Source organism: Cyrtonyx montezumae, unplaced genomic scaffold, assembly GCF_038088225.1.
Source record: "Cyrtonyx montezumae isolate F1298 unplaced genomic scaffold, pur_monq_1.0 scaffold_13, whole genome shotgun sequence".
Taxonomy (NCBI): domain Eukaryota; kingdom Metazoa; phylum Chordata; class Aves; order Galliformes; family Odontophoridae; genus Cyrtonyx; species Cyrtonyx montezumae.
The window spans coordinates 20,163,382-21,316,814 of NW_027071859.1; the positions used below are offsets into that span (position 1 = coordinate 20,163,382).

Here is a 1,153,433-nt window from a genome sequence, read left to right on the forward strand (position 1 = left end):
TTTCTTCTGAGTGAAGGTATTTCTTCTAGTCCTTAAATCACATATTTGTATTTTGTAGTACACCCTCTCAAATTTTTCTGACATCCTATTTCTAAAATGGACTGGTGAAATATATGCAGAATCTAATACAGTTTTATGTACAGTGAGACTTTCCCGTTCAGTACTCTGGTTTTATATCCACTAGCTCAATAGATTATATTTTACCACAGCATCACATTTAACATGCTTGTAAATTCTTTTCAGGAGTATTATGTTTAAGGATCTAATATCTCATATTATAAAGATGGTCTGAATGTCCTACTTTTAATTATTCTTGAAGTTGTGTTAAAAGTACTATGTGCTAAATAAGTCTAAGTTATCATAGAATCATAGAATGGTTTGGGTTGGAAGGGACATTTAAAATTATCTAGTTCTAACTCCCTGCTACAGGCAGGGACACTTCCCTCTAGACCAGGCTGCTCAAAGCCCCATCCAGACTGGCCTTGAATGCTTCCAGAGAGGGGGCATCCACAGCTTCACAGGGCAACCTGTTCCAGTGTCTCAATAAACTCACAGTGAGGAATTTCATCCTAGTATCTAGTCTAAATCTACCCTATCCCAGTTTAAAACCATTTCCCCTTGTCCAATCACTAAATCTGTCTGTTATCAAAAAGATCAAATTGATCCTCATTCTCCTGCAGTCACTTGGATTATCTGTATTTTATGTCTTTTCAGGAAGAATGTAATTCTTATTTCTGAATCAGTGTTGAGCAACATCAAGCCAACTAGCAGTAAGACCACAGATATTTTCCACTATCACTCTTTCAAAGATATTTCTTCATTCTTCTGTTGTATTTCTTCTGTTTGAGAACCAGCTCTTAAACAACTCATGTAATTACTGAGGTTATCTATTTGTTAATTATTGTGTGCAACTAAATCAGCTGCTTTTTTTTTATAGAATCACAGAATCGTGGAAGGAACCTTGAGACCATCTAGTCCAACCTCCCTGACAAATGAGGTTTCCTACATTGGATTACATAGGAAAGAGTCAAGGCAGATTTTGAATATCTTCAGAGAACTAAAATCCATAGCCTGTTCCAGTGCTCTGTCACCTTCACAGTAAACAAGTTATTTTTCAGGTTCATATAAAACTTCCTCTGTTCCAGTTTGTTCCCTATATCACTTGCCCTGTTTTTGGGCACCATCAAGAAAAGTCTGGCCACATCTAACCTAGTTCTACCAATTAGATATTTACAAGCACTTTATTACCTCTTTTTAATCACAAAATTAAAGGTAAAATTTAATGAGGATGAAAAATGTTATACTTGTCCAGTAACTGCATCTCTAATCAATGCACTTTGCAAGTATTTCTTTACAGAAGTGCCTTTCATTCCTTACCTTATTTACAAAATTTCATCATCATCCTAAGAAAGGCAACTATATTACTGTTCTGGAATGTTTAGCTTCCTTAATAAAAACTATGCATATAATCTTATTTTTATTGCTACCTATGTCATTTTTTCAGCTGATACTTAAATTTTCTGTCTAATTATTTGAATTTACTTCTAACATTTACTATCTAAAGCAGATTGTTGCTTGAAGTTCTGATTCAATAGGTTCATCATCTTAAAGTTTTTATGTCTTCTAGAAGATATTAAATTCTTCTCAAAGATACTTAATTCAGGTATTTTTTGATTTGAATTACTATTTAATCTTTCTCTCTGAACAAATTTTAGTTGTGATTTTCCACAGCATAAGTAAACTCATATATTTTGTACATTAAAGTTAGTTTCACGTGGTCAAAAATTATATCCTCGAAACCCTCCTCCAGCTGCTGTATGATCTTCAAGTCAATTAACTATCAGTGTTTCTTCCTGTCACATTTACTAGCCACATAAATATCTTTTGTGTGGCATGTTAGCTATTGCTTGGTTAGTAGAAGGATTCTCTGGCTAGGAAAGGTCTCCGTATATTTTGTCTGCAAGGCATAACCCAGAAGGAATTCTTATAAATTTTTACTCGGTCAAAAACTGCACTGCAAAGAGGAAGAGGTAGAAGTAAGGATAATGACTCAACATCTGCTTTCAAAAGCTGAGTGCTTGTTGCAGTCTTCTTGACAATTAACATTGTAGTGTTTCTCCTCAGGCTAAGGAAGCTACCTGAACTTGAATCTTACAAATCTGATCTGAGCATTCCAGTACTCTATCAGATGTATGTTTTGGGGAATTCCTAGTGAAGATTAATAAAATTAAAAAGGAGCTGATACAAATAAGCTTCCCAGCTTCGTGTTATTTCTCTTATGAAACCTAATGGAAGGATTTATGTTCTTCAGGATAAAAGTAAGATTCTTAATCATTTATCTTGCCCTCATATTTCTTAGGGATTATAGATGGCTCTAATTAGTTTCCTGCTCTCCATGGATCTTACAAGCAAATTCATACCTTTCCTACCTTTTCTTCAAGGTCTGTGAGCACACAATGGTGATGATGAAGCTTCTACCAGCCAGCAGAGCACATCTGAAAGTTAAGCATTGTGAAACTGAATCCAAGTCAGTATAATCATAGAATCACCAAGAGGGGAATAGACCTACAAGATCATGCAGTCCAACCGTCCACCTATCACCAATACTTCTCTATAAACCATGTCCATCAACACAACGTCTAAACATTCCTTGAATACCTCCAGAATCAGTGACTCCACCATCTCCCTGTGCAGTCCATTCCAGAGACTGATCACTCTTTCAGAAAAGTGGTAGTTCCTAATGTCCAGTCTGAATCTCCCCTGGTACAACTTGAGGCCATTCCCTCTAGTCCTGTTGCTAGTTACACAAGAGAAGAGGCCGACCCCCAGCTCACTACAACCTCCCTACAGGTAGCTATAGAGAGCAATAAGGTCTCTCCTCAGCCTCCTTTTCTCCAGACTGAACAATCTCAGCTCTCTCAGACATTCTTCATAAGACGTGCTCCTCAACAGCTTCATTGCCCTTCTCTGGACACGCTCCAGGTTCTCAGTGTAATTTTTGCAGTGAGGGACCCAAAACTGAACACAGTACTCAAGGTGCAGCCTCACCAGTGCTGTATACAGGAGGACAATTACTTCCCTGTTTCTGCTAGCAGCGCTATTTCTAATACAAGTCAGGACCCCGTTGGCCTTCTTGGCCATCTGGGTACACTGCTGGCCATTGTTTTGCCAGGCATCAGCTGATACCCCAAGTCTGTTTCCTTTACACATTCTTCCAGTCACTGTGTCCCAGACGTGTAGCATTGCCTGGGGTTCTTGTGGCCAAAGAGCAGGACCTGGCACTTAGTCTTGTTGAACCTCATCCCATTGGCTTCAGCCCAGTGATCCAACCTGTCCAGATCCCAGTAGGGCAGTTGACCTGTGGATGAGGCTCCAAATAAATTCACATTTCTGCATTATTTTTACATTGTCTGTATTTAAAAATATTTAAATATTTTTACAAACATATATGTTTAGGAGTATTCTGCTTCATTATTTCATATATATATATATATATATATATTCACTTAGTCAAAACAAACCGCAAGATACATGTTAGCCAGTGGTTTGCTTTTTTGTCTGTGACAATGAGGTCCAAACTGCAATCTTCTGCGCTTTGTTGGATCACATGTTGTGTTTGCCATCTACAAGTTTTTGAAACTCTAATACTCGTTTACTGTTGACTATATGACACAGAAAGTCTTCTGAAATGGATCCCTAAAACAATGATTTTTAAAACTCTGTTTAGTTGTGCATTATAGACACATGCTTAAAACTAATTTATTTTACCTGTTAAAAGGCAGCGTTCTGCAGAAAACTTTCTCTTCTACCTTCTGACCCCTATTCTCTCAAGCTTTAAACCGTATACATTCAGGCTCCTGTGGTTTCAAGTAGGTAATAATGCTGAGGCATGTAGCAATATATTTGATGTAGTTTATTGGAGTCTGACATTAAAATCAGCTTTAAAAAATGCATTTTCCATTTTTAGTAAACAAAATGGATAGGAAACTCTCACTTGTGATACTGTTTATGACCTCACTGCTCATATAGAGCTAGCAGGTGCCAGCTGGAAAACAAATATTTTTGTTGTTTATGGGAGCAGCTGAGTGTAACTCTTAAATGACTGAGTCCTCAATGAGCAGAAAAGAGTATTTTCTATCAATGGTATGTTTAGAATACAAAATTAAATACATTGTGTTACTTTTCTCCGTAGTTCATAGGGGAAAAAACAATTTGCAAAAGCTGACACTGCAGCTCAGCAATACTGAAAAAGTGAACAATAGTTCACTTGTGCAGTACATAGACATGGCGGTTTGGAATAAGAGGTAAAAATCATTATTCCCTGTCAAATAATGCCTCAGTATCTCCTTTGATAATGTCAGTGATTGTAGCTTATGTTAGTGTCAGAAAGAAAGTCAAATCATTCTGAGAAATCATTCACTCACATGTAGGATGTAAACTTTCAGGCAAATAAGTTACTTTTCATAAAATAACCAAATGATCTGGGATCCAGAGTCCTATTTTAAAATCTGAATGACAAGTAACAGGAGGCACATACTATACCACTGGACAATATCTGAAAATTTTTGCCAGGTTGCATAATGCTTGGAAACTCAAAGTGACCCAATTAAGATTCCACTGAACAATTTAACATGACGAAAAACCACGACCTGAGATTCATAAGTATAAAATCAAGTAGAAGAAAAAAGTTTATAAGAATAGGTCACACAAAACTGAAAATCTAAAATTAAATATTTAATTAGAACTCTGAGTTTGCTTTCAAGGTAGGTGGAATTGCACAGGCTATATTACAATCTTTTATAGTTTTTTTTTTTTGTTGTTCTTTTTTTTTTTCCCAAAGAGAATACTGTTTATTTTTAACAGGCCACTTTAATATTAATACATGTGTAATAGGATCAGAACTGAAAATCTGCTAAAGATGGTAAATTTTACATTATTGGGAAAATTACAATTTGTTTTGTATTGTAAAAACATTTATTTTTAACAATTTACCTACATTAATCAAAAAAGTACAGCATATTTAATAATTTTACAAATTCTTCATAAAAAATATATCTCTGTACAAAAAGTTCTTTTGCACCTACTTCATGTCACAGCAGCATGTAGTGAAATGGCAGAATGAAATACTGGGAATGAAAATTAGATTGACTTGATCATAATGCCAGCATTCTTTCCCAATTCCCCCACCCTCACCCTCCCTCCCATTTGTTGTGTTTTTTTGTTTGTATTTTTTTTGTGTTTTTTGTTTTGTTTTTTTTTGTTTTGTTTTGTTTTTTTTTCTTGTTTTTTTTTAATAACAGCCTTTATTTGTTTACAAAATATTTTACACAAGAAAAAAAATTATTGCAGCTACCCTGGAGAAAGGCAAGATGTGTGATACAAGCAGCAGTTTTTAACAGCTTTGAAGCACATAACCTGTTTTTAAAAAAAAAATAGCATGTCTTATTAGCCCATCGTAATGATCTGGTCAACACTGGGGGAAAAGTCTTCTGCATATATCTCAGAAGGCAGATTTCCTGGCTGACATTATCTGGCCACCATACAACATATTAAAAGTTTTATTCTGATGAAGCACCATACACAGCCCCCTGTAAAACAACTTCAGGAGAAAGAGATCCAACCTGAACAGAAGACTGAAACATATGGAGAAGGAGAGGTATTTGAGGGTTGTGGACAGAACTGACAGAACCATGAGGTCTTTCCTTTTACTTGGTTTAAACCTGAAGCTTCCGTTTAGGCAGTACTCCAAACAAACTTCTTAGGATAATTTGGCAGTGTGCTCCAATTCTAAGCATCTTTTATCAGAGAACACTCAGTTACAAAAAACAATCTTTGAATAACATCCTAAAAACGTAAAACGTAAATAAAGAATGCAGTTCTTTCTGCTCTCAATCTCAATCTCTCCATCAAAAAAAAAAAAAAAAAAAAAAAAGACCAAATAATGTAACAACTCTGTTTCTGGGAATTTAGTATATTCCTCAGTGGTCATAATGACACAGATTACTTAAGAATACACTCTACAGAAAATATCAGTAGTAACTACTTAGGTAGAATTTTGTACTTCTTTCTAATATCCTTCTTCTTCTTTTTTTTTTTTTTCTACCGTCACCACTGCAGAAAGAGAGACTTCCAAAGCAGTAGCAATGATTTTGAACACCTGCCAAAAACTTTAATCACAAAGCAGCTTCCCACTTTGGCCCACTGTTTCTAAGGAAGATAGTCGTTTGCAGAGCAGCTTCCTGCACATAGGGTGAGATCACAACAACTTTGATATGATGACTTTGTTTTTTCTCAAGAGAGGTGAAGGGCTCTGAGATATGACAGATGAATGAAACTTACTTCAGAAACAAACAAAAAAGAAAACAAAAAACTTAAAAAATGAACAAGGAACTGACTGAAAATGATTACTTCTTAAATTCAGAGTTTCTTGCTCATATAAAGAATATAATAGTTGGAGGCCCTACAACAATGTGTTATACTGCTGGTATTTTTCATCTAACAGATGTAGAGTCGTTAAACTGACCAAGGATTGTTTGTCTCTGAATTTTAATTTCTGTTCTGCACATTAGCTGAAAAAAAAAAATTCTTTTTCTCTGATCTCAATGTGTAGGAATAAAATAAAATTTTAGTTCACTGTTTTCTGTAATTTCCTAATTTTAAAACTTAATTTGTTCATTGGCATCTTTTTATTTGTTTGTTTTCATTCAGTAAAACTTCTAAGAAAATGTTAATGATTTACTCAATTATTTGTATTTACAGATGTCAAACTTCCTCTGTCAAACTGACAACCAAACCAACAAGCAGTGTGTTTAAAAAATTAGGAAAAAAAAAAGACAAAGAAAAAAAAGAAAAACAACCCATAAGCGAAAACAACCCAGAAAGCAAAGAGATGGTTGAATATTTCTCTTTGCTCACAGTAGAAACTGAATGACAGCTTGATTTACACAGTTTGTACTGGGTATACATATGCTACTATAACATGTTTTAGTTCCATTAACATCAGAAAATGATGTCATATTACAGGAAAAGAATGAAAAAAAAATGCAAAAGGGAAGACTGTATTATGAGCACTGGCTCACAGGCTTTATGAGCTATCTAAAATAAATTACTATTCACATTTTTACATGGCAAGCAGCAATAGCTGCTAACCCCCCTGCTGTTAAATAGTATAATACTGACAATTGGTTATTGATGACGGATTTCAGAAGAAAACAATCATACTGCCAATGAAAATTTCTTAGAAATGGGCTCTTGTTCTGGCTGAAAGTCTCCATTGACTTGTAATCATGGTTAGAAATAAATTTAGTCAAACTTTGACAAAATATACATTGTCCTCTTTTGCACGAGATTTTAACTGGTGCTAAGCATGGGGCTAATAATTTAATATTCCAAGAAAATTTCTCGTGGAACACTTTGCTTGGCAAAAAGTGAGTGAATGTCTATATACAATGAACAGTAGAAACCCTGTATATTTTTACCAGTATCTTAATCAGTCATCCATAACACTCTAGTGCAAAAAAATTGTGCATTAACATTTTGCAATATAACGTCTGATTGGGAAATGGGCAAACTGCCCTATGTATGAGATACACTGTAAGTTTCTTTGTTTTTAGCAAGATTTCAATGGTAAAGCATTTGCAGGTGTATGCAACCTCAAGGAAGGTTGTCTTCTCCTTCAAGAGAGCTTTATTTCTTCAGAATATTCCTGTTCTTGGGGAAAATCTGTGGTGCTATCACTTGTCACAGTACTCAAAGGATTTATCCAGGTGCCCAGAAGAATGCATTGAAAGGCATCCAGCCACATACAAATACGAAAGTCTGAGGCATTAAATATGACTAATTGGTGTGACTTGGCAGTCTTCCTTAAAGTGTGCCTTGAGTTGAAGCAGACGCAGCCAGGCATTTTGATCCAACTTGAGATGAAAAAATATTCCTCGTCTGATCCCCAGAAGACTGACACATTTTTACCAGATAATTTAGCTGCATGTAGGCTCACAGAAGATGTTAAAGATTACAGCAGCAAAGCCAAGAGAAGAAGGGAAACTGGTATATGGCACCAAAGGAATTACTGCTTGTCCATCAGAGGTATGGCTATGAATCAGTCATATTGGGCACTGAAGGCTATACCACTGTACAAACTGTGTTCAGAGTCGTATCAAACCTCACAGCCTTTGCCTCTGTGGGTTTTAAGTTTGTGTCATACATAGGATTTTCAAATGAAGCCTGTCCATTGCTGTTTTCATGTCCAGCATACCCATTGTACTGTACTTTTGGTCTTGTTCTGGAATAGAAGGCAAGAAATGGCTATTAGTAAACAATAAAAATAAAAATCCTACTATTACTGCAGGTTTTATGTATAAAGTTATCTATACAAGCTGCACAGCTCTGTCTAGCATAGGTACAGAGAGATCTATAAAGGACGTTACCAAGACTTAAAAAGTAAGATAAATCTGTCAGGAAATTGTTCTTAGAACATGAAGGATATAAATCCTTAATGGGCAAACCAATACTACAAAAACACAGAGACAACATAGGGATAATACAGGTATGTGTTTTCCCTGTATAAAATCTGTCAAAAGAATGACAACTTCATAGCCTGTTAGTGCCAAAACTGGCAGGCAGAAATAAAGCAATGTGCAGCAAAAGAACAAAGTACTTCAGCAACTGATAACATTTATATATATGCATTTTGTCAGTAACAACAATTATGATGGTTTTTGATGACATTTTCATTTTTAGATTGTTGTACTCTGACAATAAAAGAATCCTTCCATGCAGTGGAAACACTTATTCCAATTTTACTAAATTAAAACATTACCAATTTCCAAAGACACATAACAGTCTTTCTAAAGTATTGATTTTACTGGCAAAACTGTAATAGCATATTTACTTGATAAATTTAATTATCGCACAATCAGCACATTATAATTGTCTTTCATAGACATTTGGGATTTTACCCATACTGATCTTTACCGTATATCTAGAAAGACAATTGGACTATCTATATAAATGCACTGATATAAATCAATATAAATTGTCAGTGTAAGACTTGAATAGAGTAGATGGCAAGATGTGTGGAGAAAAATGAAAGCAAGCAGCTTCTAATTCATTCTTTCAACTGTATCTTGGGTTTTAGATTAGATAAGCACACACAGCCTGTACTGACTTAGGTGTTTTTCAGCAGTGGAAACGGCTTAGTAATTTGCTGTTATCAGCAGTTTATTACCATTCCAGAACAGGAAGTTACTGTTGGACCACTAAAATGCTATAGCAGGTCTCCTGGATACTACTAAATGTAAGTCAGTGCAAAGTCATCCAAAATAGCTTTCAGTGAGGCAGTAATAGACAGTAAATGTCCAGAAAATTGTATGCTGTTAGTGGTAGTAACCTTCAGATAAGGGTCACTAATTTTGGTTTCTCCAGTTATTTGCCACAGTATGCTTACCTCCACATGCACTTCCAGCCATAAACAGTACTAGACACCTTGGTAAAGTTTATACATGTCTGAACATCTGCGAACTGATTGGCCAAATCCTAGCTAATACTTACAGTAATTTTGACACTAGCAGACTCAAACAATTATCTTTCAGGAACCGCTCTATTTTGGATATTATTTTATCACCATGTAGAACATATCAGAACTTTAGAGATGTTCATATTTTTATGCAAAGTTCTGTTTGAACATATTAAGCCAATAATTAAATGAAAAACAAAGTCAAATTATTCAGATTTCCCAGTAAATAGAGTATAATGACACAGTAAAAGCAATAAAATACTGTATTTTGTTACTTCAAGTCTAAATTTCTCAGTGCATAAAAGTAGATGAAGAAAAATATAAAGGAGGTTCAGTATATAATTTTATATTTTCAAAAACTGAAATAGGGCAAGAAAGTCAGGGAAGGACAAAAAACAGATGCTTAGTGCTTAATTAATGTTAAACAATTTAGAAAAGAATCTCACAAGAGGGTTCTGAAAATCGAATTCTTCTACAGAATGATTCTGTTTTGGGTAGAAGATAGGGAAAATTATCACTGGAAGTATGTTGGTAATGGAAATTGACAACTTACAAATAATTTGTGTAATTTAACTTTCTTTTTTTTCCCAATATATTAATTTTAGAAGTAAGAAAACATGTTTAGAAATCTTAACATAGGAGCTTTCCTAAATGTAAATAATTCTTAATATTTTCATTTTGTTTAGAAGGACTGAGATGCTGTCTTATGTTCTGATGTACTCCCTGGTTGATAGATAAAAGGTACTGAAACTATGTAAAAACCCTCTAAGACCTCTGGTTCTAACTAGGTGTTATTAATCTGACATAAACACAGCAGAAATATATGTAAATTTTTTCCATAAGAACACTTTGAAATTCATTGATAGATTCTAAAAGAATAATTGCTACTGCATCATTATGGAAATTTCATTAAAAAAAGTCACAGACTCATACCCTTTCTTTCAGAGAGGATAAAAGAGTCCTCAATTTGCTTTATATGAGTATTGAGCTTTTTGACTTCTTGAAGATGTCTTACAATTACCTCTCCAAAAATTGTGCTTTAATGGAATCTACTTTTCTGAAGACAAAATTTAATCTCTCTTAAATATATATGCCTAATTTTAGGAAATAGAAGAGGAAACCTCTACTATTCCCACCTGACATAAAACACTTCATAGAATGACTGCAAAATATACCTATAGGTCACAGTACGGTCTTATTAAGTTTCACTTAGAGTTTTCTGCCACTTTCTAAGAGCAAAGTATCAGTAATCTTCCCTTTACATTCCATTTCTTCGCCCTATCTGAATGAATGCCTGTTATTTTGTGTTTCTGTACAAGCTTCCCTTGTTTCAGAGAAGGAGCTAGTTGAGAATGCAGGAATCAAGAAGATACCTTTAAATAACTTTGTTCTGAGGCATAATTTTTTGGAATTTTTTTTTCATCAAATACTATTTCATTTCTGGACATGTATCATTTTAACTGGAATTAACAAGTTCATGTCTTCTTGCAGAATTTTTCATCACAGATCATCTAATCATCTGAGGTATGTAGACTGTCAAGTTCATCACACGCCAAGAGTGAACTTCACTTTGTCTGTATGATTCCTTAAAATCACAAAATACTCCTGTTATCATAATAAACTGAGGTTTATGAATGTGTTGTTTAAATCAGTATTTCTGTTAAACGGCATTTTGCAGACTACAAACAATGTCCAGAAGTCAGAGAATAACTCAATACAGAAAAAAAAACCAACCAAAAAAAAAAAACCAACCAGAAATTGTCCCAGAAATCTCTAACCAACATATATATCAGCTATACATTCACTTTAAACCTAATTTGAGACAAAAGTACTAGACTATTCTATTATTTACTGATATAGAAAAGTTTCCTACAAGCTACAGACATGCCAATATTAGTACTATCTACTATTTAGCATGTACTGTTAGTCGTCTCATTATTTTTTGAAAAATAATAGCATATATTTAATTTAATAGAGCATTAAAATGAAAGAAGAAAAAGTGATCTGTGATTTCAAGCTGACATTCCAACAAAACAAGATTTGTAGGTTTTTGCCTCTTGATACAGTGACTCATTTGTCTAATTCACCATTAAGAACTTCTCTGCATTGAATCCCTTTGGTGGAATGCTTAGAAATGTTTGCCTTTCTAGAACACAGATGTTCTTTAAAGCTTTAGTGTTTCATTCTCTAGTTACTTATGCTTATCAAAATTAAGACAAACAGTACATTAAGATTCCAAATAAATAACATTTACAATACCTGTGTTTGTAGAGGTAAAATGCAAACCCTGATAATATTAGAGCAAAGAAAGGTACCAGGATGGCAGCTGCAACAGAACTACTGTTTGTACCATAATAGTGATTTGAAAGGTCTGTGTCTGCACTCAAGGGACCTGAAAAGAAGCAAAAAGGGCAGAATAAAATTCATAGTTTTTCAATCCCAATTTTTTTTTAATTCAAAATGAGTGAAAACGAAGACTTCATAAAATCATTCTATTTAAAAACATTCAGTGTATAACATGCAGTATCATGCATTTATCTTGTTAATACCACTGAGTTATGTATCATTAAAAATTATGAAAATGATTTGCAAAGAGTATTCAGCAGATAGTACTTGATTCAATTTCATATCATACTCGTAAACTACACCTATCAGAAACTAAATAAAACTAAGCCCTACACCTTCTACAACAAATGATTTATATTCTATAGCTGCATCCTTAATATTATCTTACAAGTAACTAGCTATTAGTGACTACACAAATATGGAAAAGGATGGGAGAACTGAATTAACTGCACTAAATCACATCAGTTCTAGTTTCATCAGTGCTCAAGCACCTGTGTACATGTCCTGGCTGTATCACAGTTTCCTTCAAGAGGTGAGACATGAGGTTTAGAGCAGCCAGCAGCAGCTTTTGCACTGGTATAAAATTCATGTGCAGAGAATGCAAAGGCAGTTACCTGTACATGACCTCTCTTATTGTGGACAAGAACTCCTGCAGTCGGAGCATAACAACTCTAGGCAGATGTATAGACTTGGAGAAGAGTGTCTGGAAAGCTATATAGCAGAAAAGTACCTGGGGGGGCTGGTTGCTAGCCAGCTGAACATAAGCTTTCACCGTGCCCAGTTGACCAAGAAAGATGATGGCATCAGAAAAAGCATGGCCAGTCAGACCAAGCAAGGGACTGTCCCTCTGTACTCAGCACTGGTGAGACTATGCCTCAAGTACTGTGCTCAGTTTTAGGTCCCTCACTACAAGAAGGATAATGAGGTGCTCAAGCATGTACAGAGAAGAGCAACAAAGCTGGTAAAAGGACAAAAAACATAACATATGAAGGAGCAGCTGAGGAAACTGAAGCTGTTTTGTCTGGAGAAGAGGACGAGTGGAGACCTCATTGCTCTCTGCAACTACCTAAAGGGGTTAGTTTTCAGTTTTCAGGATATTCCAGGAATGAGCATGTCTACTGAGCCTGGTCTTTCTCTAGAATCATGTGATATGGAATTCTTCAGTGTTTGCTCTTTCACACTTAATCAAGTACTTCTCAGCAAATGCTGCTCTTTGAAGTATGCATGTAGGTGACAAATCTTATGTTACATTTTATAGGCATCAGTGCCTGCAGAGTTTGTTGTCACCATTCTGAAAGGTCGGACTGCCAGGGGCTAGCAATCTCCCCAAGCTAGGGCCACAGCCACAGACACCAATGGTAATGTAGAAAATGGCAAAATGGCATTTAATAAGGCACAACAGTTCTTTATATACATATATCTATCATTGTCTACACCCCCTAAGCACGTGTCATTCATCAATCGCAGAGCAGGGGAGGGCCTATCGCATCACATCCCAATATCCCAGCCACGCCTACTACAACAAGAGTTTATGCATAGCTCTGGTTTAGTGTAAAGGCAGAAAGTAATTTGAAATATGTTAAGTCTTCAGCTTGAGGACATATGAGATCATTACCTGAGGAGAATATTCATGAACATAACAAAAAAAAAAAGTTATTAATGAATTTGATAGTATATGAACAGATGTTCTTACCAATGTTGGTCTGAAATCTACTGTGTCCTAAAAAAACCCTATGAAACTAAGTTTTTCAGTGGAGAATATGCAACCTATAGATATTCAGGGTCTAGTAAATCATCGGATAAAGAAATCTAAGTATATAAATATTTAAAAGATAGTTCCTGCATTTTTAAAAACCTCACTTCTGAGATGTCAAAGCTGGAATAAAGAAGTTCTCAGCCTAAAGAGTGCAAGTATAAAAATAACACTTCAGCTCCTTACTAGCCTTTGGAATACACAAACTGAGCTTTCATACTACAACTCTCAAGGCTGATATTTTTCTTTTATCATAGAACACAGCTATCAGAAAATACTGTAACTGCCGAATTGTCATTCTGCTTCTTCCTTTCTCCCCATGTGTTACTGATTTCACTGCTAAAGTAAATGGATCTAAACTTTTCTTTGGTAACTACATCATAGAAGAAGAAGAGATGGGTATTAGTTGTAGGTGATTCCTCCCTACAGGGAACTGAACATCCAGTTTGCTGAGCAGACCCTCTTAGAGAAGTCTGCTGTCACCCTGGGACTCAGGTGAGGGATTTCACCAGGAAACTACCTAGCCTGGTGTGGCCTACAGACCATGGTTTACTTTGGTAAACCTCTTACTGTTTTTCTATGTAGGGAGAGATGAAGCAACTATCAAGGGAGAGATGAAGCAACTATCAAGGGAGAGATGAAGCAACTATCAAGGGCCAAGGGCTATCAAAAGGAACATCAGGTCCTTGGGATGATGGCTGAAGGATTTGCATACAAAAATCATCTTTTCTTCTCTGTCTCTTGTATTGGGTTAACAATGTGGAAAAAAAATCAGAGCTTCTTATTTTTAAATAATTGGATTTGTGGCTGATGCTGTCACCAAAAGTTTGGTACTTCTGAACACCAAATGGCCTATAAGGCACCAAGTTTGTGGGCATGAGATGGGGTTCGCCTTTTTCAAAGGGAGAGAAGAGTCCTTGGGAAAAGCTAATGGGGCCCATTGGGAGGGCTTTAAACAAGGTCTAAAGGAGCACGAGGGAAATAGTGAGCCTTCCCATGATAAGGTGTGTGATGGCATAGCTAGATCAGAAGAACAGGGTGCTAGCAGTGGCCTTGAAGAAACTGTTGCCTTAAGAGGTGCTGGTAACACTACAGCACATATGAAATCCTACGATAATGAGACAGTGAATTCTGAGGCAATAGTAGAAGGCAATGGGAAAAATCAAGGGAACTACTTAAAAGGAATTACGGAGATATTCTTTAAAGAAGTGACAAGTCCAGCTGCTCAGATGAAATGCCTCTACACGAATGCATGAAGCTTGGGAAACAAACATGGAAGCTACTGTACTACTAGGAAACCACAATACAGTTTTCACTGAAACCTGGTGGTGTGATAACCACAAATGGAGTGTGGCTATTGACAGCTTCAAGCTGTTCAGAAGGGACAGGCAAGGAAGGAAGGGAGGGGCTGTTGCTATCTACATCAGGAAAGGAACAGAATGTGGAGAGACTAAAAATAGTCTTGAGCATGGCTGACAGAGATCCAGGCAGTAAACAGAGACTTATGACTGGTGTCTACTACAAAGAGGCCTTCTACTTCCAGCTACAGGAGGCATCACAATTGCAAGTACTTGTCCTGCTGGGGGATTTCAACCACTTCAACAACTGCTGGAAAAGTAGCATGGTGAGCTGTAGGCAATTCAGGAGGCTCCTGGAATGCATTGAGGACAACTTCCTGAGTCAAGTAATAAACAGCTCCACCTGGAGGAATGCAATACTGGATCTGTTGCTCACCAATGCAAATGAACCTCACTACAAGAAGGACATTGAGGCCCTGGAGCGTGTTCAGAGAAGGGCAACAAAACTGGTGAGGGGCCTGGAGCACAAGTCTTATGAGGAGCGGCTGAGGGAGCTGGGATTGTTTAGTCTGGAGAAGAGGAGGCTAAGAGGAGACCTTATTGCACTCTACCACTTCCTGAAGGGGGGTTGTGGTGAGGAGGGGGTAGGCCTCTTCTCCCTGATAAGTAATGACAGGACGAGAGGGAATGGCCACAAGTTGCGCCAGGGAAGATTTAGATTAGACCTCAGGAAGCATTTCTTTTCTGAAAGAGTGGTCAGGCACTGGAATGGCCTGCCTAGGGAGGTGGTTGAGGCACCATCCCTAGCGCTGTTCAAGAAGCGTTTAGATGAGGTGCTAAAGGACTTAATTTAGTAGTTGGGTAGAGATAGTGATAGGAGGATGGTTGGACTAGATGATCTTATAGGTCCTTTCCAACCTTATGAACTTATGAACTTATGAACTTATGAACTGATTGGGGACATCAGGACTGGAGGCTGCCTGTGCTGTACTCACCATGTTATGGTTGAGTTAATGCTCCAAAAGGATACGGGGCAGGCAAAAAGTAAAATTAGGACACTAAATTTTAAGGAAAGCTAGTTTCTTGATCTTTGGGGAGTTAGTCAACAAAATACAATGAGAAACTGTCCTCATGCGTAAGGGGACAGAGCACAAGTGGAGATCTTTAAGGAGGCTATCCTCAGAGCACAAGAGCTCTCCATCTCCAGGTGTAGAAAGCCAGGAAAGAAATGCAAGAGACTGGCATAGCTGAACCAGGACCTGCTTGTCAAACTGAAGAGCAAGAATAAAATGTACAGGCAGTAGAATCAGGGACAGGTACCATGGGTAGACTATAAGGAAGCTACTAGACCGTTTATGGATGGGGTCAGGAAAGCTAAGGTCCAGATTGAACTAAACTTGGCAATGGATGTCCAGTTTCCTCAACCAGAAAAGAATGGTCCAGGAGGGCATAATCTGCTAGTGAGTGACACAGGCATGTTGGTAACAACAAATAAGGAGAAGGCTGTTACTTAAAAAAATTTCACATCAGTCTTTCCTGATAACTGCTCATCACACAGCCCTCAAACATTTGGTTTGGTAGGAGGGCTTTGGGAAAGCAATGTCCCTCCCTCTGTAAATGAAGATCAGGTACGTGACCGCTTGAGAATCCTGAACATCCACAAGTCTATGGGTACCACTGAAATGCATCTCAGAGTCCTCAGGGAATTATCTGATGAAGGAAACTAATGTCCTGGCAGACTTACTTCTGTGCTAGGAAAGATCATGGAGAAGATCATCCTGGAAGATATGTCCAGGAACATGGAAGACAGGGAAGTGATATGGGAGAACAAATATGGCTTCACCAAAGGAAAATCCTGCTTGACCAACCCAGTGGCCTTTTATGATAGTGTCATTGCATCAATGGACATAGGAAGAGCAACTGATATCATCCATCTTGTCTTCAGTAAGGCCTTTGACACAGTACTTCACCACATCCACCTCTCCAAACTGGAAATATATGAACAGTCCACTTTTACAATCCAATGGATGAAGAACAGGCTCCAGGATCAAGTCCAGAGACCAGAGTTCAGTGGCTCAATGGAGATCAGTGTCCTCGGTACAGGAGAGACATGGACTTGTTGGAGTGCATCTAGAGGAGGTCCACAAAAATAATCCAAGGGATGGAACACCTTTCCTACAAGTACAGGCTGAGAGAGCTGGTGCTCTTAAGCCTGGAGAAGAGAAGGCTCCTGATAGCAGCCTTTCAGTATTTAAAGGAAGCCACAGGAAAGAAGGTGAGAGAGTCTTTAGCAGGGTCTGTGATGATAGAACTAGAGGAAATGGTTTCAGACTTAAAGATGGTAGATTTAGGTTAGATATAAGGAAAAAGTATTTTACAGCAAGGATTGTGAGACACTGGAACAGGATCCCTAATGATGTGATGGATGCCTTGTCCCTGGGGACTTTCAAGTTTAGGCCGCATCAGGCCTTGGGCTACCTGATCTAACTGTAGTATCCTTGCTCATTGCAGGGGAGTTGGACTAGGTGACCTTTAAATGTCCCTTCCTCCTCTAAGGGTTCTATGATTCTAACTGGAGAAGCAGGGATCTTGTTTCTGGCCTGGCTCAAGAAAAAGTAAAAGCAAAAGAAAGTGAACAAACCATAGCCCCAATGTTTAGAGATATCAAAGGCTTTTCAACAGGATATATGCTTGAATAAATCTTTATGCTCTACTTTAATAGTATGATTGCTAAAATCAGAAAGAAAAAACAGTTTAGATATAATGACATCGACTACACAAAAGCACAGGCAGACAGTCTGTGCCACATAAGAGTTTACTCTGAAGCCTGATATAGTATTCACCTTCAACAACTGGCAGTTCTTAGGCTAAGAATATGAAGAATAAGATCTTCTCTCCTTGTGATTACAACACACTGCATGGTCAAGATGAGCATATCCTTAGGGTAACTGATTTTGCAACAGTAAAATAGAGTGAAGAAATAGCAGGGAGTTTTGGTAGAATGAAGAACAACGGGCACTGCACCATTAGTAGAACTGAGATAATCTGTAAAATGTTGATTCGTGCTGGACTAGATATGTTAGCTAGACTGCCTATTCCTGCTAGCCAGATACTTTGCTGTATTGTGAATTGTGTATATCCTGTTCAAGGATGAAGAAATGCAGATGTCCAGGGCTAGTGTTTCCCCAAAATATTTCATGAATAAATATTTATTAGTAAATGCTATATTAGTTTTCATGAAAAAAAACAAACAAAAAAACAGTAACTAGTTTTTCATCAGCTCTCGGAGCACATGAATCCACATGTGCAATATTTAGCTCAGTCATTAATTTCATATTTTTTATAGTGAAGTGGAATTATACCTAAATAAATACATATTATGAAATAAGCATTCTGCTGATGAAAATGTTAAAATCACTATTAATTCTGTCTTTTCAATTTCCTTTATGATTCTGATTGCATTTTATATATTGGAGAAGAAAAAAAGCTCTGCATTGTGTAAAACTTATGCTACTTTCAAAAAAACCTTCCCAGAAAAGGGAACAGTTGTAACTGATTCTCTTCAGGAATATCGTGTAATCATCGTATTTCTTAGCTGTGCTATAAAAGATTAACTTAGAGAGTTAACTTAGTATTTGAACTGTAAATTTCAAATACGTATATTTCATTATAATTATAATACAATAGCAATGACATGAAATAAACATGCTTACTATAGCTAGAAAGTTGACAGTCATTTGTTGAATTCACTCTTGCAAGACTTCCAAATATTATAAACAATAGGACTACAAATGCATTTACCTTGTCTTTGGAGCATAAATTTTCCAAAGTCTTTTCCATGTATGTCACCTTGATAAGTAAAAACACCTCTTTCAAGCCCTGATGACACCTACCATACACAGAAAAAAAAAAAGGAAAAGAAAAAAATTGGAAAGAAATAAGGATATATAGCCATTTTTTTCTGATTTAGATATTCAGAGTTGTTACATATTTTTTCCCCTTAAAATGTTAATGAATTTGTTTATAGAACATTTATCATTTTAATTATGCATTGGTATTAACATTTATAAAAAAACATGGAATGACTTTAAAGTATTTGATATAAACTTTGGGTTTTAAATTTGTTTAATTTTTATTTATATAATTGATTAAGTATACAGATAAGTTCACTGAATTTTCTGTCCATTTAAAAATATTTTATATAGATGCATCAGAAAGCACAAAGAAGTGCAGAGGAAAATAACTCTTTTTCTTCGAGATTAAATGCCAACTCTTAGAATCAACATTTGATAAATGGTTAGCCAACAAAAAATCCTGTAGGTGCACATTCGAAGCTGAACTGGAGTCTGTTAAGATACTACATCTGCACCCTTCCCTTTATACTGAAACAGTATTGTATAAATAGCTTACCAGAGACTGATTGAACATGTGTCAGAACTACACTGCATCTCAATGTGGGAAAACATTTGCAATATCAAATGCAATATGGCTCATCCTCACTTTCTGTGAAGCACTTGCTGTTGTGCGTCCAGTCTTAAATCAAGAATTCTTTTGAATTTACATTTTTATGACAGTGAACTGTTTCACAAAGTATAATTTTTCTACAGGTAAAATTCTCGCTCATATGTAACTAAACAAGGCAAAATCATAGCAAAATGTACTGAATCACTCCACTCTCAATTTAATAAACTAAAAATTCTAATGGAAGTGTGGAAGTTAAAAGTTCATACACATACTTTGGAAAGTAAACATATTATGATCTCTACATTGATATCTAGAGTGCTATGTTCAGTATTTATCATATAAAAAGATAAAGTTACATTAATTACTTAATATTAAGCTCAGCAAGGTTTATCCATGGTAGTCTGGTTACTTACATAACCATCTAGAGCCCAGTTGTCATTTTCAAATTTGTTTATGAAAATATCATTAGCTCCTTTAATCTGAAAAATTTTCAATAGCAAGTGGGCTTCCTCCTTCTTGTAGACACCTGTGAATATAAAGGAGGTATTATATGCCTTTGAAACAATTTTTGAACCAGGTTGTTCAAATTTGTTTTCAATGCCAACTACACTGCTTTGGAAGTGCAATATTTTGTGGAAATCATTCTGTATTAACACAATTTTATAATTTGTAAAACAGGAAGAGTATACAGTGCTCTAATAAGAGGATCTTATTTTAATGATCTTTACCTACATCATATTTGATAACAGGATGCAAAGATGTTTGTGCACTCTTTGATATTATAGATAAATGGTCAAGAGTATCTTTCTTTTCATGCAGTTCAATAATTATTAAAATATTATGGTTTTGCTTCACTCGTGTATAGGAGAAAATAAAACAAAACTGGATGGGGAAAAAAAAAAGTACTGCTTTTTTGTTTGACTGTTTGTAATATTGCATTCTGAACCTACCTGATAGTTTGAGTTGTAGGCTGGATCCATCAGTGAATGTGGCATTCACTTTGCTGCTTGTAGTATTGAACCAATCAACAGTAAGAGTAGCAGGCTGTCTTTTTCCTAGATATTCATAAAATCCTTTCCACAGTGAATTAACAAAAAACACATCTGAAGGAACTGAGACAGACAAAAACAAAACAAAGCAAAAAACCAAAACAAAGAACAAAACAAAACAAAATAAACAACAGAGAGAAAGCAAACAAACAGAACAGTAAATTACAACAAAGCAACAGTTTTTCTATCCATAACTATGCTCTTCAATTTTCTCTGTTACAGAATCAATCTGCTATTCTAAGGAGGTATTACAGTAACAAGTTTACAACCTTAAAGACAATGAATTTAATGACCTTTCCACATGATTTCCTGCACTATATTATACTCATTCACTACAATATATGTTCTTCAATAACATCACACTTAATAGCTTGCCTGCTTCTGTGCATGTCCCCAAGACTATGAAAAATAATGGACTCTTCCCCTACAAACCCTGCTTTTAGTATATCACGAAAAAAGAGGAATCATCCTCAAGGAAGGGGATACTCTTAGGCCATCCTGCTTGTTTCATGAACAATGCAACACTGTGGTTACTACTCAGCTGTTTTCACTGAATTCCAGATACGGTTTACCACAAGTGTCTATTCTTTTTTAAACTTCACATATTTTCTCCACACATTTTTTTTTTCTTCATGGATCTCAGTCCTTAAAAAACATGTGTTTCCTGCAAATGGTCTTTCAGACTTATTTTCCTAAATATTTGTCATTGCATAGCCACAAGAGTGGCTCACAGTGATTTTGAATCCCAACATTTTAAAAATGTATGTCTTTTATTCGTTATCAATTAAAAATGTGTCAGAATTTATTCCTGTGGACGTGAATGTTGAGTATTGCTGACATGAAAATGTTAGCAGCTTTGATAGTTAATACATAAGACTTTGTTACAAAGGAGCTGACACCATGCTTCTATTGTCACATTCAAAATCTTCAATTTTTGGCATCTCTGAACACTGTAACTGCCAATAACAGCTGTTTATGTGCACCCCGTGGAGACTGTTGGTGAATCAGAGTAGCTTTGACCCCATTCTGTCCAGCTCCTGCAATGTCTGTGCCTTACACACACACTACAGAAATGCAGATTAGAAAAATGAAATGGGTTTTATTATACAAACACTGAATCAACTATGGATTCTTCTCTGAATGTGATAAATGGGAAAATCCATGCCTACTACTTAAAACAGCTTCCTAACAAGTTTAGCAAACACTGCTCAAAACACTTAGAACCATGGGAACAACATACAGTATTTTAGATCTTAAACTTCACATGTGTATTGAGAGAATTAGATATTTAGAACTTGTATTTCGTTACATTTTTCTGTTAAAATATTACTATTTCATAAAAAGAATGAACTCTGTTAAAATAGCAATTTAATAAGCAATAAAAACATAATTTTTATTCAAATATTGAAAAATGGAAATAAGAAAATTAATCTATTGTGTTACGAAAATTTTAGTAGAGAAATATTAGCTTAAAACCATTATGAATACAAATAGCTGCAGAATTCTACCAAAACACAGAAAAAAAAACCCTAAAGAAAGTGTTCCAAGTATATGTTTTATACTGAATAAAATTCATAATTTTAAAATAGTGCCGACTTGTTTTAAAAAAAATAGCATAAAACTTTTACTTAATAATTATCACTATTTCTTAGTCAATTTCAATTCTTTGCTTACCATTGTTGGAATGTTCAATAGTAATAGTCAATATTTTTTACAAAAATATTTAAAAAATATCACTTATTTACTAAAACAGGTCACAAATAATAGGATGTGGTGCAACACTGATGCTCTGTATTGTGAATGCATTTGATTTGGTATATTCAAAACTTGTGTGGTAGCTGACTGATGGATAACTTAGCTGCTCAGTGAGGTGAATTATCCAATAAATGAAAATTGTTTATTAATTATAATGAATCCAGACTATGGCTTGAATTACTTCAAATCTATAGAAGTGATGTACTTGGAAAGAACTCATTTCAGGTTTCACCTGACACTCTTAATATTAATATCACTGTGAAGGTTAATTATTAGCAGAAGTACCTTTTTATCTCTTCAGATTTACAGAGTCCTTCTGTGAATTGCTGTGACTGTTAAGTGTTCATCTTGTTTTCCCTACAGTTTACTAAAATTCAGAATTTAGAGTTGCAAGCTCATTTATTTGGTGAGAAAAAATCAGCTCATAGTTAAATCAGTGAAAAGGTCACTCATTTTCTGAAAATGATCGAAAGATCTACATAAAGGTTCTACCAGATGTATTTCTATTTTGTCACTGGCAGGAGAACAGAATTTACTGTGCAAATGTTCCTATAGTTCACACAGCTCAGGAAACCCTGGCATAGAGTACGTATTGAATTAGAATTTCAATGAAAACAAGGCCAAGAAAATCTCTAAAACTGATTTATTTATTTTTTGCCAGTTTCTTACAGTGTAAAAGACTGAACTTTTTACTCAGCCCCTAAAATTATAGTCTGTGCTCTTTATAAGGCTCTCAATTATAGCAATCTCTCTGATATAAAACTCATTCAAATGTCCATCTTGTTTATATACAGTTTATCTTTCTGATTTGACATTTTATTTGTGTATGTGGTAAACAAAATTGGTATTCTTGAAATTATAAAAATGTTGTTTGGGAAAGAACTTGATAGAGTAGGTTTAACATGGTACTTTGGTTATTATGAATGACCTCAACATTTATATGCCTTTTGAAATGGGATATAAAATACCTAATTTAAATATTGGAAGTAGTTTTTATAACCATAACAATCTAGGGTATGAATCAATTTATTTTAGATCTAAAACTCTTCTTGCATACAAACCTGGAGTTTTAGTTATTGTTTCATTAACTTCTCTCACTCCTTTACCTACAAGTAAAAAGACAAATTATCATTTTCATGAACATATTTTTTTTTAATAGAATGTTAAAACAATGCCTGACTGATGTAATTATCCCCTATCCAATAAAGTTATATTTAAAACAGAAGTAACTGAAGTCTTGAATACTTAACATGTTCAAACCTATCCACTTAAACAAAAGTCATCAGAAAATAATTTAGGAAAGCAACATTTTTACTGTGGAAAGTTGTCTTTTATATAATTATTTTATACACTTAAGCCTATAATTTTATATCAGCCTCTGCTATAAAAGAGAGCCTTATATAGGGGACAAATGTTATATGTAATTATGCATAATATTATGCTAAATGTAACAAAAACTGTGTTAATAAGGTTTGCTACAGATCAGCAAAAAACAGCTGCATTAAGATGACAGGATCAGATAACATGGGAAAGAATCACAAGAGGTATCATTTTCTAAACTTCTGGTGTTCTCAGCAGTTATCTCCATTGATTTCAGCTAAAGCTGTGGCTTCATATAGTTAGACACCTAAAAATCACTGTCTGATAGTAGTTTCTGTCTTACATAATATTTGATTTTTTTCTTTTCTTTAGGAGCAGAAATAATCTGATTAGACTGCTTAAGTGATAAAATGACAAAAATTGTGGAGTGCACAAAGCGAATTTTATCCATAAATTGCGTGCCAGTAAAAATCAACTAAAAGCATACAATAACTTTTATCTCAATTATTTATTAATTAATGTATTAATTACGCATTGCCCATGAAAAATCATCCTTTACACATACGGAGTAAGAATATTTTTATCTTCAGATTACACTTCTCGAGTTTCAACAAAGATCTTTAAAAAGAGATAGAATTATAACTTCAAATCTGTTTTGAGTTCTTTGACACATAACTAAACAGTGTTGCAAATGTCTTTCCCATGGCACCTGATTACCTTTTTTTGGCTTGTGATACAAAAATTAACTTTTTAGGTTTGCTGGATTAGGTATTTAGCCATGTTTATTCACATGTAGAGGCCAAATTTAGCCCTCACAATTACATACTCAGAGTTATTCTAAGAAAACAGTGGCAAATTTACATGGATATAAATAAAAGTGGAATCAGGTTCAAACATTTTATTTAGTTATTAGTTTCCTGTTCGTTTTTATTATGGATGTTTTTCTTAGACAAAAAGCATTCCTGAACGAATCTAAAATACAACTGCTGTGTAACATCTTTTTTCTTACTTCCAGAAAACCATATATTAAACACTGAAGACATTGAAATACTCTTTAAAACTGTGCCACAGACATCAGGAGAAATACAGTTATGAGTAATACTACATATTGTGTTGGTTTTTGTTGTAGTTCTTGTTTGCTGTTACAAAGTAAAACCATGTATGTGTCCATACATATATACACATATACACATACCCCTATGGTTTTTTTGTTTTTTTTTTTTGATGAGTTGTAGATGCTGTGTTTACTGTGACTTTTAAAATGGTTTCTTTCATGAAATAAAAAGCTAATATGTCATATGCATTTTTAAATAGTAATTGGGAAAATTCAGGCCTAGTATATAGATGGCAAATGTTGGGGAAAATGAAATCCAACCATGTAGGGCACAACATATCACTCAATAATGACTTACTTTTACAAATAGGTGACTTTCCTGTCCATTTCATATCTGGCTTACATGTCCGATGCTCTGATCCACCAGCAAGAAAAAATCCTGGCTGACAGGTATACACCAAAGTATACCCTAAAGTAGGAAGATCTATTGCTTTCACATCTACATGTGCCGGTGTCTCTGGTTGCCTGCATGCATGAGCTGGAAAGGGTTTGTAAGAGTTAGAAAATGATGGCAAACAGCATCCACAGGATTAGCCTACTTGATTTAAAACAAATGCATGCCAACGTATTCCCTGTCATTAGGTAAAGTCTGTACACCTTTTAGAAACATCAACAGCTTTTATTTGTAACAGTAATACTCTGAAGTGTATGGCTTGTGGGAAGATGAAAATGATATTTTTGAGCAGTATGCCAAATCATGATAGCAAGACTGGAAATAATTAAAGTGAGGTGAAACACAAGCAACTTCAATTCCTTTGAACACTGCTATACTGACACAGACTCAGGTATTACTTCCATTTTTATGAACTTCAATTCAGAGTTGTTACTGTGATTAATTTATTATAAATATCAAATGAAATATAGTTTCCCTTTGTCTGTTGTACATGGTATTGATTTATAAACATCAAAAGTTAATTTGAAATGGGAAAAGAATATAAGGTCATTCTAATGAATATCTTTTAATCTTGATCAGTTTATTTTAATACAATATTTATTAGATATCCACATAATTATAATTACAATACCTATTAGATGTAGTGCTATAATTACACTAACTGTTTACATGCATAGCCCAGAAAAACTGAATTTTAGTAAGCTTCTAGCTTATGACTCAGGAAATCTAGCAAAAAAAAGTAAGTTTCCATTCTCTATTAATCCAGTACACATATACACACAAAGATTAAAGATTAACTTAACTAACGCAGCAGGTTAATCAGAACAAGCATTTTTTTAATAACAATTAAATAATTGTATATTCTGTATTCAAAAATAAAACAATATCTGAAAAATCTTACTTAAAAGTAATATCCTAAATACATATTTGTTCTAAGAACAAGAAGCAAAAACAAAAACAAAACAAAACAAACTGTTAAATAAAAATGACTTTTTTTTGTACCATACCATTTACTACAAATTAATCTGTAACTCTTTCTAAAATTGCACAGAGTACTAACTCGTTAGATAAAAAACTGCACTTACGAATACATTCTGACTGTATGCCACTCCAAGTTAAGTTAGCAAGACAAGAGCGAGTTGTAGATCCCTGAATATGATAACCTTTTCTGCATCTGAAAAAGACTGTACTTCCAACCTAAGGATCAAAATAAAATGTCAGATGAAAGAAGTAGCCATTAAGTAGCCATTAGATATCAAGACAGTGATAGCTAGTAAATGGATATTTATTTTTCAAAAGTGTCCTCTATTTACCATTTTTAAGGTTTAAAAAAATAATGTGAAAAGTTTGAACAAGAACTTTATTTGAAAGCATTAAGTAGAAGAATAATGAAAAGGCTCTTCTCATGGAGAAGAATGACATACGTTTCCAAATATGTATCTGGTTGTTGTACATCATTGTGTATATTTGAACAGAACAGTCTACTTTAAAGGTTTCTCACTGTGTTACTTCATCAAAAATATTTGAAGGGTAATAAGAAAAAACTGTAAGCCGTTTCATCCCTAACTAAATTTCAGAAAATTCCAGGCCACAATTCCTTACACTGGATTTATTACTATAAAATACCTGTTTTACCTGAGATGTTCAACCAGCAGAGTAATGTTATGGAAAGATTTTTTATAGTAAACTGTGACATTTTCTTCCCAGAAGAAAGTGTAAAACAACTGAGAAAGCTCTCTGTAGACTAGAGCTGACATAAGTGTGAAATCTGGATAAAAATAAATGATGAAGGAAGACCGATTGTAACATAAGAAAGAGATTGTGTGGAAAGTTCTAGTAAATCTTATTTGATGGTATTGATGGTATTGACGAAAGTAACCAGAATATAACTCTAGGATATTTGAGGAAGTGGGTCTTACTAGTTGGCCATTGTTTTGGTTTTACATAAACTACCTTAGCAGTACAGATCAGATGAAATAAAGTTACTACTATCTGCAATTATATAATTCATTAATAAAGTAACATCACATGGAAAAATGAAAGTAAGTTGCAAATGAGCAATAACCAGTGCATACTGATAAACCAGTTTGTAGGTATAAAAATGCTGATAGCTCTACAACGTGAAATTCTTTGAAGGACTTTTTTAATATATATGTGCAATGGATGTTAAAAATAGGCAGGATCTTCAAAAGAAGTGGCTATCTAAGTTAAATATACAATCAGTTACCTAAAACAGATTATTATGATAGATGTTCAGCAAATACAGCTCCAGATCTTCCTGAAGTGGCCTGGGAAATCAACTGGTATTTTTAAAGGTCAAACTGATATGGTTTTGCAGGCCATTTGTAACTATTTTTAAACAGATTTATCTTTGTGTCTTGACAAGGACACACAGCATGTCAAGCAGAAACCAGAAGAGAGTGCAGCTAGTCTTGACTGCCATTCTGGCTATTGTGAAATTGCCAATTATGATACAATAAGTAATGATGAATTGCAAATATTTTCTCGCTGATCCAAAAGATGAAGGAAAAGCTTAAGGTGTAGGTGCAAGGTACTTATGGAATTCTTTTTTATTTTTACTGAGAAAAAAAAGTAAGAACAAAAGCACTCTACTATTTTTATAACATTTGATGAAAAAAAAACCCAAATCCACACATTGCAACAGTCACAGGGCAGTGAAGCAAATATGGTAAAAAATGAAATGGCACAAAATGAACAGGGCAGTACAAGTGATAGTAGATTGGGGAAAAACAACAAAAACAATAAAAGTCAGCTGTCTGTCATCAAATCCTTAAGTAATCATGAAAGGCTGTTAGAAGTTAATTTATGAAAGCTTAGCTAAGCCATACAAATTGTCATACTTACATATGCAAAAAAAAAAAAAAATCTACTTCAATAGTTTTAGAGAATTCTCCATCTTTTTGTACCAGACAGTGATCTCACCAAAGTACTGTCTTTATTTACAACTTTAACATAGAATTATTATTTGAGTTTGAGTGAAAGAAAATACTTGAGAATGACTAAGTCCAGTACAAATATAAATCTCAGTGCCTCCAGAAATGAACAAAAGTAGTCAACTGAAATTAGGACGTAAACTATCTCGTGTATCAAATGTCAGAAAACCTGTAAGGCAGGTAAAGGTGGGAGAGAAAAATAAAAATGAAAAAAAAAGATCATATTAGGTACAATGATTACAGTTGTTTTTGAAAAAATGTTTGGACAGGCACAAGGGCAAGATGAGACAACTGCACCTATTACTTGAAGAATCAACCTGGAGGTGAGAGCAAAACATGGCTAGGGAAGAAGTGTCTGGGCTCTTCCTTCAGTTGAGAGCACAAATTCAGATTCAAGTCACAAATATTTATACCTCAAGAACCTACTGACATAAAGTTAATTGATGTATGTAGTTTGTTCTGGAAGTAATGCTTTCCACTATTTGATGGAGCAAATTCTCAGCTACAAAATGATCTTTTTCAACAGCTATCACCATTAGTTATGCATTTTCGTCAGCAACAAACAAGAGTTTGCATGCCATGCTCGTAAAAATCTGCACCTGTGGAGGTGATCCACTCTTTCAGAGCTGTTGTGACAGTGTAATTGCTAAAAAACTAGTGTAAGACATGACAAAGTCATGTTGTGAGAGTAAGGTTGCCTTCTTTTGGCTGACTCTTTTAGTTTGAGCCTTCAGATTAGTCAGCATCATTATACTGTGGTCGGAGTTGATGGTTTGTACAGGTTCCAGGAAATCCATGAGGGTCACCCTTTCCAATCCCAAAAAACAGTATGCATCACTTTACTAACTGTGGCCTGCAACTTAAACTTTTTATTCGATGGTGAATTCACAATGGATGGCAAGGTAGACATAAGCCATCAATGTGTCATCGCAGCCCAGGAAGCCACCCGTATCCTGGGCAGCATCAAAAGAAGCGTGGCCAGCAGGTCACAGGAAGTTACCTTAACCCTTTTCTCTGCACTGGTGAGGCCTTACTCTGGAGTACTGTGCCCAGATATGGAGTCATCAGCACAGAAGAGACACAGATCTGTTGAAGTGTCCATAGAATGGCCACAAAAATGACCCACAGAATGGAACAATTCCGTGAGGACAGCTGAGATATCTGGGATATAAAGATAGCCTGGAGAAGGGAAGGCTGAGAGGTGACCTGATAGTTGCCTTTCAATATCTAAAGGTGAGCTACAGGAAAGAAGGCAACAAAATGTAATGGAATACTAGTGGAAAGGTTCAATCTCTACTGCCATACCATACCATCAACATCTGCTTCTGATTTTGTGAGCCAACACAATAAAATAGGAGACATTACTTTTGGAGCAGCCCTTGTAGATAATGATTTTGCATTTGTTATGTTTTAACCATTTTTAATTCCTCTGTCATTTTTATGATGTCACTGGGAGAACTAATATTTTTTGAGGAGTTTAGAAATCATAGAAAGGGGTAGAGGACCTGCATCTACCACGCAGAATCATATTATATTTTATGACTTTTAATAGCATGTAATGTGAATTGATAATTTAGTACAGACACTTTTTCGTCAAGGATTTCATGGATCAGACAGATCTTCAACTGTTAGGGATTACTGAATATTTATCATTGTAAGACAGAATTATAATTGTAAAATGAAGTAATTATGTCATGTCATATCAAATTAGGTAATCAATTTATAAATACTCCTCCTTGCTGAAGTCTCCCAGAGAACTGAATACATGATACACTGCAAGGTTAGAAGTTCCTTTTCCAAACTATATGTTAAAGAAACAAACAAGCAAGTGTTGAAATTTATGAAAGTTTACATTAGACAATTAATTCAACAGATCAGTCAAAGTATCTGTGGTTATTAAATGCACCTTCATTTCAGGAAGCTAATAAATAAAAGAAAGAATTACCTCATAGCCTCTGGAACTGTTTTGTATGCCAAAATGTGGAGTGCCAGGGTCTGTACATGTATTGTGAGCTGGATCTATTGTAAAATATGAAACATTTACAGATATTACTATTGCACAGAAAGAATAGGCTAAAATTGTTTGCAAAGATTAAGTCATCAATTTACAGTAATAATAATCACATTTTTAATACATGTGTATTTCAATTGCAATGAAATCCAGTGATGAATCCAATGAAGAGTTCAATGGTTAAGTCAGATTTGTAATAACAAAAACAATCTGCTTTCTTATAGCAAGTAAAATATTTACATTTTACAGAGTTTGTTCTATGTCTTCAAAAAAATAAATGTTACAAATGGAAAATTATCTCAGCTGTTGCTGGAGAATAAATGTAAAGCCTTTTTACCACTCAAAAAAAGATACACCAACAGAGTTTGGCTAATTAAACAATCATAAAAATAAATGATCATTTTCAGAAGTACAAATTAACACAGTCTAAAATTAATTTTGATTCACTCATGTCCACTTCATATTCTGATGGTGTATTTTCTCTGGGAGTGTGAAAGCACAGGACCAAATCTGATGGATGTCTCTGTACTATGTGATTCCTTCTTGGCAATCAAATCTGCTCTTGTGCAGCCTCCAATTTGAAGAACAGAATTTGAGCCTATATTTCATCTGTAACAATTTGTAATTTTCTGTAGAAGAAAAACTGACACAGATAACATATGTCATTTTACTCTTAGTCACATTTCCATTTTAGTGTTGACTAGCACAAGAGCATTACAGTTTAACAGGACTGATATCACTTAAACCTGCAAAAGTTAGGTAGATATTGACCTAATACGTGAAAATAAAAGTCAGACATATTGAGAAGTTCAAGGACTGTTTACAAATGAGTTGGAATACCACTGCTACCAAAAGAAATATGAAACTGAATTTTCACATACATCTATATTATGCTATATAAACAGAATTGACATGATACCATTTTGAAATTTGATTCACCTTACATTTTGTTTTTGTAAACCTTTTTATCTGTTAAAAAACACAGATATAACATGGATTGCAGTTTATAAAATCCATGGACAGAAGAAGTTTAGAATTCATTTCAAAGAATTGTAATGAATGTTTCTTTCCTAATTTACAAATACAGGCTGTTTTTAATAATCATGTGTTTCACTTTCCCCTAAGTGTGCAGTCCAGCTCTTCAATATCTGAGACACAGGAAAACACATAATTGGGCTACAGGCTATGCCAGAATTAATTTATTTAGAAATAGAATAGTCTTTTTTTATTATCATACCAAAATCATTATCAAGTCACTCAACACTGGGTCAAATGCTGATGTCAGTGGGAGTTACAGGTGTCCAGCATTTCTCACAGTTAATCTGATTATGTATCATGCTAAAAGCCTATCACGTGTATATCAGTCAATGAGAAATTTATAGTGCTTGGCAGTTTACCAGAATTTCAAATGATCAAACCCCACACATTTCATTCTTTTGAACTGTACCAGATATATTCATAAAGTCCAAAAGCCTTCTAGATTTATGATTGATTCTGATAAATCACTTTAACTCTCCAGTGACAGAATTCAGTCCTTATTCTGACAAAATCTTCTGTATATCTAAAAGACTCTATAAACAGATGGAATAAATTTACTGATACCCTAAATTTCCAGTATACAAGAAATCATGAGAATTTATAAATGACTTCATATATGATTGTGTTTATTCTATCTTTTTAAACTCAAAATATAACCTTATTTATGTAGTTCTTTTTATATAACAGAGATATTTTCTGTATTTGGAAAACTAATTGCTAGACTCATTACAGTGTAGTAGTTTATCAAGTATATTCTCAGCAGAAACAGCACAAGTAATGGTAATTAATACCAATGCACGTTGGTTGTATTCCACTCCAAGTACCATCTGCTTGGCAAAATCTTCTCGAAGAGCCTATCAGAATATAAGGAGGTCTGCACTGAAAGGTAACTTCAGATCTGTAGGTGAAGCTTTTTCCATTCAAGCGACCTTCTGCTGGAGTACCAGGGTCACCACAAAACACCGCTAATATATGAAAAAAAGAAACGTTCATGTAAGGAATACTGAATATGAGAAATGCTATCTGTGGTCATTTATCTGTGTAGTATTATAGCTCAAATAAATTACTGACAGCAATTTAAAAATAATGGTCATTACTGTGGTTAGTATTAGCATCAAAATTAACCTGTAAAAACAGACCTTTTTAATTGAGACACTTAAATGTTTATTAGACTTGGTTCACAAAGTAGTCTCCAAGTAGACAGTGCTAAAAGTATGCAGTTTTCACATCATTCACCCTCAGGTGAATTGGCTCAAAATTTTTAACCTAACTAAGCAAAAAGAAAAATGCTTGTTAGTCTTGACAAAATTCCAAGCACTGAGGTACAGAATACGACAGATTAAGAAACTGGAAAACAAATAGCAAACAGAGTATGTGATCTAGCCAAGTGCATTTTAAACTGTGAGGAAAAAAACTGTCAGTCTGAGACACTTTGGTGAAGCCCAACACAACAGACCCCAAAAACTTACGCAAACACTGTGGGATGTCTCCCCGCCATATTCCTCGTCCCTCGCAGGAAAGAATAGCTGTGTTAGATAGCTGATAGCCTTCTGCACAGCTGTAACTCACACTAGCACCCCAGCGATAATCAGATCCTTCTACTTTTCCATAGAGTACTGGTGGAGGGGGGCCACAGGTGATAGCTAGATCATAAAAAGAAAAATTGGAATTTCAAGATTTTAAAGGGTTAAGGGAATGTAACATAATATCCTGTTATATTTCTGTAATAAATAAATAAATAAATATATGCCATTGAGCTCTATAAAGAAGAAAAAAAAAGTGTTGACACAGTAAACTGTAATAAATAGAAAAGCAATTTAAGTACAGAAATAACCATCTCTAGGCCTAGGAAGTCCCAGAGCTCTAGGCTGCTGAAAGCTAGAAGGTTATATACCTTACCTAGTTCTGAGTCTCTTTCCTACAAATTCATTGGTGATCACTGTTAGTAACAGGCTACTGAGCTAGGTATAATTATTGTTCATACACATTTATCAAAAACATTTACATTTTATTTTGAAGACCTTTATATGGCCCTTTCTTGCTTTCTTTTCAGCAGACAATGGATATTGCCTTCATTCATAATTACATGCCTAAGAATCTTCAGAGCTACTCTGATGTTTTCCAGCTTCTGAAAAAGTATACAAATTATGAAATCTGGAGTGATCAAGTTTGTACTTATGCAAATTCAACAAAGAGCACATCTTTAAATTCACTTACCCAGTCATTTCTACAACAGATAATATGGCCTGTCAACTGCATATGCGAAAATTTAATAAGACTAGACTTAGACAACACTTTAAAGTTGTACTAGATGTGGTGGCATTCTGAGGGCCACAAATGCCCTGAGTTGTTGAATTTACTCTCTGATCTTTGGCAATAGTGATTTGAATTTTCACCACACTGCCTTATTTGCCTTTCAGCCCCATATCCACTATGACCATTACGTTAGCATAATGTAAACAGCTATTTAATCTAATGATTATTTATGATGAATACACTGGAACTTGAGATTCTTGAATGAGAAGCTTAGTTTGGATGATCCCTTTGCTGAATTCTGGCCATTTAATTCAAGACAAAAGAGCTCAAAAAGTAAACGGATACTTTATTCCTGAGAATTTTCAGCCATGCACTCTGGTATTCTTCACTGCAGACTGATTCGGTCCTACTGTAGTAATTAATATCAGTATTATAACTATTTTTATTTCATTATATATATATTACTTAAATAATATTTATCTACATGTTTTAGTTGCATTTGCATCTTTATCATCCCAGATAAAATATTGACAATTTTGTATAAATATACAAATATATATTCATATACAAATATAAATTTATACTCATATACAAATATAAATTTATACTCATATACAAATATAAATTTATATTTATTTCAGATAGTCATATACATTACAAAAATTAATCTCCTTTTCAAATGCACACCTTTGCAAACCGGTTTACTCTGGTTCCAAGTGCTGTCTTTTATACAACGCATGGTAGACGAACTGGCAGGCTCCATCACATATCCTGGATTGCACTGATACCGGACTGTCTTATTAAAGGTGAAATCATTACCAAACTGAATGCCATTTGCTACTGCACCTGGATCTCCACAGCTGATCACTAGTGAGGAAAAGAAAAAGGAATTTTTTTTAGTAAACATAATGAAACTAAGCTATTATAGCTAATGTTCTTTTTTGTTAGTGTGGAAAGTAAAAACATTTTGAACATATTTTAAGCAAAATCAAAAACTTTTTTTTTTCTCCTAGCTAAAAAATCAAATTTGGATGAATTGCAATAATGTGAGCCAAATTTTGATTTCAAATACTATTAGTTCTATAATGCCATGCTGATTCTATGAATCAATGCTTTCGGAATCTGTAGAATCATACAAAAGTTTGGCTTGGAAGAGACCTTAATCATAATGGAGTAAACTAGCTTAAACTGGCATGTTCTACTGACACAGAAGACTTGTGTTAGGGTAGTATTGATAGGGACTTCTGTTACAATGTATTATGTTGATCACTTAATGTAATTCCAGCAGTTTTGAAATTCCAGAGATTTTTTTTTTAATCAGTACCACTGAGCTCAGAATTTAATTTACATTTCTAACATTTGTCTTGCTTAGTCCTGGAAGGAAGACTTTGTACAACATGATAAAACTAGGTATCATTTATCTGACATGACATCTATCAAGGAAGGAGATAAAGGTAGGTTTTCTAACAGATTCCTTGATTTTGAGTATTTGAGTATCTTCTCAGGATCATGCACGCACCAGCTGCCTTTGCCATCTTTTCTCCACTTCCTACCAAGCCTGTGCTCAAGGCCAGCTCAGACTCAGAGTAAACATAATCTTGGATCAGCCTAAAGTGGAAACAACAGCTTTGTTTAGGGCCTCTCCCTTTGTTTCAGAGCTGTATTTAAGCACAAAGCCTCACCTTTGGTCTTCCACTGAGTTACACTGCAGGTATGTCTTTGCATCGTCATGTACCTTGCTGACTAGACTTAACAGCTAGTGCTGGAACTTGCCTTGCTGCTGCAGACTTCCCTAGGGATCACTGGACCATGGTGGTCCTACATTACTGTTGCTGAACCTGTTGTGTTCTCTTTGCTCAGTACTGTAGGCGTGGCCTCATCAGTAAGATCACTGGACCTGCTGGCCTGGCTGTTCCTCTCCACTCTGGTGGAGCAGCCCAGACTCACTGCTCCCTTTTGGCCCTAAACAGAATGACTGTAAGTCAGATCTGACACTCCTGTGTCACAATGCATCCAACTAGATAAAATCTGATTTAGACCTACCTGTGTACATAAGTTACAAATAATCTAAAGAAAATTTTAGATGAAAGCTTGTTCTAAGAAATAATGTCATATTTTTTAATTCATAAGGAATTCAAAAGATAAACACCTACAGAAAAGTCACTTGTATATCCATCTTAAAAAGATATTTCTGTCAACTTCTAGCATGCATTAAAACACATATTTTGAAGCACATAGCATATTTACGTATCACAAGTCTGAGAAAAAGGAAAAAATATGCTTTTTTTTCCTGACAATCATTTCAGAAGGAAAGATAGCTGTCTTACTCTTTTAAAACTTTAGAGGGAAAAAATATACATTTCTGACCTGTACAGTCTGGAGCAGTGCCAGTCCATGTCCCATTAGCCGTACAATGACGAGTAGTTAGCCCTGATGTTTTGTAACCTTCCCAGCAGGCATAAATAACTGAGCTGGAGAATAATATCCCATCACTGTATATTATCATACCATTGGCTGGTGTGCCAGGGTTTCCACAAGAGACAGCTGTGAAGAAAAGGTAAAATAATTAAAAATTTCCATGATAGGTGACTAGCTGGAAAAAAAAGAAAAAGAAGAGGAGGGGAAAGGAGAAGAGAGGGGAAGAGAGGGAATAATTATAAATTATTATTAATCAGCTTACCTTTTAAAAATACTACAGCAAATATTATTAAGAAAGTGCTTAAGGAATGTAATTTTGAGTAGGAGGCTACAATCATTACACAGAAGTATAGTGTAGAGACCATAGCTCCTCCTTCTTAAGACAACTGGATGAATTTCAGTCATATGCTAATAAAATAAATTAAAGACAATTTGCAGATATTGGTCAAGGTGCAACACTGAAATGCACTAGGAGGACTTGGATGCTGTCTTTAACACTTAATGTATTTATGGAATTTATGCAAGGATCTTCTGATGCTTCATATTTGTCAAGAAACATTTTAATAGTAATTGCCTTCAAAATAATCATACACTACACATATAGTATTTATTTTACTTACTGCTTTTACACATATTTGCTTGATTCAATTTGTTGCATTTTGAGGGAAATAATCAAGACTTACTTTTTGCATTAATAACAGAACAACAGAGTTGCAGAATGGGTTATGCTGAAAGGGATCCCTGGTCCAATCTCACTGCTCAATAAAGGTCAATTAAAGCCAACTGCCCAGGACGATAATCATATAGTGTTTTGAATGCCTCCGAAGAGATATATTCTATGACCTCTCTGTGCAACATGTGGCAGCGCTCAGGTAAGAGCTCCTATGCTTCAGTTTTGCCCATTTCCTCTTGTCCTGTCCCTGGGCAACAATGAAAAAAGCCTGGCTCCAACCTCTTTGCACTTTACTTTCAGGTATTTCTAGGCATTTATAAGATCTTCCCCAAAACTTCTTTCCAGGCTTACTCTGAGTATTACTGTTGTTTAGTATCATAAATGCCATTTTTTTAGTTATGGGCTTCAGACAGGAGAAAAAAGGAAGAGGTGTATTTCTCATTATTACTTCCAGCACACCATTTTGTGGGTTAGATAGAAATACAATACCATAGTCCTCGATTTCCTCTGCTCTAGGACTGTCACAGGTGTCACTGTATATTCCAGGTTCCTGTCTGCTCCTAAATCTGCATTTTTAGTATAGACAAAACTATAAAGGATTTCTCGTCATATTGCTTTGGATTACGAAGTTTACTTAGAGATTTACTGAGATTTTTGGATTACTGTGTTTTAGGCTGCAATGCCAGCTGCTATTTTATTTTTGCAGATGTTCTTGGTTCCATGCACGATATTCAGTGCAGGTGTTGATGTAAATCTCATGCACATTCTTCCTAGTAGGGAACCTTAATATCTTCAAGAAGGAACAGCAGTTCTGAGATTTATGCATGAAGGAATGTTTATAGTGCTTCTGAGAATACCTGGGCTTCTCTCTGTTGCCTTTAGATCTCAAATCTTCTCAAGTATTTCTGTTTGAAAACATTTAACATCAAGACCTAAATTGAAAAAGACTGTACCGTTCCTATCCTTCCAAAGATAGGAATGTTAGAACTGATGTGGAGCCAGGGTTATCAATTCTGAAGTATCTTCTAGCAATTCTGCCTATGAGGAAATCTGTGTTGGCAGGAAGCTTTTTAAATATTCTTGGGTTTTATAAGCATTTTGGTGTCTTTGATGTTCTACATTAATTACTTTAGCAAATGCTAAATCACTCGATCACAGGTTCAAACAAAGGGATTAACATTCTAAATTTTATACATTGTGTGACTTCTAGATAGGTAGAATAAATACCAGATGTGTTAAATGGCAAGCTGAGATAAAACCAGTTTGAAGCTCAGAGGGTTTGTCACTGTGATGGTTCTTCAAACAGTGCAAGCAGGGCTGAAAAATGGTTTCCTCATAATCTCTTTGTTGCTTACACTAAACAAAAAGCAATTCAAGCAGAAGAGAAAAATTGAAATAAAGGCTTCTTTTTTGTTGTTTTTCAGGAAACATAAGGCTTAAATAAAGATGTGAAGATCAGCAGCATTTCCACTGATTGACACTGGCTGCTGCCATATTTAACATCTTCAAGACAAAAAACAAAAAAAGACACTGAAGAACTTCAATTTTATCCTGTAAATATTGATTCTGTGCCCACTGTCATTTTAATACAGTTATGGTGATGTCTACACTGACAATCAGTCTGTACTGAGGAATACTGCAAAATAATAGTTACATGCTAATAAAATATCATGAATAAAATATCATATTTAGTACTATCTTCCAGTTTATAATTTACTACAGTAGACATGAGATACTAGAGTCCATAAACTATGCTTTCATTTCACTTACATCTGTTTTCCAGAAATACTCTTTGCTGTTTTTTCTCCTGAAAGACCTAACATAAATTCTTTCATAAAATAAAATCTCTAATAAAAATTAACTTATGTGGAAAAATATTCATAACTTTTTTCTTAGTTAAGAAAGCAACATTCTTTTGTCATTTGTTCAGTCCTTGATATCTAGACACTACACAGAAAGCAATGAAGATGGATAACGGATTTATTTATCACTGTTACCATTTTTTAAATCAGTAGCATTTTTTTAATTTTACATTTTACTTAGTTATCTCTTCTCTATTTCCAGTCTCATTAGTTGTTGAACTAGAATTATTTTCTCCCAGTCTTTTTTATAAATCTATACTATAAAACCTTAAAAGTTTAGTCTTCTGTTTTTAATCAAAATACAAATTGCATTGTAAACTGCATCAAATTTCTGCAGGAATATTTGAAAGAATATTTTTGTCATATATTTCTTTTTAATTAAGTAACACAATTCAATTTGTAAGGTATTCAATCGTGTCATAAATACTGATAGAATCATCAACACCTACCTTCACACACAGGCTGTACACCTGACCAAGATCCATTAAAAAGGCATGTTCGTTCCGAAGACCCTCTCAGCTGATAACCCATTTCACAGGAGAAACGAAGTAAACTTTTTGTTTTGAACTCATCTCCTAGTCTAGACCCATGGGCTGGTATTCCTGGATCATCACAATATCCAGGACTATTTCCTATAAAAATACAACAAAGCAGAATTATTGGTACAGATATTATAGGTAACTATAGTGGCAGTATGGATTCTGTCTTGTGAATACTACTTCTAGCTGGATTATTTCTATCTTGTAGGTCTGATTAACAAGTCAATTGCCTTACCTTATGAAGTGGCTGATACAGTAAGTGATACACAAGGTTGTCAAGGAAGTATGATCTCAATAGCAACAATTTATGATAAATTCTGCTATAATTTTTTTATCTCTTAAATTCCTCTGTGTCCATATTATCATTCATAACAATCCACAGAGAAAGATTCTGCTCTATCATCCTTCTTTATTTTCCTTGAGAGTTATAATTCTAGACTGAATTTCTATACAAAACTAGTATTTTCCAAAATATTCCAACATAATTCCATAGGTTGAACTCTTTATCTTCTTACATATACATTTTTCACCACATGCACACTTCTCAGACACATGATAAAGCCTTGAACAAATCCTGAGATCATATTTATACAGTCTTGCTTTCAGACACATATTAAAACTAAAATAAATAAATAAAAAGAAAGAAAAAGGAAACGGAAATGGAAAAGGGAAAGGAAAAAAGAAAAAAAAAAGAGAAAGAAAGAGAAAGAGAAAGAGAAAGAGAAAGAGAAAGAGAAAGAGAAAGAGAAAGAGAAAGAGAAAGAGAAAGAGAAAGAGAAAGAGAAAGAGAAAGAGAAAGAGAAAGAGAAAGAGAAAGAGAAAGAGAAAGAGAAAAAAAAGAGAAAGGAAAAGGAAAAGGAAAAGGAAAGGAAAAAGAAAAAGAAAAAGAAAAAGAAAAAGAAAAAGAAAAAGAAAAAGAAAAAGAAAAAGAAAAAGAAAAAGAAAAAGAAAAAGAAAAAGAAAAAGAAAAAGAAAAAGAAAAAGAAAAAGAAAAAGAAAAAGAAAAAGAAAAAGAAAAAGAAAAAGAAAAGGAAAAAGAAAAGGAAAAAGAAAAGGAAAAAGAAAAGAAAGAAAAAGAAAAGGAAAAAGAAAAAGAAAAAGAAAAAGAAAAAGAAAAAGAAAAAGAAAAAGAAAAAGAAAAAGAAAAAGAAAAAGAAAAAGAAAAAGAAAAAGAGAAAGAGAAAGAAAAAGAAAAAGAAAAAGAAAAAGAAAAAGAGAAAGAAAAAGAAAAAGAAAAAGAGAAAGAAAAAGAAAAAGAAAGAAGAAAAGAAGAAAAAGAAAAAGAAGAAGAAAAGGAAAAACTCCAAGGAAATAATAGTTTCAAGCATTAAATTAGGGCTACTTTTCATACTCCCTTAATATAAGCTCAATTAGCTGTCTCATTTGTCCAGGGCTCAATCATTTTTCTCTGATGTTATGAATAGAAATTATTCTTTTTTTTTTTTTTTTTTTTTTAATGGAGTCAGTTCCTGAATACCCAACAAGAAAGGTGTAGCTACTAACAAAATTCTAAATGCTTCAGAGGAGTGAGACACTTTTTTGAAATTATCATTATTTTTTAATTAACAGAGATTGTTCTCTCCTTTCCCTACAGGCTTCCCTTGCTTACTAAATGTTTTCAGACCAAATTCAAAATTAGATAATTAACTTCTACATCAGTAGCAATTTTTTAGTCACACTGAATACATTTTCCCTTCTGAGGAAGATTTTTTATGGTTTGAATAACTATATTTTTATAATAGAGATAGAAGTCTTTAAAAATATTGTCACACTGAGGACTATTATCTGAAGAGTCTCAATTTCTTTCCACCAAAATCAGAATTTCCCTTGTGGTGGGAAACATTAGATAATAGCACTTGAGGGCTTTGACATTTAAAATGTTAAAGTCTTGATGCAATCACAGATCTGGCAACCTTTACTGAACAAAAAGGTGATGGACATAAACCTGAGCTTAAGATAAGCAAGAAAAGGCCAATTCTGTGTGGAAATTACCCACATGATTGTCCTGCAGAGAATGTTTTCAGGTCTACACCATGACAGCAGTGAATCCCACAGCTGTGAGAAGACTCCAATCAAACTTTCCTCTTAAAGCAGCAGAGAACAGAAAGGAAACACAATTGATTTAAATTTATTTCCTTCCCACAGCACTTCAAATTCTGTTCAGCATCCTTAGAGAATCAGTTTATAAATAGACAACTGCCCATTAACTCTTTTTTAGAGTACACAATTTAAATATCTTACACCTATTTGAATTAATAATTAATCAAATCTGAACTGAATCACACTGAATCATACCAGTTCAACAGTGAGCATGTCCAAAGGCTTAGGGGAAAATGTAAGATTCTATAATGCTCAATAATGGAACAATTTTCTCATTATAAAATTTTCTTCCTCAACTTTACAGGTAATCTTTTTTTAGCGTTTATGTATTTATGTATTTATTTTATTCTGAAGGGTTGATTCTTTGATAAAACACTAATATACTAGGAATGTCATTAATAGTACTCCTCATCTGAAATCTTCACTTCAACAAAACTAAGTAATGCTCTATGACTCCTTCTTGGCACCATCCCTAGCGCTGTTCAAGAAGCGTTTAGATGAGGTGCTAAGGGATTTGATTTAGTAGTTGGGTAGAGATAGTGATAGGAGGATGGCTGGACTAGATGATCTTGTAGGTCCTTTCCAACCTTATGAACCTATGAACCTAAATTTGGAAGAGGGGAAGGAGAATAAACTGTTCTTACACCTCTTTACAGCACATAAGCATTGCACAGGTATTGATATTTGCATATTGCATTATTGCTACTAATAAAGAACATTTCTGCTTGTGAAAAGTTTTTCAGCTAGTATCTTTGCTGTTGTGTTTTATAAAATCATTTTTTACATGTGACAATCTTAGTTTATGTGTGTAGTCTTAGACAATCTCAATGAATAAATGCATACACATACTTAACACTTTACAGTATTTAACACTTTTAAACACATCTTAACACTTTTAAACAGTATTTTCTGGCATCTATTCACTGCAATACCCAGCAGTATCATCTAACTAAAGAAAAACATATCAAATTAATGATAGAGAGAATGAGAGCAAATGTTTTCAAATATTTCAATAAAGTAGTATAATTGAGCTGAGTCGCTTCTTGTGAAACTAAAACATACCCAGAAAAGAATCAAAATAAGTGACTGCAGTTAGAAATTGCTTGAGGATACTCTTATTCACGTAATTCCAATTTGACATTCAGGTGACAGTGGTTACACCTACCTGAACAGTGAGGGAGAGTCCCACTCCAGTGGCTATCTTCTTGGCACTCCCTCGTAGAATTTCCTATGAGTCTTCGACCCGCTGTGCAAGAATACTGAATTATGGAGCCATATGTAAATTTATCTCCAGAAAGAACTGCATTGGCAGGTACCCCAGGATGTCCACAATAAATGGCTAGTGAAGGAAAGAGTACAATATTTAAGATGTCTTTATGACACAGAAAAAGCCTATTATAACATGTACATACAAAACCGGTACACAAAATAAACTTCTTTCTGGATCTCTGTTCCTTCTTAAGTTACACTGTAAGTAAAGATAAAATACTGGTCATCTGTAATACTATACAGAAAAAACTACATGTAAAACTAAGTTATCCATCATCCCTTGTTGTTATACAGAACATTCTTTCCTCATTTGTTTTCATTCCTAGTCTAGAAACTCCTAGTCCAGAAACTATATGTGGTCTATTTGTTAAGAATGGGAAAGAAGAAAGAGAATAAAGTTGTTGCCATGTGTTTCTTCATTACAGATATATTAATAGTAACTAGCTTTATCATGCCTATAAAATAACTAGAGGCAATTTGCACAGTATAGAGAAATAAAAACATAAATACAACTGCAGAATTATTTTAAAAATGTATTACACCAAGTAAGTATTTTTATTTGAGGAAAAAAAAAAAACCCTGTACACTTTGGGTATAGAATAATAACTTGAAACTAGAAGTACAACTCTGTTAGATGAGGAAATATTCATAAAATAAAGATGAGGCAGAAATCAAACTCAGAATGTATTTTGTGTAAAATTTAGGTCACTCCATAGAGAAAGGAAAGCAAAGAAACTAAATTTTTCATAACTCAAACTTAACTGGAAACACTTAAGCAAAAGCAACAAAACTTGAGCGGCTGTTCCAGTTATTGGATCTATGGGTCAGAAAACAGTTTTAGAAGATAAGAAAGATTGTAAATTATGATCAATCTCTGCTGACTATGGTTCCTGATATCCATCAACATTTTTTGCATATTATTTGTGTTATATTGGCTCCAATAGTAATGTCAAACTCACTGCACAATGGATTTCTACCAAAAGGCATGGTCCCAACCACCTTCCACAGCTCCATGTTTCTGCTGCTTTCCTTGGGCTGGAATAAGCATTCATGTGGCACATGGTAAACCAAATCATGACACTGATCTGGCTAACCAGTAATCTCACAGAAATTATAATAAAAAAGCATTTAGTTTTAGTTTTCATAGTTTTTAGTGTTTATATAGCAATATCCAACTAGTAGCATGAAATTTCACAACCTTAAGAGGAGCCCATTTTTAAGCAAGAGTACTTGCATATGAAAACGCCTTGCATATGAAAGAGGAGCACATTTCTACTTTTTTACTCTTGAACAAGAACTGTTCCCAGTAAACACATCTACCCTGTGTCTGAAGTTTTTCTCACTTGCCTCTCCAAGCACATTGCCCTATCACAAAAAGCAATCTTAAACTTAAAAGAAATCACTGTCAATCTTTGAAAATTAAACTTGATCTTTGATATGGTAAACAGAAATTTCTAATAAAAAAATGGTCAACTCATTTCACTGAGATTTTATCTCAGTGAAGGAATGTTAAATTTGTCCTGGATATATCTAAGATTCAGATGGTGTTTCAGTTAATCAGCAACAAATGAGCAGCAGGTCATCCAGTGGCTGACTGAATGAAGTCTCTTTTCTCTCAGTTCTATTTGGAAGTTCCAAGGGCCTAAATCAGTAGTTCCCACAGCAAGGTCAGGAGTTCCTGTCCTGAGGAGGCAAACGTCTAGGACTTTCCTTGAGTTCTCTCTAAAACTATAAAGCCAAGTAATTTCTAACAAACTCTCAAAATGATTGAAGTGGAAAGATGGGTAATTTAATTTCCCATCTTCTTCAGTTCCTCTCATAAGGTTTGTCCTTTCACACTAGAATCCCAGAGTTGGAAGGAATCACTGACAGAAATGGGCCAGGAAATTTCAAGAGTTTTTCTAGGATTCAGTGAGGCATATGCTAGCATCAGTAAAATGTTACTACATAAGAATAATTTTATACAGCTATTTTGTACTTTAGAAGTCAAGTTTTGCTGATTTATTTCACCTCTGAAGTGTAAATAAACTCAATTTTCAGATTATATTTATTACAGACAGATACTGAAAGTACAGAATGTTCTAAAAATTCAAACAATATTGTCTGGGTCTTGTGGATACTGGACACGCTATAGTAGGAAGAAAATGAGCAAAATACAAATAAATTTAGAGTAAATTTATAGGTCTGAGATTGATAAAATGAATTGCTAAAGTATCAATTATATAAAGGAAAATTAGAATATAATCATCTGATTTATTTGCAAATTAAAGCATATTGAAATTTTATTTATTATTTCCTGTAACTGCACTGTAATTCAGAATCCTAATGTCAGAAAATCAATAGTGACCAGAGAATAAAAGTATCTCAGTGGAAAATGAAAGCCAGTCAAGTTGTTGTTCACTAGAGATGAAGCTTACTGAAATGACAATAGGAAACAATTGAAATTTTCCACCCTGAGAAAGAAGTGATAGAAAACAAGTAATATTATGAAAATCCTCTTAAGGAAAATTTTCCTACTCAACTTTCCATGCATTCATTCTCACATGCATAATAAAATACATCTGGAAAGATTAATTTTGATAACATTAATTGTCTTAAACTAGCAATCACAATTATAACGTATATATAATAATTTTGGATTCTCCTAATTGCTTTCATGTATGCAGCAAAAGGGAAAAACAAATTTTATTATTTGACACTTGAAACAAATATTTCACTGTTCCCCCTAAAATCATTTTCACATGAATAATAAAATTTACATAGCAACTTGCCTTAATGATTTTTTTTACTGAACTGTAGAATTTGCAGAATGTTCCTCAGTACAACTAAACATTTTTTTTCCCCATCATGACTAAAATTCACAAACCATTCTCAGATGTTAAATCTGAATGAATACTGTTAGACTGAACAAATACTTACACAAACATTTTGGTAGTGATCTATCCCATAAGCCATTAGATTTACAGGTCAAAGCAGATGAGCCCAACAGATAAAAGCCCTTCTTGCAATGGTATGCCACACTTGTTCCATATTTGAAACTTTCAGGATAATTCTGCTGGCCATGACGAATAGCATTTTCAACAAAACCAGGATCGGAACAGTTAACCACTGAAAGACAAACAGTGTTCATCATAAATGCATATTGGCAATGTCATAAAATATGAGTGACTTTATTGTTACTTCATTAGCAGCTGATTAGTGGTCCATTTGATATCATCAATGGTTTTTATTTGAGTTAAACATCAGATACGATCCCGCCAAAAGAAGTTTTGATTTTTACTGCTTCAAAAGAAATACCATGATTTTACTCCAGTTCTTGTAACACTCATGGATGTGCAAGTGAACATAAAATGGAAAACAGAGGATTTTTTTTCTTTTTTTACTGAGACCATCTTTTATCTTCAGTGGAAAAAAACCCCATAAAACCAGTACATAGTTTAAAAGTAAAAAAAAAAAAAAAAAAAAGGTATCATGATGATGTACATAAAGCACTTAGTATGGCATTATCTAGAAAGATTTTGAGACATGGTTCATGTGGAAGACATCTTTTCCAGAGGTGTAGTGTAGCTATGTAAAGCCACAGGATTTCTGAATTTAAATCATTTGAATTTAAATTTATGCCAAATCCAATGTAAGCTTTCACCAAATGAGTTGAATTTAGCTTACATTACATCCTTAATTTCACTTATATTTTCTACTACTCAAATTTATTTAAATTTAGTATTACAACCTTATAAATGTTAATATATATATATAATTTTAACCATTCTACGATTCTATGAATAGATACAAGTAGCAGAGGAAATTTAACTTCTATTCCCAAGCATTATTTAGTCTACAAAGCATAGATATATTCAATTTCATAGGCAAAAAAGATTGTTTCACATTGTATTCAGCTGAAATCGCTTGTTACACAGTAACACAATTTTGATCTTCATCTTCAGGGTAACACAGTACCAGTATTACAAGCCATCATACCACAAGTCCATATCCAAGATTGCATTTGTACTGGTGTAGAACTCAGATCATCTGAGACTTATATTCATGGTCTAATGGTACACTACTTTGAAATTAAATTATAGCCTAAAAAATAACTAAAAGAAAAGAAAACCTTCCCTACTTAACTCTAGCGGTTACTAGTAGCAGGAGCACTTTCTTTCAAGTAGTCTCCTTAAAGATAACATGTAGAAGCCATTTGTCTTTTAATACCATAAAAATCCTCTGGAATTATATAACACAGAAGTGTCACTCAAAAATGAACTAATATCAATTTAACAATCAATTGTCTGTATTAGAAATCACGTACCTGATGCAGCTAAGACTCTTTACAGCACTCACACATCATCAGAAGTCCACTACAGTATAAGATCCATATAGTTGACCTAGCCTAATTGTTTATGATTTCAAAGTTCTTTTTTCAAGAATCAATGTCTCTCTCTACACTTTACATTTCAGCTTCTTTTGTGGTTTTCTGGTGTTTTTTTTTTTTTGTTTGTTTTGTTTTGGGTTTTTTTTTTTGTTTGTTTGTTTTTTTTTTTTTTTGTTTAGTTTTATATGAGCAAGATAGTTTTCATTCTTTCAAATCTTTTTGAGGGCTCTAGACATTAAATACAAAAACACTTCCGGTACCATGGCTAAAGTAACTCAGTTGTTGAGAAACGGTGAAAGTAAAAGTTACTACAGAACTTGAAAGGTCATTAAAGTTTTAAAAGGTTCACGTTCTCATTCATTTTTAAATCAATTTCCATTTAATTCAGTTTGTTCCTACCAGAAAACTAGCATAGAAACAAAAAGGTAAAGTTGAGTAAATTGTGAGAATGAAAATGGAATATTAATGTAAAAGCTATATCACAGAATCATAGGGGTTTGAAGGGACCTCTAGAGATCACCTAGTTCAACCCCCATATCATTTCCTGAGTTACATGCAATATTTTTAAAAGCTTCCTTAAGTATTGAAAAGCCTCAGGAAAGCATGGTAGCTCTGAAATGCTTGTCCTTCATCTAAAATACTTTGTCATGAGCTTGAAAATAGAAATGTTGGCACCCTTTTCCCCAAAATGATTTTCTTTTTATGTTTTGATTTTGTTCAGGTAAAAAAAATACATCATTAAAAGACTTCTTTCTTTTTTCCATCTTTACATGTTAAATAATTCACAATTCCACTTACTGGGACTTGCTGCCTTAAAAACGTTTGATTCTTATTTTTAACATTACAGTAAAATATTGACAATGGCTGAAAAAAACAGCTTTAAAACAGAGACTGTATTCATACTGCTTATGATTTCATTGCAACTGCTTTACCATGAAGAACAGTGCATTTGTTGACATATTTGCTATATGCACAGTGCTTCCCAGATAAGGTGCTTTGGGAAGAAAAGCAAAGTAACGTTTTGAATTAAGTTTTAAATGAAGGCCAGAAATGCAGTAGATGCATTGGCACTCATTTTTTGCTGGAACCAGGAGGATATTAGGCCTCTACAGGCACAAACCATTATGAAAAAAAGACCTTGCAGAGAGAAGAATAAATGCAGACAAGCTGCTAGGACTTAATGAGTCATACACAAATCACATCTGGGAACTGAGAACTCCAGGTTATAGTAAAGTACTATTTCTTCAACTAGAATACTGTTATGAAATATTTCACAAATAAAATACTGTAAAAGTAAAAGAAGTAAAATAAGCAAAAAAATACAATTTTTGAATTTCTACGTAGGTTACTTCAAAAATCTAGGTATCTTCCTATTACTTTCTGTGGAAACTACAATGATAACTCTATTAGAAAGAGTAAAATCTTAACTACAAAGTACTGTTTTTCAATATAGTCACCACCACAATTTTACACATTTTTGCCAGCAGTGAACATTCCATATTTGTAAGAACCTGCGTTGCTGTCAGGAGCATGACTTGTCTTTCATGTTAATGTTGCCTCTTCTGAAATGCACCACCTCACTGTGCTCACATCCACTGCTTGGACCCTATAAGCATTCAGAAAGTGTTGATGAATGTCAATGGGGGCCATTTTTTCTGCATGGAGATATTCAGTTCCACACCTTTGCTTCATATGCACTTCCATGTCAGATACCATTTTGTCAGGCTTCCCCTCTGCTGCCATCTGTCACATGGCAGCAAAATGTAATGGAATACTGTTGGGAAAGTTCAGCCTGTAATGTCATAGCGGCAATATTTGCCTCTGATGTCATGAGATGACACTATAAAATAGGAGGCATTACTTTCAGAGTATCCTTTGTATTAAAGCACAGAATTATTTTTCCCAGTGCAATTTAGTGAAAATCATTTTTATTACACTTAAATATACACTGGTTCAGTTGAACCAGAACACTGAAACTATTTGATAAAATTCTTTGAATAGTAAAATACGAAAGTTATTCTCAAATTGAACAAACAAAACGCACTGAAAATTTCTCACTTTTATTGAAGGCTTTTCATATTCATAGAGGAATATAAATTTGTTCCAATTTTTTTTTCCAAACTATGGATCACTCAAGTCTTTCCCTAGATATAGTTTTTAACATATACTCATTATAGCTGTCCCTTACACAGCTTCTTTAAAGTGAAGCATTTGTTTAATGAGTAAGCCTGCTAAGTTCAACTCTGTGAAGCCAGTAACAGAAATTAAGAGACCGTTGTCTCATGAACATATGTTGGACTAAATCTACCCACAAGCATTTCAAACAGAATTACATTTGAAACACAAGAGGGGAAAAAAGAAAATAAAATAAAAAAATCATGCAGATCTGAAATATACAAAGTTTAGGGATTATATTAGTCTCAAAGAATCAATTTGTCTGTGCATTGCTGGTACCAGTAGTGGCTGTTTAGCTAATTTAGTAATAAAATACAAAGTAATCATTGTATGCATAATTTAAATATGTGCTCTGTGCAACAAAACAACTGGATCGTACATTAAGTCTTTTATCAAATAAATATGAAAAGAACATTATATCATGAGCTAAGAAGGAACATAAATTTATTAAAAAATACCCATTGCTGTCATTTTATATCATCTATAGATTTAAACCCATGTATACATTAGCATGATGTAGCTAACAAGGGCTCTAGTATGAAGTACTTTAGAAAAGAATTTGAGTTGGCTGCTATACAGAACTAAGGCAGTAGTTTCCCTGATTGCCTTTCACCCTGGGGACCCAGTTCTAAATCATAGTGAGAGTAGAAGGAGATTGCTTTCTCTCAATGACAGCTGTCAAGGGTTACATGGGAAATGAATTCTGGCACTCTCAATTTAGTCTGTTGAGAAAAGTAGGAGAATGCTTTAAGTCTGCCCTGACGATTTCAAAACCTTGCATTGAAAAGGTTCAAACCCTTGAGGACAAAGAAGTGAAAAGACCATGTCAGAGTCCCTCAGGCAGTTTTCTGTTAGAAAGTTGAATGATAGTAAAAAAGTACATCATTCATAGGATTTCATTTCTTATTCTGTTCTATTCTTTCTTTTTCATTGACAGAAACAATGTTAAGCTGCTTTTTAAAACTTTTCTCTATTTGAAAGGAACTGCATTATTGTTGGTATCTAAAACATGTATAGGGTATGTCAATCAGAATGAATAAAAGCAGAGAATTCACTTTGAATTTATGGCAAATTCTAAGAAACACCCTCTTTGGTAAAGGAAGCACGATTGCAGTATTTCCAGTCTACGGAATTTTAGTAAAGTTCCGAGCAAAGTCAACAACACACAAAAATGGTAACTGCTCAACAAGGTAAGATTTTTTTTTTTTTAAAGCAGCTGTCTCAACTTCACTTTGAAGTCTTAGAAACATAGGAGTCATTTTTTATTGCTACATTTTTCAGCAGGAGCCAGTTGGAGAGTAAAGTTTTCATATTGAATGTGGTCAAATAAACCATAAATCTAAATTATTTATTTAGGAAGCAGAGTGCTTTGTGAGTAACACTTTTGTATACATTATTAAGATCTGTAAGAAATCATGTGTTCTAGTATCATGTCTCTGATGGTCCTAGAAAACAGAAATGTAGTACTGTAGTATAAATTAGGTTGGTAATAGTGCAAATTAACATTAATCTGCAGATGAAGACAGGAAGAAGAAAGTAGTTCATATTGCCTTGTGATAGAAAAGTAAAGACATAGTTCATTTTAATGGCATTCCAAAATATTTTGCCACTGATACGAATTTTCCATTGTGAATGCCCCCTCCCTGGAAGCACTCAAAGACAGACTGGATGGGGCTTCGAGCAATCTGATCTAGATGGAGGTGTCCCTGCCTGAATCAGGGGATTTGGAACTAGATGATCTTGAAGGTCCCTCCCAACTCAAGCCATTCTGTTTCCATGAAATGTTCTCTTGTTATTACAAAAAAAAAACAAACAAGCCAAAAAAAAACCCTTATATTTTCTAAGGGAAAATTTCTGCCTGATTGCTACAATATGTCATCATGAGTACAATATGTACTCACTCGATACTTAGATAAAACTAGTGTAAGAAGCACATTAAAAAAAAAATCAATGAATTTACAATAACTATTTGTACAGAGTTGGTTTAATGTTACAAAATAATACTTTTTTTTTGATCACTAGTTTAATTCAAAAAGCATCTGCTTTTCTCCTGGATACACAGTAAAGCTGTTCTTTTTAGATGTGCAGTTTGTATGTCCATTTATTTGTGGGCATATATATGTAAGTAGTACCAACTCAGTAATTTTATCCTGGTAGTACCAACTTGGGAAGAACGTCTTAAAATCTTTCTCTTTAGATCTTCAATCAGAGCATTGTTTTCCACATGTGGGAGGAACTCTTTGGTTGTACTAAAAGATATTTCTGCTACTACTTTTTAAGGTGTCTTTGCCAGATCTCCAGGCTGGTAACACTCCAGAGTTGTTTTAAGTCCTCTGCAATCTCTGCTACCTTCACGTAAATATTCATTTTCCCTTGCACCTTAACACTGTATTTAGAAATTTAAACAAGATCTAATTGGTAATAATATTCCTCTGAAGATTATCAATATAGTATCATCACGAACAAACTAGGCATACCTAATATCCAAAGTCTCAACAACTGCCTCTGCTTTTAGAAAAATATTACAGAAAAAGAGAGAACATTTTCTGAGTTAATATGAATCCTTGATATCATCATAGATGAAAAACTTATCAAATTCAGAGTTGCTTTATCTTTACATAACGAGAATCAGTCAACAGTTTCAACCTCTCTCACCCTTCTATCAGTTGATCCAAAAGATTTTACCTACTATCAAGAACGTGATGAAATTGACAGTTCTTGCTAAGATAAACTCTTCATAAACCTACTGTTAATGGGATTTCTTATTTAAAGAAAAAAAGGAAAAATTATCAAATTAGAAATTCAGTACAAAAGTAGCATATATGAATAAAGAGAGATTTAAATCCTTTATTATTAACGAATAGCCTGGAGTTGCTGATACAGTCATTAATATTAAAAACTGTGAGCTAGCTCGAACCTCTATAACATTGTCAAATCTGTTAAAAGTTTTCTGTTTTTAAGAAATACATTTTTAATGGTAGAAAAGTTCTTGAATCACATTTCTAAGAAATTAAAACAGATTCTGAAAATAATAATAGCAAAAGATATCTGTATAAATGTTTTCTGAAATGTCAAAGCAAAGATCCCAGAGCAAGATAAGCTCCTTCTTGCAAGTCCTTGCATTCCAGATGTGACGAAGTGTGGCATTTAATAGAACAGTTCTTACTTCAAGCATAATATATGGAAAAATCACCTACAGTGCAATCAGTAGTGCAGAGCCCTGACAAGGCCATCTGATTCTGTTCTCATTTCAGTGGTTAAGAGTTATTATGAAATATATAAATGCAGAGACTAGCTTTCTGTTCAAAGACAAAATGGAAAGCAGTTCCAAACTGCTCATGGAAAAATTCCATGCTGAACATATTTGTTTTAGGATTTGATATCTTTACAGCTAGTTCTGGGGTAGTGTATTCAAGCAGGTTTGCCAAACAGAATATAAGACTGGCAACCAGAATTTTTCCAATGCCATTTGATTCCAATTCAAAAGTAAGTAGAGTGGCTACTTGAGTTGTTCTTTATCAAATAAATAAAGGCAAAGATAAAGCCCACAAAAACTGACTATTTCTTACCTCAGAAATTATGATTTTGATACAATACTGCAGGTGAATTCAACATTCCGTAAAAATCTTTAACAAACATTAAATCAGTTAAGGATATAAGGATACGATATGAACATGAAACCAACTACTATTATTTCAATAATTAAAAGAAAATAAAAATAAAAGCAAACAAACAAACAAAAACAACCAAGGACCATCACGCACCTGTGAAACAAAGCATAAGGATATGAGCTTTGTCAAGGCAGAAGTGTATTTATGATCACGTTATCTCAGAACATATCCAAAATAGCTTTAAAATATATTTTAAGGGGATTTCATATTAAGGGATTAAAGGTTTTAACTGCTGTACAAAGACAGTTTGAGAGAACAGTGGCAAACTCAATTGAATTAAATGATACAGGTTCACCAAGAACATCAATCCCTTCCCAATAGTATATTCAAGCAGAGAGAAGATTTACTTCCTTTGTATACAGATTCACAGAACATCCTTAATACTAAACAAAAATAAACAATATTTTTACTTGTTAGTTAAAAGCAATTTTAGAAGGAAAAGTAGTAGCCATAAGAAGAGATATTACTTCATTTAGATAAGTTGAAATCAATTAATTATAATGAAATTTTATATAAGTCCTTCAGTAGGCAAAATTTTGATTTTTTTTAATTACTCAATAAAATTACTATTTCAATATGCTTTATTTCAGAAAGCCTTATGATTTCATAAATGGACAGCAAATTTTGGTCTCAGTGAGATTATATGATTATGTTGCTAGGTCTGAAACAGAAACTTTGCCAAGATATACAGATAGAATTAAACAAAGGAGATGCATGCGAAGAAGTGTTCTGTGGGAATATGTCTGGCTTATACAGATGTTTAAACCAGTATGCTCTGTACTCCTTCCATTTATTTAGAAGAGCCCTAATGAATACAGGTATCTGAATATAAATATTGATGATTTCATCAATATTTTTGATGATTACTGATGATTTCATTTACATTTAAATCTTATTTATTAGAGGTCCTAAGCAACAGTATGCTTTCTAATACAGACCAACAGAGATGCTAAAGGCAAGCTGTAGATGATAGCATCAGGTGAGCCTTCATATTTACCAATGGAAGGGATACAAATAAGTCACTGAAAAATTCCTTCTGCTATAGTGGAATAAGTACTAAATGGAATTCTCTTAATTAAGTAAATGAGGTTAAAAAGCACCTACTGAAAAGTCTAGCTTCATAACCTGCATGAAAAATAATGGATGTCGGCAGAGCTGTATCTATAATACTATTTTTGGAAAGCCAATTGTCCTAAATAAGAATTTAGCCTGTAAATTGGCCTGAAAAGTCAAAATCCTGTGATATAAGTTAAAAAATAAGGAAAATGAAAGTGTGAGAGATGATACAGGCAGGAGATAAAATTGTAATAGGAGCAACAGTAAGGCTCAAATTTCTTCATTCTTATATCCTTATTTTTAAAATCTTAGACTTTACATCTTTTTTCATAAAAGTCTCTTTTTCTCTTTTATGTTTTTATTTGTTTGTTTCATAAATGTAGGCAGTTCAGTTCAATGTAAATATATGTTGTAGTTTCATCTGGAAAGAGTTAAAATCTCACAGCTTTTGCAAAATCCCCCCATTTCCAGTGGAGTGGGAAGAGAAAAGAAAAAAAAGAAGGTAGAAAACAAAGGCTGAGATAAAACTATTTATTACAGCAGAAAAAGAAGAAAGAAATAATAGCAATGATAATTACTATATATATAATTATAGTAAAGACACATATATCTTTACAAAACAAATGATGCAACACGTCAGTCAGTGATGCCCACTGACTGATTCCCAGCCAGTCCCTGAGCAGCAGCAGCCCCTTAGGCAAACTCCTTTCTATTTCACAGAATCACAGAATTGTAGGGTTTGGAAGGGACCACTAGAGATCATCTAGTCCAAATCCCCTGCCAAAGCAGCTCCCTAGCCCAGGTTGCACAGGTAGGTGTCCAGGCGGGTCTTGAACATCTCCAGAGAAGGAGACTTCACAACTTCTCTGGGCAACCTGCTCCAATGCTCCATCACCCTTACGGTGAAAAAGTTCTTACATTTGTGTGTAACTTCCTATGCTTCAGTTTGTGGCCATTTCCCCTCATCCTATCACCACAAACTGCTAAGAAGAGTCCAGCCTCATCCCTTTGCCTTCAGCTCCTTAGATATTTAGAGACACGTATCAGATCCCCTCTGAGTCTTCCTTTCTCAAGGCTGAACAGACCCAGGTCTCTCAGCCTCTCCTCATAAGAGAGGTGCTCCATGCCTTCTATCATTTATGTGCCTTTTGCTGGACTCTTTCAATGAAAGCAGAGGGAGAGGATCACCTCCCTTGTCCTGCTGGCCACACTGCTTTTGATGAACCCCACGATACCACTGGCCTTCTTGGCCACAAGAGCACACTGCTGGCTCATGACCAGCCTGTCATCCACCGGGACACCCAGATCCCTCTCCTCAGAGCTCTTCTCCAGCAGGTCATCCCCCAGTCTGTACCGGCGCATGTGGTTATTCTTTACAAGGTGCTAGACTCTACACTCACTCTTGTTAAATGTTATCTGGTTCCTCTCCACCCAACTCTCCAGCCTGTCCAGTTCTTGCTGAATGGTAGAACAGCCTACCAGACTGTCAGCCATTCCTCTCAGCCTCGTACCATCAGCAAACTTTCTGAGGGTGAACTCTATCAAGGTCATTGGTGAAGATGTTGATCAGGACTGGACCCAGAACTGACCCCTGAGGAACACTGCTAAATATATACCTCCATCGGGACTCTGTGCTTCCGATCACAACCCTCTGAGCTCTGTCAGTCAGCCAGTTCTCAACCCACCTTACCATCCACTTACTCAGACTTGTTATAAGGATGTTGTGGGAGACAGTGTCACATGTTTTGCTGAAATCAAGGTAGACTAACTATATCCACTGCTCTTCACCCAGCCAGTAATGACTTCTCATAGCTTTTTAACACAATGTCATATGGTACTGAATATGCCTTTGGCCGGTATAGATCAGTTCTCCTGGTTCTGTCCCCTCCCAGCTCCATGTACCCTTCCAATACTCATCACTAGCAGAACAGTATGAAAAACTGAAATGTCATAGGCTCTGTACAGCACTGCTCAGCAACAGCTAAAACATTAGAGCGTTATCGATATTTTTTTCTCCTAAAGCCAAAACATAGTCTCATACCACACATTATAAAGAATATCAACTTTGTCTCAGCTGAAACTAGGTCAATATCTGAGTAACTTTATTTGTAAATGGGGTTTATCTTAAGAAAAGCCATGTAGTTTCAGCCTCTGACTGTCAAACACAGCAGAACTGAACTGAATCTGCAGGGTATGTGAAAAAGTATATATTTTTAACAGAAATTGAAATGCCAAATGGGTAAGACAAAGGACTGTTTTCACAAAGGTCTAGTGACACAAAATAGTACAGAAGGAAAAAAGAAGCACACAAGTCTAAATAAGAGCAGCATACTGATTACTGTTTTCCATAATTTAATTGCTCTGCTAGTTAAGTCACTTGAAAAAATTCTTCAGGTAGTGACTAAGGGAATTGTCATTTCTACATTGTTGTAATGAGAATGAAAGTTCTAATTCCATCCAGACCGAGCTTGAAATTTCAGTAGCTATCTCTCAAATAATACAATGTGCTAATTGACAAAGCTAATTATTATTCTTAGGAACAACCACTGTAAAAAAATATGAGTTTTAATAAGCCAACAGGTGGAGATAATAAAGCTACCAGTAAGTGAACTGAACTTATATCTTTTTGAGTCCCAGTGTTACTTCAGAAGAACTTTAGTGACCGCAATTTCCATTTGCACATTAAAGCCAAGTTACAAAGGACAGGTGTGACAGAGAAACAGACAGTGTCTTCCTCCAGTATTAACATAAGTGCAAACTCTAGGGAAGGTGGTAGTTTCTGGCACTGTGAGGAAGTAATAGCCATAAGCAATTTAGGAGTTTCCTAGAATGCATTAATGACAGCTTCCCCTTCAAACTGACAGAGGTGCCAATGAGAAGTGCTCTGCTGGACAATTCCACTTTTATAAAGGGAATATGACTAGGCATGACATTTTAAAATTAAGCTTATTAAAATTTATTTCCTTCTGGGGAAATCACGAAAAGACCACTAAAATATAGCTAATATCCTTTTTCTCCAGGATTTGAGATCTTTCAGGATATATTACATGTTTCACTGTATTTTCTGCCTTTCACCTCATTGCATATTTTGCAGTGAGAATGTATTTTTATGCCTTAATGATTCAAAAGACAACATTTCAAAGTATTATTAAATAATACTTTATATTTAAAGTATTATTACTGTATATTTAAAGTATTAGTATAATACACCAGCAATAAACAGAAAGAATAAGAAATGATAATTCCATAGCAGAGATTTTCTTTTAATTCTAATCATGCTACTGACATCTGAATAGATATTAAAGACACGATGAGAACTTTTGATTTTTGCAGTTAGTGTTTCTAAAATGGTTTACTTTCTTTTTCTCCAGTATGCATATTTTAATACAGATTTACTTTTTTTTTTTTTTTTTACCACATAAACTCTTGCTTCATTCTCATCTCTAAAAATCTATTTTACACAGAGCACACTAAGGATCAAAACAATAAGTATGAAATCTTCATTAGTATATTCTGGGGAAATAATATTCAGGTATCGTGCAAAAGTTACAAACCTATTTTCAGACATTTCTAGGAAATTACAGAAGTAACAGTGTTTTGATGCATGAATATCCATTTGCTTTAATGTTTTAATAGGAGCAATTGATGATTTATGGAAACTTCCAAAACACCTAAGCCTGGATAGGTAGCTGACTGTGATTTAGTGACGAAATATTACTCCGTGATGTTAAGTACACTTTATATGTCTCTATACTAAATGCTAGGGATTGCAGTCTGAAAACTTCGAGCTCAAATACTGAAAAATCAGGGCTAGCTCTTTTTTTCCAATATAGAAATGCAAAAATTTCAAAAAAAGAGGGGAATAAAGTTTTAAATTTTAACCCAGTATTCTGAAGGCACAGAAAAGGATCACACACCAAATAAGTCAGAACTTATAGAGAACAGAAGTACAGGAAAGTTTCTTACCTCGGCAATTTGGTAAAGGGCTACTCCACTGCCCATTGCTTCGGCACTGTGCTCGTGAAGCACCCTGAAGTAAGTATCCAGTGTTGCAAGTAAAATTTACAACATCATTCAAATTAAACTCACTGCCATTAGTCATTCCATGAGCAGGATTCCCAGGATGTCCACATGTGATTGCTGTTAAAAGAAAAATAGACATGCTAGCAACTAACTGAATGGCACTGTTTCATGGAATCCCTTGCACTTGTAGCTGTTTTTATTTTGGAATGTGTTTTATATTTATTCAAAAAGTTTAGAAAATGGTAGGATACATTTATTCATAGTTCTTAACAGCTAGGGGGAAAAATTTAGAATCTACTTTTTTACCTTATGTGAAACTTTTAATATAAATAATTATGAGCATATGTATTTTGACACTGTACTGATATAGATTATACCTTTAAAAAGATTGGAACATCACTATGTTTCCTACTACTATAGATTTTTTTTCCATTTAAATTCAAAATATAGTAGAGAACAACAAATTGAACTTAATGTATTGCTTCAGAGCATTGCTAAGTTCTGCACATTCCTGTTTCAAAGTTCTTGAGTTGCTCTACTGAAATACTGATCCTTTTAATCAGATTTTCTTAAGTCAATACAGAAATCACTGTTGACCTTAAATCTTTTATATTATGTGTGCGCTAATGTGTTTACATAAATACTGTCAATATAAAATAATGAAGTCAAATATATATACATATGAAGCTTTCCAATATTGCTCTGGTGATAACGATCATACTAAATTAACTATCCTAATCACAAATATACTTTTGATAAATTATAGAGGGTTGTGTTTTTTTTCCATGCACATTCACAATCCTTAATCAGAAGTCTTGTTCAGTATTACATTTGTGAGACAAGAACATTTCTAAGCACCAGTACGCAGCATATTTTGACTCCCCTTCTCAGAAAGAGCTGAGCCATTTTTACTAGAATTTCTAATGAATAAATAAAAGTGGGAAAATCATCTGAAGTTTCATTGCTGTTATTACAGAAACTATAGTCAGTACTCAGAACAGCGATAACAGTATCAGTTTAGGAACTAACAGTGTTCTCAGCATTCCCCTTTCTTTGGAAGGAATTTTATTTACAGCACAGTAAAATTAATCCACTAAAAGTAGTAACACAAGATGGTGGTATTTCTCCTTTGAGGAATATAATTTGAAAATATAAGAGGATTTTAAAAGGACAATAACATTTGGCAGATATTTCTTACAACTGTATACAGGTAGAAATTTTATTTTAACCACTAAAAAAAGTAAATATCGAACAATTTGAAATCTAATTACTTATCAGTAGTATATTTTCTTAAAAAACAAAACAAAGATACTAACAAAGATTAAACACAAAAGATGATCATCTTAGTGATTATATCTCATTGTGGATAAAAATATTTCTGTCTGATTTACAGAATCTTAAAATTGAAATAATTGATGTAAAAGTCCCATGAAAAATAAGAAAATTCTATACGAATTATAGGTTCATTAAAAACAAAAAGAGAAAAATTAATATTAGAGTTTGATAAAGTAGAAGAATGTAGAATGTTCAGAGAAATGAAATCTTATTAAATGCCTGATGGTTCAGAGAATGTCAGGAAACTTGCCACACAATTGAGAAACGAACTAGTTTAGGAACACCTCAAAAATTAAAAAAAAAACAACTAATTTTTTAAAAGCAGATGAATTCAGAAAATAGAGTTAAAGAGACTAAAAATGAAAATATTTTTCTAACAGATGTGATATAATCCAGTACCATGACTGGGACTGTATTGATAAATATAAGGAGGTGAAGTTGGACAAAACATCAGAACTACACATACAAACAGTATTCCAGCTTTATCTATCAAAGAATAACATCAGACCATGAGCATCTTAGTAAAAAAAAAACAACCAACCAAAGAAAAAAATCAGTGAGAAGCTCAGTAAGACCACACTTAACAAAGAAAATATGCCTGGAGAAACAGAGAGAAAGAGATAGATGAAGTTATTAAGTTTCAGTCTGCTGTCCAACCCACTTCAGTGCCTACATCATCCTGTTTCTGAAACAAGAGAAATCAGGAAATACTGGATATAGCTAATTAAATTAGAAATTTGAATTTATATTAATCATTGATAATATGTTCAAAAGATACATTTTGAACGCCTCATTCAGACACCTTTAAACATCCCATCTACCATTAATGTTCAATTACATCAAAAATAATATTTCACTGAATAGTAAATGATACTTACAGACACAGACAGGAGTTTGTCCAGACCACCTGTGATCCTGTAGGCAAATTCTGACAGATGTACCAACAAGTCGAAAGCCAGGATTACACTGATAGACAACAGTATCACGATAACTGAAGCCATCTCCACTAATATGACCATTTACAATTGGATCTGGAGAACCACAGTGACCAGCTACAATTGAAGAGCAACATAGCAAATATATAAATTCTTACAAATGTAAACATTTAGAAGAATGTTGATATGAAAAATAAAATAAAAATTACTGTGTTCAATAAACAAATACCAGAGTCAAATACTGTTTTGTATAGAACAATATCTGGAGTGTAAAAACTACAGACTATATTCCTTCCGCTCTTCCAGAAAAAAGGAAGTAGTGATTTGAATATTTACAATTTTCATATATATACCATTTCCACAGATTATGTAGTAGAAATGATGAATTTGTCAGAAGAATGTCTGGTGTATATAAATTCCAAATGTCTGAAATTACAAACCATTCAGTTTGCTTGCTACAAAATTTGTAATTAATTTTGTAATTTCAGATAATATATAAATTTCAACTTTTCTTGAAAAAAGCCACATTGTTCCTCAGAGAAGTCTGAACTACAAATAAAGTATTGAAACTTCCAAATTCATAGGTTATTTTACCATAGTAGTCTGATTCTTCATTTTCACTATTTGCCTTGGATTTTGTGAGTAGATCTCTACTAATAAACGAAGTGTGTTTGGAACCACTTTATGGCAGACGCTAGCAAACACAGAGCACTCTATATTCATAAAATGAAAACATCTTGCCCTCTAGACCAGCAGAGTTGCTAGCAAAAACAGCCTACCAAGTTAGTACCGATGTAAGCTACCTTGGAGCTTGGGACAATCACAGATTGTCAAAAGCTTCCAATTCAACCAATGTCCTATAATGAAATATGCACAGTCACATACAAAAAACATACATGTAAACTCCTGTTGTGACTTAGAGAAGCAATACTTTTTAGAAGGAAAAATTGGGAATAAATACAAATGATCAGTAGTTGGATTTATTTAGTGCATATGATAAATGCATAGCCTAATGATTCATAATTACACAACTAAAATAGAAACAACAACCATATACTACTACTTGCAAACCTACATTTTATATTTAGCTTTGGGCTCATTAACTACAGTCACTGGTTTTAGCATTCTTTTGAGACAAATAATAAGGATTTGACAAATCTTTTCCTGGCATATAGAAATTAGTGTACTCAACTGGACTGAAATATTAAATTAATTATTCACAGAGCAGTGGGTAAGATAAAGCAATATCTGTTTTCATCTATAGCTGTCCTGAGTTATATTATCAGAAGTATGATGTAAGTAAAAAGCACTTCTCATTATAATTCCTTTAATGCGGACATGCTCATTCAGAGCTGCCTGGTTGCATGCCTCCTGATTTTCACAGTCTTTAAGTCCTAAAGGCACTTCTGAAATAAATTTGGTGCATGCTGTCCTTAAAATTTAGGAATACATAACTGGTGGCATACACATCATCTACCTTTAAGAATAAAATTTATCTTTCCTGAAATGCTCTCTGGAACAGCCTGCATAGTTCCATTGACCTTGTTGGGAATTTAGGATCTTAGATTGCACACTAAACTGAACTTAAATTAGGTGCCCAGAGCACATGGTGTGAATATCCTTTATGTGAGAGGACGTAGAGAGGTAGGAAGTAGTTTAGTACCAGAAATACCGTTTTCTGCAGCATGCATTTGGTAATGGTCTTTAGACTTTCACATTCAGACCTGTGCAGCATTTTTGGTATTACAGAGCTTGTCTGATTTCGAAATGGCAAAGAATAAGTAATGATTAATAATTTTGAGCTATAAACATGATTCTTACTGTCCAGTAAAGCAAATGCACATACTTAACATTTCTAAGCATAAGGCTGCAGTCAGCAGTACAATCAGACACATCAAACAGAAAACAAAGTTCATCAAATTTTAAAGAAAAATAATTAGGAAGTATCATAAGACAAGCTTTACTTGTAGAGCAGTAATGTTTTCTGCAAGAGAAAAAATCTGTTTGATTTCTTTACAGATGGAAATACCTCTGTAGAAATCATTTAAAATGCAGATATGTTGATAAAAATTAGAAGCTGGTAGTTATGACTGATTGGATAAGAAAGCATTAATTTGACAATTTCAGTGCAGATTTTTAGAAACCTGAAACAGATAAAAGCCAACAACAGAAGGAAGGTGTGAGCATCATACAGAAACAGTTTTCATATGATCTGGTAGATCTATTAGCTTTTTTTTTTTTTTTCCCCAGAGTAAAAAATTTCTCTGTATAAAAAGTTTTTAAACTGAGTTGCAGAATAAACAAGTACTGTTCACTAGATAAGTCCTGTACTGATCAGTTATCCATCTCTACACTATTAGAATGTTAATGTTTGACTACTGTAGGCAGGTAATCTCAGGTGTTCTGTGATAAAATGTTTTCCAGAAGTCAGAATAGAAGAAATAAAGCTTTTCCAGCCTTCCACATACAGATGTTATTTATAAAAGAAACATAATCCATTGAGATTAGTATATTACTTAGTTTGTATACATTGATGCCTAAATAATCCTTCATGCATAGCCCTTCAAAAAAGAAAAATAGTATGCAAGTACTACATAATACTATTATTGATCAGATGATGAAGTGAGACCTCATGTTAGTGCTAACACATATCAGTTTGCTAGAAATTAGAATAGGCAAGTGCTGGACATTACACTGTTACTGTATGATATAATGCACTGCAAAACACTGAGAGATAATTGCCTTTTTAAAATAATAATATCACTTTGAATGCTTGCAATAAAAGGAAGGGAGGGGGAAAATACTCTAGCATTCTTTAAATGTTTGTCAGCATCAATATAGGGATAGCCAAATATCAGCAGAAAAATGATGTGTCTTCACACACACACTCCTTAGGTAGATCTACTGCAGAATTGTTGAACTTAATGTATACAAAAATTGTAATCCTGAAGTATAACATTACCCTAGGTGGCACTTCAGTGGAATTTTTCCTTGGTAAAACAGATTTATTTTACTTCTTTTTTTGCTCAATATATCAAAAGAAGTAGGGAAGTAGTGCTGAAAATATTCTCATTACTGTCTACATAAAGATGACATAATTCTCAATGCAACATATTTTTAATTGAAAAATGAAGCATAAAGGTACTAGGCTCACAAAACTCACCAGAAACAACTACATCTTGCTTAGTAATAACTAGCTGCCATTTTAGATGCTAGTTTAGCACTATGAGGCAATGGTCACTATTTTTAAACACTCTGTACAAAGGTGGCATATTGTAAAATTATCTTCACAAAAAATTGGACAACAGACATTACTGTTGCAAAATGAAGCAGCTAGGTTTTAAAATTCTTAATTCAGATCTGCTGATCTGAATTTGAATTAAATAATCTCATGCTACGTTTTTCTTCTTTTCCAAAGAGAGCCTCTCCTTGCTGCTACAGTCTGGTATCTGAACTGAAAGAAGTAACGGCAAACAACAGAACAAACAAGACACAAAGATTTAAGGCAAAAGTTCACGTCTCTGACAGAAGATTCCCAGATTTATGCATTTCACCTACAACCCATAAAACTTTCTGTGAAATTGCTGATGAAAAATAGCAGTAACATGCAGCCGACAACTCTACGTTCTTTTTTCCATCAAGGTTAAATTATTATGTTTCTGATTTTAGCACAATACTGCCTCACAGCTTACAATACATTTCAGAATAATTTCTCTAAAAGCATTTGCAGGCATTAATGATCTCCAGAAACTCAGGATGTCATCACATGTACTCTGGTAGGAATAATGTTAAGTCTGATTATAGTTGTTATTCTATTTTCTTAATTACAGCTAAGATTAAATGGATGACACTAGAAAATTATTTTTGGAAGATTAGATTGAGCTGCTATGTGGTCCCATCACACCCAGTTATGGTGATGAAGAAAGTAATTTTTTGTTTAATATTATATTTAAAGAATTGGGAATGTTGTGCTTTAAAACACAGCTCTGATTTTCTATGCTTTGCTCACAGGAACTCTGGCTGCTTTGAAATTTAATGAAAAACAGTATAGACTACCTATTTATCACTTATTTGTATAAGATAATGAGCTTCAATAACCTGCTGTGCCAAAGACTATTGGTTCATCTATCTGAACACAGAAACACAGTGATCATATTAACACTGAGGAAGTTCAGTTCCAGTTCCAGTTCCAGTTATCTAAGAATGCTCAGCAGCTTTTCATGACCAGTTCTTTAGGTATGCTGCAATTACAGCTTAGTTCCCATAGATCCATACTGACATTGACTGGTTGGAAATGTAGGTCAAAGTGCCCATTTCATAAAAAAGTTAACATGTAGAACTCTTCAGCCAACAAGGACAGTTGAAGAAATAAGGATTAGTAAATTGTTTTTCACTTTTGAATTCATTTATTCAGACAGCAGAAAAAGACTGTTGTTCTTGACATGCCATGAAACAGACACATTCCTATTTTTTTATGGATTTTTTTGAATCTCATTATAATTCAATATAACCTAATCTGAAGAATGGAATAGTTGACATAAGAACCTAAGGTCCACACTACATACATTTCAGGATTATATGGAGTCAGGACAGGGTGTTGATTTTGCTTTACTTTGTCTTTTGTCTAATTCCCTTGCCTAAATTCTCAGTATGCTGAAAATTTATTGGTAGTAGGAATGAACTAGGCATGCTCCTGAACTGAAGCTCATTTTCCAGCTTACTTTCTTCATGCCCTCAGGGACTGCTACACAAAGCAAATCAAAGCACTGTAAATGTGGATAACCAAGCAAGTCACCAAAAATATCTTTCTGGTCCAAAAAGCCTTCCAACAACACCAAATATAATTTAATTTAGGAAAAACAAACAAACAAAGAGACTAACTAAATGTCAATAGAGAATCTTAAAATCAAATACAGCACACAATACTTTCTGTAATTAGGAAACATTTATTTTTCATTGGTACAAGTGTGATGCAAGGTGTAAAAGCTTGATGGATGTGTGGTGAATTTCAATCATTAATACTGCTTTTGTTTAAAAAATAAAACAAAAATAAGTTTTTACCTAGACACTGGGTTTCAGTACCACTCCAGAGACCATTTGCCAAGCATTCCCTCACATGAGAGCCAACTAATGTGTATCCTGTGTTACAGGTGAATATTGCAGTGGCTCCATACACTGTTAAGGTTCCAATCTTATTTCCATTTGGTGGAGATGGAAGACCACCACAGGAGATAACTGAGAAAAAAGAACAACAAACAATGTAAGAAACCAAAATATGAAAATGCTTTTCATAATTTCTTAGACTGGAAAACAATAGATCATATTTTCTTAAAAAATAAGTGTAATATGAATAAATATAAACGCAGTACTCAATTGTAATATGATGCATAAGCCTTAAAATTATACTTGATTTAGTAATGCATGTCCTAAATCAGAAAACTCAGATGACTTCACAACTTGAAAGCAGTTTGAATGCAAATTAAATGGTATGTTCTAAAGCAAGACATGAATGTTTGGGAAGGTTGAAACTGTTTCATGCACACATCTTCCTGGCTATTAGGGTATGTAGAAAGAAGGTGTCTACTTCTTTCAGGTTATCTGGCCAAGGACTGTTTCCAGTATAACAAGGGATAATAAAAAAGGGAACCAGTGATGGTAAACAAATCTGGTCAGTCATACTATGAGAGCCTGTGAGAATTCCAGTAGGGTTATCTGACTGAGGATTCCTAATCTGGGAGACAATCACAAGAAACAAACCATTCAGTCACACTAATTGGTGAGCTAAGAAGCTACAGATGCTATTTTCAGAAAGGATGAACCTCGCTGCTGAGATACACAGAAGAGTGTAAGGGGACTGTTGTTTGCAAACAAGGCTAGTCACTAACACTTGTCTGGCCAAGTCCTGCAGATGATCACCACAGTCAGTCCTGTCTTCTTATATTTTCTCATCAAATATTTTCTTAACTATCTTTCTGAGTATTCACACTCTTTCTCACACGTGTTCAAGGACTCCATGCCAGTTCTGGCATGTATATATATATATATACATACATATATATATAAAATAAAATATATGAATTAAAAACCATAGTATATTCAGTAAACAAGTCTACTCCTTACCCTTACAGATTGGCCTTTCATTGCCTACGCTCCAGGTTCCATTAGTCCTGCACTGTATGAGTCTTTGACCCAATAAATAATACCCAGGACTGCAGCTGAGCATGACTTGAGCTCCATACTCATTCAGTGATCCAGAAATCAGTCTCCAGACAACATGTTCTGAAACCAGAGTCTCTATGCTAGGACAATTTACAGCTGTGAAAAGAGGACACATAAGCATTAGAATTCTGCCACTGAATTTTTTTACAAAAAATATGCCTTTCCATACTGGCAGAAGTCTTTGAACAAAAAACTGAGAGTATCGTGCATTTCGAAATACAAGTTATAGGAAAAATAATGAATATTATACTGTGAACATTGCAAATGAGCAGAAAATACATAGTACAGTATCATTTCGAGAGACACATTGAAACAGTGAAGGTAATGCTCTAACTTGTTTTATTTAAACATTTCAGAGACAAAAAAAACTCCAAGAATATATAAAAAAGGAAATATTACTATGTAATTTTTGCAAAGTCCCGAATGATTTTTTGTTGTCATGGTTTTATGATTTTTGTTATTAGTATTCCATATCATAACACCATGTAGTGCAGTAGGAGTTAAAGAGTTAATGCTCCAGCTCTGTGTATTATCAATAGCTCCGAGTATGCCTGTCTCAGAAGAGAACTAAGTACCCCAGTGGACTTTGTGTTGCTTTGCATTTTTTCATTTTCCTCTCAGGGAGAAAGATAAAAGGTGTTTGTGTATCACGGAGCACAGGCTCCTCCCTTTTGGATCCTCCCAGCAGCAGGTGCTCGCTGCCCTCTCACCTTCAGCGTTTAGCATAAAGCTTTTGGTTTTATTGGACACACTCTCTTACTCATTTTATTTGATTTATTAGCTTCAGTTCCAATTATATTGTATTATGTTGTGTTATTTTGTATTCTAATATCTTATTTAGTAGATTAGCTTTCCTCCTCAGATCATTGCTGCTGCTGTTCTTTTGTTGTTGTTGTTTTATTTTTTTTTAGGCTCACCTCCATTTTCCTTTTTCCCTCTTCCCTTTCCCCTTTCCTGGGGTGTGGGTCCTCCTGCCCCAGTTGTCATGGAACTGGGCTGAACCAGCCCATAAACCATTGACAGTTCTTTTTTCTATCTATTCTATTCACTTTAGAAAAGCTCTACTACTGTCATAAAAGCTGTCAAAAAAGTCAAAAGCTATCAACTGTAAAATCACATTCACTGGGTATTCAGGAAAACTATTACATTCCAGTTAGAACATTTTAAGAATAAAATTGAAACATTTATAAGTTTTTTAAGTTATTTAAGTTCTGTGCCTTCTAGTATTCCGAACTAGGTAGGATAATACAGTTAGTGTATGTAGGTAAGAAGTATAGTTAGTGTTTTTTATTAAGCTAATCATAGCTACCAACCATTTTCAAGATGATGCTCTACAATTCAAGACAAAACAGAATATTCAACATCAATGATATTAACTTAAACTATAAAATGAGTATGAATATGTGGCGAAAGAGACTAGTTCAGGCAATTACTGAAATATAAAGTGATCTAAAAAATCCAGTAGTAATCTAAAAACATAAATTTCCACTGCTTTTGAGAAAGTTCTTATAATAATATAACTATACTTTTTCTAATAGTTACTTTGTCCATGGTAAATTCTATCATATAGGGTTGGTGGCTTAGCATGTATATGAAGATATGCAAGAACTAAAGAAGGGGAAATAATCTAAAGGACATTCAAATGACTGATTAGAAGGTTATACTGACTTGAAATTTTACAATATATACTTACTTTAGCATATATTAAAAAGGATTGCTAGTATACAATCAAATTGACATTTAATAATTCTTACTTTGACTTTACAAAAATATTCTGAATAGATACAAAGTTACTCAGGTTGAAGGATGACTTCCTACTTCCTAATTTAAAGTAAATTTATGGTGGTAATAAACTATTTCATAGCTACTCAAAGATTATTATTCTTTATTAACTAAGAAGCAGTTCTTTCTTATTTATTGTTTCATATTAGAAGTCCATTAAAGTACTTAACACCTCATAGTGAAAATCATACAGATCTGCCAGAAGACAAAAGTTAGCTAAAATATTTATTTAATACTCAGAAGAGTTTAACATTTCTATTACTTCTTTCAGCTAACAGTTTTTCTAAGAAACATGGTTCCTTCAAAGATGAAAGGAATCTTCTGATTTAGCCTAAAATTTTAGTCTTAACCATAGGGAATGTCTCAAGATACTTCAGAGATAAGAGGCTCAGCTATTTCAGCATTTGTAAATGAGTGATGTAGACTCTTCCTCTTGATCTTTTACCAAAGTAAGTATGTAAATTATTCTGCTCTTTAGTTTTAAATACACTTAGAATCTTGCTGCAAGCACACTTCATGAACTATCAGATTTTGATACACAATTGTACAATTTCTACTTGACAATTTTGCTGAGTATAGAATAGATTTCTGGCTCCAGATTGAGTTGATGTAATCAGCTAAAACTGTTGCTTGGAAATTTTATTTATTATTTTCGCTGTCCTTCAGTAAACAAACAAAAAGATGCTTGATTTAGTGTTCACAGTTTATGAGTAAATATGAGAAAAACTTCACTCTCAGTCTCTCTCTTGCAAATTAGAGGCTGGGCTCTATTTTTCAAAGAATGGTTTGTGTTGGAAAAGACCTTGAAGATCATCTAGTTACAACCCCCCTCCTAGAAGCAGGTACACCTTCCAACAGGCCAGGTTGCTTAGAGGCCCATCCAGCCTGGCCATGAACATCAGGCAGGTGTTAAATACATAAAATTGTATAAGGCATGATGTAAAATTCTTACAGATGTGAAGATGTGTTCTCTGTTTTCTAAGATTTTTTTAATACAGAAATGTATGGATGATGGTGTTTTAAATATAGATCAGAAAAAAAAATTAGCAACTGAAATTATAATGAAGACTACTCATTTTAATAATAATGATAATCTCCAGATGCAGATAATTTTGAATCAAATGAAAAGCAGGGAAGTTATTCTATAATTCCAGGTATATTTTCTACTCAATACATGAGCAAAATATCCACTAAGAATACCAGAACAGCACAATTGACTAAAAATAGGATAACGTGGTCTTTGCAACTACAACTGAAATATAGAAAAATTTGTTTAGTGATATGCTCAGCTTTTAATCTGAACTCTTTGTAATTGATTATAATTTTCTTATTCTGGTCAACAAACACATTGAGCTATTGATATTTTCCTAGAATCTAAATACCACAACACTGACTCCACTCTTCTACTGAGTTGGTCTCAAAAATAATTATTTGCTTATTTATGGTTTAAATTCATAAATAAGAAGACTAGGCAAACCCTGTGCAAAAGAATCAACACATCTGAATTTTGTGTTTCTATCTAAGTACTTCTCTGTTTCCAGCTTACAATCTTCCTTATTTGGAAGACCTCATTTCTCTGATATATTCTGTAGAAAATAAGACATTAAAGAACTATATAAGAATTACTTTCACTAATTACTCACAGATGAAATCTAAGAATCATGCTGTTATGGACAATTTCTTCTTCATAATAATATGATATTATCTCACTCAAAGTTGTGAAAGGAAATATTGTTTGTGTTTTTTTTTTTTTCTTTTTAACTTGTCACTGCAAGAATCAGAATCTGTATTTCCAGAGTTGCAGATGAAACAGGAGAGACAAATAAAAAAATCCCAAATTATTGTTCTTTTTTCATTGTAGAAAGACAGAAACTAATGATTTTCAAAGTAATTTATATAAGAGTTACAAGTATATAAAAATGTTTATACGTAAGACAGCATTTGTCCGCTGAATATATCTACAGTTTAAAATGTTTGTAATTATACCCACTTATTATTTCCTTTGTATTTGAGTACAAAGCAAATTATACTAGTTGCACTAAAATATATTAAAAGTATTTCATGTGGCAGAGAGTAAGGAAAGAAATGCAAGTACCAGTACTCATCTGTAGTTTGAGACTCAAGTTACCTAATTTATTCAAAGGGCTTAGCTATTTCTCCACTTTTTAGACAGAATGTTTTTTTGGAACTGCATGTCACTCTTCCTTCCCTTACCAACATTAACACATTAATGTAAAGGCTTTAGAAGAAAGTCTTAGCAGACTTTCCAGAGGGTCCTGAACTCATATCTTAAATTAGTATTTATAAAGTCAGTCTCTAATGAAGGTATTGGCCAGATTTAAAGTACTGCTTGAGAAGGGTTTTGAACTGGTTGTACAGAGGCTCAGGCTTTATATTATCAGTGAAACTTATCAAAACAAGCTGTACTGATTTCAGCCTTCATTTTAATAGACCTGGGGATAAAATGAACTCATTTTTACCATCTACCTTTTTGTGCTGTTTGCTGCTCATCAGTCTCAGATGTTTCTATCTCTGGAGATATGTATTTTATTTTATATATATAAATTATAATATATATATTTATCCTTATAATACCACTACTTTAAAGGAAGGTTGTTATGAAGGTTATCAAAGTTTTTTAGATCTTGCAATTAAGTAATCTCGAGTAACACACACATGCCCTTGAAGAGCAATAAATGTTGAAAATACTGACCTTACAAATATCATGATCACTAGTCTTTTCACTTCAGCATTTGTCACTTTACTAAGTAGTGGAAATATTTTTTGAACTGAATAAACTTTTAGAAAAGGAAAAAAAGATATTTTACAAAGTGTTGAACTTGGGAATTATAAATTTTAAATTAAACTTCCGAGTGTAGAAAGCTATTTAAAAAATTAGTAATTAAGCTCAGTTTCTACAGTAGTCACTATCTGGTAAGGTTCAATAGTTGCAAAAGCTCTAGCTGTTGCTTTTGCACTGTCAATATACTGTTATTAATTCAGTCAATTGTTGGTTTTTTTGTTTTTTTTTTAATCCAAGTTATTTTAACCTGCTTCTTCCCTCCAGAAAAAAAGATCTGTTGATACTTAAGCTGATTAATTACTCAACTTACATATTTTGTACCCTTGTCAATTTTTTTTTTTTGAGAGAATAAAGTGTAGCTCAATATGCAAGACCACTGCTTTTCCTCTGTACATGGTTCTGAATACAGAGCATCAGGTGACTTCAAATAATCTTTCTTACATGCTCAGTGGAACTGCTAATTTAGACACTGTCCTTCAAAAAAGATTTAGATCAACTGGAGGTTGCCCAGAGAATAGTAATGAGAATCACTATTCCGTAAACTATGAAGAAACAATGAGAATGAATCACAGCAAGACTGTTAAAATAATAGCAGATGTGTCTGAGTGTATTTGGTATAGATATCACAGTGTTGGAATAAGTGGAGATACAGGTATGGTTTCGGTGGAAAGAGGCCATGGGCTGCCCTTGCCAGACACATGGACTTCCAGCTGGTTCTGCAAAGGATCCACCACAGGATACATCCCATACATGAACCCATCAGCAAATCTGGTGACACCTCTGGGAAATGATTTTTAACAGAAGGAAAATAAATAAATAAACAAATAAAATGAGAAGAGTGAGAAACAGCAGTGTGAAAAGAAATGTGAGAAAAGAAAGAAGACCATGACAGAACAAAGGTGGCATTCACTGTTTTGATCCAATACAAAGACAGATTGAGGCAACTTGATGCACATGAAATGCCATGTTACATAGCAAAGGAACCTGCATTACACTTTCTAGTTCTGACAGAAAACAAAAATAAAGAGAAAAAAGAAATAATCCTGGTTAATTGTCTGCGCTATCAGTGTTTCAAAAGCAGTTTCTAAAACAGATGGTTGTAACTTTACATAGTGAAGACAGAGATCAGAACATTAGCCATAATAAGATTTTAAGAAAGATTTTTTTGAAGATCATTTTTAATTATTTATTATTGTAGTTGCTATTATTATTATTATTATTAAACACATTTAATAGGTCATTTCTATTCTACTACATGCTAAATGACTGATTATATGTTACTGAATGAGCAGTTCAGCAGATAGGTACACATAAAATCTAAACTTAATCACAGAAGATACTCCTTGAATCTACTTAAGGGAAATATGCTTGAGAAATACATGCCTACTTACATTTGCAGACAGGTGGCCTCCCTTTGTTGCTCCATAATCCATCTTCCTGACATACTGCTGTTGCTTGTTGACTAGATTCTAGCTTGAAGCCCTCATTACATTCATATATCAATCTACTGCCCAAAGTGAACTCATTACCTATAACTGAACCATTCCCAGGAGAATCAGGAATACCACAAGATACAGCTAGAAAGAAAGGAAATAAAAGAAAAGGAAATTATAAAGGCATTTTCTCATACTGTATTTAATATTACCAGAATACTGAAATAAGAAATATATATTACTAATTTTCACATAACCCATTCACATCAACTACTATGACTTTCCCATGTTTAAATCATTCCAAAAATGTAAGAGTATTTGAAACTTTGATAAGTATTTTGGAGTGTATCTCACATACACAAACATTTTATAATTCATTATTTTGGTTAATCCAATTATGCTATTGGCTGTTTAAACACTGGCAGCAATTTCAATAAGGACTAAAGACAGTAGTTGTTATGATATTCTAAATTATTTTAACTTTTGTTGCTCCTTCAGAATTTTTTTCCAGACAACTAGTTATACTTCTAAACTTACAATTAATTTGTTTTCCACTCAGTGAAGCTTGAGTAGCATCTAGGTAGGATTTTTTTTTGCTTATTCAGCAAAAAAAAAATTAGATATATTTTTACCACAGTGTAATATGCTTCATTTGACAGTATCTCAACAATATACAATTCTAGTGTGGAATACAGTTACAAAAAAATTCAATTTCAGTCACTTTCAGGAAAGGTCCCCAAGGCAGGATTATCTTTTGTAAAACATCTCTGCTCCCTTGATTCTGATAATGAAAAGAAGAAAGTCAACCCTTTGTTATTCCCTATTTTTTTTTTTAACAAAATGTGCCTTGTGGCACTTCTGAGAGGAAATTCACAGTATTATTTGCACTGAAAGGATATTTTCTGCAAAATGGCAACTTCTAGCTAAGAACATATCATACAATTGGAATTATCTATTGAAAGTTATACAAAAATGTGTGTACAGAATCATTATCTTCTTTGACTGTGGCACATAGTGTACTGCTCTTCTGTAAATACACTGAATAAAGCACAGCTTTGAAGGGGTTTTTTTTATAAATATTTATGAATAAAGGGAGTAGTTTTGCAAATTAAAATGTCTCTTCCATATACAGTTCTAAGAAGAAATTCAGCATTTTAGCAATTAAAATGCCTTAAGTGTAATTTGCTTCCTTTGTCCTGTTACTGTCTTTTTGTTTGTTTTTAATAAAATCATTATTTTGTAAGAAGAAATGACAGACTTTGTCTGAAATCTGTTAGAGGTGAAAATAAACATTAAAAAAGTAATTCAATTTTTCTTAGCATCTACCCAGTTCAATGTAAATGATTAATTTCACTAAACATTGTCATGGTACCATAAACAAAGTCTAAAATTTGTTTTCAATATTCCAAAGCTGTCACATTTGATGCATTTAAATTAAATACAACACAGCGCTTTGCATATAATTATAATGAGGAGAGGTAAGCATTATAAAATGATGAATGGTTAGTTCATTTCTCTTGTTTGCCACCATCTGGAACCTGTCAAATTGCTAATAGAAATAGTACTGAAGGAACAAAACAAAATAAGCTGTTTCCTTTGTAACACAGTTATCTTGGCACTTTTTTGCATTCTAACCATCAATTCTAACCAGTATAGCAATTCTCAAAATTGAGTATTTCTCCCTCAAGTGGTAAGACCAGACCCCCCTGCCACTAGAAACAATAGTAATCGGACAGAGAATAGAGGGAAATGAGATAAGTAAGTTGTTCTAGAATCCCCCACTTTCCACTTTTAATGAGTTAGAGAAAGTGGAAAAGCAGAAGGATAAAGGCAAGTCCTGCTGCTTCTAGGTGCAAGTTTTTCTATTAGCAGTTGTTCCCCAAAATCTGATCACAACAGTAGTGACCATGGTTTCTCATGGTGCTGATACATATAAAATGTGTGTTTTAATTCTCTATCCACTCCCTACTAATTTGATCACTCACCTACAACTAGAACAGACTCTGAGCCTTAGTCAGGTAAGCAGAATTATGTACACACAAAATGTTTGTTTGCATGACAAACTAGCAGAAAGCTGAACTATCACTCCTTCTTACTACCTTATAACCTAACCATAAGCATCTTAACCTAATTTCGCTGTAAATCAAGCAGAATAGCTCCCAAAATTGCCTAGATTAAATACAACAGTGCTTAGATAGATAGGACTTGACTTTTTTTCTTTTTTCCCATTTTTTAGAGTTACTGGAGATATTCTTAGGTCTCCAAGACAAGACAAGGCTAGTGAATAACACAGGAACTGGTGCCTTTTTTTACTGGTAGTTGGAGAACAGGCAAAATACCTCTGGACACATTAAATGACACAAGATTTCAGTGTTTAAGCAAATTGATCAAAATTTTGGCTTGCAAAGAGTTGCTTACATTTAGTCTTAATTTTGAATGGAATTGCATTCTCTACTTTCTACAGCTTCTGGCCAAGCTGTAAGTCTAGTCAGCATTTCATGGTCTTTACAGCAGCACCCCTGAACTTCCAGCTTTTATACTCAGTGTCAGCTATTTAATCTAAATTGTGTTTTCAGTAAACCTAAAAGCAGCACATATCCTTGAACAAACCTCACACATCCGACACATAGATTATTCCACAATTTGGTGAGCTTCAGAAAGGTCAAATAGCATAACATGCTAATACCAGACTTCCTGGAGTCTAGAAACACAGACACACAAATACTGCTGGTAGCACTCTGGAAATCTGAGCAGTTTTCCAGTTTTCTGGCCTGGTATTAGTGAAGCCCCATGGCCTACCCAGGCATAAAAATGTTTATCCTGAAGAAATACTTAGCTGACAAATCATTCTTTATAAAAAATGTCATCTGTACGCCTTCAAGTTCTCCAGTTTTAGCCACTCTAAACAGAAAAACAAGTATATCAAATGTCAAGTGAAAAATAAAGCTGATGTTGCCTTCAGAAATAGCAGAATTCTTAAAGAAGTTCTGACAAGCCTTAAGTATGGATGTTAAAGCCATCTGCTTCTATTAAAAAAAAATATATAATATAATAAAATAAATAATAATATAATAAAAAAATATGATATGGATAGTATTTTCATCCTTTCTCCTCTCCCCCACATTCTTGATCTTATTTGACCTGCAAACTCCTTAACCCCCTATAGCTGTTCACTGAATAATGTGAAACAGTATTTGTAACAAAACAAAACAAAAACAAAAAGATCAACCAACCAACCAAAGAAACAAGATACAAAAAACAGAAGTTACAAATTAAACACACTGCTGATAAAGTAATTTTATGAAATAAAATCAATGCCTGAAAACTGAATCATCGATCAAAATGTTCTGTTACAACAATTAGATGAGTATTAAAAATGAATTTTTCATTGGGTCTGGATCTGATTCCACTGATCCTATTGTTACTATTTCAATTCTTCAAAAAATGAAAGTTGATATGTACTTGGATAAATTGATGTCAGTGCGTCTTTTGACATACAGTAGTATTTATAATGCTGATCATTGTTTCGTAAAATATTACTTGCAATTAGATTATGCAAGCATGCTCAACAAGGAAACATATCTTACCTCGGCAGATCGGCACAGGAGAATCCCACTGATACATGCCATTTTGCTGACGCCTACATGTCGCATTATTCTGACCAATCATTCTGTACCCAGGTTTGCAATAATAATGAACTTTACTTCCAGCAGGACCACCTGTTTTATTTACAATTCCACCATTCCTCAAAGTAGGGTTTAGGCTGCAATAGGGAGCTAAATGCCAAAACGTAATTAATTAAAATTAACAACAGTGAAAAACACATAGAATGCATATAACTTACAAATTTCACATTACTTAAGACAAATGTAAGCCATTAAAACTAGTACAAAGTACTTTAAATAACTTTTGGAATCCTGACTGCAGATTGTGACTACTGAAATATTTTGAAGTTTAGACCAACAGTTTATACCTGCAGAACACTTCATTCTATTTGGCATAAGGAAGCTGCATCCAGGAAACACATAGTTTGTTCAGCAAGTCATTCAAACTCAGTAAACAATCTACTTTGAATACGATACATTTATAGATATAAAATTATTATTTGAGAACAGAATATAAAAAATACTTTTGAACTACTAAAAAAAAGACATCTAAGTTTATATGTTATAATTTTTAATGTCAAAGTACAATAGAAAAAACCATCAGGTACATTTTTTCAGGATTAAAATTCATGTAAATTATGTGCACAGGTTCTCCCAAAGTTACTACACAACAACTTTTTTTTTAGGTTTTGCTGTTGCTGTTACTACTTAGTTATTTTTTCCCAAGATAACATAACTTAGGTAAGTGTAGCTTCTGAAATATTGAATTTACAGTACATATGAATAAAGATACAATGCATTTATTTAAAGTTTTGAAATGACAGTAAACCTTGCTAAACCTTAATCACTACTACTACCAATACTGTTCACAGACAGATCTTCCTGTCTATTAAGTTACACAGTAACTTAATATAATGCATATAAATGTTTAAATGTACTGAGGAAATAAAAATACATAATATATTATTATATTAGAAAAATACTAATAAAAAAATTTCTTTTTCTGTTTAAATAAGGTTGCAATACCTGTGTTTAAGGTTGACTATGACAGAATGTATATTACAGACCAGGATCCAGGTAATGAAAAAATTCAGTAGTTTGACATAAATAGGGAGTCGAACACAAATCTTGATGTATATGCTCATCATAACATTGGATAAAAGAAGTGTGAAAAAAACCTTACTTCATATTGACATACAAGTCCCTGGATATTTGCTGCAGTGCATCATGTCAAGCATAGAGAGATTAATATATTTTCAGAGTAATCATGGTAGGACCACAACTTAAAAAAAAAAATAAACTTGGCAGAACTCTGAAATAAACCTATGAATATTCTTCGCAACAAAAACTGCTTTGAATTCCACTGATAATTAAACATCAATACTAAGATCTCCAAATCTGAAATTGCCATTACAATGCTAACTCTGTATCATGCTCAAATGTGCCTTAGGCAGATGGTGATGTTCATGTAACTTTTTACAGAAAACTGTCTAGTACAGTAAGTGGTTATATTTTACAAATGACCAGTTAAAGAATTTGGTTTACATCTACAAGCATTTCATATTATTCAGTTCTTGCATGCATCTCATTCCTTCTTTCAGCTTTCAAAATCTATCAAATGCTTTGCTTTTTTTTTGGCTTTTTTTTTGGTATATCCTGTCACCCTGAGATCCACCTATTGTATCAATTGCCAATTAAGGGTGGATGTTTCTGTACATTAACTGGGAGAGATTAAAAAAGTTGATTATACTGTGAACTGAGACACATCCTTTACATGGCTACATCTAGATGCAGTGTATCAAAGCCAAGATTTCTATGAAATGACACCCAGAAATGCAGTAAAACAAGGATTTACATTAAATATGTCCAAAATTGTTGGCCTTTGTTGATATTCTATTAAAGAGATACAGTTCTCAATTAAGCAACAGTATTTCTACCTAAATATCATCTTTATACATTTTTCACTTTGGAGTTACTTGTAAACAATAAATCAAAAAGAGAATAATAAAAACAGGATTGAAAATCAATAAGCAAAACAGCCCAATAAACATTTGTTTGTGGTCATGTTCTATATCAATATCACTATGCTTATCCTTATAAGTATATTATATAAAGAATAATATATATGATATTAAGTTGCATGCTCACAAAAATGAATAAAATTACTAAAACAAATTACTTTAAATTCAAGAAGAGATTTGATATTTAAGGAAACATAATAAATATAGCTTTAATTTATTTTTCAATCTGTTAAAAATATATATATTGCTATTGTAACAGAAGTTGATTAAAACTGGAAGTCCAGAGGTCAAGACCATCAAAGTCATCTTGAGGGACCTCTCAAGGACTAATTAATTTTAAATATACCAGAAGAGCATAAAAATAGCAGGTCAGGTATAATCATAATTTTTCATTTGGACAATAGGAAACCTATGTCAACAACAATCTCTCAGTACTGCAATTCTAAACAGAAAATATTTTCCGGATGTATTGAACCTTAGTGCTACATGTTGAAATGCAGTGTACAATAATTTCATGTGCAGTAATAATTAATAGTGAGAATTAAGTAATACTTAACATTTTGATAATTTACAAATGTGATATCAGGCACAAACTCAATTCCAATTTCTGATCATACTGAGATATAAATCATACATATTTGGGTATTTTATATTTAAAGAAGTTACTTAATATAGCTCAGATCCACCTCCCACTTTAATAAAAATTTTTGCTAGTTATTGTCAGTAGATAGTACATCAGAAACAAATGATAATGCTTAAAGAAGTGCCCGCAGACTCCATCCATACAGAAGTCCTACCAAAACTCATAGTATTTTGTGCTTTAAAGGCAATGAATTTGAAACAGAAAAAACAGCTTGATAGTCAAACAGTATGCCTTATTATGTCTTAGTATGTCTAAACTACATATACTTTGAAAAAAAGTAAAGCATTTGAAAATTTCATATCAATTTCCTTCTTAATATAAGTAATTACTTATTTGCATCTCAAAGTGAACTCGATTCTAAGTCCAGCATGAAGCATACAGAACATCTTCTAAGATTCAAAACTGACAGACTAACAAAAGAACCACAGACAAGGTAATAAATAAAAAGTACCCAAAGATCTGGAGGCCAAACAAATGCTTGAAAAATGTCAGATTGAAAACTACAACCACTGGCAGTAGTGTAAAAATTCTGAACTTTAAGCAGGATTCTCTACAGTGTGCTCATAAAATACTGTAGCCTTGTGTCAAGGACCACTAGGGTAAAATGTTTTTCCTTCCAGACACTTTCTGAGAGAGTCTCTCTTTTGGAACTTCAGGCTTAGGTGATATTAGATGTAGTGACATACAATTGTCCTCATTTAGGAAATACAGTATATTTTAACTGAAAAATAAAAAAGCCCCAAATAAACAAATAAGGAAAAAAAATACACCAACAAAAAACTACTTGAGAGTGGCCATCCCATTGATTTGAAGTAGCTTTACATTTACAAATTTGATTTACTTTTCTAAATGACATAGCATCCACATTTTTTGAAGCTTCTGAGAACACCAGTGGTTTCTGCAAGGAAAATTATCATCTCACTTAAAATCACAAGTCAATTTGTCAATTTCAGCTGAAGACCACCAGGGAAATAATTACATGACTAAAAAACTTCACTGATTTTGAATTTGCAGAACCACAGTCTTCCTTTCACAAAATATACTTTGTTACGATTTGAAACATTTAAGCACTGAGACTTTTTCAAAGCTCTTTGCACTGCTTTGCCTAAGGGATGCTCAATTTAAAAAATTCCAATTCAAAATTAAAATTTGTTGAAATTGGATGCCCACCTGTTCTAGATAATTTCATAAATCAGTTTTATAGTTAATAATAGAATCACAGAATCACTGGCTGACCTGGATTGAAAGGGACTATCCAGTTCCAACATCCCTCTCTTGGATAGGGTTGTCACGCACAAAGACTTCAAGTATTTATTTTAACTCAACAATTTATTAACTCAATAACTTATTTTAGAAAACGATGTTATTTCCCAGCAGTATCTTTGATCATTAATCTAATAACTTATGCTAAGAACAGACTTATTAGTCAAATACTGACTAAAATATTGACTTAGCAGTTAAATACAGTCTGATGACTGAAATTATAAATCAACAAAAAGTCTTCCCTGAAATTCCAAGTTACCTTTCTTTAGCTTGAATCCTGCATATTTGTTGACAAATTAGGGTTCTAACTTTCTGTTTTTGTCTTCATCACAATATTACCTGAGAATTTTGTGTGCTTTAGTGCTGTTATTGTTTAAATATCCAACGATGCAGAAGTTTACCATCATTCTCACTTTAAATATTCTCACTTTTTAGATAAGAAAATAGACACGGGGACTTAAGTGATTAGGGTCACTTAAAGTGTGACTAAGGTCACACAAACTGAACAAACCTCTTCTAATTACTAAAATAGTTTTTTAATTGATAGACCATCCATGCCATACATTACTTTTCTGCTTTCAAATATACAGAATCAGAAAGGAGAACAATACTCAACTAAGCAACAAGAAGAATTGGGATGTCATTCAAATTCTTCTGCAGTTTGTCTTTAAATCTGACATGTAAGCGATGTGAAAACAGCAGTGTAAATTTGCAAAGCCCATCTCCCTCTTTTGTGTTGAAGTTGTGAATGATTGGATCTTCAAAAAACAAATATCTATCTAAATAGCCTTCTATTTATGGTACAGATTTTCTTATCACTGCTTCAGCAATTATAGATGATTCTGTATACACTATCCTAGATTCAAAGTCACTTCCAATTTGTGACCTTTCTGATTACAGCAAGTTACCAACAACAATTTTAGAAACAATTACAAAAAATCAGACGAACTTCTTCATACAACTCCTGTCACCTCTAACAAGCTACTGGAAAATATAAAAAGCAAACCAAATCAATCAATAGCCTTTGCTTTTCAAGTGAAATGGAAAGGGAATAGCAACAGGTGTTTCATCAGTACAAATATTAAAAAGCAAATATAAACCAATGGTGAAGATTTTTTTTTTTCAATCGATGAAGTTACAATAACAGAATAAAGATAAAATAAATATGTATGGCGGAGTTTTAATACATATACTGGTAGCTAATCACAATTTAACTAAGTAATTGCTTGCCTTATTTATTCTGTAACAAAAAACAGAAGTGAAACAAAAGCCTGTATACATTATATAGGCAATGTAAATTTTCAAGGTAGCAAGTGAAGTGTTCTTCTCAATCATCATCTCTCTCGCAAGTGTGTCAAGTACTGTGCAGAAATATAGGAATTACAGCTGCAGTGTCCTTTCATTCACTCTTTTCCCAACAACTTAAAATAAATTATTGATCTCTTCATTTTTTTTCACACTGTTTATCGTAGCTTGCTTGCAAAGTGTATCTGCATGTGGGCTTATAAATTAGTGTGGCAAAAAAAAGTCCAAAGGTAATGCAAGTAATCTTTCAAAGCAATTTTGCAGGTTCATCTCCTGTAGAGTTTCCTAGAAAGCGTTTAGCAAGTTCCAATATATACAATCACAAATCTTCCCCATTTACAGCTAAATACCCTATTTTGGAAGAACCCAACTTTATCAGGAAGTCAACTTCCAGCACTACCAGAAAAAAAAAAAACTTTTTTTTGTATTTGCCTTCAGTGATTTTATTATCATATCTCCATTTCAAAAAAGAAAAAAATAATAATTTCTTCTCTACTATTGCACAAAATTTTAACAGATGCTTCCTCTCACAGTTAGTTCAATGTATTAAATCTGTATTATAAAATATAGATTAAGGTTATGTTAATACCTCAGTAAGATGTCAAAGCCCTAAAAATAATACTCATGTGCTGCTCTGCTGTAAAAGTATAGGTCTTCTTTACTATTATTTAGCAAAATTCTGGAACTACAAGACAGAATACATATAAGTAACTTTAGACAAATAGCTTATGCATTCAAGGTTGTATGATAGAGTAAATATTTAATATTCTTCTGAAAATTCCTTCACTTCAAAGAAGAACATTTCTGATACAACTACAATTTGCAAAATTTGTGCACACGCACAGCTGGAGAAAAAGGAAAGGATTTGGGGAGAGCAGTAATTCATTTCAATAGGTTCTTCATTATAAGAAAGCCTTCTGGCTCAGTCACAGCTGCCATGGTATCAATAGCCTTTTTGGGATCTTGTATTTTTCCTTCCCTCATTAAGATTCAAATCAAATTGTTTATGCTGCCACTCACTGTTACTCTTCTTTCATGCTGATTATTTTCATTGAATCTCATTTGAAATATACAGAAGTTTAGAGAAAAATGCAGGCATTGGCTGCTATTGAGGCAGAAAAAGGAAAACAGTTGTTTGTTCCTAAAACATAGCCATAAGGATTACATACTTCTCTCCATTTCCCAAATGTTATTATTAGTTGTGGCTAGTGCCATAATAATTGATGATCTGAGTGTAGAAAAACAAGTTTTTGTTACACACAAAGGGGTGAAATAATTTCTCATTCCTTAAAAATCAATCACCTACAGAATTTAATGTTTACAAAATAATATCATTATGTAATTTCTATTCTTGTAACACTAATATTACTTTCTCACTGTAAGTTTTTAATAGAAGGTCCATTCCCTTTAAATGGCACATATGTGATAGTTATTGCGTGACAAATTCTCTTTGTTCCTTCTTATTCTGATTTCATCTATTAGGTTCCATATTCTGATTTAATCTATTAGGTCCTGCAATTACCCTCCCCATATGAAAAGCTAACAGAATCAAGATGGAATTGTGATAATAAGAATAGACCTCCATGATCATCCAGTCCAACAGCCCACCTACCACTAGACCATGTTCCTTAAAAAAACATTTCTTGAACACTTTCACCACTACCCTGAGCAGCCTGTTCTACCACCTAATCAGAAGAAATTTATCCTAACATCCAACCTGAATCTCCCCTGGTGCAAACAGAGGCCATTCCCTCTAGTCCTATCACTAGTTACACAGGAGAAGACGACGACTCCCACTTTGCCACAACCTCCTTTTGAGAGTGATAAAGTCTCCCCTGCACCTCCTCGTCACCAGAATAAATAATCCCAGCTCCCTCAGGCACTCTCCAGAAGACTTGTGCTCCAGTCCCCTTGCCAGTTTCATTGCCCTTTTCTGAACATGCTCCAGAGCCTCAATGTATTTCTTCAAGTGATGGACCAAAAATGAACACAGTACTCAAGGTGCAGCCTCACCAGGGCTGAAGACAGAGAACTGATCATTTCCTTGCTCCTGCTGGGAATGTTATTTCTGACACAAGCCAAGATGCCATTGGTCTTCTTGGCCACCTGTGCACACTGTCTGCTCATGTTCAGATGAGCATCATCCAGTGTACTTGAAAACAGCTTCCTTTCCCCAAATACCTCAGTTTTAGCTTGTCTTTCATAATACTCCAAATGTATCTTGCAAGAGGAAGATAAAGCTTTCCATAACTGGTCCTTTTTTCCTGACCATTTACTAACTGTTCATAGTCCTCAAGTTCATAGATTCACATAAGCAGGGGTTGAAAGGGACCTCAAGATATCATCAACTCCCATGCTAAAGCAGGTTCCCTACAGTAGGCTACACAAGTTCCCTGAATAATGAACATGATTATAGTCTTAAGTCAGCTCTCTTCTTTCAGCAACAGGAGTAACTTTCCAGAAATGAGGTGGAAAGTGCATGTATGAAAGAGGACAGGAGAAAATTATGTGCAAATCATCTCCCTGTATAGTGTGTCATTCAGCATTTCTTTAGCATGCCTAAATGGGATACATTTGGTGCTTTGAAAAATATTCTTATAAAATATTCTGAACAGTCTTCTCCCTTCTTAATTTATACTGACAATTTTTTAGCCACCAAATTAACACTTACCCACTCACACATTGTTAATCAAGTCTAATCCACAGAAAAAAAAATAAAATAAAAAAAAATAGAAAACAAATGTTAACAACAGAGAGAGAGAGTAATTATCACCTCTCTCTTACTGTTTACATCATGTAAGTGATAACTAAACCAAGCCTCCCAGGACGAGTGTCTTGAATGGATATGTGTGACAACATGTTATAAAAAGACACAAGCAGAGTAAATACCAGTATCTCTACATCTAGATTATAACCACAGAATCACAGAGGTTGGGAGACCTGGAGACCATCTAATCCAACTGCTGCTAAAGAAGGTTCCCTGAAATAGATTGCACAGGAAAGTATACAGATGGCTTTTGACAATCTCCAGAGAAAGAGACTCCAAAACCTCACTGAGCAGCCTGTTCCAATGCCCTGACACCTCACAGTAAATAAGTTCTTCCTCATGTTCAGCTGGAATTCACTGTGTTCCAATTTGAGCAGATTGCCTCATCCTTTCACTGGACACCACTGAAAAGAGTCTGGCATCAATCTCTTGACACCTGTCCTTTAGTTATTTATGAACACCAATAGGATCCCCTCTGCCTTCCTCCCTCCAGGTCAAACAGTCCCAGGTCTCTCAGCCTTTTCTTAAAAGGGAGATGCTTCAGGCCTCTCACATCTTTCTCACCCTTCACTGGACTCTTTCTAGGAGATCCCTGTCTTTCTTGAATCAATTAGCCCAGAACTGGACACCATATTACAGAAGTAGGCTCACCAGGGTAGAGTAGAAAGGGGGAAAAAAATTTCTTAGACCTTAGCCTGCTGGCCCTGCTCTTCTTAATGCACCAAAGAATCACACTGGCTTTCTTAACTCTGAATTTGCCTTTGTTAAACCTCATAATAATCTTTTCTGCCCAGCTCGGTAGGCTAGGGGCTGCCTTTGTACATCTGGGGCTCTTATGCTCCTGGTACCACACACATCTCATCAGCCACTCTCTCATGAGGTCTGGAGACTCCATGCATCTCTCTCCTCACTCTGGAGTCTCCTCAATTTCAGGACCATATTGCAGACCATGATCCTGCTACAGAACAAGTTTGCACTGGAGCTGACCACAAAATATAAAGGAAATCACTAACAGTTACCTGAATAACGGATTTTGAATCCTTTCTTGCTGGTTGCATGATCAGTCGACCAGCGAAGGTACAGCTGATTCATTTTGCTTGTAAAGTTCAGTTGTCCAGTATGATTTCCACTTAAAGCAACCAGTAAAGGGCTTTGTCCAGAAGAACCTTCCAATGTCAAAGATATGAAAGTTTTAAAATAGTAGCAGTGTGATAAATCTTTTCCATACTTTAGTTGAACTGTGAGTGTGAATATACAAGGAAAAAAATAGGAAATCTCATGGCACGTTTTTGTCAGTAAAATAATTAACAGATCTGTATTTAAACTATCTATCCATTTTTAGGTTTCCACTATAAGAAACCCTGTTTCAAACAAACTGACATACAAAGCAATGAGTGTTTTTGCCATAAACAGTGAAAAATCAATGGAAACGTTTTTGCAATTCATTTTCATTTGCAGAAATTACTTTGTATGACATTACAGTTCTGCTTATTTTCTTTAAGCTCACTTTTAACTAGTGAATAGTGCTAAATTTGTGCATTTCTTGACACTAAGCAGCTAACAGAATTTAGAACACCACCATAATACACAGTGAAAATGTTACTGAAAAAATGTTCTGTCATGTTTAAAATCACATCACCACGGAATCACACATGTAAAAGCATTAGTATTTTACTGTACATATATACTAGAGCTCAATACTATTAAAAATAATTTGTTACTATAGAATCCTTTTAATGTAAAAAATATTACTTCATTTTACCATAAGGAAACATACAGGATGCTAAAAAAACGTGTCCTGGCACTAAACTACTACCTTCACTACAGTAAATCCCTAGATCCAGTAATAATAATTTGCAGGTTGGTTACATAACACAGCAATACAACAGTGGAAAGAAAATATCAATGTGCCACACCAATCCCCTTTTGAATGCTTTCTAAAACATGAAATGACATCTTCCTCCATACAAAGGTTATCTTTCCTCCAGCTGAACTTCTCCTTATAGTATGCTCACTATGCTGTTTACTCTGTATTATATTACGTTTTGGAAAGCTAAGCTAAACCAACACTATCTCAGACACAGCAGACCTTTCAAATAGGGTGCTTCTTTTCATTTTAACTGAGTTTTATTAGCTGCAGCCTGATCAGTTCTTCACAGAATCACAGAATTGCAGTGGTTGGAAGGGACCTCTGGAGATGAACACTATGAACCTATGAACCTATCACCTAGCCCAACCTCATGCTAAAGCTGGTTCCCTGAAGTAGGTTAGACAGGAAAGCATCCAAGTGATGTTTGAGACTCCCCAACATCCCTGGGCACCTAGTTCCAATAGTTTGTTGTTCTTATGTTGTACGAATGTACAAAAATAAAGCTGATTCGTAGGAGACCTAGAAATTGAACTCAATTGTAGTCAACCTTCTTCCAATATAAGGAAAATTTATGGATTAGGACATTTCAGATATGGAAGGGAGGATATAGAAGCCACAGAAAATGATAAAAATTTATACGGCCTCCCCAGTTCTCTACAACTGCATTTCAGTTACCATTATGGCAATGATACAATTAAGTAAATATTAATAAATAAACTCTAAGTAATAAAAAAAAAAAAAAGAATAAATCAGCACAGATTTAGGTGCAGATTGCCTAGCATATCCTCATTTAAATGTTTTGATATTTGTGTTTATTATTAGCGTCAGTGTCTGATGACTACATTGTAGGATAGACAATGAGGACTGCTGAGGTTAATACTTATTTTTGCTTGAAATGATTTAGAACATGACAATTCATTTATTTTCTCTGTGCTTCACCCTGGACTTTGTAAAATCTGTTTAATGCAATTTAATCAGTTCATGAGGTATTGTTTCAGCTCAGAAATTCTCAAATAAAAAGTCTGAGTATTATTGGAAATAAAAATCTACCACATATGAAGAAGGGAGACTCTTTCCTCACTAATGATGGTGAAATTTGATTGCAGCATGACATACCGAGCAGTCATATCACATTTTTCAGACACTGGAAGATCAGAAGAATGTTGCTTAATTTTTACTGAAGTTGGTTTTCATTGCCAGAAGGCAAATTTTCAGCTGGCATTCAGGCAATTTTGCATCAGATCCTAGACATTCCTGAATTTGATTTGTTATCATTTATTAACACTCAACTCCCAGAGTGCTGACATGACATATGATGCTTTCCTGAATGTTAGGTAAAAACTGACAATACTGTTTAATTGCAGTGATAGAATCATGTTGGTTTATTTGGGGAAAAAAAAAATCAAAGAATATTTGCTGTATTAAATAGATAATATTCAGTATAAGTAGCCTTAATATATTGTTTTCTAGTTCAAAAGTCTTTAATAATTTTATTCATTGTACATTTACGGCTTCTCTTGCTTAGAATTTAGATGGAGTTTCCAAGAGTTCTGACTGATAATGGGGAGAGGATATGGCTAATGGTCTTATTGCTCCAAGCTGACCAGAGTGGCCTCATTAATGGGATGTCTACTCTCCTAAAGCACCATAATTCAAATACAAATACAGTGAGTTAGACATATTCAGTATTTTCTTTTACATTCCAAAGTTTCCTCATCAAGTCATCAGAAGCCTATACCTTAGTGAATTTTATTTATCTAACATTTTCTGTGTAAATCTTTAAGTCATTTCTATGTAAAGTTATATGATACATCTTTATCTGGATTAGAAAATATAGCTCAGTTAGACTAATTTAAACAAAACTAATGCTGTTTTGGACCACACGCAGTTCTAGGATATAATCTATATTTACTGCAAAATTTAGCAATACATAGAAATAGATAAGCCAACTCTTAATACCAAATGAGTTAGTCTGATTTATATCCATAACTGGAAATGGTATAGCCACATCAGCATCGCCTTCTGCCCCAAGTAACTCATCATGCTGTGATGTAGAACTAATTAGCCGAGCAAAGCACATTGTTAATGTGGCCACAGGGACACAAACAAGTATCTCTGCAAGGCACTGCAATGAGCCATATTTAAATATCAACTTGTTGAGAGCTAGCTTAGGAATCTCTACATGGCACTGCATTAAGAGGTTATAAATATGCCATTATCACTCTCATTTAAGTTTGCTGGTAGGTGGTAGAAAAAATGGTTGCAGCAGAGCTTCACTAGAGATAAATATGTAACAATATGATTCTACGACACGAAATGACAATGCTTAAAAATGTAGCAACTATGTTAATTCTTCTCTCGAATCTATTATTGATAATCTGATTTCATTAAATTTAAATGCATAAGAAAGAAAAAGAAAATATTCATCAGGATCATTAAGCAGACTAAGCAGACTTTTGCAAAAGAAAACAAAGTGATTAAATCACTTGAAAATTCTCAAGCATGCTATATATTGTTTCAACATTAAATACAAAATAGAGTGGAGGAAAATATACATTTAAGAGATTTTTCAGACAATTTTCTCTGAAAACCTGACACAGACCAAAACACATCTTATGGGGAAAAAAAATAAATGAATCAATATATTTGAAAGAATGAAAAATATTGTTGCTATATTTTTTTCTGAATATTGCTGTACAAAGTGAAAATATTTTAATAAGACTTTTTTAGATATTAAAAGCCTGTTACCTAATAAAAACAGATACCTCAAAGCATATGACCATTTAACATTTTTCACTGTATGGAAATCACATATTGAATATTAATAGGTTCTATCAGAGTTATCATATATTCTTGATTAATTGGAAGGATATGTTAATGATCTCCAAAAGAATAAAAATATATTAAAGAACAATCAGGGACGAGATTTTTTCATCAATCAATGAGAGCAGAACAAGTGGTAATAAACTCAGAAATCAATAGAAATGTAAGAAGAGGCTGTTAATTAAACACCACCATCTGAGAGATTACTGCCATGAGTAACGTTCTAGAAAATGAGTTTTTCTTATTTGCCCTAAAACAGATGAGCAAATTCTTTAATATGAGCATCTTCAAACAAGATTTAGCAGCATTTCTGCTATAGCAGGAGAAAGGAGACTGGGTGTTTGGACTCAAATTTCAGTATATGGATCCAAATTATTTTATGAAATTGGTCTAATGAAATTATACCCCACAATTATTTCTGTAGTAGAAATGATCCATGAGAAAACAGCATGTTAAATTCTCCTTTCAGACAGACACCTTCATGCATTTTGCAGAAACAGAAAAACAGCATAACATTGACTTTAACAGGACTGCTGCAGTTGCAGCTTCTCCTCTTCTAAAAATACCAAACAAAATAAAAAACTTTATTGACTGCATCTCTAATAATTGTCATTAACTAACAGATTTAGATTGAAGGCACTACTCTGTAGATTTTGTTATGTATCACAATATTACAAAACCAACTGTTGAAATCAAGACACTCTGAGCCACTGTTCTTTCACAGCAAGATAGAATTTCAGTCTTTCTTACCATCAAATACCTCCAGTTCATCAAACTGCTTTTCACTTTGAAACATTTCTACAAATATGGAGATGTTATATCCTGGATCAACCTTTATAGTCCAAGAACAGGTCTGAGAGTTGGGATATGTGCCTGGGTAACCTGGACTGAGGATTACCCCTGATGACTCTGTACGGATTTCATTTGCTGGACATTGTGCTAGAAAGGATACAACAAGAAGAGCAATAAGAATAGCAATGAAATAAAGTGTTTCTTTTCCATATATATATGGAATATGTACACATAAATATATATAAGGTTGTATTATTCTTCAGATATATATATGCTTCAGATTCAGTTTCCAAATGAAAACATGTTAAAACGTATTATAGACCGAATGAACAATAAAATTCCCTTCAGCACAAAAAGAAACAAGGAGCAGGTCCATAAACCTTGTTTTTATAAAAGAGAATACCAATTAGAGTGAATCATCCAAAGTCCTGTCAGAAACCAAGGTGTTTACAGTCAAGAGATCCATATACACCGGTGTGATTATTCACATACAAAACATGACAATATATTAGAATTTTTAGGCATATTAAATCATTTGAAAACACACGTGCTTTATGCAGGTGAAGAGTTTATACTGCAAGCAGTCCAAGTCAACAAAGTAAGACCTTTTCAGTTACTGTTTTGCCTGTTGGCGGTATTTATGATCAGCATATGACAGTACTAAGTAAGTGCATATTACACTAAAACGTTGTAAATTTTGTATTCTAAATACTGATTTTGATTAAAATACTCTTTTTTGGCCATTTTTTTCTGTAATATTTTGCCCCTCATGCAGAACAGCCTTCTTAATGTCTATCTGCATGAAAAATATGCAGCTGCAAAAATGAAGAACATTTGGGAGAAAGATGTAGGACATCTATGGAAAAACATTTACTGGTCATTCAAATCTGGGGCCTACAAATAAAAAATGGATGTTACACAGATATGGTCCAAATAAAATAACAGTCAAGAAATCTCGAAAGATGAAATGTGTGACAGTAAGTACTTCTAGAACTCATAGCTCGTTTTATCTAAAAGTTTATTATCACTGCCATTTATATGGGTTCTCTTTCACTTTCCAAAGATGAGCGCTGTACGTATTTTCTCAATAACTGACTGCATTAATTTGTGTTTAATGATGGAACATTATAGTTAGAAAAATCTGAGATTTGAAAGTGAGATTTGAGGAAAGGGAAAGGGAAGATTAGGAAATTCCAGACAAAAAGTAATTAAAAAAGCCCCACAAAGTATATTTTCTGCCTTTGTCTTACACTTGCTTTGTTCTTAGGTCACATCAATAGCACAATGTTCATAAAATTTCCTTCAACGTGTCATTGCATATAAACAAGACACAGATCAGTGCAGGGTTACTGTATGGCTTCTTTTCTCCACATATTCTTTTAAACCCACTCTACTAGTTAAATCCAAAACCTTACTAACAGAACAATTTTCAAAAAGAAAAAATACTATTTACATAAAAAAATACGCCCCTCTAATTCCAACCAGGGCAGAGTAATGCAAAGGACAAAAGGGAATTTGGAACATTCTTCTGTGATACTAAATATTATCTTGGAAGGCCTCCCTAAGTGTATTTCTAAGGCATATAAATTTGTAGCAATGGAGGAAAATTAAAGTAAAAAAATGAAACTCTTAAGTCCTTTAAAGTTGTAAACAACTTAGTGCTTCTCCTGTGTCAGTACAGAGGCCAATTCTAACACAGCAAGCTATGGAGTCAAGATTAACTTTCCTGTGGCTAAGTTTGCCTAGACAAGTGGTCCCTTCCAACTTCAACCATTCTCAAGAAATATATGACAGGATGTTAGAAAAGGAATATTCTGGCAGTTATTCAAGGAGATGAGAAGAGTGTGTATTGCTCCTCCGCAGCTTTGTGGGTTGAATGGTCAGCTGGGAGATGTGACAAATTGGCAAAGCTCACTGTGGCAGTATTTGGCTCACCTTCTTCACCAGCATAGTCTACTCACCAAGTCCCCCTACTTATAGCTTAGTAGCTGATTATATCATTTGACCACACAAATGAAGCTAGGTTTGAACATTCACAAGGTTCACATGATTAAAAATATAAAATGGAGGCAGTGAGATACCAGGACAGTGAGCACGTTTCACTGTGCTCTGTAAAAACAAAAGTAGCATCCAGTTTCCAATTGCATCAATAATCAATATTAATTGAATAAAATAACTCCACAATGCTCAGTTCTACACATTATACACAGGTGAAAACAAAACTCTGCAATTCAAATCTTTTTGTTCTCTATTAGCTGTCACCTTTAGCAAGGCATTTCAAAACAGAATACTCCTAAACACAAAATCACACTAATTACTTCAACGAAGGTGTAAATATTTCACTGTTAATATTGTTTCTTTATTTATCAGTCAACTAAAAAATTAATATAGTCATCAGCATTATATCTGATATCTTTCAGCCTCTCTGTCACCTAAGTTACAGAGTGATTCAACTTTACACATTTAGAAACCTAGTAATTGAGGTGAAGTTTATCAGTCAGGAAATTAACAGACACAGAATTAAACATTGAAGACTCAGAAAAACTCATATTTAATTGTTATATACGTTCATCTCATGTATTTCTTAAGTAGCTATTGCTAAATTTTGGCATGATAATAGGAAAAAATATATAAAAAAAAAAAAAAAAAACTTTTCCAGGCATGCTGGAGTACATAAGCAAACTATTTAACATTCATTTTTAATCACATAATTGCAAATGTAAATACAGAACACTGTTATTAGATAGTTTTCACGAATTTATACCTATGGTCAATGCTTGTAGGAAAGCAAAAACAAAGAACAGAGCTTTTTATATTATACAGTAGCACATATTTGAGTGTGACTGAGCAGTGAGAAAATTCTTTTGGATAGCATTATAATATGAATTACCTAACCTTATTTTTAAGGAAATGTCATTAGGTTGTTTAAAAAAGATCTGACTAAGCTTCTTGACTTACCTGTAACACAACAAATTTATCCACCTTTGGTTTCTCTTCTTCATAAATATCCTTACCATACTGGAACAATAGTATAATACCTCATGAATTTAAGTATTTTGAGCAGTCAATTTAAAGATATCTACCTTACACTGAATGGCAAGTAGCTGTTCTACAAATAGTGAATATTTGTGTCCAGCAGAGGAGTATTTCTTGCTGCACAGTGTTCAACATGCGTTAATACACATCTTTACCTTTTCCTAACAGCAATTAGAAAAGTAAAGAATGTTATAGAAAGATGAGACAAGAGAATAGACTCCACCAATATAAATACAAATCACAAATGGCCAACTAATCTCTACAGGAATGCAAACTTGAGAGTTAGCCAGTACTGGTAGATAAATAAAAATATGTATATCCAGTGTATTTTAAACAGTTCACATTTTGTGAAAATTTGAAATATATAAAAGATACAATTGACAGCCACAGTGCCTGCAAAAATTGAAACAAAAGCAGGGATGGGAAGTGGGCAACAGGAGGACAGATAAACCGGGAGAGAGTGAAGGAGAATTTCTACAATAGCGTTTCTTGTTAAGGAATCTGATTTATTTAGCACCAACATTTATCTACTGGGGGTTGCCTTGCTTTTTCAGTAGGGAAGGAAGTCTGCTTTCTGATTTTCCATTTTACCACATTTTGCAAGTCCTACTCAAAAATGGTATGTGAACTGTCATGTTTCACTGCCTCTTTCAGCTAAGTTACTAAAAATTTCAGAAGAGCAAAATGTGTGTTTCCTGCTACAACCCTCTACAAAATATAAAGATTGTGGAAGAAAAACGTATAACACAGATAAGGCTAAAGATATTTGTGTCACCTGAGAGAGGGGCAGAAAACATGATTCTTATGATTTTTAGCCCAATTTTAAAATGCAGATTTATTTAATGTGGTCACTGGACTGGGATTTCTGTCCTAGTTCTGCTGGAATTGTAACAAAATGAAACCTTCCAGAAAAGAAGCCAAGGAAAATTAACTATCCAGGGAAAGACTGACTTGGAAATCTCTGAATATGAGAACTCTAATTACAAGACAGGCTGAAGGAGCCTGGCTTATTCTGCCTACAGAACTTCAGGGTGTGAAGAGGCTCTGCCATGAGTAAGGTTGCTACACACTAGACTGGGTTACCTGGAGCTTCATTCAAGCTGGTCTTGCATACCTCCAGGGATGGCTGGAATTCCACAGTCTTCTATGGGCAACCTGTTCCAGTGCCTCATCACTCTCATGAAGAATTTCTTCCTTATCTCTAATTTAAATCTACCTGCATTATGCTTAAAGTCATTACTCATTGTTCCAACACTATACTACTTGACATTGTCTCTCCCCATCTTTCCTGAAGGCTCTCTTTAAATACTGGAATGTCTCTATAAGATTTAGAACTTTCTCTTCTCTATGCTAAAGAAACCTAAATTTCTTAGCCTGTCTTTGTAGGTGAGATGCTCTGGCCCTCTTATTGTCCTCGTGGACTCCTCTGGATCCTGCAATTATGATGTTGATGTTCTTCTTATGCTAAAGCCACAGCTGAGTGCAGTACTCCATGTGGGATCTCATGAGAGCAGAATAGAGAAGTGAAGAATCACCTCCCTCTCCCCAATTGTCACCTCTTTTTTTTGACACAGCCCAGAATGCAGTTGGCTTTCTGGGCTGCAAGTGCACACCACTGGCTCATATTTAGTTTCACATCCACCAACACTTCCAATATTCTCATCAGGGGTGCTCTTGATCAATTCTCCACCTCCCCTGTATTTTTGCTTCTTGCCGTAACCCAGATTGAGGACTGTGCACTTAGTCTTGCTGAATTTCGTGAATTTTGCAGAGGCCTTTCAAGACTCCTCTGGATGGCATCCCTTCCCTCCAATGTGTTAACCATAAACTTGCTGAGGGTGCAGTCAGACCCAATGCCCATTGACCAGCAAAGATAATGCCAGTCCCTATATTCAACCTCTGAAGAACACCACTATCACTAGTGGACACTGAGCTGCTGACCACAGATCTTTGAGTGAAACCATCCAGCTAATTAATTATTCACTAAGTAGTCCATCCATTTAATCCCCTGAATGTGAAAGGGTTGTAACCAAGCTCCTAATAGATATCATCCAATGGAATCTGCTCATTTATTATTTCTGTCCACACTGTACTTTTTCAATTTTAGAAGGTAAAATATGAAACTTACTGTCTTCTCTCAAGTATGTATGGGAAAAATTTGAGGATGCCTTAAAAGCAGAGGTCATGTCAAAGGCTCAGCATCTTGCTGGCAGACTAGTTCATGCACAATGAGAATATTTTCTGTAGGGTGCTTAGGGCCCTGTACAATAGACTGTACTTGGGACATTATCATGGTACCAAGCATGATGAGAAAGCCTGTTGTCAGACAGCCCAGTGCTCTGGCTTCACTATAAACAGGAGAGGAAAGGGAGCTGTAAGAAAAATATGGTACAATTACAGCTGCTCTGAAGGTCATTAATTCAGATTGATGTAGAAGTAGTCACCGAGATTGATTTTTCTTGCCTTTTAGGTGTGTCAGCAGTCTTGTTGGTACATAATTTCCTAGAATCTGGTTTTCTATCATATAAACATATTTGTCTACTACAACACAGAGAGACAGTTCAGGAAAACGAAATATTTTCTGACATCTTACAAAAACGTGAAGCTAACCTAAATAAAAATAATATAAACAATCACAAACTACAATGGATAAAATGCAGAAATACAAGAAGGCATTCCGAAAATTATCTTAAAAACAATATAAATTGAATAGCAAGTAGCAATTTTTTCCAAGTCTATTAGGATCAGACAGTACCACAGTTCCATAATCCATTACCTCAAAAGAAATTGAGTAAAATTGAAGAAGTTTTAAGAAGGATGACAAAAATTATTAAAGGTGTGAAATATATTCCTGACTGTGGAATCATGCCATAAATATGGTGAATTGAGAATAACTCAGTACTCTGTCTTTCCCTGAAAAACTAGAAGACATGAAGTGAAAACAGAAAGTGTCAGTTTCAAATCAAACAGAAGGGCAAAATTCTTCATGCATTACATAATTTAAAGCCATTAAACTTTGTGAATCGAAAACACTTTTATGGGTTCAAAGTGGAACTGAATAAATCCATAAAAGAAATCTCTACAGGATTCAAATTACCCTGAGCATCTTAGCTTCAGTTTGTTGGAAGTATTAATTCATTTCATGCTTGCAATGATCATAACTAAATTGTTACTAGCCAGTGACACATGCAGATCATGACATATATGGATTTCTGGTCTCATCCAGTGTATCTGTTCTTATCTTTTTTTAACTTCTCTGCACAAATGTATAGTGGTGATATAAATAATTAAAATCTTAAAAAGTACTGTTCATTACATTAACAGGTTATTTTTTAAAAGTCTATAATTGCCTTAATAGTTTTAAAGTAGGAGTTAGGAGTAGGATTGCTTATTTACAATCTTCAAGTTGGAGATTTCTCTCTCCATTAGCATATATTGATGAGTCCTTGAAAAAGAATGCTTATGTATGCCAATGTACTGCATATGGATGTCTTAACTGTTTAAATGTAGAACTCCAAAAGAGTGTGCCTGCTTGTCGAGTCACCCAGAATATATTGTGAGGAATAAAGGAATATCACTTTCTAACACCACCAGAGTTAGAGAATTTGCTTCCTGGATTTTGGAGTTTCTTCAACATCCATTTACCAGTACTTTTCAAGTTCTACATTAAAAAGTTGCATTATATTTTTGATCTCTCAAACATTCATATGCGCAAGAAGTTTTATCACAAAATGAGATGTTACATCCAGGGGTTAAATACTTAGGAGTTTAGAAAAAGTTCCAACTACGAATGCATATCATATTTAGGTTATTTATTAGGTTATCCCACTGAGATCAGAGAAATGAAATGATTTGGAAACAACAACGGCAACAACCAATAAGAAATGAATCATTTTTACCAATAAGTACACAGAAATAAATATTTTTCTTGTTATTTTTGCATATTTTATGTTGGCGGTTGTGAAAAACAAAAACCAATGTAGAACCGCAGATTCATTGTTTCCCAGTGCGTGACAAATCCTAGACTGCAGTATGCACAAGTTAAGAAAGGGGAAGTTTTCTCAGGCATAAGTGGTCACTAGTACTCATTACCTATAGATGCATCAAATATATTGTAACAGCAAAAAACGAATACAGCTTATACTAAGAGTCATTAAATCATTTTTAAAATATCATTACAGTGTTATCTGTTGCACAGATGGATTTCATAATAGGGAAAATGTTCCATTGATACTAACACAGTATACTTTAAAAGTAATCACAATTAGTGTATTATGAATATGAGAGTTTTTTTTATCACATTTTGACATGCTCAGAATAAAACTGCCTTAAAGTTTTAATAATGGCATTTCATCAATAGTGTTTTCCCCCCAAACATTTTGAGGTGCTTCACTTTTTAAGGCTGTTCAGGGACTGAGAAAAATATCTTTGTTTTGTTGTGAAATAGTGTTAAGGCATTTAAATTAATTCTGAAACACAGAGTTTCAGTGGTAATGTAGTTAAATGAAACTATTTTTCAGTATATACGTGGTAGCATCTTTGAAAGGCAATTTTCATTTGATTCTAAAGCAGATGTCTATCCAAAAATTTTAGAGATCTGCTTGTAATTGGTATGTGCTTCTAAGATACTGAAGAAATAAATGGAAACTTTTTTTTTTTTTCTAAAATAATAATGGATACACAGTAACCTTGAATTTCATATTTAATATTTAGGATGATAAAATAGAATGCATTCTAATCATACAAAGTCCACACAAGCAATTATTTACCTTCACAAATTGGAGAAGATCCTTCAAACTGCAACTGTGTATTCAGTTTGCAGGTTAGTATATCTTGTCCAACAAGGGTAAAACCAGGATGGCATTTGTACTTCACAAAATCTCCTGAAAGAATTATTAACAACAAAAAAATCTTGAAGTTTACAGTGAAAAAGAAAACCTCAGAAGTATACAAACGTATCAGGTGAAAGGTGAAATATATTAAAAGTTTTGTTGAAATTCAGGTAAAAACGTAAGAAAGAAAAGAGACAACACTATTGCCATTGTTTTATCACCTATTCCAAAGTCATCATCTTCTGTAAACAAATCTGCATGAGGAACTATTGGTGGAGGCTGGCACTTCTTCAGCTGATATGCTGCAAATTTAAGTGAAAATAAGATTAAGTAATGGTGTGATAAGAGTTATTTTACGGAAAAATCATTTCATATTTACACCTGCAAAATTACCAAAACTATACCAGAAATTACAGTCTTTCAGTTAAAACATTTTCTTATTTAAATGTCATGACATTACAGAGTGAGTGAGAACGAACTAAGGAACTCTTGCTCCATAGTTATAGACTGATCCATTGTAGGTCTGAGTGAAGTTGAAACGCTTATGAAGATGTATTTCCAGCTACAAGGCTGCTGTTTTATGTGGCTGTCTTTACAGCCTATCGTAAGGCTAATCACAGATTACTTCCATTCCCTGGAAAAATCAGTAAATAAAAGTTACATTTCTGGCTTGTCATATTAATTCTTCATTTAAGCATATTGGGAGAAACTAAGGTTTCTCAGATAAACATATCTTTATTTTAAAAAGAATCAGTAATTGTAATGATCATAATGCTTACAAGTTAAACAAAAGAAAACAATAGCAATGTCTTTAAAACAAATTGTTTTCTCCACTCTTCAAAAGTTGTGAAAAGTTGTGAGCAGTCTCTTAAGGAATATGACCAGTTCAATAATTGACATTGACCATTCCCTGTAGTTTGCTGTGCAGACACAATTCTGAAATGCTTAAGTTCCCTGCAGGATGTCTAGAGCCTGGTACTTAGTATCTGCTCCTCAGAAAAATGCTCTAAAGTCTAGACATTAGGCTACATAACATCCTTCTTTTGTGAGAAAAACAGACAAGAAAGATTGCAGTCTCTGAGTACGAATTCTGTGCAGACTACTCCATGCAAATAGGCATCTTCAGGTATACTCTTTCTGTGTCACTGCCTCCAGTTCTTGTGAATTAATTCAATCTTTATGAATTTCAATCCAAAACACCAAAAAATTAATATTAAAGATCTGAATGAATTCAGAATCAGAATTAGAACTGAAAATCTAAATTTGTGTCTGAGTTAACAGACTTGATTTGCTTAATTCACAGGTCAGAGGCCTAGTGTGTAGGTCCACAGCTACAGCCACGACTTTAACTTTGAATGCAGTACTTTACTAGGTATCAAAGCTGCTGTTCAGTGCTCCAACATCATCCCACCAAGCTATCTATAAATGATCTCTAAATTAGTAAGCTGGTGACGATTTTTGTTACAGCAATATAAATTAATTGATCAATAAATGAACTAAATAAATTAAACAATTGAGAGAATAACATTAGATAGCAATGATTAATAGAACAGTGTTTATTCAAAAGTAAAAAAGAATTTTAAGACATTTTGAATGTGTTTTAAAAACAAATCTATACTATCATTTTTAAAAAAGTAGCAAACTTATGAAGCCCTGGTAAGCCCTGTAATCAGCTCCTCCCATATTTAAGAATTATTTTTAAAATTCATTTATTGATTTTGGTAATTAGATACTGATCATATAAAGCAAACTTACCATGAAAATTGAGAACAAAGAATCCTCCTGTTGAAAAATCACTGTGAAATTTGAGGAGGACTTGGTTGGTGGAACTGTAAGCTGTTTCCAGAGCCGTGTTCCCACTGAACACTCCCAACTGAGGTGAATTAAGGTCAGGACCATCCCTAGAAAGACAATCATGAAAAAACAGCTGAAGAAACACAACAGTTCACATTTAAATTAACAGTCTCTTTTCTCTGTAATGTAAGTTTAACTTTTTTTTTTTTTTTTAGAATGTCTTTTCTAGTGAAATGATTTAGAATACATTTGTTTTTCCTTCTGCCATTATCCTTTCTATATTTCAAACTTAGTATTTCTTTGGGAGACCAAGAGTAATTTATAACTTTTTATATCAAGGGCTAAGAAAATTAGAGATGGACTTTTTAAAGTTTGAATTTTTCTGTATTTTTTCCTGCCAATATTTTCACATATATATGAACACAAGGAAAAAAAAAAGTCTTTTTATGTTTCTAAGATTTTTCACCTACATCCATCAAGTCTGTACCTATGACTAGTACATACAAAAATGTGCATATTGCAAGTTCATTTTACTGTTTCAATTCATTCTTAAGAGTCTTTTGACTATGACAGCTGTGGGGAGTAGAGGAAAAGGGGAGAAAAAAAGCTGAAAGAAAGGTTATGTATTTCTGAACAACAGGATAGATAACCAAAGAGAAATGGTATGATGAAAGCACGCTGCTTTCATTTTTTTTACCATCATGTGCAACATTTAGCTCTGAACAGATAGAGTAACTAAATTAAACCATTGCTTAAAATTGCTGAAGAATTTTTGGTGCTCTGTGACACTTGTCTGTGGTCTCATAAATTACACATACTGAATCTAAACAGAATCAAAAACCTTTTGTGATATGTGTTTTACATAGCTGTATATTATCTAGAAGCTCTCAGGAAGAATTTAGTATTTGACCTTCCACTGTCTTTAAACTAGAGGGATATTAGTTCACCAATAGCTGCATAGTTAAAAAGCCAAACATTAACTCATTTTTGTTTGTTTCAATTCTCTCTAGATAATCTAGTTATAAAAAGAAATGTCCATTGTATGGAGAAACTGGTTCAAGTGTTTTAAAAAGGATATGTCGTGTATACAGCTTGCAAAAAAACTTGTACTTAAAAATATATATAATTTAAATGAACTATTTTCTTATTCAGTGTATTGAGATTTTCCAGGCTTTGAATTTCAGCTTCAGTGGCAGTAAGAAAAAAATGAACGACAGCTGACTTGGCATAAAAATGTATTTTCAACTTCTTCTTGCCTTGTAAATAATTGTCAAAGTAATTAATATTGAACAGGAACCTGATAATTTGCTTGAAGAAAATACATTTCTGCGCCAAGACAGCTATTGCTCTTTTCTTGTTCTAAAAAAAAATTAAAAATTGACCTTTTGTACAGAAATAAATGTCATATGTATGAATGGCATAAACACAAACAGTTTACTCCCATCACCAATACATCAGAAAATAAAGTTGTAAAGAAAGCATGCTTGTGACTTATGGGAAAAGGAACTGTAATAAATAAGTCCTAAATTATTTTAAATTGTTGTGTGAAAGAATCTAACAACTGAGAGATTCAGCATATTGTTTAGCTAAATATGTTCAAAAAGTTGGCATATTATAAATTTATTATTTAATAGCTTATGATTAAAAAAGAGCATAATGAATCCAGCATTCTCTTTGTTTACCACATCAGAGAGGACACGACAACCTAAGATGAATTTTAGACATTCATTCCATGTTAATGCAAACATAAATGTTAGCTATTGTGCAGTTCATAAACAGTCACGCATGTCTTTTATAACCTAATTAGATTTTCCCTGCATTGTATTTAGTATTACTGACTGGAAAAAAAACAAACAAACAACTCATCCTGCTCAGGAATATGTAAAGAAATAATGGACCAGCTGGCAGATTGAAGCAGCTGACTCAAAAAAAAGAGTAACTTACATTCCACATTCTGTGCAAACTATCTGCAGCACATAGAAGTGAAAGGTCGCTTTGCACATAACATGGAGTAAGATTCAGGCATGAGTATAGCTGAATATGTCACAACTTTTTATCAGAAACATCATCATATATGTCTGCTTTACAATTCAGTAAATTCTTATGAAATAACATTGGCAGCCCTGAGATCTAATTTTCCATCTGGAAACACAAAATTGAGTTGGGTTTAGGGGATAAGAAATACAAACTCAGTGAATGGGAACATATAGTATGAAGCTGACAGATGTAGAGGTACAAGTGCTGAAACCCTGGATTGAGAAATACAGATAGTATGGCTATCAGCCTTACTAAAGTGATTAGAGAAACTTAATTAATGCCTAAACTAGTTAACACCTAAGAAAAGTAAAACCTTTTGTTATAACCAACAGTCTCCTATATTAATGGAACACTTAATTTAACAAGATGGAGCTTTTTTACATCACTTTGACCACACATGGTCTCATTCGGAAAACAGGTTACACGTAGCTACCATAAAATATAACTTGTATCTTCCTGAGAGCATTGCTAAGCTCAAAGAAGAACTGAATGATAACTGAGCATGTTTGAGTACTTTTAGAACCATAATGTTATGCATTTATACCATGATACATCATATTTATATGTAGAGCTTCCTGTATATGTGGTTCTTGAGCATCCACGGCAATCTAAGGGGCAATACTAAACAAACACCAAAGTTAGGGACAGTGAGCTTTAAATGTGACTCTGAAAGAGGTCACATTAAAAAAGAAATGCATACCAAACAGCAATGTAGTCATTCACAGGTTCAGTTTGTAGTAAAGTAAAATTAATATAAATCCCATGGCCTGGAGAAACAACAATCAACCAAGTACAGTCCTTGGAATTTGGGTATTCATCTGGAAATCCTGGGGAATAAACTGTACCATTCTGAGCCGACACATTATAACCACAAGGAGCTGAAATGAAAACAAATGAAAAATTACTAAACACTTTTTTGCGTTAAAAGTGATGCTTTTAAATGCATTAAAATGCTATTTAAATTCTAACAGTACAACCCAGGTCTTAAAGACATCATTTTTTCTTTGGTTGCTTGCTTCTCTGAAATAAAAAGTAATTTTTCTGATGTGTTTCAAATTGTACTGCTTAGAATCAGTCAAAATCTACTGGAGATGCTGCTTCTATAGAAACAGTTATAATATATTTACATAGTGGCATTTATTTGCATTCAAAACAAATAACAAATAAGCAAGAAAAAAATCTTCCATGTTTTCGTAACACTTAACCTTAACTGAACTGCAAATGAGTTCTGAATAAATGGCTGATTGTGCTTCCATTAGCACAAACGTCATCTAAACTTTATTTTTGACAGTTTTAGCCACATTTATAGATACTTCAATTGAGGTTTGCATGCTGATAATTATTTTTGTCAAGTCCAGTGAATACAGAGGCACAAATTAGAATATTCTTGCTGAATGAGATCTGTAGGCAAGTCCAAAGTATGAAAAGATGGCTGACTTAATTCAATGGCAGAAAATATATAACTGTATCTTTGAATCACAGAGTTATTAAAGAATGCAAAAGACCTCCAAGATCAACCCTCAAGACCAACTCTCCACATGCCACCATTATTGACCATGAAATCATGTCTCCAAGTACTATGTCTCCACATTTCTTTATGACCTCCAGGGTCAGTGAGTACACAACTTCCCTGGGCAGCCTATACCAATGCCTGACCTTGTTCTGAGTAGAAATTTCTCCTAATATCCAACCTGAACCTCCTCTGGCATTACTTAAGATCATTCCCTTATCCAGGGAAGTTGTGTCTCTATGTTTTGGAACCCGGGTAACCACATCAGCTTTCTAGATACATGAAGTCTATCTGAGAGTGAGAACTCAAGAAGGCTAGCTTGCTCTGCACCTCAGATCTGCATTGCAATGGGCAAAACCTCCCTGGGACCGTGTTTCTGTCCTTCATGTAGGAATGTTCCTGGCATCTGTGTGATGTTTTCTTGGTACACAGAGCAAGTGATTTTCTCAAGTTCTCTAGGGAACCTCCTAGAAATGTTATATGCTCACAGGAATAGAGCTAAGAAAAAAAAAAAATTGAGAAATTATGTTTTGGCACAGATTCATGGATTTATATCTCCTGTGCTAATCACAGCATGCTATCTCACGTTCCCACTAAGCTTTCCACTCCCTAATCACAAAAACCAGCATGAAAGATAAGTTCACTAACAATACAGTCATTCAGACAGGTTTTAGCTCTTTAAATACAGAAATATATGCTCTCTTTTCCATCTGTTTTGATAAAATGGCTGAATGAAGATGCAGGCATGGTAGACATATGGCCATTACACTCTACAGCAGAAGACTGAGACCTTAATTGCACTTGTGGAAATTCAGTCTAGCTCTGGAACTTTTCTCAATAGCTCTTACCATGAAGTTTACGTAATTACTATCAGGGTTCCTATGACTCTCCTTCATACTTGCTTTGTTTCCTTTTCTCTTCTCAACATGTGATGAAAAACAAAATACAAAAAGAAAAAAAGGGGGAAAAAAAAAGGAAAGAAAGGAATAATAGTAATAAAAAACAAAAATGTAGAAATAAAAGGACAATGGAAAGTGAAAAGAAGAAGAAAAAAAAAGGACTAAGAAATGCAGACGTGTCACATTTTCTATATCATTTAAATTAGTCATGATCTGTTATGAGGTTGGGATAGTTTCACAGTTTTATGACTTTTTGTTATTGATATTCCACATCATAACATCATGTAGTGCATCGGGAGTAAAAATGTTAATGCTCCAGCTCCATGGATCATCGATAGTTCTGGGTATACCTGTCTCAGAAGAGAAGAAGAACTACATACCCCTGAGAACATTGTGTTGCTTTGAATTTTCATGTTTTTCTGCTCAGAGGGAAAGATAAAAACTGTTTGTGTGTCACAAGACACACTATTTCCTTTTGGTTTCTTGTCATGATGGAAATAAATCATTTCAGTCTGCTTTAATTCTTCCTAGATGGTTGTTTAGCCCCAATCACACTTCAATTCTACACAATGATACTGTTTCTTCATAACATCCTTTGTGAGACTTTTGTTAAAGTCTCTAAATGAAAGGCTACTTGTATCTTTGAGATTTTTATCTAAAACATAAAGTCTAGGTAAAAGCTTTACACTGGAAAATTTTATGTGCTACACTGCACATTACCCCACTCAAAACAAACAAACTCACACACAAAAGAAATCCTTAGGAAAAAAAAACACAGTTGTCATAATCAATACAATTTGGAAGATACTATTAAAAACTATAAATCATTGCTAAGGAACATGACTGACAATTAATATCTGAGCTTTAGCCTCCTACAGATTATCAAAAAGGTACAGTTCTTCAGCAAAAGCTACCTTACAAATATGTAAACAGAAGTCTTTAAGTACTACCAGCTCTGAATCAAGCAAACTCTTAGATTACCTTCACATCTGGGGAAATGATAGTTCCAATTCCTGTTGATCCCATGTTGGCACGTGAGAACAGGTTGCCCCCTCAAAACATATCCAGGATAGCATTCAAATGACACTGATTGACCTACACTGTAGTCGGAGTTGACTATATATCCATTCAAAAAAGGAGGAGGATCTGGGCAGTTCTGTAACTCATAAGCTGGAAGAGAAAAGGTACTTTTTAATGCTTAGTGAGCTTCCAACACAAGAAGTACCCATTAATATAAATTCCATACTGCATTTCATAACTGGTCAACAGTGTAACACTGCCAAAATTCAGTGTAAGAATGAATAACACACATAATCAATAAGTAATTAATCATCCATTCGAACCATTCAAATCTTGATGAAAAATTTAATGAAGATAATAATTTAATGATGAAGAAATTAAATAACAAGCTCGAGACAAAGCAAAGGAAAAATCAAAATCTGGAATAGAATGAATTACTGTTTTAGAACAGAACAGAATAATTAAGTTGAAAGATATCTTCAGAGATCATAAAATACAAATGTGTAACCACAAAGCGACATTTGTTTTGGATTTCCTCGATTGTCAATAGAGAGAAACTGCACCTAAAAGGCAGTGGTAGTTTTCATGGGTAATAGCAGAATAAAATGGAATAGAACAGCATAGCATAAAATAGCATAGCATAGAATCAAACACTTCTCTAGAAAGCGTGTATCAGCATTCAGCCACTCACAGTGTAATTTTTATTTTTATTTTTTTAATATCCAGTCTGACACTCCTCTGGTGCAGCTTTGTGCCGTCCCTTCATGTTCTGACATTGTTTCATAGGAGTAGAGCCTGGCAGCTCTCCCCTGTGCTTCCCTCTTCAAGCAACTGCAGAGTAGTGAAGTCACATCATCTCAGCATCCTCTTCTCCAGAGTGGACAACCCAAGTGTCCTCAGCATCTCCCTATATGATGTCTTCCAGTTCTGTTACCAGCTTTGGTGTCCTCTTTTGCATGGTTTTAGGGACCTTAACACCATTTTTATATTGTAAAGCCCAATCTGCACACAACAGCCAAAGTGAGACTTCATCAATTCTAAATATAGTGGGAGATTTACCTCTTTTGACCAACTAACTGGCTATGCAAAATGCACTCCAAAATGCAGTTTGTCCTCTTGGCTGCCAGGGCACACTCCTGGCTCTTGCTGAGGCTGCTGTCACCAGCACCCCAGGTCCGTTTCTGCTGGGCTGCTCTCCAACTAATTGTCTCCCATCTGTGCTTCTGTTCCATCCCAGATGCAGAACTTGGCGTTTTCCTTTGTTAAAATTCATGGTGTTGCTAATCACCCAGTTTCCAATCTAACATCTCTAGCACAATTTAAAGAGAAACTCTAAGAAACATTTGGTGTAGGGCACGAAGATGAAATATTCTGCGGTAGCATTTTGTATTGACTTTTATTGTCAGCTAAGATTTTTCCAAGATGATACACCATTTCCATTCTTTGACTCCAGTGTGTCAAAATATATTCATCTGAATATTTCTTTTAAGAATTATCATATATTAAAACTATTTCATTCTGATTACTATTGCTGTTATTATTGCTGTTGCTGTTATTTAACCAGTGTTTAAGTATAGAATGTAGGCTTTCATCAAATGCAATCTAACAACAGTGAGGTTTCTTGTGTCTGATTAGACAACCATCTGTGGCTGAAAATGATAGATTAGAATATAAATTATTAATTTTTTTAATAAATTTCTAGGCTCAGATCTGGTGCTCAAGTTCTGGGAAGTAATAGTTTTATAACAGGATATCCAAGACACATGGAACTCATTCATTTAATAATCAAGATGGTTATAGCTATAGAGTACATCAGTGTGACACAATTTTATGAGTAGATCAAATGTTTTCTTAAACTAGATTCAGCCTCCATTTAAATTTGTCAAGACTAAAATCAAAACAATCTTTTCCTAGATGCAGCAACATTGAATTCAAAAGCTTTACACAGTGAAACTAATAATAAATCTGACCACGAGTAGCAACATCGCAGTTTGTACATCAATTAGACTGTAAATTAATTCAACAATAAATCAGTACACAATCATAGCTATTGTTGAAATATTTTCACTCATAAACAGTATAGTAACTATTCTAATAACGTATAACTTTATCATTCATTAATTAAAATTTTATGAACTGTAATATTTTCACAAGTTACTGTATTTTTTCATATACATTATGCTATACAAAAATAGTCACCTGACCGAAGAAAGGTAGACAGAGAACTAATGGAAGAATATCAAGCCAGTGAAAATCAGCAAGATGTCAAAAATCAACAAAAATTTACCAAGGAAAATGTTCCTTCTAGAGATTCCTATATATTTATGTTTTCAAAGGCCTCAAATAATAAAATTAATATTTAATTAATACAAAATAGCATAATGAACATTTAGAGAGATCCTTTATTAATAAAATTCACTGAGATACAAAGATAATGTGACAGTATAATTTTGCACATTGGAGATATATTCTTTAAAATATTTAAATAATAAGTCGTTCAACAGGAACCAAAAAACATGAGTTTTATAAAATTGTTATGCAGAATCATTCATAGAGGAGCAACTTCACATAGACAGGATAGCAAGTAACTGTCTATTAAGTAACTATTACTGAGAAAATAAATGTCTTAAATTCTGAGCATTTAATTTACATTTATGAAGTACTGCAGTCAGAAGACAGGAAAGTTCAAATGCAGAATAATTGCAGTGTGCTTATATGAACATAACTTTAAGTCCATGCTCTAAATGGAGAGTAAGAGAGATGAAGAACATATTTTTGAAGTATTTTGTTATTTTTTCAAAGCTAATCATGACAATATAACAATCTAAATCTTCAGTTTGAGAATATACACTTACTACTATCAATTAGATTATTTAAACAAACCATTTCAGGGTAATGAAGCAAAATGTTAAGTACGCTGTGGTTAACTCCCTACTTAAAGTAAAGCTTGTACTTAATTGCTTCGCTGAGTATAGGTACTGTCATGTTGCAAGTTTCAGAACTATTCTGAGATCACCAAAGAAACCAGACACTCCTTCCTTCAAATAACATTTTTTTTTAATAATTAAAGTTTAACAATCAGAATTAATTGCTACTGGAAAGAAGATACAAAAATCTTTATTCTACCCTAATTAAGGTTCCTTAAAATATTGTGTTAAATCTCATTAATTTTTAATAGTATTCTTACTCTTGGTATCATTATCCAGGTAGTGCTATTAAAGTTAATATCATGAACACAATTATGAATTTATTAACAGCATCATTAACAGCAGAGGACTAGAAAGGTTATTTAAAATTAAAGAACCTAGTAAGACTAATTTATAAAATTATGTAGAAATCTACTTTGAAATTAAATTAAAAAAAAAAGAATTACTCCAGTTCTTAAGAAAGGTAGAAAGGAAGATGTGGGCAACTACACACCGGTGAGCCTCACCTCTGTGTCTGGGAAGATCATGAAACATATCCTCCTGGAAGCTATGGTGAGGTTCACGCAAGATAAGGACATGCTCTGAGACAGCCTGCACAGTTTCACCAAGGGCAGATTGTGCTTGAGCAATCTATTGGCCTTCTATGATGGAGTGGTGGCTTCAGTTGACAAAATAACAGTAATTTATGTCATCTACCTGGACTTCTGCAAGGCCTTACATATGGTTCCACATCACATTCTTAGCTCTAAATTGGAAGGATATGGATTTGAAAGGTAGACTTATTCAGAGGGTAAGGAATTGGTTGGATGATCACAGACAGAGCATTGTGATCTATGTCCAGGTGGAGGCCAGTCATGGGAGGTGTATCCTAGGGATCTGTCTTGGGACTGTATTTTTTTTAACATGTTTATCAATGATATGAATAGTACAATCAAGTTCACACTCAGTAAGTTGCTGATAACATTAAACTGAATGCAGCTGACACAACAGAAGGCAGGCCATCCAAAGGGAATTGAAGCTTGAAAGGTGGGTGCATGTGAACCTAATGCGGTCCAAGAAGGCCAAGTATAAGAGACAGCGGTTGGGACAGGACAATTCCAAATATACCTGTATATGTATATACACAGACTCAATAGGCTTGAGGCCCTCAGGTCAAGAAAAATGTGAATCTTTTGGCATAGGTGCAGAGGAGGGCCACTAAAGATGGTCAGAGGGCTGGAGTACCTCTCCTACAAAGAAGGCTGATGCAGTTGGGCTTGATAGCTTAAAGAATAGAATGCTCTAAGGAAATGTTATCTCCCAGTACTTAAAGGAAACTTATAAACAGGAGATGAGCTCACTTTTTTACATGAGGAGAAAGTGATGGGACAAGGAGGAATGGTTTTAAACTAAAAGTGGGGAGATTTAGATTAGATGTTAGTTAATAGTTAGAAAGACAGTAAGCACTGAGATTTTAACGCTCTGATTGTACAATATTTTTAGGAGATGAACACGCTTGAAAAGTAATACCTTTACCTATTGGTTAATTTGTTGCAATACTGGTAACTTTTTAGACTTAGTATGGTCTCAGGCTTTTCTAAGTCTCACAAATTAATTTAAGAAAAACACATTCCATTGAACTACATAAATAGGAAACACAGGAACAACTCAGGCAAAAGAAGAAATGCTAGAAGAACATCACATTCATCCTTATAATAGGAGAAAAAAATATATAAAAAATAGACACAACAATTAAAAAATAAAGCCTATCTTTTAAAATTCTGGTTAGAGATACATAACGCTTTCCCCCTATTGTAAAGTAAATAAATATGTAGAGAAAATTTTGGGGGTTTTTCTAGGGTTTCTTTTAGTAAACACAGAACCTCTGCTTAAAGCAGATTATAGTGAATTTGGCAGTCAGACAGACAGAGGTGAAAGCACTGCACAGGAGAAGAATGCAGTTAAAAAAAAAAAAGAAAAAGGTTTAAATGTGAAGATAATGTGACCTCTGGTAAAAATCTTGTAGATACTTTATAAATTATTAGAGTAACAGTAAGTGAGGTGATCCATCTATCGTATTTATAGGTCACTCAATTAATTTGCTTTATAGTTTTAACACAAATATAAACTATATTTTTCTCTAGACTTCTGATATAAATAACAATATAATAACATACACATCAATACAATAACAATATAATCACAGTGCAATTTGTTACTCAGATATCATATATTATCCACAAATTCTGATATAAAATCTCAAAAAGAAAGACTTTTTTTATTAGTGTCATGACCAAAGACGTATTTTTCTTATGCAGTTATATATATATATATATATATATATTTTAACAGCAGGAAAAAAACAAAAACAAAACCAAACCAAAGCAAACAAAACAAAACCAACCTCTAGAGCCTGAAAGACTAATACAGAGGAAATCTGCAAGAATGATTTAATTCTGGCCCTCATGGTTGTCAAATATTTGAATTTTAAAATGATCTCTTGTATTGAAATTTGGCATTTCCTTTTGCAATTTATTTTCCAGTGGTGAGAAAAGAATGTAAATCACACAAGGAATATTACTGATTCTCTGCTACCTTGTTTTTATGATTTAAATATATTGATTTTATGATTTAGAAGTATTTCTATGTTACACAAGCATCAGGCTGACTTATTTTGCTAATGCTACAAAAATCTAGTACACTTCAATGTGGAAATAGCTACTTTTTAGAAAAGTAGCAGACTACTGAGAGCATAAACACTCGAATAGGTCTACTTAACATCATTTTTGCAGACGCAATGTACCAGCAATAAAATTGCAAGACATGCATTAATTTTGTCCTGAGTTATAAAATCATTTTCTATGAGCCCCCTCACTTCCATTTGTATTTCCCTCTTAGGACAACTTCTGAAATCGTATTTAGAAAAAAAAGCTGGTTTTCAAATGGATCCCTTTTTCCTTCCAAGATTCTGCTATCTCCAAAATTCCATCATAATTACCATTTTGCTAGACAGAATTTGTAAGATTTAATAGGTATAAATTATATTATGTACATGAATGTGCTTGAGAAGAAAGAGTTTATTAGAACTTTTTCTGGTATTTCTTGGAACACATTGCTCTCCTAGTGTAACAGGGTGAGGGATTCTCACCTCATACTCAGCTTTACAGTATACTGAAAATCAGAACAGAATAAATTCCCGTCATAGGAATTGCAATTCACTCAGTAAAGATTATGTAAATAAAATATTTACCTGTTTCCATTAAAGAAGACAGTCCAAAAGAGAATGTAGAAAAAAATATGTCCCAGAAATATTTAAATGCTGGAATAACAAACTATAGCCAGGTATTAAAAGCCACAAAGATTTCTTTCAGCTGTTAGACTAATTGTATTATTCTGTCTCCTAAATTCTGTAGTTACTTTTTCAGAGGCCAGAACATTAATTTCTCCTGACCTAGGACGACTGACTGACTTACTAAAAGAAAAATTAACAGTAAAACTAATAAGAGATGAAGAACAAGGAAAGAGAGATGTTTTGGAGCAGTAAAGACCTAATTTTTCAAGTCCAACTGCAGCAACCACAGATTGACTAAAAGGAAGAGGGAGAAATCCAGCAGTCTAATTTCAAAATAACTGGGAAAATTCAGAGACAAACGGTAAGATAACTAAATAAAAACATCAATAGGTGCAAGATTGAAAAGGAAAAATCAAATACCAAAAGCAACCTGCACTTTGCGTGAAGAAAATTAAGCAGCTGTTATACATTTGGCATGAAAAAAAAACCAAAAACAACACACATTAAAATTGCCCAGATGTAAATCACTGGGATTTGCTGTCAGAGCACATCAGGAGAATCACAATCAAGAAATCACAGTACTTCAAGATCTTATTCTTAGATCATAAATAGCTTGAATCAGCATTACACATTCTACATAGTACCAGGCAAGTTATTTGTGCTTTATATGAACTATACAGTATGACAATCTTTTGACGAATTACAAAAGGAGAAATGGTAGTGAGACAGCTAGTGCAATCTCAAAATGCAGAGGCAGCAGAGTGAGTTAGTGTTATCTAAAGAAAAACAAAAACATTGAAGTATTTTCATTTTGAAAAAGCAGAAGATCGAAACCTTGTAGAATGCAGAAAAGGAGGCAGATGGAAGAGGGAGGATATGTTGAGTGAGTATATTTGATATATACTAATCACTTAAAAATAGAATTGACAGTGTTAGCTATAATCCTCATTAGAAAAAAAATCAATGAGAACCTTGTAAAATAAGTCAATATTCTCTCCAGAATAATGTATAGGTGTGTATTCTGTTGAGTATAATTTTTTTCAAGTTTAAAACTAATTATGTTTTGTTGGTTTTTTTTTGTAATTCATAGACTAAAACACTGTTTTCTCCAAAAAGCATTTAGGAATGAGTCACCACAGTCTTTTAGAAGTGAAGAGTATTACATAAACTGAACTGAGTGATTGTCTTTACTGCAGAAATTGTTTTGTTTATCATTCATGGGGATGCATTCAGTAACACAAATACATCTAGAAATTAGCATTTTAAGAAACAAAGTATTGAATACTGATAGTATTTTGTATTTCAAATTCAAATAATTCAAATGTCAGTCGTGAGTTAAGTATCTTCTTCCTGGCTCTGAATTTTCTGTCTTCTATTGACTATTGAGATAATCACTTAAGTCAGTATATTCTTATCAAATTATTATTACTTTTGAGAGCTTCATGGCTTTTTTTTCTAGATTTTTCATATAACTGTGACATTGCCAAATGCATGTTTCCAAATTTCTATGAAATATTTTTTGATTGTTTTCCTTTATGCCAGAAATAATATAACAGAATCTTATCCTTCACTTAAAAAGTATTTCCTGTCATGGCTATCTAATTAAAATTTTTAATATTTCATAAAACATTGTTCAGGTTTTATAGGCATCTGTTTCTCTATTTAAATGAGGACAAGTTTCCAATGAATTGACAGTGAATGAATTATGATAACATTTATGTCATTAGCTGACAAGTTGAAACAGGGAGAAACAGCAAGAAAGCAATCAAAAGGAGGTTATATTAACATGATAGGATTAAAGTAAAATAAAACCAAAAACCAGTTTATGTCTTTCCCATATTGTCATTTACCTCTGATCAGATAAAGTAATATTTTTTGGACAAAGGAGAGAATGGAAGAAGAAATGAGTAATTCTGACCTCAATTCATCAACCTTTTAAAAATATGCAATAAAGTTAATGTAATGGATTTCTAAAATATTAGGGGTACCTTATACAAAACTGTTTTTTTCTCTGTGAGAACATATTTAAGAAAAACTAAAACAAACAAGCAGACAATCAAAAAACACTGAGAAGCAGCTGTGAGAAAATGGGAGGAAAAGCCCTGAAGAGATCAAGTAGGGGGAGAATTTGCCCCAGGCACTGGAGCAGAGATTCCCCTGCATTCAGCTGCGAAAACAGCAATGAAGAAGGTGAAGGTATCCTAAAGGAAAATGCTGCCTGCAGAGAGCCTCAATTGAGAAGGTTCCTGGTCAGAATTGCAGTCCATGGTTGACCTGTGCTGGAGCAGAACATTCTTGAGAGATGTACTCCATTGCACAGACTTATGTTGCAGCACTTCATAAGGAACTGCAGCATGTTGAAATCCCACACTATGAAGAACTTCATGAGGGAATTTGTGGTGGAGTGAGTGAAAAAGCAGGAGGAGGAAGTAGAAACAGATGATGAAGTGCTACAAACTGACCATAGACCCCATTCCCCTGCACCACATGGGGAGCAGAGGCAGAATAAGGAGAATGGGAATCTGCTGTTTTTCATTTACCTTCAATTCTCACTGCTCTATCCTGTTATTAACTGGCAATAAATTAATTAAATCTTCCCCAAGCTTGGTCTGGCTTGCCCTTGATGGTAACCAATGAGTGTCCTTATCTCTACCCATGAGCTGCTTCAGTGTCATTTCTCCTCCTGTTCTGCGTAGGAACAGAAATAAGAGAACTGCTTGGTGGTCACCTGACATCTAGACAAGGTTAACCCATCACAGTGCTATCTTGTACTTCGATCTGGACTATCATTTCCAAAATTATTCACAAACATCGATGTCTTTACTAAAACACTGAACGCCATGTACAATAAATCCATTTTCTTCAAGATAAAGAAGAAGACATAAAAATAGAAAAGATATTTTGACTAAAAAGCACACAAATTATTTTCATGGCCCCTTGCTCAAAGTGTCATAAAATAATGATCACATGAATATGAACGTATGCTTTCAATACAAAACTTAGCTGAGCAAGATGGAATATTCCCTCCAAATCTGTAAGTATTCCACAAACAATTTAAGATTTAACTCTTAATTTCATGATATGAATTTCTGTCAGTTAGGACTTATTCAAATCTATTTGAGCTTTAAAATATCTATTGATTCTGTAGATCTGATCTCTTACTATATATCTGTATGTAAATGCAAATATCTACATTTTATATAAATATAGGCTTACTTGGATATATATTAAAATCTTAGTTATCAAGTTGGTAGCCTAAAACAAGGTGACATCACGCTAGTCATAATAGTTTGTTAATCTATTCAGATCCTACAATAAAATTTAATCACTTTCATTAAGATTGTTTCAAAATTTTTGAAATATGCACAGTCATGAAATTTTAATGTTCTTAATGAAAAAAAAAAAGAGGCAATGCAGATGATTAAAAAATCCAACCAAAGACCATAAAAATGTCACATGTTCAAATACTGAATATACCACTTGACAAATTAGATACAGAATAGTTTTCAGTTTGTGTTATTTTTCTACACCTTTACTGCTCATATTTTACTTCAAAATACTCATTCATTATGTCAAGTATAATAAAGATATATAAACTGGAAAACAAGACAGCAAATCAACTGGTACTATGAAAGAATAGGCAGCATTGTACAGTAACACTACTCTAAAATAGGATGGAAGAAGTTACTAGCTACATGACTTTTCAGCAAATGACATGCCCTTGGCTTCAGGTTTTTACATCAGTAAAACCAAGATTTCAGTTCAATTGTGAAAGACCTTAACCTACGGATGAGACAAAACAGAAATTCAATTTCCTTAATCAAGCATTTTAAAATGTTACAAAATATGAGTAAATCATGAGTAAGTTAAAAATATCTTGTACAGCTTTGGTTTTCATTTTTTACCATAAGTTTCACTGTGATATTTCTAGCTTACCTTGGTATGTCAACTTAAATCCTTGCCTGTTTTCCGAGTGATCACTGTAAAAATGGACAAGTGTTTCATGAGTAGTACTTAGCAAAGGTGATGGGAGTTCCATTCCACTGAATTGGCCAATCATAGAACTAGTGTGGTAAGGTCCATTCTGAATTTCAAGAAAATCATGATTTGCTTCAGTAGAGAAATTTAGAAATTGAATATGTGCACCTGCAGCAATAAGAAAAGAAATAAAGGAAGAAAAAAGGAAAGAGGAAAAGTGAGAGAGTGAGAGAGGAGGAGAGGAAAAAGAGAGAGAGAGAGAGAGAGAGAGAGAGAGAGAGAGAGAGAGAGAGAGAGAGAGAGAGAGAGAGAAAGAAAGAAAGAAAGAAAGAAAGAAAGAAAGAAAGAAAGAAAGAAAGAAAGAAAGAAAGAAAGAAAGAAAGAAAGAAAGAAAGAAAGAAAGAAAGAAAGAAAGAAAGAAAGAAAGAAAGAAAGAAAGAAAGAAAGAAAGAAAGAAAGAAAGAAAGAAAGAAAGAAAGAAAGGAAGAAAGAAAGAAAGAAAGAAAGAAAGAAAGAAAGAAAGAAAGAAAGAGAGAGACAAGGAAGGAAGGAAGGAAAAAGAAAGATTAAAAACATCACTTATTTCTACAGCATTTAAATACACACAAAAAAGTCATAATAACTATTATTAGCAGTATGTATATATTTCAGTCAGTACTCAATTAGGATACTTAAATTTACGAAAAAGCAGCTGTTTTGCATGAGTCAAAGCTTCTATTTTTTTGTTTGTTTGTTTCTATCATATCATAAACTTCTATATCATAATCACATATTAAAGGACCAATGGAAGAAAGCCATGAAATCAGCAACTTAGTATTTGAATCAAAGTATGGCCTGGGTTGAAAAAGACCTCAAAGATTATCTAGTTTCAACCCTCCTGCTGTGGGCAGAGCTGCCAACCAGGCTGCCCAGAGCCACATCCAGCCTTGCCTTGAATGCCTCCAGGGATGCGGCATCCACAATCTATCTGGGCAACCTGTTCCAGTGCATCACCATTTGTCGAAGTTTCTAAACCAGTCTACAGAAGCACTCAAGAAAGGAACATATCACAAATCCTGCTGTGCCATATAACTTTCAGATACTCCTGAAATAGCATTTTTCTACAGCAGAACAGGCCTTTGAAGAGCCTGTGGTGAAATAAAACAAAATGATTGAGTTTAAGTGATGTGAAATACTAAATGTTTCTCCCCCACTCTCTTATTTAGCAGTAGAGATACATTCTTCATTCCATAAGAATATCACATATATTAATCATAAGTGTAAGTACCACATTAACTTTTGTTCTATAATTTCTTTCCTTTCCCTAGTAAATTCATATCTAATCATTTACACAAAAAGAATATATATATAAATTCACAGGAGGAGAAATTAAATAAATCATTAAATAAACTGTTAGGCCACTGATAAGAATATAGAATTTTTAGCCTTAGTATCTTTTCTGCAATGCAAGAGATATAAGAATATTTCAGTTCCTGAATAGGAAAATTTATTCCAAGGCTATCAATAGAGAGACACATACAGAACACATCAAAGTCTCAATATCAGACATCTCCTATATGGTGTCTGATATGGTTAGTTTAACTGGAATGAAGTCACCTATTTTACAATGCTTTTGAGATTTAAGATGAGGTAGAACACCAAGCAGCCTAAAGACATCTTGTTGTCAGGATCAGGTTTTAATGATTCATACTAGACATTTGATGGTAACCCCATGGGACGTCTAAAGAGATTTGATAGGTCCTTAACATTATACTTACATTGCTTGAAGTGAGAAGCAGCTGATTCTACTTCCTACATACACAGAAAATAGGTACAAGTTTTCCAGTACCTTAAGGGGGCCCACAGGAAAGCTGGGGAGAGACTTTTTATAATGGCATGAAGCAACAGGATGAGGGGAAATGGCTATAAATGGAAGAGGGTAGATTTAGACTACATATCAGGAAGAAATTATTTACAGTAAGGGTAATGTGACACTGAAATAGGTTGCCCAGAGAGGTTCTGGATGCCCCATCCCTGGAGGTGTTCAAGGCCAGGCTAGATGCAGTTTTGAGCAACCTGGTCTAGAGGGAGGTGTTCTTGCCTACATCAGGGGGTTGAAACTAGATGATCTTAAATCCCTTCCAACCGTAACCATTCTATGTTTCTATGAAAAAATTTAGCCTAATGTTATGTAATAGTCTCTAGTGAGCCACTGAATGCCTTTAAAAATGGAATCAATCTTCTTCAGTAACTTACAGAGTTCTGAGAAAGAATTTATACTGCTAGCTGTACCTATATTCTAGCTGGTAACCTTTCACAAGTGGCGTTCCCCAAAGGTCAGTACTGGGGTCTGTTCTGTTCAATATCTTTACTGATGACCTGGACAAGGGAATTGAGTGTGCCCTAAGTAAGTTTGCAGATGACACCAAGATGGGAGGAAGTTAGGAAGGCTCTAGAGAGGGATATGGATAGGTTGGATCAATGGGCTGAGGCCAGTGAAATGAAGTTCAAATAGACCAACTGCTGGGTCCTGCACTTTGTCTACAATAACCTCAGAAAACACTACAAGCTTGTAGAGTGTCTGGAAAACTGTATGGAAGAAATGGACTTGGGGGTATTGGTCAACACTTGGCTGACCATGAGCCAGCAGTGTGCCCTGGTGGCCAAGGTCAATGGCATCCTGACTTGTATCAGAAGTTGTGTTGCCAGCAGGAGCAAGAAATGATCTCTGTACTCAGCACTGGTGAGGCTGCACCTTGCATACTGTGTTCAGTCTGGGGCCCCTCACTACAAGAAAGGCATTGAGACCATGGAGTGTGTCCAGAGATGCACAACAAAGCTGGTGAGGGTTCTGGAGAACAAAACTTACGAGGAGTGGCTGAGGGAACTGGGATGGTTTAGTCTGGAGAAAAGGAGGCTCAGGAAAGATTTTATTGCTCTCTCCAACTACCTGAAAGGAATTTGTGGTGAGGTGAGGGACTAGAAGGAATGGCCTCAGTTTGTACCAGGGGTGATCAAGTTGGAAGTTAGGATTAATTTCTTCTCCAAGAGTCAGAAACTGGAATGGGCTGCAAAGAGATGTGGTTGAGTCACTGTCCCAGGTGTTCAAAAACGTTTTCATATTGTACTAAAGGACATGATTTAGTGAGGAAATATTAGTGTTAGCTGGATGGTTGAACTGGATGATCTTGTAGGTCTTTTCCAACCTTGGTGATTTTCTGATTTCATGATATTCTTCACAGGAAAAAAAAGGGTACTATAAAAGTAAGAAGTAGATTTATCAGTGACTTTTTAAAATTCAAGCTAAAACAGACACATTGCACACACACACACACAAAAAAAAAAACCCTTTGATTTTTTAAAGTTTTTTTTAAATACGTTAATTCAAGTTAGAGGACATAATATCACTCAAACCTTAATTCTACTATTGTAATTAGCAATTTTATAAGTCAAATTAAGTGGTTTCTACACAAAATCATTACTTACATAACATTACACAAAATAGAACTAAGAGCTAAAGAAAATCAATTATTATCCAGTCTGACTGTAATTGTACTATTTCCTGCTCTAATCTCTGTGAGACTTCCTCCCCTGCTTAAATAGTCTCTAAATAACGAGAATTTGAAGCTGAGCTAATTTTTTAATAAGTGTTAATCAATAAGAAGATACCTGTAATCACTGAAAAATCACAACTCACTTGAAAAGAGTACTTTCAATGTATTAGAAATGTATAGATTTTCACAGTGCTTTCTTTTTGACTATCAGTACATTTTCACATAATGAAGAGTACAGTATCCTCTGGAGATTTTTAGCTCCTGCAATTTTATTGTTAGACTTCATTTAAGCACACCAGTGTGCTTGCACTAAGTCAATAAATCATGGATTTCATCCAGTTACAAAGTTTGAATAAATATCAGAAAAATGGATGGAAGTAAAGGAGTATTTACTATGAGATGAAGTCACTATAAGGTTAATTATTTCAGCAGAATTTGAACAAGTCAGTACATATTCATGCATGTCCTCTTGCTCACTTTTTCTGCACAATGCTACTCATTCAGTATCTCATTAAAATAATTGAAAACAGATCTTGGACCATAATTAAATTTTGAAAGTATTTTCTTTATGTCTGTTATTTCTTTGATATGAAGGACGAATGTAGACAAACATTTGTTAGTAGACAAGCTTATACTCAATATGTTGTCCAAGATTTTGCAGTGAAAGCTATCTACCTGTGAAACATCATATCAATCACATTGACTAACCCTAGTGTAAAGACATTATCTGTGAATTATTCGAGGCACTATCAATGGTTTACAGGCTGGTTCTGCCTGAATCTGTAATGAATGGGGCGGGGGAACTCACAGACCCATTCCCCAGGAAAAGGATAAGGGGGAAAGGGAAGGGAAATGGACCTAAAAACAAAATAGTGGAAACAATCTGAGGAGAAAAGCTAATTTACTACATAAGGTATCAGAAAGCAAAATAACACAATATAATACAATATAATTGGAATTGAAGCTAATAAATGAAATAAAACAAGAGAGAGTGTCCAAAAACTGAAGGCCTTACTCTAATGCTAAAGGTGAGATGGCTAGGAGCACATATGCTGCTGGGACAAGTAGAAAGGGAAAAGAGAGTGAGAGATCTCATGACTTGCCAACTTGCTATCTTTCCCTCTGAACAGAAAACGGAAAAATGCAAAGTAATGCAAAGTCCTACGTAGTAGTTCTCATCTGAGACAAGTGTACCCAGAACTATTGATGATCCACAGAACTGGGGCATTAACTCTTTAACTCCCAGTGCTTTTCCAGTATTCTCGAATGCAATGATATATTAATTGTAAATTATCTTTTACCCATTAAAGCCAAGCAAAATCATAATCTTTTACAGTTTTAAGTTTACTGCTACTTGCAAATTTCTGAGAAGTGAGAGGGATAATAATAGGATGCAAGAAATTATTGTGCAAGTATTCCATTAAATTTTGTCCATATTTTCTGCAAATGTTGTAAAATCAGCCCAAGGCTACCTGTAATTATGATAAGTAAGTTTTACCAAGTACATACTAATAAATGAGAGGCATCTGCTTAAAAATGTCTGTTGAACTATTTTTAATCATCAGTTTTTCCTCCATCTTACTGTACCTCCTGATCAATACCTATTGATCAAATCAATAATAGCACATGTTCAAATTCAGTAACTTTGTACATATATTCAGGTATCTTGAATAGGATTGCAATCCACTGAACACATTCTTTCACACTCTTGTTTTAGGTCCTGATTTGTCTCCTTCATATTTACCCTGACCCCTTTCAAACATTTCTTGTAAGTAAGCACAAAGTATAGAAATATGATTTCTGTAAAGTTTCTGACAGAAAGAGTTGATGGGTTTCATTTTCATGCCGTATTTATCTAAACTTAACTATTATGAAACTAGTTTTAGCAGCTATACTATCCTATTAGGGGATCAGACCTAAAACAATTTACCTCATGCAATGATCTGTCCCTAATTTTGTTTTCAAACATGTCCACCACTTTTCAAAATTCTCAGCAGTGCTAGAGTATGTCTACAAGTTAACCTAGCATAACGTACTCAATGTGTAGTAGATCTTACTGCATAAATACTTACCATAGAACAAATAGGAAGCAGACAAAAATAAACTCATTTGCAGAGACAGGTGTAGCAATTTTAATATAAGTTTTTAAAATTAGCATTGAATGCACATTATGGGAGACAACATTTCACAGCAAGAAAACTTATTCAGCTTTTATTTCTGAAAATGATAGAAGAATGCTTTATACTTGAAGTTATAGATCACTTATTATCCATGACTACATTCTTTACATAAATATTATTTATTTTTGAAGATATTTTTGACAATGGTTGTAAGGTAAACCTTTTTTAGGTTTTGTTACTGTTAACTGGGAGTTGGACTATAGTTTTAGAATGCTTTTAATCAAATTCACAGTGCCAGAATTGAAGTTTTGTCAGTTTTCTTATAATAAGTAGTGTTAAAAGAACACTTGAAGAACGATGAATGGATATTAAACAGAATGCCTCATTTTAAATTAGAAGTTATATTATCTCGTTCATCTGAGACATAACCATGTAGCAGATTTCATTTGCTTTGAAATCAGACTCTGATACACACCGAGTTTTGCAAATAGCAAGTTGCTTTGCTAAATACACAATTCCAAACTGCCAAAAATTTCCAATTCAAAATGGGTTGACAATACATTCAACTGGATGTTATCTATGTCATACTGGAAATTCCTACTTATAATAATAATCAGATTTATATATATATATATAATTGCTTTCCAAATATGTTTGCTTACCATATCCAATAGGCAATAAAATTTTCCATGTACAATCCAAATTACTAGGGTAATTTCCAGGAAAACCCGGACTTAGGATCACACCACCCATGTTTGTCAGAGTTCCACCACATTTAGCTATTGAAATAAAAAGAGAGTCAGCATTCACTTCAGAAATAACTGGTTCTTAATATCTGGAATATGATTATTTCAAAAACCAATTTTATATTTTATTCCTGTGATCCTTAGGTAATAAAATTTATCAAATCTCGTGAAAGAGGAAAAAAAAAAAGAATTCACGTTAGAGAAAAACGATTAATTCATGCAAGATATTAACTGTAATTTTACTGTAACTGTGTAGTTTCATCTATAGAATGGAAAACCCATTTTCTCAGCCTGACTTAAAAACGTCTGATGCTATTGTTGAGATAGACTTCATGTTTGGAGAAACCTACCTATCTACAGCTAAACTGAATTATGATCAAGATCCATGGTGCAGATCTACTCCTTGAGTGAAAAAAATAAAAATAAAAAAATAAAAAACAATAAAGCAACCAGTCAAGTTCTTCAATTCAGAAAGGATGATCTAACTACCTAAAAAGTTCGTTTTGCTTACTGTCTGTGTATGTTTTCTTTAACAAGTACTAAAGAACAACTTACTAAAGAAAACGTCTTTTCCTTCAACTGATTTGAAGGAACAGACCTGTTTTCATGTTAACTGAAAGTGACTGCTTCTGCAGAAGTTGAAAACACAATTACTATGAAGGTAAGTTCAACTATGATAAGGAATCTTTAAAACCATTTCACACTGATATTGCTGCATATCATACCCATCTTCTAAATGATGCTAAGAAGAGCAGCCTTTGCTGACTGAATGTTAAAAGCATTCACTGATGAATGCAGTTCAAGGCTGAAGTGACAAAACATGATGATGGAACTGTGCTTCCCTTTCCTGAACTTCTGCTTTTTTTTTTAAACAACCATGCCAACAGACATCAGAACGTTGACTCTCTTAAACTTTGCTGAGTCAAGAACCTGTCAACAGAACATTGTTTCTTTCAAAGGGAAAACACAGATTTGCTGAATAAGGTTTTTGTGTGCTTAAAGGGGAAATTACGTTTTTTTCCTCATTAAATTCAGCATCTTTTAACATCATTTTAACATTTCTCAGATTAAAAGAGCCAGACTCTCTTTCAACCCTAAAACTCTGTCATTTCACTGTCCCTGAGGCTTGGCTTCCCAGCAGCTCTCTGCTGCATGCAAACTGCCTGCTTCTTTCAGAATTCTCCTACGCTTCTCCTGAACAGCTTTATGATTGAGAAGGATCTCCAGTATGACCATGCTATGAAGAGAAGATGCTGACTTCTCCTTTCTGAAGATTCAGCCAAATTCAAACTAGAATACTCATGAGAAATTGTTGATATCTGGGTTTTCTCTATCCATTCAAATTATTTTTTAAACAATACATACCTTAAATATAAAATCTATTTTTATTGATATTTTTCCATGTTTCGCAGATATTAATAGAAACTTAGCATGTGAAACAGAATGATGTGAAGGAACAATAACATGAAAAATCTGAAGTATTTTCACATGTTCAGAGCATATAGAAAACAAGTAAATATCCATACCAATGCAGAGAGGAGATGGATAGTTCCAGCGTCGAACTGTTCCTGGCATACAAGAGATATGAGAACGGCCCTGTTTGGAAAAGAAAAAATACTCATAATGAGACCTTTCAGAACGCAGATATATGGAGGACTTCCTTGTCTTAAATACTTCTTTTCATCTATCAGCAACTGTATTATAATCAATTTCATGTAAATGATTTTCAAATACATCAGATTTCATATATATTTTTTTCACTTCTGAAAAAAACTTTGTAAAACACTCATCATTTCAACAACCTGAAAATCTCTTCAAATTTTACAGCTAAATATAAGGCTTAAAACAAGAGAGAAGCAGCTAACTATATGCATTTGTATGGACAAATCAGTTTGCTCCCCACTTTATTCCAGGGTCCTGGTTAACAGTGGAAGCATAATAGTTCACTTTCAGCCCAAAAACTGAAGTACAGAGAGAAATTTGTTCCACATCTGCTGCTACAGATGGTATGAATGTGGATCATGCCAAAACAGTCATCCACAATTACCAGCAGGGCTTGAACTCTCACATGCCCTCACAATATGACACACTGCATACATGCAATATCTTGGCAGAGAACTATAGAAGTACAAATGCCTTTTTATTTATCTGTCATTTTTAATTTATCCTGCCTATCTTTAAGAAATATCACATGTACCAAGCAGAATCACATGGTAGCTAGTAGTGAAAAACTGACACAGCTGTAATCTGTAAATTTTATTCCCATATATGTCAGGGTGGCTGCCCTGAAGGACTACAAAATGCTCTCAGTTTTACTTGCACCAGCAACAGTTCAAGCTGAAAACTTAAGAGTATCACAAGCAGAAGTCTTCTTCTTTATTTATTTATTTGTTCAGTTTTATGAACAGTCCTCTATAGAACTCAGTTTTGTGCTATCTGCTGTTGGAATACATAAACTGAATATACTGGTAGGAGTGAAAGTCTAATACAATAACTAAGACATGGGACTGAGAGCAAGGTATAATTCTGGTATTATTCATTTTGATATGCAAATCTGGGGAAGTTGCATCTTTCTCTCTTTTTTTTTTTTCCTACATTATTTATTTATTTATTTATTTGGAAGGGTATTGAGAGCCTCCAATTTAGTAAGGTAGCATAATTTGGCAATATAATACTAAATTTTGTTTAAATATTTAAATATTATTTGTCCAAAGCAATAAAAATCTCAAAAAAAGAAGATTAAGGTAGAATGAATAAACTAGTAAACAAAAATTTGTTTGTTGAATTTGTTTTCATTTGGTATGCTTATTAAATTGTAGGTATTAATAAGTTGAATGCATAATTATATTTAATAATATGGAAAAATATCTTAAACAGAGTTTAGTTAACTATATTTAGTTAATCTGTAAAGTATAAGCTGAGGTTGTTTGGAAAAAACATGTCTGGATGAAAAATTCAACTTTCATTAAAATTGACAACAAATGTTTTCTTATAAACATTTTTAATTTAAAGGAAAAGTAGCCATGTACTTATTGTATCCTTTTACTTACTTTCAAAATGGAAAACTTCTTGAAAAATTTACTTAATTCAATATTTTCTTTTTATTTTGTTTTATTTTATCCTCTCTTCTAATTCTTCTATGTTTGGATGTCAAAGCCATAATTTAACTACCACAGTCAGGAAAACATAAATTGGACTATAAAAGATCTTCTGAAAAATAAACTGAAATGATTCCTTTGGTTTCAAGTCTCTTTCCAACAAGAGAACACTCTGATTTCAGTCCCTTAAAGTTCCCTCCTAGGGGAGACACTTCATCCTACAGCTGGCAATTACCTTTCTTATTCATCTCCAGGTAGTAGTTTAAGCTCTACAACTTTTCTGGTAAGTCTCAATTATAAACTAATCCACACCTGACTGTTATTGCTAGCAGTGAATAAGTTCTCTAAAGACTCCATACCTGGAGTGGAGAAAAAAAACCAACTTCCACACAAAAGCATCTACAAGTTTATGCTGGTTTATACTTTTGTATAGCAAACGTGCTGTTATTTCATGGAACTTAACTTCCATTATTTATATATTGGGAGATATCTATATATATGGAGATACTTGGAGATATTTTTACTCATCTTGGTTGAGCAACATGCTCTACATAGGTACCTATGAACTTTATTAAAGACAAGTCCACATAGCATACAAGTACTTATTATTTTGAAAATGTGCAAAGTCTTTCCTATTCAGTTATTTATGAATTTAGTCCTTGAAGGCTCTTTGTTTTATGCTTAAGATAACTAAACTACTTTTTGTAATTCTGTCAGATTCCACACTTTGGATTAAATTTGTATGCCTGAGGAAATACAGTTAAGTTATGTCTAAGTTAGTGAACAATACACAATGAAATTTTAAGGACGAATTTCATTATAGAATCCCTGTAGATATAAAAACATGAGCGCAGTTAGCTACATTCAAGGGCTACAGAAAAGATCTTGTGCATCTTGTGGGTTTGTGGCACAGACACTAAAACTTAGCAATACCACACAGATCAGTTTCTTATGTACAGATCTCTTCAGTACAAACCCATTATTGTTTTTAATCAATAATAAATTAACAAACTCACATTTTGGTACTTGAAGTAAAAATTGATCAAAAAAATCAAGACATGGCTAACGTGCATCTTCAAAAGGTTACCTATACACATTCCAACTATTTCTGAAGTAGTTAGGGAACTGTTTATTTCTAATGTTTAAAGTGGTGATTAAATAGACGTTTCAGGTTAGACAGCCGATTTTCAGATGGAATAAACTAGATTAAATGTAATTTCATCTCAAGAGGAATCAGTATAAGGTAAGTTTCTCGCTTTGCTGTCTCAGATCACTGATATAGGCTACATTCAGTATTGAGATATTTGCCTGTATAAATTTCAGACTTAATGGCTTGGAAGCAGTGGAGTTGATCACAGCAATGAGGTGCTAAGCACTTATCCTTAACTACAAAAACAGCAAATACCTGTCAGATCTACCAGTATCACCATCAGACCCTGATGCTTTCACAATAGTGTGCAACTGAATAAAAATATCTACACACATTCTGTAGAAATATTCCAAACAGGATTTTTTCTAAAAATAGGCAGAAAGTGTTTACATTTGTCGTGGTCTAATAAATTTTATAACATTATACTAATTGCTGTTTAATCGGATTTATTACAGGCTGATTTCAAGGTAGATTCAATACTGGAATTGAATGTCCTGTGTCTAGGGATTAAAAATCTTAAATTGTGCTTAACGCATACAAAAAAGGACTATGAGAACAACCGTACTGATAGAAGTGCCTTGAGCTGTTCTGTAGCCTTGAGACAAAATAACATTCTTCTCTGCATCTACATCTTTTTTTCCTTCAAAATCACTTCCAAACCATACTGTCATGATTCAAATTGCTAATCAGGAATAGGTACTGGTTTGTGATAGTTACTGAACTGTGATATACAACCTATGACAAAACCATGACAGGAAAGAAATAGGATCACAATCTAATAACACTGATTATCGAATTTCAACACCTACATCTTTCTCCTGGCTATACTAATACAGATGTATCTGTAGAGTAATGCATTTCATCATATATTTAGTTCACTGATACTTCAAAATGGAAAGAGACTAATGGTCTTTAAATGGAAGCCATAATATAATTTGAAATCAACATTTAGTGACAGCCAGAGTTTTTGAAATAACCATAAAATAAAAACACAGTTTCAAAGTTTGTAGAAGAAAGAAAGAGAGAAAGAGAGAAAGAGAGAAAGAAAGAGAGAAAGAGAGAAAGAGAGAGAAAACGGAAAGACAGAAAGAAAAAATACCTGTAATGTATATCCTGGTTCACACTGAAATGACAAAACATCATTCACCATATATCTGTCTCCTGATTTGATCCCATTGCTAGGAATTACTGGTTCTGGACAGGCAGCAAGGCCTACAGCTGAGAAAAGTGAAAACAGATTGAGAAAGCATAAATAACTTAAAAGTAGCTCTTTGTTGATATTTTTTAACAAACTCTTTCCATACTATTGCTTTTTTTAATTTTTATCTTTTTTTTTAACAGAACATTAATTAAAACTGTATTTCAACATTAAATTGAAACACTGTTTAAAACAGAAATTTTCAGAACTGTCCTGCAAAATACAACTGGCACAACTGAAACACAAATATATACAGTATAACTGTACCAATTCCTATATCATGTTGTTGTGAGATATTGCCTCTTTGTATTGTCTTTAACCAGTATGGTAATTCCAGTACATTAAACAACATACTATTTTCTTGTGAGGGAAACAGAGAAAGAAAAGTGAATACACTTGATGTACATTCTACTTTTTCAGCAACAAAAGAGCAGAACTACTGAAATTATCTAATAGAGCATTTTGGAGCAATAGCTAGAGACAGAAGTCAAGTTTAGACAACTAGATCTCATCTATTAACTGCAAAGGATTTCAGACATCTGAAAAATAGAAAAAGAAAACCAACAAAGAAAACCAACCTGACAGAATGCTATGACTGTCTTTCTTATGGAAACCAATATGGAATCCAGCGTCTTTGGAGACACAAAGTACACCTTGACAGTGTTAAGTACAAAAGTTACATGATATTTGGCTATACACAGACATCAAAGGTTTCTGAATTTATTTGAGATCATGAAACATTAATGAAAAGCCAGTTTCATTTCAGATAATGCAATTTACAGATTTCAATAGAGAAAACATTTTAACTTTATGCAAATTCATGCATCGACGTTTCATTACTGCCTTACAAATTTTAAATATGAACATAAGATCTATTTTCTCATTTCATCCACTTCTAGTGGTTTTTTTTTCAGTTCAAGGATTAGTTGCAGTAAAAACATTTTTCATAATGAAGAACACAGAACTTTGAAATAGCTTTTATACATTCTCCTGAAAGCATTGCCCCTGAGATATTTTTGCTTCTTCCCTGGAATAGGTTTCATGTAAGGCTCATGCACATTCTTTCTGTGTCTTGTGCCTTTGAGTCTTATCATATTTTACTTTTTTTTTTTTTTTTTTCCAGGACAGAGCAATAATAATAGCAAGCCATTCGCACGCTGAGTGACATCTATCAAGCTATGAATTTCAGTCTTTATATCAACTGCTGCAAGAATTACCCAACAAAACATTTTCTAATTAGCACATGAAGAATTATTTAAGAACTAGAAATTACAAGATCTCCCTAATGAACTTTTGTAATGCAAGGTTTAATTTAGGAAAATATCTCAACTCACTTTGAAGACATTCAATAATTTTTATCACAGAATTTACTAATTAGAGCATTTTGACAATATCAGAATCTGTCAGCTGATGTTAGAGCGACTCCATGTGGCCACTGGGGACTTAATAGTCATTATGAACTGAACAACGTAGACACGAGAATAACATCACTAACTCAATGGTATTCTTTTAGTTGCAGTTTTCTAATACTATTCCTTTTGTCAATCACTCTATGTTTCATAATACCATAAATATATGCACAACTGGAAATTTTCTTTGGGTATGGGAACTAAATAGCTATGATCTGCACCCACACAAACTGCTTCTTTGCTCCAGTATTAAGCGAAAGGTAGTATCCAGTTTCAAAAACTACTTCAGCATATAGGCTATCAGTTATTAACTTGAGAATCAGTATACAGACACAAATGAATCAAGCTGCATTTTTAAGTTTCATTACATTTCTAACTCTTTAATAGGAAATAAATTTTTAAAAGATGTGCTTAAAAGTCATCATTGCTAAGGAAATAAGACCATAACAAATACTATGTCATCAAATTGCTTTAGATAGTGATAAGATTTAACAAGAGCAAGTGTAGAGTCTTGCACCTAGGGAGGAATAACTGCATGCAACAGTACGAGTAGGGGGATGACCTGCTGGAAAGGAGCTCTGAGAAGAGGGACCTGGGTGTCCTGGTGGATGACAGGCTGGCCATGAGCCAGCAGTGTGCCCTGGTGGCCAAGAAGGCCAAAGGTATCCTGGGGTGCATTAAAAAGAGGATGGCCAGCAGGTCAAGGGTGGTGATTCTCCCCTTCTACTCTGCGCTGTTGAGGCCTCACGTGGAGTACTGTGTCCAGTTCTGGGCTCCCCAGTATAGAAAAGACAGGGATCTCCTTGAAAGAGTCCAGAAGAGGGCTACAAAGATGCAGCCTGGTTCTAGGGAGTTTGCTTCGGCAGGGGAGTTGGACTAGATGATCTCTAGAGGTCCACTCCAACCCCTAAAATTCTGGGATTCTGTGATAACTTGACTTCTATGAATATAAATTTGAGGTTTACTTCATGTCTTCAAAAAAATCATGTGATTGAACTCAGCATTCTTTTGTATTTTAAGTTACAGGCCTGCAGTGTAAAACTTTGTCAATAAAGTTACTATTGAAGATTGTACTGAGTCACATAAACAGTTTTATAACAGTGACTGCATGGCGATGCTAATAATAATGTGCTCGTTATCTAGCTCTTTCTATCATTAGTTAAATAGCATACAGAATTTAAATAGACTATGATCAAAAGAAAATCTTCAAAGTCATTTTCTATGCAACTGTTAGATAAGGTAGGACTCAACATATTTCATCTTAAACAGATTTTCATAAATTGTAAAAACTTTCTGCTGTTTGCTCATACTTTCTATTATTGTCATTATTCCTTTGATGATATAATTTATAATATAGATTATTCTAATAGTATATCAAAACCAGTATGCAAAATTCGCTCATAATATACTTCATTTAACATAGATAACATTAAGAACCAATGTTACTTCTTCAAAATCAAAGAGAGATTTTGAAGCAGAGTAAAATACTCCTAAACCTTCTAATCATTACATGTTGTAAGAGACTATTATTTTATATCATTACCTCAAAGTTTGCTGATGAACATGTCCGAACATGTCCAAGCTAGTCCTGGGCAAGGGTTGTGAAATCCTTTGTCTAAGGGACAAGCAAATGGGCATGTCCTGGGGCAACGAAAGAGAGGTAAGCTGCAGCTCAGTGGCCGCTTAACTCTTTGGTGTGGTACTCATCTCCATGGGGAGATAGCCATCTCAGGAGAAGCTTGCCCGGCACGCTAGCACGGGATTTGCCAGATAGGCAAGAGAAATGGAGGATAAAAGAGGGATCGACCACCATGAGATTTGGGGTGTTCTTCCATCAGAAACCTCATGAGCTGACCCCTGCTGCTAAACTCCCTCCTGGGCCTGCTGCCTGAGACATGCTGCTTTCTCCTGGACCTCGCCGCTCCTTTGAGGTGTTCTATATCTGAACCCTCACGAGCTGATCACTGTTCACTGTTTCTCCTGTGCTGACTGACGCTGTTCCTGGACTGATCCCACACTGTTTCTCCTGTGCTGACCCGGTGCCGCTTCTCCAGGACAGCTGCTTGCTGCTCAGGGCTGCCCGTCGCTGCTGCTGCTCTCCCCGCTTCTGCCGCCCCTGCTCTTCTGCCTCGGACCATCGGAGCCGCTTGCAACTGGACCGCCCCTAGGATCCTGGCTGGTGACTTTCCCCGCGTTGTACAAATCCTTGCTTCTTTCCTATCTTTCCTATCGCTCGCCTTCCCTTCCCCATCACCCTAACAGTGTCCGCCTTCCCCATCTCCCTGGTCAATATTGGTAATAAACTGGTCGGACCAACATTTGAACCGTCGCTTCTTAATCTCATGCCGGGTATACACATAACCTAAGAACCTCGTCTCCCTCCTTTATATTGGAGCGTGACACATGTACTAGCCTAAAATATTTATTCTTGAGTACGTGAACAAAAATAATATGCTCTATCTTGTTCCTTTCTGCAAAACAGTATTTACTTGGAATACTTGAATTCTAATTTATTATAGATTTCTGGAAAAATCCATGGTATAAGATGCATCAGATTTTCACTTAGATGAATTTGAAACATTTGGATTATAACTCATCCAAAAATTAACTGAATGTTTGAGAGAAATCAAACAAATACTAGTATTTGGAAACAAATGAAGGAACTATACATCCACTGACTCTGAAACACACTAAACTAGATCATATGTGAGCAGTCAGTAATAAAGGGAAAACATGTAAAATGTCAAATTCGAGCAATCAAAAAAGGACAAGGACTGCCCTGTGCATTCTTTTCAGAGCTCTGCTTCAGCTGTGCAGTGCAAGAGAGAGCAACACATCAAAGTCAAGAATTATAACCTTCTTGCTGACCTTCTTCCATTTACTGACTGATAAATACTTTCTTGGCCTCTGCAGTGGCATAAGACAAACATGCCTTACTTCCACAATTATATACATGCCTACAATTACCTCAAATTCTATTGAAACATCACGGCAATTGCTGGCAGGAAGAAAAAACCTTGCTGGCATATCTGACAATGTGAATGCCCATTAGTGTCCATTTCAGAAAGCTGCAAACTGAGCGATACAAGAACTTCTTGACAGCATAACTCAAAGTCATTGGGGGTTTCTTTTTTTGACTTCCTTCTTCCCACCTTACATAGCTAACTGAAACACACTGGTTTTCACTCCATTATGAATATTAAGGTGGAGTGAATCTTTCCAATTTTCATGCTTCTGTGTAGCAAAACCCAAGTTGTTCCTCCCAGAACTGCATTCCTCAGAGCAGTCTCAAGAATGCATTTATCTCGATGGATTGCAGCATCCGCTCTTACTGCAAAACTAACTTTTAACTGAGAGGTTCAAACAGCATGCTGCATGAGCAAACATACATTATTTTCTGATACTTATTATATTGTATTTGTTCATGTACTAAAGGTAATATTGAAACTAATACTGAATCAATAAATGAGATTTTAGGACTAAGCTTAAACATCAGTGCCCACAAACACAACTGAATGTTTGGATAGTAAATTCCTTTGTTCATTAAGATTAAAATTGATTTTATCAAATAGCAGAAATATTTAGTTTGGATGATAATTTCCTGTCTTACAGTTTCCTGTTGCACACCACTTTATTTCTCATCACAGGTTGCTGTAACCAGGATTTCAGGATGAAGAAATAGATGAGATGTTCTATAAACAACTCGTAGATGTTGCACGATGGCCAGCACTCGTTCTCATGGGGGACTTCAACTTCCCTGATATATGCTGGAAATACAATACTGCGCAGAGGAAGCAGTCCTTGAGATTTCTAGAATGTGTGGATGATTGCTTCCTGACACAGCTGGTGCAAGAGCCTACCAGGGGAGATGCCTTGCTTGACCTACTTTTCACTAACAGGGAAGGACTAGTAGGGGATGTGAAGGTTGGAGATTGTCTTGGCCAGAGTGACCATGAAATGGTGGAGTTTGCTATTCTGGGTGCCGTCAAGAGGGTGACTAGCAAAACTATTACCTTGGACTTCCAGAGGGCAGACTTTGACCTGTTCAGGACACTTGTTGCAAGGGTCCCTTGGGACTTGCTCCTGAAGGGTAAAGGGGTCCAGGAAGCCTGGATGCTCTTCAAGATGGAAATCTTAAAGGCACAGGAGCAGGCAGTCCCGGAGTCCTGTAAGTCAAGCCGGAGGAGCAAAAGACCAGTGTGGATGAACCGGGATCTTTTGTTGAGACTCCGAGAGAAAAGGAGAGTCTATGTCCTCTGGAAGATGGGTCAGGCTACTTGGGGTGACTACAGAGAACTGGCCAAGATCTGCAGGCAGAAAATTAGAAATGCTAAAGCCCAGCTTGAAATTAGGCTGGCTACTGCTGTAAAGGAGAACAGGAAACCCTTTTACAAATATATTAACAGCAGGAGAAAAACTAAGGAAAATTTCCCTCCTTTACTCAACGAGGCAGGCAATATAACCACAGATGATAAGGAAAAGGCTGAGGTTCTCAATGCCTTCTTCACATCTGTCTTTAATAGACAGGACAGTTATCCAAATGGTACTTGCCCTGACCTGGAAGTCTGGGACGGGGTGCATAATGCACCCCCTGTGATTCAAGCAGAGACGGTCAGAGATCTTCTCCTCCATCTGAACTCCCACAAGTCCATGGGGCCAGATGGGATCCACCCAAGGGTGCTGAGGGAGCTAGCAGAGGTGATTGCCGAGCCACTTTCTGCCATCTATCAGAATTCCTGGTTATCTGGAGAGGTCCCACAAGATTGGAGGCTTGCCGATGTGACTCCCATCTTCAAGAAAGGCCGTAAGGAAGACCCGGGGAACTACAGGCCTGTCAGCCTGACCTCGGTATCAGGGAAAGTTATGGAACAGATGTTATTGAGGGAGATCACACGACACGTGCATGGCAATAAAGGGATCAGACCCAGCCAGCACGGGTTCACCAGGGGCAGGTCGTGCTTGTCCAACCTCATCTCCTTCTATGACTGGGTGACCAGACAGGTAGATGAGGGAAAGGCTGTTGATGTAGTCTACCTGGACTTCAGCAAGGCCTTTGACACGGTCTCCCACAGTATTCTCCTAAGGAAACTGGCAGCCCGTGGTGTGGACAGGTTCACTCTTCTCTGGGTGGAGAACTGGCTGGAGGGCCGTGCCCAGAGGGTAGTGGTTAATGGAGTTAAGTCCAGCTGGCGTCCTGTAACGAGTGGTGTCCCCCAAGGGTCAGTTTTGGGGCCCATCTTGTTTAATATCTTTATTGATGACCTAGACGAGGGAATTGAGTGTACCCTCAGTAAGTTTGCAGATGACACAAAGCTGGGAGGATGTGTCAAACTGCCTGAGGGTAGGGAGGCCCTTCAGAGGGATTTGGATAGGCTGAACAGCTGGGCTGAGCAAAATGGGATGAGGTTCAATAAGACCAAGTGCCGGGTCCTGCACTTTGGCCACAATAACCCCATGCAATGCTATAGGCTTGGGGCAGAATGGCTTGAAGAATGTAGAGAGGAAAAGGACCTGGGGGTGTTGGTTGATGCTCGGCTCAACATGAGCCGGCAGTGTGCCCAGGTGGCTAAGAAGGCCAACAGCATCCTGGCCTGTATTAGAAATAGTGTAGCCAGCAGGAGCAGGGAGGTGATCATCCCCCTGTACTCAGCTCTGGTACGGCCGCACCTCGAGTACTGTGTTCAGTTTTGGGCCCCTCACTACAAGAAGGACATTGAGGCCCTGGAGCGTGTTCAGAGAAGGGCAACAAAACTGGTGAGGGGCCTGGAGCACAAGTCTTATGAGGAGCGGCTGAGGGAGCTGGGATTGTTTAGTCTGGAGAAGAGGAGGCTCAGAGGAGACCTTATTGCACTCTACCACTTCCTGAAGGGGGGTTGTGGTGAGGAGGGGGTAGGCCTCTTCTCCCTGATAAGTAATGACAGGACGAGAGGGAATGGCCACAAGTTGCGCCAGGGAAGATTTAGATTAGACCTCAGGAAGCATTTCTTTTCTGAAAGAGTGGTCAGGCACTGGAATGGCCTGCCTAGGGAGGTGGTTGAGGCACCATCCCTAGCGCTGTTCAAGAAGCGTTTAGATGAGGTGCTAAAGGACTTAATTTAGTAGTTGGGTAGAGATAGTGATAGGAGGATGGTTGGACTAGATGATCTTATAGGTCCTTTCCAACCTTATGAACTTATGAACTTATGAACCAGCTTAACACCTACAACCCTTCTGAAATAACAAGAAACAATGTCACACTTACAATTATGTCATACTTACAATTATGTTCTAACTAGGATGATTTTTTTCTAAGGCACTGACCAATTCCTTCCCTTAATTTGAATGAGTTCACTTATATGACCTTCTTAAAGAAGAAACAACATTGGACACCTTAGCATACAATTTGGCTAACACCTCTCAACTTGGACAACAAACTTGCATTCTTATGCCTGACCTAAAAACATCCTAAGTATGAAAGGAACAGGGGGAACATGCTTTCTGCATGGGTTAGACATAAGCCTGGGTTTATAGAATCAGATTGATCAATTCATTCCCAAAGAAAAAAATAAATATATAGAAATAATCTGCAAATGAGAGGGCAAAACTAAGACACTGAAGAAAAGAATACGAAGTTCCAAGTAATAAAACAAGTCTTATTAAATTAATTAACTTGAAATATTTAACATTATTAAAATAAGCATTGATCAGAGGCTGAAGCTTTTATAAATTATTTATGATTATTTTTAAGTTACTATAAAACAACAATATGCTTTGTGGAATATATGCAATGAAACAACGGCAAATTAAGTATATTTTACTAAGATACGGCTATTTTCCTTAACACACAAACTTAAAACCAGGCATGTTTATAGCATCTATACTGATGAAAACACATTTTTAAGTAGACATTTCCCTTCCAATTATTCTAAGTTATAAATGTGATATTTAATTTATATTTTAGATACATACTTTCAGTCCTGAAAAAATAATTCAACAGCTGCTTAAGGACACATTCCTCCATTTCTCTTTCTCCTTGAAGTTTCTACTAGGATGAAGGGAATGTTCCTAAACAATCCTTCCTCTTACTGTCTTAATGAAAACTTTTCTTTTACAAATTTCTGGAAATATGTCCTTCAGCTTTCAAATTTTATTTTTTTTTCCATATTCCATTTAATTTCTTTTTATTGTGACCACATTTATTTAACTACAAGCATTATAGTAAACTGCAGAACTAATGAATGGGGACTGCAGTGTCCAAATTTCATTGGTTTTCCTCTGTTCTCTACAAAGACAAATTGAAAGAAGACAACCTAGTGCAGTCCTGTGTAACAGGTACTGATAACTTACAAAAAGAGAAGGCCTTTTGTTACCTGCAATAGTTTGAAACCACATTGCTACTCTTCAAGGAATTATTCTTGTATTCAAGGCATACAGAGAGTTTCAGCAAAGAAGACAAATACTCAAGCTCACTTTTATAATTGCATTCTGTAAAATTTTGAAACAAGTACTGAAACAAAAACCGAAAACCATCTACTCCATCACCCACTTAAATATTCTGACCAATAGCTTACACCCTAGAAATCACAATCCACCTCTGTCCTCTAAATAAACAAATCTCTGGCTTCACAATGGAGCATCCTAAATATCACACATATGTATGTTTTATACCTCTGATAAGTGTTTCAGTATATCTGAGCAAATGCTTAAATATAAGCCGAACATAAATGACTGACCATTTTGCATAATATTGCTCACGCTATTCAAAATTCTGCTACTGCTGCTCAGTTAGTCTTACTAAGAAAAACAGTCTTCGAAGTAGATATTGAGGCCTCATACTATGACTACTCAAACATTCAAATTTCGGCAAGGAAAGAATGGAACTAATAGCTGAATTTTATAGCTGTGGAGCACTTTATATAAAAACACTGAATCTAGTCCTCCTTTTCCCTTGGTTTTATAAAAAGATATCTGATGTTCTGACACTGCATTTCATGATGAATAATTTTCCCATGCATCAGACATTTTTGTGCCTTCTTTAGTAAGACAATCTACCAAGAAGCAATTCAATCAACAGGACATTCTTATTCTAAATTTTAAATTGAATTGTCTCGCTCCAGTTTATAGAAGGGAGAGGAGGTTCTTTTGGTATATGTGTACCTGACAGTGAGATTAAGACACAATGGGTCAAATTTTTGCCCAACCAGTTTATTACAAATCCTAATCATTTAGGGAGATGAGGAAGGAAAGATAAACGATAGAAAACAGAGAAAAGAGATAGGAAACAAAAGCAAGGGGTCTTTGTAGAAGACAAGAGAGAAATAGTCACCACCATGATTCCAATGTAGCTCATAGTGCAGACGCTGACATTCAGTAATGATGGATCATCAGAATTTGTGTTGTTCGGTTCACAAGGACTTCTCCCAGCAACAGTACAAATTTATACATAAGTCCAAACTGGTCGAGTCAGCTTTCTTTGTAGTTTCAGCTCCTGGTTGGTGGACCTCAGCAGCAATTCCATTGTTATCATCTTCTGGATATTGCCAGCAGATAAGAAGGAGCAGGGAGATGACAAATTGTACTGTGCCTTTACAGGATACAGTGCCTTTATGGGATACAGTGGCATCATCCCCCAATCTGCATTCCAAGCTAGAGTTATCTGATCACAAGCCAGATCTTCCACCAATAAACACTCCTGAGCACTCACTTTTGAAGACAGACAGCTCCAAAGAAATGCTTTCAAATGTAAAACTATACACAAAGTGATGCCAACCACCACACAGCAACACTCACTTCCTAGATAAGTCACAGTCTTATTGCAAAAAATGCCTCAGAAAGTGAGCTTTGAGCCAAGAAAGAAAAGAAGGGTTCAGACAACTTCTGAACTAAAGCTATTTATTTTCCTAGAGTTGCTTCAAACAGTACATGACTGAATGAACACAAGCCGCAGAATTCATAACCAAACAATAGCAACACTTGCACTTTGTTGCACTAAAAAACTATTTGCTTGTTCTGCTTCTTGGTCTAAAAAGGAGACTGTTCAGTACAAAGCAGTAACTTCTTGCTGTGGCGATTTGCTCATTTTCTGTTTTCACAGACACACAGGGGTGTACGGTACTCCTTGTTAGCCCTGCAGGGACCATATTACCACATGCAAAAACAAATTATTCTTTCCCGCCACACTGTTAACAGAATAGTTAACTAAGCTCTGCATGTTGAATTCTGTTATCTTGACCTGCACTGAGCTGCATTTTTAAAACCTCAGCATTTAAATATTAGCACTGTTGAAGTCAATAAAGCTTTAGCAGTGCAAAGTTGTGAGACTGACAATTAAAAAAAGGATATACCCATGTGATATTGTGTGCTCCTGCATACTTTTCACTGTTTAAAAAATTCCTGTGTTGTTTTTTTTTTGTTTTGTTTGTTTTATGCTTTGTTTTGTTTTTGTAAGGATTCACAGGTATAATAAAACAGATACAATAAAAGATTAAAAAAAAATACTTCTAAGTGTTAATCGTACAGTTACTCTCTAAAATAAATCACAGAAACACAGAACTGTAGGGGTTGGAAGGGACCTCTAGCAATCATGTAGTCCAACCCGCCTGCCAAAGCAACTCCCTAGCCCAGGTTGCACAGGTAGGCGTCCAGGTGGGTCTTGGACACCTCCAGAGAAGGAGACTCCACCACCTCTCTGTGCAGCTGTGCCAGTGCTCCGTCACTGCACTGTGAAGGAGTTCCCACGCACATTTGTGCGGAACTTCCTATGCTTCAGTTTGTGGCCATTTCCCCTTGTCCTATCTCCACACACTGCTGAGAAGAGTTCAGCCTCAACCCTTTGCCTCCCACTCCTTAGATATTTATAGATGTGGATCAGATCCCCTCTGAGTCTTTTTTCTTCAAGGCTGAACAGACCCAGGTCTCTCAGCCTCCCCTCATAAGGGAGGTGTTCCACACCCTTTATCATCTTTGTCGCCCTCTGCTGAACTCTCTTGAGGAGATACCAGACTTTTTTTGTACTGAGGAGTCCAGAACTTGACACAATAGTCCAGGTGAACTCTGAGCTCTTTACAGTGCAAACAGAATTGTATTTATTGCAGGATAAATTAAAGGCTTAAGTAAGAAAATTTTGCAAAATTCTGATCAGCTGAGAAGGTGGGCTTTATCATGGGAATGATGGGAAGAAGATTATAACCAACATGTCTTTAGGGACACACAGAATACAAAACTAATGTGAACAGGGAGACCTCAGAAAACATGACAACAGGATGGAAGGACACTTACCTCAAGTACATACATAAATATACCCAGAGTGGGGATTAAGCAGGATGAACTAGAGCTCTGTATGCTGTCACAAAACTGCAACATCATGTAAGAGACTAATATCTTATACCATTGCCTCAAAGTTTGCTGATGAACATGTCCGAACATGTCCAAGTTAGTCCTGGGAAAGGGTTGTGAAATCCTTTGTCTCAGGGACAAGCTGATGGGCATGTCCTGGGGCGGCCTAAGCTGCAGCTCAGTGGCCATTGAACACTCTTTTGTGGAACTCACCTCCAGGGGAAGATAACCATCTCAGGTGATACTCCCCTGACACTGCAGCTCAATGACCGGAGAACACTCGTTTATGGAACTCATCTCCAGGGGGAGATAACCATCTCAGGCGATACCCGCCTGATGCCCAAGCAGGAGAGGTTCAAGGGGTTCGTCAAGTAGACTGGAGAAATCTGGGAGATAAATAGAGGGGTCCTGCAGCCACGAAGTTGGAGGGTTTTCTCTGGAGTGGCTTCCTCTTGGAGAAGCTTTCTCTTAGGAGAGACCTCCCGAGCTGATCACTGCCTGCTGCTTCCTGGAGAGGCCTTCTCTTTGGAGAGACCTCACGAGCTGATCACTGTTCGCTGCTGCCCCTCCAGGGGTTGACCCCTCGCCGCTTCTCCCGTGCTGACCCCACACCCCTCCTCCTGTGCTGACCCGGTGCTGCTTCTACGGACAGCTGCTTGCTGCTCAGGGCTGCCCGTCGCTGCTGCTGTTCTCCCCGCTTCTGCCGCCCCTGCTCTTCTGCTTCGGACCGTCAGAGCCGCTTGCAACCGGACCGCCCCTGGGATCCTGGCTGGTGACTTTCTCTGCTTTGTACAAGCCCTTGCTTCCTTCCTATCTTTCCTATCGCTCGCCTTCCCTTCCCCATCACCCTAACAGTGTCCGCCTTCCCCATCTCCCTGGTTTATAGTGGTAATAAACTGGTCGGACAAACATCTGAACCGTTGTTTCTTAATCTCACGCTGGGTATATACATAATCTAAAGAACCTCGTCTCCCTCCTTTATATTGGAGCGTGACACATCACAAACATAAATTTGATGCGATAGGACAACCTGCATGTCAGGTGTCCTGGACAGATATAAACTTTTCAGGAAAACAGACAGGGATAGTTTGCTGTGTGAAGAAACTGAAATGTATGGTGCTCCATATGGAACGGGCAACACACTGGGTAAGAGTTTGTTGGTCAGGATCAGAAGAAATAAGTGTGATACTGTGGTGGGAATGTATAACAGCTACCGAATTGGGTTAGCAAAGTGGACAAAGCCATTTTAAGTTAAGAAGGTAAAGAAAATATCTGTATCAAAGGTTCTAGCTCTTGTCTGGGATTTTAACCTGATATAATCTGGAAAAGCAACACAATGGAAAGCAACAGTGGAAAAAAGCAACTCAAAAGATTTCAAGGGATGGAGGGTGATTTCTGTATGAGACAGTCAAATAATGCACAACTGGATATGATACTCATAGACAAGAAATAAATGGTTGGGAATGTATTAGTCAATGGAAACCTTATCTGCCTGACAATGCACAGTGCACTTTAAAATCCTAAAGGGTCTGAAGAAGGCAAATAGCTGATTGCAGACCTAAGATTTTACATGTAGACTTTGCCTTAGTCTGGAAGCTGGTAGGGAGATGACATGGCATCCCAGCCTCAGAAGGTCCTAAAAGGAGCTCAGAGACAGGAAACCATAAAGGACTTTAAGTACTGTGTCCTTCAAGCACAGCAGTGGTCCTCATATTCAGGAAAGCAATCAGGGAGCTTATTGAAGAGCTCCTGAGCATAAATGCAATAGAGAGGCAGGGATAGACTGACAGAAATAAAGTTTAGAGGCATTCACTAGTCACACATCTCAACTGGAGCTGGGATTTACAAGGGACATAGCTGCCTTAGACTCAAATCACAAATATTTCCTTTAAAATTTTAACCATTACCACAAAACAACCAACATAAACAGTCTCTCTGTCCACATAAATGCTATTTCCTGAGAAAGTTTAAAAGAGCAAGTAGTCTTACTTTTGTATTCCAGGTGGAAACCAGCTGCCGCCACACTAATATCGGAGTGAAAATGTAGATAAAGCTGATTGGAAGTGCTATTCAACAATGCTGGCACAGTTGTACCTGGAAAAAATAAAAGTTATAAAATTAACTGTAACATGCTGTTCTATCATAGGCTTTTATTGAAAAGATATAAATAAGCTAATTTTTTTCTCATTATGTGCAGGGAAATCTGAAGTCATGATACTAAGTGGTTATGTAAATAAAATCAAACTAGATGCTATCATGTCTAGATTAAACCTTACCAACTTGGGTGGAAATAAAAAAGAGACAGAAGCAAACAAAAAAATAACCTCAAAATATCAGTGTAGGTTTTGTTTATGAGACCAGGCTCAACAGCCTTTTTTTTTTTTTGCATGTATAAAAATAGCACTACAGAATAGAGCAGATAATACTTCCTTTGTCTTCTCAAGATTTTATTCTCCCTATAATATTTGACCGCTTATCATAACTCTGTAGGTATAAAAGGAAATGAAGATACATGAAGATACAGGAGCAGTACAATAATTAAAAAAAAAAGGCATACCAACTTTATTTAGCTCATTCAAGTAACAGTAATTGTGTAAAAATTGTTTATTGTTGACTTCAGCGTGTGCTTACCATTAACCTTGGAAACACCATAATTAGTATTGTTAAGTGTGACACTACATTTTCTTTGTTTCCATATGTATGACTACTATATTACTCAAATCATATAGTTTAATACTGGCAAATCTGTTCAGAATAAAAATGACATCCTATTCCCTGCATACCCTCAAATACATAAATAACCAATGAACAGTGGTCACAAGAAAAATATTTTCATTTCTTGGGGGGCATTTTCTGTTTCCACAGCAACTATGAGCAGCCTAGGTATGATCTTGAAATCTGCTCATGTAAAGACACTAGAAAGAATTATCCTCAAATTTCTACAAAATAAACTAAGAAAAGTAAAAACTTAAAAATCTGAAACCGTATTAAGCAAAATCTTGATATAAATGGTGAATAGTTAAACAGATGGTTGGTCTTTATACACTATAGCCCTTAAAATGAGGCTTTATTGTCTGACATGGGAGCTCCAAGAGTAGAAATTTAGAAGCAGTTTAGATCATTCATGTCACATAATATTTACAGTAGAATACAAAAAATATGGAAGCATTTCCTCAAAGAGAGGAATTTTCATGATATACAAAATATGAAAGATTTAGCTAAGGTGTCTGCTCAGTAAAGCTGAGGACATTGACTAAAAATTGTCTTTTCATTTAACAAAATTGCTCTTCTGGCAGTTATGAACGCTATGTTCTTCTTTTCCCTTGTGACACCTGCTAAGAAAAGGCTTCATTACACCAGTCTTTTATTTCCTGTAGTATTCAGTAAGATAATAAATTGCATTCTATTATGCTGTGAGAACAAAAGGAAAAAAAAGAAAAAATGAATAAATGAAGCTAAACATTTTAATTCTCACAATTGTGTTCAGCGGCATATCAAACTGAGATTTTATTGCTCACTTGCTACCTTAGGATCTTAGAGGATTTGAAACTTAGCTAGATGATCAGATATAGTGTCCAAAGTGTGTCAATAGAAAGAAACAGTATTTAAAAGACAGAATTAATTTTGATGAGTAATAGCTGAATAGAATAGCATAGAAAACAATAGTTCAGTTGGAAAGAACATTCAAAGTTCATTCAAAGAACATTCAAACATCCAGTCCAACTGCCTGACCTTTTCAGGGCTAACCAAATGTTAAAGCACATTAATAATTAATCTATTATCCATATGCCTCTTGAACACTGACAGACATGGGGTATCAAAAAACCCTGTAGGAAGCCTGCCTCAGCATTTAACCACCCTCGGTGCAAGTAGTTTCTTCCTAATGTCCAGCCTGAGCAGAGTTTGCCACCTCCCCCCTGTGCTTCCCCACGTCAGGGAGCTGCAGAGAGCAATAAGTTGGCCTCTTGGCATCCTCTTCTCCAAAGTGGACAACCGAAGTGTCCTCAGCCTCTCCCCATAAGGCATGTCTTCCAGCCCTGTTACCAGCTTTGGTGCCCTCCTCCAGGTGCTTTCAAGGACTTTAACATCCTTTTTCACATTGTAGAGTCTAAAACTGCACATAATAGCTAAGGTGAGACTTCACCAATGCTAAATGTAGTGAGAGAATAAATTATTTAACCAGTTCTCTATGCTGTGTTTAATGTACCCCAAAATGCAGTTTGCTCACTTGGCTGCCAGTGCTGACTTCTGTTGAGCCTGGCTGTTACTGACAGGTATCCCTAGGCCCTTTTCTCTTTTTGTCCAATCACTTGTCTCCCATCTGCACATGTCTCTGGCAACACTTTATCCCAGGTGTAGTACCTGTCATTTTCCTTTGTTGAAATTCATGCAGTTGCTAATTGCCCAGTTCCCTAATCTATCTAGATCATTTTCAGAATCACAGAATCATAAGGGTAGCTCCCTGTCTTCCTTAAACCAGGGAGTCCAAGAACTGGTCACACTGTTCTTGTTCCTCGTCTCTTCTGGGATCAATAGCATCTCTCAGCTTAGCTTTATCAGGAAACATGCTAAGGATGCATTCAGCTTCTGCATCTAGATTGTTGAAAAGAATATGGAACAGCACTGGCCCTAGTCTTGTTGTACAAGATTTATTGAGATAGATATGGCACCTGCTGAGTTTTACTACTTAAGAAATTGTGTTACATTACTGGCACAGTTTTGAGAAAAGTAGGTTTTATGCTGTTAATATATTCCTTATTATTTTATTACTACCTATTTCTATCATTTCTATTAAGTCTTATGTTTACAACAAGAAAAACATAAATCTACAGTAAAGCTGTGCTACTTCATCTCCAGTGAAATATTTTCTGTTTTCCTGGAAATCAGGAAAGCCTTTAAGGTAAAACCAGATGATGTGCTTTTAAATTCAAATATTATTTAATATACAACATAATTATTATTAGCCTTTGTTATGAGGGTTGCTTCAAAAGTAATGTCTCCTGTTTTTTTTACATTGGCCTACAACATCAGAGGCAGACAGTTTGATGACATTGGAGGTTAAAACTTCCCACCAATATTCCATTACATTTTGTTGCCATGTGGCAGCTGAGTGGCTGTCTGACAAAATGGTGTCTGACATAGAAGTGCACAAAAAAGTGAAGATGTGTAACCAAATTCCTCCATGTGGAAAAAATGGCACCCTTTGATATTCATTGATGCTTGCTAAATGTTTATGGAGACCAAACAGCGGAGGCGAGCACAGTGAGGCAGTGTGTGAAGCATTTCAGTAGTGATGACAGCAACTTGAAAGACAAGCCACATTCCAGATGGCCATGCAGATTTCTACAAGCTCAACATGCAGGCTCTTGTTCATTGGTGCTGCAAACACATAGCTAATGGTAGTGACTATGCTGAAAAATAGCTTTTTGTAGCTGCGAGTTTTCTCTATGAAATACTGCTATTATGCTGTTTGCATCTGTTGTGGGTTCCATAGAAATAAATAGGAGACATTACTTTCAGAGCAACCTATGTAAAAAGACATTTAAACATGTACATTTTAATGTGATATTTTATTATGCAAATTTTGAAATCCAACATCAAAAATTTTCAATTAAACACCCAAAACAATATATTGTTTCTGTTATTTGATCATTAATCTCCATACATAATCCAATATACACATATTCTTTAAAGTCACAAGAAAAGGAATGTTCCAGAAGATTATTTGGCTACACCAGAATTAGATCAGGCTTGTGTGTGCAGGATATAATTCATGACAAAAAATAAAAATAAAATAAAATAATAATAAAAAAATATATATGTATATATTTGTTTGGCTTGGTTTATAAAACATATTCTTTCTATAAAAACTGTTTATAAAAAATGAAGTAAAACAATATATGTCTAATGTACTTGAGAAACAAGAAATGACATGGTTTACTATTCCCAATCACACTGATTTGGTTTGGGTTGTTTTTCTTATTTTTTTTTCTAGTCCAGTGAGTTTGGATGAATGCTGAATGCTTCATCTTTTTCCTAAGAAACAAAAGCTAAAATGAATAAGCTAAGTCAAAGTTGCATTTAATGTCAATACCATTTTGTATCACTATATCTTCCCTATAGGAGATATGGATAAAATAAAATAAAATAAATATTTTTAAAGTTACTGACAACTAAATCCCACTAATGAAGGCTAAACAATTGAGTACATTTGTTTCTGAAAACCTCTCTTTCAATACTGATATATGTTTACAATACCTGAACAGTGCTCCTCCATATAGTGAGTTTCATAATACGATAAAAGATACCACACAAATACACTCCTTGTGCACGTGTGAATGCTCTGTGGGTTTACAGGAGAACCAATTATGGCTTCTCATGCACATATAGTCTGTATATTCAGATCAAAGCACATCCTTACCTGAAAAACTCCCAAGACGTGGTGCTGTCATATCCCCACCATCATATATTTCAAGAGAGTCCCAGTTATGTTCAGTGGCAAAGCTGATGACTTGAATCTGTAAAATGTCACCAAAAAACTTTTAAAACAAACAAGTCTTCTGTATTTTCAATGTTCTCGAAACAGCAAAATGAAAGATGAATATGAACTAAAGAGGATATAGCTAAAGAGTTCCCAACAATAGTAATAATAATAAAAAGTAAACAAACATTCACTTTTAGAAAACATGAATATGACACTGGATGACTAAGAAGCATTTTGCACAGATGTTGTATGATTTTAAATAAGTACTCAAAGTGCAAATGAAAAGATAATGAAGATGTCTCAAGTGCTTCAGTAATATTCTAGCAGATAGAAAGGGTTGGTATCCGCATATCACATCGAAGAGCTTGCATTCAGTATTTTATGTAGTTGAAAGAGAAAACTGCTTAGCTATTTCTCATGCTGTCTGTAAATAAATAAAATGAAGCTGAGCAAAGAACGAGAAAAACAAAGCACAAATATTTGAAGCAACTCCAAAATGAAGCAACTTGTAACTATTCTCTGACACTTACAGAAAAATAAACATTTGTTTTTTAAACTGAAATACAAATAACTTAATATTCCATGCTTGACAGAATATAGACTTGCCTGAATACCTGATCCCTCAGTCACTATGATTTTCCACACACAGTTCAAGCTGTTACCATAAGGTTCAGGGTAACCTGGTGATAGAATAGTACCTCTCCGCTCTGTAAAATTCCCACTACATGGCACTGAAATAAAGCATTATTGTCAATTATAACAAAACCTTAACTATTTCACAGAAAAGTAATAATAATTTTACTAATAAGTAAATAATAATTTTACTAATAATTTATCATATTTCTCTTATTATATATTCATACACATTAAACAATAAGTTGAAGTCAGAAAGTAATGTTATCTAAAACATATTAACAATACCCAGTATTCAGATACAACTGGCATTAACAAACCACTCCAAAGTGAACTGCGTTTTGAAAAAAGCCTAGAACTACCTAGAAATTCAACCTAGTAATGTCTTACCAGCAGATAACAACACACAACTGTTAAATCATAACATTAAACCCTATCTTGACTGACAGAAATCCTATGAACCTACCTACAGCTTAGGAAGGTATAAACATTGTACCTAGATGGTAAAACAATGTGGTACTTTACATATATTTTTAGTGTATATGGAATTGTTTCTTTATAGTTCAAGAAAACAAAACTAAACTAAGCAAAAACAGAATACACAGAAAACAGGACACCTACATTTATTTTTAGAACACTCCAATTAATTGTATGGTAGATTCCTATGAATATCAGTGAGCTTTGGATACAAGTCCAATGAAGGGTGAAGAAAATCTTTCAACATTTACAAGGACAACAAAGTGTCAAATATTATCCCACTGGAGGCCTGTTGATAAACTAGAAAATTAGCTAAACTTAACAGAGCTGTCATTTTTCATTGTGTATTATGCTTCAACTTGGAAAAAAAAAAAGAAATAACTATTCTGTGGGTGATAGAAACATACAACAAATACTGAATAATAAAACAGGTTAAGACACTTTGGGAGAATTAAAATCTGTCCTGTATTGCAAGCTGTGGATGAGTCTTGAAAGTAATGAATGTTCAAGAAAATGTGCATTGCGCTTGTTCATATAATCTAAGTCATTATATGAAACACTATACTGTCTACCAGCCAGCTGGTTCTCAATTACTTTTTGATATGGAACACTGCTCTTTTAAATTGGGCATGACTGATATTAATCAAAGGAGAGAGAATGTCTGTTAAATACTATTTTCTGCTGTCATTCCTGAATTCTAATTCAAAGACATACATGACAAAACAGATGAGTTTAACTGTAATTACTTACCTACACAGCTTGGTACTGTGTCATTCCACTGAGCTAAAGCATTAGGTACAGAATGACATCGGATAGCTTTCGAGCCTTGCAGCAGATATCCAGGACTACATTCAAATCGAACAACAGACCCTGCTGAAAACTCAGAGCCGATTCTCCTTCCATACCTAGGCTCTGGAACTGAGCTACACTGTGTATCACTTGTGCGGGGAACAGCTGCATCAAAAGAAAAATGCCATGAGTCCAAATGACAGTCTTCATCTAAAACATAAACATTGCTAAATATGCATGTTTATTCTTGTTGGAAATAGTTTAGTTCTGTTTGTTCTTTTTATTTGCTTTGTTGCATCATCTCAAAGACCGGTCTAATGTTTCCATGTCTGTCAGCTGAACATTTTTTTTTTTTTTTTAGGTTGGAAAAGAGAAGTCTGGGGAGACCTCTGCAGCCTTCAGTACTTGAAGGTAGCTTATAAACAGGAGGGGGATTAACTTTTTACATGGTCTGATAGTAATAGGATAAGAGAAGATATTTAAGTTAAATTTTTTACACAGAAGCTAGTGAGACACAGGAACACATTACCCAGAGAGGTTGAGGATGCCCTGCAGGCATTCAAGCTTAGGTTGGATGGGCCCCTGGGCATCCTGATCTGGTGACTGGCAACCCCACTTACAGCAGTGGAGTTAGAACTAGACCAACCTAAACCACTCTATGATTCCATAAATTTGGGCTGTGACAGCCACATGTTGAGAGTACTCCATCAGAGTATATGAGTGTCGTGTCAGTTCAGAGGGCAAGAGATGTGGAAATTAAAAACTTGAGATTAACTATCAATGGATATTTCAGTTGCCTTCTTCACTTACTTTGGCTTCTTATTAGAAGCCAAGAGAAATATACTATATCAGAAATGAAAACTATGCAATATTATATCAGTATTTGATTGATCATATTGGACAACACTGATAACACACCTTACAATAATTATTTTTACAAATAATTTCTGAGTATTCACAAACCTGTTGTGATGCTTGAACATTTAAAACCCGTAAACAACATTTAAAGTGCAAAATAATAAAATCAATTAAAAACTCATGCTGATTTATTTTTTTTTATTAGTAATAATTATTATTACTTCTTTCCCTTTAGCTTTCTTATTTATAACTATTTACTTATAGAAAGCATTTCTCATACTTCTTGACTCTTGCCACTGTGCATGTGTTTCTGTACTGAACTTGTTCTTTTGATTTTGTAGTTAGCTTACAGGTGCTACAATTAAAAAAAAAAAAAAAAGAAAAACCAATAAATATATTTGCAGAGAAAAGTATAATTGTGTGCAATATCATATTTAGTCTTTGATGAAGCTAACATACAAACAAAATGATCTCATTAATAAGAATACAAATATGCACTCTGACTGAGTGACATGTTCAGAAGCTTTGCTTGATCAGTTTAGTATTGCCAAGAATTAATTTCAGGGAATTGTACTATCACCAAGGTTGGAAAAGATCGTCAAGATCATCTAGCCCAACAATTCACCCACCACCAGTATTTCCCCACTAAACCATGTCCTTTAGTACATCTAAACGTTTCTGAACACCTCCAGGGATGGTGACTCCACCACCTCCTTGTATAGCCCATTTCAGCACCTAAACACTCTCCTGGAGAATAATTTTTTCCTAACATCCAACCTGAATCTTCCCTAGAAAAATTTGAGGCCATTCCCTCCAGTACAATCACTAGTAACATGGGAGAAGAGGCCAACCCCCACTTTACCGCAACCTCCTTCTACGTAGTCTTAGAGAACAATAAGGTCTCCCCTAAGCCTCCTTTCTTCAGAGTAAACCATCCCAGTTCCCTCAGCCACTCTTTATGAGGCTTGTCTTCCAGATTCCTCACAAGCTCAATTGCTCTTATCACTGCATGTAGATACAAGCTACGGAAGACTTTAGTCTTGAAAGCCTAAGTTGTGAGGTTCATCCAAGACTGAAAAAAATGAGCAGAAGTGGAATCTTCTGGAATGACAATTACACAATAGGTTACTGCAGAACAAAAGCAAATACACTTTTCAAGTCTTGAAAATGGCTAAATACTTTAACTAGTGTAAACAAATCTCCATTCAGTTAATTTTAATATATCTGATTTTGTTTAAATCAATGAGACTTCGTCATTAATGTTTCAATAGGACCCAAGTATCTTGAAACTTGGGAAACAAGGAACTTGGTTGTGCATACAATTCTATACAGTTCTAAGCATTCTAAGCATGGCAAGGAGCTGTTCTGCGCTTGTGAAAGGATATGGAAGAAAATGTACTTCAAGGATTTTTTACATCACTGTTCTTTTTCTTGATCATGACCTGGAGACCAAATGCAGCCTGCCTGATCAATTCAACTGACCCAGCCTGCTCTTTTTAGTTCTTTTATTTTCTCTATCAGATTATCTACTGGGCAAACAGTGTTTTATTAAAAACATTTTTTTTTGTAACTGTATAATCACTGTATAGCTGACTAGGTGATGAAAGCCACACAATTGCTACATTTACAACATGATTAGGAATGAATAGACTCCTTGGCTGAAACTGCTCTTAAAAGAATTTTGCTCAAGACATATCATCCTACTCATGCCATGAATAAACAAGTTTCTTTACTTTTCTTTTTTTTTTTTTTCAAGAAAACTTTACTTAATTAAATTTATTACCAGATGACATAAACCTTTAACCACGGATTCACATGCTCAGGAAAAGGAGAACACAAAAAGACAACTAGTCACCTAAGTGGACAGTTTTCCCTCCTCCCCAGGTTTATCTTCAGTCAAATGCCTACCATTCTACTTCCTTACAGTCATCCTAATTTCTCCACTGAGGTGAAAAGCAGCAGAGGGTGTTGGAGTCACATGCTCTTTTCTCTTGTTTTTCCTTTGCTGCACTTTGCTTATTACTCATTTTTTCACTCGTGCTTTGTGTCTTCAGGTGTTCCTGTCATTCTTACTATAGGTCATCCATAGGCCACATATCACTCCAATGCAGTCTTCCACTGGATGACAAAACCTCAGAAATATTCTCAGCCCACTGTGAGACAGGTTATAATATATTTAGAGTGACTCCTATGGCACGGAGTGCCTCCCTCCTAGCAACCTCTCCAATAGCACCTCCAGTCTTAAGGAGCTGTTACTGTCCTAAATATCTTTGAGCTTAGGCATGACATGCTACTCTGACTGGTGGAAGTCTGGCATAGTTGTTTACGCTAGTTTCAGAGGAAGTTGCATCTGAATGTCACATGATAGTTCATGAACTTCTTTCACAAAGGTCTGCTAGTTAAAATTTCAGCATGACATTTGTTCCCCCCTTGACTTTCATCTTTAAAGGGCTATAATGGTCTGTCCTGACTGTATCTCAGCATCATTCCTAGTGTACTTTCCACTGAGTACAGGGAAGAAACTCTAGCTCAGACTTTTATAGAAATGTGCTTACTACTTTTCTCTACTTATTTTTTTTTCAGTCATTTCCTCAAAAGTAAGTTTCACAAGGAAAATATTATTTAGTCTTTATTTCTCACCCCAAGTCCACATGTGGACAATTTCTATAACAGATGTATAAAAGTGAAGAACCAGACTGGAAAATATGCTAAAATTGTTAGTAATCATAGTTGGCATCTTGCATACATACATTTTTAATCGAAACAGATTTTTTTATCTCTTATTTTCATAATCTCTCAAAGAATGGAAAATCATCTATTTTCATTATAGTACTACCTTCAGGAAGTTCTCTTCCTGTGAGGAAGCCACCTCTGCTATTATTACATATGTAGGGACAGTTTACTAGAGCTCTTAAACTATTTCATGCATCATAAGTACTGCTGCATGTTTCCTTCCTTTTCAAACTGCAAGTCACCATTTCACTGAGAGTAGCCAGTACGCCAAACAACCACAAGAGCCAAAAACAACTGTGGCTTGCATTTTGTATGATTATACTATTTCCAGCAGGTACTGAGTATTACTAACACTCAACAGACACTCTGCTCAAAGTGTTTCACAACTCTATTAATAAATAAGAAACGCTGAAGATAGATGAATAATGCCTCATTACAAGGCACCATTTTTATAATTTCTTATTTTTTCTTACTGTAAGAACTGACTTAAGAATAAATATGATACAAGCCAAACATAACATCAAAGTGAGATATTCCTTAAAACTGAGTTTTGATTTAATTAAGCAGATATAAGTAATCTATGGCAAAATGCAATACAGCTCGTGGCAATTCCTTTGGGAGCTCTAACAGTCATTATTCTGTTCTCTAATTACATGCAGCAGTATGTATGCGGGTAGATACTTTATTCTTGTCACAGAATATGATATAATATAATATATATCATATAATATAATATGATATAATATAAATTAAACTAATCAGGTTAATTTAATTGTTAAAGTTATATTCCTATTTTATTCTTGTTCCCCTTCATCTTTCTTCTGTAGTTCTTCCTTATTCTAGTATGTACTTTTCTTACTAGCTTTCTTTAAAATCTCTATTGACCTCATAAACTAGTTCACACATCTATACGGCGGAGCAAGTAAAAGAGATAAGGATTAAAAAAAAAATCATAAGTGGTGGCATGGTAGCTTTTTAGGGAAATAACTCTTATTATTCATTAGGGAAATAACTCTCACTATTCATGCAGCATAAGCTATATAAAAATATGTACTATTGTTTCTCAGATTATGTTGTAACAGAAAAACAAGCATAATACAGGACACCCACTTCCTTGTTCCTCTTCCAAAATAATCCATTCTTTTTAAATGGATTGTACTTAATATCACATTTCCACATACATGACCCTAATATTTTGAAAGAATGGATATTCAGTCTGATATTACAACAGTCTTTATCTGTTTAATGAAATACCAGGAAATGTGGTCATCTGAGAAAAAGAACTGCATGAGCAGATGAAATATACAACTTAAAAGAAGATTTTGAGAAAGTAGCATTGCAAAAGCTATTACATCTGAACCAAATTTCATCTACTGAAAGCTTAAACAAGAATGTGAAATAATTCAATATATAATCTTTCCCCCTCAGTACCGGCTTCCATATTTTGCCTATAGCACTGGCAACATAGACTTTTCAAACTCCATCACAGACATTCATTTTTCTACAGTAATTATCCTCCATCTTTTAGTAAATGTTTCATGCTACTGTGAAACAAAATTGAAACCAGCCCAGCGGAAATGTGAGAAGGGAAGAATGTCAACCTGGAACAGAGGGTGATAAGTAAAGTGACTGACTTTGCAGACCAGATTACTCCACTGACTGTGAGAGTAAATACCCTCTGGAGTATTTAAAATGCTAGAAATCAGGCAGTAGTAGAAATGTGATCATAAACTTCAAAAGAAGAGGAAAAAACCCAACACCTTGGGATGAAATTTTATTAAATATCACTAAATGATTATCTTATTAAATATCATTAACTCTTTGAGCAATACATATGTGTGTGCATTAAGTAAAGCTCCTAAGACATCTTTTGAAATGTATACAAAACATAGATATTCAAATAACTCCTTATTCTCTTGAGATAAAGAGTAGCTTTGCATAATTTATTTTCTGATGCTGAAGAGAATATTTCTTTTGTGAAAATCTACTTCTTAGAGTTATTAGAAGTAAGTGTAGTCCAAATAAGTTACTGAAATGAGGCATATAATTGCACTCAACAGGAAACTTATTGTTCTACAGCAATATACATGTAATTTCTAACAGATTAACTCAAACTGGAAGTGCTAGAAAAATGAACCATTTTTTAGCATTGTAACTAAAACTGGATGGGACAACTGTTTGCTGGGACAAAAATCAAGCACAAAGGCATGCAACTTACATTCTGTTTTTAGTCAACTTTTTGTTTTGTTTGGTCTTTGGTAACAGAATATGTCTTCATCCTAACTGGAGGACCTATTTTCTATGTCTATTATAATAATGTCTGAAAATAAACCAGAAATTGGTGGAATGTTGAAAATGTGTAGCAAATTCACTGGTTTTATTTTTACTTATTTATTAAGCTCTAAAGTGCAATTAACATTTCTAGGTCAAATTTTCAGTGCTCATTTCAAATGCTATCCAGTGGTATGTTTTCACTTTCATCTCTTGCTTTTAACATAAATCAAATATGTGCCCCATCTGTTGCACAGCAATCTAGTTACTTACATCCAACACAATACCACTGGAAGATATACATATACATACACACACACGTATACATATATATATATATATATATATATACATATACACACACACATATATAATGCCATATATTTTGTTGAAAAAAAAATTCTAAGGTCTTGTCCCTACTAATTTTAGTCAAGTAAAATACTGACTCGATTTAATAGCTACTTTTAGTAGATAAATAAGTAACTAAATCTTGCTAGTCTTTCACAAATGAAGGCAAGCTGTTCATGTACAAGACCACACAAGATGAAGGGGAAGAATTAGTAGAAGGTATAATTTAAGTGAGAAGACTTTTGCATATTCAATAATTGAGCATGCAAACTTTGCTCAAAATATTGGTAATAGTTTTATTGGGATGTGAGAGGCTAGGAGCAAATGATCCCACTGAGAGGGAAGAACGGGAATTAATTAAAAATATAAATAAATGGTGCTTTCCAAACTATTTAAACACAAAATAGCAGCACACCAAGAATGGAAGCAAGGACTGTCAATAAACGAGGAATATTCAGCATTTCTCAGATACTATGGGGAAATAAACAAAACAAAAACCAACCAAACAACAACAACAAAAGGGAAAATCTAAGCCCGGGGGAAGAAAAGGTAGTGAGAGACATTAGAGGAAACATCTACAGGTCAGGTATGATAATTACAAGGTATTCATGGGTAAACTGATACTTAAGGAGAGTTGAACAGCTTAGTGATAAAAGATACCTAGTGATAAAAGATACAGAAAAGATTTAGTATTAAATGCCTTTTTTGCCTTGTTGTCAGAGTTCATAGCATGTACTATGTAGTCTGAGGACGACATGACAGTCAGAAGTTAAGGGAACAACACATCATGTATTCCTGAGAAAGTCTGGACATACTCAAATCCATGAGATCAGAGAGGATTTACCATAGGTGACTGCCATTATAAAGCCAGTCTATTCTCACTGATTCACAAGAGGTTCCTGATGTCTGGAAAAAGGTTAAGAATACACTTCTATTCAAATAAATAATTAAGATCTAAGAAGTTTTCAGAATGATACACTTTGAAAGACTTGTACCAGTATCTCTCACAAAAAGAAGATATGATTTACCTTGGTAAACAAAATGGAATCCCCTTGCTGATGCCCCACTCTTAGCACTGAATCGCAGAAAAATTTGATTAGATGTTGCCAAAGGCAGTGTCTCTCCTATAAAGGGAAACAAAAGAAATTAAACAGGCAAAATAGAGTAAACAAATATACTGTTAAAATCCAGTTCATGTTTTCCTTTACCTCTGAAGAAAATCTAAGTCACAATGTATAAAATGAAATCTAATACTGAAGGTTTAAAAATGGATCAAATTAAAAAGACTTCATGATTCATTAACAAACTTTCTGACATTCAGTGCAACTCTTCGAAACAGATCTCCAAACTATTTTTCAGGAGTCTGTCACTACCATTAGGAGCTAAAATCATTAAGAAAAGTTTTGGTCAACTTTTTCTGTCACTGACAGCTTACTCAATTTTGCAAAACACATTAAATAATGAAAAGGATTTTTGAGATGTAACAAAGCATTCTTATGTGATGTTCATCATTTAAAAACTAATGAGAGAAAATGGATTTATGACTCTTTTTGTATAGTTGCTTCAATAAAATATATGACCACATATTATATTACATTACTATTTTTTTAAAAGCATTTCCAATTTCATACATTGAGTTGACAATTAATAAAGATGTTTAATATTCATTTTCTCCTTCACTATTTGCCTATAGTCATGCTAAATGCTCAGTAATGAAACAAAAATAATTGAATAGATGCTATTACAAGTGACAAATGTTTTTATTTGTGTTGGGTTATATCAACACAGATTTTAAAAAGTTCTACTGAAATAAATGATAATTTAGTAATTATATCTCAGACAGCTGTATAAACAAGATTGATAATTCCTTCACTTAGATTAATTTTATATTATCACAGCTCTACTACTTTCCGTTAACAGAATCTAATCTTAAACCAGTGTAAATCACATCATGATGAATAAGTAAAAATCAAAAGTTTAAACTCCCTTCATTGTTCTCAAATGTCCACTGTAGATATATACATTAATTTTTACTTTTAAAGAATATGTATAATGCAGTAAAATTGTGTGCCCAGATGAGTGCTCTCAAATTTTAAACTTCAAAAGTGAATGCATTTTGCTGTTGAAATTTTGCCAGTGGTCATAAAAAATTAGAAAATAAATACATTAACTCCTCTTAAGAGGCAAATAGCAAGAATTCACTATCTGAAAAGGATCAGCTGAATTTTTCAAATAATAAAATGTTTTTTATAAATTGAATAGATATGTTCCTTTAACTATATATTCCTTTAAAAGGGAGATTATCCCCAATTACTCATAAAGAAGCAATGAAAATCTTAAAGTTACTTAGAAACTCTCCTAAATACCAGGACTGTATAACAAACAAACAAACAAACATACAGCTCTGCAGGAATATTTTTATATTATCCCCTTGAAATGAACATAGTAGTTAAATACAGAGACAGAAATTTTGGCCATGCTGAAATATATAAGTTTAATTATCATTTCATAAGGTCAAAATTTTGCTATAGTTACCTGGAAACAGCAGCTGGTTTTTTTTATTCTAAGTGCATATTTCAGTTCAGATAATTTCATTTAGTGAATACAAGTAATTTGTGTTTAAATGAGACATTTGGAAAATGTAGATGTTTGGGTGCAGAGAAGATAACCTCACCACATAGTCTACCCTCTTATATTCCCTCAGTCTTATATTAAGACTGGAGAATTTCATTCAATTATTTCTCCAGTAATCCAAGTGATGAGTTTTTGCCTAAAACGTGTTTCAGAAGACTGTTGTGTCTCAAAGTTTTAGACATCTCATCCATTTCCCTTGGTATCTATATTTCCAAACAAAATTCAAAATGTTCTCATGAATTCTTTCTTCCAGACAAAACTGTGTAAGAAACATATTATTTTCCTTATTTCTTACCAGAGTGGGATCCAGACAGTGAACTAAGAAGTCTAGCTTGCGAGTTATCTCCATCAAATAATTCTGCCACATCATTCAGAGCTGTTTGGAAATAGGCAAATTGTCCAAACACAACTATATTTAAAAATAAAGAAGTAAGAGAGTGAGAAAGAGAGAGAACAAAAGAGAAGATAATCTATTTTTAAAACCCAAATGTAGTTGGATATTATTGGATATTATTGTCTCAGTTATCAGCAGATTCCTCCAGAGTTGTTTCCAAGTTTCAGGCAAGGACAGAAGCTTAATTTATTATCTATCATTATAGACGGTTGCTTTAAACTTCAGTGGTGAGAATGTGATATGCTCTTCAGTTTTTCCTTATTTTTAAATAAAAACAAAACTAAAATACCCTTTCCCAAAAGCCCACTCTCCAGGCAGAAGAAATTCTTATTCCTTACTGATTAAGTACCTATAAAAATAAGAAAATTAAATATCGAAAAAAGATTTTATTTTTAACTAAAATTTCATTAACAACCTCAGCAACTAGTGATGAGCATCTACTGCAACACATGATTAGTTGATTAACCAGCTTTAGAATGAGGAAGATGTTTTAACACTGAATTGGCTATTTTGCACCTGTGCATTTTATTACAAAATGAAAACTGACCAAGTAATAAAAACATCAATGCATTACTGTTTTTGGCATATTCCTCCACTTAATTTTTACCCTCAACTGTAACCAATTTAAAGTGTATTAAAAAATAAATCAAGTAATTTATACATTTCTTATTAGTAGATATCAAATAGTTGTAAATATTAGTTAAATGAATTCAAGTATCAGTCAGCAATAAAGATGTAGAGTAATAAACCAGTAAAATGAAACCAATAATAATACTATTTTATCACAATAGCTATCCATATTTTCTTGATAAAGGAGGAATCTGTTTTAAAGTTAAATCTATTCCAGATTCTTTTTAAAAAAAAACAACATAAAAACAACAACAAAAAACTAAAAAAAAAAAAGCAAAACAAAAAAGAACACAGTTCTAAGGTGCAGCACTTATCTACCATTTGATGTACAGCTCACATCAGACAGTACTTTTTGTAAAGTTTAAAAATCTTTTTATTTTTTCCCTTAAATTGCGTATTCCAACCTCCTAATTTTTAAAAGCAGGACTAACTTTGAAGTTAGATCAGAAGTGTTGAAGCCTTTTTCTGATAAAGTGTTGAAAACTGACAAAACTTGAGAATCCTAATCTTACCGAAGCTACCTCTACTTTAATCACTACCATGGTGAAGAATGTTTTCTTTATGTCCTCTTGGAATTTGCTGTGCTCAGCTTGTGACTACTACCACTTGTTCTTTTACTACACAATTCTGGAAGGAAATATCCTCCTTCACTTAGAACACGCGATCAAGATTTTTAGTGAAGAACACTGCACAATCACATCCGTGATCAGATAAATTTGTCACTCAGTATAGTTCTAATAACATTTCCTTGTAATCATTGCCCCAATATTCTAATAATTCCAAATGCCTTGATTGATCTTTTTTACATGTTCCAGCATCTTCCACTTCTACTGGTTATTTTCTAGCATCTTATACAATGAATAAGAATTAGACTCCTATAGAGGATCAACAAAAAAATTTTCGGACTTCCTGTGATATGAGTAGTAAATCTTCAGCACTTCAAGGCATGACAATAAATAAAGACTAGTCTTGGTCCAAAATCAGGAGAAACTTTTTGTAGAAAGCTTATTTTTGATAAACTTATTATTGTGAACTCAGTAGTTTACAACATTGCATCAGTGCACCTGCAAACTCAGCTGGCATAAAAGAATGCCTGAGAGAATCTTTGGATGATTTTTTTCGCTGTCTGCTTTTTGCTGGTGTGAGACCACGACCTTTGGACAAGCACTCACACCACCTCCATCCCTCCTCTGACAGCAGCAAATGCTGCAACTCCTCAAAACAGATCACTTTGTCTCTCATTCTTTCTTTTCATTCTTCCTCTTTTTCCTCTAAACCTCTTTTACTCTTTTCAATTAGTAGTCATCTCTCTGGAGACCACTGCTGAGCAGGGAATGCCCAATTCAGGGGATTCCAAAGATTAACTTTCCTCACAACTCACTGATGAGACAACTCTAAGAAATTAGTAAGCAACTTTTATATGATATATTAATTATTATTACTTTTATTTTTAATATAAATATAAAATACAAGTTTTTATATTTTATTTTTTAACAATAGTTATTGCAAGGATCTCTTGGGCAAATGTATTTGTGGAAAACACTTGCTTAGTTGAAGTCTATTGATCACCCAAGGGAAAAGTAAATTTGAAAATTGTAGAATCAATTTCTTTTTCAAGAACCCTTTCTTTTTGATAGCCAATTTGCAATATGTTTCAAATCTAAAGTAACTATTTCACATAAATAACAACAGAACTGTAGAACAATGATTGATGAATAGAATAGTAGAATATATTCTTACCAAATTCTTTAGGTACCATTATTGAATAATGGCAAGTCTGTCCAGCAGTATAATTATGAGGATAACTTGGTGATAGAACCACCCCCTCCGTTCCTGTATACTGTCCTCCACATGGTGCTGGAAAGAAAATAGAAATAAATGTTATATGAATTACACCCACCCCTATCTATATTAGCTAAGTTTGAAAATGAAAGAAAATATATAATACAAAACAGCAGCTCAGTGCTTTTTGCCTGCGTTTCTTCTATGAAGACAGATTTAATAGCTCTTTCCAACATATATATTTTTATTAAAATTCCTTTAAAATTGGAATAAAGAAATTTTAATTGACTGCAATTATTTGTATAGGACTGGAATTATAAATTAGTTGACAGAAACTGTAAACACAAAAGTATTGAGTTTCTATGTGTATATTTATAAAAAAAGTTCATTTAAAAAGACATTTAGTTGTTATTGCTGTGTGAGTAAATGTCATAATGCAGTTATCTTGGGTCCCAGAGAAATACATAGATATGTTAACAGCACTCTGCACAGAATGCTACACTTTGGGAACATATGCTTAAATCACCCTGCTTTTTCAACACACAGATATACATATTGAAATTCTTCAGTTATTTCTTATGTAAAGTTAAACAGAAGATAAACACTTCACAGACTTTTGTATGTGTTTCATTCTTCACATTAGTCTCTCTTTCAAAAAAAATAAATAAATAAAATAAAATAAACAGAGTAAATAATAAGACATGGAGCTGATCTTTCTCAGTACTTATAATAAAGTCATCTTGCTTAATTTTTTCCCCATCACATAGAATTAGAATCAGGATCCCACGGTTCATTATCTCACATTACTGGTGACTATCCTTTTGAAATCTTTATTTAAGTATCATTAATATAGTTGCTACTATATTAATATCTATTGGTCAGGATTAGACAGTACACAGCACTTTATAATTATTTCAGTAGTTCTGATTACAATCTAAAGCAGACATGTCCAACCTACGGTCCACAGGCCACATGCAGCCCAGAACAGATGGCAACAAGGCCTGCCCCCTACCCCATGCCATCTGCCCCTCACTGCTGCTCTGTCCCACCAAACAGCCTGGTCTGGCCCCAGGAGCTCACCAACAGCCATACATCAGTGTGCTACTAACAGTCTGAGATGCAGCCAGAGCATGGGAAGGACACATTGCAGCACTGACTCAAGTTCTAGAAGTAACTGTATGCATTTTGATTCATTGGCTAAACACAGCAAAAACAGTAAAAAACATTCAGCCTTGCTTTTGTTTCGATAAAGGAATTTGAGAACATGGTTCAAGACTGCAAAAAGAAAAAATCATGGGTTTTTTTTTGGTGTATTTCCAGCTCCATTTTCAGTCAACATAAACGTTACCTGGAATTTTCAAATTGAGTGTATAGAGTTGCAATCAAATATTCAATTCAGAAATCTGACTGTGCCTTCTACTTTGATAAGCCCTATTTTACAAGAGAAAAACATTCCACACTTCACAATCACACCTTATTCATATCATCATTTTCTGGCAGTGAGTGCATTTGTGACCAATTATTTTCAAGGCCAAAGCACAGAAGAACAATTCATCAAAAATCTCTGATGAACACTTTTAGAACTCATTGAGAACTGCAGCCACTGACATCAAACCAGATGATGCATTCATTTCATAAAAACTCTTACCCAAGAGTAAGAGCTCTTTTTGTTTAAATAAAAAATATTACAGATTAAAATAAGTCTTCTTATTTACATACATGAACTGTATTATATATTTTATGAGGGCTGTTCTGAAAGTAATGCCTCCTAATTTATTACGTTGGCCGACAACATCAGAGGTGGTATGGCTAATAGAGGTTAAACCTTCCAGCAATATTCCATTACATTTTATTGCTGCATTACAGGTGGCAGCAGAGGGGCAGACTGACAAAATGCATCTGACCTGGAAGTGAGTATAAAGCAAAGGTGCAGAAATGGATTCATCCATGCAAAAAGAAAATCGTCTGATGAGGGCACATTTTCAGTGCTATATCCAGTTCTGGGCCACTCAATACCATAAGTACATGGACCTAATGAAGAAATTCAATTGAAAAGATACAAAATGATTCATCTAAAACATCTGGAGATGCAGGAAACACTAACAGAACTAGGGCTGTTTACTCTATCAAATAGGAAGGTTGGAGAGATTCTATCAAACTGTATAAATATTTGAATTGAGAGAATGATGAAGAAGAACCAGACTCTGTTAGTAGTGAATACCAACAGTAGTGCTGAGGACAAGAAGCAGCTTTAACCATATACAAAGCTCTATCTGAAATTAAGCAAATGCTTTTTTATATATTTATTTATATTTATATATAGTCAAACACTTGCACAGATTATCCAGAAAGGCTGTGGAGTCTCCATCCATGTAGATATTCAAAATCTAACTGGGCAACCTGCTCCAGGTAAACCTGCTTGTGCAATGGGGTTGGAGTAGGTGACCAGAGGCCCCTTCCAGCTTCAGTCCTGCTATATACAGTGTTTCATCCAAGAGACAACCACAGTACTAGTTTGAAGACCATCCAGAAGACAGAGTAGAATATAAGTCTAGTACATATTACATAGGTCAGTCAGAGTGTGAATTCCTAGGACTGAGTTTAAGTAGATCTCCTGGGCCTTCAGGCAAAGGTTGTGAGTACAGATCCCAGCTCAAGTTGCTAAAGGCAATTAAGACCTATTTGTGCTCTCAGAGCCATACTTGCAGGCCTTAAAATCTACATAAACTGATACTATATAATTTGAATGCATCCTAATAATACTAACTAGTAATAGGTACAATAGTAATAATAGATAAATATAATTATGTTAGCCATATATAGTAATGATAGGTATATGATCATAATATAAATAGTAAAAGTAATTTCATTTCTTGTAAGAAATTCTGTTTACCTTCCAGCTGTTAACCTATTTCTCTCACCTAAACTCCTTGAAAACAAAGGTGCATACTTGTTCATTACTCTGGGTTCTCCATTACATTGATGTTTTTCTGTTTTGCTTACAAAATGATTCCACAATCTCCATGCCTTTCCCTTTTTGTGGTTTAACCCAGAAAGCAGCAAAGCAGAACACAACCATTTGCTCACTCCAAACCCTCCCTGATGGGATAGGGGAGAAAACTGAATAACGCAACGTGAAAGACAAAACTTTTTCTTCTTTTATCTCGAAGCTTGCTTCTTGAGGCCTTTCTGGTGATAAGGCTCTAACTGACAACTGCAAATTATCTAGGGGGGTGTCACCCTGCTACAGTACCTCTACTTATGAAAGATAAGCAGAAGCAGGACAAGCAGTCTTTTTCAGGCTTGAAGGAGCTGACCACTGCAAAAGGCGATAATACTTGTGCATGGCAATGAAGGCACCACTCCCTGCTGGCTTATCTGTTGGGCCAGGTATGTCACACTAACAGAGAGAAAAGAAGAAAAAAATACAAGACAGTGAAATGGGGCATAAAAGGCCCTCACTAACCTAAGGACTTTGAAGAAATCCCAAGGAAACCTTTGATAGAGAATTCCCTAAGAGGAAAACCTTTTTGGTAGAACCCACCCAGGACCTGCTTGCTGGGAATCTTCCTGGCTTTCTCCCATCCCCTGAGGTAATCAGACAAGTTCTTGAGATGAACAGACCTACTACAAACCTCACTGGACCCACAGTGGTGACTCTCTCTCTCTTGCTTTCTACAAAGCTACTTGATTTTTATTTCCTATCTCTTTCCTATTGCCCATCTTCTCTTCCCCATTTCCCTAAGCAACTAGGATTTGTAATAAACTGGTCAGGCTAACATCTGACCCGTAAGTGTCTTAATCTTGCCACCAGGTATACATATATTAAAAAGAACCTTTTCTCCCTCTTATAAATTGGATTGGGACATGCAGGCAGTCGTGTGTTGAGGTAAGAATAGTTTAATAAGAATGAAAAATAGCAAAAGAAAGAAGAAAAAATAATCTAAGAAAGAAGAAAAAAAGAATTTACAAAATGAGTGAAGCACAATGAATTGCTTTCCACCAGCCTCAGCCAGCTTTCCCAAGTTTCATAGTTGAGTGTGGTCAACTCCATATTGTACAGAAAATCACTTTGCTATGGTTGGGCCAACTTCTCTTGCTGTGTCCCTTCCCAGCTTTTTCTGCATGCCCAGACTCCTTGCTAGCAGGCAGTATAAGAAGTAGAAAAGTTACTGATTTAGTGTAAATTCTGACCAGAAATAATCAAACATCAGAATGTTATCGATGTTATTTTCATAAGAAATCCAAAACAGCAACACACCATCTACCATTAAGAAGATTAATTCTATTCCAGCCAAAACCATCACATCTTTAAAATGACATAATCCGTAATTCCTTAAATATTCCGCTTGCATCTTAAAAGACAAGTTTAGATTAAATATGCATAAATATATCTATGTATATATATATATATATATATCTATGTATGTAATGACTTCTGTATCTTCACACTCATGCTGGAAAGGTATCAAATAAAAACCCGTGTTAGGTTTATCCTACCTCTGCTATACACAACCACCAATGTCTCTAGAATTCTATCCCTCAAATAACTGCAAATGCCACTGTACCATGTTCAAAAATACATGTAATACACACTCGGTAACACTGGCGAGATAAGTCAAATGGTAAGATAACAGTAGATACCATTACAAGAAGGCAGTGCTCTGTTCCATGATGGCTTTCCATCTGCACCAATTACACATGTAATAGTTGAAGGATCAATAATTTTATATCCAGAGTCACACTGGTAAGTAATAGTTGAACCAAGCTTAAAGTCTGTTCCAATTCTTGTTCCATTCATGATGTTCCCAGGATCAAAACAAGCTTCCCGTGGCTTTTCTGTTAAAGCGAATGAAAAAAAATCTTTGTACACTTTCAGGTTAAAAAAAAAAAAAATCAGTGTTTTTTTTCAGTCAGTAATTTTCTCATTTCTGTATATTTACAAGATCAAGGATATTTGCATAAGATTGGCTAGGTGGACAAGGAAATCATACAGAAAATAACTAATCTGTATCATTTTCTTTCCACTTATTGTTAGCAGAACTGCCCAAAGGTTCAGTGACTTCCATGAAGTATAGCTCTACAGAAGAAAAATTAATTTCAAGAATCCACAGTGTAACTCTATTATATTTTTTAACCAAACAGCATACTCAGTACTCAATAAAATCTCATTAAAAAGCTGTCATACTATGGAATAACTAAATTTTAAAATTGCTTGTAACTTTATTTCTCATACTTAAGAACATCTAATAACTGAAGCTTGGAGGCTAACAAAGTAAACAAAGCAGTTATTGTTTAGAATGAGAAAACATTTATGAAATCTTTAAATCAAAATGAGTGTTGACACTGATGTTAACAGTGTTAGTTCATTTACAATCAGTATTAAAACTCAAATAAAGGAAAGGAAAAAATACATATATTGTATTAGAAATGTCTTTGTTTAAAGAGAATGATGGAGATGATCTTCAGACAGGTAGGATTAAGGTGTAGAATGCTATAAGTAAATAAATGAAAAGAAAAAATTAGTATCATTATACTGCTGATGTCATAAATTTTGCTAACATTGACTAAAATACAACTCAGTTCCCTTAAAACATATGAAAAAATGACAGAACTTCAGAAAAATATTTTGCTAAATAATTGAACTCTAGGAGGGAATGATGTACCTAATAGAAGTGGGATACAAAAACTTTCTTTGAAAAGTTCAAAGATCAAATTCATAAGCAAAATTTACACCATGCCTCCTTCCTTTATTAAATGCGAACATAGTACATATTTTAAATAAAATACTCAGGGGAAATTTTCAGGAAGCCAATCTGGATATCAACAAGCAGAAATGAAAATAAAAATATTTTTTAATAAAATATTGATTTAACGTAATTATATTGCAGAATTATCAGGTAAAAAATGCTTATTTATTATAATAACTCTTCAAAATATGTTGTTTTGATCATATATTTTCCTTTTCTTCCATTTTGATTGAATAAAGGCACATAAATCAGACTATATTACAGAAAGTACACCAAGTTAAAATACAGAAGTACTTAGTATACTTTATGTTTGTAGAGAATATCTGTTATCTCTCTATCTCCTGCTCAATTTCCCACTTTCTATCTTTGCAGGCCAGAACTTCCAGAACAAGCCATTCCGTTTTAAAAATATATATATATTCTTCAAGCTTAGATAGATAGACAAGAATTCCATCATCTATGTCAGTGTGATAATGGTTTTGGGAAGAAAAGGGTTGGCAATATGTAGAATTATGGGTAGTGATAGATAACAGATGCAGAATAAATATAAAAATAATGTAACATTTATTTTTAACTTCCGTTAGTTTTGTTGTTATTTCTATTCTCTTCAGTGGTTTTTTTTTGTTCTTATATTTTTGACATGTACATCATATATTGCATGTCCATTGACAAGAATAAGAAGCTGAGGCAGCACCTTTGCACATGAGAAACAGCTTGACTGAATCAGTGCAGATAACAATTAAGTTAGAGACAGCATCTGGACCAGAAGCAGAACAGCTACTAACTTGTGTGTTTATGTGTGTTTCTCTTTAATTAAAAGAAAATATAACCTATTATTTGGCTAGAAGCAGTTACCACTCTCCCAATTCCTTCCTGAAAACAAAAATGCAAAGGGTCTCCTGCAATAATTACTCAAAAGACTTGTATATAGATTCAAAAACAGTTGGAAAGGAAAATGTATTGGTACATGTCAGCAAAGAAACACCATGTAATGTATTGCAATTGGGACAGACAATTCCAAGGCAAACGCTACTTTTTATGTGCATCTCTCCTATTTTTTTTTCTAGAAGCTGAAAATGCACATAGTAATGTGAAAGACTGCATGAAAGAGGGTTTCTCTGTTCCTCTGTTTTACAGAAAACTGTTTTTAAAACTATGTTAATATAAAGGGGTATCTGGCAGTTCAATATGTGTATGCCTAGAATGAAAAAGATTTGAGTCTCAGTAAATCCTAATTAACATTTCTTTCTTTTCACATGTTTCTAAAGATTAGAATGAGAACAATACCTTTATAGTCAATAGCAAATCCTGACATTCCAACAGAAGCATCACTGCGAAAAGCCAGAAACAGACTGTTACCACTGCTCTCTATTCTTTCAGGAGCCTGTGAGCCTTGAAAACTGCCAATTAGAGGACTGTTAGAATCTTCTCCTTCATAAATATGTAGAAAATCGTAACTGGGCTCCATATTGAAACTGAAAAGAAAAAGAGAATTAAGTCTTAGATTATTTTTCTTGAATTAAACATAACTGTAACTGTGGCTGCCAGTCTTCTACCTAAGAGATTCTCTGTTCCAGAAATAAGTCTTTTAAGCATGATTCATAGTGAAAATTTATTTTCTTTAGATGGAGTTCTCCCTACCATTGATATGAACAAACTGAGCTTTCCAAAAGATCTACTACAAGGCTAAAGATCTACTATTCAGGCTCTATCCACATTCAATAAAAAAGAAACATATACTCGCACCTCCATAAATACTTTTCTCAAGATGGAATGAAACACCTGCTGCAGAAGGCTGCATCTTACCACTCATCACGGACAACTTGCTCATTAATTAAGGCACTGCCTCCAGTGCCTTCTCTTCTCCAGGCTGAAGAGCCCCTAGACATCTTAGAGGTGCTCAAGCCCTCCGATCATCGTCATGGCCCTCCTCTGGACCTGCTCCAACAACTCCATGTACTTCTTGCATTGGGAACTCCAGAACTGGAAGCAGTACTCCAGATGGGGTCTCATGAGAGCAGAGTAGAGGGACAGAATCACTTCATTTGACCTGCTGGTCATGCTTCTCTTGATGCAGCCTAGGATATGGGTGGCCTTTTGGGCTGCAAGCACAAATTGCCAGCTCATGTTGAGTCTTTCATCAACTGACATTGCTAAATCCTTCTCCTCAGGACTGCTCTCAAGCTATTGTCTGCCCACTCTGTATCTGTGCTTGGGATTGCTGTGATCCAGATGCAGGACCTTGCACTTGGCCATGTTGAACATCATGATGTTGCCTTGGTTCCACCTCTCAAGCCTGCCCACGTCCTTCTGGATGAGATCCCTTCCCTCTAGAGTGTCGACTGCACCACTCAGCTTCATTTCATCTGCAAACTTGCTGAGGGTGCACTCCATCCTACTGTCCACATCACTTAAAAAGATGTTAAATAACAGAAATCCCAATACCAATCCGTGAGGAATGCCACTTGTCACTTGGTCTCCACTTGGACTTTGACCCATTGACTGCAACTCCCTAAGTGCAACCATCCAGCCAATTCCTTATCCAGATAGTGGTCCATCCATCAGATCTCTAGTTTTGCAACCAGGATGTCAAGCAGGACAATGTCTAATGCTTTGCACAAGTCCGGGTAAACAATGTCAGTTCTATTCCTTTATTTACTTATGCCATCATAAAAAGTGATCAAGTTTGTTGATTACCTCATCTTCATTCTCCATGTGCCTTAGTAGGTCCTTCAGGACGATCTGCTGCCAATCACAGAGGTGAGACTGACTAGCCTGTAGTTCCCCAGATTTTTTTCCCTTCTTGAAAATGTAGGTTACATGTTTCCCCTTTTCCAACAAGTGAGAACTTCACCAGGCTACCATGACCTTCTAAATGGGAGGGATAGCAGCTTGGCAACTTCACCCACCAGTTCCCTATGAGCTATGGATTCTATGGGAACCCATATACCAGGTCTCTAGTTTCTTTCTGGAGAGGGCCACATCTTCCCTGGCCTTTTATCGGTGATATGCTCATAGAATTTTCTTGTTTCCCTTTATGTTCTTGGCTCTGTTTAATTCTATCTGGGTTTCAGCTTTGCTAACATGAGTTCTGGCTGTTCAGACACCTTATTCCTCCCAGGTAAACTGTTCCTGCTTCTGCTATCTATAGACATTCTTTTCGCACTGACTTACATCCAGTCCTTGTTGATTTATGGAGAGCTCTTGGCATTCTTGCCAAACTTCCTTTTTCTTGGGATGCACTTGGAGAAGATGATCCTTGAATACTGACCATCTTTCTTGAGCCCCTCTTCCCTTCAGGCCCTTATCCCATGTCACACTTTTCCTAAATAATGTCATATGCAAATGGCTTCAATAAAAAGAATATTTTATGCTCTATTTTCAACAGGTAGGAGAAGACACAAAAAATGTTTTGAAATTTCACATAAGAGAAATTTTAGCTGGAAGTCAGAAGAATGAAAATAAAGAGCAGTTGAGAGATCAGGAACAAGAAAAGCACTTTTACTATTCTTTTCTACAGGGCAATGCTTTTCAATCTTTCTGTAGCCAAAACATACATGATAAAATACATTCTGTATTCTTAGTTCACATTCTCATCCTATGTATACACTGCTGTCTTCTAAAGCCATTTCCTCGAGAATAACTCAGGACTCAGGTGTGACATAGTGTGAGAATAAAAAAATAGTTTGACCAAATGAAGAGAAAGTAGTATGTTAAGAAAGTGAATTTTGCAAATGTCAAAGAAAAACAAGTTACTGAAAGAATTGCAGAGTTATTTCTTCATTGACATTTTCTATAAAACTAAGGCTATGTTGCAAAGTATACTGAGATCCATCACAAAATATATTTCTTTCTGAATTTAGTTATCCAGCATAAAGTTACCAACATGTACTCAAACACTTTTTTCATTAGATAGGAATCTGCATCACACTTACATTTACACTGTAAATATCATATTTGTTAAAAAAGTAAAACTTTCAGATAACAGATATAATAAGTAGTATTCCAATTTTCCCTTTTCTTTTTCTTCCTTTTTTTTTTTTTTGTTTTTGGTCCAGCTTTCTGAAAATGTTTATAAATGAGACAATCCAAAGCTTAAAATGCCCTATATAACAACCAGCCATCATAAGATAGGCTAGTATCCAAGATATTCTGCAACATTAGATAGTTTTGTAAAATACGGCACCAAAAAACAGGGAAGCTATAGCATAACTTTTTCTTTCAGATTTCTAAGGAGGATTTCTTCAGTACTGAGAATTTAAGAACTTCTTGTGCAGAATATCAAAATTAGGAAAAACTTGGGCAGTCGATTTTGACTACTGAAATCCAGTTATTTATAACGTACTGGAAATCTAGCGTAAAGTGCAAATTATGCTTCCATTATGCTTATCATAACTGTATTCCCTAAACTATAATTTACAAACAAATCTGAATAATGAATAATTCTAAGTTCCTTTCACCTTACTTCAAATGGGACATTTTAACTAATTATTTAGGTATTCCACAGACATGCTACTTATCATACCTATCATGAGATATTTTCAAGAGCATAATTTGTGGCTAACTTATCTCATCTTTATTTTCCTTCCTCAATGCTACTTGATCAAATACTCAGAGGACATATCTTTTTCATTATTATTATTATTGATTAAATAACTTCCAGATTCCTCGTGCTTTGATTCTTTCATTTTAGACATATCAATATTTTATTAGAAAGCATTCTGCAGTCAACAAATAAAACTTACTTTTGTTTCTTTTTCTAAAAGAAGGTGAAAATTTTACACCTTAAAACCCTCCATTCTTTTTCTAAAATAATCATAATTGAACTACACCTATTGAAGCAGAAAGCAATATTATTCTCAGCTTAAAAAGTCAAATTTAGGATTCGAAATGAAAGGAAGAAAATAATTTTCACTTGCATCCACAGATGTAGAATCCAAGATGACCTGATTCAAATAGAAATGATAAACTGGGAACACGAATATGATTATATTCCTTAATTTCATTTTGTGTTAAAATGTATGAACCAAATATAGGTTGATTATGATAGTGTGAGTAAATGAAACTTCTTTTTTTATAGCAATGACACAGTATTATCCAAATATCTCTTATCTCTTAACAAAGAAGACAAGATATTACTACATTTTTAGTTTGTTTTTTTTTTCCTGATTTCTGCATTCTAACAAGTGTATTCAATTTACATTTGTAAAAAGCTTTAAGAATTGAACTTTAGGCAGTTTCCAGTACAGTGTGAATCACTTCTATAAGATACAAAAATGTAAATCAAGCGTTTCTATAAGTGGACAGTTTTCCAAAGCTTTTTTTTTTTTCAGAGGTTACCGCAATTTTTGTTGTTCAGGTATGTATTTGATATCAAAAGTGACATATAACTATGTTATCTTCTTTTATGTTATTTTGAAGCAATGATACAGCATACATTAGGTGTACGCTCTGAGACATAGCTATAACATATGATTAAAAGCTTTAAGAACTGATAAATGATGCTGTTTTAAGATGTGAGATTTGAAATTCTATTAAACAGAGACATTAATCTATAAATAGTACCTTTTGAATATCAAGGCAATGACAAAGTCAGGGTTTACTTTTATTCTCCAGTCACATTCTTTCCCAGGAGGATACGGCTGTGGATAGTTAGGTGATAAAATAACTCCTGCTGGGCCTGTCAGGTTTCCTCCACATGCAGCTGTCACAATGTAAAAAGAAGTAGGAATATGGTCACATCTTAAATTCACAAGTGTATGTTAGCTGTTAAGTAGGAGTGAACTGACTTCTAGATTTAATAACAAATAAAAATTGAAGATAGCTTTCCCGCTTCCACCTAGAAAACTTTTTTTTTTGTATTTTCCAGAAATAAAATGAGCTCTTTTCATTCTAAGTAAGCACAAGAAAAGCTCTTCCTAAAGGAATGAAATATTAAGTTTAATAGGAAGCGTTGTATATCCTTTCCAGTACTTAAGTTCATCTCTGTCAAACTGAAGTTCTTATGTACAAGAAGTCCTTTAATCCTTTAACCATGGAAATCACAATATAGCCCCTTTTGGCCAAAGATATAACACAAAGCAGTACTGAGTCAGTCTGTGCAATTATTTCCAAAATAAAAAATCAAATATATTAATTTACTTACAATAAATTGAGCTTTACTTTTAAGAAGTCCAGCTTTCAAAGGTAATGACTACACAGAAGCCTACCTCAAAAGCACAATAGTCAACGTGGTTGCACATTATTACCAAGTCATGCAGACTGAACGCATCTGTAGAATCAAGCTGTTGGTATTAAGGATTGGGCATCTGTACTAATCTGATATACTCAATGATTCTATGACTGAATGCCCATTTGTGGTTGGAATACACTCATAGAATAACTGTTTCACTTTAGACTCACTCAAAAACTCCAAGACAACTCTAAATCATAAGCAAAAACATTTACTTTGAAGGAACACTACTAACTCAAATAAAAATGTTAATAAAAATACTCCTACTATTTTAGGAAAATAGAATAAACTTTTATTTTGATTTCTGATCTATTTTTATTAATCTTTCTATGGTTTTGATATTTTAATCATTATTTTTGGTCTAGTTCTTATTTTTTAGATTTATTTCTTTTTTGCTTTATTCTTAAACAGACATTACAGGAAATTGTAATTTCAGTTTCTAACATGTTGTAATGATTCAGCCTGAGAAAACCACGATCAAAATAATAAGATATGAGTGCAACAGAAAACACTAAATTGGGAACAGAAGTCTCACAATGGTCAGAGATAAATAGACTTATTAACTGGAAATAATTAGCAGCATACTGAAATAAAGACTTTATGGTAATTTTTATACTGATATATAATGCCTTTAGGAGAACTGCTAAGGCTTCTAATATTTTCATCTCTGCAGTAAAGACTATTTTTATCTACTTCCCCCTTCAAGGTCACCTGAAGTATACGGAAAAGTAAAGATATGTCCAAATGTTTTAATTTTGATTTCTATTTAAAGATTTTTATTTTATACATAATCCCAGCAAACAGTTTAGTAAAGACTTTCATGTCATTATTTACACATCACCCTAGCTGAATAAGAAATATAATCTGTATTATTTTAAATGGAGAGTAATATCATGTCATTACCTATGCATGTAGGAGGATCGGGTTGCCAGAAGAATCGGTTATTCAGTTGCACACATGTAATTTTAGCTTGTCCTTGAAGCTGATAACCAGGGTCACATTGAAAGGTAGTAGTATCTCCAGGCTCTCTGCTGTCTCCATATCTGGTACCATTTTGTGGTGTTCCAGGATCATTACAGGTTGATGCGATTGAAGCTTTAAGGGAATCATGAAATAAAAGCTTTCAGATGTAGATACTAAACAGCTCTAAATAAAAACAGCACATTTTTACAAGAGCATTCCAAACAAGGCTGTAGTATTTACTCATTATCTAACATGGGAATGCTTTTTGTTTCTTTTTTTTTACTATGAGAATTTGTCCATTGAGATACATCACAATTATGCTGGCTTCTTGCCAGCTACCTTAGAATAAAATACAAGCCAAGCAAACACAAGCTTTTCTTTCTTCTTCTTTTTTTTTTTTTTTCATCCACTTCAAAAAACAGATCTAGTAACTCCTTTTTTTCATCTTAATGTTCCAGTTATCAAGGCAAATTTATTCATGCACTTTGATACCTTTGTGGGTAAGTAACATCGTGTAAATAATGTTTTATAGACTTAATATCCTCCAGAATGTAAATGCCCAATTGGTTGAACAAATATGAGTTTTAAGTAGTCCAGAATTTTCCTTTACAGGGATATGCAATAACTTTCTTCAGAGTATACTTAAACAAATCAATTTGTGATCTAGTCAAGTTAGCCAAACGTCTGTTCTAGCGAACAGTTTTCAGAGGGTGCAGGGGAAAAAAAAATTAATACTCATCTCTCTTATCTTTTCTCAGTCTATGCAAAACATCTCTCATATTTTCAGTCTCTTGAGTTTGGATATAGATCTTTCTTTGTAAAAATAAATAAATAAATTTGAAAAGTACAATATTAAACTGAGCAGAACCATTGCTATGGTATTAAAACAACTAGCTGTCTGGAAAAGTGCACACACAAATCTATATTCACTATTGATTTGTGGAAGAGGCCAGGTCTCTTCTACTAGCCTCAGGTATTCAATATCCTTAACTGCAGTAAACACAGTAGTCTCTCCAAGGAAGGAAGGTCCAATCTCTGCAGACTCCTGTCACTGCATCACTGAACTGCACTATGTCTTCCCTCTAGGCTGTTTCACCTAGTCATGTCCTTTTCAAAAAGCTTACCACAGTTGTGAGCAAAAGCCAAATAAAGAAGTCAAAAACTTACTGTCACAATCACCAATTTGTAAGCATCTACAAATAAGCTCCTCTTTTCACTGACTTTATTCAGTCTAGTTTAAAATTCTTGCACCCAAGACCAAAGGAGTTTTAAAAATCTGCTCCACTCACCTTTCTGCTCATATACAGCACAAAGGGTAATCCTTGAAAAATATGAAATATCAACAATAATTTATGGTCTTTTTTTTTTTGGAAAGCATGACTTATTTATACTTCCTTGCATGCACACGCATAAGATGATCAATTCATTCCTAAACTAATTCACAAAAAGCTCAAATCCAAATCAGATGTCCTTTCAAAGAGTAATTTTGTTCTCCTGTCTGTAAAAGACGATCAGACAGATAACAGGATTCAGAGATAAACTGATTTAATTTATTAAAAAAATATATTACATTATTGAAACTTTTTTTTTACCACTTCCTTGGTTGATAAGCTAATATTATCATTATGTTTGGTTGCACATTTTCCTACACCCTGAGAAAAAAGTCGCTATGCCTTTGGAGCAGTATGTAACGTATCAAGCAGGTTATAGGAGAATACTAAAACCTACAGGTCCAAAAAAAGAATAGGAACATAAAGATAATTATATTATGTGTCATGATCAGTTTCTATCGCTACAAATAGAGAGGGCAAAGTCTCTTCCAAATTCCTTTATATAGTAGCAAATGTCACTGAGAAAAATTCTGTACTTCATTTTTCACTGGTGTTTTTCCCACCTCTGGCACTGCAGAGACAAAGTATTAAATGAAATGGTATGATCATTACACAACAGTAATATATATAGGGCATTCACATAACTGGAATTAAGACTTAAAAATTAAAAAAAAAAAAAAAAATGAGAAAAATGGCTTCTGGGCAGTTTGCAGCCACTGAGACTTGGTAGTCATTTTTGTGAGGCTTGTTCTCCTATAACAATAAATGCCAACTATTTATGCTGGAATATGAACAAATTGAGAATCTTTATTATTAGAAATAACCTGAAAACTAGAGTCAAAAAACAGCTTTTAAAACAGTTACAATAAAAGGAATGGAATATGTCTTCATGTAAGATATTCAAGCTCTGCATTTCCACTGATCACTATGTGTTACACGTGTGGAAATCTGCACACTGGCATGCAAATTAAGGTGTCTTCACCGGAAACTGCATTACATCTCAAAATTAAATAAATTGCTTTTTAGGATAGAATCAGATTTCATTATGTTGGTTATGGTTTTAAATTAATTAATTATATTTTCAATCACTTCATTTTTTTTGAAAGATCTGAAGAAGTTTCAAAATCAAGGGACCCTATAAATGATGTATGTTTGTGATCCTCCTGCTCTATTTATATATATATATATCGTGTATAAAAAAAAAAAAAAGCTCAATTACTACCACCATAATGCAACTTTTGTGACCAGAATATGCAGGAAGTTCATTTCTGCTATTATTGGCTGTATCTATTCCTTCTCCTCACACCAAAAGTCTACACAAGACACAGCAACTAAACATTTGCAAAACTGAAAAAGACAGATACTAAGTTGAACAAATGTAAAATTCTTATTTTTTCAAACCTGAGACAATTAATGCAGGTTTGGTGTTTTTAGCCTTTCAAAATCAAAACTGTGAGTTGATAATGTCCCAGTAAGAAAATAAAAATCTCACAGGAAATTACTTGCAATAAAACATTAACTTGTATTAATCTGATTTGATAAAATTATTCATCTGGTTGTTTTCAATGTGCTGAAGTATAACTGTATTCTATATTTGCAGTAAAGAGAAAGGTTGAAAAAACACAAAAAAAAAAAAAACCAAAAAACAGAACCAAATGAGAAACAAAACAGTAGTAAATATGTGACCATTTGGAAAAAAATAACTGAAATTACAAAACATCTCTACATCAGAATTTGTGGGTTATGATAAATAAAATACTATAAAGACAGAAAAATTAATTATTTATTATTTTATTATTAATCATTTTTGCCTTTTTTTCCCCACTCCTAAATAATACAGTTTACATACCTCGAGACGGTTCCTTTTCTAAATTAAGTATAAAACAGTGGCAGTTTTGGATTTTTTTTTTATTTTTTATTTTTGACACTGGGAGTCTTTTTCACCAGAACTTATAAATATCAGTCCAAGAACTAAAGTAGTGGTTATTACTACTAATGAATATTGTGCAAACACTCCCCAGGGAACAACCCTGACAGTTTAAGTGATATACCATATTAGTTCAGTTTACTAAATAAATACTTGACCACAGAGGAAGGAAAGTACTGTCATGACTTCAGAGAAGTTATTTCTTATTTGACAGATAACAATAGCTCAAAAGGTGTATAACTAGTGAACATCTGTTAAAAAACAAAATTTTTTGAAGTGCATTACCACCAATGAGATTGAAGTCAATCTCATTAGCAAGTATCTCTTTTCAACAAATCTTTTAATACTTTTTTTTTTTTTTCATAAAAATCTTCAGCAATCAACAATTATTGCCAATCTGTCTGAGTCAGGTATGCAACAACTTCTAAGGGCTGATTCCTTTAAAAATTTATTTCACTGTTCATCTTCAATTCTCATACAAAAGAGAAGCACTGAAATATTTCTAACAACTTTGTACTTGCAGCCTCCAAAGTTATTTTCCATATTTGAAAATAGTAGCTTTTTATCATGCCAGGTAAACTTGATCCTAATTAAATAAAACATCAGACATTTAAGTACTGACGTGTTGTCTAGAAAAGTGAACATTTAGACAGGCTGTCAGTTTTTCAACACGTCTCATTTTCAAATTATTTTACACCACAAGATTTCCAAGAGGAATATAACACTGCCATAAAAAAATTGTTAAAAAACTGAGGAATTCAGAGACTTGAAGCTGAATGCAGTAAGAATCATATGAGTATATATTTTGGAAAATAGCATTAAGATCATTAAGAAGATTAAGTCCAACCATAAATCTGACCTACCGTGTCCTACCATTAAAAAAAGCCCCTTAGTGTCACATCCATGTATCCCCTAAATACGATGGGGACTTCATCACTGCCATAAGAAGCCCAGCTTGACCACTGTCTCCATGAAGAAGTTCTTAATATCCAATCTAAACCTCCTCTGGGGCAACCTGAAACCTCACATCATCACTTCTCATCTGAGAAATGAGATCAATACCCACCTCCCTGTAACATTCCTTCAAGTACTTGCAGAGAAATGAGACCTCCTCTTTTCCAAACTAAAACTCACTTCCCTCCAACACTCCTCATATGTCTTTCAATTCTAGTCCCTTCGTCAGCACTGTTGTTCTCTGCACATCCCCAAATAACTCAATATTCATCTAGTAGTAAGCAGCCCCAAACTGAAAACTTATTTAAACTACTGCCTACAAAGAGCCAATCCCTTTCTTGGCTCTGCTTGCCCACATTATTTTTGATATAACCAGGATGTCTAGGCTACTTGGGCACACCTGCTCATCTTCAGATGGCTGTCATCCAACCAGCATCCCCAGATCCTTCTCTGTGAGGTAACCTTTCAGTCACCCTCCCCAAGCCTTCCTATTGTTATGACCCAAATGCAGGCCCTGGCAATTAACCCTTTTGAGTCCATGTGAGTGGGTACAGCCCATCTACATAGTCTATCCAGATCCCCCTGCAAGGCCTTCCTGCATTCAAGCAGATCAACACTCCTGCCTAACTTGGTATCATGTGAGAACATACGGAAGGTGCACTTGAATTCCCCAATTTCCCCAGATCACCAATAAAAATGTTGAACAAAATGAGCCCCAAGGCAGAGCCCTGGGGTGTACCACTTGTGACCAGACTCCAAGTGGATTGAATGCTATCCACTCTTTAGCCTGTGTATTCACCCAGTTCCTCATCCAACAAATCATACACCTCTCCAAGCCATGAGCAGCCAGTCTGTCCAGTAGAACTCTGTAGGAAATTGTCAAATTTAAACAGCCTCGAATTAAAATACATCTGGAAAAGAAGTAACTACATTTTTTGACTGAAGAATACTAAATCAAATCAAAATCCCATTGTAAGTCTTTCATTGTAGAAATGATAGAGAAGATTTAAGGTTTATTTCCAACCTCAGTGATACAATGATTCTAAAATGACACAACCAGGAGAAGATATTTTAATTCTGTTAACAGACAAATAACTGGCTGCTTTCCAGTCCTTGACCATGTATTCTATGCAGTAACCTACAAAATAGTGTTAATAGAGACTTGCTCTGAACAGATTTCCCTTCTCCTTCTCTCTGTCTCACCTGCTCAGAGTAAGACATGCATGTGTATACAGATGATGGAATTAGTGTAGGAAGAATGAGCAGCTGGAAAAAACAAAGGCATCTAGGGAGTGTTCAGACCTTCATGTATTGACAGGCACTATGTTAAACCTCTCTATTTTGAATTTAATAATCTTACAGAATCTCATTTTGGATTTTATTTTAGATTTAGCCCCCAAACTGCCTTTTCAAAGTTGATTTAAAACATCACCGAAAATCAATAGCATGCTGTTTTTGAGAACATGATTCACTGTATATCTTCTTTTCTGTAGCCTTGTGATCGATATGTTAGAGTTGTGTCTAATTTATTTTTCACCTGAAGGACACTTCATCTTCTATCAGTTTGTTTAGCATGTAATCTATCATACAAATAAATAAATAAATCATCTTCTTCAATATTGTTTGCATTCTCTCTGTGGTAAACAATCATGTAAGCATTTGTTGTTGCAGTGTTTTGTTACAGACACTCTAATTTTTTACTTCACATGGTTACAGTAATTATGAAGACCTTTCAAGAGTTGCAGGCAAGGCAGTGTCTTCACATATTTTGACAGAAGAGCTTGTGCAACAGATTTTGCATATCAAAAGCAAGACATCGTACATATATGCAATGGAGCAGCTCTTGCATAACATGGCATCATTCCTTTGTTATCTGTATGTCTGGTCTATGATTTCAGCAAGAACCATTATAACATAATTTGTCTTTTATCTACAGAGCACACTGGAGCATAACAATGTATAATTCCTCTGTTATCTATACATATTAACATGGGACAACAGGTCTCCCTTAGCCATAGCTGGAGCTCATGTAATATGGCTAACTGCCAAAGGTATGATTACATGAAAGAGGAAGTAAGACAAACTGAATCATAGAAATAAATAAATAAATAAATAAATAAATAAATAAACAAACCCACCCCCCCCCAAAAAAAAAACAACAGAAAATTAGCTGAATCATGGAAAATTACTAACAAAAGTGAGTAATCTCATGATCCTATAAAAAGCAACCCTAAACAAGAACCATCTGAGCTTTCCAGAACACCAGCAGTCTGTGATCCTTGATCTCTGTGGGCTGAGATGCCTCCCAGGGTAGATTTCTCAAGATTCACCACTGACAGACATTAACAAAGAAAAACTGTTTTTAGGTCAGACACAGATGAAAGGGAAGGGTGAGCGGTAGCTCAGTAGTGGAGGAAAAGGTCATCAAACATGCAGCTGAGTTTAGAAACCTCCCCTATTCCTGAATCTAAGCCACTGTATTTGATTATAGTACATTCTGTTAAACAATTGTGTTAAATTCTCTGATGTGCTGATTGAGTTCTACAAAGAATCATACAGTCTATTTTCACGACTTACCAATAAAAGTATTAATAAAAACTAAATTGCTGCTAAATCACACTTGTGTAATAATCTATTCCTGATAATAGGATTTGTAGTAATTTCAGACTAACCACCACTTCCAAAGGTGAAAGAATAGCATTTGGTCTCAAACAAGAATATTACATACACACATAAATGTACAAATTGACAACTAAACCATTGCTATGAAAGCATAACTATCCTGCATTTCCCAGAAGCATAATGAAAAAGAAACCCAAGTACTAATTACATCTCTTTTAATAAGTCTGAAATACGAAAGTCCACAAGTTTGAAGTAAAGCTTCACTGACTAAGTTCTGCAGGAATCAAATGAAGAACTGCTACCTTTCATGAAATTCAGGACACCTCAACCAGACAACAGATTAGATTATGGATAAAAATTATTTTCCATAATAATTAAACTGAGTTATTTTAAGCGTGCAATGCAACATTTAAAGCATCAGAGAAAGCAAAAGAGGAAACTAAACTATAAAGAATGATTACGCTACAGACTTAGAAAAAGAGAATCTTATCTATTGTAACTAAAGATGTGTTAATGCATTTTTTTTCTTTGACCTCAAAATTCCGTAAGCACATAGTATGTGATTCTGAACGTATATGTAAACTTCTTTTACAATTGATTTTTCTGCTAACTCCCTTTTCTCAGGAATTCAGTCACAAATTAAACTGGAACAATCAAGTGGTGGAACCCAGAAATGAAAATTCTGCCACTGAACTATTTACACTTAAATATAATAACTCAAACCACTAGGCAATTAATTAAGCTCTGTCTCAGCAATCAACGAACAATTTACAGGACAAAAGTACTCTAATTGTTCGAAATGTGTGGCACTGTTACCATAAGAATTTCTGTAAGCAGACATATGGAATTACAAAACTGGACAGAAGCAGATATTACTGCTTAAAGAAATTTGTCAGATTAAGCACAGTGTGTTTAGGAACTATAAAAAACAGTACTATTCATGCTTAAGGTCTCTTCTGAGAAAGAAAAAAAAAAATCAACAGATATGTCAACATCAGCAACAACAATTTCCAAATAATAATTCTAATTAACTAGGTGGTATAAGCTGGTTATTTAATTGCCATAGTTGATTATTTGTGTTGTTAACTTAATGATAAAGTCATAAATGATCTCTCTTCATTTCTTATCTCTACTTTTACTTTAAAGCAAATTTTATAGATGTTGAGAAAGCAAAGGAAGAGTAGAAAAAAGAAATTTGGGCTAAACCAACCATACACATGGCAGCACGTAATATTTATCATTTAACAAAATGAATGGTTGAAGCTGTTTCAACAACTCAAAAAAAAATTACAAAGAAACTGAGAAAAAAGTCTGATATTTTATCAACTTTTTGCCTTCTTTTCTGTATTAGCAGAAAGAGGTAACGTTTCTGATCACATAGTGATATTGGTCTTTAAGTGTATGCTTACAGAAGACCCTATGAAAAAAAAACAAACAAACAATGCCATAGAATCAGAAGTAGGCACAGGAAACAGCTGGGCCTGAATTTACTTCAAGACAGATCCACAAACAGTTTTTCCATCTTAAGAAGTGTGAGAATAACCCTTCGCTGTATTTCAGTTTTGAGGAGCAATATCTACAAGATCTGCCAAAGAACTATAAATGCATCAATTTGTTAGTGCCATGAGGATGATCAGAGGGCTAGAGCATCTCTCTTTCAAAGATAGGCTGAGAGAATTGAGCTTGTTCACATTGGAGAAGAGAAGGCTCCAGCAGGACATCACTTCTGTACTTAGAGAGCTTACAAACAGAAGGGAAATCAACAGTTCACATAGGCAAATAGTGATGTCTATCACTGTTTCCTGATGGATGACAGGTTGGCCATGAACCAGCAATGTGCCCTGGTGGCCAAGAAGGCCAATGGTAAGCTGGGGTGCATTAAAAAGAGCATGGCCAGCAGGTCAAGGGAGGTGATCGTCCCCCTCTGCCCTGGTGAGGCTTCACTTGGAGTATCTTGTCCAGTTCTAGGCTCCCCAATACAAAAAAAGAGGGATCTCCTGGAAAGAGTCCAGCAGAGGGCCACAAAGATGATAAAGGGTGTGGAACACCTCTCTTATGAAGAAAGGCTGAGAGACCTGGGTCTGTTCAGCCAGCCTTGAAAAAAGAAGACTCAGAGGGGATCTGACTCATGTCTATAAATATCTAAAAAGTGGGAAGCAAAAGAGATGAGGCTGGACTCTTCTCTGCAGTGTGTGGTGATAGGACAAGGGATAATGGCCACAAACTAAGCATAAGAAGTTGTGCACAAATGTGTGTGGGAACTTCAAGACCAGCCTGGACACCCACCTGTGCAACCTGGTCTAGGGAGCCTGGTTTGGCAGAGGGATTGGACTAGATGATCTCTAGAGGTCCCTTCCCACCCCTACAATTCTGTGATAGGAAAGGCAAAATGGCTTTAAATTAAAAGGGGGGTATTTAAATTATATGTCAGGGCGAAATTTTTTTACTGAAAGTACAGTGAGGTGCTGGAACCGGTTGCCCAGAGAAGTTGTGGATGTCCCAATCCTGAAGGTGTTGAAGGCCAACTAGTTTAGGGCCTGGGGCAACCTGATCTAGTGCCTGATTTAGTAGCTGGTTACCCTGTTTGTGGAAGCAGTTTGGAACAAGGTGATCTATGAGTACTCTTCCAATCAAAACCATTCCACAATTCTATGATAAGTAAGCTGTGCTAGTGTATTATATAAGCTACAAGAGAACGTTTGCTTCTAATACAGCAGATTTCTAGTGAACTGACAGAAAGAACAAGGCAATTTCAGACCAACATTTATTCTCTCTACTTTGGACACTTTGGATAGAATTAATCCAGGTTAGAAAACTTCATTTTAATGATTAACTTAGGTGGGAAGTTTTTGCTACTAAAACCTACGTGTCTTCAGAAAAAGGAAGCCAATTACCAAATATACCTATACCCTTCTCGTGTTCACTTTCTGTATCATGACAAGAAAGCTGGTTGACATCCCTGGCTTGTAATACGTAGTTTTAATGTATTTAACCCCTAGAGTAAAGGTCAATTTTGTACAGTGAACTCCATTTTTTTGTTCTTTTATGCATGATTAAATGGTAATTAAGTTTTAATGAAAAGCATTAGACTGATTACAATTAACATAATCACTCTTGTCAGTTCGTGTCCTCATGCTCTGCATGCTGAGCTGAGTAGGCAAGACAAAACATTTGAATTCTATTAAAAGTGCCTTTGTGAGATTAATCTATATGTATTTTTCCTTTAAAAAATATATATAACTACATATAGAATCAAAAGTAATTCATAGATAATTTTCTTATCTATAATTAGCAATTCAATGCTTTGTTTTTAAGCTGCTCATTTGACCTGATACTCACATGTGTATATCCTTCATATGACACTGTAAGTGGATGTTTATCGACATAGACACTCATCCCAATTGCATAATCCAATACAGAATTTGCATGCAGAAAAATTCCAGATACTTGAAGCTTTTCCAAAGCTGTGGAGTTATTCATTTGAAGATAACTTATGTTTAAATATAATATGCTCATTAATAAAAACATTACCTGAAAATCCATCACACACTAACAGACTTGAAACTCAAGCAGCTACCATCATAGAACTTGTAATTAAACATTTACATCATTTGAAATTACCAGAAAAAAGTTTAAATAACTGAAGATTCTTCTATTTGTTCTGTTAGAAACTACTAATGCAGTGAATTTTCAACATTCTTCGCAGCTTTGTGATAAGCAGACATACAGTTGAATATACTATGAATACAAAATAGAATTGCCTGAAAAAAGTTAAATTTCACAAAATGTAGCAGCATATTGTATCATGCACAAATCAGAAACTGAATATTTCTCTTTTAACTCACCTTGCATACTTTTAACTCAGTCTGTTAGGACTGTTTAAACTGCCTATAGTTTAGGACACAGGTAAACAGTTATCATTTAAAATCATTTAAAATCCAGTAAACTCCTGAAGTACATTTTTGTCATAGTTTTATGATATTTGTTATCAGTATTCCACATTATAACATCATGTGAGGCACTGGGAGTTAAAGAGTTAATGCTCTAGGTCCGTGGACTGTTGAATTTCTGGGTACCTGGTTTTCAGAAGAGAACTACATGCCCCAGTGGACTTTGCATTCCTATTTTCCGCCCAGAGGGAAAGATAAAACTGCATGCTAGTCCCAGAATCCTCTTTTGCCATTGATCCCAGCAGTGGAGGTTCCCTAGCTGTCTCACCTTCAGCTTTAGCATAAGGCCCTTTGTTTTGGACACTCCTTCACTCATTTTATTTGATTTATTAGCTTCAAGTCCAATTATATTGTCCTATTTTGCATTCTGATCACTTATTTAGTAAATTAGTTTTCCTCCTCAGATCGTTGCCACTGTTCTGTTTTCCCCCTTCCCCTTTCCTGGGGCGTGGGTCCATGAGTTCCCCACCCTGTTAGTCACAGAACTGGGCCAAACCAGCCAGTAAACCATTATTCAAAATGAATGACTTAAAGCTTGTAAGTGTCCTTTACATCTAAAAGACAGCACTTAGAGGGATTTTAAATAATAGTCCTACTCTCAAACCTCTAATTAGACAATACTGTGTATGGTATTTATATACATACCAGCAAATAAGAAAAGGCTTACAGATACAAAACAAATACAAACAATTAACCCTAGTTGTACGTATTTGCAAAAGGATGTAGAATAAAAATAATATAATCGTTACGTTTGTAAAGACTGAGAAAGCTGTAAAATTAGAAAAAAAATCAAGTATATAATAATAATAAAGCATACAAATATTGCATATAATTATTGCAGTTGATATGCAAAAGTATTTACATACTTGAAAACTGGATGGAGAAGCCTGATTTGCTGATGAAGAAGTCACTGTCAAACTGTAATGTCAATGAGTTGAAAGTGCTGTGAATATCCTCTGGAAGGGCTGAGCCGCTCCATTCTTTAAGCAATATGTTGCTCTCAATGGGTCCATCCCATACCTTCAAGATGTCATGAGCGACTTCAGTGTCAAAAACAATAAAATGAAGACTGCAAAGAAAAAGCCCTGTACATTACTCATTAAATGCAATTACACAAAACTCAAAGCAATCATTCCCAAACTGTTCTTGGTTTAGAGATGCTGTCTATATTTCAAGACTGAAGAAGGCCTGGTTATGCTAGAATATTTTGTCCATTTTTTTTCTGTTCAGTGAGCTGATTGAGAAGGATTTTTAAGAATGCTATGGTTTTAGTCAGAATCTTTGTATTGACTTCAAGTTCTGTCTGCATATTTTTTACCCTGATGAAATTAAGCAGCTAAACATCAAAAACACTTTTTGTTTATTTCAAACAGTTTGTATGTTGATATTTCTTCATTCCAATTGTCATTTAAATGTAATTGGTACAGGAAAATTGCCTGTGATAGGCTGAATTAATTAGACAGCTTAGTGAAATAGGATTATTAAAAATCAAAAAGGAAACGCAAAAAAATACTTTCTAGTAGATAACTTCTAATTTACTTCTAATGTTTTACTGGCTTAATTTTAAAAACAAATTATTTTCATTTAAATGATTAGTTCAAGCTATTGTTCATATAAAATGAATAATGAAACACCTTACTGTTTGTGGACTTTTTGCACAAAATAAAACATAAATAAGATTGTGAAGAATGTATATCATTAATTTTGTTAATCTCAAAAAATGTTTTTAAATTAAATCAATAAATATTATATCAATTAGATGTTAAATATTTTGTTACATTCTTGCATTCACAGCATATTCCTGTTAGTCATGAAAAAACTAACCAATTAAACAGAATTTGACATTTCATAGTTTTTAGTTTGTTACTACAGCAAAACTGAGCTGAAAGAATCTTTAAATATTCACCTTTTTTTTTTTCTTATATCCAGTCTAAATCTCCTCTTTGTTAGCTTGAAATCATTTTCCCTTGTCCTGCTACAATAGACCTCACTAAAGAGTCTGTTCTTTCTTATAGCACCCTTTAAACACTGAAAAGCCACTAGCAGTCCTCCTTGGAGCCTTCTCTTCTCCAAACTGAACAGCCCCAGCTCTCTCAGTGTGTCCTCATAAGAGAGAAATTCCATTCCTTGGATCATTTCTGTGGACCTCCTCTAGACATGCTCCAATAGGTCCATGCCTCTCCTGTACTGAGGACTCCACAACTGAATGCACTACACAAGCTGAGGTCACATCAGCAGAGTAGAGGCATAGGATCACTACCCTTGATCTGCTGGCCACACTTCTTCTAACGTAGCCCAGGATACAGTCAGCTTTCTGGGCTGTGACGGCACATTGCTGGCTCATGTCCAGTTTCCCATCCACCAGTACCCCCAGATTGGTAGAGCTGTGCTCCATCTTTTCATCTCCTAGCTTGTATAGATAGTGGGCATTGCTGTGATCCAAGTGGAAGACCTTATATTACCTCTATTCTAATTCTTATTCTGCCCAAGTTCTTGAATCTTTCCATTATCTATCCAATGGACCAAGATACCTGATGTCCTAGCATTTCTGGACTCAACAAATTATTGCACTGAATATGACAGCAAGATTAAAAAAAAAAGAAAAAGAAAAAAAAAGTGACATTACAATTACTTAATAAATTTTGAAACCACAGTTGACACCTGACTTTGTTGACTGTAAAAAAAAAAAAAAAAAGGCATAAGAGCTCTGCTATAACAATGATTTATACTCCATACTATCAAAACGAATTAACAGTTAAGTAATGCCCAGGAATCTCAATAAAATTTAGGTATCAAAATACCCTGGAGGAGTAGTACTCTTAAATGCCAGAATAACAAGCACTAGTTTGATTAACATTACGAGGAGTTAATAAACAAAAATAACTGTTAAGGAGCATGAAAATGAAAGGCATAGACTATGATAATTTACAAAATAATTAAATAAATAATAAATATTGACAACATGCATATACCTTATTGTCTTTCCTGGATCTGCTTCGATAATCCAAGTGCAATGAAGATTATTGTCATATGGCGCTGGGTAACCTGGGGACAAAATGCGCCCCGACGTAGCAGCATGAATTCGACCACCACATTCAGCTACAAAATAAATAAGGATTGCATTATTAATATTATTATACCATCATATTTTAATTTTCATTTATTTTTGTGTTCCACATTTGTATGTCTTCTAAAAAGTAACAGATAATAAAATATTTGAAGTTGCATTACACTGTGTATAGTAAACTAGGACACATGAGTGAGTTAAAAATACATATATAATGATTTTATTCTTCCTTTGTTGAAAAGCAATAAATCATAAGTCTGCAATTAAGATGCTTTACAAGGAAGAGTACTTCAAAATAAAGATTACAAAATCACAATTTCAGTATCAGTAAAATAGAAAAAAGCATCATGTTCGAAGGTCTCAGAAATGTCTCACTGAATATGTTTTTCTTTCCTAAGTAACACTGAATGCTGAAATACAGACTTTACACCGTTTCACTTTGTAATTAAAATCATTTTCTCCTTGTTCCAACAGCAAATTGCTTTCAGCTTAATGGTTTCAAATTACTTCTCCATATCTTTAGGTTTAATTACATCATAAAGCAGTTAGGTATTGCCTCATAATTTACTTAGATATTTGCAAATTTAAATGCAATATACCCATCAAGAGAGATAAAAAGATCAGAAAGCTGTGTTTTGAGAGTATGAGGAGCCTGGTTTTAAACATTTTTGTTATCACAACTATCTTAAGTTTGAGAAAGACTCATTGCAGTGCAAAATATCCAGAATTAAACAATGCTTACTTTGCTTGTTCAGAACATTGTGCCATTGTGTGGCCAGTATAAAGCTGCACCCTGATGAAACTGGAACACCATGCAACACTAAGGTACTTTTGAAAGAAAAAGGACTAATGCCTCCCCAGACAAGTAATTTCTCCAAAGTTCTATCTTATTTACCCTAAATAGTGTTGCCTTACAAGTAGTGGCACTAAAAAAACCTACTAGGGAGAATGATAAAAGCATAGCTGTCTATCACAGTGAAAGACACAGACAATGACATTATAGTAGGACCAAATAATTTATTAGCAACAACTCCTAACAAATAGTAAGCCTGATACATGCCATTGAGTCTCGGCTGACATTCACATCATTAGTTGGAAGGAGAATAAACTTAGAGGAAGAAAGGTGAGCAATTTACTTACCTATCCTGCTGTTTTGGTCATTTTGAAGAGAACTACAGCAGAAAACTACTATAAAATATATTTTTTCAAATGTATCTATTCTGTAAGATTTCAAGTTATTTTAATTATAGAACCTCAGAATGTAATTATTTGCCATGACAGCAAACTGAGAGTAAAGATATAATTGATACACTTCTTTACCAAAGAAATTATTTGGAAGATAAATAAGTGAAATCAGAATTATTTAGACTCTTTATAAAAATCCCACAACCTACACTTAGAAGGAAATGAAAGGCAAATTTTCTACCATGACTTGGAACAAAAATATGGAAAGGTAATGAGCATACTGTAAAATAACCACATCAAAGAATATGCTGTATTACATGAAGAACTTTAACAGAACTAACTGGCACACACACATAAAAAAGTTTTAGAGTAGGAATTATATGAATTCTTTATTTTTCCTTCTGGCTTAGATAAAGAAGGCTAAATCAATAAAGCAGTGTATTATCAAAGATGAAAAAGTGTAGAATATGTTGACAATGTATATGGGCTGGAATGAAGAAAGGTAACAATTCAATGAATTTCATAGAGTGGTGTGAAAGGCATTCTAGAAAGATTCACTTCTAGAAGCCTTTGAGAGAGAACGGTCAGTATTTAACGATCATCCATGAAAATATAAAGCTAGATCCTCAAGAAATAAAAGATTTTTGCACAAATTATTCCACAGGCTTAGCAACAAAATGCCAACAAGAGATCTAGGAATGCAAGGTACAAAGTCAAGGTATAATGAAATAAAATAATAAAATAAAATACACAATAGCAATGATAATTTGAATATAAAATTATACTGCTATAAAGAAAAGTGGAAATAAAGGTAAAGATATGGGAGTGTAGAGAACACTTAGCATAAAAAGAACACACACATAAGTCAAAAATATTTTGGAAAAGAATTGTGAAAGATATTCTATGATGAAGGAATCTTCTAGACTCATTTGATCCTGTATTCCTTATCTCCTTTTTTCTAAGTCAGCTTGGAATATACACAATTTGTTGTTGTTTTGTTGAAATCTCTATCATACTGTATTTCCAAACATCCCAAATATAGAAGACAAATTATCACTACAAAAAAAGTAGTTGGGTAGACTTATGGATTTAATTACTAAATAAATTTGAAACTGATTCAAGTTCTTAGTTTTTGGTGAAAATAAATACAAGAAAAGACTCCAGAAAATTAACTTAGAGTAATGATTTCATTTAAATTAAGCAGGGAGATTGACAAAGGGAGGACAAATTAAGAATCCTCTCTCAAAAAGGGCAAACACTGATGAAAAGGATGCCATCCAATTAAACTGAAAACCTTGAGTACTTGAATGCATAAGAACCCTGAAATGTCTTTTGATTCAAACTTGACAATTATTTTGAAGTGTCTCACACACACACACACACACATATATATATATAAGCATGTATATATCAACAGTTCCAGAACCATGTATTAATAATAGCATCTCTACTAATTGCTGAAATGCTATTCAGAAGGAAGCAGCTATATAGCGATCTATTAAAAAATCAGAGAAGTTATATTTTGTTATCCATGACAAATTGTTCCTTGAAATTTAAAGTGTGTATACTATATAACATTATATATATATATATTTCTGTACTTTGCATGATATATATTCCTGAAACACCAGGGTAGTATTTCACTATCACAAACCATATTACCTATGCAAGTCGGGAGAGGTTTGTCCCAGACTCTTCGATCTCCACTTAAACAAGTCATAACACCACTGCCATGCATTGTATAGCCTGGATTACAGCTGTATAAAATGACAGTGTCTACAAAATGTCCTTCATCTCGAATCTTGTAGCCATAATTAGGTATGCCAGGATCTTCACACTTGACAAGGTCAAAACCTGCAAACACAAGTGGGAAAGGAAAAGAAGAAAAACGGATACGCAGATATAACAAATATACCATTGAATTGCTTTCTAGTCCTGATTCAAATTATTCTCACATGATTCAGTTAGATTAGATATATCCAGAGCAACCAAAGACAAATTACATGCAATTTGGAGAAATCAGAAACTGAAACACCAAGAATGATTCACATGTTATTGATTATGACACTTTTCGATTGAAGAAATTTTATTATTTGCACAGTCTGAAAAGAGATTAGTAAAAAATTATTTTATATCACTTCTATTATTGCAACTTTTTTTATGTATTATTTTCATTCAGAGGAAAGGAAGCAGTATCAATTCTTTATTTGATACAGTAAGAACTTCACTTCCTTATCTAACTTCTACAGGTTATCAGCAGACCATAGTGGAAATTTAGGAAGCAAATGCAAGGACTAATTTAATCATCCCACTTTCAACATAGCTTTAGCTTCTCCTCTGCTGCAAACAAATAAATTAATACTCATTTTTGATTAGTAGTCCCCTTTTTGGGTATTAACATGTGAAAGGGATAAACAGTTTCCTATGTCCTTCTTAGCATGAATAGTTTTACTTTGGGCATCTACAATTATTTACATGTTGATCCTATTATGTTTTCTCCAAATAGCAGTGCTAAGATGTAAAGCCAGCTGAAGTCCAGCTCTTGGAGTTTTATAAAGAGTAGTTCCAAACACATCTTTCTCAAAAGATTTGTGGATTCTTCTTTTATTACTGTCATATGCCCAGCCTGACTCAACAAATGGTTTCTACAAATGGTTTCTCTTTTGTGAACTGTATTTTACTGAACAGTTGCTATTACAACTCAGTATGGAGATCTGAATCAGGCAACTTCTATTTCCTTCAGTCCAATGTTTGCAATTCATTCCCTACATGAGGTCCTTTACTAATAAGGTGAGTATCAGACATTTTTATGATAAATAGCATGTCAATACATAATCCTTTCAACTTCACTTCTTAATCTGAAAAGATTGTCCCGGGTTGAGTGAAAAAAAAAAAACAACAGTAAAATGAAAAATATACGATGTATGTATACACAAAGTATGCGAAGTATGATAAATGCAAATAAATCACTGAAGAATTGCTACAAAAAATAAAAATAAAAGCAATCTATACACAATCCTAAATCTGCTTTCCTTTATGGAAACTAGATAGAATGCAAATCCTATGGAGATGAACACAGTTCATGGGCCTGAAACTTCCACAGTCTTTTGGCAGAAATGACATTCTCCCTGAGTTCTGCTTTTGGTGAGAGAAATGGTCATGAATGTAAAAACTGACAGATAGTAACATTTAGTTAAGAACTGAGTTAAACTCAGAATACTATTTTGTGAAAAGAAATCCATACTTTTTTTTTTCCCTGTCATTTCTATTTTAGAACAGAATTGCAGGAAAAAATCTAATTTCACATAATAAGAAAGGAGGATGCGAATAGAAGACAAGCATTCAGGAACTAACACAATGCTTCATTTTTATTCTATAACACATTTTCTCAAACAGACAAGTGAAAGGCCCTTAGAAAGTTAAAAAAAGCTACAGATTATATGACAAATCTCAGAATGGTTTTCAGACTTACAGAACTAGTTCCAGACTTTATTATATATGATTCTTAAACATATAGGAGTTTGTTGTGCCGTAAAACATATTGCTAAGTGATCCAGTGCAGCTAGGCACATTCTCAAAGTTAATATCAGTATGTATTCCAGGATCCTTTCACTGACTCAGTACAGTGAACTCCAAGGCTTATTTTGCAGATATACTGCTTCTATTATGTTCTGCAGAGGACTGAGGAAACATGAAATTGCCGTAGAGAGATAGATAAGTTGCTCCTTAGAAAGTAGACATTTGGATAAGAACAGAGAGCAAATTCGTGTAATCTCAGAAAGGCTACCACCAACACACAGAACTTGGTAAAACAATTCAGGACTGCAAAAAGTCAAAAGAGCAGTTCTACATAGGGTAAGGTTTCTTACACAGCACAATTCTGAGGTACGTTCTGAGTAAACTGGATGAATGGTATCATGGAAATAAATAAATGGCATAGTGAAAAGAAATGATTTTTTTAGAGCTCTAGCCAATTCTATGAAGGGAAAGAGCCTTTTTCTCCTCAACTCTGTGGAAAACACAGGAAAAAATGCTTTTTACTGAAAAAAGAATACAGTGTTGAGTATGGACTTGAACAAGAGACAGACACCAAGTTTGCTGCAGCCTTCCTTTTGAGATGCAAAGATTGTCTTGGTGTTTTAATTATTTGTTAGGAATGTCGGACATGTAAATATGACAGAAGTATCTCTAAATGATAACCAACAACACAGCAACTGCTAAATTGTGAAATTAATTTTGGTATTTACATGGAAGTGCATTGTATGTGTATTGTAAGTGAAATTACTGTAAAAGTTATCTTCACAGGAGCTAAGAGTGATCACTGTTGAATTACAGCATAGTCCCGAGTATTCTGTGAACTGTAAAACTCCATACAGAGAACAGTTTAGTATTATACAGAACTCAGAATGTTGGAGTACACTTGTACAACACGTACGATCAAGTGTGGAAAGCTGTATTTGTTTTCCCCAGTAACTAAGAAAAGGCAAGACTATGTTCAATGAATGAGGATTGAAAAGCAGAAGGAAGAAAGCATGTCTGACAAAAGCCTCCTTATGTTAACCTCTCCACATGATGCGTGATAACAGTGTTAAAATTCATCAAATGAGAGCTGGGACAGCAGAGTGGTTAAATGCTGCAGGGAGACTGTCCTGCTTGTCAGACAGAGACTGCACTGCATTGCTCCTTATTTAAAGTTGCATACTGGTATTTCCACTAGACAGTTGTTTTGCTTTTGCTGTGCAACCCTGTGAGACATCAGTAAGATGTCATTTTAACTTAAATGTCAGTTTATTGTTAAATATTGCTACCTAACAACACAAAGCACTGACACTTTTATACCATAAAGCATAAAAAAAACCTCCCAATTTATTAACCTGGAGTTATGAAAGAAGAACTGCTATTTGTTTTTTCATTCAAACCACTCGTAGTCAGAACAGAACGCTAGAGTAGAAACATGTATAAACTTCAACTTTTTTTTTCTTCCCTGTCAGAATTCACTTTAATAGATCTAAAACCATCTTAAAAGTCCTTTTTTGTCTTTTGGATCTTTCACACAAAGAGCGAGGCAAAGAACTCTGCAAATGCTGCTGAAAAGGACTAAGAAATAAGAAAAAATTAGTACATTGGCTTCCTTCCTGAGTCTAAAACAACTGCTCATACTCAAAGAATCACAATTTCCTTAAATACACTTACTATAACTTCTGTCTTCACAGCAACATAGTATTTCATGGCTTCTTAAAACACTTGAGAAAGATTACAAATTGTTACATCAACCACTACAGCAAAAATTTCTTTCTGTCCACTATAAATTGATGCCCTTGAAACTATCTTGTAGTTACAGATTAAAATAAATAAATTAATTAATTAAATAAAGATAAACTACTATATTTTCTTGTTTCTATTTGCTATTGTTCTTAACCTGAAGCAATCTCCGGTATTGCACACTCCATTAGAACTTGAATCCTTCATAATATTCCTTTTAATATCTTATACTCTAATTTATATAGTTCATACAAGCTACTCTGATTCTGAGTTTATAGAATGGTTTTATTATTTCAGTACCATTATTCTGGAACCAGAAATGAAAGTTTCTTTAAAATGGCTTTAGTTCTTATGGATCATTAGCTTTTTCTACTTCCAATTCATAAATTTAGTATAAATCACAGAATTCACAACGTAAAAAAAAAAAAATAGTTGTGCAGAACGACTATAGTAATTTTTAAATAAGTCTTTTTAATAACATGTTGCAGTTGTTTTAAAATTCAGACTTCATAGCTATACCAATCTGACTTATGGTAGCACTAACAGGAGGAAAAGTAATACAATGAAAAAATTTATGGGCAACTGATATACCCTTGCAAGCTGTCAGAACTGTGAAACCAGGCTATAATCACAATCAATTTGCCACCAGATTTATTATTTTCTCTAGCACTCTCCTTATCTCTTCATAAACAATATTAATTATTCATTTTCATTCACTCCAGAATATATTTCTTATATCCTCAGTGAGACCATATTTGAATAGCCCTTTATCTTTTATCTTTCTTTTAGTAGTTTTAAACTGTCTGGCACATTTCAATCTAATAAGCGACTGACTAAGCTCCAGAATAATCTTTCAGGGAAACTGTACTTCCAGCTGTGAACTACAACTTGATTAATCCAAACAGATAATTATCATTTTGCATTTGATGTATTTATCAAACATTAATGCATTTGTTTAATAACTGTGTTGGAGCTGCACCAGAAGATTAAAAAAAAAGAATCCCATCTAATAATGAATATGAATTTCTTGTATAGTAATCTTCAAAATAACGTATGGACTACATTCCCTAAAGAATGGAAGTCAGCACTGCAGCCAATTCTCAAAGCAACTCAAAATATTAAATTTTATGCTTGTATTAATATATAAATGGTGAAAAATCCACACTATAGTGGTAGGAAATAAATTAAATTGTCTTCACAATCAGTATAACACTTAGATGTTCATTATCTCACAAATATATCATCCTGAATTAGACTTCTGAAAATACATGCAAAAATTAAGAAACTACATTGTATTTACAAATGTGTCACTCTCATATTAGAACAGGTAAGAATAGATCTCATTATAGGTAAGCATTGCAATATGAACTTCTGCAGAATAAACACATACGATGTAAATGAGGTATTTGGTTAAAAAAAAAATAGGCAAAAAAGAAAAAAAAAAGAAAAATCTGAAGTAGCTGAAGTAACCTCTTCCTTGCTGGTTCTGACAAACACAAACAAATAAAAAGAGAAGCGTAAGTTTTACCACGCAGAGCAGAAAAACAGAAGGGAAACTCAGATTTCTGCTTATTGTATAACTAAGTGTAATCCAAAGGGAAGCCACCAGATTTTCTATTAAGAGCTATGATTCCATTTATTTGCCATAGCTACTATTAAAATTACAAGACAATTTGAAGCAAGATACTTCAGCTTGCAGAATTCACAAACAGCTTATAAAAGCTGATGTAAAAGACAATAAATTAAAGGTAAAGGGTATGAGAGATTCAGTGGAGACTCAGCACAGTTTATGTTTATATATGTTAGAAATCAGCTAGTTAATTATGCTCAAACTGAGGGGCAAGTGCACTATGCAAACTTGTTAAAAAAGGTCTCATTCCAGCATACTCCAGTCCACACTGATACTGTTAAGCAGTGAGGACACAATAAGGCTGTACATCCTGTGCACTCAAGCACATATTTCCTTTCAGATTTCTTTTTTGCTTGTCTTAATTTGACTTCAGGTATCGTATGTTCATTTCTAAAGACCAGGCTCAATATAAGCAAAGGAGATATAGATTCCTCAGTCATCACTGGCAGCCAGACTTATGCCTCTCAAATCCCTGAACATCACATCCCTGAATCTCTAAATGAGCACTGGGCGAGCAGACACCCCAAAACTGAAAGAGAAGAGCAAGTCCAATACTACCTCATGAGACTAGATGTGTACAAGTCTATGAGGCCAAATGACATGGGTTCTGAAGCTTGGCTGATGTGGTTGCTGTATGGGAACTGCTGAATCACGGCCTGAACCACTGATTGGTCACCTGAGGTGAGCACCAAGTCAGCCATGGGGGCACAGGTGAAGGTGATATACCTGTGTGGGTGGAAGGGGTGGAGCCTGGTTCCTCCTCTCTCAAACCCCATTTAAGGGCTGACCACCACCAGGGAAGGATCTCTTCTTGGAGATCCCTCCCATGTGGAGTCCCCTGCGAGCCTTGTCATCATAGAGGTGAGCCATCTTCTCTTTTGTATTATCTGTATAACTGTTTATATAGAACTACTTAAAATATACCATCCTCTATACTATTCCCTGGTGGAGTATCATCATTAGGAGTTATTTACCTTACAGTTGCCAAGTTGATCTCCATTATATTTGAAGTATCTTGGCTATCAGGCAAAGTCTACAGTGACTGGAGAAAGGAAAATATCAAGCTTATTTTAAGTAAAGGAGAAAGGAAGAGCTGGGGAAATATAGACCTGTGAGCCTCACCCACCTGTGACTGAAAAGATCATATGACAAGTCATCCTGGAAGACAAGCTGAGGCATATAAGAGAGAAGCAGGTAATGTGAGACAGCCAGCATGGTATCACCAAAGGCAAATCATGGCTCACCAGTTTGTTGTACTTCTATGACACAGTGATTGCACCAGTGGAAAAAGGGCAACTGATGTCATCTCTTTGGACTTCTGCAAGACCTTTGACATGATTCTACACCACACCCTTATCTCTAAGTTGAAGAAATATGGGTTTTATGAGTAGACTATCTGTCAGAGAAGGAACTGGTTGGAAGATTGCATCCAGAGTGTTGTAGCTCAATGTCAAGATGGAGGTCTGCGACAAATGGTGTCCCCCAGAGGTCTGTCTTGGTAACAGCATTATTTTACATCTTTATCAATGACAAATAACTGGATTGAGTGCACACTCTCACCATATTTGCAGACGACATCAAGCTGAGTGGTGCAGTTGAAATGACAAAAAGAAGGGATGCCATTAAAAGGGACCTGGAGGAGATTCCAAAGATTGGATAGGGACCTGGGCAACATGATCTAGGGCCTGATTTAGTGGTTGGCAGCTGTTCATGGAAGGGGTTTGGAACTAGATGACCTTTGAGCATCTTTCCAAACCAAGCTGTTCTGATTCTGTAAGTTTTCTGCTACAAATTAACAACAATATATTCCACCCACAATATGTGACGATTTAATCTCTCAAAATCCACTGGTGAGTCAAAGTAATAATACTCTCTAAATTAAAAGTTTAGAGCTTTGCTAATATTATAAAGCACTAATGCCAATCAAGTAGTGTAAACAACTGAAATTCAATCTCATCAACAAAGATATTTTATGAAATGATCTTGTATCTCAAAAAATCACTTCAGTAAGCATATATTTAAATTATATATATATAAATACATACATATACACACATAGATTTCAATATACAAATATATGTGTCAATCAGACCACCATTGTAAGCTACTTACTTGTATAAGTGAGCTGAAATCCTTGGTCAGTATCAGATCCATTGGTATTAAACTCTATCCACAGGTGGTTAGAGGTGCTGTTAAGGATAACTCCCATCATGTCATTCTTGGTGAAGGCTCCCAGAGAACGAGAAGAACTGTCTTTTCCATCATATACCTTGTAGAAACAAAATAGTAGTATGAAACTGGACATCAGAACATGTAAAGCCAAATATCTGAATAACTTAATGCAACACTTCCAAAGTTAGCTATGAATTGCAAGTTTGTTGTGGAAGTACATACCACTCTAAAAATTAGATTTCCTGGTTATGACATTCAGTGAAATAAAAAATATTTTCATCTATTAAGGAGTTTTAAAACTTTTTTCTTTTGCAGTTTTGAGAGTACATCTTGAAGATTTCTTTTTCATGATCACTTACAAGTCTAATAGAAATATAATTTCTGAAATCACTACTGAACCAATGGTGAAAGAGGCAAACTCATTCTACTCTGTTCTATTCCCTCTGATATCAAAAAGCAGAAATGAGATATTGTAGTCAGTATATATCAGCTCTTACTTCAGATACTGAGCTACAATACTTTTTGATTTATTCTAGATTTGAACAAAAAAAAGTCATCTTAAATATTCTTAAAAGAAATATGTGAGCCTGTTTCCAAAGAAAATGTAAAGATGTTCTTATTTACTGTTATTTTGCCTAAAAGTTTCAATGAAAACCAAAATTAATATTACTTTGTCATCTTTCTAATTCTAGAATGAATGTAACTTTCATTGTTCACAAATACAGGACAAATATGAAGAGAAAGAATTGGGCAGTGGATGAAAAATTACTGTTCATTGGGAAATCTTGAAAGATATGAAGTCCCAAGTAGTCTTTTGTATTTTTTTTTTCTAAAAAAAAAACAAAACAAAACCAAAACACTACATTTATAGACAACTAATATTCAAAGGCAGAGCTATTTTCCCAGGAAAATACTATCATATCAGCAATAATAAAAGTTCTTAAAGTAGCACATTCATAACATATGCAGCTATTAACAATTAAAAACAAACAAACATGAGTTAAAATAAAATCAAAAATTTTGTTAAATAAATATACATAAGAACTTTACCTTAAAGAAGATTTCATACAATAATACATTGTACTATTCATTCATAGAACAACATGCTGTCTTTATAACTAAAGCAAAAATTGTTCTATACTAGGGCATGTAGACGAGCCATTGTCACTCATAGCTGTGCTACAAACATCAAGAATAATGCTTCCAAACTTCCACTGTCTTCCAGGGTCAGAATTACAGAACTCTTTCATTGACTGATTATGCTTCATCAGAGCTAGAAATCTACTTTTTTTTTTTTTTAATTATCACACTCATTCGCTGTAGGATTTTTAAATGTCTTTCTCATGATACTATGCAAAAGACACAGATGTTTTTTCCTTGGTTTCAGAGATTCACTAGTTTGAATGAAAAGATGTACTTTTAATTGCCATTAATAGTAAATAATCTCTAAAATAAATATAAAAGTTACATTTATTTTAGCACTTTTCTTATCTTTAAAAGAAAAATTGCTTTATAACTATGATTGTCCTTCAATGTCCTGTTCTAATGATTTTCTGTGTTACTGACTTCACAGATACACTTGCTATCTGAGGATCTGTACATTGAATCTTAATCCCTGTCAAGAATTATCCAGATACAAATGAAAATGCCATTTTATGAAATAAAAATGAGATACGAGGAATCGCATGAAAGAAGCTGCTGTTAACATTACAGATGTAACATGGTACATCTCTAGTCTACTGAGTGAGACTGGTAGTCAAAAAAAATCTCAACCATCCACACAAGTAATTTATTTGATAATAAATTATTTGAATTGCTTCTAGAAAAGGCTTACTCCAAGCCAGCCAGCATTCTCCCAGATAGTTCTTGATCATGGTCTGGCAACTAGTGTGGGCCAAAGTCTACTTCCAGCAGGCAGCTTTCATGCAACCTCAGGTGTTTGAAGGAGATCTCTGTCATGCGTGATTGTCACTGGAGCCAGAAACACATTAATACACTTGTATTACCATTGTTACTACAGTACATATGCCTTACTCATGTAGGGTAACCTATTTCAAATTTAACTCACATACTGCAATTACCAAGTATTCTTTTTTCTCTGTTGTGAAGCAAAAAGGAAGATATTTGGCCAAAGAACTGAAGGACATGAAACTACGCTCTGGTGTTACTGTTGCCTCTAAAAAATTCACAGTGAGAAAGAGATCCTACCATAAGTAATCAGTTGAAAGAATTAAAAATTTCAAGATGTTGTTAAAAAAGAGAGACTATAGAAAGCTGAAGTGTTAGCAAGTACAAAAGAGTAAGATTTAAAATAATCAGCTGATTAAATATTTTTTAATTACAAACTTCAAAATTGTGAATCTGTTTCTATTTCTTTATTTGAGCTCTGCTTTTTATCCCCCAAATCAAATTCAAACTTTGCTACAGCTATAGAAAGCTTTGCCCGTGACTTGCAGTCATTAACTTTGCAGTACATTCTCCTTGAAATCACTCATCTTTACCCCTTCTCATGCATGCAATCTTACTGATGTCAGAAATACTTTGCAAATTACTTTTTACTCCCTATGTACTAGTTAACCTCAATATTCAGATAACTTCTACAATCTGTGTTTGTGCCAACAGTAAACCTAATTAAACACAAGCAGACCAACCTGAGTTTATATTTTAGAAGCAAGTAAACAGTGCCAGAGTAGGAGTACAGGCACAACTTGATTGTCTACATAATATTTATGGTTAGGGCATCCTTGGCAAACAGTTAACGCAGACCTACTAACACCATCACAAATCTTTTCTGAGGGTACACAGGAGAGGCAGAGGCCAGGGACTGTTTCCAAGAGGAGGTTTAAGTGAGCCACCTTGTTTTGTAAGAATTTAATTTTATGGATGTATTCAGACTTGGAACTTGTCCTTGGGCACAGTAGAGAATGATCACAGCATTGTTCAGTGCACTAAGATAAATGTATCCAGGACATTTAGAGACGCTTTATTTCTCCCAAGCATTTGTGAACATTTGAGACAGAAGTGCTTGCAGTAGCTAGGGTGAAAACACACAGAGAAGATGACAGTGCTACTGTTATTTGTGAGGAAAAATCTCCCAGCAATGGTACTAATGCATGTGTATCTGCTACTGGAATGTAAGAACAGTCACCTGAAGGAGAACTAAATGCTGACTGGATTTTCTTAAACTGTATTCTCACATTCTGATAGTAAAAATATTTACAATCAAACATAGATATTTTCTCAAACTTTATGGCATCCCTAACCAAAATGCTTTTAAAATTTTGCTTTGACCACATGACCACTTCAACAACTCTTACTGCTAAAAAACTACTTCATATGTTCATTCTTCCCTGTTAGTTTGAAATCCTTTCCCCTTGTCCTATCAAAACAGACTCTGCCATCTTCTTTCTTATAGATACTGAAAGGCCACTATCAGGTCTCCACAGAGCCTTCCCTTCTCCTGGCTGAACAGCCACAGCTCCACACAGAAATTTAAGTACATTATCCAAGCTACTCAGGAATCAAATAAGTTCTTCTTCTGCATTTGCCAAATCTATTCAGAGCTTTATAGGATCTACACTGCCAAATCAAGGAATATGGGAGAAAAGAACAACATAAACTACATACTTTGCTTACTTACTTAGTACTCTGATCTGAAAGAAAGCCCTAAGTAAAGATCTTGCAATACTTCATTCAGCACGGTGACACAATCCTGGAGGCATTTATTAACACTGACTTACGAGTAAAGATGGAGAAATACTGTTCTTTTAACTGGAATGTTTGAATACTGTTTGAGATTTTTAATCATTTGCATATTTCATGGCTTAATCCAGTCTGTACTTGCTAAAAAGAAGAAATGTAGTAACAAAGAGAAGCATGTCTGTAGTAGTAAAGACAGTACGTAAAGGGAAAATGCAGGAAATGTATTAAAATTGTCATCCATTTACAAAAGGAGATGGAATAATAGAAGTATGGCAAGAAAAAAAAACAATACAGTTATCTTTAAAGTACATGTACAAAGTACAAATAAAAATAGTAAGATCGGGTTAGAAATAACATGATAACGAGTTGCTGTGATATCTTGATATCCCCAGTCATCAAATTGCTAACTGGATTATCAGCATTCAGTGATTTGAGTATCAATTTAATCTGAAAAATTAGAGATGTAAACTTGAAAAAGTAATTTTAGTATATGCTCAACATTCCCAATGAGTGTCATTTTCAGTGCATAAAAGAATATGTAGCCATTATTTAAATAAAAAAGATTATGGTCAAACTGCAGATAAGTACATTTTCAAAATTTGCAGTTATTTAGGATGTGTTTCAAAAGGTTACATACAAAGTAAGAGTGAAAGAAAGCCACCTTCTGTATTTAAAGTTTTAGTCAGCATTACAGTATTGTAGAATCAGACCATCTAGTCCAACTACTGCTCATGCAAGTATATCTAGAGAAATAAAATGTCCCTAGAGCAATTACAATAATATATATTGGCTGCCTTCTTTATACAAATAAGCAAACTAATTTATTTTTTTAAAACTAGCTGTTATGTACAAGACAAGAAATAAGTGCTCTATCTACTATTAAAAACTGACCTCCTTCAAAGCAATCCCAGTTACATTTAAAAACATTACCATGCATACAAAATAACACACATATTTTAGCTTTCAAAATCCAAGTTCACATTTTAGGTTATATTCTCATATTTATATCCAGTGTAAATACTCTAATATTTCCATAAATACAGTTGGACATTTAATATCCCCTATATACGCATAGAATTTAGATATAATGTGAGAAACCAGATGAAGAATAAAGTAGGTAATACTGAAAGTTGAGTCAATCATGTAACATGAACATTGAGCATGGCAGAAAATGAAATAGTTTTCTTTTTACCTTAACAATGTCTCCCTCATGAAGTTGAAAGCTCCTTGCTCTAAGATGGATCCCTTTTCCAGCCTCTGTTTCAATTTTATAGATACATTCATGGTTATTGTCATAATTAGATGGAAAATTTGGAGACAACAATGTTCCTTCATTTCCAGAGACAGTGGCTCCACATTCAGCTAAAGAGAATAGACACATTTGGTGGGGAAAAAAAAAAAAAAAAAAAAAAAGTGAATTATCCATTTCAAGAAAGTACAGGTAATTTTCAGAAATATTCAGCCTCTACAGTAACTCTAACTAACTTACTAAACCTATCTAAGAAAAACACATTTCTGTTGGATGTCATCTATTGGACAAACACCTAAAAGTCCTACCAAAGTTGCTATCTCCAGCACTTCACTGAAATAAAGTGCACTTAAGAGCTTTTATCTAGCCCCAAGTTATCACTTGCTCCTCACATCAGGGTGATCTGTAATTCAGCTCAGCTGGATTCCATAGAAATTCCCTAAAATTGTTCTGTTGAAATGAGTACTAGAAAAAGCAGAGAATAATCTGCTGAGATAGTGTGGCAATAAATCAAAAGAATTGAAATATTTAAATATATCAAACAAACAAACAAAAACAAAAAAACAAATCAACGATTACTGATGTTAGCACCGAGCAGACAGCTCCCTTCTTTTTTTGGTAAATAGTGGGACAGTCCTTTTTACAGCCAACTGTAGCATGAACTTAAAGGCTCTTTTAAGAGTAGAGTTTTAGTTATTACTTCACAGTAAAGAAAAGATTAAAGTATAGGAAGAATGATGTGTTTAGGCCTGTTGGCTCAGGTTGAGTTCTAAATAAAGACTAATAAAGCTATTCCAAATCTTCAGTGTAAATTTCATCACAGAAACAAAAACATCCAAAGAAATAAAAAAGAATATTGATACACTGTTCAAACAAATATTCAAAGAGACTAAAAAAGGGCCTAAAAAAACCTTACAAAACTCTCAGTTAAGGGAAAATACAGATACTAATGTACCATTTTTAAGGAAATTTATTTATTTATGCCTCATTTTTCAGTCTAAGGATAAAATATATATTATTGAATCCATGTTTTCACTTAATCATCATACAGAATTTATTGAGAGTTTGGCATAAATAAAATAAGACATTCATGTATAATCATAAACCAACAGATATTTTTTAGAGAAAAAAAGGTTACTGTTTAAAATTATCTCTTTATTTTTCCTGGAAATGTTAAAAATATACTTAGAGCTTATAGGACATTATGATATTCATTCTTGGAAGCATGGGTTTACAGTTTTAGGTAAAGAGGAGTATAGTTTATCCACTGTATGTGTAAAGAATCACTGTGAAAACACAGTATGAAGATACACAAGAAAGATCTGAAAGCATGATCTGAAAACGAATTATTTTAAACATATTCAGGGAATGATTCATGTTTCATATTTACATATAAAATATCTAAAAATCTTGGATTTGAATTTCAGAGGCCTTGACACACACGATCAAAGTTAAGAGCTTTTCACATCTGAAGAGGCCGAAGCCAGTGAATTATTCTGTACTTCCTCTCTTCAATTAAACTGAAGAAAGAAAGGAAGGAAAAAGTAGAAGGAAGAGTGAGGGTGACAGAGTACGGGAACAGGCTGCCCAGACAGGTTGTGGAGTCTCCTTCTGAGGAGACATTCAAGACTTGCCTGGACGCCTACCTGTGCAACTTGGGCTAGGGAGCTGCTTTGGCAGGGGGTTGGACTAAATGATCTCTGGAGGTCCTTTCCAACCCTTACAATTCTGTGACTCCGTAAGACTGAGAAGAATACATGAAAATGGGAAGGAAAGAGGAGTAAAAAAAGGAAGTCAAAAAAATAAATAGTCACAGTCAAAGTATTTCTTTGCTATGTTTGGGCTCCCCTCAGGCAAGGCGAAGAAGGAAATCTACCATAAACTCGCTCAGGATCCTTGATTTAACAAACAAGTTAGAAATCTCTTTCTGTATTAAAGCAGATATTTATCTCCTACTCTTAGATTATTTAGACCTGTATCTCCTCCTCCTAGGTTAATTAGACCTGAGCACTGCATTTAACAGAAGGCAGAGTGCTTAAAGTTAGCCCATCAGCAAACCTCAGATAGCTGAACTGTTCCTCCATAAGGGAAGGCGGCATGCAAGTCTAAAGTGGCTTTACATTGTTTAAAAATTAAAAAGAATATTGGAAGACTGAAAAATGAATTAAATATTTCATTTATATTATATATATGCTTGTATATAATATACACTTCTTTGGTAAAATATCTGTCAAATATGAGATCCACATTACATATAAACACATTTTGTGTGTGTAAATGTGCATATATAGCTATTTTTGCATTTGATTTTGAGTAAGTAGGTGGAAATAATTAAGTTCATAAAATGTAGTTCAAAGCAGTGCCAAGAAGAATGTCAGACAAATTTAGACTATTCTTGGGTTTACAGTATCACTACTCTATGTAATCCTCATGGAAAAAGATGCTGGCATAAGAGAATCATAGAATGACTTGAATTGGAAGGCATGTCAAGGATGATCACAATCCAAATCCTCTGCAGCAAGCAGGGTTGCCAACCACCAGATTAAATACTAGATCAGGTTGCCTCTAGTACCATCCAACCAAGCCTTAAACACTTAGCCTGAAACACAGCAATCTTTCATGCAGTGCAGGATAGCACTGGTCTTCTGAGCTGCAGGGCACACTGCTAAAGATACTTGATAAAGTATTTATTTTCCATCGGGGCTGAATTGGTATCCCATTACTTTCATCCCACAAAGAAATTAAATTTAGAAATAAAATGTTGAAGCAGAAAATTAAAATACTGTGTTTTTCTTGCATGATGCTCACATAGCATTCTATGTTTTGTTTCAGTGATTGGATGTTAACCATGGTTAACCACAAGGCACATGCAGTAACAGAAAAATTGCACAATGAAGCTTCCTCAATAGCCAAATTTCCTATTCTGATAAATGTATGCTTCTAATTTCAACACTACGACTACTTTTATTTGTGAATAATGATACTAATATATAAATCAAGGGTAACAAAGATTAGAATATAAAGTTAATGTAATATTACTACCCTTCTAAAGTACATTACATTCTGAAATAAGCAGTTATGCCACTTTCTGTTGCAATCAAGGAGTTATTTACCGAAATTCAGTTACAATGCTAAATTCTTCTAAATCAAGTCAGCACTCATGTACCTACAACCTGTCCTATCCAAGTACATTCTCTTATAAGTGCATATTACCTTTTCTCAGATAACTTGCAAATATCAAAACCTGACATTTCCTTCTTAATCACACCAAAAGGTTGTTCCAGTCAAGCCTTTCAACACACCTCATATCTGCTGAAAATCACCAACTCAGCCCCCATAAGAATTTCTAAAGAAAAGCAAGCTTTTTTTTTTTTTTCTTTTTTTGTCAGTTTCCCTCTCTGATTTGGAAAATTATCCAAAAGATAAGACAGTTCTGTTTAAGGTTTTCTTGTCACTTTTCACTAATGTCAGGATATCAAAGATGGTCATTTTAACTGGATCTCTCAAATGCTTTGCCTCGAGGAGATTAAATAATTTATGTATTTGTTTGCTTGTTTATTTTCAGATAAACGCTAGCTCAATCTATAGGTGATTCCTTTCTTTCCAGAGCTTTGGAGCTTTTGGTCTTCGTCTGGAACTTCACAGATCTAGTGCCCAATACCTAAAATAATTCTCTTTCATGATCAATGCCCAGATACGTGAAGTATCTTAGAACTTTAGCTGAGTATTTGTAGGACCTTTCCTTCACATTGCAATCTAGAAATGCATGAGAGTTTAGAAACTTAGAGCAGCAGCCATGAACAAAAATATGTAGCACTTGGGTTCATCAACAGGAAAACCTTTTCCATATCTCCCCTTATTTATGCACTAGAATTTTACTCAGCAGTACAGGAAATGCCATGTTTTCTACACTAAAATATCTAGAATAAATAGTAGAGTTAAAACTTAGACAAATCTAATAGGGAATTTTATGTCAACAACACAAAAGCCTGCTAATTCTTTAGATGTCAAAAGAAAAGAAAAGAAGCTTCCATTCAGAAGAGAAACTTCTCTTTGCTGTGTGAGGGACATAGGACAATTGCCATAACTCATAGACAATGTTTTTTGAGTCTGAGAGAGAAAGAAAGAAGTGTACATTCTGGTAGAAGAAACATATAATGGGACCTAATATTGTTCTAACAATATACATAAAATTAAGAGGTTGTTTTGGTATTAAATGAACCTGATTAATTGGAAATGGTCTATGAATAAAAAGGATGATTTAAATATAAAACATTATTTAAACTGTAAAATATTTACATTCTAAATACCGCAACAGCACTGAACAATCATGTTATCTCATGTGACATATCTGATGTGTTAACTCACATTAAGTACTCCAGCTAATATAGTTCTCAAATTTGAATTAGAATGATAAGGCAACAAGTCAGACATTTTAAAAGAAGAAATATGTATCATTATTCCCATTATTAAACTTTAGATTTTAAGCATCTGTATTTTAAGAATAACATTTTTTAATAATACACTCTTATTTATTTATTAGAATATATTGTGATTGAATTGTAATGAATACTTATACCATTTAACTAATTTATTAAAAATAATGTGCTCATATCGTGACAGAGCTTTGTGCATTTTGTTTCTAAAGGACAAATAGATTATCTAACATCTAAAGTTCCAAACTCTCTATGTAGGTTTGTTACCAGTAGTTTTACAAATTAATGTGGTTTGTTAAAAAGCTTAAGATAGCATATACTAACATTAAATTTTCTCTACACTTGCTAGTTAGTCATATGGCACTAATACAGGCTCTTAAATTCTGCCAAATCATGGAAGTTTACCAAACTCCAGCATCTAAAAGGAAAGGCTGTTTAAATTCATTTTTCTAAGGAAAAATGATATTGAGCCTATGTTTCAAAATGTGATAAACAGGTAAATGCAGATTAACAAAATTCCTTATTACAACGTTTTAACTTCAAGTCTTTTTCAAAGCTAATTTTTATTATTTATTATGAAATCAAAAATATCTACCTCAGAATTCCATGGATAATACTACCAGTGTATAAGACCTATATCCAAAGGTAAGAAGTTTTAGAGGAGGAATTACATATGCTTTACTTTCACTAGTTTCTGATTAGTCTATTATAACCTTGTTGAGGACTGCAGCAGACTGGAATAATGCTACCTTATTAAGCTGTTCTTTCATTGTCTTGCAGGGAAAGAAGTCAGTCTGGAACAGACACTTGACTCCATTCTTTGTTCTTTTCTTAATAAAGTCACTTAAATTCTATTTACATAAATAACTTTTTTTCTTCTTCTTTCATTGTCTCACTTATAGCAAGATAAAAGGAAACTCTGGAAGGTGGATCTTTTGAAGATCATCAAACAATTCCTCAATATGAACACAGAGGCTACAAAGCAAAATAAATCCACATATTCCAGAAAGGCTTTGAAATACAGTTCATGTAAAAATGTAACAATAACTTTGTTTAATGCAGAAGTTTACTTTACTACTTTTCCATACATCCTGCTAAAAGGTTTGACAGGCTTTTAAACAGATCTTCAATGCAGAGATCAAATAAAAGTAGTACATTGTCAGTTTAAAGGCTTCCCTGCTGCAAAGCTCTTCTACTGAGTAGAGAATGCCTTTGTTGTTTTTACAAAATGATGCAGCAGGTCATAAAATATGAGAACAAGTTGAGCTCAGACAGTTAGTAATTGAACTAACTGACTGATTGAGGAGGCTCTAAAGCCCATGGCTTTAGTAATGCAGATACAATATGACCGCTCTCAAGTACACCTTCAGATACAAACTCAGGAGCAATGCAAGAAGCAGCAGCTTCCTATTCACATTAATGTTACCTAAAACCAATGTGTGCATGAAATTTGCAAAGAACCTCTGTTGCACTATGCCTTGACCTTTGTAATGTGTCATTACCAATTCCTCAGCCAGTCTTTAATTTCTGAGCCACATACCTTTCATCTGCACACTGCCAGGCTGATGTGTCCATGTCTTCGCCCTTTTATCACAAGTGCTCTTGTTTTCAACATGCACTGGTGAACTCTAAATCACTGTTGTAGTGGTTCCTCCCAGAAAGTGTGTGCCATGGATGATTAAACTGTACTGTTTTTGCCCCACTTCTCACTTTTTGCCTGACTAGTTTTAGCCTACAAATAAACACCAAGTTTACCTAACTGTAAACCTGGTGGATCTAGATTTTAAATTCATATCAGAATAGTCAACAGCAGTTTTTTTTAATATACAGTAAATATTTCACAATAATAGACATACACAAACTTAACTAATCAGCTGGTGCTCAGAAGTAACTTTTCCTTTTCTTCCTCTCATCTCTCAAAACAATTCTTGCTCCTTCTGACTACAGGTAATTAAAATGTAATGTTCAGGACTCATACTAAGGTAATTATGTCTCATATCCAAACTACTCCTTCTTTTCATTATGAAAATAGATTCAGAATGGACACCATGCACCAGCTCATGTCAAATTCTCAATTTTTTTTTTACAGATATCAAAAAATCTGTAATTTGTACCTTATTTTGAAGAATAATTGACAGTAACACTCAAAAGGCTAACTTGAACAGGTCTAATTTTCTAGCAGTGACAGAAAACTCAATTGCATTTATAAAAGCACAACATTATAAAATGAATAAGCAGAAATTTTTAATGTTATTAAATAACATAAATAAAATGTTTTAAATAATTTCACTAAATACATTATATGCTACAAGAAATTTAACAAATTAAATGTGACAGCAGTTAAACCAAAGTTCCTAAATACGGTGGATTCTGAATACCTGCACATCCTTAATGCAGTCTGAAGATTTATAGAATCAAATACTAACACTATAAAATTTCTCACTTATAAGTGGCCCCTCATAACTTAAATGAGTTTATTCTCTGCATAAACACCAGCTAAAAATGAACAGCAATTCTCAGACTTAGTTTGACATCTCGAAAGTGAACTTTAGATTTAAATTTTACGCTACAATGAATTTAAAGAAAACAATGAATGCCAAATCTCAAGGGTCTCAAAGAAACCTCTCAAACTATTTAGGCTAACAAGGTTCCCACTTATGTTTCAGTCTCCATGGAAATTAACTCAAGCTACAGTATGACATAGTATGTTAATTGCAATTGGTGATTTTGCAATGAATACTAACAAAATTGTTAAAAAGAAACAACTTCTTAACTGTCAGCAATTTATTTTAGCACTCTGTCATTAATTATTCATATATTATTTACTATAACAACCAAACATGATAAATTAATGTGATATTAATTTAAATGCCAGTGAACAATACCACAGTAAGGATTTTACTCACTGAAGTATTAATGAACCATTAAAAGGCAAGCACTATTTAAAATGTAATAAAAGAGCAATGCCACTTTAGTATGAAATGAAGTCATTTAGTAGCTGTTGTTTTGAGCTTTATCCTTGAAGTTTTTCACAGCTTCTTTTTTGAACATTCTATACAAAAATTTAAAAAAAAAATCAAAACTCTCTCAAACCAAGTTTATTTTATTAGTAATTTATGCTTAAACTCTATGATACGTATACCATAAAAGGCTACTTTGAAATTAACAAATCACTGTAAGAATAATATTATTGAGACTTATCCCAGATAAAACTTGTCACAGTTTCTTAGGGAGACAGTGAACAGAGAAAACCCAGGCAAAGAGACTGAAGCAGCATGCAAATTAGGCAACAGAATGGAAATCCAAGTTAAGGAAGAGGGAGATGAAGAACTAATGAGGTGTAGGCAATCTGTCCTAATAACAGATTTTCCAGATAAAAAGTGTAGTTACTGTTCAAAAATTTTGTGAAGACAAGAGGAGTCAGAAATGCGATAGCAACAGTGTCCTTTAGGTAGACTTTAACTTTGTTATCGACAGTTGATCCACCTCATTTCTGGACTTCAATATTCATGAAGTCCCTGAGGTTGGCATAGCACTGAAGATATGCAGAACCGTGTAAGTGCCTAGGGGCACTGGTTTTGAATCTGTAATCTGTGGGAACCAAATCACTAAAAGCTGGGTTTTGTCCTCAAGAAAAAGTAGTCGACCGTGAAATATAAGTGGAACTGTAATAGAATTGCACAATTACAGGGAGAGAAAAAAGTAGCAATTACTGGAAGAGTAATTTGGGCAGTCTGTTCACATAAAATTAGCATAAATGTATACATACATTTGCAACTACATCAGAACAGATGATAAAATAGGAATAAGATATATACGTGGATGCAGCATCAATAACAATACTTAACCACAATTACTAATCAAATGAATGTTTCTGAAGAATACACATGTATTTCTTAAAAACACTGGAATAATAATTGAATGGCATCTGGTGAGCTTCTACAATGGAGTGACAGCATCAGTGGACACAGGAAGGGTGAGAGATGTCATCTATCTGGACTTCTACAAAGTCTTTGACATGGTCCCTCACCACATCCTTCTTTCTAAATTGGAGAGGTATGAATTTGAGAGAACTGTTTGATGGATTAAGAACAGGTTGGCTGGTCACAGCCAAAGGGTTGTGATCAACAGTTCTTTGTCTGGATGGAGGCTGGTCACAAGTTGTGTTGCACAAGTGTTGGTCATGGGACCAGTGCTCTTCAACATATTTATTAATGATATAGACAATGGAACTGCTGCACTCTCAGCAAGTTTGCAGTTGATACCAAGCTGAGTAATGCAGTTGATACACTGGAGGGAAGGGAAGCCATCCAGAGGGACCTGGACAGGCTGGAAAAGGGGGCTCATGTGAACCTAATGAGGTTCAACAAGGCCAGGTGAAAGGTGTTGCACTCGGGCTGGGGTAACCCCTGGTACTTCTACTGACTCGGGGAAGAACTTCTTGAGAGCAGCCCTGAGGAGAAGGACTTGGGGATCCTGGTGGATGAGAAGTTGGACACGAGTAAGCAGTGCACTCTTGCAGCCTGGAAGGCCTACTATATCCTGGGCTGCATTAAACAGGGGTGGCCAGCAGGGAGAGGGAGGGGATTCTCTCCCTCTACTCAGCTCTTGTAAGTTCCCATCTGGAGTACTGCATTCAGGCCTCAGGACCCTAGCACAAGAAAGATGCAGAGCTCTTGGAACAGGTCCAAAGGAGGGCCACTAAAATGATGAGAGGGCTGGAGCACCTCTTCAATGAAGAAAGGTTGAGGGAACTGGGCTTGTTTGGCTTGGAGAAGAGAAGACTCTGAGGAGACCTCATTGAGACCTTCCAGTACTTGAAGGGAGAGTATAAACAGGAGGGGGAACAAGTGTTTACATGAGTTGATAGTATTAGGACAAGGGGAATGGTTTTAAACTAAGACTCGGGGTGGTGACACACTGGAACAGGTTGTTCAGAGAGGTTGTGGATGCCCCATCCCTGGAGGCATTCAAGGCAAGGCTGGATGTGGCTCTGGGCAACCTGGTCTTGTGCTAAACGACCCTATCCATGGCTGCGGGGTGAACCTAGATGAACTTTGAGGTCCTTTTCAACCCAGGCCATTCTGTGATTCTATGATTCTACTGATGAATAGTGCTTACATAGAGTCAGGACCTTCTCTGCTTCTCCAGCTGCCCTGTCAGGATGTAGGGGCTTCTAGCACAATTCCCAGTGTATATGGAACTCCATTATATAGCTAGTCAATTTTTCAAAACTAAGCCATATTAATTTAATTATACTTACTAAATATTATCTTATTCTAACATATCTCTAATAATAAGTAATGAATAATAAGTAATGTAGTATCTCTAGTAATAAGTAATGAATTTGGGAATCAACAGATAATTTTTAAAAAAATAGCATTGTTACTAATAATTAGTAAAAAGTGTATCTTTAAAAAAGAAAGCTTACATAAAACAAAAACATATTGCCAGAGCTGAGAAATTTTAAATTCTAATAGAAGTAACTCATTTATTTAGGCATCTAAAAGGTGTCTGGAGACTGATTTATCTGACTGGAAAGCAGACCCTGAAATCTAGGCTTTCTGTGCTGAATTTACTTACACTTATCAGGAATTCAATCTTGCACACATGTATGCAACTGATCAAAAAACAGTCGCATTCAGAATCTGAATCCCGTCCACTAAAAAATACAGGCAGACTAAGTACTCAATTCATAGTAATGGAACTTTTTGGTAATTGATAGCTGGTTACAGATGTACTTTCATAGTATCTACCTGTCCTTTCAGGAGTTAGATAATAACTTTGCATCATTTTGTATTCACATATTTTCATGTCTCATATATATTTTTTCATAATATCTAGAGATTTTTTAATCTACCAGAACTGTGGTTATATTTTAAGAATTTTATTTTCTTTGTTTGAATTGGATTAAGATTTTTTGAGACAGAGACTATAATTATTTACATAAACAAATACTTCTGACATCCTGTATTTTTGTTTAATATATGAAGAGTCACACTTCTTAACAAACTCACTGTATTCTTATATGGATCTCTAGAAAGGAATTGCAGATATTAAGTAAAAACATTTTTCTTTCTTAAAACCCACCTTTCTTCTGTCAGTCCTGAAAACATAGCAGTGATTTGCTTAGAAAAAAACTACTTGTACTAATATTAAGATCTTGACTTAATGCATCATAATCAGGTACTTTAAAGAACTTCATTCATAAGTAGTCACAACAGTAAACATGCTCTAACAATAGTTTTATTTTCAGTTTTAGATACACATGGATATATCCTGATGATATCTTGATCAAGCTTACTTATTAATAATCACTTTATTATACAATTAGCAGTAATATTTTCTTAAAGAAAAGAAAAATAAGTAACTGATTTTCTATTCACACACATGGAAAGCTATAGAAAAGTTGAGCAGTCTTACAGATCGGGAAAAATTGAATGCCAGGTTCAAACTGAAAAAGTGAATATTCTAATGAAATATGAACACTTCAAATTGATCTATGATGATGTGTACCTGGTTATTCAGCATTCATACTCAAACAGTGTTAAAAAGCCAGTGATTTTTCTAAGAATAATCTAGGCCTGGGATGTAAATCTTCAGTTTAACAAAAAATAACAAATTCCATATGATACTGGCTTCTCTTTCATTAATTGTATAAGCCCATGTCATTAAATCATAATTACAAATATTTTTCTTTTTACCATAAAAAATGTATGTGTGCATTTTATAATATACAGTGTACAACATTCAAGATTTTCCAGATAAAGAGATATGTACTTTCATAATAAATATAAGAAACAATCCAAAGGTGAGTGTCTTAAAGAAATAAAATTGTACTTAGAACAATCATCTCAAGATAATTCCACACACCTGCCTCTAAATTATTTGGCATTTCAGAAGCATTATGTCAATAGAAGCTGATCAGATTCACTTCAAATTGTGAAGATTAAATAATCTCATCAAATCATATACCAATACTGTACAAATTAAAATAATAATAATAATAATCCAATCCCGGAGCTTCTCACAAAAAAAAAAAAAAGACCTGTTTACTCAACTTCAGTATATATTTACTGATTTTTAACAACCACTCATTTAAAAATTACAGTTTAAAATACTGTATTGCAGTTTTCAGCTTATAAATAATAAAAAAGTACATATTAGAGTTACAATAATATAAAAAAAAAAAAACCTTAAAACCACTTGGAGAACTCCTACGAAGGTTGCTTTCACTCAAGAGCCCTAAACATTGTTTCTTTACCCTGGCACACTAAGCATGAAATTTGTATCTTAATGAGGGCACGTGTAAAATTCAATTATTATAGCTACATTTTTTCTCAAAGATACTCAGATCCTATTATTACCACAGTTCTAACTATTCTTCTTTCTTATCTTGTTCTCTAAGAAACACGCTTATATTAAAGAAACATTACTTATGTCTTGTCTTGCACTGACTTTAAAATTGGTACAAATTGTGTTGAATCCTTTCAACCTAAGTGCTTTCTTCTCCTCCCAATATTCTGAAACATGCCATGTGCTAATAACGACTTGATGAATGAAATGAAAGCATGTGACCACCTACCCACACACCTTGGCAGAGGTGCACTCCACACACGCCGGCCACCACCCAGGCAGGTAAGTTTATTAGCACCTTCCAAGCGATATCCAGGGAAACAAGAAAACATCAAGGAGTCTCCTACACCAAACTGAAAGCCAATTCGCCTGCTGAAGGCAGGAACACCAGGATCATCACATGGCTCTAGATCATATTCTGTAGATAATAAAACACACTATATAAATAAATGGGATAATTTTTCCACACTGGAGAAAGTGATGGGGGAAGCTTGCCAAATTAGTTGCAGTGTGTCACAACAAACTGCTTCAAAAACATGTATTTCAGACTCATTTTCTCTACTAAAACCAGCACTATATTTCTGTTATGGCAATACATACAGTAATTATGTATATATTACATCCCACCCACACTAGATTTATTTTTCTAATTACAAAGAGTTGTAATCAGCTTATACTGTAAGTGTTTTAGTATAATTTTGTTTAATTACATATTCGGTATATTATTCTTGGTTCATTTATTCTAAAATCCCAAACAGCTTTAGAAATGAGTGAGACAGTTTAAAAATTCACTGTTAAATGAAGAAAATCTAAAAAAAAAAAAATGTTACAAGAAAAGAAAGATATATGGCCACATTTTCAAAAAACATGCTTCATTTTCCTAAGTAAAACTGTCTTCTTAACCTAGCAAACTTTTTTCATGCTTTTTTAAAATCAAACAGGTGTCACCTAACTTAAAACAAATATTTATGCATATTTTTTAAAATAAGTCTGTAAGTGTGTGAATTTGTGCCTCTTTTGTAACTATGAACCAGGAATAATTGGCAAACCTATAGGAATTTAAAATCATCAGAAGTGGTAAAACTGAAGCCCTCAAATGCCCCCTAAGTTGGGCAATTGTTTCTTTAGCATTACTTGAATGTACATAGTACATGTACACACAACAATATGCATACTAGAATTCTTATAATTCTCAGAAGGAATGAAATTCCTGGACTAACAGTACAGACATGGTAGGTCATACTTTTCCAGAACTTAAAATTTTACTCGCAGGACCTGGTGGGGTTCATAGTTGTTTATTTGTACTATTCAGGATCTTCCCAAATGAAAGCTATTATATGGAAAGATTCTTTCTTTATTTTGCTCAATAAAGTCAGCTTATTAGTATAAATATATACTTTTTTCTATTCTATTATCAGTCTATGATTAAACTCGTCTGTGACTTTGAGTTAGGTCACTACTGCTTATTTACAGTTTCTTTCAGTGAAACAGTTCCAGTTAGTTTTCTTCTTCTGAAGAATTACTGCTCATCTTTTTTTCCTCCATTTTTCTTCTGGACCTCTTTTTCCTCAAAGCTAATAGTTCTCTGGGAAAGGGAAAATTCCTTAAAAGAATTCACCAAGATCTTCTAAAAGTTGATCTTCTAAGATACAGACTACATATTTCAATTATTATTTTACTGGTGTTTCATAACTTTTTTGCCATATACAATTACAAATATCTGGAAACAATTTCTGGATATTTAGCATGACAGAATATCTTACCTGAAAATGTTATGTTGAAGCCTTCATAAGAAATTGAAAAATCAGATATAAATCGAAGTTGTGCAGTAAAGTTTCCAAAGAGACCAGCTTTAATAGTAGGGGGTAAGACTGAGCCAGTTAACCTGGCTACTGGTTCTGTGAAGCTGCCATCTTCAGTGATGAGCAAATAGTCATGAGAGCTCTCAAGATGAAAAGTATGAAATAACAGCTGTACACCTATAAAATTATCAAAAAGAGAGAAACAGATTTCAGAGGAAGCTTCTGTTTCACTATTCACAGGTAGGACAGAAAATAAAACATAAATGATATGGAGAGATCTTTAGAAAAAGTCATTCATGAAACCAAAATACAAAATTCAGAAAAGTAAACTTGAAGAAAGAACACAGATTCAACCAATCAGTATGTGCAACATGGATGTTTGTTTAGTTCACCATAAATCATTAACTCCCTTAAGAGAATTCATAGGATTTATTGTTATTTGTAAGCAACAATCTGAAATTTTAAATCTGTATTGTCCAGTTTATTCAAGCTTCTGTTATTCTACTGTGTATACAACATAAAGAAATATATGATTTTTGAGCATAACAAGATGAATCCTACTCTGAAATCTGAGGTTTTAAGACACAGATCAAATTTACTGTTTCACACTTAATAATGAATTACAGTTATCAAGAAGGCCTTGGCAGTTTTCACTGAGAATTTTAGTTCCATTTAATGAGTAACAATACTAATGTATTTATGTCTCTTATGTACTAATGTCTCTTCTGCTTTCTGCCCATTTATTTAATAGGGCAGACTTTAATAGGTTCACTGTTAAAAGAGTATTGCTTTTTCAGAATAAAGACAAACTAGAAACATTACAACATTTGGAGGCATTTATTTTGGGACGTTAAACTTCAAAATAATGTCCAATTACATGATTTACATGGAATCATAAACAACTTGTTGTATGCATTTATTAAACATAGATATTACCAATACGTATGTAGTTCATATTCTTACCCTTGCCATGTGACACTTCAATAGTCCAAGTGCAGTTTAAAGAGTTTGGATAAAAATCTGGAAAACCTGGAGAAAGAATGGTTCCACTTCTTCCGTGAATATATCCACCGCATAATGCTTAATAGAAGAAACAAAACAAAACAAAACAAAACAAAACAAAGGAAAAGAAAGGAAAGGAAAGAAAAAGTCACATAGGAAGTCCTGTTCTTTATTAAAAAAAAAGAAAAATAAATCCTGTTCAGCTTTTTAACAACACTTAAAGCTGAAAAATAGGGTAAAGTATGAAACTCTGAAGTTAATCTGTCTGATTTCAATAAAAAATAATAGATGTCAATTAAAATTTGACAACTACTTATTTATTCTTAAACTAGTCTTTTATAGGGAGTTTATTTTTCAGCTACGATATTTTCTGTTAAATGGCAAGATATCAAAACAAACAAACGAAAAACAAATACTAAGCATTTTTAGTATTTTAAGTATTAATTCCCACTGTAACTTATTTACGAAATAGGATTAATCTTCTTTTGTTTGTGTTAAAATTAACTCACAAATCAATGTCTTATAGTAAATGCTCTTGGACTACATACTTATAAAGGTATTTCATGCTACCTGTATACTAAAAAAAAAAAAAAAAAAGAGCCAGGAAATAAAAAACATATTTTCCAAAGAACAGAAAAGCTGTTTTGCTATTTGACTTTGCCTATGATATTCAGAGGGAAAAAAAAAAAGAGAACTTTTCTCTTTAAGAAGATCTAACTGCATCTTCGTGGGCATTTTTAAAGACATAAAAACTACACTAGAAAACATGCTATGCATCCTGGCATTCTGCTAAGCAAAGCTGCTCAAATTTGCATGGGAAATTAATTAAAGTTTAAAATTTGCTTCGCCAAATTGCTCACTGATCTTTTAAATACAGCATGATTATGCTTTTCCCTCATCTGTTCCTGTCTAGCTTTTTATGTTTTTTCAAATTTTAATAAAATAAATATTTTAAAATGCAACAGCAAAGCATTAAGTTCCTTTTAGTTTTCCTCCTTATACAGAGCAATAAACTTTGCCATGAAGTATATGTAAATATACATAATAAACATTGCAACAAATTATATTTACACATAAAGGCATAAGGCTCTCATTATAGCTGAAGTTCAGCTTTCATTTCTCATTAGAATAAGGTAATTGTTAAAGCTTTTTATATTTTTTTTGAATTTACGTATTTTATACATATAGTCAGGCTGCTCTAAAAGTAATGCCTCCCTATGCTATTATGTTGGTCTACAACATCAAAGGCAGATGGTGGTGGCATGGTTGAATCTTTCCACCAATATTCACAGAATCACTGAATCGTAGAGGTCGGAAGGGATCTCTACAGATTATCAAGTCCAACTCCCTGCTAAAACAGGCTCCTTACTGTAGAGCGCAGATGTAGGTGTCCAAGTGGGTCTGGAATACCTCCAGGGGAGACTCCGCAACCTCTCAGGGAGTTTGTTCCAGTACTCCATCAATCTGACAGTGAAGTTCTTCCCCATGTTAATAGGGAACTTCACATGATCCAGTATCTTCGCATCACTCTTTGTTCTGTTATTGCATCCCACCAAAAAGAGTCTGTCCCCATCAACGTGATTTCCATGGTTTAGATGTTTATAAACAAATCCCCTTTCACCCATTTCTTCTTCAGACCAATGAGCCCCAGGTGTCACAGCCTTTCCTCATAAGGGAGGTGCTCCAGGCCTTTAATAATCTTTATTGCTCTCTACTGGATTGTTTCTAGGAAAACATTCTCTTTTTTTGAACGGGGAGCCCAGAACTGGACACAGTATTCCGGATGTGGCCTCAGCAGGGCAGAGTAGAGGGGAAGGATCATCTTCAACCTGCTAGACGTGTTTTTAACACACCCCAGGACAACACTGGCCTTCCTGGCCACAGGGACGGACTTCTGGCTCATGGCCAAACTGGTGTCCACCGGGACACCCAGGTTCTTCTCTTCAGAGCTCCTTTCCTGCAGGTCAGCCCCTACCTGGAACTGATGCATACAACTATTCTTTCCCAGCTTCAAGATTCTATGCTTAATCTGATAAAACCTCATCAGATTCCTCTCTGCCCTTTGTATCAGCTTCAGCTTTGTATCATCCTTAACTTGCTTGGGTGGACTCTATCCCCTTCACCCACATCACTGAGAAAGATGAACCCTGAAAAACACTGCTAGTTCGAGGCCTCCAACTAGACAGCACCACTGATCACAACACTGAGCTCTGCCAGCCAGCTAGTTTTCAAACCACCTTATCACCCCCTCATCTAACTCATTCTTTCTTAACTTCTTTACAAGGACGTTGTGGAAGACAGTATCAAATGCCTTGCTGAAGTCAAGGTCCGCAACATTCACTGCTCTTCCCAGCTGGTCATGGTATCATAGAAGGCAATCATGTTGGTGTGGCCTGATTATCCCTTGGTGAATCCATGTGGACTACTTCTGAGAACCTTCTTCTCTTCCAAATGCTTGGGGGCGGCATTCAGAACATGTTATTTCATTAACCTTCCAGAGACAGAGATGAGGCTGACTGTCCTGCGGTTGCTTGGATTGTTCATTTTGACCTTTTTGCAGCCTAGTGTGATGTTGATTATCTCAAACACCCCTCCTGTTCTCTATGACCTTTCAAAAATGATAGTGGTTCAGCAATTATAGGATCACAGAATCACCAGGGCTAGAAAAGACCTACAAGATCATCCAGTCCAACCATCCACCTATCACTAATAGTCTTCACTAAACCATGTCTGTCAACACAATGTCTAAATGTTCCTTGAACACCTCCAAGGTCAGTGACTCCACCATCTAACCACTCTTTTGGAGAAGTAATATTTCCTAATGTCAAGCCCGAATCTCCCTGGAGTTTCAGCTAAGTCACCACTCGTGGATGCATCCCAACAGGGTTCATGGACTTGTGTGTGTTGATTTTTGGCTAAATGCTCTCTGATCATTCACCTTGGCCAAGGGAAAGTCTTCCATTCCCAAAACTCTCTCTTACCTACAAAGTCTAGAATTCCTGAGTGGCAGTTTTAGTAAAAAAAATTCAAAAAATAAGGCACTCAGCATCTCTGTGTTCCCAATGTTCACTGTTATCAGGGCACCCAACGTCATTCAGTAGCAGATCCAGAGCATCCCTATTCCTCCATTTACAACTGACATACTTTAAAAAGTATTTCTTGTTACTATTGACTTCCTTTGCCAGATTTAATTCTTCGTTACATCCCTGCAGACCCTGACAACATTCCTATATTCTTCTCAACTGGACAGACTTTTTTTTTCACATTTCATAGACCTTCCTTCATTTAAGTTTATCCATGAGGTCCTTGTTCATCCATGCAGGTCTTCTGCCACCTTTCTCTGATTTCTTACTCTCAGGGATGCACTGATCTTGAGCTCTGAAGAAGTGATGTTTAGCTGCTGACCAAGTCTCTTGGGTTCCCTTATCAAATTATGTGCTAGCCCAAGGTATACTTCCAAGTAGGCCCTTGAAGTGGTCAAAATTAGCTGTCCTGAAGACCATGGTTTCAATCCTACTTGTTGCTTTACTTCTTCTACACAAGATACTGAGTTTCATCATCTCATGACTGCTGCACCCCAAGCTGCCCCCAACCGTTGCATACCCAACTAGCCCACCCGTTAGTAAGAAAAACGTCCAGCAGCACACATATCCTTGTTGGCTGCTCCTCCATTTGTGTCAGAAAGTTATCTTCAGTGCACTGCAGGAACCCCCTGCCTGGCTATGCTGCTTATCCAGAAATATGATGATTTAAATCCCCCATATGGACCAGTGCCTGGGATCACAAAGCTACTTCCAGCTGTTTGTAGAAGGCCTCATCGATTTTCTCTTCACTGTCTGGTGGCCTGAAGGACATTCCCATCAATGTTGTCATCCATATTAGCTTGCCTCTTAATTTTCACCCACAAGTTCTCCACTCATTCATCATTCACTCCAAGGTGGAGCTCAATACATTTTTATTGCTCTCTCACATAAAGAACAACTCCATCACTTCATCTTGTAGGTTTGTCTTTCCTAAAAAGGAGACAGCCATTCATGACAGCATTCTAGTCATGCGAGCTGGCCTACCATGATCACAGTGAGATCACAGTGTTTTGACCACAAACAGATCTCTAGTTCCCTCTGCTTATTACCCATGCTGCATGCATTGGTACACAGGCACTTTAGGGAAGCAGATGGTACAGATACCCCTCGAGGGATGCAAGATTTCCTTCCAAGTCTATCCCATTCCATTCCTTTCCATTCTACTTTGTTGCCATGTGACAGATAGCAGCAGAAGGACAATTTGACAAAATGGTATCTGACATGGAAGCGCATATGAAGAAAAGGTGTGTAATTACAATTCTTCCAGGAAGAAAAAAGTGCACTCGCTGACATTCACTGTCACTGGCCAAACACTTCTGGACACCAGTAGATATGAGCACAGTGAGGTGGCAGGTGGTATGTTGAAAATGACATAATTACATAGTTCATTAAAAAAAACCTTAAAAATAATGTCAGTGATAAAAATAGCACAGAAACATTTGCTAATACAGTTCAGCATTGACCATTTTATTTATTCATTCATTTACTTATTTATTTAAGATGCACAGAGCCTCATAATGCATATCCTTGCAAGCAACCTCTATGACTTCCCACAGAACATATTTCATCTGGTAATTACATTAAACCTATATATACACCTTTCTATAAAAAGAAACATGCCTTCATACAGTGAGAACAAGGACATACATACACATTTTCAGTTTTACCACTTACAGACTTCTTGGCTAGTCTACTAACATTAGAGATTTAGAAGAACATAAGCTCTAAACAGTTGTATTGTTCCCCAACTTCAGTGTGTATTGCTTTTCCTACAGTTACAGAACTACATATTTCTAATGTCTGTATAGATGAAAATATACTTTTAAATTTCATTATACCTTAGAGTTATTATTGATTGAAAGTTAACACAGAGATGTGAAATAAAACCTTTATTAACAGTAAAATAAATTTTTAAAAGTATGAATTTTGAAGGTGGGTAGCAGAAATGATATGTTTAATCAGATCTTGTAAAGAAGAGATGAACTTGACACTTACCATCACAGCTGGGTAATGCATGATTCCACTGATGGTTTCTTTCACATACGAGTGGTTCTTCATCACTCAGTGTATATCCTGGATCACAGCTGAAAGTTACTGTAGAGCGAATATTAAAGTTGTTTCCATGGCGATGGCCATTCACAGGAATCCCCGGGTCAAGACAGGAATCTGATTCCAGAGTAACACCTAAAAAAACAGAATTTTATGTGTTGCTCCATTTTTGAGACAGTAAACAGAATAATCACAAACAAAACACAAAATAAACAAGTAAGATGAGTAAATAAATCCTAAAAGATGCTTGTTAGTATTGCCTGACAACTGGTGTAAGATACAAAGGACTTTATTTAGCTGCTGTCAGGACAGTTTTTCAATTGTTAGTTTCACTGAATAGAGAATACAAAACTAAGTAGTAAAAAATGGAGCTGTATATTTCACCAAACAATGGAAAAAAAAGACAACATAAGCACTGAGCATCTGCATCAACTGGAAGACATTAAGTATTCAAAGTATTTATATGAAATTCAGAATCACATAATACCTCAATTTGAAGGGGACTGAAAAGGTTTATCGAGTGCAACTCCTAGATCCAAGCAAGACTACCTAAAAATCAAGTCCTACTGTCTGAGAATGTTGTGGAAATGCTTCTGGAACTCCAGCAGCTTCTGGGGAGCCTGTTCAAGTGACTGACCACCCTTTTGGTGGTCATATCAAATCTTGTAAAGAACTTGTAAACTTGTAAAATTCTACAGATACAATCTAATGCATCAAAAATAGAAAGGTAAAATAGATAGCTTATATATTTGTAATAAGTATACACAGAAAGATCTGAAAGAAGGAGTACTCAGTAGTTAGTTTGTATTGAAGAGAGTTTATACAGTATATGACAAATAAACCCAGAACTACACATTGCAGAAGGGGGGATGGGAACTCATTATTTAGTGTAAAGCCAATATTTATTCAGAGCTACTATAAAACATTAGGTATTAAGTAAAGTAGCTTCAAACAAAGAAAAATATTGTCTTGCTAGGGCACAAAGTAAAGGTTTTAGAATTTGTGGATATGAGGATTAGAATCAGGACTACACCAAAAACATTAAAAAAAAAAAGAACAAACAAAAAAAAGATTCTGTCTTACTCCGAGAAGTATTCCCTGTCCCATTCACCTGTTCTTCTGTTAAGAATTCAGATTTGAAGGCTTATGATCTAGCTTCCATGAGGTCTTACTGACATGAGATACCTACTTAAATTCTAGATGAGTTCAAGTTTCTTCTAGACATGACTACATATTCTTAGTGCAGAAAGCGCATTACAGAAGGGAAACCTGAATAAAAAAGTGTAAGGAAGCACTGTTTATGCTTCCTAAAACTGGCTTGAAACTGACTATGAGCTGTTTGAATCATCTCAGAACAGTCAGGGAAAACTAGGGAAGAACTTATTCAGCAAAGTTACAAGGCGATACATTTTGTTGTCCAAATATATATTTCTTGTACCATTATCTTGTGCTATCCTTTCATAACAAGGAGGCCTGCATGGAACTAGTGGATATGAATACAGCAAAGGACTTTGCAAGACCCACACATCTCTTGTGCAGCACTTGGAAACTAAGTGGCGCCATATCTAAAATTAAAGTACTGTGCTTAGGCAACTGAATACAGCCCCTGGACTTTATTTCAGGGTGAAATGAATTGCTTCCTGGACTTTATTGATTGCATTAACTGGATCTCCACGGATCAAAATGGAAATTTACTTGCCTTGACATGACTTAGCATTTTTGCATTTGCATTTTGTCAATGGCTCAGCCATCACCACCTTGTCTGTGTCAAATCTAAAGTATTCAGAATCTCCAAGTTTTGATGCAGCCTTAAAATATGAGTTTGGGCAATCACTACACATGCAATGTATCAGCAAATTTACTGCAGTCAGACTGGTTTCCAAATAAGATCGGAACTAACAAAAGCAATATTAGTTGTGCAGCCTAACCACACTAAACACATGCATTCTATTCAGTATGTACATGAATATCTACACTCTTATAAAGCTCAGTAACTTCTGAGAGTTTGACATATGTACATTTATATTTTAAATAGTGTTACAGTGATTCTAGAGTTCACAAGAAGATGTTATTTGTGCACTGAACTGCATTATGGCTAAGGCCCAATTCTGCTCTGTACTGCAAAATGCATTAAAAATGGAGAGAGAGAGAGGCAGTAAAGGTGGGAAAAGAGTCCAAAGAAAACCAACATATCTTTACCCAGAAGGATGAGTTTCTAAAATGACTTTTTATTTGTCTAAACACCTAGGCCAGAAAGCAGTCTGAATAACATGCAAGAACTCAGGAAGTAAAATCTTCATAAATGAACTACTGGTTTCATAGTTATCTGTCAATTCAGTACAGAGTTAACATGATTTTTCCTTATACAAATATAACTACTGCCAATTTATTTGTTCGTATTTCTTCTCTCATTTTCAAATCGAATGTTATCTTCAAAATTAAATTAAAAGATATCATAGAAATATCAGACTTACTCTCATAGTGAATTAAGAAGCCAACACTGGAACGACTATTGTCTGTAGTGAACAGCAGATACATGTAATTGCCAGTACTGATAAGGAACTGGGGTGCCTGTGTTCCATGGTATTCTCCAATTAATGGTGATGAGTTAGCTGGTCCATCTCTGACTTCCAAAGTATCATAATTAACCTCAGTCTGAAATCTGAAAAGAAAAATGTAAGTCTGGTAGGCAGAAGAATGCTGTTAGAAATTCAATTCATGTAATTGGGTAAGGAAGTCATATATATGTATATATATGTCAGCATATCTACAGATGATTAGCTACAATGCATTATTGTGAATAGCAACCAAGGAAGGTCTTACACATCTTTTTTCTTATTTTGTCTATCATGTAAATATTGCATCAAATTTACAATATAGTCATAGTACATACTTCAGATCAACCATATAACTGAGTTTCAAAATCACATCTGGTGAGGAATCTGGGTAGAAAACTGCAAATTGTCTCTTAGAAAACTTTATTAAGAAATTTCTTGCTATCAAATTAAAAAGAAACAATTTGACATTTGAGGAACATTTTCGCTAATATTTTTTATTATTTCATTTCAACAATTTCATTATTTTATATTTGTTGTTTGGCAAAAGCTGGTTTAAATATTTAAGTGCTTAATATTTTATCCAAATAATTTTTTAACAGATTTCATTATCTATAAATAATTTATTTCCCCTATGAAGTTAAAAAAAAAAAAAGTACTACACTGAAATTAAGCCTTCGTTTTTAAATCTGTTACAAAATTCCTTAGCCTATCTATATGTAGAAAAGAATGAGAAAAGAGGGCACTAAGAGGAAAGCTGATTACAGGAACAAATATCTTTAAAATCAACAGCTCGATCAATATCTTTGTCAATCTAAAGCACATCACATTTCCCCTGTTGAGAAAGTACATCTGAATGTGCAGTCACCCACTACTAGCCGTTTTTAAATCAATAGCTCAGAACTGCTCTTTCTGTAGATGAAACTTGACTGACATGTTTTTACATCAAATTCATTTCAAGAAAGTTTGTGATTATATTAATATTCTTGTGAACTGTAGCATCTAAAAATTTGCACGTGAATTTTCCTATCAGAAATGCATACAAAATCACATGGATATCCATGCAGGTTTGCGTACACCTACAGACACAATGTGCTCATTGTTATAAAATGTTTACGTTTCAGATCACATATAAAAAATGTGTATGTTCTGAGACAGTTTTGTCTTCTCCCACAGGTCTTATTAGTTCAAGTGTTCAGAGCAAAAAACTGTCCCTACACACTTGTTTCAAACTAAATGTTCTTAAGTCATCTATCAAATATGAGACAGAAGTTTAGCGGCTCTGAAGGTAAGAAACAATGCCCTTGTAATTAAAGACAATTGCAAATTATTAAACATTTGAAAAAGGAGAGATACATGGAATATTAATTCAAAGTTCGAATAAATTCTATACTGAGTAGGCAATGATGACAAATAAATGTCATTTCCCAGTCAGTTCATTATATTTTAGTCAAATTTGCATCTTAAAATCATCTTTATATACACATTAATATGACTAATAGGAAGTAGTCAGCAATTTCTGTAGTTCCTATTCTATCTTGAGTCCCTAAAAACAAGAACACATTCAGAAATCTGGAAGTATTTGCTTAACTAATGTCTGTTTGGAAACTTATATTTATGCCTTACATATATATTTTTTTTTCCTCTCTACCCAGAAAACTCTGATGCTTTCAATATTCTATTTGAGAATGTTGGCTAAAATCAAGATGGCTGCTTTCACTGCTATCTACCCACTCTTACAGTGGAACACAAAGGTTGTGTGCATGCTAATGCATTAAGCATGCTTGCTTGAGAGTTGTCTTGCTGCTGAAGACAGCAAATACGGAATGAAAAACATCCATACTTTTACATACTTCAGCCTTCTAAACACAAAGATATTATTCAAATTTCTTTTTATGAATGGATGCCTGTCCACAGTGTCTTCTGGACCACGCTTGATCTAGCTGGCAATAGCTGGCCGAGTGCAGGAAGTATGTAAAACTCTACTTCAAAAACTGTGTAAACATTGTTTTTGAATCTGAAAGGTTTTCTGCTACTGTTTAGATTATCAAAATAAACAGAGAGCAGCACTCAATCCTTCACAATTATTCAGTACCTTTCCATAATTTTAAAGATAATATATGTTATTATAAAGGTTATATATATATTCTGGAGCAGAACAAGGAAAACAGACACATACTAGTAGTCTGGTTTTAATACTCTATTTGTACTTATTATGAATGGACTCAAAATCAATAGTACAATATTTCAATCACTTTAACAGTTGTATTCATGAGGGGAACTAATTAGAAATAGTGCTTTTAGCCAGCAACTGCAGTTTTCTTAGCAGGGCAGTGTGACAATGACAGGTTGCAGACTTGCTGTAAAGACAAATCTTACAGTAATGCCTACAGGAATTGCTGCCCATTACATTGATCTTTATTTTCAGTAGATTCTAGTTCATCTCAGCCTTTGAAACTTATTTCTAGTTCACTTCTCTGTTTGTGAGGGTTGGGGCACTCCAAGCACTCTACTAAGGGATACTTGTCTATCAACACTGAAGTCTCATTAGCTCAAGAGGGAGCTCATTTACATTATGAAATGAAACATGCATGGTACAAAATCTCATTCCAGCAACTGCATCTGTGATGGCAGGACACACAAGGAAATACAAGAGGATTTTATTTTCCCCAGCCTAGACAAAATACATGAAAAATATTGTACTTGTTCATTAACTGATTATTGGTACTGATTTTGCTTAATGGTTTGTAATTTAATAAAACCACATCAATCAGCGTTAGCTTCTTTTAAATTAGGAACAGGTTTTCTAATAAAGTTTTAAACTGGGTAGCAAAGTTGTTATATTAAGGGAGAAAACAACCTTTTTGCAAAGTTATATATATATATATATATATATAATATATAATATATAATAATATATATTATATAATATATAATATATATTATTATATAATATAATATAATATAATATTATATAATATATAATATATAATATATAATAATATATATTATATATCATCAACTTCCCAAAGCATAACACTTTTAAAAATATTTATTATGTGATGCAATAAAGCCATACGATTTTCTAAACCTACCAGGAACACTGACATAAATTTCCAATGGGAGATATCCGTCTACCAAAACCATTGTACTTAATAGTATTACTGATGTGTAACTGGAATATTCAAAGCCAAACCAAAACCTTGCTTAAAAAATGCTGATATAAAGCTGGATATGATTAAATGACTGCCTGCTGTACTTTGAGAATTGTACCAAACAAGATTATTCAAACCTTATTTCAGGGAAACTCTAAACTGTTTGATTTCATCACAGTTTGATCTGTACACAAAGCTGTAGTGTTCTGTTAATGAAATGTATGTGCATCTGCTGAAAACTCAGCAAATGCAGTACTTCAACTGGACCATATGGCACAGCAAATTGTGCTTTCCATTAATTTCTTGAGAAGTATAGTGAATACTGGTAAAGTCTGCAACTACATGCAACCTCTTTCCTCTTATAAAATTAAAATGCTCCATTTTACAACTAAGATGTCTCTTTGCTTTCCCTACATTTGAAAATATTGAAACATTTGAAATACTGAAACTTCAACCTTCAGATAATTAACTTTAAACTGCAAGGACCAAGCTGACAAATATATATAAGCTTACAATAGAAATATTTTAATAAGGATTAAAATAATCAATGTCTTAAATTCTGGAACTACTGAATGCAATGAACATGAGCCCACAGTGTTCTCAGGTGGCCAGGAAGGAGCATAGGTCTTATACGGAGCAGCTGAGGGAGTTGGGAACGATTAGTCTGGAGAATAAGAGGTTCAGGGGAGACCTTATCATCCTCTACAACTGAATCAGAGAGTCAGAGAGAATTGTAGGGGTTGGAAGGGACCTCTAGAGGTCATCGAGTTCAACCCCCCAGCCACAAAAAGGGAGGTTGTTGTGAGGTGGGGAGTCAGCCTCTTCTCCCATGTAGGACTAGAGAGAATGGCCTCAAGTAGTGACAGGGGAGATTCAGGTTGGATGTCAGGAAACACCAAGAGAGTGGTCAGCTGCTGAAACGGGCTGCCCCTGGAGGTGGTGGAGTCACCAACCCAGAAACTGTACAAGAAATGTTTAGATGTTGTACTGAGGGACATGGTTTAGTAGGAAATACTGGTCATAGGTAGATGATTGGACTATATGATTTTGAAGGTCTTTTCCAACCTTGGTGATTTTAAGATTGTATAATTCTGTGAAAACAAACATCCTTTACAAAGGGGACATGACAATTTAATGAAATAACTTTTTAAACAGTTTCCATCCTTCCCTGTTTGTTATTCTCTCTCTTGCTGTTGACTGTAAGGAATTTATAAAAAGAAAGTAAAACAGGACAGGAAAAGAGTTTCATTAAACTAAATATACAGTTTATGTTAACCTTTTATCCTACAGTAGTTTCATCATCACAGACATTCCCAAAACTCCTATAAATGATTAGAAGTTCTCATTTATATCTTTTTATAAAGATTGATCAGAAAATTAACAGTTCAGTGGCTAGTACAGGCTCTCAAAATCCATCATTATATATTAAGATGGAATTCTTTTTCTTAAATGATTCATTTTCCATTTACTTAATCTAACTGCAATTTTGTTACCTAGATATCCAGCCCTGTCAGATTCTTCAGCACTTCTTCAGTCATCTCAGTTTTTTAATACCCTGAATGATTTGGTACTATTGGTCCAATTTTTTCCTTTTTAAGATATTTTCTGAACAAAACAAACAGTTCAATACAGATCTCTATACAAACATTATATTGCAATACTGTTACTCTCTTAACTATCTTTTTTGTTTGTTTGTTTTTTAATCATGCATTTCCTCCTTGTATTAAAATGGTGCTTTTTAATAGCCAATTGCAGAGTGAGATGGAAAATAAAAAACTTTCTGAAAATGCAGGTAAACTACATCTGGTGTATTTCTACACTTTCTGTCATCAACAAACAATTTTTTTACTTCAATTGCTTTGGTATTTCATATACACTACATTTAATTATTCAGCTATTTCAATCTTTGGAATCATTCACGACTCCTGAGAGAAGGCTTTACAGTTCCATCCACTTGCTGTTCACATTTTTCCTGGAAGCTCTGCTAATTTTAGCAGGTTTCTAGTGGCCTTGCTAACTAACTAGCACTTCACTCTGCAATAAATGCTGTTTCCCAAACTGAACAATGCTATGAATGTCATGTTTACATGAGTACTTTAGGGCACCAAACTAATCAACAGAAGCAAGACATGTAGAAAGTCACTAAACACATTAAGAAACAAAAGAAAACAACAACAACAACAAAACAATTTTCAGATCAGAAATATCTTCAACTGTAGACCAGAGAAATATTTTTGTCCCCAAAAGAAACACAATACCAAGTCAGACCTTTTTTTTTTTTAATCTCTAACAGATACTTTTAGATTCTTCTTCCCTTCATTCATTTTCATTTGTTTTGTCTCTGCTCTTAAACATAGAAGATGTATAAATACAAATTACTGAATAATTTTGCTCATCATTGTGGATTCCATAAAGGTAAAAATAGACACAGACTACTGCCTCCCTTTGGGCAGCAGTAATACAGGAAGGCCATTGCAGTATAGCTCCAAGCACCATCTTTCATGCTATCCTTTACATCTTTATGTCAAATGAGTAACTAGTGTGATATTAGTATCTAGATGAAGCAACTAAGCAAAATGGCAATTTCTCACTTATTCTACAAAGATGCTCAAGGGTGAAGGTCATTGTTTTCTTTTTTTACTAGGAAAAAGAATCGTAAATTTAATAGATCTATGATTAGAAAACAGATCTGAGGTCACAATTATCTCAGAAAGATGAAACATGCTGCAGTTCACATTGCTGGTGCCAAAATGCAGTCTCACTACTTCCTGACTCCATGTAAGACAAGGCTGAAAATAATTCACCTTCAAAAACAGTAGTTATTCCAAAAGAATCTGCACATTACACAGGGAGATAATCACTGTGTGTTCCAGTAGAGCTAATTTCAGTCCACACTGAGATGACATTTTTATAAATTAATTGAGTTGATAATTTTAGTTAGAGAATTCTTTAGAATGAACTTTCAGTCTCTACCTTCAAAACTACTCTGATGTCTAGATATCTTATTTGTTTAATTCCTATGCCAGTACACATGGTGAAATCTGAAGTATATAAATAAACAAAATGCTGAAATCCAATGTAAATTAAAGTGATGCATATTGTAATACCAAATATATCTATATCTATCTATATATATAAGAAGCTTAATTAAGCTTAATACAGAACTTTTTGCACTTTTTTTTTTCCCCTAGGAAAAATATACTCTCCAATAGCAAGGCTTGATCATCATCAGGGACAATATATAGATGTTCACAAATATAAAATAGAGCAGAGTGGAAAAGACATCCCTACGATGTACTAGCAGATGGACATTTAATGCATATTGTTTAAATCATAAATTCAGACAACATAAATGAAGCTTTAACATTTAATTTTCTGGAAGGACAAGAATAACTAAGTACATTGTCTGATGGCAGACATTTCTTATTCTAGTTTGGGTTCTTAAATATTTTTCTTCTTCATTGCTATAAATAAATTGTGTTTGTACATTACTTGATGCTTGCCTTTATGATTCTCACCTGTCAAAAGTAATCTTAATGGAATGTCCTGGTCTTGCTTCAATCACCCATTCACAGTTAAGTGAATCCTTATAGTATCCTGGCCACCCTGGTGGCAAGATCACACCACTTGATGCTGTCAAATGTCCACCACATGGTGCTGAAAGAAAACATGTACACTATTTCTAATGCAATATTTTATATTCAAATAATGCTACAAATAATAAACAAATAAAAACTATAGAAAAACAAGTTTAACACACAATGTTATTTTTTTAATCTGTTGTGTTACACACTTTCTCTCAGTCTCTTAAGTCTTGCAATGTATCTCATTGTAGCTTAATCAACCTACCCATACCTTAATCCACAGAGTGGCATGTGAAACTGCCAGCATTCCTTAAAATGAAAGATAACATACCGTCACATTTTATTTCTAGTGGGACTCCACACTTGTGTGCAAATACAAGACAAACTGCTCTAAGTAATTTATACCTATTTTTTTTTTCATTACACTCTGTCACCCAGTACCCTATTGAGTAATGACTCAGCTCAGTGGAAATCATTGTTTAAATATCCCATTGAACTAAAGCTGGAAGTCACCGCTGGAGATCATCTACTCCTGCTCAAAGCAGGGTCACTTACAAGAGATTACACAGAACCATGTCCAGTCAGGATCATGCCCTCTCTCCAAAGGCAAAGACTCTATAACCTCTCTGCGCATTGTGTTCCGGTGTTTGGTCACTCTCACAACAAAAACATTTTATTGTGTTTAAAAATAATATCTTGTATTTCAGTTTGTGCTTATTGCCACTTGCCCTCTCAACAGGCAATTTTCTTTCTGCCATGGAATCAGGTACTTGTATACTTTGAAGAAATCTCTCTTGAGCCCTGAGTATTCTTTTTTTCAGTCTAGATGACTGCAGTTGTCTCAGCTTCTTGTATGATGAATTCTCCATGATTTTAATCATCTTTGGGACACCACATGCCTCATTGCTGTATGGCCCATATCTTTTTTTTTTTTTTTCTGTTGGGAATCCCAGGTCTCTGTACACAGCTCTGCTGACACACACTGAGTAAATGGAAGTAAACATACCTTCTCTTCTCAAACTTCACTCAGTCCAATTCTCCAGCCTGTCATGGCCTATTTGAACAGCAGGACAACCATATGATTTATGAGCCACTACTCCCAGGTTTCTGTCATCTGCTGGCTTGCTCAAGGTGTATTTTCTCCCAGCATTTAGGTTATTACTGAAGATTTTCAACATTACTGGACTCGATATTGATTCCTGTGGTATACAGGGGCTGGTTTCCATCCACTCACTTTATGCCATTCAATGATCACAACCCTCTCAGCCCAATAGCTCAGCTAGATTCAGTTCACGCTGAAGTTCACTATCTAACCAATATTTTATCAATTTTCTCACAAGAATCTAATATGATATGTTGTCAAACACCTTGCTAAAACAGAGGTTAAAAAATATCTATAACACTCCACTCATCCATCAGGCCAGACATCTCACTGTACAGGGCTGTCAGATATAATTTCCTCTTCATAAATCCATGCTGACTGCTTCCAAACACCTTCTTATCCTCCAGTGTTTGGAAACTGCTTCTGGGAACAGTGGTGCATCACCTCATCCAGCCGTTAAGGTAAGATATGGAATTCCTCAGGTCTTTCTTCTTTCCTTTCTTAAAGATAAGATTGAAATATGCCTTCCTCCAGACCTCTGGAACCTTCCTCAGTTACATAACCTTTCCAGGGCAACTGAGAATGGCCTTGATAAGTCACTGGCTGGCTTCCTCAGCACTCTTAACTTTATTTCATCAGGTCCTTTCCCACACACCAAGTCTGATTAATCTGTTCTTCTTCCATAAAAGGACAAAAAAATATTGCAAAAGTGCTATGAAACTAACATGGATCAGAGGACTTTGGTGAAGGATTAAATGACATCAGAAGAGATTGAACACAATTTTAGAAACACAAGTCCATCTAAAAACTAAGCCATTGTAGAACAGGGCTGTAGGATGACATTCTACCAAAGGCTACTTAGCAGTCTAAGACAGGAAAGCTTTCAAGGTCAGATAAATTTATCTTAGTATCATTTGCATTACACTCAAGCTTTCAATGCTATCATTATCAGCAAATTCCATATTGCAGTGCAAAGAATCTTGTTATTTCTCTTCTGTTTCTTGAAGTAGTGACAAGCAAACCTATTATGCCATATGGAAATTAATGTTAACATGAATTTGTGAGTAGTGAATTAATACTCCTAGTTTTGATTCAATACTTTTAACAGAAATTGAACTGAGAGATGTTATTTTGATTTCATTCACCACTCGTACTTATCTCTAGTAAGTTTTTCCAGATTTAAGAAAGTCAGGGAGGCAGAGAGGGCGGAAGAAGCAACTCACAGAAATGAAATATGGACAATTTCTTGTCTCTAGGATAAAGCAATCAGTCAAGAAAATGGATAATGAAGTGTATTCCATGGCTTTTATTTTTAGTTACATTTTTTCACATTAAAACAAGAACCAGAAGACTGCTGACCCTTACCTGATTGTAACACACCACATACTTCACATATTTCAGGTATTGCTTATTACAGAGACTGTTAAGTATAGAGAGACACAAAGCAACAACAAAAAACAGTTGCTCAGCAATGTCTGACAACCAGAAGAACACTAAATAATCTCTAGATGAACTAGCAAGGATGCTTGTTCCATATTGTAATTTAAAACCAGAAACTCCTTTTAATATCAATTAAAAAGTGAATCTACAGCAAAACAGAATACATCTTGCATGTAACTTTAATGATTTACACTTCTTCTATGACAAAACATACAATAAACAAAATCTAATATGAAGTTGAATCCTTTCTCCATTAATAGTCAATGTCCAAAAAGGTTCAGAGAACGGATAATTGAGGGATATCTATGTATTTTTTAAATAATTATTTCATTTATTTACTCTTTTTTATTTTTTTTCTCAAAGTGGCTCTTTTATCTACACATTTGTGGAGAAAAATTACACAAAGATTACTCTGAATATTTTATCAGTTATGTGTATAAAGTTTCAAAATGAGGAAACATCTTTTGATGAAGAAACTCCCTTATGTTTTATGCTTTGGTGTGAGTTGTTTTTTCTCTAAGCAAAAAAGAAAAATCTTGCTCCAGTGCGTAACTCATTATATGGTTTAGTTAGGATAAGAAATCTTGCAAGCATATATAAGTTTTCATACACAAGTATCAGAGTACTAGCATTCTTTCTAGTATCACTAAACTTTCTTAGAAATGCAAAGTCTTATCAGAATTGAGTTGCCATATCATCCAATCAATTAAAATGTTTAAGAAAGGTAAAAAACAAAACAAAACACTGCACATCAGCTCTCAGAGAGAATAGTGAGAAAACTGTGTGAGAAACAACCCTACACACATCAAGGTCAGCAAGAAAAAAAATAAGGAGAGAAGAGGTGCTCAGGCACTGATGCACACATTCCCTAGCTGTCCTCATCTCATTAAGTGTCTGAGTACGTAACTATTGTTTACAAGAAGATATACATCTTTCTGAATATTACTCAACACAAGCACACTAGGTGTATATTAGATGTATTCATATGTCTTGCCGTAGGACCTATGGAGCACCACCATTGTTAAGCACCAAGGAATCAGCCTATTTTCACTTTTTTTCCTCTTACTATGCTTCATCTCACAAGAATGATATAATTTTATTTTGTGTCTTCATTTAGGCAAGAAAAAGCAAGTAAACTTTGAAATCTTGGATTACATATTTTAGAGTATATAAAGAATATTAAATATTGCTCTGGTTTTGACTATATTTCTAAGAAAAAAATACTGTGGATTAATATATAAACAGAATTTCAGGTATACCTTTGCTCTGAGAAAAATAAAGGTACTAATTTTTAAAAAGGAATTTTATATAGAAACTTACTTCACTTTTCTATGTTCTAGATAATTATACCCTTCAATATGCTACAGCCAAAACTGTTATAACAGCTATAACTTACAAGCAGGTAATTATGGTGATAGGTAGAGCCTGAAAAGAATAGCAACCAGATTTTTTAAATGCTAATTTATTCCAAGAATATAAAAGCAGGCTCGTTTCTGTTATTGCACTCTCATCTGACTGGAAAAGTGTTAAAATAAGACAAATGAATAACTTCAGCTAAAACAGTCTTATTAGTGTATGAAAGGTGAAAAGTAAGCTAAATTAAACATTATCTACGCTGTGGGAGCAAAGTAAAGACTGAGTTCTTACCTTCACAGCGTGGGACAGCTGAGCTCCATACTACATTTCCATCTTGCATAATGCATGTTATGGATTCAGAGCCCTGTGTCTTCACAAAGCCATCATCACAATGGAAAGAAACAGAACTTCCAAGAAGGAACCTGTCTCCAAAACGTCTCCCATTTATAGGAATACCTGGATCATGGCATTCATTCTGACCAAATGCTTTTAAAATACATAATAATATTAATTAATAATAATAACCATCATCGTTCAAATCTTCTAAACTTTGTCTCTTTTTTTGGGCAGGCATTGGGGATACCCTTGATAAGCAATAGCATTACAATGTAAGTGAAACTATAGAAACTATCCCACTATAAAACCTGCATTCGATTTTATGACATTTGGTGACAAATGCAACATACTTCAAATTCTGAAGCTTTTTAGCTGAGCGTGACTTCAATACACAAAAACAATTTGTTTCGATTTGCCATCTACTTGCCTCTATACTACAAGAAGTGCAGTTTCACATTAATGGTAATCCAGCATAAACAGAGGCTACTGCTGAAAAAACTATAGCTTCTGCATCATCTGGACAGAAGCATATGGACAGTAGCCAGCTTCCAGTTAGTGAAGTGGCAACAACAGGTTTAATTCATGCGAATGCTCACCTTCACCCGGAACCCGTTCTCACCATTATGATCATAGTGACTTGCAGAGAGCAGCACAGGTGTATAGAAACTGGAAAAACTACATCCATTTCAGGAAGTGCATACAAGGGGGCAAAAACTTCAGGGGAAACAGGTGAGTGCTAGTAACTCATACATCCTGTATAAGTAAATCTTTACAGGGTAGGGTGATGATAGATTGGTACAGAAATGTGCTTATGAATTTATAAATGGTGCAATTTCTAAGTGTCTAAGTGTTTATCTGATGTATTGCTGATATTGATAATGTCTAAACATGAGCCAGTGATGTGACTTTGCTGCTAAGAAAAGTCACATCACTGTGATGTGATGTGGCATAGTATCACCAGCAGGTCAAGAGGGCTGCTTTCCTTCTATTCAGCACTGGTGAGGCCTCACCTGGAGTACTGTGTCCAGTTCTGGGCACCCCAGTTCATGTGAGACCTAGATGCATTGAGAAAGAGTACAACTTAGGGATATCAAGATGATCAAGAGACTGGAGCACCTCTCCTATGAAGAGAAGCTGAGAAGGTGGGGACTATTAGGTTGGGACTGGTGCCTGGAGAAGAGGCTCATGAGGATCTCACCAATGTCTAATAGATAACTGAAGGGAGGGTGTAAAGAAGAATGGGCCAGGCTCTTTTCAGTGGTGTCCAATGACAGGACAAAAGGAAATGGGCATAAACTAGAACACAGGATGTTACTTCTGAACACCAGGACCCACTTCTGTTCTGTGTGGGTGATAAAGCACTAGTAGATGCCGCCCAGAGAGGTTGTGAAGATCTTCAGAAGTGACATAGATGTGGTCCATGGCACGCTGCTGTGACTATTCCTGCTTGAGAAGGGAATGGGGCAGATGGACCATGAGGTTTCCGTCAACCTCAATTATTTTGTGATTCTGTGATTCTGAACCTACAGCTCACAGATTGTCAGTTATGTTTCATTAATAAATAGAACACTTGGGTCCTAACTTGACTTAAGCCATGGAAGTGGAGCATTTTTTCCCTGCAATACAAAGGAGGTCCAGAAATACAAGCAATCCACATGAAACTAGGATTTACACTTTCTTATGAACATGAATGATTCATAAATAAGGAACATTCTCGTTATTTATTTCAGTTTCTCACTGTGGCAGATAAATGTGCTCTTAATTCTAGCACATAGTATGTACACTAAGCACTAAGTAAAGTGTGGTAGAAAGAGCATATGATGAGAACTCTTGCAGTTTGATACATGAGTATTATATTCCTAACTGTATAGTTCTCCAGCTTCAAACAGAAATAAGTAAAGTTTTTCCTTATTACTGTCTGCCTTAACTTCAGTAGAATGGCATATGGAAAAAGGGATCTGAATAATCTCAGACAGAAACAGAACTAAACTTCAGGCCTCACACTTTCTGGTGAATTTGTTAATCTCTACACTTAGCCAAGGTGAGGATCTCCTTTTCCTCCTCCAGCAACTTTACAAAGGACAATAATTATCTCCCTTTCTCTGAAAACAAAGGAATGATTTCAGCATCTAAGACTTAAAAAGGTGCATTTTTTCTAAGAAATGCAAAGAAACATCTTGTCCCTGCAAAAGCACTGCTAATAGATTCTTGACACAAGATAGGAACACTGTAAGCTGTGAAAGAAAAATTTTTGCTAGTTAATTTCTTCTGTAACCGTAGAAAATGATTTCTTCACGTAAAAAGATTATTTCCACATATGTTGCCACTGAATGACTAATAGAGCTAGGAGAGTATGCATTCTATGGCAAGTGTCATAGTTTTTTCTACATGAAGGTGATATTTACTGGATTTTTCAATCAAGAGCACTGCTGAATAACAGGCTTTAATATAAACAAAACAAAGTACTATACAGCAAAAAACAGCCTAATTTTTTTTAGTCCAGTTAGCCAAATTAGAAAGATTTATGCTTTTAATCTCTGTCAGGAATTCATTAAAGAACTTTTTAATTTATTTGCATTCTCAATTTATTCTTAGATACTAAATCATCTAACCAGAAGGTAGGCTGTAAAAACAAAAAATGTTCCCGCAGACATTTGTTTACAGTTTATATAGTAGTCCATCTTGGGACTGGTACCATTTTAACATCTTTATCAATTACATAAATCAGGGGAATCAAGTACATCCTCAGTAAGTTTGCTGATGACACCAAACTGAGCAGTGAGGTTGATAAACCAGAAGGAAGGGATGACATCCAGAGGTATCTTGATAAACTCAAAGATGGGCTTTTGTGAATCTAATGAGGTTCAACAAGCAAAGTGCAAAGTTTTGCACTTGGGTCAGGGTAATCCCAGATATGTACACAAACTGGGAGAAGAACTCTTTGAGAGTAGCCCTGCTGAGGACTCAGCGAGGTCTTGGTTGATGAAAAACTTAACATAAACCATCAGTGTGCACTTACAGTCTGAAAGGGCAATAGTATCCTGGGTTCCATCGAAACAGGGGTGGCCAGCAGGGCAATGGAGGTAATTGTACCCCTCTACTCCATCCCTGTGAGGCCTATGGAGCACCATGGAGTATTCTCAGTTATTCTCAGGAGTACTGTGTTCAGGTCTGAGGCTCACAACACAGGAGAGTTGTGAAACCTTTGGACAAGGTCCAAAGGAGGGCTGCAACGAAGATCAGAGGGCTGGATCTCTCCTATAAAGACAGGCTGAAGCTTATTCATCCCGAAGAAGAGAAAGCTGTGAGAAGATCTCATTGAAGCCTTCGAGTATTTAGAAGGTTATTACAGAAAGGAGAGGAATCAAACTTTTTACTCAGGTAGATAATAATAGAACAATGGGGAATGGTTTTAAACTAAAAAAAAAGATTTAGATTAGATGTCAAGGAAACGTTTCTTTACTGAGGAAGTGGTGAGGTGCTGGAAAAGGTTGCCCAAAGTGGTCGTGGATGTCCTGTCCCTGGAGGTGTTTAAGACTGGGATGGATGGGAGCCCTGAGCAATCTGATCTAGTGTTTGACCTAGAAGTTGGAAAACCTGTCTGTGCCAGGGGGAGTTGGAGCTTTCTTCTTACCCAAGCCATTCTATATTCTACATTCTAACTGCTTTTTGTATCTCTGTGCTTTTCAAATGAACTGTGAGAAAAAAAAAAACAAAAAACCTCTGTATTTGGGATCTAAGCTTAACACTTTTGTGAATGTATTCCTGCTGGTTCCACTGAGAAAGTATATTAAATCACTTGCACTGGATGAAAAAATGTCACAAATAATGAAGTGAATTCCTCAGCACTATTATAATTATATAAATTAATGATAAAGCTCCAGGTAAACTAGTGAAAGGAGTACCAGGAAAACAGCTGAGAGTAGTGCTTTTATACAAGTATTACAATTGTGCATTGTCCCTTTTCCTGGGGCAATTTATCTCTTCATTATAAATAAAAACACGTCCCTTTTTCATTGTTTTGATTAAAGATAGTTTGGCTAGACAAAATAAAAATAGAGATTCTTACTTGTGTAAGTGATATTAAATCCTCTTCCAGTTGTAGAGTGATCTGACTGAAATTCAAGTCTTACTATGTGTCCACTGCTAGCCAATTGAGAAGGGACCTCATTGCCAGAAAATGTGCCAAGAGGTGGTAAATCTGAAATCCCATCATCTTTCACAGTAAGGTAGTCAAACTGAGGTTCAACATCAAAGTCATTGAAAATCAGATGGATCCTGCTTCCTGGCTCTGAGATAATCAGCCAAACACAGTTCATGTTGTTACCATACTCCTCAGGATAATTTGGTGAAAGAATAATTCCAGATGGTGTGGTAAAGTTGAAGAAACATGAGACTAAAGAAAACAAAAAAGATTCTCAAAATAGTCTCCATAAACATGAAAAATGCTTGTCTTTCTATAATTGTGGAATATGATATTTTTAGATGTGAAAACTACTATACATGCAGCCTGAAGATATATGATTGATATAACATGTCTACAACTTAGTTCTGTGGGTTTTTGATTCCTTCAATGAGGCTAAGTGACTGCAGCTGGGCTTGAAAGATATTATAAAGACAACATAGAGAATGCCACAGAAAGCCAAAGTACTGCCTGATTTGTCAGAATTTGGAAAGAATCGATAGATTGGTTTGTTCTGAAATGAAAATGCAAGCTCCAAATTTGAATTATTATATATATGTTTTTCAAAACTGAAAATATGTCTTTGACAATGTATTTAGAAATCCAAAACAATCACACAGAAGGGTCGGTCTCAGTACACATAGTTCAAGATGATGCTTAGATCAGTACAAATATGGCTATGCTTCAGTCAACTACCTACTTTCCCTCTCATAGAACAGGATGATTAAACATAGCTGTTAATTCACTAAAAAAACAACCAAACAAAAGACAACTAAACAGTATATTTGGAAAGAGGAAGGCTTACTACATGGTAATTAACACAAAGAATAAACATTACTCAGCTCTTTGAGTTCATCAAACAGAACTCAGTGTTTGTAAATGTTCTGAGTTCTACTATATTTTATAGGATATATGGCATGTGCACATCAAAGAGTGGAGCCCAGTAAAATACTCCACAATGTTGCCAACATAAACATATCAAGCCAATGAAGCATAGTGCTGTTGCAAAACAGAACTAGTCTTCAAGGATACTGCAGCCTCATCATCTTATGTACTTAGACCCATTTTCATATTACATGGGCATACTGAGGTTGCTTCCAGTCCCAGAGAAAGCTCACTCAGCTTGGTCAATGATGTATCAGCACAGCTACAAAACATATACATCGCACAAGTAAAGTTGGACTCCTCACTCTGTTTTGAAAATCTAATACTGAATTATATGACTCTTTATGTAGGAAAATGTAATATTATCTGGAGAACTGAAGTGTTTGGTACTGCAATTTGGTCACAACAACCCCAAGGCAACCCTATGGGCTAGGGGAGGAGTGGCTGGAAAGCTCCCTGACAGAAAGGGATCTTCGTTTGCAGATGGACAGTTGGCTGAACATGAGCCAGCAGTGAGTCCAGGTGGCCAAGAAGGCCAATGGTATCCTGGCCTGTATCAGGAATGGTGTGGTGAGCAGGACTAGGGAAGTAATCCTGCCCCCATATTCAGCATTGGTGAGGCCTCACCTAGAGTACTGTGTTCAGTTTTGGGCACCTCAATACAGAAAGGACATTGAGGTGCTGGAGCAGATCCAAAGAAGGGCAACAAGGCTTGTGAAGGGCTTGGAGAACATGTCCTGTGAGGAATATCTGAAAGAACTGGGGCTGTTTAGGCTGGGGACAAGGAGGCTGAGGGAAGACCTTATTGCTCTCATCAAATACCTGAAAGATGATTGCAGCGAGAGTGGTGTTGGTCTCTTCTCACTGGTGATAAGGGACAGGCCAAGGGAAAATGGCTTCAAGATGTGACAGGGGAGGTTTAGTTTGGATATCAGGAAAAACTTATTTATAGAAAGGGTTGTTAAGTACTGGAATAGAGACCCCAGTGATGGCTGAATGTTTCAAAACTCTGGATGTGGTGCTCAGGGACATGATTTAGCAGTGGGTTGTTGGAGTTAGGGTATTATGGTTGGGTTGCGGTTGGACTTGGTCTTGAAGGCCTTTTCCAACCTGAGCAATTCTACAATCCTATGACTAGTATACTGTACACTAGAAAGAGTTACTCTATTTTACCTTAGGAGGAAAAAATAAACAAACAGAATTTATCTATTTAAATCAATTACAAGTCTACCTACAGGAAGTCTAACTTTTTAAACAAAATTCACATCAAATGTTCTCAATTATCCTTCTTCCATGTTCCTTAAATACATTCATACATTTTTAGAATAATGGGGGGGGGGGGGGGAAGAAAAAAACACCAACCAGTACCTTACATTTGCAGACTCCTTTGTACTACCAGAATCAATGTGCACATGCTGCTGAGTTCTTTAAAACACTTACATGCTATTATGAAGAGTTCAATTAGAATCTTAGCATTCTAAAACAGTTCTATGTGATACCCACAAGTGACTTACTATGAAGTCAACTAAGAAAGAAAATATGATTCTCGCACAATTGTTCAAGGTACTTTGAAATATTATCCTGCTGGCTATTCAAAAGTGTTAAGAACAGTGAGAGGTGAAGGCCAAGAAATAACTCTTACAAACACAGCTGGGTTTGTTGCCAGACCACTGGTTGTTTTGTTGACATGTAATTGTTCTCTCTCCCACCAGTTCAAAAGCTGCTTGACATTCAAAGGTAAGTGTATCTCCGTGAAGAAAACTACTGCCAGTCCTTTTCCCATATGATGGAATCCCAGGATCTCCACAGCCTCCTTTCTCAATTTCTGAATGTATAAAAAAATTTAAAAAATAAATAAAAGAAACACAGACAGTAAGAAAAGTATATTTGTCATAAGAAATGACAAAATATTTGGCATAATGCTTTAAACAAATTTTTACATCTAACAGTATGTGCTTTAAAAACCACCTATAAGATGACTTAGGATTCTGTCATTTCATAGGCTATTTTCTTACCTGCATTGCTGGTAAGAAATTTATGACTCCACTCAAATATGTGTTATTGCAAGGTAAAATTATGAAGCCATATATTGTCTCCATTATAAATGTGGAAACATATTAACACATACATCTTACTTCTGTAATAAGATACTGGTAGTAAAGAATCTGCTTTAACTCTCAAATCTCTCAAATACATTAGGCAAAGCTATTACCAACAGCATTATAGCAATCAAAAGTTATTGGTAAAGTCAGTGGATTTTATTTTAAGCACCAAAACACAATAAACATGAAACTCTGGAAATATTTTTAAATCCTATATGTCTAAGTAGAGGCATATTTTTTGATAGTTGCATTCAGTTACACTGAAAAGAGAACAACATTTATGATTATGCTACCAAGATATTCCCTAGGGAATCTGCTATTTAAGAAATATTTATTTTCTCGATATTGAATATACATATACAAGATAAGAGTAAAGAAACCTGATCTCATTAAACCTATAAAAAATAAAAACTATTAAAGATAAGAAATACAATTATTAACTGTTTACGATAGAAACACTATTATTGCAAATTACCATACAGGTAACTGCCCATTGAAACTGAAGAATACAGTTCTTTGTCATGAAATTTTAAACATATTTGGTATTAATTTCCTTTGCGCAACAGCACTAAGAAAGCACTCCTGGTTCTATAAATGGTGTTTCTAAATCTGTAGTAATATGATGTGTACCTCATTTAAATGAACTCAACGGTAAATTTTCTGAAGTTATTTAAATGTTTCACATTTCACACCAAGCTATGAAGTCTGAAACATTCAGAAAACAAAATTTAATTTTTTTTTTGTATTGCTTTCAAATATTGTCAAAGCTAATTCTTCTAGGATTTAACATAGGTATGTACCTTGACAAGCAAACACCAAAAAGAAAATTTAATATGCAGGATACAATTATCATAGTACATGCAGTTATCTACTATGCTTGTGACCTTAAAAAATGTGAATAGAACGTTCACAGGAACATATGCCATGTTTCACAACAGAACAGGCTATTCATAGGGATAAAGAGAGGTATACATTTTTTCTTGACGATCTTAAACTTTAAAAAGAAAATCATTTTTTTTTTAATCCAAATATGACTTTGGAGCAGTTCAGCTGTTTTAACTGATTCTGTCTTATCAGAAAGCCAGAACGTATCAAACAAATGAAAACATCCTCCAGAAGTCCATTACACCACAAGTATATTAAAACAGTAAGTAGTAGATTAATATCATAAATAGTACTTATAAGAAAGGGTTACCAATATCACATCTTCAGAAGTACTTTAAAGCAGTTTTAGCTTACTGATCCTATTGACACACTGACTCCTAGTGCGACAACATAGCACTGGAAATTTGACTATGTTTTGTAATTATCATATTAGCTAACAGGTTAGGGGAAGGTAGAAACTGACAGGTGTACATTTCCAATAAAAACTGAGATTGGAAGTTTATTTCTGCATCAAATAGGACCCTTTCAGTTTAACATTTGAACATGTATAACAGACCACAGCTTTTTTGTGTTTAAATAAAAGTAAAATAACTTATTCTTTAATCTCAGTCTTCTTGAAAATGCGCATGTAATACTGATTTCCCAGTGTATATTATAAACATTAAATTACATATATAATATTAAAAATTAAAGGAATTTGAAAACACTAATAAATCAAGAAACCTTTATGCAGAGAGACAGAGAGAGAAAGTAAGAAAGAAAAAGAAAGAAGGTCAGCAGGATAACCAAAGAGGAGATAAGGGAATGAAATTTTGACGTATTTGTGCAAAGAAATGTTGGAAAAACTACTGAAAGTGAAAATGGTGAATCAAAAGTAATAGAAAAAAATATTTTAGTGCATAATTGGACTGTAAACCTGGCTACTGAAGCTAAAAAGTTGTTGGCCTATAGCTGAAAACAGAGTGGTCTTGAATGATATTTTCACAGATGATCACATTTTTACCATTATTCCAGTAAAATTTATTAGAGAAACGTTATAGTACAATTTACTATCTGTTTCCAGCTATAAATAGAAGTATCTTTGACAGGTCATATATTTGCCAGCAACAGTCCACGTGATATCCACAATTTCTGATTTTTTTTTTGTCCTTGCAATCAAAAAGGCCACAGATCATATCTAGTAGATTAATTACGGTTGTTTCTATCTTGTTGCATTCTGCATCCACATTAAAACTCCAATCAAGACTTTAGGATCAGTTAGATGGAAAGTGAACATGGTAGGTTTATATATATATATATAGAGAGAGAGAGTCTATTTAACAAAGCTCAGAAATGTCTAGTTGGTAGCAAAAGAATATAATATTGTATATTAAAAAAAATCTTTTCAAATAGAACATTCTATGTTCCAGTTTGTGCTCATTTCTCCTTGTTCTAGCACTGGGAACCACAAAAAGAGCATACCCTGTCCACTTGACTCCTACCCTTTAAATATTTTTAAGTGTTGATGAAAAGTTATATCTATTTGATACCTTCATTCTTTAATATTTGCTGTGTACTTAAATATTTCCAGGAAAGCAGGGGTCATCACGTCTATTAGTTTCTTGGGAAGACAAATGCCGTCAATCTGAATGTCCCAGTCTTCCTCACTACCCCAGCATTTAATGCCGAGCACAGCACTATATGGTATGGGACATCCTTTGGGCAAGTCTGGGTCAGCTGTCCTGATCTGATCTCCATCCAGCAACTTGTGCATTCCCAGATCCTCAGTGGAATGGCAGCACAAGAACCTGAAATGTCTTTGGCTCTGGGTAAGCGCTGATCAACAGCAACAAATACACTGGGGTGTTTTTGATGTAAACAGTGGTGAAAACCCCAAATATAGCATGATGTGGGCTACTATGAAGAAAATTAATTCAGCTGTAGCCAAAGCCAAAAACAAAACCAGGACTTCACCTTTTTTTTTTTTTTTTTAGGTAACAACGTAGATTTTTATTGCAACAAGCTGTTCTAAGAAACACCATTGTTTGAACTGCAGTTCTCATACTTTTTTACTAAGAGAAGGAATACACCTTGACTAATAAAAAAAATAAAACCAAAAACACTAAGCAGTGTCCAGGCCAAAATTTAGCTAAAAATATCCTGTAGAATGCAAATTAGCAATTCGGAGTAGAAAACAGGATGAAATGTAAAACATGAATGCTACTGCCTCAAAAATTATCAGAAATAACGTCTTGTGAAAAAGTAAGCCAGGGAGAGAGGCAAAAGACTATAAAAATGGTTGTAAATAAAAATGAAATACAAGAGAAAGAAAAAAACAATCTATCAAAAAAGCAGAGCAGAGAACAATTTCTTTGTTTTTTTTCCATAAAAATATCATAGCTAAATAACAGAAGCTAGAATAAAACGAATTAAGGAGCACAATAGGAAGAGAATGTGTTAATAATTATTTAGAAAATGTAGACATATTCAAGAGAATAGGTTCTAATTAAATTCACATTGAAGTACAGAAATTGAAGTAGTCTATAAGCTATTAGCTATTATCTTCAAAACCTCATGAAGATCACAGCTTACTGGAGAAGGACACGTGAAATAACTTCCTCAAAAGTGGAAGAGAAGAGGCTGCAAGGAATGAAATGTTGATTTCCCTTAATCCAGAATTATATTTGAAGAAGTTACTGAAGAATTTATTAGCAAGCATATAATGTTATAAAACAAAACACGAACAAAAAACCATGCAACAAGAACTTATCAAACTGTAATCTACTTTGACAATATAGCTGGCATCCTGAGTAAAATGAAGGTCCACTTTATTTTGAAATTGATGTCATTTCTGACAGTTTCACCTAATGTTTCATAAGCAAATAAAAAAGGTATCACTTCTAGGTAAGATCACTCAAAGTGAACAGCAGTTTGAAAGGAACGTACGTAAGGAAAAATGATTGGAGTAACACAAGAAATGCAGAGAGAACAAACTACATAGTATATTTTTAGATGATACAGGAGGAAGTTGAATGCAGTATAGAATACTGGATCAAACATCAAAACACCAACTTAAACTGGACCACTAACAAAACTACAAACTGGTCTGAAAACAAAAATAAGAAATTGGATAAACTTGTAATCTACTAGTATTCTAAGCAAGCTCAGCATCATTTATTTAGTCCTCAGATCAGCTGTTGTGGTTTGAACCTGTTCCACATCTTTGAAACATGACACTACCATCTATACTCCTCAGTAGATACTTCTGGCAGTGTCTAAAAAAGTAGGCATCCTTTTTTCAGTCTCCCCACATAACTTTTGGAAAGGGAAGTAGTAGCTGAGATGTAATAACAGCAGGTTTCCTACTCAGTAACAATGAAAATGCTTCTCCCAGATCAGGAAACTGCAGACATAGAAGTTTTGCTTTAGAGTGGTTCTTGAACCCTAAAACCAGGATTACCAAAACCAGTAGTTTAATAAAAAAAGAGACCAATAAGCTGGTGTGATTGTAACTGGTACACTTGCTCTGCGAGGAGAGGCTGAAGCAGCTGGGCTTTCTCAGAGATAGCTTCAAGGGGACCTGACAGCAGCCTGCTGGCACCCAGAAGGCACTGTGAAAACAGAGGCAGGCCTTTCATAGCACTACATAGTAAAAAGTCAAGAGGAATGGAAATAACAATTTGAGGAAAATGTTATATGGTGTCATGGTTTTATGATTTTTGTTATTGGTATTCCACATCATAACATCATGTAGTGCATTGTGAGTTTAAGAGTTAATGCTCCAGCTCCTTGGATCATCAATAGCTCTGGGTAGATCTGTCTCAAAAGAGAAGTACTACATAACCCAGAGGACTTTGTGTTGCTTTGGCATTTTTCTATTTTCCACTCGGAGGAAAAGATAAAAACTGTTTTGTGTCAAGAGACAGAGGCTCTTCCCTTTTGAATTAACCCAGCAGCGGGTACTCTCTACCTCTCACCTTCAGCATTTAGCATAAGGCCTTTGGTTCTCAGACACACTCTCTCATTTTATTTGATTTATAGCTTCAATTCCGATTATGTTTTATTATTTTGCAATCCAATATAATATTTAGTAAATTAGCTTTCTTCTTCAGACTGTTGACAATGTTTTGTTTTTAGGTCCATCTTCTCCCTTTTCCTTTTGCCCTTTCCCCAGTCATCACAGAACCAGTCCAAACCAGCCCGTAAGCTGCTTAAATATGGGAATACTTGTTCTCCATGAGAGCAGTGAAGCAGTGGAGTAGGTTGCCCAGTATGGATATTTGGTCACTGTCCTTGTAGATATTCACTTATTAAACTTGGTGGTGGTCTGAAAAAACTCATATCTGACTTTGCTTTGAGGAGGAAGTTGGTCTAGACTCTATTCCTTCAGCCTATAAACCTTTGACAGCATGCTATCATTCCAAAAGCAATGTAAGTGATGTCAAACAAACAAGCAACAAAAAATGACAACAACAAAAAAATCCCAGAGCCTTCTCTAAGCTAATTAATCAAGTCACACAATATTTAGGAAAGAGAATTTGATAGAATGTGGTCTTTTAAGGACAATCCCTGAACATCTTATGTTCAGAATACAGTTGGAGCATTAAATAGTATTTCCATACATAAACTAGTTTTGAAATAGGCATGATTTTATCTTCCTCAGTGAACTGCAGATTGTAAATAAGTTTGGTTATAAAGGACCCAAGAGGAGATCTTATTTCTGTATCTAAAATAAACCAAAATTCACCTCAAATGTCAATGTATATTCATACTTGATCATAATCTGAATTTAAGGGGATATTTCATGAATCAGATTAGCAATACTGCAGATTTAAAATAGGTTAAGACAAGTCTAAGGGATCAACTGAATAATTACAATTCATAAACTGTGACAGGGAAAGTTGTCAAATAACTGAAATATCACTCTTCATTGCCACCTTACAAAACCGTCAGAAAATCTTGGGTTGTTCATAAGTTATTCATTATCTCTTGCTGCCATCATACTGACAGATTTTGAAGATCTGATCTTTTGATCTGATTGGGAAAACCATACCCGACAAACTATACCTCCCCACAACTAGAAATAAATAATTTTACTTTAAAAATTCTGGAAGTTGCTAATACGTCCCATTTTCTCTGTATCTAAATGTTTTTTGTTTGTTTTTTAATTGTAACTTCTGGTATAACAATATATTAAATAATTGACATAAAAACAAAAGTTACAAGTTGAACTAAAAATAAATGTGTCATGACTTGTAAAGAATTCTAGACAAGACCCTTTGACAAATACTGCCACCATTAACAAGCACACTTCTCCAAGCTTCTCGAGGACACACAAGGCTGAGAGCGCTCTAAAAATGTTAGTTTTCTAGTTTTCTATTCTATATTTTAAGCGAGTATAAATAAGCTCATGCTTAGAATTTTCTTAGTTATAATTCCAAAAAAAATAGACATACTAATTTTCATGTAGATCTGATGTTCTTCAATGACTCATCCATATTTTATTTGGTTTCTTCAAAATCTTAAAGAACAGCAGAGATTTTTTTTTTCCCTGATGATCAAAACTGCTGCTCTGTGGGATCAAGGTCAACCATACAAAATTGAAGAACCCAATTTTTGCTACAAGAATGTCCTGTGCCTGTTATAAAGCTATATAAACAAAATTTACTACAGCTTTCAGACAGACAGTAGGTCACAAATAAAATGCTTATCCTGTTCATCACAAAATTAATAGCCTAAAACAAAAAATGAGTGACTCGAACCTGCTTAGCAGGCCAACTTTTACTAACAGTTTACCTTTTATTTCCTTGCACAGTAGAAAATATCAAGATTTTACATGGCATGAAACCACAACAGTAAAACTTACTATCTTATAATTTCGATAGCTTAGAACATCAGTTTTGAAGATATACTTCAGTAATTCCTAAATTATTATAAGTTTCAATAATGCTTACGAATTTCATTTTAAATGCTACCACAAACACTAAGAATATAAAGATAAGATCTTAAAGAACTATTTCAGACAGCTACCCACAGACTACAAAATCTCCCACACAACTCCAGTCTTGAGTTTTTGAGAAAATTTTCTGATTTCTACATACTTTTACAAGTAGTTACAGATGATAAACACAGAAATGGTAGACTGATATTAGTATTCAGATTGGAAAGTTCTGGATGTGTGCTGAGGGGATGTCCACCATACCTTTCTATGTTACACTTTATTGTACGCAAAGACATGTGCTTCTTCGTGTAATGTTCCCTATAGTACCTTTATGTGACTTCAGTTAAGAAACAGACTACTACAAAGAAATTATATAAATATATATATTTCTGTAGCTTCAAATATGAAGCAGGGGAGAATGATGTGATACAATGGCAAAATATCATACAATAAAGGGGAGAAACTGAAAAATATAATAGGTTTTTGGCACCCTAATACCCAGAATCATAGGGAATGGAAAGGATCTCCAGAGATCATCTAGTCCAACACCCTGCTAAAGCAGGCTCTCTAACGCAGGCAGCCCAGGAAGCCATATTTTGACTATTTCCAGAAAAGATTCTGCAACCTGTCTGAACAGCTTTTTCAGTGCTCTGTAACCTTCAGAGTAAATATCTTTTTCCTCACATTCATATGGAAGTTCTTACATTCCAGTTTGTTCCTATCATCCCTTGTTCAGTTACTGGACACAACTGAAAAGAGCCTGGCTTCATCCCCTCCACTCTTGTCCTTTTATAAGCATTGATAAGATCTCCACTCAATCTTCTCTTCTCGAGGCTGATAAGCCTCAGGTCTCTCAGTGTTTCCTCTTAAGGCAGGTGCTCCAGACCCCTAATAATCACTTTAACCCTCTGCTGGTTTCTCTCTAGAAGTTCCCTATTTTTTTAACTGAGGAGCCCAGAACTGGAAACAGTACTCCAGATATAGCCTCACCAGGGCAGAGTAGAGGGGAACTACCATCTCTCTTGACCTCCTGGACACACTCTTTTTAATGTATCCCAGGATACCACTGGCCACAGCAGAACATTGCAGGCTTGCAGCCAACCTACTGTCAGCCAAGACACCGTGTTCTGCAAAGATAATTTGGGAACACTGCTAGTTACCTAGGCCTCCAACTGGACTCAGCACAAGTGAACACAATACTCTGAGCTCCGTCAGTAAGCCAGTTCCAAATCCACCTTAGTGTTCGCTTGTCTATCCCACACTTCCTAAACTTCCCTGTCTCAAGGATATTTTGGGAGACAGTGACAAATGCCATCCTGAAGTCAAGGTACACAAAATCCACTGCTCTCCTCTCATTTACCAAACCGATCACAACATTTAAAAAAGGCTATAATGTTGGTGAAGCATAATTTCTCCTTCATGAATCTTTGTTGGCCACTTTTGAGAAACTTCCTTTCTTCCTATTGCTTGGAGATATCATCCATAATAATCTGCTCCATCACCTTCCCAGGGTAGGAGCTGCAAAAGATTGCCTTGAAGTTTTCCAGCTCCTTTTTTTTTTTTTTTTTTTTTTTTAAAGACTGGAGTGATCAGACACCTCTCCTGTTCTCTATGACTTTTCAAAGATGATAAAGAATGGTTTTGCAATCACTTCTGCCAACTCTGTCAGCACACATGGGTCCCATGAATTAAGTGTGTGTCAAGTTTGCCTGGATGATCCCCAGCCAGATCCTCCTCATCCAACAGGAAGTCTTCCATTCCCCATCAGGGCCTGGGATTTATGAGGGCCAGTCTTATCAGTAAAGTTCAAAGCAAAGAAGACATTCAGTAACTCTGCCTGCTCAGTGTCCTGTTACAAGGGCACCCACCTCATTCAGCAGCAAGCCTGCATTTTCCCTAGTCTCCCTTTTTCTGTTGGTGTATTTGAAGAAGCTCTTCTTGTTGTCCTTGACCACCCTTGAAAAATTAAATTCCAAGTGGGCTTTAGTCTTTCCTGGATACCTGAACAGCTTTACTATGCCTTCAAGAAGCAAACATTAGATAAACTCAGCTTATTCAAATGTATTTGAAATGTTAACCAACAAGAAGACAATAAAAAAAAAGTCCACTTTGCTTGATTGGTTTGGGAAAAGTAATAGAAATTCTTAAAACATTTGAACATTTTCTTTGATTTCTTGCTAAAATTCTTCTTACAATAAGAACCTATCAAAGCAGTGGATTAGATTTTCAATTACACTTGACTGTGTATCAAAATTGGAATCATGAATCCAAAAAAAGTACAGTACATTCCAAGCACATTTGAGAAATGTTTATCACTGAAATTCAGTACTATTTCTATGTCATCATAATGGAAAAAAATATAAACATTAACAGATTCAAATGTTTTATCATATAATATTAAAAAGTGACTGTATGAAATATTTTTATTATTTTTTGCAAACTCTCACGTGGAGAGTTTTAAAAATGTTTAAAATTGTTAATTTTAATGTAACATTAGGGAATACAATTCAATAAATTTAATACTTTGGAAATGGCATGGAGAGAGCTGCAGATGATAGGAAAACTAAAACTAAAGCTTTATGTCCTCTTTGTTCTGTGAGGATGGTGATGTAAGTGCACACATGCTGATACCATCCCTATGGTATCTCATCAAATCCAAATATACTCACTTGCTGTGGGAAATCTTCCTTTTTTTGTTTGTTTTTTCTTTCAAAAGAGAAGACAACAGATCAACAGGCATACCTAGAGATACTGGCTAAAAAAAAAAATCTAAATCTGTACCTGCAAGGAGTTTTATACTCCATTTATTTTATATATTATAAATGATACTGCTAGTATAGTTGGTAAAACATTCACCTCTTTATTATGTGCTTTAACTGTAACGATTTTGTTTCATAGAAAATGGTACTCTTCTTTCTAAAAGTTCTTTAACCACAAAGGAATTTCTTAGGGGAATGTAAGCTAAAATAAAAGAGTCCTTAAAAAACTTACACCAAATATGCAAGTGAATTGTAAAGAAAGTGCTGCTTTAAAATCTTGCTGTGAAGAGCACATCATTTCCTACTTAGGAAAGGACTGTCCATGGATATGCCTCCCTGGAAGAATCATCATAAAAGTGGAGGTACAAAGAAGCAGAGGACTGGTTTGTAATTAAATCCACTGTTACTACAACTGCCATGATTTCTTTTTTTCTATGATTATATAACAGACTGAAACTGTAGGCAATGCAGGTCATTTGTACTGCTCTCCAAATTTAATGTTTTATAAAAACTATACTATGTTAATGTATTAATATCATTTTCACTCACTATCAGCACATACTATATGGTCTTATCTGTACAAACACCATGTTCATTAAGCTGTTAAAAATCTCTATGCGATGTTCTATGAGATACATTCAGAATTCACCAACAAATACATACCTCAGGAAAACCATTTTCTACTAAATGTCATTAATTCTTCACGATTAAAATAAAATTGAATAATAGTATACACTCCAAGTGTTTTGATGCAAAATGAGTATGCAAGCACATGCAATACCTAATTAGGAGTCACTATATCTTTTTGTTAACCTAATTCAGAAATCCACATACTTAAAGAAGTCTAAATGGGTCTTATTTCTACGTATCATATATATAACAAATACTTTCTGTGAAAAATAAAACAACAAAAAATAGAAATTTTTCTTGACAATGATTTGGATTATGAGATTTATTTGTTTACAAATTACACAGAAATGTAAAGATAAATGATGATTTTGTATTGAATAATAGTCACCTGCTTTCATCTGAATTGCTAATAAAACAAGAGAGCACTGTAAAAAGACTGCTCTGGAGGATATGCCGACTTTTTAACAGGTGGAGATGTTTGCATGTCAAATCAATTTCAGTCAAAGTGTGAAATTAATGTCTGTTTATGAACTGAATGGATAAATCACACAGCTGGTGAAAGGACTTTCAAAGAATAAAGTATTGAAGAACTTTGAAGTGAAGCAACTTTATAGTGAAATAAATCAGTTGTTTATTGAGGATTTTGCTCAATGTCTAAATGATTAAAAAATAAGCCTTTACTTAATACTTCCCAAAGATTTAACTCAAGCAACAAATCCAATATGAATTCCACTTTTAAAAGTATTTGTGATTCACTATTAATCGCTCACATGAAATCAAATAATCTTAGGCATTACCTAAGCAAGTAGAAGCAGAGATTTTCAAAGAGTCAGTATGGAGCTATTTGAAATGTGTTTGAAACAAAACAACAACAAAAAAAGGGTTAGTACACCATTCTTTCCCTTCCCAGTGCTACCTACCAATATGAGTTTTTTCACTCTAGGTTGTTTACAGACCAACCACTGCTAAACAAAGCAAGAATGAGGGTTAGCCTGAGTACTGAATGCCCAAGCACCCATAACACACAAGCTCTAGTACACTTTCTGATGATGCCTACCAACATCCATTATCCAGGGGACAATAAGGACCATGGACCAATCCCTGTATAATTGGACAACAGAACGGAGAATACTTCACCAGGTTTTCCTTCCTCTATTCTGATACAGTCATTTAGTACCACTCCACTGGCTTTATATCTTCAGACATGCCTCATCACATCCCGAAGTGTTCAATATATATTCTCAATTTCACACTATAAAAACATGAATCATGGCCTGCAATGTAGCATGCATTAACACATTGAAATAACCAACTCTCCCCACCCTAAGACACACAGATTCACTCAGACACACAGTTTGTCTGTGTATAAACAAGAATCCTCCATAGGATAATGTTATGTGATGTATCCTCAGGGCAAGAACACAGCCCCTGGCCACCTTCTATTTAAAAAAAATACAGTTTCAGTCTCAGGGCAGTTTCGAGGTTTCAGTAAGCTCCATATCATCTCCTCTGGCTCTGTATGGAAGCAAATAAACAAACAAACAAAGCCTTTCTATACCCTCTTCCATAAGGGCTCCTCTGCCCAGTGTGCTCTAAGGCCCCCTTCCAGCTTTCTCTGAGCCAATCCTAGCCAGAAGTTTTTCATAGAAAGGAAAGTGAAGCTGTTATCTGCCCTTTCTTACAGATAAGATTTAAAACTATTAGCAAAAAAGCGTATCAGTAGTTACCTAGATCATTTCTCACAAAATTAACATGAAAGTCAGGAACAATTCTTCTGATATTGCCATGTATTATTTATTGTATCATAATATAGATCTACAGCATTAGAAGTTTTATTGCTCTGTTTGTGAGCTGTGGAATTAGATATATCATTACGTCCAGGAACAGAACAAGGGGCAACGGGCACAAATGGTAACACAAGTTCTGTACAAACATGAGGAAAAGCTTCTTTAATTTCAGTGTGACAAAGCACTGGAGCAGGGTGCCCGGAAAGGTTGTCTCCTTCTCTGGAGATACTGAAAACTCGTCTTTGTGACTTACTGTAATGAACCTGCTTAAGCAGGGGGTTGGATTAAATGCTCTCTAGAAGTCCTTTCCAACCCCATGATTTTGTAATACATGAGGTATTTTGTTTTCAACCATATAGAAAGTGGAAAAATTAAAACAAAACATTATATTTTTCAGTTAATAGGTGAAGAAGCTACATTAAATTATTAATATAAGACAAAAACAGGAACTCATGACATACTTATTTGTGTTCCAAATCCAAATATGAACATTAATGATAGCAATTATGAGATTAATTGCTCAGATGATATGATAAAATGAGAATGATTTTTAAAAGCTTCCCAAAGTTACTTCCCAAAGCACTGCTATTTTTAATATTCATTTCTGAATGAAATTTCTACAATATATTACATGGAAAACTTTTTTAAACTGACGCCTCCCAAGAAAAATATTTTATATATAGTTTTCAAATTTCTTAATCTCTTGAAAGTAGGTAATTTTTTTTTTAAGTTGGAGACATTTTTCATAGGAACTTGACATATTTTCATGAAATAAATGCAGAGAAAATCTCTTTTCTGTGAATACTGATGGTGTTTTCTTCTTTTACTGACTTCTTCTGTATATAAGCACATACACAAACATACACCTGTATAGGGATGAATGTATTTAGATAGATTCACTTTCAGTAAATAATGAAACCACAATGTCAAATTGGAAGTTTAACGATATTATCTCTGATAATTAACTGAATTGTATTTATTTATTTAATATAGGAGAATTGTTTCATCAGGTGCAATAACAATCACTAACCACCACTTTGTCATGGCATTTAGGAACCGTTACCAACTGAAGTCACAAGGGTCTAGACTTGTAAATTAAATCACATCAGAGCACGTTTCCTCATGAATTACTCATTCAAGTGTACCATTGTCACTAGATTACTGAACTTTAATTCTCCCCAGAGGATTCTTTCAAAGAAGATTAACCTATAGGTACAGAGGGTCATAATGTTACTGAAGAAGAGCCTCTTTACAGGGATTTTAGGTAGCTTACTGACATAAATCTGTAGTTTTTATTTACTATACGTCATTAATTTTAACTGTCCTGGGTATCTCCTTGCAGGCATAACCTAATATATATTTTATTTTAAAAAGTAACTCCCATAGTAATAACAGGGACTGTTATTACTGTTTTATAGGTAGATGTATATTCAGAATTTGTCTTCCACAGATAATAAAAATTAATGCACTTTAAACTAATTTATAAGACAAAAAGTTCAGTATGCATTTTGCAGTGTGTGAAGATTTCCAATACACACGTAAGAAAAATGCAGGGTAAACACTGAGATGAGACAAGAACCAAAGACTTTGCAATTACGAATATATATATATATTTATTTAGAAATAATATGTTAATAATGCTTTTATATATGCAGAATATTAAAAAACATGCAGGTAATGGTGGCATAAAAAAGCAACAAAGGGATGCATAATAAACATTTTGGATAAGAAAATGTCTTGTTTCATCTCAGCAAATCTAATAAATGAAAAACTGTTTAAATATTTATAAATGCATAAATATACATATTTAGTCTTTTAAAACTTGACATCACCAAGACTTAACTGTAAATAACGCTGTATTTGTCATCTTTTTTAGGAAAATTTGTCAAATCACATTTCACCAGCATGTCATGAGAATTAAGGTTTGATGATTTTTGATTTATTAGATTATGCTGTATTGTTTTGTTAAAAAAAGTGTATGTTGAAATCATGCATAAATATACAGAAAGTCTCGTACCAGTTAAGTGTTGATTTAGAATGTGATTATCATTTGAATTGTAAATGCAGTGCTTTATTCTTTATTGAATTTCTTAGAATTTTGTTTTAATGTATTTTTGTCCCTACACTACTCTAAAAGTATATGCTTATGCTATATGCTTTTTTTCTTAATTTTCTTTTTTAGCGAACAATTCTAATGCTGTACTTCCCCCTACAGAAACAAATATTAGGCAAGATTTTTAAAACAACCTTGACTGACTTCAATAACCTATCAACTTTATCAGCTATTTCACATATTCCTCCAGGAGCAAATGTAAATGTTAGAATATAGTCCACAGTTTGTCAGCTGTAACATTTAAGCAAAATCAATTGTTACTATGGATTATTACTTAAAGTAATGGGAAAATAAAAACAACATAAGTGGCACCACTAGGGAAACAATAGGAAGGCTTGACTTATAGTTGATTCAAAATCTATCGTTGATTTCCACAACCAGAACATAGTAGTATAGCAACAAAAGGCTTTCATACTAAAGGGCAATATAACACACGGCTTGCCCATTGTGGGGTGAGGGGAGAGAGAGTAACAGGAAAAAAAAAGTCACAAGAATCAGATACTATTATAGGAATTTATCATTGTTTGGCTCAAACAAAAATACCTCATAATATCTGATGCTGTCTAGCTGTGATGTATCATCCAAAAGCAGAAACTTTAGAAATAATGAAGAATGAGTAAGAATGAAAAATAAAGCAATCTCAGTAGATTTTAAAGTGACACTGCTTATTTCACCCCTTTCTGAAATACGTAAACATACTAGTCAACTGTTAAAATTATTTCAATAAAAGTGAAAGTACTATTTTCATAGGTAATGTAGTTGAACAGCTACAGTTGTGGAACTCACAGCAGCATTTTCTGTTATTTAAAACAAACAATAAAAAAATAGTAAAGAGGAAAAGTTTGAAGTGTTAAAAAGCTACCGCAAATTTTCATTCACTTAAAATGATTGAGTTGTTCTATGAAACTTCTATCTGAACTGTACTGACTAAGACTGGGACTTATCTTTCAAAAAAAAAAAATGGCCCACATAGCCATTAAAGAGAGGAAAAAAAAACACAAACATCTAGTGTTTAGTTTAACCACAAAGTTGAGATTTAAAACACAGACTTTACATGTTCAGAGTTTACATGTCCAGCTTACCAAATGAACAAAACACAGGAGTCTTGTAGAAAGCTGAAAGTGCAGAAACCCTTAGTGTATTTGACTACATATATTAAATAAAATGTAATGGTTACTTATATTTTCATCAACAAATCTCTGAACTGTATGAGAACAGAAGGAAATCTGTCTAGTTCCATTGTTTATTGGATTTTTTTTCCAGTGTCAGGAACCGAGTACCAACAAATGTATGAATGCATCTGAAAATCTATATGAATATATAAATGCTTATATATAAATAAATCAAGCAATGCTTATATTCTCATTTCAATCTTACCCTTCCTTTTTAGGAAAACATCACTTTGTTTTTAGAATTTGCCCCTTTCCAGTCTTTAAAAGAATTATATAATGTTAATGTTTTTAAAAAATATGGTAAACATGTTATTAAATGTTACTTAGAATTTGGATGTAACATCCATCTTAACATCAAATACTAAACAATTACATACTCATAATTAATCTGAATGAAAAGCTATATAACATTTTGTTTTTCTACAATACAGTAAAAACGTCTAAGCTATTCTTTACATGGAGTATGTTTAATTATGATGTAAAAATACTTTACAGAGAAGCTTGACTAAAAAAAAATAGTCTTCACTGGCTGAGCTAAAAAAACAATAATTCTCTCTTATTCACATACAATATGCTACTGTTGCAACGCATCACATTTTTAAACATGGAGGCAAACAGACTTTCAACTCCTAAGTTTTAACTTGTTGAGCTTATCACTGAAAAGATAGGAATGCGGATAGACTAAACCGGCCAAACACAGCTGCTGCATGGAGAGAAAGGGAAAGGGAAGTTTTCCAGTAATAGTCACATCAGCGATTTAAGGAAGAATATATGACGCTGGTTGTACCTAACTTAATTTAAATATTGTGAGTAGTTTAAATAATTCTGAAGCTTAAATATTAAAGTATATTAATAAAGGTGATTCTCAATTAAATGAGAAAGTTAAAATATAAAATACATATGTTAATAAGCTAACCAACATAAACATTTCTTCCCCAACATAACATTTTTTTCCAGCAGAGAATCTCCATTATTATAATTCATTACTTTGTGCTAGTAAAGTTTATATTAAAATAAACTAAAATATTGTTTTAATATTATAACTGAACTCTTACACATTTATTGATAAACTGATTCAGAGAAGTAACAGATATAATATTATAAATATTGTAGATATTTTATAAGTATGTACTTAACAATTTTGTACTCACAGAAACTGGATTTTTTTTTATTCCCCCCGCCCCCCAGTATTTTGCTGTTTTTATTTCATTAATTTAGAAGAGAGAAGGATAACAATAGTACAATGCTATATCCTTATCCCTTCACTAACCATTTGTTGTTGGGAAGGATAGTGGTATGGATGAAACTTCGATCTTAACTGCTACAACCTACTAATATATATTTATGCTCAACACACTCAACCTATTAAATCACTATGATGTTATGTCCTTCTAGTTTCTTTTTATTTGCTACATTGGAAAGCAGATTCTGTCTGCTGCTCCAACAGCTATAAAAGCTGAAGATTTCTCCACTGCCAAAAATTATTTTTAAACTGTCGTAATAATTACCTTATTATCACTCTTAATCTATTAGCATGCTACTGATAATACTACTTGTCCTTGAACTTTTGTTTTGTTAAAGTCTTTCATAATTTCTACAATCACGTCAATCATATATCTATTCTGTCGATTTTATTCCATATTAATTTGGACTTAGATCGGTGAAGATTCTCAGTGATGCATGAAAATTCAGCTTTTTAATTACATCAGTAAAGTTAGAGAAAACTACACTTTTCAAATAGTATCTACACTAAAGAATTACAAAGGTAAGCAGCATATAACAGAAAACATTTTCCAATACTAAAATTTATTTAAAGATATACTTGAATGACTTGATTCTTCAATGTATGAAGAAAGTTACAGTTTAAAGTGGTAAATTTAGGCAGTACCTTGATAAACTGCTTTGAATCCTGGTGAGCCAATGCTGTCATCAGATTGTAAATGAAGCCACATCTGGTTGCTCATGCTTACAATAAGGTCAGGAACACTAGATCCAGTGAGTCTGTATACAGGATAAATTAAAAAGTCACTTGCTGAAGCAAAATAATAAAAACAAATAAACAAATAAAGAAGCCTTTTAAATCATTAATATAACACAACTGTTCACAATATAGTAACCTTGTGTTTTGATTGTTTTTTTTTAATAAAATTAGATATTTTATATGGATGAGATTAATTTGAAGTCATAGGAAGAAAAATCATTAAATGAATGCATTCAAATTAAAAATTAAATGGTTATAATAAACCTAAGACATCTAAACATTTCATTAATAATTACCTATTAAAAAAGCGAAGGACTGTATCAGATATGCTGTTCTCACATTCTGACTTTTTTCTTATTCTTTTCAAAGGTGAAGGAAGTTAGCTGGCCTGCCTTACAGCACATGCGTCCACAAAATCTTACTAGAACTTCATCTACTCTCATTTCTCATATAGCAATTAATGACAATAGATATCTATTTCTATGCAACAACAGGCAAGATGATAAATCATACAAAAAGACTTAAGAGTTTTACAATGATAATCTTTATACAGCTGTAATTCTAACATAAAATCATAGAATGGTTTGAATTGGATAGGACTTTAAAGACCGTCTAGCTTAAAGACTGTCTAACCCTTCTATCTACCCACTCACTATTTGGAAGGAATTGAAGTCCTTTAGTTCTGAACGTTGACAGTCTTACTCATTTTTGAGAGGTATATTAAGAAATTCACTTTTTGTTACAAAATTTTGATGCAAGGAAGGCTCTCATACAAAATGAGGGACTACAAGAATGTTAAACGGAAAACTTTCTTCAATCCTCACTTTCTCATAATCTGTGAATCCAGGACTTCAATAAAGCAGCTTTGGTTCTGTTGTAGTTTTATTTTTTATTTAATCTGGGGGCTCCTGAGAATAGGATTTCTCTATATAGAGAACAACTTTCCTCAACTAGAAAGCTGGCAAAATAGATCAGCATTCTCATATCAGATCTACCCTGTCTGACAACACATGCTGTTACTAATTCAGTTTATCCCAGGCCATAAGCATCTGAAGATGAGATTGTTTACCAATAGAAATCTGGAGAGCAGCCATTCATACAAATTGGTTGGTGCTAAACACACCTAATTCTGCAGATTGTACAATCATACCTTATCTCTCCTACATGAGAGAAGTTTAAAATGTAGTGATAACTGATGGAATAAATCCAGTCATGGAAGTTAAATTTGATCCAACTTTCTCAGTAATTAAACAGATTCAGGAGATATAAAAAGACAGCTTTCAGAAAAGACAGTAAAGGGTGAAAGCAATTTTTGCACTAAGGGTTCTCTGATTTTAAGTATCCAAAAAAACCTAAAAATAAGCTTATAGGTGTGGTGTCCAAGATCAGAAAGACTGCATGTTTCTCTCTGATTTAGAATAAGTAGCCAGCACAAGTTGTGTTTAGAACTAACTGAATTTGAAAAGTTGACGGTACACACATAGCACCACATTAACAGCACATATAAACAGCATGTATACTAAAATAAATAAATAATAGAAAAGACTATTAAAAAACCCTAGTGGTTACAGAAACATGTTAAATACTTAAATTTTTATTAATCTTTTAAACAAAAAACCTACGACAACTTATGATAATTGTGACAGTTCAAAAATGAAAAGCCAGATTTTTATATAAAAGATGCAAAGATTTGGATCTGAGGGTTGAGATTCAATTGTCAGAGGCCAGAAATCAATTTTTAAAATAGTTTTCATAACAACTATGTTCTCATTGCGCTTTTATCTTTGAAGATAATGTAGATTAATACAGTAAACTCCAGTTTTCATCTGAAAGTATGCATTCATCCTCCTTTGCAATTAAGTACAAAATAATCTGTAATTTAAAACAAGTCATTCAATAAATAAATGATAATCTAAAAATAAATATGCAAAACAGTTTTGAGTCCTTTCTGCATTTTTTTTCCTCCTTTTTTGTTTTTCCTGCATGTAATTTAATACCTAAAGAAATAAATTTATTTAATATAAGTTAAACAGAATGAAGCAGAGCTTTCAGAATTCAATAAATCAGTGTTTGTGGCATTAAATTAGTTTATAAACTAAGACATTCTTTTAAAATTCAATCATAAACATCTTTTGAGTTTCCAAGATGAGAATGAATTTTTTTTGCTAGATGGTCTTTACCTCAGAGACGACTACCACTACTGAATTACCTTGTCAGGGTAACAATTAGTTCCTAGTCAGATTCCATTAAATATTAGAAATAACTGTAGTCAGAACTTTACAGCCTAAATATATTTAGATGAATTTTCAGTAAGTTGTATTGCTCTATTTACAAAGCTAACCATTTCAACAAGCAGATATTATAATATCGGTAATTTTTCAAGGAATTATCGTTATGTATGAAATAATTGTTAAAAATAATAAAATTCACTGGCATATCTCCTTTAATTAATTAAGCATCTGATGCTGAGATTTTCAGAAGTTTATTAATCATAAAAAGTATATTAATCATATATAAAAAGTATATTAATCATAGTTTTAATAAAACAAAATGAGGCACAAAAAATGCATATTTTTACCTTCCCCATTCAAAATGCCAGAAATTTATTTGATTTTAAATAATTTGCTCTTTATCAAAGTATATAGTTAAATATACCACCTTGATGTATTTATATACCATGCTCTTAAAATAATTTTTAAAATTCTTGATTCTTTTCCCCCCCACAGAAATTACACTTGGACTATAATATGAATAATAATAATATATAATAGCCTATAGCATTTGACTTCCATCTTTTCTCTTGTTTAAAATGGAAATCTCTCCCTATTCCCATCCAGCTGTACTGGTACATCTATGAGATAATACAGATAACTGCTAATGGTTGATAATTCAGACACTTTAGAAAGCTCATGGAGGGACTGAGAATTTATATACAGTTGTCCTTGTCCATTCTTAATTCTTCTTCCTATCAAAATCTTTAATTTTCCATTTATTAACCTCCCATTACCCAGTTTTCAATGTTAATTCTTCAGATATCTGACTAAAAAAAGTCCTGGAAAATCTGAGCTTATTTCTTAATAAAGTTTTAATACTAGGCTTGTGATAAAGGACCCACAAAATTAGGATCTCGAGGTCTGTAGCTGCTAAGGTCTGGAAGCAAAGACTTATGTGCACCCAGACAAGATGGCGTTATACGGAGGGGAAATAACTTACAGAAGTTTTTGTTTGTTTTTATATTTAGCTTAAGCTAATTTGGTTGCCCAGAGAAGCCATGGATACCTCATTCCTGTAGTGTACAAGGACAGGATGGATGGGGCCATAATCGATCTGATATGGTGCCTGGTTCAGTGGTTGGCAGCTCTGACTACACCAAGGGAACTGGAATTAGATATCTCCACAGTCCTATCCAACCTAACCCATTCTATGATTATACACTTCATATATGCTTACATTATAATGTATATATCATAAATGATAATTAAAATGTTAGATATATCATGATGTAGAACCAACAACATACAACAGCAAATTTGCAATGAAAACTGTTGAAGTTCTGTACTTACACATACAACACTGTCCTGGTATCACCAACTTTCCCAGCATCTCCAACAGTGAGGGTATCATATCCTCTTTCCAGTTCAAACTCTTCAAAAGCAAGCTTTATGACCTGTTTCAATGAAATATCATATATTTCAAAACATACCACAAGTTAACTGAATTGTTCTAATCTTAAAACAAATAATTTGACTACCATCAGTAAAGCTAGAAGCACTCACTTCTACTGTTTTCAGTTTGTATTATCTGATTTGAGAATGACAAATAGAAAAGAAGTAATGTTAATTTTTTTCCTCATATCAAGTTGGAAGCCCTTCCCATAAACTTTTAAAGTCAAAGAATGAAGATGCTAGGCACTTAAAAATAAAAAAGTAAAAACTTTATTTTACTTTAATACTTCAACAAATAATCCATAATTCAAGAAGTATATGAAGTTAAAACCTCTTAATTTTTTATTCAGATGAATTATATAACAACAAGATTGCACAATCAATCCATGACAAGGTGAAAGAGACTGCTGCACAAAGCTCTATTATCAAAAATTTCTTTATATAAGATTCTAAAACTAAATTTTTATTTCACTGAGCGGAACACAGTGGAAACATTCAAGTGGCCAACAGTTAAAAGATTTGTATTATATTCCCACAACCTAATCCATAAGATTGAAATTTCAGCATAGAAATAGTAACCTGAGCTAATATCTCCTCCTACAGTTTGCAGAGAGAAAATGGTAACAAAATTTCAGGTGATGGTCTTAAGATGAATCAAAATGCCATTTAGAGTTGCCCTTTCCACAAATTACATGGGGAGTTTGGATGACCACGGCAAACTGCTGCTTACGCAGATACATACAGATGAAATCTAGATGAAACTCTGGAGGGATTGAATGAAATCTCAGATGGATATTTAATATTTTTTAGATGGCAGATGGGTTGTATAATCTTAAATATAAAATAATATTGATATATATTGAAAAAGAGCAGCTTTAAAATACTTTTCCAAGTTCATTGCTGTTTTCTAGATTTGAAATATATATATACTAATCTGATCATCATTAAATATTATTACTTTGAAATAATTCAAATATAGAAAAATATGTATTAGAAAAACTGGAAACAAAAAATTATTTCCAAGCCTATTATGTTTGTTTCAGGATGAACAATTCTAACTACTTCAGAAGAATTATCCTGTTTGTTTTCTGAAATGTACAAGATATAATTCCCTTATAAGCAATTCAGACTGATTTTTTATGATTAGATAAATAGACTGTGAAACAAATAATGTGTAAAACATGAGATACCTTAAGAGATGTCTCATAGAAGCTCTGCAAGAGAATTTCCCGTCATAATTACTTTTTCTTATAAGTATTAGCGGCCCTAAGAAATTTCAATGAGGACATTCTTCCTAGAAGAATCAGTAGGGAACACCACAAGGTGACATTTCTAAAATCCCTAGATCTATGTATTATTCTCACTGTTGATAACACTGTTGATAAGACATTTCATTGTCTTTCCAGTACATTAGAAATTAATATAAGCAATATAGTAAAGATAAAGTCAAAACTGAAAGCAGTAAGTTTCACCTTAAGATGCAGGTAATAGACCCAGATGTTATGGTGTCTTACTAAAACAAACAAAAAAACAAAACTGTCATGTTTTTATGATTTTTGGTATTGGTATTCCACATCATAATATCATGTAGTGCATTGAGAGGTAAAGAGTTAATGCACTAGCCCCATGGATCACCAATAGTTACAGGCATACCTGACTCAGAAGAGAACTACATATCCCAGGGGACATTGCGTTGCTTTGTATTTTTACGTATTTCTGCTCAGAAGAAAAAATAAAAAACTGTTTGTGTGTCACGAGACATTCTCTCTTTCCTCTGGGGATCAACCCAGCAGCGGGGGCTCACTGTTGTCTCGCCTTCAGCATTTAGAGTAAGGCCTTCAGTTTATTGGACACTCGCTCATTTTACTTGATTACTTAGCTTCATTTCCAATTATATTGTATTATTTTGCACTCCAATATCTTATTTAGTAAATTAGCTTTCCTCCTCAGATGTTGATGTTTTTTTTCTAGGCCCATCTCCCCTTTCCTTTTTCCCTTTCCCTCTTCTCCCTCCCTGGGATGTGGGTCTGTGGGTCCCCAACCCAATCATCATAGAACTGGGCTGAACCAGCCTGTAAACCATTAACAAAAACAAATAAAAAGCAGGGCCTTCCCTATAGAGCTCCTTTAAAGACCAAAAATGAAGTGACAATTAATTGCCTGAGTAAAGATACAGTAAAACATAAGGATACCCAATTCTCTTGTACATATTCTAAACTTCTAAAATTGTAAGTAGAAGTCATAAAGCTCTTTACAAATTTTACAAGTTACTCCATTTTCTTGACATATTAATTTCAAATATAATAGTACGTAACAGAAAGTTCGGATGTTCTACCTACTACTATGTAAAACTTGAAAGTAACATGATCATGTGAAAGTACTCCATGTCCTTTGCAGGCCCAACGTTCAAAGGGATTTGGAAACAAAGGAAGTCAAAAATGGAAATACAAATGTATTTCAAAATACTCTAAAACTGATAAGAACCAGATGCTTCAAATGCAGTTAACTGATTTTGGAATATCTATTTTACTTAAAGAGCAACATAATACAGAAGCAATGTAAATGTGAATGTAATGTGAAGGAGACTCCACAACCTCTCTGGGCAACCTGTTCCAGTGCTCCATCACCCTTATGATGAAGAAGTTCCCACACACATTTGTGCAGAACTTCGTATGCCTCAGTTTGTTGCCACTTCTTGTCCCATCACCACACACTGCAGAGAAGGAGACTCGTCCCTTTGCCTCCCACTCCTTAGATATTTACAGACATGGCTCAGATCCCCTATGAGTCTTCTCAAGGCTAAACAGACCCAGGTCTCTCAGCCTCTCAGCACAAGGGAGATGTCCCACGTCCTCTATCATCTTTGTAGACCTTTGCTGAACTCTTTTGAGGAGATCCCTGTTTTTTTGTGGTTTTTTTTTGTACTGAGGAGCCCAAAACTGGACGCAATACTCCAGGTATGTGTAAGACTATTAATATAACAGTCTTGAAATTTATCTTGTTGAACATAAACACCTGAAAAACATGGCCAAGAGGAGAAGCCCACCCACCCTGTTTCCAGTAGTTCAAAGTTTGATGGGGCACTGTGGCCAGCGCTGTTCTCTTATTCATCATGTGTTCCAACAAGAAGAAAAAAATAAAAAAAAGTCTTTCATACTCTTTTGATGAAATGAACTTAACGCATTTTCCACCAGGATAGAGCACATGTGTTAGCAAAAAAGAAAACAGACCAACCATGCAAATGACTTAATTGTTCAGTAAAAAAAAGTCCAAAAAATATGAAACTTCTCGGAGATAATGAGAGCTCTGTTTTTTCCTCCTCGCTACCCAAGTGTGAGAACTTCTACTCCAGTATGAGGACCTGTTTCTTCGTAGTTAGTTCAGGAAAGAGAATACATGGGTCCACATTACAGCATATCATTGTATTCATCTATTTCCAGTGGCCATAACATTATTATTTCACTTTGATATAGAATCATAAAGAAGGGGTCACGTTATACAAACTCAGTATGTCATTACAAACAAAAATCAAAATAAGTACTTCCAATTAATAAATTATTAATATTTTGTTGAAACATAATAACTGATTTCTTAGCTTCCTACATTTGGGAAGTAAACATTTAGCTAAAGTGCTCTTCAGAATGGTAATCCAGTCAAGTTACTCTTTTAATAGTACCTCTTCACTTGGATGAGTTGGACAGATACATCATTTTGAACGTTACACAAAACACTACAATACAATCTGTTTAGTGATTACCATTGATGTGTTTCTAAGCACTAATTTCAGTCATTAATTAAATCAATAATAAGTATCACTTACTAAACCATCACTTCCACATCATATCCACTCAGAATAAGGTCCTGACATTGCTTTCATTTTCAGTTTTGCTAACTTAAGATACTAATATTTTTTCAATAAACACAATTCTGCTTTTAGTTGTGCTCTAAAAATGGCAACAAGCTTTTTTCTACCTATAAAATTTTACTTCTTAACTATAGTGTTAAAAACAAACAACAAAAAAAATGTGCTATATAAGGTATTTTTCCTCTTAACACTTCAGAACATTAAAATTACTTCTAATAAAAATAACTACTATTTTATTTGCATTAAACTATATTCAATGTTATTTCTGTGTGGGTGATCACAGGAAAAAAAATAGGTTCTGCCAAGAGTTGTAAAAGTGACAGTGATGACAGCATATGCATTTTGAGTCACGTTCAGCAATGCTTCATATGCATATCTTCGGTTCCAAAAAAAATGCACTGCACAAAAACTAATTATGTATTTAACGATTTTGGTAATAGATGTCTATCTACCACAGCTTTAAAATCTATTATCTCACACATGAATATATATTCTTAAGTACTATGCCTACGATAAAATTGTCCACTGTCATCCAGTGATAGTTAATATATTTTCATGCTGTGCCATTCTCTGAAATTCATGTTAAGAGAAAGTGGTAAATATGATTGACTTTAAGGATTAAAGGCTTTATTCCTATTTTATCTATATTGACTTTACATCTGCATCTAGAAGCACAGATTAGAGCTATTCTTGACCTATATTGATAAAAAGTTATATTAGAATCAGGGAAAAAACATGCTGGTCATTAGTCTAAAATCCATATGGCAATCTGTATAAATATGCAGATAACAGAACAATGTAAGAACACATTGGGACACAAGTCATTATTTGAATCTAATTCAAATCATATATAGGTAAACAGAACTGCCTCTGTCCATTTAGGCATCATTTGTAATGAATATACGATGGGCAGAAGCTATAAAAATTCAATTAAAATGTAAAAATAATACTAGAAAAGGGTGACAGCAGGTTTTCCTCTGCAGTACTCTGTGACTTATAAATTACTCTGGGAAAACTTTCAATTTTACCTAACAACACAGTGCTCCATAAACAAAATATCATTAAGAAAAAAAAGAAAGAAAAAACTGTTCAGATAAAACCTTTTATATTGGTTTAAATAAATTATCTTGTTTATAAAGACAATATCCACTTAATTATTTTGTTGAAATACTTAAAATATCAATACAAAATCTGAGAATATAAGGCTGGAAACCTTAAATACAGTGTATTTAGACAGTCTTCAGACAACCTAGGCCAAAATTTTATGATATGGATGATTGCGGAAATTTGACATACTCAGCAATTAAACTTCTGCAAAAAGCTGGTGTCATGATTAACTATGATGACAACTTGCAATTTTATAGCTTTTATGACTTTATAACTATAGCTTTTTATAATTTTTGCAATGAAGAATCATAAAATTATCTGCAAATAACAGTGCTTGTAATACAGCAGTACCATTTTTATAGTACCCTGTTATCTCCTGATATAAAACAAATTCTTAGATCTGATGACACCAGCTGTCAAACGGTCTTATTTCCTAAAATTTATACTTCATTTAGTCTCTAAACCATTCTCTTTCATCTGTCTTAACCAATACACTCTTGGGTGTACCTGTTGAGAAGCTACATGATGTAAATGTTCTTGTGTTTTTTTCATATTATACAGTGTACATATAGACAAGGCAGTAGCACACACAGGAAAGTGATCTATTAAAATTTCTTTTGTTCTCAAAAATTCAACATGAGAACAGCTGCTAACTATACCACATCTAATAACAGCAACTAGAAAATTTTGCTTTTACAATGAGCTGGGAACAATATTTTTAAGCAAATATTATCTACTACCACCCACCAGGAAAACTGACTTACTGTAACAGATTTACACTCCAGTTTTCATTGATGTTACAAATATAAATCAATTAAAGTTCTACCGTATTCAACACAAAATCTGAAGTCACATCTTCTGGATTACACTTTGGATTTATTTTGTATACTCCCTTTGCAATTAGTGAAAGGTTTATCATTGTCTTCCCATTTGGTCCTAAGTCAGGGAACTATTTTATTCCTTTGGGTACTGCATTTACCTATTTTAAAAACTTTTATTATTAAAAAAAGTTTGTATCAAATCACAAATTACTGTTCTAAAAAATAACCATTTCAAAGCATACCACCAAACATAAACATCTATTAGTAAATAGATTAGATGAGATGTTAGCTAAGAGGTTAAAATTATCAAAATATCATGATCTTATCTTTGCCATTCTGTACCAATGAAGCGTTTCAAGCAATAGGCAGACAATTAAAAAATTAGGCCAGTATCAGTAAGTACCTAAGATCTTGATAAAGAATATCATGACAGAGAGAAGATGATGAAAGTTAACGCATAATCATCATGGCCATAGTCTAAAGCAATACCAAATCCCCATTTAATGTTCACTAACATTCAGAGAAATTATGCCTTTCTTAAATTCATATTGTAAGGAAGTTTAAATCACAGGAGTCACATTTCAATCTGAAAAAGTACTCACAGGAGGTAGAAAGCATATCCTTAATGTGATATTTCTGGTGCAGTAGAAATTATAGGAAGATGAAGAAATAACATGTTGAGAATTAAGCTGCACACAAAACAATCTGTAAGAAACAGCTCTAATTATTTTTTTTTTTTTCAAGAGTCATCCTATCTCCCTTCCCTTTTATTTGCAGGAACTTCAATAACCATTCTTAGGGAAAAGAAAACTTAGCTGAAAAATGAATGCATATTTAGATTATTTGTCTCAAGTATATCTATTAGCTGCTAACCTCTTTTTTTTTCCTTACTTATAATCCACATCCATAATCAAGCTACAGGCAGCTTTTTTAATGGGTATTTAGTTGGCAATAGGTCTCAGATACCTTAATGTAAGGCATAGCCACAGGATCAAGCTACCAAACACCTGCTTTACAAACTTCTATAATTTTGCACTGTTTCATGAACATGTGGATGTCACACTAGCTGCCAGAACAACAGTCATCTGGAACACAGAGGCATCCCAAGGTTATGGTAGCTCTGGCAGTGCACAGACAATCTACAGCAGAAGGGTACAAATCAAGAAACTCACAGCAAGTCTTTGCTGCTAGCGCTTTGAGTAGGTCCTAATGTAAGAATGACTGTTCCTCTAAGATCTTTTATTATTGGACCTCAACAAATAGGACCATTTTTGAAACATTCAGTTCTGTGAAAAATAAAAGAATTCTCTTTACATCAAGTGTGAAGAAGTGAGATCCTCAAGAGGTATGCTGAAACCTCATGGCAACAATTCAAGAAATAGAGTGTAGAAAGGATTTGATGCAGTCTGATAAGTAAAAGAACCAGAAACGATCTCCACCAAAAATAGCTGAGGATCCAGGATCTTTACATACCTCAGAAGACTTGTAATATAATACTTGAAATGAAGGAACTTCCTCTCCCTATGAGAAGGAGTGCCCACATACATTCCATGAATTACCTGAATCTTATCAATGTATAAAAATATCAGAATGGTACATGGAAACAAGACGAGTTTTGCTCATCTGCAGTGCACAGTACCAAAGAATAAGCAAAAAAAAAGACAGTGAACACAAACTGGAACACAGGATGTTCTGTCTGAGAGCACTCCTTTACTAGCCAAGCTTCTGTGTTGTGCAGGTGACAAAGCACTGCCCATAGGCTGTAGAATCTACTTGGAGATCTACAAAAGCCATCTGGACAAAGTGCTGGGCACCCTGCTTTGGGTGTCCCTGCTTGAGTGGGGTTAGTCAAGACAGATCCAGATGTCTCTGCCAACTTCAATCACTCTGTGATTCTGTGACTTAAGCAGTGAGAAGAAAATTGAAAAGCATTCTCTGATATCTCATGTTCATTACACAATGCAGCTAAAGGAAGCGTAACCTATCTGCTGGAGAAATTTTTGAGAAGACTGAGAGCAATTCTCTGAAGTTTTTTAAAGCATCATGAATTTTTAAGTGACTCCTGAACAGACAGACTGAGCTTTATTGTTGTGATTATACAGGACATAAATCAGAATTAAAACCAGTAAATTAAACTAGTAATCAGAATAGGTTGGAATTGGTTCAACGAAGAAAAGCTATCCCTGATAAAAATAAACCAAAACCCTAGATGTTTCGTATGACAACTTAGAATGGAGTGACAGTTGACTTCTGGATGCCCAGATTTATGCCTATAGAACAGAAATTTTATCTTATTGGACAATGGAAAAGTTTTCTTTGCAAATCTCAATCAATAATTGAAATTAATCAATCAATTAAATAAGAAAGTTTTACTTTATACCACATGGAACTGTCAATCATATTTAAACTCTTATGAAAATGCATCAATCAGAATGCCTGACATTCCAGGCAGGTTATGCTATTACATGTTTGTTTTTTTTCCCCCCCAGTGGTCTACTCATATAAACCACTACATCATTACTTGATGAACAGAATGCTTTGGGAGATAGTGCCAAAAGCCTTACTTAAATCAAACTAGAAAACATCCTTTGAGTGAGAAATCTACTTTTTTTTTTAATGATAGAGTATAGTGAGGCTACTCAATGTTTTATCTTTGGTTATTTAATGCCTGATATTTTCAGTCAACCTCTTTCACATATTAGAAATTACTTCAATATTTTTTCTAAATCCAAAATGAGGACTAATGGAGACTATAGTTTCGTGGTTAGTTTTTTTTAATCCCGTTCTCACAGTGAGATGTAAATGACTGATTTTCACAGGGCAGCATGGCTGTGTTGTGACCAATTCAATGTTTTTGGACTAAAATGATCCATCTGCTTTAGTAAGAATATCCGTACTCTCAAGTATTTCAGCAGCTTGGCCAATAGATATGCATAAATAAGCAATAAGTTTCAGGAAATGTAGAAATATCAATTAAAGCTGAAAATTGAGAGATGATGAGATCTGTAGGGTTTTTGTTACAGCTACAGATGACCAAGAAACTGAATGCAAAGCAATTCCTGTATTCTGCCCTGCAAAGCATCTACAAGCTCTCTCAATAATGTGTCTTATACATTGAATAGACATTAATATGAATATGAAAGTTTTGGCTTTCTGTTTAAATACAAAGCAGTCTTTATCCTTTAGACGTAAATAATGGACCCAGACAGGTTAAAATGTGGCCAATCTAATAATAAAATAATAGAATATGTGTATGACTTCAACAAAGCAATAATGAGTCTAACACAAAGGAAATATATAGCCTTTTTTAGCTTTTTAAAATTGGAACAAATGAAAAGTAAACTGCAAACATATACCCATCATTGGTAAGAGCAAATCATTGCGTACTCACTGGTCTTTGCTAAAAATATGATAGCAGAAAGTAATGAAATAGAAATATATGAAGCTGTTAATGTGAAGCTATATTTTTTTTTGGTTCCACTGCTACTACTATTGTTCAGTATCCACTTCTGTATGCTTCAACAGAGAGTTACCTTCTTTCTGAAGGTCTGTTGGTAAGAGGCATGAGCTGTCAGTAAGATTGAGTGAAACTTAAAAGTATATAAGCTTGACATTGAGTAAAAGCTCAATATTTGCTTTCTTGCCATAAAATGGTATTTTTACAATTGTAGCTTAATAAAGGAGATTAATTTTGCTTATACTCATATTAATCATTTTATACAGTAAAATGCAAAGTTCTTTTGCAATACAAAACTAGATAACACTAACAACTAAATACATTTGAGAATGTTATTCGTTCTAAACTTGCATCTCAATGTCATTTCTGAACAACTTAATTCTCTTTATTACCATCAGTGCCTATTTCATAGACATTTCTATTAGCTAAATAATAAAATAAAACTTTTGCATTACATCTACAGATATACTGAGCCTCCATTAAAAGGTTATAGCTATGTTTAAAGAGATTTTTTCTAATGACTTCGATAAAGGTTTTAATAGCATATTAATTCCTTTAGGATTGTGCACAGTATTTAGTATGAAACATTTATTTTAATCTGGTGATGGTCTGGTAACTGCACAAAAAACCGATTCTGTCATTTTGATACTAATGTTCAGGATTCTTCATTTAAACTAAACAGTTTTCAAAGGAAGATACACTACAACAATATAGATCACAGAGAAAAGCTTGTGAAATAAGAGCATAAAACACTCATTTTTGAATATATTCAGTATTATCTAGAAGATCACAGAGCAAGCAAATATCTTTCTATCACTACTGACTATCCATTGCTATAAAACATTGATCAGGAAAGCTACTACCAGAACATTTGTTGCAGAATTTTCTCAATGTCTCTGTACAGAATAGAGATTCTCTCTTTTTATTAAAAAGATTTTTCATTCTGTTATTGCAAGAATAATCTAAGATTTGAAACAGGAGCAAACATGAATACGTAGAAAGTCTCAGAAAAAAAAGCTTATGGTGATGAATTCTGCCCATTATATCTTATCAGGGACCTCTGGACTATGACATTAGCATTTTTATACAATACCAAAAATGTTAAACCTTTGATAAAGAACTTAGTGTTCTGAATTTCAATAACACTCCCTAACTTTACTGTTTCTCATTCACTGTATTTGATTCAGTATGTGAGCATACTGTTCTGTGTCTGTCAAGAGAATTCAGTGAATCACAAAGAAAATATTGATTGATTAGTTTTCTGTCAGAACAGACACAAGGAGACACTAAAATCCAGTTTACAGCCATTCCCAGTTGCAGAAAGCAGGAACTTCAGATTTCAAAGTTTCAGATAGTAGAAGATACATTTATGAAAATAACTATAGGTTCTTCAACTTCTAAATAATATAAAGTGGGGGGAAAAAATTACAATCTATAGAATCCTGTATTTTTAGCCTCTAAAGTCCACAGAACTCTTTGAAGAATATCATAAAATGCAATAAGAAAGAAACTATCACTGTACTAATTGTTGAAAACTACTACTAAAATATTTACTACTGCAAATTCCATCTAAGTGTTTTATTTAAGAAGAAGGAAAAGTATTTCTTGAAGGTGAACAGAATTAGTTATGTGTCAATCTAACATGTAGCTGTTTGTGATAGAGCAATATGCTGAAACAATGTTAAAAGGGTCAAAAATACCCTGAGTTTTTGCTGCCAACACAATGAAACCATCCAGTACTGAATTGAAAACCAAAGCTGAAGACAATAAATATTTAATTTGTATGTCTAAATATTAGTCATGCCTATTAAAGCTGTCATGTTTTTTCTCAAAAAGAATCTTTGTTATTTCTGCCTCTTGGAAGATTATTTAAACATTATAGAAATATCTTTTTTGAGAAGAAAAAAAAGAATCCTAAATACACTCTTGATTTTAAAAATTTATTTCTTAAATGCCTGAATGAGCAGCACATTGAAGTACAAAACCTCTTGTGAGATATTTACCAGGTAAGTATCACAATTCCTCTATAACGTCATATTTTTATTCTTAAGTATTTTTTAACGCATCCATAAAAATACTTTTGTGGCACTTAATTCATGAAAAAGTTTCTACATAATCAAATACCTTTAGGAAACAAAATTAACATTGTGCAGGTCTTAATTGAAAAGCTGTATATTCTTGAAAATTATCCACAATCTGCTTTAGTTATAGAGTCACAAAAACTAAAGTTGATAAGCCTTATGTCTGTAAGAACAGAAATGAATGACTAGTAACAGAAATCTGTGAAATACATATTAACGTGTTAAATATAGTATACATTGAAACCACTTCACTAGTCAGAGATTTATTTAGGTTCTAAGACATCTGCAGAAGTCATCCAGATCAACCCAACTCACAACTCCAGTTAGATTATAGATTTTAACTTAATTTAAATGGTTACGTTGAATCACTAAAAATCTAGTGCTTTAACATACCAGCTCCCTCATAACTTTTCCATATTATTGTAAATTCAATTCATGAATTGTGTTTTGATTGGCCTTATTAAAAGAACATGAATTGAAAAATCACTTTTCTGAAAACAGTCTGTTATAAACAGTTATAATCACAAAGAAAAAAGCTTATGTGGTCAGAGAACTTTGAGAGAATTCTTCAGGGAAGATCTTTGAAACTATCAAGAGAGACACTTAGCATACTAAAATGACTTTTAAAATGACATAAAGAAGCAAGAAAGCATACAAAAATGACCGAAATGCATTTCTGAATCATTTGAATACTGCTCAAACTCAAAGTATTTCACTGTAAATATCAGATACACCTGAAATGTCTGCACTGAAGGAAAGGGAGAGGGGAGGAAAGTAGTCAGAACCGGAAAGTAGTCAGAACCATGTTTGAAAAATCAGTAATGAGAATGGTATACAGAATAAATCCAAATCCACACATTGTCTAAAGATAAAGGATCAGTGAGATACACACCATTTCCTGAAGCAGCAGCTGGAGGCCAGAAAGGATTTCTTAACTCAAATTTTTGAAAGTGTGCAGGTGAAGTATGTGAAATGAGCTCCAAAACACCTAAATGTAGATGTTTACTTGTTTCTGTTCAAAGGTGCTTTACATATCTAATCTCTCACTACAGTAAATTCAGCTAGATCTGACTGGCAGTAACATGTTTGCTACAGGCAGATCTGAATAGCGATCTGAATAGCTCTGTAGCCTCCTCTGGTTATAACCGAAGCTTAATTCAGATAGTTCAGTAAGCTTCTCCTGAATCAAACATCTAGTGCCGAGATGGTTTATGGATATATTCATGGTCTGGCAGACAGAACTGGATCTGTAGGAAATCTATCCCTTTCTAGATCCACACCTGGGGGCAAAGCAAAAGGTTTGAAAATCTCAGAAGACCCCCAAGATTTCTCTGATGGGAAACAGGCTGCTCACATTTAACTGTACCTTTTCAGGCTTGAAATGAGTCAGATATGGATAGTCCATTTTTTTAAAAATGAATCATTAGAATTCATTTTTATTCTGTAAAATGGATCTCAAGTGCAAAATCAGTCATATCTTTATATGTATTTGACCATACTAGATTGTGTGGAATGAAGAAGTGGAAGTTAATATCTTTCTGTAGAGTGACGTAGCTGTGAGTTTTGTGGAGAAGTGAAATTATCACCTTGCAAAGATAGTCCCATTACTCACTTCAAGAGAAAAACTTATTACCTTATTTACATGATTCTTTTAACTTGTTTAATACATGGCCATTAAATAAAGTAATGGATCTAGAACAAACATAGAACATACTGTTAGATGAAAAAAATGATCAGATGCATTTTCCATTTAGATAAGAAAATTACTAATTCTAAAGAGTTTATATGTGTATTTGTAAATGTGAAATTCTATATGTGTAACTCTGAATATGTAGTAGCAGGCGTGAAATACCTTCTTTTGAGAGATACTACGAAGAAAAAGTATTTACCAGTAAGAATGTTTGAAATAAGGATGGCAAAAAAAAAAACCTGAGAACAGCAAAAAAAGAACCTGAGAACAAAGAAAAGCGATGCAGACTTCAAAATGCGTCAAAATACCTAAGACACAGTTAAAAAAAAAAATCACTCAGGAATCTTAACTTAGCATCCTAATAACACAGATGAGGGCTAAGAATTAGATCAATTCTGAAAGACTGAATGAAAACCTGTACATTCTGCATAACTTTGTCTTTGAAAAAGAAAAAAGAGCAACAACTAATAGATATTAAGAATGTAATAATTATAGTCAATGCCCAGAGTAATTGGTGGGATTTGTGTTTCAATTTGATGTGGAAAAAAACAAAAACAAAAAACTTAAACAGGTCTTGTGAGCATTCATTGTTCAGCCATGGAGCCGATTCCATTCTGTATGTACAAGGCTTGTGTAAATGTCAGCCTTCTCTGTGTACAAAGATTAAAAATGAATTCACATCAGATCAAGGGTCCAACTCCAAAACAATCTCTGGGAATTTCCACCTCCTGTGCTCTAGTTAGCATCACAGAGAAATCTCAGAGCAGATAAATTAGGAAATTAGGTTCTTTTTGAATCAAAGTAAGCTGGGAGGTGTTTTCAGACCAGATTCAAATTAGAACTAAACAACAGTAAAAATCCTTAAAATTCATTTTGTATGAATCTCAAGCCCCCAGCAGCAACTATTTTGCACTACAAAGCTGCTTTTGTTGCACTGCGCTACTAATGCTAATGTAAACACAGTCTAACTTATTCTCTAAGGACAACTGGAGGCAATACTTGGATCATACTCTATCCCCCTTTCTCTTATCTTCCCACCTTCTGAGATGATGCTGGGGTTCTGCAGACCCAAGTTTCTCCAAGATCTCCCTGTGAATTCAGGAGGTATAGTAGACTTTATGGTATTTTCTCAAATGTAATAATAAAAAGACCAATTAAAAGAAATTCTCTATTCATTAAATCTGTGAAGTCCATGACAAGAGGTTCTGTGCCTTTCAGAACAGAATGCCACAAGTGAAAATTTTTTTTATGATTTTCTGAGAAAATTTAAATTTCATATTTCCGTGGCTTATATTTCATATATGTTCTGCTATTTTATTCTGCTCATTTTAATAAGAAACTTGAAATAAGAACTGATTAGGAACGTATGAAATCCTCCTGTTTTTCTCATTAGGCAGAAATAAGTTTTTGCTATAGTGAGTTGGTCTCCATTGGCACCTTTTACAGCAACCACAGCTACCTACACACTTCTTGCTTTGAAGCTTCTGTTTACGTATCACTTTGATTCAGAAATTCTTTATGATGGTGCATGGGTGAGATCTTCGCTTACGGATATTTCAGAAGGATCAGTAAGCATATTACGTTTAGTCATTTAAATAAGTCAACAATGGAACTCCTCACTCATCTCAAAATATTTTCTTTTGTCTTTCATGCTGGGAAACCTCATTCTACTTACCTGCCATCTGTAAAAAAGGGATGGATCGTTCTAATAGGCAATTTCTTTCTTTGGAAAAGCTCAAAGGCAGGATTTTTACTACTCAAATAATAGTAAAATATTTAAATAATTACATTGTTTTAGGCTGCTCTTCCCCCCCCCCCCCCCCCCCCATTATCACAGACTGAAGAACTGAAATGCCAGGAACAGAAACATCTTCACCATTCCCCTTTCTAAAGGTGGGATCCTGCCTTGTTGCTCCCTTGCTGGTCACAAGCATCAACTGAATTACTACATAGTCATTAAGTTTTTCTTTATTTAATACAGGACTTCCTATAGCTCTGGAATAGGATGAAAGGCATGAAGAGAAGATCTTTGAGACAGGAAATGTGTATACAGTATATCTAAATTAACCCCTTAAAAAATTTACAACTGGTTATCAGCAAGAGGCTGTTCCACACTGTTATCCCCTAGAGACCAAAACTTCATATTGTTTCATGATTTCAACACTGATTAAACTCTGTAAACGTGAACACGTAGAGAGCTCTTGAACTGGAAAATACTTAAGTTTTAAGTTACAAAGTCTGATTACAACAGATAAAACACCCCAAAACATGTAGATAAATTAGATGTTACTTCAGCTCTAAATTGATACAGTCTATTACACAGAAGGTAAAAGAAAATTAATTCCAATTATGAAAGAAGAGGTGAAACAGTATATGTTCCAGAATAAGTTAAAAACAGTTCTAATTTGGAGTTGTTTTATTTGATCAGTCTGATTTCTTTGAGTTAATAATTTGATCATACGAGTAATCTGAAATAGCAGTTGGGATTTCTCCATTACATATAGTCTGTCATAATAAGAACTTGTATTGATTTTTGAGAAATGTTAACATGAAGAAAGATTATTATATTGCTGCAATGAAATGTTTCAAAATAACAAGGAAAACTTGCAAAATTACATATGACATCTCCTTAAACACAACTCCATACATTTAAGTGGAAACAGAACATTGCTCTTTGGAATATGTCCAATATTGGGAAAATAAAACTTTCCAGAAAGCTGTATAATAATTTTGGACACTGAATTGTTTTAATTGTTTTAATGCAGTGTTTTACTAACACTGCATCTAATCAAGGATACCAAGAACAGTTAACAGTTTCCCTTGATATCATAGTAAATAAGCAGAGAATCACACTTATTATAAAAGCAAACAGATTCCCTAATGGTAACTGAAAATTTTACTTTTTTAATTTTGCTCTTAAATCATTTTCCAGGAGAGTGATCAAATTCTTTTTTTTTATTTTATTTTTTAAATCAGCCAGATTAGATTTCCTCTTGATAGGCATGAAGACACAATCAACCAAAAAGGTGTCTGGTCATTTTCATTCAGACTATTTTATTTTACTTCTTGTTTCAAATGATTAAGTCTGGATACAGCCACCCAGTTTGCTGTTACATAACTGGTAAGCCTGCCCTTATCCCTTCCACCCTTCATTTCTAGCTTAAAACTGTACTGATCAGCCCTGTTACTTGCTGCACAAAAATCCCTTTCCATCTGAGGTGTATCTCATCAGAAACCAGCAGGCCTGGTGCTGTGCAGACCACCTCATGACTGAGAAATCCAAAATTCTACTAGTACATGGCTCCAAGACCTACTAGTCTTGGAGTCACACATGGATCAGCCAGGTCCATCCGTCCCTTTGCAGAATGATCTTACTCCTTTTCAACTTCAGTGATTCTATGTCCCCAATTCTTTAATCAGTCATCTAACAGCCCTGAAGTCCCCTTTGATTGCCCTTGGACTTTTCTTTCTACTTCATCACTGCTGCCATGAAAAAATAATAGTTAATAAGCAGAGGTCAACACAAAGCTAATGAGATTTCTAGTAACTTCTTTTACTTTGACCTCAGGGAGGCAGCAAATTTCCCTAAGGGGTGGATCCGCTTGGCACAATGGGCTCTCTGCTCCCCTCAGAAGGGAGTCATTTATGACAAAAACATTTCTGTTTTTCTTGATGAAGGTAGTTGTGATACAGGCAGTAAGCTGACTAGCCCTAGGTTGCCCCTACAGCTGAGGTGGACTGTAGGGCAAATAACCCCCAAGAATGGCACTCAAATAAAATAGTGTGAAAGATGGTATATTTTTGGTAGACTTATGTAGACGGTATACAGACAACTAGCAAAAGAGAGTGGCTCACCTTTATGATGGTGGAGGATCCCTGTTGACTCCACACAGGAGGGATCTCCAAGAAGAGATCCTTCCCCAGTGGTGGTCAGCCCTTAAATGGGGTCTGGGAGAGGTGGAGCCAGGCTCCACCCCTTCCAATCACACAGTGCATTGCCTTCACCTGTGCCCCTGTGGCTGACTCAGAACTCAGCTCAGGTGATTAATCAGTGTTTCAGACGGTGATTCAACAGTTCCCATACAGTGGACCATCATCATCATGATCATTTGCCTGTCCATCAAGTTCTATAGCCTCATACCCATGAATAAGGGCCCCTTGGAAGGTGAGGTGTGGCAGACGGTGAAGACATTTGCCTGTAAACCTGAGATAAAACTCACTTCCACTCCTCTCTGTCTCTTAGGTTCCCTCCTTCTACCTGGTGTCAAGAAGGTAGGGAATCTTTCATTTCTTGTAATTTGGCTGGCTGATGCATCTGTTTCAGAGATGGTAAAGTATAATTCAACCAGCTGATCTCCTTAGTCTCCCTGATGATCCTCAACCTGTCCATCTCCTCCTGTATCTCTGTCCCCAAGATGAACAGTTCTTTTACCTAAGTGTTCTTCCAACAGGCATGCCCACTGCTGCCACCAAACACTGACAGAAAAGTTGGTCACAGCCTTCAACTTGAGAATGGAGTGGCTGCATGTTCCCTCAGAAACACTGTCTGGGTAGCTGTGTTGGTTCCTGAAGCACAGAGGATGCAGAGAACTTTGCTCTTTAGCATACATGTGATGATTTGGACCTCCATTTACTGTTCTCCCCAGTGTCTCTTTACTTATAATATGAAGCTTCTACTTAGTAATACATCATGGTAGGTTGATTAAATGAAATGCTGACACCAATTTATTTTAGAAATACTAAGATGCTTCAATCTGCCAAATGCCAGATGTAGTATCACTAAAAAGACTGAAAAGAATCATAACAATTTTTAGGAACAATATACTTTAAAAAAATATCTGATTTTTTTTTTCTATATGCGTACTTGACTACATAGTCTGTGAATTTCTTAAGTATTTCCTATTATTAAGTATATGGATATGACCTATAAATGGTCAGCTAGCATTTTCCCAGAATAAACTACTCAGGAAAAGATCAGTGGGCATTGTGCACAGGAAATTTTGACCATCTGCATTCTTGAGACAAAGTAAATGAACATGCGACTGTGAAGTAACCCCAGGACCGCATGAGCATAAATTAATCTGCAGCACTTGTCTCCCTGTGCGGTCAATGTGGGCTGTGCCAGAGTTAAACAAATAATTTCTATAGAAAATATGATAAATCTGAGGGAGAGCATTATCTGATGAAATTGCAGTAAAGAATATTAAAGTAGTACTATTTTTAAAAGTATAAGGAAGTTCTGAAATTATTACATGAAATATGTTTTTATTCTGGAGAAAATAAAATCAGGATTACCTGTTCCACCCTAATGAAGATCCTATCCACGTTTTAATGAAAAAAAAAAAAAATGGCCACTGATCTATATTGATGGAGTTGTGAAATATTTGAGATTCTGACCTAACAATTCCAGGAATCTCAGCTGTCTTTAACTGAAACAAATGGAAAGTAGCACACCTAAGATGCATCTAAAATAATTTTCTAAATAGAAATCTACACGTAAAAGTATTATTTTTGACAAGGCTTTGCAGAACATACATATGCATACACTGTAGCAATTTCTTTTCATTTATATCCATACTAAATTAATACAATGTACTATAATCCTCTGTAAAATCCTATTAGTGTAAAAAAAATCAATCTGCTATAAGCTTAAATGCTTTAGCAGATGAGCAGTAATAGTAACTAAGTCAGACATATGTCATCCTTCCACTAATGCACTTTCCAGCAAAATCTAGTTAATAATTTAAAAGGAACTGCAGTAAGATTATATCAAACCAAGATGATTCTATCTGTCAATCCTCTCCAAAATAATCCTTTCCTATGTCTGTGGTGAAAGTCTGCCACATAAACATAAGGCAGAAACACTATACATAAGATGTGGTGCTGAAAGAAATACACAAAGCAAAGAAAAATAAAATATAAAAAAATGCTGCAGTGACTGTTCCAGGAACATCCAATATAAAAATAACATCATCATGACAAATGTCTTCTACAAGCCTGACTTGAAGTGGCACCAAGTACTGAGCGTATTTAAATATAGCAAAGAAGGTTTTAACATTTTGTAAAAGACAAATAAGCATATAAAACCATGTTTCCATTACATATCCCCAGTAAGAAAAAATGCTGTATTAACCTATGAATTCTTACAAAAAAAAAAAAAAAGAAAAAAAAATAGAACTTTACCATCTTATAGACACTATAGCTGAAAATCAGAGCAGTTGGATCTAGAAATATTATCATGGAATAGTGAGCAGCAGGAGACCCAAGGTAGTAAGTGTTATAGAAACAAAACAAAACCCAAAATGTACAGCCTAGAGAAAGAACTGAAACAGCAAGAAGCAGAATTGTGCTTACAATACATCGCATACTAACAGCAAGAAAAATATCTTGGCAAAACATCAGTAAGATCTCAGAAGAAAACTCCAAAGAAGCTGATTTTAAAAAGTTGAGAAATTTCATAATAGAAGTAGTAAAACAACATAGTGTTACAAACAATCTGTATAGCTTACAACGGGTACTTTACAAAGAGTCAGAAGAATACCATAAAGTTGTATTTGCAAATATTATAGCTCTAATAAATGGCTTAGCAGGATGCTGATCAGCAGCTACCACAGTGGGACCCAGAGGAAACAAAATGTAAGGAAAGTAAATCAACTCTACAAAATGAGCAGAGCATTAACAGAAATGCTTTTGAACAGAAGAATGAAACAACTTAAAATTTTGTGTTGGTCAGGAAAAAAAAAATGTTAGTAAAACATCTAGCTAATAATGATTTTGATATGGTTGGTTAAAAACCTGTAAAATTTAATGAGTAAATTTTAAAATATTTATTATTCAAAATATGCCTGTATATTATGCTTTGCTCTTTTGTGGAAGTGCACCTCATCAAACAGATTACATTCTTTGTACAGCATTAAATGTAATGCTAAGAAGAAATACTGTTCTATCTTGTAAAATGTTACATATAAACTAGAAGAAAAGACAAATTAATTCCTAGAGTAAGCTAAAACTAATTTAAAATACACAATAAAATGTCACAAACTGATTACGTTCTTGGAAAGCAGAGTGAAATGTGAAATACAGACTCGCATTTTCATAAGCATTTTTGAGTCTAAAGGACAAAATAGTAGGCTCCACAGTTTAAATTCAAGATCACATCTTCAATATGTAATTCAGCTTTCAAGAGGTCTATCATTTATAACTCCAGCTAAAGTCAGGGATTAAAATCTGCACAACTTCTTTCAGATGAAAAATAGATTTAATTTAAGTCAGATTATCTATGAATTAAAAGCACTTCATAGCTTTTAACCTAAGGGATGTATACCAACTTTAGATGTATTTTTTTGGGGATATAAATCTTGGTATCACGTTTGATATATATTGATAAATGTAATGTAGAGGCCATGTGAAAGAAACTTAAGAATACCGCATGACTTAAACGTCTGATTTTAAGACTTGACGTTCACAGCCAACATGGTTCTAAAGCCAATAAAATAGGAACTGCACAAAGCGAAGAAAAATCTCTTCCTATTTCACTGCTATACAAACCCAAGACTAATAAAATTACCTATTATCTATTGCCTATCACATCTGATAAACAATTTGATTTTAAAGTCTTAAAGCTTCACATATTGTTTCCTACTGTTGTGATGATCAACTTCTCCATTTGCTTTTTACCAGCTTTCACAAAGCTATATTAAATTGTCTGGATCTCTTTCTCAGTGAAAGCATCAAACGTTGTATTCATTCTTCTTCATTTCAAATGTAGTGTTTAACTTACAACTCAGTTCCTACAGATTTTACACCATATTGATGAATTATCAACATGCCCGCATAATACAACTTTAGAGTGCCTTTTCAGGTCTATCAAATAGAGCAATAAAAAAATGTATCCAGACCAATTTTATTGAGATCTACTCTACTAAAATCTTAAATCCACTGAGAGACAGCCACATTTTATAGAATGAATAGAACATGCAAAACAACAAATCTTAGCCTGCAGCTAATACACAAATCAGAGCCTCCATAGAAAATTCATATAACATACAGCTTAATCAATACTACTACACTGTACTAATTTTGTATTACAGTTAAATTATCTTGCAATCAGCAAGAAGACTACAATCTTCATTTTACCATTAATATGAAAAATGCTAATTAAAATACTTGAAAAGTGAAGGAAAAATAAAACATTTCTTTATACTTTCATATTTTTCTTTAATCTTTAAGGTACTAAGACTCAATTCTCATAGCACTAATTTCACTAATTTTTTTCTTTTAATGTACAATGACACCTTCTCTCATAAAATGCACTGGATTTTGCAAAATAGAAGAGACTATATCCTACTGAAGATAAATTGGAGTTGATGCATTTTGTCAGATATTTTTCTTCTTTTAAATGGTTACTGATACTGAAAAATGACAAGTGGCACAACACTTCAACATTAAAATCATTAAATCTTAGACAAAATTCATTTACAGTCACTTCTAATTGCCATACTAAATAAAACACAATAGTGTAGTTTGATTTTGTTGTTAGTTTCCTCTTTAGAGGGAAGCTTGTCTGCAGTAAAATGGTTTACATGAGAGTCTACACTTTATGATTAGATTGAACGTCAAATAAGTAGAAACAGCAACTTAATATTCCAAGTGGACTTTTTCACAAATACTAATGCTTTTACTTTTCTACAGCCTAATATACATACATACATACATATATATATATATACATCCATCCATCCATATATATATATATATATATATACACATACATACATACATACACACACACACACACATATATATATATATATATATATATAAATGTTTCTGGTCCGATCATTTGCAAGTTGATTAATACATACAGTCAGTCATAAGTGTTCACAGAGTTTTATCAAATATATTCAAAATAATATAAACAGATTCAAAATTCTAGAGTTTGAATTAAGACAGAGAAAAAGCATACCTTTTCTGGATCTACTGTCGTAATGACCCACACACAGTGTGCATTGTCTTCATATTGAACTGGATAGTTTGGTGATGTAATAATTCCACTTGGTCCACGTAAATTAGAACCACATGTTCTAGCTAAAATAACAAGCAGCAAATAAGATTATTTTTGACAAGTTGCTTTATTTAATCTAAACTTCATAAAACTGCCATAGCATTAATTAAAACATGTTGCAAGAGAATTTCTAAACTTCACTATTCATTCAATTCCATTGAAAAAAAAAAAAGAACAACCTCCAAATTACAGATGAAATCACATTTCTTTGAAGTTGGCTTAGGTAAAATAATCTCAGTTAACATGTAAGCATTCTGTTTAGAGTGCCGAACAGTGAGCATTAAACCTCTCAATGGTTGGAAGGAGCCTTCTGTGTACATAAGTGTATTTATGTGAAAGGGCCAGTATATGTGAGTTTGGTACAAGCTTCAGGATAATGTTTGGTACAAGCTTCAGGAATACAGGCATCTTTAAAGTTATCAGGGAGACTAGGAATAATACAGACTGCAAATAAAACTATCTTTCACATCTCACCATCCACAAACGTGCACAGGTGCTGTGTTGTAATCTTGAACCACAATTACACATCACTCAGTGTAAGCAAGTTACTGTGTTAAGAAAACATAGATGTGACTTCCAGAGAATCTTCCTAATGTGATGCACAGGCAGCAGCGAAATTTTAGCTCCAAGTCTGGATGTATGTTTGAGGAAAGTATCTTTTTTTCTGGACTGAGGTTTTAATGGAGGTATAGGACTAATTTATTCTATTTTGTTAGCAGTTTACTAGAAGAAATAAAGCATAATAGATAAATTTGCAGATAATAAATTGGAAGGAGCAGCAAACACTAATAAGAACACACAGATAACTCAAAAGCAAATAGACCCTTTCTGTTGGGAATTACTTTTGCCATGTAGAAATTACTTCAGCTCATCTCTATAGTGTATTAGCAACAAATTTGACAGTGGAAAGAAAGAACAGCAGAAGAATGAACAGTGGGGTTGCACGGATGCATTATTCTACATTAGCATGAAACCAAATACAAGAAGAATATATTTTCCATTTACATATAACTGAATAAGATTGAAATGCACAAGCATGTATGAACGAAGATACAGGCAGACTAAGCTCAAGAGGCTTCTAGCATATTATTATTCTAAATAAAACATTCAAAACTGTAGAAAGAGTATGAAAAAACCAGTTTTCAAGACAGAAGAAGTAGATCTTGTTTTGAGATAAATCACATCAAACATTTGCAGGGATTATTATATCTTTTTTAGCAGAATCATAAGGCATTCCCCATCTGGAGGCTGACCAAGGAATAAGTCTTATCAGAAGTCCTATTGGCTGGAAGCTTTGTTGTCGTTTCTAATGTGCTTGTTTGTTTGCTTGATTGCTTACAATTACATGAGTTTAATGTGACTGATATTACAGTTTATTTCGTTCTTGAACAAGAAGTTATGGGTAACTCTATTCCCTCTGCAACCTGTGTCATTTGCTGGCTTGGTAACTGTAATTCAACATAAGATTTTGTGAAGAACAAGAAGTAATACTTTGATCTACTTCATAATGGCAAATAAAGTATACAAAGCAATTTGTATGATTTCTCTTTTCTTAATTAGTGGTGCCAGTCTTCTCTGGTTTGAGAACATAAAACAAGCAAATTACCACAGTTAGGACTTCCTTTAAAATGTACACTCCAAATGTGCAATTATATATATGTAAGTATACATATATAAATACATACACACAATTTCTGCTTTCTTTCAAACATCATTCTAAACAGAAGACATTTCTAAACAGAAATAGGTTCATAGGTTCATAGGTTCATAAGGTTGGAAAGGACCTATAAGATCATCTAGTCCAACCATCCTCCTATCACTATCCCTACCCAACTACTAAATCAAATCCCTTAGCACCTCATCTAAACGCTTCTTGAACAGCGCTAGGGATGGTGCCTCAACCACCTCCCTAGGCAGGCCATTCCAGTGCCTGACCACTCTTTCAGAAAAGAAATGCTTCCTCAGGTCTAATCTAAATCTTCCCCGGCGCAACTTGTGGCCATTCCCTCTCGTCCTGTCATTATTTATCAGGGAGAAGAGGCCCACCCCCTCCTCACCACAACCCCCCTTCAGGAAGTGGTAGAGTGCAATAAGGTCTCCTCTGAGCCTCCTCTTCTCCAGACTAAACAATCCCAGCTCCCTCAGCCGCTCCTCATAAGACTTGTGCTCCAGACCCCTCACCAGTTTTGTTGCCCTTCTCTGAACATGCTCCAGGGCCTCAATGTCCTTCTTGTAGTGAGGGGCCCAAAACTGAACACAGTACTCGAGGTGCGGCCGTACCAGAGCTGAGTACAGGGGGATGATCACCTCCCTGCTCCTGCTGGCTACACTATTTCTAATACAGGCCACGATGCTGTTGGCCTTCTTGGCCACCTGGGCACACTGCCGGCTCATGTTAAGCCGAGCATCAACCAACACTCCCAGGTCCTTTTCCTCTCTACATTCTTCAAGCCATTCTGCCCCAAGCCTATAGCATTGCATGGGGTTATTGTGGCCCAAGTGCAGGACCCGGCACTTGGTCTTATTGAACCTCATCCCGTTGAGCTCAGCCCAGCTGTTCAGCCTATCCAAATCCCTTTGAAGGGCCTCCCTACCCTCAGACAGTTTGACACATCCTCCCAACTTGGTGTCATCTGCAAACTTACTGAGGGTACACTCAATTCCCTCATATAGGTCATCAATAAAGATATTAAACAAGATGGGCCCCAAAACTGACCCTTGGGGGACACCACTCGTAACAGGACGCCAGCTGGACTTAACTCCATTAACCACTACCCTCTGGGCACAGCCCTCCAGCCAGTTCTCCACCCAGAGAAGAGTGTACCTGTCCACACCACGGGCTGCCAGTTTCCTCAGGAGAATACTGTGGGAGACCGTGTCAAAGGTCTTGCTGAAGTCCAGGTAGACATCAACAGCCTTTCCCTCATCTACCTGTCTGGTCACCCAGTCATAGAAGGAGATGAGGTTGGACAAGCACGACCTGCCCCTGGTGAACCCGTGCTGGCTGGGTCTGATCCCTTTATTGCCATGGACGTGTCGTGTGATTTCCCTCAAGATCATCTGCTCCATAACTTTCCCTGATACCAAGGTCAGGCTGACAGGCCTGTAGTTCCCCAGGTCTTCCTTATGGCCTTTCTACAAGTTGGGAGTCACATCGGCAAGCCTCCAATCCTGTGGGACCTCTCCAGATAACCAGGAATTCTGATAGATGGCAGAAAGTGGCTCGGCAATCACCTCTGCCAGCTCCCTCAGCACCCTTGGGTGGATCCCATCTGGCCCCATGGACTTGTGGCAGTTCAGATGGAGGAGAATCTGAATGGATCTCTGACTGTCTCTGCTTGGATCACAGGGGGTGCATTATGCGCCCCGTCCCGGACTTCCAGGTCAGGGCAAGTACCCTGTGGACAACTGTTCTGTCTATTAAAAGACAGATGTGAAGAAGGCATTGAGAACCTCAGCCTTTTCCTTATCATCTGTGGTTACATTCCCTGCCTCATTGAATAAAGGAGAGAAATTTTCCCTAATAATAAATTACCTTTCCAGACTTCAGGAAAAATTCCCAAGAACAGTGCCTACCTCGGCAGATTGGCCTGTGGTCACTCCAGGCAGCCAGCGTATCTGTCACTCTCTGACAAGTGATGCTCTTAGAACCTTGCAGCACATAGTTATCTTCACAGGAAAACTGCACACTTGCACCCAACCTTGGAGAAAGATGGGAGGGAGAAGAAAAGGATTAAAATATATTGTAATTATTCCCCCCCCTTAAAATAAATAAAAAAATAAATAAATATCGACAAATGACAGCATTTCTAGGTCCAAACAAAGAAATTAGGGTTTGAAATTTTATTTTGTCATTACTGTGTACATAAAAAGATATATTAAACTATTGAGAGCTAGTATACTGTGTTCACTTTGTCAACTGTTCTAAGAAATAATGCAAGGAATATAATGCAGTTGTGATATTAATTTTCATGCTTTTAGCTACAACTTCAAAGAAAGTATCAAAATGTGTTAATTACAGTTATTATGAATTATGTTAATTAGTGTTCTTTCAGGTAAAAAGATTTACTTCATGAATCATTTCAACTTCATACTCTCTGAAATCCTAAGCAGTTAAATGCAGGAATTTGTTGACATGTACTACAAGGAATTATTTACTTCATTCAATTCCCTATTTTGTTTAAGTTTCTCACTAAAAACTGCAAAATGCCAACTTTTATTACGACTGTAGTTGTCACACTTGTAACTTTGAAATTTCTTAAATTTTTTTCTACTTTTTTTTTTTTTAAGAATGTTGACAAGCATTTATGTGGAGTTTATAAACTCTATCTAGTAGTTGTGTGTCAGAGAGCTTTCCAAAAGAGAACTTAAATTTCTGCTTCCATTAATTTCTTTCTGCCTCAAAGCATTTCAATTATTTGTGTCATTCTTTGTTCCCAACCATAAACAACCTATTCTGCTTTTAGCTTTCTTGCTCTTGAAAATGTTATTTGTTAATTTCATGTTATGAACTAAGGTGTCTTGATAAAACAGATTTCTCATTTTGGTCTTTCTACGTCACTGAATCCTACACACCAGGAGATTTCAGGATGGCAATCAGAAAGCTCAGCAGCTAAAATTGTTTTGTGGAGAAAAGTTAATACAATCTTATTCACTAGCATTCAGCATGCTTCCATCCTCCAAGAACAAGTATTCTGTTTTCCAGAAGACACCCCAAAGACAAATTGGCTTATAATGAAGTGCTGCTATACTTAGTTCTTTTTATTAGTATTTTAAAATTTGAAGGAGATGCTACAAATCTAGGAAAGCTTTAAAAACTAATTTTCTTAGTATTTGGTGATTGAGCTATTAGATGTGGAAAAAATCAAGAGTAGGGAGTATATTGACTTCTTCCTTCAGTAGTTAATAGGAAATGCGCTAAATCCTTTGAGTAGAATAACTTTCTAAATCATAATTTTACATTCAGAACATTCTTTGAAAAAAATATATTCCAAATACATACCCTAAATTAATAAGCATAAAGAAAAACATATTAATAAGAGATATAGGGAAACATAAACATTTACTAGTTTCATATATAAACTTTAAATGATTCTATTTGTTTTACTATTTATAGAGTATGTATATATTTTTATTTTCTCTGATGGCTGGAAATATGAAAATGTCATATTTTTACACAGTGGGTATCATCTTTTGAAATGTTTGAGCACAAGCTAAGTGACACAAAATAATACATGCTGACTGCAATGTATTAAAAATAACAAAAAATAATAACGACCAAAAACTAGCAAAATCATCAATCTGAAGAGCACGGTAGAAATATAAAGTACTCAAAAGCTCCTCAGTGTTAGAGTCAAGAGGGAGAGAAACTTGAATGCCAGCTACAGACATCAACAATTACAATCTTTTGAGTGTTATTTAAAAAAAATCGAATTAAGATTTAGATAGGCTTTAGAAGATCTGTCATGAGTTTTACTAAAATGACAGATTATTATATAACATATAAATTGCAGATATCCAGATCAAGACACATAATTTTGGATGCTTAAAAGAACAGCTGATAAAAAGGAACGTTAGGTAAGCTGAGTCCTCAGAGTACCTTTTCTTTTCAGACAATCAGATCTGGAATGGGTTGCATCTTTGTAATAAAGACTACAATAAGAGTCCTTATCCTTTAAGTTATGACTGAACTGCTGAGCCATTCATTGATTATGTTTGATGGTTTTCCTTACAAGAAAAACAAGAGAGACTTTTTAAAGCCCTATTTCAATTCAAATTTTCTGCAATTTCAATGAAAATTATTAATTCACATAATTTAAAAGTGTTAAAAATGAATGTTTTTAATTTTTGTTCTCATCCATACGTCCCTAATCACTGAGAAAATCTGCAGATACTGCAAGTTTTTCATTTTTTTTTATTATCTATATACACAGGGAGAAGAAAACACTTCGTCCACTTCTTTTCTTCTATTTTGAATTACAACTGTATCAAAGCAAAATTTGTGAATAATTAAAAAATGGTAGATATTTGACTTAAATAATCCATTACATGAAAGACATTGTGGCCCTGGAGTGTGTCCAGAGAAAAGTAACGAACCAGGTGAGGGGACTGGAGTATCTCTTACGGTGCGCAATGAGGGTACTGGGATTGTTTAGTCTAGAGAAGAATAAGCTCAGGGGAGAACTTATTGCTCTCTACTACTACTCAGAAGGAGGCTGTGGTGAGATGAGGGTTGGCCTCTTGTCTCAGATAACTAGAGACAGGACTAGAGGGAATGGCGTGAAGTTGCACCATGCAAGGTTCAGGTTGAATATTGGGAACAATTTCTTCTCTAAAAGACTGGTCAGGCATTTGAACAGGTTGCCTAGGGAAGTGGTGGAGTTACCATTTCTAGTGGTGGTTAAGGAAGGTGTACATACAGTACTTAATAACAGTTGGCAGTATTGGTGGTAGGTGGATGGTTGAAACAGATGATCTTAAAGGACTTTTCTTAATTTAATGACTTTATGATTGCAATTCTGACTAAGCTGAAGGCTCAAACTTCCAGTCAGGCCACAGAAGGACACAGCCTTTTTCTTGCAGTTTAATAATACCAGGTGCCATACCAATTTAAAGACTGTGGAGCACACTGGCAATCTTGGCTTGACTGTCCAACCACACCCACTGTGTAGTCTGGATTTGACTCCTTCTGACTTCCATCTGCTTGGGACGATGAAATATGGTCTGTGTGGGCAACATTTTCCTAGCAAAAACACCACCACAGCAGCTGTGAAACAGTGGGTGACTTCCACTGCTACAGATTTTTACAAGCACAGCCTTGAGGCTCTTATTCATTACTGGTGAAAATGCACAGCTAATGGTGACTATGTTGAAAAATAGGGTTTTGTAGCTGAGAATTTGCTCTATCAAATTTCGTTTTCAGATTTTCCCCAAATATAAAATGGGATTTTTAAAATTATTTTACTATTTTATATAATTACATAATGTATGAATATATAATTATTACAATTTTAAAAATTGCATTTATTATGTACTCATTCATCTTGCTAAGTCTTCAAAGACTTTTCTTAATCAAAATGAATCCAAATATCCACTGGAAAATCACTGAAAATCACTTTCCTACATCCTGATTGGAACTCAGTAAAAGCATGTCAAGAAGACAGCATGGAAAGTTTAAGATTTCAATATATTTTTCTGCTTCATTATTTTAGAATGATTGCTATTATTGTACTGAAAAGAATGAAACCCTTTTCAAAAAACTTGTAATCACTGAATCAGTTGATTATCAGGCTGACTTGGAAATAAACCCTCCACCATTCCATTAGTCCCACTGACAACACATCAGTGTGCATTTTCATATGTTCTAGTTCCAACTTATATCTACAGCTGGGATTCTCCTGACAAGAACAATAGCTCCTTTTGGTGTCTATACTTGCCTCTTAAAAGTGGAAATAAAAACTAATTGCTTTTACTCTCCACAGTGTTTCGTTTTCCTGCACTGGAGATATGCAAGCAACATCTTAATTTTTCCTGAAATCTGGAAGATACTTGCTTTTCATTTCAGAGAAAGTAAAACTAGATTCCATCAAAATTATATATTTAAATACCATATATGGAAAAATACACTTTAAAATAGATGATGTCTTTCACATGGGTGTAAAACATCAGTTTATTGTACATGAAAAACATTTGCTGTTTCACGATTAGCTTATAGATAACAAGATGTAGAAGCAAAATAAAATTTATTGTTTCAGATAATAAGTTTGATAGACTTTTGTCCGCAGTTACATAGACCTTTGCAAAATTCCTTCTAATTCCTATGGAGTTTTCTTTTCCATTCCTTCTGAGTGATTATAAATCTGGGCAAAAGCACAGGTTTTGTTGCCTTGCTTTAACCCTCTTTTAATCTTTTTCCCCCCAAAAAGGGAAAGAGAAATCTTCCTCTTCCCCCCACAGTAGCCCAAATGACTTCATCTTTTTTGTTTCTTAGATGAATGTAACAGCAAAAAAGACAAACAATAAAGTCTTGGACACAATATTTGCCATTTTTATCAAGCCTTCCAGCATCTTTAAATAATAGGAAAAAGAAAAAAAAATAATAAAAAGGAATTCTCTGAGCTCACTTTTCTATGATGTACAGAGAGTTCTGCCTTTTCATATATAGACAAGACTATCAGGATCAAAAATTTACTATTTAAAAGAAACAACAAGAAAAAAAGTGAAAAGAAGCAAGACCTGGACCGGAACTATTTCGACAAAGACTCAATGCATTCAAAAATAGGGAAACTATGCATATACGTGATTGCATGCTCTATAGCTATGAATACCTTCCTCCAGTTCATAAACTAAATGTGCCTACCTGAAGTCAGAGCCCACTCTTTTCCCATTTTCAGGAATTCCAGGATCAGGACATGTATCAGATGCAACTGCATCACCCCCCTGTGTCACTGAAAAGTGAAGAAAAGTAAATAAATTATTCATGTATATTAAGAGATGACTCTTCACTTTTCCCATACATTAATTTCTAAAGCCGTATGCAAATTCTTATTTTCTTTCCTGGAACAATACCAAATTTGTCTGAACGAATACCCATATAATTGATTTATTGGGTGTACTGTTTATTTTATTTGGTTATGAAAAAAAAAACAAATTTTTTACTTCTGAGGAATAATAAATGACTGATTTTCTATAGTCAGTCATCTTCTTATTGATCCCCTAATATCCATGGTATTTCTCATAAAGGAAAAACAACATTTGTGGAATCATTTACTGAAATACTTGCAACATACCACTAAGTGATTGTAGTCCAAAACAATTAAGACTGGAAACAGACAAAAGCTAAGGTCCAAACTTAACATACAAGTGTTTTGATGATGATATAATTCATTTCAAAATTATACAGAAAACTTCAAAAAACAATTCACTGGTAACCAGCTGAATATCCACATAGTAAAAGAGCTTTAGAATCTTTTTGTGCTTTGAAAAACTAAAAAAAAAATTATTGTTTTTCCATTGTTTCTCCATTGTTTCTCACTCCAGGTTGTCAGACATTTCATTTAATATTAGTTACACGGTCCTCTCAAAACTAAAAAAAAAAAGTTCTTCATTTGTAAAAGGTATTTAAGGAATATGCAGAATTAGAAGTAATTAATCTTATTAGGGTAAAAAAAGTAATGTATCACAACACTGAATATATAGAAAACTCAAATACACTTATGCTTTCATATATATTCATTCACACATGTATATGCATACATGCGTATATACACTGCTACAAATTCCTGTCTTCTGTTTCACAGAAAAATACAGCTAGTGGAAATCTGAAGACTGCATTTTCATCTTAAAAGATTTTTGAGAAAGTGTAAGGACAGAACAGAATCTTCTTCCTAAATAATAATAATAATAAAAAATAATAAAAAATAAAAAGTTGAAATGTTTTAGTTTCATAAAATAAACTATATAAACTTGCATGGAATACAGATGAAAGGTGATGAGAGATTAGATATAAAATGTGCCTGGTTCTCCCACATAGTGACATACTTTCAAATCGAAATGGCAGAAAGAATAGTAACAAGCATGATATGCACTATTAAATGGTAATAAAATCTTCAGCAGCATCAGAGATGAAAGCCAAAGTTTTACAAGAGAGTAAAATTAAGAATTTTAGTACTTGCTTTGTAGTACTACAAAAATATAATAACTACAGACAAAGCTGTCATAATTACAAAAACACTTGACTTGACCTTCTATCTAGAGAAACTGCAACAATTAATATTTTAACATTTAGTTATGTTGCTTTTATATTTTGGCATATACGATGTTTTAAAAGCAGAGAAGATGAACCACCATTTTCTCCACAATTTTTAACAATAGTAATTGTATTGTACGTCGTCCCAGAAATCTTTCTTTATGCTAGGTGATGAAAGGTTATGATAATAAAAAAAAAAATGAATTTTTAGATAAAATTAGAAACTTATTTTACATGAAAAAATATTTCCTGATAAGTTAAAAAATGCATAAATAAAAACACAGTTCCTTTTTTTTTTTTTTGACAGAAAAACAAACAAACAAAAAAACCACCTACACAGTTGCCATCTTGAATGCACTCCAGATCAAGTGCCTAATCTTGGTATGGATAAATAGATTTTTTTGTTTGTTAATAAGGCTGTCAAAGCAAATTTCTACTAGCATTTCTACATGTCCTTTAATCAGAGAATTTAGTTTTAGTAGTTGCTCATGAATTGTCAGCACTGAAATGCTGTTAACAACAAAAAACAATCTTGCTAAATAAGCAGCCTACTTCAACGCTTATGGACTTTAAAATAATACACTTAATACTAGCAATTCTTACATTTTCCAGGAAAACAAACAACAACAAAAAAAACCCACACAAGTATTTACATTTTTTTGGCACAGAAATGTAGCTGTGTTAGTGGTAGTACAATTCAACTTCAAGTACAAAATCACCAAAAAAATGAAAATAAGACATTTGATACAGTTATTGAACATATCAACTTTACTAAACTTGAGCCTTCTGGTAACATCTGTAATACAAGGTATAGAACACTGTATTTCCTATAATGTTTTAAATTCAAAAGCATTGCAGTGTAATGCAGATATCTATACAAATTGCATTAGTATTTTGCTTAGGACAATAGGAAATGTTGACTGAAACCATATTCATAGCACAGAGTTTCTGATCTCTCCGGATGGAAATTCATCTTTGCAAAATTTTTCTCTCAGCTACTATTTTCCCCTGTCAATCATCAGTATCACACTACCATTTGAACTGAGAAATACTTCTTGAAATGGAGCAGGTGTCATATGTCTGGAACTCAGCACATCTTCCTAGATGTCTGCAGTCCTCTCTAAACATGGCCTAAGTTTTACCTTCTGCTTTCCCCAATGAACTGTCAAGTGTTTTTTAACAGATGGTGGTTGCATGACATGCTGTCATAAGAAAATAAATCAAATTCCCTGTAAAACAAGCCTGTCTCTTTTTATCTTTCCATGTGGGAATTAAAAAAAAGAATAAATTTCACAAATTAATGAAATCATTAACTAATTTTAGGTTGAAAATTTTAGGGTTATTTTTATTATAATTTAAATCCTTCTCTCTCCGTAATTTTATTTATTTATTTTTTTATCATTAAAACGTAAAGCAGATTAAAAGATGGTGAAGCAAAGCTCAATCAGTGTCAGAGTCTTTCGGTTTCCTGTGTCCCAGTCCTGGCTGATTTCCCCTTTTCCACTGTTACTGACATGTAGAAGAAAGTACTATCTTTCATTTGATAATCTCGGTTACAGAACATATTTCATCATTGCAATCTTTCCATCTTCAATTCATTCAGTCACATGCCCAATCTATCACAGAATCATAGAATTTTTAATGGTGGAAGAGACCTCCAAGATCCTTTAGTCCGACCATCAACCCATCAGCACCATGCTGACCAAACAATTTCCCTCAGTGCAACATTTACCCTTTTCTTGAAAACCTCCAGGTTCCACCCTGGGCAGCCTGTTCCAATGACTCACCACTCCTTCAGAGAATAATTTTTCCTAATATCACAGTTACCTAATATCACCAGTTAAATCCAGCTGACAACCATTCATGAGTGGTGTTCCTCAGGGGTCAGTACTGGGGCCTGTCCTCTTCAATATCTTCATTGATAACCTGGATGAGGGCATTGAGTGCAACCTCTGAGTTTTCAGATGACACCAAGTTGGTTGCAAGTATCAATCTGCCTGGGGGTAGTGATGCCCTGCAGAGGGATCTGGACAGGCTGGATCACTGGGCTGAAGCCAATGGGATGAGCTTCAACAAGACCAAGGCACTTTGGCCACAACAACCCCAGGCAACACTATAGGCTTGGGGCAGAGGGACTGGAAAACCATGTAGAGGAAACAGAACTGGGAGTATTGGTCAACGCTCATCTGAACATTAGCCAGCAGAGTGCCCAGGGGGCCAAAAAGGCCAATGGCATCCTGTCTTGTATCAGGAATAATGTTGCCAACAGGAACAGGGAAGTAATTTCCCCCTGTACCCAGCCCTAGTGAGGCCGCACCTCAAGTACTGTGTTCAGTTTTGGGCCCCTCACTACAAGAAAGACATCGAGGCCCTGGAGCATGTCCAAAAAAGGGCAATGAAGCTGGTGAGGGGTCTGGAGCACAAGTCTTAAGAGGAAAGGCTGAGGGACCTGGGATCGTTCAGACTGGAGAAGACAAGGCTCGGGGGAGACCTTATTGATCTCTATAACTACCTGAAGGGAGGTTGTAATGAGCTGGGAGTCAGCCTCTTCTCTCTTGTAACTAGTGACAGGACAAGAGGGAATGCAGTGCCAGGGGAGATTCAGACTGGAAGTTAGGAAATACTTCTTCAAAAGAGAGATCAGGTGCTGGAATGGGCTGCACAAGGAGGTGGTGGAGTAACTGACCCTCGAGGTATTTAGATGATGTGCCGAGGGACATGCTTTAGAGAGAACTATTGGTGATTGGTGGATGGTTGAAGTCTTGTAGGTCTTTTCCAACCTTGTTGATTCTACTATTGTATGATTCTACGAATTTGAGGACATTCTCTCTAGTCCTATCACCAGTTACACAGGAGAAAAGGTTGACACCCACCTCACCAAGACCTCCTTTTGGATAGTGGTAGAAAACAGTAAGATCTACCCTGAGCCTATTCCTCTTCAGACTGAAGAATCCCAGTTTCTTCAGTCACTTTCCATAACACCCGTGCTCCAGACACCTCACAGCTTTGATGTCCTTCTCTGGATACACTGCAGGGCCTCAGTGCTTCTTTTTGTAGTGAGTGGCCCAACACTGAACACAGTACTTGAGGTATGGCCTCACCAGCACTGCGTACAGAGAGCAATCACCTCCCTAGTTCTGCAGACTACACTATTTCATTTAAGGAAAAATACTTCTTTCTTGCTTGTACGCTCTCAAAAGGATACTGTTGGATTTACACAGGATTTTATAGTATTTCATATTTTTTGCATTTTTCTTCCAATCTCACAGAATCACAGGCTGAGGTTGGAAAGGACTCCTGGGTCCATCTAATCCAACCCTTGCTCAAGCAGAGGTAACCAAAGCAGGCACCCAGGACCACATCCAGGTGGCTTTTGAGGACCTCCATGGAGAGAAGTTTACAATCTCTTGGCAATCTGTGTAAGTGCTTTGTCATCCACACAGCACAGCAGTGTGGCCAGTAAGGATGTGTGTTGGGAGAGAACCTCCTGTTTGTGTTGAGAAAACCTCATGTTTGTGCCCAATGCCTCTTGTCCTGGCACTGATCACCACAGAAAAAGATATGATTCATTCTATTTTGTTGTTGTTGGGTGTGTGAAATCAGAAGAAAGATACAAACAATGACAAAGAAATCTAGGGCAATGAATTGTTCTAAACAGCACACCTAAATACTTTCTAACTGTCAGTACCAGCCTCACACCAAATCTTAATATGCTCTTGGTATAGCCTTTGTTTTGTAAAATAAAGTTCAGGTGTACATAAAACTGTCAAATATGAAAATAATGTATCACTTTACATAGATAATTTTTCACAGTTATTCAAGGAACCATCAGCTACAGAATATGGTGTGTGCTCCATGAGACTAACATCAGAAAAATTATTTGAAGTGACAAATTTGAATTATAAAATGTTTCGGCAGTCTTTTTGGTCATTTACACATTCTCCTACTGATATCATCAACCCCTAGAAATATTCTGTGTTTAAAAAAAAACACATAAAACAGATTATACAAACTCATGTACACACATTCCTTCAATAGTTTGTTTTGAATACTTTTCAAATTAAACCAAAAATTGCCAGAATCGCCTACAAGGTGGCCTCATCAAATAGTGCCTGGAGGTTAGAGAAAAGAAAAGACTCCAAAATGCAGTGTGGAAAGATATAATAACAAATGGCCGTTTTTCTAGCACAGACTGACAAGCTGATAAACTGAACAAGACTTTAGAAAGAACGGGTACTTTATCTTTCTATTATGATGCAAATAAAAGCTGACATGTAAATAGCAGCCTCTTTCCAGGCAAGAAATCACCCATAAGTGCAATGACTCTGTGTCAAAGAAACAAGATAAGTGCTGCACTAATTGAGACTCATCTTTATTATTCATAAGCTCTGTAGATTTACATCTATTTACATTTTAATTTTTGAAAAGCTAGATTCATATCTAAAAAGAAATTAAACCATTCTACATGTAATTTTTATAATTAAAAATTATGCTTCAAAAGTGAACGCAAAACATTTCAATTATTTTATCAAATGCTCTTGAATTTATTTGTGCATACCACTGAAAAATGTGGTTGCTGAAAAAGACAAATGTGTATACTTAATGTCCTGGCATAACAATATACAGAGAAAAGGTATAGAAGATTACAATTGTATAAAATGGCTGAACATACTGGATATTTTATTATCCGGACATTAAGAATTAACAGATGAAGACTTTAGGATACAAATGCTTAATTCTGCAAGTACAGTTACAGAGAAAATTAATTGAATTAAAAGTTACCACAATAGGTTTTGCTATGCATGTTTGAAATATTCAATAATCCCCCTCTTGAGGATAAATTCAAGCTTTCAAAGTTTTATACTTACGCAGGTCAAAACAAATGAATGATTGAGTATATAATCAGAAGGTTTTTGTTTGTTTGCAAATAAATTTACTTCCAATGGGTTGCATTTATGACCAGTACATGAGCATTAGCAATTTGATTATAGTGTCTTAATGCAAATAATAGAGCAGCAAGTAAGATTAAACTTGCTTGTAAACAATGGTTTTTACATGCACAAAATAATCTCTATTTGATTTTATTCATTAAAAGAAAAGAGTCATAAAAGGGGGCAACACTTTGTTTTATATGAAAAAAAAAAATCATAGACATTCATTTTGCTAATTTTGGTCTATTTAATTTTGATTACTTACCACAGTGTTAGTTTTGTCTCTTTTTTCTCTTGAACACTTCAGTAAATGAGGACACAGAATGGATGTCTTTTGCAGAAAACATACATGAAAATTACTAAGTAGGTACCCTAATAGTGGGGTACAAGGTGTTCACTTATATAGTTATATAAAGAAGATCAGACCTTTGCTGATTAATAGATACTGCCTTATAATTAAATAAAATCATAGATATAAAAAGTACAAATTCAAGTAAAAATAATATCTGAAACCAAAATACCATGACAAAAAAGATATACATTTCAACTTGACAAAGAAATAAAAAGTGAGCTTTTTTTTTCCCCAGGTACAAATGCATCCAGCCTTCTCAAAGAGAGGATAACTACTGTTAGCTGTAACTGATGTCATACAGGCTCTTTTGTAGGCTTTAAGTAAAGCCCTCAGGAGAAACAGAATAACACCAATCTGTTAGAGACAGTAGCACTTGCATGAAACTTATTCTAATGAGGCACTAGCAGATTAATGGCACCCAGAAAGACAGAAGAGAAGGAAAAGATAAGCAAGGAAGGACAGGCAATTAAAGTTTTGTAGTTCAACATTTTCACTATTTTCAAGAAGCCACTTCAATCTCTTTCTGTAATTTACCTATGAACTGATTACAATGTTTTGAGCAACCCGATCTAGCTCTATACATCCCCACTCACTGAGGGGAGTTGGACTAGATGACCTTCAAACACCCTTTCCAACTCCACATAATTCTGCGGTTTTTTGATTCTATGGTTTACAATACTTGTGAACAGTGTTTTGACACTAGCTGACACAGCTGAATAAAGTCAGTCTGGGAAGTTATACAAGGAGAAAAAAAGTTATCCAAAACTGAATCTGGGCCCTGAACACACCTCCAGATGCTACAATTGTTTCTTCAAAATGATTAGAAAGTCTTCTAAAGTATCGTTCTATTCATCCTTCAGTCCACAGGCAGATGCTAGATTTCATTTTAAACTGCAATTGTCCATTGTTTCTGACTATAAGAGTATTTTAGCTTGAGGAATTTGCCAGGAAAGGTTAATGATTCCTCTTGTTTTAAAAGTTAGATCGAACGTATGCATTTATGCAGCAGATATTATGAGAAAACATATCATTTTCATACACTAAAGATAATTCTTCCAGCTTTTTTGAATAAGCTCTAGCACCCTCAGATATACCATATTATTCTACTAGATTGCTGCTCTCAACACTTGGCAAAAATAAAGAATCTAGGTAATTCACTAATACATTCACGGCACTCCTTTCTCCAACTGCTACCCCTAATCATATATAGGCTGTAACTAAAACAGCTGGTAATTCCTACTTATCCGTTATTCCTGAGTGAACATAAGGTCTGAGAATAAACTGCCCTTACAAAAATCCAATAGTGGTTTTGTCTATAAATATGTAAATATAAATCTGACTTTGTTTTGTTCTGTTTTGATTTCCCGAGGGAACTTGACTAATTCTCCCTTGAATCCTACTCTCTTTTCAGAAGCTAATGTCAGGATTTATTCCAGCTTAATGAAAAAACTTAAGGCTAGCCAGGTGCACGCACAGCCTTCAGTCTCTGAGCTTATTAGTACAGCTCTTCTTGAAATCATGAAAAGCCTGCTCACTCATTAAAAAACAAAAACAAAAACATTTATTTTATATTTATCCCCAGATCAATGGGAGAATCTAAACAAGTGTATTTTCACATAGCTGAGAAATTCCACATTTGAGAACTGTGGGGGATAAACATCATATATTTACCTTTTAAGTACAATTAAATAATTGAATTTTAGCCTAATTAAAATATTATTTGAAGCGATGAAGTGATTTTCGTCTCAGCAATAATTTGTAATTAAATTATATTTTACCTATGAAATAGAACATACTGGGAACTGGAATTATATTTTATTTTCCACATTGTCATGGCAAAATCACTATGACCCACACAAAAGTTATAGTTCATAACCAACTGTGTCCACCATATGTACTACGAGAGTTGAGGCAGTGAAATGGTGTGCATCTTTCACAGTGTGCAAGCAGTTACTGAGATATTGCTTGGCTCATTTATTCTAAAACACAGAATCCTTTGCTAATTGCATACTGTTGATTTTCACATGTGGAATTAATCAGAGCCAAGGTACAGACAACCAAGCTCACAAAAACCAGCATAGCATGCATCCAGCTTCCTTCTAATGATGGTCCACATGCAGCAAGTCACTGCTGTCAACACATACTGTTAACTCAAGTGCAATAAATCTCTGATGGCTCTAAATTGCTGAAACCTTCAGATGAGGGAAATTCATTCTCTAGATTCAGTATAGTTATACCACATCTAACATACAAGTTAACATTCCGTTAGCATTCATTTAGGGAATTTACAACAAACACCACAGTTTTCAAACACAGAGTAATAGGATTGCAAATGTCACTTATTTAAGCTTGCTAACTGAAGTGATCCATTACTGAGAGTATCCAAACTCATTTTTGTATTTTAATTTATTATTTATGAAATATACTTTCAAAATATTGTCTCTTCTTTAATCCTGATGGTTAAGTAATGATCTAAGTCACATCTTTATGTTGCTCAAAGTCATTATGGTAAGCTAAGCAGAACCCTATCCCAAATCACTGTATTACAACCATACTGCATAGTCTTACATAGAGTCTTATCTATAGTCATCAAGCCTAACAAATTCTTACAACATATATTACAAACTCTTTTGTAATTAATCCCACACAATACTCCAGAATAAAGTATTATTTTTTATGCCTTGCTGCAGATGATAAAATTCTCACACCATCTTAAAAATTTGTATTTGGCTAAAAAATATTTCCGTCCATGAGAGAGAAGGCATTTTACTTTGCCAGTTATATAGCACTCAAAATACAAGAAAATGGAAAATCCCCTCAGTAAAGTCATTAGATAAAATGGCAGTAATAATGGGAAGGCAGAGTTTTATCTGATAGGCAAAATATACAATATATTTTTATTTAAAAATAAACATACGACTATTTATTTTGCATGCTACCTGGCATAAAGGAGAAGCATAAACTTTACATGAAAATTAAATTACCATTATGTATCTTTCCTTTGCAAACCACACACCCAGCTGTAAGGCTTATCTAAGTTTAGAGTTGCTTCTTCCAGTGCCACATCATTCAGAAATGTAAGAAATTTGGTAATTTACTTTGAAATGACAAAGCTGATGGAGAGTCTGTAGTAAGGAGCAATTTCACAGGATATCTAGAAACATTTTTTTCAAAAGAAATAAACACAGCCTGCTGTTATGACTTCAGTGTCTTAGAACTTCGGAAAATTCAATTTTTCACTAGTGTCAGGTTATAAAGCCACCTCACAAAGCTATTTACTTATAAATATACTGCCACTTTATAACATACTTTATTGATTCACAAGACAGTCTTTCTCTTTTTCTTTAAAAATAGCTATAAAGTATCTTACTGAATGCTGCCATTTCATCAGTAATCCTGAAGGTGACTATCTGTTATAATTTTAAATATCAACCAGGTTTAAGATGATTGTGTCTGAGAAATTCTTATTTAATTTTTGCTTCATTAGTATGTAATATAGCTATATATTTAACACTTTGTACGTACTATATATACAAATAAATATACATTAAGTCAGCACGCTACCCGGTCCTGTACTTTGATATTAAAATTTTGGTTGCTTTTTTTTCGTAGTAAAATGTTTATAATTGTGAAACAAATTGTAGGAGGCTGGCATAATGCACTGATAATTTCTCAATATATGCAGTGTATATATATATCCTATAATAAAAAATAAATATACTATAAATAGAACACCTCCCATTCCCATCCACACCAAGGGCTGGATGCTGTCAATGTCATTATTGACTGAAATATTTTAATGTATTTTATACAGAGGAGGTTTAATTAGAAGAATAACAGAAGTAAGCCTTTTACACTCAATATGTAACCACATTAGAGTACATTGGGGCTGGTTTAGTAGGGCTAGAAGAATGCCATTTTCTCAAGCCAAGGAGCAGCCTTTCCTTTCCTGTTTTGGTGTCTCTTGCAGTTATGGCTAAAGAGCTATAGATTCAAACAAAAAAAGAATCTAACAGTTAAACTGTCAGATCTCTCAGTAAGAGAATGTGTCAGTAACATGGTGGAACACTGGAACAAGTTGCCTAGAGAAGTTTATGGAGTCTCAATGGAGATATTCAAGACCTGCCTGGGTGCCTACCTATGTGATGTATTGTAGGGTACCTACTTGATAGCTGCAGTTTTGCACTACCCTTAGGATTTTCTTAGGAGTCTTTTTGACATGATTAAGCACTGTACTGTCTCTTCCTTCCTAAGCTAAACAGATGAGCTGAGAACACATCTAACGTGTCACTGAATTTCTCAGAAAATAACACAGTCCAGCTGATAATGATTTTGTTTAGAGGTGCAGCTAAGCAGTCAAAGTTTCTAGTAAAAATAATAAAGCAGACTAGATTTGAAATACCCTGTCTAGCTTAAGTAATTAAAGTTAATATCTTTGGTTTTCTGCACAGTGCTCAGGTCATAAGCCTACCAATATATCTAGTTCTATGTTTAGTTCTCTCCCTTTCTCTCTTTCTGAATTTAAAGTATATTTATCTCAGAAGCAAAAAAAGGCCATAAGTATTGTTGTATAGTATGACACAGACAATCAAGCAGTGAAAGACAGGAATTCCAAATACTGTGGTAAACACTTGTTTTAAGACATAATGTTAAAAATTCAGATAGCTTATCTTTTCAGATCTCTCTGAGGTAAAAAAAAAAAAAGTATTCTGAACCCAAAAAATAAAAAAAAAATCAGCTAAGTCCTACTAGTTGATATATTGCAATTTTAGTACATATAATCACAATTAAATGTATGTATGTAATGTGTGGCCAAATATGCTTACTGGGACAATAGGAGAGCATTCTAGTGAGCATCTTAAACCGCAGGATTATTAACATTTGTCTTTCCACTGATTATGTTTATGGATGAAATTGACCAAATCCAGTACAAGATCAGTCTTTTGCTTTACCTGCTTCAGAAAAATAATAACCATATTAAAATCATAAACAGGAACAGAAAGAATCTAAAAATAAAATTGATATTCCGGTTCAACAGCAAAAAGGAAGAGATACGGCTTTCCAAAGTCATAACATTTAGCAGAACAAAGCTATTAATTTTGAAGATGTGATTTCTCCATTTACGTCTTCAACTAAATAGTTTGAGTAGCATGTTTTTTCAGCAAAATATAAACTTTATTCAGTTATAAGGTAAATATTCTCCTAAATACATCAATATTAAATTTCTTCAGAAATATCTGCACTGTTTGGAAGTGCTTGTGATTGAACTGCAGTGCTGCCATACTCACATTTAACTGGCAAGATTGTAAAGGGTGCAAAATGCTCCCAAGAAATAAACAATATCCCAACTAAACTTTGCATTACTGAAGTTAAATACCTGTACATTAAATCTGCAAGTAAGATGTATGTGGGTACAATAGAAGTAGAATTACAATTCCAAGAACTCATGTCAAATATTATACATTCATCCACATTTGATGATTTCTCTAATGGTCATTTTGACCATTTAAGTCCCCCCAAAATTTTGTGTTTAAAGGAACATTTACATGCTTAAATCCAAAAGTAGATGATGACCATTTACATCTCTAAGCACCTAAAATTCAGATAGCACTTTTTTAATATTATTATAAAAACACTGCAAAATACATCTGCTCAGAATAGAGACTATTCCTTATGCTAATCTTTCCACATCTATTAAAATAAAGCAATGTCCTCTGCTTCCTTTTGGACATCCTGTTCCTGAATGAACATAATGATTGTGAGATACTTTCTGTCTACATAGCATGAAATGATTTACCTCTCGGATGGGATTCATTACATGTCTTTTAATAGTAGTTACATTACTGTATATAAATTATAGGCTTCCACTCAGGTAAAATGATTATGTTGCCTTGTGTAAACATCAGGAATTATACATAGGTTTGTATAACTAGGACCATATCAGAAATCTCAGCACCATTTTCACTCATAAATATGTCATTTACACTTAAAAAAAGTTTATTAAAAGAAATGTACACAACTACTAGTTTGCCTCACTTGAAAGTATCTATTAGCTATTAAAGTTACCTATATAGACATTAAAATAACAAATCTGTAGGGTGGATATTTTATGACACTGCTTCAAAAGATTTGGTCTTACTTGTTGAAGCACAACAACTAGAATAGCAACAGTACAAAATTTGTACAGATGTTTTACACAAAGTAGCTCAGAGTATATTCGATATAAGGCTATTATGTCTTGTGACCTAAATTATCTGTAGCTACTGTAATTAGGATTAGTATTCCAAAAGACAAAAACACCATGTCATGGATAAATGAACAACTTCAGAGCATAACATTTCTTCAAATACACGTTTCTCATTTTTTTTCGAGCTCTGCAAAATTGCAGTTTCAAGTTTTAGAGAAACCCATCAAAATAAATGTTTTTCTTTTGTACATAATGATGTGCAGCTGTATATAGCACTTTATCTTTGAAACACACAGCACAAACATTTAAAACACTATTTCAGATTGGCTCCTTTCCCATCTTCATTATAATTAGAAGGGCAGATGTCAGCTGGAGCATCTTCTGCTTCAGCTTTTCTCTCTAACTTTTCTCACTATTACAATATTAAATAATAATAAAAAAAATTAATAAAACCCTAAGTAATTTATCACAATTATCTATGGCATCTTATGCACCATATGCACATTTCTATCCTGACTATAGCCTCAGTTATTCTAGTGGCTGTTTATTCAGGTGGAATATCAAACTGATAATTCATAATTCTTATTCCTCCTACTTTCACAGAATCAGTAACTTATTCATGTCAAACTCTTAATTCCTAAGGAAAAGGAGCAGACAGGTTAGGCTGGCTCCTCAAATATGTTCTGCTGCTCAGAGTGTATCAAAACTGAGACAAAATTTGAGTAAACAATGGTTTTAGTCCCAATGCAATAAGAGAAGAAAAGCAAAAAACTTCCTTCAGAGGGTTTTACCTATTAAGTCACCCTTCAAACATCACCATACCTCTACCTAGTAGAAAGACTAAATCGCCAAAAATTAAGATTTTGTTGATTAGAACAATTTTCCCAACTGAAATGAAAAAATGGGGTTGTTTGCAATCACAAATGATGTTATATTGTTAAGATAGTTGGTTGTCTTTCTTAATGACAAGTAAAATACATGATTTTACGAATCAATGCCCATGACAGCAGCTCTGAAAGTAATGTCGTCAATTTTATTAGTTGGCCCATAATCTCTGAGGAAGATGCTCATAGTATGCTAGTAGAGGTTGAAGCTTCCCTTCAGTATCCCATCAAATTTTGCTGCCATATAACAGATGGCAGCAGTGGTGCAGTCTAACAGAATGGCTTCTTATATGGAAGTGTGTAAGAAGCAAAGGCATAGAAATGGATTCCTCCATGGGAAAAATTACCCCCTCCCTCCCAGACATTCATAGGTGCTTGTTGAACATTTATGGAGACCAAACAATTGATATGAGCACAGGAAGGCAGTGAGTGATGCATTTCAGCAAAGGTGACAACAGTGGGTCATTTCCACTGTTTTTTATGAGCATGGCATGCACCATGAACCTCTTGTTCAGAGTTGGTGAAAATTTTTAGCTAATAGTTACACTGAAAAATAGCATTTCGTAACTGAGAATTTGCTCTATCAAATAGTATTATTGTGCTCTTTGTATTTGTTGTAGCTTCCATGGAAATAAAAGGAGGTATTACTTTCAGAGCAAACTATGTATATTCTGTCCTTGTTTGTAATACAAAGGTGACAGTAATTGCATCAGGTGTCAAAGCAACTTTTGATAAGTTTTAAATAGTCCTTCTTGAGAATCTGTATTAGTCAGATTGTCTACTATCCTCCAATCTGATGTAAGAATGCCCTTCATCTCTTTAAACTAGACCAAGACATTTCATGTGTCCCATCTCTAGTGAAAACAGTTCAGCTTTATGTCTTTATAAAATCGAGCTCATAATAATTATTTGACAAAAATGATCAAATACTATTTCTGAGACTTCTGAAGCTAGATCAGCATGAAAATGTACTCAAAAGTCATTATACTTTTCCCTAGATAACTTGAAACAGATATTCTGCAATCTTGTTTCTGCTCCCAAAGATTCTTAAAAATGAAAATTTCATTTTGAGATCAGTTTAGAGATGAATGCTTGCTCCATTTTTTCTGAGGCTGACAAGTCTCATTTCACCCATGACAGCCTCCAGCTGTTAAAATAGAAATATGAATCGAATGTGGACTGATGTGAAAAGCCAATTCCATTGCTTTGACAAAAGAAACGAGTAAGATCTAGTTAGGTTGTGATTGTAGCAATCATACTGTATTACCGTGTTAGAATTTTTAGGTCAGTGGCCCCTGCACTGATAAGCAAAACTACTTGACATGAAGCTATGCTAGCTGACATGTGCAAATAAAAATGTCAGCCAGGCACTAATTAAACTGAGGCATATGAAACAACATACCAGAACATTCCAGATCTCTATGACAATTTCAATTCTTCTGAACTGAAATGCAGTTACTTATCAGTGAGATTTTATGCCATGAATGTCCTTATTGACTTTGTACAAATAATGAATTGTATTCTGCTAGAAATATTCACCATCAGATTTGACCCTGGAATATAAGGAACTGCTATAACTAGATGTGGTGCATCACCCCATGACTGCACAGTCTTTATGGACCCCTGCCAACAGGTGAAAGCAGAAAACAATTCACAAGTTTATTTAACCTTGGTAGAGGATCAAATAACCACAATTGATTGCAATACTCTTCCTAAATTGCCCTCCTTCTTTCCAAATAGTAGGTTTTTGATCATGTTATTTTTATTTTTCTTTCTCAGAAAAATGAAGGCTTGTGCTTTGTGATATATTCCACACACTCTGATGCCTTAAAAACCTGGAGTGGTGGGTGTCCAGCAGAAAAACAGCTGCAAAAAACAGAGCATCAGAAACTCACATCACCTTTTATCTATGTTCAGATTATATCTAAGGATCTCCAAGGATCCCTTGAAAGGAAACTCCGTCTTTTTCTTTCACTAGTATAGCTGGATCCTCTATTTCACCTCAAAATGCACTAGACTGTCCTACCTCCAGATCCATCTTTTTGTTCTACATGAAATGCTGAGTATGTTTGTTGTTATAATGATATGCCAGTCAAGAGCAAAACTTTCCTGCACGATATAAAAAATGTGAGATTTTCCTGTGTAAAATCAGTCATGGTTTTACACAGTAAAATCTCACAACATGTCAGCCATGGTAAAACTGAAAACTAAATACAGCATTAAACATGCCATGTTCTGTATGTGTGATTTAAGAATTGAGCTGTGTGTCCATGGCACAGAGGTGGCAGTGGTGCTGCAGGCTGCTCTGTATGGTAAGGCCAGGGCTGCCCTGTGATTCATAGTCAGCTCCTGCTGCTCAGATACCAAGATGGTGCCACTGAAAAACGTGTTAGAAGAAGAATGAAAAACACTGCACAGTAGTGTGTGGGAAGGGAGTGAGGAAAGAAAAAGTATTAGAAACAATCCTGGAGACACCAAGGTCAGAGAGGAAAAGGGAAGAGGTGCTGTAGGCATCATAACAGATATTTCCCTGCAGCTTATGAGACCATGGTGGAGCAGGTCTATCCTGAAAAAACTTCAGCCTGTGTGAAGGACCCATGCTGGAGAGCATGAACAGCGTAAGAGGGAAGGAGCATTAGAGAGAAACAGCTACATACTGACTGTACATCGTCCCATGCCCTCCCTGAGTTGCTGAGGGCAGATGGAGGAGCAAGGATAGGGGGAGAGTTGGTTAAATATTTGGCTTCTTACTAGCTGAATTTATTTTAACTGGGAATAAGTTAAATTAATTTTGCAAAGTCAAGTATGCTTTGTCCTTGACAGTAACTGGCAAGTGATTTCTCTCTTACCTCAAACCACAAGCATTCTGATTTTATTTTCTTCCCCTATCCTACTGAGTAGGAGTGAGCAGCTGTATGGTGGTTTAGTCTTTAGCCATGGTTAATCCACTACAACAACGACAATTCTTACATGACAGTGGTATCTTGCTTCTTCATTAAAACTAAATCTTAATTACTGAAATGTGAATTCAAAGTCTTGGAAAGGCTGCAAGGTAAATTCCTTCCCTGTCCAGGATGTTGACACTGAACTCTTTTCTCCAAACCTAGATAAACCAGAAGGGTACATTCATCTCAAAATGCACACATTTTCCACAGCCATAGCCCTTGCTCTTCTCAGAGATACTACTTTGATATTATGAAACCTTATGCGATGAATGAATATGTAAACAATTACATCGCTGTATGCCTATCTATCATCATTTTCCATTTTATTCATTTCTAGGCTCCAGCCCAGTTCACATTTCTTATTTAGGGAAACTCTGCAAAAATATTGCCCCCTGCATCAGGTAGAGAGTCCATAACTTGCTTTTCTACAACTCTGAGCCCTGTGCCTTTTGCTCCTACTACAATACAACTCAGATAGAGAAAAACTGGAACATCTCCTCTCTTAAATTGGTCTGAGCAAATGATAAAACTCCTTACAAATTCTAGAAATGCTAATTCAGCAGTTATGTCATGTAAGCTAAAACCAAAAATAGGTATCAGAACCTCAATCCAGTCCTACCTGCCAGTTTTGCAGTTTGCCTAGATGAACTGAGATGACAATGCTTTGTGCATGAATAAAAAAGGAAAGAGAAGAGTAAAATCTAGTTCTTCTACTCACTATTTCATTTCCTGAGAGCTAAATCATGCAATATAGAATATATAACGGCATATTATCTGCTCAGAGAATCTCAACAACAAGCTTCCTATTATATACAACCAGTTCTGACAACCGAGATTGCTAATTTGGCAGCACCAACAAGGCTTTTCGTTAATAATTTTAATTATGTTGTATATATGATGTTGGAAACTTGAAAATCTTTCTGATATGACAATTTTCTTTCACAGGAAAGGTTTGGGATAACTACATTTGCTAAAGTCACAAAAATGAATTTAGACCATAATTTTCTTTAAATAATTCTTCCTTCTGATAATTCTATCCTGATATTTTTGTTCTGAGAAAACTCAATAATCTACATCAAAAATGAAAAACAACCAACCTAGCAAACAAAAGCAACAGCTTTTAATGTGTCATTTAAGTTCTTACTTCTAGAGAGAATACTATGCCAGTAATAAACTGCTCATTAGACAAACAATGTCCAATCAGAAACTAATTCAGATGAGTGAGAGAATATTTCACAAAGAAAAAAAAAAACAACAAAAAAACACTTAGAAGATAAATGGAAAGTCATGAAACAGACATCCAAATTAAGTGCATTGCAAGTCTGCAAATGACAGGAATTTGTTCTTATTAAGTAATACCTAACATATTCTTAAACACACACACATCCAGAGGGCTTAAATGTCCTCTGATAATCCCTAATTCATCATAGAATTGTAAAACTATTAGGAAAAAAAAGCTTTATTTCATCCTTTTTTTAATGAAATAAACCTGCAAATAGTGCCAAACATCATAAATGATGATTATTTGAAAACACTGATAGAATACTGATTGATACCCAAAACCTTCAAAGTATACTTCCAGTACAAATGTTCAGCCAAAACAGAGCAAGTAAGAGGAATGGCTGATCACAAAGGGAAAAAAAAAGAGAGGAGATGGTCCAGAACTGGAATGGTGTTATTCTAAAAAACTGTTCTATTTCGTACAGATTATCTGGTAAACTTGCATAAAAGCCTTCAGCCTGCATTCAACCTAACTTTAAGCATTTAAACGAGAGCCTTCTTAAGGTGCCAGCAACCTTATGAATAATGTTCTTTAGAGGTAACTGTAAAGTCTACATCTCTATCTAAAGTCAGAATAATAATTTTCCTAATTCAACAAATCTGTACCTAAAATTAGTTAGGATAAACCCAAAGACCTTTTTCTGAAAAAAGGAAAAAAAAAATTGGTGCAGAACTTCCTATGCAAAAGGGGCCATTTCCCCTTGTTCTTTCCCCACAGACTTCTGCCCAGCTCTCCAATTTGTCCAGGTCTTGCTGAATGGCAGCACAGCCCTCCAGTCTGTCAGTCATTCCTGCCAGCTTTGTATCATCTTCAAACACGCTGAGGGTGGACGCTATTCCCTCATAAAGGTTGTCAATGAAGATACTGAACAAGACCAGAAAGAAGTTAAATGGTATTGGTCCCAATACTGAACCCTGAGGAACATCACTCATGACTGGTAGTAACCTGGACAATAAGCTGTTGACTGCAACTCTTTTGAGTACAACCGTCCAACCAATTCTTTATCTTCAGTGTGGACCATCTGTCGAATACACATCTCTCCAATTTAGAGACAAGGATGTCATGCAGGAGAACATATACTTTGCCTTTTGCTTATCCACCTATGCTGTAATTCCCTTGGAGAAGAACACACCAAATTCATCAGGCACAGTTTGCCCTTAGTGAATTTGTCCTTGTTATATACTGTTCTTTTTCTCCCTTGTTTTATATATTACCCTTAGCCTTCCACTGCCTATTAACAGCTAGGTACCAAATACTGAAAGCAGTATAACAATTGTACATCACACAGTCCAACAGAGCAAAATGAAAACAAAGCAGTTAAACAACAGTGACATGATCAGGAGACAATTGCTACTGTAGCTAAAAACCAACCAACCAAACAACAACAACAACAACAACAAACAACAAAGGCCAAGCAGGTCAATAGAAATGTAGAAATGGAAGTTCAGAAAATTAGCTCTTGTAGAAGTTATACAGTCAGCAATATGGTAAGTACTATGAATTGTAAAGAACTGTAACACAGACAAGTATAAATATGCTTTTTTTTTTTTTAAGAAAATGCTCTTCTTTAACTACTACTGTTATTGTAACATGCATTTGTTATTTTCAAAAATTAAAATATGATTATCATCTTTAATGCCAAAAAGTGAAAGACTATATGTTTAGGGCTACTGTCATTTAGGGGTACACAATGAAACTCTCCATGGATAGGATAACAGAAAAATTATGTAGTAATGAATTCAGAAAATCATTGCGAATCCCTTCCAAAGACCAGACTTGTTTTTTGTTAGGTTGTTCACAGAATGTCTACACCTTACAATACTTTACTGTGTAGTTATCAAAAGAAATTCCAAAGGCACATTCCATACCATATGGATATGACATAAATGGTAATCATCAAATAGCAATTCAAATCCTGAAAGCAGCGTGCTGTGTGAGCTTGATCCTGGGTCCTGATTAAAGTGAGGATTTTCAGAGTAAGCTTATGATCCAAGACAGTAGTTAATTTACTCCAGTTTCAGAGGTAGACAGCTAAGTTTAGATTTTAGATATTTCAGAAATTCCTCTGTGGACAGCAGTGATCTTGGACATGAGCAAAAGTTCCTAAATTTGTAAATTCACCAACTGTCAGAACTCCAGTCATTGCTGCCCTTGGCATATTATAATTTGATCACTTTCACAATTCTCAGGAAAAAGAAAAGGGTTAGCACATTTTTTTCAGCTAGCTAAGCAGAAAATAAATGTTAGGAGTGATAGAAGGAGAACACTCTCATAGAATAGCTACATGTTAGTTGATATATTAAATTGTATGCTTGCATTTTTTTCTCTCCTGTTATTTGTAGTTCTGGATTTATAATAGATCCTCGATTACATACTACTCACTTGTTGAATTTAAATATAAACTAATTGTTAATAATAAACTGAATAAATTCAGTTTTATTCTAAATTTTATTCTAAATTCAGAAGTTTTCCACGTTTATTTAAAACATATCTGATCTCTTAATCATTCTATAAATAAATATGAATATAATAACATAATTCCATAGTGGAAAAAAAAGAAATCTCCATAAGTGTTTTTTTCCTTTCTTGGAAGTGGACTACATGCTTAAGAACAATTATAACTTTATTTAAACTGAAGAAATTAAGGCTAACTACTAGCTTATTGCTTTAATTATGATAAAATCATTTATGTAAATAGAATAATTGACTTTTAAAACAAAGCATTATTTTTTTATCTCCAATGTTGAGAAGTCAAAACTGGCAACTTTTTCAGAGCAAGAATTAGAGCTACTCAGCAGAAGGGCGTTAAGATATTTTGTTCTGTCTTCTTTGAGAAATTGAGCAAAAAATATCTCAGATTATTACCTTACTGTAGAGTGAATACTCTGAATGAATAGTACCCACACATTATAACAAATATGGATAGTATATTTTCAAACAGATTATCCAAATGGTATAAAAACACCCAATAAATTAGGAAGGGCTCACATGACACTAAAGGTTGAGGTTTGCCTAGAACTCCACACAGAAGGGATCTCTAACAAGACATCCTTCCCCAGTGGTGGTCAGTCCTTAAATGGAATCTGAGAGAGGTGGAGCCAGACTCCACCCCTTCCAGTCACACAGGTACATTACCTTCACCTGTGCTCCTGTGCTGACTCAGTGCTCACCTCAGGTGATCCATCAGTGGTTTAGGTCATGATTCAGTAGTTTCCATATTTACTCTATACACTTACACTACTTGAATAATCTAGTCAAGGATGAAGCAAAGATATTCTTTTCCACACTACATATCATCTTATGAATTGCTTATGTAGGTGCAATATCTACATTTTAAGGATTCAGTAGTAAAACCACTCCTCTGATCCCCATCATCAAAACAATAACCAAAAATAGACATTAGGTTTGAGAATGTGCTATCCTAGTTCTATATTCAAAGATTAAAGAGTTTTATGGTACCCTTTTCAAGAAGGCTTGAAATTGGGTCATCAAAGGCAGCAGCAAATTATGCTAACAGCATGTTATTTGATAATACTTTTACTCCGCTGGTTTGTCTGTACTGTTTAAGATTAAAAAGTATTACTGCTGTTTCTTATCTTTACCTGAAAATATCACTGACCATGGAAAGGGAGAATGTTGTGACCTTCACTCAATGGTATACACTGATCCTCAATTTCAGAATTGTCTCCTTTTTAATTCAGCACCTCTATAAAATGTGTTTCAGAAGAGCAATGTTACTGAGTTAATACGCAGGTAGGAGAGATTTTATGACCCACACTGGTCTCATTTTATAGTGGTTTCTCTTCATTAATTTCAAAAACACAACAGAAACAGTTCTGCTCCATAGAAACTCACTAAACCTCCCACAGAGCATTATGATTTGATGTCATTTTGAAATTATGGCAGTTACACATTTTTCTGTAATAAAATGTGAATGAATGTGGCATTCAAAGGCAAAGAAAAGCTACTATTGACTAATGCCAGATGCAGGATAAAAAAAAAAAAAAGAAATAAGATGCATGAGGATAAGAAATAACAGAGTTTTTCAGGAAATAGTAAATAATTTATATATATACTAGGAGGAACTGAAGTGGTTTTCGTAAATTAATAAAATGGCCAGGGTTGTAAAAGACCTCAAAGAACATCTAGTTTTAACACCCCTGCCATGGGGAGGGTCGCCAACCACTAGACCAGGCTGTCCAGAGCTACGTCCAGCCTTGCCTTGAATATCTCCAGGGATGGGGCATCCACAACCTCTCTGGACAACCTGTTCCAGTGCATCACCACCCTCTGAGTGAAAAACTTCCTCTTAATATCCAACCTAAATCCCCCCTGCCTTAGTTTAAAGCCATTCCCCTTTGTCTTATCACTATCAACCCATGTAAGCAATTGTTCCCCCTCCTGTTTATACTCTCCCTTCAAGTACTGGAAGGCCTCAATGAGGTCTCCTTGAAGCCTTCTCTTCTCCAAGCTAAACAAGCCCAGTTTTCATCAAGGAACATTCCTCTTCAACCACTCATGACCCACGTGACTCACAACCTCTAAATCTAAACTTCCAAACTTTTAAGGAGCAAATCTCAAATACAAAATTAATACTGAATAAAAGGATACAATAAAGCTAACTCACACAATAACTCTATTCCAAATTCAAACACCAGGTTGTCAATAATGGCACTATTAAACAAAATCTTTGGATCATAATCTTACTGCACAAGCTGTACATATATAAATGACAGATTATAATATTAGTGATGAAATGTTTTTTCAGTAATAATGAATTTTGAAATCTAAAATACAGGTACTATGGCCTACAATATTAAAAGTGAAACAGAATAAAAGCTACAAACCACCATGTGTTTCAATATAGACTTATTTGAACTATTAAGAATATTTTATAATTGCGTGTACAATAAAATAGATATATATTATAAATTATTCTATAAAAAATGATGAATTATGTATATACGTAGAAAGAGCACAAAAACACAGTAACTTTTCTTCCAAGCTCAGAAGGTTTAAAATGTTTCTACCAGTTACAAGTATTCTTTACAACAAATACTCATTCTTGCATTTTTCTGACAGTTACATCCTATATATCTCTTTGGACTAAAATATGATCTGATAATTAAAGAAAGAGAAGAAACAAATCTCATTAAAACTCACTTTCTTTTTTATTTGATATTTTACAGTTTTGAATGAAATATGTGTTATAATAATGTTATGATTAAATATAATATTCCTGTTAAATTACAATTTTCAATTTGACAAACACCTACAGAAACAACTAAACAGAGAGAAGAAAAAGTAAAGAAAAGTGAAGAAATTTCTTTACCATGATTGGAAAAATAATACTTTGCAGCTATTTAAGCTCTAGTTGAATCAACATAAATCTTTTTTTTTCTTCCTGACTTTCTGAGAACTGTGTTCAATTACTCTTCTTTCATTAACCAAAGATAAGCCACCAAAGAGATTAGAAGACTGTATGGAACCTGTCCTGATTCTCGGGAATGGCAGTGATGGGATGGTGGGAGCAAGCCCAAGGGAGGCAAATCTTAAGTGTATCTTGACAAAGATTGTTTAAGAATCTAAGAACCAACCTACTGGATACTTCTTAGTATGAATATTTCTGAAAGGTAAGTGGAGGATAGGCATCGAGTATATAAAAAAAGAAGCCACTAAATACTGAGCATTTAAACAGATTTCATGAATAAGTATTTTGAATTGCTACCAAAAAGTGTGGAAATACAATTCAAGCTAGTAGAGTTCACATGCTCCACACAGCCAAGAGCTTTCTCCAGCTCTTCTTGGAACAACTTTCTGAGCTATTGTAGAATTATTCCACATACAATTGCAAAGGCACACAAATTGAATGTGATCATTCCCCAGATCATATATACAGAGAGCAGGTGAGAAAGATGTACAAATAAAGATTTTACCAGAGTCTGCTATCAGGAAAAGATGGATGAAGAAAAAGATGAAGAAAAACAAGCAATATAAGCAAGCAAGGACAATAGCAAGTATTAGCCCATGAAATAACTCCTACAGCAAAAAGAACACATCTTGATAATGGTATTTTAAACTTTTTCACAAGGCTATATGATGATACCAAAAGAAAAGCCACCAAGAAAGTAAGTAATTTGAAAACTCAACTTTAAAAGATACCCCTTCTTCAGAACAGTCTGTTTAAAGTTATACAGGTGATGAGATTAAATGTGTCATGTTCTTGCAACTCTACTAGAGTGCTTTTATGTGGTTATAGCCAGGAAGAAATATAAAGCACCTCATAAATAAACTCTAGATTCATTTCAGTCTATGCCTATTTAGAGAATGTAGAAATGTTAACAGTCTGTTATATTTACTGATAAATGTATTCTTACAACATATGACAAGATATGAGTTTCTGTTTCTCTGACTTTGAAAGATATCTATTCTGTTATAGTTGTTTGCAACAGAGCTTTGTTTTCACCCTGACAGTCTGGAGTTATGACCTGGAGGCTTCAGCAGAGTTGTCTGCAATGGTTTTACAATGAGTCATTTCTGATCAGCACAGAGTTTGTGTTTCCCACCAATATTTGTTACTAGATTTTAGCACAGAGAACAAGGTAACAGAATTATGCCCAAGAGAATGTTGAAAAATGCACTGCATTGACTACTTTAAATTCATGCACGGACATATTCATGTACTCTCTGCAGGAGTATTTTACCAGAATAAAGAATTCTGAGAAAGTACTGTGAGAAAAATTTTGACTAATTTTAATTCTGCTAGGTTTAAATTTAGTGATCTTTTTTTCTCATGTGTGCATAAGATAAAAGTGGAAATAAATGAATTGGTTTTATGCCAGAGACATTTCAAAATCAGGCAGGCTTCACTTTTTCTGTTTTTTAAAAAAGGTATACCTTTTCTTTAATTTTGCTGTCTACAGTTTATTATAATTATTACTTTTTATTACAGAATAAAGCATGTCTGCAAAGCCTTTTGCAGAGATATATACCATGATGTCAATGCTTAAACTGTGCTGGATTCAAGTTCTTACCCAGAGCTTCTGAATTGAAACTATCTTTTCATATAGCCTGGAGATTTAGCACAAAGACATAGACTATACACACCACTTACCTAAATTATAAACATGTACATTCTAATGCAGACTTTAGAAATTCATTTCTGGAGTAGACTTCATGCCTTCCTTCGGTGCAATCCTCACATGTGGCATCTTATACTTCATCAAACAGCTTTCAGAGCCTCTTGAAAACTCTCATATTGCATCTAGTTTGGTGATAGTTAAGACCATCTTACTATTTGCTTAAGACATTAAGAAAGTTTTGTCTAAGGATGAATCATGGACAAGGTTTCAGTAATAATGATCAAGCAAGAGTGATCCTTACTTCAGAATCTACACAGTCAGGAGGCTGTGCTTGAGCCCCTCAGTTCCACTTCTGAGGAGGAGACTGATGAAATAAAAGGTGACAAATACTGTGGATGTTATGACTGGAAATTATTCATGTTTAAATGCAAATCTGAATAACAGAGTACTGGGGTAGTATCTTAACACTGAACTATTATGACTTCTATTTTTGACAAAATTAACAATACAATTGTTAAAGGTAAACCTGAGATATAAATAAAATGACTTTTTATCATTCATAATACACAGTAGAAGGTAGTATTCCTTAGTTCCTGTAGGGTTGTCCTGGACAGACTGGAGAGTTTGGCAGAGAGGAAACTGATGAGATTCAATACAAGCAAGTGTAGAGACTTGCACCTGGGGAGGAATAACTGCATGCACCAGTACAGGTTAGGGGATGATCTGCTGGAGAGAAACTATGATGTGAAGGACCTAGGGGTCTTGATGGACAACAGGTTGACCATGAGCCAACAGTGTGTCCTTGTGGCTAAGACCAATGGTATCCTGAGATGCATTAAAAAAAGCATGGCCAGCTGGTCAAGGGAAGTGATCCTTCCCCTCTAGTCTGTACTGGTGAGGCCACATTTAGAATACTGTGTTCAGTTCTTGGCTCCTCTGTTCACAAATTACAGGAATCTCCTGGAATGAGTCCAGCAGAGGGCCACAAAGATGATTAAGAGCCTGGAGCATGTCCCATAAAAGGAAAGGCTGAGTAACCTGAGTCAATTCAGCCCGGAGAAAAGAAGAATGAGAGGGCTCTTGGTAGTGTGCAGTGACAGGGCAACAAGGAGCAATGGTCCAAAACTTGAACATCGGAAGTTCCATATTAACATTTAGAAAAACTTGTTTATGGTAAGGGTGACAAAAGCACTGCAACAGGTTGCCTGGAGGGATTTTGGAGTTTCCTTATATGGAGATATTCGAGACCCATCTGGACACCTACCTGTGTGACTTGTATAATATGTGCTTTAGCAGGAATTGGACTTGATGATCTCTTGAGGCCTCTTCAACCCCTGTGATTCTGTGACTATGTAAGAGACAGTGGTGGGGACTACTTATCCAAGAAAACAAAACAAAAAAAAAACAAAACACCTCACATTCAATTTCTTCCTTTGACTCAGATACCTCTAGGTATTTTTGTTATGTACTTGCCTTAGTTATTAGACTAATAACAATTCTGGAACAGTATTCTTTAAACCTTTTTCTATTTCTCACCTCTAGGTCTTATAACAAGAACTCTATGGCTCTGGCTTGCTGGTTAGGGCATTCTCCCATTAGAAGGGCACCTAAGTATATCCTCTTGTCTCCAGAATGTTGTTAAGTATGAAGAAGCAATTGGAACAGCTTATGCAATAAAAAGACCCTGTCTTCCAGGTGCAACCAGAAATGGGAAATTTCAGTTTAATTAACAGTAATGAAGTGTAACTGTTGTACACAGCACTACAATCATTCTAGCTCTATAACCCTGATGTAGCATCACAGAGACCTCAGCAATTCTGATTCACCACAAATTTAAGTTATCGTTATGCAAAGACATCTTAATCCAAACATCATTAACAAGAAAGATTTTAAATCACCTTTGGCCTTTAAAATTCTGTGAGTCTAATAGCAGCCATTTTTACCTTTTTTTTAAAATAACATTTATTATTCCTTATATATTTAAAATAAGGAACCATGATATGATATGATTGTCAAAAGATAGTCATTGCTTTGTTTTCCTCTGTTGAATAGATCTTTTGTGTGAGAATTGAAATTGTACAAATAATGTGATAAATTTTGCTGACCTTTTTCTTTTCCAAAAGAAGAACCAACAGAGACTCTGCTAGGGAACTGTCAAAAATATGAATGTAGACAATTTTTTTTGATTGTTTGTTTTTTGTATTATTTTAACCCCTTGATTAGTATTCTTCTTCTCTTATGCTTTCTTTCTCAGAAGAAATGTTATACTTTGAGAAGAATACAGACATGTAAATTTAAGGAAAAAATTCTTGCTGGCAGTGCTGTTTTCTTTAAAATATTAAATCCGTTTTCTTGCTCTGTTGTAAACATGCTATGTATCTGTGATGCCACTGCCACTGGATTAAGAATGAGCCTGTTCTCTGCTTTGTTACAGTGTGAGCACAAATGGTAAGAAGAAAGGATCACATATTTTGCACATACACTGTTTCATGAGGTCTCAAATGCCCTGTTTCTTTTGCAGGGAAAGTTGTTACCTTTCCTCAGCTATGCAGTTACAAGTAATGGCGTGAAACCCTTTATCTACAAGGAATTCTAAAGAGTTGTACAACCATTCGAGCCTTTATAATTAAGTTTTTATGTCAGTTTTTTTTCCAGTTAAAACACTGTGAAATGGAATCTGACAACGATTTTTTTTAAGACCACAAGCTTAAAACCTTTAATAACGAATTTCTAAAATATATATATATATAACATTTATTTATATTTTTCTGAAAAATATAGTTCAAATTAGAGATGATTACAATGCTACAGATAGGGCTATCTACCACTGTCCAGGCTAAGCTGCTCTTTCCTGTTCTCTTTAGCTTTCAGAGAATAAATTATTCCATATCTGCTTTAAAATGAATTTGTGCTTAATATTCAAAATTAAAGTCTTACCAATAATAATTTAATCATCAGTTTATAATGATATAAATGGAAATTATATCATTTTGCTTGTATTAAAAGCAATATTTTTTATAGATTTTTCTTAAAAGTTCTTTCTCTCTTCAATGTATTGCAGCTTGACTCTTACATCCAATAAGGAATTGTCTTTTCATTATCCTGTAAGAGTTTGTGTCTGTAAAGAGTTATTCATATTATGCACATGCTAAACTGATGCAGATTGCCATTTCTTAAGAGCAGCATACCAGCTTTTAACACTGAGATTTATAATTTTTATTAAGTTCTGAGAGAGTCTTAAAGATATGCTATCTGCTTCAAGATTGATTTTGCTACTCTAGTAGAAGGTGGCTGTGACTCATGCGGCAGCCTTGAAATCTAGTTGAGATATTATTAATTAAAAATCTTTCAACAAGAGAAAATGTGCTGATAGCTTTTATTGTACAGGCAGGAGAAATATACTGTTGAGGAAGAGCAAGATGATTTGTTTTGCTCAATATATAGTTTAACTTTCATAGTAATACAAACTACTTTAGCAAAACTTTCATTCTGGCTCTACAAGAACTGAACTAGAAGAGTGAGATAAAATATAAGCTGGAATTTTACCATCCTTAAGACCGTCTCTATCAACATTATTAGGTAGGACTAATCACAGACATGGAGAACACATTAGTAGCAATATGAAGAATCAGGACTAGGATTAACATTTTCACGTAAAGTAAATATAATTCAATGAGAAATATATATACATTTTACCAATCATTATAATGCTGTCATTATTTTGCACTAAAAAGTCTCATGATAAATAGGATTTAAATCTTTACTGCTAGATCAGATTAGACATTTCAGATAATGCTCTAATTGTCTGAATAGATTAATAGGATTGGTGCTTATGTATTCCATGCATATAAACTTTGATATGAAATGCAAATGCTTAGTACAGAGTTGGAAAATTCTAATTCAGTAATCCAATTCCAGCTAACTGGATGGATTTGTCTCTTCTTTAGCCAAGCATTTTTTGTTTACAAGCTTTAGCAGCCTCATGTGTAGGATATGGACACTTTTCATTAGTTGTTATAGAACACTGTTTAAAGCCTAAAGTATTAATAATATTACTGTTAAAAACAAACATGGCATGTCTATTTAACATCCCTTTTCCTCTAACTTTCATCTAAAAACAACTGTCAACTTTAGCCTGATTTATCATCACTGTTCCTCTTTTTACATTTTTACTACATTAATTTCTTTTTCAAGATGGATTTCTTCTCTGTTCTACACTTTCTGTTATTTCCAGCTAAATGTGCTGTTCAGAAAACTTCTCCAATGCCTATTGCAAATTGAATCAGGTCAGCAGGAAGCAGAAAAAAACCTGAAGGGAGAAAAAGTCATCAGGATTCTAGGGTCTATGCAAAAAACTTACAAAAAAAAATGTATTTACCAAACAACTTACCAAAGAATGAGAAAATGACATTGAAATGAACAACAAAGCAACCAAAATATATCTTGCCACGCTCTTTTACCTCATCATTCCAACTTAAATAGCCTAAATAACTCTTTACTGGGGAGAATGAAGGCTGTTTAAGAGCTTGTAGAAGTGAGTGTGAAATTAAAACTTCCACATTTACACGAAGTTATATAAGACGGAGAATTGATGTAAACACAAATTTTGTCTTTTAAACTGTAAACTAAAAACACTGATTTCATAGAATCACCAGAGTTGGAAAAGACCTCTACAATTATCCAGTACAACCAATTCCCTGTCACCAGTATTTCACACTAAACCACGTCCCAATCTAAATTTCTCTTGAACACCTCCAGGGATGGTGACTCTACCACATCCCTGGGCAGCCCACATTTCATTTGTTCTGCCTTTAGTCTCGTAACATATATTCTCATATTCCCAGCTTACTGTCCACTTCCTATATTCCAAAGAAAAATATTCAAGGAAGTATGCATTTTTTCCTTTGTTCCTCTGTCCGCACTTCATCAGTATCCTCAAAAAGGGAATTTGGAGGGATATTCCCTCAAAAAGGGAATCCATATCTTTAGTTGATAAATGTGTCACTCTTATCTTGAATATTCCAGCATTTCATCAGTGAGGTTGTAGAATATATCTCCAAAGCTTGAATTAGTAATATCTAATTATAAATGTTATGGAAGGAATTTACGTGGATGGCAAAACAGTAACAAAGAACAAATCTATATTTTAGGCAGGGCTACTGGTAACAGCTATTTTTTAGTTTCTAAGAACTGTCATTTTACAATTTTTCCTTCTTTTGTATGTATCTTTATCCAACAGTGGCTGTTAGAGCTTACATTATTATTTTTTTCTCATGTATATCTTGAATTTATTCATTCTTGTTTAAATGTTATTAAATATGTTATTGTTCTACATTCAGCTCCTTCATTTCTGAAAGAGCCATGAGAAAATCCAATTATCCACATCAAAAAAAAAAAAAAAAGAAAAAAAAGAAAGAAAAGATTACTTTTTTCATGGAATGCATTAGCACACCCATACTTTGAAAGAACAAATGTGTATTTGTTGCAAAAGTGACCTTCATATCAATTACAAGCCTTCTTCTCTTCTGAAATCTCCTAGAAATGGTCAAATGTGAGCCATCGGAAAACAATAATTCAAGGAGATCTACAGAAACAAGTTTTAGGCAAGTACATCCCGAATAAATGTCAGATTTAACAAAACATAAAAGTCGGAAGTGTGCTATCCTTGTAGAACTTGCCACATGTAGACACCACTGCACACTACCTAGGGAGAAAATGGTAGGGAGATAACTGGGGAGCAGAAAGGCAAATAGAATACAGAGAGATGGATAATCATAAATGAGAGCTGGAGAGAGAAATGCAGAAAGGATACTAATCAATTGGACTAATGATAAGAGGGAGAGGGAAACTGGCTCTCACTGGGCAGAATCTGGGGCTGAGAAATGACTGGTAATGACTTAATGGGGAAAAAAAATTATGAGATAACAGGTATAGAATGGAAGGAACAAAGAGAATTAGATGAGACTACTAATCTGATAACAAAATTTGTTATTGAAATGTTTCTACATTTTGATAGGTGGATCCCTGCCAGCAACTTAAGTACCTACCAGCCACTCACTCATTCCACTTCCCTCCCAGCAGGACAGGGAGAAAATTAGAAAAGCAAAAATGAGTAAAAACTTTTTGGTTGAGATAAACAGTTTAATAAATGAAAGGAAAAAAAAATGATGAAAAGGCAATCACTTGCTATCTCCCACCAGCAGACCAGTGCCCAGCCAGTATGCATCCAAAGGTACTGGGAAATACTTCTATTAGCTTTTGTTGCTGAACATGATGTTACAGGGTATGGAATATCCCTTTAGTTAATTCATGTTAGCTGTCCCAGCTGCTTCCCCTCAATAGCTTTTTCTGACCCCCACCTATTTCTTGGAGGGGCAAAGTGTGAAAAATAAGGAGTAAAAGAGATTTTAATGCTGTCCAAGCATCGTTATCAATACCGCCTTGGTCACAAACTGAAACACAACTGTAAATTAAAGCATGTTCTGTTTTCATAACAAGGAAATGAGATAGAAGCCCTATCTCTGCTAAAAATCCTTTGTCATGAAAAAGCCCATCTTATACTTGTATACATCTGTTCAGGACTAGACCAGAGTATGATAAATTTAACTGAAAAAACAAAACAAAAAAACCACCCACCAACAACAAAATGCACGTTAAGTGTTTCATTTTAAGTGACTCTGAACTTGCATGTGCTAAGATGTATATGCAATTTTTAATCATACACACATACAACACAGTCAAGTCCAAGCAGGTGGTGTTTCTTCATGCTGTATTTTAATGTTAATGTAAGTACTTGTGGTTTATGACAAAGGATTTTGTTTTAATCTTCATTATTCTGTACTGCAGGTGTATTTTCAGACTTTTGAAACTAGGCCTGGTTAAACTGTGAAAGAAACATGACTTCTCCGTAGGAAATAGGTTCCCCATTTGACTTCAAAAACATGCAGGAAAAGCTGCTTTAGCAATAAAATGCATCCTGAATAAAATAATATATGCCATATGAAATGTCAGTTTTAAGAAAACATACCGGTTTTTTTGCTAGTGTTAATTTGATAATTCACTGCATTTATAGCTTCTCTAGCAGAGATGTTGAGCATGAGAATTTCAGTTCAAAAGCATTAAACTGGGGAAGATATGCATGCATTTTTCACATCTCTTCTGCTTATGCAATAGAATTTCTTTCATGTTAGGAGCCTGAAGCAGAAAATGTTGTGACAGTGAGGTGTCATAAATCAAATAAATGCCTGCATTAGAAGAACGCTATGGACTTATGGAGATACAATTATTTTCTGTTAGATTAAAACTTTTTAGAATTAAACATTTTTGATAACCATCATGTGCATTAAAACTTGAATTACTTTGATACATGACAAAGTGATTTCATCCCTCAAAACCTGAGAAATTCAGTTTATGTGACAGAAGCATACGTACAAGACAGAGCATAATACAGTCCCTTCTAGCTCAAGTATGAAAAGATACAACGGAAAACAGGGAATCTGGCATTTTTCTGCATTGTTGTTTTTTTTGTTTGTTTTTCTGTTTATATTGAAATTAAATAGTTAATTTGAATTTTTTAATTTTGTAAATAGTTGTACAATCTGATATGTTTTCAAGTTAGTGGAAGGGAACATCATGTTGAATAATTTTCTTCCCCTAAATCCACAACTAGTCCTTTTCTTCCAAATGGCACCCAATGTGTTTACTTAAGTCTTGATTCTGTCCTAGGTTGTTTTTGTTTGTTTGTTTGTTGGTTTTTTTTTTTTTTTGAGCCTTTAAAAAGTATTTCAAGTCCTCTAATGTAATCTCGGAAAATGATACATTATTGAAGCACTGGATACGGTTTTTTTTTGTTTGTTTTTTTTTTCTTTTCACTTCCTTTCTTCCAAGTGAAGAAGGAATCATGGACTCAAGCTGGCCTGAAGCTGATAAATTAGCTGTCACCTAACAAAACTCCCAAGTTCCAAGTGTCTCTGACACTGACGCTTTGCAGTTCTGCTCAGAGGATCTGTAAGAATAGATATATTCCACTGCGACAGGCTAACAATGAGGTATTATGCCAACACTACTGAAATTATTTTCCATCGTTTCATAATAAAAAGAACAAATTTTGTAGAAATAGAATAGTGCAAGATCTGTCAGACTTGGGAGATTTTCACCCCTAACCTGGATTTAGAAAATTGAGATCTGAATACATATTCCACATGCATGGACTGTGAACGTGTTATACTGCAATGTTAGCCTTGGTGGAGAGTAGAAATCCCCACGCAAGAAGCAGGGAGTCCCTGACTATTCCAAAGAAATTGGCAGTGAAGGATCTATATCATAGACATCATAGCTCTTTCCTTAATTAAAAGTGGTTTAACTTTTTTATTTTCCAGAAGTCTGAATTCAACCATCTACAACCTCTGAACAATTTGATACATTGTCTGAATCTATAAAGACTTCTTTTTGCCAACTTATTTACTGCCTAGATCTATATTTTTAACAGAGATGGGTTCAGGAATTAAGCCAAAGAAGCTATATAAAAGTGCTTTATATTTAAATTTCAGATGAGTAGTTAATTTATACTGAATCATACCTTGTTAAAAGCAGGTTGCTGGTTCTTAAGTCTTTGACATTGAAAATAACAGAATTCAATGTCAATTTAGCCTACAGTATGAACACTCACTTAATATAATCAGTAATGTACTATAATTCTATGAAAATTATTTAATGGCAGTTTCAGCTTGCTAGCTGGATAACAATTCATTTTAACAATCCATAATTCAGTCAGATAATATCTTGTTTTACATATTTTAATGGATGCTTTCTTCTGGTTATTTTACAAATTATATATGCAAATGATGTATTAAATAATTGATGAAGTACCTTGTTTTGCTTGTAGCTACAAGTGATGTTTTTCTTCCCAAACATACTTAGGCAGTAGTTCTTTTCACAGCAAGATTTTTGTAGAGTATTTTAAAAGATATTTAATCTCCTGCTGTGATGAAGGCTTACTTAGAAAGACCAAGTATAATTTATTAAACTGATTTATGAAGTAATTTATACAATCTAGTAAAATAGCATTGTAGAATTTTATTGCGTAGGGATACTCCTCTGAAGTGCCTAAGTTCTTTAACACTTAGGCAACTCTGCTTGTTTTATACTGTGATAGAACGAAGTATATCCATGTAATTACTCTTCCTGTTTTAGTAAAATTTTATTATATGGTGAGAGGATAACGCTGCAGGGCTGAAGTGAAATTTTATCCTATAATATTCAGTAAAAAGAGAAACTGTTAAGTGCTTCTTAGATATATGGTAAATGGTGTAATGGAATACTACAGGCTATTTATTTACAATCTTGTACATTGAAGATTTTAACATTAAAGATGTCAGAATCTCTTCCTTCATCTAATGTATACAATTGCCAGCGTTATAAGTATTACTTCCCTCTTTCTTTATTTTTAACTAAACATTCATCTTAGTATTCCTGTAAAAAGGCCTTACATGCTGTTACGTGATGTCTTTTCTTTCTCATTTGCAGAGAAAAATGCTTTCCCTTTGAACTTGTAGGATTTGAAGGTATGTAAAATGGCTTTAATGAGTAAAAGTGATAAAGAGTTCAGAATACTTTGCAGGTATTCAGGAAGTTTCAGTCTGGGCACTCACAAATATTAATATTTTCAGGATGTGCAGACTAATACATTATGTATGCGGAAAGCAACTTATTTTGAGAAAACCAAGAACTTTTCACAGAATTACTATAGAAACTAGTGGGAAAGAGGCACCTCCATAATAACAATAATAGGGCCCTACAGTCTTCTGGATTGGTTTCTTCTAAGGAATCTTAAGCTTATTTTTTACAAAACCTTTTCTTGGTGAAGTCTCTGTTTTCCTCACAAGAGAAGTGGTATATCTGCCTCAAAACAAAGATGCTGAACAGATAGATGTACAGGAACAGTCAGAAAAGAGCTTCTGATGAATCCTGAAACTTTTTGCCATTTTGTTGCAGTCTTTTCCATAATCCAGAAAACTGAAGATCTTAAAGGAAAGTGGTATTTGTAGAACTAAAATGGTATTTCTAAAAAGAAGTTCTAAGATACACAGTTCAAAATGTCTCTTTAAAAGACTCAGAGAAGATAATACCATAGAATAAAATGTTGGTTATTTCCCTTCAAAATTGTTAGGTAGAGTAAGTCTCTTGATGTGCTATCCTTTTCTTATTCTAGTCCCTTATTTCAGAAGTATGACAAACTAATCAGCCAAGTGGCAGAACTGGGTAAGCAATTCCTCCCTTTCCCACTTTGAGGAATTGTTCAGAAAACTTGCTTCTGTGAGCCTCAGAATGAAAAACAGGCCTGAAAGCTGCAAACATTTTGATAATTGCTTTACGTTTTTATCTGAACGTGAGACCAATGAAGGAGATTTCTTTAATGTTTATTTCCCTAGCACTTTAAATTTAGCTCTTGATTGACAGAGTACGTGCCTGAGGACTTTTCAGATGACAAAACCTACATGCTATCAGCATTATTATTATTATTGAAACTGTATTTTATCTTTGCCTTTATCTTTTTTGAAATATTGTCTCATGCAATATTTCAAACATTCTCAGCAAAAAGAAACTATACAGAGAACTCTTAATCACACAAGATCAAAAGCACTGGATATTCTGATATATAAAAACCTACAGCCACTCGTGTGTTTTATTACGAATCTTGTTTATTATCAGAGATTAATCTCCCAGTGTGAAATTTCTAATCGTAAGGAGATTATATGTTTGATTACTCTTCCTCCTCTCTGTAAAACTTACATTCACTAAAGTGACATCCTAAAAGTCCATTCATATGCTTTTAAATAGTATAGTTTGAATCAAATACAGTAAACTTATGCTAAGGTGCTAACCTGAAAACTACTTGCATAGGACAGTTACTTCCTCCTGTAAGAAATCAGAGAAATAGATTTCTTGTTGTAACTAATTATTATCAACAAAAGGTTTCATATCAAAGAGTGGAGTATAAATCTTAAGAAGTGGCAAAAATCAATCCCTCTTTTTCTTTTCAATCTGGTACATTATCTAGACCCACTAATCCCCTGTCTCTATGGAGATTCAAACTTTTTCTTGACTTACATTTGCTCTAAATTGAGCAGTCCATAAGACATCACATTTAGCCAAAAGTTCCTCTGTCTCTTCATAGTACTTGAGAATAAAAGATTATACAAAGTCTAAACTTAGATAAAGTTGCAGGGTAACATTAGAAAGTGAGTTAGCTTTTACTTGTGGGGTTGGGTTTCTTTGGAGGGTGTTGTTTTTTTATAAATTGGAGACTAATAACTGTCAGCGAGCACTTAACAGTATTTCTTGACTATGACTTCAAAATGTGATGTCTGGGGAAAATTCAGCATCCATAAGAAATAAGTTACCTTGGAAGATTTAATACAATATAAGAACAAAGAAATTTTTTTACTATTTTTAGCAGGAGTTTTTCCAGTACAGATGTATTTTAAAAATAATAACATAGAAATGTTAAACAGTTTTATTCTTCCTAAAATACTATGGAGGAAAAATATACTAAATAACCTGCAAAATAACAGAACTTTGGGAAACAATAAAGAAGGTAATTAAAATATTAAATAGAAAAATAATACATTTATATTGATATCATGATAAACTTTAAAAAACATAATAGAAATGTAGTCACAAAATCATAAAATCTCCTAAGCTGGAATGGACCCATAAGGATAGAATTAGCAATGTAATTTTCTTTTCATATTAATCAATATAGCATCAACAATATGTTACATTAATTCACCTTAAAGCACCACAACTAATCAATACACAGTCTGTAAAATCCTCAATTTTTGGGTTTACATTGCAAAAATTATTAACTTAAAATAACTTTTTATTCATCTTTGGGATAAAGAACTGTTTGGATAAACTGCAGCTAAGTTTTCAGAGGATGTATTAATCCCATTAATTCAAAATACACACTTTTGAAAATATTTAAAATGTTTTTTTCTGCTATTCTGAAACATTTTCAAATAATACTACAAAAGTCTGAAATTGTTTCAGCCCTCTCATTACATAAGAACATGAGAATTCACACATGAAACACTGCACAGATGTCACTAAATATTCAATATAAACCATTAACATGAGGCAACATGAATGACATTTCTAAGTAATTGTTCAGATTTCATTTCTTAACCTTTGCTGCTTTTCCAGACTGTGAACTGCAGCTTATGGTGCTCCATGACTTGAGCCAGTTTCTGCCTTGCAATTTGACAAGATCAAACTCAGAAAACCAGCTATCTCAGGAACTTCTTGTTACACAAAAGGCTGCTTGGTTTACTGCCCAAACCTTACTTTGTCCCAAAGTGCTGCAGGCTGCACAAGGCCGAAGATTCAGAAATGTACAGGGCTGCAATCTGCAATCACAGCCCTGAGTTCTCAATATTCCGTAAGCTGGTGTCTTAAAGAGAGAAAAACCTGTACTTGCTTCTTTGTACATGGACTGATCAACAGAAAATGCAGAAAGATAAATTACAGGATTCTCCTACTTGCCTAGAAAATTAACCTTTTCTAAAGGCTGAGGCTACTAATGATGGTTTGTCCTCAAGGTCCACTTCATGAAGTCTCGAATCTTTCTGGATGCACAGGATGTGTATTCTTGTCCAATCCTTCTACTGTAGTGCTAGTGCACAGATGTCTAGAGGTAATAAATCACCTCTGACAGAGTTGCTGGACAGGCATATTGCCATGAAAACATATTTTTCATAAGACCTAACAATCTGATTTATATTTTCATCTAGTCAGTTACAATGCCAGTTACAGTCAGAATAGTTTTAGGAAAAGACTACAATCATTAAGGAGATAGCCTGCAGGGTTATTCAGTGTTAGAATATGAATGAGTGACAATAGCAATGTGGATCAAGCATTTCCTTAGAGAATATTATCCATATATATTTAAGAATGATTAAGTAAGGAAATTAAAACAAGTAGGCTATGACTACAACTAAACAGATTAATAGTAAACCAGATGGAAAAGAATTTTCTTCCTCTACACAGATCCATAAACTAAAACTCCCTCATCACTCTTGAAAAATCAGCGTAGATGACTAAAGGAATTGGATTTGGTCAGTGTTTGTGACATCCTAAGTACTAATGAGGTACAACTGTGAGAAAGAATCTATCAGAGCTGCCCATGCGTTTACTCTCTTGCAGTTTACTGTTCCAGAAATTTGCCAAGTGTAGTACTAAAGCCCTCAGCAGGCCAGTTCACACTGGGTGAACAGGGACAATATTTTACTTCAAATCTTTCCAATTTATTTGCTTTAATTAATCACTATTCAAATGTATCTGCCTCACTGCTTGATGTGTTTCCATAAGGTGTACTGAAGGAAAAAAAAAAAAAAGTAACAAAGCAAAACCATATTCTTTCCCTGAGGAATGAGACACAATAGTGCTTTCTGCCAAAGCACCTGTATCCCAAGGCCATGCTTTGCTGCTCGACTTTCAAAAAGGGTGACAGAGTAGCTGAAATAAAGCATCCAGGAGTCTGGGTCTGGATAGGTGTTAGATGTTTTCTGCTTCTGTCTACACAGAGAATGTTAAAAAGATCTAAAATATTAAAATGGGGATACAGGGGTATCTTTACTTTTCTAGAAATTTTATAATTAAAATCAATTCGAAATATCCATTGCTAAATAGGAATTCATATTTGAATTCATATTTGAATTCCTAATTACCTTTTCCATCTACACATTTTTTAACAAGAAAAACAGTTAAATAATAAGGGCTTGAATCATATGGAACATAAACTATATCCAAATGTATATTTTAATCTAATTCTTTTGTTTGTTTGTTTCATTACATTAAACTAATAATAAATGTAAATTTGTGTAGAAGAGTCAGACATGACATAAAGCTTCAAAACACAAAGAAATAAAAACAAAAGACATTATATTTGGTCAGCAGCAAACTGTCTTAAACATTTTTTCGACAGCCTGTCTTACTTCTACTTTCTATAATTAAACAAAGAGTATGACAGCGTGTATTCTGACAATGTAAGCAGAGATCATACAGCTCCTAGAAATAACTTATAAATAATGAAATCATCATTCAGATACAAACACCAGGGAGACAGAATAACTTTTTCTGCTGCACCTTGCAAAGAAAGTTCCTTTTGAATGCCACACCATCAATGCGCAATATTTAAAGCAGAAAATTATCATACCTCTTTTGTTCCACTGAGCATACCAATACACTCATTTTGCATTAAACAGTGTACTGTAGAAACACAGACAGCAAATTGTATCCCCTAGACATTACCCTTCAAGACACTAATTCTCTCTGTACTTGCAGAATAGTATGCAATGAGGCAAATATTGCGTAGGTTTCACTCCACTGAGTTCAGTGTTATTACAAAAAGAATTAACTTATTCTAATAAGTCACAGATATTATACAAGCACTCTTAATTAGACATGGGTGCTTACCCTCTGGCTTTTCTTAGGCAAAGGGACTCTGCTTTCCAAAATATTATATATATATATATGTATATATATACTTTTTTTTTCATGTTTCAAGACTGTCCTGATTAATGGAGAAAGAGCTCTCAAGATTCTTGTCAGATTGACAGTCATTCATAGAAAGTATAACATATATTAAAAAACAGCCTCTCAATCTCATTGATAACATCTTGATTTTATCCTCACGCTATATATGGGGAAAATGTACTAAACAGATATAATTCCAGATTGCAGTAAACACATAGTGAAGGGAAGGTGATGTTGAGATTTCTGTCCTCTTGAGAAGCTGGGAATTTCAGCAGTTCTTGACCACTGCCGTGCTGCATTACAGGACTATAAACAGGAAGTCAGTAAGGGATGGGCAAGAATTAGATCTGCTATTCTAACTGAGGAGAAAAAAAAAACAAACAAATGCAATCCTCAATCAATAAAAAGCTATGTTGCTTTCACAGCCCACTGTATTGAACTGACAAAGTCAGTATGGCACAGTTCTTTCCGGACTGTTAATTTGTCTTCTGAACATCTGAATTCTAAATATCCCGAAATGTACAAAGGATTTCATTTTTACATATATTTTTTTTCTTTTTCTTTCTTTTTTTTTTTTTTTTTGGTTTCCAGACATTAGAACTTCATATTCTGCATTATAAATCCTTTATATTATCAGTGGAGTTCTCAGTTCAATGACATTTGATGAAACAACCATTTTATGAACAGTTTCTCAACATTTCTCTTTCTGTATAGGAAAATATTCAAAAATATATTCAGTCACTAAAGATAATGGAATAAAGAACTTACAGACAGAATTTTTGTGATTACTGTCTTTGCTGGGCAACATCTTGACTCCTCTTGATTTTAATTCGATTGCTTTTTTCACTGAGAAAACAAGCAAAGAGAAAGAAAATAATTATTAAACCTTGTAGGAAGAAAATGCAGCAGTCAAATCAGATATTACAATAACAAAAAAGCAATCCAAAAATAAAATATTGAAATAACTGTACTTTCTTTGATAGCCCAAACACACTTTTCCAAAAATATAAATATTAATTATATTTTAGAATATTTGTTTTTAAGAGACAGAATCAGATTTTACAATATCTTGCATTTGAGTGTCCTTAGGATCAAGGAGGAGAAAAATCTGTCTTGATTACATGCATGAATCTTCAATGTTTGCCACTGCATATGGCAAATCTTAAACTTTTTAAAAACTTATTTCTTATTTGGAATGCACAGTACGTTATATGCAGATATCTGAAGATCACAAGCGTTAAATAAAATAGTCATAGAATTACTTTCATCTGATTCATTCCTCATCAGTAAGCATATTTTTAATTCTGTTTCCTGAAATGACTGAGGTTACAAAATTTCAGTATGTTACAGTTTGGCTCAACTAAACACTTCTGAATCTACAGGACAATTTAAATGGAATTAGAAATAGAGCTCTAAAAGAATCAAGTTTTGTGAGAAAGGACAGATGTATTAGGGCTTTAATAACTGTTTTCTCTGTTTAGACAGATGAATGGGTGAAAAACTTCCAAGTTATCCCTCCTGGCTTGTTAGCACATGATAGAAAGGATCAGAAATAGAGGAGGAGGGGGAGACAAGAAGAAATTTGTGTACCTACACGGTAAGGAAAAGTGTGAGGAAGAACCTGAATTGAAATGCTAGGGAAAGAGGGAAAAGATGTAGGATATATTCTCAGGAAATTCCTTAGTACTGAGACAACTGAAAATAAAATCACTATGTAGAAAAGAAATATGCAACAAGCCTGGATAATTCAAAGCTTTTATGCAAAAATATAATAATAAAAATAAAAATAATAATAATAGCAAAACAGATAACGACTGACTTACAGAGTGTGTAATAATGCTAAAGATAACGTCATGATATATGCCTGTCAGTTACAAAAAAAAAAAAAAAAGTAGTCCTTTCCTGATTCATAGTAGATAACTTTTTCTACAGCTAGCAGTATATTATATCAGCAGATAATATTATCATATTAGCATTCACATAATTAATTATCCTAGGTACAAACATAAACAAAAATCAACTTAAACATGTTAAACATTGGAATTATTTATAATTTTTACCATACAGATACAAATATAATAAAAAATAATATAATAAATTATGTTATACTATTTATTTACATATGGAGCAAAGTTTGTTTATTACAGTATGTGTTGATCTGTATGCAAATATTTCTGGAAAGTGAAGTGACAGGAAAAGTCTTTACATAACAATACATAACTGGAGAGTTGGGCAGAAAGGAACCAGATGAGGTTTAACAAGTGTAGCCATGCACCAGTACAGGTTGGGGGGTGGCCTGCTGAAGAGGAGCTCTGTAGAGAGGGACCTGGTGACCTGGGGGATGACAGGTTGGCCATGAGTCAGCAGTGTGCTCTGGTGGCCAAGAAGGCCAATGGTTACCTGGGGTGCATAAAGAATATTGTGGCTAGTAGGACAAGGGAGGTGATCCTCCCGCTCTACTCTGCCCTGGTGAGACCTCAGTACTGTGTCCAGTTCTGGGCTCCCCAGTACAGAAAAGACAGGGATCTCCACAAAAGAGTCCAGTGGATTGATAGAAAAATGATGAAAGGATGTGGAACACCTCTCTTATGAGGAGAGGCTGAGAGACCTGGGTCTAAAGAAGACTCAGAGGGGATCTGATCCACATCTATGAATATCTCAGGAGTGGGAGGCAAAGGGATGAAGCTGAACTCTTCTCAGCAGTGTGTGGTGATAGGACAAGGGGAAATGGCCACAAACTGAAGCATAGGAAGTTCCGCACATATGTGTGTGGGAACTTCTTCACAGTGCAGTGACGGAGCAGTGGCACAGCTGCACAGAGAGGTGGTGGAGTCTCCTTCTCTGGAGACGTTCAGGACACTCCTGGACGCCTACCTGTGCAACCTGGGCTAGGGAGCTGCTTTGGCAGGGGGTTGGACTTGATGATCTTTAGAGGTCCCTTCCAACCCCTACAATTCTGTGATTCTCTGAACACATCAGAAGTGTGATTGTTTCATGTTTATTTGTTGTTGGGTTTTTTGTTTTGTTTTTCTGTACTGTATTTTGGCAGCTTTTGCCACCTCAGAGTGAAGTAGGCTTTCCTAAACCCTGAAATTGGGAAAGCAATGCAGAACACACTTTCTGTGCTATGTAAAAATGTTACACAGTGCAGAAATTTCCAAGACTAACTCTAGAAAACAGGTGGTAAAATAATGAAAAATGATTGAAAGACAATTGTGGCAACATAGGATGAAATGGATTTCATAGAAGCATGCTCTTTTAAAGCAGAAGCACATTATACTGATACATTAATGCACACAGTGAAGCTGATATTCCCAAGAGCTTCTGGAAGACTAAACCTCCAGGGCATGGTTCGCGCCTTCTAGAATTTACAAGGATTATTTTCTAAAATTTAGACACTAAAATTCCCCTCAGGATCTGCTTTATGTTCTGTTCTCATAGGCTGCATAACCAGACTGTTAAATTTTTTCCATGTTTAACTTTTGCAACAGAATAACTGGGAGCTTGTCTGGAGTTATGGTCACATTTTATTACTATCTATCTCACATAAAACATGAGAAGTAATCTTTTGAGAATTCAAAATCCAAATTGCTTAAGACCATGTATGAATAGTAAAACCATTGACTCATTAGACAGCAGACAAAGATAAAGCGCCCTATTCTCCCCTTTCTCTTTGCTCTGTGAGCCGACTTGAGGACGAAAGGGGCAACAACCACTCCATTTCCTATGGAAGTTCAGTCTTAATGGTATTACTTAGACACACTTGTAGCATGCTTCCCAGAAATGTGAATAAATTACACACATCAGCTTTAGTTTGAAATACAGTGAAAAGCTGGCTAAATTGAAATAAGAGGAGTTTTGATTTGATATATGAAAACTTTTCCATTATTAGGATAATTGAGCATTTAAACAAGTTATTCACTTTCCATCTTTGGATATCTTTCATGTCAATAAAAATGCATTCTGTATCTCTGAAAATATTCGGTAAAGGATTTACAATACTTAAGATCAGTGATCTAAAATGTATGTTTTATGAAAAGAAATAGCTACCTCAAGGGGGCAATTCATCTCCTTCTATGACAGGCATAATGAATCATCCTCTAAAGATGCCTTATCGTCTCCATGAAATATAACAGAAACATACCACTTATTCAAGCTAGATCCCTACATTGTAGACAGTAACATTAGATGACAAGCTTTTATGTCTGGAGGACTTGAACAGACAAATGTATCCGTCAGATGCAGGGATCCACAAGGTTAAATAAGATAGCTTGAGACAAATACCAAACTTCTTGTGTAAGTTTTTGTGTGTGGACTTTGAATAGTATACTTTTAAATATAATTCAGCTAGTAAAACATATAAAATATGCAGATATCAATACTGAAAAGAGAAACTGAGATTTGAGAGAACAATCGCAACACCTCACACAGCATTGAAGCAATACCCTAAGTTGAACTTTTTAGAACCATTTAAATCCAATTTTAATATCATTTTAAAAATACTTTTTTTTACTTCTTGATTGCTTTTTCTCTACAAAGGTTTTCAATTTGATGCCATTTATTAGCACAGAAAGAACAGATTTAAGTTTATTAATGTTAAATACAAACCCTTCAAATGATTACTTTTTAAAAATTTGAATAGCTTTCTGTGGTCACCTCTTAAACATTTAGTTAAGCTAACTGAATTACTCACCTCATCTTTTTATTTAAATCTTTAAATTCAAGACTCTTTAAAAGATGGCAAACCCATTTAGATGGCAGAACTCAATGTGAAACTGAAGACAATCTTATCAGACTACTGTAATTTACCTGTGATATTCCTTAACATTTTGCTATAGCTATATTAGACATGAAAAGAATATATGCCTGATAGTCTTTGAATGAATTGTGCAAGTGAAAAAGTAAAATGTGGAAGTTGTAAACCTCCTTTTAAACCTATATGATTAATATGAAGCATTTAGTTTCTAATATATTGCAAGAAGACACGTTTTATTCCATGCACAATTAACTTGCTGAACACATCGTGACTATTTAGTAGAAAAACATTTTAAAGAAGAATGAACCAATGAGAAAAATTTAAACTTCACCTACAATAAGGGGGACAATAATTGAGGTATTAAAATAAAACTAGCTATGGGATATTAGATGGACAGTCATTATGCTTTTTGAGGATATCAGAAATGGTTACCTCCAGTCAGAGAAATTTCTGTACACGTTTATGTGTTTAGAGCATAGAAATATGCTGCATGCATATTTTTTGTTTGTGAAAAGTACTTCTACAAAACTAATATGCAAATATTCACAAATTTATGTTGAAATAATAGAGTAAAAATGTTTTTATACATTTGAGACTGGCTGTCATTCTGCCATTGAAATGAGTGAACACTGAATCATTCCAAACTACGTATTGTTAAGTATTTCTGTGGCTCAAAGAACTAGAAAGATAAAAATGTTTTAAAAGTTACATACTTATAGTGTAAATTTCTAAACAGAATGCACCTTAAGAATAACCATAGTAAAATGACCATAGAATTTGTTATTCTTGAAACTGAAAAGGTCCTTGCTTGTAAGTCATTAGCTTTATTTTCTAGAGCCATAAGACACTTCAAAACACTATGATTTCTCTGTATTTCTACATCTTTATAATTCAGCAGGAAAATGTTCCTCATTTTATTCTACTTATATTCATTTCCAAGAGTGACTAAGTCACAAAGCAATTGCTCTACTGCTGTTACTTTTGTAGGAGCATATTATACACAGCAGCTCATTACAGCAAGGATAGTTTCCTACAATTCATATAACAATGACTGGTTTTAAATGTTGTGGGTTTTTTTGTTCATTTGTTTCTTTGTTTTTTTCCCTGCTGCTCTGTTTCCTAGGATGGTTATTTGTAAAATGTCCTTCCAATCTCAGGTATACTTGAAATTGCTGTATAATTTGCTCATGAACATTACATCTGATTGTTTGACTATTTATTATGACTTTAAACAGGGGTGTTTTTTTCTTTTTTTTTTTAATTACATATAAATAAATAAAAGCACATGCAGTTTTTCAAGTATTCTCTGCACATATGTATTTTCTAATATATATACACTTATCACAGAATCACATAATTGTACAGGTTGGAAGAGCACTTAGTCCAAAGCAGCTCCCTAGACCAGGTTGCATAGGTAGGTGTCCAGATCAGTCTCAAATGTCTTCAGAGGAGACTCCTCCACAACCTCTCTGGGCAGTCTGTGCCAGTGCTCCATCACACTTACTGTAAATAAGTTCTTACACACATTTATCCACATATTTATCACACATGCAAACAACCATACCACGTACAAAGTAATAGAGAATCAGGCTGTATACAAGCAGGTCTGGAAGAACCCTCAGCAAATTTTTAACTTTGACAGAAGAGTAATATCAATAATTTTTAAAAATAAATCAATAATTCAAGAGTAATATCAATAATTTATATCTTAATCTCTACACTTTCTTTTTAATTCTTCCTAAATCCACTGGAATTTGGAAACCTATCTGAAACCTGCACAAAGCTTTTGAATGGAACCTGCAATCTAATAAAAATATTTTAATGTATGCAAGTACAATTACAAGGGAAGAAATCTAAATTTCCATGATATCTATTAACATATTATGAATGAATTCTTACTGTGGATTATTATGGTCTTGTATTCTATAGAGCAATTTACTCTTATTTGAAGTTACATTTGAAAATACACTGATAGAGGCCCTATAGTGTTGGCAGCACTGTAACCTCTCAGATGTAGAAGAACATTTCGGTTTTCGGAGAGAAAACTGTGTGCTGGAACTGTAGGTGAAAGTTTTCTAATATGTGTTTATATGGTACAAGCTTATGACAACACAGAGAAAATTATAAATAAATAAAAATAAATAAATAAATATGTAATCAATTAAAAAATACAGTAAATATTTACATGTACTTCCTACATACCCACAGTTAAATATTCAAAGGTAAATCTAAGTGGAAAATAAACAGAATTTTCATTAATGCAAGAGATTTCTCTAATAAAACATTCCCCTCAAAACTGGATAAATTGAGAAATAATATGGAAGCAAGTAAACTCAGAAGTGCATTGAGTACAAATGATATTTTGAAACAACAGTAAATATTGCCATTTCCACTGTGTTCCCAGAGGAAATCAGAGCAGTTTCCAAGTGACTCCTGACCCTCTTTAAGATCTATATATAAAAAAAATATTCTATTCTTACAAAAACACTTCCGTAGACTGAAGTCAGGATTACTCAATAAGAACACCCAGAAATGACAGAATAAAATCTAAATCTATAACTCTTGAAATTATGTGTCTACAGAGATAAATGAACACAATCTCTATACAGAACAAATAGAACAAAATACAGAACAAAAGAATGAGGGGTCTGATTACATTTGAACATGAGCAACTAATTTCACAGAAAATAAGATAAAAATAGGATTTCTTACAGATAGCTAGCCATCACAATTTAATTGGCTAATATTGGAAAATACTGATGAGATTCTACCCGTTTTCCTCATGTTCTTCCTGACATTTTATATTACAGAAACATAAGGGTTGGAAGGGATCTCTAGAGATCACCAAGTCCAAACCCCCTGGTAAAGCAGGTATCCTACAATATGTCACATAGGTGTTCAAACAGGCCTTGTGTATCTGCATAGAAGAAGACTCCCCAGCATCTCTGGGCAAACTTCACATTAACATCACATACTTGGTAAAATAAAAACAAACACTGCTTATTGGTTGGGTCCTAAAGAACAGGGACACATGAAAATGCTTAAAGTAGTTTAATGTTTGGGTTTTTTTGTTTTCTTTTTATGTACAAAGATAGGTGTTTCTGAGATAGAGTAACTAAAACAAAACAAAACAAAACAAAAACAAACAACAACAACAAAAGTCTAAATTTTAATGGTTTGAAAGAAGTGAAAAAAAAATATATTGGAGTAGTTATTTCTATTCTCAGGATGATTTTGCAGTTTTAAAAAGAAACTAAAGAAAAGGCAAACCTAATAAAGTGAACTGGGAATATAATACAAAACTTGAGAAGCTTGTTTATCTCCACAGATATAGTAGCTGAATGGACATTTATGAATACTGAAATCACAGCGCAATCTTCCAGTAAGAAGTTAAGTCAAATGCAGGGCATTATACTAACAAGCATCACCTAAAGAATCAGATTTCAATAGTAATGCATTACTTACAGGAATACATTTTCTCAGTCATTATTATGGTAAGGACAGAAAGTCCACATTCTAAACCTGAACAGATCAATTTCACAATAGAGGTTAGAGGAGCAGCATCTTTTGGAAGCAATCATGGGAAATGTCAGCAGTACAGCTCTTAACATTGACAATCTCCTTGAAGCACTAATTCTTTTTTTGCCGATAGTAATTAAATAGTAATTAATTATTAATTATGCAGATAATATGAAAATAGGAAGCAGTCATCTTCCAGGCCCAACTCCTTCCACTGTGAAGTTTTTTTGTTTTGTTTTTCTTTTATAATAGATCTAGGTTTTAGTTTACTTATATTGTTGCTTTTATAATTGAATACCTTGGTTCTGACATATGATGTTTTAGAAGGAATATTCAACATGTAGTCGAAAATGGATTTCAAATGGCCTATATTACAAATTAAAATACTTGTATTTGCTAGGCATGCATTTCATGTTGCCTATGAATTTCAAGGTAAAAAAATATGTATTTTCATTATTGAGTATTGCCTGACTATTCATGAGTAAGCCAAAAGCTGCACAAATGCAAGCTCACAGGTAGTCTCTGGCACAAAAACAATTATAGTCTAATTCTTTGCTTGTGTAATCTTTCCAGGGAAGAGAGGATGACAATTGGTAAGAAAAAAAAAAAAAAAAGAAAAAACAAACTGGAAGTGAAGATGGTATAAAATACAAATAAGTATCTATTTGCAGGTCATAACTAAGGAAAAATTTCATCCAGAGATGGCTTTGATGAGTTATGATCCACTTTAAACATTAACAAAAAAACAAAAACAAACAAACAAAAAAACCCACAAGGTGGAAAATACATTTTCTCAGAGATCACAGAGGGTGTTCCTATGATTTCTGGAGTATAAAACTGATTGATCACTGTATTTTATCGCATGAGAGAAAACAGGTTTATAGTGTGCAGTACATAGGTCATAGCAAAGTCAGATGACATTCTAGAAGCACACAGTTCAGCTAACATAATACTGTACTTGATTCAATTTACCTTCATTTAGATCTAATAGAGTTATATCTTCAGAATATATAGGGTACTACAGGGTAGGATTTTGTAACAAAAAATCTAACATTTTCTGTTTGTTCTTAGCACGTTCTTTGTAATAGTCTTTTTGTGCATCTTTGATGACATACTGCTGTTTCCAGCTATCAAAATACTTGGTTGTATTACCAGGTTTTCTTCCTGTATGAGATGACATGCAAGGCCGCAAAAGCTGGCTCTTATTCAAACGTAAAATATTCTGACATCATCTATTAGTACTTCCTCAAGCTGCTTCTGCTGCTGCTCTGCTGAGTTCAACTCTTGGCTGCCTTTCAAAGCAGGTTTTTCTCAAGTACAGATCTTCAAAGGTGAATAGTTCCTCGTGATCACAGGCAAAGATTTTTCTGACCATCAATAAGCCCATCAACACTATACAGGATGTATCTGAATAGTTCTCTGTGATCAGGTAACGTAGGATTCATTTTAAGTAAAAAAATCTCAGATACACAAACAAAAATTGAGACCAATAGCCATCTATCCCAGGTAACACTTCAGTCCTCTCCTCTCTCTCTCTTTTTTTTTTTTTTTAATCTCCCCAACATGACAGCATATTTCTCAATACAATAGAGGAAGGAATTTAATTAAGTTTCAGTACCTCATACGTTGTAAGAGACTGGAAGAGATATTTATGTTACAGCAATTTGCCATACATGACACAATCCCACAGAGGGTTGTTGTTGGCGGTGCAGAGTCTGGTTCGAGGCCTGTGACCAGCCAGCGGTGTCCCCCAGGGGTCCATGCTGTGTCCAGTCTTCTTCAACACCTTCATCAATGACATTGATGAGGGGATAGTGGCCACCCTCAGCAAGTTTGCTGATGATATGAAGCTGGGAGGATTGGCTGACACACATGAAGGCTGTGCTGCCATTCAGCAAGATCTGGACAGGCTGGAGAGCTGGGCAGTCAGAAACTGGATGAAATTTAACAAAAGCAAGTGTAGAGTATTGCACCTAGGGAGGAATAATTGCATGCACTGGTACAGGCTGGGGGACAAGCTGCTGGAGAGGAGCTCTGCAGAGAGGGACCTGGGTGTCCTGGTGGACGACAGGTTGACCGTGAGCCAGCAGTGCGCTCTCATGTCCAAGAAGGCATTCTGGGGTGCATTAAAAAGAGCGTGGCCAGTAGGTCAAGGGAGGTGATCCTCCCCCTCTACTCTGCCCTGATGAGGCCTCATCTGGAGTACTGTGTCCAGTTCTGGTCTCCCCTGTATAAAAAAAGACAGAGATCTCTTGGAAAGAGTCCAGTGCAGGGCCACAAAGATGGTGAAGAGCCTGGAGGATCTCCCCTATGGAAGACAGGCCATCGATGGACTCGATGATCTCTTGAGGTCCCTTCCAACCCCTATGAATCTATGAATTTGCAAAGTCCAGAGAATACTGAAATAACATTCACAGGGTTATTCCTAGAGAGAATTAGCAATTTTGTCTCAGTACAGTGCAGATTTCATTTTAAACTTTTTTTTAAGCTTCATTTTTCTGATTTTCATGAAGTTGAATACACTTATACTCTTCCTTATTGTATTAAAAGCTCAGCTTCAGAAATACTAAAGCTTCTTCTCTTTACAGATAAGCATTTCTTCTTGGCAAATCTCTCTTCATTCAATATATCAACAGAAGTATTCCAATAATGCATTCTTATAACTAATGACTTGATTAATAACTAAAGTCATTACTCAATGATTTTCTTGCCGTAGTGTTCACTGGCAATGGCTCTAGCCACACCATCCAAGCTGCAGAAAGCAAACGTAAGAACTTGAAGAAGGAAGATCTGCTCACTGTAAATGAAGATTAGGTTTGAGACAATCTAAAGTTCATAGGACCCGACAAGATCCACCCATGGGTTCTGAGTGAACTGAAAGATGAACCTGGGCTGTATGTGCAAGGTCCTGCACCTGGGTTGGGGCAATCCAAAGCACAAATGCTGTGTGGACAGAAAAGAGCAGCCCTGAAGAGTAGGATTTGAGGATGCTGGTTGATGAAAGACTCAACATGAACCATTAATGTGCCCTTGTAGCCCAGAAGGCCAACCATATTCTGGGTTGCATCGAGAATCATGACCAGAAGGTTGAGGGAGGTGATTCTCCCCCTCTTCTCTGTTCTCATGAGATTCCACCTGAAGCACGGCATCCAGTTAAGAGGCCCCCAAAATAAGGACACTGAGCTGTTGGAGCAAGTTCAGAGGAGGACTACAAAGAGGATCAGAAGGCTGGAACATTCCCCCTACCAGCACAGGCTGAGAAAGGTGGAGCTCTTTGGCCTGGATAAGGCACTGGGAGACTTTATAGTGGCCTTCCAGCACCTGAAGAGGGCCAACAGTAAAGCTGGGGAGTGAATTCTTATAAGGGCATGTAGTATCAGGATAAGGGGAAATGGCTTTATACTGGAAGAGTGTAGATTTAGACTAGATAACAGAAAAAAATTATTTACTGTGAGGGTGGTGAGACACTGGAACAGGTTGCCCACAGGGGTTGCAGAATGCTCCCACCCAGGAGGCTTCCAAGGCCAGGCTAAGTAGGATTTTGAGAAATCTGGTCTAATGGGAGGTGTCCCTGCCTCTAGCAGGGGGTTGTTACGTTGATGCTGTACGATGACGTTAAAGGCCCCTTTCAACACCAATTCGATGATTCTATGATTAAACTGCTCACTTAGCACCTTTTTTTTTTCTTCTTTTCTTACATGCAACATTCAGTATTTTGGGAAAACTGGACATGGTGTTCTGATAAATCCGTTACACTTCTACATGCCTCCTCTAAAAATATAGAATAAAAATATGGAATATTTTTCAGCAATCACCTTGAAAACAGTTTTTTGCCTAAGCACTTATAAGTTTATGTAAGGAATTCTATAATAAATTCTTCAATAAAACAAGACTCCAGACTCGGTAACCTAGGAGGATCCTTGCAAGCTTTGCTCCTTGGCTATCTACTTCCTGACTTTCCCAGGCATCCTATTTTTCCATTGGATCTCTAGCTCAAGCTGACTCACTGGAATTATCCAAATCTAGTAATCTGTCTAATGGGCTATCCCACTGTTTCTCTCACTAACAGCTTTCAAAATCCTCTCCTACTAATCAGTATTACAACTCTGGAGAGCTTCACAGCAGGTATAGATGTTTCTGCTCCATGGCTACCTGCAAAACCTGTAGGCTCATGATCAGTTGGCTTCCTTGTTCCATCAATCCAGTAAAGTGCTGCCTGTCATTATCAGACCTTCCACATGCTCCCTTTGCTGGAAACCTCTGCATGCAGTACTAGTGAACAAATGATACAGACCCAAGACAAACTGGAGTCATGATAGATTTTTACACAAATCTCTCTCATTCTACGTGTATAAGGTGACACAGGCTCTGCAAATTTAAAATGAAGCACAGCCATTTGTTTTCCATTAGCCTTCTGTATGTCACTTGGCTGGCCACTTGCTTTGACAGACTGCTTTATCTCTGCTATGCTATCAATATAAAACATATCATAATAAAACAAGTTCAGCAAGCATCAAGCATTCGATGCCTTCAGGTTTCCTCTACAGTTCTGGAAAACAGTATCAATCCAGTTTGCACAATGAACATACACTATCACTGAACATACTGAGTAGTATGTGTACACAGTCTCTAAAAAAGAAATCATATAATAAAATGATCCTTGCTTGAATGCCACTTCCAGGTTGTTTCAACTATAGCGTCAAAAACTCATTTATGGTTCTCAAAAAACATCTCCATGTTATGAGATTGGCATGATGATCAAAATGGTCATCAGAAAATCCCATCCTGAATTCATTATTTCACCACCTTTTCATGTTTTGTTGAGAAACAACATCTGTAGTCTGAAAACATCTCCAAAACAGACTTCTTATACTAAGCCATCACCCAGCTGAACACGAGCATTTCATTAACAAAGAAACAATAAATGTTTTTTTTTTTCTTTCCTTATCATATGGCATTTAATAATATTAGAATAATAAGGAGAAACTTGCAACTTTAGTGCAGGGACTAAAGCACATGGGAAAAAAAAATCAAAGCTGTTTCTACAAAGGCTAAATGCATTTTCAATATGTGGGAGGATAAGATGTACAATATTGATTTCATTATTATATTTTTAATAGAATTAAAATTTTCCTTTTTAATCAAACAAATATTTATAAATGAGTAAATACAGGCCAGTGATTAATAGCACTGGGTATTTTCTATTTCTAGATTCCAATGTCCACATTAGGGAACTAATTTCAGTTTTGGGGCAGAGTAAAATCAGTCCTTGACCAGCATGTTTGATGTTTATGTCTAAAAAGGAAATTATTCAGAATCAGTAGTCACATATGAATCTTAGGCCAAAAGAATGTTACTTTTGATAGAAGACAGATTAATTCCTTCCTACTTAATGAAAGAACATCTGCTGAGAACTTCTCATTGTAGGCTTGCATATATTTTACCATATTTGAATAAAATGTAAATCAATTAAGCCAAATTTGTGTGGAAAGTTTTGATACACTCTTATTCAAGTCTAAACAAATAAAACTAACAAACTTTCAAAATAAATGGCTTTCTGATTCCACAGTGATAGGATATAAGGAAATCTGCTGTTACAATACTGAAGTGGAGAAAAATTACACACTGAAGAAGAATGAAAAACAAGGGCAGAATAAGATAAATGAATGAATGTAGCCTATCTACAGCAGACACAACAGGCGCACAGACACGGAGAAATTATTACCTCAAGCCATATGTTCTATAGTTTAACTGACTTAGCTAATTAATTTCCTAGGTGCTCATAACTTGTTTTTACAAAACATAGCACTAGGAAGAAAAGAAACACACGGGGAAAAAAGCAAAATGTAGTAGACACGGTATTCATCAGATACTGAAATAAATAAATAAATAAATAATAAACAACTAAGTGTTCTTTGCAAGTTTCAAATACCACTATGAAGTAAATGAAGACAATGGAGAAAATTATTTCAATTGCAAGATCTAAAGAGCTCAATCTCCTTTGTTTATCTGTGACAACAAGAGGTGAATTATAAGGCTAGCAAAGATGGCAATTATAGGGTTAATAAAAGATTTCTTACTCTATTGAAGAAAAACTACCAGACAAAGATCAAAGCAGACTAGTAAAACTTACAAGTTAGATCTACATTTATAAGAGTGGTAGACTTAACCACATAAAAGAATGGTCAAGACAGATGGTATATTGATGGATAGTGGTTGACATTCACTATCAGGATTGGATTCCTTTCCTATTGATAAGATTTAATGTAATACAAGTTATTGTTTCAGTACTACTTAGTAGGAAATGGTGTTCAGTATCACTTAAGAAATAGGAAATAATAGGTTTAATCTACTTTTTCATTTTACTAATTTATTTCATTAATTTTCTTTCCTAAATTTACTTTGTGATAATTTTCACAGACAAATCTGATTAAAGTACCCTGTATGCATCTATTGAGAAAGTACTATGAATTATTCTAAGGTACTTCATATTTCAAGATTCTAAACAATGTGGATAAGGGATAGATATCAACTTATATGAATTACAAATATTCACAGAATATGATTATTTACCTAGCAGTTTATTTTATATCATTTGCTCACGGTTTTCCATTACTACAGAATTATTTTATCAGACTCTATTATATTCATTATTTGATTTCAAAATTATCTGTTTGTCAACTCCTGCATTATTCAAAGTAGTCAAACACAACATACAGATGATTTCTGGTACATAATGATCATGCCTTCTTGGGCCTTTCTGTCAACCTGTCAAACATAACATGCTTAATTTCAAACACTATAGAAGTGAGACTTGATTTTTGCTGTAAATGTGGAACATATCCATTAATCAGCATTTATTATGAAAACTTATCTTATTCTCTTTCTAGGAATTCTGAAATAATTAGGTAACTCAGAGTACTTTAAATTGACATGGAAAGAAGTATAATAAACTACAAGTGAAAACAAAATACATTAAATTTCTTTTTCTGTTGTTCTGAAAATCTGTGAAATCTAAAGAAGACTTATGCTGTAAGTGTGAAAAAGCAGGGTTTACATTATCACACCTATTAAGTAATTCTTACTATGTTAATAAGCTATGTTGCTTAAGTTTTTATTTCAGGGTGAGAATACTAGGATAATTGACTTCTAGGATTTTAGTATTTCTGAAGTTCTAGCATAAGCCAAATCATGTTCTCTGCAACTCCCACTGAGAACATGGAAATGATCTTTGTCTATCAGCATCAAAAAGGGCAGGGGACTGAATGAATACATCACAAAACAAGGTAAAACAAGAACTGAGTCCAACTCACTAGGTGTGTTCAGCTTCATAAGAATAAGGTTACTGATATGAAGGAGACATGTCAAAGCACAATACTGTACTGTAAATTGTTCTGGCCACTTTAAGCAAGGCCTTCTGGTCCAGGTCTCCTGGCTAGGTGCTTTAAAATATCGAAAAAATATTCACAGGTTTACTAGAAGATGGAAACATAGCTTTTTTCCTGATGAAATCAACATCAAAAGATTAAAATTCAAAACATAGTATCAAGAGAAAAAAGAAAAAAAAAAGCCTTAATCGTATACTTGTTCATACTCTAACCTGATATCAGACCATACTGTTTAAGGCAAAATTTGAAGACACACTATTTAGGTACACCTTTTGTATTTCTTTTATTCACATATGCAGCTTGCTCAAAATGTATTAAGTTCATGCATTCAAGTACATATAGACAACACTTTGACTTAATTATTGAAGATAGTGAGCTGGTTTTCTTAGCCACATTAAAAATTGGGACATTAAATATGATAAAAACGTGAGCTAGAAAGATTGTTGTTATAAAACAAACAAATGAGCTTGGCATCATTTTAAATCCAATTAGTACTTCTAATATTCTAATTAAGTAAATTCTATTAATTGCTTGTCTTTACAAAAAAGCAAACAGCAAAAAGCAAATGAAGTTGATTGACTATTTATTTATAGAACAGTTTTCTATTAATTTCAGTTGATTGAAAGGGAGCAAATAACATTGATAATATAGGAAGACAATAAACATGATGTAAATTTGATAAGATTTTAAAAGCATCTGTTTGCTAACTGTACAAGAAATATGATAATCCAATTCTTCACAAGGGAAAAAAATTGTTCTTAGTGCACTGTTGCTTAACAAAGGGTGATGTGTTGGCTCCCATACTGACTTGATTATGAAAAGTTGGCAATGTTAGATATGTTAGTGGAGGCAATTATAAAGCTCATCCCTGCACACACAAAGGAGCACAGTGAGCTGACAACAAGCAGGAGAACCAAATACCACTCTGCTCTGTCCCATTGAAGGAACCATCAGTCCATTGCACTCCCATCTCCAAAAGCTCATAAGAAACCCAAAGGTCCCAGAGTGGATGGAGGGGCACTCCAAAACCTAATTGCATAGACACCTCCTCCACTCCTGCTTCCCTTAGGACCGTCCTGAGGTTCCTCTATCCCAGGGGCTGAAAGACACCCAGACTCAGGACTAACCTCTCCCAAGCCACCTCCAGGGGCCTTGCCCAGAGCCATAATGCTCTACTTTGAACACAGGAGAAGTGCACGTGGGGACTGTACGTGCCTGATTATGGATTGTTTACAGGAGGGACCAATGACAGGGAAAGAGATATATGCAGGATGTAACAGAGGAAGCATTGTACAACGAGAAATGAGTTGAGAGCTAGAGGGTGAGAATTAATGGGCAGGCTTAAATAGGTAACATCACTGTGGGTATTTGATACAGACTGCCTGATCAGGAAGAGGATGATGAGGTATTTTACAGACAGCTGAAAGTAGCTTCAGGATCACAGTCACTGGTTTTCATGGAACCCGATTCTCATCTTATTAAAGAAGAAAGACCGATATGTTAAATGCATTTATCTGCTTTACATGTGTATGCCATGAACCAGAACATACAATTACAACAGTGCATCTGTCATTTCTAACATGTGATGCAGGCCCTACAATTACTGAAAGAATTGGAAGTTCTAAACTCATAAATTATTTGATGGAGTGGAAGGTAAAATTAAATTTAGAAGCACAGATAAATTAAATAGCTTAATGGTTTTCTGAGTTATAGAGCTCCTCTGTTTTCAATATAATTACACTGTCTTTGATCTTGAATGGTCATTTATGAAATACAAAAATCAATAAAGATCCATTCTAAAAATTATATTTTAACCACTGTTTAGGTGAATATAAACAGCAGCTGACAACAATGACATATACTTATCTTCCTTAAAAGTTGTATAGGCAATGCTATGTAAGAACCTGAAATCAATTTTATGCTGTGCCAGGGAGGAGCTAAATATCTAAATGATGAATGTAGCTTCTGGATAAGAGTTTCATTCTGAGTAATGAAGGAAGACAGTGTTGAGATGGGGACAAGTCTTGTGCAGAAGTGACTTAGAAGTCAATTGCAAGTTGCATTCCAAGCATGTTTTTAAAGCAAGGACCAGACTGAATGCAAAACAATTCATTATAGAAAATGAGATCAAGCAAATACTTAAAGCAAAACTGCAATGTGGCAAACAGATAGTATTTTAAAAAATAAATCCTTGCAGGTGCCTGACTGTAACAGCTACTCAAGTTTAAGAGTAGTAGTAATATGAGTCAACTCTTTACTGTCCCTGATATTTAAAGACACCTTTCTACAACCACTACTTTACCAATGTTTAAAGGTAAAGGAATTTTTCTGCTGCAGCTTTTATATTTCCTACCTTGGAACTGAGCATTAAATCCTTTTCGTCGGTGGTTGCTGTCAGATGTAAAATGGAGTCGTAACCAGTTCTTACTGCTGATAACAGGAGAAGGTAGATTCATACCAGTCAACCTGGAAACATAAAGAAGACCCTAATGTCAAGACTGCCAAATATCACATGTAAAGTACTTTAAAGGTAATTAAGAAAACAACAAAATCCAAAATATACTGATGTTCCATTTACTTTCATGAATTTAAAACTGGGTGAAAGATTTAAAATAAATGTAATCTGTGGGTTTTGGAGTTTATTTTGTCATCTCTTTTACAATTACTCTTCTGTTTTACCCATTTCCCCAATTTTGTGTTCAGCTCAATAATTATGTATACTTGGATATTAGTTATTTGTTCCAAAATATTTGTTCCCAGATAAGAATTAAACATAACAGTTTCACAGGAAAAAGTTAAAATTGTGTTTTCTTCACATGGAACATGAAATAACAGAATATCTGTAGTAGCTAAGAATAATCTACCAGGGTTCAGAAGTGGAGAGAGGGAGCAGGGGAGAACATGAAGAAAACCACTGACTGAGTAATCGAGATGGCTCTTGCTGTATAGGAAAATTCTGATAAGCACTGAGGACCAGAAGAGTTTGCCACAGACCTTTGTATCAATATATTTCATCAACTTGGGCCTGAGAATATAAGCTTGAATGAAATCAAGCATTTGTGAGTATAAAAAGGATGGAAGAAAGGAATGCAAACATCGACAAGTCATGAGATAAGACTTAAACCAAAGTCTTATCCAAAGTTGAACAATTTAAAAAATTCAGAATCTTTCAGTATACAGATATGAAGGCTACATTCATAATTGCTCAGTTTTGCTACATAGTATTTCCTAAATCTTGAGACAAAAATTATTAAACATTACCAGATAACAGCATGCTGTGATAGTTCCTCTTTACAAGGAAATATTCACACATTCAGTAAAAGGCTGTGTTTCCTAATCACACCATGCAGAGTCACCATGACAACATTACATTCTTTACACTCATTAAAAGCATCACTGCATCATATAGAAATATTCACCATAAAATATTTTTGATAGGTTTCATATGGAAAGACTAATAAGGGAAAAGTAAGATGACAACTTTGTGACAATCTCAGCAATTTTTCAAAATGCATTATTATAGAACATTTTCAAAGTCTTGTAGAATCCCTTCCCTTCAGTCCCTTCTCATGGCATTTACTAATCACTGCATGTAAACATGCTAATGTTTTAAATACTACTTGAAACTAAATTACTACAATTTAATATAAAATTATTTAGCATTACCATTTTTGTTTGTTTGTTTACCATTAAAGAAACAAAATTTAAACAACACAGCCATGTTTAGATTCCTTACATTGGAAACTGTACTCAGTCCTATAATCAGAACTGGGGATATTCAGGCTGAATGAGAGGAAACTTTCCTCTCTGGAAGAATGGAAGATTCCCGGGGAAGATTTAGATTAGAAACATTTTTTCTCTGAAAGAGTGGTCAGGCACTGGAATGGCCTGCCTAGAGAGGTGGTTGAAGCACCATCCCTAGTGCTGTTCAAGAAGCGTTTAGATGAGGTGCTAAGGGATTTGATTTAGTAGTTGGGTAGGGATAGTGATAGGAGGATGGTTGGACTAGATGATCTTGTAGGTCCTTTCCAACCTTATGAACCTATGAACCTATGAATGGTCAGGCACTTGGAGTGTGCTGCCCAGGGAGGTGGCTGAGTCACCATTCCTGGAGATGTTCAAGAAACTATTAGATGTTGTACTTAAGGACATGATCTAGTGGGTAAATATTGGTGGTAGGTAGACAGTTGTACTAGAAGATCTTGGAGGTCTTTTCTAACTTAGATGATTCTATGAGAAAAAAATTGATGTGTTGCCCCACAATTGATTCAGATAAACATCTCCACAGAAAAAAACTTCAAATTTCTCACCTAGCCTCAGCAAAATTTTATGTGCATGCTCACATAGGGCTCATGAAAAAAGGATAAAAAGATGGTTTCAATCTTATCTAATGTAAGCTGTTGGCAATGCAGTAGTCTGCACCTTGTCTAAGATCCTACAGAGTTAAGGGAGTAAAAAAATACTTTGGGAGTGCACATTACAAGTGGAATTTTAGACTTCTATATCAATTTGAGACTAATCTCACCTTAGAAATGGGAGTTAGAATAACTAGATTAGTAAATAGCAACATCTGAATCTCATCTAAAGCATACAAATTCCGTTATAACTCACCTCACATGAGGTGATATGCCAAAACATAATTTTATTCTCTGAAGGTGGCCTTCTCAGTTTCTAATTACTCTTAATTTTGTGTCAAAACAATCATAGAATGGTTTGTGTTGAAGGGATCACTAACATCATCTAGTTCCAACCTTCCTGCTATCAGCAAGAGACAACTCCCACTGGACTGAGTTGCAGAAAGCCCCATCCAACATGACCTCAAATACCTCCAGGATGGGGAATCCACAACCTTACTGGGCAACCTGTTCCAGTGTCTCGCCACCCCTATAGTAAAGAATTTCTTCCTAGTGCCTAGTCTAAATGACCCTCTTCCAGTTTAAAGCCATTTCCCCTCATCCTGTTGCAACCTACCCTCACAAAAAGTACAAAACCAGTCTTTTTTTGTACTTTGCTATACAACACAGAGGATGTTACTCCTTAGCATACTTCATTTTTGGCTTCAGATCAAAGCCAAAGGCATTTTCCTATTTTAATTTTTATCTATTGTTTGGAAAAAAAAGGTTTTATTAGGAACACTTTGGTTTATTAATTCAATAGTATTAGCAAATATTTTTTCTTTGTTATTGCTCTGATATTTGATTAACATAACTGGGAAAATATTCTGTGGCACTCTATATAGCATATACTTCCTCTGTAATACTGTTACTTTTTTCAAGCTGGTGAATAAAAGAAGAATAATTCCTTATATGTCCAGGTTTTTGCTTATATATGGCTTTCATTGTCCAGCAAGAGTGGAACATTAAGCTCTAGGACACAACAATCAATTAGACTTTATTATTCCACGTACTGATCATCAACCCAGGTTCTAAATCCTGCAGGCCATTCTTCATGGGCATTTTTGAGTACATAAAGGATCTACATTTGCACTTAAAAAGTCTCTTATTTAAAGACAAACAAGATGATATTCTCAGCATAGATTGTTGTGTCAGCAGAAACATTAAGTTTGTGGTAATTAAGTCCTTTCATTTGCAGTTGCCTCTGTGACACTTTCAAAACAAGCTAGTATGAATATATAAATATAATGAATTAAAACAAGTTTTTCAGTTCAGTGTAACTAATTTCACTAATAACATTTTTCCACTACATATCTTACATTGGATGAGTTGTTTCCTTTTCTTGAATGAAAGATTTGAGGTGCCCCACTTGGATTTGTTACAAAATAATTGAAGGGAAAAAAATAAAGGAAACTCATTATTTAAAAAATTAATAGGAATGAGTATTTCAAAAAATGCATTTTTTCTTGGATTTTAATTTGCAGAATTGATGTTGGCTCTTCTGACTGAAGACAGCAGCTTGCCTATTGCTCATAGAGATTATAAATCCATAAAACATCAGCTGAGCTCAGTGACCCTCTGACACCTCTACCCTAAATCAGGGGGGGGGCAAATTTGTGCAACAGGTACATATACAACCCCTTTTTGTACATGAAAACTAGATTGTATATAAAAGTGTCTTTATACCTCTTCTTCAGGAGGTAATGCAATATGAGCATCCTGTCACAGTGCAAGAGCTTAACTGTCAGCTGTAAGCAAGCATTATGCTCAGCAGGATAGGTCTACAGCACATAACAGCCTTATTCTTAGTCATCACATGACTCAAAGCACACAGCAATCTTTTTACACTACATTAACTCATATATTTGTGTTACACCTTATCCTATGAGTCCAAAACTCATAGGATAAGGTTTTGAGCATAGGCATTATCTGTATACACCACAAATTTCTGTACCTCTGCATTTCTGCATATGTATATTCCAATCCCTCATATTTGCATTCAGCTATCCAGACCATAACTAAAGTGGTCCACTCTTACCAGACAGCAGTATTCAGGCTGTTACATTTATCCCCCAGTATTAATCCAATTTATTCCTAACATAGCATGGCCACTTATAACAAAGTTAAAAGGATTTGGCTCCTATTAATCAAGTCTGTCTTCCAACTCTCTTTCATGTGAAGTTGCTGTAAGGACTATCAACTGTGAAAGGCTTACATAAAACCTTTGGAATAAAAGGTAGCATGACCGACTAACATGCATAACTGATTGAGAGCTTTGCATTACATGAGGGGAAAAAAAAAGAAAAAAAAGATGAATCTCAGGTTAAATTTATTTTTGATTCCCTGATTTTCACTGAAATGTGTAGAACATTATGTGTTGTATGGTAACATTATATAACATGTAATCAATTTTCTTTTTGGTATTAAGAATTATTTCAATTGAAAACTTTGACTTTATTCTTGTGGATGTGAAATTCAACCTAGTTTGATGATACAAAGAATGCTCACAATGTCATTTACTTATAATTATGTATATTGCCTCAGAATGTGTTTTTGCATAGTGGAAATCATAGCAATAATTCTAGAAGCCCAAGATTAATGTAAATAACATTATATTTATATGGGCATCTTTATTTTTAACTAGTGAAAGTTAAGAAACAGTCCATTCTGTCTGAAAAGAGCGTTAAACTTCAGCTGATGTGGTGTTTTTTTTTGTTTGTTTTTGTTTTGTTTGTTTTTATGGACTGATTTTAACAATGTATGAAACGTCCTGAATGTTCTGAAAATCTCTGATCTATACTGAATTCATATTGAAATCTACAGGATGTTTAAGTACAATAAACTTGCAACATTGTCTCTACCTGGTATTGGAAATATCTTAATTTATTTTTCTGTTTCAAAACATCAAAAATAGAATTTTAATGACATTAAAGCATTTCTAATCGTTCATTGTATAATGTGATGATTTTGCTGTGATGCAAATTCTTAGTATCTTTAAAAGTATTTATTAAAGCATTTAGTATCTTCATGTGGACATAGTTTCAGAGCTTAAGTAATTACACCACATGATTTCACTGTAATCAGCAAATATAATACTTGGATGAGACATTAGCATAACTTTAGCTAAGCGATGATAATATTTAAACAGGTAAACAGTCTTCTTACTCAGTATGTTTGTATGATAAAACTAAAAACCAAAGAAATCCAACTCACCATGTAGGTATAGCACTAAGCATATATTCATGCTATGTTCTTCATATTTCTAAAAATGAATTTTTCCCTAGGAATTGAAGCTTTGTGCAGATCTCTCACTTTTTTTTTTTTTTCCTATGCACGTTAAGCACTGAATTAAACAGAACAACGTATTTATTCATTTCAGTGATGGGATGCAGCTCACTGATATTTTCAAGAGGTATAATTAGCCTTGTTCAGTTTCATTGATGCTTGGCTTATCCTTTAAGTATAAAGCTTCTCCTGCCAGTTCTAAAGCTAGCCTGGGCATAGACCTAAGGCAAGTATTCACATTCTTAGTACATCTTGTCAAGCTTATCAAGTTGACTTATCCACATTTCTGACACATTTTCCTTCCATAGACTACATGATTTTGCTCTTGTAATTCTAAAGCTAAGTATTTATTAAGAAAATCAAGAAGCCTTGCCAAGCAAGCATAGTTATATGAAGCCTGTTCATACAAAAATAGGCAACAAACACACTCTCATTGCAGATATATCCCTTCTAAGCTTTACGTGCGGTGTATTTACAGTTAAAAATAAAAGTTAAAGAAGTAAAGATGGTTACCAAACAGATGGTACAGGCAGTTCTCATTACATATAAATAACATATTATTAATTTCAGGTACTCTACAGTTATTGACAATAAGAATATATTTTGTGATTGTTCACTTGAGTGAATAGTGGGATAGGGAGAGAAAACTTTTCTGGTTAAGAGTACAAGCACATAATAGCTGTTCTTAATAATGCATTATATGGAAGCCAAGATATTTGATTTGAAACCAGCACAGAATTTAATCATCATTTCTAAAATATGACTCTTATCATTAATAAGATTATCAGTGACATTAGAATGCAACACTATTACCAGAAGGTGAGTTCATTCTCTGTTCTTATGTGCATTATTCTTATTATTTTTAATTTTATTTAATAGAATGTATTTTTTTTGTTGTTTTTGTTGTTGTTATTGTTATTTTTTGGCGGGGGGAGGGGGGGTGGTCAGCCAGTCTTTGTGTTATGTGAGCACAGAGTTTGATGAGCTACGATGTTTGAATCAAGTCTTCTCCCAAGTTTTTTTTTTTTTTTTTTTTTTTTTGTGTTTGTGTGTGTGTGTGTGTGTGTGTGTGTGTGTGTGTGTGTGTGTGTGTGTGTGAATAATTTAGAGTTCCTATTTAAAATTTTTCTTATCTCTTTTTAACAGCCAACTGTCTTTTGGCTAGAAAGTATTAACAACAATGAGTATTGTGACATAGGTATTTTTAACATGGCTAAGAAGCAAAACCCTTCAGAAAGCAAATGAATAACTTAGCTAGATTGCAACACTGCTATTTTTAACTGATGACATGATGGGTAATTTGCTGTTGTATCAAATTTTCATGTATTTTGACATTGCCTGTACTGTTTTATTAAGTTTTTTGCCTACTGTATGGGAACTGTTGAATCACAGCCTGAACCACTGACTGATAACCTGAGGTGAACACTGAATCACCTGCAGGAGCAGAGGTGAAGGCAATTCACCTGCGTGACCAGAAGGAGTGGAGTCTGGCTCCACCTCTCCTAGACCCCACTTAAGGGCCAACCACCATCAGGGAAAGATCTCCTGTTGGAGATTCCTCCCTTGTGGAGTTCCATTGGTGAACCTTGATCTTTGGAGAAAGGTAAGCACTTCCTGTATTATTGGGTGTCTCTTTACCATCTAGATAATCCATCTGAAAATATACCATATATCCTGACTACTTATACCGTTCAGTACTATTCATTTAGGTCATCATCCCACACCTACATTGTACATAGTATACCCAGCCAACCTGTATTTTTAATATAAGGATTAAAACAAACTAATTCTAAGAAAAAAAATACATAAAACATCAAAGGCTTTAATGTGAAAATACAAAAAAATGGTTATTCATAAAACAGAAACAATATGCTTATGTCATACTTAGTTATACCTTTTGTAATATCATCCTATGTTAAATAAAAAAAGAACAAGAATTTTACTCTGAAGATTAATTACTGAAAGATTTTTTTGCTATATACACTTATATTGAAGAAAACCTGAATGGCAATATCCGTTCACCATTCTCAAGAAAAAAATGTCATATTTCACCAGAATTTAGTGTGGGTTATTTGAAAATACTATCTGATGCCAAGAAAGAAAAATTGTTGAAACCTACAATGCGAAAACAAAGGTAGCCAGGATTTAGTCCTTCACAGCAGAAACATCACTGTCAGGCATGGATACATTTTCATACTCCTGTGATGGTGCCTTTCCTTTATCATGAGTAATCCTTTAGTCAGATAGATACAACTACAAAATTGAAGTAACAACAACAAATATAGACTGTCAAGCTTGAAAAAATAAATACTTTAGTGAAGAAATACCTTACACTTCTAATAAAGCCTTGAGGAAATTCTGTCTTCACTCCATCATTTTTATTTTTTTTTTTTTGTAAATAAACTCATGAAAGGAGAAATAGCTTTGTATATCTTAACAGTAAGGAGTTCGAGAAAAGGAACAACCAAAATATCCAAGACAGCAGATGTCACATTGTATAAATGAGGACTGTATAAATGAGATTAAGTTATTAAGAACAATATGCAGTTTATAAAGCAAGTTATTGCCTCAACTTAGTAATTACTATCTTAATATTTGCCAGTGAAAGTTGGAAATCTAACGAAAGTGTGGACAGTTTGACAGCAAAAGCTTCAGGAATATAGTCGTTGAAAAAAACACATTTACAAACAGATTTAATTACTCAAAGTTTACAACTCTGATTTTCTGATGCTATTAAAAAAAAAAAAAGTGAAATATCTGGAGTATAAATTAACCATGACTATAAATCACCTATTCAGTATATGTGCCCTTGCATTGCAAGAAGAACAAACAGCCAACTAAGAATAAGAATTTCTTCAAATACTGCTTGTGATTAGTGGGATTCACCAGGTACATGTAGAAGTAGACTAAGAATTTCTTCTATTCTCTTAGTTAAATTTTCATTAATTACAATGAATGTCTGAAGTAGTTTACATTCTGGTTTTGTACAAATTTCACAGTGAAGTTTTTTTTGCTTCAGATAAGGTATTGAGAGCATCTTAATTTTAACTGCGGTACTATTACATGATTTGTACCAGTCCAACTAAACTCCAGTTAATACTGCTGTTGAAAAGTTTTGCAACAGTGTCCTCTCCTATCAGGAGAACTATTGTTTCCCAAACACTGAATATTTACTTCTCCAGCACTGCATGAGTGTCCGATCAGCATTATTATTATTCAATATAATCAACTCTTTACTGAAAAAATTCTCTATGGATCAATTAAACATAATGCAAGTTTAGTGTTTTGTATAGCTCACTGAAGTATTTTAGCATTACTTGAGTCCAGTTATTGTAGACATTTCTTCCCGGAAACAACTACATTTCAATTCCCAGCAGTAGAATATATTTTTTTGTGGTTCATTAGATTAAAGCTTGTAAAAGATTACAACACTTCAAGAGGTCTTATGATGTTTAATTATCTACTTTAAGTACATTTTACAAAACACTGCTGACACACCAGTAAAGTGTGGATTTGTTATCTTTTATGACTAAATTATACCCAAAAGCTGGTATCAAGCTACTAGTCTCTTAAGTCAATTTCTTTAGTAATATTGAATTGCAGTGGTAATGAACACTAACAAAATACCGTTATAAAGTCTCCAAATTCTAAAATGCGTTCAAAAATTCACTGATATTTAACTTATAATGAACCATTTCCCAGATGCTAAGGACAATGATAAAGCACCCTACTCATTACCAACGCACCATCTAAAATGATTTGAGGAAACAATGCAGAATCATGAAGAAACAGAATCTTTAGAGTTGAAATGGATCTTTAAAGTTTATCTAGAATAACTCTCCTGGAAGTAACAAGCACACCTACAGCTAGATCAGGATGTTCAGAGCCCTGTCCAGCCCTATCTACGTGTCCTCAAAAGTCTCCACAGGTCAGTGCTTCCACCACTTCTCTGGGCAACCTGTCACAGTGCCTCACCATACTTACTAGAAAAAAACTTCTTCCTTCTATCCAATCTATGTACCCCCTCATTTAGTTTGAAACCATTTCTACTTGTCCTGTCACAACAGACCATGCGAGTCACACTCCTTAGTTCCCATAGCCCTGCTCTAGATACTGAAAGGCTGCTATCAGGTCACCACAAAGCCTTCTGTTCTCCAGGCTGAACAGCCCCAGCTCTCTTGGCCTGTTCTTGTAAGAGAGATGTTCCATGCCTTGGTAATTTTGGGGCCCTCCTCTAGGTGCACTGTAACAGGTCCAAGTTTTTCCTGTACTGAGGACACCACATCTTGACACATTACTCCAGGTGTGGTCCCATCAGATCAGAGCAAAGGGGCAGGATAATCTCCCTTGACCTGTTGGCCACATTTCTTTGATGCAGCCCAGGATACAGTTGACCTCCTGGTCTGTAAGTCAATCATGTACTCTGTGCTCTACCCATACACCTCCAAGCTTGTACTGATATCAGTACGAGGTGTGAGACCTTGCATTTGGCTTTGATAAACCTCATGAGTTTCACCTAGGCCCACTGCTCAAACCTGACAGAATGGCATCCCATCCCCCAGGTATGTCAACTGCACCACACCGCTTGGCATCATCCTTAAACTTGTTGAGGGTGTATTCGGTCCTGCTATTGATGTCACTGATGATGCTTAAAGACCACCGTCCCCACTACTGACCTCTGTGGGAAACCAGCTGTCAATCTCCAACCAGACATTGAGCCACTGACCACCACTGTATGGGTACGATCTCAGAAACAGTTCCTCATCCATCACACAGTTGACCTATCAAATTCATATCTTTCCAATTTTGAGAGAAGAATGTGATGGAGAACTGCGTCAAAGGTCTTACTGAAGTCCAGGTAGATAACATCAGTGCCTCTTCCTTTGTCCACTGACACAGTTATATCACCATAAAAAGTGACAAGGTTGGTCAGACAGGACCCACCCCTGGTGAAGCCATGTTGGATATCCCATATCCCCTCCCATGTGCATAGATTTCAGGAGGATCTGCTCCATAATCTTCCCCAGCACTGAGGTGAGACTAGCAAGTCAGTAGTTCCCTGGGTCATCCTTTCTACCTTTGTTAAGAATTTGTGCTGTACTGCCTTTTCTCCAGTCACTTCAGTTGATCAACATGACTTCTCAAATGTTACTGAGCATGTCCTGGCTATTAAGTCATCCAGTTTCCCCAGGACTGTGGAATGCATTTCATGGGGACCCCATAGACTTAGGAATATTCTGGTTCCACAGGTGGAACTCACCTTTTAGTTTTATAAACAAGAATCAATTAGATTATGTGTGTTTATATATTATATATACGTATATTTTCAATCACTCTTTTCTGAACAATCTAGGCCTAGTCTTATAGAATGGGATATTCTGGAAACTCTGAGGACAGCCTTTTACCCAAAGAACTGTGAGGTGACAGAGTAATTATTTCCCCCAAACATTACACAGCTGGGAACTGTTGTTCAGCTTCAGTAGGTAGGGAAATGCTGCTCTGAATTTCTCAGCCTTGCCTAGTATCCTTTCCTGGGGCTGGAGGATAAATAATGTGGAATGGATTAGAGTAAAATAATAGAAGAATGAGTTAAAACATTTCATCTATAGAAAGGAAAATTCAGAGGAGTTTCTCAGATTCATGGTACAATGCACTTGTTTATTTAGAGATATTGTCTCATGTTTGAATCAAGTCTCTCTGCCTAGCTCAGGTCTCCTCTAATAGGAACTAACACCAGTACTGCTGATTTCTGCTAGATAATATAGAAAGCATTATAGATTTAATTCTATACATTTGAACTTGTAAAGAAAACCTCTCATTATTTTATGTTAAACCACTGTATTTGTATTGCAAGTTGTTACTATGTGGTTATGTTATTTCCTTCTGTATTAAAAAAAGTTCTCAAGGGAAAGTTATTTTCAGGATCTCATATTCTTGCCAGTGCACAGAAAATACAGACCAGTCAACTTAGCATCAAGTGCTAATTTTTATGGAATTTAAGTATCATCTTTCAATCGAACATGTATTCTGACAACTACTGCCCACCTGAACTAAGAAACACGGACAGCAGAATTTGACAAAGCGCTCTGGAAATAATTAGCTCCCTGGCTATAAGAAAACCTTCACTTCATCAAACTAAAATAATTCATTCATGTTATCTGGAAACAGCACTTAGCACTGTACCTTTAGCATCTTCCATTTTCCTTTACTTATAAGTAAACAGATTTTCCTTTCAGCAAATCAAATGAAGCAGATCTACTGTATGTCTAGTCTGTTACTGAAATGAATTCTTTAAATGGAAAGTAGAGTATGAGGTGCAGGTGCCCATGTGCTGGCAGCAGGGCCCCGTGCCGCACACTGACTGTTCCAGATACCCAGGGCACAGCTGGGCCTGCTGAGAAGATGGCAGTGATTCTGGGACTCCCACTGGACAAGGTTTACCCTAAGGACTGCAGTCTGTAGGAAGGACCTACACTGGAGCAAAGTAAAAATGAGCAATAGAGAGCTGATGTTTGGCTCTGCCATTGCAAATCCCCCATGTACTGCTTAGGGTTGAAGAGCGAGGCAGAAGTCAAAAATAAAGGAGTGAGGCTGAGCCTGGCAAGTTAATGTCTTTCTTCCACACCATCTTACTCTGTTTTTCATTGTCAGTGAGGTAATCTTCCACAGGCTGAGTCTGCTCTGCCTATGTCACTAATTGGTAAGTGATCTCCCTCCCTGTTTCTACCTCAGCACATGGGCCTTTCCACTTTTGTGGAAACCAGAGATTACTGCATCCAGATGTAGAGTCCTCAGAAAAGGAAAGACATGGACCTGTTGGAGTGCAACCAGCAAACGGTGACATAAATGATCCAAGGAATGGAACACCTCTCCACAAGAACAGGCTGAGAGAGCTGGGACTGTTCAGCCTGGGGAAGAGGAGCTGTGAGGTGATGTGATAATGTGATAGCAGTCTGTCAGTACCTAAAGTAGCGCTACAGGAAAGAAGGGGACACACTCTTCAGTGGGGTCTGTTGTGGCAGAACAAGGCAAAATGGTTTTAAGCTCAAAGAGGGTAGATGTAGGTGAGATATAAGAAAAAAGTCCTTTACAGTGAGGGTGATGAGGCACTGGAACAGGTTGCCCAGAGATGTGATGGATGCCACATCCCTCTAGACTTTCAAGGCAAGGCTGGATCAGGCCCTGGGCAAGCTGACCAAGCTGTGGTGTCCCTGTTCATTGCAGGGGAGTTGAACAAGATGACCTTTGAAAGTCCTTTCCACCTCTAAGGATTCTATGATTCTATAGAATGGTTTGGGTTCAACAGAATAGAAGAGACTTTAAAAGTCTTTCCCCATTAGAAGCAATGTGCTTCCTAAGGATAATGGTAAATGCCTGGATCGGTGCACTGCTTAAACAGCACAAGAGGAGAAGTGTATCTGAAAAACTCAGATGAGCAGATACCTTAGGTGACACGTTGAGAGCTGCACAAAATACACAAGTTTTAAGGTAGACCTTCAAGAAATTAAAGGCACAGACACACATGTCCTTGAGAGCCATACGCAGGGGCATGTCCTACAAAGAATTAGAGTACTTGCAGAATATAATAAATCTTTGCTTACAAGTATGTACAAGGACAGAAAAAAAGGATGCTTACAGATGAAATTTGAATCTGATCATGTACAGCCACTGAAGTCTTCAGAATACCTTTTCCACTGTTTACCAGGAGAATGTAATAAAACATAACATAGAAAATTGTCTAAGTTCTGAAGGTAACTGAATTTAGCATTTCTTCTCTGAAACGTTTCACTGCTGTAAACCTCAGTGGTGGTTACCACAAAATATATTATAAAAAGCAGCTTTTAAATCACATATTGATGATGCTAACATAAAAGTTAACTATTTATTATACTCATTGATTAGTAACTAGGACTAATATTACTGCTGTTTGTACAGATTTATGTAACTCAAAAAAGACAGTAGGTAAAAGATAAAAACAAAGACGATGATTGCATTACAAGATGCATTGCTGAATCCTTTCATTTGTTAAAGTTTGGAAAATTGTAGAAGTTTACTGACCAGAAATTTTCAAGAAGCAGACAAATATAATTTATATGTAAAAATTGACTTGAATAAATTATACACTTTGGCAGACACTGATATACTGAACTTTAGGATAGACCATATAAGCTGTTCTGCATTTAACAAGCTACCACCTGTGATTTTGATTGCATAGTGTTGTTTAAATTCAGCATGGGACACTGAGGAGAGAGAGAGTAACACTCTGTCAGCTTCAGATTCCACTAGATTTTGGTATTTCACTACAAATTGAACAGTTAAAGAAACAGAATGCAAATTTGACATAAGTGTTTAAGAAAAATTCTTAATGAATCAAAGAACATCATTTGCTTAAGTCTAAAACTGAGCATTGTTTATATCAGCAAATAACTGCAAGCATTCTCACTTCATGCTTCAGAAATGAATGGAATTAGAAAAAGAATATATATATTTTTTTCAATTAGAAAAAAATGAGACATTTCTCTTTTGACTTTTCAGCTCATGTATTCTAATTAGGGATATTTTAGATGGCCTGGGGGGGAGAGGGAAAATTTGGTTACATTTCTTTTTTACCCAAGCAATAATGCTACGTTCTTGAAATAATTCATAATTCAAGAGTTGGTTTGGTTTTGTTTGCTGCTGTCTTGTTGCTCTTCTTTCTCTAGTTACTAATGTTGAAAGAAGCATTTTTGTTATATTTTTGTACAAATATATTTTGTATATATATATAATATATAATTACTTATATTTTCTAAACAGTTTAACTTCAGTTTATTAACTTTCCTTCAAAAGCCAAACAAACATTTCTAATCTTCTTTCAATGAATACTGTATTCAATGAAAAAGAGGAATATAATAGTTCACCTTTTGCCGCAGAATGGCAGAATTTTTATGAATGATTTGTGAATCAGGTTTGCTAATCATATATTTGATATTAGGCATGACATCATAAACGACTCAGGACACTGAATGGCTGAATTCCTCCCTAACACGGCAAAGAAAACCAAGATGAGACTAAAGCACCTAAATTGTACTCACAGCCTATCTGTCTGATTCAGTTAATCCTGTTGATTCAGGAGTGACTTTCAGTACATCTTTTTAACACATCTGGCAATTCAATTTCTAAATATCCCTCTTAAACAGGTTAATTCAATTGCTAATGCCTAGCTGAGAGGTGAAATGGATTCACAGGTTCTGTTTAGTGTATTTGCTGTCATTTATTGACTACTAAGGAGAGCTTAGACACCTTCCTCACATGTATGCACTAACATACAGATATTTGAGTTCAGATGCTTTATTCTCTGCCCATATTCCACTCAAACACACTACTGCAGCTAACCTGTAGGCTAATCAACTATTAACCTTCTAATCTAGGAAGCTACAGGAAGATATGTCAGTTCTATTTTTAAATAATTAGAAAATAAAATATATTTATAGATCCATGAACTTAGAGAGAATGTGTATAGTTATACATTGCTATTTACTTACTTCATTTTTCAATATGTCAAAGTAATTAAATTTAAACTTTGAATTTTAATAGAGTGGAATTGATTACGATTTCTTTCTGATAAAAAAAAATCATGCATAAAAACTAAGATGTGGCTGCAACAATCCCTGTAACAATTAAAAGATGGACACACTTTAGTTCAAAGGAGTGTTATTTTTCTTCCCCGAATTGCTCTAAATTTTTAAAACATCTAACAGAACTAGAAGTAATCTCTCATTTATCAAGTTATCATGAAGAAAAAATAAGATATATTAATTTTGCACCACTCAGACAGCTGTTATATGTTTTCAGATAAGATATGCAATCCTATTCCCTTGTGAATTGAATGTGTCCTGTAATGAAAAATTCCAGTTGTATTTTTAAATTGCCTTTCATGCAGAAGTTATAGCTGGCCTTAAGATAAAATTATTTGAGAGTAACTTTCACCATGCAATTGGAGCCCAAATGAGATAAAGCTGCTGCCAAGTAATTAGAAAATAATCATGATTTTTGCACATTGGTTTGGGTCACTGAAGAGTTAAAAAAGCTATGGAAATAAGATGTTCCCTAGCATGGGAATCTTCAGTATTTGGAAGTATAAGTATATGGAGTTTTTACATCTGCTTAGGCCTCAAGAAATAAGTAAAACTTTAAAGCAACTTGTTATCATTAAAAAAAAGCACAGTATTGTATTTCTGCCCTCAGTTTAAATTAAGAAAAAAGAGCCTTTTTATTTCCCTAGGTTATAAAATAGTCTTTAAGTACTTTTGAACTCCTACTGACATCAGTGACAGTTTTCAATGCGTAAAACCTGCAGGGGTGCAGCAACAGTGAGTATCAGAAAATAGGAAAGCCCTGAAAGAAAGAAAATCTCAACCTCAAGCATCCCCAAAAAACTTACACCATAGCGTGGAAATACTCTCAAGAGAGCAAACACAAAAAAACGTGCAACCAACAGGATAGGCACTCTCAAAGTAACACATCTGTATAATTATACAGATAAGAAGGCACTACAGATAGGGAGATTGACATGGCATGAAAATGACAATATAAAAGCTGCTTATTATCTCAGTAGGCTCTATAAAATGGTACACCTGATCATTATTGCCTATCCCAATTAGTCATGAGTCCATCAGCAGAGGCTGCAGAATTAACTTTCCTTCCTTTGAGGTAGAAAAGATTTTTGTAGCATTTATTCAATCAGTTCTCAAATTAGCCGATGAGGAGCAGTTTAATGACATGCCAGGTCTATTGTGCCCATGATAATGTGTTTTGTCCTTTCCGATAACGTCAGGTATCTATCATTATAAAAGAAAGAGGCAGTGCAATTTCTTCAGTGGAAATACAGAATTAACTCTTGGGTTACTTAACAGGTTATTTCAGTGGCACTAGAAGAAACAAGAAGCTTCTAATTCAATTTATGGTTATGTGCATACCAGTTTATACACAGGAAACAGCAATGTCATCAACGGAAGATAAGCATTTAAAATAGTCTCACAGTGTGGGTAATTTATTCTCATCATTCACATATATTTTTTCATAATTATATCATCAAATAGTTTGAAAAAAAACCTGCTAAAAATGTGTTATGGTAAAAGATGTTCTGATCCAGCAATCTCAAATAACCAGGGAACACTAATGCATTCTGATCTCACCTTGAATTTATGTTTCTGAATACCGATACCACATTTCTTTCAGACTGAGATGAAGAACCTTGAATGTTTGTAAGCCACAAGAATAAAGAGCCAATAAAGAGCCATTGACTGCCATGTTTCCAAGAACTATCAAAAGTAATTGCACTTCTTCCTCTAGACCCTTTTCTGAGGGTCATAAGATTTGTAAAAGACATAATTTCCTGTCTCATTGTATGCTTACAAAAAGAAACAAACAAACAAAAACACCCTATAATTCTTATCAGATATTTTGCTTTGTCAAGAATATATAGAATATGTTTTGTAATAAATGTATTTTAGCCTATTGGAAAAGTAATCAGAAAGAAATCAGTTATAATTCATTTGCATTGAGTTTAAATACATAAATTCTAAATGCATTTTATTATATAGCATTATTGGCTGATGAATGGTTTATGCACCATATGAAAAACAAGATGATATCAAAACTAAAAAAAACATGAAAATCATTGCAAGAGACATCTGATAGCTCACTGATTGTAGTAAAAACTAGATAATGAGAAGGTTTTGTTTACTTTTTCTGTTTGCTTTCATAAGAAAAGCTCTTACCAGATATTTTACTGCAACATATATAGTGAATGTAACAGATTTGGAAAGTAGAAGAAATATAATAAAAAATAGCAATTATAAAATTATGAAGATAATTACAGTGTTGGTAAACTGAAAGATCTTGCTCTGATCTTAAGAGTAAGCAAATTAAGCTTGTTAATACTCTATTTAACATAAAGACTTGCATTTCTAGCTTTGTGTCAGAGTAAATCATTTTTTAAATAGTTCTTGACAATTATAGATTAATAATAAGCCCTCTCATTGAAGAAAAATACTAATATTTACATATCTACGATCAACTATGACCAATAAGCAATGTGTTGTGAATATTGTATGTTAATGATATTTGAAATAGGATGGCAATAAAGCTGGTGAAAGGGATGAGGACTAATCCTGTGAAGAAAAACTGAGGACACCTGGGCATATACGTTGCCTAGTTTGGAGGCAAAAATAAACAAAAGGCCAAGAGGTGACCTCATTGCTCTCTACAGCTTCCTGAGAAGGGGAAGGAGACCTTCCTAGTTTCTAGGAATTGCTAGTCTCTTCTCCCTGGTAGCCAATGACAGAACTCCTTAGAACAGAACATAGCTACATCAGTAAGAGGTTCAGATTGGAAATTAGGAAAGATTTCTTTTTTTCCAAGGGAGTCAAATATTGGAACAGGGTTCCTAAATGCATCTCAGTGTTCAAAAGGCATCTGGACAATACCGTTATTAATGAGGCTTAACTTTTGGTTAGCTTTAAAGTGTAAGGCAGCTGAAGTAGATGATTTTTTAATGTCCCTTCCAACTGAGCTATTCTATTCCATTCCATCCCATTCTCATATTATATAACATTAAACTCTATGAACTTAAAAGGACAGGCTCTTTAATGTCAACTAACCTCACATCTGGAATACTTAAAAAGACTAAAGCCTACATGATTTTGCCATATGAATAAAGATGCTAAGAAAAAAGAAAAAAAAAGAAAAAAAAGAAAAAAAAGAAAAAAAAGATCTGGAGAGTTATGATTCTGAGGAGGATAAAAAAGAAGAAACATTTCCCATGAAATTAACCACTTTCTCAGAACTTGAAAGAATGGTATTTTTAGCTAATTTTACTTTGCAGATAGCATAATTTATTTATGTTATTCAATTTTTAAAATCATATTTTTATTTCCCTAATTTTGTATATTATAATTAATAGCTTTGCTTGCAAATTAATTTACTAATTCTATTTTCATACCATCATGCAGATAAAGCTGAGTAGAACCAGAAGGTTATACTTACAAAGGGGTCAACAATTCATGTATTAATATTTTGCTTCTATTTGTAATGGAAGGAAACTCATAGCAATCATCCACTTCAGCCTCAGTAGGTTTTTCTTTCCTAACAATATTTTTCAATATAGTTTTGTCTTCTGATCAAAGTCACTAATTAATTAGTTAATGGAATATACTCCTAAAAAGAGATAACATTTAAAACCAACCAACCAACCAAAACATATATGTATATAAAATATATAAAACCAAGGTCAAGCACTCATAAAGTTCATGGAAGTAATGGCATAGCTAAAAAACAACCAGCTTGAAGTTATACTTCCTCCAAGTATAAGAAGTATATGAAACACTGACAGTTTTTACTTCGACATCCTGTATTGTCCCATTTTTTCACATGTACATTGCTATGTCCATTTTATCTCACAGGGTGTTGGGAGAAAAAGTCATGGATCTCTTTGTGTCATATCTGTGTACATATCCCAGAACAGGGGACACCTAGCCTACCAGCTTGCTACTGCAGTACAAATAAATAAAGAAAATAACTCTACACTGATTAATAGAACATTTTCATAAATAAAAGAGATTTCAAAATAATTGGATAGAAATACTGTAGGATGCGCAGTACTCTGTGTCTTCAAGATCCTATACTAAATAGTGATACAGGTAATCAGTCAACCTGTGGTAATGAGAGTGCCAAATAAGAAAAAAGTCTATTAAAGAAAAGCAAAAATAAATATATATATATATATAATGTACTACTAGAATTTCTGTGCAGGAGCTTTCTTATTCTTTTATTATTAGTCTGTTCAATTGAAATTTTTGAGGAGGGAAATTCTTGGAAGTATAATGAAAATCTGCTGAAAGCATCAATCAAAACCTGTCTTTTGGCTCTGTAGATAAAAGTTTTATGAATCTATTCTTCTAAATAGCAGCCTAATTTGGCAAAAAACTCTTTTTATTTTTGCATTAAACTCCTTTTACTTTTGTGTTCATGAGCTGCATACTAAAATGTTCAGAGCAGAACTAGCGTATTTGAAAACTGATATCTGGTAAAGGATTCCATATTTTTCATCAGATAGTATACTTCATGAAGCAATAAATCAACAAGTATTTCTTAAATACAAGCACCTTTTTCAAGTAGAACTTAGTTCAAGCTTAAACCAAAATTTTCTTCATTGTTTTTTTGTTTGTTTTTTTTTTTGAACATGGAGATTCCTATGCAGAAGATAGATGGGGACTTTCTTTGTCCCAGTAATTCCTAAAAATAAAAATAAAACAGAACACAGATATAATTCCTATGATCTGTGGCAAATAGTTACTATGACCAGTCTTAGGGGATACATTTAGGCCTTGATACTCAGCATGCTGGACAAAAATTAAAGCAAATTCTATCTCATCCTGATCAAATTAAATCATCATAAATGAATAGGTGAGAAGGAAATGAAATAATTTACCCAATAAAAATTCAATTTATTTTTCCATTAGAAATGTTTGATAAGAATACTGTACAGTGTATCAAAATAAAGCATGAAATCTCACTGGTGTACTCTGGGATTTGATCTCATTAGAGCATCTCCTTTCTCAGAGGTATAATCCCTTTATTTTCTAAGAGACTCAAACTCTAGCATATTGTAGGGCCCAGTCCCACAGTGAAATGATAAATGCTGTACTTTTAAATCATAGTTTTGCTGCTTCAAAAGGTATAGAACCAGGGAAAATAGATATGTTTACACTGTTCTGTGTTACTTTGAAATTGCACATCATTTGTTTATGGGATGGTAAGCCTGATACTAGACTAATACTAGACTACTAATACTAGAAAGCCTTTATCTCCATCTCTATAACAGGAATAATATTTGCCCTTTTTTATTGAGTATTTTCAGAAGTGGTGATAACAAATATTGCATAAAACTGAGAATTATTCATCATCTTCATATCTAACTAAGCAATTTTATCCTCTGTAAGTTTCTCTCTTACACCAAATTCTCTCTTTCCTAGGTCTAGTTGCTTTGTGTTGCATGTTTGATCGAATGCCATTCCTGTAGCATTATTATCAATCTTTCAAAGGTATAGAACAACAAATGTTTGCATTTACTTACTGAGAATGAGCACAGGGGCCTGATTAAGCTGGCAAATTTCAACAGCTTCACAGAGCAAAAGGAAACGAGGAAGTTAGTTATTTTTGTTCCAGAAAATAAGGACCTCAGAAAAGCTAAGCAGTAAATGGATTCATTGTAGAGCTCCTACAGAGAATATTTTTCTTTAAAGGTACTGGGAGCTCTTCTTCCCAATGTGTAGTGCATTGTTTGCTGTATGGAACTGGACAGATTAGAAAATAAGGAACGGTCAGCACACTCCAGGGAGCCCCTATTTCCACAAGACATACCTTGCCCTATACTTTCTAGTAATTGCTCCTATCAGAATTGTTTAATTGATTTTATAATTTACTAAATCAAGAATAATAATAATAAAAAGGTGAAAGTTTTGACAGTTACATCAATTTTAGTCTTGAACGGGAACAGCTTTTGTGATTATAAATAATCATTCTAATTCTTCTTTAATTTCTTCCAGAATTAATGAGTTTATTTCCAACACGTCTTCAAGCCTGGCCTATAGAAAATAATTCATGTCCATAGCTGATACAATTCTGGGTTTCAGGACACAAATTTCAAAGACACTTGTATGCTTTAAAATATAAGTGACATTAAGCAATATAAGTGACATTAAGCAATATAACCATAGATAATTATATTTCAAGGCATTAAAAATGAAATTGAAGACTACTGATAAGGAAAACAGGAATATTTTCTATGAACTAAATTAAAAAAAAAAAGAAAGAAAGAAAAGAAAGGAAGGGGAAGAGTGGCAACAAAACAGAAAAATCATTATATGAAAGATAGAGGGTGAAGTAGCAGACAGAGATTCTGAGATCCCTTGAAGGATCCTGAGAGATAAGCAGTAATTTTAAAAATCCAACAAATTTAATTGATATTTAAGCAATCACTTACCAAAATGTGTTCCAAATGTCCTGTTTACATAATTCAGCAACACATCCTTCATTTACATCTGTATTTTTTTTTCTTCACATATAAGTCTAACACACAAGATCTAAAAAAGCTCTTTTTCTACTAATGACAGAGAAAAATATTATCTTTTTTTTTTCCCACACTTCGTGTCTACTCTCCTTCATTACAGAGTATTCTTGAAGAAAGCGTTTGTCTTTTAGGATTCACAGTCCTAAGTATCTATTAGCATCTTTGACAAAAGTTATAATCTAGTATCAGAACATGAATGAACATCTGTCAGAGCTGTATCCCATTCAGAGGTCCCTTCCATATTTAGCTACTCTATGATTCTGTAAAAATTTCTTATTTGCAGCGTACTTGTTCCCTTAAAACCTCTTTGAAATTATCTCTGACCTTAAAGGGCTATAGATTCAGAATTTATCTTTCATTCCAATAGGACACATCATTTTCAGAATTACGTGAATTCAATCACCTAAGATAAGTTTTAATACAGACATTTCAATTTTATATTCAATATTCATTAGCATTTAATTTGTTGTGAAATTCAGTTACTTTACACAGAATTCAAACCTGATTTTGATGATGGGGTAAAAATAATTGCTGTTTTCAGTCTCCTTCTGGTGATTATAGAGATGATGGAATCAGACTCTTAGAGATATGCAATGCAAAGTCTAGTTGCATCATCAGGTAAATTCCAACTATGAAGAAAAATAACCACAATACGTATGGTTAAACATTCTAACTGTTTGTTATGGGACTTCCATTCCAGGAGATAATCAGCAAGAAGGACTGAGAAACCTGATGTGGCTTCATACCAATTCTATTTCAATCAAGAGGTTGGAACAAGTGACTTTCCCAGCCTAAAATCTTCATGAGCCTATCATTTTATAAATATCATCATCACACTATAACCAATATTGTTTTTAAAAGAAACAGCTATGACATATCACGTTCTTCCTATTAGGTTTATGGAAGACAGGTTTCGCAACAGTTTCATAAAGGGTAAACCATGACTGACTGACTTGGTGGCAATTGGGTGACAGCATTGGTGGACATGGAAACAGCAATGTACGTTATCTACTTTGACTTCTGTAAAAATTTTGTTGTCCCATGCAACATCTTGTCTATAAATTGGAGAGAGCTAGATTTGATGGATAGATTGTTTGATGGTTAAGCAGTTGGCTCAATGGCTCAACTACCAGTTGAGTCCGTACAACTGTATCCTGGGCTGCACCAAAAGAAGCATGACCAGCAGGTCAAGTGATGTGATTGTCCTCTATTTTGCTCTTGTGAAATGATGATCTAGATAATCTGTGAGGTCCCTTCCAACTCAAACCAATCTATGTTCCTCTTAATTAAAGTCCAACCTTGAAATTCACAGATCACTGACTTTAACAGGTTATCTATTCCAAATCCTTACTCCATTGCAAAACTGTTATTTGTTCCATATTTCTGATAATTTTGACTGTGAATTTTAAGTCCTTCAAAGACCAAGACTTGTGGAAATATATCCCTTTGTTTCACTATAGGTACTATTAGAAAATTTATCTAATGCGTGATCTTAATTTTCTTTGCTTAGATTTAATCCTATTATGTATCACTGTACTTATCCTGATCAAGAAAAACTAAGTAACCTATTCTTTTGTCATTTAATTACTAAAAAAACAATTTTGCCATTTTTTTCCCTGTAAATACATCATGATTTTCCCATTTCTGTTCATTTACTTTGCTTTGCCTTCTTGGATGCTGTTTATGTAAGGTAATACAAACTAACAGCTGTGGCCTTGCACAGTACTTAGTACAATATGTAGATATTGTGGCTTGTGCTCCAGCTTATAAACTATAATATATTTATCTTTTCACAAAGGATAATATTTGTGAGGTCTGGAATATACTATCACATGTATATGCCTTCTGTAAAATTGCTATACATCCATTTTTTTCTCATTCTGTTTATTGCAACTCAATGCCATGAACAAATTTCATTGTATGTAGCATACCAACATGGAAGCCAGCAATACACGTTTTTATGATACCAAACTTATAATAGATTGCATATTATCATGTTATTGAAGGAAAGCAGCTTGGTTTGTTTTTTCTTGTCAGATCCCCATTGGTTATTGCTTAAACCTTTTTTTTAATCATTTATCTGCTTTCGAATAATTTAAAATAAAATGACAAATCTATAATAACTCCTTTTCACAGTTTTAAAATGAAATTGCCCTTTTTCAGATTTCAGCTACCATTACCTGCCTACTATGAGCTCTCAAAATAGAAATGAATGGTCTAAACTCTTCTTCGTAATTCCAGATAAAAGGAACAGTGAGTTCATAGTGAAGTGCAGTGTAAGTACCAGAGAGCATTCCTTCCCTTTATATACTTTTTTTTTTCAGAATCAAATTAATGCTATGATTTATTTTGAAACTCTGTGCCTTCATTGTCTATACCAACAGTCTCCAACAGTTTAAGACACATAATTAAATAAACCTAAACATTGACATATACATTGAGGACTATGTGTGATTCTACTGAAAAGAATAGGGAATTTCCTAGGTAATTATAAAAAAAAATCTTTAGCATCTTAGAGATCTGTATTTCTGAGATGAAATAATTTATTTGTATACTTCTCAAATATATTCTAAAAACTTTGCCGTCATATAGTAACACACAGTACGAAACAAAATCATCAGAGGGAAATACATTCTTCCTCCCTAAACCTAGCCAGCATCATTAGAAAAGGCAACAAATTAACTTACCATTAAGATAAAATGAGTGTCACTAATACAGTCTCACAGATATAAATGTTTAGTGGCACTAACACTAAGATATTACTGCTATGTAATTAAAGACCAACTGTGGTAAACACAAAAGCCTCATGAGGGACAGAAGAAAAACGTCTAAGGAGGCTGAGTAAACTAATTAGTACAAGTCCACCTCAACAAACCTGTTGTACTTAGAGCCATCAAGGAGAGGGATTGATCCATTGTCCCTGATGTGAAACCTGCCAATATACAGCTTGCAAACACAGCAAGATAGAAGAAATTCTTCCTGTAAAACCATGAAGATGACAGGGGATTATCTCCTATGGGGACTGTAAACTGTATGGGAAAGAGCATTTGGGGATTGTTTTAAAGGAAGCGTAACAGTGTGTCGTATTTTTTAATGAGATGTTTACATGAAGGACCAAAGAAAATGAAAGAGAGGGATGAGGATGGACTTAGGAGGAAGAAGCTCTGAGGAAAAAAAAACAACAAACAAACAAACAAAAAAAACCAACAGCAAAAGCTAAAAGTCAGATCATAAACAGGAGACTTTATATCAAACTCCTCAAAAGTGAGGTATTAAAACTGAGCTTGATGTGAAGGCAAGTACAAAGCTTCATAAGGGTCAACAGAGTTTAAACTGCATTATTTATTTTTGTTGTTTTTGTTTTTTGCTAGGTCGCTACAATGTGCATAGCTTATCACTATGTACCAATTACCTTTATGACTTTCTCTGATGAAGCATGGAATAATTGAATAATTGTATGATCAGATGTCCAGGTAGGAGAAGTGAAGATAAAGCAACTACACAACTTTCAATAATATATGTAGCTAATGATTTGATACAGATGATATGTTTCTCATGGTCTTTCTCACTTCATATACATAACAGGATCAGCCACATTTTGTATTTGCTTATTTCTTAAAAATTAGAGCTTTTTACAGAGACTGCGTGTGCTCTCAGTGATATATTCTGCAAATTGTTAAACCGTGTAACACCAGTATACTCATGTTACCTGGGATCTTGTGGCTTTTTCTACGATAATTTTGCATAATAAGAAAAACAAGATATTGGACTGACTGGACCATGTGATGGATTCTGTTATGGAGCATTTAAATCTCCTTTTGTTATGAAAAAAAAGTCTCTGTATTTTAATTTAGCTCAACAAACTTCATTTCTAACATTTATTTTGCAAATACATCAAGGGAAAACAATATTTTGTTCCAATATGTCCTGAAAGCCTTGTTGGTTTTATTTAAATTGTCTTCTATCAGAAAGGTCATGATTGTTTATTTTTCTTTTTTGTTTTCAGATGAATGCAAATATAAGAAATGAGAGTGCTGCCATATTTCTTTGTGTGCCTGGTGAATGTAACAGTGATGAAGGATTCTTTCATGCATTAATGTGAAACCATACCAATTAGAGCTCCACATGTGCTACATTCTTGATAGAAATGTCTCAGCCACCAACAACGTGCTACAATTGAAGTATCTGGGGTTCAGGATGGGATGCCTAATTTACTCTGAGAGACTTGTTGATTTATCTGAAAATGAATTTTATAAAAACTGAAGACTTCTCTCGTAACTACATTTTAGCAAACTAGCACAACAAGATCCCACGCATACTAAGAGTTTTAAGATATTCAACAGAGATTCTTCAGAAGGACAATAATAAATTGTTTTCCCTAAACATAAGGAGGTAAAAGTATCTACATAAAAATATATATAAAACAAAGTAATTACTTTTTTTTTTACTTGATCAATTGAGAGCAAGTGATATAAAAATATAAGCAAGTACACCAATATTTAAATATATACATAAAGAATATTTTCATGCTTAAGATAAGCTTGACTGTATAAACTGAGACTTGCAATATTGAATCTTAAGCAAATATCTCCTTCATGAAAAATCTTATTGTTCACACAATAAGAGTTTCTTTAGTTAATACTTCATGGATGGTGCAATGTGATCAATAAAAGACAGCAGTAAATATATCTGTAAATGTTTTCTACATTTCTATGCACATCTGTGAATAGCCTGAAAATTAGGTAGATCATAGCACTTAAATATTTATTTCAAACTTTCCTTATTTTTTACTCCTTTGTGAGCTGCTAATAATACAGTATAAAGCCAATTTATTTTTTTTGCTGATAGTCAAAATCATGTGTTTGTAGTTTGCTCTGAAATTAATGCCTCCTATATATTTCCAAGAAAACTACAACAGACAAAAAGAGCACAAGAACACTATATAATAGAGCAAATTCTCGGCTACAAAATGCTATTTTTCAACAATGTCACCAGCACTAACCATGCATTTCTGCCAATGAGAAACAGAAGCCTGCATGTCATGCTCATAAACACCTTCACGGCCATCCTGAATGTGGTTTGTTTTTCACATGGCTGTCTTCACTGCTGAAATGCACCACCCACAGCCTCACTATGCTAACGTCCTCTGGCATTCACAAACATTCAGGAAGCATCGACTTATGTCAATTGGGTGCATTTTCTTTCCTCGTGGAGGAATCCAGTTCCGTTTACTTCATACACACTTCTGTGTCAGATGCCAATTTGTCAGACTGCCGTATCTATCACACAGCAACAAAACATAACAGAATGTTGGTGTATTGGTGGGAACGTTCAACTTCCATTGTCATACTACCAGCATCTACTTCTGTCATCATAGGCAAACACTATTAAATAGGCATTACTTTCAGAGTAGGCCTAATATATTTCTGTGTAAATTTGTTTTTAATAGTTTAAAAAAGTTCTGTTTTATTACGTAATAATTATTTGATAATTATATATAAAATACTTGGCTTGAAAACTTTTACCCAATCTATCAAACCTTTACCAGCATATAAGCACACTTGTTTCTACTAGAAAATTATCCTGACTTGTAATATCTCCATGATATTAGATTTCCCTAAGGTACTGTCATTTTTTAGAAAGATTTCTGCTAGATGAAAGTAAAGAGAAAAGTGAAATTACACCAATGAAATGAACTATTCACATGGAACTAATTGTTCTATCAAAATCTTGACAAATAAAACCTCTCTTTGATAGGCCAGCGAAAACAACTTTTTTTTAATTTAGTTTTTAAAGATCTATGATGTCAAATGTTTAGCCATCTTTTGCAAATTATGATAAATGCAAAAATATGACTAATTAAACTTTTACACGTAGTATATATGTGTAAGTCCTTAAATTCTTACAAGTACTTATTTCTGTTACCTGGCTGTGCAGATAATTGCAAAAATTATATTGCTGTGTTGGTTCAGTAAAAGAAAATGCAATGCTCCTTCAACATAAACTTCCAAGTTCCTGCCTTCGTAATGAGAGGGAGTTGCTATTATCTTTATTTACACTGTTTTTTTTCTAACATCTCACAGCACAGTGTGGTAATTTTGGGCGGAATAGAGTTAATTTTCTTAGCTGAAGTTCATATGATGACAGGTTTTGGATTTTTAATGGAGGGAGGGGGAAGAACCCTTACTGACCAAAGGAAGGTCCCATAGTGTATGGTATCACACATGATGAACCCTGCTTTGCTGAGATAGGCTGAACATCTGCCTGCCCATGAGAAACAGTGAATAAATTCCTTGGTTTGCTCTAATTGCACATGCAGCTTTTGCTTTTCCTAGCAAACTGTCTTTATCTCAATCCATGTGTTCTTGCACTTTTATCTTTATAATTCTCTCCCCTCTGTTCCTTGGGGAGACTGAGTCAGAAACTGGGTGGTGCTGAGCTTCCTGAGGGGGTTAAACAACACAACATGGCAATTTTTAACACTCCCCATGATACATTTTTCATGGGTGTAAATAGCAAAACCTGACATTTTAATTTCATTGAAAAGGCCTGGTAATATGTCCATATGGCAACACTCAGAAACATTTAGCTGTCAGTCATTTCACCTTTTAACTGTACAGCGATTTTGAAATTATGCTCCAACAGGGCTGATAACATTTGATAACAAAGGCTTATTTGCTTGTAATAAAAATAAAATTACCTCTAACCACTTTAGTCTTACATTAGATATGCAACAAATACTATTGGCAGTCTTGCTGATTAAAATTTTTATAAGTTTTTTACAAATAACAGTATTTTACCTCAGTCATATAGGAAAAACAATCCTAATGTTTCCATTGAAAGCTCAGTATTTCAAACTGTGGCAAACTAAAACTCGGAATAGAAGCTGTTAGCTCAGGCAGGAGCTAACAGGTGTTCTGATTATATCATCTTCATTAAAGTTGTAAGACTTAGAAACATTATGGATGGTTCTAAAAACATTCTTGGATTATATGGATAGCTGCATTGGGTTCAAAAGCAAGTTTAAATGGTCTAAATGTATTATTACGAAAACAGACTGCTGTGGGAGATACTGTCAGTGCTTTGCCTTTCCCTCATCCACCAGGTGGGTTACTTGATCATAGACAGAAATATGGTTGATAAAACAGGACCTGGCTATCACAAACCCATGCTGACTGAGCCTGATTCCCTCATGCTGTGTGATCTCACTCAAGATGATCTGCTCCTGGCAACAAGGTCAGGCTGACAGGCTTGTAATTTCCCTTACAACGTTGTTGTGCCAATTCACACTGGCAAGCCTCCAATCCTCTGGGACCTCTCCAGTTGACCAGGAACAGTGATAGATGGTGAAAAGTGGCTTGGCAATTATCTTCACCAGCTCCCTCAGCACCTTCATGTGGATCCCATCCAGCCACATGGACTTGTGGCAGTCCAGGTGGAGTAGTAGGTCTTTAACTGTTTCCACCTGAATCACAAGGGGATTATTCTGCTTCCCATCCTAGACTTCTAAGTCCGGGAGTAGTGTACCCCAAGGATAACCAATCTGACTTTAAAGAAGGCATTCAAAACCTCAGCCTTTTTTCCTTATCTTCAGTGGTCATGTTCCCCACTGCATCCAGTAAAGGATGGAAATTCTCTGTAGCCCTTCTCCTACTGTTAATATCTTTGTAAAAATAAGTTTTGTTCTTTTATCCAGTATCCAAGTTGAGTTCAAGGTGGGCTTTTGCCTCCATGGGACATCCCAACTGCTTAGTAAACAAATAATATAAAAAGAAATAGAAGAGCCTTCAGTGATATATAATACCAGAATATAATATCAGAAATACATTAATTTCAAGTCCTGAAAAGTTGCAACAGCTCTTTACTAGTAAGCAGAGGTATAAATTTACTGGATGCTTACTACAAAAAATGAACACATTTTATAATTGACTCACATGAGTACAACTTCAGGAACCAAACAGTCCCAAGAAGTGCAAGCGATTGACATTGTTCAGTATCTTCAAGTAAATTGTAATTTTTGGTTGAAGCTGCTGAACCTTATACTTTGTTAATATATCACCATGATTCTTATTCATTAACTCACACATGCAGCGGATCTTCAAATTTCAAGTATGTCCAATAACCACTGGGCAAAGGAGAAACAATTGTCCTTCTCTTTGATTAAAGATGTCCAGAATAAGCAATAGACTAAAAATTGTTCTGCCTCCAAATCTTACTTTCTTATAGTTTTTCAGTAGTGACTTGCAAGAATGTAGGCTCTTTTTTCCAAGTCAATGCAATTTCTCTGTTAATAAAGCTGAGAGTATGCCAAAGGTAAAACACAGTCCCACTGATGAATAAACCTGTCAAGACTTCAGAAAAACACATCAGTGAACCCTTGCTCTGGGTACTGGCTTAGATCTTGCAAAAATCTTGAACTGGAACCACCCTAGTATTTGTCTGCCTCTTACCATACCAGCTGAATAGTTCACTCCTTTACTATGCTGTATGAAATTCCGTCTCATTTTCAAGTTTCAGAAATGCTTTTTTCCCCACAGTTAACCTTACAATGAAGAAGCATTTTTACTTGCTTGCCTAGTCAAGCAATGAGATCAGAACTGTATATATCCCTGTCAGAATTTGTAATGCATACCACAGGACACTATTGATGAGTTTCAATTTCAGACTAAGATGCCTGAATTTGTGTCTTAGGTGACTATGTCTGAAACAGATTCTAAACTGCCATTATGATAAAGGATGATTTATCATCCTAGGGAGAGATTCAGCTCAGTTTGAAGTAGACACTTTAGGTGGGATTCATTTGATTAAACATAAGCATATGTTGCCATTGATACACCACAGGGTGTCAAGAACTTCTACTGACATAAACTCTTGCTATATAATGGAGAGTGCAAGCAAATTATGACAATGAAGATAACCTACTAATAAGGATGCTACCTGAATTAGTTTGTGTGTAGTCAGTTATCAGCTCACTGTGCCAGCAACTATTTTTATTGAAGATAATAGCTCACAAAGGGTTACCAGCTGATGAATCATCAGCAAGTGTTCAGTATGCACAACTGCTGGAGATTATTAGCAGTCTACAGGAAGAACTCCTGAGCATATAAAAGGTTTGAAATTGCTGACAAATATCTACAGTGCAGAGCTCCTGAATCTCTTGGTGCTGTTGTTTCTTAGACTTTAATCCACTCCCAGTAGTAGTTGATTCCATTCCATCAATATGCACATTTTCTAAAATTCATCTCTGACTTCTTCCCTGCTCTATTTTCATTACTAACCTATTTCCTAACTTCTGCTTCTTCCTTAGATTCTAGCCAGAGACACAGTCAAACAATTAATGTAGGCATATACTATGTTTTGTTTTTTTTACAGCATCAAGAGAGAAACCGTCACAGATAACTCTACTTGTATTAACCCTGATTCAGCAGCAGAAAGTGCATATTCTAGCCTTGAGATGCAATGTGATCAACCAGATAGACTGAACTAGAACAACTAGATCCAAAAAATTAGAGAAATAACTACTGTTTGTTACCTTTTATGCTTTTGAAATTATGTCTGATCAACACCTTTTTGATTTCCTTGACTGTTTACATACTTTTATGTATAAGATTGCTTTAAGAACGACATCAACAAAAATGGTTCTAATCTGCACAAAATAAATTGAACATTCAAAGAATCACAGAACTGTAGGGGTTGGAAGGGACCTCCAGAGATCACCTAGTCCAATAGCCTGCTAAAGCAGCTCCCTAGCCCAGGTTGCACAGGTAGGCATCCAGGTGGGTCTTGAGCATCTCCAGAGAAGGAGACTCCACCACCTCTCTGTGCAGCTGTGCCAGTGCTCTGTCACAGCACTGTGAAGAAATTCCCACACACATTTGTGCAGAACTTCCTATACTTCAGTTTGTGTTCATTTCCCCTCATCCCATTGCCTCACACTGCTGAGAAGAGTCCAGCCTTGTCCCTTTTGACTCCCGCTCCTTAGATATTTATAGATGTATATCAGATCCCCTCTGAGTCTTCTTTTTTTAAGGTTTAACAGACCCAGGTCTCTCAGCCTCTCCTCAGAAGGTTGGTGATCCATGCCCTTTATCATTTTAGTGACCTGCCACTGGACTCTTTCAGGGAGATCCCTGTCTTCATTGTACCGGGGAGCCCAGAACTGGACAAAATATTTCAGGTGAGGCCTCACCAGGCCTGAGTAGAGGGGGAGGATCACCTCCCTTTGACCTTGCCCTGCTGGCCACACTCTTCTTAATGCACCCCAGAATACCATTGACTATCTTGGCCACCAGGGCACACTGCTGGCTGATGGATAACCTGCCATCCACCAGGTCACCCAGGTCCCTCACCTCAGAGCTCTTCTCCAGCAGGTCATCCTCCAACCTGTACTGGTGCATGCAATTATTCCTTCCTAGGTGCAAGACTCTACATTTGCTCTTGTTAAACCTCATCTGATTAATATCCACAGTTAGTCTACCTCTCAGTTCTTTAGTTATAAAAGATTTTTTAAATATTGTACATATGTAAACATTTTCCACATTGAACTGTAGCACATAAAGTCCCTTCTGGGAACCACTCTTTTTTCAGCAGAGACTTTTATAGTGTTTTCTGATTTGTTTATAGTTTAAAAACATACTTTCTTCCTCCCACAGTCTTCATGGAAACATTGCTGGAGCAATTTCTCTTCCTGAATTACAGTCCATCAGCAGCATAATATTATATAATATAGATATGCAGACAAAGGTTAAGAGCTCATTAGTCAGCTGTCTTACAAACTGTCAACTGCCACTGTCCCATCTCTTTCTGAAACATATAAGATTAAAAATAAATGCACTTTGCCTCTATTTTCTTACCAACCTCAGTAAATATTAGGCCTTTCATGAAATCTTTGTTTTCCCAAAAGCTTGTCTACTGTCAGAGTAAACATATCATTACTCAAGCCAAGTTCATTTTTATTCTTTCTATTCACTTCAAGCGAAGTCAAATATATGTCAATTAAAAGATAGGGAACAGAGAGATTAATGCTTCAGATGTTTTCAAATGGTTCTTAGATCACATTTTGAAGTTGCTATGGTGAATGCTCATATGCAATGCAAACAAAATACGATTCAGTATTTCTCTTATGAGGAATGATGTTTTTTAAAATGGAAGTGACAATATTTGCCACTTCATTTTCATAAATACAAACCATATTTTTATTTGATACTTGTGCAAAGTTCTTGCTAAATTCAATCCAATTATGCAACTGTAACAAAAAAAATGACATTGTATATTAAAGTATTTCATTTTTCCTTAATGATAAATGGAATTTTCATAATCTCACTCAATTGTTTTTGAAAATGCATGCCAAACATAAGCAACATAGATTTAACGTTTAAAAATTATTGCATTTTCTTTCTTTTTTGCTATTAGACCAAGTCATACACTTCATATTTCTCAGGCAATGTAGAGCTAAAATAACCACACTTCTTAAAAATATTTGCATTTCAGGTTTTTATTAATTGTATTCCTGATGAACGTTTCTTCTGGAGCTTTTGGAAATTGAGTTTCTTTTTAAAAAGTGTTTATTTTTTATTTTAGATAATCATCTTCATTTCAGAAATGGAGATATTCATTTCTCTTCCATGAAGTACAGAAATATTTTTTTATAATTTTATAAAATATTATAATTGAATGTTCTAATGTTGTCTTTGATATAAAAGAAATGATAATATAAATTCCTCATTTTTAACAGCTAACCTACATCTCTGCTAGAGAGTGACTCACAAACTGGGAATCTCCCTGCACTGACAATGCAGAAAAAGTGGGAAAAAAAAAGCCTCTAAAACTAAGCACTTACATTAGATGTCCAAAGTTAGATACAACCACTTTAATTATCATTTTGAATTACGAAGTTTTCTCAGAATATATACTTACCATTGATGGATAATATTTTGTTCACTTTTATTGAAATCCCTTAACTTGAACAGTTAAGTAGTACATTTCAGTGAATGCATCCTTAAGTAAGCAGTGATACCAAAAATCAGTAAAAAGTCGTAATTAAAAATACCAACACATTTCTTCATCTGAGGCATGCTACAGATGAATTTATACAAATATTGAAATAGCTAAATATTTGTGTTTGAAAAAGTTTCTGAGACCATTTCTTTTCAGACAACATTTTACTTACTACAGATACTGGATTATAAAAAGAAGTGAACTTATCATATATTAAGATCCTATATTTCAGAGTTATATTCCATGAATAATATGAAACTAATTATTACTCTGGAAGTGGAAAAGGTAAGACAACATGGCTTAAATTAAAATATAATTAAAAAATAAGTCTCCAAATTAGCTGCTTGAGTTGCCTGTCCAGCTATTTGATTATTGTAGATAAAATAGGCATAAGGTACACTTTTTGATGCACTTATTAGTCTATGACTTTGGTCAACTCTGTTGGATTTTAGTCCTTATGGTAGAGTTTATTTTCGCATGCTAGATGTTGACTGATACAGAATAGCCTAAACGAGTAACTTTCTGTTGTAAATATATACTATCCCTGCAAGTTATCTTTATATATTTCTCACCAGCCTACACAATCTGTATATCAGCTGGTCATTATTTCCCCTAAGCCTTACATTGGTCCTTCTTCTACGATTCTGTTATTTTTTGAACACAAGCCATAAGACCAAAATTCATGATAAAACTCATGAAGACAAGTTGAATGACTTTATCCATGCTGTCAGGAAAAATCTCCTTACAAAAAGAACATTATAGTCAGTATTTCAGAAGAGAAGCATACATCTTACTTGGAAGGCATGTACATGTAAATGGTCTGACAATCATTGAATCATAGGGGTAGGAAGGGACCTCTAGAGATCGTCGCGTCCAGCCCCCTGCCAAAGCAGGTTCCCTACACCAGGTCACACAGGTAGGTGTTCAGGTGGGTCCTGAATATCTCCAGAGAAGGAGACCCCACAACCCCCCTGTGCAGCTGTGCCACTGCTCCGTTACCCTCACCGTGAAGAAGTTCCTGCACACATTCATGCGGAACCTCCTGTGCTGCAGTTTCTGTCTGTTTCCCCTTGTCCTGTCTGCACACACTGCTGAAAAGAGTCTGGCCTTGCTACTTTGTTCCCCACACCTCAGAAATATTTTTGGAATTTATATAATCATGAACAGATACGTTCTGTTTGGGCAGATAAAATGCCTGATGATGCTTAGATATATCCTCTGTGAGAACATCCAAGGAGATCTATGAAAGACTGGCAAGAAGCTTTTCAAGATACTCTTTCAAGACATTCATGCGAATTCTTCTGGGATACAAGACCTAAAGATGAAAAGTAGCTTAGGAATCACTGAGGATGTAAACCAATCATATATGGTCCTGACACAGTGATAGGGTGCTTTTGAGCATCAAGAACATTATAAAAGGAATACATTCTGCATATTAATGCTTAAAACTTACTCTTGTATTGAAGAAGATCTACACTTTCCACTCTGGGGTGGGAGAGGAAGATGGGAAGATTTTGTTTTCAAAAACAAGACACTGCAGAATTGTGTTGTTTTTAATAAATATTCAAATTAAAATCATTTATTGATTAAAATCAGTGAAATGAATTGCTGAAAATATTTTAATTATATCAAAGTGAAAATAAATTATTCAAACTATGATTTTTAAAAACTGCTGTCAGAAGATGTATCAATTTATTTACTTGCAAATATGATCAAAAAAAGAAATAACTCATGCAGACACTCATTTAATACATACCTATTTAAAGGAGTGATGTCTACAGAATAGAGCAAATAATAGATGAAGTAATTTGCATTTATATAGTGATGCACACTTATAAAATGTAGTTAGAAGTATAGAAAAAAATACAAAGCCATTTAACCTCATCAGTTTTGTATTACTGGAAAATGGGTAAAATTTGTATTACTTTATATGACTCCTAATACTGACTTAAGCTTCTAAAATCAAAGAGGAAATGAAGAAAAACTGCATAAATAAAGAATTCTACTGGATATCAATCAAAGACATTATGCTAATTTTCCCAAGAAAGACAGATTGTACCACACTGAGAACATCAGTTCAAATAAATGAGTGTACTGACACAACACAAAATTGCACATTCATGATTAAGGAAGGATGGTTAAGGAGGAATGATACATAAGATTTAGAAAGCCTTAGGTGAACTTCCTCTTTGGAAAGATTGCATTACTAGGACAGCTACATAAATTTCAAGCTCGATTTAAAACAAACAAAAAGAGAAGTACCAAGAGTTTTACTCTAGTGGCATTTACTTATTCATTGCACAAACCACAATATTAAAATTGTCATGCAAATGAATGATGACCACAGAAGTGCTAAAACTCTTATTTTAGCAGGGTTGGTGGGTTTTTTTTTCATTATTACTTTACCATTCACCCGGAAAAATAATACAGACAGTCTGCTTCTGCCCTCAGTGCTGAAAACCAATTAAGAACTTGGCATTCAGACCATTCAGAATGTACTGAGGATTCAAGAGCCAGTTTTTCTATCATTTAGGCCTCACTTGCACAAAAACTACAGTTACAATCATAGCTTTCTTACAAGTCATGTGGAGGAAGACATGACTGTTTTAATGCAACAACACTGATGTAGCAAATCTGAATAAATTCAATTTTCCCTGAGGGAAACCTACATTTCCAGGGTATTCTAACTGCTTTGATATTAGAATACTTCCAGCCTTTCCCACTGGATATTTATGATTTTGTACAAAACAATTCAAAATGTATTAAATTAAAAAATAGATATAGAGCAAGATCTAGTATAGTCAGAATTGGGACTGGTTTCTGCTTGGCCACTCCACAGCCTGTTTGCAGTCATTCTGCAAGAGACAACCTCTGAAATACATTAGTAGGTCTGAAAACAGAATCCAGAAATCTATTTTCATTATAAATTAACATAACTGTGAACCTTATCTTCTAGATTCAAGATAAGTATCAGTACAAAGAGAGCCTACTGAGCAGGTAAAATTAAATTTTCTAGAAAGAAGTCTTCTTGATGCTTTTCTGAACAGCCTACTTGGTCAGTATGATTAATGATATGAATAGGAAAAGTAAGAAGAAGAGACATTTGTCTAGGGTAGTGAACAGTGGCCAAAAAACAACCAACACAGTAAACTCTTTAATAATAATATATATATATTATTATTAAACACCTAGTTACAATGAACTGCATTTATTATTTTGACTGCCTCGGTAGACTTTAATAATTCAAAACTAAAAACCTTTGTTGCTTTACTTATAAATATACTTTATGTATATACAAATAATATACACACAGTTCTTGAACTCTCATCTAACTGCATGAGAAACATTGGTTGAAATCTACTGCATAAAGATATACCACAACTGAAATCTGAATCTAATCAGAGTAACGTGTCCTACAAGAATCTCTCAACCAAGATAATTCTTCCTGCATCTTAAATAATACTCAAACCAGAAGGAAAAAAAATAGCTCTACAGCTATAAACTCCTACAAAGTTTTGTGAAAGAAATCTAATTTTCTCTGGATAACTGCTTTGCATACTCATCAACAATTCTCTAAGATAAACAGCATATCTGTATTTGGGGTCATTATCCAATAAAGCTTTGAATGAGGAAATATTGCTCTTATTCCTTTGACCCTTATAGCAAAACCCCATCGCTTCCAGTGTTCTTGCTTGTCCTCTATCTAGAAGGCAATCTGGGGGTTTCTGAATGTTTGCTGCTTGTTTGTTTGCTTTCTTTCCTCAATAAAATTGTATAACCTCCTGGACTTCCTGTTCTTATACTGGAGGAAAACAAAGCACTTGAGACTCTGGATGAATCCTCATACACAGTACTAAGCAAACAAAGAGAAACTGGCAGAAATACTGCAAGTTCAGTAGGAATTGTATAGTGAGAGAAGTGAAAACTACAAGAATGGCTTTATTTTTTATCAAGAAAGTTAAATATGAACCCATTTATATCTGCAAGTAGAGCAAAAGATGAAGTCTGTAATACTTCCCTTTTTCTGTGATAGAAGTGCACTGGAAATGCTATTTCATGAAGTTTCCATTACTTTGCTGCCATAGTATTTACTCCATTACTCTTAGAAGATGTTCTAACTGCTTGTATTTCAAGGCTTACATTGATACTGAGCTTAAACTTCTCAAAGAGCTGCAGAATTGTGAGAAAAACCTGGGATACAGCATATAGACCAGAACCATAGAAGATAAGAGATAAAGCTGAAGACAGGGAAACAATACATTTGTTGAGATGGGGACATCTGGCAAGTCAAGAATTTATGACAGGTATCAAATCTAAAACTCTTGTTACAAACAGGGAACCAGAATACAGCAAAAGAGTAACAACAAAGATCACATCCTTCCTCTACATGTTTATAGACTTAAGAGGCAAAACAAAATCCAAAGGTACTGAGCCAAAGAAACTAAATTTCAAAGGTCAGTTGCAAATAATTTCTTGACAATATGAAATAGCCTGCATTTGCCTTTACAGAAGTATTACACATATTGTACAATTGCGTAAAATTGCATTTTTAAGAAAAGGGAACAATTTGCAAGGATATTTCAAATGGATTTACCTGCCCAATATACATCCACAACACATGTGCATAGAACATGTCAGTAAAATATGACAGTAGATGAGAAACACTATCATCTTATGAGACAGGATTTCCACATATTATTTCCTGTGAGTTATTTGCAGAAAGCTACAAACAACAACAAAAAATAATCAAGTAAATAATACATCTGGACTGCTATAAAAATAAATTAATCAACATTTCACACATCATTGTATATGTTGAATATGTCAGACTAGCTTTCTAGTATAAAATAAAAAAGATCCTATTTGAAATTCTAGAGATAATCTTAATCCACTTACAGTTATTCTTTTAGATTTGTAAAATTGTTTTTAATGCTTCTAGTTCTAGAGAGTAATCTTAGTTTAAAGTAATTTTATTCCTCACAGGTGTGCCAAAGATCATTTACTCTGTACTTATTAAGAACTATCCAACAGTCTGCTGCAAACCGCCTACTTGTCCTGTAGTTAAGGCTATTTCAACATGCCCTTTTCTTCAATTGCAGTGTAACCAATAAGTTTAAAAATTACGTATAAAACCAATATTTAAATTAATAGAAGGTAATGCCAAGATGCATATAATAATACTGAAGCCAAAATGGGTATTAGTAAATTGTCATTACATTGTTCAGTGTAATTGAACTTTAGTACTATCCATTCTTTTTCTCTACCTGCAGGATTTAAAGACACTAGAAACTTTTTTGTACTACATTTGAAGCTTCACTGTTTTTGCTGACTATAAACATCTTAGAGTTAGATTTCTGCCAAAATTAGTTAATTCTGTTTCTTCTATATGCAAGGAGACAAACTATTTGTCTGGATTTTCCCACACAAATGCTTTAGGAAAATCAACTGTCCTTTGTTTCATTTCAGATTTGTGTAACTAAACATAGTTTTCTCCATGCACGTAGTATACAAAAATCTTTTTTTTTTTTTTTTAATTTAAAGATCTACGATTCATTTCAGTTTCTTAAGTAGCTTTAAACATAAAGGGACATTTTAGATATTCCTGTCTCTCTTAAACATCCATACACAGAGAAGACACAGGAACCATGAGAGCCCCCATGGCCTACTGTGGCAGCATCCTACCTCCAGCTATGTGCTAGAACCTAAATCACGGCTGTTTGCAGCAGTTTGAGGCATCCCTGACAGACTGCTATAGCAGTTCTGAAAAGCTGGGTGCTCTTCCATAAGCCTTGGCAACATAGCAAATAAAATTCCAGTAGATGGCATTATATCCCAAGATCTTATATAGCACTTTGCATTAATAAATATGAAAGTCAAGCATTCTGTGAAACACTTTGTTACTGGAAGTATGATCTGAATGGAATTTTAGTTGCTTAAATTCAGGAGAGTAATTCAAGAAACTTTAAGCTGAGGTACTGTCATTGCTGGTGAAATATGATTTAAAAAAACAAACATTTCTGGATGCAGTACCAGATATACTTTGTATTGTTTTCAACTTCCTGACTCTCTAGACACCTACTTGACAGTTCAGTCTGTCCTGAATTCAGAAAACTGACATCCAACACAAACTGCTTTGATCAACATTCTGAGATCATTCTGTATCTACTCAGAACCGGATATAAATGTCTTAGGTTATGTACTTCAGTTTCACATAGGTGACTAACATAAAAGAGGACAGAATAAAGCCATAAATTTAGGCTAGAGATTTTCTTGTTCCTTATTTTTTCCTGTTCATTGATTCTGATGTTTGGAGCTCAGTGCTGGTCTGAGTCTTGGTCTAACATCAAAATTTCCTACTAATTGATGCTAAGTATCTGGGGTAGGCTTGCAAATCTCACTCCAGAAACAAGAAGGAGGTTGACTTTTTAAATGCTCTCACAGAGACATAACAATGGAGAATGGCTTTAAACTAAAGGAGGGTAGCTCTAGGCTAGTTACTGGGAGGAAATATTTTCTTCAGAGGGTAGTGAGACATTGGCACAGGCTGCCCAGAGAAAATGAGGATGTTCCATCCCCAGAGGCGTTCAAGGCCAGGTTGGGGCCCTGGGCAACCTGGTCTAGTGAGTGGCACCCCCATCTGCAGGAGAAGGATTGAACCAGACAGTCCTTACTGTCCCTTCCAATCCATGCTAGTCCACAATTCTATGATAACGTAACAACACATAACACAAAAAAAAATGGAGCTTGTTGTCTAAAATCTAAATAAATTATTTTCTTAAAAATAATATACACATTAAGAGAACTCTAAATACCTTATTATAAGTACAAATAAATCCCACTGAGTTCAATAACTTGCTGTCATTACAGTACAGTTCATTTTTTACTTATAAAGACGTACCTTCTTTTTTTAGTGTGTATGGGCAGAATTCAATAAATAAATCCAAAATGGGACACCCTTTGAAGAAAGAGAGCATGAATAGAGATCTATGTTAGGCATTACTGTCACTCCTTAATGCACTAGATGACATTTAGAATTTATCAAAGTAAGTATACTGAATATAAGAATTCATATAGACTATTATACAGCATAAAAAGGAGGCATCTGAGCCAAAAATGGCTGTCACAAATGAGGAAAATTTGTATTAAAATCTCTAAAGAACAAACAATGGATGAAAACAGATGAAAACGTAAGCTATAAAATTTCCAACAGTTTCTACGACAAACACTCTTCATTATACAATATAAATGCATTTTTATTGAAATCAGACTCAACGAGACTAACTACTGCACTGCTGACAAATGTCTGTTCTTTACCCTTATGACATCTGGAATTAGAGAAAATGTTTTCAAATAGGATCCATTTTATTCAGTTACTTTCCTTGTTTGTTAATATAACTATGAAAAGTATTTGACAATCCTTCATAAGCAGAGATTTAAAATATTTCCTTTAATATAAAAATTCATGTAATTAATACTCTACTGCTTTTCTTGAGTGAAGCTAGAACCTAAGCTGAAATAGCTTTAAGTCACAAACACAATTTTCATGAAAATGACATATTTATGATATTTATTATGGAAGTACAGAATTCTCAAAACTTAACAGGCAAGCATTTGTCATATTACCAAACAATCACAGAGGTTGGAAAAGACCTCTAAAAGCATCTAAGTTCAACCATCCACCTACCAATAATACTGCCCACTGAGCTATGTGTCTAAGTAATACATCTACCCTTTTTCTTAAAGACCTCCAGACATAGTACCTCCATCGTTTCCCTGGGCAACCTGTTCCAAAGCCTCACAACTCTTTCTGAGAATAAATTCTTTCTAGCATCCAACCTGAACCTCCCCTGGTGCAACTTGAGGCCATTCCCTCTAGTCATGTCTCTAGTTACTTGGGAGAAGAGGCCAACCCCACCTCACCTCAACCTCCTTCCAGGTAGTTGTAAAAAGCAATAGCATCTCCCCTGAGCCTCCTCTTCTTCAAACTAAACAATCCCAGTTCCCTTAGCTACTCCTTATAAGACCTGTGCTCTAGACTTCTCACCATCTTCGTTGCCCTTCTCTGGATAAACTCCAGGGCCTCAATGTCCTTCTTCTAGTGATGGGCCCAAAAGTGAACACAGTACTCAAGTTGCAGCCCCATCAGAGCTGAGTACAGGGAGAAGATCACCTCCCTAGACCTTCTGATGGTACTATTTCTGATATAAGTCAGAATGCCATTAGCATTCTCAGCCAGCTGGGTACCCTGGTGGCTTATATTCAACTGAGCCCTGACCAGCACCCCTAGATCCTTTTCCTTTTGCACAACCTTCCACCCACTCTGCCCCAGGCATGTAGCATTTGCTGGGGTTGCTGTGGCCAAAGAGCAGGATTCGACATTTGATCTTGTTGAACTTCATCCCATTGGCCTCACTCCGCCAATTGAGCCTCTAGAAGTCCCTCTGAAAGGGTCTTCCTACCTCCAGGCAGATGGATGCTTCACCCCAACTTAGTGTCATCTGCAAACTTGCTGAGGGTACAGTTGATTCCCCTATCCAAATTGTCAGTACTCAGGACGGTCCCTAATACCAACCCCTAGGGAACACCACTTGTGACAAGCCACCAGCTGAATTTAACTCCATTCACCACCACTCTCTTTGCTCAGCCCTACAGCCAGTACTTTACACAGCAATGAGTGTTCTTGTCCAAGTCATCTGCTATCAGCTTCTCCAGGAAAATACTGTGTAAGTCACTACCAAAGGCTTTGCTAAATTATAATTAGACCTCATTAATGGCCTTTTCCTGATTCACTAAGCAGGTCACCTAGTCATAGGATATGAGTTGGCCAAGCCTTTCATGAACCCAGGCTGGTTGTTGTCCTGCACATGCCATGCTATCAAACTCAAGATGATCTGTTCCATAACTTTTTCTGGCAACAAGGTCAGTCTGACAAGGTTGTACTTCCCTGCATTCTCCTTACAATTGTTCCTATAGATAGGCATCAGATTGCCAAGTCTTCAGTCATCTGGACCCTCTGCAGTTGACCAGTACCATTGGTAGATCCACATATGCAACAACATACTGATAAAAAACACTAACCTAATTTAACCTTTTTTTTTTCCATTTTGATTATTTCCTCTTATTTATTTTTATTGCTTTTGGTACCTTACACTCTTTTACTTAAAATATCTACACATCTACGTAGACTGGTTTCTTACTGCAAGGCATGTGAATTTTCAGTATTGACTCCTAACCAACTCATAAATAAAAAGCAGAAGTCATAAAAAGACTTCAGCTATGTTATTCAATGCAAGACACCAATGAGAAGTAAGCTAACTTTCTATGAGAGAATCTTGATCATACATTCTTGTTTAATCTTTCCTCTTGCCTTGTTCTTTGGAACTGCTATTCCTCAGTCTCTCGCTTGTTACCCAAGCCCTTCTCTACTTTTTCCCCCAGTGTCTGAAGTCCTTTACTCCAATTCTTAATTACAAGTACTTTTGCTTATTCCTCTCTGTCATTTTCTGGTCTGCTTGCCTACCTTGCGTGGCACCTGTTTGACAAAGGAGGGGAAAGTGCAGTGGGTAAGCATCACCTTTCAGGTAACAGTTACAAACAACACAAAGCTGAAGTGAACCTTCTATAGCCCAATCTTAAGATGAAAACTTTTCTCATGCCATTCAAGTGAATATTTTTGATAGCGATTAATGCATACATTTAAATCATTCCTAAGCAATTTACAGAGAAGGAAAAAAAAGTTGCTTTCATAATGAATAGTATTCAAAGACCATCACCATGAAAACCACTGTAGAAAAAGTTTTGAAACACTAAGAAATTATCTAATACTAAGAAATTATCTAATTGGATACCTATAATTTTAACAGACATAAAATAATTTTTGGTTGAACAATACATATATCATTTATAAAGGCTACAAAAATCAGGGAAATACCTAAAGATGAAAGCAGATTACATTGAAATGTTATTTCTAACAGTGTACGTTTTCTAATTAAAATAGTTTTTTTGGCAGAAATATTTTACATAGACAGATTTCTACACAAACTTTACATATAGCAAAGATGCATAAAAATATCTGCCAAAACACTACATCCCCCATCTTTTGAAACATAAATATATTTAAAGTTAAGATCTTGTAGTAAAACTGTTTTTTGTTCTTCAATATGCTTTTGTTAAACTACTGGGAACATCTCAGAGCTGACATTTCTCATCATGCTGGAGAGGGCAGTAGGATCACCAGGGCACCTGCATGTGACCAAAATGAACCCAAAGGATAGGGAGAGTCAAAGGAAAGGGAAGGAGCCAGAGTGGCATCACAGTGGTTTGTGTGCACACACACACACGAACACCATGTAGTCTCTCAAGGGATTTAAGCCATAGTGTGTAAGTAGTTGTAAGACATAATTTACTCTCAGCAGCAGGCTTCACTGGGAATTGAAAGTGCTTGGCATCTTGCAGGTCTGGACACTGAGGCTAGTTTTACTAGAACACAGAAGCTATAGAACAAAGAGTGACAATCTACTGACAGTATTTTACCACAAATTCACACAAAATCAAAACTGACTTTACTTATACTGTGGATGGCCTTAAATAAATCACATGTAATATGTAGACACAAAGTATATGGATATCTGAAATGCCAGCATTTCATTACTGACAGAAGTTAATAGACCACTTGGGTTTGCATGTTTCTTGAGAAAAAGCTACACAATTATTTTAGTTAGAATCTGTTTCTGTAGTATATTGCAAAACTAACGTAGACCAAAACTGTAACATTTCCTAGAGGTAGCCAAAGGTGAACCACAGAATAGCAAGTCAATGCAATGACTGCAACACCAAAAAAATATATATATAACAAAATGTGTCCTTAGTATAGGGATTTCCTGATTAATGTTGTTCATTGAAAATTACCCAGGAATTCTGTTAAAGCCTAGCACAGGGAACATTGTTACAGCATTGTTTATTGCATGTTTTCCAGGAAGAAGCACTAAAATGTGTAACGTTTCACTTCACTCTGCCCATCTCACACTACCTTGATGTCCCAAATGCAGTTTTATCTAAAAAACAGTAAACTTTCAGGAACCATACACTTATCTAATATTAAATTAATCAGAGAGTTGTTTTGTTATACTGCATGTAATTTAAGTTTATTCATCTGAATGGTACCACATAGGAAAACAAAATTGTCAGATTCTTGGTATAGAGAAGACAATCATTCAGTTATGTATGTGATGAAGATATACAAACTTGAACTTTGAATACATTCTTATATATGGTAATTTTAATCATCTACTGATTGAAAATAGTACTAGCAAAATTTTGCCTAGCTTAACTGGTATTTACTGTTTTGTTCTGAAGACATAAAGGTATACAGCTGCTTAGAGCAATTATGCAAATAAGAAACAATGTTCTCAGCTGTACTCTTTAGACTCCTCTTACCAAGAATTATCATATATAATAACATTAATTAGAAAATGTCAGAATATTTTAATGCTAACAAAAATGAAATCATATAACAGAATCATACTGTACTATAAATAATTTCACTAGGATATTTTCATTTTTGTTTGTGTCATTTTTCTGATGGAACTGCTAGGAGAGCAAATATCTGATGTTTTTTCTGTTAACTTGTCTTCCAGAACCAGACAACCATGGTTACTTGACAAATTAGCAATTATATATAGACAAAAATTACCAAAATGGTTCACTGAAAGGTAGATGCTTTTCTACAGGCTTTTCTATTTCAATTTAATATGTCTGTTATCATTTTTTTCAATATCAGAGGGAAAGACGTTTACCTTACGTTCATATCTAATAAATACATGTATCAGATGAGTAACCTCAGACCATGAAGATGAATATTTCTTCAGTTTTTAATAGATGTTATCATTTTTACGTGCACAATCCTATATACGATAAAGCAAACAATGGAAATTATTAAATACTACAGCACATTAGACATTTCTAATTCCTTGAAATGAGAATCTAATATACTGTTTAGACATTAACTTGAATGTCTCCTTGCCCCACCTCAATAGATGACATAAAAACCACAAAAGAAAATTAGTCATTGTTTGATTCTCACATGAAAAGTTATTAACAAGATGGATATTTAAGAGCTGGAAAACAATCCTTTCCATGTGTATAATAAGTTCAGTGGACTAGACTGCCTACTTAGAGTATAGGAAGCAGTACTTTTGCATGGAAAACAAGTGGACTAATCACTGTCATCTCTCGAAAATAACAGAACAAAACATGAAAACAGTGGAGAATGAGAAAGATATCAGTGCTTTTGCTACAGAACAGTTTGTCATCAAACTTTATAAGCAATATTGCTAGGGTTATGTATGATACACTAAGGTTGTAAATTAAGCTAAACCATGTACAGAAAGTAACACCAGTTGTGCCAGAATATTTAGAGCCTAAGACACTTTTGTCTTCAAAAACAATGAATTTGAAATTAGAAGTTACGAACAACTTATCTGCATTCAACTATGCTGCATCAAGTGGTTCAACAGCTTGAAAGTGTGGAAAACAGGAAGGAAGCAGAAGAGAAATTAAAAAAGAGTAACATAATCATACCTTAACTCCTGCAGGACAGAATGACAGATAAAAGATAGCTGCTAAAAATCTGACACATAAGATTCCATTGGAAATGTACACAAAATGTAGTTTAGTTATATGACAGCTTGTTTACTCTAAAAATTTTATGTGCTATCTCAATTTAGTACTGCTTATTGTTAAGCTATATACAGGAAAGCCAAATTTGTACTTGTATGCTTACTAAAAATACATATTTAGGCACAGACTATTATAAAAAATATAAATTTGGTTAAATGAGGTACAAATTCACAAGTTGTCCCACATGGCCATTCAGCTGTCTGATCATTCTGTCATTCTAATCTATCACTTTACTGTTGAATTCATAATGATTTTGGCATTTGTAATCAAAATGAAATCATTTAACAACTGTATTATTGGCCTGTGGAAATCTACAGGGCAGGGATAAATTACTTGCCCATGTGGACTGCCAAAAAGAATTTACCTTACTGAATGCTGAGCTATGAAATTATATTGTTAAGTTAGAAATTTCATACTTATTTACACATTTCATTATTATATTGTTTAGACTATTAAATTTATACATTTATAAATGTATGTTAATTGCTTAATTTACCATTTTATTTTGGAATACATCTGCTTTGTTCACAAAGAGCATCACAAAAGCATCAATATGAATTAGTTTTGTATGAGTACTTCCAGTGCTTTCAAAACGAAGCAGTCCAAAGACATTTTCTAAGTGGCATTTATAATATTTATATACTAATTCTTTTGCTAGCTAGAATACACTGTAAAACAGTTTGAAAAGATACAACATTCTAAAGAAAAAACATGAATTCCAAATTCCCTACTCCTGTATACGTTGTTCAAATGAAAGACTGCAAATGAGATTTGCATGCAATGCAGTTATTTTCAAGAAATTACTGCTTGATTTAAAAAAAAAAACTACTACAGCACTTGTAGACATAGGTATCTCAAACAAGCAGAAAGTAACATCACAACTTTAATATTGATGCAGTTTCAAGGAGACTCAATTCATGCGCGACCTGGTGTAGGGAACCTGCTTTGGCAGGGGGGTTGGACTCAATGTTATCTTGAGGTCCCTTCCAACCCCTATGATTCTATGATATAGTTGCAGAATGATTCTATCCGTTTAAATAATTTCTGTACCTCAAGGGGTTGTTAGATACTAACATGAATGTTTAATTTAATGAAAGAAACTCTAAGCCCAGTCCTGCTCCTATAATTGTAGTCACCTTTTCCTAGGATCGAATGATATTCAGAAATTAGCCAACTTTTTTTTTTTTTTTTACTTCTATTATTTCCATTTTCCAGAACTTGCCATCTGGTAATTCCAGAACATCAACTTATTTTCAGCTTAAACTTAATCACAACATGTTTACGCAGAATTTTTCTTATGTTCCAGTATACTTAAATGCACTACAGGTTGCCCAGAGACATTGTGGAGTTTCCTTTGAAGACATTCAAGACCCACCTGGACACCCACCCATGCAACCTGATCTAGGGAGACTGCTTTGGCAGGGGGGGTTGGACTTGATCTCTAGAGCACCTTTCCAACCCCTACAATTCTGTGATTTTCCTCACTTTGATAGTTTTACTTTTGATAAACTTAAAGAGAATAATTATAATTTATTGTTGAATTTCCAGTCTCCTCTGATAAGTATCATTACCTTCATCAGTCTAGTAGTCTTCTAAAACTCCTAGAAATAACAAGTAATAACATGCACTGAGTTGCATTCCCCTTTCTTAACCATGCAAGAGCCAAAATAGAAGCTATATTCTGAACTGTCACTAGTGCATTTTTCACCAATATCACTGTCATCCACATAAAACTTCCCCTGAGGTTAAAATTCCCCAGGAAGTTCTTTACTTCCATTACACCCAAAGATCACTGGTGCCTACAAACCTATTGTGCTGTTGTTAAGAGACAGGATTCAGATTGCTGAAACATACCTCTCTAATGCTTTTAAGGGATTCTAAGGTCTCCAGTATAGCAGCATGGTCAACCAGATTAGATAGAAAATCATCTTCATTTTCAATATCAGTTCAGTCATCTAAATATAGACAGTAGTGTCATTTCAGAAGCATGGGGTTGATACAGTACTACACAGTCTATGAATAGTTGAGTGTGTGGTGGAGAGGCACTTGAAAACCATGCAGGATAATCCTAGTGCATCTCTGGTGGTACAAGGCACCATCAACTTAGGGACAAGTAGATCAAGTGACAATTTCCATTTGTTACAAGGTTTATAACACTACCATGTTTATAAAACACAACAGACATTTTGATAACCTAAATTGATTCTGGAAGCCTATACTCACAGATAAGCCAAATATTTGTGTGTGGTTGTTTCTGATTTTTACCTTGTAGCTAATGAAGTGTGCAACCTTGAACATTTATTACTAAAACTATTTCACTTCTATCAGAGCAGACTTCATCTAATTCTTCCTCTATGTTCTTTTAGATATTGCTATGCTTTAACATCCCCCTAATTTTCAACACTAACAATTTCAATAACATAGTGATATATTTTTTGTCAAAGTTACCATTCAAACTCATAAGCAAGATCAGGCTTAAATCCTTTGAGGAATTTCATGAACCGTACATCCTCATCTAGACAGTTTCATTTTAAAGGCACAGATTTCCTCAGTCTACTATAAATAAGGATTTATCTATGGTGTCCACTCACACAGTTAAAATCAGAATGGAAAATAATATTGGCCTTTAGCTCAGCTAAGGTCAGAATGATGGTTTGAGACAAAAGTCAAAATCATTTCTATTTGCAGAATCTTATTACACAGTCTACATTTGTCCCCATACTAACTATCACAAGAAATGAAAGAATATTGTTTAATCTCTTAAATTTTTATACATAAATTATCTGCAAGATCCTTAATGAACATGATTTTTTTTTTCTCTCTCATCTTTCAATTAGTTTAGTTACCAAGACGAAAGAACCTTACACGAGTTTAGCTAATTTTCACTGTGATGCTATTCTTTCCAACCTCAATACCATCTAATACCATCTGGAGTCACAACTAAAAATACTATAATTTGTGTTTGAAGAACATAGAGTAATTGAAAACAAGGGAAATAAAAATATATTTCCCTTCTGTTCCTGACATATTTTCAGGATAACTGAAGGAGTTTACTTCTGTGTGAGAATAATTGAAAATTATCTACCTACCTTCACCAGCTCTTAATCTCAATAAACTTTTTCTTCAATTACTATTATTCCCTCTTTTTTTATGCCTTCCTCCCTCTTATTTTAGATAAAATTAGAATGTTTATTCTATCTATGCTTACGCTGAATATCTACTTCCGCTGATAACTTCAAAGCAATGATTTAAGAACATCTTCTAGAATTAAGAAAATCTTCTAGATAAATCTTTTAGATAATAGAAAAAAATCATAGATTATATAAACCTTCTTAATGTAAGAAGACTTTGACATGGAAAGATTTATATCACTTTTTTACTCAAAAAAAATAGGTCCCACATTCTGTCAGTGTTTAACTAAACTTTTCCTCAACTAGAATCAAAATGAAGAATTAAAATATAAAATAAATACCAACAAAATATCAATTTGTTATCCAACACTACAGTACTACCGTAGAAAACATACAGTTTATGATAATTGTCAGCCTCAAAGTGTTATTACTGCACTGTACTGCAATTTTTATTACTTGAGTATAAACTTGCTTTTGAGAACACTTTGCATTGACTTGCTGAAACTAAATCCTTCATAGTAGTTCAAAGACACCAGTATGAGGCATTTGAATACACACTTTCAACCTATTCAGCTGATTCAAGTCTTACTCTCATTGCTCATTCTGTTCTTACTTACATTTAATTAAGAATTTACTCCTTATAACTAACTCATGTACAAACTTTGCACTTGATCACACAAATCTTATTATTTCACCAATAAAAACAAATTTTGTAGTGTTTTCTTCCTTATTATTTCACTTTAATTTACACTGAAGAAAAACATTTTCATACAGTAACAATCTTTTCCGCAAAGGAGAGGATTTGTACAAAGGATGGCATTATAATTACTTGTCAATACTTCTGTCCTAAATGATTTCAAATAGTACAAAAAACCATAAGGATCAAGTGAAACAGTATCCTTGTAATCCATTCAAAATGTTTTTAAACAGGTTTCATCTTTGTTCTAAAGCTTAAATTTCTGACTTCATGTTAAATAACAAGATCAGATATCTCTATAAGCAGAGACTCTTTAATAAGTACTTCTGTATTCATGCCATGCAGGTTGTAAAACTCAGCTTTAAACTTTCTCTGATGAAGGCACATGCACATCCACAGAGATGGATTACAACTTCTAAACTCATCCAAAGTTCCCTTTATTTTCTGTGCAGAATGATACAATCCCTGTAATACTGGACAATAACCTGTAAAATGTTAATATGAAGAAGCAAAACTAAGAGAAACATATCCAGAGAAAGTTGAAACTGAGGAATTATTTCGACTTTTTCTTAATTTTTAAAATTCTCCCATTCCATAGTTACTGATATATTGCAAAAATGATCCATCACATAACACTTGCTGAATGCACTGGTTTCCAAAAAGTGGAACTTTAAGGGCTAACCTTAAGAAATAATGTCTTGCTAGATAATTCCTATATTAAAAAAAAAGTATAAAGTTTTTTTATTAGATGTGCTTTTATTATTTCAAAAATGATTTCATTTCTCTCCTGTCAGAAATATCACTTTAAGGATCATCTTCTAAACCCAAAGATTCTGAGGCTGCTTTTTTTTTTCTTTTGGGGGGGGGTCTTTTGGCCTTTTCAGTCCACAGCTGGTTGTGGTCACTTTATCAAAACTGATGAAATCAAATGTTATGACTGCATATAAGCAAATAAATATATTTTAATAACTTACCTGAACTTTGGCTTTGAGCATTCTATATAATTCCATCAAACTTAAAAAAAAAAAAAAAAAAAAAAAAAAAAAAAAAAGCATCTTTCACCTTTTCTATCACATAGGAGTGTATAGAGGAGATCAATGAGCCTAATAGAGCTTGAAGTGAGTTCGACTTTCTGGTGCAATTCCATTTTCTGTAACAATTCTCAGTGCAAACTGTTGAAATAAAGACACAGCTATTTTCTGTTACAGGAGGTTTTTTTTTTTTAATATGTCACAAAAACAGCTCAAGGAGATGTGAAATATGTTGATAAAAAGCTTAACATGTTAGTTTATCCTTTTCTAGAATCCTCTTCTCCAGAGTTGCACTGGCAAGCAGGACTGAGCCAGAAAGAAATTTATATGGCAAATAATAGAAGTGAAAAAACTGAAATAAATGTTTGTAATTAAAAAAAAGATATTGCAATTAAAAATATCGTTATTTTCTAAAATTTACTAAATCTGCAACTTTTTTTTTTCTTTTCAAAGGAACAAGCATTCACTTTTCAACTCCCTTTCACTGTACACAATAAAAGGTAACGGTGAAAGTCTCATATACCTTGACTAGATTATATATTTTGAATATATAATAAGATTATTAGAAAACAAAATAACATTTTCTAGGTTTATTTTTATGAATTTATTATTTCAAATAAAAGATCAGAGTAGAAACTCAAAAATAATTTCCCTGTTACATCACAGAACACAGAATCATAGGGATTGGAAGGGACCTCTAGAGATCATTGAGTCCAAGCCCCTGCCAAAGCAGCTCCCTAGCCCAGGTTGCACAGGTAGGTGTCCAGGCAGGTCTTGAATGTCTCCAGAGAAGGAGACTCCACCACCTCTCTGTGCAGTCTGTGCCAGTGCTTCACCACTCTTACTGTAAAGAAGTTCCCATACGCATTTCTGCGGACCTTTCTACACCTCAGTTTGTGGCCATTTTCCCTTGTCCTATTACCACACACTGCTGAGAACCGTTCAGCCTCATCCCTTTGCCAACAGTAGTGGCAACGTTATTTCTAATACAAGGTAGGATGCCATTGGCCTTCTTAGCCACCAGGGCGCACACACTGTCTCATGTTCAGCTGAGCATCAACCAATGCCTCTATTCCATTTCCTCTACACAGTCTTCCAGACACTCTGCCCCAAGTCCGTAGCGTTGTCTGGGGTTGTTGTAGCCAAAGAGCAGGACCCAGCACTTGTTGAACCTCATCCCATTGGCTTCAGCCCAGTGATCCAGCCTGTCCAGATCCCTCTGTAGGGCCTCACTAGCCCCAGGCAGATCAACGCTTCCAGCCAACTTGGTGCCATCTGCAAACTTACTGAAGGTGCACTCAATGCCATTGTCCAGGTTATCAATAAAGATACTGAAAAGGACAGGCCCCAGTACTGACCCCTGGGGAACACAACTCATGACCAGTCACCAGCTGGATTTAACCACCACTCTCTGGGCCTGGCCCTCCAGCCAGTTCCTCACCCAGCAAAGAATGTACCTGTCCAAGCCACAGACTGCCAGCTTCTGCAGGAGAATACTGTGGAAAACAATGTCACAGTTTTTGCTGAAACCTAGGTAGACTAAATCAACAGCCTCTCCTTCATCCACCAGATTGGTCATTAGATTATAGAAGGAGATCAGATTGGTCAATCAGGGCCTGCCCTTCATGAATCCATACTGACGATCCCCCAGTTGTCCCACACATGCAGCATGACAATCTGCTCCATAACCTTCCCTGGCACTGAGGTCAGGCTAACAGGCCTGTAGTTCCCTAGATCCTCCTTACAACCCTTCTTGAAGGTAGGAGTCATGGTGTCAAGCCTCCAGTCTTCTGGTACCTCACCAGGCAACCAGGAACACTGATAGATGATGGAAAGCAGCTTACTATCTCCTCCACCAGTTCCTTCAGCACTTTCAGGTGATTCTCATTTGGCCACATGAATTTTTGTCAGTCCAGCTGGGGTAGTAGTCTCTTACTGTTTCCTCCTGAATTGTGGGGGTTTTTTCTACACCCCAAGTGAGACTTCCAGAACAGAGAGTGGAGTACCATGAGGGCAACTGGCCTGACTTTTAAAGACAGATGTAAAGAAGGCATTGAGAATCTCAGACATTTCCTTATCCATAACAGTTTAATTTAGACAGAACAAAGATAATAGTTGGCTTTTTTAATACTAATTTTTAAATTGCTGTTATGATATGGTGTGATAAGTATTCTTTGATAATTTTGTCTTACAAGCAGGAATGCAATTTTATAAGTCAAGTAAGAACATTAAGAAATACTTAAGCAATTCTGTATTGTGATACGTTAGCTGAATGAAAACATACATGAAAGGTAACTATCCACACAAACCATTACAACATGAATAGAAAATAATTTATCATTTCAAGACACATGTATAATTCTCAAAGAACGAAACCTTATTTTCTGTGAAGTGAGCTCCTATTCTAAAGCATTATATAATGCAGTGTTAAAATGAACAGGTTTTAGAGGAAAAGACAATAGGAAGATCAAGGTAAGTACTAGAAAGTATAAACAAACTGTAGGACATTATTCTTTGGCACTGAAAAGCAATGTTCAGCTTCCTAAAGAGTTATTTCTCCTGCACTGACCTAGGTACCACAATGAGGTTCTCAAGAAACGAGTTTTTACACATTATATCTCAAAATTGCCTGGAGGAAAAGAGCAATAGAAACTGCCAGCAGGTTGTTGTAGTCTAGATGATTAGATTTAAAAATGAGTTTTGCCACTAAGCAGGTCATCATTCAGGTGCTGTGAACAGGGCTGATTCAGGCAGATTGGTAGGGTAGCAACAAATAATATTTGCTCGAGATGTAATAGGCAAAAGCTGATTGTATCTTTTCATTTTTCTTTTCTACCTGGCTGCACCTAGAGCTGAGGTGAATTTTCACTTGAATTTTCCTTTTTTTAATCCAGATTTTAGTACAGTTTCCTTATTAAATTGTATATTTTACAAAGGACAAGAGCAGAGATTTCCAGCTATTACAGTAATAGTTTCTGATACAGCCTTGATCATTTGTTTTAGCAGGATTTTTCTTTCATGTTGCTGGGCTGTAAATGTAGAAATAACTGATTACATTGAATTCTGGCATCTGTTTAGGTTTGAACCATTGACAGACAAGAATAGAAAAAAGATAAAGTTCATAATTATACTGCATATCTTCTCAACATTGCTGTTTAAATACACACTGAATTAACTGAAGTACAAATAAGAATGACTATAACTAAATTATATTTCAAACTTGAACATTTTCAGCACATTGTAGTTCCACGATGCTACTAGGAAAGCAAGATAACTGCTCTCAGTCACCCTAATTATTTTCATCTTTAAGCTCCAGCTGAACTATTTTGACCTTAAGACAGCATGAAGCCTTTGTTTACTCTACAAAAAAAGCCAACTTTTTGTTTGTTTTTCAATCCAAATATATTTATCTTTAGAAAAGAAAAACCTAAGCTAATTTTACTGAGAAACAGAATTAATAATGCAAATTCAATTCTTGACACTTGGACCCTCCAAGACAATTTTAATTTGTAGACTTGATCAAATAGAAATATGTTTACTGAACCTCACTGAAACAGAAGCTGAGATTGAGAAAATCCTTGTTCAACATCGTTTTTTTTTTAAAGCTTGTTTCTTGGCTTCCATTTTCTAAGTGTTCTTTAAGATGATTTTGTAACTAGCAGTAACAATTAAAAAAACTGATGTATGCATGTGATAACAAAGCAAGGCCGATCCCAGAATCTCCATCTCCAAAGAAAGGAAAGCACAAGAAAAATGAGAAGTAAAAAGGAACATTCCATTGCCCTGAATATATCTTACTTCATTCATCCCCCATTGTAGAGGCATGAAAAAAATGTACAGTTCAGTGCATACCAGACTGAAAGCTACCATTCTCTAGAAGTGTAAAAAATTGACTACCTTCATTGCAAGCTACATAAATCAACTACTAAACACTTCATATTTCAGCATTTTTTTAATTTACATTTTAAATTTAATGCTTACCAGATCTTTAAAATAGATATTACCTTATTTGCTTGGACCAGAAAAAGGAGGATTTAGGTGTGTTACAGCTAATACAACAGCTGTATGTTAGAAGTCTACAATCATGGTTAAAAAAATTTTAATCACTGTTGTACTTCTATTTCCTCTAGTTGTCATCACATGAGGATGAACAGTGTATGAGGCTGAAACAGCATTAGATGGAGACCCATACACCACAGTATCATCAAACTTTTTTCCTGCAAATTACAAGAAATTCCAAAAATTGCCATACTACGTGTTTTCTTTCAATGTTATCATTTTCAGTCTCCTTCAAAAATAGCAACTGCAGTGCAAGAATTTCTCATCCCATTTCAGAACTTGATTACTTCAGCAGTTTCCGGTGATGTACATTTGCCATCTCACACCTGACACTGACTCAGAGCCTGAGTACTGGGTGAGCACATGTAACTCTAGCAATCTGTAGCATGACAGAATACAACCTGCAGTCCAGATCATAAAGAAATATCTTTAAACACCAAATTCACTGTCTAGTTTCTGTCCATCAGATTAAAATTGTCCACTTTAGCCTATAATCTGACCAAACGGGGTTTTAAAATGCTATGTTTAGAATATTAAAAAGCAGGACAATTCTTATTTGCAATCTTCTGAAGAAGAAATCATAGAAACGTTATACCCAAATACATGAAAATCAAATACAGAAAATAAACTACTGTTTTGTTCATCAGCTTTGAAAAACTTGCTGCAAAAAAACTGCATTTCCATTAAAACAACTCTTCCTGGTATGAAGAATATACACGATTAATATATCCCATCATTATAGAAGAATAAACAGCAGAAACAGAACTAACTAGTCCTTCCACAGTATGTGCTTTCTCTCCTGAAAAGTTGTATTTAGTCCCAATTTCTTTTTAAAATAAGATTTTAAAGCATCCTGCTTATTTTTTAATGCTATCAAATTAAATTCAAAATGAATCTATTTATAGTATTAAAACACCACAACAAAAACAAACCAGAAACAGCAGTTGTACACGTTTGGGGATTTTTTCCCCCCATAATTTGTTAAAAAAATAAAAAAAATCCTTGAAAGATCTTCATGAGACGTTTGGTACTGATATTTTATAACTGCCCATGAGAAATTTCACAGACCCTTGGGGTGAAACAAAATCCTATATGCATAAATTCTGCGTAGGCAAATATTTAGTCTGTTTTTGTAGGTTTCTTTTTCATAACAAACTGTCAATAATCAACATAATGCTAAACAAAGTACCTGTTTGTTTTTTAGTCTCTTGAAGTAATGAATCTTCATTATGTATTCATAGGTTAAATTTAAAAAAAAATTACCGGGTGAATATAGACAATCTATTTGCTTCAGTCAAGTCAATTCTATGATTTCATGATTCTTACCTCCTTATAAATTGTCCACAAGAAAAAAAATCAATTACTTTTTGAAATTTGTTAAGGTGGCTTAGTTTCCACTAAAAGTTTAGGTTCCCATTGTAATTCAAAACTAACTAAAAGCTATTTTCATATACATTTTTAGAAGCTAATCTGGGACAGGCATGAAAAGCCAGGAGCATCATATGTCCGTTGGTTTTAGGTATTTTACATCTTGAATATCATACTTATTATACATGTATACACACATATATAATATATACATTTAACTGAGCCAAATGTCTGTTTACTCCTTTCTGATCCAATGAACAACATCAAGAAAGAAATGTAGATTTAAAATTGAAGAGTCAAAACGATATTTTTACTTTAAACATGAACACCACACCAGTAAAAATTGTGCAAGAACTAGTATGAAACCAGGAGTTGAGGTTAATTTATGTTAGAAACAATTTCTGCAATGGTTTAGAGAGGATCATCTAAATATGTCACTTTCAGCTTCCATTTTGTTACGTTTGTTACCTGCCTCTATTTTTCCAGCTTTCCACACCTTTTTAAATACAATGATTGTTTAGTAAGAATTTTAAATCTGGAAAGCAATTGCTTTTACATATATTGAAAAAGGAGAGGCACATGTAAAAAGAAAAGCCTGTACAGATTGCAGAAACCTGAAGCCCAGAAGGCTGTTTATTTTCAAGTGTTCATACAAAACCTTGAAAAGCCATTAGCATCAGACAGGTATTTGAGTTATAGAACCAATCTGACCTTTTCAGGGATTTGCCAGTATTTATTGGCACTCCAAGTGACATTTATATTGCTAAATGAAGAGCTAAATGCCTGAAGCTGCCAATGGAGTAGTTATGAGGACAACGCCTGAACACTGAATACCATAAATTACTTAGCCATAGCTAAACTGCAGAGTTCAAGATCTCATGATGATCATGTTGAAAACCTATTCTGTTCCTGCAGTCAACCCTCTGCACACAAAATATATTTATGCAACTAATTATATAATTCATTTGTTGAGTATTATCAAAGCCTCAGTGATACTCAGTGAACTCTGATAAAGTACTGAAGTTCTCAAGTGAATATCTGATTCACTGATTTTCCAAATCACAGCACTTCAGATTCAGAATGTTTACAGGTAACAGAATTCTAGACAAAAAGCGTAGCCAAGCACTTGCAGTCAAATCCAGTAAAAAAGATGGCCCTGAATAGCGTGCCTGTTTTTAAACTGGGGAAAAAAAAAACTAGTGTAATAGAAGTTCTCTCTCCTTAAATAAAGGAAATTCTGATGCGAAGATCCTATGTTTTCAGCAATAGAAGCCATCCTGTCTAAATTACTGGATAAATGCTTAATCATTTCATTTCAACCAGAAAAAAAGACAGACTTCTACACAACATTTTTTTTCTGTTTTGTTTTTCCAAATTCTAGCACATTAAGATGATATACAGTACTTATTCTGTTGGAGTTTCGCTTGGAAAAAAAACTATTTACACTTTACTTTGTCCAAGCAGATGAAAAATATAGCTGATGACAGAGGCAGTAAGAATGAACAATGACTGCTCATGCACACATTTGTTATCTGCTAACTGATTTCATCAAGGAATAATACTGAAAATAAAGACGAGAAAGTTCATTATCAAAGTAATAATGAAAAACATGTTCGTAAAGACAATCTCATGCATAAGTGATAGGAAAAATTTCCTTCACATAATAGAGTTGTCACATAACTGAGCTAGACTAACCTTTTTTGGTTTTTAAAAAGGCATATTCAATCACTAACTGATAATTTTCAGTCCAGTAATTCTGATTTTGTTTTGCATTTTTCTGGAACTACCCATAAATGATATGGGAAAAATCAAAGCAACACCCATATTATACATTCCTCTTGATTAAATAATATCCCATGATTACAAATTGCTCAGATTTCTAGATAACTCAGAAAGAAACCACAGGCAAAGCTGTTTACACATACCTTCTCTGTAAGGATCCTAAATGAAAACACCCTACATAAGAACAATAGATAAAGTGTAATGACAGTTGTAATAGACAATTTCCTCAGTGTGCTGCATTTACAGAATCACAGAATGTCATGGGTTGGTAGTGACCTCAAAAGATCTTATTAGTTCAATCCCCCTGCTGGAGCAGGAACACCTAGGTTAGGTCACCCAGTAAGATATCTAGGTGGTTTCTGAATGTCTCCAGAAAAGGAAACCCCACAATCTCTCTAGGCAGACAGTTCCAGTGTTCTGCTACTCTTACCATGAAGTTTTTTCCCCATTTTTATGTAGAACCTCCTACACTCCATGTACACTGAATGTAGGAGGTTCCACATAAAAATGAATGCGCACCCATTGTCCCTTGTCCTATCATTGGAAGCCACTGAGAAGAGCCTGGCTTCATCCTCCTGGCACACACCCTTTTACATATTTATAAACATTAAGGAGGTCACCTCACAGATCACAGAGCTGGTTCACAGCCATCCTGCTGCCCACCAGGACACCCCCCAGGTCCCTTTCCCCTGCACTGCTCTCAAACAAGTCAGTCCCAACTTACACTGATACCTGGGGTCATTCTTGCCTAGATGCAAGACTATACACTTTCCCTTGTTACAATTCATTACATTTCTCCCCACCCAACTCTCCAGACTGTCTAGGTCTTGCTGGATGACAGCACAGCCTTCTGGAATGTCAGCCACTCCTCCCAGCTTTTTGTCACTAGGAATTCTGCTGACAGAGCACGCTATTTCCTCATCCAGGTCACTGATGAATATACTGAACAGCACTGGTCTCAGAAATGACCGTTGAGGGACTGCACTAGATACAGGCTTCCAAATAGACTCTGTCCCATTGACCATAACTGTGACTTCTTTCCTTCAGCCAGTTCACAGTCCACCTCACTACCCAATCATCCAGGCCACACTTTCTCAGTTTAGCTGTTAGGATGCTGCAGGAGACAGTCAAACGCTTTACTGAAATAAAGATTGATCATATCCACTGCTTCACCATCTTCCATCTACCTGGTTATTTCTTCATAAAAGTCAATCAGGTTAGGTAAATATGACTTACCCTTGGTGAAGACATGCTGACTGCCACTAATGATCCTCATGCCTAGAGACAGCGCTAAGGATAAGTAGCTTCATCACCTTTCCAGGGATGAAAGTGAGGCTTGACCAGTCTCTAGTTACTTGAGTCCTCCTTTTTAGCCTTTTTGAAGTCTGTAATGACATTTGCTTTCCTCCAATCCACTGGCACCTCTACCGTTCTCTAGTGACTTAGAAAAGAAAACGGAGAGTGGCCCAGCAATGACTTCACCAGTTCTCTTTCATGTCACTGTCACCAATGCTGAAATTCACCATCCATTCCTTTACTGTGCTCACAACCTCTGTTTGATCTCCATCAACGTTCAGTAAGCATCAATGTTAATGGATACAATTTTTCCAAACTCAAGAATTCAAGGACGCACCTTTGCTTTGTATGCATTTCCACAGACATCACTTTGTCAGACTGCCCTTCTGCTGCCTTCTACCACATGGCAAAAAAAACGGAACAGGATATTGGCAGGAAAGTTCAGCCACTACTTTCATGCCACCAACATTTGCCTGCTAGGTCACGAGCCAATATAATAAAACAGGAGGTATTATTTTAAGAACACCCTTAATATACTTGACAAAGAAAATAAAAACAACTATGATGCTGTTGCCACTAGCCCAATTCGGAAAATTCAAACTTTATTTAAAGTGGTGTTTCAATTCTAATTAATTCTCAGAAGAAAGATTAAGATCAAATGCTTTCACAAAAGCATTAATATTGATTCTGGTACTGGTACTTCAAACACTGAAGGTCTTCATAAAAAATTTTCAGGTCCAAAAGTCAGAATATGATCTAACATGACAGAGTGAGGATTGGTTTATGTCTATATATGAAACTGGTATATGCGTAGGAGAGGACAGAAGAAAAAAAGGTGACCCTTGAGGGGAAAATATTTAAAATCTAATGTAGTGGTCAGTATAAAGCCACAAACTTTATAATCTTTCCCATTCATTACATTAAAAGGTCCCTGGACTGATCATTAAAAAATAAAAAAGTACAGAAGTGGAAATGACAATGTTAACAGAAATGTAAGTAGAGTGTAACACCAGGACTGTTGTGATTTTTTTTTATCCTTATCTGATTAGATTCCCTTTCTTATATAAATAAACATATTACAATGGCATTCACTACAGAGCATTTTCAGTGGAATATGAAGTAAAAATATACCTAAAGCGTCCTATCCCCTCCATTCATTATTCATGTATTTTCAGTACAAGGCAAATGATGAGGTTCTAGTCTAAGGTTAAGCTAACTGAACGGAACAAGAGAAAATATGGAACATGATATAATCAGAGGATGGATATTACAGATAGCAACATGAAAACTGAGCAAAGTTACAGATCACACGATAAAGGATGACTGAACTTCATAATCAGAGGCAGGTTATGGATGAAACAGCTGATTTTCACACATGCATGAGAAGAAAGCTAAGAACCTTTTGCGAATACGGTTTTGCAATAACTGCAATTACAACATAAAGCAAAGATTACTTCTATAATAACATTAAAAAGATAGATCAAACTGGAGCATAGATACTGCAAAAGTGTGAACAATGAGGAAAATTTAATTATTGTCAGGTTTTTTTTTTTACCTGAGGGTAGAATGAGGTGGAAGATTGGAAGTATAAAGAAAGGAAAAAGGTGAGTACAAAAGCAAGAAAAGGAACAATAAGGTGTGCAAGATATGCTGTTGGGTTGTAACTAGCAAGAAACCTTATATGCTTGATCAACCAAAAATCAAAGAAAGTAAAGAAATTCATTGTTCTGTGCATGCCACATTACTCAAATGTTCTTCTGTAGTCAGGAGAAGAGAGAAGAAAAGGAGTAGATGTTTTCCCTTGCTAACAAGAGCACCTGAAAGGACAGATAGAGTATCCTAGTCTCACAGCATCGGTATCTATTCCAGCTTAATGGCACCAGCATGTATCAACACTTTCCTGACACAAAGTAGAAAGTATATAGAAAGTGAAATGAATATTTTAGTTTATGATTCATTTGATCCATTTTGATATCTGTATTAGGTAAACAGCTAAGTGAAGGTGATTCACAACTAGGAATGCTCAGTTTCTCTTTAATACCTACAAAAGAAACCTGAAGTGATTGCATCAGATGTGAATTATTGCTACATTTCAGTTATCTGCATTAAGTCACCTCCCAGGAGTCCTTACTTCCCACAAAAGTACTTGAAATAAATCAGTTTCACAAAAATATGTAAGAGATATCCATTTTCTCTTCTCAAACATTTTGCATGCCTTCTGCCACAATCCTATCAAATAATTTTTTTTTTTTCCAGGATCAACAGCATGTCCCAAGTTTCACTAAATCCAAATGCTTCCAATAGAAATGGATAAAAAAATTCCCACCCCAAGTAAAAAGTTTTTACAAATTGAGTTATTACAGATAAATCCTCTACAATGTCTTTTCTTACTTATAACAATGAGGTTTTAACTTCATTGGTTTAGACATCAAACATCTGGCTCAGCAGAGTAGAGATATGATTATACTGGTAGGTCAGTGATTAGTTTAAAGGACAATACAACTCCAGAATTTTATGTAATCCAAATATATTTACCTCTTAAAAAACAATACAAGCACCTGTGCAACTAGAAGTACAAATGAACTTACAACCTTGAGATTACCCAGTGTTTTAAGGATATACAGAAAAGCACCAAAAGAAATTAAAGTTAGGAGTTTATCACCACTGAAGCTCTCGCCTTGCCTCCAGAACCTTGCCAACCACTCGTAGTGCTCAGTTCCTAAACAGGTTTATGTCTGTGACCATAATATCAAAGATTTTTATCCTATAAAGTGACCTAAAAATAGGAAGTGAATGACATGATTATAGTTTTCTAGGATACAGTTTTTTCCCTGTGGGCCAGCAAAACTCTTGGTTTGTGCTTCTATTAGGAAAGACCAATTATCATCTTAAGGTTGAATCTGCAGCATTTATGAGAAATTTGTAACACAAAGAAAAGCAGCACAGGCTAAGCTTAAATAATTTTAGAAAATTTCTATCTACAGTGGCATTTTATAACTGAACTTAGAAACCTGGAAATGCAACTCCGTGACTCCTCTAGTGGTTGGAGAAGGAAAGTGTGTTCAGGCATTTACAATTCTAGAATACCTGTTTACAAAAATATCATTATAGAAAACATACTGGTTACATGTATCTTTTTAAGAAAATCACCACAAGCTCTTTTTTGATGCTCATTTTCTTCTCTTCATACTTAGGATTTGTATTTTAAAAGGGAAACCATACACATAATGCTTAAAAAATAGCCTTACGTACAAAATAATCTACACATTTGAAATACTTAAATCCTATGAACAGATAACACTTTTAATAGAGAATGGGTAAGACTTCTTACAAATTTCAAGGACAAGCAATAACCATAACAAGCCTACTTACATTATTTCCTGCCATCCCACATTGATTTGTTGTTAGACCTGCACTGTTTACAAGAAAATAAATATTTATTGCTCTACCAAAAATAAATGCTCAGTGCCACTGCTAACGAGAGGGTAATTGAGAGAAAAAAAATGCATTGATCTTATTTGGATGTTTCCAGCCATACAAATTACATCTTGACAAAGAACAAGAACAAGGGAAAAAATTTTCTACATCAAATGAACCAATCCAGAGATCAGACAATAACTAGAGCAGAAGTATGAATTCTGATATACTTATTTCTGATCATATGAAAACATCCTGCTTTTTTTTTTTTTTAAGCTGATTATGTCATTCAAAGGATATAAAGTGCCTAAAAATGGGATTCTTGAAAGCTCATAAAAAATAATCCCCAACTAGGATAAGGTAACTCTTAGAAAAGTCGACCAGCAAATCAGTTTCAGATCTCAAACTTTCTAGATAAAGAGCATCTGTGGTTTAATACTGTAGGGTGAACACCCTGAAAGAAAAGTAACAAAACAGAACAATAAAGGTGGATGGTATATTTTTGTATGGCTTATCCAGATAGTACAAAGACAACTAGTAAATTAGGAAGGACTCACCTGTTGTTGAAGGTCAGGTCTCACCTAGAACTTCACACAGGAAGAATCTCCAACAAAAGAGCCCACCTCAGTCATGGTCAGCCCTTAAATGGGGACTGGGAGAGGTGGAGCCAGACTCCACCCCTTCTGGTCACACAGTGAATTGCCTTCACCTGTGCTCCCGTGGCTGACTCAGTGCTCACCTCAGGTGATCCATCAGTGGTTCACGCCATGATTCAACACTTCTCATACAGATACTCTATTCTAAACAGTTTTCAGGTGGACAGTCAACATCATATTTAACTAACTAAAAGCTTCTTCTCTTATTGTTTGGTTGCGTGAGTAAGAGATAAGAGCTAACCACAAAAACCAAAAAAGGCCTGTTGAGGCGCAAATACCACAGGGTAGGTAGAGACATCTCAATAGCTATGGTCAAAAGGTAGATTAAAAACCGTTGGAGATCTTTCTGGGGAGCCTCGGTCCTGGGAACCAGAGGACACTGCATGAAGAATATAAATATAAAGGAGTGCTAATGAAAATCTTGCAGTGTTGTGAAACTATATGATAACTTTCTTATATTTTTACATAATTACTTCTAAAGCATTTTTTTCAAAACCTTAGTTTTTAAGCATTTTGAATAATACCTACATGAAGTGAAATCTATTTTTTTAATTTTATTTTTTTAATTTTAAGTATTCTCTCTACCAGTTAAAGCTGTGATTTTGCAGTTTAAGGCACATCGGCATACAATGGACTCTACAGACGGACTCATAAATTCACAGAAATCTCTCACTAATTCAACTCTAGTAGTGACACCAAGTTCAAGGGAAAAAAATAATTATTTCATAGGAGTTACAAAAGCCAGCACTGGTACTACTTTTAGGAGATGAAAAGGCAGGTTTTACCTTGGGGATTACTGAGATAAGTCTTCATCAGAACTTTATAAAACTCAGCAGAACTTTACTTATCTTGTTTTAATTTTATATTAAACAAAGATAGTGGTTATGCTGAGATCAGTCTGCCAGCACAAACTGAAACAAAATACTTTGCACTGTACAGTAACCCTCGAAGGGAATTTCTCTAATTATTCCCGAAAATCAAACAGATGGAGACATAACAAATGTAATCTTCTATAGTCTACAGTCTTCAATAAAGTTGGAATTTTGTTTAATTTTACAGTATATAATAATTCAGATTTATTATCATAATTTTGATAATGAATAACCTACTCTTCTTCCATAAAATATTGCTTTCTTTTGTTATACTGTACCTCACTGGCTTGTATACATACATGCCTGCATACACACTTCATTATGTACACTTAGAGTTTATAGGTACAGGACCGTCTTAAACTGAAAACAAGAATAACTAGGAAACAGAAATTAAGTATTCTTCCTCCTGAGTCTGACAGGTCTGATTGAAAAGCTATTCTGGCAACATGTTACAGCTGGGATGGAGTTGCTACCACTTAGCATTTCTATTGATTGCATATTAGTTAAACCTATGTTTAGCAAGTGATTGCTCTAAACACCAACAGCTGGAACACACTACAGTTGAAAACACAATAAGCTGAAGACTAAGGATATAAAAAGGACCTTTGCAGTTTGTAATTCTTACCTGATATTTACTTGTCTACTGAAGATTTCATCCATAATTTTTCCTAACGTACAATCTGACTCTCCCTTGGTGCAGCTTTGTGCTGTTCTCTCACACAATGACTTTAGTTCCCAAGAGCAAAGGCTGGTACCTTCCTCTACACTTCCCCTCCCCAGGGAGCTGCAGAGAGCAATGGAGACACCTTTTGGCCTTCTCTTCTCCAGACTGGACATGTCAAGTGTCCTACAGCCCTTTCATCAGCTCTGTTGCCATCTCCTGGATGTTTTCAAGGAATTTAGCATCCTTTTTATAGCACTGCTCACAGTATTCAAGGTGAGATCTTGCCCTTTTGGTTGCCAGGGTGTTCTGTTGGTTCATGCTGAGCCTGCTGTTACCAGCACCCCCAAGACCCCTTCTCCTGAGCTCCTCTCCAGCTACTTGTCTCCCATCTGTGCCTGTGCACTATTCTGTTCCAGGTGCAGAACCCAGAATTTACCACTAATGTGTTTCATGTGGTTGCTGATTGTCCAGTGCTCCAATCAATCTAGAGCTCTCCACAAGGCCTCAAATCCTCCCAGATAGTCAACAACTCCCACTTCAGTGTTATTAGCAAACTAGTTAAGGATGCACTGAGCTCCTAACATAACAGAATCAAAGAATTGTTGGGGTTGGAAGGGTGCTCTAGAGATCATCAAGTCCAACCCCCTGCCAAAACAAGATCCCCAGCCCAGGTTGCACAGGTAGGCGTCCAGGTGGGTCTTGGACATCTCCAGAGAAGGAGACTCCACCACCTCTCTGTGCAGCTGTGCCAGTGCTCCGTCACTGCACTGTGAAGAAGTTCTTATGCACATTTGTGCAGAACTTCCTATGCTTCAGTTTGTGGCCATGTACCCTCATCCTATCATCGCACATTACAGAGAAGAGTCCAGCCTCGTCCCTTTGCCTCCCGCTTCTTAGTTATATATTAGAGACATGGATCAGATCCCCTCTGAGTCTTTTTAGAAGGTTTAACAGACCCAGGTCTCTCAGCCTTTTCCAATAAGAGAGGTGTTCCACTTCCTTTATCTTCTTTGTGGACCTCTGCTGGACATTTTCAAGGAGATCCCTGCCTTTTTTGTACCGAGGAGCCCAGAACTGGACACAATACTCCAGGTGAGGCCTCCCTTGACCTGCTGGGCGTGCTCTTCTTAATGCACCCCAGGATACCATTGGCCTTCTTGGCCATCAGGGCACACTGCTGGCTCATCACAAAATGTAGTAGGCTAACACATATACCAAGTATATCAAAGCATTTCAGCTACTTCCAAAAATATTTGAAGAAGGCTCATACACTCCATTTATTATAGACCATGACTTGAGGGAGACAGAGAACAGGAGACTGAGCAGCTTGCCCAAGCCTGCATGGGAAGTTTGTGATCACTGAATCCAAACTTTGCTGAAATTCTTTCATCTAAGTTGTGACAAAGTAATTCATAAATTATTTGAAAGACAGAATAACTCTTTAGGAGATCTCACCTACCTTCTGTCTCTCCAGAGTGGCAGAAGCTGCAGGAACAGTATACCTCCTGGGAGACAAAGTGCTTGAGGGATCTGTACTCCTTCCAGCTCAATGAGAGTTGGAATTAATGTGAATTAATATGAAACAAGAATGCAATCTCTTGGTCAGTTGCATACTTAACTCTCATAAACAAGGATACATATTTTCTAAACTTAAAAGCTCGGTAACTTAGTTAATGCTCCATGTACCTTTGACTGATGAGAAAAGCATAATCATAAACTATTTAAATCAATAGAAATAAGTATATGACAAATATGTGAACAAATAAATTTGTTTAGGGATTATAAACTTATAAATTTATCCATAACACTTTTTCAACAGACATTTTCAAAACTCCTTATTACTAACCCTTCAAATTCTGGATATATTTCAGTATGACTGTGCAAAGATAGAAAAATTTAGTTCTCTGTTTTATGATCTATATTCCAATACATAAGCCTTTTGTTACAGTAAACAGCTTCCCAATATTCAAAACTGCTGAATAATCTAGGGTAAATTCTATTTTCAGAACATGTTTGAGGAGTCAATATACATGGAGGAAGACATAATGACTGGATATTCTAACATTACCTCATCAGAAATCTAACAGTAAAGTGAAGACAAAAAGAATGGCTATATAAAAGTCTCCTTTCCATGAACAGTTGGATGTGAAAAAGTACATGTCTAAATAACAGGTAACACTGCAGCTGAAATGTGGTATTGTGTGATGAAAAAAAAAAACCCACAAGACAAACAAACAAACATCAACAACAACAACAAAACAACCCAGAAGCAATCTTAAGCATGAAAATCTGAAAAATAAAGGAAATGTTAAGACTACCAAGTTGACAAGAATGAAGAATATAATGACAGACATGCAAAGCATATATTTTATTCCTCTTGCATTTCTGATCAGAGGCTGGAATGAATTGAAGCAATTGAAAAAGTTGTTTTTAATTGTATTGAAAATCAGCAAAGGTACTTCTACTTGTCTCACAAAAAGAGTAAAATCTGAAGCAAATGAAATGCCCCAAAATACACACACACACACACACATATATATATATTGAAAACCACCCAAATTATAACATTTCAGTCACCTCATTATAACATGGAATAGTCATTATGATGCAGAGAGATCCCTCTGGAAAATTGTGAGCTCTCCATTGAACCCTCATTACTTGGAACACTTAGACAATTGGTGAGCAGATATAGTGTTTGTGAAGAGCAAAGACCAAACAGAGAACAAGAACAATGAGAATAAAGAACACTGGAAAGAATCAGAATAAAAACAAACTAAGAACCGAAGCCTGCTTTTTTTCTTTGCAAATCCAACTACACTGTTGCTCCAGAACAGCACTGAGATTTTTATTATTTAAGGAAACAGTTTACTACAACCACAGGCTCATCCTGCAGAAAGCCATGAAGGAATTCAGCCTCTCTGTAATCCTCAAAGCTTCAATCTGAGTGTATGTTCATCTGTGCAATTTACTCAAGAAAAAGAAATAAGTCATATTCAACTCAATATTATGGAAGGGTAAAAATAACAATCATTTTATAGGTTAAACAACTATAGGTTATTTAATCATATTGGATGGGTAAAGACTACACACATCTAGTATGAAATCTTTCTCAGCAGATGTTTATTTGTTATTATCTCTATCTCTGGATATTTTAACTACTCCCTTCCTCTCAACATATTTATCCCCAAACATTTTTATATATAGTTATATTTATAAACTTTTTGTTTTTTACCACCCTTTCATGCTTTATTCCTTTAAGGTACTGATTTTTAAAATCCTTGGTATTAATTCTTATTCCCTAGAAGTTATGTAACTTCTACCTCTAATGTTTTCTGATTTTGCTCTGGTAGGAATTTCACCAATGTTCCTGAAAAAATTACAAAATAGTATTAAGATATGAATAAGCTCTGTCTCATTCTATATTTGACTCAAACACAGAAATTTTTTTATTATTGTGATAGTCTGCAACTAAGTTTTGTAGGAATTATACCAACTATATTAGCTTATTAGTTTTAGTACAGAGAAAGACAAATTATTTTAATACACTACTATTATGGTTAGAAGGAAACAATTCAATATTGCTAATTAAGATATTTGTCAGAACCTGTTTGAGCGTTATTATTTACATGGGCATTTTGTTGTTTTTTCCCTTTGAACCATTAGGAATATAAAACCAAATCAGGTAATGTTCTTTTAGCACAGTATTTACCCCTGGAGTGCACTACTATGACTGCAGTTAACACAGGTTACTAAATGATTTTTTTTAAATGTAATTTAACCTAAATGTGTCCACACATATAGACTTAATTTGAGTATTACATTGAAGCAGAGTGTGATTACAGGTATATTAACTATATGCATATAGGTTCCTCCAAAACTAATGCCTCCTATTTATTTCCATGGAAATTACAATAGATAAAAAGAGAACAAGAACACAGTTTGATAGGACTACAATAGATCTTTGACATAGTCTCCACTATTAACTATGCATTTTTGCCAGAGACAAACATAAGCCTGAATATCATGCTTTTGTAAAAATCTGCACCAGTAGAGGAGGTTCAGACTCTACTGCCATGGCACAAAAACCTGTTTCTGTAATCATGGCCCAACATATTAAATAAGAGGCATTACTTTCAGAGCAGACCTCACACAAATCTCTTTTAAAAATTAGATTCTCAGACCAAGATGGGAGAATAATGTTATATAATTTATTTTAAGAATCCTAGTTATAACTGCAGCTTCAGTTTTGTTTTGTTTTGTTTTTCAATTTTTTTTTTTTAATTTTGATGTTTGCTTGTTTTGTTTTTTAATAAAGTCTTAGAAAAAGAATATCACTTTATATCACTTAATAATTTTCAATAACAATACTGGATAATAGTTGATGATAGAAAATAATTTCCTTAAAGTATGCAAACAAAATTTAATCAGTGCTTCTTTCCTCCTTGCATAAATCTTTAAGTAAACTATATATATATATATATATATATATATATATATTTCAAATGAGCCCTATTTCTTTTCTTCAGGGCTATAAGTAGCCAAATATAGCAGTGTTACCCAACTTCTATTAGTTTTGATGAAGTTGGCAATGCAGATTTCTTGTACATCACACAGAATACTTACTTCTAATGGCTGGCCTATATTATACTCATTTAAATCATATTATACTCATTTAAATAAGTTAAAAAGCAGCTGATTAACACATTTAAGGACAGTTTTCATGCTTTTCTACTTTTTTTTTTCTTTTTTATATTTAAGATATACTTCTATTCCATTTTTTATTTTAATTTCCTTCTCAAATTATTCATAGATTTAAATGTCTTCCCAAGAGTTGTAGGAAGCATAGCAGTTCTTTCAATGATACAAGATACCTAGGCATCTAGGTAAATTATTAAACATTAGAGGTGGAAAACACATAGGTTAGTCTGAAAGTAATGTCTCCTATTATTTCCATAGAAAACACAGAAGATATAAGGAATACAATAATACTATTCGATAGAACAAATTCTCAGCTACAAAACAGTATTTTTCAACACAGTCACCACCATTAGTTGATTTGAACAAATGAACTAATTGAGACATTCTTCATTTAATGGTGTGACAGAGGTACTTTGACTGACATAGTATAGAATCTATTGGTATTTCATTTCACTTTCAATTTTGAATGTGCAAATCTATCTCATTTTCTTTATAGTCATTTAGTAGTAACAATCCTCCTAAAATGTAGCAAATGATAATTAATGCTATTATGAATCCACAAACAGTATCTTAATTCAAGAAAAATTTTCAAAGATTAAGCTCTTAAAATATTCAGTTTATCCAATATGGTTTCAAATATTCTTTTTCCTAAAAATCTAGTAGTAAAAAGCATCATACAGTGCACAAATTCACTCTACCATCTGCCTTTCTAATCTTGGATGCCAAAATGAAAAACACATCTTACAGACCCACTGGCATTCACAGCCTTAAGGATGTCAAGAAACCCAGGTACTAAATGAATTTCTAAGAGATGATAATACTGATCTCTGTCAATGCCATATCTTTAGCTGTGTTCAATCTTTTTTTCCATTATAGCATGCACTAAGCATATAACGAGTGACTGAACTTACAGTGCCATGGACACATTCAACAACATAGCATGAATGTGTCCCAATGGTGAGGGTATTCTTAGCTGCTACTAAAAGGCTGCTTTAAAGACTTTGATTTCAATTATGACAGCTGCTCCAAAAGTAATACTTCCAATTTTATTATGTTGAACCTACAACATCAGAGACAGATGCTGGTGGTATGGCAGTAGACGCTGAACCTTCTTCCAAAATTCTGTTACATTTTATTGGTGTGTGACAGTTGATAGCAGGTCAGCATGATATAATGGCACCTACAAAATGCCATATGAAGCAGAAATGTGTAATTGAATTCCTCCATGTGGAGAAGATTGCACCCACTGAAATTCATCAATGCTTGCTAAATATTTATGGAGATCAAACAGTGGATGTGAGATCAGAGAGGCAGTGGGTGGTGCCTTTCAGCAGCTGTGATAGTCATAGTTCGTCACTTCCTCTGCTGCTAATTTTTAAGAGTGGGGCATGAAGGCTCTTGCTCCTTGTTGTCAAAAATGCATAGCTAGTGGAGGTGATTATCCTGAAAAATAGGGTTTAGTTGAGAATTTATAGTGTTAAATAGCGTTATTGTTCCCTTTCTCGTAGTTTCCATGGAAATAAATAAGAAGCATTACTTTTGGAGCAACCTGCGCATGTATACATTAATCCCCCTATTCCACTGATGTAAGAAGCAGAGAAGCAAACAATTCTAATGTCTCCTGAAAGACTGAATAGGAACAGGAATATAAGAGTTCAAGCAAATTAGCTTAACTTATTCTAGTACCACCATCATTATCTTTATTTTTCCTGTATTTCAGTTTGTATATGAAAAGTTTACAGGCTGAAGATTTCTAATATCTACCACTATAAGCAAAAATAAAATCACTATGAGCTATTAACAATGCAATAACTTATTTACAGTCTTCATTTACATGACTGAAAAACACTAAAAATTCTCTACTTTGCTAGGAAGTAATTCACACAGCTGTTGTTAATCAATGTGAGAGATTGATTGCTACATCCATAGAAGACTTTATTCCCTGTTTCCATATTATGACTCCAAATTATATACAATTCAGTTCCATTTACATATGTTCTACTGTGGCTTTTTAGTGTATTTTTCCACTGAGGCATGCTCTATTTATTCAAGCTAATTTCCACAGTTGGTCCCAATGATTAATTTACATACCACCCACTGGCATTTTATTCATTTATTGTGAATATTATTAACCTCTTTATTAACCACTCCCATTTGTTAACATCTACCTTCGTTGTAACTCAGCTTCAATGATTTGAACACAGATTAGTTTTTGGAATATTTAATCACCTAATTAAGGTACTAGCTTAACTATAGTGAAGCATTCTTCAAAAATATCTATAAGTACTTTGTGCAAAGATTGCTACCAAAAGTACTGATAAATCATTAGTGATAAATCAAAGTGTGTTTAACTTCCATTCTGAAATTATACACATGTAAGGTCTTCAGTATGCACTTATTCCATTAAATATTATTACTTAATTTTAAATGCTATTTGTTTGACTGTATTCCATAAATATCAGAACCATCATAGAAACTGACTGCACCTGAGAAGTTCCATATATATATCTGATTGGACTGTATATCTCATCATTAATATACATTCTGCCTATAAGACATCAAAGCAGATATCTTACAAGGTGTAATTTGAGAATAAGGAACTTCCTAAAACCAAGGTACACATTGTACACAAAATTAATAGTTGTCCAAAGCTCCAAAAAAGCCCATATTCTCGTTGTTTCTCCTTTATCATAGTTATACTAATTATAATAATAGTTATAATAGCAGTGCTGGTCGCTCTCTGCATTTGCAATGGACAATTAATTTATCATGCAATCTTTTCTTACAATTGCACTCTATCAATACATTTTACAGGACATTAAAATGAGCAGTATTCACCAGAAATAGAAAAAGTCATATAATAGAAAGAAAATATCATATAGGACAGGCACTGAAGTTTCACCAAATCAGATCCCACGGTGGAATGTGTACAGGTACCATAATTTGGAAAATCAGCATTTCTTCTTCAAAGATGAAGCTTTCTTTCAGAAATACCTTTTAAGTATATGAAGCCAAGTATTTTATTATATTTAACGTAAGACTGAGAAAACAAGTGGTAGGGAAAAAAAATGGAAAAATGAGAAAAAAATAAAGCAACTCAGAAAAAATCTCATTTTAAAAATGAATCTCATTGCTACCTCATAAAACAAACATGGATATTTTTAGATTGACTCACATACATATTTGGCTGTCACATATAAAAAACTCTCTGGCAAATGTAGGAAAGCAGTACGTGCTATCTCTATAAGAAGCATTTGAAAAGATCACTTTAAAATATTTCATTTATTATGGAGAAGCAAGAGAATACCATTTCAATATACAGTTTAAAAAGTTCTGATTCTGTAATAACTGAGTTCAAATCTAAACCATGTGTCTAAGTACTACATCTACCTTTTTCTTAAACACCTCCAGAGATGGTGACTCCACTGCCTCCCCAGGCAGCCTGTTTCAATGCCTCGTCACTCTTTCTGAGAAGAATTTTTTCCTTAAATCCGACCTGAAACTCTCCTGATGCAACCTTTTGTCCTGTTGCTGTTACCTGAGTGAAGAGGCGGATCCCCACCTCGCTACAAGTTCTTTTCAGGTAATTGTAGAGAGTAAATATGTATAGAAATACACAGACTATTGAACAGCCTCATCCATAAATATCTCCCTACTTACACTTATAGGTTACCTTTAGCAAGGAGAATTCCTATCTACTGCTAGAAAATAGAAAAGAACTTCTCAGTAGTACTAATATCACATCACCATCTGTCAGAACACCCATATATCAGAATACGTAAATAATTAGACCTAGAGAAGATGGCCACAAAGACATAAGGCATAATCACAAAGTGAATTAAGATATTGTGAAATGGCCACGCCATGCATGTTATAGATCCCACATTGCATGAAATACCCTATGCTAAAATAACTGTAGGTCATCTTGGCCATAACCTGTTGTATTGGAAGTTCTCTGGTTCTGGATCTAATAGGATCAAGAAAAAACTTAGAAATATCACACCTTCCTGTAATATCCAACACTATAAATAAAGACAAATAACATAGTTTATAATCTTTCTTTTAAGTACTTTAAACAGATGCCACAGACATTGACATTTCCTGTTGGTATTTCTCACTAGCAACTAATCTTCAGACTGGCAACAGGATCATGATATGCAGTGTCTTACTGCTAAATATACTGAAAGTGACAGATGTTAACCTTATTAAATCAGTCAATACATATAGTTACAATTCTGCTCATTGCAGCTTCATTATTACTCTATTTTGAGACTAGATACAATACCAATTTTTACTCAAAACTTAGGCTGACGTTTTGTAAATCAAGGAAGCAATTCAAGTAGAATTGTTATAATATGTAATTGTTTTTACTGATGCTTATTGTATAGCCTTCAATAGAAAAGAAACAACAAATGGGTTGTGCTAGTCTGATTCTCTTCTGCAAATATGTGAGGTAGTTTTATAAGGGACAATCATTTATCAAGATTTTTTTTTCCTTTAAAGAAAACAAAAAAGGGTTAACACTGATCTGTGCTTTAAACAGTGCTGCTTAATATATTTTGAAAGCATTTTCTCACTTAACTTTGGAAATTTTACTTAACTTTTACCAGTATTTCTAGGTCCTGAAGTAAAATCCCAACAAACATTACATATAAAGCAGGCAAAGGTATGTGAAATTTAAGTGTGCTGATTACTGAAGTCTAAACAAGCTATAAAATTTAGTGAGGGAACTGTTCTCCAGTGAATTACTGTGCCATGGACAGAATAACCTCTAAATTAAATTAAAAAGCAACTTTCTCAAGCTTCACTATAGTCAAGAAAAATCTGCTGCAACTATTTTTACTTTTAAGAGGACTTATTAAACACTTTTAAGAATGTTAGTGAACACAGTGTCCTAAAAGGATAAAAACCATCAGCATTAGAATGGCAAAATTTAAAATAAATACTAAATACCTACAGAACGAAAAATTATGTTTACAGATGGATTTTCAAGATGTTGTAAGTTTATGTTAAATATTTTTACTGTTTTACTGATTATTAGGTTCAATATAAATAGATATCTATATATTAAAATAGTTTTGTATTAACTTTTTGTAATCACATCATAAGCACAAGTGCACAATTCATTCCTCCACGTAAAACTGCAGGTTTTATTACAAGATTTTAATACTTCAATCTGCACTGAAATGTTCAAAGAATACAGAAAGGAGAGAAATACTGTTCAAGTAGAGAGGTTTCATTAATTTCATATCACTGAAGATTCTCATTTATGAAAAATGCTTATTCGAAGTACAGTTCTTGGAGGAATATTACACCTCCTTTAACTAGTACACACTTCAATGTTTCTATGTTTTAAGTGTTGTGTAATCAATGATTTTCTTAATGGAAGTTCAAATGTTTAAGATTCACTACATTTTGGTAAAGTTGATTTCTTCCATTTTAATGATTATGGATCTTATAAGCAATAATGAAAACCCATACTCTATAAAGAATTTACTTAAAGCAATAAGTAGGATCAGTGGTAAAAATTCAAGACAATTTCAGTTTGGGATTCATGAGGTGCAACACGTCAATTTTCAGCTCAGCATTTTGAAAAATACTTTTATTTTTATTTTATTTTCCAAATGCAAATGATATCTTTGATATTCTTTTACTCATGTCATTTGTCGAGAATTAATGTTAAGGCACAGCTTTCACCATCTTCCTTTTTATGGAAATAAGGCAGATGCTATTATTAAAAGTTACTTTGGAGCTGGAGAAGAATTAATAGGTATATTAATGCCACCTTCTCGTAATGAGAGCTTTGATGCTTTTAGTCCCTAGTTATTCTTTAAAGACTAGGAGCAGAGAGAGAATTTTCAATTCAGTCAGATGGGAGCCACATTTGTCTGTCAGATCTCTTCTCCAGTTCCCAGGATAAGAGGTCTTTTCATGAATTGACAACGATTCATTTGACACAGTCTTCCATTCTCACCTGCTGTACACACAAAGCATACCTAATTAAAATCTGAGATGCCTTTAATGTTCTATATCACTGTAGAATGATGTGGAAAAAAAAAAACACACACACACACACACAAAAACAAACAAACAAACAAAAAAACAAACAAAAAAAACCAACCATGAGTTAATCACACTTTTCTGAGGTTTGTGAGGAGCTATGATAGTCAGGATACAACTCTTGAGTGCGAACCACCACACAGGGGTGCAGAAAAATACAGAATTTCACTGAACTATTCATGACTGTCACAGCTACTGTTTAAGATATATTCATCACCATGGAGTCTTCACAGTTAGCTGTGATCATCATGCTTCTGATGTGAAATAGGGGAATATGCAACACTCCTCCCTTATAACTTAAGCTTACCTTTCCATCTAGACTGTTCTTAACATACGTATAGAAAAGAGACAGTTACATCACTTTCTCACAGCACCTTCCAGAAGATCAGATAATAAGTAGAATAATTAAGTTAGAAATGTAAAAATAATATATATATATAAAAGAATGATTATGTTACTTTAATTAATGATGTTTTAATGTATGTTATCCATGAAATGTATATTTCAGTAGGCTTCTTACTGCCTGCACAATTCTATTATGATGAGTAATAATAAATGGTTAAGATGTGCATAAAAAGGAAAACAATTTTTTGTATCATTCTGAAACAGCCATAACCATATATTTAATACTTCTCTCTAGAAAGGCAAATAAGTATGTACATATCAGGCTGGGGAAATTCAGAAAAGAAATGTAAGATTTCCATTCTTTTTAATTAATTATATGAATTAAAACCTATGAATGAAAACAAATAAGACAATAGTCTCTGAAAATAATATAAACAAATATTAGTGCCTGTCTTCACATAACTCCCCAAAGGAGAAGCTAGTCCTCAAAGCTACAAATACTTATGTTAAACCATATATGTATATGTTGTTTTTTTTTTTCCAGTAAAGTAAAAATTTTGGTCTGTAGTGATAATTTGGTTCTAAGAAACTCTGTATACAGTTAACATGTTTGTCTCCAATAGCCTTTTCACAGAAGTTTAAAGCACACTTAAAAATAATTATGACCCCTATAAAATTAATAATTAGGTAAGCATGCAATTGCTTCTTCTTTTTCCCTTAACTGTTACCTTTGAAGTTATAAGTTATCTTTGTATGACATCATTTGGTAGAAGTCCAGACTTGATTGTTCAAATGCACGTTTGAAGTTTATCTATGAGATTGGCTATACCTGTGAGCATATGAGCATATCTAGCTCACAGATAATTCCTGTTTTCTTTAGTCTTTAATTCTCCAGTCCTACAAGTTCTATTGAAATATATATATACACACACACACATATATATTTATATACATACATATATGTCCAAATATTTCAGAAAGAATATTACCTATTTGTTTGCTTTTTTGTTTGTTTTCCAGAATATGCTGAATGTATTTTAGAATCTCTGGTATTCTTCATTTTCTTCTTCTACTAATCTAATTAAAAATACATAGAAATACTGACAGATACAAAATTAGCAGGAACCCTTTTGCATTCATTAGAACAGTACTGCTTGTATTTTTAATTAGAGGATAAGAATATATCACATGACGTCTTAATTTGTCTTTATTAGAAAATCACACATCTATTCACTGTTAACTACTGTAGTTGAATCGCTGCCACTTACTGTAAAGTGCTGCCAAATTGGTGTTCCCCTTCTGCCCATTGAGTTTTCTTTCAATGAAAATATTTTTTATGTCTCAGTGAATAAAAAAATAGTAGATTCAGTGAAGGATTGACAGGATAATGATCAAAGACAAGGAAAATGATACTAATTTTCATGAGCCTAATTTCATCAATGCACAAAATAAACACCTGTGTCTAAAATAAAAATAAAAACATAATTGAACAGCATACTTCTCTAGTTTTGCATAATGTCCTTCTGTTGTAATATAAGAGACTCAGAAATTAACTTGTGTACTTTGTCAGGAAAGAAAAAGAATGCAAAATAATTCTAGTCAGGTAGCTCTCTTTTGAAATAATTAAAAAACAGGAAAAAAAATAAGCTTTTCTAAAAATGAAGCTATTTTCTTGAGATAATTGAGAGGAATTATGTTAATAATCAATTAATTTCAAAACAAGACGGATTCAGATAAACTCTCTATAGTAAAAATTATTTTGAGAGATTTTAATCTTATTTTATAACATTGAAGGTATTTTAAACATGATCATGTCTGCTATTTGATTAAGTGAAACTAAAATTCTGTGTGTAGAAATAGAGTATCTTAATTCCTAACATTATTTTTTTCTTTGCACATTACTCTGTTCAGTTTTCTAAGATGTCTTATCTAACTAGCAACTTTTGCAGCTAACAGCTTCACATGCAGTGAAGTGCACACACATATAGTTCCTTTAAAATACTGAGTCAAAACTAAATTTCTTAAGAAAATTAATCATGCTCAGAGATAAAATTTTCAGAATTTGTATTAAATCAGAATTTTTATAAAATATATGTATACAGAGTTTCTTAAACCTCATAAGAAATTAAATTAACTGCTTTATTTAATAAATAAGTGAATAGTAGTTATTAAAACCAACTAACAAAACAGTCTGAAACCTTTTCAATTAAACTATTTAGCTCTGATATAGTTCAGGTGGTATATTTTCTTTCCTAGTTTGCATGGTAGATCTCCAGCTATTCCAATCTCTCTACAAATTGTTCTTTTTACAGAGTTCCATGAACAAATTCAAAAAATATTAACTTAGTCTTAGGGATAGTAAAAAAAATGAAATAATCTACTGGGTAGTTTGATTTACCCAACATTGATTATGATTCTGTCTGTCAGGGTATGTGATTTTTTTGACTGAGTAAAATGATGAATAAATAATTATGACTAAAATAATTATTGATTAAATGTTTATCATCTTAGCATCAGATGCTTCCCATACCATATACAGAAGTATGAAATGAAGCATGATTAAACTAACTAACTAACTAGCTTCTGATTTGCATGAAACAGTTCATATCTAATGGACTTCTTTCCTCACTCTACTTTCAGTTAATGCTTATGGAATTGCTCTGGTAGGCAACAATCACTGCTGTAAAGATGAGTAGTTGCATGCTGCTCTTTCTCATTTCCTCACAGTTCAACTACATCCATTGTGCTATAAAAGACACAAAAGCCACCTGGCAATTTTCAAATGAATTTTATGAAAATTGAAGGAAACACTAGCTTTCCTAGACTGAGTTCCTTGATGTCCTTGAACAAATCAGCAATAAAGAGTAATAAATGGAGTAGATGGTCAATAAATTGAGCAGAAATGTGTCCTATTTAGAATTAGCCATAAGCATGAGGAAAAAAAAAAAAACAAAAAAAAAACAGTTAACAACTTTTCACAACTTTAACTTAGCCTTCTATTTCTAAAGACTGGCCTATAGGCAAAAACCCTGCACTATTTCACTGAACTCAATTGAAAAAGAAAAATTTGACAATCTTAAGTCTGAAGAGTGATTTGTACTATGTGACCTCTGCATAGCTATATAGATTATCAAACATTTTTTTCTTATTATTATTTTACAAGAATCAGTGCTGAAATTAACCATGACATTTAAAGATGATCCAAACTGGTAAAGGGATACAGAAGATAATTTCAAAGATTCTCAAACTTGGTGTTTTTTTTTTTTTTTCAGCAATATAAAATGTTAAAAAAAAAACAACGAAAAAAGTTGTTTTGTTGTTTTCTGTATTTTCATGGATGTTTCAAAAGTTACAACGACATAGTCCTGCACCACATTCTTATGTAAATTGGAAATATATGGATGTGAAGAGTGGACTATTCAGTGGATGAGGAACTTGTTGGATGGTCACAGCCATAGGGTTGTGTTCCATGTCTCTATGTCTGGATGGAGGCTAGTGACAAAAAGTGACCCCCAGGAGTCTGTCTTGGGACTGCTGCTCTCATGTTTTTGTTGGTTTTTTTTTAAATGTATTAACATAAAATTCTGCCCAGAGAAGCTGTGAATGCCTCACCTCCGGAGGTGTGAAAGGCCAGGGACCCTGGGCAGCCTGATTTAGTGGGTGGCAATCCTGGCAACAGCAAGTGGGCCTAAACTAGATAGTCCTCAAGGTCTCTTCCAAGCCAAGCCATTCAGTGGTTTTATGAAGTTAAGCCCCGTTTTTAGAACACAAATACCTCTCAAGGTTGTAGAGAATAACCAGTTAACATTGCTTATAGTTCATATCTGCCTAGATATGAATGTAAATACTATAAATTAGTCTATTCATACTCCCAGTAGGTTAAGAACATAGAAAATTTATAAGATTTATGACAATATGTGCTGCACTTATTTTTTTTTCTACAGCACCTTACACATATACATGATTGACAGTCTTAATTGTAATATAATATAGGATAGCCACAAGCTTTTCTCTGTCGTTTTGGGGTCTATGTTTAAACTTGCTACACAATGTATAAAATGCATGAGGTTAGTGTGATTTTATTTCTTTTTGCAACTGGTAGAGGAACGCTGTGCTCTACTACTAAAGCCAGCAGATCATTCTCAGATGTTTTAAAGAACTTCATTCAAAAAACCTGGCAAAGATAGTATAGTCCTTCACCTTAATAAATACAGAAATTAGAAGTAAAGATGGAAGTGTTTCTTTGGTTTATAGCTGTCAAAAACATATGCTTTGGTTTTATTAAGGCAACCACAAGAAGTCAATACAGTTGTATTTGTTTCCAAATACAATTACAGTAGTATAGTATTTGCTCTTTCTTAAAATATGACATTTCTCTCTGCCATGCTCTGCTGACATACTGAGTGCTTGCCTCTATTTGCATTGCTTCTCTATCTCAACTATAACCACCCAAAACAACAATTTCATGTATTCATCTGAGATGACTGTTTTATTAAACTCATAATAATATCTTGTATTGCTTTTACTTGAAGCCTCCCAAATCATAAATTGACTTGTTTTTGTATGCAAGTTTTAAATTCATTATGCCATCTGAAGTATGTTCTGGTTGTCCCCGTTATACCTTTCCTTTATGTATCTTTTCTTTTTCTATTTCTATAGGTGAGTTATCTACATTGTTATGGTCTCCGATATGCACGTAAAAATTTGCACACATCTTCAAAAAACTGATGTAAGTAAAAAAAGAAAAAAAAAGTATAATCATTTTTATTTTACAATTTACAAAAAATATATATAGAAAAAAAAGTAGTTAAAATCACAAAAGTAACCCAGGGCTAAAGCTAGAGTAAATTTTCTAAGCCTCAGCAGACTTGTCGATGCTTCCTTTAAGTCTACCTATAATTTGATTAATTGAAATAATGTTAAAAACATGAGATTTTTCAGGTCCCAGAACTGTCTTGCCACTGTCCCACCAGAATATGTGGTTATCCCGTGTGGTTTAGTGAAAAAACACAGTTATTTCACGGTTGAGCGTGAGTGCTTAGGGCTTGTCAAAGGAATGGACAGTCTGTGGCTTATCAGCCTCTTTCAAATTATCTTTGAAACTAGAACAGTATTAAGGTAGAATTATAAAAGCAACCCACTTTTTTTCAATAACGCAATGTTTCTTTAAAACGCTGCTGAGAGTCATAAATATAGTGGCTAAGAAAGAAAATGTTTATTGACTTCACTGTACATTGAAAATGCTCTCTATTCCATAATATCAGTAAACTTTCATTTACACAGTTTATATGCTAGGATTCATTTCTAGGGCCCCTTGTTTAGCCTATGTTATTTATTTCATTCTAGAGGATATATTTGAAGATGAGCCTGCCTTTGTGCACCCATTTGCCCTTGGGTTTTCTATTCATATTTAAATTTCAATTCAGAAACTAAATATTTACTATCAATATTGAACACTGTCTCCAAAGATTTAATGACTGTCATAACCTTTCTTTAGAAATCTTTCCTCTGGTGTAGATAAACAACATTTCTTTTGCCTACTTAGTGAAGAATACTGGAATAAATGATGTGGGACTTAGTTATATACTAAGTATTTTTCCATTGAAAAATAAATACTCTTCAGGACTGAATGGATGATTTGAACCCTTAGAAGGTAAAGTCTATAAATTCAAGATTATATTTCAAATCAGTGTACACTGACAATTTTAAGTAAACTTGAAACCTGCTGATATTAGAGATATAAGAGATATAATGGTTTATTAGTGATACTTGAAAGAAACTAGACAGGAAAATAAGCAGCTTTGGAGTGCGTAGGTTTTTTTAATGATCTTTAGGACTCTTTTTGAAGTAATTGGGAACTCTGCATTCCGACATATACCTATGCAAACTACATATGCCTTCTGGTGACTTGAAATGTAAGACTTAAAAAGATGCAGTGGTTTCTAGTGAAAGATAGCACTCTTAAGTCAACCTTGTCAACAAGCTTTCAGTCATAATCCCATAGATGGTAGTTTCAGCAGCTCCTCAACCAAGCACATACATCAAATGTCTGAACCTGTGCTTCATCTCACACTGAGCAGGATGACTAGTGCAACGACACAACATCAGTAGGGTAAAACTAACTCATCTCACAAGAGCATAATCCTAGCTCATTTTCCCTATTAGTGAGCGGAAAATGAAACACTTGGTGAATCCTGCTCCACAGTGATACGGAAAACTGAAATAGAAGGATCAAAAAGCAATATCATTATGAATGCTTGAACTTCAAGAAGCCAGTTACCTCTGATGTAACTTATACGACACCACCTACTTAAAATTCAAGAAGTCAGAAAGGTTGTGAGGCCTCACTTTCAGGATTTGTATTTGTACTGAAAATCAAGATCAAACAAGCTTTTGCCCTTCTGCTACACAGAAGAGTTCTGGACAATGAATGTCCTTGCCTTACAGCTGAGTAGAAAATGAGCTCCCATCAAGTGTCTGCAAAGCAAGACTTCTTGAGTTTACTTTTGCATTTTCTGAACTACATATGACTGCTTCCTGGAAGATTCTGTTACAATGAAGACACATTCCTGCAAACATTGAAAGGTTCAGGTTTAGAGTTACAAAGACAGGAAAAAAAATCAATTACTAAATATAATGGTACAGGTAAAACCTCAAAGTAGTACTCATTCAACAGATTTTTTATGTCAATGCCTGAATATATACAAATTCCACCAAATAAATGCCACACAGACTTTGTTAGGTTCCTATAAATGTTCCTTGCTCAAGTGAGGCCATTTGTATTTTCTTTCACAGTGCATTTGTTTTGAGCACGAAGAATGACACAAGTAAGCTTTTAATATTTCTGAGGCAAAATGAGAAAAAACTGAGGCTTGAAAGCTGCATTTTTTTTTTAATCTTTTAAAACACACCAAATTTAGATAGGCACACAAACATGTTTGTGGCAATTACATTTCAAATAATTAATTTAGGACATAGAACATATTTAAACAGAAATATTAATGTTATGTTTAAAGATGTATCAACTCATGGAAGAATTCAGCAAACAGCACTGGAAAAGACAGGTGGATGCAAGGGATAGGGGGATGCAAAATTACTAATTGGGATGAAATCGCAGTCATTGACTTGCATGCTCTTTTCCCTGATTAAAAACAGATGTCAGTGGAAGTGCATTTCTCATTCAGTAATACAGTCTTCAATTATATTCACAGCTATCTTCCAGACAGATAACACAATTAAGCATTACTATATATTTGCTTAAAATACTGTCTCACTAGAGATTTCATTTTTAAAGATTCAGAAAGTTACATTAAATTTTCCTACACTAGCTTCTACAGCATGCAGTTTACAGAGTCAACAGGTGAAGAATAATATGGTGTTGAAATTCAGCTGTGCAGATGGCAATCCATAATTTAACATTTTATTTATTAATAATACACTTTAAAATGATATAGATAGACAGTCAGATGGGAGGACTGGTGTAGTTCTTTGTACTAGAAGTATTTCTGTGTTTCTAACAGCAGTGCTTCAAAGACAAATATTCCAGTGTCTTCATTTATAGCTACAGTTGGAAAAAAGACAAAATCATACCAGGGACACTTCACATCATATCATTACTTCACAAAAACAAAACAAAATATGCGGAGACTTATGTTTTATTTCATAGCAGAATAAAAGCTGAAAGTTTAGTTTGAGGAATAGATTTACATTTATATTTCATACTTGAATTTCTATTTGACATTAAATATGGTTTTTTCCCTCCTTGGAAAAGAAAACAGTGGGATTTAACAAACATTCATTCACACTAGAGGACTTGAAATGTTGACAAATCACACAAAAGAATTCATGATTCACATAGATTATTTTCGTCAGTAGCACAGTATGTGGTGCTTGACTGAGTAATTTTTGCTAGTACCACAGAGAAACAAATTTTATGAACTTGTACATGGAAGCACAAGAAAAGCCTAACATAATTTTCCTCTTCGATCACATAAGTGGGAAGATTCATAAGAAAGAATTATTTGTACTCTAAGTAACAAACACATCTTAACATATGATTACTTAGCACTTGGTTACTGTGGTTATCTTCTACCTAAGCACTTACTGAACAGCTAGTGAGCTGAAGGACTGAAAATGCTATTACTAAACACTTCTCACCTTTGAAAAGTTCTATTTTTTCTATTTTTAAGCATTATTTGACAATTGGGTTTAGCAATTTTAAACATACACCCCATTTCCATTTACTGGTTTGTATGCAGCCAAGAGGAAAGCAGTGTAGGACAGTGATGTAATTTAAATGTGACTTTTACTGCCTCATAGATAAATCCCAGACTGGACTGACCCAAAAACATCCATTATTAATAAAAATGCCCTGGTCGTATCATAGGCACTATGAAACTTCCAGGCAAATGTGTGAACCAACACTTTCAATTGCTTTTGCTTTATGGTTGAGTTCATCCTTTGGAAGGATATAAGACAGGCAAAGAGTAAAACATCAGTCCACATCTGGATGGAGATTGGTGATGAGTGGTGTTCCACAATGGACAGTGCTGGGACCAATACTCTTTAATTTCTTATCAAGGTTGTAGACAGTCCTCGGTACACGAGAGATGTAGACCTGTTGGAATGCATCCAGAGGAGGGCCACAAAAATGATCCAAGGGACGGAACACCGTCCCTACTAGGACAGGCTGAGAATGCTGGGCCTCTTCTTGGAGAAGGCTCCAGGGAGACCTGATAGCAGCCTTTCAGTATCTAAATGGGAGCTTTAAGAAGGAAGGGGATAAACTCTTTATCAGGGCATGTTGTGATAAGACAAGGGGAAACGGTTTCAAATTAAAAGTGAGGGATATAAATTGGATATAAGGAAGAAGCTTTTTACTGTAAGGACAGTGAGGCACAGGAACAGGTTGCCCAGAGAGTGGATTCTCCCCCTGTCCTTGGAGACACTCAAAGTCAGACCAGATGGAGCTCTGAGCAATCTGATCTAGCTGCAGATGTCCCTGTTTGCTGTAGGGGAGTTGGCCAAGATGACCTTTAAAGGTCCCCTTCAACTTGAAATATTCTATGATTCCACAAACTAGTGTTGATTAGCCACATACTATGTGCATTTAAGGTCTTTTTACTACCAACATTATCAATAATGATTTCTTTAAATCTTCTCACAATTTTATATCTATTCTTGCTCTGCTAAGCTTGAGAGTACAGTCTATAAGAACTGGAATAGTTTTACTTACTCATATACTATTCAACAGGTTGAAATACAAGCATACATTAAGATCTGTGTGCTCAAATCTCCATTATGCATTGCACTTCCTTACAAAAATCTATTTTCTTTATGTGTTGTTTTTTTTTGTTAGTCTGTTTTTGGTTTTGTGTTCATGAAACATCCTGAAAATACACAGAACTAGTTGCATATGTAGTGGGAATTCTTGGGAAAATGTAATAAGTTACAATTTTGTTACAAGTATTTTTCAGCATCTTTTACTTACTAATTATGGTGTTTTATCTTGAAAATTAGAAACATCTCTCTGTTCAATCTTGTATCTTATAAACTACTAAACTTTGTTCCCAGTTCTCCTGGTACTGATATTTTTAATGTGATGTCCAATTATTAACGTTCCTCTTATAATTGCTTCAGATAATAAGTTTAAATGTAAAAAACAGTGTATTCTACTTATGCACTTTCAAAAATTTCATATATTTAAAGATACCTGTCAGTGAAGCTAAACAACCACAGAATAGCAAAGTGAACTAAAGCAGGAAACTAATGAAGAAAGACATTTCCAGACAACCATGACAGGTTTCTTTTTCTTTCTTTTTTTCTGCCTGCAACACAATTGCTCTAAATTTACACTCAACATTTTCATGTGAGACTCACAAGACATCTTCTGCAACTAACTTTGGAATCTAAAATTAATAAGATAGAATTTTAAATATCATACAATCAGGGGAGAGATCAGTTTTATAGAAATTCTCTTCCAGGGAAACACTCAGTGTCATACAAAATTATTTTCTCGTTGTCTGCTAAGAATTGATATACTTTTGTTTTTAACATCTGTGCAGGAGCAACAGGTACCCTAAAAGCTTTTTTGCCTTGGATCACCTAGGTGGTTAAAGTATGCAAGTAAAATTAATAAACAAATAAATTAGAACTTCTAATCTTTATTTAGTCTGTCTATTTGCTTCTTCTCCCTCATAATATATTATGTAACTAAAAGTTAGTATATTTTATTTCATAATAGCAGCCTAATTAAGGATGTTACCTCTTACCCACCAAAAGCAGCAAAGGTTGATGTTTCATACATTAGGAAAGAATCAGGACATAGGATGAAAAACTACAGACCTCATTTCATTCAGAAAACTAAACTGAACTGTACTAAAATAAAATAATTATGTAGTGGTAGCAGTTGAAAAATCAATTTCCACTGAAAGTGATAAGGAAATACTTTTCTTCTCAGGTGGAAATTTCCTGTCACCAAGAGAGAATTCTAGAAAACTGTCACAGCACAGTCAGTTCCTGTACGCACTTCCACACTAATATTCATTATTCCCTCCCACATGCATTTATTTTTCTTATACACTCTTTATTTATTTATTTATTCATTTAAAATGATTTTTGGCTTAAATTTAGCAGGTCTTTAGCTATGCAACTACACCTCCTACAATGCATTAAAAAAAAAGAAAAAGGAAAAAAAGAAGAGAAGAGAAAGAGAAAGAGAAAGAGAAAGAGAAAGAGAAAGAGAAGAGAAGAGAAGAGAAGAGAAGAGAAGAGAAGAGAAGAGAAGAGAAGAGAAGAGAAGAGAAGAGAAGAGAAGAGAAGAGAAGAGAAGAGAAGAGAAGAGAAGAGAAGAGAAGAGAAGAGAAGAGAAGAGAAGAGAAGAGAAGAGAAGAGAAGAGAAGAGAAGAGAAGAGAAGAGAAGAGAAGAGAAGAGAAAAGAAAAGTGTTCAGGGATGGGGTATCCACCACATTTCTGGGCAACATGTTCCAGTGTTTCACCACTCTCACTGTGATATATTTTTTTTCTTATATCTAAACTAAGTCTGTCCTCTTTCAATCTGAAACATTTTCCTCTTATTCTATCGCAACAGACCCTGATAAAGAGTATGTCCCCTTCTTTTCTGTAGTTCCGTAGTTCCACTTAAGATACTGAAAGGCTGCTATCAGGCCATCTAAGACTTCTCTGGGCTGAACAGATTCAGCTCTTTGTACCTGTTCTCATTGGAAAGTTGTATGATCTTTGTGGCCTTCTTCTGGACACAGTCTAACAGGTTTGTATCTCTCTTGTACTGAGGACTCCACAACTGGACACAGTACTCCAGGTCAGGCCTCACCAGTAGAGAGCAGAAGGGCAGGACCACCTCCCTCAACCTGATGGTCCTGCTTCTTTTGATGTAACCCAGAATATGGTTGGTCTTCTGAGCTGCGAGGGCACATTGCTGGCTGATATCCAGTTGGTCATCCACCAGTCCCTCCTTTTCAATAGGACTGTGCTCAAATATTTAATTCCCCAGCTTGTAGAGGGGGTTGCCTCAACCCGAGTACATCTTACATTATAACTTGTTGCATCCAGGTCCTTGTCCATTAAAGAGTTCACCCAAAAAAAACACATCTTTCCAATTTGAAGAGAAGGATATTGTGGGGCACCATGTCCAAGGCCTTACTGAAGTCCAGATAGATTACATCAGTGGTTATTCCTTTGTTCATTGATGTAGTGACACCATCATAAAATACCTAGGGTTGGTTAAACAGGATTTGCTTATAGTGAGAGGAATATTGTTTCCCAATTCTCTTCTTCCCAAATATTTTTTCAAGGGTTGTGTGATGATCATTTATCAGAGAAGGCCTTCTCCCTGTCTGTCTTACAATCTTGCTTGTGTCACTCACTGAAGGGATTAGAATCTCCTGGACATTCTTTTTCTCGTTGAGGTACCTGCAGAAGCCTTTTTTATTCTTCTTGGTACTCCATGCCAAGTTTAGTTCAAGCTGGGCATTGGCTTTACTAACCCCACACCTCCACAGTCAACTAAACAGGGCTCATTTATTATCTATTTTGAGGTATAAAATAAGTAAAAACAAGCACTGAACTGAAATGTGTCTATGCAACTGAAGCATTATAAATGGTTAACGTGACTTTATAAAACACTTAACACTACAATATAAAACTATTGGAATTTCATGCTTTATCTGATAAATAGAATGTTCATGCAGAATTGAAAGTCATAGAAGAAAAATCAACAACCAAGATAGCAAAGTTCTTTCAGGCATTACGAGTAAATAAATTAATCATCAGTTAAAATAAGAACAGCCAGTACTATTTTATTGTGGTGGACCTAAAACTAATTATTAGATACACTGATTAGAAAGTGAATGGTGATCCCACCATTATATGAAAAAAATAATTTTAAAGAGTACTGTTAGGGGAATACTTTAATGAAAATAATTACTAGTTTCAATTTAGTGAATGCAAACATTGAGTTCTGAATGAAAGTTGAAATGGGTTGTACAACTACTTCCTCGCACTACCACTGTTTGTTGAAACTAGACAATTCAGAAAATAATAGAAATAAATTAAGAAAGATTAATGATACATTTGTTTTTCAAATAATTATCTTCAACTCAATTGAACAAAGAATTATTTATTTTATCTCTGGATTTAGAATCATAGAATCACCAGGGTTGGAAAAGACCTCCACTATCATCCAGTCCAACAGCTCACCTACACCAAAATTTCCCCACTAAACCATATCCCTTAGTACAACATTTAAACATTTCTTAAACTCCTCCAGGGTTGGTGACTCAACCACCTCCCTGGGCAGCCCATCCAGCTCCTGACCACCCTTTTGGAGAAGAAGTTTTTCCTAATATCCAACCAGAACCTTCCCTGCTACAACTTGAGGCCATTCCCTATAGTCCTATTACCTGTTAGGCAGGAGAAGAGGTTGACCCCTACCACAACCCCTTCCCAGTAATTCCAGTACAAGGTCTCCCCTGACCCTCCTCTTCTTTAGACTAAACAATCCCAGTTCCCTCAGCTGCTCCTTACAAGACATTAAAATAAAAAACCCTTACTGGAAAAGCTTTTAAGACAAGATAATAAATAACATATATGCATTTACTTTGAAAACACTATACATAATTTCTACATTAAAGTTTCCTCATAGTAATATATATATATATATAATATATAAATATATATGTAATTTATAAGATATACACATTTTCAGTTTCTGTTGTTTTCGTAATAACTGAATTAAAAGGTACCACATTCTTTTATTTTGATGTATTCCACTTATTCACCGAGTATATTTCTGACCAAATATTTTTTTACTGTTCAAATTGTGATTTACATTCTCCTTACTTCCACAGTCGTTCTCAAGAGCTTTTTTGTGACTCAGCTGCTGAGTGGGACAGGTATACTCTATGTCTTGGAACAAAAGATTTCATCATTCATTTTTCATGTCCTATATTTCAAAATTTACTCTCTTCACACTTTCTGATCTTTTTTGATCTTGTACAATTTGTCCAATAAATCAGATAATATACAAACTTTCAGATACATAGAATCTATAAGACCACTGATCTATACCACTAGAATCTATAAAACCACATAAGACCACTAATATCAACTTGTCCAACCATCTACCTATAACCAGCACTGCCCACTAAACCATGTCTATAAGTACTGCATCTATGCATTTATCAAACACCTCCAGGGATACTGACTCCACCACTTCCTTGGGCATCCTGTTCAAATGCCTCACCTTATTTCTTAGAATATTTTTTTCCTAATATCCAGCTTGAACCTCCATTGGTGCGACTTGAGGCCATTATTACCTCTCATCCTATCAATAGTTAACTGGTAGATGAGGCCAACCCCTACCTTGCTACAGCATGCTTTCAGGTAGCTGCAGAGAGCAAGAACTTAAGCCCTCTTAGTGGTAAATAGTTGGCTGTATTGTTAATACGAAGCAATATTATATCCATTTATTATTTTTAATAGGAAACAATGTGAAAAACTACTTCATTCCTCTTATTTACAATTTAAGCTAGGTAAATGCATATTGATTATATATATTAAATAAAAAAGAATCCTTGCTTTACAGTGTTAAGCACAAAAATTACCAATTAAAAATTTCAAAAGAATTTTCTAGCTGCAGGTAACAAACCTCAGTACATGTAAGCACACTGTATGGCATATTTCACATAATTGTTTTTGTCAGATTAAATGTTCTTGAACTAAGTAGCATGTGAATACAAAGTTACTCTCACTGTTCAGAGTATTCAGTATAAAGGAATGTGCATACCTTTTCCATCGGGCAAAAGCTATCTGTACAGATCTGGATGCCAGCATGAAACATAAATGTTTGAATTAATCTCTGGAGTGTTAAGATGATGAAGGGACAGCCCCATGCTATACACAGGGTGTAAGAGACTATTATTTTATATCATTGCCTCAAAGTTTGCTGATGAACATGTCCAAACATGTCCAAGCCAGTCCTGGGAAAGGGTTGCGAAATCCTTTGTCTAAGGGACAAGCAGATGGGCATGTCCTGGGCTGAGATAAGCTGCAGCTCAATGGCCACTGAACACTCTTTTGTGCGGTACTCATCACCATGGGAAGATAACCATAACAGGAGATGCTTGCCTGGGGATTAGGATTTGTCACATAGGCAGGAAAAATGGAGAATAAAAAAGGGATCGACCACCATGAGAAGGGGTGCTCTTCCATCAGAAACCTCATGAGCTGATCCCTGCTGCTGAACTCCCTCCTGGGCCTGCTGCCTGAGACATGCTGCTTTCTCCTGGACCTCGCTGCTCCTTCGAGGTGTTCTATATCTGAACCCTCACGAGCTGATCACTGTTCGCTGCTGCCCCTCCCGGTGCTGACCCCTCGCTGCTTCTCCAGTGCTGACTGACGCTGTTCCTGGGCTGATCCCACACCGTTTCTCCTGTGCTGACCCGGTGCTGCTTCTCCAGGACAACTGCTTGCTGCTCAGGGCTGCCCGTCGCTGCTGCTGCTCTCCCCGCTTCTGCCACCCCTGCTCTTCTGCCTCGGACCGTCGGAGCCGCTTGCAACCGGACTGCCCCTGGGATCCTGGCTGGTGACTTTCCCCGCGTTGTACAAATCCTTGCTTCTTTCCTATCTTTCCTACCGCTTCCTTCCCTTACCCATCACCCACTCTAACTGGTAACAGTGTCCACCTTCCCCTTCCCCATCTCCCTGGTCAATATTGGTAATAAACTGGTCAGACCAACATCTGAACCGTTGCTTCTTAATCTCACGCTGTGTATACAGATAATCTAAGAACCTCGTCTCCCCCCTTTATATTGGATCGTGACACAGGGCCATTAACCCCTAGCTTTGTGCAAGGAATTGTTGTGTTATTACTACACTTCAACAGCTGACTGTTTTCAAAGCAAAATACACTCCTTTGAACTCAGTAACTGCTGATGGAAATTAATGCTGATGTTTATATTTAAGCTGCATGTAGAAGGTCTGTCAGGTTTGGTCAGCCAGAGATTGGTCTCTGCTGAGGCCGCTGGCATCCTATGCCAGTAACCTAACATAAAAAGCTATAACACAGAAAAATACCCTCGGGGGGAATACACACAGACATTAAATCTAACATATAGAAAACTGCCTGCATGGTGGAACACCAAGAAACTGGGACAGAAGCAGACATGACATCTCAAGCAGCTGTCTCCCTGGGTCCAGAGGGCCAGGCTGAAGTACACCAGAAGGCGTATGTCTCAGTTGGTGTAAGAATGTGGTGTGTGTTTCTGTGTCATGGGAAAGACATCACGCTTCTTCCACTTGTATAGATATGAATATATATATATTAAAAATTGTAACAAAGAACACAGTAACGTTATTTGACAAAGCAAATTCTCAGAGGCAAAACACTATTTTTCAGCATAGTCACCATTATTAGATACGCATTTTTTTGCAAACAATAACCAACAGTCTGCATGCCCTGTTCATAAGAAACTACACCAGCAGAGTTGACTCACTGTCATGGTTACCACTGATGAAACATACCACCCACCACCCCACTGTGCTCACATCCACTGTTTTGTCTCTATAAATGTTCAGCATTCCAAATGTGGAATTTTTCCACGTGAAATACTCAATTATACTCCTTTGCTTCATATGCCACTTTGTCAGACTGCCCCTCTGCTGCCATCTGTTGCACAGAGCAACTGTGAAATGCAAAACTGAACAGAGCATTGGCAGGAAGTTTCAACTTTTACTACCATACCTCCAACATTTGCCACTGATGTTGTGGGTCAACATAATACTGTAAGTGGCATGACTTTCAGAACAGCACTCACATATATCCTTATATATTTATGTATATATATCCATTGGCTAAATCATCAACAGACCTCTTAACATTCTGAAGGACAGCTTAGTATTGCTTTAAAATGGAAAGTACTAAGGTGCATTATCTGGATTTTTACAGAAAACAAACAAACAACAAAACAAACAAACAAGCAAATAAATAAATAGATAAATAAATAAATAAATAAATAGATAAATGAAACTGCAGAACTCTGCAGCCCAGAAATGGAAAAAGAGGCATTTGGTTTTGATTCTCATTTAATACCTTTCCAAAAGTGTTGTTTGCACAAACGTATTCCAAGGTGGGGGTGTTCTTTGCCTCAGCAAAGCAGAGGCTTCTGTCATCTAGCTCAAGGGACAGAAGTTTTCACAGTATTCATTGGGTATAATTTCTCTAATATTTTTGCTAAAATTGCTTATAATGTCTAATGATGAGATATAGTGGGACTCATTGACTTGGGCTGGCAGGAAAGAACACAAGTCAGCTGTTACTTGCTACACATGTAAAAAGGAAAAAATCATGCCACACTATATCTGTGCTCCTTCTCTATTTTAGATAAATCAGTTTCTATTAAAAAAAAAAAAAAAGAAAAATTGAGCTATTTCCCAGGACATATATGCATCATAAAACAAGCTAAGAAATGAAAAGCACTTCAACAACTGACATGCAGACAAATGGATAAGCTGGTTAATATGAATTTGTGTGTTTCAGTGGAAAGCAAATAACAAGTAAATACATGCTATGGTATTGTTTTTTCTTTTTCACAAGTTCAATTTGCAACTGAAGAAGATGCTGCAATTTACAAAAGGTTTGAAGAAAATTCAAAATTTTAATTTGAAGATTATTTTGTGAAATATACAAAAAATTGATACATTTATATTAGTAAAGAAAAAGTTGAGGGGTTATTTGATAACAGTTTGATAATAGCTCTTCAGCCTCACTGAGGAAGATAGAAGAGCATGTTATGACTGATATGTGAAATTACCTGTATACAAGCTTGGAAATGTTTGATATTAAAAATTAGGATAACTAACCATTGTAACATATCAAAAATATTATGAAGATGTGTAAGCCAGTGATAAATGTTATATTTTGGGGGAGAAATATGCCTAGACAGTGAAATTTTAAATTTATTTTACATGTGTCATAGTTTATTAGAATGGAGATATTTTGTTCCTGATTTTGAATTTCATATCTGTTGCCTGACATTGGCAGATCAAGATATCTTAAAAATAATGCTTACTTGTTCTGCAACAGGAACTCAGAAAAACAGTGGGTAGTTTGGTTTGTTAATATTAGCAGTCATAAATGTAGAATAATGACAAGAGATATCAATTATTGTTATAGTTCATACACAAGGTTCTTAACAAGAAAATCCCATGGAAAAAAATAAAAATCAGTTGCACAAAGTTTTTTTGATGATGGAAAAATACTACAAGAAGTTTTTGAAATAACATCAAATTTTCGAAGAAACAAGAACAGCAAAATATTCAACACATTTTAATATAAAACAAAAAACATCAGTCTTTTGAGAAATATATTACTATAGTTATTTTTAAAGACTCATCCTCTTTTTCTAGAAATGGTCTAAAACTAGACAGTGACTTTAGGTTTTTCCAGTATGGAAGATCACAACACAATTCTTTATTCCAAATCATTTTGGCGTCTCTTACAATCTGATGGTGTCATTTAAAATGTGGTTAAATCTCAAGTATACATATAACTATTAATTCAGCTTTCAAATCTATGTAGACTTACAAAAGATTATTGCTACTTCCTGTACATAGAGAAATTAACTTCTTTAAGAGCTTCATCTAGCACAATGAGGGTGTAGGATTGTTTCTAACACAGCAGCTGAAGTTAACACACTGCTCATACTGTCTACCAGCATACTGCTATTAAAGTGCAGTGTGATAAATCTAAATCTTTATTGTGAAAACCTGTACACTGGTTTCTAAGAAACCAAGATTTCTCTTGATAGTTGACCTTTGAACAAGATGAAATCCTCAACTTTAGAAATTATCCTAGTAAATAATGCCAAATCGTGGTATCCCACAACTTCAGTGCTCAATACTCACTGCTTCTAAATTTCTCTTCACAACAATAAAGACAGAAAAAGAACTGGTAGAATAAAGTCCTCCTGTATATTCAGTCTTTATATCTAAGTTCTATATCTTAAAATTAGAAATCCTATTGTCATCCCTGGGCTGTGCATAATAATTAACACCAGATTAAAGTGCAAATCAAAGACACATCCAATCTCAATTTGGCAGTCAGTTCATTTCATACACAATCTGGCATGAGATGTACAGAAGAAAATTTTAATTATTTCTCTTTATATCCTTGCCACATATATCTGAACTTTTTGTGCTGTAACTATTTCTGCAAAAGATCTGAGATATAATGCAGAACAGTATTCTCTAGGCACAGTTTTCTGTAGAAAACACATTCAGTCCAAAAACTTGCCTACTGTGCAGACATTAAAAAAAGTGACCATCAATAAACACAATATTTCAATTCAATTTAGTATTCTCTTAGAGTCAAAGAAGTAATTGATGCATTCTGTGCTAAGCAAATAAAGATACCAGGTGCCAAGGTATTTTATTAACTTTACTGTAAGAATAGTTAATTTATGGGTTAACTCTGAGTCAATGTATAGTACAGTATTGGTTTTAGTAGAAGAGCCATGCAAGTAATGGGTAACTAGACAGTTTACAATACAGAATCAGGTAGAGTTTTCTGGGGGAGTATTCCACTTTGGCGAATCTTGTTAGGGAAAAAAAAAAATCCATGTTAATAAATGTTATGCTGTTATGTGCTATACTTCAGTAGAAGTTATCAAAATATTAGTGTCCAAAATATGCTCACGAATTTTTTATGTTCTAAAACTCTATAATCGTTAAAAAATTGCTGTTAAATTTGCTGGAAAGTAGGAGCAAGGGACCATTTTTCATCCTCACTTAAGGCCACTACTCATGCCAGTGTAACTTGGATATACAAGGATTGTTTGCCCAGAATGGAATTATATTACTTCTTGAAATTTGTAACCTTTCTTTGTATTTATATGCTCACACACGTTCAGATTAAAATTTTCTTCATTAATCCCTTTCCTTATTACATCTGTTAACATAGATGTCCATAGAATTATAATAAAGTCCAGATTGCGCTCTAGTTTGTTTGTTGTTGGTGGTGGTTTTTTGTTTTGTTTTGTTTTGCTTTGTTTTGTTTTGTTTTGTTTTTTGGTCACAGAAAGGTAGTATAATATTTTTCAAAATCATTGTGTAAGCAGATTATGAAGTTTGAATAGGGCTGTATGGCAAAAACAAGAAAAAGACTGTAATCTCAATTTCAAGAAGATAAAATATTTGTGCATTTTGTCTTACTAGGATGATTCATTTGAGTTTGACACTTAAGGGGTAGGTACTGTGTAAAATGAAGAAATAAACTGATTCATAGATAGCTGTAAAAAAAGCTTCTAACATTTCCTGAATATACTGACATAAGTGGTTTCACTGATAGAATATATTTTCCTCACTCCATTGTCAAGGTCTTTGCAAGAAAACTAGGGCAAATACATATTTTAGAACAGTGCAATTGAACTAATAGAAAGAAATTTTAGGCTCATATTGAATCCCAGGATTTGACAGACTTTAGAAAGATAGTAATGCTAGTGGTATTTTGTAGGTAAGCAATCCAAGCTTCCTCTTAATGTATTTAAACTTGGTTCATATACTTAATTTCAAAAATTTAGTGCTCTACATGTTATCGTAAGTGTGGTAGAAAATTATACTGTAGGTCACAGTGCTCCCTTAAGACAGTTCTCTCACTCTAATGTTCCTGTCAGTCTGTGATGTGCTATGAATTAAAACTTCATACTTCTTCATGGTAGCCTGTAAATTAATAGGTGCAAAGAAAGCAATAGTGTTCTGTGAGTTAAGCATCAATTTCCTGCTTCTGTACTTCTCACTTCATACACTGTTCACAGGCTGACACCATTAGCAGCTAAGTGGTCTCTGCTTCTATACAGATAACACAGGCAAGAGATTTTACTTACAGACAATACTACTACATTAAATTAACTTAGCACCCTCTTTTTTAGGGTAAAAAACTTTGCAAAAGTATCAAAACACTTCTATCCATACAGTGATATATGTGTATATTATTTAGGGTAAAAGGAGGTGATTGCCCCTCCCTGCTCTGATGTCATGTGTTCCCATCTGGTGTCAGGCCTGGCTCTTCCAGTACAATGTAAAGCAGTCAGAGCAGGTAAAGAAGGGGACGAGAGAGGTATGGGAGGTCTGCAGTAATTCCCTTATGAAGAAACGTTGAGGGAGCTGGGCTTGCTTAACCTGGAGAAGACAGATCTCAGGGGAGAAATAATTGCGGACCTCCATTACTTAAAGACAGCTTACAAGCAAAAAAGTGACATTTTCATAGTACAGTAGTGATAAGACAAAGGGGAATGGTTTTAAACTAAAAGAGGACAGCTTTTGATTAGATATTAGGAGGAAATCCTGTGCCTCAACACACTCTGAGTAAAGAAACAGGTTGCCCAAAGAAGCTGTGGATGGCCCATCCCCAGAGGTGTTCAAGGCCAGGATGGATGAGGTCCTGGGCAGACTAGTGAGTGGCTACTCTGCCTATGTCAAGATGGTGAGAATTAGATGAACTCCCTTCCATCCAACATTCTATAATTCTATGATTACAAGATATAAAACAATGCATTTTAGATTTGTTCTCTTTAAAAACAAGCATCAGACCTTCTTCAAGATTTCTGTTATATATTAATATACAGATTCTACAAATCTATGGTTGAGCTAGATGATCTTGTTGTTCCTTTCCAACCTAATGTTTCTATGAATCTATTACCATTAACTTAGCATATTTACTAACTGGATCTTAACAAAAATTTCCTTTGTTTCCGGGCTTTTTTTTTAATAGTATTATTTCAATCAACCTGCATCTCTGAACATAAGATTAAAAGGAAAGCTATTGTATAAAAGGAAGTTAGCATTTTCTGACATCACTAGAAAAAGATTAGAAGAATTGGATATATATTTCAGCATTTTCCATCACTGTGTAGGGCAGTATCTGTGGAAAATGGGGAAAAAAAAAAAAACAACAAAAAACACACCCACAAAATGCTGATAAGGCTACCATATCTGTAACAAGAAAGACGGTCAGCCAGGCTTCACTGCTGTCCTATACAGCAGATGAAAATGTATCAAGATAGTCCTGCCTTGGGGGAAAAGAAAAGAAGATATGCCTGCCATCAAAACATGGCAACACCAATGATGGTGGTTTTCCTATAGGTTTGAGATGTTTTAGTTCAATGTGTGCAGGTGGTAGTGGTTAACTGAGTATACCTTCCAGGTATATTTGGAATGGCACACTGTAAAATCTGGTCTGACCTACAACTCAAAATTCTCACCATGGCTACTGTGAAGATCAAATTTCTCAGACACAAACCAAACGTACTCCACAATCCTGAAGCTGTTTCCAAACCATTACCAGTTTAAAGTCCTTCAAGCTATCTTCCAATCTACCCAAAGAAAATTCTTCTCATCTTACATTCACCATCTCCCCAGCTCAAAGCCCTAACTGCCTCCATGACACAAATTCTTTTACTGCAGTGCTAGAAACTTAGAGGTCACATACAAATTCAGACCACGCATTTCTATTTATTTGTTGAACTACTTATCATATTCTTTGGCTTTGTCTTCATTACGTAATTAGAATCTGAATCTGCCTCACTGTGACCAGCAAACTATTTCCTAATAAAATATATTTAGTACAATAGCAAAAGAATCACGTACAGCATCTCCAACAAAAAACATACAACTGTGTAAAGTTTCAGCAAAGTTCCATGGTGAAAAACAAGGATGACTGGATGACTGGATGACTGGATGACTCTCTAAACAGGCAACAGTAAATAAATTCTTACAAATAAATAATGTGATAGTTTTCTAAAGTGAAAAGGTTGGAATCAAACTGCTTCCATCTCATTCCATGGTCATAGCACCATCTTTCTCATTTGATGTAAAAGGAAAAGAAAATAAATAGAGCCTTATATTGACAAAGGAATATCCACAACCTTTTCCTGGTATATAACAACAACTTTATTGAAAGTGCATCCACATTCAATACACCTTTTCACAGTAAGCCAATAGATGGTGCTCTTCAGCTGTATAATCATGTAATTCTGAGCTAAGCAGTTCATGAATGGATCTATTTCCATGGTTGTTTATTTAAAAAGGTGATTTACACAATATTCTCACGCATTACTTTGTTATAGACCTCTCACAAAGTAAGAGGTAAGACTAAGATAGATTTCTATCTATCTAGAAATAAAAGAAAGAAACTGATTTGAATGCTACTGATTTGAATAGTATCGAGGAGCTTGTTCCTGGTATATATAAGTACACAAATTTATCTAAGAAAAACAAATTGCCATTATGAGTCAATTGCGGGAAGAGTTAATTCATTAACATAGAACCAAGTAGAGGGTTTCAAATAACTACAGCTACTTATGTGAAAACGTAAGCCAAGAATATAGCAATTTATTACTGTTGCTTCCCAAACACTCTCACTTCCACAAAAATTTTAATGGTCTTTCATTAGGGTATTGAGGTGATTCATAAGTAAGTCAGAATAGTACTAAAGATATTTTAAAATAGTATTAGGAAATCTATTTGGAGTAAAATTAGATTTGAAGTACAGTTAATTCCCTTCTATTGGCAAAAAAAATTGGAAAAAAAAAAAGGATAATAATTTGAGATCTAAATGGAAGCAGTCAGATAATGTTAGTATTGAAAACTAATGCAGAAAATAATTAGAACAAAATATGTTAACATTAAGATTTCAAGTTAAAAAGTAGTAATTACAGAATTATTCATATCATAATCACCTTTTGTTCATATTGTAATACTATATATTTTTTTCAAATGTTTTTAATTTTGCAAAAAACTATGGCAGAAACACAAAAAAAGACCAAGTCTGACTTATCCACAACTATGTGAATTGCTCAGCTTTAGCTCACCTGAAAATAGCTAAATAGTCAAAATCAATATACATATATATGTACCTATATCAATGTTGAGGGGTAGTGTTTGGAAAGATTTAAAAAGAGATTTTCAAAAGGATGGTTTCCCCAAGATAAATATATTTGTCAAAACATACCACATTCGTTCTGTACTTCTAGGTACTTCTTCATGCCATCTTTAGATCCAACCTTGCTTTCATTATAAATACAACATAACTTTAGCTGAAATACGAAGAGACATATCTAGAACCATTTAAAATGAGATTTAAAATGAGATTTAATCTATCTATCTATCTATCTATCTATCTATCTATCTATCTATCTATCTATCTATCTAATCTATCTATATTCTAAGAATTCACAATGCAGGAGCTTTTCAGCATCTTTAAGATAGACTCCATACAGAAGTTTTTTCAATCAGCTCCAAGAACTACTGCTCTTGGTATTGTAAAAAAGGACAACTCCAGATAAATATATATTACATCTTAGGTTTCTTTATGTAATAACAAATTAAGCAAGTGATTCAAATTCAGAAAGGTTTATTAATCTCCAGTATAACAATAATAACTTCCAGATTAAAAAATCTGCTCTACCTGATCATATTCACTTTGCAAGCACTAGTATTCATCTTTTTAAGCCCACTGACATTCATATTGATTCAAAGAAGAAAGCAAGAAACGCATTCACCTATATGGGAACATCCATCCATGACCCAGATCTATATAACTGCCCCTTACTTAGACAAAACACATCAATAACTTTGGACACTAATTGTATCATGGACACAAAATGAATAGTGAGGTAATGTCACTTGATCTATATTTTATAGACTAATATCATTAAGATAGACTGCATGCATATTTTTCAAATAATACTTTGAAAGTAAGAAAAAATAAAAATAAAAAATCCCTTTGTCCTTTTCAGTGCATTGAAAAACAAAGCTACCATCAGCTAGATAAAATGAATACTGACTAAACATCTGAAAGAAGGTTTAGAAACATGTGAGGCATAGAATAATATAGAATAGAATGGATGGGACCAGAATAGAATACATTATCTCTTATACAGATTTTAAATATGCATGAGACTATTTTTCCTCAGCATGTAGATTCTATTTGTTCTAACATTTCCATCACTTTACTTAATCGTTCCTAAAAAGTTCATCCAGATTTTACTGTAATCGTGACAGAACTGCTCATAATGTTCTTGATATTTCTGGAGAGGGAAAGTTAATCTAGAGCCACTGCACCATTCACTAAAACACTAGAAAATCACTAATTTTGACTTATTTTCTTTATTCTCATTCTCTTTCTAAGTTTTCCAGTGCTAGCATATCTGTGTTTCCGGGCTTTTCAGTAGGAAAATATTTGGCTTATTCTACAGCAAATATTCCTTTAAGAGAAAGGACCTTCATAATTAGCACATCACACTAATAACACACGTCTTCTAACACAGAATTACTGCAGAAATCTGTAGACATGATGCCAGATACAATAAAAGGCAACAATTAAAAATAAAGTCACATTTTAGGGTGACATACCTCTAGACCATTAGTTTTATGTATGGAATAATTTCACATCTAAGCACAGCTGATTTTAGCAGATTACAGCATGCACTACATTTAGCATGGCTCCAATGTCACTATGGTAACCGTTCTGGTTTAAATATAGCTGAATGTGTATCATCATTACAATTTATCCAATAATTCCTTAAACATTTCTTATAAAACTTCCTATAGCTTCTGCAAACTTTTAGTAGTGACCATAGGAACATACCATAAATTCTAATTTTCATTTATTTATTTATTTACTGTGATAAGATTAAGCACGCTAGTAAAAATACAAGAGGAAAAAAATGAGAAAAAATATTCAGATTAAATTCTAGGAGAAAGAAGATTCTTATGATCTTTCTGACTTCAGGCACTACTAGTGATCAATACCATACAAGATCAATACAAAAAATGTACCCTTGGCTTTATATGTATTCTTATACATCAACTATTATGAGAAATCTTCAGGGGAATGGATATGTATATGTAAATGTGATGGCATGTAAACTACAGAACCATAGGGACATGGAATGTAATACAACCCTTATATCTATATGTCAAACTTCAGTAGCAAGTGAATTTCTTGGATTAAAGTTGCAAATATGTAATTCATGTAGCTATTAGACCCTATCTCATAAAACTGAATGGACAGATTCTTATGTTCTGTAATAAGATTCCATTAACTCTTTCCAGATTTCAGCATCTGTTCCTCAGAACTCACAATAATAAAAACTTGGAAATGATAAACGTTGCACATGTTTCTGCCTGACAGTGAGGCAAGTGAGGTATTCATACATTATATTTCAGAAAGTAAGATACAAGCACTTAATTTATACAAAGCTATTTCAATGGCTGCTGTGGTCATGTGGAAAAATAGGAGAGTAATCCTATGACAAAATCCAATAGTATCCCCAGAAGCATGCACATTTTCATTTGACAGTTTTTTAACACACCAGATGCTACCTAGAACTTCACAAAATTTATTTCATTGCTTATGACACAAAACTGAGATTCATCAGATCTCCAGAAAGGGCATTCTGAAAATAATATGTCGTCCACTTCTGAGCAGCAGGTCTATGTTGGTCATACTTGTTTGTTGTTTTTTCCCCAAAGGTTACATTTCATAGCAATGGCATATATGGCAAATACAAGACATTGTTCTCAGAAAGGAAAACAATATAACGCCTCTATAAGTTGCTTGCAGAAAACCCCTTAATAAAGACTGTTCTGTAATTTTATCAGTTAAATTAACCTATAAGAAGAACTATCATATTTTACTTGGTACAGAGAAAGAAGTTTTAGGTTTTTTTATTAGAATTGCTAATCCTGAATATTGTTAAACACTAATACTGCTAAGCCCTAATATTCCAAAGCCAAAATTTTTAACGAGTCAACAAAAAATAAAAATACATGCAGGCATGAGAACAGAAATAGAACTGAATTACAGCTGGTTTAGAATAAGATGACATCGATTTGCTCTCTCTGTGTTCCTGTTTTTCTGTGAGGCTGAGTTTTGCTCAGAAAGTACAATATCATGATAAGCCAACCACTCAAGATGCAGCATCTGCTAATGTGCTTGTACCAAGTTCAAATGTATAACACCAACGAATGCTCACTGCTAAGAGACTTTACCAATATAATCTTGAAGACTGAGGAAAATGAAGACTTGGAAAGTACTAGAAACAGACTACTTTATTGTTTTCAGCCCTGGAGGATGAAAGAAACCAAAGGAAAATATCTAACAAAGTGGCTATTCCTCACAGATTGAAAGTACAGCTGCCCTTAAATAAATTTTAAAAATACTTAGAGGAAAACAGAAACATGGATTGTCACAAGATCTCTCACTTACCATATCGAAGGTGCTTCTGTTCCACTGATCTCTAAGAAGTCATATCCTTCCTCCAGCTGGAAGTCAGTAAAGATCAAAGCAATAGTATCTCCTGGTTCAGCCAATATGGTCCAGGTGCAATCAGCATTATTTTCATACTCTGATGGGAAGTGAGGACTTGAAATAGTTCCACTTGTCCCACGTAGTGTTCCTCCACATGCTCCTTCAGCTGATGAACAGAATAGTGATTACTAATGCAACTGCATTTTAAATAAGTGAAGCATCATCCTGTCTCTGACATAATGAACCAAGCTTTCTCTGCTGTACAGATAGCACCCACAAATATATAAATACAGAGAAATAAAATTCTCTCTGAAAAAAGGAACATTTTCTGGCCTTAAATCAACAGATTTGTAGGTATTTGTTTTGTTTTGTTTGACTTATTTTCCTTAGTTCATGACAAACAAGGATAAATTCAGCAGAGACATCTAGTACAAACTGATTTGAAGAAATCATAGTTTGGTTCTATGAAAGTATCCACACAAGTAGCTTAAGAAATACATGAGAAGAGAATCACAAAAATTCAGTTAGGCTCCGTGCTATGAGTTTAAAAATATTTCTAATCTACTATTTAATTTCTTTCAACTATAAAGAACTGTAGAAAAATATATTCCTATAGATTAAAAAACTCAAAATCTAAGAAGCATTAATAAAATCACATAATTCATTCTACAGTTATTTGTTCTGAATTGGGACGTTTACAGATGGCAAATAATTTCAGAATGCTTTATTTCCAGATGGACTTTCTAAGGTTCACATATCATCAGCTAATAATACTTTTTCTTTTTTATGGTTATTAACTTAATTTAAGAAATACTGAGTGTAAGAATTTTTGGTTCAGTCTGGAATGTTGTTCAATATGTTAACAGAGCAGAGATTGAGCAGACTCTCTGTACTTTTGCTTTTCCCCTAAGATTTTATGGAAAGCTTTGAAAAAATTCCAAGTGTTCCTAACAGAGAGTATTAAAGCACAATTAAAAACAAATTCATATGCAATTCATATGTATAAAAAGTTAAAAACTCATCAAGTTTTAATATAATATATAACAAGTGTTATAACGTGCCTATGGAAGCTATAGCAACAACAATTAAAATATATTTGCATAGGTGAATAATCAGAAGATAAAAGTTTCAATTTTTACCCATTTTATCATCTCTACTTACTGCAATAATCATTAGGCATTATTTACATAATATAAGTGCATGTGGAGCTTTGAAAACAAACAGCTTGACAAGGTACATGACATAAAGAATTTACAGTCTAATTAGAATAATAACTGAATAGCTAATTGAGGCAACATAAGGGTAGGAGTAGAACTGCTCCTTTCAATCACAGTTGAAAGACTGTCAGTGAAAATGATTTATAAAGGAAGACTTGGAAGAAAAATAATTCATATGAATGAAAGAAAGAAGAAAACTGGCTGGATATTTTAAAAAGGAGACTATTGAAAGAGGGTAAAAAGATAACAAGGGATTAAAATTAAAGGGAGAACTGGGGGAAAACAGACCATTGGTGAGACTATAAAGAGGAGCAAAAGATGCTGAAAACATACAATCTTGCCCTTTTTTTAAATTTTAATTTATTTGACATAAATTGTAGGATCAGAGAATCATAGTATGGCTTAGGTTGAAAGGGATCATAAAGACCATCTAGTTCCAACCCTTGGCCACTTACAGGGCTGCTACCCACTAAATCAGACTGCCCAGGGCCCCATCCAACCAATCTTTGAATGCATCTGGAGATGGGGCATCCACAGCTTCTCCAGACAGCCTATGCCAGCACCTCACTACTCGCTGAGTGAAAAATTTGTTCCTAACTTCTAGTCTAAATGTTACTTCATTTAGTTTAAAACCATTCCTCCCTGTCCTATCACTATCTACCTGTGTAAAGGCAATCTTCTTCCTGCTCATAAGTACTAAGTATTTTAAGGCCACAATGAGATCTCCTCAGAGCCTTCTCTTCTCCAGGCTGAACAAGCCCAGCTCCCTCAGCCTGTCTTCATAAGAGAGGTGCTCCAGGCCTCTGACATCTTTGTGTGGTCCTCTTCTAGTCCCATTCCAGCACCACTATGTGGCAGAAGCCCCAGACCTGGATTCAGTGGAGCCTCACAAGGACAGATCAAGGGGAAATGTCTTCCCTTACTCTGACGACCACTCCTCTTTTGATGGTGCCCAGGATACAGCTGGCCTTCTGGGCTGCAAGCACATACTAATGTTGGATTGTGTCAAGATTTTATTCATTTTTCCTTCACTCAAACCCAGAAGTCCTTATCAACAGGGCTGCTCTCAATGTCTTCTACTCCCAGTCTGTACACACATCTGTATTTGCCCCAACCTTGCACTTTACCTTGCTGAACATCATTAAGTTCACAAAGGCCCATTTTGCAAGCCTGTCTAGATCCCTTCAGGTGACATGCCTTTATTCTGTTGCATCAACTGCATGACTCAGCTTAGTGTCATCAGCAAACTTGCTGTCCCACAGTCTACAATAAATACCTTAATAAGCAATGATCCCAGGATTGATCTTTGGGGGATACCACTCGTGACCAGCCACTATACAGACATAGAGCCATTAACAGAAACCCTCTGGCTGCATACATCAAGCCAATTCTTTTTCTACCAAATAGTCCAGCCTTCTAATACAAATCTCTCTGATCTAGAGATGAGAATGTGATGTGTAAATGCATATACATCCTTAGCTACCGCAAACTTTATAACCTTCATAATTTGCTGGAACACAAACAGAGGAGGGCAGTTCGTTTCAGTAAATATAATGACTTCTTGTACGGGCCCTGGTATTTTTGTTCCCCTCATTTCCTGGCCTGAAATTCAGTGCATTCTGAAAGAGCCATTGTGCCTCTGATGAGAAAGGCAAATGGGAAATGTAAAGAACTCACAGATAAAGACAGGGATTAGAGTCAAATGCCTGATGCACAATACATTTAAAGAGCATAAGAATTTTAAAATTATAGAATATATAGTGATAAATAGAAAGAGAGGATCACAATTTGTTATCCAGAAATATCTAAAATGATGTTTTCTTCCCTTTTTATGTTAAACTCCATAGTTTTCAAGTACTTAACATAGGATCATCAACTAACAGAGCAAAGAACAAATTATCTTGATACTTCATCTGCTGTACTTCATTACAGAAACTAACCATGAGTTATTGATGTCCAGTGTGGTCATCATCCGTATTAGAGTTCGTGTGAACCATTAAATGAAAAAAAATAAAAAAGAAAAAAGAAAAAAAAAACCCACAACCCCCTGCTGATTTCCACTTCTGTTTTTCAGGCTTTACACTTCTTCATGTTTTCCATACCTATGTATATTTATGTATTTAGTTAGCTAGTTGTTTTATGAATCAAAATAAAAGAAGAAGTAGGCTAGGAGCTCTACTTAATAAAATGTATATATTCTACCTACATTTTTGAAAGACAATAAGGATTCTTTTCTCATCTATATACTTACTCATCCATCTTTTACTTTCTCAATCATATATTTACTAGGTCAGCCAAAACATTTTGGTACTGTCTACTTGCTATTATGTTCTGTTATGACAACATTCTCAGTGACACCATCTCCCATTCTGCTTAAACTGGCATTAAGAAACATATTAATGGGAATTTCAGTGGTACCCAGTATTTATGCTGTAGAGCACTGCATTAAGCTTTGAGCTGTGAAGCTTTGACTTTTACAGCTGACAAAGAAGGCTATGTAGTTAATTACTTTTGGTAATTACATACAAAAATCTAAAGTTATACACTGTACATTATGAACAAAAAATGGGGGAACTCAGGCTACTCCATCTATCTGCCCTAGAGGAATGCACAGCTTTTTAATCTATCTAAGAGCAGCATTTCTATGAGATCTGCAAGAAACCAAGTTAGCTCAGAAGTGGAAAGCAGATATTAGTCAGGTAGGAACATAAAAAACTGTAATGTCTCTGACATTTATTACATGTTCCAGAAGCCTGTGGTTCGGAGAGTTCCTCATTTCGAGATGACATCCACTCTAAGGCAACCAAACTTTTGAATGTTGTATCACAGTAAATCACATAAGAGTTAGCATAGGTATGCAGGATGTGCCCACACTACTTTTGGGTAGCGTGTGGCCTTATCGGCATAAGTTAATGTTTCAGCAGCAGGCCTGGGAGCTAGTTGACTCACGGATTGATCACAGAATATCAGAATTGTAGAGGTTGGAAGGGACCTCTAGAGATCACTGAGTCCAACCCCCTGCCAAAGCAGGATCCCTAGACCAGGTTGCACAGTAGGCTCCCTGGCAGGTCTTGAACCTTTCCCTCTCTGGGCAACCTGTTCCAGTGCTCTGTCACTGCACTGTGAAGAAGTTCTTACGCACATTTGTGCGGAACTACCTATGTTGCAGTTTGTGGACATTTCCCCTTGTCCTATCGCCACATGCCACTGAGAAGCGTCTGGCCTTGTCCCTTGGCGTCCTGCTCCTTAGGTATTTATAGATGTGAATCAGATCCCCTGAGTCTTCTTTTCTCAAGGCTGAACAGACCCGGGCCTCTCAGCCTTTCCTCATAAGTAAGTCAAGGTGTATCTCAAGGTGTTCCACACCCTTTATCATTTTTATAGCCTTCCACTAGACACTTTCAAGGAGATCCCTGTCTTTTTTGTACTGGGAAGCCCAGAACTGGACATAATACTCCACAATCACTCCCTTTGGCCACAGTTTTCTATATTAGATGCTTCTGAGAAACTAGGACATTGCTTGGAAACCTTAATGCACCACTGTGCTTGGAGGAATTTTATAGGAGATACTGCCTCAGGCTTCAATGATTCAAATTCTTAAGTGATTAACAAATTGGTTGTTAAAACATGCAAGTAATTAATTCTAACCACTCGTGGTTATTTTGAAGTTGTGAGCAACTGCACAAACTGCTGTTTCTGTCAGTGTAAATGACTACCTGAAGTGTAAAGCTACAAATATTTGGAACTCTAAGTAGTAAGAATTGAGCGCTCAAAACTGAGGAAGCAAGAATACTAGATGAAGTATGTATACAAACACATATGGCTTGCACCCTTGAAAAAATATGTACAAGAAATACATGTGGTCTAGATAAAAGAGTAACAAATATACCATAGAATGACTGAATCCATCAAATCATAGAATGGCTTGGGTTGAAAAGGATCATAAAGATCGCCTAGTTCCAATCCCTCTGACATAGGCAGGGCTGACACCCACTAGATCAGACTGCCCAGGGCCCCATACAAGCTGTTCTTGAATGCCTCCAGGTATGGGGCATCCACAGCTTCTCCAGACAGCCTATGCCAGCGCCTCACTACTTGCAGAGTGAAAAGTTTGTTCCTAACTTCTAATCTAAATCTCCACTCGTTTAGTTTAAAACCATTTCTCCTTATCCTATCACTATCTACTTGTGTAAAGTCAGTCTTCTTCCTGCCCATAAGTTCATTTAAGTTCTTTAAGGCCACAATGAGATCTCCTCAGAGCCTTCTCTTCTCCAGGCTGAACAAGCCCAGCTTCCTCAGCCTGTCTTTATAAGAGAGGTGCTCCAGGCCTCTGATCATCTTTGTGTCCCTCCTCTGGACCTGCTCCAACATTTTTTAGTGCTGGAGGCCCCTAGTTCAAAAACAACACTCCATGTGGGAGCTCACAACAGCAGTGCAGAGGGACAGTCACCTCCTTTGTTCTGCTGGCCAACGTCTTTTGATGGTGCCCAGGATATAGGTGGCCTTCTGGGCTGCAAGCGCATACTGTTCGCTCACGAAGAAGTATGGAAAAATGAAAATAATCACTATGTAATCGTTAAATATATTAAAAATATTATTTATTCCTAAAACAAGAAAGGATCTTTTCAACAGAACTGTAAGGACTGCTCTGAAAGTCATGCCTCCTATTTTGTTACAATGGCCCACAACATCAGAGTTGGATGTCTGAGATAGAGTAGTAGAGACTGAGCTTTCCCATCAATATACTATTTACTTTTGTTGCCATGTCATAGATGGCAGAGGGGCAGTATGACAAAATGGTGCTTGACATTGAAATGTGCATAACACAAAAGTATATAAGGTTCCTCCACATGGAAAACACTGCACCCACTGACATTCATCAATGCTTGGTGAATATTTATGGAGACCAAACAGAGGATGTGAGCACAGTGAGGTGCTGGGTGGTGCATTTCAACAGTGGCAACAGGAATGTGAAGGACAAGCCACATTCCAGACAGAAATGTACAGCTATCACACCATGAAATTCATCTCAATCTGCTCATTCACATGGAGCAGCAGATTACTACCAGGGAACCATGCAGAGAGTGAATAACAGCTTCAACATGATGGAAATGATGACAACAATTGTAATACTGCAAAGTTTGCACCAGGTGGATCTTATGAACGCTCACACAGGAATAGAAAGTACACAAGTTTATCAGGACCTACTGAACAAATACAAGGCTGAATGGGATGGTTTCCTGGATATGGTAGTGACATGATATGGCATCATCACTACAAGCTGGAATCAACATAATCCATGGAGTGGCAACGTTGAGTTCCCCACTGAATAAAAAGTTCATGATACAGCCCTCAGTGAGAAAAGTGATGTGCACTGTCTTTTGGGGTAAGACAGGAGTTATCCTTCTAGATTTCCTGGAAACCTGTACAAACCTTTGACTTTGACTGCTACATCACAATGCTGACAGCTCTTTCCAGAGTCAAGCAAGAGAAGAAGATAAACTTTCTCTTGCAACATGGTAACACCATGCCCCATGTTAATTTCAACACCCTGGAGAATAAACATTGATAATCTTAGCTAGACTGTCCCACTACATTCACTGCGTAGTCCGGACTTGAAACCTTCTGACTTGCATTTGTTTGTGCCAATGAAAGATGGACTAAGTGAACAATATCTTCCTATAATGATGCTATCATAGCAACTATGAAACATTGAAGTAGGTCATTTCCACCAGTGCAGATTTTTGCAAGCATAGAATCCAGGCTCTTGTTCATCACTAGCAAAAATGCAAAGCTAATAGTGGTGACTGTGTTGAAAAAATAGTGTTTTGTAGCTAAGAGTTTGCTGTATCAAACAGTTGCAGTATCTGTTGTAGTCCTCACTGAAATAAATAGGAGGTATTACATTTGGTTCAATCTACATAAAAATCTGATAAGGCAAGTACTCCTGCATAAATTAGATTTTTCTACAATTATTGTTAAACAGATATCCAAGGATGGGATAGGAACAGAAAATGTATCTTAGAGAAGTTCCTTATTGAATTTTCTTATATATTTTTGAACATTCAATTGCTTTTACTGGATTTCCTTTTCCTTCTGCCACAAACATCTTCAGAACTACAATACACTGTGTTCTATATGCCATTGTTTTACCCCAAAATAATAATGCTAATTCAACTGTCAAATAATAGTTTATTGCATAACATACTCAAATAACCTTTAAAAGTGATTTGAAATCTGAATTGAAATGATCAGAACTGATAATTCAACTTCAGTTTATACTGATAGATCCTTGTATGAAAGATCATTTTATTACATTGCTGTTGTAATAGAACTGATAAAAATATAGCTGTGAATTAAAATACAGGTGTTTTTCTTTTCTTGCTATGTCACTTGTAGTCATTTCCTTACCCTTTATCACATGCAACAGAACAGATGCAATTAAAAAGTTAACATTCTATAAATTCTCACTGAATGACATATTGTCATTTTAAGTCACATTTTGTAAGGCTTATCAATTAAAGAGAATTGCAGCTTTAGACAGTTCAAAATGAACCATGGGCACAAATTATTTAGTATGGCTCATTAAAAATATCACTGAAACAGTTTTTCATACAATTCTTTGTTTAATGGCATTTTTCTGTAGCTCATCTGTGAAAAAGTAAAAAATTGTACCTCATAATAAAATTCTTCAGTACAGAAAGAACTGCTATGAAATAATCACAATTGATTACTTCCACTGATATAAGATTGGATGTTTGAAATATGGTTAATATGATGGGGTAGTTAAATTACTTTTAGGAATAAGACTTAAACATTACAATTTTATAATGTCTTACTGATAAAAATCTAGAAACAAGCAATAGTACACCAATGCCAAGTTTAAAAATAAATCTAAGCATGTCGTTGCCAACTGTCAAGCTGCTGAACAGACAGATTCATAAAGATGAAAATCATGGGTAAGTGTTAAAATGGCGTAGTGCTACATCAGACAACTCACTGATCTTACCTAACTCTAATCTAGGTCAGCCAACACTTTAACCACCAAAAGATACAGCTCCACTTGTTTGTTTCCTATCACACTTTAGTCTTGTATAGACCTTATTTGATAATGATAGGACAAGGAGGATTGGTTCTAAACATAAAAAGAGGAGATCTTGGTTAGATGTTAGGAAGAAATTATTCATTCAGAGAAAGGTGAAGCACTTCTCTGAGGAGCTGTGGATGCTTCATCCCTTGAGGTATTCAAGGCCAGGCTGGATGAAGCCCTGGGCAGCCTGATCTAGTGCATGGCAACCATGCCCATAGCAAAGAGGTCGCAACTAGGTCTTTAAGACCCCTTCCAACCCAAGATATTCTATGATTCTATAATTTATTTTGTTTAGTTAGAAGCCAAACACTGTCATTCTTTTCTGTGTTTTAAAAACTGGAAACATGTCAAAAGATTGTTTTTTCTTTCCTATATGTAATCCAGATGTATTGTAGCACAGATGAGTGTCTTCAACAGTTTGTCTCACAATTTCTTTGTTTGCAGTTGATCATCTTTAAATTAATTAAATAATCTTTAACCCATGCATCAAAGATGAATTTACTTTCTCTTTGGGATTTTCAAAGGAACCTTCAAAATAATTTGGATTTATTTCCACATATAATGGGATTTTGTTAAAATTGCAGAAATTATCATGGTTAGCTACTTTCTAACCTGGCAGAAAAGTTCAGTTACTAACTGATAATATGTGCTTGACCAAACAGAATCCAAACCCCAACTATGCTACAATTATCTTGCAAAACACATGGTTTTAAAAAAGGATAGCAAACTTAAGATTTTTGACAATTAATCATCAATTTGTAATTTCATCCTCTGTGTCCTATAGAAATAGAAGATCAGTCTTCTGCATATCTTGTAAAGACTCTTTTCTATCTGCATTCCAATAAATACTCCTCTGATTTATTATTTGACCAATCCCAAACACTTTCCTTCATCTTTGATCTTTAAACATTGCAGTATTTCAGATTATTTTGAAAAAAAAAATGTTCAAGCAGGAATCCAACATTTTAGTCTAAAAGTATGTTCCACTTTATCCTGTAATGAAAAATCAATATGCAGATTTTTTTTGGTGAATTTTTTTTCTCTCTCTTTCTTTTTTTTTCCCCTTACTGCTAAGCACTTGAAATAGCTTTCAGAAAACAGTTTAAGAGAAAGAAAGAAAAACTTTTGGGGTAATATGACAGCTTTTGTTGAGGCTGTCATTGCATATTGTTTCTTCATTGAATAATAAGATATACAGGTGAAAAACTGGAGACAAAAATCTATCCAATAGCCTTACTGGACATAGTGGTGGATATCTGATCTGGTAATGCAGGTTCAAGTGGGTCTTTAACTCAAATTACACCTAAAATTAATATTTTCTGACTTTTATCCTGTTCTGAGACTGATTATTAAGCTAATAGTTTAAGAGTAGTATTTTTCTAGGGATGTTTGTGGGTTTCTTTATTGTCTGTTTCTTGTATCAGATTCTGAATTTACCTAATTAAGTTAATGAAAAAATAATTCTACAGGAAACTATAATCATAAGCTAGATCATCTAGAATCTGATCTACAGAGCCATCCTGAGAGTAAGAACTGTATCATTAATTTGTTATATCAATGACTGCAAACATAGATAATTGTATCCTGATTTTTTTTTCCTCCTTAGAATTATAAAAATCATACTTCCTTGATGCTCAGAATATGAATAGAAAATACAAGAACATAGAAGAATTACTTGCTACATTATAAGTATGAACAGCATGATGAACTTCAGTTTCTCTTTGGTAGGTGTTTAAAATTATCAGTTCTAATGTATTCAATTTTCTTATTCTACACTTAATGATGAACTCCTCTTCCTTTATCTATTCTAACATCTTCATTATAGATTACTCACTAATCATTTCTCCAATAATTGATTTTAATCAGAAACCTAACTACCACTTGAGCCTTGTGTACATTTCTGACATGTAATTTCCATTCCTTGTTCTTTTTATTCTTATGAAACATGCAGTGAAACATATTACATGCTTCCGGTAGCTATTTTCTTCGTGTGAAAAAATTTAAAATTAAAATGTCACTAATCCAATTTGTATTCCTAATGTTAGCTTCATAAAAATCAAGTTTCATACAAATATAATCAACTAGGGATTATCAAAATTACTGAGAATTGAGAACCTAATTATATAAAGATCTTCTTAGAAATAGCCACATATCATAAAGTGGCTATTAGTGAAGTTATTGCCAAGAACAAAATTGATTTCCAAAATATTTCAGATTTACATGGATCACTGAATGATACACCTTGTCATTTTTTTAAGACAATAATTTGTAAACCATTTTTACTTTCCAGAAGTTCTTGGTAAAATTATTGGTTAACTTCTAATAAAAATGCATTCACATTGTTCTAATAACTGCTTCACCTTTTCAGCATTTGACCTTTGACCTCTGTTTTTGTTTTTTTCCTATATTTTTCAGTTTGGAAATTGCCCTACTTTTACACACAAAAATCATGTATTCAGATAATACAGAAAAACAAACAAACAACAACAAACAGGAAATATTTTAACACCCAAATAATCTAAACTTTCTAAAAAATGATACTGGCTAAATCATTCTGATCTCTTATCAGAATTCATTATAGGCCATCACAGTGCAGTTCTGTCTCATTACTCTCTGCAGGGCTATGTTGAGTAGAAACCAGAAAGCAATATTATGGATACAAGAATGAATGCTGTATCTATCTCCCTTAGAGTCAGTAATTCACTGTAATAAAATTTATTTTATCTATTTACACAGAAAATAGTAATTTACCAGCATCAGTTAAACATGCAACAGAGAATAAGTGCAGTACTATTTTTAATATATAAAAAATGTAGCTTTGATTTTAGTCTATTATATTATCATGCATGGAATGAGTCTATGATTTTTGTCAAAATTTGTTTTCATGAAAATTCCTTGAAGAAAATGGTAGCATTCTTTTCTTGAAGACACAGAGAAAGGACTGCCCCTTTCTATGTCTGTATGTTCAAGACTGATAAAATGAAATAAATAAGGAATGCCCAAAGTCTATCAGAAAATTCACATCCCACATGAACTGAAAACTATATCCAGGCAATATTTCAATGCAAAGAAAGCAATTATTTAACAGTTGATTTCTTAACAGCCACTATGCTATGATTTTCATTTCTTAGCAGAAAACAACAAGTATTTCCTTTCATAGAAGTTCTATACTGGCTGTAGAACCCACTTGAGTTTTTATTACGAAGTTAAATTCAGAAAATTATAAATCAGGAGCAAAATTTCATTCCTGCTACAGACAATCATATGTACAGAGTCACACTTCCTGTACTTAATATCAGCAGAAACAACAAAATAGGGCATCTCCTGCAGAAAGAGAACAGATGTGTAGTAGACATTGATGATATTGCATTTTATTTTTTTTTCCCACACTACATTTCACTAGAAGGATAAAGACACATTTAAGATCAGACAACTGAAAGGTTTTTAAAAAAATGTTTTCTTGCAGCATTCAAAGCATTGATAAGAACAATCTTTGTTGTGTACAGATTGAAATTGAATACAAGCAGCAGACATTACTCAAATTTGTTTCTTTTATGATTATTAACTCTTGGACTTTCTTTTTATCAAAAATGTTTATAGAATATTTACTTGCTGTAAAGAACTGTATTATTAGCCAATTCAGTCACAGAACCTTCACACATTATTACAGAAGACAATTGCTATCTTTTGTTGCTCAACCACTTACCTACCATAATATTGCCAAGGGAGAATTTGAGCAGTAAAAGTTGTTGATATGGCTCTGACATAAAGCCGATAGGCACAGAAGCCCACAGAAGTTCCTGATGCAAGGGGAAATCTCAGGAAAGAGTGTCATATTCCTCCAGAACACTTGACCAAGCAACTTGCTCAGCAACAGGGCTTTGAGTTATTTGACTATAGGATCTTCTTCAAGGAACACGGTCTGCAGGAGAGACATAAGCTCTGCCTGGCAAAATAGTGAGGGAGCTCAAACTAAGTTTATCATAGATACAGATCAAAACCTACCCATAAATGGGAGAACAGACCCACAGAATGCCACGTGGGGCAGGGTAAAGTTAGTCTATTTCTCTCCTCCTCAGAAAGCAACAGGACTGGAAGCTCAGCTCATGTGCCTGCGCACAGAAATTTGCTACGTGGGAAGGAAGCACACTGGACAAAATGAACACATAACTGAGGTGTCACTGAGATTACAGAGAGTTAGTAGGAAAGCTCACCTGATTGGAGTGCTGCAATGGATGGACAAAGGCTTTTAGGAAAAGTGGAAAGAAAAGGAGAACCTGTACTCTATGCAAAGCAAGACCTTGAATGAACAGGGGTTAGCTGTACAGAGAGGGAGAAGCCAAAAGGGAAGTCACTACGTTGAATGTCCACTACAGACATGAAATATCAATAAGATCAGGAAGAAATGATTTTTTTTTTTAATTACTGAGCTTCTCAATCACATATTCAGGTTCTTACTGGAGATTTTAATCATCTCAACATGTCTGTGGATATTATCACAGCAAATGGCCAGCAATTCACTAGATTCCTGAGTTCACTGGGAAGAATTTTCTTTTTAATGCAGGTGTTGGACAAAGCAATTAGGTGCAGAAACAAAGAACAACTGAAAGAAGTGATACTCAACTCCAGTTGCAGTTCCAATAACTACAAGTTGAAGATCCTGAGAGGTGTGAGGAAGGCAAGTGGTATTATAAACTCCTTGGAGTTCAGCAGAACAGATTTTAACTTGTCTGTGAAGTGGTAGACAAACTCTCATGGGATAATGCCTCTAAGAGCTAGAGGGCCCAGGAGAGCTTGTTTGACTTCAAGGGCAGCTTCCTCAAAGCTCAAGAGTGATCAATCTCTTTCTGTACATAAATGAGTAGTCAAAGAAGGAGGCTGCTTAGGGCTGAACAGGGAATTCCTGACTGAGGTACTTCATCTCAAATGCAAAATAGTAGCATATAAAAGGTGAAAGAACGGACAAGCAACTCAAAAGGAACATAGAAGTATTCCTTAGAAGTACAGAGATAAAAGGAGAAAGGTCAAAACTTAGAAGGAATGAACCTGGTGAGGAATGTGAAGAGTAGGCATTGTAGAAACCATTCTGTATGTATTTCAACTTCAACAGGAAACTGAAAGACATGGTGGCTTGCTGTTCAGTGAAGTAGATAACCTTGTGTCCATTTTGCCTTTTGTCATTAGCAAAGGCTGCACTCAGGCTTCCAAATTCACAATAAAACTGAGAAGCTTTGCGGAGAAAACTAGTAACCGGAACAGCAGGAACAATTTAGGGGCTCTAGAAATAAATGGGATGTGTGCAAGTTCATGCTGCTTAACAGTATACACCTAGTGATTCTTGGTTTGGCACAGTATACAGCTGTTCTTTAACATCTTCCAAAAACAGTGAAGATCAAAAGTGATTCACAGTGACATTGTGAATAAAGGCAAGAACAATTCTAGCAACGGCAGATCTCTCAAGCTCACATCAGATTGCCATATGATTATGAAGGATGCCTTTTTGAAAATCCTTCCATGAAGTACAAGCAGGTGATTGGGTAAAGACATATCTTGCCAATGCAAAACTTCACAAGAACAAAGTTCAGGTTAAAGAATTGTTGGATGAGATCTCCTTGGAAGAAGTCCTTAGAGGTAAAGGAGTGGAGCAAAGCTGACTACCCTTTTAAGGATGGTTTTCTGGGAGTACGAGAACACTCCAACCCTCAGAATAAGGCAGAGGAGACAGGAAAGTAGTATGGCTTGGCAAGGACCAACTGATAAAACTGAGGGAAAATAAGAGCTTTAATAGGCACTAGAAACATGGATGTGTCACCAGGAAAGAAAACAAGAATGCTATCCGGACTTGCAGAGATGGCATTAGGAAAGCTAAGGCACATACATAACTGAACTTGAAGGGATTCTTGAGGTGCATAGATCAGAAGAGATAAGCAAAAGAGATTGTACCTCCTCTGTTAAATGAGAGGAGAACTGGCTACAGATGCATTGTGGTTAAACCTGGAAAGCAGTTGAGCATCATACAGCCATTCACACACCCACCCACCATGGGTAGAGGATCAGGAAAAAGGTTAAACTCAAGTGTTGAGATTTATCATGGTTTAACAGGACAGAAAAAGAAGGGAAAATAATAATAATAATAATGATAAAAGAATACACAAAACAAGTGATGCACAATGAAACTACTCAACAAGTGCTGAATGATGCTAGTCATATTCTGAGCAGAGACTGCCCCCTCCCATACTCCAGCCAGTTTCTTCAGTTGTACTGTTGAGCATTATAACATACGGTATGAGACATCTCTGGCCAGTTTATGTCATTTGGGAGGGGACAGAACCAGAACAACTCTTTTTGATCCGCCAGCTCCTTGCTGGCAAGGCAGTATGCTATATGGCAAGGCAGTGTGCTATAAACATTATTCTCATCCTAAATCCAAAACACAGCACCATACCAGCTACTAGGAAGAAAATTCTCTCATGAAAAAACAGGAGAGTTAAAAAACAAAGAAACAAACAACCTATTTAAAAATATATTTGTTTCATCTGCTGTTTTAATAGGTTCTTGATATTTTAAAGATATTTCATGTCTCATAATTTACCTCTGCAAAAAGGAACTGGAAAATCCCACGATGCACCATTTCCAGGACTCACAATACATGTCAACATAGCATGGCCTTCTAAGATGTAACCAGAGATACAGCTATATCGGATTTTATCTCCAATGTTGAATCTTGTTCCATGAAGTACTCCTTTAGATATTTCACCTGGGTTGCCACACGTATGACTAGGTAATACTGTTAAAAGAAAAAAGGAATAAAAAGTTATTGATAAAATTTGCAAAAAATAGTAATAAATACTAGTAAAAAAATGACACTAAAGAAATGATTTAATTTTTATTGTTTTACACAGTGTTCCTTACACAAAGTGAAATGTATTGTGCTTTTGAACAAAGAATAAACTCTCCTAAAAGATCAAATAAAAATAAATAAATAAATAAAAAAGGAACTGTTTCATTTGCATCATTCTTTTATGAGATAAATACCAAAATCTTTTATAAATACTAAGGATATAACAAAAGCCATATAACACTCCAATGAAAGATGAGATAGATGAATGTCCTACCAATAAAGCAGAATGAAAAAATAAAATCTCTATGAGTTATGGGAATGACTTAGTGTTGATTGAGTACCCACCAAAGCCAGAAACAAAAACAATATTACACACAACTTCATTTCTGCTGTTTCAGCAGCCTTTAGGGAATAGGATGTCTCTTTGGATTATGCTCATCCACAAAGAAGAGAAAGTCAAACTTCAATTCACATATATGAAAATGAATACATATAACATTTCTTACACTGAAAGAAGGTGATCTTAAGACATGGGAATAATTTGAAGAATATAGAGAGTAACTTGCCTTCTAATGGTCCATTATATTCTACAGCTATGTTTTATATCCCTATATACTACTCTCTCTTTGCAATTTTTCCCCTGTATGCTCTTCCAGACACAGTAGGTTAATAGAGATAATTTTGAAAAACAAGTCAAATCATTTTTTTCTTGCACAATTTGGGTGCAAGAAAGTGCATACACTTGAAACAAGAGTTTCTTTTGCCTTTATATTCAAGTCAAAACACTTTTTAAAAACACTATACCACAAGGTAGTTTTGTCCTTATGCCGCAAAATTCACACAACAGAGAGCTCAGTTTTTTTATATTACTATGGGTGAGAAAATACTACTTTATTCAAAAATACTATGATTTCTGATAAAAAACAGTCCCAATGAAGAGGTGTCACAGCAAACCTACGTCTTTCTTACATGTGACAACTGGCACTGGCTAATCGTTGAGACTGCACTGCGACAAGTTAGGCTACTGTCTTTGTACAGGTCTTCTGCATTATAACTTTCCTTCCTTTTCTTACCACTACATCTGTCAAGAACTCCCAGAAAAGAAAAAAAAAAAAAAAAAAGAAAAAAAAAAGGAATTTGGCATTCTGAAACTAGCATACATTTTACCATAACTTCCTAAGAAACAATAAAGGATGAATGATCTGAGATTGACAGCCATGTTCAATAATACATGTAATAGTTCACAGGATTTCACCACTTGTCAAGATCAAGCACTTAACTACATTATTTATGTGCTTTTCTAAAATTTTCATTGAAGTATATTGAGGTACCTACAGTATTCCCTCTGTATACACTTAACTGCTTCTAGTCTGGACCTAAAATGAATTAACTCTTGACGGTTTGTAACTAAAATAATAATTTTATCTTTGGATTATGACAATACCAGCTGAGCAAAACTATCATATTCAAAGGTTATATAAATTCATTATTGCCAAGTTTTCAGCAAAGGATTCCTATTTTTCTAGGGTTACTGGAGTTTACTTTCAACAGGATTGAGAATCTGCAGTCTCTTCCTGAAGGAAGCCAGGTGAATTGCTAATATCACTGTGTCTTTAATTATTAAGATGCTTGAAATTTACTGTACACTGAGAATAACTTTAGATTATACTGCATTAAAACACTGAGGCTAGTGGCTTTGTTAGATTTACCCGGCTTGTTAGAATGTTTTCACACATCATACTCTATCTTTTCCCCAATTCAGAAGAAAAATCACTGTTTTCAGGAAGAAATCCAGTTAGTCTTCATATTTTCAAAGCAAAGACATGTACAATGGAATAGCCAAGCAGATCCACCTCTTAAGACTTCTTCCTCATGAGTCTATCTTCACCAGTAAAGCAGATGTAAGAACCTGGGTTGACTTTATTTCCCGGTATATATCAATCTGGAGCCTTATGCATTAAGTTTTATTCACAAAATTAAATATAAAACATAGGTAATGTATGAGGAAAGACTTTATCTTTTTACACGGTACACACCTTTTACTGTTACTACTGTCCATATGTATGTGCAAAAAGAGCTTAAAATGCAACTGCTTAACAAAAGCATAAGATCAAAATCTCTAATGTAATCTAATAACTTGTCAACATGTCATATTAAAATAACTATATATACGTTATATTTACTTTACTTAGAAAAGTGTTCAAAAAATTGAAATTTAAGTAAGTATAATGTTAATACTCATTATAACTGCAAAAGGCTACATCACAGCAGGATTGTAAAACATAGCCTTGAAATTGGTGCTGTTTTTGTGCTAAACAAATAATAATAATAAAAAAAGTTAAATAAATCTTATCAAATGAGTATCATTTCTCAGGTAGCATCTATCAGATTATTCATTTACATGGTCTTTTTCAATATAGTTTTGAAACCCAGGCCCTTTGAAAGCATATTCACTGCATCTTAAAGTTATCCTTTGTTTTCACTGAGGGAGAGTTTTCCTTATTGTATACACTAGATTTCATTATCCGATCCTTTCCAATTACATACTCACTGTAACAGAAAAAAGAAGACCTAAAATTAGACAGCACTGATTGATTAAGAAATATATATATATATATATATATATATATATATATATTTGTATATATATATATATATATATGTACCACAGAATTGTAGGGATTGGAAGGGACCTCCAAAGGTCATCAAGTCCAAGCCCCCTGCCAAAGCAGCTCCCTAGCCCAGGTTGCACAGGTAGGTGTTCAGGCGGGTCTTGAACATCTCCAGAGAAGGAGACTCCACCACCTCTCTGTGCAGCTGTGCCACTGCTCCGTCACTGCACTGGGAAGGAGTTCCCATGCACCTTTGTGTGGAACTTCTATGCTTCAGTTTGTGGCCATTTCCCCTCTTCCTATCACCACACACTGCTAAAAATAGTCTGGCCTTATCCCTTTGCCTGCCACACCTTAGATAGTTATAGATGTGGATCAGATACCCTCTCAAGTCTTTCTCAAGGTTTAACAGACCCAGGTCTCTCAGCCTTTCCTCATAATAGAGATGTTCCACACCCTTTATCACCTTTGTGGACCTCCACTGACCTCTTTCCAGGAGATCCCTGTCTTATTTGTACTGGGGAGCCCAGAAATGGATGCAGTACTCAAAGTGAGGCCTCACCAGGGGAGAGTAGAGGGGGAGGATCACCTCCCTTGACCTGCTGGCCACGCTCTTTTTAATGCACGTCACAATGACACTGGCCTTCTTGGCCACCAGAACACATTGCTGGATCACAGTCAATCTATTGTCCACCAGGACCTCCAGGTCCAAGATTATATTCATAATATATATAAATATATATACCTGAATAATATATAGGACTATCTTTTTACTTCACCTAAGTTTTCTGTATGTCATTCTTACAGTCTTACTATGCTTACTACAGTCAAGTACAAGAATCTTAAACAGTGCCTATTTATTTTTGCCATATTTACTTCAAATCTGTCATGATAACTACTGGCAACATAATGTCCTGATTTGGTAGAATATCCTTTGGATTAAAAGGTCAAATTATATATATATATATATATATATATATATATAAGCATATTTTGAAGTCACTGGTATCTCAACTTCTGTATTTAGGCATCTAGGTTTCAAAACAGTTATAAAACTGAAAATTAACTTCCTAATTATTGCTGAAAACATCCATTGGAAGCTCAATCTGGCAATGACTTCAGGTGAACAATAATTGGGTTTTTTTTGTTGTTTTTTTTTTTTTTACAGTCATCACAATGAACAGCTATATTGCAAAAACTACCCAGAGGCCTTAATACCAAAAAGCTCACACTGCTATTCTCACTTAGAAGATATTGGTTTTATCCTTTTGTGAGTTTGTTGGTAAGCTTTTACAAGCCAGTATTACAAATGGTAGTCAGTACTCAAAAAGAACTGTGAAAGTTTTTAGCTCGAATTAGAAAAAAATAAGAAAGGAAAGAACAAGATTTTTCCTTATTTCTATAGTTTTGTTAAACTTCATTATATGTTCTTTCTCCTGCTCTTCCTGAAAAGATTGAAAAAGTTTTCCAAACTTGCACCTATGTTCAATCAAATGTTACTGCAAATATACTAACTTTCTGCTGTTTCATAATTCCTCTATTACAGTCCCCTATAGAATCACAGAATCACAAGCTTGGAAACGACCTACAAGATCATCTAGTCCAACCGTCTTCTCATTACCACTGCTACCACAGGCTACTAAACCATATCTCATAGCTCCTCATCCAGACACCTCTTGAACACTTCCAGGGACGGTGACTCCACGACCTCCCTGGGCAGGCCATTCCAGTGCCTGACCACTCTCTGGGAGAAAAAGTTTTTTCTTGTGTCCAACCTAAACCTCCTCTGGTACAACTTGCGGCCATTTCCCTGGGTCCTGTCTGTTGTCTAGGAGAAGAGGCCAAACCCCTTTTCCCCGCAACCTCCCTTCAGGAAGTTGTAGAGCACAATGAGGACTTCCCTGAGCCTCCTCTTCTCCAGACTAAACAATCCCAGCTCCCTCAGCCACTCCACATAAGACTTGTGCTCCAGAGCTTTCACCAGTTTTGTTGCCCTTCTCTGAAAACGCTCCAGGGCCTCAACATCTTTCCTGTAGTGAGGGGCCCAGAACTGAACACAGTACTCAAGGTGTGGCCTCAGCAGTGGAGTAGAGGGGGATGATCACCTCCCTGTTCCTGCTGGCTACACTATTTCTAATACGGGCCAGGATGCCATTGGCCCTCTTGGCCAACCAGGCACACTGTCGGCTCATGTTCAGCTGAGCATCAACCAACACCCCCAGGTCTCTTTCTTCTTCACAATCATCTAGCCACTCATCCCCAAGCCAATAACGCTGCTTGGAGTTATTGCGGCCAAAGTGCAGGACTGGACATTTGGCCTTGCTGAACCTCATCCCATTATTCCCATTACAATCTGGGGTCCCAAAGATAAAAACACACAGAATCACACAAAGGAAAAAAAAATAAGAAGGGAAAAAAAAAAAACAACAAACAAAACAAAACAAAAACACCTAAAGAAGGAAGAAGCCAGATACTCTTGACAGCAGATTTGGAATTGCAAAGCTGATAAGAATTTCAGAAGCAGGGAGAAAATCAGATATACAGAATAATACAGGATTGATGTTTCATTGATCTGATGTAGAATACATGATCTCCTATCCACATAGCTAACATATATATTGGACCTCAGTTTTGTGCATAAATTTAACATAAATGTAGAACTGTTCTTCCAAAGTCATAGAAAAAGAAAATAATTTGTAACAAAAGCAATAATTATGCTCATTATGAAAAGAAAATATGCTAGCAAAGAAGAGAGGAAAATAATGCTACATTTTCTTACACGAATGGATTAGAAACAAAAATCTATGGTTCAACTAAGAAAAGCAACCTATTTTGAAAAGGAATATAGAGGAAAACAAAAACAAAACCAAAAAAAAACCCAAAGAAAAAACAGCCTTTCAACCTATAAAATTGAAAGCTCTGTATTGAACAAAAGATAGATTCAAATATGTTCAATGACTCTTTATGTATATCTACATGTACACAATCATATATATATATATATAAATGCAGTCTATTTAAACAAACAATCTGTTCTGGAAATAATATAAATCACTTTTCCAAAGGGTAAGTAGTGAAATTTGCTTTGAAACATAATTTTGAAGAATGCTAGACAACTGTGCTTGCCATTTGTACCTAGGAAAAGACTACAAAATCAATATATGTATATATATTTTAACTTCTAATGCCTTATATTATACTCCATTAAAGTACATTTTGACCTTTAAAAAAAAATATAAATGTTGAATCAACTGAAAAGCATGTAATATTTCACTGTCCATTTCTTAAACTTCTTTCTTTTTATTTCCAGAAGCAACATACAAAAGAATACATAATCTATCAGTTCCAACTTCCATATTGGTATGAAATAGAGCAAATGCATAAGTCATTTATTACAGAATAAATACAGTGACAGAAACAAATGTAAGAGACTATTATTTTATACCACTGCCTCAAAGTTTGCTGATGAACATGTCCGAACATGTCCAAGCAAGTCCTGGGCAAGGGTTGTGAAATCCTTTGTCTAAGGGACAAGCAGATGGGCATGTCCTGGGGCAACGAAAGAGAGATAAGCTGCAGCTCAATGGCCGCTGAACACTCTTTTTGTGTGGTGCTCATCTCCCTGAGGAGATAGCCATCTCAGGAGATGCTTGCCTGGCATCCTAGCATGGGATTTGTCACGCAGGCAAGAGAAATGGAAGATAAAAGAGGGATCAACCACCATGAGAAGGGGTGTCCTTCCATCAGAAACCTCATGAGCTGATCCCTGCTGCTGAACTCCCTCCTGGGCCTGCTGTCTGAGACATGCTGCTTTCTCCTGGACCTCGCCGCTCCTTTGAGTTGTTCTACCATCTGAACCCTCACGAGCTGATGATCACTGTTTGCCGCTTCCCAGAGAGGCCTTCTCTTAGGAGAGACCTCTTGAGCTGATCACTGTTCGCTGCTGCCCCTCCCGGTGCTGACCCCTTGCAGCTTCTCCGGTGCTGACCCGGTCTCAGGGCTGCCCGTCGCTACTGTTGTTCTCCCCACTTCTGCCACCCCTGCTCTTCTGCCTCGGACCATCGGAGCCGCTTGCAACCGGACCGCCCCTAGGATCCTGGCTGGTGACTTTCCCTGCGTTCTACAATTGCTTGCTTCTTTCCTATCTTTCCTATCACTCCCCTTCCCCATCACCCTCACTGGTAACAGTGTCCACCTTCCCCTTCCCTACCTCCCTGGTCAATATTGGTAATAAACTGGTCAGACCAACATTTGAACCGTTGCTTCTTAATCTCACACCGGGTATACACATAATCTAAGAACCTCATATCCCTCCGTTATATTGGCGTGTGACATTTTTATTGGTGTAGTCAGCAGGATAACCGACTGTGTTGTTGAGGGAGACGAGTCATGGCCTGTTCTTTTCAAAACTCTCACCAACCATCCTTTTGGTGAATAACCTTTTCCTTATACCCAGCTTGATCCTCCCCTGACACAGCTCCTTGTCATTACCTCAGCTCCCATCCACGTCACCAAAGACAATGGCACAGTGCTACCTGATGAGAAGGTTATGGAACACATCATATTGAATGATATCACATGGCACATGTAGGACAACCAGGGGATCAGACCCAGCTAGCATGGGTTCATGAAACACAGATACTGACTGACCAACCTCATTAGGTTCATAGGTACTTTAGGTTCTTTGGATCATCAAGGAATCAACCAGTTGCCCATTGAGCCTTTTATTGGTGGTCACAACACTCTGAACCTCACAATGCAGACAATTTTCTCTATGCCTCACACTCCATTTACCCATTTCATGCTCCACTGCCTCTCTTACCATGATGCAACTGAGACCCTTGTCAAAGGTTTTGTTGATACCATAGTAAACAGTGTCTACAGTCCTCTGTTAGTCCTCTAAGCCAGCCATTTCTTCCTAGAAAACAGTCAGACTGGTCAGGCACGATTCACTACTAATGATTCCATACTGTGACTTCATATTTGATCTTGTTTTTGAGAAACTAATGCATCAGTGTCTAGTCTGATGGGAGTGGTTGCAGTTCTTAGTGAGTTGGTCACTGTGTGTATCAGGGATTTCTGATAAAAATTTATTTTTTTTTACTGAACTGCCCAAAGAGTCATGATCAAATTTTTGAGTATACCTGATCGCAGGTAAAATATTTACATCAACAGAAAATGAACTAACAAATATACACCAAAATTTATGTGTTTTTTTCTTTTTGCAACCTTTATCAAAATGGAAAATAAGGCTGCATATTCCCATTGTTCACAACACTGTGTTTAACAGCACTTTAAGTTAGCACTGCATTGCATCCTCCCCACATCATAGTTTGTCTTGTTGCATAAAGGTTTAGACCATCTATAATCTTACATGTTTCCTCTAATAGTGCTCAAATACTTTTTTCTGTTACACTCAGATTTGTAATTGACAGTTCTACTCTTTCTTTTCAGAACAATTTTGATATCCACATGTTTTCATAACCTTAATTAAAATGTCATTGATTCTGACAGCACTGAAATTATAATATTTATGTCAGGATGAAGGCTTTCTGAAAAACACAAGCACATCAAGAAATACTTATTTTTGTTCTGTTTTTCTTGTATATGCAACGGTACAGAATCTCTATATCCATGCAGACTAACAATATGTCTTCAGCATTTTATAAAAGGGAACATGAGGTATGCTGGATTCATTTGATTTTGAAGCACTACCCTTAAACCTGGAAGAGTGAGTTTTTCAGTAATGCCAATTAACTCATAGTTCACTTGTTTCATAAACCTTTTTCAAAGAGTTTTAAATATAATTCAGTTTACATATTTACTAAATATTTAATAGTTTGACATAATTTAGCCCTAAATATTCATTGAAGTGGCCTTTCAACATACAGTATTAAAAAATCTGCCACTAAAATTACAATACCAAACTTTTTGAAATTGGTATGAGTGTATACATACTCACACAGACAAAACTAGCTTGCAGATTGAAGCATTCAAGGCTTCCTAACTTGGGGTACTTACACTCTTTAAAATTATTTTAACAAACTTAAATGGATATCACATAGCTTACTCTGGAGGAAAAAAGAGTTCACTGTAGGAAGCAGAAACAAAACAAAACAAAACACAAATTGCAAGTTCATTTAATATCTTGTAATAATGCCTCGCTTACACTTAGGTACTTCAAATACAGCACTTCAAGAATATATATGGGATGGAAATTCAGACAGTGAAACATTAAACATGCTTGAGTAGTTATCTGCTGACAACTTTCTTATTGAGACTAGTAGAGATTTTAAAAATGGCCTTATTGGCTTATAGAAATAAAGCTGTTACATTTATTGTTTGCTTAGCATGTAGAAAACTGAATTCCTATAGAATCAGAACAGGAAATCTATTTTTCTTTCTATTTACATTTCTGTATTGGTGCACTCAAATCTTTGCATCATTTTCCAGATAAAGTACTTGATATCACTCCTGAACTCTACAGTTTTCTTGTTCTACAAGCATTTCCTCAATTTTCTCTGTCAGTCTCTGAGGATGTGCAAAATTGTATTGGATTGTACAGCTTTGTAATCATTTGGGAGTATTCAGCAACTTTAAAACTCTAATACATCTTCCACATTGAGATTGATATTTTAATTTCCTTGTACAGGTAATAACAAAAGATTGATGTATTTTATTTTTAGTGTGTTTACTTTTATTATGAAGTATGTAATAAATGTCTTGCCGTTGGTTATAAGACCATAAAAGTCAATACTGTACAATGTCAGAAAACTCAAGCAAAAAAAAAAAAAAAAGCAATCTGAAGTTAAAGGTAAAACTTTGTTTTTTTTATACTTGTTTTGCCTCAGATGTCCCACTCACTTTCCTAGATGAGCTGAGATTAGTGAGCAATATTTTCTTGATTTCAGTTTTCTCTTCTTAAGCGAGGACAAGAAAGAACAAGCTGGGTGTAACAGTCCAGGGAGAGGCTATAAAAAGCATTTGATACTGTACAAATTTTATAAATGGAAACTTCCCCAGCTACCAGAGATCAAAAGTCATCAGTCATATTCTCAAAAATATCAAAATTACACTTTTCCACCCTCTTGAAAAAGTTCAGTTTTCTATGATCTTCCAGTTCATCAGAATGATAATTACAATCGTGGGCAACTTTTGCTTCCTGACCTTCTCATAATGCTATAGATCATTCTGACTTTTTGGCAACAAAGGAACTCCCGCTTTCCCAACTATCCTTCCACAAAACTACTTCCAAATAATCGAAAACAAAAATATAATCAGAAAATGACTTACAGCTCAGCACTTCGCTTATAAACCAAGCAAGTGTTTTTTGTTGTTTTTTTTTTTTTTTAATTTTGAATCAGACTTTTGTGTACTCCATTAGACAAAGAAGCTACACTCATTAAAAATAAATCACATTCATCCTGTGCTTGAAATCACATATGATACAAAGACAAAAACAGTATTTCTGTGTATTAAACTAGGTACTTATCAAAGAAAGATGAGAGTCTGCTAAGACTCCAAATGGAGTCCTGAATACAAATCTGATTAATCTTTGTTCAAATAAGAGCAATTCAATCCGAAAGAAACGCAAAGTAGAGCTACTGAAGTGATCAAGGGGCTGAAGAACATTTAAGAAGACACTAGAAGACTTACAGATTTCATCTGAAAAAATAAAGACTAAAATATGATGGCTGTTCAGACTCTGGAAGGCAAACATCAGGTCACAAGAAGTATTATACACTGATGACAGGGCAGAGACAAAAATGAAAGTGTATGAACTAATCAGTTACAAGCACATTTAAAACTACAAACATTCTTAATAAAAAGTGCTTAATCAAAATTTATGGGGCAGTTTTCATGCAGTTACAGGGAGGAGACTGGAGGATGTAGGACTGACTAGCTTACAGCTGAACCTAACCTATAAACCAATTTTAAGTAGAAGTTACTTCCTACTGTTTAAGGAGTTTGAGCAAGGAATGCAGAAGCTTCCTCATCCATCCCACCCAAATGGAGACAGAAAGTCTCAGGCTTCCAGTCAAACAATTCCTAACTAGTCAGCCTCCTACCCCACAGAACTTTGTTCTTCATGCTGCTTTTTTATTGAGACATTTGATTTTGAAAAAAGAAAAATTGACTTATTTTAATTGAAAAAGCACACTAATTTCAAGACAGAAGTCAGGAATATACCAAAACACTGTATTGATGCAGTAACATGATTAAACAAAACATATTGCACAAGCAAAATTTTTATGATCTTGTAACTATTAAAAAACAATTTCAAAACACAGTAGAGAACTTAAGGATCCACATACATTTTACCTAACTATTCATAAATTTTACACATCCTACAATTTGAAGCTTTTTTTTTCCCTGAAAATGTTTGAAACAAGATTCTACCCAACCAATTCTTAGAATGGCTACTGAGAGAACAAGTTTTTCATTTAATAAAGTGCAAACATGATGATAACAGAACACTTACTAAAATTCTACTGGTGAATTGTGAAACAGTTGAAGACGGACACCACAGACAGTAATAGAAGCGTATCACTCTCTCTTCGATAATTGGTGATAAATCAGGCTGAACTATTAAGACCTGCCATACTAGGTAAGAACTGCAATGTTAGCAGAATAAGGTAGGAAGCTTCTTCAGGAAGGTCCTTCTTCAGTTACAAAGTTATAATCATATTGTATACAAATATATATATATATACTAGAGACTAAGTTCAATTAATTTGCCCACCTTGGGCAACCTGATCAAGTACTTGATCTAGAAGCAAACCTGCCTGTGGCAGGGAAGTTGAAACTTGATGATCCATGAGGCCCCTTCCACCCCAAGCCATTCTATGATTAAACACAAAACAGTATACGAATATATGCAAAATATATTCAAGATTTTTAAGTAATGAACAGATAAAGTTTAATGTTGAGTATTGAATGACAAATATAAATTGAAAATATGGAAAAGCTTTTTTTTATCACTCTATAGTTCTTAGGACTGAGTATTTCCAGGTCAGGGAGAACACTATGAGATATGAAAAGTAGAAATTAAATTTGAAAAAATCAACTTAAGCTGATTTAAAGAGGATAGCTCTCCATTGCATTTGCAACTCCTAATTACTAAATTAAATAACTACTAAACTACCCTAACTACTAAATAAGACAATAGTCCTTCAAAATACACTTTATTACTTTTCATCCCTTTTATTTCTTATACTCTGATTTACCATTTCCTGAGACCATAGCAAAGACTTGAAAACTGATCAAGCACCAGGAGAAATGCTGCTCCAAGCTCAGGCATACCCCTGCTGATGCTTTGGGAATCTCAGAAGCTTCCCTCAACTCTCCTTTTTCTCCCAGTATTTTGGCAAGTGGCATTCCATTGCTGCCAGAGACTTCATTTTTTTTCTTCTATAAAGCACAGAAAACAATTTAATGAGAATTCGCTATGACATGCAGGCTTCCTAGTTATGCCTGGTATTGAAAATAGAAGGAATTAAGACTCATACTTAGGTCCTAAAGTTGATTGACGGGCACAACTTAGATCATACTTTACCCTCTCCTCTTGTCAAACACCTTAAATATTTACTGTCTGGAAAGAAAGTCCCTGTCCTGTGTTATTCCCTGAAGAATATTATCACTAGCAAAGATTTGTCTTGAATGTAGGCTAAAAACATACCAGGAGTAAGCAACGTTAAATAGAAGGGAAGATCTTACCATTCTCAAGCCCCTGCAGTCTCCCTTCAGTTTCCATCATTAATAGCATCATTCTTTGTTTGTTTTTTCCCCCAACTAATTTTATACTTCGCATTGACTTGTTGTGGGAATTCCTTGAGATAACAGAAATGCAGCAGTACCATTTGAACCTTTTATCCATTTGTTATTATAAAAGGCATCAGAGTATCTGATTTATGAAAGCTTTTGCATGCTCACTATTTGCAGTCTCCTGCTTCAATAGATGCCAGATAAGTTATTCCCTGCTTCAGTAACATAGCAAAACAGCAGTATAAGAGCAGGAGAATAATTTACTGCCTCCAATGCTTTTGCTATAGGAGAATAATTACATTTTTAAAAAGTTTGCTACCTGGTGAGTCCCCAGTTCTATGTGCTGTGTTTCAGACTTAAATAAAGCAGAGAAAGAAACACCTTTGCTCTGCAAGTATCAAGACTAAGAAAATTAAAGTAGCACTGATGACAATATCACTCATAATATGATTTTTAGTGAGATTTGAGCTTATAATTTTTCATAAGGCAGCTGACTTCATAGTGAAGAAAGGAATCCTGAGTTTTTGTCATTTAGCAACAGGAAGAGGGTAGATTTAGTCTAGGTATTAGGAAGAAGTCATTTGCTGTGAAGGTGGTGAAACACTGGAACAGGTTTCCCAGAGAGAATGTGGATGCCCCCAGCCTGGAAGCATTCAAAGCCAGGCTGGATGGGGCTTTGAGCAACCTGGTCCAGAGGGAGGTGTCCCTGCCTATAGCAGGAGAGTTGGAACTAGGTGATATTCAAGGTCCCTTCCACCCCAAACCATTGTATGATTCTATAATTGACTGTACAGTCTGAAGAAGAGAAGGCTCCAGGAAAAGAAACACCTGGTAAAAGACTTGCATAGCATGATGAAAAAGATGAAATAAAGGATTAAGAAATAAAGAACTATCAACTTTACATCTTTTTTTTTTTTTTAATGTGGAGTTTTTACGTCATCGGAAATTGCCAGAAAAGGAGAATTTTAGGTGCTAAATAAACAGCCTATAGTTACTCTTTCTGAACTTGTATTCTCAGAAAAACACAATGGTACCTTCAGAGCATGTGGAATATCTGTCACATAAGTATTTGCTTTAGATTTTTTTTTTTTTCTGACAAAATATGATATTTTTAGAGAAAAGAATCTACACCTCATGCAAACTCACATTTGTTTTATTTGTTTCTTTTACTTATTAGTCAGTTTCGACACAAGAACTTTAAAAGTTCAATCATAAACCTCAAGGGCTGATTCATGCCAATCTGATGTTCTCATAAATTCATTAAGTGTAAGCACTTTATTAATTCCATTGCACTGGGGGCTGACAAGGGAGGGTTCTGGAAAAAGACAACCGTTTAAATGCACTGCAAGCTCAAATTGAAACAGTATTTCAAGTGTTAGAAAAGCTTAGTACTATCCCCATAAAGTAAGAGAAAATAAAGCTTCATATTTCCTCAGTCAAAACTGCAGTTCAGAAGATGGCAACAAAGAGATCAAAGCTCAAGTATCAAAGCTTCTGAAAATAAGAAGTCCTGGAAGTATTCTGTGAGTAAGACTGTTTACACATAGCTATTATCATACAAAAGTCACAGAAACCAAGCAAACGTGTATCTACATGTGGAAACTGTTATTTGAAAATACAGGCAAAAGTTTCTTATTACACTAACACTGAGGCAGTGCAGAGATTATCTAGACAAAAAAAAAAAAAGAGTTCAAAATGGAGTCAGGTCCCACCTGTGTCATATAACACAAGAGCATAAAGAAACTCACTTATGCTTTTGCAAAATACAGTTAAATACAGAAACATAGGCAGAGTTGTGAAAGCCCCATATATTCAGTATAGTACATCCTCCTAGCAAATAAGTGGCTGTACAGCTAAATGGGCAGAAGTTTTGTTCAATTCCATTTTTTATGCAAATAAAGTTTAAAGGATAAGTAAAAAACAAGGCACACTGACTCAATATTTTAATGAAGAACAGAGAATGCTCAGAAGAACAATGAAACATTATTGAAATACTTCATTGTAATTCGCAAAGTAATAAAGTTCTAAGAAATTTGAGGGTAGCAATGAGCAAGGATGGACTGGTTTCTCAAGATACTTTCTATGAAATATTTGATGTAAAATTCCCTTGAAATTTTTCAGCCTTGAAAAAAGAAGACAGAGGGGATCTGATCCACATCTATAATTACTAAGGTGCATGAGGTAAAGGGACAACACCTGACTCTTCTCAGCAGTGTGTGGTGATAGGACATGGGGAAAGGCCATAAACTAAAGTATAGGAAGTTCCACACAAATGTGCGTGGGAACTCCTTCCCAGTGCAGTGACGGAGCAGTGGCACAGCTGCACAGAGAGGTGGTGGAGTCTCCTTCTCTGGAGATGTTCAAGATCCACCTGGACGCCTACCTGTGCAACCTGGGCAAGGGAGCTGCTTAGGCAGGGGGTTGGACTCAGCGATCACTAGAGGTCCCTTCCAATCCCTATAATTCTGTGATTCTAAACCATTTTGATCCTCAGCCTCAAATTTTATTCGCATTATGTCTACAAGGAAAAATAAATAAATAAATAAACCATCTCCCTTCCTAAAACTTAACTCAAATATTTTCTTTCACAACTGGCATTTTAGAGTCCACCTGAGCAATATGCCTCATCCCACAGAGTTCTGTAGTAACCCAATTTCTTGTTCCTCTATTCTATAAAGGTCTGTCCAAAACTGAATCCGTACAGCAGTAACTCTCAAGATCCTTCTGATATGGAGAAGTCACTGGATCTTTTTGTGAGATTTTAGCTGTAAGTGATATTTCCAGCCAGACACTTTTGAACAATTCCCATGTGTTCACCATCTTCATAATTCTTTCTAACAGCATCAACGTGGTAAAAGATGAAACAAACAAAATCCACTAATGGTTCCTAATGTTTTTATGTAATATGACATTCTGTCCACTTTGGATGTAGTTGTCTATTTTAACCTTAAGCTCAAAACAGCATATGGAACACCAGACGGTATTTTTATCCTCCTCAATTTTATCACAATCTTGACAGCCAAACTAGTATTGTGGCTATTTGAACAATGAAGCCATCTGTGAGGCTGATGCCCTCATCAAAGGAAAAGTTTACTGTAATATTTCTTCAATGTGCAGTTAAAGGAGAATGCCTGCTAGTATTTATCTAAAAGACTATTTACTGGAAGTAACGGAGTTTAAAACTAAAATTCTCCCAAAAGCCATTAATTTCATGTTTGATTTTGTACCACGTTGGTGCAAGATGGTAAAGGTGATCTCCAAAACTGGAAGGAAGAAAAAAATCAAGTCTCTTCTACTCAAAGTATCAGAAAGATTGAGCTGTTTCCATGAACACCATGCTTAACTTCTAGAGACTCTACATCTCAGTGAGTCACCAGACTGGGATAAGAAGTGCCAACTGCGCCATGCACAAGAACTGAACAGCTCTGAGGCCAGCTGGCATGTTGTTATTATTATACTTCCTGAGCCTGCAAAACAGGATAGCTGTATCCAGATTGCCTGTTCAGAACAATTACTAATTTCTGAATTATTTTCTGAATTATTCCCAAGAATCATTTGGAAAGTGCTGCTTGGCCCAAATAAAATGCATGCTGCAATCCATCTAACAACAGTATAGATTGCTGTTAGTGCCATCAGCCCACGTCCAGAGACAGATTAATACACTGGATGAGCACACCAAGATGGTATTGATTTCTCATTCACCCCAGACAAGGAAGAGAAAGAGCAACAGCAGCTACTGTGGTGGCTGAAATTTGGAAGTCCCTGTGAACACGGTGCTAAGCCTCTGCTGTCCCTCAGATTGCATTTCACACTTGTATTGCTCTTATGCAATTCCATGGCACGTTTCACAGTAAATAAATAGAATTAGAAAAAATACCAGTATTTCAAGGGTAATTTATTTAAAACACACTCCATTGCAGCAGTGCTAGATGCAACAATATTTTTTCACAGGTATAGTGAAATAAGGAAAAACAAAGCTGAGAGTAGCTTACCCTTTATAATCTTTTTTTTTAATTTATTTTAAGCAGAGAAATTAGGCAATTATCTTCAATGACACCTCTGATTGGATGGAACAACCCTCTCCTATGCAGACAAGGTAAGTTTTTGGCTTTGTTTCCAGCATCTCTAACTTCACCTGCTTGGACACACAAACAAAAGGCACCTAAAAGCCATTTCAGAATACAGCTCCATCAGGTATGGAAAAAATAGCAAGGTCAAATTCTGCACTGCAGTGATAGCAAGAATCACATCTATAAAGAGTCAAAAGACCTCAAAAAATCATATAGATTTTGTTTTTTTTTTTTTTCAGGCTTCTGTACAACTCTGCTAGATTGTTGAAAAGCTGTGTGTGCTTTTTTTTTTTTGGAGCTTAAGTTTTAAATGCTCCAGTCTAGTGCTGCACTGTCACTCTAAGGTGTAACTTGGAACTTCAATTTGTTTCACACAAAGCCTGTGGTAGAAGGGATTTTGTGCATCATTGTGATAATACTAACCAATTTTCTCACCACAGAAAAAACCTTCAAGTTCTATAATCTGCCAGTTGTTAAATGACAGAGCTAAAAGCTTTATTTTCATTCAGTACTCATAGCAACTCCTTTTCACTAAATAGGTTTTCCATCTGTAAAGAGCTTGTCAAGGTGAGGAGTAATATCAAGAAACAAACACTTTCTGCTTTCATTACTCACCCATATATTTAAAGTGTTTCTAAGGGTGATTATGAGATACCTCCCACCTGTGTAGCATGTTTTTCCTCTTGCTCTTTATGAAACCAGAAAAATACTTCAAATTATTAAATACTATTTCAGTATATCCAATATGATCTCCAAGTATGTAACTTAGAGATATTAAAGATCTTCATGGTTTCTCATGGTTGGAAAATTAAGTTGTTTGTTAGAACTTATTTTAGATTATGAATGCTGAAGCACTAATGGTATAGAGTAATGCTGAAATAACTTGCATTGAATCTCGCCTCAAAAAAATCATATCAGAACTGTTCTCCACTAAGAGGTATGAAAATAATTAAGTGCTTTCCATACAATATTTTTCTAAAAATATTTTTAAACTGCCTGCCACAGTGGTTATATTTTATCTGACACAACTAAGTAGCACTTGATTATGATGTTATATGTCACACACCAAAATATGAAAGGAAATTTCACAATTTCAAATGTACTATGACCTTTTGGCAAAAATCAAAGTAACATAAGCTTCCTGCTAGCTCCAGTTAAGAATTTTGGTATATACTATTAACCTTCCATTTTAAATTTTTCCCAAATTTCATTTCACATCATGAGTAGAGTGGGCAACAAATGAGAAAACTAAAGCATGGACCAGCAATGTATTCCAGAACCCTTCATTACTATTTCTCCACTTCCTGCTTCAGCACATTTTCACTCCCAGATTTACTCTTGGGGCTCCAGGTGGATGCTATCAAAATTCACCACAGCATCCTGAGACTTCTGGGCATCTGCAACTTCCAGCAGATGCTGCAGTAGGCAAATGGAATACCCAGTTAGAAAATAAAGCCTTAGAAAAGAGCTCATGGGAAGGACTCTACCATGCTTTTTCTTAAAATGGTGATGTGTATCTCATGCATCCAATAGGATGAGATTCAGAAAAAAACATTACTATAGTTTTGCTAATCTTTATTTGAAGCATGAAGGTCACAATCTAGTAGTATACTTGTATACACAGTTGTTGAACAGGAATAAAACAGGAACAGAATAGTGGTAGTTGGAAGGCACCCACAAATATCACCGAGTCTAACTGCCTGACTACTTATCTTTAATCATAAGAGTTGAGTCAGAACATTCAGAGCTAGAAAGCCAACTCATATATGAAGCATTTATCTAAGTTCAGGAAACAAATTCTAAGGGAATATTTTTTTTTTTGTTTGAAATCAAGGGGGCATTTTTCTTCCTGCAATCTCAGATGGTCCTCAACAGTGCTGCACGTCACAGGTATCCTTGGAAAGATACAGACTACTTTTAAGCACAGTATTTCTGAGTCACTCATGTGTAAATGAAATATGACTGATAGAGAAGTTGGTCATAAAGGTTGCACTGGAATCAGTGTAATTCAGGGTAGAGCTGTGCAGTCAATATTTTCTTACAATTGATTCCCTTTAAAAAGCTGATTTGACACTACAGAGATAAAAATTCCTGTTGTAATGGAATTTGAACATTTATAATAGAGATTTTTATTCAAAACTTCAGAAACAGCTAAATTCAGCTATGTGCTGAGGGAATAACCCTCTCAACAGACAAGCTGGCCAATGGCTGATAGTGCCCCAGACTGGCCCAAATTCCTGCCTAGCACTGCCTGGCTCTGGCTGCTCTCCCAGGCCTACCCTCTTGTTTGAGGTGGCCCTCCCCATGCTATCACATGTAGCACCCCTTCTCACACCCAGCCCTTGCTGCTACTTCATATTCACAGTCAGCATCTTAGCAATACATAAAATCTCCTTGATTTAACTGCTAGAAGTTGAAGTCTATTTCTAGATGGTGTAGGTTGCTTCTTACAGTCAGGGTGATGGCTTTCATGTAACACCAGGATAATGGCAACAGTTCAATCTTTAACTTTCTTTCACACCTGAAAAATTCTGAAGATACAAGTTGTATAACACAAAGCCAAAGAAAAAGCTGTGGTTTACAGAGCTTAAATTCTTGCTGCACAGTTTGCATGGATAAGGAAGACAGATGTTTTGTGGGGAACTGTCAGTAGGAAACAGTGATGTATTTACCTTCTTCCTCCTCCCCACACTGGAACTACAACACTCAACATAGAATCAAGTCAGTATGTTAACAAATATATATATATATATATATTCCTAATGAAGTAATGAAAGCTTTGGCAAACTTGTCAAATGGAATCTGAAATGAGATATTATTAGGATATTCCAGTAAAACACAAGTACCACATATCAATCAGAATGCCATGGAATTATGAGGAGCGGCTGAGGGAGCTGGGATTGTTTAGTCTGGAGAAGAGGAGGCTCAGAGGAGACCTTATTGCACTCTACCACTTCCTGAAGGGGGGTTGTGGTGAGGAGGGGGTGGGCCTCTTCTCCCTGATAAATAACGACAGGACGAGAGGGAATGGCCACAAGTTGCGCCGGGGAAGATTTAGATTAGACCTGAGGAAGCATTTTTTCTCTGAAAGAGTGGTCAGGCACTGGAATGGCCTGCCTAGGGAGGTGGTTGAGGCACCGTCCCTAGCGCTGTTCAAGACGCGTTTAGATGAGGTGCTAAGGGATTTGATTTAGTAGTTGGGTAGGGATAGTGATAGGAGGATGGTTGGACTAGATGATCTTGTAGGTCCTTTCCAACCTTATGAACCTATGAACCTATGGAATAGGGTAACGACTTTATTTAAAACTTTAGAATTATTGAAAAATCCCATAAATTTTAAATAAAATAGTTAATGTTTAAATATTTTGATCATAAATTTTCTTACAATTAAGAATAACGTGCATCCCCCTCACCAATCTCACCATGCTTTTGAAAGTCTTTGTGCATTTGTCTGCCAGTTTACTAACAGCTGCAGAAGACATAGGAAAACAGAAGATTTTACTTAAGCACCACAGATAATATATAATGGAACTGACTCCTATCTCATCGACTAAGATTCATTTTTTAAAAATAAAATCTTTTTATAGTCAAACTGAAGACTACTCCTGTCAAAGAACAACAGTGAATGATTAATAGAGAAAGTATCAGCCACCTGAGTAGCTGCTCTCAAAGCTCCCTAACAATCAGCCCTGTAGTGAACTCAGTACAGCTCAGGTTGCTCTCACAAGTGTAAATCAGGACTCTTTTAAATCCAAATAACCAATAGATTGATTCATTATGCATCAGCGCCTTTACAAGCTGCGAGTATATATATACACTGCCTTAGTGATGAGAATGGTATCTTGTTTCCCTTTTTAAATTTAAGCTGTGTAGAATCTTCTCCAGCTCTCTTTTTCTGAAATAGAAACACTGGAGATCACAGGTATTCTTTATGACACATTGAACTTAATTTAGCTCTTCCTCTGTTTCACATGGTATTGAGTAACCTAGGAAACTCGGGACTTCTTGTAGCACTACACAAAGCAACCTCACAGTCTTAAAATACACCGTAAAGTTTAAAATGCATTTGATGGCTTAAACATTCACAGGAACTTAGTGCTGTAGATCACAGAAGGAAAGCTCATTTACCCATCAGCTTTACAGCTCCAAAAGCAAGGCAGTACTGCATAAAAGACACTTTGTCATTCCCTTGCCCTTCATACCAGGCTGATTCTCCTACTGTTGTTGGACAAAGACATATGAGCCTTCTCAGTGTACAAGGCCACAGACAGTTTTACATGGATTAAAGCCTGTGGATAGTTCCCTGTCTTATTTACTGAACATTATTTATGGCTTTTTAATTACAGAATGTCACATAGGTAATTACATCCACTCTGTGATGCACCTGCTTATTTCAAGTGTCAGTGCTTTTTGTTTGTTTGTTTGTTTGTTTGTTGTTTTTTTAACATCTGCTTTTTAACTGACATCTATCTTCCAAGACCTCTCACCTTTCAAGTAAAGGAATAATAATAAAAGTAAAAAGAAAATCAGCAATGAAAAACAACTTCGAAGAACTTATAATAGTCCCTGTAAAGGATATTAGCACAAATCTAAAGGTCCCTTTTAAAGATCTCTGCTGTAATTTAATAATGCTAAAGAATGGTTATACATTACATTTTACTAGAATTCGGGTAGAATAAGCCAAAGTATCCATGCCATAAGAGGTCTCAGCTGTGCCTCATCCACAGCCACATATTCCTGAAGGTATCATTAGGTTCATATATACATTAGGTTGGAAAGGACCTACAAGATTGTCTAGTCCAACCATCCTCCTATACCATCCCTACCCACTGAACTACTAAATCAAATCCCTTAGCACCTCATCTAAATGCTTCTTGAACCCTGACCCTGTAGTTAGGGAGCTGGGAGTTACAGCATGTGCATAGCTGACCCCACGGTAGACAAGAAATAAAATAAAATAAAATACTATGCACCATGGTCGTGATACTAAGGAGGGAGAAATATTCTCACTTCCAGCTTAGTTCAAATTACACGTAGCTGCCAGTTTCAAGGCTCCAAGGAACACAGCACTACTTATGAAATATTTTAAAACTCCTCTGCTTTATCATCTGCCTTCCCTTTACCTTTCTCTTTATCTGGGCTACTAATTGTGTTAATCCAAGAGCACAAACATGGACTTCTCACTCCCACTGTGTCCGCACCCCATTACATTATATGAACAAAATCATACCACTTCTGCATAAAAGAGGGTTTGGGTTAAGAATAGCAATATCTAAATTGATCACTGCCTGCAACAAAGTAAAAATCCAACAGTACTAAGGATTCTGCAACAGAGAGGGCAAAAATTGTTTTAACATCACTGCATCAATTCAAATCTACACATGTGAAAGAGGCAGAGAAGTCTAAGCAAAACTAGATGAACCCTGGCCAACTCTAAGAGTGCCTAATGAGCTTGAAACCTAGGTTCTGACACTTCTACGAGTTAATAGCCAACTATAAACATGACATTGTTTTAACGTAACTTTGTGTCAAGGAAGTGTCAGAGTTTAGAACATACCCTGATTCTCCTCTGCGTTTGCTTAAAAAAATAATTAAAACAACAGAAACAGCCACACAACTCTTTTTAGTTTCGAAAGTTACTAGCTCCTAACCTGTAGATCTTGAGTTTTATCTGGAAAACATGAGCTCAATTTATATAATTCTTACACAATTTTTAAATTCTTCAGAAAAGGCGAAAAAATGTAATCAATAGGATTACATTAGAAAATAAGACTTGTATAATTTTTAGACTAACAGTGGCAGGTGATCTTAATATTTTCCATTTTGAACCCAACAATCTGGACAGAACATAACAGGCATGGAGAGAGATGGTATCAAGAGGCAAAAAGCACTGCTGTTTGATCCAATTTTGAATCTGTATTTTTAGTCATACTTTTCAACTACTGTTTCTTGTTAAGATTCTGCAAGAATGAAAATTCTTCTGCTCATTCTCCCCCCCCCCATCTGTGAAGGTACTTGTACTTCCTAATCAAATCTTTCCATCACCTGCATCCACAGTTGATGGAAAGGGATTGACAAACGATTTTCTGCAAGTTCAATGCAGCAATAAAATACCATTTCTCACTTTCAATTTTTGGAGTCATTATCTTTCCTCCTTCCCATTCCTAGGTTTCATCTTCTTCAAAACGAATTGAAAAAAAAGAGCAAGGGAGGGAAAGATTCAATATTTTTTCTTTCATTGAGTATTCATGTACTGTGCAAGAAAATATGCTCAAAATTATTTACTTAAGAAAGATATATTTTTAGCTTAAATATAAGCATAAAGCATAGAGGAATGCTGGGAGAAAATCAGAATTTTTTTCTTATAATTGCAAATTTGTACTCAAATAGACGTGTTTTTTTTTTATTTGATAATATGCTGATCTTGTAATTCATACAGGAAAAAAAAAATACAAGTCACATTACTGTAACCACAATACTGAAAAAATGACCACTGAAATTGATGGGGAATATAAATTAGAGCTGCTAAATTTGTAGTCACAAATCTCACACTGATTTTAAAAGGTGTGAATCAAAAGGAGCATAACAGACTACAATACAGTACTGCTAACAAAGAATTTGAAACAATTAAGTATGGATGGAACATGCAATTCTCAAAAAAGCTAGTATAAGTGAACTGCAAATTCATTGTTATTCACAACTAAAGATGCTGAAGGTGTTTAAAAGACAAAAAGAAGTCAATAAGGGATTCAGATACAGCTGACTGAAGTAACTTAAGAGATGCATCCAACCTGAAAGAGAGACAACCAATGCCTGTTTTCTATCCTCACCAACAATCTAGACCCATTAAGTACAGTAGCAGTTATTTTATATTCCCTCTCAGTAAGTGGGGAAATCAATGCAAGGCATTGGTTCTGCTGATTCTCACTGCTATAAACACCAAAAAATTCTGAGGTATACATTCACAAACAATTAAACTCTTATTTCCTAATATCCCTGGAGTATTGGAAAGGAGGCAATTTATCTGTCTCAGGAAATAACATATTCTTCCAGGCCACTTTTATAATGTTCCAACTACTTATTATTATTTAGAGTGTATGTTTCACACACAAACAAAAAGTACTAAATATTTTCAGAATATTTTTTTAGAATGTGTCATTAAATCCAATCAAAATTGGTAGGAAAAAATATATACCCCTTTGTTACAGTAAATAAGTGTGGTATTAAACTTGATATCAGAATAATCATGCATTAATTTTAATTAAGTATCATGTATTATAACTAAATGTAGTATGAAAATTATTTTGTTATCCTACTATTTCCCTACATCATCAGGAAGCTGAGAACTGAGAATAAAGTTCAGCAAAAATCCAGATAAGTTTACAAGAGATGATAGGAGAGAGACATGCATCTCAACAAGGACTTCCTTCCTTACACTTGCCATTTTGCACATAAGGTTGGAATTGCTGCACTGTCCCTCAAAACTTGACAATGATTCTTAAATATTTTGCTGTTGGTATATACATATGTGTAAATCTTAATACAAAAGCAAATGACTCTCTGACTGGAATTGTACCTATGAACCTATGAAAAGCCAATTAAGCTGGGAAGTACAAGAAGTTCTAGAGTATTTCTTGTCTTCTTAGAGTTGATTAAAGAAATCATAAGGTATGCACTGATACAAACTAGCCTTCTTTTTGTTTTGCTAAAGTTACACAGATAAACTGAAAGATATGTATCTAATGAAGATTTGATCCAGATTATAATTATGTTTTTAAAATGTCATACATACTGATAAAATATCATAAGCCTTAGGGTAACAAAAATCTACTGTAAGAAGAAAAAAGTTATTAACGACCCACTCCACACATATAGTTCCACTTCTAAATCATTGTAAAATAAGTCAACTAAAGATGCAATTAGGAGAAAAGTATTTTTCCTCTAGCTATATAAATAGATAATGTAACAAATTGAAAATTTAAGTGTAAAGTACAAAGTTCATTCTAGAGTCTGCAATGATTATTTACTCACTAAAAAAAATGAAGCTGGCTCAACCCATATACCATTCCACATGCACATTGAAAATTTCCCACAATGAAATAAATTTATTGTAATGACATTTCTAATTAGCACAGGGCATCACATTGTTTTCAATCCCTCAAAGCATCGACTTAAGCCTCCCTAACTTCATTCTACTGCAATTAACCCAGGAACAAACAGGCAAATTCAAAGGATATCTCTCACCAAGGAAGCATTAAAAAACCGAAGCTAGGCTTAGAATAATTATATGGAAGGAACAGGCTACAATCAAAACTAAAGAGCAGTCCAAGTGGAATTATACACACTTTTAGAAAGGAAAGAATATCAGATTTTAAGAGGCATCCAACCATACTGAATTGTTTAGGGATTACTAGAGGGTTAGTTATAAGAGCAGTTTCTCTTTATGAATATAGTCATAGTTACAATTAAACAATTTTAATAAAGAATTAAGAGCCTTCACAGTCTTACATGAGTCTTGAGAAAAGTCTTTCATACCATATACACATCATGCACCTTCCTCTCCCAGTGCTAGCAGCTGAAAACACCAGAAGAAGGAACGACTGTTGCTTGGGCCTGAATGCATTACAGAGCTCATTTTTGACCTAGTTTAATTAATATTAAAATCTACTGCCTAGCAATTCCCTTTAGATTATGGTATACTTACGTAAAGAATTGCTCAATGTTATGTCATCTTATGTTCATGTGTAAACTCTATGAACATGTAAGAAGTGGGTTTTGTTTAACACAGTTGAATGTATATGTAATTGTATGTATAATTATTTGAACCACACCTGAAGAAAAACAGCTCATAGAACTATTACCCTGCAGCTGCAACTCTCTTCTCAGCAACTGCACCTGAGGTTCATAATGCTCCTAAAACAGAAATAAGGAATACTGAGTTTCTTATTTCTTTTGTTTAAACTGAACATTGCTATAAACAAAAACAGAGCTGTGGAGAGAGATTAGAGTTCTCCTGCAACATCTTTTCTTACTACAAACTTTAAATAAAAGCAGGTCTACTTTGCATGGGAATACACTGCTTATACTGCAGTCTTGTACCACACACAGATGTTATTACTTCTCCACTTTGTCATGAGAAAGAACAATCCTTGGCTTCAGTATTGTACTTTCTGGGCTTTTCTAGAACAGGATAAAGATTGCTGCAAAGTATCAGGAAAAAAAATAAACCCACTTCTGAAATATCTGATTTTGGAGATAAATAAGGTGATTAGTTAATTCCATAACTGATCTTCATGTCCTACACTGTTAAAGTCTTACTTACATATACATATCCAACTGTTCTTTCCTAAACAGCATGGTATTTTCCCTCATTCATTTGCTGTATCCAATGTGAAAACCAGACGTTCCAATACCAAGGGCCCTGAAGAAGGCTATGAATGTTCTAGCAATGTTATAACATAGCTAGGCTACAAATAAAACATTATTAAAGACTTCGACAATGTGAAACTACAGAGCTTCATTTATCTAGATATAAGATTATTTCAGGAACTCAAGCCATCTAATGTCAAGTGACTCCTGAATTTCAGTGCAGTCATTTTTATTGACATACTTATTCATTTAGTCTTTATTAGCATAAAGTAAATTGTAAAACACCTGCTGAATAACAGAAAAGAAAGCAGAAGTCATATAGGAATAAGTGACAAAACACCACTAGTATGGCCATAAAGCATACCCACTGAAAGCTCCCCTTGCTGTCACTTTGCTTTTATGTTAACCTTTAGAGGCAGCTGAAGTTTTCAACTTAGACACAGCAGAGATCAATACCAGCTAATTGTGAAAAATAAGCAGAAGAGTTTCAGACCTATACAGCAAGAAATGAATTAAGATTTTTTTTTTAAGTAGCAATAAGAACATAGGTGAAACCACTTCAGTTTGAAACAGAAACAGAAATTATCAATCACATTTTAAAAAAGATTTGTTCTTGAGAGATAATTTTGCCTACCAGCTGATTTCCAGCATCTTAGCTGCCTTTAAGAGCAAGATTTTAGTCATGAGATATTTTCTCAGGGCTTTCCAGGGGCCTAAGATGCACATGACAGAATTATATAATCAAAAGGTTGGAAAAGACCTCCAGGACCAACCAGTCCAGCTACCACCAATTATTTCCCTACTAAGCCATGTTACTCAGTGCAACATCTAAATGTTTCTTGAACACCTCTTGGGACTGTGACTCAACCACCTACCTGAGCAGCACCTGACCACTCAGACTTGCAGAGTCAGAACGATGGTAGTTTATTAGCTTAAGGTGCACAATGGCACATGGGACTAATGTCACCCAATTGCACAAGTAGCTCTCAAGCAGATATATTTATACCACATAAAACATGCACTCATTTCGCAAAGTGATAAGTACTAATCTTTCTAGAAAATGGGTCATCCTATGCTAACTAATTCTGCAAATGCCTTCTTTATCTCCACTCCTCCTTGGCTATGCACTGTGTAGGTTTTTTTGAATATGACTTCCCTTGTAACGGTTGGTCCAGTTTCTTATCTGAAAGTTTCAGAACTGGAATTCAAGAAATCTATCACCTTGCAAGGTGCAAGCAATAAGTGAAAGCCTTGTCCATTTCTAGCAAACTCCTCCCAAGTCCCTGCCTGTTCCTAACAAACCACTCCCAAATCTCCACCTCTCAAGAGAGTGTTCCTCCCCTTGGATAATTCTGTGAATTCAAGCACAGAGCACCCCTGTACAGCACCTCTGTACAAGGACCATCATAAGGTCCCCCCTCTGCTCATATGGTCCCCCTGATTATACTCATAAAGACTTGTGTTCCAGACCCCTCATCAGCTTCATTGCTCTTCTCCGAATACAGTCCAGAAATTTGTCTCACTAAGCAAAGAATCCATATTTTTTAATATTGCAACTTATACTTAAAGATCCAAATCTTCCCTTCATCTCACATTCACAAAATTCTATTTATTCATCACAAATAGAAGAGCAGTAGCAAAGACACGTTTCTTGATTTCCTCCCTCAGTATGGGGCTCAAACAAGATCATTATGCTTTCTTCTGTTCCCACTGTTGAGATGTGACACTGGTAATTTAATGTGCTAACCCTGCTGAAGTAGGCTCAGATTGTTTCTGTCACAACATGTTTAAAGAGTTCCTTGGTCAATCCTGAGCTGATATGAAAACTGTCACTCACCAAAGTGGGATTCTCTCCCCAACAGATGACTGACACTGAAAAGTTAAACTGCTGAAAGCATCAGCTCAACGGAAAACGATGCAATCTTGGCCAGCATACAGACTACTTTAAAGTTCACATTCTCATCATACAACTTTATTTTAATCTGTTAAAAAAAAAAAAAGTATTTGGGCACTATTTTAGGAGAAGAAAAACAAACTTGTAAAAGCCTGCAGTATATTCAGTGCTCTGAAGAACAAGACTGAACATTTAAATTCAAGAGTAGCTCAATTTCATTACTGCAATAAATAAAGGTTTTTAATCATTCCAAAATTGAAATCTATTGCCTGGTATTCTATGGCTTACATCAAAGTAGTAAATAGAAACATTTTCTAACCTTCCCATTTTCAAATAGATATTTAACTATCATGAATCTTAACTACCACAAATCTGAATATTTTTTGTCCTTTTTTTCTCCCTGCCTTTAGGGGTTAATATCATGTACAGTGTTAAGGGATACTACAATCCACTGCATCCCCCAGCAGCTCCTGATGGTTCCTCCAGCCTAATGCACAGGCAGTCTTCAATCTGCAGTAAAAGACATGGTTGCCCCTTCCTGCTGCAGGACTGGCCTAGCCAGGAACACATCCAGAATCACATAGAGGATTTCAGCAGCACCTGCCACTCACTGTCACTGCCACCATGCTGCCAGGTCTCACACAAGACACAACCAAGTTCCCTTCCCTCTCAGAGGCTGAAGATTTTGTAGGCTCTAGCCACTAGCACCCCAGGCCAGGACATCCACAGCACAGCCTGACTTCAGGAGCTGATATCCAGCTTGTGCATGCTGTTTTCCTACTATCTGGTACTTAGTCCCGTCAGCACTCCCACAAAAATGAGATGGTGAGCAAGCTTATACAGAGAGACAGTTAAAGATTCAATTAGAAAACAGGACAGTAAAAGGCAAGGTGTGGTGATCAGACACAGGGCTCAGTCTGACACTAGTATTTAACAGGCCCCATTTCACGCATTAGTAGCCCTTTTTGGTCTTCCTCACTTTGTTTCTCTTGAATTTCTATCCCCTAACTACTTCATAAATTCTCTATTCAAGACACCTCTGAATAACTCAAAGCTTCACGTTGGTCATTTCTCCTTTCCTATCAGTTAGAGCCCTCTCCAATGCCCTGCCTGTAGTTTCTTGATGATTCATTAATTAGTAGCTGGAGACGTTCACTCAGTTCACGTCTATGCATTCTTATTTATCATTTACTCAAACTGGTCCTTGATCACATAAACTAAGTGAGGCAGACACTCTCATCTTCCATACCTTTACATACATGTAAGTCTTGGTATGTATTCAGGTAATACCTAGAGCATACTTTTGTGAAGATCTAAAAACACTTTAACCTTACATTGACATAAGGAAAAGCATTTTTTTTTAAGCTGTGTTACACCTCTAAAGAGGGATCACCAATCACCTGCCTTTCATATTTATAATTCAGTCATATAGTTTAGACATTCTCAAATCTTCATTCTCTTATAGCTCAATTATAATATCACTTAGAAAGCACAGGAGAATATTAAGAATTATCTAAGTGCTTTCCAGTAGTATTAGGACTGTACATACAAGTAAATTATCTATGCCAGAGCTTATTTTTTTGGTGTTCCTTAAGCTAAGTAGTGTAATACAAAAGATGATAACCTCCAAATGGTCCCTGAAGGGCTCACTTGAAATGTGCCAGGCACTGATTGGAGACAGAAAACACATGAAAGTCCATTGCATCACTCTTAACTGCACAGCCACCTCTCAGCACTGGAGTTCTAGTACCACTTCATTTGCTGGCACAGAGATAAACCCCAGGACTCTACCTCAGCCAATAGATATCTTCATTATGGTTACATATTCAACATTGTTTCTGGTTCTGGATAGTTATCCTGTTGTACATACTCTAGTTATGAATACTTATATAGAAATGATTTAACTGTTCCATAAGTCAATTTACTCTTTGAAATTTGTTTTATTACTATATTTAATTAAAGCCAAAGACAAGAAGAAGACATCAAGTCCTTAATAATTGGTTATATTCCTAAAATAACTTCTATTACATAAAGTATAAGTCACTCCAGTACTTGAATAACTGAAAAATTTCTCCATGTTAAAGGACATAGGATACGTTTCAAGCGAGTGCAACCATTTGACCTCTGCCCACACTTAGGGTACACCACCTTCTGACGTGTGATGCAATTACATTAGTACACCTGTTATATTTAGAACAATACCTGGACAAAAACTAGGAAAAAATTCAATGCATAATCTCCTTCTGTGAAAAGCATTTCCAGGAATCACAAATTTTGCTTACCTGAAGCCAATTATTGAAATGTCTGCCTATAGCCTCCATCAGCCATGCAAAAGCTTTTCAACTTGAATGAAGGCTTAGAATAATAATTCCCTTAAACATACAAACTGCAGTAGTATAAATGAGTATTATAGCAATAATATACTGTTTTCAAAAGGCCTCTGCCAGTGCCTACTAACACATCATGGCCAATTACCACATCGTAACTCTACTGTCATTCTTAATTTTTTTCTGCTGCCACAGCCTAAAAGCCTTATCACTGCTAAGAAGTTCAGAATAAGTCCACTGAGATCACATGAAACCTTTTTGAATCCTCACCATCCTCACATCAAATCACCTTCTGTAAAGAAAGAGGTAAGAGCTGAGGACTGTTCTCATCACCTGCTTAAGGACTCCATATTGAACACCCAACATAAAATTAGAATGCCTCTTTCCCATTCGTTGTATCATCTCCTATGCAGACTCAAATTTTTCACCGCCTCGTTCAGCAGTGCCTGAGGAGAAAAAGGAGCCAGGGTGGACTGCAGGAAGGTCATACTCCTGAAACAGCTAGCTATTTCCAATCATTTCCATCCACATGGCGAGGCATCCCACAGCAACTACCAGTGACTGTCTTCAAAACTTTTATTCAAATATATTTTCGGGTAGCTGCTTACACTAAAAACATGAGGAGAAATATTGTAGAAATAGATCACTCAGCAGATAATGCTTTGTTTGAGGGTTTTTTTTGTTTTGTTTTTTTGAGTTTACAGTACTAGATTCATGAAATAGTCATTACGAGCTAGTACACTGGCCATCCTAGGAGGAATATGTTATAAGGTAATTGATATTGATAGTTTTAAAATCAAGATAGCACCAGCAAAATCTTAATTACGGACAGAGATCTAAAGTGAGTTGGGATAAGGAACATACAATTTAGTAGCATATACAATGAATAAATATTGAAAGCTTATGTAAAGCAGTAATCCATCATCTGTGTCAAATATGATGGTGCAGTCACGCAGTAAATGCATGTTGTCTGCTACTGATTAAACAGACATGACTGCTGCTGAATCATGGAACTGTGTTCCTCTGCATCTCATCTGCTATTGATAACAGATGCAAATATGCAAGAATGGAAGTAATGAAGAACTGCAGTAAATACAGGAATAGATGAGTAAGCACATAAAAAAGTGTCAGCATGAAAAAAAGAAGACATGATATTCTTGTAATGTCAACTAAGCTAGATTATCAGGAAAAATAATATATTGTAGAAATTTGCACTGTAAACTCATTATCACTTTTCCCTCTACTTGCTCAACCAATGTTTCTGGTTCACATTATATCATGCCAGTATTTTAATGTAACACTTTAAAATCAGACCTGTTCATTAAAATACAATTTAAGGCTCATATCTAGCTAACAACACTTATAAGCAGAGATTTCAGTGCCAACATGGTCATAAAAAATACATCAAGTTTCTGTGAATTCAACTAGTGTTAAAATTGCTAAAACAAAGCCCACAATATTCTGAATCCTTGCGCAGCAAAAAACTATGCTCAAATTGGCAACTGTTTCTAAAATACAGTCTACATCTGCAGGAAAAAGAGTGACCTTTAGCTACACATTCTTTTCTTATTCCTGTAAGTGTCCTTTTTCAGTTGATGAGAATGAAGAGGCTAGATACAGCAGTCCTAAGACTTTCAACTCATTCTCACAGCACAGATTTATAGCCTGGCTCCATTCTGTCCTATACAAAGAGAACAAGCTATTCTTCAGATCATTCTTCTTGCTCTAAATACAATGAATTACACATTGGGCTTGAACACTGGGAGTAGCATTAGCTTCTCTGTTCAGTTAAATTTTGGGGAAAGTATAAGGCAGACAAGAGAGCAGAGAAACCCCTAAGAAAGCCTGTTTGCCAAATCCTAATTTACTCACAGAGAATACAGGAACAATAGCAAAAACAAACCTACGGTGCTTGCGGATGCCATCATAATGCTGGGTGCTGCTTGACACTATCAGATTACATTTCCAAAGCATAATGAAAAACTTTACTTTTAAATGTTGTATTCTGGACAAGGCTAATATTTCCAAGGTCACAGTTTTCACAGAAATAATTTACACTGGTTTGTGGCCTCACATCTTCTTTTATATATATCTGTACTATGAAAGAATATAGATTGCTTAGTGGTCACTAAATCTCTGTGATCTACTAAAAGATCATTGAGTTTGTGATAACTATTTCTGGAACGTTCTGTACCCTTTAATGGGCAGTAATACCAAGAGTTGCAAGCAGTAATTCCAAATCTGTATGTGCCAATGTGGAATAGAGGGTAATACTTGTCCATGATGTCACATGTTGACATAGTCAAGGAAATAAATTATAGAGTCACACAATAACAAAACAACTGAATATACTTAATTCATAAAATTGAATAGTTCATACATCTGACTTTTATTATATATTACAAACATCACAAACAAATGCTGTTTTTAATAGAAGACAACATTTGTTTGTAACAGCAGTTATTACTCTTAGTCAAGAGAGCAATGTTTAGAAAAATCTTAGCTAGCATGTGACAGCACTACAGGTGAATGTTTTTGAAATAGAGGGTATTGTAGTCCATCTGTACAGAATTGTCACTTAAATGGAAATAGCCTCAAAATTACCAGACATTGTGACAGAATGTATTGAATCACCTTTGAAAATTGCACAGTTGATGTACAATTTGGAACCGATTAGACAGAAAATGTAGTTTTCAATCTGAGGAATTTTCATTTAAGAAATCTTGTCGCATAACAGTAGCACATTTAGTGGTACTGACCTAGCAAATAAATACAGTGTTCCAGCTCTAAGATAGCAACTTTATACTGGAATTTAATTTCTATGGGAACCACGCAATAAAAATCGAATTGTCATATCTCAGGCAAATCACGGAAATGATTTGTGATAATGATTCAATTTCAGTTCATCACTAAGAGCTCGAAGCTGCTCAGTGGAGATAAATTCAGCCCCAGAGAACTGTCACTCTAGTCTGTTTGTTTGAATCAAAACTTCCTAAAAAAACCCCTTGAGGAGTATTTTAGATGTTCTTTGTTCTCTCATAGGGATGGGACATCCAGTATTCCTCATTATTGCACTAAAGTACTCTAGTACTGTATCCGGAGGTTGGTAGCCCTGCCACGGCAGGGGGTTGGAACTTCATGATCCTGGGTCCCTTCCAACCCAAGTCATTCTATGATTCTATAGTTTTAAAGAAATTTGTGAAACTTAAGTAAAAGACTGCCACCCAACATGGACATGAACAGAAAACAAAATAGAGAGTAAGAATAAACATCAAGAAAATTTACAGGTTTTTTCAATTGCTTATAATAGTATAGTGGCTATTTAGTCTGGAACAGTACACAGAACGCTTCCCATAACAAAGCTGAAATCAAGTAAAAAACAACTGCAGTGATAAATAGGTATACTACACCACAGGGAGAGAACAGAATATCACTTATTTTGTTAATATCCCTAAGACATATGTATAGGCAAATTTCCTCATAATACTAGGAAACCAATTCTATCATACCACAGGAAAGGATAAATAATTTTAGTACTATCAGTTCCTGCCTATCCCCTTCCAGCATTAGCTGTACTTCCCTCGGCACAAAATAAGCCAGCTGTGCTCTTGGTGGGTTTTGCAACTGCACTTGAAGGACCAAACATCCAATTTTCAGCTATCAAGTAGAGAAGAGAAAAAACAACAACAAAAAAGATTACAAAAAAGACTATGCCACAAAAGGAAAGTGTTCTGGTGTCAGCAGGTGAGGAGCAAAAGCCCTTAAGTAATTTCAATACATTCTGGTACCAAACTGCAACATCAATGAAGTTCAGGCAAGACTTCTTGCCTTTTAAAAAATGCCATTGCACTACAAACTTCAACTTATCAACATCAGCATTACATTGATCTTGTCAAAACAAACCGGATTTACAACTTGGTATCTGCTCCAGATAGTATCTCTACCCTTAATTGCTGATCTTGTTGTTAGATAAACCATGCATCTCCTAAAATGTGTTCTCTCCTCTACCCATAATCAGACACTATCTCAGTTCTTCCAAGTCTGTAATTCCACAGGCTCTTTCCAGGAATAAATCTCTGCATATGTACTTTTCCTTTCAGCTCTTCATCTTTAAGTATTCATTCAATGCACAAAACAAAAAAAAACCATAACTTCACCCTAGTTAAAATAACCTAGTTAATAAATATGGCCTGCATACTGCATGGGCTTGCATATTTCCTTTAAGAGAATACATGGCCTACTACACAAGGGGTAACACTGGAATACTTAAACAGTCACATCAAGGACAGTCAAAAACAGAAGAGACAAGCAACCTTATACTAGTTCTCCTTTTCTGAAAAGAAATTCCTTCAGAATTTCCCCTCCGAGCTAGTGAGAAAAGTAAGAATTTCAGAACCAAATATTACTCCCCTGAAACCCTCTCTCCTGTATTGGAAGCTGCCTTGCTTATTTATATGTTGGATACTGCTAAGAGCTCTAGTATGTCTTAAAATCAATAAACTCCAAATCCTCTAGGATTTTGGATTCTCCCTTGCTCAAGTTTCATAGATTAAAATCCTTCCTTTCAGTCTTTGAAAAGCGGACAGGGATTTTGCCTGTGAAATCTACAGATTAGGAGACTGAACACAAAGCCAGGGTATTTTTTGTGTGCAAAAATTGCAGGCAACAGGCTTTCAAAATTCTCTAAGGGATCTTCAGAAAATCTACTTGTTTCCTATATATTAACCATAATAGAAAACAAATGCCATCCACTGTTACTAAAGGAATCTATGTTAGATTTCTCTTTTGTATGGTATAGAAAGTTTTAATCTCTCACTCACGGATATAAGGTTATCTAATCCCAGCAGCAGAGAAATATTCTGTTCTCCATTAGTGCTCTCTGCTTCAAGTTCTGTTTTTAAAACAGAAACAGGGGTAAAGGAGGAGAGGGGTATATGTTCAGGTCATGACACAGCCCTTATTTAATGAGTCCTGACTCACGACAAAATACTTAAATTGATAAAGACATGGGATGTTGTGAAGAATGGAAAACATCTACAATTCTCAAAGTTTTCTGTTTTTTGTTTTCCCTTTTTCAGCCATTCTAAATAGTGAGTCCTAATGCTTTCTCAAACTATTCTTTGTAAACCGTTTCCTACATACTTCAGTCCGAGCACAATGTATTTTAAAGGGACTATAAATTGAAAAGAGTTTTCTGATAACTGTGTCTTTACCTACAAGAAAATAAATGAAAGCAAGAACAATGTTCTGTAATGTCAGTATTATCATAACTTTAATAAATAATGCACTGGAAACAGTATAAATCATTTTTACCTGAATGGTTCTCATGGTAACCCTTTACAGTACTCACTGATTGTAGCAACTAATAGCAGCCTTAGTAAACAGTTATTTGTACAATGGACTAGTATTATTTCATATCTTCTCCTTGTAGAATCAGTGGTCCCATTTGGTGTCTTGAGTTGTAAATCATGAATAATTTAAGTGAGATTTGTGGTGAGAACTAAGAGAACAAACGGAGAGCAGCAATCCTGAGAGGCAAAGTGCCATAGCTGTCCATTAAGCATTATTAATAAATCATTCCCTGGAAAAGACAGACCGTGCACTGCTAGGCACTAGGCATGGCACTAGCAGTCCCTCAGGAAAAACCCTTGTCCAGACACAGCATTGAGGCAGATGAGGTCAGAGTTCCACGACTGTTCACTGACAACAAGCTTTACTAATCTTAAAAGCTTTCTCTGTCCAGCTTATTAACTCCAACATGAGATTACAATGAGGTTCGGGCAGTCATGAAGCTATTTTTTCATTAAGCAGTCCTAATAACATTCTGATATCATCATCCATTAATGCAGAGTAGTCTTCGGTTTTGGTGAGAGTTGAAAGCGTATTATTTCTAAAACTATGACAATTTAAAATGCTTCTTAATATATTTTTGCTTTTGCAGTTTTTTTCACATCGCTGTCTATATGTTGTAAATAAGCTGATGTATATGAATAAGAAATCAATTTACAAGGTTTTTCCTTGTATATAGCTATTCAGAGATTTAATTATTCCAATATTCAGAGTACTACTTCAACAAGGTTTTGTGTGATAATTCAAGAAATTCTTATTAGTCGACTACAATTTCCTTTTACACTCTTATTACTTGTCTTCCAAAGATAAAAGTATACTTATTAATGATTGCTGTGGGAAAAAAAAAGAAAAAGAAAATCATAATTTCCATCCTATCATTTGACTTGCTATGGCTTGTGCCTTAACTTCAAAATTCTAGGAAAAATGTTAACACAATGTTAACATACATGACATATGCGTCTTTGAGGACAGAGAAAAGTAGAGGAAATCTAGTTTGTTGCAGAACTGTGAAAGGTGACAAATAGTTGTAGGAATTAATTTGTGTAATAAATAATTGTATAAAAGTTTAGCATTAAATAATAAAGAAACAATGGTCAAAGTAAGTCACTGTAATTAAGAGTAACAAAAATGGCAAGTAGGAAAATAAATATTTATTATAAACACCTGTAATGTTTTCATCCTTCACCAAGGTTTTTGTTTATTTTATCTTAATAGATTTCCTTCACTAGAACACTTATGTTAAAGACAGTGATATCTTGGGATTTCTGAAAATCATACCGATCACATAATAGTCTTGTCTCACATCTAGTGGCCCTGAAGGACAGATACATTTTGACTCTATGCATTGTACCAAGTAATTCAGGAATACTATTATAGTTGTTACTTGTAAGTTATAACTTCAAGCCATAACAGTTGTGCACAATAGTTTGGAAAGCAATCCTTAATTTTATACCCTTCTTCTCAGTTCTGTTTCCACAAGTCTGCAAAATGTTCTCAGTATCTACTAATTAAGACAGATGAGCATAATGTTACAGACAACATAAAAGATCTTTCTTGTTTCTTGCCACCCCTGTGAGGTTCTTTTAATGTGTTGGCCTGGCCTGGAGCATTAAGCTACTTAGTATTCAAGTTTAAACTTTAAGAATTTAAAAGAAAGCTCTTCAGTAACATTACTGGTTGTACTCACAGCAAAAACTCGGTCCATTTGTACATCAAATTGCATATCAAATAATAAATGCTCATAAACCTGAAAAATGTTTGTTTAATTACCTCCCCAATTATGTGCATTAAGATCTAAGATTTTGAATATACCTGTAAATACTAACAGCATTTAAGAAAAAACTGACATCTCAAGCCTAAACCTCAGTGGGATCTAAAGTTTACTCTGTTCTCATTTACTCTCCCACATGGACAAAGGTTCTCTTGCGTTATGTTTAAGGAAAATATGCAGACTAGAACCAAGCATAATAAGAAAACGCACAGACAGTGGAAACAAGAACAGTTATCATGGGAGGAGTATAGGGATGCTACTAGCTATGTAGAGATGGGGTCAGGGAGGCCAAGGCCAACTGGAACTGTACTTGGAAGGAGGTGAGAAGAACAAGAAAGGCTTCTACAGGTACCTCAAACAGGGAAGTCCAATAAAGCATACACACCCTAGTGAGTAATACAGGCAGGTTGATAACAATGGACAAGGAGAAGGCTGTGGTACTCAAATTTCTGTCTTCATTGGCAATTGCTATTCATACACCCTTTGGGTGGATGGGTTGGAAGTTAGGGAGTGAGGGAGCAACATTACTTCTGCTCTAAGCAAAAATCAGGTTTGTGACCACATGGAGAACCTGAACATCCATAAGTCTATGGGTCTTGATGAGATACACACTCGAGTCCTAAGGAAATTGGCTGATAAAGTCACCAAGGCACTCTCAAAAATATTTCCGAAGTAAAAGCAATCAGGCAGCGTCTCCAGTGACTTGAAAAAAGGGCAACCTCAAGACCATTTTTGAGAAGAGTAGAAAGGATGACAAAGGGAACTACTGTCCTGTTAGCCTCACCTCAGTGCTAAGGAAAGTCATGAAGCAAATCCTCCTGGAAGAGTTGTTTAAAGGAAACTGTGCTGAGACCAATGAAAGAAAAGCTTAAGGGACAGCCAGCATGAGCCAGCAGTGTGCCCTGGTGGCCAAGAAGGCCAATGGTAACCTGGGGTGCATTAAAAAAAGCATGGCCAGCAGGTCGAGGGAGGTGATCCTTCCCCTCTACTCAGGCCTGGTGAGCCCTCACCTGGAGGTATTGTGTTCAGTTCTGGGCTCCTCAATACAAAAAAAGACAGATGTCCTTGAAAGAATCCAGCAGAGGGACACTAAGATGATTAAGGGTGTAGAACACCTCACTTATGAGGAGAGGCTGAGAGACCTGGGTCTGTTCACCCTTGAGAAAAGAAGTGGATCAGTTCCCCTCTAAGTCAACTATAAATCTCTAAGATGTGGGAGGCAAAGGAATGAGGCCAGACTCTTTTCAGTAGTTTGTGGTGATAGGATGAGGGGAAATGGCCTGTAAGAGACTAATATCTTATACCATTGCCTCAAAGGTTGCTGATGAACATGTCCGAACATGTCCAAGCTTGACCTGGGCAAGGGTTGTGAAATCCCTTGTCTATGGGACAAGCTGATGGGCATGTCCTGGGGCAGCCTAAGCTGCAGCTCAATGACCAGAGAACACTCTTTTGTGGAACTCATCTCCAGGGGGAGATAACCACCTCAGGCAATACCTGCCTGACGCCCAAGCAGGAGGGATTCAAGGGGTTCATCACATAGACTGGAGAAATCTAGGAGATAAATAGAGGGGTCCAGTAGCCACGAAGTTGGAGGATTTTCTCTGGAGTGGCTTCCTCTTGGAGAAGCTTTCTCTTTGGAGAGACCTCACGAGCTGATCACTGCTTGCTGCTGCCCCTCCTGGGGTTGACCCCTCGCCGCTTCTCCCGTGCTGACCCGGTGCCGCTTCTCCAGGACAGCTGCTTGCTGCTCAGGGCTGCCCGTCGCTGCTGCTGTTCTCCCCGCTTCTGCCACCCCTGCTCTTCTGCCTCAGACCGTCAGAGACGCTTGCAACCGGACCACCCCTAGGATCCTGGCTGGTGACTATCCCTGCTTTGTACAAACCCTTGCTTCTTTCCTATCGCTCACCTTCCCCATCACCCTGGTCAATATTGGTAATAAACTGGTCAGACAAACATCTGAACCGTTGTTTCTTAATCTCACGCTGGGTATATACATAATCTATGAACCTTCATCACCCTCCTTTATATTGGAGCGTGACATTTCTAATGGCGTAGTCGGCAGGATAACCTCCATGACTCGCCTCTCTCCTTTATATTGGAGCGTGACATGGCCACAAACTGAAGCATAGGAAGTTCCACAAAAATGTGTGTAAGAACTTCTGAGAGTTAAGGTAACAAGGCACTAGAAGAGGTTGCCCAGATAGGTGGTGGAGTCTCCTTCTCTGGAGATGTTCAAGGCCCACCTGGACGCCAACCTGTGCAACCTGGGCTAGGGATCCTGCTTTGGCAGGGGATTGGACTTGATCTCTGGATGTCCCTTCCAACTCCTACAATTCTGTGGTTCTGTGAAAGGATGGGTGAACAATTGAGTCTAGGAAAGATAGTTACACTTTAAGACTATTTTATTCAAGAAATCAATGCCCATTCAGTTCTGAAAGTTATAATTTCCAAGTAAAACACGTGTCAGGAAATAAACTCAGACTAGTGTTATATCTTACAAACAAAGCATTTATTAAATCTGCTGCAAAGTGATCTGGTTATGATATATCCATATTTATGCCAAAGTAAAAAAAAAAAACAAAAACCTCCCATTCTGAACCTCTTTCACTGAACCCTGGAAAAGTGATATGTGAAAGAAACAAAGCACTTCAGGACTTCAGTCACTGAAATCAGAACAGCAACAAAACTGCATGTGTCCTAATGTGATGATATAGCCATTTATAATTGTCATGGCAGCCCTTGATTCCTCCACTACTTTTATTACTGCCATGCTCAGTAAGGTAAATGGAATGTGGGTATTTAAATGTCAACACCAATTTTAAAAACGTTATCTAGTCATCTGTAAATAGAGTATTAACTAAAATGTGGATGCCTAGTATAGGAGACAATGGAATCTGAGAAGCTAATATCCTAATTTTGACCCTGAAAACTTTCTGCAGAGATGCTACTTAACAAACAGTATCCAACCCTACAGGAGGTTCAGCAGCTCAGGCCCTGGTAGCGCTGCACAACCCAGTTGTGCATTCATAAACTATTCTATATTCAACTACTAAGAAGCCTGAACCAAATGATAGCAGAGAGGTTGTTATGCTCCCTCTCTGATGTTCAGGAGCTAATGATGTGTGCACTCCACAGGATATGGAAAATACAACTTTATTCTAGCCTCTGTGTGACAGAATTGAAACCATTTCCATAATATTCAACTGTGACCTCATAACTGAGCTGTAGACAGTTTTTTCTCCTTCTGTTGAAAATGTATCACTGTAGGAAAAATAAGAGACTCATTCACAACCCTCTGACTTGTTTTGTTGTCTTCGGTCAGGTCATCATGTCATGCCCATTGGCTGATGTTAGAAAAACAAGGGCATTGACAGTTACGAAGTTTGTGCCTACAAGAGCACAGTAGCTGTTGTTCACATGCAGTCCAAGTATGCAACAAACATTGCAAAAGAAATGATTGCTAAAGTAGATGAGGGAATCACATAGCAATATTATCTAATTGCCATTTGTCAAAAAAGTAATATAATTAAAAATACTTACTGATGATAATAAGAAGGGAAAGATGTCTCTGACATACGAAGGTTTGTGTTGACTCCACAGAATGAATTTCATGATTTATCATTTCCAACTACGCTCACGGCAGCAAACATTGTTTGCTGTTGAAAATTACCATCAGATTAAAAAAGAAAAGCATTTGTTCCTTCATGCATTACTGTTTTATTTATTATTAGCTTAAATGCAACAAATTGGATTGATTTTTTCCCCTTCTGTTGAGTAACAAGTAATACAGATGCTAGCTTTCAGTTCAGCAAAACTTAGATGAACTGTATGAAGGCTAAGCATCAACAGCACCCACTTTCTCAACTGGTTTAAAAGAGAAATGCTGCAACCAAAATGTCTGTGTCATGTGCACTCTTGAAAACCCCCATGGGCCATCTTGGGACCCACAGGCAGAGAAGTGCTTTTTCTGGATTACAGTCAAGTAAATAAGAATGATAAGCATCAGGCAGAAAAAGATCATAAAGCACATAACTCATGCATTCCAGAATCCATTGATGACATCAAACACACCTCCCGGCCACTTGTTCTGACTTCCATATTCCTAATCAAATCACAGGTTTTTAAGAGGACTTGGCTTGCTGACTGATAATTCATACACAGCTGTTTATGAATTGAGGTTCTGCACAGTTTTCGTTTCTTTTAACATCACGCACTAATGAAATAAAAGTCTTACTAAAGTGTAGTGTTCTGAAAACAGACGAATACATTTCAAGGTTCATGGTATTCGATACCATACCAGGTATCGAATGTAAAATTAGAACTTGTCCAACCTGAGGTCCTGCAGATACAGGAGTAGACCTGTAGCTCCATATTTAAAAATAATTAACGTGATTTTTGTTGTCATGGACACCTTTTCATCACATGCCGCCAGTCGGTATCTTCTGCTGAACAGAGTAAAATATTTTGGTGGGTTTAGTTCAAACGCATGAATTTCAGTTTATAAGTTGATAAAACTACCTTCAGGATGCAAACAAACACTTCCCTCAGAAGTGATTTAAAAATTATCACCCAGCTAGAAAGATTATAATAACGGAGTCATTAAGAAAAGATACCACTCTGGAGATCATATTGCTCTGCTGAGACTCTTGATGTTAGAAAGTAGCCATGATGTCTGTGGATATCTCTTAGCATACTACAATATCTAGAGGAAGAAAGTTTGTACTGAACCATTTCAACTTATCTCATGTGGAGTAACTTTTTCAAGAGAATCTCATACACTGTGTTTTACAGAATGGCAGCACTATACCCCCTGGCAGAAGAAACCATTTCTGACACTAGAATGAGCCCCACTGCAGAGAGCAATCAACTTAACTTTGGTTCTGACATGACATTATCTAGAAACCGAGACACAGCATCAGCAGAACTGTGCACGCATCTCATTGGCACTGTTTTTCTTTGTCATTATGCAGACACATTGGCTGCCCTGGGAAATGCCCGGCCAAGTACTGCTTGCACAGCCTGTCCTATATCCCCAGTCATGCACTGACAAATACCTTCCCATCCCACGTTCCTTTGGCCCAGGACAGAATCTAAGCAGAGGTAGAGAAACTCTTAACTAAGTCAAGTAGTCCTGCATTACCAAAACTTTTCAGTAAATATGCAATTTATCCCATTCCCCCCCACTTCAATTAGCTTATTATTTTCTGCATGCTGGGTCACTCTAAGTCCTTTCACATCTACAGGCAGGACAACACTTTTAATATAACCATCAAGTTACAGGAGAGATACCAGAGCTATACTTTTGCTTTCAATTGTACTTCTCAGACACTTACTGGTGTAAACATCATCCTTGATGTTTATTGACTACAGTATGCCAGTAATATGGTCAAATGGTTCTCTGACACACAGTAGGTTGCAAGTGTTTGTTTGTTTATCCCCCAGCTTTCTAAAATAAGTACCTTTATCTCAGGGTTGCGGAGAATGTAACATTTTACCAGATAACTTCATGGGAAGGGATAGAAATGATAACCAAACAACTTCCTTATTATAGTCTACTTTTTTTTTCCTCTCTAAATAATGTGGATAATTAATTATGTCTTGTTTTACTACAGGTCCACATATACTAACAATTTTATTTTTTACAATAAGAGCACACAAAAATGAGAGAACACAGACAAGAATGACAACAAAATTAAATTTATTAAGAGGTATGTAATCACAACTCTTGAAGTACTATGATTTTGTTTTGATCCTGTAATTCGTACTGAAAATGCTTGTTTCACTCAAGTCTACTATTTTGCTGTTCACAGAAATTACTAAAAATTAAGCTATGCCAGGTACAAGATAACTTTTTAAGGAAAGTCTAATAGAAATGGTATCAACAGCAAAACTCTTAGACTGAAATTAAAGCAAGTTCTATTAAAAAGGCATCCTACTACCCACTAGTGGCAAAAAAACAACCATGTCCTACACAGACAAAAAAGGAGTCAGCCTCTTCCTGCATGCCTATATGAAAGTGAACTGTATTCCTTCCTGCATTCAAAACCATGTCATGGCCTCTTCTGTCTCACGTTCAGTAGCTACACTCCCTGTCCTGCTTTTCTATTTTACTTCATGCTTCCTTATTTTCTTATACTCCATCAGCCCTGGAGGGGGTTTCTTTCACCTTCACTTCCCTTTTCATTTATTCTTAAGGTTGTCTCCTCCCTTCCCTCTTTCCATGTGCTCCTCAGTGTCACTTCCTCCTCTTAGCAGCCCATATTTGAACTCTGCTGCAAACAAGCACTGCTGTATGAGACAATTTTTAGTGTTTCTAGCAACCAAGAGAGTATTGCTTTAATGATCTTTCATGTGAGCCAAATTAAAAGCCTCAAGCACAAGGGATCCTGTAGTCCCAGAACAACCCTCACTACAGTCAGTACACTCCACACGTCAGTTCCTGCATTGCTGAAAGCATATACAGGGCAGTACATACAGATTACACACAAAGTGTTTCACTTCACACTAAACTTAAAACTTATACATAATCCTTGGGCAGTTCAAACTGATGCTCTTTTGACTGAGTTCCATGAAACCAAACTCCTACAGCTGATCAAACTTTCCCAGAGAAAGCAGTTTAAGTCACCTGTTTCTGAGGGTACATTTCCTGCTCACAGTTCCCGAAGTGCATACCTAGCAACACTGGGTTTTGCAACAGTCTAGGAGAACCGGAAGTAATGATGTCTCGTTATTTATTTGCAAATGAGTGCGTAAAGTTTTCTCAGCTGATACATCAAAGAATTTACAGAGCAGAGAACAACATAAATCCAGTTGCAAGCATTCCCCTAAGGACTGAATCACCATGTGTTAGCAGATACTAGATATTTAAACAAATGTAAAAAAGGATAATGGTGCATAAAATCATAATAAGTCAAGATAAGCGGCAAATTAACACAAATCTTTTATAAATTAGCTATCGTTATAAAAGCATGCCATTTACTAGCAGCTCAGCGTCTGTTTCCCATTTCTGATGCTGAACAACAGCTTTACAATCCCAGGAGTATGCTGACTATCTGTGCTATTCAGTGGGACACCTTGGCACCTCCAGCCCACTGGAGTTATGCCAGTCATGGTCAGTCACACAGCAGGAACCCACAAAAGATAACTATTTTCAACAGGTACATATTGTTACGTCTATATAAGGTTCCAATTGCCTTTTCCCAACAGCATTAATCACGCCTGTTATTTGCTAAATTTGCAAGGAAAACTGCCACAAAAGAGAAGCTAAATTTAGCAATATTTTCAGACAGAGATAACTGGGTAGGTAATGATTTTTATAAGGTAGAAAATTGCTTTCTTCGATGATTTTCCTAATAGTGCTGTAGTTAATTTCAAATGAGAAATGTGAATGATCTTGATCCCACTTCCTTACACTTAATTGGATGCTGAGACTAAAAACAATCCCAATGGTCAGCACTACCACAGAATAAGATTTCATTAAATATGCCAATCACTAGGTTCATGCAGAAGAGCAAAAAGAGCAATAGAGCTTAAGCAATGTTCTGCTGTTAATACTAAACTATCACACCAGAATAGTGGTATTCCATGCACTGCTTGAAATAATAATGCATTTCCTAACATGAGCACTTATTAATATGATTAGAAGATGAAGTACAAAGTAATACTCAAAGTGAATTCATGATCATACCCTGTTGTAAGCCTCAGTGAAATATTAACATTTATAAACTAATTAGATACCCTGCTCCAAAAACGTTGCTTTCTTAATACATTCCATATGCACAAACATCTACTAAAGATTTTATACTCATTTTGGGAAATAGCTTGTGTAACAGCATAATGGAATTGAAAGTACTGTGATAACAGCAGGGGGGCAAAATCACTAGCTACAGTAAATGATAACAAGCCCAAATGGAGAAGCCACAGACTCAAAACAAAAGAGCTGCTTACCTTTAGAAAACTACAGGAAGAAAGGGATCTCCATCAAGAGATACCTCCACTGTCAACCCTTAAATGAGGACTGGAGTGGATCCTGGCTACACCTCTTCTGATTACTCAGGGGCATTGCATTGTATCCACCTGAGCTCCCCTGGGTTGGCACTGCCTTCTCACCAGGTGCTCTATCACTATTTCAGGCTGTGACTTTGCATTTCCATTACAGCTTGGTAAACGTATCATCTACTAAACATTTGCTTTTTATACGTGATTTATGAAAACATGTGCATATTCATATTAAAAGTGTGTTCTCTGTACATTTTAAGATACATCATTGCATTTCTCTGATATATAAATAACTGTTTGACTTCAGTATGCAAAGTGGAAGACTACTGTTAGGTCTGTGACTTCTGATCACAGACCAGCTTTAACATATATATAGATACCCAAGGTAGTAAAATCAGGATACAGAAGCATTTAAATCTGTGGGCTGAAAGACTAACACTTCTTAAGAATTTACTGCTCTGGACAAACAAGTCCTACTTTATGACCCTCATCTTCCTATTCATGATTTCACATCTACAATGAATCACTTGTTTTGCATTAAAAACAAACAAATAATAAAAACAAAAACAAAACAAAACAACAACAACAAAAAAAAAAACAACCATCAGAATCTTAGTTATGACTATTATTCAAACTGAAACATGAATGTCGGTGTAGTAAGTCTGACAGGGAGGGAGCTGACTTTTTCAGCAGCCACTCTGGTGCTGTGTTTTGGATCTGTGACCAGAAGAGTTTTGATATATGATTACTTAGTTATTGATGAGCAGTACTTACATAACATCAAGAGCACCTCTGTTTCTCATACTAACCAGCCAACAAGAATACTGGTGTGGGCTAGAGGATGTGAGGGGGGACAGCAATGGAGTGATCTCCTTTTTGTCTCAGGATGTATTGTGCATAACACCAGATCTTATTTCTTTATCTAATTCAATGAAGAAAACCGTGTATGGACATAGTGTCTCCAAGGAAAGAGAATAAATGGGAATAGGAGATTCATGCTACTTTGAAACTGTGTAATTGAAAAACACAGGAAATATGTTAATTGTCAAAATTGATAAAATAAATCTGTTTTGCGCACCTTTCCTCTGGTAAGTCGCATCATGCTGAGAAGCACCAACTAGCTGATCATCACAACGACCCCTGAAGCACTTTACAAATGAGCATGTCCCAGTAGGAAGCACCAGAATACAAGTTCTGGATCATAAAGCCAATAAAACTGTAAAGTACAGACCCTGATCTCAGCTGCATGTTCAGATCATTTCTTGTTCAACATCTTCATCATCAACCTTGATGAGGGGATAAAGTCTACCCTCAGCAAGTTTGCAGATGATATGAAGCTGGAAGGAATGGCTGACACATCAGAAGGCTGTGCTGCCATTCAGTGAGACGTGGCAGGCTGGAAAGTTGAGCAGAGAGGAACCCAATGGGCTTTAATAAAAGCAAGTGTAGAGTCTTGCACCTAGGGACAAATAACTGCATGCACCAGTACATGTTGAGGGATGACCTGCAGGAGAGGAGCAGTGAGGAGAGGGACCTAGGGATCTTGGTGGACACCAGGTTGGCCATGAGCCAGCAGTGTGCCCTGGTGGCCAAGAAGGCTAATGGCATCCTTAGGTACACTTAAAAGAGCACAGCCAGCAGGTCGAGAAAGGCAATCCTCCTCCTCTACTCTGCCTTGGTGAGGCTTCACCTGGAGTACTGTGTCCAGTTCTGCACTTTGCAGTCCAAAAATGGATCTACTTGAAAGAGTCCAGCAGAGGACCACAAAGATGATTAAGGGCCTGAAGTACCTCTCTTATAAGGAAAGGCTGAGAGACCTGGGTCTGTTCAGCCTTGAGAAAAGAAGACTCAGAAGGAATATCTAAGATGCAGCAGGCTAAGGGATGAGGCCAGACTCTTTTCAGTGGTGTGTGGTGACAGGATGAGGGGAAACGACCACAAACTAATGCATGGGAAGTGTGGGAACTTCTTCACAGTAAGGGTGATCAAGCGCTGGAACAGGCAAACCAGAGAGGCTGTTGAGTCTTCTTCTCTGGAGATATTCAAGGACTGCCTGGACACCTACCTGTGCAACCTGGTCTAGGAATCCTGCTTTAGCAGGGGGGTTGGACTCAATGATCTCCAGAGGTCCCTTCTAACCCATACAGTTCTGTGATTATGTGATCATCCTTCAATCATAGGTCAACCTGAACCCTTTCGGAACTATAATAAGCAAGAAAACATACAGCAAGGGATCACAACACAAGGCTCTTGCAAGACTTTTGTTCTTTCAATCTGTATCAAGCCTACAGTTGAAACCACTGAATTGATTATCTGATCTGTTAAACTGATATACGTTTAACTATCATGGTCTTCAAAGTTCTTCTCATTTAAAATGTGCTCAATTAGTTGATTGGGGAAATTACTGCTTGTCACTACGTATGGTAGAAAAAATATATAAGAAAAACATACTAATTTGATCATAAAATGTTTAAAAATTGCTCGGTATAACATAAGTAAGAATTGTGCTATAATGACTGAAAGTCTTACATATTTGTCATAGATACTACATACTACATCCTGTGCTTTTAATTTTATGTAAGGCAGTTTTTTTTATCGCATAATTTTTACAACATTATTTTTTATTGTGTATATTCCATTTGAAATAATTTTACAAGATGCCTATAAAAATCTCTAAGCATCCTAACACATAGTTAATAACAATACTACAGAAGATCTACAGTATACAAATAATTTAACAATAGAATTTCTTGATTATAAAGGCTTGTCTAAAAATGTCAAGTAAATGACCCATCCTGATATACACAATGTAACAAGGCCTGCCTTCCCCTAAGTAGAGGCAACACTGAAATAAATTCTAGTTTAGAATGAAGTCAACTGAATTTTTATTGCAGCTTTTATTGGCACAAGTATCTGGGTAACGTTTTTCAAGACTGTCTGCCAAAATCAGCAAATTCTCATCATCTCCTTCCCATAGCTACTTTAGTTAACACAAGACCAATCATGCCAGATCAGACCAAACATCCGCTATTTCAGTATGCTGTCTGAGACAGCAATTGATAATAGGTATCTAGGGAGAAGTAGAGGGCTGGACCAAGCATTCAGTGATAAAACCTCCTTCATATTTTTAGCTTACAACAACTGCAGCTCAGGGACTTCCTAATTGATGGGTACTTTCTGTGTATTTCGTAGCCATCAGGTTTCTTTGTCACAAGCGTGTTCTGGGGACTTAAAATCCTCTCTCAGTATACATGAAGTTTCACAAAGTGCATTTTTTAAACAGATTAAGACTTGACTAGATACTGGAAAGTACTTGATGAGAGCCTTTTTTGTAAATTTATAAATATGATGAATATGGATTGCAAGCTGCCTCTAGTTGCTGCATAATAGTCTGGTAGCTTGGAACTAAAGATCACTGCTTCTTAAAGGTAGTCTGCATTGGGAGGTTTGTGCAAAGTGGACTTACTTGAATTACAGTTTGCTACCAATTGTATGATAACTCCCCCTTCAAGTACTGCTATTAAGGCATTAGCATCCCAAAACCTCTATTAGTAAAGCAAGAAGGAAAAAAAAAAAAACAACAACAACAACAAGGTTGAGGGCAAGTGAATTAGCCAGCATTGAGAATCCAGAGGTAGGAGCTCTGATCTGCTTTATGTTTCTCTCCACAAGCACCAACAGTCTAAACCTCTTGCTTTCAGAACAGTTTGGAGACTAAACAAAGTAGCATGAGCATCTCATCGGTGAGTTTAAAAGGCTCTGGCAAAGTTGTTTCCTTTTCTGTCAAAGTCTGAAGGTACACCATCCCACGATTACTGTATACAAACATCATGAAATACATTCAATGTGATGCACGTTCATGCGCTGCCTTGAATTAATATCTCCACACAAACAAGTTCACCTTAGTAAATCTTTATCTACACAATTAAAAGCTGCTGTTTCATTTACCAGAGATGAGACAATTAATCTCCCATTTATTAAAGGTCTGAGGAAAATTAAAGAGACAGTAAACAACCGCTAAAACAACTACAGATTCTCCCCATGGCCAAGTTACAGTACCATTGCTCCACATGCAGCAGTCAAACACCATTCGTAGACATCCCAGTCATCCCCAAATCTTTATTATTATAACAAATAATCTTCTAAGAGAAAAAAATATATGAAAAAGTATTGAATGGACTGTTTTAATTAGAAACTTTAAAGCCCAAAGTGTCAAATGTGTAATTTCGCCTACACTAGAAAGTTAAAACAGTTTTGTTAGACACCAAGGAGAAGTGACAACTGAAGGGAGACAAAGACCAGGAAATATAGTGTCAAAATGATATCTTAGAGCTAGCTATAAGTCATGAAAGGAACAGAAATACTTAGAGTAATAAACAATGGATCTTCTTTTTGGATGTTTTTAGACTGAAAACTCATTGAAGCTATCTCCCTGTGCATTCTCCCCTTCTTCAGTAACAGTTTTTATACAACACTTTGAAATGTATTAAGTAGAGTGGATTGAGTTGCAGATTTTATTTCTTTTAACTTATTTTTTGTGCCGATTGATCAGGCATTTCATTTTCTTTTTCTCCTTGGGGGAAGAATTTTATTACCAGATTGAAGTCATAATCCTTTCAGACTTGCTGTCTCATTTTTGAAGTCTCATCTCAAAGATGAACCTTATCTTTGTTTCTTTGCCTCACTGTGCTTGTTCTATACATATAGATCATCTCTGCATGTTAAATGGGAAGAAAATTATGGCAAACGTTTCTGGATATTTTCCTACAGTTAACAAGAACCTTCAATATAGTTTTTCAAATTCACTTCTTGTAAGATCATAGCATCACCACAGAATGGCCTGGGTTGAAAAAGGACCTCAAATATCATCTAGTTTCAACCTTCCTATTGCGGTCAGAGTTGCCAACCAGGATGCCCAGAGCCACATTCAGCCTTGCCTTGAATGCCTCCAAGGAGGAAGAATCCACAACCTCCTGGGCAACCTTTCCCAGTGCATCACCACCGTGAGTGAAAAGATATTAGTCTATACTATATTTCCAGTAATTGTTACATGTAAGCTTTTCTTTAGTTTTTAAATCTATATCTTCAACGCAACAAGAAGTAACTTTTATAAAACTCCTGGAACTAGATTTAAAAATTGCTATATATAGGAAATTAGAAAGAATGGACACATTCATACTCATTTTTACACCAATTGTTTTCAGCCACAATTTTTTCTTAATATAATGGCATGGAGCCTTCAGCTGCTAGAATGCAGTCTTTATGTTGATCACACAGACACAGAATGCTTCGATTTTAGTTTAGTAGAAAAAAACAATGTTTATATTTACAGGAACGTGAAGTCACCTACTTGCATTCAGAAAATAAATACAAGGGAGTATACATGCAATTAAGGCATTCTCAATCTCTTATCAATATATTGAACTGGACAAGCTTCTTTTGCCTGAGTGATTTAGTTTTGATACACATTTAATATTTTGGCCACTATTGAGATTCCAACAAATGTGTTAATTAGTGCCAGTTGTGAAACTGTTTTCTGTGATACAGCCATCTGTCATAGACTGAATCATTTACTTTAAGGTGTAATTATAGATGTCTCAAATAATTTAATATCAATCATTATTATTGAAAAAAATGATGTTGCAGTTTGATTCTAAAGAGGTCTTTCTGTTTCTTTCTTCCTAGATAATACTGTTTAAATAAGACAGACTTCTACCAGCCATTATACTGACAACTTTACAGTGAAAGTCAGAGGTAATCAAATCCATATTTGTCAAAGAGTACAGATGAAATGTTGATTTGTGAGGGGAAAAATAAATTCAGAGTACTTATTTGTATATAATTAAAATTTTCTGAGAATGTTGAATCTTCATTTGAATATGTGATTTCTTGTTCTTAACTTGGTTTTATGGATTTTATGTACAATTATTTTGACTGTTTCCATTATTTCTATGTTTCAATGGCACATTATGTAATTATATAATGCCATGTCATTAACATGTTAATTAGGTAAATGCTGAAATACAGGTGAAAAACTCAGTCCTGGTTCTAAATGTATTACATGAAATGCATTTATCTTCACTAGTTCTTTGTCCTTCACTTGAAGCCTCTCTCTGTCATCATGCAAGATCATGGGTTTTGCAGTGGTGGAGTCAAACCTCCCCTACAGCCTAGAGCAATAGCAAATCCCAAACTGTCTTTGTCCCTTCAGGCAGAGAGGAAGTTACGCCCAACACATTTTCCACACTCTTTAAATGGACAAATTTTACACTGTAAATACCAATGTTTGGAATTATTATCCTATAAAAATGAAAAAAATACTATTTTTATTTGAAATAGGTTCATAGGTTCATAAGGTTGGAAAGGACCTACAAGATCATCTAGTCCAACCATCCTCCTATTACTATCCCTACCCAACTACTAAATCAAATCCCTAAATAATAAAAATAGCCTAATATATAAATATATAATATATAATATATAATAGCCCTAATATATAAAAATATAATAGAAATAGCCAATGTTGCTATTTATTGCATGTGTGAACATGTACTATATTTTGCTGCATTCAAAATTTTTTCAGCGATGTGACAGACAAGTACTGCAGCTTTCTCCATTTACTGATTTCTGATTTGTAAACAAAGCAATTAGGAAATGATTACATTACTTGAAAACACTAGAAACTAAAGGAAAAAAGGCATTAACTTCACAGGGGTATGAAATAAGACACAAACTACCAAACTTTTTCCTCTTATATTTGAAGACAGGTAGTACCAAAGGGAGTTTCCATAACCTTTTAAAAATTAATTGAAAAGTAATGTGTATTACTAAAAGAGATTTTACTTCTTAAAGTAATAAAAGCAGCTATGGCTAAATTTTTTGGAAATCCAAAGCCAATTAGAGATGACGCTATGGAACAAAATGATGATTATGGGATAAAGCAATAAAAAACCCCTTAAAATGAAAAAATGTAATTCAAAATATTAAGCAATGAATAATTTCATATAGCCAACATAATAAGCCAATTTCTATGTAAATCAATTCATACTTATTAATATCTTTCCACTCCTGAGTAAAATTTTCCAGAAAACATGTTTTCCAAAACATAGCAGAGGGGAAAAAAGGAGTTATTAATAAGTAGCTCTCTTAACCTCTTCTGTTATATTAAATAAATCAAGGGAAATTAAAATACATAATGAAATACAAAATCAAGAGAAAGAAGTAACAGTCTGACAAAGAAAGCAAGCAGTTTTCAGACTGAATTAAAAGGACTCCAGTAAGCACAGAGCACTATAATTGTCTTTTCCCTATGGTCAGAAAATTGACTGTATACAAAACTGACCCTTCAAATAGAATAGATCTGTAATGTTCCTTTGATAATTTTGAGACAAGTAATATTTAAGCATTTTGATGCTCTGCTCCGTTCTAATTATTGAATAATGCCCTGGCCTATAACACTTACTCTCTGGACTGCATTGCCTCCAGTAAGGTAGCTCATACATGAGATATGACATAAAACATTTAACCCCATGTCACTGTATAAATTTATGTTCTTATTTACACAGCAGAATAGCCTGGGTTGGAAGGGACCTCAAGGATCATGCATTTCCAACCCCCCTGCCACAGGCGGGGCCACCAACCTCCCCATTTAATACTAGACCAGGCTGCCCAGGGCCCCATCCCATCTGGCCTTGAACATCCCCTTGAACACCTCTTTGGGCAGCCTGTTCCAGCACCTCACCACTCTCATAGTAAAGAACTTTCCCCCGACATCTAACTTAAATCTTCCCTCCCTCAACTTAAAACCATTTCCCCTTGTCTTGCTGTTATCTATCTTTTCAAAGAATTGACTCCCCTCTGGTTTATAGGCACCCTTTAGGTACTGAAAGGCTGCAGCAGTAGGTAGGCCCTCAAGAAATTATAGAGTCCAACCCCAGTGCTAAAGCAGGTACCCTACAATAGATCACACAGTTAGGCATCCAGATGGATCTTGAATATCTCCATAGAAGGAGACTACACAGCATCTCTGGGCAACTTCTTCCAGCGCCCCATCACTCTTACCATGAATAAGTTCTTCTGTATGTTTGTGTGGAACATCTTGTGTTAAAATTCCAGGCCATTACTACTTGCCCCATTGCTACATACCACTGTACCTGACTGAACCTGACCTCATCCATTTGTCACCCACCTCCCTTTAGATAAACACTAATCAGATCCCCACTTAGTCTTTTCTCCAGGCTGATCAGATGATGCTCAGCATTCCCTCTTACAGGAGATGCTCCAGGCCTTTAATCACCTTTGTGGCCCTCCACTGTAATCCTTCTAGGAGATCCCTGTTTGTTTGGATTTTTTTGAACTGGAAAATGCACAACTGGACACAATACTCCAGGTGAGGCCTTACCAGGACAGAGTAGAGGGGGGGAGGATTATCTCCCTCAACCTGCTGGCCACACTCTTTTTAATGTACCCTAGGATACCATTGACCTTAGCCACAGGGGCACACTACTGGCTCATGGCCAACCTGTTATCCACCAGGACACCCAACTCCTTCTCTGCAGAGCTCCTCTCCAGCAGGTCATCCCCCAGCCTGTAGGATGCAATTATTCCTCCCCACGTGCAAGACTCTACACTTACTCTTGTTAAATCTCATTGGATTCCCCTCTGCACAACAATTTGGTCAGTTCAGATCGTGTTGAATGGCAGCATAGCCTTCAGGTGTGTCTGTCAACTCTCCCAGCTTTGTATTATCAGCAAATTTGAAGGTGGACTCTATTCCTTCATCCAAGTCACTTACGAAGATGTTGAACAAGACTGGACTCAGCACCCACCCCTGGGGAATACTGCTAGTTAAAGGCCTCCAACCAGACTCTTCACAGTTGATGACAACCCTCTCAGCTCTGTGACTCAGTCAGTTCTCAATCCACCTCACCATCCATCCCCTACCTCCTTAGTTTCGTAACAAGCATGTAATGGGAGATGGTAACCAACACCTTGCTGAAGTCAAAGTAGACAGCATCCACTGCTCTCCCTCCATCTACCCAGCCAGTGATGATATCACACAAGGCTACTAGGTTGGTCAAGCATGATTTCCCCTTGCTGAATCCATGGTGACTACCCCAATAAACTTCTCTTCCAATTGTTGGAAGATGGCTTCCAGAACAAGTTGTTCACCACCTTTCCAGGGACAGAGGTGATGCTGACTGGCTTGTAGTTTCCAGGATCCTCCTTCTTGCTCTTTATGAAAACTGGTGTGACATTGGTTATCCTTCAGTCTTCAAAGCACCTCTCCTGTTCACCAAGACCTTTCATCTTTGAAAGAGAGCAGTTCAGCAGTCATCTCTGCCAGCTCACTCAGCACACATTGGTGCATCACTTCAGGGCCCACGGATTTGTGTTGATTTTTGTCTAGATATCTTTAACCAGATCCTCCTCAACCAATGGGAAGTCTTCCTTTCCCCAGACTCTCTCCTCTTACTACCAGGATCTGGGAGTCCTGAAGTCTAGTCTTTAAAACTAAGACTGAAGCAAATTATGCACTCAGAATCTCAGCCTTCTCAACATTCCCTGTTACCAGTGCATCCACTTCATATTTCCCAGATGCAAAGCTAGTTGGCCTGAATTTTTGTATAAATTCCTTCTAGCAGTAGTTTGTGCTCCTTTTCCACATGATGAAATACTTGAGACCTATTTTTCACCAGAATTATTAATTTTTGATGAATACACTGTAACACAGCATCACCAGTTAGTCTGCATTTTGTAGTGTACAATAAAGCAAGGAAAAGATTAAGTAGTTTTATTTAAGAGTAGGAATGAATGCTGACTACACTGTTTTACATGAAAGCAAGGTAAAAATTCACTTACTTGAAAATCACTTTTTGCTGAACTATTTGCTGTACACTTACTTAAGATTGTAACATTTTAAGAGTATTCTAGCAATAAACACTAAGTAAGCTTAAAAACAGAACACACATTAGCATATATACTCTATAGCTAAAAAAAAAAAAAAAAGAGACCTCAATATTTATTTACACTTTCAATTAGATGGTAAATTGTCCTGTTGAAATCACAGCGTTAAATCATATCCAAGTATTAAATAAAAATAGAAACTTGATTCTATACATCTGCTGAATATTTTCATTGATTGTATCTTATTTAAGAAATGTGGGGTTTTTTTGTTTTGTTTTTTTTTTTACTTCTCTACTAAGAATACATTAGAGTTTGAGGATACAAAAAACAAAACACTATTATTTTCTCTAGGAAAAACATGTTTGAGGTTACTGCCTGTGCTGCAAATAAAGTGTTAATTGCCACATAACCTTCAGCATATCTCCTCTGATGTATAAAAATTGATCAAAGGACCTTACAACAGCTAATGACCTAGTTCATATCAACAGCTAACAAACAGGTGAGAGAAATAGCTTCCAAAGACATGGAGATATATTGAATCTCTACATAGAACTTAGGGTCACTCCACAAAATGCTCCATTTAACAGGAATTGAACGTTCAGTTGGCTTGCTTTTAGAAGTGGTTTACATCCCTGAGGGTGGTCTGGCAAAGTAATAGGCAAGATACTACATAGATTAATTAGAAAATGATTACTGAGGATGCAAATATTATGATGCTTAGACATGTTTGTAGTATAGTGGAGGATCAGCTTTAATATCTAACATAAAGCTAAGCTTTCTACAAACACATTGGTCTTTCACAAAGAAAATTCAGTTAATCCTGGCTTCCTGGATTTACACAACTCTGGCTAGCACATTTAATACATCTGGAATATTGTCATCAGCTAAACATTCACGTTGAACATTTGGAATAACTATTAGTTTTTTGTTTGGGATAAGTTATAGTTAAAAAACTAATACTCTGAGAACATGGCTCAATGAGTTAACAGTAAATGGGGTTACATTAGGCGGGCAGCCAGCCACTAATAGGGCCTGTCAGGGCTCCATTTAGGGTCAGTTCTCTTCAATGTTTCTATAAATGGTCTGGATGCAGAATTCAAGTCCATACTAAGCTTACAGATGACACTAACTTAGGAGCTTTTGACTCCCTCAAGGGCAGAGTGGTCTTGCAGAGAGAACTTGACAAATTGGAGGATGACTGAGCAACCACCAATCACATGAAGTTAAACAAGAGCAAGCACCAGGTATGGTACAACTTTGGATACTAACTTCCTTGATAATAAACAGCTAGTAATTCCATAAGAAACTAACACTGATTTAATTATATTGAGTATTTCACTGCAATACTTCTATACAATCTGTTACATGTTATTTTAACCATCAGCAGTAATGGCACGAGAGAAAAATCTTCTGAAAATTAATGTCATCAAATGAAAATGTTGTATCATTTACAGATAGCTACTCTTCATTCTATCTTTTTATCAAATACCAACATCTAGTTTTGATTAAGTCTTATTTTAATCTGTTTTCAAGTCTTTTTCATTGCATTCACTTCTTAAGGAGTAAGAGAGGTGATCTGAAAACTTACATTGAGAACATTTGTCAAGTTTTGTTATAGTAAAATAAGAATGCTAGTGGAGAAAGACCAGTATGTATCGTATTTTACTATCTAGTTGAAAAATCTATTAGACTCATGTTCAGCCAGCGCACCTGTAGATATATTCTTCTATGATTTAATGAGAGGGTAACCAATTACACTGCAAATCACTTCCAGTGCCTTTATTTCTGTTCATTTAAAGCAAGACAGACTACATATTAAAACTGAATAGGCTGTTAGAGAAAAATATTAGTATTTCCTGTGCAATTTATTATTCATGTTTGAACATAAATGTATGTTAGACTACTTTACTTCAGGCTAGATCATTCAACATAAATAAAGTAACACCTACAAAGTAAAGATTCTGTTGAGTATTAGTTTTTGTTTTATATAAAACATGTGCCAAATAATTGGAAGTACAAAATGCACATGGAAAAAAACTTGTGCACTATTTTTTAGAAATTACTTCAGCAATTTTAGAAAGTACCATTACTGTAATTTGACATTCTAAAAATTAGGGTAACCCCAAAGTATGACTAGACATAAAGGAAATAATTAAATTCTGTATTTTGAGAATACCTTTATACGCATCTAAAAAAACATTGTAAAGGTTGTAAAAGCAAAGAGACTAGTGCAAACAGTGAGGTGCTACAAAAAGAAGGAAATTAAATGCTCATCCACCTCCAAAAAACATTTTTTCTCTGAAAGAGTGGTCAGGCACTGGAATGGCCTGCCTAGGGAGGTGGTTGAGACACCATCCCTAGCGCTGTTCAAGAAGCGTTTAGATGAGGTGCTAAAGGATTTGATTTAGTAGTTGGGTAGGGATAGTGATAGGAGGATGGTTGGACTAGATGATCTTGTAGGTCCTTTCCAACCTTATGAACTTATGAACTTATGAAGAAAGATCCAGGCTGACAGGAAAAAAAACACCAAAAAAAAAAGATTCTCCAAGAGGCTCATCTTCAGTGCTAGTCAGCCCTTAAATGAGGTCTAAGAGAAGTGGAGCCAGGCTTGAATTGCCTTCACTTGTGCTCCCAGGGCTGACCAGATCTTTCCTTCAGGTGTTCATTCAGTGGTTCAGGCTGTGACTCAGGAGTTCCCATATAAATACATAGCCTCCAGCTCTGTAAAAATACTAAATTAATCTTACCATATAAATATGCCTTAGTTATTTCCCTTTTCCTGTGAAGAGGTTTATTTCTTTTTATTAAGTTTCTTGATTTTATGATTAGATAAAAATTCAGATTAGATAAAAATTATTCTAGGTGGTGAGAGAAAATGAATAAACGATACTGAGAGAAACTTGTGAAATGATATCCACAATCGATACTTGTGAAATGATATCCACAATCTAGTTTTTATTTTCCAAAGCTAAAGACATGGTTAAAGAGAAAAGACTAAAAATTCCACTTAACTTTTTCACCAATTGCAGTGGAGATGACATAAAATAACTTAAACAACTTATTCACCATATTTTGTGAAAGTAAAAGAAATTAAATCATTTAAAGATTTAATAATTCATAAAAGTATGAATAGTTGTATTTTTATTACACATGTAATTCAAATATAATATATTTGATAAGTGACTTATGTATGTCTCTTATAGAAGAGAATATAAACACTGACCAACTAACAAAATGAACTTTGAAGAGGGCAATGGGCTTGAGTTAGCTCTAGCTCATGTCTTCCTTCCTTGCCTTTGGGGACCTCCAATGCCATGATGGTGAGTATATTTTGGAGAATAGTAAAGAGATTCACATTTATATAGCAATTCAGCTATCTACTGCAGTATACTCTGTTTAATGGACTTACATTGTGATTTAAATGCATTGCTGCATCACTGTGCTAAATCAAAATCCTATGTGATACTAAATAAGTACATTCAGTGGTAACAATTAAACCCTCCACGAGTGGAATGTTTTAAAGACCTTGGTCAGAGTGAATTGGACTCATACTCATGAGAGTCATGGACAGGATATTCCTGAGAGATAATGTGTGGAAGTTAACAAGTATAATACTAATTATTTGACAATAATGGGATTTCTGATTTAATGTTACAGTCATGAGAAAGAGCCTACCAGAATGATAAGGGTAGGGACAAGATTGGCTGTGGCCATTACTGCTGCCTCTCAAAAGAAAGGATATAACATGGATTTTAAAAAGGGCTAGAAAATGCTGGCTGATAAATTTGAAAAAGAGTGATGGAAAAATCCTAACTGTGTTTTTTTTCTCATAGAACAATGCTGCATTATGTACAGGGATATTTGGGATCAATTTGCAAATTGGACAAGTTATAACAAGTTGAAGAGCAGAAAGGGAAAAGCACTATTTGCTAATGACTAGGAAGTTGCTTAAGAGCAGTAGGGAGAAGATGGGAGGTGTAAGATTAGCTTTCCAGAATTAGAAAAAGAAACAGTTATAACGGACAATATAAAGTATGATGTGTACAGTTATAAAATCTATTAAGTTCTTAGAATCAGTCACAGGATTAAAGAGGCAATCGCTGTGTGAGCTGCCCAACACCTGCTGGGATAGTTAATGGACAGGACCAAGAAAAGGCAGTAGGGGACACATCCATTCCTTACATCCCATTGGTGGCTGGGGGAACAAAAAACAATGAGCAAAGCCATTGAAATCTGCCAGGAATTATTCATTCTTTGCTGCTATTTCAACAAGTTGTGAAGTGAATATGGTCTGTGACAAAAGCTCTGCCAAAACAAGGATCTCATGCAGATCCTGAGCGTTAGGAACCATTTCTTTACTGTGAGGGTGCTGGAACAAGCTTCCTAGAGGTGACTAATAGTCTGTACCTATGTTCAAGAAGCAGTCAGACAACGCCTTCAATAACATGCTTTAACTTTTGAAAAGCCCTGAAGTGGTCAGGCAGTTGGATTCACTTATCTCTGAACGTTTCTTGCAACAGAACTATTCTAAATCTAAATCCATGTGTGGAATATCTAAGAACCTGCTCAGAGAAGGCTGGACTCTAATATATGGCATGAAAGACAAAGATTATTTCTAGATAACTCTTTAGAATTTTTACTACCAGCTTCTAGATAGGTTGGTATTAATAAAAACTGAATAAGGTGATGGCGCTTACCTTTGTGACCTACTCTAGGCAATCTTTCAAAATGATGATGATGAAGTGTGAACAAGTGGTAGTATCAAGTAGTAAAGTGTGTAGTAAACTGTAAAACAATTAGTAGAAGTGTGGTAAATTCCAAGGTTTCAAAAAAAGCGTAGATAGAAGACAAGATGATAAATCCTTCAAATTTGTTTTACCTTGTATCAGTGCCAAATTATAATGTTATATCTGGTCTTTAATTATCCTTTAAAATGGAATGATGGTGGAATGGTCTTCATCTCATTACTCATACACCACAGGAGACCCAGACTCTTCTTGCTTACCACACAAAATTCTGTGAGAGCTTTACATTCCAAGAGACTTTTTCAGTCTTTCTTTTTTAACAGACTCTCCTAACTCTTGAAAAATATAATAAGCTAAATTTAGTTCTTCTTATTATGAACAACTTGTTCAAGGGACAGCACATTGGAAGAATAATAAATATGTTCTCAACCGTTTGATCGGTGAAACCTAGTAACTGTCTTGGAAACATTTTAAATGTACTCTAAGACTGTCTTTGTGGTGTTTTATGTCTGTCTGATGACTCAATTATATTTATCAATAAAACATGAAGAAAACTTCATTTTAATTTCACTCTATATTATTATAAATAAATTTTATTAGTAGCAACTGCCTTTCTGTTTCATCATGAAACTCTAGATGATGTTTCATTCATCTTACTGATTAGTGCTGCTAATGAAGCTGTCCTGTGTATGAAGTAATTCATTTAAAAGAAGAGTGGATCTTTGCAAATCACTTTACAGAAACATCCCTAGAAACATTCTTTAGTGTTTGTTCGTTCTTTAAGAAATATAAACACAGATTTTTGTAGGAGAATGGATGTGTCAGGTCAGTGTTATAAATCTGCACTGAAGACAGAAATTGATGGTGTGGGCAGCAGGGTTCCATAGTTGAAGGATTGCTGCTGGAGATCTAAAGCTTAGAGTTTTCTTAGAAGATTAAATGTAGAGATTTTATCATCCTTCTCACATAACCTACTGGGATTCCTACTCTCATCAAGCAACATATGCATGAAAGATTTATTGAAATAGAGGAAAATGAAAGAGTGAGGAAGAGTACGGTAGTTATCAAGATAATTAGCAGTACTGCTGAGAAGCAAGGGTTTATTCTAATTAAACACTGACTTGCAAGAATTTCATCATTTATGAAGACTATAAGATTGAGAAATATTAGCTATGTGAAAGACTAGGACAGACACAGAATTTCCTGTTCCTAAAACTTTCAAATCCTTGTAAATAAGTTAATTCAAGAATGAAGTTCAGTTCTATGTGTTTCTTGCACTGTTTTAGTGGAAACATTTAAATGGATTTTTGCAAACCAGATGATGTCACATAACATAATCAGTACCACAAGGGAAATTTCAGAGTCACATGTGAAACAAAGAGCGTAAGACACTTTAAATTTGTACTGTTTAGAAAATTAACATATCTTGTCATCCATCTACAAATCATACCAGATCTGTATCCATAAATGGCATATATATAGAAGGTGTTTGATTTTTTGACATGAAAATGTCTATTAGTGCTCTTCTAGAACTATTTTTGGAACACCAAAAAGTTCAAGTGTTTTTTAAAAAGACGGACCCTAAAAGCTTAAAAAAAAAAAAATAAAACAGAGAAAACACATGGTAGCAGAAAAATTATAGAAGTCATTAAGTATGGTGTATTCATCATTACTTACACATATGGTTAAAGATGGAAGGGTAAGAATTTCCCAGAGAAATTATACTGGCTTTTATAGAAAGTTCAGATATGGATTTTTGGTTCTTAGGAACCTAAAAATTATTTCTCCCCCAAAATTTCCCCCACATAATTAAAGGTAATTTTCATACTATTCAGTGATATCAGTGCAAGTTCTAATACTTTACAAAGCAGTTCAGGAATGCTCTTAAACTGACAGGATATTCATGCATACTGAAGATAAAAACTGTTGTCAAATCAGTTTCAATATATGTTTGCCACAAAGTTGAGCTTATCACATGGGCTAGATGATCTTAGTGGCCTTTCCATCCATAATGATTCCATGATTCTATGAAACACCATAGAAGTTGAAGGATACATATACTTTACAACAGGTAGAAATCATATCTCAAAACTACTGTATTTTCAAATGTCGTCTTGGAATAGAGTTAATTTTCTTCAGAGTATTTCACATCATGCTGTTTTAGATTTGTCATTAAAAGAGCATTGATAAATGTTTTAGTTGTTGCTGAGCAGGGCTTACATACAGCAAAGGACTTTTCAGCTCATACTATCCTGCTAAAAAAGAGGGTGAAGGAGTACAAGGGGACACAAATAGGACTACATTCCACTCCCACATCCAGATGATTGATAGAAATGTTGAATAGGACTAGAGCTAGAACTAAGCCTTGGGGAACAAAACTAGTGACCAGCTGCTGGCCAGGCATAGCCTGATACACTAGCCCCCTTTGAGCTCTACTATCAAGACAGTTTAAGTATCAAGAACCTGTTTATCTCACAGCTGGACAATTTTTCCATAAAGATGCTGTGATGCAAGGTATCAAAGGATCTAATGAAATATGGAAAGATTATGCGTACCCACAACAAATTTGAAAATGACACTAAGTTGTGTGGTGTGGTCAGCACACCCAAGGGACAGGATGCAATTCAGAGAAACCTAGACAGACTCTAGAAGTGAGCCCAGAAGAAACTCATGAGGTTCAACAAACCTAATGCAAAGTCTTGCACCTGGGTTGTGGCAATCCCCACTATCAATAGAAGCTGGGGTATGTAAGGTTGGAGCACAGCCCTGCTGAAAAAGACTTAAGGATACTGTTGAATGCTAAACTGGACATGAGACGTTAATACACCCTCACAGTCCAGAAACTCAACTACATCTCAAACTACATCAAAAGAAGTGTGGCTAGCAGGTCAAGGAAAGTGATTCTGGCCCTCTACTCTGTGCTGCTGAAGCCTCACAGAATAAGAGAATTATAGGGGTTGGAAGGGACCTCTAGAGATCATCTAGTCTAGACCCCCTGCCAAAGCAGCTCCCTAGACCAGTTGCACAGGTAGGCGCCCAGGTGTGCCTTGAACATCTCCAGGAAGGAGACTCCACCACCTCTCTGGGCAACCTCTTCCAGTGCCTTGTCACCCTAATTCTCCTAAGTTCTTACGCGCATTTTTGCAGAACTTCCTATGCTTCAGTTTGTGGCCATTTCCCCTCATCCTGTCACCACATACTACTGAAAAGAGTCTGGCCTCATCCCTTTGCCTCCTGCACCTTATATATTTATAGATGTCTTTCAGATCTCCTCTCAGTCTTCTTTTCTCAAGGCTGAACAGACCCAGGTCTCTCAGCCTTTCCTCATACAAGAGATACTGCAGACCCTTAATCATCTTTGTAGTCCTCTGCTGGACTCTTTCAAGGAGATCCCTGTCTTTTTGGACTGCAAAGTGCAGAACTGGACACAGTACTCCAGGTGAGGCCTCACCAGGCGTTAGCAGAGGGGGAGGAACACCTCCCTTGACCTGCTGGGCAAGCTTTTGTTAATGCATCCCAGGATGCCCTTGGCCTTCTTGGCCACCAGGGCACACTGCTGGCTCATGGCCAGCCTGTCATCCACCAGGACATCCTCTCCTCAGAGCTCCTCTCCAGCAGCTCATCCCCCAACCTGTACTGGTGCATGCAATTATTCCTCCCTAGGTGCAAGACTCTACACTTGCTCTTGTTAAACCTCATCTGGTTCCTTTCTGCCCAACTTTCCAGCCTGTCCAGGTCTTGTTGAATGGCAGCACAGCCTTCAGGCGTGTCAGCTATTCCACCCAGCTTCTCATCTGGAGTACTGCATCCAGATATGGAGTTCTCAGTACAGAAGAGACATAGATCTGCAGCACCTCACCTTTGCAGACAGAATGAGAGATCTGGGGCTGTTCTGCCTGGAAAAGAGAAAGAAGGCACCAGAGAGACCTGATAGAAGCCTTTCAGTATCTAAAGGGAGGCTATAAGAAGGAAGGGGACAGACTCTATTGTGACAGGACAAAGGGAAATGGTTTCAAAGTAAAAGAGGAGAGATTTAGATTTGGCATAAGTAAGAAAATTTTTTGTTGTTTTTGTTTTTTGTTTGTTTGTTTGTTTCCACATTAAGAGTGGCGAGGAACTGAAATAAGTTGCCAAAAAAAGGTAGTGCATACCCTGTCCCTGAAGACATTTAAGGTCAGGATGAATAGGACTCTGAGCAACTTGATCTAACTGAAGAGGTCCCTGTTAATTGGAGGAGATTTGTTCTGGATGGAAAAACCTTTTTATAGCTACAAATTGCTTCCAGTATTTTAGTCTGCTCTCATGACTGTTCTCTGCCATACTTGCACTATCCATACAGAAGCCAAGTTCCTACTTCAATAAGCCAAAGTTTTTTGAAGTCTACAATATTAGCTAAGTTTGTATCCAATGAGAGGAGAAAAGGTAGTTCAAATTATTTTGCTGTTCTAAATACATTGTTAACTGCCTTTCTTTTAGTATAAGAAAAGTACACACCAAAGCTTCTATGGCTAACTCACCAACATAAACTGACATTGTAAAAGAGCATTAGGTACTATTTCAGCTTACAAATTTTGTAAACATACCAGTAAACAAGACTAGAAGAGTTTACTTATTAAAGGATGATATTAACATTTTGAACATGAAAAGTAATTTCCTTAAAAAAGGTAAATAAAATGTGTCAATTTTTGTAGGGGTTTGTAATAGACATTCCTCTATGTGAAGTACAGAAAAATATGGAATTCCCAAGGTACAGAAGACACCGTGTGGCCCTTAGCAGCAGAAATAATGAAGCACCCTTTCCAGCAGATTTATATTTTATTTACCAGTTATAGGAATGTCTTCTGACAGTAGTGCTGGAGCCACAGACAACATGTTAGCATCTATGATTGCCCTAGCACTGCAGTAACTTTATTTCTTCAATAGCCCAATAAGAAGAAAGAGGCCAAGAACAGATTACCACTTAAATGCTACACATAAATTGTATTGTATTTTCCTTCTACAGTTTCTTTCTCATCCTGACATAAACATTTAGCATTTGCTAATTGGTTCTCAGAAATGCAACCTCTAAATGAAAAAAAATCCTTATATCCTCCCAAAAACACTAAAATTAAACTGTAGGCAACTGGAGAAAGGAGAAGCATTAAGTCATTATTATGTTAAGTATATCTAAAAGAAATAGAAGAATACATTTTATTTATTAGGTGAGCCATCCTGTCCCTTCCATGTGAATACTCCTTATAATTTCTGCCTGTCTCTTTAACTCTCCCACAATTCCTAATAGATTTACTTTAGAATAGGTACTAAGCAAGGATACTTCCAGAAAGGAAAGATTCTAAACATATTCCATGGTTTGTGTAACTTGTGAAGGAGAAATCTACATGCAAAGCACGCTTCCTGTTGCTGAGGCATCACAGCAAAATGCACCCAGCTGCAGAAAGGAGACAAAGAGACTGCAGCCTCCTTCCTTACCAAAACAATGTTTCATTTCCTGTTAAAAAGTTCTGTTGAACGAAGACTGCACCCTATAACTGTCTTCCAAAGATTAATTCATCAATAGCTCCAACACTCACTCTAAATATTGAAGCAACTTTATCTCTTGTATCTTAAACAGTTATTAGGTGAAGAATGTATACCTAAAAAATATCCCCTAAAACTGACTCAAAAAGCATCATGCAATGTTTCTAAACTTCCTAAATGCACTGTAGAAGACATGGATTTTTCCCATAAGTCTCTTTTACCTTTTGGATTTCCTTATAAATATATCAGGATTGCATAAATTAACTTTGCCATGTATATAATATATATAATAAACCAGTAACATTGCCTATTATGAGGATTGTTGACTCTTTAAGATCCTGTTTTATAGTCATGCTGTGCACACAAGGTTAACACTTGCCAGAGGTTGTAAGCTTTTTTTTTTTTTTGCACCTTTATGTAAATAAATAATCAATTCCTGAAGAAACAAAAAAGAAAACCACTATTAGAGAATCACAACTTGCCCTGTGATAATGAGGAAAAAATTGTTTGCTTACTTAAAGAAATAGGTTAGGGGAAGGAAAGAGAGGGATAATAGCTATGACAAAGATGAGAAAGTTCTGACAGTGAAAGAGTGAGCTGTATAAGACTAGGAAATAAGAAAATACAAAAAAGAGAAGTACTGCAAGAATGATGGTAAATGTAAGAAAAGACTAAGTAAAGTCAGAGAATATAGCTGAGGCTCATTACTTAGTACAGCAACAATGATTTCTGGAAATGCATGGAAAGAACAAGACAATCTGCAAAAGAAGAAAATACCAATGGGTTAAAAAAAAAAAAAAAGAAACAAGGTGAGAAGGCTATTAGAAACTGAGAAATTTAGAGTAAGAGGGCAAACAATTGAACTTACAGGAATGTAATGATGATTGTTTCCTCATTATTTGTATCACTTCATTGGAGGAATGAAATGTCACCAGTATTTGTGACAAGTTTCAGAGACTAGTGATAAGAAAGGCTACTATTAATCCTTTTTCAGATGACAGAATTTCAATCTTCTTTTTAAATTTTGAGAAAGCAATGTATTACAAAACTAACGTGAAGTGCTCAACCTAACCCTTCTGTTTTGATGAAGAATGACTTGTCCACATTTATCCTGGGCATTAGGTCCCAATTTTTATTTATATTTTTTTACAATGTTCATAGTATTTCTCCTAAACTGAAAGCTCTAAGAAATTATATGCAAAGCAGAAAAGCAAGTGAGCTATAGGCACACTACAAATAAAGTAAGTGAAGTAATACACGATGTTCCTAAAAGAATCAATGTGTTTCAAATACTCTTATTCACAGAAGAATAAATATTGTCCAAATGAAAATTCTGATAAAATATTTTCTAAATGAAACAATTTTGGGAAACTAAACTGACCACTTAGAAACAACTGGAAGACAGGCTTTTTAAACTAAGCTACATAAATCACTAGGGTATTCCACTGAAAAAAAAATGATGTGGAGAAGAAAAATGATAGAAGTATCTCTCATATTTCTTATGTTAATACAATAAGACCCTGGAATCCATATGCACACCATATAGTTTGCTTCTACTCTGCTCATCTGTCTGTGGTGTTCCTAAAGAAATTCATCTTGGAATTACACAAATCATTCACTTCTTCTGATGGAACAGTTCACTCCTGTTTCAGTGGCCATAAGAAAAGTCTGTATTTCCCTTCAGAATATGTCCTCTGAGAAGCAAACAGTGAAGAGCTCTGTTGAAACAGTTTCTTAGTTCATAATTTCACAACTGGTAAAAAATAATAAAATATGATTTTAAAAAATTATGTTCTTCTAGTACACTGCCTCATATCCTTCAGCTTTGACTGTAATAGCAATGATGTATACTATTCTTGAGCAGCTTCATAAGATGCTCTAGAAAAAATGTAGTTCTGGCAGATGATGCAGAGAATTATAAGTATGTAACAGATATGTTCAGACAATCAATGAAGCAATATATCAAGTTGAGTCCCAATACTACTTGGAAGTAAGTACTTCCAAAGAACTTGATTTCTTTATGGACAGTATTTTGATTAAGTAGATCTTTAGTTTTAATACTTCAAATTCTATATATTGTAATTTATTATTGGATTGTACTCTGAAGTACTGAGTTGAGGCTATCAGAAAGCTGATTCCCACTCTGGAACAGGTTTCTAGAAAAGCTATGGATGACTCATTTTTGTGTTCTGTGTATTTCACTGAAGCATAGTGTAAGATAAGTGAAGATTGAAAGGTGGCTCCTGAAAAGATTTTGGAATTAGAAGAGAGAGCGCAGCATTTTCGTAAGACTGTAACTCGAGGGGAGACTCCCAGAAGAATGCTTTTCACTTTAACTATAACAAAACATTCTAGAGAGACTGGTTCTGAAAATTATGGGGTGAAAACAGTCCTGGTCTTTAAATTCTCCAGCATGATGGATTTGGGGGAAGTTCAACAGCATGAGAAATATTAGAAGTTGGCACTCACTGCTTAAGTAGTTTAGCATATATAACGGTGCCTCTGCAAAGCACATGAAGTGCTGCCAAGTTCTTTAGTAGCATTAAATGAGAGATCTTTGATTATAGATATCCTTCATAAAAGGATAAAAGGCAGATTAAATATTTGTGAAAGAATGATAACTGCATAAAAAAGTTCTTAAAATTGTTTTTAAAAAGTCTCAGAAAGCAGACAGTAAGTAAAATAGAATAAATATATCAGTAAATATCATGACATTGTTAATAAAAAATATATATCAGAGAACATATCCTTCATGATCCAATGCTATTCTAATTTATTTACTGTGAAAAAAAATGAAGGGAAAGTGAGTACTTCAAGGTTCTTAAATACTTCCTTAGCATACACATCTGCAACAGAACACTCACAAGTGTAAGTAGTTTCAAGTCTGTCATACACTACATGAAAAGTGAACTTCTCACATACAATATACTGTAGTTTTGTGATTAGTAACTGTCCGATAATGTATTAATTATTCCCTATTGTTAAGCAATTTCCTTGTAGGGCAGTTCCCACAGAAGAGAACAGAACTTCACATACAAAAGAATACACTGATTTCCACAGTTAAAAGACTCGATTCCTCAGATTACTGTCATGAATATCATTATTTGTTCTAACATGGTTAAGTTCAGTTAAATCATTTCCCAGAAACAGTTAGTCACATCAGCTTCTATCAAAGACCTTGAAATAGCCTTACTATAGCAAAGTGGTGATTGACATCCCAGTGAGACTGAAGGCAAAATTTCTGCAAGAGCCATTCTAATCATCTCCGCAAGCTAGTTTCCTTTTTTTTTCTTTTAAGTCTATCTACTTTAGTAAATTTTATTAAAAGGTGAAGTTGACAGATGGCCCTGCTTCACTTCCACAAATAACAAATGTTGTTTTATTGACCTTCTTATGACCAATGATTCAGGCTTGGCTGCCTCTAACATGGGAAACAAATGGGATGTACTCTACTGAAATTCTTCACTTTGCAGTTTCTGAACTTCTGAAAGTGTAATTTCATACAGAATGCCCTTAGGTTGCTTTTTTAAAAATTGTTGTCTGCAAATTGAATTTCCTAATAATTTGACTCTATCACAATCCTGTAGGAAATCCCTGAAATGAGAAATAAACGATAAAGCAGAAAAAAAAATGATCATGAGGCACAGAGTATATCACTGTATCATAGGTTTCTAGAGACATTAAAGAGAAAGACAGAAAAATAATCTTTTTTATAGCTCTCAGAGTTGCCAAAGGAAAATGCTGCAGGAACTCTCATAGAATAAAGAAGGTAAAAAAAAAGTTCCTTAGTCTTTTTGCTTGAAATTTAACAACTCTGATTATGGAAATATAAAGAAAGACATTCTATAGCCTACAAGCAATGGCTCATTCCACAGCAGCAAAGGATTTATTTTCCTGAAATTGCCTGTAAATAATCTACTAACATTAATGAACATTAAATAATCACTGAGGGGTAAAATAGTCTCTAAAAAGAACGTTGTCACAGGATAGGTCAAATTTAAAAACAGATAATTTCCATATGTATTAGAATAAAAATAATTTAAGGCAGCTTCATATCTACAGGCAAGCCTCCCAAAATGCTGTTCAGATAGGTGATGTCTGATTTTGTTTTGAAACTTCATTTGTCATTCAAGCATTTCAAAACACACTTTCAGCTTTAAAGAAAGGACTTATTCAGGACCTAGCAGTCTGCTAGTTAGGAGTTGGTGAGGCTTTATGTAGTGGGCAGTGGCAAGTAGCCATCTTCAAAAGAAATAAGTAATGCACTTCCTGAAATAAAACTGCTGTATTTTGTGTGCTTGTGTTTTGTTTTGTTTTTAAAATGAGTTAGTAGAATATTTACATTTATCAAAAATGTCGTTTAGGAATTTTTACAGTTAGTAGTTGCATATAGGTTATTACAGAAAGAAAGTAAAAGGGTTTAAATAAGCATATCAGAATCCATTTTCTTGAGGATCTCTGCACATAATTTTGATTACACCCAAATGCAGACAGGAGATAACATATATAGCCTTGAAACCAATATACAGACTTAAAATTTCTATATTTCCTGCTACTGAGACAGTACATTCCTTATTTTCAATTTCTGCTTTTGTCATTATATATGTATTATATAGTTAAGAAAAAAAGAATATTTTGAGTACAATTTTTTCCAAGTCTTCTCTGGTTCATCTAAAAATTGGTATTCCTAGCATCTACCTCAGATGAAAGTCTGCAAGCACAGAGTTGTTAACATCCTTTCTCTCTTCAAATGGGTAATTAGTAATTGAACTTGCAAAATATCAAAAGCAATCAAAAGCAAATTTAAAATGTCCTTCTAAATCTCACTTCTTAACTTTCAAGTTTAAATTTTCTATAGTCAAAATTACACCAGCATACTTAAATTCATAGGGTATATCTGTACTACAAAAATCACACTTTCTCCTCCAAAGCACTTACCAGACACCTTAAACTGTAACTAACAGCTCCTAAAAGGCATTTAATAAACAATTACGGAGTGTTTTATGGAACTCATGGAGGAACATGCAGGAAAAAGTAAGGACCAGAGAACACGCGCATGATCTGAGAACATGTCCACATAGGCACAGCAACTATGAAACCTTCAGTGCTTGAACTCACTCAACGTAACCCACAGCCATATGATTTCTGTTCTAAAACAGTTTCTAATGGGAAAGTCAAACTAATTAAAACTGGAATCAACTCTCCCTAAAAGAAAAAAATGTTACAGTGATAGTATTAAATATCTACGTAGGTTTAAGTGATGAGTTATGACACTGTTTGTACTGAACCAGGAACAGTTCTGACCTGAGCAGCAGGCTCTAAACGATGCCTCCACACCTCAGGGGCACACATGGGGTCAAGGAGCATTCCTAGAAAATGCTTTAAACATGTATATCCTGCTTTGGAGACATGAGAGTGTTTAGCATTCTGGAAGAAGCCAGACAATGCCAGTTTCAGAAACTACCTTCAGGCACACAAACCAATATAGAGGCAATCACAGATAATAAGAACTTTCAGTAATTACAAGACAGCAAAGGAAGATGCTAGGTCCATTGTTTCCTCTTTCTGAGTCATCCTCAACTAAGGAATAATACAGATTTAATTAAAGCTTTGTTGATGTGCAATGTCAAACTTTAACACAGCTTTTAGATAATTCAGATTTTAAAACCTGTCTGGCCAGCTTCTTTTCTTTCAAGGTAAAGAGGTGAAAGAATCTGTAGTGAAATCATGCAGAAGAGATAGAGCTTTTTTTGTAATCAAGAGCAACTCCATCTTGGGATTTATACATCAAAAGTCATCATAAGCTTCACTCAGAAACAATCTAGAGCACAGAAAAGAGGAATATTGCGATTTCCATAAAACTTCTATTTAATTAGCATATTCACTATACTTTTAAGAATTTTGTTTAAGTGCAGTATCTCAGTAGACCAGAATATGTTAAGCAAGGCTTGAAAGGCTTGAGAGATGTTAATTTATAGCTGGAAATATGTTTTGCAAATGCAATAAGCAGATCCTTCTTGATGTTATCCATATATTTACTGGGACCAGAACTGTACTCTCTGCTCCATGGGAGTTCTGCCTGTAAGATCTGACCTGTCAGCAAAATGGGAAATGACAGTAGCAAACACAGTGCCCTTTTGGAAGGTAATGCTGAGGATTTTGATGACCAGGTATGTGCCACAGTGCTGCTTTGTCAGGTCAGCAGATCCACACAAGCAAATACAAAAAGACAACTAGAGAGCTGTGTTCCTCTGCCGTTCCCTAAGACCCTGGACTGTGAGAGGCTGCACAGCCTTCAGGAGAAGCAGCCAGATTATAGGAACAGCTCCCTCAAAATCTAACCTCTTTTCCCATCTACCTGATTAAAGAGAATTTTGACTGCAACCAAGTTGCTTCAGAATTACAATGCACTGCACTGCTTTACTTTCACCTTAATATATCATAAAGCTTACTGTGATAATTCTGTGAGCTCCCAAATATGGTGAGCTTAAAAGTGAAATTAACTACTGGTAATTTAACAAGATACACGTGAAAATAAGCATTAAAAGTGTTTTTTTTCCACTTCTTAATTTATGATCACTACACTTTAATTTACCAAAGCACTGTAAAAGTGAATTACTACTGGTATTCACCATAAATTGATTTATCCAATAATGATGTATATCCTGAACAATAAAGAAAAGGCAACCAATGACAAGGCAAAAGTGCTCTAGGAACTGAAGTGAATTGTTTGTTTCACAGAAAACTGGAATATTGTGCATGCAAAGAGCTCCACAATTAACTATCTAATTGAAAGTCTTAGTCAAGAAAGAAATCCATTTTGTTCTGTTTGTAGAAAAGATAAACAGGTCCATATGAATCATTAAAGCACAGTGTGATGTACTGCTGCTTGGTTCAAGTTGATATTCATTATAAATCAACAGCAGAAACCTTATTCATATACATTCAGTGCAGTTGAATCCAGTGAATACGATATTTCAGTGGAGGATACTCAGGATATGTTATGCAAGTATTCTAAACAAAATAGATCTGTTTTCTTTGCATTCTGTTGAATCCTAGAGAAGATTTATAAGTATGATCAATAAAGTAAGATTAGCTCTACTCAGCACCAAGAAATTTTCAATACAACTGTCCAGAAGATTAATATCTGGAGATTATTCCAGCAGAATGACAAAACCTGAGTACCAGATGCCAAGTTATCAATAAGAAAACAGTATGCTTTCTGAACTATTGCTTTCATTGTTATTGATTCTTGTGAATGAGAAACTTTCACAAATTCATTTAGTCTCATTACGTATGAGCACTTGGAATGGATTGATTAACATATCTGTATCTGTTTGACTTGCTGTCATATTTTCCATCATTCACAACACTTTGTAGACTTCAAAAAAACATTGATCTCCTACCTTTTCTAAAAAGTAGTTCCACACATTCTGTGTCTACAAAACCTATGCTTATCTATCAACAATACAAAGCAGACGGCTTAGTGTTATACCATGACTAAGTTAGCAGATAACTTGTTCCTTAATTAAAAAAAATAATAATGCTTTGTCTCTTCCCGCATTCCACATCATGGAAAGGGCTTTTATTTAAAGAATATAAAACTAAGAAACTGTATCCTTGGTCTTCATGGTACGACTTAATTGTTAAACTGAAAAGGAATTTAATTATAAAAGCTTACATTAACAACAACAAAAAAAAAGGAAAGAAAAGATAAAATGGGAATTAGTCACTTCCTCAATAAAATGCTTATCTGGTTTACAAGCCACTAAGCTACTTACACTTGAGATAATACTTCTGTTCACATCAGTGCATTTGATTTTTGGCACTTAATCTATTTATGCACCAGAGATATAGAAAATATATGATTTTACTTTTCATTTACATTTTTTACTGTTTTTTCTTTTCTTTTTCTAAAGAAAAAGAAAAAAAAAGACTAAGTGTATTTTCTTTATAGTAGTCTTTAAGTAATTATATAGTTAAAGCATGCATTTTGAAAGTTGTTTGCTTCAGCATACTGTAATAGTGCTTACTCTAGCAATCCTCAGTCAGTAGTACTTTATTAGTAGTGAGTAAACAGGGTGTAAACAACTTTAGGGAAAGCCTCCTAGGCACCAAAATATTATTAAAACAATTTACAACAAGACATTTAACAAGCAGAAAACACCAGCACCAGCCCCAGGATGTGTTTTATATGGTGTTTAATACAATCTGTCTAAAAGCTAAGAAAATTTGCTTCAAAAAAAGAAATAAATACAATCACTTAACTTATAAAAAAAAGTCATCCTGCATTTACTGGCAAACATTTCCAAAAGAAATTTTAAAATTACTCTTCATAGAAATATTTATTTTAATGAAAACTTCTGAACTTATATTGCTTACTATTTTGAAAGTGTTCTGTGTCTGAAGTACTTATGCAGCAAGATACTATGTATCTCAGTAATGTCTAATAGCATCCTCACATATCTAGTATACAAAGAAGCACTTTGACAGACTTCATTTATGTTTATATATTTTAATCATGTAAAAGAGTCTTACTAACAGGGTTGTTTATAAGCATAGAAAGAAAAGAAAGGGGCGAGATAAGAATTTTATTCAAGTATTAAGGAAGCAATAGTTATGTTTAAAGTCATATATATAGTCATCTAAGAAATAAAAAGACAGATAAAACCTATTTCATACTTATCTGAGAATCTATGGTCTGCCAGCCCAGGAAACTGAATAGAATGTAATAGAACAGAACAGAACTGCCTGACTTCTTCAGGGTAACCAAAATTAAAAGAAATGCACCTTGAACACTGACAGGCACAGGACAACAGCCACCTCTCTAGGAAGCCTGTTACAGTGTTGAAACCCACTTACAGAAAATATTTTTTTCCTAAAGTCCATACCCTGATGCAGTTTTTGTGCTATTTGTGTCCCACCATCAGTACCCAAGAACAAAGCCCACCACCTCCACTGCTTACCTTCTGTATGGGAACTGTTGAATCACAGCCTAAGCCACCTTCTTTTGCTTACTATTTGTGTGCTATCTATATAGACCTACTGAAATATACCATTATCTATCCTATTTTTGAGTACCATCCTTGGGGATTATTTACCCTACATCCTCCTCTTGGAGAGAACAGATATCAATATACTACCTTTCTGCTCCCTCCATCAAAACTCATAAGTTTTCTTCTCACTGACTGTTACACAAAGATATCTAGTCCCTTGACATATAGAGAAAATAAAAATATCAACACTTCTTGAAAATAGTTTCATTTTGTTACTTGAATATATTGCTGCTAGTATGTATCAACCTTGTTCTGTTAAAGACAATGGAAAATAATATGAAATCTTACAGAGTATGAAGCTTAATTAAGTTGTTTTTTAATGTGATCCAAAAGATTAAATCTACAAGCAGGCAGATGGAAGGATTTTTTTTAATCCAAATACAATTTCTTTTCTTCTCATAATTCTAATGATTGCAGTGCTATCAAGTTGCATTTCTAAAGTTGTTCTTTCTTTTTAAATATTATTTACAGTAATTATTATTGCTTATCACTATGACTTACAGCAAATAGGCCATGCTGCTAACTTTTATTCAGGTCACATTCTCCAAAAAAATCAGAAATATACAAGTACAACCATATTTAATTTTTTAAAGCACAGATTTCAAGGTATGTAGTCTTACTGCTTCTGCTTAAGTTTCAGTAAAGCTTTAAATTACCCCTCTAAAGCAAGCAGAATATAAACATAGATCTAAATGCCTTGATGATGAGGAAACTGTTCCACTGTGGATAGCTTTCTCTCTTAAAGTCCTGATAATGATGCCTTCCTGTAAAGATACAATAATTAAGGTGCTTACTGAAAAAAGTGTGTGAATACTAGTTGTTCTGTATTATTACTGATCTCTTGTAATAAGAAAAGCAACCCTTTTCTGTCTGTTTTCCTTATGAGACCAACAAAAGTAGTTTCCCTTTCTCCACTTTAATTCCAGATGCAGGCTGTTGATGAGAAGTGTCTAGTTGGAAGGGGAAATTATAACCACTATTCACTCAAATTCTGCATCAACCTCCATTCCATCCAATCCTTTCACAAGAAAGACCTTGCATTTCTTGAAGACCATATCAATGAAATTACACATCTACTTAGAAATTCCTGATATATAATAATCCCATAAATCATTATTAAAAATAAAAAAATAGAAAATGGGACTATGAAACTGCATGTGTCCACTGCAGTCAGTACTGCATGCATTACATAGTAGAATTGTATTTGAATGAGTAATAGAAGCTGCTGAACTTTTTCCTGGAGAATGAACATTTACTTTGAGGAGATTTCAGGAAGGCATCAGTCACTTGTTAGAGATACTAGGCATACACAACATGTGCAAAAAGCAAACTACATAGCCATTTATAGACCACAGAAATATACATCACTTATAGAGGTACGTAATAGTTCAGGAGCAGTTTGAATGGTCATGTTCTGAGGAGATAATTCCAGTATAAATCATGTTTGAAATCTGTTGCTCAATCTATTCATAAAGAAGCTACTACATGGCTATGAACTGACAGACACAGGGACTTTTTCATTTTTTGAGTCATTTATACTTTAAGTACAATAGTTTGACAGCAAGTTTTGTAATCAAATATACTTCTCATATTTTTAATGTCAGAGCAGTTCACTCCTACCTATATGTTTACTAAACACTTTGCACATTATTTACAATTATTCACAACACCAAGAAATAGTGCAGATTTACAATTTACTGTTTCACTTAGTGGTACTTGATATAATTTTGATATTATTCAAGGATGATGAGTGTTGTCTTTGGAAAATTCAAATCTAGGCCATTATGTTTACAGTACTGAGTATTAGAAAAAAAGTAAATATATTTCTTTATTATTTTTATTTTTCTAAAAGATATATTTAAAAAACAACTATAAAGAGCAAAAAAGAAAATCCTACAGATTAGCAGATTATTGAGTTAGCTGAGCATCAAGATATTTTTCAAACTTTTTTTTTGAAGGCAGCAGATACTTCATTTGCCATTTTTATCTTAAACATTTTGGAAATATAAATAAAAAGAGTAAATATCAAAGTTTACTTAAAATTCCAGCTGTAAACTATAGCAAAAAAATCTCCAAAATAAGAAAATGAAATGAGGAATTTTATTTATTTCACTTAATGTGGTATCAATTACTTTATTTTTTTAGCAACTAAGTGTTTTTTTATTTAGCATATGTGAGAAAAAAATTCTCTTTCAAAAAATGAGAACTAATAAGATCATAGTATATCAGTTTCATGCATGGAGTGAAAGCTTTAAGAAAGATAAGAGATATTTTTCTTATAATCCAGCCATAACATCTAGAGCACTATATCTACCATAGGAATCAAAATATATTCTAATCGCAGAGGAAATAATCACCCACTAGGATTCAGCTCATATCACCAGAAAGAATGCTTCTACAATAATAGGTTGTAGTGAGCCAATTATATCACACAGCATACTTGGCTCAGTTTCATCTATATTTTCATATTAAAACATGCACTAGTTGCAGTGTCTTGATATATGCAGTCCCTTGGTACTTCTTCACTGTATATTCCACAGACTGTCAAGTACTACATCAGGCTTTTGATTTGCTCCAGGCACTGGCTCATAGCAAATGACCGCAAAAGTGAAGAGAAAAACGTCAGCAACATTTTTATCTAAATCTGAAACAGGAAGGGTTATGAAATATATATTGTCACTGATGCAGACCAGGAGGATCTCTATGAACTTGATTTTCAAAGAGAAAAGAAAGTCCTATACTGATCCCTAAACTGATGACTGGGAAGAGAAAATCTATTTAAAATTCATGTCCCATACAGTCAATCAAGTCATTGACCTCAAAAGAGGGTAATACCCTCTTTTTTTAAGCAGAAAATGAATTTTGAGAGCATCACTGAACTGTGAATTTCACTTTTCCTTGTCTTAGATATCCCAACAGGCTCTAGAATTGAACTATGCAGTACAAAACATATGCATGTATACATACATTCATCTGTCTTCTCTTACAAATCTGACTGTCTGGGAGACTGAATAAATGGATCCTTTCTCAGCATCTCATTTTCCCTCCTAGGTTAACTTGTGTCACACACTGAATGTTCAATCATTTGTATTACAGCTCATAGTTATTAGGCAGTACAGTCAATACTTTAAAAAATATTGGTGTATCAAAGAATTTGAAGTGTTATGAAAAAGTTTTTTAAATGATGGCATGTGTTTCAGACAAAAAAAAAAGATATATCTGCTGAATGACACAGTGTTAGTAACAAAATAAAATTTAGATGTTATTTGGTAAAATTATTAAGTACAAACAATAGCCATTCTCTTTTCTTCTTATTTTTTTTAACTATAACATATCATTTCCTTTAGTTAAGATTATTTGTTCAGAATGGTTCAGTCTGCTGTTGGCTGGGAACAGGATGTATTTCACCAATATTTAAAAGAAGCAGCTTATGATTCTAGTCATGAACCACATCACATGATTCTTGAAGCTCCATCATTGTTTGTTTTCCTATTTGTGCTTATGTTTGTGAAGGCAAAGATTCATAAATTTATTAATTTAATTCCAAACGTACCATTATTTGAAGCACAATGTTTGTGTAGGTAAAGAATGTGTCCCTTTAAAAAACACTCACTGACTTTCTTGCACTACTTTTTCTACATTATATCTTCAGCTTTTGAACTCTTAAAAATACATTTGTGTTCATGCAAATACATAAATGTCTTTACATACTTACACTTCATAGCAAATTAAAAGATACTCAATTACAAATCCGACATTCAGTCAGATTTATTTAGTCTTTACTTAGAAGTTACATTTCATTCTGTGATTAGAAGGAGAATGTAATCACTGACTCAATGTCATTTAAGACATAATACAATGTATAACGAAGACTTTCATAACAAAAAATAAGAAAAAATCTGATACACTGTCATTTAGTAGGAGAATGTTTTAGAATATATGCTGCTGAAATGAGTATTTCTACTAGAGGACTAGTTCTGATTACAGTTAAAAGACTAACTTCACAGAAGTTATGACAAAGCCAGATTTGAATGGAAGACTAACAGGCCACAACATACCTGTCCTTCCATTTGTTTTTTGCTGCTCAAGTACATCTTAAACACTATCTCTTAATTACAATAACAATTTAAATAGAAGATGACATTTTACAAAGAAAGCTAATAGATATTCAAAGGTAGACCATTTTGAAATGTACAAGTGTCTAATTAAAGTGGGATAAGTAAGAATATATGCAGCCTTAACATTCAGTTATTGAAAGTTTCACCAACTGATGTACTTCTGCAGCATTAGCATTATTTTTTTTCTGAGAAAAAGTATAAATAGTATGGGTTTATGAAAGAAAATAAGTAATGTACATTTTTCACTGAATAATACTTAAAGGGCTACTTCAATCAGACTGCTTTACATGACAAAGAAAAGCTGTCTGCTCTCATATATGGCAAATCTTTGTGCAAGGCATGGACAAGAGCAAGGAACACACCTTCTCCAGGGATCCTGGGAAGAATGCTCTCCATACACTTGAGAAAAGATTTGCAATATATTTTTATCACCATTACAGGCTTTAGGAGAGATTTCCTCCAGGTCTGATTTGGTGGACCAACTACTTACGAACAGCTGATAACAGGTAGCATCTGAAAATAGTTTGCACACTTTAGGACTGCTCTGCAAGGTGAAAGATTATATACATAATAGAGAGAGTCACCTCAGAAGTACATTCTTAATGTAACTTGCATGCTCACATGTACATGAAATCCCTTTGAGAGGACAAAGCAACATTTACTCTTAGCACAACATAGGAGAAAAAGATGTTGAACTAACATGTTTGAAAAATATCTGATTTCTTCTTCTACCATGAGCCTCCCAAGCCCAATAAAACTGTCATATGCACCTCACAGAAGACAGGTATTTGATTTTCAATAGATATTTTAATCAATATTTGAATTTCAATAGAATTTCATATTTATTACCTTTACATTTTAGTAAGGGCTAGCAGAGTGTTTTTTGTCTTAGTTCTAAGTAATTAGTCACAAGTCCTCTTAAAACTATATGTGTTGTGATCAACTTCAATTAGACACAATAAAATTAATTCTATAAATCTATGTATTTTTTAAAAAGTATACAGATGTCTTTACAAATATATTTAGATCTCTTGGTCAAGGAGAAAATACCAAATTTCATCTGCTTTCGTGAGATTTTTCCTATCATTCAGATTGAAACAATGTAAGCCTAAGATCAGTTCAAAAACGTTCTAGCTCATATTATTCTAGAGTTATTTGCACGTTTTCATCTACTGTTGGAAAGAAAAAGAATGTCCACTTTATTCTAAGAATGATAAATTCATGACTAGAACACTTTCTGTTCTTCGCCCATATTATACCATTTTTCATATGCCTTACCCTTGTTTTATATATGGCTTACTAAAATCAGAGCTCCTTAATCATAAGAATGAAAATCATTGTGAAGAACTTGAAAGACTGATATTCCAAGTTGATCACCTTTAGAAAGATACATGTTCAGTCTATATTTAAAAATAAAAGAGAAAATGGTGAAATACTGCTTTTAAATTTTCATGCAGTAATTTTCTTACACTAGGAAGTGTTTGGGGATGAGCTGTCACACTGATTCTATCAAGTGCCTTGCACTGTGGCACGGTGAACTGCCTGGGCATGGAGATGCTAACTAGGACCCATATGTTATGCAGGCCATGTACTGATTCTCTCACAGAAATTAATTTCATCTCACTGAAAGAGTGGAGCAAGCATGCAATTGCTTGACAGCAAAACCACAAGACACATTATCCACACTGCCTCATGCAGCCTTACTGGAGAGTAAGTGAGCAACTCATACTACTTCAGCTGCCTCTGCAAGGATTATCTCCAGGCTCACACAGTAATGTTGATGTCTTTAGTCTTTTTGGACTTGACAGGCCATGTCTATGCTGAACTTCATCTTGAAAGCCCCGTGTCATAATAGTTATCCTCTATTGCTTAGCATTCTCCAAACCTCTAGTCCCTGTAAAATAATGCCTGATCTGTACATACTGTTATATTGGAAAGTAATCAGCTCTGTCTTCTCTTCATTGACTTCTATTCCTAGATCTTACTACAGAAAAGGACTGGAAAATCTATTCTAATTCCCCAGATGGCGTAGCGTGAAGTAGCATAAACCAGAAACTCCTCCACAACCCTTCAAAGATGCCAGACCAGTGCAGTTTCTTGACTGCAGGCCTGGCAGTTGCTAACAAAGGTCTACAAGCTTGTCTGAGCTTTCTCAAAGAGTCATATCAACAGGAGTAAAAACAGCAAACGTACTCTCTTGGTATTATCTAGGGATGCTCAGTACACTCATCTTGGGAAAATGCTCTTATCACAATGTCATGCAGCTGCTGTGTACACCAAGTACATGAGAGCACTAATGCCTTATCAGTGAGCGATGTCTTCTCAGTAGGCCACAGTCTCAGTTGCAGCTGGAAGGGTTCTAACAAGAATGAGCAGAGTTAAAGGAAGAGGGCTAGTGGAGCTACTGCAAAAGACACCTTACTGCCAGTGCTTCCCTGACATGTGAAAATACCTTATTTTGACCAAATAATCATCCCTTTTTCAACTGTAAAGACATCCTGAAATCAATTTGGAAGCTGCAATTGTATTACATTTACAAAGAGATCCATACTGTTTGCAGACAGAATGTTACATTTAGGGAGATGTATCTACAGTGTTTGGTATTATTTAGAATAGTAAATAAACAGAACTGTCCACGTGTTGAGTTCATAAGTACATTTTTGTTGTTGTTGTTTTTTGTTTTCTTTTTTTTGTAAGTGAATACACTTCTCATCAACCTAGATTTATTCCACGCTTGATAAAGAAACTGCTCCAGCAAACTGATAAAAAAAGAACAGAACTGTCATTTTAGTACAGGTATACAATTCAAGGTCCATAAATCAGCTAATACCGTTCTCACAGTTTTAAGTTATTCAGTCACTTTCTTGCCAAGAAGCACATGAGAAATGTTTTATTTCGTTAACAGTTCTGCTCTATATTAACCCTGTCTGTATCACAAAAGTCCTGAAAAGAGCTACAACATCATCTTGATGCTATTATCTTGTTTAATATGAGTGTAAATCCAATAAAAATGTAGCTGTATAAATATAAAGTGAAAAATAACAATGAATCCAAGGGATCGTAATAGTTTAGGTGACCCTGGTATTTAAAATAAGTTAACCTCTTCCAATTAAAACCCTGTTCATTAAAAGTAGAACACAAGAATAAACTGTGAGCTTTTCACTGCATATCAGTTAAGAAACACTGAGATGACCTAAGTCTTTCATATTGACAGCATCTAATACCATTAAACTTTATTCACAGTATTTATAGAGGATGACCTCATTTATGAGAACTAATAAAAAGCTCTAAGAACTTAGAGCAATATTAATTGCAATATTAACTATTTTTTTCTCTAGTTCAGCCATTACTACCATAGTCTTTTCATACTAAAAATAGAATCAGACCAATAACTCCAGTGATATTCTCAGAGGAAAATAAATGAAAAAATGCAAAATTCATCATGAAAATAGAGCTGCATGTAATCAATACTTCAGTGGTAAAATTAGCACACTAGTTACTGCTTGCTGGTATAACTAATCATAAATACTAGTAAAGAGACCAAGAGTGATTTGAGTATACAAATAAGGGCAGTCCATGAATCTACGCAACTGTGGCAGTAAGTAATGTTAAGAATGCTCCAAAACGTAAAATAGAAAGGTGCCAAATCAGGTTGTAATTCAGGCACTGCAAGCAGTGTGGACAGCACTGATTTGTCTACTGAGCCATGAATCAGAAACTCCTTCCTAACAGTCATTAATCTGTGCTTCTTCATCACATCATGTAAGTGACACCTGTTAATCTAAAGAAATAAATTCAGCAATGGAAATCCTTATACTCTTCTTCATGAATCCTTTATGAGAGGAAAATAAAAGATCTTCATTGATGTAAATATCTGTTAGATGTTGAAAGGTAGCTAATCTTTTTAAGAAAGTTCAGCTAATCTTAAAATGAGACTGGTCAATTATGTTCACGCAATGGGGGGTTAAATTGTGCTACACACATACCCTCTATGTTCATTGATGTTATGACAGTGTCTTATGTTCAAATTTTTTCCTAAAACCTGGCACTGTAATTTTATTCTTGGTTTCCAATCACTTATTAATATTCTTATTATTTTAATTACAATAATCAGACACATAATAAAAACAACAACAAAAACACTTCACAGTTTATCTTGTTATTGTCCAGTCTTATTTCCAAAAAATTCACATTCTGAATTTTTTTCTTTGTTTTATTTTTATAATGTTGTTAATTTGCTCTTTTTTTTTTTTGCTGTTGTTGTTAGCTTTTTTTTTTTTTTTTTTTGTCTTTTCTATTTACACTGCATTAGGACAACATCTGTTTGGGCAGACTTGGAGTTTTTTACTAAAATATACATTCACTAATTGATTATAAAAAAATGAATTTTAAAGTTATGCATAGCCAAGCAGTATAACTACTTTATTAACAATGGATTTCTGACTTCAAATATTTTCATAGTTGAAATAGTGAAGTATTAGAAATGGACATTGAGACTGCAGTGTTAGCCTACTGTATTAAACAGACACGTTAAATTATTTTTCTGTTTCATTATCATCGCACAGCAATCTATATAGAACCTACTTATGCTGTTACTCAATATATTTTGAAATATGGTTAATATTTAGAAAGTAAGCTTTTTAATAAATGAGCACTGTGTCCTAATTTATATATTTTTACAAACTAGCATACTGGCTGCTATAACAATAATAAGACACATTCTGGAACAAAAGATTCCAGAAAAAAAAAGTTTAGAGTTTATAAGAAAAGCTAGCACTGGGAGAGGAGAAAGTGTTCAGAACACAGAAGAAAGAAAAATATATTTTTCTTCTTTCCTGTAACACAATATTCCCATTTTAAATTATTTTGAACACCTTGTCTTCTGCTTAATAAATCTATCCTGTGGTAATGAATATAGACTTTAATCTGAACTATGGGCTTTATTTGGACTTCGCTAGGTAGTGAATATGATTAATGAAAGAATAATATTTTTAAGTAAAATCAGATGAAAATATCAACCTCTACATTAACTGGTCTTAGAAATGAAGTGACAACAGCACAATGAACTAAAAAAATAAAAAATAAAAAACAAATTCATAAATTCGAATAAATAAGAATAAATTAGAATAATTATCTTATTTATTTCAATATCTATTCACATTTATTTCAAGCACTTTTTCCTGAGTTTGCTGGAAATATTATCTACACTGGAGATTTTGTACCTGTCCATTTTAAAGAGAGACCAAGACTTCAGACTTCTTCAGGGATTACTGAAAAGTCAATAGATATTAAGATTTATAAGAATTTCTGACCTTGGCTAGATTCTTTTCATCTAAACTCCCTGTACCTTCTTTTAAAAAGGTCTGCTTTAATGCAAAATGAAAGTTGAGGTGAAAGGTTTTTTCTCACATTTCCAGAGCCTGGAATGATCCATCCAGTCCTTCCTCTATTATTTCTTTTCTATCTTCTCTCAGTAAATTTAGTGTTCATTAAAGTACAAGACTAGCAGTACTGACTGAGCTAAACAGAGTACCCAGGCTCCACAAGGTTCTCACTCCAACTCTACTGATTCATCGTTTTATCTTGACCTGCAAGCTACTTTGTTATTCCAGTCCTTCATCTCTCTTGTGCAGAAGCTGACAATCATATCACATTTGCAGTATTTCTTATAAGCTTTAAAAAAAAAAATCAAGATGAAGATGAGACTACACAACTAATTTTTGCCACTAGATTGCCTGAGGAAAAGAGAATTTCATTTTTAATGGATTTTTCCTCCACAAATTCAGGAAATGATAATAAGTCCCTGTGACTTTCCTGTTTAAATTGCAGATTTCCTCTATGCAACAGTCCTTCTCCTAAACTAAACAAAATTAATCTCTTAGTAGTATCTTTCAAAGAAAACATAGGCCTTTTGTGATACTTCCTTTTTTTACAGGGCTCTCTAGTCACCTAGATCATTCAGTAGCAGTGAAAGAGATATGTTTGATTCTCAGAGCTTTCAGTCAGTAGCATGCTGATAGCATCTCTAAGCATATTTGCATAATTTGCACACTACACAAAATGTTCCTTTTTTAGTATATAAGAACAGGAATGAATTTACCTAAGATGTCATAGCGCAGAAATCTTAAAACAAAATCTGCTATCCATTCTGCTATACCCAACCAGTTAAGTGCTGAGAGAGACAGTTCTACTCTTGAAACCACCCTACTGAATATTACCAAGACAACGGATTCGTTTTCATCTCTTTTGACCCAGTTGCAGTGCTGGCAACTCTTGTTTCCACCTCAAAGCAGAGTCAAAGCATATCTTTATCTCTTCCACTCACCGAGCCAGATTAAGGGAAACTGTGCACAACCCAATCAGAAAAGCTTGTGTCCAAGACACAAGGCCAGATGGATCTCTTACCACTTGATGAAATCTCATCTATTCAACCGTCCTACTTATATCAGAATCCTATCCACATACATGTGCTTAAGGGCACGCCTGCTCTTTGAAACACCGGATCCAATCTTTTTAAGCATCTTCATTAAGGACTCAGGTGATAAGGAAGTATGCACCCTCGGCAAGTGTGCAGATGACAAAGAACTCGGAGCAGTGGCTGATTCACCAGAGAACAGTGCTGCCATCCAAAGGGATCATGACAAGTTGTTGAAACAGGCTGATAGTAATCACATGAAGGAAGTGCAAAGTTCTGTATTTGAGAATGAGCAACTACAGGCACTAGTACATGTTGAGTGTCATCTCACTAGCAGTTGCAGAAAAGGATCTAGGAATCCTGGTGGAAACCTCGTTGAAAGTCATCAACTAGATTTTTTTAGATTAAATAATGTTAGTGGAATTTAAAAAAATGTTCACCAGATGCAATTCTGAGTCATATCTTCATGTAGATTTGTACCTGTTGTGAAATATAGGAACTGGCTGTAATGTCTGGCTACTGAAATACAAAATATAATAGTACAGTAACTCACAACAATTATTTGAATCACAGGGAAATAAGTAGTTTTGGTAAAGAGGCATTAAACAAAGGAGATATTCCAGGCAACCATTAGAAGCTTATCTCTGATTCATAAATCAGTTTCAGAAGGTCAGAAAAAAAGTCAAACTAAAACTAGCATTAGCGAAAGTGATTCAACAAAACAAAACAGCGGCATCTGGCATTTGAGTTGGAGATTTGTGTTATTGAGTAAGTGTTAAATGCCTGTCAGCATCTGACTTCCCTTATACTGTAGTCAGGTCCCCTGTTGGTTTAGAACTGATTAGTTCTGAATTGTAGTGGCTTGAACTTTCACATGGCCAAGACTTTTGAGGTTTGGCCATTACCATCTAAAATTACAAATGAGATGAGTTCTTTGTGGCCGCATGGTCTCATCACATCACTATCACACAGTTCAGAAAAACAACTATCAGTTCTTACATTAAAAGGGTCACAATAGGAACATAAACAAATACATTCCTGGTCAAGAATGCAGTACATTGGCAGAGCTATTTAAGAAATGCTTGCAAGATTAGGTGATGGAAATAAAGCTACTTCAGCCATTACTAATGACTGTAACACTTCAGGAAAATGTTAGGTACAGATTAAAATGTATTTGAAACTAGTCAAATCCGGCATACATGTTCTTTTTATTTGTATATTAATTACAAAGAAATTATTTGAATAACCTTAACATGAAGAAATTCCCTTCAATCTTCTTAGATGTGTTTAAAATATCATGAGAATTTAATAGAAGAAGCAAGATTAGCACAATGAGCTCAATGTCTCTCCTGTCTCCCCCATTGACTTGCCTATAAACAAAATCAAGTAACATCTGCCAAATGCCAGCCTGTTCAGATTGCTAATGAGTTTAAAAATTCAGAGTATGACCGTTGCTCAGCAACTGATAAAGAATACCAGTCACATGGTGCTAAAGTTAATATACACAAGACCTTTACCCCTCATTTTCTAAAATCCTATGAAAAAATAAAAAAGGATTATTGAAAACATTTGTTTGTTTGTTTTCAAGGGAATTCACTGGTTGTCTTTTTAAAATGGTACTGTAATTTGTTCTAATGTTTGTGGACACCAGCATTCTGGTGAATGAAAGGGTACTTAAGTTTTTCAACCACATATCTTTTAGTTCACAAATTTGGATGGTAGTGGAATTCTATTCAACTCAGTTGTTTGCTGACCATTTCAGTAGATAACAAGAGCCAAATCTGAAAGTGCTTTAAGCCTCAAGAACATGCCAGTGAATTTGGCAGGCTGTTAAGCTAAAACTAAATTGAAAACTATAATCAGAAGTGGAAAAGGGGGATCAGAGGAGTTAGAAACTGTAATTTGTGCAGTGCAGATGTAATCAATCTCAGAGAGACAAATACAGGAGGGTATCAGCTACCCTGTCAAGACTGCTTCCTCATCTCATATGGTCCATTGGAAAAATCTCAAATTGACTGTTAATCAATCCGTCAATCAATCACCCAAGTAATCAGCGGTGACATGAGGTTATAATGGAAAAAAATTAAAGAGACACAAGAGCATGTTATTCCACCTGACACATGAAAAAAAGACTGTAGTTATGAAAATGCGCTGCAAGAGAAGACCCTAGCATGCTACTAGTGAATGGTGTCTACGCAGAAGTTACACCGTTGTTGTCACCAACATAAAATGTCAATATCTCTAGTTTGATGTATTCAGATACAGTTATTATTAACATAGATGCAGGCAAAGAGAAGAAATCCCATGGTTAATTTCAGAAAGAGACAATGCTTAAAAAAAGAAAGAACTTGTCAAAAAGAAGCTGAAAGAGGCAATATGGAAAATTAAATCTTTACTGAGAGAATGAAGTTTTCATAAAGTAACCACACTGGAAATACAGTTTCAAGGCACATCACCTGTCAAGAATAGATTGAAAAGGCACAAAAGATCTAAAAACTTTTCTCACTAGCAGGGTAAAGGAGGTTATTAGAAGAAGGAAGGAATTTCTAAAAAGTTGAAGCTCAAGTTAAATGAAGAAAAAAAATCTGATAGATCAGGCAGATAGAAAGAAATTGAGAAGTAATAGAGACTTAGAGATAGTAATAAGTCTTTAAAACAAAACGAAACAACAACAACAAGCCAACAAATCAAGATCAGAAAGCCTGTGGGTCCTCTCAATGATCAAGGTTTAAAGGCAGCATTTAGAAAAGATGTGCATTGTACAGGAGTTAAAGGACTTCTTGGCAACAGCATTTGCTTTGATAAAGCCGGGGAGATTCCCAGCTCAATATCTCTGTGCATAGAGATTTATCAGAGCATTCATCTACAGATAAAGCAGCTGTAGAATAGATCATAGAATAAAATAAAGAAATTAGCAGTAGAAAATCACAAGGATTAAGTGGCATTAACCCCTATGGTTCTATAGGATAAAATAACTGAATAACCAGATGAGGAAAATGTCAGTTCATTTTAAGAAGAGGGAGCTGAGGAAGATCAAGGGAATTGCTAGTCTACAAGTCTGATACTGGCATTACACGGAATAGCAGAAACCATGTTAAATAATAGGGTTAACAGACATTTGCATAAATATTATGAAGAGTCATGAAGGCTTTTATAACTGAAAATCTCCCTTTTGTGAAATACTGTTTTGGTGTTTGGTTGGTTGGTTTGTTGAGGAGGTCAACAAAATCTCACTAATTAACTGTGTTCCGTCTGGATCAGCAGAAGTTCCCTAAAAGCTGGAAGTACTGCAACTTGACAAGGAAAACTGTTTGAAACTGAAGTAACTTAGCAATATTGAGGATGGTTCCACAAGCCCTCATCAAGATGCAGTACTCTATTTGCCCTGTGTGCCTGTAAGAAATCAAAGTTTAATAGCCTAACTTTGCTGTATTGTATACAGTGATGTTGGGTTCAGTTTTTTTATACCTTCTTACAGTTTCTCTAAGCACTCTGCAGCTGAAATCAGGGTAATTGTGGCCAGGTTACCTATGCAAGAAAGGTTTTGCAGACAGACTGAGACTCATGAAGATTGCAAAGCTTAAGACTTTATTAAAATAATATGTAATTTGGCTGTTATTAAATGTATCTCAAACACGAGTACAGAAACTGAAATCTGAAATCCAGGACAGCATTGTATTTTACCTCTCATATTAAATTCACACATTTTTTTACCCATAACATTCTGGATATAAAGCTGAATATATTGAAACTTGAAAAGATCACCTGTCAAAAAAGAAAAAAAAAATCAAAATGGCCTATAGAGAACTTAGGAGTATTGCAAAGTATGACTTTGCCCTGAAAAATCAGTTGCCATAATACGTTTTGACAGGTCACTGGCATAATACTAGTGAAAAAAAAAAAATTTCAGAGGTGAAAGTGTTAAAGTCCCATATCTATTGCATGTATTTAGAGGTTCTTAACTCTGCCTCTGCATCACACTAGCACCACGCTGTCCTCAGCCTGAGATTTTGCTCAGAGACACTGACTTCCTCACACCTGTTTGCAGCTCAGTAGCACCTGGCATCTTCCATACTGCCCTCTGGTGAACTGAAGACAGAAGCTGCTAAAATGTCCCTGGGCCAAAAACACCACTACGAAAAGGAGACAGAAAAAGATTGCATTAATTTTATCATTAATTTTATCACATACATATACATAACCAAAACAAAAAATAAATAATGCTTTTTCCACATAAGAGATATAGTGGAACTTCCATAGTAGAAAAGCATTCAGTCCTTTGGAAATATGATTAATTTTATGTAATTTAAATCAAGTGTCAAATCTAAAATAGTAGGCTGTTAGTCAATGCAAGGAAATAAATACCTACAGAGAGTGAGCATGCCTATTTCACACATCTATTCCAGGATGAAATTAATTTCCTTTCAGGAATTCATGATGACTAGATTAGACTTAAATGCCTTAAATTTTAGCTATATTACATTAAATGAAATATTGATTTCTCAGGTATTTGTATCAAGTCAGCTAGTTTTGGGCACTGGCCTCCCCAAACAGCCTGCCTCCAGCCAAGTTAATGTTACAGTTCATCTGGGTGCAATATTTTTCATTTTCTAACTTAATTTTAAGAAGGAAAAGCTGTTGGCTAATAATAAACAGGCTCTTTCTTTCACCTTGTGAGTGGCTACCATGGACTTTTATGAAACACCTGTATAGGAAATGGAAAGGACATAGCAAACCTCATTTGCTGCACATATTCAGAGCAAACAATAAGAACAGTAACAACAAAATAAAAACTGAGAGCTTCCACAGGAATTTGTTGAAAACTTACATTTCAGATTTCATTTCTGTGGAAGACTTTCACATTTCTTTAAAACAGCTGCAAAAATGCAGGAAAATAAATGGCAGTGTGTTCCCCTTAAGTAAGATGATAGTGAAAAAACAGTTCTGCAGTGAATTGGCTTCCAAAAAGTTATCAAATCTCAGGTATTTCAGGGAAACACATATTACTATCCTTAGGAACCTGATATCAAATTAGCAACAAAAAAAGAAACCCATGAAGTTTCATTATAAATATATGAAAAAAACTTTTTTATTATTATTATTTTTCCCCCCAGCATTTTAGCGTGACTTTTCAAGCTGGCAATTTTTACAGCTGTACTCTTACTCAACTATTTATAAAAATACTGGTTACACAGAGCACTACATCTGCCACACATTATCTATTTTTAGAGGTTGTATCTATTTAGTGCTGAGAATTTCACAGTAATTCAGACACTTCCAAGGATTTGTCCAAAAATTGTGTGAGCATCTTTGCAAACAGTATGCAGAAATTGTGGAAAACTTACAATGAGTTCCCATCACCCAAGGCTTGTGCGGAATACAATGCATTTTCTCTCTGAGGACTGACTCTCTTTCCCTACTCCTTTTCATAAGCACAAACGAGCAATACTTCAAGTGCAGCGTAAGGGACAGGGCCCACTCTGTCAGGATTACTGAGGAAGCCAAATGTAATTCTGATCCAGTTCTGTAGCTTTCTGCTGGCCTGGCACGGGGAAAACCAAGAAGGCGGCAGTATAACAATGCTGCTGTTCCAGAGGCATGAATAGGAGCTCAGTTCTTTGGATGCAAACCTCCCTGTGAGTGCTGGGAGAGCTGAGCAGCATCCAAAGCAGGAACCACAGCAGCAGTGTGTCAGTAGTCCAGCAAGACCAGCCTCGCGGGGGACCCCTCTTCTCATGGAATTTGTCACCTTGTAGGTTTTCAATCAGGTTTTCTACATGCTTTGTAAACAGAGAGTGCTTTTTAAGATCTATGTAAGAAGAAAATTAATCCTCTGTGTCGTGCAGATGGAGGGTATATCTCAGCCATAACTTTTTAATGGAAATGCATACTTTTCTTGGTTTTAGTTTTGGCAATAGTTCTCATCTCAGTTCTGATCTCCCTCATTTCCTGCTGTTAGAAATGATTTATGAGCTGAAGGCTCTGATTGTTTATTTTATTTTATTTTATTTTATTTTATTATTTTATTTTATTTTATTTTATTTTATTTTATTTTATTTTATTTTATTTTATTTTATTTTATTTTATTTTAAATTTAATTTATTTTATTTTATATTATTTTATTTTATTTTATTTTATTTTAGCTTTTCCACATCTAATACTGCTTGGGTGATTTAGATTTTTTTTTAATTAACTAGTTAGAAATCTTCAAGTTTGGGGAAGATATGTTAATTGGTTTTCTTTTTCAATACAAGTATGCAAATGTTTCATTATGATACATACCAGCCTGTTCTCCCCTTTGCCTAGTTTGCAGTGCCTAAACTAACAGCTGCATTCTGTGGTCATTATTCCATGCACAGATTTGACTGCTGGTTTATGGGGGCTGAAGTTTCTTATACTCTGCAAAAGCCTATAGGGGAATGACTTGAAATACTGAAGTTCTTTAAACACCTCTGGGATCATGAGAGAGATAAGTATATTTTTCCAAATTATCTGGAAAAAAAAACAACCAACAAACCAAACCAAAACAAAACAAAAAAAAATCAACCCACAATGTTCATGAATAACAAGTGAACAAGTGACCATCTTGGAGCCCAACTTTAACAAGAAGTAGTGAGAAATGAAAAAGAGTTTCCAGGAATAAAAGGTTTGATCCCTCATGGTGACAAAGTCCAAAAGTCCTCCAATAAATGCTCAGTCTTAAAATTAACATTAGAGTTTGAGGCTGAAAGATAGGTAGCTTGGTTATGGTAATCTGAAACACTTCTCTGAGCCCTCATATGGACCACATGAAAGATAGGTAGCTTGGTTATGGTAATCTGAAACACTTCTCTGAGCCCTCATATGGACCACATGAGACAGCATTAGTGATTAGGGAGCTCCTCTTCCATTCCTGTAAATTGATTTTTTTGCATTCATTTTCTGACTGGATTTAAAAGACACAAGTCCTCTGTTTTCAAACCATTACTGAAAATGGCATTACGAATGTTGTAAAAGATCAATGAAACATCCTCTGAATAGGTGAATATATGGGAGAGAAAAAGAAAAAAATATAATCTTGGAAAGAAACTGCAGGGACAACTAGACCAGAGGCAGTCTGGAAATTGTGAGGGTAATCTGAAAAGATACACCCACCATCGTGTGTACTGCAGTCATAATGCAACCTTCCAAAACATTGTTTTCAGCCAAAAACAGAAGCTGTAAAGCCGAGAAACCCCTCTCCTGCCAAGTAATTTCCAAGTTCTCATTGTGACTCACAGCATTATTATGATAGTATTTCCTTTTCAATTTTAATTTTCTGCTGTCCAACTTTTTCCCTGCTCTCTAAAGCACTCAGTTGGCTTCCAGACAGAAACAGGTAGTAGGTAGGACATGGAAAATATGAGATTATATGGCAACATAAACTCTGACAGGAGTGGTACTTACTCTCAACTAGACTATCAAGGTTCCTAACACCAACATTAAATTACATTTTATTAAGGATTTTAACATTTACTATTTCCAACTGATGTATACTGTATCACAGAACATCAGAATTGGACAATGTACATACAATGTTTTCTCCATTAACCTGACCTTAAAATCCAAATGCAGGATAGTTATTTGCTTCAAAACATGAAGTTAACAAATAAGTAAGCTCTCTTCCCATTCCTTATGGAGAAAACAATTATTCAGGGAATACTTCATGCCTTTCCCAACACTATTGCTTCTTTCGGCCTTAAATCCCCCACAATGAGTATATTTCCTATGTGCAACTCCTACCTAGATTTCTTCTTTTGATAGGACATTCAGGAATTGTTAGTTTGAATTCTTAAGTTTGAAATCATAGCTGTTTGCTTTTTTGATCTTTGTTTTGAATCTCCTGCAATGCTGCTACTCCTTTTTCTTTATCGTGATGGTTATTTTTGTTTATATGGTTACTTAATTTGTTGGGAATGCTTGCCAGCTCAATTTCATTAGTTCTCTATTCCTGTACAGATTTTCATTTTTTTTAACCTGATTAGAATACCTGCGTACTTTATTATTACACTTTTATGTAATTGAATGTATGAAATACATTTTATTCACATTTAATATCAGTTACAGCACATAACAACCCTACTTGACACATTAATGGAGAAAGTTTATCTAGCGGCATTCATGATATACGTATGTGATTCTATTATATTTAATAGAGATCCACATACCTGCTGAAATCTATGCAGTTATTTGATGCTGTACTAATGATAAAAGACTAGTTTAGTACACTAAGACTCTCAAGGACAGGATTGGGTAACATTTGCTTTTGCTACTCGTGAATATCATTGTCAACTCAAATCCATGCCAAGAAAACATTATGCTATTCTCAGTAACACCATCCAGCTAAGGTACTGGCAATCTCAGAATAAGCCATCCAATGATTAATAAAGAACTATATGTTTATCTAACAGTCTTAAGTCCTTAAGTACTACTTGTAAGGTGGCTTTGTAATCATACTGCCATTAGATATACAGCTGTATTTCCAGATACCTTGTTAAAAAAATTAGTTTAAGTGCCAGGCACCAATAAATAAATCAGTCCATAACCATAAAGCAAGGCTGTACCAACCAGGAGAGAGCTATTGATATTTGTGTCACACTTATTATTCATCTTATTACATATTTAATACATAGCAGGGATGCTCTAGTTACTTTAAGTATGTAACACATTTGACATTTAAATATCAAAGCTAGATATTTGAGTTATCCACACATTACTTTATTCTGTGATTTGAATTTTTATATTTTTCCTTAATTTTTATCACTTCAAGCTTTCTTAGGCGTGCTTCACAAATACTGTCACAGGCAGAATTATTGTGTGACTGTGGAATAAATCTTTTCAGTTTCTGAAGTAATGAAATTTGAATGGGTAGTTGCCACTATCCTAATTACTATATCAAATATTCCGGAATTTTCACAGCACATATGAACATACATAATGTATGCATGAGCTTATGAGTATATGCACACTTGGGCATATAAAATATGTATAAATGCACACAAGACAAAAACTGTGTAAAGATTCTGTCATTTATAATTATATTTAAATGCTTTTCTGATGAGATAGCTTCATAACTTCTGGTATTAACATTCATCAGAACTAATTGTATTTGATAAAATGAGTCAAATTTCTTTTCTGCGATTAACAATAGTATTTTCAGTTCACATAATTTTAAATTAGATGGAGCAGATGAGTCAAAACTCCTGGAAAAGTGATCATTTACTTTGAAATAAGAGCAACCAATTATTTGATCATGTTTTAAACATATCAGTGAATCATCAACACCAAGAATTTGATATTTCAGAATTTGCCTACAAGTGAGTAACACAGTGCTGTTATTCCAAACGATCAGAGGAATGTCAGACCTATTTAAAAATTCCTATCTCCAGGCTCTTTTCAGAAAAACAGATGTGTAATCTTACATGAATACAGGTCGAGCTTTAGTGCTTTTAAGTGCCTGCATCATATTTAATTGAAAGATCTGAATGACATTTATAGATAAAAAAGAACATTTTTATAGCAGGTAAATGCTGTCCTAATTTTTATCTTGGCTAACATTAAGAATATTACTTTTATTTTCCTATATTTTCTTTCAAATATATCCATAAGGTATTATTTGCAGGTGAAGGAGAGTTAAAGAAAATACGGTGGGAAGGAAGCACTTAACCTCGTGTAATCAGCTCCACATCTGAATAACCACTAGATGGCAATGTTTTAGAAAATTATCTTCATAAATCTAGAGGCAGCTATAGAATATACATTATTTAAAGGTTCATTGAGTCTTCTAAATGGATCTGTCAGTCAGAAAGAAGACCATTCGTTTGCATTTTGTGCAGTCTCTATAAGTCTTTGCAGAAGTCACACTACCAGAGGACCTGAGGAAACCAAGCATCTCCAGAAACCAAATGAAGAGCTGCAGAACAGAGACGAGGTCAAACTGCTCATGCGAGGCAGGGCAGACCCAGACTGCTCCCAAAAGTAAGATGCATCCTCAGGGATTTTGCAGCTGCTGCATGCTGCACAATTATGAAAATGATTCTCAGCTGTGAAGAACTGAGACCCACCCACTGCTGCAGGGGATAATTTTAACTAAATCAGGCTCTAAGTATCCATATTCTGAGCCCTTTAATTTGCTGAGATGAGGAGTATGTTCTGGGAATCTGACATGTAGATACTGTAGATGAATTTAAAAGTCTTTTGTAAATTACAAAGTCGTTATAAAATATTTTGCTCCTACAGATACTAATTTTAGAAAAAAAAAATATTGAGATAAAATATGTGTGGTGAATATTTTCCCTGGCGTGAAATGAGTATAAAAATCAAAATAAGACTTAACGCTCCTAAAAACTAAGATAACCAGAATCAAAGTAGACATATCCTAGACTGCTCCTTTTTATTTTGCAAAGTGTTTTCCAACTATTTGTACACAAGGAATTTGAATAAAAGAAATCAAAATCAAAGTCTACAACAGAAATATTTTTCTTTTACCACTTATGCTTCTTGTGTCACTGGGAAAGTTTATCAGAGTGGAAAGCAAAGGAAGAAAATGTCCTGACAGCTAGCTCTCCAAGGGCAGTGCAGGCAAAGCAGCCCTGACTGATGTTTTGAAGTGGCACTGCAAGGTGACCCCCACCCAACATGGTCCCCCTGCAGACATGGGCTGTCCCCAGTTGTTCCACAGTTTGTGTATCATGAAATCCATTTCAGAGCTCACAGTAAGGCAGATCTGCTCCAAATTTTAAATTACTTTGAGTCAACATACTTATAGAAAACACTTCAGTTATACACAGGTAACTCATTTAGATGCATTTGTAAATGTTTTCAATTGTGGTTAAGGTAAGAGAGATTAATCCTCAGATAAACACACATACACAAACACATATAAAAAATACATATATCGAGTGTGTATACTGTATAGTGTAAGGAGTATACTCTTGCATTTTGAGTGATTTCAGTATATTGCTGCTTTTTAAGAATCCTTCACTAGTTACTCAGCTAATATTAATGTACTTTCTCAATAAAACCATCACTGTGTATGTTACAAATGCCATCTCAGTTATTAAAAATAATCTTTACAGGAACCCTAAAGAAAAAAAAAAAGAATAAAATTAGTTGTTCCTTTTTTATTAGCATGATGAAATAATGAAAAGAACGTTATCAGGAGTCCAAGCTGGCCATCCTTGTAGAGAATAAAAAGGCTACCACTGAAATTAACAGAAAAAAGAAATCCCTTGCAGTAGCATTTGCAATGGATTTTGACACCAGGTATTCTGAAGTGTGCTCCTTCATGTTTAAGCCAGCATTCGAGCAATCACCCCTGTCCATTCAGAACAAGGTTAGCGGTCCCTCTCGGCGCTTTGAACATCCACTGCTGAGAGCAGAGGCTTGCTACGTTCTAACTCCCTTCTTGGAATCATCTGACATAGGGAACAAGTCCAAGGTCACCAAAAATTAACCCACCATCTGTTTTGTTTGTTTGTTTGTTTTTTGTCTCTGTCCACCTTTGGACATTTTCAGGAACTAACCCTACTCAACAGTTTTCTGCCCTCATCTGTCTGCCTCCACTCACTGCAGGGACTTCAGAAGTGATCCTCACTCTGCTCCAAGTCATCACAGGTTATCAGTCTGTTCTTAGAGAGAAAGCAACCTTCCAGTGCACTTAAAAATTACATTGTAAGTTGCAAGATTCAGGAGCTAGCCGGTGAATAGCTTAGGCAGTCATTAAGAGAGGACAGAACACTCCGGAGAAAGTGGCTAGTCCATTGTCCCAATTCTCTCATGTCCTTCATTCAGGATCCTACAACCAATGTCATGAAAAAGGGAACATCTTTGTATCAGCATGAGGGTCACCACCTTGCTCTCTCTCAAGCAGTGCTTACTCCATGGTATGAGCTCTGAATACAGTCAGTTTGAAAGACCCAAAACCACAGGTTTCCCTGTAAAAAGGGCTTGAACATGAAAACACTGTGATGACTAAAGTGGTGCTAAAAAACAGCTGAATGAGAATGCTCACCTCTGTTTCATATTTTGCTGAACTCAATGTTGTCAATGCATTAAATATGACCTGTGTTAGCTTAATAGATAGGCAACCTATGTGGAGCCTGTGCCTCTTCCGAAACAGTTTCTAAACTAGAGGGAGATGGGAGGAACTGCCACTTTCCTGGAGCAGAGCATCTGCACATGCAGGTTGAGATGTTCAGTTTACAGAATCACAAGATGGTTGAATATATAGCCAATTAATAAATTATTTTCAAAGAATCACAGTTCAACCATAGGATGTGAATGAACAAAAGTGTTACCATAGTAGGCATTGCCTAACACGCTTCTGAATTTCAGCCTATGTGCCTGCCTTGATCACAATTTTGGCAGTATAGGCATTGATATATTCACTGAGGTGGTTTTATATAAATGTATAAAATGTACAAAATTATGCAAAATATCACAGCATTCTGTCAGACGGTGAAAATAATTATATTAAAGATCCTCAAACAATTTACCATTTTGAAAACTGTATTGGTGACAGAACTAGTAAATAGCTTTACAAGCAGAAATATAATAATTTTCAAGCATTTCAAACTAAATATAAGTAATCTCAAAGTAATCTCACACAAAGTTATACATAATGAAAAAGCAAAATATGCGTTTAACTGTAGAGAACAGTCAAAGCAGACTTTATGCTGGAAAACACTGCTAACAGTAAAAAGCACTTAATTTGTATTTCTTTTTTCTTTTTTTAACTTCATATAATTGTTTGCAATATCAATTTTTCAAAACTAACTGAGCTTATTAGAAGCAATCTTCACATTGCTTTTGTATTCCCTGTAATAAGTTATGGGTAACAGAGGGCCAACTCAACTTAGATTCCTGAAAATAAAACACTTATCAACTTAGTATTAAATGCAAGCTTCCAGAATGGAAATTATTGTTAGTTGTACAAAAGTACTTCAAGAAGTCAATAAAAAATAAATGTTGAAAAAGCCCCTTATTTTTGCTGAGAACAATCTCTGGGTTTGTTAAACCCATATTTCTTATGTCTTGTTTAGGTGACATTACCGACATGTTTCATTTCAAGCAATGTTTGTGATATTGGTAGATAAATTCACTGCCACGGGTTGCAGTGTAAACAATTAACTCCTGCACTAGGAGCTGCTGTTGAAAATGTCATGTCTGACAGAATATTTGCTGTAAGAAACTGATGTAAAAAAGTAATGCAACATGACCAATATTTAGAATGACATGTACGATGTAAGCTTTGCTGGCTTAGAAATATGTACTTGGAAAATACCTTATTTACTTGGAAAATACCTTTGCTCAGAACCACAGTGTCACTCTGACAACCAACCTATCAGTGAGCCCACAGAACTGTGCTTACTTGTTCTGGGCACAGACACAAAACCCTTGGTTTTCTGTCTGCGTGTGTCTGAACTGACAAGAACTGTGACTTCTACAAATTTTTAATTCTTTTACATGTCCTAGAAGCTTATGCAACCATGTTCCTTTAAAACTGAGCAAGTATGCAATTTTCTTTATTTTTAATGGGGGAAAAATACAGTTGTATCCCTATGCTTATTATCACAGTATCTATATTTTTATGAACTAGAAAAAAGTGTGTTTATTAAAGGCTAATTCAAAATGTTATTTTCAAATCTCATACATCACTTTCAAGAATAACCTCAACTTTAACAGAAGCATAAGTCGATATCTTAATAATTTTTCAGACTTCACTCTTCTAATTTGCCTGTTGCTATTATGAGATGTCTATATACTACCTTTGGGGCCAGACGCACTGCACCCTAGAGGGCTAAGGGACTTGGTGGATATGGTTGCCAAGCCACTTTCATCATCTTTCGACAGTCCCAGCTAACCAGGTACATCTTGGTGGCCTGGAGATGAGCAAAGTGACACCCATCTTCAGAAAGGGACAGAAAGATGATTCTGGTAGCTACACACCTATCAGTCTCACCTCAGTGCCAGGGAAGGCTATGGAACAGTTAATATCAGGAGCCATCATGCATCAATTACAGGTCAAAAAGGGGATCAGGCCCAGTAAGCATGGGTTCATGAACGGTAGATCCTGCTTGACAAACTTGTTTTTGTTCAATGACAAAGTGACCTGCTTAGTGGATGAAAGTAAGGGTGCTGATGTGGTCTACCTGGACTTCAGTAACTACTTTGACACTGTCCCCCGCAACATCCTCATGGAGATGCTGGTTGCCCATGGTTTGGATGGGCATATGCTCTGCTGGGTTAAACACTGGCTGGACTATCAAGCCCGAAGAGTTGTCAGTGGAGCTAAATCAAGTTGATGGCTAGTCAAGAGTGGTGTCCCTCAGGGTTTAATACTGGGGCCACTCCTATTTAACATCTTTATCAATGATCTTGATGAGGGGATCAAGTGCACCCTCAGTAAGTTGGCAGACAACACCAAGTAGGGAGGGGGTATTTATCTACCAGAGTAGATGGCGCTATAGATGTAGCATAGTAGGGTGCTACAGATGGACCTGGATAGGCTGGATCGATGGGCCAAGGTAAATTGTATGAGTTTCAATTGGGCCAAGAGTCAGGTACTTCACCTTGGTCAAAACAACCCCAGGCAACCCTACAGGCTTGAGGAGGAGTTGCTGGAAAACTGCCTGAGGGAAAGGGACACTGGTGTGCTGATGGACAGTCAGCTAAATATGAGCCAGCTGTGTGCCCAGGTGGCCAGAAAGGCCAACGGCATCCTGTCCTGTATCAGGAATGGTGTGGTGAACAGGACTAGGGAAGTAATCCTTCCTCTGTACCCAGCACTGGTGAGGTCCCACCTCGAGTACCACATGTGTTCAGTTTTTGGCACCTCAGTACGGAAAGGACACTGAGGTGCTGGAGAAGGTCCAAAGAAGGGCAACAACGCTTATGAAGGGCTTGGAGAATATGCTCTATGATGAGAGACTGAAGGAACTGGGGCTGTTTAGTCTGGGGAAGAGGAGGTTGAGGGTAGACGTTATTGCTCTCAATAACGTCTTCAAATACCTGAAATGTAATTGCAGTTAGAGCAGGGTTGGTCTCTTCTCAATGGTGACAGATGAAAAGACGAGGGGAAATGGCCTCAAGTTGCGCCACAGGAGGTTTAGGTTAGATATCAGGAAAAATTTTGTTACAGAAAGGGCTGTTATGCACTGGAATAGGCTCCCCAGGGAGGTGGTTGAGTCATCATCCTTGAGTGTGTTTAAAAGCTGTCTGGATATGGTACTCAGGGACATGATTTAGTGGTGGGTTGTTAGAGTTAGGGTAGTATGGTTAGGTTGCGGTTGAACTCAATGACCTTGAAGGTCTTTTCCAACCTGAGCAATTCTATGATTCTACGATTCTATAATTCTAGTCTTACAACAGTAATGATGTAACCAAGTCAGCCATTGCATAAGCAAGTTTCAGAAGTACCAACAGAAACAGATTTTATCTCTAATCCATTCAGAAGTTACTAGTTCACCAAAAATAACATTTTTCCCACTTAGATGACATGTGCATCTCTATAGATCCATAAGTCTTTTTGAAAGTAAAAATTGAACAATGATTCACACAGTCATTAAGGTTGGAAGAGACCTCTAAGATCACCCAGTCCAACCATCTACCTATTATCAGTATTGCCTACTAAACCACATCCCTACATCTCCCCTTTCCTTAAATGCCTCCAGAGATGGTGACTCAACCCTAGGCAACCTGTTCCTATGTCTAACCACTCTTTCTAAGAGTGATGCATGGTTTATAAATGAAGACACAGAATAAAAATTTTACCCAGCTTTTTCACAAATTATATTATTCTACAAACATCATTTATATAGTGATGTAAACTGCAAAAGTAGAATCCTTCCTGTTTCACATGAAGATGCCACATAGGGAAAAGAAAATCTGAGGTAGCCACTAAATCCCAGTTTATATATTCTGTATAAATTTGTGCTGCAAGTTTCAAAAGCAGAAAATTGTAGTGGAATATGGATATCAGACAGGAAGAATATCTCCTAACATCCTTTCATTTGTAATAGGAAAATTTCTTAAGAAACAGACAAGAAATAAATCCTGTCACTTAGGCACTTTAATAGACACATGAGCATCAGGATGCAACACCAGCAACCTTCTCTGGAGTCCTTCTCATCCATGTAGCTACCCTCACTTGTGCTTCAACATGTACATGATGGGAGCCACAGTGTGAGGCAGTCACAAAAGCAGTTCACTAAGAAAGAATCCGAGCAAAAAAATAAAGCGCCAAGATTTTTTTCTCTTAAATTCTCTCAACATTCATTATGTGAAGTGATGTGGTAAAATGCTTCAAGTATTGAGCCTGTAAGTATGTTTTGCCAGCCTGCAACGGGAGGATCCTGCGGCCTGCACTTTCCTGTCCCATTCCCACACTGTCACTAGCCATGGGGTCATTGAACATGCTATGACTGAAGCAAAGTAAGTAACTGGGGCCCAGGGAAGAAAGTGAAGATTCTGCAGTGCTCTAGACTGCATCAGCTGGCAGGGATGCTGAAGGGTTGAGATCATTGTGTCTTGTGCTAGGATTTGTTTGTTTGTTACAGGTAGGTTCATCAGAAATCATTACTGGGCAGTAAAGCTGCAGAAGAAAAAAATATATACACTGGAAGCATTGACAGAACCCCTGAAAGGTCACAATTAAGTGTTTGTTTTCCTTTGAGATCAGCAGAAATGGAGAAGGAAGTAAAAAAGACTGAATATCTGAAGAATCTATGACGTGTGCTTTCTTTTTTTTTTTTTTTTTCAAGCATTCAAGGAAAGTGAAGTGATAAAGACTGATTTTAATTTGTTTTTCTGCAGATTTAGAAGCCTGTTAAATTGTTAGTTTGTTTTAAAGACAGTTAACTGCCCAGGGGGCATTTCACCAGACTAGCTCCTTCTCAGATTGATTTTTGCTTGGGTAAAATGGGAAACAAACAAACAAACAAACAAACAAATACAGATTGATTACAGAAAAAAAGAATTCATGACGATTTCTAAAAGCTGTCGCATCTAATGCATAAAAATCTGTGTCCTTTTAATTTTTCATAGCATGTATGTGATAAAAACTTGCTTTTGCTTCAGAAGATGAAATGCCTGTTTGGATGTTAGATTGTTTCTTATTTCTACAACTTTTCACAACTAGAAGTGAATCCTTTTATTTATACAGTGCACTTCCCCACATTTTTGGAAGCTGACACATGAGCCTGCTTGAATTCTGACTGCTTTTTTTAAACCAGAAATAAAAGCTACAAGTAGTTTATACCCTGGAACAGTCAGAAAGGATATTATTCATTTACTATAGATTAATTCAACCATTAACTGGAGTTTACGACCACGACAGACAAAGCCATCTGCGAGTGCATTCATCATGTGCTGTAAACACAATGGCCCTGAATGTTCAGGAGATGCAGTTATAAGCAATCAATAGCTCCATACTTTATACTGGTGTTATTAATGGCAGGCTAAGGGAATTTTCTCATGAGTTTCATTTTTAAGTGTTTGAGAGATGCGACCAAAAGAGCCTCTGGAGGTGGGCTGGGGGAGTTCAGGGCACACTCATATCACATTTTAATAAGTAGAAATAAAGTGACAACTTAGAAAGTATGGCTGTACAAGACAGATAAATGTCTTTAAAACATTAACTGGGAAATAAATATGCTTTACTGTTAAAAGGCAATAACCTGCTTTCATTTTGTAATTCCTCATTTGCCACTTTCAAGTCACTGAATTAAGCCCCCATTTCTGCCAGTTAATTTCATACCTAAATTTTCAACAGAAACAGACAATAATTTACAAAAACTGATGGTGGAATGCATCTGTTAAAGTATGGGTATTTAGATACCACACAGACATTTCTGAACAAGTCACTATTAGAAGAGTATTATGGGAAAACAGATTTTTTAAGTTGTTGTTCTTACTTTAAAGCAAATGTCTAAATTAGATCAACTGAATGGACCTCTGGAAGAGCTTGTTTTTCTCTACTACTTGTAGAAGAAGTGTAGGGAAACATCAGCTATACTTGTCTGTACTGCAAATACCTTAAGTGAAGTAGGATGAACTGAAAACTGATGGTATAGTTTTATTTTTGAAGGCCAATCATTGGTCTCTTACTCAATGAAACTCTCATTTTCAGTTAGTGAAAGCAATTTTAATATAAAACTATCATGCAAATATTGAATTATAACTGGGATGGTCCTTTCCTACCAAATGATTCATTAGAAAAAAGTTACAAGCAATGGGTATTGCATGAGTACAGAGTGTCTTTCTACCACTTATGGTGGAGTGATATCCACTGTTTCAGATATTTTCAGACTTTTTGGAGTAAAGAAGAAATCCTTTTTGTTTGTTTGTTTGTTTGTTTTTTACATATATATATATACACATATATATATAGATATAGAGAGAGAGAGAGAGAGAGATCCATTACTTTCACTCAAGACAAATGAACGTTCTTCCACATATTTTCATTTGTAGCTGGCCCCTAGCTATCTCTTACAATTCAGAAACCTACCACCACCTCTTTCTGAGGACAGTCCATGATCAATGATTTAACATCTCTGGTCAATTTTGGATCCAATTTTATTTCAAAAAGGACAAAGTAGCTTCTCTGGAGACAGTCCTATCCATATCCTCTCACTGAGGAAACTCTAAGCAGTACAGCTGAATGGAAGTATTTTGCCTGATCTATAAAGAAACATTCTACTATGTTTTCTGAAAATGTGTGCATATGTTTGCTCCAGAGCATTTTTTACACCTAACAGCACTCCAGACATAAACCAAGACTGCATACAAAAACTTAGCATTGTTGGCATTAAAATTAATTAGAAATATAATGTTTATTAATATGTCCAGATTTAGACATCTATGGTTTGGATTTCCAGATATAATAGTTTATGTAATTTCCCCCTCAGAAAGAAAAACAGCCTTTTAGAATCCATCTAGAAAAGAAGATGCATTTTGGCAGAGACACAGCTCAACTTTAAGACACCTAAGCTTAGCTAGATATCTTCTATAATCCATAAGGTTTCTTTCCATAATCAATAGAAAAACTTAATGCAGTCATCAGAGTGTAAAGAGTAATTTAACTGACAAGTCTGTAGATGTCTATTTTAGGGTGAGCTTAATAATTATTCTCTTTGTCTAGCATACTGCTGTGTTGGTACAATTCAGAATTGAATTTGACTAATCTATCTTTCACAACAGAATTCTATTTGGCTTTGGACTGCATGTGAGCTAACTGTTTGGCTCATCAAGATAATAAAGCTATGCTTGAGAAATACAACCAAGACAACTGTTATAAACGCAGTTAGGTAATTGAACACTGCATCAATATAAACCAAATATATTTTTGTGAGAATAATCTACTTACGTCAAGATGTTGCTAAACTATCTCAGACTATTTGCCTACTGATATGAAATGTGGCATGTTCTCTACATCATGCACTGAAACACTGTCACTTCATGTTTGTGATAGTGAGATAATGCATAAAACTCAGCACTGCACTACACTTTAAAACAGCAGTATCCAACCATCAATAAAAATACTTATATATAGATATATTCTCATTTATGATACATTTTAAGATATATATGATATGAATCATTTGTCATAAAGTTGTCTTCTTTAAAATGGACATCCTAGCATACATGAAATACAATCATAAATAATTTTGGGATTTAGGAATGGAAGTATTACATAAGCTATCTTGACTATAATATTGAAACAAATTATGAAGCAATCCCTTCTGACTATGCTATCAGGGCTCTTATACATGTAAATTTTAATAGGCACAGATAATTACCTTAGTAAGCAGTAATTCATCTAAATAAGCTGTAGTACAGGTGAGAGAAGATTTGTATAACTTAACTTTAACCATCCAATACATAAAATCCACTTTCCAAATGACAGTATGAAGACCATAGTCCACAAGTTTAAATTTGACACACAACTTGGTGAGAAGTCAGACTGACAATTTGTTATTCTTTATTTGCCAGTAGAAAATGGGTATTTTGTACATAAGGGGTTAAAAACTGATTGATAAAATATTTAGTAACAAATTTGAGTGTGCATTTTACATTTGTAGTCCAACCACACCATCTATTTTGCTGAAATAAATAGTATGTTCAAATTTAATTATATTTAAAAGAAGAAAGCATGAGTTGAGAAAAGGTGACTGTCCACTAAATTCCATACACATTATCTCATCAGCTGATAACAATTTATTTCCTTCAAATTTCATCTTGCATCATAGACTTCTACAAATCTATCTACCAATCAATAATACTTGCATCTGGACGGATACTCACTGAAAAGGTTAATGGGGCTACTAACATATCTACACTGAGATTAGAGGATATGATGAAATCTAATGTGATGAAAGCAACATGTAGCATTTCTATTAAAGGCATTAAAAATTCCTTTCCAGCTAAAATGCAACACAGAAATCATCAACAAACTAAAAGAGAACTAGTTGATCATTGATGCAATTTACCAGAGCTGAGTCCAGCTTCCTCTCAGAGGGAAAAGGAAAGAGAAAAAAAAAAAAAAGGGTGAAATTAAAGGTGAACTGGCATGCTGTGGAAAAACAAGTGAGAAGATACATGCAGTTACTATTGAGAAGAGGAACTCCCAGCCTTGTCATAAAAGCTGCAAGAAATTCTCTTGGCATCCAAAGATCTCTCTTTCCTTAGCCCTATTCTTCTCTTACAACAATTCCTGGTTAAATTTGCTGTTAATTTGAGAACTCCAAGTTAAGAAATGCATGTCTGTGAAATACGTGTGCCATTTTCCTGTAACTAGTGTTTGTCATGCCTCTCTACTTATTGGAATGACTAGACCTGTATGGTTGTTTTAAGGAATTGCAGCGCTCCAAGTCTTGCAGAGACTGGAGTACTACTACAACTTCTTCAGCAAGACTTGAGAAATCCTTCACTGAATTTGGTAGTAAGTTGTCCAAATTCCTAAATAACCACAATAGCTTGAAAATGTCTTGATGTAAGCAAAACATTTGCAAACCTGATGGGAACAAGTTTGATAATGATATACCATCGATTGTAATGCTTTAAATAGCAAAATGACACATTTTCCTGCTTACTTTGATCACACCTCAAGTGTCTCTTATTTTTGTGGGGTTTTTTTTTGTTTGTTTGTCTGTTTGTTTTGTTTTTTTCCTGTTGTATTATAATCCTTTGTTCACACACTGGATGACTTTGGGAAGCTCTGGTATTTTAAAACACAAGACAGACATTAAAAGTATCATGTAGTAGGATAGGGAATTGAGGGTTATTTATTTACATCCATTAAACATGTTGTCTTTAACTCAAAGAAACTCTATGCAGTTTTATGATCCAAATACATTTTCAATGTATAGAAAATATATATTAAGTTGCACTGTGTTTATAAGCTACTACTTCAGCACTGGATCAGGGCAGAAATCTATGTGGCCTACTTAGCTGGGCCAAATTACTGATTCCAAAAAAATTCTGTAGCCAGGTATGAAGGGCTATTTTAAAGAGATGTCATACTTATGTTCTGCAGAACATAAATGAAGCAGAAAGCACCTATGTATGTCTCCCAGGGAAGCCTAATGAGCCAGATGAATTCAGACTTTCAACAGATGTGATACTACAGTTATCCTGGTAAATGTGGTACTGCCCATCCTGCATGGATCAGATTTCTGTTTCAAAGACAAATCTTGTCTACTGGCTGTTATCAGCATCAGAGACTTTAAGGCACATCTCTAGCATTTTCCACCTTTCTCTCTTTCTCTCCCCTTTGGAAAATAAACCAAGACAGGCAGGAAAGCAGAAAAAAAAAGCAAGAAGCAGAATATGGGGATTGGACTTCTCTCAGACTAAGAATGATCAAATGCTATTTTAGGAGTGCTCCAGACTTTAGACTACTATGTCATTGGGGAATATCATATCACTCCTACAGATCTGTCCTGAGCAGAGTACAACCTGTATAGCTGGACGTGCATGGTACTATCTTCTCCATTGTGGAGACAGATAAGAGAATTAAATGAAACAGTTTGTCAGACAAGTCTGCTGTTTTTTACCCATAACCTCACCTTCTGCACCAGAACAATATGTGTTAATGTTAAACAGGCACTGGAGGTTCGAAGAAGCTTGCTTTTTCTAGAAATCCTGTATCATTTCGATGTTACTTTCGGGAAGTTAGTTCTAAACACATTTAATTACCTTCCCATGAAAAACTTTAAAACAATTTCTTTGTATGTAAAATACAAATATCACAGTCCTCATACAATGTGATGGGACATTTTCTCTGCACTATTTCATCACTTAAGATATCACGTCAAACTCATTCACTTTTATTTAGAAGTATTTTCAATTCTTTTTTTCAAAGTTTATGTTTTCTTGACAATATATTATTTCTTTTATTATTATTATTATTTGCATAGCCATCATTATTATTGGAGACAATTTATGGAGAGGCAGTGAAGCACCCATCTGCCACCTGGATAATATCTCTGGAGAGGTTTGCTGCCTGCCAGGGGCTCACATCTGGTACATCAAGAAGAAAATATCAGATATGATAAAGCTGGATAACTACTATTCCCTCCTGGCCTTTCAATGTGGGCCACACAAGGGTGCAACCAGGAAATTAAAAATATCAAAAAAGACTTTATGTTCACTGTGAAGACATTGAAGATATTCAGAACACAGGTAGCATTCTCCTCAGTCCTCCTGGTTGGAGGCTGGGGTCCAGACAGAAGGAGGATCCACTGGATGACTGGCTGTGTGAGAGGTGACATGCTGAAGGCTGTGTGTTCTACAATCTAGGATGCTCTTTTGACAAACTAGCAACACTGACATGAGACTGGATGCAACTGACCAGGAAGGGCAAGAATATACTAGGCAGTAAACTGGCTGGGCTCACCACCAGGGCTTTAAACACAGAGCTGTGGGAAGATGAGGGTGCATTGCTGTGTGAAAGAGAGCCAGGGAACACTGACACTTTAGGAAGTTGTTAGGGAAAACTTCAGATTTGACCCAGAGGTTTGTGGGAAGGCTCCTCAAGGATGGTAATGCATCCATAAGCCCAGCTGAAGTGTCATTATACCAGCATATGAAGCATAAGAAATAAGCAGGAACTGGAAACCGCGGTGCACTTGCAATACTATGATATTATTGCTATCACAGAAACATGGTGTGATGATTTTCATAACTGGAATACTGAAGGCTATAAGCTTTCCAGAAGGGATAGGCAAGGTAAGAAGGGTGGGATAGTTGCTCTCTATGTTAAAAAGTGGACAGACTGTGAGGAACTCCTGAGAAACAGTCAAGAAGAGGTGGACAGCCTGTGGGTTAAGATTAGGGATGGGACCAACACAGGACACCTGGTGGTTAGAGGCTAGTACAGGCTACCTGATCAGGAGCCTGTTGATGAGGTCTTGCTCCAGCTGCAAGAAGCGTTGCGCTCACACACTTTAAATCTCTTGGGAGATTTCAACCATCCAGATAACTGATGGGAAAATAACACAGCAAGCTGCAAGTGATATGAGACTTCTGAAGTCTACTGATGATTACTTTCTGGTTCAGATATTGGACCGATCAACCAGAGGGGAAGGGTTGTTGGACCTGGTGCTCACCAATGTGGAGGTTGTTAAAGACATTAAGATCGGAGGCAGCCTGGGCTGCAATGACTGTACCCTAGTTGAGTTTGTTGCCTCTTGGGTCAGGCTAACCCCAGATGTGTATACAGACTAGCAGAAGAAGAACTTGGCAGCAGCCCTGATTAGGAGGACTTAAGGATCCTGGTAGTTGAAAAACTTAGCATGAGTGAGCAGCGTGCACTTACAGCCTGGAAGGCCAAAGGTATCCTGGGCTGCATTAAAAAAGAAATAACACCTTGTCTACATAGATTTCTAAGTAGTCTTAATGTGAGACAGTGCTTAATTTTGTGGCATTTAGAACATCTCACCCATTCAAACTCTTAATTTCCTGTTTACATCCATGCTCCAAATCTTATTGACTTGTTTCCTTTCATTCAAAGCTCAGAGGTGAGGAGAATGTAAAGTAATGTGGAAAAGGAATGAGCAGGTTGGACCAATATGTGATAAAGAATATGACATAACAATACAAAAGGGTATGAAAACAGGAAAATACACTCTAGTGCCTGCAGAATATTAGTAAGTGAATATAAATGGCTGGTGTTTAAGCTGTTGAAAGAGGACAGATGTAGAAAACATCAAGAATGCAGAAACAAGATAATTTACAATTAAGAAGTGTATCTTAGTTCAGAAAATAAAAAATCTTCAGGAATAAAAATTTCATAAAATAGGCAAAAAAAAAAACCACTTTTGAAAGGATGTATTGGAGACTAAAGAAAACAAAGATGGGAATGACTGATCTTTAGGAGATTTTCAAGGTAAAACTGAAATAAAAATATACTCAGGAACAAATTAAGTTGTTGACAACACAGAGAAGGAGATATTATATCTCTGCTGTCATGCTGAATTCTAAGGGGATTGAATTCTCATTTGAGCTTGGAAGAAACTACAGGACTATCGACACCAACATGGTTCTTCAAAAATAAAGTAAATTTATTTCAAAGGCACTAGAAGAGGCTTTAACTTGTAATGATTAACATAAATACAGACAATAATGAATGGAGACTCTATTAAATGGTTGGAATACTTTGTCTAGTGAACAACATGTGGAATTTCTGGCAGATAATACTAGATACACTCCTGCTGCCTAGACAGTTATGAAAAGCCATATATTCAATGGTGATGGAAAGTTTGTACTGGAGATATCAGTGTCCTAAATAGTTGAAGAGCAAGGCTGCCACATATATTATTAAAAGTATGCTGAATAGTAAAATTATACATATATATCAGTAAACAGATAACAGTAGTAGTAACTAGTGATAGCACCTAACTCCATTTCAAAAATCTGAAGAATGGTTGCTGAAAGAATTAATTAACATTTACCAAATTATAATTCAAATGATAGTACTTCTTCCATGAAAGCTGATTTTATGCACAATACTTATCCTTCTTTAAATTTTATTTTCTCTCTATTGTATTCTACTTTAAAATCATAATTCAACATTGCATCTCATCCTTATTACCAAATAGCTATTTTTTTCCCTCTCTGAGTCATAATTAGAGAAATGAATGCTGACTGCCTCTCACTCCCATAAAGCACTTACAGGTTGCTTAGAAAAAAAGAAAATTAATAAATTATTATTTTTAATATAAGCTGTGTATGTATTAAATATTGAAAATGTGACTTCTGAAATGTGGCTGGGACTAGTGTCCACTGCAATAACAAGTTGCACATTATCTTCCATGAGAGATAGACTACTAACTCTTGTTAACATATTTAGCAAAACTGAATATAGTCTGAGAACATGTTCCTGTTTAAGTACAGAACAGTCTATTTACTGTATCACACTACTGAGATACATTCTATTCTCTACAGACATCAGAATTGTGTGGGAAACTCATCTTCTAGCAATACTGTATTTAGAGATTTCAAATATTTCCACAGTCTGCCTCAAAATGAAGCCAATTTTTTCTTGCATTCTGTAGAGAAATAAGAGGAAAACTCAGAATAACCCAATCTAGCAGCAAGGCAAGGAAATCTGATGTTACATCTGTGTAGCCCATGTGAGCTGTTGGACAAAACTGTTCTGAGCAATTGTATTTTGGAGTTGACAAAACTTTTATTTATATAAATCTTTCATTTTGCTACGACTTTTCTAACACATTCCCCTCTGTTCTTCTAAAATGCTTTCTACCACCCCTACCAAGATTGGTAGTATTAGAACAAAAATTTTCTAGAGTTTCAATGGAGAAACTAGCTCATTCAATCTGCTTAAGTCTGCTGGCATTGTTCACAAAAGAAGCCATTGATAGGCACAGTTAAAAGGTCTTATCACAGAAAATCAATGTTAGCAGAAATATTGCAGTACTATCCTATTATACTATTATACCATTTCTTCACTTTCTTGGGTTTTCTAAGTATTTTAAATACCAAAGTCAACATAACTTGAATGATCAAACAAATCTCTTTCTTTTCTTACTGTAGTTAGACAACATAGCTAATTTAACTAGTTACACTTAACTAGATTATATGGGAAGCGACTCAAACTAAGTACGCAAGGAAAGGAAAAATAAATTTTATAGATATATATTCAATAAACAATAATTTAAAGAATATGCAGCTAATGTTATGTAACTTTGGCCTGATATACCAGTTTTCAAACACAATTTAATAAAGCAACAAATTGCCTGTCATGTCATCCCTTTGGATTTGCACAGCAGTTTGGTAACTGCTTTCTTGCTCACTTGAGTTGAAGATACCACCTAATGCCAGTATTCTCAACAATTCAGTATGGGAGAACTCAGTCCAAACTCCTACATACCTGCCTTTTGAAGGAAACACATAGCCACCAATCAGATTCTTCACAGATGAAATTTTTTCTTTAATTGTTACCTATAGACAGCTAATTATACTAACTTCTATGACTGTAAAAGAGCTTCATGCCTACTATATGATTAGGCAAGAGACAAAGAGCATGCATTCTTCCTGGAGTGAAGAAAAGTAAGGAGAAAGGACACAGAAAACTAAGTATTAGGGATTATTCATTTGGTTTTCTATTAATTCATAATTTTGTGTGCAACAAAACTGAATTAAATGTCACAGCTTTCTAAAACAAATTCCATAAATAAGTTAAGGAACTGTACAAATCCCTTATGCCTTTCTGGTTTCGTTTGTTTTTGAAGCAGGAAATAATCTAGAAAATATTTTTAGAACTGATTAAAAAGAGGCGGTCTTAGAGCTACTGGTATTCTCAGTCTAGCTTACACAATGTAATCATGCTGATGAAGGGAAAGCAATACCACAAATGTTCAAACACCCTATAGCCCAGCACCTGCATTTGTCAGCTGCTCATCATTCTCCATGTATTTTTACAGCAGGTGACTGCTCCTCAGTAAGGCAAAATCATGTTAAAATTCAGCAACTGGAGTCCTAACAGCAGGAGGATGTGGCATCCAAACAACCTATTAAATGCACACAGATGTTTCAACAGCTTCAGCTAAGGTATATCTTCCCTGTAGCATTTAGCACATTAGCAAGGTTATGCTATGAGGTCCAACCCTCATTCACACATTAAAATCCTCTAGCCTATTTTCTGAGTCAGTTTCAGTCTAAATTTGTTAATTTAACACAGGGCATAGCCAAATCTTCATGTGAGACTTTTCCTCAAAAAGGGGAACCTGTCTGATTTGCAGCACAAAGGTAAGCTGAAGTCACTTGAAGAGATGCTGATCTTGCAACTCCTTCTCAGGATAAGAAACAAAACCAAAATGGGAGCATTCCTATTTATTACAACAGTACTCCAAAGTTCTATGATGGGCCATGGCTCAGGCAAAAATAGCACAGCTAAGAATAGAAGTGTTGTATTGTGTCCAGTCTGAGCTACCCAGCACAAAAAAGACAGGGATCTCCTCGAAAGACTCCAACAGAGGGCTACAAAGATGTTAAGGGGCCTGGAACATCTCTCTTATGAGTAAAGGCTGAGTGACCTGGGTCTGTTCAGACATGAGAAGAGAGGACTCAGAGGGGAACTGATCCACATCTATAAATATCTAAGGTGTGGGAGGCAAAGGGCCGAGGCTGGACTCTTCTTAGCAGTGTGTGGTGATAGGATGAGGGGTAACGGTCACAAACTGAAGCACAGGAAGTTCTGCACAAATGTGCATAAGAACTTCTTCACAGTGCAGGTGGTGTAGCACTGGCACAGCTGCACAGAGAGGTGGTGGAGTCTCCTTCTCTGGAGATGTTCAAGACCCACCTGGACACCCACCTGTGCAACCTGGGCTAGGGAGCTGCTTTGGCAGGGGGTTGGACTGGGTGATCTCTAGAGGTCCCTTCCAACCCCTACAACTCTGTGATTCTGTGAAAACAGGGCTAAGTCTGCCTGGCCATAACAAACCATACTGAGAACTGATAGGTACCAGGATTTTCTGAGAATTAAATAATTTCCTTTTCTTTTGGTATGTGCACTTCAAAATATGAGTAAATCTGAGTGAGAATAACAGTTATTGGCCAGGTTCTCACTTTTTTTTTTTTTTTCATAAATTGATCCTAAGATTACAGAGAGAGTATTACAGAGGAAGCTGGAGCATGGAGGTGACCAACCTGTCATAGTGCACCTAAAAAAAACATGTTGGATGAGGAAAAAAATTCCATCATTGAAAACTCATCACCTGCCTCTATTATTAACTAAACTGAATTTCTTCTCAAACACATTTTAATCACTGTTTGTAAACTGAGAAATAGTTTGCCAAGTCAGATTTATGATATACAAGTTGAACAAATAATTTCAAATCAACAGATAACTTATTTTTAGAAGAAATCTGTTCTGTTATCTGATTTCCATACCTCTCAATGCAATAACTAGGTTTTCAATAAATGTTGCTACATGAGCTCTATTGGTGTCTGTGGTACTTTCATGTTATCCAGATTTTTTTTTCATATTCTTCAAATATTCTTCAAATAGATCAGGGCTAAAGAATACTCCAAGCTTTTACCAAAGACCCACTATTGCTCACTATTTGCAGGATGTGCTTTGCAAGGAGAAGAATCACTCTCAACATTGAGGTCATAATCACTGCTCTTTTTCTTTAGCTGCCTTCTTTTCTCTCAGGGTTGCAGGCTGCATTGATTATACACTGATAGCTCTTAAATCACTGCTAATGGCAAGCATATTTTTAGCAATTGGAATAAAATTCAAAACAGCAAAGTGCAGGTGGTTGTGAAATTCTGTTTGAACAATTTCTCTGCCAAATTTCCTAGGCCTGAGGCTAATTTTAACATATGCACGATAGGTTTGAGCCTTCTGGAAAAGAAAACACATGGAGGGAAATTGCAATAATTTAAACATTTTTTTCTAGTGTTATCGAATAAGAAGGTTGTTAAAATACACAACATTAATATGCTATACATTTATTTTTTTCAATGACAGTTTTTACTTTGAAACTACAGGAAATATCATATATGAAAGGAGGGGTGATGAACTCAAACATCTGATTCCTACTTGGAGATAAGATGCAAATGAGCTGATACAAGAAGATTAGGAATTATAAAACATACTCTAAATAGACTCTCTCTTTTCTCTCCAGATACAAATGAGTGGCAATTCCACCAAGCTGAACCCAAATACTCCAGATTTACGTAACATCTAAATCTTTTGTTTGTTTGAGAGCCAAATTCTGCAACTTAAAAGAATTGCTTGACTAATACAGATAACAAGAAACAAACCATACCATACCCAAATGAATGAAGACTGGACCTCTACTTCTTCAGTTCCAGAGATGTATCATGGTTCATCAGTGTGTAGTGCATAGGATGTACTTAACTTTACAGTGATAGAATAACACAAACATTGTCTAGTCTGCACTGCTGCCTCAAAATGAGAGGGCAGATATGCCCCTTCAGTTTCACAGAATCACAGAATCACCAAAGACTTGTAAGATCATCCAGTCCAGCCATTCACCCATCATACTACTCAGTGATGTGGTGATCATGTTATATTCACCTTAGCTTTTGGGAGGGACTCTGGTTGTTTTTTTTGGATTTTGTAGTATGAAAACATTTTTTTCTATTAACACTTTTCCCTGATTTTTAACTCAGTATCTCATGACTGTAAAATCCTCAGAGAAATTTTTATTGTGTTAGTACACTCATTTTTCAAGTTGCTATGATATTTCATGTTTCTTGTCTTATAGGTCACATCACTCTTGAAATCCACAAATTCTGGTCCATTTGATTTTTTTCTTCCAAATAAAGTAAAATCAAGATGTTTTTGTCATGCCTTATAATAATTTGTGACCATGTGACAAAAATTTAAAAGGTGTCTTAAAGAGGTTATGATGACCTGAATTTCCCTTTTATCCCTGTATTTATTAAATCATCAAGATTTAAGCTTTAGGCTTAACTCAATTTTAACAGGCACAGTTTGTTTCAATGACAAGTGACAGAGGATATCCTTTGTGAATGCGATTTAGCTGATCCAAACTGTTCAAAAGAAGAAAATTATCCTTTTTATTACTAACCTTCAGAGAGGTAAAATTCCACAGCCAGATATAGTAAAAGCAATGCTTCATAACTCAAGCTCAAATATGTACAGTAAATACTTCTACAAGTAAATTGCACATTTGAATTATTTCAATGCATGTAAATACCCTAACATCTCTTAACACCAAGTATACTGGAAATAGAACTTACAGTATGGCTGCAGTGAGCAACATTGAAAAATTTCCAAACCTTGTGATTTACATTTCTGGACTAACAATGATACCATTGCCTCAACAATTACATTCTGTCACTCCTCTTTCACTCAGTTCCGTAACAAAGGTTAAATTATATTCAAAAATTTGATGTTTGTTATAGGATTAGGTAAGATACTGATTTTTCTCAGCTCTTAGTAGATTTCTTTTAATATAGATTGTCTTCACTTAAACGTGGAGTCTGCAAAGAGTTGTGTTTATGTTTAATATAAAATAAGTAAGTAATTGATTTATATCTTAAGTTTCTCTTCTTAAAGTTGTTGCATTAAGTTAATTCTCACAGTGATGGTGGGATTGTTAGCAATAAGATAACTCTTAATTCCTGTATGTTGAATGATTAGAACCCATTCCATATTTTTCTTCATTGCTACTTTCTAGCAGGGAATAATAATAATGAATTGCTCCTGTTTTTGATGATATTGCAGCTGCTTCTCCTCAGCCCTTTGTTTACTGATGTAATTATCTAAAGTTATAATAAGATACCACAGCCTCACAGTAAACTCAAAATATTAGCATTTTTAAGTGTCTACTGAAACAGCATCAAAGGTTGTCAGTTGTGGAACTGCTAAAGTAACACTCCTAACAAAAGCTGTTCCCAGGTGACAGCCTTTTTAATAACTATTTTACACTGTCCTCTAAAAACAACAAATTAAAGTATCTATTAGAAGTGTAATAATTAGGAAAGTTTCCAAACATTACAATTTATGACTTTCATTGTTTTAATTTCATTAAGGGTCAGTTGTACTGCAGACTTCTTTGGCAATCTGTGTAAAATTATCATAGGAATCACCAGGTACTTCCTCCAATCTAGAAGTGTTTTCCACACTTTGTATGAGGAATGCAAGCCTACAGAATGTTTTTACTGGATTTTGACTATTTCTTAACTGTTTTCTCCATGCAACTGAACTGATTAAATGATGGAATTTTTATTTTATCTTCAGTGCTATATTTGGATCAGAAAAATCAGAACAGCCAAAGAACACTGCTCAAGGATTATTTACATATCCTTAAATCACACTTCCATTAACTGGATAAATTAGCTGATCTTTCTTCAAATTCACTAAACACTAACACACCAACTTTATACAGACATGAAACAACTGCATTAATTAGGATCTAGGAAGGCAGAGACATCCATGAATCTTCCACATTTCTGCCTTTGAACTCCTGCTTCTTGAAATAACTTTTTAAAAACAGATAAGCTATACCAAACAATACTTGCTATAAAAGTACTAAGAGTATGCTGCACTTGTGTGTTTTCTGTTACTAGGTTTTGTTTTTGTTTTTGTTTTTTTGTTTTTACTGATATATAACACCACTAATTCTGTAATATCTTCTTTAAAAAAAACTAGAATACACATAATTGGAAATTGTAAGTTACCAGATAGAAGTTATCTTTGCACTGTTGTATTTGGAATTAACATTTCTTGACCTGCTGAGAATTTCATCCAGTGAACAAAATGAGCAGTCCATTAAAATGTCTTCATGGTAGTAAGTAGGCCATGATAATGACAGACTACTAATATCTACTAAGCTTTTTAGCATATAAAATTCAGGTTGCAGGATGGAATTTTTTAAGAACAAGGCAGATTAATTCTTAAGGAAGTCACTGTACACGATTCACACATCCAGTGTTGAATTTTTTATTTTTTTGCTTGAACACAAGCACTCAAAGAAACAGCGTAGTCTATATATCTTATTACTCTTAATAGATCCCATTGTAAAGTTAAAACCATTTTGTATCTAGCATCTACAATTAAGTATGTACCCCATCATCCTATGAATGATAAAAATAAAAACAATTACAAATTATACTAGTATCTTCACTAGTATCTCCAACAAGTTTATTGTTACAGAAGTTACAGCCTGATTGTATTTTTATACAATCAAAGCCCAAAATATTTTTTCCCAAAGAATATACTACTAAATTTAATTTGCCTATAAATTACATTAGATGCTTCTCTGTCCTATAGAAGATTGCTAAGAAGGTATGGATTACTAACTAGTAACTGTTCTCAGTTTAGTTCTGATACGATGTTTTAGTGAAACCACATATGAGCTATTTTTTGCCTGTAAAAACACTTATGATACACCACCATTCAATAAAAAGATTAGAGGTTATTTTCTATCTACACTCACTGTTCAAGAAGCAACAATAGTTACATTAAAACTTGCTTTATGTTTGTATTTGTATATGTTGTAGAAATAACCAGTTTGTATTTGCGCCATTTCTTCCATGGGGAAAAAATACATATTTTCAAAACTCACTTGACAGAGTTTGATGTTGGCTGTATTTAGACAATGTAACACATAAAAACTGATGAAGCAGTAACGTGAATATAGTACTGACTTTCTTGGAGGTAGGAATTTCATCAACAGTGTCATGGGGCCCCAATCTTCATACTAAGAGGCCGAGTTTGCTATAGAAAAGATGTGATAAATCCATGGGCCACTGGAATTGCAATTCAGATAATAATGTTCCATTGAGCTAGTAACAGTGAGCTATTCCCTCTTTTGATTTAAGCAGTTGACAAACAATTCAGAGCCACTGACATTCATTTAATTGTGAGGAAAAAGTGAATCCCGAATCAGGTATCAATGATGCAGACCTATTCATTCATAAGATAACAAAGGACAATCTGAATAAACAAGACATTTCTCTTTTTATCACATCAAGAAAGAATTGACTTGGGTTTGTTCATTTTTTCTTAGCCATATAGCTTCTTTCCACATCCCCTGGCTGCAACTTTTCTCATCTCTTCTCATCCAACACAGAGAAGAACGTACAAGTGCCCAACACCCTCCACTAAAATGTATGTACTTCAAATCCTAATCTGCCCTTCATTTGCCTTTGCATACAGTAAAACCTTGTTATTATTACTCAGTTTAATCCAATCTATGAATTATTTTAAACATTCTGATTAGAAATCTTTGTACCGTATAAAAGAAAAGGCTAACCTGTTTCACTACACTACTGCTTTCTCTAATGGGTGTAAATGAGAACCAAGTCCTTTACCAACCTGTAAGTCGTTTTAAATTGTTCTCTATCATAAATGAGCATGGAGAGCACTTTTGGAATGTAGGACAAAGCACTCCACTTTTCTGACCTTGCAATGTAATATACAAGGTAAAATTCTATCTTCAGCTCTGAAAGATTTTCATGGAAGTGTCTGATATAATTGTCTGATGTATTTTAAGTTTCTGATTCTATCTTTATTGCTCGTATTCTCTTCTGGCATATTATGCTATAGTTCTGTTTAAACTGGAATTACTTTTAGTCGTATCTCTCAGATTTGACTAAGCTCTCTTAAAAAAAATCTGTATCAGATATTACTTGTTTGATATAACTCAGATATCAAAGATCTACTTTTTCATTACTTGCAGAATATTTGCATCTTAATTTAAAAAAAAAATGGCACTGTGCATCCTCTATTAATCTCAGCATTACAGAAACATTAATTTAATAATTGAATACAACATCAATATGATTATAGCATTTTTTTCTTAACTATCACTTATCCCAGAGCACAGAAATTAATCAATTTAATTATATTTTAACACAGCAGAAATATGTCATTATTACAACTATGAATTTGTAAAATGCACTATACCTATTTTTGCATATTTTAATAATGTAATATTGATTCTCTCAGTCATTCAAAATGAAAAAAACTATATAACATTTCTGCACACCTATGCTCACATTCACCCCATCAGTGCCTTTTTTTTTTTTTTTCTGATATACTGAGTTTTGCAAAATCAGAGTTAAATTGCACGGTCGCTTTTAAATATCTGGGCTGAATCATTTGAATACAGCTTTAAATGCTGGCGAACATTTTTTCATGAGGGAAAAGCCCATTCTGAAAATACTACCTGGCACTTCCATTTGGCAATTGAGATAGAGTTGCCATGAGGGAGCAGTATATAGAAACAGCATAGTTTGTACATGGGTTTAGTCTGAGCAATCTGCACACACTGAGGCTTTTGAGGCTTGTACTAAATGGCCCCGTTTCACAGGGGATCCACAACCACCGTCAGCCCATAACTTGCAACAAAGCTCATTTAAAAGCTAAATCACTTAGTCACTGAATAAGGGATTTTAGAAGGGCTTAAGCACTGCGGCTCTCAAGACACAGAAGTTAATGGTGTTAGAAATTCTAAAATAATTTTATTTCTCTAAATAAAGCAAAATTTTGGCATTAGTTTGACATTATTTCCTATCTAAGATACAGTAGGAGATTTATTTTCAAAGTAATGAACTAGAATTAAGAATAGATATTGAAGTAGTTACTATTAATAAAAAAAAAAAAAAGTGATCTTAATAGACCTTTTCAAGTATGTTCTTAATTCACAAGGTTTCTAACATGAATTCATGTAAAATTGGTTACCACCCTTTTTTCAAAAGCTAAAAATGTGAAAACCTGCCCATAGGCTTTTAAGTACAACACTGTTTGCTTTTTTTCCATGTCTTCCTTTTTAAAATGCTATTTTTCTAAGAATTTTATTCATTTTCAGGGTTCACAGGATCATAAAATGGCCTGAGTAGAACGGGACATTAAAGATCAAGTTTCAAGAAGAGTTCCAGGCATCCACAGCCTCTCTGGGTAACCTGTTCCAGTGCGTCACCACCTTCTGAGAAATAAAAAAATCCTTGTAACAAGTTTAAAGGTTAAAGTGATTCCCCCTGGGAACATAAGACAGAATGGAAATAGATTTTGAACATATCATTTCTATTATTTCTATTTCTTATTATGTTTTGTGTAAATTCTAACAAGCTACCTCAGTTCTGATCTTTTTGGAGGACACATGAATCATTGATCACCTTACTGCTGAGCCCTTCCTATTCCCTCCTCTAAAAGGGAAGCATCTACTTTATCACATAAGGGCTTTAATGTCCAAGTGTCGCTTTATACACAAGAGCATTTTCTACTTCAGTATACTCTCTGAACACTGGCATGTTTACCATTAATATCCATTATCACCTGAAAAATACTTCGGGATTTAAAACATCTCTCTACCTGTGGAATACAGAGAAGCTCATTCATACCTTTATCTCCCACAGAATAGACTGCCCTAATACTCTGCTCAGTGATCTGACAAACAGACAGATTACTGAGCTCCTCAACTGTATATCACAAAGAAACACAAGCGTGCTTCCTTGGTGATAGTGTCACTACACAGCCTTCTCATAAAACAAAGGGAGAAAGTTAACGTTTTTATGTTAGACTGTAAAGGAAAAGACGGTGGTAGTGAGGAACATCAGTAAATCTAGGAGTCTTTATGTTTTTTTCAGCTATACAAGAGTGGTTGAACCTCCTTACAATCAGACTAAGTCCACGCAATGAATTTTTAATGTCTCATGATAGAAGGACATTTTTTTTCTGTACAGGACACTACTAAGATTTAATTATTTGCAATGCAATTGTTTCCTACTAAGGTGCTTTGCAAAGACAAACAGAAGATTTTATTCAATATAATAGTGATTCAAGAATGTTCATTACAACTACATTTCACAAGAAGTTGGGCTCTGTCCATCAAATCTGGACTCCTATTAAGTAATTACAAGTTCCTGATGCGCAATCTTTCTGAAGATAGGATCAATCACAAATAATTTCATATACAATCATTGTGCTTTAAATTCTACAATAATTATCATCTCATAATCTCCACTGACTTGATAGTGATACTGGACACTTGCCTGAGAAAACTTCCAAAAACAAATAAACATAACTTCCCAAAATAAGTCTACTAAATCTAGGTAATAACAGCAAGAATTACGCAAACTGAAGATTTTACTACAGGATTTGTAGAACCATTCATGCGCAGTTCCTTAAAATCAACAGTGCTACAGCAAAATAAAACTTTAAATCACTGTGGTTTCCCCTCTTTATTTCATTTCAGACACTGAGTTCTAAGAATCATATTGCTGTCTCTTCTTACATCAGCAAAAGCAAAAATATTACAGTAGATTTAATGATGACTCTTTTAAATGAGGCCACTGAACTATAGAGTGTATTTGGTCTTTCAGTAAAAGATAACCAACTCTCAAACCACTTTCTAACTCCAGTAAAAAAAAAACATGTTTTTTTTTCCGTATTCTTTCTTACCCCTCTATTACGCACCACGTGCAATAAATAATACAATGGAATTTTATGGAATGTTTTGATGAAGTAAACTTAGACAACAGTACATTTGATGCTCAGATTATATGTCACAGATTTTGAGACAATTAATATTTTGGATTTAAAAGAAAATGGTCTTTTTTATTTCACCTTTTTTAGATTTTTCAAACAAGGAACAGTGTTTCCCAGCGGTAATCTTTGATTATAACCATAGGGCACAAATCAACACATAGGTGCAGCTTACTTCTAACAGTAAGTGCTGGTGTAACAAAAAGAAAACCTTTGATTTGCATGTATCACTGGTGCTGGGAAGAAAAGAAGGAAAACTATAGAGGACTTAAGGATGGGGCAGGAGATATCAAGTATTCTTTCCTCTTAGAAAAGTGTAGACAAATATAAACCAATGAAAATTAACCCTTAAAAATCAGACGGCATTCAATATGAAATTCAATATTTCAAAATTAAATCCACTAAAACAGGCCATTATTATGGCAGTCCTACAACCTACTGTGAATTTCCTCTTTAGCTGTGATGCTGGAGTAGAAATAGGAGCATTGCAGCTACTTGGCTACTTTCAGAAATATTTGTTTCTGTTTGCTGTGACATTTTTACCTACTGTAATTGATAAAGGAAGAGCAACGCTAAAAAATTGAAGTCAACAAGCCCAGGAAAGATGTATTTGAAAATAGAGCAACAGCTCCTTCTGCCCAAAAATCTTTTCACTAGAAAGAAATTAATAGGGAAATGTATACTTAGAAGTAATTTAAATACATTTGATAAGACATTACAGTATAAGCAATTGCAGTGTATGTCCATGTCTTTATATATAAATAAATAATAAGGTGTGATCTTGTAAGATTGTAAACAACTTCAAAATACAAAAAGTCAAATTTAATAACAAATTTAAGCAGGTAAAACAAGATATAACTGGCTTAGATTGCACATAAATTCTAAGATGTAATGCTGGAAACCCCTGGAAACTCCTGGAAACTCCTGCCAATTTGCATGTTGAGTGACTTTGAAAGTACTCTTTAGCTCTTTAGAATCATACACAAACATTTAAACTTTGAGAGGCTTCAGATGCACATGCTCAAACCCAACTAAAATCTACAAATCAAGTTCTTGAATACTTTGAAAAGTTTGACTTAATAAATGTTTTCCGACATACAAATTCTGTGATGGGACTAAACGGAGAGCACAACCTCTGTGGTTTGTTTTGTTTTGTTTTTTGTAACAGTGGTAGTAAGTGGAAATGAAACTGTTTTTTAAAAAATCATAGAATCGCAGAATCCTTAGAGTTGGAAGCAACCTGTGAAGACCATCTAGTCCAACTCCTCTGCAATGAACATGGACACCACAGCTACATCAGGTTGCCCAGGGCCTTATCCAGCCTCACCTTGAAAGTCTCCAGGGATGAGGCACCAAACAGAACACTGGATATCCTGTTCCAGTGCCTCATCACCATGACTGTAGAATATTTTTTCCATATATCTAACCTAAATCTACCTTCCCTGAGCTTGAAACCATTTCTCTTTTTTCTATCACCACAAACCCTGCTAAAAAGTCTGTCCTTTTCTGTAGTGACCCTTTAGATTCTGAAAGGCCTGTATCAGGTCACCTCACAGTCTTCTCCAGGGTGAAGAGCCCCAGCTCTCTCAGGCTGTCCTCATAGAAGAGATGTTCCATTCTGTGGATATGACACCAAGCAGTGGGGTGCGGTCAACGCACCAGAGGGATGGGATGCCATTCAGAGGGACCAAGACAGGCTCAAACCATGTGCCCAAGTGAACCTCATGAGGATCAACAACTGAGTCAAGGCAACCCCCAATTACCAAATTATTTTTACAAAACAAGGGATACTAATCTTTTTTTTCAGATTGCCTCAACAAAAAAACATCTACATAATGCAACAGGAACATAACAGTCTGTATAATCTATATAGCTCACTCAGTGCTAGACATTCCAATGACAGTAAAGAGAGTGTCTTCAGGAACAAGTCATTTGAGTCAAAGAGAATTCATGGTATGATACACTATTTAAAATGATGCAAAAATCGAGCAAATACCATCACATCTGTCTATCCCTGCACTCCCATTCCCAAACCATTTCTTTTCCACAGTTCCCATAGTAGCTTATACCAGTCATACCTCCACTAATTCTGACCTCATATCAATGAAAAATTAAGATTTCCCACTTTACCCTCCCTGATTGTTTTCAAGCCTTTTTTTACAGATTTTTGCATTCCTATGTAGCACTGTGCAGAACCCACAGATTATTACTTCCAGTCTTTTTTTTTTTCCAAGTCTTTTGAATCTCTCTGCATGACAATTACTTGTTTCTTCCCCCGCAAAGGTCTAATTACTGAAATGGTCTATATTTAGAAAAAATAATGGTTAGTTTTCCACTCATGTGAATTTCTAGTGCATTAAGTCAGGCACCTCAGAATGGGATGACAATGTTAGCATGCTAAGTGTGCAGCTGTTTAGAGCTAGTTAATAGGACACACTGATGGTAAATGCATCTTATTTTCTTCTTCTAAGATATCTTAACAGGAACTGCTAGGAGGGGCCTCTACTCACTACATATTTACAGCCTAAAACACTTTCATGAAATGAGAAGACTGTGCTTTTCAAATAACTTTTGTGAAATGCAACCCATTGTGCTGGAAGCACCTTTTGACGAAAGTGCTTCATCCACAAAACAAGAATGAATCCATTATGAACTGGATGAACAATAGTAGAGATGGTTTAGTAACTTTCCTGAACATTTTCAGCAAAAACAGTTACTTCTGCAACAGAAGTCGAGTAAATAAAAGTTTACAAAAATGTGAGAGAGTATGTACTATTCACACTATATAGTGCTTTCAATAGTAAGTTAAGAACGCTTTGTTCATTTCCCCCATTTTTTGTTTTCTCAAATGTTGATTAGACTACCAATAAATTAGCTTTATTTCATTGATACAAATGAATTCTAAAAATATTCTAGGTATCATTGCCACTTAAATTATTTTATTCAATAAATATTTATAGTGTGGATAACTGAAATTTTGTTACATTTAAATGACTTCAACTGGATAATCAAGTGCCTGACTCACATTTAATCCTACACTTAGTTTCCATTTCTTTTTGTTCTGTGCTATTTTATTATTGGTTATAAGCATGCAGAATGAAGAAATCTCCATATGCTTAACAGAGTCAGCTCCAGTAAAGTTTCTCATTCTTCCTTTCAAGATTTTCTGAAGTTTCCTGGCACACAGCCTCACCTGCCCTGCAAAAAGGACCCATATGTGGTGGCTCCCTGAACTCCAGCATAAATCTTGAACTCCCAACCAAACTGACAAATCTGTCTTGAGGAGGCTTGGAGACCTCAGTGGTGTCAGGGATCACTTGATAAAGATTCTTATTTTCCTCAGGGACCATCATGTTATTTGAAGGTGAGCAATAAACATGACGAAATAGTACATAGACTAGGTACAAGCACATATTTGCTGAGTACAAAAAACTGTCAGCAGAGGCCAAGTCAGAAGCAAAACGTTTGGATGGGATTTCTGGAAGCATTTTAGGAAACTAGGAAGATGTAGCATTTATATGATGGTTAAAGAAAATCTGAAAATGTAGGATTATCTTCTAGAAGACAAATGAGACAGTAGAGGAGACAAAACATAAAACAGCCCTAACTTCTTTTGAGCACATAACAGGATTTGATAAGCACCAATCCACTCAGGAAGAAGAGAAGCCTCTGATTCTGCTAGCATTTGACAGAAGCAAGATCTTGTTCTTGGGGAAAAAAAAAAAAAAAAAAAAAGCATACTACCATTTAATTATGGTTATCAGAAAGGATTCTGCTGTTTTGTCACAGTAGCAATAACTCCCAAGAGGACTGTGAACAGGTTGTTGAACTGTGGTGATGTACCAGCTTTGCAGTTTCCATTCCAACACTTCTAGCCAAGACCAAAATTGTGTTGCCAAGAGAACTGACATGTCTGAACTACAGAAAATTTCATGCCAAAATTCAGGTGCTTTTTGCACAGATGACCTCCTGGAAGTCTCTGCCCTGCAGAGAGGGACTTGGGTGATCTAGTGGATGGCACCAGGTTGGCCATAAGCCAACAGTGTGCCCTGGTGGCCAAGAAGGCCAAGGGCATCTTGGGATGAATTAAAAAAAGTGTGGCCAGCTGGTTGAGGGAGTTAATCATCCCCATTTACTCTGTCTTAGTGAGGTCTCAGCTGGAATAATGTGCCCAGTTCTGGGCTCCCTGGTACAGAAAAGACAGGGATCTCCTCAAAAGAGTCCAATGGAGGGCTACAAAGATGATAAGGAGCCTGGAGCATCTCTCTTATGAGTAAAGGCTGAGTGACCTGGGTCTGTTCAGACTTGAGAAAAGAGGACTCAGAGGGGAAGTGATCCACATCTATAAATATCTAAGGTGTGAGAGGCAAAGGGCCGAGGCTGGACTCTTCTTAGCAGTGTGTGGTGAAAGGATGAGGGGTAACGGTCACAAAGTGATGTTTTAGATGATATCTAAAAGATAAAGGGGAGGAAGGGGTTAATTTCAATGAATCCTATCAAAAGGGAGAGTCTCCAGGTACTGGGGAAAACCTAGCTGCAATACCTTACTTCACACAGCAGAGGGATTGAGAAGGTATGCCTCTGATAATCATGAAATGCTTGCAAAACTGCTTCTGACTCCTCCCGCAAACCCAAGACTAAACATACAACCAACCATGTGGGTGTGTAAGTGGATGGTTTATGTACATGATAATATATATAGATAAATATATATGCATGCACACAAACACAGTCTCCCTTCTACAGGTGTGGATGAAAATTAAAGATACTGTAACACAGATAATGAGTCACGCTACTAACAGTTAAATATTTCTAAACTACTCTTTCACTGTTATAACAAATGACAAATATGTATTATAGAACATCTATGGAGATCTGCACAGACACTCTGTAATCCATGAAATGAGATTAAAAGCTTAGATATTGACAAGGGTTACTTAGCATTATTATTCTTGTTATGATAACTTCTCTGTGAATCCTAGTATTGTTTAAAAATCATAATTAGGATAATTTAAATGTATATTCCCTAATGCTTGCCATCCATCACAGGTTTTAGTGCAGTGTATCTGATTTGGATCTCTAGTGTGGAATAAAAAACGATGGCAGGAGTGCCAGTCTCTGTATTTTTGATAATAAAAAGACAGAGCACTTGCCAGCAGCAGCTTGCTGTCAGTAAAAATGAATCTGAAACAGATGCCAACTGCATCAACAGCTTGAGCCATATACATTTTTTATTAGACAAAGACATAAATTGTGACCAAAGTACATAGGGGCAAAGCGTACCAAAGAATACCACCAATACACTTCAAGTTCAAACAAAGTTCTCTAGTGCTCTCTTTGACAAACAGACTATTCTGTCCATATCTGAGGCAAAACAAGCATGTTTAGTTAAAAACATGAATTAAAACAGAACTTGGAAAAAAAATATATATACTGTTTATACTTCACCTATATAAAAAATGGATATTGTTTTATTAACACCTGCACACAAGGATCTAAGTACTCAAACTGGAGGATAATTTATCAGTATTATGAAACAGCTTATTGTTCTATTTTCCATTTAAGGTTTATATCAAAGTAATTTGTATATAGTACTGGATACTTGTGGCTAAAAATTGCCAAGCTCTTTCCCTCCTACTCACCTCCCAAGGAGATCATAAGCCTCTAGATTTGTCTAATAACAAACAGGGAAAAAATTCTTACAATAGCAGAAACATACAATTTACTTCTCAAAGTTTTGCTTTACATTCATTTTTAAAACTTATTATTTTGTAACAATACTTACTTCATCATGTTTCAATATTTACGTATTTCAAAATCTAATTGAGAGTTTTATTTTCCATGTTATTACCCATTTACTGATCTGTTCCATTGAACTAGATACTCAAACCTCTTTAGAGATCACTTAGAAAATGTGTGATTCCATTTCAAAAGTAAGTTGGGGTTTATGAAATTAAATAAAGTTCAAATGTGTTCCTTTATTTTATATATTTCATATTATTTCAAGGTTTCATATTCCCAAAGTTTCCAAAGTAGCTAGAAAACAATGTTTGGGGCAGAATAGAGTAAAAATGTTCAATCTAAACAAAAATCATGGAAATGATTAATTTATGTTTGAATGAAAAAAACTGATGCAACTGCTTGCATGCGTGCATTTGCATTTTCAAGGAGGTGGTAAGAATTTTGTTTGTTTTTAGTATTCCCTCTACACCTAATCAGATTTATCTCATAATTGCTATTTTTTGAGCATAGATGGAATAATTTGAGTCACAACTATCCATTCTGTAGCCTGCAAAATGAGCTGTACTATCATTTGAACGATTTTCTTTTTCTGTTTTTCTTGAAATTCTAAGGAAATGATAAAAGAACATCTAGCGGAATTACTTGTTACATGCAGTTTATCTTGTCATACTGCATATTTTTTCATATCCAGTTTTCTACTGATTTTTAAAATTATTCTAAGTATCCATTCAAAGTGACTGAATGAATACTAATTACAGATGTACTTGAATTTTTCTTAAATTATTCAAAGGGAATATACAGGCTATTTTCTAACTACACTGCCTTACTAGTAGTTAGATTTACATTACATAATTTCTTCTCTTTCCCTGAAGTGGATGATGTACTCTTTTATAACTTTTATAAATATAGATACAAAGTGATAATCACATCCGAACTTCCAACTCCTGAAATTCATATGTTTGTCACATACAGAAGTTTTAGCTGACCATGACTTGTGGAGAAAATTCAGGCAAATACCTTCATTTCCATCTGCCCATCTTGACTACCTTACAAACAACTCTACTAGAGAGCAGTAGGAATATTACATTTTTTTTTTCTCATGAATTTTATTTTAGTTAGAATTGGAGATATTCCATTTTATGGAGAATTGGCATATTTCTGGCCTTTCATCACAACAATTTTAAAGGATACCAATCTAAAAAAGTCCATAATGAATAAGTTCAGCAGCACTCAATTCAGATGTTACTTGTGGAAAATCTCATTTTCTACTGAAGGTGATAGAAAATAAATATTTGTCCCCTTACTACACTTGCAATTAGTGCAGACTATTCTATAATGTGCTTCTAATTCTGTGTGAGAATTCAAAACTATGTCAACTTCTCTTCTCCTGAAAGCAGAACACATCATCAGGAAGATAACATCACACTAAGGAAGACGAAAAGAAAAATGTAGTGTTATGCTTTAGTATGGCCTACATTGTATGAACAAGATTCTTACAAGGAAGGTAAAGATTTGAACCTCTCATTTAAAACCACAGCGCAAAGAAATCTTTGAACATTACTAATGTGTCATAACAAGATAAAATAGGTCAGGGGAAGGACAGAAAAAGAAAGAATAAGAAGGTTAGTGTTCCTTTTATTTTTTTCTTAATCTACAAAGGATTCATGTCCTTTTTGGATTTTATCTCTTGTGGAGCATTCTGCTTACCATGGTTAATTAGACATGATTTTAAACTATTAGATAAAATATAAATGTAAGGACTAATAGTGAATCCCTGGTCTAAACCTGTGACCATTTTCAAACTTGCCAAGGTCTCAGTAGTAGTAGCCTTAAGAATCAACAAAAAACGAATCTTTGGGTCTGTGTTTTAATTTATTTGAGAGTCTGAGATTGTGAAGAAACATCTACAACCCTAGTATTTAAAACATAAAGTCAATCTCTAACCCAGTTCACACATTTATGCTAACACAAACACCTTGTTTCAAAGTACCTGCAAGCAGGAGGTCCCCCAGGAGCACTGGGCTTCCAAACTAGCTGAGACCTCTGGTGGGAACTAGGAGAGTGATGAAAATCTTTGAAGGATAAAGATATCCACAAAACAGGTTATTTTGTTGATTCATAAGCAAGTTGTCTATTCATAGGTTGAAAAAATGCATTTAATTAAAATTAGATAAAGGAATCAAAGTTAATTAACTCTTTCCAAAAATAAATGTAATTTGCATGTATCAGAAGGGAGTCTTGGGATGCAAGGCTATTCTACACAACTGAATCAGCAAGTGCTATACTGGATCAAAATCACCTCAGTAACAGCACTGGAAACACTCAATTTTTGTGTGAATCTGAGAGAACTGGGAACGTCATGGAAAAAGTAATTAGGAATGAGTCATTTATTTGAGAGAAATTTCAGCAGAGGAAAGGAGGTATAAGAGAGTCAAAAGGATGACTTCAGGAGAAGGAGGTATATGGAATAAGACACAAAAGGAAAGAAGGCTTTGAGATGCTCAGTCCAGAATCTCTCCTATGAGGTGATTCTCTAGAGTCCCTGCACACAACAAGGAATTAGAACCATGTCACGCTCCAATATAAAGGAGGGAGACGAGGTTCTTTATATGTATATGTAAACCCGATGGTGAGATTAAGACACAGCGGGTCAAATGTTAGCCCAACCAGTTTATTAGAAATAGGAGCTATCTTCCTGGAGAGACGCCGCAGCCCCAGGAGGTACACACAGAAAAAAAAACAAAACAAAAAACATTCAGATTATGTCTGGAAGGACAACACTCTCACTGTCGGGTATCCTGCCGACTATGCCATTAAAAATGTCACGCTCCAATATAAAGGAGGGAGATGAGGTTCTTTATATGTATATGTATATATATACCCAATGGCGAGATTAAGACACAACAGGTCAAATGTTAGCCCAACCAGTTTATTACAAATACTAGTTGCTTAGGGATATGGGGAAGGGAAGGTGGGCGATAGAAAAGAGATGAAAAGCAAGGAGACTTGGCAGAAAGCAAGAGAGATATAATCACCACCGTGGATCCAGCGAGGTTCGTAGTAGGTCCGTTGATCTCAGGAACCTGTCTGGTCACCGCGGGGGATGGGAGATGGCAGCAAGCAGGCCTCAGGGTCCGTCCTAAGTCTCTTAGGGAGTTCTCCTCAAAGAACTTTTCTTTGGGAGTTCTTCTCCAAAATCCTTAGTTCAGTGAAGGTCTTTTATCCCCCATTTCTCAGGAGTTTACTTGTGTGTGACATGTCTGGCCCAACAGATAAGCCAGCAGCGGATGTTGCCTTCATTGCCATGCAGGAGCATTGTCTTTGTGGTGGTAAGCTTCTCCAAGCCATACTCCCACAGAAAAGACTATTTGCACCTATTTCTGCTTATCTTTACAACCGTAAGCAGAGACAATGGCACCATAACACCCATCCAGATAACCGGCAGTTATCAGTCAGAGTCTTGTCACCAGAAAAGGCCTTACGAAGCAAACTTTGAGACAAAAGAAAGGAAAACAGTTTCTGTCTTTCACAAACCAGAATCCTAGGCTGGATAGATTAAGCCACATATTTAATATCATTCTTAACTATTAATTATCTTTAATTTAACAATGTATGTCATAAATTGTAAAATGGTAAGTGTCACCGTTCCGGAAGGTCGGACTGCTGGGGCTAGTGATCTCCCCTGCTAGGGCCATTGCCATCACAGACACCAATATGGTTATGTAGAAAATGGCAAAATGGCGTTTAATAAGGCACTACAGTTCTTTATATACAACATCTATCATCGTCTACACCCCCTAGAGCATGCATCATACATCACTCAGAACAGGGGAGGGCCTATCACGTCACATCCCGGTGTCCCAGCCACGCCTACTACAACAGGTAAGTAAATACTGCATAAGTGCTGTTGGCCATTGAAATGAGTTAGTATTCAATAGCCCAAAGCTTTCATTGAGATTGGCTGTATGTTGGATGTGGTCATAACCCAGAAGAGACATTACAGTCGGCCTCTGCCTGTCAATAAGTTTCCTCTGAAGTCTGTTAATCTGTTGAATGGAGAAATAATGTCCCCTGAAAATTTTACCAATTGCTACTGAGATGAAAATATCTCTACCTTTGTAATTTCAGTAGGGAAAGAAAAAAAATATATATTTATCTAACAATAACTTAGAAAAATCTAAAATATCCTCCTTGAAATGATTAAATGATGGTGTACTTCAGCCATACTGAAAAACTGTAGGCAACGATTTGTACAGTTCAAACATAAGTCTATAAATGTCTAAGCAATGTTTATGAAGTCTTAAACTAAAATCTAATAGCTGTTTCTCAGAGATGTACAACTTACATCATTCTATTTAAAAATGACACTTCAGTGAGATCCTAAACAATGGAAGAAACTGAGCACTATTTTATGCAAGGTAAGCAATTCCTGTTCAATCCTAATTCATTTTTAATTTTCATAAGCATACTTGATGAAGGAGCGTGAAGTCTAAAGACCAATGCAAGGGAAACAACAGCCAAGGAGAGGAGTACAATTTATTGCCTGATTTTTTATCATTGTTATCATTCGTAGGTACTTTGCCTTCAAAAATACAGTATTTCTTACATAAATGTTTTTGATCTTACTTTTCCCCTCTCTAAATGTATTCATAGCTCTGGAAAGCAAATAGAACTCTATGTCAGAGGCAAAAATAGCTGCAAATTCACAATTCATATAAAAAATGTTCAGAGAAAAGTTAAGATGAGCTTCTGACTGAAGAACTAATTGCACAAAGATCATATAAAATGTAATGATATACTGAGATAAGAATTTTCATTAAAATATAATGTAATGCATGTAAATTACTGGGACATTTGATTCTCTAGAGCTCAGTTTTCAAGAGATGTACTTTGTTTTTAACAGGTACCAATTCTCTTTTGACTGAAAAACACATATTTTTGAAATATCTTTGGGAGGGGAAATTGGATTAAACTGTAGGGAGGAAAGGATTAAAAAAAATTGACAAATTTATCTATATTATTAAAATATTCAAAATAAACTATCAATTTCTCCCTCTAATATTTATCTTAGTTGACACTGAGGAAATGTCTTAAATTTCAGGATCAGTTTTTGAACATAATAATTTCAATGTACTGTGTAACTTAACTGTGAAGAATACCAGATTAGTCACAGTGGTAAAATCATCAGTTAAGCACATGTGACAAAGAAAGATGTCTGTAATAGAGAAAGCAAAGATGAAGATTATATCTGCAGTTTTCACAAGATCATATTCACTCTCCATAAGGAAGATGCTAATTCTATATAAATAGAAATGAATATCTAGCTAATGAATAATACCATTCTTTTGGTCTGCAATAAGTCATTTACTCCAAATTCTCGTATTTTGAGACTTTCTCTATCTGGGTAACAAAAAGGTGGATTTTTTTGTTGTTGTTGTTTGTTTGTTTGTCTGTTATTCCCCTGAAAGGAATGAAAAACAACTAATGAGTGACACAGCTGTACAACATCAGCAGGATAAAGATACAGCCACTACATCCTTTCTGCTTGTTGAAAGGAGAATAAACAATAAAGTTACAATTATTTTGCAGCAGTCTTTTGGCTGATTTGATGATGGACTGACTTGGAAGGTTAGAACTTAACTAAAAATCTTCAGTTCCTTGCGTCGTGCTTTTTCATTCTGGCTCTTCATATCATGGCTAAAATGTGGTCTCTATATAAGTTATTCCTAAATGCTGGAGTAGCATTTGTTCAAACTCTTTCCAGAAATCAGACATACCACTCTACATTGGGGTCCACTACGTGAGAGAAGCCTTGAGGCAAGTTGAGAATGAAATCCGCTGCCATGTAACACAGTACTGAATTGTATTAGCTCTGTTACTTTCTGAATGAATAACTCAAGTCAAGTACGCTCTTTTTACAGTTTCTATTTTCACTAAAAATTCAAGCGTTTTCATATGGCACTACAAACAATTTGGTGTTGAAAGGTTTTCCCTTGAGGGAAATACAATGCTCCAAGAAGACAGTCACATGGCTTCTCTGAAAGACATTTTGTATTTGTCTGCAGAACACTTTGGATGATAGAATTAAGTAGACAGTTCTACAGAGAAAGATAGGGAAAATAAACTCCCCTGCCACATTCATTTTAAAACAACAAATATTTTGATCTGCACTGAACCAGAACTTCTTTCATGACTAGAGGAATTTGGAAATATCTAATATTTCTAATGCTATTGAAGGCACAGAAAAGCTTCCTGTTACAGAAAAGCATCATTCTCGATCACCTCTTCCCTTTTACAAAAGTTACTATGCCAATCATTTATTTGTTTGAAGCACTAAGTTTGTAGTATTAAACCTAATCCCTAGAGGCTGATGCATGATTTGATTTGAAATCTATTTATTAAAAGTAGGAGTCCTTCTAAGAAATAAAGGATGAAAGACTTAATGGAAAAATTAGTACAGAGCAAAGATTTTGACTGAATATATTTCATACTTCTAGTAATGGAATTTCACTTGATTCTGATTTCATATTTTTATCCTCTTATTTTCCAGACTAGCTGTACTGTGGCCTTCAGGTGAGATGGCACTTCTATGCAATTTAAGCAAAAGAGTTTAAAGATGATATTTAAAAAGCTGTTTGTGAGAGATTTGTCAGAAGTTAATTCTTTGGAGATTGAATTTTGATTAGAATTTTGAACTTCATATTGATCCCTGAGGCTTCTGAAATAAATGTGGATTTTATCAGGTAACATAAGAAATCTATTAAGTTTTATGCTTGTACATAGGTAGACAAAAAGGTTTTTTGTCTACTAGAATATTTTGTTGTTGTTTTTTTAAGTTAGAAAATGTAGATTCAGAAAATAAAATTTTGTAAAGGTATCATGATAAAATGATAAGTCTGTTTTGGAAGTAGACTGCTAAGTTTAAGAAAAATTTAGAAGGTTACTCAGTTTTAGGCAGAATGAAGTGTCACGGGCCACGACATTGTATATTGGGTTACAGAAAATAATATATTCTATATTTTCAAGTGTCTTGGTTTTGGTTAGAATAGAGTTTGTTTCCTTTGTAATGGCTGACATGGTGATGTGTTCTTAATTTTTGATGAAAACACCGTTGATAGCAAACTGATGTTTTGGCTGTTTTTGAGCAGTACTTCCACTAAGTCAAGCATGTTTCAGATCCTGTTGCTGCCTTACCAGTGATGAGCTGGGAATGCACAAGGAACCAGGATGGGACAGAACTGGGAAAGAAACCTGACCTCAACTGGCCAAAGGAATGTTTCTCAGATCATGGAGGGGAGCTGACCAATGGAGGCAGATGTCTCTTGGAGACTGGCTGGGCATTGGCCAGCAGTTGGAGAGCAATTGAATTATGCATCACTTATCTATCATCACTATTATTCCCATGCGTTTACTGTCCTATAAGGATATCTTTATATCAGTCTATGAGTTTTACAGTTTTCTCAGTCTCACCCTCATCCCTAAGCAGGTGAATAGAGTGAACAACAATGAGATGCTCAGCAGACTGCTGGGCTAAATGTTGTAGTAGGTGTGGAGCTAAACCACAAATTGAACACTTAGTAGAGCAAAAACTCAGCCATTAAATATCACAGACTTCAAGCAATAAAGTAATTAATCTTTAAACATCACATCTAGATTGAGAGTTTCAGAGTGCAAATGAAGGTTAGTTAATGTAGTGGTAATAGTTGCAACCCTTTCAGAATTTCTTGAACAGCTAAGATCTCTACATTTCCTAATACAACACCAAATTAAAGTTCTTACAGCAATCTGTTACAGAATGTCTAAGGTAATTTGAACAAAGGGGGAATAAAATTCTGTTTAAATAATAATTTGTATTTTCTGTATCAGTAAGTGCCATTGTACAGAAAGAGCACAAATGCAATTTATGATAGCGGGTCTTTTTGTAAGGAGTTAGTACAAGGCAAAGGATTAAACAGGAATATCTTGCCTATTCAAGCCTTCCATGTGTTCACTCCTTTCCAAACAAATTAGCCAACAATTACACAAATCTACTGTGAAAGAAAAAAATCTTCATGTTTTCAAGACAAAATGTCAAAATAACAGACGAGAGTTTGCAGTTTACTAACAGAAAACAATGATATAAGACACTGCAGCACTGCATGTACAGCTGCACACACAGGGAAAGCATTACCAGAGAGCTCTTCGCTACAATTTATTGTTCTCCAAACCCAGAGTGACGTGAACTACTGTGAAATTCTAAGTAAGCCAAATAGATAGGAAAGAAAAAAAAAAAAAAAAAAGGAAACAAAAAGGAATTCAGAACGAAAATGCTTATTTTTTCTTTCCCAGTTGTAGTCTGACATATTCCTATTAGCAAAAGCATTTGTGGGAGAACATGCTAAGTACCTCAACTGCACAACTTTTTACGGATACTCAGTAAAGTGCTGTTTGACAGTAACCTACTTATTTTAAAATATGCAATCATATTAGCATTCATCATAATAAAGCATTTCTTAGAATCTGAATGCATTAAACAGGTGAGGCAATGGTGACAGAATATCACAATTAAATAGATCGCTGCCTTAAGCACAGAAATCCATCCAGGACAGGGGTAGATGTAAGTGCAAGTTTTACCTGCTGTTTATGCTTTTCAGGCAGTGATATGCTTTGAGAGCCCCTCCACACAGTTGCCAGAGTCACCCTGATCCCAAAACACTAACTAGAGACAACTGGTTGCAAATAAAACTCACTTTGCAAACTATACCAGAAAGATCATTAGTGTTCTGTGGGTTAGCTCTCCAGAAGCACAAAGGTCAGTGATCACATAGATTTCTAATATAGTCACTGAGTGTTAAAAAGTCTCTAGGCTGTTGTAGAATATTACTGGACCAGTTTTGATCAGTTACTGACTTAGATATATAACGTGTTTCTACATATATAATGTGTTAGATAGGGGGAAAAAAATCAATTTTTACATATGAACTTAAAAAATCTAAGTACCAGCTGCATTAATGTAAGCTGCAATATATAATATCTTCCTATTTATCTTGATCTCTATCATGCATTTTCAATTCCCGTATCAAAATTTCTATCATTTATTCTTTTACAACTGTTTTTGCCTTGACCAAAATGAAACAGTCATGAAAATGGAATTTTCATGATTAGGAAAAAAAAAAAAAAAAAGCATTTTTCACAGACTGTATTTTATCAAACAAAACTTTTTTCACTGTAGGAAAAAAATAACTTTACTAGACAGAAACAAGTCTCCAACAATGAACAGGAACTTTAACGAAGAGCATGTGGCTGTACAATAGATGTGACTTTTTCAAGAGCAAGTTCTCCATAATATAAGTCTTAATTGCAGACTTTGCTTAGCAGCAGTTGGTAAAGTGCAATGAATTTTTGATGTGTGTTCTTTTTCTGCCTCTTTCCTCCAGATATGCAGTATAACAGATATAAATAAAAATAAAATTTTACCTGAATTGCCACAATCAAGTAATATAACATTGGTTCAACTTAGGTAAATTAGAACTGAGTGGTTGCATGGAGTGATTGCTAATCTTTGAAATTATAAGCATGCTCTGGACTTCTCAACTGACTGCACTTTATTATTCTTCATGTACTGTATAATGAAAACAACAAGTTCAGACCATTTCATATTGATTTTTAAGCCAGCTGCTTCTGTATTTGTGAACAGTCAACTGAATTTTACCCCTGTTATCATCTCCAGTTCACATAAACCAGGAAAAAAAAAAAAGAATTCAGTGAGAAATTAAAACAGTCCCATAAACTGGGATAAATCTAAACTAAAATCCAAACTATTTTACTGTATTTACTTTACTTTACAACACATTTTGAATGTTACTAAACAATCCACTACCCAGAAGAGTAGGATGACCTAATCCACACTCCAAGAAATTTCACTTATTATTAGTTTTCATTTCAACTATTTGGATTTTGAAGGAGTGATTTTATATATTTTACTGAACAGTCAGTTTAATAGTTTTAAGGACAATTCGTTGTGTTTCGATTCTTCTCTGTATTCAATATTTTTATAAATTCACCTGTATTTTGATACTGATGGCCATCTATGAAGAACTGCCTTCGTTTCTTTGGAAGCTGTCAGAAGATGAGAGGCAGCATTCTTAAGAGCCATTGTTGCTTCATTCACTCCTTTAATAATGGAACTCAACCCCTCAGGGGAAAAGCAGCATAATTTGGACATTGAAAACAGTTTCCAATACAGAGAAGAAATGACTAATTTATGTAACTTGTTTAACTAGAAAATATATGCAAGGGCTGCAATAAACAGCTTATAATTCCCTGCATGTGAAAATAAGTACAGAGCTGCTGAATGTTCAGAAGCTACTGACTTGAACATTTCTGACTTTGCAGATTTTCACAGAAACTGATACTATGAAAAGAAATCTAATCCCCATATTTTTCTGCAATACCTGCACATCTATGGTTATGAATCTTTTTACTTCCTATATTAGAAAAGATGTTCTCCCTTCCATAACTATTTTGCAACAGAAAGGAGATCTGACAGAAAGAAACACGCTTTGATTAAAACAGCATTATATTTTCTGAAATTGTTTCACAGCATCCTTTTATAGGAAATTTCATTCTGAGCATGCACAGCCAACAACCTGCAATGATCATTTTGCACTTTTAGATACATCTCTTTTAATGCCACTCCTAAGACAAGAGCTTCTTTTTAGCTCAAATTCTTCTGCCACATGTGTTTTAGATGTCAATTATGAATGATTTAGAATACAGTCATAATATATATATATATATATATATATATACATAATACCTTTACTGAGGTTTTAGACGCTTCAAACTTCAGAACAGATGTGTTTCTAGTAAAATAAAATAAATATTTCTTGCAATTTAAGGACATGCCATAGTAAGATCTCCCCATGAGGTAAAAGACAAGAAAGAATTAACAGGTCCATATTTTGAGGCTGTACATAATTACAAATTCTAAACATATCTAAAACCACGTTTAGTACTCTCTGGCTAGAACAAATTTTCTCTTATATGAGAGTTACAAGAAATTGCTCTGAATATGGGTCCAACAAAAAGATAGCAATAAAAAAAAAGTGCAATTTTCATAATGTATAAGGAAATAAAGTCCAAAGTAAGCTTTTTTCCTAGTATTTTTCCTCTTACCTGTGCACTGGATTAATATTTAAAAACCATACAAACTCATACACACATAAGTTATGAGGTAAAAGATTCATAATCACTTTTGTGAATTCAAATGTTTTTAAAAAGTAGGACAATTTTTGTGCTGCAAGACTGTTCCTTTAATGTTTTAATGTTACATTATTCAGATACGACAACAACTGTGTTAGCTGCAGAATAATGCTCTAACGACATTTCCACTATAGCGTGTTTCTCTTAGGACATGGCCCAGATCTGGTGGGTAAGACCTCAACTTATCTTTATCATGCCACAGAGGAGATGCAAGTGCCTGGTTTGCTCCAGATCCTACTGCAATCACTTGGCATGAAACCAGACTTCAGTGCTTTTATCAAGTCAAGAAATTCAACATTCTAGATTCCATCAAGCACAGCAATGGCTTGTATTCAAGAATGCTACTTCACATGCCTTTAGATCCCCCTATGATCTTACTCTTCTGCTTTCTCAAGCTTAATTATAACATAAAGTGGAGTTAAAAACAAAATTCTACTTTGTGTAATTTTTCCATCATGACAACTAACATTTATACAGTATCTAGTCTCAACTGGATCATAAAGCCCTGTCTAAACTCAAACTGTTTGATTCACAAATGTACATAAATGTAAACCATTCAATAAACATCAAATATATACCTATGTATAAGTAGACGTATATCAATTCATATTAATACTGTGCTTACTTATGACAAGAAGAAAATTAGAAGGCCACATACACAAGAAAAAATTAGGTTGGTGCCCACACTGTGAACTGCTAGAATTGTGATCTGAAGGGAAGCATAGGCTCATTATTTTTCAGAAAAAATTTAGGTCTCATCTGGAAGAGTGAATGGGCTCCCAGGTCTACCCTGTCACAGTATCTATTCAGATTAGCAAGGGACACATTTCCTTCTAGCATCATGTCCTACATTTTCTACAGAAAGCAATTTGCCATCAAAGGATTTGCCAACTTTCTGAAATCTGAAGAAAGCAAAATACTGAGTAGAAGTGACAACAACATAAATATTCTGGTTCCACTAAAGACATCCATTCCTGCTTAGAGGATTTGGCTTAAATAACTCCTTTGAGAAAGCTTGCTGAAAAATGAAAGGATTTAACTTCAGGCATCTTGCAGTAAGTCTCTGTGCTGAAATGAAGGTCCTCTCCTTTCCAGCACTGTTTCAAAATTCCTCCTCTCCTTTTCAGCTCTGGTCAGAGAAGTATTTTTTCTGAGCATGCTTCTGTGAAATGCTGTCAACAACTCCCTGAGAGTGTAGCAGAGAATAAAGATAGAAGCAGGGCACACGGTAATAGACTGAGCCTCAATAAGGATTCTCAGTATGCACAGCATGGGAATTGAGAGAAATCTCACGATTACCAGGTGGTATACCAAAACCTCTCTATACGATTAAAGTTGATCATCCTGACATAGTGCATGTCTTAGGTACCATGGGTTGCCATGGGTTTTTGCTCTCACTCATTTCCTGCCTACAGCTATATGCTAAGCACCCCAACTTCAGCCCTGCCCCAGTCACCTCCTCTCACCACTGTCCCTTGTGCTGCTCTCAACGGTGATCTGACAGAAGTTTGTCTCCAGAATGTATGTCATTACTACTTCTCTATTTCCTGGGAAGAGTGCTTGTCTGTCTAAAAAAATCATGCTTCATAGTGAATGGAGAATTTTGACTTGTGTTAAATATGGTCTGCCTGTCACAAGTCCTGTTTCCATGCTGCTCATTATTCATTATCTGTTGATCATTTGGCACCTTCAAAAACCATATAGCAAAACAGCAAGGTAGTTTGCAAAATTATACTTTACATTTACTGCATTATTTCTTTATCTGTGTCTATATTTGTTATCTTCTGTGATTTTCAATGTTTCAGATCACACAGCATTCATTATTTTCCAGTAATCTGATATATTTCAAATCCACAAATTCTGGAAACTCATGTGCAGCCTAGCACATAGAGTAGATTTCAATTATCACCACTTTATAAATTCTGAAAGATTTAAAGAAAAAAAAAAAACTTGCAGACATCAAAATTATAGGACTGTTCCCTGACTAAAAAACTATTATAAAAAATAGTGTCACAATTTTACTCAACTCCTGTAAACAGTATGATAGATCTATTAATGATAACTTAATTCATCCAAAATACATCTGTCTTTTGCTGTGTATGGAACAAGCTGTGCAAGAAATCAACATAAGCTAGGGGGTGGTCTCAGTCATTTCAGGAACTGCCTTTCTAATCTTTGCTTGAGACGGTGCACACCAGAGAATAGCTGGCTTACAAAAAACTTAAGTTCTTCTATAGTTTGTTGTGGTAAGCACTGACACCCAAGCCCTAGATTACACTGTCAGAGTTTCTGCACTAAGTTTAAGAGTTTCTTGCTCCAAGGAAGGAGAGGATGTGCTTTAACAAAGCAAAGCATGATTAAAGGATATATTTGGATTCATTTGTAATTTTGATATATGTTCTGTGCAAGGACAAGGTTGCATGGTCCAGAACCATTACAGCTGATGTATTTTTTCCAGTGCATATTCCAGAACCATTGCTGCTCCCAAATATTCAATAATTCAATTATGAAAATATGTGAAAAGCTAGAAAATGAGTATGTTTTCTAGTTTAATATTCAGAAAATTGAAGCAGGGATATTTTCCTAAGTTCTACAATGACATTGAATTATTTTTGTTGTCTGACAATAGATTTTTCTCTCTTTACTGATAAATTTATTTGAATAAAAAAATGCTCTTACTATTTATGACATGTAATCTTAAAATTGCTATTATATGACTGTTAGCAAACTAGTTTATTCAAACCCTTAATGGACGACAGTATCTACGAAATAAATGAAAATAGAACTTAATGCAGGTCCCACTTAATGTAAAGCAGTTTCTTTTCTTCACAGAGCTCCTCAGTTTTACAGTTATTGACAACTGTTCCCATCTTTCAACACATCTGCTTTCCAAGACTTTGAAGTACAGAACACAAGGAGTGTAAAAATATGCAGTTTATATATATATATATATATATATATATATATATGAAAGGGCTTAATGACTCTATCAAAATCCTTCTGTCATATTGCAATGTGAAAATTACAGATTTGTAGGGTTTGTTTTTTTGTTTTTTTTTTTGAGATCAGTGAGGTTGTCAGCAATGTCAGCATCCCCACTTTGTTGGTAAGTGGCAGTGAAACTCTTCTCACTCCCTGAACCACAGACCATTGGTTTCTCAGTGATTTCCTACCTAAATAAACAGACACAGTCATGGAAATGCATGACTTGGTTAAACCTCCAGCAGAAAAGGGATAAAAATGACAATGATGCTACAGGATTACAACAATTTCTCAAGTCAAGAAAAGTTGTGCTGCACAGCCTTGGATGAGTTAATTCTCTGACCTCAGCATTTATTTGGCATAACAAGAATGTGTGTGCCTGTTTCAATATCGTATTTCTTTCATTTATCTATTCTGGACATTGCTTTGCATTGAACATTTGGATTTTTTTCTCTCTTGAACACACTTTCATCCATTTCTGATCTTCTATACTTTGCCCGTGAGATCTAATTTTATTCAGCCCAAACATTTTTAGAGATCTTGAAAATCATTTCACACAGGATAACTTTTTAGGCACCTACGTTAGGAGGTTAGTCTCCTTGAGCCCCCTGGATCAGTAAGAGCTAGTTTTCTTTCGAATGATTTTTATCATGATGTGCATGCTGCAGAGGATCTAAATGTACATGCTACAAATCACCCTCTGGAGGGATTCCTTTCTCTCTGCTGACAGCATGGAGTGCCTGCACAGCCTGGCTCCCTGCACACAGAATGGCTTGTGTTGGAAGGGATCTCACAGCTCATCTAGTTCCAATACCCCTGCCATGGGTAGGATTGCCATCCACAGCCCAAGATGGTTGTACTCACCCTTTGAGCCAGCCACCTCCCTGTACATCTACTACTGTTAATTCTATTCTTGTCTTACAACTTGTTTTCCTGGCCTCCAGCATGCACAGGTCCTGGGCCTGGCTCCATAGCACTGCATGGCTGGTTAACTAGCCAAACAGAAAGGGAGAATTGGACTCATGTTAAAAAAGGAACAGTGATTTATTTACTTATTTCCCCATCATCACTCAATAATTTCTGTAACATACAGAAACTCTGTGTCTTATTATATCTATAACACTGAACTTGGTCTGGCTGGAATGGAGTTAACTTCCTTCTTGTCAGCCCCTATGGAGCTATGCTTTGGACCAGTGATCAGAACCATGCTGATAACACATGGATGTTGTAGCTGTTGCTGAGCAGTTCTAGCATGGCATCAAGGCTTTCCTTGCTTCTCACTTCACTCCTCCATCAAATAGGCTGAGGGTGGGCAGAAGCTGGGAGGGGACACAACAAGGACAGCTAACAAAAGAGACCTCCCATGCCACATAAAATCATGCTCATCAATTAAATGATGGAGGAGGAAGGGTTTTTCCAAAGCTGCCATTACTTAGGGACTGGATGGGCACTGGTCTGCTGGTGAGCACTTGCTCTGACAGTAGTTATGAGGGTTTTTTCCTTTATTCCTTCACTTTATTAATCTATCAGACAATCTTTTACTTCTACCCTCCAGATGCCTTGATCCTGCTGGGGAGTGTTGTGACAAATCAGTTGGGCAGGACCTTATCTGTTGTCCAAGATCAGCCCACCAGAAACACCACCCTGAACTTGGCTACTATCATTCAATAGATTCAGACTTACTGATTTGGAAACCAGCAAGAAATATTTTGTATATCCAAGTCATTCTTAAGAACATCTCCACAGCTAATATGAATACATTCATACAAATCGCTTTGCTCTAAATACTAACACAAAGAAGTACAAAGACACAATAATAATAATAATAAATAAAAAATCTACACCTGTGCATGCTCCTATCCTATTGCACAACAGATTTCATTTGGCACATTCCTGTGCTGAGAACAAAATTCTATTTTTGCTTATTACAGATGCATCTTCACAGCATCTGAAGCCACAGTTGTAGGCCATCTTGAGCTAACATTATTTACCATTTTTGTAAGAGTCTTTCTTTACTTCAGAAAAGAAAATAAAACTGATAATGCAATTTTTCTCTGTAATGAAGTTTTGAAACAGCATCACTGAAGTTTTAGAAGTTAAATAATTTTCCATAAAAATAATCCAAATTCTAGCTAGGTTCTGGAAATCAACAGTTTCTCAAGTATAGTTTTATTCTTTTATTACTGTTGTGGCATTTGTGCTATAAGTTATCACAGCTTCACCCTCTGTTGATTGGCATTATAATGCATTTGGCAAACACCTGCATTATGACAAACACAGTTTGTTTGCAAATAACTGTCTGTACCTTGACAGATTTCTTAATATATTTAACAAAGAACTGCATTGATTCACAGAACATGAACAAGTTTAGATGTGCCAAGCTGAGTATTCAAGTTAAGATTATTCAGGCACATCACTAAGGATTATAAGCCAATCAAAAGGTTCTCAGTAGCTGTATGCTTTTACAGCAGTATCACAATAAACACTAGCAGGTGTGCTTAAATATCAGTTACAAATGGCTAACAGCAGTAAAAAGTTTTCCTTATAAATGGAGAATAAACATGCATACAATAAGCCCACTGTAAGTGCAAATTGCATGTTATTACTTCAACCATCATCTGTAGACAAGCAAATCACTCATTCCTTTTTTTCTGCTAAGTTTGGTTATTAAGGTAACAAGGAAATGCTACACTGGGATATCAGGAATTCAGTTAAAATCATTATCATAATTACAATAAAAAATCACTAAGGAATAGTGTTTAGGAACAAACAGTGCTATTTTTGTATATCTACTACAACGAACTTTCAACTTTGAGTCATTCCAAGTAATCTTGTACTTTAATCTTCCACAATATTATTTTTATACTACTAAAACCAGATGTAATAGTTGAAGACTATAGTTTTTCTCAGGTTTTGATCTCATCAGAAGCAAGATCTGAGTAACACTGAAGTATTCTGTGAATATTTTGTGAATATATTGTGAATAATTTTGTGAAATGAAAAAATTCTGAGCAAATCTGATTTTGTTCACAAAAACTAGACCATTTTCACGCAGACCTGTAATACTTGCAGTCCATTAACCTGAAATTTGAATTAAAATGACAAAGTTTATCAAGAATAATTTTAAATAAATAACAGAGAATATTTTCCTGCTATAAAAAGGCACAGCAAGTTTTCACTACTTTAAATCCTACACAAAGGAGTCCCTTCTTATTTGTGAAGCATTAATACAATCTAAGCCCAAAAACTATAATTTGTTAATGCAATTCTATATTGTTTTAGACAAAATAAACATTTTTTTACACATGTTGCATCACTCCTCACTGCCTTTTAATTTCAACACTAAACTGAGCATGTATGGCTTGTTTTGCAAAAAGAAAAATTCATGAAAATGTGGACCAATTCCCAGTGTGCAGGTTTATATAACACTTTTGAATGCACAAGACCTTTATTAATATATTACATGTACTGCACTCTAAAACAAGATATAAAAGTAAATGAAAAATAAATTTTGAATGTGTTTATAATATTAGAACACAGATGTTTCAGTAATCTTGGCTATTAATTGCATGTCTAGAAATAATATCTTCAGAAAGAATGAGACTTCCATTTTGCTGCAGATGATTACTCTGAAAAATTAACTTCCACTGTCCATAGAGCAGAACTATGATTTCTGGATGCCTAACAAATATAAAACTATCCATATATGTTTCACCAATATATATCAATAATTAGCAGTGTGGCTAGCCTATGGTCAAACTCAAGTGTCCTGAGTTACTAGATGACTTAAAGACATATGGTCATTGGGCAAGTAAAATGGAAAGCAGGTAATATAGAGCAAGTAAATTTGCAATAAGACAGTAAGACTTAGCACGACACTTTATATACTTAGGCAGTGGAATCAGTCTCATTTTCTTTTCATAATAATGCAGACATTTATCCCTAAAAGTTGTACAGACACTTAGCAAGAATGCCCAAGTACTAATAAGCATTTTTTAAAATCAGGATGAGGAAAAAAAAAACAAAACACCTTCAGAACATGTTTCTGGAGTTATGATTCAGTGATTCTCTGTATTTTTCCATGAACTATGAAAGAGTACTGCAACCACCTTCCTAGTTTAGCCATTTGGGTTTTCTGCCTCTGGGAGGAACAGAGTCTTATCTATACTGAACACGTAAGATTAACATCATTGTTCTTAACCTTTGCAGTCCTGAAACAGCACAGGTGACTTCTTGATCTTCAAAAGAAGAAAATGAAAGCCAATGAAAGTGGCATGCAAAATTTTTGTTACAAGTTACTATTCAAAAACAAATTTGATAAAAGTTTCCCTCTAGTAGTAAATAACATTTTATAACATAAAAATATAATAGCATATAAATAGGAAAGTAATAGAATCCAATTTATACACTGAGGTTCATACAAGGTTACTCAAAGTAAAGATATACAGGACTCTATTAAGCTAAATCAGCATGTTGTGCTTCCAATTCAGTGAATGTCTCTTGTGAACTCAGCCTCTCTGAATGCTTCTCAATGGCACAACAGAGCTCTGTGTGCAGACAACTGACCTATCTGTCTTCAAAACTGCTTAACAGAGTCGTATTTTTGCTGTAACATCACAGGCATCACAGCTATAACATTCTGATAACTCAATGGCACTGCTTCTAAAATGTCAGCTAGCTCATTTTTACTTCTCTGATGTTGCTAACTGTCTGGAGAGCCTGCATCTCAAAAGAGAAAAAAAAAAATGCTTGTAGATTTTTCACTTTTTTTTTCCCTCATCTTTTTTCTTCCCCAACCCTGCCTCAAATAAATAAATAAATAAATAAATAAACGGTTCTCCTCTTTTTCCACAATACTCAGATATTTCCACCATGTCCTTACAACCTGCAGTATCTCTACTGCTTGTACCCCCAGTCTGGGTTGTATCATTTATCCAGACAATAGCTCAAAATAGTCAGGAGTAATTTTTCATCTCACTGTAAAAGCATTTTTCAACATTCTCTAATATTCTTTTAACTTTTGATACTCTACAAGTTAATTAGCACGGTTATGAATTCTATAGAAAACAAATATCAAATAAGTTTTCATTATTACTGTCCTCATTTAACCTATAAATTCTTGATAAACCTTATTTTTCTTAATATTATTGCTATTATAATAAATTCAATGTTATCTTTAACATTGCACATATAGTATTTCAGACAAAAAAAGTTGTTTAACAGGATGACAAAAATCTCCTCTCCAAATTACAGCCAACAAAAATCATGGCAGCCTACAGACTGAAAAAAATGCCACTGAATGAATAAGCAAAAAGAAATGCTGAAGAAAATGTGAAGCACTGATTTACAACCTGTTAAGAAACGATAATGGATTCTGGCACAATCCATGAACAGGACATTCTAGACTGATTGCGAAGAATTATTTCAGGGGACACTGCCAAGAAAAAAGAAATGTAATGCAAGCCACAGAAATGTGTAGAAGTCTACAGACTTCTTCCAATAAAAAGTCATTATCCAACAATGAATTTACAATTCAGAGGGCTTTCTACTTTTTTTTGTTGTTTTTTTTTTAATAGCCTCTCTTAACAAAGCCAAGATTGGGCTTTTCTGTTAAATACAAACAGAAATAAAATGCATACTACCAAAAATCTACTCAATGATCGAAAGAATAAAGATGAAAAGGCAATTTTCAGGAAGAAGAGATCATGTACTTCAATGCAGAGATTGGACAACAGTGCAGCTACCAATCCTTACATATCGTGCAGTTACCAAGACTCAATATAGAAAAGCAAACACACAAGCTGTAGGTTGGAATAAAATAGTTTTGTTACATTACTGTGTGACAGGAAGCTGAAATCTAAACAATGACTTGTAAAATAAAGATGCTGACAGGATGCTATGTTTTAATTAACATCTACATCCAAAGAAATCATTTTTATTCTTCTTTAAGTGCAATATGTAGTTTGTGTTCACACAAAATATAATGAAATATGTTTAATTCTATTTTCTAGTTTCACAACTCCGTTAAGTTTTAGACACTTGACTAAAAAGGAGATGAGAAGCAGAAGAGACTGACTCTTCTAACCTGTATGATGTGTTCTCTAAAGGCTGTGGAAGAAGTAGTTATTCTTTTATATAAGACAGCTTAATTTCCACAGTAGCAGAACATGATCGATGTTAAGTTAAAGAGGAAATCCCTCAGAAAGGGCTCACCTCTCTTAGGTGTCTGCTCCACCAACCTGATTTATTGTAGCCATAGCCAGGCTCACACCAGATGCTGTATAGTTATCCAATAAACTTGCTAGGATATACCTGAAACCGCAGTGAAGAAGATATTCTCCATGGTCCCTAACTCTTCCTGTGCCTGTAATTACTGCTAAATAGATTTCTGAAGAAACTTTTCTCTAGATACATACTATATTGGAAAGAAAGATCATAGAGTTCTACCTCACTTCTGGCTGCTGAGAAACATTACACTGTTGTCCTAATCTTAACGTTTTTGTGCCTAACAGTTTATTGCTAAAAGTCTGTGAAAGTGGAAAAAAAAAAAAAAAAAAAAGCGAATCGGTATTTTTAATATTGAGGATTTTTAGCTACATACAGATTTGTAAAAGTTACATATGAACTACTTGGGATCAATTTGCAGATTAATTGCATCTTATATTGGACTCCCTTCACAAACCACACAGTAAGATGACATCACAACTTCTGTTAGTAATGCTGAGCCAGCAACAGCAGGAGCAAAAAGAGTAAAGCAAGGTAGAATAAGCACTGCTGAACTGACCGTGCAGTGCAGCTGTCCTACAGATGAAACCTCTGAACACTGATTACTGGAAATGGCAAGATTGCAAATAGAGAACTGAAGTTCAGTAAATTCTAAACAAACAGAAACAATAATGCTACTTCCGTGAAACTATTTAACATATTAAAAATTATACTAGATATTCAAAGACCTCAAAAGACATCCTGAAGAAAACTACAATGAACTAATAAAGTTCATGCATGGTTAAAGTATATGCAATAAATATAAAATTAAAAACAAACAAAAAACTATGTTTGCTAGGGTACAGTCAATTGTTAAATATTTTCTGCAACATAAAGAGGAAAAAGTCGCTGTCAGAATGTAGCCTTTCTTGAACTTAGATTATCTCTAAAAAGATACCTAATCCTTAAAGAAGTTCCACTACCAAAAGAAAATGGTAGTTTCTTGGAGTTCCTTCAATAAATACTTGACATTTCTTTGAATAGCAAATATTTTATACCTACAATCTCACATTTAGCATCTGCAAGGTTTGATCATGTGTTAAAATTATTAGGACAAACAGTATATTCCAATGTGGTCTAAAACCAAATCTTAGAGGACCATTACATTTCTGTCAGTAACATTTTGAAAATTGAGGGAAGGTCTGTCTCACTGTTCAAAAGTATTTGCTTGTGAATGAACTAAAGAAAGAATAAAATGTAAACTTGCATTCTGTGGGAAGAATTGAACTGCGAGTGTGAATAAGTTTCAAAATAATCCTGATGAAAAGTGACCTCAGAAGGTCATTCGATCCAATTCCCTAATAAAGTTTGCCTATTTAGATCAGGTTACTTATGTTGTATCCTGTACAGTTCTTAACATCTCCAATGATGCACAAACATTCCATGTAACTTGTTCCAGTACTATTTGACCATATAGTATTTTTTTTCTTATCTAATTCCCAGATTTCAATTTGTGTTTGTCATCTTTCCTCCTGCTGCTGTACTGCTCCACTCAGTCTTGTTGCAGCTAGTCTTCATTCTCCAATCTGTTAGTTGTAGAGCATGATTTCTTCCTTTTGCCTTCTCACAGCTCACCAGACACAATCTTCCCATCATCTCATACATCATGTGTTCCCATCCTTTCTTCTGCAGAACTTCTTCCAATTCAGCCAGTATGCACTCTGAAGTGTTGAACAGAGTTGTTCAATTCATAATACAAGACTTCGTGTTCACTCTTAGTGAACTTCACAATGTTCCTGTGAATCCATTTCTCCAGGTAATCCATGTCACTCTGAATAGCAACCCTATACCGTTTCCCTTTGTCTCCTGCCTTTAAAGTTAGATAACATCCATAAACTTGTTGATCATACTCCATTTCTTCATGAATAACTTTAAAATATATATTTAGCTCTTTTAGTCATGGCGTTAATCCCTGAGTAACAGTGCTACTTACTGGCTACCAGCTGGATTTTGCATCATTGATCACATTTCTTAGATACCAATAGTCCAGATAGATAAAAATTCATCTTACTGTTCACCTATCTATGTCACATCTTACAAATTTTTAAATAAGGAGTCCACAGGAGATTGCAAAATCATTGCTGTGTTAAGATATACAACATCCAGTGCTCTCCAATTGTCCACAGCAACAGTCATCTCACAGAAAGTCATGGAGTTAGTCAGGCACGATATATGCTTAGTAAATCCATGCTAGCTACTTCCAATCGCTTTCTTGTTCTTCATGCGTTGGAGGATTTATAATGTACAACCTTTCTAGGGACTGAGGAGAAACTGAATTCTGTAGTATGGTCCTTCTAGTTGTTCCCATTGAACATTATTACTATTTATATTATTATTATTATTTATTAATGATTATTATTATTTTGCCTTTCTTTAGTCAACAGAAACCTTCTCCATTTACCAGGAGCTTTCAGAAATGATAGAAGGAAGTCTTGCAGTGACATCAACCAGCTCCTTCAGCGCTCTCAGATGCACCCCATCTGGTTCCATGGATTTGTATGCGTCCAGCTGGCCTAAACTATCTCTATTATCCAGATGTCAGTAAAAACACTAATATATATAGGGCTTCCACATGTATAATTATTACAAGAGAATAAGTTACAGTTGGATACAGATGCTATAAAAATATATCTTTACAATATCTTTATACTGAGAAACAATCAAGTGTGATGCAAAGTACTTCATTGATGCTTCATTCAGGAAAAATATATATGCTTATTTGAGATGTATAGCCCTAGAATCCCTAATGATAGCTGGAATTGAACAGTCAAACTGGAAAAGCTTTTAAGGTTTATGTTGCTCACAATAAGACATAAGTGACTGGTATATTGGTATTACACATTTTCCCTTTATATGATTCAGCATGAGGGAAAAGAATAGGATTGACATTCGTAAGTCAACCTGATCACAAAATACAGATTGTCACTATACTAAAATTCTGATAGATAGACTAATTAATTAAAATAGACAAAAATGGGAGTTACATCACAAATCACATCTGCTTCTATATTCTCGTTTCTCTCTCTGCTTTTGTTAGAAATACAAATATACAAGAATTTGTGCCAATTTATAGATCACAACTTATTTTCTTCAAACTGGAATTTGTTCTAAGAGAAAATAATCTGACAAATGATCATCAGAATTCCACCCCGAAATCAATAGAGATATTGATTGCTTCATTAAAAAAACAATTCAAAACCTGCTAATCTGGAGGGAAAATATTCAATAAAATTACTACATCTTTTACAAATGTACAGAGCTACAAAGTTGCACAGTACAGGGCATTTCCACATGGAACTTGCTCATAATTCTTCACTTTCCTTCTTCAGTTCAAAACAAACGACAAAAGCCAAGTCTGATCAATGTACTGCCAAATTCAAATGACCCCCTACTGGGTGTACAACATTACCACGTGCTTAGAAAAACAAGTTTTAGTTTGAAAAGTGTCACAGTGGGGAACAATGTTTTATGCCAAGTGCGAGTTTCTCAATATTGGTACAAGACAGAAGAGGGCATTGCTTATATGAAACGACCTCTGCATTAGACTTCATTTCTTTTGTCTTATGAAAATGTAGTAATGTGTTGTCCCTAGTGTTCCCTTGTATGTATGAAAAGTACTTGTATCACCATTCAAATGTGGCTGGCACAGCAACTCTCTACAGCTTATTCACCAGGCTTAAAAAGGATCAAAGAGGAGACAGGCACTACTGCTAGCACAACTTTTACAGCTATTAGAATACTTCAGACAAATAATCATAAAAGAAAGAAACTCAGTGTATAATCTAACCTCCCACATGATATTAGTCCTATCTACTTTCAAGCAGCTGCCTCGATCTCTTTAGGCAGAATTTGCTGATATAAATTTCAACGGTATGGAGATTAAAGTGAACTTCCAAATTCCAGTGACACAATTCATATTCTTTCTGCCACAGCTTCAGAAATAAATAAGATTTAATGTCTCTTTCAGATTTACTGAAGAATAAACATCATAATTAACAGTTTTTTCTGAGGTCAACTATTAATCAAGGCAGGCTGAAACACAAGATCAGTAGACATAGATCTGTACTCTCTGAAAGTTAAAGAACCTCCTTCTGAAAAAATAGGACCTTTTTTTATTCTAGGAAGTCACCTACAGGTCAGCACTTTAAGTGCTGACACAGACAAGAAAAAGGCTTTTTTTATTCATGTCTGAATTCTATTTGAACAAAATGAAATCTTCAAAACTATGGAAACATAAGCATAAATTTCCACTTCAGGACCCCTGAAGAGGGGGAGTAACAGCTGACTTATTATGGCAACAGATCAAGAAAAGATGTCATATTTTCTCCAGCTTCTCAGAGCATTAATGGGGAAATACAACTTTTTTTTTTTTTCATGGTCACCATGCAGCTGAATTACATTCAGTGCTTTACAAGTTGTAGTAGTAGTGCATTTTTCTTTAGCATGTAGGCTGCTCTATGAACTGAGATGAATCAAAGTAGGAGCCTTGGAAACTAAGCCTTGTACTCAGTGTTAATGCACAGATTTGAAGGGGAGGGCAGGGCATGGCAGGGCAGGGAAGAGATAAGAGAAATAAGCTACTGTATTTTTCTACTAAATCACCTGAAGAAAAACTGAGTGGGTTGAATGCACACAATATGGCCTAAGTCCATATGACAAACAAACAAATAAAAAAAAAACCAGCCCTGCTAAAGTGTGACCAGGACCATAATACATATTGCATTAGCAAGGCTTTGTGGTTTATTACATTGTCAGAATTCCCTCCATGTATAAAATGGTACTTTGCTAATCCATATATTTATAACTCACAACATAGAATTAAAGGCTATGCGTTTGTCAACGTAGATTTAAGAGTAATACTGTAATGAAGTCTCAAGTTGATTTCATTACATTTGCAAAGTACACCACACTACAGTACTTTATAACACACTAACAGATTTAACTTATTAAAAACTCAGGATGATAGGACTCAGCAGCCAGTTGCAACATCAGAATTTAAAATTCACTTATTGTCAGAAAGATGAATTAAGAAATTTTCAACAGATCTTTACTTGAAAGTTGAACTGTGAAATCTAAACTTACTATATACATGACCTCTGTTCAATGAGAGCTGGATCAAACTCATTTTACATCCACCTTCACAAAAGTGGTTTGGTTTTATTACTGAAAGTGTACAGATAGCTCATAGTAACTAGAATCTTCATCCATAGGTTAAGACACTTAAACATCCTATGAAGTGCACCAGAAAGTAGCATTTTAAGTATGAGAAGAGGGTAGCATACTAATCAGGAAGCTGTGTAAGCTAGTGGACAGAAATCTTGAGAATAATTTCTGGGGGAAAAAAGAAGACTGGAAAGAATCTTCTCCCTCTACTATGGACTGTCACTTACAAATCATGTCCAGGAATAGTTGACTACACCAATCAGCTCCTTAGTGAACTTCTTTAAAAAAAAACCTGAAAATGCAGTGCATACTCAAGCCCAGTAGCCCTGTGGGTAATCTACTCAGATAACGGGAAAAAAATAATTTAAAAAATCTCCACCCTCATTACATAAAGCATTTGAACTTCCAAAAGAATTCCCTAACCACCTGCATATAAAAGCGTCCCTATTCTATACTGCATAAGCATCTAGTTATTGTGAAAACCTTGAAACCAAATCTTAACATGTATGTCTTGATTCTGTTTGCCATACAGGCAGCTATATACTCCCTTCTCTGTGAGGCAGAAAATATTCAAGTGTGAAAACCAGAACACTTTCTGTGAGAAGAGCTTAGCATTACATAAAGATGGTTTAAAACACACCTCTGATGTATTATCTCAATTCTAATGCTTAATAAAAAAATCAGTAGGTAAGAGGTGAGACATTTATTCTTTTGCCCAAGGAAACATTTTAGTCAATGGGCTTAGAGGAGACCTAAACAACTACCCACTATTCAAATCATGTTGTGCTGATTTCAGTAAGCATATCCTGGGGAAAACAGATCACACAAAGAGAGGGGACAAAGATTCAGTCATCGTTGAGCTCATGTGACAGGAAACTGTGTTATCATGATTCTAGTGGCTAAAAAAGCTTGCAAAGATGCATGCAGATCTTTGCAAGTCACAGCTTGGATAATTTAGATACCTCCATTTTTTTAAGAGGACTTCAGCATTAGGACTGGAATATTAGGACTTCATATTAGGACTTCAGCAGGCTGAGTTTGGAAGTATGCTTTTTTCTAGAAATCAGTAGACAATAGAACATTTACATAGATGACCAAATAGGTCTTCTGAAAAAATCAATTTTTACCACACTGTACAGCTACATAGCTTCTGAACTAGAGCTAGTTCAGAAAAGGTTGTTAAGAGATGTGTGACTTAATCAGCTTATCTTACTTTCTGTCCTCTGTTTAACTACATATTTTTGTTCAGTGGAATGAAAACTACATTTGAAATGCTGCAGCTTTCTCACAATGAGATGTTTGGCTCCACACTGCCTTTGTACCATCCATAAGAACTTAGTAGGTTAAGAATAATAGCACAAAGTAATCCTGATCAGTAACTGTAGCAAGCAGATGATTTCATACAGCTTACAGAAGTGCTCCTATGCTTCATATTTAATTTAATTTACTAGAGAATAGGAAAAATGAATGGAAAATTAGACTACATCAGAGAAGAGAGATACAAGCTGATGAAATATGAACAGAGAACATTTCTGATTATAATTTTCTTCAGAATATGTCAGTGTCTACTTTAAACTGCTGTTGCAATATAGTATTTAGCAGTAAAATCTCAGAGTACCGTTCACACATTTAATTATATCAGCATTAAGGACTGTTATGCACCTTCAGAAGTTGGTAGTAGTTATTGATTTCATTAATTCTTCGGTGGGAGTCACAGCCAAGATACAAATTCTCTGCATTGGATTCCCTCAGCTAGCATTATAGTTGATCAATGTTCAGCTGTACCAGATATGCAAATCGGTATGCAATAGGAGCATATTGCAGCTCCTTAATAGCTCAGACACAACATCTCATGCTAAACATTCATACGCTTGCCTTTCATTTCTAACATCCAGGTTTAGTAAATGAATTCATTAAAATTCTGAAATTAAAAAAAATAAATCATTTGTAACATATGATAGGTTCATTGATTAAAAGAATAAGTGCACTTTTATTAAAATCTCATAATGTTAATTCATATTTTAATTCACTGCTTATATTATGATTTAATCTAAATCAGTATCTACAACAGACTGAAGTGAATTTTATTGTTCTTTGTTTTGTTTTCATAGATAGAGCAGAAACAACAGGTAAAACTTGCTTTTGTTCCAAAGTATACTGTTTGCTCCTTGTGGCTGCAGAGCTTTTTCTTATTTTAAAACTATTTACTTCATCTTTACTTACGGTGGGATTTCACACTCCCACAGCTCTCCCAGTACAGGGCATGAGCAATATGGGGACAGTCTCAGTGCATGCATCCCACCACAAGAGCACAACTGTGAAATATGAATGTGATACAGACATTCCAGAGGAACAGGAGATTGAAAGGGAGCAAAGGGCAATTTTCCATCAGCTACACCGGACAAGGTACTCTATGCAGTCACTCTGCACAGTGCCAAAATCCAGAGAACAGATTGACAAGATAATGTCTTCATTTTACATCTAGCAGCAAGTATGAGCAAGTATGTCTGAGAAAAAGTACTTGCAAGCAATTAAAGAAATATCTGAGGCTGTATGCATTCAAGACAGGTCCTCCAGGTGCTTGTCTAAGCTCCATGATTATTTAGAAAGGACTGAGTAAATAGCAAGAATTATCGACCTTTTTTATCAAATTGTCAAAATGGCTACTTCTTGTTTTCCTACAAATCTAATCAACACATCACTTGCAACAGTTTTGTTCCACAGAGCTGAAGCAGGCTTTTGATTAAAGAAGGTTCAGGTGGACCACATCTTTTCAGACAATTTTTGATGAGTTAGTACCTTAGTCTCTATTTTTAGGATCGTTCTACAGCATGTGAAGGTTTTTCCACAGCTCTTCAGTCTGCACATTCATCCTTAAGAAATGAATATATTCATCTGCCATCCAGTCCCTGGTTTCCACGATCAAGTCTTCTGAAAATTAGATGGGCCATGACTGGGGAACATCGTGCAGAACTTTCACTCTAGAGTCTAAAAGGTTATGCAAATACTCCAAAGATACTGCATTTCTGTATGTAATCTAAACACACAACACCCAGTGCTGCCAGTGGAAAAAATGCAATTACGTTGGTAGGGTTTCTGTGTGGCATATCAGTAAAAAATGTTCTTGATGGTTGTCCCATGTTCTTATATCTCACTTGGAATAAGTTGACTTTGTAACTTCTCCTGTAGACTGGAACTGATGGTTGATAGCAACCATGCTAGTAGCAAAATTGCAATGAAGTACTGGAAAATGAGAACTCCCTCACTGGAGTAAACAAACCAGAGAATGTGAATGAGATCAACAACAATGTGCTATAGCATCACAGTAATTATATACTTTGTAGGAAAAGTAACTGTTTCCTTTCAGTAGAGTACTTAATTGATTATATGTCTGCAGTTCACAAAACTATTAAAGGAAAATGTTTATCGGTTTCAGTCCTCACTGAAAAGGTTTTACTTTTGCCCTTCACACAATAGCATTTGATTTACTGATTTGCACAAACATAAGTAGTATAATGATTAAAACCACTGTTTGTCTCCTTTGTGACCCAGTTTTAATTACAGCTCATCTGGTTTTCTGTAACACTGCCAGGAAAAAGGGCATGTTCAACAAGCCGTTTCTAGGCAATACTCATATACGACATATTAGGGCACTTCATCATCTTGATACCATGATATAGCCTCGTTCTTTTCTTTATACTCCCAAGCACTTTCCTCATAATTCATTGTATTCCTTGGTAACTTAGTATCCTCACCATAGTAGTTATAGGGTTACTAAAGTCATCTGTCTGCAAGGCAATTTTCTACATTATTGCTTACTTGCCAGTACAATAGATCTTGCTTCTTCCACTACAAACTTCAGGATGTTCACACTTGCCAATTAAATTAATCAGATTCTAGCATTCAGTCTCAGTCTGATACAAAGCATTAAGTAGCCACCACAATTAACCAACCCAATCTCTCTTCATTTTGAAAAGCTGCTGCTGATTTCTGGGTTGTTGCTTTTTTTCCTTTACTAGTTTAGAACAAATACTAGCTCTACAGAATAGTATGAACTGCAGCTGAGACCTATGCTTCTAGTTTGCCATTTTTCCTGCTCTTCTAATAAGAAGTTCAAATATTCAGAATTTTCTTTCACAGACATTTCAGAACTGTAATTGTTGCTCTTGTATAGAATATACAATCTTTTACTAATAAATACTGGAATTTCCTGTATAAATTTTGTTTTCCTTACCAGCTTCATAAGCTACCTGTGTTGTGATTTCATAACAGTAAAATAAATAAATAAATAAATAAATAAAATCTGTTATTTAGGACTCCTTTAAAATGTAAAAAAATGGATATATGATAAAATATGATACATGATGAGTTTTCTAACTGCAAATGTTTGAAAACTTTCAAAAGCTGTACTTATATCAAGAGTGCAAAGACATCAAAGCTAGCACTAATAAATCAGCTTAGATTCAAAAGCAGTATTACAGTTTAGTTTGATGTTTGCCTTTGATCCCTTCCTCTCTTCAGTACTCTGCAAGCACTTTTGAGCTGAGTTTTTCTGGAACATTTGGGCCCAAATAGAGTTTACTGGCTTAGTTCTCCACTAGCTTGAAGATTTCTGCACTGTACACCACAGCACTACAGAAGCATTCTTACAATCTTCTATGTTTTCTAGCCACTGGGGATTAACTGCAGTACTGAAAGGTTTTGTGGTAATTCATAGGTATTGATAATATTAAGTTATGTCAATTTCTATATACACTGCCAACACTGAGGTGTTTCTCAAAATAATCATTTTGTTCACAGAAATACAATATTTGTATGCATCAAGTTTCTATAAATCCTTATCAGTACTTTGCATACATCATCATTTGGTGTACACAGGAAAGCCGATACCCCTACACAGCAAAAATACAAAGCAACTCTCCAAATACCATCCATAAATTCTGGAGAAAATAGCCTACCTATAATGTAAGAAACCTTCCCTAGGATTATGTCATACCATGTATGTGTTCACTTTTTTATTTTTATTTATTTTTTTTTTCCCCCTCCCTCCTAGATCATGTGGAAAGTAACAGACCAGTGAATGGTTCTCCTGGTTAACTCAGAGGATTGGCGGGAACAGCAGCCTTACAGAACCTGAGTGATTTGCTGTTTGTTAGCAAAGTCTTTCCCTTCTGTCACATTCATAATTTTGATAAAATTGTGCTTTCCTAACTCTTAGTGAAGAATATCAGATTCATGATCCTGATAGCTCTAGAAGCAAATGCTATAATTCTTTCCTCACTGGTTTGTTTGCCAACGTAAACTATCCAGTTTTGCTGTACACCAAGGCTAGCCCTTCTTCTCATTGGGTTAAATCTTTCAGTATGTATCTTTGTGCCAATATCTGAACTAACATTAAGATGTTGCAGAATTCTGTACAATCTGTAGATACTAGTATTTGTAGTAATAATATTTCCAAAAAGATAGAAAATAAGATTTTTTTCCCCTCTGTGCCTTGTTCTATGGCTATAATTTTAAAGTAAGTTTTTTAAAAATAGTTTACTGTCCATACAAGGTTGCAGCTTATCATTAGTCAAGTATTCACTTGTAGAAACAGGACTAAGGAAATACAGTTTAGAGTCCATGTTTAGTAATTAAAGTTTTGCCCTATCTTGTAAAGTTTTCCTTGAAATGTATTTTCATTTTGCAGTGTAACAAAAACTAAAAACAAACAAACAAACAACAACAAAAAAACAACAGCAAAGAAACCCTGTTTAAAGACATTTCTCATGGCAGGTGTTTTCCAAGTAAACTCCAGTTTCATGTCCAGGTATTGAATCAAGACGCTTAATCTGGATATGGAGGACAAGGTAAATATTCAAATTCTTCTCTCTCTCTCTTTTTTTTTTCTTCCTGAGACATCTTCATCCTTCTTTTTCCTAACACACAAACTCATAGTACCAGACCTGTGTCTCTTGACTGGGAAGTTAGTAAGCTTTAATTAAAATTATAATAATATTAATGTTTCCCTCATCCTTCATGATTGTATCATTATTCAAGAATCTTATTTTCTTTGTCGATGAATTCAGTAGGCAGGTATCAACACATTTTTAGAAGCTTTTCTCTCTTAGAAATCTTCAGTACTCTCATCATGCACAGAGCCCTAAGTGACGACATCTTCTCAGACTGAAATACATTTTGTAATAAATTACTTAAAACTCTTGCCTTTATCCTGACCTATTCCTTTACACTGCCATACATTCCAGTATGTAAAAGGTAAGGACCTACACTGCCCCTATTTCAACTCTTACTGAAATTAAAATATTCTAATTATTTGATCTCTTCATATAGAAGTTTCATGTCTCATTTTTTTATACTTTTCTCTTTTTTATGGGGGGGGGGGGGAGGAGACCAAATCTGCATAGAGTATTCCAGAATAAATTACCATCAAGTTTTTATAGAACTGTACCATTTTTAGAATTATTTTTCTCATCTTCTTGTATCTTAATGTTGCTTTTGTATATTTCCGAATTTTGAGTGGATGATCTGAAGAGGCAACCATTTGTAACAACTATTTCTTTTCTTCCTTCGAGAGTATATACTCATCAGAGTACCAGTGATATCAAGCTATCAATAGTTTAAAATTCTATTTCATAACTGCACTCCCATAGGCATTTTTACTGACAGTTTTGCTTAAAGATTCCCCGCCAGACTCCTTCAACCCCCAGCTGGCATAACGATTTCCCTTAGCACCGGTCCTGAAACACACCACAGCGATGAGACCACTGCCTTATTATGACCATTTCTCATTATTCCAGCAACAAAAGGGCTGACTGCTGTTTTGCAGTCCCCAGTTTCAAACAGGTAGTAATTTGAGAAACAATTCTTTTTAGGTGCCCTTCTGAACATGATGAACTAAATGAAAACTGTTTGAGTACAAAATCCTCAGCCACTGTCATCTTACCCAACTGTACAAATTTTTGCTCAAGTTTTTTTGTCTTGAGTGTTTTAATTAAAAGACTTTATCATTAAAGATTTCTTTATGAATTCAGAATAATATACTTTGTAGGAAGCCTTTAGGAGCAAAATCAGCCATAACTATGTAACTTCTGATGGATAACAAATCTGATTTGATCTGCTTTTAAAAGCCTACAAGATGGACAATCCAAAGCTTCCCTATGTGTTCTGTTTCAGAGCTGGTTTATCCACATTGTTGCTAGGAAGGCTTTTCTGAAGTCTAACCTGACACTTTCCTGCTGTAATTTGAGTCCATTGCTGGTCTCCTCTGTGAGAACAACATAACTAGATTCCTTTGAACAACTGAACTTCTATGAATTTTTATGACCTTTCCCCCCCTCCCCCCCATTCTCCCTCAATACCTTTCCCTTTCTAATTCTCTCTAAGCTAAAGTTCATTAGGTTTATGTAATATGAATTACAGAAGAAAAATATCTGGCTAAACTTACAGCAGAAGCATGTCCCTCTTGGTGGTTTATCAATGCACATAAAATGTAACATACAGAGGTTGTAACACAAATCTAAAGTACATGCCTTTTGGCAACTTACCATGTTCCAGCGTTCCCTGACTATGACAAATTCATCAAAGCAAAAAAGAGCCTCAGGGAAACTTGCTAATAACATGGCACAATGTTATCTCCCCTGAGGAAAGGGAAAAAGGATGGGAGCCTTTTTCTCTAATTTAATTAAAAATGAAAACTTTCATTAAACTAGGATATATCACACAGTATTTTAAGAAAAGTAATCTCTGTTGTGTTCATGAATCGCTATTGTGTAAAAGAAAATTAAATAAGATAAAATTAAATGATAACAAATGGGTACTTCATGGAAGCACTGCAATAACTTTCAGATTTTTTTCTTAAGGTAAAAATAAGTTCATCAGACTGTAGCAAGGTTTTTTTTGTTGTTTGTTTGTTTGTTTTTTCAGGAATGAAAGGCCAAGCAAACAGAAATCACTACAGGATGAAAGACGAAGGGATGAAAGACTTCATATTACATGCACATGGTACCTCTCCAGCTACCACTGACATAAACAATTTAGGAGAGTCAATTACTGGTATCTTTCTCAACTTGTTTAGTCATGGTACATAGCTATATGACACAGACTATATGCAAACACTTAACTAAAGGTGAAACAGTTTAAACTAACAAATAAAATAATAATTAAAAAGCTACATTTTATATATGTAGTAAACAACTGGACTATGATCATTACATAGAGTCACTTTCTTTGTCAAAATAATTATATATATTTCATAGAACTGTACACATTAGGTGGGGAAAGTACATCAAGAAATTCTCTAATCAACCTTCCCTTTGTTGTAGCCTACCTACCGATTACGTGCAATCTTGATGCATCCTGCTGACAAAACATTCAATCACTATCAAAGAGAGGCCAGCCAGTCTGAGAAATAAATTCAAGCACTGCCACAGCACTTCATCCCTCTCAGCTACCTACTTACTGCTACTCAACACAGAATTCTTCATATGATGTGTTTAGCTTAGGAAAATGTTACCTTTATTTATTTATTTTTTAATTAAAATACAAAGTTTAATTATTAAAATCCCTGACTGTGTAAATTGTAGAAACCATTTTAAATTACTTTTTTAGATTTTAATCCTAAAAACTTCTAGCCCAACACATTTCAATTGCATTTTTTATTAACTAATATACTTCACAAAGAAGATGATCTATTTCACCCCTATATCATATACAGAAAAGTAGAGGCACTAGAAAATAATGGTCTCCCTACTGTGGTGAGATCGTGATCTAGTTACCATTCCTTTTCCATTCTGTGTAAGACTGCACTTCATTTTCAGTTTAAACTTATATTTCGTATTACATACTTTTCTACAGCACTGCTTAGAAGTCACCACATGGAAGTACCGTTCTAAAAATGAAGAATGGCAGTAGCAGATGAACGTAAATCATTCTATCGACTATTGCCACTCTCAGACACGACATGAAAATAGATGCAGCTCAGGAACAAAAACCATTTCAGTACAGCGGCAGATCAGTGTAGGAGGTGTAGCTTTACTCTGTAGCTAAAAAGAGAATCTGTAACTTTGCCAGTCTTCTTAAAAAGTAACATAACAAGGTAGCAAAGAATTTGACAAGACAATGTTGGAACTGGTTTAACAGTAAATTTTTGTGCAAAAATGTTACACTGCTGGAACACTATTTTTTTTCCCCTTTATTTTTGTCTGAAGGAACTTTACTTGTTTCTTCTTCTAATTTGTTCCCAGTCCCCCTGTCCTTCTTCATCTTTACCAATTCCCTGATGGGCTCACAGTTTCTACACTCCAGTTAATTTCAAAACAAGTATGCAAAAGGCAGGGAAAAGTCTGGCTAAGCATCACAAAGAAAAGCTGGTAGTATTTCACATCTCTTCTTATGATTTCGAAGATAAACTGGATCTTTCTTCACATCAGCATCAGCAATGAATTTCTATAAGTTAACCCAATTTCAGCAATGAATCTCTATAAGTTAAGGATTTTCAGTGCATTTTCTGGCTGGAGCTGCAATTTGTGATTTCTTAACATTCTGCTGCTGCACGTAATAATTAAATAAATAAATAAATAAATAAATAAATAAAGGAAGCTCACTACATCTTTATTCTACTCTCTTAATTACAGTTAAGTGCTGCAAGATGTGGTTTCGTTACCAAAATAAACAGCTAATTAATGAGAAAATAGATCACTAGAAAAAAAAATATTTTTAGAGTTATTTTTGTTACTATCACACTTTAAAAGAAATGTGGAGTGTAAACCTTGGGTGGAATGTTTACATAAAGGTTTTCTCCAATTAACTGCAAAACTCCTTGCTCACAGACTATTTTGTTACATTTAGCTGGAAATTGGATGATCAGAGTCTATCCAATAAGACCATTGAGGCTTTCTACTATAAAAAGCAAAAATACGTAGTTTTACTGCTAGATCTTCTGTAGGATGTTTAGAAAGCATAAGACATTCCACGGTCAATCCTTTACTTAGTGAATAATCCCCTGACTCTACTATTAACAGTATTTAATGGGAGCTAAGGAATGGGACTCTATACAGATTGTTTGAGTAGAGATCCAAAAAGCATCTGAACACATTAGTTGGGAGCAACATTTACTCTTTATTGTAAGGGGATATACACAATCCCCTTACTAACAGTTCTGAAAAGGAGCATTTCCACTTCTCTGAGTGATGCAGCAATTCCCAGAATAAAACCCAGGAAATTATCTCCTTGCTGAACCCCAGCCATTTGCACCAGGCATGCTGCCAGCTGGGAAATAATCATCTACAGAGAAGCTCAGATCTCCGTACAGTTTCAGCACAAGCAGACTAACGATCTCTAACGGTGACTTTATAATCTGCCGTCCTCCTCAAAAGATATTCATTTATACTACATCCCATCATAGATCAGATAGGATGGATTTCAGTACTCCTAAATTCATCTCAGGCAATTCAAGTGCAGACAGGACTAAATCACTGAAGTTCAAGTTCCTTTTTTTCTCAAAAACTGTTAGGATTTTGCTTTTACTGACAGAGTAGTGATGACTGGCATCCTGCTTTCTCGACACAGAAACAGCACTTGACTGATTTGCACACAATCCTAAGCACTTCTTGATGAGGGGAAAGCATCATTCGGGTTGGCAGAGCAAGGTTTTCTCAGCCTGAAATCTCACCACACACACTGCTGATCAATTGCCATGATCTTTTACAGTCGCTGCTTATGGAGTAGATGTCATTAAAGCTCTAGAGGTTTTCTTTCATTAGTCACTGTACATGCAACCTTCATTAATTTGTTGCACATATTTTGCGATGTTACTTAATTTCCAGCAGAGGTGGTTTTTTTTCTAGGCTTTGATTAGAAGTTTTATTTGCTCTGTGTGTCACTGTAGATGTGCTATGCCATCTCTCAAAGGAGTACTACATACAGTATTAGGCTTATGCCACACTTCTGGACCTGTGTGGAACACAGAAGGTGTGAATAATAGACTCTGTGAATAATAGACTCTTGAAAAACTAATCTACTGAACTTAATCAGGACCCTGATGACAATGAGATGTAGGCTAATTCAGAAAAAGAATTTCAAAGCATAGGCAGAAATGCATCTGCTGTGTTTTTGCGCCTGATGCATTTTCTTTAGAGGTTGTCAATAACAGCAGTAAAATCAATTGTGAACAGCACTTTTTGTTCAAAACTGATTATTTAACGCCACAGGATTATCATAGAAGTTTCAAATGAGCAGCCAGACACCTAGTAAAAATGGAATAGTATATGGTCTAGACAAACTAAAACAACACAATAGGAATGCCTTAAGGAATCTATGGATTTGGGGGGGACTGGCACAATAAAGTTTTACAACTTTCCTGCTATAGGTATTGTAAAAGTTTGAAACCTTCAGCTGCAACTCAGATTTGTTTGATCTTCTGATCTCAGACTCACATACTGTATGAATATAACCTCCAGCATGGTCATATCATGCAATTTGAACCAGATACACATTTGCAGGCAATGGGAGTAGCGCAGCACAGAAAACATTTTTATCTCCCTGCTGATTTAATGTATGAAATTGGTCTGGGATTAGATAGAAAAATTCTGCTAGAATGCAAATTACTACGAGGGAGAAAATGGAATTGGAATTGTATCTAATACACAATAGTCTGAATGCAAAAAGGTACCCTTATCTTCACCAACAAAAACAACTATTCCAGCTCTTACATTCAGACCACTGTGGTACATCTGCACAAGTAAACTAAACAAGGCTGGGCAAAGGCTAAACATAAGCTTGCATATACTGTCAATACTGTTAAATTGATACTCAAGTCCTGAAAGAACATTGGCTTTTTCTGGGAAGACTCTGGAAATAACTGCTCAATTTTTATGGTGTAAGGTAGAGGTTAGCCATGGGCATCCAAGTCAAGCTGTACCACGACATTCAATCTCTGGGATAGAAAATCACTCCTACCATAATCTATTCACTAGTTTAGATGCCTGAATGGCCTCAATGCACTCTACATTGGCTAAATTCTAGGAACATAATAGTGTACGGCAGATGAGGTTACAGTACTTCATTCACCAGTGTATACGCATATATATATTTATAGCTGAAAATATAAATCTAAATTCACTTTAACATTACTCATAAAATAAAACATTAATTGTTTTCCCATATTTATAGCATAAGAACATAACAAAATAAGTTCAGAAAAGCTTGAATTTTTTTAAATAATATTCCTAGAATGTCGGTTGCTGTTAATGATTGCTATCTCAGACTATTGAAAACAAAGGTTCTAAAAAGTCTTGTTTTCCTGTAGTTACAAGTCAAGTGTTCTTTCTCATTCTACCTCATTTTCTCATGATGCTTGCTAAAAGCATTTCCAAACCCCTCACAGTCCTTGACTGCTACCTTCTGAGATATCAATGGTCCTATGTTCCTCAGCTGTCCGCACATGGAAATAGGTGACATTTACAGAGCCTGGTTGAAGAATATGGGATTGTCAGCTGTTCAGACAGTAAAAAATTTCATGGGACAGCTGTCTGCTGTCTCCCAGACTGTATCTATTTTATTAGCAGGGAGCTAAATGGTGTTTTTTGTTGTTATTTGTTTTGTGTGTATCTGTGTTGGTTTCCTCCCCCCTTTTTTTTTTTTTACATGGTAGAAACAAGCTTGAAGATTGACTTTTTAAAGAACTTACTTCAGGGAGGTAAACTGGATAAGAATACACAAACAAAGAAAAATCGATGCATGACAGAGACTGTGACTCTCTGGAGTCTGAATCAATGTAAACAAACCTCATACCAACCTATTTCAGCTGACAAATAAAAAAAAAAAAAAAGCCTGTGAATTAGGAGCAACCATCACCAGCCACAAGCATTTTCTCACAGCAGCCTCCCAAACAAGTCGTTCTATAGATGAAAATTTTGTACTGAGAAAACGTTTCAATGTTATTATCAAAAAACTGTGTTAAGCATGATAAACAAACTGGCAATATTTTAAGAAAAGCAACACAAACTGACAGTGAACACCAGCGTCTCTGAAATTCTTTCCAATGTATGTTTGATCATTCCTCAGATGCTTATTATTCAATAAAAATAGCTTTAAACGGGACTTGATGTTGTTTCAGGAGTGGTACGATGTGAACAAATAGTTTTACCTAATAGCAAATAAAATCCTGGTATATACGTACACACTAAACATGTACTACATTCCAATTATAAAGTCTTTTTAATAATGTTTTAAATTTGTCAAGTCAAAAAATTGAAGTATTGTTGAATAACACACAAAAAAACTAATTCAAATAGCGAAAAAGGTAATTATGTTCCAGATGAACAAAATTCCCTATTTTTTCTTGACATTATGAAGTACATTAGTCTTTTCCCATTTGACAACTTATTTGCCAAGCCCTTTCTTTGAATCACCTATATTTAAAAATGTATGCCTTGAACACATGTATCTTAGCAAAGCTTTGTATGTTAATAAGCATTAAAGAAAACTTCCTCCTGAATAGGCACTTCTATACCTCAAATGAGTACTTAAGTTTAAAGAGGACACAACCTTGATTTTATCAATTTTTTAGCATAATTATCTTATGATAAAGTCACCTGGTATTGAGGGAACATACTTGGAAAATCAACCTGTAAGTGACTCAGATTGTACCACAGTAAATGGCTGAGTTTTAAACAAAGAATTCAAGACATAACACAAGGCCTACTGACCTGACCTTCAGTGTACGGTGATGAGTTCTGTTGCTAAATACCTTGTCTTCTACAACAAAAATAAAATAACTGACAGAATATTATTTTTTTTTAAATAGTGCACTGACATAATTACCAGTACAAGATTCAGCTTGACTTAGTTCTTGGCCTTAACTGTGCAAGTAGCCCAAACTGAGATAATTGCTCAGCAAATCAAAGTAGTGAAGTGAAGCAAGTAATTATGTCACAAATTGCTGTGCTAAATCATTTTTTTCCACCCTCAATAAGTATTGCAAAGCAACTCAGCCCAAGCCTTCATCTTCTACAAGAAATAGAAAAATGACAAATTATTTTGTCTCCAGATTATACTACACTTATTTTCTTTCCAGAACTTGAAAACTTATGAAACATGAAATTGTTCTAAGTATAGAAGCTACATCTTTAGAGCAGAACAATTTTCTCCTAGATAGGTCAGACCCTGAGTAAGTCATTGAAAGTTAATCACCATGCAGTACTTCAATTCAAATGCTAAAAGGTGTAGACAGAGTTCAACAGATTCTATAATAATTTTTTCCTTAATAAGCATTAATTTTGTTTGGATTGAACACAATGGGGACTTGATTTTAGATAGAAATATTTTGAGAAAATGATCACTGATTTCCCTATTGGTAAGTGAAAAGTTAAAATTCCAACATTATTATCTTTTTTAAAATACAGGCTGCAGGGATGGGAAATAAATGGTGAGGTGATTCATCTAATCCTAACATAGTTCTCAAAGATAACCAAGATGAAAGCTCTTCAGAAGTGTCTGCTTCTCTTTCTTAAAAGTCCATATTCCCAGATTAGATTTCTATTACTGTTAGAGACGAGACTCAGTTTTAAATAAGAAATTTACATGAAGGAGCCTACAGATGTACTTGCTAATTTCTCTTTAAAGTCAACAGAGATCTAATCCATTGCCAGTTGAGTGAAACGGCTTACTGTGAAGTTAACAGCAGGGCACTTGATGTTATATAAGTGCGTGTAATCACTTTCATAAAAACTGTTCAGCTCAAAGCAGAGTCGATACTGAATTCAGATCCAGTTACTCACAACGTTTTCCACTCAGATCCTGAAAATCCCCAAGGACTGAGATACTAAAACTGGAGAAGGGTAATCTGCTCACTCCAGTATTTGACTGTCCTCAAGTTAACTTTTTCTCTTGTAACCAGCTGGACCATCCTCTCTTTGTTTTTAACTGTTGCCTTTTTCTCCCAGTATTTCCCCTGAAAGGAGATTTCAGTTCCACCCAACCTCCCCTTATGACACTAAGGGACTATGCTGTTAGGTTCCCTTGCAGCCACCTCTGCAGGTGGAGAAAGTCCAGCCCCCCCGAGCATCTCCCAGTAGCTGAGTGGATAGATCAGTAACTGGCAAACTCATTCCAGACTACTAAGGGATAAAAAAAAAAAAAAAAAAAAAAAAAAAGGATGCAGTATTCCTACATGGGTTAGCAAGCACCAAGTAAACAGAATGGAGGAAAAAGGAATGCACCTCAATCTACTATCTGTGCTGATAGTGTTCATCACCATCAGGGCATACAGCTAGCTCACATTCAGTTGACTGCCAGCTGGACCTCAAGTCCTTCACAGCAAAGCAATGACCTAGCAGATCATCCTCCCACCTGCATTAACAAAGGAATTTACTACAGGTATAGGATTTCACGTGTCCTTGTTGACTTTTAGACATTGTCCTGGGGCACCTAAATGGCAGCCCCAAACCTGCATGTTTTCCCTTACTTTGCTTTCATCAAATTTACTGATCGTGCACTCTCTCTTCATCCAAGTCACTGACAAAAAATAAGAAATAGTACAGGTCCCAGGATAGATGATATTGATCACAGTGTAGGAGTTAAGACGCTATATACACATTAAAGCATATATATCCAGACAAGCACACTTAGGTGTCATTTTTGCACTGAACTGCAGTGTATATGGCCAGAGGTCAGCTTGAGATGAATCATGTTCTTCACCAACATTCAGACAAGCATTTTGTGTAAATAAGGTCTTATACCTTCCTTAACATGGAAAGCTTTTTATACACAGAAAGGAAAAAACAAAACAAAAAACTCCTCACTGTGACTTACAAATTATGCCAGATAAGGCACACTTATTTTTCTAGTAACACAGAGATGAGTAAACAGAGCATAATATGGCATCTCTCTGAGGACTCTGAATATGACAGAAGATGTATTGAAATTAGTAGGAAAAGGCTTCATAAACCATAACTTCCCAGCTGCAAAAGCAACCTTTAAGTCTTACGAATAAGAGAACTCATTGTTAAAAAGGGTGACATTCGGAAAGCCAAATGAAGAAAATGATTTTGATGCTTTTTAGAGGGTAGCAGAGGAATTTATTTTTTTGTGTGTGAAAAAGATTAAACCAAATCTGATCAACTTATAACAAAAGAATAAGCACACAATTCTCAGACATACATGTGCCACTGCTTAAAAACAAGCCACAGAACCATTTTTTTTATAGAACTACATGATAGTCATGAAATTTTAGACACAACTCGACATATACTCTGAAGTTTCCAAGTTTCACAGCAGTCAAAACAAGCTTGACAGTCTTTTATACTAGCTAAAGTAACTCACTGCATGAACACACTGCTCTTAAGAATTCTTTACACTTTTGCTTGCTGTCACACACTATAAGCAATATTGGGAAAGTAAAGAGCTGTTATTTTGTCTGATGCCCCATGCCACCCTCTAATGCAGATTTCACAGTGACATCACTGCATCTCTTCTCCCAGCAGACCAGGATCACGTTCCCTATGAATTAACTATACTATTTATTAAACATATATGAAAAGTGCTGCTACAGAAGAAAGAGATTTACACTATTTTAACAAAAACTCAGACATTTTTCAGATTTAAAAAGGAAGGAAGGAAGGAAGGAAGCTTGCATCCCAGTTTACAAAGGGAGAAGCAGTGTGCCATAGTAAGCAGGTTCCTAAACATTTGCACCATTTAGAGAATAAGAAAGACGAGGAGAGTTGTTTAATTAAGGCATCATGGGAAGTTGGTAGTAGAGCAAGACCACAGAGATTGCAAAGGATATTTTTTACTCTGAAAACACCTTTTATATCTCAGTTCATGATTGCTGCTGTAGCAATGCTTTAGCTGATGTATACAAGCAATTTTTTTTCCTCTGAAACTTCAAAACAAACATTTATGTTGATCTCGTTAACACTGCCATAATTAATTGGAAAAATAGTATAAAAAAAACAATGGTAGGACAATCAGTCTATGTTGGCTCTCAAATCTTGATGAAGAAAATATTTTTCTTTGTTTTCTTTTACCATTGCTTTATCATCAAGTAAATTGTAGAATTCACTACTGATTAAGAAGTCCTTTTAATTAAGCACGTTCACTAGATATGTTAGAAGAAGTACTCATGCATTATTCTAAGTGCTATTCTAAGAGAGCTTTATCATGAGAGTCAAAAGAATAATAAGACTAAGGAAGATTTTTCACTTCTTTGGAACCTCATTTCTGGACAGTATGAGGAAGCATTTTTGTTCTGCCATCTCCTTTTGTTTTCTGATTAGCAATATTAGGAGAGAAAAGATTTTGCATTAGCAGGCACAATTTCCACCCACATAACCTACATTTACTTATATGTATCCAAATGCATAGCTGCTACAGAAATAAAATAGCTGATTAAGAGTGTAAATTTCAAATAAGCACAGTACAAAGGGTAACCCTTATTCCCCATGAGAACTTTTACAGACATTAGTAGGAGCAAGATTAAGCTAATAATGTTTGTGAAAATTTAATACTAAATTGATCAACTTAGTAACAATGCAATTTGTCTCAAGTTTTTGGTACAGCTGTTGCATATAAAGCACAAACAATGAGTCAGAACAAAATTTCTGCTGAACAGTTTGATTTTTCCTGAAGTCTTTTATTTACGTCGGTTTACAGATATTTATTTCAATTTAGACTCCTTGTGCTGTCTGAAAAACTGAAGCAAGTGGACTTAAATTAACAGTGCATTTGCATTTGACGTACAAGGACCATAACACTTTGTTAAACTACATTTCAAGAAGTCAGTTCATTTATAGAACATTTATGGAACAATTTCTTATGAAAAAATGATTTTGAAGGATGAGATAAATAAGAAAAAAAATCCAGAGTAGGAATTGTCTAGGATTTAGGATAAAACACTGAGAATTCAGAATTGTACTAGTTATGTTTCTTATACAAAGTGATACCATAGAATCATGGACTCGTAGGGGTTGGAAGGGACCTCCAGAGATCATATATTCCAACCCCCCTGCCAAAGCAGCTCCCTACAGCAGGTTGTACAGGTAGGCGTACAGACAGATCTTGAATATCTCCAGAAAAGGAGAGCACTTCCTTCACAGCTAAATGTGATCTGTCCTCATCAAAGCTAACTTTTTTAGTGCAACGTGCAAATTCAAGTAGTGTTACTCTTCTACAAGCTTAAATGCAAGACATTAGATTTTATTTCCATTTTCTGAATTACAGAACTATAGAATGTAAAAATGACTGAGATTGGCAGATACCTCTGGTCCATCTGACCCAACCCCTGGTCAATCAGGGACACCTAGAGTGGGGTGCCCAGCACAGTGTCCAGGCAGCTGTGGAAGATCTCCAAGAGGAGACTCCACAGTCTCTGGGCAGCCTGTGACAGCATTCAGTTACTTCTCTTCCACAAATAAAGCAAACAGAAGTTTCCCATATTATTATAATCAAGTAAAAGAGCTTTCAATATAAGGTTAGACTTTATTATTAAAATATTTCTTGTCACTTCAGGATTATTTTTTCTCACATAGCATTTCCTTTTAGTTGCAGGAAGTCTCTAGCAAAGCTTTAACTTTAACTGTAACATGCTACACCTGAGATAACAGGAACATGTTAGACAGTTCTTTTTTTTAACAAAGAAAATATTTAGACATGGATATCACAGCTAATTGTGTAAATACAATACCTAACAAGTATGTTGCCATCAATTGTTTCTGAAGTTTAGTTCACAGCCATCTCAACAACTGAACTGTAGAAAACAACTAGAAATTAAAATTTCACTTCTCAAGTGAGAAACTAGGTCATTCAAAATTTTCACGATTCTATTCTTTTCTGAATATGAAGCTTCATGTAACTTAGTATAGTAATTAGAATTCACAGTTACAGTACAAATAAAATACTGAATCATTTAAGAAAATTCTAGTGATTCAAATAGGCACAGTCAATCATAAATTTAAAAGATTTGATGCCTGCATAAGCTTAAGCTTGCTAGTGCAATTCCATTCACACACAACACCTCTAGAATAACACCTACTTAATGGTGTCACTTTTTAGAATGAATTTAATTTTTTAAGAATTACAGTAACCAAAAATAGAACTGTAAGGCTCTTCAGAACTAAATCATGCCAGATTTGAATTATGCTTTCTATTCCCTGAAGATTTGCAATGTAATTTTTCATTTTTTTATATAATTCTTGCTTCTTTACTTTATGAACAAGAAATATATCTATTCATACATCTTTTTCTCCAGCAAAGATTTCAGAAAGCTTGAATCATTTTGCTTTCTTTTAACTAAATACTTCTTCAAGCATCATGCCTGAAGTGAGATGAAAAATTCAGCTTAAGCCCTTACTAGTATATAGAAAAAAAAATCCACATTCTTGAAGTTATTCACCTTCTTCCTATCACTATCTGGGGCACTGTTTGGTTTCTTCCCTTAAATACACAGTAGAAGGAGAGACATTCACTCGCAATTCATTACAAGTTTATAAAATAATACTGTCCAGGCAGTCTCAAGTTGAATGTATAATAGGTAAGTGAAGATTACTTCTACACCAACAAGGAATGTTGCCATAACTTTCTTTGACCTCACTCCAGTTTATCTTGAGGGGCTTACTCTCCTCCATATTGCTCTCCCTCTTTATGATACCTTCAAATCTTTTTCTTACATCTACTTTAGGTGCTTAAAAACTACTTAGTGCTCAATGTAGAGCCGAGACTTTAGAACTTCACTCAGCCCATCACTTCTTTAGATGGTAAATTATTTAATCCATTTGAATAGTATTCTGAGAGTTTACACATATTGCCCAAGAGTAGTTTCTATCTAGTTCCTGTTCAGTATCTTATGTATACAGCATATCCAATTGACCATAACCTGTTTCCTTCTGTTGTTTTTTAATGACTTACAGAGATGCAGAGAAGAGCTATGAAATCTCTGGAAAAAGAACACTATCTGAAATTTAGGAATGATCTCTGTTATTTCAAGGGCAATCCTCCACTACAGCAGAAGCATTCTCCTCCACTACAGCCTGATTTAGCTGTGCAAGCTACTGTAGAAAGAAAGGAGGATCATCATCTGCCTCATTACTTTCTGGCCTCTTTAATTGTGGAAAGGAACAGAGAAAAAGCCTATTTATATTTTAGAATGCAAACCCAACATTAACAGCTGTGCAAGCATTTCTTTTGTGTTATTCAAACTGTAAGAGCCTCTCAGACTGTACATAATATGCTCTTAATTTAACTTCAGAAAAGAAACTATACCGCTACGTCAATTATTTTTAATCTCTTCTGTCACTTTAGGTTTAGCATGCAAGTATTATCACCAAACTAATCTTAAATTACTTATTTTTTTCTATTTCTGCTACTATGAAGAGACCTTCCAGCAAACTAACAGAAATAAAATTTAATAAAACATCATAGTATATTTATGTAAAATTAATCTGATTCCAGCAGAGATATAGGGGGAAGAAACAGTGAGGACAAAGAATTTACAGTGCTAATCACAAAGTTACAATGGTGGGAAACATATTTATCCTAGATATGCATATTTTTTAGGTAAGTATATAGTGACTCTATAAAATGAATGGCCAAAATGTATAAACCAGGGTTGTTGTTATTTTATTTGTTATCACAGTTCAAGAGGTTTGCATAAATAGAAATACCTCAACTATGACTTTATGAATAATACACGAAGGCCTGAAGAACAATAGGAAAAGAGACAGAGGTTTTGATCAAAACTCCAAGTCTTTTTACAACAAGAATATTGTTCAAATAATCTGACTTAATTTATTTATTAATATAATGTTATCAGAGTTTCTTCTATAGCTGCATATTGTCCTTCTACTTTGTGTGCAAGAGAAATAACAGAAGGAAAGAATGCATTCCCAACTACTTTTGTGATTGTTTCCTAAATATAATATATTGCTCATTCTAAATGGTAAATGTTTTAGTACACAAGTAGAAGTCAGGTATAATACAGACAATATTGTATGATCAGAATGTAATGATATATTACACTACTAAACTGATTTCAGCTGAATCTATGCATGAACTAGTGATCACAAAATAACTGTGCTGAGTCACACATTTTTAATAATTTAGTCCTATGTTTATAATCTGAAAGGGCATCATTTATCCATTTAAACACTCATTTTAACTAATGGCCCATGCAATTGCTTACAGCAAGCATCTTTACCTCCCTGCTTGTCTTTTCAACAATCTTTGACAGTAGATATAACCAGGATAAGAAATATGAATTTCAGGACTAAACTTCTTTATAGAAACACTACATTTTCAGTGTGAGTCAAAATTAAATGTATTCAAAATCAAGCGTCATCAAAAAGATTTATAGAGTTCTATGAAGTCACCATAAAATATCTACATAATATCATAATCATTAGGTTTACATAAAATTTCAAGGTATGCAAAGACCTATTTTACAGATAAATACGACTTATCAGGCCCCTTTCAAGGATGATGCCTGTACCCATCAGATTTGTACTAATGATGATAAACACAAACTTTTCTTATATATGAAGGCATCAGGATGAACAGAGACGACTAAGGATTAATAAGTCAAAAATAAGAAGTGGTATAAGCATACAGGCCCCAGTTTTGACATGTGACCATTAACAAAATTAAAAGATAAAGGATGAAGGAAGTCAGTGTGTGGCCTGAGGAAAAGGAACCTGCACCAATTAGGAACAACATCCACTACCTTTTTCAGGTGTATCATCTTATAATTCAGCTGCAAGAGAAAACATCTCCTACGTATCTAAATTTGTTTGTTACAGTTGAGTACTCCAATATATTTTACATAACAATAGGTTCCTTTTCTCCTTTAGTGGCACTCATTAATTTTTTTCAAAATTCTTGCAAGATTCAAACTACAAAAGCACAAATAAATAGAGAATGAGAAGATGATGACAGAGCGAAGCATCTTAGAGGCTACTCTTGCAGATCCATAAGCCACTGATTCATACTGTTAATCTAAAGAAATACTCACCAAACGTCAGGTTCAGTGGTTTGCCCTGTCCAGTGAAGACAATACTTTCACAATACTTTTTAAAGCATGATAGAACCTTACCAGTTATATGTCTTAGAAAGTATTTCCTCCTTGAGAAAGCATTCAAAAGGTGTAACCTGAGCCTTTTATATATATACATACAGTATTAATATTTTCTTCTTAAGGAATATTTTATAGACTTCAACTACAAACTAAACAATAAAAATTACTGTTCATAATACTTCAAATAGTCAAGCAACACAACAGTGAGAAGGGGGGGGGACTTCAAGCAGAATACAATCAGTACTTTGAATATGCATGCACACACTGTGTTTAAAAAGAAGTATGCAAGTGTTATGGCAATAGTCAGCAGATGGTGCTGTTATACATAGTGACAATCTTTTTTTCCCCCGGAACACAGGGATAAATTTGCTCTTTTTTCAGTGCTTTTTCTTTTCTTTTTTCATCCCTCATTATTTCTTCTCTCTACCTTGACCAGACTTCGTTGTTAACAACTGACTTGTTGCAGGTTAACCTTGGAAGGAAGCTTTCCTGCTTCAGTAACTTAATACAAAACAAGACTTCTGTTTCTAGCCACATACATAAACTGGCAATATTCAATGTTGGAAAATTTATGTTAGAGAATGTTGAGATGAGAGGATATTTGTGTTACACCTGTGTGAATACTGCCCCTTGCTCTTGCTCACCAGTGGGTTAAGGCTGACCACACAGACAAAGCTGATGCATGAAGACTGCAGCTAAAATGAGAACTCTTTTTCTCTCCAGTTCTTCATACTTCTCATTCACACTCATTTTGTTCTTTTTAGTGTATCCAAGGAGCAGGCAATACTTTGCAGACATTTTTCCCTTTTTAACATAAAATTCTGTAGTATAAACAGTTAGGACTTCACTGGAACTGGTATACTATAGCATTTGTCATTTGTCACCTGAAAATTAAACTGAACTACGCTCAGGTTAGATGTAAGGATGGTAGAAAAAGAACTTCAGTAGTACAGCAACTTGCATATCAACAAAACCAAGCATAAATGATTTTAAACAAAGATAAACATAGGGAGAACGAGTTCCAACCTTGTTTTATGCAGCTTACCTATCCAGTCAGGCCCACACTGACTTGCATTATTGCACGGGTCAAAGTAACAAAAGTAAATTTCAGTCTCCTAGAAACTGTCTAAATTTATGACAAAAAACTCCCTAGTCTTTGCTTATGAAATTTATTCTTGCTATATTTCATATTTAAATATTCCATATTTAAACATTTCATATTTTAATATTAGAGATTGCCACTCTAAACAGTGTAGGATTTCAAAGACTGAAAACTTTCAAATAACTTAAACAGGAAAAATATTTTAAAGTAAATTTCCGGATGTCATATTCTAGTGCGTCTCTTCTTCCCTTATTGATTTCTTCACTTGGATTAGTTTATGCAGCAACCACCGATGATCTTGATGTGACTCTGATGTCAATATATTGATGTGGCATACGTTACGATAATGTAGCTTTGTAAATATATATTTTAACATCCCACTGTATTAACATGCTATAGTTATTTTCCCCTTACTATCTGCTCTGATAAAATTATGTTCACTTACTCTTCTTAACAGTAGGTGCTCTAAAATAATAACTATAAGTATTTATGTACAGTGATGTACTCTATCCACTTCTGGTACCTCAGGTCAGCATGGGGAGAAGCCCTAGGTCTATCAAAAGGGATTTTAAGGCACTGGGGAAGTTAGCTGAAGGAGTGGAAGCTCAGGAGTTGCTATCCCCTATCCCTTCAGTAGTAGGGAAAGACACTGAGAGGAACAGAAGAACCCACCCAATCAATATATGCCTAAAAGACTGGTGCCCCTGCAGGAATTACAGCTTACGTGTTTCTTTTATAGATCAATTATATATTAATATATATTAATATAATATATAGGGACAGTTTACTCAGTGTCAGGCGTGCTGGTGATAGATGAGAATCCACCTGCCTCAAGAATAGAAAAAGATCCTAACCCAGGAGATGGCAGGGCTCATTGAGAGGGCTTTAAACTGGGCTTGAAGGTGGAAAAAAATAATACCAGGCTCACTAGAGATGAGCCTATGGGCAGCACACCAGGGTTGGGGATGGCAGCAATAGCCCAGCTGAAGTATATCTACACCAATGTACACAACATGAACAACAAACAGGAAAAGCTAGTATCCACTGTACAGCAGGAAAACTATGACATAGTCACCATCATAATAACAAGGTGGGATCACTCACACAAATGGAGTGCTATGGGCTCCTTAGAAGGAATGTGCAAGGAAGGAGAGGCAGTGGTGTGGCTTCCTATATTAGCAAGTGTTTCGACATGATAAAGCTCAATGTTGGGAATGATAAGGTCAAGTCCTTACAAGTAAGGATTAGGGAGAAGGCCAATAAGTCCAGGATCCTGCTAGGAGTCTGTTACAGACCTCCCACCCAGAATGAAGTGACAGATGAAGCATTTTACAGGCAGGTGGCAGAAATCATAAAGTTGCTAACCCTTGCTCTTGTGGGTGGGAGACTTCAAATTACCAAAGATTTGCTGGAAATGCAATCCAGCCCAGAGGAAGCAGTCTAGGAGGTTTCTGGAGTGTGTGGGAGAAAACTTCCTGATGCAGCTGGTAAGAGAGCCTACCAGGGGAAGCATGCCATTAGACCAGCTGTTTACAAACAGAAAAGGAATGGTGGGAGATGTAGTGAGAAGCTGTCCTAGACATAATAGAGAACTCCCTGTTTTGTGGTCACTTTCTGGTAAAGTTAGGAGAGGTCAGGAAAACTGCTGCCTTTGGCTTGAAGAGAGCAGACTGAATTGTTTAGGATGTTGGTTGGGAGAATCCTCTGGATGTCAGACCTTAGACCTCTTTTCCCTTCAGAAGGCTGAACATACCTCAAGAAGGAAACCCTGAAGGTGTAGGAACAGGCTAGGTCATGTAATCATTGCAGAATTTTAAAAAGCACAGAATACAGGTTCTTGTTCATCACTGGCATAATTAGCTGTGGAGACTATGCTGAAAAATAGCAATTTGTAGTTGATAATTTGTTCTATCAAACAGTGTTATTACACTCTATTATAGATTCCATAAAAATACATAGGAGGCATTACTTTAGGTACAACCAACGCACCTCATGTATTTACTCCCTCCACTTCAATGAATTTGTAGGTTTTAAGTTTTGTGATACCACCACCACTTTTCATTTCTGAGCAAACATTTTACAAGATATAAAGTTCAAAGGTCTGAGCTTGCTGGAAACAGAATCCATTTCATTGCTTCCAATAACAAAACCAATAAATTTCTTCATTATTTAGAGCTGTTAAGTCTTTCTGGAATAAGATGTACGTATAAAGATGTACGTATAAAGATGTAACTGATTTCTAAATTGGTAGTGAAATTCCATGAAGAAGAACTTGAATTAGAAAGCTTACAAGTAGTGTATTTTCTCTTCCCACTTATACTTCTCTCACAAACAATAATATAGAGAATCCAAAATGAATGCCTTTATAGCTCTTATCTTTATAAGAAACAATTTAGCCTTTATGCTAGTAATAAACTAAATCTTAAAAATAATCAAGAAATGAGAGGCAGCTAAATTTGCTGGACAACTTTGAAGTTCTGGAGCATGATCTAAACACTGCAAAAAGTCATTCTTTCAGAAGTGGTTATGACACCTAATTTTGCAACACTCACAATAGCAGAGAAATATTGTGGTTTTTGTTTCTCAGTTTTATTTTAAGAGGTACATTACAAGCATAAAAAGCCTACTACTGATGAGCATCCAACGAATGTAGCAAAGTAATATATTTAAAACTTGCAGTTAGGATTCAGGTAGAGGGTCTGACTTGTACAACTGCATTTAGATTGAACTCAGTTAATACCTAAGGCTTCATACTCAGTTTTCAGGACATTTTCGGTTGGTTTTTTTTTTTTTCCTCTTTCAAATTTAAAGAAATATTTCAAAACAACGGTCCATTTCACATGCAAATTTCATCCTGCAAGTTTGGAAAGGATGGCATATGGGTAGGATTTGGCCAACTGTGAAAATTTTAAGGGCTAAAAAAAATTAAAAACATAATGCTGGAAAAACTGCTTCTTTGCCAAGGTGAATGAAGCCTGATCACATGTGCAGTACTGAAATATGTTCCACTTTAGTTTTGTGCATTAATGTTGCCATTTGCTAAACTCCTACAGCAGAGCTGAAGTGACAGCATGGAGTTTCAGTATCCTACACACAACAGCTGTCCAATCACCCACTGCCTTATTTTTTTCCCCCCCAGATTGCAGCTTCTCAGTGCTTCCTTGCAATTGATATTTTAAAATAAAATCTGCAGGATAAAATTTTAAAAATTAAGTTATTATTAAAAAAAAAGAACACCTCTACATATCTGGTCTGTTTCAGAATGAATAAATGATGAGCACAAACTCCCTCATTCCCAGTCAGTTTAAAAGCTTACTTCACTTAACAGAACACAGGACCCAATTCAATTGCCTGCCTGCTAATGCCGACAGTCATCTAACAAAGTCAAGGAAGACACTTGACCAAATATCTATCTGATGACCATGGAGAGGTGCACATACAGGACACATTGAAGTTGACTGCACCTTTAATTAATAAGGCAAGTTTCTCACATTTCACAGCAGAAAAGCTCCATTTTCTCATAAGCTACTTATTCCAAAAACAGTTTTTCATCTCAAAACAGAAGTGGGAGGGAGAGACTGCAACACTTTTTTAGAATATCTCATGACTTCATGCCAGCCTCCAAAATAAAAGATTTTAAAGATTCAAAGAACACAAATATGTAGAATAATTAAAGATGATCTAAGAAGACAACACTCTTAATTAAACTGCATTTGAAATAAGCAATTTCCGTATAGATGAGTCATGTTGTTCTACTAAAATTCCTTTCAGTTTAAATGTTGACTTTCTGTCAAGCAAGACACACAATACAAACCTTAGATTAAAACGCTCAACTTGAAGGCAACTAAGTTAGCCTCTCAGATTTCATTGTAAAGTTATCACAGGCAGACAGACACCTCTGCTTCAACGTGATTCACCTCATGTTAACACAGGCACCTCATGTTAATTGCCTTCTGAAGGTAGTTACTGATTACAGCTAATGACTAGCTCTGTAACTGACTACCAGGAAGGCAGGGATTTAGGCAAAGTCCACTCAGCTGCCTGGCAAAACACTGAACTTAATCTTAGCATTCAAATTATAATGGAAGCTTTGAATTAAATTACAAAAACTTTGTAAACTGAACCTCTATTAGGGGAAGAAGCTGATTTATGCGTGCAATGTTTTATAACAATAAATCTGTGTGAACTGGTTTGTAATCAAGACAGAGGGTTACTGTAGTCAGTCTTGCCCTCTCTAAACTTCTCCCAACTTGCCTGCAGCATTATTTAATTTGGTTTAGCTGTGACAGTAATTTCTTTAATTGACTGGATGTCTAAGGCTAATTTGTTTTTACTTTCCCTCCCACCCTGTCTCCCCCATCACAGTACAACCATAGTTTTGTATGGATAGCTGCATCAAACAATTATTCTGTGCAAAATGAACACAATTATAGTTCAAGGGAAATTAAAGGCCTGGTTTGGCAGCAAAGGTTTTGAGAAGTGGAGATGCAGAAGGCAGTGTTGGGAAGTATATGCAGAGATGAAGAAAAGGCTTGGCACTGGAAACTCCACAGGTACAAACAACTATTAAGTGGTAAACGAAAAACAGACCCCGACAAAATTGGTTTTAGGAGTATCACAGAGAACAAAGAAGCAGTATCCAACATACAAAGGAGGCGCTATATAAGGAAATGCAGCATGGAAATGTAGAGCATTTAAGTATATAATTTTGCAAGCATAAAAAAATGACTTCAACTGTATCCTAAAGTGAGGAAGAAGAAACTATCATCTACTGGAACCAGAGGAGCAGAGAGTGTGAACATAGCATTAAAAAAATGAGGCAGAACCTACGTAATGTGTGTGCACAGCATTTTTTAACTGCACTGTCATTCTTGTTTATATTTTCCTTTTCTTTAAAGCTTGATCTGGACTAATAATGATTAGATATTTAAGATGAATTATGGCAAATAGTATCGCTTGGTTTTACACACACCACTGTACACACAAGATTCAGTATATCCAAACCTGCTGTTTTAACATTCTTATGATTTTGCCTTTATAATCTACTGACACCACGCAGATGCATCTTGTCTTGTTAAACAAGCATAAGAAAACCAGAGACCTAAAAGTCAAGAAGACTGTGTAGCCTTCTATGCCTCTTATGTCAGTTTTCAGGTCAATCCAATAAGCCAGCTTCGAAGAACCTTAAGGCAAGATCTCTTAGAAGTCTATCATGCATGAATAATGAAATATAGTTGTCAGGAAGTCTTTCAATATATACAGCATGAAAGATTTCAGAGTGTTTTAAGTTGGTGTGAAAGGATGACAATAGAAAATACACAGTAACAACTACTCAGGGCAATTTAGCAAACCTGTTTATAGCAATTAAGTATACTGAACAAAATTAATGATATTATTTGGGTGAATAACTAATTTATATTTAGACAGACAATATACATGGTGGTCCAGTAATATTGCATTATAGCTCTGGCTTCCAACATACACAAGGTGAAGATTATGTGATGGTTTTAACAATTCTTAAATACCAGACAAAATGTAGTGATTATTCTAAGTATACTAAAGCTAATCTAGTCCTTTCCTTCACAATTAAGAGGTACGTGGCATACCAGCTTCATTATTCATTACATTATAAAGATCAGTGCTTTAGTCAAAATTCAGACATGCTTGTTTTAAGTGTATTTTGTTGCAAAGTTCTAGACATATGCCTTATTATTCCAATTACAAAAGGAAAACATGAAAGGTTATGCAAATGCAGCCTGCAATATATGAGAAGGATATAAATAAAGTAATTTAAAGTACAATTATTAATGGTTTAAAGCTATACAACAGAAGATGAAAGGCAAGGTGTATAGCTGTATTATTATGACTATCTATCTACAGTAATAGATTATGCCACATTTAATTAATCAGGATAATGGTTGCTTGCTTCAGTATGGTAACAAAGCCAATATTTTATTTTCTGGCCTCCTAACCCATAGGTTTTATTCCAAAATAATGATTCCACCCTTAACTGTCTAAACACTATCAGTTTAAAAGGAATAAAAATGTTCAGACATTGGTTCCAGATGAAACAGATGTTTTTTTTTCTAAACAACAAAAGACACAAAAGACATAAGCCATATTTGCCACGTGGATCAAGTAGGGCTGTATATAAGTAAATAAGTACAAAGTGGCCAACAAAAGTAACTGTTATAGCATGCAGAGACTTTAAGTCAGAAATTGCACCTACAATTAAAAGCTTTTAAAGGTTTCTTTAATGAAGAAAAAATAACTGCAAAAAGAGGCTGTACTACTTACTAGAAATCAGTTAACTATGTCTGAAAATACAGTTTTTGAGAGAGAAAATCCCAACTTTCCCTACTTTCTACCAAAGAAACAAACAACAATCTCTACAAATAAACCAGAAATCAAGTGAGCAAGAGCATTAAACTTCAGATTCATCAGGAAAAACTAGGTGTCAGTCGTATTTCACTGGGGACCTTTCATATTAATGTAGATCATTGTGAAAATGAGTACAGTCTATGGAATGTCTAATAATTAGAAAATAAAGTATGACTTTTAACTCAGAGACTGGGGGATAAATACATCAATGAATGACTCCTATTAACTTGTCAGTTCTCACCAGACTCTAGGAATACTATCATGGAGACTAAAATATGTAAAGAGAAAAAGGCATCATGCCCAGGACTAAAATTTTAGGAAAAATTAAATTAGAACAGAATATAGGCTCTTTATGTAACAGTCACCCTTTCTTGATATTCACATCTTGGTATTTGGTAGAAGTCACTGTTTACAATAAATCTGAGCTGAAGATCGGACTGAGATACAGGCTGCTTAACTGAAATCATCTCCAGTGAAATTATAAGGCTATGAACATGAAAAATTACTCCCCCAAATCCTAGTTGGCTTTAAAATGGATCAAGAACACCAATTATGTTGAGTCATGATGCATGACTTGTTTTAGAAAAGTACTTTGAGAAAATATGCATTCCATACATTACTTATATGGCTGAATTTAAAAAACTAAAATCCAACACTATTGCAGAATTATGAGAGTTTTGACTATATTTCTCAGTGAACAGTTGCTCTATTAAGCCCACTGTTCTTTTTGGAATCATTTTCCTATTGGGTTTGTGATTCCAAATTGGAAAAAAAGTTTCATGGAGAGATGCTTACAACCCCACTAAATAATTACCATCAACACCAAGTTTGTTACTGCCCTTTGTCAAAGAACCAACTAACATTAATTTCCATAAGGATCAATAAGTCACTAGAAGGCACAAAATAATCCCTTCTTCCAGAATCAGAGGCAGTCAAAAACACAGTTCCAAAAACATCTTAAATCATATAATCCCCTTTCAACAGCTAATAGCAACACAAAGGCTGTCTTCACATTAGAGATTGAGCTACTCAAGCTGGAAAGCAGAACACAGCTGACATAGCTTAACAGTGGAATAACATAGCAGGCAAGCCTCTTAACGGAATTCTTTTCTTTGTATAAAAAAAAACATTGGTTGATAGCAAGTTCTACAGAATTTCACTTAATTTTCTGCCAATTTAAGTAGGACTTATTCAACAATATAAAGTTTCATTACACACTTATTTCTAGAAAAGAATTTCCTCGAACTTTAAGTTCTGAAGTCTCTGCCCTTAGCAGTCCAGGGAATAACATTCCAGATTTTTGACTTCTGGTTCTTCAACTACTGCCGCAAGAAAATTGTCTTTTTTTTTTTTTTTTTAAACAAGGAAAAGGAATTCCCACTTCTTCCACTAACAGTGGAACTTATACTCTGAAACTTCATAAACAAGGAAAGTATGGAATACAGTTGTTTCAAATACAATTATTTCTTCTCCATAAAACATATTGATTCAGGTGAGATGGGAAAGAACAGACAAGCACCCGCCTCTACATACCAGTTTCAGTCACTCAAATGCATTATTTCAAGTATTTTTAGACTAATGCACAGGTATTTTGAAGAGTATGAGTAGATCTGAAATACAAGCAGACTTTTTCTTACCTGTCTCTTCTCAAAATCCTGTATTTACTTTTTGTTCTCTGAATACAGATATACATTCGCAATGCAGCTGTTACAGTAGAAGTGAACTCTTTTGATAAGTAAAGCAATCTAGATTAGCTATGAGGAGTTCCAGAGAACAAAGACTTTTCTGCCCAGAGATTCTGCTAAGACACATAATGCCATATTTTGATCCAAGAAGCAACCATTTTATTTTTATCTGTCCTAGGATTCCTTCCGGTATGACATCATTAACAGCAAATCAGAGCGTATTCTTCCCCCCCCCAAAAAAAAATAAATAAAAAACAACAACTTATTCTTAAGTTTGCAAATGGGAAAAACTTCTGTTTCTTTTTCCCCTTGTAGTTAACTTGTAGTTAAATACATTCAGAGAAAACAACAGCTTACGCTCCAAAGAGATGGAACTATAAATTCCACCTTAAACAGAAACCAATTCGAACAGTACTTCATTATTTAAAACTTTCAGTTTACTTGTTCATAACAAAAACACAAGCAGTTCCAATGCTTTTACACAGATTTCAGTTTGAGAAGAAAACCACAACAAGAGTAAGCAAGACACACAACTAAAAATAGACAAGCAAATACATTAGCCTACTAATAGATGTTGTGGACAAACAATGGTTAAACTACAGTACAAGCTGTATATCTGCAAAGAACACATTCACAAGAAAACAAAAACTTCTAAAATAGTATTCTTGTTTTCACTACTCAACAAATGCTACTTAAACAAAAAATTAGTTTGTGCCTTTACCCTTTAAAAAGATTAAACTAAGACCTAAATTTAAACTGTGCATTTCTCTGAATATCACAGCAGGGAATACTTACAGATAACACACTATCTATGAGAAAGAGAGTTTAGTAGTCTCAGATTTTCAACTGTTATTACTTAATCTTTGAGCTAAAGGAGATGGTTACACATCTAAATTGTATAAAAGTTTGTTGTCTCAAATTAACTTTCCACTCTGTGTACTAGATATTTGAGTGGTGTTATTGAGGCATTATAACAGAGCACATTCTGAACACGATCATCTCCAGGGAATAGTGACTGCTTTTACCAACACAAGATAGTTTGCTTCAAAAACTCTATAGCCATTAGCACAGTTAGACTCATAGACAGTTAAGAAGGAAAAACCTGTTATATATCAACCCTGCAAAGGATTTACACCCTCATAAAAGGACTCTAAAGAAATTTGGGTAGGTGGGGAAAAGCAAACAAGCCAACCAAGACTCCTGCTGGAGAGGCTGAGTGAAGAAAGAACGTTAGCTTAAGCCCTGAGGCCTGTTATCTTGACTGCATCCTTGTTGACTGGGAAACCACAGTCTCAAGAAAACTCTTAACTCACAGTGTCATTACAAGAGGTAATTGTCTCCAGCTTGGTTGAGGAAACCTTGCAATGAATTTTAAAAAGTAGTCTATTCACTCAAAATAATTAATAAAAATGCCACACCAAGTGACAGACATATAGAGAGAAGAAGAAACGAGGAAAAAAGTCCTCAAAGATTTCACACTGTGGAAGTGCATCACCACATTCTACTGTTGATGCTGAAAAGAATTTCAGAAGAAGCTTCAGGGAAGATACATAAGGCAGGAAGAGGTGACTGCCAGTATAAGTGTTAATGCTGTGCGTGAGCAGAAAGCTTGAGAATTCAAAGACCAAAAGAAAAAGGGCAATATACCCTAAGGGCAGGTAGTGTGGAGGGAAAAGAGTTCCCTCTTGGGCAAAGAAAACCTGCTACTGTAGAACAGAGGTCAAAGGAAAGGTACTAGCACACATTAAACAAACCAGATGTACCAGACTCGAACACTGACTGCAAATTCTACATTAGAAAATGTATTTAAAAAAAAAAAAACAGCAGCAACAACAGCAAAAGTCAAGATAGCCTCAAATGATCTAACAGTCACTAAGGGCAATCTAGTGTACAGAGGCAGAAGGCAGTGTAGCCTGGAAGGTCACTGGTATTCTAGGCTGCATCAAGTAGGATGTCCAGCAGGGAGACTGAGGCAAGTGTTCCCCTCTGCTCTACTCTCATGAGGTCCCATATGGAGTACTGTGTCCAGGTCTACGGGCCCCAGCACATAGAGCTATTGGAACAGGACTAACAACATACCAGGAATTAAGTTTTTCTACTTGATTTTGTAGAAAAAAAAGAATTGTGTTCTTAACAGCTGCGTTCCCTGAACAAACAAGGCAGAAAACACTTCAGTATAAGGAAGATCATACAACTATTTTACCATGCATTATTTAAAGCATGCATGTGCAACACATTTCAGATATTGCCCTCATTTAACAGAAGATTTTTTTGGTGTTGTATTTCCAACCATATGCAAATGTTCTTTATGAGAGGAATACTTTTGAATAAGTTACAATGCCAGAGTGCTGAAATTTACTGTAGTCAAGGCATCTTAAAAAAAATTTCCATTCAAGAAACAGGAAATAAATTTATTTTTACAGGGGATTAAACTAAATTGCACTAGTTGCAAGTATATTATTGTTTTCCCCATTCCCCACTAAGGGGTAAACATAATGTTCTTACAGTGGAAGGCATTGTCAATAAAAAACACATTACAGAAACAGAATTCAATTCCCAAATCCCAAACCTTTAGTATTAGATTTAATTACTACCCATAGGTGACAATAACAGTCAATAAATTGTTTAGCCAATTAAATAAGTTGAACTGAACTTACTACTTCTGAAATTTATTGATATTTTTATGGTGATGTTTCAAGTTCCCATGGATGAAAATTGCCAGAAGAATAATTCAAGCATCCATCGGCAGCAAAAGTTTGGAGTGCTGATGCGACTCACTGAGGAAGACTGCAGTATTATCAATGTTACAGCTAAAAATAGTAGCCTCTCATAAGCAGATCTATTAATTTGATGAAGTAATTATACAGTAAAGAAGCCTACATTCCAGTCTAAGATCCAGGCAACTGCCTAGCTACATCAGTGTCTTGTTAACACTAGTAGATGGCTCTTGCTGGAGTACTGCTGCAAAATCAGGTTTCATTAAGTATAAATATTCATGTGGCATATGGATGACAGCAGGCAGAGTCAGATAGGTTCAAATAACATTGAAGTGCTCAGAATACTAGTATGTGATTTCACTAGCTTCATTGCTTTTACATATTGCGAAAACACAAAGGACTCGTAGCATTTCAAGTATTTCATTTCTGCACAGGAACAAGAGGATATTCACTAGAACACATAAAATTGAATCTCAGTTCAGGTAACAGCATGCAGTGCTCTCTCTCTGCAGCAGGTGCTGGTGTGGAATTTCCCCAGAGGCTGTCGAGGGGTGGTTGATGTACTCTTTCCTGGTACAGTGCCCCAAGCTCAGCCACCAGGGTGCAAGTTCAAAAGAGCATCCTCCAGATAGTAAGGGAGAAGCCTCCCAACAGCATCCCCTCTGCTCTGAAAAGCATAAGCTCAGCATAGCAGAGAATACAGCCCAGTGTCTGACTGTTAGGAAGGACTGTTGACAAGCCACCCAATGTGACTACATTTAAGAACTGACTCTCATCAGCACAGCCAACTTTGAAGATACTTGTCAGATATATTTTTAAATTGTATGAAGGTAGCAATCCAAGTAAGATGAAGTTTTTCTATGCCTATGAAAGAGTGATCTATCAAGAGTTAAAAGCATCACTTTTGCAGACTCACAGAACATAGGAAGTTTATGCAAATTAATTCCAGTTTGAATTTTTCAGACCTGCTTCATCCCCTACTGTAAGACAAGTGGTACAACTCCAGGAGGTCTCCTTTGCCTGCTTTTACATTGTCACAAAGGCCTCTCCCTATTCCAATAATTACTTTTGAATCTTGTAGACTTTCCTACCTTCCATACAAAAATTTGTTACAAAATTATTCCCTTAGGTACCATTATATATTTTTTCTTTTTTTTTTAAACATGTTGTTCCTAGCAGCTGATGTGCTGTTAAAGCCTCCCTCCAATTAAGATATTTAAAACTGCATTTGTCAAATTGTTACAACCACAGTGTCCCAAAGCCTTAAATAGAAGCAATCAGTAGCACTTCAATCCTCCCAATGCTTCCAATTGAGCAGTAATTCATTTACTCCAGAGAAGAATAAAGAGCAGGCTACAACCAGGGACAACTAAATACTTCTACTGAAAGCAAACTAGCTTAGGGATAGGTAGCCAGCAGAGTGGCTATTATGAACTGCAGTGACTGTTAACATCTGGATTGTATTCAGCTGTCTCAGAGAGGCTGATCACCTACCTACATTTAAAATTACATATGACAGAGTAGCAAATAAAATAAAAATAGGCAGAGTTATAAGAATTCTGAAATGATATGTTTTCAGGGAGACCATTGTCCCTAACAGCAGTTATGACTTTGATACAGAAATCACACCCAGTCTTCAGAAAATGAACACCTAACATCCTGCTATTGCAAATCCTTCCCAAGACACCAGCCCCTGCTGCTTGTCCATAAACTACAACACATTCTTTTGAATGACGTCCTCCATATTTTGGGAGTTGGTTGTCATATTTTGAAGCCAATTAATAGCTCATGGACAGCACCAGATTTTCAGCATTAAATCTCAAAGGGGGCAATGTTGTTTAACCAGAGAGCGGTGCTATGTGTCCCTGCTAATTACAGATCTTCCTGCTGCAGTTTTCACAAGAAAGTAGGCCAGCAGGAAGTGTCATTATATTACAGCCTGTGGCTCTGTGCATGTGTTCTGAAGATGACAGTCAAGAGACATCCTTTAGCATTCCTCACTGTCTTTTTCCATATGAAAAAAAAACAATTGCTTAGCTTGCATAAAAGGACGAAGTACACTACCAAACACAACTGCTAGAAGGGAAAGACACACGTATGTAGAAAGCAACTTCAGAATGAGGTAACAGTTGCTGGCGTTTATTAGGCAAATTGAGACACTGGACATCATAAAACTTGAAAAATATTAAACTTTCCCAGCCTTTTCTCACAGCTGTCATCCAAGTTTAAAACAACAACAACAAAAAAGATGAAGACACTTGCTATTCAGCTGGCAAAGCTATAGAGGACAAAGCAAAAGGGGAAATAGCTACCAGGGAAAAAACAAACTGATGAGCAACCCATCCCCATCTGGAAAAAAAATACAGAAAATTAAGCACAAACAACCAAGCTAACATTAACACAACAGTTTAAATGCTGAGTTTGAGTTACACTCAAACTGTCCATGAGGGTAAGCATAAGCAACTGACTTAATACCAATGTAACTTCTAATTTTCCTAAACAGTTTGCAGACCTCAAAACCCTCTGTACAAGTCACCACACTAGAAAAATTGATCCAGAATAGTTTGAGCTTAACTCTTGGTAGACACTAGAATACATTAAATGCTTTGAGTTATTTTTATCTCTCAGAACTGTGCAATCATCACTGTAATATCTTCCATAGAACTGGCTTTGAATTGCTTTGTTTATTAAGAATAAAGGTTAAAAAAATTATATAGAATATACATACATATACAATTTTTCCCCACTAGAAGATTACCAATTGATTTTCTGGACCAGTTAACATCCATCTTTTATTTTTTATCATTAAACCCTTCTAGTCAAGCACTGCCTAAATAAATTGTCAAAAGAAATTCAGGAAATAACAAGAAACCATTTAAATATAAGCATTTCCTAATCCTTTAGAAACCTGACAAATTTGATCAAAAAATCCCATCTGAAATTAAAGTATTAGTTTGAATTAAATGTCAAAATCAAGACTTCGTCCATTATGTAGTAACATAAATATGCCAGAAAAAGAGGTTATGGCTGTCAATGATTATTCGAACCCTAAGCAGTGAAAATGGAAACGCTTCAGCATCAAAAATGTATTCCAAGTAAAATACAGACCAGATAAGAAAATAATTTTTACCTTCATAGATAGCTTTGAAACCTTGAGCACTGACAGCAAAGTCCGTGGTGAAGCAGAGGGTGAGGATAGAACCTGTGCTCACAATAGATGATGGAAGCTGAAATCCAGATAACCTGTGTAATAAAAGAGGCACAAAAAATTAAAACCTTAAGAAGAAATAAATAAAACTCTCATCAATAGACGCACGGATAATTAATAATTCCAGCCTAGGTTTTTTTCAGATTATCTTCAAATCTCACACTTGCAATTATCCAAGACAGAAAGACATATCTGAATTACACCAGTTAGCTACTGCCTTTTCTTTCCAATTTTGTGCTTTGGAAAACAAAGAGTGACTTGGATGAGTCAAAGATCAAAATGAGTGAGAAGAAATTTAATAACTACAGATGAAAGCAATTAGTCAAATAAACATAAGTCAGGAAAGCTTTCTGCAAGTTATTTCTTTTTAAACATTGTCTCCCATGCATTAATTAACAGTGCGCTCTAATCTTTTCCCCTTCTGTGTACTTGTCAACCTATTATTTCTGTTCCTTTCTACCTCATTTGCTCCAGTTCTGGACCTAACCAAAACAGCTTTTTCCTCAAATCCAAAACTGCAGAACTACCATGAAGCTTGCAACATCTCATGTTCAAGATTTTGTATATTCTGTCACCTTCACTATCTATCCAGATGTTACAGTTTTTAAAGAAACATTACTCTTGTTCTGTTCAATAAATCATAGCGGCGATCACTACAGCCCTACGTCTGTAGTGCACAGTTATGACAGTTCATTATTAATTTAGGATATGTATTTTCTGATCTTACACACGTTTTCTCCTTTAAGAAGGGTTTAAAAGTGCTGTTTTAGGAAACTGCTATCTATTGTGGGGGAAGGAGGAAAAATCAAGTTGAAACACAGAAAGATATAACTTAATCTCAATGCTTCACAGCATGTAATCAAGGAGAAAAAAAGGAAAAATACATAAATGCAGAAGTACATGGCCTTAGCTACATCATTCCTGGTCAGTATTTGATCCACTTCACATGACTTCAGTTCATAAGGGCAACAAAACTGGTAAGGGGCCTGGCGCACAAGTCTTAAGACAAGTGGCTGAGAGAACAGGGATTGTTTAGCCTGGAGATCTTATCACTCTCTATAACTACCTGAAAGGAGGTTATGGCAAGGTAGGGGTCAGCTTCCTCTCCCGCCTAACTAGTAATAGATGGAATGGGCTCAAGTTGTGTCACGGGAGCTCAGATACAACCTTTTCTCCAAAAGAGCAGTTACATGCTGGAACAGGAAGGTCACCGTGTTCAAGAAATGTTTAGATGTTGTACTAAGGGACACTGTCTAGTGGTGAAACACTAGTGGGAAGATGGATGGCTCAAATGGATGATCTTGGAGGTCTTCAATCTTGGTGATTCTGTAAGTCTACATATATATATTTATATAGGCCTTTCTGGTTTTATTCTAATATGGTAATAAGCATCAGTCCTATAGTGCAGACTTTTTACAAGCTCATTAACTAAAATAGTCTCTGTAGCATCCCCTTAGAAATATCAGGTCATTTTTTCATCTAATTGACGTTAAATTTACATTAAAGGAAGATAAATACGTTCATTCACTCTTTAATCAGCACACCTAAACATTTTACAGGCCTAAGAATAGGAAGATAAGCGTTTAGATGAGGTGCTAAGGGATGTGATTTAGTAGTTCAGTGGGTAGGGATGGTGATAGGAGGATGGTTAAACTAGATGATCTTGTAGATCCTTTCCAACCTAATGTACCTATGAACCTATGTACGTAATGTATTTAAAGGAAATAATACATTGATTTACAATATGTCATCTCAACATATATAGTTACTGAAATCCTAAAAAAAAAAAAATTCCAGGACTATCTCAAATAGAAGAATTCTATGTTTCTATTGTTCATTAGATTACCGGGGTACCTCTGCAGTACACTTACTGTCCAGAGTATTTCTGAAAGCTTTTTGTCCCCATATTATACAAATAAATTAAGCAAGAAATGACAAGAAATTGAGAGAAAACAAGAACTAGAAAGCAGATTAAAATCTTGAGTGTTATTCATATACTTCAAAGTAGTTTCCAGAAGGAAATCGCTGTTAACCTAACAAGCTTTTTTCTCCCCTTACTAACATTTTTTGCTAGGTAATTATAGCTGATGAGTCATTACTTGTTTTACACATTCATTTTATCAGGCAGAAAAAAAAAAATCACACCTTCACATATTCCTTCACTCTGGAAATATACTTTAACAATTAAAGTCTAGTCCTTCACTGCAACCAGAGTGAGAGCAGGCAGGTTCAGGCAGATAGGCCTGTGCTAAGAAAGCCCCACTATTAAAACTGCCATTTGATAAAATTGCACTGCTTCATATTGAACACACAGCAATACTTAAAAATACTGCCATTTCCTTAACTTTTAGTAACATGAATCTGTACTAAGCACACACTAAAACACTTTTTAACCATAGATAGACTATAGTTGACGAGTCCATAAATAAGAAACGGAACCTATGATAGAAAACACAACGATACATTAGTACTGAAGTCAGACTTTAACTGACAAACAAGCATTTCTTTCTGCATTGCCATGTTGTAAATCTTGTCATTCTGATGTTTCTAGTAAGGTCTATATAGATACATATATATTCATACAGATCCATCAGACTCTGCTGTGAGTGTACATTCGGGGACTCCCCGGTACAAAACAGGCATTATCAAGTTGCAGCAAGGCTACCAGGGTGGTGAGGGGCACATAATACACACATAAAGAACAGATGAGGAAATGGTCATTGAGCCCTTAAAAGACAGCAGCCCTTCATCTGACTCAGGGAGCAGCACTAGGCTGTAGAAAGAGGAGGCTATGATCATTCCCTAACAGCTTCTCTCCTCTCATACTGGAGCTGGCTGTGCTACCCCCAACCATCCTCACAGAGCCCTGCAACAGTGGCTGCCAGCACCCTCACTCAATGCCTTTGCAGCTTTCTCTGCTCATGTCACCTCTTCAAGTGCGCTTCAACTTACGTATTTTAAAGCCAAATTTTTAATGTTACTCTTGTAATTTCAGTTATTACTAGCCTGAATCAGTTTAAACTGCCTGAACTTAGTCTGAATGGGAGCTAATGCAGTAATTTAAGAGACAAAGGTAACTAAAGCTTTACCAAGAGATCCTTCCCCAGTGGTGGTCAGCCCTTAAATGGGGTCTGGGAGAGGTGGAGCCAGGCTCCACCCCTTCTCATCACACAGTGCATTGCCTTCACCTGTGCTCCTGTGGCTGACTCAGTGCTCATCTCAGGTGATCAATCAGTGGTTCAGACCATGATACAATAGTTCCCATACAAAGATGTAACTATTCTTATACAAGTTTATACCTACACAAATGGCACCCACCAATAAAGTATAACCACAAAAATAAAAATAAAAATAAAAAGTAAAATGATTTTTGCAGTATTATTTCCCTAATCCTGTAGGAACTTCTATTTCCCTTGTCCACTGCTGTAATTTGCTATTCTGGAGCAAAGCTCAGTCAGAGCTAACAAAGTTTCTTTGTTGGCTTTTTTTTTTTTTTAATAACCTTCTTTAACAACACAACAGAAAAACAATAAAAGAAAGCTGTCCACAGTTGTTCCTACGGGTCATGCTCTTACTGGCCTCCCAGCTTCAGCTGCTGAAAGAAGCCAGAAGAGCACACTGTTAAAGCACACATATAGATTTTTCTCTTGTTTTCTTCATCATTATAAGATGCCATTCCTGAGGCCAACTCCTGTCTGTACTGGCTATCAGCACTGAGAAGAGTTACCATAGATGAAGGCTCTTAATAGTATGCATAGCCAAGAAACAAACCTGTTTCATCAAACCAGCCTGTAACTTGCCATATAAAAAAACCACAAAAGACTTATTTTAATAATTAACAGCCATTCTATTGCAAGCAAAAAATGAACTATCATGTCTTACATAAAAGCACAAGAAGCTACTATAAGACTAGTCCAAGTTCTATATTTACTAAATGATTTTCTATGACAAAAGAGAAGTCCTACTACTCCTCAACATTGTTCTTTAAATCACATCACAGAAAGAGGGAAGACATATAGAGCAAATTGCCTAAGGTCAAATTTTTCATCTAAAAGCATTAATTTGCTGTCTTTTCTCAAATATTATTTAACCTTGACTCATTCCTCTTAAAAAACACATAGGAAATGCTGCAGTTGATAGAGCTTCAGTTCAGTCCTCCATTAAAGAATTAACCTTTTTTTTTTTTTTTACACCTGCCCAATATAAAAACAATTAAAAAAATGCCCAGCAATACTGCTTTGTGTTGATGAATGTTAATCAGCCTTCTTCTCTAGAAAAAATAAAATAAAATAAAATCCATCTCCCTTACCCCTTTCCTTACTCCAGCAGTACCAAACCTTCTGTAGTATTTCCTGCAATTACAGACTCCTGCGTTGTCATCATCGTCAACTCCTCTCTCAGGTGCCAAGCCTACAGCAAAGTTCTTACACTGCTAATCTTCTAGTTCCCAATGTTCCACTCACACTTTCCATAAAAAAATTAATAACAGAACCCCCACAGACTTCTTCCAACAACTATCTCCCACAGCCCACCACACCACAGAACTCTCCCCACCTGTTCCCTCTATTTCTCATGTTAAAAATTAACACCAGGTGCTTCTCAGTCCTTCTAATTAGATTTGGTGCGGACCTCATTAGTGGGGCACTAGTCCAAGCTTGTATTAAGGTTCTTTTTTAACAACGTGCAGTATGTAAAAGGTATATGTCTCAGTACTCTAGCTCCTGAAATTTTATACTTACAGTCTCCATTCTGAACAGACAATAAATATTTCTAATTCAAGCCTCTCACATAAGTTCACATGCACTTTTTCTATGATTAAGTTGTTGAAACTTCCTGATGTCTCCAACGAGTTTGACTTGACTAGATCATAGAATCATAGAATCACAAGGTTGGAAACGACCTATAAGATCATCTAGTCCAACCATCTTCTCATTACTACTGCTACCACAGGCTACTAAACCATATCTCGTAGCTCCTCATCCAGACACCTCTTGAACACTTCCAGGTATGGTGACTCCATGACCTCCCTGGGCAGGCCATTCCAGTGCTTGACCACTCTCTGAGAGAAAAATATTTCCTCGTGTCCAACCTAAATCTCCTCTGATACAACTTGTGGCCATTTCCCTGGGTCCTGCCTGCTGCCTAGGAGAAGAGGTCGAATCCCTCTTCACCCCAACCTCCTTTCAGGAAGTTGTAGAGTGCGATGAGGTCTCCCCTGAGCCTCCTCTTATCCAGACTAAACCATCCCAGCTCCCTCAGCCACTCCTCATAAGACTTGTGCTCCAGAGCCCTCACCAGTTTCATTGCCCTTCTCTGGACATGCTCCAGAGCCTCAACATCTTTCCTGTAGTGAGGGGCCCAAAACTGAACACAATACTCATGGTGTGGCCTCAGCAGTGCTGAGTAGAGGAGGATGATCACCTTCCTGCTCCTGCTGGCCACACTATTTCTAATGCAGGCCAGGATGCCATTGGCCCTCTTGGCCACCTGGGCACACTGTCAGCTCATGTTCAGCCGAGCATCAACCAACACCCCCAGGTCTCTTTCTTTTTCACAATCATCTAGCCACTCATCCCCAAGCCTATAATGCTGCTTGGAGTTATTGCGGCCAAAGTGCAGGACCCAACACTTGGCCTTGTTTAACCTCATCCCATTCATCTCAGCCCAGCTATCCAAATTATCTAGATCCCTCTGTAGGGCCTCCCTACCCTCAGGCAGATCCACACCATCTCCCAGCTTGGTGTCACCTGCAAACTTACTGAGGGTGCTCTCAATCCTCTCATCTAGGTCATCAATGAATATATTAAACAAGATGGGCCACAATACCGACCCCTGGGGGACACCACTTGTAATGGGTCACTAGCTGGACTTAATTCCATTAACCACTTACCCATTGAGCATAGACCTCTAGCCAGTTCCTTATCCAAAGAAGTATATACCTGTCCAGACCACGGGCAGACAGTTTCCCCAGAAGAAGCCTGTGAGAGACCGTGTCAAAGGCTTTGCTGAAGTCTAGGTAGACTACATCTACCTTCCCTCATCCACCAGAATGGTCACTCACTCATAGAAGGAGACGAGGCTGGTCAAGCATGACCTGCCCTTCATGAACCCGTGCTGGGTGGGCCTGATCCCCTGGACATCACGCACGTGCCGTGCAATCTCACCCAAGATGATTTGCTCCATTACATTCCCCGGTATCGAGGTCAGGCTGACAGGCCTATAGTTCCCCAGATCCTCCTTAAGGCCCTTCTTGAAGATGGGTATCACATCAGCAAGCCTCCAATCCTCCAGGACATCTCCAGTTAACCAGGAGTACCGATAGATGGCCGAGAGGGGCTTGGAAATCATCCCCGCCAGCTCCCTTAGCACCCAAGAGTGTAGCCCATCCGGTCCCATGGACTTGTGACAGTCCAGATGGAGGAGAAGCTCTCTGACTGTCTCAACCTGGATCGCCTGGGGTATGTTCTGAGTAGGGTCCCAGACTTCCAGATCAGGGCATAAAATGGCCAGTGGATAACTGGTCTGGCTATTAAAGGCAGTTGTAAAGAAGGCATTGAGGACTTCAGACTTCTCCTTGTCCTCAGTGGCCACATTCCCTGCTGCATCAATTATAGGATGAGAAATATCCTTGGTTCTTCTTTTGCCATTGATATATTTATAAAAGGATTTTTTGTTGTCTTTTACTGCAGTGGCCAATCTGAGTTCAAGTTGGGCTTTTGCCTTCCTAAATTCCTCCCTGCATACCTTAGCTACTCCCTTGTAATCCTCCCAAGTAGCCTGCCCCTTCTTCCAGAGGACACAGACTCTTTTTTTCTCCCTGAGACTCAACAGTAGTTCCTGGCTCATCCACACCAGTCATCTTCCCCTACGGCTCGCCTTATGGTACTCAGGGACAGCCTGTTCTTGTACCTTTAAGATTTCCGTCTTGAGGAGCATCCAGGCTTCCTGGACCCCTTTATCGTAGATATTAATTGCAAGATCATACAACTACTATTTTAGTAGTAGGGGAAAGAAGGAAGCAACTGAAGTAAAAGGCTTGGCCAAGGAAGTCCCAGTAACCAAAACTCACAGCGTTTAGCTTGAATGTAGAAAGAAGCTACAGGCTTAACAATTTTGACAAACTTAAAGAAAAAAGGTGGCTTCTCTAGATAACTACTAAACTGTCACAGCAGCAGCACTTCCACCTACTGCAGAAAATCTCGCAAAGCCTGTGACTGCAGCTAGCAGATACCCGTATGGGAACAGAAAAGCACGACAGGAATTTTCCAGTGCCAAATCAACACAGTTCTCTGTGAGGGAACTGACAGGGTGTCAAGGGTGTGGTGAGACTCAAGGGTGTGACAGGGATGGTAGCTGCTGGTGACATCACAAATGTCCACCACAGTGTGGTCAGCGCTGGGGTCACATGGAAGTTCCAATATGGCTCTCATACTGAGAAGGGCTTGCACAATGGGAAGTCACATTACTTCCCCACAGTCCAAGTCTTCAATAAAGTGCAAAAAAAGGAAACAGTCACTGTACAAAAGAATCACTTTTTGGCTGAAATGGATATAGAACTGACAGCTACTTGTGGATATACAGTTAGAGAGCAGAACTGGAAGTTCTCTTCAGCTTGTAAAAACTGACAGATTTAATAGGCATTATAGGCCACAGGCAAGAGAAAGTAGGATCTTGAAGAAAGAATAAGAGTGTTTCCTATGAGGTGTACTGTACACACCTGGTTTGCTTGGAACGAGGCACTGATCAAACAATGTCACTTAATCACAATGTTAGTTACATATTAAAAACTATAGCCTCCTTATATGAATACTAATGTGTAGCTAGAGCTGAAAAAGGTATCTAAGCTTAGCCGTGTGTACTGTTAAAAGGGATTGCTTAAGATTGCCATAAACTGCAATCATGATCATTAAAGAATAGATGGTAAGAGAATATAATAGATCGTAACAGACTGCAATCATTTGTAACAGCTTCAAGAATAAAAGAGCTTCATGCTTGCATCAAGTGGGAGACCCTGTCTCTTTATTACCACTGCCATCAGCTACTGGCTAAGTAAACTGCTAGGCCAAGATATCAAGCCAGGCCTACACTGAAGCAGAACTACTCTCCACAGCATTTTGCTCTCTATTTCTGGATAATTTCTACTGATTTCACAAAAAATACAGCAAGAAAAACAGTTTCATATGTCTCGATACTAAATGACATTGAAAGAAAACATTATCTAATATTTGATAAAGTTGGAAAAAAATAAAGTAGTGCCATAAACTATTATTACTAGAGAAACAAAAACAGCATTTCCCCATATTAGAAAGAAATTACTTCAGTTGCTATAAAGCTAATGACTCCATGCTTGAGAAAATAACCTAACCTTTTACATAAGATCAGGTGTTCTGGGTTCACAATTATATGGGCAGACTGCTTTTCTGCCTCCCAGCTACAAACAGCTAAAAGTATTTTAATTTAACAGCAAACCTATTTCCCAATATATGGCCAAAATTTTTCCCATCTTGGATGACATTCTATGTAAAATACCCATTTGCATAATAGTACATGGATATTTAGACCAAAGACACCTTTGAAGTGTAGAGGCGTATGAACCCAAATACACCCAGTAGAAGTTATACATGTAAATACGAATGTGATTTTGTCCAATTAATTAATTAATAATTACGCTCCAAACAAATCCTGCTTTAGCAAATCATGTAAAAATCTTTTGTGGACTGAAATATTTCTTCTGGTCCACCACCTAGAGCCCTGTATGTTTTAGCTCACTAATAAAAGTCAGATGATGAAATAAAAGTACAGCAATAAGACCATTGTTAGTAGTAATTTACAGATGGGAGTTGGAACTAGATAATCTTTAAGACCCCTCTAACCCAAGCCATTTTAAGATTCTATTTCTTATTAAAAACAACAACAACAGGAATCCAGTCATCAAAAACCTAGATCTCAGTGTTCTATGCCACCCACCCATCCATGGTCAAACAATTTAAGATATAATCTTTGAAACGGTTTGCATTACTAAGTTTAAGCTTACATTACTATGACTTTTGTCTGATTACTGTCACATATGTATGTCACTTTCAATGTTTCAGGAAGATATGCTGCATTAATCCACAACATTGTATACTGACCTATTATTTTATACAACTTCAGTATTGAAGCTAGTTGGTATTTCAGAGTTGAAAGGCTTTAGAGAGAGAGCTAAGTAAGATGAAACGACATCGCAGCAATCAATAGTTGATTCAACATCAGAATAAATGAAGATGCAATTTATCTGAAACTTTGCTTTACGAATCCACTCTAGATCACTCATAATACTGTACATTATATTCATGATGCCACTTCTGAGTGGTTTGGAAATGAAAAATGTAAAGAACTTTTTATAAGAAAGAAAAAATAAATAAAAAATCACCCCCAAAGCTCAAAACCACATCACAGGAACACAAATGCCTCTACACTAAATGGAATTTGGAAAGGAAAAATGTCTGTGAAGAGCACTCTTCTTCTTTTCACAGACCAGCCACTAATAACTGAAAAATCGCCCACATTTCCAGCTCCCTAGGTTTTACACGCTCACTTTTAATACAGTATCAGAGCACCTCCACAAAAATCAGTGAAACAAAGCCAGAGAAAATGGAAATGCAATGATAACAAGTGGTTTAGAAGCCACACAACCCAGAAAAATAGCCTAAGGGAGGAAATAAATCAATTTCTGAAGCTTTCGTTTAACATTTTTACAAATTGGATTACAGTAGTATTGCCAGCTTTAAAAAAAAAAACACACACAAAAAACAACTACAAAACAAAACAAATAACCCTATTTTAGCATTTTGGTGTCACCACTTTTAGCACAGGCCTTGCGGCAAAAGAAAATATGCTAGCAAATATTTGAATAGATTACATTTTATTACAAATAACATATTTTCCCTTTGCAGAATGAAGGAGTTATCTAAAAATAAATAAATAAATAAAAACACTGCCCAAACATGAATGCATTTAACAATCAGTTTAGATAGTACTCACTGTCTCAGTGTTTCTTGTATAAATTAAACAGAAGATTTATGCGTAAAAATTTATTCCCAGAATGTACACAGGTTCAAATGTGCTCTATGAGACACAGTAAAATTCCGAATACTTAAACGTAATGGATTTGCAAATTTTCATTATCTTTTTTGCACAAGTTAACTGTTCAGATCCATTCAAAAGATATAATAATGTACTTATTGTAGAATCATAGGATATAATGATCTGGAAGGAACTCCATGGATCATCAAGTCCGGCTCCTGGCCTCACACAGGAACATCCAAAATTCAATCCTTGTGTCTGACAGCACTGACCAAACACTCCTTGAACTCTGGCAGCTTGGGACTTAAACCACTGCCCTGTGCAGACTGTTCCATGCCCACCACCCTCCGCTTTAAGAACCTCTTCCTGATATCCAACCTGATTAATCCCATACACAGCTCTATGCCATTCCCTCAGGTCCTGTTGCTGTCATCAGAGATAACAGATCAGCACCTCCCCTCGACTCCCCAAATTATTGAAGCCGTTTCTACATGACATTTTTTTCCGCATGTTGCTGATCCAAATTTTTAAAAAAGAGAAATCAAAAGTGAGACAAAATTAAAAACAACATAAATAAATTATTATTTTTTATATCTCTCTCTTTTTAAAACAAAATTTCAAGCTGACTTCTATGTCACAGTGATGTTAGACAGGGACTGACTATCTTTAGCACATCAACCAGATCCAGAATATTAAAAATTGTATGTCTTAACTTTTGTCATGGTTTTATGATTTTTGGTACTGGTATTCCACATCACAACATCATGTAGTGCATTTAGAGTTAAAGAGTTAATGCTCCAGCTCCGTGGATCATCGATAGTTCCAGGTATACCTGTCTCAAAAGAGAAGAAGAACTCCATTCCCCAGAGGACTTTGCAATGGCTTTGTGTTTTTACATGTTTACACTCAAAGGGAAAGATAAAAACTGTCTGCGGTCACGGGACTCTCTCTCTTTCTTTTGGGATTGACCCAGCAGTGGGTTCTCGCTGCCGTCCGCCTTCAGCGTTAGCGTAAGGCCTTCAGTTTATCGGACACTCTCTCTTGCTCATTTTATTTTCTTTATTAGCCTTAGTTCCAATTATATTGTATTATATTGTGTTATTTTGCTTTCAGATATCTTATTTAGTAAATTAGCTTTCTTTCTCAGATTGTTGCTGCTGTTTCGTTCCTAGGCCCATCTCCCTTTTCCCTTTTCCCTTTTCCCTTTTCCCCCTTCCCCTTTCCTGGGGCGTGGGTCCGTGGGTCCCCCACACCAATTGTCACAGAACCGGGCCGAACCTGCCCGTAAACTGTTGACAACTTTCCATATCTTTTGAAGACAAATGCTTTGCAAATTGTAAAGAGAATTAGGGCATAACATATTCAGTAGTTCAGATCAATAGGAAGTTCAAATAATAATCTATTGTCTTGTTTTAAACAACTCATTTTTGCAAACGAGACACGTCTCCAGGATTGGTTGGAATTGGACATGAAGTGTTTATCAGAGCTGAATGAAAAAAGTCTGTACTCCAGAAAGCACCACCAATGAAGTAATTCCAAAACCAAAAGCTTTTGGAACAATCAAATGAGACCTTTCTTTCACCTTCTCTGTCTTTCCAAACTACTTACATTTTCAGCTTAAAGAATCTTCTCCAAGCATTACTGTATGTTATATGTACTGTAAATGTGCCCCCAGGACTCCTTTCACTCAGTAAAAAGTGTATCCTGTTTCAGAACCGAGGAAAGGATTTTCTTTCACTATCACCTCATTATGACTTTCTTTTCTTCTGAAATTAATTGTTCTGACAGCTCTATTTTAAAGGGGTCAGGCTTTGACAGTTTTAGACTGCACAAAGCTCACTATAGTAACTTTCTCCTCCTATGTTTTACTCCCAAGAGTGCTATGACATTCTTTTTTTCTAAGCAAGCCTTTGAAGAGTATTATTTCTACTCATCATACTAGAATTTTAGTGCAGTGTACATCACTTAATACTCGAACAGTTCCTGTCAAAATTGCTGCCTGGCTTGTTTGTCCTTTATAAGAAAGAATTCTAGTGGGAATTTCTGTGGGTCATAAATTTCATTTTAACTAAATTTAACTTTCTAAAGAAAGTCTTGTGCTGATAACTAGTTTTGATAGTTTCAAATGGCACTTACAAGAAGTGGCTGCTGCTACTAGTGCAAAATAATGGCCAATTCTCAAAATGTCTGTACTTATGTGAGCGCTAAGGGATAACTTTTTTTATTGTGTCAGATATCATAAGCTCATATTTTCTTACCGTATACCACTTGCATTATTCAAAACCTTCCAGAAGGTAAGTAGTTGTTTGAGTAGTTCAGCGCTTCAGTTCAAATATCTTTGTAGAGTATGAATACACTATAAAAGAAATGGGGGTAGCACTGCACATATAAGAGAATCTGACATGGGCAGTCAAGACAGAGACATGCTAGTGACTAGTGTTTCACCACTGAATTCAATTCCAGTGCAGGCAGGGTGGACTAAAGGGCAAAAGAGCGGTGCTGTTTCTTTTTCATCCTCTAATAAGGATGACATACTTCAGCATAGATCCAGAATCCTTACGGAAGCTGTATGCTTGATATGTACCTCTGGGAAACTGGTACTGGTTGTTAGTATGTCCTGAAGATTTTCATTTTATATCTGTGCTGATATTATGACCAGTGATACCAATATTTAGCTATCACATTTTCAATGTCTTTATTTTGCTACACTAGCTAGCAGTTCAATAGCCATTAAATTTCTTTGGCAGAGCAGTTAATGAATCTCAGAGTACACTGGCTTAATTACAAGCTTTACAGGTTCTGTAGTTTCCTTAATTTTTAGAGCAAAAATCATTGAAATTAAAAATCAGGTTGCCATTATTTTTCAGAAAAATCCTTGCCTCCTGCAATAACCTGTTCCAGTATATGGTGTAGTTTACTGTACTGAATTCTCACAGCGATCAAGGTAAATTTGCTATTATCCACACTGATTTTAATGATTATACTCAAATTGTTCTTTTTATGGTGACATCTTGTCATTGTACCTTCTGATCAATAGCTCCTCAATATATCAATATATTCAGAAGTTATGAATCAGAACAATCGCTTACAAAATTTAAAAGTTAATAACTTTTGGTAGCTTCAACCTGAAATATCACCACCTGAAAGTAAGTTTTGAAATATGTCTTACTGGGAGATATTTCATCTCTTTCTTTCTGATCATTTTCTGTCCTTATATGTTAAGTCACCTCAGCAGAGGTTTGCCCTCGGATGCATAATTTGATGGTTGAGCTCCTCCTATCAGAAAATTCTATCTTGTCCTCCTGTCCTTTAATCCCTACATATATAATATATCATTTCAGGGCTCATGATCATCACTGACATTATCTATAGTAATATCATTTTTAGTTTGGAACAAATTGTTTCTCATGGATGACTTGCCCTAACAACTGTGTTTAGGTGAGTCATATTTTGATAGTTTAAAATGTTCTTGTTCAAAGTATTTCTTCTAAGGAAAGGATGCATGCAAAATCTTTGTTGCTTACATTTCTAACCTCTGCAAATTTTCTTTTTAAATTGCATTATAATATTTATACATTAATCCCAAGCAATGGTCATTGCCTAGTTGGATGAAGCGATATGGATATTGGGCAAATTCTGCCTATAACTTGTATAAAATTTCTGCAGGAAAATGGTGATACACTGCATTATCTGTCAGGCTATTATATTTTGTAATATTGTATTAATTTTGTAATATCCTACAGACAGTTTTGTGAGCGCTGCCCACAATTGCCCTTACCCTCCTCTGTCCAGATTATGCAAGATCCTGAATTTCTGAACACAGGTGATAGTTTTAGTTTCTATTAACTTTAACACAGTATTTTATATCACCAGCATCAGGTGATGCTGACAGGTGACCTGCTTGTTTCTGACACCCATTTTCATAGGCAGTCTGTCCATAAGTACCCACAAGATGAGGAGAGAGCAGAAAGTACTATTTGATTTTGAAGAAACCAAGGATGTCTGTTTGAAGTCAGTACTGAAGTAACTACTGTTTTAGGAGAAATTTCAGTTATGTGCTTTCCGTCAACTCAGAACTTGGCTCCTATTGCTAATTATTCTCATTATTTTGAATACAAGTTTAATTTAAAGTTAAATCCACAGCTTGGAATTTCTTTGCAGGGTGGTAAATTTTTTACTGCAACTGGCTCAGGTTTATGTAGAGCAATCAGTAAAGCTCTGCTCTTTCTCAGACTTTTCTGACTTGCTGAAGTTGTTATTTTAATGTAGAATAAGAGGTCTTTAGTGAAGCAGGTTCCAAGTCTCTGTTGACCATTGTGGCCAGAGAAGAGTTTTAAAACCACACCATTGTGCATGATTCTATATGTCTGTGGTCCAATCATGTTTTTGGCTACAGTATTACTTAGCCAATCCTCTGAGAAGATGTTAATATGGGGATTAACTATCTCCCCAGGTTGGGAGAAGGGACAGAGAAGGGAAAGGGATAAAGAAGTATGAAACAGCTAAAAAGCAATGACTGCTATTCACTGCTGTGAGTGACAGAACAAATACAAAAAACAAGAGAACCACTGAGATTAATAAAATAATAGGGTGGCCACCTATGGAATTGAGAAAGAAAAGCATCTCAAAGGAGATGGAGAAGAAAGAAGCCTTGGAAGCAATGGTATCTTTTATGGAACAGAAAAGTAGCCTTACTGACTTATGTAGCCTTAGTTAACACTAAAAGAATTTGACTAAACTGACAATATTTCTCCTACTGCTTCTCAACAAAGAAGTAATAATGGAAGTTGTTAGAGATTACTGAATAAATTGAATTAATGAAAATAATCAATTTTAAGTGACAGATTTTTAGATTTCTATTTTAGGTTCCAAATTCTGCAACTCAGGGAGTATACCATTCAGAAGCATTCAGTTTCTACTTGCATTCAGCATCTAAAATGTCGTATTTCTCTCCAGCAGCTATGAAAGAAACCCAGATAGATTAACATTCATGACTAAAATTCACCTTTTTGAAATAACACTCATTAAAAAAAATTAAAAAGCTACCTGGACTAATAGATGAGATGGGTGGGAAAGAGGCAACTGAGAAACTGAGAAAACTTTAAGAATGATGGCAATTCTCCCTACAAGTGAATTTGAATAAAAAGGCAGATGACAGTCAAGAAGGTGGAATACAAACCAAGTGTGAAAACTGCTGTTATTCCCCATGTCATTAATAAAAAACAGGGTCCTCGTTTCACGCTATGCTGGAAGTTCCAAATGCAAATTCATAATGACATGAAAATTAGAAGAAGAAAGGCATGGATATTTAAGGAAGTATTACTCTAAAAATGGGTTGAAAAGGAAAACAAAAAAAAACTGTCAAATCAAGAGGAATTCAGTCAAAAGATAGCTATTTCATTTTTTCTCTTTCATATTACTTCTTTGAGCTCCTTTCTTTTCATATTTTTAGATGTATACTTCCTTATGCTTTTTCATAAATTAAAAAAAAATGCCACTTTTTTTTTTTTTTTTTGGTGGATGCTGCTTTCTCCTGCCATCCTCCCTGCAATTCCTATTTCATACTAGAATGAAAAGCTTTCATTTCCCTCCTCTCTATATTCTTCTCTTAGCTTAGCTACCACTTAGGTCTGGTGTTCTTTTTAATTAAAATTCTCTCCTAGCAGATGCTAGTGCTTGCAATCTGTCATTCTTTAACCTTTATTTTTCTTAGAAGCCTGTGTTTGATCATGGCATGAGAGAGCTAGGTGGACTGAAAAACCTAATGAAGTTGTTTCTGCCTTATCTGCTAAAGATCTGTAATGCAGATTCATTGTTACCTGCTCCCAAACATAAAACTTAGCTTTCACTGATTTTTTGATCGAATGCTATTATCTAATATTGTGGAATAAGAGCTCTTTCATCTTTTAATTTTCATATATTTGGTAGTATTGAAAGCTTTTGTGTAGCCTGTGTCATTTTTTTCTGGGATGTATCATTTAAAGATGTATCACCACCTGTCCCTGTCAGAATTAAGCAACATTTACTTGTGCATCAGTATCTATTCTGTATGTACTATGTACTGTATGTTTTTGTTTCTGTTGTTGTTGTTTTAATGAATGCCACATCAAAATCAAGATCAAGTGATATGGGAATAGAAATCATCAGGGAACATTTAAGGAATAACTTTAGTGTATTTTTTATGACTCCATTTAATCTTTGCTTGCTTCATCTTGACTGGTAATAAACCACTTACAGCAGTACGTTCTGAATATGTGCAACTGTAGTATGTTTCTCTTGTTCTATGAAAGTGCTTAGATTTGAAAATAAAATAAATTAAAAAAAAAAAGTTCTGTTTTAGTTCTTGATAATAACATGAGTTCGTGAGAAGCCATTTTTTGATTGGGGGCTTTGAGTCTTTGAGGAATAGTGAAGAAAAACATGGATATGCTTAACTCCCCTACATCTCATGAGGTGATGCCTGGAAAATGGTAGCAACTGCAGTAGTACTGTCATTATTTTAAGGAGAAAATCATCCTGAATTTGTGAACTCTCTCCTTTTAAAAGCTCTACCAATTTATGTGCTTATAAAATGTTGATAAAATGGTACATTTTCCATCGAAAAAGACCTCTCAGTGGAAGACTTCTGAGTAATGATATCCTTCATCTAGAACACAAATTCAGTCATAAATGAACAGAAGAATGCATATAATTCTACAAGTCATCTGAGATTTACATTAAGTGATTGAAAGATAAGAAATTTAATCCACAGAAAATATTGAACAGAAAAATCAGAAGTGAGAAGCTATGAATTTACTATGAACTGCATTATATTAAGCGGAAGTGTTAGGAGGGAGACCACTGGAAGTACATTCTAACCCTTGTTCTTGGATTAGTCTTATCAGAAATGTTCAATGCTAGCTTAAAAAAAAAAAAAGTAGGAACTTATTAGTAAGAAAAACTAGACAAAAGTACTGACAGGAAGAAGGATTAGAATTGTTCATAAAATCTAGGTAGAAAACTTGAAATTGTGAGGTAACATTGAGAACTGGAGATAAAAAAAGAATATACTGAAAAGTATATAGACATCTCTTAAGATCAGGGTAATCATTTTTCTTTCATTGAATCCATTGGAAGCTGACCTAATTTTAAAAAAGATAAAATTATCTGAAATGAATAGTATTTACAGAGACAAATTAAAAGGATTTTGGGGAAAAAAAACAGAACAGAACAAAAACAAACAGCAACAACAACAACAAATACAGAACATTAAGATGCTTCTTGGCAGGAAGATATCCCATGTTATGCAGAGGAGGTGGAAACTGGAGGAATGAAGGTAAGAGTATGACCTAGAGTAGTGGCTTACGATCTATATTGAGAAAAGGTTTTAATGAAGAAGAAGGATGTATTCTTCTTAGAGATGAAAGGGTGAGAAAAAACAATCTGGATTTATAAGAGGAAAAAATGAATACAGGAAAGAAATTCCTGAAAAACAATGAACTTGATCACTTTTCAGTGATGTATTACTATTCAAACAGAAATTATCCTTAGGAAAATAATAAGTCTTACTACCCAACATTATACTACTGAAGCTTTAAGCTACTGTTCATATAGTTAATTTCTCATCCCACAGGCTGCCAGAAGGAGCTTTTCCTGCTAGAATTATAGTGTTAGTGTTATATATGTTTCCTGCTAGAATTATAGTTTAGGGCCATTTCCTCAGTTCATCACTCCTGAACACCTCAACACCTGTTTTCCTGAGAGGTACTAATCTTCAATTTTAGGCTAATTATATTGGTATTGTAGAGCATTTGCATAGTAAACACATGTTTTGTGAGTAAACACTATGCTAGTAACACTGCAAATTTAGCACTAAAATAGCAGTTGAAAATGCCATGGTGAATGTCATATCAGTCTGACAAGTTTGGACAAACTATTAACCTAAGCTACTATAACAGACTGAAAAAGAAATCTCTTTGGCAGCTGCCTTGTCAAGACATGAATACAGGAAAGCTCATATACTCATGCTCAAAGAAATAATTGGCAAAAATGTTTTTAAAATACTGACATTAAACTAGACAGTAATAGTTATCTCCAGTAAAATCATTTAGGTATTAAAATATCATGCTTTATATTTGATATATTTCTGAACAACTCTATACTGATAGCATGTAACTAAAACACAACTTACTGATCTGTACCACAGTTTTTAAAATATGTAATTATAGTATCCAGCATGTATCATCATCATAATTGAAAAACATAAACAAATCTAGCTCAAATGAAAATAAAGTTCCAGATAAGTGTGAAGGACTGGCATTCAAAAATAGTCTAGGTTGTCAGAAGCACAAGCAAATCAAACCATGAATAACTTAAAAAAAATAGTTAAGATCATTGTTTCAACTTTACATCTCACCAAGCAGATAACCCAGACTAGACACAGTTCACACTAGCCACCTCAATGGCCAATAATGGTGAGAGGAAAAAAAGGGCAGTTTTTCCAATCATCTATATTTTGCAGATTATTATTTTCCCACCATATTTTTGTACAGACATAGATCTATTTTAACAATTTCATATTAGCTAGACATAAGTATTTTCTAATGTTACCACTACTTCCTTCAGAACCTATTTGCTACAGAATTAGCATGGTTTAGGGCATAAGCCTATAGACTCAAATCACAGAAATTTTTAGCCCTCTTTTCTGTGAGAAAGAGAAAAACAGATAAATATGTGAAGAATGCTATCAGTTTGCGTTACTTTTTTGATTATTTGCCTAACTTGTTAATTCCTCCAAAAGCTGAGGTGCTGTTTTGTGAGTACTTTGGGGGTCAAACAGACTATTGTGGGACAGAGGGAAAGTGATGCATACAGACATCTGCACATTGACCTAGCAGTATATCTAAAAGTGCAAATGTAACTATATAAATTGACATTTATTAACTTCTGGAATTTTAAAATATGCTAAACAAACAACTGTGTGTATGTGAAAAGTGAAAAATCTATTCCTTAACTACCTGCCTATAAATATTTAAAGAAAAAAAGTAGAGGACTCCATTTGTTAAGACAGATAAAGATATGAGAACGACCAGGGTTTATGATTTAGGGTGTAGTGATTTGATTTTGTTTCAACACATGCTCTGAAAAGCCACATCAGAATGACAGTCTGGTTGGGACTTTTTGGATCCATCTTGTCCAACCCCTGCTCAAGGAGGGACACCTGAACTGGGGTGCCCAGGACCACATCCAGGCAGCTTCTGAAAAACTCCAGGGAGGGGGAGACTCCGCAGCCTCTGGGCAGCCTGTGCTACTGCTCGGTCACTCACACAGAACAGAAGAGTTTTCTGATGTTTAGACATAACCTCCTATTTTCTACTTTGTGTCCTTATGCTCCTTCATATGTACATCCTTCCATCAAGTATTTACAGATTTCCAGGTAGAAGAGTCCCAGCTCTCTTAGTCCCTCCTCATAGGACAGAGGCTGTAGCTTTTTCATCACCTTTGTGGCCCTTCTTTGGACTATCAATGTCGTTCTTGTACTTTGTAGTTAATAATATTGAAACAGTTTTCAATGATTTTGATAAGTCTGCAAAGACCATCAAGTCATATTCTTTTTATTAGCCTATTCTTTTATTTGAGCAGTAAAGATCAACTGGTAAAATCTTAAATGGATTGATCTTCAAGAAATTCTAATTCTGTTTTGCCAAGATCTCTTACGTGACTCTAACTTTTTGGTCCAGTCAGTATCACTAGCTGTTCTGATCCTTCTCTTTTGCATATCGGTGCAATATTATTTCTAAATGTATGTACAATCACATGCATTTCTTAGGCATCTTTCTAAAATCCTGCTTTATTTTATGATCAAGGTAAATTTCACTTTATCCCTTTAATCTTTTCATTTCTTTTAAATGACTTACATGATTGCATTCCAGGAAGCAGAGGAACGTAAGTGAATGGTTTTGCAAAGAGTATAGAAGAAAGATTTTTTATTGGGATGTCTTCTGAGAACAATGACCAGAAACATTCAGTAATATTTGAAAGAATCAACATTTCTTCTAACTCAGAATGTGAAATGTCTGACTAAGGCATTTCATACATGGATTATGCTGTCATTACCATTGTGGTGTTGTAGTTCTGTGGGGGCAGTCATTTGTAAAGGTTCCTTGTTGTTTCCCATAGAACATTTGTAAAGCTTCTGGTCCTACTGCTTTGTTAGTAGGACACCATTTACCAACAAAACTGAGAACTTTTGCCTATAAGAATAGTAATGCTACAATATTTATCTAAGCTTTCCAAGTTTCTAGCATCAACCATTCCACTATGTATTATGCATAATTTGCAAGAAGATAGTAATTTTCAAAATTGGTAATGATCTCTTCAGGTTGTTTTGCAGTTCTGTTAAATATTAATGCTCTTTGCTCTGATTTTTTTTTTTCCCCTTCTAGCCTTTCAATTATTACCATCTTTAAACTATTCCATGTAGATGGCTGCACTGCTGAATCTCAATTAATAATAATTCTTCAGGTAAGCTATCAGTACCATCTATTTTTCTCTCTTGAGATCCTTCTGAGCTATCTTCTAGAATATTACTATTTTATTATTTTTTATTAGTAGAACTTTTTTATTATTTATGTAAACATAATGGAAAAGCTGCTACTTGGTAACCACTTTTGGTTTCAACAAGAGTTTAAGAACAAATAGGCATTGGTACTTTTACAGCCGAACACTGATACCTTACCTCCATTGAAAATAATTTGTGGTTAATGTACACAAATGCACATACAATTTTCAAATGAGGATGACAATCTATTAAGTTACAAACTGCGATAATATTAGAGGCTTCTGAGTGAAACACTGTGGATGTTGGCATGACTGTGACTAGTTATACTATACTATATATATTTCACCAAAATGTATGTACAGATAATAGCTAAATGGCCAGTCATATCTCCAGATGGTACACAATCCACATGCAAAGATAAGGCTCACCTAGTTGATTTTTCACAGCATGAGTAGGTTTCCCTAAGGTTATAAAGATCTTTTTCCTAATACCTTTATATGTACCTTGTGGCTTTGTGGACTTGACTTTTCTCTGAGGTACCAGCATCCCCATGATGAAGTTTTAAAAACCAGTGCAAAGAGTATAATGAATATTGTGATGCTGCCCAGCTGTGTCACTAGCTGTATTAGCAAACTGGGTTTTGCTGTGCAGTGTGGGTTTGCTGTGACTCCATCAATGTCTCCAATTGCCATGTGCAGGTCTGGCTCTCCAAGCAGTTTTGATGTATTTGAACAAAATACTCCCAGTGCTTCAGAGAGGCATTAGGTTAAAAACCAACCCATTAGCTATACCACCACTGAGTCATGTAGTGTGCATATAATGCTTTTTGTCTTCAGTGAACTTTGCATCATATGCAGTGAAAGTGCTTTGCCCGGGAGCCAGACTTAATGCAATCTGAAGCAAAGCCTCTGACCCCACAAAATACAGATGTGCAGGAGGCTCAGCATCAGCCACTTCTGTCTTCTGATCCGTTCCTATTGCACCTAATTGCTTGATAATGCATTAAAAATCTTTTAGTACCCTCAGTTTACTAAATCATTCACATCTCAACATTTCTGCTATTTTTTGAATGCAATCAAAGCATAAAGGAGTGAAATGCCCTAGGGAGCTTTTAGGTAAAACACAAGCTCAGCTAGGTAGAGTACGTTAGCTTGGATTACCTTTTCTATTTAATTCTCTTTATGGAGTTTAGTTCCTTCTTTTATGCGTAAACATGTAATATATATTATGTACACATACATATACATTATAATCACAGAATTGTAAGGGTTGGTAGGGACCTCTAGAGATCATTGAGTCCAACCCCACTGCCAGAGCAGCTCCCTAGCCCAGGTTGCACAGGTAGGTGTCCAGGTGGGTCTTGAATGTCTCCAGAGAAGGAGACTCCACCACCTCTCTGTGCAGCTGTGCCACTGCTCCGTCACTGCACTGTGAAGAACAGTTATAAATTTACTCTATTTACAATATTCTAATATAAATTATTCTAATAATTTATATTATTAGTTCTAATATATAAATTACGTAAACTATTCATATAAAGGTCAGGTAGCAATACTTGGTTTCTGGGTCTATAATGAAGCCTGATGATCCAGCTATGTGTTCAGAAAATCTGTACCCTGGTTTGCAAATTGCCTGGTTATCTTGAAGTTGCTTATTGTCGATACTATAGACTATTGCTTAGTCTTGTCTCTCATTCTTTTTTAGGAAAATTGTCATGAGTTACTCCTCAAGGTATGATTTTTGTAGATCTTATCCCTTTTTCCAAGTAGTCAATAACAGCTCTCTTTTTGCTAGCAAAGCTATCATCCAAGCCAGTGTTTTTCAACTTGTGGCTTTATCTAACTTTTAATTTAATAATGCAATTAAAGAATTCTGCAGAACACAAAGATGTTCTCCAATAGGTTTATAAAAAATAAATCTTAAAATATTCGGTGTTTTAGTTTAGTTTAGTTTTTTTTTATTACATTTTTTTATCATTATATTAGCTTAGAACTTTTAATTGCTGGTCACATAGAGAGAGCTATCACAATTTGTAGCTTTGCAGGATCTTTTGTGGGATGTCTGATCCCCAAAACAAGCTTTAAGTGTAATAAGCATCTAAGATATTTATAAGTGTGAAGGGAAAGTTAAATGCCTCAGAGCTGGAGATTACAGAACAGCATTAGTCATCTAAGACAGGTTGAAGATGACACCTTAACTCAGTTACTGCAGAATGGCAGATCTAAACCTTATAGTCTAGGAAACCAGTAATACCATGTGTTAAGAATTGGTATATTTCAGTCACTCCAAGGGAGGTCTGTCTTAAGGGAGTCTTGTTCTCCCATTTTCTTTTGTCTTTGGTGTTTTATACCAGTTATGCTACTTCTTTAGCTGAGAATCTCATCAATAAAGTTCTTAGCTAGCCAAAGATCACTTTTTATTGCTTACAGATAAGACTGCTCTACTGTTCCAAACAGACCTGAGATGCACATTTTTGCATGCCAGAAACCACTGGAGCAAAATTGAAGTGATCCTGGCTTCCATCCAGTCCTCTAACCAAATCACATCTACACAGCTTGCTCTGAAAGTAATGCCTCCTATTTATTTTCATAGAAACTAAACAGTTTCTATGAGCACAATAGCACTATTCGATCTAACTAATTTTCAGCTACAAAACTCTAATACACATCCCCATTAGTTATGTATTTTCGCCAGCAGTGAATATGAGCCTGCATGTCCCTCTCATAAAAGATCTTAATGGCTGCTAATAACATATCTTCCACTTCACTGTCACTACTGCCTAACTATGCTAACAACCACTGCTTGGTCTCCATCAGTGTGCAGCAAGTGTTGATAAATGTCAATGGGTATAATTTTTTCTGCATGGAGAAACTCAATGAAAGACCTTTCCTTCATAAACAATTCCATTTGAGATTACCTTATGTCATACTGCTCCATCTTCTGCCACTTGTTGGAGGACAACAAAACGAAGCAGGAAGGTTTCACACCTACTGCCATACCACCAGCATCCACTTCTGATGTTGTAGGTCAACACAATAAAATAGGAGGCATTACTTTCAGAGTAGCTCTCATATATACTGTACAGACATTGTTTCATATGAAATTCATCAGCATTTCTCATTACATCAGAATCCAGAAATCCCCAGTCCTTGTGAGCACTACACAGAAGTGCCTTTCTTTACTGTTCTCTGTTGCTTTCATTTTCTCTGATGTAATTAACTCTATTTTATGAGGCAAGGAACAATGCCAGAATCATAGAATGGTTTGGGTTGGAAGGGGCCTTTAACATCACCTACAGCCAGGGATACCTCTTTCTAGACCAGGCTGCTCAAAGCTCCTTCGAGCCTGGCCTTAAATGCTTCCAGGGAGGTGGGATTCACAAACTCGCTGGGCAACCCGTTCCAGTCTGTCACCATCCTCACAATAAAGAATTTCTTCATATCTGTCTAAATTAGTACTCTTCCAGTGTAGAACTGAAGAGAAGGATGAAATCCTGTGAGTAAGGTTATATGTTAAAGGAACTGGAAAGCAGTGGAAGTTAGACTGAAAAAAATGCTAATCTGAGACCCCCTCCATCTGGAAAAAAAGCTCCAGCTGTTAGATTGCTAAGTTTTATAGAAAAAAATGGTGAGAGAAACCTTCCACATTTTCCAACTTTATAGATATGACTGCAGTTTCTGCCAGGTCCTATCTGATATAAGCTGTAGTCCTTCCTTTCATCTTGTTAGATCTGTTGTGGCTAGTTAGGCTGGAAAAGTGCTCTCCTGTTGTGAGATGATGATAGCTAGTATGTTTAAGGATGTGTGTTTGTACCTTTTGTCAAAAAAGCACTTTATATTAACAATTAAAAACAAAGATATGTTAAGTACATTATAGGAATAAAATGTAAACACAGCAAATAAGAGTAAAATAGTTATCATTAGCTGCCATCACTAAAGCATCATGACATTATGGTCAGTGAAAAATGGAAATGCAAGGGTGATGGTGAATAAAACAATTTGGGCTTTTAAACACAGCACATTACTTTTTGTCCACGCTTCAATGAATGAAATTAAAGAGCTCCAGTGGCATAATAAAAAAGTCCATTTTACATCTCTCAGTTGGGTACAATTTTCCTACTATATATACAGCACAACTAAGTTCAGCAGGAAGCTGAATCTTGAAGAAATCTTGATTTTAGTAAGATTTCAGAATCTAGATTATGTTACATTTATTCAAATAACGATGTTAGGAAAGAAAATTATGTTATTGTTATAAAGAGCTTGATTACTATAGGTTTCTTCTAACCAAACCTAGCAGAACTTGAATGCAGTGTGAAAATTTCTTGCTTACAGTGAAAATACACAGTTTGAAATGAAATATTTCCATTGATTTGACTATTGTGATTCTACAGGTTTTTGAGTGGTAGCAGGGGAGACAGAAGCCTCCTTCATTTGAATATCTGCCTGTCTAAAAGATTTTCTTTAGAGCAGATTACTTTCAAGGCTAAAATGGCAGTTAAAAATATATCAGCAAACCTGCTGTTTAACAACCAGAGTAAATTTGTTATTTTGTGAAATGCTTATTGCAACAATGGTGATCTTTATCAGGATATTTTTTGTGTTTAAGGGCTAAAGATTTTAGTAATTACTTAACATTTTTAGTGATTCGATCATGTGCACACTGCAGCTTAAGTAGAGAAACCACAATGTGTAAGTAACAGAAGGATAATGGTTGATGGAAGGACACTTTGGGCAGCAACAGCAGTGCCACTCTGGCAGTGCTGTGGGTCCCAAACATGTTTCCCACACACTGTGACTGCAGTGTTCTTCAACAGAGATGAACTATCTCTATAAAGATAAAAAGATAAAAATGAGGCTTTTACTTCTGGACTCCCAAGATCAGTTTGCACCTTTGTATGTCAGTCAACATTGTCAGAGAACAACAGAACAGCTTTTATTTCTAGAGGCTTGGCATGCTTAAGCACACCAGCACTCCTCTTGTCTTCCAAGGCTCTTGTGCTGCTGCTCCATGGCCTTTATTCTGTGGTACTCTTCCTTAGGGTCAGGCAGATGCTGCCTGGAAATTGATGTCTCATCTGATGAGGCATAAGCTATGCTATTTGGGGATGGGTTTTCTTGATTTTTTGTATTTGTGGAATGATGTAAATTAAAGCAAGGAGCTAAGAGTTTCTTCAGATAAACAAGTCTGAAGACTGTGGTATCTCAAAAAATATTTTACTTGTCCAGAATTGAGTGTTCATAACCCTCACAATTATAAACAGAAAATACTTCTGAGCTGGCTTCCATGCTTCATTGCCTTTCAGTCATCTACTAATTGTCCTGAAGATTTGACATACAAGGACACTGCCATGCAAAAACACTCTAAATTAATGGACCCTTTGGGAAAGCAGAATTAAGGTACTTAATTCAGAGTCAACAGTCTGTCAACATCAAGAAAATCACCTCTACAAACAGCTCTCTACTGAAGTCCTTAAATTAATTAGTCTCTCTACGTAAAACAAAAACGTCCAGGTTAAACCAACTCTGAATTTCACTAAAGAAGCCAATAACTCACTTTGGTTTTGAATTGAGAACTGAGTCTTGTTCATTTGGGCACTGAAGCAACCTGTCACAAGGATCTGAGCCACTAGTTTTACAGTGATTCCTAGAAAAAGATTTTCTATGGGTGTGGATGTATGTGGAAATCAAGGAATAGCAGATACAAGAAGTTGTGCAGGTAGTCTGACTCATAGCTATGTGTGAGAGGCAATGGGATACTGTCTCACATTCTCCAGTGTGGATAAGGACTATGAATTTTGAAACGATGCAGTCAGTTTTTAAATCAGTTTCTGATGTGCATAAATCTAGGTTTTCCAGTGCCTAGACCAGAAATAGGAAACACTGCTCTCAGTTTTGGTGTTCTGTTCATTGTTGGCATTGCAATTTGGAGAATCACAGAACCATAGAATCATAGGGGTTGGAAGGTACCTCAACAGATCATCGAGTCCAACCCCCCTGCCAAAGCAGGTTCCCTACAGCAGGTAATGAATGAGGTTAGAGATAACAGTAGAACTTGTAACGGTGTAGAAAAGTGTAGAAAAAAAATAAAGGCAGCTGTTTGGGTTCTCTTAATCAGGATGCTTCTCAGTACAATACTGACCAGATTTAGCATCTTTTTTAAAGCACCGCAGCCCACTCAAATGGCTGTTTTTGTCCAACAGGAGGGGACAGGGGAAGCAGCCTTGAGGAAGTACCAACTGCTTCTGTATATGGTATTTGCCTAGAAACAATATTAAGGGTAAACACATCTGTATTTTGTATTAGTGCACAAGGCACTCTGTCATCAGCTGTTGTTGACCCAAAGCTCCGATGCTTCCAGTTTCTGCACCTGAAAATCCTGGTCTCATCATCCATGTTGGAGAAGGGACTCTAAAAGACAGAGCCAATAGTGCAGTTTCTAACTGCTTGCTTATCACCACCATTCATTGCCAGTTATGGTCTTCTCTTATAGTAAGACTCTGAGTGCCTCTTCAGGGCAGGGAATATCATTTGCCAAAACCAGCATGTGTGAAGACACTGGGTACTTATGTGGACAGCATAATAAATCAAAAATCTGTGCAAAATGTTAGAGTAATTGGTTGTAGCCCCTTCATAATCAACAAAATCAAGTAATTTATGAAAAAGTAATTTTGCAAGGCAATACCAAGCACTGTCTTGTGACAGAGCAGGAGGCAACCGAGAGAGCCTTCTCTTAAGTGAATCCCATAAGCAGTCCCATAAGCAGGGACCAAACATAACAAGCAGAGCTTGGAGGTGGTCCTTTGAGTCCATTGATAAACCAGGCAGCGCAGACAGAAGTGAAATAAGATGGGGCCAAAGACAGGAGACAAGTCTGCAGTGTGTATCCTGGTCCACCAAAAGAGTCAGTGACAGAGTAAGGTCTAGAAACAAGCCATAAGTTGTGCAGAAAAGGCCCAATCAGGAGACAGACTTCCAACAGTGCAAGTCCTAGGGACACCTAGGGAGTGAGGCCATTGCCAAGTCTGGAGGCCAACACATTCCCAGCATAGCTCAGGCAGGAGTTGGTGTCTTGGAGCTGAGCTGATTGGGGGTACTGCCCCTTACAGGTCTAGGTAGGCCCTAGGGGAGAACAGTCAGAGACAGGAAGGCCTAATGAGGGTTGCAATTAGATAGTCTTTAATGTTGCTTCTAACCCAAGACATCCTATACTGATGATGATGACTCTAATGGTGCCTTCAGGGCCCTGGGAAATGCATAATTAGACTTTAATTCATAAAAAATAATAATAATGAGAAAAAAACATTAAAATGGGATATCAAATAATTGTATGTTATTGCAACACAGTTAGAATTGTAAATTGTTGCATCACAATGATTAAACCATTCTGATCTCTCTTTATCCATTACTTATTGATACACTGGAAAAAAAAAGTTGCAGTTACATCCTTTGAACTGCACATCAAACAGAAGCCTGAAATGATACTGTTGACCCTATGCAACATTTAATTTTCAGAAATACAAATAGGAAAAATTAGACTCATAAGCGGCCTCCCTGATTAGGAGTTTTGCTATTTGTCATAAACAAGTATATTACAGTTAGACACCTTTTACCCAGAACAAGCTATAATTAACTGGGAAATTAAGCATCAAATATACGATAACTTGCTCGTCTGGAATATAAAGACAAGTACTAGGACTTATTTAGCATTAAACATTTTGACAAGTCATTCATGATATTAAGTTGTAATAATAATGAAGAATTAAATTTACAAAATTCATTTATATAGCCAGTAAGAAACAAAAAAAATGTAACTGTAACATCAAGGACAGATGAAAGATGCTTGGAAAATGAGCACGAAAAAGACTGTGTTTGTGAGGTCTGACAGATAGGCTTATTGGAACTTCCTGGTTAGGGACACATGTCAAACAGTTCTTGTCCTGTTGTTCTGTGGTGTGTTCCTTATGCCTGAGTGGAAGGCAACTGCTTTGTTTTTAAGAATACAAAACCAAAAGCCGGAGTTTCTGTCAAAAGATACCTGATGTAAGACAAAAAATGTAATAGCAAATTAAAGAATTCTTCTAATCTGAATTAATGAATTTAGATTAGAATCTAATCTAAAAGCTATGGATATTTCAATGTCTTTCAATTTCTAGACAGGTGTAACTGTACCTGGCTCAGAAAAAAATAGTTTAAGGAAATAGTTTATTTCCTCTCCATGGGATTGCTGAGAGCAAAATAATAAAAACAGCATCATCAACAACAGAGAGGAAACATCAAGTATTCCTGAAAACTAGTCTGCATCCTCTCCACTGATTTTTAATTATTATTATTTTTGTATCGTTTCATTTCTTTGTACTTCTTTTTAAGACTGAATAGAATTATGATAATTTTACACTATGAAAGTGTAAAATAAATGTTTTCATCAAGGTGAATGAAAATAATTGTTTCCCAAAACTCATTGCTCTCATTGAGATTTACTGAAGATAAATGGCTTCAAATCTGCAAATATTTTAGCAAAAGAACAACATAAGAGATTATATGATTGCATAATACCTACTCATCAGAGAGAAATGGAAAGCAGAGCTAATAAGAAAAGAAATAAGAACAATATTTTTAAGTTGGATTCATAAGAAAATGAGCTACCTACATTTATTCATCTCTGTTCATCTGCCTGGAATTTGCCATTAGCTAACTCTGAGAAGCGTCACCTAAATCTGATATCTCTGTATCTTAGAAAGTGCCTATAGGAAAAGTTATTTAAGTTCCTACAAATTTCTTGGAAATTATTTTGGTTGCATGCTGTTAATGTCCTTTATATTTTTCTTGTAAAAACCTTCAGATTTTAGCGCCTGTGTGTCAGCAGCAGGATGTGACACTGACACAAGATGATGGCAGATAGGAAATACCCTGAGGGAACGAAAAAAAGAGAAGATCATAACAATAAGAAAGATTAAGGATGGATTCAGTTAAAGGCTAAGATACTCAATTGTAAAATGTCTGAATGTAGATTTCTACATTCTCATAACAGTCCATGGTATGGTGACAGTGGAGCAGAAGAGGATTTTGGTTCAGTTTGTGGCAGGTAAGTGATGAGTGTCTGTGGCGTACCCTTATTCAGTGAGCTTCAGCATTCAAACAGCATTATAAAACTTTCAAGCCCTGTGCTGAAGAATTATGATCATTCTATTGTACCATTAGAATGAGACCTTTTGTGGAAGAATTTTGTGTCCTGATGATAAAGAAAAAAAGGTGTATGGGCATAAAGCTTATAATTAGAATTATGCATCATTGGAGAATCCATTTAGTAAAACAATTTGTGCACTTATAGAGAGCTAACAAGTCTTCCTGAATATATATTCTGTTTCATAGCTTCAGTAATGGAACACGACAGTGTTTTTATCATTTCTTTCTTTTTTTTTTTTTTTCTTAATGAAAGGTATAGTCACCCTCCTGTCTGAATAACTACAGGCTACAGCCACAGTTGCGTCAAACATCTCTGATTTTTAAATCTAGGATTAATATCTCAGACCATACGTCACAATTAGAATCTCCTAAATGCCCGCATTAATGTAGAATTCACAATATCTTGTTTTATAGACTAACTTTCTAGTTAATTGCCCATAACTATGATATAAAAAAATCCTCTAGGAATTGGTTCTGTTTTATCTGCGGTAATGAGTCTTCCATATTGCCTACATGTTTAGCAGCAGGTGTAAAGGTTTGGAGTGTGACTTCTATTGCCCTGGGATCTGTTTCTATGTATCAGCACAAGGGGATGAGCAAGTTTTCAAAGTAACATTTTCTGAATATGAAAGTTCCCCTGGCCAACGAACACCTGGATGGAGCTTTTATTTATTTATTTTAATTAGGGTAGCAAAATATAGTCAGTTTCAAGGAAGAGGATGAAACTCTGAAAGACATTAAGATAAAGAGCTGAAAATATAGCTTGTGTTTCCTTCTACTCCTATGAAATTATACTGTTAGTAAAATACACATTTTACATATTTAATTGTATTCGTTACTATGCATATGATACTACGTTAAACAATTGTCATCCTTTTGCTAATTAATGACATTTCAGTGCTGTGTCTATTCTTTTGTTGTCTTGCAAATGAGAGTTCAAATAAGCAAGTTTAAGAGAACATTGCTTTTTTAATGAATAAGAAGACTGTAGGTAAATTCTCGTGGACAAGCATCATGTACGTGATGTTATTTATAGCAATTACACCATGGTTAATATGATCCTTTAGACAGAATTGAGTTAGCTGAGAAAACATCGATAATAAATACTCTAAACATATGACTTCTGCTGGAATTATAATAGTTATAATAATAGAAAAACAACTTTATATAGTGTTAAGCTAACCACATTGAAATGTGCTGAATTTTTGCAGCCACAGAATTATAAACATAAGGTCCCAGATAAAACCCCCTAAATCCACTGTCTTTAATCCTACAAATCTTCTGTAAAAAAAAACAAAACTAATACAGCAGATCTGACAAGCAGCATGTGTACCGGAGGTGACATACAAGGGAGCTAACAGGACTGGCTGCCTCCTGGATTGAAAAACACACTTTGTGAGACTGAGATGATGATGGTTTTGTTGCTGAACATCACTTTCATTCAGCTATGAGAACAAATGTAGTCAGTGATATTTAGCAGGGCACCAGCATCCCAGGGACTAGTTCAGACTGATATAGGCCCTCAAGACAAAGAAATAAAGATTAAGTATTTGGAAAGTCTTCATGAATTGATTTCAGCTGAATTATAATAACAGGGATCCCTGTCATCAGAGCACGCACTTTCATCACAAGCTCTAGATGAAAGCAAATATTTTTATGCTCTTCATCTGGTGTGGAAAATCACTAAGAAAAACACAGTAGTCAAATACCTTCCAAAAGACCAGGCATTTCTTTATTTATTCAAATGCTTAACATCTTGTCAAATACAACCTCTGTTTACTTAAGCTAAGATAAAAGCTAATACTTTTTTTTAAAATCCATGTATTTCCATTCACTGCTTCACAAATATGGGCAGCATAATGTTATTGTAAAATAGCTAAATATGAGCTAAATATGAATAGTAGTGCAACTCAAAAATAAATTAAAGCTGCTTTGCATGGAATATGAATGGGAGAAGTGGTAAGCTGAAACTTTATGGGACTGTATACACAAGCACTCTGATGAAGAATTAGCAGCTCCATGGCACAGCTCCTCTGAGGTGTCTTTTAGAGTGAATCAAAGAGTGTTTAAGCAAAGGTATGCACATATTATGTTTCTACACAGAGTAAAAGAATCAAAAAGTTTATTTAGGAATTTAAGATGAAGAAATTAAGCTTAATTATTACCTAAAACTTCCCCAGGGAGAACATTTATTTAAATATATTTTGCAATTTAAATATAATTAGCATAGTATTAGCAATTCCAACAACAAACACATAAATTGGCAATTCAAAACGATGACTTGATTTCATTTTTGATCAATGTAAATATCTATCTTAGAAATGTTTCTCATTTTGTTTAACAAACTGATACATTACAACAGAGTTATAACATATTAGATAATTGCCTAAAAAGAAGGAAGCTGGAAGTGTAAAATGTATTCAGTGTTTGCAGTGCTTGGTCCTTACAATAATTGACAGGAGGCATTGCAAATCCTCCAGTCCCAATCTGGGACTGACCCCAGGGAGCAGCCCTCACTGAACACAGAGGGAGCCACGAGGCTGCCCTCCATCACAGGTGTGTCTGGGCTGATGCTCAAAATGAGCAGCTCACATGGCAGGACCAAATGAGGTTAACAACTATAAATACTTCCATTTGAAATTCTTTGAAAGAGAACACATTTAAGGTGCCAAAAATTTACTCAAAAACCATCTATTACTTAACATCCCAAAGCTACCTAGCATTCAGAACAATATGAAGCCAGGCCATATAATCATATTGGTCCTTATTTACCTGTTCTACCCTCTCAGCAGCCTGTGTGACTCTGTGGACTCCTGGACTTGGAGCACACTGCTTGCTGCAGCACCACAAACTGATTCACTATCCCATTCTGCCACCCACTTGCTGATTACTTTTGAGTGCCTTGGACTTTCTGCTCCATCTTCTGTAGCAGATGCAGCTCAGGAAGCCCACGCTTTTCCAGAACAGACCAATAGATTTCTGTGGTTTCCATTGGGCATCTTTCACATTTTTCCTGATAGCACTTCATCTCCACCCTTTTCTAATTCCTATTTACTTGCTTACAATCCTCTTTTAAGGTCAAAATTTTGACTTTTTTTTTTTTTTTTAATTTGGGAGAAATTATTTCATATGCAAAAATTGATGGTTATGACATGCATTTTTTATTTTTTGATTTATACATGCATTTAGGAACTATCATAATATCTTCATTTTTACTTTCTCACCAAATGGAGATTCAACAATTCCTATTGACTTCAGCTGTAATAAGATTACTCTTTAAGGGTAAAGTATGACTGTGGAATCACATAATTGTAAAACTAAACAATTTACAGGCCACTTCAGCTTACTTTTAAGCAAATTTAAATTCTATGTACAGTAAATTTGCACTTGCTTTTTCCTATGGGAATGAGGCATTTTTCAAACAAGTATTACAAACCTTCAAGTGTACTGAAAGTATAAGTGTACTTCAAAAAGTAGTTGTTTTAAATATTGGAAAGTCATGGTAAAATTTACCAGAATTAAGCATAGCTTTATAATGGCAATATAAGAGGAAAGATCTGTGGATGTTTTTATACGACAAGACCAGCAAACTTACTTAGCGTTGAACAAGATCAGGTAATCAATAAATCATTTTTATCTAAATTATGAAAAGAAACAATTCTAGCTGTACTATTAAGGAAAAATCATTTGATTTACAATTGTAATATCTTTCCCTTAATTAAGCCTTAATTAAACACAACTGTAATTCAAAGCACTTGTTCCTTCAATAAAGCAAAAGCAACTTTGCAGAAATAAGAACAGCCGTGCTCAGTAGTGTCACTTCCAATGCATGTGAGCTGTATAAAAGCTCTTAACATAGTCAGAGAACAGACTGACCTAATGCCCTGCATTGAGCCACCTTGTGCTAATGCCACTGCACAACATGCAGTGACACAGTGCACAGAATCTGGGAGACACAGTGGATTGTGTCAAGGAACCTGATGGAGCAGCTTGAGGATGTCAGAGTACATTGAGTTTTTGTGAACGTCAACATACCCAGAAGCATTATGAGATCGTGACAGTAAAAACTGAAAAGCAGTGGACTACAACAGCCACACTGAATACAGTTTCGTACAATGTAAATAACTACAGCTTAATTACAAATATCGTAATGATGCTGATTATAAATCATGAAGAAACTTGATTTACAGTCCTTTCTTCTCTTAGTTTACTGCTTTTGTATATTTGTCATGGCCTGAAAAGTGTACGTTAAACATTAAGTACAGATGTTCAAGACAAAGCTAAACATTTTAAGAAAATGGATTGTTGATAATAATAAATATAACCACTAATACACTGCAGTATCATAACAAAACAAACAAACAAACAAAAAAAAAAAAACAAAAAAAACTGAAAAGAAATACTAATAGTGTCACATTCAGCCTATACCTCATCACTACAGAAGAGTTTTAGAGAAAATTAGAACACTTGTGAAGAGGGTTATCTAATATAAATGGGCATCACTAGATGTCACTATTTTGCAAATGGTCTTGTAGTTCTACTTTGTCAAAAAAAAAAAAGCAGGACATACATTGTGGAGAAAGTCTTGCTTTTAAAAGGTACTTTCTGGCTGGCGAATAGCTTCATTTTGATTTGGAAAAGCCATCACACGTTTTGGTTGTTATGGTATCAGTATAGTGATAAAAATGTTCAAGGAAAAATAACTACTTAATTCCATGCTTTACTTGTGCTTTACATAGTGTGGGTGATATAAAATGCAGTGGCTGAACTACCTGGATACCTACGCTGAGCTAATCCCTGGGGCTATTCAATGCTGCTGGAGAAATAAATGGTCAGAAAAAAAGGAAAATGTATTTATGAGATGCAATATTTTGAATCACTTAAACAATACCTCTCTGAAATACACCTTTATGATTTCAGCCTGATTTTTAAGTTGCCTTTCTCTTGTGGGGAATAAAGCTCAACCTTATGTTCTTCAGAGAAGCTTTTATTCAGTGGAGAGATCAAACTCTCAGATATCAAATCTAGTGCTATGTGTTATTTCTTGTTTAATACTTCAGGGTCAGGACTAAGAAGTAGGCCTCTGAGATTTATATCTTGAGTTTGCAATCAACTCTTTTTGTGAACTTCAACAAGCCAGTTATCTCTCTGTTTCAATTTCCTCATCCTCGGAGGAACAGAATTACAGAAAGGAGACATGACAGGATGTGAACAGAGAGAGACTGGAAAGGAAAAGCCTTTTTTTTCCCCCCAATTCTTTTGTTTTAGGGGTCTTTGGTGGTTTGTTTTATATTTTTAATGTAATCATCATTTTAAATGTACAATGTGAAATATAGCAATTTAACAAATTAAAGTGTTACCTTATAGCAATCTGTGTTATGTACAAGCTAGGAAATAGGACATTCCAATCATTAAAAGAGGAGAACAAGTCTGTAATTCCTGTTGTTTTTGGTTTTTTTTTTTCAGAAATCAACACAGCAATGCTAATAAACAACAGATATTCCCTGAGGAGGACATCTATAAAAATCAGCGCTGTCAGTCATTGCACTACTTATTGTGTATGACTTAACAGAAGAATAGTATTCTTCAAAGTTGCCATTAAGTATTTTCCACAACGAACTTTACCAAGGAAAAGATATTTTTATTAGTTTGGACAGGGATCAGCTCTATTTTACTAAATGTTGGTATTACATATATTGTCTGAATATTATCACATCATGTTTAGACTCCAATTTGACTGCGAAAATGACGTTAACAGAAGAGATTGATCAGCAAAAAAATAAGCCTATCTATTCATTGAGGAAAAAGGCAATACAAAAGACACAAGACAACTACTGATGATATTGGTACTTTTCTATTATTTTTCTGTTAGAATATATTTCCATTAGCCAAAGTCCAACATCAGTATCAAGGATAAAAAGGCCTTTTCTTCCACTTTCCACTAGAAACAATGATTCTTCTAATAAAATACAAGGGAAGCTACCCAGAGGGACCTGGACAAGCTTGAGAAGAAGGCACAGGCAAACCTTATGCAGTTCAACAAGGCCAATATTTCAGACTGGAGCAGAGAAGGCTTCACGGAGACTTCACTGTGGCCTTCCAGTACCTAAAGGGGGGCTACAGGAAATATGAAGAGGGACTCTTTATCACAGAGAGTAGTGACAGTATGGGTAATGGCTCTGAACTAAAGGAGAGTAAGTTTAAATTAGACCTGAGGAAGATATTATCTACTCAGAGGGCAGTGAGGTACTGGAACAAGCTACCAGGAGAAGCTGTGAATGTTTGATCTCTGGACACATTCAAAGCCAGGTTGGGTGCCACTTTGGACAACCTGGTCTGGTGGATGGTGTCCATGTCCATGGAAGGGTGAGCAGAACTCATTAATCTTTAAGATCCCTTCCATCCCGATCCATTCTATGATTCTTTGAGCAAATAATGATAGCTGAACAATGAAATGTTTTTTACAACAAGATCAGTTATTAAAAAAAAAATAGTAAAGTGTTAACACTGTCTGATATTATCAACATGTTATTGTAAAGCTAGCTCATGAAGCAGATGAACAATGAAATATCCCAGCAAATATAAAACACAGTGCAACTAAAAAGAGGCCAAAGTATGAACTCTATATTTTTTCTGCTGCTGAAGTAATTTAAAATGCTTGAAGTTGTTGCTACTAATTATGAAATAATCTCACCAGCTCACTCCTAAAAACTTCATAGTCAGTCTAGAGGGAGAACTAGAAATTATTTAATTAATGTACTCTAAATAGTCAAGCTTAAATTGTGTCTCATTATAAAGCCTCCCCCACTGCTGCTACTGGCTTCTGGAAATTCAGTGTTTCCACTTATGTGTCCAGGGCTAGAGCACAAATAAGAGGTAATTAAGGAAACATTAAACCATTGTTTACATCAAATTAAAGAAGTTTTATGGTGCAGAAACTACAGAATAAAGTGATTCTGCACATAAAGCAATGTGATGAAAGAAGTTCACTGGAGTACCCCCACAGCATCAACTTCCAATGAAATATACAGCAGAATGGAATTAATTTGCTGATTCTGTTATCTGGGTTAGGCATATTGGTTAGTCTTAACTCTTATTGTTTCAAGTAGTAAATATATTTGATCATTTGTTTATTGCATTAAAGACTGATGGTAACATCCAGCCAATCTGGACCATACCGTGAGGAAGATATCACTGAGGATGCACTGGGTTACTTTATTGATCTCTCGGATTTGAAGAAAACAGTTGTTTTGAATTCCCATTTTTAATACTGGAAAATCTGGGAACATTTCAGAATAAGCAGGAATATATTGTTTGTTTGTTTGTTTGTTTGTTTTGAAAGGGTATTCTAATGGAACTTCTAATAAGAAGACATCAGAAAGCCCAATTATTTCCAATATGGAAACCACCAAATCTTACCTACCTCTGTCTCCTGCTTTACCATAAAAGCTAGATAAGGAATAACTGACATCTTCCTGCAGAGTCAGAATTTCAAGTTAAATATTAAATCCTTAAGACTGCAATCTTCTACAGTGTTCATCCAAAAGCTTGATGACAGCAGTTAATGTGAGAACAATGACATCACATTTAGAAGCAGTAAAAATAAATTAATATATACATATACACATACATAGATGAGTATGTCCAAGAATTATGCAGGAAATGATAAACAAAAAATGAGGATGTCTTTCGAACACTGTAATACCTCGGGTAAGGCTAATAATTTCTTTTTTTCAAACCACTCTGATAACAATTCATCCATTCTACCAGCTGTTGGAGCTCAAGACTGCAAAGCTGCAACAGACACAGCTGGTTGGGGATTCATGAGATAACATTTCACTTAGCTCAGTTTGGCTGACAAAAAAAAAAAAAAGAAAAAAGAAAAAAGAAAAAAGAAAAAAGCAAGAAATGCCATATATACTTAGATATACTTAGATACTCCCTGCCTATTAGAATAAGAACACTGGCACTGACTTCACATATTTTTTTAAAAATAATGCCTAAACAGATTATGATTTTGATTTTTGAATATTCTTTCCCCCCCAAACAGCTACTTAATAATTTTATAATTCACATTTTTCATATCCATACATGAATATTTCATATTGGCATTTTTCCTGTGAATAACAAACGAGCCAAAGTTTTTGTTGCAGAACCACAGGAAGATCTTCCCATAGTTGCTATCAGTGAAGATAAGTGTTCAAGCTCACTCTGAACCTTGGAATAGTTGGCATTGGCCCTGCCCATTCTAGGGCCTTTTAACTGACCATATTCAAATTAATTTTACAAGACTGTCTCATCTGCTTAAAGGCAAAACATAGTGAAGACTACATCCATGCAACATCAGATGCTTTTCATCTTTGAATAAGTAAACATATAAAAGACCCACTAATCACTAAATGCATAATCAACACTTACCTCTTAAAAGATTAGTTTTAAACTATCTCCTAGTTTTGTTTTTGTTTGGTTGGTTGGTTGGTTGGTTTTATGAATGTCAAGAGAGAAAACAGAAATAAACTTGTCAACCTCTACATTTAACCACTAAGCATACTTGTTATCAAGCACGTATGAAATTTTATCCAGATGCCTTTGCAATTGCATTTTCCTTCTTTCAGTAGTCTAATCACAGAAGCAGAATCACAGAATATCATATGGAAGAGACCCATCAAGATCAAGTCCAGCTCCTGCCTCCACACGAGATCACTCCAAATCCAAATCCATATCCCATGTCTTGAGAGCATTGCCCAAACAACTCTTGAACTCAGCAGACTTGGGGCTGTGACCTATGTTCTGGAGAGCCTGGTCCTGTGCTTATACTAACTTAAGAAAGAAACCTACTACCTGCAAAACATTTGGATCTAACCTGCAATTTAAAATGTGTAATAATAATCCTAGATTTTGTATCGTCATTCTGAAATTGTACTTTTGACACACAGCAATTACTTAATCACAAACACATTTAGGCATATATAAGTGGAGTTATATTGTTAAAAGAATGTTTACTACATCCGTGTAGTTTCCTTTTTTATCACTACAATAATAGATTAGTTTCACTCAGAAAAGGAAAGACTTTCCTGATTTTTTTGTTCCAAAGTTTATTCGATTTTAAATTATTTAAGTTTAAAAATACAGGTGTCACTTCTTGAGTATGAAATACTTCTTGCTTATATGGGATAGACTAAATGTTCTCAATGTATCAGCTGCGTTTGCACACTGGTTTTATAATAGCATTCTAAAGATCAGAATGCAAAATGAAAATAGTTATGATTAAATGAATGTTCAGGGATTTCTCAGCAAGCAATGCATAGTCTGATCTTGGTACACATTATAAATGGGCCTTATATGGATACCCAAGGCAGCTAAATTCCCTCTAGATACTTGTTACCAAAAATTGTCACCTGAAGACACAGCTGGGAACCTTAGTGATTAGCATTGAAATTACCTGCTATAGTTATAGTTCTTTAAACTGTATAAGAGGAGAGAGATGTGAAGACGATCTCTTTTATTTCTTTTTGCAGCTGACTAGTATGTATTGTTCAGCATCCAGAAAAATGTGTTGAAGCTGAGTGAAAACAAGTCATATACATTTTAAAAGTGCCCCATGATGTTTAAATACACTCTACTGAATAATATTGGATGTCTAGCAACTGCTGTTGTAAGAGACAATGTCAAATATTTCCTTCTTATTATGCATTTTGTGGACAGTACTGAAACTCTTAAAGAAGCTCTAGAAGACTGCTATGAGCATGGTGAGGCCCACACAAAGACAAGGATGTCACAGCACATAACACACACTGACTGTATAAGCATAAATCAGATATTTTCATTTCATCATTCTCTAGTTGATGAGAGTGAGAGGAATTGACTGTCAGAAGACAGAGATGATGGCTGCTTCCACAGTAATGCCTCCTATTTTATGTTGGCCATGACATTCGAGGCGGTTGTTGCTGGTACGGCAGCAGAAGCTGAAGCTTCCCACCAATATTCCGCTATATTTTGTTGCCGTGTGACAGGTGGTAGCAGAGGGTCACTCTGATGAAATGGTGTCTGACATGGAAGAGTGTATGGAGCAAGCGTGTGGAATTGAATTCCTCTATGAAGAAAAAAAGGCAGCCATTGACATTCATTGTTGCTTGTTGTGCTGAACATTGAAAGAGACCAAAGAGTGTCTATGAGTGCAGTAAGGCCACGGGTGGTGTGTTTCAGCAGTGGCAACAGTAACAGTGGGTAACGTCTGCTTGTGCAAATTTTTAAGAGCCCAGCATGCAGGCTTTTGTTTGTTGCTGGAGAAAAGGCATAGCTAGTGGTGGTGACTACTTTGAAAAATAGTCTTCTGTACCTGAGAATTTTCTCTGTCAAATGGTATTATTATGCTGTCTGTATCTGTTGTAGTTTCCACTGAAACAAGTAGGAGTCATTATTTTTGGAGTGACCTACATATTTTGCCAAACCCAGCAATTACCAGGAAGGTAATTGTTTCAGAATCTTCCTACAGCACATTTATCATTGTTTAATATCAAGCTTATAAATGAAAATTCACTTCCTAGGTCACTTCACAGTGAGCTCCTTGACATTGTGAAGCTTCTTGTGATATAAAATATAATAAAAACCTTGCAATGCTTTATAGGTCTCATATTTGTCAAAATGAAGCTCTTAAGAACATATGTCCCAAGTCTCCTAAGTTAAAGATTTTTCAGAAGTTAATCACAACAATGATTTAGTAGATTAAAAAACATTCTAAATGCACACTCAATGCACAGTGATCAATAAGCTCTGAAAGTCCCTTATCAAGATTGGAAACTCAGAAATTCTCAAGGAATACCATAGTGTTTCTTTCTTTCCAAAGATTTACACTGATAAAATCTTAATGTAATTCTATTGAAATTACTGTAATAACTACTTAGTATATAAAAATCAATTTTTAATACTCATTTTACCATTTTTAAGTATAAAAATTCTTATCTGATCTGAAATACAACCTGATTAATTTAAAGCATTCATGTTGCACTTTGGTATTTCACATGAAGAAATGTTTTTCAGTAAATAATTTGCCAAAAACTGTCTCATTTGTCTATTCCTTTTTGAGGAAATGATCAAGAGTAATAACATTTAAATTCAGCAACTTCACAGTAGGTTTTTGTTTTGTTTTGTTTTGTTTACAATGATTTAACATGATTAACCACATAATTATCTTTAAGAGAAAGATTTACACAGCAACCTGTAACTGCTCATGTCAAAATTTTGTGCAATGGCTCCAAAGAAACCACTACAGTGTAAATGAGCTTTTATTATTTAATTTAATCTGAATACATACTTTTCAATAGGAGTTTGAAGTTCTCTGCTCTATTAGATAAATAGTATTTTAAGACAATAAGCAATACACATCTATACTTACTCCTATTTCTATATGTATTCAGCTATGCACTGTTTTAAAACATATATACAAACATAAGTATATATGTATACACACATAAGAGACCATAATATGTGTTTTTCAGCTCATCACTTCTCAAACAATACATGCTTCATCCATTTTGCATTCACCTTATTCAAGCGATAAACTATATTGATTTAGCAAGCAATTCTGAACTTGGCCCGCTAACTTGTAAAAAATTGCCTGTAAAAAATTGAACAATGCCAACAAAAGGAACATAAATTCTGGATGAAGTAAGAATATTTGCAAAAAACAAAGCATGCATGATTTCAGATCTCTGTGTTTACTCACATGACATTTGAATTCTGGTCAATAGGAAATTATTAAATAATAAAAAAAAATGCAGAAAATGAGTATAACCAAAGTACAAGACTAAAGAAAAAAGTCTGTAAGTTCTTACAGAGCCAGTCAACTCAAGGAAAAAAAAAAAAAAAAGAAAAAAAGGAAAAAAAAAGAAAGAATTTCAGTTTGTGTCAGGCATTTTTCTTGTTAATAATCCTTAGTGGTCTAATTGCTTAGCATTTCGCAAAGCTCACAAATGACTTATGCTAGACTTGTTGGGCATAACAAAAACAATTATGCATCCACAATTCAAATTTTATTTGTTCTGTTATTTCCCCTGTTAAATGTTAACTACCATAAGCAAAAGAAGGATCTGTTTTTGACTCTGTTGGCATGTTAAGTTACAGGCTTTGAGGGAATCTCAACTTTATTTGGTTCCTGAGTGAAAATTTGACTTATTCTGTGCGTACCAGGGCTAACAACTTACTGTAACATGGGGGCTCCCATTCTACAGCAGAAAAATCTTTTTTGTCCTACCTATAGAAAAAAAATTTAGTCAGTGCAAGTCGTTTTGGGGGGTGGTCTTTATTGCCAAACCAAACGTGATCTACTGAGGAAGTTTAAACCTGCACAGCTGATCCCAAACACTAAGCCATGAACATGTTTAACTCAGTGGTGCTGATGCAGAGGCTAGCAGTTGGTTAAGCCCTCATCCCACCCATAAATTGAGTTCAATTTTTAAAGCCAACCAGCAGGTCTTTAAACTTATTTATCTCTCTCCCTCTGCCTATAAATCACTATTTTAAACCAGTTTAATGATCTTGAATGCACTTATTCATGATTTTAAACCACTTGGGACTGAGGCCTCTGCAATTGCTTGAGGGCTAATGAGGTGTGAGCTGGGTCACACAGAGAAGTTGTAAGTCCATTACAGCAAGAAATAAGAAGTGAAGTGAAAAAGTGAGTTTAAAGTGAAAGTGTTTGACACACAGGGAGGAGGCTGCCATTCCTACTCTGAAGAGTGGGACTATCAAAGGAAGAGTAGAAAGAGGGTTGGGGGTGAAATGAACAAACGGAGCACAGAGGACAGGGGACTGGACAGAGAATAGCCCTTCAATAGAAATCAGATACACTGAGGAACCTGACTTTAAAGATGAGTATGCTAGTTCACATTTCACATATAGGAACAAAGGTGAAGTCGGTGAAGAAATTCTAGGGGAAGCAGTGGCATGCTAGAAAGAGTGGAGACTGTATAAGGAGGGAAGCACAGTGAAAGAGAAGGTAAGTTACAACCTTGGTGGAAACATCAGGCCAGGACTTTAGCCCATTCCAATACCTCTGAAGTCTAAAATACTTAGTCTGGGGTAGAGATTTTCAGGATTAAAAAAGTGTTGACATTTACTCATTGGGCTAAGGCTGTGATCCCATTTGAGAACAGCCTATATACAAACAGAGCTGGAAAGAGATTTCTTACCAGAGGAGAGAATTGTATATTGTCAAGAAAAGGAAGTGATATGAAATTTCTGGAAGGGCAACAGTTAGGGTGCCACTAACAGACTACTGTCTATTTACACAGGTACTTATCATCAAACAGAATCAGTGACCATGACAGGACAGCATTTAAAGTAAAAAGGAACTGTGTTGTTTTCTCAAAAAAAAAAAAAAAGAAAAAAAAAAGAAAAAAGAAAAAAGAAAATATCCTTCAGAGAGGTATATCTAGGGGACCTTCAAATGCCTGTGCTTCAGAATGAAGACATTTCTTCAAATATCAACATGAAGCAGTTATCATTTGTTATATGAATCATCCTTCATAATTTTTCCTATGATTAAAACTTTGTATGCTACCAAAAAGTCCCAGAGGCACTGTTTACAGGATGTGTTACCATTCTCATACAAAATGGGGGGTAACAGCATTAAAACCGTGAAACTGGGGTGTTAACACCAAGGCATCAGATATCACAAATATTGTATGTATATACTGCCCTGCAGTGTTGCTTAAATTGGAAGTTGTGTAATTCTAGTTTGCTAATTGCAGATACACTACTGCACCTGCTTACAGCCTTTTTAGAATGCTAGCGTTCTTCAAGAGCTTTGGAGGATTTCAATGAATTCCTTCAGGGCTGATGGCTGTATTGAGAGGACTCCAATAACTGGTAAACAATGAAAAATGAGGACTCTTGACATTAGGTGAAAGACACATAGCCTGTCTCCTGAAACAACCATAAAATAAATTGAAACATTAACAATGTTCTTGCCCTCCAATACATGCAGGATGGCACTGTTATAAACTTTAATGCAGTTAAATAAGCTCACATAAAGGCACATTATTAATAAAAGGAAAGGTATGTCTTCGTAAAGGGAGGACATCTCTCTAAACTGAATTACTAAACATGTCACATGAAAAAAAGAAAAAAAAAATCTGTTTTCCAAATAGCAACATTCCTATAGATACAGATGGGGAAAAAAAAAAGGAAAAAAAAAAAAAAAAAGAAAAAAAAAAAAGTTCTGCTGATCATCCTCTCCTAAGTCCCATTTGAAATTATTCATTTACACATTTGGACTTTTTCTCTCGTTCACTGCTAGCATTTATAACTGCACATCACAGCTCCGGTTCTTAATAAAGTAATTTATATGCAGTGAAAAGCTGGAAGTGGCTGATAGCCACTAAACAGAATCTCGTTTGGGACTAACAGCTTTGGGTGATGGCATCTAAGGCGGTGGGACAGAAAGAAAAAAAAGGATGGGGGGTTGGGGCGGGGGGTGGTTTGAAGAGTGGATCTGAACATGACTATTCATCTAACATAAAAGGCAATCGATTGCCATGCAGCTCAATAGAACTGCTGATTTGGAATTCATTCAAATACACAGCACTGAACGGAATCCTTGAATGAGTAAACAATTTGCTTTTGTTAAGGACACATGAGTTCTCTCATCATCTGACATTAGAAAACAATGCGCAGTAAATATTCTGAGCTCAGGTTAATTACAAAAGAAACTTCCCATTCAGTTTTAGAAACCACTCTTTTAAAAAAGCATAAGTTAATACTGAATTAAAAAGTATTCTCAATCAGTGTTAAGTATTATCCAAAATGTGAGAACAATTCCTTTTACAGATAGCTGCCTCCAAATTTAAAGGCAGATATGGACAGCAAGAAAACAAAACCAAAAAAATAATAGCAACAGATATGGCAATTGAAAAACAAAACAAAACACATATTTCATGACTAGACAGATCCCTGTTTATATTTCAGCAACTAATAGCAATCAATAAAAAGGGTTTTGTACTTTTTGTAATGAGAAGAACTCATCCGAAGTGCGTACATTGCTCCAAACTACAACTAATTTGGTTGCTTAAATTGCTTTTTCAAGAAAATTAGGCAGACAAAAACCTGTAGCATGATTAGACAAAACTATACAGAAAATAATCAAATATAATTCTGATCTATGATTCTATGATTCTATTATATAATTCTATTAAAAAAGAATGAAGGAATACAAATTAATACGGCAAAAGCATGACACTTTTTTCATCAGTTACTTAAGCTCAGTTCCATATAAGGACATGTAAAATTCTGTTTCAGACAGAAACAGATATTTGATTTTTCCAAGCAATGTCAACAAAAGCCAGAGCTAAGTCTGCTATATATTTATTAAAAAAAAAAAGGAAGATGAGATTCTAAGAATATCATTCTGACTTCAAATAAGTGAAGTTTTTGCAACTCTGTAAGAAAAATTATACACCTCATATTACAGTTTGCTAATATTCACCTAAGATCTTGTTTTTCAAGTTTATTTTGCTGTGAACACTGCCTCCTTATTTTTCTAATAAGGAAATTTTGCTTCTGCATTGTCAATTTTGCTAATAAAATTGAGCTAACATTATCAGATGCTTAGAGTAGAGCTCTTGTTCTTTATTGTTATTAGTTATTTTCTGGAAAAAAAAATACTAAACTGACAATAATTCTATACATATCATTCTTCAATAAGTGTTATGTTTAATATAAGAATTCAATACAAGAATAGAATAATATAAGAATATAATTCTCTGTACTTGCCTTGGCCTACCTGGAGATTCATTTTTGCTTTTGGTTACAATAATTTAATTAGCAGGTAAGTATTACCCACTTTAAGCTTACCTTTGCAAAATTATGTGGTGTAACATATTGTTATATGCATTTTGTATCCAACAGATGGTTATAACACAGTTATTCTATGTTATTTCAACTGCCCCCAATCCTACCCAGAAAAACCCCACAACACTGATGAGTAAAGTCTGAGCTTCTCCTATGCATGGGAGGATGCTTTTCATATTGACCTCTGTCAGACTACCTGATACTTTAATTTTAATATCAGGTGTAGATGAGGCTATCTTCTGCTGTTCTTTGAAACATATTCAAATCAGTCATGTGCAGAATGAATTAATTTCTCTTCCTCGGGATTTAAGGTGTAGAAAAAAGTATGACAGCTCATAGAAAAACCAATTTCCCGTTAACACAAAAATGTTTCTTTCAAAATCTATGTGTATGTTTCTGATTAACATAATAATATGCTAAAGGCAACAAAATATTTTTGGGGGTTTAATGGAACAAAAATAAAGAAAGAGATTTTATCTTGATGACAATGAGAAGAAATTTAACTTACCATGCAAGCTGAAATTAATTCAAAATATAAAGGGTTTTGTTTGTTTGTTTGTTTTTACTTGTGACAGTTTCTCATCTGAAAATACGTAAGCCATTTTGAAAGGCAGTGTTTGAATGTACCATTCCTAAAGAAGAAAGCTTGGCTAAGCCTTCAATAACTGAAAAAAGTTGTGAACTTCAGTCTCTACTTAGATAACATATTTTGTCCTGGACCTTTGCTCAGCTGGAGCTGAATGAACCATGTAACCACGTACCCTACAAATGCCATATACATTTGACCAAAAAGCAAGGTTATCAGCTAGTAATTTCCACTGAACATTTCTATCTTCATTTATCTATAGAAATCCTACTGTTTAATATTCCTGTATATATATATATAAATATATATACATATATATATATATATGTATTTTTTTACAGTTTATTTTTGTTTTACACAGCTGTGTAACAACCTGATAAATTCCATTTATTTGCATTAGGTGTTAAATGACAGTGTCTCACTGAATGCATCTTGGCTGCAAATGTAAACATAATTTCCACTTTCTAACACTGGAAAACTCTCACCTTTAGATGGCATGATCAGGTGAATGTTGATTCTTAGAGATGCTCAAAAGGAATTTAATACTCTTCACATTCTGGGCTAAGCTGAAGTCTACAGAAATAAAAATAATCCCATTCCATTTAACAAAAAAAGTATTTCTACATTTAATGCTGACAGAAGCGATTCAAATCTTCCAAATGAAACTTGCAGCTGTAGCACATTTTTATTAATTTTTCCCATTTAGATTTCATCTGAGGAGACCATGAGCTTAAGGAATTAAGACCCTTCCTCTGTTTACATGCTTGGAAGAAACAGTGAGACATTCCCTTTAACACTGAAGTGGTCCATGTAAGCTCTTTGTACATTAAATCTCCTATTTTTCTAAGACATCAATTATTAGTCACTCTTGAAATATCCTCCACAGAAGTGACCTGCTGAACTGATAGCTGCTTGGAGTGAGAAGGAGGGAGAGGATGTATTTTCTGAAAGTCTGTTTACATAATTTGAGAAAATACAAGAGGCAAAGAAAGTATTTTCCTGATCTCCCACTGCCCTTGAAGTCTGTAGGGCAAACTACAAAAGTTATGTAACAATTAAAACAGACAAGAGGAAAGGAGGCAAATACTGGTGATTCCCCAAATATAGAAATGCTATATATGATTAAGCCACCACTGTTTAAAATCTGTCTGATGCGTTTTGTGAGCTTAGACTTCTTTTAATTAATGCAGTTAAAAAAATAATATTCACAATTCTTAACACAACAAAAAATAATGTAAAGTAAGTGGGAACCATTAATTCCAGCACAGCCATTAGGAAATTCAATTACAACTACATGAATTCCACAAAATTTAGCTTTCTCATACTAGGGAAAGTTTGAGCTTGGTAATAAATTTTAGAAAACAATTATTCTAATCACATTTAAAATATTTTACATTGTATTAACAGTCATTTTCTACTATGACAATAATCAGTAATGAAAAATAGGCAGTAGAATATTATATGCTTCATAATTTTGGATCATCTTGAAAGCATTTGATTATTAAGCTGAGATCATTCTACAAAAATGCTGACTTGGCCCAGGATGTATATGGTGATCTAAGGAGACAGACACTGAACTGCAGCAATTAAGGTGGCTTTAAGAGACAGCTCTCTCTCAAAGTTCTATGCAATAATCTAGTTAGAATACAAATACTAATATATTAGTATTAGTAGTAATAATAATAATAATTAGTAATAATAATAATAGAGGCTGAAGAGATGAAGATGGAGAAGGAGACCAATGTTTGGTTTTTTTCCTAATTTCAAAGCCTACTACTCTCCACTTTGATCCACCCTGAACGGGCTGACATAGAAATTAGAGAACTTTCATTAAAATGGTCCAAGATGACAGATTTCTCTCATGGTGGCTGTATGCATTCCTCTTTTGTTCCTTAAAAGTCAATTCAGAAAAGAAGCCTTGACAGGTCACTGTTAGTTTATCAACTATTTACAGTGCATTTTGGAAGAAATGCATTGGCTGCAGTCACTTTAAGGGAAAACAGTTGAACTCAGGATTGACAAAATCAGCCAAATAAATTAAAAGACTAAAGAATGGCTATTAGCAAGAGATAAAAAGCAGATAGTTGATGGATAGGAAGATAATTATCTGGAAACAAAACGTCCCGTGAATTACCAGGACTTTTGACAAAATATTAAATTTTAAAGGAGAAAAAGAAAGCATAAGTAAAGCTAGGTGGCGACATGCTACAGCTGTAAAACATTATCTTCCAATGTACAACTTCAGAATGATGTACCTGTCAAGCATCACATCTCTAGAGACCTGACCTTGACCTGTCAGCCAGGATGCATTAAAATACTTTGCCTGGCCTCTAACACTAATAATGATCACAGGCTACAGCATAAAGAATTCTTCAGAATGCTCTAAAAGTCAAGAGTAAAAGAGGAAGAACAACACAAAATGCTTCACATCAGTTATAGGTAGCCCTGAACTTTTTGTTTGACAAAAAAGGGTCAGAAGGGGTAAAAAAAGACAGATATTCAAGAAATAAAGGTGTTGTGTGTTTTGTTCTAACCATATAGAAGGATGCAATATAAAATAGAAACATTGCTGGCATAAAGGGGACAAACTTAGCACTCCACCTCCTTTCTTCATGCTTTCAGAGAATACACATTGGTACGTGCAAACTTCTTAAGATTGTAGTCAGAAGCAGGAGAGAATAAGTTTAATGAGATGACTGTAAATAGAATTAAGAGATTCTATACTCGACCCATGCTGTGTATATTTTGACATGAGGTTCCCACAATGTTTTCTTCCTTCGTTCAAAAACAGAGAGAAAAGAAAAAAAAAATCCAAGCCCACAGACATATCTCTCTTATAGAAACTGTTAGAAAAAAATTGCAGGGCATTTTGAAACATTTCCATAATGAAAGCATACTTGAAAGAAATTATAATAGGTAGAATAATTAGTTTGTATTTTTTTGACTGATAATGTTGTGCATGTTTTGCCCAAGGTTGTCATACCTTCTTAGTTCCACTGCTGAGTTAGTACAGACTGGTTTCTTAAGTGATTGAAATTTTTGTGTGTAGCAGTCCCACAGCAAAATGTGACATGGGGTATGGGAAAAGCCCATGGCACAAGCTCTTGTGACTCTGTTAGCATATATAAACTCTGCTGAATGGCCCAGCTCCCTCTCCTCCTATGAATGTCCAAAATATATATATTCCAGAGAAGGAAATATCGAGGGTAGACTAACTGGGTGAATCTCAGCTAAATGTCCTTCTAGAGTCGAGCAACAATTTTCTGCCACAATGCTCTCAGGAATGATAAAGATTTAAGCCACTTGGATAACGTGTTCCAATTTCTTTCAACTGCTGACAGAAAAAGGAAAGAAACCACAGGAAGTCAAAATGAGTATTTTTGTACTTCCCAAACATAAAGTTTTTATTTAAACTTAATTTCATCAGATGTTCTTCATAATGAACTTTCTATTCAACAAAAACGAAGAGGAGCTACTTTCTTTCTCTCTTTCCTCTCTCTCCCCACTGTTTACATATACCTTCATTCACTATCTCTCATCCCTTCAGGATTTCATTGCTTTTACTTACTCTCTTTAGAGGATTACCCATTTGGAGGCTATAGGATTCTCCATTTTACACATAGGAAGATATATCCCAAAAGAGCACTTTCAGGAAGGTCATTCTCAGTGAGGTCTTGCTGGAAATCTGGAGGAAGTCAGCTGACAGAGTAAGCAGCTGCTCAAGTCACTGCTGGTTCCACCAGTGTCATGGGAGAGAAGAGTAAATTATGGCATCCCAAAAGGCCACCCCATGTCCTACCTATACATAGTGCTCAGCTTCTACTGCTTGGCACATTGACCGATTCTGGCTCTAGGCTCACAGCCTCCCCTGACAGTGGCAGAATAAAGGTTCACAAATAAAGGCAGAGCAAGACCTACTTCTATCCTTCTTCCTCCAGCATTCCATTTCTCGTGGAACTCCAAACTATAAGACATTTCCTGTGCCCATGTGAATTCTCCAATTATTCCTCAAGTCTTCACAAACCTTTAGGAAAGCCATTTGTTCTTCTAGATCTCTTTCAGCATTCCTCTGCAAAACACCACTGTTATCTCCACTGCTAAGTGCTGCTGTGCTACCCCTATTTAAGCAGAAGCAAGCAGAATTGAAAACCTACATCTACAGCAACTTCTTGCCAGAGAAATAAGTGTCTACATTACAGAAGAGCTTTGTATTTCACAATGAGAGTAACCGTAGTATACATGAAAGGATAGGGATCCTGCTGACATGGAATAGCAAGTGTCTGCTTTGAAATCAAGCCATAAGAGGTTTTCTTTCCATTCTAGGAGTTGTAAGATAGCACAATCACTTTATTAGAAGCATCTATTGTATTTACCAAGATGGAAACCAATCTCTCCCACCTTCTGAAGAAACACAGTACCCTGAGCTTTAAAACCAGACAAATTTTGTGAGGACATTATTCATGCTATTCATTAAGAATGAGTTTTGTGCATAAACATGCAAACACAAAGGACTAGACAAATCAGACACATGGAAAAAAATAAGTAAAAGTCGTAGCCCAGAAGGAAAAAACTGGAAGGCAAAGCTTTCTAATTCTGCCTTGATAACTGCTCATTCAGGGATAATTTTCACATAAAATACAGAAACAGCCTTCAGAGAGGGAACTGGAAATCAGGTTTCTCCAACCAAGAATAGACTGTCAATCTTCCTAGGTTACACAGTTATACTATTTTATCTACCTTATGAATTCCTTTTTTTTTTTTTTTTTTTTTATTGTGACAAAATTTTTACTGTGACAAAGCGTTAGGCACTATGTTCTCCTATTCACCACACTCTATGGTCTGGCATCTATCTCTAAGTTCTGGTATCAGCCTGCATGCTGGAAAAATTAGGTACTGCACTTCTATATGTAGATTCGGAGAATCACAGAATTGCAGAGTTGGAAGGGACCTCTGGAGATCATCTAGTCAAACCCCCTGCCAAAGAAGAATCCCTACAGCAGGCTGCACAGGTAGGTGTCCAGGCAGGTCTTGAATATCTCCAGAGAAGGAGAATCCACAACCTCCCTGGGCAGCTGTGCCAGTGCTCCGTCACTGCACTGTGAAGAATTTCTTTCGTATATTGGTGTGGAATTTCCTGTGCTCAAGTTTATGGCCGTTGCCCCTTGTCTTGTCCCTACATACCACTGAAAAGAGTCCAGCCATGTCTCTTTGACTCCCACACTTAAGATATTTATAAACATTCATAGAATCACCTCTCAGTCATCTTTTCTCAAGGCTGAACAGACCCAGGTTGCCTGAACAGACCCAGCCTTTGTAAAATAGGATTTTACACTGCATTCACATGTAAGTGTGTAACTGTTGGGCAACCAGAACCAGAAATAAGCAGTTTGAGGCTGTAGTTACCTTTATAAAAGCAGCTCTCAAAATTAAGGGACATATTACAAAGCAATACTATAAAATTGCTTATTTGTTTCAGCAGACATGCATGCATCAAAGATCAGTCCTCAAAAATGAATGGATCTCCTGCATACTGAAAATCTTTAAAACTTACCCAATTTTGACTAACTTTTTTGTTCAGTTTCTTATTAGTGCAAAATCCTAGGAAATGCTGGATTCACTTTGGTGACAAACTATTAGATGAACATTCTGAGGTCAAAAGTCAATGAGAATTAGCCAGTGGGAACTGCTGTATGATAGAACAGCCTACACTTTTTTCAGTATTCAGATAATCTGGTAATATTTAGTCAATTGTTTTTCTACATATTGAAAGTTCTGAACCAAAATACAACTAGAAACAGATTGAGTTCTTTCTGTTATGCTTGAAGAAAATTAGATGTTTTAAAACGCTGATGAAGCCCTAGAAGATTAGAGATTGCTAAAATTAGGAATTCAAAAAACAACCTATGAAGATATTCTGGAGCTTTTTATATAACACTTTAATTCAAAAGTAACAAAATATTAAAAATGAAACAATTCAGAAACATGTACTCTGAATCAAAGGTTTTATCTTTCATTAGTATTATTAAAAAGAAAATACTCAACTAGAGCTCTTTGAAAGAGGAAATTTCTACCCCGTAAGATTTCGTGTTAATTTATTTTTCTTGTTAAGAAGAAAATGTGAAAAAGTAAAAAATGAAAGACTAGTCACTGAAAAGTAGAAAACATCAAGAAAAAATATAACAAAATTTCACCTCAATAGTTTCCTTAAAAAAAGATATAAGTATAAAATATATTTATAATTCTTGCAGTAATATCTCTTGTGTTCCTTAATTGTTTTTGCCTTCTCTTGGGGTCCTGAAGTCCAAAAAAAGGTTGCATCTTCTACAGCCATGTATATTTAGAAAAGGTGTGTCAGAGAGATGTAATTTCTACCTTGCACTAATGTGTTACATTAGGGAGCAATCCCACATTTAAACTGCTCATCTGAGACATCACCATTACCAGGTGGCTAGATCTTATAGGGTATTTTTCTAATTATTATTTTTTTTCTTGAATCTACTTCCGTGTTCAACATGGACCAGCATTTTCTTCCTAAAATATATTGGTGTGTGGAGTTTTGACAAATCAGCATAAGTTCTGAACATAAGCAAACAGTCAGGAAAACTGTTTTGTTTAGTATGTATATGGTTTCAACATTAATAGTCCATGGGAAAAAAAAAATCTGCTAAATTCAGACATACCCTTGATTAGCAGTCTTCATTCTTTAACACCCATTGCAGATTTTATTAGGATTTAAGGGGAAAAAAAAGAATGAAATAATGCAAGAAACATATAAAAAATATTCTGAATTACACTATTGTGTTTTTGCTGAAAACCTAACCTGGCATAAGACAAGAAGGCAGAATATGACATTAATGGTATTCATGTGAGTAGAATCAATGCATCATGTTGTCATAAAACTGGCATTTTCATTTCTCACTCCCACAGACATAAAATAGCAGCATCCAATATGCTGTCAAGGCAATGCATACAGTGGTAAAATGCATTCAAACTTTCAAATGTGTAAAACAAATGACTGTTTCAGAGTGCCTTAGAAATGCTCTAGAAGTAACCAGAAATATTTTAACTATATTAAACAAATTACAGATGAAGTAAATACACTGATGAGTATTGGTAAGCGATACTAAGTAGAAAAGAAATACAGTCATGTACCTTCTCTCCATAGGCTAAGCATGATATGCAAACAAAGAACCACTAACTCTTACACATCTGTTACAAAACAGTTTACTTTTTTTGTTCTCTCAAATGTTAGATACAACACTGAACTATATGTTCGTTAGGAATCACTAAATTTAAAATGCCAGAAACCCTGCTAGCATATTTCAATAAGGTCACAATAATTTTTCATTCATTAACAAAAGTTGTCCTTTGATTTTATCACTGGAGGACAGAAAATAATGTAGAAATTGGGTCCAACAGAAAATGCAGTGGGCAGAAAAACAGAAAAATGGCTAGGTCAGTTGTAGCTTGTAGCTATCCATTTGTGTACTGGATAGGAAACGGTGGTTCATATCATAATAATCTCACAGAGAAAAAAAAAGCCAAAAAATATCTGAAAATGCAAAATATTTTTCAATGTCAATCAAGATCAACAATTTTATCTCAGATTGCTTTTTTTTTTTTTTTTTTTCCCCACTAAAACTGTGCCAGATAGTTTATCTCTGACCTCAGCCAACAAATTCAGAACATAGTAATATAATTTACGGCATAAAACGTGACTAACTCCACAGTTTGTGTGATGCTACAATTACATCATCCACAGCTATATCCTTCTGTTAGGACAAGTTCAAAATCCTTGTTCTTGGCATTCAGTGACCCAAATTACTCAGCCTTGACCTATAACTCTGACCTTGTCTTTTTCTATGCACTAAGGACATGGACTTTCATTTCCTTCTACCATTTTATCTTCATGCTCTCTTTCTAGCTGTCTCACATTCATAGAATGCCTTCTGAATCCCTATTTACAGACCTTATCCTTTCTTCTTTCAAATTACTTCTAAAACCTTTCTTCTAAAATCTACCATTAAAAGAATAATCTAATGCAATTGGAAATCAAGAATGCATACATGTCTGACAGCTAATTGCAGAATCTTTCCTAAAAATTATAGTCACATTTCCATCTCTTTTTGTTTACTTTCTCCATTTCTGTGTCGCATCTTAATCTGTAACCTTTTCATGATGGGGAGCTTTCCATTAGCTACTCTGTCATCACTTTTTTGCTTAAAGCAAAGTAATTTATGTTTGTCCATGACACTCCACTATTTAGACACTCCAAAGAGGAATGGATTATAAGGAGGATGTCAGAATACTAGAAGACATAAAGAGCAGTATTTTTCTTACAGTAGACACCTGGACATCTCAATCCACAGAAAATGACATGAGTGGAATCTCTGAAGCCCCCAAAACAGCATTTATCCATAAAATACATTTTTTCAAGCTCCAGACAAACACCAGTTATCAAGTTTTTTAAAAAGAGCCTAAAACCATGAACTCATAATTTATAGACATGGAAGTGGTATAGCTACTTTTTTTTTTTTTTTTTTTAATGTAAAATATACATTGGAATGAGTAAATGAAAATTAAAAGTTACATGGTAGATGCTCATAAGTGAGCGTCTCAACCATTTATTTTTCAGAAGTGCTTCCTCCAAAGTGATGAAAAAAGAGATGCCAACTGCTGTAGTAAATGCTATGGAGTAACGGTATTAGTAGCACAGGGAAATAACTTTTGGCTGGCTGTGTTTCAATGAAGAGGAGATAAAAACACAGCTATAGCATTTATGAATTTGTTTCAAAACAGAATATCCTCCTGAGTTCAATTTATACTTAGAGAAATGCCAGCTATTCATCAGAGATGGTAAAGATCAAATTGTGTTTCCTTCACCTCCTGCAGGAATAAACCCCAGGAGATGGCAGCATAGAGACAGGGACTTGGACAGATGAAAACTCTTAGGCTACATAAATGGAATTAGTTTGACTAGGAATCATATTAAATATTAAAAAAAATACCAAGCATAATCAGTATGTTTCTGCAGCAAATATACTGTGAACAAAAATTCTTCTCACTCTTCTGCCTAGACATGTATGCTCAAAATTTACACTTTAAACCCCAACTACTGTGAGGTATGCTACTAGTACTATAAATATCAAGATAATTCTGATTGCTAAACTCACGATAAATTAAGCTAGCAAAATTACATTCTAAGTTATTTAATTTTATGTTAATTTGAGAAACATAAAAAACTGAACTGCAACATGCTTCCCCTTATTATTCAGTTGTTCCCAGTGCTGATGCTCACCTCTAAACCTAGTAGCTCACTGTAACCACAACACACTGGGCCCTGATGGCCTTCTGCAGGCTGACTCTTCTGTGTTTCAATAGAATGCTTAGGATTTTAATTTATTACAATTAAGGTGAGCCACAATATGAACTGAAATGTGTAGTTTGTCACGTCTGCATCCTGGTCCAATTGATCTTGATTTATTTGCCCTATTTAATTGTCTTCCATGTTTATGATTTTGAAAAAATAAAATAAAAATAGAGTATCTGAGATGGTACCCTGTTGATCTGTAAGTGATACTCAGTGATACTTCCTCCCTGCCTATATATATCCCTTTATTTTTCCTCACTGCCCCATCACTTCCTCCCTCTCTCCCTCCCTCCCTCCCTTCCTTCCTTCCCTCCTTCCCTCCCCTCTCCCTTCATCCTTCTTCATTCCTTTTCATTTCTCTCCCTCTCATAAGCAGTGCACACTTTGGCCAGACAACGAGAAACACAGAAAAACACCTGTTCCCACTCAGAGACATCAAAAAAGTAGGAGAACTAATGAATGCAAAAGATCATGTAGTTTAGGTGCTGAGTTTTAAAACTTGTCTTTATGAGTTCTTGCACTTATAAAGATACACCAAATGGGAGAGAAACAAGGACTGCTCTGGAAGTAATGCTTCCTATTTTATTGTGTTGGCAGTATGGCAGAAGATGCTGAACCTTCTCAATAATATTCCATTATATTTTGTTGCTGTGCAGTAGAGGAGCAGCATGACATCTGACACAGAAGTGCATATGATGCAAAATGATGCAAAGGTGTGGAACTGAATCCCTCCAGGAGGAAAAAACTACCCCTGACATTTATCAACACTTGCTGAACATTTATGGAGATCAAATGGGATGTGAGCAGTGACGCGGTGGGTGATGTGTTTCAGCAGTGGTGAAGGAAACAGTGGGACACCACCTCTGGTGCAAATTTTTATACATGCAGCACACAGGCTTTTGTCCATTGCAGGTAAAAATACACAGCTAATGGTGATGACAATGTTAAAAAATAATACTTTGTAGCTTAGCATTTTCTTTATCAAATAGTGCTACAGTGCTGTTTGTATCTGTTGTAATTTCCACATAAATAATTAGGAGGCATTACCTTCAGGGTAACCTATACATAAGGAAGAAACTCTTTACTTAAGAGAGTGGTGAAACATTGAAACAGGTTGCCCAGATAAGTCTTGGGTGCCTCATGCCTGGAAATCTTCATAGCAGAGTTAGATGGGAACTTGGCAACCAGATGATCTTTAAGGACCTTTCCAACCCAAGCTGCACTGTTACTATTTCATGATTCTAATCTTTAAAAACTTATCTTATTCTCTTTCAAAACAAATCACTCTTCTTAAATTGTTTCAATTTCATTTACTTTTGCAAGCAGTTCACTCTGCCTATATGTTCCCTACATGTTTAAAGTATGAAGGAGGAAGTCTTGTCTTCTTTTCTTTTCTCTCTTCTACTATTTTCTGTTCATTTGAACATCTGTTGTAAAATTTCTGCATTTGCAAGATGTTTCAATCCCCACAGCAGAATTAGACAATGTTTAGGTAACTGTCTGGAGTCAATGACTGCAAATCCAAACCGTGTTCCATTTTCAAAATGTTTTCTCATTCCACATTACTGCTTTCTGCCAGCTAGTATCCTTTAGTACACTGATCACTGTTTTAGCAAAGTGCTATAATTTTGTACATTGTGCTTTTGGAAATCATGTTAATCAGCACTTGGCCCAAGAAAAAGTTAGTGAGATAGGAAATGAAAAGAAAAGCAATTGAAAATCGCACTCTGTGTGGCTATTTATGTGATCCTTTAAAAATTCGGATGTGCTATATACCATTACTTCTTCAAAAGTTCACAGAACTTATTAATCTGATATTAATATTAGAGAAAAAGAAATCACACTCGTTAAAAAAAATCAAATGACAGTATCCTTAATTAGAATCTTGAACATCCTTTTAATTTTGTATACAGCACCTTAATCACAATTTATATTTCTGAAATATTTACCGTGCTTAATTAGAGAATCACTTGAATTCTCATGTGAAAGCCAAATGTACAACACATCTCCAAGAAAAGAGGCAAAGCAACAATGCAGACAATCCAAACAGACACACACAAAAAAAGATACTAGTGTCTGTTTTAAACACATTTTCACATTTTTATCATAAAATTTCTAGCATTAACGTATGTATACTCCTAATCCAATAAATAACTTGTATATTTTTTTAGATCAAAACAATTCCACTATAGATGTTACATGGTTAACTTTGCAATTGTCATTCTTATAGCCTGTGTTAACCTAAGCTATCTTTGTTTTACCAGAGTGCTTCTTGGTGGGAGCTCATTGTGAATTCAGGAAAAGGCTTCTGGTTTTTGCATATCTGCATACATGCCAAGGGCCACATTCACTTCTGCATTGGGATTTCACCTTTTCTATTTGAATATAATCAGTTTTATCTAGTTTTTTTCATCTTCTTTTCCTAAAAAGCAGAGTGTGTTGATGAGGGAGTGTAATGGTCATATCACTCATTAGGATGAATTTTGGACTAATTTTTCATTTTCCCAGTAGTAATTACACATTAGGTGTGAATGGAAGTGTCATGTCCTGTTGCTGAAAAGACAAAAGGGAGGTAATGAAAAGAGTATCAAAATCATATAAGAGCTCTTTGAGGTAACTCATAAAAAACATGCAAAATTTTCACAGAACCTTTATTTTGGATCAAACAAAATGGTAACTGTTTAAGATAGCGCTCACCAAAAGTCCAAAATATCAATCAGTTTGAAGTTCATCTTAAATCATGTCCAGGAAAGGATCATTTTCTTGACAACAGAGAAGGTCACAGCAAAAAGTGAGGAAGGGAAAAATGAGTTGTGCTAAAGCAAGTCTATTACAAAGGTGAAATGTCCTAGGATTTCTTTGTAAAAACAGTTTCCTTGAATTTAGTACTACTTTCTCCACTGTATTAAATAAAGGGCAAAGCAATCAGTTTTGGCTAAAATGCCATGGGAAAGGGAATTCCTGAATTCAACTGCAAGTCATTCAATACAAGTAAATATGTAGAAATAAATATAAATATTATAATGAAACAGATACAGTAATACATTTAAGTAAGAAATATAAACACAAATACGAGTATTTGTGTATGTATTTACACATTTCTACTTATATTTATGCATACTTTTTATATATACATGGTATAAACCACTTGAAATTTTGCCAGAAGTATTCTGTAGTGCAACTATAACGAGTAACAATCAAATTGTATTTGTAACATTCTACAATATTTCAAATAAATAATGGAAAAAAATAAAAATACTCCGAGCAGGAGTTTACCTTCACACAGACAGCATCTGTTAATAAGTACACATTATAAAATAGACAGTAAATCTAACTGAATTTTAACTGCACAAAAGTTCTGTTTTTTCATATAAAATCTCTCACCTTTTTCTTATTTTACAACTAAAAATAAGATATCATAGTTCATGTTCTTTTTTCTACTAAAAGAATAAAAAGAGATTACTAAATTTTGTTCTGCACTACCAACAGAATTGCTTCCTCAATTATAGACACACTCATGACAAAATGTACTGAACTCAAAGTAAACTTTGAGGGTTCGCAACAGAATAATTTGAAATCCATATAGTTGTCCACATACAATCCAATGACTAAAATTTAACTTGCAAAGCCTTTAATATCATTAATAGGAAGAATCAAATTTACTCTGATACATCAGTCCAGCCTATTATTTAAAATAATTTCATAGTTAACTTGTTAGAGATTTTTTTAGATACACAAACAATTGTGGAACAAGGTATGCATACTTTTTAAAGTGCATCAATGTTCTCAACTTGGAAACAGCACAGATTACAATTATAACAAACAGTTCTTGATAATTAACATGCAAATAGAGTTAAGTGTATTTATGCTGTACACATTAGTGAGCATACATCTACATATATTAACATTAATAGTAAATGTGACAGTTGAAAAAGAGATACTGGAAGCTGGCATTTTTTTTAAGAATAGTTTTTCTTTACATCCCTAATGGCAAATTTAAACACAGGTAGCCTACCAAACTGTCAAAAAATGGGTGTGCATTCTTGTTTTCTTTATCATCTTTGGCTAAGAAATAGTAAATTGCAAATTACCTTTGCAAAATATATTAGTTTGTATGTGATCATCACATTAGTAACAGAGAAACTTAACCCAGTGAGGAAATACAAAAATAATACTAGATATCATTCATACCTTGATTTGAGATTACCATGTTGCATTTTTTTAATTTACAGGAGAAAAAATGCATTTTAGATTTGTTATATTTATTTGCTGCCTTCTTTATAAAATATTAGAAATTTGGGGGGGAACTATATGTTTGGTTTTTTTTCTTTTTTATATGAAAAAAAAAATCTGATGATTGTTTTAGATTGGAAGAAAAAGAAGAATTATACTGTAAAAAGTCAAATTTATTGCCAGCATGTAATTCAGCTAGAGGAAAAGCTGTAGAATACAATAAATTTGAATAATGAGAACTGTATACAGGCTTCTGCATATGTGGAATTAGGTGTAATTCTAATTTCTTTGAGAAAGAGTTTTGCTTTCATTCAGTACTTGAAGTTCTAAGGGATTTCACTGTAAAATGATACTTTTAAAAGCCCAGTCCAGAAGTGTATTTCCCATCGCTCAGTACCACCGACAGGCACAACTAGATTTTTGTTTGGCTTCCCTGCACATTTGAAAAAGTCGCTGTTCCTGCTTATGGACTTCAGAATGCTACAGCCAAAAGGGGTGTTGCTTTTAAGCCAAAACAAAGAGATTAGCAAATGCTTGCTGGCTGTCTCATACTCTCACAGCTAGGTTAAAAAAAATGTTCTGAAAATAAAAGGAATCAAAACCAAAGCCCGCCGAAATCACAGCGAGTAATCCAGAGGAGCTATACAGATTTTCCTGCACTTAGTATTGATTTTGACAAGTGACCAAAGCAACTTAAATAGATAAGGTGGATTTGGAAAACAAGACTTTTTTTTTTCTTTCCAAGGTATGAGTTTTCTGTTACCAAACCAAACAAACAAAAAATCCAAATAAAATAACAAATGGTTATTATTTGTAATAATACAAATAAATGCAATTTATTGAAAAAGGAAATAATGGAATTTCTGACTCCATGTATTTCTGACTGTGTTCAGTGTTAAAACATAGCACACATCAGATACTATACACAGGATAGACCTTTGATGTCCTAAATTTATCTACAAGGGAAACAGGCCTGTACATATCAGGGCTCTGTGTTGCAAAGTACGTATTGTTTAGAAGAATATAAAACTTTTCCTACAATCTACAAACTATTTCATTCTTAATGCTGACAGATCTACCACAGCTTCCACAAGTGGATGTACCCCATTTTCCCATATAGATGGCTTAATAATATATATAAGGTCTACATTTTTAGATTTCAATACATTTCACAAAAATTTCAACTCAAGATTTGGGGCAAAGTAGTATTCACATATATATATCTGTACCTTCATCCACAAAGTCCTTAAAAAAGAGCAAACATATGCCCCTTTTTCAGGACAAAACATTTCCAGCCAGGATCACAGTGTTCAAATGGTGTGGGCACGTCACCCTGGATTCAGAGCACTCATTTTCTCATTAGCTATTCCATCTTTGTAAGTAAGGTCCTAAATTCAATAACTCTCACTGGCAGGCCAATTTGTTTTTAACAGCTACGCTCTTTGCAAGACACCTTGTACTGCAGTCATGGGGTTTTATTCATTTGAATCATATGGCTAAATATAATTATACCCGTCAATTACTCTGTACTTTCAAAAACACAGAAAATGTCTTACATTGTCTATAAGGCACCATTAGTGGAATTGTTTCCTTCTTAATTGGCAGAGGTAGGAAATGTTCTCCAGGCTTTTTGGATTTCTCACATGCTTGCTCCTCCCCCTTGCTTTTTCTTCAAAATGTCCAGAGTGAATTTTATCCAATGGCTTTTATATGCAATTTTGACTTAATAAATCTTACATTCTTTGCTTCAACAGAAAGGGTTTTCCCACCCCAATCCCCATCAGAACTAACTCACAGTCACCCTGGTTTGTATATTCTCCTGAACTATTCATTCACCTCTCAGCTACCTTAGCTGAACAAAGAACTCCTGGCTCCTCACTACAGCAAAGAGCAGGAATGCATGTGAGGTCAGAGAGAGGAGAGTGGGACTGCCTCCACACAGCATCTTTTCCTTGAAAAGAAAGGTGAGCAATGAATAATAACTAGAAATGAGAAGTCTACCTGACTTTCCCTTAATGAGGCAGTCCTCCTAACAGTAGGGCCTATTTATCTTAATTCGTTTCTTTGACAGAAACTCACTTTGCAGGCCTTTAACATACACTATCTCACCTTTGACCTCAAGTGTGTCACACTTGGGTAACAGACATATCTAGCATTTGTTAAAGTTTTAAAATGAGAAATTAATGAGGGTAGGTGGCATACTTCCTGCTTCTGCATATAATCCTGTACCCTGTCCCTAAGTCCCCTGAAGCATCTCCCTGCACTACACGGTCCATCTTATGGACAGGTTTAGAGCTTACTATTCTCAGCATCTCCCTGGCCTATTCACCAAGCACTTAGGCAGAGGGCATTTCTTCTTACTGAATGGATGTGTTCTCACCCTTGTTCTCATTTGTCTAACACACCTGATTGGCATCTACTTCAGCAACAGCTAAGACCTAGAGTCTTGATGTGACTTCCAGAGATCTAGCCATTGCTGAACTTCCTTCCTTCTCCCTCTTCAGGCAGAATGCCTGAATTCCTGTTCTGTTTTAAGCAACAAGGAATTACCAGTTCCCTGTGTAAGTTTTGTTTCGTTTGTTTTTGTTTTCAGTTTTTATTTTTGAGTCCAGATTTGAGACATTTCTACAGTTTGCAAGATTTGCCATGTTAGCTCTTGCCAGAATTGTGTTACCAACCACGTATAATTTCAATGCTTATTAAATGCTTCCAACACATTCTCGGGTAACAATATCCTCAGGGATTTTAGAACAAACTGACCTTCAGATTTCATTCATACAACCTATGATTCAATAGTAACAATTTTATAGCTCAGCTTTGTAGCAGTAATTTTATTTACTTGACTTTTTTTTTTAATATACTTCCTAGAAACTCACCTGGCAGTCATTGCAAAATTACATTAAAAATTATAAGCAGATGGTTTTCCCAACTTGTTGGCTATTAAATTCATGTCATCACCTTCTCAGTGGCAGTTAACATAAAACAGAAATGTTCAGCAGCCTTTAATAATCATTGGCTACACAAACTAGATCAATTATATCAAGACAGCTTTCAATAACTCACATCATTAAATTACAGTGAAAAACAGTAAGCTATTTGCAAACATCTATGTCTCCAAAGTCAGTGACTCAAATGTTTGCAGCGTATTGAGAACAGATTCATAAAAATTTACAGGGAGTCAAAATGCTGAATTAAAGTATTTTACCCAAAACAAATGGCATTGTAATAAAGTCTAATATTTTATATATTCATTATTTATTGTTTATACACTGTAAGAGTGGAACCAGGTATTACACACAGTGGTTCACACTTCTCTTGACTAGTTCCTTGGATTTCAGAAATAATTTTCAAGAAGATATTTAAGGTTGAATATAAATCTCCTTAAATATTTCAAAATTTTAACCATAAATGTTCTGACAGTAAAGTTTTCTGTAATTATGGAACATACTGAATTACATCCTCAGGCTCCATTTGAAAAGGCACAGAGATTTCCTTAAAAACTTGATTCTAACTGAAGATTCTACCTTTAAAGTAGAAGCCATTTTGAAAACCCATATATAATCTACATCACAACCATTCCAACTGAAAAAAATACACCAAACACTAGCAACTCACAGCTTTTAGACCATGAAATAGAGCTGTAATACAAGAAATCTATGGTAAACATAAATTGGAATATCCCTATTGCTGAGATGAGAAATGGCCTCTTAAGATGAAAAACCATCTCATTTTTAGGCTAGGTCAGAGAACACAACTGAAATACATCCCTCTTTTTTTGAGAACTATGATGAAAGTTCTTTCACCAGTTTATATGTCCCTGATAACACAATTACTTACTCTGCACTATTCCAAAATATAACTTTTAAAGTACTTTCAAAAATGTAGTGATAGGACTAGAGGGAATGGGTTCAAGTTGCACCCGGTGTACTTCAGACTGGATGCTAGGAAATACTTCTCCAGAAGAGTGGTCAGGTGCTGGAATGGGCTGCCCATGGAGGTGGTCGTGTCACTGACCATGGCAGTATTTAAAGAACATTTAGACATTATGTTGAGGGACGTGGTTTAGAGAGAACTATTGGTAATAGGTGGACAGTTGGATTGGATGATCATGGAGGTCTTTTCCAACCTTGGCGATTCTATGATTCTATGATAATCTGACTCAGTATCTCGTACACAAGTTCCATTCAAGTTGACAAATATTAACATCCAATCTCCCTAAATGAATATCAAAAAGATTTCTAACTAATCATTGTAGGATAACAGCTGAACTTTCATCATGAACTATTTTAAGCATGCTCGTCATATTAGATGTGCGCTTCAGATAAATCAGTACATAAAGTACTACAATTCATAGGGAAAGGGAATCTCATAAATGATTGAAAGTCTATAGGAAAGTTCTGTAAGGATGCTAAGGGTTACAATCAAGCACCTTCATATCTGTGTATATAGCTTACCAATATGATTTCACCCATCTCACTCATATACATACAAAAAGAAAATAAAACTTGACAAATCTGCTTCAAGAGAACTTTCTGTACTCCCTAAGAACAGGGACAGATATCTTTATATTTGCAACTCAAACACCTTCTGTACACAAGAAAAAATATCTGAATTTTATATTTTAAATACTCATTCCTCCTGTACTCCACCACTTTATCCATGCTCACTCAAAGAACATTGTGAAATCTGGGACTTCCTTAGTGCAGAAACACAAGGAAATCATGTGTGTCCCACACATAATGACATAATTTTCATTTCTAATTTTACAGGACTTCCTTCATTTCATTCTTTTACGCTTTGGTACTAACCTGCTAAATGAGTGGAAAAGAAAAGGCAAAGCTACCATACCAGTTCTTCTCCCTACCTGAACATTTGTAAAAATCACTGCAATGTGCTTGACTCTGTAGCATGTGATTATATATGAAAAAAAACTTGACTGACAAAGCCAAGTTTGTCATACTTCAATGTCAATGTCAGTAATGAACAATAAAAAGTCATATAGAAATAGGACACGAATTGTTTTGAAAAAGAAACGTTGCCTGAAGAACCAGGAAACTGAGCAACCTAAGTTATGCGAATCAATCTTTGTAGCAGCTTTACTAGTCCAAAACAACTCAAGGTTCTATGCAACTGGTCAGAGGCAAAAAAAAAAGCCTTGCTTGCCAGGGTGACATTCTGTACTTTGAAATTTCCCTTCTGATCACTGTTCATCAGGTGACTTTCATATAGATCTTTGGAGGATAGGGGTATGATTCCACCAAGAAAAAAAACTTCTTAAGGTTTCTTTTAGGTCTTGAGCTATGAACAATTTGATACAGACACCTTAATAAACTTCTGCCATTACACTACTGCAATAGTGGTTTGACTTTGTAAAACATTCTTTGTAAGAGAACAGTAAAGGAACCCAAGTGAAAATAAAGCTCATTCTAGATGGATGCTTGGCCACAGAAAGGACAGTTTCAGAGAATAGGTAAGCACACACACACAGGCAGAAGTTTTTCTTCAGAAAGGAATAGATTTTCAATACGAATAGAATTGGAATTACAATAACATTTGTCTTACTAAATTACTGTATGATATGAAGCAAGATAATGAATTGGAAAAATCAGAAGTCATTTCTGATTCTAGCCTGAAAATTAAAAGCTAATTAATAACAGTTTTAAAATGATTCTGTTTATTGATAGGAGGGGAAAAAAGAGAAGGAATATGTAAGAGTATATTTTGCAGTTATACTTGATGATCTTGAAGGTCTTTTCCAACCTGAGCAATTCTATGATTCTGTAAGTACAGAATTGGACATCTTCAAATTTTTGTGTGGCACATAAAACACCAAATTTTAAAGACAGAAAATAATTAAACTGTCATGGCTTGGAATTAAAACATTAAATCAACTGTTTTTCCCAATGCTTGTGTTGGGGCTACTTTTGCATACACAAAAAGCCCTGAGAAGAGCAGGGCATCTCTTCACAAGAACACGTTTTGCACTAACAGGCAGCACACAGTATTAACTCTGCCACTCCTGAGATCCCCAGAGTTTTAGAACTGTACAGTGAACTGGGAAATTCTGACTTACAAAATTCATAGAAAATCTCAGATGGGCCTGAAATAGGCTTAACAAAGGCATCTAGTGCATCATGGTAGGAAGGATGGGAGGAACATTTAGGATCTAACTGAGTGTTTTCTGGGAATTGCTTGTCTCTTTGGGCCATGGCAGTGGGCACTGAGCCCTGATCATCTCCTAGGATCAGCCTCTTGAGCATCAATGTTCCTCCAACATAACACAATTACGAGCATTCATACAGCATGGGCAATCAGCTGGGTCACTTGAGGCTGACCACAAATGAAAAAACATTCCTGCAGAACAAGCAAACACTTTGTGAATTGTTCACAACCCATGAAACACACTCAGGGAATCCTGAAAATGAGACTACATTGCTTGAAGGGAAAGAAAATCATCTGAAGGCACAATAACATGAAGGTATATCAAGTTCTTAAGAAAAATGCAGCACTTGATTTGACTTTTCCAAGCCAGTAGAGATGACAGAGCTGAAACTCTCAAAACATTCATATGTCTTTGTTTTACACTAGATTCCAATTTGCTAATTAAAACTTGTGTAGCAATTCCAGTCATGAATTTAAACAAAATAAAATAAAACCACCACAACAATAAAAACACAACTTATTCTAGTTATTTCAGATTAATTTCTAAACTGAAGGCTTTAGGTCACTTTTTTGAACCTGAACACCCGGATTAATACTTCAGTGACAGTAAAGCAGATAGTATAAACATACCCTAGAGCTTTTTCCACAAATCAGACTTGGTTTTCTGATCTTAGCAGTATGAACAGCTTGTAAATGCTGCTCCCAAAAGACTGTAGCTGTCTTACGGCTGGATAACATTGCCTCTGGAAGTTTCAGTCTGGAACTGCTGACAGAGACTCTTGCCAGTACATTTCTTCAAGCTTAAATATCCACTTATCTGTGACTGACTGGTCAGGATACTGAGTGACCACTAAGGTGTCTTCGAAGTACTCTTCTCCACTTTTCTTATTTTAAATAAATGAAATTCTTCCTAATTTTTCCCACAGAAAAACAAATGCTACAAGTTTTGAGTTCTGAGTCCAACTTTTGCTTCTTTCCTTTCCTTCAAGTTATCTCCCTTTGAAAATATGAAGAGAGACACACCTTAAGGATTGCTAAGAATGGAGGGGAGATGTCCTATCACCTCTCTGATACTACTGTCAGACACTTTCCCCCCACGTATCATTTATGTTAACTGAGAGCACTGGATAACAGAAGTCAATAAATATTGCATTTCTGTAAATTGTTCACGCATGGAAGCTGGCAAATGAGTCTAGCCATGAATGTCATAAAAGGGGCTATTACATAATCAATAATCATTCAGAAGAAAAGGAAAAAAAATTGAAAAAGCAACAAAGTAGAAAGTGTCCATTATTTTCTATATGCTGAGATTAAATAAACAATAAATGAAAGGAAATGAAAGAGGATAGTCACAGCAAGTAGTCATTAGAAAGATGTAATGGTTAGATAAAAGACTCTTTTGAAAGATCATGAAGTCAAATAGGAGAGTTGGAGGGGTGGACTTGTTTATTTGCCCAGTTTTTAAAGAATTAAGAAAAAACTTCCGTTTTTCTAAAGAAAAAAAAAAAAGTCTGTTATTCACTCTCAGAATAACAGATAAAAAAATACCAGCAGGCAAAAAATTTAAGTGACACGATAGATCAAAGGATAATATCAAATACTGGCAATCATCAAAAGACACAAATTGCCAAGTGAAGTTCAACAGAAAAATCCTTAAAATGATAAACAACAACTAAAAGCAAGACTCACAGTCAGAGCCAAAAGCCATTCATGATCAGTTACAACTGAAAAAAAAAAAAGGACAAATGCAAATACAAGCTGGAAACAAGCAAAACTAACTAACTAAATAAGATTAAAAAGGACATGGAGCTTGGGTAATAATTAACACAGTATAGAAAATGTGAGACTAATTTCAAATATCCTTCCACTGCAGAGTAGCTCTCAGTTCAGCTATGCTATAATTACAATTAGTAGGATAAAATTCATGCTCGAAAAATGTTTTGATTGCAAAATCAAAAACTCTAACTGAGGAAGTCTCTGATTTACATGCAGTTGTCTCATATGTGTTTGTATTTCACTAAATATATCAGGAAACATATTTAAACAAAAACAACAACAAAAAAAAAACCCTAAGATCATGAAAGTTGATTGAACACTATCAAGCTGATTCCCACAAGCATTGGTGTAGGTTTGTGTTTGTGTGATTATACAGAATTTTAGACAGATTTATTTTCATATTTTTCAGCTTTGTGAGCTTGATTTTCTCACACATGCTTTGTGTGAGAAAGATTTGTTAGGATTTTCTTCTGTTCTCTTTTATTTGTGCCACATAACTTCTCAGCATTTTGTTTTCAGACAAAAACCAAACCACTCTAGAAATAAATTACGTTTATTTTTATATATGTAAATATATAGATGCTAAAATTAATGCATTCTCCTTAAGACAAATGCTGAATTATTTCATTTTAGCAGACTATTGACCGTACTAGATATGGAGAGCGCTGGATAAATTGATATTAAGCAGTAGGAAATCAGCCACTGGAAGTACTGAGGAAAGACACTTAGAAGGATCTACACAAATGAGATAGTATGTAACAACTATTACTTTAATCCCATTCCAGCTACTGAATTCAAAGGGTATTGAAATAATATCATTAGAATTAGAGAAAATTTGTCCAGCTTGTGGAAATTTCTTCTATTCCATATAACAGTCTTAGTATCCACAATCTATCTTCCTTATTCTATGTAAATTTCTCCCCTTTTTTTATTTTTTCTTTCAATTATTCAGATATTTTTGGTACTGAGGTGCTTAGAACAGTACACAATAATGGATGTGTAGTCTAGCCAGTGAAATAGGATCTGTCATCTCTGAACAGTGACGTGATGCTCTTTTTGTGCAGGCAGCATTAATTATAAAATATTTTTTTCTGAACACTCATTCTATCATGCAGCTTAGTGGAAAGAAAGCTCATCGTGCCATTTCTGCATCTCACCCTGAATACCACTGCAATCAGTACAGGGCAAAAAGAAGAGTACCCAGCAAGAACTGAAACATGGGGATATTTTAATATGTATTTATTAGTAAGCTGTTGATGATGCATACAAGTGGATACAGATGTCAGTTTCTCTGTGCTATATAAATTTGGGTGATGAATATATTTTGAATATAAATTTGCTTTTGAAAGCTTTTATTCACAAGATGCCAGATCTTCCCTTTAAATGGAAATATTAATTGATATTAGGAAATTCTGTACAGATTTCTCTGATGTGCAGAGCTAATATTTCTGTCACGATTAAAGAACCTCATTAGGAATACAGTATCAGGTCAAAAAATGTGTGTAAATGTGCATTGTGTGAATGGCTGCATGAGAACTATCCAAAGCCTATAGACATGAATGTTAAGACTACTCCTGCCATCAGAATACTTAGATTTCATTTCATAGCATTTCATTAGGTGCACTACAAGGTGGTGGCTTACACCATGTCTACTCAAATAACAGTACTGCTAAACTGCCATTCCACTAATAAAGAGTAACTATTTGTTCTGATGCATCCTTTCCCTATCAAAAATATATCTATATCAGTTTGAAAAATCTCCCAGTATTTGCAATAGTGCTCTGAAATACAATACTGTACTAAAAAGCTTGAATATAACCAACAAAATATTTTTGCCTTTTATTATACCTACATACATTCTATAATTCTATCATATTTATTCCACAATTTCTGTGTTGTATTGCATTATTTTTAATGATAACTTGCTTGTTGTGTTTTGTTTTTAAATGCTGTTTAAGTGGCAATTGCAAGCAAATTACTATCCTCACTGTACTTTGGAATAAAACTGTGTGTGGAAGATTGCTAATCTATAATTTGTGAATGTTGACTCAGGAAGCAAGTTGTGATGCACTGTAGGTGAAAATGATTCTGAGTCAGTTAGCAGAGACTACCTTGACAGCAATGAGAATAAGCTTAAGTGCCTCTACAGTTAGAAAACTGTTGAATCAATATGCCTGAAGAAATCTTTCTGTTGTCGTTAAATTCATGCTGCAGATGAATATATTAAAAGTTAGCAACATATTTCCATATGTAATTTCAAACAGAAAAAGATGTAGCTATAAAATATGTGCTTACAGACTTGAGTGGATCTTTGCCAGTGTATCTCATCTGACTGCATGAGACAGAATCACAGACTGTCTGAGATTGGCAGGGATCTCTGGGTCAGTCTGGCCTAACCCCTGCTTGAGCAGGGACATCCAGAGGAGGGTGCCCAGGCCTTGGAGATCCTCTGAGGTCTCCAAGGTGGAGACTCAACATCCTCTGCAGAGTCTGGGCCACTGCTCTGTCACCTGCACAGCAAAGATCTTGGTGCTCAGAGGGAACCCCCTTTGTTCCAGTTTGTTCCCATAGTCTCTCATCCTAGCACTGGACAACACTGGAAAGAGCCAGGAGTCTCTCTAATGACACCATTAAAAGATACTGATTCTCTCATAAATTATTTCAAAGTTCACTAAAGGTCCAAAATCTTGATTTTGAAAATCCTTTTATGGAAGACATCACATCATTTCTTGCCTCAGTGCACACTGTTATGACTGGAAATACATAGCGATCTGGAGTGAGTGCCTAAAAACAGTAATTATAATCACATTTATGCATTTACTGATTGTTAAACTGTGAACAATCTATCAGTGAGTAGTCCACTTGTAGAAAGAACTGCAAACTGTATAAGAAAACTGAACAATTCTCACTCTGTTATATAACATCTGTGTGCAGAGTTTATGAGAAGTGCAGGAGTTCAAACAAAGCTATTTTTTATTTCTTACCTGAATAACATCTTTTCTAGGATTATCAAACATGTAACCTAGTCTAGATTAACATAAAGAAGGGAACATATTTGATTTTATTATCATTAGTTCTCCAAGATGTTATTTGCAGTACGTGGCACCATTTAAAAAACGCAGTATACCAGCAATAATAATACAGAAGTTCTCATACTGCCATTATGTGAGTTTAAAGCATTACACTATGGCTAGAAGAATGAGCTGCATAATTTATGGCTTTCAGCATATACAATTTCAGTTACAAAACAATTAATAGCATTCTATATTAAATTTTAACATAATTAAGCTTTATTGCATTTTAAGTGTTCTAGATTTGTCCCAGATATTTGATCCTTTCAATTTGGAAACAACTGCATCTGAAATGCACCCACACACTTTGGCACATGCAAATTTTAGGTCAATACTTCTTATACGCAGAAGTGTATTTTGTTTGTAGGTCCATTCATTTGGAAAGCACTACACTTGTACTGAACTGTGGAAGAATCTCACGTTCTTTACTACACTGTAACAAATGAGAAACTGCACAAAAGGACTCCAGAGGAATCAGTCAAAATATTTTACACAGTTATGCTCAATTTATTTTAAGTGTCTAAAGTAGTTATTGTGTAATGTGCTAGGTGCAGAGCCCTGGCAGAAGACTCTCTTCAGAAAGCAAATAAATATGAAATAAGCAGTTTCTATCACTTCTGTCAGTGTCATCCACATTACCAAAACAGTTGTCTCACTATCACAGATATTTCATTTGTGCTCTACAAATTAAGTCCAAACATCTTGAATAAAATGAGCCAATTTCATTATACAAATCATAATTTAGTAAGCAATCTTTTTGCAAGAAAAAAACTTCAGTGGTAGGAAAGTTAGTATGCTCAGTCAAAACATCTGCTACCACAGTTATGAACCCTTGGAACAATTCTCTCCTTACATATTCACAAACAGTATTTCAACACACAACCATATATTTTATTCAATTTATTCTTTTTCCTTTCACTCTGTTCCATATTTTACAACTTTAACATTTCCAGATAGCTTACTGTATCCTAAAAATGAGTATGATGAGTATGAAATCACCAGCTACTGTCTTTCCTCACCCAAATTAAGGCATCATAGTGTTATGAGGCACTGGAACAGGTTACCCAGAGAGTGATGGATGCTCTGTACTTTGAAATATTCAAAATATTTCAATATTGCAAGGGAGTTGGACTAGATGATCTTTAGGGTTCCTTCCAACTCGAATGATTCTATGATTCTACAGTTTTATGATTACAGATTTTTTGCTTAAAATCCCCCAACTGACTCTTAAATTGCACTGTTTGCCTCCTTCTTACGGAAACCTGTAAAGAAAATTCTCCCCAGCCACAGCCTTGCGTAATTGTAGTGTATTCTACAGCTGTGAGAACTTTCAGAGATTTCCTGAGAAAAGCAATTTACAATTATTATGTTTTGTTTTGTTGTTTACAAGTGTAAGCAAAAGATTTTAAATTAATATCCATAGGGCATAGTTTAAACCACAGGATTTCCAAAAAATATAAGCAGAACACTTAATCATATGGGAAGGAAGCATCAACTTTAGCATCAACTATTGTTTAATCACTTATAGTCAGATACTATATCAGACTTTTACAAATTCAAATCCTACACATTGCTGCTGAAACTGAAATAGCAAAAGTAGAACACAGAAGTGTGTACAACAGAAATACTGAAAGTTAAAGGCAGATTTCAATCCCAGTTGTCTCAGTTAATGTACAGCAACAGAAGTAAAATTCTACACAGAAAAATGCTGTATTTATTGACTCTCAAAGACCAGAATCTGAACTACATTTATCCCTGTCTTTAGGCATCTGAGTTTCTAAGGGAGAAGCTTAGGTTCTGTGCCTTATGATTGTGACACAGACATACAAATCCAAAAGATCATTTGAGAGCATTGGCTGAACAAGAAATCATTTTGGATGTTTTTTGACTTTTGCTTACTTTCTCCATGTGGTGTAAAACCACTGTTGAGGCAACAGCTAACATGAGGTTATGTATACCAGGTTATACCATGCCCATTAGTTTCAGAGAGTGATCAATAGCAGGTACCTAGTACACAGTGCAAAACCGGAACAATTTAAAGTAGTTACTTCCGCATTAAACTCTCCCAGCCATTTAAGGTACTGTAACATTTGCGATCAAAATCATGTCTTCTATATTTGTCTCAGGTACATTTTCCTTCCATGAATCTGTATGTACAGTCTTCAAATCCTGTAAAATTCTGGCATTCATATTTAAGTAAGTGTTGAACATTTTAACTATGCACAACACTGTGAAAAGTCACAGATTTTCACTGTCCCTCACCATCTTGTGTATTTAGGTGATATACAGACACACAACACTAATGTTTCAGTTTGGATCAGAATGCACCTCTGAAGACAATGCGATCGACCCTATTGACCAGACTTGGGTTTAGTACAGTAGGGAGGTGTCAGTTTGCTGCAGGTTTGCTTTTGTCAAAACTGGCTTGGAAGATAAATCCTGTTAAGCCACTCAGTGCATTCCACATATAAGGGTATTACCATCCATTCACAGGAGTGGTCCAGTCCCCCATGCCCTCCCAGCCCCATGCCTACAACAAGGAACAGGAAAAACAACTACCTTACTCCACAGATCTACCTTTACTATGTCATGATAAACATTTCATTTAAACACAGGCTCCTTTACCTAGGAACATGTAAATAATCACAAAGAATTGATAAGTCACAGAGTGCTGAATAGAGTGATAAACTGTACTGTAAGTTTTTTGCTAATGTCATTCAGAAATCTCCCTCAGTCAAAGATCAAGATCAAGGAAGATGAAATCATAGGAACTATGAAGTACATAAGAATAGCCTAGGTGGAACACTTGGAATTAATTTAACACTAGGTCATTCAACACCTCCAGTTCTCTGAGAGTATATAGAGTTTATACTTTCATATTCTGTTTTTTTAGCAATTCATCATAAAATCATATTTTGATTCAGCTTCCCATCACCTGCAAAGGAAAATTAAGCCAGCAGATAATATAATAGTAAGGTGATACTAACCTACAAACTCTAAATATTAATAATAAGCTGAAATCTTCTATCCAAATTCCCATAGTACTACTGACTACCTAGAGTCTTTTTGTTGTTGTACTAGTGTATATAGTTTTGACATTTTATGGATCTTTTAGAATTTCTTTTCTTTTTTTCCTTACATTAGTTGCAAAAAAAGATTACTTCAACATCAATACTTCCTGTTTCACCATGCCAAATTACTCTGCTTACATTTTAACAGTGGTTCAACACCACCAAACACCTGTAGACAGAACTCAAGATGACTACCACATTTCTTAGTGTGGGAATATTAGCTAAATCACCTCTTTGTATGAAGCCTAGAATCATTTTAGCCTAGTCATCAAGTTCAGGGTGTGCAATATCTTGCTGTTATCCAAGTTACCTTTAGAATGCTGATATAATGACTGATTTTTCAATACTTGCATGATTTATGTACATGCTATTGTTTGCCTTCAACAGACTTAAGTTATTTAACAAAAAAAGCACACTACAATATTTTAACCTCAATGTATTTAGTATTTCCTCTTCTTAATAATCAAAAATAATAGTTTAAGTGGAGATTACTTTTAGGAAATTTAGATCAGTAACTTTCCTATCTCTTGGAACAAAGACCTTTGTCATGCATAAAGATTTCTCTTACATCATCATACATCTTTACCACTAGATTTTAATTGAAAGAAATAGTCAGTATATAGTATATGTCTTTCTGGAAGAGCTTGTAAAAGGTCAGAATGAAAAAAAAAGCGTTACACACTTTTGAAAACTGTTGTTAGCACCTAGAAGATACTAACAATGCAGTTAATTATCACAGTCAGTCTTACATTAAATCTCTATATAATAACATTATCAAGAAGGAGAACACCCCATGGTCATATTCTGGAAACAGCAGTGTATAGCAGCTCTCTGCCTTTCACACACAGTAAGCAGCAATTCTGTAATTTTATAGCCTATTGCAGGCTTATCTAGCAGACAGGAAGATATTTTATTCTGATAAAATGAAAAAAAATGTGTTCTGAAACCAAATACTGATACAGAACATTCTGGGCAGAAAAAGATCTAATATTCAAAGTGTATGTTATGCTTTCAGAGACCAAATTCACCTCTCCCCCACACAGCACACTTTTGGTATGTTTACAACTAAAGAACACACATATAAATTTCTTCAATTTAAAAGTTAGTAATGAACACTGATGATACAGGCTATCAGAAAATGAGACAAAATGCCAAGAGGAAGGAAGAAAATATGATTTCAGGAGATGGTGGAGGAGGATAGTTTGAAGGGAGAAATTCTGTCAGTTAGTATCCCAGAATAGATAATATATAAGAACTGGGAGATGTGAAAAATACTCCAGTGACCAGACATTACTTAAGAATATTTTATGGTAAGAAGAAAATTTAGAATCTTGACAAGAGTTTGATATTCCACGATTGTTCATTTTTCTTACTAATCTTTTCTCCTGGAAACTCCAAAGTAATCACATTATCTTCTGCCTCCATATTATTAGTTTCTTGAAGAACTTAGAACAATCACCTTTAGCAGATATGTGTAAATTGCAGTTTAAGTTCACTTCCTGATCTAAAAGTAGGATATCCTGTTCTGTAATTCCAGTGTCTTTACACGTTACTATTAACTGTCAATTTTTTTACCTTTTACCACAAGAATTAGTCACTGAGAATGTGGGACTTTTAAGTCTTCTACAATTCACAACTTATTTATCTAGTTTTGATTATAGTTTTCTTATTAAGTTACAAGGACAATTCTTCAATGTTCAGTGTTTCTTATAGAGATTTTTTAGCTAGCTGAATAGATAAACATTTCTACTGTCTTGTGTCAAACTTACTAAGTAGAGCATATGATACTCAATGCTATATGTGCTCAGAAAAGATAACAGCGTTATATTTCATTCAATGACTACACTTCTTTCTAATATATTCCTTTCACAAATAAGGAAACTATCTAAATACAAAGAGCAAAACAGCATCCTTCTGAAAATTGTCTTAATCTTTCAGTTGAATTGAAAGTTACCTTTTACAACTAGATTTTGTTGATACTTCCATATTTTTAATTTTAAAATTAAATTGCAATTTATAGTTCAGGATCTTCCCACTGTTGCCCATTATAATGTTATTCCATGATCTACCAAACAACTAGACATTTAGGCAGCTCATTTAACAGCGCTTTTGCTGTAACCTAGAGAATCAAATACTGCTACCACTATCACAGATATCTCATTTGCTGTGCCTCTAATCTCTTTTTGTGACTGTGTGCTCCCTTCCACCTTCCCTACTCTTTCATACCTCAGATTACTCCTTCAGCCTGGCCTTCCACACAAGGTCTTGCAGAGTAAGACAATTGACAACCATAAATTAGTCTCAAACTAGAGTTGGCTGAAAGAACTGACAGAAGATCTGGTTCAGCCAGTTGAGGACCAATTGAGCATGCAACTAAAAAGCAACTATGACTAAGATTCAATCATCTTATCCCATAAATAAGCAGCCCAGGAGCCCCTTGAGATTTCCTGCAGCAGCTGGTGACATGACAGGATCTTCTTTTGAGCAGAGACAGCTCTTGTGGTTACACCTGCACAGAGATCCCCTTACATCTTGACAAGATGTCTTGCTGACACAGATCCTCAGTAATTGATTAAGAGTTTGTTGAGTTTGCTAAGATCCTATCTTTGATTGATTGTAAGTTTTGTTATTTCTTTGATTATTCATATACAACACCTTAGGTAAACCACAGACCAAGTCAGAGAAAGAAGAGGATCCAGCTGCACCCAGGCTCCTTACCTCCAAGGTTTTCATCCACTACACTTTTTTGGTTTGCTTTCAGCTAAAGTTGTGAAAAACTTTTACTTTTATTGAACAAGTCAGAGTATATTGATGCAAAACTCTCAACCTTGGGATTTGGCTGAGGCAACCAAAAATATTTCTGAACTACATACAATCTGAAATTTAAGTGTCCTGTTATATATGTGCATATATATTGCAATCACATTCTACTATGCCATCGTAGCTCAAACATTTTTAATACACAAAAGTCCTCCCATAAAACAGTTAACAGGCATATTGTTTTATTTTTGAACTTCTGGAATCAATGTAAAATGCTTGATAAATCTTATGGATTGAGAAAGCAGCTAGAAAAGTGAGAGAAAGAGACATGATATGCAAATAATCATACTTCTAGGTATAAAGATACCAAGATTGTATTCTGTTACATGTTCATCTCTGTCAACAATATATTTTATACTTGATATAAAACAAATAATATATTGAGTAAACGGATTGTTTTTTCTGGCCTCCTATGTAAACTTGTTTTGATCAGACACATTATCACTGCAACTTTAAGTGATTGTTCCAATTTTTGCCATGCAAGAGTCTGTAAGAACAAGTGCAAATTCTAAGTTTGGCATATGCTGCAAGAGCCACATGATTTTTAATATATGTAAAAATCATTCTTTTTTTTTGTTGTTGTTGTTGTTTATACTGAAATTTTTATTTTATTACCTGTGTAGGAAGCTTTATAGTAAAAAATATCGGAAATAGGTATGAAAAAAAGTTCTGCAAAAAGAAAAATGGGAACATACAATTAAAAAAAATCCAGACAGGTAGAATAATGTCTGACTGAATGAGTCAAGGGTTCAAAGACAGGAAATTAGAGAAACATAATTAAGTAGTTAAAATTAATTAGCTACATCATTTTGATTTTTTTTCTCATGCATCCACCCATCCCTGTAATTGCAAGAAAAGGAGTTGACAACAAAAACCCTGATATCAAATTTTATATGCACAGGAAATATTTAGGATAAGCATTATCCAAACACATCAGTTTGTATGTTACTTTTTCTTTTTGAGATATTTTTCAACTAGTTGATAAGACTTCTGCAATGACACAGTCTTGAGAACATTTAGACATTTCACTGATGCTTTCTTTTTAGAACCACCCTGCCAATCTTACTGTTTCCAAGATACTTCAAAGGACAGTCAGCTTAAAGATAATTTCAAAAACTCGGGTAAAAAATAAAGTTGTTTTGAAATATGTATTTCACTTAATACCTATGCATTTTAGATCTGAAAAGCAACAGAGATACTTCAATTTCTAGAAAAACTGAATAGCTGACGAGGTTCCAAAAAATTCCAAATCTGCTTCTTTATTTTTAGACTGTATATTGCTGTAGATGAAATTCCCTTACATGAAATCAATAAGTATGTGCTCTTAAATTAATTCTTCCACAGTTAGTCAAAAATATTGATTTTTAAAGCTTTACTTTCCTTTGATCTGAACATATGTAGTAATCTTCTCTAATTGTATCAATCCACAACAAGCTACATTCAGTACTCCATAATTTACTCTCTATTATGTGCTACTGTTTATCCATATGATATTTCATTGTATGTAATTTAGGGAGAACACAAGCAAAACATCAAAATACAGCAGTCTAAAGCTATACCATTAGGTATAACAACATTTCATGTTGTACAACATAAAAAATATTCATTTCCAAGATCAAGGGATAAAACTGGTAAAATGATCACAGAGAGAGTTCAGATAAAAGTTTACAGTAATCTTCTTCATCTGTGGAATGGAAGAAATATTAAAATATTTTTTAACAATATTAAGATGCATGCACTAAAAATAACCTATATTTACAATTCACAGAATTTTAAAAGTACACACCACAATAATGGAGGTGAGATCTATTTGACAACATCATTTGACAATTTCTCTTTGTACTCCTTCTCCTCATACTCTCAATAATAAAATCTAACACTACCAATAATATGCCAAAGCAAAAAGGAGTTTTCTCTTAAATGAATAGGTTGAAGTGGAGCTTATTAGATGTATATAGCTAAATGTAAAATAACTTTGGTTTTGAAGCTGATTTGATTCTTTAATTAAGCCTGAATTTAATTCTTGCTTCTAAATTGGACCAGGAAAAATGCAAGAGTTATACATAATTTAATTTCCTATTACTTTATTTCTATTCAAAGCTGTTCTTCATTAACCACTTAGATATTGAATTAACCAGAGTGGGACAACCCAAAAATACACATATTGAATCTCTCATTTAGAACAAAATAATTCTCATTGACCTCAGGATCAGGTCTGGAGTGCTGAAATCATGTAAGAAAATATTCCAATCCATAAAGACTATGTGTTTTGCTTGTAGGCAGTTTCAATTGAGATGTGATTTTATAATTAGGTTAAAAACTGGTTTGCACTCCCTTAAGAAACAGTTTAAGAGGTATGTTATAAATAGCAGACTCTACATGTCCCATTTTAAACACCCAGGTAAAATTAGTGACTGATTCAGAAGAATTCTCATGCAACAGCTATTAATTTCTTTAATTGAGATATTAATTACTTATTTGCAATTTCTCAAAGAAAGATGACACAAATATTACATGATTAATATATACCAAGGGAGATAGTAAAAGAATGAAACACCCATCTATACAGTTTTTTTTCTTTCTGTTTTCGAACTATTTCTTAATTCTGCACATGAAAATAATTTTTCTTTCCAAGCTAAAGGCTTACTTTTTTTTTTTTTCTTCAGTCTGTGTGCACTTATTCAAGGGAGGCTGATAAATTTTCCCTGGTACAGTAGCTGTGAGGAGATTCTTTACTTCAGCCTTCCTAATTTTTTTTTTCTACTTGTTAAGCTACTTCAGAACAGAACGGTTGCATTTGAAAGTTCTGTGAAGTGGGGAGAGATTTTCAGAACACATCACAAATCATTATGATTTGCACCCCAACCCGAAGTGGATTTGAGATACCCACAGGAATGATAGTGATTGGGAAGCAGTTTGATGTCACAAAAAGAAATATAGAAACTTCACAAATTTTGTAACTCTTTGGTTACCATGTAATTATAATTGCAATTTAAACTGAATGTAGAATAAGATTACGCATCTGAAATAGCACTCTTTAAGTAAACAGTAGTAAAGTGGTGAAGACAAATCAAGTAAAAGATTTTCAAAAGATAAATTTTTTCAGGCAAACTTTAAGCTACCTGAAGAAACATCAATATAAACTGATTGGAATATTGTTCAAATGTTCATATGTTTTGTGCCTTGTTATTATCCGAGAAATACAGACAGCATTAACTGGGTGTTAGTTTTCAGTCTTTCCAAGGAGAAAGAAGGATAACTAGCATCCACCAAATTTCACAGAAGATTAAATGTGTAATATTTCATCTGATTCGAAATTCAGACTTGACTTCTGTCTCTAAGAAACTCTTTTTTACTGGTTTTGAGTGAAAGAAAGGTTTTGTTCCCTTCTTAATAGTTTATGTCAAATTTCTGCCAATGTTTTTATAAGATAACAATTTTGAAAGATGAATGCCCCAACTAAGATGGAGATTTTGCCATGAACTTCAGTTATACAGGAAACTAAAAAAAGAGGAAATGATGCCAAACACATAAATTCTACTGCCTCAGACAAAACATGTCTCCTGAGGTACCAGAAGGTCAAAAGAAGAAAGAAAAATGTAGAAGTGTTCCCAAGTTTCTGACTGTAAGAGGCTCTAACAGATTTGTGCATGGAAAAAACTGAGGCTAGTAAATGCTTGGAGGCAAGGAAAGTGATCAATCGTCAAAAGCATTTCTTCACTGTATGAGAAGACCAGGAGAGCTCCAAATCCCCAGAATCTCTTCTTTGCTCTACTAACACAGTACTTAAGACTCATCTGGTTTAGAAATGTTGTTTGAGCTCTGTAAGTAGTAATCATCTGTTTCTCTAATTTCTCCTGTAACCTTTACCACCTTACATCCATTGCTTCCCACGGAAATGGACTGGGTTTGAATTATTTCTTTTTAAACTATTCATGTGTTCTCCTGTGCAAACAATGCTTCTACAATGCTCATTCAGTATGTCTACTTCTGTACCTATGTTTGATTCAAATGTTCAAGTTTGATAAAACAGTGAGATGTAAGATTCAAGCAGTGAGTTTTCTTCAGTAGTTTCTGATAGCATGGTATATAATATCTGCAAACTAGTTATTCTGCATGTCATACTTAAACATTTTGGAGGAAGACAGCATGAAAATATGTAGGAGATATTTTCAAAATTCATTTACTAAGACATGTAGTGAAGCGACACATCTGAAATTTCAACACAGTGAAAAAAATGTTAGGCAAATTTATTTGTAACTTCCCCACAAGTCATACGATCAGCTGAAACTATTTCTGTACAAGCTCATTTCTTTTGCACGGAATTTAGCAATGACTACATAAATAATGTACAATGATAGTAAAATCTAGTTATTTTCATGTATAGAAGCAAAGGGAAAAAAGGTCCCTTTTCTAGGTAAATATCCTGTCCATGACAAAGAGCTGAAAAAGACTGTTTAAAGTTGTCATTTCGTAGCAACATTTCACATTTGATAGCTGATTAAGCTGTGATCAACAGGTACCATAATTGACTAGGAGTGTCTAATAGGACATTGGAATCAAAAGAAATTAGTTCACTTGGGAGACACATATACAAATTTCCATTCTTCTGTTATTTTACATTGCCTTGCCTTTAATTTTATTTCTATTCTCTAAGAATTGATAAATCATTTCTGTTCTTGTTCAGTTTTCTCAGAAATGGTTTCAAGTAACAGTTCACAGATTTTAAGCAATTTTGGAAGCATTTTGAAAATTCCTGAGGATTCCCTTACAAGTTGCTCCCCTTCAATACTGAGCTTATGCACGTTTTTATTTCCAAAATAAATGTTATATTTACCAAAACAAATATTAAAAAAAAAATCTAATACCTCAGATAAGTTAGATGAAACTATTTTTATATCCTTAGAAATTAATGGAAAGCCTCCAAAACTTCAGTAGAAGTGCTAATATGGCTCTGATGTAGAAGTAAACTAACAAGGCCATTTCCAGACTTATGCTGTCATCAAATATAATCTTAATACCATATCCATCAGAAGAATCAGTGATGTAAAAATAATTATTGTTTTCAACTTTCAAATCCTACTAACAATAAAACAATAAAAAAATAAATAAATTTGGCAAGGTATAATTATATTTCTAGGAATAGTATTATTGTTAAAAACATCTTATTTTTTCTTTTATATATATAATTAGAAAAAAAATCTGTGATAATGGCACTGCAGCTCATTCACACACTTATTTTCAGGAGCACAAAAAACAAACTTTCAGTACACTCACAAATGCAAATTTCTTTCTTCACCGAGAGCCTGATGTGTCCATGGAGCATCTTGTAGACCTTAATATTGCATAAAAGATTGGATAATTAACCCAGAATCAGTTTATAAGTTTTGATGATTATCAACCTGATGGTTTAAATTAGTGACCTAAGAAAAAATAATTAATACAAAATGAAAAATTTGAACATAAAAATGCATTATTGTATTATTATTGTCAATAATGAATAATCTGAAAATGCTCTCTCTCTCCCGATGGGTAGCTCAGGATGGGTAGATGGGTAGATCAGGACATGAAGAAAGAGGTTTATCCATGACCAGGCGCTTTGTTAGGGAGATGCTTGGAAAGGGATACTGAAGTGATAAGGGCCTCATCTGCCATGGTTTTCTTGTCTTTCACAACTCATGCTATATTAATTGTCCATATGCACAACATAAGCCATACTGCTCGCTCAGCATGTACAGATGTGTTTTCAGAGCTTTATGGCTCCAGTTTAGTATCCCTGAAAGCACCAATAAAGGCCATAGCATTTCCTACTTTAAATAGAACTGCCTCTATAACCAGCTTTATGCAAATATGAAATGTATTTTTTAGTTTTTCCTCCTTTTCTTGATTACTGTTCCCAGAGCCTGTTTCTTTAGAATATTTTCACTAAATTTTGAATCCTGTCAAGAGAAAAGGAAAGACTAAGCAAAATAATGTAATGAGTTCAAAATTTGGCATGTATATATCATCACTTTATACATGCATATAAATTTAAGTAAAAAGAAAAAAAAACCCAAAAAACTCTTTATTTAACTAAGTAAATTCTGGCCTGTATTAGAAATAGTGTAGCCAGCAGGAGCAGGGAGGTGATCATCCCCCTGTACTCAGCTCTGGTACGGCCGCACCTCGAGTACTGTGTTCAGTTTTGGGCCCCTCACTACAAGAAGGACATTGAGGCCCTGGAGCGTGTTCAGAGAAGGGCAACAAAACTGGTGAGGGGCCTGGAGCACAAGTCTTATGAGGAGCGGCTGAGGGAGCTGGGATTGTTCAGTCTGGAGAAGAGGAGGCTCAGAGGAGACCTTATTGCACTCTACCACTTCCTGAAGGGGGGTTGTGGTGAGGAGGGGGTGGGCCTCTTCTCCCTGATAAACAATGACAGGATGAGAGGGAATGGCCACAAGTTGCACCGGGGAAGATTTAGATTAGACCTGAGGAAACATTTTTTTTCTGAAAGAGTGGTCAGGCACTGGAATGGCCTGCCTAGGGAGGTGGTTGAGTCACCATCCCTAGCGCTGTTCAAGAAGCGTTTAGATGAGGTGCTAAGGGATTTGATTTAGTAGTTGGGTAGGGATAGTGATAGGAGGATGGTTGGACTAGATGATCTGGTGAACCTATGAACCTATGAAATTCTTATGAACCTATGAACCTATGAAATCCAGTGTTCTCAATGTGAATGATCATGGGACCAATTACTGCCAACCAATCTTAATCTGATGGCACCAAAGTTGTCAAGGAAGCATGCATAGATCTCTTCCAGTAAGTTTTCACACTCCCTAAAGTTCTGTTTAGAAAATGACACAAGCCCCAGACATAGTCAGCAGAAGAAAGATGGAATGCTCTGATTGGCCTCATTATCTGAACAGACTTAGCAGACTCCCCCTTTGCAGTGTGAATTACAGGGTGGTTGGCAAAAGCAAGTTCCATTCACACTGTGATTTTCAGCAATCTGCAGAAAAATTATCCACTGAAAAAATAATGCCCCATTGAAAGTAATCCTGATGAACCAAGGCTGTAGAACTACAAAGAAAGCTTTGACTACAAAGAAATCTATGGAAAAGAACATTTAGCAGAAAATCAAATTATAAATCTATGCAAAGCCACTAGTGAGACTTTTGGATAGTCTTCATTTATGAACCCCACAGTTGCAGACATGGTGGCAAGATGGACTGCATCTTCATATACGGTACTCTAGAAACCAGTTTTATTTTAGGAACATTGACAGATAACCTATGTATGTGTAATGTCCTGTCTATTTAGCTCCATGAAATGATCTTGACCCCAGCTCCGAAGTAAAAATAAGAGGAATCACAGTTGTATGTGATTTTTACATAGTAGGAGACAGAAAACTAATTCAGTCCTTTCCTCTCACCATCTAGAATCTCATCCTTTCTATAGCTGTCAATGCTATGGCAAATTATTTGTCAGTTGTCATGACAAGTGGTAATATTTAAAGACCATTCAGAAAAATGAAACTCTTGTTAAGGATGGGTGTTCAGAAAGCTAGACGAAAGGTCATGTTGTGAAGCTGATGTTTCAGTGAGTGTTGCATGTGTTAGAGAAACAATTCTTTATTTCTTTGGAGGAGAGCTTGCTTAGCTGCTCAAAAAAGAGACAATGAAAGGGTGTGCCAGAGCATGTTTATTTTCTCTTGAAATTTTCATTTAACATAGAAGAGCTTCTTGAAGTTCTTTAGTTCTGCAAGTATCTGAATTACTCATATGTTGTTCTCCACAGTGCTCATTTTCTTGTGGACTAAAAATAGGTAATCCTTTCAAACAACCACAGCACACAGGTGATTTTTTTCCTTTCTATGATACTTTTTTTTTTAAGCATTCTTTTTGTCAAACTGTGTACTTCTGAAAATATTTCTGGAAAAAAAACTGCACATTTTACATGTGCTTGGGTCTTTTTTCAGAAATTAAGAAGCTATTCAATGCTTGAAGATCTATAATTACAGAGAAACGTGCATCTTATAAAAATGTTCAGAATAAAACGCTGCATTCTAGATTCTTAGTATAAAACCATCTGGGTAAGATAAACTCACATTTACCATTTAATTCATGATTAAACTAATAATAGCTTGAAATTAAAAGCAGCTTAAGAGAAGCACTTATTACTATTGTGAAAAAAATGGCAAAAATATTTAATATTTAATTTGAATTACTGTAGAAGTAACAAATGTTTCTGTTATGTTTATGAAGTTATTTTATGAAAAAATCAAATGAAGTTTTCCACAGGTTTCACTATTTTGAATTATTAAATCCATTCTGAAAATGGTAGATTGTTTGAAATTGCTGAAAGCATGTTATGCCTCATTTTACTTAAAGATTAAAAAGATAACAGAAGATACATTTGATGGGACTGTTCTGTAAAATTATGTTATTATCAAGATTATAAACTAAACAAAAATTAAATGGGGTAATACTTGAGACTTAGCAGAGGTTTAGATTTAATTCTTAGACATGTTTCAGATAGAGTCGTCCAGGGAGCCACAGTTTATATTAAGGAACAAACTCTTAAGATGAAGGTTTCTGCTTTGACACTAGACTTGAAGCCTTTCACAGTGCTATGCCTTTTTCTGATCCCTGAGAATATATTCAGAATCATTGCAACATTCAGATATGATTCACTTACTAAAATTGCTGCTTATATTATCCATGGTATTCTAGACATTCATCTATTACATTGTACTGATGCTGTATTACCAAAGAATTCTGTAGCTGTACTTTTCCATGTAAGTAGTGGTGCACCTAGTTCTGGAGTAAAAATCATCCATTCACTTTTCTAAAAGGGATAAGTACTTGGCATACACTTTTACTGCTCTGAGACAAGTTTAGTGGAATCTCAGCAGAAGCCTGGATGTTAGTATGATTTATATGATCATCACTGTATCAATATCCCTATTTTCAATTTGTACATGCAAAGTAATTAAACACAGTGCACTAGTGAATTTGTGCTCTTATTCTTGTGATAAAAGACTGCACTATGACATTTGTTGTACATTCTTTGTTACTAGTGTTCCTTATCCATAGATCCATCCTTTAGAACACACAGGATCCGAATCTCACTTATGGGCCTATCATAATAATGTAATTTAATGATAGGTTCAGATTAAAGCACCTTTGCACTCTGCATTAAAGACTGTTAAACTAGGAAGAGAAAGTAGAAAATTTTGAAAAGGAGGTTCTGTATTTTATTTTCTTTTTAAACTGCAACTCAAACAGAACAGTTATGCCTGAAGTGGATTCTTTATTCAAAAAGTCTGTAAAAATCACTGTCTGTCCAGTTACTTATACACAGGATAACTTTCTTTAGAAAGTAAAAGAATGTTGTTTGACAGCTGCTCAGCTGTAAAATACCTTTAAGTAAATATCATGCTTTTTATGGAGCTTATCAATTTAAAACATGCCCAAATTTTTGCCTTGCCTGGGCTGCACTGACTGAAGAGCAATTGTCTTGGTCTGCATATAAAATATATAATATACTCTAGGTGTATAAATAACAATTTTTAAAAATATTTTTAAAATTAAAACTTAAAAAAAGAGGTCAACAAAACCACAAAACTAGTGGGTTGGGAACATATGTTTATAGATTTATTGTGTGCTAACCTGAAGCTAATAATTTAAAGACCTCTATGAATCTTTTTCTTCTACCAGCTATCCTTATCATAGAAGTAAATTCATACCCAAAGAAACATAAATGCTCTGACTTAGCTGGTACTAACAGGGAGGAGTGACAGATGTTAAAATTTGAGACTTTCAAACACTTTTTTGTGGCACAGTTAAAAAGCAAGCACAGTCAAAAATTAAGCAAGGTTGGCTAAGTAATAGAAAATGAAACAATTTTCATAGAAACATATCTAACCAAAAAGTGGTTGAAACTCTCTTTTGTCTTGCAGGAGAATTATCTCTTAGAAGTAGGTACATGTATTATTGTTCTGACCAACTGAGATTATAGTAACACCCGTTACTGAGGACAGTAACGAATTCCATCGGATTTTAAAAATTGATATTTTTTCTTCAAATTAATTCAGCCATAAGAGATGATCAGAGAATGGGTTGGGTTAGAATGGACCTTGAAGACTATCTAGTTCTAAACCCTCTGTCATGGGTAGGGATACCTCCCATGACACCACGTTGCTCAAATCCCCTTCCAAACTGGCCTTGAATGCCTCTGCAGATGCATCATCCACACTTTTTCTGGACAACTTTCCGGTGTCTAACCAACCTCTCATTAAATATTTTCTTCCTAACATTTAATCTAAATGTGCTCTATTATAGTTGAAAGCCATTACCTCTTGTCTCAGCACTACACTACATCCAATAGTCTTTCTGTCTTCAATTCAGGCCCCTTTTCGGTACTGGAAGGCCAATATAACGTCTCCCCTGGGACTTCTCCAGGCTCAAGAAATCCAACTCTCCCAGACCCTCTTCAAATTACAAATGCTCCAGCCTTCTGATCATTATTGTAGCCCTGCTCTGGACATGTAGCAATACATCTATTTCCTCCTCTTATTGAAGGCCCCAAAGCTGAACACAGTAGACAGACAGGGTCTTAAAAGAGCAGAGTAGAGGAGGATAATCGCAACGCTTGACCTGCTGGTCACCCTTCTTTTGATTCAGCCAAGGATAGAGTTAGCCTTCCAGTTTGCAAATGCACTTTGCTGGCTCATGAACTGAAAGTTTTTCTGCTATGAATATACTCAAATCTTACTCCTGAGGGAGTTCTCCATTTATTCATTATCTAACATGCATCCTGTTTGCAACTGCTAGCTGAGGTGCAGGACCTCGCAGTTATCCCTGTTGAACTTAACACAGTCTTGATGACATCCCTTCCCTCCATTTGCTGAGGGTGTACTCAGTCCTACCATCTTTGTCACCAACCAAGATGTTAAACAGTATCGTTACCAATATGGAGCCCCAAGGAATACTACCTGTCAATGGTCCCTGCCAGGATGTTTAGCAATTCAGTGAAACTCTTTGCAACTATCCAACCAATTCCTTATCCACTGAGTGGTCCATCCATCAAATCCACGTCACTCCGCACTGTCATATGAGACAGTGTCAAATATTTTGCACGGGTCCAGATAAATGACAAACTTCGCTCATCTCTGTAACAATTGTAGAAATCATTGCAGAAGGCCATAACATTTGTTAGGATCAATCTGTCCTTAGTAAACTCATGAAAGATAAATGCTTTTAATTATTTGCACTAGCTTATCTAGGAGAAGGAATTTTTATGCTGAATAAAATTCTTAAGTATATTAACACCTAAATACAAAATAAGTACTACTGGAATTCAGAAAAGATACTCTCTTCCCTAAAATCAGCTAACTTATCCAGTCAGATGTTTCAGGCACAGCTCTTTATGTGCATGTGTGCAGATAGAAAACTTGTTTCAACATGAGTTCAACAACTCACAACAGGGGTTCTCTAACTGGAGAGCTCTCTAAATCTTGTTAGCTTAAACTAAATACTACCAGCAGTGCCTGGGAAAAGCTGTCATCCTAGGCAGCTAGCTAGTTTCTGTCTGAAACTGATACCACGGAGTTACACAAGAATGCCAGATAGTATACGTCAATGCTCAAGAGTTTGTCCCAAAGAATTTTGACACTAGACGAGTTTACCAAGGTCAAGAATGAATTCTGATTACTGAAACAGAACTATAACATTTCCGCCAGCTACACAGCAAAGCGTTGCTAAAAACCATATTCATTACTCATTAACTGATTCTAAAGCATGTTCATCATTGCAGTCAAATACCCAAAATAAGTCAAAACAATTAGAAATTAACTGCAATGCAAAGAATGTCCTCTCTGAATCAATGCTCAATTGTCTGTGCTGTATTTTGTCTCTTCTTTGTTTTCTTCATCAAAACAAAAATGCATCTCCATCTCTATTCATTGATTCTAGATCAGCACTGCAGATTGCAACCACTTGCAAAGCAGTCAATTCACAGATACAGGCAGCAGGAGGAAAAATAACCTCCGTAATACAGCTTGCTAGAAAACCTCCATGGAGACAGCACCACATGGACTTTTAAAAAATTGGGCAGCCCCATTATCATCACTGAATGGCTTACGTTGGAGGGGACTTCAAAGATTCTAACCCCTGAGCCATGGGTAGGGTTGCCAAGCTGGCCCTGAACATCTCCAGGCATGCCTGGCATGCCCACAACCTCTCTGGGCAACACGATACACCACCCTCTGAGTCAAAAATTTCCTCTTAACATCTAACCTAAACCTATCTCCTTTTAGTTTAATGCCATTCCTCCTTGTCCTATCTCTATCGAATCATGTAAAAAGTCAGTCCCCCTCCTGCTAGTAAGCTGCCTTCGAGTACTAGAATGATGCAAAGAGTTCTCCCCAGAGTCTTCTGTTCCCCAAGCTAAACAATCCCAATTTCTTTAACTTTTCATCACAGATGAGATCCTCCAGCTCTCTGATAATATTTGTGGCCATACACTGGACCCTCTTCAACAGCTTCACATCCTCTCTGTACCGGAAGTCCCAGGCTTAGACACAGTACTCCTGATGGGGGCCTCACAAGGTCAGAGTAGAAGGGGACAATAATTTCTCTCTCCCTGCTGGCCACCCCTGTTGCAGCCCAGGGTACTGTTGGCCATCTGGGCTGCAAAAGGACACTGCTGGCTCATGTTCTGCTTCTTGACCACCAGGGCTGTTCTCAAGGAGTTCTTCTCCCAGTCTGTATATATATCTGTGATCGCCTCGATCCAAGCAACATCTTGTACTTGACATTATTGAACCTCATTAAGTTCTCATGCACTCACTTACTGAGTGTGCCTGGTTCCCCTGAATTACATCCCCCCCTCCCCCCTTCTTTTGTGTCAACTGCACCACTCAGCTTGGTGTCATCAGCAAACTTGCTAAGTGTACACTCAATCCCACTGTCTGTGTCATTGATAAAGTTGCTAATGAGCACTAGTCCCAAGATGGACCCCTGGGGGACACCACTCATGACCGACCTTCACCTGGACATGGAGTCATTGACAAAAACCCTTTGCCTACAACCATTCAACCAATTATTTATCCACCTAACGGTCCATCCTTCATATCACTCCAGTTTAGAGATAAGGATGTGGTGTGGGACCACACTTAAGGCCTTGCAGAAGTCCACATAGGTGATATCAGTTGCCCTTCCTTTGTCTACAGATGCTGTGACTCCATCATAAAAAGCCACTAGATTATCAGGCACAATATGCCCTTGATGAAGCCATGCTGGGTGTCTAATATCTCATCCAATAATTCCTAAAGCAGCCTGAAGTTCACTCTCCTGAAATTCAGGATCCTCACCAGATATCATTTTTATATTCCTCTCAGGCCAACCATCCCCACTTCCACAGCTTTCCGTTTTTTCCCTCAGCCTGATCAGCAGGTCCTTGACCAGTCATGCTGTTTTCCTGCCTCATCTGCCCTATTTCTTACTCTGGGAGATGGAGAGCTCTTGTGTTCTCAGAAAGGCACATCCAACATCTCATCCGATAATTCCTAAAGCAGCCTGAAGTTCACTCTCCTGAAATTCAGGATCCTCACTCCTTGCCAGGCCCACACACCTCAAGATCATGAAGTCAACCAGGACATGGTCACTGAAGCCTAGGCTGCGTCCATTCTTAAGCTCTTTTATGATGTCTTCTGCATTGATGAGCACCAGGTCCATCAATACTACACATCTGGTGGGTCTGCCCAATACTTGAATCATTGAATGATTATCCTTCTTTCCTTTTTCACGGAGACAGTCTTGAGGCATGGAGTTGACCTTCTTGCTCTAGATAACTTCCTAGGTGGGAGTTACTCCACCAGTCTACCTCCTGCTCACTCCCTGATGCTCTTCAATCTCTCCACCTCCTACTTGAGCCTTGCCACCATACTGAGCTTATCACTCAACTGCTCACACCTCACACAGGTGGTATCCTTGCCACCCTCCAATGGCAGCAACAGGGTCAGGCACAATGGCACCTGGCAGTTCCTCACTGAAGGAATTCAACTGCCTTGATGAGGCAGTTCCTTGCTTCAGCATGGAATGCCACTGCAGCAGCACTGTCCACGTGCAGAGAAAATTATTGAGAACTCTGGACAGTCATTAATGAAGAATACAATTTCCAAAAAGAATAAAATGAACAGTATGACAGTATGACTGCATATTTGCAGAAAACCACCTATTTTCTAAAGCTCTACAGTTTAAGTATGAAGGCATTCTACTGTGGAAGAGTATTTTGCTTTGACTTACAATTTGAAAGTAAGAATTTTACTATGAACTTGTAAAGCAGTCTTGCATTGGAGTGCAAACAAGCAGCTGGAAGAGCGTACAAAAAAAGAAAAAAAAAAAAAAGCCAAGTGAAAAAAACACCCCAACTGGATGTAGTTCCTCTTTTCCAGGTCAGGCTACTAACAGAGCCATACACAGCAAAGAGGTCCCTTTGCCAATAGCAACCAGAAGCTCATTTTCACTTCTGGGTATAAAAGAAAAGGGGAGGCAGTTTGTGGAAAGCATAAGACTTTCCTTGTAGGCTCTCCAGGGGATGTAAGACTGTGACTGTGTTCCAGCACATATTGATGAAGCACCTTCTCTGGCTCACACAGCAGAAAAGGGAGCTGCTACACAGATCTGACCGTGCCTACACATCAGCTCTCGCTGCTCCTACTGAAACTCGAGATAAATGCCTAAATCACACAGGTTTTATTTTTGGAAAGAGCAAGATTACAAACAGGTAGTGATCTAACTTTACTTCCCACGCTAGAAGCCTAAATTCATGATCTGAGAGCTAATTTTACAGTCATAAATTCTTTAAAGAGCTATATCTTTTTTTTTTATTTTGTCTGTGTGGAAAAAGTTACTTGTAATAAAGTGCATTTATGGGATCTTTTTTATTATTTTTATTTTTACTTTAACAGTAACAAGACTAAAAATGGGACAAAAGCTAGAAAATTTAAACTCCCATTAGGACTTAGTAACATAGAAACTCAGTATTGTCCTCTTGGATCACCTTTTGATTGAATAAATTTATACCTATGGAACTATCAGTAACAGTTCTTTTTTCAACCTGGGAATAAGCAATGAAATAAAAACTTTCATATAGTCTTATTTTTATCTAAGAACAAAAATTTAATTCAATGCAGAACCTACATTGGCTTCCATGGTAAAATTATGAAGTGACAGATGACAGAAGCTACATAGAACTGACTATCAGAGCTGGGTCATATTTCAGAAATCTGGAGAAAGAAAACTGTTAACGTGATTCTTAAATCTCAACAATGTTTTATATGTTACGGCACTGCTATCTCTAAATCGGCTTCTTTTTCATTAAGCAAACAGAGGAATTTTTAACTCCAGGATGGGAAGTCTTGGATGATTTCCAGGTTGTCTGTTCAGAGGTGTATGTAGAAAGTAACAGTAAGGAGAGGCCACATCTTAAAGAATACTTTTGGTTTTAGAAGGCAATGATCATTTTGGATTTGATAAACTTCTCTTTCTCTTCCACAAGTAATTAATTTATCTGCATAACCTTGAGAGAATCGTGAAGGTATGAAAAACGCAGGGAAACAAAGATTATTTTTGATCCAGAGGAATTTTGGTGACATTTCAGCACTTCTCTGTATGCCTCTCTTTTGTTGTTGCCACTTACCGTCTCCTTCACTTTCTTGATACCACATACAGTGCAACTCTGAATATGCACCAGATTTTCAACAGTGAGCTTTGCCCCAGCAGAGCCTTTAGATGCCTGTGCTGTACTTCAGCAGTACAGTTACACTGAAAAGATTAAATGACATTTATGCTACAGATGTCTTTCCATACTAAGCTATTTTACAAAATGGTAATTAATGTTCGAAATCCCCAAACCTCCTAGTGCTACCTGCTAATGGTAAAGCAGCAACCTTTGAGGTATCTTTGAAGACAAAATACATTTAGGTAGAAGACATTTCCTAAAAATTTTTCTTCAAAGTGCAATGAGCCACAAACAGGCTAGTACACTCGTCATGTTTCTTCTAGGTCTCCTTGGTAGACATGGGAGACAATACCAGATGGAAATTCTACACATCTATAACTGATGAAAAGAAAATAACTTTAATATTTTTTACAAGTATTCATGGTTGAAATTTCAACATAAAAGTAATACAAAACAGACTGAAATAAAAGAAACTTCAATACGGAGGAGGCTGACACGCTGTATTTTTCACATACTTATTCTTCCTATTATGATATCTTACGGAATTTACGGTGTTGTGAATGACTGCTATACTAAATGGAAGAGTATGTAAAAAAAATATATTTTTCAGGTATAAAAACTACTATCAGACATGAAAGATATCCATGTGGAGTATCTTCAATATAGACATGAAATAAAAAGGGCATTAGGCACATGACACTGCAAATTCTAACTTCAGTGAGACTTGATAATCTTTTCTATATTGCTAATAAGGAAAACCAAACCTTAGAAGATCTACCTGTTTTAAAGAGAAGATTTTAGCATTCACTTCAAAGCACCTTTTGTTTATACTTCAAAGATTTGAAGCAAAACGAAATACCAAGGGAAGAAGGTGTTTCCTTTGCTCTTTTTTTCCACACATGAAGAGAGTGGAGAACAAAATTTTCCATGTCCTATATGAGAAACTGAGAATGTAAAGATGGTTACCAATTCTTTTCTTTTCAAAGCAGTTCACAGCAATGGATCTTGGACATCTGACACAACTCAGACAGGTTCCTCCACACACAAAAAAGAATGATTATTAGCAACTGGGGCCTAAAGGTAACCGAGACAGCCTCACATTATATGCGCTCAGCTACAACTTGAAAGTTTCCCTATCTCTCACTATAGCAAGATCTTTCAGTTTAACTGAACACCTTTTAGTCTACTTTCATATTTTTGTTATTTTAGTCTACTCTCATGTTTTATTTGACCTTGCTGCTTACAATTAACATTAACTTTTCAGAAATTTATTGAGTTGATACAATCTTTCACACTAAGGAAATTAAATATAAAAAGGAAAGATCACTAAAATGGCAAGTTAATAAGGTGGGTTTTTTTTAAGAATGTGATCTGCATTTCTCAGTGGTGAAAAGCAATTAACACATATTTTTGAGCAAGAAAAGTGGAACTGTTTTTGTAAAAGCAGCTAAATAAACAGGCAAAAGCAGTTAAAGTATTTCTGGTCTGCAATAAAAATGTAAATTATCCAATTAGTTAAAAAAATCTGCAGAAGTGAGGATTCTAAAGAATTTTCATTCCTCATTAAAATACCATAGTATTTTTCTAAAACAAAGAAGCATATCGGGTTAATAGAGAATCCAACATTTTCCAGGATCATTTTATTTTAATCATGATGTGCAAGTAGGGTGTCTTTTACAGAATAGATGTCATGGGTATGAGAATTTGTTTCTTTTGCTCCTCATACTATACACTTCCTCTGAAAATTAAAATACGTCATTTGCCTCAGGTGATCCTAAAACAGTATCTGTAAAGGCTAACTTGGAGCCACAGTGATCTCATAAGAAATGTCAGTTATTACTCTACAAAGCTCTTTTAATAGTCCAAAGAATATATTTTAGAATATTGAGTATGTTTGCTGAATAATTTCTGATATTTCTTACCGTAACTTTACTTTCTCTGAATTTATGACTAAACAGGAGAACAATATTACTGAAAATAGAAGATACAGATTACATTATGATTGATTCCACAAGCCTACTTCTGACAAAGATGGTCACGTATCTCTAATTTCAACTTACCATATATCACGTGTTCCTTTGTACCTTACTCTAGTAACTGGCATTCTGCTAAATACTTTATAAGTTGCACTAAGTATTTTAAAAAAAGACAAAAGAATCTCTAAGGATTTTTTGCCTATGCAGGAAACTGTACAGTTCCATTAGATGCATAGCTGTGTGGCAAAGGATTTAGATGGAACTGAGGAAAAAGAAGGACTGTGGCCACTCTTACCAGCTTAACGTTATAACAGCTCAATCATACATGAAACTGAGGGATGCTCTGAAAGTAATGCCTCATTTTTTACTTTGTTAGCCCATGACAACAGTGGCAGATGTTGAAGGTATGGCAATCGAGGTCGAATCTTCTTCATGCCAGTATTCCATGGCAGCAGAGGGGCAGCCTGACAGAATTACCTCTGACATGGAAGTGTATATGAAGTAAAGGTGTGTTACTGAATACTTCCATGAAGAAAAGAATGGTAACCTTTGACAGCTGGCAATGCTTGCTGAACATTGATGAAGCAGCGAGTTGTACATTTCAGCAGTGGCAACAGTGATATGAAAGAAAAACCACTTACCAGATGGTCATGCAGATTTTTATAAGCACTGCATGCAAGCTCTTGTTCATCACTGGCAAAAATGCATAACTCATGGTGGTGACTGATGAAAAATCCCGTTTGGTACTGAGGATTTTCTCTATCAAGCAGTGTTATTGTGCTGTTTGTATCTGTTGTAGTTTCCACAGAAATAAATAGGAAGGCATTACTTTCAGAGCAGCCTACATGTAAGTTGAAGAGTTATCTACCTGCTGATAAATGTTAATGCAAAATAAAAGTAAGCACATCAGCTATTCTTCAGTGATTTAACTTTCTTACTATAACCCAAAAATGGAATACCCTTATTTTTTTTTTCCAAAGTAGCGTAAGATCATTTGCCTAAAGGCACTCTGCGGTTACGCCTATAAAGATATTTTGCAGGCAGGTAAGAGCTCTAGCCTGCCCACACTCTGACCCAGCAGGAAGCTTTGTAGTAGCATGCAGTGCCATGCTGAGCACAACCTAATTGCCCTTGCTGACAAGCAGTGAAGAGCAGATTGGACTCTGCTTATCACATGGTGATGCCAGGGATGAATGTATGCAGAATGAACTCATACATTTGAATCGCTGTGAGCACACCAAGCATTCTTGCACATTTAGTTTGTACAGACTGGTGAATAGTTTTCACACTGATTTACCATGCTTTCATTTCTCTGGGTGAATGTGGGAATAAAATTACATCTTTCTGGCTCAGACTCTGTGACAACGCTAAATGAAACTATAACATTGTGAATTCTCTCTTTACAACTTGTGGAGGCTAGCAAAACAAAACTATAACAATAGATACAGAGGGCCTCAGAACATAAAACTTCTGCTCCTGTGAAAGTAGCAGAACAAACGCAGGTTGTGTGCAAGTGCAATGGAAACGTCAGGAGTTAGTCTTCCTTAAGGTGGTCTCTGGTCCATTCCCCCAACCACAGTCCTCCATAACCACCATGCAAAGGCAGAAGTGCAGCCAGTATGGCACGTGCATGGCACTGGATGCTTTTTGCCTGGCAACAACGCCTGGCGCAATTGGAAGGGACCATCATCTGACACTGCCAACCTCACAGGCAGCAGCACGTGCTCAACCAGATCTAAGATCAATATAATGAATCACAAGCCACTCTGGATTGCAACAGTGGATAAACCCATATACAGTAAATCTCTACTTTTGTTGTGTCCTACATTTTAACAGTCCATTGTTTCTTTGAATCAGTGAAATCTGTCCAAGTAAGAAGAAAAGAGAAGTTAAATATAAAGTGACAAATAAATGCTTGCTATGTACTTTGGGCTTTACTTCAGACTCATGGTACTTAAAAAGCAATTTACATGTAAGAAAAGAAGAATTCAATTACAGCAGAAAGCAATAAGCACACTACTGAATGAAGAATTCAGACTACTGAATGAACAAGATTAAGGTAAAATGGGTGGAAGTGTGAAAGGAAGATTTGCTTTCTTCCACAAATTCACTTTGGTTTTGGTTGGTATTTTTTGTTTGTTTTTCGTTTTCCCTGTGGAATATTTTTGCATAATAAAAATCAACCTTTTAAACTGTAATTTATTCCATTGTTATCTTACATATGGACTTCTTCACTTAAAAAAAAAAAAAAGTAGGAAATGAGGACATAAGCTCTCATTTCCTGTTTCATCCAGGATACAATTACCCATTAAAATTCTTGTAAAGCACATCATTCAAATTACATATAAATTATGTGGTATATTTATTCAGTTCACAAACCTTTTGTACTAGCTGTGTCACTCTCCTTGTGCACCTGTCTTCAGGTAAGACGCTAATGTTTCAAAGTTATACTGATTCTGTCTACTAGAAAGGGCAGGATATGTGTTCATAAAAATAACTAAGTATGATGAATTGAAGGGATTTACATGCTAACTTTTAGGGAACTTCTTGTATGATTTTAATTGAGTTAAATTATTTTCCCTTGTCTGTAAATTAGAGAAGACTAGTGAATTTAGCTTTTAATCTGTAAATAAGTCTCAAATAACAAATCTCTAATTAAACCATTACTTTCTTCTGCAATTTTTTGAAAGGCTTTTATAACAGCAAATTAACATTAGCATTTAAATCAGAAAGTGTTGTCAGGAGTTCACTGATAAGAGAAGATTTTTCACTTTGAGAGTGCTCAGTTGTCAATTTCTTATTTTATTTGGGTCAATTCTGCTTTTTTTTTTTTCCTCTAAGGATCTAGCATCTTTAAAAAAAAGAATTCAGAATGTTATAGTTTTAATATTACAGATAACAAAAATTTGAGCAATAAAACTATCTTGGACTTACAGAATCATAGAATGCTTTGTGTTGGAAGGGACCTGTAATATTATCTAGTTCCAACCCTCCTGCTATAGGCAGGGACACCTCCCAATAGACCAGGCTGCTCAAAGCCCCTTCCAAACTGGCCTTGAATGCCTCCAGGTAGGTGGCACTCACATCCTCACTGGGCAACCTGTTCCAGTGTCTCACTACCCTTACAGAAAATAATTTCTAATATCTAGTCTAAATCTACTCTCAGTTTAAAACTATTTCCCCTCATCCTGTTGCTACATGTGCTTCTAAAAAGTTTCCCTCCACCAGCTTTCCTGTAGGTCCCCTTCAGGTAATGAAAAGCTGTGATAAGGTCTCCTTGGAGCTTTCTCTTCTCTGGGCTGAAGAGCCTCAGCTCTCTTACCCTATCCAGTAAGGGAGGTGCTCCAGCCCTCTGATCATCTCCACAGCCCTCCTCTGCACTCACTCTAGCAGCTCCATGTCCTTTATTGCTAGGGGCTCCAGAACTGGATGCAGTACTCCAGGGAGAGTCTCACAAGAGCAGAGTAGAGGGGCAGAATCACCTTTGACCTGCTGGTCACACCTCCCTTCATGCAACTTAGGATACAGTTGGTTTTCTGGGCTGCAATTGCACATTACCAGCTCATGCTGAATCTTTCACCAACTGACACCTCAAAAATTCTTCTTCTCAGGGCTGCTCTCAAGCCATTCTCTGTCTAATCTGTATCTGTGTTTGAGACTGCACCAGTCCAGGTTTAGGACCTTGCACTTGGCCTTGTTGAACTTCATGATGTTGGCAAAGGCCCACCTCTCAAGCCTGTCCAGGTTTCCCTGGATAGCATTCCTTCCCTCGAGTGTGTGTCAACTGCACCACTCAGATTGGTGTCATCTGCAAACTTGCTAAGGGTGTACTCAATTTCACTGTCCATGTCACCTACAAAGATGTTAAATAACACTGGTCCCAATTCCTGAGGAAAGCCACTTGTCACTGGGCTCCACTTAGAGTTGCATTCAACAGCTTAATGTCCCTGGGTGCAACCATCCACCCTTAATGAAATTAAAAGCACATACAGATTTTGCCCTTTTGGAATATAGAAAACATTGTCACTCCCAAGACATGGAACTACATTCAGCATTTTGAGAACTTGTTCAGCCTCATTTTTTCTTTACTTCTAATCAGTTCTCTTAAGCAAGACATAGGAAGCACAGCTGACATAGCCGTGGTGGAGGAAATGAGCTACAAAGGTTCATAGATTCTCTTAATTGACCAGATTCCATCTGAGAGAAGGTCCAGCTCTGCTATGAAGTATTTCTCCTGATGGCAACTTGAGCACTGCCAATGCTGAGAGGTAGCAGGACAGAGAACATTTCTCTGACTCAGTAAGGCAATGGAAAAATACTTCCTACTGCCTTCTATGTCTCTTCATCATTCCTATGTGCAAGTCCACATTGTAGCCAGCCCAAATGTCATTGCTGTATCTGTTTGTTTGCTGTGATATAATTTACTCACGGCTCTATATCCATTTTATTGCCTCTTTTTGAAAATCCAACAGATAAAGGTGTTACATAAAAAGTATGTATTTTATTGCCCATAAATGTCACTTTAGTGTTAGTGCAGCTGCCTTCATTGGATATGTTTTTACAATTACAAACAAAAGACTTGATTTACAACACACTAGGCTTCCTTACTGCTGAGCTGTGCATGCTCCACATGTGCTGTCAGCTAGCTTCCCTTGGATTATTGTACTAAGGCTCTATGAATCTTTAAGCATAAATGAAGCTAAGAGATGTTTAGAAAACACAGATTTGTGGACTTATCATTCTGAAAAGATTTTTCTGTAAACAGTACAGGAATATTAACACTCAGGACAGGGGATCTCAGAGCACTTTCAAAAAAGGAAACATTTCCATTCTAAAGATAGGAAAATCCTGTTTAAGTTACAGTGAAATTACTTTACTTGACTGTACTCGGAACATTCTATATTTTTACAGCTTCCAACAAAACACCTCCAAAAACATTATAAACATTCAAGTATTTCCCATGTAAACACATATTGATGAAAACAGTTTTTCACAAACAATAGAACATAGCTCAAGTGGAAATTTTAAAAGTAAGAAAAATCGCTCATGCAAGTGTCAGGCTTCTGAAAACTGGCTGTCCAACTAATGTTTTTACCTCAGTCACACTGAATTCTGATAAAATAGTTGAAATTGTCAATTCTTTGAAGAAATCATTGAGTTAAAATGACCCCACCCAAATCCATTCACTCTACTTTGATTCAAATTCCTGATAAACTAGGATTTTTAGGTATGTGCATTATATAATATACTGGAGACATCCTCTCCACATGCTTTTTCCTAAAATTATACTGTCATATAAATTACTGAAATGTTCAACCAATTATATGATTCTGAATACAAAATTTGATGGAGATAATACAGCAACAACAATTTAATAGAATTTCGGAGGAACATACTATCAGCTCTATCTTGCATTCATAAGCTTGGAAAGACTTTTTCAGACCAGCTGAAGAAAAATCCTCTCACTCCGTGAGTGACAAGATAGAGGATTTCAAGCACAGACAAAGAGAAAATAGTGAAACAGTATTAATAACTTAAAAAATATGTTTTTTTTTAATTACTTCTCCTTTCTGTGCTCTTTATCTTGAAACTATGAAGTTGACAAGCTTTTCCTTTGGCTAAGCCTTTATGAAAAGAGAAAACCTATAATTAATGACTACAGCAACAAAAAAAAAAATAAACAGGAACAAGACTATATTGTGAAAGCAAGCTTGAACAGTCCATAAAATGCTGCCAAATATGCTGAATAGCTTTGAAAATTGGCTTTTGCAAAACATCACTGTGCTCCTTATTACAATGTTAAAAATCAGTGCTTTATTTTAAAATTTAAAACATGTAATTCAATAATTGCATATTTTATTTACCTGAATCTATAGAAAATGCATCTCTTTTTTCTAGATTAATTTTGATTATGTCTTTTGAGATCTGTGGTACAGTGCGGTCTGATGACAAGCACATTATTCTATATTCACTACTCTACATTCCTCTGCTCTTTCTCACCTTAGGACAGAGAAAAGCACAGGGTTTCAGAATCAGCGTTTCAGGAAGTGTAAAAATCTTTGACCATTCAGTCTTTCTATTTTTCTCATGTAAACTTTCTCATGTGTGCTTTTCCATTTCCTCCCAAATGTCGTAATTGGAGTAAACATTTGAAGAAAGATTCTCAAGACCTTCTTCTTCCTTAACACATTATAAGGCAAATTCCACTGAGTTTATTTGCTTTTTGGTTGGTGGATACTAAGCTTCTTGGATTAAAAAAAAAAAGAGCACATATTTCTATAATATTCAGAGTTTCACAAATTCTGTTTGTTTCCACAGAAATGCATTATCTTTCAGCTCTTCTCTAGGTTCACATCTCCTCAATTGCTGATGTTGACAATATAGATGCTTACAATGCCCTCTCAAAAAAAAAAAAAATAAATAAATAAAACTCAGAATAAATGCATGAGGCAAGCTTTATATTGTCAGATGTAGGAAGATAACAGGTGGGGCATCTGAAATAAGATCAGGAAAAAAATAAGATGGATAATACATATAATGGGCCATTTAAGCTCAAAGACGTGCCAAAAACCATTTCTTCATGCAGACATAGAGAGAAAAGCCTCAGGAAACCTTGAATATTAAAAAAAAAAAAAGAAAAGGCCAGATAGAACTGTGAGCCCACTGCAACATACAGCAGTACTGCCAGTCAAGGTGTTCTTTCTGCCTTTTTCATGTCTGTCAGTGCTAACCATGAGATGGCAAAATCAAACGGTGTGAGAGCACACCAAAACTGGAGAAAGTTAAAACTTTTGAGATACAGTTTCCACTCTTGCTACAAGTTTGCATTCACACTTCCATGAAGGGCTCTCAACATCCACTGTCTCAGCCTGTGTAGTACGATTTTTAACTGATACCGTTTTGAAAATTTAATTTGCTAGACAATTGCATGATTTTGCTTTATGTTCACAGAGGTCAGCGTATTCACTACTAGGTCACTGCACATTAAATATTGAGATCAACTGCCTTCATTATAAGCAAAAGATTCATATGTACTGGTCTAAAACATGGTTCTTTTCAACCTAATAGACATTCATTGCTGGAGTGTAATTTTTCTATTTTATATGCAAATAACTTGCTTTTCTTTCCTCACTAGGGAATGCTGAGTTATTCATGGTAATGTATTCTTTCATCATTTTTTTTTTTTTTCCCTTAGTTGCAACCTCTTCCAAGCTTGGAACATCTCACAGCAAGCAAAGAAACTAACATCTTTTTCACACAGCATGACATTAGAGTATTTGGCTAAGGGCCCCATAACACTGAAAAGAAATAAACCAAAAAAAAAAAAATCTTATTCATGATCCCATGTTTCCATGTTACACTCAATTTACTTTCTCATGCTTGAAGCATATAACAGAAATTTTGATGGCTTGGTGTTTTATTTTTATAAGGAAAGTAAGTCTATTCCGTTTCATCCATTTTCCATGATTTCAAGAGGAAAAGAATACATGAAACTAAGGCTGGAGAAGGAGGATTTTTCTTCTCAAATGGCAGACAGAGACTTAAGTTCTATGTGCTGTGGAATATTTATTGAAAGAGTCTACCCTGCAATTTTTTTCCCTCCAAACAACAAACTTATTTTACCACAATGAATATGGTAACCTTTTGCAGTGAATATATTTGAAATCTTAAGGTTACTGTGCAGATTTTCAAGCTTTTTTTTTTTTTACTTCATTAGTTTCAAGAAAAAGCAAAAACAATTATAAATAAAATGATGAACAACATATAAGTGATTGCTATAACATCTGATATGTGTACAATAGCAGGACATATTACTACTTGATTTTACAGTCTTGTGTATTAAATTTTCAATCAAAAGTTATCAATCTAATCAATTCACCTTATTTGCTGTCATATAATAGACTTCGAAAGTCATGATATAAAACCTAATCTGACAAATACAGACTATAAACTATCTTTCGCTATACTGTGGTCTGGCTAACTTGTATGAAGTGATGGCCTCTGTGCCATTTCCTGTTACACTCTGTAATTCAGTTGAATGCGTTTGCCTTCCATATTCAATATCACTCATGAACTCTACTTTATCCCAAACAAAGTCCTGAGAATTTCCAAAAGTAATACCTTGCACTTTACTGAAGCAAAATTCTGTCGATATCATTTTCCATAGTCAGTACTTTTGACATAATAGAAATGAGGAAATATTTACATTTTAAACATTGTTCTGTTTTAAATATTTTAACTATGCCCTATATGACTGCCTTTCATAACACCTTTATAACACTTCAACTCCTCCTACACAAAGTTATACCACTATCAAAGATCTCCACCTCCATCCTAAACTAAATGAATCATTTTTCTAACTTTTGTTGTTATAATCATCTTGTGTTTAATTAAAAAAAGAATTTAAAAAGAAAATTTTATAAATGACTGCCAGATAATCTGTTGAAAAAAACATGCTGCATTTTTAATTGAAAAATGAAATCCACTTTTATGATGGTTAATTCCTAAACTATGAGACAAGAGGATGTCTCTTTTGGTGCCAGGAAATCCCGCTTTCTTGGAAATCTCCTCCTCATTACTTCATCACCACAGAGGGAGCAAGAATCTGTTCTCACTTTCTCAGAAATGCACTGAGGGAAGCTTTCAAAATTATAACACCAAACTGTTATGATTTTTATTTAAGTATAGTAAAATATAATGTCAGTAGTTCAGGATCTTCCTGAGACTTTGTTCCTTAACAAGTTTTGTACTAATCAATTACTAAATGCAAAACTTGCATATCCATCTACTAAGAACACTATTTTCTCAAACAGGAATCCAACAATTGTAAAAATATGGTCAACCATCATTTGATCAACCATCATTTGTTTCTTCTTCATTAAAAATGTTATGAAGCATTTAGATGAGGTGCTAAGGGATTTGATTGAGTAGTTTGGTAATAGTGATAGGAGGATGGTTGGACTAGATGATCTTGTAGGTCCTTTCCAACCTTATGAACCTATGAACCTATGACATGTTGGGGGTGAACATGACATTTAATAATGATGTCTACAATGTCTAGAGACTGCATTTGTTCTTACCTCTTTTGGTAAAAGTGGAAAATGTTTCCAGGAAATGAAATGGAGGAAGCAAACTAACTTAGATGGCTTTGCATTTGACTATTAACTGCAGAACTCACCTTCTTTCTGATAAATTTCCAAGAAAATATAGTATATATCCATGCTGTGTTTGTGGAGGTCTTTCCTGAAGTGCCTCAGAGTGCCTACAGCACAACCTAATTCTTTCCCCGTATATTTATGATTGCCTACTTTACAGCATAAAGAGAAATACATGCTTTGTATTATTTTGAATGTTTGAAGTAGTTGGATGAACTGGATGTAGCAATATGTATAAGAACCTGTGGAAAAAAATCCTCACCCTTTCCAATGTTCTAAGTAAGATATTGATCACAGTCCTCTGTAATGATTGAGGAGAATGAAACATGGGCAAGGTCCAAGAAGAAAAAAGCAGCTTATAATATGCTTCAATGTGTTTCCAAGATCTCCATCGTACAGTTTAGAATAGCAGTACAATGGAGTTTCTTACATAAAGGCTGAGAGTAACAAAATCTAAGTTCTTCACAGTGTCTATTATGTACTGCTGTTGCTTTTTAAAATGAGGAAAACACGAGAAGTTCTCCACACTGATCAGAAGAAAATTTTCTAGAATTTACACAAAATAAAACCTTTATGGTCTATGAAGTGAATATGCATTTCTGTGGTATAATTTATCTCAAGCTAAAAATCATGTGTGACAAAGTAGGTGAATCACTCTCTCAATTGCCTGTTTCTCTGTACTAACTGCAAGGGAAGCTCTAAGTGATGAGGTAAGATGCTCTCTAAGAGTAGACTAAATTCATCTGTTTCTGGGGAAAAAGCATATCGACATGCAGAACAAAGAGTTGGATTTGTGTAGGGTTTACTGCTCCAAAAGTTTGGTGAAATCCTTCGGATACATGTTTCTCAACTTCCAGTGCTCATTTTGGAGCTAGTAATGGGAAATACACATAATGCCTTCAAAAACATTAACTTGTCCCTTCAGCAAGGGACAGGCTGTAAATCAGAGACCACACGCACTCATACACTTACAATAATGCAATATATCTTGAACATAAAGGATTTTTGAGATTATGAGTTTTTGTAGAAAATTACATAATGGAAAAGAGTTTCTCCTCTTCACAAACAAAACTATATAAAAATCAATGTTCCCATTACACGAGGTCTTCCACAGTTTTTCCTAAAAATAATATATGTATATATTGAGACCAATCCTATCACAAATTCTAGAGCTTAGTGGCCACCAGGGCACTTGCTCTGCTAAAGCTCTCACTTTTTCTAAGAAAGGCAGAGGCTATAATCAATCTCGATCGTGTTCTTAGAGAATCCTTAGTGAAACACAGAACCAAATTGCTGCTTATTTCTAATGCCGTAAATAATTATGTACTCAGAGCAGAACAGCTTTAAGAACAGACACTGAGATCCACATGGATTTTACAACCAAGCCCTTCACATGAACTGGGCAATTTGGGATTAAACCTGTGTTTCTGTAGCTCTCAAGGGAGTTCCCCAACCTACCTGATGCTGGCCAATTCTGTTAAGAGATGCATCAAAGTTGAATGTCTTGGTATGAATTCTACATAAAAATTCATTGATCATAAAACTGCTCTGCTACACTGTCTATGGGGACTTCTTAACCTGATTTCTCACCTCCAGAAAGACTGTAAAGAAATGAACAGCTCAGCTTTATATTCTGCAATGGCACATGACAAAAAACAGTTCTGAGATTGCTAGTAGTGGAGAGAAAATTTCTATATTAAATCACATCTTACAGTAAACACATTAGGTATAAATTCATGATTTATATCTTTTGAATATTCTGTTTTTGGTATCCCACACTTTTGCTTCTCAATGCTTGTTATAGTTCTCCCTTCCTCACCTCATGCACATCACATAATGCTCTTCCTGTCCTTTCTGTGAGTCTTAGGAAGGGCTTTTGTTGCTATACAGTGAGACAAATTCCAGGGGCAAGGAAAGAGTGACTGAGAAACTATAATGGACTATTGTCTAATTCATGAATTTAATAATTCTCTTAAGAAATTAAAAACATTACATGGATTATTAAATAGTGTATAGTCATTTGTGTTAACATTCAGCACAATTTTGTTATTTATGGCCTTATTATGCATATTTAGCTCCAGAAGCCTAGTGAACAAGACTGTCAGTAACTAAGACAAACACGCAGTCTAATATTACCATCTGTTACTTTCTCATCCTTGTCATTTTGCTTTTCTCTCTCAATGTTGTACACACCAGGTTCTTCAAAGAGAACCACCGAGCATAAAACTATGTTCTTGGAGTGAAAAATGAGAAAAGGATTTATATATTTTTTTAAATTGTCTTTTTGCTGAAATGCAACAATAAAAAAGAGGTCTGCAGGTGGAAAAGAACACAGATAAATCAATGAAAAGAGCAGACAATCAATAGTACGATGCACTCCATGGGTATCATTTCCTGCCAAATTGATATTGAGCCTATTACTAAAACTTGCCTTTGCTTCCATTATGATCAGTGTTACTCTCATCATATGCTCTCCTCATCAGTTAGCCACGTTTAGATAAATTCATTCAGTTGAATGCAGATAAGCATATGCAATTTCCACTCACATGAAAGTATGAGTGCAGAAATAACCAAGGACTACAGCACTGTTTGTTTTTTTTCCTCCACAAAAGTGTGAAAAACATGACTGTCAAAACTCAGGGTCCTTGATAATGTCAGTAGATGCTCTTTTGAATATGTAAAGGGTGAAAACAGGAAAATTTCTAGTGTAATAACACTAAGAACTGTATATTTTTGACAGAGTTTGTTTACAAATTTTGTTTTACAAATGGAAATGATTGTGACTGGCTAGCAGAGACGATGCTGCACTTCCACTGCAGCAGTTTAAAACAGACTGCACAGTTCACCTCAAATGCCTGAAAAATTGTAATACTATAACTAACCCTATTATCACTACCTCCTGGCCCAGCACGGGGTGGCTCTCTTACCCAAAGACAGACTATGCTCGTACAGTCAGTAATCACAAGACTCAGTTGAGACAGGCAGGTAAATTAACAGATGATAGCAAAGAACATGATTCACAGTTTAACCTAATTACATGCATCAGAAATATGACGAATCAGTTATTACATTTCATAAAGCTTTTTTTTTTTTTTTTTAATTCAATTTGTCACCGAGTTAGCAGATAAAGGATGATTTTCCCCTCCAAAACAAGCAGTCAAAATTTCTTCAGAGGACACATGTTATGTAGGAACTGAAAAGTTACCTATCACAGTTATGTAGAAACTCTGGCAAATCCTGCAACACAGTTGCATAGTGACAATTCTCAAAACGGGCCAGATTTTATTAAGTGGATTTCTTTCTGGGTGAGTAGCATACCTATAAATTCTGTGAAGGCTGTGAATGAGTTTGCAGGCAGGTCATAAACAAACTGATCTCCGACCAAAAACGGTTGTAACGGTCATTACATAGGCTGAATTTAGGGACACTGATCATTAAGGCTTCTGTACTGAATTCCACCAATCCAACTTGCATATTTCAAAATAAAAAGGACCATTTTTGAACAAGATGGGAAACACAGAAAAACAGAGAATGAACTGCTTTATGTACACTGCATGTGTAACATATAATTACATGTACAGAATAAACAGCTCCCTCCACTCTCAAAATCCAAAGCATTTAAGAGTAAAAATTCTTTACACCAACAACAACCAAGTCATCATTTTCTACCATGTTTTCTACTATTTTATCTTCTAGTTGGAAACTTGATTAAAATTTTTGGATTCAGTTTTATCACCAGTTTACCCTGAAGAGAATTTTAAAGGTGCCTCTAACTTTTAAGACCTGTGGCTTCCCCAAACTGTATTTACCTATCTTCTTTATAGTATATAATTTCTCATTTTTAAGGAGTTTTGTGAACACATGTGAATAACATCTTACAATTTATCAATTTATCTTGTATGTAAGCGTCTATGTGAAAAATTGTGGAGTTTCTTCAGAGTTTCAGACACAATCACAGATGTCTCTGATACATCCGCATCCACATTGACAACATACATTTTTCTGGCTTTTTTTGTAGCTTTAAACATTTTTTAACTGATACTCCAAGGTAGTCTCTTAGGTAAAATAATTATCCATAATACAGAACCAAGGAATGTATAGCTGTTTAGCCTAGATCACAAATATGTTTATTTCAAGCTGAAGTAATAATTATTTGTAATATATTTGTATACAATTACAAATAACAAGGGAGGCAATGTGCACCTCTTATCTGAAATTAAAGATCTACTCTAAAACACTGTAATGTGAAATACGTAAAAGCTACTCATAAAGAATAACTCATCTTCCTCAGCAGGTTATAAGATGTCTTTACATGTGCTGAGTAAGGCTTCTTTATTATAAAGGTGCTTATACACCTACTTTTTATTATCCTCTTAAGTCAAGTTTGATTGTTACCATTAAGCAATATGATTTCTTGCATTCTAAAGTTTCTGAAATGAGAGAAATCAGCATTTTGTGGAGTCACCTCCTAACTCTTCCCTTCTAACTTATAGTTGTGAAACACTATAAATGCATTGAATCATGGCTATAATTTACATAACTTTAGTTCAAGAAATAAAGAAGAGGTGAAGAAGGAACGCTTGTAAGTTCTCTGAAGAACCATATACTGTAAACTGTTTAATAAGTAAAATAAATTAAAAAGAAAGTATCTGCCTCAACAGAGGACAAAGAAATTGATCCTAACTACATCTTCATTATGGTGCCACTTTTATTTTTTAAAGAAAAAAATGCTGACAAAAAAAATCACATTAAAAATATTTTGTAACATAAATCCATGGATTTCTCCAATCTATTAAATGAACTAATTCTCTCCCACCCCCTCCCCTCCCCCCCCAAGAAACAGTAGCCCCGTGTGAAAATCCATGTGAAAAGGATTTTCTTAGGTGGGACTTCAAATATTCCATGATTTGGGAGAAAAAAGTATTATTTTATTTTAGTATGTAAGTTTTCCAAAACAATTAACCTGCTTAAGAGTTTGAATTGAGGAGCTAGAAAAATTAGGAATAGGATTCCCGCATTTTAAAAAGTGTTGAAAATAAATTGCCATATTGAACCTGCCACTATTGTACATATTTATTATGTTTCCTTCAGCTGCATGCCCTTCATGCTGTTGGTAGAAAGCTTCTGTCAGCATTTAGCTCATCAGGCATATGGTTTAATTTTTAGGTAGTCCTGCACGGAGCCAGGAGCTGGACTCGATGATCCTTATGGGTCCCTTCCAGCTCAGGATATTCTACGATTCTGTGATAAAAAATGAATCACATTCTAGCCTTCTGGCTAAAATCTGGCTCTTTCTTTCTAATACTAAAACACCTGAGAAAAAAATTCAAGCCAATCTGTAGAAACATAAATGGGAAGGACATTCTGTTACACCTTTACTCTCAGGAATTTGCTAATAAATTTCTCTAGCTATATAATAACAGTTTTATTTTTCTTACAGATCTACAGGATACCAGACTTTTCTGCTGAAATTATTCAATAATATTGCTTTTTCTTGTTTTACCAAATTGAACAATAACTGTTTCTGTTATTTAGTACCTTGATAAAGGAATATTTCAGTTGAAAAAATAAATTTACTCTGTACTGTGGATAGAGGAAATCTGCAATCACCCCTTTAATGTTTCCTTCAGAAATTCACCAGCTCACAGACACACACATCAGATACACAATCAAACAAATGGATAAACCAATTTGCAGGAAATTATGTGCAATATAGAGGTAAAAATAAACAAAAAACCAACTACATTTTCATGGGGAAGTTAAAAAAAAAGAAAGAAACAAGCAATCGTAGCCTGTACAAAGCTCTAGTTGCTGCAGTGTCAGCAGCTCTGTACAGAAGTCGATCACTTTGCATTGTTTACTATTCTCTTGATCCCATAGAGAAGGAAGATGGAAGCCTTCTTTCAAAGAAATGAAAGACAAACATCTGAAATACCAAAACATGCAGGACACGTGATAAATGTTGGTTTAAGATAAATGAAAAAAAAAATTAAAAATTTAATTCAGAATTAGTTCAGAATTTGCATATGGTTTATGGCTTATTGACAAAGGAAAAGCAGATACGGTTTAATTTCTCTTATTTCTGAATGATTCAGGAAAGCAGGAAGAACATATTGCTATTTAGCATATATTGCATACATGCTTCTCAGAAAAATTTTGATAAGCTTTATTTTATAGCATGCTCCATTAGCAACTTCCGTCTTCTACATTACTGCATCATTAAAAGAAAAATCTTTCTTTTAACTAATGTAAGCCATAAAAAGGAGCATCTAATACATTATTACCCAGACTGCAGTACTAAATAATGCATAGGAAGCCTCAGAATGAAGACAAGCAGGAACTTTAAAACCACATTCCAAGTCATATAGATCATGTGCCCAAAATTACTGTTACTAATAGCTGTATACACACACAAACAAAATATTCATGCCTCTACATCTGTGTATTCCTATCAGCGTTTTATAAGTAGCTTTTCTGAATAAGAAAACAGTGACCACAATTCCCTGGAATTCATTTTTGAGCATTTTCCAGGACTTTCTGAAACAGTGAATCGATGAATGGAAAAAGATGATTTCAAAGCATATTCCACATATACTTAAGAATTCCTTACAGGAGATATCAAGTGTGTCATGCTAAAATAATTGATTTGACATATAGAAAAAAGAAAAAAAAAACACATACTCAGATTAATCAGCATTTGTTTCTTTCTAGCTCAGTATGCATTATAACCCTAGAATGACTTTGGAGACTGAGAAAAATACTGAACAGCCAGGTTTGAAATCATGGGCTTGGGGAAGATAACATATCTATGAAAAGTACACAGGTCAACAGCTCAGCTGGGGCAGTTTACTTCTGTGTACACTGAGACTCTCCAGAGCTAGCCTGCATCTCTGTGACTCTATTTCTTATATTCCATTGATAAATTTTTCATTTCTATCTATGAATTTAAACAATCGCACCTGAAGTATAAGGAAGAAAATACCAAAAGAAATACTTGATAGAATATCAGCTGCAATGACCTACTGAGTGGAACCCTCAGTGGAACAAGTTCAAAGGACTACAGCTGAGTAGTAAGGGACTGTGCAGGAGAGTTCCACCCACTCAAATTCTGTTCATTACTTGTTAATTTTGTATAATAAATGACAACTCCTTTGCAAATTAAAATGCACGTTAAGAATACATTCTACATTTTTCTTCAGCTTAATTGCATTTGGCCATATTTTGATATCCCTCTTCATGTGCTGATAATGCGGTACTTAAGTTTTACTAGATTTTTTTTTCTCAGTAATGGAAGACAACTGAGACCTCCATTTTAGTTATTAATATACAGTAAAATTAATAAGCTGTTTTCATCCTTGTTTATGTAGGAAAAACGATGTTACCCTACAAAGTGTTATAATAACAGGTAGCATTAGAGTTAAAATTTCACTTTTCCTCACATACAAACATAAACACATACATCAAAACTTCTACAAACTTTAGGGTAATATAAAAATAAAAGAGTTGTGGCAATCTTTTAATGGACAAATTTCGTGTCCACAGATTATAATAATCACACAATGAAAAAGGGCTAGTTTGCTTTTACCTACAACAATAGGTAGATTTGAAATAGTTAAAGTATTTTTAGTTCCTTAACTGTTGTTTGCATCATTCTTCGTATTACAATCTTACTTCTCAACCTCCTAGTAACAGATCTTACAATACTCTATGATCACTACCATGTATAATTTGTCCCCTTAAATGAGTACATGCTTTACTAATACAATAGCATACGAAGTTCATACATCTCTTACAACTACTTCTCTTTTCTTCCTCCACAACTCTACTTATTCCTTTACATTATCATTTTAATACATTATAAATGTGGTTCTACTTTCTAAGTTTTAAACCATGATATTTAGTGAAAATACCTTGGTGAACAGAAAAAGGTTCTTCTGGCAGCACAGTAACCTAGCTCAATGTACTGTTTTGTTTCATTCCGTTTTTGCTTTAACAGTTACAAAGGCAATACAAAATCTGTGATGAATATTACTCAAACAGTATAATTTGTGAAAGCTACACAATTAAACAACTATTTTTAAGGAAAATCTCAACTTTCTGTATGCTAGCTAAAAAATATAATCATCCAAAATCTAGCAGAGTATTTCCACCTATCTGAAACCAATAATAACACGCATACTCTAAAGGGCAAGTTCCAAGAAGCACTCTTGCACTTGAACATTGTCAGCTAAAATGCAAGACTGTAATTTTCCAATATCTGCTGAGTGAATTCTCTCAAAATGTGCAGTTGTGGAAAGTTGTTTTTTGCAACTAAGCTGAGGAAAATTTAAGTCACAGAGCACAAGTTATGCCGATAATAACTTGTCATTCACATAGTACATTTTTAACATTAGTCGTCTTCTTCTACATCCATAACCACAAAAAATCAATTAGCACTGTTCCTTTAAACAATTTTCTATTAAGAGTAAAAGCATCAAGCATGTTAACTACTGATAATAGAAGCATTTGACCTAAACAGATGTGTTCTCTGTATATAGGTGATACAAGTACTAAAAGTCAGTAAGGACAGGAAATGAAGTACTTATACTGTACAGTAAAGCATGGGTAGCTGAATAGTACCCTCCACCATTTTCAAAATTTTTTCCAGTGAGTCAGTAATCAATCAGAACATTGGTTGTTGTTTTTTTTTTTTTTTCAGAAATACATGATGATACTAAGTAAAATGCAGAACACATTGGTGATGTTCCAACATTTGTTTTAGCAGTGTAATATAAATCAGCAGAATGCAAAAGAGCAATCAGAAAACAGAACTGACAGTAGTGCTTTACAGTACTTCATAAATCTCACGCCTGAAGAGAGTATGACAAAACAGCACCAACAGCAACGCTGATTTTTAATCACCACTGTCTAGATCCAGCAAACGGTTGATGAAACACAAGTCATATGCCACAGAATTTAATGCTCCAAAACCTGAAGTTGTATTCTTGAAAAGCTTCAAGATCAAAAAAAGATCTCTAAGTCATCCTTCTAATTTCAGTAGTACTAAGAGATATAAGGCACCATCATTTCTGACCTTTAGAGGTCCCTAATTGTTTAAAAATTGTATACACATGTAGACACAAAAGAATCTCAATTTTGGCAGAGTCAACAAATTCTCAGCTCAACTCCTAGGTATCTGCAAGAACTTCATAGGGTATTTCCAGAGGCTGCCTAGCACCCACTGCCTCCCAAAGGCTACTACTATACCATCCACCACTTTGCCTACACCACATTCAGTGGGACACTTTTAGCAGCATATAGCATCTGCTTCAAATATTGTAGGCACAGTATCACAGAACTATGATCTCAACAGGAGTTTTTTATAGGAATGGGGACAGGTGCCTCCAGGGGAGGGTCCCTGTGCCAAATCTGGATTCCATCATGGGGACAGATTAAAAAAAAAAACACATCAGAACAGGATTTTCCTGCTCTCAGGGCTTTTACCAGAACTAACTTTGAACTGCACAAATCTGAATGCGACATACAATCAGAGAATGAGAGAAGGAGAAACAAATGAAGGATAAGAAAGTACTTTACCTCACTTTTAAATTGCCTTGCTGTGGCTGTCCATCATAAATTGACAGTATATCAAAATCTTCCTCGAGGGCAAAAGTATGAAATGACAATTGTATCCTGTTCCGTTCTCCTGTGATAATGATCCATGTGCAGTTGGCATAATTTGGATAACCATGAGGAAATCCAGGGCTTTCAATAGTACCATTCGGACCCTGTACCAAACCTCCACAGTTTTGACCTGAAGAGGAAAGCAAAACAATTATTTTAATATTTTTTTTTCCTCCCAAAGTACATATTGTTACATTTTTAACTATATGAAAACTTAATGTTACAGTATTTTTTTCTGAATTCCAAAAATGATGTAAAAATCACATTTATACCACTCTTCTCTCCGAATGCAAAACACCATCATTGGCTATTTTCAGATACCTACCTTCTTTTTATGCAATTAATCATTATTTGAGGTTATGTAGCATTAATAATGTGTGACATATTCATCCAAATGGGAAAATTAAGCATTAGTCTTGATGCCACAAATTCAACAGTTGGACAGTTTTAATGCTAGAGAGGATTCAGAGATTTTTCAGTGGCATCCACTTACAATTTTTTAAAATATAAATATATAATATTCATATACAATTGTGTTTACATACAGATTTTATAATATATAAAGGTATAAGGTTTTTTGCAGATCTGAAACACTTTTCAAAATCAAAACCAAAATGAAAACTTGTTTATTATGCATTCTGTTGCAACCAAGAATAATACTGTCACACTTAGGAAATAAGGCAGATTTCTATAATATAGAATCATAGAATTATAGGGGTTGGAAGGGACCTCTAGAGATCATCGAGCCCAACCCCACTGCCAAAGCAGGTTCCCTACACCAGGTCGCACAGGTAGGCGTCCAGGCGGGTCCTGAATATCTCCAGAGAAGGAGACCCCACAATCCCCCTGTGCAGCTGTGCCAGTGCTCCGTCACCCTCACTGTAAAGAAGTTCTTGCACACATTCGTGTGGAACCTCCTGTATTGCAGTTTCTGTTTGTTTCCCCTTGTCCTGTCTCCACACACTGCTGAAAAGAGTCTGGCCTCACCACTTTGTCCCATAATAATATCTTTACCACTCTGTCTTGTGATCAGGAAAGTGTGAAGTTTGTTTGTAGGAGTCTAGAATAATAGCATTAAGGATTTACTCATCAGGTATTTCCTTCTGTCCAGTTTGTACATTCTACATACTCTGTGAGGCTATAGTAGCTCACTGATAGGAAGCCTTCAGCAAGAAATGTTCATTCACTGTCCAGACTCACTAATTTTCTACTTATTTTTGTACTGGCCCTGATATGGAGAGACGTAGTAATGAAATATTTGAGGAGCTAAAAGTTTAAGGACATTCTACACCCTGTAAAGCTTGGATTATTATACGAATTTTAAGCACTTCAGAACAAGTTTAATCCCAGCATTTATTGTTATACCTAAACTAGGAAAGTATTTCAGGCTGCAATTTTATTTTTAACTTCACAGTAGTAGGATTCTGAGACTGAATCTTTCTGAGCAGTGCTGTCAAATGCTTGTGGGAGGTTTTCAAATCTTAATAAAATTGATCTAATAAAAGGGATTCACCGTTAAAACTAAAGAACTAATATGTAATCATTACAAAATTCAAATCTAACAGAAACACTAATGAATAGATAAGAAGGCTGTAGGGATTCAGCAGGTCTTTAAAATAAAAATCCTCACTAATATATCTATCTGTTGATTCATATTGTTTTAATAAAACACTGATATCATTAAATGTTCCTGGAGAAGGAACATATTACACCATGAACAAACTATGAACCTTTCAGCTCTGCACCGTTCATTGTAATTCATCAGTATCCTTGCAGATTCTTGGCATTGTATTTCTCTTCCTACAGCCACAGCAGAAATGTCATACAAATGTCAGGGAGCTATTTTGAATAACTTAATTACCACAGAAATAATTTTTCTGAAAACAAAAAAAGGAAAATTATAGTGACCACCCACTACTCTAACACTGTAATAAGCTACTTAAAGTCACCAAAATCCACAAATTAATTAGTGTAAATCAAATCAAGTCTCTCCAGTAAGTCATGCCTCTTTCCTATTGTGCTGGCATGAAAGAGTTGATTTGAAAGAGGAGATCAAGCGTAGATCAAGTGTGAGTTAGAAATATGTCTAAACATCACCAGAGACCAAATCCCCCTTTAGGAGCAGAAATTGCATGAATAATCTTATGAATAACGTTAGCTACATTTTGGACTTCCAACTAGACAAACAAATTACCTTCTCAGTCTTTTAGGAAACACTGAAGGAAGAACAGTGGGATTGCTGAGGCTAGCAAGTAAGTCCTTCCACCCAGAAAATGGCCCCAGTCCTACAGCCCCCTTCAGTGATTCTTCCTCTCAACTGTGCCCTCTACTCACACTGCACCTCAGAAGCCCCACCAAGCCATCTCTTTTCCACCTCTCAACATATTTTAACAACTCTAATAGCCCACATTTTACCACTACAATAATAATTTTCATTCAATTTGGAAGAAAGAAACAATCACTTTACATTACTGAAAAGTCCCCAGAAGGGTAAGAAAATGAGAATTTGAGAATAGGAACTATGAGGAAAGAAACTAGAGCAGGAACAATGGATAAAGAAGGTAGAATCCTTACTGAATATATTTATTTTAATACTGTGTAAGTGGAATTCAAATTCTATAGTTCATACCAATATTTTCCCACACTTTCAGTTTTATTCCAAAAGGCCTTTTTTGACTCCTTACTGTATCATCAAGTTATTGCACATTATTCTCTTGCAAAATAAACTAATGATAAATGAGATAGCCAATATTTTATCTCTTTTTAACTTAGTATTTCTAGCCCTTTCTTTCTCCAGTTTGCTCTTCCTCTCTTCTATATATATGTATATAAATTCACTGCCTAGCACGAAGCACAAAGCAAGAGAGAGTAAAGAAATATTTTTCTGTGCTATTTAGATTTGCTCTTAATTTTAATGTCCACATATGTATGCATTTATCTAGTGTTCCATCAATTAATGTCCACATATGTATGCATTTATCTAGTGTTCCATCAAAATAAATATAAATCAGTGAATAGAAATTCTAAATACATTTAATACATGGTCAGCTCCTAGCAATCTCACTGCTGCAACCTAGAAACCGCTAAGAGGGTTTCTTTCCAGAATTTAGCAATACTCAAAGAGACTACAAGAAATGTGGAATCTGAGAAAACTGGCATCCTTTCAGGTCCCTGCCTGGTTAGGACTCAAAGCGTGTTAACAGAAGGATATTGGGAAAGGAAAGGATCATCTGCTACTGGTATAATACCTATTTTGTCAATAAATGTAAGTCTAAATCCTCTAGAACTGTCAAATGTTATACCTCTGCCAAGGAGTAAATGCAGCATCAAATCGCTTAAAATCCAAAAGTGAGATTCAGTAGGAGGATATACTTGGAGAGTAGGAATGCAGACACTTACATGTGACAGGCAGCAGCAAATTAGATATGAGTTGGCAATGACATATCACGCAAAAAAATGCAGTTCCTAGCTGCAGAGACACCACAGACCAGTAGTAGGATACTGATAAGAGTAATTATGATTTTGTTTCTTGTAGGTGCCTTAATAGCACATCACACCCACAAATCCCAGGGAATTCAGAAACAAAGAAAAAGAGAAATTAAATTGAACATACTGACAAAAAATATTAAAAGAATACTCATATTAGCAGAGTTCTGCCAGGCTGAACGTAAGCACAAAAGAAAATGTATGCTGAATACAAGCAAATACTCCTTAAAAAAGAATCTACTCATGCAATTCACTTTATCTCAGGAAAGTTTTGTTTGTTTGTTATAACAAAATCTCCAGTTCTTCTATATTTTGAACCACCTCAGCAAGACTCACTTACAGGCTCCTTGTTCCAGCTGTATTCAAAAGGTGAACAGCATTTCATTTTACTACGTTGCTCGGTAATGATCTCAGATACTCGAGTTGTGTTTCCAGGTAAGCCTTCAGAGGGCCCAGCAGCCCGTAAATCTTACCAGGATCTCACTGATACATGTGCCTTCACTTAGCTTGCTTTAGGATTAGCTCCCCCTGGCAATCTGTATAAAACAGCATTAATCACTTCCTCTGAATATATAGCAGCAAGAGACCCTGAGTCCATCCTCTCTTTTTTCTCCTTATTTGGGAGATCTTAATAATAAGACTTATTTTATATTCTCTCTCCTGATCAGAAAGTTCCAAACTTTCACACACACAGACAGTCTCATGTTTGCAATTATGATTCCTCTAACTCACATATGAACACATTTGCAGGAATTTTGCTGTTTCAAATAAGTACTAGCCAAAACTTACATGACTTTGAGTAAAGTTCATGATAGTAATAGTTCCGCAAATAAGTCTTTTAATAAGAAAGGGAGAAAAAAAGAGTACCCAATCTAGTGAAAAAACATTATGCAAGCGTAATGTAGGAGAAAATCTATTTTTATTTTACAAGTAACTACAGAATTAAACTGTTGTGGACATTAATTCATAGTTCAGTCTTGCCACAACTTGTTTTAAACCTCACTGAAAAATAATTTGAGAATCTTACTCCAAATTCATGTAGGATTTATTTTTCCTGAATTAAGTAATTGAGCTAAGTTGCTGACTATGATAACCTGCAGATTGATAAAACTGATTGCTACTTATTTTCAGTGGTACAGTATTTCAATATTAAAAAAGAAATGACTGAAAGCTCTTCTCTCTGCCCTCTTTGCTTTCTCCATAGGCACAGGCACTGTCCCAACACGCAGCCCTCTATGTACACCCGCCTTGTTGAGCCAACAATGCCTTGAGACTGGGCATTGGGTTGAGGGGATTGCTCTGGCCTTGCTGCAGGTCTGTCACCAGCCCAGGCTGCACCCATGTTGCCCTGGAGGCTACACCTCCAGTTTGATAGCAGTGCCAGCTGGATACCAGCTTCGCAAGGCAGCAACTTGCTGCCATCAAATGGATCAGCAGAGCAGCAGATAGGTGTGAGACATCAGTAGGTGGATGCACACTTAATTGCTTTTCTCCTCCTGCCTTTTCTTTTTTCTTTTGCATTTTCATATTCAGCCTTTTTGTTTTCTACTCTGTCTTCCCCTGTAAGCCCCTGCTATTTCCCAGCCTGACACTGAGGCTCTACAGCCCCTATCAAAGACCTCATTCTGTACTGTGTCCTTCTCCATTAGCAATTTCCACCATTAGTGTACCCTGAAGCTATCTACTGAAAGTGTTATTGCCCAATAAAATTGTTACTTCCTAAATTAACTTCAGTCCAGAACAGAAATGTCAAATGGCCAGAGACACATAAGCACTATTTTTTGAGGACTGTTCCAAACAGCATTTGGCTACTTCAAGTATCCTTTAACCATTAATTGTTAAGTAGCTCCCACAACACCATTAAAATACACTTTCTGAGGAACCTATAAAATCAGAAAGCACCAAGTTCTTTATAACTTAGGCATCGCTGAAGATTTATTTGTAATGACAAGCTACCATCTTTGCTGGCAGAACTGAAATATCCCCAGCCAGCAGTGACGGAATGAGGAGCTTACAGAGCACCCTCCTGCTTCATGTCAGCTTCTCCTTGCTGGTTATCTGCCAACTCTCAAGGCCAGGAAGAGCTGATTCTGCAAAGCTTCAACATCACAAATACTTAAATTCATTTAAGATGATCTCCAGCCAATGTGAAATGAGTAAATTTTACTTAAAATAAGTAAAAACAAGCTTATTGCTTGTCTACGGTACAGTTATATGATGAACATCTCATCCTTGTACCCACAAAGGAGCACAAATAGAGGACAACAGGTGGGGGAGCCCAAACACACTGCAGGTCCACCTCCACGTACCCAGCATAGCACAGGTGACCCAGGGCAGATAGGAGACTGAGTAAAGGATGCAGAGTAAGGGACACCCTTGGGTGTCCCAAGGTCCACCCAGCACCACACCAAGAAACTTATCCCCAGTGTTCTGACATGAAACCCACCAGAATGCGGCAACAGGAACATCTTTCCAAAATACCTTTAGATTTAGGTGGAGGTCATTGTCTATGAACACATTACAGAACGCAGGCAAAGAGCATTTTGGCACTGTGTCACTTACTATGGGTTATTTAGAGGATAAACCAACACACACACACACACAAAAAAGGATTTTGATCATTTTTTAGTATGTATGAATGAGCGTTTGAGCATTCACAAAGATGCAGACAGGCAAGACAATAAACAAGAGACCTGGGGGAAGCACACCACTGGGAAAGACTGTGGGGCCTGGAGGTATGAAGGGGCAAGAGCTATATTTGTGTACCCTCATCCATGACACCACAGGGGTATGGCTACTAGAGAACCAAGAGAGACCTGCCTACCTCTGTATTTGTGTGTGAGCACATATAACCGGATGTAGGTGTGACTACCAGCAACTGGAGTAAGGCTGTGCCCTTGGGCTCATATGCCTATAGCTGACAGCTATTGGAGAAAATGGGACTCAAGACCAACTGCCAGGGAGAACCACAGTATAGGTATGTCTGTACACTTACTACTAACAGACTTTCATCTGAACTGCACAGAGAAAAAAGGATGATGCCACTGGTGTTGTCCAAGTTCACACGAGTGCTGACTACGTCTGGGTCATTCTTTCTGAATGTTAAACCTATATGCAGTGATGCACGCATGTGCTTTGTGGGTATGAAGTCTGCCAGGAGTAACTACTTGCCACTGCCTAGATGTAGAGCACAAGCTACAGCAGCATTGTCTCTTTCAGTTGCCAGATTCAGCCCTTCCTAGAACAATCAGTTGCTTCTGCATCACTAAGTGTTCTGGAGTTGAGTAGCTAAAACTTAAAATAAAATAAAACAACAGCAGATATGTTCTTTATAACAGACCATTTCAATCCTACAATTTTTGACTGTGCCTAGTCTAACACCTTCATTGGGTCCATCTTATGTGAGATGAACAGTCAGTACATGTTAAAATGGACGCAGTAATGAAATTCTGATACAAGCATTCATAAAGTGAATGCAACTTCATCAGTCTATAAAACATTTTATATTTGGACCTTATACTTGTAGCCACATGATATATACACACTGTGTTGATTAAACAGAAATGCTATTCTTCTCAGAGTCTCAGATCAGTATTCTGAGAGTCAGGCAAGAGCTATGTGCACAATTATTTCCTATGTACATTTAAGCCTTAATCCAGCATCCAACTGAAATTAAATCATTGTGAAGGTTAAAGACAAATATTACTGTTCAGCAAGAAATTCTCAAATCTGGCCATAATGGTAGCTTTGCAGTGTAACAGAGCAAAACATCTTAATTGATGGTATGTGGAAGTTTTTCTCTATTTTAATGAAGTTCTCAACACTGAAATGTATATTATACATCAGTTTGATTAGGTTGCCATTACAAATAAAGAAAAAGATATTTCATGTTCCCTTTTCAATACAGAAACGTGCAAAAGACCAATAAATCAGTATTCAAATGAGTTAATGTGGAAACAAAATGTGGCAAAACATGTTTCTCCACAGGAAATCATTTTTGGAAGGATTTTTAATGCTTTTCTAAAGAAAAATCCTGTCTACAACACCATCATTTAAGTGCAAAAAAAAATGAAAATACTATAATTGCTTTCTCAAGGCTACAGTTTAGCAATCCTTCCTTCTGACAAAGCAGTAAGTACATAGTTAAAAGAAACTAGATTATATGTAGGTATAGACAGAGTTCTCCAAACTCTGTTTTTTCTTTGCATTTACTGCAACTGCATACAAGATCCATCAAAATGAAGGAAAACAAATGCATTAAAAAGGAAGGAAAACTATTTAAGTTGTATATCAGATATGAAACACCTACAATGTCGTGTTGTGAAAAGTTTTTTCAGAGAGCCTAGGATCTTACATTATAAAGTTCTATTCTAAAGACAGATTAAGAGCCCTTTAAAACAACACTAATCTTCATAGTTGCAAACTCACTCTGCAGATGGAGATCACTGAGGATACAGTTAATTTTATTACTTTGCTTACTTTTCTAAGATAACGTAAAATAAGTTGAGGCTTTAGGTGTACAGTTACAGGTGCTTAGCAACAGCTACTGAAGTGAGACAGAAATGCAAAGGTAAAGAGCTGATCTCACTGTGAAATAAGGAGGTAATAATCACAATTCTTTTCTGAGCTTCACTAAACTAAGAGCAACTCAGTTTTAAGCAAGCTACTCAGAGAAGAGAAGTATCTTGGTAGGACTTCATTTCGCTTCAGCCAGACTTCTGCAACACAGACGATAACTGCCTGTACTAAATCTGATTGCTTCACTCTTGTCACTTTCATTTTTTATTGATGCCACTTCTCCCAGATCACTTTGCTGAGAGCCCAGCTCACATATCAGGATCTTAGAACAGGTTTTTTACTACAATCTATTACAATCTATGTCACTGGATGCCTAAATCACGAGGCTGGGAACTGTAAAGTAGTTCAAGCGGTCTGGTTCTATATTTGAAAAGTATATTGTCAAGAAGCCCAGTTCTGAAAACTGGGAAAATCCATACGTCTCATTAGAACTACTGCATGAGAATCATCTGCTTTCTCTTCTTTTCTCCTGCCTGTTACTACTTTCTTCATCATTTCTCTTATCCTGCATTCTTTCTAGCATTTTTCTCCACTTAGACTGGATCCAACTACAGAAAAGGTTTCAAATTTGTTCATTTATGCTTCTTTAATTCATTCTTCACTTTTAAAGCAGAACCTCTTAGTTTAGTGTTCTTTAATTATCAGTGAAGAGTCAAATGGTATCAACTGAAAAAGACAAATACAACCTTCCAAGTTAGACTGCTATGTCACATTTGAGGAAAGAAAAAGCAGTAATAAATTCTTCTGCAATTACTCAGTAATCTCATTTTAAAATGCAGAAGAGTTAGTTTTAGGACTTGATGTAGAAAGATAAGATGATATCACATTAGAGATCTAGACAGGCTCAAGCAATGGCCCAAGAGAAAGAACATCATAAGATTCAACAAAGGTCTTGCACCTGTCTCTCAGTAACCCCCACTACCAATACAAGCACACAATCATGAATCACATTATTAAATAACAATGAATAAAACTGACTATTCTTTCTGAAAAATGAACTCTTCTACATGTTGGATACTAGGGACTGCATGAATAAACCAGTCTCCATATTGGCCTTTACCTGGTAACATTTTTTGAGCTCCCCTAGAACATCTTCCCTTTAATATTCACACTGAAGCATTCTTTAAATATTTCCACTGAGCAAGACTTTTACTCAAGCAGAGACACTAATAACCTTAAAGTTGTAATGAATTTTCATAAGGCACAAAGGAAAGAAGAGAGTTACTTCTTAGATGAAGTTTCATGTATTAATCACTTTTTATAATCTCCTCAGACATTAATTTTCAGATATGCTAAAATATTTGTGACAGCAACATGAGATCTTCAATCTCTTATATGCACCGTAAATACAGAGCTAAATTCTGTCCTCTCAGCATAATCTTTGAAAACAAAATGTTCTGTGGTTTGATATACTGCATCTTATTTTTGCACAAAATTGAGATAATTGGGCTTACCATGTGGATTCTTACACATTTCTGGTATCAGTACAGTCTACATAATATTCAAAAGGATTGGCACTATATTCTGTCCTAGTCAGAATATGGGAATTATTACACTATGCAATGTATGTACAATGCACATGAAAGAAGAATTTTACCAAAAAAAAAAAAATCTAAACAGAGCAAACTATATTATTTCACAAAATCATAGAATCACCAAGGTTGGAAAACATCTGCAAGATTATTCAGTCTAATCATCTACCTGCCACCAATATTTCCCACTAAAACATGTCTCTCAGTACAACATCTAGATGTTTCTTCAACACCTCCAGAGGGATGGTGACTCCATCACATCCCTGGGCGCCTCATCCCAGCAACTGACCACTCTTTCAGAGCAGTATTTCCTAACATCCAGCCTGAATCTGCCCTGTCACAACTTGAGCCCATTCCCTTTAGTCCTATCACCAGCAACATGGAGAAGAGGGCAAACTCCACCTCACAACGATCTCACCTTGGGCAGTTGCAGAGAGCAGTAAGGTCTCCCCTGAACTTTCTTTTCCCCCAGACTAAACAATCCCACTTCCCACAGCTGCTCCTCATAAGACTTGTGCTTCAGACCCCATGCCCTAGCTTCATCGCCCTTCTCAGAACCTGCCCCAAGGCCATTAGATAAATTATGTATAATTAAAACATAGTGAGCATGACAGTATGTGCACGTGTAAAATATGCTTCTCTATCTTTGATGTTAATAAATTTACAAACATTTATAAAAAAATTAACAAGCTATGACATTTTAGTTTTTAACATTACCGGAGTGGGAGTGACACAACAGACACAAATTCCCTGGTGCTTGTGAAGTACAGGTACCTGAAACATGGAGGGTTGGAGCTGAAATGTGTTCTAATAATCTTAACAACACGGAATTTAGTACCATATCTTTCGTATCTTGCAGAGTTATTGCATACTGCTGAAGTTTAACTGAGGGGCTGGAATGGATGGTGATGAACCTAAGACATGATGTCAATAGCTGACATACATCAGTATTCAAAACTGAGTAGCTAAACACTGTCTTGTAGTATCAATAATAAACAAAACTGCATGTAAAATTGTAGGTGTATCATGATTTTATGAATTTTGTTATTGGTATTCCACATCATAACATCACACGAGACACTTGGAGTTAAAGAGTTAATGCCTTAGTTCCATGGACCAACGAATTTCTAGGTACCTGTCTCTCAGAAGAGAACTACATACCCCAGAGGACTTTGCATTCCCGTTTTCCACCCAGATAGAAAGATAAAACTGCATGCAAATCCTGAGACTTCCTCTTTTGCTTTTCACCTCAAGCAGTGGAAATTCCTTAGCCATCTCATCTTCAGCTTTAGCATAGGGCCTTTAGATTTTGGACATTCTCTCCCATTTTATTTCACTTATTAGCATCAATTCCAATTATATTGAATTATACTTTATTATTCTGTATTCTGATGTCTTATCTAGTAAATTCGTTTTCCTACTCAGATTGTCGCCACTGTTTTGTTTTTAGGCCCATCTCCCTACCCTCCCCCTTTTCCCCCTTCCCTATTCCCAGGGCGTGGGTCCACAGGTCCCCCATCCAATTAGACAAAGAACTGGGCTGAACCAGCTCACAAACTGTTGACAAGGCGTGATTCAGCATTGTTCTGAATCCTATGGCTTTATCTACACTGATAAAACACATTCTGATTTGGTGCCCTCAGCTCATACTGGAGTCAATTACTAGAAAGATTTACATATCTTTCTCTACATAAGCCTGAGTTTTATTTCTCCCATTCTAAATATATTTCAGTTGTATTTCTTCTGCTGCGCACATCTTGAAAAATAATTTATAAACAATGGCACATAATATTGTGAACTGTGATAGAAAAAGTGACGTTTCTGTTTGCTTTAAGCTGAAGCTGATTAGGATAATGCTAAAGAGTGTTATCTATTTGCATATCTATGGTATATCATCATAAGGATATATATATCTGATTACTAATTAAAGAGCACATGTACATGATTAAGTTACAGAAATAAAATGAATTCAAATAAATTAAGAAACTTAAATGATATTACAAATCAGAACTGTAAAAGATGCTAAGACTCTGTTATTATCCTCTCTTAGAGAAATGAATTCTCCTAACCATGCAACACTTCATGAGATACTGTATTTTGTAGAGACGGTTTGCTTGTACTATATAATTGTTTCTTGTAGAAGTAAGATGGATGTTATTTTCAAATACTAAATTGAAAAACGACCCAAACATTCAGCTATTTATGCAAGGTCAAGCACATGAAATTGCAGAAACTGCATTTATGTTCCTTTGGGAATTTTCATCTGTTTTCTGCCCTCACCTACTGCCTCTACATGATAACACACAACATTAGAAGAGACTAGTTCCAAACTAGCTTGCTCAAAGCAATTTTTAATCCTTGATTAAGTCTCATTTGATGCATATTTGAAATAAGTAGAAGAGATCTACTTTCTGCAGTAATATTACAAGCAATATGCTGTTATGATCGTCTTACATTAAATACCGTACAAAAGAAAAAGCTGTCTGCATCACTGACATCCTCAGGAGCCCCTCTGATTGATGGGAAGCAGACAGCTAGAATAAGCACAGCAAGAAGATGCTATTCATACTGGCATTGCTAAGGTTGGTTCTGCCAGGGTCAGTATCAGTTCTGTGCTATAGAACAGCCTATATACCTGCAAGCAGTTCTGATGCATGGTCACTGCTTCCACAAAATGACATGGAGACAGGTTTCTCCAGGACAAATTCTATTTACTGCCCATGAGATACAGATACACTTACAGTCCTTTCTCCATAGGAATGGAGATTTTAGGAATTTTCCAGGCAAGGTACAACAGCAACATAGACCACTGTTTCTCTAAGCCTGAAATAAAAGCCTGCATAGTTCTGATAATCAGGGTATATAATTTTAATTAAAATAGCTGATATAGCAGAGTGATTGAATGGGTTGATCCTGAGATCCTAGTTCCTCTGAACAGTAACAGCCCCTATGACTACAACTGTCCAACCCACACTCTTGTTCACATCAATGACAAGGCTACTATAGGCTTCAATGAGAGAAGAATCATCACTATATGTGGACTGAAATTAATTATATACCTGGCTTGTTTCTATAAGAAGAAAGAAAATTTGAGTGCAACTACTGGCATGGTTCAAGAGAAGTAAAGAAGACATGCCTTTGGGAGGCTGTGCATGGCCATCAATATGTTCAGGATAAGAGTGCAAAACATTAGCTTTCATTCATGTTACATCAGATTGCGTTATGTCACACTGTCTTACATATCATCTGACAGGCACTATTCTGTTCCAAAACATAACAAGACAGAGAAAACAGAAAAGATTTGAGGAGAACATGTTTACGTTAGTAGAGGTGACTAGTGAATTAGCAACTACCATAAAACAAGCTTAAACTAGTTTAAAATGTTTCTTGTCGCTAACAGTAAAAAAGAAAAAAGAAAACTCGCTGAAGTTGCATTTCTTGCACAACCAAATATAAATTATTAATTCAACACACATCATCCTAGTTATTAGATTACAGTTGCACAATTTACTGTTGAAATTCAGAAAGTGCTCACCTCTAGCATGCCCCAAGCACACCTGCCTCTCAGCTTACCATGCTATTTAGAACTTCCCTTACTCTAGGGGAATGTAATCATACATATATAAAAAAACATTGAAGATATGGCTCTTGCGGCAGAAACTGTAAAACTGAATTTCCCACACTTGTTTGCTGGACAGACAGACAAATTCTGTTTCATGCTTCAGCTAAAATGCAGTAACTATAATATCCTCTCTGTGTCATTGTAACCTGTACTTGAAAAAGCTGTATAATTTACAGTAGGCTTGTGAGTTGGCATCATTCAGCCCATACAAACAATGTTCTTACAATGTCACAGAAAAGAATGAAGAATTAGCATGCTTTGAAAATAAATGCAAGGTATTCTACATTTTATAGCAACAATTTGGTGATGATAGCCATATTTATTATAAATACAATGATTAAAAACTTAAGCAGTTGTCATTTGTGATTCTTGCCATTTGATATAAGAGCTATTTTTCTGTATTTGCATTTATAACGTGTTGATTCTTTAGGCTACTAAAATATCTGGAGTCATTAAAGAGAACATCAAAGGTCATGTATCAAAGCATTACAATCACAGCACAAGGAGAATGAGACATCCTGCCACTCCTCAAATCTCAAGGTCTTAAGGAAAATCTTATCAACAAAACAGGTTTATTACTAAATATCTTTGATTTATCACAGCAATGCCCTCTTCAAGTCAAATGTCTTTTGTGTCATGCTCTGTGGATTTTCAGTTGATGTAAGCTGGCATGTTTTCACTAGCTACATCACATCAGATCAGCCATAGTACTATTTGAGTTCCCAACACAAACTGATCTTGCTGTCCATCTTTCCTCCTACCCTTCTTCCTACCTTCTTTCTTTCTCCGCTCACTCTTTCCTTTCTTCAGTTTTCAAATACATATTTGCAATAGCATTTTATGATTTATTCTCATATTCGATCTTTTAATGTAGCTCTATTAATTGCTTTGATATTTCTGTGTTTCTAAGGCAAAATACTGCATATGCAATTAGTAACCAAAGAAATTGCAAGGAAAAGGTCTAGCTGCCTACTGTACTTGTTAAAGCTTTTTCTAGATTTTCTGGTCATTTAGTTGCATAATGAATCCAACAAATACCAAATTTCAGCTGCATTTCACTTGCTTTCTCTACAGAAAGTCTACTGCATAAAAGGAAGTAGTTGCAGAATGTCTTCATGGCACTGAGAAATCCCAGGTAACATGGGGACAGGTGCACGTGTCAAAGTTACATTCAGTTTTGCGTGCAAAGCAATGGACTCTAAGTTACCAATTAGGAATCACTAGAACAATTACAGTCACTGCAGAGCTCATAAAAAAAGCCAGAAAAGTGAACAGTGTTTAAAATCATTAAAGCTAGAGAAAACCAATAGGAAGTGCCATTACATCCTATGTATGCTCACTGATAATATGAGTCCTGCAGTAAGTTCAGGCCTACAAACTTCTCAGAAAAAGTGTAGAAGGATGACTAAAGGTATGAAACAGCCTCCCCCACAGGAAGACTTAAACAGACTCCAATTTTCCAGTCTCCAGTAGAGATAACTAAGAAATGAGATCCACAGAATCATAAGAAAAATGTTTGTTTTTTTTCCGTGTTACTCTGCTGTTTTTTCTCATTTTTCATTACTCTAAACCTTTCTGCTAATAAATTTGAAACAAAAAGAGATACATTTTTAGTAAGCACAAAACGAAACAGTAGAACTCAATTCAACCAGAAAGCAATTATACTGTAGCAAAAGAGAAATAAGCTAAGGAAAAGAACTCATAAAACTCTCAGAGTATTTTAAAAGGAAATATACAACCTCTGGCTCAGAAAGTTCCCTAGACACTTATTTCTAAAATAAAATAGGTATATTTTGGAAAGTATGCTCACATGGTTCTTAAAGTTGTTCTTTCTATTCACTACTAGCCATGGCATAGTTAAAATACCAGACACTCTGGTCTGACCCAGAGTGTTCATATTCTTTTCTGGAGATACCACTGAAGTGGGAATATCCCACTCTTTAAGCGTTTTAATAGTTTATATGATTTAACTTCTTTTCTTCGTCAAAATATATTAATAAGTTGTCCATTATTAGGAAGAATACCAACCACCCCTAACCACTGGCTTGTGCCTTCATTGAGTGTATTTACATAGTTTATATATACTTGTTACTGTTTCTCTGTGATTGCTTTTAATTTTAAAAGATATTACTATAGCCAGGCTGAATAACAGTTTCAGCTGATCAACATTAGCAGTGATAGTAGTTCCTACCAACTGAAAGTCTCGAGCTGAGCGTTTACAATAAATAGGATTTCCAAACTTGCCATTGAAGCATTCATACCATGGGAGCTTTGACAGAGAATATATTTGCATAAATTATTTTTATCACCACCATGAGACTATACTAAGCCATAATTTATTATGAATGAACCATCTCTGTCTGGTTAAAAAAATAAAATAGATAAACTTAGGTTTCTAAGAAGCCCCGTTTTCATGCACTCTGGTCACTAACCACCACCTGCTATCTTTTAAGAGCATAGCTATTCCATGCTGAATGTTCTAGTAATACAGTTTTTATACAAGTGCAGACAACAAGTATTTTAAAATGATCTTAGAAACTTCATTTTGGATTTTGGCATTCACACAGGAACTATATAAGTCACATACTGAACTAGCTGAACTTGCAGTAAGTATGTTGCAGAACACAGCAAAAAAAAAAAGTTTAGTAAATAACAGTGATTTATAGTAATTTTTCTGATTTTTTTCTTCAGAAAGACAAAAGGCTATATGATTCAGGGCACAGAACACACATTTTTCTCTTAAAATACTGAAGCTTAACTCTTGGTCAATTAAGATACAGCAACTTACAAAATAATTGGATAATAGCCAACTGCACAGTGGGATAAAGTGTCTGAAAACTTGCAACGGTGAGCTACCGTGGCAGGAAGCTATTCCTTGAAGTAAAACTTGGGAGGAGATTGCTGTGCTCAAATATAATCTGCTCTAATGCATTTACCTTTCAAAAAGGGTAATAAATGAAATGGTTGACCAAATCCTTCAACTAAACACAGATTTTCCTCATGCTGTATGTGTGCAGAACCATGACACCAAGCTATGCTCAAAGTACAGACAGGAATTTTCCCCTTATAAAGGTATTTGCATAAAAGGAAATGAGAGTAGATGCACATTTTAAGCATTTCCCAATTGTGAGGTTTCTACTCAATTAAAAACCTGACTGAATCAAATGTCAGTGACATATTTCCATACAGTTATCCTACATTTAAGAACTGACAACCAATGAATAATTAAAAAAAAAAACAAAACAATAATTTCAGAAATAAATGTAACACTTACTGATTTTCAGTATTTGTTTTTTTTTTTTATATTTCAAGCAACAAAGTTCTTACTTCTCTGGCAAAACAGCACTAGCTTTTTACTCATCTGACTGGTGAACATTCTAACATGATAAATCTTTATTTGGATCTTTTTCTTCAGCATTAAAAACAGTCACCAGTAATATTATTTCAAATGAAATTCCATTCACACAGGTATTTTTAGTTCATGCTGTATCAAGGGTATCTGCAGCGATGAAATCATTTTTTATTGTGCTTGTTTCTATTAGCCATAACTTCAATGAACATCACAATTTCTTAAAGGACTGGCATGATACTTAAAAACTGTTTTCCAGTTGCTATACTAATCTTCACATTCAGGGAAAATGTTAAATGTTAAAATATCATATATATTTGTCCAGTTCCATCTCAGAAAAAAAAAATCAATATATATGGCTATGCTTTATTTGATAATGGAGTTAAAACGCACGTGGGAGGTGGAGTCGCTGTATGTCTCCAGTATCCATGTGAAACCACAGTTAAAAAACAGTCTGCCACAACACAGTATTTTTGCTTTTGTATTCTGGTTTTAGAACAGACATAATCACCACTGTTTCTTTCCTCAATAAGCATGGTAAATCTTCACATCATTTCTGAGACTGAACAGAGCATGTGATTACATCATTCTCATAAATTAACTGCACATACCCCAGCCCAGCAGTGACTTTTCTGTCCTGACTTCCTCCCAGTTGCACTGGTTTGGAGTACAGTGTTATAAATAAATAGGTTTTTTTTTTTTGTTTTTTTTGTTTTTTTTTTTTTTTATGAGAATAACAGTGTGCACAAGTATCATACAATAAGGAAAACAAATACATCCACAAATAAAAGTAGGAAAGCAAAGAAATATCAGAAACTGAACACTTACAAGTGCTAGGATGAATAATTAGAAGTACAGTGAGAAAGAGTGAGGCAAAGAAAAGTAGAAGATTTGTTAGAGCTGTTTGGTTTGCCTTTCAATAATCTTGGAAAAAAAAAATACGTTAAAGCCCAAAGCCATTAATAATACAAAACATAGGAGAAAGCACAAACTGAAACAATACCTCTTTGTTTATGCACTTTATATAGTATTTAAGTCAGTGATAACATATGTATCATATAAAAAATTCTCATTCGTATCCAACCTCCAGCCATTAGCAAATCAGTCTTCTTTCTTCACATCATTCTCACAATGTTCTTAAAATTTCCTCCTCAAGACTATAATGTCTTCTTCACATCAATGAACAACTTTAAAAAGCAGCAGATTAAAAGTAAATTCCAGAATTTTTACCTAAGTCATAGCAACTTTACCAGTCCAGTTCCTCCAAATTGTAATCCTTGCCATGTGAAAAATTCAGACAAATAGATGTATTATATACTCAGTTTCTTTTAAAGAGGGATTAAAATTTCCACACAAAGAGGAATCTGTCTGGAATTCAGCACTCGGAAAATACTATGAAAAATGATTAAACAATTTCTACTTCTATCTAGACCTTAGGCACCTGTCTCAGAAAAGCATGCTAACTCAACTGAAATCTAAGCAGAGCTCACACTTGTTCAAAATATTAAAATTCAGTATTTAGCTTAATTTCATAACAGTCTAGACAAAAAATTTAGAAATGATAAACAGTACTCAAGTAGTATTAGGTAGCAAATTTTATTCTCTTTTTTTCCCCCCTCACTGTGCACTTACCCACAATTTAGAGATTCTAAATATGTCAAGTTTTTGCTTTTTTTTTTCTGCTTTATTTTCTATAGAAAAAGATGATGTGCAATTATACTATACTGGGTACTATAAAAAGACACATTTTAAATTGAGCATCCCAGTTTTATTTCACAAAATTCAAATTCTTCTATGAGCAATGTTTTCTGTCACATGTAATTTAAGCTGCAAATAACACTTCATCATCTGTAACATAATCTAAAGACTTTCTTTCAGAATTACTTCAACCGACTTCAAGTCAAAAATTTTATACCTCACAGAACAATTGTCCACATTCTGCAAGATTATTTAAAGCCTTTCTGAATGTACAAACCCACTCCATATATTTTTTCCCCATTATGTCATTGCAAAACATTCTTACTTTACATGGATAATTTTCCAACACAGACTCAATTTGGTGGAACAGCTTTGTAGAAGCCTTAATGGCCACAGATTCTGCCTGAATGTAAGAACACTGTAGATGGGATTCCTCTCACTTCACTTTAAGCACCCAAAGTTAGTCACGCAATCTAAACTGGTAATCAAGCCTCCCATTTTAGAGATGGTTGAATATTTCAGCAGCGTGACTCACTCCATTTCAGCTTAGACATAAAGTTTACTAAGATATGAATCACCTCTAAACATCTTTCTCAATTATCTATCTAGCAGGATAAGATTAGACTAGATATTTAACTCTTACACAGCTAACTTGAGAGAAATAGCGATATAACTTTCCAGTTTAACAATGCATTTAACTATGCACCAAACTAGTATTAGAAAATACATGCAACTCAACTGCCTTCTCCAGGAGATCTCATACACTTAACGCAGGCATGAGATACATACACTACTACTGAAAAACATTTTAGCACTTTTATGGGGCTGTGTGAAATTGATACGAGGAATTAATTTGATCTAATATACAATTCCCAAACTGTATTTTCCATAATACGTTTTCTTATTATAAATTACAAAGATTTTAGCAAAATAAATTAATACCAAAAGATTATGTATTATTTTTCTAAATTACAGAGAGCAAAATGTAAGTATACTAAGCACATTACAACTGAAAGGAGAATCCTCCCAAGACTTTATTTGCTGGAAAGCTAGTGGTAATAGGATTTAGATTAAAAGAAAATAAATATTTTTAATTTAGAATGTTAGTGTCTTCTTCAAGAAGACATTACAAAACATTTATGAGATGTACATTCCTTTAGGCATACGTTCATATTTATTCTTTAATGTTGAGGAAAAGGAAGAAAATGAACTTTTACTCTTATTTAGCTTGATGGAGAGTCCAGTGATCTAAGCAGGATCATTTGCTCTCCAAATTCTCTAAGCAGAAAGGACACCATGAAAAGTAAGAGATGGCAAAAGTAGTAAAGAATTATATACCACCCTTCACAGCACATACTAGCTATGGCTTTGCAGAGAAAGTTATCACCCACGTCACAAATATCATGGTGTCACAACTTCAGTTTTTACACAAGATTTATCATGTACATAATTTTTTAATAGTGAAGCAGCAGTGCAAGTTTTTCATGTCTACGAGAATGTGGATTTCTCTGTCTCATTGTCAGCATAATAGTTTATTCTTCTACTGATAACCAAATGCTGTAGATGATGTCTAGAGAGAACTTATGGAAGAGATTCACTTAAGCACAGGGTTATTCTTGCTCTGCATTAAATGCAGAAATACAAAAATTAAAAAAAAAAACCAACAACCATAGACTCGCACAAAATCATTTCAGTGGAACTATTATTGCACTCTAATGGGTTTGCACAGTGAAAAATAATTGAAGTACCTTATCACTGTGCAGAAGGTGAAGGTTCTCCAGGTGCTTTCTACTTGCAATAGGATTAATCACGGAAAAAATTGTGTCCTTTTACAAATTCCAAGACCACCTTTTTCAGTATCCTTAATAAAATATATTTCTAACAGCATATATGGCTTATTGTCTTGCAAGCTATGAAACTGTGACCTGATATGCAGAAATTCAGTCAGTAAAGGGAAAAGAAAACATAAACATGCCTCAAAACTGAACCTCTAGATCTAGAGCCACTAAGGGAGAATCCAAAACCTCAGTCCCAGAACTTGCAAAGAAAAATGGAGGTGTGGCAGACCTCTGAGCTAGATGTTCCACATCGATTTGTAGGATTATTATTATTTTTTTTTTTACTACCTGAACAAAAGCATGTTATTTTCATTCGGCAAAAGATTTATTGTGGAGGCTAGTATTAAGTCTACAGTCTTTATCATCACCTCTTGCTTGCTGAGCAGATCTTTCCTCATCAGTAAAAGTACACAGCTAAATAAAATACGCAAAATTAAACTGTCACTCAACTTTTATCAAGACAGAAGTCTAAAATTTGGATATGGACAAAGTACTAACAAAACCACACTTACAAACAGTTTGCTACATTATATACATATATATATGTGCATACAACCTTTGGTCCCTTCTAAAATGTTAGTGTCTTCCTCTCTTCACACTCGGAATTTTCTTCCTCTCTCATAAACACAAATATTTTTATTCTCTTCTCAGACCCAATGATAAACATATGTAAAAACTCTCAAGTCAGATGATATTTCTGATGTAAGAGGAGCTATTCTTGAAGGATCATGTTTTTTATAATTAGTTACAACTGGAAAGAGCACACAATTTGGATTAAAGTCATCTTTAACTGTGTAAGAAATCACATTTATTAAAAAAAATATGAAACATGGAGCTAAATGCAGGCTGGAAATGATTGTTCATCTCAGATGTAGAAGTATACCTTCTCAACCATCCCTTCTACGTGATGTCTAGAGATAATGCTGCCTTGTCAATCCAATAAAAAGGTAAAGACATTCTTCAGCCAGCTGTGCTAGGTCCCAGGACAAATGACATTACAGCTACAGACCCACAGTCACTCACAAAAGATGGAACAGAAGCTCTTACAGTGTGGCTCGCAGAAAGACCATATAGTGTATAACATGAAAGTGTTATTATATTTAACTAAAAAAACAATTTAGTGAACTGGGAGGAAATCAGAATTTATGAAGCAGGCAAAAAAATCTTATGACCTCTTGTAGAGCTTAAGGAAGACTAGTCACAAAAAACACTGCAGTACAACAACTGCTCATTTTATTCTCTAAGAGTTACGAATTTGGAGTTCTCAGAATCTGAAATAATTAATAGGCTTCTCTCAAATTCCAGCACTGAGGCATTAGAGATGTGTATTTTGTAAAATAATAGCCTTACACTTGTAAATTTGCATTTTCATCCTTTGTCTGTTGGCACTATAAACTCCTTTTGCTTGCTGTAGTTGTCAAGTTCACATACATTCATTTTATTCTATATACTTATACTTTACTGGGTCCAAAAAGCTCCACTGGCAACTGAAGTCAGTTTCGATATGAAATGGCATGAACTACTTTAATCTAAAGCTTCTACTTGAAACTTTTCCAAAATACATACATAAATAAATCCGCAACAGGTCAGATGAGAACAGAGATGTCATTCTGAGGAACAGCACAGTTGGAGTGGCTGGAATAGTTTCAAGTCATTTTAAAAAATAAAAATAAAAATAAATAAAAGGCCGTTCTAATGATGAGGCACTACTTTTCATTTACAATGAAGTTTTGACCCAGAAAATTTGCCAAAAATAACAGACAGCATGCACAAATGATGCTGTGAAAGTAATGTCTCCCATTTTACTATGTTAGCCTGCAACATCAGAGGTCGAAGACGGTGGTACAGCAGTAGAGACTGAAACATCCCACAATATGCCATTTGTTCTGATTATGAAGTAGTAAAATTGCTTCTGACAGGTTCTTGGCAGTACCAGGAAAAGCATTCACAGGCAAACCAAGAGTCACACAGAAAGAATGGAATTCACCCAGATGGTAAAGGAGCACTCAAACAGCCCTTCAAAGGAAGTAGCCTACATCCAAAAGACGCTCTTTCTCTACTGGCAGGCCTTCATATGAGCTCAGAGTGGCTCCACCCTGGGCCCACCCCTTCCGATCACACAGGAAGCACAAGTGCAAACAATTTGCCTGGGCTCCCTAGGTCAGCCACACCCCTTCACCAGGTGCTCAATCACCAGTTCAAGACATGACCTAACAGTTCTCCTACACCATTAAATTTTACTGCTTGCAACAGGTGGCAGTGGAAGGGCCGTTTTACAAAATGGCATTTGACATGGAAATTTCTATGAAGGAAAGTTGAGTTGAATTCCTTCATGTGGAAGGAAATGGCACCCATTGACGGTAGCTGAACATTTATGGAGACCAAACAGTGAATGTGAGCACAGTGAGATTGTGTGTGGTGAATTTCAGGAGTGTTAATGTTGAAGAAACGGTGTTTTGTAGCTGAAAATTTTCTCTAACAAGTACTGTTATGTCTGCTGTAGTTCCTGCGGAAAACAAATAGGAGGTGTTACTTTTAGAGCAACCTAAGAAACTCCTCTTAAGGATAGGCAATAGCAGACACAGCTGCTTTAAACAAGTTCAGATCACCCAAGAAAGGTAGAGGTCACAATCTGATAATGAAGAAGGAATTGTTTTTCCCTTTCCAAAGATCAGAGCTACCCAAAAACCCCAAAGGAGGTGAACTCAGAGTAGAGATGAATGGCTTGCCCCTGTGCTCCTAGGGCTGACTACGACCCTTCACCAGATGCTCAATCACTGGTTCAGGGCATGACCTAATAGTTCCCATATAATCCTAAACCAACATACTGAACTCTTTCTATTTCTCATTACCAAAAAAATGAAAAAAGACATGTAAATTGAAATGTTAAAACATATTTAAAGCATTTTATATGAAAGTAATGTTGCGATCACAGGTATGGAATGGAAAGTTTAACTGATCTGTATGAATACAGGCATCACAGCAAATATTTCTACTCTGAAATTCAGCTGCATTTCATGATACCATCCATTTATTTTCAACATTTTAGAGCCACAGCTTCAAAAGCATTTGAGTAGCGCTTGTTTCAGGGCTCTCTACTTATGCCTGTTCACATCAATAGTAATTTCATCATAATAAATTAATTCAGATACATTTCAAATATAACCTAAGGGGAAAAAAATATCTTTTATCAAATCAGTATTTCAAGTCAGCTCCCAAGGCAACTTCACAAATGCTTTTAACGGTGCAATGAAGGGATGAGGAAGGAGAAGCTGAGTGCTCCCACCAGAAGAAAAGAATCATCCTAGAGTATCTTTGAATTTCATCTCTACATCCAGGCACACACAAAAAAAAAAAAAAAAAAAAAGGAAAACTCTCTATGGAAGAAGACAAAATTCTCCCAAACTCTTACACTTGATAATATTCCTTTTCATTACTGGCTTCACAGTTTTTACAGGAGAATGGACAGACTTTAAGCATTTAAATCAATAGTGTAATCATATTTTGAGCTTCCTGGAGGTTTCAGCATGGTTAAGGGGATATGATAGAACAAAACTTGCCTCGTTAGACCTATTCTGTAGTCCATTTCCGACTATTATGCAATTCTCCTATGTATTATGTTGCATCTCACTGAAGCACTGACCCCAAACATTCTATATGAAAGGTATTAAGGTTACTTTGTGGTCACAATAAAATAATCTGTATCAACTTTCTTCTCGAGATAACCATTTGATAAATAGAAGTAATGTTGTAGACTGAAGTGTCCTTGATTCGCTTTCTCAAAATATAACACTAATTAGTAGCAAATTAATAACATTATAGTACTTCTACTTGACAGTTACTAGCAGCCATTTGGAGCAATTATTAAAGAAAAGCTGATGTATTTGTTTAACAAAGTGTATAGTGCGCAATCAGCTGACTGCGTGGATGAATAAAAACTGAGCATTGCTGTGGCCTATCCTACAAAACAAGGCTATGCATAGTATTGTAGGCCTAGATATATACCTACACACCTACTACAGAACTGGAGTTGGTAATGTTTACTACTTATTTCTAAATGGAAGAAGATAGTTTTCTACATCTGACGTGACCTGATAGTGTGGCCTTCCAGTAAAGGGGAGCTACAAGAAAGAAGAGGACAGACTCTTCAGCAGAGTCTCTGGTGATAGAGCAAAGGGAAATAGTTTCCAGCTTAAAGAGTGTAAATTTAGGTTAGATATAAGGAAAAAGTCTTTTACAGTGGGGGTTGCGAGGCAATGGAACAGGTTGCCCAGAGATGTGGTTGATGTCATTTCCCTGGAGACTTTCAAGGTCAGGCTGGATCAGGCCCTGGGCAAGCTGATCTGGCTGTGGTGTCCTTGTTCACTGCAGAGGAGTTGGACTAGATGACCTTTAAAGGTCTCTTCCAACTGAAGTACCCTATGATGCTACGATCTTATAATTCAGCACACGAAAAGGGTCAGCATCTATAATAATCTATAATCTATAATATATTCAGCATAATTGTATTCACATCTAGCTTACCTAACAAGTGCTTCAACCTATGCTTAAATGTGCTTTTTGCTGTGTGTATCTGCTACACAACAGTTTTATCTACATCAGAACAAATACTGCTTTGGTACATATATCTACAGAACAACATTATTAAAAACGTAGAAAATTATGCTGAAGTAGTAACTGGTACTGTTTTTTGTTGTTGTTTTTTTTGCTAAGGAAAATTCAAGAGCCTCAAAGCACAAAATTGACAGAAGTCATGTGTGTTGCATTCATTTTAATAACATGTTATTAATGGTTATTTGGTAATACTATTGCCCAAGAAATCATTCCAAACAGCTTGAAACATCTACTGCAATATAACTTTAAAAGACTGTCTTGCAGATGCTTACAATTCTTTTCGGCCGTTAGACCATTACTATACAGAAACACATTCCTGAACAAATCCATTAGATATATCCAATTTTCATCTGCTTGTCAGGCTTTTATTGTGTCTTTTTTTATTACATTTAGTGCAATGATAACAGTAGATACCACATGCCATGCATTAAAAACTGAGAATTTAATTTGTTAAGCTTTGCAAACCACTATTTCCTCTCTTAGCAAAATAAAATGAAATAGCATAAAATTTACAAGACTTAATTCTATCCAGAGCTTCCCAGACAACTTGGATAAACCAGTCTGCATTTTGGAGAATGTTATATCCATAAAATTATTATCATAGGCAATGGACCTGGATGTTGCATGATACATGTAAATGTCAATGTAATGACCAGATGTTGACATACATTGTAGATGCTTGTAAAAAACAAATAAGCTTTTAATACTGGAGAGAATCTAATTCTTTTCTTAGTACTCCCTTCCCAGCAAACACTAATTTTGTTTCCTTTTAAACTGAGCTGTCTTCTTCAAAACTTATGATAAGAAGTAATTTGCCTGTTTTGTTCATACTCTTCAAATTGCTTTCACATCCACCTCCTGTCCTAATCTTTTGGTACTGGAAGAGTAACCCCATTCTTGACCCAGTGTAAGCTGTGTAAAGGATATCGGGCACTTGTGGAAAGATCAGCATATTCTGAAAACAAACAAACAAAACACGCATCAGGGTTCTGAGGGTTTTCTGCCACAGATGAGGCTTGCTTTAGTTCATTAATGAAAATAATAAACTAATTATCACAAACTGATAGTTCAGTGCTAGTCTTGCTCAGAAACACTATGATTTCTCAGTTACATGTCTTAAAAAAAAAGGAAAAAAAGAATAAAAAATCCATGTTTTAATCCAAGTTTAAAAGCCATGGATTTTAAAGCTAATATTCACTAGCCTGATCAGTCAGGCTAATTTTTTAGACTAAGAAACAACACCGAAGGCATGGAAATTTGAATAGTCACTCACATGGTAACTCCCACCTTCCTAGCAAATGCAGCTTAAAGCATTGAGTTCCTCCCCCACAATGTTCTTTTGACCTGAATTGGTTAAGTTGATTTAGCCATCACCTGATATATACATTTGTCAAGGCTTAACTGAAGAATGCCATGCCATTATGATAACCTAAGCATAAACATAGCTAGCTCTGTTCTACTTTTTTTTCTCTTTCCTACAAGCAAACAAAAATAAACAAAAAGCCCACCCAAACCCACAGTGCTTTACTGAAAAAGGAAAAACAGGAACGGTACAGACAAAAACTACATAAGGGTTAAATTTTTGAAAAAGAATCAAGGAGAGACCATGAAACAGAAGTATTTGACCTTTTGGATCGTTACAAGGCAGGCATTCCAGGAAAAGAACTACTCTCCCTTTCTTCCTTCCCGTACTACTTCCCTACCAGGCCACCCTCAGGTATCCTCAGTCTGACTAGTACAACAATTCTGACAAAGAAAATGTCTGTAGCAATCATAATCAACAGAAAACTAGCTTTGTAAATCATGCCTATGCTTCACTGTAGCTTAAATTAAAATTGTCTGCTAATCTGTAGTGTTATGAACCACTGATGTCCAAAAATAGATATAATGAGCAACCTAATGTAAAATCTACAAGGTTGAGTTAGAGAACTACTTTAAAAAAAATCCTAACTATAATGCCCACAAGGTTGAAGGTGATCAAATTTTCATTACATCTTTCCCTGACATCAAAAGGTTTATTAGCTTATTCCCTTAGGATCAGTCACCTTCACTCAAGACAGCATCCTGAGCTCTGGCTTTTTGAAATTTACTAACTAAACAACGCTGTTGGACCAGGGTTGCCTACTCTGAACATGCTTCCCACACACTGATAGCACTGAGCTCAGCACAAAGCACACTAATCACTGTCACTTAAATCTCTGTGCCATTGGGAGTTTGCATAATAACCTATTGGTTACAACACTCAAGATTGCGTAGGAGGCCCGGGTCCTATTCTTGCCTCCACTTGACAGAATTTAAATTCAGTTATTTCATTCTGCAGCCACTATCCTCTGAAACAGCTATTCCAGCCTTGCTGAAAAAAAAGACTTTTGCTCACACACCTCAGCCTTTGAAGCCAGAAATCCAAGCAAGCCACAGAGAACCTTGTCCTGCAGCCACTGGAAACCTGAGACTCATCTTGAACATTTTGCTAAGAATGGAGAAACTCAGATTTTATTTTTCGCATTTGGAAATGTTTAATGTTTAAATGCTTTGATGAATATTGAGTAAAAATGTAAATAAATAAAAACATTTAAATAGAAGAACAGGTATTGATACATAAAGCCTGCCCCACCTTTAAGTTCTTCACCACAGTTTTTAATCTGCAGATGAATAATATCCTTGGAATAAAAGCATCACCTTATGGGTATATACACAGGTATTTAACTTGTCATTTTGTACTTCTCTTTCTATAGTGAACTACAACTTATGGCATCTTTGACCTAGAGTCCTATAACAAACCAGAAACAAGAAACAATTATTTATACAGACAATATAAAATCTAATCATTTTAGTGGCTATTAAAGTTTTATGTTTTTTGATTATTCAATTATTTTTTGCTTTATAAGATACCTCAGGTGATTATATATATATATATGGTCATGAAGACTAGGAAAAGAATGGGAATGGGGAAAATGCTGTAATTAGCAAATATTGTGGGTTTTTTTCCATTAGCAAGGAAAATAAATAATTTGTCAATGCAACATTATAAAGAGAACACTATGAAAAAATCTTCATTTCATGCAGTTCATAAATGCATTTAATGAACTCCACCAAAGATCTTATGACTAATATTTTAAGTATCTTTCAGGTGACCTTGATTTAACTGTATAATTCACTATTATTCATAAGTTACCATAAAGCAATATTCTTGATGAGTCAGAAATTTCCTATAATAAATTCTAGGGTAAAATGTGAATCTGTAAATATTGAATCATTATTTATATGAAGGTTTATTCCAGATCTGCAGTTTGTGAATAGTTATCTCATAAAATCTTCGACTTTTAAGTCATGGATTGATGTGTCTTTTTATAGTATCTTATTTTGTACAAGAGTAGAAATACCAAGAGTTCCATAAAATCAGGTGCTTTGCTCCTGTTTAGTACATTACCTGAGTCAAAACACTGCAGAAAATACTGGCCCTCTACAAGTGAATAAATGCTGCTTTAATGGAGACAAAGAATGAAAAAGTCTAATTTCTGATTTCTTAAATCTTGACAGAACCAGGAAACTGAAAACACAGCAAATTATTGAGTATTTTTAAATGGCAATAAGAGGGTAGAGGTTTTTTTTGTCTCACTTTTTTTTTTTTTTTTTGCTGTAATTATTTTTTGTGTCTTTTGATGTGTCTTTTTATAGTATCTTATTTTGTACAAGAGTAGAAATACCAAGAGTTCCATAAAATCAGGTGCTTTGCTCCTGTTTAGTACATTACCTGAGTCAAAACACTGCAGAAAATACTGGCCCTCTACAAGTGAATAAATGCTGCTTTAATGGAGACAAAGAATGAAAAAGTCTAATTTCTGATTTCTTAAATCTTGACAGAACCAGGAAACTGAAAACACAGCAAATTATTGAGTATTTTTAAATGGCAATAAGAGGGTAGAGGTTTTTTTTGTCTCACTTTTTTTTTTTTTTTTGCTGTAATTATTTTTTACTTAGTTCTTAATTTCAATGTGTGCTTTTTCACATTTCTGAAACAATTTTACCACAATTGTCTTCGTATTCGCAGCTGTCTAATTCTGTAGCTAAACAGCAACATAAACTTTGCTAAACTCAGACAAATGGACATTTCAGGTCATTCTTTGGTTTATTTCTTCTGCACTTAGGTTTAAGAGAAAACTTCCAATTGAATTTATACAAAATATTGGGTTTTTTTACCTCCTCTGCAAGGTTACATCAGGAAATGTAGGTAATACGTAAGGAAGTCTTTTGTATTCCCAGTGAGGGAGGTTGTCTGTGTAGGATTTCAGCCTCACATGTGGCAGAAGCTAAGTTGTCAGATGAAATTTAGAAATACGATACAGTGTGTGGTATAAGATTGACCAAAGCAAGTTTCATTGCCAGGTGTTTCTACTTCTTAGCTGAAGTGATTATCAAATATTATGTTATCCATTCCTTAGGATACACATTATACCACTTGAGTTTCTTGTTTGGAACTCAAGACATGTCCAAAATGGGTGAATATATTTTTTTATTTCAAGCAACATTCAAGCAACGAACCTGTTATTCTTCCTTCTTTCAGGTGGAAGAAACTGATAAAGGCCCCTCTCCAAGTTAAGGATTTAGTGAATTTTCCAGTGCATCCTGTGGAAAAAATTCAAATACAAGTTCCCCAAGAGGAAAAAAACAAGTGCCAGAACCTGATGTGCTGTAGCAAACTTCATTTAGTACTATGGAACTGCATTAGATACAGAGATGCACAATAATGACTTTTGCTTTCTTACATAGTTTCTAAAATTATTCCTCACGTATCTAGGGATACGCTTTTCACATTTAGTCTTTTTGAAGCAAGTGGTTTATTTTGTTTGAAATAACAATGCAGTTGTGTATTTAGTGATGATTCTTCATATTTAAGACAAAATTTTTGGTATCTCTCTGAGGTAGTGCCAGATGGTTATTAATCTTTATTAAACATGCATTGAGTTATTAACTGTAATAAATGTTTTCCCTAATTTCCTAAGCCATTTTAGCTTATGTCCTTAAATTACTTAGCAGTATTGGTCACAAGCTGCATTTTCTTGGTTTTATCATGCCATTATTTACACGAGTCTCTAAAAAATGAAAATGTAAAACTTATTAAAAAATCCCATGAATAAAGAAGTATAAAAAAATGGTAAGCAGATAAGAAATATCAAAACAGGCCTAACAGAAAGTTCCTCTGCTTTTACCCTTTCTTCTTTTATAATAGTCAAGATTTCATCTTGCATTTTTCATGACATCATATCTGCAGGGAGCATTCTGCCATTAGCATGTAGCCCCTCTTATGCCAAGGCCCAGGAAATGTGCTTTTGCTGCCCTTGTCAGCCTAGTTACATCTTTTTCAAAACCAGTAGCCTTCAGGCAGTAAACATATGTTGCTCAAAGCTGTTCAACAGAGAGAAAGGGAGAGAAAAAATAAGACAGAAGCTCAGAGAAAGAAAGGGTGTCTACTTCTGTTCTCAGTATGCTTCATGGTGCCTTTCTATGCTCTTAGAAAAGAGTATGTGAAACCAAAAACCATCAACCATATGACAAGAGCTAGCATAAGAGTTACCAGCATATCTATTAGAAGTACCAGTGCCCCAAACATAACAGATTCCTGGACACCAGCATCAAACGATGCTGTGCTGAGTTATATATCTTATTCTGCTTCTTTTCCCTTGTCTCAGCAGTGCTACAGGAGGTGATGTTTTCTGCAATGTCAGTGCAATGCTAATCATCATCCCACTAAATTTCAATTGATTTTTAATGGAGAAAGCTGTGGGGTCTCAGTTGCTGGCACTGTAGAAACTTCATCTCGACAGGTTATAGAGAGCCAAGGGGAAAATAGCAATGTGACCAAAAGAATGTGACATTAGATGATTGGAAGCAACACCACCCTCTCCCTGTACTAACAAAGCATTCTCTTTAAAAGACTTGAAAATGCCTTAAAAGGTGAATTGTATATATGAATTAAAAGTCTTTTAATCTATTAACTATCTCAGATCATTAACGGTTACCTTATCTATCATATTCTAGGCTGACATTTTCTTTCAGAAAATCAAAGTAAACAAAAGTATTCAACAATTAAAAAAAATAATTTTAAAAGTAGGATAGAAAATTCTTCTCAGCTTCAGTTACCCTAAAGATGGTTGATGAAGCAGTTCTGCCAGAATCTTACTGAAGATATTTACGATATTCTTTCACACATTATTATTTGGGGGAAATATCTGCCATTATTCTAGGTTTAAAATCCATTTTTCCACTGAGTCGAAAATCATATCGGACCAATTTATGTCAGATAAGACTTCCCACGTCTGCTAAACACAGACCGTCCACATGCAACTCAATGATAAGGACAGGAAAACTGTTCCTACTGTCAGTGGTTAGGGCATGATATTTGATTAAATAGGGAATTAGTCTGAATCCCTAAGAGATATGTGTACCGTCTTAAGAATCATGTGGAAAGAACATAAATAATGTTATGCATATTTTCAAACTTAGTAATATGAATTCTGCAGATTTTCCTGTGTTTCTAAGTTATTAAATAGATTCTGTTGATACAGACTGCAGATACAGAAAATAATTATGAAGAAGTCCTCTTGTTCCTGAGTAAACAGCTTAAGGAATGTATGAATTCATTCTCTTGTGAAGAGGTTTTGCCGCAGTGCCTCACAGTTTTAGCATTAGATCTTTTCAATTTCCTAAGTCTTGTTCAGGAAGCATGAAAATAAGAAATTTCATTATTATAGCTGATCTTCTGCCATCTTTGAAAAGATACACCATAAGTCTTCCCTTTGGCTCATTGTATCACTTCAAGATCTCTATCTCTCTATCCCTTTAATGAAGACAGCTACTTAATAAAATTGGGAAAATTAACAAATTTTTGTGGTATTTTTGTGAAACATTCAAACATTCTTTGCACTTTTAGGGTTGCTAGGGAACTATCATATTTATATCTGATAAGTCAGACCTATAAAGAGAATTCAGGAAAGATTTTTTTCTAGAATGAAGCCTAGGGGAAAAAAGAAAAAGCGGTAGCTGCTTTCATATTTGCAACTTCACTGTCTCTTTTTTCCTTAAAATATAAAATATTTTATAATAAAATATAAAATATAAAATATCAGGACCTTATTTTTCTTTTTCACAAACTGTGTACTTTCAGGAAAAAAAAGAAAAAAAAAGGTAAAAAAAGAGTCCACCTAAAAGGAGTTTATAAAAACTGAGAAGGAGGGTAAGAGCACCAAGATCAATTATTGATTATATAGTTTGTGCCCTCAGGAAGGAAAAAAAATAAAATAATTAAAAAAAAAACACAAAAAACCTGCCTTGGGAGAGATGCTAAACTCCAGGCTTCCAAGCATAAGCAGAGAGGTATGCCCCCTGTGTAAGAAAAGGACAGTGCACAGCATGCTCCATTTCTCCACATTCTTCACTCTTCTTTACAGCCTAGCTGAGAGAGCTCCTGGCATAGCACACTGGTTGCACCCTGTTGGGGATGCACATTTCCAACCCTGTGTCACATTCCTGCCCTGCCAGCACTCATGTCTGGGTGCCTGGCACGGGCTGCTAACATGGGCAGCAAAAGGTTCCACTCCCACACGCTCCCTCATGCCTTGGCTTTCCCTGGCACTGGAAGCCCCCCATCACATGTATTATTTAACACTGGCTTATGTTTGAACCATTACAGAACAAGTGCTGATATAAGCACCTATTTTCGTGTCACAAGGACTTTAAGTTCTAGAGTATGGGTTTCACTTCAGTGGCAGCTGATAGGAAGCTTCCTTCTATTTCAGCAGGGCTGTGTCAAGCAGAATGAGAATAAGGATTGGAAACAGCCAACAGCAACCATCTCAGGAGATTAATATTGAAAGATTAACACGCTGACAATACCTTCCTATGCATAACAAAAAGCTGTGTATGCCACTAATGACAATTCTAGTGAATATGCACTGGTTTAAATAATTAATCTTGTGTCTCTTTTTTTTTTTTTTTTTTTGCTCTTTTGCGTCTCTGATATGAATATTTTCAAATTTACAAGTTTTTATAAACAATTTCTTCCATCAGTCAGTGTTACAACATCTCTGTGAAAGACAGTGACTTCCTACATGCACTTTCTAATTCTGCTGCTGCAGTTACTCAGCTTTTGGTAAAATCTATGCTGCGCTGTGTGGAGGATTTTTGAGGGGAAAATCACAGTGGTGGCCATTAAAGACACACACTTTAGGCCTCAGGTCTCAAGTTGAAGCTGAATTCTCCTCCAAGTAAATATACTTCTATATTTAAACAGGTAGAGCCCTACTAGTCTGCATGAAGAGACTACTGACAACCGTATCTACTCCTGACAAAACAGCTAGCAAAAGAGACAATCCAAAAAATATACACAGAAATAAGCATCCTCTCAAAACTATCCCCAGAATAACTTGACTAGTTTAAAGTAGTACACACAACAGTCACACAGATTAAAATGCTGCTAAGGATTATGTATTGAAACACACAGTTAATCCACTGATTACCGACTCAGGAAAACTAAATTCTGCGCTAACCCATTGTTACATACCTAAAAAAATAGTTTCACTGCTTCTAATTATGAATAAGAAAAAATGATTTGTTTTAAGAATAGATCTTAAAGACGTCCTAAAAACAAAAAACCTCCCATCAATACATAATTCTAAAAGCAGCACAGCTCTCTTAGAAAGGATAATGGTAATCATAATGAACAGAGACCCCTAAACTTGGTTCAGCAGTACTGCTGTCTAACGATACAACTCTGATGGTCAGCAAACTGCATGTTTGACACCATGAGTCCCACAGCTTTTCTATTTCCAATGCTCTGTTCCACCACCAGCCACTGCCTTTATTCCACCAACACTTTCTGCTTTTTAGGCATGAGTGAGGACCAAACCTCGCCCCTCTTCTGGGGATGGTGGGGCACTAAAGTTTTAGCCACAGGAAGAGAATAGAACTGTATGTGAATACAAAAGTTATTCAAATAAATCTTTGATTATGTAAATTTCCAGATTCGTTTTATGTGAAAAATGGTTTTGAGAGAAGACGACTGAGTCTTTCAGGAAACCATTTGCATTAAGACATTAATAAATAGACTGTGCAAGAAAATGCATGCCAAACCAGGCTTTGTAAGTCCATATCAATTATTAATCTATGAATTCTATGCAAATTAGCAACAGAGTTTTTCGACTTCTTTTCTTAACTTTCACATCTTTATCTCAAAAATCTTACCAAACTAAATTGTTCGGGAGTGAATTTCTAGGGGCATTTTAATATTAAATTTTAGTCTTAGGCATTATATTAAAAATATTCTACCTTTGTTTCATAATGCAGCATTTTAGATATTTCCTTTCCAGGAAATCTGAAAAAAGAACTATGAATAGAATAATAGATTCCCACTTATCTGGAAAAGGTAGAATTCATTAAATTAGAAATGCTGACAGTGATGGATACTGACTGTAAAGAACCTAGTCCACTGGTCTGAAAGAAGACAAGCATATGCAATGCCTCCATTTTCTTTTCTACATGTAAAAAGACCAATCACATGTGGCTTATAGAATTATAATCCAACTGGAGAAAATCAGAAAAATAAAAAAAAATAAAAATAAAAAAACCTCTTTTCTGGTAGGAATCAAAGTATATCAAGTTTTATTCTAAGCATTTTGATCATAGGTTAGGCATGCAGAAATAACTTAAAAGTCTGCCACAGTGTGTCTTCTCATATACATTAAATAGGAAATTAATTTCTGTTATGAAAGGCAGTAAATGACAGAGTATGTATATAAAAATGATTGTTTTAAATTTCAATTCTATTTATGATCATTTTAAATTTTAATTCTATTTTACCTTCTATTCCTCCTTCCAGAAAAGGAAGTATAATTTTGACAAACAACATCACTACAGCCTGAGGATCAATACAACCTTGTAACACTGTTTCAGATACAAAATGAATGTCTGCCATTGTGAACTTCATTTCATGAAGGTGATGCAATACAATATGCTATAAAATTAGCCATGTATATATTAATAATGTTTTAATACTGCTTTAAACTGTCACTTGTGAAGCTTTAAGTCTACAGATGGAAATTAGTAAATTAGGAAATACAAGGAAGCATCTTGTGAAGTGTACTTATGAAAAAACACAGATTTTATTTTCATTATGTACATGCATACAGCTTTTCTAATGACATCAATCTTTGGAGAGTCTGATACCCTTATAAGTCTGTCCAATCTCATTATTTGTGTTGCTAAAATGATTATGTAACTGACCTTAGTAATTGACATTAAGTGACAAAATTTAAGAGATAATATAGTAAGAGAAATTCTTCTATCTCAGTATACAAAAATGTGATTTCTAATACTAAAAAAGCAATAAATTACTCATTTGAATAAAGGATTCCTACCTACATTTCTAAAACAGATCTCCCTTTTCAAGTACTGTGAGAACTACTGCACTAGGTAACAAAGCAGCTTTAATAAGTGCTTTCTTTAATACTGGTAACAAATATTTTGAAATTGAATTCACTACAACCCAGTATTTTCAGCAACTTACTCATCCTATTATGTAATTTGTACAAATATTTCCTTTTTTTTTTTTTTTGCTATCTCATTAATCTCATTATCATAACAGTACAATAATAGCAATCATCATACTAAAAATACTGTAAGCAAGGTGGGTTTTCTTGTGTTTTTTGTTTTGTATATATATGGATCAAAATTCAGTTCAGTGGCTTATAATCAATTTAAATTAAAGTACCTTTCCCTGACATTAATTACAATATGATATTTATATCTTTTCCTTCATTTCAATAGCCATTCTTAGAAAGTTTGCTACAAATGATGGATTTGATTTTACAAATATTTTAGCATTATTTACAATTTATATTATCCATGTACTGTTCTGTCAATCAAAACAAAACAAAGCAATCAAGGGCGAAACAACATATAGAAACACTTTTTACATGTGCTTACTTCACATGTAAAGAAGGCACTATAGCAGGGCAGAATAGTTCATAAGTGTCTAAACGATCAGTTAAATTATAAATAGAATGGCTAAAGGAACTTCTTCTAAACTGTACTTCAAAAAATCACTAAAAGAAACTGCAAAGACAAAAGATAAGAGCTGTGGTTACATGCTTAAAGAAAATTCTTGCCTTTTTGTTCTACAACTAGGAGATAATTTTCAACAGACATTTACATAAATAACTTTTCAAGCATATTAAAAAACCCTCTGTATTTTGTAGCAAATTTAATAGCTACCAAAAATTCTGTGGGAGTGCAGCAGAAACTACATGCCTTATTTTCATGTTGTCAGGTAAATTCAATTTAGTGATTTAGGGCAGACATCTAGTAACACAGAGCATTTCCAAGAATTCCCAGTTTCATTCTCTTTTTGCAAAAAAAGCAAATACAAGGGATTCTTAGTGTTCCACCCAGTCATCATTTGCATTCATCTAAGATAATTCAACTCTCTTTTGACATTACGCTCTAAACATACCAAGTGAAAGAAGAAGAAGAAGAAGAGGAGGAGGTAAAAGTTCATTTTCCCTCACCTTCCTTTCAGAAGTTTTTACTCTGTTTAGTTAAATGAGTTGCGAGTAACCTCAGGGAAAAAAAAAAAATATATATATTATATATAATACATATATATATATAATATATATATTGCTGGAAGAAAAAAGTTTTTCTTTGTTCCTATAAACACAAAGGAAAACAAATTTTGTGATTCATATTCCATAATGTTGAACTGAATTTTAAGTGAAAAGGCAAAAGAATTAACCAAGAAAGGAATCAAAGTACTGCCACTTTTTTTATTCTTTCCTTAGGAGCAATATGATTTTCAATGCCTGAGAAGACTGAAGTGTTCCATCCACAATTAATCAATTGGGCCAGGGCATGCTGTGAATTCCTGAAGTAAGCATCACCTGAGTAAATGTCAAACTGGTCTTTCCATGATGGTTCAAGTGCCAGAAAGAGGGAAGTAAAGAAGAGCAGAAAGTAACTTTTTGGATCTTCAAGTTAAATAGAAGATGTTTCAAAATATTCATATACTAGAGGCAATTCTGATACTAACTATTGTCCTGCAGAACATTACAGCAAATATAGCAGAGATAAAGCCACTTCAGGAAAATCGTGTTCTTGCTTAATCGTTTATAAATGCAATATTCTCACAACAATTTACAATTACACTTCCATCTAAAAACTGAAAAGCAATCTTATTTTTTTTCATGCTGTAATTAAAAGCTCATTGGTTATATTTTCTGAAAACACACGCACACATAAATGTATATGTATACTTTTAAGTGAATGAATGGCAAAAACAATCTACAACAGTAACATTCTGTCTACAACAAACAATGCTAGGAGTTAAAAAAAAAAAAAAAAGCAAGAATCTGATTTGAGTTCTTGATATGGGTCCAGAGGAGGGACACCAAAATGATCAGAGTGCTGGAGTACCTCTCCTAATGAGGAAAGGTTGAGGGAACTGGGCTTGTTTAGCTTGGAGATGAGAAGGCTCTGGGGAGACATCCTGGCCTTACAATACTTGAAGGGAGCATATAAACAAGAGGGAGAATGATTGCTTATACAGGTTGATAGTAACAGGACAAGGGGGAATGGTTTTAAACTAAGATGGGAGATTCAGGTTAGACGTTAGGAGGAAGTTTTTCACTCAGAGAGTGGTGACGCACTGGAACAGGTTGCCCAGAGAGGTTGTGGATGCCCCAACCCTGGAGGCATTCAAGGCAAGGCTGGATGTGGCTCTGGGAAGTTTGGTGGTTGGCAACCCTACCCACGGCAGGGGGGTTGAAACAAGATAATCTTGAAACTAGATGAGGTCCTCTTCAACCCAGGCCATTCTATGATATTCTATGATATTCTATGAATTTGACTGTGAGTAAAAAATACCTGAACTTAAGGTAAAACATGGGTTCTGATCTTCTGTGTCTTAATCAGAAACTGCTTCTCCTATTTGTCAGCTCCCTTGCTGGTGGGATGCAATGTGTAATAATGAAGTTATATGCAGTAATAAGACATGACAATTACGGTGCATGAATACTGGATTATTTTATAATTATTTTTTTAAAGTAGGAAAGTAAATGTTGGCTTTTTTTTAACTGATTGAAGCCCACAAAGTTGTTTTTAAGCCTGATTAATTATCCAGCTTTAACACTCTGCTTCTTACATCACAAAATATACTCAAAGTCAAGTAGAGAAGATATAATGAAAGCTTCTGATAATAATAGAAGGGTTTTGAAAAAGAACTTGTGCATCAGCAATAGCAGTCTAAGCGAAGCTGTGATGTACTGCTAAAATAAAATTAAACCAAAAACCCAAAACATCAGCAAAAATGAATGGGTTTACATTCTGAGCTTCTGTCTGGAATTTCAGCTGAGTTCTCTCTGATAAAATTTAACACATATCATTATAGGAAAGTCAATGCTGGGTATCTATTCGGATGGACAGAAATTACCAAAAATGCTTCCTCTGCTCCACATGTTAAATAGCTCTATTTATCTTTATAATATTTGACAGTTATCACAAATGGAACTTTTTTCAGTTTGTACAGATTACTTGGACTTTTTTCTCTTTTGACCTTCATCCCTGCCACAGACACTCCTGGGATCAAGTGTAGTTTATTATCTTGTGATACTGTCACAAGTCGCCTTTAGCAACCAAAACCATTTTTTATTTTCCTTTTTCTTTTTTTTTATTTAGGTTCTCTACTACTATCAAATTACACTGCTATAGCAAACACAGAAACAGCTGTATTCATTTTGTCTGCTCTTGACCAAACTGTATGACTGTGAACTTAGGAAATTTGTCCAAATCTTATCGCCTGCCAGTAAGTGAAATGTGACCCAAGCAGGAAGTTATCATAGCCTTTCAACTTTCCAACAGCCTTCATAGAATTATCTACTTCCTAGTAGACATTGTCCTCATCAAAAGAGTACCACTGAAGCTGTTAAGGTAATTAGATTGTAAAGCTTCTAACAGAAAATAAACTTTAAAAAAATGAAAAAAAATAGGCATCTGGATTTCCTCATCTACAATGTGCAGATTTGTTTGAATATCCCACTATAATGTTCTTAGCATCCATAGCAAATTCCGTAGCTCAGGGCATTGGTAAGGGGCTAAGCAGATGACAGTGAACATAATCAAGAAACTTACTTATGTCTCCAGCATTGAAAGATATCCTAGCTATAAAAATAATAATAATTAAAAAAAAAAAGATATATCAGCTGTAATTAAGCCGGAAGGAGTTCTTCAAGGACTGCTGCAAAAGTAATGCAAAAAAAAAAAAGTAATTATTATGTTTGTCCACAACATCAGAGGCAGAGGATGTTGGAGGTATGGCAGTACAGGCGGAGCCTTCCCACCAATATTGCATTACATTTTGTTGCTGTGTGACAAATGACAGCAGACGGGCGGTCTGACATGGTGACATCTGACATGGAAGTGTGTATGAAGCAAAGGAATTAATTCCTCCATGCAGAAAAAATTACATCCACTAACATTCATAAATGCTTGCTGAATGTTTATGGAGACCAAATAGTGGATGTGAGCACAGTGAGGTTGTAGATGCTGTGTTTCAGCAGTGGCAATAGTGATGTAAAGACAAGCTATGTTGTGGGCAGCCGTACAGATTTTTACAAGCACAGCATGCAGTCTCTTGTTCAGATAAAAACGTATGGTAACGTCACTGGTAAAAATGTATGGCTACTGGTAGTGGCTATGTTAAAAAATGGTGTATTGTAGCTGAGAATTTTCTCTATAAAATAGTGTTATTGTGGTCTTTGTATCGGTTGGTGTTTCCATGGAAATAAATAGGAGGCATTTATTTCTGAGCAACCTATGTTCTTGTCCCCACACTGCTACCAAATTCACTTAGTTTCAGGGTTGTGCTAAGCCCCTGGGATGCATTACTTTTGGAATGACCTACATACATTTTAGTCTCCAGTAATGCTTTTCCATATGATTTGCTATATTTCAGCAAGAGCTGATTTTATGGCCTGAATACTGAAGCAGTGAGAGTCTCCTTTATACTTCCATGAAGCCATCTTCCACTTAATTTAAAGAATGTTAAAAATGAAGCTTTACTTTCAGCCTCAAATAATCCAACTCAGCTATGAAAGTTACTAATGACTCGGTTTAGAGTGGATGGTACTACTAGACAGGGCAACAGGCTGCCAGACACTTAAGTTCTTTCGTCAGAAGTAGCAGTGTGTCTCCATATTAGTTCTCGAATTTGAGAAAAGGTTTCCCTTCATGCAGAGATTTTATTGCATGCTGTGTGAGAAGAGAAGGTCCTCCAACTTCACAGGCATTTTGACAAAATACTTGGTTTAGCAAATCCTTCATTTTTTCCTGGAAGTTCTCAATTATTCTTGAGTAGCCAGAGAAATAGTTCTGCTGTTTGGCTGCAAGATGCCCCACACTGACCCTTTTGAGTGATACGGAAACATCTAGCACCATTAAACTGCCTACTGCATATGCATCCAGGATTCCTTCCTGTTTGTTCTCAGAAAAGCATTTGGATTACCAAGCTCTAGCTTTCAGCATAATTTCTTTTGTTTGCTTGTCATTGTGTGTGTGTTTGTTGGTGGTTGTTTGTTTTTACATTGCTTGTTGTTTTTTTTTAATTATTTGAGCTAATAACAGCTTAAATCTGACCAAATTTTGTACAGATTTCTTTAGGGCAGGAACAGCTGCTTCAGCTGCCACTGCAGGTTTAGAACAAGTATGGATTAAGTCAAGTAGAAAACCAACTACTACAGGAGATACTGTTATAATCCATTTAATGTTATTCCTTATGCTTGCCTAAGTTTTCCCAGAGAATTTTTCTGCTGCATGTCTACTCAACATACAGCAGTGCCTTGGCCTCCAGAAAAGGGCATAATATGGCCATGTAGTTGGATCTTTTTGCAGAATCAGCCAACTGATGAGGTGGTGTCAAAGCCCTTTTCTACACACAATGATGCTATCAGAAAAAGCGCTAATATCATCAGAACATACAAGAGATTAAACTATGAGGTTTTGGAAAAAAAATAATAAATGTGAGCAATCGTTGTATTCACACAAGATAAAACAATGTTCAGAAATTGAATTTATCTATCAAAATATGGCTTTCTATTTTACATGACATAAAGCCTTCTTGGCATACTTCACAGGAAGGTGAATATGGAGGGACACCACACCATAAATATCACATCATACTGTGAAATCAAACTTATGAGACAGACATTGCTCACTTTCAGAAATACAAAGGTTTCAAAGATTAATATAAGGCAATGGGGGGACATGTTAACCCATGATCATTACTTCTTTCTTTTTCATTCCCCAACAAGGTTCTTAACTGGAGTGTGGATACATATCCATCCATATATACTGTGGAAGTCATGCAACCACAAAACATCCCATAGAGCTGCACTTACTTCTTCATCTAGGTCTACACTTCAAAATATTTGAGAAAAGACCTTTTCTACATAGGAGAACTATCTGACAAAGACATCAAGCCCCACCCAGTCTTAATAAATATAGATGCCATCAAGGGAAATGGTGAACCAAATTCTGTACAAGAAAAGTTCAGATGAATTGAAGATCACGAGTAATAAGGTCAAACAGTCTCCTTCCTAAGAAATAGAGGATTTCTTGAACTTGAAATCTTGTCTGTTACCTCCACATTGCCTTAATTCGGTTCTGCATGGTTGACTAAATTCACTGGTTGGGTTCATTAAAACAAGGAAGATGCCACTCTGGATGAGCAGATGGACTATGTTCCTTTTCCCCACGAGCCATGCTGGATATTGCATTCATATATCGATAAGGAAAACTTATTTATTCCCACTGCATGCAAGTGGAGATAAGAACAGCAAATTTAAATTTTAAATAAACAATGAATAAAGTAGATGCACTTGTTTTTGGAAATGAACTAGTTTCTTTGGTGTTGTTGTAAAAGTCCTGATTGTATGCAGTTTCTTACTGTATAATCTATGGAGGGAAAAAAAAAAAAAAAAAAAAGGAACCTGGCAGAAGAATAACATAAGACAGCCAATTGCTTATAGCAGTACCATGTCCTTGTCAGGAAAATAGTTATGTTTAAACTCTAACTATTCATTATAAATCTAGCATTTTGAGTACTCATTTGTTCCACACTTTTATTGTATGAACATACAGAACAAGGAGATTAATTATAAGATGGAAAGCTCTGTTTTAACAAAAACATTAGGCATAGTTCCAATTTAGTAAGCAAACCTCCCAAGTCATCAAAAATATACAATAAAGTTCAAACACTGGCAGATTTAAATAAGGAAATTGTAATCTGAATATTCTGTTTTCCAGCAGCCTAACAGCTGTGTGGCTGCCAAGAACGTAATGTACTAAAAATATATTTTATCCACTTATTAATAAAATATTGTTAATCCAATCTATCAACTAATCTGAGTAACACCTGCTAAAATGCATTGATCTAACACTTATTTTTCAGTCTCCCATTACTGCAAACAACTGGTCAGTGTGTAGGAATAATACAAACAGCATTAATCATTCTGAAAAACATTCTTTTCCTTTTTATTTTTATTTTTATTTTTTTACAAAACACAACACAATGACAAAAATCCCACAACTACCTAACCCCCCTCCACCATAAAAATAAATAAATAAATAAATAAAACACTGCTTCTACTCTGAACAATTCCTATCAATTTGTAGTACGGGATTTTTTCCGTAGTTCTCAGTTTCTCTGAAAAAAAATTCTCATCTCCTCCTCCTCCATAAATATTGTACATTTTCTGAAAAGGAATTTATCTTGTTTACTTTGTGATATTGGGTTTCAATATTCTAACTGGGAGCTCTTCCTTTCTTAAGCAAATGACACAATACCATGAAAATTCTCTTCTTTCTCTTTAAAATGACTGAAATAAAGCTAGATGAATTTTATGTTTAAAATAACTGATCCCCAGATATTTAAATGTTTTATCTTATTGTACAGTTATAGCTAGAATTCCTTTGAAATCAATTTTGCTAACTTTTAGCTAGTATGTTAATTGAACTAAAACAGACTGGAAGGAAATAAAGAAGCAAGAAAATGGTATTGCTTTCCAGGCAACACAGTTAATTTAAGTCATAGTGAATAAAAAGAAAGATGTGCCCATGGATTCAATCCATGGTCCCCAGTATCTGAATGAAATTAGGTTGGAGGCCATGAGAAATCTTAGAAGGAACAGTTGAGAGTGTTCCGTGAACCAATGATGCAGACTGACACATCAAGACAGAAATGAAGACGCAAAAGGGTCACATCAGTCATGCTTACAGTACAAAGGCAAGCGATATCGCATGTCAGATCTTACATATGTCGTGTTAAAATGCTCAGTGTTGGAGAAGAGGAGGGGAATGAGAGAAATGGATTGGGAACAAAAGTGCACATTCTAAATCTTGGATGAGAAGCATTGAACGACCATGATGATCACACCTCTAGGTGTGCCATTAAGAAATAATAACAACCATCGGAAAGTTAGTGCATTGTTCTAGCAATTAGGACATTTGGTTGTGTCATTAGTCTTACACATTGCAAAGGATACTTATGGCTGCATATGTGCAACAGCACAACGTGATCCTGAATTGCTATGGTCAGAACAAATGGACATGGGGATTTTGAATCTAGGAGAGTAACTCACATTCCTGTCACTTCAAATATTCTTGTAGCTCATTACAATAATTCATTAATACAGCAGCCCTGAGGCTGCATGTGGGACCAAGTCCAAAATCTACTAGGCCCAACAGTTTTAAAAGAAAACAAAAAAACAAAAAAAAAAACCTCTGAAACATATAAGTAATGGTTCTATATCTGAATTGCTATAACAGGCATCATTACGCAGGAAATAAAGCTATTTGCTACCAGTAATTCATCACTTCCTTGAATATATTACATGATTAAAGCAATTTATAGATAAACCTTTCTCTCTTCCCAAAAGCTAGGATTCTGAATAGTGTCTAAAACTGATACATTCACATAAAACATTCTGTAGGGATTTATTTATATTCTTTTACATCCTGAGGCAAAGCTAGATTTCTAAGACTGTTCTACATTAAGGGAGACACCCGTAGATCCTTTTTAATATTGATAAAAAGTGTGGTTTCTGGTACTGTCAGTTGTCAAAACAGCATCCCTATGGAAATTTCAACCTTCTGGTATATCCCTATTTCATCTGTTTCTGAAGAGTAAGTGACAGTACTGGTCTTTGAAACATGTCAGTAGAACTTAGGGCCAAACAGGCTTAATTTAACCACTGAGGAATCATAGTCTACCATCCCCTATTGGTTTTGCTTTTGACTATTTATAACTATATATACTGAATATATTAAAATACATAGGGTGAACAGTAAAATTAAGGCGTTACAATTTTCTTGGAGCTCCCAATAGCAAAGAATAGCATAAAATGTATACTTTTTTGCTTACAACACATGTAGCCTTCTAATATATATACATTTTTTTTCTATATAATAGTATTATATATATATATTATAGTATACTATATATATATATATAGTATACAGTATAATATGTAGTTTCTATATAATATTTTTCTCGTTAGGTCATTGAAAGAATATTTTATAGATGACTTCACCTAGAGTCCATTAGTGCGAATTCAGTTAGATAGTCATAAGGGATAACTTTCAAAACCTTCCTATCTTTTTTTCCTCAGAACTTAACCAGCTGGACATGTGCTACATATCTCCATTTTACTAAATGAAAAGATGAGATCAAGAATCTTGCAAATGTTCTAGTCCCACACTAATAATGAAATAAAAATCCATGTAGTATTTGCTAATGATTTCCTATTAATACATAATTCAGATTTCCTCTGCAAATATGAGATCTACACCATTTTTTTATGATGAAAGCTGGCAGTATGAGGCAAATGTCTCGCTCAGAAAGGTGTTAAGAGGTCAACTGTAAGAACAAGGAGCGAGAAGAGCTACATTAGAATTCTGAGAAATTCAAACACAGCCTTTGTTTACTGCTGCACATATTTGAAAAGAATGAATAGGACATGCAACTTTCTCACTTGCTCTGAATTGTATTTTTTCCATTGCTTTTTTTCAAGCAGAACACCTACTCAGGCCCTGTCACTTTTGGTGGCGTGAAAACAGATACCTGAACCACTTTGTGTCTATGGGTTTTTGCTATACATGAACTTTTATGAGTTTGTAGAAATTGAGAAATGTAGTACTTTCTCTCTCCACCATACAATTTGCATTATCTCCAATGACAGCCAATGCAAGAAACTTTACAATGACAGCAGTATTTGTTTAATCCATCTCTACTATTCAAGAAAAAAAAACCATATGCAACAATTGTCTCTTATATTTTATTAGCAAAATCAGATAACTGAATTCACCTACTACTGAAGTGAGAATCTAGAAGTGTTCTTGCTTGCTTTAAAAAAACCTCCCAGTTCACAGTAATTGCCTCTGGTCTGTGGTAACATCCAAACCTTCACTTACAAGGATTATTGACACACTATTTTTAAAGGATGGAAAGAAGCAGGACAGATAACTTTTTAAATTAGACCCAATTACTACTCGGTTTCAAATAACTATTTGTGACAGATTATTATTTAGGCTGTTTCTTTTTTTTACTCATGCATGTAAGGCTTCTAGACAGAGAGCATATAGTATAACTAGTGCTACCCTAAAGAGCACAGATGACAACGCTTTCTCACAGTTTCCAAAGAGATACATTCAGTCTCTTGCAGAATGTTTAAGAAATGCAGAAGAAGAGCTTTTGAAGTATTACTAATAGGTTGCTCCATAAGCTGCAGTCTTACTTTCTGTGGGTGTTATGTCTGAACTGCGGATAAGCTGAATCACTGCTACTGAGAGCATACAGCTGGCTCTGACGCAGGCCAGCATGGGTCCGAAAGGATTTATTAGCAAGGCATTTTCTGTGTATATGTCACCTTACAAATCTGGGGCCAGGCTCAGAAGCTGCTCAGCACTAGTTAGTAAGTCTGATAAATATGAGACAACCCCATGCAGAGCGGGTTCGGGATTCTCAGCAGTCAGCAGTCAGAATCAGGAGAGCTGGAAAGCATAACACGTATACATTTGCATAGCCCTTGACAGAAACAGTTTGGCTCAACACGTATCATTTCTTGTGGCCTAAATTGAATATGGATCTCTAGAGATATGCCTTTCACCATATGCCTCAGAGCTCCCAAGTCCACTTGCTGTCCTGGGACAGGTCCAAATGCAGGTGCACTTCCTAAATACTCCCTTTGAACATGACAAGTTGTCTTTTGAGGGTAACACTGAGTACATAACTATGACATTTTTTGAAGAACACACTCAACCAATGTGAAGGTATTCAATTGAATTTACATAACAAGCTCCAATGCTTTTGCTTCTGCAAAGGTAGCCTTCAACTCAGTGCAGACCAACCTCAAGTTGCTCCAAAGTAAGGCCCGAAGGACTTGACATAAGCCTGACTGATGGCAAACGGAAGACTAAAAGTCATACTGTTTATAATTCAAATTTCTGTTAATAACTTTTATTTGGGCTTTATATTAGCCAGACTATCCCAATGTTAAGTGTTAAGTATAAATACCAGTGTAAAAGTCTGTGAGGAACCATGTCTCAAGAAATCATCCCATTCAAAATGGTAGGTAAAATTCATTGTCAAAGTTGCCTCTCATGACTCCTCATTATGTTTCTCACTGAAGTAACTTGGCATTTAAATGTGTCAATAAATAATATGACTCTATCCTGCATATTTGGACTAAAATTAGTAGCAATATGTCTCCCTGGATTCAAAAAATGCCAGTGATTCAAACTTAAAGCATATGCCCCGCTTCCCACTTGAGAATTTAGCTGACAGCAATATGCACTTATACATGCTGACTCAAACTGTAGACACATATTCAAGCAATCTCTAACCCATTCCTAGATTATCAAATTATGTTGCATATCTTTTAACCTCCGATCTCACATCTTTATCAATCATTACAAAACTTCTTTCCAAAACAGTTTCCAAATGGAAAAAAATCTTAAGTAGACAATTGTGTATGAAATTTGTTCTGAAAAGACAACCATTTCCTTCACATTCTAACACTCATATGCTTAATGGTTAAAATATCTACATCTTAATCAGCAACAACATGATTCTCACATTAAGGATTATAAGCAGAGAACTAGCCTGCCTAAAACTCATTCTTCTGCATGTAGAATATTCACAGAAAACCTTCAAAACAATACTCGTATAAAGCAGAAGCTAATAACATGTGGGATTTCTTGTATCTGCAGTGTTATCAGTGTTTAGATGAGGTAATCAAGCCTACTACTTTCAAAAAACAATGAAAATGGTTCCAAGAAAAAAAATACTTTCATTTGGTTCCAAAATTATGTATACATTGTAAATTGTAATATTCTTTAAAATTAATTGAAATTTTCGTGAATTGACATGTACAGCCAAGAAGGAGGAAAAAGATTTGAAACCACAATCATCAATTGCATGTGTGTTTCAGTATCAGTTTGTTCACTCAAGTTTATCCATCTTCTGTTTTGTTGTTTGCTTTTTTTTTCTTCATTATATGAACATAAGAGTAAATACAAGCACGTGATAACCCAAGATATATTAATGATACCTGACAACAGGTGCCTGAAATTTACCTTTATTTCCTGACTTCCCATTTATATTCTCCTTCATTATAACAACAACAATCTCTTCTGCTATCATGAGTGAAAGGCTGTATCTCGTGAACAGTCTCCATCAAGCACAAGGAGGAATCAGGTAACAAAGTTCTGATGCAAAAAGCAAATGTCCAACATTCAGCCAAGTTATGCATTTCTCAGAACTCAGAACTCATGTGAATGAACAGTGCAAAAATTGTGACAAAACAAATCATCAGTATGCCATAGGAAAGGCAATTATCTCCACCCTTCTTTTCCAAATATGAAGAATTTGTTCATACTGCTATACTGGAAAATCTGACCTTCAAATCTTCCCATTGCCAAAGATTAATATGGTAGTCAGTTTATAACTAGATTACTTCTACAAACTGTTTCTTCTGTATCGTTGCTATTACTTTTCTGTCATAGAATGGCTTGGGGTGGAAGAGACCTCAAGGATCATCAGGTTCCAAACCGTGGAAGCAACTGTTAGATCAGGTAAGTAGAACAAATTGCCCAGGGCCCTTATTCTGGCCTTAAAGAGCTCCAGAGGTGGGTTATACACAACCTCCCCAGGCAGCCTGTTCCAGCACCTTACCATACTCTCAGTGAAAAACTTCCCTGACATCTAATCTAAATCTCCCTTCCTTTAGTTTAAAACCATTCCTCCTTGTCCTATCACTACCTGACCATGCAAAAAAAGTTTATTTCTTTAGTGTTTATAATCTCCCCTCAACCATCAGAATGAGGTCTGACAGCAGCTTTCTCTTCTCCAGTCTGAACAAACCCAGTTCCTTCAGCCTGTCTTCATAGGAGTGGTGCTTCAGCCCTCTGATTATCCTTCTGGCCCTCCTCTGGACCCTCTCTAAAAGCTGCACATCTTTCCTGTGTTGGTAGCCCAAGACCTGGATACAGAATAGAGAGGGACTACCACCTCCCTTGCCTTGCTTGCCACCCTTCTGATGCCGCCCAAGCACTCTCTGCTCACTTCCTCACTCCAAGCACGCGCTGTTCACTCATGCTTAGTTTTTCATCAACCAGAACCCTTATGTCCTTCTCAGCAGGGCTACTCTCAAAGAGTTCTTCTCCCAGTCTGTATACATATCCTGGACTACCCTAACCCAAGTGCAAAATCTGCACTTGGCCTTGTTGATCCTCATTATGTTTACATGGGCTCACCTTTCAAGTTTATCAGAATCCCTCTTGATGACATCCCTTCCTTCTGCAGTATTAACTGCACCACATAGCTTGGTGTCACCTGCAAACCACCTGAGGGTGCACTCAATCTCATCATATATGTCACTGATAAAGATGTTAAAGATTAGCACTCCTAAGACAGACACCTGCAGGACGCCATTTGTCACTGGCCTCCACCTGGGCACAGAGGCAATGAACACCACCTTCACATTGTGACCTTTCAGCCAATTCCTGATCTATATAATGGTCTACCTTTCCAATCCATATCTCCTCATTTTAGAAATAAGGAGGTGGAGGGAACCATGTCAGAGGCCTTGCAGAAGTCCAGGCACAGAGGTGAGGGTCAGCAGCTTGCCGTTCTCCAGATCCTCCTTTCTCCCTTTCTTATAAATGGGGGTTGATCATCTGCAAGGGTGAAGGAATCCTTCCACAGGATCCTTCCACTCTAACTTTGTATCTAAGACAGTAACAGTTAGTGTACGAATAATGCATTAACTTCATTGACCGTTGGATTTCTAAGAAGCCAGAAACAACCTAATCTTAATCATCTGATTAAAGGAATTATGAGACAATTACCTAGAAGAGCAATTGACTAATGCTGATATTTCATTAGATAATCCCACAAACCATGACAAGATAAAACTGGTTATTTAAAAATAATCTGTCATTAATCTTAGTTTTCCAAATTGTAGATAGGAGATATAAAATAGAAGTAGTGATAAAAGCTGCATAGATTGCATAGATATTTATTCATTTTAGAAGTCACAGGCCAACTATTGCATTACTTAAAATAAATCATTCATATTAGCTTTTTAAGGGAATATGTGCCAATAATTGCATCTCTGAGCTCCATTTTTATTAACTCAGACTTTGACATTTAAACAAAGTAGAATAGCATCCATAGGTACTGAGTTTCTTTAAATTATTAGCCTAATCTTACATCTAGTCTACCACACTTTAGAACTAGCAGGTAAGTCTGAAAACTAGTCCTTTCTTACCCAAGAAGTAAGTTTTCAAAGACAAAGTTTTAAAGATAGGTGCTCAGAGCCAATAAAGAATCACATTTAAATAGTTTTCATCGATTATTTAAATAAACATCATACTACTGTGTTGTACAAACATTGTACTAACTTTGAAATGCATTTTAGCATTATCTGTCCCCATATGAAAATATAAATTAACATGTTGATATGCCTAGTTTTTATGTAATATCAAAAAAATGCACCAAAGCAGCATAGCAGGTACTTCTACACCATATAGTATACTGTCTCTTTGCACTTGAACAGTTACAATTTCATTAACTCATTTTCTATGTTCATAAATTAATTGAATTCTTTCATTTATGTGTTAATGCTATTAATGTTATGACAGCCCCGCAATTACTTGAAAGCTACAGCTTATACTTAAACCCTTTTAGCATCAATTCTTGGTTTACCTTAAATCTTTGAAACACATTTACTTTTTTTTCTTTTTTTTGTTGTTGTTAATGTGTTGCCACTTTTACTTTCCCAAAAGCAAGGGTAAAAAGGCACATTATTTTTGACTAAACCACTTGTGCTTTAGGCAGCAAATCAACAGCACCGCAGTATAAAAATGCAGACAGGAGTTTTGGTTTTCAATTGCTCTATAAGACAGGTGGTTTGCCCTATTCAGTCTGTCAAAGCTGATTACTTGATATGAGCTTTTATATTTTTTATGCTTAGATGAAGATTTTTCAGATGACAACACCCAAGGTTAATCTTATAATGGTTAGTAGATAAGATTTTGCCCACAGTGACACTTAGCTTAGAACAATCCACCACACAATATTTAGTCATGTCAATCAAGCAGCATTTAAATTCTACTTAAATGCATCTTTTTTTTTTTTTTGGTTCTAACTTAATTAGTTACATAAACATCAAATATTCTAAAAAGTACCTGAAGACTTTCCAGAAAACAAAACAATCTCAAAAATATGAGATCTTTTAGAGATTTTTAAATTTACATTACATTCGTGCTAACTAAGGTTTCACACCAACCACGTACTCCCAAGTGCTAATTAAGGGTTTATTAAGTTACAGCACTTCTACATAGAGTAATACAATTAAAAACACAAAATATGTTAAATAAGCTTTAAGAAATAACACAGGTAGCTTTCACTTGACTTGTCTCATTATTTCTAAAAAATAAGATACTTTCCTTAGAGAACCAGAAATGACACAATAAACATCCTTCAGACATCCTTCCAACACCAAAGATCTTCCTTCAAATTTTAGTTACTTCTGTCCAGCAACCTCTCTGTCCTCCTCTCATTCTCCTGCCCCATGCATTCCCCTCTTCTTCTGCAGTTACAATAGCACCCACTTTTAGCAAGCACTGAACATTTTTTAATTTTAACCATTTATCATGGGGCATTTTTGGAGCAGTCCAAAACTGAAATCCTCCTGGTTGTGTATAGCATGACAGCTATGCTTAACAATATTTAATTTTTATTAAGACATTTGATGCTTTAATTAAGTGAATTCAGCAATACTCTTCAAGAACAAACTCTTGAAGCTCTCCTGTAAGACCACTGATAACTTTACAGTCCCTTTTATCTTCTCTTCAGGAAAAGCAAATGGCAACAGCAAGAAAGGGGAATCAAACGCTGTATTTTAGACACACATAATATGGACACATTTTTTGCACTGACTATAGTGAATCTCACACACTGTTTCAAAATGAATCTCCATGATAATAAATAACCTCATCGCTGACTATTATTCATATGTCACCCAGAATTTTATTATACACTGAAAAAAAGCAAGCTGAAAATGAAGCATTGTAGACTACAGAATTCTTTTGTTCAGGTAATTGCAAAGATCCTACATTTTATTTTACTCTTCACAAGTGCCTTTGCCATAGATTCTCTCATATTCTCAGTATTTTAGGGGTACAATGAGTTCTACGTTATGTCTATGGATGTTCAGCATGCAAACAAAATGTCAGAGATTTTTGTAGACAAAAAGATAGAACTACATGATGTGGGTACAGATGTTCCTGCAATTGCATAATCCAACAGTGAAGTGTACTTTCTGTGTACATGGATTTCACAGTTGTTCTGAAACAAAATTAAATAAATAAAAACATATAGAAACAAAGCTATGGGGACATTTTTTATTTGTCTAATTTACTTTTCTTTTTTGCAATTTCCCTCTATTTCTTTAATTTCATAAATTCATTATGGTAAAAGGCATGTAGGTAGCCAGACAGTTCCAAGTAATTCATTTTTATCTCAAATAATATATGATGATAAAGAGGCAAAATAATCCTTAATTACTTCAAGATATAAATTGGATTTTAGATTATTATTTTTTTGCTATATTTCAAGAACTGAACAAACTAATGAAATGTGCAGAGTGTGACAGAGGTTAGTTAGACATCAAAATTGCTCCTAAGTTTTAGGTGTTAGGTAAGGGCTTTCCCTAAATTTATTCTGGCAGGACCTATTTCTGTCTCCTTGCTCCTCCTGTTTATTAGTCAGAGAATTTAAGTACTTGCTATAGAAGTAATGTTTCACCATTTAGAAAATTCCTAAAGAAGGATGAGCTGGATATTATTATCTCAGCATTTATTTTAGGTCTTAGGTTCTTTAGTTTCATATAGCTTTGCCTCAGATTGTGCAAACATGCTATTTATTTATTCAGTGCCAGTTTGTCTTTCTATTGCAGCCAAGCTTTCAATCTAGATATAAAATATAAAAAAATAAAGATTATGAAAAAAATGTTACATAACCCTCTCATACCTAGCCTTTTTTTTTTTTTCTCTCTTTTTTTTTTCTCTTCTTTGCCTCTGGCTACCTTTCCTTTTTAATAGTGGATATTCAGCAACAAAGGGCGTTAGTGTCTTTTATCCTTTGAATTTTGCTTTTTAAACATCCGCTTGTACTGCCTGGAATACTTAAAGACTTCTAACTACTGGCTGAATGAAAAATACACTTCTTCTTTGTTCATGCCATTCCACAGTGCAAGAGTTGGTTTCCATGACTTCAGCACTGCTCTCATTTCTGTATGCCTGTTACAGTCAGTGATAACATTTGTGCTGATTTCAGAGAAAGATTTCAACCAAAATAGTACTTTTGTGAATAACACTTTGGCTGCTTGAAGACAGTAATGAAAATGTACGTGGTCTCCTTAGAGATGTGCAGATTCTGTTCTGAAATGGGCAGACCAGGCTGGTTCCTGACTGAAAGTCAAATACATCCAAAAATATCCAACAGGATATACACAAACAACAGGGAAGCTGGATAGCTGCTTCAAAATTAAATGGTTTTCTGATTGAACATTTTTTCTTTATGTTTTTCAAGTGTAAATGTGGTAAAAGGATATGTGCAAATAAATAGAAAAGAATGTATTTTGCAGAGGGGAAATAAAAACAGCATGACGTTTTAAATTTCATTTTACTGATATTTTTGGAATTTGTACAGTGAAAATCATTCTGGCACAGTGGAAATTCATTATGCTCATGCAAGAAATTTACCTAAAATATGTAGTGATATAGTTTTGATTACATTACACTCTGGTATTTAAACAGACCAGATAACATTGTAAGTTTCAACAAGGGTGCAAGTCAAGAGTTGAAGGAGTTCTGGGGAAACCCTAAGAATAAAAAAGAATGCAAAAAGATCCAAAGTGCACAACATCAATCAAACAGTAAAGTAATAGAAGAGTAGAAATAAAAGTCATAAAAGAACAAAGACTGCAGTAGTTAAAAACAAGCTGATTGCTTGCTTTATCTCAAGGTTATCTATTCCTGTCTTGTCTTTGAGATAATTATTGATTTTTCAAAACCCGTGATCTTGAACTGTTCTCAGCACAATTTAGTATCACGCATGTTTCTGGAGAGGCCTAGATTCCTAGTGAGATTGAAGCTGTGCTTACTTTATGCAGCACTACTCTGTTAGCATCAGACATCAGATTCATGCGTTCCATCAGATTACAGATTACAGAAGATATATTGAGCCAGTTTTGAGGGCAGGGCATGTGAAAGATTTTTATCTAAAATGAATGAAAACATATATGTTCTGTAATCAACAGTTTTGTTTGAATCTAGATAACTTTGCTGGTTCTGTGAATTCCCAGGAGAGTACCTAGACAGTTCTCCTTTGCTAGGTAAAATAACAACAGCTTCAGATCAAGGTGCTTCATGTGATAGGACACATTCCTATAAAACTGTAGGTTACATGAATGTCAACGTTGTTCTAGGCATTCATTAACTTCCATTATGTTTTCAGTATATTTCAAAAGGAAATGGAAACACCACTAAAATTAACAGTAGTCGTATTCATTCTTCAGATGAATAGGCCTGTTTCAGAGGAAAAGTAGTCCGAAAAGATATCTGTTGTCTAATACATACAGTATTTTTCTTGATTATTCATCATAACTGAGTAGAAGTACTCTGCATTTCATTCTTTCATTCACTTAGTTTACAGATTAATGTCCAGAGCAACAATGTATCTGAAACAGCTTGTTCATTTAGACTTCATATACAGATATCTGAAGGTTATTTTATCTTGATAAGATATCTATCTTGGGCCTTCACATAAGGCTAAGATTCTGGGTTGCTCCTTTCCTACATGGAGAAATGTAGGTGTAAATAAGTCTTCGCATACATTAATTCCACAAGTATTTGTGAACAGATGGTAAATTGCTGGCATTGGTAGAAATCTGGGCAAGTACTGGTGACAGGGATAATAAAGTGGTTTTCTATAGAAAAAATCATTAATTAGCACTGGAAAGGTCCAATGTATCTGAGCATGACTAATGAATATGGCTTTTCCCTAGAATGTGACAGTATTGATTATTTTTACTTAAGAGCTGTTATCCTATAGAGCAACAGATTATTCCTTCTTTCCTTTCTCTGCAAAAGAAATTTCTCATTCTGTGAACCAGAGAGAGCATCTGCTTCAATGGAGTAGAGAGGATCTTGCTGAGCTGATCTGAAAGTTCCCAAGTTCATTCACTTTACTTACATCAAACATCCGATCTCTGGTCTCTCCACTACAATGTGAACAATTCCTGGCAGTTACCTTCTCCATCATACATATTAAACAAAGGGCTCTATAAGACAACTGCCTTCTAAATCTTAGGACAGTAAAAATAATCAGAATTCTCCTATTCATCTATATTTTATGCTTTGCTTTTGAAACATCTAGACTTATATCACTATTTTATGCAAGAATGGTCATAAGATACCATTGCTTTCACCCTACACAGGTCTTCCAAATGGAAAAACACTCTCAAAAACTCTCAGCATTTCAGAGCAGTCAAAACTCAGAGCAAATAAACAAACAAGGATGACTTTAGAGGAGAAATGGGCAAGAGGCACATGGCTGCAGATTTCTTGCTAAAGTTAAAAATAATTTCCTATCATTCTTATCATGAAGCTACCGCCATATGATACATTTAATACTTCCAAAGGCCACAGGAGCTTTAAATATCTGACAGAGCAGAGTGGGACTGTAAACAAAAAGAAAAAAATGCATACAGAAACAAAATGAAATGAAGACATACTGTTTTAAAAGTCTTCACAGCATTTCTCTTGTTAAGGTTGTTATTTCTTATTAAGAAATAAAAATGAAATGAGAACAAAATAGCAAAAAGCAATAGAAATGCTTTCTAACAATGTTAGTTGATGGTAGCAGCCTACAATTCAAGCAGTGAAAAGTAACAAGCTAGGAACATGTCATGACATTTACTACAAAGCATTACTGCTTAGCTGTAACACAGGACATTTTTTAGTATAGAGACTACAGAATGGTTTAGTCCAATTCTGCAAAGCATTTGCAAATAATCCACCTTGATACTATTCCTAGTAACTCCTGTCAAGTAGGAGTATATAAAATGCTACTTTCTGCTAACATTACTTGTCATTTGTCCACTTAACATTATTTAGTCTTCTCACAGAGCCTACTGCTTCAGTACTTGCTCTTAAGCACAATTTAAAATAGTACAGCAAACACTAAATGCTAATAAACACAAGAAGACAGATTTACTTAGAAATGACATACAGACAATACACTGAGTTTTACATCAACTTTGATTCCTAACAACAGTAGAACAATTTTCTCAATATATTTTAACTCTACTAAATTTTGGAATTGGTAGTTATGACAAAAAAATAACTGCATAGTGCTTTTAGGAATATATTGCAATCTGCAGCAGCAATTAAATGTAAGTGCCATAGTGCATAAGGCTACAATTAGCTCAGTACATGCAGAAAACCAATGTGCGTCTGATTCAACTTGAACTAGTTGCACTTTACACAACTTAATTAACTTTTCTTTTACTCTAGGCACTTAAAAGACCCATTTCTGTCACCCAGTGTCAATTCAGCTACACCAGTCAGAAGCTGTCAACACATTCGTTGAGCCTTTGTGAAACACAGCAGTTGATCTTCCCCTGCTTGTTCTGACAGACAGAATTTTCCTCTCAATTTCCATTTGCATTTTCCACTGCATTGCTAGTGCTGTTCTTCACAAAAGATTCCAACAAAAATAATCCCAGAAAGACCCAGAGTAAAAACTAAACCTACATAGCCTAAGGAATGGTTACAATTTATAAAAACAACTTCAATATCATTTCAAGCCCCAGCCTTCAGCCTTCCACCACTGATTCACATTTCTGAACTGTAGTTGACTTTAAATTCACTCTCCACATGCCCCCATTTAGAAACATGCAACCTTTCAGGAGACTGCCAAATGTCAGGCTTGTAGGAATCAGTCTTGCAATCCATCCAGCAGTGGCAACTGAAATGCTGCTGGGTCCTTTGGACACACTCCTGCCTAGCTCATGAGTATATGTCCATTACCACATCTTTTCCTCCTCTATGTAGTATGACTACTGTAGGAGTTCATTCAGAGAAGATATGATATTGTGATAATAGGATAAAATTAGTCACAGTATTTCCATCCTTACAGTGTGACTTAAACAAAACAGAATTCTACAAGTTAATATTAGGTCAAAAATAGACATGGAAACAAAAACTAGCCTTTAAAACAGCATATTTAAACCCAAGAACATCCTAACAGTTGATTTTTACACTAATGAAGAACATTTTCTCTAAAAATCCAAATGCCACATGAGTGCTGTGTGACTCTGGTAAACAGTCACTTCACTTACTTGAGTCAGATTAGCTCCAGATATAAGTTTAAGGTACTCAGCTCACAGTGAACTGCATGTGCAGACTTACGTACATAGAATTTTGGATTTTGGTTTTGCTTTGAAAGTACTGAGCTATCAAAACATTTTTGTCCCAGATGGTGGTATTAAATCAATATCCTAAACACATAAATCCCCCAAAGAATGCAAACTACAGCATTCATTATCATTGCACCTCACCAAGCAGCATAACAGATGCTGAGATTAAACAGGGGTGCCAGTTTTCACTGCTGAATGCTAGCATCTGATAGCAAAATCACAGTGTATTCTTCTTCAGTAGTTCAGAAATGCATTGCATGCTTCACAGGAAAAAAAATGAAATTTTACATAAGTTTCAAATCTGGCACTGTATATCTGAATTGGAGCTGCCTTAAACTCAGAATCCAAACTATTTCCTTCACTTATGACTATTAAAATGCATTGACTTTAAAAGATTTATTTCCAACATATATTGGACAGGTAAGTATATATGAATCAGTGGTTGAGTGCCACTGAAGTGAATGCTGAAGTGAGTTTCAATCATAACTGTCAAAATACTTCAAGTACACTATTTCAGAATAAACATATATATACAAACTACAGTAAATTTGTTATCATGATCACAAATATCAGTTGCTAATATGAATGCTAATGATCACAGGTAGCAACTTATAAGTTGTAGAAATGTCTGCACTATCAGAGCTTATGGACAGAAGTACTGCATTCAGACATATCTCAATAAAGCCTGCCCCTATCAGTTGGTTTTATTACCTATTTCTTTTCCACAGTTTTGGAGGGCAGGAACAAAATTCACAGCAGTTGCTCATGCCCCCAGTAGAAATAATTTCAGATGCTTCAAGGTTTGAGATGCAAGAGGTTTCCCTCAAGACACCTCTAGTCCCCATGGAAATTACACAAATAATCTATGAAGAATCAAGAACCATTAATTCTTGATCAGCTCTTCCTCCAGGTGCTACTGAATGTGGAGAAAGGTAAAGTTATTTAACAGGTCAGGAATAGGGGAACAGTGAGAAGAAAAAGGGGAAAAAATGCTAAAAACCCTGAAGATTCTTTGAGAATTATTTTTCAAGTGAACTTTTCCTTTATTATTATTATTTTTTTAAAGCAAGACAATATTATTAAAATAAAAAGCAACTTCTAACAAACATATTTCTTTGGAGGAGCTGTAGACATCTAGAATCAAATTCTTTTCTTTTGCATGAAGTGTCAAGCTGAACAGGAACAAAGGAAGAGTTTTCCATAAACACAATTACTGACCATGACATAACTTTTTCAGAACATTTGGAATGTTCTGAAATACTGGAATTTTTGGAATAATAAGCATTTTTTTAGGTTTCCATTTTATTCACCTATCATGTTAATATGTTCTTGATGATTTCCATGCTAAAGATGAGCAAAAATTAAGATGAAGATAGCACATAGCTTAACTTTGTGTTACTAAGCACTGGGCAGCACATCAGAAGGCTGCTTACTACTCTGACAGTTCTTGGAAAACAGGAACATGGTCTTTCAATAGTCAAGTCTATGTCAAATGAGTTGCATGCATATCCACAAATGAGAAGGTTTTATATACTATCTGTTCAACTTTCAGACTAATATAGTATAAAAGGAGGGAAGGATTTTGGATTCACATGCTGCTTAAGGTAAAACTCCTGCCTCAATCCCTACCACATCCAAGGAATGCTTCTCTTTTTAAAATTTGAATCTTACTAAAGTAGTTGGGAACTGAGAATCTATCTTCACCCCATCCTGAGATTTCATGATACTACTTACACAAGAAATGGGAACTGATTTTGTTCCTCTCTCATAAGTTTATTCCTGAAAAAATGCAGAACCCTCAAATACATTCCATAGATTACTCATGTATGAAATACTCTGGCTACATCTCTACCTGCATCCCAAGGAACATTCTTATATAATTTTGAATTATTAGTATAGAAACAGCTATGGATACCTTCTTTATGCAGTGTAGTGTGGTATCTTGAAAATACCCACTAAGGGCCCGCTACTTGAAAATTAAAAATATATTTAGTAAAATTCACATTAATAGCCAAAACTGAGATTAGTTTAAGCATTGTTTAGTGAGATGATGTAACTATTTCATACAATACAAAGTATTCCATAGTTCCACAAACAAAAAATCTTTAAGCACGAGCTGTTTTATATGTTATAAAATATGGATAAAGCCAAGCTAAATTTATATGCTGACAGTTGAACCGTTAACTTCATATATCTAATGATGTAATGACATGACAAAGAAAAAAATATTACTCTTATGATATGCTTTTCCCAGATAGAAAGGATAAAGATGGAAAATATGAGCGAGTGTTCAAATAAATTCATTATTTATCTAACTTATGCAAACTTCACTGAAATAAATCCTAATTTTAGATGGTTTTCTTTTCAGCTTCAGAGTGAATGCCATTCAGAGCATGTGGTGCTGATTCTATTGCCAGTATCTAGAGAAACAAGCCTTCCTACACTGTGCATCAGTATAAAAATAATACATTGTTTAGAATGTTTGAAAACTACTACAAAGAACACTCAAAAAATATGAGGAAAGAGAATAACGCTTTAACTGTTAGAACTTTCTCCGGTAGCAATGACAACAGAAAACAATAACCAAAAATTGTTCACCAAAACCCTGAAGCAGCTATTTACAAAATGCAAGCATTTACTATTTTGAATTCTTACTGAGCTTCTATCTGTTAGGTAGTAAAGATCCAGATGTAACCTCACAAACTCTGTAGAATTATCTGTACTACTTATATTTAGAGGAAATTTAAGTGCGTAGGTTCTGAGAAGTATTCAGTGAATATCCTCATGATTGTGCTTTCTCATATGTACATTTATTTTGATTTTCAGACAGACGTCTTTCAAAAAAGCTCAAATTGAATGAACAGTGTTTGCAAGCATTCTCTCAACCAGCTCCACATTAGTGCCTTGTTATCTCTGTAACACAGACAAGAGACATCCACACTGTGGGAAAACATGGACTTGCTTTTTTCTAATTATATCATTCTCCTTCCTTATTTGCACATGGTAATCATAGCCTGTTTTCTTTTTAAAATTACTTGGTAGTGCTGCCTAGTATTTAACACTATTAAGGTGTTTTGTATGATGTAAAACTTACATATTAAATAAAATAGATAGTATATGTGAATATACATATGACTGATTACTAAAAACCTCATATTATTACTGATTACTTATATCTGTTCTTCCTGTAGCTAGAAGGCACATGGCACACCTCTACCTAGAAGCAAGCCTAAAACAGCCAGTTATGCAGTTTGATTATTGCTGAAATTATTTCCTCTCCATGGTGCAATTTTAATTCACGTTTTTTATGTTCAAGGACAGAAAGACAAAGGGTTGAAGTGGTTGTTCCTACATGCTTGTCATTTTCACACTTCCTAAGAGAAAGGCAAAGCCAAAATTCTTGGGAACAAGAACTTCTTATACTGGCAGCTACTACCTCACTTCTTAGTTCTGGGATTAATCTTTCACAGCCTTCTACTATTACTTTTCAGGGACAGGCCAATTCAAAGGACTTCTATCAGGAAGACTAACTTCCCTCTCTTGCTGTTTTCAACATGAATCAGAGCAGAAACTCTCCTTCGGCACTTAAAACCAAGGCAGCTAAAAATACATGCCCTTCACACAACCCAGTCACCCAAGTGCATAGCTACTTTCAAACCTACTTACCATAGAACTGAAATGAAGCTTTGCCTCATAATATACCAGCAATATAGTAAAGAAAGAATTGCAAAATATATTTACTACATGCTTTGCGTAACTGCAAGACAACAGCTTACACATGCACTCTCCTTAACTGAGATCAAACTTCCTGGAGGCTAAGGCTGGGACACAACACCCCAGGAGGGGCAAAGCAGCTCCCAACTAGAGTTGTGCATGAGAGGTTGTCTGGCATCAGCTGTGATTACAGAGGAAGCTAGAAGCTTACTTGTGATATATGACTCAGAATCAATTGTCAATAAGCCATTCTCATACAAAAAGTTCTTCCAACCTACACACTTTGAAAAAAAACAACAACAACAAAAAACAAAACAGCAAGACAGTATGAGTTGAGGAACTGGCCCAAGCTGAACTTCTCCAGCTACTCAAGTTGCTGACTAGTCAGCCTGGCTTGGAAAGTGAGACTCTTAGTTACAACCACTTCATGATAGAGTCTGAAAATAGTTCAGAGAAAAATGAGGAAATGTAGACCAGGTTACATTGTACTAGTTCAGTGTTTTGAAACATCTGTGGATGATAAACTGCATGTATGAGTACGTGTACTGAACAACTGCTGAGTCTACTACTACTCTACTAGGAGAGATTTGTTAATATTCCATGAGTTGTGTTCATTCACCTCACCGGTGGTAACACATTTATTCCCAGAAACAAGTTATCATCAAGATTTCAGTGTTTGCTGAGGTCAAACAGCTGCTTATCCTCAGACTTTCAACAGGGTGTCAGCATGTCACTTATTCACCCGTTTTATGTCTTTTTTGGCTACAACCCTAACATATTTTTACGTATCCTTATTTCTACAGAATTTAAGAATCCTTTGTATGAAAATCATTGTATAGAATTACAAGTATGTGAAGAAGATCACAGTTACTTTTAGAACTTAATAATGCTGAGTTTTTTCTCTATTTTTTATTTTAATTTTTAATTTTTTACTATTTGTAAAAGCTGGACTGCACTTGAGAGATTTTACCAATAAATGGTAAAAAAGTTAACTGACAGCCAATAGAAATTAAACATAAAAAATGATCCTACTATTATTATTATTATCATTTGAAACAGCATATAATCAAATCTATTGCTGTAAGATAATACTGAGCTCAAGAATTTAAAGTCTCAGAAGCTCTTTTTGGTGTGGAATTTTTTCAATATTGTTTTTGTTTTTTTAATATAAATTTCAATTAGCTACTTCATTAGATTTCTGTTTTGATGACAGCAGCTTAATTTACAAGGTTGGATGAGTAAAGTTGTAAGAAAAATATGTAGAAGGCAGAGGGGAATTAGACAACACACTGAAAGAGGAGAATGACTGGGAATTAGTGCTTAATTAACACACACACACACATATAAATCCCTTAATTCCCCCTTGTTTAGTTAAAATTGAATAGTAATCCTCATTTAACTTGGATGCTAAAGAGTTAAAGAAAAAGCACTATAAAATGCCAAGTTATTAAAGTTTTGTACTTCTTGTATCAGTCATAAAAGATCAGTTTTTCTAAATTAATAGTTTTGAATTTCTTAAAGCTTTAATGGTTGGCTCCTTTTATTTTCTTCTTCTTAACTGTAACTGTGCATGAAATGGAAGACAAAGATGCCCAATAAATTATTCTTGATATTCATATGATACAGTTTACTATCCAGTTGGTACTGTCTCTTATATATAGATATAAGGCATCTTTTGTGCCTTTCAATTACTAGAAACTTAATGCTTTGTGGTAAACAATTGCCTACTCATTTGGACTTCCAGATAGATGTGAACATTTTTTTTTCTCTCTTTTGTTCAACATTTAAAAGGTCTGAAGTAAACAAGACAAACACATTTTAAAATAATTTTACTACTATTGCTAATGACAGCAACTTCAATTAGCTAGAATTTCATCTCTGTAACAACATGCCTGTTTCACTTTTAGCTCACTGAATCATTTTTATCTCCGAATGACATAAAGAGACCTTGAGGTAGATCTGGTCTTTTAAATTATGTAATACATCTTTACTTATTTTTCCTTTTAACAACGCAGCCACAACAATTTCTTCTGTACTTCTAGCTGCCAAATACAAACTGCAACGTTTCAAAGCAAATCAGAGCTCTTAAAAGTGTTAATTTTCCACTATCCATTTCAGATTATTCTAATTTACCATAAAATATTTTAATAGAACATTAAATTTTTTCCTGCCAAAAACCATTACTATAGTGTCAGCAAGCACTAAGCTAAAAAGGTTCACTGTCACTCAGGATTTGAGGAGCAGGACATGCTCCAGCTCCCATTAAGGTGAGTGAACAAATTCATATTGATTTGTAATGAGTTGGCCAAGTCCCCTCATTGAGTTCACACTAACATTGCCCATTGCAGAAGTTTATGGTTGAATATTTTGCATCTCCAAACAGCATTTTTCCTGTAAGTGGTCCATGCTGAGGCATTTAAATTAGCTCTTCATTTTATAATTCAGAGCTTATTTCCTTAGATTTACTCAGAATTTTAGAAACAAATATTGATCCTAAAAACCTGTAATCGCTTGACATATACTAAACAGCAATTCTTTACCTGATGACAAATAAGCATAAATCTTTGCAGGTCAATGGATTTATTAATGTAGAGCAATCAAAAAACACTAGATTTTAATGAAAACTGTTAACAATATACCAAAAGGTATTGTGGTTCTGAAATACAAAGATCAGAAGAAGAAAACCTTATGTATATCAATTAGTTAAGTACTGAATATTCTTCTAAATTACAAGTGAATAAATACTACCGAGTGGAAATACATTCCACATGGGAGCCTATTTCCTGACAAATAAAGTTACTTCTGATAGGAATACTTCTATCAAAGGTCAAGATTTAATAAGATGCTAACAGCTAGCTTCTGTTTAAGCACTGAAATCAATAAATGATATAGACTGATTGCGTGTTTTAAGTTTATCATGCAGTTAAGCACTTTAATAAAACTAAAGTTTAGCAAAACTCAATTTAGAAAAATAAATGAGATTTTTTAACACCTTTGAAGGAAATTTGCAATTCATCTATACAAGAATTAAAGTTGACAGCAAGAGTTTCCACAGATAAACGAGCAGGCAGACAATAACCTGAAGCACTGGTGTTGCTGATTTTCAGTCACAGTAGAGGGAAAAAAACCTAAAAATTAATGTTCTTTTTAAGGACTAAAAGCTATAACACTAGCAAAAACCAAAAACTTTGTATTGACATCATTATGTCCCAGCAATATTCTCTATTAAAACAATTACACAATCAAAATAATAGGAATATAATTATCAGATTTTAGAAATTTTCTTTAATATCTTGCATTAAAAAATAAAGACAATATATTCTATAACCATCCAATTAAGTAAAAATCTATGAGTTTTTTACTTCAAATATACATCTAATAAGGAATTCAGAATTTCATCAGTGTGTCTCTAAAATTTCAAGTATACTGAATTAATTGAAATAAGTCTAGAACACTCCAGACTGAAATAAGTGAATAAGCTACTGGACATTCTGCAAGATTTCTGAAGTTATATTAAAAAAAAAAAAAAGTAATTTATTTGTTTGCTAGATTTCATACCAAAAAGCACACAAGAAAGAATGTACTGTGCTGAAGGTCTACAAAAAGAAAGCCTTTAATCATTCAGTGCAAAAGTAAAACTAAGCACTGGTATTAAAGGATGGAGTAACCACCATCCAACATTAAAACAAATTTCACTGTGCAAAGGTTTATGTGACAGTCCATTAAAACAGTCCCTGGGAAGAGAGAAAAAACATGAAGGTCATGGCACCAAAGGGTATTTTTGTCTTCATAAAATGCCATGAGGATGTGACCTAGCAAACAAAGCAGAAGCCCAAGGCATTCCGGTAATAGAAGATAAAGTCTGAGAATTTCAGAAGAGATGAATTAAGCCTGAACAATCAGAGTCATTCATATTTTTAAAGTTTTCGTTTTCAGAAATGCTCCCTGAAAGTACTGACCACTTCAAGCACAGAAAGGTAGTCAAGTTCAGGCAATTAAAAAATAAAGAAAATTATGTCAGTTTAAACACAGTAAAACTGGTGATAGTTAGAAAAACATCAACTATTATCCATTTTGATACCATTTTTATTTTGATTGATCTTTCAGAGTAACATAAACAAAAACTGTCATGTAAAAATGTAAATGTTGCAGGAAACCTAATCAAACTGCTCTGTTAACTTAGAAAATGTTATGCCTGTTAGAGAGAGAGACATCAAATAATCAAATAAACTGGAAGATGGCTGATCATGTCTCATCACAGAATCACAGAATCCCAGGGATTGGAAGGGACTTCTGGAAATCATCTCCTCCAACCTCCTGCTAAAGCAGGTACCTTACAGGTTCTCATGCTGCTTCATGCTATTCACTGGCCTCTGGAGGTTCCCTAGCACTGAGGTTTATCAGTTTTGTATTAGCTTTATGTAGACATCAGTGAACTAAAGTGATGCAGCAAGCCAAACTTAAATATTATGCTTCAGATTCTTTTTTATTTTAGCAATACATGAATAAAAACTACACAAATCCTCCAACAAAAAAAAAAAAAAGCCTTAATTCTTCAAAAGCAGATTGATTGTGGAGCTGGGAAATGGTGCTGTGATTGACCCAACCCTTTTACTCTATAGAATAGGTGACTGGATTTCACTGAATTAATTTCTCCTTGAATTTGAGCTGACCTTTTAGGGGAAGAAATTACCTTGACAAGCTGTTCTGATATTTAGTTACTTCCAGAAGAGACTTGCTAGTTACTTCCAGAAGAGACTTGCTTCTCCTACAAAATTCTCAAACTTCAATTTCCAGCCTGTGCAGTTTGTTAAACTTCAGTATTTTCATGAAAATACCAGCAGCAGGGCTGTGGGGCCCTGTGTGAGGCAAGGCTGGGGCTGCCCCATGCCACACACTGCCAGCTCCTGACTGCTCCACTGCAGGGCATGGCTGCACCCTGCAGCCAAGATGGCGACAACACTGGGAAGGGTATTGAGAAAGGGTAAAACACTGCACAGCAGAGTGAGGACTGAGGAACAACTCTGTGAAGCACAAGGTGAGAGGAGGGAAGCAGACACGCTAGACATGAGAGATTTCTGAAGCAGCTGCTGTTTTTGGAGAACCCACAGAAGAGCAGATTTATCCTGAGGATTTATCATGAATCAGCTCATGGAAAGGACCCATGGTGGAGCAGGGGAGAAGTGCAAGGAGGAAGAGCAGCACTGTGGAATTGTCATAGACTGGCCACCCTTTCCTCATCTCTCAGCTCCAACTAGGGAGGAGAGGAAGGTAGAAGAGTTGGAAATTATGGGTTGGAGCTGAACCTGGGAAGAAAAGGACGGGGAGAAGTTATTATTTTAGTTCTTTATTTCCTTACATTCCAACTAATTTAGTTGATATTATTTTTCCTGATATTCCATTATAGTAACGCGTAACTATTTTTCCCATTTGTTTTCTTCTCATGTACTGTTTATGAAGGAACACGAGTGGGTTCCTGGTGGGCATCTGGAGTTAGCCAAGATCAACTCACCTCATCCTTTAAAATGGGGATACTTTAAACAAATTATTTTGATATTATTAGGCTATTAGGTGATTATGTACATTTAGGACAGCTGCTTACAGATTGTCGTTCAGTATATCTATAGCACATAACAATAAATATTTGAACTTAGTAGCTCCAGTAACAAAATATTCTTTAAAATCTTGCTTGTTACAAGTTGACTGTTTAAATCTAAGAGACAAATCATTATTTTTCCCGAAAAGAGAAATAGCTGTTTTTCTCTTCTCAGTGCAAGTACTGAGAACTCTGTTCCTGTAACTTTATGCCTTTAGGTAGAATCCCTTCATGCTCTGTGTATCATGTCAGATACTACCTACCCAAAGGAAAAAAGAGCAAAAATAACCCCAAAACAACTTAGCATTCATATACATAGAAACATTATAACTATTTATTTCATGTTAAGAGAGTGTAGATGAAGACCAAAAAAAAAAAAAAAAAAAAAGCAGAATGGCTTTTGGATGAAGCTGCTCTGTAACAACTCTCTAAACTTCTCAAACATCACTTACACTCAGATAGCTTTTTCTTCAGTCTGAGCAGTCATGGCATTTCCAAAAGACACTGTCTTTTGGCCTTCTCTTGCATATTCATCTTCAGTAAACAAGACCACCATCCATTATACAAGAGTCCTTTGTTGTCCGTTATATATAGCCACTTGTAGCACAATCTTAGGTAGCTCATGTTTAATGCCAGGTGCTTGATGCCATGTCTAAAAGAAGCCAAATAGGCACAGTGTACAAAACTTAAAAAATATTTACATGTGTAACCTTCAAGCTGAAGAGGAGAAACCAACAATTTCTCTGTTAGAGCACTATTTCACTGCATAATCGTTGTACTGCTGTGTGCTTAAAAATTGAATGAATTAGATGTGTATAAATTTACAATCGGTATATTTTTTATTTAAGTTGGGAGGAATAGGAGGAAAGTAAGTAATGAAACACTTGCTAAAGGGAGCATCTCCTACAGAGGAGAGAGCATGCTTGATTTAGTAAGAGGAACTATCTGTCCATCCATAAAAGAATTCAGACACTAATTGATCAAAATGTTTTCCTTTTTTTCAAGTAAGATAAGTGATGCCATAGAATGATCAAAAGCACATATCAGAGCTATATATTGATATGTCCTCAAACAAATGAAGTTATGGACAGAGAGTTAAGAGTATTGTTATATGAAATCAATTTCCTGGCAGTGCAAACCAGATTCTGACAGTATCTCTGAACATACTGGCTCCATAAAACTTGTACCAAAATACCAAGTGAGATCAATAACAAAAACTGAACTGACCAGATCCCCACACATCTCAGATATTCCTGATATTCCTGTGGAAAACTTGTAGGTTTAACTTCTTCTCTAAATACTGCTAGATGATGAGATCATATGGCATGTGTGCAACAACTGGGAGATCAGGCCCAGCCACCATGCACTCATGAAAGGCAGTTCCTGCTTGAGCAACCAGATATCCCGCTATGATTGAGTGAGCTGTCTGGTGGATGAGGGGAAAGCTATCAACAGGATTGCTGTTATGCTCAGAGATTACAAATAAGAATGTTTTTTAACAAATAAGGACAATGAATCAAAGGAGCTACTGCTTCTAATTACTGATCTAACAGAACAGAAAAAATGCTGAAATTATTCTAACAAATTTTAGAAACAGAATTCATTTCAAAAACATAGGAAATGGCTACTTGATAAATCTTGCAAGTACAAGGTTTTAAATCCTGTGTGAGAAGCTCTCTGCTTTGTTCCAAGGATGTTAAATCTGTTATCTCAAACTATTTTCTATACATACAACAGCTTCCTAACAGAATTATTTTATAGATAATTAAGGACTCAAGAACTATATTTCCACTTCTTTTTTTAGAACAATGTTGCTTTTAATTTGCACTTTGTTTCACACACAGCTGTAAAATTTTCCCCTAAGACTATGCTGCTTGTTAAACTTTGCAGTACCATGAGATCGCTGTCTTCTTACGGTTATCACCATCTTAAAGTAATCCACAAAAACATCCAAACACTCCACCCTTCCAGTAAGAACATTTCTGCTCAGGCAAATATCATTAGTCAGATATTTCTATGTACAGTGCACTCTGGTCCAACAGTCATCTAAGCAAAAGTTCAAGCTAGAAGAGAAGAATAGAGACTGTGAAGCATAGAAAATATAGTTCCCTTCATTTCACCAGTCTCAGAAGGAATTATGGAAGTAGTTTATTATTTGAGTCTCCTGTCTACTACTGAATACCAAAATTATTTGCCAATATTATGATTTCATTTGAAGTTAACATGGAAATATACAATGATAAATTGTGACACTGATTTACCGGTATAAAGCATGCATAGTATGCATAGCTCTGTTTTAAGTCCAAACCAGAAAGTTAATTTTCGGAAGGAAATACCTCACTCATTTTTCTTGGTATGAAAGCAGAGGCTTACACAGAATAACCACAAATAATCTCAGAAGGGATAGTTAAATACTTGAAGGAGTCCTGAACTCTTTGTGTTTCTCATAGCCAGCTAAAATCTAAGTTTTGAATTTGCAGAGAAAGTAGAATTCACTCACAAACTCAAACACTGTTAGACATAACTGGATTGCATTATTGAAAATCTTATATCATCATTATTGATTCAGGATTAATACAATGATGATGTAGGCAAGATTGCAAATTGCAGAGTAGGATGAGTAAGTGCATCTTAATAAATTTAAATATTAATATTATAATGAATGTTGATAGAGACAAATCAGCTACCTATTTTGCTCATCATAAACTAGTACCGTTCAAAAAAGCAGCCATGCATAAAAAAAAAAAGTCAGATACACAGATAATAAGTCCTAGAATTTTACATAGTTATAATAAGATTTCTTTTTAACTTAGTATAAACTTGAGTTTGTACTATTTGTAAGTTTGCATGTTTTCTGCTTACCGAATAGTATATATATTTATATATAAATTAATATAGTTTTGGTTTTATATCTTTCCCTTCATTAAAATATTATGGTTTAAGGAAAGCAATGGAAAATATTTTTTTAACACAGATGAACTTAATAGCTAACTTACTTAGAACATAGTAATACCTAACATCCATAAAGTTTCTTTAGTCAGCTTTTAGATATGATTCTTTTTTTTAATCTTTATTTTTCCTCATCCATTTATCCCTCACTTTTATCTTTCACTGTCCAACTGAGAATCATCCATTAGTGGTAAAGAATCTACACTGATTATAGTTAGAGGACTGCTTATAATAGCTTCCCAACTGGTACCTCATGGAGGGCCACACACCATTTCAACTGAAGAGGATGGCAACATGCCTACTGACATTATTAGAACTAAAATTAATTTTATATGTCCAAAGCTCAGTAAATCTATTGCTCCAACTGAATTTTTCTTTTCTTCTCAAAGTCTGCATTATTTCTTCAAGATTCTTAGAACTAATTAGAAGACTCCAACTTGTGTGCAGCTGCTAGACTATTTTTGAGCTGGGAAAGGAGAAATCGTGATATAGTTAGATTTACACTTACAAAGGAAAAGATCTCATCTCAGAGGGATTCAGACTCTAAGAAGCATATTCTGCCCCTCAAAGACTGCATGTTACCTTCTCCATTTTCCTCACCTTGAAATAAATGGCATGGATAATGACATGCTATTACACCAGAAAGAATAACAGCAGATCATTTTGCACATGGTCATGTGAAACTACGTTGTACTCACATTGGTAAATTTTAACTCTAATTTTTCTTTCAAGATGACAGTATTTGCAACTGGAGATTTACTGGGAAGTTGTTCTCGCTGTTAGCCATTCAGGAAAATTTTTTCATTACATTACCAATTTTTCATTTGTTTTGGAATTAAACGTATAACTTGGGAATCATAGTCATAACTGGTTTACTATAATAGAGATTCCTGAGGGTCCAAGTTTTATAAAATTCTGATAATTTCTCTCATAACATGATGGGGCAAGAGCAAGTCTAGGCAACTTGGTTATAGTGCAGCCTAGCAGTTCTGCAAAGTTCATGGCAGAAAACCTTATCTATCTTCACTATAGAGATGTGTAAGAGCAAGCAGACCTATGTTATCACACAGTTCCACACAGTCTTCTTCTCTTCCTGAATCTCCGGATGCTATTTAGGATTTATTTATATAGAAACAAGACAGTTCTTGGAATCACTTTCACTTTACTGCTGTACAAAACTGATGTTAAGAACCTGATGTTAAGAAAATTCATTGAGAAATAATTTTTCTACATGGTACAACAAAGTACACATGGGGACTGTTCTCAAGAGTTTCTGAGCAACATATTTATATCATAAAAGAAAGTAAAAAATATCAGGTTGCTACTCATCCACCTGACAATAGTACTTTTCAGGCATATGAAGTGCTAGTATACAGTAGCTTCAAGCACAGAAAAACAGAAATCTTTTCAAGTAGCACCATTCTCTCAAAGAATTTGGCAACTTCATAAGATATTTGTTAATACACAGAGAGTAGATGAATAATAAAATTTTATATTTACAGAATTTTACTTCAGTTAACAGCATTATAAGTTTTCTATGTATGTGAAATTCCATTGTCTAACACTCTGTTACAGAAGTATTTTAATTCCTAACATGTAAAGTACACAAATGTATTTACTGTGAGGTTAAAACCATTAACCAAATCAAAAAAGGCAAAGGTACTGAGAAGTAAGAAGAGTTTTGGCAGCTATAGCTGTATTAGCTGCAAATTCTTTGCTTGCCATCACAAATCAACAAAAAATATTACCAGGCTCAAACATTAATAAGATACCAACCAAGATTTAATCAAGTTCTTTTGTTGGTTGAGAAATACTGCTCCAAAAGCATCTTCTCACTGACATGAAGAGGCTTCTCTTATTAACTCCACAGCTCTCAGAATATAAAATCTAGGCTTTGGATTTTGTGATGTGTAGGTGGCTGTGTGTGTGGGTGTCTGCCAACTAAGTCAGAATGTCTATTGTTGCATTATTAGAGAGCTGTCATTAAGCAGATCTGCATACTATCATACTTGCTGGAGCCCAAGAATAAAATTATATGCTCTCTGATTCCTAACATGGATGACTGTGTCAAGAAGAGATCTCTAAAGCATTAAAGGCTTAAGCACATGGCATTCAGAAAGCTTGATTTTTCCAAATAAGAGAGCTATCAGCATATTGTGTGAGAAAAGGTTAAGTAGTATCTTCCCCTTCTCCTAACTCCTCTGAAAGAGATTGCTTGGAAAATCTCGTTGCGCACTTATAAAAGTTTGTCAGGTATTTATAAATCATTGTTTTCCTTATTAAAGCATGAGCTATGATTTATAAGTTCTACATTTCAACATAAGCTTCATTCTGGGTGTACATTCTTCCTTGCTTACTCTTTGAGGTTTCATCAGAATGAACAGATTTGATCCCAACATCTCTAATTATAACGCCTGGACAATCATGCCTTGGGAGGATGTCAGTAGCATCACTGATGCTGTTATTCACCAAATTCCAGCTGGCAAAACTTATGGGACATTTGGATCTGCAACTTCTTATTGCTAACAATGCTGCACAGTACTAATAAGCTTCAAGTTCAAGGTGAAGCAAGATGGGCCCTTTCATGATATTATTTTGCCCTCTGTTAAAATTCTGTAACTATAACTTGAATTCAAGGTGTCCAAAGAGAATTATTCTGCTTTTTTATTAAGCAGTTCATACTATATCCATATTCCATGTAATGGGACTTAAAGTATTCCTTTATTAATGGGGACACTGATAGTTGAAATGAATAATAAGTAACTGCTAAACCAAGGTTCTTAAACTGTCTATGCACACACACACACACACACACACTGGGCAGTTTGGCTGTTGGTTCTCTCCTGGCCATGAGCACCTGAAGCTATCTGTCTTTTCCAGTCTGGCCCTCCTGCAGTGGTTCTGGTGGTAGCACTGCCAGGCCTAGGAGGAACAGACTTCATTGCAAATGAGTTAGGACATATTACAGAAAAAGCAAACAAGCCTATCTAACAAGGAATCTGTTTCAGAATACTACTAAACCCTTGTGACATGAGAATTCATCCAGCTACACAGTTTAGTTATTTGAATTAGTGACCTCCAAAGATAAAAGTGTGTGTTTCTAAGTACATGACTATCTACTACTTTTACACAAAGAAAAGTTACAAGAACACTGCTAAGTGGCTTTGCTCTATTTGCTTTACTAGCTTACTACTTAACCTTATTTTCCAAACTGAAGAAAAACAAAGGAAATATCTTCATAGAGCAGAAGAGTTCACCTCATTCTGAACAAATTACAGCAGTATAATTAAATCCTGTCTACTTAAGCTCACTTATTGAAATAGAGGCCCACTTGTTTAAATAGCTACATTCATTCTCACTGTATGTCCTAGAAAGCTGTGTGTTCTGCTGCTGTGACTAAACACTTGTTTCTTCCAGCCAGAAGATGACTGTATTTCAGAGACCAATTTCTGCATTCAGAAATCAAACTAGAAGGAAGGATATTAAATAAATAAATAAATAATAGCAGGAAAGGTTAATTGTTATTACTGCAATAGTCAATAGTTAATAAGCGTAGTTCTTGTGTCAAAAGAGACAAGCACTTAGCTGGAATCAGAATTAGTTAATACAAAGAAGAAAAAGGTAAGCACAAGGGAAAGGCAATGCTGGTCTCTCTGTAGTGCCTGAGAGGCTGGGAATGCCGGTGTTGCCTGACAACCAGCAGGAGGTGCAGCAGACACTAAAATGAGGCCATAAAGAGCACGAAGCTGTGGTGGCATGATCTCTATGATGCTCCTTTATTTTTGCAGCTTAGTTAGGCCACAAATACTCTCGTTTGGCTTACACGCTGCTTTTGCAATGAAAATTAAGCAAATGAAGTAACATAACTGGAGCAAGCCTACAGGATTGCATTTTAAATATAACTAAATGTGATTTTGAATCTCTTAAGTTAAAATGTCTTATCTTTTTTTTTTTTTTTTTTTGAGCAGAACAATTCTAGGCTTTAATTTTCTTATGAAAATTCAAGAAGAAATAATGAAAAGCTCAGAAATAAAAATACTTCTAGAAAATCCTTTCACTGGTACATTTCAGACGGTTGTAGTTTTAAACTATGGAAATATGAAGGCGAAAATCTTGAGGCATGTAGCACTGTGAGGTTTTCACCAATGTCATTCACTGTGCATTCACAAAGGACATGGATCTGAGAGCCTGAAACAATTTACTTTTCAGGAGCATCTTCATTTCAGAAGTCTATTTTAGAATCATAGATGATACCAAGTTCGAAGGGACCCATAAGGATCACTGAGTCCAACTAAACGCCACCAAAGAGCTGTGCATAACCAGAAGACTATATGGGCCACACTGTGCTCTCATTTTATTTAAGAAGTTCATTTGTGCAAATCATTTTAAATGTTTTTTTAATTATTTTTTGTTTCATATACACATGATGAATGCCCTTCATGAATAACAAAGGTTCTCCTTACTGATCTTCTCTGTTGACATCCGTACAATTTATTATGATAAATCTAAAAGCTGACTCAAATTGAATGTCCTTCTCAAAAGGGGAGGAAGTAACATTCTTTCAAAAAGGGCATAACCCCATAACCAGGTTAACACAGGCTTGTGTTAACCATTCAGCACTGAAGAGTTCACACAGGACCTCATACTGCCTATTCTCTCTTCTACAGACTGAAGGTACACACTGTGTCGGAATACTTATGGCAGAGCAGAGGATCCTGAAGAGGAATGCTATTTCATTAGCTTATTTGCTTCTCATACATGGATCTTACAGTAGCACACAGAATGAATTGTAAATAATTAAAAGGCATAATGATAAATAGATGAAGAAAATTATTTTTTAAGTAACAAATGGATCTGTCCATTGTTCTTCAGACTTCAAGTAACCCAGTCGAGAGAGCTTCAAAAGAAGCTTTATTCTGATCCTAACAATTTTGCAAAGTTAATTCCCTCTTTGAAATCCACCCAGAAGGAATGGGTACTCAGGATATATATTAAAATGATCAGCACAGGTGCCATTTACTTTCTTCAGGTTATTAATCTGAAACGAGTCCCTTGTTCAAGATATTACTTCCTATTAGTACCATGTTCCCATCATAAATCATTAAGCAATGTGTCAGATATTAATGTAAATTAAAGCCTGCATGACATATATTAACGCCAGGACTTCTTTATTTCTTTGATCAGTTGAGAATATTATTTTAATACCTTCTTCACCTAAGATAAAAATCTCACAGCATTGTCACCAATTATTTAAAAATATATTAACTGGGACTTTTTTAATATGTGATTTTATTTTTTAGCCTCTTTTTAAATCATTCTAAATACAAATACTTTGCATTTGAGTAATGCTAAGCATCTTCTAGGGGACGAGATATTCTGTACTACAATATTTTTTTTTGCATCACAGTTAATTTCTAAATTTGGCTTTGGGATTTTTAATGCTTTGAATTTGCCAAATTCCTATTTGTTTCTTTGTTTATTTTCAGAGAAAGAATTCTATGCCTAATACCTGAATGATCATCTTCTAACTTCTATCATTTATTTCATAACACAGAAGTGTGTCATGTCCCTGTTAAAACAGTTAATTAGTTAGCATATACAAATGCTAATTTCATTTTAGGAATAACTGAAGCATTTTAAATTGAAGTAACAATGAAGTCTGAAACAGACACCTAGGAAGTCTATGTAATTTGACACTGTACAGGTTGTTGCTTAATTTGGTCCACTAGTTTCTATTTACTGTGGATCTCTGCCAGTGTGTTTTGATAGAAATAGTGCATTTAGAAGGTGATGTTAGCTCAGGAAATTGGATTAAAAAATTAATATTTGTAGAACTGTTCTGCAAAATATATATATATATACATACACACTTTAGCTTATTTATTTTAGTACCAAAAAAAACAAAAAAGGAGAATAACAAGAGTTTTGAACTGCAAAATATTTGTACAAATAAGTGAAATTCAATAAATGTAACACCATAAATAGTAGACACATTATATCTGAATTTATATTCAGTGTATATTTTTTTATATGAAGAAGTCCTCCAAAAACAGCCTTCTGAACACTTAATGGAAAAATTAACAAAGATGTTCATTGAATTACTAGATATATTTATAAAATCAAATAATTTTGAAATATTGAATAGCTAAGGAACAAAAAAGCTGAATGTTTTAATTGTTCATTAGACAGTTTTTCTAATCAGAGTGTGAATGAGCATTAGTGCTACCTCAGAGCACCATTTTCTATTTAAAGCTAGCTAGCTTTAGTCAGTCCTGCCTGCAAATCTTGCCAATCAAATGGACATTTCTGAACTCATGTGTTTTATTATCAAATGAAGAAATGAAAATGTTGAAAGATTGGACAAAGATGTGCTTTTACTGATTTTCTTTGTAATATAAAGCTTCTTTCATTTGTCTCTCACAGCAACAGACGGTCTAGTAAGAAAAGTATTTTTAGCCAACAAGCATGAAGAATGATGTTTCAAGGTACTAACCATGATACAATTCCTTATTTTAGATGCAATTGGATGTATTACTTGTAAGGTTCTAGTAATCAAGCAATTGCAGATTGAATGTGTTTGACAGAAAAACATTCCTTCACTTCTGAGGCAAGCTGTACATAGGTGAGGAGAAATAGAATTACAGAATAGCAACCCCTACCATTCTGATTCAGTCGTCATCCACGATCACAAACCATTATTTTCCATTTAACTCTTCAAAACTAGGTGCATCTTACAGGATAAATTAAAGGCTCAATATATGACAACACATAATTTTTTTATAAATTTAATTATGAAAGATCTGTTAGATTTGGAATAGACTGCCAAGTTTTCATATGAGCTCTTTTTCTTTTTCTTTTTTTAGTTAAAGCTAAAAAGAGTACTGCCTAGTAGATGCTTATAAGTAGTCATGGAGAGTTGAACAGTATGTTGCACAAGTATAAATTTTAATCTTACTTTTTCCAAGCAAAGATTTGCTACTGCAGTAGTCTTTATAATGGACAGAGCAATAGAATTGAAGGGATAAAAGCACCAAAACACATAAATATGAACAAATATTTGCATGAAATTTAGAAAGAAATGTAACAGAAGAAAAGAGAAAGTTTTGTTTCTTTACCTCTTTAATGGAACTGGTTATTGAAACAGTCTGAGGTTATCACTGCCAGAAAAGAAGCCTTAAGACTATTCTGTATTTGCTGACCAAGTTAGAGGAACAACTTTTGACATTTTCGGCGTTGTATCAATATCAGTGTATCCTCCAAAGTTTTGCACCTCCCATGAGAGATGTAGAACTTAGATCTCTGTATACTTCTATTCAGATCTGCACATTTGAGGGCACTCATTACATATCAGGAAGCACTAAGCAAATCTTAGGAGCAGAACCAAAGATTTCACTCATTCTTTCACTTGTAGCAATGTTACAGGAGTTACAGCAGAACTGTAACTCCAAATAAATACCAGGTAGTTTAGGCAGTTACAAATTATATTGAACTGTTGTGCTGCTTAGAAAGCTCAGTTTGTATTTATGACTGGAATCAGGATTTCCAAACCATTACTTAGCATTCTAGGGAAGTGATTATCCCCTCGTATGCAGCACCAGTGAGACTGTGCTTCAAATACTGTGTTCAGTTTTAGGACCTTCAGTGCAAGAAGCACATTGAGTTGCTTCAGTGCAAGAAGTACACTGAGTTGCTTGAGCATACGCAAAGTAGATCACTAAAGCTGGTGAAGGGACTGGAAAACGAAAGTTATGAGGAGAGGCTGGGAAACTGTGCTTGTTTAGTCCAAAGAAGAAGAGACTGAGGAGAGTCCTCATCAGATTTCTCTTCCCTAATTCATTGGCTTATTTTAGCCCATTTTTCATGGAGTTTTGAAATGTAAATTCAAACTATGTTACAGATACATTGACTGGAATGTGATCTTCCAGTTCATCCACCAAGTATGATGCAAAGGAACATAGTTAATCATCACAACAGTATTTTCTATTTCATTTGAATACATGCATATTGTAGTCCCCCCCAGCATCTCAATCATGAAGGCGTATTTCCCTTTGCATCCACTACTCGTTCTACCAATTAATACAGAGATGCTCCCAAAATTATCATAGCTTTCTCCTGCATATTTTCCATATAGGCTATTTACCACACAGCATGATTTCTGTAGCTGCTTGCCCCAGTTCCTTTCTTTTCGCTTACTATCATCCCCCCCCTCCCTATCCCATCAAATCAATGCCATCACCAAATCTGTGATGCACAACTGTAATTTGATTATTTTTGCTGTATTCTTGAGTATCCTGCTGACATTTTTTATAATACAGACTATCCCTACTTGGCTTTGGAGCTCTACCTTGTACAACCAGATTCAAATTTACTTCAAATATTACTTTAGCAATTACTCTTTATTTATTTGTTTAAGCAAATTACAAATGATCCATTTCAAGAGAAAGTTTTAGTCACACTGAAATATACCATATCTGAAAAAAAAAGTAGTAATTTTACTTAATGGACTACCTGCAGTTCTAATATATGTAGTGATTTATATTTCTAGACAGCATGGAGATATTCATACATTTGCATCTGTATGCGTTAGAACAAGACATTTTTGTCTCCCTTAAAGACTGAAAAATTCACAATAGTCACTAGGATGGGCAAGAAACAGAACTCAGACATTCTTGACCTCACAGACTATTACATTTTTACATGGGCAAATGTGAGCTATTTAACATAGGCATAACTAAAGTATATTTTATGTGCATAGGAATTCCTTCTGCTTCTGCAAAGAATATTTATGACTATGCTTGAGGAAATTGTTCTTCTGTAATTTCTGAATGTAAAACTACTTCAGCAAATTTACATTTCGTAAATTGATAACATATGTTGTAATTTTATCTTCATAACTATTAAACAGCTTGACAAAAAGCACTTTGCCCCTGTAACCACAGAGTCTCAACAACTGTTTTCATATATCTTGGAAGCACCTATATTGTTTGGAACATTTATTTTGCATCAGTCATGTTTTGTGCTACAGGCTGTTTACCTCTGACTTTTGTTCCTTTTGGAATCACCTCTGGAACAAGAAATTCATTTCAGGACACTGGAAGGGTTTTAATATTAGCATGCTATGACTCAGTCATATGATTTTTATTGATATTAATGTGCACTAAATTCCTCATGTGATATAAAAATTGTTGCCTCCAGCAACACACAAACAGCATGGTACCTTGGAGATGCCAGGTTCACTCATTATGTCAAGTATTTCAGCTTAATCTAGACTAAGAATAAGACAGAATACCTTTCATTGGCTTATTGGGTTGCATAAAGTGGTGAAATTCAGATATTTTCTAGAAATACTTATTTCTAAAAGCCTCTTAACAGTATACTCATAATATAAATGCTGCCAAGTTCTTTATACAGTTGTTCTGAGGCAGAATATTTTTTGCAGTAATTTGAAGATGTATTAGACATTTTCATCCAAAAAGATGCTCTTTCACTCTGAAATTGTAGCCTTCACCTTCTGAAGGGATTCCAGCATATCTTGAGAGCCATGATACTTTCTACAGTACAAAGTCAGAAAACAAAAGCATACATCAGGACAATAGCAATATTTGAACAATTTCATGACAATGAATGATACAAAATCTCTTGAAGTCATAGAAACATGGAAAAAATTGCAGTATTGTGACAAAGCCCCTCACCCCACCACCATACATTCTTCAGTCCATGATGCCACTGACATGTAAAACAGACAATAAAATAGAGGATCACACTTGTAGCCAAGAAGCACTGCAAGTGTTTGCCAGTTCTTAGTTCCAACAAGCCAGATCAATATCGAAGAATAAAGTAAGAAAAGTAAGACACTAGTGAATTAAATGAAAGAGGCTCCCACTGTAGGCAGGCTAGTTCTTACTTGCAGTAATAGAGTTTAGATCAATATAACTCTGTGGCTAGGGAAGAGAGTTTAAATCTTTTACAGCCTGATGTTTTCATCATACCAGACAGCTAACAGTCTCTTTTTAAGAGAGCCTCGAGCTAGAAAAGTGAGATTCCTTCTCTTCTGTTATCAGTTATTCATTTCGCTACGCACAAGGATGGTATTCACAACTGCTGTCCACGTTGATACTCCTTCACACATCCTTGTGCACAATGGAGCCCCCATACAATGAAAGAGGAGTCATCTTTTTTGCCAAATACTAATGCTAAATTTGCCAAATACTTTGCTAAATACTATACCCTTATATAAAGAAAGTGTCTTCACTTGACATCATCTGGCATTTATAGCATTCTAGTTTGTGTCTATGTTGAAGTCAGCACATCACATGAAGGAAGAACTGTACTTCTAGAATATCCAAGATAGCTTATGGAAAATAAACAATATAAATTGCACAAATTCATAGTATTATGTTGCATTCCTAAAAATTTCTGGTTTTGAACACATTTTTTCTGGGAAAAAAAAAATACAGTAAAAATTACATCTAATGTATTTAAGTAACATTCAAAAAACATAAAACCAAAGCAGAAAAATCTAAAAAATTAGGTTAACTGCATCATGGAGCATCTGACCAAGTATGCAACAAACAGAAAGCCTCACATGGATGCAGTAATCTCTGAAACACCAAAGATGGAATACAATACAAGTGGCAAGCATGAGAGCATGGTTAAAGTTTATGAAACATGACGATTATTGAAGATTGCAGTACGTGCACAAGTTGCCAAACTCCCAGGCTCTCTGCAACTATACCAGCTCAAGGAAATTTTAAGGAAGAATGAAAGAAGGAGTGTAACTGTTGTGGTTTTCATTCTGACAGGAGGAACTCCCAATGCAGAAAATCGATTGCCATTCCCTTATTACATAAAGGGATTTTACCCTGCCTTTTGTAAAGGAACAGGCACAGTTTAATGATGCCATTTTATCACAGCTGAGAACATCAGGTATTCTAGAGCTAGTACACATTAAGATGAACTGTGTGTACCTTACAAGTAATAATACTGATTTTGAACTGAACCTGTAATAGCCCCAGAAATTTCATTAAATGTGTTACACATTTCTTTTCCACGCTTTAACATGGAAAGCTTAGAAAAAGGATGGCATATTATATGGTCAAAAAACTACAACTTACTGTCAGTGCAAGTTATGACAAGAAAGCACATTATATGGGATTCTGCCAGATGTCTACACGCTGTTCCAAAATCCAAATGACTTCAGAAATTAATGAAGTGATCAAATTCAAAGAAGAAAAGCAAATGGGTCACATTTAAAGAAGGAAAACCAGAAGAGGCTGGTGATCTGTATCTATTGCCTGACCATCAATCACCCAAAACTGATCAGGAGCAGTCACTGAGCAACTGATTTACAATAACTCTATGCGTATAAGGAAGAGTCCAAAGCAAGCAGAGAAAAAAATGTGGGTGATTAATCATTTATTAAATACAATCAAAACTTCATCTGCACAAATAATCTGTATGCAAATAGAAATTATAAAAAAAATAAATAAAAATAAAGGAACAGAAAATCCTGGCGCTGCTACATAAAAGGAGGCTCTCTGTTCAGTAATGTAAACACAAGCATCCAGAGCCATTCAAGTTGCATTTCACATCCAAATCTTGTGGCAGATATGTCAGAGGAAGAAAAGGAAGCCTGCATCTTTTAAGAATAACGCAGAGTCCATGTGGAATACCTTGAAGTATTTCAAATGTAACTAAACTTCTAGGTTAATAAAACTGAATTGGAGCTGGAATGCCTCCACTGAAGCTTTGATTTACTATCAATGACAGTCTATGAAGCAGCAGACCAAGAACAGGCTAGGCTTCACTTAGCAACTCCAGTGACTAAAAATGACCTTCTCATGACAAAGATGAATTGAATCTGTTATCTCTACCTTCCCTCTTGCCCTCAACTACGAGAAACACATTGTTCCTCCAATGCTTCAAAACACTGAACCAGAAACTAAAGCTGGACAGTCAGAAACACTAGAAGATCTACTTCTTCAGGACTTAGGATGCTCAGCTGAACAGGTACTTCAGTGTGTCTGGAGAAGAATTGTCAAGTAGGTTCAACAACAGTATTTGACTGACTTTACTCATTTAACTCAGGTTTCCTCAGTATACTTCTCAGATTGTTATTTCTGTTCAGCTGTGACAGAGAACCTAAATTCAGGTAGAACAGCAGGTGTTAATGCATGTTCCAGGCCAGCTGGCAGGAGCATCTCTTGTTTCTCAGAGAATAAGCATGACCTCTTCTTACAAAGCACTGAGCGTTTACCAGATCTTGAACTGAGCAAGTCCAAACTGATTTTCCATACATGAGTCACCCAGAGGGAAGTCAAATAAATAGCATGGATGAATGATCAGAAAGCTGAGTGACAGATACTCAGCAACCCTTTAAGAAAGTAGCATTAAAATCATGAATACCAAAATGCTTATTGCATCTCACGCAGAAGAGAAATAAACATACTTAGGGAAATAAAAAAGAGAGAGGGAGAGAGAGAATATCTACCTATTTGTTAGAGAAGAAGGTAATCTCTTATGACTAAAACTATTTCATTTCTTCTACAAGTCTGGATGGACATGCAGCCCATCAGGCTGGTTTGTTGCAATGCAGCAGCAATCCCATCAAAACACAGACCAATGTTTTCAGAATGGTAAGGCACTTTTAATAGATAAAAAATAAATATTTGGGATTGCAGACCAGGAGGAAATTTCATAGTCCCATGGCAAGAAGAGTTTTCTTGAAAAAAGAAATATAGGGGTGGCCTTGCTTATTACAATTAAGTTTTAAAAAATTATCAGTAAATTGAGTTTCTGCATGTAAGAACTGGATAGGAGAAGATAGCACACTTATAAAAGCAAAAGTACTTGGTTGCAAGATTATTTAATGCTTAAAGCATAAAAGCTTCCTCTACATATAAGTATGTCAGTAACAAATTTCAAGAACTAATCCTAGACCACTCCCACTGTTGGTACTGACTTCAGCATGACAGCTCCCAGAGCAGCTCTCCCATTTCAAGAGCATGTTAAATGCAATCTTACACGTGACATTCATAATGTCCCTCCCAAAGCTACTTTTGACAGATTGTAAAGTAATAATTTTTGAATGAAAAAAAACCCACTACCCTTAGACATATCTTAGCAGTATTAGTAAACACTATACAAATCTTTCATTATAAATTATCACTCATTCGAAACAATGAGAAGGTTTCAGCTGTAAACACACTTCTGCACCAATTCTATACCCTGTAATTATCTCGCACAATATAGTCACTAACAGCAGGAATTAAAAACTGGCATTACAAACTGAATGTCTGCTTTTGGAGATAGAAAGAATCCCTTGTAAACAAAAATCAGCAATATATTCCAGATAACACAATGTGTCTTGTATTGGAATAGAAATGTCACAAAATATGTTTTTCATTTAAAGATCTTCAAGCTTTCATGGCTATGATCTTCTTCCAAGGCAGAATTTCCAAAGAGGGTTTTGAGATATGTTTGCATAACAACTGTATGTTCACAATACTCCTAGGAAATTTCAATAAATTTATCTGTCAAGGAAACATTTTGTCTATTTCCTCTAAAAAACTCTAATTCCTGACAAAGCTCCAGTTAATAAAAGCTATATATATAATAAATAAATACATTAAAAAAATAAAAATAAAAGGACATTAAGAGAGAAAAATATTCGGGAAAAAAAAATCCAACATTTTTTAAACTGGATTTTAGAAAGCTGATGTAATAGCTAAAGAAATAAGACCTAACATAATAAATCTAGGGGACATAATCAATTAGCTGTAGCTATGCAAACAATAACATGTATGTAAATTGAATTACATAACTGCACAGGTGTCTACACTGTGAGGATTAAGTGGGGCAGTTAGAACTGGACAATACTACAGATAAAACAGATAAAGAGATGCTGAAAAAGCCAGTTATTCATCTTAGCTCAGTAGCTGGCAGCGCCAGTGGCAATGTAAGTACTTAAATTTCAGTAACTGTATGATTTTATGCCTTCACTCCTTGAATTCAACATTAATGCAGCTTCTGTCTGTTTTCTCTGTGACTCTAGTCCAAATTGCCTGACCCTCTTGGCTGTTAGGCAGCTGGATGTTCATGAGGAGTTTATGTAAAGAAGCCACAATATTTCCCTATTCCTGTCCTGCTAAAAACATTCCTGAAGCTGTTAATAACTGCATGGCAAGATACAAACAGGTACTTACCCTTACTGTTACAGACAAGTAAGGAATAAATTCCATCCTAAGAGCCCAGAACTCTCATTGCTCTTTCTTACATTCAGGTTGATTGTCAGAGATTTGCAGTGGCATCCAATAAACCTGCAAGAAGGCCTGCACTTTTTTCTCCAATTGCTAAAGGAAAGACTCTTTAGATTATAGCTTAACTACAAGAGCTATCAGTAGAAGAGCACTTGAAGAAGAAGACTGAGGAATCTCTGCATTTTAGTTTTGCAAAAACATTAGGTGCATGCATACCTAAACAAATCAAAGCAAAGTGTTTTGGCATCAAGCTTCTTCTCAAGAAATATTTTGAGAGAATCTAGGTGCATTTATTAATTCAAATTATACCACATTCATTTCATTAAGACCTTTTATGCTTATAACATTTTCCTTCAATTTGTGAAATGTAAAATATTTCTAAGATGTCAGTCAATATTAATGACTATTAAAATCACCCTAACCAATCACACCACTTTACAAAACTGTTTCCTTCATATTTCTTACTCCTATTTCTATAGAAAGCCTCATTCTTGTGTAAGGATGTCACCACAGTTTCCTTAATTCACTTACTGCTTTCAAGCTCATAGTTCCTAAAACTGATTGCGAAGATGAAAACAGCTTTGATCTTTTCCCTATATTCTCCTCTACTTGGGTCAGTGAAATATCTCTTTACTATTTGCCTTCTCAACTTCGAGTTTACAGATTTTTCAACTTCAATTGTCAAAGTAAAAAACTCATCACAGAGTCATGAAGGCTGGAAAAAACCACTAAGATCATTTAGTCCAACCATCAATCCATCAGTGACATCAAACCTGGAAAATCCAAACTGGATTTTCATCACTAGAATTTCATAATTTCCTTGATAAGCCATGAGAACCATAGCTATACTTCTTGGAGCAGAGGAAGAGGAAATTCCCCTAGGAAAGAATCTGATAACAATTGAAACAGCATATGTTTCTGAACAAGGACATACACTGCATATATCACTGTGGAAGTCACTGTAGTGTGCAGTTATTCTCACCACATCATAGAAAAAAAGGAAGTGTAAATATGGAGAGGAGACACAGTTCAATATCCCAGATATAACAAGATCTTAAAATCAATCCATTAACTGCTGATTCAGATTCTGTAAAATGGACAGTTCAAATTCTCATTCATGAGACAGAAAATACTGCAGATAAGGTAAGTATTAAAATTCTTAATCTCCTGCATTTTTTACAACTGATTGTTCATCTACTAGCTGTCAATATGAAAGACGTCTTAAAAAAATAATAATAAACTGTGGCTTTTTTTGTTTGTTTTTTTGTTTGTTTTTGTTTTTAGAAATTACCCTAAATTCTACCAAATATACACAGTTCTCAAACTGATATCTATCCAATGCAAATTATTATCTTTCAAATCTCTCTGGTAGATGATGTAAACTATTCCAAAGAATTTTTCCCTTGTATTTCATATTCTACTACAAAACAACAATAATCATAGAATCACAGAATAGTTTGAGTTGGAAGGGACCTCAAAGATCATCTAATTTCAACCCCATTATGGGCAGGGTTGCCAATCACTAGATCAGACTGCTCAGGAACTGCTCACAGAATCACAGAATTGTAGGGGTTGGAAGGGACCTCTAGAGGCCATCAAGTCCAATCCTCCTGCAAAAGTAGGCTCCCTAGACCAGATTGCACAGGTGGGCATCCAGGCAGATCATCAACATTTCTAGAAAAGAGGACTCCACAACCTCTCTGGTCTTGAACATCTCCAGGGCCATAAGCTCTCTGGCAACCTTTTTCAGTGCCTCACCACTCTGAATGAAGAATTTCTTCCTAACATATAACCGAAACATCTTCTCATTCAGTTTAAATCCATTCTCCCTTGTCCTATCACTACCTACCTGTGTAAAAAGTCAGACCCCTCCTGCTCGCAAGTTCCTTTCAAGTATTGGAAGATTGCAATAAGGTCTCACTGCAGCATTCTCTTCTCCAAGGTAAACAGTCCCAAATCCCTCAACTTTTCATTTAAGAAGAGCTACTCCAACTCTCAGGTCATCTTCATGTCCCACCTCTAGACCTGCTCCAACATCTCTGCATTCTCCATTAAATCCATTCTCCCTTGTCCTATCACTACCTACCTGTGTAAAAAGTCAGACCCCTCCTGCTCGCAAGTTCCTTTCAAGTATTGGAAGATTGCAATAAGGTCTCACTGCAGCATTCTCTTCTCCAAGGTAAACAGTCCCAAATCCCTCAACTTTTCATTTAAGAAGAGCTACTCCAACTCTCAGGTCATCTTCATGTCCCACCTCTAGACCTGCTCCAACATCTCTGCATTCCCCGTTGTACCAGGGGCTCCAAGCCTGGACACAGTACTCCAGATGGGTCCTCTCAAGGGCAGAGTAGAGGGGGATAATCATCTTCCTCTCCCTGCTGGTCATCCCTCTTTTGATGCAGCCCAGGATATCATTGGCCTTCCAGGCTACAAGGCACACTGCTGGCTCACATCCATCTTTTAATCCATTAGTACCCCTAAGTCTTTCTTGGAAGGGCTGCTCTCAAAGGTGTTCATCTCCCAGTATGTACTTATGTCTAGGATTGTCTTGAATCAAGTTCAACACCTTATTGAACCTTATTATATTCTTACAGGTCTGCTTTTCAAGCCTGTCCAGGTCCCTTTTGATAGCATCCTTTCCTTCTTTTTTATTGACTGCACCACTCAGCTTAGTGTATGTAAGAGAACAAGAAAGAGGAAGATGAAAGAGGACTTTACTTGGTTTAGATACAAGGAGTCTAAGATCCTTGTACCATTATACCTTCAATGGAAAAAAAAAATGGGACACTACTAGAATTTATCATGACAGCAGTTTTCCATAAAAGTAATACTTGTATTATTTGTTGCCAAGACATATCAAGTACCAACTGCAATGGAGGAGCTAGAATGATGTGTCCTGCTGAAAAACAGACATTCATAAAGGCAATAGAAACTACAGATACTACAGCATCAAAATGTTTGTTATTAAGAAGAGAAATGGGGCAGTTAGAGAAGCTTGCTTCTCTGAAGCTCCCTGCCCATGTGGTTGTCCCAAGAAGCAGGAACATGAGAACTAGATATCATAAATGGGATACTCTTTATTACTGACCGGCTTTACTTATCTGTTATTTACCACTGCTTACATAGGAAGGTTAAGGATTGTTTGGTCACTGCTCACTTAAATAGATAAACTTTCCTACTTAGTAGAAAATGATGGAAAAAAGAAAAGGCTCCTGTGCTTGGAAAAGTTCTGTGCTCCTAGTTCAGTTCCGGTGTATCTACACTAGCAATTTAGTCCAAATCAGAAGAGTACTTTAACATGTTTCCTGATTGTATATATTAGTTCAAATACTGAAGAAGATTACGTGGATGGGACTTCCTTTTCTTTTTGCAAGGGGAATCCCTCATTTTTTTTCAAGCAGGGAAGTTTCCCTAAGTCTGGGAAAGAGCAAGAAATGGCACAAATAAAAGTTCTATGGTTTTAAAACTGACAGTTAACTTCATCATTCCAGCAGTAATTCACAGTAGTTACAAGAACAAAACAAGAACTATGGCTAACACGTGCCTTTCACCATTGCAAATTTCATCTACTCTGTAAAATAAATAAATTTTCTAAAAAAAGTTTTCCTCCAATTTTTGCTGAATATTTTACTCCTGAGAGAGTTACTGGCAACATAACAGATACCCAATACAAATAATATTTATCTACCCACAGATTTCAAATATATCACTGAAGTGTAATTCTGTTGTGTTTTTTCAAATCTACCTAAGAACTCACTTTCAGGCACAAACATTTAATTAAAACAATACGAACAAGCAACAAGTTAAATGCACACCTTGAATTCAATTTTGAAAGTTCCTTTATGAACCTAAATTTTGAATAATGAGTTATGTATTATGTAGTCGTCATATTATGACAAGACCCTGCATTTTAAAAAGAAATCCATTATACAGCTTGAAAAAGATTTTTTTTCCTTTTAATATATACCTATTATCTAGATACTCTATCACAATCAATTTAATCTCTTTATATACCTTTAATCCATTCCTAGATAGCCTCAAATTATCTTGTATGTAAAAAGGTTAAACAGAAAAAATGTCTCAGATTTATTAAATTGCTCTACAACTTTGTCCCAAGAAGAGAACTACCAATGACATTACCTTAGGAGATAGATAAAGTATCTACAGACTGTGATAATTGCATTGGAATCCACCTGTTCATGCACACACAGTGCAGCAGATTTTAAGACACTGAACACAACCCAGTGAAAATAAATGATTTACATACATAACAGATAATTTTTTGACGCTTATAACTATACTGAAGTATGCATCATCTCTGAAGAGAAAATGGAAATACGATTTGTGTGAGCTGACAGTGTGTGCAGCCCCTGAAGGAAAAAAAAATTGTCTAGACTCAAATAGAAAAAACAGAAAGAGGTTCATTAAGAGGTTAAAATTACATCACATTTGGTGAAAATGGAGTGATTCACATTTGGAATGAAAAGAAAAATATTTGATTTTTTTTCAATTTGCAGAAGTAGCTAAGTGATTTTTCATTTAGAATAGCAAAATGAGAACATATTTTAACATATCTTCTTTATTATTCCACCAAACAGGAAATTAAAACACATGTTGTAAAGCTTAAAAAAAAACAGCAAGCACCTGGGTAATGTTTGTACTAACACTGTACCAAAGGTATTAAATGTACATGTATTTATGAAGTGTAAATAAGCTGCTAACATTTTTACCATTTTGGAAGGAATTGTATAACAGCTAGTGAACCCAAGAATTCTGAATGCAATTTCAGCTAGCACACAAAATTAACCTTTCATATACATATTCATACATGTCTACATTTCCCCAGAGACATCTTTTCTGTCATATTTCACAAGCAATTTGGGCAATGCTTAGTGTTTTAGCCCATCTGAATTATGAATACACCTACACATTCTATAATGTAACTAAAGAATGTTTGCAATTCTTGGGCATGATGCAAATTTATTCTAAATAACTGTAAAAACCAACCAAGCATACAGGAATAAAGCATTCTTAGTGAAGCTAATCCCACACATTCTTTCTTCCACTGTCTCAATACATCAAACAGTAATTATCTCATATTTAATGTAATAGGACCTAGAATATTTAGCCTGAGTACTCAAACCAGTTAAATATAGATAAACATCTATGATATGTAAGGAAAAATCAGCTTTCATCTTTAAAGGTCACTGACTAATAATTATCTCTCCAATAGCAAAAAAGCTACAAACCACAGCTGAACTCAAGAGCATTATCTTTCTACTATTTCAAGTTGATACACACAATTGTAGACAGATTTGGGTTGGAAGAGACCTTTAAGATCATCTAGTTCCAACTCCCCTGCTATAGGCAAGGACACCTCCCACTAGACCAGATTGCTCACAGCCGCATCCAGCCTGGCCTTGAACACCTCCAGTGAAGAATTTCTTCCTAGTATCTAACCTAAATCTACCCTCTTCCAGCTTAAAACCATTTTCCCTCATCCCGCTGTTACATGCTCTTATAAAAAGTCCTTCCCCAGCTTTCCTGTAGGCCCCTTCAGGTACTGGAAGGTTGCTACAAGATGCCTTCAGAGCCCTTTCTTCTCCAGAATGGAGTGCCCCAGCTCTCCCAGCTTGTCCTTAAGGGAGGTGCTTCAGTCCTCTGATCATCTTTGTGGCCCTCTCTGGACCTGCTCCAACAACTCCACATCCTTCTTGTGCTGGGGGCTCCAGAACTGGATGCAGTACTCCAGATGGAGTCTCAAGGGAGCAGAGGGACAGAATCACCTCCCTCAGCCTCCTTATCATGTTTTTCTTCATTCAGCTCAAGGTATGATTGCCCTTTTGGGCTGCAAGTGCACACTGCCGGCTCATGTTGAGACTTCCATCATTTTCTCCTGTATCTGAAGATGAAAGATTGATTTCCCATAAATACTAAGACAGCATGCTAATCACTGTACTCCTCAGCCTCACATTAGTACTTCCAACTTCAGCCTACTTTTTCCTGCAAATGTCACTGAAAATGTTTATAAGATCTGCATTTACTGTGAACTTTTGAGAGGCATTTAATGGCAGAATGCTAATAAATAATTTACATGGAATTTCCATTTGCAGACTTTTCTACCAGAAAGCTGACTGTACATGTTTATTATGAAAGCATGAGATTGTTCATGGAATTATGCAACATGTTAGAATTAGGTAATTAAAACTGCCCCAAATTTTAAATACAAGAATAGACACTTTTCTGAATATTATCAACTTACTATTTAACATAAGGGATGGATGCAGTTACTAAATAACAGTCAGTCCTTGAAAACATAAACTTATACACACACAATACATAATATATATATATATGCATATACACACACAATACAAGCATAAAAATATATTTTTTCCATTAATTCTAATTTGTAACATTTGATACTCAATATTGTTTATGCTGTTATGGGTTGATATGCACACTTAGGACAAATTTTGTTTTTTAAACATGATAGTACACAAATAAAATTTTTTTTTTTGTTGGGTTTTTTTTTTCCTCTTTTACTTGTGCATTAGTAAATGTATCACCTGGAAACTTAGCAACAAATAAGTTACACAGTAAAGGTTATTCTTCCTCTGATAATTCACGCCATCAGCAAAATAACTGCCTTGCTTCCTCACATTGCTTTAAATTTTCTCCAGTAGTGAGATGCCCTAATACAAACATTTTAGCAAGGATGATTCTTTCCCCCCATCCTATCTGGATGGTGATTTGGTCTCTTGGTCAAGCGTTTTGTCATCCTCTATGATGGTCAAAGCCAGATTTGTAAAATCCTACCTCTCCCTGCCCACTAGGAGCTTTTGGTGAAGAAATGGAATAGCATGCAGTGCTTAAACTGCCTCTTAGGTACGATCTCTTAGGTGTAACCATGTTGGCTGTTCTGCACAGTAAAACATCCAAAATTATCCTGCAGAGTACCAGTACTGTACAAAGAATTGAGACCCTATAACATATTCCATCAGTTGTACCAGACTAATCATTGTTCAATGGGTCACCCATAGTTCTAACCAAAGCAATACACAGAACTGTTAACTATTACTGCAAATACTGAATAGTGGCCTTGTATGCCCAATAAGCTTTTGTATCTATATTAATCTATCTGAACATAAAATCCTATAATTTTCTCTGCTGCAACAAACATGCCTTTATTTCATCTGTCAATCCCATTTCCAATGGACAAAAGGTTGACAAGTCTGTTTACATGACAGTAACGCACGTCTGGGGCAGGCTTCAAAACGGTTGTATTCCATATTTCAGTCACTTCCACCAAGCCATTGTTCTAAGTCAATGTGATCTGCAGTGTTGGGTTTGTATCATTTGATGAGGTGAGAGCTACAAAACAAGTGGATAATATGAAATTAAAATGTGTCCAGTGGTTAGAATTACACAGCTGCATTTCAGGTTTGTGCATGTGCACACACACGCACTTGAGTCAGAAATTCCACAGTGATCCAAGAAGCCCCAGCTAGATAAGAAAAGGACTGCTTTGCAACATCACACCAACTAGAGCCAAGATATCTGACTAAGCTACTGGCCTCTTTTACAGCAGTGCATGTAATTGGTGCAGGAGTCTGTGGGAGGGAACTTTAGGACTTCCCAGAGGAGCTCCTGCTGTGTATAAACCCATATGCATGTTCCAATTGAAGATCCATGCCAGGCACTCCCCAAGTAGGTCCTGCTGCAAAACTGATCGAAGCATACATAGATACTTTAAAACAGTCAGTACAAACCTTTCCTAATGACTGACAGAGACAGACTTCTGTACACAGTGAAGAGAGGTTCTGCTAACGAGTGGCCATAAATTGCATATATACTGAAGCAGTTACATGGGAGCAAAGCCCAACTATGTTGATGGGAATTTTGCAGAACCAGTTCAATGAGTCTCCTTCCCAGTGTATCTGGAAGGCTCCTGAGATTCCTCCAAGGCTCCTCATGATGGAGACTCCTATTGCCAGCAACCAACCACAGGGTTTAAGAGCTAATCCCCTACATGTGAACATTACCCAGTGCTAAACTCCCAGAACCTTGTTTGTTTTTAACACTGTTCATAAATGTAGGTGTAACAACAGCCAGAGACTCAGTGTGTTACAGGACAAAGTTACATTTTTCTGGTAAAAAACATCTACATCTTTTCACCCTGAGCTAAATTTTCCCTTTTCAAAATATCTTATGAAGTACATCCTCCCACAGTGTTTCAGCAAGTAGGAAAGTGGTGCAGCAGCCTAGCATCTAGTGGTAACACAGCTATCAGAATATAATGTTCATAGTGCTGCTATGAAGTAAGCTCTGTAGGTTGTAATTATTGAACAGCCAGGCAGTGTGTGCTATAGAAGTAAACACATTTCATAACTGATGGAAAGTTCCACTGGAAAGCACTAATAGCTGATGAGCAAGTCAGACTCAGCAGGTTACCAATTTTTAACGTCTGCCTAGTGGTCTACCTACCACCTGGCACTGCTGAACTGCAGCCTCTGGGGTCCTTACTGATGAATAAAAGACCATTCAAATGAGTAAGGACTAAGAAGGTCAGGATCAGCCCAAGAAGCAGTTGCAACAAATTATTAAATATCATGAGTCAGATCTATAAATGGCTTTCTGCAAGAGTTGTAATGAAAACTCCCTTGGTGCATGCATTTGGCATGTTAGACATATATCTAAGGAGTGAAGTTGTATTGTTCTGGCTGTTGTGTCCTATCCGCGTTTGCAATGTGACTCATCACCATAGCTGGCATGGGGCAGGAAGCTTTTCTAAATCTAACTAGAATTAGTTAATGTGGGTGGGGTGGAGAAGGAAAAAGGGAGCTCAGTCTCCCCAGCTGGCAACTAGAACTATGTGACACTATCAACTCATCTCAGTGATTTTTTGGGCCTTGATTTACATTAGATACTTAGCTCATATCTGTGTTCCCCTCTGGTATTCAGTATAATCTGCCTCAAGGACTTCGGTTGAAATAAAATTTGAATTATATTTAAGTATAGGTGGAGAAGGCAAAATGACCTAACATTACATAGATCTATGGCCATGTGTAACTATAAATACATACACACATACATACACATGTGTACAAACATGAACCAGTGCCTTAAACTTTTAAAATGTGCTTCAATATAGGGGAAAAAGGCATTTTATGCCATGAATATTTTATCTTTAACCTTCTACAGTGCACTCAAAACGTGCTGATTAGAGACACCCACTATCCATTTTACCCCGTTGCTAATGAAAACAAGCCCTGCATTCAAAGCTATTTTTACTCTTCAGATTTGCATAATATAGCTGTGCTCTGACTCAGATTTCTGCAGATGAAGTGACTTTTTCCTTCTTCATAAAATTTTCTAATTTGAGGTCTAACCAGTAAGATGATTCAGGGACAGTTTTCAGATCCCAGCTCAATTATTCTTCTTAGTTAGCAAAAATTAATGCAACTAAATTACATAGCTGTAACCCTAGCCAGTTCATCCTGCTTTATAAGCATAAGGTATGTTTCTATCATGGGTTCTCATAAAAAAAGCCCTTACGAAAGAGGACCAAAGAGAAGACTTGAATGTACAATTTTTCAACAAAATTGACATTATAATTACTTTCTTGTAATTAAATCTCCTCATTCTTAAAGGCCCATGAGAGATAAACTTCAAAGCATGATAACGCGTTATTCTTCTGTACATACTTACATTAAAATACTGAACACAGATAAGAACACTTCTTAGCAGATAAGATCCCAATTTGCAAAGACAGAGAAATCAAATCCCTCTTTTTATCTGCGTAAGTTTTCTTGTGACAACACTCCTTTTCTCCCTAATTCTATTAAAAACAGGACAGTAGGAAGGAGGATGATCAAATACTATCTTAACAGGAATTGATATAGTAGAAAATTCACTCAGGGAAATTCCATCTAAGGCTACTAAATTCAGAAATAGTATATTTGGCTAAAGAAGTCCTGAGCAAAAACAGCAGAATCAGAGTCTTTTGAGCTGGAACAGACCCGGTAAAGGTCATCTAGTCCAACTCTCTTGAAATGAATGGGGACAGCTGGAGCTCAGTCAGGTTGCTCACAGTCCTGTCCAGCCTCACCTTGAGTGCCTCCAGACATGTGGTATCTGCCACATCTCTGGGCAGTCTGTTCCAGTCCCTCACCACACTTATCGTGAAAAACCTTCTTCCTTGAATCCAAACTAAATCACTCCTCTTTTAGTTTGAAATCATCTCTCCTTGTCCTGTCACTCCATTACACTTGCAGGATATCAGAAAAGTATGTATATGTGATTTCCCAGTTCCGTGCTCTGCCTCAGCATTAGATCTCTGAACCAACGTAACACCAATATCCTTTTTATTTGATTGTTTATATATATATCTAAAGACAGAAACTGTTTTTCCTTTCGTTTGTCTCAAAGCTTGCTTTGTTAGGCCTCTTCTGGTGATAAGACTCTGACTGATTAACTGCTGGTTATCTGGAGGGGTGTCATGGTGCCTCATTGTCTCTGCTTACGGTTGTAAAGATAAGCAGGAATGGGTGCAAATAGTTTTCTCCGTGGGGGTACGGCTTGGAGAAGCTGACCACCACAAATCAATGCGCTGCATGGCAATGAAGGCCACATCTGCTGCTGGCTTATCTGTTGGGCCAGACATGTTACAAAAAAACTCCTGAGAAATGGGGGATAAAAGGCCTTCACTGAACTACGGATTTTTGGGAGAAGAACTTTCAGAAAAGAACTTGGGAGAAGAACTCCCAAAGAAAAGTTCTTTGAGGAGAACTCCCGAAGAGACTTAGGACGGACCCTGAGGCCTGCTTGCTGCCATCTCCCATCCCCCGCGGTGACCGGACAGGTTCCTGAGATCAACGGACCTACTACGAACCTCACTGGATCCACAGTGGTGATTATATCTCTCTTGCTTTCTGCCAAGTTTCCTTGCTTTTCATCTCTTTTCTATCGCACACCTTCCCTTCCCCATATCCCTAAGCAACTAGTATTTGTAATAAACTGGTTGGGCTAACATTTGACCCGTTGTGTCTTAATCTCGCCCTCGGGTATACATATACATATAAAGAACCTCGTCTCCCTCCTTTATATTGGAGCGTGACAATATATACTCAACCTCACAAAAACAAGCAAAAAATCACCTTTGTCAGGTTTCAGAGTACTTTCAACCCTTACTTTTTAAACAGTAAAAGATTGAAGAGTAAAATATATAGTAAAAAGATTTTCCATACAGCTCAGAAAGCAGTATAAGAGAAATTGATTTAACTTACAATCAGCATTCAGCATCTTAACAGCAATTACAGTAACACTTGCAAGTCATTGATCTCTTCATTTGAAAATCTATGTTGTTTCAGCACAGTATCATTTCTCAGAATCAGGATATCACAGAATATCCTGATCCAGAAGAGACCCACAAGGATAACGTAGTCCAGTTCCTGGATCCAAACAGGACCACACAAAATTCAAACCCTGTTTCTGAGAGCACTGTCCAAATATTTCTTGAACTCTGGCAATTTGGGGCTGTGACCACTGCCCTGGGCAGCCTGTTCCAGTACCCAACCACTGTTAATTTTTGACTAACTTTAAGATTCATCCAATTTCTCACACTGATGTTGAAAGAAATCAAAACACATTAGAAGTAACTTGATAATATACAAGGCTTAAAGTGAATTAGGTTATTCAATGACAATTTTTCATTATTTAGTGTCTACCATGCTAATGTTAATTTCAGGAGGGAAACATTTCATGATATATAATGAAAAAGATTTAGTTCTAGCTAATTACTAAGCTGGGCAACAAAACTGGTGAGGGATCTGGAGCACAAGTCTTATGAGGAGCGGCTGAGGGAGCTGGGATTGTTTAGTCTGGAGAAGAGGAGGCTCAGAGGAGACCTTACTGCACTCTACCACTTCCTGAAGGGGGGTTGTGGTGAGGAGGGGGTGGGCCTCTTCTCCCTGATAAATAATGACAGGACGAGAGGGAATGGCCACAGATTTAGATTTAGAATAGACCAGAGGAAACATTTTTTCTCTGAAAGAGTGGTCAGGCACTGGAATGGCCTGCCTAGGGAGGTGGTTGAGGCACCGTCCCTAGCGCTGTTCAAGAAGCGTTTAGATGAGGTGCTAAGGGATTTGATTTAGTAGTTCAGTGGGTAGGGATGGTGATAGGAGGATGGTTGGACTAGATGATCTTGTAGGTCCTTTCCAACCTAAATAACCTATGAACCTATGAACCTATATATTGCATAATGCAGCGAAGTATACTATAGATCAGTTATCATTTGTTCACGTAGAAAACAACAACAAAAGTTTTCAGTTATGGCACCTGTACAAAGCAGTTTTCTAGTTACCAGAAATTGTTAATTCCTCCCATGTTACATTAAGGATGCTGTTGAGGCATATCAGCCTAGGATTATCATAGTGAGTTTGAAAGAGTCTTGAATGTTTCCCAGATATTAAAAGTCAAATATTAATGTCAGATGAGACCAAAATTCTTAAGTTCTCTGAAGATGATGGATTCACATCTAGTGCCTGAATAATAATTATATATAAATCAATAAAATGTAAGCCACATTTAAAATTTAACTTCAGGATGTGTAGTCAGAACATTACTTTGATCTGTACAAACCACACAGTCATTAAAATTTAAGTTTGGCTTTACAAACTGCTCAAATATTACTTTAATATAGCCAAAAAAAAAAAAAGCAGCTAAGCAGCAGGAAAAAGTATTCGGTAAAATGTCTTATTATTGACAACTTTGCGTGTTGCAATTTATTTCACAAAATAACATCAGTAATTATATCAACAGTTCAAATTTTGTTAAATACTGATCCCCTAGCTGAAAGTTTATCCTTAATAATGTAAAATACAGAGTGCCTGAACAGTAGCTGAATTTAAATCACACTAAAAAAGACAATAATAAGCAGGAAACCAAATAGTCCCCTCTCTACACTTTGTGTCCCTCACATCTGTTTGTAAATAAGGCGGACAGTGCTGCAGTGCAATCTTCTAATGACACTTCCTAAAGCGATTAGGGGGAATTTGGGTGGTTCTTCAGTATCTAGACAAATACTTTACAGAAAATTTCATCAGTGTGCCGCTGAAAGTACCTCATGATATATTTATTGTGATATTATTTTATGCTCATATTTGTAATGTGAATTTGCTTTGCATAGGAAATTGGCAGATAATAGTCTGAAAGAAAAATGATGAGTTATGTAATATTTCTACAGAAGTGTAATGTGTTGGATTACTGCACAACCATAACTAGAAGATTATGTTTTCACTGGGTATCTGGAAAGAAAGAGGGATAAGAACTAATCAAGTGGACTAATGCTTAGCTACTGCCTGTAGTAATTACTAGCACAACAACATTTAATATTACCTCTTTCCCTGTATAATCTGTATCACACTGCACATTTAATAGTATTTATCTTTATCTATTGAACAGTGTCTTCTGAATGCACTATTTTGAAGAGATGAGATACTTGAATGCATTAGCGATCATAGTGGAAAACACAACTCCTGCAACAACAACAAAAGAACACTGAATTAAGCAAAGATGGATCAGCAACAAAGGCAGAACTATCACTTCACAAGTTGTCCTTGACAACTTGTCCACAACAACAAAAGCCCAGCGCTGAGATTGTAGCAGGAAATGAGGGCGGCTTTCATAGTTTTCAAAACACAGAGCAGATAAACAAAGGAAAATATATGGCATCTGCTGTCTGCTTGTTGATCTCATGGAATGGAGTCGTGAATACACATGAGAAAGGAAAAACAGGTGTACTACGATATTAAATTTTGTTAAAAAGTTTTAAGCAATGCTATATAATTTGTATCTTTATTAAGATTTATTTTTAAAGTAACATTTTAAACAAGCTTATATTAATTATCACATCATATTAACAATTGTATTTTTGGCCACATCTGCCAAAAGTGTCAAGCGAGCATTCTATTAAGCTGCACCTTATTTTTACCACCTACTTCTAAAGGAGCCCTTTTATTCTCATTATCCATAGCAGAATTACTTTAACTTAACTCAGAGTATGCTAAAATTAAAGCAACAGAATTGAACAGGAATTGAAGCAACAGAATCAGAACTCAAGCAGCTTACTTTTTATTTAATAAAAAAGCATTTACTGTTGCAAAAATTCTGAGATTATATCTTCACAGTTGGTTATAGTTTGTTTTGATTTATTCCTGATTTCTCCAGTATTATAGAATAGGATAAGTTATTTTATCTTATTTATTTTTCTTAAGCTTGCTATACAAAGAATGAGGAAAGGCAACAAATTATACAGTTCATCAATACCTCAGCAAAACTACTATCAAATATAAAGTGCATTCCTTTCCTCTGCTTTAAAAGACTAAGGAAAAGTTTAATGTTAAGAGTTTTAGCCATGTATCATCAGGTATAGAAACAATTTACTTTTTGTAGCATGATGGGCTTCCAGATCTCCTGTCATGTAGTTATCTATCTGGAAGGCAGGCTGTTTAAGATACTTCTACTATTTTCTGTGCCTGTGAAAGCTCAGTCAGAGCCCAGCAGCTTTACTACCAACTGCTACTAGATCGAGCTGAACATTAAACAGATGGAATCTATTACTAATAACATTGTTTACCAGCTAGTTGTTCAAGGAACCCTGTTGAATCCAACCACATTGTAGGTTTGCTGTAAATGATGATGAGAACAAACACCCTTCTCTTCAATAACAAAGTATTCTAAATAAAAGCAAATCAAGTTCAAAGGGGTACAGGGGCAGTATTGCTCAGTAAGACATCAGTGACTACAAGTTTGAGTCATCCCACAAATTAGTAAGGTCTGTTCTGAAAACTGCATCTTAAAAACTGCTTTATAGAATTTACGTATTTAAAATACCTCTTTAAATAAAACATGAAATGTTTAATTTGTGTGGCAGCAAATCAATTTGTATTTCTGCTGACCAAAGAAATTTAAATTGATAAAGTAGATGCAATTTTGAATACATTTCAAGTTCTGCTGCATCTTTTCATAATGCATTATTTTTTTTTACTGTCACCTTCTGGCTGTGACACTTTTTAGCATATTTATAAGATAAATGTAAATACCTGAAATTCAGAAAACAGCATTTCCACTCAAAAACTAGCAAATATATAAATGTTTGTATGTTGATTTTCTCCATAAAAAGCATATCAATTCGTTAAATGATATTATGACTCCAAACATGTTGACACAGTCGCTGAAGCCATGCCTTAAATGAACATGATTTTACGTTTATGACTTGGACCTAAAACAATGGTGTTTTTGTTTCTGTTCTGTTTTGTTTTAATTCTATTATTTGCAAGATCTGCAAACATTATTACTGAATTATATAAATGAATAGCTGACTCCTTTAGGTTGGTTGTCTAGAATATAGCAAAATAAACTGAACTAAAAGGGAAAGACAGGCTGGTGAGAAAAGAAAAAGCCTAACCTGAACAGATAATTTGAACACAAGGGGACAAAAAAATCCTTTATGAAATAACTTGATAATATTTAGATGGCACTAGATCTTCCTTTCCATGACAAGATAAACACAGTGCAGATGAGATTTAGTGAAATCACTCCTCCAAAGATGTAGTGGAAGAAAAATTCCTTTGTACACACAGGGAGTTGGAAGAGTACTAAGAACCTGTATATAAACTTACAGCTCCGCGTGAACTTTTCTCAAGCTTTCCTTTTCAAGGGGGCTTCAGAAATGGGAGTAGGTTTCTTTTCAGCATTGCTGAAGCCTTTACAGTTACAGCTAGCACAGTATGTTACTTCTTGTGTACATGCATCAGCAGTTCTTTTGATCAGCACCAAACAACTCTAAAGCTAAAAGCACAACCTGCAGTACCTTGACCAAGAGAGAAAAACCTCATATACAGCAGCAGAAATTAGTTTGTTCGTTATTGCTAGCAAGGGGAAGTGATAATGTACATTTAGGAAGGGGCTACTTAAGTACCTGTCTATGTGTTTCTCAGACAGGATGTGGATACTCCACAGTGAGTAAGTCCCCTGAAGTACTGTCACAATATCTGTTTCTTCATCAAATGTGTTTTCCTTATCTAATTCACATAGACTATCAGAGAATGTGAAAGGATATATGCCACCATATCAGCTCAAACATTTTATACATATTTGATGGCCTTTTTTTTTTCTTTGCGGTACAAAATAAAAGGAAATCTGCAAAATAAGTTTTCTTCTATTTGGGGTTTACCACTGAAAGTATATGATAGAATATGCTTGACTTTCATAAATGCATGGAACTTGTTGGAAACAAAAAGTATCTGAGAAGTAAACAGTTTATATCAGTTACTATATATATATATATAACTGATATGAATATTCATTTCATATTATTAACTTACAACATCTTAACACAAACTCCAAGTACTGCTACAATGATAATCAACAAAAAAGCGAAATCTGTCACTCACATGAGCAAAAATTACTTCCCAAAATAAGCTTACGCAGAGAAACTTAGGATTCATTCCATTTAGTTTAACTGTCTAAAAATAAGAATTTAGATCACGGTGATTAATTCACTGACTGTAGTGGGAATCCTGATGACCACGTTGTTCTAAAAGCTTCAGGAGATGCCTAACAAAGGTACTGAAAATAGTCAGTGGGAAAAAGTAATAGGAGAGTGATTCATTGCATTGTAGCTCGTCACAAAGGTTTCTTCAAGACAAAGTTCTAGTCTCAAGCTTTAGATGGTTAAAGTTAGACCCATGAAATCCTACGTACATCATCATTTAAATCTCACCTAAAAGCTATATATCCACATATATGCCTTCTGCTTGCACAAAACTGCACTGAAGTGTTGAACTCAGAACAATAAGGCAGCTGGCATCACTGTAAGTTACTATTGCAGCCACAGAGACTGTTGGTGAATTTGAACAACATAAATACATGTTAAAACATGCTTCAAAACAAATGCAGTTGTGCTACTGAATGGTCATTTGACAGCTAGCAAGAAAAGCGAGCCTACCTCAGATTCATACCCTGAATTCACTGGTATTGAATGGCAATGAAACTTACTGGGCAGTTTCTTCTACTGTTACTACTACAGTAAATTTCAGTGTTACTTAAATAACAGCCTCTGGACATTCTCAGAGAAGCTTAAAAACTGGTAACTTTGTAAAAAGAAATGGGTTTGGATATCTTTTCTTGTAGCAGATATTGCCTCTCCCTGACAATGAACAGCATGCTATGAAGTTCTCCTTCAGGCTAAATTCCCATTGAAACTAAAGTGATTGCCTTGATTGGATGATGCAGAGGGTTCAGCAACACTGGCATAAGAAGCTTCTCACCTCCTCCCTCCCATTTTCATGTTTTATCATAGTAATTCCCTGATGTTGTTCATGCTGCAGACCCCCCAAACTGCTGTGATTGCATAAAATTATCAGTGAGCTGAAGCACAGGAATTTCTACACCCGGATAATTATGAATGTCATTCTTTAGGTTCTGAGTGAAAAATGGGCATTATGTTGCAGGTTAAATTTTATCAAGCAGTGTAGTTTTCACAACAGATTCTTCAGTGTGAAGAAGAGACATTTTCCTCCTGATTTCCTCATTGACACAAAAGCAAGATGATAGCAATTTGAAGCAACTTTTGCTACCACACCTTGGATTCAGTACTGCCTTAAGAGGCAAAAAATGATTCTGCACAGAAGCTTTGATCAATTCAAACTAAATTATATTATTGTCCTGTTGTTGGCTGTGGGAAACAGAATATCCACAAAAGCCAAAATGCCCACTAACAATATTCATGATAAAACCATGCTTTTATTAAATGGATATTTTAAACCTTTCCTATCTACAGTAATGCATATTTTCCTCTTTCTCCATGAACCTGTGGAAGCTTGTGACCTACAGGCAGCTGAAGCTAAAACTACACTGCAAGATACAGCTGGCATCAGCATACTTCTCTAGAGCTCTGCCCAATTACTAAAGCATTACTGATGAAAGTTACCACTCAGATCTGCCTAATGCAATAATATATGTCTAGGAAGAAATTTCGGAACAGTAATTTCGCACTAGAGAAAGTCTTTTAAGCACTGATGTTTTTTTGATAAAGGCAATCAGCATATGTTTTCAAGTGTCTAATTTGCCTGTGGCTGTATCATCTGTGACTTTATTTTGCATAATCCTTCATCCCAGCCCCCTTTTGGATATATAATCCTATAAGCCATAAGAAAAGTTCAACATACATCAAAAATATGTATCAAAAATTTGTATATGTAAAATCAGTAATTTTACTCTCATGAAATGCTCTGATTGTACACATATTCTTCCAACAGCACTGCTGCAGCACTACACATTTTAAACATTTTTAAGGGAACATTTACTGAGAAAACACACTTGAAATGCTTCTGCATTTCAACTTGCCTCCCCTCCATCCCCTTGCACCTCTCCTCATCATTCCAAACATATCTTCTCCCTGCAAAACTCATCTTCCTCACAGATAACCACCTGAAAGTGCAATTGAAATGGTTAATTTGGAAAATCCTTCTCTTCCAACCACATAACAGGGCACTGATTTTTCAAACAGCTCCATATGTGTACAGAGGTTAGGTACAATGGAGCATCACAGAAGAGGAACCCTGAACTATGTTATTTTATGCCTCCTATCCCCCCCCCCTTTTTTTTTTAATAGCAGAGAGTAATAACACCAATTTTGATGAACAAAAAATATGCTTTTCTTTATATTCCTCAGTAGCACGAACAACAGTTCCTTGTTCTGTTTGACCCCAAGAACCTTTTTTTGCATTTCTAAACTGGCAGTCTGATATATTAAATATAGTCAGGGACTCTATATTGTTCTAAATGCATTTCAATATTTTGCTTCATTATTATGTAGAGGAACTTAACAAACAGCAACAGAATTGCATGATGTTGTACTGCGTGGTGCCAGCTGTTGACTGATACTGGCTCACACCGTTACACAATATTATCAGATGGTTGTTTCTAACATGTAGTGGAAGTCATTCTGGCTATCATCCAAACTTTAATAGGGACTTTAACCTTCCAGACAGCACTGACTGCTGTTAGCAAGAAACAGCCTGCTGGAGTTCCTCTAATTTAGACACATAATGTTGTGTAGTCGCTTTTAGAGAGTGAAGATCCTAAGGCTATTTCTCATTTAAAGAGAGTGCACAGACAATTAATATGGGAGTCAGAATGAAAAACACTCCAAGTTCTCGTCAGGAAAGATTTGGATTATACATGGGATCCCAGAAGAACTACAAAATTGTCATTACACAGAAGAAATGAGTTTTGTTATTCAATAACAACACAGAAATGATATGTGAAAATGGATTATTTTCCCTGCTATATCTAGTAAATCAGTATTTTTGGATTCACATTGTACTTATTATGAGGCAGAAATGACTCAAAGGCTATCTACCTACAATAATGCTGCATCTCTGCCTCAGTGCTTCTCAGTGTCAACATGTCAGGGCTAGAGACAGCTTGCTCCACACCTGTTGGTTGCCAGTTTCATTACAACTACTTGTGAATTCCATTTACTACTTATCTAACACATACTTTGTATGAAATACAATATCTATGTTAACCATGATATCTAGTGATGTTTTAGCTCTGACACATCAGCATGCCCAGGAATGCATCTCACTCATTTGCAAAATACCTACTTTGTAGTCAAGAACCAGGATAGCCATTCAGTTTTTATTTAGCATCTGAGAAACAGCTGCTTCTAACCCTTCCTATAGGCCCACAGGTCTTCTACAAACTGGTGTGAAGCGCTAAATAATATTTCTGTGACTCTGAGGAAACTCCTGGTTGTGAATTTGAAGAAACTGCTGGGATGGAGGCTGACATTGACTGGAGCCACCAGAGAACAGATAAATATAAAGGGACAAGTTTGTTTTCAGGTCAGCATACTACATCTAGAAAGGAACATCCATTGTAGTGGAGATCTTAAATTTTATCACAGCAATAAGGGCTGCACAAATACCTTGACAGTGGGCTGAATGATAAAATACAGAAGCAACATGTTAGAACTGAACTACAGCATTAAAGGCTGTGAATGTTTAAGGTTTGAGGGTTTACAGGACTGCTTCTGTCACACTGACCTCTATTTAGCTTGATCATTTCAATAGTCTCTGTAATAAAATTAAGCATATTCATTTCTTATCTTAACATTTGTCCAAAATGTAAAAGATGGGTCTGTTTCCCTTACAGATTTCCTGAAAAACTCCCAGAAGGCTGGAAACACCGGAATGAGAGCTCTGGGCCACTAAGGTTCTCACCAGTAATGTCCAAGAAGAGGTAGGCAGTAAACTGCAAGGTGCCCCCTGTTTGGTACTATTAGTCTGGGAGCAGCCAGCATATTCTGAGGGAAACGTTGGTCTTCAGCAACCTCTGGCCATGATATTCTTGACATTCAACATGACTGAGAGGATCACTTCAACATCAAAGATTTTTAGAAGAGTTTTTCTACAAATATGCAAAAATACTTCCGTAGTGCTTTTGGAAGAGTTTAGCATACAGTTTTGCTGGTGGGAATGAGGCTTTGTCAGGTTAAAAAAAAGTCCATGCTGCTGGGAGGTCACATCAGCATCAGACATCTGACAGAAAAGATGATGATCCTATACAAGGCTCCCTGGATTCCAGCCTTCAGGCTGGAAGCTCCTTGAGGCAAAGACAGACTGTCTTTTGTGCTTGGTACAGCACTGAGCACACTGAGTTTATGATAAAAAAATACACCAAATCATATCCTGCACAAAAAGTCAGAGTCATGTGCAGTATCACAGCACTGAAGAAACATACTCTGTTGCTACAGAAATATCTGATTTGAAACCTATTATTGGCAGAAAGGAGATAAATATGACAATATCACATATTTTGACCTCAAGCTATAGCCAAAGTCTTCAGAGCACAATATGATTGAGGGTGAAGCTGCAGCATTTTACAGAGACTTCACATTTGATAGCTTAAATCATTGTAAAATTCCAACCCAGCTGGACAAAATGTAGTGGATAAGAGCTGAAAATTTTCCTTCTATGAAGTACACTTTCTCTTCCTTGTGTGTAAATGAGATAAACACAGCTGTCTCTTCACTGCCTTTTTTTGCATCTTTGACTGTGGTGCTTATCTCATTTCAAGACTGGTATACACAGATGAGTGGCTCAGAACCTCCCCCAGGATTTATTTATTTTTTATTTTGGATTAGCTAATGCACTTGAGGTCAAATCTGGAGAAGGATGACATGTGCCTGTTATCATACATTTTAGGCTCATAGAAGGCTTTTCTAACACAAATTCTTAAAAACCTTCAAAGCTCATAATTCAAGCTGTTTATGCAGTCCCAGATATGATTTTCTTAGACCACTTTAAACTAGAACACAAAACAAGCAGAAGAGAGATCGCTTCCTGAAAATCTATATATAGAGAATACTTAAGAATAAAAAAAATAAAATGAAATTAAAAGGCAAAAATAAGTTCTGTTTAAAGTGGAAATTATCTCACAGGAAGATGCATATAAATGGTGAGCAATCCAAAATTTTCAGTGAAGTGTCTGACATGGATACTTTATAAGGTTATGTTACAAAACTGCTGGGATGCATATAACTTTTTTTTTTTTTTGTCTCCTTAAAATAAAAACATAATTTTTTTTCAGGCAATACACATAGAATGCTAGGTCTCTTAAACAAAATAACTTGGTATTCTTGATTCACATCTATAATAGCTCCTTTATTACAAAAATGTTAAGAAGTAAGTACAAAAATATTTAAATATTTTTCTACAGGAAGAAAAAAAAGTAACTGCAGAAATTTATACAGCTACTGGATACTGAGGACATAAATTATATTTTCTCAGAATATGAAGGAAGAAAATTACAAGCAGAGAAAATTCCATTGATGAACTCAAAAGTGAAAATCTGGTGGTGTTAGAAATGTGATAGTTTTCAAAAAGCAGTAGGTACCTCAGACCTAGAAACCATCAAGTGTTTCAAGTCACTGTACATTACATAAAACTGCAGCAAAAACATGATGCTTAAAGATTAAATATATATTTATACATACACAAAACAAAGCCTGGCAATAACAAGCAGATTACATAAAAAAAAAATAATCATGCCAACCTCATGAAGTTCAGCAAAGCTAAGTGCAAGGTCCTGCACCTAGGTTGGGGCAATCCCAAGCACAGAAACTGCTTGGGCAGAGAATAAGGAGAGCAGCCCTCGGGAGAAGGGTTTGGGAGTATTAACTGATAAAAGACTCAACATGAGCTAGCAGTATGCACTTGTAGCCCAGAAGGCGTTCCTGGGTTGCTCATGAGACCCCACCTGGAGTACTGCATCCAGTTCTGGGGCCCCTCCTGTAGGGGAGTTGTTGGAGCAGGTCGAGATGAGGACAATGAAGACAATCAGAGGGCTAGAGCACCTCCCCCATATAACGACAGACTAAGAAAGCTGGGGTTCTTCAGCCTGGAGAACTCCCAGCTCTGGCGGGACCTTATAGTAGCCTTCCAGTACCTGAAGGGGGCCTACAGGAAAGCTGGGGAAGACTTATAAATAAGGGCATGTAGTGACAAGATGAGGGGAAATGGCTTTACACTAGAAGAGGGCAGATTTAGAGTAGGAAGAAATTCTTTACTGTGAGGGTGTTGAGACCCTGGAACAGGCTGCCCAGAGAGGTTGTAAATACACCATCCCTGGAAGCATTTAAAGCCAGGCTGGATGGGACTATGAATAACCTGGTCTAGAGGGAGATGTCCCTGTCTATAGCAGGGGGGGTGGTGAAACTAGGTGATCTTAAAGGTCCCTTCTAACCCAAACCATTCTATGATTATATGATTCTATGACCTGATTAAACATTTATTAGGACTATCATCATTAAGGCCTGCAGTTTCTATTTTAAAATATGAAGCTAAGGCTGGTCGGAATAACCAAGGCACTGGATTGTCCTGAGACATTTTTCCAAGCATTTATTTCCTTAAGTTCTTCCTTTTCTATTTCTTCTTTCTGCATCTCATGTCAATGCATAGTTGACCAAGCTTTTGCCTACTCCAGTCAGAGATAAAGGTTGTACTGGGCCTGTCTGGGATAAATTCACTTTATTCACTACACAAGAAGAGAAAAGCATTTTGGTTTCGACTCTTACACTCAAGGAGACTGCTTTCACTGAGCCACAGGGTTTGAATGCATTTGCTGCCCCTGAGCTGTGCCAGAGTCCCATCCTCCCACCTCACCCTCAGGGCACACATGACTCACAGCAGCCTCTATAGAGACACTTCAACACTTAGATAATTTAAAAGATCTAATTTAACTGTCTTAATACTTAGACATCATTATATTAAGCCAAATCCCTCCCTCCCAGTATTTTCTTCAATGCTCAGTCTCTTTCCCTCTACATTCTGAATTGTATTTTAAACCATATTTAAGACTATTTTTTCAACTTTGGTCATTAAGTAGCAATGTTATCAGAAGTAATTCTCCTGTTTTCCTGTGCAATAGTCTAAGAAATCATTTCAGTTGGAGATAGTATTTTTAGCAGTACAGAAAATTCCACAGGCACAAAAAGATAATATTGATGATTCTATTCACAGAATGAAGAATACAGCATGGACAACTCTTGCTAAGCTTAGGAAAAAGATTGAAGAAGTCTTAACATAGGAAATGCCTCTTGCTTGGTGAAGTGTTCCTGTATTGAAGCCCTGCAAGAAAAGTCACATACACTTGTTGTGCTGAAATTTTATTAAGGTATAGTAATGTTAACTCTATTTCTTCCAAAATATTTTGTACCATCTCTAACCTACATCATTTTCATCCTCCTCATTTTATATTAAAGGACTAGATGAGGTCTTACACTGTTCAATATACTCTTTATCATCAATATACATTTTCATTTTCTCCTTCTTATCCTCAGTTAAACAGCTGAATCTCTGATTATAAATATCGATAAATTACATCCAAATATGTAAACAGAAATGCATTTGCCACATTTTCTAAATAAGCTTAGAGGAGCGTGTGAATAAGCTTCCAAATCTCTGAAGAATAGCTCAGTATAGCAGGAGAAGATTCCTGGTGCTTTATACCTTACATTTCCACATTGAAAAGCAGCAGACAAATAATTGAGATTTCATGTCAGATCGGTATCACATACTATACGTTAATCCTATTATATTTCTAATGAGCATGGTGAGATCAACAGAGAAAGCTACTATCTATCAAAGCCTCAAATCAGTCCTAGCTGTTGTCTTCTACAAACTCCTACTTCACAGAGTCCTGGGAGATTTTCAAATGACAAGCTTCTCCAGATTTCAGGAAGTTCAAGGTGGTGAGCAAGCATTACTTATCTTTTAATTTTCAAAGGAACTAACATTTAGAAGGCTGCTAAACAGCTTGTCAAAGCTCACCTTTGCTAAGAATTACATCAAACATTTCAAGGAAGAAGCCTTTAACTCCTGTGAGTATAAGAAACAGCCTCTTTCTTGAGGGTGATCTACAAGTTCCTGATAAATGCCAAATACAGAGTACAAGAAACAAAAATATGTTTATCTATGTTACTTATTTTGGCTTGGAAGTGTGGAAAAGAAAGAAAGGCAGAAGGAAGTTAGTCTTCTTAAGCAGACGGTTACTTATCTATTTTAGCAGACATTCAGAGATTGAGTAGCTCATATAAAGGAATTCTTGGCCCAGCTGACAGTGAACAGACACCCAATTTTGCAAACCTTTTCTCTCATCATGACAGTGCAAATGACTTATTTTCTTCAATTGGTGTGCTTAAATAATTGGCCTCAGCTTGCAGAATTGAGATTAATTTCATAAGGACGTATTTCAGCAGCACTTTTATACTATCTGTAATTGCAACACTTCATTCTACTAGGTAGTGTAACAATATAATTTTCTACCTTGAGAAGAAATGCAGTAATAAATAAGTTTACCAGGGATCTTTCAAACCAGTAAGTAAGCAGCAGTATTTACATCAGAAATATCAGTTCTAAGCATAAAGTCAAAGCTTCGCCTCATGAATTATCTCATAATAAAAGAAGAATCATTTTATTCTTTGAAGAGCCAAGATTTTTATAAATCTTCTTTTATCTTCATTTCTAAAGTCATCCTATTTGTGGTGAAAAAAAAGATGTATTTTTCTTTGCTGTAACTTTGCTAGAAATTTCTCCATGGATAACCACCCATAAACCACTGTACCGATGAAATATGCTACCAGCAATATCTTCACAGTAGCACACATAGTTCTATAACCATTATGGGCTTCTAGTATATAATCAAAAGTATATAATCACAATACAGTGAGACCAGCTGAAAATAATAACAAAAAGCCTCCTTACTTTGATAGTTAATATTTATTAACATGGAGCTTCAATAGTGGCCCAGTGAATAATGCACATCTTTAAATGCTCTCTATCCATTGGGAGACTTAGATGTAGATGAAAGAAAAGAGTTCCTAAGAGCCTGTATATTGCTTTTAAATTACAGGCAACACTTTTGAGGCCTGAGTTAGAAACACCAGATGCCACTTAAAGCCTTCACAAATAAAACTGATAGGTCTATTACCATTATGAACACTTACATGCATATAGACACAGACAATATCAGTGTCAGCTGACAACAGGCCATAACCACAGTCCGGAATCCAAAATACAATTAATAAGAATGGAAAGTATCACCACAATGAGCACTTAAGGTATAAAGAATTCTCCACTGCCCATCATTAGAAATTCTTTTTTATCAGTCAAAGGCCTGATTCTGTAACCTCGAGCATATCAAGTAAAATCTTACCACTGACTTCAGTAGGGCAGGAGCAAATATGTGGATTCATATTTTCATTCAACAGCTCTATCATTTTTTAATTTCAATATTTTCAGCCTTTGGCATTCCAGACTAATGACTTCAAGCTTCAAAAAACAGGCAATTGGCTTTAAGCAACTGCAGAATTCAAAAGAATGTTTAGGTTTCGAAAGATCATCTTTTAAGCTCTTCTCTAAAACTACTAAGATGACGCTTTCTATTTGATGCAAGTTGAAAATATTACATAACAACATGGGTTTTGGAAAAAACACTAACTTTTGTGACCTGGTTATAACATCTCAAAAAGTAGATCATATCATTATGATATGGTAGGAATTATGACACAGTTACATCCTGAAGACCTTGATTAAAGTTAGAAAGAACCAACAGTCCCACATTTAAAAACATAGAAATACAAATGATAACTCAGAGGACAGATGCCTTACTCTTTGAAACAACCACAAAACACCACCACCAACAACAGATTATGTACAAAAATACTTAAATAAATGATTTATTCTGTATATGTCTTATGACATTGTAATTTTCATTTTCCTCCAATATTAAGAAAATGTTGTTGCTCACTATAATGAATGATTAGTGCAAAATTCTTCTGATTATCTTGCATGAACTCTCTAACTCATTTTCTGAACAGTAGCTGATTTGCTCGAAAGATTCTAAACCTTTCTTAACCCTCTCAATTCAGTTCCAGCTTCACCACCTCATCCAAGATGGCTGGAGGACAGCCACAGGGAGATAACTTCTTATTTCCTATTTTGCCCAGGACTGTCAGGAGGAAGATAAAGGGCATTACACCAGTGGTTTCCATCAGGCTTGCAGGTAGATGGAGAACAGAAATTCTCATTTCAATGCAGTAGAAGGGAGGAGTGGATCAGCACTGATTTACTTCAGAAATCAATCACATTTTGCCAAAAAAAGGAGAGATGAGAAAGGATGGGGAAGTATTCTATACCTGTCTTAGTAGTACCCACTAGGAAATTAGTGTTAAGAGGTGGGCTAATGGGACCAACCAGCTAAAGGCAGCACCCATCAGGCTACAGCTGATGAGCTAGAGTTGCAGATTTCCCAGCAATTGGCAGACAGATCAAGGTGTATGCCTATCTGTGTACACATAGAAAATAAGTGAAATTGGTAAAATATTATATTATTGGATGCTAATAGAAAGATAATGGCTGATCTGAATTAGATCCTGTCTGGGAAACAGAGCTACAGGTAACAGAAGAAAAAATAATAGTAATAATTAAAAAAAAAGGAGCAGAATTTTATCACAGTAATCATGCATGATGGCATGTTATGCAGAATGCAAGCCAAGACTGAAGAAGAATGCTACTTCATCTGGTGAATGCAAAAGCTAGTATTTCCTTGAGTGTAAGTTTTAACAGACTTAAGACTACAGTATTAAAATAATGAGGTGATCCCTCTGCACCACTTTACAAACCCATACTATGATGACTTGCATAGCACTTGAAATAGGAGCATTTTCCTTCCCCGATTTTCACTAGAAACAACCATTGCACGCATTCCAACAACAGCAACAAAAGTTCACACAATTGAAACTAATGCAAGGCATTCAGATCTTGGTCTATCACCTCCAAAATAAACAATGAGGATTTACTCTAAAAATATGCATTAAAATTTGATCCTCTGATGAATATGGATATTCTCACAATCCTTTCCTTTCTTTGAAATTAGAGTTACATAACTTCCATTCTACAAAATCAATGTGAAAATGATCATGGTAATTACAAGTAATTTCAGTACTCTTTGTAAGTATTAATCTAATTGTGTTTGAATTTAAATTTTCCTCTTGAAAACGGCAAGGAATTCCTTGTCTGTTTGTTCCTTTAAAAGCTGTTCTCTGTACATAAAAAAAAAAGTGACAACAATTGCATTTTACAGAAGAAAAATCTGATTTTTACATTAGAAAACCAGGTAGAAGTAGGATTCCTTTCCAATATTTAGAGAGACTCCTATTTCCATCAAAATAATAACTGACCAAACAATTTAATAGATAAAGCAATTGATTTTTGCCCAAGGTAAACGCCAGAATACTAATTAGCTGACATCAAGCTATATTTAGTATAAGTTTGTTACACTTAGATCAGTATAATTTAATGTATTAAACAGATTAGGTACAGTCAATATATGTAAACTTAAATCACTAGTAACACAGAATATTTTGCACATGACTGTGCTATCACCAGGTAATAGCCCTTTAAGATGGTTAACTCCTTTGCTTGCTTAGTCAGAGCTTCAGAAACATGCCTGTCACCTCAGTGTTCTATTGAAATTCAGGCAGCAAATGTTTTATAGTTGTTGTTTATACAAGATTAACAAATGCCATATTAGCACAGACTCATTCCTCCCTGTTTCCTATCCAAGTTCTTAAAAAGATCAAATTTGCTCTTAACTTTTAAAACAGTTTTCATGATTGCAGAAAGTAACAACAAAAAGGAACATACTGTGCTAAATATGTTCATGTTTTCTTGCCCAAGCAGGTGTTACAACTTTTGTTTGAATATGTACAATTTTTGGAATAAAACCTGCTGTTGAAACTAATTGCTGCTTCCTAAAGCTAACAAACAAAAATCAAGTACTATATTCTGTGGACTTATTCAAGAACAACTGCTTAATCACAGAAAACTAACTGGTGGCCCACGTGACTTCATCCTGCATCCACGTAAAATTCATGCAAAATCAGATCAACCACAGCCACACATTTTGAAGGATCATCTAAAATCTCATCCGTATGTGTCTTCAAACAATTGAAGACTTATTCCAGATTCTGACTAAGATTTTCTTTGGAAGGTAAGGTCTTGACAAAATTTTGAAACTGCGGACAAATCCGCTTACCTAACTTTAGATAGCTACTCTATTCATCCCCAATTTTATTTTTACATCAAGCAAAAGAAATAGGAACAACGCAACTGTCATGAGTTGCACCTGTGGTTCAAAACATGGTGATTATTCACATAGTACCTAATCTTCCTACAGACTTTACAGGAATCTTAAGATTCAGAAACTAAAACCTGCCCTCAGTCTGATCAGTTCTCCCTTTCAGTCCGAAGAAGGAGGAAATAATGCATGGAAAACTGACAAACAACTTCATTTTCAAACTAAGTAATGGCACATCTCCCCAAAACTAACATGGATAGGGGAATAAAAAAAGAGTATCTGAGTTTTAATGTAGTACATATGCTATTTAGATTGATGTTTCAGGATCTACATTAGAAAGCCATGCATAAGGTTCAGAAACTCAGTAAGGCTACATAGTACACCATGTAAGAACAACTGAGCTTGTATGAAAGAAGTAAGGTATGAAAGAACAAACTATCTTTTGCTGGGTTGAGTTATTTAGCACGGTTTAAGAATGTTATGAAAACATTTTATGGGGATTATAAAAACATTTGTCTTCATCTTAATTTTCTTTAAGTGCCTTTACAGTGGCCCATGGAGTTTTGGCACTAAATATCAATACCTCTTCCATGCACATTATTCTAGACAGCTTCAGCACTTTCAAAGTAAATTGTCAAAAGTCAATCACCTCTGCACAAGGAAGCACTGAATTTTTGAAGCACTAACAATAAATAAGGTGTTCCCACTTTCTGAAAACAGGACATCTACTTGGAAAAAACATTCTAGAACCTAAATTTGAATGCTAACTACTTTCAAAGCAAGAAAATTAGATGCCTGACAAATTGGCTTTGATCGACTGATGGTATTAGGAGACCATACACTTGTAATATACTTTTTTTTTTTTTGCTGTAGACATATTTGTTAGAACATAATATGAATTGACTAAGCACTCGAGTATTATCATGAATATGAATGTGACACATAACCATTTATTTCTCACAGAAAAAAAAAAAAACAGATCAGGAACCATAGGAATCAGTACACTCCACTGTAGTGGAGATAAGGCCAAAAAAGATTACAGTGCTACATCAAGAGCTCTGTTACAAACCAGCAGTCAATGAAATGACTTGAAAATCACTTTGGGTAAGGTCTAACTAGCACATTATAATATACCAGTCACATTGAAAGTTTATAATGTATTTCTAATGAAGCTATAAGTAATCTTTAAGAATATTAGAAATTTAATTTTTTTTCTGAGCAGTTTTTAACACGTCAACTAACAGTTTTAATTTTCTTTAAGAATGAAAACAAAGCTTATATGTCAAAATTTTCACTAAAAAGAGTTATTTCAATCTTTTATCAGATACAGGACGAAATAAAAATAAATACACACTGAATTAATATCTTTTACTGATCTATGGGGCACTTTATAAGTTAAAAATGGATCTTTCCTATATGGCTTCATTGGCTTCAACTGTTGTTGTTTTGTTTTTTTTTAACATTTACATCTCTAATGTTGAGAACATTAAACAGAAAATCTAGTGGGCAGTCCTAAAGGATGAAAAACAATTGGTCTCTGGGAATGTTTTTCTGCTGCTGCAGAGAACAAAGAATTATGCCAGTAAGTGATTCTTGTGAAAATAAAAAATAAATATTTCTGTAATGTTTTTGTTATGACTGTTTTGAGGTATTATGATTGATTTTATTGGAGCCACCACATGTTTTTGCTTCATCATTTTTGCATTCTCCAGTCTTATTTTCTTGATATATTCTTGCAAAATGTCTCTTCCCTCTTTGTACTTTATATAGTACATACTCTATATACACTGTATACTTCCCTCTTCATACTTCAACCTCTTTATTTGAAAAATAAGTTTGGGTTTTTGTTGCCTCTTTTGTTGTTGATGTTAGATAATTATTGTTTCACCTTTTTTCTGCATTTAGCCATTATTATAGATTTCTGTTCAGAGAATATGGCAAATAGTTTTTCTTCATTACCTGCTACAACATAGAAAGAAACATTCATAGTTCTACAATCAGCTACTACATTTAGCAAATCTCTGCATAATTGAGATTAATTTATTATGCGATTTAGTGCATGATGAGAAATAGTTTCTCTTAACATACCACGTCATAGAAAGACTCCACAAATTATTTGTGGCAACTAATTTAATCTGAATTCCTCTCCAGTGGATCAAATTGAAACTCTGTGAATTTAGTAAATTCCTTACCGTAGATACATATTTCATGGATGTATTCATAATATTTTATTCACTGAGTATATTTTAACTGATGCCTTTCTATGTATAGATAGACATGGAAACTTCAGATACAGCCTGCACTAGCATGCATTGTATATTAGTCCAACTGATGTTCTTTTACCTTTATACGTGATCAATTCATCTCTATCCTTATAACAAATAATTATTTTCTATGTTCAAGAATACTCTTTATTAAAAAAAAAATCTATTCTGAGATACTGCAGTTCATAAGAAACTAGCACCATCTTAATAAAAGTATGGTCTGGACACTTTGTGCACACTAACATCAACACAAGCAGTTGTGTAATAGCAGTTGATCAAGACTCCAAAACAGAAGTGCTGAGGTCTGCATTTTTAGAGCCAAGCATGATTCTACAATTCTATGATCTGAAAAGAACTGCCTTTTTTACACCTACATTTTGATCTTCCTGCTAATGTCACAATATATACTGTTGTATGTTTGTTTTAGAAACATACAAAAAATATAACAGTAAACATACAAAAATATAACAGCAGTTGTTCTTCCTGAAGCGTAACAGGATGGCCACTTAAAATCTCTAATAAGCAAGAAAAGTTTCAGGAATTCTTATAGAAAGGTCACAGTAAGATAATAAACTGAATAGCTACACAAGGACATAAACCAAAATGTTCTCTATCTTTCTCTGAGAAGACTATACAAAGAGAATTTATAGTATTTTACCCTTTTTAACCAACAATATGGATTCTCAGTATAATCTTTGTATATTGTCTGGTAAAGACAAGGTCGGCCTCAAAGAGCTACTAGTTCATGATTTCACTGACATCTCCTCCATGAGGAAAACCATTACGAAAAGTATTTACTCAATTATATAATTTCTCCTTGAAAATTAAAATTCTGAAATACTACATTCTCTGTAATAGATTTTCTACCCCTTCCCAAAAGCCAGCTACATCACACATTCTTAGAAAAATCACTGCTATCTGGTAGGCTCACACAGCTTTAGGAAAGAAATAGGAAACATTCTTCCAACTTAAAATGAGATGAAAATTAAGATAAATTTGGGAAAAATAACACATTTGGAAACAAAATTATCCTCTTCCAAAGCACTTTGCCTTATGTATAGTTTTAAATTAGAAACCTGTCCTGAAGAATACACAAAGCAATTACATAGTTGAACATGTTTTCAAGCACCTTACAGAAGAATTAACGATAATATAGCCCTCAGGGGCAGAAAAAATCGTTTCTACACTGTTGCTTTGCTTTGCTAGCCATGACCAACAATACTGCTGCCTAATTTTATTGCTAGAAGGACTGAATCCTTTACTTAGATGAAGCATGGTTCCTTGCTGAAAACCTGAAAATTCATTTTTGAAGCTTTCTGGTGAGGACCAGCTCTCCTAGTCTAAGGCATCTGAAAAGCTAAAATGTGATGTATCAAATTTTGCATTTACATTGTAGTCTTGTTTTTTCTCAGAGCCAGACCTTAAGCTGACTTCAGCTTTTCCAGTGATAAATTTCTACTGAAATTCATAATTCTGTGCAAGATAAACAACAGCCATACAAAAAGCAGTGAAATGAACGTTCAGAAGTGGTAACTTCTGGGAAAAAAAAAAAAGAAAAATAGAGTCAGAAAAAATATTTCTGAGTTGCAAATGCAATAAATTCTACTCTTTTACTTTACATTTGATATGACATCTTAGAGTTCTATTTGTAGGGCTTTGTTATAAACACTTCAGGGATCTTTTGAGCTTTCTTTGCTGAACAGGATTAGAGAGGCTGCTTTGTGACTTCTTGGATCTAACATAAAATTCATATCATTCACAAGCTTTTTTTAAACAAAGAGAAGCAGGAAAGCATTGTTTCAGTTATTGATTTATCTGACTTGCTGACTGAAGATCGGGTGGGATGGCAAAGAGCTCCTGAAGGTGAGTCATAATGATGAGGTAAGTACCTTTGAGAAGGATTTTTTTGTTGTGCGGTTGGTGTCTTCAATACTTTTCTTGAAAACAATAAGCCTAATAAGAACGAAGACAGGTCTATAGCCCACTGAGTTCTCTCAACATTCTTGGTTTAATGAAGCAACTTGTTTCATCTTGTTTCTTTTTACCTGACATGGGAGACAAACTTGAAAGCCTCCGAGAAAATCTGTATTGATTTCTTAAGGGTGGATTCGAAAAATGAGAGTCTTCAGGAAAACAGCTGCCATCCCTCTAACATGCATTTTAGAAGAAAAAAAAAAAAAGGAAAAAAAAAGACATTGTGTCTCTAATAATTGATTCTAGCATCAACAAGTAATAGCCACAAAATACTTCCCAATACTTAAAACTAAATGAGGCAGGAGACTCCCTTTGGTCATGATGCTTATCTTTGTCTCACTAGCACAGGCCCATCCAAATATTAGCAATGCTAAAGTCAACAAATGCTGAAAGATGTACACTACTGAAGTTATGGATTACTTGATCAGTAACTGCAGAAACTTAGAAACTACCAATACCACCTTAAGGAAATACTTCCTTGTTTTTCTTATCTGACATTTTATGTCATGTTATACATGCAGTTTCAGAAATTGTCGCTGTGAAAACACTGAATGAGTTATTTTACTTGTCTGGACCAGTCACTGTCTAAAATTGGAAAAGTTTTTTTGTTTTGTTTTTTTAATGATCACTGGTGAGATAGCATCGTATCAATAGCATCTATCTGCTATATAACAATAACTGACATTTATCATAATGTAGCCATTAGGGACACATTACTATCTAGGTGAGAAATTGAGATAGAAATGCAATTTAGTGCTTAAACATCTGGTTTGAAATAACTCAATTCCCTGGAAATAAAGATTTCAAATCACTCTAAAGCACCCTCAGATCTTAGGCTTTCAAAGTAGTCAAACTAAATACCATGCAATTTACTCTGTGGGGATAATTAGTCTACTATTTAAGAATGAAGCTCAGTCTGCTCTGCAGGATTACTAAAGATCCAGTGATACTATTCATGGGAGAAGCCTCAATCATTCATATGGGTCCATACCAAAGCTTCTACATTAGTCAGGCTAATAACTGTACCAAACACAAATACGAATAAATTAAACTGTATGGCAGCAACAGTATTATTAACACGTAATAGGTCCTACTACCTGAATGACTGTGTAAAAATATATGATTCTGTGACTTCAAAATCAAACTCTGTAGTAGTTGATCATCTGACTCAGAAATGAACTACCAGAAGCAACTGTCTACAATAAAGCTCTTAAACTTCTGGAGTACTTTCAGTTGGCCAGTGTCACAGCAGGACTGTCACTCTATAGCTGAGATTCTATAGAGTTATCTGACAAGCCACTTCCTTAGCTATATTTCTCTTCATCCTCCGCCCCCCCCCACACCCAAAAAAAAAAAAAAGGCGACATGACTTCATCCACCAGGAAAGGCTTTTATCAAACACACTCCCAGTTTCACACAGAAATTTCTAATTTCCCAGTTGTAAATTTCTCATTTTTTCTTCCTTTCTTTTCCCCTAGTCCCATATGATCCAACTCACACATTTCTTCTGCTACCCAAAATGCATCTAGCAGTAAGAAGTGCTATAGCATCAGCCTATCCACAGACTCCAATCTCATTTGTCCTTTCTTTCTCTATATACTATTTCTGCCATTGTACAAATTAATCCTATATAGCTATTTAACTACTATCCAATGAATCATCAACTTAGAAACAGTCAAATCTGTTTTCAAAATATTAACTATATACTAATCAGAGCTTTTAGGTGGGACAGTTCCCAGTTTTTAATACCCAATAAATGCAAAGCAAGAGTAATCTGGCAAACAAACAAACAAAAAAACAACACTATGCATGTTCTTCTAGTATGTATTTAAAACATACAGCTAAGGGTTTTCGAAAATTAGTGTGTGAAAGATGTACCACATCTAACTTCAGCATGCAATCTTCAGGATGTAACCTTAAGCTATGTATAGTCAATACAGACATGGACACATCCACACAGCAATTGGTCTGATCCTTCTTAGTCACCTCTGGAAACATCTGCTTCCATAGTGACTTAGGTAAGTACTGTCAAGCAACGAGAGGGAAATTCCATATGAATATACTTTCAACTCATTGTATAGTCTGTAAATTCCATGTCATTCATGTTGCACTTGAGCATCAATATTATTTCATTGAGTAACTCTATTCTATCTCCTTTAAATTGGATTTGAATTAGAGCTTGAATAGTGCAATTGTCTACGACAGAATTTCATACTGTGTGCCATTTACATATGTCCTTTAGATTGCTAAAAATAAAAAAGCTCAAGCATTTCTTTCTCTTTGGAAAATAAAATTCCATGCATTCCCACCTTAGTTATCTTGAATCACTTATTTTCTATAATAGCTTGAATGCTGAATGAACATAATACAGAGCTGAGAGATACAGTAGGAGATGCATCCTCTTCAAAATTGAGTATTTAATTAAAAATTGTTATTCAAAAAAAAAAAACAACCAACCACTATGACAAAAGTGCTGGAAGACTTTCTACTGGCACAAACAGAAGACAAGGCAGAAGTAGGTTTTAATTTCTTACTATTTAATCTGCTTCTCTATTTTTGAGATTTGTGTGTGTGTACGTACACATATATAATGTTACTGAATGTTCATGCTCATAAACTATTTCAAATAGATACTTACTTTAAACAAATAAATTTATTTTTTAAAGTAAACTGCAATGCAAAACAATAAAGCAGTTCAACAAAGACTAATACAGAGTCCTACACTGGAGACAGAACAACTCTATGCAAGAACTGGATCCCTGGAAAACAAGTTGTACCCTTACAGCAGAGAAGGCCAACGACATCCATCTTGGGCTGCATTAGCAATAGTCCAGACAACAAGTTGAGGACAGTTATTATCTCCTCCTATTCTGCACTTGAAAGACCAAATTTGGAGTACTGTGCAAGGAAGACAAAGGCATACAGGAACAAACAAAAGAGTAAGTGAAGATGGCAAGGAAAGTATGAAGAAAGTAGATGTTAAGCTACTCTGTGGCTCCCTGATACTACTTTAGTTTGGCAAAAATAGATAGAAAAAGCACTAAAAGACAAAACCTCTTCCTGCAATGCAGAAGACTGTTCCCTACAAGACTAATGGATCTTTATATAAATCCATCTGTTGATAATCATCTCTCCAGAAAGTAGTGCACTTTTCAAGCAATTTGAATAGGGAAACATAGTTTGTCATATTAACTAATGTCTATCTAGTTGTCTATATTATGTAAAAACTTAAGTAAAATTATATTTTAAAAAACTAATTATTTAGAAATACTAGAGAAATGAGTAATAGAGATGGCAAGAAAAGTATGGAGAAAGAAAAGCTCATCACATTTAAACAGATGGGGAAGCAGAAGGCCAAAGTTAAGTGATCTGCTGAAGGTCACACTGCTAACTAATGACGAGACCTCACAACAGTCACTCAATGTGCAGGAATATTCAGAACTCAGCAAGTCTCCTGCACACATTCTTCTTTGGATTAAAATGTGTCTTCTGTTTCAGTCAACATACTGAGGATAAAATTCAGACTAAATTTTACGTGGAGAATTTTCTTCCTTAACCAAAGTTAACACAGTGTTTAAAGTCTTTAAAAATACAGTAAAAAAAAATAGTAATTTCATACTGTATACATTCTATTTTCTTTACATTCATATTCATTTTCCACTACTACATAAAGCAGGAAGAAAACAAAGCAAAAAAAACAGCTTCTAGCCCTTATATTCTGATATGCACTCCCAGAGGTAACACTCTCCCTATAAAAATACATTACTTCTAAGTAGTTTTACTGTAAACTAAAAATAAAAATAATAATAATAAAAAAAAACCTAACCACAGAAGCACAATACCTCCACAGCAATAAGCTGACCACAGTAATAAGCATTTATGAGCTAAAATCATAGGGAAGAAATTTATAATACGAGGTTACTGAAAAATGTGGGACTCGTCATTAAAGAAGCTAGAAAACAGATTTTAAAAAAATCACACAGTTATACATAAACTCAAAATGGGATGAGATTTACACATCTACTAGAGGTAGATTAAAAAGATAGGATGGGTTAAAAAAACAGGATTAATTTAGCCGACACATGGACATATTTCATTTTTTCCCCATGTAAACAAAATATAAGATGTGAAGCAGATGTGTAACAGTGAGGACGTTGCTGAAGAAGACTATTTCTTATGTGTTATTTCATGGTTAACGTACTGTCACATTTCCCAACTACTGTTTACCACCTTAGACAGCATTTTAGTTATACCAAGTAAAATCCGAAAGCCATCACTAATGAAAATTTTTATTAATTAGAATGGCAGTTTTCCCAGAAGGCAAATTAAAAATTCTAGATGACTTTCAGGATCTGACAGATTTTTTTTAATTCTATTTTTAGAGCGTTCATAATTGGTGTAATGTTTTTCTTCCCTGCTCCTCTCCCCATTGTGTTCTAATTGCTTGTAATTCAACAAAATGTCTCTGTGTTTGCTATTTCTTAATTTGCTCCTTCTGAAATTAATAAAAACTTATTTTTAAGGAGGGCACATTTCAGAAATGAATTTAAAGCAGATGGAGAAGGCAGCAGGAGAGAAACACCAATAGGCAGCAGGTGAACAACACAGTAGGAGACATTTTGTTTCCTTGATTTTTGTTTCTTGCTACTGAAGAAGAAAAAATGTTCAAAGAAGATCTGTAAAGCCAAATTCCTATTAATCCTCAAGGTGTAATTTCCTTAGTTCTGGCTGCTCTTGGCACTCCCAGAAGAGTTACTGAAAAGAACAACTGTTTCCCAGACTTGTTCTAAATGTTTTTGCCTCATGACCATAGCCGCTAAACTGGCTAACATCTTTAACACTATCTCCTATGTAGTTTACTTGTTGGCTCTGATGCAAGCTGGGGAGCTTTCTGCCCTCGCAGCACTAGCTGACTTGAATTTCAAGTTTTATACTTTATTCCTTAGAAAAATCATATTCCATGTGCTCTGCCCACTGGACTCTTTTTTCTTTTTTTCAGCCTAGCTGTCTGGACAAGCTGGTTTTGATGATCGGCTGTCAAGCCTAATAGAGCTGCAATATTGTTATTTGCTTGTTTCTACCTCTAAGTTCTCATTCCACATACGGCATTTTGGTTTCTCTCAGAGAGGAACCTTGGTACGGTGTCTAGTTTCTTCTTCTCTTTAGCTAAGTATGCTGCTGTAGATAATCCACACACACTAAAAGCTCCCAAAGAAATGTTTCTCCAAATGTGCTGTTTGAAATCAGCAGGAAATTTTTATGCATACGCAAGCTGAATTAAGCTTACACCCCAGCAAGGTGAGGCTGTTTTCAGACTCTGAACAACAGTTCCTAACTTGATGTGAAGGCTAAAGGTGTAAAATTGTTTATAGCTCAAAGAATCCAAGTTTATGACGTTATTGGGGGAAAAAAAAATTCTTTCTCCTTTGAAGAATTCTGCCAAACTCCTCCCTGCAGATTCAGCTAGCTAATGCATCAAAGGCATGTCCTTTGGCAAATGAGCTTTCACACATATGCCAGTAGTCCTGATTTACTGCTCCCATGGGACACAGAACATCAACAGTAAACAAGAATTTGCTGAACTTCTATATGATCAGACCACTGTGCATGCATATCTTAAAGCCTTCCATTCCCATTCACCAGCCTTAGAATGTAAAATTAATTTGCAAATTAAAATGGTTGTCCTGTATATTATCCTGTACATTTAGGATTTAGCCTCCTATTAAAGTTTATATATAGCAATTAAAAGCCAAAATTCAGTGACAGCTGTAAGGAGACAATCACAATTATCTTCAGGCTGACTGCTGTTGAAATCAAGATTTAGCTACACTTATGTGTAAACCAGTTTGGTTTCATTCTTGGTTTATCCATTTATCACTTACCTGATCTTAATGATACTATGAAAGCTTCTGAAAGGATGTTCTAATATTACTTGTCATTTTCTACTTAAAAATAACAAATGGAAAATATTCCTGCCATATGTGCTGTTGGAGCTATTAATTAAATGTTCTAAGAAATAAAAAATGTACTAGTTCTTAGGAAAGTTGCATCCTATGCTCATATACATACTAGACACTAAAGTGGGGACCCCTGGGATTCAACTTAACTATAAAACTAAATGTAAAAGGTTAATATTATGTCATAGTAGGTTGCTAAGTTTATGACACCTTAATGGTTCCCTGCATGGAGGCATTATCAATAACAGTAATCTTACTGCCACCACTAATTCAAAGAGGCAGGAATTATGTCATACCAAACTGCTAGGTTTATGACATCAGCATAAGAGCTGTATGAGGGATGAAGTAGTAATTTAAGATGAAAAAGATGCATAGGAAACGCCAACAATAGGCTTGCTTTCCTTCCAACTTCATGAGTTGTTTCATGCCTACACATCCAGAATTGACCAATATTTTAATACAGTGACCACTTCGTTTTATAAATATTGAAGAACTCATTTTTAAAAGGCCTATGTTTCTTATAGTAGTAATAAAAATCATGGTTTGATTTGTATGGGCATTTAGCATTGATGGGAATAAACATTCAGGCTGGATGCAAAAATAGGCTGCATGCCTCCAAGTTGTACATAGCTTAAACGCATCTGTTAGAAGTTTCATCCTATATCCAGTTGAAGTTAGGTATCAATGTCAACACTTACTTTAGGCCCTCACAGACTCTCAGTTAAACGCATAAACATTCTGTTCTATGATTCTGTATGCCTTTTGTGAGGATAAAAATGAATGCTGAAATCTTTTTCAGAAGACATGTCTAGGAAAAACGTCCAAACCTCTGTAGGAAAGTGCTACTCAGCCTGAAGTCCCACTGTTACTTCTGCCAGGCAAATAACATTTGCACTGCACAAGATCAAATCGCCATTTAATTGAGCTTTTGTAAAATCAGTTTAAAAAGGACCCTGATGCTTCTCCAACCTCTCCTTTTTCAAAAGCACATATCTCAAACTGCAGGGAATAAATGAGGCCCCAGAACACAGTGCTGTTTATTATGAGAGCATTAGCAGCAATGGCAGAACTGTCTCTCAGAGGGAACTGTGTACTGCCGTGTCCATTATGATTCTTCCCAGCATAACCTACTCACAAGGTACACAAAAGATGATCAGAAAGTAATTGTGATAGTTTTATATAACTGAAATCCATATGTTGACATCATTTCTCAGCTGCTTTTATTCCTTCCTCCTGTATCAGTACAGTACAGAAGCAGAAACATTTCATCTAGTTTGTGGGAAATTTTGTTAATTACAATAAAGAATGCCTTTCTTCTTCCCTCTTAATGATAAAGAACTTGTTTTAAGATAGTAGCTATACAGTACTTAGCTATAAATTACTTGTGCACTTAGAAAAATCAGAACAGAGAAACCTGCAGCTGAGAAGACCAGGCTCAGTCAAGGGAAGAGAGCAGCTGCAGGAATTCTTTGCAGTCCCTTCTGCAAACAGACAGGGAAATGAACATACAACACAGATAGGAGAGAAAGCCTTCCCTGTAAGGAAGAAGGCAAAGCTGAATAAGGCACAGAACTTCCAGGAGGGCTGGGTCCTGCATCTGCACCTTATAGCAGCAGCAGAGCTCCTGGTGGTGCCTGCAAATGGGTCCGTTTGAATGATTCTTGGTGTAGCCATGCTGTGCTCAGTAGCTGACACCAAACAAAACTATTCTTCTAAGCTCTCACTTAAGGCAAAATGGAAGATTTGAAAGACTGTTCTTACCTCCCAGTTTGATGTGTACTTCTCACAGATTTGGAAGAAAACATTGTTGCTTCTGACCGTATTGATTTCGACAACAACAAAAAGATAAGAGATATTAGATTGGGAAGTATGTGTAATGCCATATATTTATTTGGCAATGAAGCCTATACCACAGGAATTCCCCTGCTATAGGGAGGCAGAACAGGTAAACTAGAGCTAGTTGGATTTGCAGGCAACACCACCACCTTCTCACTATAAATGCAGCTAGATGCTGAAAACAAGGAACAAACTGTCTCCTTGACACTCATTTGCAGATGTACCATAAATGTTTCTCATTAAAAATCCTAAATATTGTTTGCAAACTTCACAATGTTTTAGGAATGAGGTGACCTATGACATTACGGTAGTTAATTGGTTGATGACTGATGCTTTAAAAACCAGCTTTAAAGAGCTCTAGCTGCAACATTTTCTGAAGGGTCATTTACGTTAAATGTCATGAACATTCTAGAATACTGCATTTCATACAAATACAGCTATCAGCAGGGCCTGTTTGCTTGTTTTCTTATTGGATTCAAATCTTTGCTGAAAAAAAAGAAACAAACTAGAAAAAAAATTGAACAAATACAGAAATAAAGTAGTCTTATAACCTACTTTTTTTTTCATAATCAGAATGTTTTTGAGAGAAAAATACTTTCTTTGGCATAACCACAATCCCAATATTTAAAAAGAACTAGTAAGAGGACTTTTTAAATGGAAATCAACAGCTTAAAAATGTTGAAAGCACAACATGATTCTGAACGTCATACCTTCTCATACACATTGGTAACCTAGTAGCAAAGAGAAATTATCACCCCTGAAAACATTTGCCAAATATAATAATTGTGAACTCTTTTAAACAAACTGATTTTCTAATATGCAGAGCTATAGTGGGTGATATTTAAAAACTGATATTCAGAATGTCATTGTTATTACACAAGGATATTAATTTACAGGGTCCACTGTAAACAATAAAAATCTATGTGCTGATTAAATTACATCCCACATTCACATTTAACATAAGTGAAAAGTGAGGTTTCTCTATGCACCTTTGATGTTGTTCTATTTGAGTATTCAGAATTTTGCACTGTTGCTTTTGCAGGCTTTGAGAGGTGGTGTTAAAGCAGATGCCACATGCCAGCTGCTATCTGGGCAAGGGACTGATGCTGAGATGTTACTTGAAGAAATAATTGCTAGTGAAGGAAGGTCCAGTAAAGCCAGACCTACTAAGACCTGTTCTATAGGCAATACTCAAACAGACTTTAAAGCAGTGTTGTGCAACCTTGTGCATGATCAAGGTCACACAGAGTGATTAAAAATGCCTGAACTCTGTCTATACTGTATCTTAGAAAAACATTACTACCAGAACAGCACAACTGGGAATTGCTGGTTCAAACAATCCTAGTCCAGGCTTGAATCATTTATCAACCTCTGTCTTGGGAGCTGCAGTACAGTGCTTGCATATAGATTCACAATAACAAATGTAATTTTATGGTCAGCTCCATACACATTTTCAATCACTCTCAAGACATACTTTCTTTTTTTGCCACCAAAAAGTACACAGCTCTCATAAAGTCACGTCACAAACCCTAGAGATCCCACAAAACAATAATGACATTGAATCTCATATTGTGCTGAGGTTCTTAAGTATTTTATTATCTTTTAATGCGTTAATATTTTAGTGCACATTAGAAAGTCATGCCAATGCAGCGTAACACAATGTGAATAAGTTTTAAGTTATCAACAAAAGGAACTAGTAAAGATCTGTTCGTAACAGCTCACAACTGAGTGCTGAAGCTGGCAAAGAAGAGACCGCCCTGTGCTCCACTGCCTGCAGGCATGCCTAAACTTTGTCTGTACCACTTCAGCAGTACATCAGGTATGGTTATCATAACATGCTTTTCCTGCCCAGGGAAGTAATCAGATTCTCAAAACACCGGTTTTCATACAAAGCTTTATTATGACTGTGTTTTCATACCTAACTCCCTTTACAATGTTTAATCAAAGAATTTTGTTCTCCACTTGTTATTTTTTAATTTGCCCATAAGCATTAACTGATCCCTCTATAAAATACATTTTTCAGATAAATCATCTTCCTTTCTTGTTAAAAAGTGTATGTTTAAAACATTTAATATTTCTTTGCAACCTTTATAGAGTAAAACATCTGTAAACCTGTACACATGCACTGCAATAAAAAATAATGGATGGTAAGCAAGAGATGTATAACTTGAAAGGATATATCATTACACAGACTCCATCTTCACCTACTGACGCAGAAAAAAAAAAGCAAAAATGTATATCAGTGTGATATTAAGGATGAAATTTTAAGCACATTAAGTCAGGAAGCTGCATGTTACAGTTTCCATAGCAACCATAATTCAATCTCCTTTTGCATTTCTGTTAATTTTTGGCAACGTATTTGATGTAATTGTCATGTGGGTACCAGTTTACTTGAAAAAATGGTGTAATTGCACATTTGATTATCTTTAAACACAGTGCATAGCTCTGCAGTCTCCACTAGCACAAAACTCACAGGGGGTTCCTCTACGCTTGTGTCGGTACATCTTGTGCATGGGGCTGGGGTTGGGGGGGAGGGTATCAGGTGAGTGTTATATGGGATTTGTGACTATAGGTGATGTGCACAAAATTTAAAACATTTCAAACATCTGATGTACCAAAGTGTGAGGTAAACATACTCTCACACAGCTACAGCTTGCACTTCTAATCTTTTGTCATTATTTCATATAAATATAGTAAAGAATACAATTCCTTTGAAGAGAATTCCCAAGGAATTTTCTTACTTCAAAATTATTTCCTAAATAAAATCACACTTGAACATTTTTTACAAAATAAAGCCAACATTCTGACAGAAAAAGAATATTTTCTTCTTTCGAAGGAAAAGAATCAAAAGGTTCACAGGAGCACAAAAGGCTCTATCTTCTCTTCCTGGGCTATTCTGAACTGTAAGCACTGCTTTTCAAAACTCAGTAACTCCACTGTTTTATCAGTTACTAAAAATACATACCTGGATATATAAAAATAGCCTGAAGTACATTACATTCTAACAGCCTACATTCGATATTGAATATTTTAAGCTATAGAGGAATTGCTTCTGAACCAACAAGTTCATAATTTGTGCCTGCTTAATGTAAAAGCAGTCAATAAATATGAACTAAAATGTACAATGAATATTAACAGTAATTCATCCTGATTTGAAAAGTATTACATGGAGTTTCAGCTCAGAGAAAATCTGCATGACGGAGCTATAAAATTTTAAATGTGATTTGTTATTGTAGAAGAAATGTGATACTGCTATAAAGGAGCTTGATGACATCTTAAAAACAATACCTTCTGACCATTCTTAAATATATTATGAAACACCAAGACTCCAGACATACTGCTGGAGCCCAAGGAGTATGGTACTGCCATTACTAGTAATGGGCAATAAGATGTGCATCAACTTAATAGTGCTGATCTCTGAATTTTTCAGGCAGTTGTGGTTTCTCTTGGCTTTAGCTTGTTTAGTGTTAACAGCTAATTGCCCAGAGATCAGGTGGCTACTGCCTAATTTGCTTTTACCTTTAGTGCAATAATGTGGTGTAATGGCTATAAGCATGATAAATTATTTCTCTAGCTAATAAGTAGTAGTTATTCAGTGTAGAATGATGTGGAACCTTAAAATGATAAAGTAGTTCATTGGAGTATGTACACAGGACAATATCAGAGCCCATGAAGTTACAGGCAAAGATTGACCGTACAGACCTAAGGGCAACAAACAAGTAATCAATCAGCAATTACTGTTCACTAAACACTGGACACTAGTAAAAGCCTTTTTAGGGATTTAACAACAAAGAACAAGTATTCAGCATATATAGTAAGAACTGTGGGCCACCAAAACAAGAAAAAACAAGTGAGTGATGCTAGCAAAAGTATCACAATAATCCAAGCTGACAAAGAGCAAAGAGAAAGAAACCTCCACCATAAACATCACATTTGTTTGGTATGAACCTGAGATGCTGATGTCCTACCATAACAACACACTGAAAAGAGAGCCTTGCAACAGGAAAAAAAAAAAAAAAAAAGTAGGATAGTAGGAAGTGTATGTATAATGAGAAAACTTAGTAGTATTATGAGAAGAGACCAATTAATCAGATCATTTGGACTATAAGCCTGACTGTAAGTGGAATAATAATTGCTTTGTGATTAAACTGTTAGGATTTCAATTAACTAATGCACTGTAACCACAACCACTAAGTGAAACCCAAATCACAGAATCGTAGGGGTTGGAAGGGACACCTCAAGAGATCATCTACCCCAACATCTCTGCCAAAGCAGCTCCCTAGACCAGGTTGCATAGGAAGGTCTTGAATGTCTCTAGAGAAGGAGACTCCACCACCTCTCTGTGCAGCTGTGCCAGTGCTCCGTCACTGCACTGTGAAGAAGTTCCCACACACATTTGTGCAGAACTTCCTATGCTTCAGTTTGTGGCCATTTCCCCTCATCCTATCTCCACACACTGCAGAGAAGAGTACATCCTCGTCCCTCTGCCTCTTGCTCCTTAGATATTTATAGACATGGATCAGGTCCCCTCTGAGTCTTTTTTCAAGGGTGAACAGACCCAGGTCTCTCAGCCTTTCCTCATAAGAGAGATGCTCCAAGCCCTGACTCCAGATTCCACAGAACAGGCAGGTTTCCCCTGCCCACATAAACCCCACAATGTATCACAACGTTGTTAGACTAGCAAAGCTTAGAATAAATGAAGGAAAAAAGAACTGGAAGAGTTTGCAGTAGTTAAACATTATTTTTCATATTTCCGGATACTGCTCTAAGAAGGCAAGATCTCATAACCAGAGTGGAATTACACAAAAGACCCTCAAACTGAATACGTTTCATACTGTTGTATTATCATACCTGGATTGTCATTAACAGATTTGATGGGTCTGCACTTTGATTTAGTAAGACTAATAACATATTCCAATTATTTACTATGTATGTTCATAAGAGCCAATCTAGACAGGCTGGCATGATTGTAAACGTAAGCAACCTTTAATCTGTAAACACATCAGACTGAACCAAGTTGACTTTCTGACCTTTAATCTTTCAAGTCTAGAGTCAGCTGAAAGAGAACTTGGAAATATTTCAGGCACAACTAAGAAAAGTAAAAGGGAAGTTTGAGCCAGTTTGTAACGTGTTAAGCACTTTTCATTTTGAACTTTATTGGTTTATAAATAGGTCAACATGCTCTAGAAGAAGCTGATGATTTCTAGAAGAATGTAGGCAAAATTCATACAGAACCAGCTTTCAAGAAGAGAATAAAGGTTACACTGCACTTGCCTTAAAGTGTGTTCAGATTTCCCTTGCAATCTCATTATAAGAAACAAGTTGCAGAAAAAAAAAAAAAAAAGAAAAAAGAGGAAAAGGTGTACTTCAATGTTAAAAAGAGAAGGAATGAAGAAATAAGGAAGAAATATCTAGAATTAGATATCGTTAAACACAATGGGAGACACTGACTCTTTTCTTTCTTGCTCTGCAATGTCAAACATCCACATAATTTACTGCCAACTTTAACCTTAGTGATTGCAGAACCTATGTGGTAAAACAGGATAGAAGAGAACTTACTTGTAAATGGAAAAGTAACTTTAAGTATTAAGGAGCTGTTGTTCCTCTCTAGCAAAAACCTAGCTCGCTAGCTTCCAAAATTGTTGTGGAAAACTCATCAGTGCTTCAAAGCAACATCATCATCTGTCATGATACTCCATACACCTGTAGAACTTGTTAGTGTTTGCTTGCTTGAAGACATAAATCACCATAGGCAAAATCAAAATACTTGAATGCAAATACTGTACATACAAACCAAGCTCTGGTTTCAGAGTTGTTCAGCAAAATGATTTGGTCAAAATATACCACTCCATGGTGGATATACAAAATGATCCTGCCTTACAGGATCATTTTCTCAACTGAAAATAGCAAAGGTATGCATCCGGATTTGAGCCCAGAACCAACTCCCCTATTCTGCAATTTAGCTAATAAACTTATTTTAGCAAATGCTGCTGTCTGAAATAAAGCAGGACTTTTTTTCCTTGCATAAAACTTCACAAGATTTTCAAATGTCTTTAACAGACTGTCTCTATCCAATAATCACATGGAAAAAAAAATGTGATTCATTTGAGTTTGTAAAGTATATCACAGTTTCTCCACCATTTATCCATCAAGTCCCGTGAAACTGTAGATTAATGCAAATAAACACGGTGGTTTCACGTTTGATTGGAAGTATTCAGGGCAATATACAGACAAATAAAGAGTTCAGTAACAACAGTAGATCCCCGTTTTTCATGTAACACCAGTGCTTACAGAAAAAGAGTCTGATTGAGGGCAAGCCCACTGAATGAACACTGTAAATCCTGTAATGGTCATCTATTAAAGATACATAAACGTCTTCATACCTGGAGTGGCCAGTACACCCAGCAGAACAGGGTTAGCTCTAAGAGCCACTCAGTATTAAAAATACATCTATTTTTTGCCTCTTAAAACTTGTGGAAATAATGTCAGCAAATGAAAAACTGGGCAATTAAATTAGCTGTTTCTCATGCCTACATCATATTTAAAAACAAGAGTCAATATATAAACAGTAAAAGACAAGTGGAAAGCTTTCATCAAAACTAAGCTCACATTTCCGAGGATCATCCTTTTTGTCAGTTTTATCAGAAGCAACTTACATACCAATACAAATGGATCCTAAGGATCATCCACGTGCTCCCATCTTAGATTCTCCATATGTTGGACTGGGGACTCATGAGTGTTATTCCCTCATTCACCATTACAGGTGCTACTCCACCTCAATCAGCCAATGAGTAAGGCACTCATTAGCTGCACTTGTGTCTATTGTTTTATCAAAGTGTATTTGATCTGCACTTTTCTACAAGCATTCTCACGGAACTCATTTGTGCTCTGTAGATACTGAAGATGGGTCGTACAGACTCCCTAAAAATTAAAGCACATCAACCAGATATGTCATTCAACACTGAAGATCCTAACTGGCACAAACCTTCAATCTATTTACAAAAACTAAATAAAATTAAAAAATCAGTTTAAAAATGTATACATACAATCAAACAGGGTAATGAGATGACTAATAGCAAAATGTTTTTCTAAGGAATTATTGAGACATTACATAAGACACTGTTATGCATACTTTTATGTCTGCTTATATAGTTGCTGTAAGCCTTCAAGGCAACAGTTATGTCTGAAAGTATTGGATCAAATGTAAAATCTGGGAAAATCCAATTTTCAGGGCTTTTCTCCCCCCCACACACAAAAGTCAGAGCTTCTACCATTTTAATTACGATTTCTATTTGCTCAAACTGTAGTCAAGGTTAGGCTGCTTCATTTTCAGCCCACATATTAGAAGTCAACTCATCAGTTTATCTATCTACTACCTTGAGAGGTAAAGTAGATATCATATTCCCCCTTCATAGTCTACCGCTCTCCCTTACAGTACTTCACCTGAATATAGACACTTCTAAAGCTCAATTTGGTAGGGATCCAGTCCATTAGGAAACACTGACTGCTGTGAGACCTTGCATTATTAGTACTGATAAAATAGTATATTGTCCACTACATAAAAAAATAAAATCGTATCAGATTACAGTCTTAACAAATCAGCATATTATAGAATATCAGTTTTATAGCTATGACTTGATTTCTTTCTTCCTCTCTATTTTATAAGCATAGTTTCCCTCTCTGATAAATGATTACTGAAATAATGTAAGTAAATTCTTATTTTGAGAAAGGCTGCACAAGTGAACTTTTCTCATTTTAATGTTCTATCAGACCAAAAAAAAAAGAATTTCAAGTAACATTTGAAAAAAAATCAGAGATCAGTTTGAATTTTTTCTCATAAATTCTGATAAATTCTTCTAAAGATTTAATATATTTCCAGTACCTTTCCCAGACAATTGAGTAGGATGTTGCAAGGCACTGCTGAGGAAGCAAGCAAGAAAGCTGGAATAATTCTGCCCCAAAAGCAGGACAGATTAAGAAGCCTCTTAGGCTATTCTCATGGGAGAAAGGTCAAGAAAGAAGAGCATAAATCACAGCCTGAGGATTCTTTCTGCCCAATATCATTTTTTACATTAACAAAGAGTAATCTCAACTCAGTGCTACTTCTTGTGCATCCTTCTTCCAAGCCGCCTCACTGAATTTTTGAAATTCATCTTTTCCACTGCCAAGAGTATTAGAAAACCTCTCAAGATGTGGCCCTGAAAATGGAAGTTGCACAAAATTACGTGTTTGAACAGTATGTACAAATACTGAGCGTTGTAGGAATGCCATGTTCAACTGCAGCTAGCTACGATCTTATTCTCACAGAGTCAGAGGGCACATGGTTCTGTAGGTGCCAAATCATGTTTTAATTTACGATAACAGCTTTAAACATGATGCAAAAAGGTTGCATTACAGTATTATAATTTATAACATTTTACTGTCTTAGGATTTTGAAACATCATGCCTGTGTTCAATATCAGTTTACTTCTGCCAGACATCCTACTTCAACAACAATAACAAAAAAGCATGTGAAGGATTTCTCTAATTTTAGTATTTCTTATGCTTTTTAAAACATCCACTAGGCTAGAGAACAGTGCTCCTGTTTGGACTAAAGACAACACCAGTCCAGAATAATTGCATGGCTGTGGCAGTACCGTAAAGCTACAAAGCTCGGGGAGATAATTAACTTGATACAAGAAGAGGTTTATTTTCATTTTATCTGTCAGTGTCCATAAAAAGATTGATTTTACAGGGGATAAACGTGTTTATAAGTACAATAATGTAAGGAAGCCAAAGATATTGCTTTGCCTGTACACATTGAGTATGGTGAAGCAGTGGAACAGGCTGCTCAGAGATGTGATGGAAGCCCAGACCCCGGAGGCTTTCAAAGCCAGGTTGGATGGGGCTCTAAGCAAACTGATCCAACTGTAGATGTCGCTGTTCATTGCAGGAGGGTTGGGCTGGATGACTTTTAAAAGTCCCTTCCAACTCTTAAGGATTACACGATTCTATGACTCTGTGACCCCTAATTTTATCACTGAGGATGTGCAACTGCCTTTGCTATTGTATCAAATGTTTCTACCTTAATGAAGGAGTAGAGAGAAGGGGAAAACAAAAATAGAATTTACTTAAACAAAATAACTCATTTTTTTTTCCTGGTTTTGTGCCACTAAGCAAACAACAACTGCGATCACTGATTTTTAAGGAATTCTTGCAGGTTTACTTCTAATTGCCATGATTTCAGTACAACCTTTAGTTGTACACATTCGTGCTACATCGTCTCATATTACAGCTCAATAATTAGAATCTAGACTTCTCATCGCCCAGCGCTACCAGAGGAACGGTTGACACTCTGACCCACATCCTGGCGCTCAACCTTCGCAGCGCGCCCGAAGGGCCGCACCCGTGTGCCGGTGCCCCGACCAGAAGGGCGGACCGCGGCCACCGCAGAGCCGGAGCGGCGCAGCCGAGGCGGGAGCGCCCTTCGCTTCTCGCCGAGCGCCACCTGCCGGCAGCAGCGGTGCGTGCAGCCGCGCCGGGCCGGGCCGGGCAGCAGGATTGGGCCGTTCTCATAGATGTGGAAAACAAGACATCCAGGAGACAGCACCGCCTCCAAGCTCCCGACTCGTATTCAGTGATCAACATCGGATGGTTATTCATATTCGAACCTTGTGCCAGAGACGAGGAGGTCTTGTTCGAGCTCACAGCCACCAAGCACTCGGCTCTGCAGCAGGCTTCCCTACTGGCACTCCGCATCTGTCACCTCTGATTAAGGGCTTTGTGATAATGATAACGGATGAGCTACAGAAATGCCACCCAGAGATGCTAAAATATTTCCTACGTGGTTTCGCTAAACAGAAGATAAATGAGGCAAGAAGGTAAAAGGACAGAGTAAATTCTGCCTGTCTTAATCTGACAGCAATTGAGGAGTTACATGTGGCTTGGGAGAGTCCTGCGGGTGGGCAGCAGCAAGGGGCTCACTGGGCACGTGGCAGGGTGCTTTCAGAAAAAGCACTTCTACGTCACCCATGACTGAGGTGTGGATTGGCATTCCTACAAAATGACAGAATCAGTACTGGGACTGATGCTCTTTAATATCTTGATCACTGACATCAACAGTGGTGTCAAGTGCACCCACAGCAAGCTTGCTGATGACACTAAGCTGTGGGGTGCAGTCAACATGCCCAAGGGATGGCATGCCATCTAGAGAGACCTAGACAAGCTTGGGCAGTGGGCCCAGGTGAAACACACTGAGGTTCAACAAATCCCAGGCGCAAGGTCTGGCACCTGGGTCGTGGCAACTGCCATTATCAATACAAGCTGGTGGATTAAAGAATAGAGCACAGCCCTGCCAAAAAGGACCTGAGGGTACTGGTGGATGGCCAACATGACATGAGCCATCAATGTGCCCTTGTAGACCAGAAAGCCAACTGTATCCTGGGCTGCATCAAAAGAAGCATGGCCAGCAGATCAAGGGAGATGATCCTGCTGCTCTGCTCTGCACAGGTGAGGCCTCACCTGGAGTACTGCATCCAGATCTGAAATCCTGCATACAGGAGAGATGTAGACCTGTTGGAATTCATCCAGAAGAAGTCCACAAAAATATCTACTTGATGAAACACCTCTCCTGTGAGAACAAGCTGAGAGAGCTGGGGCTGTTCAGCATGGAGCAGAGAAGGCTCCAGAGAGACCTGAGAGCGGCCTTTCAGTATCTAAACAGAGGCTATCAGAAAGAAGGGGATCACATACGAAAGAAATCAGAAAACACAAACCAGAAGACCTGAAAATTACCACTTCGATAAGCAAAAAAATCCATTGAGCCAAATGTGGAATACGGTTTGGCATACATTGTATTTTGCTGTCAAACTTCCCTGTACTCCTTAAACTTGGAAAGCTACAAAATTTTGTATAAACTGTAGTAATAAAATACATTCTTCTGAAAAATACGAAGAATGACAGGCTATCTGAAAAAGTCACACTTCTTAAAATGTCTTTTCAGCAGCCTACTTCTAAAAAGTATTATGAGTTGTTTCTCACTATCGGTTTAAAAAAAAAGGTTCAAAATAACCTACAAAATGTTCAAAAACATGATTTGCTGACAGAAACATATTAATACAGAGAGAATATATCTGTACAAAATAGAAATATTTAAAAATATAAGAAATACGGTGACAGTACACAGGCCAAAGTAAAATATGCACAATGAAAACTATCGTTGCTAAAGTTAGGGAACAATATTCATACATGAAGTAATTATGGTGATTGGATAAGCACTCAACATCCAAAAATAAAGGAAGTGACTAACATATGTTTGATGTGAAAATGTGAGCATTCTTATACATTACCATTCCTTGCTCAAAGTAGTACTTCATTTAAACAACAAAACCTTTTATATTACTGAAGAAGTATCCTATTTCAACTGAAGATATTAAAGCACATAAGAATTGTGGTCTATCAAGTAATAAATAAAATCAGAAGTTTAGACATTTTCAGCAATGACTAAATATTGAATCTTTGATTATGAGTTGAACTTTGATGGCATTTGATAAAGAAAAATATCATCACATTACAAACTGAAGATGTTGGGATACTGAAAAGTAAGCACTAGAATTCTGTTGATCCTTCATAAAATTCTAGTGCAAATCACAATACAGTGATGCAAAAGTAGTGCAGATGCACCATAAAAAAGGCAAATTTTCTAAAGCATGTGAATGAAGGATGGAGTTAACAAACAGCAAATAAAAGTGCATTCTGCCTGGAAAAAAAATAAAAAGAATTATCTATTTTTTTGTCTTCGTTCTGCACTCACATTCTCTCCTATTTAGTTTTAATGCAAGTCACAGTAGAAGAAAAACAAAGCAACGACAACAATGAAAAATCCATCAGTCCCTTCCTTCAGCCTTGAAATTCATTATTTACCAGACTTGGTTGAACTTAAAGTCTACCTCCCTTCATAAATCGTCAACTGATTGTTTCTTCAGGTGACCTGGGGGGCAAAAAGGTCTCCTAAATTCTTAATCATATTGCTCACGTACGAAGTTACCAAGGAAAAAAAGAGAAAAGGAATGGGAGATCTAAGACAAGGAAAACACTGTTGTACAGATAATCTTCATTTCACAGCCAAGCTAAGTGTACTATCTATTTCTGTATGAATCAAAAGAGTAACAATACTGGATATCAAGGAGCAATATGCTCATGACCGAGAAAGATGACAAAAATGATTCCATATTTAGTGCTAGATATAGTTGCCTAAGAAAAAGTGACGAAAAGATGTAATTTTGTCATAGTTTTCAGTATTATGTAATAAATGATCTAGTTTTTGTATTACTCTATCACACCTAGTCACTATAATGTAAAAATTCTATAACTTTTCCTTTCATTACTAAATTTATCTTCCAGAGAGGCAGTCTCAGATCAACCTCAAACAATGCAATAGTGCACTAGAAACCAGACTGTGGTTTTGCATGGGAAAGTATTGTTCAGAAGGCCATCATCTGTGCCAAAATGAAGAAGCCTTTGTAGAGTGTCTGTGCGCACCTGCGGTTTGGTTCCTACACAGCCATAACTTCTCACAGTCCTTCTCAGAGGTAGACACATTAAGTTGCCACTTTGTGCTGTTGGCAGGGCATGTCCAGGACAGGAAGAAGGCAGAGTGCAGACTCTATTATCACTGCAGCAAATCTTTTACAGGAAAGCTGTTTGCAGGGGGAAGCCTCCATAAGGATCCTAAGGCATTGAGAGTTTTCTCAATGTTTTCTCTGCAACACAGCCTCTCCAATATCCCTACACTATGTGTCCAGAATCTAAATATTAGAAAGTACATTCATTGAGGGGCACTACCATTCCCATCTTAAGTGGAAAATAAGTGAAAGAGAGACATATTCAGGTAGAGATGGCTGATTATATTTGTTTTCTGAATAATAAAGTATTGGGGAGGAGAGGGAGATTCATTCTGTTTCTTAAACAAAACCTAGTGCATGCTAAAATCATATCCTGAGCGGGTCAGTCTGCTTGAATTGTCTTTGCACACATTTCCTCCACAATACTTGCTTCTAAAACATATACAGAATTACAGCCCAGGATGGAATCTACAGGTTTACCACCTGGCTACGTAAAGGTTATCCACCTTTCAGATTATCCATCACTTGAAATGATGCCCCCCGCCCCAAACTATCTGATTTATTCCACCATTAACAGATCATTCAGAACTCTCTGTACTGCTAGATGTGACTACCTCCGCATGCTGCAGCTTCTCATACTTCACAGCTGCCTTTGAATGTCATCTGTTAATTTCTCCCCTCATCCTCTGCAGAACTCTTCCTACTGCTGTTAATCAGGCCATTTTGTTTTCTAATTTTAAATCGGTTATAAAACCCTCTCTCTCCACCCCCAGTGCATATGGGCAGGTTTTCTTTACTGCAGAGCTCTCACGTACCAAAGTTAGAGCATTATTTATTACTAACATCATCTAATATCTCCACCACTACCTACACTGTGTAATTTATCAAGGAAAGAAAACAAACCAGTACTTTCCCTCCTCCACTAGTTGAAACTGTTTAAAAGAAATCCGAATGTTTCCTCAAGGCATAAAGGAATTCCATGATTGGACTCAATTGAGAAACAAGTATCCAGCACAGCTGGCACAATCTGTGTAACTTGCATGGGCTACCCTGGATGACAAGTAACCCCCAGGGTTAGGCATGTCCCAATTCTTAATGAGCTACTGTGGGCACTGGTTCCAATACTAACTGTTAAAATATATCTCTCTTCTGTGGTGCTTCCTAAATAGCAGCATGAAACATTTTCTTAAAGGTACATGCCTGCAGACACCGATTAGAAAACTTCATATGGCAGTAGCTGACAGGGTATCACAGTCCCCTTCCAAATGACAACTTCATGCCTATATCATTAAGGAACAGTGCGGAAGACACTATATGGGAGACTTGGATTTCATGTACCCTTCTAACTGAGAGGATTCGTTTTTTTCCCATCTTCAGTCCTTTTTAAATGCTTCAAACTAGTTTCCATCCTAACTTCTACCACTACTTCAGCAGATGAAATGTCCACATAATCACTACATTTGCCTTGCATTATTTCTATCACTAGAATACAATATATATATATCGTGTTGCTCTCTACTAGATAAAATTTCCAAAGGATACAACAACATGAAAGAGGAGCTCTTGTCCTGGGCCAAATGACTGTCCATAAATAATTCAAGCAAAGAACAGAACCTCAATTTGCTTGAGCAGGAATTCCCTGACATCACCATGTAGTAAAAGGCTGAAGAATCATGTTCATGCCTTATGTGGTAGGAAACTTGGTCAAACTGATGAGACAGTAATGGGCTCTACAAAACGTCGAAGCACTATGGGTTTGGTAGATTTTCAGGCATACTACTAGCCCTGTAATGGTCTGTTTCAGAGCCCCATTTTAAGAGTCTACAGTTTTTGAGGGTCTAATTGGTAGTTTTTGAACACATTCAACAACAGAGATGTTCAGAAATTTGACTTTAGCCTAATCTATTCCCGTCAAGGAAATATTGACATTACACTTACCACAACCTGCCTTTTTACTTTGCTCTGTCTCCAACACTGTCATTTCTTATGCAATCAATGACCTTGATAAGAAGATCGGAAGACTAGATTTGAGCAGTGCTGTAGCATTATGAATTCATAGCATGTAAGACATGAGAAAGTATTTGATGTGTGGTCATCATGCCACTCACATCTTTTTGAAAAGGAAGAAAGAACTATGTAACTGGGTTTCTACCAGTGACTTGCTAAATCACTTTGATGAATCCGAATCGAGCAGTACACAAGATAACAAATGCCATGCAAAGTACTTCAACTTTGTATATAATAAGTGTGCATTGGTAAAAGTATTATTGAAATAACATCATGTAGCATAAAAGAGACTACTGGAAGAGAATTTGGTACATGGGAGGAACATTTCTCCTGTTAACATGAATGATATGTCTTTATGCCTTAATGTCTATTGTATAACATTCTGAATTTTGTGTCACCAATATTCAAATCTAATATCTCCAACTGCAAATAGTTACATGGAAGACCAAAGGTATGAGCTGTCTCTAAAAACTTCACACAGTTAAGCACAGAGCTTTCATGGTAGAAAAATAAATAAATAAATAAAGCAGAAGTTTAAGCTAATGGAGATAATGCTCAACAGAGCCTGGAGACAAAGAGAAAATTTTGCTGAGATGTTTACCACAAAAACCAACACCAGTTCTGCTAAAAAGAAGTAAATCCTATATTCCTGTTTTATGGAGCATGTATGATAAAATGTTATAAGATATAAATGAACAGCCACTGGAAATAATAAAACATAGAAAAAAAATGTAGTGGGTAGGAAATTCCTGCCCACTTAATCTATAAATAGCACATGAATGTTGAGGGTGCTATGCCTGCAACAAGCTACAGTCTCTTTCTTTTTTCTACCTTGGTTTCAGAAATGCAGGCTAATAGAATATGTGTTCTTCTAAAACTGCTTTAGAGACAACTCAGGCATGTAACAAAAATAGCATTCAGCAGCAATTAAATCCAAATCGCTCTTAGGAAAATACTACTAATTGCCCCTTTTGCACACTACTGATTTAACATCTTCAAAAATATATCTTTGCTTTGGTTCATTCATCTTCTCCCTCTCACAATTAGCAGTTGCACACAGCATACAGATATATTCTTCTTTTCAGGCCTTCCTAATTTATTTCCAAACAGTACATCTATAAAAAAAAAAGGAGATTCTGTATCTTTTTGGTCCTCAGGAAGAAGGGATGTAAAGACACTCAGTGAAAATCCAACAGAATCTTAAATGTAAATCAAAATACATCAAAATACAAGTTTATTCATCTATAGGGTTCACTCAGCTTTTCCAATATGCATTCCAACTAGACAATTTCTCCTTTTCCATTAATTTAGAAAAATCTTGCTTTCTAATCTGAGCTGAATGGATTTTTCTTTAAGATATGTAGCTTGCCAGTGCAATAATATGCTAAGACCCATTTTTATTTCAAGTGCAATCATTTCTCTATGGAAAAGATGATTATTATGTTTAGAATGGGTTGCTTTGCCTTCTAAAGCTAATGAGAACTATTGCCCTCCAGTTGTACTTTGAACAGTAACCCATACATGTGTAGTAAAACCACTGCTCCACTGTTAATCAGCACTGTGTTTATATTTTTACCTAAAACACATCAGATAGCATACCATGCAGATATCAAATACTTTTTTATAAAATACTATACTTATGTGTTTTAATCAAAATCACTTTCTTTCTCTTTTCTAAATATATATATACATATTCCTGTACATAAAACAAGCTGGTCAAAATGTCATGAAATTTCTGATTTATATTTCGTAGAACATCCTGTTATAGGGGAAAAAACTGAGAGCTTGCATCCTTTTCAACAAGTAGCACAGCATAGGTTGTAAATGTTCACAAAATGCACGCACTATAACAAAGTAAATAATACATATAATAATGGCACAGGTTCAGAAGAACCCTTGTTCAAAGACATAAGGAACGTGGCTGAAGCCCCCTGGTGCATTCAGCCCAGGGCAGAAGAGCTGAGGGGAGGCCTGATGGCGGCTGCAGCTCCTCAAAGAGAGAAGAGGAGCAGAGCTGAGCTCTGCTCCCCATGGTAGGACAGGACCCAAGGGAATGGCATGGAGCTGTGTCATGGGAAGGGCAGGTGGGGGTTAGGGACAGGGTCTGCACCAGAGGGCGGTGGGCACGGAGCTGGCTCCCCAGGGCACTGGGCACAGCCCCAAGCTGCCAGAGTTCAGGGAGCATTTGGACAGTGCTCCTGAGACATAGAGTTTGAATTTTGGGTGGTACTGTGTGGGGCCAGGAGCTGGACTCAGTGATCCTTGTAGGTCCCTTCCATCTTGGGACATTCTGTGGGTCTGTGATTCTATGAACCTTCATCTGTATTAACTCTCTTTCCTCAGCTCTGATTTCTGAGTCTATTGATTCAGAATTGAAGCGGCAGTAGTAATACTCTTTTGCAGGCTTAAGAGTTTGAGCAGAGGACGCAGTGAAACTCTTTTCTCCCTATCAGCATAACAGAAGTGTTTACTTTTATAACTCTGCCTCCTTTGTACTGCACAAGTGATTAAACTACCAACATGAATCCTCCACTCCCTGACATGAAGACTAATGGGGTGGGAATGGTTTAAAGCTATGGTCACTACTACGTTTTCCAGCAGAATTACACAAGAACATATCAGTAGGTCAATATGTTTTCTAAAAAAGGAAGCTTTGAGAGTATACGCAACAGAAATGCAGGACATATTGATTGTGCCTGAATCATGTTAACACTCCTAGCTCTCCTCTGTCCAAAATCTCTGTTCAAGCACAATTAAGCCCCAAATTAGCCAGCTAATGATGAACAAATGATGATGGACACTAGAAAAAGGAGGTAAGTGAGAAAGGAAAAGCAACCTTAGAAAATTCTAACATTGCCATATTAGATGCTTCCTTTCCACATCTTTTGTGCATATTTAGTCTTTTCTCCCTCAATATAGCCACTGCTGATATAGGAGCTGAGTTGACAAAGGATGAAAATCAGCAACATAAGGAAAGCTAGAAGATGTGATTTCTAGGAAAAGCTTTCTGAGGAAAGAGAGGCTGCCTTCAGCAAACAAAATAAGAAAGTCACATAATGAGGATAGTACATTTACAAATGCCTTCTCAGGCAGAAGAGGGTGTTTTGAACTATTACAGAGAACAGAGAGGTAAAAAGGAAAAGGCTGAAAACTAAAATGAAACCTGTATCACAACTGCTTAGACATAGATAAAGATTGACCTCAAAGGTGAGAAGCTACATAGATGGACAGTCAGGTGTCTTAAAGAAGGAAATTGAACTGATGGAATAGCAGCAGGTGGTGATGATTTTTCCTGCTGTCTTGTATCTATTGATTAAAGCACATTTGTCCTCCCTATGGGAATTTTCAGAGTCTGAACTGTATAAAGGAAATTTAAAAGTAGTTGGACTTGCAGGCATTAAAACTAATTGGCTGCAAACTTGATAATTTTCATACACAGTAGTCCCATGGTTTAAACACACTTAGGTGCTCTGTTAAGAAAATAATAAAAGGAAATAACAGAGACTTTCTTTGTACAAGCGCAACTTTTCAAAAGGAGATCTGAGGCAACAAAAATGGAAAGCAGCAATAAAAAGTCATTCATAATCAACTCATTTTAGTAGCTGCAAACCCCTCTTATCAATCATGTTCTTCCAAATCAACTGGTGCAGCATCTCAATAGAGAATGATACTGCTCTAGGTTATGCTAAATTTATGTTGCATGTATTGTACGTCTTGCATGATTAAATCCCCAGGAGGTATTTGGATATGAAGTGTATAAATACCCTTGGCCCCTTGGCAAGGACTGAGAGCTGCTACAGGGTAGATGGGCACTAGCTGTAGGGAAAAGTCACACATAAAATAAGCACATTTAGAGCTACAATAGAGAACCTGTTACTTATAAAGCCTGGTAAGAATTATTTTCACAAGAAGAGGCTTCAAGGACAAGAAACATTTTCATCCTTTTCAAGGGCCTAGAGTCTCAAAGAGGGATGATTCTCAGGAAAAATACTATTATAAAATACACTATTTACTTAATAAAAAATACAAGAGTGTCCACATATGAAATGCATATGAGACTCTTTATCTGTTTATATAGAATGATTTTAACATTTAGGCACTTTGTTCCCTGATAGGAAATGCACATGAAGGCCTGTCAGACAAGGCAAAAGAGATCCTTTCTTTTACAGTACTCACTCATCTCTTTTCAGACACAGCCGGAGGGGAAGTGAGGTTGCTATGGGTCCCAATCCTGTTTCAAGGTCTATTTCTGCATTTTATGCAATGACTGTCTAATGTAAGCTTCATAAGGGATGAGATCAGCAAGGATGAGATCCAGCATTCAGTGTGCATGCTAACCATCAAGCTGCACAATCTCGCCTCTCATTTTTCCTCAGCAAATATCCTAGAAGCTGAGAAATCTGAGTTTGAACCACTTCAGGCTGTAGATGAAACCGGCTCTTACATTCTCCAACTGTACTGGCAAAGATGTTACACAGAAGATTATGGGCTAGGGGTGATTCATTTTAGAAGAAAGCAGTAGTTAAAAGCATAGATGGCTTTGAACACAGTCTTGTGACTGTACAGTGAAGACCCCCATGTTCTTAAATGGAATTCTCTAGATGCATTTTCTGGGTCTCAAATGGTGTTCCTGCCACCCTGCTGAATCCATCGGACACTTCCACAGCTGCACTAAGGTCCTTAAAGACATTACTGCAGGAGAAATATGTAGCTTTCCAAGACAGTGAAGAATAGGTACAGGCTGAACAGTGTTTTCAGTCCTGAATTTAGCTGCCAACATTTTATTTTATCCTTTTGGTCTAGGAAGATTAAAAAATATATTTTGCAAACACAGTTGAATTACAATTCACACAAAGCAGCCCCTGTTGTTTGGACTTAAAGCAAAGGTTCAGGAGCAAAAAGAATCTGAGTATGATTTAAAGATTGTAATTAAATACCAAGTTCAAGTTATTCATGTGATCAAACAGCTTGAAGATGACTGTTTAGTCCAGTCTGATGTATATCATGAACTCTGTAAACTCCAGGAAACTCTGTAAACTATACATTTCTCTTAGCTATTTTTCTTAACATATGCTTGAGACCTTCAGCTTCCTTTTGATTTGTTCAGAGGCAACCCACATAGCAGGTGATTTTAGGCAGTTCCAAACCACTTACTAAAGATGAGATAAAGCTGGATATTGTGGTTGCTTTTTTTTTTTTTTCTCTCTTTCGTTTTAATTAGTTACCTCAAAAATCTTTTACAACGAATAAATAGAATGAAATAAATGCCTAACATACAATGCCTTCCAGCAGGCTACCCGTAATTAAAAATAGTGATTAGATGATGCTGATGCACTTAAATCATAGTTTCATTTTGTTTTTCAATTAGCGGATTCTTAGAGGTATGAATTGTCAGCAATGAAAAGATAAAAATACTTCCCATAGATCTGAAATGATACTATAATAGGAGACTGAACGCTAGATTTTGAAGATACATGGTGCACAAAGACTCAGATACCTGGCATGTTTTCAAAAGTGCCTAGATTCATAACTGCTGTAGTTTCCTGGAAACAGGCCTTGTCGAAATTCTTTGATGAGATGACAGGCTTAGCTGGTAAAAGTAACAGTGTAGATGTAATAAACACTTGCAAAGCTTAGCACTACATGACACTCAAAAGTAAAATACTTGCACTATTTGATATCAGTAAAGCGTGTGTCTAATGGACGCAGAGCCAGCTAACTGACACGTCCCAAGGAGTCAGAGACATGGGTTCAAGCAGACAGCAGAGGCACTGCAAACACATCACTGCAGAGCCAGAGCTGTAGAGCTGAGCAGGGGCAGCTTACCTTGCTCATGGGGGCTGTGATCCCCTCCTCCAACAACTGCTGGGGAAAAAGAGTCTTGGGATTTCTCCTCTGGAGATTGTGATGGCAGCTCTGGTACCAGGGGGCTCGTGCCCATCCTGAGCACAAGCAGTAACAAGTCTGAAATGGGGGATGGACCCAGCGTGCCCAGGTAAAAGCCCCTCTAAGTTTGACAGTACACACAATAAAACATGGGCAAAGTGGTAGACAGTGACAAGGCAACCAGCCCTGCATTTCAAGCACTGACCCATTCACGCATAATATCTGAATAAAGCCTAAGTCACACACCCAGCAAGACAGGCAGACAGAGCAGGGGACACTGACCTGGTCACCCACCACCCTGGAGAGGATGAGTCCTTGGGTGCAGCATCAGGGCTGAGACCTTTCTGGAACAACCACATTTCCTGGCTTCACTCTTGGGCACCTCACAGGCCTCACAGCAGCAATGCCACAGCCCATCACTTCCGAGGATGAGCAGGCCTCTCCAACCGCAGCACACAGACCCCTGGCAAGGAGTGCTGCCGTGGGGCCCGGCCTGGCCCAATGCAGGCTGAATTCAGGCAGGCCCCTGCTCCACTGCATTTCCTCCCAAGCAGGGCTGAATTTAGCCTTCTCATCTCCATGACAGAGCAATAGTTCTATCTTAATTTTGCAGACAGAATGATGAGAAACTTGTTTAAAAAGCCTGCAGTCTGCGAAGGAATTAGGAAAGGCATCTTAAATCCCAGTGCTTTAACCCAGGAACCACAGCTCTTTTTATCACCATATGCACAATGCAGTAACGTTGGCTGCCTTCAGAAATATTCAAGGCCACGTTTACTCACATTTGTATTCATTCTGATTTCTTTTTTAAATGAATCAAGCCATTCCCCCAACAACAGCAGCCTTATTTTACACCACGTTCTCTAAATATAAGTGAACTTAATCATCCAAGGACCCCATGATGGGCAAGTCACTGCTACTGAGCCCATACCCTAAGCAGCAGTGCCAACTGGAACCTTGTCATCTGCTCTGCCATAAAATCAGACCCAAGGTGAAATTACTTTCCTGCACTATTTTCACCTCTCTTGCCTACCATTCAAATGTTGTGATATCTTCAGATGAAATGGAAAGGCTGAAAACCCTATGGGTATGAAATACAATGCCCTCTGTCAGCTGAAACACAAGGAGGGAGATAACTTGTATCTAACATATGCTCTGTATGATACCAGAGGCTAAACTGCTGTTTTGAACCACTGGAAGTTCTCCTTAGGGACAAGGCTTTGCCTGCGTCTTAAACACAATAATCCCACTGCAGGATAGTATATATTACTATCTGAAGAGACATCACTAGCAGTATGATGTTATTTTTACTTATGTACTGTTCTTTGGAAATCAAATCTTATTTTTCTTCATTTGTCTCACTACCTGGCTGCCAGAAAAAGCAAGTGGCAAGTAAAATTAAAATGTTACCTTTGGATATTTATTAAATACAGTATTATCAGAAATGCACAATGTGAACCTTATAAGCAACAGAGAAATTCAATTTACAGATAAGATATAGCTTTCCTGTGAAGACTTTATCTTCTGCATTTGCAGTAATATATCACACTTAAAGCAGCAAATGATAATGACAAATTGAGATCATATAAAAAGTGAGTCCACAGACATTACAAGTACATAAAGCAATAGTAGCAAATGGTGTGAACTCATAAAGATGAGAAAAATACATGATTGTGCAGTAACATGGAAAGGTATGGACCAACATAATTAACAGAATATAACAGAGGGGAAGTATTGAATATTCTTTTCAGAAGTAATCAGAGCATAAGTTTATATATAACATTTTTTTAATAAAAAGCTCAAATTTTGCTGTTTTTCATGGAATCTTATATTTCCTTTGTCAAATTTTGCTAAAATATAAATTATTTAAGAAATTCTTGTTAATTAATACCATGTTTCCAATTATTTTCAGAAGTGCATTATTTGCTATTCATCAGCTATTTGTTATTCATCAATTATCTATCTTCTTAAGTGAAGATAGATCAGTCTTGTTAAGAAAAAACAGCAGTCACACACCATTAAAAATGGGCAGCAAATTACTGAAGTAAAAAATTCACATGTACTTTGTAGGCAACAAGTACCAAAAATTTCTATCTTAATCTGTTCATAAATTCTTAGAGCAGCCAACACAAAAATGAATGGGAATGCTTTGCCATTTATTTGTAAACCAAAGACAGCCAACACTCCTATGGTGCAATCCTGGTCCTATTAAAAATTTCCAGGAATTTTGCCAATTACATCAGTAGTTCAATGATTTCACCCCTGAAATCTCATTTTTATTGATATGACTTAGCTAAAAGAGTAATGTTTCTTTTTTCATTAAGGCAGATTCTCAGCATCTTTCACTAGCAGTTGATACCCTCACACTCTGTGTGACTATTCACGAAGTCAAATGCCATCAAACAGAACTGCAAATGAAAGGTTATGAACAGAAGTGCTTATGATTTTCCTATAATCTCTGCTATATTTATAAGAGATAATCACTATGTCATAAGGTCACTCAAAATGAGGTAATTGAATGAAATGCCACTCCTTGGCTTGGTTTCCTCAAGGAAAGAAGCTTCTAACAATCATTCTTGCTGAAATCTATCCATTCTTATCTTCCCAATAATTTTTGGGCCTATCGCATAATTTTAAGCAAATTCAACTAAGCAAGAGAGGAATCAAATATATTAAGCCCCAGCAAGTTTCATTCAAACAGGTAAAGAGGGAGTGTGATTGCATTAATTCTTCCACTTACCCTGTGCTCACTCCTTATGAGATGTCAAGGAATACATACAGGTGACTACAGTTAAAGCATAAATCCAGACAAAGCCAATTGTCATTAATATTGATTCTCATTGAAACTGCTCATATTTATTAGCTGAGTTTTTGTGAACTAGGTAGATAGATCTGTTCTAAATGTTTTAGGCTGTCATGCATTTCCTCTCCATCTATATTTTTATGAATACTGTATTCATTTATGCAAAAGAAAATTAGAAAGTCTCTGTCTAGACATTGTGCTCCTGTGTTATTAAATCTCAATACAGGCATATTCAGAGTTTCAAGGAAGTTAGCTGTTTTAAAAAAAGGCCAAGAGTTCTGTTTATTTTTACAGCAAATAAAAGCATTAGTTTTCATAACTTTCTTATTTAATACTTTTGGTTAGAAATATTTCTAAATCTTAAAATATAGCTTAAAAAAAAAAAAAGTCAATACATCAGGTCAGTTTCTGGTAGCCCAGCAGGATGGGGAACTACGACTCTGATCTCTTGAACAGTGAATTTCTTTCTTGTCAAATCCTCATGTCTATGGATAAAACTAAAGGTATTGAAAGGAAAAGTGGCACGGGATCAATTTGGAGAAAACAAATAAATCGATCCAGTATTTCTCCGTCTGGAAAGCACAGCCTTGCAGAACAGTAGGCAACAGACCATTGATTCAATTTCTTCACTCAGCTGTGAATGTATGAAAACAGCACAACCACCATGCTGGGTCAGACCAAGAGCCCATCCAGTCAGCATCCTTTCTCCTAGTGGCTGTAAGTAGATGTCTATGGGAAAGCAAGAACAGAGCATTCTACTCTGTTCTCTGTTTATTTTTATCCATTCTTTACCTCATAGTATCTAGTTTCTCATTTGCTTTCTTAACTAATACTGCAAGCAAAACTGATGTTTTCTTCAAACTTTCATAACCCTAAGATTTTTTTTCAGAATACAAATGAATAGCTAAAAGATCATCACCTCCTAAGTTGTTTGCCCTGTGTTTTTTCCCCAATATGTATCACTTTGTGTTTATCTAGTCTGAAAGATACATCTCCAGGAATGCACAAAGACAAATTCTTCCAGATAAATTATCGTAAAATAAAATCTTTGATTGTGGAGGTACCTTAGTGTCATCTCAGCAGAATTTCTCACTGCCTCAACATGCAGTCAAAAAACCTGTTGTCAATAAACCACTCTATCTTGCCACACTGCTACTCCTTGCTACTGTTGCTAGCTGCAGTATCACCCTTAGATCAGGATGGTATTTCCTCTGGATAGCAACTCACCTCAGTTTAACTCCCACTGTGCTTTTCTCATTAGGCACAGAATCACTCATACAATCATTTTATTTTGTCCGAATTTATTATCACCCATTGTTTTCATCCCTCTATAGGATCATTAGAGAGAGTTTTTACTAAAATACACATCTATTTTCCTTCCTAACCTTAAGACTTAGTATTGCATTCTCTCTGTCCACTGCACTAGACTGGGCTGTGATGCTCTCTGCTTACAATTTCCATTCGTTGAGAGGGAAATCCTTCTAAAAACATACTAGTTGGGTTTTATTAGTGGTTCATCATGAAGCCTCCATCTCTCATGAATAATTTAATCTATTCTTAAACCTTGGATCTTATTCACAGAGGCCCCTTTCACCAACAATGGGATATTTCTTCCCAGAGGCAAAATAAAAAATAAAATAAAAAAACACCCTGGAAAGCTTGATAATGTCCACACTTCATTTTCCAGAATGAAGATTTTTATCATAGTAAATTATTCATTCAAGATTAAATGGTCACAATGTTGTTGTTCTTCAGTTGTAGAGAAATAATATAATACTTCATCATAAAGCATACATCAATTTCAATCAAAATAAAAAATATTGCACTGGCATTGTCACACAGCAAATGAGTTACAGTTTATTGAGTTTATTAAGAAAAGTCAGCAGATCTTATCTGCATCTCAGATCCACCTTCTAACATCTGTAGTTGTAAGACCTTTCCTAAAAATACATAGGATGTCGGCACTTACTATGTATAATCTGCACAATAAAAAAGTCCAGATGAAAAATATGTGTACTCCTCATAATAAAACTTATATCACTCCTATTCACAAATGTACCTTTCAGCACTGAAAACAATATCTGGGCAATTATCACTATGCAAAAATGAACTATGTTTGTGTCAGAAGTTAAAAAACAATTAAGTAAAAAATTGATATATGCACAGATGTGTAAATGAATATACATATGTGTCTACTGTATTTTAGTAAATTGCTAGCATGTGTTATTGTGTGCATTGTGACTCATGAATCATTAATCCAGTTCACAGCTTATAATTTCCCATTAAATTAGTGCTTCCCATATGGTATCTCCAACGCAAAGCCTACAACCTATTTATTCTTCTTAAAAACCTTACATCAAGAACACAATGTTCTGAGACTTTAAAAAATTTGTTTAGAATAAAATTATTCTACTGTGTTTAATGTCATTTAAAGATGTTAGTGTTTTCTTGTCTTTTTTGTCTCTATATATTACAAGCTAGATGTTATTTCTACTACTGAACTAGCATAAACACAAATAATTATCATTAACAGGAGAGAAATCTTACAGTACATTACAATATTTACTTCCAAATTAACTACTAAATCAAATAACTTTTGTTCTTTTGCTACAGCTGTATTAGAAGATGCTATATTTTAGGCAGTCTGCATCTTCTTGGACATATACAATAAAGAGTCTTAGTAACTTAAATGGAAAACATATGTGTGAAATCTTGCCCCTAGGTACATACTTGAAGTCAGCTAAACATAAACTTGTTCTATTTCTGAAAAATATGTGAACATTTTTACAAAAAAATAATACCATCTGCTTTTCATATTATTATGATGGTTTTGTCTTTGCCTAAACATCACATTCTACAGATTTTACCTGAGTACCATCTGTGTGGGAATAATTCACATTCTCACTGAAGTCTCTGTTGTTTTTTTTTTTTGTTGTTGTTGTTGTTTGTTTGTTTTTTTTACAGACTTTCAAAATAGCTTCCAGAATTTCTTCTCTGGCCAAATTGCATATAAGGATAGATTCAGAATGCCATTCTCATTTTTAATGAAGTCGGTTGAAAACTTGCTGCAGTAAATAGGAATAGACCTGAGTAGCTTTGATCAATAAGCTGGAACATACAGGACTTTCATTGTTCTCAGAAGCCCTTTAGAACTATCTCCAGATCATCTCCAAAGAGTTTACAGACTACAGCCAAGTAGATATTATTCTTTAGGCACTCTCAGTGCTCCATTGTCTCATCTTTGTAACCAGACAGACAGCAAAAATGACTGTCAGCGTCCTTACAGGGCAACAGTTGTTGTAAATCTGACCGTTTATCTGTGGTTTATGTTATTTTTGTTTCCTTACTTCACCACTACTTCAGCCTTTGGTGTGGACATTTTTCCCATGCAAGCAATATTCTCACTACATAATTGAGCTTTTTTCATGGAACTGTTAAACAAATGGAATATATTCAAAATGTAGAAAATGGGAAATACAGCACAAAAAACATACAAGTTCACCATTACATTTTCTTTATTTATTAAAGGCACTTGCCTTCTGGCAGAAGAACACCGAGTAAAATGTAAATTTCTAAGTAATAAAGAGTGACAGCAGTCAGATCTAATAATAGAGTAAGGAGTTTCATAAATCAATATAGATAATATCACCTATAGTATGCTGATGTTCACAAGTGATATACATAATTCTTTACATTATTAGCCAACAAATATGTTACCAAATTCAGCTGCTGGTTGAATAAGTTGTAATAAAATAATGTATATACTTAAATGAAGACTAGCTAACAGTTGTTTTATACTTATTAGTTCTTAGTATCCCTTTCACCAAGTGTCTTGGTAATTCACACTGAAGGTTGTTTCAAAGAGCCCGGTGAGTTATTTCTGCTAGAAATGTAGTGCATAAAACTAGCTGACAGTGAGGATTTACTCTAGCAAATATAAGGAAAAGCAGGTGAGTTCAATGACTAGTGGTTAAAAAATCTTTATAACCACTGAAACCATCCAGTAGTGAGTCTAGGAATCAAAACACCAGTAGAACAACTTTCTTCCTCTGCACCGGTCCCTCAACAATCCCTGTTTTGGGGGAGAGTGGTATTTTCCAACAGTGCTATGTCAGTGTACAGATAGCAAAATGGCATTCAGTTTGTGTTTGCTGCTGTGGGGCCTTGCAAAATTATTTCTGATTTTCTGCTCGCTGTCTGCAGGATATCTCCTTTGACATTACTGTGTTTAGATTTTTCTTTCCTTCTGTCTATACGTCTTACGTAAAAGTGCATATTCCCCACTTTAATTTTAAAATTCTACTTCTGCTTTCAAAGTATCCACATCCCCAGTTCCCTTCAGATGATTTTTCAGTTTTCATTACACTATCTAGTATTTCTAAATAGATTTATTATTAATTGTTTTGATAAATTATTTAATTCTCTTCAATTTCAAATATAAATACATTTACTAAAGTCTGATCCTTATTATAACAATACTTACCTTTTTTTCTCCTAAAAAGAACATGGGAATAAGATGATTTCTACTATCTCAAATATTTAAGGCAAGCATGAAAAAGGAGACTGCCAGAAAAGGAAATACAAGCATGAAACAGTTTCATCAAAAATAACATTATATGTGGGAAAAAAAAAAAAAAAAAAAAAAAAGAAAGACTGGAGTCATTACAATGGTGAAAGTATCTCTATATAGAGACAGAAAAATCGCATCTCTGCTCCATACTTGTTCTAGGAGTATGTCTTCCCCGCAAAGCTAAAGAATATTCATGAGTGACAATTCTGCCTTTTATGTTAAACCTGGTCCATTTTATGTACAAAATTATTTCTTTGTAACCATCTCTAGAACTTAAAGCCTGAACAATTCAGGCAAATGGTACATATGGCCAATCATCCACCTCAGCTATGACCAGAAACAAAAGCATAGGGAAGAGGAACAAAGTATATGGATGACATCCTCTAATACTTTCCTGACCCTCTGGTTATTTTGTTATATTTAGACAGGGGTCTTTCAGCTTCAGTATAGTTGGTTCACTTAATAGCTACCAATGGAGCTCTCTCACTTAAAAGTAGAGTTTGAATCTTATTATTAATCAGCATACCCTAATTAATAAAAGTTACAGGAATAGAGTTGAGTTTCTTCATTCTGTCATGAAAACTATTTTGTTAGTCACAAGCTCAGGATGTTAAAATGATTTTCTTTCTATTACTGACTATGACTTCTCACTGAATGGATGTTTTGTTGTTGTTGTTTTTATAAGCAAAAAATACTGTCAGGAGGAGAATTGTAGTTGTAAAGTGCTACCCCTTAAAACGTGGACTTTAGCATTCCTAATAGAAAAAATAATTCAGAATGACACTTCTGCATCCTCGATGTTTGCTTACCTCCCAAGCCACTGGATACAGCACCATGTCAAGATTTTGTTTCTTCTTGAAACTAGGTTTCTCTATCAAAGCTTTATTTTAGATCAAAGAAACTCCTCTTTTACATATATTTTGCAATTATGATTCTGTCAAACAAAAAACAGTATTCAGCAGAATATGATCTTGCAGCCCAATGAAATCAGTGATTTCATTGAAGAGCTTGGTTTGAAAGTGACCTCAAAGATCATCTAGTTCCAATCTCCTTGCTGTCAACAGTGTTGCCAATCATTATTTAGGCGCTCAATCAGGCTGCCTGGTTTTGAACATCTCCAGAGATGGTGCATCCAAAATATCTTGGTGCATCCTGCTCCAGCATCTAATCATCATCTCAATGAAAATTTCCCCTAGGTATCTAACCCAAATCTCCCCTCTTTAGTTTAAAATTTTCCCTTCTCCTATCACTATTTGCTCATGTAAAAAGTTGACTTCCCTTCTGCTTACTTTTTAAGTATTGGAAGGCTGCGATAATCAGGTCTTCCTGACTCTTTTCCAGACTGAACAAGCCCAAATCTCCCAGCACATCTTTGTAGTAGAAGAGTTTCAGGTCTCTGATTACCTTCATAGCCCTTCTCTGGACCCATTCCAAAAGCTCCATAAAAATTCCTACCCATGTGACTTCTGTGGCCATTACTTTGAAGCCAAATAGTGTAACAGTGAAAGAATCTAGTCACTAAGGGACTAGAAGAACAAACATAAAAAGAATTCTTACAGTTTAAGCATATATTTAAGCAACAGCTACAGAAAATTTATGACTGACAGTTTCCCTAACAGACTAACAAAAAAGAACTACATGGTAATCAAAGTTCTATATAACATTTTTATGCTAGGAATCTCCAAAAGAAAAAAAAAAAAAAGTTATGTGAGGCAGATAAAAAAGGGAAAGAAAAGAAAAAAGGGAGAATAAGGAAAAAAGGAAAACAAAAACAGAATAAAAAAAAAGCAAACAAGCTGCAGCAATTTCTGTCATTCATAACTTGCCTTAATTATCTACTCCGTAAAACTGCTGCTGTAATTTGAAATGCCTCCCTCCTGATCTGATCGGCAGACTAATGTAATGACTTGACTAAGAACCAGGAATGTAGATCTTGCCATTATGTCAGATTTGCTTGGATTTTAATGCAATATTCCCTCAGGAAGACTCATGATTTAATTAAAAACATAATGTTTCACTGTCCAGCACGGCACCTGCAGCATCACTTAGTGTGTAAATCTTGATTCCCTAGAGTGAATTGCAGTTGACCTTTTTGATTTCTATTTAGTAATCATTTTGCAGATAAAATTTCAACTGTTTCTTATTTAGTTCATAAATGCACTTCTCTGGCTCCAGTTCTTGAAATTTTACGTTTATCAAAGCAGTATTTCAAATTTTCAGTGATTTCCCCCCCTTAAAATACTGCTGCTACAACAAATACAAATAGCAGAAATCACAGTCACCTATGATTTTGAAAGTGATTCACTTCATGGAATATAAATGCTTCTGAACAGAGTTGTATGAAACAGCTTGCAGCTGAGTTGAAGCAATGTTCTCAAAGAATTTGTTACCAGTGGCAATGCATTCTAACATAACCTTAGATGATACAGTATTTTCTATTCTGAGCTCCATAATCAATAGATTGCTTTGTCCCAGTTCCTTTTTATGCACAGGAAATAAGTCAAGGAGTTGGAAAGAAGCCCTCTCCAGGCAATATTCCAGATCATGAAAAGATGGCAATGTGGAGATGTTAAGATAGGTGGCTTTATGTAAATCATCACATTTTTAGTTACAAAGTTAATCATTCTATCACTTCTGATCACAGCAAAGTGTGTAGAATTCTGCAGTAGACTCCTGCATGACTTGGCAAGACCATAGGTACAGTGACAATATCTGAAATGTATTTGCCTCCACTATATTGGAACATAGCAAGTTGTCTCTATTAGCTGGTTATCAACTGGGAAACTTCCATGTGCTGTGCAGTTTAATGTCATTTAACTGACAATCAACTACCATCATAAACATATCTGATGGCCATGCAAACAAATATCAGATAAAATTAGATGGCAATTTAAATGCAGTTCTGCATTAAGACAAGTTTGCATAATAGATTTGGTGACAAAAAAAGTAATCCCTTTAAGATCGAGGATACCTCCAGAGTTTCCAAAGACTCTTATTTTATTTTCCAAATAAGATTAGGGCCACTCAGATATTAGATTCTCACATTTGTATTTCTGGGCTGAAAACATTTATACAGGCAAACATATCTCCCACTTCTGCATATTTTCCTAATCCACAGTGCTTGCTGAATTCGATATTTTAAATTCTTCATCACTAATTCAGTTACTAATAGAAAGGACAAAACTTTTATTTATGTTGAGAATAAAATTACTAAGGTGTGATTTGCTACTGACTATAGTAAACCCATTACAGTTGGCCAGCTGATGTGGATTTATGAATGTGCTGTACCACTGGACAGTCTCTGTACACTCAGTCTGACATATAAACTTGAAAATCATTTTTAAAAATTAGAGTTGAAAGTCAATCTTTTTTTTTCATGAGCAGATGTCAAATGCTACTGAGAGTTTCTCTTTGTGGAAACCAGGCTTTTATTCAGACAAAGTATATAAGGGGGGGAACCCAACAGTGAAAATAAGCAGTAGGATTTTCAAAGTTGATTGATTCAATAAAGCGAGAGCAAGTCAAAAATTAATCAGTGTAACCTATTTGTCCTTTACTCTCCCATAAACTGTTTTCCTTTGATTCCCTTAAAGCACGCAACATACAGTTCAGAAGATGCAAAATAATTGAACAGCCTAATGTTGGAAGGGAGGTAATACATCTTTCCTGAGCCTCTCCTGCCAAATTTCACATTTTTAATGGCTTCCAAGTTCAAGATGAGTTGCTGAAATGCAATCTTATCTTTCTCTTTCATTTTGACTGCTCAGTGTTTGGCAGATCGTGTGGTCAGACACTAAATATAGCTAAGCCGCAGCAGTGAAGAAAGCAGTAAAGACTTAGGGCTGGCATGAGTGACATCATTTTCTTCAGTTCTGTAGCCTGTTTAAACAGACACCTATACAAGGACTGTCTAAGGAATTGCCTCACCTTTGCAGCTTTCATCTAAGGGACTACCAATACGATTATTAATATAATTAATTGTAATAAAATACTGCTATGCCAAGTAATGATGAAAAAAGATAAAAATATGCCAATAGCATAACCTTTCAGCTCTTGCTATCAACTTTTAACACAACTGCAGGAAGACAGCTTTACATATTTGGGGCTATGTAGGGTACACTGAGGATTCTGTCCAATATTTATATGGATAAGAATTCCAGTGACCTGACCGATTGCTAGGGCTAACATGAGTCTGGTATCATATACAGTGTAAAGCCTGGATCTCATCCAGTCTTGGCAATCTGCACCACTGAGATGCCAACAATTAATTCAAATGTTTATGTCGACATTGCCATCTAGTTGCTTAGAATAAAGAGATTATCTATAAACAGATGTGACCACTAGGAATGTGATCTCCAATATAGGTGACTACTTGAGAAAGATATATCGATACAGATCATTTAAGTACTAATTCAAATTATCACACAAGGTCTGAGACGAAACAGTTTTTTCCCCTCAGCTACCACTACAGACAATAGATTTAAAACTGTTCTTTATAGACTTTTGCACATTTACATTTCTTGGTTCTGCCCCAAAAATACACTTAACCATGTTGAAATAGGATTTTCAAAAGCCCAACCAACTCCAGAAAGAGAAAATGTTAGACAGAACACTGGAGTGACCCTGCAAACATTTTGAAGTTTGTATATAATAAGCTTCTGCTACCTACAGTCCAAGAAACGCGTCAGTACTCATCAGTATCAGGAGACTGTTTGGTTCACAAACCAGGCCTTAGAGAAACTTGTCACTGCAATCTAAAGCATTTGAACATACCCATCAGCAGAACACACCTATGGCTACAAGTCACCTTCCTGTTCAGCTCCAGAAGCTCTTTTATCTTAAGACAATACAAGGGAGTTCTGGACTAGCTTTTACACATTCCTTTAAACAAATGTGTATAAATTCAAGACAAACAATCATTTAGATGTTGCTGGCTGACAAACAAATCCTTAGTAAACACACTTGCTGCATAACTACCTGATGCCTTGGCTCCCCTCCTGCCCATCTGTCAGGATGGCACCCTGCCTGCTCCCAAGTTGGTTGGACCCTTCTAGGAAGGCATAGGTGCCAGACAGCCCTGACTTCTCCAGGGCTGCCTTCTTAAACCTGCAGGAGCCCCTGCCTCCATGCCAGAAAAGAGGCATTGGCACAACAACCTTCCCCACAATTGAACCCACCTGTTGATACTTACACAGTGAGAGAGGGGGAGAAGAAATAGGAAAGTGATGCAGACAGGATTTTCTTGCTGCCAAGAAAGCAGGTGGGGTAGCAGCAGGTGTATGATCAACTCAGGAAGATAACAGGGTGTCAAAATGTTTCTAACGGGAAACTTGCAGGATTCTATCCAAACACAATCAACACGTCCATCAGTGCCTTCAGGGGGCATCTTTGTACATTCTTTGGTGATATGCAAGAGAGAAAATAAGTCAATAGCATAAAAAAAAAATCAAATACTGGCTAAATACTGCCAATAAGTTGTACTAGTATCCTCTTCTAAATGACAGAAGAACAGTAATGTAAAGCAAAAATGGGACATGAGGATGGTCTGCAATTAGATATATATGAGATGGATCTTTTCAAACTCAGATTAGAAAGCACCTGAGTGAAACCCTGCTCCCACAAGAGTCAACTAGGCTGAAGTTTTATCTTTTGCCCTGAGTGATAAATAGTTATGCAGGTAAATCAATTTATGGATCCAAAATGTGATCCACAGATTTCATAATTCCAGCTGTGCAGAAAGTGAAACAGGGAAGGGAGTTCCTTTAGATTGAAAGGATCCTTGGAAAAACATGCCAATAAGCAATGCCTACATTCCTTACAGAGATATCTAAAAAATGCCATCCAAAAATCTGTACATTTTGCAAGGCTGAAATGCCCTTTTGAGGTTAAAATTAGTAATCCATCTGTCTCTAAATAAATAAATGAATAGAAATCCTATCATTAATTATTATCTCTTCATCAGTGTCTGGGACAGCTTCCCAACTGGCTGAAATTCCTTTCTTTTTTCTCTTTCTTTAGAGAGCCATCATGCTGTGTGGTCAATCATGGTTGGCTATTACATGCCTGATTACTTTTCCTGACAGGATAATCTTAATCCCACAATTTCTTCTCCTTTGAAATGTGTATGAATTAAAATGAAAATAAACATGTTGTCTTTCAAAACTAATGATGTGTATAAATATACCTTTATGGCAGCAGTTTGTGACTTTCAAAGAAACCTGCCGTTCAAATAAAGAATTTACATCATAATAACCTGTTTCAAAGCCTGGTGCCAAGAACAATTCAGAGCCTCTTTTAGTTTCCTAGACATGTATATGTGTATATATATACACAGTGACAATTAACTGCCAACATGGATCTGCAAGGCAAAATCCACACAGGTAGCCTAAAGTAAACTTACAGTCTTCCATTCTCTTTGTTTGGAAGATTTATGCACCTGCTCAAACACTGTCTAGATGCCACTTTAGACTACTACACACTGCTCTGATGTCAATTTCTCTAAAGTTATCCTTGTTCCTTTTTAACTTAATTTGGATTTGAGCTTTTAATTGTCTCTGGAAAAAAAAAAAAAGAAAAGAAAAAAAAAGGCAGCCAAGACTGAATGAACTTTCACTAAGTTGCAAGTTTTAATAATAATGGCAGTATCAACAAATAGGCATGTTATTTGCTGCATTACTCCTACAGCAAAGAATACAAATATCCTGGCTAACATGGAGTTAGTAAGTGTGAAGGTTTCCAGGGTTTGTTTTGAAAATCTAAGGATAGGTGTCTGCTTTTAGAATATGCTACCTGATTTACTGTTGCTGCTCCAGAAAGGCTGTCTGTGTCATTTCTGCCAGCCTATGCAGTTGTCTTGATGGATCCAAAGGCATTAAAATAGCTCTTTATACGAACACCTGTTGAATTTCAGTCACTCCTCATATATATTAAAATCATAGAATCACCAAGGTTGGAAAAAAACTACAAGATCGTCCAGTACAACCATCCACCTACCACCAATAGTTCTCTCTAAACCATGTTCCTCAAACCAATGTCAGAACTTTCCTTAAATACCTCCAGTGTTGGTGAATACACCACCTCCCTTGGCAGCCCATTCCAGCACCTGACCACCCTTTCAGAGAAGAAGTATTTACCAGCATCCAGTCTGAAGCTCCCCTGGCCCAACTTGAAGCCATTCCATCTAGTCCTATCACCAGTTACAAGAGTGAAGTTACTTACAATCGTCATTATACATACATGTGGCTTAATTTTGTTTCTTTACCTTTGCCTTTAAATATAGCTGGTAATCCTAGAGTGGAGTAAGGGCAATCAAATGGGAAAATGAGAAGCTAGCCTTACAGTCAGTTTCTCATACTGCTGAGCTCCCATTTATTTCTATAATGACAACAAAATGCTGCTCCATTCATCTGTCTTTACAGACACACTTTTCAAACACCTATGTGTAAGACAGTTCAAAGCTATGAAACAACTTTTGGAACAGCAAGACAGTCTGGGTAAAATTACAAATGGAGCCATAAAACTAAATGCCAGGAATGTCACTTTCCACATATCACAGTTTATAATTGAAACTTAGATCAAACACCGTTGCTGCCCAACCTGCAACAATTTTCACAGCATTACGCAATGAATGCATAAGAGCTTTGTTGTGGAACTTGAATTCCCAATCATTAGCATTGAAACAGAAATCTGTGGGTATATGTTCATAGAATCACAGAATCATTGAATGGCTTGGATTGGAAGTGATTTTAAAGATCACCTAGTTCCAACCTCCCTGCCATGGGCAAGGTAGCCAGTCACCAGATCAGGCTGCCCAGAGCCCCATCCAATCTGGCCTTAACCATCTCCAAAGATGCGGGATCCACAGCTTCTCCAGGCAGCCTGTGCCAGTGCCTAACCACTCTGTGAGTGAAAAATTTCCTCCTAATATCTAATCTAGATCTCCTCTCTTTTAGTTTAAAACTTCTTTCCCTACCACCAACAGACAATGTAAAATTCAATCTCTATCTTGTTCCTAAGTTCCCTTGAAGCAATGAGGTCTCCCTGAAGCCTTCTCTTCTACAAGAGAAACAAGCCCAACTCCCTTGTACTTTTCTCACAGAGAGATGTACTCCAGTCCTCTGATCATCTTCATGGCCCTACCCTGGACCCACTCCAACATTTCCATATCTTTCTTGTGCTGGGGACTCCAGGACTGGACACAAGTGGAGCCTTATGAGAGCGGAGTGTTTTCACCTTTCCTTTTCTTATATTTAAGAAAACTCAAACAGTAAAAAGCAAAAACCTTGGACATTAAGAAGTAATTTCTGTTGGAAGAGAGATGAGAATAGGGATGACATTTCCTTATTCTTGCAAAGCCATTACAGCCATTTGCTTGCAGAAAAGCATTTCTACACATTTCATCAGATCTTACACCTAGAACTTTTTGGTCTGATATGCAACAAGCAACTCTCAGTCTTTAAAATAGCTTTCTACAGATAAAGGGATGCCTTGGAATTAACCCAAGACCATCTGCAAAATTCCACCTTTTTATCTTACTTATGGATAATCTGCTGCTTTCTGCTAGATATGTTCCAGCAATGCAGAGTACTGGGGCCACATAGCTACTCATTTGCAAGTATTAACTATATTCAACATTATTTTTCTGGGTATTCCAAGATAGATGACAGAAGCTAAGTCTGCTGTATTTCAGATTCTGGAATTTATAAAATTCCTAATCTGTCTTTACAGGTCCCCATTTATGTATTTTCTCACTCAAATCAAAAAGGACATGTCATCATGTGGAAATTTTTAACAGACAATTCTCTCCCAACACAGAGCCCAAATTAAGTTCCTATAAGATTTGCTGAAAGTATTTCTTCTTTCTTAAAAACTGGACTCCTCCTTAAACACAATTTTTTTCATAATTTTTTCACTTATTTCAAATGAGGCCTAAAATTCCAGTTTCCTGAAAAGCTGATTTCAATTAAAATTGAAATACCTTTTCTGTGGGCCCGAGTGCCAACCATATACTATTTATATACACATTATAGGGATATAAAGAAAATGGTATTCAGATATCCAACAAAAAGATATGAGTCTACTTAGTGCTTCTACTGAGTTGTTTCACAATCTAAATACTTGTTTTCACCTGACTTATTTTAAGTCTCACAAAAAAATGAAATTTTAATGGAGAAGGAGGGCACTATCTCTCTTTTCTGAGAATTACAGATGATTTGGAGACATATTGAAAATAAGTCCAGATCTTTAATTGATTAAGTTGTAGTTTGATAAGTTTCACAACAGAAGATTTAAGTGGAAATCAGTTTATAGAATTTTGGGATCTGGATCACAGATTCAGATCAGCAACTATAGGACACTGAGAAAGAGGTTGTCTACCTTTCATATCAATTCAAAGACAACTAAGTCTGGTTCCATTATATGCAGCCTCTAACACAAACTAGGAGTTTATCAGAAATTGCTTCTAGACATAATAAAACTCATCTGAACAGCAACTCCTGTAAGACAGACAGATGTGAAGGAAATAGATGAGATTTTTGCAGCTCTGAGGTTTCTGAACCAAGGAACAAAGGCTTGTACATGCCAGAGGACTGATGCTCAAGACTGTGCTGATTGCTACTACACACCCCAGAAAAGGGAATTCCTACATGGGTGGAGATATGTCAGAGTGGTAGCTTACTTCCTATGACAGGAAATTAGAGACCCAACCACCTCAAAGAAAAAAGAATTGGTACAAGCAGAGTGGACTTAATGATCATGATGAAGTCCTTCTCTAAAGACAGAAAGATTAGATGCTAAGAATAGAAAAGTTACATGAAGTACTGTGCCTTGTGAACTGAAGTGTGTGAGGATACTGTACAAATAGGATGTCTCCTAATGTCTGCGATCTTGCAGTGATATACTGCCTTTGTAAGAAGGTGCAAAGTACTAGACAGAATTCAAATCTCAAATAATAGAAAGCACCAGACTTCAATGGAACTGTACCTCTAAGAGACTGAGTTATGCCTGTATCTAGGCCATAACTAGGGAAATAAAGAAGGCCATAACTAGGGAAGTTACCATATGCTTGCTTGAAAGTTTTTTCTGCTCTCCCTTTCACTTATCTCCTCTCAGTGCCTCTTTCGTCTCAACCCCCTTCATGCTCTTTTTGAATGCTTTCATTCAGGTCCAGGCCCTTCTTTTCTAAAGGCAGATCTCAATTGCTTTTATCACTCCTCCATACATCTCATGCATAATGTTTTTTTTTCCTGCTCCTCCAGGCTAATTCCTACCCACATCCTCAGAGCCTTGTCTTCATGCTTCCCTCTTCCCTTGACTAACCTTCTCCTCTCTGATCTTTTGCTCTGAATAATCTCACAGTTACTGTCTTTGTTCAAACACTGCTTTTAGGAGGGACCCTTTTCAGCTGACACATTTTTTTAAGTGAATAATTTGTAGAACTGTAGAATCATAGAATGGCTTGGGTTGGAAGGGACCTCGAGGATCATCAAGTTCCATCCCCCCTGCCACAGGAGGTTTGCCAACCGCTAGATCAAGTACCAGATCAGATTGCCCAGGGCCACATCTGACCTGGCCTTAAACACCTCCAGGGACAGAGCATCCACAACCTCTCTGGGTAACCTATTCCAACACTTGACCACTCAGAAAAAAAAATCCCCCTGACAATAAGGAGAATTCCATAAGGAACTGAACCATGTTCCATGCCCCATTTTGCTTCCAGTCTTCTCCCAGAGGAGTAAATGCCTACCTGCTTATTCAGAAGGGAAGTACTTTCTCATTTCATGTCTTCAGTAGGTGAGATACATCTTCCTGGGAAAGAACTTGTGCTAGACACTGTCACTATAGCATAGCAGTATCACGTGGACAATTTGGAAGAAGATGACATCCAGAAACATTCAATGCAGAAAAAGACAGCGCATGGCACTCAAACAGTTCAGAAAGGGATTCAAACTGGCCAGTATGCTAGGCAGAAAACCTATTGTGTAGCCTGTTCAGTGAGCAACTACCCTGAGGCAGTCAAGTGGGAACAAAATGTTAGGAATTGACTATAAATCTAAAGTCCTACCTGTCATTGCAGTCAGCTATCTCAGCTGACATAGACACTGTTCTGTAAGATTTTCTTCTAAACTTATTTGTCTATAGAATTTTTTTACCAAAATACTAGTAAGGAGGCATACACTTCTTCTGAAGTATGGCTAAAGGCCAAATAAATATAGTTGCAGTAAAAAGTGGCTGCAAATTTGGAGTTGTTATTGATGGTGATAAACTTAAGTTCACTTCTTTTTTTGGCCTAAGGTGAATGAAAGACACATAATATAATTTCACAGATTGATGCCTTATTCCATACTTTTCATGTTTAAGTCATCTTAAATAAGATATGCTCCAGTGAGTCAAAATGCAGAATGAATTTGTGTTTCAATGATATGAGGAGTGACCTTCAATGCTGGTAAAATCTCAATTTTCTCCCTACTTTTTTTTCTAGATTTTATCCAATATGTTTCATATTTCCTCACTGCCATTTATCATTGAGAAAGTTTAACAAAAACACTAATTTGTAAACAAAAGCAAAAAAGTAGACACAATTATAAAAGGCAAACAACAAGCAAGAAAATAGTGTTTAAACAGGAAAAACTAGCAGTCATACCCTAAATACCTCCTAAATAATTTCCCTGCCCTCCTATTAAAATTAAGAAGGTACTCTCTCAGGGGAGTGAGACAGAATTTTCCTTTAGGGAGAACAAGGACTGCACTGTTAAAGCTTTATCACTTCATTAGAGTAGATAATTAGGTAATTAGAAAGATTAAAAGTTGACAAAGCAACAGACTTGGATGAATTATAACCCACAATCCTAAAAGTAGCGAGGGGAAAAGGGAAGGCTCTGGATTTAAACTACTGATAATCCTTGAACAACAAAGGTTAACAGTAGAGGAGGTGAGGGCAAATGTTCTTGCTTATCTCCTGTTCAAAAGACATTTCTTTAATCAGAACTTCTCAGGCTAACATAAGGAAGAGGGTATGGAAGGGAACATCACCCTTTCTGGAAAAGAGCCTGAAAACACTTCCTACAGACGGCAGCCTGGTATGTTCCAAACACTCTGTTCTTCAAAGCAGCTGAAAGCAAGGAGAAGTGATGGAGCTGTATCTGGGACTCAATTAACCTTACTTAGAGTATGAAAATCTTTGTACTGCCTTAATGTGAGAGAGTTTCAGAATAGATTTCTCGAAATTTTTCATAGTTTTCCCAATATATAACATATGTAAATTATTTGATTTAATATAATTTGGACTTTAACCTTACTTCCATTCAAAGTAAGTAAGAAAAATGTTCTCCCTATTTGCATTTCACATTGTGATTTTGCAGTTCCAGTTTCTACCAGCATTTGGGTACGATCACACTAGTCAGGAGAAGGAGATGGGAGAATGAGAAGGCTTACAACCATTGACTTAGTCAACTACGGCAACCCTGACGGGATTGGTCTGAAGAGAAGATAAGACTATGGTGCCTAATGGATGTGCTGAATGAGCGTGTTCCCTGATCAGTCCTCATTACATAAGCAGCCTGAGCTGCAAACAAAACAGCTGACCCTTGGAAGGACCCCAGGAGGGGAAGAGTGAAAAAAACAGTAAAAATCACACAACATTAAGAGGTGAATTTTTATTACAGTGGCACCCAAAGGCTCCCTCCAGGAACAGAACCAATTTCAATCCAAATAATCAGGTTAATACATGGTTTCAATCTTTATGAGTCATAACCTTTTTACATCTAAAATATTATTATTATTGCTATTGCCATAATTCACATGGATTCAGAGACACACTTTATGCACTTTCTAGAGCTAGTTTTGCAACTTAGAAAGTAATTTATGCCCTGCAAAACAGCATCAGTACACCAGAAAAGTATGTTCACAAGTGCATGTATTCACATACATAAATAAATCAGAATGGACAGCACTGTCCCTTCCAACTTCACAGTCAAAATAGGATATAAAACTGGTTGTGTGTTCCACACTTTTCACGGGATTACTTACTCATTTCTTGACTTATATATTCCTTTATATGCAAATACAAGTGTACATAAACACACACACACACAAAGAAGTTCTGTTCCTTCTGGGCAAGTCTATGGCTATATTTTAGAAAAAATCAAAAGAAAGGCAATCTTACCATACATAATAACAAGTAATGACTATAAAGAAACTGCATTTTTGAGAATAGACATGTTTGGCCAGTGGTCGTGGTACAGAGCCAGCACACACATTAGCAGGACTAAGTTGTCTGCAGTTCTATAAAAAGCTATCTGAGAACTCTTAAGTACTACTAAAACTCGCTGAAATAAGTGTGAGTAAAATGAAAAGTGCTCAGAGATGCAGATGCTAATTTGATCTTTGAGATGTCTTTAATGTTCTAATGCTTTTACATTAAAACATTTTTTCACATTTAAGATTTATACAATATGTCTCAGTGAATATTACAATATCTCCACGTCAGTTTCCTATGCATCTCCTTCATTTAATGAAAAAAAAAAAATCTTAGGTTTTAAATCTGTCTCTTTTATCGTAAAGATCCTCTTTATTTCTGATCTGTCATCTCTTTCTCAAGAAAATGTAGAGGGCTACTTTTGCATAGAAATAATTAAATACCCAGAAAGTCTCTGGTGCAGATAACCAAAGCACTTGTAAGCACATCAAGGATATGGTACTTTATGCACCGTCCCTGGAGAGCTTCAAGGAAAGGCTGGGTAAGGCCCTGGGCAACCTGATGTAGTCATGGTGTCTGTTAATTGCAAGGGAGTTGGACTAGATGGCCTTCAGAGGCCTCTCCCAACCCTAAGGATTCTATGATTCTAAGTATATAAGTAAGAAATTTATTCTTTTGTGTTAACCTCAGTTTGGGTCCCAGCCTCTACCCTGATGAATACTGATATGAATTTTTGTGGAGCCCAGAATGGTGGAACAGAGAGCATGAAAGTTATATATAAAGATTTTTATTACCTAGCAAGGGTCTGTTAATTCAAGATGCTGGAAATGGATGAGTGTTTTGTATGTATTTTTTTGCTGTGTTTTGTTTGCTTGTCTTGTTGGTTGTTGTTTGTTTGTTTTAATTATTATTTGTTTGTTTGTGGTAGGGTTTTTTTTCTTATTTTTGATGAAAAGAGAAATACTACAATTATTAGGATGTTATTATGTAAGAACAGCAGAAACGGATTAAATTGCTACTGGTACTGCTTTCTATTCTTGGGCAAAGGCCCAAGTTTACTACTGAGGGGATAATGATATCTTCAAAAGTCTTCTGCCAGAGCCTGTTTCTCCATTTCTCATTATAATCAAAGCTTCTGGTTGATGCTGCTACTCTGTCATGAAAGTTGAGTTTCTGCCTGTACCAAATATGTGGCTGTGGAGCAGACAGCTGTTCAAAACCTTCACAGAGAGCTCTTCTGCAACGCATTCATAGGAGTACACTGCCCAACACTGACATCTGGGAGCACTTCTGCAGGCATCCTTGCAGTTTGACCACTCATCACTCTTATCCTATGTTTTGCATATGTGCACCATTTCCTTTATTAAAAATGACCAAGATATGCTGAAACTGGAGTACTTAGATCCTATGGCTAATACGTTGGAATAAATAATACAGATTCTCAACAGCCTGCAAACCCACAGTCTCTAGCATCTGTGTATCTAATGCCATGTACATGGAGGGAAAAGTGAAGACATTGTCTTTCATCAGAGAATATGTACAGGTAGCACTATTTATTTCATTTTTTTTCCCATAATCTTAAGGAGCAGAAAAGATCACTTTCCAAAATTACATTCTCTTATACTGATAAAGACAAATTATTGAGTTGGCATTTCCAGCTCATCATTCTGTCATGGCTGAGTGGAAAAGATACGTAACCTCTGCCTACCTTACCATTTTCACATTTGCTAAAAGTGAACACTATATATTTTTCGTTGGAAATAAATATTTTAGTAGAATGGAATCTTTTATGCACTTAGAGATATTTGACATATTTTATTGTGAACTTTCATGCATATATTCCCTTTTCAGTTTCTGTAGCTAATCAGAGGCAGAAAGATAAAGAACTAGAAGTAAATTCCAGCAAATAAGAAAGAGACTTTTTAGTTGACTTAGGAATTTTCTTTGCCAGTTGCCTCTAGCAAAAGAGAAATACTATATTCCCTGTGAAACATTATTATCAGGTGGATTCTTAACACAAAGACTCCTCAAGCCCCAAAGGCAGACAGTCTATAAAATTTGAAATCTTAGAAATACTAGGCAAGGAGATAGCTAGTATCTTCATTTTTTCTTTTATGAGGAAATGAGAAAAATCTAGGTAAATCAGTTATTTTAAACTTCTATGTCTGACATTTCTCGTATCAACAGATGCTCATTTTCATATTTCCACATTCAGGCTCTTCTCTTCTGATAACATTTCTTTAAGAAATAGAAAGCTGTACAGTTATTCATGTCTTCTTGCCCAGTCTTATTCTCTAAACAAAAGGTCTGAGCCTGTATATTCTTCAAAAATCACTTTTACTTAACTGTGGAATGCTCTGAGACACTCTACATGACTAAAATTTGCAGCATGATTAACTTTATAAGCTGATCCTGTCATAATTCTTCACACAACATTTTTATTCTAACTTTGATGTTCTGTGTATGGAAGACTTGCGAGTTGGGGCTATTCAATCAAATAAAAAGGCTTTTTTTCTGTATGTCCAAAGGCAAATTGTTAAGTGATAAATAATCCTCAAAAATTCCTATGCTATGTTTAAATACTGCAGCACTCGAGTATTTACTTTTCAAAGAGCACTGATGAGGAAATAGGCTTCTACATATTCCATTTTCTGAATAATGCCACTCAGCACAGAGGAATTTTAAAAACAATATTGCACTTTTTCCAAGGAAAAACAAAAATTTATAAGGAAAGCATTGGAAATCTGACTTAGTTGTTGAAAGTTCAGAGCAACAAAAAGCTAAGGTTTTATATTCAGTGCTATAAAATAATTGGCAGATTGCCAAGCATTAATTTACTACAGGCTTCGTGACGCATCCTACATCCAAGCCCTCATAGAACTACATATTTTAAAGTAAGATCCTCTCATAAACCTAGCCATACAAAGCTAAGCACATAGTGAAGCAAAGTAAGATAAATATAACCTTTAACTTCTTCTTAATCCCCTATAGTAAGTATATCCCCTACGGATTTGTCGATTTTGCTTACAAATGATTTCGACATAAGTAATTAATATAGGAAGCTATTAATAAGGAATAATTCGTTAGCAACATATACAGCTCCATGTCTATCACTGCTTTGTAGAAATTCCTGGAAAGAAGAGTAGTAAAATGTCTGTCACCCCGTAACATATAACACAAAGGAGAAAATCACATGGATGTAAATCTTCATGCAAATCAAAAGAATTTTTTCTATATTTTCCTTGTGTGATTTTTTTTAATCAGAGGAAACAATGAAAGGGACCACGAAGCCTCAAGGAACAGTGTGGGCAACGTGGTTGCTGCTGCAGTTAAGACCTTTCAGTTTCCTGGTTTGCCTGTAGACTTGTAGGAGTTAGGTTTAAAATAAAACATGTAAGAAAAACAGTAACAGCTTCTTTCATGTGAATATACTGACTTTATGTCTGTAAACTAAAAGATAAAATATAAGGGGATTTTTGCATTCTCTTGATCCTGAATATCTACAAAGGTTCAGAGACAAGCTGGCTAATCAGGGTAGCATTTTATGTTACATAGCAATTGGATTCCTAAAGATTCTACATTTTGGAAGCAGTCAGATCTATGAGATCCTGTAGTCTTTCCTGCTATGTATCATTATTATACTGCTTTCTGTTCTTTTATTCATTATTAAATCAAATAGTATGAGTTCAACTATTATTTAAGACCTTTGTTCTACTAAATCACATTTTGGAGAAAGACACTATTTTTATCTGAAAATATAAGAAATGGACACTCAAATAACTCTTTGCATAGTTTGTCCCGTATCACCATAATTTAAAAAATGTAGCTCTAGCTTGTTTTGTTTTGTTTCACCTTTCGGACATTGGTTCTTATTACACTTTTCTATTTCATAGCAAATATCCATTTAGCATAACATGATAATGCAGAAGATGCCACTAATTACTTGTAACACATAGACTGCTCTGAAAGTAATGCCTCCTATTTATTTGAATGGAACCCACAACAGATGTCAAGAGCACAATATTGCTGTTCGATAGAGCAAATTCTCAGCTACACAGCACTATTTTTCAACACAGTCAGCACCATTAGCTACGCATATTTGGCAGTGATGAACAAGAGCCTGCATGCCACAGATGTGGCAATATGCAGCAGTGGAGGGGACCCACTGTTTCACAGCTGCTATGACAATACTGTTTGCTGAAATGCACTACCCACCACCTCACTGCTCTAACATCAGCTATTTGGTCTCCTTAAATATTCAGCAAGCATCAACAAAGGATATAATTTTTTCCACATGGAAGAATTCAGTGACATACCTTTGCTTCAGATGCCATTTTGTTAAACTCTCCTGCTGCAATCTGTCACATGGCAATAAAATTCAATTGAATCTTGGAGGGACAGTTCAACCCCTACTGCTTTCAGGGGCCAACATAATAAAATAGGAGGCATTACTTTCAAAGCAGACTTCACATATAGGCAAATGGTACTTAGACATTTCCTTAAATCCTCAGAGAAGTTTTGTTATGATTATCTAGAACATTCTACCAATTTTATATCATCTTTTTAAATGAATACCCAAAATATATAAAAATATTATTCCAGTACTGTTCCTTGTCAACATCACTTGGGAAAATGACTTCCTTACACCAATTCATTGTCCCTGAGCAACCAGCCCCACAGATGTGGTCAATGGGCTTTGTGTGGGAGCTCATTTGCCTTTGGACTAGTGCATGCAATGGGATTCAAAATAAGCAAAAGCTTTGAGGTAGATTCTACTATGCCTTTTCCTATAGTGAACTCCTCAAAGAAGATCAAAAGGCTTATAAACCAAAAATAAGGCAAGTTTTAACATAACATGAACTAGATAGGATTCTGAGTTGTTAAGCAGAAGAAACTCAAAGAGATTAGAGAAAGTAGAATAACCACATAGGGAGTTTATAAACAGCTTCATTACTCTGCTACTTTGAAGATGGGTTCTAGAATCTGAATTTGGTTCTACTCAACTCAGTGACTTTCCAAAATCCAGTCTGACAAAGCACACTTGCCTCTGGTTGCAGGAAATTTCTTCATCTCTGGGATCTGGGTTTTGTTCTTTGTCCCTCAACACCATCTCTCAGTTTTCCTTTCAGCTCCAGTCTCCCATCTCTGCACAGTCACCCTTGCATCTCTCAAAAACTAGAATATTATTGTCCTGATTGTGCTTAGTAGCTCCACAAAGAAAGTAATGATCCCCACTCAGTCTTTGTAAAGAAATATTAACCAAATGGAGCCAGACACACAAAGTATCTATTGACTATCTATCAACAGACACTATCAACTGTCAGTTCTCCATTCAGTAACTCTGTTTTCTTTTAAACTTACTTCTGATGGTTAACTTTACATTTGGCTGATGTAAAACACCTTTTGTTTTGATTAGATCAAGTTTACAAAGTCATCTTCTTAGATGTCTCCTAGGAGGACAAGCAACTGAATATAGCTTTCCAAAGTGATGTGCTTAGCTCAGCTGAGCCAGAGCAATATTACTCCAATGAGAACTTGTTACAATATTAAGCTTGAGATACTTTATCAGCATTAGATTTGATAAACAGTTTTAGTAAGCTTGTGCATATATATTTATTGTTTATATTAATGTAGAAGTTCACGTAAACAGAGGAATCTATCTGCAGTCTAGAAAAGCTGACAAACGCCTCATGTATGTGTAGCAACCATTAGATTGCCTGTCTGCCCACCTGACCAGTATCAGGATTGTAACTTTTACCTAGTCTAGTTAACAAGTATATCTTTATTTATACTAAAGAAGGCTTTATTTATTGCTCTCTCTCTCTCCAATAAGATACAAAAAAATAAGTGTGGTGCCAGTGAAAGTTGAAGTGTATTGAGAAGTCAATATCATCACTGAAATAAGAAGAAACCTTTGCAACTACAATGCATGACCTCTGCAAATGCAGGATAAGGAGATCTGTTGACAAGCAAAGCACGTTAGCAATGTTATGCAATACCAGAGCTGAAATATATATAGAAAGTCTCAGCCATCAGTTCATTCTCAAAACACTCAAACAAAACAAAACAATAGCACTTCATTAGTATAAATAACCAATAAATAATAAGAATAAAAAACAACAACAACATAGAACCATTGTAATTTAATTAGGAGTATAAGAAATGCAATTTATTTAATGCAATAAACCCATTTATAACAAACAACTGGACATTAACATTGATTATCATCATATTAATCCAACAATGTAATTTATAACCGTGTTAAAGTGGATTCCGACAATAATCATTTGGGGGGAAAAATCTCCTTTTAGAAGGATTTGCTTGGAATTTAATTTTGTCACTCACTAAATACCACAGTTATGTTTTCAGAAGTCAGTAAGCATCAGAACGGCATCAGTCAGCTCTTGAATCTGACTGGCTGAATGTCAGCTGTGCAAAATAAAAAGGAAAGGATGATTAATTGCATTTGTAATCATTCCACCTTCCTAAGAAATACAAAATTTCTGCTCTACAGGTGTGTCACTGCAGAAGCTCTAAGAAGATAAATGCCACCTGTAGTTCTGTTTAGATAGGAGACCATACGTTTGCATAACCACAGGTTAGATTTGAATGCAGGATAATTTTGATATTACAGAATTTATAAACATGGTAAGATTTAACTAGCATTTATTCAAACACTTCAATTAACTACTTATAACTACTGCGACAGACATGTTGTTAAACCCTTTTGACTAAATTTTAATGAGGTTTAATGTCTCAAGTTATTTTTTTATGATGAATTAATGTAGCAGATCAGTTCTCACCTTTCAGTTTACTTTTTATTGGCTTAGCTATGTTTGAAGAACTGCTATAGAAAGATTTTGCTATTTCTGGCTTGGTTTGGTTTCTAATCATAAGAGAACTCACTCTGCTCAGAGAAGAGTGGGCTATGCCAGGGAATTGCCTGATGTTACAGCAGTAACAGGAGAAAAAAAAGAAAAAAAGAAAAAAAGAAAAAAAGGAGCAGAGTCAATACTGGAGGTACTCAGATTTTTCAGTATAGACCTGCACTAATTTTGTTATTCCAGACAGTGACTACAGAATAACCAAATTTCTGCTTCCTTGTCATGTCCTAGCGATGCTGCAAAGCCTGGTATGTTGTAGTCCGTCCCAAAACTGTTTAAAGCCTGAGAATCTGACATTGTGTCACCACTTTTCTGCAATCTTGTTCAATACTTGAATTAATTTTGAATGCTATATTGGTAAGCTTTGTCAGACCATCTGAGTGGGAAATTAAGGCATCTTGACAGGACCAAGAAGCAGCCCATAGTAGAATATATTTTATTATGAGGGATGATTAAGATACAATGAGCTGTTCAAGAATTATAAATGTACAAGCATCTTGTTATAAACCCATAGAAGGAAAAAGGTGCAACACAGACATGCTGCCAAAGTATGTATACTACTGAATTGCTGTAAATAGGAATATCAAGGACCAGAGTCAAACTATAGGAACACAATGTACATAGACATATATTAACATTTAGAAATGTATCTACGCTACTGTTCCTTCACCATATAGTGCATTCATCTGTTCACTGAATGCTAAATAAAGACAAATTAATCATTCTTTCATCAAAATGATACATCTTAATGAATTTAATTAGTTTTGTAACATTTAAAACATGTAATGATTTTTCTATAAAACCACTGTGCTACTAAAAGAATTATGGTAACAACAAAGACATTTATAGTTCTTGCAATTTTGAAAAGGAATCTGACTCTTCTTGTCATGAATTATGCAATGTTATATAAAGTTGACAATATTCATAAACAGAATATCTTCCTTTGGAACTGTTAAAGCCTGTTCATGTTTCCCATTGATTTTCAATTCTGCTGCTTGCGTTTGGCACTTCTAGAAACCCCACTAGACAATCTCCTAAAGGCATTTAGAGCCAGGAGGATGAAAACAGACTAGGATATTTTACATTTCTTCTAGATTCTACAGGAAGGCCCCAAATAATAATTTTTTAAAATGCTTATTTTATTTCAGGTACTCCAAACCCCCAAATAACTAATCCTCAACACACAGAATTTTTTATTCAGAAATCTTTCTGCTATTTATCTCATTAAGTGCAATCTTCATTAAAATGTAAATAGAAATTAAAAAGTAATTAGATATAACCTAATTTTAAATATCCCTGCTCATGATGTATCATGTCTTTCAGAGGTCTAACAGCTAATTTGTCTAAGTGGGCTAGCACTACTTTGTAAGTTTGATAAGTTTGATAACTTATCCTTTTCTTTCAGTTTCTTTCAGTAATTATTTTAGCATTTAAGTACTTTCTTTTAACTGCTGTAGAAGAGTGTGTTAACAAGCAAGTAGGTGATTATTCAGTTTGTGGACATGAGTTTGATAACAAAAAAAACTGGAAGTAGGCCTGTTCTTTTCTCTGCATAAGCATCTAAGGAAAATTAGGAAAAGAATACTAAGCAAGGCAATTAGTTTACTAAGCGTAAAACTCAAGTGAAGGAGGCGCGGAACAATTTAAGATTTCTCCTTTCTACTTCCTTCTCCTTCCTCTGGCAAGGCAGCCCAAAAGTAATTCCTGGACAGCAGTAGCAAGTCTTTCCCATTTTGTTTACAAGATTACACTGATTTGATGCCATCGTTACCAATTTTTCAAAGCCCTTTCTACTAAAGTCATGAAAGCAGTAAGCTCCTTGTATGTGGACTGTGCTTACCATCTGTCCTATGCCATCCAACTAACACATGTGTGGAAGAACTTCAAAATATTTCCAGAATAGATTATTCTAAGTATAATTTCTAGGGGAAATAAATAAATAAATAAATAAATAAATAAATCCAGTAAAGTATTGTTCTCTTTTGAGGATTCTTGAATGCCTATTGCTATCCAGCCCTTTTTATCTGTTGAACTTTGAGAACCTTTGCTGTGTTTGAGAACAAACTGAACAGACACATTTATTCTACTTAATTTATATTTTTTGTTTGTTTGTTTTGTTTTTACAGACTACGTGTACTTCTCACTTTGTAGATAGCTCTTTCTTAGCACACCTCAAAATTAATTTCTGATGTTCTTCGTTTTGGCAATGAACTTGGCTGTCAATGTTATAGTTAATTGAAGTCCTAAGTCATTTTACATCTCATTATTTTTTTCCAGGGTGTTTAGATCTTCTGGTAAGTTATGCTAGTAAACATCTCTAAGGAATGCATTTTTCATGGGAGATAACCAAGGCATAACTACCTCAATCTGCATCAGCATTTTGCTCTGTTGAATATTTCCCTGTGTCATTTACCTGACTCATGTAACAGATCACATAAGCAGGTATGGAAGAAAAACTACAAAATCAGTAATATCAGACTAGGATTACATTTTAAAAGTTTTAAATCGATAGAAATCTTCCACAACAGTATTGATACAACCAGCAAAATAGAGAAGCCTGATTTATCCATATTCTGGCAGAGCACATAAGCATATCTTAAATGTTTTGTAGATGAGGAAACTGATTAATAAGGCTAACATCTTTCTTTTAAATGGCTACATTTCTATTTCCAGATGTCTGGCCTGAGATGGATAAGCTTTGTTTTCAGAGTTTGGTATTCTACTGCTAAAATGGTACCTCATACCTCAAAATCTGAAATAAGTCATCTAAAATCTGAAATGCAAAACTCAGTGAGCAAGTAGGGATATGTTACCCAACAGGACTTCATAGATAAGAAGTTTACGACAGAATGGAGAAAGGTATGCTTTTCTCCTGATTTCTGGTTCTGCTTTCTATAAATGCAAGATCTGATAGTCCTTGATTCAGTTTGAAGCTAAGCTTATTACTAATAAGAAGATGCAGCCTATCTCACATCTCAGCATGTGATACTCAATCTTGATCAGAAATATCACATGCTGGGACCTGCTGCAAGCTTTGCTGATTAATCCTCTGTATTAAGATGAGGACAGCTGTAATATACTTCATTTTATTCATATCGTCCCGGCTCCTAAGAAATTGCCAATTCAACCCACAGCTGGGCAAAGATCTGGCATTCTGACAATACCCCCATCAGAAATACATAGGCATGCTGATACCACCCACAAATGAGAAGGCATATTTACAACATTCCTGTGAATATGTAACCACTGGGAGAAAGAAGAGCAAGATCAAAAGTAAAGCTGCAGTACAAATGTAGAGACCTTTAGTGTACTGCTCAAACTCTATTGAAAAGTAGAGCTGCAATCAAGGGCAAGTTGGAAAAGTCAGAGAAGGGACTGACACAGCTTTTAGGGACTGCAGGTGAGGAAAGGAATGATCTCCAAGATTTACTGTACCTTGGTCAGTAAAGATCTGTGTGTATGATTCTGAAGGATGTTTAAAAAGGACAAATGAATAGGAGTTCCACTGCCCAACAGTTTACAGATGTCTCTGTACACATCTACAACTAACAACGACACTGTTGGCAGAAAGGGAACATCAGAGAAAATGAACTGAGATTTGAAGCAAAATTTTTACACAAAGATCATTTCTGGAGCTTTGTTTAATTTTCTATTTACTGCTGTGTTTGATGTTGCCTGTGTGTGTTTCTGTATGCAAATAAATAGGTTTTCTGGCAGTATCAGGCTGTCATACAGTAACCAACATGCTTGTTTATAAAACAAAAGAAGTCTCACACTGAAATTAGTTCTCCAAGATAAATTTCTCTGGTTTATATTTCAAAATACTTGATTTACTGAAAGTGAGCAACTGAAGCCTAAAGACTAAAACATACATCTTTAGTTTCAGTTTCAATTTCTAGTTTCAGTGAACTTGCAAAAATACATTTCTCCCTTATTAAATAATGCCAGATATCTCTGACCTATATATTATTATTTAAATCCTGAATATTAATTTTCTAATGCTTCTGTATAGAAATGCATTATTGCAATTCATTGAGAAATAGCAACATCCACATAAATATTAAACAAAGCACGTGTGTTTGTATTTAAATGACAAACCTTCTCATCTTTCAGTCTTTCATAGACATAGGACATCTACATGCTTCATCAGTATGTTAATAACCAGTTTGAAAGTCCTAGACCCCAGGATTTGAATTTGTATTGTCAAAGCAATCATAGATGCAGATTTGCTGCCCCACTATTAGAGAACAAGCTTAATCTGGAGATGGAAGATGTTTCCAAATGGGTGAACAAATGAATCTCAAAGAGTGATAAGGAATTTACTTCCTTTATATACTTCTTTTATATTCTTAGCCACCTAATAACGGTATAGCAGGAGAGAGTTTGTATTAATTATGTTTGAATTAATTTATATATTTATTTTAAGGTGTGAATTTTAAGAAAATATTTTACCTCACTTTAGGCCACTTTTGTATGTTCCAAATGACCGGAATTATTTCCAGAATAGCACTTCAATAATTACTGATTTCAAACATCTCTTCTTTTGGATTTACAACTTGAGACAGTTTGAAGGCCCTCATCATTCAGAAAGTCCTGAGCAATAACTAAAAATGCTCAGTGCTTCAGAGAGCTTAACGTGATTCAGTTCAAAACACAGACACTCACAATCTCTGAAAATCTTGGCCTTAGAGTCCCCATCAACTTCACAGAGTGGAAAGGCTGCACAGAGTTTAAACCCCCAATCCGTTTAAAAAATACTTTTCAGCTTTTCATATAATTCTGTATTCAGAACTTTATTTCAATGAAATAACCAGTTCCCTATTATTAATTTCTATGCTCTCAATGCGACAATTAAAAGAACAGGAATGCGGAAAATTAGGAAAATTATATTGGAAGCAAAAAATCCATTTATCAGGCCAAATTGTATACACCCAGTCAGACTTCATTTGTTTGTCAAGCCCACTATGGTTAGTGAAATTGCCACGTGTATTTGTGTAGCTGTAGTAGCACCTTGTGTAGCACCTTGCTGAAATCTAGGAAATTACACAAATGAGCCTTGCAGTGATTTATTAAGGCAGCCTAGAAGGTGATTTAGTAATTTGCTTATAAATAACTCCTCGTGCCACTTGTTTTACACATCGGAAGACTGTTTCTAATAATGTACAATAAGACATTTCAAAGACTTCTTTGAAATAAAATTCATATATTACTGATCTTAATTAGAGGAACTGAATTAAATAGTAATTTGACTTTTTTCTTGTCCCACCCTCACAGGTGAAGCGAGCACCTCAGAAAGACAGAAGCAGTTTCCCAGGTAGCTATGACACATCTCCACATGTATGTAATCAAACAGAAATATTGAAAATACAATGTCGGTTGAAATTTGACTTGTAGCCACAGCTGCATTCCTTTAGAAACTCTAATCCTACCACCCTGGATGCTTGCATAAAATTTGTTTAACTTTAGAGGCATTATCTAGCAGTACTGAAACATGGAGAATTCATTACTAAATCACAGAGGCTTAGACTAAAATTTCCTTTGCTAAATTTTAATAAAACTACTTCCTTTCTGCTACAGATTGGCAATAAGTCACAATATTAATCATCTTCAAGTTTTAATTGTATGTGTGTGTTATTATTAAAAGATAATTATATGATATTTTAAAATACCTATGGTACTTTTCATTAGTTGTTTTGTCATCCTGTTTCTAGCAGCATATATCTTAAGTATAATATCTCCAAAGTGTCCTGCAATAAAGAATAATAAAATTGAGAAAAAGCCCAACACATGAGAGGTTATTTCAGCTAAGTACAGTCTGGCAGCATATATCTAAGTAGCTCAGGTAAGTTTCTCATGGGTACCCATCATAAAATAAAAAAAGACACGCTACTTCCTCGATAAGAAAGAGCTGTTTCATCTTGCTTTCCAGAGACCCCTCTGGCCATCTCAGGAATAACAACGACAGGTTCAGTCCCACTGATGGGAGGCATCAGTCAGCTCACTGGGACAGGCATTTGTCAGATGGCTGCACAAGGAAAGCAAATAGCAATAATAAAAAGTAGATTTACTAAAAAACAGAAAAGGAAAGAAAAGAAGAAAGAAAAAAGAACAATCTTTTCTTATATGGAAAAAAACTGAGGGAGGCAATGTAAGTGAAAGATTCATGATAAACCAATTATGCTATTTTATCACAGAATGCAACACTTTCATCTCATTAATAGAAGAATTAGCAATACGATAGTGGAAACAGCCAATGAAAGTAATCTTTTAAGAGTATCTCCTACAGTGACATGATTCTGGATAAACATGAAATAACCTTTTCTCCTCTCCAGAGGCAGTTGTGTAGCATCAGCTATGAAGCCATGGAGCCAGTGAGCTCTTTTTTGGATGCCAGTCCTTGGGAGCAGCACAAGCACTGGCATAAGGTGAGGATTTCAGAGGGTTACAGAGACAGAAGCAGAAGCTGAGATGTGTTGCCTCTTGAGAGAAGCAGGACATTCCTTCCTTTTGCCAGAATCGTTAGTCACACAGAGCCTCATTCCTGTGTGGGATCTGCAGATATAATTAGTGCTCAAACTCTCATTTGCATTCCTGCTATAAAAGTTAATATTTTACATGTCAAATAACCCATATGGATTCACTTTTAATATTAAAAGCACTGCTGTTCATAATGCATATGCAGAAGGCTTTATTACATTTATTAATGTCTCATACCAGGTATCTTTTTTGTTAGGATAATGAAATATGACTTATTAATGCAGTTGTGAATCTTTTTGTTAATAGTCTGATTATAAATGTGTTTAATCTACACAATTTTAATGCATTCTGAATCACCATTAGTCAAAAGACAACTTTTTTTCTCCCTTTGCACAATTTAGTCTCACATTTTCTTGGAAGTATCCTGTTCTGTCACTGCAAGTGATGCCAAAAATATTCGTGACTGCTGAGTCTTCACAAATGCATGATGACTGTCTGAAAATGTAGCTCCATGCAGCTCTATGGTTGATCAATTGCTAAACATACAGGATTTGGAGTACTAGAGTGTAAGAAAATATCATGAAAATGAAACCTACTATTGTTAAAGAGTTTGGTGTGCGTCTCTCTACACAATATTTTGAGCACTGCTTCTGAACAGCCAAAGCTAAATCAGTCAGCTGGGAAGTGGTAAAAGATCTTTTCCAAAGCAATCTTTGTGTATGTATCCATTAAAAGATCCTAAAAATGCAGTTAGCTTAAGTCCTGTGGAAACACCTGTGACATCCATATGAATAGCAAATGAATTCTTTATGATTGGTGCTATTACAATGAATACTAACTAAATTTCTTATGTGCTGCTAAAAAGAATATCAAATAAAATCACAATGAAGCAATTCTTAAATTGAAGAGCTCCTTCCAAAGAGTCCACCTAGCATAAACTCGGGCACAATAACAATGGCTAGGGGAACATTTATTACATGCACAATACATGCAGAAAAAAAATCATCAGCCACCTGGTAATGTATTCAGAACAAGGACAAAAAAAAAGACATGATCGTTTCTTATTTCTTTTAAGAGACACTATAAACCTTGAGCATCATTACTACATGCTGCTTTTCTCACTGGCAGTCTTAGATTTTTTACATCATTGTACTATGCAAAACTGTTAAAATCATCTCCCTCCCTTGATTCAAATGCATTTGTCAGAGTGATTGAAGGGTTAATGCCAAAGAAGCACAAATGAAGCCAAGACAATCAAGTAGAGCTGTACACATTACAGGAGTGTTCAGAGAGTTACTATCTCTACAATTTCTACTGTCTCTGCAAGCTGGAGGGCTAGCTTATAGATATTAATGTACTCAAAAGACCGTAATTCACTTCTTGGCAGGTCTAGTACGGTCAGGAATTACAAACACAGTAATTAGCAGTGAGTGTGCAATCTTCACAGCACAGATCACAATCACGCTCCTCAAGACCATTGTTTCCTGGGCTGGAGGGAGGAAATAAGGAAGACAGCCTCAATGATTTTTCTTCACAGAAGAAAGACTGTGCTACAGAAAGCTGGATTCAGTGTAATGACAATGCATCTTTCCAGTACAAGGTAGTATAATAACTGGTGCCAAGAATCATACAGTGAAGAAACACACACAAACACAAATAAAAACCAATTTGAGAACAGATTTTTAACTATATTCCCATTTAAATCATGTAATAACTTGTACTTCAGAAGCTGACATCAAACATTTTGCTTAGGCTTTTTTTTTTCCCTCTGCTGTACGTCTTGCTAAAAGGAGTGTGACCTGCCATGACAGGGCTTCCATGGGGCCACATGAAAGCAACATGTAATATTACAGTGTGCCCACAGAAATCTATCTCGGCATTTAAGCATCTTTAACAAAGAAATTAAATACAAAAATCTAAATTACAGCATGCGACATAATTATAAGTTACTTCAGATAATGATACTGTTACTAAATATGGATGGCACTTAGGACAAGATAAGGGGATAAGTACATTGTCCTGATCAATTGGGTGACCTGACAAGAGAACACTTGATTAAGTTAAAGTAACATAACAAATTGTTCCCACATCAGCCAGGTTATCACTATCTTATGTGTTCTCTCAGTGAGTCTTAGAGAAGCTGATCTGTATTGATTTATGACTTTACTTCATATCTGGGATGAACTACTGCTATTCAGTCATGTCAGCTTAGCTGGAGTGCTGTTTCTTTGTGTGTTAGGACTATTCACGTTGCAAAACCGTGTCACTATCATATCAACTAGAAATTTTATATTAAAAATCTAAAAAATCTAAAAGATAATTCCTAGGATGCTCACACTCAAAACTCAAGATACTGCAGATGATATAAATCCAGTTGGCTATTGTTAATTTATGATACTCATTTAGTGCCAACCAACATGATTATTCTCCATTACACAGTACTTCACAATATAAACAGTCAGGGAAAGGATAGTAGAAAGACACTATTTTGGTTTAGTAACTACTTATGCTGATGTTGTGCTTACGTGAATAAAAACAGAATAAATAACAATGTGTAGTTGTAAAAAAATAGCCTTTAGTAAGTGAAGCAATAAAAGAATCAAAATGTTATGAGTAAAAGTAACTAGAGTGACAGAAAAATAGCTCCACAAAGGGACTTAATCACCAGCACTAGGGCAAAGAGTTATGTTTTGGCAACCTCACTCCTAGGCACCATGTTTTCAGCAGTATACCCCGGGCAAATTCTGGTTAGCTTCTGGACAAATTCAAAAGCTATTTAATACTGACTATCTTGAAGCCTAGTGTTATGGTTTTATGAAAAAAAATCATAAAACCATAACACCTAGATTTAGGCTTGGGAAAATCTAAGAATCAGTCATTATGATGTGGTATTTTTTGGTACTTTGAGCCATACTTTTTATAAATATAGAAAAGGCCCTTGCCACATGGGTTTCCATCTTCCCACCTCTGTATGTGCCTCACTGACCTGCTGTCTTCTGAATCCTTCTCTGTGCAGTAGACATGTTTCAGCAGGAAGCATAACCCATAAGCCCGAGTTTAAGAGTTAGAACAACATCTGGGTGAATTAGAGCATAGACGCAGATGTCTTATTTGTGGCACAAAGAAAAGACATTTGGCGTTAGCTGCAACTAGACACTGTATAAAGACCACAGTGCCATTATTCACTTTTCTCTGGCACCATTCTTTAAAAAGTGGCCTTGAACTGTTTTCTGTAAAGAAAACATCCAGGCACCCTGATTTACGAGAGGTTTCCACAGCTGACTTCTAATAAAAGATGTGTGATTCTCTGACATTCTAAGGGACCAAAATACTCTCTGATTGCTGCCCCTCAAACGCTTCTCATTCAGCCTGCTGCTGTTTGGGATTTTGCTCTGAGGCATCTAACACTTCCAATACAAGTATAGGATGTCTGGTGCCTAGAGAGATGGTTTTGATTCTACTCATTGTAGCACCTGAATCTTTTAACATGGCTTTCTCTAAAAATCACTTTGAAAATAAGATTCTGAATCCTAAACTACCCAGATGGATTAACATTTTATAATCACTAAATCCTATCTTTAAAAAAAAGAACTATGCTGTTCTCTGAGCTCAACGGGATACTTGCCATTCTTTATAGACAGAAGTCAAAAGGTTTTCCCTTTGATATCCGGTAGATAAAATTCTAAATGTGTATGAAAAAATAACCACTTGTACAATCATACTTTTTCCTGTAACTCTGCAATTCACTTTCTGTATGTTCTGATTGTTTGTTGTCTATCCTAGTCTATCAAAAACTATCCAGTGGAGTCCTGAAATCCAAATAAAATCCATCACAGAAAATAGACAGGGTCATAGTAGTAATTTCTAAAAGTAAACAACAGCTCCACTTCACGTGATTAGGTTTTTTGTGGGTTTTTTTATGCACTTCTTTTTCCCATTACTTAACTAAATACAAACTGTTGAGACAATCTGGAAATGATTCATGTGATTTCTAAAATCGAGCTTCCTATGTGTAGTGGGCCATGCAAAACACACAGTAAACACTTGTCAGTGATCGACAATGATTTGAAAATTGTGAGAATTTCGATATGCTCTACTCCTGTCAGATTCTATTACCTTCTGGACACTGTACAAATCTGTGATATCTTTGTGCTTATCAGCTTCTAAAACTTTATAACATTGCCAAATAGTGTATTAATACTAGGATGTGAAACTTTTTTAAGCTACTTCTTTCTCTTAAGTATTCTGAGCAGAAAAAAACAACACTGCCACAGTAACAATTTATTTCTTCACCTGAAATCTGATTTAAAATTTATCCTGTCTTTCCAGAGTAAACAATTTTTCAACTTTCTTTTTTAAGTAAGTATGGTTTGGGAGCATGCCCTCAAAATTGTTTGCCTGTTTTTATATAAATAGCTAAGGCAGATCTCTAAACTTGTGTGTTTTAAGCAGCATGTGATTAATAAGCTGTCTACCACAAGTGATATTCTCAAGACACTTACAAAGAAGAATTTTTTTTATTTGACTTTGGAGTTAACAGAATAAATACACAGAGAAAGAAATGCTAAATAGAAAATAGTGTGCCTCTTCTTTACTCAGTTATAACAGCTTGTATCAAGTAAATCTTCTCATTTTCTTCTTTTCAAGAAAACAGCTTTTGCTGTCAATGTTCCGTAAAAACTGTTCTGCAAAATGTTAACCTGGAATCCTTTCTGGTTCAGAAAAAATGACTACTCATTATCTAATCAGAAAATATACAATGCACTACTTAATGCCTGAGAAAAATAACTTCAAGTACTCCAGCTGTGCCTATAGATAAAATAAAATCAAAGTGGGCTAATAAGAATCAGGCCCTTAACTTTGACAGAAATCACACCTGCAGACCTCCCTCTAACTATGGACATCATAAAAGAGAAGGAAGAATAGAGCCAGCAGTTCAATGAAAATATGATTTTAGTCTACATGTTTTCTTTCAAGTTATTCTGGCACTTGCTATAGGACATTTGAATGACAAAGGGAAAGAAGCAGAATGAGAAAGATGTCTGAAGGGTTTGGCTAGAGGACAGAGCTAGTCAAGGGGCTGCTGGTTGCCTTCCCATCAGCATCCTCCTCAGCTGCTGGACTTGCTGCTGGTCTCAGTGTGCTGTGTGGCTGTGGCTGGCAGCGCTGTCTCCGTGGGCACAATGGGGCTTTGCTCTGCACCCTGAGCCTGCTTCTTTCTATCTGCAAGGTTAGATCTTTCACTACCTGTAAATATGAGTCGACTAGGAAGCCACTCAGAAGAGGTAGGGCTTAACCACACAGAAGTCTCCAAATCACTACCCTAAAAGCTATTTCTGTCTTCTCCTGGAAACATATATAGTCAAAGATGCTTGAGGTTTTTTCTGATGACTTCCATACAAAAAATATGTAAAAACATTTTTATAGCATGCCCAGGTTTGGGTTCAGATTGATCTAGCTGTCTTTGTAGATGTTTCTATGATGCTATGTTCTGAAATTTTGATGAAAATAGTGTCGATAACACACCTATTACTTAGTTGTTGTTGAGCAGTGCTTACACAGAGACAAGGATTTTTCTGCTTCTCATACTGCCCAGCCAGCAAGGAGCTGGGAGGGGACAGAACCAGGACAGCTGATCTAAACTGGCCAAAGAGATGTCCCATGCCATATGGCATCATGCTCAGCAATAAAAGCTGGAAAAATGAAGTAAGAAGGGGGAAATATTCAGAGAGAGAGCATTTGTCTCCACAAGAAACCATTGTATGTGATGAGCATTTGGAACTGCATAGTATTCAAGCCCCTTCTAAACATTCTAACCGTTCTATGATTATATGATTGTATGAAAACTGTCTCTTTGTTTTGGCTGATAAAGAAGCGTTACAGTCTGTTTTCATTCTGCACAAAACTGTAAAGAGGATAGCAGCAGGTGATGGCATAGCAGCAAGGTGAGGGCCATAGACATAACTATACTGCCCTGAAGAGAGTGGAAGAAGGATATAATTGTATTCCAAATATCATATTATTGTTTTTTTTAATCAAAGAATGGCTTGTCTTTTGGTTTAGGAAGAGTATAGGATTGCTTTTAAGATGTGTTGTGGAAACTAGGAGGAAAGGAAGATTTCCTTTTCACAGGACTGAGTGAAACTCGTCTCTACTACAGAGGGAAAGGGAGTTGCAAACACCAGATCTACTGCTATATACACTCTGATCGCGCTTATTTAAGATTCAAGGTGTCAAGGTATACCCACACAAGAAGTAAAGCTTTACATAGACTTTTGGTTTAAAATTTGGGGAGCAGATGTTTGGAAGTTAAGCATCAGGGTCCTGGTGTTTTAGCTGCAAAGTCCCTTTTTGGACCGAGTCCTAGCTAAAGAAGTGAATGTATATAAAAAGATCAAATATATTAACTTCAAAGCTCTGAGTCATACAACAAAGAATCCTTCCATAACTAGAGGAAAATGCTCACCTTCTGAGAATATTTTTCTTTCCTAGCAGACCTCAAAGCATAGGAAAGTCAGGAAGAAATGAAGTCTGTCTTAATCAACAAATAGCCACTCAATCAATTATACTTCATCTTGTTTACCTCACTTTTCTCCCACAAAAGCAAATGACTGTTTTGTTTACAAATATATATTATTTAATTTCCTTTAAAAAATTGTATTTATTTCTTACTCTAGAGTGCAGATATTTTGGAACTAATACAAAGACCTCTTCAGATTTTAATCTAAGTTTTACTAGACTTAAGTAGAGGTCTGTGGAATAATCAGTAACTTAGGGTAAAAATTGTACAAAAGCAAGTATTTCCTATTTCTGTTTTATGTATATGTGTATATAACACATAAAGATATTCACCTATGTTTTCTACCCCATATTAACCAAAATCCTTATACCTATGACAGTAAAATGCAACTCATCATACAAAATATGATTTGAGACTCATAAAACGAGAATCCTATATCACAATCCAGGCACAAATCTTATTTAAATAAATTACTGTGTCTTTTATGTGTTGTGTTTTTTGTTTGGTTGGTTGTTTTTTTTTTTCCCTTGTCTACATAATTAACTGTTTTATTATAAGCTTCTTGGCACAAGGAGATTCTGTCTTCCATTTGCATGGACCTTAATTTTTTACTTGAATCCCTGGGTCCTTCTGTTATGGTTTTATGATTTCTGTTGTATTATTGATATTCCACATCATAACATCATATGGTGTACTGGGAGTTAAAGAGTTAATGCTCTAGCTCCATTCTGGGCATACCTGACGGGGAATCGAACCCGGGCCGTGGCCAAGCAAGCACTGGCTCCTAACCACTACACCACAGCATTAACTCTTTATATAAATTATATATATATATATTCATATTATATATATATATAAAAATATATAAATTAACTCTTTATAATAAAAGTGTAATATAGGTTCATAGGTTCATAAGGTTGGAAAGGACCTACAAGATCATCTAGTCCAACCATAATATATTTTCCTAGTTTACAGTAAAGCAACCCAAAGTTCTTTAATATTCTTCATGGTTCATCTGTTGAAACCTTATATCCTTAGTTTCCCTAAAATGAATCCCAAGAAGGAAATATTATTTCTCTGAACAACCATTAGCAATATTGTAGACCATGCCTATAGACACTTTTAGTATGGTTTTCTGTAAGCTAACAACATTCTTTGCATTCTTTGATATGCTTTATGTCTTCTAAAGCATCTTTGCATCTTTTTGACCTTTTAAAATATTGCTTTGATCTGGACTGATGGCTTCAATTTATTTCCTCAGTAATTCCCTATTTGTTTGCTTGCTCAATATGTAAGACAATTGTTTTATTTCATAAGTATTTCCTAATATGGTTTTACGATTCTAGATTAAGTTTTGTGTATTTTACTAATATTATTTTTCTGCTACCAAATTTATATCAGTGATATACATCTTCTGTATACGATCATATCACTCTATGCTTTTTGCATTTATTTTGTTCCCACATGAACCATAAGTCTCATTACAAATTCTCACCCCATCACTTGCATTCTGATGTACATAATCATGATCAACAGAGATCTTGCAAACTCTGTCCAGGCTTTCCCTTTGTGGCCTACATTTTCACCAGCTTTCCATCCAGCAGTTTCTTTGCCTTCATGATGACTCATCCTAGCCATTAATCTGAGATGTGGTGCCTTGTCAAAGGCTGATGAGTAGTCTGCATCCACTGAATTCCCCTTATCTACAGTAGCATCAATATCTTCAAAGAACTCCAGCAGGTTAGTTAAGCATGACCTCCCCTGCCTGAACCTACGCTGGTTATCCTTAATCAAACTGACTTTCAAGCTGTTCTTTCACACTTCCTTATGGTAGTTTAGTTTTTCCCACAACCCTTGTTAAATTCAGTCATCTAGAGTTTCTTGGGTTATCTTTAATCTTTTTTGAAGACAGGTTTTCTTGCTTTTGTTCAGCAGCAGTTGTTCCTAGACAGATATGTTCTTAATTTGTCAGTAAATAGCCTTTTAGTCCTGGGTTCCTCACTAGCTGTTTAAAAGAATATTTTCAAATATGGATTTAGATTTGAAAATGAAAATTACAAAAAATACTTCTTTCACAATGTTCTTTAGTCTGTGTGTGCTTTATCACAAATAGTAAAAGAGAGTAAACTACAGTTGTCAATAGAGAGTGGTAAAATTCAAAATATTTTTCACTTTGCAATTATGGAGGTAGGGAGGAGCTTTCCAGGCTGCTCTAATCCTTAGCAAGCTGGGATAGCTATCAAAAACCGTTCCAAATGCACTCCTTCACTTACAAAGAGCCAAAATGCAGTATGTCTCCTGAGGGAAATGGAGTTTGTGATAAATTTACACATCTGTGACCTCCAGTCTCAATTACCGTGCCTCCCTGTGCCTTGAGGTGAAAACCCATGTAATGTTGCAGCTGATAAGCAATGCTATACACTGCCAGCACATCACTCCTGTATATCAGAACTCCCTGGTTGAAGTTCAAGGTCACAGGCTTAAGCTGCAGCACTTCAATGGGTTGGGCTGAAGTATTTCAGACATATCTTCCCGCGTGGCAGCAGCTCGCAGTCAATGCTGCATTTCTAAACAAAGGAAATGTATTTTACATGATTAGGAAAATGGACAAAACTTGAAGAATAATGGAAGGTAACTATGGAACTACCTCCACAATAGATTCAAATGGCTGAAATTATCTGTCTCTCTCTCTCTCATAGATGTCAGTGGAGGTGTGGCAGACAGTTCATTAGACAAATGGTGTTGCACCTTCGTGTGAGAATAAAAAAAAAAAAAGCTTGTATCTTAAATAAATGTGAACTAAAAGACAATCCCACTGATAATACATACCTCGCTTTGTGAGATTTTTCACATTTTGTAGCTTTTTCATGAAGAGAGTAATATGATGATTTTCATAAAATTCATAAAAGCTTTTGCTTATTTCTTCAAATGGGGTGCAATTAGATATTGCAGCACCTACCTTTTAAGTGTCTCCTGGCAAATGAACCCCAGAGCAGTATTCTGGGTTAGACACTTACACTTACAGTTTCATTTTTCATACAATTATTGAATATTCACTAAGCAACTCAGAAATCCTACTGGTAGCACAACCCTGATATGAACAAGTAATGCTCTCTGTGTAAGAAGGGACCAGTAGGGTGCCAGGTACTGTTTCAGGACCTTTTTTAATACTCGTATTGAGATCCTTTAAGTAAGGTATGAAACCCAAACCTTCTACTCAAAAGGAAATTTTTGGAGGGAAACTGTCACTGAACCAACAGAGGAAAGCCTCGGGCATTGCAGTAGATGTTTGAAAAAAGGATGAGAAAGTAACTTTTTGAAGAAGTTAAATGTAGATTTTCCACAGTCTGGAGAAGTGCTCCAGCAGTTACATCACTCTCACTACTGTGAGAAAATAAAAGGACAGTAGTTCCATACTATGAATATCTTCTACAAGGCCCAAGTTGGCAGGTGCACTTAAGGAAAGCTTAACAATTTTATCTGTAAGAATAGCTATATTGGAGATTCCAATGACTGTTCAGTGAAAGTACTATACAAATGTACAAGACACAAGCATTCTGGAAATGCCCAGGTACTGTAGCAATTTTAGCATCAAAGAATATTTCATAAATAGATAGACAGACAGATAGATTAGATGATAGATAGATAGATAGATAGATAGATAGATAGATAGATAGATAGATAGATAGATAGATAGATAGATAGATAAATGAAGCATGAGTATATCTGGGTGCTTCTGAGGTTAACCGTAGCTGTTGAGTGGTAGTTCTGTGGTCTAAGTATTAGATGTAAACACCTTCGCAACAAAGGGAGATCTTGAAGCTTTAGTTCTTCCGTGTGTTTATTTAGCTCTGACTGTCTTCCATGAAATTAATTAGGAACTGAAGAGTTTGCCACATCTCAGATTTAGCTCTTGAATTATTAAGTTACATTATGTTGCACTAGTACAATCAGCAGGTTTATTTTCTGAAATTTCCTAGTATACATTTCTACACCTACATATTACTATGCTGTACCTGATATTTTCAGGTACATATTGTTATAACATCCAAAGATGATTCCAGGCAGAAAGAGGAAAAGACAGACATTGAAAGATTAGCTACCCACTAACATAAGCACCGTTATAGCTTATCGGCAAAATCTCTTTACATAATCTCTTAAGAAACACCATTGTGCTAACTCACAAAACCAACTGCACAGACATCTGATCCTTCAATAAAAGTGGTTAGATACTTTATAAGACCCTTCTTCACACTGCAAAGACAGAAATTTTAAGAGACAAGTTTATCTTATAAACAAAGATTACACAGTTGTTTACAATTGACCTAAGTCTTCATTAAACTACTGTGACATAAAATGAGTAATTACTTTCTAATTAAACACAGCATCTATCTGTAAACTTCATCTGCTTTTTATCACAATCTTAAGGTATTCTTACATTTTAATAAATGTTTGATTCTAACCAAGCAGGAAAAAAGCAAAACAAAAGAAAAGAAAAAATAAAAACAAAACAACAACAAAAATTTAAATACCTTTGTCATCCCATGAAAATGGTCCTCAAACTTTCCCTCATCTCACTGGAAATTTAGACTGCAATATATCAGATACATCACATTCTTTTCCAATCATCTCTCTAAAATCTGTGTTCTTATCAGCTTTCTGAAGCTAAAAAAATGTTTTTGTTGGCACAAGACAGGAGGAATTAATGTTTTTCTTTCATGAATAGACTGTATCAAGAAATATTCAGAAATTTCTCTCTTATGGACATGAAATAAAAGTCTTTCAGAAAGAAAGAGCAAGATCAATCATGAGAGATTTGCTAACATAAATGAAATTCTGTTTTCTTCTGCCCCACGTTACTGTAATACTTTTTTAAAACATTAACTTGTGTTGTTTTGGTTTGACTTTATTACACAGATAATGTCTGTTTTTCTACAAATATTCCTGAGAGGAAGAGGAGGCAGAATAAAGGGAAAAGGCAGAATTTGAACAACTCAGAGCCAGCTTACATGCTTGTAGGAAGGCTTCTGTCTTAGGATGTAAGAAACAAATCTCTTCCAGGTCGTGACTAATTTTCTGTCCTGAGACCATAACCAAAAACCTATGGAATGGAGAACATAGAATATCTTGCAAGTTTATTAGGATCACATTAAACCTCTATTTAGGGGCAAATTTTACAATGTTATTTTTTAATTTTGCAGATTTGTTCTAAAGGTAGCCCTTGAGGTAGGAGGTGAACGGGTTCATTTACAAAAATGACACTATTTCAAGTATATAACTGCAATAAGCCTCTTGCCAAATCTTTTCCAAGAGGGATTTTGCAGTGCTTTCCAGAGAGAGACCATCCATTGCATTACCTGCTTTCCTCATAAATAGAATCCTTCACCAGATCCCATCATTTGAGTTTGTCTCAACCCACATCAGTTTTTACCAGAAAGAGAACATCTTCAAGGTATGACTTGTAACACAATTGATTCGGAGTGCCAGACCACAGAGGGCAAATGATGGCATGTATGTAAAATGAAGCTGCTATACAGTGTACTTTATATTGCCAATGAGCTACTAATACACTCCATGGAAGTCAAAGTCAGTGGGAGACCAGATCACCAACCAGCTGGTTTGCTGTAATAAGTCCTTATGATAAGGACTTAATTTGCTAAGCATTTTCTCTTCTGTCACTCCAGAAATCTCCCATAAGGCAAAAAGTGTTAAATGTCATTGCTATTCAGACAATCATAGTGTATTGCCTTTACTGTCTATTGGAAAGCAAATAATCAAAATGTCATTGATGAGAATAAATCTAGGTAATAAGATAGTAGGATAAAGGAAAGCAGCTGTTTGTACTGAAATGCAGGCTATTATTCTTTTAAGTGCATCAGCAACATTGACTACAAAATCATTACCATTAAAAATTATGGCAAATGCATTTGGGAATCATACCTTTAGTATTACTTGAAATCAGTGAAACGTCAATAACCAGATGGAACTTTTAGGTGTAGTTGGGAAAAATATATAATTTAAAGATCCACATCACCCCTTCCTATTCATTAGACCCAAAGTTCTAAGTGGGGTGAACCATTACCAAATAGCTGGAAGCACTCAAGGAAATAAGGAGGTGGAAGCTTCAAAACAAGCAAAATGCAGTGCTTTTCTGCACAGCAGGAATTAAATTGTAAAGCGGATCGTCAGAAAATAGAGTGGTATTCTGAATTATGAATAGGTTCAAGATGAGTTTTGTGAAGTTTAAATTTTTTTATGAATGTTGAACACAGATGCAACCTTTAGCTAAGACTTCCCTAAACTGACCAGAGGCTGCTAAAATAGAAGGCTATGTATCTTCTATCCTGCATGTTTTTTTCTATGCATTTGCTAATCCCCATTGCCAGAGAGAGAATATTCTGATCTGATTTGACGTGTTTCTTTTTGCATTTTTAAATATTGAAACCTAAGGAATGAAGCATTACCAAAAGAAAGAAAGAAAAAAAGCTTAACTATTTTTTTTAAGACTGAAACTTAAGCAAATTCATGGGATTAGCACAAAATCTGGGCGCAGTTTATGTATGAGACAGTTATTCAGGACTTAGGAATGCCCTGTGGCTTTGTTCAGTCTCTGCACAGGTTGCCCACAGTGCACAAGTCAGCAGAGATCAGACCCTGGGTGCTTTTCTTTCTGTGAATGTCAGACAGCCACTTTGGAGCACAACGAATCCTTCATGTTACATTCCTTCAGCAGAGGAGGAGATTATAGAGTGACAAGAAAGATAAGGTCTGCAGAAGGAAAATGTTAAGGAAACAGTAAGGGGAAACAAAAGACAAATAGCATTTAATGTTGCGAATCTGATGGTGCCAGTTCTGCCAGCACTATGAGATGAAAGCATTGTTATCAGCATGTCATTGTAAAGCCTATGTACCAGCTCAGCAACGTGCCCAGCGTGAAGCTGCAGCCGGCTGAATTTCAGAAGATGTGTCTTACTTCTTGAATCTGGTCATGCTGGAAATAACATTCCCCCAAGTTTGCTTTCACAGTGCTGTCCATTTCTTTTCCTTCACGTTCATACAACAATTAATGTAATGAGGCCTTGTATGCTGGGATTTATCATGAAAGAAATGAATAAATCATGCTGCATATGCCCTGGCATAACATACACTTATTTAAAGAATAAATACAATAGTAGACCAAATATCTTAGAAAACAGGTGAACTGAAGCCATCAAATGATAAGAGCAAGGATTTATTAAAAAAAAAAAATAATAATAATCCTGACTGAAATCCCCATTACAAGCTGTTATGCTTTTTCACATGTAACTTCTTTTTTGAGATAGCTAATCTTCCTTAGTGGCACTACTGGAGAGCATTTCAATGAAATACAATGATTTCCATTGTTTGCCCATGCTGTCCTCCATGCTGAATGCCCATCCTTCACCTGACACAGTCACTGTCATCACTGTAGCCTATCTTTTCACAGTAGGCAGTCCAATATTTTTCCAGTGTCAAAGAGTAGTTTCTTTTTTAATTGATTTTTTCCCCTTGGAGGACATGATCCTTATGGACTTCACTCTTTTTGGGAAGTACCCAGACAACAGCACTGTCACTGAGTACATTTGAGAAGCAGTCTGCTGTTGAGACTGTTGCACAAAGTGCTTCTGCTTTACAAAGCTGTATATACCAACACTGTGTGACAAAGTACATTCAAAACATTTGCAGAAAGCAATCCATTGTGCAAATACGATCTGCAGAAAGATGCACAAAAATGCCAAATGGAGCTTGGTGCCTATCCTAATGTGCTGAAACAGGGCTGTAAAGTTCTGCATCACCCCTTAAGAACTGCCTGCTTCTTAGCAAGACAAATGGAATCCCAAAGAAGTGCAATTAGTTATCATCAATTTGGGATGTGTGTATAAAATGATGAATACTTGCATAGGTAATAAAGTGGAGGTGGAACTGATTGGTTTTAATTTGGGGCCAAGACAACAGCCTCCATTAACCAATATAGCCAACAGTCTATGAGTTGGCTTCACTCCAAAATTTTATTTGCTGCTGCTTTTAACATTTGTTCTGCAATCACAAACATTTTGTTCCTGGGTACATCAGATCCGTGGTTTTTGTAGACACAGAATTGCTTAAGTACACCAGTTTTAAAGAGAAACAAACCACAACTTTCCTTGAGAAATTCTCATGACTAAAAAAAAAATAATACAACTCTAGGGAATTATTATTGGGAAACTACACTTGATTCAGATACCCCCTGGAAGATAACAAATTAATGCTGTACATTGTTGTAAATCCATTCTTTTTATGAAATCATATTACCTTCAGATTATGGTGACTCTGAGTGTAAAATTAAGTATAAGAGTGCTGAAATCTGCAGTCTTCTCTTAAAACAGTGGGAACTGCAGGTACTCAGCACTCCTGAAAATAAAGTAAAAAGAAAGATATCTGCAAATCTTGACTCTTGACAATAAACACTACCTTCTGCCCCCTTTCCAGTTTCCTTGAACTTAAGCTGCTATTTGTTTTTGAGGTAAAATGAGCTCAGACAGGTGCTTTAATGGTTAGGTATGTATATGTTCTTTTATTCAATAAATGGATATCTTCTTCCATCAAATATTTCAGAAAAACAGAGTTCTTTTTCACGAGGAATGCGTATGATGAGATGTATCATAAGTGTATTCCATCCAGAAGTCTGTTTCTTTATCAAAAATTCATATAGGTAAGTGCCACTTTACCTTAACACTGTGGATACACTGCATTATCAGCAAAGTGCCGTGATAAAGTCAGTTACAAAGTAAAACAGAAATAAAGATTTCTCTGCAACACAAGCCTTGAGGTCCCACCCTATAGTCCTTACTCAATGAAGTCTTGCTCTGAAGGCAATGGGATAGAAAGACTTGCAAAAAAACAGCCATGCTCACAGGGGTTGAATTGGTTGAATTATTGTGAACCAAAGCAACTTAACAATGAACTGGTTACTACTTCAAAAGAGACACATGTGGCTAACTGAAAGGAGGCCATAACATAAGTCACCCTCTCTGGCATACAGAAATTAAAGATCTGAATATACAATTTCTATCAAGAGAAACTTGGATTTATGGGCAAAATGATAATCAACACTAAAATAAGTAATTAGGTGTCTCAGTTTAATAAAAACTAATGATGTGGTTATGTATTAAAAAAGAAAATAAAAGGAGAGAGAAAAATTCAACTTACTTTGACACAACTTCTCAATTTTCCTTCTAATGTGATATGACTCATCTCAAATCCATTGGAAAAACAGTAAACAAACTACACCAACTCAGCTGCCATCATCTGCCAGGAACATCTTAAAAAGAAAACTACTACTGAGCTACTTTTCTTGTCTTCAGTAGAGATAAACTTATTTACTCAGTGGAAGCAGCATTTCACTTTATCTCCATTTCTTTTACCATTTTTCCCTCATTCCTAGCAGTAACCTGAAGTCAATAAATTACTTCCACAAGAAGTAAACTGAAGTAACTTGGACTAGTTCTATATATTTTCAGAACAATTCATTTAATGTGAGATAAATATAAAAATAATAATAAAAATAAAAGGGGGAAGTTCAGTTTGCCTAATAATAACACTTTATATGGGGGGTATCTTAAATATTAATTTAAGTATATGGACAACAGCCTTTTGATTATGTTCCTCATTCATTGAACTAATGTTATAATTGGAACTGTAAAAGAAATAAAATGATTAGTCCTTCTATGTTCTATAATTCCTCTGTAATCTAATTTCCTCAAAATAGCTGCAAGACAATACACTGTCACAAAGATCGAAATGACAATTACAAGCTGGCCTATCCACTTGTCATTATCTGTTATTGTTTCTATGATGACAATTTCATATTATCGCATAGCTAATAAATGAAATCTAAAACACTCGATAATGTGTTTGAAGTCAGCTTCTCTGCTGATGTAAATCAACAGAGATTCATGTTTCAGATTTCAGATTGCAAAATGTTCTATTTCTTAGAATAGTTCCTGTTCATAGATTTTAAAATCCACTGGATCAAGCAGGCCCTTTGCTCGGCTGAATGATACTAAAACTGAGAAAGAGAGCAACTTGATTTTCCAAAAACCCTGAATCACTGCTTTAAAGAAATGACTTCGGAGCTTCTCAAGAGTTGACAGGAAAAGTCTAAATTGTCATAGCAACATGAGTTGAAGAAATTCTTCTTTGCAGAGATCATCTCCATGCTACCAACCTGTTTACTAAATGTCGCTAAAGAAAGCAATTAGAGGTTGATCTCTTCTCAGAAACAAATAAATTATACTACCTGTGAAAACAAGTGGACTGAGATACACTTCAGCTAGATCAGAGATTTTGAGGCACCACTCATCTCCAATGCAAAAGATATTTCAGTGATTATTTGTACATTTCATGTTAACAACAGGATCTCAAATTCTCTTTGTCATTTCTAGATTTCTTCCGGCATCCTTTTTTTAATGTAAGGTTTCTCTGTGACATGTGGCTCTAATAAAAGTCAGACTCCAAGTCCAGAAAGGTTAATAAGACTTTTTTTTTTTTTTTTTTTTTTGCATGTGTGTGAGTTCCCCCATCTTTGGATCAGGTCAGAATCTGGTTAGAATCTAACACCTCTGAGGCAACCCAAACTGTCTGAAAGAGGACTGTTGTTTATAGGACCTAACTAATTCTGCACAGCAGAATGCTTTTATAAACTCTGCTTTAACTACATTATGTATCTGGGAGAAAAAAAAAAAACTGAAATTTTAGTGTTTACATGTATTTCAATTAAATACCATGATAACACCTTCCCTAAAAAGGTTTCATACAGCAAGCAAGTTAGAAATGGCTAAGTACAGCCCACAATCAAAATGCTACTACCCCTGCTACCTCTGACTCTTTAAAATCTATTAGCATTACATTTTGCAGTGTGAGAGACATTGCAAACAATGGGTCAAGGTGTGTGCTGGGGATATTTATGTGCTGAGATAAAGAAAATCAATTTCATTTCTCAAGAGAAATGTCTACAAATGCAGAGGGTCAGTGACTTCAATATTAGCAGTTGCTTGTTTGTACAGAGGTTCTTAAAGTGAATTACAAAACATCTTTTTCCCCCAAAATGCTTGGCATGACCCAATCCACATATTATAAGAAATATCAGCAGGATGCCAGTAGAGAATCTGGCTGCTGGGGCAAAGCTAAAACAGTATACTTAGTCACTTGGAAGCAGTCTGTTCTGCATTGATATCCCACAGACATCAGTGGGAACAGAGCGATTCGTCGTGACCATTGGTTTCTCAACCAGAAGCAAGTAAAATTAGCATGTAAAATTAAGTGAAACTCTGTGCAGTTGTTTTAATGTTATTAAAATAGCCCCTTTGAAAATTTCACTGTTGTGCAAGAATCTCTACAGGTAGGACTAATAGCAACAGTGGGTCAAAATATTCCTCTGCTGTTTACTTTCATAAGTACTGCCCTGAGAAGCATCACTCTTTCCTGATTTCTTATTGTCACTGTCACCCACACTTTTTTTCTAAAGCTAAGCACAAGGCAGATTCCCAGATATCAAATGGATTTACACAACATCTGTCAGCTTGCTCCCTGGCAACATGACTACTGGCTGTGCACCTTTAGCTGCATCCTGCTGGGTCTGAGCTCCCATGGATCCACATTGTGTGCACCACGAGGTCAGGCTGAGCCTTGGGGCACTCCTACAAGGCAAGCTCTAGCTCAAGCACAGCACTCAGAGCCTATGCTCTCGATCACATATGTTGGATACTCCCTGAAAAGAGAGTGGAGTTCCCCCCTCCACTTCAGAAGTAGGCAGTGCAGGTGCAGTGGAGATGTTTAAATCCAACCCACAGCTGGACCTGTATATAAAGAACATCCTGTCTGTGATCTGCAGTGTGTTCAGGCTCACCCTTGAACCCAAGCTTCACACACAGCCCACTGCTGGCCGCACTTCGGTTCCCAGTGCACAGCACAGCGTTGATGTTTCAGCAGCTGTTTGAAAGTTTGAATATTTGCATTCTCTCTGTGAACTATAGTGAGAATAACACAAGTCAAAGGAAGAAAATAATGATTTATGAAGTGTTACACCTTGGCTACATTTGATATGAAAACCATAAGATGAGGAAAAGAAACCTCTCCAGCCCCAGATTTGCCCTCTGCCAACAGCCTGCTGCAAACAACAGAACTGTAAGTACATTTCAATTAAAACAAACAAAACAAAACAAAAAACAAAAAGTAGAAAAATCCCACAGTTGTGGAAATATTTTTCTATATTAAAAACAAGGAAGACAGAATAGAAATACGAAATACTTCATGTTTTGCAAAATTTGCATGAAAAGAAAAGTCATCACCTTGAAACTGAGAAAGGCGTGAAGGTGCTGCAAAAGATATTTTTAAAATGCTGACAAAATGTGATGCAACAGTTTGCAAAACAAACACTGCACACATTGTTTTATTCATTATTATTTATTCAGCTCTCTGTCAGCTGCAGCGCTGCAAACATTTCTTTCAGAAAGCCACCGTACAACGGAGACATGAATACGGAACATGATTCTGTACTCCAGTATCCATGGGATACTGTAGGAAAGACATAAAACACCCAAAGATTAAAATGATACAGGCTTCTCAATACATTGGTCTCCATAATTTCTTAAAAGAAAAAAAAATGTAAACACTGGAGAAACAAAAAGAGAAAGCAAGGCAGGGAGCAGATAAAGCCATACTTGGAGATATTGGAGATCTTGTTTAAAAGCAAAATATTATTTAAACCTTTGAATACTAGCAAAATTGATTGCTTGGATTCATCCAGTTTTCCTTTGTCAGTCTTTCATAGATGTAAACACTGTGAGAAGTGCTTGGACACCAGAACGCACATCAAATGGGATCTGGATCCACTGCTCATCTGCAGTATCTGTTGTGTATGCCTTATTTTCGTCAGTGGCTGATCCAAATATTGTCAACATCAATAGGAGTTTCACTTTCAACTACAGCAGGATAAGGCCCTCATTACTGTCCAAAGGTACTTTTTCCTTTTCAGAGATGACTTCAAAATGACGTTGAAAGGGGTGGAATCACTATTTCAGTAGCATATATGCTAATGTATTGTTAAAATGAAGAATCTAACAATTATAAAGTTGTAACAAAAGGTGATTTGTATTGGAAACTAGAACTTCACTATAATTGCAAGGAATTGTGATTTTTTTTTTCTTAACTTTTGGTAAAATCCAATCATTGATGATAATCTGATTAATTAAGAGGAATTCTGATTAACCACCAGTAATATAATAGTGATTATATCTGTTAACTGAATGTGCCCTCCAGGTAGAAATTGCAAGAAACTGCTGTTGTTTTCTTTCTCTCTATTTTTTTTTTAATGAGTAAGAAATGCAGAAAAAAACGTTTGTCTTTAAGCAAGTCAGACTTGTTATTGGCAATAAGTTGCAATATTACTCTTGCAAGAATTTTCAGTGCGTGCATTTACTGTTCAATTACTAAATGAAGGCAACTGATGAATGTTGCCTTTGTGTGTCAATATAACACCAGCAATAATCCAAGAAATTTGTTTAAGCAGATATTCCATGGAGAAATACTGATAACAAATATAGTGTCGATTTTCTTGAATGCAATAGAAATGTCATAGAGCTGAATGAAATCTTTCATCCAGCCAGAACAAAGATGAGGACAAAGTATCATCTTGCAGCTTTCCTCAGGCATTGATGACATTTTTCCCTATTTCAAAAGTTACTGGTTGATAAAAATGGCTTAAAGGAAACTGCATCTGACATGGAAAAGTAAAGTATCTAAGTAGAAGAAAGTGATTCACATGCATTAGGAGAATTTCCATACGATTCTCATTCTTAGCAAAATGGGAAGAGCATGCAATTTAGATAATTTGAATCTCCTTAATTTTGCAGCCACATGGACAGCTAGAGGCCAGCTTCTGAATCAGGGACCCTGACTGAAAGCCAGCTGCAAGCTCAAGTTTCATCAGAATTCACATCCAATACTTATGCTACTGCTTCAGCACCTCAGTTCAGCCGGCAGTTCCTCTTTTGATGCTGCAGCCCCTGCCGGTGGCATAGAGCCCAGCACCATGCTGCGGGAGCTCCACGCACACTCACAGCTGTTCACCAGCAGAATAATGTCAGCATGTTCAGAGACACAGCAGGTCAATATGGATCTGAGCAAAACCAATTAAGTCATATCCCTAAAGCCACTGGAGGCTTTCTTTATACGGTCAAACCACTCAACAGTTAACTTCTCCAAGGAAATGTTCTAAAAGCAACGTCATTGTGGAGGTGTGCAGATGACATGGCTTCCAAAAGTTGGACTTGATGATCCCTGAGGTGTCTCAGACCTTCTGGGGAGCGCAGTACATCCTGAATGTGCTGGTTTCTGTTTCAAACACTGATGCAGCTTCAGGCTGATCCTAAGTCGATGAGGCTGAAGCTTCAATGTCTGTAAGTAGTTCCAGGGCCAAAGTCCTATAGATATTTTGTAAGAATGTGTGTGCATCAGTGCATACACAATGATACTACCGGACAATGAGATAAAGAGCTGGATTATGTGTCTGCATAGCAAAAAAAAAAAAAATGCACATCTCTGTAAAGAGCCATGGGAGTGACAGTAAAAGAAATGGGAAAAAGTCCATGTAATGCTTCCATTATCTACATAACACGGAAGATGCTGAAGCGCCTTCTCTGATCTCACTGCCTACACACGTGCTGCTGCCTGCGTGACCTTGCACCAACAGCATCCACTCTCATTGCCCTGCTCCACCCGCTGGGAGCCCCATGCTGGCGGGTTGTGGGACTTCAGGTCTCATGGATGGCTTCTGAGAAAGGATTTGCTTGGGAAATCCTTGCTGAATTGCTGTGTTCTACAGTGTATTACGTTTAATTTTTCCATACTTCCTTTTCTTATACAGAGTTAAGGATATTGTATATATATCTCCATGCAGTGTTACAGATGTGGCCAGAGCTGGCTGCTCTGTTTTCTGCCCTTCCATGGCCTTCTTCCCACTGCTCTGGAGCTGGGGTGGAGAAGGCACCCACATGGCACAGAGTCGTGCAGTGGGTATCCAACACTAGCTTCTGTTTGTTTGTTTTTCCCCAGCTCATTTTCACTCAAATTGCTTCAGCCTTCTCTGGAAAGGAACGGAACCTCTCTAGAGAGAGCGGCTTCACAGTGTGAGAAGCACTGCTTTGGAGAGAGAGAGAAAATACATGACTTTAAAAGAGAGAAACATCCTCAGTTCAGTGAGAGGAGGCCTTAAACATAGCGGTAACTTTGTGTGATGTACTCACAGCAATTATTTTGACAAAGTGAGAGCAGCAAACAGAAGGTACATAAAATGTTTTGGTTTTTATTTCTTAAAAAAAAAAAAAAAAAAAAAAACAAGACCACAACAGAATGCTAAGCTAATAGATGTGGCAGTCCTTCCACTGAGTGGATTTGATTTCAGACAGAAATGTGCTTCCTTTGCTATTTCCATTAATCTGAATGATACCTCTGATGTTGCACTAGGAAATAAAGCCTTATGCACATTTTGTCGGAGGCAATTAGGTGGTGATGGAGGTGCTTCTGCTGGATATCTGAGTAAGCCCAGGAAATGATCTCAAAACCATACACAGAGACAACTGAACATATTAAGCAATATGTATTCCTCCACTGAAAACAGCAGATCTCAGATCACAGCAGATAGATATTTTAATCTTTTATCTTGAATCTCAATATGAGCTCAATCTAAATCTATCATTTCCTTCCCAGCAGATTTGTGTTATTTTTTTTTTCTTTTACCAAAAACGGTATCGCCATATTTGGTGTTTCAAGTACATCACGAGTTTTTATGTTTGCTTTCACAAGGATATAGCCCATTACAATTAGCAAATGGCTCTACACACATGGCCATCTGAGTGCAGAGTCGACCGTCTGCTGCTGCTGTGCAGAGCATCACTGCTCCATGGGGCAGCTCTGGGCATGGGGCTCCTGCACAGCACCCCAGCTTGATTCCTGGCAATTTTTGAAGCATAACAGATAGGGAAGGTTCCCCCAAAGGCTCTCCGAAATACTCAGACAAAATGCCACCAAGGAAATATGTACAGAGCTGCACCTCAGATCTACCACAAAGAACGATGACGTATGTTCATTTTCACCTTTTCTTATTCCTTTAAAAAGTTACAGACAACTGCAGAGCAGTGGAGGGTTTGCATTTGGTTTCATAGCGAAGAACACTGTGGAAATCAGCCCACCTCCCCTATACTGACAGATAAGAGAAAATGTGTGGCAACACCTCCAGAAACAGCACTCTGTTGCTTTTTTTAATCGCAAAATCCCCAAACAAACCAAAGCCCATGTGAATTCCTATGGCAGCCTCTACATTATTATTTGATTACTGAGGGGACAGTAAACAGGGAGTCCTGGGGACTAATTCTTTAAAGCGGTGTGTGCTCTGGGAAGCCAGGGCTCTTCATGTTCCCAGGGAAGGAGTTCTTTCACTCTCTAAACTATAAATGTAATTTCAGCCTCAGGATTACATCTGACTAAATATAGATACCTGCGCTCAATTGCCTGGGAAGGTAAATGGGAAAGAATTATGTCAAATGTCCCCGCTGGTTCCCCTTCTACCTGTTGTTTGACTTCAATATTAAGTCAGTTTGTAGCCCTTAAGTAGGTGTATTGCTGCTCCACATTAAGTGCTGTATAATTACATTCTGCAGAGCGGCATCGGAGGCAGTGCCCAAATGTTCCTGGCAAAGCCTTTGTATGTAAGCAAAACACGTCGGATCTCCGCTGAATAACCATGATCCAGCCTCCAGCTTTTCATATGTGCTGTCAGCCATGAAAAGAAAACACTTAAATGTCAAACGACAGAACCAGCCACAGTATATTTAACAAATGAGCCGCGGGTGTCGGCCCGCTGCGGGGGTCCCCCCGGGACCGGGGGCCGAAGTCGGGGCACGGCGCTGACACCGAGCGTGGCCCCCCCGGGCCGTGCGGGGGCACCTCGGGAGGGAACAGCGGGCGGAGAGCGGCGGAGGCGGCGGCGGTGGAGGTGCAGCTCCGGACCGGGTTCGGCTGCGGCGCTGCCCGGGAATCGCGGCCCCGGGGTAAGGCTGCAGCCTCGCCCCTCTCCAGGCGTCTTCCCCACAAGCCCCCAGCACGGTGCGAATAAGGCGTAACAGCGCTAAAAGCAGCGAGGAAAAAAGAAAAATGGTGGGGACGACGCCGTGGATGGGGTGAGGGAGCGGCACGCAGCGCTGAGAGCGGGGGAACGCACCGTCCTCCCGGAGGCGGAGGGGAGGGCTGCGGGGACACTGCTGCTGCGGGATGAGCCGCCCGCGCCCGCACACGCACACGCACGGGGCGAAGTGTAGCGAGCGGGGAAGTTGTCTCCGGCGCTGAGGCAGTGCTGGAGCTGAAGGCAGCTCCGAAGTTGTGTAACCCAGTTCTCTTGCCGTCACCCCCACCCTCGTTTCCCCTCCCTCCCCGCATTGATTTTAAGGAGGACCCCAGACGGGGGTGGGAGACGCCGCGCGGCCCGGAGCCCTCTCCCCTCATCACGCGGGGAGACCCCGGCCACGCACAACCCCCCCGCCCCCCCAACAACCCCAGAACTCACGGGGAGTGGGGGCTCTGCGCGACACCCACTCCGCGCTCCCCTGAGCCGGGTAAAAGCGGGGAGTCGGAGAGGGAAAGCCCAACTTGCCGGCCCGGGGACTGTGTCTCCTCGCACGGTGGCGAGTGTCGCTCGTGCATGTGCGGAGAGCGAAGTGTTGGCAAACTCCGGCGCTGCCCAGGAGCTGATGCGCGCGGCTCCACTCGCGGCGCAGAGGCGGCTGCTGCCCGGCACCCGGGGATGAGGGTCCCCGCAGGGAGAGAGCGCTCGGGGAGCGGGGGGACGGCGGGAGGGAGGGAAGGGAGCAGGGGGAAAGAGCCGGAGCGGCACGGGGAGGGAGAGCTCACGCGAGCGGCTGAGCGGAGCCGAGCCGAGCCGAGCCGAGCTGAGGGGGTAAAGCCGTGAGCACAGCCTGCGCGAATCCATCCCCTAATGCAAGAAACCCAAATCTTACCCTGAGCCGCAGCGAGGAACCCCGCGCAGAGAAGCAGCAGAGCCTCCAATTTCCTCCACGCAGTCATGTCTGCGGTTATTCCACACGCACCCGCGCTCGCACCGAACCCCCGGCGGCTCTCCTGGGCTGCGACCGCTTCCTCGGAGCGGCGGCGGGGCTGCGGACGGCGCCGGCTCAGCACCGCGGGGCGAGGAGAGGCGGGGAGCGGCGGCGCGGCTCCCGGCGCCTCCTGCAGGACTGCGCGGGCGGCTGCCTGCGCGCTGCCCGCAGCATCAGCCCCGCTCGGTGCCCGCGGAGCCCCGGCGCCGCCGGCCCGCCGCCCGCCCAGGGGAGGGGAGGGGAGGCGCGCCCGGCGCGGCGGGCAGCGCGGCAGCCACGGCCGCCGGAGGGGAGAGCCGGGCGGCGGCGGAGATGGGAGAGGGATGCGGAGAGCGCGACGGAGAGGAGGAGGAGGAGGAGGGGAGAGGGAGGGATCGAGCAGAGCGCGGCGCAGGCAGCGCGGCGGAGGGGCTGCCAGCCGCGCGAGGAGCCGCCGTCGGACTCAACCATCACTTCCCCGCGGAGAGGGGAAGGGGCCGGCGATGCGCAGCCGAACCCGCAGCCCACCCGCGACACCTCGGGGCTGCTGCTACCCGTCTCGGGCATCCGGGGAACGAAGCTCCCTCAGCCCCACCGGGCCCGGGGGTTCCGCCGCATCCGCATCTCTCCCGGCAGCCCCGGGAGGGTGTGGGGGTTTAGGTGCATTGGGGTGGGGATCCCTTCGAACTCAGTCCCCGTAGTGGACGGACGGAGGCTTTCGGGTCCCAAAGTGCCCGGCTACTCACGTCCGAGTTATTCATCAGAGCGAGGTGCACTTCCTCGGAGGTGAGAAGCCAGCTCAGCTCTCTCCTTGAGGAGCACGGCTTTGCCGTTACCTCGCTATGCCCAACGGCTCCCGAGGCCAAGAGAAATTTCTGTCATTAAGTAACCTTTCAAAGTATTAAACCCTCCAAACCGACCATCCCCGCACGTAGCACCATCGGACAGTGCCTTTTCCAGCACCACCCCGCACCCGTGATGTTGGTTCCGCAGGTGCAGGAAGGCCCTCGGACCTCATGGTGAACCATTTAGAGTCACACAGATTGCCACCACCAGCACACACTGGGCCTAACGGCATCATTCACGCTCACCTGTCCCTGTAATTAAAATACAAAGGCTCACAGGAGGAAAACATATTCCGCCAATACCTCTGGAAAGGTAGTTTCAAGGTTGTAATTATTTACTTATGATGAGTTTTTCTTTTGTGGTGAAATATGCAAAGTTGTTCCCTCATTGTGAGTTGCAAGAAGGAGGTGAATGGGCCCTGAACGAGGTAGGCTGACTTTGTAATAAGCCTGTATTTATGGATAAACGTTGCGGTTCTCAGTCAAAAAAGCCCTTCGGGCCCAGCGAGCTGCCGAAATAGACGTGGCACTGCTGCCATCTCGTGGCCGCCCCTTCCTCCCTTCTGCCGCACCTCCTCTTCCTTGCCTTCCTCGAGCTTCCCATCAGCTCCAAGTGGGACCAGAGCACTTTCACGGAATGGAGAGGGCCTTCGCATCCACTCGTGTTTTGACAGTTATTCGGGCTCACGCTGGTGTTCGTGACAGTGATGCTATTCTGATAGCTGTTAGTACCAGCATCGCACAGCCAGGATGCTGCACTGTTCCCCTATCACTGCTGCTCCCCACATACACCTCTCATTTACCTCCGATCAGGGGGAAGTCCTAATGATCCCTAGGGAAGAATCTAAACCAGAAAGATATCCTTCAGCTGGGATTCTTCCTTTCTGGCCTGCATTAATCTCAGACTTACATTTCTGCAGAGATTCTTTTACTGCTGCTGCAGCTGGTCCAAATACAGGTCATGCTTCTCACTTTTGTTTCATCATACTGTCTGTTGGGCTGGAACAGTTACAAAGTCATAAACCCCCTTCCATGTATGGGTCAGGGTCTCGCTGCAAACTAAGGCCCTGTTTAAGTAAACACGCTGAAGCTGAGGAGCTACTGTAGCCCTTCTCACAGCATACTCTGCAAAGGCTCCAGCGTGATACAGCGTGTTCTTTTTGGTCTTGGCTCATCCTTGTTAGATTTACTGTTTCCTGAGGCTTGCCGTTCTTCTGAGGATTTTCTGGGCTTTACTAAGCTTTTGGGACCTGGTGCCTTCTTTGTGGAGTTAAACAGGCAGTAATTTCTTCCCGTCACAGCACATAGGTAAGACCAAATAACTGCACCATAGTCACTGTCACTACAAAAGAATCTCTTCTCTCCCTCCTCACATGCTGTAAAAGTCAGCCATATATGTAAAAATTGTCTTCAGCATACTATCCCCTGTCCCCTGCGTTAGTGCCTTACCCTGATAAATGAGAAAGTACAGATCACTGGCTGCTGCCTCAGGCTCCCTGCAGACTCAGGTAGAGTTGCAGTGACTTTCCCAACCCCTGTGGGACTCAGTAGCTTTGCCAAACCCCACAGCGCTCAACGATAGCTGTGCATCTGAGGCTTTGCACTCTCAGTGGAAGAGCTCAACCACCCTGACTCCTGTGTTACCTAAACACAGTAATTACAGCAGCTGATCTAACCTAATGACTGTAATCTCTCTATTGTATTTTAAGCACCTAATGTAGTACCATAAAATCCCCAAATTTATGAGTTTGAACAGAGGCAATATTTCTCTCTATTCCCTATAGAGAGTATGGGGGAGTGTATATGTCAAGACTGTTTGTACTAATCGGAGTGATTTAAAGGGAACTTGACAGGGATTTATTTTTAATTGAGAGCTTGTCCTTTTGCTTTCCTATGCCATATATAAAAAGGTCTGAAATGTTAGATTTCCCCTTTTCATTTTTCAGCTTGCTACGTTAATAATTCTGAATTCGATGTTCTCTGTTGTTGCTTTCTGGAAAGAAGCATCTTTCTGCGTGGTGCAGGAACATCCGTGCATATCTAAGCAGAGCTACTGATTTGGAACAGAGCTGAGGACACATCATATAATGATTAAAAAGGGATACTTGGGGGAACCCATAACCAGACTTAGTTCTCACCATCTGAGACAGAAGGCAGCAGCTTTCCACCAGAAGGTTACTGTAAAGTCTCAAGTTTAAGAATCTGAAAGCATGAAATTCAAAATAGTACGCTGGAAAAAAGGTCTTTAAGAGGAGCCTTCAGTGGAATACTGATCTAGGGCTAGCAGGTCAACTCCAGGAGAAACTTCATCAGAATGTGAGCAGTAGCAAGTTTTTTGGTTTTATTTTGTTTGGTACACATGCTCTTTAGTTGTTAGCAAAAGCAGAGAGTAGAATTCTGAATGCTGTCACTTAGCACATTCTCCCTTCGGTAATCTATTTTCAGACTTAACACATTTTATGATCTCATCCTAATAGAATCTTCCAAGCTAGAACAATGAAAAACTTGTGTATATACATATATTCTGAGCCCCAATTTGTTACACTGTAAAGAGTAAAAAAGATATTGTGTCACTCACAAACTGTCTAGGGTTAAAAATTTTGTTTCTGAGATTCAGATTTGATTCTACTTTCTTTTTGTGGTAACATTCTATCCATAATAGAAATCTGTATTTTAAGATTGGTGATTATGATTACTACCTCTACATCATCTACATCATTATTTTATACACTGTACCAGCACAGACTAATAAATGTAAGTATCAGAAGTCTTCTAAGCTGGAAATCATTGGAGAGAACAGGAAATTTTTGTAGGAAAAAGTTGATTATAGACTGGCAGCCGGGACATACCAAGGTAGCATTGGTCAGCAATTGAGGATGTTATTGTACTCTTGTTCAAGTGGGCTCCTAAGGCTAAATTAATTGCTCTACTACATTACATTCCCTCCGGATTGTTTAATTGAGGGGAAACTGTTGGCAAGATTGTGGGAGAATACCTATGCTGTCTGTTTTAGAGTATCCTGAAGCACTACCTGGCTCCCTGGGGACAGGCTCCAGAGCAGCTTCTTGGTTAAGCACCTATGCTGAGCTCATCTGTCCCTTAGGTGACATTAATAATCGATGTTAGGAGAATGAGACATCTGAGGGATATTTCTGCCTTCAAGGGAAGGTGGGATTTGTAGGTACTAGCACTCAGACTATAGGAGAAAACACCAAGGACATTTGTTTTGGTACAGTTGCTAAACCATGAGTTTTTTAAGGGTTAACAGAAGAAAAGGACACTTTTTTGAAGCTGTTCAAGGAAAACAGATGGGCTTTTTGTTTGCTTGTTTGTTTCAAGTTACATGTAAGGAGGTCCTGCAAAGTACAAACTGTGTTAGGGAGGAAGTTAAAAGCAGTAGCCAGCATTATGGTCTAAACAGACAAACCAAGACAGCATCCTGACAGTGGATAGAAAGTGACAGTGTCAGGAAGCTTTCAGAGTGCAAAGTAGTAATTCCTCTCAGATGGGAGGGAGTAGGAAGACCAGTGGAGGGAGGCAAAGAATAGCTCAGGAAACAATCTTTTTTTGGCAGCAGTCCACGTGGATGTGGGAAGGGCAAGTCTACTTGTGTCAGATATGGAAAGATACTGCTATTATTGGGATGGCAAAATAGAAGTTTAATTGTGAAGGAGTCATTGGTCTGACCTTTCTGGAGGTTTCCATACCCACACTTACTGAGAGTCTGGGACAGTGACTCCTATTTATTTCACTTGAGCTTGTCTTGTCTAAGAGTGCCATGGTGCTGGATGATGTACAGCTGTGCAGAGAGATTTAATTATGAACACATGCTGAGCATATTAAGAAAGTTCTTTTATTAGCATCTAGTGAACTGTGATGTGAGCTACTATGGCTCTCCTATATTATTTGTTCAAGCGTGTGTCAGAGCCATGGTTCATCCTAGCTCTCTTCCTATGGTTTCCTCTTGATGAGCCACACTTTTAGTTTTAAAACACTCTTGCTTTTATCTGAAGATTTTTTTGAATTGGTGAAGATGTAAATTAGAAACTTGACATGCTTTGAGCTACTGAAAAAGGGTTTAGTGTAAGGCAAAAGGCAAGCTTTCCATTTTACCCATGAAGAGTTGGAGCTGTTGGCTACATATACAACAGATGTCAGAGAGGCAGGCTGAGATTTCAGTCTGGGCATAAGGAGATTAGTCTAGAGTAGACTAGTATACCTGCGAATCATTAGCAAACAGATGATAATTGATTCTGTATTTACCTATGAGATCACGCAGATGAAAAGTATAGAGAGAAGAAAGAAAGAAATCAAGGACAAAAAGCTCATACAGTAATTTGAAGAATGGATGACAAGTCACTTTGGTAAGCAGGTGGAGAGACGATTGTTGGAGACCTGGATACAGTATTCTAAGAAGAACTGTGTGTCAGGTCAGAGTAGATGAAAACGATGTCCTCATGAAATTCAGCTGGAGTGCAGGGCTTTTACAGATAATGGTTTCATAAGGATCTGAAGAAGGTTAAAACTAAAGTAGAGAAAACAGAGTTGGTTGGAAAGGAATTTCTGAGAGTATGACCATGAGAGAAGAAGTAGATGATAGCTGGGAATTGTAAGTGAAATAATAGGAAATGTAGGTAAAACCATGACATTGCTAAGATTGCAAAGGCTAACTCATAAATAAATTGAGGAATAAATTGCCAGAAGACAGGAAAGAGGACAGTAAGAGTACAGGTCATGAGAGAAATGGTGAGGAATTATGAGACAGAACAGATGGCTGGATAGGATAGAAGCACTAAAACAACTAATGGAGTCAAATGAGGTAAACAAAAAAAAGAATTTTTTGAATTTCTTATCAAAAAATGAGAGGAGAGTTGAGGAGAGTTGAGGAGAGTTGGAGAGGAGAGGAGAGGAGAAGAGAGGAGAGGAGAGGAGAGGAGAGGAGAGGAGAGGAGAGGAGAGGAGAGGAGAGGAGAGGAGAGGAGAGGAGAGGAGAGGAGAGGAGAGGAGAGGAGAGGAGAGGAGAGGAGAGGAGAGGAGAGGAGAGGAGAGGAGAGGAGAGGAGAGGAGAGGAGAGGAGAGGAGAGGAGAGGAGAGGAGAGGAGAGGAGAGGAGAGGAGAGGAGAGGAGAGGAGAGGAGAAAATGAAGGGAAGGAAAGGGAAGGGAAGGGAAGGGAAGGGAAGGGAAGGGAAGGGAAGGGAAGGGAAGGGAAGGGAAGGGAAGGGAAGGGAAGGGAAGATGACAGTCTCAGATCATCTGGGATTTGAATAATCTTAAGAAGCCCACAAGCATCAGTCTTGCAGAAATAACTTTTACCATGCCTCAAAATCTTTCTTGATAATACATCAGTTTCACCTACAAACCTGAATTACCTGATTTGTACCAACCCACACTCCAATGATCTTACATCAGTTCCTCACAGTAGTCTGTGAAGACCTGCAGAGGGAAACTTGTTGCTTGCTGGATTTCACAGCTAGTTATTTCTTTATTGACTGGAGAGGGAATCTGATTTAAGCAAACTGTTTGACAGAGTTAGGATATAGAAAACTGAATATTTCCAAATGGTGTTTCCTTATGTGTTATTTCGTTTATGTATTGATCTGATTCTAATTCCAGTTTCCACCTCATCTTATGGCTATATTGCAAAACAAATGGGATGTGTTTATGTAGATACACCAAAACATGTTTTTCCCTTTGTATGAATTCTAACACTATGAAAAAGTCTTGTATTCCATTTTCCTACAATGGAAATTCCTGCAATTACGGTGAAATAACTGTACACATGAATGCACACTGCAGTTACCCAGAGAAGCCTTTGTAAATGGGTATCTGAACTAAACATCAGCCTTTCTACTGACTTCAGTGTGGACTGAATCTTGTCCTGTGTCTTACATGCATATCAAGACTAGAATTTTGATTGAGAAAGAAGTCTTAAAATTAATACTTCTGTTCCATTAACATTTCAGATGCAGTATAGCATCAAATATCTCATAACATTACTCTTAACAACTATTTATATTCTTATATAAAAATAATCTACTGTTGTAATTTTGCACCTGCAAAGGAGGATTTTAATATGTTCTCCCAACAGCAGTCCATTATCAAGTTAATATCTCCCTCCGTGGGAAAAAATCCAAGGGGCATATTAATAGCATATAGTGATTAGAGAACAATTGTATGTTCTCATTTCTCTACTTACACATTGCCCAAGCCAGATGGGGACCAACCAATGTTTGAAGTACAAAGATTGCTAGAATTAGCCCATCAGTGTAACCTCAGTTGCCTCCCCAAATATTGGGTTGTCTGACACTGGGCTGTGATTGGCTTTGTTGGTATCATCCAAGGGCAGGGTTTTGATTAAGAGCTTTACTGTGGCTTAAGTAAAGGTGGCAGAATGCCCATCTGAAGAGAGACATTAATGATCTTCATCAACAATGGGCTTAAGTGTCTCTCTGCTTGCTTTAGCCAGTCATGAATTTTTTATTTGGAAGAAATGGAAAGACAAGACCACGTTCTGTTCTTCATGTATCAAACTAAGGGAGGTTCACTGAATGAATTTTTTATTCTTTGCCATCTCATTCCCTTATTGAACAGCATTTTATCCTGATATTCTAAAAACATGAGATGTAGGCAATGATTATCTATCCTTTCTCCCTAATCCTTTGCAATTCATTTACTTGGTATATTGGCATTCTCTATCTTCTCCCAGCTTCAATCTTAGAATTCCTTTCCATCTCAAAAATATGCATAAGGCAGGCCTTTTTTCATCGAGAACATCAGTAACCCAGTCTGTACATATGACTTATATACTAAGAAATGAACTTACCATAGAAATAATCTGCTTCTAGATTTGCCTTCCCCTTTCCTGGTAGCTCCCATTATTCTCTTTTAGAAAGTGCAGTTCCCAGATTGTAGATCTGGAAGAAAAGTGTGAAAATCTAGTATTACTGTCATTTTTCACATGAACTGATTTCTGATTAAATAAGTTGCCATCCATTCTTTGCAGCACATACATGTCATATTTACTTGACATTGTGTAAATCTCTTCATTTTGAGTCCTCCATAGTATAGTATGAAATGACTGAAAAGCATAAGAGGGACTTGCACTAGCATCCATTTTAAACATGCAATAATATGCTTATAAATTTGATATTAAACCGATTTAAACATTAATATTATTAATATTAGATTAATTTAAAGATCTTTGAAAGACTAGGTAACTGAGTAATTTTGAATTTTATTAATATTTGTGAGCATTATTGTAACTGGAAAAAATAAAGAAGTAACTAGAAATTTTGAGTGTTTTTTTTCTATGATTCATTCTTCGTCATGGGAACATGAATATTTCTATTACAAATTCTTTGAAGATTGTGGATAGGTGACCAAAATTCATTTGATCCTCACAACACCCTACATTTTCTCATGGCAGTGTGTAAAACATTAATTAGTGCCTGCAATGGAACTGATACACTCTAAGGTTTTTTGAGACCATGAGATTGAATCGGGTCATTTAATTAAATGAAGTTATAAAAAAGATCATTAAAAGGTAACAGAATATGGCCAATTTAGGTTTGGTGAAGCTTTAGTAATAGTTCCTGCCAATCTGGAAAGACCACAGTGAAGCATGTTTGAAACAATCATCTTTTTTTTTTTTTTTTTTTTCCCAGTTCCTTGGTACTTGATCATTTACTATTATTTTATTTACTATTATTTTATTTACTATTATTTTATTTTATTTTATTTTATTTTATTTTATTTTATTTTATTTTATTTTATTTTATTTATTGCTTATGGTCAGTTACAAGGTTAATTACTTGAAAATAGCATTATCTGTAAAAATAATTTCAGAAATTGTTCTGATGTGTTGGACTCTACAGAAATGTATTGCTAGTTCCTAATATGTACCAGAGGTATTCATATTACTCCAGGTCTCTAAATACAGAGCTGGGGCTGTCTTTATGGTTAATGGAAAAATAGAGAGACCATGACCCCTTTTACCTAGTTTTAGGCACCTAGCTGAGAAAGACAGAGAGCTCAGACAGTATCTGATCACCTGAGAGTATTTTCTTCATTCTTTCTATAGACAGCTTGCAGAAATTATATGGCTAATATTAGGTAGATGGCCACAGTCTTGTTAAGTAAGTGGATGAGTGACTCTGCCTAGTCATCTATCACTGGTGCTGATGTGAGATTCTTTGTCTTGGCTGGAATGAAGTACTTTGCACATCAGAAATGAGGCTCATTTTGGGAAGGAGTTATATAATCCCTAGAACAAAAGGAAAGGAACTTTGGTATCTTTTCCTTTTTGGATGTTCACAGATGGCTTTGTCAGTCATTACCCTTTATTCCATTGGATTTAAAATCAGGTCTATTGCAAAATAAGAAAATGTTGTGCTCTTTTATGATATAGATTAATTGCTTAAGATGTGCAATGAAAACAAGAATACTTAATACAGAGTCAGCACCAGGTTGATTGTTATACTCTAAACTGGCGGAAATTTTCAAAGGCATGAGGGACTAAAAAGCCAAACTCCCTTTGGCATTCAGTGGGTGTTCAGCATCTATCTGCCTATTTCTGCTTTAGAAATATTCTTCTGTAGCAGTAAGTGGTCGAATTGTAATGGGTAAACCCATAAAAACTGGAGCTGTCTGTCCTTTTCTGACTATTAAAATGATACTTCTTTGAAGAATAAGGTTCTTAAAACAGAAAAATAAATATCAGTGAATCTCTTATCACTGTGGGATTTGTTCATACCACGGAGCACATACAGGGCCTGCATTAATGTTAAGAATTATTCAGACTTGTAAGGGATGTGTAATTGATAGTATATTCTTGATGTTGCTTAGAATAGGTCTCCATAAGAATCAGGCTGTAGGTGGGGCTTCCATATGTTTCACTTTTAATCACAAGATTCAGCTTTTTAAGGAGAATTCTGTTTATTATCAGGAGAGTGCAATCCTTTCTTTATAGGTGCTACTGGTATGCTGAGACCTCCCAGTGCAGTGCCACCAGCCAACTTTCTTCAGAGGCATAACAGCGTAGCTGAGTGCAGCTCAGCACAGCTCACATGTTCTTATCTTTTCACCCCCTAATGGCTATGAAGACCCTATCCTGGAAATGGAAGTGCAGTTTTTATTTCCCCATCGCTCTACTAAATGGTAACTACAATAGTATGCATCATCACTAAAGATAAACTGTACAAACTCTTACATTTCAGACAGTTCAACTATCAAAAGCATGTAACCAGACCAAATGTAACTGACAAAACCTTGAATCAGATGCTAAGGCACAGTTCCTTTTCACACTAATAATGCAATACTTGTGCAGAGGTATGCTACATGATAACACAGTGTCAATTCTGGGTACCTGATTGTGAAAAGTCACCATCCTTTGCACTGCTCAGTGGGGTTTGCTACAGTTTGATGCACTTACTCACGTTACGTGCTATGAGCTATGGTCAATTGTGTTGATTATATATATGTATAAATAATGTGACCCCCCAGTTCAGAATTAATGTATCCTTTTAATTTCATTAACAGATCTGTTCTGTAGACTGCCTTTTAATGTTTGTTATCACAGATTTATCTTGTTCATCCTCTGGCTCATTTATTTTTATGCAATCTGTTTGTCTCTGATATATTTTTATATAACCTGGGTATCTGCAATCTATCCTCCTGGGCATGGTAGTTATTCATTTTTTTTTTTTTATTTGCTTGCTTGTTTGTTGTTGTTGTTTGCTTTTATTTTCCCCAGCTATTTTCAAATTAATGTTTTTAGGACATTGATCCTTAGTAATATTTTTTCCAAGCGTGATTCAGGAGAAACTTGGAATTCCTAGAAATCCAAGATACCTAACATTATAAAGGAATCCATATATATGTATGCATAGTGCTTTTCTCACTATTTCTAGTCCAGCAAACAGCAATCACCACCATACCTACTATGTTCCTTAGTGACCCATGTTTCCTGAACACCTCCAGGGATGATGACTCCACCAACTCCCCGAGCAGCTCTATCCAGGGCCTCACTGCTCTTCCTGAGAATATATATATAGTTGTTTCTTTTTTTTTTTTTGTAAATCCTGAAAGAGAGAATTCTACAAGGGTTAAGAAATGTTTTGGTAGCCAAGGTGTTCAGGTAGATTCTTTTTCTCTATATTTGTTCCTGAATAGTTTAAATTCAAATGTAAAAAATAATAATAGAAAAGTAACAACAGACAAAGAAAGACTATAATTAGCTGGCCGATTGTATTTAATCATCTTTTGTTTCTGAAAATATGAGATGTATGTGTTCTATTTTTCCACACAAGCTTTCCCTGCATCTTTTTAGACAAAGAAAATATAGTTAATGCTCCTGAATGACTGAAATTCCTTCTGTATTCAGTGGTGATTTTATTGATTATTAAACTAAGATTATCTATATTATTATCTGTTAGAAGTTACTTACATCCCTGCACCTTTATCATTTTTCATCATCCTTAGCATAATTCATTTTGTGGACTTCCTTTTTTTTATTTTTTCAGGAAGGTGACATGGAATTGACATTGCAAGGCAGATCAGGAGGCACAAGAAATAGGAGAATGGAAGGAAGATGAATTTACTCATAGGATATTTACTACAAATAGTAAATTTTTGTATTTTCCGCAAGTTATTATGGGATCCTCAAGTTCAGTTTTGATGACTGCATTATATGAAAAGATACGCAAATATTGCATTTGTAAAGTCCAGTAGCTTTCATCTGTTTACATACTGAGACAGCTTCATGAAGGTAGATTAACCCCTGTTAGATTAACTAAGGTAGATTAACTGTGTTATACCCAGTACATAAGTTTGCAGTCCCTCCATTTAAGATGGCATCACAACTTCAAAGTACAGAATAAATTGATATTTTCTTACAAACTCTGTACTAAACAATATGAATGTTGCAATCTACACTTTTTCTGGCATAGAAAACAAAGGCAGAGATCTCATCTGGAGAGCAGGAGATGATTTGTACCCTATAAATACACTGCCTGCTTTCAATGTCTGAAATTCAGTGTGCAGTTAAGGACAGATTTTTACCCACCCTGAGGATCTGAGACTGATTTTGTTTTTACACATCCATCTTCCAGGCCCTCCATAAAAACAATTACTGAATACTGCAGTAGGAGTTGTGCTTGAGGATTCTTCTGTGATAGAAATCTGTGTCTGAAAATGTTAGTGTTTCCTGCCTAAATCATTTTCATTATTACACAGCTAAAGTTTCTGTAGACTTCATTGCTATTCCCATGAGCTCTACATGCAGATAAGAAGCTGTAAATGCCTTCATGAAATTGTGATGTTGCCTCCTCTTGTATAAACGGAGGGCAATGTTTTTCAGATCACTGACGCTGTGACTATTTACTCCTTGGAGAATTTATTTCTTGGGTATATAACAAGAAAATATCTCAAGTTTTAAATGTGTTATTTCCCCAGTGCTCTTACTCTAAGAAAAATCAACATCTATTTAGATATATTGTGTTTCCTGATTTGAATTTGCAATCAGTGCAGAATCCAGAATTTCAGCTGACTGAAACTGATGTGTCTTCATATATTTTTAAGGAACAATGCTGATTTACATGAGTTGTGTCTCCTGTCCCAAAACACACATATTGGAATAATATTGATGTGATTCTGTGATTCTGCAAATATTTCCCATCCCTTGGTAATGGTTTATAACTGCATGCCTCATTGTATCACTGTCAGTTAATTCCTACTCACCTAAAATATAGCATGATACAAGACATTTATTTCTTCTACTCAAAAGGAATCAACTCCTTTATGTCTAGATCTGGCTGTTCTTGAATGAAAAGCTCACCAGGTCTCTATTCTTGAAAGCACTTAAGCACTTGCTTATTTTTACTGGAGTGTCATTGAAGATGCTTGCGTAATAGCACTGAAGTGCTTGCAAGGACAGAGCTATGGAGAACCTGCAATATAATGTGCAAAATATGGAAATTGGACTGAGATAACACAGGGAGTTCAAGCAGACAAATATTCCAGAGTAATGATTCTGCTGGGTTTGCTTCAGAAGCATGAAAATAACGAAAATATTTGATGTTAATTCATTTTCCTTCTGGAGTAGTATCCCTTTTGAAGGAATCATTTTGTACAACTAGATTTTGTGGAATGATGAGGAAACTTATGTTCCTCGTTTGAGTGAGGCATGAGAAAACCCACCTGTGTGCATAAAATATGCTAAAATATTCCACTGAGTTTAACTCGCTTCAGTACAGAGAGAGATCAGGGCTAAAGCTCCACTGCTCTGCAGGCAAACTGCCAGTTCATGAACTGTAACGTCCCTGAAAGCTATTCTCTTTAATTTTTGATCTGCCGTTTAACAGCTGAATTAATTCTTGCTTAACTACTGTAATGACTCAGTCCAACTAGTACTTTCAATTACTTTTGCTTAAAAAAATAATTTCAAAAATTGATTAAATATTAATTTCGTAACGTGGAGCCCAGATTGGTGCTTCGTTGTACATGTTGCCACAAATAACTCTTGATGTCCCTCTTAGTGTGTTGCAGAGATGCGTTGGCACACTCACTTCACCTAAGCGTGTTGCAGAGATGCGTTGGCACACTCACTTCACCTAAGCATGTCTTACCCCGTGGCTTGCACCTTGGCAGGCAGAAGCTTGGGTCTGTATGAGCGGCTGTAGGTATCCCTGAAAGCTGCTGCTGGTAGGTCTGGGTCATGATTTTGTAATGAGAGGGTGGAGACTCTTGCCCCAGACAAAGCCATCATGTTCAGCATACAACCTGGGCTGCCGCTTTTCTCACTGTGGGAGATGCACTATAACTTTCTGGCATTGACTTTCAGGGATTCATACTGATTTACAGTGGTATAAATTAGATTTTGCTAAGAATGCAGCCTCTTGGATTTATGAACTGTCTGCCAATGTTTTTTACTTTGTCAAATTCACTAGACCTCAGAGATTCTTTCCCCAGGTTAATATTTTGGGGTTTCTCTGAACGCAGTAAAACACTTTTATCTGTCTTGAAGAATTATAATCCTTTATTTCTGTTAATGGTAATAATAATCTGAACTGTGCTGTTTCACCTTGAGTGCATTATTGTGAGTCACTGTTACGAAAATGTCACTAACAGACAATTCTAATAATTTGAAATGTTACCTCTGCAAATCTTGCCTGATGCTTTGCAGAGTTGAAACAATTTGTATTGTGATTTGCTTTTCTAAATAAATTAAGGGCTCTTGCTTGATCACTTTTTAGATCTTTTGTAATTCTTCTGCCTGTGAATTTCTGGAAGGTATTGTGTACAGAACTATGTGTAATGTACACATTTCTCATTTATATTCTTGGTCGAATTGCAGTTAAGGTTGCTATAGTGACTAATACCTTACACAGAACACATGGCAAGAACAAAACATTGAAAATAGCCTCAGCAATAGAAAACATAAAGGGAGTCATTTGGGGTGTGGTAACCTTTGCATCATAGATTTAGGACCATCAGGAAAGGTTCCTGAAAGTGGAACTCAGAGAAGAAAAGAGCTGCATTCGCTGAGGAACCTGAAGCATGGCTGAAGAGACACCTACCCTGTCAACAACCTCATTCCTTCTTTGCAATACCTTCTGCTTTCTTTTTTGAGACTTACACGTGATGACATTTCTCTGTTTGTCTGTCGTTGCCTACAAACAGAGTGAGTTGTAGGCATCCATAAACAGCCTCCAGCATGACACAGCCTCCAATCACATCTCTGCCATTATCCTAAATGAGCTTGGCACCATGAAAAATATATGCCCCAGAGAAAAATAAAAGATAACAATAAGGATGAGATGGGAGGAACAGAAAAAGTAGCAGAAAGATTATGAAGCTTTTCTTAAAATAAAATCTTGGAGAAGCAGAGAATGGGAGAGCCTGGGGTGGGTGGGAGGAAGAAATAGGAACAGGAAAGAAGTAAAAGGCACATAACACATAAAGTTAGGGAAGCTGGGAGAAAATAGAAGAAAAGACGTATCGAAAATATATCACAAGGAAGGAAATAGTATGACAGAAAGCCTTTGGCTTGAAAAACACAGTGTATGATTCTCTCACAGGAAGGAGAGCTCGAAGGGCACTCACAGAACCTGGCATGAGCAAGAGTGTTCAGTGAGTTCCCAGAATAGATGGGAAGAACCACTTGTGTGAAGGAGAGCAATAGGAGATTGAGAGAAGCATGTCACATGGCTGGTCTACAGGCAGCAAAGGGAGTGATCCTGCAGCCTTCAGAAATTAGTATGTGCACAATCACTATGGTTTTCTCTTTCAAAAGCTTCCTTTCAGTCCTGGCCTTTGCAAAAGATTTACTTCTTCTCTTTTAATGCTGTGAGCAGAAGTTGTCTCTGATATTTTCTCAGTCTGTAGATCCCACACAGTTCTCTCACTGACTGCGAAAGAACATGAAAATTCGTCTCCTTGTTCCTCATTCATCTCTCTCCTACTGCCTCTTTTCCTTCTTCTGCACATTTTTTAAAAGAGATTCTTCTTTTAGCTGTCCAGGTCAATCATAGCTCCTTCTTCCTTTAGCTCCTTCTGCAGTCTGTGAAAGACAATATTATCATCTCTGTACCATAAGGGATCCAGCAGCACACAGTTTTACAGCCCCAGAAGGTTTGGAAGTGTGCCACTGGAGAAGAAGTCTATCCCCAGTTGCTTCTGAGAGCTGTCAGACTGCCTTTCTGCAGAGCCTGGAGCTGCTCAGGATAGCAAACAGTTTGAAAAATCTTGCCTATTCTCTTATGGCAGGCTAGCTTCTCAGTGCCTTGCATTTGGAAAAAAAACCTCAGAATGTAGAAATTTTGGCGTCAAAGCTGTATGTTTCACACTTCAAGAGGAAAATAATTGCAAATAAACCTTCATGAACATAGCAAAATACAGTATGTTTGGTTTAATTTTATTAATATCCATATTTGGATATCCTTGGTTTGGTTAAGGCACATCTAAATGCAGTTTGAGGCACAAAAACATTTGTTTATTTGGGAGTTTCAAAACCCAATTATCACATAAGATATATTTTTTGTAAAGAAGACTAGAAAAATATGCAACAGACGGCAGCAGAGAGGCAGTCTGACAAAATGGTGCCTGATGTTGAACTGTGTATGAAACAAAGGTGTGGAATTGAGTTCCTTCATGCAGAATAAGTTATGCCCATTGAAATTCATTGACACTTGCTGAACATTTATGAAGGCCAAATAGTGGATATGGCCACAGTGAATTGGTGGGTAGTGCATTTCAGCAGTGCTGACAGCGACATGAAATGCAAAGCACATCCAGAAAGCCATGAACAGCTGTCATATCGTGAAATGAAGAGAGTCTCAATCAGTTCATCCACCTGAAGAATTACAACCAGAGAACTGTACAGAGACAAATATTGGCTTCAATACATGGAAACCATTGTGTCAGTGTTGGAATATTGCAAAATTTGGGCCATATGGGTCCCATGAATGCTCACAGAGGAACAGAAAAAATACTGTATGTAAGTTTGTCAGGACAAATTGAACCAATATGAGACTGAAGGTGACAGTTTCTTGGATTGCATCACTATGGGTGGCAAGATGTGTGGTCACCACTAAGAGCCAGAATTAAAACATCAGTCCATGGAATGGTGACATGAATTCCCTATTGTAATAATTCAAGATACAGCCCTTATCAGGTAAAGTGATGCACTCTGCCTTTTGGGATAGGAAAGGGGTGATTTTTCCTGATTTCATGGGGCCTGGACAGAGCATCAGCTCTGACTGCTACATTGCAACACTGACTAAGCCAAAGGCTCAAACTTCCAGAGTCAGGCCAGGGAAGAAGACCTTTCTCTTGCAACATGATACTGCCAGTCACCATACCAGTTTGAAGACCATGGGGCACATTGCCAGTATTGGCTGGGCTGTCCTACCACACCCATTGTATAGTCCGGATTTAGCATCTTCTGACTTTCATCTGTTCAGGTCAATGAAAGATGGACTGTGTGGGTAACATTTTCCTTCCAATGAAGCAGTCATAGCAGGTGTGAAACAGTGGGTCACCTCCACTGATGCAGTTTTATGAATGAAGTATGAAGACTCTTGTTCATTGCTGATGAAAATGAATGTTGGGCTATCCATACACTCTATATCTAAAAATCTTTACTTCTTCTGAAATTCTGTAAGTTCCTTCCCATTCAAAATAATAATTATTATTAATAATAATAATAAATTATAATAATAATAATTAAAATGAATAAAAGATCAAACTTATTATCAAGACCTGTTCTTTTCCTACCCTTCCTTACCTTCTTCTTTTCTCCTTGTTTGGACCCTATAACATAATTACTATGAATCTACCCTTTTTTAAAACATTCTATTAACTGCAAATGTATTGTGTGCAAGGAAAGCATGAAACTCTTGGGCTCTTTATAGTTTCAGCTATTGTGACGAGTGTATTTTTTGTATAGATGGGAACTTAATGTCTGGCTTCGTTGAAGTACAAGAACCAACTCAGCTAATCTTTATCTACTTCAGGTTTTCTTGCTGTGTTACTATATTAAAAGATGTTTGTTTTCTGTCATGTATTTTGTGTGAGTCCATCCAAGAGAGAATCATGCCAACACTGTTTATCTTCCTCAGGACTGTTTTGAAATGAAAGGAAAAGTGAAGAACATTTGTGTCTCTTTCAGAGTACAACCTTTACAGTCACACTTTGCAACGATACCAGGATAATAATTTAATTTCCATAAAATGCAGTTCCCTGATTCCCTCTTCTTCTATCTTTCCTTGTACTTTCAGATAGCACCTGACAGATAGAAAGCTGATACAAGATTGTAATGTCTCAATTTAGTTACTCATTCAAAATGTTGCCATTCCGAGCCTCTTGTTACCTTGAAGAAATGCTGTGTGGTGGCTGGAACTGGGATAACAAAAGAATCACAGTAGAACAAATGAACTTCCACAGAAGAAAAATATTGCAAAGTTTTAGAAGTTTAGGATGATAGGGGGCCTTAAAACAAGGCTGAGGAGTCAGAATATCACCCTGGAAATTTAGAAAGCCTGTTTTTAATTTCTTTTAGATTATAAGACTTGTGAGATTTTTTTGTCTCCTATAGCCTCAGCTCTCCCAATACGAACTGGTGGCAGTGACCTCCCCTTGACACACAGTAAAGTAAGTTAAAGAAGGTGAATCTGTGTACAGGGATAAGCAGAGTAGATGTAAGCTCACCCTCTGAAGACCAAGCTAGCCAAACTCAAGCCAGCAGAGGTGAAAAGCTCCATCAATTTAGTGCTGTCCCAGAGCAGAGAATCTCTGATAAGGCTCAAATTGCACTAGCACATAGCACTGTTCTCATAGGGCAGCAGAATTCGAGATGGCTCTGAATGGCACAAAAGTGGAGGAGCCCTTACCTGCTCCCATCCCCAGCACAGTTGGTACAGACAGAGCTATACCTGGTGGTACCACTGAAGTGGGAGATATATAAATATATGCAGTGGGATATGCAAATACCTGCAGCTTTCCCTTTAATGGGACCATGAGGGCATGTATATCTCTTTGAATGGATCTCTCTAAGTTATGCCTCTGCTTCAGTGAGGTTTTGCAAGAAATTAGAATTACTGGATTGGCCTTTATAAGCTTGGCTCATGTCTCCAGTTTATATCTCCAGTACAAGCACAAACACCTGGGAATTTTCCTGTGTTTTGTAAAGCTGACTTTCAGCTTGTACTTTTACAAGAGAAGTGAAAGGACAACTTTGGAAATTCATCTTAACCATATTCCTTTGGTAGTTACTTCACAGGATTATCATTTTAAAATAGGTCTTGTTTATTAACTTGTTTATAAACTGCAGAGCAAAACTAGGTGGACTTTTTTTTTAACCACTATCTCACTTGAAATACTCTTTCGGGATTTAATCCCTTGATGTTTAGGTAGTACATTTGCCAAGCTTAATTTTTCTGTAATCAGTTTTTCCCCTTTTGAGGACCATTTCGTGGCAGAGATTTTTGCTTTCAGTCACTAGGTCCCGATCGGATTCCTTTATTTCTCAGGATGACCAATTCTTCCTATATAATGCTGCAGTCACTCTTCATAGAATGGGTCTTTTGTATAATCTCCAGATTGCATCTTCTCCTCCTGTTTGTACTAAGGTCATAGATGACACTATTTAACAGTAGCAGTGTTTACAAGACTGATCCTTAGGTCCCTGAGGTCTCCCTCAGCAGCAGTGATGACAGCTCAGATCCCGGTATTTTACAAGTGAAGTCAGAGAACATCACCTTACATTTACCTGTACTTCAAATCTATTTATTTTCACTTGCCATTTTATTGCTAGTCACTCAAATTCTAAAGGTTCTTTGCAATTTCTTAACAGAATTTGTTCAATGTCTTTTCAAATTGATTAACTTGTGTAAATTATTTTTGACCTTCTTTTCCAGGCTAAGTAGCCCAGAGGTTGCAGCACAGATCTAGTAGGTACCCAGCACTGTCCTCCCTCCACAAGGACACAATATTAATACCTGGTCTCTTTTTCCTGACTTTTAATCAATTATTTACCCCTTTCAACCCACACTTTTGTCCCATGGTTGCTTGGTTTCTTTAAGACCCTTTGGTGTAGCAGACTTGCTAATGCTTTCTTGAAATTCAAAAAGACTCTATCAACCAAATCTCCCTCAGCAGCCTCACTATTAACTCCTCCAAAGAGCTCTGGCTTTGAGGTAAGAACTAATACTTGCCCCTCAGCACAGCAGTTCTCCTTTCATCCAATCCTGGTGTTATCTTCTCTTTACATCATTCCTTAGGAACTTTCTTGGGGAATATTTTTTCTCCAGAAAAGCACTGATAATCTAAAAGTTGACCTAAATTTAAAAAGGAAATGTTAAACAGAGGTTTAAGGAATGCCAAAGGTAAAACAAAGCTTTTGTTTGAGATTTTATATAACTTGTTTGTCTCTTTTGAAATAATCTTTTTGATGTAAAAATATCAAAATTACTTCACCAGTTCAGAAAAAACAAACAAAAAAAAACAACCAACAACCAGAAAAACAAACAAACAAAAAAACAACATCAAATAAAACCCAACTTCTTTTGATTTGGTAGTCCAAATTAACTTCAACGATACATCCAATATTTCAACAATGAATATAAAGGGACCTCTCATGAAAAACAGTCATGACAGGTGTTCTTTGTTTTATCCGAAAGAAATGAACACCTTCATAGAAATAAAACTAATTCCTTGTCCAAATAAAAATCTTCATTCTATATGTCACTGTGCAGTAGTATCCTTTACTTCCACAATTACATTCTTACACCTTGGGAGTCTTACTGTTCTCTCTGTATTTATTATTTCTTCCAATGGAAATCATTGACTCTGAAATGCATTGCACGATTAGGCCTTAGCTCTCTGTCCAAAGTGTATACTTGGGTGTTTTGGTATTCTGTGGTGCCTCATCCTCTAATTTTCAGATATATTGGTCATGTTTTATTCCTTCTAAGGTGCTGTGTATTTTAGCTTTAATTTTTGCTTGCCTCATTTTGCTTCTATATTTCTTGAGTAAGTATATTGACATCTATAGCTTTTATTCTTCACAGTAAGAGCTGCAGCAACAGCAAGCAGAACCTGGCATGCTGTGGGGATTCACTAACAAAGGCTAGAAGCACGCTATCCTTTGTACTGGGAAATGCGTGGTTGTGGGCAAACCACATTTCCAAGAGTGCAAGAGGAGGAGAGAGAAAGTTGGCTCAGTGTAGATGTACTGTTGTGTTAGCTCACTTGCTGTGCTACATGACTAACAAAGACCCACATCACATGAACACTGTCTTTCTGCTGTGCTACCACCTAAAGCCAAACAGTTTTCTTGTTAAGGAATATTATTTATGCCTGTGAAAATTGTTTGCTTCAGGCTTTGAATTTTAGGGACAGGATGCACAGTCTGAATTCCTTGGCCAGGTTCCTTGATGAAAGTCACAAAGATTGTGTGGATGTACCTATTATACTATATGAAAATACAGAAACAAAAAATATATAACTTTTTACACTTGTCACTTTCTGATACATAAAACAATAGCTGACATAAAAAAGTGGGGAGCATAAAGTACAATATTTAATTAATCTATTCTCCTTAAAACTATTTACATTCTACTTTTCACTGGAAGGACAAATATATTAGATCCAAACATGGACTGATATCAAACTGAAATCATTTCAGCTATACACAGAGCATTAATAACTGCAGACTTTCAGAATACAAAGCATGTATTTTGCAGAAGGAAAAGGAAAAGAAGACATATTTACTCAAAACATTAACATTTAATTTTTTTTTAGATCACAAGAAGTATCACATTTCCTGACTCATATACTTTTTTTTCTCAGTGACCAGGAAAACTTGCAAGTATTTTCTGTATAGTCCTAAGCAAGAAAAAAACTTAAGTTTTCCATTTATAATGCATTATGCGTAGAAAATAAAGGATTATTGCAGGATCTTTCAACACATAGTCATGCTGTTCAAGGCTTATCAGCTTTACCATGGCAGATAGGTTCTCTTGTTCATAACAAACTTATAAAGATTTTGCAATAGTCTGTACATGGCAAAAAATGTAAATTCCCACTGTCATCTGCAGATATAAGTAAAATATGTGAAATTATGATTTGTGTGTTGTTTACTCATTGTGGACTTAAAAGAAAACAAATGTTAGTTTTGCTATAGTTAGCAGACAAAAGATATTTAGATAAAAAGTTGTAGAGCTCCATTTGTCTCCAGTTGATTTTATGATTCAGCTCCCAACAATACATATCCCGTTTTAATAAAACATTTTGTCATTTTAATAACTGTGGAAATTCAGACAACACTGTAACTCAGTCTAATGATCGCATTACCAATAAGAAAACCCTGTGCTTAAGAGTATTATTAAGGGCAGTCTATTAAAACTTCATTTCCAAAATGTGAAAGGGACCGTAAACTCACGCAGATCCCAGTGGCTTCAGCACAATTTGATATAGGTGATATAGATACAAGATGCCAGTGACTTATCCTCATTTATATATTTATTTACTCCACATCCCTAGGGAACTTAGTGCTGAAAAATCTACGGTGAGACTCTTGGTTGGGTTTATTTTATTTATTTATTTGTTTGTTTGTTTATTGTTGTTGGTTTAATGTTTGAGATTATTTACTCTGAAGCTGAGTACTAACGGCACAGAAACGGGCTTGGGCCTTTGAACTGTTGTAAAAAGAGAAAAAGGTGAAGGGCATTTTCAAATTAGCAGTTATGAAGAATATTGTTGGCAACCAAATCATATGGAACTCACTATCCATGGTTATACTGAACATCATTATTCTATGAAATACAATTAGTGATATGGAATGCAGCCTTAATCAAGAGCCAAATATGTGATAAGTTTCTTTTTTTTCCTCTCAGTCCTGTTTTGCCTTATCGTTGATGCTATGAAAAGTCTGTACTCCTTTACCTAGCCATATTTAGCATAATAAATCTCTCCCAGTTTGGGCATTTAAAAAATGTTCTGTTGGGGTCCAATAAGCTGCCCTTGATCTACCAAGTAGATATAGCCAGTATAAGGAACAATAGCCAGTAGAAATAGCAATCACAGATCATGCATGGTTAAGTATGTAAGTTAAGTGAGACAATTTTCTCCTGGCAGTGTGCATTTTTCTCAGGTGCCTCATCTGTAATTAGGTTAATAATTGTTTGATTAGGTAAAAAAAAAATTCTTCTTTATGTACTGTTCACTGTGAGCATAGATCATTTCCATATGAGCAGGCTGATTTTTGATCAGTTCAGAAGTTTTCTGTTATCCCTGTTGTTACCTTTACTGTGTAACAGATGGACCCTGTGCCATTTGTCTGAATAGGTAAGAAACATTTATGAGGATGGCTGCACTGCTCACTGTAAGGAGCAACAAAAGTATGCCCAAAGCCTCTCAGTTTGTAGACTTTGAGGAGAGTGATTTTCTGGTTCTTATAACAAAACAGACTTTCCCTAGCTCCTGCAAGTTAGCTGCTATATAGTCCTTTATTTAGTTGTTAAATTCTGTGGTCTTCAGCTATCACTGAACTTTTATGTAAAATGTCGTGACGTTTTCTAAGCAAATCATGTTAGAAAACATGTATTTGGATCAGGGACTGAATTGGGCAGAATATTTGAGAGTACAATAATACGGAGAAGAGGACTAAAACCGTGCAATTGATGAGATAAGCAATTTTTACAATTTTTTCCAGTCCTGTGGCCCTAATTCAGCAAATCACTGAAGCATGGGCTTAATTCCTTCTAAATGGGACTTCTCATATACATGAAGATTATACATTCCTAAGCACTTTGCTCTTTATAGTCACTGCTCTCCTTACTTCACTTGCAAATACATTTCACATGCATACCATCCCTCCCTACTGAAAAAAAAAAAAAAAATTTAACCTGACTCATGTTTACCACGATCCCACAGGCAGTATGTGGCTAATACAAGCACACAGTGCAATCCAAGCTAATGGAGACATATCTTTTACCAGACACTGGACTATTGCTAGTGCACTTGAAGATTACGATCATTATTGAGGAATCTTACTGTTGGTGTTTGGTTTTTTTTTCATTATTATTTACTAATATTGCATATAGACATTCCTACTGATTCAGTCTTTCCTGGGGCTTTCTGACAGATGTAGCATTGCAAATCTCTTGGTTTTGGATTACTGAAAATCTCATGCTGTTATTGAGTTGTAGCAAGCTTATGTAGGAAGATAAGAAACGGTCATTGTTGTGAAAATGCATGGCAGAGGGCACAGTTCAGAATAGTTATAATAGCTATAATGTTTTTAATTTATAGTGAATATCTCCCTGTTGATAGAAATATCTTCCAAATCAGTGTAGAGATTAAAGATGTCTATTTTTCCTGCTTTTAGGACAATTGATTACTTCAGACATCTGTAAATGGCCGAATCTGCCAGTATTAAAACTCTACTGTATTGCTGAAGTAAGAATAAGAAACCAGGTAATGCTTTCTATAAAAGGTAAATTGATTAAATTGCCTATAGAACAAAAAGAATTTTTGTAATTTCAGGAGAAATGGGACTGCTAAACATCACCTCCACATAAGAAGTTTTCTGTAACTGAAAAAGAAGGTACTTCCGGCTTGTTGGGAAGTTTATTTTGTGTTACTTCATTATCATACTTTCTTGCTTTTATTTCTTTCTCTTCCTATTAGCTTCTTCTTCTTCTTCTTCTTTTGTTTTTTGGACTTATTTCTTTTCAGTATTTCTGCATGTGGTATGTGTGATACATCTATCCGTGGTATCTCACCTGTGCCTATTTTGCTATGTAGCTATCATGACTCCAGTTAAGTCAATGAGGTTGAGCTTAGCTTTGAGCCAACTGGGCTCATTCCAGCAGTGGTGAACAACTGGAGATATGTCCCATCTAGTTTTGTATGTCTAAAGTTTTTTTGTCTAAGCTTATTCTGCAGAAAATTGAGAGAAATGTGTAGACAGGAAACATTTCATGTCATCCTAAGAAACAACACAACAATCACCCTCTGAAGGCTGGTCTTTTCAGCCACTAACTTTAAAGTGAAATGAGGTGATTAGCTTAAGTAAAGTAACATTATATGTCTATAAATAGGTGTAAAGCTGAAAGTGTATTGGAACACTGAGGCAACACTGAAACACTGAAAACAAACTTACAAAGTGGAATAGATCTTTAATAAGCTTGCTTTGGTTCACTAGATTTCTCTTTGAATTTGGCCCTAAATCAGCAGCAACTGGTAGTTTGTGAATGAAATGAAGAACAGCTGTGCCTTCATAAACTAAATCTCATAGGCAGGGGAAATCATTCAATCAAGTTAGTGGAAAAATTAGCATCTTTACTTTTTATTTCCTCTCTTGTTTCTCAGAGGAGTTTCATTAGGACTGACAGAATTGATGGTACTAGATTTGCAGACCAGGGATGTGCCATAGTTGATCTGTGGAATCATAGATGTTCTTTAGACTTCATTTTGGTTGATAATTGAATCTGATCTACCACTAAACTAATTATTTCAGATTTTCTGTATGTTGTGCAGAGGTGATTAACACGGACAGCATACTGCAGTATCCTGCCACTCTTACGGCACACCAGAAAAAGAACAGAGAAACCATGACCCCTTCCTATTGCAAGCATTAATCAACAAACTTTTGTATCTACCACCTTCTTACCTGACTCAGGTTGGAGAACCCACAGCCTTGGTTTTCTTATTCCATAGCACTGTGACGTGAGATGTTAACCAGAAGCAGAATGGGGTGCTCACTTTTAGGGCAGATCATCCTCTGTGTGGGCATGTTCATAGTCCCACTGAGCTGACTGATACAAGCAGGCTGTTGTGTTACTGGTGGTAGCACTGCTGATGCTATTTCAACCTGTGTTTATGGAGAAGGTTATGCTGTGACTCTTATGAGATTCAATTATCTGGGAAGAGTATATTCCATTTTCAAATCGGTTATTTATAGGCTATAAAACACATATGCACATATTGTGGTATGATTTTACATTAGAAAACGTTGAATTGAATTTTTCCCATGTCCTTTCAAAGTGTGAAATGAAGTGAATTTAACTTGCATGCTAATAAGATTCTGCTTGCTTTCCTTAGAGAAGGCATGTACTTTTAAAATGGTCCTTCATTTTTCCACCCACTAGGTCATTCCTTTTATCATCAGTGATTAAAACTAAGCCTCTGTACTTGTAAACCTGCACTGTCTCGATGAACACTCACATCTTACTAATGATAGTTTTAAATACCCTGTTGGGAAAACTTGGCCAACTGAAAATGGATTCATGGTCAGAAAACGACACGTGGACAGACAGAAAGAAAGGTGAAAAATATTACTCATCTTCATCTCTAAAACCATGAACATTCACAACTGTTCTACAATTCAGAATTGAATGCCCTACAGCAAAACTAGAAATGTAATTGCAATTCAATATTTTTTCTTACTAGCAAAGACATTCTGATATATCAGAAAAAATATATAGCATATTATGTGATACATTCAGCAAGCTGCTCGTATCTTTTGGCTACAGTAATGGTCCATATGTTTGACATCCTTTATGTAACCCAGTGATACATCATTAATTGTAACTTCATGCCAGGGCAATTGGCAGGCTCTGTGGACAATGACAACAACTACTGTCTCCTAAAATTCACAGGGAAATTTTCATCTCTTCCTATAATCCAATATATATATATAGCGTTCCCAGAGTATCACATCCTTGTACTTCAAAATGAAAGCAGCCTGTGGGTGAAAAAAATTGTTTCATAGGGAGCTGCAGAAAGAATAGATAAATACATCTCTTTAGAATCTGAGAATTATTTCCAGTGGTAAGTGGAATTGCCGTTAATTTAAAATTCAGTCTTCATTTATTAATTTGCGATATCCTGTGGGGGATTTTTTTTTAAATGGTCACCGGCATACATCAAAACCAAACCAAAATCTTTTATTTCCTTGGTCCTGAATTTTCTCAGGCACTTGAAAACTCATAACCTTGACAAGGACTTGTTACTATTATATGTGTAAGGAAGCAATCGAAGTCCTTATAATACTGGATTCTACCCAGTTGACACACACAAACTCCACAGCATCAAGGATTTTCTGAACCCTTTTGTACCTCAGAAAGCTGCTGTTTTTCTTTCTTTCTTGTGCATCATGAATCTTTCAAAAGTTTGAATACAACTGTATGTGAGAAGTCAGCAAACTAGATGGCAGATGACTGAACGTGAGAAAAAAGAAAAGGGTTAGGAGGTAAAGGGCAACTAGATTTTCATTTGTGTGTGGCCCAGTATGATTTGCTTTCTGTTCAAGTTTAAAGGACTCATTCTTGCTTGAAAGTTATAGTTGTGGTAATGACTTTAACTATGCCAATTTTCACCTACCAAGGATTTGTACTTTTGTTTTCAGGCTTGTTTTCCAACTGTCATATTGGTCTTCATCAGACAGTATACCAACTATGTTCTATTGCCTCTTCTACTTCAGAAGAAAGCATTTGTCTCGTTTCATGAACCCATCTTACCACTAAAAGAAAAAAATACTGCCAGGCACACAGAACAGCCTTAGCATGACTGTAAGGATATATCAATTCAGTTCAAATTAATGCAATACAGATGCTTGCCCTGTCTATGTCACTAGTTGTATGCCTGAAAGTGCTATATAATTTCCAAGCAGGTTCCTTAATTTTCTAACCCAATTAATCAAACATGAAAAAGCAAACTATTTTAGGTTTGTTTATTTAATTAAGCCCAGAAAATGCATGTTTGTTCTTTAATTGAGTGGCTGTGGGCTGAAATGTGACATATCCTTGGGAAAAACAAACCAAGGATTATTTGTCTTTTTTTTTTTTTTTTTTTTAAGAAATACAAAACATTAAGTTTGAGAAGCTGAATCATTAAAACAGTTGCAATGGGACAGAGTACTTTTCGCACTGATGAAAATCTTTGAATAGATCATCTAATTTGTTTATGCTGTTTTTCTACCAATGTTTTATCCTGTTTGAGGTACTGACCTTGAATTCTATAAAGTTGCTGGTTAGGTTGACCCACAGCTAGATTTTCACAGGCTTTTACAAAAAAATACTATGTTAAATTACTCCTTGATATTATATGCTTGTAGTTACACCTCTGTCTTTCCTAGGACTGGGTGTATACAGAGGATGTTTTTGTTTACTCACAATAATTTGTTTTATACTGAAGAGATTTCTGCAGTTTGCACTGAAGAGGGGTGAGATTCATGATTGTTTCCATCAAATGGAAGAGTGTTCCAAAGCTCCTTCTGTCAACATAATTGCCTGCACAGCTGATAGCTCCTCCACCCCTGGGGAGTGGATCCTTTCAGCAAGGCCTTTATCACAGTAAGAAATTATTATCCCCAAAGTAACCTGGATGTAGCCAATTTAGGGCTTTGAAGATTAGGATTAGAACAAGAAATATGATTTAGCATTCACAGAAGAGCCAGAATACTGCTCACAGCCCTGGGATGATGTACCGAAATGGACTTATTTTGCTTAGCAAGCAAGCGATGAGTTTTGATCTGCTGCCCATTGAAGGCTATCACTGGCACTGCCAATGCAGAATATTACAACAGTGCAGCCTGGGAGCCATGAACATGTATAAGGCTATTGCCAAGTCAGCATCCGAGAGGATGTTCATAGGAACAGCCTGCTGGCTCATTGTGGATGAGAGAATTTATTTTTGACAGATTTCATACCTGGGAGGTCAGCAGCTAACCCTGAGGCTCTGAGCTTTTGTGATGGTCAGAAAACAGAGCCCTCAGTTGAGGACCTTGTCATGGCTTTGGCTAGTTCTTCAAAATATCACCCATTTCCTGCTAACTTTGCTTCTGTCTTATTCAGATTTATTCTCATCCAGCCGAATCTCTGTTCAGAAGCTGATCTCCTGTAGGCATGGAGGCAGATGGGAAGCACTGCTGCTAGAGTATGATGTGAGAGATGGTTTGAACTGAGAGTCAGTAACATACTGTTCACTGTGGTGTTTCAAAAATATCTCCTGGTAGATTTACATGTATGACTACCAGAATAAAAGAGGAGACTGGAGAAGTTCACCAGCAAGGGGTCCAGATAAGAGGCACAGTTACCAGTCACGAACATTTTGAATCTTTCACAGTGGAAAGATTTGATTTGGCCTTGTTCAGTTCACTCTGCTGTGAGAAGCTGTATGCTATGGCTAGAATGGCAAAGGTAGCTGCAAGACTCAGCAGAAGTACAAGAATTTTATCAAAGCCTTTGAATTTATTTCTGTAAATATAAAAATGTAGCAGAATAGTTCCCTAGTCCTCCCTCTCTTAAATAAAACCGTATTTAAAACCTCATCAACAAAGAGTGTGATGGTGGTTTTATGCGAAATTAGTTAATTGCCCTTTGCCACTGTTTCCTCTGGGAGGTGGGTTACAACAAAGGGAAAGTATAACAATCACATGCAAAAAGCTGTTCTGCCATCTGTTTGTTGATTTTTACAATTCTGTGTATTCAGATGAAGAAAAAAAGCTATTAAAACTTGTTAAAGTTTTCATTTCTTCACCTATTTGCATTTCAAATAAATGTTGAATGATCTGAGAGATAGCATTGACAGTAATATAATAAAATGATCAAAATGAACAGGAAAGAATATCTCAAAATATCAGATTTATTTATAGATTGTCAATTTTCAGCCCTTACAAACATACAAGTCAAGAATAAATTGGTTGGGATAGAATTTTGTAAATATGTGAACTAAAGAAATTGCTTCCTGTGAATGCTATTCTCTTCATTTCTGTATCTAGAACTATCACTGAGGAACTGCTGAATAAAAAACAAACAAACAAACAAACATGTAATCCTACATTTATGGAAAGTATCCTCTTCCATGGGAATAAGAAAAAAAGGAATTTTAAAGTTGTGTATACAGAAAATGATTAGTTCTTTTCTCAAAAATAAGATTTGGATTTCCCTGTGATAGAAGGGACAAAGATAGATCCACTCAGAGGTGAAGTAATAGGATATTGTATACCCAGTGTGGTCTCACCAGAATGGCTATATGTTGTTCTTGCCCCTGGATGATGAAAGTTAAAGTTTTATTAGTCAGTAAAACTGATTGTAATCCCACAGTGAAAGTCAAAATTCTTTCACTTCACTTCAGGCACAAAAAGCTCTATTCTGAATAGTAGGCAGCAGGTCCGAAATGGCTGGGGCTAGCAAACAGGCAGATTTTATATAACCTCAGAAAATTCCTCAGAACTATCTCATCAGCCCCCAAATCCTGAGAAAAGACCTGAACAAAGCGTATCTAACCTACCAATATGTAACAGGTAGGTGGTCCGGAATTTTCTTTAACATTCCTGAAGTTGGTGAAGCTAAGGTTTTCCCATCCTTACCCTGGTAAACACTATCTTTAAAAGGACTTCTTTCAGTTACAGTAAGTCTGCGGGCTATGTACTCACTAGTTTTACCTAGCAAGTCCAAATAATGGTGTGTTGGTTGTTTGCACTCCTGTTTTGTGCCCAGTACTGTTAGATAAAAGGTCTGTTAGCATTATGAAATATCAAGGGGCCACTGCTACTACCTGACACGTTCTTCAAAGAACAGAAGCACAACTGGCTCAACAGCTACATAATTTTATTAAAAAAAAAAAAGTTATTTCATTGAACACATCACTGCTGCTCTGCACACTGTGCAGACACATATCACACAAACCAGGAAGCAGGACTTCACACTGTTAGGAAGGAAAGCATTTCTCAGATTAATAATTGAGAGCAAAAGCTACCCCACTGAAGCACTGGAAGGGCAAGACAAGGCTCACAGAGTGAGGACAGAGAACAGGGTTAACAGAAGCACCATCACTTGAAGGAATTGCTTGTAGACTATGAAATAACTATAATAAATTTGGAGAGATCTGAGGACAATTCTGTGAATTTATCAAACCTTGAAAATAGGCCATGTACGTAATCACAGAAGATTAATACACTCTAACTCTGGCCTTTGCCTCTCCTTTTTTCTCTCTGACATCATGCTTTGGCACACTAGTAAAAATAGGTAAAGTTTTAGTGGCTTATTTCCAATACAAGAAAGAAAAAGTAAACAGCAATCTGAGTAGTTCTTCTATGTAGAGATAGTACTTCTCAATCTGTCATAGAAATAACTCATATATATTTTTACTGAATATTTGTCATCAGCATGTTTTATTTATTTATTTATTTATTTATTTATTTGTATTTAAAAGAAAAAACTGACTTAGGATTTGGTATTAAAAAGTAATTTTGGGATGAGGGAACTCTATATTAGTGAACTTCATTCTGATAACTCATGTATGAGTAAGTGTTCCAGAGTAGCTGCAAAAGCTGTTTGGAGTTGGTCTTTGCTTGGAGAGGAGACATGTCACACAATGCTGATGCCACTTGAAGCGAATCTCCTTTGGGCTATTTACATCTGACTGATTCCTGAATCAAAATGCAAGTGGTTCTGTAAAGAAGTATAACACATTGAATGGCATAAAATCAGCCTTGACATCATTTGAAAAAAGTTGGCTGAGGACCAACTTACCTATTTTTAGTGCTGAGTGCACTTTCTCTCCATCAGCAACAAAGTCCAGAACAACTGAAAACCTAACTCAATTAGGTACCTGGTATTATATTAGGTGAATTTTGGCTTTACAGCTTAACTCAGCACAGCAAAAATTAGAGAGCTCTATGGCTGAGGCTACACAAATAAAATGTAAGTTTTATGTAAGAAGTGTAGTGTACTAGGAGAGAAAAGTAAGCTTAGCAAATGGTTCAAGAAACAGTGGGCACAAACAGCAGCAACATTACGTTAACAGCAACTTCAGCTGGAAATACACAGAGAAGAATAATCAAAAATCTCTTTGTTCCCATGGATCCTCTGTAACTAGCTCAGAGTACACATGACACAGAGACAAGTTGTTCTTTTTTCGATTCATTGGTAGACAGTGATACACACACCATTAACAAGCGCATTACGTTTTCTTAGATGTCAATATATTTCTGACAGAAAAAGATGTCCTTTTTATACATCAATACTGGTGGTGAAGATCTGATTTTATAACTAAGAAGTACAAGTCTTAAATGGAACTGAAGTGTTCATGCCCAGAAAGTACCATCTGACAGATGACTGATTCTGGTTTTACCCCAAACTCCATGTCACCGCTTTGCTTCATAGTTTCTCCCTACCTGGAATAATGCATCTCTGCAATGCCAAGTGTCCTAGATGCCTAAGATTAACTGAAGTTGGAAGTGATGTATTCTTCTAAGATCCCTGGAAGGTTTGATCTACACATTTTATAAGTGCACTGTCCTCCTTTAGTAAGCAGCCTCTGAAAAGATCATCATAAGTCTGCTTCCTATATTAGTCAACTACTGTGTTAGTCACTCAGAAGAGGAAGAACCTGTTTTTAATTGATTCTTCGACCTGAAGAAATCCAAACCACTTGTTCCAAGAGACTGACCTGAGCACTAAGCATTCATCTATAACAGATGTGGGAAAGTGCAGGCAGAGCTAAAGGTGAAGGGAGGCTTTTCCTGTTGGACTTGTGCTATTATGCAGCAGTGAATTTATGATTCATGTGGCAGGAAGTACAAAAATGCATCTATGACTATTCAATTCAGTGGTTACATGAGAGTTTCACTACCTTTTCCCATGACTCTTTTTAAGATATTGGATAAACATTTCTAAGGCCCAGATGAATATCTTATTCACCATGCCACACACTCAAGTGCTCTTTAGCTCTACTCTTTTCTGCCACTCCTCAGTTTAATTTCATCAATGGGAATTCGTTATGTAAATGAATCTTAGGGGTTACTATAAGTCTTTATGCCTTATGTTGGCATTCAACTACATGCTAGAAGATAATTCTGAAGAGGATAGAAAACCTGTAATGAGAAGCAGTAAATAAATACAGAGAAGGGAAAAAATCTAGTATTGATTTAAGGCATGCTGACATCTCAGATATCAGTGGAAATTGGGATGTTAAGATCTGCTAGCTCTGAATTCACCATAAGAAAAAATATTACACTAAATAATCACAGAGTCATATCATAATTTAAGCTGAATTTTAGGGTAATTTAGGCTTCTCTTTGGGGAAGGTCCTGTACCTTATTACAGAAGAGATGTGGACCTGTTGGAGCATGTCCACAAAAATGACCCAAGGGATGGAACACCTATCTTACAAGGACAGGATGAGAGAGCTGGGGCTATGCAGCTTGAAGATTGCCCAGAGAGGTGGGGGATGCCCCATCCTGGGAGTCATTCAAGGACAGGGCTCTGAGCAACCTGCTTTAGCTGTAGTGTCCCTGTCCATTGCAGGTGTTAGAAACGCTCTAAGTCAAGAATTTTGGGTTAGGCAAAGATCTCAGTGACAGCAGCAATTTTATTCATTTCAATAATGGGTGCACACCCCCTACTGACAAGGGAGAAGTTGTGCAACTTGTCAGTAAAATCCATTCCGTTATATACTCTGGGTCCAACGCAGGTAAACCTGTCCTGGCACTCATTGGTTGAGCATCTCAGGCTCACAGTATTCTGATGCAATTGCTACATTACCAATTACGTTACCAATCCCCCCCATATTCAGGTATGTTCTGTACTTTTTACAATGGTAGGACAATACCTTCCATAATTATTCACTAGACCTGTCCTGTACCAGGCTTTCCTCTACCCTATCTAATTACCTTTCCCTAGTGCCCATGCCATCTTTACCTAGGTCGGAATACCCCAGTCTCAACTTTACTCTGTTTGGCAGCTTACCCATGCTACATACAGAAATACTATTAATTATTATATTACTATTAATAATTCCTACTCAAACAATTTTAAGATTCAAAACTGACTTCATTAGACTTCATTACTGCAAGAGTGCATACTGATGCAAATTCTACAAGCTCCTATTCTGCAGAGTTGGCCTTCCCAGCTGCTCAGTTCACAAGCAATACTGTTGTGTGGGTTCTTAAATTCCAAGTGCTGGATTGGGTAGTCTTAGTAGTTGAATTTCATGAGATCTTTGTCAAGTTGCTCCTGCTTGCTGAAGTTCCTCTGCATGGCAGCATCACACCCAGCATATCAACTGCTTCTTACAGTCATTCAGACCTATTGTGTCTTATATATATATATGTAATCCAATACTTAAATTCTGAACATTTACATAATTAATTGTCATGTCTTGAAAATTTCACAGTATGAACTAACAAAATTAACGATAAAAGATTTTGATTGAAAGATAATGTATATTCAATTGGCTATTTTTGTCTATTAAATAAGTGTTCAGTAGAAATACATATTCACTAGAGTAAGGCATTTTTAACTGATTTTATGGGAATTAAAGGAATTGCTTTACCTTTGAGAGCAGTCAGTGACACTCAGAAGATTCTTTAATTTGACTTCAGTTTAGGATTACATTTATCAGTATCTCTGCTCATGTTATTTTAGCTCAGAATGTTTCTGACCTTTCCTTTGGATTTCTTAGTTTCTAACTAGTCACTTCCCTCTTAACAGCTTTTATGTTAGTGCCTACTACTAAGAGAACCTCTGCAAACTCATAATTAAAGATGGAAATATTTTCCAGTACCAGAAAGTAGTTCTACATATCTTAAGTTCTACATATCTAAAGGTTTCATCTTCAGAAGCTCTGGTTATTAGTATATTCTGTTAAATAAGATGATTTTAAAGTCAGATCGAACCACCTATAGTCTAAGTCTAAATTTTTGTACTCTTCTTTTGAGAAAATTGAAAATCAAATTTCTAATTTATGAACAAATTTCATATTTAACTGCCAGAAGACAGCTGCTTTATGCTGTTTTTCACACTGTGGAATATCATTTCTGTCTTTCAACTCCTTTTCCAGAAAGGTATGAGTGTCATGTTAGTTCTGTGGCATATCTTCTAGCTTTGACCTAATCATCTTAGATACACCCTCAGACATCTGAAGGGGCACTACATACCTGTTCAGGAAAAAGAATCAAGATCTGACTGTGTTGACTGCATCTACACTATCTACAACAGAAACCTAGACTTCTAGCAGAGATTTAGATTTTTATGTAGAAAACACCTTGAGTGAAATTCACAGCTGGATTACAATTTGTAGCTGTTTTCAAGTAGAAGCTTAAATGTGAGATGTGTTCAATACAGTGGATACAATTGAGCCTTTATCTAGTTTTCTATACACTAGATAACTATTTGATGTCATTGAAAGCCATGTGTCTCTAGAAGACACAACTTTCCAGTATGTCCTGTGACATATGTAATTGCCTGTGCATTTATGTTAGAGATCCTAGCTTAGCTCAGATGGTAACAAGCGACTTTTTTAGGGGTAGTGAATCAAGCTTTTAAACCTTATAATAAATAGATATGAAAAATCTATCCAGTTGATCCTAAAATAGACACCTATACCCGAAGGTTTTCTGGGCAGAATCTGACTTATAAAGTAAGGTGAACTCAATCTTACCAATTATATCACAAACACATACCAGGTGACCTCTCTTGGTACCTGTCACAACAAACACTTATTGTGCACAAATGCGGGACATATTTTTAAAGTTACTCTCTCTGTTGATCCCTCAGGCATACAATAATATTTTGCATGGAATTTATCTCACAGAATTTTTCTCCTTGCAGAGAATAGCATAGTTCTTTCTGACACATTTACTCTGTTCCTTTCAGTCTATGCAGAAATCTATTTTTTTTATATACTGACCCATATACTGACCAACAATTTACAGATTATTGCAGAATATGGTATACATCCTCTGTACACTGGCCTAATAAGTCTAAGATCTTTTCATACCCTTAAATTTAAGGCAAGGAAAACCTCTCTAGGGTTATGGTCTAGGGGGTAACCTTGGTATATTTACTCTACAGTGTCTCTCAGAGATTCTTATTTTATTATAAATGTCTTCTTTTTTGTTAACTTTATACTTAAGGTCATTTACTCATTTTAAATCCTAGCAGGGTTTACTTACATCTAGCTTCAGTGTAAATTCCAAAAAACTTTTCATGCTCATGCCATAAAAGCTAAAGCCTTCTTCCCTGTATCAGAACATTGGATCAGAATTATTTAGGTGAAGTTAGGTGAAATGTGTAACGTTCAATTTAGATCATATTCTGTTTTAGCGAGGATAAGTATTTTCTTCTGACCATAGTAAATCTAGAGCTTAATGATTTATTTTCTTCCAAATGTATTTTTCTTACAGCAATGTTATTACCACTAGTTCTAGAAATATTTAGGGTTATATACCCCTATCCAGCTTGAAATTAGTATCTGCTCTGTTTGTTTGTGTGAAGTTATAGTCATGCAAGGCAATGTTGCCCATTACCCTTCCAAAGAATTCTGCTGAACAAGAAGTAATATCACTGCCTCTTGAACATACAGTTCATATTCTACTGATGTCTGCAAACTCCTGCTGTGAAACAATCTTTTGTAATTTTGAATTTGTTATTATTTTTTTATGGCACTGTTGCATCCCATTTTAGTAGACTGTCATTTTAGTTCTGTCACATGATTATCTATAGCATCTTTTATTCCCTTGTATTGGACACTTTTGAAGCCACAACATATGATTATTGTCCAAATAAGCTTAGCTATGTGAGTACTTTATTTCTAAGCAGGTAGTCCCCATCTCTGTAGAGATTCCTCTTTTTCTTTCTTTAATTTTTTTTTTTTGGTTTAATCTCATGTCAAGAGGAGAAAAGCCTCCAAAACTGACATTTTCTTTTGTTGAATAATAGTTTTCTTCAGCAATTTGAGTATGAGTTTTACCATTTTGGGGGTACTTGTTTAGTTGCATTTATATTGTTAGCCAAATTCATTTGTGGGCTTCAAGAAGAATATTGATTTGCTAGTTAATGAGGAAGTAGAGGTTTTATTAATTGTTAAAAAATGTGGTACTGAGGAACATTTTTTAGTGAATATGGTGGTGATGCATTGATGGTCGGACCAAATGATCTTAGCGGTCTTCTTCAGCCTTAATGATCTTATGATTCTGAAATAAAAACTCAATATCATTTTAAAAGCAACCCAAAAGTGAGCAGTTTAATCACCTAACTTTCTGATATCCATTTGTGGATGAGGCAAATCCCACTCCAGGTGTCTAGTCCAAACTATTTATCTAGACTTTGTCCATAGTGAATAGAGAGTGTTCAGACTTTCCATAAGATAATTCATCTTAACTGTTTTGTATCTAATCTTAGATGAATGTTGAATCCCATTGATGACTTCAGAAGTAATGGAAAAATATATTTAGAAGTCAAACTGTCAGGGAGATTTTTGTCATTTGTCTTCTTAATGTTGATTTAGCACAACATTGCATATACTAATAATATTTAAAAACAATATAACCATTACCAAGTGCTGTTCAGAATAATAATTCTGTAGAATGTGGATATACATGTAGCACTCTCCTAAACAAATTAGGTTGACAAGTCTGTGGCATAATTGGACAAGAATAGTATCTGCTTTAAATATAATTCCATACCAGCTCTATGTAGGTGGATTTTTCTATCTCAGTGTCTGCAGCATAGTTGCAATTAGAGGTGTATATGCTGGTTTTGAATGCTCTCACTTGAAATTAAACATAACAAAACAACTAATCTCAGCATATTTGAAAAATATCACACTGCTCTTCAAGTATAAATAACCACTCTTCTGAGTGGAGAGGGAGCAGCAGATGGTTTCTACAGGAGAACAGAAACTGGTTTTACCAAAAAGGTACCTTACAAAACTCAAGGTTTTAGGTTTTGATCACAGTAATTTTCACACATGCTTTGGGCACCTGAATTGCTGAGAGTATTAATACTGAATTATGTATCAGAAGATCCAACTTAAGTGATGATTCTCAATGGAACTTGTGAATCCAGAATTATCAGCTTCTTAATAGTTATGTCAATCCTATTATTTTGAAACTGACAAGAGAAAAGTAAAGGAAGCAGAATAGTTCAAAATATCACAAAATATAAGCATAATATTTTCAAATCTTAGTTTTCTATACAAGAGTATAAGATGGTTTAAGGAAAAAGTTTTGAAGTAAAGATTATGTATTGTACATTGTGATTATTCATATAAAGCTTGACTATCTTATAATTCCCTAGTAATCATTATTGTTCACCAAATGAAGAGTTGCTCAGCAACAGAGAAAGTTTTTGAAACATATGAAATATTTCAGAAATACGCAAAATCTGAGAAAGTTTATATTTTAATTAATATCATGGTGAATGCTTAGTCACAGTTTGCAGTACTGCCATCTTTTAAAAAGTAGTCCAATAATATCTTGCAGAAATAAAATTGGTCTGGCTGGAGTGGATTCAATTATGTTTTACATTTGCGACCAGAACAATGTAGAAAACACGATTTTGCACAGAAACAAAACTAACCATCAGAATGAGAAACTCTAACAATGAGCCTGAGCTGGGTCTGCCAACAAGCTTCCAGCAAGTCTCAAGCAGCATTTCAATTGCCAAAGTCTGTTTCACCAGAGAAGTCACACTTGAAAATACAATGACCATGAATGTGTTATACTGCTGCAGATTGCAAAGCTGGTCACTTTAAAATTCTTTTCCAAGTGAAACTATGTAATTTAATAATTTTAAAATAATTCCTGGTTTAATAGTCAGAAATACTGGAGGTTTTGGTTAACCTTTTGTAACAGGATCAAGTTTCTATTACTTTGCTGTTTATTCCTTTTCCCCAAATTTATATATCAATCCAAGAAGCACTGAGTAGTTGAAAAACATCTCAGGCTGTGGCCTGAAGTGGAGAATGTGCAAGCAGGAAAAACACAAATGAAATTATAATGTAACTTGGTGTTCATCAAGTACTTCTCTGCTAGAGCAAATTGGACAGAAATAGCATGTTGATCTTAATTCTCAGCTGGGTTGCCTCCACTGAGTTCCTACCAGGCTACTGTAGTATATATATTTACAGTGCAAATATTGGAACATACAAATATGAGGTACACTCTGCCAGTAGGTGAATTCTAGCTGAGAAGTAGACCTCATTACTGAGTAACAGATTAAGAGGAAAAAAAAAAAAATCATTTAAAAAAACTGTCTTAAAAACTGCATGTGCAAGTTATCTCAGGTTTCTGAATAGCAGATGAAGAGAATATATAGCTGAAAGCAGCTCAGAATGGCAGGTTACATTCTTTGGCCATATAGCCAAAATATATATTAGCTTTAGAGGTATTTTAAAAACAAATCAGTAACAAAATAATGCCACTATAAACAGAGTAAGTATGAATTAGGTTCAGGTCTTTAATGTGGTGACCTATGTAAAAGCATGATAAAATATAATGATCTATTTGATTAAGACTATAGAATGGTTAACTTTCATTTCTTTGTGTCTATGAAACCTACATGAATCCAGTTTCCAGGGGTGCTGGCTTCTCTGCCTGCTATGTACTCACTGCAGTGACTCTGAAAGTAATCACAAGAAAGAATGATACTTGTCAGTTAGAACTGCAGCAGTCCCAGGCACTTCGGGAAATGTTTGCATGTGTAATTTACCCAGTCTGGTAAGTATTGAGCAACATAACTGGGGTCAGTGAAACAGTTTAAAAATTGTAAATTGCTGAAACTGTTGCCTTCAACTTAGTTGATGCTTTGGTTTTCTGCCTTGATACATAATAATTATTTTCAGAGACCTTTACTTGACCGCATTCAGTTATTGCTGGTGAATGCATTTTATTGGTAACTAGATTCTCCTAATGTTGCCTATCAATATTACACAGCTTTTTGCTGAAGTACCTTTTGAATATGTTATTTGCTTAACATGAAATACTTTCTATGTATTAGTTCATTATAACTCATGTCTATATGTCCAGGATTTCAGGAGAGGATAACTATGCATTTTAGGAACTCATTCAATAGAAATACACCAAATTCACATAATGTCCATCCATCCCTATATGGATTGTCTTCCATTAAATAATTGCTGAATATATATATATATATGCTGAATATATATATATTAGTATATTTTACTCAAGAGTGATTGAAGATGCCTGATACGGAAATTTCTTAGTATTTTAGGTGTTGCTACTAGCATACATCTATCTTCACATAATTTAAGAATGCAAGTGCACATGCCAAGTAAAATCTGATGAGCAGGTTATGGTGTGTTTCAGGCTAAACTGAGGAAAAACTGGTGCATTAGACACAAAATTTTGGCATAATCATGAAACAATTTATTCCAAAATAAGTAAACAGAGTCACAGCATTTATTTTTATGCTGTTAATTTGAGAATGTTGTTTATTTAGCTTTAGTTGATACAAATCTGTTCTGCTGAAATGCTAAATCTAGGTCTACAGAAGTGGTTGGGAAATTAGATGTCATTATATTCAGGTCTTGCTCTTTCTGCTCTGGAAGTGTAACCATCTGCAAACAACAGCTTTCTAACAAAGACTCTGATGATGCACACAAACAAGACAGATTAAGAAATTTGAGTGAGTGGATTCAAATCTTCAGTCCCAGGTTAGATCATGAAGTGCATGATCTAATTTTAGTGTGAAGGAATCTTCAGATACTGATGGCACAATGAGTCATTTGACCAAACCACCATACTGTTTTCAGATAACATTGGTCTGCTTATTTAACTATCATAATTATTTTTCAGTAGATATTGAATGCTAGAGTAACCAACATGTCTGTACTGGATTTATAAACAGCAAGCACAAACTTCTGTTTTTATTAATCTGGTATGGAAAGAAGATTTTAGCAGTGTTGCAGTACTGTGACTGATTTATAGCCTATATACAAAAAAGGATATAAGCATCACATGCTTTTGCATCATTGCATGCCAAGCATAGGTACAACTGACATTTTCCCAAGCTGTGTAACCTATATTGTACTCAAAAAAGGGTAAAACAGGCCTTACATTGTCACATGCCCGAGAGAACTCCAGCACACAATTGCCACACAATATTTCTCTGAAGAAATACCTACTGTGAGGCAGTAAGGCTACAGGGCTGGGCTTGTCAGCTCTTACTGCCAGTCTGAGTCATTTGGTCAAAGAGGCATGCTCTGGCTACACTGCTGCCAACTTCAAGAGCAGTTTATACATTTTCAGTGGCTATTTATTAAATATATATGTAATTACATATTCATACATACATAATGTAAAATAAGGGGAGATATATACGTCCCCTTTAGACCAACTCTTAACAAAGGATTAGTTACTAGGGTGAATCCTCTTCTAAGAACTCATTGATGGACTTCTTCAGGGGCTTTAAAAGAAACTATGCTGTTTCATAATACTCATTACTTACATATGTTCAAAGGTGTTTATATAGTTTATCTCATTAGTTAAATAGAATCTGTTCCGAGTGCTGGACAGTAATAGACACTTTTACAAACTTGTGAAGTCTTTTCCATTATGAGGTAACATTAGTATGTTACATGTCCTTTATTAAACTGTCTCTTGTTCTTAGTTATATTATTTTTCTCCCCACCTTCTCCAACATTAGAACATGTACTGAATACATTACCTCTGTACGCATTTAATTTAAGCTATCCTTCAGTACATCTTAGACACAGTTTATAGCATGAATTCATCATTTACAGCTACTGAACAATCCATGTGGATTTGGAGCATGCCCATATCAGGACCTGAGACCCCATATCCTGTCTTTGTGGGGTTTTTTTGCAGAAGGTGGTCTCATCCTGCTTGGTGTCTCCAGTAGGATTCTTGCTCATTGTGTCTTGGTAGTAGCTTGCCCACATACACCAGTCTCCCCCAGTTGCTGGCTTCCTGACCTCCAGGGCCCCTAGGCTTGTAGCTTCTCACATCACTAGTTCTTATCCTACTCATCAGCTAGTCCAATCTACAGTTCACTAACACTCAAGTATCTATTGAGAATAGAGAGCGCAATTTCACAAAATATAATTACAAATAGGATGTAGGAATACAGGAGAAATCATGGCAATCAGGTGCAGGACTGTTGACTGTTTTCACTCAGCCATTCCCTTGTGTCTCATTTTCTCTCTATTTGTCCCCACACTTGCTCACTGTTAGTCCACCTCAATCCCACAATTTTCCCACTTTTGTTCCTTCCCCTGTATATCCAATAACATTTCATAAAATCCTCAAATTTCCTTCCTCTTGTATACGATAATAATTCCTCTATCTAATTAGATTTAATCCCTTCAGTCTTAATGGTCTTCAGGAGAGAGTATCATTGAGGTACCTTGGTGATTTCACACTGGGGACTGTGGCCTAACCCTCCTCTTTGGTTCTTAGAAGCAAACAATGCAATATGTTTCACACTCACTTCTTAAATTACTATTCCTTCTCTGCCTACTATCATTCTTTAGATAGCTGGATCCTTTTGTTTAATTTTATTATTCTTTAATCAGATTATGGTTTTCTTGTTGCTAATTCACTGAATTAGTATGACACTATATTCATGCAAAAGTTAGTTTCCAACGCTTTTTCTATTTTCAGAAGACTAAGTTGAGCTTCTGTGTGCTGTCATCCGTGCTGCCATGCTTAGACTCACAGAGCATGGAAGCTGCACTACTTGTACTGAAAGAAGGCAGCTGAGAAGATGGATCAATTGCAAATGCAGGTCTCTTCAGCCTCATTGATCATGTTGCTCTCAGTATTCCAAGTAGCACCACTTATTCACTTTTTAGGTCTTTACACATCTATTCATGTCTTTCCTTGGACAAGTTTTTTAGTTCTTCATTGCAAATTAAAACATATAAGAGATTTTTCAGATCTTCTGAAGTAGCTGCCAATGAGGCTGCCATTAACAGCAAGAGAGGGACTGTTTTTTGTACTAGACTCCACTTGACATTGGATATCATCTGAACAGGTTTACGTGGCAGGGTGAAGAATAGGTGCAGGACATCAGTTATGTATATTGTTGCAGTTATTGTATGACCCCATCCTTCTTTCAAGCCAATATATTAAGTTGCAGAAGCAAGGAGTGTACTAAGATTTCTTCTTGACATGTAGTGACAATTTAGAGTGGCAGAGGCATGCAGCTTTCAGGTTGGGGGCAAGACACTGGTGCTTTCTGTGCTCTATTCTCTTCAAACTCCTTGGGAATCCATGCATGTCTGAATGCATTTCAAGGTTCAGAAGAAAATTAAGATACAAACCTCACAAGGAAATCTATATTTAGACACTTCCCAGTGTTAAGCATTGTGGAAATCTAATTTATGTCATTGCTTTAATTAAAACTGTAGTGATAATGTGACCAGCTAGGTAGCTCTGGAAGGGTATTATGAAGAGAGCAAATATTTCTGAGGCTCATATTTTGCTATTTGCTACATTGTATATGAGTATTTACTTCTGATCTAAAGGGGTAGGGGATTGCAGCTGGGAGTTGGTGTAAGTAACAAGCCCTGTGAGGGTTTGGAAATTTGCTTCAATAAAGTCAGATTGTTTTCATTAGATGCCTAGGAAAAAGTGATGCTGTTTTGCTATGCAGGCAGAATAGGGATTGTTATTCAAATAGAGCAATAAAACTTTCAGCCAGTTTTAACTAAACCACCTATCTATGCAAGCAACAGATATATTATTTTGTGCATAGAGAGGTTGTATATTCTTTTGTCTGCATTTCAGCATATGAACACTGTGTACTACTATTAACTGTACCATAACCTTCATTGGGTTGAGGTAAAGATGTCGGGTAAAGGTGCTGTCACTGTTTTAGTCATGTCATTGTAATAATACTCAGCACTGTACAGATTCAAAAGCATGTATGTTCTTGACGTATATTCATTGTGCAGAGAGCAAATGACATTATTATAATATCACTGATGAGACAATTGATGATAACAATTCTGAGTTACGTAAGAATCAGATTTTTATTAGTATTGTTTATTGTTTTGATTATTAATTATTATTAGTTTATTACACTGAGTGATATGTCTTCTTGATTTATATTATTACAAGTTAGGATGATTATTGCAAAATATGGTTGGGATCAGGATCCAACCTGTGAGTGATATACACATGACCATGAAGTGAGTCAGTGATAAACCTGTGTTCCCAGTCCTGACTCCTCTTCTGGATACATTTCATCTTTGGTGATACTCAGCAACATATGTGTTTAATGCCACAAATCTCACTAAATAGTAAAATGCCTAAGCGTAGCCTCAGTACTTCCTGTTTAGCTCACACTGTAATGAGTATTGACATTTAAAACAAAATAATTGGTGTTGAATGCACCTTGCAAAGGAATAGAGATTTCTTTCAGATTTTACCAACAGCTGAGAAGTGGCAGTAAGCAAAAGTATAAATGCATCTGGCAAATGTCTGCTGTTCTATGTGCTGTTATAATGAAGAAGAGGAGCACACACAGCTGCTTTAGGCTGCAGGCTCTGTCCATTAAAGCCTTTGGTACCTCAGCCTTCCAAGAATCTGTGCTCCAAAGCAGCTCTGTCATGCAGTAGCTTGCTTATCTTCAGCAGGCATGAAATCCTCCTGCCTCTGCACCTGTGCTCTGAGAAAGCCAAAAGAGAGGGCAGATTCAGCAATTTTTAATTTTTTTCAATAAAATAACCTTTCTAGCAGGTTTTTGATTGTTCTAGACATTTATAGAGAAGTACATTTTCATATTTATTCTAATATTTAGAAAGTTCTTCTCCAAAAGGCTCTTGTCATTGCCAGACAGACATATGCATTGCCAATCAGTAAGAATACCTCTACAGAACTTGTCTGAAATATATCTTTGAAGTATTTTAATAGTCCATTGATTTTTTTCCCCATTAATGGATCCTGAAAAGAACGAAGAGTGTTTTTTTTTAAGGGGCAGACAAGAATCTGCTTTCTGTGCAGAATTTAGAAGTAATTCAGTACCTACAAGTTTTTTACATTTCTGTTACCCTTTTAACATGTTCTCCAATGTTACTCTGACAGAATAGTGTTAGCATTTTTACTTTATTTTAGCTCTTACAACAAAGAAACTCTTATGTGTTTTCTTCCTTCTCCCAGCTGTCGTACATTTGCATTCCCTCTGCTCCTTGCCATGTCGCATTGTGGGTCTCTATTTTTCATTATGACAGAGGGAAGCTGATCCCTCAAAGTCAGATTCTGCATTTGAGCAAAAAGCTGGCAATTGTCACACTTCCTCAATTCACCAGGTCTTTGGCATGGTGGCAGAGCAATTCTGAGCACTGCCTCACAAACATACATTATTTCCCAGTGCCTCATCAGCTGGATCAAGCGTAGAATACAAATTAACAGTAGATGCCAATCAACACCAGGCTTATGGCTCCCTGTGCTGCCATTGTTGTTCCCCTGTGCTCTTAACGGATTTTCGTGTCCAACTATATGTTCACCCACACTTTGCCTCATTCCCTTTGCATGAATGAGTAATGAAGGCACTTCTATTTTTGAATCTGGCAGCTCTGCTATGCGCTGACTCCTGTGTAAAAGTTCCATGGGCAAAATTGAAAAGTGGATATGTATGTCTTTTTATTAAAGTCCAATGCATAACTAACTTATCCTGTGGACAAAATGTCATTTATTTAGCCAGAGCTCGTGCATTGCCTTGATTAAGTTTTGACCCAAATCTATTACCATGAATTATATTTAAATTCAAATCTGTTCCCTACCCCCATCCCCCTACCCCTCTTCCCTACAGGGTAACAGTAGTATTTCTGAATGCATAAAATAAAGATGTTAAACCAGGTTAATCAGCATTTTTTTCAGAAGAAATAATAATCCCACCTCAGTTAGCCTTATTCTTTTAAAGACTTTCTATCCAACCATTGTTTGTTAAATATGATAAAAAGTAGCTGAGCTAAGTTTTGTTTCATTCTGCAAACCATATAAAACTTTATCTGTTATACTGCAAAACTCAGGAAGTGAAAGGTACATTAAAAAAAGGAAAGTTATTTGCTGATTCCCTTCAATGTCTTTCTCTTAGGTATTTCAGGTTACAATCAGTGGTAATTCTCCCAAGCCCTGACAATCTTACAGAAACTTCTGGCCTCCACATGACCAAACATCAGTACAAAGCACAGACTTCTCATGGCTGTGATGTATGTTATTCCCCATTGTAAGGCTAAGCTCTGAGACAAAGTCTACCTGCAGTTTCAGTGATCATAGAAATCTTTGTTATTAAAACAGACCAGACATTTGATGAGGCACACGCTGTCTTCTCCGGATTTCGATCAGGAGCTGGATGATATATTTATTAATCAACTGCTTCTATTTACCCAAATTTACTAATCAACAAGTTCTTGATTTTGGGAAATCTGCATGAAAGTCAATAAAACAGACAGGAAGCCTTCACTTCTGATGAACTACTCTACATAGAAAGAGAAGCTAAGGCTGGAACATTGCTAAAGAAAGATAAAACATTTATTGTAATGGGTCAGTGACAGAGATCCGTTTACATCCATCTATTTCAAACCTGCTTGGATTCCACTGAAATAAATGTGGATTACATGGACAGTGTATTATGAATCTTCATTGTTTCTCATTAAATATATATATATATATATGCAGTGCAACTCCTTAGCTTGCCATTTTCAAAGTGTGAAGGCTGCTCTTCTCAATGACTGCAGAGTGTCAGCAGAACTAATGGAATTGCATGGAGAAGAGAGAGAACTACTGTTCTATAAAGAGCACAAGACCACAGCAGTGACCACTCAGAAACACAATCATCTAGGAGCAATAGTTGAAACATCTTAAAAAATGAATACACATTTTCAGTTGTGAAAAATTAAGTTCTTAAGCACCAGGAAAATATCTGCCCTCAATAACTGTTCTGGGAAAATTTGCGACCAAAGATATTCTCATTTACAGCAACGGTTCAGTATAGAACATAGTTAAATTGCCCACACAGCAACTTTGCAGTCCTGGAGCTATACAGAAGTATTCAGCCCTTTTTATCTTTAATTCTTTATCTTAAAGGCTTGCCTATTCTATTTTGAAATTATTTTTGCAGCTAAGAAGGAAAGAAGTTTTTTCAACTGAATCAGTAACTCAGATGATTTTTGCATGTAAGTGTTCAACATATATTTCTGTGATGCATGGGGCCCTAGCCATTTCCTGGAACTGTGGCTGGAAACAGCCCTTTTATTGCTCATTTCTCACTGCTAAAACTCAATGAAATTCAATTATCACAAAAACAGTCAGTAGGCTTCAATTTTGCGTGTCCTGTTACTTTTTAAATTTGGAGTGCCTCCCGATTGCTGTCACAGCTATTGCATTGTCTAAATCAATTGCTGTGGCATGCTCACTAAATTGAGAAATGTTGTTGTGAATGCATAAGAGGTCTCAAGTATCAACAGAACTAGATGCAAACAGGGAGAAAATAAAAGGTAAGGGAATTTTTCATCTGCTACAAAACTTTATTCCTTTGTCTGATTTCCTCTGAGGATTCACCAAGGGACAAATAATTCTTCACCCCACCTGCGGGCACACTTGTTTTTCAGAGCTTCTTAAGCAGCCAAAGTACTGCAAATTCAGTGGTTCAGAGAGATGGTTACAGGTGGAAATTCTATGTTTTCAGGCCTGAAATTTATCTTTGAAATACAAATATTGTATTTCTTTTTCTAGACTGTTATTACAGAGAGATTCAGCTAAGGCCAGATTGTCTCTCATATGTAGATGTTTATGGAAAAAGAAAAATACAAGAGATTGGCCAAGTGGTCAGGGACCATTTGAACCATTTCCTCTCTGTTCAGAAGGGGTTGATATAGAAGAACAAAAAGTTCCATTCTTCCCAAACATCTATTTAAAAGAGGGGTTGACCTCACAAAGGATATTGCACTTGAGTCTGGTGGCTATGGAAATGCTCTTGGCTCCTGTTTTTTATATGAGCAAAGCCAAGAGAGGACACAAACTACCTGGCTGAAGTCATATGCTGTTTTTTGCCTTTCTTAACTTTAAAAGCACATTTATGATTCCAGAAAGTAGTCCTGTGCATTTGAAACCAGAATCTGGTTTCCACAGTTACACATATATGACCCAATGAATGGAAAATGCACACAGGCATGAATTTATTAAAAGTTACTGAAGAAAGGGGACTTTGTGCATCTTGGAGAGAAACACGGTGCAACATGGAAGGAAACAAGCACAATTCCTACTATATAAAAGGATAAATCTAGTGTAGATCAGACAAATTTTGCCCAGAGTGTACGCATCTCTTCATTCAGCTAGCTAAGAAAAATAAAGATTCAGTGGCTGAGTAGACTAGACAAAGCAAACAAACCAAAACCCAAGAATAGTGAATTGTCTAAGAAATGTTGATATACTAAGTTGAAATATTTCACAAGACTTCAAGATTAAACTGTTCATCTACCTAAACGAAACATTGCCATTCTTGATTTTGAGGTTTTTTGGGTTTTTTTTTGTCACGTTTAAATACATGGATTGCAATTGAACTTTTCTTTTTCCAGTGCATGAATTCATCATGCATTTCTTCCTCTACATGTAAGTCCACTCAGACACAGCTCCAGTTCTAAAGAGCATCAAACCTGCATATTTCACATCTGTAAATTCCCAACTAAGAGCTTTCTTTGGAAAACTCCAGCACCTCCACAAATTAGTAAAAGAATCTGGCTAGGAAGTGTAAGAACAGAGATGCTGTGGTATCATCACCAGCTTTTAGTCTTCCATAAATTCCATCATCTTCGGCAGAATGTAGTTCACTCTGGCTGGGTACAACAGTATCACTTCTGCAGTTTTGTGTCCCAGGGGTTCATACAGTGGAGTGTTCATAAGTTCATAAGGTTGGAAAGGACCTATAAGATCATCTAGTCCAACCATCCTCCTATCACTATCTCTACCCAACTACTAAATCAAATCCTTTAGCACCTCATCTAAACGCTTCTTGAACAGCGCTAGGGATGGTGCCTGATGTGTGTTTCATTCCTGATGCATTCAGAGCTTAGCAGGGTTTTCACGGTTGCAACTGTGGGCTGCTACAGGGAAAAGCAGAAAGAAACACAAGTAAGGACAAAGACATCCTTTTTCCTGCCAGTTTCAAATTCAAAGGGATGTAAGTAGGACTGGGAGAGGGTCAGTAGGGACAGATATTGTAGAATGAAGAAGTATAAAGGAGCTGTTGCTGTGCAATGTTGCTGATGAAAGAGTGGTTCCTGGTTTGTAGAGGTGAAGAGGGGTGAGAGATTGACTGAAAAGTTCAACTGGGAAGGAGAAATCAGGATGAGTGGTGATGTTTGGAAAAGAAATAGTAAAGAGCAGAACAAAAATAAGAAGAGGTAACAAGAAGAGGCAAGATATCCTTTATTTGCAAAAGGAGACTTCAAAAGGTTGTATTAGGACAATGGAAAAAAAACAGGAGTCCAAGACAGACTAGTGACATGAAAGCCATAAGTCAAGAAGTTACCTAGGAAATTCTCAGTATTTTCAATTGACAAAACATTCCTGCCTTTATCACATGTGATTTCTTCTTCAAAATTCCCGCATAATATAGTGTAGTGAGTAGAATTGCTCTGGTGTCAGTTACAGTCATTCAAAGAGATAGTAGTGTTTTCTATAGGATCCTTTCTTCAGGAGATGAAATTAAGCTATGGTAGTTTGTGGATTAGACAAAAGGTAAGAGAAAGAGCATGTGATTAAAGCAAGTGAAATCATCCAATGGGAACTGTACTCAATCCATGGTTCTGAAGGGCAGAGTCCCTATTTCAGCCTGGAAAACTCATGTAAGCCAAAATGTGTCCTAGACCTTATTAACCATCATTTTCTGAAATTAACTACTTTCTTAGTTAGAGATTTTAGTCTTAACATTTCTGTTTTTCTCTTCTCAGTTGCTAAAATGTTGATATCCCCAGACGTCACTTGGCAGACATTAGAATATCATTCTCAAAAAATTGACTCTCACAGACTACACCCTTGAAAAAGACAAGAGGAAAATAAGTTTGTTCTGAGACAAATAGAAAAGGTGGGGGCTGTACAATGAACAATGAGCAGAAGATGAGACTGGATCTAATCATCATTAGGCAGCATTCATTTCAGATCACTGAAAAATGTATTAAAAATGCAATTTGTGGAAGAGTAATTAATAATAAACTATTGTAATGTTACACTGGAATTTAACTTTTCTAAGCTTGCAAACTTAATAGTGCACTTTTAACTCTGCTGTACCATCTTTGAAGATTCAGAACATTTATTTTCTTTAATATACATTTTGAATTAAATTACTTAGACACATTTCTCATCTATTGCCCTTTACCTTCTTGTGCTAATATCTCTTCTATTGTTGCAAAGAATCAAAAATGACCAAATCAGTTATTTTGTTTCCATGCAGGATTAATCTTTGTCTGGATCCATTTGCTTTTCCAGTAAAAAAGTGTGTAACACTGAACAAATGTCATTCTTCTTCATTGTTTGCAGGAAGACTCTTCATTTCTACATTGCACTGTGCAGTATAGTATTAAAACACTCTGAACACATAAATTCTGTTGGTTTTGTTTTCTTAAGGGGGTAGGGGGGAAGGGGACAAAATAGCCACTCTCTAATCCAAATCCCAGGCTCAAAAACCTCCAGACTTGTATTAAAATGGCAAGGCACCTCCACTGTCACTAAGTTTTATAGCAGCAAAAAAATCACAGGTCAGGTAGTTAAAACCCTTGCTCTAACTCTGGAATGACACAAAAAGAGACTTTGTTTGGGGTACAATCTGTCTGCATATATTAGTGCAACTCCAGTGAACGAAAAGACCACTGATTTTGCAGATACTGGGAAGAATTCATTGTGATTTCATAGGTTTTCAGCAGCCGTTCCTAAAGCCAGTGGTACGTCCTGCAGTTGGGAATGAACTCTATTTCTTTAAGTACTTTTAAATAACCTTAGTGGGTGTCCATGTAATACCTTGTGTAATCAACTGTGAAGAAGTCTCAAGTTTTGTCTTCCAGTCCTTCTAGTTTTGCAGATGTTCAGGTTTGGGAAATGTATATGAACCTTCTCAGCAATTACACAGACCAGCAGATTTTGCCTGAGAGGCAGGTGGTGTAATGAGCATCACTAGTCTATCATCTTCCAGGGGGTCAAAAGGACAGAGATTCTGCCAAAACTTGCGCTGTAGGACTTACAGAGTTTAAAAAATAGATTCCACTCCCTCTCTCCCTCACTTTTTTTTTTTTTTTGTATGTGTGCGTTTGAGATGTTAAATGTAAAAAAAAAAAACTCATACAGGTGACAGGCTTTATTTTAAAAATCATCACTAGCTTTGAATAAGTGGAAAGATAAAAGATGGTTTTCTCTTCCCATCCCTCTCCTACATTACTCTGGTGCTGTGGCTGCTCCATGTTCCTGGCAGAGATGGAGCAGTAACACTCTGTCCTACCTGCTTATGTCCCCAGCGTTATCAATTGCAAATGCTTTTCACAAAGCCATGAGACAAAGGTCAGAGTGATGGATGGAAAGACTGTGAGGAAACAGAATTCCTATAATGAACTGCAAATCTTTTTGCTCCAGTCTGAAATAGGCATTGTTGCATGTACTATTTGGAAAATGGGGCCTAATTATTTTTTTCCATGTAACTCCATGTAATCATAAGGGGAACAAATCACAGAGAACCTTCTGATGTATGCATATATGCATTCTTGTTTGAGTAACATGCACAAGACCCTGTGTCTAAAAGTGCCTGGAAGCCTAAGATGTTGCATGATATGTTTGTTTTGTGAAGTGCAGTTAAGAGTGTAGAAGGCCTGAAGAGTAAGTGTTTGGCTGCTCAAAGCAAGCACGTTCCTTTGTGAAGAAATGCCATTTTTCACTAGAACTCTGTGAGTATCCACTGTTGAGAGATTACTACTCTAATCAGATTGTCAATATTCCAAGGGAAGATCTCTTAGAAAAGGGGTTGTGCCTTTGTAATGATTTTACATCTCCAGCTGTTGAAACCCAAGTAGTGAAGATGGTGTATTGTAGTCTCTCCCATTATTGGAAAAGGTCTACAATTGTAGAAAAAACTTCCCTAATTCACATCACATCACCATCCAGTCCTGGGTAACTATGTGAGTATAGCACTTATCATCTGCATGTGGTCAAGAGCTTGTGACCTTTCTTTCAAATACTGTTCTAGTCTCTTATCACTGCTTGAGACTAAATAGTTTTTGTTCTCCTATAAGATCAAAAATTAGAGTTCTACCCTTTAAAAAGTGCAGTTGCAGGCATCTCTTTGCTAGCAGGTGCAAGAAGCACTGAGTAATTGTTCTGAACTCATCCTCTTGCACCTGCTTTGAGGAACATGAAGTAGTTTTGACTGTCCCTTACACAGCTGTACAAAAAAAAAAAATAGTATAAACTAGGCTACATGATCCTGTCTCAGTGCTGGAATTCACGTGCATCAGTGAAGATGTACAGATACAAGCATAGAATCTCACCAGAAATACACCTCATCAAGGTAGATTAAGTATTCAACAAATAGATGTTGTCATTGAGGCCTCCACCTGCTGTTATTATTTCTACTAATTTATTTACATTACGAGGTAAGACAAAAGGTAGGAAAAAAATATTTTCACACCATTTTCTTGAATACCGAAGGCAAGACTTAGCATGAATACATATGAATAGAAAATTAATAATAAAACATCTTACCAGAGTTACCATGATTCTTTTGTAGCTAGCAAGGTGGCTGCTGTATGATACACACCCTTTTAAACTGAGCTTCCACTTTAATGGGCAGCTACAGTAACTGAGACGTAAATATCCCTGAATGATTAGCAATAACGTTCTGGAAAGCCCCAGGCAGAGGAGTTCCTACCAGATAAATTAACTTCTAGCACTTACAGGCATGTGGCAGTTTGGAGGAAGTCTAGTCCTTTTATCTGGCACGCTGGAGGGCAGCTGAAAGGAATCAGACCTCCTTTGTCAAGGATAAGTGCCCTGTTGTGCAAAACCAATGAGCTGAAAAGAAGGGAGAGAAAGGGCTAAGAAACACTGCAGTGAGTCTCTATTGTTAGCTGCTTGTCCATCCTGCCTTTTGAAAGGGCATCTAGGTAGAAGAATTATATGCGCTACTCAGACTTGAGGATTACATCACCCCATACTGCTTTTCTTTGTGTCCCAGCTGCCGTTCTCACCTTCATGACAACTCAGATCCTATTAGAAGGTATACTCTGAACACTTTTCCCCTTAGTCAGGAACATCTTCCTTCTTGCTTGTTGGGTAGATTCAAGATGCAAATGTCAATACTTACAATGCAGTTGCAGTTTTTTTTTTCTAGAAAATTGTCCTTTACAGAGTGATCTCGCACATCTAAATTCTGTGCACTTGACAGGTACTCTTGGAAATGATTAATTTTATGAATGGAGGATAATGGCACTTAACTTGTGTGTTATCACAAGAGTCTATAATGTAACAAGAAAACTTCTGATTGATGTAACTTGTCCTGAAGCAAAACAACATCAGTTATGTAGGTGTTGTCCAGAGCTCAGTAGAATCGCATGAGATCCTAAAACAACATATATTGCCTTCACTTCACTAGCCATAAGCACTTTTATTTTTTCCCTAGAAAGAACAGTGCAACAAAAATAAATTTTACAATTCTTACAACATATTTTTCTTGAAAATCATGGTAGATACATGCATCATGGAGATTGCATTCTATAGTGCAAATTTAATATTTATTTATTGATGAAAGAGGGAAAGTCTTCTAGTTATTTGACATGGGTAATAATCAATAAGACTTCTAAAATCTCCAGAAGATAGTATCATTTTTCTCTATAACAACATCATCTATGTGGAAATAGAATGTTGTTCCTGCATAAGAACAAGATAATAATTTTATTTCACGGACTCTGCAGCCATGTAGCTTCACAGAAATTAGAAATAAAGATTGCAAATTGATTAGCAATATACAGGTATAGCTAATAACCATTTAGGTTTAGCCAGAATGTATATGCATGTAATATTTTGTCTCATGACATGCACAAGGAAGTGAAGGCAAGTTGGAACTTGTCTGAAGAGGCATCAGGAAGACCTGACACGCCCAGTGCTCTTTGTTTAACAACAGAAGAGTCCTTTGGACAGAAGGGAAGAGCCCTTGGAGAGAATCATCGCGTCAATATGATGAGTACTGAGACATCTTGGAAACAGGAGGATGGAGGCTGATTGGCAACAAGATAGAATAAGAATTAACAAGAGTCAGAACATAATTAACAAACGTAAATCGTCAGTAAGATTGTGAACCTGGAGTACCCAGCCAATGGGGAAACAGGGCAGGGGATAAGCTTAGAGGAGATGAAGTATAAAAACTGTAATGGTGTTCCTGTTGATGTGCTTCTCTTGGCAGGACATCTGCCATTACCATCACAAATTAAAAATTTCTTCACCAGAGATCCTGTCTCCTAAAAATTATCTCTGATGTTTCCACCATATTGAAGTGTTACTTCATGTACAAATTAAAAATTATGACTTAGAAGTAGATATATGTGTTGCTCGTGGACAATTTGAAAGAGATGAATAGAAAGACAATGTGTCTTATTATTTGATCTGCAGATGCGAAGATTTGTCTCTATGACCAGTCCTGTGATATCACCTGTCTGCTTCTGCCCCATCTGATGAGAAAGCTTTCTGTTGTATGTTTCCTCTTTTCTGTCATGCACCATCAGTTACTGAGCTATTCTGTTTCTAAACTTGTATTTGTAGGAAATTAAATCTTTTTCTGAGTCCAATTCTCTCGTGGATTTTTCTGTTCCATACTCTAGAGAGAGATGCTTCAGTATGTGCTTCTCCCTCATTCTCCCCCCAGGCTCTCCAGAACTTTATTTTTAATCATTTGGGATCTTTTACATCGCAGTTACTGTAGCTGTTCATTAAAACTGGAGTCTGATTTAAAAAAATAAAAGCTGAGGACTTTATTACAAACCCCACAAGGAGAGAGCTTCTGCAGAAATCTTGTGCAAGATCTCAAACACAAAGAAATGTGAAATGAGCAATATATACCACTGAGTTCTTAGTATCTTACTATGACAATGACTCCTGTATATCCTACTCTGCTTTTTGAATTGTTTTGTTTCAGAGCCAAGACACAAACTGTGCTGGCGAAACTAATGAAAAGGAGGGCAGAAAGATGTATGCTAAATCTTTGTAACCCTCTATTCTATAGTTCTTAATAGACTTCTGTGTACCACTAAGGCAGCTGAGCGAGGACTAAAATGCTAAGTGACAGAAAAGTCAACTATAATGGGGGTGTCTTCTGTCCTATGCTAAAGAAAATCGCAGACAGCAGTTGTGCAATGGTTAGATGACTTCTGAATAAATAGAAGTAAAAATAGTATTTCCGTATTCAAGTTGTGTTATCTAGTTCTTGACTAGTCAGTACTTATCCACCACTATTAGAATTGCCTTTCCATTTATTTCTGACTTTGCTTCCCAGAGAATCACTCAGTATCACCGGGTTGCCAAGCTAACCAAACTGCCTCCATAAAAATACTGAAAGACAGATCCTTTGGGGTACCTTGTTAAACTTTAATTGACAGCTCCTCTTGTTGTAGCATGTTTTCAGTTGATAAACTGTCTGTTTCCTTGATCCACCTAGTTGTCAAAAGCTGATTCTCACCAGCCAACAAACCATGAAAAACAGAAAAGGAAAAAAAAGCCAATAAAGCTCACATATACATCCTACTAGAGGGAAACAGTTTCAAATTGCATCTACAGTCTGATTTTAATTCTCCAGCTACTCAAACTATTTTTTACTGTTACAAAGTCTTAGAAGGGTGAACAAATGGAAGGTTTATTATCCTTGTTCCTAATGAAAAACAATCTAATCTGCTTAATCTCTTTACCTTTCTTTGAGAGTTTCTGGGTGAATCAGGAATTCCTAGCAGTACTTGCTAGTGGGAGTTATTTGAAAATATAATTCAGTCTTCAGTAATGATTAGTCATAACTAGTAAATGGCAGATCAACAAAATTTCAGGTAACCACTACTGTATTTTGATTATATAGGTATGCAAGTCTCTTTTTTCTCAAATATCTTGCCTAATTTTTACAATACTTTTCTCTGGATGTATGGGGACTGGTGAGTCATGGCCTCAACCACTGATTGAGCACCTGAAGGAAAGTTCCTGTCAGCCCTGGGAGTACAGGTGAAGGCAGTTCACCTATGTCACTAGAAGAAGGTGAAGCCAGGCTCCACCCCTCTTAGACCTCATTTAAGGATCTTTAATTGGAGACCCCCTCATTTTGGCTCCTTTTGGAGTCTGTTCTCTGTAAGCCTAGCTCCTCAGGGATGGGTGAGTGTTCATCCTTCTTTCATTTTGTAACATCTCATTGTTTGTGCTGGTTGTTTTGGCTTTACAGTGGGCACTTGTGAGATTAAATCCTAGTGTATCCAAACCTGGCAAAAATAAACAGAACTTTAAGAGTGGAAGAAATTAATTAATAACAAATACTGATGATTTCTTGTTTTGCATTTCTCATAAACTTTTATGCATGTAAGTACTTGTACACCTTGGAAAGAAAAGGAAAGATGCAATTTATTCCTATATTCCTATTAATAAAATCCAGGAAACTAACCTGCAGAAGTTTCAGTCCTGGTTGTCTCTTCTGGGTTCATTTGAGGCTTCAGTACAGAGGGACTCTGATCTATGACTAGTTATTCAGGACTTAAAAACATATTTCCTGGTTTAGCAGGAAATATCACCTGCCTACAGAACCAAGTTAAACTGTCTGGAAGCAGGAGAGCCAGAGGGGGGATGTAAACTCTTTCCTGATAGGATAAGTGATGTCACAGTGTTGATTTGTACTCTTTTTGTATTTAAAATGGTGCCTTAATTGCCTTCAAGTGGTACTACAAAAACAAATTTCCCTTTAATTTGTTGTCAGAAATGGAATTGCTGCTCATTGACAGAAGTGACTAGACTGGAACTACAGGGTTGACACAAGATGGCACCACCACAAGAGGAAAGAGATCCTAATTTTAAAATTTCACTTGCATATAATCTCCATCTCTACACTGTCTCCTGTCTGGCCTTCATATCAGCAGTAAGGAATCCATATGTCATTTTCATTTATGCTTGTAATGTAATGATCAGTGAGAAATTAAGAGGATATATGTTTTATGTTTTTGTTAACTGAGCACTGGTAAATCTTGTTCTGATTTCTGAGGTTTTTTGAGAGTGCTGACAGCGCAGATTGTTCACTGGAATAATTTCTACTGGTTACAAGAAGTTGTCCCCTGTATAAAGCCAGCCTAGTGAGAGGAAGTTTTTCTTTAGCCAAGTAAGAGAAGATTGAGAACTTCTCAGTTTGAGAGGATAAAGAGGAAGGTTTGTCATCTTGAATATTCCCAAACTTTTTCTACCCCTATGATATATATATGTATATAAAATAACAGTACAAGAATGAAACAACAGGAAGAAAATATTAAGTTATGCAAAAATAAAAGGATCTTTCTAGATCATCCTCTATAGCACCTGAATTTTTATATTCAAGTACCTGGTGCTGGTGCCTGGAGCACCAGACCTACTCCTGTATCTTCATCCTCTGAAAGTCTCTTAGGAACTTGCATGCCTTCTAATGCCCCTCCACTGCATGCAGTCTGATCAGCGGTTCCAGTTCAGAAGTCTGCTGAGGCAGATATCCACATAATGGTTATACAAGACTATGTACCTTATATATCTTGTGATGTAGGCTTACAAGTAGATCTAGATTTTGAGGATTATAATGTCCCTTAAATTGATTCTTCTGTAGCCTTGCTCATCAGTGATCTTCTTTCTCAAGTTGTGATTGATACTAGAGCTTCTTTCTCAACTTCTCAGATCTCAAAGCCCAGCTGTGAAACTTCTTTTAAGTTAATTAGTGCTGTGGGAGTGGAAGTGTTATTCCTATTTGAACAAACTCACTTAGTAATTGGCCCACGAAGTGAGGAGTGTGCCTTGCAGTCAGGTCCAGCTTTTCATGTGATTGGATCAGTTATGAGAATTAGGAACCACAATTTATTTCTCCCCTTTGGTGTGTATTTGGGTATTAAGAATCATCAGACTGAAACAGTCAGGTTGCTAACAGCTGAGTCCAGCTCCATTGACTTGGAGATCCTTCCCGAGGTTCCTTCTGAATTGTGGGCTTTCCATCCTAGTGATCTAGGAAGACTTTTAGGAGCTAGTAAGAATTACATGTAAAATGAATTGCAACTTCCCAGCTGTTTCCCAGTGTCTCCTCTCTCAATAAGCTGAGGATAGCATCCACCCTGCCAGTCTCTCCTGGAAGAAGAAAGGCACCTTAATGCTAACCAGGTCACTCTGTAATACATGTATTATTTTCAGTTAATAAAGAGGAAACAGACAAACAAGGGAGATAAATCTGGAATTTTGTTCAAGATCTGTGAAAAAATCAACACTTCTGTTATCCCAAGTCACTTAGTTATTCTCACCCCTGACTATTCTGACCTCTATTGCTCTATGCTATCCACGTTGCCATTACTGAACTCTCAACACCTCAATTTGTAGTTCTATTGTCTTTATGTCTCAGGGGCACAGTACACCTGGATTAGACTCCCTCAACTATACTATGAATTCCTTAGTGTTTTCTGTCAGTACTCAAAATGGGGTCTAGATTCTGTTACAATCCCAAGTGTCTCAGTCTTCATACAGAATAGAATTGATTTTCTGGTAGCTTGTTCCTTTTTGAAGGCCTGATGAGAGGAAACGTTTCATCTGGTTGGTCAAAAAAGAAAAAAAATATCTCAAAAAAGGTGCTCTTCTGTTGACTACAGGCCAAGTATCTGGGTCATATAATTTCTGAAGAGAAACACTAACCAATTCCAGAATCTCTGTTCACCAATTCTGGATACCAAGAAGCAGCTTTGTTTCCTGCTTTGTGCAGCTTTCTCTACTTTGAAATTGGAGCTTGCTAGTCCTTTACTCTCTTTTGTAGTGAGACTGCATGTGACACTTCTGCCATCCTAGTCAAGGAGTTGTGGGACTCCCATAGACCTACTGCTTTCCTTTCTTACTCCTCTGGAGCCTCTTGCAGCATGTCTTCCTCTGTGCTTTTGTGCTGTGTAATATGACGATTTAGATGTTCTTGAGAATGTAACCACTCCTCGCTCCAAGGTATCTGATATTCCTCTACACGTTCCCGACCTCCTATTCTTTACAGATGGCTCTTATCTGAAGAGTGATGTAGGCAAACTAGTTGCAGATTACATTGTGAATTTCAAACTGGGAGCAAACAAAGTGTTTTCCCTCCCTGCAGTTTCAAGCGTACAACCTGCTGAGTTTGTTTTGCTCAGTAAAGCATGCACCTTCACACTGAGGAAAAAGTGTAAATGTCTATACATTCACAGTACGTATTTAATGTTTGTCATTCTACAGGTTATGTCTGTAAACATCAAGAGTTTAACTCCTTTGGTTCCCTCATTTCTCACAACCCCCCCCCATCTCAGTAATTTCACTCTGTACTACTACCTCTGAGATGCATTGTTCTTTTCATACAGGTACATTAGATGAAGTAAGCCTTGGTAGTGCAAGTGCTGATGCTGCTGCCGAGTGAACTGACCTTGATGGGTCTCCAATAACATTTTTATATAAGGCAGTTCTTAACTTTGACCTTTCAATTTCTATTCAGTGTTTGGCCAAATAACAGGAGTTGACTCCAGAAGAAGAAAAGAACTCATGGTTTTGATGTGACTGTGCATTATGCTTGGGTCATGTAAGGAGATTACATGACAGCAGGACATGGACTGTTATTGTAATAACTTGTGTTTTTTTTTTTTAGATTGTGTATGGAATTAATGTAACAAGAGAACTACTAAGGGAGGATGTACTGTAAGGGTCTCCTTTTGTCCATTGCTTGAATGTATTATAACAAAAAGTATTTTGTATTAGTAAAAGTTAGTGTGGATTTAGATTGTTAGGAAGAAATTCTTTCCTGTGAGGATGACAGGGTATTAGAATAGATTCTTTAGAATTTGTGAATGCCTCATCTCTACAAGTGTTCAAGGCCAGGATGGATGGCCTTGAGCACATGATCTAGTGAATTATATCTCTGCCTACTGCAAGGATATTGGAACTTCATGGACTTTAAGGTCCTTTCCAGCACAAACAATTTTATATCATATACTAGATGGATGGCAATAACTGGGCATCTTATGGGAATTTGTGGTATAGTATCTGTTTAATGTTCCTAGGTGTTGTAGAATGGATGTGGAATGTCTGCCCCGTCTGCGACTTTTGGAAGCAAACTAACTGTTATGCTGGAGTTCACGTTAACTTTGTGAGTGCTTACATTTTTGAATATCTAAATTTTCATACAGAACTGTAGTCAGTATATTCGCAATCCACACAGTCAGTAGATCCTGGAAAGTTATTTAACCCATTTAATTATAGATGTCTACTGTCAAGATGTCATGAGTCTTTCAGCTATGATAAAGAACTTATATGTGTTGACTTTTCTACTGAGGTCAGATGAGAAACTGATTAAATGACACCACTTCCTTGTCCAGGTACTAGATGGACCCACCTGAGGTGAAGCCTTACTGGACCAGGTGCTCATCAGTGCAGAGGAGAACATCAGAGAGGTTAAGATGGGAGGCAGTCTGGGCTTTAATTATTATGCCCTGGTGGAGTTTGTGATCTGGAGGAATGCAAGCCTGGCAAAAGTAGAGTCAGGACCCTGAACTTCAGGAGAGCAGAATTCCAGCTGCTCAAGGAACTGCTGGATGGGATCTCCTGGGAAACTGTCCTTAGGGGCATAGGAACAGACCAGAGTTGGCAGCTCTTTAAGGACACCATTCTGTGAGTACAAGAGCTCTCCATTCCCCAGCGGAAGAAATTTAGCAGAGCTGGGTGACTAGTGTGGCTGAGCGGAGACCTGCAGCTTAAACTGAGGGAAAAGAGATGTACAGGAAGTGGAAGCAGGGTTTTGTAGCCTGGGAAGAATAACAGATATGTCATCCACATTGTGCAGAGAGAAAATCAGGAAAGCCAAGGCTCAGATGGAGCTGAACTTGGTATAGTATGTGGAAAATAATAAGAAGGGGGTCTTGCAGGTACATGGCAGGAAGAGACAATTAGAAGGGGAACACTCTCCTTAGTCTAATGAGGATAGAGAATTGGCTTCCTCAGACATGGCTTCCTCAGGAAAAAGCTGAGATTTGAGACTGCCAGCATACCTTCACCAAGGACAGATCTTGCCTGGCCAATCTGGAATTATCCTTCTATAATGGAATAAGAAGTGGTTGTCAGGTTATTGCCAAAGAGTTCTAATAAATGGTTCTACGTCTCGGTGGAGGCTGGCCATGAGGGTGTCCCTCAAGGGTCACTACTGGGATTAGTACTTGTCAACATCTTCATCAGTGATGTAGAAGTGGAATTGAGTGCACCCTCAGCAAGTTTGCAGACAACACCAAGCTGAGTGGTGCTGTCAATACACTGGAGGGGAGGGAAGCCAACCAGAGGCACCTGGACAGGCTGGAGAAGTGGGTCCATGTGAACCTAATGAGGTTCAACAAAGCCAAGTGCAAGGCATTGCCCTTAGGCTGAGGCAATCCCAGGTATTTTTACTGACTGGGGGAAGAACTCCTGGAGAGCAGCCCTACAGAGAAGGACTTGGGAGTCCTGGTGAGTGAGAAGCTGGACATGAGTCAGCAGTGTGCGCTTGCAGCCCAGTGGGCCAACTATATCCTGGGCCTAGAACAGGTTGCCCAGAGAGATTGTGAATGTCTCATCCCTGGAGGCATTCAAGGAAAGTCTGGAGCTTCTCTGGCCCGCAGGGGGTTTAAACTAGATGATCTTTGAGGTCCTTTTCAACCCAGGCCATTATATGATCCTATGAAACCCCCCTCTTACCATAACCACCTTTCAGGTAGTTGTAGTGAGCTCTAACATCTCCCCTGAACCTCCTCTTTTCCAGTCTTAATAATATTGGTACATTCAGCCATTCTTCATAAGACTTGTGTTTCAGATCCCTCTTTGTTACCATTCTCTGGAAGTGCACCAAGCCATCCATGTCTTTCTTGTTGTGAGGAGCCCATACCTGTATGCTGTACTCAAGGTATGGCGTCATCAGAGCTCCTCCTGCTGACTGTATTTCTGATACAAGACAGGATGCCGCTTACTTTCTTGGCCACCTGGGCACACTGCTGACTCTTCTGCAGATAAGCATCAACCAATATTCCTATATCCCTTTTTTCTCTCTCCATACCTTTCCAGCCATTCTGTCTCAAGTCTGTAGTATTTCATAGGGTTATTATGACTAAAGTGCTGATACTGAGACGTGGTCTTGTGGACTTCCATACCAATGGTCACAGCCCATCAATCCTGCCTGTCCAAATCCCTTTGTAGGATCTTATGACGTACAAAAAGATATCTTGTGTCATTTGATGATGTCATTCATCACATCTCAAGTTATCATGCCCATTTACACAAATGGGGAAGTCTTCTGTATGTTTTGAAGTCTGTCTACCACATCCATTGGATATCTGGTAGCCCAGACGTCCTAAGTAAGACACTGGAAAAGGTTCTATGTAACTATGTCTGGGGATAAGCAGAACACATAATACTAGTCATTTATGTGTTAAATGTGTCAGTACTTTACAGATGATATAAAAACATGTATTTAGTCATAGTTCTATTTGGTAAAAACAGTTCCCTTATGTTTATCCACATTATACACACTGACAACTGTATATTCATACTAATCATTTTCTTCCAGCTTATACCTTCCAGCTCTCATTAAAAAAAAAAACTTCAGATGCCTCAGTATGAATCAAGTTTGTATAGGATAAAGAATATTTCTGCCTATCTTACACTAATTTCTGGGATGGCAGTAATAGTGCTCTCTTCCCATAATAATAGTGTAGAATCATTGAAGATGATTCAGTTGCAGTGTCATTGAAGGTAGTATCAAAAGAGAAATGTCATGAAAATATTACTATCCAAATTCAGCATGCCAGCAAGAAATTCTAGCCTGGACATGAGTTGGAGATTCTCACAATAGTGAAATACCTCAGACTTCATTTCATTGTTTCAGTTGTTGCTTCTGCTGATTTATTTATACAGACTGGTCCTTTGACTCAAATATTTAATTTTCGCATTGTTGTAATATTTATCATTTTCATGGCTGATGAAAAATCTTATATCAAATTATTTTCCTATATCTTTAATTGATTTGTTAGTCCTACCTTTTTTGAATAATTACCTTTGATGAAGACATATTGGTTACAAGAATACAGTTTCATCCATCTGCTCTTTTCCAGACAGAATCACAAAAGAGATGGCTCACTCTTCATAATGTTTGCAATCTATTTAGCTCTTCAGAATTTAAAGATTATTTAGTGTTTAAGCAATATGAAATGTCTTCAAGTCCAAGGCAGGGACATGTTTTATGATCTTGCTCTCTGGCTATGTACGAACATCAAGTGAAACAGCATTTTCCAGGCTGTATATCCACATGTGTACTAATTGTGTAATTGGTAAAATATGGGAAAAAAATCTAGGAGTTGACACTTCTTTTCATGGGATGTTTTCTACCCTGTACTTCTTTCCCAGATGCTGCTTGTGGGAAAGAGGCTTTGCTAGGTTGACTAGTCCCTACTGTGGAAACAGTTATCAATGTTCAAGAAAAGGCTGTCAATCACATGTGCATTTTGTTCAAGTGCAGTATTAGATTGGATTTAAATCTCTCAACTGTAAAAAAAGGTAATAATCCACCTTGTCAGGATAAAATGTATTTGTCACAACTCGGTATTTCTCCTTGTTATGTGTATAACTATATAAAGCTTAGAAGCCACCAGTAAGATTTATCAATTTGATAGGTTGCTCCTGCTTTTAGATATTAATATCCTGAATTTCAGGAGATAAAGGATTTTTGACATTTAATTAAAAAAAAAAAAGTATTAAAACTTAGATATATTTGTCTCAAAAATTCTTTCAAATTAAAAAAAAATATTGTCACTTAAACATCATTTAAAAGGCAATTCCAAGTTTTTTGGTTTTTTTTCATTTCAATGAGATATTTTGATCACTTCTTTTTTTCCACATAAAAAGGAGAAAAACAGCATGATGGTAAGGGAAAACATGTTAAAAGACCTAAAAGCTTCTATTTCTAGTGTATCACATGTTTTGTATTCCATTGATAAGTTTCAGTATCAGACTTCACAGCCTTGAGTAACAACTTAATAGTTTGTATTGCATTAAAAATATACAAGTAAAACACATTTATTTTATTTGCAGTATACATTGAAAATCACATTTTTCTGAATAATATAATAGAAAATAACATATCCTTTGGATGAACAAGTAACTATTTTTTCTGCCCTTAGCGGGGAATAAATAGCTGTTCAATATGTGTAAAACAATATAAAACATCTTAAATTTTTGTTAGTTTGTCATTTAAGTCTATTCATATCAGCACTGTACAGTCACTGTAAATCAAATTGTAATGTAACTACTTTACTGTTTTACATTTTCTAAATAAGTATATTAGTTTTTTTTCCTAGAAAACTGTTCTATATTTTCTATTGCTATTTTTGGTCTTTGGTCCTTTTGATCAGAGATGTGTGGATTTTCCTTTTTGTCAGAAAAATCTTTTACAAACAAACAACTTGCAAAACAAGACAGAATATATAAGTAATCAGTGAACTAATTGAACACAGGTATTCAGATACATTGTACTTTTGTCATTATATGGTTCACTGATTTTATTTCTTTTTTCCATGCTGTCTACTTCTCAAGGATGTTGCCCTTAGAAATATATTTTCTGGCAATATTTCTAGAAAATAGCATTTGTATTTAACAGAGATGGGTATTTTCAACAGCTACAACTCCTATGTCAGCATAAAGAACTTTGAAGCTTAGTCTCACAGAAACCTCTTAGGCTCAGTGACAATTCTGATCATTTTCTATTACTGATGCTGATAGACTCTTGTAAATCTCTCTGTATTTTATGGGCATGCAGGTAAGTGTTGAATGTCTTAGGGGCTGCTCAGTTGTTATCTTGAGTTAAATAGTAGTCTTCAAGGAGAGAACACATAATGAAAAGAGGTGTGGGGAAGGTATTGGCGATGATGACGTGCAGTCTGTTTTTAGCCAAACCACTGATTTTTCTGTCACACTACTGGCAAGCCTCTTATTCTCCCAGAAAAGGCAGGAAAGGACTGTTAGAAGACTACTTTCAGTTGCGAATCAGTGCTGTTTTGCTACTGCATGTTTTATTAGAACTTCTGCTTTTCTTATTCTCCTTATTGTCCCTAGTCCTCTTCTGTAAAGTGGTGATATAACTTTAGTGTCTCATAAGAACTGTATGTCCCTAAAGCCATTTATACTGGGCAAATAGCAATTGTTACGGTGACAAGCAGTGTTTTTTTAAAAAAAAAAAACAAAAAGAACTCCACGCAATATTTTAATAGGATGCTGTGGAATGGTGTGCAATAGGAAACTAGAGATAAAAATCCTACATCACTAAGCAGTTTTGATGCCAGTAAACTGTGATTTCTAAGGAATCACAGAGAGAAAGAAATGAAAAAAGATATAGATGAAAGGGTAATAGACCTCTTTGCTCTGCCCTTTGCTACCCCCTTATGAATGTGAAAAGCCTCTGGAAGTTAGTATGACCAGTGAAACAAATATTGAAGCAACTTCAGTCTTACATGTAACAAAACAATTGGAGAATTTCAACAGGAAAAAAAAAAGAATAAAGAAATACAGTTTCCCAGAATAAAATATGAGGAGAAGGAGAGAATCTTTCAATTCAGAGGTTTAAAATGTATTCTTTTCATTAAAACAACATTTCTTTCCAAACTTCTCCTTCAGTAAAAAGTATCAGCTTCTAGTTTTGATCCCAAATACATTTTGATGTAATCAGAATCTTTAGGGGATAGAAATAAAATATTTTAGACTAAAAAATGCATAGGAATTCAGTGATGTTGAAGTCATATTGGGCTCTAAATCAGTCCCATTTTAGAACAGAAAGGCGAGGAAAATCCACACAGCAGCACATTCTATCATCCCAAATGTGTGCATGTGTTGCTCATATTTTGCTGCTTCGTTTTCCTTGTCACTGAATAGCCAATATCTGACAGCTTTTAATGTACATATTGTCATAGCACAAGAACACCTTTATCATGAATTTATTGGCAGAGCACAGAAGCATATGTGACTAAATGACTTGAGACTGCCTGGGTGAACACTGTCAAGTCTGCTTAGCAGGAAATTGAAGTCTTCAGATTTCAGTGCTAATGCCCTAACCTAATACTTGGTTCCCTGATACTAGAATTATCCTTCCTTATTTTGTAATATTTTTGGGAACCTCTTTTACACTGATAGAAGATCAGTTCTTTCTCTTTGTAGAGATTTGATGAGTATAGAGTGCTTCCATTCTTGAATGTGTTTTATACACTGTGTGAAAGGCAAACATGATATGTTCAAAACTCATTAGTTCTATGATATGTACTTCATACTCTTTGTGAAGTTTTTTCCTACTGAAGAGTTAAAAACATACTTTTCCCACCCTAACACTCTCCCATTTCCATGGCAGTGTGTCTCAAGTAGCTTTTACAATGACAGCGACATGTAGTGATTCAGGGGTGTTACACTGGATTAAGTAGCATCAAACCAGTGAAGAATTCCTATACAATTTCAGTTTAGCCTTAATCAAGACAAAATAGTAAGATACTGAAATGAAGAAAATTTTAACATTAGGTTATCTTTACTACTATCTTAAGTGGATAGAGATAGACAATCCTACAAAAACAGTCATAGTGTTGGAAGAAAGGTGGTAGTCTGGAAACCTGCAAGTTTCTCAGCACCACGGAGAGTGGTGGAAGTGATAACCCTGTGTTCATGGTGGTTAGCCAGATGGTTAGGTGAATGATTGTCCTAACTGTGCCCTACTGCTTTGCTAATAATTAAAATAGAATAGGACTGATTATCCTGTTAATCACTCTTATCTAAATATTTCACATATTTTAAATACAATGAATTACGACAATAGTCCTTAACCATGTATTACTGCACATTTCTTCCACTGACAAAGCATTCTGAACTCAAGAAACCTCATGAAAATTTGTAGTTCAATCATGTAGTATTTCCAGGGACATACTCGGAAGGGGTTTTGATTGCTACATAAGTATAAATAAATATGAAAGGTGGTCAGAAGAATATGGAGATCAGGCCAAAAAATAAAATAAAATAAGGCCTGTCAAAGTATAAAACCAGAGAAGAAGCTGCCTGTGAAGAAGAGAAAAATTGGGGGGGGAAGGGAGGGGCTGAGAAAGGCAAATTGTCAAAGGTATCCCAGAAGCAGGGTTTGAAAGAAGTCTTTCATATGAAAAAGAAGGCACAGGAGAGGGGGAATGGGAATACTGGTGTGACATATGGACAGGAATGACTAGACATGATAAATAAAATGATCCTAAGTCATGAAATTTTGTATTGAATACATCTGTAATTTATCAGTGTTTCTGAAAGTGACCCACAGGTATTCGATGGTCAATGTGGAATCTTAAGTGATGAAATATAGGTACGTTTTTATTTTAAGCAGAGTACCCAGGAGAATATACTAGATAAGTTTTGTGATTTCATTTGAACCACACTTTGAGCTCATATGGTATAATGACCATACTTTGAAGGTATAAAAAGGACCTCAAAGATCATCTAGTCTAAACCCCCTGCTGCCCAGAGCCACTTGCTCTGGAGGATTGAATTGAGGCATTCACAACCTCTCTGGGCAACCTGTTCCAGTGCATCACCACCCGCTGAGTGAAAAACTTTCTCCTAACATCTAGCCTAAATCTCCCTTCAAGTAATGGAAAGCTGTAGTGACATCTCCCCAGAGTCTTCTCCAAGCTAAACAAGCCCAGTTCCCTCAACCTTTCTGTGTAGGAGAGGTGCTCCAGCTCTCTGAACATTTTAGTGGGCCTCCTCTGGACCTGTTCCAAGAGCTCTGTGTCTTTCTTATGCTGGGAACTCCAGGTCTGGACTCAGTACTCCAGATGGGGCCTCACAGGAGCTGAGTAGAGGGGGCAATCCCCTCCCTCTCCCTGCTGGCCAGCCCTGTTTTAATGCAGCCCAGGTATAGTTGGCCCCCTGGGCTACAAGTGCACACTGCTGGCTCACATCCAGCTTCTCGTCCACCAGGACTCCCAAGTCCTTCTCTGCAGGGCTGCTCTCCAAGAGTTCTTCCCCCAGTCAGTAGAAATACCTGGGATTGCCTCAGCCTAAGGGCAATGCCTTGCACTTGGCTTTGTTGAGCCTCATTAGGTTCACATGGACCCACTTCTCCAGCCTGTCCAGGTGCCTCTGGTTGGCTTCCCCCCCCTCCAGTTTATTGACAGCACCACTCAGCTTGGTGTTGTCTGCAAACTTGCTGAGGGTGCTCTCGATGTGGGGGAAGAACTCCTTAGAGAAGGATGTGGGCGTATATGATGATTCCATCATCAACGTGAAACATGGTTCATATAGCTATTATGTGTTTCTAAGATTCAAATTTACTTGAAATGTAAATTTCTGTGCAAACTAACTTCTGCAAATAAATGTTAAGTAAGACTGGCATTTAAGATTCTGGATATAGGAAGTCTAAAATAGATCTCTCATTCTATGAATGAGTTCTTGTATAGTATATAATGCTGCAGAGAAGGTACTGAGTGTCGTCTTTGCTTTTGTCTTCACTGTGGGAACTCCCCCTTGGGAATCCTGGACTGTGGATTAAGAAAGAGGGTCTGGAGAATGGAAGGTTTTCCTCTGGTGTGGGAGGAGATGGTTCGAGATCATCTATCCAACATCAGTGTCTATAAATCCATGAGCCCTGATGGGATGAATCCATGTGTGCTGATGGAGTTGGCAGAGGTGATTGCTGAACCATTCTATCATCTTTGAGACATGATGGAGAATGGGAGAGGTGCCTGAAGACTGGAGGATAGCCAATGTCACTCTGGTCTTCAAAAAGGGCAAAAATGAGGATCCAAGTAGCTACAGGCCTGTCAGCCTCACGTCTGTCCCTGGAAAGGTAATAGAACAGTTTGTTCTGGATGCTGTGTTTAGGCAATTGAGAGAGAATTATCAGGAGTAGTCAGCATCGGTTCACTAGACGGAGATCATGCTTGACCAACCTGGTAGCCTTCTATGATGTCATTACTGGCTGTGTGGATGGGGAAGGGCAGTGGATGTAACCTACCTTGATTTCAGCAAGGCATTTGACACTGTCTCCACAGCATCCTTATAACAAAGCTGAGGAGGTGTGGAATAGAAGAGAAGATGGCAAGGTGGTTTGAAAATGGGCTGACTGGGATTGCTCAGAGGGTTGTGATCGGTGGTGCAGAGTCCAGTTGGAAGCCTGTACTCTCTAATAGCAGAATTCATGCTATTTCACTCTGTAGGTCTAAAGTCAATGGAGTTTTTCATTATATAACCTTGTATGGCTCTCCACAGAAAAGAGCAGGTGGATTAATTCAACTTAACAGAAATAAAATTACATCTTTCATGACACAGATACTTTTCTGAGACTTGTCACAGTTTGTCCTGGAAGGTGATGCAGAGATTAATGTAATGGGGTTCCACAAAAAATGCATTCTAAAAAAGGAAGTTCTCCTTCAACACAGTGCTTGTTTGAAAGTGTATATTCAAGGAACTCCAAAAAGAATAAAAAAATAAAAATCTCTGCTTTATGACTGCAGAGTTTCTTTTAGCTGGAACAGAAGCTAGGGAATTTTCTATGAACCCTTATCTCTTGTGCTGTGTACTGGGCTGCGTGATGTAACCTGCATGACATGTTGTCTGAAGGATAATTGTGCGACTTGTACTGCCATAATGGATCATAGTAGGCAGTCAGATTGTTGAGCCTACTTGAAGAGATAAGTGAGAGTGTTCTTTGAAGTGTCTTAGCTGGGGTTGCCCCAGTTAACATCACACACCAGATAAAATGTTGCAGAGTGCTTCAAGTAAGCTGAAACTTACGGACTCTTTTAAAACTACATTTTAGTGAATGCGGAGTGTGTTTCTAAAGCCCAACATTGTCCCTGGGTAATAGCACTTTTCCTGAACTTTGCTTTCAGCCTGTCTGTTTCCTGAAGTCATTTCCATCAGGATATTCAGATTACACAGCATTAATCCATAAATGTCATTTAGCATTAAACTCTACCCTGGTAAAACAGTAATTAAGAAAGATGACACTAGTTTGTCATTCTCAGCTTGTCTGCAAGACAAATGATACTGTTGACTGTTACTTACCGTTATCTGCACAATAAGTGAAAATTTCAAAGATTTGAACAAAAGCCACTTATTAAGAAGATTAATGTACCTTTTAAATCTAGGAGGAGAAAGGAGACTGTACTGGGAGAGTACAATGAGATGTAATTATTAAAAACATTTTTTTTACGAAGGGTAAAGCATTTAGAGCAGGACTTAGACAGTAAATGAGCTGACTCTTTTGTTTGAAATACTTTATAATTGTCTAAGTTTACAACTTCCTATTACAGCGCAAAGTTTTCATACTGATGCTTGAATCATTGTTATCTTTAAATACTCTTTAAATACATTCAAAATATCTAAGGAAAAGTGTGAATTGTAACACATCTGTCTCAGCCAGAGGAAAAACAATGCTTCAAACTACTTTTTGCCCTTGTTTGTACTTCAAGGACAAAACTAGCAATTTTAGCAACATTGTACTGTGTATGGATAGTATGTGCTGGTATGTTTCCTATCTTGAACCCACTCAGAGTGCACATTTGCAGCTTTACTGTTCTCAGCCTGAGCCTAAGTATCAGTGCTGCAGATTTAGCTGCAGTTTTCTAGATTAATAAGAGAAACCTGACTGTATTTCAGTCCTGCTTATAAAAACACATATAAATATAGTTCAGAAATCTCTGAATAGTTGTTGATTGAATCACTCTAATACACAAAACACTATCTTATTAGAAGAGCTCTAAGGTTTCTGTTTTGTAGAATAGCATTGGTACTTCAGTCCTAGCAATCAGGAAATACTCATGCCCTTCTTGGTTTGTTCCCAGGGGAAAAAAAAAAAAAAAAAAAAAAAAAAAGTGGCACAAATTAAATGTTTTGTGGGGGATTGCTTCTTTTACTATCACTTCTTTAACCATCTTGCAAACTTTAGGAGCAAAGCACAGCATGCTTCTTTGTCAACAGGACAGTTGCATCATCCCTCCAGCTTATCTCATAAATCCAAATAATATATTCTCTATCTCTGAAAATCAAGTAGTTGCTTTTCTCCTCTTCATTTTACTGCTTCTCAATTTTCTGATTCCTTTTTTTGAATGTTACATGTTTTTTTGAGTACTCATGTACTCGTTCTTAGAACGAACCTCCACTGTATGGTGGCCAAGTGCCAGCTAAATAGAGCCAGCCAGAAATGTGCAACTGGTTTCCGCTGCATGACTTCTGGAGGTGGTAACCCAAGGAGGAGAGAGCATGAGTTTTGTATCTTCCTGGAAACAGTCATTTTGTTTCCTGAACTACAGCACATATTCAGTATGAATGGGATAGGTCAGAAGCTGTTCATACTAGAAGTTATGCAACCTCTGGAATTTAGGTTAGATTTGTATTAGTAAATGAATCACTAGCTTATTGGTATTCTTAGAGCTCAGTGTATGGGTATGAGCCACTGTCCATAATGCTGAGGTGTTAACACAGACTGTCATAGTTCTGGTTCTGGCCAAATTGAATTTTAGGCAGATAACACCTTGTGCAAAATTATGGGATGATAAGGAACAGAGACCATTCCCATCTGGTAGTTTGGATGCCGATTAAGGAGTTACTGGATGGATTTCACCTGTGTCAAAAAATAGTGCCTGGCCAATTTTATTCACAGGAATGGATCTAGCTAGTGAGTCCCAGAAGAGAGCGGATCCAATGTAACATGTTGGCAGCTATTCTGTCCTTTCAAGCAAAAGATTTATAAGCAGATATATAAGACACAAGAGCTGTTAGAAATCTGAGACCCATACCAAATAATGAATATATATATATACAACTAAAAAAAGAATTTAAAAAGGCACAACCTAGGAAAAAAAGGCTGGAGATCTAGCTTCTATTCAGGAATCTCCAGCTGACAACCAGTACTTTAAGTATGCCTTGGTTTTAGGCATTAAATTGTAGCCTGCTGTTTCAAGGCTGTATTGTGTTGTAACAGCTAATCAGTCACTCAGCCTTTGTGTTCACCACCGTCCTCATCCACACATCCCAGCATGGGTTAAGAGGCTAAGGAGACATTAGCCTGCCCTACCTCAGCTACTCTGAAGCAAAACAGTTTTAATTTCCTCACCTTGCCTAAGTGAATTGTGAATCCCATGCTTGTCATTTTTAACGAGGTCTGTGATTGACCTTGTGATTGATAACAGTAGTTAGTATTTTCTGATAGAACAATATATTAAATTCTATATAAGTCATTCAAGCCAATAAATCTCATTCCATTTAGTCTAGATTTTAACTCAGTTTTCCATTTTGGAGGTTGTTTTTCCAGTTGCTTTAAAACATATTGCAGTTTCTTTTTTAATATGTTCCCAAACCTTTGTATAAAACTTGGCTAAATGTGTATATTCTTTAATATATATGGGTTGCGCTGGAAGTAATGCCTCCTATTTATATCCATGAAAAATATAACAGACAAAGAGTATAAGGACACTACATGATAGAGCAAATTCACAGTTAAAATACACTGTTTTTCATCATAATCACCACCAGTAGCTATGTTGTTTTGTCACTGGTGAACATGATCCTGCACGCTGTGCTCATAAAAATCTGCAAGGCTGTCCAGAATGTGGCTTGTCTTTCATGACACTACCAGTGCTGAAATGCACCACCCACCACCTCACTGGGCTGACATCCACTGTTTGTTTTCAATGAGCATTAAATAAGCAAGAATGAATGACAATGGTGCCATTTTTTCCACTCGAAGGGATTCAGTTCCACAGCTTTGCTTCATACAATCTTCCATGTCACACCATTTTGTCAGACTGCCCCTCTTCTGCTATCTGTAGCATGGCAACAAAATGTAATGGAATATTGTTGGGAAGATTCAACCTCTACTGCCATACCATTGGCATCCCTCTCTGATGTGGGCAAACATTATGAGTTAGGAGGCATTACTTGTATATTCTGGAAAATATCTTACTTTTTTTTAATTATAATTTCAATTAAGATCTAAATTAATATTTTTGTATTACATGCAGTGTAGGGTAAATAACTCCTAATGACGATACTCCACCAGGGAATAGTATAGAAGATGGTATATTTTAAGTAGTTCTATATAAACAGTTATACAGGTAATACAAAAGAGAAGATGGCTCACCTTTAAGATGACAAGGCTCGCAGAGGACTCCACATGGGAGGAATCTCCAAGAAGAGATCCTTCCCTGGTGGTGGTCAGCCCTTAAATGGGGTTTGAGAGAGGAGGAACTAGGCTCCACCCCTTCCACCCACACAGGTATATCACCTTCACCTGTGCCCCCATGGCTGACTTGGTGCTCACCTCAGGTGACCAATCAGTGGTTCAGGCCGTGATTCAGCAGTTCCCATACAATGCAGAAAATCCCTTCTGCTTTAAGCACTCACTTCTACAATGTTGGCATTAAAACTTAAGACAGTATTTTTTATTTTTTTTTATTATCACTCCATTAAATATCACCTCCTGTCCATTTTTGATGGCTACCAGGCATGCACTCTCTTTAACAAAAGTAAGAGGTCTAAATCAGGCATTGTTCATCCATTATCAGTGGAGAAAGACAGGCAACTCCAGAGGGTGATTCATTCACTTCTAAAATAAAGAGGATGAATCACCCTCTGGAGCTACTCTCTCTTTACCCTTGATTGCAAAAGGAATCTTGATGACTGCTGCATAAAAAGACATGATTATTGCAGTCATTTTAAAAGAACATAAATTTAAGATGTCAGAAGTGTGGTCCCACCTTGCTCCATTGTTTCTGCATATTTCCATATCTTTAGTGGTGTTTTGCAAGTGGGATTTCATAAATAATTGATTAAAAATTGGATATGGATTTTATTTTTTTTTGGACCACGTTTGGTTTCCCTGATATAACTCTCACTGTAAATGCAAAAACTTAGCATCAGTATGTGCATCTCTGTTAACAGTAACCAGAAAAGCTTACTTTAAAGCTGCAGAAAAGCATATCTTTGGTTAATGTCACTGTGGAACCACAGTCTCATTCACTCAAACTATACATAAATATGTCCAGGTGAAATGAATCTTTGAATGGAAACACAGTTTTGTTGCCTAAACATAGGTACCTAGTGCCATTTGAGACTATTTATGGTAACTTTAGAAGTTATCTTTTGATTTGGGGTTTAGACCTTAATTTAGACCTTAAATGTTGAATTGCACCTATGGCTCCCACCAGGGAATCTATGAAGGGAGTGTGTCCTGATAATTCTATCTTTTTGAGATATAGGATAAGAACTGATTACAATCTTATTTTCATTTACATATCCCACAGAAGGTACACGCAGAAAAGCTCCTAAGAAACCTTTCTTCAATTGGTAGTGCAGCCCTGGATCAGAGACCAGTGCCTTTGTACTTCTTACGAAGTACAAGCTCAGAGAGGTGTACCATATTGTTTCCTTCCAGTCCTGTGATGTTCATGGGATTTGTCTTCTGTCTCTTTTCATGATTAAAGATAGCATCTTTTTAGAGTATGACATAAAACAAAATTTCAAGAACTAAACTGAGAGGAAGGAATTGCCACAGTGAACACCTGGAACCTCAGTGGAGTGGCATCTGGCTTGGCCAAAAAGAGTAGCCCCCAATCTTTTCTATAATTAAAACTTTAATTTTCCAAAACAGTATAGACAGTTGGACTCAACGCTATCCCACCAGGAGATCCTACTAATCCTGAGGAGTGCTTTGTAATTGATGCCCTGGGGCAGAGGCACAGACACCAGGCATGATTCTGATAATTAAAATGTGTAGATGATCCAGTGCCAGTGGCTGAACAGGGCACTCTTCCACTCAGCCATAGTTTCAGAAACATTGGGTGAAAACCATTAACCATCACAAGGAAACATAAGAATGGCTGATCAGCTCACAAAACGCATTCTTTTCTATTTTCATTATGGCAGCATTCTTGTTTCTTAAAAGGAATAAGTTGATATATAAACAAGATGCAGAGCTTTGCAGTAATCCCAAAGTGAATGTGAGATTTAGGAAATAAAAAACCTTTGCATTGAAAAAAAGTATATATTTTTTCAGTAATATTCAAAGAGAAAATTTTAAGAACAACTAAGTGAAATTTTCATCTCAGGATCCTTATCTTCAGTGTTAGCTGCATCTACCTCTTTTTTGTTTGCTTAGAAGAGCAAATTTAAAAAATGAAAATGCAAATTAATATTATTTCACTTCCATTCACATGCGAACACAAAAATAAGAATCGGTTGGGTTTAATTCTTTCTTTTTCTTTTTTCTGAAAGATAGACATCTTGTACTAAAACAAGGTATAAATATTTTATGCTGTTGAAAGTGTGAAATTTCAAATTTCTGTTTTCTGTAATTGGGCGGATGTGATTTGCAAAAACTTATAAGTTCATAAGTTCATAAGTTCATAAGTTCATAAGGTTGGAAAGGACCTATAAGATCATCTAGTCCAACCATCCTCCTATCACTATCTCTACCCAACTACTAAATTAAGTCCTTTAGCACCTCATCTAAACGCTTCTTGAACAGCGCTAGGGATGGTGCCTCAACCACCTCCCTAGGCAGGCCATTCCAGTGCCTGACCACTCTTTCAGAAAAGAAATGCTTCCTGAGGTCTAATCTAAATCTTCCCTGGCGCAACTTGTGGCCATTCCCTCTCGTCCTGTCATTACTTATCAGGGAGAAGAGGCCTACCCCCTCCTCACCACAACCCCCCTTCAGGAAGTGGTAGAGTGCAATAAGGTCTCCTCTGAGCCTCCTCTTCTCCAGACTAAACAATCCCAGCTCCCTCAGCCGCTCCTCATAAGACTTGTGCTCCAGGCCCCTCACCAGTTTTGTTGCCCTTCTCTGAACACGCTCCAGGGCCTCAATGTCCTTCTTGTAGTGAGGGGCCCAAAACTGAACACAGTACTCGAGGTGCGGCCGTACCAGAGCTGAGTACAGGGGGATGATCACCTCCCTGCTCCTGCTGGCTACACTATTTCTAATACAGGCCAGGATGCTGTTGGCCTTCTTAGCCACCTGGGCACACTGCCGGCTCATGTTGAGCCGAGCATCAACCAACACCCCCAGGTCCTTTTCCTCTCTACATTCTTCAAGCCATTCTGCCCCAAGCCTATAGCATTGCATGGGGTTATTGTGGCCAAAGTGCAGGACCCGGCACTTGGTCTTATTGAACCTCATCCCATTTTTCTCAGCCCAGCTGTTCAGCCTATCCAAATCCCTCTGAAGGGCCTCCCTACCCTCAGGCAGTTTGACACATCCTCCCAGCTTTGTGTCATCTGCAAACTTACTGAGGGTACACTCAATTCCCTCGTCTAGGTCATCAATAAAGATATTAAACAAGATGGGACAACTTAAACATCATTTGGTGATTATCTCAGCATGTCACCAGCTATGCTTTCCTAAGAAGGAGGAGCTCACTCCATGTAGCTATGCCTATTGGAAAGCTGCTGTCTCATTTGAAAATACAAGCTGCAGAGTAATGGAGGCTCTGAAACAACAAAAGGTTCCCCATTAGTTACTCCTGAAGCAGATCCAAAAGGACTTTCTCCTTCGTGCACAGAGAGAGGCAAATCACTGCTGTGATTACAGAAAGAAAACACCTTTGCTACCCTCTTTACACCTCTGGTCTTTATTTGTTTTTTACCTCTTTTCATTACGAGAAGGAGGGAATGTAGTAATAGAAAATTTCATGATGAAGCTTGAAAGAACGAACCAAAAAGTATCTGAAGAAAAGATTTGGACTAGGGTTGTAAGTACGACCCAGGCACTTCTTCCAGCGCCTCATGTTCACACTCACAAAAATCACAAAATGACAGTGACAGAATCATAGAATGGCTGAGGTTGGCAGGGACCTCAAGCAGAGATACCCAGAGCAGGGTGCCCAGGACCATGTATGTCATCACTTACCACAGTCTTCACACTTATCACTGCTCATGTGATTTATTCACAAAATCCTGCTCAGCAACTGTCAATTCAAACAGAGATTACAATCTCTTGGTATCTAGCTCTGAGCTAGTAAAGTTCCCCTGGCATTTACCTTCTGTTGTGTAATCACTTAGTAGCTAATTGTGTAGCTTATACCTTCGCCATTACAGGATTAATTAGACTAGCATCTCTCTGCCTGTCTGACCTGTAAAACTGATGTAGTCATTATGTTGTCAGCTCAGCTGAACAGAGACCCTATTAATTCTTAGAGCACAACTGTTTTGTGCAAACTCAGAGTGTAGAAAAAGTTATCAAACCTGTCTTTTCACTGGAGACAATGTTGGTAAACTTGCCTAGGAGAGGTGAAAACTTCAAGAGCAAACAAGCAGTTTGCAAACAAGCAAAAAATGATTTTTTATTAAAACTAGCAAATGCATAGAATGATAGCAAAAATAGTTTCCCTATTGTAAAAATCAATTAGCTTCTGTTCAGAAAAAGAACTCCTTTACATTTTCAAAGATGGCAGCACAATTCTTGGATCAGATAAGAAGAACAGTAGAAGAGCAAGCCCCCTCTCAGCTATTATTATCTTCAAAGACAGATTACGGTAGCTACTCCTTCACATTTTAAAATGTCTTTTTGGCAGCAAGAATACAGGGAGCAGTTCTTAGTGCAGTGTCATAAGTACGGTTTTGTCTGACAAAACTGCAGAGATGTGCCCTGTTTGATGCAAATTCATTGTTTGAAAAGTTTATCTGAAAAGAAAGTCCTATCAGAACATATTCTGCTAGCTGTCCAAAGCCTGCATAATTTCTCCTAGGTCTTCTAATTGATGATGGTCAGAATTTGCTGTGCCCTGTGGACAATAGCTTGAGGAGATCAGGCTGCTGCATCCAAGACATTTACCCCGGTTTAGCAGGTGACAAGTGGGTTTCTATATATGCAGCCTGAACTCTGCCAATTGTTCTGCAAAATTAACCTAGACTGAAGCAAAGTGTGTTCAGGAAAGTTTTCTGTTTGTCTTTTGACTTCCCACAAACCTGAGAAGGATGTAAACAAATTAACTTTTAGTAGCTTAAAGAACAAGTATTCAATACATATCCTGTAAAGAGTATAGGAAAACAATGAACTAGGAGTATAGATGTAGTCTTTGGGAAAAGCATCCCTGAAAGCAATGAGGAAAAACATCAGGGCTCTAGTGTCCATGAGTGACCTTTCAGCAACAGGTTAAAGATGAACACTGGAAAAGCAGGACAATTCATGGGAGCATTACAGTCCTTACCATAGGGAACATTGCTACACAGAAATCAGTTCTATAAAATGAATCTTTATTGGAAGTTGCTGGCATCTTGAACATTAAGGAACACAGACAGTCTCATAAGTAAAATTATTAGCCTCTTTTATTGGGTTAGGAAACTCTTCTCTGCCAACCCAGTATTACTGTGACGAACTATGATAGTCTTGATCAACCTGAGTTTTGTTCTTAATTAAGTAACCATAAAGCAAGCTGAAGCAGTGCTTATTCCTTATATACATTTGAAGTTAAAATTTGAAAGATGGATATGAAAACCAATAGTAATAATAGCAATTATTATTTCAGAAGCCAATTCTAGGAGGATTTTATCTGTACCTCTACAGGAAAAGAAAGGATAATGTTAAAAAGGTGTCTATTTACTAGCTGAATGGAAGATATCGAGAACAAGACTTACATAACTGAAATATATGGAGACCAGAAAGTCCTGGCAGGGATATAATGACTACATCTCTCTAAAGGACACCTAAAAAGCTTTAAGCAGATTGGGAAAGCTAAATTTAGCAGCTATATGCATACATCTTGCAGCAAGATCAGGACCTTTAATACTAACATCCCAGGAGACTCAGAAAAGAGCAATAGCAGAATTTCTTTATAAAACCAGCAACACTGTGCTATGAGTGCTGTAATATTCTGTGTTCAACAATGTTGCACTTTTTCAATGACTGTTTATGGAACAAAGAATTCTGGACCTCACACAAAATTTATATTAACCTTATGTTAACCTACATGTGTAAAATCAGCACTGTTTCACAAATTTCACAGTTGTTCTTGGTATCTGTCCTTCACTGCTAGAAATCTGTTCACTGGAGCATCTCTGCTTGTTTCAGGGATGCCACCACTCTTAGCAACCACATGAAAAAGATTATATCACTTTAAATTAACTTCCATAAAGTAATTATTTGATAACTGCAAAGCAGAAAAAATTAATTTCTTATCTTTGGCTATTTTGGATCTCCAGGTATTGTAAAAGTAATCTTTGACAATTGTTCACCACTATTTCCAGTAACATTTATCACTAGAATTTCAGCTTTTAACAGTCACTGCTGAGGGATAGAAAGGAAATAATATGATATAGCTAGAGGAAGGCAAAATTTGTACAAAGGATGTATGCTGCCACAAAAGGACTCAGAGCTGCCTGCTATTCTCATAGTATATGCAGCATGGGAAATAGAGCTTCCCTAAAGACACAAGTCCCTACCACTCTGGTGAAAGAAGACTTTCCATTAGCTGTCAGTAGATTAGATTTTCTGGAGGAAATGGACAGAAGTGCATTGATGTTGGCAAGAACTAAATTCAGCTCTTTAATACCTTTACAGAGCTCAGCCTACGTGGTCTATCCAGTTTCCTGACTCATTCATAATTCACTTTATGGGCTGCACACTGGCCAGCTCCCTTTTACAACTATGCTAGCAAGTATATCTCTCCTTATTTAACTCATTTTCTTAAGGTAAAGATGCTTACTTCCATCACTGGGCTAATGTTTGCTCTTTAGTCTGTTGTGCTCCTCTATTGAGTTTTGAATCTTTTGGACAATTTTGACGAGTTTCAAAGATAAGAGGTTTCTGAGATAATTATTTCCCCTATGTTTTGTGAGAGGATACAGAAAAGAGAATTCAGGCAGAGAAATCTAGGTTAACTAAATTACATGTTATGCCTTTCCCCATAGGGTGTATTTGAACTCAGGAAAATATGGAGAAATCCTCTGAAATGGGAAAATGTGAGTGAATACTTCATAAAATGAAAAATCCCATACATTTTCATTTAGAAATAAATAGTATGTCTGGATTTTAATTTTCTTTTGACAGTTAGGAACAGCCTTTTTAAATCATGTTTTCTCCCCCCCAGAAATATCCTGATTTTTTTACACATTATTTATCTACTATCTGTATGATCTTAATCTCTGCTCAGTCTTTCATAAATGTCATAATTTTTCACATCTTTATTCATCAAAAATGACCACTGAAATACTTATAGAATTAGAAAGATACTATTTCTTCCATAAATCAGAGGACAAGCTCTTCTGACAGTACTAACTAGCACTACAGTTTGCTGAGATTACAGATATAATAATTTTTTTTTTTCTTATTTAATAGCTTTGGGCTTTCATGCATATATCTGATTTCTAGCCAAATATCAACACTAAAAACTTGAGGGAGTGTCAAAACTTTGTTCTTTTTTAGCAGTCTGCAAAAGCCTCTTTGCCTTTATACTCACAGAAGAAAGTATTCTACATTACACTGACTGACTTCCAAGGTGTACTTTTAAACAGTTTTTCATAAAATCATGTCCTTCAGAATTTGAATACTTTGAATGTTTCATAGTAAATACCAACTACATTATCAGTATTTGATTATGCAACTGTACACTATCTTTGTAATTTTGAAAATCTGAAATAATTTGCATACGCATGGTGAGACCTTTTTTCCACAGGAAAAAATGAGAAGATCATCAGAAATAACCAGACTATCTTATAAAAAAAATATTTGTTATATTGTCCTTGGTGAAGTACTCTCTTTACAGACTTAATTATGAAATTAAAATGAAATTAATCCCAGATTATTAACAGGATACTTTTTGAATTGGACAGCATATGAATATCCTTTCTTGTCCTGTACACTTCTTGGAATTTAGAATGATTTATACAGCTTACTGTCATAAAAAAGCATCACATAAGACAAATCTCATGCTTGAATTTTTCACATCAATTAGTCTGCATCAAATAAAAAAGGCGCAGTATGTCTGTGTTCATAAATTTGTGAAAATTTCTTTATATTTTGAAAGTAGAACATCTATACTTAAGCTGAAAACGGTAACAGTGAGGAAGAAGGCAAGGAATATCCCAGGCCAAAGACTGAATTCAGCCTGATTTCATCATTACCAGTTTCTTCATGCTTCAGCATAGTCATTTCCGTCTGTATGGGAACTGCTGAATCACGGCCTGAACCACTGATTGGTCACCTGAGGTGAGCACCAAGTCAGCCTTGGGGGCACAGGTGAAGGTGATATACCTGTGTGGGTGGAAGGGGTGGAGCCTAGTTCCTCCTCTCTCAAACCCCATTTAAGGGCTGACCACCACCAGGGAAGGATCTCTTCTTGGAGATCCCTCCCATGTGGAGTCCTCTGCGAGCCTTGTCATCTTAAAGGTAAGCCATCTTCTCTTTTGTATTACCTGTATAACTGTTTATATAGAACTACTTAAAATATACCATCTTCTATACTATTCCCTGGTGGAGTATCGTCATTAGGAGTTATTTACTCTACATTTGGCGAGCCAGGCAGCTCTAACTAAATCCATAATGTCGTTTATTTGGAGTATGTTTAAATGGGCCAAGGGGGAGAACGTTACCCCCCTAGAACAGACAATCCCTGGTCTAATTCCAGGATTCATGGGGTCACCCTACTATGGATTGGCATCCGTTATTGAGAAATGGGGACCTATGCGGGTTCCAGGGACTGCCGCTCCTTCTCCATCTTATTTGACTGACTACTTCGTAGGATTAGATAAAGACATACTTGTTACCAAGGAGCGGCGGTTAGCTGCCTCTGCAGTAGCCTGGCCATTAGTAATGGCCATACTCAAGTTAGATGTTGCAAATGTTAATATGGAGACTGAAAATCAGTTATTACGAGACCGTATTGAGAAACTGGAACAACAGCTGGGTATGTTAACAACCAAAAAGCCTGGCCTAAATGTCCCCACAAGACAAATAAGGAATATATTGGTAGAAGACACCCCAAAATCAGAGGAAGAAGACTCTGATATGACAGGGGAAAAGATCTCTAAGGCAGATCTCGAAACTCCATCTATGATGGACCCATTCGAGATTCGGCCTATTATAACTCAAAAAACAAAGAAGGTACAGGATAGACCAGCAGGGGTGCCTCCTGACCAATGGCCCCCTGCAGAAACCTGCCTCCATGTGACCGCTCGTCCATATACAGCTAATGAGTTGATGGACCTAGTACAACGGTTCCATCAGAAACCAAGAGAAAGCATACCATCATGGCTCCTAAGGTTATGGGATGCAGGAGCTGAAAGTGTTTTAGTAAATGGAACAGAAATGTCAAAATTAGCATCTATAACGATAAACCCGGCATTAAGACAAAGATTATATGCAGCTGTCCATTATAATGAGGAAAACCATTCTATTATAGATTGGTTGATGGCTGCATGCCGCTTAACATGGCCCAACAAAACCGATATCCCTCTTAATACTGGTTTGTGGTCCTCTATGGAGGACCTCCAGACCTATATCAGAGAACTGGGTATGAGGGAGGCTCTGTATGCGGACACTTTTGAAAGCCCCGATACGGAAAAATTTACAGCGGGCATGAGAGATCTAATACTACAGCAGGCCCCCTCCCACCTATATGGGATGTTGGTTTCCATATTAAATCCATTGGTGGCATCAGAAGCCATCGTACAGCAGGCAGCCCAGTTAGTAGCAGACTTAGGGGAGACGGAGCGCGTAAGAACCAGGCGTAATGTTCGTATAGTGGAAGATGCTGAGGCCTTCCCTATTAGAACTAAAAAGCCTGCTCCACGGATGCCCCGATCAGGCCCCGTACGGGTATCCCGGAGGACTATGTTTAATGATCTCATACGGGCTGGGGTTGCATTTACCAAAATTGATGGGCAACCCAACCATGTTTTGTTACAGCTGTGGAAACAGCTTAGAAATGATCAGAAATTTCAGAGTGCTCCCAGAAAATCGGGAGTACGAATTATAGAAAAAACACCAACAACAACCTGGAATTTGGCTGACTTTATAATACCGAACAGAAGGAAAAAAAATCCGCAGGTGTCACAGGCTACAGTGCCTGAGCCACCTGTGGCAAAAGATTTAGATCTGGCAAAATTCATGGATTAACGGAAAATTCTGGTCCCCATAGGGCCTCTAGCTGTGACCGGAGGCCCTATGTAGAACTAACAATATTCTGGTCCAGGACAAATGTGCAGAAGGTGATGGCTCTAGTGGATACTGGCGCAGAAACATCGATTATATATGGAGACCCAACGAAATTTAAGGGTAATAGAGTGATGATTGGTGGGTTTGGGGGACAGACTATTCCAGTCACCCAGACGTGGCTGAAATTGGGGGTTGGGCGTCTCCCGCCCCGGGAGTATAAGGTGTCGATTGCCCCAATTCCAGAATATATCTTGGGCATAGACATTCTATGGGGTCTGGCTCTCCAGACAACTGTGGGAGAGTTCAGACTACGGCAGAGGTACATTAGTATCCGGGCAATACGGACAATATTGAGGGGCCATGCGAAACATGAGCCCATTTGTTTGCCAAAACCACGCCGGATTACTAATGTAAGACAGTACAGACTCCCGGGTGGACAAGAAGAAATATCAAAAACAGTGCAGGAATTAGAGAAAGTAGGTATTATAAGGCCTGCACACAGCCCATATAATTCCCCCATATGGCCAGTACGGAAGTCGGATGGAACATGGAGAATGACGGTGGATTATAGGGAACTGAATAAGGTCACGCCGCCCATCCATGCGGCCGTACCCAATATTGCCTCCTTAATGGACACTCTTAGTAGGGAAATTAAAACCTACCATTGTGTCCTGGATTTAGCGAATGCGTTTTTTAGCATACCTATTGCTAAAGAATCACAAGATCAATTTGCATTTACGTGGGGAGGCAGGCAGTGGACCTTTCAGGTCTTGCCACAGGGGTACGTGCACTCACCAACATACTGTCATAATTTGGTGGCACGTGACCTGGCTGATTGGAGGAAACCAAACAGTGTGAACCTATACCACTATATTGATGACCTCCTGTTAACATCCGACTCACTGGAAGCAGTAGGGGAGGCAGCAGATTCATTAACTGCCTACCTAAGTGAAAGAGGATGGGCTATCAATCCTCAAAAAGTGCAAGGTCCAGGACTGTCCGTAAAATTTCTAGGGGTAGTCTGGTCAGGAAAGACCAAAGTATTACCTGATGCCGTCATAGATAAGGTTCAGGCATTTCCAGTCCCTACAACACCAAAGCAGCTGCAGGAATTCCTGGGTATATTGGGATATTGGCGTTCCTTTATACCTCATTTGGCGCAGCTGCTGAGACCTTTATATAGACTTACCAAAAAGGGCCAATTATGGGACTGGGGGAGAACAGAACAGGATGCTTTTCAACAGGCGAAACAGGCAGTTAAACAAGCCCAGGCACTGGGTATATTTGATCCTACCCTTCCAGCTGAGCTAGATGTTCACGTAACTCAAGATGGCTTTGGCTGGGGCCTGTGGCAACGTCAGAGTTCTGTTCGGACCCCCATTGGATTTTGGTCTCAGGTGTGGCATGGAGCAGAGGAAAGATATAGTATGATTGAAAAACAGTTATTGGCTGCCTATTCTGCATTACAAGCGGTAGAGCCAATAACCCAAACAGCAGAAGTTATAGTCAAGACTACATTGCCAATCCAGGGGTGGGTAAGAGATCTGACCCACCTTCCTAAGACGGGGGTGGCCCAGGCGCAGACGGTGGCACGATGGGTTGCCTATCTCAGTCAGAGGAGTAGTCTATCTTCCTCACCGTTGAAAGAAGAGCTTCAGAAGATTCTTGGCCCAGTAACGTATCATAGTGATGCACCAAAACAAACTTCGGTTGCTCCACCACAGAAGAGTCCCGTCCAGGAAGGAATATATCCTATTCCTGAAGATGCCTGGTACACGGATGGGTCCAGCAAGGGCAACCCAAGTAAGTGGAGAGCAGTAGCGTACCATCCTGCCACAGACACAATCTGGTTCGAAGAGGGGGATGGTCAAAGCAGCCAGTGGGCAGAGCTGCGGGCGGTGTGGATGGTTATAACCAAAGAACCTGGTGATGGTATCCTGAATATTTGCACAGATAGTTGGGCTGTGTATCGGGGGCTCACTCTTTGGATCGCACAGTGGGCCACCCAGGATTGGACTATCCACTCCCGACCGATCTGGGGCAAAGATATGTGGTTAGACATATGGAATACAGTCAAACACAGAACTGTGTGTGTCTACCATGTTTCTGGTCATCAACCCCTACAGTCACCAGGAAATGATGAAGCCGACACACTGGCCCGAGTTAGATGGGTTGAGAACTCTCCATCTGAGAATATCGCTTACTGGCTACATCAAAAGCTGCGGCATGCTGGGCAGAAGACCATGTGGGCAGCCGCTAAAGCGTGGGGACTGCCCGTACAACTATCGGACATCGCTCAAGCATGCCGAGACTGTGACGCCTGCTCTAAGATAAGACCGAGGTCGTTGCCTGAAACTACAGCCCATCTTGCTAGAGGACACAATCCTCTACAGAGGTGGCAGGTTGATTATATTGGGCCTCTCCCTCGGTCTGAGGGGGCGAGATATGCCCTAACCTGTGTCGACACCGCGAGTGGGCTAATGCAGGCCTATCCAGTACCAAAAGCCAACCAGGCATACACTATAAAGGCACTCACAAGGTTGATGGCTGCCTACGGGACACCGCAAGTCATCGAGAGTGACCAAGGAAGTCATTTCACGGGTGCAGTGATACAACGCTGGGCAGAAGAAAATAATATTGAGTGGCGATTCCACCTGCCATATAATCCAACGGGGGCAGGCCTTATCGAACGTTACAATGGTATTCTCAAGGCTGCCCTGAAGACAGACTCTCAGTCCCTGCAGGGGTGGACAAAGAGACTCCATGAGACCCTGCGGGACCTGAATGAAAGACCTAGAGATGGCAGACCCAGTGCCTTGAAAATGTTACAAACAATATGGGCCTCCCCACTTAGGATCCAAATTACGGGCACCGATAATGAAGTGAAACCTCAGATTGGCAATGAGAACAACCTTCTGCTCCCTGCCCCTGAGGACCTAGAACCAGGTACCAATAGAATAAAATGGCCCTGGAAGGTGCAGGTAGGACCACGATGGTGCGGCCTACTTGCACCTTGGGGGAGATTATTGGAGGTGGGGGGTTCGGTAGCTCCTCCGGTTATAGGTACATGGCCTACTGAAATAATGGTTAACACTCCAGTCTTCATTGTTAAGGGGACCCCTATCATGTCTCTGTGGCAGATCAGGACACCCCCTTTGGTGCCTGATATAGTCGTACAGCCACAGACATCGGGTCAAAGGGTTTGGTACAGGCGACCAGGGCGTGCCCCTGTACAAGCTGAAGTGTTAACCCAAGACAGGAATACGGCCTGTATCTTGCCCTGGAAAGCGGATCTTCCCCTCTTGGTACCTCTAAAACACTTGTATTACTCCCCATAAGTCTATGAATCACCAGAAGGAATCAAAACAATACTGCAGTGTTCCAGAGTTGTTATAAGACCATGTGAAGCATCTGGTGATGGTCTAACCGGGACTGATGACACGTAAGATGGACCTGCACTGTATGATTACATGCTTCCAGTAGATACCACCGAGCACTGGCCCAAAGAAGAGTTCGACGGATGCGCCGATCATCACTCATATCAGATTACATCAGCATGCGTTGCGACGGGCAATTATGTAAGCGTCGCGATGTATTGGGTCTCTGTATCAAGGGGAACTCACCTTATGGTTACTTGATCAGTGGTTCATGTCGTGAAGGGGTGGAGTGTATGGGAACTGCTGAATCACGGCCTGAACCACTGATTGGTCACCTGAGGTGAGCACCAAGTCAGCCTTGGGGGCACAGGTGAAGGTGATATACCTGTGTGGGTGGAAGGGGTGGAGCCTAGTTCCTCCTCTCTCAAACCCCATTTAAGGGCTGACCACCACCAGGGAAGGATCTCTTCTTGGAGATCCCTCCCATGTGGAGTCCTCTGCGAGCCTTGTCATCTTAAAGGTAAGCCATCTTCTCTTTTGTATTACCTGTATAACTGTTTATATAGAACTACTTAAAATATACCATCTTCTATACTATTCCCTGGTGGAGTATCGTCATTAGGAGTTATTTACTCTACACCGTCACACAGATTTCCCAATTAATATTCTGTATTGTAATAGCTCTATAATTTCTTTTATTACATACACGAACCATTTTTGAAATTGGATGAAGTAAGTGGGCATATACTTTGCCACAAATTGCACTCGGACTCTTACAGTAGGATAGAAGTAGAAATTAGATGGCTTAGATCAAAAATAATTTCAGAAAGTTTGTGCTTGATGGAGTTTGACAATGGAGATGATTTTGTTCATATAATAACCTTTATCTGAATTGAAACTTACATAGCTCACTACAAAAGTAATATGTCCTATTCATTTTCATGGAAAATACAACAGATACAAAGGGCACAATAGTGCTATTTAATAGAGAAAATTCTCAACTACAAAAAACCTATTTTTCATCGGAGTCACTAGTATTAACTATGAATTTTCACTGGCTACAATGCTCTGGAAATGATGGTGGCCACTTTGGAATATCGCAAAGATTACTGTAGGTGGACCCACAAAAGCTCACACAGGGAAAGGAAGAACAATGTATGCAAATTTGTGAGGAAATATTGAAGCAATACAAAGCTGAAGGTGTCAGTTTCCATAATCACATAATCATGGTTGATGACATATGATGTCACCACTATGAGCCAAACTCAAAATGGAAGTCCTTTCTGATAAGTCTATGGTACATGAATTCCTCACTGAAGAAGTTCAAGGCATAGATCTCAGTGGGTAAAGTGGTATGCATCATCTTTTGGGATATGGAAATTGTGATCTTACTAGATTTTCTGGAACTCAGCTTTGACTGTTGCATTGTGATGCTGACTAAGCTGAAGGCTTCAGCTTTCAGAGTCAGACCAGAGAAAATGTCAACATTTCTCTTAAACCATGATAGTGCCAGTCCAACATCAATTTGAAGACCATGGAGCACACTGCTAATCTTGGCTAAACTGTCCTACTACACCCACCATACAGTCTGGATTTGGTGCTTTCTGACTTCCAGCTATTCAGACCAATGAAAGAGGGACTATGAGGGCAAAAGTTTCCTAGGAACAACAGCATCATAGCAGCTGTGAAACAATGGATCACCTCCACTGGTGCAGACTTTTATGAACATGGCATTCAAGTTCTTGTTAATTGTTGGTTAAAACATACATCTAGTGACAGTGACTGTGCTAAAAGAAAATAATAGTAAAATAAAAAAAAATATTTTGTAGCTGAGATTATGCTTTATCAAACAGTGTTATTTTGCTCTTTGTATCATTTGTAGTTTCCAAGGAAATAAATAAGAGACATTACTTTCAGAGCAACCTAATGCAGTAAAACATTCCTGGAACTCAGAATTAGAAGCATTTCACTATTTGCTGATTCTCACAGATAATCATGGTCTGTCATCAAGTTATTATGACCTTACTGAGCTGTAAATGTTTGATAGAAGAGGACAATCATTCAGTTTTAGAAGAAATTTGAAACACATTGTCCATTAAAGTCAATCATTCATAAAAAAATAATGTTATTAAAAATCTAAATACAAATACAGAAAGTTTTTAATCATTAAGCTAGAGCATAAGCATTTGTCCATGTAGTAGCAACAAAGTAAACCTGTAAGTGCTTTTGATGTAATTTTAAAATATTGATAGTGTTATAGATTGAAGTGGTATATTTGAGGAGCCTTACAGGAATAGAGCAATTTAATAACCTCAGGTACTTTTGTTGTGGATAAGCTGATAGTATGAAGGAGTAAATGTTGCATTCTTTTAATATGGGTAGATATTGACTGCAGAAATAATAGGTTTAATTGTCTCTGAGATGTTCTAAAGCAACAGACATCTATATTCTGCACTTGTTCAGCTTTCCAAGCAGGTCTGAATAATGTCCCAAAATGCTATATAGCATTGTGGTCTCTAGGAATACAAGAAATCTTTGCTTTTAGAAATACCAAAAGGAAGGAAGTTGTGAAAGTAACATCTCACCTACAGAACTCAGTTAACAAAAAGTTGCTGTTCTCTACAAACATTGCTGAGTTTAAGTTGATATGAGCAGCCACAGAATTAAAATGAGGAATGAATTAGATGAAACTTTTGTTCCGAAGTTCGTTAAAGTTGAGGTAGAGAAGAAAGGGACAGAGTGATTCATTTAGCAATGTTATCTGCGGCCTGTTGATTAGAAAACTCCCATTGGAATTGGGAAATGGGAGGTCAAGTGTCTGACCTGAACATAAGGCATAGCTGAACTTGAGCTTTCCTGAATATGTTATTTCTACTACCAATTGACTGTTTTGGAATGGATTTCTAATTTTTGAGAGAGATTCTCGGTTTTCATGGTGCCTGGAAAGGTAGGATTTTCTTGAAATTCATGAAGTTCAATGGATGAAAAATCATTTCCAACTCTGTAATCCACATTTCTAAGGTAGAAAGAAATCACCAGGCTCTTCAGGAATATAGCCTTCATCTCAGAGAATTCAAAACCTTCAGTATCTGTTCAGTCATATTACCAACCAGCATCCAGTAAAAAAAGATTGGTCTCCATTCATTTTTGAGTGAAAAGAACTATTGCATTTATTGTGGTATTTAATAGGAATATATATACGTATTTAGAACTGTTCAGAACTCTCAGGTGGGTAAGGCTAAATGACAGTGATAAGCTCACTATTTACAAATTTTAAATAAGGGGCTATTGTTTGATGCTTAACGCTTTTCTAAATACTGCTAAAAGATTTATCATATATTATTCTGTGCAATAATAACATTGAATGGTTTTTGCTATTAAAGTTTAAAAGATGGATTGTCAAAAGCAATCAGCAACCCAGTAGTTCCTGGTTTGATACCAATATGAGAAGGCAGACTGTCTGAAAAGTTCATTTCCATTTAAACGCATAAATGAGCCAGAGATATTTAACTCTCAGTATATCCAACTGAGAAGAACAGATCTGTTGAATGCACATTCTTGAGAACAGAACTGCTTCATTTAGGTTCCTAAATGTGAGCCGAATTTTTTGACAATACTTCTTCATTAATAAGAAGTCAAAACATTGTGCCAACATAAAGGAGTCACAGTAATAACATTCTCAGATCAATACATTAACTCTCTTTGCTGATATTTGCATCCTGCTTATGTAATCCAAACTCACAAAATGTACAATAAAGAACTGTAGAATTTCTCAAAATGCTTTTTTCTGTTTCCAGTGAATTTCACTTCACAGTGACCCAGTCTGCTGGATCCAGTGGCTGGATTTCAACCAGTATGTGCTGCAGATTGAGTAATAAGCTCAGGGATACAGAAGAATTTCTTTCTTCTTAAGATTTCACCTTTTGAGATTACTGAATACGTATATGCAATTTCCTACTGAACCTTAGTGGATTTACTGGAAACTCTTCAGTGCTCTGACTATACCATTGCAGCTTTGTAGATTTTTACAGCAAAATGATGCTAGTATTACTTGTGTAACTCATAGAAGCATTTCTCCAACTCTTAGCTGTCTTATTCTAAATTATTTGCAGTTTCTTCCTGGCAGGAGCTCAGTGGCCCAGAGTCATATCACACCTTTGTGCCTTTGGATTTGGGAGTGGTGGTAGCTCTACAGGAACACAGGTATTACATGACAAAACAGGCTTAAAAGCTTTCTGCCTTTTTAGTAGAGAGAGAAGAAGATCAGAATACCCTCAAAGAGTTTTAAGTATGTGAACAGATCTGCTGTTTTCCACATCTTCTCTCTTGGAAACATGTGAAAGCTTTCATTGTCTCCGAGAAATCTTTTCTATTATTCACTAAAATGTGCCTAGAGGAATGGGATATAGACTTGCCTTGAGCATCTGCATTTGGATTGCCTCAGATGATGAGATAACCTGCAATGATTGACATAATTGATTTCTATGTGTCCATTTGCTCTGAGTTTTCTCAGTACACCTATCTTCTCTTATCAAGAAGGCATCATTAACTAGCACTAATTGGATTTGGCTTTGGACTGAATGGGAAGACAGACAAGTTGTGTCGGTATCCTACTTTATTTGGAGCACTTTAAATTGAGCTCAAAGATAAAATCTGAAGTTCCCGGCACAATATTACATTTACTGAGTTCATCTCTTGCTTAGTTTCTTCAAGCATAAATCTCTGTGGGTGAAAATGTATATTTAAAATCATAGAGAACTACTCAAAACTTTTTAGAAAATTAAACATGAGCCATAATGGTGAAGAAATTCCTTATTAAAGTAAGGTTGGAGAAATGTATTTTTAAATTGAAAGTAAAAAAAATAAATAAAGAGGAATGGGAAAGAGTCCATTTGTGCATGAATTTAAAATAATTCCTTCCAGTTTGACAATTTTTATAAATTTTTACTTGTCTTACCATTTCCTCATCAGAAAAAGGAGGAAAGTAGTGGGAAAAGATATGAAGCTCAGACTCATGTATACACACCTGAAAATGGAATCTTTCATGCTTTTTTTACTTTACTTTTTTTATACCAGAAACAGTGATGTAAAGCATACACTACTGTATTAAATGCAATGAAACTTAATCTAAAGCTGTACTGATATTTTTTTTCTTTGAGATCTCTCTTCTTTTTTTTTTTTTTTTTTTGCATTTTTCTACTTAATTTTTGGCATAGCATTAAGATTTTACTCAGAAACTGGTGAACTAAAAATCTCCAAAGAAGTTATCAATACTATTTGCTCTGGAAGATCTTGATTAAGATAATACATGAGAAGGATGTTGAATTAAAACATTCAGGACAGCTCTTCACTGTTTTTGAAAAGATCCCTGATTCATTTTGGCTGTGGAGCTGGCTGTCAGTCTCTCATTCACATAGTCTGACTAGTTCCCTTCTCACAAACTCAAATGAAGTCCATGGTGTTTGGATTGATCACTTGCTTCTTTCTCATATGCTAGTTCACCTGGGGAGATGCATGATCTGTGCAGTAAGTTCTTAGATAGGCTCAGTTTTTTATAAACAGAGGGATTTTTCTCCTTCTTTTTTCTTTAATTCATATCTTTTTACAGTATCATAACAAGACTGTAATACTGCAGAAAAGGAAAGGAATCCAAAGGAATAACAGTAGTTGTGAAAAATATAGGTGAACCACAGGCTATATAGACCATATGGAAATGATATGACAAGGGCATACAGTGAAAATGTAGTGGAAAGAAGGAGGAGCTAACAACAGCTGTATTGCCAAATCCAGGGCAGCAGCACAGGCATGACACTGGACTACACAGGCTGGCTCATACACAACCAGCTTGAGTTACCAAGCTTATACATGGAGCAAACGTTTAAACTTTTAGAATTCATTTAGAGTGACTCTCTTATGAGGAAAGGCTGAGTGATGTCAGTCTGTTCAGCCTTGAGAGAAGACTGAGAGGTGGTCTTATTAATGTTTATAAATATCTAGTGTGGGATTCAAAGAGACATGACTAACCTCTTTTCAGTGGTCTGTGGGGAAATGGCCTTAAACTTGAGCATAGGAATTTCCACACCAATATGTGAAGGAACTTCTTCATGGAGAGCATAATGGAGCATTGGAACAATCTGCCCAGGGATGTTGTGGAGTTTTCTTCTTCTTGGAGGTCTTAAAGACCTGTCTGGACACCTACCTGTGCAGCCTGCTGTAGTGTCATGTTCCACTGACACGTAGGGAGCCTGATTTGTAGCAGGGTTGGACTTGATGATCTCTAGATGTCCCTTCTAATCTCTACAATTCTCTGAATCTGTGACTTATCACTGTCAGCTACACATGGAATGTCAACCACACATGTAAAATTTTGCAGTCTTTCATTTTCTTATCTGCATATTCATATTCCTCAGAATACACAGTCTTTAAACCACCTGCCTCACTCATAAACCAAATTTCCTACCAAAAATTACTAGATAACAGTGTACTGATCTTTTTCTCCACTATTGCAAACAAAAAAAGGCTGTTCAAGGTGGTTGGATATAGTCTGGTCTGTGTTTCTTGTTTTCTCTTCTGCACTATATATTTTTGCTTCAGTATTGCTCCAGTGGTCCAAAAACAGTTCTGCTGATCTATGGAAAGAGAAATATCAGGACTACCACTCTTCAATGATCTTGTCAAAGGAGTAAGCACTTCATCCCACTTAGACCATTTTCCTGGCAACAGCAGCCATCCCCTTAGCTTGTAAGTGGCCAAACTGCTGCACTCTACCAATGTGATGATTTTTTTTCTGTTGGTTTGGGTAGCCTTAGTCTGACCTCCCTTCTCTTTTCCCTCTGGTGCCAATTACTTTGAGCATTTTTGGAATGGACTCTGTTGGAAAACATATGCCAGCCAGCAAAACAATAATGCTTCCAACCAATTTCCCCACGTGCTTCTAATACACGTAAGTATCTGTTCTACTCCTGTTCCTGGGTTGATCTGCACTTGGCACTGTTTGCATCATCATTAACAACTGCTTGACCACATGACATTCAGCCAAGAGAACTTTAGCTAATTTATTTGGAAAATACCAATTTATTCTTTAGTACCACTAGATGAAGCACATAATCCTTTGAAAACCTATGGCATAATTCTTCTCCATGGAACTCATTCGAAGAATCCTCATTGCAAGAAATAGATCAGGCTTAGTAACTGACCGTTATAAAGTTTTTTTTTTTTTTTTTTGCATATGTATACACTACAGAAGTCATGTTTTTTTCTACATTAACTTCCAAGATCTTGCATAGACATGATTTATTTATTTATTTATTTATTTATTATTATTATTTTATTGAAGGAGTTTTCTTTTATTACCTAGACATCTTACTTTTTCTTTTGTGGAGCTATTACATACACTCTCTGCTTGTTGTCTTTTATAAATTTTTTTGAGATATGTGAAAGTCTTCAAACTGATTTTTTTCCATTAAATCTTGTATTCCAAGTCTTTTCATTATCTCTCTCCCCCCCCTGAAAATGAACAAAGAAAGCTGAAATACTTTTCAGTATGTGACTGAATCTTTTCAGGAATATGATATTTGCTTAGATTCCTCTTCATTAAAACAAGTGAGATGGAAACACACGCATCAGGCAGAGCAAGCCAAGATACAACTAAATTGCTTTTTTCTGCCTTTGCTCCTTGAATTAATTTCTCACTCACAGTCATCTGTTCCAAGAAATCCTTAGATTCCAGGCACTCATACTTTTCATGTGGAGCTATCTAAGTATTTATCCGCAAAGATAAATGCTGAGAACCTTCGGGATAGACTTGAAAAATATACTTGCCCTCTATGTTTGGTACAGAAATTGATCTGTGCTGCTTGATGTTTTCAGCTCTTCTCCTTCTAGTCTAAAGCCTCCTTTCAATTTATGAATTTATCAATTTATAAATTTATCAATTTATCCTTTCAATTTATGAATTTATCAAATTTTATCAATTTATTTACATTTTGAAAATATTTCCAGACCTGCTGTACACTTTCAGAAGTAACTTCAAAGCATGGAACATTTAAGGGGCAACATCTCTGAACTTTTAAACCACCCTAGGTAGCTTTGCTGCTGACACTACATTTGCCTTTATTATACCCTTGTATATTATTCTCATATATATCTATATGAGAATATTCATATTATATCTGCATTTAGAATGACTTTCAAATTCAGTCATGAATGAGAAAATGCAAGATAGTAGCAGATAAGATGTAAAGTTTGAATCATTTCTTCTTTAATTCACATTGATGTTTCCTTCATCTGTACATTTATATCATGAGATCTGTATTTGTGTCCACTCTTGATACTGTAGCAAGAGAAAGGCTCTGCTGCTGCTGCCTGGCTTCTCAGCACGTGTCCTTCTTCCCTGCATGTGTAGTTCAGGTACAATATATTTATTTTATAAGTATTTCACTTCACTTGTAAACTTTTTTAACAAATTAATCTATACTATCTGGTAAAAACTGTGTGTGGAATGTTTACGTGTTACATTTTGAAGTAGCCAAGGATGTAGCCTATAACACAAGGCTTTCCCACTGTCTGAAGGGTCACATATAAGAGTGATACCCTAACTGGCTAAACATGCTTTCCTGTACTCTGAAAAAGAGACTTTCCATCCCTCCTTTTGAAATATGAGTCAGTGGCAACCAGGAGGGTATTTTACAAAGTATTTGGACTAAAGATGGCATTGAATCCTTGTTAAATGTTGTAACATCTTTTGTTGCACAAAATGTTTATAATTTCAGGAAACTTCATGTGTAGGATAACGTTTTATGAACTATGTATCCATACTAAACAGCACTGTGAAGCAACAGCATTTGGGATGTGTTTTTGTTACCCTAGAAAAGGCACTTCTGAAAATGTAAGCTTAACTATAAATTGTGTTGGGTTTTTTTTGAGGATGTGAAGAAAAGTGCCTGATGCATTTATTGTTTTCAGATTAGGCAGTCCTGTAAAATAAGCATCTTATAAGTTCATAAGGTTGGAAAGGACCTATAAGATCATCTAGTCCAACCATCCTCCTATCACTATCTCTACCCAACTACTAAATTAAGTCCTTAAGCACCTCATCTAAACGCTTCTTGAACAGCGCTAGGGATGGTGCCTCAACCACCTCCCTAGGCAGGCCATTCCAGTGCCTGACCACTCTTTCAGAAAAGAAATGCTTCCTGAGGTCTAATCTAAATCTTCCCTGGCGCAACTTGTGGCCATTCCCTCTCGTCCTGTCATTACTTATCAGGGAGAAGAGGCCTACCCCCTCCTCACCACAACCCCCCTTCAGGAAGTGGTAGAGTGCTATAAGGTCTCCTCTGAGCCTCCTCTTCTCCAGACTAAACAATCCCAGCTCCCTCAGCCGCTCCTCATAAGACTTGTGCTCCAGGCCCCTCACCAGTTTTGTTGCCCTTCTCTGAACACGCTCCAGGGCCTCAATGTCCTTCTTGTAGTGAGGGGCCCAAAACTGAACACAGTTCTTAAATGTTAATCTTAAATGTTCCTATGAAACATATGTGATTGTGGGTATCAGGGGCCACACTTTGATTCCAGCTTTGTAAACACAGACATCAGCTTTGTTTTCTCAGCAGCAAAGTTTAGCTCTCATTTACATTAGTGTGAACAGAGTAAAATTAGGAAGCTCTACCAAATATAGGATAACCTTTGATATATGACGCTGATCCTCTGAGAACTTAAATCTGTGTTGCAGAATTTCTCATACACATGGAAGTTGTACACAGTGTTCGAAGTATAGGAGAACTGAGGGTTTGTAAAGAAATGAAATCATGTTCTTGTTAAATTCCTCCTAGATGCTCACTGGTTTTGGAAGTTTTGAATCCAAAGTAAGAATGTGTTGTGGGGAAACAGAAAACAGGTAGATTCTATAGGATCAGCTGGCAAAACGCTGAAAACATGTATATATATATTTGAAACATTTTTTGTTTTAGAAATATATCTTAAAATCAATTGACTTGAATGATAAGAAGTGTTAATAGGGCTTTATTGATGAAAACAATACCTGTTCTATCATGGAAAAGTTGTACTAAACTCATTGTGAAGTTGCAGTGTTGGTGTAATATTTTTAAAAAAGTAATGATATTTAATTGGAAAGATAGAAGACTTTATCTAAAATCAAGAATAGTTTTCTTTGTTGTTGTTCACTAGAGACCAGAGAGAAGTTCAGAACTCCAACTAGGGTCAGTGAAAGTTTTGTCACTGAATTCTGCTCTTGATCATTGGTTATTACAGATCATAACATGTAATTACTCTTAATGGAAAAAAAGCAATTCAGATTTAAACATCCCTTGTATGTAACTACTTGTCCAATAGGTGAAGCCCTCCAAAGGGAAAGCAAGGACAGCATACCACCTCCACATCATTTAAACTTAAAATTGAAATGAAAGAGAAAATATGGTAAGATTATTTCTATGCTAAATTCATTCTGATGTTTGCTCATTACTTGTCACTGTTCTACACAGTTTGATGAATAGCTAGATATTCACACATTTTTGTCCGACTACATCACAAAGGTATTCAGGAATGTTTTGCTGTCTTTGCAAAGATGTTAACCCATAGGGTTAGGTTTTGCCACCACATCTGTGCCTCCAAAACACTGAGATTAGAAAAGTAGGACTTGAGGGTATATTTTCCCCTAAACAAGAGTTTATACTTAAGCACGGTATGCTTACACCTGCAGAAGCTTACTAGACAACCAAAAGTATATTACTAGGAAAAAAATAGTGGAAAGGTTTTTAACAAATAACTTATCAGGGGAAAACTGAAGTCTGAAGTTTGCCAAAGTTCATTGTAAACTGATACTGAATTCGGTAACCACTTCTGCCAGGGAAAAATGAAGAGGAAAAAAAAAAATCCTGTGGTAGAAATATTCAACTTTGGCCTTTAGATAAATGTGCTGAAATTAATATATCAACATCTAATTTTAAAAATAGGAGAAAGGACATAAAAATCCTTTGTGTGTTATTTGGAATCTGATGAAAAGTTCTGTTCACATCAAAGGCACAACAAAGAAGAAAAAAAGATTTTATTTCTGCAGCAAACAAATCAAGAAACTGAAAGAACAGGTTGACCCCAAGCATTTTTAATTTTGTTCGTTCCGTCACTGAACTGAAAAATCAATTATTCAGATCAGTTTGGTTTTGTGTTCTGAGAACTTAGTTGCCTGTTGTTTTTCATGTGAAAACTGATGTATTGATTTTAACTTACAAAGATAATTTTTTCTTTCTTTTTATGCTGTCAGGTTGGGCCTCGTTCCTGTCATTATAATGAAAACTTCTCTTAGAAAAATATATGGAACTATCTCTTTTTTTTTTTTTTTTTTTAAAAAGCCTTCTCATTGTTGTACCATACCATTAATTTATAGACCTTCAAGGCAAATTAGAAGGTCTACCAAGTTATCAGGAATACTGGGACAGATGTAAGGAAGATGATGATTAGATTTGTATAATCAGAAATATAAATTTAACTGTAGATCTTTTTCTCACATGATGTGTGATTCTTGCAAATAAAGAAGTATTGTGCTATTACTATTTTGGCCTTATGCTACTGTCTCATACTTTCCTTTTAAATCTAACCAAAGCATACCTAAACTTTGATTAATCTTTTTTCATTGAGGACCGTAGACAAAAATCAAAATTAGTAAAAGCAAATTCTAAAACAATATTTAATAAAATAAAGATAATAATAACACTCATATTTTCAGCAGTTCTAATAAATGAGTTTTTTGCTTACTATACATGAGATCTTCCATCTGATATTTATGGCAGAGATGTGTATCTTCAGCTAAGTTCAAACTAAGTTGACTGAGCTTCAAAAAAAGTGTTACATCACCAAATTCTGGAAGAATAATCAACAAGGAACACAACTGCCACCAAAAATAATACCACAGCCATCACAAAAAGAAAAAAAAAAAAAGAAAGAAAAAAGAAACAACAAATCAAAACAACTAGTGTGTACTGATTTCAGTAGAACTCACATTTTAGATTGCTGTAAATGAAAGGAAAATTTGTCAGTTTTGCACAGAATGATTTTCCAAAAGGACATGACCTGGCTTATACTTCTCAATTCTGTCATTGCATCTGTACTATTACAGAGGATGTTCATAAAGTCTTAATTAGCAAAATGCAATTTTGTAATCCTAGTCATGAAAGCTAGACATCTGAACGTTGGTAATGAGGTGGGACATGGAGAAGGCATTGCTGCACTACCAATAATTCTGTTTCTCTTATTAAGGAGACATAACTTAAATGGAGAAGAATATTCAAATCACATTGCAGTTACACATGATAGAATACAAGTATTTGGCTGAGTACATGGAGGGGTAAATTGTGCAACTACATTTTGGATATTTTACTTAGATCTTTTTCCTTTTCTAAATAGATTTAGATTTCTCTTGGAGACAATATTTTCACTACTGATAGCCACAAAAGTGTATATGCTAAACTGTTTGTATCATCACATTAATTGTGGCTATAGCTGGGAACAACAGAAAGAAAGCAATGACAATATCCAAATTTAAGATAAAACTGAGATTTCTGTGGTTTTGTCATGCAAATAATACTAAGTTCAACATAAAAATAATTGAGATGAAAATAAATAGTCTTAATGTTTTTAAAGCTTTTACTGTGATGTCTTTACTTTCTTCATTTGAGTTTTTTCATTTATTTCAGCATCTTTTTATTCTCCAACACTTGGCAGTTGGGTAAATAATCACCTTTAAAACACTTCTTAACAACATTTAATTTGGAAGAGAAATTAATTATGGAATATCCAAAGTACAAGATAAAGGGAAAGTAGGGGAAAAAAGAGTAGTTACAGATAACAGGGTGTTCTGCTTCTATAAACCATACATTTTTATATGAGTATGTGTACGCACATGTAGAGGAATTCACTGAATGTAATGTGATACTCATCAGTGTATCCTTAGCATACTGATCTCAGTTCAAGAGTGCCTAAAATTGGATAAATGGTTTAAAAAGCATGAAGGAAACCATGGAGAGAATGCAATGCCAAATCTTTTTCTAGAGAACTGTCTTAAACAGATCAGTGTTGATTGACGCATATTTTTATTTCTTGCATGAATTTGTGATAAATCAAGTTAAAGATTGCAACCATCATCAGACACAGACAAGAAGAAGGATCAGGGACAACATTGGGGATTCCCTCCTTGTATGCTTTTGATACATCTTTTGTGTAGGAGCATTCTCTGTGACTGGCCAATCAGTCTGACAGGAACCAGAGCATCACCCTAAGCCGCTGAGGGTGCTATCACTAATGCAGCATAGAAGTGTTTCCTGGTGTTCAAGGGGAGCCTCCTGTGTTCCAGTTTGTGTTCACTATCTCATGTCCTGTCCCTGGGCACCACTGAAAACAGCCCAGTTCTGTCTCCTTTGCACCCTTCCTTCAGGTATTTAGAGATATTGATATGGTCTCCCAAGCTTCTATTTTGCCAGACTGATCTGTCCGAGCTCTCCCAGTCTTTTCTTAAGAAAAAAATGTTCCAGAAAAATACAAGAGAATAAAAATTCTCTCTGTCTGATCCATTTTATATCTTCTAGTTTGTAGACAGACATTTCAGGTCCTGTTCCATCAATTCTTTTCAAAGCTAAACAGAGTTTCTTCAAATTTAAACTGTTACTGAAATGCAACTGGCTTCTCCTCAAGTTCTTCATTTCTGTAGATTCCACCCTTTCATCTCAAATCCTATGAAACTGCTAACTCATTCCTTTAAATAGCATTTTGTTTTTTGTTTTTTTTTTTCTGGATGACTTACAGACCAATAGATTCCTGCAAAGTGTTACTATTCTCTAGGGGACGGATGATTTAACACTTCCAGGAAGAGTTCCTTTTCTTCCCTGTGTCCCTTAACCTTTAACTGTTTTCTCAATGCTGTATCAGTCTCTAACCTCTGTAAGATGCCTTCTTTGCCATTTTCATTTAACCCTGAATCACTTTAATTCTTCTATGACTCATCACTCAAGCATACTGTGTTAGGTATGCTTTAGTCTCCTAATCATAATTTTTCCAAACTGTCTTTCCCAAAGTTTGCTCCCACAAGATTTGATAATCAGGTACCATGTTGTGGCTAGAATGAGTGAAGACAAATGTTGTATCAGGCCAAGGAAACTTGAGTAGCATATGGAATAAACCTTAGAAATTCAGATAAACTGACTGTTATAGGATGGGCTTTTGTGGGAAAATAAAAACTCCATCAGTCAATCTGCAAAGTTTCTTGGGAACTAAACACAACCATTTGCTCGGTTTTGCTGGTTGTTGTTGAATGGACTCTTACAGAGCTATCAATGCTTTTTCTTTGTCAGTCTGAGCCCACCATCTCTGTGATTCCAGAGGACTGTTAGAATTGATAGGCAATTTTTACCTTGTAGCTGTGCTTTTTTCTGAAGACTCGCTACACTGGAGCTCCGGGTTCTCTGCTTAACTGCTTTCTTCTTTAGATCTGAGAATTTATTTAGTTGTTCAACTCTGCTGAAGAAGCATTTCTGCATTATACCATTAATATTTTAAAGGTTCTGAGACTCCTTGTGTACCAAATGTGCAAACATCTGTTCATGTCCTTTGGCCTGTATGTTTTGAATTCCTTTTGTTTCTCCATATATGATGACAGTTACTAAAGGGTAAACACATGTTAACAAGAAATCAACCTCTCCAAGCTCAACCTAATGTCAGGCTTCCAAAATCTATCTATATCTTTTCTGTAGTGTAAATCCACGGTTCTGAACACTATTTTTTTTCCCTTGATATCTCTTTCCTTTTAAACAACAGCACACCAAGTACAACTGTAATTTCTGGCAATCCCTTCAGTGTTTAACCCACTTTACTTCAGAGGTTATATGTGTATGTGGTGCTAATTATGTCCACAAGCATGATCAACCACTGGCCTCTTTGATAATGTAGCAACAATTGCCAGAAGGTGGTTTATTTAATTCAATATGCTAGAACTGATTTTAACACAATAAAAAAGGTGATGTTTTCAGTGGGATGAATGAATGTCACATTTCTCATCTGCATGCACGATGGAGAGGAGGAACGTGAAGCTAATTTTAAAAGTTTACATGCCCTGTTCTCTTCAGAGTACTGGAAGGAACAAGCTCTGTCAGCACTTGAAAATGAAATTTTATATTCTGACCCATCTAGTGGTTTGTATCGCTCCGCTTGTCTTCAGCAAGTGGTGCTTCTGACTGTCATCTACTGCAGACTCCAAATAGTGTTGTCTCTTGTTTTATGGTGTTTTATTGACAGACTGCATTTTCCCACCGGCCTCAGATGGTTTTAGTGCACATTATCATAACACTGTCATATTTCTCTGCTTATCAGTGTTGCTAGGCTTACATTGCAGCTGGCTCCTCAATCCATCTGGAATCAAATTGGTCATTGATCTAATATTGCAGTTTATCAGTGCTGCTGGGATTACATTGCAGATGACTCTGAACACCAGCTGGAATTGAATTGGTTGTTAATCTAATAGCATCACTGCAAATATGGCAGCCTGAATAGCTGGTTACCTCCTTTTGTAGTTGCAGTGTAATGGATATCATTACATTTGCTAGAGTTGAATTGCAGATACCTTCTTCAATGGAGATCTCTGCTGAACCACTGTTTGCATTTTTCTTTCAAAAATCTGGTGGATATGACTCAGTGGCACGATACTGTTCTGACCCTTTTTTTCTGTATGATTTCCAAATGCAATAACTACTCTGAGACAAATCCTATATTTCATTTAATATTAATAATTCAAAAGTAACTGACCTACTGTATGGAGATTGTTAGGTCACAGGCTGAACCAGTGGTTGAGGACCAGGTAAGAAGCTGTGGCTAATCCAGGGCACCCAGGTGCAAACAATGCACCTAGGTGACAGGAAGGGTGGCCCAAGGTCTACCCTTCCTCACACTTATTTAAGGGTTAGCAGCCAAAGAAGTAGGCTCTCTATTTGGGGGTTGTTTCTTCTGTAGACTTTACTGATTTTGGAAAGGGTAAGTTCCTTGTTCTTGTATTGTTCTCTGAGCTATGTCTTGATGATTACCTGTAGGAATATGTTTGTATCCTGGTAGAAGGCAGTTTTGCTGCCTTCCCTTGCTCCACATCTGTTAAAGTAAGATTTAAAAACTTGTTGTCAGAAGGAAGAGAGAGGCTTTTTCAGAAAAGTGTTAGTCCTGCTTATATTTGGTTTAAGTTAAAATATTCATCCAATAGAGGAACCTGTTTTCTATGGTGAGTAGCAATAATAGGTTAGACTACTTCTAGTAGCTGAAATTTGGTGCGCTGAATTGTCTGTTCTCTTTTCTTAGTTAGTTTCGATCAACCTGTAAGTTTATGTGAATTACAAGCTGCTGTTTTGGTTGCTCTTGTTGGACAGTTCATTCTGCTTTTGCAAAGTAATTTCTGTTCTTCCATGAAGATACCATATTTTTTTTCAGTTACCTGTGAGTGTCATATGTCTTGGATTTGTACATAGGCCCCCCTGAAGTTTCCATGAGCCTACAGTAGATATAAGAAGAACAGCACTATTTGACTGAGCAAATTTCAGCTATAGGATGCTATTTGTCATCACAGTTGCTACCGTTAGTTATGCATTTTTGCCAGTGAAGAACTATAGCTTGCATGTAGTACTTGTAAAAATCTGCACTGATGGAAATTACTACTGCATGGAAGATTTCAATTTCTCACCTCTACTTCATACACACTTCCATGTAAGATGCCATTTTGTCAGACCTCTTTTGCCCTTCTGCTGCCATTTGTAAGAGAATAACAAAATGTAGGTGGGTAGGGTTTACCCTCTACCACTAACATCCATGTCTGACTTTGTGGGCCAACATAATAAAATGGGAGGTATTTCTTTCAGAGCAGTGCTTGTAATTGTAATTTCCATTGGTGTATTGGGAATGTTTCCCACAGCAGGGATAAATAACACTTTTCTAATGAACAGTGAACAGTAAACACAAAAATGTAAACAAATGAGGCATGAAGCCCCAAGATAAATATTTCTCCCTGCAGAGCTAATATTAAAGATTCATGCTGGTTAGTGACACACTTATGAAAAGGTTAGGAAAACACTTAAGAAAGCACTTAAAGAAGAGGGAAAGCCAGTGCTATCAATAATTAGAATATTTTCTCTGTAAGGTTAACATTCTCAGAAACTAAACATGCTTTCTGTATGTTTATGGAGACCAAACAGTTTGTGAGTACAGTGAGAGATTGGGTGGGGTGTTTCAGCAACAGCAATGTGGAAGATACTACATGTTCTTGATGGCCGTGCACAGCTATCACACTACAAAATGAAGAGTGTTTCAATCAGCTCATTCATGTGAAAAAGCTAATGGGGATGACTGTGTTGAAAAATAATGTTATGAACTGAAAATTTGCTCTATCAAAATGTCATTGTACTATTTTCATCTGTTGTAGTGTCCATGAAAAAAAAAAGAGGCATTACTTCTGGAGTGAGCTATGTATAACTGTTGGGGATCCATTAATGTAATTTAAGAATAACACTAGTAACACTTTCCTTTTTTTCAATTTTTAAATTATACATTTAATTCATATTCAATAAAAATGTATACTTGATACTGGAGTTTTCACATCCTCTTTCAAATACAAAAGCTTCACAGGGATGATGAGAATAATTTTATCCATATGATTCTAGTACAATTCTTATTACCAGAGTAGGTAAATAGGACTTTCAGTGAAAGAATGAGTCTGGTAGTGTTTTTCTTGACTAGGAGACAAGTTAGCAGGTAAACTTTTAAAAGTTAGATTGCAGAACAGTAAGAATGAAATACTGTTCCAATAATGGTGAAGTTAAAACTCGCAAAACCCACAGTGGTATAAAGACATAAATTTTTAACCAAGCTGATAACTGTTTGAAAAATGAATATGGTCAAGTCTACATGTAGAACTGGGAAAAAATATATTTTTTTGATGGACTTCATCTTCTGTCATCAAAGGCCATATGCTGACAGCTGAACATCTCTTTCAGTATCCACAAAGGACTCTGCACAGAGGTGGGAGTTATTTCTTCTACTATGTGAAAAGATAATACAGATAATTCTGAGAGTTGGTGAAATATGTCAGTAGATCATGAAGATTACTTTAAAGTACAGCTGGAAGTTGAAATCCTGTTGAAAATTTAGATATAACTTTTTCTGACCACAGCTTCCTCTTGCTGTGAAGCACTCTCTGCCCTGTGGGGGGAAAAAGAAAAGATCTGGAGGGGGGCAAGGAAAAAGGAGAGAGTAAAGTTTGCATGATTTCTTTTGGTTGCACAGAAGAGTATTAGTTCTGGTGGAAAACTGCAGTTTCCCCTAACCTGCCACTAGCAGCAGAGTGCTCAGACACCCTACTGTTGAAAATTAGAGACTGATTTCTCTCTTTCAGAGTACACTGTTCCATTTGCTTGCAGTCTTCTTTGTAGCAACTGAGCATTACAGTTCATTATGGAACAGCAGCATAATCCATGATTACTCCTAAATAAATAATTGTCCTTAAAACCAGAATGATTTGAAAATAATCCAAGTGATGTATTGCATACAATGGTGGAAGGAGGACTAGCCTTAATGAGGGAGTAGATTTGTTCAGCTATAATTTTATTGTATGGAAAGGAAGAGGCTTTCCATACCTCTCTTCCTTTGTTAAGCCATTCCTCAGCATGTGTTACTGCCACATAGTGATGTGCATACACTGAGCTAAAACAAGCAACATATGCTTGGAAATATCTCTAAAAAGTAAGTGGATATGAGAATCTCATAATTCATATATTTAATGTTGTATGAAGTTATCACTTAGATCTTAGACTATTCACTTAATACCTTGGATCACATGCAACTGTTTAATTTGGTAGAAACAAAAGAGTCCAATTAACACTTAATTCTTTGCTCAGCCTAAAACTTTTTTTTTTTTTTTTTTGGAACAATCTATAGAAAGAAAATGAAAGAAGAAATTTATTCCAATGGCAATTCCAGTTCAGTGAATTTCCTGAATTTCTTCTCTTAAGGCAGATATTTTGCTATAAGAGGGTTCCACTCTGTTACTTTAAAATGAAAACCATTTGAAATAAATTAACATTGGCATATGAACAGCTTGGGGAACAACAACAAACCAAATGAAAAAGAACAAGGCAGCCTACTATGGGAAAGGAGAGAAAAATCAAGAAATCCATTTGCAGAAGTAAAAGCATTAAAGGCACCAAAATAATCAAGCTAATGGAAAAAAAATCAGATGAATGTAGCATTAGTGGATGATAAGGATGTAATTCACAAGTCAGATGAAATTGTTAAGAAACTGGATCAATATACATAAACCCTAACATCACAAAGCAGTCTAACCTCAAAATACTGAATATACCAGCAGAAGCAGGGAATTAAAAAAAAAAAAAGCAGATGGAGTTAACAAAGACAGAAGAATACATTGAGAAGACATAGTGAGGCGGGGGGAAACAAGGCACAAAGCTGTTATTGAGAAAGGAAATATGTTACAAAGGTTTTTTTGGGGTTTTTTTGGTTCATAATACACGAGTGTCAGTTGATGAGGGGCCTAAAACATCTCCATTATGAAAAAAGGCTGAGGCACAGCCTCTGCCTCATGGGTGCAAAAGTATCATAAACAAGAGACCACATTTAGGATGCTGAGGGAATTGCTTTCTTAAGCAGGCCATTTAGGCAAATGAGGAAGTAAAATATTGATGAAAAATGTTAATATTGTTAAAATATCAAATGGGGTTACCTTGTCATTTTTACTTTTAAAGCAGCATTTTTATGCTCTGACTATTTCAGTGGGTGACTAACCATGATATTTATTGTAGTTGTTAATATTAACCCTCAGATAAGTCAAAACAGCTCGCAGGTTTAGTGCATACTGAATTTGTTTTCTTAGTTTTATGCTGAATAAATGTGATTGAGTATGTATGTTCCCTGTATGTTTCATACAAACTGAAGCAACAAACCAATTGCATCCTAGAATTAACTTAAAATCTGGGAGAAATAAGGTAACTGAGACTCTTCAAATGGGAAAATAATTAAAACTCTCTTCTAAAAATTGCAGTAGTCCTATGTTCAGAGTAATGTTAGTATTGGGATGCTCTGCGTTCACTCAGCTGAAGTCTGTGGAGGCTGTGAGCACTCAGAACACTGTCTGGCATTGCTGTGAACAGAGCCCTAACTAACTGATGCTGTGAGGAGTTTCTCTTTATGAGATTTCTCTTTGTGACTAGTGCACTGAACCCCAGAGTGAAGATAGTAATAATTCACATTCCCCTCACATTTTCTAATCTAGATCAACTAGCAAGAATCTCATCACTGTATACTATACTTCCATAACTAGTTTGTGTATATATTTATTGATCTAGCATTTTAACTTAATTTACTAGGTTATGTTTGGAGGGAAAAAAAGGTAGAAAGTTAATCTATTTAAGAATAAAGTATCTGTTCCATAAAATTACAATGTATAGCCTCTTTGGTAAATTGCTTCAGTTTTCTCTGTTTCCCTATCTGATGTCTATACAGTCTATACCGTAATCCCCAAATCAAATTTACTCAGTAAGCGTTGATTCTAAAAAAAAAAAAAAAAAAAAAAAGAAGAGCTGAAATCAGCTTGAAACGTTGAAAGTTTCAGAAAACAAGAAGCAGTGGTTCAGGAAATGTTGTCTTAATTGTTTTCTGTTATATCTGTCTGGGTGAAATTACTTGCCTGTCACCTGCTAGAACTGAATGAATTAGTAAGGCTTGTTTTATTTAACCATTCTGTGTAGGCCGTGATTTAAAATGGTTTTAAGGTTTAAATCAGTACGTTCTTACTTGTTATGTAACATGCACCAACTACTGTTTGGGCACTATTAGTTAACAAGGAGGAAACACTGAAAATACGATGACATCAAGTGAAAGCTGAGTGCCGAAATAACCTTTGTTCTTATGAAAATCACCCATCAAATCTGTTCATAGAGAATCATTTATTTTCTGTGGCAGTCTGGCCTTAAAATAGTTATAAAAATGTGATTGAGTTAATGCAATGCCTAATGGAGGCACAAGCTGCAGAAACAAATCCAGCTCATTATTTCATATTTAGATATTTCTAAAGATATCTCTTTTTGTATGTTCAAATCTGAAAAAAATAACTATACCTATTGGGATGTTTAAATACTCCATCAGAATACAGTGTCCTTGAACTAACTACTGTGTGAATTAAGCATTTTAGGTACAAGATGGAAACATTCCTTGCAATATAGATTAAGTGAAATAGGTACAGGATGCAAAAACTAAATTTGAGGCAAGATATTGTAGGTTACTTCAAACTATCAGTTTAATACGTTTCAGGTAGATGAAGAAAAATATATGCATATATAAAGGCACTGCTAAGTTGTAGGACATAACAGTAATCAGAAAAATTTGTCAAAACTTCTTTCTTTTTTTTTTTCCTCTTCCACTGTTATAGAGCTGAGGAAACTATGAAGAAAGTGGAAAAGCTTAGAAACTTATTTAAATGATATACACAGAAACCCACTAGTACATATAGTAGAATATATATTGCACGTTTATGAACTTGTAGGCAGATCTGGCTTTGTTCAGCTTGTGGATGGATGAATTCCTGGAAGTCTTTGTTGTCACAAACAAGAGCAAAACTACAAAGCAGAAAATTGAAGAGTGAAAGATGATTGTAGTTCAGGCACAGTGAAAAATAGCCGCTAAAAGTGAGGAATTAGGTTGAAAATTTGGAAGGTTAGAAACTATTTTTTTCATGCCTTTATCTCATCCTTTATCAACAGAACATGAGGATTTGGATGCTTGTACCCATTATGCAAGAAAAGCTAAAACAAAAAGGTGAACAAACAAAACTGAAACCAACAAGCATATGTAGTTTGTTCAAAGTTATAGAAGGAATCATAGGCAAATAAAGATCAGATGATGAAAATAAAATATTTTTATGATCTCTTCTCTATTTGTTATAGATATTCTACTGTTTGTATATCAAGGTGATTCTGATACATCCACTTGTTTAAGGTTTCTAATGTTTACTTTCATTTTATCTCTTTAGATCTTCATTTTCAGAAAGGAAAACTAAACAAGCAGTCAAGCTCTTAAAGTAAGAAACTCACTTGTGTATGTATCTCAAGATGTTTTTATCCAAAGAGCATCAACTGTATGGTCTTTAGTATTGAACAGAAATTTCTTCAGTAACAAGGCAACTGTTGTTCTATTGATGATTGCAGTAAAAGAAAGAAGTCTGCAACAGACTTTAGAAGAAATTAATGTATCAAGGGGTAAATGGGTGGGATTATGACCTGAAAGGTGTTATTCTGACAATTGATTAGTCTGAATCCATCTAGGTCTCAATAGGAGTCAAATGAGTGTTATCCATTTTCTGTACGCCAAAAATAATTCTTTTTTCTTTGCATGATATGTAATCAGGCTTCCTAATTATATTTATTTGCTTATTTTAATTCATAGAAACTGCTAAAATTTTGTTTTAAGCAAACAGTTTGATAAGAACATTGTCTGTGTTCCAGACAGTAATTTTTATATTTTAGTGAATATTTGACCTCCTGAACACATCTCATTAAAGAAAACTAACACACAGACTTGCGAGAATGCTCTCTTAAACAGGTCAGTGGTGATGTCAAGGTTGGCTGGAACAGGCCTGATTAGCCAGCAGTCCAGAAGAGCTGTGTAAGAAACTGCTTTGTTGTGCGAAGCCAAAAGGATCTGTAGTAAAAGGCCTCATAAGGTAAAGGTGATAGTTTTGTGGTATGGATTTGCAAATACCAGCAAAACAGATTTTCACAACATGAAAAGCATGCAAATCAACATGGAATGACGTGTAAGACAACCCAATTTATCTATTTTCTTCTGCTTTGTAAAGGGAAATGCATCGAAGCGGGACCTTTTACTAAATGGTGTTCTGAAAAGATATACTTTCTTGGGGAAACCCTGTGCTTGTCCTTAGTAATTCAGTAATCCATGGGTGAAATGATGCATTTCTACTCTGAAGGCAACTGTACCTGTCATGCGTGGTGGTTGATTGTACATTTATTTTTTTCCAGTTTTTTTTATTCCCCATATGTATTCAAGTCAAAGAAAAGCCTCTGTTTTGATGTTAAGTACAGAGAATAAAGTTGCAAAAAAATATTTGCATATTTCCCCTAGAGGGCTTCTTGACTGTAGTTTTTCTGGCTTGTGTCAGCATAATGCATGCAGAATAAAGTGGGAAATGCTGTCAATTCCCTTGCTTTGGAAGATTTACCTGTCTAATCTGAAATAGGAAGAAGCTGAAGCGCCTGCTCAGTGATGACAAAAATCAAAGAGAAATTGATGCAACAATTTGGTTTGTGCTTTTAACTCTTGGGAAAGTGCATATTATTCAAGGGGGAAAAAGGAATGAGGAAGCGATTCTCGAAGCCCACAGAGCATCTTCGGGCATCCTGAGAAGAGTAACTAGAAACAGGGATGCAAATTATTGTTTTCCTAAAGCCAGAGAAACTGTGAAGGCAGTGTCACTTAAAGAACATAATGTCGTAGAAGTGAAGAATTTCTGCTTGGTTTCAGAGACAAATCTGATATAACTAGACATAAAATTATTTCAAGAAAACTGTTTGGAGACAGGTTTTTGTTTTACAGTGGAGAGTGCTGTGTGTGAGAGAAAATTAAAATGTCAAAAGATTTGAATCACACCAACTACAAATAAAGATATATCAATTTAAAGTCAGAATCTTATAACCAAGTTTAATCTCTACACAGCATGAAGAATGGAAAAGAGAAGTTGTTTGTCATGGAAAATATAAACAATAACCATTTGCAGGCATTATTAACCTGGTATTATTCAAGTTCTCTACATTTCTTATAAGCATTTCATTGTTTTAAGAAAAAGTCAAGGCAAAAAACAAACAAACAAACTTAATTTGAATATTAACATCAGAATTTGTTTTACTTCTGTAGAGAACAGTGAAGATTACAAAAGTAATGTTTCTGGTTGTTGCAGAGCCAAGAGTTCAATGAAACTGACTTTAGTAAAGATTTGGTGAACTCCACTGTTTATTTTTGTATACATGCTGTGTTTTTACAAATCTTACAGCTTTGTTCTGAGGCTGAAAAATACAAAAACTACAGTTAAAATTAAATGCTTTTTTTCCCTCTACAAGTTTTCCAGAATCACAAATGATGCTAGGATGCATACTGTGAACTCTGATGAAAAAATATCGGCAGCAATAAATATCAGCATGAATAGTCCCATGGAAGTGTCAATTTTAGATGTCAGTTTTTATTAAAATTAAAACAGAATGCTAGATATGCTTGATAACTTCTATTATCAGTTTAAAAACGTCATGTAACTTTATTTGATAGTAATCAATATGAATAGTAATGCATATTATATTCTTATATGCAGCTGGAACACTATTCATGGAGGTTTGGGAAACAAGGGATGAGACTCCGTATGGGGGCCATGTATTGGAGATACACGCTCTCTTGTATTAAAGCAATACAAACCTAAATGAAGATTTATTCAAAAGAATACAATTATACTGTCTTCCAATTCATATTTGGAAGAGCAGCAAGAAAAAAAATTGAGTGATTAGATGTTCATATTCGCATATGAAATCCAAGATGATTTCGTTAAGGAAGTGCCCAGAGCTGATGCAATGTTGGCAAGTCCCCATTTCCTTTTAATAGTCGGGGATTTTCTATGGCAGCTTTGTACTTTACTATTATAGGTGTCAATAAAATAGACCAGAGGAGTACATGAAGCTACTGTATGTAATTCAAAGGAGAAAAGGAATGATTCTCCAGTGTTCCCTGGATCTTTCCAATTTAATATGATTAACAAGCATGCTCTATTCTGACCCTATTATACATCATACTTCATTTTGTGACGAGGGAAAATGAACAGGAAAAGTGTTGAATGTGTCCCCGTAACAATACAGGAAGATTTCAAACAGTTTTAATTGGTTCCAGAGGTCCCTGTCAGATAGTTCTCTGGCTGGTGTGTCAGACATGTAGCCTCACTAAAGAATACTTTGTAATGATTTACTGAAAGGGTTAAAAAGGCATTGTTGCAATTATTGCTAATATCATTGTAGAGATGAACAATGAAAGAGCATCACAGAGAACAGGCGAGGACATTAATCTCAAACGCCAACTTGGTTTATAGTATTAATAAACAACAAGGGAATAATACTGTCCCTTCCTGTCTGCCCTTCATTAAAGGAATTCTCAGAAGACTAAAAGGAGAGACGAGATATCAAGAGCTTAAAGAACATGCAACTTGGTTATATTAATAAATAAATAAATAAATAAATCTGATTCTCTGTCCTGCTTATATTCATGATTAAATCTGGCCCTAAGGCACAGTTGGAGGAAGTGAGAGTAAGAATTACCATGAGTAAATATTACTAAAAAATTCGTTAGAAATTCTCCCCATTTTAAATCCATTTCTTATGTGTTTATGACTCTTTTGGGTTAGTTCTTAAAGAGGACCTCTGTGTACTAAAGGGGAAATTCAGAAATTCCTTTGATTTAAAGAAATCTTGTAAAATACTCATAAAAAGGGCATTTTGAAGTAGTCAGTGTGATGGTCTGCATAAAAAAATATATATTCATTCCAACTATGGAACATAAATTCATCAAGAACTTTGTTTGGTTTTGGTTAATTCAGAGTGCTGTGAATAGATGTGAAGATGGAGAAAATCATAGAATCATCAGGGTTGGAAAAGATCGCCATGATGTAGTCCAACTGTCCACCTATCACCAATATTTCCCCACTAAACCATGTCCTTAGTACAACATCTCAACATGTCCTGAACACCTCCAGGGACAGTCTCAAACTTCTCACTGGGCTGCCAGAAGAGAAGAAATTTTTCCTAATATTCAACCTGAACCTGGCACTACTTGAGGCCATTTCCTCTAGTCTTATTGTTAGTCATGTGGGAAAAGAGACTGACTCACACCTCATCACAACCTCTTTTCAGAGGTTGTAGAGAGCTCTAATGCTTCCCCTGTGCCTCCTCTTCTTCAGACTAAACTATCCTAGTTACCTCAGCTGTTTCTCATAAGATAATTCCAGACAAGGCACAAGATAGGATATCAACCTGCCTATTGTTTTTTTCAAATATGGAGTGGCTCCAGGGTAGATGTTTGGATGTAAATGAATTTTACAGTTAATTTTGATGTTTAATAAACATTTTTGCTCAACATCTAAAAACCTGTAAATGTCTGGTCCTAGCTAGATCCTAGAGGATTTCCTTCCCTGTGAAATTAATGATGTGATGTAGGTCTTTTAACAGTTTATAGTCAGAAGTTAGGACTCAACTCACAAGGGAAACAGAAGATTTTCTCATAAGGTTGAAAAGAGAAATGTAGGTGATTTTTTAAAGAAGCATTAAACACCTTTTAATGTACACCTGTGGTGAATTGTATTCTTTGAGAAAACTCTTGGTTCCTGTATGGAAGAAATGTAAAGATTGTTAGGAGTACTCCTTGAAATTGTTCCCCAGAAAATGATATTTCACTAAATTAAAGTAAGTATTTAAAGTGATATGCGTCATGGAAAATTTTAACTGAAAATGACTAAAGTATTTTCATCTGAAAAGATTAGAATAATTAGTATATATTTTTATGAAAATGGCAATAAATAATGTAAAAGGACAGCTGTTATCTATCAAATACAACATGAAACATCTATTTTCTACACACCTTACATATAATTAATTTAAACTGTTAATAATGCAAAGCAAATAAATATGTTTTAAGTCAAGGTTTACATAACATCTAGATCTCCTGTTCCTGTATCTATTTTACAGTTATTTTAACAGTAGATATGTAATTGTTAATTTCAATTAATATGTACATTAACTAATATAATATTATTTTAATTCATTTGAATATAGCATCCTTCTATTCATTCTATAGTTTTTGGAAGAAAAACTACCTACACTGCCTAGTTACTACCTGCAGAGTAGGTATTAGGTTTTTGTTGATCTTCAATTCCAACTACATTTAATAGCTAATTTAGCATTTGAAGTTTGGAGATTTCCACAGAATTATTTAATACTCTTCTCTGCTTTGAGTAGTTCTCTAACACTTAACCAAGATTTTTGGAAGCTAAAGATTTATCCTAAATTGTTACTGAACTTTGTGGAAATTTCTCAGTAGCTTTCTTTAAAAATTCCAACTGTTTGTTTTTCTGATGTAATTCTGACACCTCTAACAACAAAGAGAATTCTGATGTTGGCTGACCACTGGGTCTCTGACATCCAGGATGATCCATTTTTTCTAGGGAAGGCCTTAAATAGAAAATGATCACACTGATGATACTAAAATATCAGTTATGTGGTCTTATTAGTAATAGACCTCTATGTCTATCTCCACAGTGTAAGGAGAGACTGACAGAAACCAGAGTGCCCTCTCAAATTAATTGGGCATTACATCTCACTCGTAATGCTTGTAAAATTTCAGCATTTCACTCTGATTAAAATTTATTGCTCACTTATCACTATAACTAATATTTGTTCCCAGTGTTTCTACCCATTTCTAAGCATTTTGGTTTACGACCTAACTGCTGCACTCTTTCCACTTTCCTTTCTCTGTAATCTATTTATTTTTTATAATTTTTCTTCTTCCACCTTACGTTGTTTTTGCCTTTCTATATGGTCAGTCCAGATATTCTTCCTATCTGGAAATAACATAACCTTTAATATTCTTCTGTCTCCTTATGTTTTACTTAAGTGATAACACCCTGCTAATCTCTTTCCCTCAACTTCAACACCCCCAGAATCCACCATCAGAAAAAAATTCAATTATGCATTTCTTTCCCATAGTTTAAAACTACCTATTCCACTAAGTTTTTAATCTTTTCATATATTTTTCATTCACTTCCTTACATCTGCTTGCTTTCTGAGAAACATTGAGTCTACCAACTCTTTAGTAGTTATAGATTCTATTTGTGAGTCATTTCATTCACTTGGTTCCGGTACAGCCATTGGTGTACCCCATTGCATCCACCCTCTCATAATGTTTATTTTTGTAGCATAAAATCCATTATCTTCTGAAATCTTTTATTCTTTCCCATCCTCGCTATCCTCTTGGTTTCAGTGTCGTTCTAGCATTCATTTCATATTTGGCGCCTGCTTTCTCCCATTCCTTAGCATTGATTGAACTGGATATAGACAAGATCAGTGTGCTCACTCTCCCCTGGGAGATGGATTTTTTTCTCATTTAACCTTCTTTATCTCTTTTTCCCTTGATCATCTTAGTCCCAAAGCCATCTCCTTTGCTACCTTCCCTCCCCACTTCAGGCTTTCTGGGAATCCTCTTGTTCTGTCTCTTTCTTTTGCAAATAGTTGTGTTAGCTAGAACCAGACAACTCACTCTCTCTTCTTCCTTTCCTCTATAAGTCTATGATGCTATGGCATTATCCCCCTTCATGGAATCCTTTGAATGCTCTTCCTTTCAGCTGCACAAAACTTCTGGTCAGGGAATGAGAATAAGCTGGTGATTATGTGAATTATAACGTTTTCAGTTGGCAGTTGGAATTAAAGGAGGGTACTAAACAAGATATTGTCTACTTTGCTTAATTGACATCTCTTTAAGAATTACAGGAATTCAAGAGGAACATCTTCATGTTGAAATGACTTTAGCTATAAATCTGTAGATAGACTGATGCCTCAGTTGTCTATGTTAACTCTTTCAATCTCCTAATTGATATTATCTCTTTTGGTGAGGACTGAAAAGAACACAAAGGTAATGAAAGCAGATGTCCTATGCAGCACTACTGTTACAGCTGATTGATGTGGCAGTGACTACAGAGGCCCCAAGACAGTGTTCTACTCTGAGTTAACAGCCCCATGATCTCCTGCCACCCCACAGACCCTTCCCTAAGCAGATTGATGCCTAGGGCTTTCTTCACTAGTCAGTCCTATATTGTGCTGGTGGATTTTTTTACCTTACCAGAGGTAACTTTAAACAAATTATACACACTTTTGTCCCTAAAATACAAAGAGAGACAATAAACAATGCATTAGGTTGAGTCTTACCAACATAAGCAGATCTAAGGTGTCTGGAAGTATGCAACAGAAGCTGACTCCTTATGTAGATTTCCACCAGAACTCATCAAGCTTCAGGATCAGATGCTTTAACCTGGTGTTTGTTCAACCCTCCATGACAGCTCTGCTTACCACAGTCTGTGTACCAAAAGTAATCCCTGAGGACTCCCATTCCATGACTGTTATAATTTCTTACCAGAAGGGAAACTATGCTGTCTAAAATGGGAGTGTTTTGGCATTTCAGCTTCCAGACAGTTTAAACCATTATGCAACTAAGCCCCTACACCAAATCATTCCTCTATCACAAGCTACCAAAGCTGAATTATTTCATTTTCACATACATGAACTGTCATCTTTACTCTGTAACTTCTTTTTTATAGAGAAAAGGTGACAATAACATCTAGACAATGTTTGTCAAAATCTTTAAAATCTGAAGATAGAAGAAACAACATATAATTACCACATATCATCATAAGCTGTAGTAGAATTTTTCATAAATATCAAAGCATGAGTACATGAAGCTAGCCACAGCATCTGGGAGACCTCATGGTCATGCCATCAATATTTTGACAGGCTGTCAGTGGTTTGACAAACTATTCCTGAGCTGGTAGTTACTAGCTTTGCTTTATAAATATGAAGGTTTGTTTCTTCTGAGGATATGACAAACATAAGCTGGAAATACAACTTGCACTAATTGTATTCTGCTCAGGTGTGTATTTTCCTCAAATAGTTATAGTAGCACTGCATTGCTCATTAAGTGGAATTTGAAGGAAAGAAGTATGTAGGCACTGAAGAAAATCCAGTGATATAATGCCCCCAGAAAGGGCTTAAAATATTAGGCAACACTTCTTATCCTCAAATTCCTGTACCCACAGTAGACTGGAAACATATCTTCTCAGTGATTTGTGGTCTTGCATGTCTCTTATTTCAAAAGGTGTTTTATCAAAAGTAAAGGGAGTAAATCTCCAATTTTTCACTAAATGGGATGTAGGATTGTGAAATTGCAATAGAAAAAAATTCAGTTTCTCTACACAATTAATTCATAAACTACTAAGGGAAAATAACAAGGTACTGTTTCCTTGTTACATTTAGTAAGATTTGTTGTCTTCTGCGAGTCTGATTATCAAAACACTGCAGTGGGCAACAAGTATTTCCTTTTCAGTGTCATAACTGGATAAGCATCTGTTTTATCATCTTCATTCCACCCACAAGCTACTAAAGGAAGAAATGATATGCAAATTATAGTTATTTTGAAACAGGTTCATCAAACAGATACCTTAATATAATGAATCAAAGAAAAGACAAAGAACACCTGCATGGCTTAGAAAATGATAAAAAGAACTAAAATAAAGATTCGTTTTCCTCCCTCCTGCTTTCTTGTATACTAGACAGGTGCTTAGCATTTGCCCTAAGTGATGTTGTGAGATTATCCATGACTTAAGTACTACTTGATTTTTAAAGTGTTCCTCCCAGGAGTGAAGCATTACAGGAATGAGGCAGGAGATATGAATGATATGCCATCTATCATTCTCTTTCACACGTGCAGAAGCCACATGATTTTCAGGCCATACACATTTCCAGTCTCTTACTTTATGTTGCTTAATAATAGCAGCAGGATTTTAAGACAAAACTGTTCAGTTGAGGCATCAAACAATATTTCAGTTTTATTTACAATCACTGACTGAAGAGAACAAAACATTGTTGGATTTTCTGGGCGAGTGCAACATGTACTGAATAAATAAGACTCTTTGGATTTACAGATTTATTTTATCTGAAAACAGAAAGAAAGTAGTAAAATATTTCGTCCCTTCAGACTGTAATTTTTTTTAATTTGATTGCTGATTAGGTTACTTTCCTCTGGGACATATTTCAGAACATCTGACTTGCTTTGAAATATTGTCTTTTACAGCTCAAGATGTATTTCTGTTTATCTGTGTTGAGCATGTAATTTTCACAAGTAAATACATTAAGGATATTTTCTCTTTTTCAGAAAATGTGGAAAAGGCATATATCCTTTTCTTTTACTTTCCTCTAACTAGAGCAGGTAAATCAAATTAAGGAAATGAAAGCAAAAATCACTGAAGAGGTCAAGTGATAGGGAAAACAATAGATTAGATAGTTACATCAGATTGCCTGCCTTCCTCTCTGTAACTAAAAATAAAAGTCTCTCTTCTTTGTTGCCTCTATTACCTGAATGAGATAGGCACAAACATTTGGTTTTTGTTTTATATCAGAGGAGCTTTTGAATAATTCATACTAAATACTTCGGAATAAAAAGGATTGAGGGGCAGTGTTTTCAGAACAGCAACACAAAAAATTGTTTTATGGAGACACATTGTCTCTTTAATAGATTTTCTGAATTATTTTTATGATATTGGGAATATATTGCTTGAACTAACATTGCTAAATTTCACTAGATTTTAAAAATATCCTTAAAAACCCTACAATATTCATTTTCCATTTTCTATTATTAAACAGAATGCTGAATGTAGCAGAAGAATATGAAACTAAGCAATGATTCAGCAAAGAAAGTAAGCACATTTGCAAGTTACTGGGACTATTCAAGGACGTAAAGGACACGTGCATGAGCAAATGCTATAATGAGACAGGTCTGGATGTTCTTCAAGATATGTTTTACTATGGCTAAAGGCAATACAACATGCTTTCTATAATGATTTCTGTGTGAATAAATTTAGAAAGTAAGATATTTAGTAACTTTGAATTCCTTAGATTCATTTTCAGTTTATTGAGATTTTTAAGTTCCCCAAGCATTAAAGTCTAATTCATGTGTACAAAGCTAAAATGAGACAATAAAATGCAATATTTTATTAAACAATTGGAGAACATTTTTTTTTCTTAATATAAATCACAATTACATTTCTAGTGCTGCATCATCAAACTGAAAAAGCTCTCTGGCTGAAATTTGGCAGTCATCCAGCTACTGGATCCTGTTGTATGAGTTAGATGTAGAGTTCATTTGTGTTCCAAAGGATTTATTCACAGATCTTTAATGAAAATTCTGTGCCAAAATTTTACAGAATATATTTATTTTTCTTGTCATTTGTAAGGATCAGACAAAAAAAAATCTGCAAAACTTCAAGCTTTCTGAAATATTAAAGATGCCAAGTTCTTTGGCTTCAGAGTTGTAAGAGTGAAGCCAGAAAACAGATAGAAATATTACAAAAGTTGCACACGTGTGCAATAATAGTACTTGTCCTAATGGCAGGAGCGCCATGTACTTTTTACATTTTTCTTTTTTTACCTCTTTTAAAGACTTAATTTCGGTCATCCCTCCTAATCATTGATATCTAACTCAGCCAATATTTTACCATTAGAACAACAGCTTGGAACAAATTTCATACAATGAAATCTTGCCATGTTACAAGTCTCCTACTGTAACAGAAGTGAACATTAACCTCTTGCTGCCTATGATACTTACATATTTATTGCTGCCCCATGAATTTTTCACACATCAGAGTTCCAGTTTCCTTTGTTTTGTGAATGAATATGCTAATTTCAAAAGAAAAATAGCCAGACACTCACCTAAGAAGTGTGAACATACATGAATACATGCTGGAAAAATATTTGATCTGGTGATATTTTTCTTTGGCAAAGGGAAAAACCATCCTTGTTCTCCACAATACTTTATGATCTGTCACTCTTTAATACCTGGATTTCATGGGAATGCGTTCTGGACCTTTCACAATATTTGTGTGACATCTGGACAAATTGAGTTTTTAACTTCAAAGAAAGAAGAACTCACAGGTGTGTTTGATCCCCCTATGAGCTCCACAGAGAAGAGAAATGGCATTTACACTACATTTTATATCTTTATTACAGTCACAAGAATAAATGCTCAATCCTGATACTTTGTACTGAAGAATGAAAGGAAAAGCAAACTTATTCCTCTGGACCATAATTTATTAGAATGTGAAAGTCATGGTCAGTGTGGCGACATATTTCTCCTCTTTCCTTTTACCATGCTGAAACTCCTTTCCTTGAACATTTGGCTTCTGTGGTTTGGGAGAAGCATAGAATAAGGAAAGAATACTAAAGAAGGAGATTCTCCTCCATGGCACAATCCCTCTGGAATTTTTCAACAAACCCAAATATTCCCATCTGTTTTTCTAATAAAAGATAGAAGTCATTAACATAAATCATCTCACTGCCACTGAATTTGCAAATTTGTTAATTATTAAAAATGAAAGTTGTATAATATGCAGTACTACAATTAACTGGGGCTGGACACTATTTCGTGGCCTTTCCAGATCTCTGAGTTCATGTTGTTTTTTTTCACCTGTCCCTTTATAAGTCTGTTAAAGTACAAGGACTGCTCCAAAAACCACAGAATCATAAAATAGTTTGGGTTGGAAAGAGCTTTTAAGATCATATAGTTCCAAACCCTCTGCTATAGGCAGGGATGCCTCCCTCTAGACCAGGTTGCTCAAAGCCCCATCTAGCCTGGCCTATCAGGAAATGGGCATTTACAGCCTCAATGGACAACATATTCCAGTGTCTCACCACCCTCACAATAAAGGATATCCACCTAATATCTAGTGTAAATCTACCCTCTTCCAGTTTAAAGCCATTTTCCCTTGTCCTGTCATTACATGCCCGTATAAAAAGTCCTTCCGCAGCTTTTCAATGAAAACCCTTCAGGAACTGGAAGGTTGCTATAAGGTCTTCTTGGAGATCAATCCTCTTCTCGAGGCTGAAGAGCCCAATAATTCTCAGCCTGTTGTCATAGTGAGGTGCTCTAGTACTCTAGTCATCTTCATGCCCAATAAAATGTTGACCTACAACATCAGAGGCAGATGTTGGTAATATGGAAGTAAAGTTTGAACCTTCCCAATATTCCATTCAATTTTGATGCCATATGGCAGCAGAGAGGCAAGTCTGACAAAATGGTGTCTGACATGGAAGTGTGTATGAAGCAAAAAATGCATAAAAAATTTTTACCCATTCACATTCACCAGTGCTTGCTCACTGCTTGTGGAGACCGAATATTGGATGTGAGCACAGTTTGTGGTGCACTTCAGCAGCAGTGACGGTTGTGCCCTCTGCAGGCGCAGATGTTCACGAGCACAGCTTGCAGACTGCTGTTCATTGCTGGTGAATATACATGGTTGTCACTATGTTGAAAAATTGTTTTTGCTACTGAGCAAAATCAATCTATCAAATTATATTATTGTACTATTTCTAACTGTTGTAGTTTCCATGGAAATAAATGAGACATTACTTCTGGAGCAACGTGTGCTAATAGCCCTTCTTTCTTGCTGTTCACCATTTGTATTATTCAAGTGTCTGAATGTTTTGAAAATATTGGCTTCATGTTACACTTACTGCAGTATACACAGCTGCTAAATAATAGCCTGTTCACAAAGAGCTTAAAGCAAAGTTTATTAGTGTCCAGGAAGATTTTTTTTAAATGGGAAAAACAACAGAAGTAGGAATTATTTGGAAAAATGAAACAAAAGAGCTAAGACAGTAATTAATAATAGATTTGCTCACATGGGGTTTCTGTGGGTATTCTAAGCAAATTTTGGCATGCATATACAGAAATATCAGGATTGTACTTCATTGCATATGACCAAACACCTGCAATTAGGACATCCAGTACTAGAATGAGAACAATACACAGGTGAATAAAACTTCGTTGAAGATGAACAGAAGTAAGGAAGATCAGAATATAATGGAATTGATGGATATAATGGAATGGTAGAGACCTGTAAGGATCACCAAGTCCAACCCCTGGCTCCACACAGAACCACAGAAAAGTTTGACTGTATGACTGAGAGCACTGTCTAGATGCTTCTTGAACTCCAGCAAGACTAGAAACATAGAAGAGGATATTTTGATACAGCACATTATTTATTATTTATTATTATTGTTACTATTTTTAATAATCTGAGCACATCTACAGTTAAACCTAAATTAGGTAACCAAGAACAAGCGTCACCAATCCCAAATCAGTGATGCTGTATTTCTGGTGCAATATTGCCTTTAGCTGTGGTTTGCTGTTCACCTTCTCAGACTGTAACCCAATTTTAGTGAGTCACACGTCCTTTTTCATATTGCAGCTCCATATGGGTGAGCATAGTAACTTTAGCAATTAGGAAGTTCCAACTGGTGCAAAATACCTTTTCTCCGCAGCTCCAACATTATGAAGTTGATCTCTTCTGCCCTACTCGGCCTCCTCATAGATTATCAGATAAATTCAAGATCTCTGTTCTTATCATAAAAGCATTCCATTACGTGGGCCAAGGCTATCTAACCCTGCAAGCAAAAGCTGTGAGATAAACACTGTTTCTACGGTGAAGAGGACTTTTTTTTTTTTTGGTGTGAAATGCTGTATTTTATACTGCTCAGTAGAACTACGGAGGAAACTCTCTGGAAACATCACACTTCACTAGTTTCAGTGAAGACACAGTAAATTATTGTGCTAATGTGTACCTGAACAATATTTTCCCATTCAAAACATCATCTTTTATTTGCAAACTGATAGAATACTTTCTTTAAGAATGAAACACTTAAGTGAAAGCAGATGCTCTTCATATAAACTTTTATGAGAAGGTTAAGTTTTGTTGAAATCTAAGACTGACTTTAAAATCTGAGCTAGTACATCTAATTTCCAGCAATATCTACAGTATTCTATCAAGTGTAAATGACTTGGTATTATGCAGTATTAGTATTATAAATTTTTCCAAAGACATTCCCTTTTAGCTTTTAAAAACTTAAGACGAAAATCATATGAAAAAAATAAAAATATACAACTAATTCAGCTGCATACTAGTAACCACCGAGTTAGATTATTTCTAGAGCTCTTATTTTCTAGATACCAGAGATCTATAAGAATCCTGAATAAAAATTGTTACATTTTCATGCAGACTCTGAAGTAAATAATTAAGGGTCAGAAATCCTCTGACCCTTTGAATCCCAGGAGGTAATTATTTCTTACTCTCTTTCATCCCAAGAAGTAAGAGAGAATTATTCAAAAATCAAAGCAAGAATTATTTTGTCTTCTTCTTCAATAAACTTTTTTTTCTACCAGTTGTCTTATAGGTATACTGATAATTCTACTGGTAGGATAATCAGAATAAAATCAGAGTATGTTGCGAGACTGATGCACCATTCTTCAGGCAAAGTGAATTTACAAGGGCTGAAGAAATTATTGAATTCTAAAGATGAATAGTAAAAAGCTGCCAACACGACTGAAAACCAGAAATCAAACACAGTAATTTATATATTTTACATTTGTTTCAATGAATTTACCCACAGATTTGGTGTTATAATGCCGTGTGATTTGGTGTTATAATGCCGTGTGTATTCTGGCCCTGATCAGGCAAAAATGCCTAACAATGTACTTAAATAATGTATACGCTTCTGATATGTTTATTTAACCAAACACGTTGATCCTACTTACTCAGAATTAAATGTTCAGAAATCAGTTCACTGCATGTGAGTGATCTACCCTCCTTTTTTTTTTTAATTTTTAATTTTCTTTTTTTTTGCAGAGAATATTAGAAAAATTAAAACTAACAAATTTGCAATACTCCAAATGCCACTAATAAAATTCCTATGCAAATCTCAGATTCAAAATGTCATGCTGCTGAACGTGCTTGACTGGCTTGACTGGCAGTTTTCTTCAGCATAGAGAAAGGTGTAAAGATTTTTTATATACATAGCTATGATCGAAGTTTTGTTTATTATATTCTAAAAAATGTAGTGTCTTGGAGAATGTAGTGACTGTAACAAAAACACAGAGCAGTTTTGTAACAAACTATTGCTAGTGGAAACTGTCTACTAACAGTGTTGTATAGTATAAACCCTTTTTAGTGAGTCCCAGATGGTTTATTTAATCTCACAAACACAGTGGAGATTGTTCATGAGATTCTGGGAGACTTGCTATCACATAACATATTTGAGAGATTTTATGGTTTGCTTCAGTAATTCTACTGACAATCACAGCCTGGGAAGATAAGCGAACAAACTCAGTGGAACAGTTATTGTTGTTCCTGTGTCTTCTTTTTCTTTATAAACAATTTTCCAAAATTTACTGCAGTAAATTTCTTACTTAGTATTTGATTTATTTTTAAGCAATCTTGATAACATTTTTTCCTAAAAACATTTGTCCTTAGTTTACCCTCAGACAGAACCATTTTCAGCCTAATCATAAGGCTGTGTTATAACAATACCATCTTCCCTACTTTGTGACAATTGCAGAGAATTTATGAGTCCCTTGAGAACAGTTAAGTAAAAATATAAATAAACAAAATTGATAAAAATATTTAGGATGTTTCAGAATGTAAATTGAAATTAAAATTGCAATCTGTCCTAGGCCATAAGGGCCATCAAATGGACTTTGGTCTAAACAACTCCAGTTTCTTTTGAGAAATGTTCTTTTGAGAATATTTTGAACAAAGACAATTTAGAGAGAATATGATGCAAAAAGACATGAGACTCAATTTGACTCATACCTCCTTACAGCTATTTTCTGGGTCCTGGATCTCTAAGAATAACACAGAGAGAGAATTCTTAGGTGATGACAGCCACTCTCTGATAGAAAAACCTCATTTCTTGTATGAGTTATAAGACAGTGTAAAGGATACCCCTGTTATCTACTGTTAAAATCAGAGAATTGGGAAATGGCTTGGGTTGGAAGGGACCTAAAAAATCCTCTTGTTCCAACTCCCCTGTCATGGGTAGAGTTGCTGACTGCTAGATCAAGCACCAGATGACTCTACCCAAGGCCCCATAAAGGCTTGGGGCAGAATGGCTTGAAGAATGTAGAGAGGAAAAGGACCTGGGGGTGTTGGTTGATGCTCGGCTCAACATGAGCCAGTAGTGTGCCCAGGTGGCCAAGAAGGCCAACAGCATCCTGGCCTGTATTAGAAATAGTGTAGCCAGCAGGAGCAGGGAGGTGATCATCCCCCTGTACTCAGCTCTGGTACGGCCGCACCTCGAGTACTGTGTTCAGTTTTGGGCCCCTCACTACAAGAAGGACATTGAGGCCCTGGAGCGTGTTCAGAGAAGGGCAACAAAACTGGTGAGGGGTCTGGAGCACAAGTCTTATGAGGAGCGGCTGAGGGAGCTGGGAGTGTTTAGTCTGGAGAAGAGGAGGCTCAGAGCAGACCTTATTGCACTCTACCACTTCCTGAAGGGGGGTTGTGGTGAGGAGGGGGTGGGCCTCTTCTCCCTGATAAATAATGACAGGACGAGAGGGAATGGCCACAAGTTGCACCGGGGAAGATTTAGATTAGACCTGAGGAAGCATTTTTTTTCTGAAAGAGTGGTCAGGCACTGGAATGGCCTGCCTAGGGAGGTGGTTGAGGCACCATCCCTAGCGCTGTTCAAGAAGCGTTTAGATGAGGTGCTAAGGGATTTGATTTAGTAGTTGGGTAGGGATAGTGACAGGAGGATGGTTGGACTAGATGATCTTGTAGATCCTTTCCAACCTAATGTACCTATGAACCTATGAACCATCCAGCCTGGCCATGATCACCTCCAGGGGCAGGGCATCCACAACCTCTCTGGTAAGCCTGAGCCTGGTCCTCACTTCCCTCTCAGGGAAAACTTTCCCCCTGACATTTATTTTATTTCTCTTTTAACTTAATGCTAATCTCCTTGTCCTGTCAGTAATTAGCTGTGTAAATACCACTGCTTGGTGTTGTGTGCAAGAAGTGCACTCAATCCCTCTGTCTGTGTTGTTGATCATGATGTTAAAGAGTACTAGTCTCAAGATCAAAGAGTACTAGTCTCAAGATCTATCCCTGGGGATACCACTCATCACCTTACTCCACATGGATGTAGAGCCATTGACAACAATGCCCTGGCTGTGACCTTCCCACAGATTCCTTGTCCACTGAACAGTCCACCAAATTTAGAAATAAGTATGTGGTGTAGCACCATGTCAAAGGGATTGCAGAACTCCAGGTAGATGACATCAGCTGCCCTTCCTTTCTCTACTTATGCAGTAAATGTCACCAGACCAGTGAGGCATGATTTGCTCTTGGTTGAGTTGCATTGCCTATTTTAGATAAACTTCTAATCTCATGTGTACTTTAACATAGCTTCCAGGAGGATCTGTTCTATGATTTATCCAGGCACAGAGGTGAAACAGTCTATAGCTTCCAGGATCTTCCTTCCTCTCTTTCTTAAAAATGGGAGTTATTGAATTATTTGAATTATTGAATTATGGGAGTTATTGAAAATTAATCCTTTTTCCACTCACCAGGGATTTCACCTGACAGCCACAACTTATCAGACATTGTGGAGAATGGCTCAGTAACCACATTAGCCAGCTTTTTAGGACACTGGAATGAATGTCATTGGGCCACATACGCTTATATATTTATTCAGTTTCATAAGGTGGCAACATCCCTGCCCTTTCTTTCCTTCCTGTCTCTTCTGAAAAGCTTGTAGCTATTTATTGTCATGGTCCAGTCACAAATCAGCCCACTACACTTCTGTGATTACAATTAGGTCACAGTTTTCTTATTGTGCCATGGCTTCCAACTCCTGTTTATCTCCCAGGCTGTGTGCATTGATGTAAAGGCACTTCATTTAAGATGTCAGCAGCATAACCTTCTCAGAGGAGCCCTCTCAAGATTGTTTGGGACAATTCTGAGGTTTTTCCCTGCTGTTTCCTAAAGTGACAGTGTTGGTTGCTCTTATCTTCTTCTGCTCTGCAGGAGCCACCTAAGCTAAACTGGGAAAAAAGTTTTCATAAATGCCTTGCTGTGTGTTCATTGAGAGAGGAAACTAAGCTACAGAAATGTGCAGTTCTTAGAATATTTCACAGTCTTTTTAATTCTAGATATCGTTCAGTTCATAGTTCATTTGATTTTTCTTCATACATGTTAGATTTAAGAGTAGATGAAACAAATGTTAGTAAGCTCTTGGTTCTAACACAGGGAGCTTATTATTGGCATGAAATTCCAGAATTGTTGTTATTTAAGCTACCTTCTTATTTCTAGAAGCATGAGTCTGGTCCACTGTTAAGTGACTTTTTCTCTTATTTTTAATAGGCCATAATGATAGCACAAGAAAAAGTCAACACATATTGTGTGATGAGACTTAAATCATCCTTCTGTGAAAAAACTTAACACATTAGTAGCTTCAGTTTGAAAGACCTGTGGTGAGACATTAAAAAGAATAGTTAAGCAACACTCTACAGATACAGCGCTGGCAGCAATACTATACATAGTGGGGAAATCAATACAGCTGGCTAGGACTCCAAAAGTGATGTTGAAAAGAGTCATCAAGGTAGCTTACAAATGACCTGCAGAAAGCTAGTAAGTGACTGACACAGCATGTATTTGAAAACAGTAAGTCAAAGTCTCAATGGAGGAGCAATACATCATCATTTTAAAGGAAGGGAAAAAAAAAAAAAGACATTCTCAGCATGGTCTTAAAAGAAATTATTTTCTAAATAGAGAGAAAGAAAAAAAACAACACCTATAGATCTCAATAATCCAATATATTTGTACAAATATTAACTACTTCCAGACATATTAAGAAAATAATCAGGAACGGTCAGCATGGATTAACCAAGGGGAAGTCATTCTTGACCAACCTGATAATTTTCTATAATTAAATCAACATCCTGATAGGTGATGAGGGGAGTAACGGATATTGTCATTCTGGACATCATTAAGATGTTTGACACTAGCTCCATCAGGTCTTCATAGAGAAGCTGTTGAAGTATGGGTTGGATGAGCAGATAGTGAGGTGTACTGAAAATTGTCTGAACAGCTAAGACCAGAGAGTAGGTCAGTGGCACAAAGTGTAGTTGCAGGCCAATAGTATACAGTCACCGGGGGGCTGTACTGGGTCCAGTCCTGTTTAACATCTTCATTAATGATTTGGACAATGGGGTAGAGTGCACTCTCAGTAAATTCACAAGTGATAATACTGAGCGGAGTGGCTGATTCATCAAAAGGCCGTGCTGTCTTCTAGAGGAACCTTGATGGGTTTGAGAAATGGGCTGACAGGAACTGAATTATGAAATTCAACAAGCATAAGTGCAGAGTTCTGGACCTGAGGATGAGTCACCATGGGTACCAATACATGCTTGGGATGACCCAGCAAGGAAGTAGATTTGCATAAAAGGACCTGGGAGTCCTGGTGGACAGCAACTGGACACGAATGAGCAATGTGCCCTTGTGACTAAGAAGGTTACAAGTATTCTTCATTGCACTAAACAAAGTATTGCCAGCAATTTAAAAAAAAGAGAGATTATACTTGCCTTCTACTCAGGTAGATGAGGACCCACCTGGAGTACTGTGTCCAGCTCTTGCCTTCTTAGTACAACAACAGCAAGCTGGATACACTATGAAGGATCCAAAGTAGGACCAAATGATCGAAGGACTGGAGCATCTCTTCTATGAGGAAAGGCTGAGAGAGCTGGAACCATTCAGCCTGTAGAAGAGGCTCTGGGGGATATTCATAAATGCCTTTTAATACATGAAGAGAAGGTACAAATAAGGTGGAACTAGGCTCTTTTCCGTAGTACGTAGTGACAATATGACAAGCAACAAACAGAAGTTAAAGCACAGGAGGTTCTCTCTGAACACAAAACTCACCTGAACGTGATCCTGGGTACCTTAGTCTGCGTGTTCCTGTTTGAGCAGAGGATGGGCCAGATGGACCCAGAGGCCCCTGCCAATCTAAACTAATTTTACTGTGACTTACTTGAATAGTAATAGGATAGAGACACTCATGCAGAGCTTACGCATTCCTCAATTTGGTGGAAATGGTAGAGGTGAATTTTTAAGCTGTTGCTACCCTAATATGTGCTACTGTTTTCACAGTACGCTTGTTTTATTGGTTAGCTAAAGATGTTAAAATATATACTCCCCCTTGATTCACAGCAAATACTAAGTAAAAAAATGCAAATCTCTCAAATTTTCCACATTTTCTCTCATTTTCCCTATTTCTCAGTTGAAATAACAGTAGTGCTTCTGTGGAGCTTCTGAGTTTTGAAAGACCTCTTTGCCTTTCATGGCATCTGTGTTATGAAGGCAGAGGTTTCATCAGGTATTGATATAGAAGGAGATGATTGTAAGAGACAGTGTCTCTGCTTTTGTTAAGAAAGCTGCAGGCATGTGTAAGCCAGGCAACAGGAGGAAGATGCTCTATGACATACAGGGAAATACCTTGTGATACTACCTGATAAGATGCTAGAAAACAAAAGATATTATACAATTTTATGGATGAAAAAAAGAACTCTTGAATTTATGAAGATATAATAAAGAGTTTCCTTTTGTTTAACTTATGCCAACTTGAGGGCTTTTTGACATTTTTCCAAAAGAGCGTGCAAAAGTCATTTGTGATAATGAACTCATCACTTGCTTCCAACCATCACAAAAAATCAGCAAACAAAGAGATAAACAAGTAGCTCAGTGGAAATCAGACAAGTAAACCATCAGCCTTTTTTTCCTTTAGAAAGAAAGATTATTAAGTGAAACTTAAGCAGTATATAGACTACTCAGAGTATAGTCTGTCATGGACTACAGAGAAGAAAAGTGCAAGAAATCTTCATACTGTTACTGTTATACATCAATAATATATATATATATATATATATTTTTTTTTCTGAGTGTAAGGAGTGTCAGAAAAAGTTAATGAGAGATCCATAACAGAGAATGGGTTAGGATCTTAAATTATATCTTTAAAAAAACAATTTCTTATTTCAGAAATTTTTTTTAATATCAAAACCATTAGTTTCGTTGAAAAATTAGTCTTAGTCATTTATTTTTTTTACTGTTAAAATATATCAGTTCCTACAAGGAAACCCTTGCAACAAAACTGTTTCTAGTTTATTATGTGAGCCTTACTTTGCCTGTGGTCTTGCAGGTTCTTTATATCCTTATTTATCTTTACAAATTTACCCTTCTTTATTCTTCTCCCTGTTTTCTTTTCACTGCGTATACTCTTTGCAAAACATTAACATTATTCTGTTAACTGAATGCATTATTATTTGTTCTTGCTCAGCCTTTTGCACTACCTAAGGTGCTATGTGCATTTCTATGGGCACCTTTGCAAAGGCAAATGACATCATTCTTAACTGTCAAAGGAACTATATAGTCACTAAGTAAATAAGTAAAGACTGTATGATAATAAAGTAGACAATGTTAGAAAGGTAATTATGCTGTACTCTTGTAGATGTATCTGTTTTTTTTTATTATTATTTTGTTTTATTTATTTTTTTAACCACTGTAGATGTTCCTATAAGTTTGTCATTCCTTTTTTTCATTCTTAAAGTATTTTCTAAATATGACGATCTATTATTATCCATTCAAATAAATCAATCTAAAAAAAAATCCTCTTTGTATCTTCTTCATTTTCAGGGAAGATAAGAAATAAACAGTCCATAAGCAGGCAGTAGAGATACACAAATCCAAACACAGCATTTTTTTGAAGTCAGAATCACTTGGTTTTCTGAGTTGGCTGAAGTCATGTCAAGCACCAGAATGGTGTCTGCATTTTCACATAAAAGATGTAATCATTTTACATTTTTGACTGGCTTTCATTACTGAAATCTTAACTTGGAAGGTATCAAAAGACTCATCTTTAAGGATGGGCATGGGCTAGATCAGATGACATGGGACAGTATCATGGTCATGGGTTACATAGATTCTAGTAGTGCTTCCAAATGCTTGTAGTAACAAGTTGGGAGCAATTTTATTACACCAAATATCCGTATCATTTAGGAAAAAAGAGCTGACAATTATCAAATACATTGAATGGTGAAAGTGCATTGATATGTTTACATTTATCAAGTCTGTTATTTTCAATCAGTAGTATATCATAAGCTTCAAAGGATTCTCTGAGGACAAGAATAAGTGTTGCTTCCAGCTCAAGGCTCTCTGAGAATTTGTAATAGCTTGGGAACAAAATAATAACAAAGCTAAAAAAGGTAAAGAAGGTCCATTCATCAAATCCAAATGTATAGGAATGGCAGAGTGATAAACAATCACGTAATAGAAAACTAGGAGGACTAAGTATACCCTACATGGATGACTGTGCAAGAACAATATACTTGGAGCTAACACAGACCACATAATCCATGCAGAGAAAATTCTACCATCTGATATCTTCATTGTAGACGCAGGAGAACAACTGTGGTGAGTATTCTGTCTGGAGCTGATAAAAAGTGTAGGAAAAGCTGTCTCTATGGTTTTGCTACATATCGTTTTCAAAAGGCAAGGAAGGTAAACAGTGGCAAATAGAAACCAGGGTTTTTGCTTGCTTGTTTCCTTATGGGAAATGTTTACATTTGGAGATTGGAAGTGTCTGTCTACCAAAAAAGGATTCTACTGCAATGTCTCTGACTGTCTTAGAAGTAGCACTTCAAAATGCATGCCTTTCTCATCAAAATGAGACTATTGCCATTTCCTTTAATCATTAAATGGGATAATGTGTATTAGTATATATTTCCCTAAAAGACAGGAAATATGTATTATCAGAGATGGGCTACCTAGATGTATGATTTGATATGCCCTACAACATTCATTTAGATAGTGTAAATTGCGTAATAAGCATAATTATCACTGCAGCTAGCAAATGATAACACTGTGAAAGGTTATGCTGTTGTATGAAATATTTCTTTTGACTGATAATAGTTATTGTTCTATTATTTCACTTAACTGATGTGAAAGGATTTGCTGATGTGATTTAATATTGAGTTTTTAATTTAGATTTGCTTTGTAAAACTGTCATGAAAATTTACTAGTTGAGGAAAAAATCCATTAACACTACTCTTCACAATAGTGACCATTGAAAATGATAACACTTAGATATTTTAATCAGCTGTCAAAAATGGCCCATTTAGCCTGAATGACTAGAATTTGAAAAGGCAGATTTAGAAAATGCTTTGTTTAAAGCCAAAGCAGGCTCCATTAAGAAAATTTCAGATGCAGTTTTGAAGTACTGCAGTTACAGACAGTCTTTGTTATGAATTTAAATTTGAGCATTTTTTAAGCAGAAGAAAATGGAAAGTAAACACTGTAAGATTAAGAAATAAATTAAAATAAACTATAAAATACATTGGATCTCATGGATCCCAAATGAAATTACACATCTGTGTGACAACTAGTATTCTTAGGGATTCCTGCCTCAACCAGCTTCACTGTTCATGTTAAAGACATTATCAAAATTTATCTCTAGCCAAGTAGAGATGTTACCTTGAGGAGTCATCCATCCATTGCCTGCTCTGCACATGGATGCATGCAGACATGTGTACTCAAACACCTACTTTGTCTCCTGGTGAACTTACTAAGATCCAATATAGAGAACCTATTTTAGTCACTTTTATGCATAGAATGAGGTTTGTGATGCTTTAATACTAATGCCACTTCTTTTAAAAATATATATATACATTCCTGAGTCTCATACTACTAAATTTTGAAAGATGTTTTTTACTATACAGTTCAAAGATGAGAATTAGGGGAAAATCCTCCTCACATCAAGATATCATCTAAAATGTTAATTCAGTGTCCCACTGCAGACAGTGAACTACAGCACAGTCCACATAACTACATCCCTCGGAAATACCTGAACTGTAGGATAACTTGTTTATGCCTGCTGTGGACAGACAGTACTTCAGAACAATATGGCTGTGAAGGGCAAAACCCATGTAGGGAGAAGTCATGGAGATAAATAATGGTTTTCAAAGGCATGCATAACATTTCAGCATGATTGTACACTCACCATGAAAACTCTGAGGGTAATGTCATTTGCCCAGCTAGATTCAGACACCATATTTTACTTTCTTACACAATAAACCTGGGATCTAGGGCACCCATTTTTTCACTATCAGCAAACAGGAAGTCATGTGACTGAATGTGGTAAATCTACTGAGGTTGTCTAGAGAGCTTTTCAGGGAAAAAGCAAAATGTAATATTAAGAGTCTTGATCATCAAGCTTCCTTCCGTCCTTGATACATTTTTTTCCTTAAAGGCCAAAACTGGGTAGTACATTCCTACTATCTGCAGCTGAACCCTTTGAATCTATCTTTAATTCCTATTTTCGTTTTCATTTGATAACCTTTTATCAGTCTTCTAAGGACATTTTGAAATTTTCTAAAAAAGTTTTTCTGAACAGTTATACATCCAACCAAAAGAAGATGGCAGGAGATATTATTATTATTATTATTATTATTATTATTATTATTATTATTATTATTATTATTATTATTATTATTATTATTTTCTTTTTAAAGTTTTTTTCATGTTTTTATTCTTTTGTTTGTGTGTGTGATGTTGTTCTGCTGTGTTTTTTAATATATATTATTTTATTATATTATATTTTATTTTTCCTTTACTTGCATCAATTCCAAGCACAGCTTAATTTAGAAGTATTTATTTATCTGGCCTTGCTACTGAAAATGCTCTCAGAGTTGGTAAGTCTTTAACTGCTAATAGATACACAAGATATCCTCCTGAAGAGGTTTAATCTCTGCATGAAACAGCAAAGATGCTACAAGAAAGAGAATCTCTATTTTCAGTTAGATCAAGAGGGAAATCTAGCAAATATTGTGTCTTCTTAGCCTGCTATTTCTGACAAAATTGTTGTAAATACACTTTCATCCAAGCACACAGGAATAAAAGGATTTATAAACTAATTAACTAATAATGGCAACATGGAGAGCTGGTTGTGTTAGAGGCATTAATAGAAGATACAGGAAAGGATAGCAGATGAGTTTTAGTCGTATGGAAGAAGATTGTGCTACAGTTTATGTCTCAGAATTTTAAAGTTTGGGTTTGTTGTTTGTTTGTTTGTTTTGTATCTGTTTTGTTTGTTTATTTGTTCTCAAATATGCACTTCCTAGATTTTACAATATATTGAATGCCTGACACTCTAAATGTTTGTTTCCAAGTCTTCCCTTTCTGCAAATCGTTTTAAGGGACTGTTTGTCTATTTGTGATGGCTCATCGTTTCATCTTCATTGCTACTTGAGAGCTAGAGTATTGCTTTCTTCATCACTGCTGTCAATTCACGTGAGAACCTATAGAGTTATTTCAAAGTTATTAAATAGAAACAGTTGTCTGGATCAGCTGAAAGGGTTTAAATAGTATCTCACTTAAATTTAGATGGATGAGACATCTTAAAATGTTACGAAGTACTTAAATTCAGCAGGATAGAGTTGTATTTTACACAATCAGGATGCATCCTCATGTAGTAAACACTGTTCATATTAACTTTATGAATGAACTACTAGAAATTAATTGCTTTTATGTACATTCAAAATGCATGTAATGTAAAATGCATGTAATAAAAATCAACGGGTTAATGTATCAGTCTGTGGCAGTACACTATTTGGCAAGTAGACAGGTTCAGGAAATATCTTCCAGTTTTACACATGTGAATGGATGAAAGCATAAATGGAAAATACATTCTGTTAATCACATACATACCTTCTGAATGCCATTTGCCAAATATTTTATTCTAGACCTTCCTCTGTTTTTCATTTTCGTTTGACTTGATCTCTGTTCCAATGTACTCCTACAGTATCTACTCAGGAAGGAAAGATCAGGTGGAAAAGTGCAAGAGTGCCCAGAGTGTGCATTTGGAAGGAGATATGAAAAATAAATAAAAGTCAGCTATTCTACAAGTGATAGCCAAACAATAAATGAACAGTAAAAACGAGTCCAGTCTGTAACAGAGCAATAAATATGTTTTAAAATAGCTAATATTTTAAGGGGAGGGGAAAAAAAAGTAATCGAGAAATATTTTTCATGAATTTTCCATAACATACAAATCTGACTATTCCAATTTCCAAATACTTCTAATATTCCAAATAATTTTGTGATCTTGCTTGTTAAAAGCCTCTGCACATTCAGTATTGTCTCATATCAGAGATTATTCTGGAAAGAAGTTGGCAGGTCCCTTATTAGTTCATTTCAGAAGTATGAATACCATTCATTAAAATAGCTTTTGGAATGAATTGCTTGCAGCATTTGGGTGAATGGTGCATTTGTGGCTGATGTAAATCACTCACTCTTTACTTGCTTAGTTTCACATCCTTTTGGAGATGGCTGCAGTCCATGGCTCGAACTCCAAATATAATAATGGTGGTACAGTAAATAAAAAGAATATCACGTCCTGAAGTCCTAGCAATGGAAAACTCAACAGCTAGTACACATAAATAAATTAGACAAAAAGTGCCTGTTGATAGAGAATTATCTGAGAAACTGCATAGCACAAACAATCCTGAAGCAAATGTTTGGCAACCTATGATTAGTCCGTAGCTTATAATAGTTAGACTTATTCCAAACAGTAATATCCAGGAATTTGTTAGGGAAAGAGTAAAGCAAAAGCATCATTTCCTTGAGATGTTTAAAAATTGTATTGTCAGCTTTCATATTCCCTCATCATAAACAACCGTACAGTACTGCATGATGACCTTTTAAGCTGAATTTTTATTTTTATTGATAAAATATTGTATAGGTGCAAGTGGAGTTTGGTCCTTCCTAAGCTACTCATGAATGCAGAATGATGTCACTGAAAAAGGTCAAACTGGGGCCATGTCTGCATTTCCCAATGCAAGTTTATCCAATTGGAGCTCGATTTGTGTGACCCAGGATTGCTCCCTGCAATGCACAAGAAGTGGAAGTAACTGAGAATGTCACTTGAAAAACACACTCCTGGTGCAAAGAAAAATCTTACTGCAGAAATGCTTTCAAGGCTGCAGGAGAAAAATCCTACTAGAAGGACATCTTGAACTGGTTCACATCTTTGTCTGGTCTAAATGGGTAACATCCATCAAAAAGACAACCTAAACAACTAGTTCAGGAGGATGCTTTAATGTTATTTATTTATTTTCTCTCTCTAACTCATTTATTTATTTATTTATTTATGTCCCCCCTAAGGAATATTTGAATTACATAAGTAATTAAATATTCTATGGTACAAGGGCTGGTTTTAAGATCACTCACTTCTCAGGTGAGGGAATGAAGTTTAAGCTCCTTAGATTTAATTCGTAGCACCAGAAATAAGAATAAGTGCTATGCCCAAATCCATTTACAAAGTGTCATTTAATGTCTCCAACACTCTACTGTCAGAGTGGAGGTGGATTCTAATTCCTTCAAGCAGAAAAAGCATTTGAATCCAAGTCCCCTTTATAGACACCTTCCTAAAAGGGAAATGCTTCCTCCTCCTCTGTAGCTGTGAGCACCTAGTGCTCCCTTCTCACACTCTTCTTAATGTGATAGAAGTCATTTTTTTCTACAGTAACTTATATGTTGAAGTTAAAAAAAAAAAAACCCTCATGAAGTGAAGATTATGTTGGCACCTCTACTGAGGCTTTATACAATTGGATTTCTTCAATGATTCCAATCAAGTTTAAGGCAAGAAAGGAACAAGAAGGAATATTGTGGCATATCACTTTACCTTTTGTTCGGTGAGATCCCCAACAGCCAAAGTCATTGAGTCCATATACATAATGGATGGTATAAGTGACATTTTATGAAATTATGTTCAATTCAGTTCTTATAGTACAAGCACTCATTTTAATAAATAATAATTAAAAAGTGTTGCAGTTATGTATTGTTTTTATCTTAATATTTTAAATTCCACTAACTTTGCTGAAGCCTCAGAGCATTCTTGACTAAGAAGGTAACTCTAATTTTGCGCTTTTATGTAATAGAATGAATATTAACATCAAATACTAATACACTGGGATCATAAAACCATACTTTCCCAAATCTCTGCCTTTTTTTCCTTCATAAATATATGACAAGTCATCTCACTGCCCTGTTTGAAATCTCTCAACAGTTTGTTCTTCAGAAATGTCTAAAAGAGACATGGAATCAACTAAGAAATAAGTGTGCTGTGACCTCTTTTTTACTGTAATTTTGGAATTATCCCTACAGGATCTATTTTATGGTACATCAGATCTTCCTATCTGACATAGCATTTAAGGAAACAAATTTTGCCTGGAGGATTTGCAACATGCAAAACCTCTTCCAGCAAAGAGCAGCCTTGAGTGACCACCCCCAGTGTGACCTGCAGGCAATTGTGGTGGCACTCCTCTCCTGAAGCCAGAGCTTCTCCCTGAGTTCTCATACCTGGTCATGTTCTCCGCTGTGTCCCTGTCTGTCAGAAACTAGAGATCAGTCAACTACATACAGAATAAAGAGCCAGCAAGAAGTTGTGATGCTGCACTGACAATCCAGGAGTCCTCAACAATATGGCAAGGTGGCATGAAGAGTGATTTACCCAAGCAGCTTGGGTTCTCTTACATTGCAATGTGTGCACTGAGTGCCTCCCTATGTGACTCCCTATGACAAAGATTTCTCCCTCTCCCAATAATATTTCTTTCCATTCCCACTGCTCATTTGCTTCCTTACATGTGGTGAGGCCAATTTGTAATGTCTCATGCAATTGTAAAAATTAGTAAACATATTGCAAATGGCGATTTCTTTCTGCAAAATGTTAGAATTTCCAGTAAGAACAGAATTGGTTGTATTTGTGAAGTATATCTTGAAAAGTGAAGAATTCATACCAATATTGAATTCAGGAACTTTTAAGTTGTGCTAATGTTAGCATATTATTAATTCTTCATTGAAGGCTCAAAGGATTTTGTTTAATTTATTGTGCTTTTTTAACTGAAGAAATAAATCACTATATGTTTATGTATTTGTTATCATTTAGTTGTGGACACAGGAAAGTTAGTGTCCTGGAGAATGGGAAATATTATGAATACAAGATTACAGTGCAGATAAATGTAGAATTGTTGATGTAATATGTCCAAGTCAGTGTAAGCACCAAGTTATGTTGTAAAACAGAAAGCATTCTCCCTTTTTTTTCCCCAGTCTTGTTCTTGTCATTGGTAAAGAATCTTTGCTGGTTTATTTTTTCCTCAGAAGTGCAAACTTCTTCATGTCAGCGATTATGCTTGCTTTGCACAGTAGAGGACAGCATGCATTTTTTTCTTTTACTGCTGACTCTATCCACATTTTGCCTGATGTGCTTTTCCATCCCCACCTTCACCTTCTGCACCCTGTGAACATAAAAGATAAAAAATAGATTAAATGCAAGGGAGCTGAGGAAACTGAAGCGATCACACAGATCCTGATTTCCTTTGCTCAAAGTAATACTGTTACTTTCTCCAGTAAGAAGAATTTCTCATATATCGTGTGGGATTCAATGAAAGGATATCACTACATTAAAAATGCAAGACCACATTTTGCCTTTGTCCTTTATTATTCAAGTGTACTAATTGAAATCAAAGGCAGCATTTGACATGTATACATACATTCTGGCCTAGAAAATTTTGGAGACATGTGAGTTGTGTGTAACGATCATTTTTGCACAGAAATGTCTTAAGATTACTTTAAAACAATGTTATTTTGAAATTTTTATTTATTGACTATTGCAGTGAAAACCTTTATTGTAAGGGAAGATACTGCTTTCCTGGTTTCAATCTGTCTGACACACTAAAAGGTTTCTTTGCTTTTTATATTTTAAGGAACAAACAGATCTCTTATTTCCAAACAAAATACTTTATTATCAGAAGAGAAACAGAGGTATCTATCATGTACATTTTGTCATTGATTTTTTTGCAGGAGTGTTGAATAATGTAGTGCTGTTGCACAGACATTCTCATTGTGTCTGTTTTTGTATTTGTATGTCTGAGATAGAGACCTTTTCTCTCTCTTTCACTCTCCTGTTTTTGGCAAGCTGAGCAGGAGGATCTATTTTTTGACAGACTGCCACTCTCAAGAGGGCATGAAATCTGCATTTCCTTTCATCTATCTGGATTAGGGGATTATCCTGCAGTCTGCTTCGTGTCTGAAATTCTTTATATCCTTCATTTTTGAGTTCTTAAATCTAATATAACAACAACAGGTGTGTTTCTAAGATTTGGCACGTGTTTAAGGAGAGTGAGAAGCTTTATCATCTGGATGACTGATACCTTATAACCACTTTTTTTTTTTCACAAAGACCTCATTTTAGAAAGTAAGAATAGCATAATAAGGAAGTCATGCTTTTTATTTTTCTTCTTTAAAAAAAAAAAAACAACACATCAAACAACAAAGCTGGAAGCCTGCTCCAGTTATTTGATCCATTTTCAGAAGGGAGGAGGGATGGGAAGCAAGAGAAGAAAAGAATTAATTAGAGCAGCAAAAACTGTGCGTAAAGAGGAAGGTTTTCATGGTCTCATGTGTAATGCTGGAACTAGAAATAAAATTTAACTTAAAAATTTTAGAAGCAAGTGCTATTCCAGTTAATTGCCTCCCCATTTCCAAACCAATTCTAACAGCTAACTTCCTCTGCCCTGCCAATACCTTCTCCCCACAGGAAAAAATACCAAAGCAGCTGGAAAGGAGCAAGCAGTGGAGGTATCCTACCACTCCCTACCACCAGGCATGCCTTGATCATCCTGACTCTTCTTCATTGAGAGAGTCTCCATTAGTTTGGACCAGGTATTCTTGCCCTGGTCTATGGCACCACTATGGTTTTTGTTGCAGTGTAACAGGGAAGTATCATTAGTTAAGTGGCAGAGTTGGTGAACAAACAAACAAAGGACAATCAGTCCAGCTGGAGAGAATAATGGAGATTAAAATACATAGTTTTGCCTACTCAACAGGATTATTCAATCAAATTATAATAATGAATCTGAGAATGTGGCCTGTATATTTTAGGCATGATTTTTCTTTTTCTAGGCCTTTCGTATTTAAACCAAACCTTTTCTCTTTTCTTATACTCTGCTCCTAACCTATTTTATCAATAATTAATTCTGCTGTCACAGAATATGTCAGTGAATTCTTTATCTCTCTGTCACATGAATACCTTACTCCTCTATTTTTTGTTTTTTGGTATCCAAAAAAACACAACCCTAATGATTCTTAAACTTTTCAAACTGTTCTAGAACATCTTTAATCCTTTCTGTATGTGCTTCCAAATAAGAACCTAGGCACTCCCCAAGCTCTATATTTAGAAATGACAAATATATATGTGAAATGTAATGTATTTTCTGTCTCTGTGCATAATAATAAATTTCATTAAGAATGGAATGAGATGAAAATCTCAGACAATTTTTGGATCTGATTATCTGTTTCTGCTTGTGTCAGAAATGTAGAAAGTATTTTTAACCACTCAAGACTCTATAGTCTCTACCTAAAGAGGAGCATACAATCTAAATGAGGCAGAACTCAGAGGAGAAAAAGAACAAAGGGATGTTTGTACAAATTATCTTGTTCTTTGCCTGAGTGAATAGCCATACTGTATTCTCAAGATGTGGATATGATATAATAAGAACAAAGTAAAAATATGGCCTTACAATTATGTTTACTACATTTTCAAGTTAATTTTTCTGCTTCATTATAAAGTACTTGTTCCTTAAGACAATTAAATATTCATTTTTGTCCTCTTTTTAAGCAAATATAAAATTACCATAAATTTTCTGGAAAGGAATTTAGATACTGATACTATATGACATTTAACTATGTGCTTAAATTTCACATAGAATGCCCTGAGCATAACCACAACAAAATAAAGTTTTTATTAGTAACATAGAATAAAGAGTTCTAGAGATGATGATTGTGCAAACCAGACTAAATGAAAGTCATTGTTGAGAAGTGAAAATCTAATTTTTTGGGGTTTAGAAATATCAGAAACAAAGACTATGTCTTTTAAAACAGAAAATCTAGTGTTTTGTCATGTAAATAATACAGGTCATAGAATCATAGAGTGGCTTGGGTTGGAAAGGACCTCAAAGATCATCAAGTTCCAAGCCCCATGCCTCAGGCAGAGTTGCCAGCCACTAGATCAAGTACTAGATCAGATTGCCAGGGGCCATATCCAACCTGGCTTTGAGTACCTATAGGTACAGGCCATCCTCAGCCTTTCTCAGCAGTCTGTGTCAGCACTCAATGAAAAACTTCCCCTTGACATTTAATCTAAATCTTCCATCCTCTTCTATCACTATCTATCTACGTAAAAAGTTGATTTCCCTCCTGTTTATAATATCCCCTTAAATACTGGAAGGCTGTAATAAAGTCTCCCCACAGCCTTCTCTTCTCCAGACTCAGCTCCTCCAGTCTGTCTTCATAGAAGAGGCACTCCTCTGATTACCCTTCTAGCCCTTTTCTGCACCTTCTCCAAAAACTCCACATCCTTTCCATGTTGAGAGCCCCAGATCTATATGTAATACTCCAAATGGGGAGGGACAATCACTTCACTCTCCCTGCCTCCACCCTTATTCTGATGCAGCCTAGGATACCATTGGTCTACTGGGCTGCAAGTGCTGCTGTCTTATAGACAGCAGCCCAGACAAGAAAATGAGATATGAGACTCAAGCAAGTGAGATGAGGGAGAACAAGCCATAGGCTTACCATTCGTTACTTCTATGTTTTGTTCTGCAACAAGCAAAAAGACATTTGAAGCAATGAGAAAAAAAAAAAAGTGAAAGAAAGAATAAGAACCATCTGTAAGAACAAGAAGGAGAGGAGACAAAAGTCAACACTGGTACAGAAAGAGATAGCAGTTTGAATCAGGAAAGGAAAGAGCTGGAAAGTCTTGCTCCTTACTTGAGGCAGTATAAAAATACAGACCACTTGCAAGGGAGTGAAAGATGTGCTGACTTCAGGAGGAATAACATGAAGCAGTAGTTGGGCACTGCAGCCATGGGATTCAATACTTGCAGAAGTGCTGTCTCACTCACACAAAGTGGTTCCTATAGCCTGCATACCTGCACCTAGCGAGATGGTTAGTAACGTGGCATATTTGAACTAAAATTATATAGCTCAAGCATTAAAATGCACATTAATTTGCTAGTATGCATTCTTTTATATTGCTGCAGTGTAATTGGCATTCTCTGAAGATCAGAGTGATGGAACTTAGATGATGCCGCAGTGCTGTGTCACACGTAACAAGAAAGTCCTCTACTTTAAAACTACGGAACAGACACTATCAGCTTTATTTGGCCATTTTTTATCTGAAATGTGCGTTATATTAAACAGTTTACAATTAATTCTAAATACAAAGTAAGCAGAAACTACTAAATTGGATGACTGGCCCTCCCATGAGTGTACTGCATGGAAGATACTTTATGGAGTCACAACAAAACTTGTATTGTGTTGATTAGAATAAAAAAATACCACATCTCATGCCAACAGCTTTCATATCTACACCACTGGCTACAACCTACAGGCTACACTGCCTGTCCTGACTACAGTTACAGACTGTTACTTTTGTATTCCTAGTTTAACAGAGGGAGATGTTAAATCAACAAATCAGAAAGGTGTCCCTTGTTCACTCAAAATAGCTATGGAGGGCATTTCCTGGAAAGCAAAAGGTTTCAAGTGCATCCACAGCGTTGTCCCCAGAGGAATTTAGAGGAGCTTTCAAGTGTATCTAAAAGAGGAGCAAAATGTCTCTATCTTTAGACCCAGGGGTTTCAATATGGCAAAATTAAAGAAAAATTTTAAATTAACATTTCATTCTAAACTTTTTTTTGACATGTATAATAATTTCTATTTCATTGGAACCAAATATTATAATTAATTAGAAATCCCTTTTTCCCCCAAACTTGCGATTGAATAAAAAAATATAAAAATTTCAAGTGAAAGAATTTTATATCAATGTGTATGTCTACAGAAAGAAACAAAATCACAAATCCATTTTTATTTTTATTCTAAGGCCTTTTCCAAGTCAATGCCTTAAAAATCAGCATTTTCTACTCCATGAAAATGACATAGATTCCATTTTTCTTGTTATATGACCTTGTACTTGTTCAAATTAACCTTACCATCTCTTTACCAAATGACGCATAGCAATTTTTATTACCAAACTGCCTCTGGTATTATTTACTGCTCTACCAGTGTTCATGTCACCCACAAATTTATTTGTATTGATTTTGTATTTTCTTCTAGAACACTGATAGCATCACTGGTCCCTGATGCACATTTGGGAGAACCTGTAATCTATAAACAGTCAGTTGATCAGTCTTTAATACCTTGAATATGGATTTTGTGAAGTTTGAACTATGTCATATTTTTAGCAGTTTCTTAGTGCTTCTTAAGACAAATAGCCTTGTGTTCTATTTCTAGCTGTTTTATAAAGAGCCTAGTTACTGTCCTAGACCAAATGTGATCTTTCTCATCAAAGAAACATCATTTGTTTGATAGGTGAAATTTATTACGAAACTATGTTAATTGTCATTAATTATTCTTTACTGATATCTGATTATCCTCATTGATTTACATCCTGTACAATTCTTTATTCATGCCTAGATGAAAACCAAGCTAACTCAGCAGCATTTTCTGAGTTTACATCTTTATCCTTTCTTAATTTTTGCTGTAACAAAAACTCTTCTAAAAGTCTGAACAAGTTAACCTTAGAGAATTGGGGAAAATATCCTTGGCCACTTCTAGCTGTCATATGTCATAAAACTGTAAATCTCCTCTGTTACAGATAGTGAACTCCATTTTAACAGCCCTCCAGCCTTCGAATACTTCTATTATAGATCTGTGCCAAATTTTTGTCATAGTCAGCTTACATATGCTTACATTTAGGCCAGTGTTATTCATTACCATCAATGGTCAAAGTTTTCTCAGAATATTTTCCCTGCTCTTGTCTGAAGTATCTATATTCTTTCAAACGCCACAGTCTTATGCTATTCATCTCTTCTTCTGCCAGGCTAAAAAAGGTATCATTTGTTAGTCTAAACAAGAGAAGTACCGTATTCTGATGATCACAGTGTTAGTTTTTCCCTTCAACAGTTCCACTTTGAAATACAATTTCTTATGTCAGACCAAGATGCAATTACTACTTAGCAATACCTAACGAGTTCTATTTCCCTTTTTTAACTGGAAATACATCAACTGACGATGTCACTTTTTTCCTGAGACACACTAGGTCATTTGTTAACATATATTCTGTGGCTGACTAATGCATCCAGCTCTCTATTTGTCATTCTGTATGAACAACACCAGACAGTAGCACTGATTAAAGATCAGTAGTTCACAGGGAAATCCAGTCCAGTGATTTAAAAATGGTTAACTTATTTAATGGCATCTGTTAATCATCCTCTTAAGCTGGTAAAATAAGAGAATGTATTTTATTTTCACTAGAATTATAAACACTTGATCTTACTTCTCTCCAAAGACAGAAATCTAAGTAGTTGAGCCTCCTCATGGAGTCATAGGGATAGCTATTCTTATAAAAAATTTTTGAGCAGATTCCTCTAAAAAAAACCATGAGGAATATAATTTTCTGGTAAAATGTTTTATATTTATACTATTTATTATTATTTATTATTTATTTTTATATTATTATTATTTATTTTTATACTATTATTATTAGTATATTATACTATTTATACTATCAGGGCATTTTCTCATCTTTTAATCATTATAGAAGGAAACACTATAGAAGGAAACACACACACACACACATATACATATATGTATATCTATAATCCTGAAATAAATGGACCTTTCTCAACTCTATTAATCTCAAGAAAAAAAAAATTAAACTTTCTTGAGAGATGCCTGGGACTTCCACTACAGATCTTGTAAAACGTTTATGGTGGCAGTAACAGAGACAAGGAAAAAATGGAGGCAAGTTAGAAGTGAAACATCATTTCAATTCCAAAAATAAGATAGGTTCAAGTTTAATCACTACAAATGGCTGAGATCAACACTTTTCTTTTTCCTAGAATATGATAATTTATTGTAGAAATAAACAGAATAATTAATTTGTATTTGTTGCATGACAGAACACAAAACTACAATACAGGTCTCCCTTGTTTATTTGCCACTTAGGTGCTTTAAATTAGCAATTTTCTTCCCCCAACACCCATATTTATGAGCTGGGAGGTTGATGACTATTAAAACTAGTTACTATGGCTTAAGTTCTTATTCCTGTCAAAAATAAGAGGCAGAACTACACTAGAATTTATTAAACTGTTCTAAAAATGCTTAGGTCTTCTTGCTGAAATAATCCAGTCAAAGAAGAATATCACTACTTACTGAAAGCTGCTTGAAATAAGTTGTTCCTACTTCCACATTAGGATTTTTGTGCTGACTTCCTCTTATACTTGTTACTATGTAAAATGCTCTGCTGAGCAAGCTAAGCATAAGATTTAAGAGAAGACCAAAAATGATTGATTTCAACTGATACAAGCTAAATAGTAGTTCATAATCTTTTCTTTCTCTCCTTACCCATTTTTGATTGTCTTGGAAATAAAATCTTTAAAAACAAACAAATAAACAAGAAGAAAAAAAAACAGTCTTTCTTCACATTATCCATTTCAAATCCATTATCCTTATTTTTTTCCATGCCTGAAGAATAATGGGAGATGTGAGAAGCCCCTACCCAATATATGAGGGCAAACACCTGCAAAGAGACATGCTATTTTACTGTAAAACATCTCTTCTGGACCACAGAGAGATCTGAGATGGCAAACAGTATTCCCTAAATTAGGCACAGTTGGGACTCTCAACCTCAGCAAGCCTGGCAGATCTTTCTGTAAACTAAATAGTTCAGCATGTCACAAGGAGAGGAGTGAAAGGCATGGCAGTGGTCTTGGCTGCAGAGAAGTGCCTACATGCTACTTGTAGCCAGGGCTGATCTTAGTGATAGGTGTCTGACGAAGTCAGTATTTGTTCATAATAAGAAGTTACTAATCTCAGTTCCACCGAGGCATCATTCACCCCAGGATCACATCTTTCATAAAGAATGAGGACACCTATCTCCTTCTTTTGCCTTGTTTTATCTGAAACTGGATACTTTCATGTCCCATAGGAGACTGACACAATTAATATCCTTCCAGTGGTTTTTAGACCCCTGAGTGAGAGATATTTCACATCCTACAAATAAGTAGTATTTGGGCCAATAGAAAGAAAAAGAAGAAGCTGAATGTTTATCACCAGTGTATGAGATAAATTAGCATCAACTCACTGGAGATGAAGCACCACTGACTTTTAATGTCTTCTACAGTTTCTAGCCATTTGCACAAAAAAGGAATGCTTCCAACAAAAGAATGAGTACAGTTTCTTCCAATATATTGACTTTTCTGGTGGTTAAAGTCTCCCTGCTAATGAATAAGTAAGTTCAAAAAACAAAAAATAGACAGATTTAACATCATTTCTTTCATTTAATTTTTAACTGCAGTGAGTGCATGCAATCACGGATGGGTGTAACAGAGTAAGAAACCAAGAACTCCATCAAAAGATATATTAAATTACTCTCAGTTGTGTGAAAAAAGCTCTCTACACAGATGTGGTGTGGTTGAGCTTTTTGCATGGTCTTTGGTGACACTGCTCAGCAATGGCATCTCAGGCAGAATGCTGCATTTTAGCACTAGAAATTTGGCTGTGAAGTGGTTGTGAGATACATGACATTGGGTTTAGGGTTCTGAGATTCTGTCTTTTAATTTAGTGTTAGGACATCTGCCTATCCTATTCATATATATATATATATATATATATATATAACAGAATACTTGTTTTAAGGGGTATGTTAACTTTTTCTTTATTGTCATTTTATTTTGATCATAAGACATCTGCATAAACTCTAACTAGAAAAACAAAACAAAAGAAAACAAACATAATGCTTTTGGAAGCACCTCTACCTGGAGGTGTTTTAAAAATGTTTTATTCCGCACTATGGGGTTTTGAATTTCAAGATGCATATTTCATAAAAACTTTTTGTTCAAGAACAAGGTACTGTACAGCAATGTGGTTACACTTTGAAAAAAAAGAAAATTCAGCAAATTGTCAAAGAGCTTTTCATTTTTTAATTGTACACTGTGAAGTACATAACTAATTGCATATGTTACCATACAATACAAATAATATTCCATCACACAGTTCAGTGTAATCATATACATTTCTTGCATAAAGAAATAAAGGAATCAGCTGATATCAAGAGGTTTAATTTCAGATGTAAGGGATCATCTCAGATGTAATATTTAACTGGAGAATTTGTTAGTGATATCTACATCATACTAACAAACCAAGCTATTAGATATTTGACACAACAGTGTGATAGCTTGTTGACATAATTGAATGTTTAGAACTTCATATATTTTTAACTATTTTGTAATCCAACTTGACCTCCTCCATGATATTTTCAGAATCTTTTAATAATAAAGTTGCATGCTGTTTGAAGTATTCTTTCTATTCAAATGAGTTTGAAATTAGAACTTACGTGGCTCTCACTTTTGTGAAAGATTCATTGTGATTTAGACATAATGATGATTGGACCACTGAGACACAGCAGTCTATATTTCTCTGTCTATAGTTTTCTCAAGGAATAGAAATAATTATTGTCACATTTCTCCATTTTTGTTTAAATATGTATCTTGGAAGTTCTGCAAAGTGAAGTTGGAAATAAACTCCAACATTTAACAGTAGGGAAAATTAACTCTGAAACAAATGCACTGATGCAATAAGTGGAGTGAACATAAGCCAATATATCTATACTGTTAAAGCTTCCTTGACTAGAAAGACAACTCACTTCTTTCAGACTAGGAGCATCCACTCATCTATACTAGTACAGTAAGTCCAATGGTTGTTGCATCATTATGTTGCTATAATAGTTTACCAAGCATACAAGCTGTTTCCTGGACATACACATTTTCCTTGTAGCAAATGCTTAATCTATGACCTATTTAATTCTCCAGAAACAACAGAAATTTGCGGAGGAAGACACTGTCACTGCAGGTTCCTTTTGGCTGTAAATGGCCCACTGACATTTACCATGGGGCAGGCTTTCTCCTGAACCACTGGGGTGTGTAGTTGCTTATGTCAACTGAGCAATTTAAAAAAAAAAACAAGTTAATTCTACATGTTCACCCACAGTCTCCAGACAGAATAGCTTATTTTTCAGCCTATCTCTGCTATACACGAAGCACAGTCTAGAGAACCCTGAGCTAGCAGAGATGCAAGTCAGTAAATCCACATGGTCCAGATCAGCTCTATGCCTGACCTAACAAGCTCTGCTCCACAGCTATCTTTACTAGCTTGAATGCACTGCTGCACAAATGTGGCTTAGCCTGCAGTCAGACCCAAGCTGATTCACATCCAGTTAGCTCAGGGAACTCTGCAGTATGCACACACTGCTTCTTATTCTGCTTATCATTAACGAAGCCAGGTCAGATGCATTTGTGCCCCTGCTGTAGACAAATTTATGTGCCTGTTTGGAAACACATCTGAACAGCACACCATTGAAAAGCTTTCTTTCCTAACACTGATGTGGGCCAGTAGTTCAGCTTGGAAAAGTTCATTATTTCTTGGAAACTTTTATATCTGTAAAAGTTACTGTTGGTTTATTTTTAATTAAATAAAAATTATTGCTTAGTAGTAGGGATTACTGTATGCTATTAGTTTATTTTTATCTTCAGCACAATAACTTTACCATTAATTTACTGGTAAACATTCCCCTAAAAAGGGAGAGCACCTTTGAGACATTACACAGAAAAATTCAGTCGCGGGTGCTTCCCAGAAGGATTTTTAAGCTGATTTTTAATGTGAATGTAAACTTCTAATTTCTAGGAATCCTTGACAATGGAAGGTTAAAGCTAGAGACCTGCACTTTCCTCATAAATAAAGCTACCTATCCCTTTCCAATCTACATAATACTCATAATTACAAACTGTTTGTAGAATCTGTTCCTATAATTAAATTCAGCACAACAATGTATTTAAGAGCTCAGAGACATCACTATGAATCACATGTATCCTGCAAAGCCTCATTATCACAATCAGAACTCAGAAGACAACAATTTTGTGACAAACATTGCACTTTGATATAATGGATCAGGCATGAATAGTTTAAGGAACTATGGCAAGATCTTGTTGACTGCTTTTCTTAACATAAATAATAGTGGTAACACAGGACTAACAAAGACAAGTGTCTCTGAGGAGATGGCATTTAATATGATTGGAGCAGAGATGGCAGTGGTCCAACCTGTGAGTGTTCTCACTTGAAACCCCTACAATTAACTTGGTTAATGAGAATCATGTTATACACAAAGTAGTTCACGACATAAAGTTGAGAAAGAATCATCATGCTCTGAGTTAATAGGGGGAGAAAGAACAAATTAATCCAATTACCCTTCTTTTTTTAGCTATTCCTGGGAAAAGGAAATTTCTTCACAATCAGCTTTCAACGCATTTCCCCAATTAATGCAATTTAATAAAACAAAACAAATCCACGATATCATTAGCTGAGTTGTGCTTAATGAAGTTGGGCTGTATGAAACATTAACTGCAGTGCTGAAGCCATTTCTTTCAACTGAGATATACACATTTATCATTTCAGTACATTTACTCTGGAAGTTCCAATCATGAGGCCTTATCACCATAATCATCATGTCCTGATGAATCTACATAAATTAGCATTTTGATCAATGTCATCATTAAACTCAGACTAGGAAGAATTCCATCACTTGGCAGCAACTTGAGAACCTAAGCTTCTCAATGGCATTACCTGATGGATAATTGTCAAGATGTAAATGCAAATAATAGTTCTGCTGTTATCAGTTTTGTTCAGATACTCTCTTCCTCAGAGGTATGTACAGCTGAGTGATTACTGCAATGTTCTTGTATAAGCAACAATAAGTATATAAACTTTTGTCAGTAATAGAAGTATTGTCAGAAATACATCCATGTCCCCACCCACAACAAAAGTTTAACGTCTCCCCTTTTACTGATATGATTTTTTTTGTTGTTAGTTTGGACTGTTTAGTTTGGGATTTTTTTTTATTTAAATTGAACACTTTTATTCACAATATAGGGAAGATTCAAGTTTGCTAACTAACAGTGCAACATTTGTTCATGTGAGTCAACATTATTTACAAAAATCTGGTAGGACATGGTGTAAGCAATGATTACTTGCATGTGGTAAAACTTGGGAAATCTTGTGACGTTATGTACTTAACAACTAAATCTGCGAAATTAAAGTAGAAAAGCATGAATGATCCTTCTAATGAACACAATGTCTTTCTCCCCTCAAAAACTTTAGTTTAATAATCATTATGAAAGCTGAAACATCAGAGTGCTGGAAATTGTTTCCCTAATATTAAATTATTTGGCAGACCTAATGGATTGGAAGTAATGGGGTAAATCACAATGAGACCTTCAAGGAAAAGAGAGGAAGAAGCATTTCACACAACTGGCCTACAAAGTATACTTAAAATGAAATGACTAGAGAGAGCCAGTTGTATGATTTTTGTAGGGTTACTGCATTGATAAACATTTGAATATTCCTGTATCTTCATTTCCTAAATTCTCACTTGTATACAATTTTAGAATTACAGTCAAATATTTTATTAAAATGACAACAGATTATTTTCATACAATGATATTGGTCCAAAGAAGAAAATTAACACTCATTTATTCATAAGGAAAAAGCTGTAGTGTGCAAGCTATAAGCTAGATCTATCAGGCTTTCTAATGGCAGAGTGTGAGTTTTGTTTATTAACTGGCCTCATCTGAATTATTGTCATCTCAGTTTAATTTTGATTATAGTTGAAAAATAACATAACAAATAAGAGATCATTAAAACTAAAATTTGAAACTGATATATTTGGTTTCAACAAATATTTGACAACAAAAAACACTGAGTCTGATTCATCATACATTTGCATATTCTTTATTCTAAAACAGTAGGGAGGCCATGAGCATTAATTCAAAATTCTTGCATTAACTGAGTACTTATTGACCTTTTATTAAAAGGAAATGTGGAATGCAAACTCCCATCCAGGGAGAAGGCTGCGAATCAGAACTTACCAATTCTCAGTATAATTAGGTCTTGCTTCAGGTTTGTAGGCAGAACTGTAATGGAAAAATGATTTGTGGTCAATTTCAATCTTAAAATTAAGGTTAGTTTGTCACGTAAACATTTTTTAATATTAAGCAAGTCATATTAGAAAGAAAAATATCTTTCTTTGCATCTGTTGATAAGATGTATTTAAATAGCAAATACTATGTAACTTTATATTTATTTTAATATCAGAATCTGAAACCGGGCAAAATTTTCACATTCAAAGTCACATAATTCTGAAAGTGTTTTTATATCTCTTTTCAACACTTCAACACTGAAATAAAATTTAAAGAAATATCTGCTACATCTTCAAATTTCTCTTGACTCAGTATTAGTAACTCTGGAAAAAGAAGCAGTAACATTTACAACAAAGTTGCTATTTCATTTAAATGCACTCACCAAAAAAATAAAAATAAAATGCTTCTACAGCTCTCCTACTAGTTTGTTTCATCCAGTTGTAGCTAAGCAACCAGAATTTTTTCAAGATTCCACTGTCACCATTAATGTCCCCAAACATATGGTTTTCCAAAGCTTTAATTACAATTTAACAGTGGTAAAACAAGATGGCAACTACCACGGGACTCAGCCTTGCAGATCTTCATGCTACAAATTAAGCCTATCGTAATTACATTAACATTGCCAGGAGCAGCTAATCCATTTTCTTACATAGAATCAAGTATTGAACTATGTCGTTTTTGGATAACAATTTCAGCAGTTATTTGCATAATGTATAATGAATTATATCAAGTTTTCACTGCACTCCTTCTAAAGCAATGTAAAAATATTAAGTATCATTTAATCACAGTAATTCTCAACAGCTGTCAGGTATTCTGGGGTTTGCCTTTGTGTTTTTTGGTTTTTTTTAAGTCAATTTCTAAACATGACCTTGTCCTGTTTTATGCACAATACTGAGATCTGTAACGCACATACTTCACATTATCTACTTACACTCAGAGGAATTTTTCCTAAGTAGATCAGTAGATTAGTTTATGGTTAGGAGAGGAAGCCTGTCCTAACATTTCCTATAATCATACTTTAAAGTATTTGAGCAGTTTTTATTCTTCCTATATGAAAGGCAAAGATTGTTGCCTACAATCACAGTCCTGTTACTGGTGTAGGGAGAATTGCCAGAGAACAGGTGAGGAAATACTTCAGTCAAATTTCATCCAAATTTCTGTTCAATGGAACCTGAATGAAGCTGAGAGCTCAAAAGCTTATATATATTTTCATTAATAAGATTTTTAATTTTAAAAGAGCACTAATCATAGAGATGCATGTTGTCATGAGTTTAACTTGAAGCGTATTCTAAAATCTCAGGGGAAAAGTAAAGAAGGGGGAAACCTTGAACTTTATATTAGACCTCTTAGGCTAAAAAATAGCTTAATATTATATTGAAATGAATATAATACATGAATTTAAGAAGGGTTTTTTAATTTTCTTTTCAAAATATAATTTGAAACATGAATAAATCAAAACATATTAACACAAAGGAGAAAAACTTACAAAAACATGTATGAAAGAAAAGTATCCCTATGGCAGAGAATTAAGTAGAGCATTTAACAAGCATTGATACAGATCACTGTCCATTTCTCTGTTTCAATAAATAACAAATATCATACCAGATTGGGTTATGAATTGGATTAAATATGTATTATTGTTAACAATTTTAGTTCTATCAGGATGAACTCAGTTTGGCCTCAATTACTGCTGTATGCATCAGGTGATACCTTCCAGCTATCTTAAAAAAACCAGGGAGACAGACGAGAGCAAATGGAAAAACAGTAAGAGAGAGCTGCTCAAGAAACAGATCATCACCATTGCTTATTTCTTTGCACCTCTGTGTTTCTCTGCAACTTGCTCAATACTCTAAAAGCCAGCATAAATAAAAAAGCTTCCAAACTAACAGGAAAGATTTAAGAAAAAGAAAGTGCTAATGAAAGAATTGAAGTAACTGAGACATCAGTATCACTTAACACACTTAGAGCTAAAGGAGCTTTTTCTAAATACTACTCGTCTACTCTAATTAAGTATTCACTACAAGTTCAGGGAGATACTCATCTAACATTGCTCAGCTAACAGTCATGGTGCCAGACAGTTAAGCAGACAGATACCCTCTGTTAAGGAAGATAAATAACCTCCTATCAGTGGACAATGCAAAACATCCAAAAACATCTACCTAGGTAGGTTGCCATCAGTGCCTCACATAGGGGCCATTGGAATTGTCTACAGAAAAATGTAGAACTCAGTTTGTAAAGGTATTAATCTTTCTGAGGCTGAAGACAGATGAGATGGATCCTACTCATACTATATTTATTGCACCAACATATTATTCAGTTTAAATGCTGGAAACTTTTAAACTTGATTATTGTATACTATACATATATGACCCAGCTCAACAAAAGTCTGATCTCTGTGTGCCTGTTGACACCTCTGAGTTGCAAGTTCATATATAATGAAATAATTTGCTGCATCTCAACCTTGACATTATTTTCTTTCTTTTAGGAAGTCAGATAAACAAAATATAGATAAGATGTAGTTCTCAGGGACACCAGGAGAAAAGTAGGATGAAAGATGGTTTCAATGCAGGTAGGCCATATTTTAAAAGCTGTGCTTTAAAAATAAAAGAATTGCTCCCAAAGTAACACCTCCTATTTTATTATGTCAGCTCATGAGAGACAGATGTTGGTAATATAATAGTAGAGGTTGAATCTTTCCACCAAAATTCCATTATGTTTTGTTGCCATGGGACAGATAGCAGAAGAAGGGTAGTCTGACAAATAGCATTTGGCATGGAAAGTGCTTATGAAGCTTAGGTGTGTGATTGAATTCCTCCATGCATAAAAAATTATACCCACAGACATTCAGTGATGATTGCTGAATGTTGATGGACAGCAAATAGTGGATGTGAATACAGTGAGGTGTGGGGTGGTGTGTTTAAGCAGTGGCAGGATTGAGTTGAAAGATGTTCCGAATGGCCATGCAGATTTTTATGAGCACAGCATACAGATTCCTGTTTAATGTTCACAAAAATGCATAGCTGGTGTGGTGACTATATTCGAAAAAGCATTTTGTAGCTGATAATTTGTTATATCAAATAGTGTTATTGTTCTCTTTGTGTCTGCTGTAGCTTCCATGGAAATAAATAGGAGGCATAACTTTCAGAGCAAACTACATTTTAACAGTAACCAAGGTGTGGAGCTCCTTACACACACACACACACACTGACCTGCATATAATTTATAAGTTAGTTTATTTTGAAAGAAGAGAATACACATACAAAATAAAAAAAAAGATATATTGTATATTTTTATCTATTTGAGAAAAAAAAAATTGTTGAATTATTTAACAAGCACACACCTTCTAAAATTATTTCTGGAGCATACATACTTTGTTCCTATAACAACAACAATAACAACAACAAGATTTTAGGAACCTTGATGATTAACCTGGAGATTAAAATTGCATACTATAGGGGTTTAAAAAAAAACTAAGGCTCTTTCAAGTTAAAGGTTATGCAAACATTTATAGGTTGATGTAAAGCCTGACAATGTTTGGAAGACTCTTCATTATAAAGAAGAAAAAAAAAGAAATAAATTGAAGAATAGAGAAAGAACGTTAATAGAATGCTCTTTTAAAGGTAAATACACTTGCTAGTTCTGAAAGAGAAATCTCAAAAACAATGAAAATAAAACAATCAAAACCAAAATTTAGGAGTTATATTTGCTCAGCAATGAATGGCTGCATACAACATCATATAACAGGGCATTGTACAAAAATCTTTGAGACTTAAACATCTTTTGTTTATTTATTTTTAATATTTTTTTCTATTATTTAGATGATAACACCATCTATATATTGACAAAAGATAGTTTCTTAGAGTGGTTTTCTCCATGGCTTCATCTGAAATGAAGTTTACGAAAACCTCAGTGTGAAACATTAATGTTTCTATGGAATCTTAAATTTTTTCTACATGCATCCAAACACCCTATTTGATTGATCTTCATTGGATTGGTTAAACCCATCCAGATTTCCAATGCAGTACTCACACACTTGTGTATCCCTGGAGAGCTTTTCTGGGAGAACTTTTTGAAAAAATTCACTACTGTGTCATTGCAGGACCTGAGGTGTTCAGAGCCACTATGTGTGACACAAGTCTGGTGAAGGTTTGTGCTGCAATTTATCATTTACTTAATATCTAAAATATTAAAAGGCTCATCCAAGAGAAAAGAAAACCAAATTCAGTTCTCCTCCTGTCATGAAGGGGTTGAAACATAGTCCCGTTTAGTTTTATCTTAAGAACACTACCTGAACATCTCCATGTCTTCTTTAGCAGTTATTTGTGTGTTCCTGAAAGAATGCGGTGTGAAGACTGAGTGAGGAAGTGAGTAAGAGGACTGTAGACAAAACTGCAAGCTCTTTATTGTGTATGTATTACATGAAGGTAATGAGAAAAGGAAAGATTTAAAGAAATGGAAAAAAGTATTGGGTATTGCATAAAAATTATACAACACCACATATACTTAACTTAGGAACACTTTTTAAATGATCACTTTGGTTTCTGAAGAGCTGGAAATAAACAATAAAGTACCTTCAGTATTTCAAAGTGTTCCCTCTCAAGTTGGATACTTTTAAAAATGAAGCTATTTTTCCTCTCTCTACATTTCTTTTCAGGTTCAGGAGCTTCGTGGGCAATGTTCAAATAGTAATCGAAGTTCTTTTGATGCAGCTGTTCCTTTTTTTATTATTATTATTTTCCTTCTAATATTGCCTTTATAATTTTCAAATAAATTTTCAATCAATATCTTAGTACAGATTTTGCACAGCCCCAGGAAACAGCAAATAATATTCTCTCCCAGCAGTGAAACAAAATACACTGTTTCTCTAGATGCACTGAATTTTTAACCTCCATTTTTCTGTCTAATGAAACATTTTCTTTGTCTCGAGAAACTAATCAAGGTCTTCTGGGAATCTGAACTAGGTCTCCTGAAACTCAAGTCATATCAATATCCCTGTCTGCATCTGATTTACAGGAATGCATCTTCAGTTCATAGCTCATCCCTCTTACGCTGTCTGCATCAGATTTCGCTTGTACCTGAATATGACATCGGCTGAACTAACATCCTTTCTCCAGCTCACTTCTTGTTACTTAATGTCAAATACTGTTATTGCAAAAATGCCAGCTGGAGTCTGGGGGAAGGGACACAGTGGTTTCCAAATGAAGATTTCAGATTAAGACAGAGACAAGTGAAACGTTCATATTCAGCATATTTTGACAAAACTACAACAAAAACAACAAAAAAATTTATCCAATTGTTCAGGGATAGAGTAAATTAGTTTAACCCTCCATTTCATGGGATTCGTGTAGTTGTAATTTCCTAAGCATTCAGAGAAATATTGGTAAAAGAAATATAACTCTAACATGGCAAATTCCAAACTTCCTTTATAAAGTTTTAGCTCCTATTTGGAATTTATTGAACTAGAAAAAGGGAGTTGTATTTTTGAGGTTTGTTCTGACTAAGACACTGGTGTCATATGTCCAGGCATGATGTGTCAAAGTCCTTCATTTATCTTCTATTCAGCTTGCACATGTAGTAGGATAATATTATTTCTTTGTTTTGTGTAGCTCCATGTTTTTCAACTAGCTTTAGCTTTTGATGAAAGATTATCAGCTCTCCACCACTCGGGATTTCATTTGCACTGTGGAAGGTGCTTCACTCATGTTTGCAAGGAGACTTGAAAATGAAGATATGCTATTTTGATCAATTATATGTGTATTTGACTAGAATCACCAATTCTAATCAGTAAGAGCCCTCAGTTGTGGGCAAAAGTATAAATCAGAAACGGAGAAAATCTGCACAGGAAAAAATAGCACCTTCACTGGAAATGTACTCTGGCAGGTTTTTAATACCTGCTTTAGTGATTAAACATTTGGATGGATATTTCTCCTCCTAATTTAGGTATTTCTTTGCCTAAGTGTGCCTTGTAACCCATTCCTTCTGATGTAAGAACCTGAAGACCTTATTCAGACACTGGGGAGACAGAAAGATCTTGTAAGATTCACTTTTCTCCAAAATATAGACTTTTAACTGGCAAATTAGAGAATATAGAGGAGGATGGATTCCAGTGCGAAAGAACTGGTCTAAAGGCAGTTATACGATAATACTGTAATAACTGCAACATGCATATATTTAAATTAGACCAATTGAACTACTATCAACTCATAAATAGATAATGTCGCTGATGAGTAGGTATGTTTAGGAGATCAGGGTTCTTCAGAGAACTTTATTTATGTTACAGGTTATATATTCAACCTGGTAGTGATAGAGAGGACAGGGAAGTCTTTAAAAATAGGCACTTCTGAACAAATATGTTTAATCAAGTTTAGTCTTATAAAATGCTGTCAGTGTCAGTGATTTACAGTTTGGTTTGGCCCAGTACTGAGACGACTGGGGGAGGAGGACCCACTGACCCACGCTCTGGGAAAGTGGAAGGGGGAAAGGAAAAAGTAAAAGGGAGATCGGCCTAGAAACACAACAGAGGCAACAACCTGAGGAAGAAAGCTAATATACTAAATAAGATATCAGAATGCATAATAACATGATATAATACAATATAATTGGAATTGAAGCTAATAAATCAAATAAACAGGAAAGAGAGTGTCCAAAAAAAAAAAACAAAGGCCTTATGCTAAATCCTGAAGGCAATATGGCTAGGGAGCACCTGCTGATGGGTTGATCTGAAAGGGAAAGAGCCTGTGTCTCATGACATGTGAACAGTATTTATCTTTCCCTCTGAGCAGAAAATGGAAAAATGCAAAGCAACGCAAAGTCCTCTGGGGTATGTAGCTCTTCTTCTCTTCTGAGACAGGTATACCCAGAACTGTCAATGATCCACAGATAGGTAGACTGAATTGACGTGTAGTTATTAGGTGATGGATAAATTCCAGTTTATGGAAAATTTGGGTAGATAACATTCATTTTCCTTGTATGTATGAACTATCCATTGCCTAAGCAATTGAGTAGATTTGTGGATTGCCCGATCATATTCAAACCCAACAACCCACACACCTTGCAATGATTCTATCTAAAGAATTGCAGCTATAATTCTGTAAGTAAGAATTTTACATACATTCACAGGGAAAAATTACTAGAAATTTGTAGCTAAATTCTCCATATAGTCCTGTGCTGCAGTTTATGTCTTACATCTTCAAGGAATTTTTCTGAAATTGTCACTCTGGGTTGCTATAGATCATGTATAAGTGGTTGCCTAAAATGAAAGGATACTCAGTGTTCACTGTAACTCCTCCAGGATTTGTGAAAGAATGGTCTGTCTGACAAAACTTCAGATAGACTAATTTAAATTCAGACAGGTTTATCAAAGTGCATATGTTGAAGAAAGTATTCTGGTCCTAGGAATAGATATATAAGAAAAAATGGTTAATTCAAGGGAGGGAAACATGTATGGAATTTGTATTTGTTAGCAGTCTTGAAAGACAACTAGGAATTTAGATCTGAGGAGAGGAATTGCAGACCAGAGATTCAGTGGGATTGCTTGTAGTCTGTTGTTACATTTTGGTAACTTTCTGTTGGCTTTATAATGGGCATATGGCATACGTTGATAAACTCTTCAGGATATTTCACTGTCTAAAATGTACTTGGAGGAACTACAACTCTGTAAACATCTCTTGTTTCATAAACCTCTCTCTCTGATAGGCCCAGGCACAACAGTTTGGATCTCTTCTTGTTTTTTTCTCTGTATCTCTCTGAATTTTCCTTTTTTTCCTTTTTTTTCAATTTGGTTGTCAATATACCTGACAGCAGTACAATATAAAGCACACAGTAAATATTCTCTCTGTTCAATGGTCAGAGATTTTCCATTTAATCTATCTTTTGTAGCTATAGCTATGTCTGTGCAGCATATGCATCAATTTTTATTCCAGCAATCTCTAAAGGTTTTTGTGTTTTTGAGATATAATAGGATCAAAACTCTATATCACAAAAAAGATTTATACTTGGATTAGTTTTACTATTTAAAGTAACAGGACATGGAATACAGAACTCTATTATAGAGAAGAATCCTGTTGTTCGATGAAGGCAGGGGAAATAGAATTTTAATAATCTACAGCACCTGCATTTCTTTGGGTATACACTGAGGTTTTCACTCTTCAGCCTTGTGGAATTTGTTACTTCTATTGAGCTTCCAGATCTAGGAGGCGTGGTAACACCAAGAAGAAACATGTTTTGATTTGGAAAGATAAATTTCTATTATTTTATAGTCAGCAAATATTATAAAGAGAAATCTTAGTCCAAAGCCAAAACCAAACCAAAGCCAAAAGAAATACTCACTGTTCCTCATGCTTTTAAGCCAGTCCCAGTATTGTGTATCATTATTTTAGTATCTTTACTGTCATTAATGCTGAGAAGTGCAGAAATCCATCTCATAATGAAATACTCCAATAATAATTTAATAGCTGTGGAAGGAGGTCATTTACACATTGCTTATGGTTGTCAGCGAATTTAAAGCCTGAACATTTTGGTAATACACTCTGATCTCTTATTTTTCCATTTGGGAGTTGTGTTCTCTGTTATAGGTGAATTGATCTTTGTTCATCTGTCATCCTTGATCTTGTTTATGGAATTTTTTTTTTCATATTTATTTGCTAACTCATTAACTCTGGTCTTGCTTGCAAAACAATCTTAGCTATAATCTGCAGTGAATTTACTAGCAACTCTCCTATTGTCCTCATAAGTAGTAAAACAAGCAGAACAAAAGTGAATCCTGCAGGACAAAAAATGTAGCCATTTTAAAAAGTTCTAAAGGAAAAAGTAATTCGACCTTATACTTCTCATTTCCATAGTACTCCACTGACTTCCACCCACAAAAAAATCTCTTCTAACTTTTGCATGAACAAAATTAAATTTCCCTGAGTGCAAAATCATAATGTTATAAGCCTTCAGCTGAGGTAATACAGCTCCTAGTACAATGCTTTAACAAAGGTGTAGAGATACCCCTTAGAAAGGACTCAATCACCAAAGTTCAAATGGCTTAAAAACATCAACACATGAACTAATATATATATCTGTCCTTTCTATTTTAAATAAATAGATAGATACATGATAAATAGGTAGATGATAGACAGATAGATAGATAGATAGATAGATACATAGATACATACATAGATAGATACATAGATAGATAAACAAAAGGATTTTAGAAACAAACTTTAAAATCACAATTAAAATACCGCTTGTGTGGTCACACAGAAAGGACTAACTAGACCCATTCTCATCTCATTTTATGCCCAAACTGAATTATTGATGTTCTTTTTCAATAACCTAAAAAGAATTCAGAGTTGCTACATAGAATGTGATTGATGATTTGAAAGATCTGAAAGATGAATGGTTTAGATCAAAATAGATTTACAGCCTCATAGTAAGATAACCCAATATGTTATGTACGTTTTTATACAGAACAGTGCTCCTGACCCACAGCCATGTCTGTCTCATCAAGTGAGGCAGGTACCATGAGAAAAAACAATACAGGCAGGTGTATATTTCTATTTGTGCTGTACCAAATCTGATTTAAGCTTGTCTTCCTTGATAAAGGTTTGTAAGCAGACTGAAGAAGTACCACTGATTTCTATGTGCTTTTGTAAAAATATACTGTTTTTCTTTGGGCCAGAAGATTCATGCCAGAAGTCAGAATGCTATAGCTCTGCTTCTGTTAACTAGAAAATAGCAGAAGCAGAAAATGGAAAAACATAACTGTTTTCCTTCAAAATAAGATTTCACAATGTTATACAAATTTAAGACCATTGTACTTCTGCTGAAAGTGCTATAGCATCTATTAAAGCTGTGCCACAAGTCTGTTTCATGAGCCGTAAAATGACTGTATCAGAAATTATTAAAAGAAAAAAAAAGCGGTGTAGACTTTTACAATGGTAGATGGTAAAAGCATCAGGACTATGTCTCATCTAGTTAATTTTTCCATCACAATCTCCAGACTTCACAGTAGTTAAACATGATATAAAATACGGCTAATTGAAGATCTCATTCAAATTCCTAATGGTTTGATATCTGTTGATATCAGAAACACAAGGAATATTTTGTAGTTTTGGTTTAAGAAGACTCATACATGTGTTTTGAATCACAACTACATGTTTTTTTAATTATTATTTGTTTGTTTTTGTTTTTGTTTTTAATCAGGCTGGCAAAAGGCATGTCTACCTTTACTTCTGTACTATTGCTGACTAGTCTCCTAATGCAAATCCACCTTCAGTGTTAATTCCAGCTTCTGTACTCATCTATGATCTGGATATCTGACACCCAGTCCATTCTCTGTTCTGACGATTCTGCTGTATATTTGTTATCTCTGGCAGATTCTCAAACCTCAATTTTCAGAAGTCAATAACATCCTACAGCAACAAGTTCTGCATTCAAACTGTATATCAAGTGAAAGATCACCACTTTGCCTTCAAATAACATATTAAGAAGAAAACTATCATTTTTGATCAGCATGTTTTAAATAATATACTTGTCCTTCTCATAAAGGTCAGCACTTCTCATAAGTTCATAAGTTCATAAGTTCATAAGGTTGGAAAGGACCTATAAGATCATCTAGTCCAACCATCCTCCTATCACTATCTCTACCCAACTACTAAATTAAGTCCTTTAGCACCTCATCTAAACGCTTCTTGAACAGCGCTAGGGATGGTGCCTCAACCACCTCCCTAGGCAGGCCATTCCAGTGCCTGACCACTCTTTCAGAAAAGAAATTTCTGACAGAAATTGTTGCATAAATACCTAAAGTTAAAATTAAATTCAGTTTATTACACAAGTTTCACTGCAGAGACAGAATGTTTTTCTGAAAATAACTCTGTTTTGTAGATTTTCTAACTTGAAACTATGTCAGAGGGACTAACCCTTTCTGAGTATTTATAAAATGTTTAAGGTTATTGTGCTCTCCTTGTGAACCTGCAAAAAACAAACACGTGCAAGCTGTAGCAGATCTCAGAATTACAGACTTTAAAATAGAATGTTAACTGTTTTCAGAATTTACTGGATTGTATTCTATAATCAATTTATTTATTTGCAGCAGTGTTCGGAGATTACATTGGTTCATAGGTTCATAGGTTCATAAGATTGGAAAGGACCTACAAGATCATCTAGTCCAACCATCCTCCTATCACTATCCCTACCCAACTACACAATCAAATCCCTTAGCACCTCATCTAAACGCTTCTTGAACAGCGCTAGGGATGGTGCCTCAACCACCTCCCTAGGCAGGCCATTCCAGTGCCTGACCACTCTTTCAGAAAAAAAATGTTTCCTCATTCCTCCATTGGAAACAATAAAAAAGCCTGCTGGTATTTGCCTATGCTCTACTTGGAGCAAATGCTGGAAGAGAGGAAACTTCTTGGTACTGGCCTGAAACAATCCTCTTCTCAATGGTTCTCACCTTCTGCTGATTAACCTTTTCTCCCACTTCACAGAATTTCTTGGAGTCATCATCTCTGGTCATAGCCAAATTCTGCTCAGTGTTTCACATCTCTCCTTCCATGAGATGATTGTATCCCATCGATATACTGAGTTTGTTACTGGTGCTTGATCAGTCCCTGAGCACTGTCAATCAGCCCACTTCTGCCCCTGTTGCCTCTGCTGATGATACTTTTCTGCTCTAATTAGTAGATGCCCTTCAACATCATTATCAATGACATAGATGATGGGATTGAGTGCAGTCTCAGCAAGTTTGATGATGACCCCAAGCTGAGCACTGCAGTTGATATTGGAAGGGACACTATCCAGAAAGACTTGGACAAGCTTCAGGAGTGGGCGCATGTGAACCTGATGAGATTTAACAAGGCCAAGTGCAAGGTGTTGCACTTGGGTTGGAGTAATCCCAGGTATGTATACAGGCTGGAAGAAGAATTCTTTTGAGAGCATTGCTGCAGAGTATGGCCTGGGGGTTTTGGGTGGATGAAAAACTTAACATGAGCCAGCAGTGTATACTTGCAGCCCCAGAGATCAACAGCATCCTGGTGACTGACTCTCTCTTCTCTTCAATTGTGAGGTCACATCTGGAGCACAGCATTCAGACCTGGGGCCCCCAGTGCAAGAAGGAGGTAGAGCTGTTGAAGTGGGTCCAGAGGAGTGCCACAGAGATGATCACAGGACTGGAGCATCTTTCCTACAAAGAAAAGTTGGGGGAGATGAGCTTGTACAGACTGGAGAAGTGAAAGCTCTAGGGAGACTACACTGAGACCTTCTAGTACATGAAGAAAACTTATAAGCAGGAGGGGAATAGACTTCTTGCACAATCTAATTGTGTTAGGACAAGGAGGAATGGCCTTAAACTAGAAGAGGGGAGATTTAGATCAGATATTAGGAAGAAATACTTAACTCAAAGGGTGGTGAGGCCCTGGCACATGCTATCCAGAGATGCTGTGGATGTCCCATTTCTGGAAGCACTCAGGACCAGGCGGGATGGGGCTCTGACAACCTGATCTAGTGGATGGTGACCCTGCCCACTAAAAAGGGGCTGGAATTCAATGATCTTTAAAGTCTCTTCCAATCAAAGCCGTTCTATGATTCTACAACTGGTTTCTGAGCCTTGCATGCCTCAGGTGAGAATGTCATGATTTTATGATTTTTGTTATTGGTATTCCACATCATAACATCATGTAGTGTATTGGGAGTAAAAGAGTTAGTGCTCCAGCTCCGTGGATCATCTATAGTTCCATGTATATCTGTCTCAGAAGAGCTACGTACCCCAGGGGACTTTGTATTGCCTTGTATTTTTACGTTTTTCTCCTCAGAGGGAAAGATAAAAACTGTTCACATGTCATGAGACACTCTTTCCTTTGGGGATTGACCCAGCAGTGGGTGCTTGCTGCCATCTCGCCTTCAGCATTTAGCATAAGGTCTTTGGTTTATCAGACACTCTCTCTTGCTCATTTTATTTGATTTATTAGCCTCAATTCCAATTATATTTTATTATATTGTATTATACTGCATTCCAATATTTTATTTAGAAAATTAGCTTTCCTCTTCAGATCATTGCTGCTGTTTTGATTTTAGTCCCATCTCCCTTCTTTTTCACTTTCCCTGTTCCCTCTCCCTGGGTCGTGGGTCCATGGGTCCTCTGCCCCAGTCGTCATGGAACCGGGCCAAACCAGCTGGTAAACTATTGATGGGTGTCATGGTTTTATGATTTTTGGTACTGGTATTCCACATCATAACATCATGCAGTGCATTTAGAGTTAAAGAGTTAATGCTCCAGCTCCGTGGATCATCGATAGTTCCAGGTATACCTGTCTCAGAAGAGAAGAAGAACTCCATTTCCCTGAGGACTTTGCGATGCTTTGCGTTCTTACGTGTTTACGCTCAGAGGGAAAGATAAAAACTGTGGTCACGGGACACGCTCTTTCCTTTGGGATCGACTCAGCAGTGGGTGCTCGCTGCCGTCCGCCTTCAGCGTTAGCGTAAGGCCTTCGGTTTATCGGACACTCTCTCTTGCTCATATTATTTGATTTATTAGCTTTAATTCCATTTATACTGTATTATATTGTATAATTTTGCTTTCCAATATCTTATTTAGTAAATTAGCTTTCCTCCTCAGATTGCTGCCACTGTTTTGTTTCTAGGCCCATCTCCCTTTTCCCTTTCCCCTTTCCCCTTTCCGGGGATGTGGGTCTGTGGGTCCCCCACACCAATCGTCACAGAACCGGGCTGAACCTGCCTGTAAACCGCTGACAATGGGGAAAAAAGTCAAAAAACTATTTCTTGTTCCAGTAATAATCCAACAGAAGGAAGACTTTTTCAGACTTCTTTGCATATGTGTATAAGGTATTACATTTTTTTCTTGTCAGAGCATTCAACTAGACTAATTCTTAAATTTAACCATATATATATAACAAAAATATATTTAATCTGTCATTTCAACATGTATTTGATATATGGACAGAAATATTTGTTTCCTGAAATTGTAAATTGTTTGGAGTCATATTTTTTCTTTTTACTGACAGCCCTTGTTAACTGGCTTTTCTAGGAACCTTAACAGGACTTGCACTTTTTTCTTTTGTCTGAAATATTCCAATACAAAAAGGTTAAGCAGAATAATGTTACTGTGAGAGGAGCTAAGAACTGGCTTCTATGTCTATAAATATCTAAGAAGCGGGAGACAAAGGGATGGGGATGAGGCTGTAGTCTTCTCAGCAGTGGCGATAGGACTAAGGGAAATGGCCACAAACTGGGGCATAGGAAGTTTCGTACAAATGCGTGTGGGAACTCCTTCACAGTGCAGTGACGGAGCACTGGCACAGCTGCACAGAGAGGTGGTAGAGTCTCCTTCTCTAGAGAAGTTCAAGGCCTGCCTGGACACCTATCTGTGCAACCTGGGCTAGGGAGTTGCTTTGGCAAGGGGTTGGACTACATGATCTCTAGAGGTCCCTTCCAACCCCTACAATTCTGTGATTCTGTGGTTTTCTTATTTTGAGATTATGCACTCATGGTATTTTCATATTCATAATTATTGCAGATGAAAATTCATCATACAATGCATAACATGCACACTGATAACACACACTTTCAGTTTTGAGTAACACCATCTCACTACCTTGTATTTCAAAACAAGGATTACATGTACTGCAGCAGAACATACACTTGTTTAAATGTAGATATTGCCTTGCCCTCTATAGGACATCACTGAGACTGAGCTAAGTTTAGTTCTCATAAAAAGTGTCAGAGTTTTCTATAAATAGGAGTTGCCTTTTCCCTCTTCATTGATTTTCAACTAGATGGCAAAATAAAAGGCTAGAATATAGCAAAATTTTAATGTTCACAGCAAGAAACAGTGTAAGCATTATATATTATCAGTAACTCAGGCTGTCTGTTTTTGTTGGGATGGAGTACAGGGTATTTCTTTCATGCAGTAGCAATGTCAAAAATTACATCAATAATATCCTTCCCTTCTAGAAAAACATGAGCTAAAGCAAATAATTCGGATAAGACAATAACTCAATAGGAAAAAAATGTTAATATTAGATGCCTATGAAGTAGAAAAGTACCAAGAATATGAAAACAAACTTGCAATGGAGAAAACTGGTCATTAATGGAGACACTGTTAAATTTATGCAGACTTTTCCTTGCTTTAGCTTCTATGAAATATCAAAGCTAATTCAGCTCTGCTTTATTGTATTCTTTGTGAAACAGAAATCAAAAGAAATTGTAAGATAATGAGCTTTGTCTCTCTGAAAATCGACACTGATCTTGAAGGCATATTTTGCAGGTCGGACACTCCAAAACCATTATTGCCCCACCATGATTAACTGTTGCTGTTTTGTGTCAATTGAGACTCGCTAAAATTAGAACTAATCTAATTTATGTAAACCAGGCATGTTTGTCATTTTATTAGTTACTATATAATAGAATGTTCAGAAAATGAGAAGACAACTCACATTACAATACCATCATTAAAAGTTTATTTTCACAATGTATCTGCTTCAGGAAAAGGTTCTTGCTCTGTCATGCCTTGCTCTGCCTTCATGATGAGCTACATGTTCTCCAGAAGTTAATGTAATGACCATTGCTAAGCTAAATGCTAAACCCAGGCTAACACACTTACTCCTAATGGCAGGCTTAGCTCAGACTCACAGCAGGCAGAGCTAATTCTCTAGCTGTCAGAAAGCGCTTCGGTATTTCTAAAGGAGAAACTGAGAGCATTGGGATGATTTTACACTTTCACTCATCTTCAAAGTCCAGAAAGTAAGTAGGTACACCTGGCATGCACCAAATATTTAATTTTCCTTCTTTGTAGCTCATTGTTTGAAAGAATTGACTCACTTTCCTTTTCCTTTTCCTTTTCCTTTTCCTTTTCCTTTTCCTTTTCCTTTTCCTTTTCCTTTTCCTTTTCCTTTTCCTTTTCCTTTTCCTTTTCCTTTTCCTTTTCCTTTTCCTTTTCCTTTTCCTTTTCCTTTTCCTTTTCCTTTTCCTTTCCTTCTTTCCTTTTTTTTTTCTTTTTTCTTTCTTTATTTTATTTTTTTTAAAGAACATGGAAGGGACAGAAAGCTACTGCTTGTTTTGAGGAGCAACAATATAGGAAATGAGATATCCTTGTTTATTGTGTTCTTCAGCTTCACTTCAACATAAATCTAAACATAAAACTTCTCTGATTTGAAAAATACACTAATCCCAATCAAATATCTAAATAATCCTGGTGTCTAGTGTATTGTATTCATGTCACCAGGAAGAATGTATCCTTCAAGCCTCCAACTGAAGCCTCAAGTTTCTTGTATATATGCTCTAGTCATGAGGATATATTTCTTGCAAAATTTTTTTTAAAAAGAAAGGTCACATGCAAATGTGCTTTAAGTAATCGGTCTTGTCATTGTTTTCTAATTCTGTTCAGAGCATCTATATTACATGATCTTCAGGGGAGCAAAGCAGATCATGAAACAAAACTGAGTTGCGACTGATCTGATATGGAATCCAGACACTTGTAAAGGAGGAGTGGTGTCTGCAGGAACAGGCCTACACTAAGCCAGAAGGATTCATAAACATAACCCTTCAGTTTTAAACTGTGACTAAGCCTGGATTTAAAGTCAGCCTAAGTCTTTCCTGTGATGTCCCTATAGAATCCTGTCTTCAGTGCTTCAGCTTGCCTCCCCAATGTCATTCCAGTTATTTTTACTGATTTCAGTAAAAGCAGGATAAATCCTAAGTAGGATGGGGAATATGGTGTTCTTAAAACTTAAAGCCATATCACTATCACTACACAAACATTATATTATGTGTTTCCTTGAAAAGTCTTGGAAACCACAAATTACAGGGAAAAAAGATTGCTGATATGAAACTGTTAGCACTGGTCACTACGAATCTTCACACCTCGGTTTCCCTATAATATCAGAAATAAATATTTCTTTCTTACTTTTTCATGTGTATTAAGTTAGCCATAGATAAACTGGGCGTGATCTATCCTGAATATTAGTACAGCTGTTACGTAAAACAGATGATGAATTGTCTGTACAGATTAACTTTTAAAATTTGCCTCAGGTACTTTTCTTGTTTCTATTGTTACTGTTCATTTACACTTCTTTTTGCAGATGCATCAAATCAGTGTTAATATTACGAAAGAAGTTTGCCAAAACCATCTACTACAAATCAGATCTGCCACTCTTGTGTCATATACTTCTTAGTGTATGAGGTAATAATTTCTTAAATCTATCGTTATTTCTGTTTGATTTTTGGTTTTATTTACATTCCAAAGTTCTAACTAAACTTGAATGGTAGTGAAAACAACTTAGTTAACACTCAAAGTAACACATTATTCTCACTTGTATGAACAGCATGATTTTCTAACATGAGATTAATGAGGTAATAATTTTAATGGTAATAACTTTTATCAGTTATAAAAACACAAAATAATTAGTTTGGTTTGATTGGAGAACTGAAAGCACAAAAAATTGCTCTGACTATTTCTAATATGGAGATTCTTCTATTATATTTGAGAATTTTAAATATACTTCTATTAAGAATTTATAATGGAATCTTGTATTCTTAAATACCGTATGTTGATATACTTTCTGTGTGAGGTTGCAACACATACTACAGCAATACATCCTATTCAACGTGTCATTGATACCATAGATAAAACATCTTGGTCTGGTGAAATTATAATACCATTATCCACATATAAAATTATTGTCGTGGACTTTCAAGACCAGATGGCATGTTCTCATGCTTGAAACACCTCATTTCAAGATGTTAATTGTCTCAGTGTGCCCTTAATATGTGTAACAAATAGCAACAGATCTGTGTTGCTTGAAGCACAAAGTACAGCATTCATTATTCTTCACTATTTTCATTCAGAAATGTTTTCATTCTTTTATGGCCTCATTCTCTCATCCTTATTGAATTATAAGTTCCTATCATTTCCTTCAAAGTACGATACTTGGGTTCAGCTGCCTTCTGACTGACTCTATGACATACTAATTATCACATCAGTCCCTAGCAGTTACAAAAAGACATAACAGTTGTTTTCCATGATTAAAGTTATATAGTAATTTAATAAAAGCAGTAACCTTTCTATGAAGAGTATGGTCTGTGAATTCCACTCACTTTGTTGAACATGTAGGGTTTGCTTTTTAGTCATGCATGACTGAGCTATATTATGTCTCCTTTTCACACTTTTTTGTCCACCATAGTAAGAGATAATTCTTGCTGTGCTGTGCATTTTATCTTTAATCACAAGGTGTTCGTTGTAGAATGAAGAATATAAACTGTTTGCCATTTTTTAAGTTAACCCCACCATGCTGAGAGCAGACTATGATATAAGAACCTACATAACAGCACTACATAACATCATTTCTTAAGCTCATATACTCAAGATCATAGTAAATTTACAAAAGCATAATTTATTTTTCAGCTTAATAACCCCAAAAATGAATTCATGCTGATAAGCATGACAGAAATCCAGAGAAGAATATATATTTTTTTCCAAAGAGTTTGTAAGAGAAGAGGTAAAAAGTGTGAGTAGATGGAACTGATAAGACACAAAAGCTGTTTACTTACACCATCAGTTTAATCAATGAGTATCATAGATTGAGAAATAGCTTTTTGAACAAGATAAAAAATACAGACATATTGTAAGAAATCTCAGCTAATGGTTTTTACTTTGATTTGATTGATTTCTGGATAAATACCTGCCTGGTCTGGTTCCAATAGAGCTGGTGGGGGGCTGAGGAAACATTTAATCACAGCAAGCTTGTACACTTCATGTTGCCACACCAAGCTGAGAAGAATAAGTAGGAGAAAAGACTAGAGAAGAATCTAAAATCTCTAGAGTCCTTTCAGTAAACCTGTGTCTCAGTCAATCAAATATTTCTTTTTTATTATTAACAATTAGTATACAATAAATCCATCAGAGAGTAGGAAGGAAAGGAAGGAAATAAGGAAATAGTAAAGTGATGACTGAAAGCAAAGCTTTGCAACCTCCTTCATGTTTCTAATATTGAATTCTTTTTAGTTCTGAAACCAACCAGGATTGTGAGCGTGATTTGCATACTCCAAGTAATTTAGTCACTTTTGTAAGAATGCATTTGATTCAGATTCTCTGAAGAGGGAGGCGAATATATTGTTCGATTATGCTGTGGTACAGATGAACACAGTAAAAGTTATGAGAGCGCTTACTGTCGGCTTTAAAAATATCAAGGTTGATTTAATCCTAAGTAATTAATACACGGAAGGAAGAAATTAAAAGGAAGCACACATGAAAACTGAAAAAAAATGCAGTAGCAATATTCTTTAGGAAATAGAACAACAGAAAATAGTTCTAAGGAGAATGAAGAGAAACTTTTAGAGATATGGATCAACAGAATCATACATGAGAATAAATCATCCATTTATTCTTAAGACTTCATAGGCAATTGTTAGAAGTTCCAAGTGTAGGCTAAATTATGCAACAGATCATCAACACATATAAAGTACAAAAGAAGCATGCTAACTAATTTAGACTTGTATTCAGTTCTTAGATGTAGGTCACTCTGAAAGAAATGCATCCCGTTTATTTCCAGGGAAACTACAGCAGATACAAAGAGTACAGTAACACTATTTGAAGAGGAAATTTTCAGCTACAGAACAGTGTCACCACTGCTGGAACACACCACTCACTGGCTCACCCTTCCACTGTTTGGTCTTCATAAACATTCAGAAAACACTGATGAATGTCAATGAGTGCAATTTTTTCTTCATGGAGGAACTGAATACCACAGTATTGCTTCATACACACTTCCATGTCAGACACAATCTTGTCAGACTACCCCTCTGCTGCTGTTTGTCACAAAGCAACAAAATGTAAAGAAGTATTTGTGGGAAAGTTCAAACTTTGCTGACATATCATCAATATCAGCCCCTGATGTTGTGGATCAACATAATAAAATAGGTGGTATTTCTTTTGGAGCAGCCTGCTTGTATCAAAAACATTGAATAGCAATGGCAACTCTTTTCTTTGTCATTATAATACATCATGAACTTAGGCAAGTTCTGTACCTTAAATGATCCTATTTTTCCATTTCTAACCTAACATTCTTAGTGGGATAATGTTGTATGAAATTTTAGTTAATGTTCCTAAAATTTTCTTACATTTCTGAATGACAAATCAGGCACTAAAAATCCAGGCATCAGTTAACTCAATAAGTAAATGACCTCTAAAATTAAATAAAAAGTACTAGATGTACAATTTATTTTAAGCACTCACTCAAATGTTTTCCTGAATTGGTTCTGTAGTGTCACATTTACTTCAATATTCTGCATTTTAAGACACTCATATTTGGAAGTTTTAGGGGAGATGTAATATATAGGAAATAGGTTTATTTCAATATAGCTTTATCTCAATTTGCTTTCCTGGAAGACTTTGGGAAGGTCCTTTGGCAAGTAGCTGTATGGTCTATGACTTTTCTTTAATCATTCATAACTGACTGAAAAAAGAATCCACAATTTCAGTTCATGTCTTTAACACAAATGATTAAAATAAAAACAAAAAAACTATCAGTCAACTCACATTCTTTCTGTCCAAAATATGAAACACGTTGTCATGCATTTAAGGACCACTGCACATAGCTTGTATGGCTAACTCCATATTTTATTCTGGAAATACCCAGAATCAAACGTTAATTAGAATGGAAGAATTGCCATGGTTGTTGCTGTTTGTTTTAGTCATCTACTGTAACACACACACATAGATTCAATTTTGTATCAAAAAGTCTAAGGTTCTTTGAAAACTGTAACTATATTTAAGACTAAGAAATATGAACACTTTAAAAATGGTTAAAATGACAGAAAAATGATGCATTACATAGACCACAACCTTTGCTTGTCAACAAGATCCTAAAAGTGAACAAACTGATTGAATAGAAGCATGAAATCTGATTTGCACAAATCAGCCAGAAACAAAGGGAGCATGACATAAATCAGTTGTGGTAATTTCATGCTTTATGACATATGTTTTCCAACACAACAAAAACACTCACAAGACCCAATTAGATGTTGACACAATAAACTTTTGGAAAGTCAGTTGAAGCAGTTTCATTTTTCTGTAGTATATGTTAAGATGTATTATAATATGCAGTATTTGAATAGTCTATGTAATTCAAGACTGCCTAGAACATTCTTAACAGAAATATTTTTAGAATGACATAGGATACCTTTGTGCTTTTCATTTTTTTCACTTATACCCATGGATTCTCATGGGCAGTCGTAGGCTCGTGTAGTTGTAGAGTCAACTGAACTGGATGAACTATACATTATAAGAGAGTTTCCCACCAAATTATTTGCTGGTTAGACACATCAGTAGAAAAAGTAATTATCTAAACAATATTTACATTAATTGATTAAAATGTTGATAACCAATATGAATATAAAATAGTTATTTAATAGAGAAACTTGATTGTTTCTCTGCTATTAAACATCTTGTTACATCACTGGGACATGCAATTTAATTAGGTACATAAATACTAATTTTTCCTTTCAAATTACACTGAATTGAATACATCCATAATTTCTCTTTACACAAGAAATGATTTAGGATAAACAGTTCGATGGTATTTTTTTGTGCTTATTTATGCTTAGAATTTTGATACTAAATCTGCACAGATAAATAATAATGATAACCAGGACCAATCACCACCCTAAACTGTTAATTTTAGTTTTGCTTAGCATTGAGACTTCCTAAGTATTTCTGAAGACATATCTTCCAGATCCACAGAGACACGCTGGAGGTCAACTTCAGCATTAAATGATATGAAAAATGGAAAGCTGCCAAAGGAGAAGCTGGACACAACTAGCACTTAAAATTTGAGAAGTAAAGATTTTATAGATTCTTCTGTTCATCAATCTAAACTGAGGCAGAAATGTATAGTATCACTTCAGCAGCTAGAGTTCTCTCAGTGTTACACTGACACCATTTATCAAAAGAGCATTTATTTTAAATAACAGATGAGTGTCACTTGCTGACTGCCAAGCACAGAAAACAGTTATGATACTGAATAACACCAAAGCTCAGTCTCCTTTCGTTCTCCTTTGCCAGCAATAGTAAGAATAAAAGAATGCCATTAAAAGCTCAAGAGCTCTTACAAAGACTGAGGAAATGAATAGCCCGCAGATTAGCCTTAAAGAGCGGTTTAAATATCTGCGTCTGTCTAACAGTACTTAAACCAAAAAATCTCTGCCTCCTTGCAGTTCACAGAAGCTCAGTTTAAGAAAATAGAGTAATAGAATCATAGAATGTTTTGGGCTGAAGGAGAGCAAATTTTGAATCTGCCTAGATTTTCTTATTATGTCCTCGAATATTTCATTTTGTTAGGAGAAGTAAACAACTAGTTAGAAAGGTGTGGCAAAAATAATAAATTTGGCATAATATTTCAGATTTTCTAAGTAAAAACTGGATTGAAATTAGACTTTCCAAAACTTCTCACTATCTTGATTTTTAAAACCTAAATCCAGTGCTGAAATACAAATCTCAAGTGAAGTAAGCCCCCAAACTTTATTAGCTACAAATTAAAAGATGCATTTTCCATTTCATGACAGCTATCATCTGGAAATTTGTGTGAAAGTGCTAATATGTGCTTGCACTCTAGTCCAGTTCCACAGTGAACAGCACAAGGCAGGGGAGGGCCAGTCTAGATCTCTGCCAGGGCAGAAGGCTTCAGATTTTGAGTGGAAGAGCAGGGAATTGTATCTAGACCTAGAGATTTTTCTAATGATGTGCAATCTGTCAGCAAGGTCTTTGGGTTTTTTTTTTTTTTATTTGTGCAGCTTACTGCCCCAGAGCTGAAGGTTATGTGAGCACAAAGCTTTACAATCCCTAGTCTTCCTCATTATTACAGGTAAAGAAAATATGTTAGGAATTAAACTACCTATTGTAAGGCCACAGGAAATTTCAGAGGCTTAACAAATTCAGACATCTCTCTGAGGCAATTTTGGTTACTAGATTATAGAAATGTCATGATGGTTTGCTTAGCACAAACCATTCCTTTTTAAAATATTTTAAGACATTTACACATTTGTTAATAGTAGCCCAGCAGAGGAACTCTCTGCTCTAGATCTGGCAGTCCACAGTCTGTCTTGCTCTGATCTGCTCATGATCTGTTCTCAGTTAAATATGTTCAGTAAAGACGCTAATTGGGAAGTGCATACAATTCCGCAAAAATAATGAAGAACAGAGTAAGCCAGGTTGCACGTCCATTTTTGAAAACTTAATTTCCAAATTATCTCCCTTTCTAAGCAGCCAGCAGTGCCGCATGGCACTGTGACAGAGGATACAGCATTCTGGTCAGTCAGTTTTTACAATGACCCAGCAAGTATTTTACGAGCTGTTTGAATCATCTGCTCATCAAGTTCCGTCAGTGGCAAGACATTAGAAATCTAGACCTCTGAGGCATTAATTATGAACAATTATTGAAAGGGAAAATATTGTATCAAGAGGAAAGGATCCACAAGGCATACATATATATATACAGAAAGTCCCATTCCCATACCTGCAGCATTCAGAGTTTGCCTCTCAACACCCTGACAAGATATTTTCAAATGGAACAACACACAAGGAAAGTACTATAAAATATACAACAAAAATGCATTATTGCAAAAGTTTTAAGGGTTTTAAAATAAAGCGAGCCAACCACTGGTAAACTATAAAGACTCTTCTGTTTACATTTGTGAAGATTTTGTGTCTGGTTTTATTTTCACAGTTGCATGCTTGTATACACCTCTAAACTGAAGTAAATACAAGTCAGTGCAGAAGTATTTCTTCAATAGTAGTAAATGGCAGGTGAACTTCAACCTCAAATATGAAGGCATTTTAGAAACAGAGTAAAATAAACATGTATAAGCATGTATATAAACAGATAAAAATAAATAGTTGTTATACTATTTGCAGCAAAGTTCCTTTGTGTTTGAGTCAAGTTATTTGTATTTATTTATGTTTTCATCAATAATATACTTGATTCAGATGGCTATTGGTTTGAGAGAGAGCACATTAATGCTATTTAAAAGTATTAAAGTATTTGCCATAACACATCAAGTTGAGTAAATTATCATTAGTACTATACAAAGATCTTTCCACAATTATTCTACAAGTAGTGTCAGAAATATTATGTTCTTAATGATCTCTGGGTCTTTTATGCACATATAGCTCCCACGCCTGACTATTTTCTAAATGGTATTTGAAACACTACAGAAAGAGAATATGACAGAAGTTTTTAAGTGAATATCTGAACTCTCATGCTATAATCTGGAACATCAACTTATTTCAGCTATATCCGATTTCTGAAACAATGGCTTTTGACAGTGTCATTTCCCATTTTATAACCAGCTTCTGTTGCAGGCAACTGAAAGAGATACTATTTCTTCCTTACTTTCTGCTAAATTCAGTTAGTTTATAAGCTTGACTTGTCTTTGAGTTTCTTTTCTCTGGTTCTTTTTCTCATATTAAAACAATATTTTTTCCCTTGAGAGTTTCCTCTGCCTGCTTTCAGACAACATTTCTGCTAATATTATCATGTATCTGTTCATTTTCTCTTAACATTAACCTTTTCTCATTTTTTCAATACATATTTATGCACTTGACTTAGCATATTTTTAAGAATTACTAGTTTCTTTCTATGATCCTTGTTGTAATTAAATATTGAATTAACTTTTTAGGCTAGTATTAGGCTAGCAGGAACACTGTAATGTGTACTGTACTTAACAAGAGCACCTGCAGCTTTGCTATGCTTTTGTCTTTATACTTCTGTCTTTATACCAAATGATGCACTCTGCAATGTACAATAATAATAATAATAATAATAATAATAATAATAAAAGCAGTATGCAAAACAAAACAAAGCAGTATACTAACATTAGCAGACAAAACTATAGGTGGTGCATAATTGTTTCCAAGTAAAATAATACTGGCTTTTTTTAGCATCTGGAATGCTAGGTTAGTCAGATTCAGGGTTTTCTTTTCTGGGTTTTTCATGTGGGAGAGAGAAACTGGTGTTGGAAACACCTTCTTTCTGCCTATTTCCCATGAAGGCATACGACTCACTTTACTGGGACACAGCAGAAAATAGATGAGGAGGCCATGACTTCACATTCTTTCCTCCAAACAGCATCACTCTCTCTCAGGAGCACTGTCATGGGGAGAAGACCAAGTCCTATCAACAGGAACCTTAGGACACTGGGACATTTAGTTAAAGGAGTGGAAGCTCAGCAGGTATTTTCCTCTATCCTTTCAGTAACAGGAAAAGAGGAATAAGAAAACCCAAGTGATCAAGACAAGGCTGAAAGGCTGGTGTCATCTGAAGAATTCTGTCTTTTTGTTTTTGTTTTTGTTTTTGTTTTTGTTTGTTTGTTTGTTTGTTTGTTTGTGGAACAATTTATTCAGCACCAGATCTGCTGGCAACAAATGGGATCCACATATCTCAAAGGGGGAAAATTATTCTAGCCCAGGAGCTGTCAGGGCTCAGTGAGAAGGGATTAGGCTTGAAAGAGGAAGGGGACAAAACCAGGCTTATAGGAAATGAGCAACATGCCAGAATTGAGGGTGAGACTGATAGCCCAGCTGAGGTGCATCTACACCAATATACATAGATGGGCAACAAACAGTAGGAGCTAGAAGCCATTGTGCAACAGGAAAACTACAATTTAGTCACCAACACCAAAGTATGGTCTGCTAACTCTCATGACTGGAGTGCTGCAATGGAAGACTAAAGGCTCTTTTGGCAGGTCAGGAAAGGAAGGATGTTAGAGAGTGTTTTGATGTTGTAGAGCTCAATGCCGGTAATGATATGGTCAAGTCCTTAGGAGTAAGGATCATGGGGAAAGCCAGTAAGGAGTCTGTTATAGACTATCCAACCAGGATGAAGAGACAGATGTGTTCCCTTTCTCTTGTGGGGAACTTAACTTACCCAACATTTGCTGGAAATACAAGATAACTGAGAGGAAGCAGTCTAAGAGGTTTATGGAGAATGTGGAAGACAACTACCTGAAGCAGCGGGTGAGAGACCCTACCAGAACTAATACTCTTAGGCCTGTTGTTTATAGAAAAGTTCTGGTGGGAGATATGGTGGTCAGATGTTGTTTCAGCACTTCCTTTTTACTTCCTTGGTAAAGTCAGGATGGGGGTTAACAAAACTGCTATTTTGGACTTCCAGAGGGCAGACTGAATTGTCTGGGACATTGGTTGGGAGTCAGTCCTGAAGGGCAAAGGGGTCTGGGGAGGCTGGACATTCTTCACGAAATAAATATTAAAGGTGCAAGAACAGGCTATTTCCTTGCATGGTAAGATGAGCCAGTGGGGAAGAAGACCAGCCTGGCTGAACAGGGAACTTTTGCAGAGACTCCAAGAAACAAATAGTTTTTGGAAGAGGGATCAGGCTACTCAGGAAGGATACAAGAATGTAGATAGAATATGCAGGCAGAAAATTAGAAAGGCAAAAGCCCAGGTAGACCTTAATCTGGCCACCATTATTGAAGTCAAAGGAGTGCCAAGGGCAATTTCCATCCTTCATTGCCTGAGAACTTGCCATGGAAGCCACTTTGTCATCACATAACAGCCTAAAGTTAACATAGGGAAATGCTACTTGCAATGAAAGAACATGAGGTAAATGAGAGTGACCAGAGAAAAAAAGAAAATTTAAAAAAAATCACTATGTAGTTGAAAAAATACTACCTAAATTAAAATCATTAATTACACTTGGCCATTAACTGAAATGGTAGGAGGAACTACAGTCAGAAATTTTACAGAAAAAGATATTCTGTACAACTAGGTAAAAAAATCTAAGAAAATGCTTTGCTGTATGGATTTTAAACACAAAATACAGGAAATTTCCAGAGAAAATGCATTTGTAACTAGACTTCCTTTCTATTATCAAATCAAATATGGCTATGATTGCTTTCTGGCATAAATGGCAAAATGCAGCTAATCAATTTTCACTACTCTACTAAGCTCTCTTAAGAGCAAAATCCCTTGATGAAGCCACCTTCAGAATCCCTGTTAGCACCATACCCTAGATTATAAGAAGTCATAACCTATGACTAAGAACTGTTTGGCAGGGTGCTAAAGTAGTTCTGTTCCAAAATCTGAGAACTTCATTTTTTAAACAAATGATTTCCAGAAACTTGTATAGGTCAGTTTTACCACTCTGAAATGTACTTGCCTCTCTGAAAAGGAGTCTTAAGCAAGTACAATACCCAACTTCTTTAGCTGAGGAAACCTATCTAGACACACTATGTTCACACTCACTATATTCCTGACAAACTTAAGACATTCTATATTTATATGGTGTAAAAATTCATTAGCACTGGAGTTCTGCCCGCTGTTGTTACAAATACGAATGGAAATGGGAATGGGTGACACCATGCTCTTAAGTATCACCACAGTTGTACGTTTATAATAACAATTAATAAGGCCCTATAATATATTAAATGTTTTTAGCAAACTTGAAACTACAGCAGGTTCTTTATTTACAATTTTAAAAAATTAAGTTCTTACATGTGGCAGAAGACACAACTTTGGAGGCAATTAATACTTCAGTATCAATGTTTTTTTTAATTAGAAGAAAATTCATATTACTATGTGCTTTGGTGTCACCTAGTATGAATTCCATAATAGCACAGATACTCAAGGATATTTTAGCATGATTGCTTACGACTCTAATGTAATAGGAAAAATGAAACTTTGACATAAGCAATCTTGTTCTAAAATTGCAAGCTAGATGACACCACTGTAAGATTTATGAAGCAGGCAAGATATTAGGATCGATACAGTCTTCTAGGAGCAACAGTAATGTCTTCTGTACTCTACTTTCTTCTCTTAAGTGTGCTAATTGTATTGTAGTGCCTCATGGATTTAAGAGTTATACTCGGTTGAGGAGTGATCTATGAAAAATTACTGAAGAGGACAGCTTAATGAAACATAATGAAATCTAGTTAAACCCATCTTTGCTACTTGATTCTTATTTCAAACTTGATTTCGGACTCTATGACTATGCTTAGAGTGTTCAATTTCAGTTACCAGAAATCTTTGATTCTTGCTATCAGCACCTACCAGGTAGCTGAAATGTGCAAAGACAGAGATTTTGAAGTATACAGCAAATTCTTCTGGTGGAGTTAAAAATACATATGGTACAAGGTGAACTGTTTACTCTGTACTTTATTCCATGTACTTTTGCAATAATTCCAATAGTTTTAGCACCAACACTTAGTATCCTGTAAGATAGCAGCTATATCAAGAAGAGAAGACTATTTCCTCTCTGGATACCTCCATATTACTAAGAAATTAAAGAGCACTTCTGTTAAATGTAAGAACTAAATTCCAGAATAATGTCTGAATTAGCATAAAGTACCTCCCAAAGCTGTAACTTCCAACCTCTTTTTGACTTGCTTTTACTGAAGATGTTCCTTTTTTATTTCAAGAAAAAAGGCAGCTAAATATACTCTATTCTTTTCAGACAGCATGCAGATTTCAGGAAGAATTCCCAGTGTAGAGAAGGACATGATTTTCAAAGAAAAAGAACAGTAGCCTGACTAAATACTTTCTTCTGACCATTTCTTTCCTTTCTTTTTTTTTTTTTTTTTTTGTAGTTACACAAAGTTTTACAAGATCTTTTACAAAATTAGAACTTTTAATAAAACATTATTTTAAAGGCATAATTCTGTTGCCATAGGACTTCATGTCCAGAAAAACTTTAAAGGCTTTTCAGCTCAGCAGAACTAATAAGGTTCTTTTTGAACTTCTTCAGTGCATGAGACCTATTGAAGAGATAGCCCTTGTGATAAGTTTTTTAATGGACTATACAGAGTGCAAGAGAATACGTAACAGACCAGACAGAGTCAGTAAATCAGTGTTTGGAGAGAGCAAAAATCTGTTGCAGTAAATAGGATTTATTTTGCAGACAGATGACTGTAAAAAAAGTTTTAAATGGAAGGTAAATTTTAATAAATTAAGGTAAAAAATCTGAGTGCTATACTGTGTGTTCTCATTATCACTCTTACTGCCTTGGGAAAGGATTTATATCAAGGCAATTAGGTCCACACTGACTCACAGTGGCATGAGTTAGTCAGCTAATAGCCCAGTACTGTCATATACTTTATTCTATTTCTGTAGTTGGTGTCTTTTTTCATCCTAAACACCAGTTTCCCTATAGAGACCAATTAAGATTTGGGAGTTTGTCTCAGTTTGAAAAGCCAGAGTAGTTCCTTTAAGAAAGGCCTTTGAGTAAATCAGATGTGTACTTCATTTTTTAAAGCAGTGATCTATCTCTGGCAGTGAAGCCTTCATAGTAAGACAGCACTGAGATCTGAACTTTAAGTGGGATTAAATCTCTCAATCCAGCCCGTTAAGAGAAAAAAATAAGTAAAAATGGTACTCATTAAATCTTTTAAAGAGTGTGGTATTTTAAATACATATTTTGCATGTGAAATCTACCCTTTTATTGTGGTAAACATTGAATGTGATTTTTGAACTGTCCTCATTTTCTTCCTATTTATTGGAGTTCCTTTTCCTTAGTTACTAACACACCATATACTCCAAGCTTCAGACTCAAATACACATTCCAATATTGTGTTAGATACAATATAGATACTCCCATACCCTTAGTCAGTTTACTGTTCTGTTCTCTCCAGGCAAGAATTAACCCACAGGATTTCCCAAAATCATCAGCTAATTTTAATTCCAGTACAGACAAGAATTACTAGCTGCACTTTGTGTGAACTGTTGAACGGTTATAGTTCAAAGCAGAAAATTGAAACTCTAGGAAATTATGACTGGGATAACA

At 35.6% G+C, this 1,153,433-nt stretch overlaps 1 protein-coding gene across 1 annotated transcript; it reads right to left on the reverse strand.

The window, feature by feature from the left end:
• Positions 1 to 7,866: 7,866 nt before the first annotated feature.
• On the reverse strand, positions 7,867 to 973,872 carry CSMD1 (CUB and Sushi multiple domains 1). The gene is made up of 70 exons (XM_065730794.1): positions 973,797 to 973,872; positions 770,627 to 770,843; positions 657,391 to 657,503; positions 467,222 to 467,416; positions 452,281 to 452,488; positions 349,304 to 349,416; positions 332,056 to 332,133; positions 291,701 to 291,788; positions 286,918 to 287,042; positions 283,243 to 283,364; positions 261,155 to 261,258; positions 257,499 to 257,611; positions 239,885 to 240,067; positions 237,244 to 237,570; positions 233,130 to 233,324; positions 228,875 to 229,013; positions 222,121 to 222,308; positions 219,593 to 219,781; positions 214,476 to 214,592; positions 213,474 to 213,689; positions 211,940 to 212,128; positions 199,862 to 200,031; positions 194,908 to 195,064; positions 187,566 to 187,757; positions 184,624 to 184,750; positions 182,518 to 182,720; positions 170,808 to 170,999; positions 169,238 to 169,376; positions 164,960 to 165,147; positions 162,567 to 162,761; positions 157,881 to 157,997; positions 155,412 to 155,525; positions 153,511 to 153,606; positions 146,234 to 146,437; positions 144,980 to 145,104; positions 144,311 to 144,407; positions 139,879 to 139,983; positions 126,068 to 126,186; positions 122,247 to 122,316; positions 120,637 to 120,753; positions 114,280 to 114,489; positions 104,107 to 104,295; positions 101,417 to 101,594; positions 98,641 to 98,786; positions 97,107 to 97,187; positions 96,823 to 96,936; positions 88,976 to 89,164; positions 84,552 to 84,698; positions 75,516 to 75,704; positions 71,887 to 72,072; positions 65,812 to 66,006; positions 64,753 to 64,926; positions 59,635 to 59,808; positions 57,365 to 57,538; positions 45,047 to 45,235; positions 42,024 to 42,197; positions 38,669 to 38,851; positions 35,634 to 35,810; positions 33,954 to 34,133; positions 32,480 to 32,653; positions 31,802 to 31,975; positions 29,907 to 29,980; positions 26,093 to 26,204; positions 24,912 to 25,091; positions 23,241 to 23,285; positions 20,326 to 20,487; positions 19,789 to 19,901; positions 18,713 to 18,800; positions 11,774 to 11,906; positions 7,867 to 8,281 (listed from the first exon to the last, which is right to left on the reverse strand). Exons 1-70 carry the CDS (start codon positions 973,861 to 973,863, stop codon positions 8,122 to 8,124), a joined length of 10,677 nt encoding a protein of 3,558 aa, XP_065586866.1. The 5' UTR covers positions 973,864 to 973,872; the 3' UTR covers positions 7,867 to 8,121.
• Between the last annotated feature and the right edge of the window lie 179,561 nt (positions 973,873 to 1,153,433).

What these genes read in the sequence shown, in the direction of transcription:
- CSMD1 (XM_065730794.1), bottom strand. Translation starts at nt 973,863, where the DNA reads ATGACTGCGTGGAGGAAATTGGAGGCTCTGCTGCTTCTCTGCGCGGGG. An exon ending in ACCAGGACAGTGTTGTATGT is followed by an intron (nt 257,612 to 261,154) that starts GTAAGTACAGAA and finishes TCCTGTATACAG; the next exon opens with ACTCACTGGATCTAGTGTTC. An exon ending in TGCATTACCCAGCTGTGATG is followed by an intron (nt 214,593 to 219,592) that starts GTAAGTGTCAAG and finishes TCTTCTATTAAG; the next exon opens with CATTATGCGGTGGATATATT.